At 43.1% G+C, this 975,175-nt stretch overlaps 8 protein-coding genes and 1 long non-coding RNA gene across 22 annotated transcripts; 6 read left to right on the top strand and 3 right to left on the bottom strand.

Moving 5' to 3' along the window:
* Positions 1 to 2,679: 2,679 nt before the first annotated feature.
* Positions 2,680 to 245,234, bottom strand: PKP4 (plakophilin 4). 11 transcript variants are annotated; one of them, XM_075933439.2, is made up of 23 exons: positions 245,066 to 245,234; positions 182,350 to 182,483; positions 150,089 to 150,190; positions 148,990 to 149,102; positions 119,047 to 119,081; positions 103,723 to 103,848; positions 103,428 to 103,648; positions 102,007 to 102,565; positions 95,192 to 95,383; positions 91,710 to 91,930; positions 87,026 to 87,154; positions 68,853 to 69,066; positions 44,418 to 44,601; positions 41,784 to 41,901; positions 41,079 to 41,270; positions 40,710 to 40,883; positions 38,456 to 38,606; positions 30,835 to 31,030; positions 17,527 to 17,611; positions 17,286 to 17,403; positions 13,622 to 13,720; positions 5,091 to 5,164; positions 2,680 to 3,659 (listed from the first exon to the last, which is right to left on the bottom strand). In XM_075933439.2, exons 2-23 carry the CDS (start codon positions 182,476 to 182,478, stop codon positions 3,411 to 3,413), a joined length of 3,681 nt encoding a protein of 1,226 aa, XP_075789554.2. In that variant the 5' UTR covers positions 182,479 to 182,483; positions 245,066 to 245,234; the 3' UTR covers positions 2,680 to 3,410. The 11 variants fall into 11 exon arrangements, with proteins under 11 accessions (XP_075789554.2, XP_075789550.2, XP_075789551.2 ...); XM_075933435.2 differs by having other exon boundaries at positions 13,589 to 13,720; positions 245,066 to 245,233; XM_075933436.2 differs by having other exon boundaries at positions 13,589 to 13,720; positions 103,428 to 103,618; positions 103,717 to 103,848; positions 245,066 to 245,232.
* A 126-nt stretch (positions 245,235 to 245,360) lies between these two features.
* CCDC148 (coiled-coil domain containing 148) lies at positions 245,361 to 384,685 on the top strand. 3 transcript variants are annotated; one of them, XM_025186537.3, is made up of 15 exons: positions 245,361 to 245,410; positions 272,356 to 272,421; positions 274,279 to 274,400; positions 286,827 to 286,930; positions 287,958 to 288,040; positions 288,186 to 288,349; positions 288,710 to 288,805; positions 288,899 to 289,080; positions 318,205 to 318,343; positions 320,927 to 321,133; positions 354,855 to 354,995; positions 363,620 to 363,738; positions 372,397 to 372,514; positions 377,237 to 377,377; positions 379,842 to 384,685. In XM_025186537.3, exons 2-15 carry the CDS (start codon positions 272,367 to 272,369, stop codon positions 379,986 to 379,988), a joined length of 1,818 nt encoding a protein of 605 aa, XP_025042322.3. In that variant the 5' UTR covers positions 245,361 to 245,410; positions 272,356 to 272,366; the 3' UTR covers positions 379,989 to 384,685. The 3 variants fall into 3 exon arrangements, with proteins under 3 accessions (XP_025042322.3, XP_006126902.3, XP_075789548.2); XM_006126840.5 differs by lacking the exon at positions 245,361 to 245,410 and adding an exon at positions 245,421 to 245,676; XM_075933433.2 differs by lacking the exon at positions 245,361 to 245,410 and adding an exon at positions 250,963 to 251,092.
* Positions 384,686 to 391,258: 6,573 nt separating this feature from the next.
* LOC142830295 (uncharacterized) lies at positions 391,259 to 499,105 on the top strand. The gene is made up of 3 exons (XR_012905449.2): positions 391,259 to 391,337; positions 497,977 to 498,087; positions 498,280 to 499,105. It is a non-coding gene; the product is annotated as an uncharacterized LOC142830295 (long non-coding RNA).
* Positions 393,819 to 415,438, bottom strand: UPP2 (uridine phosphorylase 2). Its single transcript, XM_075932905.2, is given in 9 exon segments — positions 393,819 to 394,000; positions 394,700 to 394,838; positions 398,493 to 398,707; positions 400,954 to 401,044; positions 404,041 to 404,135; positions 405,411 to 405,567; positions 411,805 to 411,868; positions 411,870 to 411,920; positions 415,413 to 415,438. Coding segments are annotated over 9 exon segments (1,020 nt in total).
* A 16,564-nt stretch (positions 499,106 to 515,669) lies between the features above and the next one.
* ACVR1 (activin A receptor type 1) lies at positions 515,670 to 629,578 on the top strand. 2 transcript variants are annotated; one of them, XM_075933431.2, is made up of 10 exons: positions 515,670 to 515,981; positions 572,001 to 572,074; positions 579,946 to 580,209; positions 581,011 to 581,228; positions 592,529 to 592,628; positions 599,242 to 599,388; positions 608,667 to 608,942; positions 612,240 to 612,437; positions 627,110 to 627,240; positions 628,349 to 629,578. In XM_075933431.2, the coding sequence occupies exons 1-10, from the start codon at positions 515,974 to 515,976 to the stop codon at positions 628,481 to 628,483; spliced, it is 1,551 nt and encodes a 516-aa protein (XP_075789546.1). In that variant the 5' UTR covers positions 515,670 to 515,973; the 3' UTR covers positions 628,484 to 629,578. The 2 variants fall into 2 exon arrangements, with proteins under 2 accessions (XP_075789546.1, XP_075789547.1); XM_075933432.2 differs by lacking the exon at positions 515,670 to 515,981 and adding an exon at positions 516,138 to 516,319.
* Positions 629,579 to 673,327: 43,749 nt separating this feature from the next.
* ACVR1C (activin A receptor type 1C) lies at positions 673,328 to 731,920 on the top strand. Its single transcript, XM_014574864.4, has 9 exons — positions 673,328 to 673,488; positions 691,766 to 691,996; positions 710,812 to 711,057; positions 714,796 to 715,026; positions 715,973 to 716,140; positions 716,955 to 717,111; positions 718,679 to 718,803; positions 719,875 to 720,005; positions 720,878 to 731,920. Exons 1-9 carry the CDS (start codon positions 673,440 to 673,442, stop codon positions 721,001 to 721,003), a joined length of 1,464 nt encoding a protein of 487 aa, XP_014430350.3. The 5' UTR covers positions 673,328 to 673,439; the 3' UTR covers positions 721,004 to 731,920.
* Positions 731,921 to 748,788: 16,868 nt separating this feature from the next.
* Positions 748,789 to 772,680, top strand: CYTIP (cytohesin 1 interacting protein). Its single transcript, XM_006125667.5, has 8 exons — positions 748,789 to 749,058; positions 753,874 to 753,923; positions 754,343 to 754,397; positions 762,304 to 762,406; positions 762,553 to 762,646; positions 763,560 to 763,629; positions 769,874 to 769,940; positions 770,641 to 772,680. Exons 1-8 carry the CDS (start codon positions 748,888 to 748,890, stop codon positions 771,111 to 771,113), a joined length of 1,083 nt encoding a protein of 360 aa, XP_006125729.1. The 5' UTR covers positions 748,789 to 748,887; the 3' UTR covers positions 771,114 to 772,680.
* A 31,591-nt stretch (positions 772,681 to 804,271) lies between these two features.
* Positions 804,272 to 819,712, top strand: ERMN (ermin). The gene is made up of 3 exons (XM_006125660.5): positions 804,272 to 804,788; positions 805,183 to 805,275; positions 817,107 to 819,712. Exons 1-3 carry the CDS (start codon positions 804,542 to 804,544, stop codon positions 817,592 to 817,594), a joined length of 828 nt encoding a protein of 275 aa, XP_006125722.3. The 5' UTR covers positions 804,272 to 804,541; the 3' UTR covers positions 817,595 to 819,712.
* An 8,872-nt stretch (positions 819,713 to 828,584) lies between these two features.
* On the bottom strand, positions 828,585 to 867,753 carry GALNT5 (polypeptide N-acetylgalactosaminyltransferase 5). The gene is made up of 10 exons (XM_006125659.5): positions 865,807 to 867,753; positions 855,049 to 855,215; positions 849,816 to 849,935; positions 848,084 to 848,219; positions 846,348 to 846,467; positions 844,195 to 844,312; positions 841,918 to 842,241; positions 837,653 to 837,733; positions 836,153 to 836,314; positions 828,585 to 831,952 (listed from the first exon to the last, which is right to left on the bottom strand). Exons 1-10 carry the CDS (start codon positions 867,333 to 867,335, stop codon positions 831,812 to 831,814), a joined length of 2,898 nt encoding a protein of 965 aa, XP_006125721.2. The 5' UTR covers positions 867,336 to 867,753; the 3' UTR covers positions 828,585 to 831,811.
* Between the last annotated feature and the right edge of the window lie 107,422 nt (positions 867,754 to 975,175).

Genomic DNA, 975,175 nt, shown 5'->3' with positions numbered 1-975,175 from the left:
ATTGTTTCCCAGCTTCCTGCTGGCATTTAATTTCCAAATCAGCATCCCTTTCCCAAGGCCATCTGCTCTTTGTTCTAGTTAATTATGCCTTTTCCATTTGTATTGTGTCCTCCATGGAGATGTCAACCCAAATGCACAATTGTGAGCTTGATTCTCGTTAAAGGAATTCACCTTGTAAGTTGCACCTCACATTTTGAAACCAGACCAAAATTCTAATTGGAACATAAAAATCAGTGCGCCAAAAATAAACAATCTTGCCCAATCGTAATTTCTTTTCAACTCTTCAATTCTGAAACAGTGTATGAAAGGAATTAGCCAATAAACTTACTATACAGTTCATTTTAATTGGTATTACACTAAGACATGACAACAATGTATAAAATACAAGAGACCAATAAAAAACAAAAGTAAACTAACATAATATCCGTGTTATGGCACAGAAGAATCAGGACTGGAGAGATTTCTTCAGTCTCTTGCTTCTGAACTCTACTGAACACAATTTCAGCAGAGAAGCAGAGTCACTTCATCACACTACTGCTCAGTACTCAAGTGGATTCCTCCATAGTCTCTCTTGGGCCACCAGCACAACTGGATTCTGAGAAAAGAACACTATGGACTGTAGCCATCTGCAGAGGAAACATCTACTTTCAGGAAGCAAAGTTGTAAACTAAATCATAACTCCTCCCTTTGACAAGCAAATGATGACATCAGAGCTAAAAAAAGACACAGACTGTAGGCTGGTAGATCTTGAAATATCTTGCTAATACTTCCTAATAAAAGTAATTGCCCCCTTTTAAATTCTTTTATTATGCAGCTTTAGGTTCTCAAGATAATATGGCACTGCAAGGTATTATTATTTTACAGGTTGAACCTCTCTAGTCCGGCACCCTCTCTACTCCAGCACCCACTCTAGTCCGGCACATGACTGATGCCAAATCAGAGAATTTGCTGACCCATGGGAGGTCAATATTGTCAAGAACCATTATCAAAACTTCCACTGCTTACTGGGCTCCTAGAAGACATTTAGGGCCTAAACAACAGCACACAACACTGAGCACCAGAACTGGTGGCTATAAACAAACTTTATGGGACTGCAGGAGACCTGGCCACTCCCATGGTAAGTGGACATCTGGCTAACTAAAATCATGCCAGATCATGGACATTACCAGCCAACAGAGTGCCAGACTAGACAAGTTCAATCTGTATTAAGAGTCCATCACCACTTCATTTGGAGTGCATTTACACTACATAATTTGGGGTACATTTAGCACCCTATACTTGAACTAAGATATGCAAGTTTCCCTATGCAAATTGCATATCTTATTTTGAAATTTGGTGTGTCTACACAGCATCACATTTTGAAATAATGCACTATTTCGAGACATCCCTTAACTGGTTACAGGGATGCCGAAATAGTGCGCCCATTATTTCGAAAAATATTCCAAAGTAACAGGCAGATTGTTAAGATGCTGGGTAGCTATTTTGGGATACCTCTGGTATCCTGAAATAGCTGCGCAGTGTAGATGTACCCTTACATGTTTACAGTCAATTTTTAAACAGACAACACATGCAAACATATGAGTAACCCATAGGCTATTCCATTTCTTTTCAAGCAAGTTTAGAAACAATTACTGTTCTTTGGGCTATATTCTCTGCACCCAAGTGCTGTAAATTGCTATGACAACATCAACAGTCTTCTAAATAATCTGTTTAGAGGTGGACTAAAACAGGAATAAATTAAGATATTCTGCATTAATAAGATCTTTTTGGAAATAGAAGGCATGATCTGCATGGGGGTGGGGGGGGAGGGGGCAAATTCTGCCATTGACTATAGCTATGCAACCATACTGTACTGAGTGGGGGGATTGGCTATCAGGGTTTGACCTATATCTTATTAATTTTGTTGGGAATTTTTCATTCACTACCAGAGAGGCAGCTGTGTTCTAGCAAACACAATCAGGAGAAGTGGATTCTATCTGCTCACTTGCTGTGTGACCTTAAGGATTCAGTTCAGCTTACTGTGCTTTAGTTACCCCAGCAATGAAGTGGAGATACCTGTAAAGCACTTTGAGCTCTATAAAGAAAAATGAAACAATGGCAAATAAATATTTTAATAAATGTACATAACAAGGTTAATGGCATCAACCTCATGGGACAAATGCATGATTTATTATTGTGTTTACACAAGAATTGTAAATGGAGCAAGTGGAATATAGACCAGATGGTCAAGTAAAAAACGGGCGTAAATCTATTCCAATGTGGTTTTTTTGGCAGAAACATGATATAACTGTGAAATATCCTGGATTCACTATATTGCATCTGACAAAGTGGGCTCCAGTTCACAAAAGCTTATGCCTAAATAAATGTGTTAGTCTTTGGGTGCCACAGGACTCCTTGTTATTTTGCTGAAACAGACTAACATGGCTAGCCCTCTGAAACTTGTCATACTGAGAAAGTAAAAACACTAAGCTAGAGGAAAAAGCGAGATGGGCAAGTGCATAATTTCATGCTTTGGTATACCAGCTTGACAAATAATAAGTACACGAATTCTAGAAAGCCGGGAAAAGGGCCAAAACGGCAAGAAATATTTAAGCTTCTTATAATATGCAATTAGAATTCACATTTGTTGTACTTGTTTTTGTGTATTACACAGAAAATAAAAAATGAGCAGGGAACAACTTTCCATGGATGAGACTTCCACATTTATTTTTTCTTCCATGTGCATAGAAAATGGCAGTGAAGTATCCTATGAAAGAGGCAGGGAATGAGAAAGATGGAGATATACTTGACTGTACTTTGTGCTTCAAAATTACACCATTCATTTTTTAAACAAAAATGATGTACTGAATTTTTACTTTTATAACAGTTCCTTGTATTTTTTTGTTTAAAGATGTCAGCTTTCCAAATTTGTTTTCAAACGACACACTGCATTACAAATGATGGCACTTTTAAACAATGTGGCATTTCCATATTTACACCAATGAAAGAAATTTACAAGACGTAATAGCATACAATCTTGACATTTAGTAATAGCAATAAAACAAAAAGGGCATCCATTTTATTTTTCTGTACAAACTATCATAAGTCTTTTATTCACATTTTAAAAATCAGCTTCAATTTTATCTGACCTACACTTTTTCCAAATTCATTTTACTCAATTCTCAAACCTTTCATCACATCGCCCACACCTTCACCAGACTATAGGAACTACAAGTAATTAGATCTAAAGTCTAAACAGAGCATAAAAGTTCTGCCTTCCAATTTCTCTCTCACCTTCCTGATAAAAGCTCCTCCTTGTTCCTCCTTTTATTTCACTTTCACATTTCATCATCCAAACAGCAAACAGGCCATTCCATTTCTTCTCAAGCAAGTTTAGAAACTATAGCATTCCTCTGTGTGAATTTCTGATGCTACACCCAAGAATCAGGTGACCCTGGGTATTGTTCTGCTCTGTAAGAGGGTCGTCTAGTGGAATAGAAGTCTACATAATTTGTGGTAGATTTCAGTCCATATTGTGTCATGTAATCTGTAGAGGCTGGAAAGTGAACTCGATCATCAAAATAGGGGTCTTCATAGCTATGTGGGGACTGTAAATATAATCTGTATGCATCATAGTTCTTTCTGTTGGAGTCATCTTGACTGTAGTACAACTGCTGATGCTGTTGATAAAATGGACAAATAAAAATAATTTTTAAAAATTAGATTTTAATGGGAAATATTTAAGAGGTTGTTTTAACCTTTCCGTAAGTTTTCAAAGCCTATGTATATATAGGCTTTAATGCATTGATGTAGCTATATTTTACCCATTCAAACAATGGCATGATGTGGCTGAATCTTTGCATACTGATCTACCAAATATTACTGTTTTTTGAGCCACTATGATTTTTAGGTGCATAATTTTCAGTGGGTGCAGCTCCTCCACCGATTGGGTCAATGTTCAGAGAAGATTTTTTTAAAATTAAACAAGCATGAAATATAAACCAAAGACTAGGGGAAACAGTGGAAGAAATTCTTCATTTCCCCCCATCAATTACTCTACATCCACCATTGGTGCCACTGTACCCACTGGCAATCAGAGGTCAGAGAGAGTGAGGGGGAAGGGAAGTAGACACAGCCATATGTACTATCAAACATCCAGGTAACAAAAGTATCTTTAGACTGCATGGATTATGACTCTTCCTTCAGAAACTACCCCAAAAAAGGCAAGTCTGGAGATAGAGCTCTCGATCAGCCACAACAAGAATAGATAAGTGATTAAAGTTAAGAGGTTAAAAAAGGAAATACAAAGGCAATAAACTGGTAAGTTGTTTCCAGATACAGTAACACTCTCTAAAAAAAACCAAACATTAGAAGTGCTTTTTTTTGAAGCACATTCATAACACGCAACTGTATATTCTCTCTTTAGTTCTATTAAAGCAAACAATATTATCATTATATGTTGAACCTTGCTAATGGTATTCTTTTTAAGTAGGGATGAGGAAACTTTTTTGGGTTAGGGGCCACTGACGCACTGAAAAAAAAATCAGTCAGGGGCCACATACAAGTGAAAAGCAAAGTTAAAAAAAACCAAACATACAAACCTCACTGACCTGGCCCCCAAGTAAGAAGCAGGAGGGCAGGTGTGCCACGCTGTGCTTGCAAACACCTTTCCCTACTGCTCCCAGTGGTCACGATTCCTAGCCAATGGGAGTGATGGGGTGGAGCCTGCAAGTGAGTGCTTCCCTGGGCTGCTGTTCCCCTAGCTGGAGGTAAGGGTTGGGTAGAGGGAGTGGCAATGCGCAGAACCACATCCTCCTTTCTCTAGGCAGAGCTGGCTAGGCTGGGAGGGAGTAGGGGGAAGGCGGGCTTTAGTGCCAGCTCCCATCTGCTTTCCCCTCACATTCTCCAGCCACGTGGGGATGTGCCAAGGCTTGGAAACTTGTCTCAGGGATGAAGCACCAGCACTGGCTTGACCTGCTGCAGAGGGGGTGAGCCCCAAGCCTCATGGGTTAGATCAAGGGAAGCTGGGGTCCAGATCTGGCCCAAGGGCTGTAGGTTCCCCATCTCTGTAGGTTCCCATCCCCGTTTTAGAATGAGATTTCAAAAGTTACCTGTAGCCGTCTATTTTGTTCTCTTGCTGGTGAAGAATAGGAACTGATGTAAATTGGTGAAGCTTTGTTGGACCCTGTAAGAAATTATAGTATTTTATTATTTATATCTGTAAGCCTTTATAGTTTTTACAATACTTACAACAATTTTGTATATTTAGAAACTTTCATGTCCCTTACAGTGTTGAAATTAGTGGACCTGTTTTACAAGGATCTGATGCTCTATTATATCAAGATATTATATCAAGATAGATATCATTACGGTAAAGTAGTAATGAGAGAAGCTAAACCATGTACTTTGCACATTATTGCTATTTAAAAGAGAAAAAAAAACCTATAACCTTTCCTTCTAATTTATTTCTGTGGCATTGGGATTGAAGCTTTCCTTGTGCTGAACATGAAGGCAGAAGCCAGACAACTTTGTAACAGCCAGGAAAATTGTTTGTTTTCTGTGGCTATTTTAGTAGGTTTCCCTCTAAGTCTGGGGTGAAGAGAGATTAGGCACCTGACCACAAATGATTGATTCATTGGTCCAAAGGGAGAAAGTTTACTACTTGAGGTAAAAGACAATCTCCATTAGCTGTCAGCAGCAGGAATACCTTAATCTTCTTTGTAGGGTGTTGCCACAGAAAGGCAAAAATCATGACATAGGGGCTATGTCTAGACTGTCGCTTTTTATCGGAAAAAGTATGCAAATTGCGCTCCACAGTTTGCGCTCTGATAGTTTTGTCCAAAGAGGCTTTTCTGAAATATGGGCCAAATTTCAGAAAAACCTGCTCTTTCAGAAGAGCCCTTCTTCCTCATGGCACAAGGAAAACAGGGCATCTGCTTTTCTGCAAAAAATGTTGTGTTCAAACTCCATAGTCTAGACATAGCATGGGTGAAAATGCAAAAACTATCATCATATAACAGGGTGGGAATTGGCAGTAAAAGGACTCCATTGGCTAAGTACTCTGAGGGCTTGTACTCAGGATTTCTGAACTGTGAGCCTTTATTTCCTGAATTAAGAGGTAAACAGTTACTTACCTTCATAATTGTTATTCTTCGAGATGTGTTGCTCATGTCCATTCCATGTACGTGTGCGTACATTGCGTGCCTGTGTAGCCAAAAGTTTTTCTCTTAGCAGTATCCATTGGACCAGCAGGGGAGCTCCCTGGAGTGGCACCAATATATCAGCTAATATATACCTCTGTTGGCCCTCCCTGACCTCGGTTCCTTCTTACCTGACTACTCCAAAGAAAGGGAGGGAGGTGGGATTTGGAATGGACATAAGCAACACATCTCGAAGAACAACAGTTACAAAGGTAAGTAATCATTTTTCTTCTTTGAGTGATTGCTCATGTCCGTTCCATGAACGGATTCCAAAGCAGAAACCCAAAGAGGCGGGGTCAGAGTTCTTACCTTCAACTGATTGTAGGACAGCCCTCCCCAGGGCTACGTTTTCCCTCACCCTACGGCCCAGTGCATAATGATTGGCAAAGGTGTGAATAGGGACCTGGGCCACAAATGCTGTAGAGGAAGCTTGGGTCCTAGAGGAGTAGGCTGTTAGGAGAGGGGCTAGCAACCCTAGACAGCACACAACACTCCTTGATACAGGACATAATCCATGAAGAGATCCACTGTGCAGAGACCAGATGCCCCTGCAGCCTCTCTGCAATTGCTACAAAGAGCTGTGGAGAGTTACCGAAGTCCAAATAAAAAGCTAAAGCTCTCCTAACATCTAAAGTGTGTAACGCCTGTTCCTCACCCGAACCATGGGATTAGGGGTAAAAAACTGCGAGGAAAATATCTTGGGCCACATGAAATTGAAACATCGCCTTCAGAAGGAAGGCGGGGTGGGGAGAATAATCTGATCTTATCTTTAAAGAAAACTATTCGGGGGGTCTGAGGTGAGGGCTCTCAGTTCAGATGCATGTCTGACTGACATGACAGGCACTAGGAAAGACACTTCCAAGAAAGGTGAAGCAGTAGGCACATCACCAGGGTCTCAAAGGAAAGCCCCATGAGTTTGGACAGGACCAGGTTGAGGTCCCATTGAGGAACAGGCTGACAGACACGTGGATAGAGCGTGTCCAACCCTTTCAGAAACCTGTGTACCATGAGGGTCATGCCCTGGGAGCCCAGGTGTAAAGCAGAGATGGCTGCCAAGTGTACCCTCACTGAGAAGGAGGATAACCCCTGTAGTCTAAGATCCAGGAGATAGTTCAGGATTAGCAGGATCTGGACCTCCATGGGCGATTCCCACTTCTGGGCAGTCCAGATGGAGAAGTGCTTCCACCTGGCCAGGTAAATGGCCCTAGTGGAAGTTTCGTACTCCCAAGTAAGATCTCCTGCATCCGCTCCAAACACTGCAGCTCTGTTGCTGTCAGCCATGGAGCTTCCATGCCATTAGGTGCAGAGATCACAGGTTCGGATGGTGAAATCTGCTGAAGTCCTGTGTGATGAGGTCCAGGTCCAAATGAGAGGGCGACTGGCCTCAAGAAGGATGTGAACCAGTGTTGCCTGGGCCACGCCGGCATGATGAGGATCAGGGAGGCCCTGAATTCCTGAACCCACAAGAGCACCTTGCAGACCAATGGGAAAGGTGGGAATGCATAAAATAGACAGTTGGGCCAAGTGGTAAGGAGCGCATCTCCCAGGGAGCCCCACTTCAGCCCCATTAGGGAGCAGAAGCTCAGGCACTTCCTGTTCCACCTGCTGGCAAACAGGTCCAGAAGGGGAAATCCCCACTTGTGGAAGACTTGGAGGCCTACGTCCCCTCTGAGACCACTCACGACTGGAGAAGAACCTGCTCAGCCAATCCACCAGGATGTTCTGGGACACTGGGAGACAGGAAGCAACTGGGTGAATATCCGCCCCAATGCATAGCTCCCACAGCCAAAGGGCTTCTTGACACAGGGGAGGGGAGTGAGCCCCGCACTGCCTGTTGATACAGGAGACGACCAACGTATTGTCAGAAAGAACAAGGACCGTTTTGCCCCTGAGCCGAAGGAGAAAGGTCACACAGGTGAGACAGACTGCCTGCAGCTCCCTGACATTGATATGCAGGAAGAGGTTGTACCTTTTCCACATATCTTGGGTCTGCATGTCTCTGAGGTGAACCCCCCAACTGGTGTCGGATGCGTCCCTCACTAACCGGCGGGTAGGTAGAGGTTTGGAGAACAGGACCCTGGAATAGACCACCTCCTCCTTGGTCCACCAGTCCAGAGAATGCATGACCTCAGGTGGAACTGCCCCAAGAATGCAGAGCCGTGTTGCAAACCTGCACAAGCCACATCTGTAGTGGATGCATGCAAAGCCTGGCGTGTTGAATGATGTAGGTACATGCGGCCATCAACCCCAGGAGATGCATACAAAACATGGCTGTGGTCACTGGGAACTCCTGCATGCCCTGGATGGCTGTTTTGATTGCCAGGAAGTGAGATCTGGGAAGAGAGGCTGTGCCCAACACTGAATCCAGGTGAGCACCTACAAACTCCATGACTTGGGTGGGAACCAGGGTCGAGCTGGCCATGTTCAAGAGCAGCCCCAGCTTGTAAAAAAGGTCTTGCACTAGAGTGATGTCAGCTAGCATCTGATCCAAAAAAGAGCTTTGGAGGACCCAGTCATCCAGGTAAGGGAACACCTGGTCACCCCGCTTTCTCAGTGTGGCAGCCACAATGGCCATACATTTTGTGAACACTCAAGGGGGCATAGAAAGGCCAAAAGGGAGGGCCGTAAACCAATAGTGGTCCTGGCCTACCATAAAGTGGAAGAACCGCCTGTTGTGCGGTGCAACAGAAATGTGGAAGTAGGTATCTTTAAAAGCGAGGGCAGAGTACCAGTCTCTGAAGTAGGGAAGGAATGATAGACGCCAGAGTAACCATCTTGAATTTGCCTTTGGCAATGAAGACATTGAGTTCCCTGAGGTCTAGGATAGGCTGAAACCCTCCCTTGGCTTTGGGAACCATAAAGTACCAGGAGTAGAAATCCCTGCCCAAGAAACCCTGGGGAACCACTTCAGCCATCCCCAAGGTTAAGAGCTGCTTTACCTCTTCCCGGAGGAGATGCTGTGAGAGGGATCCTTGAAGAGGGATGGGGCAATAGGGTGGGAGAGAGAGGCTGAAAGGAAGGGGATGGCTTACCCCCTTCTACCGTTTCTAGGACCCAATGGTCTCAGATAATGGATTCCCAGGCCTGACAGAAAGGGAATAGGCAGTCCCTGAACAGAAAAGGTGGGGCTGGTAAGCTGTCCAAAGCCCTTGATGAATTGCAGAGTGGAGGGCAGAAAAGATTCCCGCCTGGCTGGTATCTCGGTGTGGACTAAAGGAGTGCCAGTCTGCCCATGATGGTCCGGGTGCTATGCCCGTCAGTGCTACGTGTCCCACTTGAGAGTACACGAAGGGCACATGCCTCGAGGGAGACTTGCCCTTGCTAGGTCTCTTCTTCTGAGGCACTGGGAACTGCAACCAGTGCTGAGGCCTGCATGGCGCTAGGGAGATGCACAAATGGCTGGGTGCCTCCCGCACTGACGCCAGTGCACTCTGGGATGCCAGTGCTAGATTGGACGCTCGTGTCGGTGTAAGGCCGACTCCATCAGGATAATCTTCAAATGATACTCCTTTCCCGCTTGGTACGTGGCTTAAAGGCCTCGAGGATAATACAGGCCTTGAACAAGTGGGCCTCTGCAAGGCACTTAAGACAACCTGCATGAGGGTCCCCGCAGGGCTTCTATCACTTCTTGCAGGGCTTGAAGCTGTGGAGCCCAGGCATGCCCCGCCAGATGCCCTGCCCCTGGGTGCTTAACACTAAATTCAACACTTAATAGCTAATAAAACCATAGATAAGATCAATAAACTGTTAACTACTAAAAAAACAAGAAGAACTGCTATGAGGGTTGCAGAGCAAGAGCAAAGGCACTTTCCAATGACCCTCATGAGGGGTAAGAAGGAACTGAGCTGACCCAATGCGTACTGCTAAGGGAAAAACTTCTGACAATGCGTGCATGCAGCACATGCACCTATATGAAATAGACATGAGCAATCACTCTAAGAAAAACAGGTATCTAAATGCAGAAACAGACTCATTTAACCCTTTATACAGGCAGTCCCCGAGTTACAAACGGGGCCGTCTCCCTGGTCTCCAGCAGACCAGGGAGAGGAAGAAAAGCGGCGGAGCACGCGGACAGCGGACAGCCCAGACGCGTCTGGGCTGCCCGCGTGTTCCGCCGCTTTGCTCCCAGTCCCCCTGGTCTGCAGACCAGGGAGTCGGGGAGCAAAGCAGAGCAAAGCCAAGGAGCCCGAGGGCAGCAGGACAGCCACGGCGCGTCTGGGCTGTCCCGCTGCCCCCGTGCTCCGCGGCTTTGCTCCGGACGCCTGTGGTACAGCAGCTGGGGCGCTGCCGGTTGGTCCCGTAGCGCCACTCTGGGCGCTACGGGACCAATCCGGCAGCACCCCAGCTGCTCTGCCCCAGGCGTCCTGATTCAGCCACTGCTGGTCAGTTTCAGCAGCAGCTGAATCAGGACACCTGGGGCAGAGCAGCTTGGGTGCTGCTGGGTTGGTCCAGTAGCGCCGCCGCTCCTCGGCGCTACTGGACCAATCCAGCAGCACCCAAGCTGCTCTGCCCCAGGCATCCCCAAGTCAGCCGCTGCTGAAACTGACCAGCGCTGACTACAGGAAGCCCCAGCCCCAGGCTTCCTGGAATCAGCCGCTGATCAGTTTCAGCAGCAGCTGACTTGGGGATGCCTGGGGTTCTTAAGTTGAATCTGTATGTAAGTCAGAACTGGCGTCCAGATTCAGCTGCTGTTGAAAATGATCAGTTTCAGCAGCGGCTGAATCTGGACGCCAGTTCCGACTTACATACAGATTCAACTTAAGAACAAACCTACAGTCCCTATCTTGTATGTAACCCGGGGACTGCCTGTATATGTTTTAGCCACTACAGGGAACAAAACCTCTAGGTGTTAGTGTGGGCTACAATAAGTTAAGTAACAGCAGAATATTTTGAGCACAACACAGATGGGAAGCCACGAATTCCTCAGTTCCAATCTTTGCTCTGCCATGAACTTCACCTGTAGTTTGATCAAATTACTTAACAATTAGTTCACACTTTCGATTTCCTATCTGTAAAATGGTGATATGCAACGTATTATCTACCTCACACGAGTGTAATGAGATGAATTAGTTAATGCTTACAAATCAATTTAGAATCTTCCACGTACTATTTAACATTTATGGCTAATGTACATTTATGAACACACACAAAAGAGTACATTTTACCCACATAAAGATACAACTATGGTCATCGCCACCACAGAATGTTATGACATTTCATGCATGAAGTTTAAGAAGCTACTGGGTCTACAAAAACAAGGATGCAAAATAAATAATTTTCAGAAGATTTTTCAATCAGATTCTATACAGAATCAAGGCGCCAAAGAAAAAATTATATGATGTGTCCATTAAAAAAATGTTACTTTACAATAATGCTAGCAGGACAAATAAATCTCACAATATATGTTTTTAACAGGCATTGCCTTAAAAAAGAACATTGTATTTGCCATGTAACATTCCAGATGTTAAACAGCCACAGTAACCATACATCATTAGTAAACAGCAGCGTGAAATCACAGCTTAAAAGAGAACAGCACAAATGAGATGTGTCCCTCAGCAGCAGTTAAATTGCCTCAGGATTTTTTTTTTAATACTCCAGCTTTTTTACACAAGGAATTTGTGATTTTCCTTGCTTAGTCTGGGGTTCAAAATTATGTGTAAGATAGTTGAGATGAGGGAAAAGAAAAAGTCTTGGCATATTTCCCCCTAATATTTATCAATAAAGCCATAACATAAAAAAATAATATTCGACAACAGTATTTGGTAATAAAAATTCAGTTTGATATACATCAAAGATCACTTTTTCAAATGGGAGCCACCATGTTTTATTATGCACTGAAACACAGCCTTCCCATATTTTAAAAGACAAACATGCAAGCTTGATATCTTCTTTCTTGGGTAAACTGTGCATTTTAAGAGAAACAGGAAAAAAACCCACCCAAAACTAACAAAGAAACAAAACAAAAACAAGCAGCAGTAGTAACAAAAACCTCAAAAAACCCCATTTCTGACCCACATAGTAAAGTTACTAAATAAAAATGAACACAAACCCAACGTAATATGTGCAGAACTTTATGTAAATGAAGCTTGGGACAGCTAAATGAGGTGTTAAGAACACACCAATTTTTACTTATACAAATTCCTTTGCAGCACAATACTTAAATTGACCTTAAGTTTTATTCCATAGTTACATTATTTTTAAACAACAAATGCAAAACCAAACAGTATAAAATGGTCATATCTGGGAGGATATGATTTCCTCAAGAAATCAATGGTGAACAACAAACATAGCATTTATTCTTCAAGACAATTTAGTTGCTGCTGAACAATACAACAAAAATAGTCCCATCATTAGTTTTTAACTGCATACACCTCATTCTCCCATGCAGAATGTGAACTACGCAAAATAATATTTTAGAACCTTGTTTCTTAAACTGTGTTCCGCGAAACACCATCACAGGTGTGCCGTGGCCATTTAAGAAAAAAATGGCCACGAGAACTGCTGAGACGCGGGTGGTGCAAAGAGTTCAGCGAGTGATGGCGCGGCTGGAAATGAGGCGGGGCTACCTACAGTCCTCCTCCTATGCTTCCGTGCGAAGAGTGGAAGAAGTGAGCAAGAGATGACACAGCAGGAAATGAGGCGGGGCTACCCATGTTCCTCATATGCTTCTGCGCCTGGCTTGCAACCGCCTGGGAAAGCTCCGCACCTCGGTTGTGCCCCTTACCAGAGGGGAGGAGTGTTGCAGGGCCAGCAGCAGGGCCGGCTCTGACTGGCTGTCTCCGCTGCTGGTCTGGGGATCCTTCCTTCCAGGGGAGAGAACTGCCCTAAAGCTGCCACCCCGACCGGGTCTTTGCACCGCTGTCTTTAGCCCTCATTTGTTACCCAGGACAGCTGAGGGGGCTAGCACCTTCTACCCTCTTGCACAGACAAGGCCCTTCCCTTCAGTATTCTGTGTCAAAAATAACAGAGCCAGGGGCTAGAACTATTGAAGGAAAAAACATTAAGCAGTAAGGGACCCACTGTGAATTGGGGGTCAGGGTAAGGCCCTCAGTGCTCCTAATGCTGGCGTGGCTGCTATCAGTCAGCTGCTTGACATTAACATGTGCTTGATAAGGTATTGAATTTATAATTTCCACCAATATGAGTAAACAGAGTAAATTATATTTCCCTATCAAAAAGGCAGAAGTTTAGAAGGCTTCATAGGGCAGTGAGTGAATATTGTTGTTGACAGAAAAACTGTAGTCTCGTGTTCAAGGGGCAAGCTTCTCTCTCCCCTCCCCCCAACAAAAAAATCCTTGGTGTTCCTCATTAAAAAAAAAAATAGTGTGTGGTGTTCCTCGGTCTTCAAAAGTTTAAGAAACACTGTTTTAGAAGCATTTTGTTTACAGTAAATCTAACTGGTCTCTTACCAGGATATATATCTTTATGCGTAATGACATCACCTTGGCTATTGTAATACTGCATAGAAGGTTGTGTCCTATTGTATTCAGAACGAGGTTCTCTAATTCCTAGCAGTGCCGGCGATGAAGATGTGCTGCCAACTGATGAAAAGGAGGTAAGAGAAAGAAAGCATCAGTGTCTGATAGCCAATGATGGACCGATTCTCTATGAACTTCTCTAATTCTTTTTTAAAACAAGTTATACTTTCGGCCTCCAATACATCACCTGGCAATGTGTTCCACAGCTTGACTACACTGTATGAAGAAATACTTTTGTTTGTTTGTTTCATTTAAACTTGCTGCCTATGAACATCATTGGGAGCTCTCTGCTTCTTGTATTATGTGAATGGGTAAAAAGAGATTTTCCTATTCACTTTTTCCACGACATTCAGGATTTGGAAGACATCTATCATATGGCCCCTTAGTTGTCTCTTTTCCAAGCTGAAATGACCATCTTTTTAATCTCTTTCATGTGGAAGCTGTTCTATACCATGAATCGTTTTTGTGATCCTTTGTACCTTTTCTAATTCTAATATAGCCTTTTTTGAGACAGGGCAACCAGAACTGCAGGCGGTATTCAAGGTGTGGATATACCACATATTTATATATTGGGATTATATTTTCTGTTTTATCATCAATCACTTGCCTAATGGTTCCTAACATTTTTAGCTTTTTTGATTGCTGCTTCACGTCGAGCAAATTTTTCAGAAGAATATCCACGACTCCAAAATCTCGAGTAGTAACAGCTAATTTAGACCCCATTATTTTTTCCCACAGCTGCTTTCTTTGCTTAAGAACCTTTGGTGAGGGACCTTGTCAAAAGCTTTCTGAAAGTCAAATTACATTATATCTACTGGAATCCCCCATGTACATGTTGAATGATCCTTTCAAAAAATTCTAACTGATTCATGAAGCTTGATTTCCCTTTACAAAAGCTGTGTGGAGTCTTGTCACCAAATTCATGTATGGTCATTTATGTGTTTGCTAATTTGTTCTTTATTGTAGTTTCAACCAATTTGCTTAGTACTGAAATTAGGCTGTAATTATTAGGATTGCCTTTGGAATCTTTTAAAAAAATTGGCATCACATTAATTATCCTCCAGTCATTTGGTACAGAAGCTGATTTAAGTAATAGGTTAGTAGTTCAGCAACTTTATATCTGAGTTCTTTCAGAACTCTCGGGTGAATAGCAACTGATATTGGTTACTTATTACTGTTAATCAACTTGGTCAAAACCCTCCTCTAATAACTGCTCTATCTGGGACAGTTATATAGATTTGTTACCTCCCCCCCAAAAAACAAACCAAACCATAAACAAAACAAAACAAAACCAAGAAAAACAAATCAAAACAATCTCCGCCCCCCCCCCAAATAGATCAGATGCAGGAATCTCCCTCAAATCCTTTGCAGTGGGGACCAATGCAAAGAAGCTATTAAATGTTTCTGCCAATGGCCTACTCAAGAGTGCTGCTTTAGCATCTCAACTGACAACTGGCCCCAGTGACCATTGAGTAGGCTTCCTGCTTCTGATGTATTTAAAAACCTATTTTGTTGTTAGTTTTTGTGTCTTTTGTTTGTTGCTCTTCAAATTCATTTTTGACATATTTAATTATACTTTTATGATTGGATTACCAGATTTCTGCTCCTTTCTATTTTCCTCAGTAGGATTTAACTTCAAATTTGTTAAGGATCCCTGTTTGCCATTAACAACTTCTTTTATTGGGTTAGTTAGCTATAGTGGCACATTTTGGGTCCCCTTACTAGTTTTTTGTTTTACTTGGAGTATGCATTTAATTTGGGTCTCTATTATGTTGTTTTAAAAAAGTTTCCATGCACATTGCAGGCATTTTACTCTTGTGACTGTACCTTTAAATTTCCATTTAACTAGCTTCCTCATTTTTGTAGTTTCCCTTTCTAAAGTTAAATGCTTTGGGATATTTCCTCCCACAAAGATATCAAATTTAATTACATTATAATTGCCATTAGTAAATGGTTCAGCTATATTCATCTCTTGGACCACATCTTGTACTCCACTCAGAACTAAATCAAAGATTGCCTTTCCCTTTGCAGATTCTAAGATTAATGACTACTTCTTAGGGCACCTAATGCTGTCTTGAAACTTTATCTCAGCATGTTATCCTGAAGTAACATGTACCTTGCCAATATATGAATAGCTGAAATCTCTCTTTATAATTGAGTATTCTAGTTTTGCAGCCTCTCTGATCTCCTGGAGGATTCACAATCTTCACCAAAATCCTGGTCAGAACTGTATTTTATAGACTCATAAAACACTAGAACTGAAAGGACCTCGAGAGGTCATCGAGTCCAGTCCCCTGCCCTCAGGGCAGGACCAAATACGGTCTAGACCATCCCTGATAGACATTTATCTAACCTACTCTTAAATATCTCCAGAGATGGGGATTCCACAACTACCCTAGGCAATTTATTCTAGTGTTTGACCACCCTGACAGTTAGGAACTTTTTCCTAATGTCCAACCTAAACTTCCCTTGCTGCAGTTTAAGCCCATTGCTTCTTGTCCTGCCCTCAGATGCTAAGGAGAACCCTTTTTCTCACTCTTCCTTGTGACACCCTTTTAGATACCTGAGAACGGCTATCATGTCCCCTTTCAGTCTGTTCCTTTCCAAACTAAACAAGACCAATTCTTTCAGTCTTCCTTCATAGGTCATGTTCTCTAGACCTTTAATCATTCTTGCTGCTCTTCTCTGGACCTTCTCCAATTTCTCCACATCTTTCTTAACTGAACTGGACACAATATTCCAGTCGAGGCCTAATCAGCGCAGAGCAAAGCGGAAGAATGACTTTTCGTGTCTTGCTCACAACACTCTTGTTACTGCATCCCAGAATCATGTTTGCTCTTTTTTGTAACAGCGTCACACTGTAGACTCATATTAGGCTTGTGGTCCGCTATTACCCCTAGATCCCTTTCTGCAGTACTCCGCATTTGTCCTTATTAAGCTTCATCCTATTTACCTCAGAGCATTTCTCCAATTTGTCCAGATCATTTTGAATTATGACCCTGTCCTCCAAAGCAGTTGCAACCCCTCCCAGCTTGGTATCATCTGCAAACTTAATAAGCGTATTCTCTATGTCAATATCTAAATCGTTGATGAAGATATTGAACAGAACCGGTCCCAAAACACACCCCTGTAGAACTCCACTTTTTATGCCCTTCCAGCAGGATTGTGAACCCTTAACTATTCTCTGAGAACGGTTATTCAGCAGTTATGCACCCACCTTATAGTAGCCCCATCTAAGTTGTATTTGCCTAGTTTATTGATAAGACAGTCAAATGCCTTACTGAAGTCTAGGTATACCATTTCTACCACATTTCCCTTATCTACAAGACTTGTTATCCTGTCAAAGAAAGCTATCAGGTTGGTTTGACATGATTTATTCTTTACATATCCATGCTAGCTGTTAGCTATCATCTTATTATCTTCCAGATGTTTGCAGATTAATTCCTTAATTATTTGCTCCACATTACTACTGCACAGAAGAAGAACTCACAGGATAAAACTGTAATATCACTGAAATAAGTAATATCACATTCAAGAGTACACTGAAGTTCCAGAAGGGACATACCAGATCTCCCTGAAAAACCTTCAGCTAATTTGTTCACAAAGAGGAAAAGGTTTATTAACTAACCTGACTGAATGATAGGTGACATTTGCTGATTTGTTGTAGACAAAGAGGGATGTGATTTGAATCGGTCTCGTTCTAATGTTGATACTGGTGTAATAAAATGATTCTGATTCCATCCATCCTGTGGTGTGGGCAAGAGCGTAAAAATGAATTACATTTCATTAAAATAAATAAATAAAATAAATACTTGTAAAGTTTCTTCCAGAAGAATGCTAATTTTGTCAGCACCGTACTTATAATATACCTTTTTATAAATGCTACGGAGGTCTCGGTATTGCCATAATGTATTCAATACCTGGGCTGCTGCCTTGACCACTTTCAATGATGATCTAAAATAAAGAATATTATTATCATTATATAGGATTGACACTTGTGAAGGAAGTGCATGTATGCACAGCTTGAAATACTATTTTAAATGAGCTAGGTAATCAGCAAAGGGGCTGATACTGGACTGTAATATCACAGCTTTAAACTAGGAGTGATCCCTTCAGGTCCTCCCTGGAACACACGAGAAGGCAATATAGGTAGTCTACACCACAAAGGAAAAACAGTGGGGGCTTTGGCAGCAGGGCTGTTTCATTGCTTTGTACATTTCTGGCCTTCCCCAAGAGCTAGACTTTCAGGTACCAGCACTCAGAAGTCTACACAGCAATGAAACAGCCCCACAGCTCAAGCCCAAGACAGCTGGCATGGGCCAGCCATGGGTTTTTCTTTGCTGTGTAGGCATTCCCTGTGAGGTATTCAGGATGGTTAGTATCTGTCTGAATAAACAACTTCTCTTTTCAGGGCTGTCAATCTAGCACACTTCATGAACGCATGTTACATAAAATATATATCATAATAAATCATTTACACTCCTACCTTTAAAGCAATCATCCAACACAAATATAATGGTTAAGGCTGGCAGCTAGTAATAACATTGCCTTTCTCTTCCCGTAATAAGATTCTGTTTTCAGTTTCTTGTAACTTTTCCACACTTTACTATTTGGGCTGAAATGTTCTGTGTCAGGTTTCTGCCTCAGGATATTTATTTATAAACCTAAATACTTTCCAGGATCAAGGGAAGAAAAAAAATACTTATTTTCCAACATTTAAAAATCCTGGAGTTTTTTCTTTGACAAGTACTGGTGCCCCAATGCACTGGAGCAGGGATTTGAAAAATGACAGAGTAGCCTTTATACCGGATAGAAGCAAGTATTGGTTACATTCCATGAGACAATGATTACATAAAAAAAATGGCTTCCATTTAGCTGGATTTCTATTGTTGAGTAGGGTCTGTTAAACGGCAATCAAATATCACTGTTCCTCATTTATCAAGGAAGCAACTACCCTGTGAGATGTAAGAAACTGAATGCAATGTCTGACTATGATTCTTTGTGAGCAAGTTAGGATGGACATGGAAGGCTGAACTGACAATCTGGGAAAGTCAGAGAACCAGCACTGGCTTGGTCAGGCCGGGGCAAAGAGAATGAGCTTGACCTGATCTGCTTTCAGCTTGGGATGATTGGTATTGTGGGAGAAGCATACAAGCAAGCTGACTGCCAACTGAGATGTAAAGCATTGGTCTGGGAGCTCAGACTGAGGATCCTCGAGAGAAGAACAGACATTGTTTCCTGCTGTCTCTTGTAGCAAATGGATCGATCATCAGAATGCCTCAAACTGTGAAGATGACCCAGAAGACACTTGAATTCAAAGACCATTAGTGACTCAGGGAAAAATTCCTTCTGAGATAATCTATGATATGATTCAGGACTCTGGGCTGGTCCGCTATTGCTCTCCTTGGTGCAGAAGTGCCACAACCTGACTGCGTCTTGGGACAGAATCAGTTGAGAAAGGTGAATCAATCTCTGTAGAGGGTTAAGAACTGGATGGTAAACCATCCTGAACCACATTTGGAGGGAGATGAAGGTACTATTTTGAAAACTGGACCACTTGTGTGCAAGTAGGCCTGTGGCCCAGAAGCTTTAAGCACATCCAAAGTGTTGAGAAAGTCTGAGACTGCAGACTGACACAAAGGTGGCAAATTGCTTGAAAACAGTCAGTTAGCAGAAACCCTGTTGAACTTGCAGAATCTATTAGGGCCCCAATTAACTCAATTTTCAGAGTTGGAACTAAAATTGACTTCCTGTTGTTTAGGATGAGATCCAGACAGTCAACTAATTACAGTGTAATGTCTGTGTGAACAAGAATTTCCTCTCTGGACCTGCACCCCAGTTGTCTGGATAGAGATTTCTTTCTTCCTGAGATACAACGTCATGATGACTATGAATTTGGTAAAACCCAAGGTGTAGAACAGAGATTAACTAGAAGCACTGTGTACTGAAAATGATGTTCTGCCATGACAAATTGAAGGAATTTTCTTTAGCATTGCCAAATTCACAGGATATGAGGTGTCCTGAAGGTCCAGAGTAGCAAACCATTCACGTCAGATTGTCAGAAAATAGGGAAAACTCACCAAAACTGGTGGCAGATTCTATAACTAGATTTATCCAAACCAGCAACAAATGTGTGCTCCTAGTCAGTATACCAGCTTACAATGGAGCCACAGCCAGTACTCCAAGATACTCCAGTCTACATAGCCACCCAGACCAACTGGACTTAAAGATGAAAAGTTATTAAAACTAAAGATGTTAAGAAGTGGGTAATTGGCGAATTGTGTAGTTGTGTAGCAGGTCCTGGACTGCTGTGTCTCTGCTGGGTGTCTCTTACAACATTTAAAATATAGAGGCACAGTGGTCTGGGACCTGGCGCAAGTCTCCTCTGCCCCACAGAGATGGTGCTGGAGGAAACTGGCTTTTAAGCCAGATGCTAGTAGTCGAGTACTTGACTAGTTGCTTAACATCCCTAAATAAAACCAAAATCATCATTACACTTTTGGTTATTCCCAGCCCCAAAGGGCCAGTCACTTGCCTCAGGGCAAGATATACATCATGCTTGAGGTTTTAACCTGAGCTAGCTAGCGGTCAGCACCACAAGAAGTTACTCACCTTGCACAGTAACGATAGTTCTTTGAGATGTGTCCCTCTATGGGCCCTCTTCTGTTGGTGTGTCTGTGTCATTGTGCCGCTGATTGGAAAACTTCGGTAGCAGTGTCTGTTTTGCCCCCTCTAGTGCTGCCACTCCTCATGCTGCAGCACAAGGCTAGTCAGAACACGCAGGCTAACCACCCTTAGTTTATTTTCTACTGTAATCATTGACAAGAACTGCAAAATAGAGGAAAGGAGGGTGGGTTGAGGAGTGCCTATAGGGACAAATAGCTCAAAGGACCATCATTGCCACACAAGGTAACAAACTCCTTCTTTGAGTAGGGTCCCTATAGGTGCTCCGCTGTTGGTGACTTCCAAGCAGTACCTGTATGGAAGGCTAGGACTTTGAAGTTGGGTTGGTTCCAGATGACAGTACTATGGAGCTGAAGATTGCATTGCAGGTAGAGTCCCCAGTGATCACATAATGTTCTGAAAAGATGTGAACCAACAATTGTGTTGCCGCTCTTCAGATTTCTGAGGCAGGGATAGTGAGAAGGCAACAGATGAGACTGACCTTGTGGAGTGTGTATGACAAGAACAGGCGTGGGCATTAATTTTTGATGGGGGGGCCACTCCAAGAATTTGTAAGGTGGTCAAGGGCCGCACACTTCCATGATATTAATAGAGAAGATGCAGGGTTTGTGATGGAGGTTGCGTGCAGAAGGGAGCTTGGAATAAGGGAGGGAGTTTGGGTGAAGGAAGCAGTTGTGACCTGGGGCACTGGACTAGGGTACAGGGGTTTGAACTGTGGCTTAGGGCAGGGAATTGGGGTACAGGAGGGAGTGCAGGGGATTGGATTGTGCATTAGGGCAGGAGGAGACTGTGATCTGGGGCAGGGTTAGGTTGCCAGATCTAGGAGGGGATATCAGTGCTGGAGGAGGGCAGAGGATTTGGGTATGTGGAGTAGGGGGGACAGGAGTGTGGGGGGAGGGTTGGGGTGCCAGAGGCAGCCTCTGGCCAGGGGACTTACCAGCCAGCAGCCTGTTCCTGAATCAGCCTCCCTGCCTGGCCCACCCCAGCACAGGCTACAGTCATGTGATCTGTGAATAACTAGGTGCCCCTTATGCTTCGTGGCTGCCTTTTATTGAAACACGCAGCTCCCATTGGCCAGATTCTGACCAGAAGGCGGCTAATGGGATTGTGCTGGAAGTGGGAGCAGCTCCTAAAGCTTCCCCCCTCAGGGCTCAGTTTTTAAAGTGAAACCTCCCCACAGCTGTGCTTCTGAGCAGTTTGCAAGTGGGGGGAGGCAAGCGAGACCCTGACTGAGGCTTCCCGCAATGTCCGCAGGCTGGATCCGTCCTGCGGGCCATGTTTTGCCTGGGCCTGGACTGGCATCTGGATGGAGCCAAGCACTAAGATTGCGAATAGCCAGCTTTGGATATAGAGTATGTCCTTTGTTCTGCAAGAGGAGATGCAGAGCAAGCTGGAGAGAGAGATCAGTAGGTGCGTCATGAGCTGTGTCAGGTAAGGATACCAGGTTAGTCTCATCCATGTAGGAATGATCAGAATGACACATGCACAGTCTCTTCTTATTTTCAGCAGGACCTTTGATAGCTGGGAAAATGGAAAGAAGGGAAGGCATCACCAAGTGAGTGTTGTCCTATCCCTGCTTTGGAACAGCAGTGAGGACATTTCTTGTTCAGATAAACGGCAAACAAATCTAGTTGGCATCCAAGCACTGCTTGGGTCTAGTTCCACTTATAGTCACGTGACAATCTGGTACTGAGAGCGTCCGCCATTGAGTTCTATGTATCCGAGATGGAGGCTGCCAACACTGTGATGTCATGAGAGATACATTATTTTCATAGTCCAATTGCTTCTGTGCAGAAGGAAGGAGACCAGACTCCCCTTTATCAATTCACATAGATTAGGGGTCCTATAAAGGTAGCCTTTTAGTCAGGCAGTGGCATAGATAGCTGCAGCGGCACAGGAGCCAGCAAACAGAGCTGTAAACAGGGGAGTTTGAGTGGGAGTTCTGTTGGAGGAGAAGTTTGTATTTGGTTTTGTATTTGTATTGTTTGTATGTGTAGAGGCTTGTAGGGGTAGTGTGCTGGGAGAGAAGCTGAGCCCTGATTAGGGGTCCTATAAAGGTAGCCTTCTAGTCAGGCAACGGCATAGATAGCTGCAGCGGCACAGGAGCCAGCAAACAAGAGCTGTAAACAGCGGAGTTTGAGTGGGAGGAGTTTGTAAAGGGCGTTTGGATATTGGGACTTGTTTGGGGTTTGTTTTTTCTGTGGAGGGGGTGTTTTGGTCTGTTTTTGTGTTTACCGGACTAATAGGATTTTGGTGAGAAACTAGATAAAACACAGAGGCAGTAGTGGCCATGGCCCAAGTAGTAGAGAACACAAGGAGGATGATTGGATGTAGTAGCTGCGGTATGTACATGATTCTGGAGGGGGTACCTGAAAGGAGTTTTGTTTGCATGAAGTGCCGCCTGATAGAGCTGATGGAAAAAAAGATCCGAGGACTGGAGATGCAGGTGGAAACTCTGGTCGAGTTTAGAAGGGGGTTTGAGCAGATGATGGAGCAAAGGCATGACGTGGCTGAAGGCGAAAGCATAGACATGCAGATGGAAGCAGGATCAAGGGCCTCAGAGGAGGGACTGCTAGGCGAAGAAAATGGACAGTGAAAGCATGTGACTCAGAGAACCAGGCAGAGGAAAAGATGGGTCAGTGAAGGAAAAATAGAGCTCAAGAACAGGTATGTGGAGCTGGAGAATGAAGAAGGGGTACAGCAGGTAGATAATGAAGACTGAAGGGTAAGGAAGAAGAGAAGAGTGGCTAGTCCCACAGATAAAGGGGAAGACTTAATGGAGACAACACCAAAAATGAGCATTAGGAGGATACAGGATGGGTTAAAGAGGATACAAGGGAAAATAGGAATGGCAAGGACTTGCAGCCAGAGGAAGCTAGAGATAGACCAGAGAATCGCACTGTCACTAGGAAAAGGCAGGTCTATGTGATTGGGGACTCCTTATTGAGAAGAATAGATAGGCCTGTAACCAGAGCTGATCCAGAGAATAGAAGGGTGTGCTATCTGCCAGGTGCTAAGATACGAGATGTGGAACTGAGGTTGAAGAGGATTATTAAGGGAGCAGGAAGGAATCCATTGATCATCCTTCATTAGGAACAAATGATACGGCTAGATTCTCACTGGAACAAATTAAGGGAGACTATGCTAGGCTGGGGAGGACGCTCAAGGAAATTGAGGCTCAGGTGATCTTTAGTGGGATTCTGCTGTTCCTAGAGAAGGACAACTAAGACGTGACAGGATTATGATGATCAATAGATGGCTTAGGCAGTGGTGCTATAAGGAGGGCTTTGAGATGTATGGTCACTGGGAGGCATTTATGGACAGAGGACTGTTCTCTAAGGATGGACTTCACCTAAATAGGGAGGGAAATAGACTTCTAGGATGGAGGCTGGCTCAACTGATTAAGAGAGCTTTAAACTAGGAATCTGGGGGGAGACGGTTGGGAGATGTCCAGGTAATCTCTACGCCGGATTTTAACACTGAGAGGGAGGAAAGCGAAGAAAGAAAGGAAATAGCTGGGGGTAGGAGAATGAACATGAGGAAGAGTAGGGTGGATATTAGTCTAATAGGTCATATTGGAGGTACAATGTCCGTGCCAAATTGGGTAAAGAATGTGAATGAAGCCAAACAGCAAAAATTAAAATGTCTGTACACCAATTCGAGGAGCCTAGGTAACAAAAAGGAGGAACTAGAGTTATTGGTCCAGGAAGTGAAACCAGATATTATAGGAATAACAGAAACATGGTGGAATACTAGGCATGACTGGAGTACAGGTATTGAAGAGTATGTGCTGTTTAGGAAAGACAGAAATAAGGGTAAAGGTGGTAGAGTCGCATTGTATATCAAAGATGAGGTAGATCGTAAAGAAATAAAAAGTGATGGAATGGAGAAGACAGAGTCTGTTTGGGCAAAAATCACATCGGGAAAGAAAACTATCAGATCCTCCCCTGGGATAGTGCTTGGGGTGTGTTATAGACCACCAGGATCCAATTTGGATATGGATAGAGACCTCGTTAATGTTTTTAAAGAAGTAAATACTCATGGAAACTGCGTACTCATGGGAGATTTCAACTTTCCAGATATAGACTGGAGAACAAGTGCTAGTAATAATAATAGGGCTCAGATTTTCCTAGATGTGATAGCTGATGAATTCCTTCATCAAGTAGTTGCTGAACCAACAAGGGGGGAATGCTATTTTAGATTTGGTTTTGGTGAGTAGCGAGGACCTCATAGATGAAATGGTTGTAGGGGACAACCTTGGCTCAAGTGATCATGAGCTAATTCAGTTCAAATTAAATGGAAGGATAAACAAAAATAAATCTGAGACTAGGGTTTTTTATTTCAAAAGGGCTAACTTTAATAAATTAAGGAAATTAGTTAGGGAAGTTGATTGGACTAAAGAAATTGTGGATCTTGAGGTGGAGGAGGACTGGAATTATTTTAAGTTAAAGTTGCAGAACCTATCAGAAACCTGTATCCCAAGAAAAGGGAAAAAAATGTATAGGCAGGTGTGTTAGACCAAGCTGGATGAGCAAGCATCTCAGAGAGGTGATTAAGAAAAAGCAGAAAGCATATAAGGAGTGGAAAATGGGAGGGATAAGTAAAGAAAGCTACCTTATTGAGATTAGAGCATGTAGGGACAAAGTGAGAAAGGCTAAAAGTCAGGTAGAGGTGGACCTTGCAAAGGGAATTAAAACCAATAGTAAAAGGTTTTATAGCCATATAAATAGGAAAAAAACAAAAAAAGAAGAAGTAGGACCGCTAATTATTAAGGATGGAGTGGAGGTTAAGGATAATCTAGGAATGGCCCAATATCTAAACAAATACTTTGCTTCAGTCTTTAATGAGACTAATGAAGAGCTTAGGGATAATGGTAACATAACAAATGGGACTAAGGATATGGAGGTAGATATTATCATATCCAAGGTAAAAGCCAAACTTGAACAGCTTAATGGGAGTAAATCGGGGGGCCCAGATAATCTTCATCCAAGAATAGTAAAGGAACTGGCACATGAAGTTGCAAGTCCATTAGCAAATTTTTTTAATAAATCTCTAAACTAAGGGGTTGTACCATTTGACTGGAGAATTGCTAATATAGTTCCTATTTTTAAGAAAGGGAAAAAAAGCGACCCGGGTAACAATAAGCCTGTTAGTTAGACATCTGTAGTATGTAAGATCTTGGAAAAATTTTTGAAGGAGAAAGTAGTTAGAGACAGTGAGGCTAATGGCAATTGGGACAAATTACAACATGGTTTTACAAAAGGTAGATCGTGCCAAACCAACCTGATCTCCTTTTTTGAGAAAGTAACAGATTTTTTAGATAAAGGAAAAGCAGTGGATCTAATCTACCTCGACTTTAGTAAGGCATTTGATACAGTACCACATGGGGAATTATTGATTAAATTGGAAAAGATAGGGATTAATATGAAAGTTGAGAGGTGGATAAGCAACTGGTTAAAGGGGAGACTACAGCGGGTCATATTGAAAGGTGAACTGTCAGGTTGGAGGAAGATTACTAGCGGAGTTCCTCGGGGATCAGTTTTGGGGCCAATTTTATTTAATCTTTTTATCTCTGACCTTGGCACCAAAAGTGGAAGTGTCCTGATAAAATTTGCGGATGACACAAAGTTGGGAGCTATTGCCAATTCAGAAAAGGATCAGGATATCATACAGGAAGATCTGGATGATCTTGTAAATTGGAGTGATAGCAATAAGATGTAATTTAATAGTGAGAAGTGTAAGGTTATGCATTTAGGGATTAATAACAAGAATTTTAGTTATAAGCTGGGGACACATCAGTTGGAAGTAATGGAGGAGGAGAAGGACCTCGGAGTCCTGGTTGATTATAGGATGACTATGAGCCGCCATTGTGACATGGCTGTGAAAAAGGCTAATATGGTCTTGGGATGTATTAGGCATTGGTGAGACCCCATTTGGAATACTGTGTGCCGTTCTCGTCTCCCATGCTTAAGAAGGATGAATTCAAACTGGAACAGGTACAAAGAAGGGCCACTAGGATGATCCGAGGAATGGAAAACCTGTCTTATGAAAGGAGACTCAAGGAGCTTGGCTTGTTTACCTTAACCAAAAGAAGGCTGAGGGGGGACATGATTGCACTCTTTAAATATATTAGAGGGATAAATACCAGGGAGAGAGAGGAATTATTTAAGCTTAATACCAATGTGGACACAAGAAAAAATGGATATAAGCTGGCTAGCAGGAAGTTTAGACTTGAGATTAGATGAAGGTTTCTAACCATTAGAGGAGTGAGGTTCTGGAACGGCCTTCCAAGGGAAGTAGTGGGGGCAAAAGATCTATCTGGTGTCAAGATTAAACTAGATTGGTTTATGAAGGGGATGGTTTGATGAGATAACATGATCTTGGTAACTAATTGACCATTCATTATCAGGGGGAAATAGGTCAATGGAGGGATGATAGGAGTCACTATAGAGAACTTTCTCGGTGTCTGGCTGATGAGTCTTGCCCACATGCTCAGGGTTTAGCTGATCGCCATATTTGGGGCCGGGAAGGAATTTTCCTCCAGGGTAGAATGGCAGAGGCCCTGGCGGCTTTTCGCCTTCCTCTGTAGCATGGGGTACAGATTACAGCTGGAGGATTCTCTGTATCTTGGGGTCTTCAAAGTATTTGAAGGCTTCAAAATCTGAGATATAGGTGAGAGGATTATTCTAGGAGGGGTGGGTGAGATTCTGTGGCCTGCACTGTGCAAGGGGTCAGACTAGATGATCATAATGGTCCCATCTGACCTTAAAGTCTATGCGTCTATGAGTACGTACAGGCTACACTGTCTGTTAGGTCTTTTGAGTGTGATCAGAGGGAGGAAGCGAGTGCAAGCATTCCTGACTGCCCTGAGCTTGAGAAGATTGATGCTGAAGGACATCTCCACAGGTGACCATTTTCCTTCATCATAAAGTTTATATGCACCTCATCCTATGAGCAATATATTGGGGGTGAGAAACAACATATCTGAAGGCACTATATGTGAGGAATTACCACTTTGCTACTGTCGTATGCTTTACGAGTTGCAAGCAGAGTCCAGCTGATATTTGTGGGCTATTCTGAATGGTCTCAGAGTGTAATCAAAGAGAAATATGTGTTGAGATAGAAGGGTTTGGATCTGGGGCAGGGTTAGGGATAGAGAGTCAAGGTCAGGTTCTATAAACCTGAGGGTTGATTTCTGAGGTCTAATCTGTCTCCAACTCCCCTTTCTCTTGACTATTAGGAAATATAAAGAATCCTTTGCCTTGTCAATTTTGAGTTACTAGTTTTATGGCCTCTAACTGGAGGATATGGTTTACCTCTTGTTGTAGTGAACTCTTGCGAGAAAGGAGATAGGGAAGGGTATTGGGGCGGATTGGAGCAGGGATAAAATGAACCGAGTATTCATGGTGAATCATTTCCAGGACCCTCTGTTTGATGTTATGTCCTCCTTTGTGCTGTGGAACCATGCCAGATGATGAGCAAACGGAGGGATAGCAATGACTGGCAGTAGCAGTTTCAGGGAGTAGTCTGCTGGCACTTTGACCAACACGTCAAAATTGATGCTAAGATGTGGGTGGCTGGGATGAGAAAGATTGCTGGCTAGTTGGTTTGCAGCTTGAGAACTTTGTTTTGTTCTTTTGTGGCACATAGTATTGTTAAGCTGGGTATTGGGAGGTGCAGCAGGGAAATTCTAAATCTAATTAACACGCTTCTAAGAGTATTAATTAACTATATACAACTGAAAAAGTCACTAAAAATAGAGATTATGAAGTAAACATCACACAGCACTCTGACTCTAGCAGGGCAGAAGTAGTAAGAGAGGGAAGTCAGAGAGGCTTTGCCTCATGTAGCCAAAGGAGGTGCTAGAGTACAAGGCCCAAGTGCCTCCCCACTGCAGATACCACTAGGCATAATTCTCCAGCTCCGTTGTTAACATTCCTAAGTACAGAGGGGGGCAAAATGTGGCCCATAGGCTAGATCAGGCCTTCCATAATTCTCCTGGACTCTAAAGTTCTGCAGCCCAGCAGGGTGCTCAGGCAGGCGGTCCTTGGGGGAGAGGTGGGCAGTGCATGGAGACTTGCTGACTCCAACCCCTTAAGGGGAACACTTGCTCCAGCAGCCAGCTGGCAGCTTGCCTGAAGGTCCAATGGTATGCTAGTCAGGAGTTGCCTGGGCAGAGCATGCACCCAGGCTTGCCAACTGCTTGGGGGCAGGGGTAAGCAAAGGGGCCCAGGGCTCCAGCTGATGCTATTGCAGAAGAATCAGTCCTGGGCCCTTTAAATTGCTGTAAGAGTGCCACATGCTCCAGGCACTGCTAAGGACTGGGGAGGGGCATGCTGTTTTCCAGGCAGCGAGCACTGAGGGCCAGCTGTACTCTGCCTTGTGCCTTCTGCCCTTGGCCCCACCCATTTACCTTGCCCAGGGGCTCGTGGAGGCTGTTGGCTCCACTGCCTGCACTTGGCACCCCCTTCCATAGCCAACAAATGTACCTCAGGTCAGAACCCCTTTCTGCACCCAACGTCCCTCCCAGACTCTCTCCTATACCCAAACTCAGTTCCAGGCCCCACACTCCCTCCATTAATATAGTAGAAAAGTGTGGCCCATGATCTTGGACTGGTCCCCTGCAAAATCGATTGCCCATTCCTGCCTAAGTGGAATACACAGCTGCACTTATTTGAAGGTGGAGGAGCTTGGGTTTAGGCATGGGATAGAGGGAACTGTGACTGAATGGTCAAAGAGACTGGGATAAGGAGCCCTGGGAAGAGACTGAGATTGGATGAGAAACCTGGGAAGATAGCCTGGGACTGGGTGTCAGCAGGGAGGCGAGGAGATGTGAGCTGTAGATTTGACAAGCCAGAGTAGGGAACATGGACTGACTGGTCAAAGAGACTGGAATGTGGATAAGAAGCCATGCAAAGGAGAAGGAAAGGAGACAAGGAACCAGTAGTGAGGTAGAAACAAGACTGGGACAGACTGGAGAGGATGGGGCAAAAGGGGAAAAGCTTGGAGGAAATGATAGTGTCTATGCCTACCAGATCACTGTCTCCTCCATAGCCTGGAATGGACTTACCCATTCCTATTTTCAGCAAATACATATGTGAAATCCACAGGAAAAATGTCCCATTCCTCCCCCTTCCCCCTCTGCCCAGCACTGGTCATTCTGCCCATTTTGTGTCCATCAGAGCCCAGCTCCACTCCACTGTGGCAGCTGGTTGTTGCCTCCTGACTCAGGGTAGCACCACCAGCCAGGGATACCGTGGCTGTGGCCCCAATCACTCTGGGCTGTGTCGGCCACACTCTGAATCAAGGACTCCTCCCCTTCCTGTAGCTGAGCCACGGGCCACAGGGGAATAGCCAGTGTGGCTCCCAGCCTGCCTGCGCCAGCCTCTGGTGCTAGAACAGCAGGATGGAGGAGTGAGTCTGGGGGACTTCAATGGAGCACGAGTGGAGCCATGTGAGGCAGTTTGGGAAGGCATCGGCTTCCACGGCCTATAATACACATCCCATGTGCACCACACGTTTTCTAGCTGCCCAATTTGATACCCTTAGGAGTCTGATTTACAAAGGTACTGGGTATTCACAACTGCAAATGAAGGTAATAGGAGTTGGGCTTTGAGCATATAAAGTGCTATGTAACGGTAAGTACCCCAAATCATTAGGTTCTAAGCATTTCATATTAGGCACCCAAAAAAATCAATGGATACTGTTGGCCTTCATCTTTCCTTGCCTTAGTTCCTCAGCTGTAAAAATGTGGATAACAGCCCCTTACTTCACAGGGCTACTAAAAAAATGATTAGGAAGAACTCAGATACTACTGTGATGAGCACCATAGAAAAGTCAATGAAGAAATTAAGAATTCTATGTTCAGAGAAGGATTTGGGTATTATGCAGCAAGACCCAGCAACAAACAATGAACAATGAGAAGAAAACAAAATATCAAAGATTTGCTCATTAAGTGAGCAACTTCCATGCTGTGCATGGATTGAGGCAGGGATATGGTGGAAAAAATAACATGTGATCATATACAATTAAAGACTTTATCATAATGATACGCACAAGGGGGTCAGATTAGTGTTCCACAATCATAAATCTGGTATTTCCTAACTTCTGCCTGACTTTCAATCTTACTACTGTTCTATTAACCTTTTTGTGAATGTTTAATATATACATGACAGCATTTTCAGGTATTTTTATCTTCTACATGCAGTATATTATTGTACAGCACATAGACCTTTTAGAGAATACTGTACAATGTTAATGATTGGTTGGTATTGTTTGGAAATAATACAAAATGGAGTAGATGCAAAACAGGGCCTCTTTCTTTCCTAACAGTTTACAGCTGTGAGAGACTGTTCATCTTATCAGCAAACTTTGACTAAAAGAAAAAAAAAAAACTTTTTCTGCAGGAAATTCACTTTATAAGTTTGTTTTCTTGTTTTTATCTGAAACGGATTAAAGTAACATTTTACTTGCAAATCTAGCTGTCCACTTGCCTGTCACCCCTTCCTTTTGTTATGTTCACCAGTTTTTCTATTCCTCCGGTGTCAGCCAGAGCTTTGGCATTTTCCATGTTTTTACTGGTGACCTCATGCAAAGCACAGCAGATTGCTGCTACAGTGTCATCAGACAATATACTTGGGCCACTGCCTCCTGGAAGGCGATTCACCAGATCTCGCATTGCGTATTTACCTACAAAAATCCATAAATCAAGTTAGGAAATGTACTTTGCAACTTATATTTGAAATATAAGGATTCTGAAAGAATTATGTAAGTTAAAAAGCAACAATGAGGAAAGTTGAATAAAAAAAATCAATACTAAGTGGAAAACAAAAATAATTCAGGTCGCACACAGAGACATGAAACACCGTAAAGTAACTGACTAAATAAATACATAGCATTTTTCTTCTGGATTAGGAAAAGACTGATTAAAAAATATGGCTGTGTGTCAATGTACACAGACATATACTGATCTGTTACCTTATTGACTGTAGTTAAGGATATTTAGTAGAGCAGTTTTATAGCAAGAGAGAAGCAATGTTACAATAAGGTTACTAAGTATCTTACAAACAACTAAAATTGTATAGAAATGTGTAAGTTTTATATTCCAGTCTTCTTTAGGTAGGACTTGAATTGATAGTTTGCTATTGCATGATCATATTTCATTACTTCTGGTTCTGATATGTTAAAAAAATTGAATTAAGGAACAAAAAGTTGAGAAAATGTTGGAATTTACTATCACTTACCTTTTCCCCTAATGCAAGTTGTGCTTTAGTTGACATAATATTACCATCATTTGAAATTCTTTATGCCTTTAGGGAGACACAAACTACTTTGCCAGAAAATAGCAGAATAAAACTGTTTAGCTATGTTTGTAGTCACTGTAGGTTAGTTGCTGTCTCATTCAAGTAGAAGAAGATGCAATAATGAATTTGGTTAAATAAAGTGGGATACAAGACAATTTAACATTAATACTAAAAATAGGAATTTTTGATGGGAAGTAAAACTGCTACAGGAAAAGAAGAAGCTACTCACCCTGTGCAGTAACGATAGTTCTTCGAGATGTGTGTCCCTGAGGGTGTTCCACTCAGGTCTTGGTACATGCCTGCGCCAGGGATCGGAGATTTTTGCAAGCAGTGCCCCTCGCACCACACCTGCGCACTCAGCGGCCCACTTCCCCCTAAGCTTGTGGAATGTGTGCGTGGTGCGAGTCCCATCTGTTCCTTGTCTACCTGAAGTCCCTTTAGACTTTAAGCAGAAGGGAAGATGGTAAGGTAGTGGAGCACCCGCAGGGACACACATCTCAAAGAACTATCGTTACTGAACAGGGTGAGTAATTTCTTCTTCAATTGTGTGGTTTTCCTGTGGGTGCTCCACTCAGGTGATTCCATAGTAGTACCCGCCCAATGGAGGTGGGCATTGGAGTCTCTCTAAATGGAATGAGGAAGGACTGCATCTGCTAGAGATGTGTTGGGTATAGTGCTGTGCGAAAGTATAGTGTGAGGACCACGTGGCTGCTCTACAAATATCTGCCAACGGTACATTGTTCAGGAAGGCCATTGTAGTGACTATTGCACATGTGGAATGAGCCCTAATGGGCTGCGGTGGCTGTCTGCCCGCAAGGTCATAAATGGTACGTATGCACCCTGCAATCCACTTGGATAGGCGCTGTGCTGAAACTGCTATTCCTGTGCATGGTCCTGACCATGCAACAAAGAGCCTGTCTGATTTCTCTAGTTCTATCAAGGTAGAACACAATTGCCCTCCTTGCATCCAGCGTATGTAATATAGCCTCCTTGGGGGAAGCATGAGGTTTAGGGAAATAGGCAGGTAAGTAAACGGGTTCATTTACATGGAAGTTGGATATAACCTCTGGGTGAGGTCTGAGTAGACTTTATCCCTGGTAAATATAGTAAAAGGAGAGTGCCATGAGGGCTGTGATTTCTCCTAACCTTCTTGCTGATGTTATTGTCACTATGAATGACACCTTCATAGACAGGTATTCTGGTGACATAGTGGCTAATGGCTCAAAGGGTGGCCTGGTGAGAGTGTCAAGGACCAAATTCAAGTTCCACGGTGGCACCCGGGGGTGGAGGTTTGGATGCATTTTCTGTAAACCTGTGAGAAAACGCTTCACCATGTGATGTGTGAAGAGAGAGAAGCCGTCTACCGGATCATGGAAGGCCGTGATCGCTGCCTGGTGGACCTGGACGGAGCTGATGGACAGGCATGTGTCGCTAAGGTCCATGAGGTAGTTGAGTAAGGTAGGTATGGGGACTGTGGTGGGATGCAAATTGCACATCGTGCACCATTGTTGAAAATGTGTCCACTTGTTTTCATAGATGCTTCTCGTGGAGGGATGCTGACTGTTTATAAGAACTTGTTTAACCCTGTCTGAATAGGTGAGTTCTTCATTCTGGACCCATGGATAAACCATTCCGTGTGTTTCATGGTTTTGATACTGAGGTGACATATACTGCCGTAGTGCTGTGTGAGAAGATTCGGCACCACTGGGACAGGGATCGGTCGATCTATCGACAAGTAGTGTAGGTAAGGGAACCAGGGTTGTCTCGGCCAGGCTGGGGCTATTAACATTACTGTGGCCCGATCAAATTGGATCTTGTTGATCACTCTGGCGATAAGTGGGATTGTTGGAAAGGCATAGAGTAGGGGAGCTGTCCAGTGGATGGTGAAGGTGTCCCCTTCTGACCTCTTGCGTAGTCCTGCCTGAGTCCTTGCCTAGTCCTGCTTGTTAGAGGTGGACTGATTCGTGGAGGACTGGTTTTGCTGATTCCTCCTCCTATTAGGGCATTGCTTGGGCCTCTGCTGCTGCCTATAATAGTTGTAATTATAATCCCTCAGCTTTTGGTAAAAAGTGTATTTACGCTTCTTATTAGGAGTGTACATGCCCAAGGTGCATAGTGACATATGAGAGTCCTTCATAGAGCATAGGATCTCATCTGTATTTTTAGCAAACAATTGTTTCAAGTCAAAGGGGAGATCCTCCACCCTTGCTTGTAATTCCTTTGGGAGCCCTGATGACTGCAGTCACGAGGCCCTGCGCATTACTATGGCTTTGGCTCTAGCTGCAGTGTCTGCGACATCCATAGTGGCCTGAAGAGCTGTTTTAGCTATTGACAAACCCTCTTTACTGATGGATTGGAGATGAGGTCACTTGTTTTCAGGGAGGTCCTGTAGCAAGTCTTGTAACTTGGCATAATCGTAATTAGTCAACAGTGCTGTATAATTAGATATACAGCACTGAAGTGGCTGAAGAGTATACTTTGCAGCCTGAGGTGTCTAGCTGTTTGTGTTCTTTGTCATGGGGTGTTGATTCAACCTGTGTTTCGCAGAGTCCACCACCAGCGAATTTGGCTGTGAATGGGTAAATAGAAAGTCCATGGCCATCGCAGGGACAAAATATTTTCTGTCCTCTCTGTGGTTTGTGGGAGGAACAGAGGCTGGATTTTGCCACAACGCATCCGAAGGTTCAAGGATAGCTTTGTTAATGGGTAAAGTTGTCTTTGAGGAAGCTGAGGGTTGTAATATGGTGAGTAATTTGTATTGTTTGTCTTGCACCTCTTGTAATGTAATGTCTTGTGATTGTGCTACCCGTTTGAAAAATTCCTGAAAATGTCTGCCGGAGGAGGTGGTGAGATCTGGAATACTGCTTCCTCCTGCCTGGACCTGGGTTCATGTGAAGAACTCTCTGAATCTGACTCAGGTAAATTGTCATGCTCACTGAAACCCGCTTAAAAATTACTGAGGGCGGGTGAGCAGGTGAGGAGCATGCAAAGATTGTGGGTGAGCGCCTAGAGGTGCAGTGTTGCTGGGATGTAGAGGCTGTGTGCCTTGAATGGTAGGTATGGGAGGACCTCTGTCGGTACCCTTACCATGTATCCTAGTGGCTCCACTGAGGTGGGAGCAACATCCACAGTTGGCTGGGTCAAATGGGATGTTGTTGAAGGGAGCAGTCCCTGTATGAATGCCAGGAAGATAGTGATGAAGAAGGAGAGGAGTGGCCTGATGAGAGCCTGCTTCTATGCCCGCTACCATAGTCAGATCTTGGGGATAGCAGTGTAGGCAAGTGGGGGCCACTCTGAAGTGTTAGGGTGCCCCTGCTCCATGGAGCGTGGTGAGCCAGTTACTCCGCTTAAATCAGACTGAGGAGATTTTGTAGGTGCCACATTTTGTGAGGGAAAGCTCACCAGAACTGATGGAGGAGGCATATGTGGCTTACCTGAAGCTGCTGCCTCAGTGGCACTAATTGATGTAGCGGTCTTAATTGTGCCTCAGCTCTCCTGGCTGGGACTGACTTGCATTTCTCCATGGTACCTGAGACTGATGACACTGGGGAACGAGAGGCTCTAGGCAGCTTGGACAGGGAGCGTGCCAGGGAATCACTTGCAGCTTGAGAGCCTTTGCGGAGTGATGAAGCTGCCCTACCCAAGGGCTTTTGCTGTGCCCACACCTCCTCTGATTTGTCCCTTGGTGATTGAAGAGACTTTTTCCAGTGAACAGTCTTGAGCTGCATTTCAGTGTCTTTTCTGGCCCTTGCCATCATATTCAGGCAATGAGGGCACTTCTGTGCCACATGAGACTCCCCCAGGCATTTGACACAAGGCATGGCCATCTGAGGTAGGCACTGAGTCTCTGCATGCATCACATTTTTGAAGCTGGAGGAATCCGGCATTATTGTGGAGAAGAAAAGCTGCAACGGCTGCCACCCCCCTTCCCCTTTTAAGCGAAGTAAACGTTAAAAAAGGTCAACTCAGTAAAAGTATGAGTAAAAACCTGAAACTAATAGAGGATTTCTGTTTTTCCTGTTAGGAAGAAGAGCGCTGCTCTGAACTCTGTCTTCAGCCAGGGACGGTTGAAAAGGAACTGACGGGACTCACGCCACGCACACATTCCGCAGGCTCGGGGGGGGGGGGAGGGCGGGGCGGGGGCTGCTGAGTGCGCAGGTGCGGCACGAGGGGCACTGCTCGCGAAAAACTCTGATCCCCGGTGCAGGTATGCACCGAGGCTTGAGTGGAGCACCCACAGGGACACCACTTGATAAAGAAATGGTATTTGGGATGGGGCAGTGGTCCTCATAGCGAGGCTATGTTTCAGAGAGATTTGCAACAGCCTTTCAGCTGTTTTGAAGGTTTTACCAGACATTCTGTTAAACTCATTCATCACCCATAAAAGATTAGATCTAAGCTCTTTCAGATTTCAATTACCAACTGACAAACAGAAATAATCACTTTGCAAACAAAAGGAAATTAACTAAAGCTAAAGTAATTTTTTTTGTTTAGCTTGCTTTGATTACTGAATGGCTATTAATGTATTTTTATTGAAGACATATATTTATATATAATAGTGAATAATGGATAATGGGATAAATTTTACATAAAGATATTAACTTTGTATTTGCATAAGTCTTGGGAGAAATTCTGATCTTTAACCACAAAAGATATGCTGTTTTTAAAAAAATAGACAACCTAAGATATATTGATACTGTGACTTCACCTGCCTTTGACGGAGCGTAGCAGAAGGTGAAGTGGTTGAACTTTTGGGCATGTCTACACTAGAAAATTATTTTGAAATAACTTATTTCAAAATAATAACTCACAAAACAACAACTTTGACATAGTGTTTCCACACTACAGGGAAACCTCAAAATTAGTCTGAGGCAGGCTCCCTTAATGTGGATGCACTACCTCGACTTGGAGCCCCAGGAAGCACTGGGGAGTAATTACTTTGAGTTACTCTGGGGAGCAGTTATTTTGAAATAGCAACAGTGGAGCATCCACATTAGTGCTATTTTGAAAAAGGCATTATTCCTCATGGAAAGCAGGAGTTACTATTTTGAAATAATTAGCCCCTTATTTTGAAATAATAGTTTTGGTAGCATGGATGCTCCATTTGTTATTTCAAAATAAGGTGTAGACCAGGGCTTGGTGTAATATTTGCTAGGGCATGGAATTCAATCTACCTTGATATTTGCTAGAGTCTTTATATCCCCACATTTAAAAACAAACAAGGTTTTTTCTGAAGTTTTTTTGTTTTTAAAAAAAATCTATATATAACCTGATTACCACCAGATACTTCCCTTTCTGTGCTTGGATCTTTCATCTGTTTATCTTGTCTATCTACTTTTTGGAAGCTTTTCATTATTATATTGTTTGTACATATGTGCAAAACATTAGGTACACACACGTACCAAGTATAACAAGCATATTTTAAAGTGAAACTTGATTAATTTTTACAAATATGGTTTTCAGAGCAAAAACAAACCTAACTTCATTTTTTAAAATAGATATTTCTTCACAGAAAAATTAAGGAAATACAAAGTAAAACAAGGTGGCAAAAGTATTATTCCAAAATTCCAAGAAACAAAAATTTGTAATCCTTTCATTACTTCTAATTGCTATTTTGATTTTGTTTGTTTGGATTGGGAAAAAAATGAATCCATTTTAATTGGGCTTTGTCTACTTTGCAAAAAAAGACCCATGGTAGGAAGTTTCAGAGTCCATGGCAACTGATTTGAGCTTGTGCCATGGGGCCAAAAAAAGGAGAGTAGATATTCAGGCTCAAACCTGAATTCTGAGACCTAGCAAGAAGGGTGGGTCTCAAGAGCACCAGCTCCAGTCCAACCTTGTGCATCTATACTGCTGTTTTTAGCCTCATGTGGTAAGCCTCACAAGCCTCAGTCAGTTAGCCTGAGCTCTAAGACTTGAGGACACAGGTCTTTTTGTGAAGCATAGATGTACCTTCCATTGCTGCCGCCCCATATCACAATCAAACACTCACAAAACAATTAACCCATACCAATCAGTAATTCCATCCCCTTCCCAAAATTCTGTAGAAAACTAGATCAGTTTTGCAGCATGTTTGGAGGCTTAACAAGTCTAGGCTCTGGTAGACAGAGGAGGGGGGGCACATTCCAGAGTTGAGCAGCCCCAGGGAAAAATAGTATGCCTCTCCTACACTTAGAGAACTCCAGCTGGGCATCATCTGGATGTTTCAGACAAACACATCTTACATAGCTTATAATCACCTGCTGCATGTTCCAATGTGGAGAGTAGTGAAAACACTTAAAAAGGCTCCAAACTTAAGAGCCTGTTAATGTCTTGTGACCAGGTTTATAATATGATCAACTGTATTTGATTAAAGACTGTGCATAGGTCTAATAAAACGAACACAAACTCTATTTGTTCACCAGGCGGGGCCTCCTCAGCCAGGTGAGCCAGGAAAACCCCTTCAGGCCCAAAGCAAGCCAGGTGTGACACCTCCTCACACCTGGACACGCATAGTCTCCCAGACTGATCAGGGATCTATGAATCTGAAGGCTTAATACTGCCAAAGCTGCTTCACTAACATCTCTCTCAATAATCTTTACCTCAACTTGGGTCTGTGAACAGGTAACTGGTTAACCAGTAAACATCACCCTGAACTAAACACAAACAGATAAGACAACCAAAAAGCTATATCTGCCAAGAAAATTAAAATGTGTATCACTCTAATGATGTGATATCAAATAGAATTCACACTAGCTCAAACGGTGAATCTTCCTCTTGGAATTGCTTTGTGCTGATATCTGTGCATACTTAAGTATAGTTAAACACTTACCAATAAGCTCCTTATTGCGAACATCTAAAGCCATATTCCTTAAGGCAGTGGCCACAGAAGAAACAACTCTATCATTATCCATTCTTAGAAGTTCCACAAGGATTGGAAGCCCTTTTTCTTTTCTGACAGCTGCTCGAATATATGCTGCAAACTAGAACACAAAACTCAATTACTATTACTCATCTACCATATTAAAACAGTTTCAATATTATCTTTTACTATACTACAATTCAGATATGTTTTAGTTGGAATGTGCCAAAGGCAGACACAGGAAGTAGGTGCCTAGGTTCCCATTACTTGACATTGAGAGTTAGGTCTGCCCTCTGTGCCACTGAAAATGTTCTTATAGAACAATGTTTAAAAATATGGATTGACAGAACAATTGTGCTGACAAAGTAGATTAAATCTATTAGGGTGCATATACACAGCAGTGCTTAACTTGAAATAAGCTATTCAAATTGAGCTACATCAATTGTGTAGCTTATTTCAAAATAGCTTACTGATGAAAGCTAATCAACACAACACTTACTGGGAGTTGGAAGCATCAACTCCCAGTGTTGTGTTACTGGGAGCATCAACACAACACTTATTTCGAAATAGAGCACTCTTCCTCCGACTTCCCTTATTCCTTGTACAATGAGAGTTACAGGAGTCAGAGTAAGAAGTCCATCAGCTTGACAGTATTTCAACATTATTTCAAATAACTGCATGCTGTGTAAATGTGGACTAATTTATTTTGAACTAATACTAGTTATTTCGACATAATGTTGCCATGTAGATGTGCCCTCAGAGAGAGAATAATTTTTCAGAAAAAAGACTGATTAAAAAAGTAAGTTGTAAAAAGCCTGAACATCCCAGATGACATCTGGTCAGCTGTTTTTGTATAGTAAAGAAAGCAATTAATATTTTTATCTCTATGACAAAAACATAAAAGTAATTTTTAGGTATCAACTACCATCATGTAATGTAATACCCATGCCTCTGACACTTGGGAACTAGTGATATTTGCACCTATCATTTTGTACATTTTTAATTGGCTTAGGTCTTCACATTTTTGGCAGTAATTTCCATGACAATTCAGTATTCAATTTTTTTTTGGCACATGTATTCAATGGGAAAAAATACAAGTTTTCATTTTTTCTAAATAGTGATAATTAATTTTAATTTCACCTGAATACGCCACCCATTTTCTGCTGCTAGTTCTTCATTGCCTCTCACTGTGAAAGTGAATAGGAGTAGAATGGAGAAGACTGTAAGGCTACGTCTACACTGCAACACTATTTCAAGATACCAGAGTATCCTGAAATAACTATCCTGCATCTTCACAGCAAACACGTTATTTCGAAATGTAACGGGCTTCCTATTCTGACATCCCAATTAACCTCATTCCATGAGGAGTAAGGGATGTTTCGAAATAGCGGGTTATTTCGAAATTTGGTGCTGTGTAGACTTTACGTGTAGCTCAAATTGCGTAATTTATTTTGAGCTATGGTGCAGGGTAGATGCACCCTAAGAGAGTTGAAACCAAGAGAAGGGTATACAATTTTCTCTCTCTCATCAGTATTTAATATTTACCAATGTTTTCCCATCACCTCTTTTACTGGTAAATTTATTTTTCCCTTAAAGCCAAAAGAACTTTATATTGTGACATGTTGTATGACAACTACTGATACTCTTAATGAAATAATGGATATAGTACAGTTGGAGATGTAAGCCAATGCTCAGCAGTTTTGAGCTCCTGAATGCCATTCTCAGATCTGACACTAACACCATAAGTGATTTTTGACAAATTGTTTCACCTCTCTTCCTCAGATTATACTTTTGTAAAATGAGAATAGTATTTGCTTTTCCATTTCATAAAACAATTGTGATTATTAGATAATTTTTTAACATGTTTAACAAAGATGACTACAAAAATGCAGATATTGAACTGTATTTTGTTGTTTCTCTAGATCAGAGAATACCAAGGACAACTAGGATATGAAAATAATTAGATTAAATAAACTGGACAAAAGCAATCTTTCTAAATTAATCTTAATTCCAAGGAATGTGTGTCCACATCACAAAGACATTGTTAAATTTGGAAAGTTTGACTCTCAGTTCAGACTGGCCTGGCAGAAGAATTACAGAACCGCCACTTTAGAAAATGGCATATTTTACCCTGTTTAAGTGTCATGATGCTATTAAAAGAGAAGAATTAGTTAGAGGTGGAATTCATTTGACACAGGATTATGGGATGGGTTTAATATGATACCTTCCAGTTCCCTGCAGAAAGATTCTGGAGAGATCCTGCAGAGCCCTCTAAAGTAGCTGGGTTGGAGCTTTCTGCTAGAAGTGTTAGATATGGTTTTACTACCGAAGGGTGCCACAGCATTTCCACACCTTTAGGAGACTTTGAAAATCCTGGTATAGGTCCAACTCCATCCCACTGAGAAATAAATACACATTAGTTGTAACTAATATTGACTTAAGCAAAATTCAAATCAAAATATTTATATCATAATTTAAAATATTGGTTACAGTCACCATATTATTGGTTATTGTCAGTTTTCTCCCAGACAGAGTATTTTTTACTATTGGGAAAACAATACTTAACATCTTATAATAGAAGAAAAATGCAAACCTGATCCTCTTGTGAAGTCCGTTTTTTCTTCTTTTTTTTTTTCCCCCAGCAGCTTGGCTCTGAATCTTTGCTGGGTGATTCTTTCCCTAACAAGTCATCCAATTCATTTATACCTAGCAGCCGTGCCTGAGGTACCTCCAGTTCTAGGCGATAGGACAAGTTTCTCAGTGTGCACACACAGTTCTCCACTGTCTGGAACCCAAAGTATGGAGATATCTTTTAATTAATTCTTTCACAAGGTGAAAATACTTTTGGAGCACAGGGCTGAGGAACAAGAACTCCCAAATACTAATAATCAATCTCTCAAGGGCACACTCTGTGGCCTTGACTAAATTAGAATTGTTTTCTTATTTCCCCAACTATAAACTGTGGACAATAGGGGCCTCTTGCACAGGGATTATATGAGGATTAATTAAGCATTTATTAAAAAGGAATTTTGAAGATGAAAAGCATGATAAGTGCTAATTATTATCCCTTTCCCAAAGAGCAGGTGCTTCATCAATGTCAGAATTAAAAACACATAATATATTTGTGTTCCTCGGCAGAATTTGATTTTGATCCTAAATAAATAGCGTGGGGAAAAGGTTTGTAAAAATAAGTAGAGCTCAGAAGTTTTGTAGCTAACTTTCACGATACAAAACAAAATTACCACATCAGACAAGCAGTCTGATACTTAGAAATTGCTTAGTTAACGTAAGTACACACCTTGCTGTCATAATCTGATGTGTTCACACATGTGTGGATCACATATAGCAAAGAATCGACCAGTCCTTCACAAGACCTCATCTGCTTCCTTGCCTCTTCTCCCGCGGAGCTTAAATTCCTAAAATATTAATATGCAATAAGAATGTCAATCAATATACTGTACATTTATGTATGGCTTTTAACCATACATACCTACAATAATGTTCTAATGAAAACAATTGCAGAAGAAAAGTCTTTTTTTATAGAACTGGTTGATCATCTACCATGGGAAATTACAAGCTTACGTGCCATTTGGCTCAATCTAATGTGTTTCAAAACACACACAAGAAATTGTTCTTTAGAAAGTCTCTTTATGAGTCAAGAATTAAGTAGTAATTGGCAAGAATAGTTTAGCAATATTCCAAAGTGTGAAAAGGACGTCACCAAATGAATGCTAAAGGAGGCAATTTCCCAGGGGCCTGGATATTCAAAGGGACGAGGAACTCCTGGCTATTGTTGCTGGTAGTGCAGCAGCTGGACTCCTGGTCTCCTTTGAATTGCTGCTGTGCGGTTATGAGGGCTGAGGAAGGGAGTGTCATGCAGAGTGCCAGAGTGCCATGCTGTGTGGTTCTGAGAGCTGGGGGAGCATGCACCATGGTCTGGGCAGCGCTAAGGCTAAGCCTTCGGCCCCACCCAGAGGGTATGTCTAGACTACATGCCTCTGTCGCCAGAGGCATGTAGATTAGGCTACCAGACATAGTAAAATGAAGCGGCGATTTAAATAATCGCCGCTTCATTTAAATTTACATAGCTGCCGCGCTGAGCCGACAAACAGCTGATCAGCTGTTTGTCGGCTCAGCGTGATAGTCTGGACGCGCGGGTGTCAACATCAAAGGTATTTGTCGACCACCCAGGTAAACCTCATCCCAGGAGGCTTACCTGGGTGGTCGACAAATACCTTTGATGTCGACACCCGCGCGTCCAGACTATCGCGCTGAGCCGACAAACAGCTGATCAGCTGTTTGTCGGTTCAGCGTGGCAGCCATGTAAATTTAAATGCTTCATTTTACTATGTCTGGTAGCCTAATCTACATGCCTCTGGCGACAGAGGCATGTAGTCTAGACGTACCCAGAGTGTCCCCACCAACTGCCCCAGGGTCAGTGGAGACTGTTGGCCCCGCTAATTGAAATCCTCCTTCTATCTGAGCACTGAATACCAAATATGTAGGATGAAGAAACAGTTAATTTGGAACCTAACCAGTTAAAATATGTTTAGAAAAGATCAAAGTAGTCTTGGGTATTATACATGGACCCTGAATTCTCTGTCATTTTTGATGAATTTAGGGTTTCCTATTTTTAAAAATGTCCTTTCTTAAGCCTTTTTGTTGCTGTTTGAAACACCCACAATCTTTAAACAAGAAACAGTGAAACTAACTAGACGTAAAGTGTTGTAAAATGCTACAAGTAAATAGATAAAAAAATTGAAAAAACATATTTGTCTTTAATTGCTTTCATTGATAGGGATCTCAGATATTTGTAACAGCAGGTAAAAAAGTTAATTCAATAGAACAATCTTTAACTTGCTAGCATCCATTTAATGTTTGCACATTGAGTACTGTATTTAAACATTACTGACAGCAAACAATCTAACTAAGCACTAATAATTTTCCTGCTTACTTTTTTAATTAAAAATAAATGCTTCTAAGAAGCTGCATTTGCTTTCAGAATTCAAATTATTTTTCATCTTTCATAACTCCTTTTAGATTTGATAAAACCTTATTACAGGTTGCACCTTTATAAAGCGGAATTCTCTGGTCTGATTTCTGGACTCTTTGGTCCGTTCCAGGATCAAAGAATCCCACGGTGCTGCAGGGGGAAGGGGTGGGAGAGGAGCCCAGCACTATATGGGGGGAGAGAGGGAGGACACAGCTAAGTTGGGCTGCAGGGGGTGGGGGTGTCCAGGAGCTAGTGTGTGCCTCAGCCTGGCTTCAGGGGGAGCCAGGAAGCCTGCGTGGGGGGAGGGGGAGGGCAGAAGGGGAGCTAGCAGTAGGAGGGCAAGAAATGACCACCCCGGTCCAGAAAAATTCCTCATCTGGGACCAGTAAGGCCCCGAGGGTGCTGAACCGGGGAGGTCCAACCTGTACTAATATTCAGGGCTCAACAAATATACTTATCTACTTGCCTATGGCGAGTAGATTTCAGCCAGTCACCCCATTCACTGGCGGTGCAGGGCTGGTGAGTGGCTTTCACCACGATCGTCGAGCCCTGCTAATATGAATAGTATCACATGATTTTTGTGGTGATAGCTTTATTCAAGTTAATTCATGGTTTGAATGAATAAGTTTAATTGATAGTACCTTCAGAATCAAGACAGTGGTGGCTAATTCATATGGAGAAGATTACTTATGAGCACAAAAACAGTAGAAGGTTATCCCTTAACAAGTAGCGGCAGTAACAGAAAAGAGACATTCATAAAACTGTACCTCTGAGCTCCTTTTTTGTATGTATGATCTTTTGTAATAATTGGCATGGGGGGAAGAACTAAACAATGAAAAAGGATATAGCAACTATTTTGTTTAATAAATTTCAATTTAAAAATAATTTGAATACCTTGTTGTATAACTATGTTAAGAGATCTTGAACATACTGATTTACCTCAGGCATCCTGTAGTATTGCGCAGAACTTGGGAAGCCTGGAATTTAATTTTATGATCATCATCAAAGGAAGAATTATTCCATCCAGAATGTGGAACTATCACAGTGTTAGTTAGTGTTGATAGAGCATCTCGAATGATTGTCATCTTTACTGCATCACATGAGGACAAGTTCCAGAGAACTCCTTAAAAAAAAAAAAAAAAGAATTCCATTATATGATTTAATGTCAGAAGACAATTGGTAACTTTGATTACACTTGATATCTGTCTTCTAATAACATTAGGGGATTTAATTTACTAATATATAGCCAAAAGAACTATAGTGGATTAATTCTGCAATGCAACCTTTATACTCGACACGTGACAAACAGGCTGCCTGCAAAGTTACCCTAAAAGATTTATTTACAAGCTGGGGAGACAAAGTGGTTCCCAAACTGTGGGATCTATTTCCTTCAACATTCCTCAGTCTGGCTATTCCATAATTTCAGAGTCGGCAGTGTTCCAATTAAAGTCCCTGATGGAATAGACCGAACATGAGATAATTATCACAATGGGCTTTACACATTGGGTAAACTGGTGAATCCCTGATGTGGGTGTGAGGGATGAGTGTGGGAGAGCCCGTGCACAAGGGAATGCAATATACTTCTCACATCAAGGAATAAGAGAATCTTAAGGACTCTCCCTCTATTGATTTAATGGGGTACAAAAGATTAATTGAGAGGGATAGAGCCCTGTTTCTGACAGGAGAGGGACAAGTCCCCATCACATTTTCGAAGCCAGGAAGAAGATCCTCCAGTGCTTCCCTAGTAACAGTACAGGGATACCCAGGGTGCATCTACACAATGGCTTTATTTTGGAATAACGGACATTATTCCAAAATAACAATGCGAGCGTCTACACAGCAATTCTGTTATTTTGAAATAATTTCAAAGGCTTATTCCGACTTCTATAAACCTTATTCTATAAGGAATAACGCTTATTCCAAAATAGCTATTTCGGAATAACAGTAGTGTGGACACTCTACTGTTGCTATTTTGAAATAGTTCCTCCACAGGGCCATTCAAACTAATTACTCCCCAGTGCCTCCTGGGTCTCTAAATTGAGGTAGCACATCCACATAAGGGGAGACTACCTCAGACTAAATTTGAGGCTCCCCTGTAGTGTAGATGTGCTACTTCGAAATAAGCTATTTTGGAGTACTTCTTCCGGAATAGCTTATTTTGAATTAAGGGTATGTCTACACTACAGCATTATTTCGAAATATCTTATTTTGAAAGTTATTTCAAAATAGCTTATTTCAGAATAACGTGTCTACACACAAAATGCATTTCGAAAAAGCGTTTTTCTATTTCGAAATAGCGCATCCACATAGAGAGGACTCTGAATCGCATTTAAGGCTAGCCGAAACCAGTTCCAGCAGGGCATCAGGTCAGGAGTTAGCCTCAGGCAGTAGCCACACAAGGTATCTGAGACCTGTACTTAAAGGGACCTCTCCGGATAGCCGGTTCTAAGGTTTCCCTGCTTGCTTGCCTATCTCACTGAGGGACACCAAAGCATTTTTTTCTCTGCGTGCTCTGGCTGCCCTCACCACAGCACTCTGCAGCATGGAGACGGAGCTGCCCCTAGGCACTCTGGTGTTTCTCCTGGACTTGTTGCTGCGAGCCTGGCAGCACGTTCTACAGGCAGTAACAGTCTCCCTGGCGTGCCCCACTGGGGGCTTATGCCTCATTCCTCCCTCACGTCCTTCCACTTACCCCTCCCTAACCCCCTTTCCCGCTGTACACTAAAAGACACATGTGTTCATTACAACAAAGCCTCTTTATTGAACAAAACTGGGTGGGGGGAGGGAGAATGAAACTGAGGTGAGATTGGGAAAAGAAGGTGGGAGAGGGGAGGAGGAAGGGTGGGAGAGAGGAGTGGGAAACCTGGGAGGAGGGAGCTGGCAGGGGGAGGCAAGGGGAGGAGAAGCTCTGGGTTGGGGGTCTCACTGGCCCAACTGTCTCCCAGCACCATGAGTGCAGGGGCCTCGGTGTCCCTGGGGGTGTGGGGAGGGTGGGGAGGAAGAAGTGGGATGGGGAGGAGTGGGAGGAGGAGCGGTAGCTGGGGAGGCAGCAGAGGCTGGAGCAGCAGGAGGCAGCAAGCTCTGCCCCAGGGTCGATGACCACCTGGGGAGCACAGACCGTCCTGACTCCCCAGGATGCGGTCCATGGCATCAAAATAGGGGCAGAGATCTGGATTTGCCCCCTGGTTGGGAGCTGCCCCCTGTGGTCCTGGCATATGCTTGCCGCAGCTCCTTTATTTTCATGCGAAACTGCTCCTGGGTTCACATGTGGCCTTTGGTGGCCAGGCTGACAGCCAGCTGCCTGTAGATGGTTGCGTTCCTCTGTTTAGTGCAGAGATCATGGACATTGGAGGCATCCCCCCAAACCTGAACTGTCCCTGATCTCTGCACTGGACCAGGAAGGCGCCCGCATTTTCCGGCCCCTGGCAGGCTCCTGGGAGCTGGTAGACTGCTCCTGGGGAGTGGTGGAGGGCTGGCACTGGCTGCCTGGATCATGCTGGGGCCACTGGGTCAGACACAACAACTACTGGCTCTGGGCTGGCAGGCGTGGAGCTGGCACAGGCACTGTGGCCAGAGTCTACTCCTTTAAGGGCTCTGGGGGGGGGGGGGGGGAGGGAGAGGAGAGGCGTTTTCTTGGTTGTGCCCAGAATGCCCACCAGGGCACCCTGGGAAGGGCTAGAGGCTCCCTATTTCGAAATAAGGGTCTACACAGTGCTTATTTTGAAATAGAAATTTTGAAATTGGTGCTATTCCTCGTGGAATGAGGTTTACCAATTTTGAAATAAGCCCTCCGCTATTTCGATTTAATTTCGAAACAGTGGTTTGGCTGTGTAGACACTAGTAAAGTTATTTTGAAATAACTTTGCTGTGTAGACATACCCTAGGTGTGCAGTGAAGATGTATCCCCAGAGTCTCAACTTAGTTGCGAAATACTCATACATTCTCCCCAGAGATATATAGCACAATCCTGACACTTGTGCCACCAACACATCTCAACAACCAAACAACTCCTCACAGACAAAATGCTATACAATTGGCAGAGGATGAGAAAGAACAGTGGTGGCCAACTGTTTGGAAAATTAACTTAGCACTAAGGTTTTAAGTAATGTGGCCTGCTGCTATATTCACCATCCTTGAAATTCCATCTTCTATGCAGAATCTAAGCTTTCCATTTTCAAAAAGTGAACCTGAGAAGTAAACTGATCTCAGCTCACCTTAGGATGTTAACTCTGAAACTCAGTGAATATTGCTTAGAAGAATAATGCCACTTCTTTTTTGTTACAGTCATGACACAATTAACCCTAGAGACCAGGAATATTCAAGACTTTATATGAACACAACAGGGAAGAAGCCAAGCTCTTGGAATACAGCAGAACATATATAATGATATTTTGATCATGTCCACAATACACTGAGTGGTGTCTAATTTTGTGTCTCAAGTTTGTGGACCTTTGAAGAACACCACTTAGCCACCTGCTCTCATATCCCGTAGTTGATTCCTGCGTAATACCTGCATTTTATATGGTAGGCATATATGTATGCAAGTTAGGTGCTCCATTGCTTTTAACAACAGGCCAAATCAACCTTTCCTATTACAAAAAGTGACCTTCACTACTCAAGGTGAAATCCTAAATATGAGCGTAAATCCACTTATTTCTGTTCATAAAGATAAATACTTGGGGTATGGCTACACTGTTTTTTTTTCTTTGAAGAAGGTATGCAAATTGCACTTGCATTTGCATATCTTCTTCCGATTCTTTTTCTGGAAGAGGATTTTCTGATATTTGGCCTGTCTACACAGGGTCAAATGTCAGAACCCCCTCCTCTTTAGGAAGCCCCCTGTACACCTCGTTTTACGAGGAATAAGGGGGCTTCCAAAAGAGGTTTTTCCCCCGACATTTGGCCCTGTGTACATGGGCCAAATATCAGAAAATTCTCTTCTGGAAAAAGAAATGGAAGATATGCAAATATGAACATAATTTGCATACAAAAAAAAACCACCCACAGTGTAGCCGTACCCTCGGAATCAGATTTGCCAAATTCCACTACATTTACTGTGGCAAGTGTTAAAGTTGTATTTAAGCTTAGGTCATGTGTATTTGTTTTAGACTATAATTTATACTCAACATTATTTAAAATGCAATGTTTTGGTCAACTCCGTTTAATCTGAGATGACTTACTGATCAAAACAGATGTCTTGTGTTGCTTTCATTTCTGCAACTTCAACAGAAATATTCAGGCTGTATTTAAATATATGAAAAACTTGTTCTTTTGTTAGACTACACACAAAAACTATGCAGATAACAACTTTATCATCAGAAAGAGCTCCAAAATTTGCACATCTAGTACCCACACTTCACCATAGAAAACAAAGAATCAAGCATAATAGATACAATTTAACAATTTCTTGGGATCAAAGAGAATTTGAGAGAAAACAGTGATTTATTCTTTCACCATTTAGCATGGGCAGAGTAGCTGAAATAATATTCTGCTGTACTAAGTACTTTGTTGGTCCTGCTTTAGTGTTTACCAGAATTCTATGAATAATAATAATAATAATCAGGGCTTGAAAAATAATGTAATCTACTCGCCTGTGGCGAGTAGATTACAACCCGGAAGAGCCAGCACAGAGCGATCTGCGCATGTGCAGAGCGCAGAACGCAGAACCGCGCGAATCCGCACGGCTGGCGAGTGGAGCTCACTGCCGCTTGGCGAGCCCTGATAATAATAATAATTAATAATTATAATAAAAGCATTAGGAAGAGGCTGGCCAATTCTACTTATCCCTTTGTAAAAAATTCTGGAACCAGATAATGAAATTAATAATATCTGCACACTCACTACCTCATTTAAAAAGTAATAAACCACATCCCCTCCATCTTCATTAAAGGAGGGACACTCGATGGGTCGTGAAAAATGCCATTAAGAACGAAGAAACAAAAATGACATTTACTCTAAGGGATAATAAGACAAATGAGAATGCAGAGAATACAAGTTATATTCTTTCATAATAGCAATACAACAAACAAGATGAAGTAAATGCTGTTAGAAGGTATGTCTACACAGCAAAGTTATTTCGAAATAACAGCCTTTATTTTGAAATAACTTTACTAGCGTCTACACAGCCAAACCGCTATTTCGAAATAAATTCAAAATAGCGGAGCACTTATTTCGAATTTGGTAAACCTCATTCTATGAGGAATAATGCCAAATTCAAAATGCTATTTCGAAATAAGTGCTGTGTAGACACTTATTTCGAAATAGGGGGCCTCCAGCCTTCCCAGGGTGCGCTGGTGGCCACTCCAGCCTCAACCAAGAACACTTCTCTCCCTTCTCCCCTCCCTGAAGCCCTTAAAGGGGTAGAGTCTGGTCACAGTTCCTGTGCCAGGTCCAAGCCTGCCAGCCCAGAGCCAGCAGCCACTGCCCTGACCCAGTGGCCCCAAAACATGAGCCAGCAAGCCACTGGCAGCCAGCCCTCCATTGTTCCCTAGGAGCAGTCTGCCAGCTCCCAGGAGCCTGCCAGGGCCCCGAGAAGGCAGGCGCCTTCCTGATCCAGGGTGGAGATCATGGACCTTATTCAGGTTTGGGGGGGAATGCCCCCAACATCCATGATCTCCGCACTAGATGGAGGAATTCGGCCGTCTATGGCAAGATAGGTGCCAGCCTGGCCACCAAAGGCCACATGCGAACTCAGGAGCAGGTCTGCATGAAAATCAAGTTGGTCCAGCGAGAGCCCCAACCCTGAGCTTCCCCCTTCCAGTTCCCTCCTCCCAGGTTTCCCCCTCCCCATTCCCACCCTCTTTTCTCCTCTCTCCAGCCTCCTTTCCCCATTCTCACGAGAGTTTCATACCCTCCCCCCCAGTTTTGTTAAATAAAGAGTTTGTGTTCATGAAAATATGTGTATATTATTTTACATTAGGAAGGGGAGTTAGGGAGGGGTAAGCGGAAGGGTGTTAGGAGGAATGAGGCACAAGCCCTCAGTGGCAGACCAGGGAGGCTCTTAGTGCTTCTCAGGTTGAAGCTCTCCTGCCGGGCCTCCTGGATACTGACAGCCCCCCGATGGACCTCCCGGATGGCAGCCTGCAGAAAGTGCAGCCAGGCTCGCACCAATGCGTGCAAGAGAAGCACCAGAGTGTCATGGGGCAGCTCTGGCTCTATGTTGCAGAGTGCTGTGGTGTCCCGAGTGAGGGCAACCAGAGCACGCAGAGACAAAATGCTTTGCTGTTCCTCATTGAGGTAGACAAGCAAGCAGGGAAACCTGAAAACTGACTATCCGGGGCGCGGGGGGGGGGGGGGTGGGAGGAGTCCCTTTAAGCACAGAACTCAGATAGCCTCAGGCAGCAGCCCCACACAGTAAGTCCTGACCTGGTGCCTTGCTGGAACTGGTTCCGTCCAGCCTTAAATGAGATTCAGAGTCCCCTCAATGTGGACACACTATTTCGAAATAGCAAAATGCTATTTTGAAATGCGTTTTGTATGTAGATGTGTTATTTCGAAATAAGCTATTCTGAAATAACTATTTTGAAATAAGATATTTCGAAATAACACTGTAGTATAGACATACCCAGAGTCTAGTATGGCACAGACCCTTTTAATAGCTACAGCAATTACTGTCAGTGTTTTCAAGAAAGAAAGCAGAAAAAAAATTGTTCTTGTTACCAATACTGTTTTGCGTTATTCTAATTCCTTCCAGTATCAAAGTTCTACAGTTATTGTAATCTGTAGAGTACCCTCTTGAAATAGGCAAGAATTACCAACCCATTTTCAAGGAGTTAAATTGGTGAGGAACTGATACAGGACAAAACTTAAACAAATAGTCTAGCAGCATCTTAAAGACTAACACAACATGTAGATGGTTCTCATGAGCTTTTGTGGGCATAACCCACTTCTTCAATTGAGTTATTAAAGGTCCAGTTCCAAAATAAATAGGGAATGTGGAGGGAGGGGGGAAAGTCAATTAGAGTGTTGATACTGCAAGAAGCTGATAGCAAAGGTGCAAATTGTTCTTAAATACCCATTGTTTGGTTTTTTAAGTCATGAGTATGTGAAAGGTAGTGTTCTAGCCAGATATGCATTTGAGGTTAAAATTTTCAGAAGGGCTTTTGGATTGAGGGTGATCAATTTGAGAAGCCATGCACCTGATTTTGAGGAATGTTGAGATCTGTAACAGCTGAATGCTGTAGACCACCCAAAAACAAAGAAATTTTGAAGCTTTTAAATTAAGCATCTTTCCTAAGACCGCAGAGCAATTGGTGCAACAGGAGCAGAGAATAGAAATAAATTAATAGCCATATTCACACCATTAGATTATATTCCTCCTCTTCATGACTACAGTAAATTAGGGTGACAGACAAGCTACAATATAGAACAAACAGGCAAAACCCAAAGAACTTTGGCACAAATGTTCTCTTCAAACCTGACAGTTTCCAGGGTTTCTGTAACAAGATCCACCTATGATGTGTGTCAACAGAAATTATTTTTAGAGTTTTTATCTCTGTTCATGGCCCAATAGCTTGCCAATCTGCGATAGACACACGGTTTATAAAAAACCCCTAAACCTAATCTGAAACGGAATCCAAGGAAAGAAATGTATGCAGACATATTTGAGCTAAGATGGACTGATATAGTTAGTAGATAATTTAAGCAGTATCAAATCCATTGCATTTCTATCATCATTCTCCTCCCCCCCCCCCACCAGGTAACAGCTTGAAAATTCATTTAACTTCTCAATATTCATCCTTCACTGGATGCATCTGTAATTTATTCTTCATGAATTGTACTTCACTACTTATACTGCAGAACAGGAATGTAAAAAATATCCAGCAAAAATTATTAAACAGCATTTCCTCTATAGATCATTACAACCACTATTATAAATGACATAATTAACTTTTCAGTTTGACCATACCTTTAAACATGGATAATTCTCCTTTAATTATACAAACATTTCTGTCCACAGAGAAATGAGACAGAGCAAAGCCTTTCTGGCATGCAGCAAAGCCCACCTTTTTCTATCTTTATTAAGCCTTTGAGTAGGGGTGGGTGAAGGTAGAGTCTTCTGTCTTATGTAGTGATTTGTATGTATTTAATACACAGTTTGAACACTGGATGCATGCCTACATTGGCTGCCCATTGATCTGAGATTCTTCAAAAGGATCTAATTCAGTAACTTTGAGTCAATTTTCACAGGAATGGCAAAAAGCAGATCCTTGACATAAAGGTCCTCTGCCAAATTTCAGGTTCCTGCTCTAAAACATGGTAATGTTTGTTTTTAACATGGAAAAAACAACTTATGTTTCTCTACTCTTGTTCTTGGAAATAGCTGAACAGATTTGGCTGAAATTAAGCCTGAGGCAGGCTCCCCATAATGGGAAATTTCAGCCCAAATAGCTACAGTTTGACTAAGTTATAAGCAATTGAAAATACAGTCTTATAATTAAAAGTATTAAATAACCTCACTAATAGACATTTCTACCAGTTTCAGCTATGCTGGTCACATGAAGTGAGCCTGCAGAGTAAGGCAACAAGTTGCACTTACGTACCTTGGACTGCCTTATGTGAACACTGCACCAAACCCTCTCCATCAGTCTTCATCTTAAGTTACATCTACATATAGGTTGGCATGTAGAGTGCAGATACTGCATAGGTACAAATACCATGTCAATGGTGAGACATATCTTAGGTGAGTGGAGTATCCTATACGCCTGAATCCCAAAGTATGTACTTTACACAGATCTCTACAGAGCAGTTGTCATACTTTGCACATCTACGCTGCTAATTTTTAACAGTGCAGAATCCTACTGTCTCATGACTGTGGGATCCCTTCTTTGCCTTTCTTCAATGCTCGGATGGGGGCAGGCAGCAGGAAAATAGCTCTAGAGTGGGGAGTTACTGGGACCTTTTCCTGCTGCCTGCCCCAACTAAAGCCTTTCATTGAAGCATGTAGCTTCTTGTGTAATGCCTGCACTCTACATAGAAACATAGAGTCATAGAATACTAGAACTGGAAGGGCCCTCGAAAGATAATCAAGTCCAGTCCCGTGTCCTCATATCAGGACAACAGTCTACATCATCCCGGACAGATGTCTGTCTAACCTGCTCTTAAATATCTCTTAATGATGGAGATTCCACAACCTCCCTAAGCAATTTATTCTAGTGTTTTAATCACCCCGACAATGAGGAAGTTTTTTTCCAATGTCCAACCTAAACTTCCCTTGCTGCAGTTTATAGTGAAGTAAATAGCTTGTTACATTTTCAGTTATTTCCACAGCTCGTAAGTTTTTCAAAATGATGATGTTCTCTAGTGTGATTCCTTTATGTCTACTCCAATTAGATGCTGATCCTAGTTGGAGTGTCTGCACACTATTGCATTAAAAATAGGAAACATTTTTGAAGTTCTGCAATACAGCAATAGAGAGTAATTTTGAGTGGTTGACAGTCTGTTGAATCCTAGCTGTTCAATCCAGTTGGAAACTATCAACTTTTCTGTATCGTAAGTAATTTTCCATTTACTTCAAGAACAGGTTTGACTTGATTTGGGCAGGCATGGTTGCTGTCATGGGAGAAATTCTGCTTCTAGAGGGAACAAGTTAAAGACATTCTTCTATTTGGGATTCAGCCAGTTTTGCTCACTGTTATTCTGAAAGTACTTCGGGAGCTTTAATCTATAAACTGAAAGTTGGACTCATTTTCCTCATTGCTCATAAAAAGCAAGTGGGGACGTATCAGGTTTTTTTTGACAGTCAAGGTTAATACCTCCCTGTAGAAGATGGGGTGCCAACTTTTCTCAAAAAAGAGAATGCTAGTCCTGTATTCCAGAAGTCATTTCTTGATACTGGAAATTCTCTCCAACACTGATTTGTCTTTGGAGACAAAAGTATTGAGAAGGTTATGAAAAGGGCAACTCATCTAGAATCCTTAGATTTTCATTCATGCAATTCATTGTTGTTTAAGACCTGCACCAATATTGTTAGGTGACAAACTTCTGGCAATGGTCCTGACTTCATGAGGAAATTACAGAGCATCAATGATTTCAATAAAAATGACATCCTGGCCACACCAATTGCTCTCAACACCAATTTTCCACACAAGGATGGACTACAAGATGTCAGGAACAGTATCCCTGATGATACCATGGCATACCTTGTGTCTGAGCTTTGTGACTTTATCCTTAACCACAAGCATTTCAGATTTGGGGACAATTTATACCAGAGCTATTCAACTTTGGAAGTGCCGGAGGGCCACAGTGATACTCACGGCATATGCCGAGGGCTAAAACTTAAGTGTGGTTCCATACACATGCACAGATCTATGCAAATAGCTTCTTTCACACGGATGGGCATGAATACAAAGATTAAGGCAAGACTACACAACACGCAGGCCACATTTAAGTCAGTTCTGTTGATATTAATAAAATGCAATATTTACCCGATTTCCACTCACATGACAGCACTTTTAATGAGCAATGACAGTCCAGGAATTTAACTACTAAAACGCATATCAACAGAAGACCATTATATTAACTACTTTTTTGTTTTGATGCCCACCCACAGGCCACGTATTGAGCTCCACATAAATCCAAAGTGCATCGCGGGCTGCAAACAAACAGGACACCTGTTGAGTAGCCCTGATTTATACCTTTAAGTCAGTGGCATTACTAGGAGAACCCCATTGCCCCACAATATGTCAATATTCTTTATTACGGACTTAGAATGCTTCCTCAGCTCTCATCCCCTAGCGTCTCTGTACCTCTTATACTACACTGATGACATCTTCATCATATGGACCCATGGGAAGGAGGCCCTTGAACAATTTCCACCTCACTATCATCCTCAGCCTGGACCAGTACACACGAGATCCACTTCCTGGATGCTACAATACAATTAAATGATGGTCACAAACACTACCCTTTATCAGAAACCTACTGACCGCTGTTCTTACCTAGTTTCCATCCAGGACACACCACATGATCTATTGTCTACAGTCAAATCCTAAGATACATACATCCCTCAGACAAACACCTATAAGATCTCTATCAAGCATTCTTAAAACTAAAATGCCCACTTGGAAAAGTGAAGAAATAGACTGACAGAGCCAGATGAGTACTCAGAAGTCACCTTCTACAGGAGAGGCCCAAAAAGGAAAACAACAGAACGCTGCTGGCTAGCACCTACCGTCTCCAACTAAAACTCTTCCAGCACATCACTGACAACCTATTCTGGAAAATGATCCCTCACTCTCACAAACTTTGGGAGGCAAGTCAGATCTCACCTACAGACAGCTCCTCAACTCGAAGCAAATATTCACCATCAGCCACACACCACAGGAATACTAACCCAGGAACCTATCCCGGAAACAAACCCCATTACCAACTTTGCCCACATATCTATACAAGCGACATCGTCATAAGACCTAGCCATATCAGTTACACCATCAGGGGCTCATCCACCTACACATCTACTAATGTGATATATGCAGTCATGTGCCAGCAATACCCCTCTGCCGTGAATATTGGCGAAACTGGACAGTCTACACCAGTGGTCACCAACTGGTAGATCAGAATCTATCAGTAGATCTTGGAGCCTTTGACAGGTGATCCTGACTGGTTTGGCCAGGAAGCTGTCCGCTGGCACTTCATTTGCCTCTCCACCAACTGTCTGCCGCTCCTACCCTCTGCCTTGGAGCTGCCCCCCTGCTTACTATGCAGGGCATGGGAGGGAGAAGAAGAGGGCGCTGATGTCAGGCTGTTCTCCCCCCCACCACACTCCTGTACTCTATCTCCACAGAGAGAGAAGGGGATGGAGGGAGCTTGGCAATGCAATCTCTGTCACTCTCATACGCTGTGTGTGTGTCTGTCATTCTCACAAACACACTGTCCTTCACTCTCATCCCCTGACCCAACACATGTGGGTTGCTGTTAGTTCTTTTACTGCTTGCAAAGTGGGTTATTTTTAGTTTTTGACTGGTCTGTGCATTTCATAATTTTCATTTCTCTCTCATGCTTAAATTTAAGTCTCTGAATAGTGAGTTCTAAAATGCCTAACCTGTTGTGGCTGGAGTCATTATCCCTATGGTAATTGCTGCTCCTGCAAGTGGCTGGCATGTCTCTGTAGCCTCTGAGAAAGGCAGAGCAGGGGGTCTCCACATGCTGTCCTTGCCTGCAGACACCACTCCCACAGCTCCCATTGATCAGTAATGGGGAACCGTGGTCAGTAAAAGCTGTGGGGTCTAGGGATGTTAAATTGAGTTTAATCAACTAATTGACTAGTTGATGGAATTTCCATCTACTAGCCCATTAGTCGATAAGCAGGGGGAGCTTCAAGCCTGGGAGCTAACCCCACTGTGGCTCTGCCTTTTAAATGTATTAAGTGCTGTCAGGCTCTTATACAAATTCCCTAATACTACTCCCTAAATTGGTCACAATCCAAACCCCTACACTCCCATCCCAGGTCACCACACCCTTTCAGACCCTGTATCCCAGTCCGCTGCCCCATCAAAATAATTGCCCACCCCTTCCTTATCTTCTTGCATAGTACAGTGGGGGAGAACTGGCCCAGGGTAACATAGGTGGGAAAGCCAGGAATAGAGCCTGAACTCTTTTTCACATTCTCCTGCAGGCCATCCCAATGCTACAATATGAAGCGTTTGTATCCTTGTATACCCCACTGAGCAATGACACATTCTGAATTTGAGAGAATGAGCCTCCAAAATGGAGGTATTAATGTAGAACGAGACATCAGATCATTAAGAAAACTTGTGTTCTTACTAAAGTTTATCAGTGAAGTTTATCTTGAAACACCTCAAGTTAATCAAAAATTCCTTTCAAATGAATAAAGCCACAGAATTCCACATCTGTACTGTCAGCCTAATTACCAAGCCTTGTCCTCATGACATTAACCCAGATCATCTACATCCTCTGTCCCCTGCCCTCACGCTGACCACCTTTATTGTCCCTTCAGCGGGCCATCTGTTTTAACCCTCATCCTCCCCTTTCTTTTTTCTTCTCTCCTATTTAATTCCTAGTCACACTAGCAGAACTGGAGTCTGCTGAGCACAGGTCCTGCCCCAGGACACTCAGCCCTAGTAGCCTACACACCATTGGTTCCATCATTATGCACTGTATTACTGAGTAATTCACCACTGACACTTGTTCCTTGTGACGGTTGGTTCCCCAGTCCCCAGATCCCTTGTACTCAGAGCAATCTCCTTTCCATTTGTGCAACGGGCTGAGAGAAGGGAACAGGTCATCAATTAACAGCAGAGTCCAAGGAACTGGACTCCGTCTCCCAAGGTCACCAGGTACCAGGATATGCTTACAACTCCCTGCATATTCCTCCAACTAAACTCCTAATGATTTTGACTAGCAGTAAATAATGAGACTGCAGGAAGATAAAGTTGAGACCGAAGAATCTTACTGGACAGCCATGTTCCTTCCACCTAGCCCTGTGAAACACCATTATTAGTAAATACTAACCCTTTTTAGTCCTTTTTTCCTTTTTGCATATTAAATTCATTCACATAAAATCTTAATGGAATTAGCAAAGAGCATGTCTGCATCATAAGGCCAAAGTGTTGGTTTATAACAGGGGTGGGCAAAGGGGCCTCAGTGGGCCAGATTTGGCGTATGGACACTCTGCTACTCTCCCGTCCCTAGGCCAATCAAGTCCTGGGGGCGGGAGAAGTGTGCAAAGTCACCTCCTGCCCTGCAAGGGGGGGGTACGGCACATAAAATGAAAGCGCCGTGTGCTCTTTGCAGGGAGGGGGCAGGAAGTGCGTGAGGTCTCCTCCTGCCTTGCAAGAGGCGCACAGTACTTTCACTCTAAGTGCCGCGTGCCCGTTGTAGGGCAGGGGCAAAGCGGGAGGAGACTTTATGCGCTCCTCTCACCCTCCCAAGCCTTGACTGGCCTAGGGCTGGGGGAGCTTTCAAAGTCTCCTCCTGCCCTGCAAGGGGGAAAGTGCCTAGAGAGAACTGCATGCTGTTCAGGGGGTTGATTTGGACTTGGCCTTGCTTAGGATGATGCCCAGTCTGAGAAAAGTCTCAGTGACAAGAGATATGTGCTCCAAAACCTGGGAAGGGGAGAAACACTTTATGAGCCAGTCTAAGTAGGGGTAGACCTGAACACTCCTTTTTTCTCAGAAACACGCCTTTTGTGAACACCCAGGGAGCCGTAGAGAAGCCAAAGGGGAGGGCTGTAAACTGATAATCAGGGCTCGACAAATCGCTGAATCTACTCGCCCGTGGCGAGTAGATTTCAGCCGGTCGTGCTGCGAGCCCCATTCACTGGTGCTTTGCACATGCGCAGTTCCGGTCTTGTGCATGCGCAGTACGGGGCTGACGAATAGCTCTCGCCAGGATTTGTCTAGTCCTGCTGATAATGATTGTGGCCCACCATGAACTGAAGGAAGTACCTATGAAGAAGTGCAATTGAAGTGTGAAAATAGGCATCTTTGAGATCAAGGGCAGCGTACCAGTCTCCTGTGGTCAGGGATGGAATGATCGAGGCCAACATTACCATCTTGAATTTTGACTTCACTATAGTGAAGTCAAACCAAGGATGGGGCGGAAACTGCCCTTGGCCTTTGGAACCAGGAAACAACAGGAGTAGAACCCTCTACCCTTGAGGTCACAGAATCACAGAATACTAGGACTGGATGGGACCTCGAAAGGTCATTGAGTCCAGTCCCCTGCCTCCATGGCAGGACCAAATATGGTCTAGACCATCCCTGATAGACATTTATCTAAATACCTACTCTTAAATATCTCCAGAGATGGGGATTTCACAACCTCCCTGGGCAATTTATTCCAGTGTTTAACTACCCTTACAGTTAGGAACTTTTTCCTAATGTCCAGAGCTCGCTGAACTGCGGCAAGCCCCGCTCGCCAGCTGAGTAGATTGCATTATTTGTCGAGCCCTGCTAATGTCCAACCTAAACCTCCCTTGCTGCAGTTTAAGCCCATTGCTTCTTGTTCTATCCTCAGAGGCCAAGTTTTCTCCCTCCTCCTTATGACACCCTTTTAGACACCTGAAAACAGCTATCACATCCCCCCACAGTCTTCTCTTTTCTAAACTAAACAAACCCAATTCTTTCAGCCTTCCTTCATAGGTCATGTTCTCTAGACCTTTAATCATTCTTGTTGCTCTTCTCTGGACCCTCTCCAATTTCTCCACATCCTTCTTGAAATGCGGTGCCGAGAACTGGACACAATACTCCAAGTGAGGCCTAACCAGCGCAGAGTAGAATGGAAGAATGACTTCTCGTGTCTTGCTCACAACACACCTATTAATGCATCCCAGAATCATGTTTGCTTTTTTTGCAACAGCATCATACTGAAGACTCATTCAGCTAGTGGTCCACTATAACCCCATGATCCCTTTCTGCCGTACTCCTTCTGTAGGTCCTTTGCAACCTCTTCGCAGTCCCCAGATCAAGGAGCTGTTGCACCTCCAACCTTAGGAGATGCTCTAGAAAGGGGTCCCTGAAGAGGGACAGGGAAGGGAGTAGAACTGGATGAAGTATCCGCTTCACACTATGCCTAGGACCCAGAGGTCCATTGTGATATGTGACCAGGCACAGTGGAAAGGGGATAAACAGTTGGTAAATGTCCACTGACCTGAGGTTGGTGCACTGTCCCTGCTCGAACCTTCAAAAGTTCTGCCTGGGATCTTGAGGCTTGTTTGAGGGACTTGTCCCCCGGTTGGATGAAAAGCAGGACTGCTGCCTGCAATTGCTGTTATTGTTTTGGGCCTTGTGCCTAGAGAAGTCTGGCCTGTTTCCCTGCTGGAATGGGCAAGAGGGGACCCTGGAAAGAGAGCATCTCTATGGAGCAGGGATGTGGATGCCAATGGACTTGAAGGTTGACCTAGAATCCTTCAACCCATAGAGGCTGGCATAAGTGTGCTCTGAAAATAGGCCTGCCCCCATCGAATGGCAGGTCCTGAATGGCATTCTGGACTTCTGGTGGGATGCCAGACACTTGGAGCCATGCACACCTCTGCAAGACCAGGCCTGTTGCCATGGTACAGGCTGCTGCATCCGCAGAGCCCAAGGCTGCCTGGAATGCTACATGGAATTCAAAGTTGTCCTCTTCCGACAGGGCCTTCTATTCCTGCCTGGTGTCCGAGGGTAGCGACTTCCTAAACTTATCCATCGTTGCCCAAGAGTTGACAGCATACTTCCTCAGGAGCACCAGCTTGTTGACGATCCTGAGCAGGAAGTGCATGGAAGCTTAGACCTTGTGGCTCAAGAGGTCCGACTGCTTGGCCTCCCTATTCTGGAGGGTGGGAGTGAGTTGGCCCTGACACTCATGATGGTTAGCGGCCTACACCATGATCGAGCCTGGTTGCGGGTGTGAAAACAGATGCTTATGCTCTGCCTGCAAGACAAAGTACTGCTGCTCTGCCCTCTTATCCGTTGGTGCAATAAAAGTGGGCATCTGCCAAAGGGCCTTAGTAATCCTACCTATTGTTTTGTTCAAGGGCAGGGTTACTTGAGACAGGGCCTCTGAGTCAAAAATGTCCGTCAGGATGGAGTCTTCAGATGCCCACTTGAGCTGAACCACCAGGTTCTGTGCCATCCTCTTGAGAAGGTCCTGATGGGTCCAGGTACCCATGGATGGCATTGATGGGGAGGCCAGTCTCGAGGCCTCATCTGGGGAGGACGACGAGTACTTGCATACCATTGAGTCCTCATGATCCTGAGGTCGCTCCGAGGTCTGAGATGGAGCTCCTTGGCTCGGAGGGCACTGGTCCCTTCCAATGAGGGACTAGGGGATTCCCCCTAGGTTGATGTAGGTGAATTAGGCAGTGGCATGGTACAGGGTGGCACCCGGGGTCCTGTGCACAGGGAGCCCACAATGGAGGAGGCACTCCCCTGGGCCTGATGGTATACACATGGGATCCAGAAAGGCCACTTATCTTGGTGTTGCCACTGTAGCGAGGGGAGGTCTGCTGGGGCGACTGGCCAGAGGAGCTGTGATACTGCGAGTGGTGCCAAGAGCAGAACGGAGCCAGGATCTGGAGCAACGCTGGGACCGGGAACATGAGACCATGGCCCAGGCCGCACCAACTCCACTTTGGAGTCCGAGGGCTAGTCAGATTCCGACCAAGATGGAGCCGAAGATAGGCCTGGTGAGCAGTGGCATGAGGAGCGTATGACCATCACCGCCAGCTTGCCCCCACTGCCAGATAAGCAACAAACGCTCAGGTGCTGTAGACTGTGCCAGGACAGGAGTGAGCGCTCCCTCAACTCCTGGGAGAGCATCACCACCAGAATTGTGGGCACCACTGGTGCCAGTTCTGGAGTCGATATGTGAACTAGCAAGTGCGACACTTCAAATGCTGCCGGGCCCGAGGCTCTTGAAAGGGCCAGAACCGGTACCATTCTCGACTATCACCTGCCAGGGTCCAGTACCAACATCTCAGTGTGGACTTGGGACTGGTCATGGTGCACTGAGGGTGGCAAAAGCAGGATTGCAATCAATTCAATCAGCTCCTGCACCACCTCAAATGTGTTCGGTGTGGAGGGCCAATCAACAAGCACAGGCTCCTCCTCTGAATTGAGCTCCCTGGCGCTCAAATGGCCACACACACCCAGGAGTAGTAGACCTTGAGGCGCATCAGGGTGCCTGGACTGAAGGCACACTGCAGAGTGATCTGCCCCTCTCCACTCTCTTCTTTTTACATAGCACCAGGCGCCTCCCACACCAACGGTAGTGCATCCGTGGCCAGTGCTGGGGGGGGGGGGGGGGGGGAGAGTGTATTTTCAAACATTAGTCTCTCTCGCACTGAGTCCGGGGCTTAAAACGGTGACGGAACTTGCAGTTGGCTGGGACATGGGCCTCACCCAGACACTTTAAGCACAAATTTTGAGGGTCTACACAGGGCATAGGCTTAGCTCAATCTGCATAGAGCTTAAAGCCATAAGACTCTGGCATGCCCTGGGGATGGAAAGGGAGGGGGATACAACAGGCAAACCCGGACCCAATGTGAACACTAACTATAACTATGAACAAACGACTTAAACAGGGAAAGCAACTTGGAGAACACTGGGGCTTAACTAGGTGCTAATTAAATGTTAAGTGTGAATACCACTGGGATCATGCTTGTGAGCAAGTGAGAAAAGAGCTCCAACAACTTGTCATGGGCAGTAAGAAGGAACTGAGAGAGTGGAGCCAGCAGGGGTATGTATGTGCTGCTATGGTGTTGCCACTCCAGGGGGCTCCCCTGCTGGCCCAACAGGAACCGCTAATGGAAATCTGTCTGACAATCTGTGCACACAGAATGGCACACCTAAGTGGAACGGACATGAAGAATCTATATTCAGGAATTGTAAATGACTGATTGTTGAGTTATACTTAATTATTCTCAGAATTGTGAGGGGTGGGAATTCAGAAAAAAAGACACCCTCAAATGATTAAAAATGCCTACTCAGTCAGGTAAACTGATCACTATAAAAACTCCATCAGTAATGTCAAAACAAAGAACACATAGTGAAATTAATTATGGGAAACAATTTTCCTCACAAACAGAAGTTTCTCAAATCTCACACCTTATAAAGGATCTGAAAACGAGGTTGGGGAGTGAAGGCAATTTCACTAGGACTGTGGTGAAGCATTGGAATGGGTTATTTAGGGAGGTAGTGAAATCACAGACTACTAGAACTGGGAGGGACTTTGAGAGATCATCAAGTCCAGTCCCCTGCTGTCATGGCAGGACCAAGCACCATCTAGCTCAGGGGTGAGCAAAGGGCACTCTGCAGGCCTAATCCAGCCTCCCAAGCCAGTGGATCCAGCCGGTGGCTGCCCTGCCATTCCCCCAACCCCAAGCCAATCAGGGCCTTAGGGAAGGGAGCTGGAGAGACACGCCAGCTGTTTTAAAACCCTGATAAGCTTGGGGGCAGAGGGAGCACGCTAGGTGTCCTCCCGCTAGGCACCTAGGGGGAACCGCCAGCTGTTTAAAACAGCTGGCTTTTCATTCTACGGGGCAGGCGGAGGAGGAATTGGGAGGACTTCTCCAGTTTTTGATCCCCAGGCCAATCACGGTGGGGTGGGGTGGGGGGGGGGGGGGTGGGGAGACACAAAAAGTTTCCTGGCTCTGCCTCTTCTGCCCAAGACCCTGCCTCTTCCGGTATGGCCTGGGGCCACTTAGAAAATTAAAAATTTAAAAAATTATTGCCCACTCTGGTCTAGATCATACCTGATCTATCCAACCTGCTCTTAAATATCTCCAGTGATGGAGATTCCACAACCTCCCTAGGTAACTTGTTTCAGTGTTTAACCACCCTGACAGTTAGGAAGTTTTTCCTAATGTCCAACCTAAACCTTCTTTGCTGCAATTTAAGCCCATCGATTCTTGTCCTATCATCAGAGACCAAGGAGAACCATTTTTCTCCCTGCTCATTTTAACACTCTTTTAGATATCTGAAAACAGCTAACACGTCCCCTCTCAGTCTTCTCTTTTCTAAACTAAACAAGCCCAATTCTTCCAGTCTTTCCTCATAGGTCATATTCCCTAGACTGTTAATCACTCTTGTTGCTTTTCACTGGACCTTCCTCAGTTTTTCCACATCTTTCTGAAACATGGTGCCCAGAACTAGACACAATACTCCAACTGAGGCCTAATCAGCACAGAACAGAATGGAAGAATGACTTCTCCTGCCTTGCTCATCTCGCTCCTGTTAATACACCCCAGAATCATGGGTTTTTTTGTTTTGTTTTTTTTGCAACAGTGTCACACTGTTGACTCATATTTAGCTTGTGATCCACTATGACCCCTAGATCCCTTTCTGTAGTACTCCATCCTGGACAGTTGCTTCCCATTCTGCATGTGTGAAACTGATTGCGTGAATCTCCATCACTAGAGATATTTAAGTATTTAACTGATTGTGTGAATCTCCATTCCCAGATGTTTTTAAGTCCCATCATGTTTTTAAGCCCTGGCTGGGACGATTTAGTTGGGATTGGTCCTTAGGATGTTAAAATGGGATTATCTTGCTAATCATATAGTTGATACAATTTGGATCAACTATTCGATTAGTTGATAAGTGCTGCTTTCAGAACCACAGAGAAGGTAGCTCCAGGAGCCGACTCCAGCTGGGAATGAGTAGCCCTGGCTCATGTCGGCTCTGGAGCCACCTGCACTGCAGCTCTGTATTTTAAATATAGCCACAATCAGCGCTAGCTAGGACTACTCAGTCCCGGCTCATGCTAAGTCCAGCAGCCCCTGGTGGACAACCTTGTTCATGACGGCAAGGGCTGGTCACCATGATCAGCGACTATTCCAGCACCAGCCCATTCACGGCACCCAGGGTTGGTCATGGACAGGGGCTGCTGCCTGATCAGCTCTTGCCCCCGCTCCTAGCCCTGGCCACTGCGAAAAAGGGCTGCTTTGCCGAAGCTTCCCTGTATTCCCCACCCCGCACTGCCTCTGATAGCAAGAGTGGGGGAGGAGCTAGAGAGAGCACAGGGCAAGGGGGGACTGCTTGAGTCCCCATGCACTCTGTGATCCCTGTGGCACTTCTGCTTTTGAAATGTACAAGAGCCCCAAAGGGTTCTTGTACATTTCAAAAGCAGAAGTGCCTTCAGTGGTAGAGGTGCAAGTGGGAACTGAAGCAGTCCCCACTCGCACCGTTACCCCTTCTGTGCCTCTGACTTCCCTACCCCTGTGGAGACAGTGCTGGGGGAAACTGGCTTAAAGTTGGTTCCCCCCAGCACCATCTCCCCTCCCCTTGCTGCCTCTCTCTGATAGAGACAGCAAGGGAGGGGGTAAGTGACTAGTTGAGTGGCTACCAGACTATCTGATAAGCATTTGCTTATCGGATAATCAACCAGTCGCTAACATCCCTAATTGGTTCTACTTTTAGCAGGGGATTTGACTGATGACCTCTTGACATTTCTTCCAACCCCATGATTCACTTTCACTGCTCCTTTCCTGAAGCAGAGTATGGTAGGACTAAGGCAGTCTCCAGCAAGTGGCCATTATGGGCTTGTACACCCTATCACAGATATGTATCAACAGAGCACGCAGTATGTATGCTTATTCTTATGTTTTTACTGTTTTTCCATATGCCTATGATTCCTACCAATCAGGTGAACTTAGATGGACAAAACAGTTAAGCTTATCCTGATACAGCAAAATTCTAGACTTCGAATGAAAACCTTTAAAAAGGCTGAGTAAAACAAAAACTTAACAATGCTATCAAAAATCTGAATATGCTAACACAGTGAAATTCCTTTGTATGAACATGCAATTCCTTTGTATGAACAAGATTCTATACCAGGAAGGTGCCAAACCTTCTATAAGGTTACCTTGTTTAACAAAAAAAAGGAGACAAATTAATTTTGAAAGAATGTTTGCATCTTAGAGAACTGATGATAATGATAATGTCTGTAAGATCACAATGTTTAAATGCTGTCTTGCAATGTCCCTCAATTTTAAGCATTCTGCAGAAAATGTCACCTCAAATATGTTTTAGTAAAACAATAGTTTTCCTTAATTGATATATTTATCAACATTGCTACTATTATTTTAGGAATATTACCATGCAATGCATGTTTTAAACTAACTCAGACAATTTTCATAAACAACTCTTAGCACTAATATAATACTTAATGTAGTATAATAGACTACTTTGGATCTCATAGGGTCCTTACATATCAACAAAAATGTAGTCTATATTTTGTTCTAGATATGGTTCTGTCTCCATGTTTTTCTGCCTTTTCAATAATCTTTTCAATCATAAGCCGATACCTCCTAGTTAAGGAAAAGAATTCCAAAGATAAACATTCATTCTACATAATTCTTAGTTTATTTGGAATAATAAGAAAGGTCACACCCATCCCACAGCATAAGAAATCACATTGGAAGGTGGAATTTCATTAACCATGATGCTAAACATATCTGCTGCAGTTGAAGACAGTAAGTAAACCATTGGCGACAAGAATACTTTTTAAAAAAGGGAACTAACATAATTAGTGCTCAGACATTACTAATGAGATAGACAGAATTTATTTGATGGAAAAAAACTCTGAAAACTCTTAATCATATGATAAAATGCTAACTAGTCCTTCATTACAGAATGAAGGTAAGTGTTATACTGAGAGGCACTGTGTAATAAGAAATATGATGAATACTTTGAAGCACTAATTAACAATGCTGAGATTTATTTGAAATTTAAGAGAAATCCCATTTAGTGTTACCCAGTGACATAAATCCGTACTATAGATACTCTTTGATATATAGATGAGGATGTGATTTGCCATCTGTAGCTCTGTATTTCCATATTTTGTAATTGTTAACCAAATAATTGAAATTATTGTATATTTTACCTTGAACGCTTTACTTTTTTTAATATATTGATACTTAAAATGTCTTTAAAAAAATCTCTGACCTTCAACAGTCTACATGGTGGGTTTTTCAAAAGTGCTTGGCATTGATATAACTCTGCTCTACCTGAAGTCAATGCCATCAACTTCCAAAAGGGCAGAAATAATCCATCGTTCAGCAATTTTGAAGACCCTACCTATAGTTTTTAATAAGAGCTGGAAGAATCTAAGAGATACAAAGCCACCTTTCTTAAAGCATCTACTTGAAATTATTTAAAATAGAAATGCATTAATATATTTGAAAATTCTATTTTTACTCACAGCTTACATACTGTAATTTTGTAAAAGATTATAGCATATTCTTCATACAAAATGAAAAGATTGAATTCCTTCTGTTACTTTAATCTGAACCCAGTTTTAGCTTTGCAATTTAGATGCATCTAGCACATATCTGGTATAACATGATGCACCAACTAGACACATTTTAGTATAAGAACCATTAAATAACCTGTCTCCTCTTTCTAAGGAAATAATTGTATCCCTTAAAATGTTAAGCAAAAGAGCTGTCAAATAGCTGAAACAAATAGTTAAAGGCTTTGGCTTTTCTATTATCTTATAACATCTTCAACTCCTTAACATCAGTATGTAACTTATCTTTAGATTACCTAATAAATCATGTCAATTGATGTATATTGAGTAACTTTTGTTGGTAAAAATGGAACTCCTTTGCATGCAATGGTTTATTAAACAACCAGGTGCACTTACTTTTCATTTAGTGCATGTAATGAAATGGATATTTGTAGGAACCTGCCATTTTTAGAATCACTTCACTAGACTGCATGTGGAACATTTTGTAACATATCACACAATTTCCCAGAACATCTTTTGACACTACATTATGTTACACAAGAGATATTCAGTACAAAATTTAACTTCACATTGTAATTTGAACAATTGTATGGTTATGCAGGAGGCCAGTTACCCTCAGATGCACTCTGGACATCTGATTGTTTAAACAGAGTAATAGAAATACACATGTAAGCAACTAGATTTAGGGCAATTAAATACCTCTATATTTATGAATAGCGTGATGATTTAGACAAATGTGTTCTATATTAGATAACTGAATTTGTTTTTAAACTAGATGCAAGAGTTTAAATTTTCATTGTTTAATTGATCCAAAATAACCGATGCTTATTATTTCTCATGATATATTTAGAAGTGCATTGGCAGATACATGACCAGAATATATTTCCAAATGGAGTTTGAAAAAGTTGGAACATCTGTAGCTGACCTTGGAGCTACAGTACATGTATCATAGTCAAAAGAATTAAATAATTTACCTTAGCTATTGCTAAGATAACATTAAAAAAAACCTTTTGGCATAATTTTGCTGACTGTTTTATATTTGCTAATGTTGTGTCATATGTGTTGAATACATTTTTAACACAACCGTTTAGTGTATTTCAAATTGCTTTTAATCGCAGAAAATATGTCTATAATATTTCTATAAGATTACCTTTAAGTATAAAATATAAATTACTGTGATATTGACTACAATAAACATCAGCAAGGAAATGCTCTACAACTAAAAAAAACCCTAAGCAATTCAAAATATCTAAGTACTACATCAAACAACGAACCACAATACATGCTTACTTCTGGGTCCTTTTTTGGAATTCTACAAGATTAAGTTTAAAATAGTTGTCAGTATAATCCTAAACATGTAACAAGGTCAGTGCAGTGCTTAATACAACAACATTCACATAGGACTCGAGGACGGCATGTGTGGACCAAATTTATTTCTAAATTGGACATTTAGTTATTCTACATTTTTCACCAGGTATCTCTGAGTGTAAACAACTCAGATTTAAGTGACAATTATCACAATCAAGTCATCTAGATTCATAGATTGACAAAATTAGTAATGCACAAATAACATTCTAATGGATATCCTGCAATGTTAGCATGCATTTTCTAGCCAAAGAGCTTAGTTTCACTGCCACAGATAAATTTACTTCATCAGATACTATTTCCTTTCCCAATACATACCTGTTACAAGCTCTCTTATTTCTGCATCAATAGATTTTCTTAACAATCTCAAAAGGGCAGGTATCCCACCAACATTCTTCATTGCTATTTTATTTTCATCAGTTGACTTTCCATAAACTAAGTTTCTCAGTGCACCACAAGCGTTCTTCTGAACTTCAAGGACTCTGTGATCCAAAAGGTCAACCAGATGTTTGATTCCTCCTAACCTACATACCTAGAAAATAATACTTAATATTAGTTGAAATTAATGGTTAAATTTAAGTTTCATTCTGTACATAAAAATAAAACTACAAGGCTCATCATTAACCATGTACACAGTTACACTTTCACATCCCTTCTGCTTACTGAGCTGTTAGAAGACATTCAGGGGTGCCTTAGAACTAAATAACACCACAGAATACTGAGAGTCAGGACTAGCTGTAAACAAACTTTATGGGACTGTGGAAAACTTGTCCACACTCCTGATAAATAGACATCTCGCTAACTAAAAAAATGCCAGATCACAGATGTTGGTGGACCAGAGAATGCAGATTAGAGAGGTTCAACCTGTGCATGGCAAATGAAAACAATAAGGGTATATCTACACTAGCCCCCTAGTTCAAACTAGGGAGGCTAATGTAGGCATTCGAACTTGCAAATAAAGCCTGGGATTTAAATATCCCGGGCTTTATTTGCATGTTCCCGTCCTGTCGCCCTTTTTAAATCCCACTAGTCGGAACTAACTGCCCGCGGCTACATGCGGCAGTCAAACGTTAATTCGAACTAAGGACTAGCCTATATTCTCTGCTCAAGCTTCCCCTCATCAATGAGAGCCAGTTATAGATGATGAAGTTGTACTTGACCATCAGTGCCTGGAAGATAAAAATCCAGAACCAAAGGGAGGGCGGTGACCTTTCTTTCCTCCCAAAGGCTGTGTCCAGACTCAGGGGTTTTTTCGGGAAAAGTAGCCTTTTTCCGAAAAAACTTCCCCTGCGTCCAGACACAAGCCGCGTTCTTTCGAAATTAAATCGAAAGAACGCGGCTTTTCTTTCGATGGCGGTAAACCTCATTTCACGAGGAAGAACGCCTTCTTTCGAAAGTTCCTCTTTCGAAAGAAGGCGTTCTTCAATGTAAATAGGGCTTCTTCAAAAGAGAGCATCCAGACTCACTGGATGCTTTCTTTCAAAAAAGCAAGCCGCTTTTTCGAAAGTTCAACGTGCAGTCTAGACGCTCTCTTTCGAAAGAGCTTCTTTCGAAAGTATCTTTCGAAAGAGCCTCTTTCGAAAGAGGCTTGCAGTCTAGACATAGCCAAAGAGATTTCTATCTATATTATTTAAAGAAGTGTTTCCTGCAGGATGACAGAATGATATCACTCTGCATCCCACAGCCCCTCTCGCCTCAGCTGCCCCACCTCCTCCCTTCCTTCCTGTTGCTAACCCAACAGTAATTTACAACCCATGGCTCCAGAGCAGCAGCAGCACTGAAAGTAATCTGCTGCTACTGGTGGTGGGCTTCTGGTGGTGAAAGGGAAAGGAAAATTGCAGAGGGGAGGGGGGAAGGGGAAGAGGGAGCAGAGGGAGGCCCGTTTTGGGTGTGTGTGTCAGAATGGGGACACTGCAGCCCCTGAACTGGGCTAGGAGGCACCCCAGCACTAAAGTGATGCCATAAGGCACCCCCATCCCTGGGCAAGGGCTGGATGTCCCTCTGGCAGCTGCCGGAGGGACATCCAACCCAGACTTAGGGGCTGGAGTGCCTCCCCATGGGGTGACCCCTGGGCCAGAGTGCCTCCCATGGGGTGACTGCCAGTCCTGACTGCCCCCCAAATTGGGTCTCTGCAGTGCAGCCCCTTGCCCACAGTCCTTGCCACTGCCCCGTCCTCCCACACTGCTAGGCCCACATGAAACCTGTTAAAGTAGACCTCCCTCAACTACCTAGTCCTCTGCAGAAATAACTTACAAATATTGAACCTAGAGGAAATACGGGCTTCTCCCAGGTGGTACAAACAGGGTTGTGACCATCATTTACTGTGAAGGACTTCTGGCAGTCTACACAGCTCTTAAAGCTGGTGTGGATGTGTTTTGCATGTTGTTTTTGCTGCCAGAGAGCTACCCAAAGGGGTGCCTCAATGAGAGCATAACACTAAAAAATAAATGAATATAAAGTAACTAAACTATAAGCTAACTATTCCTAACTATTTACAAGGAAAAGGCCAAAGAGTACCAGTGAGCACGGAGGTTCCATCCCAGACCACATGTTAAGAAGGAACTGAAATAATGGCAGTGAAGCCCCTTTTATGCCCTCAGTGCTTGGCAGAAGGAGAGCAGGGGCACATGTGTGGACCAAAACATATTGCTAGGAAAAATTCTTGGAACGCATGAGTTATGTAAAATGCACTACAAACATAGGGACAGATATTCAAAGAAGACTGAAAATTTAATAAAAAGTTTAGTGTTTCTATTTATTCCAAGGGAATAACATGATTCTGAACAAAACACACTATTAGGGCTTAGCCAAAACTATCAAATGGAAATTTTAAAGATGAAACCTTTTATATCAAGTTATCGAAGAGTTGTGCCTAGATCTTAAGATGATAGATATATATAAATATATTATATTTTTATTGATATATGCACACAACCCCCCCCCCCCCCAAATAAGCAGAAAAATTGTAGAAGGAATATTGAAATGCAAAATCAGTAATATATTTCAAATTTTGTAACTCATCAGATCAACTCTTCTTAAGTAGAAAAAGGAAAGAAATGAATATCTTGTGAATTTGGACCTTTTTTTAGTCATGTGTTTAACAAAAAAGTCTGGTTTTTAGAAATAAAAGCCCTGTAGTCAATAAAATGTTACTGTAATCTAGTTTACTATGGTTGGCGTTACAGTGCAATGGACAGTCTAGCGCACTTGTATTTCCATAATATTGTTACATTGCAAATTGGCCCTATGTGTATGAATCACACGCAGACTGATAGTATTATGCAATTACTATGTCAGCAATCTCTAATTCTGTATCTAGAGTACGCATGAGAGTGTATAAATGTCTATAATTATTTATATTATAAGATTCCTGTTGCTGGGACACTGGTTCTTCTAAAATTCTATTCTACACCAAGCACAACCCAAATTAACTATATTGTGGGATATCCATTATAAGTCTAATTTTTGCACCTTTTGATGGAAGGAGCAATGTTACCAAACATTATAACTTTAGTTGCACCCAAGTAAGGCAAAAATATGCAGAGCAGATTATCTGTTTTCCATTTTTAAATCCCTCTATTGTGCAACAAACAAGACAGGTCATATAGTAGCAAAAATATCATTAACATATGAAACCTCAATGACATCTAGAAACATCAAAGTGAGTCAAGTAAAGAATGAGTGTTTTACATTCTTTTCCATGCCTTAGTCATAACTTGATTGAATGCTGTTTTTGATGTGTAATATAAAATGAAATTTGATTCAGAAATCCATTCACAAGGCCTTTTCACTGAATGACCATTCAGCTATTCAATTAACTGAATTAAACACATCTTATAATTATCAGGGTTGTCTTCAAGTCGTCATTGTCAAGTCCAAGTTGAGTCTCAAGTCACTACAGTTCAAGTCTTAAGTCGAGTCTCGCGTCCCTAAAGTCACTTTCAAGTCAAGTCCCAAGTCAAGTCTTAAGTCTTAATTTAAAAAAATATCAAGTCACTTTTGTACAAGCCATCCATATTGGCATTTTTGGACAATTTTTTCACCAAGTCGATTTAACAAAATTAGCAACTCTCAAGTCAAGTCTCAAGTCACAAACAATGAACCCGAGGCGAGTCTCAAGTCGAGTCAACTAGGCAACTTACGTTGCACTCGAGTTCAAATCATGGGACTCGAGTCAACAACACTGATAATTATGGTCATTAATAATATCAAAGGACACTTCTTTTTGTAAATAAAAAAAAAATCAAAAGAACTGTCATAAAAGACAGTTCATGAAATGATGCACCAGTAACTTAAGTATTCAAGAAAAAAAATGCAAGTTGTTGATGTTCTTTAAATATGTTCACTGCTTATTCATTCTGTTTAGTTTCATAGGTAATTTGAATAGTAAAGACTGGATCATTGTAGATAAGCAATTTGCATACCTCCACATTTTTCAGAAATACAAGCATTTTAGTTTATTTTGCAAGGCTTTTAATACACTTGATACTCTAGTAAATTAATCTGACCCATATAATACTGATGAAATAATGAACGTAAATAATGAAAAATTCAAGTTAAGGCTGCTCTAGATAAGGCTTTACTGATCTGGGTGATAAACAAATTATGAGCCCTCTAATCCAAAATAGCCTCTTGGCTCCTTATCTTTGATTTGACAGAGGCATTTTCCTTGTTCATCGCTCCTTCCAAGGAGTGTCAGACTCCTTCAAGCCTCCTCAAGTTGAGTAAATCTCCATCCAGAATCCTAATTTAAGGGAGAATTCCTCCTTAACTGATGTAATGTAAGCCTGTCAGGGAGGAACTGATAAAAACCTAATTGAAGCAGTCTCTTTTGCAAGACTGAAAATAGTCTTCTTCCCTACTGGAGACCTGCACAAGCAAGTTCATTCAGATCTAGTGTTACAGAACTTCCTATGGGTTGCTTATCCCAATGCACACAGAATGGAATGATTTTTCCTTTCTCAGAGTAGTTCTAGATACCCACAGCATGGAGCTGAAAGGACTGGGGTATTTTTGCTTTTTTATGAAAGTGACAAAAACTTGTCTCTTTCTTGTCCAGGCTGAACTAACAAATTCAGTCTCTTGGGCCAAATAGGGTTGCCAGGTGTCCGGTTTTGAACTGAACAGTCCAGTGTTTGAGCTTTCTATCCGGGAAACAAAGTGAGAAAATAACGGACATATAAATGTCCGGTATTTTCTAATTAAGTACGTTTTACTATTATCATATTATGATGTGACTCGTGAGTGAGTATTTTCGATTACTCTCTAGGCCTGCACTATGCGCTACTATGCTGATTTTTCAGTTGGATATGAGTATCAGTATGTAGTTGCGTACTGCCTGGCTGGTAGACATGCTCACGCCGTATGAGAGCGTCTACCAGCCAGGCAGTATGCAACTACGCAGTAGTGCTGAATATTTTCTTTTTATAAACATATGATTCAAGAAAGTGTTGTCCTTTGTCTAGCTTTCATCTTTCTCATATCTCACAGCGCTCTTTTAAGGTAAGGACTATTTTTTCAGCAAAGAACCTGCTGCTCCAGATTTATTTAAACTGGTTCAATATTCTGTTTCAATTCCTGTGTCAAATGCTGGTGCAGAAAGAATTTTTAGTGTCATGGGTAAGCTATGGAGCGATGAACACAACAGATTGAGTGCTGAGTCAGTAAGAGGTCAACTTTGCGGTTTTTTAAATATACCTTTCACTTGTTTGGAAACAAAAGATGAGTTTTTTAAAAATAAAAAAAAATGATAAAAGCCACACAATCTAAAGTAAGATATAAGATTTAATGTAGATTGTTGTCAATAAACTTCCCATATTATGTACATATTTTTTTGGTCGACAAATTTTTATTAAGTGTGTCCGGTATGTTTGTTGAAATGATCTGGCAACTCTAAGGCCAAAACCTCATGAATAATTTCTATGTATCAGTCCCTGTGTGTATGAAGTGTGGCCTTAATACATATATAATACTACTGATTTGGTTAGAGTATAATATTAAAAATAAATGCACCAAGTATTCATTACTAATTCAAATTAAACAAACAAGCAAGAACTAAGCTTACTATATGTGAATTTATAAGAACAGTGCATCCAAGAGCCATAAGCCAAAATATAGAATTAAACTACAAACTACACTACTGAAACATATTAAGGAAAGCATTACCTTCACCTACGAGGTAAGATCAACATTGTTACTATTACTAGTGTAACAGGATTGCTCAGGGAAGTAAGGTACGCCATATTTGTCTGTCATGACCAATTGCATTGTTGTTTACATCACAGAACTGGAAAACAACCTTTCTGGGCTTCCTAGTGACCCTCAGGTGGTTGAGACTAAGGATGTGAAATTAAATTAATCAACTAATTGAATACTCGATGTAATTTGCATTGATTATTCAATTACTTGATAAGGGCGCCTCCGCCTTTGAAATGCTGCAAGAGCCTTGCTGGCTCTTGTTACATTTCAGAGGCGGAAGAACTGTGGGGAACACTGCCAGTGGGGGACTCAAGCAGTCCCCTGCAGGTCCTGAGCTCCCTGCTTTTGAAGTGGACGAGAGTTCCAGAACGGCTCTTATACATTTCAAAAGCAAAGCGCTGCCATGAGCACGGGATTAGCAGGGGACTCAAACAGCATTTGCTTATCGGATAGTTGACTAGTCGCTTACATCCCTAGTCGAGACCTTAATTCTACCCTCCCATAGATGCACCATCCAGTGTGACTGAGCCAGTATTATCTGTGACAGACAAAAAGTTGCTGCAGATTATTTTACCTTGACCTCTATAGCAGGGGTCAACAAGTTTTTCACAGAAAAATCAGTTGGGGACCACACAAGTAAGAACAACAACAACAACAACAACCCCCCCCCCCCCGCAAACCACCAGCCCTCACTGATGTGGCCCCCAACTGAAACACCGTGCACCGTGGTGTTCCAGTCCCATAGTGGGGGAGGGGAGGTGCAAGGAGGAAGGGAGGACTGAGATTCAAGAGGTCAGATTACCTGTTCTCGGATTCCAGGGTTAATTGATGTTGTGGGCCCCTTAGGGGTGGGGACAAAATGAGGCTTATGAGGGACTTGCTGAGTGGGATAGGGGTGCAGGATTTGGGTGGTAGGTGGGGTGCAGGAGCGGTGAGGTTGCAATGTGTGGGTGGGAGGTAGGGTGCAGGAACAAGCTGGGAGTAGGGTGTCTGGCCAGGGGGAGGAGGTAGAAGCAAGAGAAAGTACAGAGTCTATCCAGAAGGGAGGGAGAGCAAGAGCAAGGGATGGTGCAGGAGACGCTGGGGGTAAGGTATTTGGCCAGGAGGAAGGTGCAGGAGCAAGGGAGAGTGGAGGAGAAGGTTGGTGGTAGGTTGTGTGGTCAAGGGGGAGGATGCAAGAGCAGACTGGGAGTAGGACCTTGGGCCAAGGGGGAGGCTGCAGGAGCAGGCTGGGGTTAGGGTGTCTGGCCCAGGAGGGAGGGTATAGGAGCGGGCTGGGGGTAGTCTATCTGGCTGGGGGAAGGTAGGTATCTGGTTGGGGGGGAGGGAGCAAAATAGGCTGGGGATGTAGGATCTCGGCTTCGGGGTATAAGTGAGCAGGCTGGGAGTGGGGGGGGGGGTCTTAACAGGGCGGTGAGTGAAGGGGCTGGGTGTGTGGGGTCTTAGTAGGGTGATGCCCAGGGGGGCACTTACTGGCTTTCGTGCTGCTGGCAGCACTGAGTCTCAGGCTCAGTCTCTTGCTGCTCCCATTGGCTGAATTCTGGCCAATGGGAGCAGCAGGGAAAGCCTCTAGGATGCGCATCCCTGCACTGCTGTTTCCCCAGCTGAGGGAGGGAGAATAGAAGCAGCAGTGCACAGAGACACTTCCGGCTCTGCTTCTTTCCCACAAGCTGGATCTGGCGGGGATGCTCAGCTTCTGTCCCTCCTTCCCCCCACTGCAGGAAGCTTGTGCTGGTGCTCCAACCTTTGGTAGGGGAGTCATGAGACTGGAGCTCCAGCGTGGGCTCCCTGCTTCAGGGGAAGTAAGAAGGGGGTTGAACTTGAGATGCAAAAGTGACATATTTGGCTCCCTACTGAGCCATATTTAGCTCAGGAGCTACAGGTTGCTGACCGCTGCTCTAGAGCAAGGTGTATGAAATTAAGGACTGATTTGCAACTAGGTCACAATTTAGTTCCTGGTCAGCTCCTAGGGCAGGGCATCTATGCACTCTCACTTCCTTGAAGGTAGTGGCAAATCCACAATCCGAGCCTGTATAGTTATAAATCTAGACAAAGAATATTATTGCCAGTCAGTAGAGATAAAGATCCAACAAAATATCTGGTGGCCTGACATGGGTTAACTCTGGTAAACCATATCTGGCCCAGCCAATCCTGAGTTAAGACTGTGAGCATGCAGACAAAACCCACCAGCCACACACGTGGGAAAGAATTCTCTGCAGTAACTCAGAGTAAAGCATGACATTCCCTCCATAAACATACCAAGTTCAGTCTTGAAGTCTAATTTCAAGCCTAAAATTATTGATAAACAGTTTATATCCATATACTCTTGTGTCAAAATTAGCACTTAACTTAAATAACTCTGCCCTCCCCTTCTTATGTATTTGTACAAAGCAATCCTAACTTTGCATGGCTTCCCTTGGCTGGAAATGGTGAACCAGAGCCAATGGGAACCATGAAACTCCGTGACTGTGGAGCCATTAGATAAACCAGAGCGGCCCCTTAGCAGCTTTCTCCAAGTGGGTCCGTGACCAACTTTGAGAAACGTTGCCCTATTGCCTTCTTTTAGCTAGGCTAAACAAACCAAGCATCTCCTTCCATAATTGTAAGTTTTTCATTCCTATTTGATCATCCTTTTAGCTATTTTCAGCACCGGAAGAGCTGAGAACCCACCTGTTCCAATTTAATTCATCTATCATAAACATGGGAGACAAGAACTGCACACATTATCCCAGAGGAAGTCTCACCAGTGCCTTTTATAATGATATTAACACTTTTCTGTCCATGCTGGAAATATTCACCTGATGCATCCTTGGACTACATTAGTGTTTTTCATAGCTGCATCACACTGATGGCTCAGAACCATCCTCTGATCAACAACTACACCTAAGTCCCTGCTCCTTCCAACTGATACGACCCCAACTTCTAGCAAAATTCTTGTTAGTCCCAAGTGCATGAACTTTTCACTATTAAATTTCATCCGTTTTCAAGGTCATACAAATCTTCTGGAATGATATTCCGGTCCTCCTCCATACTGGCAGCACCACCCAACTTTGTGCCACTCATGTTTTGTCAAGACTCTCCCGTTTTTTGTACCAATGCTGTTAATTAAATCCACTATATATTTGAGTTTGTCTGTCCATCCAAGGATTGCCCGTCCCTAGCTTCCCATCTCACAGGCACCCATTAGGCCAGAGCCTTCCCTCCCACCCCGTTTCATATAGGAACATTATTGGCTGTTCCCCTTCATCAGGGAGTGAGGAGAAAGTACAGAGTTTGTTGCATTCCTCACTCTGGCTTGTGACCAAAGGAGGCAGATGAAGCTGGAAATGCCCCAGCTGGGAAACATGCACCCCTCCCCCAGCTGTGCCTGCAGAAGTTGCGGTGTCCATGGAGAGGCACTTCTCACTTGGCTCCAAGCTGCTACGGTCAGAGAAAGCGGTTGGGGTAGTCCTCTCTCCCTAGGGCAGCCTGAATACTGAACCCTTCATCCTCAGCCCACCACAGAGCAATGATTTAAACGAAGCACGTACATTTTCATTTTGTTTTTCAAAAAACAAAAAAATTGAGTCAATGACCTGAGCAATGCTGGGTAAATCTTATAGTATGAAATAAACTAGGCCCCAAGACCAACCCTGAGGATCTCCGTAGTAATCTTCCTCCAGCCTGATGGTTCACCTGTCACAGATGCATTTTAGTCTCCCCTTTAACTAGTCACTTTTCAATTCTCATTAATCTCCTTTTTCTCCAATTTAATTAAATTTCCCAGGTATAGTGTATCAAAAAATGTGTTAAATTCCTTACTGAAAGCCATGAGATCAGCTCTCCTATATTTCCTTTGTCAATTCTCCAGTCATATGATATGATTCCGGATTTTACAGATTTATGAATATCCTTGCTATTGGGCTTGCAATTTCATTGGCCAATTCCTTTCATAGTTTTGGATGGAGATTACCTGGGACCCCCGATTTAGTCCCATTAACATGTTTGTGTTTGACTTCTATCTCAGATGTGCTAATTTTTACTGCCATATCCTCATTTCCATTAGTCACTCTGCCACTATTCTTATACTTATTGCCCTTATTAGAAACTGAGGCAAAATATTTGTTTAAGTGTTTCGCCACTCCATCATTACCTTTAACGTCCACCTCATCTCCAGAGTTTGGTAGACCCAGTTCTTCTGTCCTTGTTCTCTTTTTATGTATATAACTATAAAACCTTTTACTATTGGTTTTAATTACCTTTGCAAGGTACAACTCTGCTTGCCTTTTGGCAGGTTTTTTTTTCTATATTTTCTGAACTCCTAAAGGATCTTTGCTGATCCCTCCCATCTTCCATTCCTTGTAGGATTTCTGCTCTCTCTTAATAATCTGTTTGACATGCTTTCTCGTCCAGCTTGGTCTGCAAACCTTCCCTGATATTCCCTACCCCCGCCCCCTACACACACACTTTGTTTGGGATGCAGGCTTCAGACAGCTTTTACAAATTTGATTTCAAGTATTTCCACACCTACTCCACATTCAGATCCTTGAATTCTACTATTAATAGTAGCACTTCCCTTCCAATCTATGTCTGTGTTGTCAAAGTCTCTCATAACCACACAATTCCTAGTAGTATTTATTTATTTATCCATACCCAAATCAAATCCTTAGATATCTGCAGCATACCTCAAGTCCTATTCTAGGGGAACATCTAGTAGTTCCTTAAGTGATTTTGACCCCAAAAGACTCTATCTATCCCCTCACTTCTACCTTCTTTACAGTCTATATCATTGATAGACAATGCTTCTCTATCACCTTTAACCTTATTTTCAGCTATCATAAATAGCACACACTCTCACTCTCCTTTCAATACCTGTACTCTAGTCATGACTAGCCCACCATGTTTTATTATCATGGGTTTCACTTCCTGCACTAGTTTTAGTTCCTGCACTTTGTTACCCAGGTTGTTTGCATTGGTGTACAATCAGTTATTTCTGCTTAGCTACACCCAGGTTTCAACACATCATTTCACTGCCAGTATCACCTACCTGACTGCTAGCTTAATTGGTATTGTCACTATCTTTCCTCTTGATGTCCATTCTCCTACGCATTGCTGTTCCTTTCTCCATTGCTGTATTCTCTCTTTCTTGATTTTCTCCCTGGCCAAATTAGGTAGGTTTGGGCTCAAATTTTAAATATATAGACTAAATGAAGAAAGGTGTGAACAACACCTAATAATGTCAAGCATTTAATAAACAAGCACTTAAAATTAGTTTTCTAAATCCAGATGAGATATAGACAAATAGCAAGGAAATCCCAGTTTTGCTCCCATAATTTGTTGGTTCCTTTATTAGCTTCATCTCCGTTTTTTCACCTAAATATTTTTTAAATAAATAACTGCTTAAGGGAGATAGTGAATAAGATGTGCATGTAAAAGGTGTAGGACATAGCAAATTCCTTCTACAACTGCTGTTTTATTGCTGCTGTATAAAAGGAATAAAATGATGGCCAGGAACATCTTTATGTACAAAATTTACATAGATTCCAGACATTAACTATGTTCTTCCATGTACCTTTATCTTCCCTCCACATCATGCTAGGTAAACACTGCCCATAGTTCCATATATATTCAAGTTTGTTTTGCTTTGATTAATGCTTTACTGTACACAAAATGGTTTCTTACCTCGTTACTGTTGTTCTTTGAGATGTGTTGCTCATGTCCATTCCAATTAGGCGTGTGTGCGCCGTGTGCATACATTTCAGAGCTTTTTCCCTTAGCAGTACCTGTTGGGCCATCCAGGGAGCCCCCTTGAGTAGTGCCAGCATATCGGTGCATATATACCCCTGCTCACCCCTCACCCTTCAGTTGCTTCTTGCTGGAGTCCTCCAACAAAGGGGAGGTGGGTGGGATTTGGAATGGACATGAGTAATACATCTCAAAGAAAAACAGTTACAAGATAAGTAACCATTTTTTCTTCGAGTGCTTGCTCATGTCCATTCCAATTAGGTGACTCTAGCAGTGTCCTAGGAAGTGGGGTCGGAGACCAACACTATCTACATGTAAACAGTCTGCAGCACAGCCCTGCCAATGGTCGTCTGTGTCCTGGCCTGCTGAGTAATGACATAGTGCTCTGAGAAAGTATGCACAGAGGGCCACATGGCTGCCCTACATATGTCAAGGATAGGTACTTGCACTAGGAACACCAAGGACATCAGCTGCCCCCCTGTAGAGTGTGCTGTCAGTGGAGGTGCTGGTCTACTCGCGCTGTCATAGCATTTCTTACTGCAGGAAGTAATCTAGGTGGATAGGCATTGGGCCGAAATCGGTGAGCACTTCACCCTCTCAGCTACTGAAATAAAAAGTTGTGGAGATCTACAAAACTTTTGTCCTTTCTACATAGAATGCTAGGGCCCTTCTAACATCCAAGCAATGTAGGGCCTGTTCCCTAGTCAGGGCATGAGGTTTTGGGAAGAACACCAGTAAAGTAAATGTCTTGTGACATATGAAATTGAGAGACCACCTTCGGGAGGAAGGCTGGATGGGGATGCATTCTAATCTTTAACTTAAAAAAAAAAATCATATAAGGGAGCTCCAAAATGAGGGCCCTCAGTTCCGAGATCCTCCTGGCTGAGGTGATTGTGATCAAGAATGCCACCTTTCACAACAAGTGTTTCAGAGAGCAGGCTCAAAGGGATCCCTCGTAAGACCCCTCAGGACCAGATAGAGATCCCAGGATGGCACCAGAGGGTGCGTGTAGGGAAACAACCTGTCTACCCCTTCCATGAACCTCTTTACCAATGTACTAGCGAACACGGATCTATGACCCATCCCAGGGTGAAAGGCCACAATCGCTGCTAAATGCACCTTCAGGGAAGATGTAGCAAGGCCTTGATGACTAACCTGTAATAAATAATCTAAGATTAGAGGGATTGTATCACACATTGAGCGTACAGTGCTCTGGTAGAAGGTTTTCTAATCTCTAGCAACTGCTCCTGTGAGCAAAATTGTTCTAGCCCTGTCAACCCATGTGGTGGAGGGTCACTAGATTCAGGTGGCATCCCTCTTCCCAAATCTTGGGTGATCAGTTTTGGACTAGCAGCAGCCTCATCATGTCCTCCGCCGCTAACTCAAACAGGGTGATGAACCAGTGTTGCTAAGGCCACATCGGCGCCACCATGACGACCTCTGCCCCGAATTGCCTGACCTTGATGAGGGTCTCGTGAATTAGCAGGAAAGGGGAAGGCATACAGCAGCCCCCGGGACCACTGGATATGCAGTGCATCCCCCTGAGACCCGAGACCATGGCCCACGAACAAGCAGTAGCTCTGACATTGGGCATTGTTCCATGAGGCAAACAGATCCAGATGGGGTTAACTCCACCTCTGGAAGACTCTCTCTATAATATCTTTTCTGATGGTCCACTCGTGGGCCTGAAAGGACTGACTGAGGTTGTCTGCCAGAACATTGTTGAACACTAGAAGATAGGACACCTCCAGACAGATGTTCTGGGAAATGCATTACTCCCACAGTTCTAGGGTCTTTGCAAAGGGGAAAGGAATGAGCTCCACCCTGTTTGTTGGTACAATACATGGTAGTCGTGTTTTCTGTCAGCCCCACGACCACTCTGTTCTCCAGGTTCTCCACTCTGTTCTCTAGCCTGACCGTCCTGAGCTCTTTGACATTTATGTATAGGGAACTCTCCCCTGCGGACCACGTACCTTGAGTCCTGAGGGTTCCCATGTGGGCTCCCCAGGCCGCATCCAATGAGTCCATATACAGCTGCACTGATGGGATCTACTTGACAAACGGGACCCCCGGACATACCGTCTCCTCCTGTTTCCACCAGTCCAGTGAGCAGAACACCGACTCTGGCAAGGTGACCACTGCATCCAGAGATGACTGTGTTGGGTTGTGGATGCTACTTAACCACCTCTGTAAGGATCAGAGCCTTAGCCTGGCGTGGCTCACCACATAGGTGCAAGCTGCCATATGGCCCAGTAGTCTCACACATGTCCTCGCTGTGGTTAGGGGACCTCTGGAGGTCTGCGATCATTGAGCTTAGTCAGGACCCTGTCGCTGGGCAGGGACGCCCTTTTGATGGTGGAGTCCATGTGGGCCCCCACAAACTATTATCTGAGTGGAGTCTAGAGTGGATGTCTCCTCATTTATAAAGGAGGCCTAGCTCAGAAGACAGCCTCTGGGTCACCTCAATATGTCTTATCACTTGCTCTCAGCATGGCTCTCTTATCAATCAAATCGTCCAGGTAGGGAAAAACCTGGATCCTGAGGTGCCTCATAAAAGCCGCTATTGTGGCCATACATTTGGAAAACACTCTCTGCACTGCGGAGAGGCCGACAGGCAGGACCGCAAACTGAAAATGATCCCAGTCTACTGTGAATCTGAGGAAACTCCTGTGAGCAGGGATCACTGTAATATGAAAATATGCGCCCTTTAGGTCAAGGGCAGTATACTAGTCTCCTTTCCGTAGGGAAGGGATAATGGAGGGTGACCATCCTGAAGTTCGTTTTCTTTATGAATGAGTTCAAGTTTCTCAGGTCTAAGACAGGGTGTAGACCCCTTTTGCCTTGGGAATAAGGGAATAGTGGGAGTAGAAACCTCTTCCCCTGAATTCTTCTGGAACAGGCTTGACTGCTCCGAGCTGAAGAAGAGTAGACACTTCCTGTCTTAGCAGACTGTTGTGAGAGGGGTCCCTGAAGAGGGACGGGGAGGGAGAATGGGAAGAGAGGATGGAAAGGAAGGGGCAACATAACCCTTTGCTACTAGGTCTAAAACCCATCGGTTGGATGTTATCTGGGACCAAGCCCGGTAGAAAAGGAACAAGCGGCAACCAAAAGGGGATGATAGAGGTGTGACTGTTACGCTGTCCTTGAGTGTACCTTCAAAATGAGGATTTGGGTTGTTGGCTCATAGGGGGGGCAGATACTCTATTCAAGTCCGATCTCGAGCCCCTGCGCCTTCTCCTAGGCAGGTCGTTCTGGCCATTATTATGGCCCCTCCTCCTGCCCTGGTCAGAGCCGAAACCACGTTGGAAAGTTCTCATGACTGGCCTCGGGGTGAGGGACCTTCTCTGAGGGGTTAGAGTGTGGATCCCGAGGGACTTCAGAGTTGCCCTGGAGTCCTTAAGGCTGTGCAGGTTTGAATCGGTCTGGTCTGAGAACAGGCCCGCCCCTTCAACAGGGAGGTCCTGTAGCATATTCTGCACCTCAGGAGGGATGCCCTAGACTTGGAGCCATGCGTTTCTCCTCATCACTATAGTAGTGGCCATCGTACAGGCCGCTGAATCAGCAGCGCCCAGGGCTGCCTGTAATGCTGTTCGCATGACTGTTCTGCCTTCCTCTGTTAGAGCCCCAAATTCTTGGCATGACTCTTGTGGGAGACGGTCTTTGAATCTGTCCATGGCCACCCATGTATTGTAGGCATATCCACCCAGCACCGCCTGCTGGTTGGCGCCGCAGAGCTGAAGGCCCCCCATGGCATAGGTCTTCCATCCCAGGAAGTCAAGTTTCTTGGGCTCCTTAGATTTAGGAATATTTCCTGGGGGGCGCTGGCGCTCTTTCTGCCCCGAGGCCTGAACAACTAGCGAGCTGGACGTGTGAGTGTACGAAGGTGTTCATGACCCGTCTGGGGGACAAAACAGTGCCTTTCCACCCCCTTTTTGTGGAAGCCAGAGTTTACCATAGTGTTTTGGACAACTTGTCCAGTTTCATTGAGTCGTAACAAAAAGATGTCAGCCATGGGGTCAGAGTCTTTCTGGATCTCCTCTGCTTGGACACCCAGATTAGCTGCTAATCTCCTCAGCAGATCGTGGTGATCCCTTGCATCTATTGATAGAAGTGGTGGGGCTGGATCCCCTAAGGCCTTGTCTGACGAGGAGGATGATGACTCTCTTGCGCCTGGTTGTTCCTACATAAGAATATAAGAACGGCCGTACTGGGTCAGACCAAAGGTCCATCTAGCCCAGTAGCCTGTCCGCCGACAGTGGCCAGCACCAGGTGCCCCAGAGAGGGTGGACCGAAGACAATGATCAAGCGATGTGTCTCCTGCCATCCTTCTCCAGCCTCTGAAAATAGAGGCCAGGGACACCATTTCTATCCCCTGGCTAATAGCCTTTTATGGACCTCACCACCATTAAATTATCTAGCTTCTCTTTAAATTCCTCCATCAATTCTGCAGCCTGTGATGGTGTTGTCATTGTAGGTGCCATCTTAGCCTAACTCTGACTGGGGTGTCGTGGCTCCCGTGCCTTCCCTATAACGGGGTCGGGGGGGGGGGAAAGGTCCCTGACCCCCAGGTAGCTCACCTCTGACTGAGGAAAGGGGGTCGTTGAGGGGATGCTCCCCTGACACAAGGATCCTGACACCATCCCTGGGGGAGGTGGGCCTTGGGCTTAATGGTATGTCCTTGGAGTCCAGAATGGCCACTGATGAGGTTGCCATTGGGGTGTTTGGACCAGGAGCAGTGGCAGAACTTCGATCTGTAAGAGGACCTCACCGAGCCTACAGATTCGGCCTCCGACTCTGTTGAATTATCAGAGGCTGACCATGGGAGGGGAGGAGGGGCTATTGTCGCCTGCTCCCATTGGTTTTGGGTCATGGCCATCAGCTTCCCTCTGTGCACTGGGTCTGTTGCTGGAGGACACATCTTTTGCACTGGAGCCGTGTAAACCAGTGTCAAGTGTGGCAGCTGGGAGGACTTGTACACCGGCAGCACTGGAGCAGTCTGCAGAGTAGAGCCTCCCAATGCAGTGTACAGTACTGTGGGTGTTGGCCGCACTACAATTGCCAGTGCCAATGCTGGTGTCGGTGGTGGTGTCCGTGTTAGGACTGCTACCGATGTTGGCATCGGGGCCGGTGCTCGTGTCAACACTAGTGCTGGTACTGGTGACAATGTCAAAATTGGTGCCGGCACTGGTGCCACCCAATGGCTCGGTGCCTGCATCAGTGCTGGGTCGGGCAAGTCCGGAGTTGCTCATCGTACCGGAGATGGTGGCCTTGGTATCTATGGTGCCGAGGCCCCTGCCCCCGGGGAGGTCAATTCAATAAGCTCCCGTGCCACGGTGAAGCTCTCCAGCGTTGATGGCTGGCAGAGTCCTTCAAAAGTCCCTTCCTGTACTGGACTTTCTCTCTGTGTGGAAGTATATCTTCATCTGTGCCATATGGGGACATCCCAGAGTGCCTTTGAGGCCAAGTGCCCCTCCTTTGGGCACATCTCGTGGCCGTGCTTTTCCGGGGATCTCCCCCGGTGTCCTTGGTTCTCCTCAGTGCCGGGGATTGTGTCGGTGCTTAGGGGGCTTCGAAGAGGTGGTGTGGTACCTGGACGGCACCACAGAAGCCTCCCGCAGTGAGGATGGTGTGCTGCATACCGACCAGCCCCACTTTGGAGCCGGTGGCTGTAGAGCAGATTCCATGAGGATCAACTTGAGACTCAAGATCCTCTCTCTCTTAGTCCTAAATTTAAAACTCTTGCAGATGTTGCAGCTTTCTGAACGATGGGCCTCCCCGAGACACTTCAAACAAGAGTTGTGAGGATCTCTGCAAGGCATAGGCTTCAAACACAATGCACACGGCTTCAATCCCTGCGGCCCAGGCATCCCCTCCCTAGCTGGAGAGAGGCCGGGGGAGAAGCCCTTCTTATCTAAAATATTTACAGAAACTAATGAGGTATTAACTAACTGAGAAACATAATACTTAAAGATCTAAAGAACTATATACAGGCTAAGGGTAAAGACTATCAGTCTTTGTGGATGTTCCACTAAAGAACTGAGGGGATGAGGGGCCAACAGGTCCATGCACGGATATGCCGGCGCCACTCCAGGGGGCTCCCTGGCTGGCCCAATAGGTACTGCTAAGGAAAAAAGCTCCGGAATCCATGCACGTGGCATACATGCACCTAACTGGAATGGACATGAGCAAGCACTCGAAGAAGAACATAAATTTACTTAAAATGTTAGCATCAAAAAGAGTGGAAAGCCTATGTAGGTTTTTTTTTAACCCCTAATTATCAGTAGTAGTTCTTTAACTACTGATTTCATTAAATCTACATTTAAGAAATAATATAAGCTTTGACATAAAATTAAATACTAGTAATACAATTTTCTATGATTTTCACTTGCTATTACAAGAGAAGTGTTAATATATCTAGAATTCTGAGAATTATCATGCGTCTAATAAAAACACATATTTAAAAGCCTCTAGACCCCAGTGTTACAATATTATCTCAAAATAAAAGGGAAAAGTGTAGTTACTTTCTGTTTACAGTTCTTCATGAAACAGGAAAAAACTCAATACTGTACCTCAGTTTTTACTTTATTATCTCCAAAACACAGGTGCTGAAGGTAGGCTGCTGCATTTGCTTGAACTGATGGGAACTGGTGCTGAAGCATATGAATGACTTCAGGCAATTCTGGATCCCGCCATGCAAACTCCCTTCATTAGATAAATTCAAGGGAAGGTATTAGTTTATACATATGTTTTAACTCTCTATTGTTACTTGACACTCCTAGCAGTTTTCTAAAGTATTTCCTGCCTTAATCTATCTTAAGTAAAAGAGGAAACGAAATGTTGCAAGGTAGTTCATTATTCCATTCTGCCTTTTAGTTTTCCCACTGGTACAGAAAACTTTATATTTAATCATCACAGCAAAAACCTTATCCATGTTAATATCACCTTCTTCAGTTAGATTGCTAATGCTAGTTATGTATTTAACTCTATTGTAACTCTTCTTACTGAACCATATACCTAGTTCTTATACATTTGATTTAGTGGAGGACAGGAGTAACTCACATGTAACACATTCTTACTGTTTTAGTCAATTATATTTGGACAAAAAGAGGACTGATATGAATGGCATTGTCAGCCACATCAAAATAAAGTACCAGGAGGTTTTCCCAGCTTGAATTGTTCAGGGATTGTTGATTTATAACCAGTTTTATTGCAATTGTTTCACCGAGGTCTGTTTTGATAATAAAAGGCTTTACTATTAGCAATGGCATTGAATGGTGTGTGTGTGTGTGTGTGTGTGTGTGTATGTAGAATCTACACACACACACACACACACACACACACACAAACATACACACACACACAAATAGTGTACTCCTCCTATTGGCTCAACAGTACTTAGCAAACATCATCTTGCTTGCTGATGTCATCTAGACAAGAGTGCAAGTAAGCCTATTAAATTAAAGGAACTATCTCCATTAGAAACACACAAATTATGTGTGTTTTCCACCAAATGGAAAAAAAGACATTTAATTTTAAAGATCAAGGGATGTGATTGGGTACACTGAACCAACAAGGGATAATGAGCTACAGTGGGTCCACTCAGTCCTGCTACACTACACCTGCACGTATTGCCAGATAATGACAGGCCAATTAAAGAGGAAAGGGGACATCTCATTGGGTGCAATGACCAGAGAGAACAGACTTGCCTTGTATTCCTTGAAGAAAGGACTAGCCAAGACACTCTGCAGTAACTGCTGGCTGCCAAAGCCCTCTGGAAGAAGATAGAGACTGGCACAGTACTATTGAGTTTACTTTGGGGACTATTTGTTGTCCTTACTACAAAAAAGGTGACGGGGCTGTCGATGCAGCCTCAGACAGGCATGAGGGGTGTAATGAGACCCCATTTGGGGTGTCAGGTACTGCCTTGATAAACTGTGGGACTTTTGCATCATACTTCTGTCTGCCCAGCAGCTTGTCTTGGACCCTGTAAAACTGGTGGTCACATGTGAGTATTTCAAACAGTGGAGTTTACAATGAACCATGTTTGATAATCTCTTTAAAATAGGGGTGTCTTTAAAACTTAACCTAACCACTGTAGTCTGACTATACCAAAAAGTAATAAGTGTAACAGAACAAATTTTTTGGCTGTTCTCATTTTTTAAATCAAGTTAAAGGCTCATGGATTATACGGGCTCCAATTTAAGAGGCTTCATTTTAAATGCATTTTAGAGAAAAAACAAAGTTATGTAAGGTGTTTTAAAGACAGACAGAAAGTCTGTTATCTGCCAAAATTACCTCACAATCCAAGGTCCTAACTGTAGTTTCCAGAGGTCACTCCACTGGATTAAATAAAACACAGAAATCAACTCTGTTGTAAAGATCTCTGGGCTTTAACTAGCTACATTTTTTATACCCCTCGTTAAAGGATAACATTTTAAACTAAACAAGGAGCTATCTGATGATAAAGATGTCATTCCAAGCTGCTGCAGCAACATATATATGCTGATCATGTCTAAGATATCTCAAAGTAAGTTAGTGAATATTAGAAAAAATTAAAAAATAGAACTCAGACATCAGTGATAATATACAAATTAGGTGTCTTTCTTGTTTCAGTGACGAACAATAATGATGGAATTGACTACACTCAATACAGCTTTGTCTGTAGCTGTACAAAGTAGAACAAGCTTCAACAATGTCAGATATTGGTCATATCAAAATAAATTTCCTTCAGTCCAAAGTCATAGCATGCAACTATTCTGAAAAGTTAAGCATAATTGTTAATGGTTCTCTTTTATATGGTTCTGAAACTAAGTCTGGGGATACAGTTTCAACGAGAGTAGTTGCTTAAACAATTTATATATAAATTCTTATAAACTGTTTTATAGGGAACATTTCAGATAAACTAGTCATAATAGTTTAAAAACCAAACTACACAATTATCATACTATAAATAATATTCTAAAATAGGGATGTTACACTATTATTCACTTAATATCTAACTGCATCAAAAACATAGCAATTACATGCTTATTTGATAGTGACTGGGGAACAGGAAGGCAGACAGTGCGCTCCCAGCCCCACTCCTGGGGAGCCCTCTGCTATCCTGTGCTGCTGCCTCTCATACAAAGGCAGCAGCATGGGGTGGCAGCAGTCCCTGTGCACAGGGGGCTTGAGCACCTCATGGACAAAGGCTGCACTGGCATCCCGCAGAGCATCCTCTGTCCACGGGAATCCTGAGCTCCCAGCGGACAAAGGCTGAGCCAGCATTCCATAGCATCCTCCCCTGAAAGTTCCCCCTGACTGCATGGGCAGGGGGAGACAGTAAGCATGGAGAGCTGTCTTAAAAGCTTACTTCCCACGTGTATCAGCTCCCGCAACACCCTGTCCACTGCTCTGCTGCCTCTGATAGAGAGGCAGCAGCATGGGGTGTGGGAGGAGGAGCATCCCTGGAGTAAATATGCGCAAGCAGCTGGCTTGAAAGCTGGCTGACCGCATGTACTGGCTCCCTCCTGCCCGTCGCCCTCTGTGCTGCTGCCTGTCTATCAGAGGCAACATCGTAGGGGCCGGGGGGTGAGGCAGTTCTACAGGATCTGATGTGAGTGGGGAGCCTACTTAAAAGCTGGATCCCCACAGGCACCGGCTTCCATCTCCCCTGTGCCTTGCTGCCTCTGATACAGAGGCAGTGGGGGACTGGGTGGGGGGGATTTGTGTAGTTGACAGGATTAATGGATAAGGAAAGACTAAGATCTGGATAATGATAAAGAGATAGGATAAGAATTCTTATATTTCCCAAAACTTTTATTGCTCCATGTACCATAGCTCGACTCTCTTTTATATTTTGAATAATACAGTATTACAAGGCCATGGAGAAAGATGGTAATTAGCATCTTATGAATACTGTACCTCCAATTTGTACAACAAATATAAGAAAGAAAAAGATTTCTCAGTTTGTTCTGAAAGATTTCTCTCTCTTCTAATATACAGATTACAGAATAATGTACACCTCTTTTTTATTTTCACCAAAATAGCCCATGGACTTGTTTACACTTTGAAATTTATCAGTATAATTGTTTTGGAATAGCTATTTCAGTAAAGTTTCAAGTGTAGCCAAGCCCTTTGACCTTCTGATACTTTTAAGGGCCTGTTTCAGTTACCTTTACACAGGCCAAACAGTATCTTAGTCTTCAAATAAATCGTTTAAATCAATAATAATCAGACCTCAGTGGTTCAGAAGCCAAACTAGCAATTGCCATTACCCAAAAGACAATGTCATTTCATTGCTTCATTTTCTATTTCAGATTAATCTCTTTCTACAGGTTGGTATTAGTCTCACAGCAAAATGTCTGACCAAGTATTCTACAATTGGTTACTAATATATAGATATAGCATCCTGATGGGTTAATAATTAAATCATACAGCATTTTAATATCATGTACTGCAAAGAGACGCAGCAAACATATTAAAGAACCACTTGCAACTCATGAGCTGCAGTCTGAGTACCACTGTGGAACAAGATAACGGGCAACATGTTAAAAATGCACCTATGGCCAAATACCACACACAGAGCTTGTTAAAGGTTGCATTACTATTAAGTTGAACCAAGATGTGGTTTAAAAGTTCAAGAATAGGGGCCATATCCTGTTTGTTCTATTATGCAAGTAGGCCCATTGCTGTCTCCAGGACTACTTGAATAATTAACAAAAGAACACCGGCATTTTACATTCATTTATTCTTTGTAAATATCAGCAACAGTTTTCTACTTTTGCAAAATGGTACGCTAATTATTCTGAAGCTTTCCAAGCAACTTCCCTTACAATGAAAACATTAACAGAATGATCTTGTATATTTAGATATGTGCTGACTCATTTTCAAAACCTGCTAGACAAACATTTGACAATTTAATAAAAATACTAAATAAAACCAAATGAAACCTTCCAAGTTCAAAAATGTTCATCAAAGTATATGAAATTTCCTTTTAGATATCCTAAAATAAAGTTGGAAGATAATTTCAATAATAATTAACACAAATGTATGCAATGGTCAACTGCTATAGCAAAGTAAAAGCAATGCACTTAGTGGTTTAGATTCTGAATAATTTTATAAATTGTTACTCATTAAACCTAAATTAATCACAATAATCTGTGTAATACAGAATGGAAAATGTACTAGTAAGTTTTTCTATTTAATCAAGGAACACTTTTAGAATAATAGTATTCTTGCAATGGTATATGATTCTTGGAAGCTCAGTTGGACTTGCCTAGGATCTTTCTGTATGCTGTCTATAGATGGAGATCTGGTTGTACCATCATCTGCTGGCGTTGTATGCTGTAGCCTGTTATAACTGGACTCTGACAGTCGGTACTGCATTGACCTGTAGGGTTCCGCATAGGCAGCCGTTGTGTTCAGGGCATAATTATTTCTTTGGTATGCAAGTGTGCTACGCTGACTGGATGACCTTTGTAGATTTCCAACACCTAGTGTAAAATCAGTATTAAAATATTTTATTTTAGTACCTTTTATTGACATTTGTTCTGAAATAGTTCTTGGCTTAAAATAAAATGCAAGAAAAAGATGAAGTGAGGCTAAAATACCCAGAGGTCTGAAAAGATATAATTGATTAGAGCCCCAGCATCTCTCATATGAGAAGCAATTACAGTACAAGTTCCAATGACTATAATGGGGCTTATTACAAAGTAAAGTTTTGGAGGGATCAGGCCGAAGTTATTTCTAAATAAGAGTAAATGATTCAGTGTTTTAATGTAATGGGCATTATATTTCATTTTATATCAAATACACTTCTAATAAACCAGGAACTAACGAGGGACCTAGTTACAAATAGAACAATTTCAGAGGTGTTTAATAAAACGCAATTGTATGCATCTAAAATTCTGAAGAAAGAAAAATGGGGAATAAAACAAGAAGCTATCCTGATAGTAATACCTCTTCCTTCCATAAATTGGATGCAAGTTTAAAGATTCTTTCAAGGCATTAATCTCAGATGATTCAGAAAAACAACACTTGTGTGTGAAATGAGGTATGAATATGAACATTCATGATTAGAGTGTTTTTGTGTGGTATTTTCTGCTCTTCTAAAATACATTAAAAGAACGGGAACCTTATTTTGCAGTTTCTCAACTGAGATAAAAATTTGACAAACATGCAGTTTAGTTTACATGAGTTTAGTTAAGGTAATAAGGAAACTGCAAAACTTGTGCCTTGTTCACTCAGTGTCTCAGCTGATACAAACTTAGCAGCAAGCAACTTAAAATGTTTAAAAACATTGTAATAGATATTGTGACTTAATTCACTCTAATGATTGGGAGACCTATTGCAACTACTTAATTTTGCAAAAACCAGACTGCTGCATCACAAAACATACTACAGCTTTTCCTTTCATGTGAGAATTTCAATTTAGCTGCAATTATTTATAATACTAATTCACAACATGCCATTGCATAGTCTGTCATATATCACAACAGTAATTAGGTTTTAATATTGGATTTTACAATCTTGCATTCCAGTATTAAATCTTTGAGAAGTTGGCTGATACCATATGTTTTATTGCGTAAAGTGTATGTGAATTAGCATAGTGCAAATTAGCAGGGTTCTGTAACATTAATAAAACAGGAAAAAAATAAGAGAAATTACATGATAAATAAGAGTCGGTGTAACACCATTGCAAAAAAAGCAAACATCATTTTGGGATATAGTAGCAGGAGTGTTGTAAGCCAAGACATGAGATATAATTCTTCCACTCTACTCCATGTTGGTAAGGCCTCAGCAGGAGTAATCCTGGGCACCACATATCAGGGCAGATGTGGACAAATTAGAGAAAGTCAAAGGAGAACAACAAAAATGATCTAGAAAACATAACCTAGGAGGAAAGATTGAAAAAAAATCAGGCTTGTATAATCTGGAGAAGAGAAGAGTAAGTCGGGATATGATGGCAGTTTTCAAGGACATATAATACCTCCACAAGGAGGTATGTTAAAATATTAACATTAACTTCTGAGTTTAGAACAAGAAGCAATGGGCTTAAACTGGAGCAAAAAGAGGTTTAGATTGGACATTAGGAAAAATTTCCAGTCAGGATAGTGAAGCACTGGAGAAAATTTCCTAGAAACCTAGGGAGAGTATCATTGTAAACTTTAACAGGTCAGACAGACTCCTATCAGGAATGGTTTAATTATTAAGTAGTGCTGCCTCTCAGTGCAGGGAACTGGATTACATGACCTAATGAGGTCCCTTCCAGATCTACAATATGTCTTCAAGGAACTACAAAGCCCACTCATGGAGGAAAAATGCAGAAAAATGTAACGGCTTCAGTATGTTATAGCATATAAATCGGAGATTAAAAAAAGACAAGGATCTTCCACACACTAGAAACAAACAAAACATACAATGCACTATCACATGGCATATTCCTACCAGAACACCACTCAGTGCTTACTTATTAAATAAAGAACTCATCTAAGTTCTCTCCCAATATGTCCAGGAGAAAATCCACCCTAAATTTAGCATTTGGTTTAACCCTGTGAACGTATACAAGAGTGCTACTGTCTCGGGAGGTGTCACTAGTCTTGAGAGAAAAAAAAGTGAAGTAAATCTTATAAAATAACTTCACTAATGAGCCTTGTAACTATGACATTTATTTAATTAGAACAAATATTTCTAACAACTTGTTTTCAAAAATATGGCAGGGAGATATAAACAGTAGTTTTAGTCTATAATATTTGAAAAACAAAAAGTTTTTGCATAGGTTCCAGGGAAAAAAAGAGAAATCAATATGCATGTGCAAGGTCAGGCACGAGTATATACTACTGCTACTACATTAATACTACTGCTAATGTTTGCCATCACAAACTAGTTTTATTATTCAGGGTCTCTCTACACTGCAGAGGTTTTTTTTTTTTTTTTCATAAAAATGGCTGGTTTTCTGAAAAAAATTTCACTTATGTCCACACTGCAATTGCATTCTTTCGGGGAAAAAAATCAAAACAGAGTGTTTTTTTTTTCTGACAGTGGTAAACCTCTTTCTACGAGGAAGAAGCCTTTTTCTGAAAGAGCTCTTTCGGAAAAAGACGTGTGGATGGGGAAAAGGGAGTTTTCGAAAGAAGAGGAAAAAGCACAGGTGCCCTGGTGGCCACTCCATCCATAGTAATCACAGCTTAAATGCGAGATAGCATCCATTCAGTGTGGACTCTATCTTTCGAAAAAGCAGATCGCTTTTTTGATGCATTTTGGCAGTGTAGACACTCTTTCGGAAGCAGTTTTTTGGAAGATCTCTTCTAGAAAAGCTTCTTCCAAAAGAAGCCTGCAGTCTAGATATAACCTTAGCGGGGAAGATCCGTATTAAGTCTCGTTTCTTTTTGAGATCAGCAGCTACATTACACTGAAAAGATTTTGAGTTAAGATGAAAACTGATTTATCAGCATATAGACTTGTGTACTTGCTATTGGCATCACAAAGAATAAAGAACATTTAAACTAATCTATTACTTATTCATATCTCTGACATTATTGTACAAATCTTTCAGATTTAGGCCTTTTTCCTCCTCTTCACTGATTTATGGCTTCTATTATTTTAAATTAGCACCATATATTTATTACGTATACTGACAATGTCATAACAATTTATATTCTCTCAAGTAGAAAATGAATATTTAAATCAAGAAAGATTTTTGCAGAAATCATCTAAATTTGGCAAACTATGAAAAACCTCAATTTTATACCTACCTGACCCAGTTCGATATAGTGCTGTCTGAGATCCTTGGTGAAGCTCAACTGCTCCATGATTTGGACTGCGGTACACTGGACTGTAATAGGTTCGTCCTTCATATATTGGGGTGATCTGTAGGTCAGGAGATATAGCTGAACGACATTCTTGCCCAAGTTGACTGTGCTGACTAGCATACGAACTCCTCAAGCCTAGAAGAAAGGAAAGGGTAAGTGGCATGCAATTTGTGGCAATTTAAAAAACACACAAAAATGCTGCTCTGAAAAAATTATGCTATACTCTGCCCTTTGAGCTTTTAATCTAGTGAAAAGTAAATTGCATTCAAAAGTATCATTTAAATTAAATATGGATAAAATGTTTTTCAAAGCAGGGCCACTATGATCTAAAAGGGGACACTACACCTTTTCCATTTTTATTAACATTACTGATTCCATTGGCTGAACAGAATTTCTTTGGTCACAAATTGTGTCAACTTAGAAGCTGCAGTAACTATTTTGCATGAATGTTGTTCACGGTTGTCATATTTGAGACATTTAAATATACCACTATTTCAACACTCTCTTCCCCCCCAGAGGCAGTGTGATTCAGAGGACTGAACACAAGACTGTCCTACTAGAAGTCTCATGATAAGTTTTCCTGGTGACTTTACTGACTTATTCAAGGGCAACATTAACAGACAAATCTTGAGAAATGGACTCAAGTTCTAATTGCACAACTTCAGACTTATAGGGCCTTATTTTCAAAAGTGATGAGTTCCTGCAGTTCCTATTTAAATCAAGAAATATAAGCCTTTGCCTCTTTCTCTGTTTGTTTTGTCGTCTGACCAAAAATACTTATCTACCTCACTGATGTGCTTACAGCTGTCAATTAGCTTATGGAGCCAAGCTTGCAAACCGTTTGTGTGGGGAATTTCTGAAGTCAATGGGAATTCAGAGGGTTTGTATGAGTTCTGCTTAAACTTTATAGAGTTGTGGAAGTAAAGCACTGCAGGGAAACCAGTATGAACTACTTTTAATAAGCACCAGCTTAGTATCCCCAAACATAATGAAAACATTTCTGCTCCACCTTTATCAGAGCATCACTCCCATTATGCAAGTGATTGTGATAGTTCCTTGTGATTAGATATGTTTCTCTGTAAAAAGGAAGTAACAGGGAAAAATAATTACATATTTAAGTCTTATTAAACTATGCTGAAAATTTTTAAAGTAAGGAAATATGAAGTACTCATATTATGTACACTAATTTTCAATACAGGCAGTCCCTGGGTTACGTACAAGATAGGGACTGTACGTTTGTTCTTAAGTTGAATTTGTATGCAAGTCAGAACTGGTGCATATTGTAGGGGAAACTCTAGCCAAACATTTTTCCAGAGCTCAGTTTTATTCTCCCACACCTCACTTCCCTCAGTCCTTTATTCTCAAGCTGAGGTGTCTGCTGAGAAAAGCTGCTCTGCGTCTCCCTGGTCTGCTGGGGGGGCGCTAGCTTCGCATCTTCCTGGTCTGCTGGGGGGAGCAGCTAGTGTGGAGTTGCCTCACTCCATTTGTAAGTAGGGATCCGATGTAAGTCGGATCCATGTAACCCGGGGACTGCCTGTATACACATGAGCAGGGATCGCTGAGCGGCGGCGAGCCCTGAGCGCCAGCTGCGCGGTTCTATGCTCTGCACATGTGCAGATCATTCTACGCATGCACAGATCGCTCCGCGCTGGCTCTTCTAGAGTGTAATCTACTTGCCACAGGAGAGTATATTACACTATTTGTCGAGCCCTGCACATGAGTACAAATTTGTGGTATTAACACCCATTTTACTAGTAGCTTCTATTTTTAACATTTTTTTAAACCTGGATTTTGGAGACTTTTGGCAAGTAGATAAATGAAAGTGTTCCTAAAACTTTAATGATTCTTCCGAAAGTTTCACGTTATTTGTAACTGCCTATTCAGATCTTGCAAACATTTCAAAAGAAGAAAGAACAGAAATTTGTTTCATACTCCTATTTGATTTTCACTTGTTATAAACAAAGGTTTTAGTTGTAGTTCTTAAATGCTCTGTATATAAAAAAACCTTCAAACAGTTCAAGATAATTATTTCTGAATTTGATGACTGCTTAGCACATACAAACAGATTGTTAAACATGATTACACAGCATTTCTCTCTGATGACAAGTGTAGCATTTCCATTTCAAGATATCCCCCAAACCATAGGCTTTCCCAAAATAATTCCAAGAGCATATCTTTTAATTGCTTCCCAGGATAGAATCCCCCAAATCCCAAACATCCCGTGAATATGACCTATCTTCTTTGTAACAAAATGTATATGTTCACATTTAGATATATTAAAAATGCATATTGATTGCTTATCGTGGTGTATTGAAATATGTATTGTAAGGAACGATTAGTGTTAATAAAACCAATGGTAGTGACACATTAATAGTCTGGTACTGTACCTGCAGGCACTTAGAAGTTGAGCATGAAGGCAAAGAAGACAAGGGCATTTTCAAATGAAAGTATTTTTTCACAACAGAAACATGTTCTAATGTCCATAGCTATAAAATTCCAAATGATTGCACCACAAATAAAAGGGAATTAAATAAAATAGGAGAGCCATCTAGCTAATTAATGATCAGTTATTTGAGACAATGATTAATCCCATGGCAGCTCATATTGCCATAACTGTAAATATGCTTTCTGACAGATTTGTTCAACCCTTCAGTTAACTAGTAAAGTTCAGTTAATAAGGATGCGCTTAAAGTCCACTGTAATTTATTGGGAAATTATTTATTTATTTTTTGTTTTTAACCACAAGGCATTTGGTAGCATGACTGGCGGATAAGATATATATGGCCAGATCTGTACATTTTCTAAAAACAAGATTTTACCCTGGTGCAACTATGCAGGGTTCCCCATCACTCCACGTATATCCTGTGTGATTCCTGTCCTACAAGCCAGAAGTTCTGTTAAAGGTAAGCACTTCTGTGCCTCAAATTCAACCTAATCTAATACTTAACCACTCTCTGACTTGTAGGCCCTTATTTTCTCTCTCAACTTCCAACATTCCTTCCTTTCCCCCTCATAACATTGTACTCAAAATATAGCCTGGTATCTCTAGCTTGTAAATATACAAATCCTAACCTTGACTGTGCTTGTCCTTCCAACAACTATCCTGTCTTCCCTTATTTTTTTTTCTCTCTCTCTCTCTCTCTCTCTCTCTCTCCACACACACACACACACACACACACACACACACACACACACACACACACACACACACACACACACACACACACACACACACACACACACACACACACACACACAAAATGTCCTGCAGGATGACAGAGTGGCATCATCACATCACTCTGCATTTCACTAGCCTCCTCCCTCTACCTTTTTTCCCCAGTGCTCAGGGGAGAAGAGGGGAGGGGAGGGGAGGGGAGGGGGGAGCTGGGCTGCTGCACCACATCCCACACTCGGAAGAAGAGAGCCAGGGCAGGCCCTCCTCCCCCTGGCAGCTGGCGGGGGGGGGGGGGGAGAGAAGCACAGGGCCCGGTATGACCTCAGCCTGACCCCCCCCCCCCAACGCTCTCCCTGGAGAGCCAGGGCTGGCGAGACCTCAGCCCAACCCTCTCCTGGTAACCAGGGAAAGAGCCGGGGCTGCCTACCCACAGAGGAAGGGGGTGGCAAGCGTAGCGAGCAGGCCTAGTTCCCCTTTAACTTCAAACTCACTGAGTAGACTATTTACAATGCATGTATTACCTCACGCATCTCAGACTTAGTACTTTACTCACTCCAGTTTGGATTCTGTCCCAAATCTAATCTCTTGAAAGCACTCTCGAAATGGTCTCTTCATGGGCTCAAACTTCCTGGTGCTTTCATACTAGACACACCCTTTTCCTTTAGCTTCTGTGATTTGCTCTCCCCTGCTTTGGTTCTCCTCCTTTCACTCTGGCCACTCTTTTAGCATTACCTTGTTTTTTCGCCTCTTTCTCTCTTTCTCTCCTCTCTCTCAGAGCTTTCTGAAATTTCTTTCCATTCTTGGTGCTCTCCTCTTCTCTGTTTGTCCCCAGTTTTTGGGTGACTTCATTAGTTTTATGAGATTATATTTTAAAATGGGGATGGGAACCGATGGCATGCCTTAATCTAGGTACTTTTTTTTTTTGGCTTCTCAGTAGTATGAGGTCCCGGATTGATTTTTCTGTGGATCAATGGTCCCTAACTCAAAAAAGGTTCCTCACTCCTGCTTTAAGAAGATAACCCTCTCAAGTACGTACACTTTTTTCTTTGCATGCTTATCTCCTGTAGTTCAATTACATGCATCTTACAGTTTCTCAGACTAGATTTGCACTCTTAACTCTTCTTTCCCTGATTTGTTTAATTTGACTGTCAATTTAGAGTTGCACTAATGTTAAATTCGCCCCTAGATTATAAACAATTGAGCCAAAGTCCTTCCATAAATACAATTACATAAACATGACCTACAGAATTAATCAAAAGAATCATACAATAATATTTAGTAAATAAGAAAGTGACAGTATGATCAGATCTGTTCACAAAATCAAGTGGGGTTCTGGAGGAACAGTCAAAGGTTCCAGTCCACAGAAAGTTCATAATCCAGAAAAAGCAGTATTTTATACACAATTCAAAGAAAATATTTTTTTCAAATCTATTTTATAAAATTCACATCAAATTGCAATCACGACTTCTGTGCATAGGTCATTTAGGTACTATGTTTTATTAACTACTAATTATAACACAAAATGTTAATATTTGGACTCAGATGAACAGATAAAATGAGGGACACTATTACATCATTCCAAATAAGGATTCTTAAATAAAGAAGTTATATTATACCCTCAAAATTTGGAATTTAATACCTTTTACAAAAAAAATCTCAAACTTGCCCTGCTATGATGTCTGAGAGGAAACTCTTTGGACAGCATCATGGCTTCTAGGGACAGAAAAAAAATTCTAGATACTGGGGACAGAAAGCTTAAGTGACTCATCCCAAGTAAACCAACAATCTAGTCTCAGGATTAGAATTAAAACTCAGATCTTTCAAACTTCTAAGGCTACAAATTAGGTCACCACTAGATCACTATGACACCTCTCAAGCACGTCATTTAACCATTCTACATTTCATTTTCTTCAAGACAACTGCATGTACCATGCTGATCCTCTTTTGAGACCACAAACCCTGAGGAAAGAGACGAGCTGATCAGCCACTCTAATACCCTCTCCCTCAGCTTTTACAGAAATATGGATTTATAAAAATAGTGCTACAGGCTGTCACAATACTAATCTTTTTCTCCTCTGTCCCAATTTCCTCCCCTAAAGTACATCTTAGTAGGTACTCTTACACACATGGTGTCAGTGGTCAGAACATTAATCACATATAAATTTGTACCTAAAGTTTCAGGCATTTTAAATTATTCCTCCTGAACAAATGAGAGAACTAATTTATATTGGGAAAAATTTACCTGTCTTTTCATAACTGCTGAAGGGAGTTTATTCAAACTTAAATATAACTTAACTGTAGAGAAAGCATAGAATATTTGAGTATCAAATACAAATGCTTTGGAAAACTTTTAGTGGAGATTATAAGAAACTATTCTGCAACCTAGACTACTGCTGTTGCTACTTGCTGCTCTCAGATTAAACAAAAATATTAAAGATTTGTTGAATCTGTTTATATCAATTACTCAAATAAGTCCCTTTTTCCTAAAGGCTGTGCATGCTCATAGATTGATGTGTTTCAGGTGGTAAAACTGCTCACAGTGTAAAACTAAAACATTCATATTTGTAAATCACTTAGAGAAAAAGTAAAGTACAAGATAACTGCCAAGTATTAGTAGTCTCTTACAGTAATATCACACTATAGGTTATGCAGCTACTACATTTTATTCATTTTCTCTGAAAAATCTTCCAGGTCTACATGTCAGATACTGATTTTTGCCTTATCAGTTGGCAGGTTATTATTACTCAGATGAAAAGGAAGGAGAGGGAGATGGGAGCAGGCAGCTAATTCATGTGGTGGAGTGAGGACCAGATTGGGGAGTGCCGGGACTTTAGCAGTGGAAAAGAAAAATTAAACAAGCACTTTCATCTGCATTCACAATTAAATAGCATGTTTTTCCTGCATTATCACATTGACATATGGCTCAATGAAAATTAAGAGACAAGAAAGGGCAACACATACACACAATTTTAAGTCTAAGGGTACATCTACACTAGCCTCCCTAGATCGATCTAGGGAGCTAGTGTAGACATACCCTAAGTAAAATTAATCTAGCAAGCATTTACCTTCTAAAAACAAACAGGTTCTATATCTAAACATATAATAGCTGCCCCATTTGCTGTTGTCATAATGTTAATACTTAAATTTGTTGCAAAGTATTTGAGATTCCTGAGCTAGTGTATGAAAAGTACCACATAAAATCAAACAACATTAAGGACTTATTTAAAACAGTTAGATTTAATGCAAATTTACCCACACCATTTGTAACTTTGTATGTAACCTTTGCATGTAAGTGTGTAGATACAACTTGGCTTCTAATAAAGTCCAAAAAGCACACTATGTTGTACATGGCTCTTGTAATTTGTTAATTGAGGGAAATTAGAGCATTTACTATAAACTTACATAGTTGCAAATATGAATGCAATAAATCATTTAATACATCAATTATAACTAGTTTGAAGAACCTAGAATAATTTCTCTTACACTATAGTGTTTAATTTGTATTTTTATAATTGCACTACTGGTTTTCTACATATGACAGTGTGCATCAAGTTTTAAGCAGTGTTTTTACCTTTTTACTAACCTGTAAGGCTATCTGGACGTGGCGGTACCATTCTCTCGTAGATATCATATTGCTGTCCATACTGGTCAATGTCATGAATTGTTCTTTGTAATGTTGTTCCCAAATGCTGTGGAACTGCAGTCATGCCTGAGCGTTTTGGGGAAGATGATCCCATCTGCGCTTGAGATGGAGAAGCTACTCTTGTCTGTGTATCAGTTAGAGCAAGTGGTGAGCCCACTCTGACAGATGCTTGGTATTGAGAAGTTCCTCCACTGGGATTAGCTGACTGCCTAGATGTGACTGAACTGATCCGCCGTACAGCTGCTGGTGAAGCAGGTCTTTGTGTGGTATAAGGAGAAGTTGCTCGCTGTACAGGTAATGTAGTGGATGAATATGCATTAGAAGTAAGGGGTCGTGATTCAGTAACTGAGGGTGAACCATAACCACTTCCTAAAGAAGTTCTCAGTGACCCCCTTGAAGGAGAAACACCTGTGCTGATAACATAAGAAGGAGACTGTGCTCTGGATGGAACTGAACTAACACGCCTCATCGCTCGGTTTGCAGCAATATTTACGGAAGGCTATTTAAATAGAAAAACAAAACAAGTTTTATTCATTTCAAACATTTTGGTCCTGGATTTTAATTTTTATTCAAACATAAAAGCCATCAGAAAAAACCCACATCATTCAACACAGTATAAAATTGACCACACAGTAAAAATTAATTTTATAGTAAATTTTCAGTCTCTCTACTTCCTACATTTCCATTATATTATGTTTTTCTCCCTGTGAAAACACATTAGTTGAATTCTTCACTTATTTTTCACCTCTTCTCAATCTAAAATTCTCCATACTGCATTTCTGAGTTGTACTCTGCTTCCTTTTTTGTTAACATACTAACACTTTTCCACCCCACAGTTCTAATAAATAACTAGATAGTGTTGACTTCTCTCTCTTATAACAGACCAATGTATATAACAACAAGATAAAACTGAAAGAAAGAAGGAGTGGTATCAGTGTCTGATTCAAGAAATAGCTGGGGGGGAAAAAGGGGCAGCAGACAAACATTGCTTGTCTTTAACACAGGCATAAATCTGATTATGATTTCTGTCTTCTATAAAGTTAAATTGCTTCAACTGTGATTCTGTCCAGATAGGATACAAATAACATACTCTTTTACCTGTTGTACTTAAGAGTTCATTGGGTTACAGTTACAACTAATTGCCAACACAGGATGCATAATACTTTTAGTAAATAAATGCTTTTCGGGTTGCCTACACTATTTGCCTAGTAAAATGTTACTATTTTATTAAACTGAAATTTTTTCAAAGGAACATCATTTATTCAAAGCTGATAAAAAAGCTAGAATTAGCCACATATTTGTGTTCAAAATGCATTACAGAGCAACAACTAAGCTGAAAAAAAAATTGCTATGTTGCGTACCTGAACTAAAGTTTGTCCTTCAGCCCGTGAGTTTTTCACCAAATGATTACTAGTGGTTCCAGTAAGTGAATGCTGCTGTCTATTTTCTGACTTGCTCAAGTTCTGGCTGTTATGGAAATTGCTTACTTCCTGGTAACCACTGTCAGAATAAGAATTCATTTGTGTTGAACTTCTTGAGTTACCTACTGACCCTGCAGATATGAAACCAGTATGAGAACAAGCTATTACACAGTTTTGGCACAATCAATAAAGAAATAAAATTCCAGTATTTAAAATGAATACAACAGACCCTCACTTTCATGGAGAGATGTCTGTTCTGGTGAGTAGAGGTTCCCTTGTTCTGGCTCTGCTTTAATTTGATATGTATTGATATGGACACTGTCGGACACTCTGGGTTTGCTTACATCTGTAGTTGGCACATCTGAAAACAAAAAGTCAATTAGTTGATGTTACATATAAAACTACCAGTAAATTTTCTAGTATTGTTATTGTCTTATAAACCACCTGTTACAAAGAACTTAAATGGAATATAAGGAAATATACAGTTTCCCTGGTATATGAGAAGATCTTCAAGCTATAGATTGGATCTCCTTGGTCTGGCAGTCCCGGATGAGGGATTTTGCCAGACCAGGGGAAGTCGTTTCTGGTCCCCCCTCGCTAATCCCACTGGCCTGGCTGCTGGCCTCCCAGATGGCTCCCCACCTCCTATTGGCCCTGCTAGGCAGCCATACCTGCTGTGGCTCTGGGACCCACCGGGGAGCACTGTGCTGGGGCTCTGGGACCCATTGGGCAGCCACGTGCTGCAACTGCCTGCCCCACTGAGCTACCATGGCTCCCAACCTCACTGGGCAACCTTGCTGCCACACACTGAGCAGCACCCCATCAGCTCGCTGCAGGCAGCCAACTGCCCTGCTGGCTCCACAAGGATCCTTGCTGTTGGCCTTCCATCGGGACTCTCTGCAATATCTTTTCAGGCTATAGATATTGCTGGACCAGAGAATACTGCTGAAGAGAGTTTCAATCTGTATTTTCTTGTATTTCTGAGGGTGACAAATGTTTGCATTTTTTTCTACTTCCCCTTTGATGCAAAATGCAGATTCATATCTAATAAATATACAGTGTATTTTTTAATATGTGTTTCTACTCTGAAGAGACTGCAAAACTGGAACATTCTAACTTAATGGACATCTACACTAGCACTTTTGTTGGTAAAACTTTTGTACATTGGGGTGTGAAGAAAAATACATTGCCCTGACCAGCATAAGTTTCACTGCAGCGTAGACAGCCCTATGTCACCAGGAGACACTCTCCCGCCAACATAATTACTGCCGCATATGGGTGTGGTTAGTTATGTTTACAAGAGAAAGCTGCAGCTATAAGGTTTCTAGAGTAGACATGGCCTTAATTCTCTATACGTTTTAATCTATAGTCTAGTATAAAAAGACAGTTACTTGTTCCGTAGCTGGTGTTCTTCGAGATGTGTTGCTCATGTCCATTTAACATAGGTGCACGTGACTGCCACATGCAACATCCTTGGAAGTTTGTTTCTCCTAAGCATTAGCCTTGGAGTGCATACATACTGCACTATATTAGATGTCCCCTGACCTCTCCCTCCTTATTTCCTTCTTGCTGGAACTCTGACAGAGGGAAGGAGAATGGGAGGCTGAATGAACATGAGCAACATCTCACAGAACATCAGTTACTGAACAGGTAACTCTTTTCTTCTCCAAGTGCTGGCTCTTGTCCATTCAACATAGGTGACTGGAAGTAGTGTCTGTGGAGGTGGGTGGAGTCATCAGAATGCAGACTACAATACAGCCCTGCCAAATGCAGCATCCTCCCTGGCCTGCTGTGCAATGACATTATGAGACATGAATATATGTACTGATGATCATGTCGCCGCTCAACAAATGTCCTGGATCAGCACATGTGCAAGGAAACCATGTGAGGAAGCCTGAGCCCTGATGGAGTGGGCCCTAATCAACTCTGGTGACTGGGCCCTTGCCAACTCAGAGCACAGGGGAAGCACAAAGTGATCCATTTGGACAATCGCTGGGAGGAAATTGGGGAACCGCTCCCACACTCTGCATAGGCCATGTGGAGCTGCGAAAGGTACGTGTCCTCTCCAGGTAAAAAGCCAGCTCCTGGCGCACATTCAGATGTGGAGATGCCTTTCCTCATTTTTCGCATGAGGCTTGGGATAGAAGACTAACAGAAAAATGTCCTGGTCCACGTGGAAGGTAGAGACCACTTTGGGGAGAAAGGCCTCATAAGGCCACACGTATGCGCAAGCAGCCAGATTGTGTGCATCTGCAGACACACTCGTGCCTGAGTCATGGGGGTGTCTTCGAGTTGCCAAATGTGGGCTAACAGGGCCTTGAATCTCTTTTGAGGGAGCGATGCTCTGGCCGTAGTCGAGTCCAGAACTGATCCTATGAACTCTATCTTTTGAGGTGGTACTCAGAAGGACTTTTTCAGGAAGAGATGCACATTGTGCCAGACCCTCCATCTCAACGGGCTCTTGACGAGCCAGTCATCCACATAAGGGCACACTTGTATACCCTGACACCGCAGGTATGCTGCAACCATCAACGTGTGCTAGGTAAAACCCTTGGGGGCGCAGATAGGCCAAAGGACAGGACAACAAATTGGTGGTGGTTCTTTCCCTCTACAAATCTCAGGAAGTGCTTGTGACCCTCAAAGATGGAGATATAGAAATATGCATCCTCAAGGTTGAGGGCGGCATATCAGTCCCTGGGATATAGGTTGGGAATGATAGTGGCCAGGGAGACCACACAGAACTTGAGGTGGACCAAATATTTGTTGAACTTGGCAGCACCCACTCCACTGCTCCCACATGGAGCAACTGGGACAGCTCCTACTGGAGAAGATGCTTGTGAAAAGGGTCCCTAAAGGAGGACGGGGGAAGAGAGTGGGAGAGCAGTGTGGAGGAGAGCTGGAGGATGTAGCTATGCTAGACAGTGGCTTGGACCGTGGTCCAAAGTAATGTTCCTCTATGCCAGGAGGAAGGGACAGAACCTGAAGGAGAACAGGTGGGCAAGATCTTAGGAGTCCAGTATGTTGATCTTGAATGCCTACGGTGTTCGAGATTGTTCGGGAGTCCTTTAGCCCATGCAACTTAGTGTCCATCTATTCAGTGAATAGGACCTCCATGTCAAAAGGGAGGTCCTGAATGGAGTTCTGGACCGCTAAAGAAAGGCGTGAAAGAAGCAGCCAGGCTGCCTGCCTCATGGAGATGGTGGAAGCCATAGAGCAGTGGTTCCCAAACTTTTTGGCATCACGCCCCCTTTTTGATTTTTGAGAAACCCGCACACCTCCCCCCGATAGCAGCAAAACTTGTTGAGCTCCCACATGGAGCAACTGGGAACTGACTGGGGCCAAAAAAAAAGGAACTGACCGGGGCCAAAAAAACAAAAATAGCAGCAAAACTTAGGGGGGGAGGATTGACCGGGGGATGGCGGGGCTGGGTCGCCTCACGTCCCCCCTGGAATTTCTTCACATGCCCCCCACTATGGGAACCCATGCCGTAGAGTAAGCGGCCGAGTCTGCAGCATCAGACACCACTTGCAAGGCTGCCAGCATCATGGAGGCCTCCTCCTCGATCAGGGCCTTGTACTACTTGCAGGAGGCTTTGGGCAAGGTGGTCTCATCTAGTCAGCACCTGCTAAGTGAACAAGGCCTGGTGTTTCCCCACCTTTAACTGAAAGTTCCCCCCCTCCCCCAAAAATAAATAAATAAATAAATAAAATCTTTCTACTAAACAAGTCCAAGCGTTTGGAGTATTTATTCTTGGGGGTGGGGAATGTCTGGCCCTGGCACTCTCTGTGGTTCACTGATTCCATCACACGGGAGTTGGTGAGTGTAGAGATAGTCGTGGTCCCCCGCTGGGACAAAGTACTTCTGTTCATCCCTCTTAGCTACAGGTGGGATGTAGGAAGGGGTCTGTCAGAGGGTCTTGGCAATTTTGGCAACTGCCTAGTACACGGCAAGGGTACCCAGCTAAGTCCTGCTTGTCCCAGGACCCCAAACAATGAGTCTGATATCTCTTCCACCTCCTTGGCCTGGAGGCACAAGCCATTGGCCACCCTCCTCAGGAAATCCTGGTGGGATCTCCAGTTCTCCTGGGGTACTGCTGGAGGAAATCAGCTTGTCTGGTGAAGAAGAGGAGGTGGCTTGGGCCACTTGGCCTTCCTCACAGGGTGACCTTGATGTCTGTTGGGGGTGGGAGGAGGAGAGACTGGTGTCCCTGCATCCTCTTGAGGCCTATGAGACTGACAGCACCGAGGGGGCCTGGGACAGTCCAGCAACTGAGTGGGTAAGCTGGGGCTATATCAGGAAACCCATGGAGTTCAAAGGCACTATTGCGCCTACCACTGAAATGGTGCCTATGGTGTACCCTGGGATGGCACCGGCAGTTCTCACGTTGACAGCACTGAGGGTTGAGCTGACTGCTGTGCCAGAGGGATGATTGCTGCCTCTAAAGCCACACTGCAAGAGTGGATGCTCCTTCCATTAACAGGACTCCCCTACTGACAGAAACCGGGAACATCTGGAGAGTCTGTGGGAGCTACAACACCCAGAAAAGCCACTCCTTGAGTCTCGAGAATGGTGCTGAAGAGAAAATCCACAGCACTGGTACAAGGACTGGGAGAAGCAAGATGTGCCTCTGCAGCCGGGAAGACTTAATGCCGGTGAGTATCTACTGTGTGGTGAATAGTGCCGGTGCCATGGAGAGGAGTCCCCATGTCAGCGCGGTGAGTAAGGTGACTCGCTATCCCTTTGAGACCTCTGCTGCTGGGGTGTGCATCCTGCACAGGTATGTGCACTAATGCGGAAGTTTTCGCATCATGCCCCGGTCTCTCATGTTTAGACCTATGGGCACTCTGTGGCACTCTCCTCTTGGACACCGGAGGAGAGTGTGATCAGACTGTGCCAGGAGATCGGAGACCAAACGGCAGTTTACTCCTGTGCCGGGGCCCCCCTGGCATGAGGGGCGGTATTGGCATGGCACTAATGTCCTGCACAGCCACGAATGACTCCAGTGTGCAGGGCAGACAAACCTCTAGCACCAATGAAGGTGACCAAGACGTTGGGCTCAGTGCCTCGTCAGGCTTTTCCAGACGGTCCGCTGGTTGGTCACTGTTCTTCTCCTTTGCCTTATGAGGGGCCATGTTTCTTTCCAACTTCCTAGCAGCTCTTGTCAGGGCCATGGGCAACACCAAGCCATTGATTCCGGTGGTGCACTGCTCACCGAGGCCCCAATACCTGGGTGCTGTCTCCAACTGTTGATCCTGTGGGGCAAGTGTTGACTCCACTAAGAACGCTCTAAAATGAATGCTTAGCTCTAATAGTTTTGAGACGGAGGAACCTGTAAATGGGACACTTACCCAAGATCTGTCCTTCCCCTAGGCAACAGAAGGCAGTCAGCATGCAGATTGCTGACTGACATGGGACTGCCCTATGCTCTGTCCCCTAGGCAGAGTCTCTTCAAAAGAGACTACTAGACTGACTTCTGTTTTTTTAATTTTTTTCCTGTTACAGACTTCCTCGGCTATCCCTCTGAAGCTCATCTACTCACTGTCTTTTTTCCTTCTCTCCCTCCTTTCCTTATTTACTCTTGGATCTGGACTTCCAACACTTAGGCCATCTGAAGAAGCGGGTTGTGCTCAGGAAAGCTCATGATACCTTCTACATGTTTTGTTAGTCTTTAAAGTGCTAGTAGACTATTCGTTGTTTTTTAAGTTTTTCCTGTTACAGAATAACTCCCTACCCCTCTGAAGCTTTCAAAAAAATTTACAGGTACTTAGCTGTTCGTTTAGAACTACCAACAATGCAAAGGGAGTGCTTGCTACAGCAAAGGCTTGAACATGCTGTTCCAAGCACCTTCACTAGCAACAAGAAGAAACTGAGGGAGGGAGGGGTTGGAGGTGCCCTATATAATATGGTGTGCTTGCACCACTCCAGGCAACACTGAGGAACCCGGCTCCTACTGGCACTGCTTAAGGAAAGACTTCTGGCACTGGTGCATGTGGCAGGCACATACAACTGTGATGAATGGACATGAGCAAGCACTCAAAAGAAGAATAAGTTTTTATTGATTAAGTCTTTTATCACTACAGAGCTAGCACAATTAAAAGGCTGGATAAATTCTATTCTTTTGTACTACCAACATAATGTTTACAAAGTCATTTACGCACATAAAAATCAGTAGTACAATGAGCCTACACGAGAATCTCTACAAACTTAATCAGAACCTTTATTAATATGAATGACAGATGTTTAAAGGAAAGAATCCAGCTTTACTTTCAGATCCCAAATTGAGATCATAGAAGAAAGCTCAAAAAATATATTTACATGTAAACTTTCACATTTGGTAAAAATCACAGAGACAGCAAACATGGAAACCACGACTATGGTTTTAGTCACATTTCAGATAAGAACCACAATGCATATTATAAATAAATAAGTAAATCTGAAATGATCCTTTAACAACTTTCCTTATTGTGTCCATTTTTCTCTGAGAGCACACACTATTTTGTCATTGAATGGTACTTCACAAGAGATCTTACTAGTGTTATTTTCAGTATTTTAAGAAGATAATGGAGCAGTAAAACTTTCAGTTTGAGAATTCAATCTTGTGTAAAGAATTTAATTGACTTTAATACATAAAAAGTGTGTAATTTCATCCTTAAACTAGCCCTTAAAATAAATTTCTTCATTGGATTATCTTTAAAAAAAAGAATTTGTAACGCCACACTTATACTTCTAATTATGAACAGTGAATCCCTTTTGTTGTGGAAATCTCTCATTTTTCTACTCGTGATCAGTTATTATGACAATATTCTCTCCTACCAAAAAAGTGTAGAATGAAGTCTCCTTTAAGCTTGCATTAATATAGCTCCATTAAGTGCAAGATAAAGTGGAGACGCAGCTCATATTTATAAAAGGTATCCATTCTGATATAAGTAAATGTCTATACTTATTCCTAAATTCAAATTTATTCTGTTTTGTAGTGCAGCTATTAGATGCTGAGATGATCACTAGTTCCTCTTCTAGGATCAGTTTTATTTTTTTTGTATTTAAGAGCAAATAATATCTCCAGATAGATTTTGAACAACAAGCACCCCTACCCCAGCTTGGTGAAAGTCAATGAGATTTGGGGGGGGGGGGGGGGGTGGAGTGAGCAGGTCCAGGCCTCAGAGAGGGGGGGAGGGGGGAAAGAAAGCCGGGCAAGGGTATTAGGGTTTGAGGTAGATCTTCTATTGCATTTAAATTGAAAAAGTGATCTTGTGGTTAAAAAGCACTATATTTAATGAAAAGTGCTTCTCAGGCCAGAGGACGAATCCATTGCTATATGCAAGATGATTGGGCAGAAGAATGGGAAAGCAGGTGGGAGGAACTATGCCTAGCCAGTAGTGTAAACAAGAAGACTCAAAGGTGATCAGTCTTAGGAGTCTAGCCAGGTGGGATGGGAGAGAGCTTTAGACTTGTATTGTTTTGCAAAGATCTGTAATTGTCAAGTACTCAAGAGTAAAGTCACTGTAAATAAGAAATTCTTCTGCTAAGCTGGGGTTCCTGGTGCTCATGTCCCATTGTTCCCAGAGAAAGTAGAAGCCAGAGTACTCACAGCTAGAGAAAACCTTAAGGGAGTGTGTGTAAGCAACTGGAGGGTTTTGGGTAGGGGGTGTTTAAGGTACTGCTTATAGGGGCTATAGCAGTTGGACCACAATGTCCCACATTTGAAGGGCTTGCATAAGAAACCTGGGCCTGGGAGTGTGGCTTAGAGAAATATGGAACTACAAATAGTGACTAAACTTCACCCAGATCCTGCTAGCTTAGAAGCACAAGAGACCCAATATGTGTGTTCACTTACCACATACTGGTGAATGACCAGTGAGGGGAGGGGGGTATAGGGACTGGGGCAAAAGGAAGCTTCTCTGCGTGTTCATATTTATGGGATCTGAGCCCCAGTTCCCACTGAACTTCAGGAATCCTTAAGGCAGCAACATGAACTCAGTACTGTAGATTCAAATTTCTGGAGCTAAGGTTCTTTTATTCCATACAGTGTAATTTAAGCATGTGTGTAATCACCATATGCTCAAATGTTTTGCTAGACTGTGGTCAGAGTGTTCAGCAACTTTCAGTATCAAGCCACAAAAGAGGATGTAGGAAGTCAAGGAAATAATCAGCATGGTTAAAATGCATGGTTCAAGAAATTATTTGAGCCAAATTGCCATCCTTGAATGGTTACTTATCTTTGTAACTGTTGTTTGAGATGTGTTGCTCATGTCCATTCCAATGTGTCTCTTGTCCCGAATGCCAACTACACAGCCCTCATTCCCAGCTAAGAGCCCCTCTGGTACACCTGTCAACTATCGAGGTCCCTTTTGAGTAGACTGCCACGGACCCAGTGGAACCATTGAAGAAAATGGCCTGTGGCCACCAATTTATATTTGTTATTTTAGACTACACTGCCAGATATTCAGAAGCTATCCCCTTACATAACACAGCATCTAAGACTATAGCTAAAGAGTTAGTAGCCAACTTCACCCGAGTAGGGCTGCCCAAGGAGATTCTCACCGTCTAGGGAACCCCATTTATGTCTAAGGCAGTGGTGTGCTACCTTTTTTGATCTGCAACCCTCGGGCTGCGAGGGCTGCCAACTGCCGGGCCCAGCACCTGGCCAGCCGAATCTAAGTGCTGTGCCGTGCTGAACCCAGCCCCCGGCAGTCCAGATCTAAGTGCCACAATGCCCCCAGGAAGACATCCGCAACTCCCTTAGGGGTCGCAACCTACAGGTGTGCACCACTGCTCTAGGATAATGAAGGATCTGTGTACTCTTTTCCATGTACAGACTTTGCGGACCTCCACCTACCACCCGCAGACCGATGGCCTGGCTGAACCCTCAAGGCGATGATTAGAAAGGTGGTGAGCAAGGATGGGAAGGACTTGAACATGTTATTTGCCCTATTTTATGTTTGTTATTCACGAGGTACCTTAGGCACCCACTGGATTTTCCTCCTTTGAGCTCTTGGATGGACACCATCCCCAAGAAATCCAAGGAAATTTGGGAAGAGCAGCCAGCTGAGGGGAGGAATATAGTAGAGCATGTTTTGCAAATGAGGAACCGAATAGCATAGTATGGAAACACATGGAGGAGGCCCAAGAAGCTCACAGAGCATACTACAACTGACAGGCCAATATCCAGTGATTCTGGAGATCGAGTAACAGGTACTATTGCCCACAACTGAAAGTTAGCTGTTGGCCCAGTGGCAGGGTCCCTATTAAATAACTGAACCTGTGGGAGAAGTGAATTAAAAGGTGTGATAACCAGGACGTTGAAAGCCAGAACAAATATACCACATCAACTTTTTGAAACCCTGGCAAGAAAGGAAGGCTTGTACAGCTGTCCAAGGGCACTCCAACCCAACGAATGAACCCCTGGTACAAGTGCAGTTATCTTCCGATTTAAACTGGGCAGCACTGTGCAGTTCTGCAATGACTTTTGTCGGCTGAATGAAATATCCCAGTTCGATGCATACCCGATTCCCTGAATACATCAATTGGTGGACCGTTAGTGCAATGCCCAATATTTAATAACCCTACATCTAACAAAAGGTGTCTGATCGCCCTAGCTAAAGATGCCTAAACTGTGTGCGCCTAAAGTTTGTGCCTAAACTTTAACAAGCAAAAAAGAAAAGCACTGAGTTTTACTGGCATGCAGATCTAAACAAAATATCAAATACCTCATACTTGTGCAAGCAACCATCAGAGAACAATCCATTTTAAAACTGTACTCCTTAATTTGCCTCTATGAGTCGTGGGTGTTAAATATCTTTCAAATCATAGATGGAAATCAATTAGCATTTCCCACTAACCACTGACAAATACATGGGATAGGTGAGTCAATCGACATAATTACTTGATGGAAGTACATTTTTAGGTCAAAAACAGCTGGGTTATTATGACATTGCAATCAATCCACTATAGCAACTATTATGACCATGAACTGACATGAAGTGCTATTACATCTAATAATTTCAACATGAATGTTGCACAGAAGATAATATATGGATGTTGAAAAGTCTTCCTCCTACAGCTTTTTAAACATTGTCTGTATAACTGATTATGATAGATCAATATTTTTAAGAGTCTTGAGTAATAAGTTTGCAGATAGAACACTTCCTTTAATTTATTGTACATTTATCTCTAATGTAACCATTTTAATCTTTGATTTCACTTTTTTTTGTCTCAGAACAATACAAGGGGAACCATCTATATTATAACATCAATTGCACTAAATCAATTTCAATTGACAACAATAACTTCCCTATTTGAAAAGGCACAGAAGAAAAATGAAGAGGGAATCAAAATGGCTTTGTTCCATACACAGGCAGAATCAGTCTCACTTTCCCTACCTAGAAAACACTGATAGTTGTGATAAAAACAGAAAGATCCCTAAGGTTTCAAAAGGACTATTGGGTGTTGGTAGGAATGCACAATAAAATTGTTTTCCCCCTCTCTAGCTTTTTGTGCAACCATAAATCAGGAAAACCAAAGCCCTCAATAGCTTTTCATACAGGATTGCTGATCGAATATTATATTTATGAACATCTTCAAAACATACTTCATGTTATATCTTGGTTATAAATTCTATAGAGTTGTACTGGTGCATAAAGAGCTTTCATTTAAGTTCATGTCTTATGTACTGATGTCTTTCTCAGCTGTAAATTACTAACTGCAGAGGAAAAGAAAAATGATTTAAGGTGGTGCCCTCATTTATCTTTAACTTCAGTATTTTTTTTTTTCAAGTCTCAGTTTTCAAAGTATCTTGTGCTGACAAGTCTTCAAAACAAAGCTTAATGGTAAAAATATAGTAAACAAAACCATAGTGATATCATTGCTTCAATTTAAAGGTAAATGATGTTAAGATTTTTACATCAATTTACATTATAAGTAAATGATATAATTTGCTGTAAGTCATATTTTTTCATTATTACACAGGCTCAGAAATCATTCTAGATCAGTGATTAAGAAACTTTGTCAGTCATCTGTCCCTAAGCAACCAGGAACTGGGGCTATGGATATATTGCTTTGGTAAGTGCAAGCTTCACTAAAAGGGACTCAGAGGGGGAGAGTAAGTTGGAAAGATGGAGAGAAATGGTTTTGGAACTGAAACAGCCTTAGTCGCCCTGGTAGAAGATTTATACCGGGAGATAGACAAGGGGAGTGCATCCCTGTTGATTCTCCTAGACCTCTCAGCGGCTTTTGATACCATTGACCAGGATATCCTTCTGGGACGCCTGCTGGAGTTGGGTACTGGAGGCACTGTTTTGCAATGGTTCCAGTCCTACCTGTCAGGACGCTTTCAGAAAGTGGAGCTAGGGGTCTGCTATTCGACCCCGTGGCGATTGTGCTATGGGGTCCCGCAAGGTTCCATCTTGTCCCCTATGCTGTTTAATATCTACACGAAGCCGCTGGGAGAGGTCATAAGGAGTTTTAGAGGACAGTGCCATCAATATGCAGATGACACCCAACTCTATTTCCCTGTGACATTAGAACCAGGTGTGGCAGTGACTGATCTAAATCAGTGTCTGGAGGCAGTGATGGTTTGGATGAAGTCAAATAAGCTGAAGTTGAACCCAGATAAGACTGAGATCCTGTGGATCAGGAGGCCATCTGTTCATGAATGTGTCATGGCATGTGTTCTAGACAGGGTTACTCTCCCCCTGAAAGAACAGGTACGCAGCTTGGGAGTCCTCCCGGACCCTTTTTTAACATTTGAAAATCAGATTTCTTCGGTGGCCAGGAGTGCCTCTGGGCAACTTCATTTGATCTGCCAGCTGCGACCCTTACTGAACAAACATGACTTGGCCACAGTGATTCATGCTCTTGTTACATCCCGACTGGATTACTGTAATGCACTTTATGTAGGGCTGCCTCTTAAGAGCCTTCAGAAACTTCAGCTGGTCCAGAATGCAGCTGCTCGAGTTTTAACTAACACTAGTTATACGGAGCACATTATGCCAGTACTTAGGCAGCTGCACTGGCATCCGGTACGTTTCCGGGCACAGTTTAAGGCTTTAGTTATGACCGATAAAGCCTTAAATGAGTTGAGTCCAGGGTATCTGAAGGACCGTCTTCTCCCATATGAACCTACCCAGGGATTGAGGTCAGCTGGAGACACTTTGCTTCGTGTAGAGATAAGATTAACATCTACATGGAACAGGGAATTCTCAGCTTTTGCTCCCAGGCTGTGGAATTCTCTTCCTCGGGATATTCGCATGGCGCCAACTCTAGCGTTGTTTCGGCGTCAGGCTAAAGCCACTCTTTTTACTCGTGCTTTTATTAATGCTTGAGTCTGTATATGTGTGTTCCTCTTCCCTATGGCTACGTCTACATTGGCATCCCTTTCCGGAAAAGGGATGCTAATGTGAGGAGTCGGAATTGCAAATCCGCGGGGGATTTAAATATCCCCCGTGGCATTTGCATTTACATGGCTGCCGCTTTTTTCCGGCTTGGGGATAAGCCGGAGAAAAGCGCCAGTCTAGACGCGATTCTCCGGAAAATAAGCCCTTTTCCGGAGGATTTTTTATTCCTACTTGAAAGTAGAAATCCTCCGGAAAAGGGCTTATTTTCTGGAGAATCGCGTCTAGACTGGCGCTTTTCTCCGGCTTATCCCCAAGCCGGAAAAAAGCGGCAGCCATGTAAATGCAAATGCCGCGGGGGATATTTAAATCCCCCGCGGATTTGCAATTCCGTCTCCTCACATTAGCATCCCTTTTCCGGAAAGGGATGCCAATGTAGACACAGCCCATATGTTTTTAGCTGGTTATGTCCCTCTGAGGTCTCATATTTAAAATTTTTATATATATTTGTATTTTTTTTTTGTTTGTTCTTGTAAGCCACCTTGATTATTTTAAATAGAAAGGCAGGGTAAACATATTTAAATAAATAAAATACACAAATGGAAGATGAGGGATGAGAGAAATACACAAATGGAAGGAGATGAGGGATGAGAAAAACATTAAAAGACAAAAGAAACAGCAGGGCACAATTGTGTAAGGGGAAATCATTGAGACAAACCATGACCAAGAAGAAATATGATACGTAAGAAAATTAAGGAGGAAAAGAGACAACAAAGATGTGCAGGTTTCTGTTCGTGTGGAACATTGAGGGGAAGATGGAGAGAGGAAAAGGAATAATGAAACTTATCAAGTGATAACTCCTTTTTCAGCCATGAACAAGATGCTGGAACATTAGATAGCAAAATGGGATAAAAAATAATAGAAAATAAAGGGATTAAAAAAGGAAAAGTTCAATTTCTGATTACTTTAAAATGCTTTCAGACATTCCAGAGGACAAAACTTTCCTCCAATCAAAACTTTTGGTATATTCAGCTTTTCACTTATGCCATCTGCCTCATCCTCACTTTAAATTAGGGGAGCGCTGTAGGAATGTTCATATAAACCCATATACAAATTCTTGCCAGTCACAGAAGTCACTAAAAGTTTGATTCTGATGTACTTACTGAGTGTAGTTAGAAACTTATTTGCTATCCCTTAGAAAGTGCTCTAAGAATGCCTTAGCACTTCAATGTTCCATAAAAGTAGTTGGAAAAAAACCAAAAATGTAGGCTATTGCAAGTATCAGTTTTGTTTTGGGGTTTGTTTGTTTTTAATACAATATACCTTCCAGAAATCATCTAGGCAGGCAAACTAATTACCAGGACTACAGTTTAAACTAATTGTAGTGGTGAAAATACTAAAATCTTAAATCTAATCTATAAAAGAAAAAAAGAGGGAAAAAACTACAATATTGATTCAGAATTGAGAGGTATGCATATTGTGAGAAGCACTGTGAGAAAAAGTCAAGTCCATTTTCATCATCTTCTGTCTTATTATTAACCAACCTAAGAAAAGGAAAAAAAGAAAACCCAGGGAAGACCTCAGGCCTTATAATTAAGTATAAGCCAAAACAGGGGGAAAGGTCAGTTTGTTGACTTTGTAAGAAATTAAATTCTGTGATGTATCAATTCCTTATGCATATCAACCCCCTGCCCTCCATAACTGAGAAACCAGCATACTGTATGTTATTTAGGTATATACTCTTAAATGATTTTATGATAGGAAACTGGTTTTTTTAAATAATTTAAAATACATTTTCTAGCTTTGGTAAATTGCTTTCAAAAAAATCTATCACAGTTAGGAAAAATAAACCAAAGTCAATTTTCCTTTAAATTATGCAATAAAATCTTGATTCCACACTACTGTCATTACAACCATCACCATGGTGATTTTTATGTGTGTCACAAATTTATTGCAAGAAAGATTACAAAAACATGGAAGCTTATTCAATAATTACTATTTATATATACAAAAATCAGGCATGTTTAATCAAAGTCTAGGCTCTTTTATTATAAATATGATGGAATAATTTTATGTTCAAGATGGGCACTGTAAGCCACTTTTAGTCAAATGAATTACTCTCTCATCAGATGTTAAATACAACCACAGCACATTGCAATATGTTGGGAGCAAAGGGAAGCTGAGTCCAAAGGATCTACACTGGCCATAATTCCAAATTAACATGTGGAGAATGAGAAAGTTACATGCACTATTTTTATATAAATATCATATGACCCTCAAATTACCTGTATGATATTAAGCTGCCTGAATGCAGTACAGGCAGTCCCCGGGTTACGTACAAGATAGGGACTGTAGGTTTGTTCTTAAGTTGAATTTGTATGTAAGTCGGAACTGGTACAGATTGTAGGGGAAACTCTAGCCAAACATTTCTCCAGAGCTCAGTTTTAGTCTCCCACACCTCACTTCCCTCAGTCCTTTATTCTCAAGATGAGGTGTCTGCTGAGAAAAGCCACTCTGCGTCTCCCTGGTCTGCTGGGGAGGGGCGCTAGCTTTGCATCTCCTTGGTCTGCTGGGGGGAAGCAGCTAGTGCGGGGTTGCCTCACCCCGTTTGTAAGTAGGGATCTGATGTAAGTCGGATCCATGTAACCCGGGGACTGCCTGTATTACAATGAAGGAGGCAGTAAGGGGGAAATGACACAATAGCAAAGATAAGTGGCTATGATAAAGTATACTAAGAGTCCTTTGGGAAGCAATGAGGAAATCTTTAATTGGGGGAATACCCTGTGCCTGGCTCCAACTTGTCTGGTGTGTTGTATTTTTCCATATAAAAACCCCAAGATCAAAGGCTATGCCACCGTATGTTAGTAAGAGCTGACAGACAAGAAGGAGAAACAGAGAGAGAACATCCTGCAAACAGGGCAAACTGTTTATCCCAGAGACCATAGAACCATGGAAGATGATGGAGACGGATGTAACTGCACTACATGGAACATCAAAGCTTATAAGGAAAGCTTAAAGGTTAGAGGAGGGGAATGTGTGTACAGATCACTTACTGATTTTATCTCTTTGCATGCTATGTATCTTTGGGTATAAAGGAATAAATAATGGCCTGTTTTGAAGGGCTATTTGTGTCATCATTATACTTTTATACTGTCCCAGGTGACAGAGGAAACTAAATAGCTTTTTTTTTTTTTAAAGTGAGACAAAGTTTACATAGAAAATTATTGTACCTGCTGATCTCCAAGGAAACGACTTCTCAGTAGAGCTACAAAAAAAGGAAACAAAAAGTTGTATTTATTTCCTTGATCGCAAAAGTTTTTTAGGAAGTGCCATTTTAGACTTACAAACTAAACACTTTTCTTAATATGAAAATACCCTCAAACCAGAAAAGAATAAAGAAAACCCTCAGATATTTCTCAATTAAATGTTACTAATTTAGTGTTTTCTAGTCTGCACCATTTAACCTTCAGAATCGTTGTGAGTTATTAATACAATAGAGTATCACGGGAAATGCTTATAGACAGGGCTTGACAAGCGGCGGCGAGCCCTGCTCGCCAGCCGCGCGGTTTGGCACGCTGCAAATGCACAGACCGTGCTGCGCATGTGCTGACCGGGCTCTGCGGCCGCACCGGGCTAAAATCTACTCGCCATGGGTGAGTAGACTACCCTAATTGTCGAGCCCTGCTTATAGATATTTCATAACACAAAACTGCATTAAACGTACCTGTAACAAGATTGAAAAATGCATGACCTGTGACATACACTGCATACCTGAGATGTAACATGAATAAAATGCTTCTGAACATTTTGCAAGATTCTGTATGAAGGACACTATATTGAAATTAGAACAAAGGCTGACAAAAATGTAGTGCACGTATTTTCCAAAGCAGCTACTAGGACATTATGGCTACATCTACACTACAATGCTATTTCAGGATACTGGAGCCCATTATTTCAGGCCCACTATTCCAACATCTCTGTAAACCTCATGCCACGAGGAGTAAGGGACGTTTTGGAATACTGGATTATTTAGAAATTTGGTGCCAAATTACAAAGTAAGCTATTTCAAAATAACATCTCAAGCTATGGTTCAGTGCAGACACACCCTATGACTGATAAGTAAAACACTAGTTATATAACTAAATATGCCTATTTTGAAGGTTGAGACAAAAAAAATTAGATGCTCAAGGATCTACACGACTTGGGCAATAAGTCTCTCTAGATCAATATATTATCAGAAGGACTCGCCTATGGCGAGTAGATTACAACCCGGAAGAGCCAGCGCAGAACCATGCGAAACCGTGCAGCTGGCGAGTGGGGCTTGCGCCGCTTGGTGAGCCCTGATTATCAGTATAATCCCACAACTGAACATTCCTTCACATTATGAATTTATTTATGACCATCTAAACTCTTTCCCTTGCCACATTAACATTTTCAGATTTAATACATATTGAAATACTACTGCATTTGCAAATTGGTGAGCAATTCAAATGGGTATTTCTATGTATTTCACTGGAAGAATTTATGCAAAATCAAGACATTTTCATGCACTAGGAACAAATGACAATCCTATAAAATACATTCAGTCAATGCAAATGATAGATTTAGTAGAGTATTGCAAAACATTCCAAAATACCATTATGCTGGTGATAAAAAGGGCTCTCCTTAACGTCAGTTTTCTATAATATTCTAGGGTACGTCTACACATTTTTTGAGGAGTAATGTTAGTTTGAACCGAGGAGTAATGTTAGTTCGAACCAAGGGGTTTGGTTCGAACTAACACATCCTGACATTCACTTTCACCTTTGAAACAGCTGTTGATCGGAGTAACGCGCTGTTCGAACTAGGGTGCAAGTGTAGACATACCCTTAGAAAAACAGGAAAATGCAAAGCTGATAAGAATATTTCCATTATTTTTTCCTTTTAACATCAATAGGGATGTTAAAAATCATGTATTTGTGTAAATTAAAATGTTCAGTGGTTACACATTTACACACAGGGAGGCAGGCAGGAGCCAGTGCTTATAGGGAGCCAGCTTAGCTGACTCCCTGTGAGCACTGGCTCCCACCTTCTGCCCTTCCTCCCTTCTCCCCCAGCTGCCTACAATAGAAAGGCAGCAGCCTTGAGTACAGGCATCTCCATGGTATCCAGTATTCTCAGGGAGCCATTAGGACTAACTGATAAGACCTGGCTTATCTTTTAATCATGTAAATGAGTACAAAAGCTCATGATACCATCCACATGTTTTGTTAGTCTTTAAAGTGCTACCAGACTATTTGTTGGTTTTTTTAAGTTTATCCCTATTTATGACCTTTCCAACATTTCACAACAAAAATCTCATCAACTCAGTTTGAACTGAGAAAGCTAGCTGGTTATCATATTTCAAAGTAAGTATGTATACTAGGGCTTCTGCATTTGAAATGTACAAGACCCCCACGGAAGTGCCCTTAACCACTAATCAAATAGTCTATGGAAAGCCCATCGACTATTCGATTAATTAACTAATCTAAATTTAACATTCCTAATGTACAGAGGACCTTTCTTGGGCCTCTTGCCATTCATGCTCAGTTATGGCATTTTGGGCTCTGAGACACAATATTAAAACCAAATTTAACCAAAGCAAGACCAGTTGCACTGCTAACATTACTGATTAATCGTGTAGTCGACAAATTTTTTGTCGACTATATGATTAACAAGTTACATGCTTAACATCCCTAGTTAAAATGTTTATCAAGCTGTTCACTTGCCTTCTGTCTTTATTTATACTTGTCAGTCCCCGTAATACACGAGGTTCGAAGGGATGCCGGAAAGGATGAGACCACAACTGGGGGTTTCAAAAAGCACAAACTGATTTTATTTTGATGGCGCCAGACAATCATCAGAACAAAAATTAAACAGATTGCCAGACAACACAAAACAATTCCCTGAGGCTTTTCTAAATCACAATAATTCCCAATAACTGCCCAGGGGTTAGGAACAGTTGAATTAACACTGGTATTGTCCATAGGGCTGATTATTTACACAACTTTATACAAGGAAACAGTAAAAAACCTAAACCACAACTATTTATAAACTAACAGTAACTTTTTAGCCACTGTCACTTGGCAAGCAATAAGGACAACTAAAAAATCAATTAGGATAGGGATGATGGTGGGCGCGGGGGAGGGGGGTGTTATACCAGTTCTGGAGACAGCAGGAACACAAGTACCGGTCACACGCTCATAAACTGTCTCCACTCGGTCGACCAACTCGGAGTACGCTCAGTAAGACTCAAGAGCGGGGGGTGCAAGGCGACTGGGTGATCAGGCCAGGCGTTCACTCAATGCGAATCCCCAGTGAGAGAGGGGCTGCCTGCCTGTTTTATTGCCTGTGAACTTATCACCCCATAGGTTGGTTTTTGCTGCAGTGGGTGGAGTAGCAGGCCTGAGCACCAGTCAGCCCACTGGCTGATCTGTTACTGCAATGGGTGGAGCGAGCAGGGGAAGATTATTAATTTACATGCCCTTATATGGAAAACACTCCACCTCACAGACAGAGCCCCCTATACCAGCCTCAGAGGTATTACAGGCTATGGCTCCCTGCGACGGGCAGCCATTTCTGATGTTCTGTCTCGGACAATACTATATCATATTTTCTACAATGGCTGTGAAAAAACAAGTGTTCCAACATATCCTGCTGCAAAACTGGATACCTGAGCTCTTTCAGATATTTCAGGTTGCCTGAAAGGCAGCATTATGCTAGCATTAAATTGGGATCGAATGATTGAGTATTCCTGAATTTAGACATGACAGTCAGTAACGTTACACCACCACTACTACATGATCTTAACTGTCAGAAAGAGTGAATGTATTGCTGTTTTCACAAACACTCCTCCCCTTGCTTAGAACTCACATCTCTTTCCAATTCCAACTCTTTGTGTAAAACTCCCTTACTCTAAAAACATGAAAATTACACTGCTATCTCACTTCAAAAGTAACTACCCTGAATAGTGTTTCTACAGCCAGTGTGGATTCCACAATAAGGCAAATAGTATCCCCCAGATGGTGGGAGTAAAACATCTCCTCTGCATCCATCAGAGACTCAAGCCCTGCTCTTCAATATTTGGCATCTACTCTGGTAGCCATGTCAAGGGAATAGTCAGGAGGTTGTGCCTCACACTTGTCTCACAGATCACAAAGTATGGCATATAGCTGAAACAGGTTTAAGATGTCACCTATGTCTTAGTCAGGTGAGCCTTGTTGTTCGAGGGAAAGACTGATGGCAAAAGGAAATATCACATGATCCACTTAAAGAGTCTTTAGGACAAGATAGCTTAACTTTTCCATGAGGCAGATACAGCTACAAAAATGTGGGGGGTGTGTCTGAAAGTTTAGATCTTGTTGAGATCATGGAGCAGGACCCTGAAAACATCCAGGGTGCGAAGCTTCTTTTCTCCTGATAAAGAATGCAGCTTTGGTAAGAATACTTGTGAGATGGAATTTTGAGAGGCATAAAGAGATGAACCCATGGTGCAGTTTCCTCACACTGGGTTCCTATGGAGGAACACATATGATGGATTAGTCATCAGGATCTCAAGCTTACTGACTCTCCATACTGACATGATGACCATAAGAAAGACAATCTTGATGGTGAGGTAGTACAAGTACTCTCATACTGACTGAAAGGAGGCATCATAAGCTGTAGAAGGTCAGCTGTTAGATCTAATGTGGAATTTGGAGACATGACTGGAAGTGTCAGGAGCTGTGATGGAGATAGTCATGTCTAGTAGTCAGAGCCATAGCCGTCAGTATAAAGGCTAGAGCAGGACTAGGAGCAGGACTGGAGAAAGAGTAAGACTAGAGCAGGCTACAACTGGGGAGGGGAACCTAAGGCTTGCCTGGATCTGGCTCCTGAGGCTCAGAGCTCCCTCTCAGCACTGGGGAGCCCCCGCTGTTTCCCTCATGGGGCTGGAGCACGCTAAATCTACTAACATGGGTGTGACTGATTTTTCTGCAGGTCAGTGGCCCCTGACCCAAAAAAGATTCCCCACCCCTGGGCGAAGGCTTGGAGCATCTGTTGTAACTGTCAGGCAGGAGTAAGTTTCAAGTCCTGGACGGGAATTGAGCAGATTGGGCTACCGTTCCTCCTATGGAGGCTCTATGTACCTGGTTTGGGAATTACAAGACTAGCTTCTGGTTTGTACATTGGCTAGAGCCTCACACAGGAGTGACTTACCACCTTACAGATAGGCAGGGATGGAAAAGGCTCTTGGTGCACTTTGCAAAGAAAGGGTATGAGACTTATTCCTTGGTTAGGCTTTTATCATTGGGACATGTCTATGCTAAGTCACAACACTCACATGGACTTGGGTTTGATGCTTATGCAGGGTTACTGTCAGAATGTGGTGTGTGCCTGTTAAGAATGAATATCACTTCATCTTTCCTTTAATTTTCAGGTTAAACAAAAATGCATTTTCAATACTATAGTACTTTCTATGCTTTCAAATTCTTGATCTACAGCATCTCCCAATGGAAGGGCATACATTCAGTACTGGATACCTATAATATACATAAACACACACCAATGAAAACAAGGAAAGTCCAATATAATGGAGTCTTACATTGTATATAATGTTGGGCTCTATTAAAATTGGTTACCCATGTTTTTTACTTCAATAATTTTCAAGTGAATGTCAATGTCTTTTTATTCTTTATGTCTTTTTTTCAAACAATAAACTGCAATGTAGGAAATGTTTTAATGGTTATGGTGGCAGTAGAGTGCTTAGTATGATGGGACTCAGAACTGACCAAGATCTCTAGGTGCTACTGCAGGATAAATGTTAAATAAACAAGCAAACAACTTTTTCATAAATCATAATTTAAATATTTCCAAAGATGAGTTAAGAGTCTTTAAGTGGCACGTCAGTAAAATCTTATGTCACTAAAATTATGATGAAAAAACTTACCCAACAAATAGACTAGTAGCACCTTAAAGACTAACAAAACATGTAAAGGTATCATGAGCTTTCATGGGCGCAACCCATTTATTCAGATGACAGGATTATTTTAAGTCCAGATCCAAGAACAAATAAGGAAAGGGGGGAAAGGGAAGAGAGGGAGAGGAAAAAAGAGGGGGAAAGGAGAAAAAAATAAAAAGAGAGACAATGAGTAGATGGTTCGAATAGTTACAACAGGCTGATGAGTACAATTATTATGGAATGCATTGTCTTTTTTACAGGGGAATATATTACATATGTATGTCTGAAGCAGATAAAGAAAAAAAACAGAGTTCTACAACATACTCTTGATCTGTTTGCTGTGGGGATTGAATCTAGGATCTCAGGATCTGAATTATATTGGGCATTTATTGATGGAGCCAAAGGACCAGATGTACTGAACTTGGATGTAATAGTTTTACCTGTGATTTTACATTTTCAATTAGCCTAAATTTGAAGAAAAAAAAAGCCATAGGGAGAATTGTGACAATTAAACATACATTAAAAGCATGCTTACAGAGACATAAAATGTAATATGAGAAATCCATTTACATTCTGAAATTCTTTCTGAAGGCTTAATAAATAAAAAGCAAACTATTCCAGTAGCGTTTTTCGTAAGTGCCTTAATTTAGAAAACAGAAATTCACAGTTTTTTCTATCAGTTTTGGAATTAACATATTTAGTGCTTATAAACTTGCTTGTCTCTATTTAGTTTTGTTTATTTTCTTAGTGCCTCCATTTGACTCCCTTCCAGTCTGTTATCCTCACTTTTTGTAACTTAGGATTTAAGGCATTGTGACACAGAAATTTTATATTGCCATTTGTTTCTCTAAAGTCTTAGTCTCCTTTTGGGTACTATAAAAATACAGGTTGGACCTCCCTTGTCTAGCATCCTCAGGACCTAACTGGCCCCAGATGAGGGAATTTGCTGGACAATGGGAGGTCCCTTGACACTAACCCCTCAGCCCATTGCCCCTCCCTTGGCCTGGCTGCTGACCTGGCAGCACACTGCCTAACTGGCCTGCAGCAGCCAGGTCCCACAGCTGGGTGGCAAAAGGCTCTAGTCACACTGATTCACACCCTGGTTGGCTTTCCCTCCAAAGCATGCTGCTGCTGCCACGCAGACTGCCTTGCCACCACTGCCCAGGATACTGTAGCCCCACCACCTCCCAGGCTGATGCAGTCCTGGCCACGCTTCCCCTCCGGAGGTACGTTTAAATTACATCCCTCTTTTAACAGAGGGATGCAAATTAGGCACTTCAAAATTGCAAATGAAGCCGGGATTTGAATTTCCCATGCTCCATTTGCATAATCACATTATGGAGCTCTTTCAAAAATGTGCTATTTTGAAAGTAAAACCATCTAGACGTGATTCTTTCAAAAAGCGAAGACTAGACCGTGGTATTACTTTTGAAATAGCGCGCTTTCAAAAGAGCAACAGTATATAATTATGCAAATGAAGTTCAAATCTGGCTTCGTTTGCAATTTTGAAGTGCCTAATTTACATCCCTCTGTCGAAAAAGGGATGTAATCTAGACACAGCCCTGGGCTAATGTGGTCCCAACTGCAGGCATCTGGGCTTCCTCAGCACTGTTGCTGCCCAGGCTGCTGAGGTCTTGCTGCTACCAGAGTCATGGGACTGCATCAGGCTCTCAGTTTCAAATATATTTCAAAACATATTTAAAGACATTTTTACGCTGTAAACTGAGCTAATATACAGGTTTGGAAACTACCACAAACTATGTAACCATATCCCTTAACATGGAGCGCCTGACTCAAAATTTGCAGCCTACATATTAACATTGCCAGAGATTAGAAAATATAGGCCTGGTTCTCATCTGCAGTAAAGCCCTGTTTACAGATATTTTCAGGTCCTTCTACATTGCTCGAGCTATGTAAATGTAAAATAAACCCAACTAGTTTGTTTTATATACAAAAAATTGGTGAAGAACTACATTATATTATGTAATAATACTGATTACCCAGTATTTTGTAAATGCAGATCTATCATATATATTTTAATATGTTTGTATTTTTATTTTAGTTTTTCATGTAAATCCTGTAATTTGTAACGTATTCCATAAGTATATAATATTAGTGAAAGTTAGGTCTATTTATAACTGCAGTGGTCAGAACTCATCTTTTGAATGTTGCATTAAAAAAAAAATCTATGTAGAATAAATAGGGGTTTAAAAAAAAACCCCAAAACCAATGTGTCAAGTGTAAGCAGGGCAAGAATATGCAGGGTTTAGCTGCAAGAATAAAATATCGTAAGAAAAATTGTTTATTGAGGGAAAATTATGTGGATGAAGATGTGGTATGTCTGTAGAACAATGTGGATAAACATTGCAATCCACCATTCTTCGAGACTCTCTCTCTCTATGCCTTTTAATATAAGTATGATTTAACAAGTAAATTCTATAGTTATTTACTATGTTGGCTGTTGCTAGTAAAAAAAGTTTAGATTAGCTAATCCTTACAATTTATTTAATTAGTTAACTAAGTTTAGAGTCTATCACCCAAGTATACAGTACAGAAAACTGCAGTAAGAGAAATCTAGAGTTGCCACAGAGTGTCATTTTCTTATTTTATATTACATAATACTTGCCTCTTATTTTGGAACATCATCATGGTCACAGACTACAATGGTGATGCTTTAAGACTATTCCCTATTTTACTTCAGCATAACTCAGCTTTGCTAAACAAACAAACCCCATCCTATATTTGTTTTCAATGGGGCTTACGCCCTAATTAAATGCATTCTAGGCACAGTCTTAGCTTTTTTGGTAACTTGGAACCTACACAGAAATCAAAATGACAGTGGGAGTAGGGAAGATGAGAGCTAGTTGTAGAAGTTTTAAGGACATCATACATTTAAGGTAAGTCTAGACAGAGATGGTATTTCGGGATACTCCCAGTATCCTTAAATAGCTATTCCATGTCTTTTAAGCAAGCCCGTTTTTTCAAAATATAATGAGCTTGCTATTCCAACGTCCTTGTAAACCTCATTCCACAAGAATTAAGGGATGTTTCAGAATAGCACTCTATTTCTAAATGTGGCACTGTGTAGACCATGCCAAATTTCAAAATAAGCTATTTTGAAATTAACTTGAAATAAGTTACACAATTTGTACTGCATTTGCATGTAGAGGTCAGGCAGTTCCCTGTGTGTACCAACTCCCTTGGCGCCCCTCCCCCGCACTGATTCAAGAGCAGCAGACAGCAGTGCACCAGGAGGAAGGAGCCGGTGCTCACGGGTAGCCAGCTTCTAAGACAAAACTCCAGTTTAAAAAGCTGGCTCCCATGAATAGCAGCTCCTACCTTCCCCCATATCAGAGGCAGCAGAACTAAGGGTGCAGGGTAGACGCACCCTTAGTGTGCCGAGGTCTTGTCAGTTAATAAAATCTGGAAATTTAAATAAAAAGAGTTAAGGATAGCCATCAGCAGGCAACTCTGGAGACTGCTGCAACTGCAAATGTGAAACATGTAACATTTAAGATTTAGTTTAATAAAATATAAAGGTTACTCTGTGTGTGTGATTTAGTTCTTACAATTCCTAATGTACTGCTGCTGCATCTGCAGTTTGACATGGTCAATGAGCATTGTGTACTGTTTCCTAAATTAATAAAAATGAAGTTATCAACAAATTTTCTTCATATCAATAGGTTAAACAGTGAGGTGCTTGCAGAATCTGCATTATGACCAGTTTTTAAGAGTATTTTTATTATTTATTTTTATACTCTGAAAAACGGGGGAAGCGTGGGGTGACAAAAATCTGTCAATGAGATTTTTTAGATTAAGAACTTCAAAGGGATCTAAGAAAGCTAGATGAGTGGGAAGCATAATAGAGGTGAAATAGAATGGTTACTTACCTCGTAACTGTTGTTCTTCGAGATGTGTTGCTCATGTCCATTCCACGTAGGTGTGTGCGTGCATGCGTCGTTGGAAATTTTCCCCTTAGCAGTACCTGTTGGGCCAGCAGGGAGCCCACTGGAGTGACACCACTATTCCAGTCAATATATACCCCAGCTTGCCCTCCACCCCCTCGGTTCCTTCTTACCGGACTACTCTGAAGAAGGGGAGTCGGGCAGGATTTGGAATGGACATGAGCAACACATCTCAAAAGACAACAGTTACAAAGGTAAGTAACAGTTGTTTCTTCTTTGAGTGAATGCTCATGCCCATTTCATGTAAGTGACTCCAAAGCAGAAACCCCAGAAGGCAGGGTTGGAGTTCTACCCTTCCACTGAATGGAGGACAGCTCTACCCAGGGTAGCATCCTCCTTTGTCTGATATGGCAACACATAAAGATTAGCAAAGGTGTGGACAGAGGATCAGGTGGTAGCCCTGCATATGTCCACGATCAGGCCACAAAAGCTGCAGAGGAAGCCTGAGCTCTAGTAGAGTGGGCCATGAGGGGAGGAGCTAGAACCCCAGCCAGCCGTAGCATTCCCTAATACAGGCTGTTATCCAGGAGGAGATCCTTTGCGCAGAGACTGGCTGGACTTTCAGCTGCTCTGCAATGGCAACAAAGAGCTGACGTGACCTACGGGAGGACTTTTTTCTCTCAAGGAAAGGCATATCCCTCCTAACATCCAAAGTGTGCAGGGCCTGTTCCTTACCCGATGATTGCGGCTTAAGGTAAAAGACTGGCAGGAAAATGCCTTGTGACATGGAAGTTAGACGCCACCTTTGGCAGGAATGCAGGGTGGGGACGCAATCTGACTTTATCCTTAAAGAAAACTGCATATGGGCTGAAGTAAGAGCCCTTAGCTTGGACACATGCCTGGCCGACGTGATAGCCACTAGCAGAGATACCTTGTAGGACAGGTGTAGCAACGAACATGTCACCGGGGGTTCAAATGGAGGTCCCATAAGCTTAGATAGGACCAGGTTGAGGTCCCACTGGGAAATGGGCTGCCGAATGTGTGGGTAAAGCCTGTCCAGGCCCTTCAAAAACCTGTTCACCATTGGGTCCGCAAAGAGGGTCTTACCCACGACACCCGGGTGGAAAGCGGCAATAGCCTCTAGGTGAACCTTAATTGAGGAGGATAACCCCTGTAGCCTAAGGTCCAGAAGGTAGTCAAAGACCAGGGGGACTGGGACTTCCATAGGAGACACCCCCCTCTAGGTGATCCATATATAGAATCATTTCCACTTGGCCAGATATGTAGCCCTAGTGCAAGGTTTACTACTCCCCAGTAGTATCTCCTGCACGTGAGACAACACTGAAGCTCCGCCGCTGTCAGCCACAGAGCTTCCACGCCATGAGGTGCAGGGACCGCAGGTCCGGGTGGCGAATCCTGTCACAATCCTGTGTGATCAGGTTGGGGACCAGCAGGAGTGCGATTGGCCTCTCACATGACAGGTTCAGGAGGGTCAAGAACCAGTGCTGCCTGGGCCATGCAGGATCAATGAGAATCACAGACGCCCTGAGTTCCCGCACCCGCAGGAGCACTTGGTGGACCAGCAGGTTTGGTGAGAACGTGTAAAGTAGACCCCTGGGCCAGGGAATGAGTAACGCATCTCCAGAGAGCCCCTTCCCAGCCCCATGAGAGAACAGAACCTCGAGCACTTCCTGTTCTGGCAAGTGGCGAACAGGTCCAGACGGGGAAACCCCCACCTGCGGAAGATGCAAAGGGCCACATCCCCTCTGAGGGCCCACTCGTGGCCAGAGAAGGACCTGCTCAGTTGGTCCACCAGGGTGTTCTTGGAACCTGGAAGATAGGAGGCAATCAGGTGAATATCCATCCCGATGCAGAGATCCCACAGATGAAGGACCTCCCGACACAAATGAGGAGAGTGGGCCCTGCCCTGCCTGTTGATGTATGAGACTGCCGACGTGTTGTCGGACAGGATGAGGACCGACTTACCCAAGACATGGGAAGAAGGCCACACAGGCAAGGCGGACTGCTCGCAGCTCCCTGACGTTTATGTGCAGGGAGAGTTTGTCTCTCGATCACATACCTTGCGTCCGCATGTCTCCAAGGTGGGCCCCCCAACCGGAGTCCAACACATCCGTCATGAGCCGGAGTGTTGGTAGAGGCCTGGAGAATGGGACTCCGGCACAGACCTCCTCCGCTCAGGTCCACCAGTTCAGGGAGCGAAGGACATCAGAGGGGACGGTCACCACTCTGTCCCACGTGTGAAAAGATAGGTTGTGAGTCCACACCAGCCTCATCTGCAGTGGGTGCATGCGGAACCTGGTGTGCTGGATGACAATGCTGCACATGGCCATTAGACCCAGAAGGCGCACATAGGCCCTGGCCATGGTTATCGGCAAAGCCTGTATGTCCCGGACAGCTGACCTGATTACCAGGAAGCAGGATCTGGGGAGGGAGACCTTGGCCATTGTCAAGTCCAGGTTGGCGCCCACAAACTCTATCGCTGGGGAAGGCACCAAGGTCGATTTGGACACATTTAGAAGCATGAGTTCTTGAACCAAAGTGATGTATACCCACACTTGGTTGGCAAAGCGCCCTCATAAAAGCCAGTCATCCAGATATGGGAACACCTGGATGCCTCATTTTCTCAGAGCAACGGCGACAATGGCCATGCACTTCACGAAGACCTGGAGGCCATAGAAAGCCCTAAGGGCCATAAACAGATAGTGGTCCCTGCCCACCGTAATGTGGAGGAACCAACTCAGGTGGTAGGGCACAATGGAAACATGAAAGTAGACATCTTTTAGATTGAGGGCAGCGTACCAGTATCTGGGGAGGGAATGATGAATGCCAGAGTCACTATCTTGAATTTGGTCTTGACGATGAAGGCATTGAAATCCTTGAGGTCCAGGATGGGACAAAACCCACTCTTGGCTTTGGAGACCAGGAAATACTGGGAATAAAAGCACCTGCCCAACACCCCAGGGGGAACTGCCTCTGCGGCCCCCAGGGTAAGGAGCTGAAGCACATCCTCCTGAAGGAGAAGCCCATCCGAGGGGTCCCTGAAGAGGGACAGGGAAGGGGGATGGAAGAGAATGACATATCCTCTTCCTACCATTTCTAGGACCCAATGGTCCAAGGTAATGAACTCCAAGGCCTGGTAGAAAGGGAACAGGCAGTCCCGGAAAGGAGGGGGAGGGGACGAGAATGGTAGGCTATCCTTGGGTGTACCCTCAAAACCTTTGACAGGAGCCGCAGGACTTACTTGGCAGGCCTTGACTGATCCTGGGCTGGCCGGGGCCGGCGTCTGCCACAGGGTCCTCGGTCTCTGAAGGCAGTGGGGAGATTTGGCCTGGCAGAAGTGATTGCCCTGATGTAGGCGACTGAGTCAGTGGGATTGCTGAAGGAGGTGCCCTAGACCCAGAGAAGACCAACTCCCATCTAGAGGGGCCTGCATCATGTCTCTGGTGGTAGGCCCATGGGGTCAAAATGACCTGGTGCCTGTAGGGGCCAGGACTGCTGTATTACTGGTACTGGGATTGGCTGCACTCATTGATGCTGTTGCTGATGAGCGGATGTACTCCTGTGCCGTGATCAATGGTGGGAGTAGGACCAGTGCCGGGACCAGGACCGGGACCTTGATCCCCTGGATGAGGATGTGGACTCCGCCTCTGAGTTGGTTGAATACGCGAAGGCCAACCATGGTGGGGTGGAGGTTGACGCAGCCGGTGATCTCACTGGCGATGTGTGCAGAGCCATCGACTACATCTTGCCCTGGGTGCTGACAGGGAGGAAGAGGCAAGCCCAAGCCCAAGCCCAGACCCAGACCCAGACCTGGTAAGCCCTGAGCGGGGCCCAGCGATTGTGGCAACCAGGGCCACACTTGGTGCCAGTTAAGGCCTTTGCCCCGGTGCTGAGTCTGGTGCCAAGGCATATGCCAGGGTCAAGGTTGCTGCCGGTGCCAGCCCTGTAGGCAGTGCTGTACTTAGAGCCAGAGTGGCGTTGGGTGTCCTAGCCTCCAATCAATGCTGACCAAAGTCCAGATCCTTGCCTGAGGCCAGTGCCATGGTAGGAGAGGGGGACAGTTCAATCAGATCCCTGGCCACCTTGAAAGCCACCCAGGTCGAGGGCTCTGGAAGTCCCCCATTGGGCTGGCATCCCAGTGCAGACTTAGTCACTTGCCAGACTGAGATGGTCTGGGCTCGATGCCCGATGGTGCTGTGCGCCCCACTTGAGGGCACACAAAGGGCATGCGCTGTGGGGATGACTTTCCACTGCTAGACCTCCTCTACTTCTGAGGCACCAGGGACTGGGAATGGTGCCATGGTCTGTGTGGTACCGTGGAGGCATGCGAATGGCCTGACATCTCCTGCACTGACGCTGGTGTGCTCTGAGTCGCCGGTGCTGGGTCAGATGCTGATGCCGGTCGTAAAGCCACCTCCATTAGAATGATTTTCAGGCACGACTCTCTCTCCCTCTTTGTGCGTGGCTCGAACACCTTGCAATTTTTACGGGCCTTAGAAAAATGGGCCTCGCCCAGGCACTTAAGGCAGACAGAATATGTGTCACCACAGGGCATAGGCCTCTGGCACTTCTCATGGGATTTGAAGCGCGCGGAGCAAGAACTGCGGTTGGTCCTTAGCACAAGAAACGCCACTCAACAACTACTTAAAGAACTGTAACTGTTGAAACTAGAACAAAGAACTTGAACACTGAGTAACTGCTAAAGGACCCTTGCTAGGCAAGAGCAAGAGAAGGTTCCAACGACTGTCATGGGCGGTAAAAAGGGACTGGGGGGGGTGGAGGGCCACCAGGGGTATATATTGGCCAGTATAATGGCACCAGTCAAGGGGGCTCCCCTTCTGGCCCAACAGGTACTGCCAAGGGAAAAATTTCCGACAGACGCATGCACAGTGCATGCACATACCTATATGGAATGGACATGAGCAACCACTCGAAGAAGAATCAACAGTTACAGAGTAATGCACCAGGGTAATGTATGTAGTCTCATACAATAGATTACATTCTAAATTGACAGTAATCATTCAGAAAAGATATATGAGCATCATTCTGTAGTGGTTAATTATAATTCACTATTTGTATTCCCAACAGTGTTTGAAGACCTCAACCAAAATCCAGATTCTACTGGCATTACATAAATCAATGGTACACACTAGGGATGTTAAAATGCATTTATTTGGAAAATTTTAGCAGTTACATATTTACATGTAGAGGTGAGATAGCTCCCTGTGCGTACTAACTCCCTTGGAACCTTCCCTGGTCCCCCACTGCTGCCCTTGTATCAGAGGCAGCAGGGCAGGGGGAGGCAGAAGCCAATGCTTGTGGGTAGCCAGCTTTTAAGATGGAGCTCCATCTTAAAAACTGGCTCCCCATGAGTACCAGCTCCCACCTCTCCCCCACCCCATATTAGCGGTAGCAGAGTAGGGGGCTACCCACAAGCACCAGTTCCTGCCTCTCCACCTCAATATAGAAGCAGCATTGTGTGGGTGGGGGGGGAGGAGAGGGACGGAGGTTCTTGCATCTAACCATTTCACATCCCCAGTACACAATCTCCCATAAAATATGGTTCCAATATTGTTCATCCTATAATTAAAAATGCATTTGAAATAAAAGGGTCCAGGAGAGACTAAAACGTGAGAAAGATTGGCACATAAAAATACACTGAAAGAATAAGAACTGTTTGTCTTAATGACGCAATATAGAGAAGTGACAAAGGAGCACAAAGAAATCAATGGTATAGGGAAAGATAAATTGGATGCTATTTGTTCTTAATTCAAGAAGAGGATATTCAATGGAACTGAAATTCAAAAGAAACTTTACACGAAACATAGCTAATTTGTGGAATTCAATGTCATAAGATATTACTGAATCCTACAGCTTAGTAGGATTTCAATATTTATTTGAATAATTGGAATATTCAGTTATATCAGCTACAGTAACAAGTTTAAATAAGGTATTATAAATAAAAATAAAATAAAATAAAATAATTCAGACAAGTCATTCCATAATTGCCCACTATAGGTTTTCTGGCATGTTCCTCTGAAACACCTTATTCTGCTAAATGTGAGAGAATACTGAAGTAGATGACCATTTTTTGGAATGAATACGCAAAGTTCTGTATTGCTATTGACTTCTAATAATCTGAACAAATCTGCTTCCTCCTAAGCTTTTTGGATAATTGGAATCTTATTGTAGATCAGCGTGGCCAACCTTACTAGCCCTGTAAGCCACATCTACCAATCTTTAGAAGTTTGAGAGTTGGGAGTTACGCCCCCTTCCTCGTGAAGTCCCGTGCCCTGGCAGAAGCACCATGCAGGGCTTAAGCACTGAGACTCTTCTCCTTGCTAGACAGAAGTCCTTACTGCACCAATCCACTACAAGACAGAGGTCCCAAATCCCCCCTTCCCCCAGTTTGGTATATGGAGAATTGGGTCAGGGAGAGATACATGTGGGTGCTCCACAAGCTGAACTACTTGTCTTTTTTCATTGTATCCCTCTGTTATATAATGGTTATGCCAATTCGCTTTCAGAATATGATCTGAAGAAATGGGTCAGCCCCACAAAAGCTCATCACCTAATAAACTATTTTGTTAGTCTTTAAAGTGCTACGTGACTGCTTTTTTTTTTTTTGTTTTAACAAGATCAGGCTAACATGGCTACCTCTCTGTGATTATTGCTAAAAGAGTGGCATGTGGCCCTGCTATATATGCTTTACAGGCAATCCCCAATTTATGACTGCCCGTATTTACAACCATTTTTTTATGCGAGATAGCTGCTGAACTCTCCCCCCACCAATTTACTTCTTCAGTTCGCATTTACAATGGAGTACAACACAGACTCCATGTGTCATCCCAAAACAGGAAATGCACAAGGTCAGTCAGACTCGCCAGTCTGCAGCTGCTGCTTGAACTGTGCACGTCTCTGCCACATCAGTTATTTTTCTGTATTATTTGAACTATTTAGTTTAGTTTTCCTCCATTTCCACAGTCAATTTTGGTATTTTTAGTATGAAATGGGTTTACAGGAACAGAACCGCCATTTATAGAACATTGTGCCTATGGGAAATAAGGGTTTGCCTTATGACGGCTTGACTTACAACAGTTCTCCAGGAACCAATTAGGTCATAAGTGCGGGGGTCACCTGTAATAGAATTCTTCCATCATGTACAAAAATGTCAACTACGTCCGAAGTTAAAATGGGTAATTTTTTAGTTCCATATGGACTAAAGTTTACTGTGTACTCAGTTCTCCAATGATGTAAATTGTTAAATCTAGCTCTTTTATTTACACATTCTGTGCTGTAACCCGTTATTTAGTGCTAAGTTTTAATATTAATATCAGGATAAATAATTTCAATAATTGTGATTCATCTTTTTTTTTTCTTTGCAAAAAAGCTTATCATAAAATCAACGTACATGGTTTATATTTAGTGTGGTGGTATGACATAATACATTGAAAATACATATAAGCCATATCAAATAAGACTTTTCCTAAGTCTGAATTATTAAATACCATGCTATTTATATTATTGTTCTGCGTGTACTTCAGTAGGGAACTTTATCCTGAATTAATACAGAAATTAAATAATAATTTAGACAGCTAGAAATATTGAGGAAATCAGAGCAACTGATATGCACAAACACTGTTTTCAGGCAGACACCTTACTGCATGCGCTGGAATGTCCTGTATCAGCTAGGATGGCACAACAAGGTGAATTCAGAAATGCTTTGCATGCAACTGCTTCTCAGATGGAACAAGATTCCCTTGACTTTGCCTTTCAGTCTGTTTGCTCTCACCTATATTGCTCATCACATTGACACATTTTAGAGGTATGATGCCATTTATACACACAAAGCTATTTTATATATGAAGATTAGCTCATGTTTCTTTTAAAGAAATTAACGTTTAATGTTCAATTGATAGCCTATAATATCTCATTGAATTCATCTTGAAAGTTGTTTTTTGTTTTGTTTTTTACAATAAACATGCACATTATATTGTGGAAAAGGAAATTATCTGTTACACAGAGCAGAGCAAACAAACCATTGTAGTAGTTATGAAAACCATTCAGTTTATCATCAAAAGTCTTCATATAGCCATCATATTAGATTGTTAGAGTTAGTGTGAATGCTTTGGTTTAATAGGAACACTGGTGAATTTCCATAAGCATAGATGCCCTACAGGACTTTTAGATACACATTTTTAATTCCAGCTGGTGGGGATCATTGCCATTTGGATTTTATATCCCAGAGGAAATTGGCTTGTGGCAGAAATTGTTTGCAATCAGAATGTCTGTGCAAAGTAATTAAAAATGGTTGCTTGAAGAGCTGTGCTTCAGTAAATTGCTCCAAATAAAATTGTATTTCTAGGTCTCTCTCCCCACCATTCAATATCTGCAAAGTTGATTTGTTCACCACTTTCTGTAGTGTCACAGTGTAGCCAAAGTTTTGGTTTTCTTTTTGTTGAAAGGTTAAATGACACCTTAAGTTGTTATGGTTAACAAAATTTGCATTCAGTACTCACTGCACCATTAAAAAAAGAAAATATTTAATTAGTGTAATAAATTTAAGACTTCATGTTCTGACAGAACTCAATTTTCATTAGTTACATGGAGACAGTAACTAGCAAGGGGAAGATGATGTGCCAGCTACAGGACGCAACAGGTTAATGCAACGAGCCTTCCTCCAGAATAGGCAGCTTGTTTATCTCTTCCTAGTATGCACAGACTTCTCTCCGCATCACAGAATTATCACACAAAGCTGATAGACTTCCCAGGAAAATCCCCGGGCTTTGCAGTAGTAATGCAGGTGAGGAGTGAGGTGCATAGAAAGATGTGTGATTATGAAAAGTTGAACATTTGATCGGCTGCTGCACTGACAGTCTTTAAAGAACAAACAGGTACACAGAAAAGCTTTCTTCCCAATTTACCATTTACACCATGGGTTCCCGAAGTGGGGGACGCAAGGCGACCCAGCCCACCTCTCTCCCCCAAGAAAGAGTCCGGTCTGTCCGTCGGAACACGCTCAACTCAGGCTGGCTGGGGCAGACTTGTAAATGGCCGTTCTGGGTTTTTTGGTTGTTTTTTTTTTTTTTTTTGCGCTCAGCAAGTTGTGCTGCTGTGTGTGTGTGTGTGTGTGTGTGTGTGTGTGTGTGTGTGTAAGTGTCTCAAAAATCAAAAAGGAGTGTGATGCCAAAAAGTTTGGCAACCACTGGTTTACAATATATTTCGATATTTTATATTACTGATTTACACCACCAAAATAGATCTGAGGCACAACCTCGTACAGACGGTGTGTAAGCTGACAGGAATTCTTCTGTCAGCATAGTAATGCCTCTTCTCCAACTGATGTTAATAAAGCAGACAAAAGCACACTTCTATTTGCAAGATGCATTTGTACTGGGGGGGGAGAAGTTTAGGGAGTGAGATGGGGCATGGAACATATGATTTTCTCCCACATTCCTAGCCAACACAGATATGGTAACTTCATAGTGTGGGCAAAGAATAAATGTTCTCATTTCTGAGGGTGTCAATGAAAACTGAAGACATTAAGGGCTGGCGTACACTAATGCCACGTCTACATTGCCCCGTCTTGCGCAAGAACATATGCAAATGAGGCATGCCGATGAATATTGCCATGCCTCATTTGCATACTTAAGGAGCCGCCATTTTGTGCTAGGGGCTTTTGTGCAAGAAGGAGCAGTATAGACTGCTCCTTCTTGCGCAAAAAAAACCCCTCTTGCACAAGAGCAGTTCTGCTGATTATTTTTAGACAGAAAGGCTATTGCGCAAAAGCCCCTTTTGCAAAAATGTCAGCTCAAAGTATGCAAATGAGGTGTGGCAATATTCATTGCTGCACCTCATTTGCATATGTTCTTGCACAAGACTGGGCAATGTAGAAGTAGCCTAGGAGTTTAGGTCAAACTTAGTTGCATTAGGTCGAATTTCTAAAGAGTGAGTACACATTGTCAAGGCCGTCCTATCTTCTTAAAGGGCCAATAAAGTTGAATTAGGTACTCCTGTTTTTCCACAAGTAATACTAAAGTTAACCTTGCACGGTTGACTTTGTGGTAGTGCAGATGCAGTGCTGTGAAAGTTGAAGTTCTTGGCCTCCAGTAGATGTCCCACAATGCCCCAAAGTGACTGCTTTGGCCGGGACTTTCAACTCTACTGCTCTCCAGGTGAACAAGCAAGCCCTGGAAAAAACTGAATTTCATTTCCTGTCTGGCCAGCATAGTGAGCAAACTTCAGAGCAGGAAACACTCCTGAGCAGCACACTTGGCCCAGGGTTGCAGATGAGCACCAGCACGGAGTGTGCAAAGATATTTGTTCCTGCAGAACTATGGACAAGTAAATGGAATGCAGATATTTATGACAAGATCAGAAAAGTCATGGAAGAGAAAGGATACGCCAGGGATACATGGCAGTTTCACATGAAAATAAAGGAGCTGAGGTAGTTGTATCCAAAAACACAGGAGGAAAATGAATGGTCTGGATCATCATCACAAAAACACCATTTCTACGAGCAGCTACATGCGATCGGGGGTGGGGGGGGGGGAGCCTAACCAGTTTCCTTGCTCAGTCCATGGATTCCTCCCAAAACCCCCTTCTGGCAACCTCAGGCAGCAGCTTGGAGCACAACATGGCGGAGGAAGTGGAAGAGGAGGAGGAGGAGAGTGGTCAGCAGGTGAGCAGGAAAACATCACGGACAACCAACTTTGGAGACAATCCGCTCCTCCCAGGATGTCTCAAAGCCAGGCACTAACCCCAGGGAGGGCACTTCATAACATTTGTTATGCTACAAGTAGGATAAAGCAATTGGATGTTCTGTAGATGCCATGTGCATACACAGTGGGGAGTCCCCAGAATAGCTTCTTAACTTGTATGGAGACAGAGTGGGAATCCTCCCTCCACATCTCCACAGAGCTCTCAGAGGAACTACTTAATCCTTCTCACAAGGTTTCTAGGGAGGCCTGCCTTATTCCATCCACCATGGTAGGACACTTTTTCATGCCAAACAAGCAGTAAGTGGTCTGGCATCACTGCAGCACTGAGGTCCATGTTTCTGGCCACCATCATTCAGCACGTGCTCCCTATCACTATGTGATTCAGAGAAAACTGGGACCTCACATGGCAACCCGGATGAAATGGGGGAAGCTATTAGCTGTTGCTTCTGCAGTAAATCTCTGTTTGTTAAACCACAGTGAAACATGACTTTGGCCCTTACCCTATCCTGCTGCCATACCTAGATCCCCTGTCTGCATGTTTCTGTGGGATGGAAAAGTTGCACTCTCCTGGCAAACGGGGAATGCTGAACACGTGGACACCACACTTTATCACCACACCCGGACCCTGTCCTGTCCCTTACCATGCCTGTCACCAAACCAAGTCAATCAGCTCCCTTAACTCTGTGGTGTATCTGTTGCATAGTGGCCGCTTCGAAGCATAACTGTGCCCTGTACATAACATATCCCTATAGTCTCCAGATAGGCTGTCTTTTTATGCTAACAGGTTAGATTTAATGCACAACAATGCATCTCCTGTGAAAACTGCCCTTCACTTTTTGTTTTAGTGGGAACAGCAGTGAGCATGCTGCAGACTCTTCAGCTCTCCAGCAGGCACAAATGGATGAGGGATGACACCGAATCATAGAATACTAGAACTGAAAGGGACCTCGAGAGGTCATTGAGTCCAATCCTCATTCTTACGGCAAGACCAAGCACTGTCACTCTAGATCATCCCTGATAAATGTGTAACAACCTGCTCTTTAATATTTCCAGTGATGGAGATTCCACAACCTCCCTAGGCAATTTAATTCAGTGTTTAACCACCCTGATAGTTAGGAAGTATCTCATAATGTCCAACCTAAACCTCCCGTGTGTCAACTCACAGGGGCATGGCCAAACAGGATTACAGCTATGCTTCACAATAGAGTTGATTAGAGATAGTTGCTTTTATTAATCTTACTATGTCACTACTATTACAGAGTTAATACTGCAAAATGGTTACACAGCTATTGCAAAGTGACATATCAATAAGCACAGGCAGAGCAATACATAAGAGAGTAACAGGGACTTAGCAATGCTTATGCCCTTCAGTCTGCAGGGAGTCCCGTTCCTGTCACCTCACACCAGGCCGCAGTGGACGTGGCTCCAGCTGGGGGAATCCAGAGGACCCTCCGAGGTCTAGGTCCCTGGTGAGATTCACCAGGAATGGGACTTCCTACACTAGTTATACTACAGTAGTTTACTGGGTGTGAGCGCACTGGCTCAATGCCACCCTTAACATTCTCATGAGCTGAGCTTGAGGTCAAATTTGCTTACTGCTTAGTAGTTTCCCAGCTCAGGGCATGGATTAAAGCTGATAAAGCCCAGCTGATGTTTACATTTGCAGGGTACAAGGTTACCAGATTGTACAGTTAGGATGGAAACTTCCATTCCGGGGCCCGCTAAGCTGTAGGAGCCACATATGACTTTTTATATGACACCTTGCTGCAGTTTAAGCCCATTTCTTCCTGTCATATCATCAGAGACCAAGGAGAACAATTTTTCTCCCTCCTCATGACACCCTTTTAGATACCCGAAAACCACTATCATGTCCGTTCTCAGTCTTCTCCTTTCTAAACTAAACAAGCCCAATTCTTTCAGTCTTCCTTCATAGCTCATGTTTTCGAAACCTTTAATCATTCTTGTTCCTCTTCCCTGGGCCTTCTCCAATTTCTCCACATCTTTCTTGAAATGTGGTTCCCAAAACTAGACAATACTCTAACTGAGGCCTATTCAGCGCGGAGTAGAGTGGAAGAATGACCTCTCGTGTCTTGCTCACAACAATCCTGTTAATGTAGTCTAGAATCATATTTGCTCTTTTTGCAACAGTGTCATACTGTTGACTCATATGTAGCTTATGGTTCACTATGACCACTAGATCCCTTTCTGCAGTACTCCTTCGTAGATATTTGATTCTCATTCTCTAGGCGTGAAACGGATTGTTCCTTCCTAAGTGGAGTACTTTGCATTTGTCCTCATTAAACTTAATCCTATTTACTTCAGATCGTTTCTCTAGTTTGTCCAGATCATTTTGGATTATGACAGGTTCAAAGAGCAAATGCAATACAACCACTAGGACAGGGAATGCTTTAATGAATAGAGGAATATGCTGCTCCTGGAAATGCAGGATGGAGGAAAACATGCAGTGAACTGGAAGTGAAGAACCAGGAGAGAGCCTTGAGAGAAGAACAGCCTTTTTGCTTCGGGATGTACCATGGCAAATGTGATGAATCACATGGTAGCCTTCCAGGACTACTACATGCAGAATCACCCCCTCCAGCTGTTGCAGAACCACATTACCTCTTCATCAAGTTCCATAGCTTCCTCTCCCAGGAGCCCTAGAACGCAGGACTGGAGGGAGCCACGGGCAACCTCACATTAAATCTTCAGGAATACATCCCAAAGCAAAACGGCTGTTCTCACAATTGTGACCTGCCCCCGCAAACTTCCATTAACTACTTTTCTGTCCCTGTTTTGTTCCCTAAACAAAAACACATGACTTGTCTCTTTACTGCTTGTGGTAACTGTGGGGGCCAGGGCGGGAATTGATTATTGAATGTAGGGGCACTTTGTTAAGAGCAAATCTGGCCATTTATTTATTGCTCTGGTGTCCAGCTGCTCATAATTATTGGCTAGGCATTGTGCTTCAACCCTTCTACCTTGCTATATAACTTTCCTCTTTACTTTCACAAATATTATGGAGCATACAGCAGCCTGTCACCATAATAGCAATGTTGCATTCACTGAGCTCTAACCTAATCAGAAGACTATGTAACCTTCCCTTTAAATTCCCAAATGCACATTTGACCACTATTCTGCACTTGCTCACCCTGTAGTTGAACGACTCCTTACTGTGCCCTAGGCTGGCTGGGTTGCTATGGATCACTATTAGCATTTCAAAACCTCCAACTGTAATTTTCCCATCTGGGAAGAAAGTTCCAGCTTGTCGCTTTCTTAAGAGGCAGGAATTCCTAAAGATGCATGCATCATGCACCTTTCCCAACCATCCCATGTTGATGATGTTAGTGAAATGGCCCTTGTGATTCACCAAAGCCTGCAGCACCATCGAGAAGTATTCCTTGTGGGTTAGGTGCTCTTTGGCAAGGTTGTTGAGAGCCAAGACAGGGACGTGCCTTCCATCTATTGCCCCACTGTGAGGAGCCCCATCGTTTCAAAGCAATCCACTATATCCTCCACATTTCCCAGAGTCACTACACTCCATAGCAAAAGGGTAATGATTGCCTTGGCTACCTGATTCACAATAGCTCCCATTGTAAGTTTCCCCACTCTGTATCGATTCCCAACAGATTGGTAAGCTGCCTGGCGTTATGAGCTTCCACAAAGCAAATGCCACTTGCTTGTCACCAGGCACCATTGTACTAGGCAGGCTAGCAGTATACGGGCCGTAACAGCTTTAGGTGGCCAGAAGCACCTGTGCACTCGGCATCTTTGTTACCCTCAGAAGTGAGTTATCAGCTAAATTCATCACCATCTGAAAAATGGTGCTTGTATTCAGTACCATTACCCTATACTCAGAGGTGTAGGGAAAGGGGAGTGTGAGTGTGTGTGTGCGTGGAGGGGGGGGGGGGACACCGAGTGGTGCGCATGCTGCTCTTTCAAGCTGCTGACTAAATGCTATTCTGGCTGCCGGCACTGGCTCTCTGCAAAATGAAAGCCAAAGCAGCCAGCTGGGTGGGAGGAGCAGTGCTCTGAAGAGTAAGACTGGGTAAGTTCTTCGTGCCTGGCTGGGAGGGGAGATGGATTTGATTGGGGGAGTACTTCCCTCCCCCCACCGGGGGGGTGTCGGGGTGGGACTAACCGAGCCACTCTGAGTCTGATCTTCTTGCAAGCTGCCAGCTAAGGGCGACTGTGGGCACTGGCTCTTTCCAAAGTGCAAGCCAAAGCAGTCAGCTGATGAGTGGGAGGAGCAGTGCTCTGAAGAAGGGTACGTTCCTCCGTGACTGGCTGGGGGGGCATGGATTTGGGGGAGTGCTCCCCCCTGCACTGGGGGTGCCTTGCTCTGGGTGGAAAAGGGAGGAGTGCATGGGGGGGCTGGTTTTGGGGCAGGGGTGAGGCGAGTATTGGAATGGGGAACACTGTGGGGGGGTCTGGCTCAGAGGAAGGGGGTGAGTGCCTTTGGGATGGGAGGCATTGGGGGGCTGTCTCTGGGGAAGGGATGGTTGTGTTGTACTTAAAAGTACCGCACAGGATCTTTTTTGGGGAAAAGGCAAAATGACACATTTACTGGTAATACACATAGCAGTCAATAGTTATATGCATATAGTACAAAACACACACACACACACACACACACACACACACACACACACGTCTTGTTTTTACCAATAGCTGTTCCATGTAACTGCTGGCCAGATTAGTTAGGTGCGGGAGGATTAGAGCCAGATCAATGCTCCCATGTTTTGACTGCAAGATGCCTAGTGTCTTCCCTCTCATTGCAGAATCATCATATGCATATTCAGTTATTCATCTATGGCACCTTCTTCTGGGTGTTTTTTTTCCTAATGCGCCCCCATTCACCTTCAAAGAGGTACCTTCCAAAAGCAGGCACTTGCTGCTTACTCCCAGGGCATCCATAGGTCCAGCCTTCTTTCAATGAGCCCACTTCACTCAGAGGTCCCATTGTTCTTGAATCTGGCTTCCACCTATCTCCAACCATTCCAAGTGCCCAGAGTTCCTTTTCTTTCATGCCTTATCCATTCACACCTCATTCACTCAACAAGATAATCAGTTTAGTAAAGGGGGGAAGAGAGCTAAAAAGTCTACAAGATACAAGGTTTCTATGTAAAAAGGCTTACTACAAAGTTTCTATGTTCTGAAAAGTTTCTATAAAAGGACAAACTAAAGACTTATTACAAAACTAAAAGGACTTGATACAAAGTTAAACAAAATTAATGAGAAAATGATTAATACAGAGATTGAGATTTACCTATAGTTGCATTGGTATGGAGGGGGCTGAAGTGCCTGTTCTGGGGAAGGGATGTTGTATTGGGATGGGGGTGCCTGGTTCTGGGGTTTGGATGAGTGTATTGGGGCTACTTATTTTTTTAAAATAAAAGATACTTTATAACAAAAGGAAAAAAACTTAAACAATAATCTGGTAGCACTTTAAAGCCGAATCTACATATTTGTTAGTCATGTCAAACTTGAAGCCCTCTGAGGGCCACACAAATGAAAACTGATAGCTTTCAGGGACACCAAAGAGCATGTACTTCTATAGGGCAGTTGCAATTATTAGTATAGATTATGTTTTATAATATTTTTCAGGTCTTGTTTTAATATAATACAATAATTTGTGTAAAATTATTTGCTCATATAAAATTATTTTTAATTTAAATATAAATTTACGGTACTTTAAAATTTTGTATATGATACATAACTTGTTTTATTGAAATGAAAACAGGTATAGACCATGGTCAATCAAATAGAACAGGTTTTTGTGAAAATTTCAGATACTTTGTAAATCTGAAATTTTGCATAAACATAATTTTGTGCAATTTGAAAAAAATTCACATTTATTGATATCAAATTAATATACATTTTGTGATTTTATTTGGTGTGACGGGTACTAAGGGTGTGACCATTCCCTCCCGCCCGGAGGGGGATTCAGCAGACCCACTGCCTATCTTGAGTCCGGATTTTGGGTCTCTGCCCCTTGGGGCAGATCCCGTGGGTGCGATCTCCCTCCCCCGGGTCGGGAGGAGGGGTTCAGCAAACCCGTGAGTTCCCCTGGGGAAGGGGTTGAGTAGGGTCCCCAGCACTGAAGTCTAGCCCATTTCCGGGTGGGGTTCTGAACACGAATATGGAGTCTGGGTCAGGGTTCTGGCTTACGGGTGGGCCGTGAACCCTAGGGATAGGAGTAGATGGGGGGAAAGGGGACCCGGGCCCGCCCTCTCCTCCGGGTCCCAGCCCAGGGCCCTAAGTGCAGGGTGCGGCACTCCCTTTGCACAGCGGATGGGGGTTATTCCTGAAACCCATCTGCCCACGGGCACCAGAGGCACACCACCCTGGGCTGCTTCTTTCCCCTTCTCCCAGGTACTCGGTCCCGTGGAACCGTCGCAAGGCCTCACTCCCACTTGCTCCGGCTCTGGTCCTCCTGGGCAATCCGGTGGCCCGCGGGTCTCACACTGTTTCCTCCAGCGCAGGGGCAGGTCCCCCCTCTCTTCCCCAGGATGGGGCCGCCGCCTCTGACTATGCCCCCTTCGCCTCTGGCCCTGCCGCTTTTCAAGCGGCCCGGGGGCGGACACTGCGTGACGGGGTCCCGCCCCCTTGGCGTGGTCCCATGTCAGGGCATCGGGCGGCACGATGGAGGCCCCGCCCCCTGTGTCTCCCGGTGCCTGCTGGCTTGTATGTGTCCCCCTGGCCTCCTGCTGGGGACTGCCAGCGTGGCTTGGCCCGGTCTCCCGGGTGACGGGGCCGCGCCGCTTCCCCACTTGTCTCCGGCTCTGCCGAGGCGGAAGCTGGGGTTGTTCCGGCTGGCCACGGCGCCGGCTTGCCTTTCCCGCCACGTTGGGGGGGGGGGGGGGGGGGGGAGTCTCCCTCCCGGCAGTGCGGTCCCGCGCGGGTCCGTCACATTTGGGAATAAATAAAAACCAAAACATTAACAAAATATTCCCCTCCTTTCCCCCAGAGCCAGGCACCCCCATACCAATCCAATCCCCCTCAAGATAGTGCTACTGTGATCTACTAACTGATCTACTAATTGATCCAAGGATCTGTGGCTTAGTAGCGTTTGTGATTTTTTTTCCTCGTGTTCTTATTTTTTTGCTGACTTAGAAATAATAACAGATCCACAGTAACAAATGCCTGGGGGGGGGGGGGGGGGGGCACGCAAATTTGAGCTTTGCCCCCGGGCACAAAACATCCTCACTACGCCTTTGCCTATACTCAGTTTCATGCAACTGAGCAATACTTCCTTATTTCCATTATCCCAGATGGGCCATACTTACTCAGGCTGGTGCAAAAGTGGTGCCATGCACATGCACATCAAAGCAGATGCATTAATAAGCATGTCTCATTTAAAATTTTAAGGGAGTAAAGGAAGTGAGTACTGAATTTCAATCCACCAAAAGTACATTCAAATGCTATTCTGCTAAGTAGCTGAATTTCTTTTTGTTGTGAGAAACTCACACCCAAATGCACATCTTGCTCAGCTGCCCCTCCAACAGTAACCCTGGAGAAGGGTGGAGAGGATTTGCTCTTCCTCCACAATCAGGTGCATGTCTCCTTCCTCCAGGTCTTGCGAAGACGCCTTAGTAAGGAAGGTAATTTGGCATGGATCGCATGGGTGCTAGGAATGTTAAAGTTGAGTAACTTCATGAATTCTTATTGATTAGTCGAATTATTCTATAGTCACCAAGGGTGGGGCCAGCAGCCATTGTATCAGAGGCAGTAGCACAGGGTTCCAGGCAGGAGCTGGTCTACTGCAGCGCAGGATAGCAGCAGCCCCTGTCTGCGGGGGCGTCTGAGCTCCTGGTTCCAGCACGAGCTGTAACTGAGCTGGCCTAATACACTTTAAATGCAGAGCCGCAGCAAGGGTAGGTCCTGGACTTGGTGCGAGCTTGGATTGAGCTCTTGCCCAAATATTTCTCCACAGCCTCTTAGGGCAAGAGCAAATGGGACAAATGCTCAGTTATTTGAAAAAAAAGTTGTGATGCCAAGTTTAAAGTGGGACTGTCCCAAACCAAATTGGAGATATGATAACACTAGCATTTCTACACATTAAATATGCTATTACACCAAATTATAACTCAAGTCACTGTTTGAAGAGTACAGAAACACAAAGATGAATTCAACACGAAACATTAATACTTGTTAACAAGATTCTCTGTAGGTGAGTGTTAATTATTAGGTTCATTGTAGCCCAGAAGCCCAGATATAGTCACTTACTGAGAGAGCATGTTAAGAGCCTTAATAATGATTGCTGAATGTAACAGGCTTCAATTTCAAGGGTTCCGAATCACCTAATCTTCAGAAGGATGTGTAATTACCCACACTATCTATAATCAAAAAATTTCTAATTACACAAAAAGTGTACTGAAATTACTACAAGTCTTCTATGCACAGAGTGAATTTTTTTTTACAATGAATGACAATTATTGACACATTGTGCCAAATATACAGAAATATATTTTACAATAACAATATACAATGAATTTTCAGAAACAAAATGCAAAGACACTTTTTAAAAAAGGATTAATTAAACTAGATGACCTTATTCATAAAAAAATATATTGCAACACAACTACTGTACTGTATGTGAATGTGCTATCTAGATTTGTGTTGAAATAGTTTCCTAAATTGGTTGCAAATATTTACAAATAAAAGTATTCCCTGCTGGACAATTCCTGAGACTTATTTGAAAACAGACATTCAGTACAGGTTGAATCTCCGTGATCTGGGAGTCTCTGGTCCAGCACAGAGGCTGCTGGTAACTGGGAGCAGAGCTGAGCTATGGAGCCCACGGAGCACCAGAGCCCACAGCTGGCCAGGCTGGGAACGTCCAGCCAATTTTGGGGGGGAGGGGAGGGGGTGGAGGGAGCAGAGCTCACAGTGGGCTGGGAAGCTTGTGTGGCTGCCAAAGTCCACAAGGGGAAGAGAGGGAGACTATACAGCCCACAGCTGGTGGGACTTCAAGTGCCGGCAGGGGAGGTACGGCCATGAGCATCCGTAAGGCTGCCACAACCTGTGGGGCTGCAGAGCCCATAAGGCTGCTCCAGCCAGGGGACTGAGGACAATGGTGCCCTGTAGAAAGGCTGCCCCCACCCTGACTTCCAGAACTTCCCTGGTCCAGAAAACTCCCTTGTCTGGGATCAGTCAGATCCTGAGGGAGCTGGACCAGGGAAGTCTAACCTGTAAAGATATTATGCCCTTATCAATTATACCAATAGTTATTAGAACCATTAGCTGACTGATTTGATGCAAATAAATAAGTTAAAATTACTTTTTCAAGTACATAAAATCAAAGTGATAATTTGTCCCCTCTACTGTGTTATGACTTAGGAAAACCCACCCAAGCAAAATTAAAGTTTTACATAAACTGATGTGAAAGATAATCAATGAATCAAGAGTCCTTTTTAATGCCAGCTCTAGTGAGATAGCATTTTTGACTGTTGAATACAGCAAAGGAAGCTAAACAACTTTTATGGAAAAATATTATCCATAGTACCAAACTCAACTGAATAAATCATTTTAATTGTTGTGTGTGGAAAATAAAGCCATGAAGGCCTGTACCTTGTGCTGGCAATACTTGGTGATTCTGCGCCAAGCCTACATCTTTCTAGCTGACTGGCAACGATTTGCCTTTCCACCTCCAGTTCTCTGGTGAGTCTTTGAAACTGGAGTTCCTGTGAGTCCACAATAAAAAAATAAGACATTCTAGAATTAAAAGTACTTGATATGCATACATATTGGAACATTAATAATTATACATAAGATTTTGCCTTGATGTGACTCTTAAATTAGCTGAAATAATCTATAATCACAGAAATATACATAGTGTGATTTTGTAGCTCTTTAATATTTGCAGTATCTTTTGATTTAATCTCTTCTATTAAAAAGAGAAAAAGAAAAGACTCTGCTATCTAACCTGTCATTTCAACTCTTTCAATAACTTCACCTACTGCAGAATTTTAAAAATTCCTGCTCGAAACACACCTTCCTCAGTCAAGTCTGTCACTGAGGCATATTGTACAATACTACAACTTATTCTCAACTGTAGAGCTTTAAAACCTCAACTGCAGTACATTAGTTATTGTATAGTTTCCAAGCTGACAGAAATATGGTGCAGAGACGATCTTTCATCTTTGAATGCTATAAAAATCCTAATTCCAGACAGCCTTGTTATAGTTCTCTACCATATAATCAGCGCCCCTCCCTCACTGTCAAAAATCCAGTCATGTGTAATGTAGTGCTAGCAAGAGATAGTGGAAAGTGTGGAAGGTTAAACTAAGAATTTTAGATTGTTATTAAAAGCTAAAGATATTTTTGTTATGGAAATGATACTCTGCAATCTGTACTATATCAAGGGAAACACCTTATTATAGGAGACGACATTCTACTTGTATTTAGACAGCTTTGTAACAAAGCAAACAAAGGGGCATTATCTGAGCAATTGTACAATGCTTGTTATTCAAATTTCATGTCCATTGCGCATTCTTTAAATACTGAAACACTGTTTTAGAAAAAGGGGTTTTAAAAGGTAATTTATCAAATAAATCTAGCTCTTTGAATGCATTTAACAGCACCAGATTACTGATAATAGCACCAAATAACAGCACCTTGCCGTGCGACCACAAAACGGTTTAAATAGTTTAAGTTAGAGGATGCCTACCATTATATCCAGTTCCATACAGAATGGATATAAATATTCTGCACCACTAACAGTCAAAAAGTTCCTCTCTACTATTTGATGGTCATATCCAGTTGGACTCTTCTGCAGAAGGAGGAGAGAAGATAAATTTGGTTCTGTGGAAATAATATTTCAAAACAAGCATTATTGCTGGGGAAAACAAAACAAAAAAAGGACACAAAACCAGCTACTCACCTACTTGTAACTGTTGTTCTTCAAGATGTGCTACATATGTCCATTACAATGCAGGTGTGTCCGCATCTTGTGCCCCAGGGGCTTGAAAGTTTTTCCTAGCAGTACACACAGGGAAGGCCCCACTCACAACTCAGCAACTTGCACTGAGTGGGGGATACAAAAAGAAGAAACACTTTCTTGTCATGCTGGAAAGCCAATGGTAGCCTCCATTGCATTGGGAATGGAAGTTGGTTTGTGTAAGGGACATATGCAACACCTCGAAGAAAAACAGTTACAAGAAAGTAAACAGCAATTTTGATTCTTTGAGTGCTTGCATACGTCCACCAGACAGTATGAGATTCCCAAGCAATTATTGTATATTGGGGCTCATAGTGTCATCAAAAGAGGGACTATGAGGCCACTCTTCCTACATTTGTGTCTTCCCTGAATGCAGCAAATAATACATTTTAGTGAACTTAGTATAGAAGATGATGTCACTGCCCTACAGATGTTCGCAGTAGGGACATGTGTCACAGATGCTACTGAGGCTGAATGTGTCACTGATAAGGGTGCGGTCATCTTCTCAGCAGATGCTACACCTCTGGCAGTATAACACAGAGTTGCAGTTGGTGATCCATTTTGAGAGTTGCTATATTGTAAATGGTTGACATACATTCTGCATATGAAACAACCAGCTTGGAAGAAACCCCACAGAACTTTGTCCTATCCAAGAAAACAGCTAAAGTTTAACATGCATCCAGTCTTCATTCATCCTTATAAACAAAAGCAGCTCTGAAAAGAAAACTAGTGAGTATACAGATTGATTCAGTCGCTTTTGCGCAAAAACTTGCCAGCTGTCTACACTGGCCACTTGAATTTGCACAAGAGCACTGACTTTGTAATGTACAAAATCAGTGCTTCTTCCGCAAATACTTTCACGCTCCAGCTCGGGGAAAAGCCCTCTTGCGCAAGAATACTTGTGCAAGAGGGCCAGTGTAGACAGGGAAGGACTGTTTTGTGCAAAAAAGCCCCGATGGCGAAAATGGCCACCGGAGCTTTCTTGCACAAAATCGCGTCTAGACTGGCCACGGATGCTTTTGCGCAAAAGCACTTTTTGCGCAAAAGCATCCATGCCAATCTAGACGCGCTTTTGCAGAAATACTTTTAACAGAAAAACTTTTCTGTTAAAAGTATTTCTGCAAAATCATGCCATTCTAGACACAGCCTAGAACTGGAAGGGACCTAGTGAGATCATCGAGTCCAGTCCCCTGCCTTCATGGCAGGACCCAGTACCATCTAGACCATCCCTGATAGATATCTATCCAACTTGCTCTTAAATATCTCCAGAGATAGAGATTCCACAATCTCCTTAGGCAACTTATTTCAGTGTTTAGGAAAAATTTCCTGTCAGGATGGTTAATGTCCAACCTACACCCCGCTTGCTGCAGTTTTAGCCCGCTGCTTCTTGTCCTATCCTCAGAGGCCAGGGACAACAGTTTTTCTCCCTTCTCCTTGTGATGCCCTTTAAGATACCTGAAAACCGCTATCATGTTCCCTCTGTCTTCTTTCCAAACTAAACAAGCCCAGTTCTTTCAGTGTTCCTTCATAGGTCATGTTTTCTAGACCTTTAATCATTCTTGTTGCTCTTCTCTGGATCTTCTCCAGTTTCTCCACATCTTTCTTGAAATGTGGTGCCCAGAACTGGACACAATACTCCAATTGAGGCCTAATCAGCACAGAGCAGAGTGGAAGAATGACTTATTTTGTCTTGCTCACTGAGCTCCTATTCATGCATCCTAGAATCATATTTGCTTTTTTTGCAACACCACCACACTGTTGACTCATGTTTAACTTGTTGTCCACTATGACCCCTAGATACCTTTCTGCAGTATTCCTTCCTAGACAGTTGTTTCCCATTTTGTATGTGTGAAACTGTTTGTTCCTTCTTAAGTGGAGTACTTTGCATTTGTCTTTATTAAACTTCATCCTATTTATCTCAGACTGTTTCTCCAGTTTGTTCAGATCATTTTGAATTATGACCCTATCCTCCAAAGCACGTGGAACCCCTCCCAGCTTTGTATCATCTGCAAACTTAATAAGCGTGCTCTCTATGCCTGTGTTCTGGGAACAGAACTGGTCCCAAAAACCGATACTGAAAGCCCATGCCTGACTAAAGTGTTTGAATAAGGATCACATAAGAAACAGATATTCCATTCACTGTGTTTTCAAGACCAAGGTAAACAAAGTGAGGGTGTGTCTAGACTACAGGGGGTCCCGTCCCCCCCGAAAAAAGTGGCCTTTTTTCCAAATAACTTCCCCTGCATCTAGACTGCTGCTGCGTTCTTTTGAAAGTAAATCAAAAGAACTCGGCAGTCTTTTTTTACCACGGAAAATCTAGTTTTACAAGGAATAATGCCTTTTTTCGAAAGTGCTCTTTCAAAAAAAAGGTGCTGTGTAATGCAAACTGTTCTTTTTCCAAAGAGAGCATCCAGACTGCCTGGGTGCTCTCTTTCGAAAAAGCAGCTTGCTTTTTCCAAAGTACTGGTTGTAGTCTAGATACTCTTTTTCAAAAAAGGCTTTTTCGAAAGTATCTTTCGAAAGAGGCTTGCAGTCTAGACATAGCCTAGACTGCAAGCCTCTTTATTATTTGAAAGCTTCATTATTTATTTATGGAAGCACCTGCAGGCTGGTATCTGAATCCCTTCGGTCACTCAAAGGAAGCGCAGCTGGATAGCTCCATCATGGAAATGGTCTTCTTCATGGCTGAAGACATTGGAGCAGTCCCATTCTCAGAAACGTAAGAAGTTAATGAGCTCCTTGAGGTGCAAAATACAGGGTTCCTGAACGCTGTTCTAGTATTGACAGTAAAATGCACATGTGAACTTGTTGGTGCTAGTTCATACTAACACATCTGGGCAACTGATCCAAGGACCTTGCAAGGGCCATGTAAACTATTTCTTCAACTGAGATGGATCAGATTTCTGTGATTATGGTCGGGCAAGCATGCATATCAATATCACCAATGCCAGATGACTATGTGGGTTAGGGATGAAAAAATGTGTTTAAAAATGTAATTGCATAACTACTAAAAATCATAGTGGTTACAGAATTACACATGCTGCAGACTCTACAGAGGACTGGAGGCCCAAGTGTAGAGGACTGGAGGCCCAAGTGTCGACCCTACGCTCGATCAGAGAGGATGAAGACTTCCTCGATAGAAGGCAGCATTTAATCCTTCAAGCACGGAAGGCAGAGGAACCAGAGAGGGCAGTACGTGACCAAGAAGAGAACTGGCAGAATGTAACTTCTAGATGGGGAAAAAGGCCAGCATGGGAATCCCCCGATGCTATAGAGGTAAGTAATCGCTTTCAAGCTCTCTCCACAGGCTCTGCAGAGGTGAATTCTTTGGAAAGGACCTCACAAGGAAGAAACCAGAAGCGAACACCATCTACTGGAAGGCATGGGATGCGTAGTCCTAGGGATGGAGGTTCCACAACCACCACCACCAAAAGAAGACTGAGCCATCCATCTGCTGTCCGGACCTGGAATCTTGAAAGGTGTGCTGCATACCAGGAGCTTGAATTCAGGATGTGACTGAGAGGCTTACAAAATTGATCAAACTTTCGGATCGCTACTCTTTCCTGCTTCTCCACGTGGAAACTAATGATATGGCCAAGAATGACCTTGAGCGAGTTACGTAGATTATGCAGATTATGTAGCACTGGGAAGGATCAAAGAATTCGGAGTGCAAGTGGTGCTCTTGTCCATCTTCCCTGTTGAAGGGAAAGGACTGGGCAGGGATCGTCGAATTGAGGACGTAAATGCGTGGTTGAGCAGGTGATGTCGCAGAGGGGGCTTTGGTTTCCTCAACCAGGGGACTCTGTTCCGGGCACAAGGATTGTTAGGAAGAAATGGAATCCACCTAATCAAGAGAGGAAGGAACATCTTCACGGGCAGGCTTGCAAACCTAGTGAGGAGGGCTTTAAACTAGGTTCGTTGGGGGAAGGTGACCAAAACCCTGAGGGGAGTGGGAAAGTTGGATACCGGGAAAAAATGCAAAGAGAAACGAGCAAGAAAGGAGGACCCCTGATTTAAATGAAGAAGATAGGGTGATCAACTGGTTATCTGAGATGTTTTTACACTAATGTGAGAAGCCTGGGCAACAAAGAGCGAGAACTGGAGACCCTGGCCCAGTCCAAGAAATATGATTTAATTGGGATAACAGAGACTTGGTGGGATGACTCGCATGACTGGAGCACTGGCATGGAAGGGTATAAACTGTTCAGGAAGAACAGGCAGGGGAGAAAAGGAGGAGGAGTTGCACTATATGTAAGAGCACTATGACTGCTCAGAACTCCAGTATAGAGAGGGGGAGAAACCTGTTGAGAGTCTATGGGTTAAGTTTAGAGGTGCAAACAACAGCAGTGATGTTGTGGTTGGTGTCTACTACAGGCCACTGAATCAGATGGACGAGGTAGATGAGGCTTTCTTCGGACAACTGAGAGAAACTTCCTGCAGACCCTGGTTCTCGTGGGGGACTTCAATCATCCTGACATCTGTTGGGCGACCAATACGGCAGTACACAGGCAATCCAGAAAGTTTTTGGAGAATGTTGGGGATAACTTCTTGGTACAAGTGCTGAGGGATCCGACCAGGGGCCATGCGGAGCTTGACCTTCTGCTCACAAACAGGGAAAAACTAAGAGGGGAAGTAGAGGTGGGTGACAACCTGGGAAGCAGTGATCATGAGATAGTAGACTTCAGGATCCTGACCAAAGGAAGAAAAGAGAGTAGTAAAATACACACTTTGGACTTCAGAAAAGCAGATTTTGACTCCTTCAGACACCTGATGGGCAGAATCCCCTGGGACTTTAACATGAAGGGGAAAGTAGTCCAGGACAGCTGGCAGTATTTTAAAGAAGCCTTATTGAAGGCACAGAAAGAAACCATCCCAATGCATAGCAAAAGAGGCAAACATGGTAGGAGACCGGATTGGCTTACAGGGGAAATCCTTGGTGAACATAAGCACAAAAAGGAAGCTTACAAAAAGTGGAAACTTGGACAAATGACCAGGGTGGGGTATAAGTGTATAGCTCAAGAATGCCGGGGGGTTATCAGGAAGGCGAAAGCGCAATTGGAATTGCGACTGGCAAAGGATGTGAAGGATAACAAGAGAGGTCTCTACAGGCATGCTAACAAGAAGGTGATCAGAAGGGTGTAGGGCCCCTACTTGATGAAGGAAGTAACCCAATGACAGATGATGTGGGAAAAGCTGAAGTACTCAATGCTTTCTTTGCCTCTGTATTCACGGACATGGTCAGCTCCCAGACTAATGCGCTAAGTGACTCAAGATGAGATGAAGATGGACAGCCCTTGGTGGGTAAAGAACAGTTTAGGAACTATTTAGAAAATCTGAATGTACATAAATCCATGGGTCCGGACTTTATGCATCCGATGTTATTGAGAGAGTTAGCAAATGTCATTGAGGAGCCTTTGGCCATTATCTTTGAAAAGTCATGGAGATCGGGAGAGATCCCAGATGATTGGGAAAAGGCAAATGTAGTGCCCATCTTCCATAAAGGGAAGAAGGATGATCCAGGGAACTATAGGCCGGTCTGTCTTCCCTCGATTCCTGGAAAAATCATGGAAGGGATTGTTAAGGAATCCATTTTTAGGCACATGGAAGAGAGGAAAGTGATTAGGAATAGTCAGCATGGATTCACAAAGGGAAAGTCGTGCCTGACCAATCTGATTAGCTTCTATGATGAGGTAACTGGCTCTGTGGACATCGGAAAGTCAGTGGATGTGATATACCTTGACTTTAGCAAGGCTTTTGATACGGTCTCCCAATATTCTTGCCAGCAAGTTAAGGGAATGTGGATTGGATAAATGGACGGTAAGATGGATAGAAAGATGGCTAGAAGACTGGGCCCAGCGGGTAGTGATCAACGGCTCGATGTCAGGATGGTGTTTGGTTTCTAGCGGAGTGCCCCAAAGTTCAGTTCTAGGACTGGTTTTGTTCAGTATCTTTATTAATGACTTGGATGAGGGAATGGATTGCACCCTCAGCAAGTTTGCAGATGACACTAAGTTAGGGGGAGAGGTAGATACGCTGGAGGGTAGGGATAGGGTCCAGAGCAACTTAGACAAATTGGAGGATTGGGCCACAAGACATCTGATGAGGTTCAACAAGAACAAGTGTAGAGTCCTGCACTGGGGACGGAAGAATCCCAAGCATTGTTACAGGTTGGGGACCAACCAGTTAAGTAGTAGTTTTGCAGAAAAGGACCTAGGGGTTACAGTGGATGAGAAGCTGGATATAGAGTCAACAGTGTGCCCTTGTAGCCAAGAAGAGGCTACAAGAGAAGCATTGCCAGCAGATCCAGAGATGTCATTATTCTCCTTTATTCAGATCTGGTGAGGCCACATCTGGAGTATTGTGCCCAGTTCTGGGCCCCCCACTACAAAAAGGATGTGGACGCATTGGAGAGGGTCCAGCGGAGAGTAACCAAAATGATTAGGGGGCTGGAGCATATGACTTATGAGGAGTCTGCAGAAGCAAAGAGTGAGGGGGAATTTGATAGCAGCCTTCAACTTCCTGAAGGGAGGTTCCAAAGAGGATGGAGAGAGGCTGTTCTCAGTAGTGACAGATAGCAGAACAAGGAGCAATGGTCTCAGGTTGTGGTGGGAGAGGTCCAGGATGGAGATTAGAAAAAACTATTTCACTAGGAGAGTGGTGAAGCTGGAATGGGTTACCTAGGGAAGTAGTGGAGTCTCCATTCCTAGAGGTGTTTAAGTCTCGGCTTGACAAAGCCCTGGCTGGGTTGATTTTGTTGGGATTGGTCCTGCCTAGAGCAGGGGGCTGGACTTGATGACCTTCTGAGGTCTCTTCCAGCTCTATGATTCTAGACATCAGGATATGTGTCAGAATTCTGCAATCACAAGACCATCCTCATGGTCATGGCTGATGCCATAATTCTGGACAAGCACTCAAAGCCACCAGAAGGCCTTCTAGAAACACACAGCTCAGAACCCTCTCTAGAAACATCTGGTAACTTATCTGAGAATTTAGACATAGCATCCCAATTAATGCCTTATTTGGATTTGCAAAGAGCATCCACAGTCAAGTCCTATACATTCCCCCCCCCCATCAAGTCCAGTCCCTTGCAGTTTTGTTTGTGGGGGTAGAGCAATGTTTCCCTGGCTGTGCCAGTTATGTATTGCTCTTAGCAGATGTAGGAGCTAGATGGCAGTAAACATACTCAAAGCCTTGCATGTGGACGTAACACTATTTTTCAGAATGTTTGGATGTATGGGGTTATGGAGCTGCAATATTCCATGGGGGTTTGGGGTTCCAAGGAACTCCATTTACTGGGAAAGACATTCTACCTGGAGTGGAGGCCTGGAGGATATTCAGCAACTTCTGCATATTCTCCTGCACAAATGTAGCCTGAATTCCCACGGTGGAAATCATATGCCTGAGAAGACCCTGGTGTGACTTAAAATCATTGAGCACTGGTGAGGAAGAGACCTGTACTGCACATTCATTCAGAATCAAGACTAAGAGTTTGGAACAAACGGGGGCTGCTGTGGGGGAAGAGGAGGTCATTCTGGACCAGCTGAGGAATACAACTTCAGAATATACTTGAAATAGAGGCAGAGGAAGAGAAACTGCACCTGTAATCAATGGGTTCTGCTTAAAAGGAACCAGATCTTGAGCTTGAAAGTTGTCCACTGGGAGCAGAGGAATCACTTCCGAGGGAGCAAATCATCAGCCTCAATCACAACACAATATGGAGAAACCAGCAGGGCTGAGGATGAATGACTCATTGATAAATTTAAGAACCAGAATAGGCATTGCACTTCTAATTGGTACTGGAGCAAATGTCTGAGAGAGGACAGCTCCAAATCTGGTGATGATATCTGTTGTCTGTGACTTTGCAGTCTGAGCTCCTGATGGTGCAAAAATTCAATGCTGATGAGGGAGACAATTATGTGACCGGATCAGATGGAACCAGCCTACAACTGAAAATGCTGATTAAGAAGCTGTGCCCTGAATTATAGGATAATCAGGTACAGAAAGGCAAAGCAGAAATAATGCAGCTCAGGATACCAGTGGAATGGACATGGGCTCAGCTGAGGAAACTCAACTAATGGATGATCCATGGCTAGAACCATAATAGAGTGTAAGACTATGGCTACACTACAAGCTTTTTCCAGAAGAGGAAATGCAAATGGAGCGTTCGTTTGCATATGTCACTCATTTGCATTTTCTCTTCCGATCCTTTTTGCGGAAGAGGTTTTTGCACAAAAAGAGCACTGTGTAGATGGCACCTTTTTGTGCAAAACCCCAATTTTGGGAAGAGCTCTTCTTACTCATGGTGGCAGTCAACATTCCTCTTAGATGAAGAGGCCTCTGGAATAGTTCTCATTCATCTTGTGAGAATCTTCTTTGTAGAACCCTTTTCTTTGGAGCAACTTTTGTATGGGCTCTGAAGGAGCACATAAGGCTAGAGAATTTGAATAAGTCCCTGTGGCCAGACAGACTAACCCCATATCATCCATCTTATTTGCCTCTCTGAAGCACAGGGCAGAGAAGGAGCAATAATATCAGCATAGTCTATGCTGGCTCATCTGATCCTGAGAAGCTGAAACACAGATATGTGGATAGAGAGCAGCTAAGTCAATAAGCTGGCCTCGAGGCTGCGGCTGGCACCTATGTTGATTCGAACACACACAGTCCCAGGAAGAGGAATTTCCCACTGAGAAAACAATGTCCAGTACTTCAAAATTTAATCATCTCAATTCTCTCTTACAAGTGTAAATTAAGTTCACAACTTCCTTGTAAGAACTGGTCTCACAGCAGACAGACCAGCATCAATTGGCATTACAGATAAGAAAGAGAAATACGTGACCCCATGATTATAAAAGATGGGCCCAGCACACACTCACTTTGAGTGTCATTCTACCCTCTACCTGCTGGTCGGGTTAGGTGTTTGACCTCCCGAGGTTCTATGGGGACGCCCACCTCGTATTTTCGTCTTTCCTAGGAATTGAGGGACTGGCCCTGGCCTGACATGCTGGAGTCGAGAGGCACAGAAGGGAGTAAAAATGGTACCTGGATGTGGTCCTCTGTCTTAAGTGTACACATAGAAAGAGTAAGCTGTTACTTGGTACCATTATTTCTATTTTTCTATCTTTATCTTCTTTGTAACCATTTTTTAAGACCTATTTCTTAACTATTAGCAAAATATAGAACAATAGCCATTGCAACCATATGATTTATAAGCTTCCTCAATAAACCAGTAACTGTTTAAGCTTTAACCTGACTCCTTCAGTTGCTGTAACAGACCCAAGCACAATTTAAAAGAACTTCAGCCGGTCTAAAGGGACAGTTATAGGAAGAGCTTGGGTGTTTGGATCTGTGTCACTCCCAGGTGACAGGATCCACTGGGGCATCTTTCAGTCTTTCCCCAAGGCTGCCCGCTGCGAAGGAATTATGAAATTCTAGCAGCTGAAATCTAAGATGTAATAAGCTCTTCCTATATAACGGGGCATCTGTTGGCCTGCTGGCCACCCTCTGCGATGGGACCCCGGTCCTAGCAGTAAAGGCACGGACGTTAAACCTTTTCTCGGAAACATACACACACACACTGCCCTGACCGTCGGCTGACAGTCCCACCAATGGCATCTCTCTTTAATGTGCTCTTCTCCCAGGTACAACACCATGTATAGAAGTCACTATAATTCATATGGTGGATATCACCCAAGGCAACTATTTATTCATGTTAACTACTATAACTAAACCTTATTGTTTAGTTATAGTAAAATACATTAACAAGGAACAGTTTTAAAAAATACATTAACAATGAACAGTATATAATAACGATTACAAAAAACACAGATATAAATAGTGTGATGTAAATCACCACACAAAATGCTCTGACTCCTACCACTGACAGCTAAAAAGAACTGGGTGAAGGGGGTTGAGGTGGAGCTGCCTTTAAATAGCAACGGGGAGGGGCTACTGCCCTGGGGTGCAAGTACTGCCCCATCAAGTACTGATAAGCAACCATCTCTGAGTTTGGTGTGCTGGGTACACGCATAGCTGAGTAGATACAAGTCTGCAGCACATCAAAGAAGAGAATTTCCTTTGTAACTGGCAGTCTTTGAGATGTGTTTCTTACATCCATTCCACGATAAGTGCATGTGTGGTTGCCACATGCACCGGTGCTGGAAGTTTTTCCTTCAGTGGTATTCATAGGGGACCGGTTCTGGTGACTCTTCAGGTGACACCTGTCTGGTAGAGTATAAGAGGCAAAATAGCTCCCACCACTCTCAGTTTCTTCTTCTGACAGTGAGGACTGAGGGAGGGTCATGGAATGGATGTGAACAAAACATCTCAAAGAACACCAGTTAGAGAAACCCTAAGCAACACATCTGAAAGACCAGTTACAAAAAGGTAGGTAACCATTTTTTCTTCAGCTGCTTGCTCTTGTTTATTCCATCTTTGGTGATTCCCAAGCAGTATCACAGGCGGTGGGTTGGAATTCGTTTGTGGTCACTAAGCTTGAGGTACCACTCTGCCAAACTCAGCATTCTCTTTGGTCGGCTGAATGATGGTATAATGTGTTGTATATTTTCAGCCTAGGCTTATTGGGTAGTTGAGTTGACTACTCACAACCCATCTCTCTTCACCCCCCCACCCCCCGCTTCTATATCAGAGGCAGCAAGGGGGGAAGGGGAAGCAGGAGATGATGCTGGGTGGGGGGAAATGGCATCTCCGTGGTGGAGGAGGAGTCGGGGGGGGGGGGGACTGAGGCTCTGCCTTTTAAATGTAGTAAAAAATGCAGCAGGGGTTACAGCTCTGCAGTTTAAATGGAGTAGGAGCCACAGTGGGCGTAGCAAGCACCCCCTCTCCCCATCCACTAATTTGAGTAGATGATAGAAATTCTATCCAGTACTCAATTAGCTGATTATCCACAATTTACCATCCCTAATTCTTATACTGGCTCTTTGTTGACTACTTGTTCTGAATTTTGATGTAGTTTAGCTCTTTGGTTTGAAAAGGCTGCCACTGGCTGAACTAAGAAGGAAAAAGGAGAAACTAACAACTAAGTACAGTAAAGCTTATATGAACAGACAACATTTTGCAAAAGAAAGAAGCATTCTGTATACTGTCACTGACGGTAAAAAGTGGTAAAAAGAAACTCAGTGGGGGGAAATCTGCATAATCTCTTATACAGTGAAACATACAGATGCCAGCCAGGGGTGCCAGAGCCAGTCCCATACTGATACCATTGACAGAAAAACATCCTGCACTGCCGCATGTGATACATGTACACACACACCCCTAACAGAGTGCACATGCGCAAGCACTCAAAGAAGAAACAGTTGTTTGGGCTGCATTTTCCCCACTCTGATTCCAAAGACAATCAATCATTTTCTTTAGTCTTTTGTGAAGGCACACCTGGAGGAAAAGCAATTTAAGATTTATTTCTTTACTGAAGATTTTTGTACATGTAGACACACATACAAAAGGAAAGACAGGATAATCCATTATAATCACTGTTACAGGAAAACGATTTCTTATGAACATTATTCAAAAGAGTGAATACTTTAATGAAAATTTTATTACCCTAGACATTTATGAATAAGTTTGTCCATATAGAGACATAGCTAGTATTTCTAGGTCTCTCACAGCACTTACTATACAAACAATGGTGGAAAAATGTTTGTCCGTCTGTACAGAGAAGCAATTATAACTGAAGGCAACAGCAAACACTACTTGCTTTTCATCTAGAGTCAATTGTGCTTGTATTTGTTTTCTGTATCATTAAAAAATCTGAGGCTACTGCCAGGGGAAAACGTTTTCCTGCAAAATTTTCCTTTCCAAAAAACAATCACAGAAAAGGCAAACTAACATGTGAAGCAAGAAATTCAGTGCTGAGTGATCCAGTCAACCATTTAATCTTGCTGAGTCAGCAACATTTCATTTTAAACCCTACAGCATAACATTTGCATGATCAAAGAAAATGCGGTTCCACAGATTTCTACTTTCATTCTGAGCAGCAATTGGCAACTACTGCCTTTCAATTTCAAAAGAAATTAAAATTTTGAAAGGCATCATCATAGCAGTGAATTTAAGCAATAAGTTCATATTGACAATAAAGAGAGAAATGTAACATCTTCAAATGTGAATGAAAGGAAGAGTTAACACGGAACCACAATTGAAAAACCTCTACCCAAACCTCTTCCAATTATATCACAGAGGGAGAAAGAATAAGCCAAAAAACATTTCAGTGCATAGTTTTAGTATTTTCCTGATAGTAACCCTTTATATCAAAGTATGTAAACTTTAAAATCTTTTTAAACCATGTGTGTGGGTTGTTTTTTTTTAATATTTCCAACAAGAAGATTTACCCATTATTGCCGGGAAGAAACACAAGGAGGAATGAGTAACAAAGGAGGACCCCTGATTCAAATGGAGAAGGTAGGGCAATCAATTGGTTATGTAACATGTTTGTACACGAATGCAAGAAGCCTGGGAAACAAACAGGAAGAATTAGAAGCCCTGGCCCAGTCAAAGAACTATGATTTGATTGGAATAACAGAGACTTGGTGGGATGACTCACATGACAGAAGCATCTTCATTGAAGGGTATAAAATGCTCAGGAAGAACAGGGGGGAAGAAAAGGAGGAGGAGTTGCACTATATGTAAGAGAGCAGTATCATAAATCATAGAATACTAGGACTGGAAGGAACCTCAAAATGTCATTGAGTCCAGTCCCCTGCCCTCAGGGCAGGACCAATTACTGTCTAGACCATCCCTGATAGACATGTATCTAACCTACTCTTAAATATCTCCACAAATGGAGATTCCACAACCTCCCTGGGCAATTTATTCCAGAGTTTGACCACCCTGACAGTTAGGAACTTTTTCGTAATGTCCAACCTAAACCTCCCTTGCTGCTGTTTAATCCCATTGCTTCTTGTGCTATCCTCAGAAGCCAAGATGAACAAATTTTCTCCCTCCTACTCATGACATCCTTTTAGATACTGAAAACTGCTATCATGTACCCCCTCAATCTTCTCTTTTCTAAACTAAACAAACCAAAACCAATTCTTTCAGCCTTCCTTCATAGGTCATGTTCTCTAGACCTTGTTCCTCTTCTCTGGACCTTCTCCAATTTCTCCACATCTTTCTTGAAATGCGGTGCCCAGAACTGGACACAATACTCCAATTCAGGCCTAACTGGCGCAGAGTAGAGTGGAAGAATGACTTCTCGAGTCTTGCTCACAACACACCTGTTAATGCATCCCAGAATCATGTTTGCTTTTTTTGCAACAGCATCATACTGCTGACTCATTGAGCTTGTGGTCCACTATAACCCCTAGATACTTTTCTGCCATACTCCTTCCTAAACAGTCGCTTCCCATTCTGTATGTGTGAAACTTTGCATTTGTCTTTATTAAATTTCATCCTGTTTACCTCAGATCATTTCTCCAACTTGTCCAGATCATTTTGAATTATGACCCTATCCTCCAGAGCAGTCGCAACCCCTCCCAGCTTGGTATCATCTGCAAACTTAATACGCGTACTTTCTATGCCAATATCTAAATCGTTGATGAAGATATTGAACAGAACCAGTCACAAAACAGACCCCTGCGGAACCCTACTTGTTATACCTTTCTAACAGGATTGTGAACTATTAATAACTACTCTCTGAGTACAGTTATCCAGCCAGTTGCGCCCCCACCTTAAAGTAGTCCCATCTAAGTTGTATTTGCCTAGTTTATTGATAAGAATATCATGCGAGACTGTATCCAACGCTGTACTAAAGTCTAGATATACCACATCCACAAGACTTGTTATCCTATCAAAGAAAGCTTTCAGATTGGTTTGACATGATTTTTTTTTTTTTTTAAACAAATCCATGCTGGCTGTTCCCTATCACCTTGCCACCTTCCAAGTGTTTACAGATGATTTCCTTAATTTATTGCTCCATTATCTTTCCTGGCACAGAAGTTAAACTAACTGCTATGTACTTTCCTGGGTTGTTCTTATTTCCCTTTCTATAAATGGACACTATATTTGCCCTTATCCAGTCTTCTGGAATCTCTCCTGTCTTCCATGGTTTTCCAAAGATGATTGCTAGAGACTCAGATACCTCCTCTATCAGCTCCTTGAGTATTCTAGTATGCATTTCCTCAGGCCCTTGTGACTTGTAGACATCTAACTTTTCTAGATGATTTTTAACTTGTTCTTTTTAAATTTTATCTTCTAAACCTCTCCCCATCCCACTACCATTCACTATGTTAAGCATTCCTTCAGATTTCTCAGTGAAGACCGAAACAAAGAAGTCATTAAGCATCCCTGGCATTTCCAAGTTTCCTGTTACTGTTTCTCCGTCCTCACTGACTAGTGGGCCTACCTTGTCCTTGGTTTTCCTCTTGCTTCTAATGTATTTATAAAAAGTCTTCTCATTTCCCTTTATTCCTGCACTTATAGAGGGAGAAAAGCCTGTTGAGAGTCTGGGTTAAGATTAGTCTCGGAAGCAACAGGGGTGATATTGTGCTTGATGTCTGCTATAGACCATCAGATCCGGTGGATGAGGTAGACGAGGCTTTCTTCAGACAACTAAGAGAAGCCTCCAGATCACAGGCCATGGTTCTCATGAGAGACTTTAATCACCTTGGGTATGTCTACACTACCCTCCTAGTTCGAACTAGGAGGGTAATGTATGCATACCGCACTTGCTAATGAAGCCCGGGATTTGAATTTCCCGGGCTTCATTAGCATAAGCGGGGAGCCGCCATTTTTAAATCCCCGCTGCTTCGAACCCCGTGTAGCGCGGCTACACGGGGCTCGAACTAGGTAGTTCGGACTAGGGTGCCTATTCCGAACTACCGGTACTCCTCGTTTCACGAGGAGTAACGGTAGTTCGGAATAGGACCCTAGTCCGAACTACCTGGTTCGAGCCCCGTGTAGCCGCGCTACACGGGGTTCGAAGCAGCGGGGATTTAAAAATGGCGGCTCCCCGCTTATGCTAATGAAGCCCGGGAAATTCAAATCCCGGGCTTCATTAGCAAGTGCGGTATGCATACATTACCCCGCTAGTTCGAACTAGCGGGGTAGTGTAGACATACCCCTTGACATCTGTTGGGAGACCAATACAGCAATACACTGACAATCCAGGTAGTCTTTGGAGAATGTTGGGGATAACTTCCTGGTACAAGTGCTGAAGGAACTGACATGGGGCCATGCAGCTTTCCCTGCTGCTCGCAAACAGGGAGGAACTACAGGCAGTCCCCGAGTTACGCGGATCCGACTTAAGTCGGATCCGCAGTTACAAACGGGGTTCCTTTCCCTGGTCTCCAGCAGACCAGGGAGAGGAAGCAAAGCGGCGGAACACGTGGGCAGCGGACAGGGCTGTCTGCTGCCCACGCGCTCCGAGGCTTGGCTCTGCTTTGCGCCCCCCCTCCCCCCCGGTCCCCCTGGTCTGCAGACCAGGGGGGGGGGGGGGAGCAAAGCAGAGCAAAGCCGCGGAGCACGTGGGCAGCGGACAGCCACGGCGTGTCTGGGCTGTCCCGCTGCCCCCGTGCTCCGTGGCTTTGCTCCAGACACCTGTGGTACAGCAGCTGGGGCGCTGCCAGTTGGTCCCGTAGCGCCGCTCTGGGCGCTACTGGACCAACCGGGCAGCACCCCAGCTGTTCTGCCCCAGGCTCCTGATTCAGCCACGGCTGGTCAGATTCAGCAGCGGCTGAATCAGGACGCCTGGGGCAGAGCAGCTTGGGTGCTGCTGGGTTGGTCCAATAGCGCCGAGGAGCGGCGGCGCTATTGGACCAACCCAGCAGCACCCCAGCTGCTCTGCCCCAGGCATCCCCAAGTCAGCCGCTGCTGAAACTGACCAGTGGCTGACTACAGGAAGCCTCTGCCCCGGGCTTCCTGGAATCAGGCGCTGATCAGTTTCAGCAGCAGCTGACTTGGGGATGCCTGGGGTTCTTAAGTTGAATCTGTATGTAAGTCAGAACTGGCTCCAGATTCAGCCGCTGTTGAAACTGATCAGTTTCAGCAGCGGCTGAATCTGGACGCCAGTTCCGACTTACATACAGATTCAACTTAAGAACAAACCTACAGTCCCTATCTTGTACGTAACCCGGGGACTGCCTGTAGTAGGGGAAGTAGATGTGGGTGATGCAATCTGGGAAGCAGTGATCATGTGATGCTAGAGTTCAGGATCCTGACAAAAGGAAGGAAGGAAGGAACGAAGGAAAGTGGCAAAATACACACCCTGGACTTCAGAAAAGCAGACATTGACTCCCTCAGAGAACTGAAGGCAAGTTTCCCTGGGATGCTAACATGAAGGGGAAAAGGAGTCCAGGAGAGCTGACAGTATTTTAAAGAAGGCTTATTAAAGGCACAGGAAGAAACCAAGATGAACACATGACTAGAAGTAAAAGGTGGTGTGTGACCCCCTCTAGGAACTTATCCCACCATCCTTCTACCAACAGGGTTGAGTTCGGCCCTCACCGGACCCCCCCTCATGCAACCATCCTGCATTGACCCAATTTGTAGTACATTAACTGAATAGAGGGGAGGACAGGGGAGGGGAGAGAGGCTTGAAGAAGTGTTCTCTCCTAAGATTTTCCTCCTATGACCGGAATTAATTTTGTGTTGTGCACCAGAACTGAGTTCATGTGGCTTATTTGGATGTGCCACTGTGGCACTCAAGTTATTAATAAATATTTTATAAACCTCTACCTTTTCCCTCTTCTGCCATGTCTCCTCCCTTTATTCCATCAGCTCCCCTGGTGCCTGCTGCCCCCCAAACCCTCACCCTCCTCTGCTGTCCTGACTCCTCCCTTCTCACTGCCCTAGTCCTTCCTGGGACCCCCCCCCCCCCGCACCAGCCCTTCTCTCCCTCCTGTGCCCACTCCTCCAGTACCCTACTCTGATCATGTGAACTATGCCTCCTCATCCCCTCTCCTAACTTCTCCCTCTACCCACCTGCTCTGTCTCTTTCCTCTGGTGCTGGTCCCTCCCCTGCAAGCATCTGCCCTTCTGCTTCACCCCCAGAATCCCCTGGAACCTGTACCTTCCCTTACCACTGCACCTTCCTGATGTCTCCTCCTTCCCTCACTGCCCCTGTCCCCCTTGCCCTCTTTCTCTCTGATGCCCACCCCCTCACCACCATCTGCCCCAGTTTCCCTAATGCCCCTCTATGCCCTCACATGACTTGCTCCAACCCTGACTTTATGCCCACTCCTCCTTTCAACCCTTCTCCCAGCACCTCCCCCTCCTCCCTTTTGCTCACAATGCTCCTCCCCTCTCCTCACATCATCCTCCAACCCCCATTGACATCTCCCCTCCCTCCTCCTGTCCTTTTCCTCATTGTTTCCACTTGGCCCCCTGCCATTTGTCTCTCCTCCACCCTGTCCCTGGCCTTTGTGCCTTCCCCTTTCTTGTCCTGCCCTGCCCCCCTCCCCTCAGCACAAGGCCTTTCCTCTCCCACCCACCTTTCCCCTAGTTCTCCCCCTGCCCCTCCCTCACCTTCTGCCTTCCAGTTTGCCTGATCCTTGGGGCACTCCGCTTGAAACCAACTGCCAACTTAACATCAAGGTGTCGATCGCTACCCGTTGGGCCCAACAATCTAGCCAGCTTTGTATTCATTTTACCATCCGTTTGCAAGGCTGGAGTCTGTGGTTGGTCCCCAGAAGTCCCCACCTACCGAGCTGCTTCCGGGGCAGGACCGCTCGCTGGGCCTGGAGCTGGGCTGCCAGCGGTGCTAATATTAGCGCGTTCCAGTCCCTGCATCAGCTTTGGCTCCCATTAGGTGGACCGGGGATGAAGACGGGAGGGGGGAGAACAGGAGAAACCTCCCACCCCGCCAGACCTGGCTTGCAGAACGCAGCTGTGTGAGCAAGTTCGTGCACTGCCCCTCTCCCAGTGGGGGAGAAAGGGTGGGGGGAGAAAGGGCTGTGCAGAGAGCACACTGGCAAAGCCCGAACATGCCCCATGCTGTGCAGCACTCTAGCCAGGCTCTCCGCGGTCTCCGCCTGGACTCCGGCGGCAGCTACAAGGAGCTGCTAGCCGGGTTTATCCCTCAGCCAGTGCCTCTCCCCCTCCAGCAGCGGTGGTGGATGCCTGTGGATGGAGGAGGTGGCCTGGGCTGGTGGCCGCACACAGGGGAGGGAAGTGCCACACAGTGGAGGAGGGCTTGCTGGATGGTGGTGCATGCTACACTGGAGCTTGGCACTCTAGAAACTGTGTGCCACTGGCAGGAGCCCTAGCTGCCCATGCAAAGCACCAAAGGAGCTGCTTACATGCTCGGTGGAGCCGCTTATGTGCTGCTGCGCCCCGCTAGTGCTGAGTGTATGGGAATGTGTCCTAGCAAGGTAGGGAAATGGCGGTGCTGGTTGTAGTTGAAGCTGAATGCATTTTCCGGGACATTTGCCTCCTTTATTGGGACACCGGGACAGAATCTTTAAATCCAGGAGTGTCCCGGAAAGAGAGACGTATGGTCACCATACTTATAGGGCTAACCTGCTCACAAGCCTATATATAAATGTATTCTTTCCTTATGGTTTTGATTATACTTTTTATTATAAGAAGTTACAGTAGGTTCATACTGGCAGTTCGGCTGGGACACAAAAAGCACAGTTAGTATTATTGTCTGGGGCCTTTTACCCAGATAGCACAGTTAGCTCATATACGTTTAGGATCTTTCACCTAGATAAATGGAGTAATATTGATGGGCTTTCCATAGTACAGGCACTTCCAAAAATACCCTCAAACTTAACAGACTATTACAAAAGGCCCATGGCAGCAGTCCCCAATGCGGTGCCTGCGGGCGCCATGGCGCCTACCAGGCCATTTATGTGCGCTCACCAAACAATCTAGGCCGGCCCCGCCCCTGGGCGCGTGGCACATGCGCAGTGCCGGCCTTGGGCGTGTGGGGCATAGGCGGCCCCTGCCCAGGGGTCACGGCAAATACCGGTGCCAGCACCAGGCGCCTGGGCAGCCCCAAAAGGTTGGGGACCACTGGCCCATGGTAACAAATTGATGTATATAAGTTGGTCAGTATATCATTGATCCCGATTGGAGAAAGACTCTTCACTATTAGTAAAGTGAGGAAATACAAATAAGGAGAAAAGGAAACATCCCTTACTGAACATTCATCAAACATAACTATGTCAGCGTAACATATGATAAAAATGGCATCCCAGCCTTGGGGTGGAGGGAGAAGGAGAGGTAATCCTTGACAGGTAACAGAATGATTGCCACTAGTGATGATGGGGAAGGCGAAGGTGACACTGTCACCCTAACTACATCAACCAAAGCACTATGTCTCTTGTTATAATAATTCCATTTACCAAACTGTGTTAAGTGGGGATGCAACTTTGAATATAGACAAGGCTTAGGTCTCTGGCGCTTAAGAAAAGCTATGACATTGCTTTAAATATTTTTTTTTAAAGTTACATATTTAAGTACTTTTCTCAAGTTATCCTTCATTTTGCACCTCAATTATTTTAATCATATTGGAAATGTACTTGAATTATGTTAAACCTATTAAATGTTTCAATATTTTTCCTCTTCGATGGTTAAACAAATAGTCAATATGTGGCAGCTATTTTAAAGACAGAAGCCCATTGTAAGTAAGAGTGATTAGTGAGTAAAAGGAAGTTAAGCAGTAGCAAACAGTGTAGCAGTCTCGGCTTGAGTGGAATAAAGTTAATAATTGCACGGGAAAATGTTCAATTCTGGGCTTCCAGCCATATAGGAAGGGTGTTTAATTACTGACACTGGCATATCCATATCAACAAAAAACTGAATACCAAAAAGTTACATTTAGATTTAAGATCCTTACTTTTATAAGTTCTAAGAAAGGGGTAAGACCTCTTCTGTTTCTTCATCACTTTGGTGTTCTCAACACTGCAGTGTATTCAAGAAAGCTGTCTGTTACACTTAAGATTGCATGCTTTAATAAGTACATAAACTATAAGATAGTAGATTTCTTGCTTTGATCAGAAGACTGTTATTCAAGTAGTTAATACATTTAACAAGCTTTCCTTATATGAAAATAGGAGAAAGGATTTAGCCTCTTTTAAACAAATATAGAAATATATAATTTTAATTTGCTCCCTACTAAAACCAATAATAGTATAGAGATTATAAAAATGCATTTTACATAAGCATATGGTATCCTATCCACTATAGACAAAAACATAGTCAAACTCAATATAGATAATCAAGCATTATTGCTGTAAAAAATATGAAAATGTTTTCATAATTGGATTTGGAAGGTTTCAAATGCAGACTTCCTCAAGGCGCACAAATCAACATTACAACTACTGAAGCGTAATTAAGACTTTATTAATAGTGAGATTTAAATTCCTTTATTAGGCATGACTACAAATATTCAAAATTACCCAACTTTATTCAAAGAGATTTAATTTTCTGAAAGTGACAAGAACATTTATTCAAGGCTTAGGATTCCAAAACTTGTAAAAATTACTTTGAGAAGTTGTTGGAACTTGTATGTAAATGCTTCTCTGGAAACTCACCGCCTGTCTATCTTACAAATGACTTTGCTTCACCTTCCAAAAATGTAGCTACATGTAGACTGTTGCAGGGTGGTAGCTTTGCCATAGTTAATGTAGTGTAAGAGATTAATTTCTCCTATGCTAATCTCCAGCCAATCCACAAGCCAGGAACCAGTCCTGTGACTTCCAAATCAGATACATAAGCCCACAGGGAGAAGAGCAGCTCAGTCTGCTCAACATCACTCAAGGGCTTGGAACTCTCTCTACTGTGGTAACAGACTTCTCAGGTCTTAGAGCAAGGCTGGACTAGGCTTTCTCCTGCTCCAGCCTGCTCTGCTGCTGCTCTGTTCCTAGTCATGCTCCATCCTCACTTCAACCCCACCCGGGATGTCCGATTCCAGGTCTGACCACTAGGCATGACAGCGCCAACAACAAAGCTTAACCAGCCATCTCCATTCCCAATTTGAGAAGCTGGACATTTCTCAGTTAAGGGAGGGCTATTTTAAGTGCTCTAAAATTCACATCCTACTCAGTTTGACTCAAAGTTTGCAGTGCTTTGCAGGGGCTCAGGATAGGGTTACTGTTCCAAATGGAGTGAGTCTTAAGGGGTTCCTGAGATAAAAATCAATCTGCTGTGGTGAATGAACTTGACTAACAGCCATGTACTTTGCATTTGAGCGCGACAGCTTTCACAGAATCTGTGCTGTGCATTAGTTGTTTTTACACATACATTCTGAAAGGGCTCCTTTTGAAGTGTTAAAAGGTACTCATCTCCACAATAAAACCTTAATGGCCCTTTTGGAGCAATGCCTCCATATGCCAACAACACACATAACAGCACTCTAGCCTAACTAAGGTTGTAGGAGAGTTTGGGAACAGAGCACATAAGTACTGTAGGAAAAAAATAAAATCAAACATCTTCTCTTTGTTAAGGCAACACTGATTCAGGTCAGGTGTCGCAAAAAGAAGATACCTACACCTGGCCTAAACAAACACTGAGCCTGCACAGCATAACATTTACCAAGTCTGGGTTGATTATCACCTCTTCGCTCCTCCCCAGAGGATTATTTATGACACCCCCTATTAAGTCCTGGAAGCCACAGTCAAGTATGCCAAAAGACTGCTGGCAATCACTATGACAACCAGATTCCTGTGCACAGCAGCAAACACAATCTATAGAACTCCTACTGAAACAAGGCCTACTTTATTCCCTCAAAGTACACATGCACCTCTTCTGCTATCACAATGAAAACTAAATTCCTCCCCTCTCAACAAAGCTACATCTAACAGTGAACGAGGCTGCAGTGTTTGCAGATAAGTTATGAACTTCAAATCTGGTCTCAGACGCACTTTTTCAGCATCCGTCTTTTCTGCTCATTATGACACCACCCTTGTAGCTATTACACACGCAAAGAGTGAAGCTAAGATTGCATTGTGAGTTTGATGTGCACCTTCACTCATGTCAAAGGTTTTTAGAGGGCTGAGTGTGGATGGATTCAAAATTCTGGAGAGGCATGAGACACTCCTGGGCAATCATAATTGCTTCAATGAAATTTTTTCAAGTTAATGTAAACATGCAAATTTAGGAAAAAAAGTCATTTCAATTTAAAATTGTCAACTCAGAATGAACCTAAAAGGGTGTCTGTCACAGGGAAAAGGGGGGGAGAGGGGTTGTTCTCCTTGGCCTCTGAGGATAGACCAAGAAGCAATGCGCTTAAACTGTAGCAAGGGAGGTTTAGGTCAGACATTGTGAAAAACTTCTGTCAGGGTGGTTAGACACTGGAATAAATTGCCTAGGGAGGCTGTGGAATCTCCATCGCTGGAGATAATTAAGAGCAGGTCTGAGACATTTATGAGGGATGATCTAGACTAGTCATGTCAAACATGCGGTCCGTGACTACATTTTTATAAAGGATCTAAGTGCAGCCCGCCGTCCACTCTGTGCACAGCATCCCAGTGCCTGCTCATAGCCGGCCGCTCTGCGTCCCAGTGTCTGGAGGGAGACGCGCATGGCGGTGGCTGTGGTGGCAGGGGTTCCTGGACCCACCCATTAGATTAGAGCGGGAGGGGGGTGGAGGGGGCTTGGAGTGCCTGGCTCTGAGGGGGAGTGAGGCATTATATTGGAGGGGGGAGGGGGAGAGTGCCTGGCTCTGAGGGACGGGGGAGGCATTAGGTTTATTCTTCTTAGTTCAACGTGCATTTAGCTATCCTTATTTCATTTTTCCTTCTATAGACTTAACTTGGATTGAGTTTCCATTTTTCTGAAGGATACCCATTTGGCTCAAACAACATCTGTTTTAAAGAAAAAAGGAATAGGAAATTATCCAATTTTATATCTAAGTACCACCAGCCAGTCAAGGGTAACCGGGGCACATCAATATTGCTAATAAATATGCACTTGTACATCAGTCAGCCAAAGGGCAAGGAAATGAAGAATTAGTCTTATTTGCTAGTAGTTGCTCTGCTACTGATAGCCACTCACTGAGGAAAAAAAAATAGGTCAACTCTGGTGGACCTTATTGTTATTGAATGTGTCATATTTGCAGTCTGTGACATACCTGAATTTTTAGAACTATAAAAGAGCCATAATCTTCATAAGTAAAACAACAAGGAAACCATATCAGAGATCAACAAGCTGGAGTGAAACATGCACTTCAAATTGTGCTAATTTACTTCTCAGTTCAGTTCAGTTTTAAAAAACTCACAAGACATAATAGGGCAGTAGTGTTATTTGATTAACCACTGTCTATACTTGTTTTTATTTCAACAGAACAAGTTATGTATCAAAAATAATTTAAAAGTACCTTACATTTATATTTAAATAAAAAAATTAAATATGAGCAAATAAATTTACACACCAAATTATTGCATTATAGTCAAACAAGACCTGAAAAAATATTATAAAATATAATCTATAATAATTACAACTTTCTGATAGAAGTACATTTTCTTTGGTGGCCTTGAAAGCTATCAGTTTTCATTTGTGCAGGCCTCAGTAGGCTTCGACTTTGACATGCCTGAATAGACTGTGCTTGGTCTGCCATGAGAGCAAGGGACTGGACTTGATGATCTCTTGAGGTTCCCTTCCAGTTCTAGTATTCTATTATTCTAATCAAGGCTGGGACTAGGACTTGCTACATGGATCAGCGCTCAGTCTATTATACAAGCTGACAAGATACAATTTTTCATTAAGTCTTCTATGTGTCACAGAAGCCAATGGATTGGAAAATATTCTATAAATGCCATGTCAAAACTCTCATTGACAATTTCAGATGTCAGTTCTTTGAGAAATAACTACGTTGGCTGGGCAGGCAGGGTCACTGCTTCTGTGAAACTCAGGAACACTGCTGGGTAAGCACTCTTTTTAGCTTAAAACATCTAGAAGTAAAGCTCTATCCTGCAAAGCATTTATACTCCACAAGAGTAGGGTTCCCATCATGTACAATCCCTAAAGTGCAGGACAGAAATCTTTCCATCATGCACCCACTAAAGCCTACAGAACCAATGAACTCTACTATTAGACACCAAATCAGGTGCACAGTGTGGGTGCGTCTACACAGCATCCTAAATTCGAAATAGTTTATTTCAAAATTTGGCAAGTCCCCACAGTGCCAAATTTCAAAATAACACTATTTGAAGACATCCCTTAACTGTTGTGGAAAGAGGGTTACAGGAATGCCGGAATAGTGCGCCCGTTATTTAGAAAAATATTTTGAAACAACAGGAGTGTTTCAGAGATGCAGGCTAGCTATTTCAGGATACCTCTGGTATCCTAAAATAGCCCTGCTGTCTCGATGTACCCTAAGAAAGCTCCTGTCCTTGCAGACGTTTTTGTAGTCCTTGACATCTTCAGGGGCTCTTGCACGCTTTTTGCCATCTGCACAAAGAAGTTAAGAGGACGACAAATCTTGGCACTTCTAAACATTTAAAAGAAAAGAAATCATTCTGCTAGTTCCTAAATTCCATGGGATTAAGGATACACAATGGTCTAAACAGGAACAAAGCTTGCAGAATCTCTTAAATTTCACAAAACAGCTGGGATGATGGGAGGCTTTTGCTTTCAAAGAATTTTACACTTCTTTTCTCTAGTACTCAGTAAGAGCTCTTACTTAAATCCCCTTTGTAATCCAGTGGAGCTGCTTTGTAGTATCATGTCTTTAAGCTATCAAAATGAAGGGATAATAGCCTTAGTTCAAGCCCCGTGATTGGGCTATTATGATTTTTTCTCTTAAAAATTAAGTTTTTGTACAAAACATCTGAACTGTTTTGGCTGCTAAAAATTAACCCTTAAAAAAAAGAAGTGGGAGCAAAAGAGAGACCAAAGACATGATCTCAGAATGTTCCTCACTTTCAGAAAGCTGCTGCTTAATGCTCTTTATGAAGGGAACAGAGGATCTTAATACATAAGGCTGCCTAGAAAGGAGTATTAAATTATGAGTATGAGTCAGTACTGCAGTAGGAAGAAACCAGAAAGCTTTACAGGAATCCCCTGGGTCAGACATATGCATAATAATTCACTAAGGAGTGGCATGTGTGGTCTCTACTGAGAGCCAGTGATCACAGTCACTGTGAAATATATGTATGGATACTATCAAGGGGTATGTCTACACTACCAAGTTAATTCGAACTAACAGACGTTAGTTCGAATTAATTTTGATAGGCGCTTCACTAGCAAACCGCTAGTTCAAACTTAATTCGAACTAGCGGAGCGCTTAATTCGAACTAGGTAAACCTCATTCCACGAGGACTAACGCCTAGTTCGAATTAACTAGTTCGAATTAAGGGCTGTGTAGCCACTTAATTCGAACTAGTGGGAGGCTAGCCCTCCCCAGCTTGCCCTGGTGGCCACTCAGGGCACCATCAGAGAAACTCTTCTGCCCCCCTCCTGGCCCCGGACCCCTTAAAGGGGCAGTCTGACTACGGTGCCCATGCCAGGTGCAAGCCTGACAGCACCCAGCCTGCAGGCCCTGCACCTGGCATGACACGAGCCAGCCACCCGCTGCCACCCAGCCCTCCGCCTCTTCCCGGCTGGCGGCTCCCGGGAGCCTGCCCGGGTCTGCCAGAGGCGGGCGCCCGCCTGGTCTAGTGCGGATATCGTGGACCTCATCCACGACCTCCGCACTAGGCACAGGAAAGTGGCCGTCTAGGGCAGGATAGCTGCCAGCCTGGCCACCCAGGAGCAGGTTTGCATGAAAATCAAGGTGGTCCAGTGAGACCCCCGACCCTGAGCCCTGAGCTTAGAATGGCCGTACTGGGTCAGACCAAAGGTCCATCTAGCCCAGTAGCCTGTCTGCCGACAGCGGCCCACACTAGGTACCCTGGAGGGGATGGACCGAAGACAATGACCAAGCCATTTGTCTCGTGCCATCCATCTCCAGCCTTCCACAAACCTTGGGCAGGGACACCACTCCTACCCCCTGGCTAATGGCACTCCATGGACCCAACCTCCATGACTTTATCCAACATCTCTTTAAACTCTGTTCTAGTTCTAGCCTTCACAGCCTCCTGCAGCAAGGAGTTCCACAGGTTGACTCTTTGCTTTGTGAAGAAGAACTTTCTGTTATTAATTTGAAGCCTGCTACCCATTCATTTCATTTGGTGTCCTCTAGTCCTTCGATTATGGGAACTAATGAAGAACTTTTCTGTATGCACCCTCTCCACACCACTCATGCCTTTATAGACCTCTATCATATCCCCCCCTCAGTCTCCTCTTTTCTAAGCTGAGAAGTCCCAGTCTCTTTAGCCTCTCCATGTGGGACCTGTTCCAAACCCCTGATCATTTTAATTGCCCTCCCCTCTCCCACCCTCTCTCTTCCCCTCTCACACCTCCTTTTCCCAGTCTCTCCTAATGAAGTAGCTAACTACCCGATAAGCTAAAGCTTACTGGGTAGTTGACTCACTACTTGACCAGTTGGTGGCAGTTTTGTCTCCCCCTTCCCCGTCTCATTTTCAGCAGGGAGGGACGGACCCCGCTATGGTTCTGCTTTTTAAATGTAGTAAAAGCTGGGTGGCTATTACAGTACTACATTTAAAAGGCAGAGGTGCAGCAGTTCGGGTCCTGCTCAATCCTGTGGCTTGGCGGGCCTGCTCACGTGTGCAGTTAAATGTATTAGGAGCCAGGCTGCCTGTGTGCCCAGCTCCTACTACAGTGGGGGTCACTTCTGGACCTCTTCGCCCCTTATTGACTAATCATGCAGTCAATACAAATTGTATCGACTGCATGATGATCAGTCAGTTACCTACTTCTTAGCATCCTTAAGCAGTAGCGCTCTCCTGCTCACCTCAGAAGTATGTGGGTGGTGAGCATATTTGTGGATCTTAGCAAGTTCACAGAAACTAGGTAAAGAGCCTAGCAAGGAGCTTTTGGTGCAGAATTGACAGGGATTTGTGTATCTGTGATATACAATTTTCTATAGAAGACACTGTCAATCCAGAAGACTGATGAGGTGAATGACTAGCTAAATGGAGCTTCAAAACTGCACAAGCTCTTTAGGATCTCTGCAAAGCAAACACTTACAAACTACTTTTTACTGGCACTAACTTCCTAACTGTTCATCTCAATGTTCCTCCCCCCCCGCACGATATTGTTAATACAGCCGGTCCCTGAGTAACGACCACCTCCACTTACGACCATCCACACGTATCACCAAAGTGGTCGTAAATGCAGATCTGAGTTACAAACAGCGATCCGCACTTAAGAATAGCACGGTCGCCATGTAACTCTATGGGAACCCGAAGTTACGAACACTTCGTGTTACGGACCAAGTGCTGGTCCGTAACTTGGGGAGTGGCTGTATACTAAATGTAACAATGTTAAGTTAATTAACTAGTCACTCCTGTTTTTTTAAATTTTCATGTTGCATGCCATTTTCATAAGGGTGTATTAATTACTTCAAACTTTAGTTTTACATCAATGAAGTTTGAGAGTAAAGTACACAGAGCCACCCTGTCCACAGGATGGTTCAGAGCGGCCACCCCATACCCCTATGTTGGCTATCCCAACCATCCAATGGACAAGGCAGCCTGGGAGGGAGGGGGGCAGGGGCTAGCAGCAGGGATAAGCTCCCCTGCATTCACTGCAGTGATGGGAACTGTGGGAAATGGAGTGATGCAGCAGTCTGCTCCACTCTGCCATCATCCCCCAGCCTGTGGTTCTCTACTTCACCATGGTGGCAGGAAGTAGAGTGACCTGGCCCCAGCCTACTGCACTCCCCAAGTGACATGGGCTTCCTGCTGTTGTGGTGAAATGGAGCAGCCTGGCTGGAGATGGTAGCTGACTGGAACAGGCTGCTGCATTGCTTTGGCTCCCGCTGTTCCAGTTCATTGAGGGGGGAGCCTTGTGCCAGGTCCCCCGGTAATCTCCTATCCCTCAGGGGAGGAGGCTTCGGGGAAGGAATGCAATGGGGGGTGCAGTGGGGATAGGGCCAAGAATGGACATGGAGCGGAGGTTGATCCAGACTCCTGACTCCACACTACCCTAGGAACAAGACCTGGCAGAATGGCTCCATTTCTATTCCCAGTTAAAAAGGAACAATTTTCCTGTACCAACAAGAGAAATTAGCTGTAGGTGCTCTGCTAATTAGCTGGGTAGCATCTGAATCTCTCCTGAGTGGTTGCACAAGTGTACAGCTTACAGAGAACACTGGTCACAGGAATAAATTTCTTTCCTCCCCCTTCACATACAAAATGCCTTCACCAAGTTAGTGATGTGAGGCCCTGAATGGTAATACTGAGTCCTCTAATAGTGACAGTTCACCATCCAATACCTTGGGACACAAGATGTTGGCAACATGAGGCTTACAAAAAACAAAAACAAAACAAAAACAAACACACACACAACCACAACAATTCATACAAAAGTATTTTTTGAGAAATAATACAATTTAATTTAGTCTAAATGCATTTGGTAATTTAGCATGCCAAAACCACAGTTTCCCAGAGCGAAGGGCACATGAGGCTGTTTTTTGATTATGGCACATCAATTTCATAGCCAACAGTATACAAGAGAGCAATGTGGCCAGCATCAGATCGAATTGTCTTTGACTGCCCTAATCCAATTGATAGGATGCCTCTTTACAGTGGGGTGAACTGGTGGTGGCATTTTGGCATAAGAGCAAGTGAGATTTGAACCCACAAGTTGTAGCAATATAACCTACATCTTTAACAGCTCAGAGGCCTCATCTCCAAATAAACTATTTTCATTCATTGATCTCCAGCTTTAAGTCATCTGTCTTCCTCCTAGTTTACAATTTGTAAAGTAGGTCTGAGTGACTTCGCAGGATTTATACTTGTCTGTACCAGTATCCAAGTATAATTAATGGGCAATGCTGTAGCTGCCTCATATAATTTCCCCTGCTTTAATGTTTTAGTGCATTAAGTCCTTCCGAAAGATACAGGTCTGACAGTTCTAAAAACTAGTCAATTTATTTACAGAGCAGGCTCAGACAAAGTTCTCTGCAGGGCTCTGCCAATGGGCATCAAATATGACTCAGGCAGCAATTCTCAAACTGTAGCTTGGGACCCCAAAGTATGTCACAACCCATTTGAATTGGGTAACCATGGCTGGTATTAGACGCAACTGAGACCCACAATCCAAGGTGGAAGTCCAAGCCCCACAGTCCAGAACTGAATTCAAAGCCAAAAGGTTTCAGGCCTGTGTGATGGGACCCAGGTTTCTCCCCCATGCAGGACATTAGCCCTGAGGCTCTGGCTTCAACCCACATGGGTGACAGAGCTCAGGCTTTGGTCCCCTTTCTTAGAGTTGTTTAGTAATTTTACTATCAGAAGGGGGTTTGAGGACCACTGGACTAGAATTACCTCTAAGGCTGAAAATGTACAGGCAGGCCCTGGGTTACGTCAGTCCGACTTACGTCAGACCCCTAGTTACGAACCGGGGGGGCCCCCGCCAGTGCAGGGTGCCTCCCCCACTGTCGCCGACTCCGGCGGCATGGGGGGCACTTCCCCCCAGCAGACCAGGGAGACGCGGAGTGGCTTTTCTCGACGCGGAGGACACGGACAGCAGGACCGCCGAGACGCGCCACGGTCCCGCCGCCCGCGTCCTCCGCGGTGAGAAAAGCCGCTCCGTGACTCCCTGGTCTGCTGGGGGGGGGGGGGGACAGCTAGTGCGCCCCCCCCCCCCCCCAGCAGACCAGGCTTTTCTCGCCGATGCCTGGGGTAGAGCAGCTGGGGGGCTGCCGGGTTGGTCCCACAGTGCCGCTTATCGGCGCTACTGGACCAACCCGGCAGCACCCCAGCTGCTCTGCCCCAGGCGTCCCCAAGTCAGCTGCTGCTGAAACCGATCAGCGGCTGACTACAGGAAGCCCGAGGCAGAGCTGCTCTGCCCCTGGCTTCCTGGAAACAGCCGCTGATCAGTTTCAGCAGCGGCTGACTTGGGGACACCTGGTAGAGCAGCTGGGGTGCTGCCGGGTTGGTTCCCACAGTGCCGACGTGCGGCGCTGCAGGGACCAACCTGGCAGCGCCCCCGCTGCTCTGCCCCAGCCGTGTCTGATTCAGCCGCTGCTGGTCAGTTTCAACAGCGGCTGAATCTGGACGCCAGTTCCGACTTACATACAAATTCAACTTAAGAACAAACCTACAGTTCCTATCTTGTACTTAACCCGGGGACTGCCTGTATATATATATATATATATATGTAAAAACAAAAACAAAGAAATTCAGTTGTTTAAAACTGTTACAGCACTGTAGTCTTGTTTACATAGGTATCACAATTTGCAACACATGGATTACTGGAACAATGAGTGATCTTCTTGATTTTATATTTTATCCTTATCACTCTGAAAATCAAAGGATTAATATTAAAAATGGGACAAACTATGATATCTGTTATGATAGTTATTTGGATTCCAAGTTCTTAATTTGAATTTCATACTGATTTTTAATATTAATAAAGCTATCAGAAATATACTTTTGGAAAAGAGTAATTTCTAAGTTGTGTATTGCATGTAGAAATCCAGGACCGAGGGCTGTCTGCCTTCCAAGTATTAGTTCTTGTACCCAATTACTGTTTCTCTTAATGTTAGTATTGTTTCAATTCTATATTTCAGTTACAAAGTTTTCTTTAAAAAAAATCCTTGTTTTCTTCAAAATGAAATGAAGTTGAGCATAAGTTTGAATTGTCAAGCAAGCAAAATATTACTTTCTGGAAACTTTTCGAACAGAAGACTAAACTGTAAGAACAACGCACAATGATAATTATGGTATGTTTAAAGTAGAATTGGTGATTCTGCACACAGTACTGTATTTTAAAATTCTGCATTTTTTGGTCAAAATACTCATGCCAGTTTCAATTATTTTGGTAGTTTATTTCAAGAAGCCTGTATGGCTGCAACAATACAGAAAAAAATGAAAAAGATTCAGAAAATGTTTTACTGATAGATTCCTTATTAGTCATAATGATACAGAATTGTGAATAATAATTCATTTAAACTACATTACAGAAATGTATTTCCCATACTCTACAGAAGCATTGCTAAGGCTTGGGGAATTCTGGAGTAACACAAGAGCTGAGAAAGAGGAAAGTAATTTCTGGGAAGGAGACTGGGAGTGAACTTGGAAGGTTTTAGGGGCCAGGGAGGAGAAATGGGTAGTGGGAGCAGGGGGGGCATTACTAGTGATTTGGAGAGACTTCCCCATGCAGAGCCTGGCTAACCGTTCCCCTATTCTTTCTGGGGTAAGGCAGATGTGCCTGTCTTTCTCTGAACTCCTCCTCTAAATGTCTCTGCATCCCAATACCATTGAGCCCCTGGCTCAATGCTACTATGTCCTTGCCAAGTCTGTATTAGGGATATAGAAGCATAACTGTGCTAACACATCACCCCAGGCTCATTGGTTAATGTTCATGGTTACACAGGCTCCTGGTACACGTGGGGAGCTACGTTAAAAGCCAACTGACACAGAGGCAGCAGCATGGGGCGGCAAGCAAAAGCCAGTATGTACGGGGTTCCAGCTTAAAAACTGGCTCTCGTGTGCACCGGCTACGGGGGAGCCAACTGCTACCCTGCATGTAGCCACTGAAATTTTCTTACTAATTACATGCATTTTAACATCCCTAGTCTATACCTCCCATTAACCCTTTTGATCCCCAGTCTATGTGATGCCCCCCAGCAACCCATGTACCCCTTACTCAGCCCTGTAGGCATGTCACTGAGAAAAGCTGCCTGTGCGCTCTCCCTCTCTATACCTGGATGCTGTGGCTCAGGAACCAGCTACCTTTTCTTCTGGCACCACAGGAACCCGTAGAAGGCAAATGGGGTAACTGCAGTGCCTCTCCAGCAGAATATACTTTTCTCAGGGTGGGGGCGGGGGATAGAAGGAGACTTCGGGGAACATGAATTGTGTGCGTGCAGTGGAGCAGAATTTCCCCTGGAGTAAGTTCAGAAAAGGAAAAACCTTTTAGAAATTCCTGAGTTGGAATAGGAAAGGAACAAAAACAAAGAGTAGAACACACTTAATTCTGAAAACCATACTATACTTCTGAACTGATACAGAAGAAAATAAAAATACCTGCTCTTTTACAGATGCTAGAATGGTAGTGGCAGTGGTCTCTGGCTCTATGCCCGGTCCTGTGGAGGTTTCCTGGGTGGTCTGCTGCAGCCCCTCCTCCCCCAAAGGGGTTTGGTCAGGAGCCGGCATATTGCCTAAAACCAAACAACATTTAACAAGTTAATATTTTCAGCTGGTGATATTTAAACAAATGCAAGTATTCTGGCATAGACTTTACTTCTGTAGGCTTTCAGACTTTTGGCAAAAAAAAAGTATTGTTATCATGACTGCACTTCTCTACTAAATTTCAGACTGGAATTATGTAATATCACAAAGAAAACATTTCAAAGAGCTTTAAAAAGTGTGTTAAAATGCTTAGAAAATACTGCTTGATGGTACCAAGTAGAGAAAGCCAATACAAGCAATTTTGTTTATTAGCAAATAAATGCTGAACAGCTGAAGTCAACATAAAACAGTAGAGGAGCATTAGAAATTTAGTCACACTTGCACTTTCCAATGCTGAATAATAAAAAGTAGCATGTACCAACAGTATTTTATAACCCCCAAAGGACTACACAAAGAACTCAATTATTAATGATTAATGAACATTTTGCATTAATCCCCATTTTGTAGAAAGGGAAACAGACAGATTAAGTGAATTGCCCAAAGCCTGTACACAGTAAGGCAGAGCATGACATACCTGAGATTAGAAATTAAACATTCTAAGCTTCGGGATCCATGAAACAGTGTGATCTAACGCACAGGTTCCCAAACTGGGGGGCACGTGGCGACCCAGTGCTTCCCCCTCCCGCCCTCAAGAAAGAGCCCGATCCATCCGGTAAAAAAAAATTCAGAAAATACCACATGGATTGTGCAATGAAGAACAACAGTTAATCCAAGGGAAGGGGTTTCTTTCGGAATACCGCGTCTACACGTGGCAAGTTAATTTGGACTAGTGGATTTTTAAAATGGCGATGGGACGTGAACATGCTAATCAAGCGCGGGATATTTAAATCCCGCACTTTATTAGCAACTTCGGTATGCTACCTTTGTATCCCTAGTTCGGACTAGGGAGCAAGTGTACACACACCCTGGTAGACTAAACCAACTGGACAAGTCTGGTTACAGGAAAGCACGTATATCCCAAAACGTAACTGATTTCTGCAGATTGCTATCTCGGACAAGATGCAAGGGTTAGAATAATTTTGTGCTAGTTAGCATTTTATCTCGATCTTTCCAAAAAAGTTAAAAATCTTAGGAGGCAATTCTTTCTGATGGAGATACTAACCCTTTCTGACACCAAAAAATGAGTACCCTGGACTTCCTTGAATTTCTCTTCCAGTACACACATTTTCTGAAAGATACTCTGATTTACTCCATGAACATTAAATTCCCTAATGAAGAATCCTTTTACTCTATTTACACAACAATAACTTTCATGCCTCAATGGCCTTTATAAGAAGTATTTTGTTTGTTTGTTTTTGCTTACTAACGAGCGATTTGGGTTACATCTATACATCTTGCAGATTGTAACACTGTTTCAGAAAACAGGTAATTCTACAGTTCCCATGCACTTAGTATATTCAGTATTCACTCAGACAGTGACTGAAGCAGATCTCTATCAAACTCCTTATCTCAGTTCCAACTGCCTGTCAAGTGTATCTCAGCAAGCCCCCGAACGTTATGGTCCCCCAGATCTTCCATTCCCAGCCCAACTTATTAACACTCAATCAATCTTTACATAAAACTTTAAAGAGAATTACAGGCAGTCCCCGGGTTACGTACAAGATAGGGACTGTAGGTTTGTTCTTAAGTTGAATTTGTATGTAAGTCGGAACTGGTACATATTGTAGGGGAAACTCTAGCCAAACATTTTTTTTAGTTTTGGATAGCATAGGGAAAGGTTAACTCCCCTCTAATGTTTGTTTTGCTGTCTGTTCCCCTGTTCAGAAGATTTCACATCTATTTCTGTCCCTGTGACAAACTCAGGACTAAAGGAGTAACTCATCAAATACCAAACAGCTCTGCACCATGCTTTGAGCTAATAGCTTTATTTCCACACACCACCCAGGGTTCTAGGAGGAGGGTCCTTTTTTTGCTAACACAATGAGGCCAGCACTTTGTTTGTTTTGGTGGAGTCTTTGTTTGCCCAGGGAGCCCAGCATGTATAGGGGGAGGAGGAGCGGAGAGGCTGCTTTTGTCTGCTGTTCAGCAGCCTGTTGCTCAGGGGAGGGGGCAGCCTGTTGCTGGCAGGGGGGGAGAGGGGAGGCGTGCAGGATGCGAGGCCGCGGGGGGGGGGGGCAGCGGGCGTGGGGAGGCACTTTTCCTCTGCCCGGCAGCTCTGCGGGATCCCTGTCCCTGTGGCCAGCTGCTGCAGGCAGAGGCCAGTTGGAGCCTGCAGGCCGGAGGAGCCGGCCGAAGAGGAGGAGAAGGTGGATTCTAGGACCCAGGTGAGCGAGCCCCGGGGACGCTGCTGCGCTCCGGGAGACCGGCATGTATAGAGGGGAGGAGGGGCGGAGAGGCTGCTTTTGTCTGTTCGGCAGCCTGTTGCTCAGGGGAGGGGGCAGCCTGTTGCTGGCAGGGGGTGGGGGGAACAGCGGGCGTGGGGAGGTACTTTTCCTCTGCCCGGCAGCTCTGCGGGACCCCAGTCGGAGCCGGCCCGAGGAGGAGGAGGAGGATCCTAGGACCCAGGTGAGCGAGCCCCGGGAATGCTGCTGCGCATGTGCGGGAGTTGCCTCACCCCGTTCGTATCTAGGGATCCGACGTAAGTCGGATCCACGTAAGTCGGGGACTGCCTGTACATCTAGGACTGAGAGTTCACCCCTGAGTGGGTATATGGGGCTGGTAACCTGCTGATTGATTAATCTAATTAAGGCTGAGTCTCGTCTTGAGCCATACCTTGTCAACCACTATCCACATTTCATCTAAAATGAGACAGATTATTTTATTGTAAACTGTATGTTGTTGTTGTTTTTATGTTAACTACATGCACAAGACAGACATAAAACAAATATGCTGTAAATTGGCAGGGGAGGGAAAACCCTGAACCTGTGGAGGTCATCAATTATTGAAGTGACTACATAGATAAATGAAATGGGAATATAACCTATAAGTATTAGGAATAACAGTTTAGTTTTAAATCAAATTATAGAATTTTAGCTCTGAAGTTTAATCCAATGCATTTTTCTCAAATGCTCTACAGCAGGGGATGGGAACCTCAGGCCCACTGCTTTAATTTCATATCACCCGTGACCAGGTATGCAAGCACTTTCCCCTTGCTCCCTCAGCATTCAGGGAACAGGATCAAAAGCAAGCTGGGACCCGGCACACATGGCTGCTGTCTCCCACCAGCCCCCTGCAGTCTGCATGTCCCCGAGCCCACGCTGAAGCTGACATGCTATGGCTATACTCTGGATTCAGCTTATAAATGGGTCAGTCACTTTTTACCATTTTTTTCCTCCTTTTTGAATACTTCACCCTGCTCTAACTATTCAAAAGTTATTAAAGTGGTGGGAAGGGTTTAGTTGGGCTGGCAAAAATTGATCGTTTGGAGAGTCCATGAAATTTTACTAGATTGAAAAGGGGTCCATGTGCTCGGAAAGGTTGGGAACCACTGCTCTAGCAGCTGGTGCTTATGCTCCTAGGCATAAAAGTGACCTAAAAAATTTCCAGTGAATGCAAGCCATCATCAATTTGACATCTGGAAAGGTCACAGCCCTCAAAGTGAAGATCTTCCATTATTCTCTTCGCCTCCCATGGATACCTCAATCATGACTGTAACCAGGACATTCCTCTAATGGCAACTTAAGTTGCCATTGAACTTGTCAGCATGTCTGATGAGGTTAGTGCAACCTGAAAAGATGCTCTGGTTATCAGTTGTTCCTCAGAGCTTAGCTACCTGAGCTTCTCTCTGCTGCCCTGCTTGAGCTGACATAAGGTATTACACTGCAGACAAGAATTTATAGACACTGGTAGAAATTCTTAACTGCAGGCCAGCCAATGAGTCATTTTTTCTCCTAAATAAATAGAGATACATAGACTTCCTATCTTTGGGTGTTATTTTCAACTGTGGCTCTGTTTATCTTGTGGGCCACCATAATCACTAACAAACCAGGTACAGGATGAGTTTTTAGGTAATTGAAGTTGGGATCCAAAGAAGGAATTGATATAACAACCTTCAGCCTTGCCCGGATCAGAGGGAGGCCACACAAAGGGGTCTAAATGAAAGTTTTGAGGCAAGCCTCCTTAGCTTTCTGAGACTTTTCTGAAAAGGCCAGCAGGTGGACCATGTACACAGTAAAACTCCAATAGTCCGGCATCCAATTGTACGGCACTCCTGATAGTCCGGCATCAAAATGGCAAGAGCCTAGTGAATGAGCTTTGGCAAAAAACGAGTCACAAGGCAACAGTGGCAGCAGTTGAACTGAGCGAAAAGGGTAAAAAAGGGTTAAAAAACTAAAACATCACAGTATACTGTATACAGTATGTACAATAAAAAGAGTTAGGAACACTTTATATACAGTATATAATGTATACAGTGTGTGTATATATATACACACACACACACACACACACACACACACACACACACACACACACCATTTTATAGTACTTCCTGATAGTCCAGCATATCCGATAATCTGGCACCACCTAGGTCCCAAAGTTTCCGGATTATCGGAAGTCTACTGGCATCAGAAATATGCCATGTGTAACCACTGAGAGGAAGACACAAGTTTTATAGTTGGGAGATTTAGGCTCAAGTCATAAGGAAAAAAGCATTTATATAAGGATATGAAAGATAGTCATGATATGGATGCTTCTAGAATTCCAGCTTACATGAAAGAGCTGAGGGATAATTACACCTGCCCTAGCTTTTATTCCCTCAGCATGAGGCACAGGGATACTTAAGGGTATACATACAGTCCTCAAGAACCGTGCCAAACAGAAGATTGCAATCTTGAGCACATGGGACACATATCCATCAGAACTGGAATACATAGAAACAATTACTCAAAGAACAACTATTACTTCTATATCTAGTGTATACATAAGCTTTTGTGCATTCCTGCCTCTATCATTTCACAGGTTCTAGAAGAGTAGTTAGGTTTTTTTTGTACTTTTGATGAACAAGTAAAATAACCCTAAAATGTTCTATTATAATTGTTGTAAAGGGAGGGCTCAGTATTTGTTTTGCGTAGGTTAATAATTTCATAGAATCTTAAAGTCCTTTCCTGTTCTAGTGTTCTGAGAGGTCATGAGTCCAATCCCCTGCCCTCACGGCAGGACCCAGTACCGTCTAGACCAGTGTTTCCCAATTGGTGCTCTGCGGAACCCTGGGGTTCCGCGGAGCACAACAAGGGGTTCCGTGAGGAGCCGGCGCTCCCCCGCCTCCTCTGAAAAGAGAGAGAGAGAGAGAGAGAGAGAGAGAGAGCCAGCTAGCCAGCAGAGGCGTGGGCGGCGAGTTGTGTGGCTGTGACGGGCCGAGAGCAGCCCGCACTGAGGAGCCCGAAGGGGGACAGGGAGAGGCAGGGTCCTCCGCCGCAGCGCCCGGCTGGGGGGAGCCAGCGCGCAGCAGACGCTGGCTGCGGAGACTCCCTCCGCGGCTGCAAAGCCAAGCCACGGCCAGCCCGTCAGGGGCGCATGTCACCCGGTGGAGAGGGTGGGCCCGGATCCCCCTCCTCCCTCCCTGCCATCGTCAGGGGTGAAAGTTGCTCCAACGCCGGCGAGGGGAAACCTCCAACGGAGACCGTGGGGAGAAGCCCCACAGAAGCGGACAGGTGACCCCTGGGTTCGCAGATCCTCCGGACTCGGCCGAGCGGGGTGATCGCACCCAAAGACGCCAATATAGACTGAACTCCGGGACCAACAGACCGAGGGCCGTCGACAGGGTTCGCTGAACCCCCTCCCGGGTGGGAGGGGGTGAGCACACCCCCGAGGCTGTCAGTGGGCTTGTGGTGCCTATGCTCCTGCAATATTTGGAGCTGGAGATGGTCCCGACCCCCTCCCCACGCACGCACGTCCTCCCAGCCTGGCCCCAGAGCGTCTCTCACCCGTCCCCGGACCCGTCCCTGCCATGCGCAACCTTTCCTGAGCTCCCCCTCGCTGGCTGCTGCTGCCCTGCGCCGCAGGCTCAAACCAGTGGATGGAGAGACACCCGGACGTGACAGAATGTCATGGCCCGGGATTTTAAACTTGCTGGGGGCTGTGTTGCACCGCATGGCTGAGCTGCGGGTTCAGAGTCCAGGGACAGAGCACAGACTCCGGCCCGCAAAGTGGAAGGCAGAAGGTACGGGAGAGGGAGGGAGAGGGGGAAGGGAAGGGACTTGTGCAGACGGAAAGGGGAAGGGCTGGGAGAGGAAGGTGCTTATGCGGAGGCGGAGGGGAAGGCACCAAAGGGACAGGGGTGGAGGAGAGACAAATGGCAGGGGGCCAAGCGCAGACAATGAGGAAAAGGGCAGGAGGAGAGGTGTCAGTGGGAGGGGGACAGGATGATGCTGGGAGGGGAGAAGGTAAGGGCATTGGGGGCTAGAGGGGTGAGGGGAGGTGCTGGGAGAAGGCTTGAAAGAAGGGGTGGAGGTATGAGGAAGGCTGGGATGGAGCAAGTCATGTGAGGGCACAGGGGCATGAGGGGAATGGGAGCAGAGGGTGGTGAGGGGTGGGCATCAGGGAAAAATGGAGCAAAGGGGTCAGGGGAAGTGAGGGAAGGGGGAGGCACCAGGAGGGTGCAGGGGTAAGAGAAAGTGCAGGTGCCAGGGGATTCTGGGCAGATACCTGCCCAGTGGAGGGACCACCATCAGAGGAGAGATGCAGAGCAGGTTTGTAGAGGGAGATGTTAGAAGAGGGGATTAGGAGGGGTAGCTCACATGATCAGAGTGGGGCTACTGGAGAAGTGGGCGCAGGGAGGAGAGAAGGGCTGGTGGAGGGGGGCAGGTTGCAGGAGGGCTGAGGACAGTGAGAAGAGCAGGAGTCAGGACAGCAGAGGAGGGTGAGGAGTCAGGGAGCAGCAGAGGGAAAAGGTAGAGGTTTAAAAATATTTATTAATAACTTGGGTGGCACATCAAAACAATCCACATGAACTCAATACTGCTGCACAACACAATTCATTTTGCTCATGTGAGGAAACTCTTAGGCTATGTCTACATTGGTTGGTTCTTGTGCAAGAACATCTTGCGCAAGTGTTCTTGTGCAAGAACACATCCACTCTTCCATGTGTGAGCTGTGCTTTTGCACAAGAGCATCTATGGCAGTGTGGACACTCTCTTGCCCAAGAAAGTGCCGATGGCCATTTTAGCCATAGGGCTTTCTTGCTCAAGAAATTCATGTTGCCTATCTACACTGGCCTCTTGCACAAGCATAGTTGCTCAAAAAGGGCTTATTCCTGAGTGGGAGCATCGTAGTTCTTGCGGAAGAAGCCCTGATTTCATACATGAGAACGTTAGTGTACTTGTGCAAGAACACACGGCCAGTGTAGACAGGCAGCAAATTTTTGTGCAAGAGCGCGCGCTTTGGTGCAAGATTGTGCCAGTGTAGACACAGCCAAGGGGAGGGAAGAAAGCAGGGGCAGGGAATCAGCACTGGCTCAGCATGTCTACATGGTTTGGGGAAGATGCAGAGAAATTGAGCTCAGCTGGGTTGCAGAGTGGGGAGGTCTGGGGAGCTGGGTTGGGCGGTGGGCTGTGTGTGTGTGCGTGCGTGCGCGTGGAGCTCAGAGCTCGGTTTGACTGCAGGCGGAGGGAGGTGCCGGGAACCGGTGCTAGACTCAAGGGGAGGGAGGGACAGGGAATTAGCTCTTGGCTCAGCAGTTTTGTGGGGCTTGGAGGAGGTGCAGGGAAACGGGGATCAGCTGTGCTGTGGGGGAGGCATGCAGGGAACCAGTGGAGGGCTCAGCTGGGTTGAGGTGGATGGGGGAGGGCATACATAACAGACGGGCAGCTCAGCTGGGCTGTGAGGGGCTGCATGGAACTGGTGCTGCACTCCCTTGGATTGTGAGGGATGGTTTTGGGGGAAGTGCAGGGAACTTAGTTCGGTTGCAGAGGATAAAGGTGCAAAGAAGCCTAGTGGGGAAGGGGGGGACGGGACCAGGAGCCCTGAAATGACCTCCCCTGGTCCAAAAATTCCTCATCTGGGACCAGTCAGGTCTAGAGGGTGCCAGATCAGAGAGGTCCAACTCCTACCCAAGTCCCCTCCTCGCACCCTCCCTCGTAGCCAGACACCCTACATCCAGCCTGCTTCTGCACCCTACCTATCTGGTCTGCACCTTACCCAGACCTTGTCCCCTTCCGCCCCCCAGCTCCCTCCCAGATCCTGCACCCCATCGCTATCTCGCTCCTTTGCAGCCCTGCCATCCACCCTAGCACTGCCCTTGCCCCAGCAACTTGCCTCACACCCCAGGACTCAGCAACATCCTGGCCCTGGCCCCAGCACTCTGCTATCCACGCTAGCATCCAGCAGCGCCCTGTTCCTTGTCCCAGCACCCTGCCAGTCACCCTAGTGCCCAGCAGGACCATATCCCTGACCCCAGCACCCTGCCACCTGCCTGTCCCAGCACCTTGCCCCAGCACCCTGCCACCTGAGCCAGCATTCTTCCACCCAGCAGCACCCTCTCCCCAGCCCCAGCCCCCACTAGCACTCTGTCCCCTACCCCCACCAGCACATTTGGGACCACATTAGTGAGGCTTGGGGGTTTTTGGAGGAGCTTTTTTTTGCTTTATTTTTTTCCATCTCACTTGTGTGGCCCCAACTGACTTTTCTGTGGGTCAGTGACCTTTGACTCAAAACAGTTTCCTCACCCCTGTCATATATAAAGACAATGCTAAAACCTTTTGAGTTTGACATAATATTTTATTTAAAAATGAAGCCAGGCCAACAAGCCCCCAATTGGAACCAAACCCCCATTTCACTGCAGCATCATAACACTCCTACACCACCTGACCCCAAATCTGAGCCTATCCTACACTGGAACCCCCTGTCCTGAGCCTCTTACATCCCCACACTCCTACATCCCCACATCCTCAGTCTTCTGCCACAACATTCCTCCACCATCCACACATCACAAAGCCTAGAGCCCCCTCCCTAAGTCAACAGCCCCTTCTCCTGCATCCAAATTCCCTCCTAGAGCTTGTACTTCTCACCCCTTCCCCACACTCAAATCCCTCATTCCCACCCCACACCTCACTCTCACTAGGTTGAGACAGGTATAAGGGCTGGGTATAGCAAGTGATGGAGAGGAGGGGAACAGAGCGGATGAGGCCTCACAGAAGGGAGATATGGGGGGGGGGGGTCTTGGGGAAGGAATGTGAATTTCATGAATTGGTGGGTCCCTTTCTCCTCCCCCGCCCTCCCTTTTTTTGCTTGACAAACCTGGGGGTTCCTTGAAATTTTGAAAAGCTGAAAAGGGTTCCTCAGCCAAATAAAATTGGGAAACACTGGTCTAGACCATCCCGGATAGATGTCTAACTTGGCTAACAGAGAGGTTGAGGGGGGGGAATGTAGACATGTCAGGGATCCGCAGGCATATCTGGGGTCAGAGCAGGGCTGGGTGACACTCCTGCCTCACCCCCATGGTGGCTGGCCCAGCCCCACAACACTCCTAAAAAGTTCCTCCACACCCTTCCCAAGGCGGGGAGGGCACCTCACAGTATGGGGACCTCTTGAATAGTCTACTCTAGAACAAAAACCTTCTTTGATTTTTCCATAAAAGTGCTTACAGTGACAATCAACCTTAATTTGAATATTTTCTAACTTTTTAGTTCTCAACTTTGCAACTTCAATGTTACTTTTAAATATAGTGTTTGTATATATGAGTGTGTGTTATAAACAGCGCTGATCGTGCCATTTATAGTTAAAAAGTCTGCCCAGGACTTCCTGTTACAATACACTGTTTTCAGTTGCTACACTACCTGTTCTGGCTGAAATTTTCAATACTTGACATCTTTAAGATATATTTTAGAACCTCAAAATTCAATAAGAATTTAAACTACACTTACACCAGTTCAAATAATGCATATAATACATTGGATTCCAGGGAAACTGCCCAGACAATCTTTAAGAATGATTGGCATAAAATGTTTCAAGAGAAACGTTCTTATAGTGGTTATGTTTTGGAACTTGTCCTGTGGATACAATCCCATTTGGAATCAAGTATTACTTTCCTGATGGCTTCTTTTGATTATATTATATGGGTCCAAAAGTTTAATTTGATGGAAGTTATCACAAATAAGGAGAAAATAGATTGCTCTAGCAATACTGTGTGAAAAGGTTAATACGTAAATGGTGCAATTGAAATCTACCATTAAGGGGCTGGTTTCAGTGTATGAGAAAGATAGCTTCCTCTGTGTTGTTGATACACTGATTGAATACTGAACTGGAAAAGTTCACTGAGATATAGGAAGAAGAGCAAAGTACTCAAAAGTCACCTTACAACAAACTAGTATGCATTAGCAAAGAGATTTTCTGAAGAAACAAATACAGTAAAACTCCAGTTGTTTGGCATCCAGTGGTTAGGCACTCCCGATAGTCCGGCACCAACTGGAACCCAGAAGTGCTCTGGCCAGCTGGACAATTGGAGCTGCTCGGCCCCCGGTTTCCCCAAGTCCGATGCTGGTCCGTTTCAGTAGCGGTGGACTTCGGGAAGCCTGGGGCAGAGCATCTGGGGTGCTGCCAGGTTGGTCCCGCAGCGTTGCCCCTCACCCAATTAGCGCTGCGGGACCAACCGGGCAGCATCCCAGTTGCTCTGCCCCCGGCTTCCCCAAGTCCACCACTGCTGAAACTGACCAGCGGCAGACTTGGGGAAGCCAGGGGCAGAGACCCTTCATTAGCCTCCCTTCCGGTACTCCGGCATATCCAATAATCCGGCACCCCGAGTCCCAAGGGTGCTGGATTATCAGAAGTTTACTGTACTAGTTTTACGACTTTGAAATCCTGCTATACACTCAGAAAAACACATTATTCTAAAGAAATACCATAGCAAATTCCTTTCTGTAGTTCACATAAAACTTCAAGCCACAGACTAATGTTTTTATATCTGCTATTTATTTCTTATAATTATAAGCCTTCAGTTTGATGGAGGTCCACTATCAATTTGAGCTTTATGAATGGGGCAGAATCTTAGAATCAGTTTATCACCACAATATATTTATTCTGCTGCTTCAGTTTTTAAGTCAACTGTAGCAACATTCTTTCACCATACGCTTGCAAGTGTGTAGTGTGAGTGCCAGATAAGATCAAGGATATAGACAGTCCACTGGCTTTTAGAAATGCCTACTTGAAAGGTCTACTCTTCTACACCAATACATATATTTAGGATGAGGATATAAATACTCCAAGACAGACAGGAATGAGAAGAATTTTTTCAATTTCTGCCCATTATTTACTCTGTCCTTTTAATTTTTAATATAATATACATTAGGGATATTATATCTCGTGTAATTGAATAGTTATGTAACAACATCAAGACAAGACCAGTAGCCAGTGTACTCCTGGCCCCACTGCGAAGGAGCTCCCTCACAGCCTATGCCAATGTTTCCCAATTTTATTTAGCCATGGAACACTTTTAAACTTGAAAGAATTTTGCAGAACCCCTAATAACAGTCTTATATATGGAGCTGAACAATTTTTAAATAAAAGAAGTCACAAGACTATACTGAAGTATTCGCGAGAGCACTGCCTGCTCACTCCCATACAAGCAACTGGTTTGACAGCTGAAGCTTTGACTTTGTCCGATGCCGCGCTAGTATATTTGTATTCAGTCACCCACGTGAGCCATGCTCCCCAAGGGTGAGTACGGGGACTTACAAACCACCGTAACAGGCGATCGCACCATTGACTGACTGCACGTGCTGCGTTCAGTAGTGCCATCATCATCCCCACTCTGACTAAGCTGGCATTATACAGGGACACTTATTGTGGCAAACACAAGTGAAAATTGTTTTCAATAAAATTCATAAATTCTTAAATATTAATTATTTTTTAAAAACCATAAAATGTTATTGTAATGGAATTTTCTCATGGAACCCCGGGGTTCCGTGGAACACAACGTGGGAAACACTGCCCTACGCTGTTGCCTTATCTTAAGCTGGCTCTTGTCTGTTCTCCACCCCTCTCCCCTCCCCCACCTCTGTAAGAGGCTGTGGGAGGGAGGGGCAGGTGGGTCCACAGAACTGGCACACATGAAGAGCTGGCTTGAAAGCTGGCTCCTCACAGGAATTCCCCCTCTCCTTCCCCCCCCCCCCACACTCCCTGCTGCTTTCTCTATCAGAGGCAGCAACACAGAGCAGGGGGAGGGGGAGCAGATAGATTGGGTGCTTGTGGGGAGCTTGCTTAAAAGAGGAAGCAGTGGGGTGGGAAGAGAGTGCATGTACTCAACGTGATTAGCTGACTAACCTAAGCTGGCTCTCAGTATTTGTACTGCAGAGCCACAGCAGGGGTTGGTGCTGGCACCCAGCACTAAGAGGCAGCGTGTGGGTAGGCTGTCTCAGTTCTAGCTCGTGCCGGGACCTGGTAACTGTGGCTCTGGCTCTGTACTACAAGCACTAGAGCCAGCGCATGGGTAGGCTGGCTCACGCCAGCAACTGGCAACTACCCCTGCTATGGCTCTGCATTACAAGCACTAAGAGCCAGCGTGGGACTGATGATGGGTCCTGGTGTGAGCCAGGACTGAGCCAGCTAGCTCACTAAAAATTTATTTGGGGTGAGGGGGTGTTGCTTGTAGTTGATAGCATTAACCGATGAGCACCCAATTATCTGTTAATCATTTAGTTGAATACACTATTACATCCCTAGTAAATATATAGAGAATAATGAAAGGCATAGTGAAGGCAGATGAGACATACTATTCTCAAAATAAAAGATTAAAACTGTCTTTCAAAGAATCAGATTGCCTGTACTATGTTGGCAGTATCTCATAAGCATTTTATCCTTACTGTGAAGTCTGTGATGATTCCACATTCTTTTGCTCTTCGCAAAGCCAATTCTTACTTACTTTCCAAAAATTTCTTCTGTAATGTTTTGATATTGAACAAGAATATTGAAAGCTACAGAAGACCATGGAATACTTTCCATTTTAAAAAATTAATATCAATTTGTTTCTTATAAAAGTTATACAAATCCTCATTTTCTAGTGCATGCAAAGCAGAGATGGGCAACAAGTGGCCTGGGGTCAGATGCAATTCACCAGGGTATGCCTATAGTTGGCCGCTGGCACTGTATTTACCTGAGTGCCTGCAGGTATGGCTGCTTGCTCCTGATGCCATGGGGGGGGGGGGGGGGGGGGGGAAGGAGAGAGAGAGAGAGAGAGAGAGAGAGAGCACGCACGCGCGCAATTGCTGCTACTACTGCACTAGCCCCATGATCCTCCAAGCATTTTCCTTGGTGATGGGGTGCCATGAGCAGAAAGGGCAGGGTGATAACAGAAAGGGGTGGTGCGTAGGAGGTTGGTAATGAACAGCCCATTCCCCCTGGGAGTCCTGTGACAGGTTGTGCAATTGCTATGGCCGGTGTGACCTGCAGACTGGAAGTTTTAAGACCCTGCTTAATACAAGTTGAAAAAAGAACCTTGTGTATTTAATTTGTTTCCATGATATATAGGTCATCTTATCCAAGAATGACTTCACCAGAATTTGGGTGAGAGCCTAAGAGACTATCTGGAGAATGAAACCTATTTGCTTCATGCAGTATTCTTTTATATAGTGAGCCTTGTCCAGCTGGTAGCAAAATATAATTCCTATTTTTTTTCCCAGTTCAGTTTTAAGGCTGGGACCCTCAGGACCTGCACTGTCCTGGACCAGTGAGTTTGCTGGACCAGAGGAGATCAATGCTCTCCTGTGGCTGCCCAAGGCTGGGGCTAAGTCTGCTGCTTGCTCCACTAATGCTGGGCCAGATGGGGCTCTCCACCCTGCTGCCTGCCCAAGGCCATCAGGGTTCCCAAGGTACCTGGTCAGGTTCTCCTGGCCACTTCTGGCCCCACTAAACTGCTGCCAGCCCTGCTACTGCCAGGGGTTCCCCAGAGTTCCCAGGCCTTAGCCGCCCAACCACCACGGTCATACTGCAACTGGGGGTTCTCCAGCCAGGGCCACCTGCAGCCCTGCTGACATAGGGGGTTCCTGGGAGAGGGGGAGGGCTCCCAAGCTGCCTCATGACTCCACTGATGCTAGGGATTCCCAGCCCCTGCCTGCCCTGCTGACCTTGGGGTTCCCCAGCCCAGTCATTGCTTGTCCAGTCAGGACTCCCCAGCCTCCATATTCTCCCAAGCTGGCTCTCACTCTAGCCTCCAAGGTTCTTTGGTCCAGCAACATCCATAGCTCTGCCAGACTACAGATATTGCTGGACCAGAGCGTTCCAGATTTGGGAAGTTCACCCTGTACAGAGACAGATAGGGAACAACCTAGTAGCAAAAAACAGTAATGTACTCAATTTGTCCTTAAAGATCTAAACAATTATTTTCCTCATAAAAGTTGGTTATACTATTTTTGCATAGCTCCAATTTTGTTACACACATATATTTAAGATATTTATTTTTTATAAAAAAGTTAAGGGCAAAGTTAAAGCCATTTCTCTAATCTTTCTGGGGACCAACAACATCAGTCATAGTCTACCAAACCACACCAAAAGGTTAAGATTTCAATCGGCATTTAGTTTACCCTGCATTTTGACAAAGATTTTCACAACTAAAATGAGTTTTAAAACAATGTTCATTAATCAAAATTAGCTAAATCCTTTCAAAATATTAAGGCTTACAAGCCTGCTCTGGCTTTATTATAGAAGTCCAAAAACACATATGTAATTACACAGGAAATACAGTCATACATGACAAATGTAGAAAAGCATGCACTTTCTAGCACTCTCTTGAATTATAACTCAGCATGTTCATCAAATAAATGATGCAAGACTTCAATTGTTTTATAGAATGAAACAATTCATAATTACTGAGATCTGACTGAATGTTAGCGTACAGTAAAAATTAAGCAATAGGAAACAGGATAAGCACTACAATAATAAATCTTACATCCCTTTCAGCAGGAAACAGGTTTCAGTGTTCCTAAAGTCCACCGAGACAGAAGACAAGAGTAAAAACTTGTGCAAAAGCAACACTAGTTATTGTGTCACATATCAAAAAACATTACACAGTAACAAACTGCCATTTATAGCTTCAGCTACTACATTTAGCCTTGGTTTATAGATTTCATGTTTGTACTAAAGTATTCTGTTACTATGAATACAACAAAACTATTTACTACAGAAAAATATCTGCTGGTAAAAATATTCATCAGCGAAAGATTTTAAAAATTAGTTCACTGGAGTTAATTCATTATACGAAAAGAAATTAAACATTATGGTTACTTACTACAGTAGTAATATATTTCAGCATTTACTCCCCTACAGTGTTAATTAAGTTCATTAGTACAGCCTGTATTCCTAAACAGCCCTAGAAATTGAACAATTACTAGGCTATTTTTGCTCAGTTTTCTACCACTGAAGAAAGTGAAACTGCATTTAATTTTAGAGCAGTTTAAACTATAGGAGTTTGAAATTCACTGTTTTGAATTTTTAATTTAACAGTAATTATCAATAATGTTTAGAAAACAAAGACTATTCTCCTTGTATTTAACTTACAATGGCAAAAAATAAGTTTTGATGAGACTCCCTGGGCCTCCTTTTCCTATTTTATCTTAATATTTCTGCTTGTTTGCTGCTTTTATATTCATATTCTCTTGATATTTTGTTTTTTCTTAAAAATACTTTGCTTATTTCAGTAAATCTTTGGTTCAGTTAACTCCTCTTTTACAAGAATGCCCTGAGTAACTGTGGCATTTATATCTGCAATTTTGATGTTATCTACCAGTTATCACACAATTACTACAGAACAATTAAAACAGGTGGTTTGTTTCAACTTGACAAAACAAGAAGTCACCCATTAGGAACCAGACTCAAGAGTTTTCTGAAAACTTGGACAGCTTCTATAAGTAGATCGTTCCACAGGATTGTTTCTAGTAATGTTTCTACTACTTCAGTTTTAGCTATTTTTACAATTCCATTCCATTACTATTTCCCCTTCCCACTTCAAAATAAAAAATAAAAATGGCCAATTGGGAAGGATTATAATTCTCAATGTGCTCATTTCCTGGAAGTATTCTCATTGCAGGAGGTATAAGGGATCTGTCAAAAAAGGCTTTCTTTCTCGACAGATCCCTCTCTAGACTGCCACTTTTTGCGGACAAAGTGTTGAGTCAGCAAAATGTGGCAGCCATTTTTATGCAAATTAGGCATGGGATATTTAGATCCCTGCTTCATTTGCAATGTCTACTTGCCTAATCTGCATCCCTCTGCCAACAGAGGGATGCAGTCTAGATATACCCCAAGAGAGGAGAAACTGCTTTTGTAGTTGTGAAAGGCTAGCCATTTACAAAAGCAGTTTCTCCTCTCTTGGGCTACGTCTAGACTGCAAGCCTCTTTCGAAAGAGGCTTTTTCGAAAGAAACTTTCGAAAAAGCCTCTTTCGAAAAAGAGCATCTAGACTGCAAGCAGTACTTTCGAAAAAGCAAGCCGCTTTTTCGAAAGAAAGCACCCAGGCAGTCTGGTTGCTCTCTTTTGAAAAAGCCCTGTTTGCATTCAAGAACGCCTTTTTTCAAAAGAGCACTTTCGATAAAAGGAGTTTTTCCTCGTGAAATGAGGTTTTCCGCCGTCGAAAGAAAAGCCACGTTCTTTCGATTTAATTTCGAAAGAACGCAGCTGTAGTCTAGATGCAGGTGAAGTTTTTTCGAAAAAAGGCTACTTTTTTCGAAAAAACACTTGAGTCTGGACACAGCCTTGGTGTTCATACCTCCACATCAGCTGCTAGAATTGGGCTTCATCCTCCCTGACTGAATTGACCTCGTTCTCTCTAGCCTTACTCTTGATTAGTACTCTTTTCTTATGGCTGTATATTTATACCTGCGTCTGGAATTTCCACTACATGCATCTGACGAAGTGGGTCTTTGCCCATGAAAGCTTGTGTTCCAATAAATCTGTTAGTCTATAAGGTGCCACAGGACTCCTCATCGCTTTTGCAGATGCAGACTAACATGCCTACCCCTCTGATAACTTAATAAAATATAAGTTATTTAAAATACAATTTTACAAGATTTCAAATAATAAAGGAAGCAAATTATGGAAATAATAGTGTAAACCCATTTATGCAAGGCTTGCCATATTATATTTTCAGTTCACCATTGAAGAGGTAGCTGAGGATTGATTATAAACACAAGGTTTCTCAGTAACGTATTATAAACAAAGTCTCACAATATTTTTGCCATTTCCATAAAAGCCATGACTGGGACATTTTATCACTGACTTGAAACAGATGCACCTTTTGTTGACATAAATGGATGTATATACTGCTGCTTACATAGTTATAGTTGCATAAGAAATGTAAATATCAAGCACACAAAAGAAATTACAACAATGCGGCTTTCAGGTAAAAGCATAGAACAAGGAATATGGCTGAGAATGTAATGTGATTATACCCAATTAATTAATTCTCTGCCAGTTCAGTTCTTGTACAACCAGTCAGGTAAGAATACAAATGACAAAGCAAATATTGTTTCAACATGCCTACTATGGGCAGGGTGAACAAGAAGCTGTGTCTCAAAGGCCTGCCCCAAACATACCTTGCTCAGAATGTAACGTGACTCCACCTTAGCTTTTCTGTGAAAAATACAGTGGAATACTAGTAAATATATAGCCTCTGTGTAGATACAGTCTCTCTAATTACTTGTTTATTTAACTCTCTTGTTAAAATGCAACCGACAAAGGAAAAAAAAAAAAAACCTTGGTTTCCTCTATTTCTTTATGGCTACACTTCCAATGGGTTTGTTTTTGCTGTTTTTTTATATAAAAATGACACTATCAACTCAATTTGAGAATAAGTAAAAACATTCTGATATAGAGCATTTCAAATATTTTTAAAATGATTTAAAAATAATTTTGATCTCTACCTAGATAGAAGGCTGAATCTAACCAAGTAAACTCAGGTACCCTATCTCCTCTACTTGCACGAACCTTCATGCACCTTCGTAAACCCACCAGTTTACAGTTTTCACCCTCTCTTATCTACAAGATCAGGATACAGGAGAAGATATTTAATTAGTGGAAGCACACTACATGGCTCTACTAAAGAGGTATGGATCTTAACTGCTTCCTGCTTGGCAAAGCAGCCGCACACTTTACAAGGAACTATGGACGCAAGTAACTGTCTACACAGGCCCTGCGTTGCCCTAAGGACACCAACGTAAGTCCTGTACCTCTCGTGGAGGTGGAGTAACGTCAGTGTAGTAGGCAGTTACATCAACAGGAGCAATGCTCCCATAAATTGGCATACATTACACTAATTCTGTAGTGAGTACCAAGCCTCAGAAACTGGGGATCCTGGTCACACACTATCAAAGAGAGAATACTAAAGGAAAAAAAGACTTTGGCAATATAGTATGCTGGAACTCAAAAAGGTAATGTTTAAAGACAGCATTGATAGATTCAGAGTCCATGCTGACACACAAAAAATATAAATGCAGAGTTTCAAAAAATATTTCTCCTCCCCTTTCTAGTACTTATTTAATAAACATTAAGTTGTGTCAAATCTTTCAAGTCAGACTTTCATGAACAATTATTTCCAGACTTTCCTCCCACCGGTCTCAAAATGGGAATGGCTGTACACTAAGCTTAGGAGGTAAGGCAATCAGAGCTACAGAAATGATGCTGAAGTGAAACAGGGGATGCTGAAGTGAAACAGGGAATAGACTTATGCTATCACCATTATGGTATCACCATCTGTGGCCCTGATGTTCCAAAACAAGAAACATGTATTATATAATAAAAAAGAAGAAAAATGACAGTGGGAACGGGCAACTCAAGATTTATCTGACTGCAGCTTTCAGTATTATATATGCAAGTGTAGATTCTAAACCTAATTAACTAAACCACAAGGATTGGCTAAGCCACAGTTTTTTTCCCCCAGCAACATCCAACACAGCAAACAGCTTGGAAATGTACTTGTCACATCACACTAAAAGGAACAGAGTGTTGAAGAATGATGCACTGCAAAGTGAGTAAGTCACTAACCAGCTGATCTACTCAGCCACATCCACATCTTCATCCAAATAAGCAGTTTTCCTTATGAGGTTTCATTCTTGCAACTAGGCCCTGCATCTTCTTGCACTGCTTACACAGGACACATTTTCCTTTTTACCCAGAAAATTATTCTTCAAAGTATTCCCAGAAGTCTCTCTTACGCTCAGAAGTCATGACAACTTTCTGTGGCAAAAGCATGGGACAATATAGAAAGCTGTGTGTACACTTAATAATGTCTTCCCTTTTTCTTTCCAGTCTACTTGACTGTTCCTTTCTATGCTGCCTCTGCCCTTTTGTATTTCTGTCTTCAACTCCTTTAAAGTACTTGGCCAAGGTCCACCATCAAAGGCACAGGACAAAAAACCATCCTATCCAGCTTGTGTATTTCTTTGCAAACATTACTTTTGAGTCTGCTGAGAAACAGAAATTGAAAGCCCAGAACTTTCAAGAAGCAGGAATAGGTAGTTATGCTGGACAGACTAGAGCCATTAATTTATTTTTTATGAGCCTGAATTGTAACAGTTATTTTAAGTGAAAAAAGTATGTTATTGATTATTTTAAAAAAATTAAAAATAGGATTTCTTTAAATTTAAACCTGAATTTTTTATTTTTATCCACCCCACTTTTGATCAAGGAAGATGATTAGAAGATGCTTATGCAATCTCCTTGCCTGATTCAAATACTGAATGAGAGGAAAATCAAGTATGAGAGAATACAGCAGTGGAAAAAGTCAAAACAGAGGGTAAGAGACTAGAAATCAAGAGGAAAGGTAGTGCCAATCTCACTAACACGACTATCAGACGGATGATACTAGTAGTACAATGACTATAGCTAACGGGGCAAGAAATCTCAGCAAAGCCTAGCAGACAACTAAGGTATTGTCTATGCACCTGTGCAAGAAACCTGGGTAACAAAATGGCGTAACTGGAACTAATGGTGCAGGGAGTGAAACCAGATATTATAGGAGTAACAAAATATATTGGAATAGTAGTCATGACTGGAATACAAATATAGATATTGAATGGTGGATACAAAGTTAGGAGGTATTGCCAATGCAGAGGAGTACTGGAGTATCATACAAGAAGATCTGGATGATCTTAAAATCTGGAATAATAGAAATATTATGAAATGTAATAGGGCAAAGTCCTGTACTTGGGGATTAGCAACAAGAATTTTTACTATAGGATGGGGATGTATCAGTTTGAAGAGACAGAGGAGAAAGACCTGGATGTACTGGTTCATCACAGGATGACTATGGGTCATCAATGTGATATGGCAGAGCAACATGATAATACAATCCTAAAATGCACCTATAAAAGCATGGCACTCCCAGAAGAGCTAGGGAAGGCACTCCTCCAGGATACTATGTGGAATTCTGGTCTCACATGTTTAACAAAGATCAATTCAAACTGAAAGAGATGTAGAGAACGACTACAAGGATGGATCACAGGAATGGAGAACCTACCTTTTTTTAGATCTTGACTTTTTTTAGCCAAACCAAATCAAGCCTCAATGAGCTATATCTTTAGAGAGCAAACATATCAAAGGAAGCAAGAGGGAAGAGGAAGGGCCAATGTCAGCACAAGAACAAATTAGAATGAACTGACCGTCAACCAGGGATATGAAAGGTTAACCAGTTAACCTCACCCTTCACGGGAGAGGCTTACTGGTTCCAATTAACCATTAGGAGCTGAAGAAGCTCCCCATCCACTCTAGGGAGGGGGCTGTCCCAGCCCCACAGGGCATACAGAAGGCAGGGACTGCTCTGACCGGCTGGCTAGAGCAGCCCCTGTCAGTGGAAGGACCAGTCCAACCCAGTGCCACCTCTCCCTCACCCCACCTTGGCTCCCTGGGAGTGGGGCTTGCAGCAGCTGCTGGCCCCATTCCCAGGGAGCTGGCTGCATAGCCTGCAATGAAGCCTCCACAGAAGCAGGGCTGGCAGCTCTCGCCAACCCCACTCACTAGGAGGGACACAGTCTCCTTCCTCGGGGTAGGTCTGGCAGGGTCTAGCAACTTCGCTCCCAGGGAGGCTTAAAGAAGCTTCATACTGCAGAGCTCACAGTATGTGTAACTGCTAAGAATTTCAGCAGTTACAGAATTACCTTTTTAAATGACTTTTCACATTGCTACTGTCAACAAGTTCAGGCTTGAACTTAGATTAAGGTTTCTAATAGTCACAGGAGTGCAGTGCTGAAACAGCCTGCCAAGAAGGGCAGTGGGACAAAAAACACAACTTCATTCAAGACTGAGCTTGATAAATTTATGAAGGGGATTATACGATAAGATTGCTTAGAATGGAATATGGACCATACACAAATATCTCCAACGGATACAGACAGTAATTTGAAGCCCCACCCCTCTAATCCTATGAAGAATTCTTTCCCAGAAGTTTGGCTCTTGTCCACAACCTCAGAAATCATTATTATTGGGGTAAGGAAGAAATTTTCTTTCAGGTTAGATTAGCAAAAACCCAGAGTTATTTTTGCCATCATCTGCAGCATAGGGCATGGGTCTCTTGCTGATCTGAACTCCAGAAAGTGGTTTCTCTGTACCTGAAGTCTATAAATCAAGAGTGGATGACTTCAGTGACTCAACCTAGATTATGGGCCTATTCTAAGAGTGGATGGTTAAGAGTCTATGGCCTAGGATGTGTAGGTGGTTGGACTGGATGATCATGATGGGTCCTTTCTGGCCTGAGAGTCTATGTGGGAGAGAACTGGGGGTCATTGTTCAATGAAATTTGCAGCCTATACTAAATGAGTCTTTATTTGGTCACCAGGCTTTCATGAGCCTGTACCTGTATGTGTAGCATAGGTTGCCCAAGAATGCTGAACAATGCTAATGTATGCTGGGAATATAGTAACTCAGGACAGACAGCAACAGACAGGTCTTTGGCACCCTCATTTCCTGTGCTAGTGGTTAAGGGAAGGAAGAACAAGAAGAAAATATCATTCATTTATTGAGGCATAAGTATAATCAAGCCCAAGTTACCCAAATTCAATTCCTCTGCGGTTTTTCCACTAATAGTTTTCAGGAACACAGGATGTTGATAAACAGGATCCAGCTCTTTCCTTTAATGAAGGATAAAGTCTCACACATTGCATAGAGAGACCTGGTAGGACCGTTGTTGGCACAACTATCTCTAGTAAGACAGTTTTGCACAAACCAAATGAAGACTAGGAGTGCTGCTGTTTTTTTATCTGACCTCAAATGCTTCTTACCCCAATGCTTGGTACAATTTAACAAGTCTATCCAATGCGACACAGTTGAAGGATTAGGGATGTCAACATGTAGATGACTACATGATTAACAGATAAGCCTGGACTTACTGGTTAATGCTGTTGACTACAAGCAACAGATGTGCCTTCTCCTCCTCCCCTCCCCTACACCTCCGCTCTGCTGTCTGATGGAGAGGCAGTTGTACAGAGGGCGAGGGGAGCAGGCAGGAGCTGATACACAGAGAGAGACGACTTTTAAACCAGCTTTCGACATGTGCCAGCTCTGCAGACCCGCCTGCCCCTCCCCCCCCCCGCCTCATACAGAGGCAGCAGGGGGGCCAGTCTGCCTCTGATAAAGGACGGGAGAGCACAGGCAGGGGAAGCTGTTCCAGCAGCTCACACTGGACAAGAGCTGCTGCCATCCCACAACAAAATCTATCCTGATTCTTTTACATCAGGCATGTCAAACTGGCATTTGGCAGGCCACATGTGGCCCGATTGAAATTTTTTGTGGCCTGCCACTAAATTTTTATAAAGGAATAAAGTGCGACCAGCTGGGCCACTCTGCACACAGTGCGCAGCATGTGCTCACAGCCAGCCACTGCGCTCACTCCGCCTCAACGTGCCTAAAGAAGAAATGTGTGGCGGTAACAACGGCAACTCCAGGACCCAGGTAATAGGTATGGGGAGGCTGGGAGTGCCTGGTGTGGGAGAAGGCGGGGGAGGCATTAGGTTGGGGGGAAGGGGGGGCTGACTGAGGGAGAGAAGGGGGTTATTTTGTTAATATTTTGTTTTTTATTTATTTGTTCCCAAATAAAATCACAAAATGTATATTAATTTTATATCAATAAATGTCAATTTCCTTGCAACTGCATGAATAATTATATGTTTATGCCAAATCTCAAACTTACAAAATATCTGAAATTTTCACAGACGCGTGTTCTGTTACATTAACTACGGTCTATAGTTATTTTTATTTCAACAAAACAAGTTCTGTATTATAAAAAATTAAGAAGTATCTTAGAATTTTTAATTAAAAATTCTTGTATTAGCAAATAATTTTACAACAAATTATTATAGTAAAACAAGACCTGAAAAAATATTATAAAATATACTTAAAACATTATCTAATAATAATAAATAATTATGACTTTCTGATAAAGTAAATTTTTTTGGTCGCTCTGAAAGCTCTCAGTTTTCATTTTTGCGGCCCTCAGTAGGCTTCAAGTTTGACATGCCGGTTTTGCATCCACCATTACACCTTTTGATATGGTAGACCATGGATTTTTTTTTTTGCTTCCTCCTACAGACAGCTACTGAGGTTGAGTGGAGGTGCTTGAATTTTCCTGAGAAAATCCAATAGGCAGTTGTGCTCAATTGTTCCTCTGTCATGAGTTTCCTTTCTTAAAGGATGGGCATAGAAGATTATATTGCCATCTCATCTTACGTTCAAAGTAAATGACAGCTACTTAGTAGACAGGTTAACAAGGAGACAAGGATTGTGAAGTATATATCATCATGCCAGAGACACAGAACAAAATCCCATTTATAAACATTTGAGATTGGACAAATATTTGGAGTAAGACACAGCCAGCTAACAAGACAGCTATAACATTGCTGAGATTAAGAAAGCAGACAGAAATTATATATCGCCACTCTTCCCGGAGCGAGACCACCAACTGTACAAAACAAGAGCACAACCTGAAGGTACTAGAGACCAGGCTAGGAATCTAGGGCTACGTCTATACTGCAGGCTTCTTGTGCAAGAGCGTGTCTACACTGCCACATGCTTTTATACAAGAGATGTGCTTTTGCTCAAGAGAGCATCCAGACTGCCATGGACGCTCTTGTGCAAGAAAGCACAGAATGGCCCTCAGAGCACCTGTGCTTTTTTGTGCAAGAAGCCCCTCTTGTCTGTCCACACATGTCTTTTTGCCCTAGAGCTCTTGCGCAAAAAGGCTTGTTTCTTGTAGAAAAAGGAATAACTCTTGCGCAAAAAGCCCGTCTTCTAATGATCTACTGTACTTTTTCTTGTGCAGAAACACGCTTGTAGTGTGGATACTCCCAAGTTTTTGCACAAAAATGGCTGTAGCCTAAGTGGTGATGATTGCCAAGAGCATTTGTTTTCACTGGTACTTGATGAGAAGAATGGCCACCTAGTCTCTCTGTCCTGGCCTACAGTAGAGCAGAAGGATGGTTTTCGATACACAGCTCCAGTTACATTAATTACGCAGTTGGGAGTTGATGCATCTTAAATTGCTGTCCACAGAATGGGAGGTCGTTAAGAGTAAATACTCCCATTGGCTTTCCTTACTCCATGTGAGGAACAGGAACACTGGCCCCTCAAGATTGCCCTCTGAGTTCAATTTTTAGCGAGTCTTCACTAGACCTGCTAAAGTGAACCCTGGAAGATAACTGTGGTAGCATTGATCTTTCATGTAGTGTAGACATGGCCTCTCATATGAACCTTGTGATAATTATCAGTGCTACTATAACATCAAGATTAGACTGCTTCAATGAACATGAGGCTTCACATTCAAACCAAAAGTTGAACCTAGTACAGGATGCTGCAGCCTGCTCATTAAAGTGGAGCTGCATATTGGCAGCATATTAAATGTGCTCTTGATGTAATAGCTCCCTAGACACTTCTGGATGGATCTAAAGTTTTGACTTTAGTCTATCAAGCCTTAAGTGGCTGGGACAGAACTACTCAATTGTGTTTCCCCTTATGACATATTTTCAGAATTAAAATATGCAGAGGCACACAAGGTGGAACCCCCTTAATGTAGAGGAGAGGAAACTGATGCCAGGTATTATATGAAGAGTCCTTAATTATGGAATTTATTTCCATCTGCTACCACAGCTTAGATTTGTTCTTCAGTCAGGCACGTGGCTAACTCTTGTTTTTATTGAAGAACTGAAGAAGGATGAGAGAGAATACATTTATAAAAGTCTTCTTGTATTTTGAGAGTTTAATTGCTGAGACCTTATGCCATGAAATAGGATGAATATATATACATTTTATTTATACATTCCAATAGCAAATAAGTTAGATAATTTGTTCTTGCCTGAATTTTTGGGAGTGTGCCTTTTAATTCATTTTAAACCTTGAGAAACTTCTGTTCCATTATGGAAACCTAATGGAGGTCGGAGGACCAGGAGAGAACAAAAGAATCTGCTCTTCTAATTTTTTCCCTCCCTCCCAACAAATACAGTGGCAACCAGATTTGAATCTGCACTATGGAGAAGATCAAGGTCAAAGAGGAGTCTTTAGAAATGACAAAAACGTTACATTTTCCTTCTTCGTCCCAGCAAGAGACCTTTTTGCATCATGACACTTTAAAAATATTACTAGTGCAGTAGAAAGGTTAAAAAAAGATCTATAGTCACTATTCAAGTCACTCTGGATACAACAGAAATAAAAACAAATGACAGTTCTATTAGACATTTAAGATAAGTCTTTGTGTAATGCTCACATAGCTTTTAATGGATACGTTTTTTAACTCAGAGGTATATGCATTTCATAAAATGTCAGACAGGATCACTTAGTTGGACCTTCTGTATAACACGGACCATGGGACTTCAGTGAAATCGTTCCTGGTTGAATTAAAGCACATCTAAAGTGTTCATTTTCTATTTACAACCAGTGGCAGAGAACACACTACACATTTTGGAAAGTTATTCCAATGATTAATTTCCCTCTTGGTTAAAAATGTGCACTTTATTTCTAATCTTAATTTATCTAGCTTCAACTTCTGACCATTGGATTTTATTATAACTTTTGTCTGATAAATTAATAAGCCCTCTGTTATCAAATTTCTTTGCCTCGTGTAGGTACTTAAAATGTAATCAACACAGTTCTTTTTGTTAAACTAAGCAGATTAAGTTTATAAATCATGTTTTTAATCCTTTAAATCATTCACATAACTCTCTTTTCTGAACTCTCTCCAGTTTATTAACATCCTTCTTAAACGGAGGACATCAAAACTGGACACAGTATTCCAGCAGTAGGCACAACAATGCCAAATACAGAGAATATTAATCTCAGTTTAAATATCCAAAGGCTGCTTTAGCCTTTTTGACCCCAGTGCTACAGTGGAAGCAATTATGCCCATATTCCCCAAGTGTCAAACTTGTATAACAAAAAATTGTTATACAAAGTTTGGGAGTTTAAATTCATTATTCTTCTATATGCTAAAGCCATGGACTGAACAGACACAGGATTATGATTTATTACAATCTGTAACTCACTAAACCCCTTTTTTTGGTCCTATAACCATAGAGATGTTAACAAACCACTCTAATTTGAATAGCCTCTTAGAATATGTAATAATTATTTATGCTAAACAATCTGTTCCATCTTGCATTTAGCTATGATGCTCTGAGTAGCTTTCCCACACCAGAAGAGGTCTGTGTAGCTTGAGAGCTTGTCTCTCTCACCAACAGATGATCCAATAAAAATTTTTTTACCTCACTCGCCTTTGTCTCTCAATTTTGCCACTTACCCTCAGCTAGGTATGGGGTCGCTCACATATTGATCTAGTCAACATCTAGCCACTTTCTCTTTAAAACATGAATAGATATGGCAAGACAAAAATCAAGTCAGCAAAGCAACAACTAAAGGTCTCTTTAGTTACAGTAACAGAAACAAAGTAGGGACTGTAAATTTAATTAAAATTGGGATACTCTTTCATAGTCATAGTGTATCTATGGAAGAGGCTGGGTATTGCAGAAAAGAACGGTTACTTACCTGTAACTGTTGTTCTTCGAGATATGTTACTCATGTCCATTCGAATTAGGTGTGCGCACCACGTGCACCATGTCTTCCGGAGCGTTTCCCCTAGTGGTGCCCATAGCGCCGGCAGGGCGCCCTCTGGAGTGGCGCCGCCATGGCGGGGTATAAGTACCCCTGCCGGCGCTCCCCCACCTCAGTTCCTTCTTGCCAGACGCTTTGACGAAGGGGAGGTATGGGAAGAATCGAATGGACATGAGCAACACATCTCGAAGAACAACAGTTACAGGTAAGTAACCGTTCCTTTCTTCTTCGAGTGGTTGCTCATGTCCATTCGAATTTGGTGACTTCCAAGCCAACCCCACTTCAAGGAGGAGGGGTCGGAACACTCAAAGAGAAGTCCACGAAAGTTGAACAATCCAAACAAATTTATTCAACTAAGCCAACACAGAAAACTGTAGAAAGTGCAATGTGACACAGATAAAACAAACATATTTACAATACTGAGCTGAGGACCGCAGAGGCCAACCCTGCATCCTCCCTGGCCTGCTGTGCCAGTGCGTAGTGCGCCATAAAGGTATGGAGCGATGACCACGTGGCCGCCCTGCAGATTTCAGTGATTGGAATCTGCACCCCAAAAGCTACAGAGGACGCCTGCGCCCTGGTGGAATGTGCTGTAACCCGGGGCGGGACCTTCCCGGCCAAGGCATAACACTCCCTTATACACCCTGCGACCCAATTGGACAACCTCTGGGTCAATATGGGGAGCCCTTTCATTCTGATGCTGGGAGGGAGTCAAGAATGACTTCCTTGTTTAGCATGAGCCCTAGCCTTTCGAAGAGGGCCCTTGTGAGGGAAACACGGGCCTCCACTTGTTCGTAGGAACGACCATGAATCAGCCAATCGTCTAGGTACGGAAAGACGTGTACCCATTTTTTGTGGAGAAATGCCACTACAACTGCCATACATTATGTAAAGACCCTGGGTTCTGTTGAAAGGCCAAATGGGAGCACTGTAACTTGGAAGTGGCATCGGGAAACAATAAAATGGAGAAGCCTCCTGTGGCTGGATCTTATTGCCACATGGAAGTAAGCATCCTTGAGATTGAGAGTTGCGTACCAGTCTCCTAACTGTAAAACCGGGATGACAGAAGCCAGGGTTACCATTCTGAACTTGGATTTCACGACCGCCTTGCTGAGGTCCCTGAGATCTAAGATGGGACGAACCCCACCCTTGGATTTTGGGACAATGAAATACCAGGATTAAAACCCCTTTCCCTCCAGATGTGAAGGGACCCTCTCCACAGCTCCCTGTTCGAGGCGCGCCAGCATCTTCTGGCGAAGGGTGCCTTCGCGAGAGGTGTCCCTGAAAAGGTACGGGGCGGGTGGGTTGGAAAGGGGAGAGCCCAGGAAGGGAATTGTATAGTCACTTCTGACTATATTGAGAACCCATGGACGCTTACTTCCATGTGGACAGAGGAAGGCACAGGCCCCTGCCACTGGTGGTAAGCCCACGGTGTCCAGAAAGGCCATTGCAGTTGAGGCGGACAAGTCTGCTGCACCCACGAATGATCACACCAGTGCCAGGAACGGGATCTATGAGTCGAGGAAGCTCCCGAGGACTCTGACCTGAACGATGCCGCATCGGAAAATGATGAGTAGTCAGACTCAGGCCAGGGAGGCGCAGATGACGAATGTCCTGCCACCGGGGGGGGGAGGGGAGGGCAAACCTGGCCATAGACTTGAGTTTGCCCACGTGCACGCAATGAGGGCGTGCCGGCACTGGGAAAACTGGTCCTGGTGCCTGGAGTGGAGCTGGGTGCAGCACCGGGAAAACAGGTCCCGGTGCTGGGAGTGGAGTCGGTGCCGGGAGAACAGATCCCGGTGCCCAGAATGGAGCCAGTTGCGGCACTGGGAGGACAGGTCCCAGTGCCAGTTGTGGTGCCGACATGGAGCATGGCTGCGGTGCCGAAGTCGGAATTGGTTGCGAGACGAACCCTGAAGAGGCCGACGTCACCGGCGATGGCGGCACCGGCATGGCCCACAGGGTCGATGCCGGTGTCTGTAACGGTGCCGAAACTTGCATTGGTGCTGAAGAGACTGATGCTGAAGGGCCCAGTGCCGACGACTGGAATGGCACCCTGGGAAAGCTGCTCAGCGCTGGTACCGATGATGGTGCCGTAGATGGTGCCGCAAGGCCTGGGTGATACGGTAGTGAGGCTAATAAGATCATGCGCCGCTTCAAAAGTGTCCGGAGTGGAGGGGAGGTGCGAGGGTTGTTGCCTTCGACTGGATAGACGTCCCGCTTGCTTACGCCGCACCGAGGTGGATGAGGACGTGCGCACTGGGGATTTGGCACTGGGGTGTAGGCCTGCCTTGGGCTTCCGGCTAGGAGACCTACTATGGGACGTTCTTGACCTCTTCAGTGCCGGGGAGTGAGACTGGTGCCAAGCCCTCGACACCAAGGCCCAGTCTCGAGATGGGGCATCGCGCATGGACGCCAGTGCACTGCGCACCACAGAGCGTCCAGCTGGTGCCGGCTGTAAAGCTGTCTCCATAAGGAGAAGTTTTAGACGAGAGTCTCTCTCCCTCTTAGTGCTCGGCTTAAACGACTTGCAGATCTTACAGGCGTCTGTAAGATGGCCCTCACCCAGACACTTCAGACAACTGTTGTGAGGGTCTCCTTTGGGCATAAACTTTGCGCAGACAGCACACTCCTTAAAGCCTTGCGGCCCTGGCATTCCTCACCCCCGAAGGGGGAGAAGACAAACAGAGACACTAACTGAACTATTTAGAACTATCTACAATGCTAAGAGAAATGGGAACCATTAACTTAACAGAGAGACATGCTCCAATGACCGTCACGGGCGGTAAGAAGGAACTGAGGTGGGGGAGCACCGGTAGGGGTACTTATGCCCCGCCATGGCGGCGCCACTCCAGAGGGCACCCTGCCAGCACTACGGGTTCCGCTAGGGAAAACGCTCCAGAAGACGCGGTGCGCACACCTAATTCGAATGGACATGAGCAACCACTCGAAGAAGAAGATATCTGCTACATTTCTAGCATTAAAGTGAAAGCTTTACAACACCATAGTGCAGAAACAGACAATTAAAACAGAAGTTAACCAAGTGATCTGTGTGTCCAATCTCCCTTTAATGAAGCGGTGGGGAACCTTTTTTGGATCGGGGACCACTGATCCACAGGAAAAACAAACAAACAAACAAATCGTGGGTCACACACAACTGAGAAGCAAAACAAAAAAACCCACCCCACAGACGTGCCCCCTGACTAAGAAGGAGAAAGACACTAGCCACATTCCCTTCACACACCAGAATCTAGGAGGCCCTGCCTAGTAGATTTTGTGTGCTCTAGCCCTGTAGTGGGGCAGTGGGGGCGAGGGCTGGAGTGCCGGCACGGGCTCCCCCATGCTGGGAGGAGGCCTGAGCCTTCGGGGCCAGATCTAGGGAGGGCCTTAGGTTTCTCACCCCTGATTTAGTGTTTCTTTTATTTCTTAATCTCCCCTCTGAGGCATCTACAAGGTTAAGGACACACAGATAATAATCCCAACCTTTTTTCAACCAAGTCTAACTAAAATGTCTTTGTATCAGGATGGGATCTTTACTAATATCTCAAAGAGCATAAAGTAGTAAGTAGAACAAAATATTATTTTGAAGTAATTTTTCTTCTGTTTACTCAGAACATTTTTATCTACATTAGAATATGTTGTCAACACTTTATTTAAATTAATTGTGCAGGAAACGAGGTAGAATGTATACTTTTGCAACTGCTATCACTTAGGCCTGCTTAGAAATATTTTTCTAACAATTTAGCTACTTGGGTTAGGGATGTGATTTTTTACCAACATAGTTAAATTGGCATAAGCTCTAATGCACAGGCAGTCCTGGAAGGCCACCAAAGATGCCTGAGCTAATTAAGTGGGCTCTGACTTGAGGTTTCCTCCAATTGTCTTATGTGCACTGAGGCACGTGTGGATGTGCATTACCAATAGAAACACATGCTGCTGGCTACTGCCACCTGTGGGTGCTCCACTAATCAACTGAGCAGCATATGAATCCTGGGTGGCTGCCCAAGAGCTTATAGGGAACACTGGTTTTGACTATTGGCAGTGGCAGGAAACCAGCCAGTTAATAACATGTCTTTATATGAGAGGTGTTCCAGTTTTGAAGTTATCTGCAAGGAAACCTGAAGACCCTTCATCGTATATGCTGCAGCAAGGAAAAGCTGAATAAATTTATGGACGGGCTTGGCACATTCTAGGTAAAAAGCTAAGGCCCTTCAGATATCCAGCCTCTGAAGATGTCTCTCTTCACTGTTTATGTGTGGTTTGGGACACACCACTGGGAGTAAGATGTCCTGGCTCATAATAGAAGGTAGGCATCACCTTTGCAAGAGACCGATCTCACCTATGCCACTGCCACCAGGAAAGTAACCTTCCATGACACATGGGAAAGGGAGTAGGAACCCAGTGGCTGTAAAGGTGGGCCTGTGAGCCTGGAGTGAACTAAGTTAAGATCTGACTGTGGGACAAGGGGCCATATCAGTGGAAATACTCTATCAAGGCCTCTCAAGAATCCAACCGTCATGTTGAGAAAACACCATCTCACTCTAAATCAGTGGGTGAATAGTTGTGAGATGCACTCTAATGGAACAGAATGTTTCAGGTACTGGATCCTTAGATGCAGAAAGTAGTCCAAGATACACTGCAGAGAAAGAGGTACGGGAGAGATGACATGCTTTGACCGTCAGTGGGGAAAACTTCAATCAGACTGACTTATCTTGGCTTAAAAGCCATTCTCCCAGCACCATCTCTGTGGTGCAGGGGCACAGAATTGCGCTGTCCCTGGGTCAGTGGGAGCCAGGACTGTTCAGTCCCAGCTCACACCGACCCTGGGAGCTAACCCTGTTGTGGCTCAGCATTTTAAGTGTAGTAAGAACCTGAAACCTCAGACCTTGGCTGTGGAGTGCACCTCAGAGGTTTCCGGACTAGAGATGTTAAATTGTGGTTCATCAGCTAATTGATTAGTTGAAATTTCAACATCAACTACTTGATTAGTCAGTGGTGAGGGGGTGCTTGCAGCCCCTGCTGTGGCTCTGCATTTTAAATGCAGTAGGAGCTGGGCGTGCCAGAGAAAATTTCATCAACTACTCGATTAGCTGATTAACTGCAATTTAACATCCTTAGTTCAGAAACCTGAGGTGCGCACCACAGCCAAGGTCTGAGGCACCCAATACCAGCTCAGTAGAGTAATGAACTTTTTCTAGGGCCTTCTCCTAATCAGTCCACCACTGCAGCAAGTCAAGTGTCATTCAGGAAGGGAGAACATGGTGAGTCTTTTCCAGGTGATTCTTGGACTGGGAATAAATGGACATCAGCCACTGCTGTGGGGGCTTCATCCACAGTCTGGAATGGCAAACAACGTAGGTGCACAATGCCATGTGGCCAGCAGATGCAGGAGAAACTCTGGACGCCATTAGGGGAATTGCTGATACATCTACATTGATGCCTGTCAAAGCCTGAAACCTGTCTAGTAGCACAAATGTTCTTGTGCAGGTGGAGTCAAACACCACTCTGAAGAATTCTACCCTTTGTTCTGGAAGAAATGTGGATTTTTTGTTGTCACCAGTAGTCCCAGGGAGTAGCATGTGGATTGTAGTACAATGATGTCTCTTTGGATCCAAGACATGGAGCTGCCTTTGACCAACCATTTGTCAGGGTACGGGGGTATATCTGGATACCCTGGCACATGAGGAAAGCCACCATACATTCAGTAAACGCCTTTGGTGCTGTAACCAGGCCAAGTGGGAGAACAGCAAATTGGTAGTGAGAAGAACCCACAATAAACTGAAGGAAGCATCTGTGTCCTGGGAAGATTGCTATGTCCAGGACACATCCCCTCATGTCAAGAGTGCCATAACAGTTTCCCAGATCTAGGGAAAGAATAATGAAAACAAGGGAGACCATGTGGAACTTTATCTTCTTTAAGTGCCTTTTGAGTTCTTGCAAGTCCAAAATGGGATGTAGACTGCCCTGGGCCTTTGGGATTGAAAAGGTATCAGGAATAAACCTCCCTTTTTTCTTTGTACTTAAGAGGAACATCCTGTCATGGAGATTCCTCATGCTTTATGAAAATGGACTTATGAATATGACTAAGCATAACTCCAAGATTGTTATACACGTGACATTTTTAAAGTTACAATCTGCTGAACGTGTACATTCTACTACTGCGCATGCATCGTTCTTGTATATGAAGTGTGAATGTTTATAATTCTATATGTGCTAATGAGGGCTGTTAGTGAAACTCTGGAAACATGATGGCTCGGTACTCAAACCAATTATTTGTGAATGGCTTGGTTTTCCCACTAAAGTCCAAACTGTGGTTGATCCTGCCAGCACATGTGGCCAAGCCACCTGATGTTGGAACCCATTTTGAGTCTTGTCCTTTTCCACTCAAGGTAAGAACACTTGAACACAAAGAATATCTGCCTTGGGCAAAGGGGATATAAATATGGAAAGCCAAACAATAGGGACAGCGCCCAGATACCAGGAGACCCCACCACTTGCCTAGCAAGATGCGTGCTAGAAACATCTAAGACTGAAAAGAAGGGAAGGATCAGGCCCAAAGTAACAGTCTGGCTAGCTTGTGAAAGAGATTATTAGAACTACCCTTAGGGTAAGAATTTATATGTAGCAAGTTTCTTAGTGTATCAGGCTTAGTTGTCATGTTTTGTTTATTTTGGCTCAGGAACTCAATTTGACCTGTTTTCATTTGCAATCACTTTTTTATAATCACTTAAATCCTACTTTTTATACTTAAAAAAACCCTTCTATTTATTAATCAAACCCAGTGTAAATAATTGTTACCTTGGGGGGAGTCACAGCTGTGCAAGTCTCTTTCATTAATAAGGAGAACAACTGTGTTCTGAGATGCTATTGAGACCCTATAGCTGGAGCTGGTTCCGCATCTGTGTTGCTCTTCTGAGGGACTGTTACCCAACTCTGTGCCTTGGCTATGGGAGACCAGAGCTTCCGGCCCAGCAGGATAGGGTGGCAGAGAGCCCCAGAAGGCAGACAGGCAGGCTTCATGGCATGATCAGCACACTAGGTGACAGCCCCAGAGGGACCTCTGTGGTCAAACCCATCAGCCATAGAACTGGAAGAGACCTCAGAAGGTCATCAAGTCCAGCCCCCTGCTCTAGGCAGGACCAACCCTCTTCCCCTGCACCCAGCTGCAGTAACCTTTGAACCTCCTGCGTAACAAGACTCGTGAGAAGCATTCCTGAAGAGGGATGAGAAAGGAAGAGGGGTGTTCAAGAAAAAAAACCTGGAAGGTATAGCCCTGGAACGCTATGTCCAGGACACTACGGCATGAGGTAATAGTGGTCCATGAAAGGATGGGGAGGGAAGCACTTGGGGAAAAAACAAGGAAAGTGTAATCTGGGGAAACAGTTTGGAACCAGGTAGAAGTACTAGTTGGGCTAAAGTTTTTGTGCTCTGCTCTTTTGGAGATGGACTGCAAAAAGGAGGGAGTCTGCCACAGGGTGGTGGTGATCTTTGATACTCTCTCATTAAGGGGTAATGTTATCCTGGCAGGGGCTACAGAAGAAAAGACATCAAGGAGGCCAAGGGCTCCTCCAATAATCAGGAGATTAAGACCTAGAATAGAAGACTCTGTAAACAGGGCAGCCCTTTATGTGTGGGGAGGAAGGTGACACACTGAGATAGGGTGCCCCTGGGGAAGGAACACAGCATTAACCCCACAAAGAGGGAAATTGTTTCACTGCAATGTGTCTATATGAAGAAACTAACCCCAGGAAGGCTACTCACTCTTTGCTATAGTACTGAAGCCTTTCCCCACCTGACACTGGGTAATTCATCGCCAAGTATAACAGTTTAATTTATTTAACACCAGCTTTGCATGTGAAGAGACACCATGATACCTGTTCATTTGCAGCGAAGGTCAAACATATATTATACACAAACTTGTCACTTCTATTGCATGTTGGCTGGTAGTTTAAGAGTATTGCCAGCAGAATGAAATACAGAAAGCCTCCTCCCTTCATCCCCACTAGGCTTGCTTAGAGACAAGTTAGAGAAAGGTAGGTATCTCTATTGTTAATGAGCTGGCAAGATCCCAGGAGCTGGCTATGAGGAATGAGGCACCCAAGATTAGGTTGCATGAAATAAAAGCTTTGTCGTGTTCAATTTTATACCCAAGATATTGCCCTTGAGAAGCGTGTTTACACTTGGTAGTGGTCTCCCACCTCAGTCTTGGCCAGACCCAACTTGCTGATGGAAAATTAAGAGATGGAGATTTTATTGAGAGCTGGACAATGCCTTAGTGCAGGGGTCTCCAAACTTTTCAGCCCGAGGGCCGCATTAACTATCAAACAGCAGTTCGGGGGCCGACTACACACTTGAGGTCCAAATAAAAAACAATCAAAACATGGATGTTGTTTTTAATTATTTATTTAATATTATTTTATTCAGTTATTATTTAATAACACATTCATACACTACACATGAACACCTGTATTAGTGTGAATGGTGAAATTGTTTCCTGGATGCCAAAATAGCAGACATTTCTGGCTTTAGATTTGTTGTCCCTAACATCAACAGTGACCTGAGATTATCATCGGACAAGTTTGTTCTCAAATTGTTCTTCACGTATTTCATTCTTGAAAATGTTTGTTCACACAGGTATGTTGTTCCAAAGATTGAAAGGTACCTTGATGCAAAAGTTTTGACATTAGGAAAGTCTTCCTTGGGCAAAAACTGGTAAAAACCCACCAGTCCTATTTTGAACTTGTCCCTAAGGAGGTCATTTGCTTGCAACTCAATGACTTCCAGCTGCAGTTCATCTGGGCAACTGGCCACATCTGCTTCAAATGGGTTTTGAAACAATCTCACTTCTTCTGCCTTTGAATCCAAAAAGGTCTCCACGGGCCGGATGAGAGGGCCTCGCGGGCCGCATCCGGCCCCCGGGCCGTAGTTTGGAGACCCCTGCCTTAGTGGAACACAATTTCCTTCAAGAGAGGAGGAGTCACCAGAGTCAGACCTTAAACTTGAGTGGTAGCTTACTGACTCTGGAAAGGAATAGTAGCATGACCTTAGAGCAGGGGTGTTCAAACTTTTTTCAAAGAGGGCCAGATTTGATGAAGTGAACATGCGTGAGGGCCGACCATTTTGCCTGACATTCTTTGAACCATTAAAATTAAATGCAAATTAACTATTTTATGCAAAGTTTATTGCAAACGGCATACTTTTCATTTCGTTACATGGATGACAAATCTAAACAGGTGTTAAATCACTCTGCCTTTCATATCTGAAGGCCAGATGAAAAAAAAATCCAGGACGCTGAAATATATGTCAGGAACATTGTAAAGTACATTACATATTATTGGTAATAAAGGTTGTCTGTCAACTTTTAAGTTCAAAAAATATGAACAGGAACATAACACCAAGTATACATGTTGTGTCCAAATATATTTATAACTGATTTAGACCAACTGACATTAACTGAGATTTTACAATGTATTCATCTCAATACATATGGATTCGTTGGGGGCCATAAAAGATAGATATTGCCAAATTACCTGTGGGGCCGTATTAAACCGGAACATGGGCCGCAATTGGCCCGCGGGCCGGACTTTGGACATGCCTGCCTTAGAGGAATGCCTTAATGCCAAGCTAAGCACTTCAAGCAAAAAAGTAATAAAAACATTCTTCACAGTTCTGCAACTGCTCTAGAGTAACACTAATATCATTCAAAGTAAGTGTCTCTAGCAGCGCAAGAGAAACAATGTAGATTTTGAAATTTCAAACATGAGAACTTACATTACTAAAATATACAAGACAAGCTCAAATGCCATATAACAATATGATTCTTAAATATAACTCAGGTATTATTGCAAACTGACAAAAAACCCAAAACAAACACTACACCACAACATAAAATGGCATCTATATTTTCTGCTTCAGTGAACAGCAAATGCTGTATTTTTTTTCCTTCCATAATTATGTTTAATTTACTGTACAATACAAATGGCAGGAAGGAAAAGCAACACTTACCAAGTAACATTTTTATTCACCTTGCAAACAACAAAAAGGAAATTCAGAGTAACTCAAACATACAAAAACATTTAATGTAGATGGATATTTGATTGTTTTGGCTAAAAGAAATTATATTTTGCTATAATTTTTAAAAAGGCATTCTAAAGTAAAAGCAGAAATGTCAAGTATTTCTCCCTTTACTCATGACTTTTTGAAAAAGGATGTATGAGTTTGTCTACTGCAAATTCATTTTTTAAATTGTAATGGTAGAAAAAGAAGCTTTTTAAAATGCAAGTATTAATGTACTGAAGGAATGACACTAGTAAGTCCTACTGCATTTCACTATAATCAATCAGTCAATACATAGTCAACCTAATATTTGCAACTGGCTCTAGAAGCAGCTTCCAAAAGATAAATTTTTCTCGATGCTGAAGACAGCATCATTACTAACCAACAAAAAAAATATTATATTTCTATTGGTATGTCAGTAAATGTTCGTTTTACTGTAGATACAAAAAACGATGAAAAGTACTTTGATCAATAATCAAATATTAGACATACAAAGTTAGAAAAATGCTGCTTGAGCATTTATTTAAAGCTATTTACTTCATGTATTTTGAAGCATAAGGTTGATTATTTGTATTTTAATGGTTGCACAATTTTACCTTTTAAAATGTCCCAGTCCAGGGATATGATAGTGTAAACAATGAACTGATGAGCCTGTTATCAGAGGCAGCAATGCAGGGGGCGGGGGAGATGGAGCAGGGCATCCAAAGAGAAAGGAGCCTGTATGCATGGGGAGATGTCTTTTAAGCTTGCTTCTGCAAAGCCGTCTGCCCCCCTGCTTTGCTGCTTCTGATAGAAGCAGCAGTGCGGGGGAGAGGAAAGGAAGAGCAGCAGCTCCAGTGAAGCTGCCTGCTCCTCACATGTAACTGCTGAAACTTTCAGTTGTTATACATTTACCAAAATAATCACATTTTAACATCCCAAGTCTACTTCACTTATAGTAATCTGACCCCCAAAATGTCCCCAATTGAAAAAAAACGCCAAAAAGTTAATAAACTTAAGTTGAAATTATAAAAAACTGAATTTTGTGACGCCTACGCATGTACCAGCATCCATATTGCAACACTTAAGAAAGCTTCCATTAGGATTACATTTCAACAGGATAGGTTGTTTAACCGACATTCAAAAAGGCATTGGTAAAGTTAACAGTTTAAAAGTTACTTTATTTTAATGGATCATCAATTAATTATACAAATCAGGAAAAAGTTTGCCGTTGCAAATAGTATTTGCAACAACTAAGCAGTTCCTGGAATTCAAAAATGTATTTGCAAATTCTCTGCTTAGATGCTTTTATGAGGAAGGTAGGGGGGAGAAGGGGACAGAAAAGCCCAAGAAACTGGAAATGCTCTCTTACCCACTACATATTTTAAGTTTGTAGAACAGACAACATAGGCAAAAAAAAAAAAAAAAAAAAAAAAAAAAACCACTCATCCCAATTTAACATCCCTATTACAGATGTTGCAATTTAAAAAAGTGAAAACAAGTTAGCTGATTAATCTAAGTCTAATTGAATAGTCAATAAGGGCGCCTCCACTTTTGAAGTTCTCCACTGTCCCCTGTACTCTGCAGCGTTTCAAAGCAGCAATGCCACAAGTAGCCCAGGAATCTTCAGCAGGGGAATCCTCAGCTGGCCCCAGGCCGTACACTGCATTTCAAAGTGGAAGAACCCAGGCTGCATGTGGCGTTTCCCAGTGGCACTGCTACGTGGAGCCCCAGGTCTGGCCTTGGGCTCCACGCAGCACTGCCACTTTGAAGCTCCCCTTGTCTTCCCCTCCCTCCCTCTCCTTGCTGCCTCTTTCTGATAGAGGCAGCAAGGCTGGCAAGGTAAACGACTAATCTAGTGCATCAACTATCCAAAAAGCATTTGCTTATGGATAGTCAATTAGTTGGTCACATCCCTAATCTGTAATTATAAGTTTCAAAGCAACATTTAAAAAAAAAAAAAAAAAAAAAGTTTTCCTAATACGTGAGTTTTTACCTATTAGGGGTGGCCAATCAATGGCTCGTGAGACACATGTGGCTCTCCACCTCCACTTCTCCCCCACACAACCCCCAAGATGAACGCCGCGCTGATGCTACCTCCAGGGACAACAGAGGTAGCGCAGGCTTCCTGCACAGGGTGGGGAGGAGTTCTGCAGCTGCACGCCAGGTCCCGCAAGTATATGGGCTGCTCTCCCCTAAAATGCAGTACCTAAAATGCTGGTCCATTGCGTGCTGTGGACTTTGTTCCTCTGCTGCCTTCCTGCATACAGAGGAGGGGGGTAAGGGTCCGGGACAGTGCCGGCTCCGGCTGCTCCAGTGGCGAGCACTGCCATGGGAAGTGGAGGAGCAAGGCGCACGCTGCCCAAGTGTTGGGCACTGGAGCGGTCCAGGACTCTCCCTACCCCTGTGCAGGAAGGCAGCAGGGGAATGAAGTCCCCAGAGTGCCGGCTCCAGCTGCTCCGGTGGTGCGTGCTGCCGTGGGGAGTGGAGGAGCAAGGCACGTGCTGCCCCAGCAGCTGGAGCCAGCGCACTGGGAACTTCATTCTCCCCTGGTGCTTTCCCGCATGGGGAGGGGACGGGGGAAGGGAGTCCTGGATTGCACCAGCTCCAACCGCTCGGGCGGCATGCGCCTTGCTACTCCACTCCTCACGGCAGTGTACGCTGCCCAAGCAGTTGGAGCTGGTGTGATCCAGGATTCCCACACCCTCCTGTGCAGGAAGGAAGCAGGGGAGAATGAAGTCCCCAGCACACCAGCTCCAGCTGCTCAGTCAGCTTGTTGACCAGCGTTTCAGGTACCGCGCCGCTGTTTCGGGGATGGGCGAGCAACCTGTGCATTTCCTGGGCCTTGGTGCGCAGCTGCAGGATCCCCAGGTATTGGACCCTGTCCCCTCCCCCCAACAAGTACCCTGCCCTGGCACTCATTGGCGCCCTGTCCTGGCACCCAGGCTCCTGCCCCAGCACCCACAAGCACCCTGTCCCCTGCCCCAGCACCCTGTCCCATGCCCCCATCAGCACAGTTGGGGCCACATTACTGAGGCTTACGGGGTTTTAGAGGGGTTGTGTTTTTGAATCTTACTTGTGTGGCCCCGACTGACTTTTCTGTGGATCAGTGACACCAGACTCAAAACTGGTTCCCTGTCCCTCTCATAAATAAAAAAGACAACACTGAAGCATTTTGTGTTTGACATATTTTACTTAAAAATGAAGCCTGGTCAATTGGGGCCACACCCCCATCTGGCCACGGCATCTAACACTCCTGCATGCCCCCAAACTCCAAACCTGAGCCTATCATACACTAGAACCCCCAGTCCTGAGACACTGACATCCCCAAACTCCTGCATCCCAACATCCCTAGTCTTCTGCCACAACACTCCTGCACCATCCACACACTGCCAATCTGTGTCCTGAGCCCCTCATGCACCCCAGCCCAAACTCCTGCACCCTCACAGCCACAAGCCTGCGGCTTGCTCAGCACCCCAACTCTCCACCTGACCCCAATACTCTCCAGCCTGGAGCCCCCTCTGTGAGCCAGCATCCTCTTCTCTACTTCCTCCTGCACCCAAATTCCCTCCCAGAGCTTGCACCTGTCACCCCTTCCCAGTGTTTTTTTTGGTGGTGGTATGCTCCGGAATGGTGTACCGGCACCTATTTTCCCCTCGGTGCGGCTCCCCCCCACCCCCCGAACAACTCCTCCCCCTCCCTGTACGTGGCTCTTTGCACTCTATCCACCTCTATTTTGGCTCTTTGTCTCTAATGTATTGGCCACCCTGGCCTAAATAAAGTTTGCCAGGTCACATAAGCTGCATACAGTGTGACTTCGTCAGCAGGACATACAAGGAAGAATTATGTAAGTAGGCTTCGGTATTCTGTGCACCTTCAGGGAAAGAGGAACCCAGGCCTCAAACCTTTGTGTGGGAGATATACAGTGACATTGGCTGCAAACTATTCCTGTGGGCTGTTATCTGCAAGGGGGGCAATGCAAGCCCAAACAGCTGAAGGATAAAGTTCATCCACCATCCCAACTACACTTAGAGCCCCATATGAAGAACAAGTAATCAGAATTTGTTCAGCAGGAGTGAATTTCACCAATAATACTTATTAAATTAAGCATAGATTATTTTTGTCAGCATGCAGTGCTCCTGTAGGCAACTTTTAGCTTGCACAATTTCATAGATTTAGTGATTTTTTTTCCTGAAGTCACAAGGGAAAAAAGTGCTTTCTATATATTTTGTAACAAAGTTATGAACAATTTTTGATTTATAGAAGAGTTAAATTTCAGGTGACAAAATAAAATCAGTATTTTTTCCCCTCAAACGTTTGGAACTATAAAAAAAGCCCCCTTTTAAAAAAAACAGATGATGAAATCAAGGACTCAAAAAAGTTAGGAAATGCCAGAATTAAGGTTGACTTTTAGTAATATGGCTCCACTGTTCTGGATTGAATAGGACATCAGCATTTTTAGACTATCCAGCAAAATGAAGGCAGACTGAAAACTAGGATTTTTACTTTATTTAAAAACAAAACAAAAAACCTTTCATTTTCTGAACCCCCAAACCTTTCCAATACAAGTATCTCCAGAACCAAGTAAAGACAAAAAACTACCTACAAGTTGAACTGGAAATAATAGATTGTTGTGTTGACATCATTATTATATTTTAGCTTCATTAACTATTCCTCTTGTTCTGACATTAAGACAAAACAAAATTCTTTGCTACCCAATCTACCAAGGCTACCAGTAGCAGTGGATCTGGGACAGTGGTTCTTAAGATGCATGTTCTGTGGCTTGAGCTCAGCCTACCCCGCCCACATACATACATGCAGCGGGGAGCCCACACAGCAGTGAGGCTTGGAGCACCAGCTCTGGCTGGGAGCGTGCATGTGGGGGAAAAGGGGGTGAGGAAATCCCGACCTTCTTCACTAGATCCGGCTTCCCACTCAAGCCTGCCCCCTCACCATCCTCGGTGCCTCTGACAGCCGCCCTGGCTCCCTGCCTACTGCCACAGGGATTCCATGCAGAACCGGGATGTACCCCTCCATGTGTTACTGCCGCTCCAGCTACCCCAGCCCCACCAGCATACAGCAAGGACTGCAACCCTGAGTAGCTGTCACTGCGTGAGATGGGGGAGGAGAGAATCTGGGGTGCCAGGGGCTGATGAGGGTGCCAGATCTGAGGAAACAACAGGGCAGGGGAGACAATGGTGGAGCCATGTTGGGGGGCAATGAGGCTGTGCGGGATTTGAGGAGGCAATGGAGTGAGGGCCAGGGTGAGGAGACAATGGGGAAATTAGGGACTGGGACGTGATGGGGTGAGGCTCAGAGCTGGGGGCACATGGTAAAGTAAGACCCCTCCCCAACAGGCAAGGCTGTACAAGGAATAGACTCTGGGGACTGCCCACAGCTTGACCCATGCTAGGGAATGTCTACACTACAAAAAGTTAATTTGAACTAACAGCCGCTAGTTCGAATTAACTTTTAATAGGCGCTACACATACAAACCGCTAGTTCGAACTTAATTCGAACTAGCGGAGCACTTAATTCGAACTAGGTAAACCTCATTCTACAAGGACTAACGCCTAGTTCGAATTAAGTAGCTCGAATTAAGGGGTATGTAGCCACTTAATTCGAACTAGTGGGAGGCTAGCCCTTCCCAACTTGCTCTAGTGGCCACTCTGGGCACCACCAGAGAAACTTGTCTGCCCCCCTCCGGGCCCCGGAGTCCTTAAAGGGGCACGGTCTGGCTACGGTGCCCATGCCAGCACCCAGCCAGCAGACCCTGCACCTGGCACGGCACAAGCCAGCCACCCACTGCCACCCAGCCCTCCGCCTCTTCCCGGAACCAGGCTGGCGGCTCCCAAGAGCCTGCCCAGGGCTGCAAGAGGCGGGCGCCCGCCTGATCTAGTGCGGACATCGTGTACCTCATCTACGACCTCCGCACTAGGCACAGGAAAGTGGCCATCTAGGGCAGGATAGCTGCCACCTTGTCCACCCAGGAGCAGGTTTGCATGAAAATCAAGGTGGTCCAGTGAGACCCCCGACCCTGAGCCCTGAGCTTAGAACATAAAAACATAAGAACGGCCGTACTAGGTCAGACCACAGGTCCATCTAGCCCAGTAGCCTGTCTGCCGACAGCGGCCCACACTAGGTACCCTGGAGGGGATGGACCGAAGACAATGACCAAGCCATTTGTCTCGTGCCATCCATCTCCAGCCTTCCACAAACCTTGGGCAGGGACACCATTTCTACCCCCTGGCTAATAGCACTCCATGTACCCAACCTCCATGACTTTATCTAACTTCTCTTTAAACTCTGTTCTAGTTCTAGCCTTCACAGCCTCCTGCGGCAAGGAGTTCCACAGGTTGACTCTTTGCTTTGTGAAGAAGAACTTTCTGTTATTAGTTTGAAGCCTACTACCCATTCATTTCATTTGGTGTCCTCTAGTCCTTCTATTATGGGAACTAATGAAGAACTTTTCTGTATGCATCCTCTCCACAGCACTCATGATTTTATAGACCTCTATCATATCACCCCTCAGTCTCGTCTTTTCTAAGCTGAAAAGTCCCAGTCTCTTTAGGCTGTCTTCAGATGGGACCTGTTCCAAACCCCTGATCATTTCAGTTGCCCTTCTCTGAACCTTTTCCAAGGCCAAAACATCTTTTCTGGGGTAAGGAGACCACATCTGTACACAGTACTGAAGATATGGTGTACCATAGTTTGATATTTCCCCTCCTCCTTCTTCCCCTGGCTTCCCCCTTCCAGTTCCCTCCTCCCAGGTTTCCCCTTCCCCTCTCCCACCCTCTCTCTTCCCCTCTCCCACCTCCTTTTCCCAGTCTCCCCAGAGGTTAATCCTCGCCTTCCCCCCCACGTTTTGTTAAATAAAGAGAGTTTCTATTTTAGAACACACGTGTCCTTTATTTTTTACATCAGGAAGGCGGGCTAGGGAGGGGTAAGCAGAAGGAGGTGAGGGAGGAATGGGGTACGAGCCCCCGATGGGGAGGACCTGGGTGGCTGTGCAAGCTCCTTGGGGTGGAAGCTGTCCTGGAGCCCCCCGATTGACCCTCCCCCCCCCCCGGATGGCAGCCTGCGGCAAGTGCAGCCGGGCTGATGGCCGAGTGCTGTGATGTGCCGAGTGTGGGCATTCAGCGCACTCCAAGCCAGGACTGCTTTGCTGTCCCTCATCGAGTTAGACAAGCGAGTGGGGAACCCCTGAGAACTGTCTGTCCAGGGTGGGGGTCGGGTCCCTGTAAGCACAGCCCTCGGCTAGCCTAAGACAGCAGCTCCATGCTCAAAGTCCTAATCTGATGCCCTGCCGGCACTGCTTCTGGCCATCCTTAACCTCGGTTCAGGGTCCACTCAATGTGGACATGCTAGTTCGAATTAGCAAAATGCTAATTCGAACTAGTTTTTAGGTCTAGATGCACTAGTTTGAATTAGCTTAGTTCCAATGAACTAATTCGAATTAAGTTAGTTCGAATTAGTGCTGTAGTGTAGACATACCCCAAGGGAGCAAGTCACAGATCGACGGACAGAGCGCAAGCCCTGGACCCTTGAAGCAGGAGGAGCCTGGCCTGCTCTCAGGGAGGACAAGGATGCTCAGATCAGTCCGTTGCTCTGAAATTACCTCCTGCTCTAACAAACTAGACTCTTTCCTCTCCCTGCCCCTGCCCTCCCCCCAGCTGGGGACACAACATTTACCCCGTTAGCATCACATCAGGGAACTGAAGTCAGCATGAACCAACAGTTCCTCCTGAAACCCACTGAATGACTGCACAGTGCTGCTTTTACACAGCTCCACCCCAGAGGTAGCTGCAGCTCAGGAATGAGCAGGGAATCCCTGCCTAATCAACTTCTCTACCTCACCCCTGCTTCTCTGCACCAGATGAGAGATCCCTGTATAACTAACTCTGGTGTCAATGCTGCACAGTCCCTGACTATCTCAACCTGAGAAGCATCCCTGGGAATCCTGCCTGGGGGGGATGCTGGGAGCCAACATCTCTGGCAAGGTAAATGAACTGGACAATCCTGGGAGTGGGGAGCCCAAGAGCTACTGACTGGCCAGGAGGGAGCTCAGCTCCCTCTCCACCCCACTGGGGGATAAACAGTGCAGTGATGTGCAGTCTGGAGGCTTTCCCTGCTGCAACAGTGCATGAAGCCCAGTAAGCTTTCCCCCATATACCCAGACCCCCGCACGTCAATCCCCTCTCCCTGCCGTGACCCTGCACCCTCCCTCCTGGCCACACACTCTAGACCCTCCCTTACTCTTGCTCCCCTCTTCCCAGCCGAACACCCTACTCCCAGCCTGCTTCTGCACCCTACCTCCCACCCAGACCTCGTGCCCTTACCCCCTGCTGCACCCTACCTCCCACCCAGATCCAGCACTGCCATCCCATCTTCTGGCAGCTCTGTCCTGTATACTGAACCCCTCATTTTTAACCCACCCCAGAACCTAAGGGGGTCCACAAAATCCGCCAATGCCAGAATCCTAGGAAACTAAATCTGGGCTATGGGAAGCCCTGAACCTCAGTCCTCTCCATTCCTTCCCTTACCCCATGTGGCTGGGGCACCAGAGGAGTGAGGTGTCTCAGTTGGGGCCACATCAATGATAGCTGGGGAGCTTTGGAGGAGTTTTTTTAACTTCTTACTTGTGTGGTCCCCAACTGATTTCTCTTTGGCCCCCAATCCAAAAAAGGTTCCCCACCCCTGCCATAAATAAAGAAAACATTGAAGCCTTTTGTGTTTCAAAATGAAGTTTGAAAACTAACATGAGAAAGTTAAAACTCTTAATCTGTTTAATAGCTTAAATTAAACCCTTCTTCTTAGCTGCAGCTCTAGCAAAATGACTTGGGTGTAATTATGTAATCAACACTGAGTTTCCAATAGCAACTCATGGTCCACGGCAAAGTTTGCATTGAGCAAGGTGGTCCACAGACCAAAAAGTTTGAGAACCACTGATCTAAGAGAAAAAGCAAAAACACGTAACTTGAGGGCAGGTCTATACTTGAAATGCGTCAGCAAATTGTGGCATGCAGTTGTGCTGGTGTAGCATTTTAATTAAGATGCTCCATATCAACAGAAGAAACCTATCCCTTTGGTGTAGTTAATCCTCCTACCTGAGAGGTGGTAGCTATGTCCATGGGAGAAGCTCTCTCAATGTCAGAGCTCATGAGAGAAAAGAGAGATGAAGGATCAACTGCAGACTACTTTTTCTGTGGTGTTGGAATATGTGACACTGAAATTAAGTCAAAATAATAATCTAGAGTCCAAAACAGCATGGCACTGCAATTTTTTTAAGTAACTTTGAGGGCTTTTGTACTCCATTAGAACATCCTCAGCGACTAATCGATTACCAGATAAGCAAAAGCTTATTTGATAGTCAATACAGTAATTGACTAGTTGCCCCTCCCTTGCTGCCACTATCACAAAGACAGTAAGGAGGGGAGGTATGAGAAGGGAGTACTGGAGGGAGCTGGCTTAAAAGCCGGTTCCCCCCAGCTCCAGCTCCGTGGGAGGAGGAGACTCCGTGTACAAGAAGTCCCCACTTGCCCCGGGCTCCACTCAGTGTGGCAGCTTTGACATTACAGATGTCCCCAGCGTGGGCTCTTGTGTATTTCAAAGCTGAAGCGCCTGCATGGAGCCCACGGTCAACGGGACTCCCCCACTGGGCCTGGGCTCCACGCCACACTCCAACTTTGAAATGCACAGGAGCCCCTGTTGGGGCTCTTGTACATTTCAAAGGAGGAATGAGGAAGTTCTTATCGACTAATCGAATAGCTGATGGAAATCGAAATTAATTCATCGAAATTTAACATCCCTAATCCTTGGTCCCCAAGTTGCCCCATTGAAAAGCAATCAGATAACTAAGTGAGAAATAATTAAGTTCCCTTCCAGAAGCTGTAGTGAAAGAAATTCGAAGCCGGGTTTCACTAGGGAGGGGAGAGGAGGAGAAGTGGGAAGAAATCACTACAGGTTGAACCTCTGTAGTCCAGCGCTCTCTGGTCCCGCAACTTCCATGGTCCGGCATGATTTTAGTTAGTTGATTGTCCGCATATCTTGGGGGTGGCCAAGTTTCCCATGGTCCCATAAATTTTGTTTAGAGCTACCAGTACTGGCTCAGTGTTCTGTGCTGCTATTTAGGTTCACTATGTTTTGAAGGTTCTGTTTGATTTTGAACACCCACATTCAATTAACTGCATAAGGCAGTTGTGATTTGCAAAGATTGACCATCTTCCTAGCCACTTTTTCTATCAGTAGGGGGCAGGGAGGAATGGAAGGGAACACCACTTAAAACGGACCCCAGTTACTTACAAAGACACCCTTGGTCAAGCTTCTGGACATTTATGCTCTAAACAGAATTTGTGAATTTTCCAAGACAGTGATGAGCTAATCTCCTTGAAGAAAGAAGTAATTTTGTTGTATGTTAGAGGCTCTTCAGGTTATATCCCCACTTGTCTGTTATAAAGTGCCCTTACTGAGGTTAGGAAAGGAGAAAACAACTTCATTTTGTTGAATTATGAACAAGCGGGCCTCCTGCAAAGGGACCTGCTGTAAGATTTTTTAGTCCCCCCCCCCATTCAACATACCCTGAAGGTTTCTGTCATCTCTCTAAAATACACTATGTAAATATTCCTAACTAGTTATTGTGCACCTTTTCCCTGAACGAAGTGCAAGCTCTAATATTAGGGTGACCAGATGCAGCGTTCCCTGTAAGCTGAGCACTTGGGCCGTCATCCATGAGAGATTCACGTGCTGCCCAGCTGATTGGCAGAGTGCCCACAACCAGCAGCATGTGTTTCTATTGACGCTCCACATCCACATCCACCTCAGTGCACATAAAGTATTTTGCACATGGACGGAAAAAAAGTTAGAGGTAACATTGACCAGATGGCCTGATTTTATAATAATTCTGATATTTGGAGGCTTTGTAGGTGCCTATTACAATCCATACCCCTGTCCCAATTGTTCACACTTGCTAACTGGTCACCCTATTTCCATCTCAAGACCTTTTCTATGCTACAAGAGAAACCATTACCAATAATCAGAGGGGTAGCCGTGTTAGTCTGGATCTGCAAAAACAACAAGGGAGTCCACAGGACTCCTCATTACCAACAATGAATATCTACTGTAAGAGCCGTAGAATTAGTACGAACTATGGTTTACCTACAAGCATAGCCAACCACTATTTGTTCATTTTAAAAATAACAGTAAAAACCTATTGTCTCTGAAATGATGCTAAACATTGTTTATAGTTGAGAGGCATGGCATGATTACATTTTCCTTAACTCTGTATGTATGTGTGTATATTATATACACACACACACACACACACACACACACACACACACACACACACAGGCAGTCCCCAACTTACGCCCCGGAGCTCACGGGCGGCGGGTCGCCACCCATGTCCTCCGGGGTGAGAAAAGCTTCTCCCGGATGCCTCGGGTAGAGCAGCTGGGGTGCTGCCGGGTTGGTCCTGTGGGAACCTACCGGGCAGCGCCCCAGCTGTTCTGTCCCAGGCTCCAGATTCAGCAGCTGTTGAAATTGATCAGGCTGATTCCAGGAAGCTGAGGGCAGAGCAACTCTGCCTCCGGCTTCCTGTAGTCAGCCCCTGGTCAGTTTCAGTGGCAGCAGCTGAATCTGGAGCCAGTTCCGACTTACATACAGGCAGTCCCCAGGTTACGTACAAGATAGGGACTATAGGTTTGTTCTTAAGTTGAATTTGTATGTATGTATGTACACATACACACAGTAATATAACTATCTGACCCACCATTTCCTGTAACTGTGAAAATTTAAATAGAAATAAAAGAGCTAAAATGTATACATGATCTGTCAAATATGTGTGTGTAAGCGTGCATATATATATATGCGCGCACGCATACACACACATTTGACAGATCATGTATACATTTTAGCTCTTTTATTTCTATTTAAATTTTCAGTTACAGGAAATAATTGGTGGGTCAGATAGTAATTCTGTTAGGACAGTAGCCATTGAGGTTCAAAATGTTAAATATACTCACCATTAAAATAAATTCAAAATGTCAAAATTAGAGCTGTAGACTAATCACATTGTAAAACAATTGAACATGCCCTCCACTGGGAACATGCTCCACAATGGCAAGGTGTCTCCCAGAGGTGAGCACTGAAAGTTGCAAGCGGACAGGCTGGTTGGAAAAAGACGGGTACAGGGTGTCTGTGTTTTTAGCCTCAAGGGAGGAGGTGCTGGGAACACCAGAGCATTGTGGTAAGTGCTTTGTATTCATGCAGGTCAATGTGAAAGAAGCTATTTGCATGTATATGCAACCATACTTAAGTTGCGGCACTTGGTATGTGCTGTGAGTATCACTGGCCTTTGAGGCTTCAAAAGTTGAGTAGCCCTGCTTTAGAGCCATTCAGTAAACTCAGCCCTATTGATTGTTCAACCAAATCACTAAGGCAAGCAACTTTGTTTGTATTTACTAGGAATAATGCTGCCTGCTTATTTTACAATGTCACCTGAAAATGTAAACTGGTGTTCACATGGCACTTCTGTAGCTGGCATTGCAAGACATTTACTGCTACATACACTAAACATTCATATGCCCCTTCATGCTTCAACCACCATTCTAGTGGGCATGCTTCTATGCTGATGACTTTTTTTTTTTTAATGAAAGTGTGTTAATTAAATTTGAGACTGAACTACTTGGGAAAGAACTGTATGTCCCCTGATCAGTTTTACCCATATTATACTATATATTTCATGTTATACCAGTCTTGAATGATAACCCAGTACATACTCATTTTAAGAAACACTTTCATTACAGATTTGACAAAGTGCAAAGATGGTACCAATGTGAGATTTCTAAAGATAGCTACAGCACTGACTCAAGGTTTAGGAATCTGAAGTGCCTTCCAAAAACTTGCAAGGGATCATGCAGGGAACATGCTTTCAGAAATTTTTTAAAGCAACACTGATGCAGAAACTACAGAACCTGAAGCACCAAAACAGGGGGCAGGGAAATGAACCTTCTGCTGGTGGCATCTGACTCAGACATGAAAATGAATATGCATCAGTCAGCACTGTTTTAGATTGTTGAGCAGAACTGGTCATCAGCATGGAGGCATGGGCTCCAGAATGGTGGTTGAAGTATGAAGGGACATATGAATCTTTAGCACATTTGGCATTTAAGTATCTTGCAACACCAGCTACAACAATAGCACGAGAGTTCCTGTTTTCATTTTCAGATTGCATTGTAAATAAGCAGGCACCATTATCTCCTGTGAAGCATAACCAAACTTGTTTGTTTCAGCAACTGACTAAACAAGAAGTAGGATTGAGAGGTCTTGAAGACTCTAAAATGTTATATTGTTTTATTTTTGAATGTAGATTTGTATGCACAATTCTACATTTGTAAAGTCAACTTCCATTATAAAAAGACTATGCTAAAGTAATTGCACTAGTTGAACTGAAAAAATACACTATTTCTTTTGTTTTAGTACAAATATTTGAAATATAAAATAGAGTATTCTGTGTTGAAATCAATATATTTGTAAATATAGAAAACATCAAAAATATTTAAATAAACGGTATTGTTTAACAGTGCAATTAACCACAATTTAACTTTAATCATTTGATTAGGGCTATCAAGCTATTAAAAACAGTCAAAATAGACAAAGTAAATATCCTTATACCAAATATTCAAGTTTTCAAACAGCGTTTTTCTTATTTTGTTCATTTGTAAATTTCAATTATTTATGGAATCTTGTTTCAGCAGTTTCTCTGTGTATAATGAAATGGACATTTACACTTACTTATAAAAACAATGTTTTCAAGTCTGACAGTGGCTAAGCTGGTTAGCACCAGTTTTGCTACATCAACTGCCAGCATTAAGTTTCTGCTGCAGTATAAAGAAAGCTCAAGAATTTTGGTGGGCAACCTGCAGTTCCTGAGCCACATGGGGGGGACCACTGGAGTTCTGTGTGGGGCCTGTGAGACATTTTGTTTACCATCACCCATGCACAAGGCTACCAGATTCTACTGGTTTTCATCCTCATCGTTTTTTTCCTACTGGCATTACTAAAGTAACACACATATAAAGCAAGGGCATGTGAAGCGAGATGCATGCTGACTGCATTCAATATTGACTGTAAGAGATGTACATCTCCTCTGAACCAGAGTAGCACTTCAGTTGGATGCAATCAGCACATCCTGCAGAGTTAGTAAAACTATCCTCTCTCAGGAGTCCATGCTCATTGGTTACGACAATCTTGAGGCCCACTGAGATGAAGGCAGGCCATTCATACAGCCTACTCACTAGCCAAGACTGTCCATTGCTACTCATGGACATTGTCCTGCATTTTGCTTCATTGCTACTCAAGACACTAACTTCTCTAAAAGTCACACTAGGAGGGTGTCTATTGGAAGTTTGCCACAGAACAGGTCACCTATAAGATATTAAGATAGAAAACTGTTAAGTTTTGCCTAATGTGGTGCTATGATGGATACTCTTTAAACTTTGAATTTAAGTTTAGCTGGGACAGGTGATAGATAGGCAAGGAAGGAAAATACTGCATAAATCTTCTCCCACCCATAACAAGGAAATGTAGAAGTTACATGTAGAAAGTGGAAACTTTTTCTGTCATACACATTAAATTAATAAATTTGCCTTGTGAATTCTAGACACGGACGGCAAATATAATCATGTATATATTTTGTTAGAGTAAAACCTTTGTTCCATGTGGTAGAATGTTGGTCCTTGAAGACACCTGACAATACAGGAAGTTGGAAAAGGGAATAGGAATAGACTTCTGTAAATACTGTACAAGTTTTTGTCCCAGAAAGTAGTGTGGACAAGTCAGATGTAAAGCTTGAAGCCCTTCTTCAAAGAGACAACCTTCAAATAGCTTAACCCCACTCAAAAAAAGAGTGGGGATCTAAAGCCAAAAACACCTAGATATGTCTGATGTACTGAAGTATTACAGACCAAAATTTAAAAAAAACAGAAATCCTTGCACCTTGGATTATAATTTGCATCTTTAAAGACTCAGGAAGTCCCAACACTTGCACTTTTGTAAGAAGAAAGTAAAAGCAAAAAGATTTTAAAAACTATTTCTATACCACTTTGCTAGTGGACCTCATTCACCAAGGATTCTCCTAAAGGCTGAACTTGGTTTTAATCTTGTAATGCTGCTGGCTGCATAGAAGATCTCAGATTACACTTGGGAGAAAGGAATTTGGTCCTGTTCAGAGTGGAAAAAAAAGTAAATGAAAACAGTCCTCAACATACTTCTATGGGGATATACTGATAAACCACTCTGTTTCATAGCTCACTGTATGTCTACACTACAGAGGAAGATTGAAGCTGCTGCTGTTGATCTTCCAGCATTCGAATTAGCGGTCTAGGTAAGACAGCTAATTGAAAGTGAGAAGGGCACTCCAGTTGTTGTGAACTCTTGTGCTTTTATTGTAACATTTCTCCAGATCCAAGAGTCAGGGGATTAAGTGAGAATGTTAATTTTCCCCCCACTCCACCCTAGCTGGAATTGTAGCCTATTAGGGAATACTCTATTCAGAAATTAAAGCACATAGAATGAGTATGTGAGAATGCATGCAAGGAGGAACGTGGTTGTTTACAGACAGAAGTTTGACTAAAACATGAATAGCTCATCAATGGAAAAAATATATAAAAACCCAACATAAATGTTTTCAAATTTCATTTTTAAGCCAGTCACCATTTTTTGAGGCCTTGACTCATGAGTAAATGGTAATACTGAGCATAATCAGATATTGGAAAGGGAAAGAATAAACTAATCCATACTAGGAGTCTTAGAAATATTTTTCCGTTGTAAGTCATGCCAATTTCAGCACTGAACTGGTAGGATTTGCTAGTTTCAGTCTCACCTAATTTTCCGTTTTTAGCAGGAGAACTAAGCAAGGGGGGAAATGTTCACTGCTCAAATACTCTAAAATTTCTGTCCTGAAATCATCGCTCCTAAGAATACTGAGATTGGTTAGACATGACTATAATTGCAGCAAAGGGTTAAAGAGAATTTGCTAAGTAGTACTGCCTTCTTTAAACTTGCTTCAGGCTTAAGGACATGTAATGAGAGGGACTTGAAGCTTAAAGAAGAGAATCTTGGCCCCTGCACAAGCTCATTAAACAGGAAGTTCCTCCCCCGCTCCACCCTGCCTGGGATGGTAGCCAGTTAGGGAGTACTCTCTTCAGAAACGAAAGCATATGGAATGAGTGTGAGAGTGTGCATGCAGGGAGGAACCCAGTTGTCCATACAGAGCCTAGAGAAACAACTAAACATTCCTTATGTAAGGGGATTGTTAGCCCTAAAACTCTGTGGGAGTTTTTGGTTGGCCAGCTCCCAGTACCAAAAGGGGAAGGGTCCATGAGAAATCAGGGTCCTGAGTCTGACAGACCCCAGGGACAATGGAAAGAAACCGACACTCCAGGTCAGCCTGATTGACAGGTTGGACAGGCCAATGGGGGAATTAGGAGGCCAGGTCCCGTCCTCCATGTGTGCTGGGATTTTCTGGGTCTGAGTCAAAGGGGGAAGAGAGATACGAAGAGTAGCAAGGGGTCCAGGCTGTACTGAGGAGCAGACCTGCAGTGACAGAGCCAGACACATACAGCCCAAGGAATGCAAGCTGCGCTGAGGCAGACTTACAGTGACCAGAGCCAAAGGGGTCAGAGGAGCAAGGCTAGGAGCTGGAGGCTGGCAAAACAACATAGTCTGTAGCTGGATATGGTGAGAAGCTGGGACCAGCAAAGGGGGGAAAAGAGGCTCTGGGCAGGGAGACACCACAAGCCAACAGGTCCGGCAGGCCAGACTTGGAAAGGGATTGTATCTCCAACTAGGAGTGGGGTCCTGCCACCTAGAGCCTGAAGTCATGTGATCACTGCCAGAGCAAGTGTGTCCAACCTGTTGTTGAGGTCCTCAATTATTGATAAAATGCTTGTCATCTACTGCTAATTTAGGTGAGTCCTCAATTATTCACAAAAAGGTATCTGTAAAGATTTCCTCTCTCTTCTTCCAGGGAAAAAGAAAACTACTAAAAAATAATAATAATAATAATAATTTTTCAGATGCAAGCCTTTTGCAAAGGATTATTTCATCATACACACACACACACACACACACACACACACACACAGAAACCTTTGCTTGCACAGTGCAGAATAGACACTGAAGAGGGCTACCAGAGTCACATTTCATCTGTTCTGATCCTCCCTCCCCACATGAGGTAGAGAACAGTCTCCTTCCCATTTGACTAGATCAAAATACCCATAAGCAGGGCTTAACAAACTAAGGCGAAATCTACTCGCCAACCTCAGACTGCACATGTGCCAGACCCGCTGTGACGGACCCGGCGGGGTCCGCACTAGAGGAGGGAGCGGGACTCCCCCTCCCTCGGGAGAAACCGCGCGCCGCAAGCGGCGCGCCGACCGGCATCGCAACCCCGGAGTTGGGGCAGCGGCAAGCCCAACCCGGGGCACCCCGCCGGGAGCGGGGGAGGGCGCGGACCGCGCGGAAGCAGCCAGCCCGCCCGCCCCGGCTTGCGGCTCTGAACGGGGCATGGGCCCACGCTGGGGCAAGGGCGGGGGCGGCGGCAGCGCACGGGCGTGGCGGAACGCCCAGACGTCACTCCCCAGCACCCATAAAGGTGGCGACCGGGCAGACGGAAGGGGGGGCAGGAGCGAGGAGGTGGCGACCCTGGCTTCCAGGGGCACCAAGGGCTCGGCCCCCGGGGCGACCAGGAAGGATGGAGTCAGCAGCTGGCGGTTCGCACTGGGACGCACCCGGAGACTTCGACGTGGTGAGTGCACCCCGATCAGCCCCACCACCGGGGCGGACAAGCAGGGAGTGGAAGGAGCCCGAGGCAGGGCCCTTTTGGCGCCCGTGGGCGGAGGAGTTGAGGGCTGCCGCCCCATCCGCCGTGGAGGGTGACGTTTAGACGCCAACTCCACTTAGGGCCTCGGGCTGGGACCCGGTGGTGAGGGAGGGCCCGGGTCCCCCACTCCCCCACCCTCCCTGCAACCCTCAAGAACTGGAAGCTGGGTGAACGACACCAGCCGCAGGACCTTCTAAGGGCCAGGACCCCAACCCCTTTTTCCCCGGACACGCCACGACCAAACCCCCCCCCTCCGGCCGGAGGAGGGGGCCTGAACTCGGGGTTCGCCGAGCCCTCCCGGCCACCTCTGGTCGGGAGGTGATCGCACCCCCCCCCACAATAGACCCTGCCAACAAACCCTGGGGTTAGGGACAAGGAGAGTAACGAAGGCGGTGGGTCCGCGGAGCCCCGCCCCTGGCTCTGTTCGAAGCCAAGAAGAGGGGGCGCGACACCCGCATTGCACATGCGCGAGACGCCAGTGACCAGGGCGACCTGCTGAAATCTACTCACCACGGGCGAGTAGATACACTGATTTCTCAAGCCCTGCCCATAGGGTTATGTTTTCTGTCCAGAGCATCACAAGAAACATGACTAATCCAGATAAAATGGCAATTATCTAATCCCCGTAATGTGCACAACTTGGGTTTTAAACATGAGCACAAATACTCCACTTTAAGCATTTTTATATTATACTTCTAAAATTGAAAGATGAGTTTAAAGGATTTCATAGAATCTATATTATGCCTATGTAGTAATTAACATACCTAAAAAATATACTGTAATATCAGTTTGACACTCTAATCTTCCTCTCCGCCCCCCCCCCCCCTCCCAGGAGTGCCTTTTAGAACAGAAAAACCACCAAAGTGTTTTGATTCAGGTTTTACATGACTTGTAAACAAAATAATTGCAAGTTAGAGAGTTCCTTTTTAAAATACAGGCTGCCCTCACTGTAAGTCCAAGATATGTTCCAAAAAATTTGGACTTACAGTGAAACAACTTAAAGGGGAAAAAAGTTTTCCCCGGCAGCTGAACTTCCATCTGTGCAAATTATTTGGGGTTTTTTTTGTGTGCAACTTAAGTGCAGGGAATGGGAGGACTTATAATGCATCAGTTCCTACAAGCGTCAACAACTTTAATGTGGAATGGATGTATGCTGGGGCAACTTATAGCAGGGATGCTCTGTAAATATTTTGAGCTAACTTCATTTGGTGATGTGTAAATGATCAACTTGTTTATATTTGAACATGCCACTGCTATCTTTTAAGTTTAAAATCTTATACAAGGATAAATCTAAAGATGGTAGAGCACAAAAACTCGTTGGTAAAAAAGCAATTTGGTGTAGTACTCTCTAGCACAGAGTTGGATCCAGCCTCCGAGACTTGGGGTTCACCCCCAGCATTGGGGGGAGCCTGCCATGGTGCTCTAACCCTCTCCCCCATGGGGCTGGAGCACACAAAATCTACTAGCTTGGGCCCCAGTAGCTCTCGTGTGTGAGGGGAATGTGGGGAGTGTCTTTCCTTCTCCATCAGGCACCATGACACTGAGGGTTTGGGTTTGTTTTTTGTTTAAACACTTCTTGCATGTGGCCCCCAACTGATTTTTCTGTGGGTTAGCAGCCCTGGATTAAAAAAAAAAAAAAAAAAAAAAAAAAGTTCCCCAGACCTGCTCTAACAATTTGGAATTTCAAGGGTGAAGGACTTTCTTCAAATATTCAAAATCTGCAATACAGACTTCTACTTTCAGAAATCTCAAGTAGGAAAGCATGTCAAAATGTACTAAATGACTCCATCTATCACAAGCATTGAAAAAAGATTGGAAGCAGAATTGAAATACATTGCCAAGAAATTATTATTTAAAGTGGCATTGAAGCAGTTAAAATTTCCTACTAGACATTTATCCTGTTAGTGTTGGCAGCCTGCTGAACACATTTTAACAAGCTTGTTATGTGAAGTCCCATTAATACAGTTGGGATACAAGTTTACTTAAAAATGCAAAGCATTCCTTTAAAGTAATCAATTTACTCCATCTCTGGTTCTCCATGTTTAAATGTTTAATCATCACATACGTTTCCTGTGTGCCCTTACTACCTGAATTTAGACTATTAGTCATTACAGGCCACACACAAAATAAAAATAAATAAATAAATAAATAAATAAATAAATAAAGAGAATGAGCTGTAGCACGCACTGAACATAATAGGCTGGCTCCAGAGATCTTGCAGTCTAAGGCTATGTCTTTACATACAATTGCACTGACTTACCTAGATGATGTTAAAATTGATGAAGTTAAACAACTGCAGACCCTCTATTAGGTGCACTTTGAGTGGGTTTGAACTGGTTTACCTTCAGTCAATAAATAATTAAAATAAGAAACAATCTGCAAAATCTGAGGAGTATGAGCCATGAGAGTACAGGTAATTTAGGAAGAAACAAACAAACAAACAAAAAAACAGCAAAAAACAGACTCTGAACCTGAACATAAACGAAGATAAACAAAGGTTAAACCAGTTCATTTGTACCTAATAGAGCGGTTTGCACTATTTTTACTAGGTTTAAAATCTATGTAGTTAAGGAAGTCCAACTTTTTGGTAAGACTGAAGTTAAATACAGCAGAAATATAAACTAAAATTGGAAGGAGCAGGGGAAGAAGAATGAGAGAGCTGATTGGACAACACAAAAATACTGAGTAGTAAGTAACTTAAACACGAAACCCTTTTCCAACAAAAATCTCAGACCCTCTTACTACTCCAGTCAATTGTTGGTTGTTTCATTCACTCAGCACATTTAACAAGCATATCCTGGCAACCAAGTTAGGGATCGCTGACGTGTTTATTCTACCTACAACAATAAATTCTACCATAATCACTAGTCTCCTTGGACTTATCTGTGTTCCTTCTTGTAGCTACAGACTATCAGAGACATGCCTCAGAAATTGATTCTTCTGTATTTAGTAATATAACAGATTTATTTTATTGAGATGCTATTAGAAAAAGTCCTATATTCTGTGATCTCTTAATAACTGGTGAAGTATTAATGTGTTTAAATAATCCACATGAAAGTCACAAACACATTGTGTCACAATTTACTGTACTATGTGCTGCATAACACCTAATCACAGAACAGGTGAAACATTTGATTTTATTTGACTAAAAAGAAACAAAAGAGCATTTACATATGAATCTAGTTCTGAATATATACATTATTATTTCTTCCAAAAGATAACAGAATGCATGTAGTTCTTTTTAATGCCTATTACTTGATATGCCACACATTAAACATAGAACCCAGCTGTTTTACAAGTTATGTAAAGATGGTTATGCTCAAAATTGTTATAACTGTCTAATGTAGCAATGTAAAAACAGAAAACTGCTTGTTACATTAAATCCCATTTAAAAAAAAATTAACTTCCATAAAAAAAAAATCAGTATTTTGCCAACACATGAAGCTGCTACATAAAATACTAAATACTGTATCTTATTACTTTTTGTTACCTTTTAAATACATAAGCAAAGCAGTAAGTGAAAATGCTATGCTTTAAAAAGAGTCACACAAGATATGTAACATTTCCAATGTGTAATTAGAAAACTTTAATGAATTCTCTCCCTGTATATGATGTCTTCTCGAAAACAAAATTAAAGTGTCCTTAAAAAAGTGATAGAAATGTAGCCGTGTTAGTCTAGGGTAGCTGAAGCAAAATGCAGGACAATGTAGCACTTTAAAGACTAAGAAGATGGTTTATTAAATGATGAGCTTTTGTGGGCCAGACCCACTTCCTCAGATCAAATAGTGGAAGAAAATAGTCACAACCATATATACCAAAGGATACAATTAAAAAAACGAACACATATGAAAAAGTGTACCAGTTTGATTTAAGTATGAAACTCCTACTGTAAGGACGAATAAAACCAAAAACCCTCTCATCCTATCATTTTCTGTTAAAAGTTTGACTTGTTTAGATCAGAGGACATGCTCTTCCCCCACCTCAATCTTTGATTGGAAGATGCACAGCATATTGGTCATGCTATCTACGTGTACACAAAAATAGTTTCAGTAGCACATTCCAAGGGTCAGGCAACACGTACAATTTTAACCTAACTAAATCAGTATTAATTCAACTTTTAAAGTTGGATATTTTAGTTTCCTTTTTTCCTAATTTTAAAATAGTTAAAATTAAACATTATGTTCCAATCTTTTAATTTTCAGAGGTATCAGACATTCAGCAAATTTAAATGTTTTCTAAGACCAAAAAAAAAAAAAAAAAAAAAAAAAAAAAAAGTACAGTCTACCCATTTCATTAGTCAAGAAAGCTTCATTCTCCCCGCCCTTCCCAAATCTTGCCCAATGATTGATAAAATGACTGACAGCCATGAGCAGAATCAAAAGCTAGCTACAAAATATTACTACTTTGAAGCCACCTTTTAAACAAGGGGTGGGGAACCTTTTTTGGGTTGGGGGTCACTGACCCACCAAAAAAAAAAAAAAAAAAAAAAAAAAAAAAAAAAAAAAATCAGTCAGGGAGGGGGATGCACACAAGTGAGAAGTGAGGGGGGACCTTTACTGTAGCCCCCAACTGAGGAGAAACACACACCTCACATTCCCCTCTCACACCAGAGCCTAGGGGTGCCCAGACTAGTAGATTGTGCGCTACAGACCCTGGGGCACAGCAGGAGGGCTGGAGCACCAGTGCGGGTTCCCCAATGCTGGGGGGCGGGACCCTGAGCCTCGGGGGCTGGATCCAGACAAGCCGAGGGCTGCATCTTGTCCCCAGGGCCTGAGGTTCCCCACCCCTGCTTTAAACAGATAATTTTATATTCACGTGTGCATTTGGGCTATTATGTAAAATTGATATGTAGAAAATACTATACAAGGATTAATCTATCCTAAGCTACATACTTATCTGTTTCAACTAAAGATATTGTACAAATCTGCATATCAAACCAGAGTTGGCTTCTTAAAAATCAGTGTTCTACGAGAATATATTCAATGTTCCTGTGCACAATTTAGGATTTCCAACTTAAACATTCATCTACTTTGACCTCCTGTATATCACAAGCCTTCAAATTTCACTAGTTACCTCTGTATTGACCCAATAACTTGTGTTTATCTGAAGTGTATCTTCCCAAAAGGCATCCAATCTTGATTTTGCAAAAACACCCCAGAGTCCAAGCATTTTAAAATCCATGTCACTCTTCCAATTCTGTACCTCCCAGCATCCCCAGACTGAATGGACATATCAGCTACTAAATCATGTCTCCCAATTTCCTTGTTTTTTGTAAAAGCGACAAGGAGCCCTGTGGCACCTCAAAGACTAACGGATTAAGCTTTCGTGGGCAAAGACCCACTTCATCTAATACTTATTTTTTGTGTGATAGTAGCAAAATGTTCATGCACTGACAAGTTAGTAAACTCAATCCATCTTCTATGAAACAGCTGCATTACTGTCACTCAGCAACCCTTATTTTAAATATATTTGTCACTTATCTTCTATTTCTGTTGCTTATTGATCAAGCAAAGAGGCTGCCTAGTTAACAGCTTTCCTGTAGCTGTGCTTGCTATCAAGGGCAGTAGAGGATTTCAGGGCTTAGATAGCTTTCTTCAAGATTTGGGTACTGGTGTGCAATCTGAAATTTAGTTATGTCAAAAACATACCTAATTTTTAAATTGTATTCAGCATATATCATCAGTGACTGCACATCACCTAGCAGCGTGTGGACACAAGGCAGTTCAATATAATAGTCCCAAAGAGGAATATGTACAATGCTTTTTTCTTAGCTTAAAAATACTGACAAACAGATAACAGTACCGCTTGATAGCCTGATCATATGGCCCTATTAACAAACCTGTCCCAAACAATGTTTGTCAAGGCAGTAGTTTGCATGATAGTGCTTGGACTTGCTTAGTGGCTACTACAGTTTCTTTAGCTAAACACTGCCTAATTATTTTCTTCAGCCTGACAGAGAAAGCAAAAGTTAGACAGGAAACAACCACCACTAAACTGTGCTCAGAGAAACACTACTAGTGTTCTATTATTTTATCTACAACTGGACAACTGTTTTCTAAATCCCTTTTTTCTCTCTCAAATCACTTCTCACAAATATCAACTTAAATGGCTATGACAGTTTGAACAGCTCAATGAAAATTGCCCTGGTGCTAACAATGTAAATCTGGGGAAAGACGTGGTGGCGACTGCTGCCTCCTGCTGCGTTTCTGTGTTGTTTCAGATGGTAATTGACACGCCCTGTAATTTAACAGTACCAGACAGTTCCTATCTGTCCCATCTCTGGCAAAACACTGCCTCTCTGTTCCTTTTCATTACGCATTATGAGGGTATAAATGCAGCTCAGTAAGATAACAAGCTGTAGTTCATGTTAAAGAAGAAGGATCCATGCACAGAAACATTTTGCAGATTAGATCGTCGTTCACAAGTATTAACAAAAACATATAGCAAAACGTGTTGCGGCATCACCACACACGACGAACATTTTTCCTCTCCTCCTACCCGCCCGCCCCCACTGCTATCACCATCAAGCTTCTGCAGCTCGGCTTAAGGACATAAACCAAACAATAACACTAATTGCACAAATGTTTCTGCAAAATTTGGCACAGAAATCAAAGGCCCGTGGTAGCTGGGAGGAAATGAATATCCAGCCTTCCTGAACTCGGGTGCGGTGAGGAACAAGCAACCTTCGAACTGATCTCATCGCGGAGAAATGCAGCGAGAATCTAACCTGAACCTGTGCAATGCCATGCCGAAGGCAAGCAGAGACCGCTCCTGCCCCCTCTGCAGCATGGAGACACAGAGAGGTTCGCTAGCTCCGGGTAGATTGCTCTGGTGACCTTTGGCTATTGGAGGAGAGCCGGGCAAGGAGCGATCTGTTGCAGCGGGTTGTGTGCGCGCTTCCCCTGGCGCATTCCTAACATTCCAGCACAATCTAAAGCCCCAGGAACAAACAGCGTGTGTCCCCCCTCGCTTCCCTCCCCCGCCCCACACACTGTAAAAGCCTCACACCTGCCTCTCTGCGCTCCCCGCCGCAAGCGCCGCACTCCTCGAACATGCAGGCTCGGTGACCGCAGAGGGGCAGTTCCGGGGCCTAACACCTGGAAGCCCAGCCCAGGGAAGGGGCTACAGGAAACTGACTGCGTACATTCAGCCTAAGGCCGAGCAAAACCAGTTTTTACAGGGAAACGGAAAGCTGAAGGGAAACACGAGCTTGGGCGGCGCGGGGAAAAGGGGTCTGGGCGGCAGAGGTTAGAACCCAGAGGACGTTAGGGGAGCGTTTTGGGAGAGGAGTCAGGCCAAAGGCGGGAAGGGGAATCAGACCGGGGGTGGGAGGCAATGAGAAAGGCTTGGGAGGGAGGCGAGACTAGTGCGGCGGGAGATAGGGGGCTGGGGGAGGGCATAGGGCACAGACGGGCCAAGGGAAGAGAGGCTAGAGATGGCCAAGGGGGGGGGGGGCGGCTAAACAGATGTTGGGGCGAAAAGCCAAGGGAAAAAGGTCTGGGGGCGAAGGGACAGACAGGGAACCACAACCCTCTCTGGGAGACTCAACCACTTTCCTCGCCTCCCTACAGCTGGAGTATGCGCCTCCTGGCACGGCGCCCCTCTGATCCGGAGCCGGGTCCCCGCCACAGGGTACCCCCACCCTCCAGAGCGCCCCCCAGACCTCCCATGCCCCCGGAGCCTCACTCACCGCACAGCTGACGCCGCTGGTAGGGGCTCTAGGCGCGGAGAAGCCTCAGCTGCAGCCTCCCCGCCGGGCCGGGCCCTACCCCGGGGTCTCCATGCTGTTGCCGCTGCTGAGTCCAGACCCCCTTCACCCTAGTCTCCCTAGTCCCGCCCTCCACCACGGACGTCAGCACAGCGGCCTGCCTTGTGCCACCATGCTATTGGAAGAGCCCTGCTCAGGGCCGCATCTTATTGGTCGCTGCCGCATATTAAACCAACCAATGAGAGACCTACTTGAGGTTGTTATGGTTACCGATGCTGTGATGGGGCTGAGTGGAAGGACTCGGAGCTGCAGTTCCTTGAGGCGCGGGTGTGTGCGGCGGGAGCCGAGAGGGAATCATTATAGGTCACTAGGGGAAGAGGGAAAGCCCTGGGCGCAGAGAGGTCACTGGGCGGGAGAGGGGAAGGGAGTGGAGCTGCTGGGAGGACGGTAACTGGCTGGAGTAAAATCGTTTTCCATGCCCTGGGGCCTAGTAAGCAGAAGTACCTGCAGTGGTGAGGATTTACACGGGAGTCAGCAGGCTGCAGCCCTGCCCAAGGCTGGTGACTGTCAGGCTCGCCTGCCTCGCTGGAGAGGTGAGGCGAGAGGACGGGAAATGCATTGATAACGTGCAAATTCCAAAAAGTTCCTACTGTAGTGGTGAAGTTTGCCCCAGACCACTTCTACTAGTCGCTCAGGGTGGGTGAGGGGACTAATAAAATACCATCTGAGAGTCCATCATGCTTCTTTGGGTAAGTGTGAATCCCAGCCTTTTTCTGGCTCTGCCTCCTCTTCCCCCATCAGACTGTAGGTGAGATGCTGTTCATAGTAACTGACGGTTGTCACTATATGCTATATAAGTAGGTCTGGCGAAATAATTGCAGTCTATAGATCTATTGGAAGGGGAATTTACTTAGCCATGACAAAATCCAATATAATAGTTAAGCATACTTCTTGCCTGGAAGACTAGGAGCTGCAGCAACAAGTTACAAAATGGCTACTTTAGAAGGACAGCTGCTTTGACTCTTAAAAATTTAAAGGGGCAACCTGAGAAAGGTATGCTGTGCAAAATGTTCCTATTAGAGAGTAACCCTTTAGTAGAAAAGGCCGATACCTTAGTTACTAAGGAAATAGCACCTGCTAAAGAAATAATATCTGTAGTGTGTATCACTGCAGTATTATAGGTCCTAAACAAAATACAATACAGACAATTGACTACTAAATTAGTTCAACATATGTGAAGTAAATTGAAGGATTGTTATGTGAGTGCAGCTTATGTGATGAGTTGTTGCTGGTCTACAAAATAAACTAGACTTCAGTTTCAGAGTTACTTATGGTATATATGTAAATTATGCTGTGCTCTATGGTAATTTTAATCTTGATCTATCTATTATGGTGCTGGTAACATGGAAAAAAAAGTATGTGATAAGGATGGTGCCTGCTCACAGCCTTCTAATCTTACATTTAATACGTGACTTAAAAAAATAATGGCAGTGAATGTAGCCATCTTGGGTCTAGCAACAAGATAGCATTGTAGACTGAAGTTCTGTCTTACTACAGATTAGTTACAGAAAGGGAAATGACAAAACAGGCTTCCCTACAACTTTGATCTGAGGGAATCGCCTTTAGGTGTCCCATTCTACTTAGTCTTTGACCACTTTGCGTACACTGTTGATAAGGTTTTCAGCTGTGCTTTTGTTGGATACTTTGCAATGACTGATTGTGAAATTAAACCACCAACTCATTTCACATTTAAGAAGGTTCTGAAGAAGTGGGTTGTGCCCACAAAAGCGCATGATACCATCTACATTTTTTGTTAATCTTTAAAGTGCTACCAGACTATTTGTTGTTGGTTTTTTTAAGTTTATCCTGTGTAGCCTAACTCAGCTATCCTCTGAAGCTTTTCATTTCACATTAATTACTAATCACTGAAGGACATGGGTTTTATACTGATATAACTTAATTTGGAACCCATTTGCTGGTCACCTAAATCAGCAAGTGCTCTGAATAGGTGGCTTCTCAATATTTATTTTAAAAATCCTTCCCATGACTAACAGTAAATGGGGTCTATGTACAAGTTCAGGTATATAATGTTTAATGTAATTGAGAATTACTAATATTCTCTATATGCAATGAGTTCACAACAGTGACTGGGGTTTTGGAAAAAAGCTCTTATGCCATATTGCCCTGAGTTATCTTTGCTTCCTTTTGATTGTGGGTGGCTCCAAGGACAGCTGCAAGGTAATCTACTATAGTAGTCCGTTGTGCTGACTGTGGGGCAGCTGCCCACTATATTCTTGTGCTGTGACCTGCTAGGGGTAAGCATGGTATTGCTTATAGTGTTGAACACTGTAGAAGTGGGCTGTATGCACAAAAGCTCAGGATACCTTCTACATGTTTTGTTAGTCTATAAAGTGCTACCAGACCATTTGTTGGTTTAAATTTATACTGTTCCAGTAGTGAGCCTACTTTGACAGAGTCAATACACTGTTTTTAAAGCTTGTATTGGCAGTAATGAGAAAATAGAGCAAGGCAGATAATTTGGTGAGGTCCTGTCCCATTTGAAAGCATGTGGAAGGTCATTTTCTTTATCAATGAACCATAATAATTTCAAATCTGTTCTCAGCCACAGATTCATGCAATTTAACTACAGAAGGGGCAATTGGATAATCTACTTTGACCTCCTGTATATCACAAGCCATTAATTTCATTTGTTACCTTTCTATTGACCCCAATAACATGTTTAGTTAGAGTTTATCTTTCCAAAAGCCATCCAGTCTTGATTTAAAACTAAGAAGAAAAGCATCTAAATTTCACTTGCCAGTCTGTTCAGTGATTATGCACACATTTGACCACTAAAGTGATTAATCTGAATTTGTCTGGCTTCAGCTTCCATTAGTTTTATGTCTTTCTCAAAACTTGGGCACAAAAACATATACATAATCTCAGTGTCACTAGAAGAGGACTCTGCGTTCATTAGTAAATCCTATAAGAATTTGATGTCATTTGTTCCTTCTGAAACATCTGGGATTCCTATTACTCTTAAATCTGGTTTCTTGAAAGTATTCTCTGGCTCTTTCACTCTTGAATGAGCAGGTTAGTAGATTAGTATCTGCTGACTGTTTTATTGGTACTGCTGTTATCCTCCCTTTTTGAGCTCTTAATGAGTTTCTGCTTAATCTAACCTGTCCTACGATTAGTCCAAATAGAAGTCTTTCAAAGGGGTTCTCAATATTTTCAAAACTCTATCATGCCAGCCTTAATTTGAGCTAAGACTCTTATATTTGGGATCCTGTTACTTGGATGAGAGCAGAGAAACACCTTTGGCTACAGGTAGAATAGTGGGAACTGCAGAAGCAGAGGGCCTGATCTGTGAAAGGTAGTAGTATGAAGATAAATATCAGTTGAGCCTTCAAAACAGTACTTTACTTTTCTGGATTTGTTTAGCATTACCTATCTCATTCAGATTCTGAGGCTATAGGAGTTTGATATTCTGTTATTAGTTAGAGGGTGCGTGAACCTCATGGAAAGAAAGGTGAGCAAATGAACATCTGCACGAGAACATTTTGATGTATGTGTTTAAATAGAACACTTGTTTTCAAAATAGTTATGCTAAATCTATTAGTTAACATTTGGGATTTTGACATCAAGCAGATCTAATGATGTAATGAACTTCAATGGGACTTGTAGAAAACAAGTTAACTGATTAAAATATAGTAAATATTTCTTATATTTCTCACTTTAATAAGCATTTTTCTTAGCTCTTAGAGCAGTGAGGTGGCATTTTGTTGCTTGTCAGTCAGATTTATTTTATTATAAAGAACACAGCTTTAATTAAAAGATGTGGCATCCCTCAATAATACACTTTTATTCTAGATATAAATTTGAGACCTTACTCTTCATCTGGTAGTTTGAGGAATGGGAGGCAATAGTGTGGATACAAATTAATAATTATAAAAGGTGATCATACCTATGTTTTTCTTCCCCATTGCCTTATTAAAGTATCAAGCTTGAGCATTTGGTTCTTGATCCTACAAGGTGCTAAGCATAGTCATGCAACACCAAATAAGGCTTGCAGCTCATAACTTCAGCCAACTAAGCAGAGTTGCTCAGTACCTCATGTGTAAGAAGATCTGAGGCAGAATTTAGAATCAAGTATGATGCTAATAGAGGAAAGAGGGTAATTAACAGCCATCTTAGCCTAAAGTTATTCTCAGTACCAACTTTAACATAGCTCTTTAGGAAAAAATATTCATCAGCAGGATGTAATAATTTTTGAGTACCAAGCACCCTTCATAGACAAAGTTATAGTAGGGTCTGTTGCACCCTCTACAATCTAGAAAGACTTCCAATGTGTTCATAAAGGTACCCATCTGCCTGTTGTGCTCCAGTTTTATATTATGAACTATAAATTTAAGTTTAGTGAGGAATTTATGAAGTGTCAAATTCATTCTATCAGGCCAGGGATACAGAAGTCCACACTGAGTCTTAACATGGAAACTGCAACAAAAATGGATTCTAACTATAAGATTTCTTATTTACAACTGCTGGAAACCTAGTCTCAGCCACAGAATTCATGTAACAAAGTGTGGTAGCAGAGACAGCTGTACATTCATTGTTTGGTGTTCCATTTTGTTGTCCACAAATGTTGCTCTGCACACAACACAACAAAAATGGGTTTATAAAACAAAAATTTTTAATACAAAACACAACACTCCTGGACTAGAAGGGACCTCAAAAGGTCTTCTAGTTCTGTCCCTTGCACTTAAGGCAAGACTAGGTACTAGACAAATGCCTGTGTTGTCTAACCTGCTCTTGTCCTAAACTCAAAGTTGAGAATTTTTCTCCCTCTTCCTTGCAACAACCATTATTAAGTACATACAATATTATGTCCCCTTTCAGTCTTTCAGACTGAAAAAAATTGGGTTTTTAGGTCTTGCCTCAGAATCATTTTTGTTGCTCTTCTCTGGATTTTGTCCAGTTTCTCCACATCTTCCCTGAAATATGGTGCCCAGAACTGGAAGCAATACTCCGCACTGATTAGGCTTCAACTGGAGTAGAATGAAAGTTACTTCTCATGTCTGTCTTACAACATTCTTGCTAATTCATCTCAGAATGATGTTTGTTTTTGCAGCAATTTTGCATTGACTGATATTTAGGTTATGAGCCACTATAACTGCCAGGTCTTTCTTCTGTACTCATTCCTAGGCAGGCATTTAACATTTTGTATGTGTGCAACTGATTGCTCCCTTTGAAGTGGAGTATTATGAAATTCAGTAAGGCTTGTGGATTTCAGACCATTTCTTTAGTATGACCATATTATGTAGCATTTTAATTCTATCCTCCAACGGGTTTTCAACCAGTCCCAGCTTGGTACTGTATTGTCAGCAGACTGTGTACTCTCGCTCTCTGCCATTATGTAAATCATTGATGAAGGTAGTGAATAGCACCAGACCTAGAATTGATCATTGCATGATCCCATTGGTTATGCCTTTCCAGCCTGTGTACCAGTGATAACTACTCCCTAAGAATGATCTTACAACCAGTTATGCACCCATCTTATAGTAGCTCTATCTAGGTTATATTTCCCTAGGTTGTTAATTTAAAAAAAAAAACAAGACAGCATCAAAAGCCTTAAGTCAAGATATACCACATCTAGTGCTTCCCCCTAACCACAAAGAAAGCTGGTAAATTGTTTTTTGACAACTTGTTCTTACAAATCCATGCTGACTGTTATCACCTTATCTTCTAGGTGTTTGTCAATGGATTGCTCCATTGCCTTTCCTAATACTGAAGTTAAGATGACAGGTCTGTAGTTCCTAAGGTTGCCCTTATTCCCTCCTTTATGGATTGGTGCTATATTTGTCATTTTCAGTCCTTTGGAATCTCTTCCATGTTCTGTGACTCTTTAGAAGATAATCACTAATGGCTCAGATATCTCCTCAGTCAGCTTCTTGAGTATCCTACAAGGTATTTCATCAGACCCTGCAGACTTCAAGACAGCTAACCTGTGTAAGTAATTTTAACTTGTTCTTTCTCTGTTTTTTGCCTCTCAGCCTACCTTATTTTCATTCTCATTCATTGAGAGATGTCCAATTGCTACTAAACTTTTTGGTGAAAACGGAAAGTCGTTTTCCATATCTTCTGTATATTTTTTCTCTCCCCATTGAATAATGGGTCTATCCAGTTCTTGGTCCTCCCCTTGCTTAAAATGTATTGTTTTCCTGTTATCCATTCTTTCTAGCTAGTTTAATGCTAGCCCTGACAAATATCCTGCAATGACTGCCATAACATGTACATCACCCTTGAGAAAGATACAATGAATTCCTTCAAAACCATGGGCGTAGTTTGGGGAAGGTGTGGTAAGCCCCCCTGCCTCAAGCTGCAAGCCTCAATCGTGTATTGACTGTTTTGACTAAAGTCAAACTATGCTTTATGTTCAAAACCACCACCATGTAGCCTCTAAACAATTTTCTCACCTCTTAAACACCATAAGACAAAAATGAAGATATTTCACAAAAGGTTATTTCTGAATCACATTGCATTCTACAAAATACAGAACAGTAATTCACATGTTCCCTATGTTAAAATATTAATCATAGCTCTGAAAAGACACTGTGATAACAGTATGATCAACTACACTGAGAACTAAAGCACATCCATATAATTTAGGTAGGACCCAAATAAGCTTTTCTTTACAACAGTGATAGAACTAACTTGCACAAAAATGGCAATTTGCAGATAGAGCTGCTGAATAGTACACATTCTGAGCTACTTTAATTGTTGTATATCAAAGTGTAGTATTGAATGCTATGTGTCTTAGTCTTCACTGGCCTTACAGCTGAGGAACTGATGCACCTATTTCAGATGTTTTATCAGCATTGCATAGACTGTCAAGTATTATGTTGTGGCAAATGGCTTTAATTAAAACAAAAAAAGCCATAAGACGTTAGGATGGTTGTGAGGCTTCTTAATGGCAATGTTAACATGGTCTTCCCTCAAAGTTTTATGAAAATGTCTTATTAAAATTGTTTGAGCTTTTGTCAAATGCACATCATTATGTAAATGAAAGAATGGTTAGATCGCAATTATAAAAATATTGGCATTACATTACTGCAGGTTAACTGCTTTATCATAAATCAATTGCTTCATGCAGGTAAAATATTAACAATGCTTATACTGTACTAATCTTTGTGCAGTCTTCTAGGTTTTTAATATTGAAAACCAATTTTGATGGAAAACTGTTGATCCAAAGTCCTTTGAAGTTAATAGTTTTCCATTCTGACCCTTTTTGATCAGGTTTCGTTGCTGTGGTGGTAAAAAAAACCTGAGTTCTGTCCTCACTAATATTTCTACTACAGGCTGAACCTCTCTAGTCAGGCAACATCCATGGTCAAACATGATTTTCAGTTAAATGAACATCCAGCTATCAGTGTGACCAAGTTTCCTGCAATCCCCTTATCATGGCTGTTCCCCACTCTGGCACTCTTGAGTGCAGAAGAGAGGGGCCCCACAAGAGCTCAAAAGGAGGGGGAAAAAACCCCTTTGCCTCTACAGGCACTGGTTACCAAAACTTCCCAGAGTCAGGCTCTGAGGAATAAACAAGTTGCCACCATCGAGTGACTTTCTTTAATCCCTAAAACCATGGGTGAACACTTGAACACACCCCCAGTGGTACCCCAAGCTTTCTTGTCCTAAAAGAGCTTGAAAAAAAGAGGGGAAAAAAGCTGCAGTCTCTGGTAGCTGACCCCTCAGAGGCATGCAGATACACACAGACCTTCTAGGACACAAGAATCAAATCCTCACCTAAAGTGATTTGTATTACAAAAGAAACTTGATAAATCATATGTTACAGAGATGTCTGTGGGCACAATGTGAGGTAACAAATTGGGGGGGGGGGAGGCATAGATTTCACACAGCAGTTCAAATCAAACCACAAAATAGAGAAGTTACCCTGAAAAATTACCTATTCACTTTTTCCTTTGAATTTTCTTTGTTCAGTCCACTCATGCTCTAAATTCCTTGGAGACCTAGTAGTCCTGCCTGAGTTTAAATCATTGTGTCAACTTCTGGTTTCTCTCTCCCACACAAAGAAAGCAGGCAAGCAGTATGTATCCAATTCAAATTTCAACGTAGTCTCGATTGGCTCTACTGGCCTCCTGGCCAACACCTTTGTTAGCGACTTAGTCACTAGGTGCTGGTCAGTACTCTTCCTGTCCATTACACGCATAAAGGTTGTTTAGAGCTACCAGTCCTGGTTCTGTGCTGTTTAGCTGTAATTTACCCCTAAATGTCTTATAAGAGCCCAGTATGCAGTGGTAGTGTTCATAATGCTGCTGGACAGTATTGACCTCCTGGGGATTAGCAAACGCTGTCAATGCTGGACTAGAGAGATTCAACCTGTATTACTATTGTTACTGGTAAATTACTGGACCATTTTGTCTGCAACGGACAATAAAGTTCTGCAAAGCTGCTGAGCAAGGTGAATTAACTAAATCCTAAATCTAAGTGCTATGTGCACAATACTCCCCTTCTTGATAAGAACCAGGTATTTAAACACCTCTCCAATCTGTTACTTCTACACGCCTTTCCTTCTTACTATAGAGGAAGCTGATGTTGAGGAGACTTGAACTTCTCATTCTCTTCTTGATGCTTTCGCCATGCTGCATTTACACTTAGAACTCTCTCCTTCTCATCGTGTGCCAAGCAGTCATCATGTCTTGCAAATCTTTACTGAAAGCCCACTTCTGTAAAACTAATGCTCATGCATAATATTTTTTTAATAATAGCACTATTACCATAGAAATCCACTTCCTGGTAGCCTTTCATTATGTCTCTCTATGGGTATGTCTACACTAGCCACCCTAGTTCGAACTAAGGTGGCTAATGTAGACATTCGAACTTGCAAATGAAGCCCAGAGTAAAATATCCCGGGCTTTATTTGCATGTTCCTGGGTGCCGCCATTTTTAAATGCCCGGTAGTTCAAACCCCCTGCCCGTGGTTACACACGGCATGGGCTAGGTAGTTCGAATTAAAGTTCCTGTTTCGGCTCCAGACATCTGTCAGCCGACGGTCAGGGCAGTGTGTGTGTGTATGTTTCCGAGAAAAGGTTTAACGTCCGTGCCTTTACTGCTAGGACCGGGGTCCCATCGCAGAGGGTGGCCAGCAGGCCAACAGACGCCCCGTTATATAGGAAGAGCTTATTACACCTTAGATTTTAGCTGCTAGAACACAGGGGGTTCCTTCGCAGAGGGCAGCCTAGGAAAGGCTGAAAAGGTGCCCCAACAGATCTTGTCACCTGGGAGTGACACAAATCCAAACGCCCAAGCTCTCCCTATGTCTGTCCCTTTATGACCGGCTGAAGTTCTTTTAAATTGTGCTTGGTTCTGTTACAGCAACTGAAGGAGGCAGGTTAAAGCTTAAACAGTTACAGGTTTATTGAGGAAGCTTATAAATCATATGGTTGCAATGGCTATTGTTCTATTTCTTAACTATTAGCAAAATATAGATCTTAAAAATGGTTACAAAGAAGATACAGATAGAAAAATAGAAATAATGGTACCAAGTAACAGCTTACTCTTTCTATGTGTACACTTAAGACAGAGGACCACATCCAGGTACCATTTTTACCCCCATCTGTGCCTCTCGACTCCAGCATGTCAGGCCAGGGCCGGTCCCTCAATTCCTAGGAAAGACGAAAATACGAGGTGGGCGTCCCCATAGAACCTCGGGAGGTCAAACACCTAACCCGACCAGCAGGTAGAGGGTAGAATGACACTCAAAGTGAGTGTGTGCTGGGCCCATCTTTTATAATCATGGGGTCACGTATTTCTCTTTCTTATCTGTAATGCCAATTGATGCTGGTCTGTCTGCTGTGAGACCAGTTCTTACAAGGAAGTTGTGAACTTAATTTACACTTGTAAGAGAGAATTGAGGTGATTAAATTTTGAAGTACTGGACATTGTTTTCTCAGTGGGAAATTCCTCTTCCTGGGACTGTGTGTGTTCGAATCAACATAGGTGCCAGCCGCAGCCTCGAGGCCAGCTTATTGACTTAGCTGCTCTCTATCCACATATCTGTGTTTCAGCTTCTCAGGATCAGATGAGCCAGCATAGACTATGTTGATATTATTGCTCCTTCTCTGTCCTGTATGCTTCAGAGAGGCAAATAAGATGGATGATATGGGGTTAGTCTGTCTGGCCACAACATCCTGACCTTTTTTAGCAAAACTGAGCATTTTGTCCCATGTGCTCTTGCCTACTGGATCAAATGCCCAGCTCTGCTAAGGAGGAGTTTGTGGGAAGGAGGGAGCAGTGGAGTTTGAGCCAGCCCTGCACAGAGAGGAAGGGGGCTTTGGCAAGTGGCTAAGACTAGCCCCATGTAAGTGGGGAGAAGAGCTCTGAAGTCTCTCCTGAGGAGGAAAGGAAGAAAGGGCTCAGAGCAGCTCCATGCTGCAGGGAGAAGGGGCTTGGGGTGAGATCCATGCTGTGGGCAAGGGTTAGAAAGGATCTCACGCCAATCTTCCAGGGGAACAGGTGCCTCCCTGGAAGCCAAGTGCCATACTGGACAGGAGAGGCCCTTGTTTTAGTACTAAGGGGGAGAAGGGATGCTTAGGCCAGTTCATCGTGGAACTTGGGTGAGTAGTAAGGATGTTAAATATTGAATAGTCCATTAGCCAATAGGGTGACTCTGCCTTTGAAGTGTTCCCACTTCAAAGGCAAAAGCACTGAATGGAACCCAGAATCAGCTGGGGACTCCCACACAGTGCTGCTGCTCTGAAATGCTGCAAGGAGCCTGACACTGGGCTCCTTGTGGTGTTTCAGTATCAGCACCACATGGAGCATGGGGTCAGCAGGGGAGTTCCCAGCTGAACCCAGGCTCCACAGAGCACTGGGCATTGCCACTTTGAAACACCACGTGCAGCCTGGCGACACCCCACTCGCCCCAGGCTGCATGCAGCTTTTCAAAGCAGAAGAGCTGCATTGAGCCCGGGGTTTAGCCCCAGGCTTCAAGTGGCACTGCTGCTTTGAAGTACCCACTCCTTGCTGCCTCAGAGAGGCAGCAAGTGGGGGAGGGGAAGCAACTAGTTGACTAGCCTATAAGCATTTGCTTAGTTGACTAGTCCTTCACATCCCTAGTGACCAGCACTTGGCCTGATGACTGGGGTTGGGAAATTGTTCTCCACCCTTCCAGTGACTGCTGGCTGGGCTGGCAATGGGGTTCAGGAGGAAGATGAGAAGATGTGGCTAGAGTTCCAGCTGCTCCTGCAGGGCCCCTGGACACAGGCCCTATTGGCTTCTGTAAACTGTCAGTGAATGGCCAAATGCAAGATGGGGAATTCACTGATTAAGCAGTAGTTCTACTGAAAAAGACCTCAAGGTTATATTTATGTGATCCTCTGAGCCAGCAATGTGATGCTGTGAAGGAGAAGATTGTCATTCTGTGCTGTATTAACAGAGGGGCCATGTAACACATGGGAGGTAAATACAGGTTGGATCTCCCTGGTCTGGCACACTGGAGACGTGAGCTATCCTGAACAGGGTGTTTGCCAGGCCACCTGCTACTGGCTGCCTGCTCCTGGGCTCCTCTTCCTGAGGCTCACTGCCCTGGCCCCTCTAATGCTGGCCCGGCAGGGGCTTCTGACACTGCTGCCTGCAGGCTGCTTCAGCATCCCCCAGGGCTTCCAGCTGGGACTGCCTGGCCACCACGGCACGGTGTTTCCCAGGTTCCTCCGAAGGGGCCACTCAGCTACCCAACCCCTCTGCTAAGGTCAGCCCCCTGCAGCCGGTGATTCCCTGGAGTATACCCACAGGGATGCCTGTCGCCACCAGCCCCGCTTCAGCCAGTGCATTCTCTGTTGGCACTGCCCAGTCATCCTGGCCACTCTGCCACCAGGGGTTTCCTCAGGTTCTGTCAGGGGCCAACCTTGCTGTTGCCAGAGGTTTCCTGGCCAGGCCTCCCACTACCAGCAGCCCCTCTGCTGCCAGGGGTTCCTTGGCTGGGGCCAGGTCTCTCCAGCCATCTGGCCATGTTGACATCAGGGGTTCCCATATCAAGTCAGGGGCTCCCCAGATGTTTGGTGTAGCTGCTGCTGGTCCAGCCTGAACTCCCCCGTGATCTCCCACTTCTGCCTCTGGTGCTCTTTTGTTAAACAACCTTAGGGAGGAGGGATAGCTCAGTGGCTTGAGCATTGGCCTGCTAAACCCAGGGTTGTGAGTTCAATCCTTGTGGAGGCTATTTAGGGAGCTGGGGCAAGAATTTGTCAGGAATGGTAGTTGGTACTTCTGTGAAGGCAGGGGTCTGGATTCAATGACCTTTCAAGGTCCCTTCCAGTTCTAGGAGATAAGCACTCTGCATTAACTAACATCTATGGCCCAACAGTCACAGATTTGGGGGGTTTAACCTGTATTTTGCTCTACCTGATACTGGTGCAGCCTTAGCTGGATTATTTTGTTTCATACTATGTGCCATACTTGAGGAAATATGTGGATAATTGGAGAAAGACCAAAGAAGAGCATTAAGAATGATTTTTTTATATATATATATATATATATATATATATAAATATATATATATATATATATATATATATAAATAAAATACATAGAAAATGTTGTCTGATGGACGACTTTGAGCATGTTTGATATTTCTTAACCAGGGGACTGAATAGCATTCAAATGTTTTTAAAAACTGCTTGTGGCCTGGTGTTCCTTACAGCAGGGTGGCCTAGTGTTTAGGTCCCAGAACTAGCCATTAGAAAAGGGGTGCAGAATAGATATGTAAGCAACTAGTCTACCCAGTAAGCAAATGTTGATCAGATAGTAGAGTAGGAACTCAGTCTCTTCCCCCCACTCTTTGCTGCTTTTATCAGAGAGGCAGCAAGGGGGAGCAGGAGCTGGCTTAAACGCAAGTTCCCCCCAGCACCCATCTCCACAGGAGGCAGAGAACATCAGGGAAACAACATAAGCGGGGATTGAAACAGTCCCACTCACACCAATCCCAATTATTGCACACCTCTCTCTTCAAAATGTACAAGAGCCAGAGGCAGCTCTAGTACATTTCAAAAAGAGAGGCACAGTGGGGAATCCATGTCAGCAGGGACTGCTTCAGTCCCTGCTGGCACAGGTTTCCAATGTCTTTCTCCCTTTGACATGTACAAGAGCCACCCAAGGGTCTTGTACATTTAAAAGGGAGAGATGCGGCAGTTCCCTGTACATATGTCCCACAGGAGTTCCTGTACATTTCAAAGGGAGAAGAGGCAGCAGGATAGCAAGCATCTCCCTGATCAACTAATCAAGTAGTCAATGGAAATTCCATCAGCTACTCAGTTAGCTGATGAATCAAAATTTAACAACTCTAGTGCAGAACCCTGCCACTGGTACTCTGCCTGCTATGAGTATAACCCTTGAGTTTGGGGCATAGTCCCAGGAGTCTAGATTTTCCTCTTAGAGTTCTTGCAGGTTTTCCCCTTTTTGTCCCGGGGGGGGTGGGGGGGGGGAATTGGAGGCTTACTTGCTTCTGTGGATGGGTTTTGGTTCCTGTCCCTGCAGGCAGCAGAAACACACTCCTGTCTCCTTACTGATCAGCAGCCAACTAAGCTAGGAGGCTCCTTCCTTTTATCCTTCCTCCAGGCCTGGCATTGGCTTCAGGTAAAGTGGGGCAGGGCTAGCTGGGCCAAAAGGCTTTGTTTAACCCCTATAATGCCAGGCCCTCCTCTCTTCACCCCCTCACACTATGAAGAGGGGTGTCAGCAATTGTTCTCCATATACACGGAAGATAGGATGAATAGTCATCTTAATATTCAGCCAGGGAGAGATTTAGATTAGTTGTTAGAAGCCTCATCAGTGGGTGGCTTTAAGAACCAGTAAGACAAAATCATTGTAATAGGATACAAGTGATGGAGAATCAATCAAGCTAAGTCTACACTGCGGTAGTTTTTTTTAGGAAGAGGAAATGCAAATTGACCACTCATTTGCAAATCTATGCACTCATTGGCATATTCCCTTCTCATCCTTTTTGCAGAAGTTTTTGTGATTAAAAATCCCTGTGTAGATGAAGCTATTTGTTGGAAACTCCATTTTGCGCAAGATAACTTTTTTGAGGAATAAGTTAACATCTAAGGATTCATCTACACTGCACTAAAAAAAAACAACCCATGGCACTCAGTCTCTGTCTGGGGCAATTGACTAAGGATCGTGGCTAAAATGGCTGTGTAGATGTTCAGGCTTCGGCTGGAGCCCTGGCTCTGAAAACCTGTGGTTGAGGCAGGGCAGCTCCAGAGCCTTAGCTCTAGCCTAAGCCTAAAAGTCTATACTACAGGTTTTTAGTCCGGTCACCCTAAGCCTCATGATTCCAAGTCATCTGACCTTAACTGCAGCAGCCATGCCTAAAGTATTTTATTGCACTGTAGATGCACCTTGAAGGACCAGTGTTTCACCCAAGACTTGTATGAGGAATATGCAGGAAATGTTTGCGTTGAAACCAACATCTTTTGTTAGAGCAGTACTTTCTCTCCTCTGACCCTTTGAGACTGACAGGCATACTGTCTATTGCTAGTTAACTTCTAAATGGATGCATTTGGTCAGCAGAAATTGGCTGTGTAGGGGGTTTGTTTTTTTAGAAAAACAAAGCACCAGCTGAATCGTATGATTCAAAATAGTTTGGCAGACATGGGTGGCTTCAGTTCCTGCTTTTTCATGTCTCCTTTCAGCACTTCTATTAAACCAATAGTCTTGTTTGGTTTTTGCCTTCTTTGTTAATTCAGTGTGTGGTGTTGACTTTAGAATCATTTATTTCAGAAGTGATAATTCTTTTAGTATATTTGAAATAAAAGGAACCATAATGACATCACAACATGCTGATGGGGGGGGGGGAGGGGGAAGGAGATGAGCTAATTTTTGTTTGTACTGTGGACACAGTATCCCATAAATCCAACCAGCTTTCTATTTTAAATGTTGTTTTTCTTGATATTTCCATTTAGGTTAAATTTAATTTTTAAAGGAAGTATTGTGGTGATGAGAGACGGACAGCTTCTGTTTTGGGAGATGTGATTTCTGATATCTGCCTTTCTACAAATCTCACTTTTTTTGTTTATAGACTGTACATTTGTATGATATTGAAAAACATTTGTGGAAAATTTAATAGTTTTATAATGCATTCCCCTCTGAGGAGGGTGTATGTCTGAGACTGTTGGTACACTTGTGAAGAAAAATACTATGAATGGATGTTCTCAGGTATCTAGTTGAATTGACAGAAAGGAAAGATTGATTAAGGAGAATGTGTATTTCATTCTTTTTATGCCCAACTGTACAACTAGAAGTGGCTCTTCCACATTTTTCCTTATTTATTCTGATTTCCTGTCTTAATCCATCATTTGTTTTATCAGGATAATGATCAGAAGTACCACAATTACACATTTACAGCTTAATCCTTGAAATCACAATATGCAATGGTAAAGCAATTAACTGTTCAGGTTTATCAGACCAAAGGTTCAGTAACATATTCGAGCATATTAACATATTCAAAGCCTGTGGAAGAAATTGCACTGGAGACAGAAGGCTTTCTTAGCATAGCGAAGAAACTTTTAAAAAGCAGCACATACTTATGGGTTGTGCTTACATATCTGAGTTCCCAGTGAAGCACTAGTGAGAACCTTAGGAACAGAAAAACCTGTAGTGGCTTCCGGTATTCTTAATACTGTAGGCTTAACTATTTGCAAACATGGTAGTAGTGATGGAGAGAAGACAGGCCTAATATTCTGTTAGGGCTACATGCATGTGAATTACACAATCTTGAACACTAAGTGCAGATACAAAATACACGAAGTAAATTTATAATAAAAATTAATAGCATATCAAGCAGTAGCACTGTAGTGTATATCAACACTTTCAATATTGCCATAAAACCTGATATCATTGGCTTTGTATTTAAAAGGGAACTATCACTTGACATTTAGTTGGTTTCTAAGATCACCATTTTGAACAGTATGTCTTGAACTATTTATTTCTTTTCTTGGAAAAAGGAATTTTTGGTTCCCCCGATGGACATTTGAACCAAGACAGAAACTGACCAACTGAAAAGGAATGATTGTTCAGATTTGTTCCATTGAATTCAGTGTGTGAAATACTGGTCACATTAAAGTCAGTTGGCAAAACTCTCAAACATTCGTAGTCTAGACTACAGGGTCTTTTGGAAAAAAGTGGCCTTTATTCGAAAAAACTTCACTTGCGTCTAGACTGCTGTGTTCTTTCAAAATTAAATCTAAAGAATGCGGCAGCTTTTTTCGACCGTGGAAAACCTCATTGTACAAGGAATAATGCCTTTTTTTCGAAAGTGCTCTTTTGGAAAAAAGGCATTATTGAATGCAAACAGTGCTTTTTTTTTTTTTTTTTTTTAAGGGAGCATTCAGACTGCCTGGGCACTCTTTTTTCGAAAAAGCGGCTTTTTTGAAAATACTGGTTGCTGTCTAGATGCCCTCTTTGAAAAGAGGCTTGTAGTCTAGATATACCCTCAATGACCAATGGATTATGTAGCCTTCAGCCACCCAAAAAGTGCTTACTAACAATTTACCCCAATTAAGGGCTTGATTTTGTTCCTATCAAAGTCATTTGTAAAACTTCCATTGATCTCAACTGGAATAGGATGGGTCCTTTATTTTATTTTATTTTTATTTATTTTTAACTGAGATGTATATGTCCTTTTTAGATGTGCTTAAGTCCCAATAACTTCAGTGGGATCTATACATGTGCTTTAATTTATTGAACAGGGGATGTAATCCTGCACTTTTTTTCAATCAGGTCACTTTTAGTCATTGGGAATTTGTCTAAGACATTTGGGATCAGACCTTGAACATTTTATACAATGAAATCTCTATCACATGAATGCTCAGAATAGTATACTGACTAAACAAATACCTTTAATACTTAATCTGAAAGAAGTAATACATGAAGGAATAGTAGTAAAAATTACAACTGAACAGGAATTCATGAGTAGTAAATACTGTCACTAAAAATTTTAGTTATGGTTGACTGTAGATGTGGCTGAATTGGCAATACAGGCAGTCCCCAGGTTACGTACAAGATAGGGACTATAGGTTTGTTCTTAAGTTGAATTTGTATGTAAGTCTGAACTGGCTCCAGATTCAGCTGCTGCCACTGAAACTGACCAGGGGCTGACTACAGGAAACCGGAAGCAGAGTTGCTCTGCCCCCAGCTTCCTGGAATCAGCCTGATCAGTTTCAACAGCTGCTGAATCTGGAGCCTGGGACAGAACAGCTGGGGCGCTGCCCGGTAGGTTCCCACAGGACCAACCCGGCAGCACCCCAGCTGCTCTACCCGAGGTGTTCTGCAACAAAAGCCTGGTCTGCTGGGGGGGTCGCACTAGCTGCGCCCTCCCCCTCCCCCCAGCAGACCAGGGAGACCCGAGCAAAGCCGCCCAGGCAGCGGGACCCCCGCCGCCTGGGCGGCTTTGCTCCTGTCTCCCTGGTCTGCTGGGGGGGTCCAGCAAAGCCACTGGACCCCCCCAGCAGACCAGGGACACCCGAGCAAAGCTGCCCAGGCGGCGGGGGTCCTGCTGCCTGGGCGGCTTTGCTCCCGGGCAAACGAGCAAAGCCGCCCAGGCGGCGGCTTTGCTCAGGTGTCCCTGGTCTGCTGGGGGGGTCCAGTGGCTTTGCTGGACCCCCCCAGCAGACCAGGGGGACCGGGAGAAGCTTTTCTCGCCCCGGAGGACACGGGTGGCAACCCGCCGCCCGTGAGCTCCGGGGCGAGAAAAGCCCCGTTCATAAGTGCGGATCTGACATAAGTCGGGGACTGCCTGTACTTAAGAGCACACAATTTTCTGTGTATTAAACATAAGTCTTTAATAATCTATTTCATTTATTCAGTCTTTTGTAATTTTGTTTCTAAGATGCATCAAGGCTTCCAGCTTTGAGGCTATATTGAAGTTTCAACACGTTTTTGAAGCCGAGGCTACATCTAGAGGTTTTTCCTGGAAGAGATCGTCTGAAAACGTCCACACTGCCAAAGCGCATCAAAAAAGCCATCTGCTTTTTTGAAAGATAGCATCCACACTGATTGGATGCAATCTTGCATTTGGGTTGTGAATTTTCCTCATTGTATTTTCCTCCTTGACAAATTAGTGAAGTAATGTTGAATAGTAATATTAGAATTTCCATTGAAAGAGATTGACGTAAAACAGAAACTTATAATATCATTGCAGGGTAGAGGAACAGCTCGGCTGGGGGAATAAGCTGTTACCTAATCATATCTGGAACAATAGAAACAAAGAATCAAGTAAACTACATTTATATATTCTTCTTCAAGTTTGCTCTGATCATTCCTTTGAAAAAGGGACTAAGGTTAAAACACTGATACAGTGTAACAGGAAGAATGAACATTGGCTATGAGATAGTGGCATTAAAAAAAAAAAGAGGATGTTGATTACATGAAGAGTTTTAGTGTTGTCAGTAGGTTTTCCAAAAACAAACATGGTCCTGTCATTAGAAATGTGCAGTGTAAAGTAGGACAAACAGGCAGAGGTGTAGTAGGAAGTGTGTATGCGTGCAGCCTGGTTTGGCCGTAAGTGGGCAAATAAGGTTTAGGATTGCCAGGAGTCCAGTATTTTCACCTCCTGACTGGTAAAAATCAGAAAATACTGGACACCTAAAATGTCCAGTTCTTTCTGAATTTCCCCCCCCCCCCGGCCAAGACACAAAAATCCTGGGTGCTTACCTTTTCTGCAGGGGAGCAGTCCGGCCCAGAGCAGGGAGACAAGATGGTGGACAGCTGCTGGCGGCCTCAAAAAAAGCCTCGAAAACATTTCTTAAAGGGACCATGCTGGTTTTAACTTTTTTTTTTTTTCTTGCTTTACTCTCGGGAGGTGTGTGTGTGATTTTTTGTAATAAAACAATTATTCCTCAAACTTTTCCTTCATCAGCTAGTTTCCTGTAGTGTGAATATGGAGAGTAGGCTTGCAGACGAGCTTAGGCAGACTATACCTGAATCACAATCCACTCATATCATTCAGTGCTTATTTCCAAAACCCAATAGTGACAGTCCACCAGGTGCAGCTTTTCTATGAATGCCAACATCAATCTTGAATTGTTTCTTTCCATGCCACACAGCAGGGCAGAGACTGTGGATTCCTGTTCAGTTTCACTTCTCATGAAATACTGAAGGGTCAGCTATGGTGTGTGCATAATACTCATCACAAGACTTGAGAGCTATGTACAGTCAGTGCTTTCAGCCAGTGATGGCAAGTGTAGAGGCGCTGTTGGGGGAAAAACAGAACAAAATATAGTCTGAAGCCCATGGACTGGTGAACCCATCTTCACAATGCACTACAATCCATATACTCACACCATCTCTTCCAGAACAATCTGTCTTCATCATCTGCATCAGTGGTCATCAGTATGCTGTCAGTGGAGCCCCAGCTCTGCTGGCCACTCCCTTGGTGGTATAGCTGCCCTCAGTGGACACTCTGCAGGATGGCTTTCGTCCCCTGCAGGCTTGCTGCTCCCTGTGGTCACCTTACAAACAGCAGCCCCTTCTTTCGCATGTTATGGAAAACCACCCTCTACCTGGGCTTCTGGTTGTCTTGGGACAACCAAACCCTGACCTTGCTTTCAGTTTGAGAGGAAGAAGCTGCATACCAAATGTAGTGGCCCTCGCTCTTACTATTTAAGAGGAGTTCTTGAACAAATGGACTTGCAGGCAGACATACAGATTGGGGGTGTAAAATCCTGGTTAATCAATTAACTGGTTAAACCTTGGATTTTCCTAGACTTTTTTTAACCAGTTAATTGACTAAAAGCGGGATCCCTGACTGGGAACCACTTCAGCCTGACTGGAGCAGCCCCCAGCCCACTGGGCTCCTAGCTCCCAACCCCAGTGCTGGGGATGGGTCTGGCTCTGCTGGCTCCCAGCATCCACCAGAGCAGCCCCTGTTTGCGGCGGGCTCAGGTTCCTGTGCACAGATGCTGCTTGGATGCTGGAGCAGCCCCTGTCTGCAGCAGGCCCCCTGAGGAGCTGGAGCAACCCTTGCCTGTAGCAGGTGGGGAGCTCCCCCATCCCAGTTACTGGTTAATTGGAACTGGTAAGCATTATCCATTTAGGGTGATATTTATTGATTAACCTTTTACATCCCTAGCATGGACAGACACATTCTAAAACATAGATAAAACCGATTAGTGTTTGTGATGAAAGTAAGCAATATTTCTAACACTTATAATTGCCTTATGTTTGTCAGAATGGAAATGAAAGTGCAAATAGATGTTATGTTCTCTGAAATTGCTGAATCACTGTTCCTCCACTGACTCAACTCTGCATGCTGATCCCGCACAGTGGGGAATTTCCTTAATACTATGAGTCAAAACCCCTTTGCTATCAAGCACACCTGCCACAGTTGCAATCAACAGACTGGAGTTCCCTCACTAGACAAAATAGAACCGCTGATCTAGCATTCTCAGTTTTCCCTTTTGTTTGTTTTTCTCTTGGTCTTTTAGAACCTACATTTGCTGTGCTTTCAAGCAAAATTCAGAGCTCTTCTTTCTGCTAGTCTTTTGTGGGGGAAGTGGACTCTTGGTTCGAGTATGAGAGTTTATTTTATATTTATCTATTAATGTGGGATGAGTATTTTTGTTTAAGTTCTTCTTTGCCCAGCTAACATAGTGTATTGCTAGTATTCCTTCTGGAACAGGCATGTGATGAAAGCCCATACAGGCTTTTAGAAATGTAAGTTATGGCTGTCAATCTTTTTTATCTTAATTTATGCAATTAAAATATTAACCATGATTAATCCCACAACTAATTGTACCATTTAAATAATAACAGAACAACATTTAAATATTTTGGATGTTTTTGACATTTTCAAGTATATTGATATCAGTTGAAACACAGAAAACCAAACTGTAAAGTGCTCCATTTATTTTATTTTTTCAGTTTACACTACAGTATCTGAATTAGATAAACACTTTATCATGAAAGTTGAACTTACAAATGTGGAACTACATATAAAAATAATTGTTAGATTTTTTTTATATGTAATGTAAAACTTTAGAGCCTGCAAATGCACTCAGTCCTACTTTTTGCTCAGCCAATCTCAAACAAGTTGTTTACAGTTGTGAGCGAGAGAGCTGCCTGCTTCTTATTTTACAATGTCATCTGCATTCACATAGGTACTTCTGTAAATGGTGTTAGAAAGTATTTACTGCCAAATATGAAAACATTCATGTGTCTCTTGTGTTTTCATCACCATCATGGAGTGGGTTACCCGAATACCTCAGAGAAATTGCTTCAAGACCGAAATAAAACTCACTCTGACTAGTGCTCCCTCTATGCCAGTGGTCGCCAACCTTTTTAACAAAAAGATCACTTTTTCAATTTAGGTGCAATGTAAGATCTACCTCAAACCCAAATACCCTTGCCCCACTTCCTTCCCTCCCCTTCTTTGAGGCCCTTCCCCTGCTTCCTCCCACCTGCTCCGCAGCCACACCCTGCTCACTCCATCCCCCCTCCTTCCCCATCCTCACTACCTTTCACCAGGCTCAGGTAGAGGGCTAGGGTGCAGGCTCTGGTCATGGGCCAAGGAGTTTGGAGTGAAGGAGTGGTTCTGGGCTCAGTCCGAGGCACAGGTCTGGGATTGCGGGGGAGGGTTTCACGGTGCAAGCTCTGGGAAGGAGTTTGGGTGCAGGGGGACTTACAGCTGGGGCAGAAGATTGGGTGCTGAAGGGGGTTCACAAGTGAAACGGGGGTTTAGGATGCAGGCTCTGGCTGAGCACCATTTAACTGAGACTGCTTCCTTGTGGTGGAGCAGTGGGGTTAAGGCAGACTTACTCCTACAGTGGTCCTGCACCGCTCCTGAAAGCAATTGGCATGTACAGCAATGGCTCCATGGCACCATGTACTGCCCCTCATCAACAGGCACTGAGCCCACAGCTTCTGCTGGCCACGGTTCCCCATTGCTGACCAATGGGAGCTGTAGGAATGGTGTCTGCAGGCAAGGACAGCATGTGGATATCCCTTGATCTGCCTTTCTCAGGGGCTGCTACCCACTTCCAGGAGCAACATTTACCATAGGGATAATTACTCCTGCCGTGACAGGTTAGATATTTGAGAATTCACTACTCAAAGAATTAAATTTAAGTGTAAGAGAAATAAAAATTATGAAATGCACAGATGGGTCAAAAACCAAAAATAACCCACTTTGCAAGCAGTAAAAGTAGTAACAATAGTCCCCCACATGTGTATTGGGGAAGGAGATGAAAGGGAAGGACAATGTGTGTGAGAATGACACAGTATGTGAAAGTCACAGATTTGCATTGCCAAACTCCCTCCTTTCCCCTCTCTCTGTGTGGATAGAGGGTACACACATGGTGGGGGGGGGGGGGGGACACACCCTTCTTCTGTCTCCCACAAACTACACAGCAATCAGAAGGTTCCGAACTTCAAGGCAAAGGGCAGGTGCAGTATTACAGTGGGTGGAGGGGCAACTGAAGTGCCAACACTTGAAAGCTTTCTGGCCAAACTAGTCAGGATCACCTGTCAGAGGTGCCAAGATCTACTGCTAGATCCTGATCTACTGACTGGTGACAGCTGCTCTATGCTGTAAGGCCTCACAGGAAATGAGTCATGCCCAGTCAGTCAGCTCCCTGCAAAGACCTCTGACTGGGCAGGGCTGATTAATCACCTGTGAAACTGTGCTGCCTCCCCGTTTAGAGGGAACACTGCCTCTGACCACGCATCCCTAGTTGTCATGTATCGCGCTGCACTGGAACCCTGTACTACAGGGGTGGGGAATTTTTATTTTTGGGGGGGAAGGGGGTCGGGTTATTGACCCACAGAAAAGTCAGTTGGGGGAGGCCATACTCAACTTGATAAGCAGAAAAAAAGACACCCCCTTTACTCATGCAATTCAGAAGGCTAGGATTCCCCTCCCATTGCCCAGGGTGGGGCACCATGGCTCAGGGCTTCCCCATGGGGTCAGATTAACTCTTCTGGGGGTCTGGGGCTAGTAATTTGTTGGAACCCCTTAGGCTCTGGAGGTGGGTCAACAATGAGGGGTTCCATGTGAGGGGGCTGTAGGTTCCCTGTTCTTGCCAAATGAGGTATTATTAAACAGCTACAATCCATAGTCTAGTGAGGGGCAACCTAAGCTAGTGAGTGGGTTGCAAGATTGTTATAACTCAGACTGTCTCCTGGGATAGGGTAGTTTTGCTAAATGCAGTTGTGTACATAGAATGTGTGGGTTGTACCAATTGAACTGTAGCAGCACTATGGATGCAGAGGGAGTGCACATCTCTCACAAGGTTGTGTACAGTCAGCATGCACCTCACGTCACATGCCCTAAAAACCTATGTGGATGAAAACCAGCAGAATCTGGCAACCCTGTGCACGGGCAATAGTAAACATAACGGCTATGTCTACACTGGCATGATTGTCCGAAAATGCTTTTAACGGAAAAGTTTTCTGTTAAAAGCATTTTCGGAAAAGCACGTCTAGATTGGCAGGATGCTTTTCCGCAAAAGCACTTTTTGTAGAAAAGCATCTGTGCCAATCTAGACACGGTTTTCCACAAAAAAGCCCCAATTGCCATTTTCGCGATCGGGGCTTTTTTGCGGAAAACAGTACTGTGCTGTTTACACTGGCCCTCTTGCGCAAATGATTTGCACAAGAGGGCTTTTGCCTGAATGGGAGCAGCACTGTATTTCCGCAAGAACACTGATGATCTTACATGAGATCGTCAGTGTTCTTGTGGAAATTCAAACGGCCAGTGTAGACAGCTGGCAAGTTTTTCTGCAAAATCAAATGATTTTGCGGAAAAACTTGCCAGTCTAGACGCAGCCCCTGTCTCTTGGGGTACTCTTAGAACCCCACTGGGTAAAAGAAAAAAACACTATATCACTTATTACGGGTGATCACTTTTCATAAAACAATCACTCTATCTGACCTCTCAGTCCTCATCCTTTATGGAAACTTGCACAACATTTCAAAAGATGAGCCTGGGAGGTGAAATTCATGGCTTTGCTAGATACTCAAACTTATGGGCTGAATAGAGACACTGGGGCTCCATTGCAGGCTTCTTGCGCAAGAACGGCCATTTTTGCACAAGAACTTGCAGAGCATCTACACTGCATGCATGTTCTTGTGCAAGTAAATTTACAGTAAAACATCAGAACAGAGGGCTTCTTGTGCAAGAGTTATTCCTCTCCCCATGAGGAATAGACCCTCTTGTGCAAGAAGGCAGTGTGGACGGGCAACAAGGGTTTCTTGCGCAAGAAACCCGTATAGCTAATATGGCCATCAGAGCTTTCTTGCGCAAAGGAGCATCCACACTGTCATGGGTGCTCTTGGTCAAAAGCATGTCTTGCGCAAAACCACATGACCGTGTGGACACGCTCTTGCGCAAAACAGTTCTTGCGCAAGAAGCCTGCTGTGTAGACGTAGCCTTCATCTTGTAATCCACTAACAGCCACCTCTCCTCAGCTGCTTTCCTCACTCCCTCCTGCCCCCTTTACCTCCTCCTTATCACTGGATGGGTGTTCAAGTGTGTCTTCACCTAGAATGTTCTCTTGAAACGTGTACTTGTATTTAGTATGGACACTTTGTTAGCTTCCTAGACCTGAGGAAGAGCTCTGTATAAATTTGAAAGCATGTCTCTCTAACAGAATTTGGTTCAATAAAAGATATTACCTCTCCCCCTTGTCTCCTTAATATCCTTGCACCAGTACAGCTACAGTAACACTGCATATGTTTCCCATAAAGCTGCCTGCTTCTGCTGTATTCCTGAGATGATTTTAATAATGAATACATAATAACTGATAATTCTGGACTCTTATCTGTGTGACACTCTGAAGCCTACAATGTCTGCCGGTCAAAGCAATTCAAACAGCTACAAGTATGAGCTTTTTTTAGGTCCGAATATCTGCAAACTCAATCATCACTAGAATTCACAGTCCATTAATGTCAAGTTCTTAATTTACCAGCCATTTTCATTTTATAAAATATATCCAAACAATAGCAAAGCATGTATCTATGCCATGATTGGTTGAGTTATCTCTGACCTATGATGGGTTTTTTTCTTTACTGCTGACTTGCTTGCAACAGTTTCTTTGATTATATGAGAGAGGCAGGACAGATTATAGATTACATTGCCCAAATGCTGCACCCAAGTAAGAGCACTGGCTTTCATCTTAGAACAGGGCTTGGTAATCTTTCCAAAGTGGTTTGCCAAGACTTAACCCTCCTGCCCTGGGCTGTGCCGTTCTCTCAGGAGGGAGGGAGAGGTCTCTCCACCGTGCACCACATGGACCACCTGGCTCTCAGTGCAAACCTTTTGTGGACTACCAGTTGCTAATGGAAACTCACTGTTAAATTACATAATTACGCCCAAGCCATATTGGGAGTGTGGCAGCTAGGGAGAATGGTTTAATTTAAATTGTTAAACAGACTAAGTGTTTTAACTTTTTCATGTTAGCTTATAAAACTTAATTTTAAATAAAGTAAAATATTAATTTATGTCCACTATAAAAGGTTTAAATGTTTTCTTTATTGATGGCAGGGGTGGGGAACCTTTTTTGGGTTGGGGGGTCACTGGCCCATCGAAAAATCAGTTGGCTACACAAGTGAGAGGCAAAAAAAACTCCTCCAGAAACCCCCAGCCCTCACTGAAGTGGTTCCCAACTGAGACTCCTCACTCGTCTGGCACTCCAGCCCCATGAGGTAAGGGGAAGGAACAGGAAGGACTGAGATTCAGAACTTCCCATAAGCAAGATTTACGGGGTCCCAGGGTTAGTGGATTTGGAGACCCCCATAGGCTTTGGGGTGGGGACAAAAATGAGGGGTTCAGTGTGTGGGACAGAGCTGCCAGCGAGTGGGATAGTGATGGAGGTACAGGATGTGGGCGGGAGGTGGGGTGAACAAGGGGATGAGGAGAGCAGGGTCTGGAAGGGAGTTTGGCAGCAGGAGAGGGTTGGGGTAGGGGTACAAAAGGGAGTTTGGGGGCCAGAGGAGGTTGGGGGAGTTACGCAGAAGAGGTGAGAGAGTGAGAATGAAGCCAAAAAGCTGCACATCAAAACCCTTGTTGCTGGTTGATTATTGTGCAAATGGGCTGAAATTCTCATTCACATAGAATGATAAGATGCAAAGAGAATGGGGGGGGGGGGGGAGGCAAAAAAGGGGAAAGTAAAGACAAGTGCAGCTTTTGCAAAGGAAACTTTTGTATCCCACCCCCACATCTTCCCTCTGTTCCAGCCTTGCTGCCCTCAGCTCCATGATTCTCCATCCCCACATCCTGCTCCCCCTCGGATCGCCCCATACTCCACAATGCAGCCCCTGCCCCATCCCATCCTCCCCTCCACCTCCTACCCCCACATCCCTGTTCCCCTCAGTGTACTCATCAGCAAGGCAGCAGCTCTGGGACTAGCAGCTTCCAAGAGCAGCGCTGGGGTGAGGAGGAGCGTGGGGGTGTGTGTGTGTGTGTGCAGAGTCACTTCCCTGCCCAGCTGAGCTATTTGTCCAGGGCTTGCCCCTCGCCTGCAGGCTGTGGCTGTAGGCACAGCAGGACACTGGGGAAGAGGCGCCTTCTCTCCTCCTCCTCCTCTTCCCCCCCCCCCCCCCCCCATGGTGAGCAGCATGGCACAGACCAGCCCTGGTGCCCTACATGTGACTGGCCGCCCAGCCCTGATCTGTGAAACAGGCCCAGCTCCTGCCCCCTCCCAAAGCAGGAGGAAGAGCCTGTATCATATGTGGGGGGGGGGGGGGGAGGGATCTCCTTAGCTCCCAGGAGCTACATACCCAGCCCGGGCAGGGGCAGTCCCAAGGACATGTGTGCACACCTCTCCCACCCCACCCCCCAGCAGGAAGCTGGAGCTTAGCTCCAGCCCTGCATGCCACAGAAAATCGGCTGGCATGCCACTTACGGTGAGTGTGCCGCAGGTTGCCAGCCCCTGTCTTAGAACGTGTATAAGGAGTTGAAGACCTCATTTTTGACTGCATTTTTCTGAGTAACATGGACTACCACAAAGTGGCTACTTTTTCCATTTCTTCTAATGTCATCAATATAATATAAAGGGGGGTTTGCTAATGTTTCACAAAGTCATACATGAAGTCTGTGTCTGTCCTAAAACAAAAGATGAATCCTTAGAATTTGTGTCTGGTTAGAAGGTAGCTTCAACAATATGATCATAGCTTTCCTGACCCATTGTGCAAACAAAATAAGCTCATTACAATTTATTAGCTGAACTGGCTTTTAGAATATCAAAACTTTTATTTCTCAACAGATGTAAGAAACATGAGTGCAAGAGACCTTCGACAGTTCGTTACAACTCACAACGCTAGTGAAATAGGTATATTATAGTTGCATTTTTACTCCAATTTAACTTTTCTGTCATATTCTATAATATAACAGTATTTATAAGCTACTGTCTGCCATTAAGTACCTAGGAATGTCACTACAACATTTTGATCTTTTGTATTTAAAAAACCTTCATGATAGAAGTTATGAGCTGGGGTCGTTTTGGAAGCAAAACACTTTTTTTCTTTCATATTTTATTTATTGTGCTCCTTTCCCAGCTGTAATATGTAAATGTTGTAACATCTGGATTGTTTCTAGGAAAGTGTGTGTGGGGGTGGTTCACAACAGTATTTATATTTTTTTAGCACCTAGAAGCCCCATTCTGTTAGATTAAAGGTGGGAGATATTAAGCAGCCTGCAGGCCAGATGTGGTCCACCAGCGTTAGCCTTGGTGGACCATCAGATGCTTTATTTATCTGTGCATTTGCAGGTGTGGCTCCTTGCACCTCTTGTTGGCTGTGATTCATTGTTCCCGACTAATGGGAGCTACCGGAAACATTGGCATGGCCCGTGCCTTGGCTGGGATTTTCAAAGGAGCCTAAGGAAGCTGGCTGCTTAATTGCCTTAAGCTTCCAACTCCCATAAGCCCCTTTGAAAATCCCAGTCTTTTAAAGAGTGACAGTAGGAATTAAAAAATCAGATGGTATAACCTGTGTTGCATGTAATAGGAGCAAATTATGTTGTCCTTGCAGTCTGATGACTTCCCAGATATTCAAGAAAATAAGTTTATTTCCCCATGTCCTGAGCCACCATACTTCAGAATGATAAATTAAATATAGCTGGAAATGCTTTCTGTTCTTATGTTGTAAAATTAGTGTCATATATAGCTGAAATAACTGGGTTTCTATGATTCATTCAATTCATATGCAAATAGTAACTATTCACCTGACATCCTAGCAGTGATGGTGTTTTCTTTAATTCATAGTTCATGATAAATATGTCTGTGTAACTATGAATCAGGAATAACTACAAGTACATTGTAGCCTATGTTTTCCTATTACTGTATTAGAATTTACTAAATCTCCTACCAAACACAGTTTAAATTGAATGTTCTTGTTGTCTCTGAATTCCTGGATAGCTTAGGAACTGCAATCATAAAACAGGACGCCTTTGTGATCCTTATCTTAATTTTTGATGTTGATTGTCAATATTCTTGATTGACCAAGCTTGTTGTAAAATAGACATATTGTGAAAGTTTTAACCATTTACTTCAATACTTAATTAAAATAGAATGAAAAATAGATCCACTCAACATATAGACTACGTCTAGACTGGCAAGATTTAGCAAAAATACTCTAAACGCAAGAGTTTTTGTGTTAGAGTATTTGAGTAAGAGAGTGTCTATACTGGCATGTGCCTTTGCACAAAAGATTTGCTTTTGCGCAAAAGCATCCGTGCCAGTGTAGACGCTCTCTTGCGCAAGAAAGCTCCGATGGCCATTTTAGCCGTCGGGCTTTCTTGCGCAAGAAATTGATGTTACCTGTCTACACTGGCCTCTTGCACAAGAACACTTGCGCAAGAGGACTTATCCCTGAGCGGGAGCGTCAGAGTATTTGCGCAAGAAGCCCTGATTTCATACAGTAGAATATCAGTGTTCTTGCTCAAATACTCATGGCCAGTGTAGACAGGCGGCAAGATTTTGCACAAAAGCAGCTGCTTTTGCGCTAAATCTTGCCAATGTAGACACAGCCATATTGTTTAGTTATTTTCCTAACATTTTCATGGAAAAAATCATATGATTTTTAAGTACAATACTTACCCTATGAAATTGAGCTTTAATTTTGTGTCCAGCATTTTTAAAAAAATGTTTTTGCACTGTTCTGAAATGACTTTTTTGTGTTAAAAATAGATAAACTGGTAGTTCGTATGAAAAATGGTCTTTTCAGCCAGAAGTATAAACCTGTTGACTATAAACAACTATATTCACTTACTGAAGAAAAGAAAAAAACCTCTGTTAATATACAATTAAAGGTAAGCTGTTCTTTATTTCTACTGGTTGAACCTCTCAAGTCCAGTATCTTCCACAATCGACTTGTGCCAAACCAGACAGTATGCTGACCCATGGGACGTCAGTAGTGTCTAGCAGCATTACTAACACCTCCACTGCTTACTGGGCTCTTAAAAGACATTTAGGAGTAAATTAGAGCAAAATAAGGGCACAGAACACTGAGAGTGTGTACTGACAGCTGTAAAGAAACTTTATAAGACTGTGTGAGACTTGGCCACACCCAGGAGAAGTGAGCATCTGACTAACTCAGATCATGCTGCACCATGGATGTTACCAGACCATGGATGTTGCCAGATCATAGAGTGTCGGAAAAGAGAGCTTCAACCTGTAATAGAATTCATTTTTTTATATATAACTAGGACAGGGGTGGCCAACCTGTGGCTCGCGAGCCGCATACGGCTTTTCACCCCTGAAAGTGTGGCTCATGAAGCCTCCCCTGTGGCTCGCAAAGCTGCCCCATGTGCCCCTTCAATTGGCCCCCAGATCTCTGTGCTCACCAGATGCAGGGGAGCCATCTGGTGAGGCAAAATGGCGCCGGCAAGATGGCAGCAGCCAAACGGGAGCCTGATGTGGCCAAAAAGCCTGCTCATAGTTTTTAAAGGGACAGCATTTATTTTATTTTTTTCCTCAACAGCTATGGCTGATGGAAAGCCTTTTTTTTTTTTTTTTTTTTTTTTCTCCTCGACAACTCTGGCTGGTGCGGAGCTCTCCCATTTATTTTTTCAACAATTTTGGTGCGACTCTGCATTTTTTCTGTCGCTGTTTTGGCTCTCATTGTTTAATGGGTTGGCCACCCCTGAACTAGGGGGTGGTGCCCTTTGCTCACTACGCTCACCAATCCCGGCTGCTGGGGAGAGGGATGGGCCATGCCAGCCCCAACCTCTCAGCCCCCACTCTGCCACTGGGGAAGGGAAAGCTTCTTGCCCCCTCCCCACTGCCGTTTGCGCACTTCCCCAAAAGCTGAATCGGGCACAAAGCCTCCAGGTTTCCTTCTCTTTCCCACTTCCGTGCAGGAAGCCGGCACTGGTGCTACAATCTTGCAGGGGGGAAGATTTCGAGGCTGGAGCGCCAGGGAGGCTGCAGCCTGAGTGCAAGCCAGGTGGGGGCAACAGTTCCTCACTGGGTCCTGGAGCATTGGAGCCCTAGAGCACAGCAAGAAGCCACTGCCACAACCCCGTGACCTTCCTGCAGGCTAGCTGGGGACCAGCGAGGAGTCCAGGGCACCTTCTGAAGAGGGGCTGGGGGGGGTACCCTGAACCATGGTTGTCATATCCCCTTCTTGGGACACTGCTAAGATTGAGGGGCAGGTTGACGCAAAGTGACGTCATGACATCATTCTGTCGTCCCACAGTAAAAGGGTTTATATATAGAGAGAGGGAGAGGGAGAGAGAGAATATTCTCTTAGCTGCTTCAGTTTGTTATTTATATTGTAGTATACTTAGAAGCCTGTATCTGGGGCTGGGCCCATTGTTAATCACCAGGGCTGGTGAAAGACTTTGCTGGACCCTAAGCAGTATGTATTTGTTGGGTGGGGGGAGGGTAGATTTGGCTCTGGGATCCCCAGAAGGAGCTGTGCTTTGGACAGAAGGGGGAAGGATAGGTGCTAGTCTACCCCAGTCAGCCCTCAGCACCGCCCAGTCTGCCACGTGGGGTTCCAGCAGTGATTGAAAGGGCTCAGGTATTGGCAGTAGCAGTCAAGAGCAACTCCTCCTTGGTCTCTTCCCCGCTCCCACTCCCTCTGTTGGTGGCCCTGTTAAGCACCATATATATGTATAATCAAAAGAAGGTGCCTGGCTCAACAAGCTTAGAGTCTGAGAATATGACAAGGGACGACAACTGCATGGAACATCAGACTATAAGAACAGCCATACTGGGTCAGATCAAAGGTCCACCTAGCCCAGTGTCCTGTCTTTCAACAGTGGCAAATTCCAGATGCCCCAGAGGGAATGAACAGAACAGGTAATCATCAAGTAATCCCTCTCCTGTCACCCATTCCCAGCCCCTGACAGAAGCTAAGGATACCATTCCTGTCCTTTCTGTCTAATAGCACTGCTCTACAGCCAAAATGCTTCTGAAATAAATGTAGTCAAACGTTACTAATTCTGGGTCACTGAGAACGAAAATGATGCTTAAAATTGTTGATTGGCTCTAGTTTTCAAGATATGCTATTGGGTCAGTATATACAACCCTTGACTTGTGAATGGCGGAGGATAAGTGAGTTATAAAGGGAAGTGTGACGGGGCTAACCTGCCCCGCACTGAGCAGGAGGAAGGGGAGCCCATTTATTGGGCAGAACACGCCCCTCCCCCACAGCCCTACTGGGCATGCTCGAAGTGCAGCCTCGCTATAAAAGACTGCTGGGCTGCTCAGTTGAGGCAGACCGCTGGGGAGGCAGGAGCTCCAGCCCAAGCTGCAGGCCCGCCGCCGGACCTGCCGCCAGATCCAGAGCCGGAGGAGGCGCTGCTGCTTCTACCACCACCCCCGGGGCGGGCCCGCCCTCAACACCGACGCCCGTTGGCCACCCGCCCCGCTGCAGAACGCCTGGCGCCGCCGCCCCAGGGACAAGCCCGTCGCACGAAGACGCTGCCGGCAACCCAGCATCGCCAGGTGGGACCTCCGTCGGCTAACAGGTTGGGGGTAGGAAGCAACCCAGGGCAAGGGGTCGGGAAACCCCCCCCCCAGTGGGCTTAGCATGTTTTGGGGGAGGACCCCCTGCTGAGCCAGTGGTGGGAACCACCCACCACTATCAGGGCCCTGGGTTGGGGTCCGGTGGAGAGGGAGGGCCCGGACCCCCCTACCCCACCCTGCAGTGCTGGACTAGGCCGCTGGGCCTGCCGCGAGTGCTGGACTAGGCCGCTGGGCCTGCCGCGAGTGCTGGACTAGGCCGCTGGGCCTGCCGCGAGTGCTGGACTAGGCCGCTGGGCCTGCCGCGAGTGCTGGACTAGGCCGCTGGGCCTGCCGCGAGTGCTGGACTAGGCCGCTGGGCCTGCTGCGAGTGCTGGACTAGGCCGCTGGGCCTGCTGCGAGTACTGGACTAGGCCCCCGGGCAGGGGGTTAACGCTTTGTTACCCAGGGGAAAGGGAGCGGAGGCGGGTGGTACCCCGCCACAGGAAGGGATCTCAATTTAAACCAGAAATGACTAAAATACATCTTTGACTGGATCTATGAATAAATCTATGACTGGGTTTGGACAGTACTTGCTTTTTAGGCAAAACAATGAATGATGCAATCTGAAACTGGTATTGCGTCATACATGATATGAATTGCATCATGTTATTCCTAGAAGTCATGGATGTTTTGCTGCATAATGGCAATGTTTTGCCATCAATTCCAGTTGGTCATGCAGTCCATATGAAGGAAACCTATGACAACATGAAACAACTTTTGAGGTGCATAAACTATGACCAACATCAGTGGCAGCTCTGTGGTGATTTGAAGGTTGTTGCTCTCTTGCTTGGTCTGCAGACTGGATACACAAAGTACTGCTGTTTTCTCTGCGAATGGGATAGTCGTGCAAGAGATTCCCACTACATCAAGATAGATTGGCCACGCCAACAGTCAATGGAGCCTGGGAGGAAAAGTGTTCAGCATCCACCCTTATTGAATCAAGGAAGATTTTGTTACCCTTACACATCAAGCTGGGTCTGATGAAGAACTTTGTCAAGGCCGTGGACAAAACACAAGCAGCTTTCGAGTACGTCCGTGGAAAATTTCCAAGATTAAGTGAAGCTAAGATAAAGGAAGGTGTCTTTGTTGGTCCTCAGATTCGTGAACTTCTTCGAGATGATGCATTTGACCATGTACTCCGTGGCAAGGAAAAGATGGCATGGAAAGCCTTCCAGTTAGTGGCAATACATTTTCTCGGAAACAAGAAGGCAGACAACTACAGGTTGTTGGTGGAAAACCTCCTCAAGGCATACAAAAGCCTTGGTTGCAACATGTCACTAAAGATACATTTTTTGCACTCTCATCTAGATTTTTTTCCACCGAACTGCGGAGCAGTGAGTGACGAGCACGGCGAGTGATTTCACCAGGACATTGCAACAATGGAGAAACGCTATCAGGGCAAATGGAGCCCATCAATGCTTGCAGACTGTTGCTGGACAGAGATGCTCCATTTAATGAATACAAGAAACAAACCAAGAAGCGCCGAGTAGACACTGAATAGGACTAAACTATGTACATATTAGTTTTTTGCCTTTTCTTTCATAATAAATGTTATGTATATAACCCTTTTACTGATTTTTAAAGAGTTACATAAACAGGACAGGTGAAATATTATCATGTAAAGCAACCATAAACACATGAAATGACCTAGGTTTACAATTTATGATTAAAACTCTAATATCTACACACTATATATAGATAGAAAATGTAAAAACTTAAATATCTTGGAAACAGTAGCTAATCAGTTGTTTTAATTGTCATATTTGAATTCAGCACATCAAAATACATAATAAATAGCACATTTTATCTCTGAAGCAGACGACTTCTAAAAAATTGTAAACCAGTGTAGTCATTGATGGTCCTAACCTCTATGAATTTATCTAGATCTTTCTTGAATCCTGTTAAGTGTTTGCCTTCACAACCTCTTTTGACAAGGAATTCCTCCGGCTGACCATGCTCTATGTGAAGAAAAACACCCTTTTGTTTGTTTTAAACTCACTACCTATTAACTTCATTTGGCGAGACTCCTAGTTGTTGTGTTATGGGAACAAGTACATAACTTTTCCTTATTCACTTTTTCCACACCAGTCATGGTGTTATGGACCTCTCTCATACCTCCCTTAGTGTCCTCTTTTCTAAAATGAAAAGTCCCAGTCTTTTTTTATCTCTCTTCATATGGGACCTGTTCCAAACCCAAATGTGGGAAGAGGAGAAAGGTAAGTGTGTTATTATGATCAGTGCAATAAGCAGCCTCTGTCTGCAGTGTTTGTGATGGAAAAGGAGGTGCTCATGATGGGATGCAAAAAGAAGGAGGCAGATAAATGTGATGAACCAGGTAGTTGAGCATTGCAGCAATGTTTCAAATGGTTTTAAGAGCCAGGTGGCATTTGTTAAGAACAAAAAAGGCAATAACCTCAACTCTACTGCAGTGAGGATCTTGTTCTAGCTTTGCTCTAGCTTTTTGGGTGGAGAGTAAATATGATAGATGCCATTGTGTAGGAAGAAGTGGAAAGACTTAGACATGATCTTAATGTGTCTAATTCCAGAGTAGGCTCTCAGATGATTTGGTCATGAGGGATATATAATATGTAGGAGGGAGCAGAGACTTAGTGAAACATTTTAAGGACCACGTGGAGAGAAATATTTTAAACTGGGTATCCACTATATATTTATATGCTCTACTTAGTAAGAAAGTGGTTTTTAACCATCTGAAAACAGCATCAGCTGCAGTTAAACAAGGTTAATGTATAAATAAACAGCAATATCTTGCTTTTAGACACCTTTAGACAGACAGGAAATGCTGGCTAGTATGAAAACACTTAAAAAGAGAAAGAAAATTAAACAAAAAAATTCTAGACATCAGTATTGCATCAGGTTTCCCCCCCCCCCCCAAACCTAAAGATCTGTAGGTTTCATGCATTTTTATGTATTTCTTTCTTTTTTTCTTTTTTTTCCTCCTCCCCCTAGCTCCCCGGGAAGTTTTTCTCATCTCTACCTTAATGTAGTACTAAAATCAATAATTTAATGTACAGCTGTACTCTGAAGAATGTCTTTGTAAAAATGGTACTTTATACTGCCAAAGCTATATTATAGTGGAAATGTACATTTCATGTACATTTCACAAAAATAAGGTATTACTCTGAATACAGGAAGATGTCAATTTTTTCAGTCAATTTTCAGAGTAAAACTATACTTTAAGTCCTGCACTATCAACTTCTAAATTTATCCCATTTTGGAGGTGCATATGTGGTGGGTTGTCTCACAGAGATCCCTTTGAGACTGTCACCCAAATATGCTGATCATAACACTGAGCCCATCTATCTGCCCTCTGGAATGCCTAACTACTTTGTTCTGCTGAGGCACGTGCAAAGGCACAAAGTTGTGGTAATATTTTTTGAGGAGTAACATTAGTTTGAACCAAGGGGTTTGGTTCGAACTAATGTATCCCAGTGTGCACTTCCTGGTTTGAATCAGCTGTTGAGCAGAGTAACACGCTGGTGAGATCATGCTAATGAAGTGCGGGATATTTAAATCCCCGCTTCATTAGCAATTTTGATCGCCTAGCTCGAACTAGGGAACAAGTGTAAACGTACCTTCAGAAAGTTGTACACATCAAGAGCTCATAAATGTAATCTCTTTATCAATGAAAGAGAGATGCACAGCTGTGGCTCTCCCCCTCCCACATAACAATTTACACAGGGTTTAATAATAAACAAGTGTTTATTAAATATAAAAAGTGGGGTTTAAGTGATTGCAAGTGAAAACAGGCAGATCCTACTAAGTTACTAAGCTAAGCTAAATATACTAAGTTATTATAAATCCTATTTCTTACTTTAGTTCTTATTTCATGTGCAGTACTTCACAAGCCAGAGATGATCTTTTTCTCTGACCTTTTTGAATGTCTTTTTTGTACTCAAGCAATTTAAAGAGATTCTTGGCTTAATAAGATATACTCGGTTTGATTTTTTTTTCCAAAGAACTTTGCATAAAAGGAAAAATTGTGCTTTCTCCAAGGAAAAGAAAATATACCAGGTTCCATAATGTTTTTAAAAACCACCTTTTAAGAAAATGATTTTTAATCTTAGAGAGAGATTATGGGTGCTGTGAAGGATATCTGCCTGCTGTTCAAGAGAATGTGCTGCTAGTACTGTTTGTGTTTCCCTTCTTTCCTTTGCAGTTGCTAATAGAGTCTTCATCATATATATAGTAGCCCAATGTCTGAAACTCTGTAACGCTGTAGCATTATGTGTTGCCTCTGGGGGGGCGCTGTTGCATCCCACCATGGCGCTCAGCTGACTTCTGCACCACTCAGCCGGGCCGCCACAGGGGAGCCCAAATGGCCGCTTGCGCCACTTGCTCCCTGTGGCAGCCTGGCTGAGCGGCGCAGAAGTCAGTCGAGTGCCACGGCAGAGGCAAAGGGGGACGGGGCAGTGATGTGCAGTGTGACAGCGGCTCCAGGCCCCCCTGGCTGTGAACAGACCCTGGCCAGAGGGAGGGCGGGGGAACGAGAGGGAGGGGGAAGAGGAGGACAACTGGGAGGCTGCAGGATCAGTGCTGGGGTGAAGGGAAATAGTGCAGGGGGGCAGATGGAGCTCATAGGCAGCCGCTCAGCTGGGCTGCTGCACGGGAGCAAGTGGTGCAAACAGCCACTTGGGCTCTGTACTCCCCATGCAGGAGGAGGAGGAGAGAAAGGGAGAGTGAGAGGCAGGAGGAAGAGGAGAAGAGAAAGAGAGTGAGAGGCAGGAGGGGGGGAGAAGAGAAAGAGAGACAAAGAGAGAGGCAGGAGATGGAGGAGAGCTGAGAGAGAGAGGGGGAGGCAGTAGGAGGAGGGGAGAGAGAGAGACAGAGACGGAGTGAGAGACCGGAGGCTCAGGAGAGAAGACCGAGATAGAAAGGGACTAGGACATGGAGGAAAATCCTGTTTTATGATGGGCTAATTGGCTAGTTATTAATTAAAGATCAGTGTAAGGGTCTTTGTCCTCTGTGCAAATTCCCCCTCATGCACGGACACTCTCCTTATAGTCCAAATTCAATTTGCCTTTGTCCCTCGTGGCTTCCAAGCCCAAAGTCTCCTTATGTGGGTAGCATGCCTCCAGCGTCTCTAGTGTCTGACCATCCCCTTCAGAATGTCTGTTTCACCCCAGCTCAGCAATCCTGCCGGTGGTGTTTCCCACCTGCACCTGACTCTCTACTCGGAATCAGAATTCAACGTTAGCCCCAGGAGAGTTCTTAGCGTCCCCTTCTCTGACAGGGAGAGCCCAGTCCTTGGTTCCCCAGGAAAACTGCTCTGGCTGCTGCTCTGTGGCGTTACCACCAATCCTAGGCTCAGTGCGAGGTCTGCGTTCGGCGTCCCTCTCAGAATCTCCGGCCTGGGGTGGGTCTGTGGGAGAGACAGGAGGAAGCCCGGTTCTCTTCTCGGGGTTTCTTTCCTCGCCCCCCTGCCTTGCCTCCCATACCTCCCAACTTTATATGCCAGGGCCATTCATTCCTGGTATGTCCAGCGTCATTACGCCCACCCGGCCCTTCCCCCGGGTCCTAGCAGCTGCCCAGTTTGGCTCTGCTGCAAGGGATCATGAACGGCAAAGGTGCCATGGTGGCAGAGTCTCTCTCCAGAGAACCGTGCCTATGTGCTCGCCAATGCAGGGCGGTGACACCGCATCATAGTCAGCTACAGAAAAACACAGAAATAATAATTCCTTGTAAAAGTAAGGCTGTTCCTGGTTTATGGTAGTTTTTACTGATTACTGGTGGTGTGAAAATATCAAGGTAATAAAAGTAACACATTTCAAAAGAAACTGACATCAGTTATTCATTGTAATAGTTTTTCTGGTTATGACTATTGTTACACAGAGCACAAAAGAAAACTAAATCACAGAAAACTAAATCCCTTCCAACAGTAATGTCCAATGTGATTATATTGTTCTTTTTTTTCTAAGGACAGTGTCTCCCCTGATTTCATTCATCCTAACATGGCCTGCTTTTCATCTGTCCAGACCTCGCCTCCTACTTTGCATAAATCTTAGCCTTTTTTGAGGATCTTCCATAGAATTCTTAGGAAGGGCTGGGAAGAAGCCATGGGAGGGATGGGCTCATGTGGAAATATCTTGCCTGGCCATGCCTTTTTATGTTTGGCAAACTCAAGGCCTGATTCTTAGTCCTTATTTGGGTAAAATTCTGAAAAGTCAATGGGAAACTTTTTCTAATGATTGCAGGATCAGATCCAAAGTTCTGTTTAGAAGATTCAGGAGTTCTTATAGATTGCAAATCAGAATTTCAGTGAAGAGCCTTTAATGCAGTGATCACCAGCCAGTAGATCGGGATCTACTAGTAGATCTTGGAGCCTTTTACAAGTGATCCTGACTAGTTTGGCCAGGAGGCTATCAAGTGCTGGCACTTCAGATGCCCCTCCCCTCACTGCTACTCATCTCCTGCCCTTTGACTTGGAGCTGCCCCACCCTCTGGGGAACCTCCTACTTTCTGTGCAAGGCAGGGGAGGGAGAGGAAGGGTGCTGATGTCCAGGTGCCCCTCTCCCACTCTGTATCCTTTCTTCACAGAGCAGGGAGGGGGCACAACAGGACATGGGATGGAGTTTGCTGGCTGCTTTAGGGAGTAGGCCAGGGTAGGGGTGAGCCTGCCTTTAGCCCCACTGCACCAGCAACCAGGAACCACCAGCAGTGTACAGCTGGAGCCCACATCTCAAACTCCTACCCCTGTCATGAACCCCCTCCTGCATCCCAAATCCTTGTCTTAGCCCTGAGCACCCCTGCATCCAAATGCCACACCAGAGCTTATCCCTAGAACCTCACCCTACATACTAACTGCCTGCCCCAGGCTCAGCTCAGAGCTCCTTTCACACTCCAGATCCCTTAATCCAAGACCAGAGTCTTCACCTCAACCTTCTGCCCCAGCCTGTTGAAAGTGAGTGAGGATGGGCAAAAGAGGGAGGATGGAGTAAACAGGGGTGGGGCGTTGGAGAAGGGGTGGGAAGGAGGTGGGGCAAAGGTATTTGTATTTCAGGTAGCTCTTGGATTGCACTTAAATTCAAAAAAGCAATCTTGTGCTCAAAAAGGTTGGAGACCACTGCTTTAACGTATTACATTTATTACTTAGCTGCTGGACAAGAGAGCTCTAGATTATGGAGGTCCGACCTGTAATAAGTGTGACGCTGTTGCAAAAAAAGCAAACATGATTCTGGGATGCATTAACAGGAGTGTTCTGAACAAGACATGAGAAATCATTCTTCCGCTCTACTCTGCTGTAATTAGACTTCGATTGGAGTATTGTGTCCTGTTCTGGGCACCAAATTTCAAGAAAGATGTGGAAAAATTGGAGAAGGTCCTGAGAAGAGCAACAAGAATGATTACACAGAATATGACCTATGAAGGAAGACTGAAAGAATTGGGCTGGTTTAGTTTGGAAAGGAGAAGTTTGAGAGGGGACATAACAGTGGTTTTCGGGTATCTAAAAGCGTGTCACAAAGAGGAGGAAGAAAAATTGTTCTCTTTGGCCTCTGAGGATAGGACAAGAAGCAATGGGCTTAAACTGCAGCAAGGTACGCTTAGGTTGGACATTAGGAAAAACTTCCTAACTATCCGGGTGGTTAAACACTAGAATAAGTTGCCTAGGGAGGTTGTGGAATCTTCATCTCTGGAGATATTTAACAGCAGTTTAGATAGACCTCTATCCGGGATAGTCTAGACGGTACTGGGTCCTGCCGTGAGGTTAGAGGACTGGACTCGACCTCTCGAGGTCCCTTCCAGTTCTAGTGTTCTATGACTCTATAAATCTTCTTTTGGGCCAGATTGTGAATCTCTTATTCATAGTAAAGACAATTCACAGGTAGCCCCATTTACTTCAATAAGATTACTTGGGGAAGTGCTCGCACATGTAAGCTTGAGCTCAGCAATCTGGCATTATAGGTTTTGTTCACCTCCTACAGAAAACTAAAAGTGACTCTATGCTCAAAAGTGGTGTTAAAGTGAAAATATTTAGTTTTAAAATGGGTTTTTATTTTTGTTCCTTGATGGATAAAAATGTATGCTAGTTAAAAGAGCAAAATGATCACTTTGTCTGGCACAAGCAGTTATAAATTGCCTTCTTCTTCCCTCATATAGACTACTTATATAATTGGTCCAGTGTGCCCTGGGGAAGAGGGACTTTTAGAACTTTTATTTCTCCCACTAATCCCAGTGGCTTCTAAGTGGGTGTAATGGGTAGAGTTCCACCTACTTCATTCTTAACAGCCAGCATTGCTGAACTAAAACCCTTGATAGTAGCAGATAAAGCCCATCTAGATCAAGGGAGGGAACTGTGACACCAGAAGTGGTATTTCCTTCCATGGACTGTTCCTGGCACAGTTATTGTTAGTCTCTTAGGGTATGTCTAGACTTTATCCCTCTGTCAGCAGAGGGATGCAGATTAGGCAGGTTGACATTGCAAATGAGGCAGGAATTTAAATATCCCATGCCTAATTTGCATAAAAATGGCCACCGTGTATTGCCAACTCAGCACTTTGTCGGCAAAAAGCGGCAGTCTAGAGGAGGATCTGTCGAGAAAGAAAGTCTTTTTCAACAGATCCCTTATGCCTCCTGGAAGGAGGTTTACAGGATCTGTCGAAAAAGGCTTTCTTTCTTGACAGATCCCCCGCTAGACTGCTGCTTTTTGCTGACAAAGTGCTGAGTTGGCAATACACGGTGGCCATTTTTATGCAAATTAGACATGGGATATTTAAATCCCTGCCTCATTTGCAATGTCGACCTGCCTAATTTGCATCCCTCTGCCACAGAGGGATGCAATCTAGACATACCCTTAGGGTACAACTAGACTATCATTTTTTGTAGGAACATTTTGTGTACTTTTTTTTCAATTCTTTTGTTGGAAGAGGCTTTTCTGATATTTGGCCCGTCTAGACTGAGCCAAATGTCAGAAGAAAGCCCCTATTTCCGTAGCCCCCTTCTTCCTCTTAGAATGAGGAATACAAGGGCTTCCGGAAGAGAGTGTTTGCTCTTCTGCCAAAAAAAGCGGAAGAGCAAACGCATTCCCTGGATGAGGCGGAGGTTTTTCGGGATACCAGAGATATCCTCTGGTATCCCGAAAAACCCACGCAGTCTAGCCGTACCCTTTCTAGGAAGTAGGAGCAATTTCTAAATTTAGATCAAAATGTTGTTTCTCACTTGAGTTGATTGAAGAGTGGAATTTTTTTATGAAAAATTTGAAATATTTCACTTTTTTCTATATATTTCACATAGACATTTTTTCATTCATCAAAATTCTTTGAATATTTTCAGCTTTAAAAATATATATTTACATTGGCTGGGAGTATGTGTTAACTTCCCGTTTTCCTCTTTATTGCTTTCTTTATTTCTCCCCGTTACCTACCTTTTTTTTCATTTTGCCACTGAATAAAAGAAGTGGGAGCAGAAAGGTTGAAAGTTTGGGAGGGGCAATAATTTTTGAAAGGATTGTTTTTGGGGTTTTTTTCTTTTCCTTTGTTTAATTTTCAGCCCAAAAAAGGGAAAACTAAAGAAAAGCCCTTTATTAAAATTTTCAAAGCTATTATTATAAGAAAAATGTGTTTGAAATTTTCAGTCAGCTCTGTTCCTGACAAAGATGTGCTCTCAGAGGCATACAGGTTCATAAAGGTTTGGGAATGCCATTTTGTAAATATATAAAACTAAGTTCAATATTAGAAAAAAAATTTCCTTTTTGCTTTTTCACATAGGTTAAAAAAGTAGAGCAAGCCTCAAAAACTAATAAAGAACAAATGCTACTGAAACAGCATCACCAGATATGGTGGCAAGAACATAAACAACTGAGTGAGAACAGGTAAGTGAGAACAGGTAAGAACTGCTGATTCTTACAGATTATAAAAGAAATAAATGAGTAGTAAAAATTTTGTTATGCACTGCTTGACTGAAAGGAAAAGATAAAGTAATCAAATTGCAGTAGAGTATTTTAAGAGTGGGAGATCGTAACTACTCACATCTAATCTGAGGCTTTGTCTACACTTGCAGTTGACTGACAAAACTTTTGTCATTCATGGGTGATTCTCCCCCCACCCTGAACAAAAAAAGTTTGTCTTTGGCAAGTGCAAGTGTAAGAATATTTTCAGTTTTTGGCTAGCAAGGTTGCTAGAACTTTCACTGAATGATGAATGGGCCTTATTGTGGTCTCTAGGAAATCAGTGGAAGATGCCATGCCATCTGCATGGAGACATGCCTCCTCGCCAGTTCTGTGTTCTCAGGGCTTGCTCCCATCACTCACTAACAGCACAGCCCCAGCAAGTTGCTGTATTAAAGATCCTTCTTGATGGGGCTGTGTCCAGGGATTGTCACCACAGAGGAGAATCCAAAAAGAAGGTGGTCTTTTCTTTGGAATATGTATGGTGCTAAAGGACATGATATATATCTTGTGTTCTGCTGACTTGTCTAGTCTCCGCATCAATCCACCTAGGGTATGTCTACACTTCATGGCTATTTCGGGATACCACCTGTTTCGGGAGCCACCTGTTATTTTGAAGCATTTTTTGAAATAATGGGCGTGCTATTTCAGCATCCCTGCAACCCTTGTTCCATGAGGGTTAAGTGATTTTCTCAAAATAGGTCGTTATTTCAAAATTTGGTGCTATATATACTTGCCAGATTTCCAAGTAAGCTATTTTGAAATAGAATCAAAATAAGATACACAACATTTTGACTTTAGGGTGCTCTGCAGATGCACCCTTAGTGTCCTTCTATTCAGAGTCTTCCCCCATTTCAGTTATAATATTAATTTATTGTGGTGGTGGTTTTTTCCATTTTTATTTACATAAGTAAGACATTGAAGTTTTTGCATAAGTTCAAATACATTTCAGGCATAAAGTGGAAGCAGAAATACAAACTTTCCTTGATGAAGTTAGCCTGGAAAGGGAATTTCTTCTGGATATGTGGGACTTGGGTAAGAATTTTTATGTGATTCCTTGATTAATTGAAGTGTGGATTTTGAAATCAAATATGTGCATCATTTTAGATAAAAATAAATTACTGAATAATGTAGTAATACTTGTCTTTTTTGAGAAACCTTTCTGTTTAATTGACTATAGCATATAAATTATCAAAGGAACGGGACACATATCAAACAAATACTGTAGAACCCATCTGGCAACTGAGGGAAGATTTGAAATATAGGCTGTCTGAAATGCAGTATTACCATTCACCAAATTCTTGCATGGAATCTAAGTTCACTCCAGTCAAGGTGTTACAGCAGGTTAGTAAATTCACTTTTGTAGTTTACTGTTGTTTCAAATTTTAGAATTTCTTTTTGGGGGAGAGAGGAACAAAAGTTTCAAAGAGTTTTAAAAGATGTGTGAAATGTAACCTTGATGCATATTATTTTGTCAGAAAATGTTGCATTATTTTGTCAGAAAATGTTATTCATTTTTAAGGCTATAATCAATCTCAATACACTTGGTAACCCCCATACTTACACTATCTTAAATCTGGATTAATGAAATGTTACATCCGTGTAAAATTGGTATATGGTAGAAAAAAAATCAGGCTTTTTTTCTACATAAGAGTTTTGATATGAAGACTATCAATCTTAACTGTTAATATTTCATAAAACCAGGTAAACTTTGTGAAGGAACAACAGAAAACAAATTTAGAATTGCTTAACCAAGAAAAATTGGCTTTGGAACAAGAGCTTGAAGATTGTAAGGCTAAAGTAAGTGAGTGGTCACATTTCCAAATTAATTACATTTTTTAATTTTGTGGAATAATTTATTAGACCACTGATGACTGATTTTTTTCTTTACAGCTGCTAACATACTCTTTTGAAGAGAAAACTGGACTTTTTCATGAAGTTCCTACACAGTTACTGGCCTTGGAATGCCCGTACCCCGATTTGAAGTCTTCAGTCCTTAGCGAATTCCATAAATTTGCAGATGAGTATTGGACTAAACTTCAAGAGATTGATCATCAGTTAAAAATAATAACCAGGTAACTGATTCATTTTTGAGGGCAGGATAATAAACTGTGATTTGTTTCATCATCTCCAGAGACAGGTTGCTTTTAGCAGGAGAATTATTTCTTTTGTTGAATACAATACAGAGCTGAGTCACTACTCGGTTCTATGGGATTAAATAGTCAATAACTGTTTGCACAGTTGAGAGACTTGCAATTTTTTTCAAAAGAACTTGCCTGCAATAATAAGCAAAATTCTTTATGAATTAATGAACCAATAGCATGACGTATAGCAAATGTCATCTTCAGAGGTTTTGTCCTTATATGGATAGCAATTCATTTGTATATTCTATTTTGTATGATAATTACTTCACCTTAGGGAAAAAATTACACTTCTATCCTAAGGGAAATCTAAAATATAAACTCAAGCATACATCAGAGTCCTAATCTTTTCATGCAGATCATTGCAGCAACAAATTCCCATGAACACATATTATACAATCTATTTATAGGTCTAGTTAAGAACATAAAAATAGCCATACTGGATCAGACCAAAGTTCAGTCTAGCCCAGTATCCTGTCTTCCCACAGTAGCCAATGCCAGATGCCCCAGAGGGAGTGAACAGAAACAGGTAACCATCAAGTGATCCTTCTCCTGTCATCCATTTCCAGCTCCTGACAAACATAGGCTAGAGACACCATTCCTACCCATTCTGGCTATTAAGTATTGATGGACCTAACCTCAATGAATTTATCTAGTTCTTTTTTGAACCCTCTTAAAGTCCTGGTCTTTACAATATCCTCTGACAAGGAGTTCCACAGGTTGACTGTGTGCTTTATGAAGACAAACTTTTCTTTTGTTTGTTTTAAACTGCTATCTATTAATTTAATTTGGTGACCCCTAGTTCTTATCTTAAGGGATCAAGTAAATAAATTTTCCTTTTTCACTTTCTCCATACCAGTTATGATTTTAAAGCCCTCTATCATATCCCTCCCCTTAGACTTTTCATCTTAGAAAAGAGGAGTCTAAGTCTTTTTAATTTTCTGAACCTTTTCCAGTGCCAATATATCTTTTTTGAAATGAGGTGACCTCATCTGTACACAGAATTGAAGATGTGGGCATACCATGGATGTATATAGCAGCAATGAGATATTCTCTGTCTTATTCTGTATTTCCCCCCCCCCCTTTTTTAAATTTGGAATTATTTTACAGAGATCATTAAAAATGAGAGATTGGAGAATCAGCTGCCCCCAAAAGGCAGGCTTTTTAAGACCATCTTTTGGGGGGTTTTGTATTGTTACAGCACCTAGTCCAGTGGAGTCCTGGTCCATGGCTAAAGCCTGTATAAGCTGCAGTAATCAACAAAATGGCAAGAATTGGCAATATTGGTATTGTAAAACTTCTATTAGAAATATTTTATTTTAGGGATCATAAGGAAAAACTGTTAAATTACAAGGCCATAATTTTGTTTCAAAATTGTTATAACTATAAAGTACTTTATAAAGGGTTTGTCTGCATGCAGAATTAGACTACAGAAAGCTGGTGCTACAATCTACCTTTTACTAGCAAGCCATGCTCTAACACTGTTCATGTACACCCAGCTGATGTGCATTATAGTCTTGTTTCAGAAGGGTGCACACGTGTACAGTTAGAGCATTGCAGGCTAGTTCAGGGTAGATTCATACCCCAGCTTGCCATGGACTGACTGTTGGTATGGAGAAGCCCTAAATTTACTCTCATCTGACTTTGAGAATCCTGAAATAAACTTACAAAGTCTTAACAGGAAAAACTTAAAAACCAACAAATAGTCAAGTAGCACCTTAGAGACTAAAAAAACATGTACAGTAAACTTCTGATAATCTGGCACCTTTAGGACCCAAGGGGTGCCGGATTATCAGATATGCCGAAGTACTGGAAGGGGGGTTATGAGAGGTCGGGGGTGGGGGTGGAGGTTGGCGGTGAATTGCGCAGCGTGGGAGAGGGCAGCGCTGCGGGACCCACCTGGCAGCACCCCAGCTGCTCTGCTCCCAGATTCCCCAAGTCAGCCGCTGGTCAGTTTCAGCAGCGGCGGACTTGGGGAAGCTGGGGGCAGAGCAGCTGGGGTGCTGCTGGGTTGGTCCTGCAAGGCCATTCAGGCGAAGGGCAGTGCTGCGGGACCCACCCGGCTGCATCCCAGGTTCTCTGGCCCCGGCTTCTCCAAGTCAGCCACTGCTGACCGGTAGTGGACTTGGTGAAGCCGGGGGCAGAGCAGCTGGGGTGCTGCCAGGTTGGTCCCGTAGCGCTGTCCCTCACCTGAGCGACGCTGCAGGACCAACCCGGCAGGACTCCAGCTGCTCTGCCCCTGGCTTCCCCAAGTCCACTACCGGTCAGCAGCGGCTGACTTGAGGAAGCTGGGGTGCTACCGGGTTGGTCCTGCAGCGCCGCCCCTCACCTGAGTGGCGCTGAGGAACCAACCCTGCAGCACTCCCGCTGCTCTGCCCTTGGCTTCCCCAAGTCAGCCACTGGTCAGTTTCAGCAGCAGCGGACTTGGGGAAGCCGGGGGCAGAGCATCTCCAATTGTCCGGCTGGCCGGAGCACTTCCAGGTTCCAGTTGGTACAGGACTATCAGGAGGTGCCGGACCACTGGATGCCGGACAATTGGAGTTTTACTGTAGATGGTATCATGAGCTTTCATGGGCAAAACCCACTTCTTCAGATGACTAGAGTATAATCCGGTTTATACTCCGGTCATCTGAAGAAGTGGGTTTGAAAGCTGATGCTACCATCTACATGTTTTGTTAGTCTTGAAGGTGCTACTAGACCAGTGGTCCCCAACCTTTTGGGACTGCTGGGGCATGGGAGCGGGGCCGCTCAGATGCCAGGCACCCAGGGGTGGGGCCACACATGCGCCCGGGGAAGGAGCTGCGCACGCGCCTGGAGGCAGGGCTACCCATACGCTGCATGCCCGGAGCTGGCGCCACCCATGCACCGAACTCCTGGGGCTGGCACCACAACTGTGCTGCACGCCCAGGGGTGGGGCCGCCCATACGCCGCACGCCTGGGGCCGGAACAGCCCATGTCCCGTGCTCCCGGGGGCGGGGGCGCCACTGTCCATGCACTGCGTGCCCAGAGCTGGCGCCTGTGCCATGCACCCAGGAGCCGGCAGCGCCTATGCTCCACGCGCCCAGTGGTGGGGCTGCCCATATGCTGCAAGCCCAGGGCCGGCACAGCCGTCGCACCGCTTACCCGGGGGCGGGGCCACCCAAGTGCTGCGCGCCCGGGGCCGGCGCCGCTCATGTGCCCAGGGGCCGGTACTGCCCATGCGCCGCGTGCCCGGCTGCGGGGCCGGCCCCGATCACTTGGTGGGTGCACAGAAATGTCCTGGTGGGCGCCATGGCGTCCACGGGCACTGCGTTGGAGATCACTGTACTAGACTGTTTGCTGTTTTTTAAGTTTTTCCTGTTACAGACTAACTCAGCTACCCTTCTGAAAGTCTTAACTTTTAGTTAATTGTTCCAAACATAAGTCAGAACTACGTGTTTCCCCCCTTTTTTATATAATATAGTATGTGGGTGCATGCGTCTTTTATTTAGTTGTTTGCTACCTCCAAAGAAAGGGTATAATCTCCCTGTCAATGGTTGGATGAAACATCTATTAAGAGGTAAATTGTGGGTCAGATGGTGAAGTGGCTGTTGTTTCTTTATATTGGTAGAGCTAGATTAATAAGTGTTTGTGGCTTTGTTTCTTAAGAAATGAAAAAATAAATATTACAGACAATGGAAATCACCAAACAGCATAGTTGTGAAAACACCAAATTATGAAATTGAGGCTACTGTTAGTTGGTAGCATTTTTTGCTTGTGATGCAGGATTATGTAGTTTTGTCAAATTAAATCCCCCTTTTTATGGCTGCTGGGACATATATTCTGTTGTAGAAAATCCTGAAATATGCCACAATTGGACTGCTGAGTCTGTAAATACCATTTTTACCTCAACTTCTAAGGATACAGATAAATGTTTAAATTATCAAACTAACTGAAAGATGAATTGAGCATTAAACTACTATATATGTATATTAAAAATGTGTGTCCCATACAGTGTTCTTACTCTGATATTTTAACTCAGTTGAATGTGAAGTCAATCTAGACCCTCTGTATAAGCACATTAAATGGATGTTTCCGGCACAACAATCAGAAATCATATGGTTGACATGCTGAGCAAGTTGACAGCTCATTCAATGGTATTATTGTAGTCTGTCTAGCTGCAGATTCAGCAGTACATCCAGTTTACAATACTCAGGACAATGTAAAGGATATCTGGGGATTAGGAGTTGAAGAGGGCAACTTCCCTTATGAGTTGTTTATATTCTTTAGAGGATATAAAGCTAAGGATTAACTTTTGGTAAATCTGCTTCAGAGGAAGCAGCTGCCTGAGAGGAGGAATTATGTATAGGAAAATTGCAGTGTTTTCAGTTCTGAAACCAAATAATGATTATAGACATTATAATGATTATAGACACTTGTAATGGAAGAATTATGTATATGAACCAAGTGCTACTCTTAAAATTTTGGCCAGGTTTTCATCATGGTGAATGTCTGACTAATCTTGACATAGAGAGAGGTATGGTATCTGTTCAAATATTATCCGTAAGGTACTCAAACTCTCACATAATTTAGGTAATTAACTTCCATAAATATCGAAGAAAACTAAAACTATATGTTCCAGGATATCTTACCTGACTATGCACAACACTCCTAGTGTATATGAAGGGAAAAGTATGAATCCCCAGGAGGCTGAATCATACTTTCTCTTACTATTTGTTTTTATATGAGATTCTGATGAATTTTAGTGTTGAGCTGAGGCATTGATTGTTGAAAGTCATAAATGGATCAGGATACACCACAAACATCTTCCCAAAGATCCTCCAGATCCCTTTTTTGAAGACCTAAAGAACTTCTCCACCTCCCTCATCATAAAAATTAAGATCTATCAGTGAGAATAACTATTCGTTGGAACGAAAAATACAGGACTATGTAGCACTTTAAAGACTAACAAGATGGTTTATTAGATGATGAGCTTTCGTGGGCCAGACCCACTTCCTCAGATCAAATAGTGGAAGAAAATAGTCACAACCATATATACTAAAGGATACAATTTTTAAAAATGAACACATATGAAAAGGACAAATCAAATTTCAGAACAGAAGGGGGATGGGCGGGGAGGTGAATGTCTGTGGGCTAATGATATTAGAGGTGATAATTAGGGAAGCTATCTTTGTAATGGGTAAGATAACTAGATCCTTTGTTTAGACTCAGATGTAAAGTGTCGAACTTTAGCATGAATGACAGTTCAGAGGATTCCCTTTCAAGTGCACATTTAAAAGGTCTTTGTAGCAGGATGCAGGTAGTTAAGTCGTTGAGACAGTGTCCTTTCTGGTTGAAATGACAAGAAACTGTTTTTTCTTTGTGATCCTGTCTGATATCTGTATATATGCTGGCTCCTGCTGGGTAAATTTCTGAGAGAAGCCGCTCACTGTCTCTTTAACACAGGAAAAACTGTCCTGCTCCGTTGTCTCCCTCCTCCCCAACTCTGCAAAGATGGAGTATGGGAGGAAGAATGGGAGGGAGGAGAGAGAGAAAGGAGGAGAGATGAGCATGAGCTCTGAAATCTTGGAAACAGAGCACTGCCTCTTAAGACAGGCACTCCTCTGAGTCACTGTCTCCATCCATGCTACAGATTGGAGCAGCTCCACTGTGTCTCACTCAGTCTGACCCCTGCTTTACAGAGATGGGGTACAAGGGCAGGAGAACACCCTAACTTCAGCATTCCCCTCTTCTCTCTCCCCTGCACAGCTAGCAAGAGAATCTGGGAGTGGCTTGAATGCAGGACAGAGCAAGGTGGGGAGAGAGTCAGCTGTGGGCTGGAAGTATGCACGCTCTGCTAATCAGCTGGGCGAGACAGAAAGAAATGCTTGGTGGGCCAGATCTGGCCCAGAGACCTGATTTTTGCCTGTCCCCAATGTAGATTGTCAGTCTAGATCAGGTTGTGAAATAATTTTGGAAGGGAGCTACCTCACAAATTTTGGAAGTGGCCGCAGGCTGACCCAGAGGAGCAAGGCCTTGGGGAGAAGGGGCAGGGTTGAGAACTACCCTGCTGGTTATGGTGACCTTATTTTCTGAATGAGCTGCAGCTAGTAGGAACAAGTTAATTTAAATTATGAAACAGATTAAGCGTTTTAACTGCTTTACGTTAGTTTATCAAACTTCATTTTAAATAAAGTAAAATAGTATGTCCAACACAAAAGGTTTCAATGTTTCCTTTATTTATGCGAGGAGTGGGGAACCCTTTTTGGGTCTGGGGTCACTGACCCACAAAAATCCGTTGGGGATCACACAAGTGAGAAGCAAAAAAACTCTTCTAAAACCCCCCAATGCTCACTGATATGGCCCAAACTGAGACACCCCACTTCTCTGGTGCTCCAACCTCACAGTGTGAGGGGAAGGGAAGGGGGAAACTGAGGTCCAGGGCTTCCCATAGATCAGATTTACTTTTCTGGGGTTCTGGAGTTAGTGGATTTTATGTACCTCTTTAGGGACAAAAATGAGGGATACAGTGCACGAGACAGGGGTGCTAGCAAGTAGGATAGGGATGGGGTGCAGGATCTGGGAGGGTGCTAGGGAGCAGAAGCAGGCTGGGAGTAGGGTGTCTGGCCAGGTGGAGGGAGCAGGAACAAGGGAAGGTGCAGTGTGTGGCCAGGAGAGAGGGTGCAGGAACAAGGGAGGGTGTCAGAGCAACCTGGGGGTGCTGAGTCTTAGGGGGGAGGGAAGTGACGGGTTTGGAGTGGGGGTGGGAGGTCTGGGCATGAGAGGGAACCTTACCTGACTTTGTGCTCTCTTGCAGCAACAGCTGCAGGCACACTGTCCCGGCAGCCCCAGAGGGAGGTCCCGCTGCCATGGCCACGTGATCCCAGAGGCTGGAGACACCGCTGCTGCAGCCACGTAGCCAGCCCCGAGGCACCCTGGCCACAGGCTGCCCTGGATACACCCCTCCCTCAGCCACATGGCTGGCCTCAAGGCACCGCGGCCACAGGCTGCCCTGGAAGCCAGAGGTGCTGCTTTCGTGGTGCCACAGCCTGGAGCCAGCAGTCACAGGCTTCCCCAGAGGTGCTGTGGCCCAGGGCCAGCCCCAGAGGTGCCACTGCTGCAGCTACACAGCTTGGGGCAGGCCCCAGTGGCACCGTGGCCACAGGCCACCCAGGAGACACTGCAGCCACGTGGCCCCAGGCCGCTCTGGAGGCCGGAAGTGCCACAGCCCAAGGCCAGTCCTGGAAGCACTGCTACCACGGCCACACGGCCTGGGGCCAGCACCAGAGATGCCATTACTGCGACCTGGGGCCAGCCCAGGAGGCACTGCTACCGTGGTCTGGGGCTGGTGTCGGAGGCACCACTACCGCAGCCACGGACTGGCCACAGAGGCACCGGTACCAGCCTCTGGTGCCAGCCCCAGACCACATGCTCCTGGAAGCATCACCTCCGGGGCCGGACCTGTTGAGGAGCCTCAGCCCCAGTGCTGCCTCCTCTTCAGAGGCAGTGCCAGGGATGGAGGAGCAGAGCTGAGCTCCTTTCCTCCTCATGGGGCCTGTGATTGGGGGCGGGGTCTGCAATTGCCTCGTGGGCCGGATCAAAGCCCAAGGCAGGCTGGATCCAGCCCACCTAGAGGTTTTTGCCTACTCCGGTCTAGGTGATCACAATGTTCCATTCAGACTATAGAATCTGGGAATTATTTTATTTAAAATAAACAAAATTGGCAGCTTTTAAAATCTTTATTTACCAAGAAGGGAGATGAATCTGGTTTTTTTTATCCTCTTACATTCCATGTAAAGATTTTCAGCTTGAGCACTATAAACAGTCAATTTAATCAATTTAAAGTAACCTACAAATGCAGGAAAATGTGAACAAGTACCTCTGGGAAAGTATGAAAAGCTTCCTTTATCTCCATTATATGACAACTTTTACTAGGATTCAAATTGTTACCAAACATGATTATCAGCTATCATGATGGGAACACTTTGAGTCCATTTTAAAGCTTCTACAAGTAGTTTGCCCAAATAATTTTCTCATTAATTTGCCCTTTCTACTCTTTGAATAATTACAAATGCATTTATAGAATTGCAGATAATTTGCAAAGAATATAGTAGAAATGCTTATAACCTATAACATAAGAACGGCCGTACTGAGTCAGACCAAAAGTCCACATAGCCCAGTATCCTGTCTGCTGACAGTGGCCAATGACAGGTGCCCCAGATGGAGGGAACACAACAGGTAATCCTCATGTGCTCCCTCCCCTGTCACCAACCTCTAGAGAAACAGAGGCTAGGGATACCATTCCTATCCATCCTGTCTAAAGCCATTGATGGATCTAACCTCCATGAATCTAGCTCTCTTTTTTAATCCTGTTAAAGTTCTAGCCTTCACTGCATCTTCTGGTGAGGAGTTCCACAGGTTGACTATGTGCTGAGTGAAGAAAAAACTTCCTTTTGTTTATTTTAAATCTGCTGCCTATTAATTTCATTTGGTGACCTCTAGTTCTTATATTGTGGAAATAAGTAAATAACTTTTCCTTATCCACTTTTTCCATACCAGTCATTATTTTATATACCTCTATCATATCCCCCCTTAGTCTCCTCTTTTCTAAGCTGAAAAGTCCAAGTAGTTTTAATTTCTCTTCATATGGGACCCGTTCCAAACTCCTAATAATTTTTGTTGCCCTTTTCTGAACCTTTTCCAATGCCAATATATCTATTTTGAGATGAGGCGACCCACATCTGTACACAGAATTCAAGATGTGGGTGCACTGTGGTTTTATATAGAGGCAATTAGATATTTTCTGTCTTATTCGCTATCTCTTTTTTTAATGACTCCTAACATTCTATTTGCTTTTTTCACTGCCACTGCACACTTCGTGGATGTTTTCAGAGAACTATCCACGATGACTCCAAGATCTCTCTCTTGAGTAGCTATAGCCAAATTAGTCCCCATCGAGAACCTACTGCAGAAGGTTATACAAAGGAAAGTACAGCTATTCGGGAATATCTGCACAATGAATGACAAGCGAAATGTTAAAACCCTGGTATTCGGCATAATGGATGGTCCTAATAGGAGAGGCAGACCCCACAGAGAATGGGTAGATGATATAGTAGATTGGTGCAGAGCTAGTCCGCAGAAACTAAGCCACTCCGCACTGGACAGGGAAAGATGGAAGGAAATAGTGAGAGAGGCACTGGACACCAACAGGCGTTGAGCCCATGGTTGTTGATGATGATGATATTGTGTATATATAGTTGGGATATACATTCACACACTGTCCTGCCAATGCTGTTGTATTTATCAATTTGTGCCTTGGACGAATCTAATGGTCAGTTAGATTGAGCCCAAGTAGGGGGAGGCAAGTAATGCCAGTCGCGACTCTCATACTCTGTGCCTGTTGCTTGGCAGGACAAACCCAAAAATACCATGCAAAACACCCCATCTTTTATAGAAATCCTGTTTCTTGCAAATTTATGAAATTTGATGCATCATGGTAAAATCAGTCACATTGCAACATATGTTTATCTGGAGATTGTTTTCATTGTTGTTTAAAATCAGTGTCCTGATGACTTTTGTGGGTGTTTTCACCCTAATTTAGATGAGATTTGTTATCGTCACATGTTGAAAGTGCTTGCTTCAAACATCAGGGTTGTCCATTTACCCCTGACCAAATGCATTGATATGGAGGAGTCTGCATGGCCTTCTCTGGCTTGATATGAGTTCGGCTAAGAAGCAAGGCCCTGTTAAGTCTGATGCTAGCAAGCATGCAGATGGGCCTCAGGCTAAAGCAGGTGTATGGAAATGTAACCTTTTGCCCTTGGTCATTGGTCAGGGCCTGCTTATATGTAGTTTAAACTGCTGAAATCGTACCATTAAAAACAAGCATGATCAAAATTTCCAGAATTATTATGGTGTAGCTTATAGAAATAGGGGGTGACACAACAGGCACACCCTGTATTTTATGGAAGTGCTAACCACAAAAGGAATAAACAATTTGGGATAATGGTATAAATTAAAGATTATACAAATAATGTTAAGTAAAGTGAATAGCATATCTAAGGGTGTTGGAATAAAGAAGTGCGTATGGCTGGAACACCACTTGGCAAAAAGGTGTGGAGCAACCAAGTCTTGGCCTTGTATAAAGTATGCTTCTGCAAGCATGAGCTTTGGAAGGGAGGAACAGAGTGGACCCGCAAACTCTGTTCACTTAATTAGAAGTTTGGGGCCCATTCATCTACATCACACAGCCTAGGATGTCTCAGTGAATGGGAATGAATAAGACCACGACCTCCTGACTGGGGATTGTTGGGGATCAAGGGTGAACTGTAAGTGCATTACGATTAAGTATTGTAGTTTAGCTAGTTTGCATTAACCACTTTGCATTATTTATATATTAAGTTTCTTCAAAATTTATAGTGAATAAAATTTATATTGCATAGTAATAAGTTAGCCTATAATGAATCATGGCTGAGGCTTGTGTTATTACCTGTGCGATGTTTATCTGTCTTACACTGCTTATGGGAATTGTATTGACCCTTTTATTTGCAAAGTTCTTTGGTTATTGTAATTGCTTGAACTTTCAATATAACAGGTAGTGGTTAAGTTTAAATCTCTCTCATTGGTTTGTTCTGTGTCCCTGAATCTAAAATATACTGAAAGAACAATCACGTAACAATTGGGCACATTTGATAGTTCCTTAGTGCCCTCAAGTCTCCATCTACAGCTTTGACCAGCTGGATGTTGTGCTGGCCTTCAGGCTAATCTCTTTCCAAACACTTATATTTTTCACTCACACAAACAAAAATTACATAGTTGCTCTTGTAAAAACAGATCTAGTACGAAATACTCTAAGGCTACGTCTACACTGTAAGGTTTTTGCACCAAAACTTGTGGAGCATCCACACCTTTAATGTGCTTTTGCGCAAGTAAATCAGCAGTAAAAGGGCTTTTGCCAGTGTAGGTCAACCTCCTTCTACGAGGCATAACTCCCTTTTGCGCTACAACTATTGCGCAAAAAGGCAACTGTGCATGCTCCAGAAGGGTTTCTTGCGCAAGAAACCCCTATGGGAAAAAGCACAGGTGTTCTGATGGCCATTCTGTGAATGGCCATCAGCGCTTTTTTGTGCAATGCACTTTGAGGTGTGGATGTGTTTTTGCACAAGAAGTTTTTGCTCAAGAACTCTTCCGCAAAAGACGTCTTGCACAAAAACCTTGCAGTGTAGACTTAGCCTAAGATTAAAGTATCTACTGCAATTATAAATCTTCCATAATATAAAAAACATTCTTACACTCTTTAATTTAAGAGCAATCCTAAGGGTGACTATGGTGAGTCATAAAGGCCCTTCTGGTCTGTTCCTTCCTTGACGTCAATAACAGACACAGTATGCTTGATGCATCTTCCTGCTAGTGAAAAAGGGTAACTTGAAGGGTACACTGAGACACATGACATTGCATAAGGCTTTTTATTATGTTCATATACAAATACTAGAATACTACATTTTAGCTACATCAATTCCTTCTCAACCATCTCTGCTACTGAGACAGAGCGTATTGCAGTGTCGCCTTCTAGCTAGATTCCCCTTTAAGGATAGCTTTAGTATTCATTTGTTTTTAGGTCTTGATATCTTTAATTTTCAGTAGCTTTTAGTTTGAAGGGATTTCTTTGTCATATCTCTCCCTCCTCCCATCAGGGAGTTCTTCCCCCTTGGGAGTTTTTATCCTCTGGGTATTCCTATGCCTAAATGCATTAGATTTAAACATTGTCTCATTTCCTGGGATTCTGTTCCAGTTAGTGACTATCACTCTATCGACTGCTTCCTGGTACACGCATATCCCATGTGCATAAAATGTATGAGGTTTAAGACTTGGTCTAGAAAAAAATAGGTAAATTAAGATTGGGCTGCTTGCGATGTAGCTCTCCCTTCATCCTGTCTTAGGCTACGTCTATACTGCAGGCTTCTTGTGCAAGAAGTTTTTTGTGGAAGAGATCTTCTGCAACAACGTATTGCGCAAGAGCTTGTCCTCACTGCAAAAACGCATCAGAAAAGCGATGCGCTTTTGTGCAAGAGAACATCCAGAATGCATGGATGCTCTCTCGCAAGAAAGCTCTGATTGGCGTTAACAGAATGGCCACCAGGGCACCTGTGCTTCTTTAGATAGGCTGTTTTTGTGCAAAAAAACCCGTTTCCCATCCCCACACATCTTTTTGCGCAAGAGTTCTTGTACAAAAAGGAGTTATTCCTCATAGAAAGAGGAATACCTATCCCATACAACCCCCTCTGTTCTGTTGATTCACTGTAAATTTTCTTGCACAAAAACGTGCTTGAGGTGTGGACGCTCCACAATTTTTTGCGCAAAAACTCTGCAATGTAGACATAGCCTTAGATATAGGCCTAGATATCCCACAATCATTCTGTAAAGCAGTCCTCCAGTGAGCACAGTGTGTGGTTGACCTTCTCAGTCTGTTCACCTGCTATATTTTTTCAGGGCATCACCAAGATTTTGGGGGGGGGGAGGGAGAGAAAGAGTTCTAGTTCTCCTCAGAGAAAAATCAATGTCAGTGTTTTTTCTCCTCAGTGAAAAATCAGAGAAAAAACCCTCTGTCACCTAAAAAGACCTAATATTTTGGAGACCTCACATCCCACCAGGCTCTCTTGGATTCTTCAGCTAAGGCCAGAATATTCTGAGCCATAGGGCACCCAATATTTCTTCAATACCTCCTTGATGTATCAAGGTGTTAGTGATCTGAGGAACTCTTCTTCTAAGTAGTTGACACTGACTTTGAGTTTTCTTTCCATGTTACCTCAGGTATTCAGTCTCCATTACAAAGTGATAAATCTATATCATAGAAACAAAGGTCATCCTCTGTGCCATTCTCTGCCATCACAGAGCCTTGCTAGATTTCAGCTCAGATTCACCCAGCACCACAGGAGTTTAGATCCTCCAGACTTGTTTGTCTCAGATGAACCTTCAACTAGTGGGCACTGAAAGACTGTACAAAATCCTTGTATATCACCAATGCAATGCTACATCTAGTTTTCTGGTTCTCATGAAAAGAGACAGGCAACTTCCTTCATCACAACCCCTATGTGCTCTATGTTTAGACCATGAAGAAGGCACAAGCCTCTGACTGCTAGATACTGGGATGAAATAATTGCTCTGTTTGTATTCATTATCTCTGGGTATGTTTATACAGCAGCATTATTTCAGAATAACTGACATTATTTCAAAATAACATAATGTGCGTCTACACAGCTAGCCTTTATTTCAAAATAATGTTGAGCTGGAGGACTTCTTACTCTGAATTCTATAACCCTCATTTCAGAAGGAGAAGGGAAGTTGAAGGAAAAGTGTTCTTCCTTCAACTTCCTGCTGTGTAGACACGCCAAAAGTTGAATTAAGCTATTTCGACTTAAGCTATGCAATTGATGCTAAAGTTGCATAGCTTATTCCAATTTTAGCCATGTTGTATAGACGTACCCTCTGAAATATCTGGCATGGGCCACTGTTGGAAGACAAGATTCTGAGCTAGATGGACCATTGATGTGACCCAGTATGGCCATTCTTATGTTATTTCTACTGTTCAGGGAAAATGTACATATATATATATTTTACTCTCCTGTGATCCAGAAAAGGCACCGACTTTTAGGCTTCGAACTATTAGGTCTCTTGAGCAGAGGTCTGTGTTGCTTACCTTTCTGACATGGGATTTTTCAGGCTGCTTTATTCCCTGCCTATACTGTCTTTTCCAGCAAGCCAGACCAGGGGTTCTGGAACAATTTGTATAGTGTGGAGTGCTAAGAGTCATTGAACCAAACTATAAACTCTCTATATAACAGAAACCACTTCAAGCCGGGGGTGATGCACTAAAACTCCTTGTTCCAGGATAATTTTATTAGGAACCAAATGTAATACGGATTGCATTTGAGCATCTTGGGTCATCGAAGCCCATTTGTCTATTTTGCCTGATCTACCCTTACATTCCTGACTGGCTAAAAACTACTTAATTTTCAGGTGGGTATGTCTTGATCACATAACCATCTCTGTCTTGCAGAGTAGTTGAGTTACTGCTTTTCAGGATTTCTTTCAGAAAACACTGGTGTAATCGAATCAATGGTTTTCAGTGCAGTAGAATTTCTGGTGGTTGTTTTAGGTCCTTGCATAGCATTAAATATAATATTAATCATCCTCATCAAATATGCTTAGTCTACTGAGGACTATTGCAATAGTCCATCTGGTCACGGTTGAGAGCATCATACTAATATTATATATATATATTTATATATGATTAGTAGTAAACATACTGTTTAGTTTTTAGTTTTATCTTCCGAGTACTAGTGGGGAGGGAGTAATCTTCATAATCATAGGTTGTTTGAAAGATATATTGAAATATAAAACCATTAAAGTCAATGAGGGGGCAAAAATGGACTTGAGGTCAGTGATATCTGTTCATGGCACACTTGTTTTGAAGTGCACATTTGTACATTATACTATAATTTCATGTGTGTCTGAATTACTTTTTAATGTACACAATAAATCTGCAGCTAACTAATACTGTCACAAAAACAATATATAAGTGGTGTTAGAATTTTATGACATTTAAATGCACTTTATGTTAAGTAAGAAGTATTCTTTCTAGTATTTTGTGTCAAAACCCCCTTAACTCTTGTGACTTCCTCTGTTAGGGAAGCATTAGTCTTAACTTAATGGGGGTGATCTTTAAATGCAAATATATCGAAGTTGTCATAACAGAGTATTTTTTCCTTTCTTCTGCTAGGAAAATGTTTTAAATCTTTAATGGAGTGTAAGAAAACTAAACAGCCATCTGTCACATTGCATGCTATATTTTAATTCTATTTGGAATATTATCTTTATTCTTAGTAATGCATTTCCCTGTCACATTTAAGGAATATGTAGCAATACATGCAAAATATTTTGCTCCTAATTCTCTGTTGTCATGCACCTTATGTAGTCCATTATATCTTCAAAAAGTGGCAAAAACCTCTCTCATCCTAAAGCTGGTGTTTTTACACCAGTTTTGCAGTCACTTGTCAGAATTGTTATTGCTAAGCAAAGTGCAAGAGAAAAAAGAACCAGCCGTTCCATATGTATTTCTTAACGGATGCTCCATCCTGACTTCAGGGGTCACTTAAGAGCTCTGATAAACAGGGGACAACAAATCTGCATATATGTGGTCTTTTCATCATTCCAAAGAATTGCAGGTTAAGCTTCCCTTATTAAAGCAAGAGTGCTTATTCTCTTAAATTCCAGACTGATGTAAAATGGTTTTAGTGTAAATAAAAATCAAAGCAAAAATCAATTGGGTTGCTTTTTTCCCTTTAAGCTGACAATTTTAACTTAGTGGGGTTTTGTTAGTTTTTAACCCCCATAATCACAAATGCATATTGCTCCAGATATCTTTGGGGAATGCAGTAAGGTTGCTTTTAACAGTACAGAACACTGCAATTTTGAGAGAGGAACTGAAAAATGTTTCCCTGTTAAATATGTTATGATCACTTTTAAAATATGCATATATTTAAAATATAATTTTGACAATGGCCAAGATGGACAACCTAATACAGATGAATAAGACTAACATTTTATCTCTTAAGCTGCGATGCTCTACTATTTTAATTTTCCAATGTCCATGCATGCTGGTCACTAGACTGGGTCTCAGGCTAAATTCATGGAGAACTTGTGATGATCTCACAAAGAGAAATGTAAAAATAACTATAAATGAATAGATTCTTGCTCCCTGCCATAGGAGAAAGGCTGGGTGCAAGGAAAAAAGGAAAATATAAGATACATGAAAGACCTAAACCCACAGGCACCAGAAATATCTTTCAAGTTCCATACCATTGATTCAGCAAGGAGTGATAGGTCAAAGGTCCGTGTTCTGAGAGCTCATCAGAGACCCAATAGTGTAAGACTGATGCATAAATTGATATGGGTAGAGCAAGACTGGATAATCCAATGGTCCCCAACGCGGTGCCCGCGGGCACCATGGAGCCCGCCGGGCCATTTCTGTGTGCCCACTTAGTGATCAGGTCTGGCCCCGCCCCTGGGCGCAAGGCGCATGGGCGGTGCTGGCCTTTGGGCACACGGTATATGGGTAGCATCGGCCTCGGGCGTGCAGCATTTGGGTGGCCCTGCCCCAGGGTGCACCGTGTAAGGCCTGTGCCGGCCCCGGGCAAATGGCATATGGGCGGTGCCAACCCCGGGCACAGAAACGGTACCGGACCCAGACGTACAGCACATGGGCAGTGCCAGCCCCGGGCGCGCAGCGTTTGGGTGGCCCCGCTCCCGGGTGCACAGCGCAAGGGCTGTTGTGACACCGGCCTCGGGCATGCAGCACTGGAGCGGCACTGGCCCCAGGCATGCAGCACATGGGTGGTAGTGGCCCCGCCCCCGGACATGCGGTGCATGGGCTGTTTTGGTGCACGGCATATGGGCAGCTCCACCCCATGGCATGTGGCACAGGAGCGACGCCGGCCCCAGGAGTGTGGTGCATGGGTGGCACCAGCACCGGGCGCGTGGCATATGGGTGGCCCCTCCCCCGGCACGTTCACGGCCCCGCCCCCGGGCACCCGGCAGCCCTAAAAGGTTGGGGACCACTGGGATAATCCATTTGGCCATTGCCTATTGAGGAGTTACTGTCCAATAATAGCAACAAGAATGATGCAAACCAGAAAGCATGTACCAAAAGTGGCAAAGCAACCCAGGCGCTAGCAACGAATGCTTGTCAAAAATCTACTTATCACAGCAGTGTAGTCTGATTTTTAATTCAAAGCAATTTAAATAACTGATTTTTATTATTTAAATTAGTAGACATGATACCTTGATTTAAATAATCGAGTTTAGTCTTGTTTTTCATTTGTACATCAGTTATTTGCCTAAAGAGAGGTTATTTCTCATTCAGTGACAATCATTAGTGCTTTGAATGAAAGAACAAAAATAGCATAGTAACATAATTGTAATGTAAGAGACTGTGAGATTCTCCTTTAAATGCTCCATTCTGTCTGCTGGCATTGAGCTTCCTAGGAAAGGAGTAAGTCTGTTCTACTGCCCAAGTGAGGCAAGTTACTCATTTATCATGCCCAGAAATGAGGAGAGTGGGATAAACTCTCTCAAGAGAGTTGATCCAGGGAGTAGCGGCGTAATTTTGATTGAGGAGCCCTATGGAAAGGTGTGTGGTAACTTTGGTTACATTACTGCTTCCTTTATTATTAAAACCAAATTGCTTGAAAAAGTTATTTTTGACTTCACATATTATATGGAATATAATTGTAAAGGCAAAAGGGAAGAGACAGCTTCTACGGGCCCTTGGGCAAGGTGTGAGAGAGCCCCAGTTCCATGCCTCCTGGTAGGGATGGGCCCTTAGGCCAAGGGTCAGGGCTGGAGACAGCCAGCCCTCAGCGCTGCCCAGCCAGCGCTGCCAGACTTCCCCACAGTCTTCAGAGTGATGCAGAGTATGTGGTGATTTAAAGGGCCTGGGTCTCCGGCCACTGCCACAGTAGCAGTAGCAGCATCCAGGAGCCTCTTTGAATCACTGGGCCCCAGGGCTACTGCTCTGTGACTGTGCATCTGGGGTGGACATGATGTCTGGGTCCCCAGCCCCTCACAGTTACAGGCGTCTCACCCTCTGGTGCCCAGCCGACCAGCTCTTCGGCGGCTGGTCGCATCAATAATCTTTGACTGTTGTCTCACTGAGTGTCTCCTCCACATGAGACAGAGGAGAGAGGAGGTTCTGGGCCCGCCCTCACTCGCGGTCCCCAGCCCAGGGCCCTAAGGTCTTAGACCACGCTGCGGTCCAACTCCGGCTGATGGGGCCGCTTGCCTAAACGCATCAGCCCATGGGTTAAGTTCACCACCCTGCCCTGGGCTACTTCCTCTCTCCTCCTCCTCTGGTGCAGCTCATCCCCCTGCCAAGGTGAGCCCTTCCAGCTCCCCCATTGCTCCCTGCGGAGCTTCACCTGGCGCCCCCCACCCTCGCCTGGATCGGCGTCTGTTGCCGCCCCTGTCTGCCTAGGCGCCCCTTGCCGTCCTCTCCTCTCTCTGCCCGGGCGGCTTTTAAATCTCCCGCTGCCCAGGACGTCAGACCGGATGTCATCCTGACATCACCGGCATAGCCCTGACCCCACACCGACGTGACGCAGGGTCAACTCCTCCCCCTCTCTGCCATTGGGCCTGCACTCCTCAGCCATGCCGTGGCACCAGTGCATCCGGCGCACAGCTGGTAAGGACTCCCTGGCAGTGCCAATAAGGTGTTTGCCCCCTGGGGTCCAGTGTGGGATCTCGGGGCCCCATCACATGCTCCCTTTGCTCTCTCCTTTCAGTGGGTCTTTGTGAAGGAGGCTAGGAAATATGTCTTTGTAACCCGGTGGTGAATATATGCTATGAGTTCCCTCTGTGCTAATCCACAGAGGATAGGAGTTGTTACAACCCCCTGCTACAGAGCCTTGGCTCTTTAACTCAGGCTGTAGTAGGTCATATTTTAGCTCTGGAGATCCTTGGTTCAGTTCCCAGTGTGCTGGCCAGGAGGATCAGTCACACCTTCTCACAACTATGTATCCAAAAGTGACAAAGAATAATCAATAACACAACTTTGGGTGAGCATATATCAGGGTGGACAAAAGGGCCTCTGTGGGCTGGATCTGGGCCACCAAGTGGGTTGATCCGTCTTATGGAGGTCCTGCCACGCCCCAACCCCAGGCCAATCTGGGGCTTAGGCACAGGGGAGCACATGGCACTTAGAGTTAACCAGTGTTCCCTCTAAGCTGCATGCCTGGGTAGCCATGCACTACAAATTTTAGGTCTGCCCACGTCATTTTAAAAGCCATGCAGCAGCACTCACTGCTCACCTTCCTGCTGGAACGGAAGGTGAGTGGTAGTGGAGGTTGGTGGCTTGGTGGGTTCCTGGTGGCGTGCGGCTACATTTTTGCTCCGCCTGAAGCTAGGGCGCACAAGGTGAGGCTCTTCTGGTGAGGCTGCTCCAGCTGGAATGTGCCTCATGCGGGCGTGCAGCTGGAGGTGGGGGCCACCTCTGGGGACTAGGACCGTGATGCTAAAAATAGCACCACAGGTGGCCTTGCTCCAGTCCCAGAGGGTGGTCCCACCCTGGGAGCAGCTGGGGCTGGGACTGTGGTACTAAACATAGCACCACAGCCACAGCTCCAGCCCCTACAAAACTGCTTTCCACGTGAAAGGCAAAAGGTGAGGGAAGGAGCTGGGGGAGAACTAAGTGGAAGGTGAGTGAGGAGAGGAAGGGGCTTATGCTGAGGGGAAGTGGGACAGGGCAGGAGAAAAAAGGGGAAGGCACCAAGGAGCAGGGTGGAGGAGAGACAAATGCCAGGGTGCCAAGAGGAGACAATGAGAAAAATGGCATGGGGAGGGGGAGGGAAGGGAAGGTGTCAGTGGGGGTGCAAGAAGGGAGGGAACAGGGTGATGTTGGGAGAGGAAAGGGGAGGGACAGTGGGGGCAAGAAGGAGGAAGAGGAGAGAGGAGGAGTGGGTGCCCAGAGAAGAGACATTGAAAGGAGGGGTGGGCATGAGGAAGGCAGGGGATGGAGTCATGTTTGAGGGCACAGCGGAGTGTGAGTAGAACTGGGGCAAAGGGTGCTGAGGGGATGGGCACCAGGGAGAAAGAGGGCAAGGAGGATGGGGCAGTCAGAGTAGGAGGAGGCACCAGGAAGGAGCAAAGGTAAGGGAAGGTGCAGGTGCCTGAGGTATTGTGGGGGTGACGCAGAAGGGCAGACCTGTGGGCTACAGCTACATTGTGCATTTTTGTGCAAGAAGATATGGAAATGAGGTGCGGCAATGAATATCGCTGTGCCTCACTTTCATACCTAATGAGCCACCATTTTGTGCAAGGGGCTTTTGTGCAAGAAGAAGCAGTCTACACTTCTCCTTCCAGTCTACGCCGCTTATTTTCAGGCAGAACAGCTCTTGTGCAAGAGGGGATTTTGCGCAAGAAGAAGCAGTATAGACTGCTTCTCGCGCAAAAGCCCCTAGTGCAAAGTGGTGGCTTATTAGGTATACAAATGAGTCACAGAGGTATTCATCACCACGCCTCATTTGAATATCTTCTTGCGCAAGAATGTGAAATGTAGACATAGCCATAGAGGGGAGGGACGGGCACCAGAGGACAGAGGCAGGCCAGGTGGTTAGAGGAAAGTGTTAGGAGAGGGGATGGGGAGAAGCTACAGATGATCAGAGTGGGGCTAGAGGAAGAATGGGCAAGAGAAGGGAGGGTGCAGGAGTCAAGGGGGAGGGAGGAAAGTCCCCAAAGGGTTGAGGGGAGTGAGAAGGGCAGGAGCCAGGACAGCAGAATATGGTGAGGGGTGGGGGACAGCAGCAAACAGTAGGGGAGCAGATGGGATGAGGAGGGGGTGGGAGATATGGCAGCAGAGAGAAAGGGGAGAGATTTATAAGATATTTATTAATAACTTGGGTGCCACAGTGGCACACATCTGAACAAGCGCACAGGAACTCAATACTGGTGCACCAGATAAAACTCACTTTTCTCATAGATGGAAAATTTTAGAGGGAATACTGGAGTCAACCCTGGTGGTTGACTCTTAAGTGCCACATGCTGGAGGGCAGGGAGCAAAAGACTTCGCACTCCTCCCACCTCCAGGCCAATGGGAACCTGGGGGCAGAGGGAAGCACACAAAATCTCCTCCCACCCTTCAAGGGGTTTGGAACTTAGAGTCAATCGTCAGCTGCTGCTTAGCTGGCAGGTGACTAAGCGCAGCACTCCCTTGCAGGGCGACAGCAGACTTCACGTGCACCACCCATCCACAGGCCCTGATTGACCTGGGGATGGGAGGGGAGCACATAAAGTCTCCTCCCACTGCCAAAGGTGTGGGCACCTAGAGGGAAATGTCAGATTTTCAGAACAGCTGGCCGTTCTCTCTGGGAGCGGGGCAAAGACTTCATATGCTCCTCCCCCCACAGACCGACCAATCAGGGTCTGTGGGTGGGGAAGTATTGAAGTGATCTGGCCCTGCCCCTTCTGCCTGAGGCCCCACCTCTTCCGTGGTGGCCTAGGACAACTTCAAACATTTCTGAAGTGGTTCCCAATCAAAGATTATTGCCCATCCCTTGCCCATTATTGCCTACACATAGTCAGTCAGTGAGGCTATGTCTAGACTGGTATGATTTTCCGCAAATGCTTTTAACGGAAAAGTTTTTCTGTTAAAAGCATTTGCGGAAAAGAGCGTCTAGATTGGCACAGATGCTTTTGCACAAAATCACTTTTTGCGGAAAAGCGTCTGTGCCAATCTAGACACGGTTTTGCACAAGAAAGCCCCGATCGCCATTTTCGTCATCGGGGCTTTTTTGTGCAAAACAGTTTTTAGCTGTCTACACTGGCCCTCTTGCGCAAATACATTTGCACAAGAGGGCTTTTTCCCGAACGGGAGCAGCATAGTATTTGCGGAAGAACACTGACAATCTTACATTAGATCGTCAGTGTTCTTGCGGAAATTCAAGCGTCCAGTGTAGACAGCTGGCAAGTTTTTCCACAAAAGCATACGCATACGCGTATGCTTTTGTGGAAAAACTTGCCAGTCTAGATGCAGCCTGAATGTAATAAAATCAAGATACAATAGATTAGTGCTTCTCAAACGTTTTAAAGTTGCACATCACTTAGTAAGAGAAAATAATCTCAGACTACCACTATCTTCCAGGCTCATCATTCCCACTTCTTGGGTCTCACAATATTTCATTTTACAGATAACAAGGTCCCTGCCCTACTCCCTACCCATGGGTGGTTCATTAACCTTACAGTAAGAGAGAGAGAATGTTAAAGCATAACAATTGATCCATTGCACATAATGGACTATGTGTAAGGCACATAATGGACCATAAATAGTGACTTGTCTGCGTTGCCCATCAATGCCAAACATAACTGGCAACTGTGCAGACAACAGCAATCAATGGCTGTGTCTAGACTACATGCCTCTGTCGTCAGAGGCATGTAGATTAGACACATAGGCAAAGGCAAATGAAGCCGCGATTTAAATGATCGCGGCTTCATTTACATTTACATGGCTGCCGCGCTGAGCCGACAAACAGCTAATCAGCTGTTTGTCCGCTCAGCACGCTAGTCTGGATGCTCCCCTGCCGACATCAAAGTCCTTTGTCGGCAGCCCTGTTATTCCTCGTGGGATGAGGTTTACCGGGGCTGCCGACAAAGGGCTTTGATGTCGGCAGGGGAGCGTCCAGACTAGCGCACTGAGCCGACAAACAGCTGATCACTGTTTGTCAGCTCAGTGCGGCAGCCGTGTAAATGTAAATGAAGCCGCGATTATTTAAATCGCGGCTTCATTTGCCTTTGCCAAACAAACAAATCTACATGGCTCCATCGACGGAGCCATGTAGTTTAGACGTACCCAATGTGTGACAGCAGTAGATTGCTAACTAGCAAATGCTGCCTATTCACTAAGAATACATTTATTTAGTTATTCTGAAATAACGTAGTGCGTTATAACTATAAGCATGTATTTAGAAATAATGTCGAGCTGGAGGACTTCTTACTCCGACTCCTGTAACCCTCGTTTCAGAAGGAGTGAGGGAAGTCAAAGGAGGAGTGATCTTCCTTCAACTTCCTGCTGTTTAGACATCTCCAAAAGCTGAATTAAGGTATTTCGACTTAAGATACAGAATTGACATAGCTGAAGTTGCATAGCTTAATTCAACTTTAGCCCTGCAGAGTAGATGTACCCTAAGGGTTAACTGTGCAGGCTAAGAATGAGGCAGTTGGTCATGGCTTCATTAGTCAGGAAGTGTACTCTTGGGCTGTGTCTAGACTGCATCCCTTTTCCATAAAAGGGATGCAAATTAGACACATCGCAATTGCAAATGAAGCGGGGATTGCATAAACACGGCTTCCGCTTTTTTCCAGCTTGGAGCTTTGTTGGAAAAAAGCACCAGTCTAGACGCGGATCTTTCAGAAAATAAAGCCTTTTCCGAAAGATTCCTTATCCCTTATTTTAAGAGGAATTAAGCGTTGTGGAAGTAATTGCACAGAGTAAGAATAACCTCATAGAGGGTAAATTTTGCATACAGTAAATTGGGTTTGCTTCTGGTGGTTAAGCACTGGAATAAATTGCCTAGGGGGTTCTGGAATCTCCATTGTTGGAGATTAGACCATTTTGTAGATAATACTTGTCTTGCCATGAGAGCAGAGGCGTGGATTCAATAACCTCCTCAGGACCCTTCCAGTACTATGATTCTATGAAATTAGTACCAGACCCATGTTAAACTAACTTTTTAAAGTCATTTTTAGGTTTCTCATCACTATAATATTTGATTACCTCATAGTATTAAAAATGTTGCATAATCCTGAGAAAACCAGGTTGCCCATCGGTCTCCTTTAATCCATTGTCTTATAGCAGTATGGCTGGTTAATAATTCCTTCTGCAATGAATGGTGTTACAGTTTGGCCTATAATTATATAGGTGAGTCTTGCAGAATATGCTGAAAAAGAGATCAGTGCTCATTCAGCCTAATGTCTTGCACCAGCTTGTTCTGTACTTTTGGGCGTCTCACTGCACGCACTTCCTCTGCCATTCACATTCTACTTTTTATTCTCAGATGAAAACTGGGCTGAAATATTTTTGATGAGCATAGCAATTATGCTAAGGAGCAGAAGAGATGATTTGTATGGTAAATGGTCCCCCTGCACTGATGGCATGTCATAGTTCTTTGTGTTAGAGTGACAGCAAATATACACTATCTTTTTAAAAAAACACATATGTACGCCTAAATCATTCAGTACAATAGTGTATAGTCACTGTTAGCATGGAAGACAACTGTTCTTGCCATGTGATCTGCAAAACTTCCATAAATAATAACCAATCATCCCTATAAGTCTAATTTCTGAGAAACTGAGTAGTGGGAGTCAAATTTCTCAGCATCTTGCAAGATCAAGGCCTCTTCAGGTGCCTGGGTTCAGCTGTATCAGTGCTGAAATAATTTTTAAAAAATGCCAGGATGTTCAGAAACTTCATTCTGGCTCCCAAAGAAAGTGTTCAAAATTGTGTTCCATCACGACTCAAGCCCTGTCTGCAATGTCCTTAGTATTTTGTAGGTGCCACAAATTGCATACAGGCTTGATGAGACTAACGGTGATTAAGCCATTTGGTGTGCTGAGACTGTTAACAATACACATTTGTTTTTATTGTTTGTATTACTGTAGTGCCCTAGTCATGGATCAGAACCCCTTTGTGCAGGGCACCGTATAAGCACAGAACAAAAACACAGTACTTACAAAGCATCAGTGTTCCACGTGTTTTTCTATTTATTTACATTAGTGCTTTGCAATTCTCTCTGTACTGGGCATTACTCAACAAAAGGGTGAATATATGAGGAATGATGAGCGTGTAAGGAGTCATAATAGGTTTATGTTGCGTTTGCACATAATAATGAGTTTGGATAAACCACACATCTTTTTGGCAATTCACACCTTTGTGTCTGCATAATTGCTTTTCATGTATCACCTCTGTTCTTTCCCCCTCTCCTGTTTTTTTTTTTTAATTTCAATTATAATCTATCTGCTAGTTTCACCCCATATGTTCATTTCATACTCAGTTAAATTTTGTCTACTGGGGCTAGTTATGAACACAGGCATTCTTAACTGTCTCAGAAATCAAGCAATAAGCATGTATAGCCTTTTAAAATCATATTTTCTTCATCAGTGGAAACTTCCTGAGCCATCTCAACTAAGTAGATGGAAATAAATTATTGCTACAGCACTCCTTGTAGAGGAAACAGCCAGCAGTGGCATTTCTGAACCAATTATATTTCACTTGAGATCTCTTACACCATGCTACTTCTTGAGTTTTCACATGCTTTACAATTGTATCTTGTCTCTGTCATATTTTCTTTCTCTTTGCAATAGCCTTTTAGGATTTGAAAGGACTTCTTTGGGTCAGCACTACCCTACTTCAGGAACAATACCCATGGAACAGAAAAATTTCCTCACTGAGAAACAGGCTTAAGAAAGCAGTTTAGGGTTTGGGGAAAGAATAGGCCTATCACTGTCTGAAGGACTGAGAGGCAGGAGTTCTAGGAACAAGGTAGATAAAGTTTTTCCGTATTGGCCCTTTTCTGAGAGATCTCTCTGGGAAATCTGTAAGGGTTCTCAGTACACACTGCTAGCTGTCCAGATTTATGGGCTCAGATTCATCCTAGAGGTCTTGGGTTTTTTGCACCTCATGCTACCTCTAGACTGCAGGCTTCTTTCGGAAGAAGCTTTTCTGGAAGAGATCTTCCAAAAAAACTTCTTCTGAAAGAGCATCCACACTGCCAAAGCGCATCAAAAAAGCAATCTGCTTTTTCGAAAGATAGCGTACACACTGAATGGACGCTATCTCGTATTTAAGCTGTGATTACTATAGACGGAGTAGCCAGTAGGGCACCTGTACTTTTTACTCTTTCCTTTTCTTTCGAAAGAATTCCCTCTTCCCCGTCCAAAGAGCTCTTTCAAAAAAAGGCTTCTTCCTTGTAGAAAGAGGTTTACCAATATCGGAAAAATCCCTTTGTTCTTCCAATTATTTTTCGAAAGAACATAATTGCATTGTGAACATAAGTGAAGCTTTTTTTGGAAAAACAGTTGTTTTTCAAAAAAAAACCCTCTGTAGTGTAGACATAGCCTCTGATGTGGCAACCCTAAAGCAAGGAAGGCTGGAACAACCTTCTCTGTAGTGGTATGCTGGTCCTTTATGATTTCAGCCAGCATCTTGCTCTTTCATGGGGTCAAAGGAACATAGCAGGCTGGAAATTGTGGTCTCCAGGGCAGCCAGAAGTGTAGTTCAAGGTTCTGGTGAAGCCTCTTAAAAATGGCTCCAGATACAAAGGAACCATCTTCCAGCAGAGAGGGAGAGATGTGGAAAAAAATTTTGTATCCTCTGCACACCTGTACAGGAACTGAGCATAATCTGACGTTAAGTGCAGAATTTCATCACTATGTCATCCTCTTTTAAAAGGTTGTAAATGTCTATGTCTCACTGAGTCTTTGTAGCTTGGTCACGAAAGTTTATAAAATCAAATTTAAGTATGGCCTTAAGCCATACTCAGATACTATGTGCATCAATGAACTGATTTTAGATACAATGTTAATAAATGCCATCAAAGAACCTAGATAGATATGAGCTTTATTCCTTTTTTATCTCATATTTTCCATCTATTGCAAAATATTATATTATTGTAATTACTTCAAGAAAAGCAATATATTTCTATACTCTTTTACTATAAATCCAAGTTAGGAAAAAAAAGAGTTCACTTTTATAAAGACATGATAAGCAGCCATGGTTCGAAATGCCATTTACTGTAACTAAAGACAATTTATGGATTTGTTTCCTGACCTTGTAATGAATTCCCTAAAGGAAGGAGGATCTGAGTATTAATGCAGTACTCATTTGATGTTAACAGGACTCCATGTGGGGGCAGAGGTATGCTTACTTAGAGCCCACTGCAAGGTCAAGCCTTGCAGTATTCACAAACACATCAATTATGAGAGTATAGGAGGGCAGACTGATAGCAGTCTCAGCAGTGTTATTGAGCATGCTCAGTACAAGCCAAGCAGCAAATCAAGAGCAACAGGCGGGGGGACGGAGGGGGAGAGGATAGGTAATCAACCCCATCTGCATTCTCCTCACCCTAAAACATATTACCTCTTTCCAATAGCTAGTAAGGCAGATAACTTTGCAATTAGCTGACAGGAGCATTGTATCTAATTCCTATATTAAAGAAAGAAAATTAAATATTAGATCCGCTCAGCTCCAGTACTAACATATTCTCACATCTTGTGGCAACTCACTTAAGGGACACTGGTTAGCCTTAAAAGTTTAATATAAAGTCTTACTTTGTTACTAACTGCGGAGAAAGAGACAATGTCAAGACTCCTGGGCTCTATCTCAATTCTGAAAGGGAGTGGAGTCTAGTGGGAAAGCACTGTTTTATGTTCACACTGTGCTCCTTCTGATGGGAGAGCATGTCCATGTTAGCAGCTCTTACAGTGCCTCAGAGAGCAGTGCACTGTGCAACTGGCTACAGGATACTATGGCCAGGGTTTGCAATGCCGCATCGTGGGGCAATCAGCATCACATGACCAGGTTTCTCACTCCCATTGCTCCATGATCATCCTGCTACATTGACAGCTGCTTTTCAACAGAAGTCTGGAAATTAAGGTGTGTGTGTGATAGGGAATGTGTGTGGATGCGTGTGTCTATATGTGGGGCAAAGGGTAGACAGTGTTTTGGGCGATGTCAGCATGCTGTCTTGTAAGTTCAGTCAGCTGCAGGAAACAACCCCTCCTGAGGTAGGGAGAGGGGTAAACCCTGACATCTCAGCCTCCCTCCCCCACCTCTCTCTCTGGCTCTTTGCATGGAATCTCTCTCACACACACATGCACAGTCAGGTCTACCTCTATGTTCAACAGAAGGAGAATGCCACCTGAATGGTTTGTTCTGTGTCCCAGGGTAAATCAGCACAGTATGCAGCCTGTCTGAAATGAAGGTCTGAAAGGCGATATGTGCATGCCCATAGGACATATGGTTGATTTCAAAACAGAGCAGAGGGGAGTTGAGGTATTATGGGCCATTTCCAGAGGACAGTCAGAATGCAGCAAACAATTCAAGTGTCCACACTGGCATCTCAGTGCTGTATTCAGAGTGCAGTACTCTCTTCGCTTCTCATTGAGGTTTTTTACCTAGAGTACAACTGCAGAGTTAGTGCACACTAAGTGCCTTGCCCATGTGGACACCTCAGGAGTTACAGTGCTGGGAGCTATTATGAGTAATTTTGTATCATCTGCAAATTTTGCCACCTCACAAATTTTGCCACCCTTTTCAAGATCATTTATGAAGAAGTTGAACAGCAGTGGTCCAAATGCAGACCACTGGAGCATATCACTTTTACACATATTCTTATTTTTCCAATTTTTAAGTGGAATACCTGACAAGGTTTTGATGATCATCTAATGATCCTTCAACTACTTGAATTACAAGCTTTTTGCTATTTTAATCTCCCTGCCTCCCTCTGCTTATAAATAAACTCCCTGCTCCAAAGCAGGGAGCAGCACAAACTCTGTTGCTGGTAAAGAGCTGTCTCTGGAGTTAGGGCACATGCTTTAAGCAGATCTCAATTATGAAATCAGGGCGTTAACTCCATCCCACCCCCGCCCCCTATGGCACCTTTGAGTGTGCCTCAAGTCGATTGGGAACCAGTCATAGGGAACCAGCCAATGGGGGCAACACTTGCTAGCCTTAGGCAGCAGTGCAGCACCCAGAGACCTACTCCCACCCTTGGGGGGCCAGGTACAGAGGGTGTTGATCTCAGCCAGCTAGCATTTCCAGGAGGAGGATGGGGCCAGGAAGAGGCAGTTTGCCTGAAGCCTGCTATACTGCTGATTGGGAGCAGTCTGTGGTAAGTGCCTCCCAGCTGAAGCCTGCACCCCAGCTCTCTGTGCCACCCCTGAGCCTGCACCCAAACTCCCCTCCCAGAGTTCACAGTCCTCACTCCCTCCTGCACCCAACAATATGCCCCAGCCTGGAGCCCCTTCCTGCATACAGAGTTTTGAGGTGCAGGAGGGAGTTAGGGTTGCAAGTTCTGGGAGCAAATTTGGTTGCAAATGGGGGCTCCAGGATTGAGCAATCTCCTTCACAGAGCTTACGCTCCTCAATTCTTCTCCAAAACTCTGCCCCAGCCTGGAGCCCCTTCCTGCACCCAAACCCCCTCTCAGAGCCTGTGCCACTCACTCACTTCTATACTCCAACACTCTGCCTCAGCTTTCTGTCCCCTTTTGTACCCAAACTCCCACCCAGAGCCTGCACCCTTCATTCCCCAGCATCCCAACCTCTTGCCCCAGCCAGATGGAAGTGAGTGAGGAAGAGGGAAAGTGGGCGAGGGAGTAGGTGGGGCTTTGTGGAGAGAGAGGATCTCGGGAAAGGGGCAGGGGTAGATCCTGGATTGCCCTTAAATTTAAAAAGTCATATTTGGCATACTTTGAGACAGAAATCAAGTGCAAATTGTATTATTGTCTTATCTAATACATTTTTAATTTAAAATTTATGCAGCATTTGATTGCTTATAGGAACTTTGGCTGGAGTGAAGAAGATCAGTGGGTTTATCAGACTGTTGTAAATCAGTATCCAAGTGATCTTCAGAGCAGAAGAGCTCTGTATTTGGATATGCTACAGAGACATCTGCCTCACAAATCTAGGCATGAACTGGTCAGTGCTACTTCATATGTTAGAAAGTTTTCTTTAAAAAAAAAAAGATTAAAAAGAGTACTAAACTAATACACTTTTATTACCAAAACTTAGGAGAAAAAATTCTTACATTTTGAAATTAATTCAGTTTATGCCAGTTAAGAGGAAGGTTTTGTATTTATGAATATGGTTAAGATTAAGTATCCCAGTTAATGCTTAATTTGCTCAGTTACCTGTAAAAGAATTTTGAAAATATATCACCTCTACAAAACATGAGCTGTGGCACTTTTCTAATTTTATCTACTTTTCTGGACAATCCAACAACAACAAATCCATCTTACTAGGATTGTGTTTATAGGTGTCTTACTATGCTGGCACTCTGCCTCCCTGTTCTCTATGGGTGTGTCTAAACTACATGCCTCCGTCGACGGAGGCATGTAGATTAGCCAGATTGGCAGAGGGAAATGAAGCCGTGATTAAAATAATCGCGGCTTCATTTAAATTTAAATGGCTGCCCTGCTCTGCCGATCAGCTGTTTGTCGGCAGATCGGGGCAGTCTGGACGCGACGCGCCGACAAAGAAGCCTTTCTTGATCGGCACAGGTATGCCTCATGAAACCAGGTTTACCTGTGCTGATCAAGAAAGGCTTCTTTGTCGGCGCGTCGCATCCAGACTGCCCCGATCTGCCGACAAACAGCTGATCGGCAGAGCGGGGCAGCCATTTACATTTAAATGAAGCCGCGATTATTTTAATCGCGGCTTCATTTCCCTCTGCCGATCTGGCTAATCTGCATGCCTCCGTCGACGGAGGCATGTAGTTTAGACGTACCCTATGAGTAGACATAGCAAGTACTGTTACAAATGTCTGAGACCAATCAGTCTAACTATTCCAACGTATGCTGTTGAGAGATGCTATTGAAAGTGCATTCAATAAGCATAATGCCTTATAAGCAGCTTGCAAGGAAGTTTTGCACTTTATAGTAGTTCATGGAATCCTTTAAGTCTTTTCAGGGAAGGATGGGAAAAACTGTAAACAGTGAGCAACGTTTTTTCTTTGGATGTTCATTGCAGCCAAAAGGGAGGATGATCAGTCCATCTATGAATTTCTTGTGAATTTCAGTCCTCCTTCTGCTCCTAGGAACAGGAATTTGTGTCACATATCAAAATAAAATGTGTAGGTCTCCCATCCTTTTAAAAAAATCTAAAACTATTGGATTATATTCCAGCTTTATCCATTATTTTCTTAAGAAACTATATTTCATGATTCTATATATAGAAATGCTACAACAGTATAAAACTAATTCTTAAAATAGTTACATAATATTAGCATAACTAAACTGGGTTTGTTTAATTCCTGCATTAGTGATTGGCAGCATATTTTAAAAGGTTGTATATTTGTTTACTTTTTGAATGGTTCACAGGTGTGAAATTAGCATAAATTAAGCTTTATGGCTCACAAGTAAAATGTTAACAGTTGGATATTAGTATTTTAAAAATTAAAGAGCTTCATATTGGGAAGTCTGAATAATGAACTAAAATCTGATTGGCTTCTTTCTCCTCCAAGTTGGTGCCTGTTTTGATACTTTGCATTTACTTTAAGAAGAGAATGCGTGTCAAATATCATGTCATTTTGTGACTTAGGCTACGGCTACACTGTAGCCTTCTTCCGGAAAAGCTTATGCAAATGAAGTGTGGTATGGAATATTGCCATGCTTCATTTGCATAATTAATTAGCAGCCATTTTTGCGCAAGAGGCTTTTGTGCAACAAGGAGGTGTGTAGACAGCTCCTTTTTGCGCAAAACCCCCTCTTGCGCAAATGCCGTTCTTCCTCATTTTTTCATTTCATTGCTCAGGTCCTTAACTCATATATCGGCATTCCGCCAGGTTCATCTTCCCTCTGTGCTCCCTAACAATAGTGAGGAATGCAGCAAACTGTGCACTTTCCCTTGCTCCCAGCCAGCAATGTCCCCATATGAACCTGTGACGGAGCTTTAGTCTCCCCAGTCCCCGACCTCCCTAAAAGGAACCTGAGGAGTGGTGGAGGCTCAGGGCATGAGCAGTCCTGGAAGTGGGAGGGTGCTCCTCCTGCTAGCCCCTTTCACACCCCTGGTGATTCTATCACCTTCTGTATGGTTTTATACAAAGCAGTCCCATTCCAGGCACATGCCATTTTCTTGACACAGCCAAACCCTTACATTATTTTAAGTTATGATAAGAGGAAACTGTATTCTGGATTTGGTGGTCCTAGCTCTTACCATTTAAGAGGAGTTCAAGAACATACAGAGAAACAGACAGACAAACTCTCTCAAATATATAATATTTATTATTGCAACTCTATTGATTTCAGTGGAGCCATTGTACCATAAAGAAGAACAGAAATTTGTTACTTGCAAACTGTTGAGTCCCTTCTGTGTTAGGAATAGCAAGGGTGCTGAGCACCTCACAGAAGAACCTCAGCAACTTCCAAAATCAAAACTTAAATGTTCAGTTCCATGGGAATATCATTAGTTTACTTCAGACCTCACAAATCCTTAAAATTAATGTCCAGTACTATTTATTCTTTTATGTATGGTTTTAAATCTTTTTGAAATGTTACTCTTTAGGTTGCTCATGAAAAGGCTTGGGATCAGTATCATTTTGCTAGGAGTCAACGTAGAGCTTTGATTTTAAACTGGGCTCAGGCAAGAAAAGCCTTTTTATTGAAAGCAGTAATGACTATTGCTGAAGCTTGTGCTGTTCATGAGACAGAAGTGATGTTGGCTAATAACAGAAAAAAGCAACAGGACATCTGTGCTGATTTGAAAGGAAAGGTACGTTCATTTACTAGACCACACATAAATATGTCAGTAATTGTATCCTGTTGGGTTCAAAATTAACTCAAGCAACTATCTTGAATAAGTTATAGTATCAGAAGAAACAATCCTAAATGAAGACTGGCTGTCACGTTCTTGTTGTTACTCGTCTGTTTTAATCCTACTGGGCAACCCTTTATTACAAGAAAATATATACCTGTATGTGAGTGAAGAAGAATGTGATCTTTTGGCAGAGTTCTTTATCCCTCTATTCTCTTGTGCACCTTGAACTGTAAATTACTTTAAGGTTACTCTGTTTTATACCAGAGCTCCTGTTTGACTTCTTTGGAGCTTGAACAGCTTTACAGAGATACTTTGTTGTGCTAAAGGTTATTTAAAAATACATTTGAGCACCTTAGCTAGTGTAAATTAGCGCCGTTCATTGTACTCAGTGGTGCTATGCCAACTTATACTAGCTATGGATCTGACCTATCAAGAATAGGCATTTATGAATAATAACTTTAACATGAGTAAGGTTAAAATTTTCATGCCAGAATTTCACCTGCCTTTGCTAAGTGTCCTTTTTCCACTAGGGGTGGACTTCACTATTATAACTCTAAAACTGTATCTACATTATAAATTTGAGTTATTTCATAAGATTGAGAGGTTAGATAACATCATTTAACATAACAAGTGGCTAAAAGTGGGAATAGTTGGGGATAATTCTACTTTCTTCCATTATTTATTATTCACAGTAGATAGAAAAGAAAAAGCGTGGAGTTGAAATTTTGTTTTTTTCTGCCCCTTTATCTTCCTCTTTTGTTTTTCCTTTTTCCATTTTGCCACTGATGTCTGATGGTGGGGAAACTTGGAAATTTCTCAAAAAGAAAAATTCCAATTTTGAAAAAAGCTAAGGAAAATTGCCATTTTTGCACCAAAAAACCTTCAACTACCTCTAGGAAAAAGCAAGGCAAAAAGGCCAAGTAAAGGAGTGATTAATATGAACAGATAGAGAAAGAAAAGTAACAAACATGAAAATGAGATTTGTGCCTTAACTTCCATTTAAATCAATAAGAGTTAAGAGCCTAAATAACTTTTGATCTAAGCTAAAAGGTTGGGTGAAAAAATTAGTAAATTGGTGATTTGTTAAGCATTCTGCTAAATTGTGAGTAGGAACTTAAACTTTATCTGTTTCCTTCTTCTTTTGATTGAGCTGAACCATCTCTGATGGTTCAAAAAACTTGAGTAAAAGGAAAATAGGCAATATTACAGAGCCAGTCACATAATTTCATCATACTATTTGCCAAGCTTATAGATGCTAAAGTGCTATTTTATTCTGAAATGGTCCACATTTTGATGGAGATTTGTGACAGCTTTCAATATTTTTTCCTCTTAAAAATGTAGGCATGGTGTATCAAAATACTTATGCAGACAGAAAGTGTGGCAAGAAGAGAAAGGAGTTTTTACATTGGAAGTATTTTCCCAAATAAAACATATTTACCTAGAGCAGAACAGGGGAGGGAATGCATTTTGCAAAAGTAATAAAGCAGGGATAAGAAACCTGAGGGCTGGGACTTGGATGCGGCCCCCATCTTACCTAGCTCTTGCCCCCACTGTGGGGTAAAGCACATACATTCTACTGAGCTGGGCCCCTAAGCTGGTGTGCAGGGGGAATATGGGAAGTATCTCTTCTCAGTCAGGGGCCACATCAGTGAGGGTGGGATGATTTTTTTTTTTTTTTTTTGCTTTTCACTTGTGTGCGTCTGACTAATTTTTCTATATGTCAGTGGTCCCTTACCCCAAAAAAATTCTCCATCCCTGTAATAAAGGATCAAAAGGACTGTTCATACAGTTACACAAGGACATATACAAGATTTTACTGTTTCAGGCAGTAGCAAACATTCAACCATGTGATACACACAGATGTAGTTTATGCGTTATGTAGTTAAGTCATGTAGTTTGTGTATGCGAGTGCATATGTGCAAATAATTCAGACAACCTACATAATGGCTACGTCTACACTACAAGTTTTCTCGGCAAAAAATATGCAAATAAGGGACTCATTTGCATAAGTCACGATCTCATTTGCATATTTTTGGCCAAGAAAACTCGTAGTGTAGACATACCCAATGGTAAGCATGTCTCTACAAACTTTGATATTCCTTGTGTCGGAAAAATGCTCTTCCTTATAGAAACAGAACATTGACTGAAAAGGGAGGATGTACAAGGACAGGCCATGAAAGCTGACATATATTGGTACATTGTCTTAAACTAAGATGCTATGACATGATTTCAGCTCCAAGAAATTGAAACTGGTCCATATTCGGTTGTGTTTTATAGCTACCCATCTATGATTAGTTTCCTAAAAGAGTGTAATTATTCCCATGCTGACCCTTCACAGTGTGGTTGTAGACAAGATTCAGTCTTTTTTTTTAAAGATAAAATTCTCCTCTATATTTGTTTAAATGCAACTATAATTTGTATGTAGCCTGAAATTAAAGGACAGCTCATTCAAAACTGATATAAGGAAATATTTTTTATACAACGCGTGATTAATCAGTGGAACTCCTGACCACCAAATATCATAACCAACGGTGTATCAGAATTCTGGCAAGGATAATGAAAACACCAGTTATATTAATAGAATAAAAGTACAAATGTTGTAAACTTTCATGCTTAAGTTAACTGCCTGAAAACTGTTATGACTGAGAATGAAGTTTCCTATATGAACAGATTATTCCGTAATTGTCTGTTTCCAAAGATTATAATGTCTTTTATGTTTCCAGTACTGATCACAGTCAGAAACAGGATACTGGACTAACTGGACCATTTGTCTGATTTGTTATGGCAACTTTTAGTCAAACTGGATTTGACTGCAGGTGCTATCTGTAAGTTCAACAGAATGAAATAATCACTACCCTGCAGCGGGCACAGTGACTTGCCCAAGGTCACACATGAAATCAGGGTATTGAATCTGTGTCTCCTAAGTTACTACTCTAACAATGGAACGATTTTGTCCCAATACCTCCCATTGTCTGTAAAGTGAGGTGGGCAATCATTTTTTATTGGAGGCCACTTCAGAAAGGGGCAGGGCCTTGGGTGGAAGGACACTTGCATGCTTCCCCACCCACGGACCCTGATTGGTCTGTGGGTGGGGGAGTGTGCAAAATCTTTGCCTTCCCTCCTCCCCCCATGAGAACCGCCAGCTGTTCTGAGCAGCTGGTGGTTCCCTCTATGTACTCGTGCCCCTGGTGGTTGGAGGAGACTTCACGATCTCCCCCCCACTATCCCTAGGTCAATCAATGCCTGGGGTGGGGGAGCAAGTGAAGTCTCTCGCTCCCTGCCCCCATCCTGCAAGGGTGCACTGCGCTTAGAGTCAACCACCAGCTGTGCAGCAGCTGGCGGTTGAATTTTAAGTGCTGAGCTCCTTGTAGGGCAGGAGAAGACTTCATGCACTGCCTACGCTCCCAAGCCCTGACTGGCCTGAGGGTGAGGGGAGAATGCAGTCTCCTCCCACCCTGCCCTGTCCCTGCAAAGAGTGCATGTTGCTTAGAAACAGTGCACTCCTGGCAGGGTGGGAGGAGACTTTGCGCGTTTCTCCCCTCCGCCATCCCCAGTCCAATCAGGGCTGCCAGGAGCGTGTGGTGCTTCTAAGCTCTGCGTAGTCCTTGCAGGGCGGGGTCAGGGCAGGAGAAGATTTCACATGCTTCCCCCACCCCAAAGTCCTCATTGGCCTGGCGGGGGGAGCGACAGGGCTTCCGTACATTGGATCAACTCACTTGGCGGGCCAGATCTGGCTCATGGAGGCCCTTTTGTCCACCCCTGCTATAAAGGATGTTTGTACAGATTACAGTAAGGATAGAGTTTGGACCTGAAACCAAACTTCAATTAACCATTCTATTAATGATGCATGAGCTAGAATAGAATGAATTTGGATCTTTAGGTATATTTACTCTGCAGTGCTAAGACTTAAAAAAAAATGCCTTAAATTGTCACTAAGGTAAACAGATATTAAGTTGAATAGCAGCCAGGTCTTTGAAGTAAAAAGGTGCGACTATCACGTAGCTCCTATTCTGAACATAACCACACTTTAGGCTCTGACTATTTTAACATATAAATTGAAGTGTGTATCAGTTAAAAAAAGAATAAGCAGATCCCAGATCGTTATGTTATAGACACAAAATATATAAGTATGCTATTGACTAATACAGATTGCTGTGTAGAAAACTGAATAAGATATTATGCTGTTTCTGAAAACATATTGAATAAAACCCCCACCCATCTTTGTTAAATTTGGTTCAACTCCTCTCAGTTATAGCAATGTTAAGAGGCCTAGGCTACGTCTAGACTGGCATGATTTTCCAGAAATGCTTTTAACGGAAAAGTTTTCTGTTAAAAGCATTTTCGGAAAAGCGCGTCTAGATTGGCAGGATACTTTTCCACAATCCATTTTCGCGATTGGGGCTTTTTTGCGGAAAATAAATCTCTGCTGTCTACACTGACCCTTTTGCGCAAAAGTTTTTCGGAAAAAGACTTTTGCCCGAACGGGAGCAGCATAGTATTTCCACAAAAGCAGTGACAATCTTACATGAGATCGTCAGTGCTTTTGTGGAAATTGAAGCGGTCAGTGTAGGGCAAGTTTTTCCGCAAAAGCAGATGATTTTGCGGAAAAACTTGCCAGGTCTAGACACAGCCCTACTGTAAATGTAGCTTTCCAACTCGTATGGTTTTTATCATAATTCTTCAAATATTGGTAGTTTGCATTTCTTATGATTACCCAATTTCTGGCATCAAATTTGTGAAACTTTGCCCTTCTTCAAGATGGGCACAATTTCTCTACAGCTTTTGTGTAGCAAAATGGTCACCTCTAGTAAAAATGGCTACTGAACCCAACTGTTTTCAATGAGACTGTAGCCAGGCTACACTTAGGAATGATGAGCGGGTATAGGAAGAAAACTACCTGTATAAAAGAATGTCGACTGAGTCATGAGAAAACTGACAAGAACTGGGGAAGCAGAAGGAAGACATGAAAGATGCTAGGCCCAACTAGTGGATTGCAGAGGAAGAGAGGAGATGGGGAAGGAGACCGAGGAGGAAAAGGAGGGAAAACATAGGGGCAGGTGAATGTGGGGAACAGGAAGTCATGTGTAAAAAATGCAAAAAATTGAGCAGGGTAGGAAATAACCCAAAATGGAAAGAATCAATAGGCACTTTCCCACGTTAGTAGTTAAGAGACAAAAACGAGTTTTTTTCTAACAGCATCTGCTAATTGTTAGGGAATTTCCTTCTGGCTGCTCTGGGAATTAGCTCCATCCACACCTTACACCCCCTTCTGCCACTCGTTCACATGCCCTGCCATTTTTCTTTCTCTTTCTGCAACTCAGGTTTCTCTTTCTTCATAGGTTGGTCCTCCATTCAGGTCAGCATAGTACTTACTTTCCAGCATGTCAAAGGACTATAAGGAAACTGCCCCATGCAGTCTTCATCTCCACTGCCTGACCTGCACCACTTATCCCAAGTGGCTGGTAAGGGAACCTGGGCCTGCCCTCCATTCTGGGTTCCTGTCTAGAGACCCTGTTTCAAGTAACTGTGTTCTGATTTCTCCCAAATATTGCTCTTTCCCTGGGCTCCATACTAGAGCACTTCTTTTGGCACCTCTTACACTGGGGTAACCAGCCCAAAATCCTTCCTCTCAGTCAACTCCATAACCCTGGAACACAGACACACACATTCATACACATGTACACACACATGTTCACATATGTACACACATACACACACACACACACACACGTACACATCCCTTTTCTCAAAGTGTTACTTCAGACTATTTTCCCTGTAGCTCCTTTCTGTTGCCAACTTCCTGGATTTATACCAACCCCACCAACTCCTCATCTGAGCTCCATCTGTCAGTCTTTTAACACCAGGTGCTTTCCCAGGTATATTTTATCAGCTTAATCAACCTAATTTAAACTATCCTATCTTGTCTGGGGGTCAACATCACATCACACCACACCACTTCTGAACAATTAATATGGAGGCTCACATGTGTCTGTTTAAAATTGAATTTTGAACCTGAAATGAACATAAGTTGGGGACAAGTTGGCCTCATGAGTTTTGGGAACTGAATTCAAATATTCCCTACAGAAAACCAGACTTTAAAAAGGGACTCCTTAGTATCACCATGATAAGTAACAGACGTATTCAAGCATTACTGCTACTGTATAAGGAGAGGCTATAGATACAAACAGGAAAGGCAAAATAACATTGTTTGCAGACAAACTGAAATTAATCAAACTGATTGATCATTTTAAAAATTCATCCTCAATTAACATTTGAAATCTAAGGGGATGTTATTCATTTTAAGCAGATCCCTATTGTAACCTCTAGGATCTCATACCTAAGGTCCTACCAAATTCAAGGTTCATTCTGGTCAATTTCATGGCCAAAGCATTTTAAAATAAGTCACTTTCACAATTTCAGATGTTAACAACACTGTGAACATTAAGATGTAACCATGATGGCCCCAACCCAAAATGGGTTGGCGGGGGGTTGCAAAGTTGTGTGTGAGTGGTGGGGGGGGTTCCCAAAATTAGTGTCCTGCAGTTACAGGATGTTTCCAGAGGTAGAAATGGGTAGGATCTCCACCACATTGCTGGGAGAACCGCAGCTGGGGGCTCTTAGCTGCTAGTTTATGCCAGGGACAGATTAAAGTCAGAGCTTCTGTCTGATTTAGGGCCCCCCAGGAAAAATGGGTGCCCCAGCCCTGGAAGAAGTACCAGGGCAGAAGTCTCTCCTGGGTCACCCCAACTGTGGCAGGATCCACAGGGGAAGAAACCCTGAGCATGGTGTCAGCCGATGGTCAGGGCAGTGCATGGTGTGTGTGTGTGTGTTATACACCCAAGTCTTCAACCGCTAGGACTGCAAGGTTCCTTCGCAGTGGGCAGACTAGGGAAGGCCGACGGGCGCCCCAAAGTTTGCAGGGAGAGCTTTTACATCCGTGTCTTTAGCTGCTAGGACCGGGGTCCCTTCGCAGTGGGCGGCCTAGAGAAGGCCGATGGATGCCCCAAAGGATCTGTCCCGTGGAGGCGACACGATCCAAACGCCCAGCTCCTACTGCGTCTGCCCCTATGACCGGGTGGAGTTCTTTTAATTGTGTTTGGCTCTGTTACAGCAACAGAAGGAGTCAGGTTAAAGCTTAAATAGTTACAGGTTTATTAAAGAGGTTTCTAAAGCATATGGTTACAGTGGCTATTGCTCTATTTCTTAACTGCTAGCAAATTCAGATTTTAAAATGGCTACAGAGGGAAAAGGAGATAGAAAATAATGGTACCAAGTGACAGCTTAATCTTTAAAGAGCTCTATTCAATGCATGCACTAAAACTAAAGGACACATACGGGTACAATTTTTATCCCCTTCTGCGTCACTCGATTCCAGCGTGTCAGGCCAGGATCAGTCTCTCAATTCCTCGGAAAGACGAATACGAGGTGGGCATCCCCATGGAACCTCCGGAGGCAATTACCTAACCGGACCAGCAGGCAGATGATAGATTGACACTCAAAGTGAGTGTGCTGCTGGACCCATCTTTATACCCGTGGAGTCACATATTCTCTTCCTTATCTATGGCGCCAAATGGTGCTGGTTCGTCTTTGTAATGCCAGCTCTTACAAGGGCATTGTGAACTTAATTTACACTTGTAAGAGAGAGAACTAAATTAGGAGTACTGGGCATTCTTTGCTCAGTGGGCGATTTCCCCTTCCCCCCCCCTCCCGCCCCCGAGGACGGCTGTGTGTTCGTATCAATATAGGTGCCAGCCAAGGCAGTTCTCGCAGCCTCAAGGTCAGCAATTGGCGTACCTCTGTTTACAGCCATCTAGGGTCACAGCAGCCAGCATATCTGGGCCTTCTGTCAAGGCTTCAAAGACTATGCTGATTTTATTGCTTTCTATGCTCTGTATGCTCCAGACACCTCAGAGGGGCAAGCAAGATGGATGTTGCGAGGAGGGGTTCCTGTCTGGCTACACATGGGTATCCTGGGGCTGAATCCCTGATTCTGAACTACCCTGTGCCCCAGTTTGAGTGGCAGGGGAGTGGTAGTCTCAAACCCAGGGTGCCTTTGCTAGAGTAGCCAAGCCTATCTGGAGCAGCATGGGAGTGACTGGGGGCGAAAGCCATGAGTCTGGGATACTCTACCTGTAGCTGGCAGAAAAACAAGCCCACAGCCCTGGGAGAAGCTCCTGGGGGAGGAAGGCCCCAGCTCAGCACTCTAGGGTGGAGAGCAGGAGCCTAATCTGCCCGGGCTGGAACAGCAGAGGAAGCCCATAACTTGGGCTTTTTCAAGTCCTGGGTGCAGCTACCAAGTGGAAGCTCTCAGGTACCCAGAGCCATGTCAGGAACTGTTCAGAAGAGGAGGCAGAGCCCAGCACCCAGGCTGCCCCAGCCTGGCAAGGGCTACTGCAGGAGGAATCCTGAACTCGGTACCTGGTTCTGTGGCAGGAACTGCAGGAATGTGAGGAAGGGAAGGAAGCCTAGAGCCCACTCCTGGGCTGCTGCAGTACAGAAGTGAGGATGTACCACCCCCATTTCTGCACTGCCGATGTCTCATTCCCCACCAAGAGGGCTGATGCAGGTGAAGAACAACTTCTGTTCTTCCCCAGTGCTGCAAGAACAGCCGCTAATAGCTGTCAACTCTCAACAGCAGGGGAGATCAGATTTCATGGGGGAGGACTGATTTCATGGTCCATGACATGTATTTCATAGCCATGGAATTGGTCAGGCCCTACTCTTACCCAAAGACAGTTAACTGAATACCTTTCAAACAGTAGATGCATGTATATTGTAGTTCCTTGTTTTCTTTCCAAGAATAACAATGTTTAATTTTAGATTTTAATGCACAGTGATTAGGCTAGCAAAATTATAATCTAGCTTTTGGAAACAGAACTACTATTTTTGGCACTTTGAGACCTTTTAATAACATGCATCTATTTCATTCTTTTTTTTTATCACAAATAGTCTTCAGTTAAAATCTTTTAGCTTTTCTTCAAATTAGCACATAGAGAGTTAGAAGAGAAAAAATGTTATGAAGAGAGAGGGATGTGCAAGAGAAAATACATGTATTTGCAAATCCTTATTTTTAAAAAGAAATGAAAAATACCTGATTGTGAAGGGGTGCCTCTGTCACAACCTCCGGTCCCCCTTCTCCTCCCCTGCTCCCACCATCCCTCGACCTGTCCCTCCAGATTGGGAGGGGGCTTACTAATAGTGCTGTCCCAGTGATTACCTCTAGTGGGCTGTGAGGGGGGCCCGAGCCCACCCTCTCTCCAGGCCCCAGTATGGGGCCCTAAGGTGGGGGAAGATATCTGTTCTCCCCTCACCTGGCTGATGGGGCTACGTGCCACAACTCATCAGCCCACAGGTGTTCCTACTTGCGCCCGCTCTGGGCTGCTTCCTCACCCCCGCCCACCCGAGTGTCCCACTCAACTCTTCCCTGAGGCCCAGAGACCCTTCATCGACTCCTCCAGCTGGCCTCCCCTTTTCAGGTTCCCCCTCCACCTTTATGCTGCCGAGGGTGCCGCCCCTTCCCCCACGGGGCTCGGCTGCACCCTCCCCTTACATGCCTGCGCCGGCGTCCTCTAAGCCTGCTCCTCCCCCGCCCCTGTGGGCCCCACCCCTGCCGTCTTCCCCGGCGCCAGTGCCCGCGCTCACCGGGACCTCCCCTGGCGCATCAGCTGGAGTGCCGGCCAAGCTGCCGGCCGTGCGGCGCACTCCAGCTGCCGCCGCTGTCTCCCCTGAGGCGGGGGAAGCCAGTTCGCCTCTCCCTGCTCCCCGGGGGGTGGGCAATGGTAGTGCGGGCTTGCGTCACCCTGTCACATTGATCCCTAAAATAATTTCTATACTATATATTATTTTTAAAGTTAATCTGCTTGCAACCAGTTTTGCAAAACTTTGCTTTGCAAAGTACTTTTATCCTATTCTGCTTATGAAATGAGACTAAGAGATTTATTCTCCCATTAATACAGTAGCAATTTATGTGCATAACTTCCATTAGCCTTAATAGAAATTATCTATGTAAATCCCTGCATGTTGATAAGACACTAGATCTTTAATTTGGTATGTTCCTCTCCATTTCCTTCCTCTTTCTCTTACAAATTTGTCTTTTTCCGCTTTTTGGATTGAAGGGAGGCATTGAAGCAAGAGACACAGATCAGCACATATTATTTCTGTTTGAAATATGTATTACAGCGTTGTATTGCAAGGGAAGAGGCTGCACTGCTGGTAATGAAAATCACCCTTTTATGAGTTTTCCATGTTAATCTTATAGGATCTCAGTTTGACTTCACTCTGGCCTATAGTATTGTAGATAAGACGTAATGACCTTCTCTATAAAGAGATTAAAACTTCTGCCAAATTCAGTAAATCAGCTGTGTTATGTGCTGTGTCTGGTTGGAACTGAGTTGAGAAGAATAATCTCACTGAAGACTTCACTTTGGAATCTTATAATTGCTTAGTTCATACATTTTAATACCTTTTTATCACCTTTTACATATATTTTGCTTAATTCTCATCTTAAGAAATCCCCAGAGTTTGGTGGCTTCAAAATGGCCTTCTCCCTAAATAAAATTCCTGTGATCCTGAGGCTGAATTCCTCATCTTAATAACATGAAGAGAAAACTTTTTGACTGGTGTGAGAGGATGAATCTCAGAAGTCCACTTAGGGTTCTGGTGTGCTGATCATGCATTGATGCTGTCTTCCTACTCCGTGGGGCTCCCCACACCTCTGTCCTGCTGGGCCAAATCCTCTGATCTTAGCCATACCACATAGTGGAGGTCACTACCCCCATGCAGAGTAACATAGATGCTGAACCACTTCAGCTCCAGGAGGGCTGTTGTAAGTGTTTGGCACCCAGGAAATGAAGCCCAAAAGGAACCAAAACCCCAAATAAATCCATCTTACTATGTTTAAAAGTTTTACATAGAGAAAACTCAAAAGATGTCCACCCACCAGACAGCCTATCTGCTCACTCAGGGCTATTAGATTTTGTGGGTGGAGCTAAGATGAGGGATTCACAGTATGGAAGGTGGCTATGGGTTCAGTTAGGGGGCTAGGTGTGGGAGGAGTTTGGGGCTCCAACTGGGGATGCGGAGTCAAGGGTGGGATAGGAGATGAGGTATTTGGGATACAAGAGGGGCATCAGGCTGGGGTGAAGGGATATGGAGTGAGGGGGTGGGATCAGGAGGTTGGGATGTGGGGTCAGAGAGGAGGTTATGGTGCAGGAGGAGGCTTAGGGCATGAGTTTGTGATGGAGATGTGGGGTCTGAGTGCGATGCTGTGGCAGGGGGCTTAGGGCAGGAAGTGGGGGTGTGAGATCTGTGTGGAAGTTAGGGTTCAGGGAATGAGGTGGGGTGCAGGGTCTGGAAGGGAGTTAGAATATGGGAGAGGACTTGGGGCAAGAGCCTGGGTTGTGGGGCACTTGCCTGGGATACCTTGCAGAGTGGAAGGAGACTTCACACACTCTTTTTGCCCCCACATCAGCAGCTGGCAGTTAACTCTAAGCACTACATGCCCTTACAGGGTGGGAAGAGACTTTGTGCACTTCCCAGTCCCCAGGTCAATTATGGTCTGGGGCGAGGGAAACATGGGAAGTCTCTCACTCCCTGCCTTCGTCCTGCAAAGGGGCACAACACGTAGAGTCAACCACCAGCTGAACATCCACTGGCAGTTGACTAAGCACCGCATGCCCCTTGCAGGACGGGGGCAAGGTAGGAGGATACTTCATGTGCTTCTCCCTACCCTCAGACCCTGATTGGCCGGAGAGCAGGGAGAACATGCAAAGTCTCTCGCTCTCTGACCCCGCCCTACAAGGGGCACGTGGCACTTAGAGTCAACCCTGGTGATTGACTCAGTCTAAGTATTGCATGCCGCTGGTGGAGGAGTAGACTTCACATGCTCTCCCATTCCCAGGCCCTGATTGGCCTGTGGGCGGGGGAGCAAAAGGGCACCTGCAGGCCAGATAAACCCACTTGGTGGGCCAAATCTGGCCCATGGAGGCCCTTTTTCCCTACCCCTGGTTTAAATCATGCTGAGGCATACTTTGCGTGTGGTTTGAGGAGCTGCATTCACTGCTCAAGCCACAGGCTGCATTGACAATAGGATACTCTGAATTGCCTTCCCGAAACTCTATATGAGGCATTAGAGTGTAGCACTTCAGAGTCATCATAGCCTGTGACTTGGACAATTAATCCAGAGCCTCTGGTCCCATTCAAAATCCTCATGCTCATATCAGGCCTTGATCAGGGTAGTTTGTGCATGTGCTTTAGGGGCAATGAAGAACATTCTGAGTCTGCCACTAACTATGAATCATGAACAAAGCAGATTTGCTGCATTCACGCTTCATATTTAGACTCAGACTCACACATACTGTGTGCCCTTTTTGCATACTACCAGGTGGATGGAGGGGATTCTACCCCAACACTCTCCATACACAAGATGCCACCGGCAAGATCACTGTATTTTTCCAATGTTCTGTTGTCCAAGATGAGCCTCCTTAATGATTCAGGATAGTTGTTCGGAACTTTTCCCATCAGATCACCACAAGTTATTTCAGGAGAAAAATGGAAATTGAAAACAAAGGCACCATATTAAATCAACAGATAATTCAAATGTATAAAAATGTGTACCTGGAGGTCCCCGAATAGACTTTGCACCATCTCATTGCCTGAGTGCTTTCTTTTTTTTTTTTTTTTTTTTATTCTGGCAATGCCCACAGACTCCAAAATAAAATTGGTGCCCTCCTGTGCTAGGTATTGTACCAACATTCAGTAAAACGCAGTTTGCAATGTAAACATAGATGCAGTGGATTTCAGTAAGATAGCAACGTACTACAGGTTGTACCTCTCTGATGCGGCACCTTCAGGACCTGACCAGTCCTGAACAAGGGAATCTTCTAGAGCAGGGAATGTCAATGTAATGTTGGTCCCTCTGCTGCCTCCAACTGCCGGGCTACAGTTTGGCAGCAGCAGAGGGGCTGGAATTGACTGTGCGGGGTCTGAGGAAAGGCTACCAGGGTAAGACACAGGGTGGCTGCAATGGGACCAGCGTTGCATTGACCTTCCCAGCTCCAGAAGATTCCCTTGTTCAGGACTGACCCAGAGCACCTATTAGTGGTGCTCTGGAAATACAATTTCCACAAAATTGAAATCTTCTCCAGGAAAATTTTGATGTTGCCATAAAAATTCAATTTCCAATGAACTCACCTGAGGCCTGCTGCCCCAGATGTGTGGCCAAAGCCCAAGCCCCACCACCCCTAGTGGATAGGATTGCCAACTCTCCAGGATTGGAGTCTCTAGAAATTAAAGATTATATTTTAATTAATGATAGAAATGTAGCCGTGTTAGTCTGGTGTAGCTGAAACAAAATACAGGACTATGTAGCACTTTAAAGACTAACAAGATGGTTTATTAGATGATGTAATCTAATAAACCATCTTGTTAGTCTTTAAAGTGCTACATAGTCCTGTATTTTGTTTCATTTTAAGTAATGATTGTGTCATGTGATGAAATCTCTAGGAATATGTCCAACCAAAAACTGGCCACCCTACTGGTAAGGGTGGAGAGGCAAAGCTGACACCCAAGAGCTTAAGCTCCAGGCAGGGGGCCTCTACTTGAGCCCTACCACCCATGGCTGAAGTCCAAGGACTTCATCTTTGGCCCTATGGCAGGGTGCCTGCCCTGCACTGGCCCTTTAAGACCAGGACTCGGGCCCTGAGCCTGGGCTAGAAACAAAGAGGCCAGCTGAAGCTCTTTGGGCTAGGGAGAGCCCAGCTGGCAACTATCTAGGGCAGCACAATTGGCTTGTAGAAGCCAGCTGAAACCATTAGGGCGAGTGTGAGCCCAGCTGGCAGGTGTATATCGAGAAGCACAGTTTGCTTAGAGAGGGAAGCCAGTGGAGGGCTGACTGCTGAGGAAGCAGGAGCTCCTTGGAGGGAGACAAGCTGGGGCTAGCTAGTAAAGGCTGGAAGCGGGCCAGCCAAGACTCCTCTTGGCTAGGGGCTGGAGACAAAGCCTCTGGTTTGTGGGCCTATCATGAGGCCGACTAGGTAAGCAGAGCCATTGCGACAAGTGCCAATGATGAGCAACCCATACAGACTGCAACTTGCCCTGAGAGGGGCTATCTGAGGACAGTCAGGGGGCACTGAGGCACAGTGGGGGGCTTGCACCCCTGACAAGCCCCAAGCAATGGGACTCAGGCTTTGGCTTCAATCCTGCCCCAGCAAGTCTGACAGCCTTGATGACCCCCTTAAAACTAGATTATGACCAATGTTCCCTCTAATTTTTTCCACCCCTGAACAGAATAAATTTTATGTGCATCAGAGCCGAGGTGATGTGTGACATGGAGGTGATGAGTGAAACATCAGCTTCATATTGGCGCATATAACAAAATGAATGTCGCAGAAGTAGGGCCAACGGGTTCTGAGTGGGGGAGGGGTCTCAGGGCTGGGTCAGAGGGTAGGGATGCTGGAGTATGAGGGCTCTGGCTGGGGATGCAGGCTCTGGGGTGGGGCTAGAGGTGAGGGGTTTGAGTGCAGGAGAGGGCCTTTAGGTTTGGGAGGGACTCAATGCTGGGGGTGGGGGTATAGGAGGGGATACAGGTTCTGGATTGGGGTTCAGGAGAGGGTACAGGCACTGGGTTGGGGGCATGGGCTCTGCGGTGGAACTGGGAATGAGGGCTTTGGGGTGCAGGAGGGGGCTCAGGACTGGGTTGGGGCTCAAGGTGTAACAGGGTATTGGAGCTTGGTTTCACCTGGGCAGCTTCCTGCTGGAGATGGAGAGGAGGGTACTGGTGCCAGCAGGTGGGGCACCCGCTGCCTTCCCTGGTAGCACCATGCTATGGCTGGTAGAGAGGAGTTTTCGTCTGCCAGCTGCGGCAGTTCCATACTGGGGTCAGCGGGGACGAACTCCTCTCTTCTGGCCATGGCAGCCTCCAGGTTTAGGGAGAAATCTCTCCCTGTTGCAGCCCTCAGCCCCTGTGCAAGACTTAATGAGAAGCTGTGTGGCTACACAGCTTAGGGTGAACTTAGGTCGTGGCCCTTTTTGGGGTCCTGATCCACAGTTTGAGAATCCCTGAGGCATAATGCAATATATTTATCATAGTGCATTTTCTCTATGTAATGCATCATGAATGTCTCATGACTCAACTTTATGCAAAATGTCGTCTGGTCAGGGAGCCAGGCCCAAAAAAGGGAGTAAAGGCAGAAACTATAATTCCCTTATAGCAATAGTACTGGAGTTTAATGTTGTAACATTGTTCAACAAACCAAAATATTTGTTTTGAGAATGTTGAACTGTTTTGATGAAACATTTTGATATTTTCAATATGCATTCTGTAAATATTGACATTTAAACATTTTTATCTTGTTTTGGAATAAAAAACAAATTCTGAAATTGTCTCCCAAAGGATAGAAATTCCAAAACTTGCTTTCCTGCATTAAGAACATAAGATTTAGATGTTAGACCATCATGTCTCATGATCATACATGGATACAGTAAATACTCGCTTAACACGTGTCCACTTAACACGTTTTCATGATAGCACGATTTTTTGGGGGGGACGTTTTTTGAACAACATGACCGTCCCAGAAATAACACGGTTTCCCCAGCTGGTCGGTCACTGGCGGCTGCACGGGGCTTTCCCCGCTTCCTGCAAAGTGGCAGAAGGTTCGCTGCTCGCTGCGCTGTTCCCCGGTAACTCCCTTTTGCCAGACACCTTGCTCCCTCTCCTCCGACCGATCTTGCAGGCCGGTGGCTGAGTTTCCCCATTCCCCACCGCTTGAAATGCAACCCCCACCTTTTCCATTATTTTCAATGGGAAAATTGACCCCGCATAACACATTTTCACTTAACGTGATCATTTTCTGAAATGTATCTACTGTATTAAATGAGGAATTACTGTACTGCCATCTTACTGAAACCAAACTTCATCTGTGTTCTTTGCAAACTGTGTCTTGCGGTATATTTGTTTTTCTACCTTTGAATATGGTTTTTTTTTTTTTTTTCAAACTGAAGTAGTGAAACTTTTCAATTTTAAGCTACTATTCTCCTGTTTGTGGGGAGAGGAAGAAAGATTAATATGGTTGCTCATTTCTTGAGAACTCCTTCTCACTTTGGGAAGTGCTTAAACAAAATATCCAGACTTTCATTTTCTAGGCCATGTCTACACTATGAACTATTTTGAATTTACGAAGTTCGACTTCTGGGCACCCAGTTTTACAAATTTGAAGTTCCATGTCCTCGCTACGGGGAAGAATCAAATGTAGTCCGAGGCAGACTCCATTAATGTGGACGCACTACCTCAGACTCAGAGCCCTATGAAGCACTTTGGGGAGCTGAGGGAGGCCTCCTGGAGGCCAATTAGTTCAAATTAGCAGCACCAGAGCATTTACACTAATGTTATTTTGGACTTACAAGTTCGGGAATAGCATGACTCCTCATGAAAAGCAGGACTACAGAGTTTGAATTCTGTGGCCCCTTATTCCAGAATAATGGGCTTGGTATTGTAGCTGCATCACTTACAATTCGATGTTTGGGGGGCTAATTTCAGACTAAGGTCCTAGTGTATACCAGGCCCTGGAAAATCTTTAACTTTTATTTTATACCATTCTAGAAAACTACCTGCTTTCCTTCTTTCAAATGACATGACTGCACTTTACCATAGCTTTCTTATCTCATTAGCTCCCTATTGCGCAGAAAAAATAAGTCCATATTTTAAATTGTGCATATTTAGACTGAAGCACAAAACAATAAGACTTTCAAATATAAGCTACATTTTCTTTATCATCAGCGCCAGTTGTTCTGATTACATTCAGTTTCCATAGAGCTCTGAATCTGTAACCTTAACTAGCTCTGGACAGTAGAAAAATCATTATATTTCTTTTAATAAAGAAAAACGTTTAAAAAGAGTGTGCGCGCAGAGGAAGGAAATTGTATTTATTCTCAAGATAGGTACTCGGCAGTCATCTTGATTTTTGTCATGAAGTGGAGAAAGAAAATGTAATGCCTTTATGAGTCATACAATTTAAAGACGGGGAAAGATATACTATGTCATCTAGTCCATTTATTTCCAGTTCATTTGTTCATTACCATCTATTTATTGTTTTCTTTCTAATTAGAAATAAAATATGCAAATAAATGTTTCAAAGAGTCTATCCTTTTTCATAAATTCTGAGCCAGTCAGAATTTTGTTTCTCAGGGGTCTGATTTTTTTTAAACTGTATCTGTAATCAGGCCACTTAATACAGGAAAGGCTTTCAGAAAACTGTTTATTATAATGACCTCACATGCTAATTTATGATCCTTTTGTTGGCGGTAGGGTTGCCAGCTTTCTGACTGAACAAACTGAACACCCTTGCCTGAGCCCTATACTGAGGTTCCACCCTACTCATTCCATCCCCCTCCCTCTCACCACCATCACTTGCTGTCCCCTATGCTCACTCGCTCATTTTTACTGAGCTGAGGAAGGGTCTGAGGAGGTCTCTTTTTGACTGGATGGTCAATGGAAAACTGGACGTCTTGTTGGCAGTCTCAGCAGCAAGACTAGAGGTTAGACGTTGGATGGGCACAGAGAGTGAGCTAATGTCTTACCACTAGAGATGCCCTCTCCAGATCAGGCCTAAGACATAGATGGTAGAACAACATAATGAAGCTTTTCCTGCTGTGGCCTATATTGTTGATAAAGACAATATACAGCACTATCAAATTATTACCTTTTAATGAGCATTAAATTAATGTGCTCATATACCATGATGAAGTTTGTCATATAGTAGGGTGATTAAAAAATGAAAAGAGATTAGATAAAAATGTAAAATAATAAAATTCTCAGCACCAAGTAACCCAATAAGTTTGTTAAATCAGAATTTAGAGTACTGTGTATAGCTTGATGGTATCACTTCTATTTGGGTGATAGGTGTCAAGCAAGCAAATATGTTAATTATTTGGTGCTCATTTACTCATACAAAAGCAATCTGGTGTTTAAGCTGTGACCAAATATTGAAATTTCTGCTTTTGACCTAAAGGTCTGAAGATAGGAATGGATGTAAATAAAAGCAAGTAGCTAGAATGTATAATGAACATACGAAACCAGGGGGAAATGGTCCCTACAGTCAGAGATGTAGCTAGTAGTTTGAAATTCCCAGGGTATGAGTTTCCAAAGGTAGATCTGCCAATCAACAAAATAACTGGAATTCTCTCTTACATACACATTGAATAAACAGAGATTGTGTAATATAAAATTGTTAGTGATTCCTACATGTATGTATGTTTGAGGATTTTTTTAATTGTTTTGTTCTGTGATTTTGAACTCAAAGATTAACCCTCTCCCTCTAGTTCTGTTCACAGAATACTACCACTGGAAGGGACCTTGAGAGGTCATCAGGTCCAGTCCCTTGCCCTCATGGCAGGACCAAGCATCATCTAGATCAGGGCTACTCAACACATGGCCTATGGGCCGTATGCAGCCCATTGCCTGTTTGTTTGCAGCCCACGGGTGGGAGTCAAAACAAAAATTAGTCAGTAGAATGGTCTTCTGTTGATATGCATTTTAGTAGTTAAATTCCTGGACTATCATTTTCCATTAAAAGTGCTGTCATATGGGTGGAAACCGGGTAAATATTGCATTTTATTAATATCAGCAGAACTGACATAAATGGCGCCTGCCATTGTTGTGCAGTCTTGCCTTAATCTTTGTATTCATGCCCATCAGCTTTTCACACTATTTGCATATATTTGCATATATGTGCAACCACACTTAAATTGCAGCCCTCGACATGTACTGTGAGTATCACTATTTCCCTCCTCCCCGAGCTTCCAAAGTTGAGTAGCCTTGATCTAGATGATCCCTGATAGATGTCTGTCTAACCTGCTCTTAAATTGTTCTCCCTTTTCAATGCTCATTACCTACTCCCATGTAGCAAAATCACTGCTGGCTTTGTTGAATTTGAGGCCTACTGTAGCCTTTGCTTTCAATTCATCCAGTGTGATCACTATTCCAATTGACAGATGAAATTAGATACTTATAGAAGTCTAATAGCGTGTTAATAAAGATCCAATGAAGTATGATACCTCTGAAGAAATACTGTATTTAGGAAAATGAAAATCACATACATCTTTGTACAAGTCAAAAATTCATTATTGAAGGATATTTTTCTAATATAGGAATCAATATGATAAAATTTAATGAAATGAGACATAGCAAAACATTTGCTTAAAAAGGAATTGTTCTGTATTTTTCAGTATTAGCCTCAATTAAATTACATGTTTGAATCTTGCAGATCTAAACTTGAACTTTTTCATTCCAGTTCAACAAATTTCAGTCCTACTATTTTTCTAAGAATTTAGATTCACTTAGATTGCTTCAGTACTTTATATTAACTCTAATATCAAAAGTAATATTGTTGCATCAATAATAGCAGCATTAACAGGTTTCATTCATTCACCCGTCTATTGTTGGGAGGTTTTAAGGTCTCTTTATACTTCTTTGTTTCCTTCTGTCTTCTCAGAATAAGACACTGTCTCATTTGAAAAACAATCGTGTTTCAGCTTATTAAAAGAGCATACAAAATAACTGAAACTACGAAATCTTTTTAATTTATTGTCCTATTCTGCTGTGATGAATTGGAAGGGTAATACCCTTTTCTGGACAGCCCCGGCATTCAGTTAACTAATTTGCTTATATGGGTTAAACCCACAGACAGTGGGCACTTGAGAGTATCCAGAAATGCTAGGGAAGCAGGAAGTGTTGATAGGAAGCCAGGACAGTGAATGAAAACAATGTGTGGGTTTTTGAATTGGAAGCACAATCTTTCTGCTGGAGTCTTCATGTGACCAGAGCAGAGCTGGACAAACATGAGTTAAGCCAGGGAAGTAGGCATGGAATATTCAGCAATATCCATGTCTAGGAAAGGACTAAATCTTGAAACAACGGATATGTAAGTAGAACAGGGGATATTTAGTCAGATGTGATCAGGTTATTTTCTTTATCTTTGAGTTTGTTGGACTTCTGCTGTGCTGAGCCTATGTATTGCCCCTACCCCATATACTGTAACTTTTAAACTGAATCCCACGTTTTTTCGCTATCCCTTTTATCCCAGCAGTTCTCTGTGCCTTTAATCTTAATTTTTCCAGTTGCACTGTGACATCTAGTAACCAAGCAATGTTTTACCAAGCATATTTTCTTTCTTTTGTTAATAAAAAATAACCTTTTTAAGACCATGTGTAGACAGCGCCAAATTTTGAAATAGACTATCTTGAAATAAGCTACACAATTTGTGTAGCTCAAATTGCATAACTTATTTCAAGCTAGCACTGCAATGAAGACACACCCTTAGAGGGAATATCTATCAAGATATTCTATTTAATTAAGCTCCATAAAAGAAGGTCTTAGAATGGAAATTCTGACAGCTTAACTATAAGGTTCTACCAAGTGTCACTATAATGATTTTACTTATTTTGTTTTCCTTCATTATTAACATTTCAAACATCAATTCAGATACATTGGTTTAAAACTGTATTTAGCTGTTTTTCACTAAGAGTAATATAAAATTCTTCTAGGCCATTCTTTCTTCTGCTGACATTTTACTTGGAAGTCTATCTGCTGTAGTGTATTGCTCTGTTATTGATTTCTTTGCCCACCTACTGATTATCCTATTCTTGTACAGCTCAAAAATACTGTAATCGGATTCTCATTCTGTCTGCATGAGACATGCCCAAACCCCTTGGCTTCCGTGGTGGGATCTATCTTATAAACATCTGTTAATAGCATTTTCTGCTCAAGTCTTCAGATGTTAAGTTCTTTTCAAGCTGAGCAGGCTCTTGTTGCATCCCATTACTTAGACTCCCTCTAGTGTGAGATTTACTAGCAGAATGTCATAATGAAGGTGAGCTATGAAATAAATGTGTTTTGATTAAACATAGGTCTTTTAGCTTTTGACATTTTGAATATCTCTATTTTTTTTATTAGTGAATTTGTTGTTGAATGTTGCTTCCCTTCCATGGCCCTCTCCACACTAAGACAATAGTCACTTTTGCCTATCTCCATAGTCAATCTTACTTTGATTATCTTGCTTTGGCAATGTCCCTGTGTGTGGAACAGCCTTCCTGGGCTGATTCACAAAGTCACTGCCATTTATAGCCCACCTGAAGATGGACTTCTGAGATGCCAACAAGAAAATTAGCTGACTAAGGGCCTGCTTCTTCTGCCAGTGGAAGCAATGGGAATTTTGCCATTAACTTCATTAGGAGCAAGAGCAGGTCATAAGTCACTTGCTTCACATAAACCAGTTTATAAACAAGACGACAAATGTTGGGAGGAAGAGCACAGGGATATTGGAACGCAAGCTGGGAATTGGTGTGGGAGAAAGATTGCACTGGTAATTCGCTTGCCTATTATGAAAATTGGTGTGACTACATCTATTACATATTTTTAGAGATTTCGCATTGTACCAAAGATGAGGATAAATCAGGGGTGGGGAACTTAAGACCCAGGGGTTGGATGCAGCCCCTGGCTTGCCTGGATCTTGCTCCTGAGGTTTAGGGCTCCCTGCCAGCATTGAGTAGCCCGTGCTGGCACTGCAGTCTCCTTACTGCCTCCCTGTGGGACTGGAGCACACAAAATCTACTAGGCTGGGCCCCACTAGGCTTTGGGGTGCAAGGGGAATATGGGCAGTGTCTTTCTCCTTCTCAGTCAGGGGCCACATCAGAGAGGCGTTGTTTGGGGGTTTTTTTGCTTCACTTGTGTGCGGCCCATGGCTGATTTTTCTGTTGTGTCAGCAGACTCCAATCCCAAAAAGGTTCCCTACCCCTGGTAAATCCTTGATCATTCAACACCAATTTCACAGCTACTCTCTGTCATACATATTGTCCCCTCAGGGACAACATATGATATCAAGGCAGGGGAGAGGAGAAATTAACCCTATCAATGCAATGTTGTACTACAGTGTTAAACAGTTCTGTTCTACTTCTTGGTTCAGATTGTTAGGAAGAATGATGTAAGTTACTCGTATAACCTTTACTTGGTGAATGATTTATATGCAATATATAGTCTAATGGAATAAAACATTTTTAATTCTCCTTTTTAAAAAAATGAAATGATTCATTGCTGATGCTTACAGTTTTTTAATAGTACAGTACTTATATATAAGATTTATTTATGTTAATGTATCACTTCTCATTAACAGTAAATCACAAAATCAGGTGTCTAATGAGTTGCATAAATACTAAGACTGGCCCCCTGATACTGTAGGTGCTTAGCACGCCTACAGATCAGATAGTTTAAGGGTTTGCTTTGGCTTTTTGTTTGTTTGGAGAATGAGTCTATTTAGTTTACTTTTTTCAGTTGAGGTTACTTCTTGAATTATGTAGCCATGAAACAGATGGTGTGGTAATTGACAGTCTGTTAAGAGAACATTCTCTAAGTTTTGGGAAGACTATGAAAAGTAACAAGTGTACTCTGAGAATTTTGCAGTGATATGTTCCTTTTCAAGTTAACAGTTGTGAATTTCAGGCTAATGTCTCATTGAGAGTAATTTCAAAGAAAATAGCTTCTTACAACCTGCTGCTGCAGTACAGGCATTCTCTCATCCACTGTATGCTACCTGCATGTCTGCTTACACACACACTCACTCTCTCTCTCTCTCTCTCTCTCTCTCTCTCTCTCACAACAACCCACTTTCCACACCACACTTATTATACTCAGTGGCAGAAATATGCACTTTCTTTGCTCTCACCCTGCTTCCTGGTAAAACAACTGCTATGTCTGGCCCACCAAAGAAGAGCTAACTGTTTCACAGGATGGGAACGGGAGAAAGTAGAACCCCAGCTCCTCAACAGTTCCTTGAACCTACCTTCTTCATTGCTACCCACTTCCGTCTTCCTCCCCATAAAATGAACTAGTAGCTCAAGCTTCCCTAGTTCCCCTTCCCTTTCAGCATATAAATGACAAAATTTGATAGTCCCATTCCCCTCAGATTATTTTCTCCACTCCTCTCATCTCAACTCTCTTCTCCTTAGTCACAGAAGTGGTTTTTTTTAATCTGCTCTCCTGTTATTCTCCACTTGCCTCAGTGACCCCCAACTCATCCCATCTCCTGAACTTTTCCTCACACCTACCCTCATCACCTGCCTTACTCTTTCCTGTAACCTCTCAGTCTTTTCTAGTTTTCCCTTCACAATAAAAACTTGCTGTAATTTCCCATTTTAAAAATACCCACCCTTGACCTCAGTTGCCTCTGCCTGTTTCTCCAAACTTTGCCAAATCTCCTTTCTTATCGCTACACTCATTGAACACACTGCATACAATTGTCTGTAGTTCATCTCTACCTATTCCATACTAGACCTTCTTCAGTCTGGCTTACATCCCTTGCTTGCAACGGAAACTGTTCTACCTAAAGTCTCTAATGACCTCTTAGTCAAATCTCATAACTAATTCTCCATCCTCATCCACCACAATCTCTGACACAATCAACCATGATTCTCTTTTTGAAATCTTGTCCTCTCTTGGCTTCCATGATTCTGTCCTCTTTTGGTTTCCTCCTGCTTCTCTAATTGCTCTGAGCTTAGTCTCTTTCTCTTCTCTCTCCCCACATTTTATCTCTGGGTAATATCCACAGCAAACACAAATTGAACTACTATCTTTATGTGCATATTATTCACAAGGCTAGGTCTGGAGTACAGAAATATCTTCTGTCCAAACTAAAACTTCAGTCTGTCTCTTTGATATCTCCTCATGGCTGTCAGTTTAAGTGCAACATGCTTAAAAAAAGAGCTCTTTATCTCTGATCTCCAGGCCTTCTTGCTATCTTGTTTTTTGATCATCGTGGATAAAACTACCATCCTGCCTTTCACACAGGCCTCTATTATCTTTGAATTTGACCTCTCCCTAGGTCCTCATATATATTCACAGGTTCCAAGGCTAGAGGGAACCACTGTGACTATATGGTATATCATAGGCCATAGAACTTCCCACCAAAATAATATCTAGAGAATGTTTTTTAGAAAGATCCAATTTTGATTTAAAAATCATCAGTGATGAAGAATCCATCATGACCCTTGGTAAATTGTTCCAGTTGTTAATTACTCTCATCATCCCAAAAGTACACTTTATTTTCAGTCTGAATTTGAATAGTTACAGCTTCCAGCCTTGGATTGTGTTACACCTTTCACTTTGCTAGACCGAAGACCTCATTATCAAATATTTGTTCCCTATGTAGGTACTTATAGATGGTAATCAAATCAAATTTAATTTTCTCTTTGTTAAGCTGCTCCATAGGTTGAGCTCCTGGAGTCTGTCACTAATAAGTCATTGTCATGATCATGAGGGTTAGCCAGCAGCCTGGGGACTAAAGGGTTAACTATACCTATCCCAGGTAGAGTTGGCCAATAGGAATGTGGGTAGGAATTTCAAACTAGGACAAAGGAATTTTGGGGTTTCCCTTTTTTGTCTCTGAGGGAGACCCCTGCCCTCACATCAGGACCAAGTATCATCTTATAAGTATGGGAAATAAGCAGGAAAAACTTGAAGTACTAATAAATAAACACAACTGTGACATCATTGGTATCACAGAGACTTGGCTGGATAATACACACGATTGGAATATTGGTATAAAAGGGTACAGTTTACTCAGGAAGGGTAGGTGGGGGAAAAAGGAAGGAGATGTTGCTTTATATATTAAAAATGTATATACTTGGACTGAGAGGGAGATGTGTTGAGAGTCTCTGGGTTAGGTTAAAAGGGGTAAAAAAACAAGGGAGATGTCATGTTAGGGGTCTACTACAGACTGCCTACCCAGGTAGAATTGGTGGGAGAGGCTTTTTTTAAACAACTAACAAAATCATCCAAAGCGCAGGATGTGGTGGTGATGGGGAACTTCAACTATCCAGACATATGTTGGGAAACTAACACAGCGGGCACAGACGATCCCATAAGTTCTTGGACTGCATTGAAGACAACTTTTTATTTCAGAAGGTTGAAAAAGCTACTGGGGGGGGGAGGGGAAGCTGTTCCAGATTTGATTTTTAACAAATAGGGAGGAACTGGTTGAGAATTTGAAAGTGGAAAGCAGCTTGGGTATAATTGATCATGAAATCATAGAGTTCCTGATTCTAAGGAATGGTAGAAGGGAGAACAACAAAATAGAGACAATGGATTTCAGGAAGGCAGATTTTGGTAAGCTCAGAAAGCTGGTAGGTAAGGTCCCAGGGGAAGCAGGACTAAAAGGAAAACAACTGAAGAGAGATGGCAGTTTTTCAAAGGGACATTATTAAGGGCCCCAAAACAAGCTATTCCACTGTGTAGGAAAGATAGAAAGTATGGCAAAAGACTGCCTTGGCTTAACCTGGAGATCTTGTATGATCTAAAAGTCAAAAAGGAGTCATATAAAAAGTGGAAACTATGACAAATTACAAAGGATGAATATAAGCAAACAATACAGCTATGCAGGGGCAAGATTAGAAAGGCAAAGGCACAAAATGATCTCAAACTAGCTACAGACATAAAGGGAAACAAGAAGACTTTCTATAAATATTAGCAAGAAGACTGTCGCGAGAATCACAGGTCCGATGATAAATACCCAAGGGGGGAAGGACAGAACCAGGTGGACAGTTTTATCAAATAAAAAAATATTTATTTATGACAATGGTGAATTTATAGTATTTATTCTAAGATTTTTAATAGACCGTGTTAATAATGGATTTACAGTATTTATTATATTTATTCTATGGCTTCTAGTAAAACGTGTCAGATATAAGGATGGGAATGGCAAGGGGAATAGTCTCTAATCTTAAAATATCCAGCTACAGTAATTAAATAACAGTGATAACTACAAACTCTTATGTACTACCCAAAAACAACTACAACACTAAGCTTATACAACAAGAAAAAAAATCAAATCATACATACCAACTTACACAGCACATGGAACATTTCACAGATATCGGTTCGGTTGCGAAGGCCTTGGTTACGCCCGAGAGTCGGGGGAGGTGGCTGGTCGGTTGATCAGGCCGCCAGCGCTTTGAAGTATACGAGAAGGCACACGCACGGTGGTACATGTGTTGCGAAGACCTCCTAGAGCAAACTGTGCGATGTGTATTTATCCCCAAATCTGCACATTGCTTTCCTGCGCTTGAATATTACCGTATTACCAAGTGGGGGGTCTGTGTCCCAGGGGTTGGGCCGAAACTGTGCAGGTTTTATGCGACCAGGTAAGCCCCGCAGTTCTCACGCCAAGGTGATGGGTGGGAGAGTCTGAGGCTATTTTCCCCTTTTCACACCTTTCCTTTTTTTAAAGGCAATGGTATGCAGGAAGCGTGCGGCCAGTTTCTCTCAAGGAGTACTGTAGAACTAGAGCGGCCTGGCCAAATTTCTTTACTGGGGGGTGGGGCAATTTCTTTTCTCTAACAAAGACGACCAAGGACAGAGAAGGGCCATTGCTCAGTGGGGAGGGAGAAACAGTAATAGGAAACTTGGAAATGGCAGATGTGTCTGTCACTCAAATTGAACATTTGGAGCCATGTGCCTGGACATTAACAGCCACTCTGTGCACGTACCCCAGCACCTAGAGGGAAAAGCATGTGGCTGTGGTGGCGGCAGCTCCGGTGAGACACAGGGCAGGTCCAATGGGGGTGGGGGTTGCTCCTCCCACAGAATCATTGTGTTACCCTCTGTCCTGCTAGGTTATGTCCCCGACTTTGCAGGAGGGCAAGGGCATTGTCTTACAGCAGAAGGGATGGGGGTGCCTGGCTCTGGGGGAGGCAGGGGCACTGGCTTAGAACAGGGAACTGGGCATTAGAGCTTCTGGGTTCTTTCCTTTCCTGTAGGTGGTCAGTGGGTCTTTTGGTTAGATTTGGGGGTTCCCGTCTCAGCTCTGTGAGGACTATGGGAGCTGGTGCTTGGTGGGGCAGGCAGGGGAAAGGAAGGAATTCTGGAAAGTAGGATTCCTGGGTTCATTTTCTAGCCATGCCACTTTTCACCTTGGTGCCTTTAACTTCATGCCCCAGGATGGGCCCCAGCCAGCAGCCTCCCTGGCCCCACAACCGCCCGGGCTGGTTGGCAGCACCTCTGGAGCCTGCCCTGCCGTACATCTCGGGACATTGTGGTCAGGGACGTCCTTAGGATTTATGGTTCCCTACGTGGGATTATTAAACTGGTGCCCCTATGCCTAGGTTTGTCAAGCAAAGGGGAAAAAAAGGAACCCACCAATACATTAAAATCACATTCCTTCCCCAAGACCTCACGCATGACTTGCTCCATCCCCACCTTTCTCATGCCCACCCCTTCTTTCAAGCCTTCTCCCAGCACCTCCCCGTCCAGCCCCCAATGCCCTTACCCTCTCCTCTCCCAGCATCACCCTGTCCCCCTCCCACTGACACCTCCCCTCCTGCCCTTTACCTCATTGTCTCCACTTGCCCCCCCCCCCGCATTTGTGTTTTTCCTCCACCCTGTCCCTTGGTGCCTGCCCCTTTCTTCTCCTGACCTTCCCCCCTCCTATCAGCACAAGCCCCTTCCTCTCCCACCCCTTTCCCCTATTTTTCCCCGCACCCCTTCGTTCTGCCTTCCAAGTTTGCAGGGCTGGAGTCTGTAGCAATCCAGCCCCGGAAATCCCTGCACTTCTGGCTAGACAAGGGTGGGCACCTACAGAGCAGGGTGCAGAGACCTCCCCCATCCCCAACAAGAGGGCGCAGGTGAGCAAAGTTCCCTCCACGTGCTCGGGGGGGCGCGGCCCCTGCATTGCCAGCAGGGCTCCTGTTTGCAGGCAGTCTGGCCTGCGGGGAGCCCTCCCGCCCCCACACGCTTGGGGGGGCAGCGCTGTGTGCTTCCTGCGCTTGGGGTGGGTGCAGAGACTCGCAGTAGAGCAGCGCAGGAGCATGATCCTGCTTAGCTAGAAGGTGCCCGGGCAGGAGGTGCCTGCTCCCCCTCCACGTGGCAGGGCGCTTGCGGGAGCTTGGAGGCTCCCTTCACCCCCCTTCTCTTCCTCAGCGTCTCCCCCAGCGCAGCCATGGCTGGAGCATGCACCAGCCGTCGTCTGGGTCTGCCTCCTCGGTCTGCGCAATGGGAGCCGCACCTGGGGCCCCATATCTGGCCAGAGCGCACGGGGCATTCCGCCCCGCTGCTCGGAGCATGATGCTGGGGGGGGGGCACCAGGGGGTTGCACCCCAGGCAGAGGCGGGACAGGTCTCAGGACGGTGGAGAGGCCCAGCTGCTCACTGTGCTCGGCAGCGTTCGCAGCACCGGCCCGGCCACCATCCCGCCTCTAGCCAGGCTCTGCTACCCCACGTCCTGCTCGGCGCATCTCCTTCCTCCTCCTTTCCAGATCCGCAGCTGGACGTTTTTAGAAATGGCACCGCAACATGATGCCAATGTGGTACCGCCCCCTCTGGCATGCAATGCGTGACCCCGCCCCCAGCGCAGCCCCTGCTCCACCAGTCCTGCAGCCCCGGCTCCAGTGCAGAGCGCATGCCTATGCTTCCCATCTGTCCTGGCTCAGTGGTGCCCCACAACGTTTGGTGCCCTACGCAACTGCATACTCTGTGTATGTCTAAGGACGGCCCTGAATATGGTAGAGAAGCAGGAGCCTGGTATGCGGCATTCTCTCGCACCATGAGAGCCAGCTGGAGTAGCGGCAGCCCTGGCAGCATCAAGGCGGTGGCCAGAGACCTGAGGATGGCATGTGCAGGGACAAGTTTGCCAGCTCCCAAGCCCAGCTTCCTGTGCTAGTGGAACAGCCGCCGCCACAGCAGCACTGGTGGGCACCAAGTGTCCTCTTTTTTGAAAGTTCAAATATGGTAACCCTATCAAAGGCAAACACACTTGAAGGATCACAAGGGCTAATAAGCTAGAATGGGCTACATAAGTCTCTAGTGTGGGCAGTATAGTAGTAATCTTTAACTCCAGCAAGTCAGCAAACACTTGCACAAAGGACACAACAAAAAAACTGTTAAACCTGCTTGGAACTTTTAGGGAGAACCACAGATTGCAGCAGGGAAGAATTTGGAGGAGTCATTAGAAAAATCAGACGTTGTACACATGGCTAGAATGCCATGGCTAGCTGCAATTTCAGCATCTCTAAATAGCTCTTTTTACTATAAATCTTGGACTCCTTTCACGTTATTACTAAGCACACAGTACATGAAACAAATACACAGGCTGTACTTCTGCAGCAAGATAAATCTCTATCTACCAACATGATTTTCACTATTACATTTCATAATGATCCCATATTGTGGCTTTTTATGTTCTGTGTTGTTATACCTGGTATAATTTCTCTGGAGTCATTTAACACTTAATCTTACTTTCTGAGAGATGGAGAAAATAGGAGTGGTTTAAGCATTTACAAAACCTCATTGGTTTGGTTTTTGTCGTACAAACTGAAAACTGGGGTATTATGGATCCCTTGCTTTAATGGAGAGGCGGTTTTGGATAAATGGTTTCAATTATAACTTGTATGTACTTTTGGGTATTATTATTGTATAACTAGGGTTGCCAGATGGTTTAACCAAAACTACTGAGCACCCCCCCTCCCCCAAAGCAAACCACAGGGAAAAAAAGGGGGAGACCAAAATTGCTGGGCAAAAACAAAAAATAAAACCAGCGTGGCCCCTTTAAGAAATGCTTTTGAGACTTTTTGGTGCTAACAGGCGGCTGGCAGCCGCCCACCATCTTGTCTTCCTGCTCCAGGCCAGACAGCTCCCCTGCAAAACCAGGTAAGCACCCGGTATTTTCTCCTTCTGGCCGGGACAAAATCAGAAAATATTGGACATTTTAGGTGAAGTGAAAATAATTGTCTGGGTCAATACAGGACACCTGGCAACCCTACGTATAACTGTTATTCAGGGGAGTTGATGGCTGGGCCCCTGGTCTGGCTCCATTCTCCTGAAATGGGTGGGGGCAGAGCAGCCAGCCCTCAGTGCTGCCTGGAGCATGTTGCACCAGCCTCTACTTGAGGCTCCGAGTGGTACCACAGTAGCAGTGGCACTAGCCAGGAGCCCTGGGCCCTTTAGACTCACCAGGCCCTGGGGCAGTTGGTCGCTTTCTCCTGTCCCCCTCCCCTGGTCAGAGGGCCTGCTGTTATTTTGTTGCTTCTGTAAGCTGAGTTGCACAAACAATGAGAGAGCAGCATACGAAGCTGCTGTTTGTGATATGCACAGGAAGCAGCATGAGGCACCTGAGAGATTCCGCTGCCTGAAGCAATGTGGTGGGAGAAGGAAATGGGAGAAGTAACAGGGACCATGAAGGGGGGAGAACAAAGAATGAGTTTATGAGCGCTCAGAATGCTTTATCCTTTAATTCCTAGTTTATTTGCAAAAACAATGAGGAGTCCTGTGGCACCTTAGCATAACCCCACCCTTAACAGATTTATTATGGCATAAGCCTTTGTGGATAAAACCCCCAATATCAGATAAAAGTAGGTTATTTATTAATCTCTTCCACCAATCCCTTCCACCTAACCCCAACACATCCTTTCTCCACCAAAACGTTTCAGTATTCCAGTCCCAAGCTTTGGCTGGGAAATGCACAACATTCACCCTTGTGTGCTCCTTTTCCTTCCAGAGTCAATATTTGCAGGGGCTAGTACCCCCTCCGTGTTTCCCCGCCACCTTGGATCAAGCTTTGGGGAGGCCTCCTTCACTTTTCTTGTCCTCTGGCTTCTCCTGATGCTCTCACTGATAGCCATTCAGTGTGTCAGCATTGAAAACTATTAATAGAGATATGGGCAGAACTGAGATTGCCTTCATGGATAGGTTCTTTGATCTATAGATAATTACAGAGCTGGTTAAACCTGCTAAGCAAAAGTGAGGGCTCTGTGTGTTATCCCACATTTCCCCTTCCAGGTTTCTGACTGTTTCCCCCAAAATTAATAGGATACCATTGATGCCTAGAAACATTCCCTGAAAATTTAGAATTGATTAAATGTACAGTTTCAGTGTTATAATACAGACATACAGAAATGCCATCAAATTAAATGTAGTGCCTCACTTTGCTTGGCCAATAGTTACGGTGACCATAAATGGGGACACGTGATATAAGGGCCCTACCATCAATCAAACACTAGTCACACCTCCTGAATCGTTTTCCACCCCAGGGAGTAGTAATTCTGGGGTCAAGATGGACACATGGCCCTCCAACCATCCTATAGCAATAGGGATGGGTTTGGGCCCCATAGGACTGCCTCAAGAGCAGATTTGACCAATCAGAGGGAGCACTGGGGAAAGGTGATTGGTCCAGAAGTGGGTCATGTGAACCCTCTAAGAACTCCTCCCACCACTCTCTACCAATCGGGATGGGTTTGGGACCTATAGGAGGTGCTGATGTGCTGTGTGAAGGTGATGTGTTGTGCGTCTAGGGGCAGGTATGTATGACAGTGCTGTGCCTGTGGACAGTGTTTTAAATTAAAATTGTATTGTTTCGTATACATTTTGGCTGTGACTTCAAATTGGCTCAATTTACAAGATTGAAAAAGGTTTTTCTTAACTACCAGTGCTGCACTACCAGTGCTGCACATTTCAGATCAGAATGAGTTATCAAGACAGATGTATTATTCTCCAAATGCAGGAATGTTTATGTAGCAGACTGATTGGATAACAGTAGTTGTTGAAAAAGCATGTGGTGGTGAAAAAATTCACTTTTTAATCTTCTGGTTTCTCTGGTTATGTGCTAGAATCAGTAAAATTAAAAAAACATTCAAGATCCATTTACCTAAGGCTCAGTGAACTCTGAAGTTAATGAAAATGGATGGCACATTGCATGGTCTTTACAGGTTGTAAGGGAAGACTAGCAAAAGCTTTTTGAAATTATTATGCTTCATCAATCCAAATGGATAGATAGTTACTTAAGTTTAGTGTTCATCAAAAAATGTACAAATTTAAACTAAATTAATTGTAAACCATACTGTTTTAGGTTTAGCCTCTCTGAGATTTGTTTTATGTAAGTTGCTCATGTTTAAAACCTCATAAAAGGACTGTGAATAAAACTGGTGATTTTTGCTTGGCATCTGTAATGAGCAAGTTTTTCCTTGGCCTTGCACAAATGCAACTTTTTACATAATTTAGTTTTACCTCAAGTGCTTATGTATGTATTCTAAGCTACCTTTAAAATGAGTAGATTTCAGTATAGGAAATTATGCAGCCTTTTTCTCCATTATAAAGAAACATTGCTGTGATAATTGAGAAAGGAATGTAAGGCTTCATTTGTTTGAAGACAAAATAGCTTTAAACTGTTTTTGTTCCTAGATCTGCAGCAGTGTTTCTCAAATCTCTGCCTTCTTCCAAGGCAGGCACTGGTCACTAGTACAGACCAGTGCGATCCTCTGGGTGGCTTTGCTGAGCCCCTCGGCTGATAGCTCTGGGCGCTGTGGTTCTAGTAGGGGGCTGGGAGATCATGGGGGCTCCACACTCAGGACATTTCAAGTGGCTGTGAGGGTCTTTGCCACCTGCCCCAGCCAGGGCCGGGACCCCCTGCCGGGCAGAACAAGGCTTTGGAAGGCAGAAGAGGGAATTTCCAGGGTCCTCTCCCCACAAACCTCCTCTGCAACACCACTTTCTAGCCTTGCTCCCCAGCTGGCCCCTGGCCTGGAGACCCCCAGACTCAAAGCGAACTAGCATTGCACCCGGTCTGTCCTGCACAGACATGTCCCAGTCCCTGCCTTTGCTGCAAGGCTTTGCTCCTGGTTCCACTGTGGATGGGCCCTGGTTGCCTGAGGACTGTCCTGGGTGTGGGTCTCTGCCACTCCCTGAGGCAGGTTTCACACGCAGCTGAGTTCTGGGAATGCAGCAAAGGTTCCTGTACCTTTGCTGTGGGAAAATGCCTCTTCCCCCTTCAGTGCTTCTGGGCCATTCACACTTAGCCTCCTCAGGAGCACAGGTCCCAGGACCTTGGGGGTCAGATGGCACCAGGCCTCTGAGCAGTGTGGCCCCTGCATTTGCATCTTTCAGGAAGGGAGGGGAGGAATTGGCAGAGGATGCTTCTATTGGCCAGATTCCATGCACTGCCCTTTCTCTTCTGCCCCCCACAGGCACTTTCTCGAGGCTTTCCCCTTTGTTACCATTGGCCAGATTCTGACCAATGGGAGCAAAGGGGAAAGTCTCCAGGAAGTGCTGCGAGGCTGTTCCCCCAGTTGGGGGAAGGGAAATGGAAGTGCATTTTGTCCTCGCAAGCCGCATCCAGCAGGGAGTCTTGGGGTTTTCACCCCCACCTTCCGATTTCCAGGACATTTCACTCCTTTATGGAGACACCAGGACAGGAGATTTAAAATCGGGACTGTCTCGGAAAATCCGGGACATATGGTCAGTGTACCAGTAGTAGTAGTAGAAGTAGCCGCTGTAATATAATTATTTAAAATAATGTGTGGTAAATAGTAAAATTAAAAGGTGAATATACCGTGTAAGAGAAGGAGTAATATTTTTAAAGCACCTATATGACACAAGATTCTCAAGCACATTTTCAAAAGTGACTGAGGCATTTAGGAGGTCAAGTCTCATTTAGTCTCTAACTTTTCATGGTGGATTTTTTTCTTAAATAGTACACCAATGAATGGAGAAGGACTGACTTTTTAGTAAGTGGAAGTAATGTTTTTTAAATAACAGTACATTGTTGTTTGAATCAGAAAACCTGATAAACAGATTATTCATGTTTCTTCACTATATTCAGTTTTCATGGCCACAATGTTACACTTACTGTGTTATGGGAATCTCACTTCAGGTTCTACAGTGGAGAGCACACCAGCAGGAGACAGCCAGATTGGAAGCTGCAATAGCTGCCAGAAGAAAAGAAAAAGAAGATGAAAAAGAAAAGATACAGAAAGAAAAGGAAATGATTCAGAGAGCAGAGGATAAAGAAAAAGTATGGGAAATGTGGTATTTGAATGATTTACTATCTAATGGTTTTTAAAAGCTTTAAGTAATCTCTATCCATTATATTATTGTAAATAGTCTTTTTGGTATTAGTACAGAGATTAGTAAGTGGTTGGTGGAATTTTGCCAAAACCTGTTTTAGTTTTAAAGCTGTATGTACTTGAATGGTAATTGTGCTACTTTATTATTTTTCTAAACTAATATAGGAATATATTTTGTGGCTTCCACACAGTTATAAGGAAAATCTGTGCAGAGAAACTACTGCATTTCTGTCTTACAGATTTATGCTGTTGAATAATATGCCAAAGACTTCTTAAGTGAGCAAAACTGCAGCAAGATATGCTGCATTGCAGCAAATGAGCCTCACAATATATTGGCTACAGTGTAGCACATTGCACTTAGAACTGCACAGGGAACTTACAAATAGGCTTCCAAGAACAGGTGCACATAATAGTACCTCTTTCATGGCAACAGACATCTATATATCCACCTTTCAAAGCAGTCATTTGACTGACTGGGATGTACATGCAATGTAGTAGCCTTATTGATCCTGGGATGTTAGACAAGATGGTGAGGTACTATATTTTATTGGACTACTGTTAGTGACAGAGAGTAGCTTTTGAGTTTATACAGAGCTCTTCTTCACATCTGCAAAATGTATTCAGAGTGTCACAGCTAAGTAAAGGTGCAACAGATTTTTTTAGCATAAGTTGTTAATACATATTTCAAGGTGAAGTAGCCAATTAACACCTCTCGGTCAAGGTTTCCTCAAAGGAAACGTGCACAGCACTTTCAAGAGATGAGCCTGGGAGCTTTAATTCATAACTTCTCTAGACACTAACAATCATGGACTGTGTAGAAGCATGGAATGAAGGTTTATTACAACAAACTGTAATCCAGTTAACCACCTCTCACCTCTCCCCAGCTTTCGCCCCTCCCCTTCACTTGGAGAGGTGTTAACAGGCCACTTTATTTTTCATGGTCCCTTGAAATATGTGTAAATTACTGATGCTGAATAATCTGTTCCACCTTGTATCCTTCTGTGACAATCTTAAGTATCAGGTATCAGAGGGGTAGCCGTGTTAGTCTGAATCTGCAAAAGCGACGAGGAGTCCTGTGGCACCTTATAGACTAACTGAAGTGTAGGAGCATAAGCTTTCGTGGGCAAAGCTTGCATCTGACGAAGTGGGTCTTTGCCCACGAAAGCTTATGCTCCTACACTTCAGTTAGTCTATAAGGTGCCACAGGACTCCTCGTCAATCTTAAGTATGTTTACACTGCGTTTAGCCACTGAGTGCCTGGGTCTTGCCAACTGACTCAAGCTCCCAAAGCTCTGGCTAAGGCTGTTTCATTACATTCTAGATGTCCTTGCAGCCCAAACCCTGGGACCCTCCTACCTCACAGGCTCCTAGAGCCTGGGCTGCAGCCCTTGCCTCAGTGTCTACACTGCAGTGAAACAGCCTCTAAGTCTTAGTTTACAATGACAATTGAACGACAAAGCTTTTGCCATTCACAAGTGCTTAAATCTTCCTCCCTCCCTCCCACTATGACAAAAGCTTTGCCTCAGCAAGTACTAGCTCTCCTGCTGAGAAACCAAACACTGCTAATAGGGGGTGGAAGTTTTTTGTAGGCAAAAGTGCCAACAAATAAGTGTTTGTACTGCCTGACTTTTTTAGCCACACGGCTTGCTTGATACAGCCATGTTGCTAAAAGCTGTGTAGTGTAGAGTCTGTAAACATACATACCCTAAATTAGTCTGAGTTCCTGGAGTCCAAGTCAGCTGGCAGAGGCCAGCCACCAATTTCTAACTGCAGGGTAAACATATCTTCTGAGTACATTTCCCAGATCTGAAGCAGAGCTTTGTGTAACTTGGAAAGTTTTTCTCTCTCCAACAGAAACTGGTCCAATAAAATATATTACCTCACCTACCTTGTCTCTGTTGGCAAATAACATTGTTCTAACTAAAGTCCAAACTGTACTTTGTGGGGAAACTTTGCAGAATAAGTTTTTTTACTACTTATAGAAACTTCTGCTTATATGTCACATATTAGCTGTACTTCTGTATACTAGCTTTTATTATTAATGTAATTTATACAAAAAATAGGAAGCTTTTGGTTTTGAAAATTTACCTTTTTTTACATTTCTTATTTTGAAATCTTAAACTCAAGAGACTAACACCACATCTGGTTTCTGTGGAATTTATATTAAAGATACATAATTATTATTTCAAATCAGGAATAAACAGAAGGAACAAATTAATATTTATGGATTGATGCTGCAAACACTTCAGCACATGAATAACTTTACTCATGTAAGTTGTTCTATTAATTTCTAAGATATGATACTGTTGCTGCTGATGTGCTTGTAGGATTGACCACTGAAGTGTAGGTTTTTATTATACATTTATTGAGAGCAATGATTTAATGTATGAGGAGGAAATCAGACAGGCAGAATTGTTTCAAAACAGAATATTTCCATGTTGCATATTTGCACAGTTTAGTGTAGTCCATGTACCCTAGTCCACAAGGAGGATTTGTGTTTACAGTTGATCAGCTTGTGGAGAAGGCTGAAAAATGAAAAAATAGTTTTTTTTCTTGGTCCTTAGAGTTCTCTCCTGTATTTACCTTTCGGAACTCTTTGTAACATAATTTAATGGGAATGACCATAAATTCTGGTAATTCCCATTCTGACTAAGAACATGAATGGGGGAGTTAAGCTCCTGTAACCAAATGCCTTTTTCTTCTCTACCTCTATGTTTGAAAACTTCACAGGGGTAGCGGAGTTAGTCTGTACAGGACAAACTTAAAAAACAACAAATAGTATGGTAGCACTAACAAAACATGCAGATGGTATCACGAACTTTCATGGGCACACTTTGTGAAGAAGTGGGTTGTGCCACTAAAGCTCATGATACCATCTATTTGTTTTACCATCTTAGGGTGAGGGATTTATGAAATTGAGTGAAGTAGGAATCCTTTAGTTTATCTAAGAGAAAAGGAAAGCTAATTCTAGGTCTTTAGAAAGTCATCTTATCAACACCTCTTTAGCCCTAACATAGCCTTTCTCTATTGTGTCCAAAGATGTTTCCCCATCTCTTATCTACAGTTCATTATCATGTCTGTGTGGCTATAGCAACAATTCCACACAGGAGTATTTGAATAAGAGTACCACTTATAGGAAAGTGCCAGTCTTTGTGTCCCATATGGACTCTACTCCTGGAAGATTTTTACACTTTCAGATCTCCAGGTGCACCTTAGGTCTCCCCTTTCTTTTAGACTGGGCCTCATCTGTTGAGGTGGTGATGGACTTGATTTGCATGAAAACGAGTAATCCTTTTGTGCTCACATACAACATGTATCTAGTTTCCTTCATAGCTGGTTACAGAGGTAGTATGGATTTGTCTCTTCAATTCCCTCATCAATTTTCCATTGCTATTAAATATAAATTATTCCCAGACCCTGTTCTTTCTGTCACACTACCTGTAAAAATTGATTGAATGTAATGACTAAAGAGACTGGAATGTAGTTAGTGTAACAAGGGGACGAAAGCACCTGAAAAAATATTTTCTCTCTCATCTCATATCCTTGCAAACTTTTTCTTTTATTTTGGGAACTTATCATTTTCAGCTGTGGTTATGAGGTCATATTTAAAAGTATTTAAAATATACACTTTGAGCCAAATCCTGGTCCTGTTGAAATCCATATAAGTTTTGCCTTTGACTTCAATGAGACAGGATTATGTATACACTATGTAGGCATGTTCTAGTCATTATTATTTTAAGCATATATCAAAAATGTACAAGTGGAATTTTTTCAAGATTCCTTAGACTGTGAGGTTCCTGCTTTCTTTCATATTGGATCTGGCAGATGTTTTCTGATATTTGTTCCCAGAGGCTAGGTTATTATTGTTTCTAGGTATTGGTTTAGTCTTTTTAAATTACAGACTTCTGCCAGCATAATTGTTGGTTACAGCGATTAAAAGCCATGATCCCTGACTGACATCAGAAGAAGCTCCTAGTATAGATGCAAAGCTGTATTTATACCAATTTTTCCACTTATGAGGAATGGTTTTTACTATACCAGTACAAAGTACAGTAAAACTCCTGATGGTCCGGTACTCCTGATGGTCCGGCATCATCAGGAACCCGGAAGTGCTCCAGGCAGCTGGACCATTGGAGCTACTCTGCCCCCAGGTTCCCCGATTCAGCCGCTGCTAAAACTGACCAGCGGCTGAAACAGGGACGCCTAGGGCAGAGCAGCTGGGGCGCTGCCGGGTTGGTCCCATAACGCTGCCCCTCGGGGCTGCAGAACCCAACCCGGCAGCGCCCCAGCTGTCCCCGATTCAGCCGCTGCTGAAACTGACTAGCGGCTGACTCCAGGAAGCCTGAGGCAGAGCTGCTCTGCCCCGGGCTTCCTGGAGTCAGTCCCTGATCAAGTCAGCTGCTGCTGAAACTGGGGACACTTGGGGCAGAGCAGCTGGGGTGCTGCTGGGTTGGTCTCGCAGCGCTAAGGGTTGGCGCTACCAGACCAACCCGGCAGCGCCCCAGCTGCTCTGCCCCAGGCATCTGGATTCAGCCGCTGTTGAAACTGACCAGCTGCTGCCTCCAGGAAGCCCGGGGCAGAGCAGCTCTGCCTCGGGCTTCTTGGAGTCAGCTGCTGATCAGTATCAGCAGCAGCTGACTTGGGATACCTGGGGCAGAGCAGCTGGGGTGCTGCCAGGTTGGTCCAGTAGCTTTGAGGAGCGGCGCTGCGGGACCAACCCGGCAGCAGTCCAGCTGCTCTGCCCCAGGCGTCCCCAAGAGCAGCTGGGGTGCTGCCAGGTTGGTCTCGCTGCAACAAGGGTCGGCGCTACTGGACCAACCCGGCAGCATGCCGGCTGCTCTGCTGCAGGCGTCCTCGATTCAGTCGCTGCTGAAACTGACCAGCAGCGGCTGAATCAGGGACCCCTGGAGCAGGGCCGGACTATCGGAAGGGGGGGCTATGAGGGGTCTGGGGTGGCATCTCCCCCACCCCACCCCAGACCCCTCATAGCCCCCCTTCTGATAGTCCGGCAAATCTGATAATCTGCCACCCCCTGGGTCCTAAAGGTGCCGGATTATCGGAAGTTTACTGTACAGCTTTGCTGGTACAGTTGTGTTCACACTAGGAGCACTTTGCCAGTAAAAATGGCCTGTGTGGGGGTAAATGAGTATACTATATGCAGCCATTATAAAAATTGTATTTGCTTTCTGATTCCCTGCCAGCAGAATGCCTCTTTAGTATTCGTAGTTTACCACTAGTTTAGGATGCAATGTGAAGAAATTTCAATTGACATTTCAGGGTGATCTGACTACTCTCTGGTGCCCTTGGCCATCTTGTTTTTATTTTCTCCGATATCACACAAGAAGTGGTTGAATTATTGGGTAGGTTGCATCACATTTTTAGTTACAGTCTAGTTTTGCTTTGGTTTTATTTGAAATTTTTCAACTGTTGATTAATATGTTTTAGTTTGTTTTTCCTATCAGTTTTTACTTAGGTGGTGTTGCACAGTGGCAGGTGGGCATAAAACCACAGTGTAACAGGAAAAGAAGTGGGGGAGGGAAGAAAGGATTCAATTGTAATTCATTGGTAATGTCACTTCTATATAGCTACCTGGATCATGGAGCAATCTTCACTCCTCCTATGAACCAAGTACATACAGCTAAACAAAACTGTTCAGCATTTATACAAGTTGGACCTCCCTGGTCCAACACTCTTGGGACCTGACCAGTTCCAGATGAGGGATTTTGCCAGATCAGGGGAGGTCATATCTGGTTCCCTTGCTACCAGCCCCCCAACCCTGGACCAGCTGCTGGCCTCGCTGCTCTGTCTGTCCCTCTTTCCTTCCCTGCTGTGCCAGGCAGCCCAGCTGCAACCCAGCTCCTGGTCCCTCCGCACAGCATAGCTGAGATGCACTGACTCCTGGTTCTGCCGGGCAGCCCCTTTGCAGCATGCAGGGCAGCCCAGCTGTGGAGAGCCCAGCTGCTAGCCCTCCTTTGGGACTCTTATGGTCCTTTATGGATGTTCCAGAACCAGAATGTTGCCAAACCAGGGAGTCCTGGTTTAGAGGTTCAATGTGTACTGAAATAGAGCACATCCACTATCTGATGGTATTGATATCCTATGTTGCAGATGTCTTTCAATGCTGGATCCTGAAGGGAGGCTCCCTTCATTGTTGACGGCGTGTTTTTGTTGGTAAACATGCCACATGGTAGCAAAACTGTCCGTGATCCACAAGGTTATAAAATATGTCTGCTTACTACACCGATTGTACTTCCGTTGATACGTTGAATGTTCCCACACCGTGAAGAACTGGTAAAATGATATTAAATCCATGTATTCTTACTTGACACACTCAATACAGTGTATATTGCACAGTGTAGTCATATATATTACAATGAACTAGTCCCAGATTTTTTTCATGTTCAAATATTATATTTTCAAAAATATACCATTGACCCTAATTACATTTCATGAGGATTTTTTTTTCCTTAGGCAGGTCTGTGGAATTCAAGGACATTAATGAAATAAGGAGAGATTTTATTTAATAATAATTATAAGTATGTCAAGTAATTAATACAAATACTATAATAACCAGAGTTGTATAGTTGTCCTTGGTTTTGTATTGTGCATATAAAATGCCCTAAATAAAGTTATGGTTTGTTGTTTAAATTGTAACCCTTTTGTGTGGGAAACTGGGATTAGCGAAATATCAACATTTTCTGGAAATCACTTTTTCTGAACCACAGCCTCTAAACTAAAGGATTGCTTATTGAGATGTAATAGCTCATTTTGAAGGGAATGATGTTGTGACTGTCATTGCAAACTGGAGTCTCCTACAAAAGCCTGAAACTAGTATGTTTCCGTAACAGGTAATTTATTACCTTTATTGCCATTTCATAGAGGTTCTGTTGCAAGGAATGGTCACCTAAACACTTTCCTTTTTTAAGTAAGTGCTCTCCTCACTAGGGATTGGGCATGGGAAGTGGTGAATTTTGAGATTTATTCCTTTTTTATTTGGGGACTGGATATAGTTCTAAATGAATAAAATTAATTTCAAATGTTTTAGTTATAAGGGCTTTAAAAATTCTATAGTAACTAAAAGTTTGTGAACCAAGTTTTAGGGAAATTCTGTGGAGCTCCTAAGATCCATGACTGGAGTTATTTCGTGTATTTCTTTTATGGAGTTCTTTAAAAACACAGAACTTAGCTCTTTCTTGCACTGAAGTCCATAGCAAAACTCCCTTTTGCTGATGAATCTCATGAAGTCTCAGAATATAAGATTAAATAGATATACAGATATATATAAATTTTACATGGAGAGTTCTCACAGTGAAGTGGATGAGAGGACAAAGCTAAAGTTATTTTGGATTCCTTAACTCTGTATTTTCATACTTTTATTATGTTTTAAATGCACTCTTTATTTTGATTATCCTTTTGTTTTATAAAGATGTTACGAGTTAAAGTTTTCCTTCATTAAATTGTTGATTCATATTTACAATTTTAATTTCAGCATATGTCAAAGGCATACGCAGAAGGTAGTTGTTGCTATTGAACAGTGGTTTTCAAGATTATTGTTACCATAGAACGGTGGTTTCAGGGGTCTACATACTATGTCTAAGATTTGAAAATTGTAGGGATTTGCAAATGAAAAATATACTGATTTTTCAAACCACTGGTCTCAAGTGTTAATGCAACAACAGACTATGGTCTACTAACACCTCTGTGGATCAGACATTATTATCCTGTTAGCCTTTGACTAGGACAAAATAATATATCCAGAATTACTAAATGCTGTTCAAAGAGACATGGGGGAGGGGAGTAAAGTAATATCTTTTATTGGACCAACTTCTCTTGGTAAAAGAGGCAAGCTTTTAAGCTTATACGGAACTTGTCTTCATTCAGTAAAAAGCATGCTAATTTTCAGCACCATTGAAATTCCAGTTCTGTACCTAAATTTGCAAATGTATCTGTTCCAAAGCAGTGTCAATGAGGACATGTCTGACACTCCAAGCAGCTGAAGAAAGCCCATCTAACTTCTCTGATTGTTTCATGGGATGTCTGCTTTCTGTAATTGCTATTGCTGGGTAGATCGGATGAAAAGGGCTATAGTAATTTTTAAAAATTACACACTGCTAATTCTATTTGTGATAGCTCTCATCTGATATTCCTTGCTTCTCCCATGGATGACTGCAACTTAGAGTTACTTCTGATAGCAATCAGAGCACCCCATTCCCAGGTTGTGAGTACTTTGTTTCCTTGCCCACTGGTAGGAGAGCAATAATGCTGCCTGGAATTGCTGTTTAGGATGGAAGAAGAAAGGACTGCAGGAAACACACCAGTTAATTTTTCTGTTTATAAATAGGGGTTCCACAAAGCTCACTTTTGCACCTACTAAATCTTAAAAGAAATTTCTGCAGCTTCATGTTTTGAGAGTAGCTTGTGAATGTTTCCTGTCAACATAGGCAAATATGCTATTCTAAAACTTACATATTATTATAAAACTCAAGATGTCAGGCTTTCCCTGTCATGATCCTTGCCTTGCTGGCCTGTTTCTTTGTTTTGTAAGTGTTTTGTTCATTCATGCAAATTGCAGGTGAGAAAATACTGGGCTGAAAAACAACGCAAGTGGCAAGATATGGAAGAGAAAGATCTACAGCGTCTAGCAGAACTAAAGAAATTAATGATTGAACAAGCAACAAAAGATAAAGAAAGGTATTAAACAATTCCCCTCCCTCCAAAAAGTGAATAGATGATCAACAAGCAGGAATGAGTAACTCTCCTGATCTGATTTGTTTAATTGCCCCCAACTTAGCATACATTGTTGTTGTTTAATTTCCCATTATGCAGTGATTCCCAGTCTATAATCCAGTTTTAACTGTATGGTAGAACCCAATACTAACACAGTTCTCTGGACCAATTTGTTTATACGTACAAACAAAACCATATTAAAAAGGCTTTATACTAGTGTGAACTGCAAAATGTTGCAGCTAGAACAGGATTCCATAATTTATAACTGAGTCCTTTGGCTCCATTGTACTTTAGTGTAGGCAACAACTTTCATTCCTTCATCTCATAGAACTGTTTCCAATCTATCTGATAGACAGGTAATGGGAGACATTTACATATAATTGATTTCCAGTCTTGAAGATACATTATTTATTATATACACATTTGTGGCTTATATTTTCAAAAGTGACTAGTAACTTCGATTTTTTTTTTAGGGTGGTCAACTTTAGGCACTCACAAAGCAGGAAGTGTCAGATTTTCAGAGACTGTTTCAGTACCAATATGCTGAAAGCCAGGGTGACATCCTTTTTAGGAGTTCCAAGTTGGATGCCCAAGAATTATGACACCCAAAATGACTAGTTACTGTTGAAAATTTAGTCTTTGTCTTTATATACACAGCATTGTATTTACAATATGAATCTTGATATTCATCTATGATACTATGCCTTGTCAAAGAAAGGTTTTTGGGAGATCTCGGTAGATTCCCCTATCCAAGAAGATTATTTTAGAATTTTCAACATAGAGAAAAAAGAGCATCTTGGTTATAGTTACTCCACAATTTGGAATCAGTGTAGTTCAAAATGAGAAAAGAAAATATGTCTGACATGTATTGCAATTTATTAGTTTGATATTGACAACACTGCTTTTAATGGCCTCTGTTGATGAGGGGTCCTGTCCATTTTCTGGAATGGGAAGAAAGCAAGGGGCCAGTTTAAAACCAGGCTATTTATCCAAATACCCTTTTTTTGTCTGTTGGTGACTAAGGAATTCAATTTGAATTAGTGTATACTCACCTTTCCAGGGGTCTTGCTTCCCTGGAGATGCTAAAATCTGAGTGAATTTGTCCAATTATGTCCTTGTCCTCTCCCCGCATTCTCCTGTTTATCCTTCCTATGAAAATTAAAACAATTTCACAGTAAGATGCAATTGCATTTTCAATACAATGAACTCTAAATGTGTTAAGTTAAACTTTATTGAATTAGTTTTATTTCAATAAATTTCATTCCAGATATTGTCAAGCTGTCACAGTATGAACACTCTTCTGTTCTCTGTTCCACATCCTCAGTGGTCTTTACTTATGCATATTTATTTGCCACCTCTTTAACACACCAGCAATGGCCTTTCATTTAACTCACTTCACTGAAGCCATTAATCTTGTACTTTACCTAAGGCCATGAATGTTTGAGATTGAGATCCAGTTGAAATTACTGCCTGAGGCTATTTAAGGGTCAAGGGCAGAGACTGTATTCTGTTTTCTAGTTAAAAAAAACCACACAGAAAAACAAGGTGAATGTGTAAAAATGTGTGAACTTCAGGCCTGCTGCCAGGGAGAGAGCAGGAAAAGAGGGTAAATGCCCATGTCCAGTGATTCCAAAAGACCTGGGCTTCCCAGCTGTCACTGTCACAGTAGTGACAGCAGCAGTGACCGGAGCCCCAGGCACTTTAAATCACTGCCAGTATGCTGCACTGTATGCTTGGGGCGGCTCTAAGGGTTGGGAAGGGGTGCAGTCTGGGTGGCACTGACAGCTGGCTGCTCTCAGCTCCAGCCTTTCCGCCTGAGGCTCTGCCCCTTCCAGAAGCATGGAGCTGGCTCTCTCCACTTTCCAAGGGGCCTGACATGGCTGTTGGCCCCCCTGGTTAACTCTGTGCCAAAAGAATCCTTGTACAATGGGGTGATCCTCGCAAAGGCAGTGGTGTCAGCGATACAACCTGATTTCAGTGATAGGACAGTATGAAACAGCCACAGTAACACACTAGAATCTAGTATGTACGAGCAATTTACTACCCATTACAAAAGATAGATATGCAGTGCATGAGTTATTTGCTAATGTGTTTTTAAAAGCTATAGATATTTGGTTGTACATCATCATACAGTAGGAGAGGATTATGCTAATAACTTATATAAAATAAACAAATGTCACAATTCGGTAAAGAAATAATAGCGGTGAGATTATGAATCAAAAGTAAGTAAATCTTTACATTTGCTAGACTTGTCATACTATACAAAATAAAACAGCGTAAGGAAAGGAAAAGCTACTGACTGTTTGCTGAGAATACTCATTCTTTAGAGTTGCATATTGCTTTTCATCTTCAGACTTCTTCACAAACGTTAATGAAAGAGAAAAAGAGAGGTGTTACTGTTGTTAGGTACTGTAGGACTTCATGTGCTATAGTATGTCAAGCTAAAATGAAATCCATGCCCCAGTGATATAGTCAAAGGTCAAGAAGGCTATGTCTAGGAACATGTCCGCTTTTTCGAAAAAAATGTCAGAAAAGTGGATGTGTTTTTTCGGCATCCCTGTAAACCTTGTTTTATGAGGTAGAAGGGATATTCCAGAAGAGGGTTTTTTTCTGAAATTTGGCCTCTTTCAGAAGTAAATTGGAAGATGATGCGCAATTTGCGTACTTCAAAATGTATTTCTTTTTCTGATTTATCTTTGTAGTGTAGACATAGCCTATGTTGTGAAGACATAGGTATGTGCTTAATTAAAGGCAGCAGTAATTCTAGAGTCTTTGTAGAACTGGGCTTTAAAAAACTAAGAATAGAGGCAATAAAGCAATACAGTACTAGACAGACACAACATAGCAAATGGTCGTTACATGTATCATGTTTTCCTGATCTAATATATTTGTATTAGATTTTTAAGGAGGAAAAGAAAGGTGTTTGGATTATTTGATTTGTTGATAAAAAAAAGGCACTAAAACAGGAATAGGCAAATGGGTTGGGAACAGGTAGGTAGCCTTACATTTTTTAACAAAAGTTACCTGAATTAAGGATAAAACTGAGCTATTGGGCCTACCAAATTATCATTGAGAAGAAGGGCTAGATAGGTCTTTTTCATTTCAAACACGGACCATCCTGCCAATATGTTAAAACTGTTCCAGAGGATTACTTGTGTGCTGTAACTGTTTGTGTTGCAAAGCAGGAATAAACCAAATGTGCAGCTTCTTTGTGTTACGAGAGTGTGCCAGTGAATCTGACCATAAATAAGGTTTTTTTTTTTCCTCCTAATAACTAAGTACCTTTGGAACTTATTGAAGTTATAAGTTCTGACTTTATGAAGAAATGTAAAATTATTGCTACACTATTTAAAACTTAAAGTCCCTGTTGTGGAACAGTGACAGTTATTCCTACTTCATGTGATAATTTTGTATTTTGATAGAAAATCAAAGTGTAATTCACTGCAGCAGACTGCTGAATCATTGTTCGAAGCTCTACATTTTTGATGATTGTTCTGCACAAGTGCTCTAAAAAGACCGGAAAGTAAAGGAATGTAAAAGAGACTATAGAACAATAGTGCACAGCTATTGATATCTAAGCTTTAATAGTCTTTCATTTTTAAGGAGGACTGTAATGTAGCTTTTTTTTTTATTTTTTTTATATAAGTACAGGCAGTCTCCGGGTTACATGGATCCGACTTCAATCGGATCCCTACTTACAAACGGGGTGAGGCAACCCCGCACTAGCTGCTTCCCCCCAGCAGACCAGGGAGACGCGAAGCTAGCGTTCCTCCCCCCCCCCCCAGCAGACCAGGGAGACGCGGAGCAGCTTTTCTCAGCAGACACCTCAGCTTGAGAATAAAGGACTGAGGGAAGTGAGGTGTGGGAGAATAAAACTGATCTCTGGAGAAATGTTTGGCTAGAGCTTCCCCTACAATTTGTACCAGTTCCGACTTACATACAAATTCAACTTAAGAACAAACCTACAGTCCCTATCTTGTACGTAACCCGGGGACTGCCTGTAATAGAGTCTGTTGCATGGTACAATGAGAAACCATAAATACAGGAACCTAATAAGAAAAATGTTGAAAGTATAGGCTGAGTTGCATACATATGTGTGCCTACATTTGGACAGAAAAAATCTGTGTTTGTCTATACATCTGAGTTAAATGTGCATGTGAGCGGGGTGGGGGGGGGGGGGGGTGGGAGGGGACAGGTTATACTTACAGACACTGAATGGTATTGTTCTCAATAGGTAGTTCTATTGAAACCAATAGGAACCACTTGTGATATAATGAGTTATTCAATATCAACAAGGGTATTGCCATTTGGCCTTTTGAACGTGCAAATGGGTACTGGTATGTGCAAATACTGTATCAATTTCCCTGTGTGCACACAGGGCCGTATCCTCAGCTCATGAAAATTGTCATAATGCTTTCTTCTTGCTTCAGTTGACAGTTTACACCAGTTAAGTATTTGGCCCAACCATTTTGTAGATGCCAGCAAGAGGCTTCTTCTGGAAAACTTCGCCTAACACGTAACATCTTTTAGGCCCCAGGCATCCAGTGACTTGGCAAGGTCATCAGTGTCATATATGGAACCATTTTCTGGGCTTCTGTCCTTTTGTCTAACAACCATATAAACATTACATGTTCCCATAGCACAAACAACCTATTTATTCTAATCACAGTAACAAACAATAACTGATTATAGTCTGTGGAAAAAAACTTGAAATACGAACATTTTAAGAGTTCTGTTAAAACTTTTATAATAAGCATGTTAGTATTTTTCTCTTGAATAATTTTGAGACAGTGTTTGAAAGCAGAATTTTAATGAAATTATGCTTACCAGAAATTGCATAAGTATATACCCACAATACTTCAAAAGGTAGCTCTGCTGAAACTAATTAGCTACATTAATTTGTCACCTTGTTGCTTATTAAAATTGTTATTTACTGGGATATTTAAAGTCAAAATTCAGTATTAAAATATTATAATTAAAATGTTTTCCTGTAAAATTAAAGTTTACTTTGAAATAACAGTAGTTAGTGTTACTAAATATAATATAGTAAGTAAATCAGAATTATCACAGAAGATACTGTGGATACGGTGAAGTTATAGCAGAAGTGAAACATTTAAAATATAAACTATTAGCAGATGTGCCCAGCATTGCTCAGGTCTTTAACTGAAGTAATTTTTTTTTGTTTTTTGGAAAATAAATGAAAAATGTACATGCTTTATTTCAGTGATTGGGTGGCTTAGGGCAGAGGGTTGGGCGGTATGGGGCGGCTCGAGAGAGGGGACAGTGGCCTCAGGGAAGGGCAAAGGAGGTAGAGGGAGCCTGGGGAAGGAAGGGGGGGGTGCAGAAATCAAGGCAGGTGGGAGGTGAAGGATTCAGGGCAGGAGGTAGGAAGGTGAGGAGCGGGCTTACCGGGGCCATACATGGTGGCAAGAATGATGCTTCTCTGGCAGCAGCTGCTCCCAAGAAACCATAGAAGTGCTCCCTGGCCAGCCGCTCCTTCCAAGGGTCTGGGACTGCACTCATCTGAGGGTGGCTTCTTCCAGGAGGAGAGGGAGGATCCAGGTCTGCACGCTTGTTGGGAGGGGCTTGGGGCTCTTCAGGCTGGCCCCAGCCTGCAGCTGCTCCCCCCCAACCTGTAGCCTGTTGAGGGGGCAGCCCCAGGCCTGCTTCTGGCCCCCGGCCTGCAGCTGCTCCAAAGGGGGCCTTGATTAGGACAACTGCGTCCCCCGCCCTGCAGCTGGTCTAGCGAGGAACGGTGCTTTGGAGGCTACTCCAGGCTTTCTGTGGCCCCCTTCATTCTGCAGCCCTGTTTGGGGGAGTGATCTGGAGAGCTGGTCAACATCCATGGGCTGCCCCCAGTTTTCAGGGGCTCCTCCCTGCAGCTTGCAGACTGCCTGGCGGGGGCCTATGTTCTGGGGTCTGACTCTGGCCTCCAGTGGCCCCCATGAGGCTTGCAGTCTGTGTGGGGGCAGGTTCTGGGGGCTGCTCCCCAGATTCCAGCAGCCCCTCCCTCATGGCCTGCAGTCTGTCTGGGGGAGGGGCCAGGCTATGTGGGCTGCCCCCTTCCAGCTGCACTCCCTGCAGGCTCTCTAAGGGTACCACGCTCTGTGGGATGTCTCCCCCTCCAGCAGCCCCCTCCAACCTGATCTAGTGGCTACTATCAGTATCACATCCCTCCTCTCTGCCCCTCCCTTTCCATGCTATCGAAAACACCCTTTCCATGCTATCGAAAACAGTCTAATTCCTGGCACTTCCCATTTTCCAGGCAGAACCAAACACTGATCTTTGTTTAAATTAGGGTAAGAGGAAGCTGCATTCCAAATTTGGTTGTCCAAACTACAGTCATCTGAAGAAGTGGGCTCTGCCCACGAAAGCTCATAATACCATCTACATGTTTTGTTAATCAATAAAGTGCTACCAGACCATTTCTTGTTTTTTAAGTTTATCCTGTACAGACGAACTCGGCTACTCCCTGAAGCAAGCTCTTATGGTTTAGGAGGAGTTCTTGAACAAATAGACTAACAGATGGACTCTCAGACAGACACTCTAAAATAGATAGATAAAATATTTATTAAGCTTTTTTAAACTTGAGATACTGTTTGCAACTGAGAATATATTTACAAATTATTAACTCTTCCCTTTTGTGTATGTAGTTTTCATATCTCCACTCTTATCCTCTGACCAAGGAACTAAAGAAGGGTATTTGTGAATGCAACTCCTGACAGGATGCCATGAATAACATGATGATCTTCTTTCCTCTCTCTTCTCATGAGCTAAAAGTGCCACTTCCTCAACACTTTCAGCACTTGCTTGGTCAGAAACCTTGGGCTCGATTCTCTACTGCTTTATACATTACACCAGGCATGTCCAAAGTCCGGCCCGCGGGCCAATTGCGGCCCGTGTTCCAGTTTAATATGGCCCCACAGGTAATTTGGCAATATCTATCTTTTATGGCCCCCAACGAATCCATATGTATTGAGATGAATACATGGTAAAATCTCAGTTAATGTCAGTTGGTCTAAATCAGTTATAAATATATTTGGACACAACATGTATACTTGGTGTTATGTTCCTGTTCATATTTTTTGAACTTAAAAGTTGACAGACAACCTTTATTACCAATAATATGTAATGTATTTTACAATGTTCCTGACATATATTTCAGCTTCCTGGATTTTTTTTTTCATCTGGCCTTCAGATATGAAAGGCAGAGTGATTTAACACCTGTTTAGATTTGTCATCCATGTGACGAAATGAAAAGTATGCCGTTTGCAATAAACTTTGCATAAAATAGTTAATTTGCATTTAATTTTAATGGTTCAAAGAATGTCAGGCAAAATGGTCGGCCCTCACGCATGTTCACTTCATCAAATCTGGCCCTCTTTGAAAAAAGTTTGGACACCCCTGCATTACACAGTAATTTACACCTGGGGAAAGTGAATGCAAAATTCATGTAAGAATCTACCATTCTGATGTGATAGTGTTTCACATTATTTTTATACATATGTAAATGACTGCAGTAAGGGCAAGTCACTTAAAAAGCAGGTCTTGATACATGTCAAGTTTTTGGGTTTTTAGGACATAGTAACTTCCAGTTAATTTTTAATTGCACTGGACTATTTTAAGAACAATTTAGTAATGTGAAGAGTTAAAGCAGCATATATTAGTAAAATACTCATTTTATTATTTGCCATTTTTAATAAAAAACTAAATTTCTTAATTTTTAATAAGAAATTTTCTTGTCATCTCACTTCATGCAAGAAGCAGATTAGGCTTTCACCCTGACACACAAATGTTGCCAAAACCTGTGAGTTTAAACCTATTTAAAATACAGGAATAAGAACAAATATAGAGGGTATCTTGTGCATCGTTGAGTAATATTGTACCGTTTTCTTGAACCGTTTGTAACTGCCTAGTTAACTGGCTGCGTGTTCACAATCCTTTCAAGTTACACTACAAGTTATGCTCTCCTCTGAGTTTGATAAAGTTTTTCTTTTCTAAGAATAGTAGCATAATCTTTGAATCATTAGCTTTTTGAACATTTGCTTTCATACAAATCTTCCCCCAATTTTTTTTCACTTCAAGCAGTGCTTCCTTCTGCATATCCTATCTGTTTGTCCCATGAATGTAGGGGAGGGTAGAGGCTACCTTATGCAGAAAGAAAAAGTGGGTTTCTGCTGTTTTAATGCAATACAATGTAGTAGTTTTGTTTACTTCTGTAAGTAGCAAATTAGAGGACATAATGGATGTTTATTGATTGGAAGGATAGGGAGAGTCCTGTTTTGCTGGCATCTATGGATGTCAAAGCTTATTTCTTTTAAGGCTATCGGTGAAGAAAATGGAAGAAAAATAATAATAAATATTAGAAAATATTGGAGAAAAATTGGGCTCCATAAATGTGTTCCAATAATTAGTTAACTTGTGAGAATATTCATGGATAATTATGATTTTTTTCAAACTCTGAATAAAACAGGTAAATAAGTTAGCATAAGAGTTTCAGGTGAGGAAACTTATGCTATTATTGAGACAGATATAAAGAATTTCGCTCTGGTTTTCAAACAGAAACATTGAAACTACAGTTTGATACAATGTTTTATCATTGATATATGCTCTATTGTACAGGGTTAAGTTTAGACAAGAACTGTTGGAAAAACGCCTGATGGAGAGAAAAGAACTGGCCCTTCAAGAAGCCCATGAGGAAGAAGAAAGAGAGAGACGTCTTGAAGCCCTCAGACAACAGGTGATTTTGTTTCCAGTACATAATATTTTCATATACAATTAAGCTACATACATATGCTATACTAAAATTAAATGAATGTAATATATTACAAAAACAGTCAGTCAGCAATGCAGGAATGAAAAGGTTGAGGTTTTCACAGTAACATTACTTCTGCCACATAATAATACCCTTTGGCTATGTCTAGACTACATCCCTCTTTTGAAAGAGGGATGTAAATTAAACATATCAACATTGCAAATGAAGCCGGGATTTGAATTTCCCATGCTTCATTTGCATAATCACGTCACAACTTTTTTTGAGAAATGCTATTTTGAAAGTGAAACCACAGTCTAGACATGGTCCTTTGTAAAAGAAAAGCCTTTTTCGAAAGATCTGTAAACCTCATTTTCTGAGGGGTACAGGATTTTTCGAAAAAGATTATTCTTTTTGAAAGAACCACATCTAGACTGTGGTTTCACTTTTGAAATAGCATTTTTCAAAAAAAGCCGTGACATTATTATGCAAATGAAGCACAGAAAATTCAAATCCTGGCTTCATTTGTTTTTTCGATATGTCTAATTTACATCCCTCTTTCGAAAGTGGGATGTCCTCTAGACATAGCCTTTGTGTTTTATTCTTTAGGCAACATGAGAATTAACATACGAAATGACACAATGGAATCTGTTGACATTTGGAAGTAAATATTCATTAATTTCTCTGAAATTGGGATCCTTTTCTCTCTTTTTTTTCTGTTGCTGTTCCTTTTAATTTCAATCCAGTGTAGGGGACTAACACAAGGCTTATAATGAACCACTGAATCCCTGAAAGTGAGAGAAAGTGGTTCATAGGCCCTGGGTTGGCTCACCTCACAGGGCTGAATTTAACTCTATGAAATTTGTGCACTTCATGAAAACACTGTATTCCAGACAACACTTATGCAAAGTTGCCAGGTTAAATTTACTATGACTAGGGTTGCCAGGTGTCCGGTATTGAACCGGACAGTGCGGTATTTTTGCTTCCTGCCTGGGGAAAAAAATTCAGAAAATACCGGACACCTGAAATGTCCGGTATTTTCAGATTTTTTTTTTTTCCCAGACAGCAGGCGAAAATCCTGGGTGCTTACCAGGTTCCGCAGGGGAGCTGTTCGGCCCGGCCCAGGGATGCAAGATGCAAGCCTGTTAGGGCCAAAAAGTCTCAAATGCATTTCTTAAAGGGTCCACGCTGTTTTTGTTTGTTTGTTTGTTTGTTTGCTTAACAACTCTCGGGGTCCTTTTTTTGTTTTTGTTTTTGCTCAACAACTTTGGTCTGCCCCTTTTTTTCTTAACAGAATTTATTCCCCAATGTTTTTTTGGGGGGGGTGTGGGGCGGAGGGTGTTCAGTATTTTTGATTAAACCATCTGGCAACCCTAACTGTGATATTTTTTTATTTTTATTTTCCTAACCTTTGAACATACATCTTTGAAAAATTTATGTTATACTCAATTGTTTTAAATTAATTTACCTGAGTTGTTTTTTATTGTGAAGCAATAAAAGGGAAATCCAGTATTTGAGATTCTCCTGAAGGTGCAGCACAAAATGTGCAACCAGACTGTGGGTGGGGAACACAGAAAAGGTTATTTAAACCACACCTTGTTTCTTTCCAATTGTGAACTTCTTTCCAAAATAGTGCCCAGTGTAACTTAGCCTTAGTGTTACAGCAGCTTCCCCAACGTAGTCTATGGTTTGTAATGCAAGCCAGAATGACCATAGCGGAATTCCCTATAAATATAAACCCAAACCTAGTGCATGCTCTGCACTGAGAGACAGGGAGCCTACGGCAGTGCCCGAGCCAAAACCTAAACATTAAAATGTGTCTGTAAGGTCAAAGATAGCCAATGAAAATTCTGAAGCACAGATGTCATGTGCTATCTATGTGATAGCCTGCTTACCAACTATGACTATGCTGAGGAAAAATGAATTGAGGGGACCTCACAACCAACAACAGTCCTGACAGCTGAATGCTTTGAAAATTCTGTTGGTTCCAAAGAAACCTTGATGACCTATGACCTCCTTGCTGGAAGAAGGCCCCCAAGTCTCCAGTGATGTGGAGGGCATTATCATCAATAGAAACCTGAAACAGATGAAATTCCTGGAGCTTACAAAGACTTAGCAGTGACCAGGCATCTTCTGGAAATCAAGCCATAATTAATAGACCCTGAAACAACGGGAGGTTACCTTTGAGCTTACAGACAACTTTTAAGGTTTAGGTTTTAAAATGCCCTAAATGGTCTAGGACATGCTTACTTGGGAGACTCTCACTTTCCTGGTTTGATACTCTCCCACAGTTGTCATCAGCAGGCTGATGCTAGGTCTCCCCCAATAGACTTGTCAGGACCTCCTCCATATGGGCAGGGCCAGCTCTAGGTTTTTTGCTGCCCCAAGCAAAACATTTTTGTCCTGGCTGCCCCCCACCCCCCCAAAAAAAACCCACCAGGAAAAAATTCTGTTGAAGGGGAAAAAAAAGGGGAGGGGAGAGAACAAAGTTGTTGAGTGGGGAAAAAAAAGGCTCCAAGACTTAAGCCAAAAAAAAATTAAAATAAAACATCATATCCCCTTTAAGAGTGAGTGCAGGGATAGGAAAAGGGGAGAAGTTGAGCACTAAGACCCAGGGGAAGCATTGCTTCCCCTGAGTCTTCTGGCCAGCAGCCATTTTGTGTCAGGAGCCTTGCGAAACCAGGTAAGCATGGGGGCTGGGGTTAGGGGACTGGGGGTGTTGGGGGGTGGGGAGGCATTTGGGGGTGGGGGGAGGCCGGGTGCTGAGTGTTTGTAGGGTTGTCAGGTGCCCGGCATTTTCGCCTCCTGGCCGGGGAAAAAATCAGAAAATACCAGACATCTCAGGTGTCCAGTATTCTCTGAATTTTTTTCCAGACAGGAGGTGAAAATACTGGACTGTCTGGGTGAATACTGGACACCTGGCAACCCTAAATACTGGACACCTGGCAACCCTAGGCGGGAAGGGGGCGTCCTACCTGGGATTTCCAAATGATGTAGGCGGAGGGGTGACTGATGGCTGGGTCCAGGCTGCGGGTCTGGCAGAGCGGAGCCTCCACTTGGAGTGGAGAGGCTCTTGGAAGAAGTGGCGGTTGCCGGGAAGGAGCAGGACTCAGGAGACAGGGCCAGCCAGCAGGCTCCGGAGCCAGGTGCACATGGTGCCAGGGCCAACCAGCAGTCTCTGGGTGTGCATTGGTGCCAGCTAGCTGCGCAGCCTCAGTGTTTCCCGGGCCACGGCCCTTTAAAATTGGTGGGGCGGGGCGAGGCGTTGCTGGGGGCAGAGCCAGCTGCTTACCTGAAATGCTGCCCCTGGCAAAGTGCCACCCCAAGCGCCTGCCTGACTTGTGGTACCTAGAGCCGGCCCTGCGAACAGGCCTTAGAGCTCTACTATGCTCTTTCATCCCTTATTTGAAACAGCATAGATTTGCTGATTTTCCGGGCATGCTGCATGGTCCATTTGTTTTCCCTACCATTTGACTCTATGATGTTAGGTGACTGAGGTATGGATGCATGTGCATGTTTGTGCTGCTATTTATTTTTTGTCATTTTAAACAATTGGTAGAACATGCATATTTTGTGAATGGGCACTTTTTAATTTTACTTGTATTTTATTTAGAATAAATATTAAAGTATTATTGGGATGCCAGCTCTTCTCTTGACTGCCCTCAATGAGTCTTCACAACACCATATGGTGGCACTGTCTTCCACATGCCTGAAGAACTATCATGGGTCCAAAGAGAGGTCTCTATGGAGAAGCAGTTTTGATCTGAGGAGACTGTCCTAAAAACAAGATTGATTTGTTGCCCAGATCTTTAGTTACATCACATAGTGGCCTGGATTGTGTTACATTGCTGAGAACAGATGTTCAGTGCTATAAAGAAGTGCAGAAAAACTACTTCAATGTGAGAAGGAATCTATGGGAGATGGCTGTTCGTTGAAGTGGATAATGATCTCTGCATAAGCTATAGTCAATAGGTTATTTCTTTTGTGAGTGCCTGTGTTGACATTTAGAACTAGTCAATTCATTTCAGAAAAGTCAGGGGATCTATATGCCATTATCCCTTAGCAGCTATTTTTGCTCAACAAGATTCTTCTGTTGTGTTCTGCCTGAAGTCATTTTATGATGGTTCTTGAAGGGATATTCCTTGTATATTTCTGTCAGTCTAAAAAGCTGTTCCATCTTTTGACTTGAACTTAATACTTACAAGACTGATCGCACCATATTCAGGACTCGTGGCAGACGGCTGTCTGACTTATATATCTCATTTGAATTTCTGTGGTGTTTCAATGAATCATCTTAATCATTACCCAAAGCTTCAGCCAGTACTGTTCCCACTGAGGATGTAAAGCAAAGCTACTGTTTCTGAATATCTACACATATCTTTCTGCAGGATTGCTCTTTTGATTTGAAATATTACCTGTTGCCTGTTCTGAGAGTAGGAATGTAAAATCCTGATTAATCAGTTAACCAGGTAAACTGGTTTTCAGTGGAAGGTGCTGATAACAGATGACATCACACATCATTTTTATAGCCTAGAGGCCAGTCATTTAGGGCCACAAAGGTTACTTTCCTTTTCAGAGTAGTTCACAAAAAATATAAAGATGATAATTATTATAAGGCACATTTCTCAACTCCAGTCCACTTCACTCCAACTTCATTCCAGTCAATATCAACTGTTTCACTAATTAATATTTTCATGTAATGTTATTTAGGTTGCTATTGTTGCAGAAATTGATCCAGCTAGAATGATGGCTGATACAGTGGCATCTAAAGCTAAAGTAGGCATTGGAAGTGAAGAAGAATTTGTTCTTCATAGACCACTGTTTACATTGAATACATACAGTGAACAACAGGTAATTGCCTATCTTGTATAGTTTGTGTGCAAATGAATTCCATTCACAGAAGAGTAATAATAGAAAGTTATTGTCATGTGTGAAACCAAAAACACTATAGAGAAATGTATTTGAGATAGCTAGTCAATATTTTTAAAATTAAAAGTACACCCTTTATCATGTATCATGCATTTCTCTAAAGTCTAAGGGGTTGCTGTTCTGCTTAGCCTTGCTATGAATGTTATTTTGTTAAATGCTTAAAAAGTACACCCTTTGTCATGTATCATGCATTTCTCTAAAGTCTAAGGGGTTGCTGTTCTGCTTAGCCTTGCTCTGAATATTATTCTGTTAAATGCTTAAGGCAAACTTCTGCCCTTATTGAAAATTACACCAAGAGAGAGTCAGTGTTTAGTTGGTAGATATAAAATTTTATGTAGTAGATGTTTTTCAATGAAATGGCAAATTAATTAATTGTCTGGGATGGGTCCTCTACCATACAAACTCTTCATAAGCTAAAAATCATTATCTGGCTTGCTGTGAAGTACAGGCAGTCCCCAGGTTACATGGATCCGACTTACATCGGATCCCTACTTACAAACGGGGTGAGGCAACCCCGCACTAGTTGCTTCCCCCAGTAGACCAGGGAGACGCGGAGCGGCTTGTCTCAGCAGACACCACAGCTTGAGAATAAAGGACTGAGGGAAGTGAGGTGTGGGAGAATAAAACTGAGCTCTGGAGAAATATTTGGCTAGAGTTTCCCCTACAATATGTACCAGTTCCGACTTACATACAAATTCAACTTAAGAACAAACCTACAGTCCCTATCTTGTACGTAACCCGGGGACTGCCTGTAATAGTAAATGAAGAATCAGTTGCCATAGGATGTATAGAAGAGGAATACAGGTGTCCAGTGTAAAGGGAAAATATTAAAGTGAAATAATGATACTCTTTCTCTCAGTTTGTACCAGATTGCTGAGGACATTCTGGCTATGTCTAGACTGTAGAGGTTTTTTTTTGGAAAAACGACTGTTTTTCCGAAAAACTTGACTTACATCCACACTGCAATTGTGTTCTTTAGAAAAAAAATCTAAAGAACAGAGGGGTTTTTCTAACATTGGTAAATCTCTTTCTACAAGGAAGAAGCCTTTTTCCGAAAGAACTCTTTTGGAAAAAAGCATGTGTGGACAGGGAAGAGAGAGTTCTTTCAAAAGAAGAGGAAAGAGGAAAAAGCACAGGTGCCCTGGTGGCCACTTTGTCCATAGTAAACACATCTTAAATATGAGATAGTGTCCACACTAAATGGATGCTATCTTTCGAAAAAGTAGATCACTTTTTCGATATGCTTTGGCAGTGTGGACGCTCTTTTTTGGAAGAAGTGTTTTCGGAATATCTCTTCTGGGATATGAAGAAATATGGGAGGGTTGCAAGAGCCAGGGGATACGAATGCATAAGGAGCAGGGAGGGAGTAGAAGCTGGTGGGTATGGATTGGCACCTGGAATTTAGCCCAGGTGCCCTTCATATCCACATTCCTTTGCTGTCAACAAAAAGCTTTGAAACCCACTATCTAATTGAGTATCTCTTCCTTCCCTCAAGACCTGTCTCCATAGGTGAACAGGCTCCTACTGCTACCTTCTACCGCATTAGTTCAAGAGGATGTCTGTCCTCTGGATTTTATTATCTCATCTGAATCCTGCTAATGGCCCAAGCTGGGAGTTAAATGATTCCATGTGATAGAATCTCTGTTTTGTTTTTTAATTAAGCAGTTATAGTAAAATATTTTGAAATAAGTTTTGGTTACAAAGTCAAACACTGACAAATTACGAAATGCCAGAACTGAGGGTTTCCTTTTGCGTATGCATTATGATACAGTTTTTAATTACATGATCACTCAAAGTTTCCATAGGATCCTGGCCTCATTCAGGGCTCACAATCTGTGGTGCACAGAGAATAAATCAGGGTTGTGAAGTGAAGGAGGCTATTGTCTATAGAACTCTTGCCTCATTTGTTGTAGAATTTGGGGATAATACTACTACCTGTTCTCACAAAGGAGTTGTGAAGGTTAATTAATATTTGTGAAACACTTATAACTAAGATGAGAACACCATAGAAATGCCCAGAAAGAAATTAGTATATCTGTCTGCAGTGCAGGGTTCATATGATGTGCATTAAATAAATCCTGCTGTCACACTTCAAATGTAGAGAATAAAAACCAATATTGAGTAACTCATGAAGCAGGGGTCCTATGGAAAAATGTATCCTCATGAAGTTAAAGATTGTTCATACAAATGGAATGAAATAAGATTGAATGATAAAATAGTTTTGTCATTTCCTAACTTTTGAGTCCTTGATTTTCCACTGTGATGTTCTTTTAACATAGGTTTTTATGTAATATACAGACACACCAAATATATACTATATTTTTGAGAAAATATTACTACTGATATTTTGGTTGTGTTCACCATTATGATATTTTATTTTTAACAGATCATTTCTGATCCTAGAGTTCGTGTTGAGCTAGCTCTTCGAGAAGTTGGACTTCATAAAACCCTTTATGCTAGAGAGATTTTACCAAAAATTCCTCCACTTAAACTTCCAAGAAGGGACATGGAATCTACAATCTTTAAAATGTAGAATCTAGCATGGATTTCAGATCTTTCACTATTGTTTGGACTATAATATGAAATTATTTAATAAACATATTTATATTTAGATAACTTCATGAATTTAGGATACTTCATAGAACTATTTAGTTCTTAATGCAGTCATTCAAAAAGAAATTTGTTTCCTATGCTGTGTGCTGTAGACCACTTAATATTCCCCTGACAATCTTGAATAGAGTTTTGTAATGTAATGTTCTTTAAGAACAGTTTACTGAGATTATAATCTAATTATTTGGAGCCAAATAATTCCCCTATATAAAAGCTTTAGGAGGAGTCTGTGCATGGAACCCTCTGGTAAGATTTCCACACAGCATCATGGGATGGGGTTTTCCACATGATAAACACTGTGGGGCTCAACCACAAGCCTGGTAGATATCTGTGGATCAGAAGGGGGCATGGGCTATCAGCGTGTCTCGGCACTATTTCCAATCCTTGGAAACCTCCTCCTCATTTCCTGGCAGCATGGTTCCTTTGCAGCTACATGTGTAAGTACTCTTCCCTTTTCCCATAGTAGCACATGAGGATTCCCCAGGAAATGCTCTGAGAGAGATTTTATAATCTGGGATCATGCCCTCAGATTTATCCTTTTTTTACTTTCCCCAGAGAAGGCCCTGGATGGAGTGTCACTAGGTGTGAGGTAGTATTGATCGGGTTGCCAGGTGTTCGGTTTTGAACTGGACAATCTGGTATTTGAGCTTTCTGTCCCGGAAACAAATTGAGAAAATACCGGACATATAAATGTCTGGTATTTTCTAATTAAGTTTTATTATTATCGTGAGTATCAGTATATAGTTGCGTACTGCCTGGCTGGTAGACATGCTCACACAGTGTGAGCGTGTCTACTAGCCAGGCAATATGCAACTATACAGTAGAGAGGAGGGAGGCGGGGCCAGGCCAGGATGGAATCCCCGGGGCCGGACTCGCCTGTGCACCCCTCCGGGACTGTGTGTGGGATGGGCAATGCCCTGGGATCTGCATGCACCCGGGCCAGCCCCACTCCCTGCTGGCCAGTTCCCCCCCTCCCACCACTCCCCTCCGACCTCCTCCTGGCCAGCCCCACTATCCCCAACCCCATACCGGCCAGCCCTGCTTCCCGCCAGCCCCCCCCCCCAGTCTTCCCCAGCCTTCCCCGATCGCCCTGACCCCTCCCAGCCAGCCACACTCCTGACCAGCCCCGCTCCCTGCCAGCTGGTTCCCCCCTACCCAGCCCTGCTCCCCCTGACCCTCTTGTAGCCAGCCCCGCTCCCCTCCCGGCCGGTCCCGTCTCTCCCCACCCCCATCCCGATCTGAGATCAAGTGTGTCCGGTATTTTTTTGAAATCATTTGGTAACCCTAAGTACTGAGTCTCTTCTCTAGAGAATATGGGAGAGCTGCATGTGGAGGGTTCTCTTACACAGAAACAATCTGGCACTTGGTAAACCACATTTTAAAGAAATATTTTTCTGTTAATCAGCAGCACAAATCTAAACTAACTTCACAAAATAGTCATTTTAGATAGTAGTATAGTACATAGATGCATCCTATATAACTTTCATTTCAGGTTATCTTATCTGAAAATTTGATTTATTTAATTATAAAAACCTCATTATCATAAATGTTTCTATTATTCCTTCATTATAATAAGAGGAAACTTAACTCTTCTCTAAAATTAGAGACCAGTTTGGTGCATCACGTTTACTGCAAATTAATCATCCAGACAATTTCATTTTGAAATGTAGTCCTTAAGAATATATTAGAAAGTTAGAAATAGCATTCTTTGTCTAAAATCTGTATTTTGTATTAAAAAATCTGAATACATTTCACTTATATGGAATGGAAATTGAAAAGTAATTTTTATAACTTCACTTTTTCTAACCTTATGAAATATATGTAACATGTATGAAAACAAGAAATATCAAATATGCAATTAACCTAACCACCATTCAAGAAACTGTTTGCATATGACTGAGAATATGGTCTCTTTATTTACTTTTACATTGCTTGTTAAATGTCTTGTTCAGCCTTACATAAAATACATGCAATGTACAGATTATGCTATATTCAGAGACAATAAATAGAATAAAATTAGGATTATGCAATTCCCTATTGATCTGGTTACGTATGTTCCTAATCACCATAGTCTTTAAATGCTTCAGTCATACATGAATTGTATATTAACAATGTCCCAGTGAGTAGGAAGTACTTCCCTATTTCACAGGTACTAAGGCACAGTGCAGAATAAATGACTTGCACAGGTTCATACTGAAAGTCTGCGGCTGAGCCAGGAGCTGAATCAGGGTCCTTTAGGATCAAGTCCAATGCCTTAGTCATTTCTTTATATTCCCAGGGTATGTCTTTGAAATAACTGTGTCTACACAGCAGGCAGTTATTTCAAAATAATGTTGAAATACTGACAAGCTGGAGGACTTCTTACTCCAACTCCTATAACCCTTATTGTACAAGGAGTAAGGAAAGTCAGAGGAAGAGAAAGGTAGGAACGAAAGTGACCTTGCTAGGTCATCTAGTCCAATATCCTGCACTCAGGCAGGACTAAGTAATATTTAGACCAATGTTTCTCATCCTAGAAGTTGGGAACAAGTTTGAGGGTGTAGAGTGGTTCATAAGTGAAGGTAAGCAAAAATATTTGTGTGCAAGATCAAACTTTATTTTTACATAGAAACAAATGAAGAGGGTTAGGGTTAGAGATATAATACTTCAGCTGAGGTCTTATCAGTGCTGAGTACTGTGACATAATTACTTCTTGACACAGCCTATGTTTTTAGTAAGAAATGTCTCTGCTAACAAAAAATATAGGAACTGAAATTACCCAATATGTTTACATAGGTTTGAAATATTAGTTTATTAATGCTGGTGGACCAGTAGTCATAATTTACTTAAGGATATTTTAAATAGTGTGTTTCAAAGTACTTAAATCTTAGGAAAGGGGGCTCTCCTTATTTTTAAGTCCACAAAAAAGTTGAGAAGAGGTTGATCTGGACAAGTTTTTGTTTAACTTGTTCTTAAATACCCCAGTGATGGTGATTCCACAACCTCCTATGTAACTTTTTCCAGAATTTAGCTATCCTTACAGTAAGGCAATTGTTTCTAATGTGTAACCTACATCTTTCTTTCTGAAATAAAACTCTTTACTTTGTGTCCTGTCCTTAGTGAATAAGGAGGACCCTCCTCTGTATAGTAATCTTTTATAGTAGTTGAAAATGGTTATCATGTTCTTGTTTAGTCTTCTTTTCTCCATACTAAACAAAATCCAATTTTTTTTCAATCTTTTCTTCAAAGCCATGTTTTTTAGACTTTTAATTATTTTTGTGGTTTTCCTCTGGGCTTTTTCTAATTTTTCCGTATCTATCTTGAAGCATGGTGCCCAGAACTGGATATAATACTTCAGTTGAGGTCTTATCCGTGCCAAGTACTGTGACAGAATTACTTCTTATTTTGCTTATAGCAAGCAATAATACACCCCAGAATAATGTTTGTGTTTTTTAATTGCAGTTTTACATTCTCACATTTAGTTGGTGATTCACAGATCGTTTTCTACAGTACTCCTTTCTAAGCAATCATTTCCCATTTTGGTTTTGCGCAATTGATTAGTCCTTCCTAGGTGTACAGGTTGTACCTCTCTAAACTGGGACTCTGATCCAGCAACATGCCTGGTCCAGTAGGACCATAGATGTACCTGGACCAGAGAGGCCCAGGGCAGGGAGGCCAGTGGTGGGCAGAGGACTCAGGCAACTCTGGGAGTACAGCGCCAGAGGGCTCAGGCGGCCCGGGGAATCCCATGATGTGTCTGGGAGCCTTGCAGCAGGGGGCTCTGAAGGCATAAGTAGCCCCACAGCAAGGGGTCCACCAGTGGTGCAGCTAGGAGTCCCATGGGAGGGGCTCAGGAGCTCAGCTACTTAGGGGGAACTTAGGGTTCTAATGGTATAATATTACTGCTGGGTGGGTTCTTGAGTGGTCTAGGGGCTAGGGCATTGGTGTGGGGACCCCAGGGTTGTGGGTTTGAGCCCCGCCCACCTGGGGAGCATAACTGTTACCACGGCCAGCACTAGGTGCCCCATTAGAAAGGGTAAATAAGGGACACCCTGAAGGGTGGTGGAGGTGGGGTAGATTCTTTGTATGAACCACTGGCAGTACAGCCAGGAGTGTGGCAGGCACTCAGGGAGCATCATAGCTGGGAGTCCCAGCAATGAGAGGTCTAGTCAGGGCCAGCAGCACAGCTGGCTGAGGGCAATGGAGGCTGGCTGGGTCTAGAAACAGAGCCTGCAGTTGTCTTGGAGGCGGATGACAGAGAACCTTCCCTGGTTGAGAAAATTCCCTTGTTCAGAACCAGTCAGGTCCCAAGGATGCCAGACCATGGAGGTTCAACCTGTAGTACTTTGCATTTTCCTCATTGAATTTCATCCCATCTACATCAGATCATTTCTCAAGTTTGTCAAGATCACTTTGCATTCCCATGCCATCCTCCAAAGCACTTGTATGCCTCCTACCCTGGCATCATCTGCAAACCTTCAAAGTATACTCTTTATGTCATCCTAATAATTTGTGACATTATTGAGTGGAAGTGGACCTGTAACAGATACCTGTGGGGCCCCATAAGACATGCCTTTCCAGCTTGATTGTGAGCCGTTGATAACTACTCCTGAGTATGCTTTTCCAGTCGTCTAGACTTGCTTTCACTTTCAAAAGAAGATATGCAAATTTGGTGGTAATTTGCATATCTTGTTCTGATCACTTTTTCAAAAGAGTTTTTTTCGAAAAAGCAAGCAGTTTAGATGCTGTTCTTTCAAAAAAAACACACCCTTTTTTCAAAAGAACCTGTAAACCTCAATTTTTGAGGAAGAAGGTTCTTTGGAAAAAAGTTTTTTTTTTTTTTAAAGAATCGCGTCTAAATTGCTTGCTTTTTTGAAAAAAACTCTTTCAAAAAAGTGATCGGAAGAAGATATGCAAATTACCGTTGAATTTGCATATCTTCTTTTGAAAGTGAAAGCAAGTCTAGACGTACCCTTACATTATATTAGGTTATATTAAGTTCATGTATCACGCCCCCTTTTTTATTTTTGAGAAATCCTCATGCCCTCCCCATACCGAAAAACAAAAATAGCATCAAAACTTAGGGAGGGAGATTGACAGGCGGGGGTGTGGGGGAATGGGTCACCTTACGCCCGCCCCCCTGGAATTTCTTCATGCCCCCCCAGTTTAGGAACCCATGATCCCATATTTTTCTAATTTGTTTGAGACAGTCATGTGAAAGAGTAACAAAAATAGTGTCAATTAATTGCATTTAACACCTGCAATTAACTGAAAACAAAATTAACACATTAGTCACGTACCTCTGAGTGGGGAGGGAGGCAGCTGCACCTCTGGAGTTCTGCGGGAGGAAACGGGCCTGAAGCCCCACTACAGAGCTGTGAGGGCAGCAACAGCAGCAAGGAGCCTGAAACCCTAACCTGGAGATCCATGGACAGTGATGACCTGGGGAGCCCTAAGGAAGGCTGAAGCCCAGAGTCCCAAGCAGAGCTGAAGCCTGGAGTCTTATGTCCCAGGCCTCCCACTCTGAGTGGGGCTGAAGCCATGAACCAATGAGTGCTGAAGGTAGGGGGGATCCCAATATTTTTTTGAAGTCTAAATGAGTTGTCAGCACAAAAAAATTGAGAAACACTGTTGTAGAGAATAGGGGCCCCGGCCCTCCAACAGAGGGACAACTGCCCTGGGGCCCAGTGATTTAAAGGGGCTGGGGCTCTGGCTGCCGCTGTGGCAGCAGCAGCACGTGGAGCCTTCAAATTTCCACTGGATCGCTGCACTCCAGGTGGCTCTTAGGGCTGCCTGGAGTGCAGAGTATTCCAGCAGCACTGGGTGGAGAGTACTGTGGTTCAGGCAGCACCAAGGGCCTACAAATTCTACCTGAGGCCCCAACCCTTTTGGGAGCATAGAGATGGCCCCTTCCAACCTTGTCCAGAGGCCTAGTGTATCTGTCAGCTCCCCTGCCTGGCGAGCTCCGCCTCTATGCACCAGCCATGCATACATGCCAAGTCCCTGAGGTAAAAATCCACCTACCCTAGCAAACAAGGCTCCCTCAGCTGAAGGAAGTTATGTAACAATACTCATAATATTTCTACATTTGTAAGTTCAACTTTCATGATAAAGAGATTGCATTGCAATACTTGTATAAGGTGGACTGAAATACTAGTTCTTTGTAAGGTTGCCAGATGGTTTCACAAAAAATACCCCCCTCCCTACCCCAACCCCCAAAAAGATCTCCGGGAAAAAATTATGTGGAGCAAAAAAAAAAAAAAATGCAGTCGCAGCACCTTTAATTCCTGAGCCGCTCCCCCCGCACCAGCCAGCGTGAGCTGCGCCGCATGTCCCAAGCGGCCTTCCATCGGGTGCTTGAGTCAGGCCTCGGGAAAAACAGAAAATAGCAGACATTTTAAATGTCTGGTATTTTTTTAATTTTTTTACTGGACGGAAGGTGCAAGTACTGGGCTGTCCTGAAAACTTAGTTCTTTGTTTCTTTTTTACAGTGCAAATATGTGTAATAAAGATAACAGGACTGTGCCCTCTTCTCACTGTGCTCGCCTACCCCCTGTCTGACTGCTTTTGCTTTACTAAGAGAGCCTGTTGATGTTGATGATGTCATTCTGTTGCCTGGCAGGAATATTTTGTCATCCATAAGGCAAAAAGTTTTTTATATAGAGAGATCATATAAAATGAGCACAGTACAGTTTGTATTCTGTGTGTAACTGAAATACATATATTTGAAATTATAGAAGACATCCAAAATATTTAAATAAATGGTATTCTATTATTGTTTAACAGTGCAATTAAACAGATTTATTGTGATTATTTTTTAATCTCTTGACAGCCCTAATCAAAAGCTTTACTAAAGTTCTGATATATCATATCTACTGCTTCCTCCCTATCCACAAGATACATTACCCTGTCAAACAAGAAAACTGGGTTGATTTGACATGATTTGTTCATGACAAGTCCATGTTGACTGTTAATTTATCACCTTATTTTCTTCTATATGCTTACAAATTGATTGCTTTCTTGTTTTCTCCATTATCTGTGTGGGTGCCAGTGTTAAGTTGACTAATCCCATAAGGCCTGTCTACTTTTTATAGATCAGTACTATATTTGCCCATTATTGTTGGGGTTTTTTGTTTGTTTTGTTTACATGGTAGAGGACCAACTATCACACTTTGTTGGGTCCTGAAACTCCTCGGGGAGGAATCCGGCCTTGCTTCTCAGCTATTGTAGTCCCAGAGAGATTTGGTTGGCATGGCAATGCCAAGTCCATGAGGGGTGCCAAAAAACACAGGGCCTCAAGCAGTCATTTATTTCCTTTGTGATTAAGAGTAGGCCCAGAAGGTAACTGCAGTAAAGTAAAATATTGTCAAAGCATTACCACCTTTTACTTCTGCATAAATGCTGGGGAAAATAAATGTTAACATGAAGCAGAGATTGTCTTCTGAGGCACAGGAGATTGAGCCTATACTAACAGTCTTATTGTTTTTGTTTCTGTTCTACCACAAAGAATTCATTTTTTTCTGCCACTCCCTTGAAATCAACTTCAACTGCTGAACCTTGTGCCATTGTGCAAATTGCTCATCCCCCAACACTGCCTGTGTGGAAGGGAGCAGGACAGTATCACCTCAGTCAGCAGAGCTCCCAGGACATATTAACTAGAGTTGATTGAATTGTTTTTGATTAAATGGAAATTTTCTCACAAATTTAATCATTTTAAAATAAATTGTAGGAAAAAAACCATTGCCACGAAAGAATTTCCAGTTTTCAGGGGGGGTTGACATTTTTAAATTAACCCTCAAAAATTCTGTGAATTTTTATGAAGGAAAATGTCTTCCATGTGCAAAAATTTTCACGGGAAATAAAATATTTCCCAACCAGCTCTAGCACTAAAGTTCTCACCAACAGTGCTTATTTTCTCTCCTCTTGCACTTGGGTAGAACAAGGCATGGAATTCTAGCTGGCCCTTTTGCATGAGCATAAGATATATGAGATATACATTAAATACTGCTCAGATTGTCCCTCAGTTTGGTGTTGGTAGCTTTAAGTTTGTGATAGTTTGTTGTAGCATTATTGACTTCCTGCACTTTGGCTAACCCTGAGATCAACTTATTTGTAATAGTGAAGTCTTGTAATATACTTTATTTCTATGAATAAAAATAATTCCCTAGTCAATAAATAACTTAAATGTTAATCAGTGATGAAAGGTCAAGTATCCAACTGGCACCAAATTTGTTTGACCATATTCTACATATGCCAAGGTACACTTTCTCAGTCTCTTACCATTTTCAGGCAAAAAGGAAAGCAGAAAGGCCTTTACATTGAAATTTTGAAAATCAGCTTCCCAAGGTCAGACTTTTCTGAACTCTGTAAACTGTTAACTGAAAGCCTTATAGAACATCAAACTTCACATCATTAAGCAGAGGGCAAAATAGAAAAATGAATGTTCTTGCTTACCACAAAGCATTCTGGGAAAATGAAGAGTTCACTATAATTGTTTAATTTAATAATTAAGAATATGGTTCTCTAAGCTATAATATACTCCCTTTAATGTTTTTGAGGATAAATAAATTATTGCATGCAGTGTGGTAGTGACGTTTTAGATGACTACAAGAAGGAAATTGGAGTTAGTGGGATTTGAGGAGCCATAGAATTTAAAAGTCCTCAAGTCCAGCCTCCTCTTAAAATAAGGAATAAGGGGCCTTTCAGAAAAGGTTTTATTTTCCGAAAGATCTGCGTCTAGACCGGCGCTTTTTTCCGGCAAAGCTCCGAGCCGGAAAAAAGCGGCAGCCATTTTTATGCAAATGAAGCGGGGGGGATTTAAATCCCCGCTTCGTTTTGCAATTGCGATGTGTCTAATTTGCATCCCTTTTACGGAAAAGGGATGCAGTCTAGACACAGCCTCTATGTCTCTTTTCTGACAGAAGGATCAAGCCAAAAGGTATCATCGATCAAAAAGTTAATTGGGAGTGTGATGTAGGAAGTCTTAAGAGCACTGATCCACACTAAACCTCGCTCTAGCAAGTGCTATTAATCTCACTTTCTTTAACAGCAAATTTAAACACATTTTTAAAAACATTATAAAAAAGACCTTAAACATTGTTCACTAAATGCTCTGATGGTACCATACAGTTACCTTAATTGTGTGGAAACTGATGGATTTTTAAGGGATTGGTATTGGAATATGAAACCACTTAGCCCTAAATACCCAGGTTTGATTTCAGTCTATTGCTAATATTTGAAGTCAACTAATGTGGTGGTGTTGTTGCTTATGTAGAATCAGTTGGTACTCTCTACACAATGCCTGCTGGATAGGTTTCAGTATCAGAGAAATATTCCTGCAATTGACATTATTTTTAATTAAAACAGTTTTGAATTAAGACATTCAGATTTGCAGTACAGCATATAAAATACGCAGAAATTAGATATGTACAATTACATTATACAATCTGTTAAGTACAATGTTGTCTATAGGATCCTTACTTACAATCCCAGCAGAGAACATAAGAGCAGCCATACTGGATCAGACCCATGGTCCAGCCCACCCAGTATCCTGTCTTCCAACAGTGGCCATTGCAAGATGTGTCAGATAGAATGATTAGAATAGAATGATGTGACAACCCCAGCTTCAGTCATTCACTGCCAGCTTCTGGCAGTTGGAGGCTTGGGACATCCAGAGCTAGGGGTTGCATCTCTGACCATCATGACTAATAGCCATTGATAGACCTTATATACATGAACTTTAAACCCACTTATAATATTGACCTTCATAACATCCCCTGGCAAGTAGTTCCACATGTTGACTATGTGTGGTATGAAGTATTAGTACTTCCTCGTGTTTGTACTGCTGCCTAATAATTTAATAGGTTGATCCAAGGTTCTTGCATTATGTGAAGGGGTAAATAACACTTTCTTCTTCGTTTTCTTCACACCATTCATGATTTTATAAACTTCCATCATATGCCCTGTTAGTCATCTATTTTGCAAGCAGTCTCAGTCTTTTTAATATCTATTCATGTCAAAGTTGTTCCATATCCCTAATCACTTTTATTGCCTTTCGCTATATCTTTTTTGAATTCCAATATATCTTTTCTGAGATGGGGTGACTAGAGTTGCATAGAATATTCAAGATGTGGGCGTACCATGGATTAATGTAGTGGCTTTGTAATTTCTGTCTTATTATCTATCTCTTTCCTAATGGTTCCTGACATTAGCTTTTTTTTTTTTTTTTTAATGCTGCTGCACATTGAGCAGATGTTTTCAGAAAATTGTCACCAGTGATTCCAAGCTCACTTTTGTGAGTGGTAACAGCTAATTTAGACCCCATCATTTTGTCTGAATAGTTGGGATTATATTTTTCCAGTGTGTATTGCTTTGATTTTATCAACAATGAATTCCATCAGTTATATTCTTGCTCAACATTGTGAGATCCTCTTGTAGTTCTTTGCAGCCTGCTTTGGACTTAACTATTTTGAGTAATTTTGTATCATCTGCAAATGTTGCCATCCTACTGTTTATCCTGTGGCAGCCCGAGAGCCGGGAGCTACAAAAGCCTGGAGGAAGGCAGATACATGAGGGCTGCATCTAGACTGGCATGATTTTGCAGAAATACTTTTAATGGAAAAGTTTTTCTGTTAAAAGTATTTCCACAAAAGAGCATCTAGATTGGCACGGATGCTTTTGCGCAAAAAATGCTTTTGCGCAAAATCATCCGTGCCCAGTATAGATGCGCTTTTGCACAAGAAAGCTCCGATGGCCATTTTAGCCATCGGGCTTTCATGCGCAAAAAATTAAGGTGCCTGTCTACACTGGCCCACTCGCACAAGTATTCTTGCTCAAGAAGGCTTATCCCTGAGCAGGAGCATGAAAGTATTTGCACAAGAAGCACTGAATTCTTACATTAGAATATCAGTTCTCTTGCACAAATTCAAGCGGCCAGTATAGACAGCTGGCAAGTTTTTGTGCAAAAGCAGTCGCTTCTGCGCAAAATCTTGCCAGTCTCGACGCACCTGAGGAGTTGGGTATGTGGGTTTATGTTCCCTGAGTTGGCTTTCAGCGACTGCAGCCCAGCCATTAGGACACCTGAAGCCCATCTGGAGTCAGCCTGGGGGGAAGGCTGATTACAACACCTGCCACCAGTTAAGGCTTCTGGGCACACCATAAAAACCTTCCCTCAGGCAAGACAGGGGGAAAGAGAAAAGGGATGGACCAAAGGAGAGGCGAGGCGAGGCGAGGCAGAAGACAAACCCAGAAGGCTACATGCCAACAGGGCCTGTTCCAAGACACCAGGGACGAGGTACCCAAAGAGTGGTTGGGGAAGTGGCCCAGGGAGGGGCTTCTCCTCAGTAGTGCAAGGGTCAAGCCTTAGGGCTCTGGACCGGAATCTGGAGCAAGTGAGTGGGTGAAGGTTTCCCCCCAGCTCTCTTCCTAGCTGGTGGGCTGCCAATAAGGAAAGGGGTACCCTCGGAGTATTGAAGGGACTGACTTCTAAAACCATGGCCTGGCCAATGATGAAGAGGGCTCTTGGAGCGGGATACCCTTGCCTTCTCGGCAGTGGTAGGGACGCTGCAAGCCTCTGAGGCACATGCAAAGACCCTGCCAGGAAGAGCAGAACCCAGGGAGCTTAGCCCAGTCTTGCCATGACCCCTTTTTCCAGATCATGAAGATCCCAGGACCCAGTACAGATCCCTCGAGTACATTGCTTTTTAGGGGTTTAGAGGTATCGGTTTGACATGAAACTTGAACTGCCCATTACTCTTACAGGTGAGACCTCCAGCTCAGGCTGAGGCATACTAGTAATGAGGTTATGTGGGGGTGGAGAGCCTGTGCAATACCTGTTCTATAATTAAATGGAAGACTTCAATTCAAATTGTACCTGAGGCCTGATTCCTTTCACATGCCAGTGAAAAACAGAAATAATTACAGTGAACCCAGTGTAAAATAGCATAGGTGACAGGAGTATCAGAGCTTAAATGCATTAAACAGATTTTTAAAGGTATTATTTTCTGGACTTACTGTGGGTTGTTTTGGGTTTTTTGTTTTGTTTTTTACTTCAACAGCTGTATGATCTTAGTGTTATGAACATCAATCTTAAGAACGCTTTTATTGATGGAACAGGGGAAATTCACATAACTAAAGTGATGTCCGTGAAGAACAGGTTGACCTAGTTTCACATTCTGGTATCTTCAGTGTATCGGCAATTGGTTTGCAGTGGTTTGACGGACCAGGGGAAAGCAGTGCAGTGCACCAAGCTGTAATGAATGCACCATACTGGCTGTATTTTAAGGATGTTCATTGTGGTGAATTTTTTGATTCCATGAAGTCTTTAATCTCCAATTAGCTCATAAAATTGGGATTCTCCTGTATTTAATGAATGTTGGCCATACATATTGTGGGTGTAAGCCAGCCCATGAAAAAGATTTTTGTAACAGTTTCTTCTGATTTAGTTTTATATTTAAATGCTAAAAAAGTGGTCATTTTGCAGACGTGTTCTCTACTTAATGTGATATATTAAGTTTATAAATATTTAAAATAACATTACAATTATAAATTATTACAAGATTGTAAGATTTTCAAAATTCATCGCAAACAAGACTTAAAATGGATCATAAAAACAGGGCCTGAGTCAAAGTCCACTGAAGTCATGCGAAAGTCAAGTCAGTGGCCTCTGGATTAGACCATAAGTTAAATAAAATATCCAAACCACAAAGAACCTTTTAGCCATTTACACACCTGAGATGATGATTTGTATTTCTAGGTGCTGATTAGCAAATACATATGGAGAGATAGTACTTTTAGTAATTTACACTTAAATTCAATTTGGATCACTAATATGTATTCTCTCTTTATAAGCTGCCTCTGACCTGTATTTCCTGAAACTCAATGAAGAACAATAATGCCACAAATGCTGATTTACTTTGGTTTGAGTTTACCTTGTTTTGGTTTTAAGCCAAGCTCAAAACAGGTGTCTTTCTAGGTAATCACTCCACCATTAGAAACATGTCATTTTTGCGATAAGAAGTATTTTTGTGGCTTACACTTTTGTATTCTAGTAATACTTACATGGTTTCCATGTTACACCCTTCCTCAGATGTATAAATATGTAAAATTTAAACAAAACCAGTCCTAGGTAGGATTGGATTCTGGAACACTACTGGGCAGATGTTCAGAGGTACTGAACACCCATAGAAGCTGCTGAAAGAGTATATGGGTCAACACCGTATAGATCAGGTACAGTGAGTCCCACCTGACTACTTGTGATTCCATTCAGGGCTGGCCTTACCAGGTGAATTGAGCTGGCTGCCTCCGGTGCTATACTGTATGTGTGTGTGGAGAGGGGGGCACTAGGACCCAGAGAATTGAGACTTTTCAAAGTTTTGGCCCAAGCGAGGAGGTATGGGGGCATCATTTGAGCTCTCCAGGTCAGGTGCCAAAATGTTGTGGGCCAGCCCTGATTACATTCCTCTGTTTTTATATCTGTAGAGGGATCTGATGTGGACAGTGTATCTTTTATAGATAAACATAAATTTTATAAGAATGTGTATGCTGTAAAATACCCTTATAGGACAAAATGACTATACTTGTAACTGGCTTCAGAATTTTCACTAATTATGGATTGAAACAATTTGGAATTTCCATTCTGCATCATTATAAACAGTTTCATTTATATATGAATTCATCATACAGCAACTCTATTTATGTCTTCCTATATGTATCAATATACAGAGATAAATACAGAAGGCATTCATTTTGTATACTGGCAGGGTATAATTTTTCCTTAGTGATTCAGGAAAATGGCATTATCCAGTAATTCCATTAGGTTATATAACCCAAGACGCTTCTTGATAAAAATTGAGATCCACTGCTGAGGCCATCGCTGATATTCTACTAGAACTTCATGGGATGCCTTGATCTGGTCACCTTAAAGTCAGTTAAGGAGTGCCCCCCCCACAACAGCAGCTACAAGAAAAACAAAACCACTCTTCTAATTAACTCACAATATACCAAATATGCATGGTATTTGCTATAGTGAAGCATTATGTTCCTAGGCCTACGCAGGTAATTCAGGGTTATTGGGAGACTTAAATTAAATGAAGGGCTCAATATATCTCTCTGGAAAAGTGTATGTTGCACTTCCTAGAATTGAGGAGCCGCTGTTCTGGAGAAACAGAGGCTATCGCATCACAATGGGCCTCCCTTTGTAGTGCTTCAACTGAAATCATTAAGCTTTATTCTGAGCTCCTTCGAAGCTCAGTTGGCCGAGGTTGCCTGGCAAATTCATTCATCACACTGCACTGAAAAAATGGACCACAATATGTTAGGATAAGATGAGAGATCTTGGAATCCAGTAAAAGAAAACCAGAGACAGAGGCATTGCCAGGAAACTTTTCAGAGCTGGACTGAGTAAAACTTGGATTTTGCCAAGACAGTTGTTTTTAATATGCCTTGGACATCAAAACAAGCAGTTTCAGGTAAGCATTTTTGAAGTCACTGGATAAAAAGTGTTTCTATACTTTATAGTGAAAGAAGTTTGGAATGCATTTTCAGTTTTCACATTGTATAAATCCTCAAGCTGACGATATTCATATAACTTTAGGAAGTGCAAAAGTGTGTGAGAACAAATATGAAAAGGAAATGGCCTGTGACAAGAACCCTTACCTTTAAGACCACAAAGTCCACATATAGCAGCAAATACTGTTGATTCCATTTCAATATTTCTAACACCACCATCATAAGCTCTTTTCAAGTACTCCAACTTTTTTCTTTGGAAAAAACATAATGCTCCATCTAATTGTCCCTGGAAGGAAAGAAAAACCTGAGTGCTCATCCATTTTCTAAAATATGGTTTTACAGTCAGAGGTAAAAGTAAGGCAGTGAACCGCAATGGGTTGCTCTGGTAAGAGCTTTCTGGGGCACTCTCCGGCAGGAGGAGGCTATGTGCTCCCAGCCAAGCTCCTGAGGCTCTCCTGCAGGCTGTGGTAGTAAGCAGCAGGCAGGTCAAAAGGGCTGGCTTGGGGCACCTTTTAGGGAGGGCAAGGGACTAAGGGAGGTTGCCCGCCCCATTCCTACTGGTGTTTCTTGTTGCTTGCTGTTCCCCTTCATCGCTGTTGGGGAGCGAGAGAAAAGCACCTAGCATCCCTGAATTCCTCTCCTTCCTGGCTAGTGTGAGGAAGAGAGCAAGCAGAGAAATGTGTGATCTACACTGAGTTTTCTCCTCACTCCCGTACAGTGATGGAATGGGGAAGAGCAAGTAACATCAGTAGGAATGAGGTGGGGTCTTGAGCCCTTCTTCCTCCCAAAAGGGTTTCCTTGCCCTTCTACACTCCCCTCATACACCTTAAATTGCTGCCCAGAGATGTGCTCCAGGACACTTAAATTTCTTATAGGTACTGTCATACTGCATACCCCCAAACCTTGTGCCCTGAGCCCCAATATGGGGCAATACAACGGTACCAGTAAAAAATGTAAGCTACTTTCACTCTTTCTTACAGTCCTAGAAAAACTGACTGGCATCTCAGACAATTTCCTTCAAAGTTCAAATTTTGTCTAAATTTCACTTAAAACTGCATCAAATAATTTAATTGGCACTATTAAAATAATTTATTTCTTATTGCATTTGTCATGTATTGTTAAAGATAATCTAGTATAACAAAATACAACTGAGTTCGCTATAGAAGTTTTAACAAAAGCAAGACCAAAAAACCACACGTGCATACAGATGTGGTGGCAGATTGTCAGCATGTAAATTGGCATAATTCTGTGAGTCTCTTGCAGATGAAATCCACAAAATACCAGGTTTCTTTAGAAAAGGATTAAGAAATTTAGGTACACATGCCCCTAAATTTGTAGAGACAAGGGAGATGGAAAAGACCTTTTAATCTAAAGTTGAACTCGTTTTATAAAAGGCAGATGGGTAATTATAGGAAAATCAAAGTAGTTTAAGACACTCCATCTATCAGTCTATCAGGGTATGTCTACACTACCCCTCTAGTTCGAACTAGCGGGGTAATGTAGGCATACTGCACTTGCAAATGAAGCCCGGGATTTGAATTTCCCGGGCTTCATTTGCATAAGCTGGCCGGCGCCATTTTTAAATGCCGGCTTGTTCGAACCCTGTGCCGCGCGGCTACATGTGGCACGGGCTAGATAGTGTGGAATGGCTTGCTAGTTCGAACTATCTAGCCCGTGCTGCGTGTAGCCGCGCCGCCCGGGGTTCGAACAAGCCGGCATTTAAAACTGGTGCCGGCCGGCTTATGCAAATGAAGGCCGGGAAATTCAAATCCCGGGCTTCATTTGCAAGTGCGGTATGCCTACATTACCACCCTAGTTCGAACTAGGGTGGTAGTGTAGACGTACCCTCACTGTTGGTCCCTAATCTCCCTAGTTTAGAAGGGGAGACTAGATATTTATGTTCAAAATGCTTTTAGTTATTGTTATCCCATAGGTTATTTGCAGCAGATGGTGACCAGTCCAGAGGACTGATAAATTTTGCTTAGAAAATAAGTAAATCATTCATTGCGTTCAAGTTGCTGTGACTTTATGTATGGTTTTTAACTGAAGGTCTTAAGTTTGGCTATACTTAAAACTGTATAGCAGCACTGCTTCAACTGTAGCACTTCAGTGTAGACAGCACCTGCACCAATGAGATGGATTCACCCATCTATGTCAGTATCCACCTCCCCAAGAGGCAGTAGCCAGGTCAACAGAATTCTTCCACTGACCCTGCGCTTTCTACTAGGCACTTAGGTTGGCCTAACTCCATCATTTAGGGTTGGCCTAACTCCATCATTTAGGATAATAGATTTTTCACACCTCTGAGCAACATAGTTATGCTGACTTTTCTACTGCTGACCAGGTCCCAGAACACTTTCTAGTAGACCTTAAACAGCCTCTACACAGTTGCTTGGAAAAGTCTGTAACAGAGATGAGTAAGACTCAAACCTGGAGCTCAATTAACATACCTTTGTGGTACCATTCTCTTGAATTTGCCTGTAGGTCTGATATCTAATGAAAGAGAGTAGTTCTTGCAGTCATTATCTCAGTTAAAATTCCTTTAGAAGGGTTTCTTATTAACTAATCTCTGAGTGGGGTAATTATCAAAGGACCAAAAAAAGCTGCTTACTAGTTATTGAATCCATATTGCCCAGTCACCTCTCCCACTTTTGAGACTTTGGATGTTTGTTGAATAAGCAGGAAAAGGAAGTGATTTGAGGTAGAAAGTATTGAAGCTCTTTATAGGTCTTTGGTTCTGGAAGTCTGGATCTGTGCTTCTGAAAGTCTGGATCTGTGCAGGAGCATGTGTATAACAACGGTGGACACAATTCGTTTAGTGAGTTCTGGTTGTATACAAGAGACACGTGCATATCTCTACAAGTGTGGCTTTACCGAGGCAATTGACTCAGAACTACAGCTCCTGGTGAGTGACCTATCTTGCTAACTTCACTGATTGTTTTTACTAGTATTTTCTAATTGGATTTTGATCTTCAAAGAATGAATCCTTTATTTGTGCTGGTATTTCTCACTTGGGTGTTATGTCCTCAGCTAAGGCAAATGTACACCTATTGCTTTACTAACTTGCACAGACCTTTTAATTTTATTGTTGTTCCTACTGTTAATCCTCTTACATGGCTTTTTATTTAAGTGAAACATGGCTTTTAGCCACATACAAATGGCTGCATTTGCAAGCAGAGACAAAGGTTTATAAATAGTCATCCAATTATTAATTGTCCATTTATTCTGTTTCATCCACTATGCAATCAACATTTAATTTTGTAAAGGAAACGGTTCCAGGATATTGCTAGGGAACTAAGGTTTATTTACACAAATGCCACACACTTACTGATATTTTTCTTCTGTTTGGTAAGTATGAAGCTATAATCCTGTTATAGGAAGTAACTTAGTATAACCCATCTGTTAAAATTATGTTAAGATTATAGACAAGGGGCCATTTACTGTAACTGCTTAATGTTATGTGCCTGTTGCTTTCAGAGATTCCCTGAATATATTCTAGTTTCTCTGACTTGGTATGGCTAAGGGACAGCAGGAAGTGCCATCCAGGGAATCCTATAATTTCCTAAGGGAATCAGTGCTATCCAGAATGAATTGTAAGGTTGATTCACTGCCATGGTTATAATAATAGTGTCTTTGCCGATGTGTTTTATTACAAAATTTGACTAAGTGGCAGATACAATATAGGCCAATTACACAATGGTTAATGGTTCTGTTATTGATATGACATATTATGAAAGTAGTTTCATTTCTGACCTGTAAGCAAGTCTCAAATATATGTTATCTTAATCAAATCCTGAAGTCCTTCTGTATTTTTTACTCAGTACATACAAAGGCAACTCTCCTACTGATTGCACTGGTCATTTTGCCTGAGCAAGGGTTTCAGGATCTAGTTTTATGGTGGTTTTTTTCCCTCCCCCCAAGAATAGAAAATTAGTGATACTCCTCACCTTCAAAAGTCATAGGTACCCATAGTATGCCCATTAAGAGCTGGGAATTTCTGAATCTCATGGTTGCAGTTCAGTAGCTCCTCAGCAAGGTCCTTATCCAGTTCTGTGCTTCGTACAACTACATTATCCAGTATCACCTGTTCAAAGCGAGCCTTAAAAAATGAATCCACTGCAGTGTGTGTTGTTACAATAGTTCCAGGTTCAATGACTACAGAAGTGAGGAATGGAGATAAATTAAATTATAATCTATAAATATCATATGGCACTAACCAAAGAAGAAAAGAGTTACTTGGTGTTGCTCATGTCCTTAATTTGAATTTTTTCTTCTTTTTAAATCATTGATCTGGGGTGGGGCTGGAGGTGAGGGGTTCAGTATGCAGGATTCCCTGAGGAGAGGACTACCTAGCCCTCTCTCGCCACAAACTTGGGGCCAGGTGAGAAGTGCCTGTCCATTGCCACTGCAGCTCCATCAGGCACAGCTGGGGGAGGAATACATGAACACGCAGACAGACACACAAACAGACTAGCTCTCTCATATAATAGATAGCTGTCCTTCTCCACCGCTGCCCTCTGCTGCCCCAATGAGGTTATATTTGTCCTAAGTCCTGGTCCCCATCTCTAGCTCTTGTTACCCCCCTGTGGTCATTATACAATATAAGTGTCCCTGCTAGCAGATACCTCCCTTTCCATTTTATAAGAGATCACATTTGAGGCACATCCCATTGTCCTGGCACAAACCCTGGCCTTGCTTTGTGTTCTAAGAGGAAGCTGCATTCTGAATTTGGTGATCTTCGCTCTTACCATAGGAGGACTGCTTAGACAGACAGACAAATTCAAATATATAGTAGATTTATTACAGTAAAATCTTAATAAATATGAATGTTTATTGGCAAAATATGAGAGGACCATTCAAATATATACAAAGTAAAACTCCGTAAATGCATATGAAGGGTTACAAAGTGGGTATGTGGGCCATAGGCTATTTATTTGTTACTTTGAACCCAGATAGGGGAAGGAAAGTTTATGTATAACTATTGGTTTCTATATATGATTTGTCTATGTTTAATGTACATTTGCTCAGGGTGAAAAGATTGGCATATACTTAAATTGATTTCTAACTCTCCCCACCCTTCCCCCCAAAAAACTGTATCTTAGGCCTTGTACTGCTAAAAGCTAAAGGAGATTCTTGTTTATCTGATTTCTCATGGGCTTTGGGCATTTTGAGCAGAATATCAGCATTTTGTCCCACTTCTGCCATGATATTCCAAATGACCTTAGATTAGTTAAAGTACTTTACAGTGCTCCTCAATTTGGATTTAATCCTCAAGGGTTTATACAGTCAGGGTGTGTCTAAACTACATGGCTCCATCGATGGAACCATGTAGATTAGGCTGATCGGCAAAGGGAAATGAAGCCGCGATTTAAATAATCACGGCTTCATTTAAATTTAAATGGCTGCCGGTCTGAGCCAACAAACAGCTGACCTGAAAGCCCTTTATTGACCTCCCCGTTATGCCTCGTAGGATGAGGTTTACCAGGGAGGTCGATAAAGGGCTTTCATGTTGGCAGGGGAGCGTCCAGACTAGCGCGCTGACTAGCGCGCTTATCAGCTGTTTGTCGGCTCAGTGCGGCAGCCATTTAAATTTAAATGAAGCCGCGATTATTTAAATCGCGGCTTAATTTCCCTTTGCCGAACAAACAAATCTACATGGCTCCGTCGATGGAGCCATGTAGTTTAGACATACCCTCAGTGTTCTCATTGGAGGAAATGGAAGTTTTGTCTGCATCCAGACTTGAATGATCAGGACTGCCTTATTTCCATTATATGGTTATTCTCATTCCTTTCAGAAAGTTGGTTTGAATTCCTAGTTTCTGAACTTCAAGTTAATGGAATAATTATTATTGACTGAACACTTCCATTATAAGAGAGATTTCTTAGTCCCCATTCCTTGCCTGTCTTTCCATTCATCCTTAGACTGTAAGTTCTCTCACACAGGAACTGTCTCTCCATTCATGGTTGTATAGCACACTGCACAATAGAGCCCCAATCTTGATCAGAACCTTAGGGCTTGATTTACCAAAAAAACTGATTATATTTTATTACTATTAAGTGGGTGAAAATTATTCTACTGCGGCTGAAATTGTTCATGCATGGTATCCACTTATGGGTGAGTAGTTTGCCAGATAAGAATACATTTCTCTCAGATATTTGGATCTGAAAACAGTATTCTTTAGTTGTATTAGATTTCAAGATATCATGAATTATGAACATGTAAACCTGCTAAGCCAGCCATTAGAAGTTTGATATTCATTGACCTGACATAAAATCTCTTGTTGTTTGATGTTTGAAGACCTGAAAAAAAAAGTGTAAAGCTCCTAATAATTAGCTCTATTGCTTAGCTGTGTTTTATTAAACATCCTTTCCACCTGGCAGTAGCAAAGCTGGTCGCTCACCTAAGCCCCCAGAAGTACCGATGCGTATAATAGTAACATCACAGCATTTTGCATTGTATAATAATTTGATTAGTTCATGAAACTTCCATTTCTATTATGCAATACCCATCCCTTGCTGTTGAGAGGACAGAAAATGAAGACAATCATTAATTATCATTTTTGTTTAAGCTGATACATACTTTAAAAATTACTTCAGAATATTACTAGATAGCCAAAGGTATCCTGTTCCCATTGATGTCAACAGGATATTTCTGTGGCCAAAACAAACTCTAAATCATGCCTACATAGACTGGGGTATCCATGTGTGGCATCAGCTCCTCTGAACTACTCTCTCTGATCTCACTCGGCAAGGTTATCCTGCTGATGGTTCTCTGTATCTACTGTGCTCTCAATCCACATACCTCTTACTGGACAGCATATAAATGGAGCTCACAAGAATGGTGTCAGGCTAAGCAATAGTTCCCATGGGCGTTTTTCTCCAAGTGTATGATGCCATGTAGAAAGCTCTTTGGTCTCAGTCTTGTTTTGCCATGCTTGGGAGCAGCTCCCTGAAAACTTCTACAAAGCTACCTCTTTATCCACTTTCAAATTCCTCCTCAAAACTCTCCTACAAAATGGCTACTGCCTAGCATGGTGACCAACACTTTTTCTTTATTTCATCTTATTTTGAGATTGTAGGCCAATTGGGGCAGGGACTGTCTTGCTGGTCTGTGGTTATATTGAGCACAATAGGGTCTGTTCCCTGACTAGGGCTCATAGGTGCAATAGTAATATCAAAGAAATGTAAATATCAGAAAAACCCCTCTGTTCTTTTAACTTTATTTCGAAAACACGATTGCAGTGTGGACATAAGTGAAGTATTTTTCAGAAAAATGGCTGTTTTTCCAAAAAAAAAAACAACAACCCTGCAGTGTAGACATGCCCTCAATGTCTACATAGGTCTATTTTTAGCCTTGTAGAGAAGCCCAAGTCAGTTGACCTCATGCTGAGGGTGTGTCTACACAGCAAAATTATTTCAGAATAATGGCTGTCATTCCGAAATAGCTATGTGAATGTCTACACAGCAATTCCATTATTTTGAAATAACTTCAAAATAACAGATGGCTTATTCTGACTTCTGTAAACCTCATTCTACAAAGAATAACACCTATTTCAAAACAGATATTTTGAAATAGCCCCTTACCAGGACCATTCTAAGTTATTCCTCCTGGGACTCTAAATTGAGGTAACACGTCTACATTAGGGAAGTCTGCCTCGGACTAATTTTGAGGCTTCCCTGCAGTGTAGACGTGCTATTTCAAAATAAGCTATTTCAGAACAGCTTATTTTGAAATAGCCTGAGACTTGCTGCCTTGGGTCTTCCTTTGCAGTTTCCTACTACAGTAAAATTCCGATAATCTGGCACCGTTAGGACCCAGGGGGTGCCGGATTATCAGATATGCCAGACTATCGGAAGGGGGGAATATGAGCGGTCTGGCCCCAGACCCCTCATAGCCCCCCCCCTTCCGATAGTCCAGCTCTGCCCCAGGCATCCCTGATTCAGCCGCTGCTGGTCAGTTTCAGCAGCGGCTGAATCGGGGACACCTGCAGCAGAGCAGCTGGAGTGCTGCCAGGTTGGTCCGGTAGCGTCCACCCTTGGCGCTGCGAGACCAACCCAGCAGCACCCCAGCTGCTCTTGGGGATGCCTGGAGCAGAGCAGCTGGGGTGCTGCTGGGTTGGTCCAGCAGCGCCGCTCCTAGGTGATACTGGACCAACCCGGCAGCACCCCAGCTGCTCTGCCCCAGGTATCCCCAAGTCAGCCACTGCTGAAACTGACCAGCGGCTGATTCCAGGAAGCCCGAGGTAGAACAGCTCTGCCTCAGGCTTCCTGAAGTCAGCTGCTGATCAGTTTCAGCAGCGGCTGAATCGGGGACAGCTGGGCTGCTGCCGGGTTGGTCCCGCAGCCCCGAGGGACAGCGCTACGGGACCTACCCGGCAGCACTCCAGCTGCTCTGCCCCCAGTTTCCCCGATTCAGCCGCTGGTCAGTTTTAGCAGCGGCTGAATTGAGGAAGCTGGGGGCAGAGCAGCTCCAATGGTCCGGCTGCCCGGAGCACTTCCGGGTTCCCGATGGTGCCGGACCATCGGAGTTTTACTGTACTTTCATCTCCTGTGCCTACAGTCAGTCCAGGGAGGATGCCTTTTCCCTAAATTTGTCTTGTCAGCAAATTAATTTTTCTTTCAAAAACCCAGAGGCATGAGTTTCTAGAGAGGTAGGATCTATTTTGGTGCAATGGCAACATCACTGTGCAGTGTGTCCCCATCTCTCTCTCTTTCTTTGTTATAGGAAGATGATTTTATTAATTTTATTGCATTTTGTGTTATCATACTTTTATATTCTTATTATTCATGCACCACTGCCTAAGTTCCTTGTTAGTGCTGTGAAAAAAATATTCTTATGAAAAATAGCCAAGGCAGAAATCTCACAAATACACCTAGTGTTTGAGCCTGTTTGCATCTTGCTAAAATATGACATAGTATCCTGATAATGTCACAATTTTCACTGAATTTATAGACTGAGCAGTAATAAAAATATCATTATTTCCTCTTTTGTTTTTCCCAGTGCCGTCTGTGTTCTAGGCTCAGTGATCTCCTTAACTTCTCATGTGGGTAAAGTTAGGATTACTTAGATGAGTAAAGTGCATGTGATTGCAGGATTAAGATTTTATGTGTTGCCAAACATATTGTAGACATAAACAATAATAGCAAAATAAGATTGCCATCAGGCTTTTAGTAGTTGATTGTAATATTTTCAGCTAAACTTCATAGTTTGTGCATGATGTGAATCTATTTGATCTCTTGAACTTTAAGGTTGGTGAGCTCAGCAAAATGAGCCCTCTTTCTGTTGTAACACAGGAACCTGCAAACTGAATAGACAGGATGCCAAGAAATATTGCAGAGTGACTGAAATGTAAGAATATTTTTTTAATATAAATCATCATTCTTGGTTCTGATCCAACTACTATTGAAGTCCTTGACAAAACTCCCACTGGCAACTCTGGGAGCAGGAGCAGGCTCCATGCCTATTAATCTTTTGTTTACATGTGTACTAGAAGTGTGGAAAAGTAAAAGGAAAATTCATGTGCAAACGTGAGGATGTGCGCTAGTCCATGTATTGAAAGTAAGGGAACATGTTCATAGAAACCTAAAGAAATCAAGCAACAGTAGATTTTCACAAGGCTTATTAAAGTTTAAAATGTAGCTTTTTAGCATGACTAAAAGCTTTTATTAGTGTTAATAGCTGTAATTTTTTTGAGGGTAAGAGGAAAAATTTGCCACTGGATTAGTCCATTATGAAATAAAAGCACAGAGCATCTCTAGGGAGCTGGTAAGGTACTTAACCTCTATGCCTTGGTCTCACTGTAAAAGGAGGATAATTATACTTTACTACCTCAGAATATTGAGACGTTTTAATCAGTTAGCACCTTTTGGATCCTCTGATGGTGGACACAAGAGAAATGCAAAGAGACTAGGAGTAGTTTTGTTGATGTTTCCAGCTTGTGACAAACTGACAATAAGGCCATGTCTATATGCACTACAGTGGCACAGCTATAGTGCCATAGCTGTGCCAATAGTACCCCATAGCTAAACAAACTACTATGACAGAAGGGGTTTTACAGTTGCTGTAGGAACTCCATCTCCCCAGGCACAGCCAACTTAGTTAACACAAGCTAGGTCTACACCAGGTCTCGGGGTGTGAATTTTTCACACTTCTGATCACCATAGCTCTGTCGATCTAAGTTGTAAGCATAGACCAAGTCTAAGAGATGTGATGGAAGAAAACTGCCCTGTGGTAATCACTGTGTTTAAACCATCTGGCAAGTTGCTGGCTTGTTGACCTATACTGTTGTTTCTAAATGCACTACCTCTAGGAAATAGCAAATAGAGAATAATGTAACAGTGTTAGCTGTTAGCCCTTTTGAAGAACCCAAAACTTTCCTATGAGTTGAAAGCCGGGTCTTTATGGCTTGGGAGATAGGAACCTTTTAGCTCTAGGACACAGATTTGAATCTAGCTCAGGTCAGTGATTCATAGAATTTATTACAACCTCATGGCTTTTTGACAGCCAACATGAAATTAACTTGATAGGTTATTCAGTTATCAGTGCATAAAATTACCACCATAACTGACACCATTGTTGGCAGTTTCAACAATGAGGCCTTGAAATGAAGGATATAAATACTCAATTAGCTTCTCACTTCAACAGGCAATTCCGCTAGGTCAGCGTACTATGGATGTTGCTGCAATGCAGTTCCCCATATTGTACCTATTCAGTGTCCTGGGCTCTCAGTCCAGCAGCTTTCAGAAGCTCTAACTTCACATGAAACATTTAAAAAAGAAATACACGCAGAGTGCTAAATTCTTCAGCTATTGCTGGACTGAAAATGGAAATGTTTTGTGTACACTGGAAAATACTTACACTGACAGAGCACTGGACCATCCTTGTACATAGAGTACCGATCTGTCCCAGCACAAATATCTTTCAAGTCTTTCCCATCTCCTTCAAGTCCAAGTTCATTGTGCATGAGCTGAGCAAAAGCTTTCATTCTATAAGGGCTGTCACCAACACAGACAAACTAGTAGAAATAAAATATAAGATTCTGTATCATTCTAGCTAAAGCAGGGATTAAGACTCAGTCTGCACTTCTAATGTTATACTCAGTTGCTCTAGTCCTGTGGAATCATATATCCAAAAGGAACAAATGTGAAAGTAAAGCAACTACAAGATTCAATTATCTACTCTTGTAATTTTTATAAGGAGATTCTTTTTAGAAACATTCAGTGTTTTATAATTCCAGCCCCATCACAAATGCTTCTTTTTAAAAATATGCCAACACAGTGTTTTAGAAGGATTAACAGTTTATAAGACCCATATCCTAGCTAGATAACCACTGCTCATATTGTAAACTTGTTAGGGGACCTGGATTTCTACTGATACTATCAAGTGTTTATTTGGTGGGCTTTATGGTTAGAGGATGAAACTCAGATTCTATTCCTATTTGTTAGGCTCTTCTAAGATATATTGATCAAATGTCCTGCTGTTGCCACAGGCTTCTTTCCAGACTTACTAGACAAATTACTTAATCTCTTTGGGTATGTCTACACTTGCTCCCTAGTTTGACGTAGGGATGCAAATGTAGCTGACCGAAATTGCTAATGAAGCAGAGATTTAAATATCCTGTGCTTCATTAATGTTGTTCTGCTCTCCAGCTGACTTGAACCAGGAAGTGCACTCCAGGACATGTTAGTTCAAATCAAACCTCCTCAAAAAATGAGGAGAAATGTTAGTTCGAACCGAGGGGCTTGATTCGAACTAACGTGTCCTGGAGTGCACTTCCTGGTTCAAATCAGCTGGCGAGCAGAATAATGCATGGTAGAGATTATGCTAATGAAGCGTGGGATATTTAAATCCCCACTTCATAAGCAATTTTGGTCGGCTACATTTGCATCCCTAGCTCAAACTAGGGAGCAAGTGTAGACGTACCCTTTGTGCTTCAGTTTATCCCTCTAAAATGGAAATAAGAGCTCTTACTTTACCTCACAGAACTATTGCGGAACTTATGTTTGTAAAGTGCATCAAAATCCTCTGAAGGTGCTGTGAGTACGTAAATGCATTTATTAGGGTTTCTAACCATTGTTCATGGGAATAACAAAACAGGTTATCGCTGTTAGTATTGACTGAAGAGGATCATATTATTTCATGGTTCTAAAAAAACAGGAAATAACTTCAAAAATTACATATGGTGTTATTGTAGGATTTCACTACAGTACAGCTGCAAATACTTTGATATCAATTTCTGGCCAAGTAAATGTAAAATAACTTGTGTGTAATATATGCACTGAATGTAAGTTGTTACTATTACTACATAAAGCAAAGCAGAAACAGATGTTAGAGTATTAATATTCTAATTTATTCTACCAACAGTGTCAACAAGAATTATTGAGCTTTGCTGGAGAAATAGACAATGGAGAGGAGGGACAATATTTCACAAATGACCATATTTTGAAAAATCTAACTCTAAATTTAAAATGTGACTAATTGTTCCCCTCTGACCATCTGATTTCAGATCTGGCTGCAGAGGTCAGACATAACATGAAATTTCAGACTACCAACACAGTTTCTAGTGGATACTTGTTTACATTATAAAACTCCTGCACAATTTTCCATATAGTACTCGAGGGGGGAAAAAAGAGAGGACTAGAATAGTTGCAGGCCAAAATTAGGTCTATTTGGCAGACCTGTGGGGACAGCTTGATTGCCAGTGTTACTGCTAGGGCCTCGTTTCAGGTGTACATTTGTCCCCCAAAAGTGTGTCTTAGGAAGTTTTAGGGCTTGTCTACATGGGAAATTTAATCCATCTTTTGAAGTTAATCCACTCTGAAATTGCTTGTGTACGCATGCTATGCACCGCTGTAGTACACTGATTCTCTATTGTGAACTCTGCAATCTTTTTTTCAAAATGAACTTTTCTGTGAAGCAAGTTAGTCCAGCCTATCGTTTGTGTGTAAGCAATGATACTGCAAATTATTTTGGCAGCCCTTCAACAGCTGTCTTACTCAGCTTTGTAGGTGACCATTACTGACTTTTTTGTTTACCTGTGTGACCTCCCCAGCTCTCGGGCAAGCTGACCAGGTGTCCAGTCCACCATTTATATGCTGGCACAGCTCCAGATTGTTTGTTCACTCCTAGGTTCCAGTTTATCATAATACTGTACCTGTGATAATACTCCAGAAAAGGCCTCAAGCAGCCACATGGCTTCAGCGAGACCCTGAATCTAACAACCACCTGCAAACATCAATGCAGGAAACTCTTGTGGCCAGCCACCAGAATAAACATGGACATTGCTCGGCAGATGTCTGTGAGGGGTCATGACCAGAATATTGAGCAGTGCTGGATTAAGTGCAAACAGCTCATGAGCACTTATTACCCTGAGGGACATCTGGAAAAATCCTTCAGGGGACACGTAACCTGATAATTTTTTTGAGGAATTGGACAGGATTGTGCAGAGGTGCCTGACCACTCAGCCCAGGCAGCTGGTGGAGCCTGCTGGCTCCCTTCTTTCTCTTTCTCCCTCCTGCCCCCGCCGGATAACATGCAATGTTCATTGAGGTATCAATATCTCCCCATACAGCCAGGATTGGTTCAGGACTCTGATGTTGTCTAGGCAGAAGAGGAGCCCAATTCCTGCACTGTAGCAATCCACTTCAGTCCTCAGGCAGCCACTTGGACCAGGACTGAGTCTGGTTCTATGGAGAGAATCTCAGCATAAAAGGGTTTTTTAATTATTTTTAATAATTGATGCTATACAGCCATGCTGGCTTCTGTCTGGGCACCCCATGCCCGTGACTGTTGATAACCCCACAGTCCCTGCCTGCCTGCTTTCCTAGACCAACATTGTCCATTACCCTTCCCCGCCCTGAAACCTTTCAAAATGATGCCTGCCCTGGCCAGGCCTCTGTCTCATCTAAAGCTCCAGTGACTGGCCAATTTCAGGCCTAAGCTATAGAAGAAACATGCCCATGCTGTGATCTTCATTTCCTCTTCCCTCAGCTGGTAACAGTGAAGGCTTCAGGCAGTCATTGCAGTACTTTGTCTGTTTTTCTTTCACTTCCAACATGCCTGAAGGGGAGATGTCTGAGCAATGGCTCAGTGTTTGTTCTGAGTTTGAGGAAGAGCAAAGGTTGCCAGTACTTCAGTATTGGCCTGGAGTCTCCCAGAATCAGCATCAATCTCCCGGTGACTATTAAAAGCCATCCTGGAGGTTTTAATAGAATATTTTAAGAAAATGACATAACATCCTGTTAGGGGAAAAATCACCCAGAATAGCCCCAGTAACAGTTGGCAACTCGAGGAAAAGTTGTACAACCATCCTCACTGGTATAGCTAGTGGCTCCCTTCCATTCCTGTAGGTCTAGAGGGACCATTTTGGTGAATAACTTCATAGAGTATCTCACTTGTCTGCCTTTTTGAATAAAGGTATTCTCTATCTCCTGGTCACCCACCTCAGCATAACCTCATCCAGAGTAAGGACAATCTAAAAGAGTGTATTAGTATATTATTATATAGCTCACCCCAGTTTCACCCAGCTAACCTTCTGACACCACATAATCTCTTCAAAAGGCACAGCAAAATTAGACAGGGAAATTAATTCCCAAGCCTGTCCCCATCCAGCACCACCCTCCAAGAAACAATGGGAAAGCCACACAAATATACCGCACAGAGAAAAATTCCAACCGAAACACCACTCCAAGGTTCCCCCAAAGCTGGAAAGAATCCCAGAGAGGTAAAAAGACAAGTGTTTAAAAAAAGTAGCTACCAAAGCCTTCCTTGAAGGTGAACAATAACTGCTTTGGGTTTTTTTTTTTTTTTTAATGCTGCGAACTGCAATGTACTCACACTGGTCAAGCCCTCACACAAATCTGAGAGGGAGAAAAGGGAAAATTCCCGTGTAAATGTTTATGGATAGTAATACAGAATCCCCCAACACCTTGAAAAATGCTTAACAAGAAGGCAGGAGCTGAGAGTGAAACTGACGACGAGCTTTCTGTGAGATGGTTGCAATAGTAAAGGACATCAGCCAACTGCCAAAGAAAACAGTGCATTAGTCAAAGACAGTATGAAAGAGACAGATGTAGATGCAACTCCTGGTGGCAATATAAAGCCAAAAGGCCTTTTTACAGCATATAGCATACAGCATAGTTACTCTTCGGGCAGCAGGCAATGTTTTCTTTCTGCTGCTTCCAACCTAGTCTGCAAACAGCACCATAGGCCTTTCATACAACCAAAGACACATTCTGCTGCTGCTAAGGTGGTGAGTAAACAGTTCCTTCCTTTCTTATGTCCGAGTGGCCTGGGAATGATTTCATTAACCAGGGCAGCAAAAGGTAAGAAAGGAGCAATGTCCATATCATTCATGTCTGTTGTGTTCCCAGGGGCAAAGGATCTTAGAACTGTGGACCCTTCTAAATCACACTGCATTTATGTCTGTAACCCTGCCACATGGTTGTCAAGCCTTTAGAAGTACTATGGAAAAATATCCTTGAGTCCCAATATGGGGCAAAGAAGAGGCTCATGAATCCCATCAGTTGCCCAATTCTGTACAGTTAAAGAATGCCATGCATGTGAAACCACCAATAACCTCCTGAGCAACACCTCTTCCCTGGCATCACACACAATTGTACACAATGCTGAATAGATTCAACAGACTAGTAGCATTCACTGGTGGCCAGCTTCCAGATGGCAATGGCGACCCTCAGTCTTCCTCTCCACTCGTATGGGACACTGCCTGTTGGCACGCTACCACTGTAGAGCCAGAATTTGTTCTGCATGTATCTCACAAAAGATTGCCTTTCCCATCTTGAAATTCTCTCATCACTGGTGGTGGTTGCAAGTCTGCAGAACAAGCTGTTCCCACCAATATATTGATTTCCTGAGCCCAAAACCCACATTGCATGCTGCGTAGCTGCTCAAAGAACAGGTCCTCCACTGATAGTTGGTTAGTGTCTTTCTCTTCATAGTCATCTGCATCACAGTTACACCCTCACTGAGGTCACTCCTGTTGCTGGAGGAGCTGCTCTTGCTGCCACATCACGTGCTCAGTGGTGTGGTAGACACAGTCCCAAGCTGAACTGATCCAGCTTTGAATGGTGAAATGCTACCCGCATAGCAGTATGGGGCATTGTTGGCTCCATGCTGGCTGGCAGCAGTTCAAAAGTGGCAGAAGCCTGCCCATAAAGGAAGTAAAGGCAAAGACAGATGAATCATGAGAGTTTTTTTTTTTTTTAATGTTTGCTTGGTTTCTGCAAGGCAACAAGAAAAGTCCCAGATTACACAGCATGCACATGCCCCAGCATCAGTGGATTCTCTGCTGATGCATATCAATGCATACAGATGGCAACAGTTTGCTGTAAACCAAGGGTTGGCATTTCCATGCTTAGCTGCTGAGCAGTGTGCAATCTGATGCTCAGCACAAAGCCACACATTAACCCTCTTGATTCCCTCCATGTAGACAAGCCCTTGGTCAATAAACAGAAAAAAAAATATTTGCATGATGAGATGTATTTTGACCTCCGATCTCTATCAGAAACATGAAGTCTTATGCCATTTGTCTCAAATAGATGAGGTCCGGATACTCCAGGCCAAATATTCCTCCTCTGTGTAACTCCACTGATGCCATGGCAGATTGGAAACTAGGTTTTACTAAACTGAGGTGGGTTTTATTAAAAAAAAACTTTCTGTTTGGGTTTCTGACCATATGATGAACTTCAGAACATCTTAGATTTGGGGCAGGAAGAATCTTTGCCTGACTACTTCTCTGTGTAACATCTTATCTTTGGGTTGTTGGGGTGAGTAGAAATTCCTTAAGAAATTGAGGCCTAAGCCATTCTCTGAAGTAATTTGGAATCCGTGCTGCTGATGCAGCAATGGAGCTCATCCTTCTTCCCTCAGTTATAAAATACATAGAATTGGAATGACTGCTATCATAGACACCATGAGCCAAATTCATCCTTTGAAGTCAGAGTACTCGTTCAGTTCTGAAGTCAGTGGAACTCTGCCAGGGAGGATTTTTCCTCATTATATCTGTGATCAGTTTAGTTTTTGATTCTGCATATTTTATTTTAAAAAAGAAGGGTACTCTCTACTATCTGCAGCTCAGTTTAAGTAAGTTGCTTCACAGAATGGCATTGGCTTCTGGGAAGTTTAACTTATCTTCGTAGTAGGGCTAAGAAGATACTAGATAAAGGTAATAGTAAGAAATGTTTGAAGAAAGGTGAGTATGAAGAAAATGAGAAGTTGTAACTTTTTTGTTTACCTTCACATCACGAAACATCACTGGTAGGTTGTGTGTTTTAGTTCCTAAATTTAAGTGATAGAGTATCTTCATCCATTGAATCCAAATGAGGCTTTTTAACACAAATAAGCCCATTTCTGCAAAAAAGTTTTGAGAGGTTTTATGGACAACTCAGATCAAACTGAGAAGGGAATTCATGACACGAGACATTATCAGAGTGTTCTCTTGGAAACTTAGCTTCTTTGTTAGAATGTTATGCTTGTGCCATCAGGGCTATGTGTCAAAGGCCCAAGCACTGGGGAGGGTAACAGCTTGTCCTCTTCCCATTCAGTTTTTGAATCCTTGCTGCAGCACTAGAGCACCTTCACACTCCTTTCCTCAACATTTTTAATGTAATTTTGCCTCTGCTATTGGTCATGTGACTGAAATGGGCTGTTACAGGTATCAGACATGGAGAGTGGGGTCTGGTACCACCACCTGTGAAGTGTAGAGTGGGGTGACTGCAAAGCAGCTCACCGAAGAGATTATTTCTCATGAGCAAACCACTACGCTGGTAGGAATGGAGAGGGCTGCTTAGGCTCCTTCCCAGAATAATGCAAAGCCAGAACGGAAAGAAGAGGATAGAATTCCCCCAAAAAGGGACAGATGAGGCACAAGGAGAGAGTATAGGGAGGTTTTGTAGGGGTTGGAGTGAAGAGGTAAATAAGGAAAGAGGGTAATAGGATATCACTGGTGGTGGAATTAAAGGACAAGGGGACAGGTCATACAGTGGATGGAGAGGTGTAAGTGTAGGGACAGACAGACTACAGAGGAGGAAGAGAGAGAAAACTTGTGAGAGCATAAAAGAAGTAGGGAGACAGAGAAACAAGAGGAGAGGCAGCGTTAGAAGATCTTAAAAATCTCATTGTCAGAACTGAGAGAAGCTTCTCAGGAAGAAGCAGTGCAAACATCAGGCAATACAGGAGCAACAAAGAAAGAACCAACAGTTTTATATAGGTAGGAAAACAAAGGGAGTATGGGAGGCAAGGCTTTAAAGTGCTTGCATTCTGCATTGGTGCCAAATAAATTGTTTCCTGGGTTTGTCTTTCCAAACACCCATCTGGATTTGGAATTTATATCCAACTTCTTCTCCACTAATTCCACTTGCCCTTTTATTTAATTCTGAATTAGCTGCAGTGCCAGCATCTGCCTATCGTTTGCTGCCAATGCTATGTTGCTGGGTCCCTTCTTGGGTTCTAAGCATCTGGCTATCCCAGGCTCCTGTTAGAAACTTAGTAAAGAGAGCCAGCATTTCCACATTCCAGCATTACCACCAGAGTCTCTGGCTGTGATTTTTAAGGAAAATCTTACCGTTCTAGGTCTCACAAAAGTCATGTCTCTTGAAATGTTTAATGTAATGTTAACCATTTTTGCAGCTCACTAGAAACCTTAAATACTTGGTAACTGCTATCACCACAAAGTTCAGCAAAAACTCAATATTCTTCACTAACCTTAGCAATGTGAAGAACAGTAATACTTTCTTAATACTATTCTCCCAGAATGAATGGATTATCCTACATACAGGAATTTGCTGAAATCTTACAACATATTCATATTGGTTTTTTTCATATTGTCCAAACATCTTGATAAATGACTGTGAAATAAACTGCATTTAAATTAAAGTGAGATCATAAGACAATGATAGAATCATAGAATACTAGGACTGGAAGGGACCTCGAGAAGTCATCAAGTCCAGTCCCCTGCCCTCATGGCAGGACTCATTACTGTCTAGACCATCCCTGATAGACATTTATCTAACCTACTCTTAAATATCTCCACAGATGGAGATTCCACAACCTCCCTGGGCAATTTATTACAGTGTTTGACTACCCTGACAGTTAGGAACTTTTTCCTAATGTCCAACCTAAACCTCCCTTGCTGAAGTTTAAGCCCATTGCTGCTTGTTCTATCCTCAGAGGCCAAGATGAACAAGTTTTCTCCCTCCTCCTTATGACACCCTTTTAGATACCTGAAAACTGCTATCGTGTCTCTCCCCCTCCCCCCCATCTTCTCTTTTCTAAACTAAACAAACCCAATTCTTTCAAAAGCGGCGAGGAATCCTGTGGCACCTTATAGACTAACTGAAGTGTTGGAGCATAAGCTTTCGTGGGCAAAGAACCACTTCATCATATGCATGTAGTGGAAATTTCCAGAGGCAGGTATAAATATGCAGGCCAGAATCAGGCTGGAGATGATGAGGTGGATCTAATCAGGGAGGATGAGGCCCACTTCTAGCAGCTGATCTGGAGGGTCCCTCATCCTTCCTGATTGGATCCACCTCGTCATCTCCAGCCTGATTCTGGCCTGCATATTTATACCTGCCTCTGGAAATTTCCACTACATGCATCTGACTAAGTGGGTCTTTGCCCATGAAAGCTTATGCTCCTACACTTCAGTTAGTCTGTAAGGTGCCACAGGACTCCTCGCCGCTTTTGCAGATTCAGACTAACACGGCTACCCCTCTGATACTTGACACCAGATCATTTTGAATTATGACTCTATCCTCCAGAGCAGTTGCAACCCCTCCCAGCTTGGTATCATCTGCAAACTTAATAAGCATACTTTCTATGCCAATATCTAAATCGTTGATGAAGATACTGAAGAGAGCCGGTCCCAAAACAGACTCCTGCGGAACCCTTCTTGTTATACCTTTCCTTCAGGATTGTGAACCATTAATAACTACTCTCTGAGAACGGTTATCCAGCCGGTTATGCACCCACCTTATAGTAGCCCCATCTAAGTTGTATTTGCCTCGTTTATTGATAAGAATATCATGAGAGACTGTATCAAATGCCTTACTAAAGTCTAGATATACCACATCCTCCGCTTCTCCCTTATCTACAAGACTCGTTATCCTATCAAAGAAAGCTGTCAGATTGGTTTGACATGATTTGTTTTTTACAAATCCATGCTGGCTGTTCCCTACCATCTTGCCACCTTCCAAGTGTTTACAGATGATTTTCTTAATTACTTGCTCCATTATCTTCCCTGACACAGAAATTAAACTAACTGCTCTGTAGTTTCCTGGGTTGTTCTTATTTCCCTTTTTATAAATGGGCACTAAATTTGCCCTTATCCAGTCTTCTGGAATCTCTCCTGTCTCCCATGATTTTCCAAAGATGATAGCTAGAGGCTCAGCTACCTCCTCTATCAGCTCCTTGAGTATTCTAGGATGCATTTCATCAGGCCCTGGTGACTTGCAGGCATCTAACTTTTTTCTAGGTAATTTTTAACTTTGTTCTTTTTTTATTTTATCTTCTAAACCTACCCCCTTCTCACTAGCATTCACTATGTTAGGCATTCCTTCAGACTGCTTGGTGAAGACCAAAACAAAGAAGTCATTAAGCATCTCTGCCATTTCCAAGTTTCCTGTTACTGTATCTCCCTCCTCACTGACCAGTGGGCCTAACCTGTCCTTGGTCTTCCTCTTGCTTCTAATGTATTTATAAAAAGTCTTCTTGTTTGCATTCCTTTACCAATCGTATAATAGATGCAAGAGGATTAAACAGCAGTGTAGTTCAGTGTTTAAAATAAAAACTGTTTTTTAGGCTTTATTTTAGTTATCTTATCAAAACAAATTCAGAACTCACCCAGCATAACCTTTCCTCTCAGTCATAATGGGTTTACTGGAGTCAGCTAAAAAGGATGTTACAACTTCCCCTGCTTCAGAAAAACACTCCTTGGTTTACACAAGTACAGTGCACTTCTGTTGCTTCAGCTGCTAATTTATGGTATCTAATATGAATATTTGAAGAAGCTTGGCAGGTCAGCTTGGCAGGTCCTTGGCAGCTTGGCAGGTCCAGTGTTATTTCCAAGAACAACAATATAACTTTCTCTTCTATTTTCTATTCAACCAATCAAATGCAAAATATTCCTCTTTCTGTAGATGAACTGCTATTTGTTTCAGTAAATTATCATCAGGTCAGTATTACAGGATTGTTTACTTCTGAGGGAGTGTCATTTCTCCCCTTAACTCACCTTCTTTTATTATGGTAAGGCCTTAGATTGACTATTTTTGAAGGAGTGTCATTTCTAACTTTAACTTACCACCCATCATTATGCTGAGGTAACAGAAGGGCAAGGCCTAGCTAACCTCCTGCTGTTGATGTACTTATTCTTTGATCAGGGTCCCTGGTTCTGACACTACATATTGCCTATTTTCATAACTCCAGAGGTTTCTGTTGAAAATGCTTATAAGGTACATTTGACAGTCAGATCCAGGAGAACCTTGATGGTTTTGGATCACAAGGATTTATGCAAACTAGAATTCTGTCAGACATGTTTGGATAGCAAAACATTTATCAGAAATGCTTTTATTTGAAGAAAGTTTGTTTGGAAAGAACCAAAATTCTGTTTCAAGTTTAAGTTGAAAAGAAACATTTCAACTATTTGCTAATGGAGGTCAGTTGCTTGGGACACAAATGTAAATAGAAGTCTGGTATGAAATTGGCATTTCTGGGGCAATGGGAACAAGAATTTCCTCTTATTAGATTCTCTGGCTGTGGAACTAGCCAGATTCAACTGGTTGAATTTTGTGACTAGAAAACATCTTTATTTGGGTTGTGCTAGCACCTAATGGCTCTACTCATGGGCAACATCCCCACTGTGCTAGGGACTGTACTAACACAACAAAAAGACAGTCCTTGCTTCAAAGTCTAGGGAATGATTCGGTCACCCATAGTTAATTGTCATTCCTTCATGGAGATCTCTCACAAGAGTGAATGTTACAAGACTGAGACCAGGAGTGGCTCGAGGAGAGCTGCTGGCAACTGGTGCCCTAGGTGGAATGTGTGATTGGTGCCCCCTCCTCCATAGCCCTCAATGGCATGACGTCATCATTGGGCACCGTGTTAAACGCAGCGCCCTAGGCAACTGCCGAGGTTGCCTACATCCACGGGCTGCCCCTGACTGAGACCCTAGAGCAGTTTGAGGCTTGGCTCCAATAACTGCCTAAAATTGCAGCTCCTGACTTCATCCATATTAGAGTCACCTGAGTAAGTCTCCCAAAACTAAGTTCTGTTATAAAATGTTTACTTCAGCCTGCTTCCATAATCTAATTCTCCCAGGAGAGAGGAAGTGAAATGAACATCTCAAATCATTCAGAAAGGTGTAAAGGGAGAAATTATTCCCAAATTAGCACGAGCAAACCTATGCTGGTTTAGGAGAAATTAATCTATTGGTGCATTGAGATTAACACAAGAAACATTCTGTACCAATCTGCAGCTGATTTTGGCTATTTATGTTTTAAAAGATTTTCTGACAAACTTTTAAAAAACACTATAATTGATGGGAGTAGCTGGCTTGCTATCTATTAAGAAATTGCTTGTAATGAGTTACATTGCAAAATACCATGACGCTTCTATTGGACATTTATTAGAGGAACAACTCTCAAAGAAAGAAATATTGACAGCACTTGGATCTATTTGAGATGTTGGTGCACTGACTTTTCCAACAGATGAACTCTCTTTTAGGAACATGGAAAAAAAGAAACTAAAGGTGAGGAGAATGATGGTGGCGACGGTGTTGCTGCTGCCTAGAACCAATCCCTCACAGTCTGTTACATGCAATCATTTTTAAATATGTATTGATTGGATGGACCCAGAGCTCCCATTTGGCATTTACTTTCATCTGCCATAGCCAGAGGTATTGGCTAATTAGATAAGTGTTAAGTAATTAATTACTCCTGTGAATTAAACTGGAGTAATTAATTAACATGTCTGATTGCAGTGCCGATTTTGTTAGCCAACACTTTTGATCTGCAGCAGTCACAGAAAACTCAGTGTGAGATTTATGTGTCATATGTAAGAGCTCTGCTGGTTGTTCTAGCTAGTGCTCATTATCTGATTGAAAGATCCCCAAAAGGCTGGGTAGGAAATCTGAGCAGAGCACTATACCCTCCAGAGACTGATCATAGCTGTTGGTCAGAGATGACTGGTAAAGCAGTGGGTGTTACCAGGGCTGCTTTTTAACTACTATAAGAATATGTGCCAGCTGAAGCCATGTCCCTTACAGGCAGATCTGGCAATCATGGTGATTCCTCCGTTCTGAGGCAAGACCAACAGCAGGATAGTCTGGTGGATCATCAAAACACAGATCCATCTCTAGCAGCTCTTCCACCAAACTGTTGCTGTATTGCTGTTGCAGGCAGTAATGATTTTGCCTTCCTGGCACTGGGTTTACTTCTGTGCTTTGACTGTGTGGCCACAACTTCAGTATTAGTTGAATAGTTGGCCTAACTATGAAGGTGATGAGTTAGCTGGGCCGGGTTCCATGGTTCTTTTGGATCTTCTACTTCCTTCTCTGGCTCTGGCCCCTGGGATTGGTACAGCCAAGAGGGCTACCCCTCTCTTCTCACCATGCTGTGAAATGCCCCTTTCTTTTGATCTATAATTAACCAAGATATTGGTCTTGCTTAAAATGAGTTTAAAGGCATTTTCATGTGAAATAGCTTTAGAATTTTGTACATGGTGGTTTTATTCTTGTACAAGAGTCAGTTAACTGTCACTATAAAAAAAAATCAAAGCATTACGTAAGAATCTAGCAATTCAGATGAACCATCATCTCCTGCTAAAAACACATTTTGGGTGGTATGACTTTTGTAAGTAATAAAATCTAAGCCACAGTCTAATGTACCACTCAGTCATTCATCCCGGGCTAGTTCTCAGACACAGCTCAGAAATTTTATTCTCCTGCCTTATAAGAAGTAAAAAAACACTAAATAGCTGAAGTCATTATGGAACAATGTGTATGGGAAGAGAAGTAACCTAATAACATTAACCTTGTAGACTGAGTTCAGATAATCTATTAACAGTCCCATGGAAGCTTAAGAATATTGAGTTCTAGCGTACATAAGTCATATCAAAGTCTTGCCTTGGAGTGGAGAACATCTGCTACTGAGGCTGTTCTAGCCTGAGATACACTTCCAGGTTGGCGAGACAAGGCACGGTTTGGACTGAGCTCGGCTGTAAGAAAGAAGATTGGAGGGACAAGTGGGAAAAAGTCTTAGAGCAGAATTCTGCTCCTGGATGTGAGTTTGGTGACCTTTGACTTGCCTGTCCCTTTTTCAGATAAGCAAAGCACAGCTGAAGCCTGGCACATCTGAACACAGAGTCTGTGTTATGAGCTTTGTTTTTTAAATACGGGACAAAGTCGGGATGCTGGGAGGAGATCTTAAATAAGGGACTGTCCTGGTAAAAATGGGATGGATGGTCACCCTCTTTTAAAATCATATTGAAATAAAAAGCTTGGCAATTCCTCCGTCAGGGGTGGGGGAATCTGACCATTCCACTTAACTATAGTGCATGGCCACAATGCACATCCCATTTCCTTACTGTTTGCAGAGGGGTTCTGCCCTTTGTGTCTCTCCTTACATCTCTGTGCCTGGAAGAGCAAAATGAAAATCAGAAACACCCATATATTCAGGGATACTCCCACTCTGCAGTCGCAGAAAAGGGTGGTGGGGGTGAATTTGTAGTGCTGCCAACAATCCAGCCCCAGCTCAATGGGTTTGGGAAAACCACTCTGGCTGGATCTGTGAGGCTGGCTCAGCCTGTTTGTCTCACTGTAGAAGACCACTGTACCCTTCTCAGGGTCAGATGGAACTTTCCTGACCAGGAGTTCCCTGTACAGCTTCAGGATAGCTCCTGAAGTCTGCTCTTTTGGGCAATCCCAATCCTGATCCTTTCCCCCACTAACCATTGTTTTCTCACTTCTACATACCTCCTGTTGATCATGCATGATTGACAGGGCAGGAGGCATTGGAGTAGCCCTGCTGCCAGGCCTATCTGGCACCTTCCTTGTCCATGTAAGGCCTATCCATCCCATTATACATGGAATCTTGTTTCAGTCCTTTACTGGAAATGCGCTAGGGGACAGAATAGCTTGGAGTGTGAGTAATCGGACATAGTTTTGTTCCTCAATGCAAGTGTGAAGCTGGAATATGCACTGTTTTAACCCCCCACAATCTTGGATACATTTTAATGAGAAATGCATTGGCTTTATATTATAAAGCTACCTGTCTTTTCAGCACTTTTCATCCAATGATCTCAAAGCATTTTACATAGGTGAGTAAGTATTATGAGCCAATATAACAGAAATACAACGGTTACATGACTTACCCTCGGAAGGCTCGTGAAGAGTACAATTTCTGCCTTTGGAATGCAACAGTTTTCACTCTTAGGTATTAAAAAAACATTCCCTGAGGTGTCTATGTGCGTCTCTTCCCCCTCTCCCCATCTTAAATTGCAGAAGTCAATCAACACTATCAATCGGTATACTTCTCAGAACAAAGCTGTGCATGTTTCAGCCACTTTCCACTTAATACAGTGATTGCCATTAAAATCTTTACAGTTTTGCCTAATTAACATTACTTGATAAAGGGAATTCAATTGCAATGTTACTTGCAAATAGAAGTTGTAAAGATTTCAATGGAGATGAGATCACAGTATAAGCTTGCCAAATGGGGTTGTCTCTTCCTTTGGAATGTTTTTGTTTGTTAAACTGAAATGGGGTCCATCTTACGCAACAGACCTGTTCCTGGTGTCTTATTCAGAGTCTTCCATTCAGTGACTCAAATATTTTTTCTGCTCTTTAGCTGTGGGGGAATGAGCTGGATTCTAAGCCTTCTTGTGTGTCAGACAGAATTGTTTACTGTGTTCCAAGTGGTCACATGTGTGCAAATGCACAGAAATCAGTGGGGCTACACAGCTATTGCTAGGGAAACAATTTGGTCTGCAGAAGCCTTATTACCAGTGATGACTTGGGTGTCAGAGCCCAGGTGCATTAGCAGGACTAGTAGGTAGAAAAAGCAATCTCTGCTTGCAAATGTAACACATCTGATATAGAAATCATTGAGAGACAGCAGAGAGGAAAGCCCACCATCACATTTTCTTGCCTTTTCAAACTAGCACTACCACTTCAAAAAATTGCGGCCTGGTACTAGGGAACAGGTTTGCAGTCGTCGCTTGTGGGGTCCAGTAGTTTAAAAAAGATTTCTCTCTTACCTGAAGATAGGGTGGTTTCTGGGAGATGTCCTTTCTTGCTGCTTTGTGCACCTTTTCTCCTTCCCCATCACTGAAGTCCCTTTCATGTGGCACTAGGTTGCCAAGTTGCAAAGTAAGCCAACAAATAGGTACTGAAACTAGGCTATCTATAAATGAACACTGTATGTCTACACTTGCATCCTATTTTGGAATAGGGCTGCAAATGTAGGCATTTGGAATTGCAAATCAAGCCTGGGATTTAAATATACCGCACTTGATTTGCATCTTCCCGGCCAGGCACCATTTTTGAAATTTGAAATTAAACCTCATTGCAGGAGGAATAACAGGTAGTTCGAAATAGGGCTTTATTTCAAATGCCTGTTTCACTGCCGTGTGTAGATGTAGGCAGTTATTCCGGGCTTGTAAATTTCAAAAAATGGCACCCGTCTGGGAAGATGCAAATCAAGTACGGGATATTTAAATCCCAGACTTGATTTGCAATTCCAAATGCCTACAATTGCAGCCCTATTTCGAAACAGGCTGCAAGTGTAGACATACCCTAAGGCTATGTCTACATTTGCATCCCTCTCTCGAAAGAGGGTGCAAGTGAAGACATTCGAAACTGAAAATTAAGCCGGGATTTAAATATCCCATGCTTCATTTGCATATTCGTGTTATGGCGCTATTTAAAAGCATTATGTGTTATATGTCTGAGCTAGGAAAATATCCCTCTTTATAACAGGCTTTAATTGATTTCCGTTATTGGTACAGAGCTAGGAACAGAACATAGATTCCTGATCCCAGTTTGGAGTATTAAACCATTCTTATCCTGCTAAAGCAAATGTGTCTTGTTGCAGAATCATCACTGCCTACCCCAACCACAGAGCTACTAGGCATTGTAAGAGCTGCTGCGGCTGGGCCAGTCTTTTTGGTAGCCCCCATAGAGGAAGTAGCAGTTAGCCTTAACTCTGCATAATAAAAGACTGGTCAACCGAAAGCTTCAATACTTGCAGGTGGGCTTAAAACAAACAAATAGGAATGTAAGAGACTGTAATCATTGCAGCTGCTTACTGAGGAATATTGATGTAGCATCAGCAAAAACAACATTTACTATGAAGCAGGAAAGTGTCATTTTAACAGCCTGAGGCCCATGAAGCACACACAGCTCATCAGCATACAAACCATGAGGCAAGCAACACTGAAATTGTCCAATAAACCATGTTTTATAGCAATGCAGCCGTGTTTCCATTTTTATATATGGTAACAGTGGTTTGCAGCAAAGAGCTGCGCTCCCAATTTCCACACTTCCTTTCCCAAGAGGTGCTATAATGCAGAGACTGTCAGGCTTGCTGGTGGGCAGGAATGGGGCAGGGAAGGAGGTGGAAGAGGGCAGCTGACCCCAGTGCTCAGAGATTCTAATGGGCTGGGGCTCCCGGCTGACGCTACTGCTACAGTTGCAGAAGTAGCAGATGGAGCTCTGGGCTCTTTAAATTGCCACCAGAACCCCGCTCTGGGGAGGAGAGCATGGCACAGCTCGGTTCAAGCAGCGCTGAGGGCTGGCTGCCCTAAGCCTCATCCCTTCCATCTAAGGCCCTGCCCCTTCCAGGAGCACAGAGCTGGCCTCTCCCACCTTGCCCTGGGACCCAGCAAGTCTGACGGCCCCCTGGTGACTGTTAACCTTTCCAGATTACTGTGCCCTTTCAGGAGTCTGATTTGTTTTATGTACCCTCAAGTTTCACCTCACTTCAAAACTACTTGCTTACAAAATCAGGCATAAAAATACCAAAGTGTCACAGCACGCTGCCACTGAAAAATTGCTCTCTCTCTCTCATTTTTACCATACAGATATAAATCAATTGTAATATAAATATTGTACTTAGATTTCAGTGTACAGTTTATACAGCAGCATAATAAATAAGCCATTCTCTATATGAAATGTTACTTTGTACCGACTTCACTAGTGTTTTTTATGTAGACTGTTGTAAAACTAGACAAAGCTCTAGATGCGCTGATGTATCCCCTGGACGCTCTGTGTACCCTCAGAGGTGTGCACCCCTTTGGTTTAGGACAACTATTGTAGTGCCTGTAGCTGAACAGCCCTTAGACAGGGTTTGCTGTTGGAAACAGTAAAACGACCGTGTTCATTAGCAGCCACAAGAAGTTCATGCTAAGTACTGTTGTGAAAATGGATATGCAGTGCCCATAGGTGCAGGAACTAGAGGTTCTAGGGTGCTGCAGCACCCCTGGCTTGAAGGGGTTTCCACTGTATACAGGATTTACAGTTTGGTTCAGTGGCTCCAGGCTCCCCCATGTTGTTCCAGCACCCCTGCCAATGCCTCCCTCAAAGGGTGCGTCTATGCAGCAGGGCTTAACTCGGAATAAGCTACGCAAATTGAGCAACGTCAGTTGTGTAGCTGATTTCACAATAGCTTATTTTGAAACTGGGAGCATCTACACAGCACTTATTTTGAAATAGAACACTCTTCCTCCAACTTCCCTTACTCCTCAGACTATGAAGGTTACAGGAGTCGGAATAAGAAGTCCTCCAGTTTGACAGTATTTTGACATTATGTCAAAATAACTGCCTGCTGTGTAGACGCAGACTGTTATTTCAAAATAATGTTGTTGTGTAGACATCATGTATCCATAGAGACGCCATCTATTTGCTTTTGGCACCAGGGAACCCTCTTCAGGACTGTAGTCCCCAGAGTTTAAGCAGAGCAATGGAGCCATCTGGGAGCTTTCCCAGAGGATAGATCTGGTACCAGGTTCAAGAACACACAGTGCTTTCCTCTGGGAAATAGTGAGTACAGGCCACTGTCCTCTCAGAAGCTATACAGAGAAAGCCAGAGTAACTCACTCAAATTAATGGGGGCTGTTTGCACAGTGGGAAGCCAACAAAAGACGACAACCACCATACAAAGCTGTTATACAGACGGCATTTTTCATCCCTGTGTCCCAAAATGCTTCACAGAGGAGACTACTATCATTATCCTACTTTCACAGATGGGGAAACCAAGATTCAGGGAGGGAAAGTGACCAGTGGCAGAGCTGGGAATTGAACCTCAATCTCCTGCATTTCAATTGGAACTGGGGATCTATTTTTCTTAGTCTCTTAGGAAAATCCCAGCATAAAACCACAGGAAGCAAATGACCCATCCCACTAGTTTTATAGCTAACTTTTAAAACAACAACACTGGTCAGCAGAATCATATAAAAACCCCATTCATATCCCACCTCTTCCTTCCAAATCCCCATGGAATGGCTTACCCTGATATGAAGGCAAACTCTCAACACATTGGCTACGTCTACACTGGCCCCTTTTCCGGAAGGGGCATGTAAATTTCACGAGTCGTCGTAGGGAAATCCGCGGGGGATTTAAATATCCCCCGCGGCATTTAAATAAAAATGTCCGCCGCTTTTTTCCGGCTTTTAAAAAAGCCGGAAAAGAGCGTCTAGACTGGCCCCGATCCTCCGGAAAAAGTGCCCTTTTCCGGAGGCTCTTATTCCTACTTCAAAGTACTTGAAGTAGGAATAAGAGCCTCCGGAAAAGGGCACTTTTTCCGGAGGATCGGGGCCAGTCTAGACGCTCTTTTCCGGCTTTTTTAAAAGCCGGAAAAAAGCGGCGGACATTTTTATTTAAATGCCGCGGGGGATATTTAAATCCCCCGCGGATTTCCCTACGACGACTCGTGAAATTTACATGCCCCTTCCGGAAAAGGGGCCAGTGTAGACGTAGCCATTGTCTTCACTAGGGTACAGCTAGACTGTGGGGGGGTTTTGAGATACTGGAGGTATCCCAAAACAACTCCACTGCATCCAGGGAATGCGTTTGCTTTTCTGTTTTTTGGAGGGGAAGAGCAAGCATGCTCTTTCGGAAGCCCCTGTATTCCTCATTCCATGAGGAAGAAGGGGGCTTTCAAAAGAGGGGTTTTTTTTCCAACATATGGCCCAGTCTAGATGGGCCAAATTTTGGAAAAGCCTCTTCCGACAAAAGTATTGGAAAAAGATACGCAAACTACGGAGTGCATTTTGCATATCTTTTTCCGATAGACCCTCGCAGTCTAGATGTACCCTTACGAAATAACTGGTAAACCTCATTGTATGAGGAATAAGGGTTATTTCAAGAGAAGGGGTTTTCTCTCGAAACAACCGCATCTTAACAGCGTCTGTTATTTCAAAATAGCCTGAGCGAGAACTAACTCTGGAAAACAAGAGGGTTTTTTTTGGACTAATGGCAAATACAGTGGATGGGGCACTGATGGATTGGAGCTGGGCTACTCATGGAGGGATTCTTTCTAAAATATAGAAGGTTCTGCTCTAAAGAAATTTCTCGCACAATATTTTGAAATTCTTCAAATTTTATTTGACATAACTTTACTTCATGCCAATTGTAATTATTTTGGTAATTTATTACCAAATACCTATCAGCAAGTAGGTGTGTAACAATACAGGCCCACACTAAATTCCCCTAGGAGTAGAAAGTTAAAGAAACCCCTATGACAACCCAGTTTCTGTTTCTTTGCCCTCCTCTTCCTTCCAAAACCCAGCTATGGCCCCCTAGCCAATGCACACAAACCACCTCTCACCCTCCCCAGAATCCAGCTGCAGGGCTCCCCTCCAGAGCCCAGATGCGGTCCTCTCCAGCCTAGATACCCACCTGCCTACCCCTCAGAGCCAGGGATCCAGAGGGAGAAACGAGCTTGTGCTGGCTTTCAACTGCCAGTAACCTTCTGCTCCCTCTTCCTGCCACAGCAGTGTCTTCTATGTGCGAGCTGTGCTCTGTTGGGGCCAATGTCCCTTACTGGCAGCCAGTAGCACTGCAGCCCATTTCTGTGGGGGAAAGGAAGTTCTACATGAACAATGATAATTTCTGCGAATTTCTGTACAGTGCAGTGGTGAGGATTCCCACAGGAGTGCTATGTGTGTCTGATACTACAGTAGTGAGTGCATTATAGGAACCTGTATAGAATATAATAGACCAGATTAGTGGTTCTCAAATGTCATTGCACCATGACCACTTATCACAACAAAAATTATTACATGACCCCCAGGAAGGGGGAATGAAGCCTAAGCCTGCCCAAGCCCCAAGTGCTTCAACCTCAGGCAGTGGGCCTATATCTTGAGCCACCATCTAGGGTGGAAATGCTCAGGCTTCAGCTTCACTCCCTGAGGCTGTATCTACACTGCTGTTGATTTTTTGGAAAAAGATATGCAATTTGAATACCTTTTTCCAATACCTTTTTCGGAAGAAGCTCTTCTAACATTTGGCCCATCTACTCGGGGCCAAACGTAGGAAAACCCTCCTCTTTCAGAATTCCTTTGTACAGGGCTCCTAAAAGCACATCTGCACTTAAAAAAAAAAACCCCTCAGAAAAGCAGACACATATCCAGGTTGTGGCAGTTTTTCTGGGGTACCTCCTGTATCCCGGAAAAACTCCATAGTGTTGACATAGCCAGAGGGTCAGGCTTGGGTTTTGGCCATGAACACCAGATCTAAACACTAGCATTGGTGACTTCACTGATGTGGGGTTGTGAGACCCACTTTGGGGTCCCAACTCCCAGTTTGAGAACCCCTGGAACAGATTAAGCAGAAAGCCAGAGGAGCAGTGGTGAGTGTGGCTTTTTGTTTCTATTGGATTCAGGAAAACAGAACCTTGAGTATTCTTGGTAAATAAGCAGGATTGCGCTAAAAAAAACCCGACTCATCAATTTATCTTTCTAACTTAAACAGGCCATCACGGCCTTAAGTACTCGCCAGGTGTTCAAGCCAAGGAGCAACAATATGCACAGAATCACACAGTATTTTTAGCATCTAGCTGGAAAATAATGGAATCTGCTTTTACTATCTGGACCTGACTCTGAGCTGTGATAAGGCTCTTCATGTCTGTTCTTTTCCAGAAACAGACAAATCATGATTCTTTTTGTCAGGACCATTCTTCTTTAGAGTGGCTTTAAGTGCAGCCTCAAGTGAAACCTGGTCACTGTTTTCTTAACTAACTTATTGTACAGCTGTCCAAAACAGTTATAGATAGACCTTGTTGTGTTGCTCTGTAGACTCTAAGAAGACAGTATTTTATCCTTGTTTTACACATAGGGAGAGGAGGAGGGAGTAGAAAAAGAGGCACAGAGAGCCCTTGCTGAAACATGAGGCTTGTAGTACAGCCAGGAATAAATCTAAGATCTGCTGCATTCCAGTCAGTAGAGTTTCAACCATCTATGTTGAAAGATGAAATAAAACAAGATGAACTATAGAGCAGAAATGCATATGTAATTGTATTTCTAGTATAGGTGTAACAGAAAAATATAGCAATGTAGGGCTCTGGAGTGCTAGTGTCCTTAGGTCCACCCAACACCTTCATTCCAATTAAATGCCACTTTAAAATACAGTTAGCTGCACCTCAACCTTTGTACAGAAGAGATTCTACCTACTGTAGTCCAATCAGCAGTGCTCTGTTTTGGACACATCTGAACTGCAGATCATTAGGGTACATCTACACAGTAGTGCATACCTAAAAATAAGCTATGCCATTTGAGCTACGTAAATTGTGTCGCTTATTTTGAAATTTGGTGCTGTCTACACAGCACTGATTTCGAAATAAATTGCTATTCTGGTGTCTTCCTTAATCTTCATGTAACGAGGTTTACAGGAAGCCAGAATAAGAAGCCTGTTATTTCAAATGTATTTTGAAATAATGGGCGTGCTGTTAAGATGTGAAGGACAGATGTTATCCCGAAATAGCGCTGCTGTGCAGATGTACCCTTACTGATTTTTATCTTGTTATACTTCTGCTGCAATATTATGTAACTTCTGCACTGTTTGAAACTGCTAAGTGAGCTATTACATTTGCAGAATAGGTCCTGGTACAGTGAATGAGGACAGGCAGCCTACTGTGAATCCTTTGAGGCTGAAGGCCCCTATTGCTGTGAAGGAACAGAGTGCCTGTATTCGTAGGAGGAGCACACTGTTTCATTGTATTTACAATGGCATATGCAAGCCCATGCTCATGAGTGAGTTATTGTCAGATTTTAAATGCACAGTTGTGCTTCATTAGCACAAGACTGATGTTAATACACCTTGCAGGCAATACTTGCTACATTCTTCTAGTAATGATTTCTGATATTAGTCACAAACAGAGCCAAAGCACTCAGGATACATTTAACATAGAGGAATGGTCAGCTGCTTTTTTTTTAAATCTATGTTTAAAATATAGATGGAGTAGCACACAGGATAGGCAGAATGTATATTTTTATAAACTGTTTCATTTGTGGTTTTGTATTGCCTTGTTTTATTATTTGCATAAATTTGATCCAGGCGGTATGAGAAGGAAGTAAAATGCTGTAGGGAGGAATAAAATGCACTAATCCTTAGAGACATGCAAAGAATTAGGAGCTTGTCAGGACATATCTTTCCCTGAGATGAAACTGTCACTAAACCTACTCAGTAATGTTACAAATCTTAGAATCAGCTCCCTCATCCTCTACCCCTTTAACCATTTGTATTGTTAAAGGCCTATGGACATCTCTCAACCATGTATTCACAACTTGTACTGTAAAGGACTAACCCTCCTCCACATCCCACTATGTATTGTTTAAGCGTTTCTCATATCCCTCCTCCCACAATCCTGCGTCCCCACTCTGTACACTCTGTATTGTTAAAGGCCTACACATCATGATTGCTGCATTTTCTGCACCCCTCAGCTAGTCCTTGGTGCTTCCTCTTTTAGACCGCAAACTTTTGGGAAACGTTAAGGGGGAGATCTTCGTAATATACTTCTCCTTTCATTTACGCTCTAAAATATGTTACATGTCAACATGGTGAACTATCATTGATGGCATTTAGATGGGCGGACTCGAGTAGGGCTCTTCACCAAGTCACACTCACTTCATATTTGGAAAATATTCTTCCCAAACTTAGAGCTAGAATCTTTTTTGTTCTGAAAGCTGAGACTCAAGAGAAGAATGTAAAGGCCTGTCTGCCCTCCTCTAGCCATTCCTTCATGCCCTCTATATCTTCAGTTCACTCTCACTATCACTCCCAGGGTACCCCTTGTAGTCTGGGAAACTCTGTTCTAGTATGACCTTGTAATCTCTAATTTGTGGCAGCAGTGAGCATACATGGAAAAACACCAAACTTGAAATGAAACCACCAGCTGCAGTGGGTTCAGGATCGTCACTAACTACTTATCACTACATAACAGGAAAAGTTGCTGTGGTTTAGTTCATGTCTGGCACACATGGGCATAGCTCCATTGAAATGAATGAGATGTACCTGCTCACACCAGGGCAGTTGTCTCCATGTATGTGTCTATTCAGCAAACAGCAGGTTTAATTGCAGCACACACAGACATGTCCCAGCTAACTTTGATCAAGCCAGCCAGGTGCCAAACTGGCCCCGAGACCAAGTGAGAATGGACAACAGCAGGACCAGTCCCAAAAGGATACTTCTGCTGGCTGGGAATCAGTAGAGCACATTGCACTGTAGCTCTACACCCGCCAGCCCCTGTCAACATGCCTGCGTCAAGGAGTGGCTGGCTGAGAGCTAGGGGAATCTTTAGTGTCCCCCTTTAAAGTAGCTTTTAGGCTTGCTCTGTCAGTGCAAAGTGACCTTACCAGATCAACCATTGAGGATATAGTCCTGCTGGGGGCAGGGACTTTTATTCTGTTTATATGTCCGCACAATACCTAGCACAATGAGGCCTGAGGATGCTATAAGAATACAAATAAAGTAAGATGGGTTAGCAAGACTGTTTGCAAGTGTCAGCCTTAAGCAGGGTTTACTGGGAAAGTGCTCCATCACCTCTGGCTAACGTCGTCTGGGAAATGCCAAAATGCAACCATGTAATGCTGCCTAGAACCCTATATCAAACAGGCAATAGCATCTACCCTCCTGTGTGGTCAGTTCCCACTATTGAATATTGATAACAATTTTGTATGGGACGCTACATATAGAGAATGTAAACTTTAAAGTAAGGCTAGGCTATATCAACCAAATGCAGAAGAGGCGATTGGATAAGAAAAATTAAAAAGCAGAAACAGAGTGAAGAATGAGAGAGGCCAGGATGAGACTTAAGAAAAAATGTGAGTCATGTATTGAGTTCATCTATATGCTGACCTTTTGAAATGATAGCCATGTATGGAAAGAGAGGAGGAGTCAGCACAGAAGTGGTTATCTGCAGTGACAAGCAATGCTGTAGAACTCTGTTTTGAGGCAGGATTTATAAGATGGAAAGACTCTTGGCCCACTGGAAGAGTGAAATTAGGGGAAAGTCTCCAATGGGACTTTGATAGAAATTAGACCAGACCCTCAGAGGACACAGAAGAGATTGTAAGAAAGAGATTGAAGGAACAAGGGGTACGTCTACACAGCAGGGCAAAAGTCGAAGTAAGCTACGAAACTTCAGCTACATCAATTGCGTAGCTGAAGTCGAAATAGCTTACTTCAGCTTTTGGCACTGTCTACACAGCAGGAAGTCAAAGGAAAAACACTCTTCCTTTGACTTTCCTTATTCCTCATGAAATGAGGGTTATCGTGAGTTGGAGTAAGAAGTCCTAAACATTATTTCAAAATAAAGGCTTGTAGTGTAGAAGTGTATTATTATTCTGAAATAATGTTGCTGTGTAGACATATCCAAGGTAAAGAGAATGAGAAAAGCACTGGGTGTGAGGTCGAGAGTGACAGAAGAGGAAAGAAGTCATAGGCAAGGCAGAATGATACAGAGCCTTAAATGAGGACAATTTGACTCTTCTATAGAAAGAGGTGGAGTGGAGAGGGAGAGAGAAGGAAAGATGTAGTGGTCATAAGTGGGACAGAATGGTTGCTTTTGCAGCTGAATATTGGGAAGGAACAAGAAAAGGATACATTAGTCTAGAAGGAATGCTCCCTGGCCTGAGCCAGGTTTTTGCTGTAGAGATGGGGAGGAAAGTGTGGATTTTAGATGTTTTATAGAAGCAGTAATAAATGCACCAAGAGCCTGGAGACGAGGAGAGAACATAAGAACGGCCGTACTGGGTCAGACCAAAGGTCCATCTAGTCCAGTAGCCTGTCTGCTGACAGTGGCCAGCACCAAGTGCCCCAGAGAGGGTGGACCGAAGACCATGATCTAGCAATTTGTCTCCTGCCATCCTTCTCTCGCCTCTGACAAACAGAGGCCAGGAACACCATTTCTATCCCCTGGCTAATAGCCTTTTATGGGCCTAACCTCCAGGAAATTATCTAGCTTCTCTTTAAACTCTGTTATAGTCCTAGCCTTCACAGCCTCCTCTGGCAAGGAGTTCCACAGGTTGACTACATGCTGTGTGAAGAAGAACTTTCTTTTATTAATTTTAAACCTGCTACCCATTAACTTCATTTGGTGTCCTCTAGTTCTTCTATTATGGGAACTAATAAATAACTTTTCTTTATTCGCCCTCTCCACACCACTCATGATTTTATATACCTCTATCATATCCCCCCTCAGTCTCCTCTTTTCTAAACTGAAAATTCCCAGTTGTTTTAACCTCTCTTCATATGGGACCCATTCCAAACCCCTAATCATTTTAGTTGCCCTTTTCTGAACCCTTTCCAAGGCCAAAATATCTTTTTTGAGGTGAGGAGACCACATCTGTACACGGTATTCAAGCTGTGGGTGTACCATAGTTTTATACAGGGGAAGTAAGATATTCTGTGTCTTATTTTCTATCCCTTTCTTGATAATTCCTAGCATCCTATTTGCCTTTTTGACCGTCGCTGCACACTGTGTGGAAGTTTTCAGAGAACTATCCACTATAACTCCAAGATCTCTTTCCTGATTTGTCGTAGCCAAATTAGCCCCCATCATACTGTACGTATAGTTGGGGTTATTTTTCCCGATGTGCATTACTTTGTACTTATCCACATTAAATTTCATTTGCCATTTTGTTGCCCAATCACTCAGTTTGGTGAGATCTTTTTGGAGTCCCTCACAGTCTGCTTTTGTCTTGACTATCCTAAACAGTTTGGCATCATCCGCAAACTTTACCACCTTACTGCTTACCCCTTTCTCCAGATCATTTATGAGTAAGTTGAACAGGACTGGCCCAAGGACTGACTCTTGGGGGACACCACTAGTTACCCTTCTCCATTCTGAAAATTTACCATTTATTCCTACCCTTTGTTTCCTGTCTTTTAACCAGTTCTCTGTCCATGAAAGGACCTTCCCTCTTATCCCATGGCCATGTAATTTACATAAGAGCCTTTGGTGAGGGACCTTGTCAAAGGCTTTCTGAAAATCTAAGTATATTATATCTACTGGATCCCCCTTGTCTGCATGTTTGTTAACCCCTTCAAAGAACTCTAATAGATTAGTAAGACAGGATTTTCCTTGACAGAAACCATGTTGACTTTTGTCCAACAAAATATGTTCTTCTACATTCCTCACAATTTTATTCTTTACTATTGTTTTGACTAATTTGCCCGGTACTGAAGTTAGAAAGAAAGTGAGTTGCCCAGAATAATCTAACTTGTGAGATTGTGTGACAGGGAGGGATATGATAAATGATAAAATGTTTATGAAGCCAGTGAGGAAAAGTTTTTAAAAAAACAGCAGGTTTAGTTTTGAAAAAAGGAGACAGAGAATAAACCTTCAATATGTTAAGAAATGTTATAATGAGGATAGTGGTCTATTGTTCTCCATGATCACTAAAGGGAGGACAAGAAGTAATGAGCGGGAGCAAGAGAGATGTAGGTTAGCTATTAGGAATACCTTTCTACCTAAAATGAAAGGTAAGTACAGGAATAGTATTCTGAAGGAATTTGTGGAGTCCCCATCATTGGAGGTTTTAAGAACAGGTTGGACAAACTCCTGCCAGGGATGGTCTAGGTTTACTTGGTCCTGTATCAGCCCAGGGAATGGACTAAATGACCTAGGTCCCATTCAGCCCTATGTTTCTGTGAAGCCGCACAGGGAAAGATTGAAAGTTCCATTTTGCCATGCTTAGTTCAAGGAAAGAGCAGGACATTCTTGAGGACATTCTGGTTGGTCAGAAAGATTATGTGCTAAGAGAAGGAGGGAGCAAGGGAGGGCAGGCAATGAATAAGATGAGGTAAAGTTGTCAAAGCAAAGGGTTTGAAGCAGGCAAAAGGATAGTGATCTCAGTGGTGGATATATGAGTAAAGGACAAATCAAGGAGCAGGGTGAAGGAATGAAGAATTGGGCGGAGATCTTCTGCTGACCTCTGACAATCTTTACTTGAAAGAAGTTAGCAATATATGGAGCAGAAAAGAGAGAAGGGGCAAGAGTTGAAGGGAAATGCATTTTGAGTAGGCATTAAAAATCTGCTATGGATTAGTCGCGAGTAGCTAAAGCTGCGGTGGCCAACCCATGGCTTGCAAGCTGTATGTGGCTCTTTGATGAAAAAATTGTGGCTCATGATTACATTTTTTTTTATTAAAAAATTATCGTCAGGCTGGCCACTCTGCACAAGGTTGCTCACGGCTGGGCCACTCTGAGCTGCATTGCAGTGCGTGCTTGCAGCTGCTGCTCTGCTCATGCTCACGCTCCCGTCTCCCTTTCCCCTGCCCCTCACGCTCAGTGTTCCATCCAGCATGTGCTAAAGGCCACTCAGCACACGTGCCCCGTGTCTGCAGGGAGAGGTTAGTGGTGGTAGTGACAGCGGTGGCTCCAGCTCCAGGATCTGGGCATTAGATTGGGGGAAGAGTGGGCTTGGGTTAGAGTGTGGGGGGATGGCTCTGGGGAAGAGGATGGGGATTGGGTTGTGGGGGGAGAGTAGGAATCCTGGTACTGCATACCAGCTCCAACTTCTCAGGAAGCATGCAGCTGTTGTGGGGAGCAGAGAAAGAGCATGTGCTTCCTTAGAAGTTGGAGCTGGCATGCAGTCCCGGGACTCCTACACACACACCCTGTACAGGCAGGCAGCAGGGGGGAGGAAGTCCCCAGCCCAGTGACAGACCCGGTGTTTCAGGAAGTGTGCTAGCTGTTCATGGGAGGGGAAGGGAAGAGAGGGGAGGGGAAGAGCAACCAGTGCACTTCCTTAGACCTGGGATCCCCAGGCACCGGCCGAGCTGTCCCCGTCCCCTCCCCCTGGCCAACCTCCCCCCCACCAGCACCCTGTCCCCTGCCACCTGCCCCAGCACCCACCAGCACCTTGCCCCAGCACCCACCAGCACCTTGCCCCAGCACTCTATCCTCTGCCCCCACCAGCATAGTTGGGGCCACATTAGTGAGGCTTGGGATGTTTTTTGCATCTTGCTTGTGTGGCCCCAACTGACTTTTCGGTGGGTCAGTGACCCCTGACTCAAAACAGATTCCCTGCCCCTCTCATAAATAAAGACAATGCTGAAACATGCTGTGTTTGACATAATACTTTATTTAAAAACGAAGCCTGGCCAACAAGCCCCCAATTGGGGCCAAGTCTCCATATGGCTGCAGCATCATAATACTTCTGCACCCTCCCCAGACCCCAAACCTGAGACTGTCATACACTGGAACCCCCTGTCCTGAGCCTCTCACATGCCCAAACTCCTGCACCCCCACATCCCCAGTCTTCTGCCACAATACTCCTGCACCATCCATACACTGCAAATCTGTGTCCTGAGCCCATCATACTCCCAGCCTCCCTGCCCTGAGCCCTTCATGCACCCCAGCCCAAACTCCTGCACCCTCAAAGCCACAAGCCTCCGGCTTGCTCAGCACCCCCAATCCTCCCCCTGATCCCAACCCTCTCCAGCATGGAGCCCCCTCTCTGAACCAGTATTCTCTTCTCTACTTCCTCCTGCACCCAAATTCCCTCCCAGAGCTTGCCCCTCTCACCCCTTCCCTTTTTTGTGACGGTATGTTCCCCGGTGAGGGAATTTTTTTTTTTTTTTTTTGCTCAACAACTCCCTGCCCCCTCTCCCCAGTATGTGGCTCTTCAGACGCTGTCCACTGCTATTTTGGCTCTTCATCTCCAATGGGTTGGCCACCCCGAGCTAAAGGCTTGGCTTTACCATTGCACTTGGCTGATTCATAAGTGAGCCATCCTTATTCCTGCTTAGCATTACTTGGGATGGAGTCTTTCCTTCTCGTTAATCCTGTGTCAGACAGCTGTGCTTTCACCATGCCTCTGAGCAGAATTGTACAACCCACAGCCTGGTGCTCTGCATTACCATGTTTAAAGCAAGTCAGCATCCTCATGGAGACCCTTCAATGTGGGTCAGTGGTGCAGATGTTATTCTCCCCTCCACCTGCCCCACAATCTCCTTTGAGAATTCTTTTTTCATTTCAGTTTATTACCATCTTTGCAGCTGTTTCTCTGGAAAGTACAGCATCCTGTCCACACATTGTTCCACTCCTGTGTCTGCCTTGCAGATTCCAGGCAATGACATTTGAAAGCCAATTTTATCTTCTTTGCCAATCTGGATTTCCACTTTCACAGGTGGTGCCATTTTTTTATGTGGCTTCTTAGATCCTTTATCATCAAGGAATTCTCACAGGCCTGGAAACTAATCTGCTACAGAGCTCTTGATTGAGAGCTGTCTATTCATCTTATTTAGTTGAACTTGCCTTGCATATAGCTTCCCTCTTAATCCAATCTGGCTGAAGTTCTCTGCAGATTCTTTCTGAAGAAGAGCTAAGTTGTTCAGCTACTTGATAGTATTTTAGTTCATGTCTGATGTTTATACACAAGTGCGAGAAAATGATCCATATACTCCTCAAATTCTTTGAATGAAGCCATGATAATTTTATGTCAATCAATACTTGCTAACTGTAGGATCCTTCTCGCTGCTTGGACTCCTAAACATAGCTAACAAAACAAGTAGATGGGATCATGTCAGCCGACGGTCAGGGCTGTGTGTGTGTGTGTGTGTGTGTGTGTGTGTGTGTGTGTGTGTGTGTTTCTGAGAAAAGGTTTAACGTCCGTGTCTTTACTGCTAGGACCGGGGTCCTGTCGCAGAGGGTGGTCAGCAGGCCAACAGATGCCCCTTTATATAGGAAGAGCTTATTACACCTTAGATTTTAGCTGCTAGAACACAGGGTTCCTTCGCAGCGGGCAGCCTGGGAAAGGCTGAAAGGTGCCCCAACGGATCTGTCACCTGGGAGTGACACAGATCCAAACGCCCAAGCTCTTCCTATGCCTGTCCCTTTATGACCGGCTGAAGTTCTTTTAAATTGTGCTTGGTTCTATTACAGCAACTGAAGGAGTCAGGTTAAAAACTTAAACAGTTACAGGTTTATTAAAAAGACTTATAAAAGCATATGGTTACAATGGCTATTGCTCTCTTTCTTAACTGTTAGAAAATACAGATTTTAAAAAATAGTTACAAAGAAAATAAAGATAGAAAATTGAAATAATGGTACCAAGTGACAGCTTAATCTTTAAAGAGCTCTACGTCTATGTGTACACTTAAGACAAAGGACCACATCCAGGTACAATTTTTACCCCTTTCTGTGCCTCTCGACTCCAGCGTGTCAGGCCAGGGCCGGTCTCTCAATTCCTAGGAAAGACGAATACGAGGTGGGCGTCCCTTTGGAACCTCGTGAGATCAAACACCTAACCCGACCAGCAGATAGATGGTAGATTGACACTCAGAGTAAATATGCTGCTGGACCCATCTTTATACCCCTGGGGGCCTGTATCCTCTTTCTTATCTAAGATGCCGAATTGTACTGGTCTGTTCTGTGGTGCCAGTTCTTACAAGCAAGTTTCAAGTTAATTTACACTTGCAAGAGAGAGAACTAAATTGTGCGTACTAGACTTTTTTTACTGCGCGAGAGATTCCTCCCCCCGCGGACGGCTGTGTATTCGTATCAATATGGGTTAAGTCAAGGGCACTCCTTGGCAGCCTCTTGGTTAGCAATTGGCATATCTCTGTTTACAGCCATTCACGGTCACACAGCCTGGGCTTTCTGTTCTGTGTGCCCTGCATGCTCCAGGCAAGCAAAAATGGATGTTACAAGGGGAGGTTCCTGTCTGGCTACAGATCATGAGCTCATAATACCATCTACACGTTTTGTTAGTCTTTAAGGTGCTTTTTAAGTTCATTGTTTTTTAAGTTTTTCCAGTTACAGACTAAGGCTGTGTCCAGACTCAGGGGTTTTTTCGAAAAAAGTAGCCTTTTTTCAAAAAAACCTCACCTGCATCTAGACTGCAGCCGCGTTCTTTCGAAATTAAATCGAAAGAACGCGGCTTTTCTTTCAATGGCGGTAAACCTCAATTTACGAGGAAGAACGCCTTCTTTCGAAAGTTCTTCTTTCGAAAGAAGGCGTTCTTGAATGTAAATAGGGCTTCTTCGAAAGAGAGCATCCAGACTCACTGGATGCTTTCTTTCGAAAAAGCAAGCCGCTTTTTCGAAAGCTCAACGTGCAGTCTAGACGCTCTCTTTCGAAAGAGGCTCTTTCGAAAGAGGCTTGCAGTCTAGACATAGCCTAACTCGGCTGCCCCTCTGAAGCTTTTACACATAGCTAAGATTTCCTACTTAAAATATTTAAAATAAAAACAAAATACTGCACCTTCACTCCTTTCGGTGCTCTGTTTCTTTAATAATTATTGCATGCCCTATCACTTCGTAATTGTAAAATAGTTCATATAAGATTAGCTAGAAAGAGGGAACAGCAATCCTGTACTTACAGCATAGTTGTATTTTAATAGTGAGATCAGGCTCTTGGAAGAATATTCTTTATTAACATTGGAAGACTGTCACTAGACATCACTTAGAAATCCTTTTTATAAAAGCAAAGATTTTATGGATCCAGGGAAGTAAACACTCCTACTTCCAAAGGGAAAAATCTATAGCATGAGGATCTGCTAATGGAAAATCCTTTAGTATTCTTAAGGTTTAATCACATCCCAGTCACTGCTTATTCACTCACTCAACCAATCACAACACAGTGTTACAGAGAAAATGTTGATTACATTGCAGCACCATTCTAGTTATCACCTTGAATCAGTGTCTGAGATTAACTCTAATTAACTTTTAATGCTCTGATGTTGCCCACCACACCAAATAGAAGCTTTTGATCTTTGCCTCTTATTGAATACAAAAGGGATTTAGAATAAAAGACTGCATGAGACTCATGCGATAAGTTCACTTGTCTTTGCTTCTAATAGATTAACTGCCATCATCAGAAAATCAGACATGAATTTTAAAAAAGCCTTCTGTTAAACACTTGTTTGAAATTGGGAAGTGCCCAGTTAGGCAAAACATATAAAACCATATCGATTTCTCACAAATAGTAGCAGCAAGAGAAAAGACACCAGGATTATTGGCCTAAAGTATGATTATGGTTATACATTTCCGTATTTGAAAACAGAGTTCAAAGGGCCAGATTTTAAAGGTATTGAAAGACCATGGTTCTATTCAGTGCTGAAGCTGAGTCAAGAGTCTGAGACACAAGGAAGGTGAGATAATATCTTTTATTGAACCAGCTTCATTTGTCTCACCCACCTTGCATCAGGCTATGTCTAGGTGCTGCTAGACTATTTATTGTTTTTTAAGTTTTTTTTTCACTGAGAAGAGTTGGTGGCAAAAGTGCTGTTGACATGCAAAAGTGAAAACCGGTCAGACTAGTTTTTCTGCCTCCCATTGTTGACATTTTATGGCCACGTTGTTGCTAGCTCTCCTGTGGACAGATAGAGCAAAGCAATGTGGGTAAGCATCCCACAGTGCAGTATTGTGGGAAGGCAGAGCAGATCCCTGTGCTTCTTGGGATTCTCTCAGAGTTTTGGGAGCAGCATCCTGAGTAACTCTGTGAGTTCTCTGTGCTGAGGCATGTCAAAGCAGCACAGCAGTCTCTCCAGCCCTCCCCCGGCAGCAGCAGTCTGTCTGTTACTGTGTTTCTAGTGGAGCAGAACAAGTGCATTCCAGTAATTTGCTCTTTTTGTTTGCTCACCAAAGGGAGCAGCTCACTCAGCTGTCAGTTGCTTCCCGGAACTTTGAAGATGAGGGGTGCGTGCCTGCAAGGCAGCAGAGATCACAAAACAATGGCGCACACCCATCAAGGTAGGCATTGTGGGATACTGGTGGAAGCTAGTTCTCTCGACAAAACAAACAGGGTCCTCACTAGGGTTGTTAAATTGGGGTTAATTGACTAGTCGAGTAGTGGATGGAATTTCCATCGACTACTCAACTAGTCAATACGCACTTCCGCATTCCTTCTTTGAAATGTACAAGAGTCCCCACTGACCCCGGGCTCCATGCTGCGCTGCCAATTTGAAATGCCACACGGAGCCAGGGTCAGCTGGAGACTCCCCAGCTAATCCTGGGCTCCACATGGCATTTCAGCGGAACCCAGGATCAGCTGGGGACTCTGCGTTTCAAAGCGACAATACCACACAGCTGATCCAGGGCTCCGTTTCCTCCCCAAACTTTGCTGCCTTTATCTGATAGAGGCAGCAAGGGGGGGAATGGACTAGTTGACTGACTATCTGATAAGCATTTGCTTATTGAATAGTTGACTAGTCCTTAACATCCCTAGTCCACACTAGGTCTTTATTGACAATAAAGGGAGGGGAAAAGACAAAAGTTTTTGTCGCCAAAATTAGGTGTTTCTCCTGACAAAAGTTGCATTGTAATGTATACACTCTCGCTATTTTGTCAACAAAAGGCAGTTTTTGGCAACAAAACATGATAATGTAGATAAGGCCTAATATCCTGGGACCAACATGGCTACAATTGCACTGTGTACAACATCAGGAATCTAAGCATCATTTTCAATAGTGACTTTGAATGAGACTTATGTGCCTAAGCCACTTTTGGGAATGAACTTTGGACTCTTTAAGTCAGATGCAATGTTGAATGGAACTATGCCTCAATACATTTGGAAATGTGGACCTACCTTCACAGGTGTTTGTGTAGTCCTACCAGTTTTGTAAACATCCACTATAGTGAGACAAAAGATTGTGCTACCTTTTGCATTTGTACAACACCTAAGTTTGTGAATACCAGAAATCAACCAGCCTGAAGAAGGAACACTTATTATGTTAACTGTGTCAAGCGGATGGTCCTATGAGCAGTCCTGTGAACTGCTAAACCTTCAGCCCGTCCTCCTTTTCATTCCACAGTTTCCAAAGTCAAGGGAAACAGCAACAAGGGAATGAACCAGGTCAACCTTTTAATTACCACTAAAGCCAAAAGAGGAAACTGTGAGTCCGTGAATGTCCACACTGTGCTAAAGGACATGCAGCATAGCTATGGCTAATCAGAATCAGCTGATTCAGGCTTCAGGGCAAGAACATGCAATATAGACATTAAGGCTATGTCCACACTGCAAGGTTTTTGTGCTGAACCTGCTGTTTTTGCTCAAAAACCTGCGGAGCATCCACACCTCAAATGCGCTATTTTGCAAGTAAATTGGCAGTAAATCAGCAGAATAGAGGGCTTTCTTCAGTGTAGGCAAACCTCCTTTTATGAGGCATAACTCCTTTTCATGCTACAGCTGTTGTGCAAAAAGGCATGTGTGGACGCTCTGCAAGAGTTTTTGCATAAATATAGCCTATCCAAAAAAGGACAGATACTCTGATGGCCATTCTGTGAATGGTCATCAGAGCTTTCTTGAGCAAGAGCGTCCATGCAGTGTGGACATGCTTTTGCACTCTTCCACAAAACACTTCTTGCGCAAAAACCTTGCAGTGTAGACGTAGCCCAAGGCTTTGGCTGGAGGCCAGGCTCTGGGACCCTCTCCTCTCACAATGTTATAGCCCTCAGCCTGCGTCAGCTGACCCAGACCAGCCACAGGTCTTATTGTAGCATAGACATATCTTCCATGTCTCCTTGCTGCGCTGTTGGAGGGTTGGACATACCTGAGTACCTAGATGGTTACCCATGTGACAGATATGGTAATTTCTTGCAGTACGTTTGAGAGATCTGACTGTATTAAGTCTATATATATTGTGAGTCAAGAGCTATATGTAATTCCATGCACTTGGTAGCCACATAGATTTGCACTGCAGATTTCCACTTCTCAAACTGTTTTGACAAGTTCTTGATCTCATGCACAGAATTAGATAAGATGTATTGTCATTGTTCCTGTCACCTTCCTTTTGCCAGGCAACACTCTCTGGCTGCATCGACACAGCAGGCCTTAACTCAAAATAAACTACGCAAATTGAACTACATCAGTTGCGTATCTTATTTCGAAATAGGGAGCATCTACACAGCACTTATTTCAAAATAGAACACTCTTCCTCTGACTACCCTTATTCTGGGACCCTGAGCTCCATGCGGCGCTGCCACTTTGAAGTTTTCCCCTCTTATCACCCAATGCTGATAGAGGCAGCAAGAAGGGAAGCAGCCGGGGGGGGAGGGGGGGAGAGCTATCCTGTCAACTATCCGATAAGCATTTGCTTATCGGCTAGTCGACTAGTCCTTAACATCCCTAATAGGGACGTGCTGCCAGCAGTAGTATAAAGCTCATAGCAGGAAGCTGCTGTTACTTCAGCCTTGTTACCGGTGGTGGCACTGGGGACCCTGGGTGGGGGATTAAATAACCTGGGGGCAGCAGGCAGGGCTAGGGATGTAAGCACACATACAGACTCCCCACTCCTACCCCACCCTCCTGAGCCCTGCCAGAAAGGGGTGCCCACTGGCCCACTAGGAGAATTTGAGGACTGGCTCTGGTGATAAGGGAAATTGAGTTTGAGACCCCTGTTCTAATACTATAATAGTAGCCTCTAGAACCAATGTCACATGACAGAAATATCAACCTTTGTAATCCTGACCCATGTTGTATGACTGAATTATAGTAAAGCTTACATGCTTTATTAATAAAAAGAGTAGAATTTGGAATGAAAGTGTTTAACTGTATAAGACTGAACTTTATTCAATCAAAATAAAACTAATTGTGAAGCCATTTGTATTACATGGGCTATCAATTAACACATGTTAACACCTGTGATTGATGCAGGGCAGAATTAATGCGTTAATTTTTTAATGCACATTAATTGCAGGTGTTTCCACAGAGCTGCCCCTGTGAATGCTGGTATTTCAAATGGGCAGCGCTATGGGAGCCCAGGATCAGCTGGAGCCTCGGGTCCTGAGCCTGGGGTCAGCTGGGGACTCCAGCTGATCCTGGGCTCCCACAGTGCTGCCCCTCTGAAATGCTGCGGTGGTGTTTCAAAGGGGCAGTGTAACGCAGAGGCAAGGGTCACCTGGAGTCTTATTATTGTTTTAACACCGCGATTAATCATGGTTACTTTTTTAATCGCTTGATAGCCCTATCGATCGATCGCTTTTCATCACAGGAAATCAGAAATTATTTTGATTTTTTTTTTTTTAGGATCTACTGTATGGTGTATTCAACTCTCCAAAAATTCAGCAGATTCCAAACACTTTAGATTGCACTGGAGAGAGTGAGGAATAGGGGAATATTAAAAAAACAAACAAACAAACAAACAAAAACACACACACACACACACCCTGGGTAGCTACTATAACTGGGCTTTTGATTTCTCCACCTCCACACAGTCACATGGGAATGCATCAAACATTACCATAGATGGAAACTACATAAGCCCAAGAAATTAGAGAAAAATCTGCAGGGAAGAGGCCCAAGGTCTCATTAACAGATGCTCTGTCCTCCTAGGTATTACTGCAGCCCAGAAATTGGAATGAAAACAAAATAGGTTCTTGCAGGCTGTCTGACCTTACTGCTGAGTGTGTCAGTAACCCATGGAAAAGACTTGCACAGCCTTGATCAAACAAAAGCGCCTGCTTCAAATTGCATTTTAAACAAACAGAGATCTAATTGAGTCACTTCATTTCCTGCTGTACATATTGTGCATACTCTAAAAAACTGAGAATACAAGAAAGTGACCTTGGATCCAATGCATTACTACTGGAAATTACAAATTGGTTTGATGATGTTTTAAAAGAGATAGAGGGAGAAAACAGTAAAAGACATAACTGATTCTTTTATACAGTAGAAAAACATGCCCAGAATCTGTCTTCCTTAATCCTCAGAAGCAGAGAGTTCACTGTGGAGGTCAGGCATATGATTTTCTTTCTTTACAGAAGCATACGCATTTGTAGACGATAAAAGACAGGGAGAAATGAATGAAAACAGTAGGGAGAAATGGTATCAGAGAATGTCCATAAGTATCTTGTAGTGAAGTAAGCTCCAGACGGCTTTTTGTTTCCTGTCTAAAAAGTCTTTGCACAAATGTCCTCCAGAAATTGTAGTTATGCTGAAGGAAGGGTGGAGCCTTGTTAAAGATTGTAACAGTCCCTCATTCAGGATAAATATAAGGAGCAGTTAAACTCTTTTTAGAGTAAATTAGCTGAAACAATTGGAGTAACCATCGAAAACACAGGCCATAAAGCTGTCAGGAGCTGAGCTATGTCATAGCCTTTTGGGAAGAAGCGGTTCACAGAGGGTTGACTGCAAATCCAGGGAGCTGAGTATTTTTTTTTGGTGGAGCTCTGGATTTGTGTCAGAGCTACCAAGGAGCAGACAGGGAAGGTAGCCTGAGAAACACTTGTAGAGAGAGTGCGCACACGTTCTCTTTTCCTTGAATTCTGCGTAGGCTTAGAATTTTGAGCAAGGAAACTGTTCTGCTGCTTGAATTCTCCTGTGGTTAGGGAAACTGGATTTTGTACATTCTTTCTTTATAAATAACAAAGGATTGCATCAAAGATACATGGCTCCATCTTCAATTTTTCTCCTAACAGAAACAACCATCAAAATCCTGAATGCTGGCTAACCACTTGTATCAAAAGGGGAAATATATTTAGGATACATCTATTCTGCACGCTTATTTCGAAATAAGCTATTCCAGAATAGTTATTCTGAAGCAACTTATTTCGAAATAGCACGTCTACACTGCAGGGGAGCCTCAAAATTAGTCTGAGGCAGGCTTCCCTAATGTAGACGTGCTATCTCAATTTAGAGCCCCAGGAGGTACTGGGGAGGAATAACTTAGAATGGCCCTGCTAAGAGCTATTTTGAAACAGCAGCAGTGGAGCGTCTCCACACGCCTTATTTCGAAATTTCTATTTCGGAATAGGCATTATTCCTTGTAGAATGAGGTTTACAGATTTAGAAATTATTTCAAAATAATGGACTGGCTGTGTAGATGCTCGCATTCTGATTTTGAAATAACACTAGTTATCTCGAAATAACAGTGCAGTGTAGACGTGCCCTTAGTCTGATCCCAAATGGAAGAGGATTTCTGTGGTGGTCTTAAGCATTATTTGTTAAGATCTTCATATTCTTTGTGATTAATTCTGCTCAGTACAGAAAACTGTATGTTCCCTACTGAGAGGGCATGTTTTCTTGGGTTTGGGATATTGATGCATAATTTAATTCAAGAAGAAATCTAGCAATAGGGAATGAGACTGAGGCTGGTGGGACCGGGGATATGTTCGGTAAGGGTATGTCTACACTACCCCGCTAGTTCGAACTAGCGGGGTAATGTAGGCATACCGCACTTGCAAATGAAGCCCGGGATTTGAATTTCCCGGGCTTCATTTGCATAAGCGGGGAGCCACCATTTTTAAAACCCCGCTGGTTCGAACCCCGTGCAACGCGGCTACACAGGGCTCGAACTAGGTAGTTCGGACTAGGATTCCTATTCCGAACTACCGGTACACCTCGTGGAACTTCATTTGCAAGTGCGGTATGCAAGTTCGAACTAGGAGGGTAGTGTAGACATACCCTAACAGATGGAGAATTGGTTGGAAGCAACTGGTGATGGAATCAAGTCTTACAATGCGCCAGGCCAGGTTTGAGATAACCAGAGGTCTGAGTGCCAGAGGCTGCCTTATCCTTTTTGGTTGTACTCAAGCTGAAGAGAAACATAGCTAGGGTTATTTTGCTTCCTTTTCAGACAGCCCATCTACCAGTGTTCTCCTTTGGCGAGGGCTCCTGTACAAAAGGTGAAGCTAGTTATCATCTTTAGCTGAAGATTTCTAGGGTTATGATATTTTTCCATTATGTTCCTTTAGACCAGTGATGGGCAATTAAGACTTGTGAGTGGGCTGCATGAGTGGCTGTCCTTTTTCTCCATGAGCTTCATGATCAATGGTGGGCACCCTGCAGCCCACAGCCCGTACGGGGAAGAGGAGGCCAACAGGATGTGTGTGGGCTGCAATGGCCCACAGATTGTCCACCTCTGCTTTAGACCCTCTCAATCTGCTAAGTATCACTGTGCTTTTCTACCCAGTCCATGATGCACTTACAACAGACACAGCTGGGGAGTTTCCACAGAGCAGTATTCCCCCATGCACCGCAGTTCCACTGTGTATCTGCTGTGTCTGTACATCCACACTTCCCATGCTGTCTAGCCCTATTTGGATGAGTGCTTTCTAGGAAAATCCAGACAGCCATCCCATAACATGTCAGCAGGGGAAGAGAGCAGGCATATAACATCCAAGAGTGCTTGGGGCAGTGTGGAGGGGCGACTGTGTCATGATGTACTGACAAATGCTGTTAAAGAGTGTAGTACAGTCAGGACCTTAGTCTTAGTTCCACCCGTTTGAATTTCAACAGGGACTTTGCCTTTATGTGTCACAACTTAATGTGTATCTTCCAACTTGGAAGTAACTTTGTGAGCTTTCCAGTGAAATGCTGGCCTTGCTGAAGTTGGTAACAAAATTCTCATTGACTCCAACGGGGCCAGGATTTCACTGTTCATCTTTACATCAGTGTCATGCATATGGCATCAACTATGGTGTCAAAAACAGATGTTTTTGTGTTGCTAGCAACATGTTTGTGTGTGTCCTTCTATATGATCTTTCTCCTAGGCACTAAATCTCCCTTTGTCTATGAAACAAGAAACTATGCTATAATTCATTATTAAACTCATTTCCCCCCTTATCCAGCACTGATTTGCTTTAGTCTTTTATGAAACACAGTGGCAAACATCATTGCCACCAGACTGTTGGCTTGCAGTGGTAGGCCTTGTAACAGGCATGAGCCTTTTTCCAGTGGTCATATGGCCTCCCTTTGAAAACTGCTTACTTTCTGTGTGTCTAAATCCTTAGACCAATGGAAGTCTCTCCCCACTCCACTCCTAATGAATTCCCGCTCAAATAAGTCGCTAGAGCAGACATACAAACTGGACATGCTTAAAATGAAAACAACAAATCCTAAAATCCTGCATGCTTTGCTTTATAGTGAATGGATTTGAGAACTTGGTATAAACTGGTTTTACAATTCAGCAATGTAATCAGTGACGTAGCTATCCATTTTCAAAGGGGTGCTCAGCCTATTTTTTTCACTTTAAATATCACTGATCTATAGATCACCCTATAGAAATGATGAGCATTTTTTCCAGCACTTCTGTCTTTGTTATAGTACAATTTCATACCAATATGCTTTACAGTCTGTTCAATGAGTCCTACAGTCAGGTCATCCAACCCTGATTCAGCTCCTTTGGAAAAGTGTTCAGGAGTGATTTCCAAATTTCATAAAAAATCAGCAATTCATCTCCTTCCAAAGCTGCATGTTTATCCCTGTTTAGATCTCCACAAAGTTATTAGTGTGGGTGGATGTCTCCAAAGTCCAACATGGGATTATACATTTCCAGGCAGCAACAAGCTACATGATGATTCTATTACCCTGATGAAAGAGTGTAAACAGAAGGAAGGTATGTTAATTTCAAAGCAATCAAAGCCCAGTCCTGCAGCCTTTACTGGGTAGCTCCGGAACAACTTTCCATTGGATTACAACTGAGGGACATACAATTGATGGGCATGCTGCCCAGCATGGGATCAGCAGGCTCTCTTTTTGCATTTCAATTAACCTGGGTGTGAATTTGGAACACATATGCTAGGCACAGCTGGAATAGTAAGTAACACATGGTAGGTGTGATGCAAAAGATCAACTGGGGGTTTTACATTTTGAATGCATCAGAAATGATTTTACGTCTAAACATTTCCTGATACATTATTCATGAATACTATTGTCTAGGCTCCTAGGCTTTCTTTGCTTCTTCCCGTCAACTGAAACAAACTTACTGAATTTTTTCATCTTCTAAAAATCATTTTCCTTTTCAAGACATTTCTTCTCTGTCCTTCTTTTTACTGTCCTAATTTTGCCTCCCTCTCTTCTCTAATCTTTCTCTGCCACCACCCTCCCTTTCTTTCACCCAGTTATCCTCTCTGATCCACTTTCCCTTTCCCATAGGTCTCCTCTCTGCTCCTTTCCTCTCTCCTTATCCCTTAAGCCTCTTTAAATAGAGTCAAAGGATTAGTCTTTTCACCTCACACTCACGGCTGTGTTAAATGATTTTGCCAAAACTGCAGCTGTTGGTTGCTGGTTATGTAGACCCATCAGCACTAGTGTGATGTTTGCTATTGGTGGTCCTAAGCTATGCCACATGGTATGGAAGGAAGTAGCTTTATGCAGCTAGAACCCCATGTTGATGGTAACTTGAGCTATCTAGGGAATTAGAGTGTATATTGCAGGATCATTCCTTGTGTTTAACAGGAAATCTCTGTTCACTATTCTCCTTTGCCTTTCAGAAACACTCAACACATCACTGTTCTACAGTTTAGGATGCATTAATTATCTCATCCCCTACCCCTTACATGGCATAGGAGAAGCACTGCCAGCTCCGAGCATTCAAAAATCAAGAGTCCAGCCCAAAAGAACCATGAGACTAGTTTAACAGTCAAGGGATTACAAAAAAAATCATTATATTCTTTTTCTTTTATCTTTCATTTTTAAGCCTTCAGGGCACACTTGAATCATATTCTCTGACTTTTCTCAGCATCTATGGGAATGAGACAAAAGCTGGGATTCTCCCAGAGGATGGTTCCAGGAACCAGGGCATTAAGAGAAACAGCAAATATTGCAAGCCTCTTGATAAAATCTCAGGAGTTGTCAACACTCTGAGTTTAGAGGGGGATGGGCTGGAAAGCTATACACATACTCTTGCGCATTGAGTCCGTTGGAGGTCATCACATGACTTTTCAACCCCATCCCCTTCCAATCCGTTTGATCTGACGCTGCACAAAATACGGATAAAAAGTGTACTTTGGAGGGAACCAAAACAAACCCACCAAACCTAACAGTGAGAATTTAGATCACCTGACCTATTTGCTTTCATGCTTCACTTGTTTTGTGTTCATGCTGCTACGATTTCATTTGATTTTTTCTGTCTTATGGCGCATTGGAGTCAGCAGGAGCCTTTTGATTGAGTTCAATGGACTTTGGATAAAATGCTAGGTGGGGAGATGTGTGATGTTAGTTCTACTTTAAAAGGAAATGTTAATAATTAAGACCAGCTGTGTCCCTGATTTCATGGATGACTGACATGAAGGTGGATATTTTTTGATAAGGACAACATGACAAATCATGTGTATGCAACTTTCCTGTATATATTATTACTGAAAATCACAAGTTGTCAGTGACCAGGGATGTTCTTTCTTGCCTTGTTTACAAGATTATTGAGCAATGTGGGGAAACTGAATATCTGAGTGGGACACTTTAGTACAGAGCCAAACTATTTACACATGGAGGGCTAGATGACACACAGGGGTCTTCCAAGTCCAATTCTAATGCCTCTGACTACTGTAGCTTTGAAGCACAGGGACACACTGTTCATGCCTCATTTAAGTGTTAAGACAAGACAGTAAAAACACATTTTACAAACAGCAGAGAATGTGATCTTATCTCCACTGAAATCACCCTCTCATCTATCTGCCTGGTATCCCTGAATGGGTCAAATATAGGTGTTAGATTAGAATGAACTGCGAGTGTAATGAAAATAAAACCATTTTTAAGACCAGGGTTGCATAGATAATTTGCTGTCAGCTGTGATGACTTTTTAGAACACTGGTCACCATTAACACTCCTGGGAATGGGGCACTGCAATAGCAGAAACACTAAACTAGTTAAAACCAAAATGGCATTCTCATGCAATTGACTTCCAGCGGGAATAAGACCACACTTTCGTGGCCTCGTTTGCATATAGGTAAATAAGTGGCAGAGGGGTTTTATTTTTTAATACCCAAAGGTACCAGGTTAGCATCTGTTCAGATTCCATCATCTTGTTAATTTTAATGGTATTTGCATCGGCATATAAAACAGAAATATGTAACCCGTGACTCCCAAGCTACATGCAGCTCTTGCAGTGTGTCTGGCTCAGTGGAATGTTGGCAAATGGTTGAAACATTGTGTTTGTAGCATCTGCTGGCATCTTCGCTATGTGCAACCAGCTGCTGAGATATAAGTCTTCATACAGCAAAACAAACAAAACTTCAGCCCAAAAGAACTTTATTCTATATTTTAAATCATTGTACTGATTTGTTTAGCCTTTCAATTAATTCATAGAAGCCCTTTAAATCTCTACTTGAAATCAGATTCTATTTACATTTTTTAAAAGTGATCATGCAATTCTACTAGCACTAATGGTCTGTTCCATGGACAGGTGTAAGACAGATGGAGGAAATAAGTGGCAGCTTGCCAAAAAAAGAGATGTATCAGATCCCTGATGGAATCAGAGCTCGGGTGGGAATGTACTGGTTTGACTCCAGCTTTTGATTCTAGGCACAATGAATGTGATCTTAACCCAGCACCTAGTTTACCATATTTACATCACAATGCATCATTTGTTATCATGGGGGTAGTTGCCAATCTCAGTTTAGAAGACACCCAGGAGAAGTTAAGTATGGAAACTAAATTGCTGTTTATCTGTTTCTCAAGTCTTAGCTATGGGTGTTTTGCAGTTACTGTGCTGCAGCTGACAACACAGCCATCTGGACTTTTGTTAATGATAAAAGTAGGACTGTCATAACAGTCCTCTCGATCCTCTTTTAGCTTAAAAAATACAGCCACGGCTACCTGTGTCTAAGAATAGGCAAGATCGTGCTTTTTTTGTTGAATCAGTGGAAAATGTCAAGATGATAAAACAAAAACCAAAGAGCAAAGCAGTTTTATTCAGTATGGTTTTGGTTACAGGTTGTACCTCCCTTAACTGGGACTCCCTGGTCCAGCAACATCTGTGGTCTGACACACATGGACCATGGATGTTCCTGGACCACAGAGCCCAGGAAGATGGAGCTCTGGCGGCGGGGCAGGAACGCCATAAGGGGCACCGACTACTCAGCCAGGAGCCCAGAGTGTGGGAAGGTGGGGGAGGGGGAAGACAGACATCATGGCAGGGAGTTCTGGCCCCAGAGGAGCTCCCTGGCCCAGCCATGGCTGTGGACCTCTGACCCCAGTGAGGGAGCTCTGGCCCCATCCCCAGCTGCGGAGCTCCAGCCACATTCTGGCTCCAGTGGCCAGGGAACTCCAGCCCCAACCCCAGTAGCAGCCAGGAAACTCCAGCCCAGGCTATGGAGCTCCAGCCCCAGCCACAGAGCCAGGTGGCTGTGGAGCTCTGGCCGTGGCACTCTTGTCCCGGCAGAAGTTGGGGGGTGGGGGGGCAGGCTGGAGCCTTAGCCTGGTGGCAGCATGGCCACGAAGAGGGACCTGTCCTGGTCCAGCAAATCCCCTGGTTTGGGACCAGTCAGATCCCAAGGATGCTGGACCAGCGAGGTCCAACCTGACTCTAGCAGTGTCTGAAAGCAACTCACTAAAGATAATTACATGTATAAGTGGACAAAAGGGGTTTATGCAGTGGAGCTGCTGCTTTTGGACAATGAAGTTCCCAGCAGGAATGTCAGCTGTGATCATATATAAGATACAAATGGACTGGGGAATGGAGGAAAAGATGCAGTGGAAGACGACCACACTTCAGTGATCAGGATACTTCACCAAAATGGGTCTGCTGCTTGGATCATTAGCTTCTCTGGTTTGGGGCTGGGTACAGATTGGGAGTGCAATGCGAACTCTGATCCATGCCCCCCCATAAGTAGCTACATGATGATATTTCTGAGGGTACGTTAATATAGTAGGCAAATGCAATAACAAGACTCAATGGCTTGGAGTTAAAGCTAAATAAGTTCAGACTGGAAATAAGATACAAATAAAGATAATTAACTATTGGAACAAATTACCAAGGGATTGGATGGATTTTTCATCACTTGAGATCTTTAAGTCAAATTGAATATCTTACAAATAGAATACTGTAGTTCAACCAGACATTACTGGGCCTGATACAGGAGTTACTAGGTGAAATTCTGTGGCCTGCGCCATGAAGCACATCAGTTTGGGTGGGTTCTCAAAATTCATGGCACGGTGACCCCACTCCTTTACTGGCCCAAAAGCGCTGCCTCTTCCCACCATTGACCCACTCTCACTGGGACGTGGCTTTGGGGACCATCAGGGTGCCTGGCGCAGTGCAGTGGCGGCAGTCATGCGCCCCACCCCCCCGTGCTTCCTGTGATGACAGGAGCTGTGGGGAAGCAGAGTGAGTGCACCCACTCAGTGAGCTCCACTTCCCCCGCAGGAGTCTAGGGGTGTGACCACTGCCACCATGATGCACCAGGCCTCCCCTGGTGATCCCCAAAGCCATGTCCTTGGGGACAGACACTGGGGGTGGGGTGGGGGGGGAGGCCGGGGCCATGGTGGGAAGAGTCGGCACTAGGGGGCTGGAAATGGACACCTCCCACCCCAGCCCAGTTGCAGTCCTGGGCTAGATTGTACAATCACTCCAGCTGGGACAGACCCTGGGGATTCAGCCTCAGGCAATGGGGCTCAGACTTTGACTTTGGCTCTGGGCCCCAACATCTCTTAGCCAGCTCTGGCAACCCCATTAAAATGAAGTTGTGACTCACTCTGTGGTCCTTACCCACAGTTTGAGAGCCACTGGTTTAGATAATCTCAATGCCCTTTGGAATCTTAAAAATCAGTGTTTTCAGACATGCCAAGTACCTGTAACTCCATTGACTTCTCAGTAGTTTTCTCTGTTAAGTTCTTCAAGTGGTTAGGCCCAAAGGGTCTCACGCCAGGCATTCAAAATCAGTGGCCATTAGAAAACAGTAACATTGGCCTAAAAGCTCTTTAGGCTCTATAGTGGTGAACACAGACTGAAAATATATTGATGTTCTGGTTCCTGCACTATCACTCTCACTCCAAACAGATGTCCATATATTAAGGAAGTGGTGTATGAGACAGGCAGCTGGATTATGCTGAGCACTAGCTGTCTCCTGGCCCTGAGAGGCCCACTGGCCATGAGATTAGGTCAGAGCAGCTCTAGGCTGAGAATTGTTAGAAAAAAAACTGCCCCCCTCGCCCCCGTAAAAAGTTTGGCCAGGCCTCTCTTGCTATAGTGGGCTGCAGCACACTCCTCCGGAGAAATCGGCCACACCCTTCCTGCATACCATTGCCTTTAGAAAAAGGGAAGATGTGAAAAGGCGAAAATAGCCTCAGACTCTCTCACTCGTCACCTTGGCGTGAGAACTGCGGGGCTTACCTGGTCGCATGAAACCTGCTCAGTTTCAGCCCAACCCCTGGGACACAGACCCCCCCCCCACTTGGTGACCATTGGGCCATATATGGTAATATGCAAGCACGGGAAAGCGATGTGCAGATTTGGGGATAAATACCCATCACACAGTTCGCTCTAGGAGGTCTTCGCAACACATGTACCACCGTGCGTGTGCCTTCTTGTATACTTCAAAGTGCTGCCGGCCTGATCAACCGACCAGCCACCTCCCCCGACACTCGGGCGTAACCAAGGCCTTCGTAACCGAACCGATATCCTTGAAATGTTCCGTGTGCTGTGTAAGTTGGTATGTATGATTTGATTTTTTTTCTTGTTGTATAAGCTTAGTGTTGTAGTTGTTTTGGGTAGTACATAAAGTTTGTAGTTATCACTGTTATTTAATTAGTGTAGCTGGATATTTTTAGAATAGAGACTTATATCTCTGACACGTTTAACTAGAAATCATAGAATAAATATAATAAATACTGTAAATTCATTATTAACACGGTCTATTCAAAATCTCAGAATAAATACTATAAATTCATCACTGTTATAAATAAATATTTTTTATTTGATAAAACGGTCCACCTGGTTCTGTCTTTCCCCCCTTGGGTATGCATCATCGGACCTGTGATTCTCGCGACAAGAATCAGGGAGCCATAACCAGACTCCTGATGTTTTCATTTCTCCCTCTTCCTTCTCTCCATGTTAAAGGTAAACTCTTCAAGGCCAAGAATCAAGGCCACAGATTTTATTCAGGCACTAAGTGAAGAAGATGGATCTAGCAAAAGAGGTCCATTTTTTCTCCACTCACAATATTTCCCAGAACACTGTTTCACAAATCAGTAGCATTTTAACCCCATTTCTTTTGCTGTTATCTGTCCTTAGAAGATGAACACAGTGAATGTGTCTCTCAATGTCTGGCTCTACAAATATGATGGCTAATTGCTCTTCTTTGGGGATGTGATTTTGTTCCTTTTTTAATGTTTTCGGGAGCAGTAAAAGAAAAGGTGTGTATCTTGATTATAATAGTTCTAATAAATATGCAACTTTGGATATAATACGTCAATCCTGCAGGGCAGATAGCAGGGGTGTCCTTCACAATCAGCTATCAGAGTGCCAAATACTATGCTCTGTTAAATGGGTGAGTAATCAGACTAAGTTCACTGACTTCCAGAGATTCCCTCCTATCTAACAATAAGCAGAATTTGGCTCTGTATCATCATCTGGTGAACATAAAGGGTAAACTATCACTTAACATTCTCAGATAAACTAAAACATTAATGTACATTTAAATATTCAAATACTTTGGCAAATCAATTTAAGCAATCAATGCCATCACTTTAACATGCATATTTTACAAAAGTGTTTGATAAATATGCATGCACAATTTTGGAAACTCATTACATTTGCAGGTTGCAGTGGGCTAGAAAGTAGATAGAGTTCATCTGATCCATGCAAAACATAGTGACTCTTTTGTCGTTCTGTTCCAGATTATTAGCAATCCAGAAATGTAGTTTTCCATGAAATCTCAAAGAACTGGTCATTCGTACACTGAAAGGATGCAAAATATTAAACTTAACAAAGAATACAGCAAAATGTATTAAGTGTTTGAACAGGATCAACCGAAGGTATTTTCCTGTCCAGAATGAAAAACATTTTTGGTGACTCTCGCTGCCCTCTCCCAAAGCAACTGAGCCAAGACAAACAAACAAACAAAGAGCTGAGCTGTGCAACAGTTCTACACTCCTGTAAGTTGGTACCCTGCTTACCTGCCTCTAAAACTATCCCTGAATTTACAAAACGAACAATCAATGATTGCTTCATCTGATGTGGTGGAAGTCTGTTCAATTTATTACTTAGAGCTAGAAACAGATCTCACTTTAAACCAGTTTAACTATAGAATCAGAGTACCACGGTTAGAAGGGACTGCAAGCGTCAAACAGTCTAACCCCCTGCCAGGATGTAGGATTTGTTGTGTCTAAACCATCCAAGCCAGATAGCTATCCTGCCTTCTTTGGTAAACCTCCAATGAAGCTTTCACTACTTCCCATGGAAGTCTGTTCTAGAGTCCTGCTGTTCTTAAACACGTTTTCAAGCACGTTTTCCTTGAGATTTAATCTAAATATGCTGTGCTGTAGTTTGAACCCAATGCCTCTTGTCCTGCCCTCTGTGGCAAGAGAAAACAACTTTTCTCCATCTTTTTATGGCAGCTTTTCAAATATTTGAAGAATGCTATAATCCCTCCTCCCCCCATCTCCTTATTTCCAAACTAAACATACCCAGCTTCTTTAACCTTTGGTTCATTGGCTTGAATTCCGGCTCTTTGATCATCTTTGTTGCTTGCCTCTGGATCTTTTCCAGTTTCCCTATATCTTATCTATACATTGGTGACCTTTTCCAGTTTCCCTATATCTTATCTATACATTGGTGACCTTTTCCAGTTTCCCTATATCTTATCTATACATTGGTGACCAGCTGAGGCCTAACCAAGTAGAATAGTAGTATCATTTCTCATGACTTACATGAGACACCTCTGTAAATGCCACCTACAATAGCATTTTTGGGGGGTCCAACAGTATCACATTGCTGACTCATATTAAGGATGTGCTCCATCTCATCTCCCAAATCCTTCTCCTACCAAGCCAGGTACCTTTTATTCTGTATTTGTGAATTTGTTTTTTCTTTCCAAAGTGAAATCTTTGTTGATTTTTTTTTTTTTTTTGTCTATAGCCCAGTTCTCCAGTTTATCAAAATCCTTCTGAGTTTTGTCTGTCCTGCAAAGTGTTATCAATTCTTCTTCTTAGCTTGGCATCATCTACAAATTTGATGATTATGCTCTCTATACCTATGTACCAGGGTGTACCAAGCCCACACTGGGGCTGCCTAGATTAAGCCTGACTACCTGGCTAAGAAGGCCCTGACCCCAGAGCCCTGCTAGGCATGCTCCAGCCGGAGGCCAGCTAAAAAAGCCTGTGGAGCAGCTCAGTCTGGGCTGATGGCTGATGAGGAAAGAGGTTCTGCAGGAGCAGAAAGTCAGGTACACTCAGAAACTGTTAAGGGTTAAGCTCCAAGTGAGAGGCCTCAGAGACCTGACACCTCCTCCTGAAGGGAACAGGTGGGTTCACCCTGTGACAACCTACAATCAGGCCATTTATATAGAAGGGCTCAACTTCTTAAGTGACATCATGCCTTTAATAGGTACTTTTTGTTTGCATTTTAAAATGGTACTTAATGGTAGTTCCAGTGAGCCTGCATTTCTGCAATATACTTATCACAGTGTCATGTGGGACTGTCAAAAGCCTTGCTGAAGTCCAGGTATAAATTATGTCCATCATATTGTTCTATCCACCCAACCAGTTACCATATTAAAAAAGGAAATCAAGCTTGTTCGGCATGATTTGTTATTAAATCCATGGTGTCTGCTAGTGTTTACTTCTACATCTTCCAGGTATTTGCAAATTGAATGTTTTATAACTAGCTCTAGTAGCTTTCCAATGTGCAAAGTCATGCACATCAGTCTAGTTCCATAAACCATTCTTTTCCCCCTTTATAAGGTGGGCACTACATAGCCCTTCTCCTGGGGCCTCGCCTATCATCTATGAGTTTGCAAATATTCTTATCAGTGGCTCTGGATTTCTTCAGCTAATTCCTTAGTACCATGGGGTGAACAGCATCGGACCCCTCTGACTTGAGTTAATTCAGATTGGTCAGAAGATCTCTGACTTGTTCATTACTTATCCTAATCTGCAGCTCTTCACTTTTATTGTCTATAGTAACTTTGTTAGTCACCTGGTTCCATGTGGTATGTGTGTGTGTTTTGTGAGGAGACTGAAGCAAAGTAGGCATTGAGCAGTTCTGCCTTCATATCCTCCCTCATTACAAGTTCACATTCTCCATTAATCATAATCCATGCCCCTACAACCCATGATCTTTCTTTTCTCTCCTGGGACTAGGTCTACACTACACCTTTCTTTCAGAAAAAGGACTTTTTTCAGAAGAGGGTTTTTTTCCCGCCCCCGAAGAGGCTCCCCTCTTTTGGAAGATCCCTTCTTCCTCATAGAACAAGGAAGACGGGGCTTGTTTGCTCTTCTGCAAAAAAAAGTGGAGAAGTTTTTCCGGGATACCGGAAAAGGAGGTATCCCGGAAAAACCTCGCAGTTTACACATACTCTGATATAGTTGAAGAACCTCTTATTGTTGTCGCTAACATTCTTTGCCATCCGTAACTTACTCTTTGCCTTGGCTTTCCTGATTTGGCCCAACATGTTCATGTGAGTCCCATGTACCCTTCTTTGGTGACATGCCCTTTTTTCCATTCCTTTTTGGGTTTTACTCAGCTATAAACCATTTGGTGCAGCCACATTAGTCTCCTGTGGCTTTTCTTATCTTTCCTCTGCATTGGAAAACCTTGATGGTGAGACTCTAGTATTACATCTCTTAGGGTATGTCTACACTACAAAGTTAATTCGAACTAACGGATGTTAGTTCGAATTAACTTTGATAGGTGCTACACTAGCGCTCCGCTAGTTCGACCTTAATTCGAACTAGCGGAGCGCTTAGTTCGAACTAGGTAAACCTCATTCCACGAGGACTAAGCCTAGTTCAAACTTACTAGTTCGAATTAAGGGCTGTGTAGCCCCTTAAATCGAACTAGTGGGACGCTAGCCCTCCCCAGCTTTCCCTGGTGGCCACTCTGGGCACCACCAGGGAAACTCTATTGCCCCCCTCCCGGCCCCGGACCCCTTAAAGGGGCACGGGCTGGCTACGATGCCCGTGCCAGGTGCAAGCCTGCCAGCACCCAGCCAGCAGACCCTGCACCTGGCACGGCTCGAGCCAGCCACCCGATGCCCCCCAGCCCTCCCCCTCTTCCTGGGACCAGGCTGGTGGCTCCCGGGAGCTTGCCCAGGACCGCAAGAGGCGGGCACCCGCCTGAGCTAGTGCGGACATCGTGGACCTCGTCCACGACCTCCGCACAAGGCACAGGAAAGTGGCCGTCTAGGGCAGGAGAGCTGCCAGCCTGGCCACCCAGGAGCAGGTGTGCATGAAAATCAAGGTGGTCCACTGAGACCCCCGACCCTGAGCCCTGAGCTTACAATGGCCATACTGGGTCAGACCAAAGGTCCATCTAGCCCAGTAGCCTGTCTGCCGACAGCGGCCAACCCTAGGGACCCTGGAGGGGATGGACCGAAGACAGTGACCAAGCCATTTGTCTCGTGCCATCCCTCTCCAGCCTTCCACAAACTTTGGGCAGGGACACCACTCCTACCCCCTGGCTAATACCACTCCATGGACCCAAACTTCATCACTTTATCTCACTTCTCTTTAAACTCTGTTCTAGTTCTAACCTTCACAGCCTCCTGCAGCAAGGAGTTCCACAGGTTGACTCTTTGCTTTGTCAAGAACAACTTTCTGCTACTAGTTTGAAGCCTGCTACCCATTCCTTTCCTTTGGTGTCCTCTAGTACTTCTATTATGGGAACTAATGAAGAACTTTTCTTGATGCACCCTCTCCACCCCACTCATGCTTTTATAGACCTCTATCCTATCCCCCCTGAGTCTCCTCTTTTCTAAACTGAAAAGTCCCAGTCTCTTTAGCCTCTCTTCATATGGGACCTGTTCCAAACCTCTGATCATTGTAGTTGCCCTCCCCTCTCCCACCCTCTCTCTTCCCCTCTCCCACCTCCTTTTCCTAGTCTCCCCGAGTTTTGTTCAATAAAGAGAGATTCTATTTTTGACCACACGTTTTCTTTATTTTGTACATCAGGAAGGGGGGCTAGGGAAGGGTAAGTGGAAGGAGGTGAGGGAGGAATGGGGTACGAGCCCCCAATGGGGAGGACTGGGGTGGCTCTGAGGGCTTCTGGGGTGGAAGCTCTCCTGCAGCCCCCCAATTGCCCCCTCTCTCCAAATGGCAGCCTGCGGCAAGTGCAGCCGGTCTGATGGCCGAGTGCTGTGATGTGCCCAGTGTGGGCACTCAGGGCACTCCAAGACAGGACTGCTTTGCAAGCGGGGAACCCTGAGAACTGTCTGTCCGGGGTGGGGGTCAGGTCCCTTTAAGCACAGCCCTCGGCTAGCCTGAGGCAGCAGCTCCACGCTCTAAGTCCTCATCTGATGCCCTGCCAGCACTGCTTCCGACCATCCTTAACCCCGGTTCAGGGTCCACTTAATGTGGACATGCTAGTTCGAATTAGCAAAACGCTAATTCGAACTAGTTTTTTAGTCTGGATCCGTTAGTTCGAATTAGCTTAGTTCAAATTAACTAATTAACTAAGTTAGTTCGAATTAGCGCTGTAGTATAGACATACCCTCAGAAACTGCCAGTACCTTTCAACTCTTTCTCCTTAAGGGCATGTCTACACTAGGAAATTATTTTGAAATAACTAAATTTGAAATAATTCCAGAAATAACTATTTTGAAATAAGTTTATTTCCTGAGGAAAGCAGGAGCACAGATTTTGCAATAATGGGCTGGTTATTTCAAAATAACTGGCTTGGTACTGTGGACGCTCCCCTTATTATTTCAAAATAAGGGGGGGAGGAATCGAAATAACTCCTTAGTATAGACCAAGGCTCATTGGTCTTTCCATGGGACCTTGCCCACTATTTCTCTGAGTGGTTTAAAATCCGACTTTCAGAAGTCCAGTGTCCTTGTGGTGTTGCTGTTCTCATGTTCTGCTTTCCATAGAAACTTGAAATCTGTCATTTCAAGATCACTTCCTCCAAAGTTCCTGAGCATCTTCACGTTCTCAACTAATCCATTCCATTCTCTATATACTATGACTTCCAATTCCTCTTGCTTGTTCCCCATACTCCTGGGATTTGTATACAAAGATATTTGTATTGAAGATGTTTTGCAGACAGCCCTGTTACTTTTCTTGTCTTTTTAATGCAGTTGCGGTTTCTAGTATGTTCTCTAGAAAATAACCCTTCCCCTTGTTTTCATTACTTGAATCTCAAGGCTCATTGGCTGGATTTTTGTCATCCCCCCATAAGATCTAATTTAAAGCTCTTATCAGCTTAGCCAGCCAAGGGCCAAAGATATTCTTCTCAATATTTGTAGATGGAACCCATCTCAGCACAGTAATTCTCTTTGCTGGAACATCAGCTCATTATCAAAGAAGCCCAAGTCTTCTCACAGACACCACCTGCATAGCCATTAATTTATTTCCATGATGTGATGACTCCTTCCTGGGGCTTTTCCATCAACAGGGAGGATGGACAAGAACACCACTTGCATCCCAAACTCTCTTTTCCTTCTTGCCAAAGGTATGTAGTGTGCAATGATTTGCTCAAGATTATTCTTGGCAATATCTTTGGTGCCCATATGGATAAGTAGGAAGGGGTAGCAGTCTGAGGGCTTGAGTGGTCTTGGCAGACTCAGGGTACATCTACACTGCAATGCTATTTCAAAATAACAAGTGTTATTTCAAAATAACTTAGTCCGCATCTACACAGCAGGAAGTTATTTTGAAATAGTGTCAAAATACTGTCAAGCTGGAGGACTTCTTACTCCAACTTCTGTAACCCTCATTGTATGAGGAATAAGGGAAATTGGAGGAAAAGTGCTCTATTTCGAAATAAGTGATTTGTAAACGCTCCCTATTTCAAAATAAAATACACAACTGATTTAGTTCAATTTGTGTTCTTTATTTCGAGTTAAGCCTGCAGTGTAGACTCACCCTTAGTTGCATCCTGAATTCTAGAGCCAGGCAAACAGTACAGATCTCACGATTCCTGATGTGGATGGCAGATGTATGACTGTCATCCTTAGGAAGGAGTTCCCAATCATCACTGCCCTGCTCCTTCTCTTGGGAGTGGTAGTTACGGAAACCCCATTCCTAGGACAATGTATCTGGTTGATGGGGGTGGGAGGGTGTCTCTTTCTGATCCCTTACCTCAGAGGACTCATCCAAGGCAGTCTCAGCAGTAGTACCTCTGCAGAGAGCCTGACATTATTTGCTTAATTCTAGCTCTATTTGGGGTCTATTGGTTCTCCTCCTTTAGATACTGCCAGCTTTCCTCCCTATTCTTTTGTCCTCCCTTCACCCCTGCTGGCACTACCTTCTCTCATTCTTCTGAATGCTGTGCCCACAGTACCAAATCCTGACTTCTATCCGGGAAGCTTTCATTTTCTCTGATGCAATGTAGGTTTAATACTTGGATCTCTAATCCTTTTACCTTTTCTTCCAGTATGGAGACTAGTTTGCACTTAGGGTGTGTCTAGACTACCTAGTTTTGTCGACAAAAGTGGACTTTTGTCGACAAAACAATACCAGCGTCTACACTACCGCGGAGTTCTGTCGACATAACGTCGACAGAACTCCGCGGTTTTGTCGACGCTGGTATACCTCATTTTACGAGGCAAAACACCTTCTGTCGACAGAGTTCTGTCGACAAAAGGTGTTATTGCCTGTAACGTTGCGTCCAGACTACGGAGTTCTGTCGACAAAGTGGCTTGCTTTGTCGACAGAACTCCATGTGTCTGGACGCAAATTGTCGACGGAAGTTTTGTCGACAGTATCTGTCGACAAAACTTCCGTCGACAAAACGCGGTAGTCTAGACGTACCCTTAGTGGAGACAAAGTCACCTCTATCCTCTGGGGAGAGAGATAAACATGACACATCCTGCATAGGTCACAGCCACTATACATATTTTCTTGCATTATAATGTATCCCAAGTCTTTCCGGAGGATGTATTTACTGCTTGCAGAAGCCTGAAATGCAAAAACTCAGAGGGTTCTGTAAAGTAACTCAGCTTAAATCAGCATAACTACCAGATTTACACCAGCATGTCTGAGATAAGAAACTGGACTTTAACCTTTAGATGCTAGAATGATGTATCAAAGCAGTACCATTTGTGAAACTTTTCGGACTCGAGAGAGATCTTGGAGTCATTGTGGGAAGTTCTCTGAAAACATCCACTCAGTGTGCAGCGGCAGTGAAACAAGCAATTAGAATGTTAGGAGTCATTAAAAAGGGATAGAGAGTAAGACAGAAAATCTCTTATTGCCTCTATATAAAACCATGGTGCGCCCACATATTGAATACTGCGTACAAATGTGGTTGCCTCATCTCAAAAAAGATATACTAGCATTGTAAAAGGTTCAGAAAAGGGCAGCAAAAATTATTAGGGGTTTGGAACGGGTCCCATATGAAGAGAAATTAAAAATACTTTGACTTTTCAGCTTAGAAAAGAGGAGACCAAGAGGAGATATGATAGAGGTCTATAAAATCATGACTGCTGTGGAAAAAGTGAATAAGGAAAAGTTATTTACTTATTCCCACAGTAGAAGAACTAGGGGTCACCAAATGAAATTAATAGGCATCAGATTAAAAAAAAACAAAAGAAGTTTTTCTTCACTCAGCGCACAGTTAACCTGTGGAACGCCTTGCCAGAGGATGTGGTGAGGGCTAGAACTTTAACAGGGTTCAAAAAAGAGCTAGATAGAGTCATGGAGGTTAGGTCCATCAATGGCCATTAGCCAAGATGGGTAGGAATGGTGTCCCTAGTCTCTGTTTCTCTGGAAGTGGGAGTCAGAGGAGGGATCACATGATTGGTCACTGTCAGCAGACTGGATACTGGGCTAGATGGACCCTTGGTCTGACCCAGTATGGCCATTATTATAGCTTAATACCTTTGCCTCCTACCATGAATTTTGCGAAGGCTGAGCTCAGTGCAGTTCAGGATTGAGTCCAGGTGTCTAAAAGTCAACTAGATTGACCTTTAGGGTCATAGATCCTCTTTGAAACAAAGTCAATCTCCACTAGAACAAAACCTATTAAATCATACGAAACCAAACTGCATATTTTTGCATTAGCAGTAAATAGGTCAATGTAACAGTTTAACAGGCTGCACTATTGACTAATATTAATGGTTAACTACTCAAACATTCAGCAAAAAAGTTTTAAAAAACAAAGTAGGTTCTGACAGCACACATTAGGGGGTTAATTTACTGAAGTCACTGAAATCACATGATCAGAATGATTTAAGTGAGCAAAGAGTGATGCCTTTTGTATTGTTTTGGTGTAAAGGATACGAGACAATGATGAATTGGTAGAACTGCTTGGGATTTTTCCATTGGAAAATGCCAGTTTATCATAAGTAAAATGTCTTGTGGAAGCGGGACAAATTTCCAGTTAGAAAAAATGACAAGAAGCATTTCAGTAATGTTGTGGTGGTTTAACATTTTTTGAATGTAATGATTAGATTTTTGTTTCGAAAAATTTTAAAACTGGACATTAAATGTCCGTAATGGAACATAACCTTTGGATTTTGTGGAAATTAAACACATTTAAATTGTCTTGACACAAAAATAGGTTTGAGCTTCATTTTGCAGAAACTTTGAAAATTCTGTTTTATCTCATTTCAGAACAGGAAAAAAAAATCAAAACTGAATTCCCCACAAAAAAGTGCAATGCCATGCAGTACTAGTGATGTTATCACGTAGTACCTTGTAACAAGGCCTGTTTGACCTAAACTCCTGCCCCAGGTCTGAGCTGCCTCATACCTATGCTTTGTCTGAGCAGACAATACTAATTGTATCAAAATAAAGAAGCACCCTGTAGTTCCAACCCTACTCTAATAAGTTCTGTGAAAAATATGTCTTGTGAGGTATTTAAAAATTAATAACACATGATCATCCATATGCTTGTGTAATTTATGTACAAAAAGCATAGTAAGAGGTATGGCCATAAGCTGAAATTATGAATACAGTGTTTTTACCAGACGAGTCTAGGGAGGGGACAAACTGATTTCTTAAAGACAAAGGACACACTGACCCCTCTAGGTAGGTATTATCAAAGCTGATTAGCAATCATCCATCAAGAAGTAATTCTTTGGCAACAAGGGTAGCAGGAGCAGACTGATCTGCGTTTTAGCAAATAACAGCATAGAAGATCTTTCACCACGAGACTCCATATCTCTACCCTTACAGCTGGAAGGAACTTTATCAAGAGGTAACCCTCAGGAAAATGCATTTCATAGGGTGACTGGACCATAACAGGGAGGTGCAAAAACACGCCAAGTGAGCGCTCTCTCTTATATAAGAAGACAAAGGAACCAGCCCTTTGACTTTGGAAAGAGATCCTAACCTGAGAATTTGATTAATAGTTTTACTGGGAACCTATGATAAGGATGCTACCTTGAACCAAGTCTAGCTTGTTAAGTTTTTAACTACTAGGAACCATTTTATCTTTATTTTTCTTGCAACCATTTCTGACTTTAAAACCATATTTGCACTCATTAAAATCTCTTTGTAGTTAAATAAACCTGTTTTCATTTTTAATCTAAACTGATCCAGTGTCATGTTTAAACTAAACTGTTTGGTAATTTCAGTTAAAATAGCAAACTGTTGAATAATGACCATTTACAAGGGCAGGAGACTTTTAATGCTTGAACTGGTCTGGAGAGGGCTAGACAGTGCAGAATACACATTTTGTTTGGGAGTGTTCTGGATTCACCATGCAAATGGTACCTCAACTAGTGGAAGCTGGAGTGTGACTGGGTGTTGCTGACAGGTGGCTGAGGTCAGAATTGCTGGACCAGGGCTATAGCTATAGACACTCAGGATGGAATCTGCATGTTAGGCTGTTTGTGAGCAGCAGTGGTTGGGAATTACAGCAGCAAAGTATTATGAGGCACCCAAGGTTGTGATGATCCAGTCCCTCATTGGTCTGAATTGCACCCCGGAATGGGACAGATATGGACAAATGCCCAGTGATCTTAGCCAAGGCTTTTCCCTCCCCAAAGTCTTATGTGGGAGAGATGGGCACATCCCAGCCCCGTACAATTCCTCACCACAGGCAGATGGGATGAGAAGTTGCCCAGGGATTAGAGGGAAGGGCTTCCCATCCTAGATGGTTGGTGTGGGGAAACTAGCTTGCTGATCTTTCCCTAAACAGTCAATGAACATTCTTCCCAAGAAAACTACGGCTGTGTCTAGACTGGCCACTTGCCAGCTGTCTACACTGGCCGCTTGAAATTCCACAAAAGCACCGACGATCTCATGTAAGATTGTCAGTGCTTTTCCGGAAATACTATGCTGCTCCTGTTCGGGCAAAAGTTTTTTTCTGAAAACATTTTGCGCAAAAGGGCCAGTGTAGACAGCAGAGATTTGTTTTCCGCAAAAAAGCCCCGATCACGAAAATGGCGATCAGGGCTTTTTTGCGGAAAAGCATCCTGCCAATCTAGACGCGCTTTTCCGAAAATGCTTTTAACGGAAAACTTTTCCGTTAAAAGCATTTCCGGAAAATCATGCCAGTGTAGACGTAGCCTACAGGTATAGCAAATCTGTTTGGGAGTAGCTTCAGGGTATTTTTTTGGGGGGGCGGGGGAGGTAGGACAAATTGTCAGGGATTTCATAGGGGGTGTAAAGTTTGTCACCCAATGTTTTTATTTATCTGTCTTAACTATCACCCGTTTTGCAAGTCCCAAAGTTTGACCCGCGCAGTGCCTGTCCCGCACTAGCCCTTCTCAGTTGTGGTTTGGGCTAGTTCACATCAGGATGTAACGTAGTATAGTTGGGCAGCAGGGTGAGGGGGCCTGGGCCCGCCCTCACTCATGGATCCCAGCCCAGGGCCCTAAGGACTCAGACCTAAGGTGGTCCAGTCCGGCTGGTGGAGCTTCCCGCCGAAACATGCCAGCCTGCAGGCAATATGCAAATGCCTTGCCCTGGGCTGCTTCCTCTCCCCTTACCTGCCTCTCTCATTGCTCTTTCTCACTCTGTCTTCTCCCACCTCCCTTTTAAATCACCTATGTTCCGGCTTGACGTCCTCAATCCCTAGCAGGTACCGCCCTCTTCTCTCCTCCCTCAGATCCCACCCCCTTGTCCACATCACTGTCCTGCTGCACCCTTCTGCCATTTTCCCAGGTGCCACCCCGGACAGCTGTTGGCAGCGCGCGGGCACGCTGCACATGCGTCAATCCCAACTCGCCGTTCGCCGGGCATGGCAGCGCTGGGATTTTTAAAGTGCAGGGCGATAGCGTCCAAGCACACCCAGCTCACCGGGCCCCGTACATAGCCAACAAGGGTGGCAGGGCCAACTTATCCATTAGGCACAGTAGACACAGTGCCTAGGGCCCAAGATACTTTTAGGGGCCCACGAAACTGTTTTAATTTCTTTTAAAATCAGAAGGAAAAAAATGAACTTTTAGGGTCGAAGAAAATGTTTTAATTTTTTTCTCACATCAGAAAAAAATGAAACTTTTAGGGCCCACGAAAATCTATTAAATTTTTCCTAAAACAGAAAAAAAAAATTTTTTTTGAAGTATTTAAAGTTATATCAAAAATAATTTTTAATACTGATATTTCAGGGCTCGCTGAACTGCGGCGAGCTCTGCTCGCCAGCTGCGCTGTCCGGTGATCTGCGCATGCGCAGATCACCTGAACCCGGCTCTTGCGGGTTGCAATCTACTCGCCACGGGCAAGTAGATTGCATTATTTGTTGAGCCCTGGATATTATTATGGTGGGAGGGGCCCACAAAGGCAAAAGTGCCTAGGGCTCACGAAGTCATAATGCGGCCCTGATGGGGGGTTTTGGAGTGCGGGCCTTAGCATCCTGTCACAGGGAGAATCTCCATAGATGTGAGTTAATATTCATTTCCCACCTACATAACAAATTTCAACTGTAACATTACTGGGTAAGGGACAGTATAACTATCTTGTAGCTGGGTCCCAATCATCAGCTGTAACTATAAAAGCCCTAAAATGTCCTCTTTTACTGCCAAGGATATTTAGTTTCACAAGTGGATGATCACGTAATGAGAAGTGGATTGGTTGCTCTATTACATGCTACTAGTGTACCTGGGAAAGTGCTCTATTTTTATATAGAAGTTCTGGAACTTTCCAGAGTGTTTTCAATATTTTTCTCACTAGAATTATAATACATAATCAAATTTAAGAATTTTTGTATTGTTCCTGGAGGGATCAGATTCCCTGAATATAGAAGACTAATATAAATGGTTTCCTAGTATTCCTGAATTCAGGTATTATCTTAAATCCCATTGGAATTTACATTTTAGAAACAAGCCTCATGCCAACGACTGGAATGGATCACATTAAATTCTGATTTCTTTCCAATATCCCACCATCAAGGTTCCCCCTAAGCTGTGTGGTTGCACAGCCCTGCAGCTACTTAATGAGCCCTGCCCAGCCAGGGGCTCAGGGCTCAGCACACTGAACCCGCTGGGAGAGACTTGCTGCCCTATCCTCAGCAGGGAGCTGATGCTGTAGCTGAGACATAAGTGCTCCTCCCCCAGCCGGGCAGCTCCGTATGCAGAGCCCTGAACCCCTGCCGGGGCAGGGCTGATTAAGCAGCTGCAGGGCCATGCTATTACGCAGCTTAGAGGGAACCTTGCCCACCATCTGGGTCATCCACAAACCCACTACTAATGCAGCCTTAGATACAACACTTGATTGAAGTTGTGAGATTTAATATACATAGTTAAAACTAGCTGATGCCTGTTGGCTGTCTGATTGTCCTGGAAGAGACAGAAGTTTCTGAGCTCTCTGATCAAAGAAACCATTTTCTGATGGCAGCACACGCTGTGTTCCTGACACATGCTGGCATCAGGAGATGCTGAATGCTGTCTCGGGTACAATAGAAGTTTCAGTATTCCTCTGAGCTACAGCACTCTGATCTCTGCCTTTCTCAAAAGTACCAAGCAAGTGGCTATCCAAACATGAGAAGCCTGGATATTCAGCCGCCAAAGAGGAGCTACAAAGGTGGCTTTGCACTCGCATCATTCTGGGCTGGCCGTGTGCATTCAGTTACACTGGCTGCCAGCGATGCCAAGGAAGAGAAATGGTGCAATTGAGAAATCACTGGAGCAAAGGCACATCCCTGTCTTTGGCTGTGCGTGCTGGCTATCTGCCATGGGAGAAGCTTCCTGTGATGGGTATATCCTCCTGGGGTTGGCTTTTTAGTTCCACTTTGTAGTACTGTAGAAGATGAAGGTTGGAAAAACCTCAGGAAGTCATCTCATCCAACACCCTGCTCAAAGCAGGACTAACCCCAGCTAAATCAAAAGCATGGAAGTAGAATTAATAGAGGAGGAGCCTGGGCCAGAGCTTAGCTCAGATAAGATTAGACATGCTGGGAAGCCTATGCCAGTCCTAGCACTGAGTGGATTTCTAGCAATGGGAAGCATTTCTCTCTATACATAGATCCTTTATATTAAAACCACATAATCCAAGATCCCTAATTTCATACAGGATACCAGAACTATGTGTATTATATCTTCTAAAGAACCAAAACAACAGTTAGAGCAGTGACTTAAGTTTTTTGTCCCAGACTGAAACAGAATGAAGGGAGCAAAGGATGTTGAGCTAGATTCAAAGGTTGCGTGCATGGTAGTATAAGTTATACATCACTAAATTAATGTATAAATTGCATGCCAAAGGGGTGGAGGGTGGGAATTGTAGCAGGACAAACAATGACAGGAAAGTATATGATAAAATAGTAGAAACTTGCTTTAGTTTATTTCACTTTACAGTTGTCTATTAATTGCTTTTCGTACTACAGTATTGACAAGCCACCTTCTTAGCATCAGGTTTCATCCCCTAACCAACCACTGGATTTGAGCCTATATGTAAGGAATAGGATCCAGTAGGCAAGAACTTGGCTCAGGGATCCAGGTGACTGATACTTCCACACTGCCACCTTGCAGCCACAGAAGAGCCATGATCAAGGCACTATAAATCCTGGGAGACAAAGCACCACAGGCAACATATGCTATGTCCCCTGATTGGTCCAGATGCCCTATTTAAGCATGGACGGAGTTTCAGGAAGGTTAGATTAGATGGATCCTGCCTTGGCCAATTCTATGAAAAAGTTCAGGTAGGGGCTCCACAGGGCCCTGTTTGGGAGGCGGGGCTATCATTTGTACCTGGAATGCAGTGTTTGTCTCTTGCGAGTGAGTCACTTGTGCACGAAGGAATTGGTTTCCTGCCCAGAAACTCCAACTAGGCTCTGGGCCCCTGTCACCATGCACTTCATTGTAGAACTCTCTGAATCCAATGGTTACGTACCAGCATTGATGATCTGGTTCAAGATGACAAAGAATATGACTCCAAATAAAATGGGGCAGTCTGTGGTACTTCCTAGACTGGGAAAGCTATTGCCCCAAGAGTGGTTTTGAGAACTAGCTGGTAATTTTCACGCCCCTAAACTGCTAGATAATTTTCATGGGAACCATTCAAACAAACCTGGTCCAGTGACACCCCAAGGACACCCCTGAAGAGGTAGGAAGATAAAAGGCCCTGGGGGGCTAACAGCCAGGTTAAGACTGGGGGAGACCAATGCTTTCACCAGATTGCCATTTGGCAGCCATGGCAGAGCTATGATGAATGCACTGTAAACCCTGGGGCTATGTCTACACTGCAGGCTTCTTGAGCAAGAACTGTTTTGCACAAGAGTTCTTGTGCAAAAAGTCTTCCACAAGAGTGCATCCACACTGCCATGCGCTTTTGTGCCAGCGATGTACTTTTGCACAAGAGCATCCATGGCAGCAGCGGCAGATATAGGGTAGGGCGAGCAGGGCAGCTGCCCCGGGCCCCGCGCTCAGGGGCGGACTGACTCACGGGATACCGCACTTTAAATTTCCTACACACTGCACGGTGGAGGAGTGCGTGCACGGCGTGCTGAAACGCTGTGCAACACAGGTGAGAGAGGAGATGCCTGGTTGAGAGGTGAGAGGGGCCCCGCAAAATTGTGCTGCCCTGGGCCCCGCAAAACTCTCATCCACCCCTGCATGGCAATGTGGACACTCTCTTGGGCAAGAAAGCTCTGATGACCATTTTAGCCATAGGGGTTTCTTGCGTAAGAAATTCATGTAGCCTGTCTACATTGCCTTCTTATAGAAGAGGTCTTGTGCAAGAGGGCTTATTCCTTGCGGGGAGAGGAATAACTCTTCTGGAAGAAGCCCTGTTTTCTGATGCTGTACTGTAAATTTACTTGTGCAAAAATGCACGTGCACTGTAGACGCTCTGCAAGTTTTTGCACAAGAACAGCCGTTCTTGAGCAAGAAGCCTGCAGTGTAGACGTAGCCTGGGAGACAAGGTACTATTATTCTAGGAGGGGTGGGTGAGATTCTGTGGCCTGCATTGTGCAGGGGGTCAGACTAGATGATCACAACGGTCCCTTCTGACCTTAAAGTCTATGAGTCTACTGCAGGAAGTGGAAGATCCAGTTGGCAGCGCCCCACTGACTTCTGGTTAATCCAGCTGCATAATTTAAGGCTGGAGGGAGTTTCAGGAAGCTGTCTGTGAGACAAGGCACTGTGATCTACTGTGGAGACAGCCCCTGCTTGAGGTCCTGGATCCTTGCTTGGTTCCAGCCTTGTTGCAGCCTCACTCCTGCCCCAGAGCCAGCACGTCTCCTGTCTTCCCTGACTCCAGGTACCCCAGTTCTTTCTGGCTTAGATTTCTACCTCTGACTCTTATTTGACCCATGGCCCAGGCATTCTGCTTCTGCCTCAGATTCCTACTCTCAGCTCCATGCCCACTGCTGGATTTCTAACCAGTAGGCATGACTGCGCAAGCTCTGATTCTTGACACTGTGAGCCTAATTGTTTGCTATCTGGCATAAATCACTATCCCCTGTGGAAAGAGAATGCAAAACATAACCATTCTGATCTGGAAACATTTAACATCTGCTTTGCACAAAAGCAAATACCACATCTAGAGCCAAGACACCACAAAATCAGAGACTTTTGTTTGCATACATAACCCTCTGGTCACAGGGCGTACGTCTACGCAGCAACATTATTTCAAAATAACGAAGTGAGCATCTACACAGCAAGCCCATTTTTTCAAAATCTGTACCCTCATTTCACAAGGAATAACACCTATTTCAAAATAGTTATTTCAAAATAGGGCATGTGTAGACAGCACCATTGTGGTGATTTCAAAATAAGGGGCCTCTGGGGCTTCCCACAGGGGCCCTGCTGGCCACTCTGTCCACACTCATCAGTTCCTCTTCCCCGTAGGTTTTAAAGGTGCAGAAGCAGGGAAAACAGTGTGCAGTGCACAGCAGGCCCTCCTCGCACCGTGCCATGCAGCAGCCATTCCTGTCTTCCTTGGTGCTATGGCAGACCAAAGCACTGCACCTGAGCCCCCCAAGGCTGCCAACACAGCTGCAGGCAGGTCTCAAGTCCCTGACTCCGGGCAGAAGAGGCAGGAGCCTTCCTGGTCTGGTGCGGAGATCCTGGATCTCATTGAGACCTAGAGAGAGGAGGCGAACCTCCAGGATCTCTGCACAGATGTAGGAATGTGGACATTTATGGCTGGATGGCCGATAGTCTGGGACAGAGGGGACACATCCACATCCAGGAGTAAGCATGGATGAAAGTGAAGGAGCTGAGGCAGGCCTATACCAAGGCTAGGGCGCATAGGTCTTGCTAAAGGGCAGCATTCCTGAGCTGCCAATATTATGACCAGCTCCACCATACCCTGGGTGGAGAGTCAGTCCCTCCCCTCCAGGTGTGGTCTCTGGCTGGAAGACGCCCATTGTTACCCTCCCGGAGGGCAGGTCTGCAGCCGAGAAGGAGGAGGAGGAGCAGGCCTTGGGATCCATGATGCTGGCCGGCCGGGATCTCACCCCATCCTTGGAGCTGTTACCACCCTCCCAGTATGTTGCCCAGGGATCAGCCAATGCAGCAGATGGCCCATCAGATGAGCAACATCTGTCCCTAGACACTCGGGGGGAAGCGGCAGGCAGTAAGGTGTTGCACACTCCTCGCTTCACATTCTCGGCCCGGGCATGGCGCAGCAGCCTGTGTATGTGGGTGCACATGGATCACCGGTCCTGAGCACTCCGCCCCAGGAGGATGCCATAGAGGACCCTTGTGCTCCTGCTCACAGGGTGCCTGCACAGGCCTGCCTTAGTCCCAAAGCCATGGTGGGACACCCTCCCACCGCAAGCCACCACTAAGAAGGGCGGGGTCCTGGACACACACACCGAGCAGTGCCGCAAACGGCACATAGTCAGAACCTCACTCTCAGGGCAGCATCCACTCCCAGACAAGTGTGGTGAGGTGGAGGACAATGAGCTTCTGCTAGGGGAGCCTTCTGGGTGGGGAAGGAAGTGGAAGGGAACCCAGTAGCACCCTCCCAAGCAGGAGGCGTCTGCCACTGACACACCTCCCCCAACACCCTCCTAACCCCACCTCCAGCAGGTAGGGATACAATTCTTCTCCCTGCGGGACGCCACCACTGCCAGTCCTGGCATGTGCATGGTACAGAGGGAAGCCGAGTTGTCCCATTGCCCCCCTCCTGCCCGCAGGCTCCCGGCCTGTCTGGCACCTTCCCATGCCTGCTTGTCCCCAGGACATGGGGGAAGTGAGGTTCCCACTGGGGACATCTGTGCCCCTGCAGGAAAGGGCCTGCTCTGTAGGCCACAGATGGCCTTGTTCCAAGCACATCGCCTTCGTCTGACCCAAGGCTTTTCGATGTAAGCTCAGAGATGAGGGCTGGCTCCAGGCACCCTGTCTCCTGGGATGACTGCCCTTCACTTTGTTCTTCACAGCTGGACCAGCTGTGAGTGAGGTGCCCAGGACACCTCCCGTGCCAGCCTCCAAACCCTGTGGGAGCTGCCACCACAGATGAGCCCACAAGAAGCTGGAGTGGGAGCACATCGCTGCCCTGCGTGGCCTCCAGAGGTCTCTTGACATGGACGTGGAGCTGTGCTGCATTATCTGCTGGGAGCTTTTGCAGCTTACACCACTGCTGTCGACCACCTGCTGGTCACTCCTGCCCCTCACCCTAGCACCCTCCCAGGCTGCTGAGGGCCCAACACACATGGTGGTGGGACCACCTTAGCCCAATCCCTGAGCTTCTCCTCCCCCCTTCTTTCCCCATCCTAGGTTCTTTCCCCAGGTACATTTACCCCAATTTTTTTTAAAAAGTCTGCTTTATTGTATCAACTGTGGGAGGGGGAGAGAGGGAAGAGAGGCACCCTGGGGCAATGCACAGGCCTCTTGTGGGGAAGCCTGGGGAGAGTCTCACTGGGGTCGTTGTGTGAAACTCTCCCTCAGGGTTTCTCGGATGCACACAGCCCCCTGATGGGCCTGCCAGATGGCAGCCATGTGTGGCTGCTCAAAGGCCTTTCTGTGCTACTTGGCCTCTGCCCCCACCCTTGCAGGAATGTCTCCCCCTTTTTCTCACAAATATTGTGCAGGACACAACAAGCCGCCACCACTTGGGGGACATTCTGCACATCGAGGTCAAAACAGGTGAGAAGGCAGCAGAATCTCCCTTTCAGGTGCCTAAGGATGCCCTCCACCACAATGTGGGCCCTGCTAAGCCTGACATTGAAACGTTCTTTGCTTTGGTCCAGGTGTCCCATGTAGGGATTCATCAGCCAGGAGAGCAGAGGGTAGGCTGCGTCCTCCCCATGCACACTGGCATGTCAATGTCTCCAAACCTGATGATGTGGTCGGGAAAAAAAGTGACAATGTGCATCTTCTCATAGAGGCTGGAGCTGCGGAAGACTTGGGCGTCATGCACCTTCCCTGACCACTCGATGTTGATGTTTGTGAGCCAGCCTTGGTGGTCCATGGGGGCCTGCAGGGCCATAGAAAAGTACTCCTTGTGGCTGATATAGTTGGGTGCCTGGGAGTCAGGAGCCTGGATGGGAATGTGGGTGCTGCCAATGCCCCCCCCTGCAGTTGGGGAAGCCCATGGCAGCAAATCTGGTGATATGGGGATCCATGTTGCCCAGGTGGATGATCCTGCAGAGCAGGATGGTGTTGATGGCCTCACCACCTGTAGAAAGAGACAAACAGAGACTCACAGGGTTGCCAGGGCCATCAAGGGGGTCCCTGAGCCCAACCCGCCCTCCCCCATCCCTCAGATACCATTCTACCACTCCCTCCCACTTCCCTAGGGAATCCCATTCCAGCAGTTCACCACCCTCCTGGGACACTAGCATAAGAGCTCCATACTTGCATGACCACTACCCTACTGGTTGATCTCCCCATGCCAAACTGGTTCCCGACAGAGCAGTAGTTGTCCGGCATGGTGCCTTTCCCCAGAGCTATGGGGACCCACTTTTGGGTAGGGAGGGGTCTCATGTGGGTGTCCCATTGTGCAAGGGCAGGAGTGAGCCATTCACACAGTTCCAAGGAGGTGTCCTTCTGCATGCTGAAATTCTGGAGCCATTGCTGGTCATCCCACCGTTCCATGACGATCTGGTCCCACCAGTCGGAACTGGTATTCGGTTGCCAGAAAAGGTGATTCATGGTGTGCAGAGAAAGGTGGGAGGAGTCGTGCTGCATGAGCAGCATGTGGAGAGAGGAGTGGAGGTACCCCTCAATGAGCTGGGGGTTCTGTTCCTGCAGGGCCACGAGGGCAGCCTTCAGTAACTGCAGCAGGAGGTGTGGCATAGGGCAGGAGTGCTGTTGTGTCTGCACGGGCAACCCAAGCAGGCAGTGGAATGGGTTTCCTGTCCCTCAAGGAGGTAGGCAAAGGAGAGGAGCCTGAGACACGGCTGTACAAGCGGGTCCCTTTAAGCTCAAGCCTCAAGAAGCAGTTCAAGAAGTGAGTGCTGTCCTGATGCCCTGTCTGAAGTGCTTCTGGGTGGCCTTAAATGCAATTCAGTGTCCAATGAGTGTGGACACTCTATTTCAAACTAGCTCAGTGCTATTTCAATGGGCATTTGCAGTGTAGATAGCTTATTTTGAAATAGTACATTTCAGAGTTTCTATTCTGAAATAACCCTGCAGTGTAGACGTACGCTAAGGGCTACATGTTCCCCCTTGATCCACTATCATGTACACTCTTACTCTAGTCAGTAGCCAGCCCAGGGCCTGTTTCTAACTCTACTGTGTATTTCTGAAATACAAGAATGTGAACAATACTTGGTAACTTTTCAGAATAGGAATGATGAAAGGTAAAGATCAAAGGAGAGAGCCATCAGATAGCTGTAATGAGCACTGTGGAAACCAAATTATTAAATGTTTTGCATTTGAATTAAAACCACATAATCTTGTCACCTGAATGCTAATTGCAATGCCATGTATATGAAAATATATTTTTTAAAAAGTCTTAATTATGTTTATAAAACTGATAAATTATGTTCCATCAAATAAAGCACAGGACGAAGCCTTTGGGAGTAAATCAACCTCTTTGCTAATCTGTAGCACTATAGGAGGCTAAAAGCAATGTCTTTTTATAAGCTGTTGCCCAATAAGTCATAAGGTTTTAGAGCCATAGGCCTTGAACCAAGTCCTTTGCACTGCTTCAGCAGTGCAAAGCACGTCTAAAACCTTTAAGATTTTAAGCCTCTGAGTCCATGGTGAATCAGCTGTAGTTGCCTCTATACTGACCTCAGCAGGCCCACCTACTTGTAGTGAGGTGATGAAGAAGAAAGGGCAGTATAGCTGGCATCCTTACACTCTGCAGATCCCCCAACTGCATGACTACTACTCAGGAACAAAGGACAATAATCTTGGAACTCTGGGATAGTGCAGACCAGACCACTGTCCTGGGGCCATAAAGGTTGCGTCAAAGTACCAGCAACAGGGGAGTGGCAGTTGGCTGAGGGAGGGCCTGCAACCGTGGGGCCTGGTTTTGTTCCTTTATCCATTCACACATCCAGGCGGAGTTCCTCTGGGCAGCGTCTGCCGGCTTCCTCAATACTTCCAAGGAGCACTGGGCACTCTTCAGGGCTCTACTTGGTGTCCCCTTCTAGTGCCCTTCTTTTGACCATCACATCTTCCCCAGTGTCACCGAGTGTTCCCAAGTCTCGGGCGGCCACCCCAAGTTCGGGTGTACACCCTAAGTCTCGTGCTCGACCGCCCGCTCGCGGTCCCAACCGTATGTGTTGTCGGCCCACGCTCCGACAGGCCTGAAGGGGGAGGCCGGGAAGGGGGCTCGGGCCCTCCCACACTCCGAGCCCCGACCCAGGGCCCTAAGACAGGGACGGTAGTCCCTGGATAGTGGAGGGGGACGAGTTTCCCCCAAACCCTCCACTTGCGGGGACCACGGCCCCGCCCTGGGTCTCTTCTTCCCGGCTCAGCCCCGGGAGTTTCCCCAGCTCGGGAATAAGCTTACCCCCGGTCTCTGCCTCCTTCGCGGGTTCGCGCCTCGAGGTCCCCTGGAGTCCTCCTGTTCCGGTGCAGGGTTGTCCGTCGTCTCGTTCCCCCCTTGCTGGCTGGAGATTCTGTTCTTTTGAATCCCCCGCTGGGGCCGTAAGGGGGCCCCGCCCCTGACGTCCACGGTTGCGTCCTTTAGCCCCGCCTTCCCGGCGCGCCCAGTGACGTCATCCGGTTGCGCCGGAGCGTCCTGGTGCCCGCCGGTCTTTGGCTCTTCGGCTCGGCCTCCCAGGCCTCGCTCAGCTGGATCTCCCCCGATACCCTGCTCTCCCGGCGGGTCGAGCCCTGTCCCGGGCCCCGGCCCCGTGTACGGCGCCGTGAGGATGGCCCCTGCTTCGCTCCCCCCGGTTCCGGGCTCCGTGCGGGGAAGCGCAGAAGCGGCGCCTGCCCCGTCACACCCAGTTTTCTTTTTATTTGTCCCCAGTACTCATTTGGTTTCCTGGGCTCAGTGGATCCTCCCCATATGCTGGGGACAGGTCCTTTAGCTGTGGGCAGGCTTATCAATACCCACTTCCCAGAATCCAATAGGGCTTATTCCCTCTTAGACATGGAGTTAAGTGCCCATTAGGGCACCTGTGACTGTCTCCTGGCCAGAGGAGAGGGAGCTAGGTCAAGATAATTAGGCACCTGGGCCTTATAAGGAACTAATGGGAGCTCAGCAGGGAAAGTCTGCAAAGAAAACAGCATTTTGTTGTAAAAAGAACACTCCTCCTCCTCCTCCGGCACCCCTGGGAGTTGATCAGTGGAGAGCTCTGAGATGTGGCCTAAGCAGACAAGAAACTATCTAAGTGCAGGGTAGGCCCATGATATAGGATTAGTAAAACAAGAGCATGAGAGGGGAGAAGACTTATGAATTCAGCAGAGAAGAGAGAAGCTAGAGGACTCAGAGCCAACGTGAGGCTGTGTAAATCACAAGCTATGGGAAGCAACACAAGACGACTTGGAGATAGGAAGCAGCCCATGGAAACAGCAGCATGTGTGGAGAAGCAGAGCTTGTTTCTTGTTAAAGGCTCTCTGGGCTGAAACCTTGGGTTCCTCTACCAGCTCCAAAGAAGGGGCAATCAAGCCCAACGTACTCAATATTGGGTCCAGAGTGGCTGAAGATTGACCCCTAACAGATGGGCTGAGGAATAACTCAAGGGAAGGGGCCGAAGGCTCTTTCATGTTGAAACCATTTTGTGGACTTTTAGTTGAACTTTTTTGTTACCTTGGAAGGAGACTAGACATACCCTGGCTGGAGGACAGAGGCAGGGAAGATCCAATGAGAGGCAGATGGCCTTCAAGAGTTGCTGAAGATGAGGTCCTCTTACTGATGTCAGGGTGCAATGGATGGTGAGTATCCTGTATTAAAGAATCTTTGCCACCTCTCCTAACCCTTAGCTGTGCTAAGCACAGTGCAGCTGGACCAGAGGATCTGTCCCACAACCTTATGCTATATAAGCTTTCTGTCCTAGACTTTAGAACTCTACTCCTCTGTTTTCTTGGAAAGGTTTATGGTGAAATCCTGGTTCTGTAGTGAGTGGAGACAGGATTTCACCCCATTGTTCATCTGAAGTAGATTCAGCACTGGGGCCTATTACAATCTATGCAGGGTTCCTCTCAAATGTAAATATTTAATTCTTCTGTTCAGTAGCTCTGTGAGCTATGAGTGAGTTGTGCAAGTAGTGATGGCTGTGTTGTGAATTAATGAAGACTATTAGGGTATGTCTACACTACCCCGCTAGTTCGAACTCATGGAATGAGGAGTAACGGTAGTTCGAACTAGGAAGCCTAGTTCGAACTACCTAGTTCGTGCCCCGTGTAGCTGCGCTGCACGGGGTTCGAACGAGCGGGGTTTTAAAAATGGCGGCTCCCCGCTTATGCAAATGAAGCCCGGGAAATTCAAATCCCGGGCTTCATTTGCAAGTGCGGTATGCCTACATTACCCTCCTAGTTTGAACTAGGAGGGTAGTGTAGACATACCCTTACTTCCTGGCTTTTCTGCTTTTGAAAGTTCAGTTTTGGAGAATACTTTCTGGCTTCTTTACAGTAGGGGACTATAAGGAAGCAGAAAGAACTGAATTCCTGCTTTCAAGGAAAGAAAACTATTACATCAATCAATAACTCTTTCAAATCTTTTCTTCACACTATAAGTGAAAACAGATCAAATGTCTTTTAAAAAATACAGTAGAACCTCAGAAGTAACAACACCAGAGCTATAACTTGACCAGTCATCCACACATCTCATTTGGACCCTGAAGTACATAATCAGGCAGCAGCAAAGACCAAAAGAAGGATAGTTCTGTGTTATACTACACTAAAAAGTAAGTGTGTGTGTGTGTGATGAAGGGGAAGCAGCATTCTCCTTTTGCATATAAACTTCAAAGTTGTAGTAAGTCTAAGTTAAGTTGTAAAGTTCTGGAAGCAAACTCAAACATCCTGTTCAGAGTTACAAGTAACTCCATTCCCAAAACGTTCACAAATAGAAGCTCTACAGTAGAACCTCAAACTTTATCAAATGTTTGACCCCGTCACTGAAATGCAGTCTGCTCTGGATTGGAATGTGTCAGCTGTGTAACAGTGTACAGCAACACAAAATGACTTTGAGAGGCAGTGATTAATAATACCAGTGGAAACCTAATGGCAGTTTAAGCAGATAGAACTTAATTGTAATTTGCCTTATGCAAGAGAGGATATGGAACTCTTCTCTATTATGTTATGAAGTTGATTTTTTATTGAGGCCACTGGAAACAGGCACAAATATGTAGCTGTCTCTGACTCCAGACTATTTGAACGCAGCTTGTGCTACCGAAGGTCACTAGACTGAATCTCCTTAAGTCATCCCCTGGACTCAGAAGTTATGGAAAGGCATGATGATTGCAGTATCATAACGACACATTCTGTGATTTCACCAAGACGTCTGGATTACATCCCCTAATCTTAGGGGAAACTAACCTAAAGCATGCTGGTTCTAGCATTGCCCAGACAAACAAGAGCTACATTCACCTCTGGCTACGTCTACACTGGCAGCTTCTTGTGCAAGAACTCTTTTGTGGAAGAGTTCTTGTGCAAAAACTCTTCCAGAAGAGAGTGTCTACACTGGCATGTGCTTTTGCGCAAGAGCATCCATGCCAGTGTAGATGCTCTCTTGTGCAAGAAAGCTCTGATGGCCATTTTAACCATAGGGCTTTCTTGCGCAAGAAATTCATGCTGCCTGTCTATACTGGCCTCTTCTGGAAGAGCTCTTGTGTAAGAGGGCTTCTTCCTGAGCGGGAGCATCATAGTTCTTGCGCAAGAAGCCCTGATTTCATTCATTAGAATGTCAGTTTACTTGCGCAAGAACACGCAGCCAGTGTAGACAGACAGCAAGTTTTTGCTCAAGAGCGGCCGCTTTGGCGCAAGTTCGCGCCAGTGTAGACACAGCCACTCAGAAGAAGAGGAAAGCTCTGAAGATGGTACAAGACAGTAGTGGAAAAATTTCACTTAACCCCAGTGTCACTGCTGAACTGTCTGTCTTGAAAAATGTGAGCACATTTAATGACCACAAGTACTCAGGGCTGTAGTTTCAGAGCTTACCCAAAACTAAACAATTCCAATTATGGATGCACAGCCCAAGGGAACTTCCCCACCTGCTTACATATGCCCATCACTGGTAATCCCAACCAGCCACTAACTGTAGCCACACCTCTTTCCAAGAGCAGCAAGCCTTGAGGTGCCTGGAGGTTTGTCTATGTGGTTGGGTGAGGGGCTAAAAGGGTGTGTTTTCTAACACACACCAATCACTGTGCATTAAATGGTTTGTTGAGACTCACCGAGCTCACTTTTAAGGGGTTCTGTTTCAAACAGCACTATTGCCAATGTGTGTGCTAGGGAACATTCAATGTGCACCCAAGGTCCACGCAGACCAATTAACCCTTGGCCCATTATAGTGCTTTAGAAATCACACTCCAAAGAGTGCATTTCCCCCACGTGTAGATAAGCCTGGAGCCTCAAGTCTTAGCTCTGAAAAGTACAGTAGGATCAGAGGTTCATTTTCTCACTGGGGTCTTTAAAAGGCAATCTGGTGCCTCTCCCCAAATGCTTTGAGAAAATTGATTTAGGAATAGCAGATCACTCCCTCTCTACATCTTGCCTAATTATCTAAATTAAAGTGATATTAAAATCTCCCAGTACTGCACTACTCTGTGGAGAATCAGGCACCTCTGAAAAATACTCAGTTAACATATTTGATTCCAGAGCAATCTAAATATTGCACAGATTAATCCTTTTCAAGAGAAATCCATCTGAAATAAACTACTTGCTCTTCATGTTAGCTGGGGCTTTATCAACTGTTTTGGCAAGAGAGCTACATACAAGTGCATGCACACTGGAATGTCTGAGAGGAAAATGAGTGAGAGAAACTTAGCCTCTTCAGTTCCATTATTATACCTATTTACATGCTGAACTCTGTCAGGCTGCTTAGCCCTGTATGGATCTGAAGTGGGAAGTAATCTTAAATATTCAGTGTTACAAAGGAGTGTCTTTTGAAAGTGCAACTTCCAGCTGGGTTTTGTTCAAGACCCACCCTTTTAATGTTTTGGAGTGTAGTGTAATCCTTGGACCTTCTATCTATAAATATTTACAGCCTCCTTAATCTTCATTGCTGGATTTTTTTAAAAAAGCCCTCAACAATTCCTCTCCTTCTCCTTAGTGCCCCAGCAATGATTGCCTAGGTGGTTTTGCAACTGTACTGGAAGTCCAAAGAGATGTACTGTCAAAGGATACTCTGAAGACACACTAGTCCTTACACAAACTCATCCATAATCAAACAGCACAAGGAAAGAAAAATACAACACACACAACTGCAACATGCATATGCCTGGTCTCTTCCACACTCTGTTACTGTACTTGAGACAAAGCACCCTGTATTGTAGCCATGTTATTACCAGTCAGGGGCTTGAATATGACAGGATGGGTGTTCACAGTATAAAACCTTAGAATAAAGAAGAAAAAATGTACCTATGCTTGTCAGTCTTGCTATCACTCATTTATGTCCCTCTTTGCACCACTTTCCTGATGTGAGTGTGGGTGCCGGCATTAGGTTGGATTTGTGTTCATATCCAACTGATTGCAAAATCCAATTTGAATTACTATCAAATTATTAAAATGGCTGTCCCATTCATGTTTAGGAACCATGTCAACACTCTCCCCATTCCCTCATGCCCTGTTAGCTGGATGCAGACTAGAATTTGCTGAAAACTTTGAAAGTGAAGAAGTTGTGGTAGAAGGGGGGAAACCACAAAAATGTTAAGGAAGAATGTTCCTGTTCCTTCACCAGTCTTTCCTGACTGTGCCCTTCCAGTGCCAAGCTACTTCTTCCCTAATTACTATGAAAGGGAAGAGGAGGAGACACTTTTCCTTCATCCTTTACCTTAATGCCCTGAGCATCTTTACCATCTTTTCATTCAGCTTTCTCCCATGGCCATAGCAGTGCTCAGTATCTGGGTTGGTACACTGGTCTCTGTCAAGCAGATGGTTGGCAGTGGCACCCAACAATTCTTGTCACTTTCTTTTGTATGTTTGTCATTAGTTCCCAGGGATAGTTGTATATTTCAACCAGTTTTTCACACTCGTGGTTCATCTCCTTGGAGGGTCAAAGCAGACAATGAAATCTTAAGGGAGAGTTGATCTGTGTGTGAAAGGGGAGTGATTTCCGGCCAGGTCTCTTTTGCAAAAAAAAAAAAAAAAAAAAAAACACAGAACCTGATGTTGTCCTAACCCTTTTTATAGCTATGTATTGCCAAAAGATGATGGACCTTAATCGGGGACTCTAGATCCACCCTTAAGGCATAATCCTGCACCACTGGAGGCAATGGGAGTTTTCTCATGAATGTGACTTAGAGACCAATCAAGCTTTTTCTTAGGATGTGCACTGTGTGCTGGTGAATAGCACTGGATAAGAGAAAAACTTGCCATTGGCTGTGGAGGTTGCAGCACAATACAGAGATGTTGTGGATGGATCTTGTAGTAGCAGATCCACTGGGCTCACCCAGCTTTATCCCCATTCCTGTGACACACAGCGAGGGTACTCAAATAAAGCTTCACCACACAGACCATGAATGTCTGCTGTGAGTGTATGCTTCCCAAAATCCTAGCTTTGCCTCTGTGTCATAGAATCTACATTGGTGCAGGTGCCCTTGTGCTGCGGAAGGAACTGAAAGAACTAAAAATATATTGCCCACTGTCTTATTTTATTTTGCCAGTTTGGTGCCAGTACATGAATTCTGCCTTACAGCCAACGATCAAACAACATTAACTAAGCAATAAACCTCTGAGCATCAGAACATATCTAGCTTTTCAGATTAAGGAATTACCCTCTACCACACACACCCTCTACTTTCTAATCAGTCTGCATCTTGATAAACTCTACCATTCCTGGTGTGTTGGAAGACTGCCCTGCCCCAAATTAGAGATGGATCAAATGAGACATGAATCCAAACTCATTCATGCAGTGATAGGGGCTGAATGTTCAGATTTGATTCTCTTGTTGTTTTAGCTCTGGGTCAAATCCCAGATGGGGGAGCCCTCACTTCTGACCCAAGTTTTTTGTGTGGATACAGTCTAGAAGGATCAACTTGTAAGAAAAACTTTAAAAACCCCCCAATGAATAGTCTAGTAGCACCTTAAATAATAACAGAACATGTATATGGTATCATGAGTTTTCCTGGGCACAATCCACTTCTTCAGAAGAGTTCACTATCATGAGATCCATACTGGATTCAATTTCGGGTAGCACCAAACCTCCCCAGACCACCGCTATATGAGACATGAGTTTCTGTTTTGGATGACTACTTTAGAAATCTAGGCGTCTCTCTTCCATAAAGGAACAATACCTGTTAAATATTTTTCCTTGGTCCTGTAGTTCCTTCCTTCATCACATTTCATTTCACCTTTATTTGCCGAAGTAGTTGGGCTGGGTGCCTGAATACTAAGTGGAGCTTATGCTAATATTGTGGGTGATGGATTTCTTCTTTCTTTTCATCTTGGATTCCTACTCATGAACTGGTGTGTTAGAAATGCTTTCTGATTTGCCAATGGACACATTTCCTTTAGAAACAGAATCTAACTACAGTTACATTAATGAAAAGCTCAACACGGGGTGGTGTATACAACACACGGATGAAGCAGCCACATCCACACATGTCAAGTGCTCTTTCAAAGTGGAGCATGGGGTTTTAGCCACATGAGTACCCATTAAAGTTAATAGGAACTGCACAGAAATCCCTGCCTGCTGCTTTGATAATATAGAGGCACATGTTTAAGATGTGCAGATTGAGTTGACATGGACTCTTATCTCTTCAGTGTTTCTACTGACTTCTTCACTGGTGTCTTTACTGAAACACCCTGTACTTATCCCTTTCATTTTTGTTCAAAGCACATGGTGATGTATAATCAGTTGAAGCAATCTGAAAATCAAATGACTAGAGATACATGACCTGGGGCATCTCCGGGTTTCCTACAGGCACCATGCCATTTTTCAGGAGGGATTTCTGCACTGAGTAAATAAATCATCTCCATAAGCAAAATACCCTTCTGGGCTATTCACTATCATTCTCTTTGCCAGGAGCTGTTAACATATGATGAAAACTGTTCTGAAATCCCTTTCACAGAGAGCCAGATTCTGCCACCCATACTTACATTAAATAATCTCTTGCTTTAGTTCCATTGACATCAATGAGATTGCTGTCAGAGTAATATATCCCCCCAAATTTGAACAGGGAGCCATATACTAGTGCAGAGATATTACTGTAATTTTAGTAACACCCCTTTCAAGTCAGCCCCCCAATAATATTAATAATGGCTATTAGCTCTTTGGATACAGAATTCTGTCACTCAGCTTTTGCTTTTTTGATTATTTTGCCTCAGGTGTTACTGTAAAACCTATTGTTTTTATAAGTTAAATAATTTAATGTAATTAGATTGTAAGGGAACTTTTACTATTCCTTAATTTGATAAGGGCAGCAATATTACTTCTGTATGACAAGCCCAGCTCCACTCTCATCCTTAACATTTCATTCATGCCTTGCTTTCTTCTTTTTAAGACCTAAAGCATTTTAAAAAGTGAGATACGGTCATTTAATGTTCTATTCTATGCAGGGTGGGTGTTTGCAATGTAGCCTCCTTTAAACAGATGCTAAAGCTCGCCATCTTGTGGTCTATATGACAACTATTGCTTTCAGGTTTTGTGTGTGTTTGAATATGTACATTTTTACTCACTAATGTAAAGAACCAATACTAGTGTCTTCAATCAGGACCAGCAGGAACATACTGTGCAAGTTTTCTTCACCCACCTATGCCAGTCCCTCTGACACCAGGGGACTAGATACAGTCTTGGGCCTACCTTACCATAAACTAAATTTGTGCAGCAGTAGTTGATAGCGACCTCCTCTTCTGTACGCTTTTTCTTGTAACCTGGAATAAGGATTGGACACCAGGTATCTTGTTCTGCACTGCTGTATCCTTGTGCAGTTATATATACGCAAACTAAAGAAATTGCTACCAGATCCAGAACGCTGAATTTTAAATAGAATCTGCAACAGATGCAGATGGCTACGCAACGTGTAAAGCAGTGGAGAAGTAGATCCCACCTCTCCATAAGGTTGAAGCAAGTATGGCAACATATTGCACTGGATGCTACCCTAGGGGATCAGAGCTAAGCAAATTCTCACTGCTTATCAAAAACCTATTTCTCTAATTTTCTGGAGCAAGAGAAACATGCATTGTTTTTTAAAAATGTAGGTTGAATCTTAAATACATCTGTCACATTTTTGGCTTGAAATTCCATATACCTCCTCCCTGAATAAGTCAGTGATATTTTTTTCTATGCATTCTTTTTACAATAAGGATGGTGTTCACTGAAACTGAAGATGTAACATTAGGGTTGGATTTGGTTTGGAGATTTTTTGGAAGGGAATCCCAAAGTTGGAAACACTTTTTGAAAGTTAGGAAATTAATTAACTACATTACAATATGTATTGAAGGCCTTCAATGGGCACAACATTACAATACAAATAAGGAAATCAGGCCATTGATTTTTTTTTTAACTTGGGTCAAAGACAAGAATTTAGGCATGCAGGTCACCTGCCCTGTAATCATGGGATTATTAGTTAGGCAGACTGGAAAACATGAGGTGAGTCCAATGGATCAACAAGTCAAGATAGGTCTTTGTGCACACAATAGAACCATGGGCTGCATGTGGCACAATGCAGCCTATAAGACCTTGACAAATCAGTCTGGCACTTGGGAAAATGACCCTGCTTCCTTCTGCAGCTCTTGTAGGCTACATCTAGACTGCGGTGCTGTTTTGGGATGCTGGAATAACAGACGGGTTATTCTGGTGTCCCTGTAACTCTCGTTCCATGTGAATTAAGGGACGTTTTGGAACAGTGCTTTATTTCAAAATTACCTTGAAATAAGCTACCCTTTTAAGCCCGCTCTCTCCAGCACTGGCTTCTGCCTGTCCCTCTCCCCTTTCCTCCCCCCTGGCTGCCTCAGGAGGCGAGGAAGGGGGAGAGAGAAATGTGTGTAGTCAAGATTAACTGATAAGCCTAGGCTTATGGGTTAATCATATAGTTGACTACCCGTAGACATCCCTAATACAGAGTGCCATGGATTGTGTAAATGACCCAGCTTTCTGAAGCTACTTACTGTAGTGTGGAACTTCTGCCAAGAGATCAGATCTTATTCCACACTTATTCCACACTGGCTGATGGGAGATAAGAGATTTTACTGGGGGTAGGGACAGTGCATGAAGCCTCTTCCTCCCGCCCTCCCTTGCCCTGCTGGCAGTGCAGAGAGCCACATGCACTGCCAGCCAGCTGTCTGGGACTGGGATGGGGGAGCCTGCCTGAGAGTGCTGCTTGCCAGGTAGTGCTTAGGTAAGTGCCTTCCAGACAAAGCCTGCCTCTCCCTCCCCACAACTCCCTTGCCAACCTTGTACCCCTCCTAAACCCTCTCCCAGGCCAGATTGTTCTCCTGAACCCATATGCCCCTCCTGGACCCTGCACTCCAATCTCCTGCCCCAGATCACAGCCCCTCCTTTAAGCAGACCCCCTCTCAGACCCCATGCCTTCTCCTGCACCCCAGTCCCCTACCCCTAGCACCCTTCTGTACCCAGCCTCCATCCCAGACCCCACAGTCACTCCATAAAGAAGCCCGGCCCTTGACCACTTACCAAAATCTTGATGTGGCCACCCCATCAAAAAATGATTGTCCATCCCAGCTCTAGACTGAAAAGACGAAGTGAAATAGGAACACGGGCAAAATAAAAATGGAGAGCCTAGGACACAGGAATGGTGACAATCCCAGTATAATCTCTGGTTCCTCTTTTTCCTGCCCTCTCTATGTTCAGTTTGTCTGAGTAAGGCTTATTACTTCTTATTTTCCCCCTGAACATCAACAAATATGCCCCTTTCTGGCCACTCCTACTGTTAAGTCCCTTGTCCTTGCTTTGCTTAGCATAAGTTTTTTTCCAGCTCCTCCTCCTCATTCCACTCTAATCAAAACACAGCTGCTAAAGACATCTTTCTCTCCTGCCACTCAGTCCACATCCCCAGCTGCCTCAAATCCCTTCCTGTCTCATATTACATCAAATCTGAGGTCCTTGTCATCACCTTTAAGCTTCACTCCCCCCATACTTCCCTCCCGGATTTCATTTCCTTCTGCTTTCTTGCTTACTACTTACACTCCTCCCACACACGTCACCACCTCTCCATTCTTTTTCTTGCACTTTTGCTCTTTCCTCACAAGTCATTTCTTTCTCTTTCCTTAGATACTGAGTTCTGTTCCTGGCTCTGCTCAGTGACCTTGCACAACCCATTTCCCCTCTTGTAAAAACCAGGGATAATGATACAGGGCCACCTCTGCAAAATGCTTTGAGAACTACCTATGAAAAATCTCAGAGTAGCCATGTTCAGCTGTAACTTTAAAAACACGTAGTCCCGTGGCACCTAGAGACTAACAAAAATATGTATAGTATCATGAGTGTTCGTGGGTAAAATCCACTTCATCAGGTGAGCTAGAAAAGTTCCCTATAAGAGCTAGGTGATGGCATTTATATATAAATAAATTAAAATCCACCTTTGCCAAGAATCTTTTTTTCTCCTTACTTGAAAGCTCTCCTTACTTGGGCTGTTCTCCCAGATCTAGTCTTGTACTTGTATTTATCTTTGTTTGTAAAATTCCTTTGGACAGGAGATGTGCCAGGCACCTTGCACACTTTCTGTGATACATAAATAAATTTCAATAATATATTAGTGAGACTGACCAGAAATTCCCTCAGCTGTGGGGGAGAGAGAAATCATCGAGGCTGGTACTCCCTGAAACAGCAAGCAAGTTGAGATCTAAACAAATGGTTACTAGTAACAAAATCCAGGATTTCTGCCTCTCTCTCTTTCTGTGTTTGATGCACTCACCAGCATGATATCTGAATGCAGCTATCCATCTATACCTGAAATATGACTCTCCTACCCTGTGCTTGCTCCTTCAGAGCATGCTGCCTCCCACAATGGTGGTTATGTCTCATCTGAAATTCCAATCAGCACACACAGTTTACAATTCTTGAAGTAAGCTCTTGGGTTTCTGATCACGTGACCAAAAAAGAATTTGGTGGGGAGAAAGTGCTTCATTAGCTTGTTTGGATCACATAAATGAATTATTTTTTTAAATTATTTAATTACACTTAATACGACCAATTCATCTAAACTTTTACTATAGTATTGCTTAATGTAAAAAAAGCAGCAAAGAAAAATACAGACAATCCAATAGATCTCATGGGAAGGGGTGCCATTTCGGATTTTGATGATGTGGGTGAAGCAACCTGTGAATGCCATGATAGCAGGGGAGAAGAGAGTGAGAGCATGGAGGGGCAGACTGAGAGCAGAGGCTTCAGCAGTGTTACTGAGCATGTTCAGTACAAGCCAAGCACCAAATTTGGGAGGAGGGGGAGAGAAACCAGGCCTATCCACCCTATTCTCCCTCCCCCGCCACACACACACACACACACACACGCATCACATTTCTCCAGGGGCTAACAAGGCAATGGAAAACTCTACTTTTTTGGCAGACAACTTAGCAGTTAGCTGACAGGAGCACTGTATCTAATTCCTATATAAAAGAAAGAAAATTACATTAATATTAGACTCACTCAGCTCTAACATTAACCTAGTCTGACATCTTGTGGCAAGTCAATTAAGGAACACTGGTTAGCCTTAACATTTTAAAGTATATTCCTGTTTTGTTACTAAATGTGGAGAGAGACAGACTCTGTCAGGACTCCTGGACTCACTCTCAGTTCTGGAAGGGATTAGGGTTTGGTGGGTATAACAAGGGGGCAGATACATTTCAGATATGTATAACAACATCATAATAGCCATACTGGGTTAGACCAATAGTCCTTCTAGTCCTGTATCCTGTCTTCCAACAGTGGCCAATACCAGGTGCTTCAGAGGGGAATAAACAGAAAATATCATTATCATGATATATCCTCTGTTGCCTATTCCTAGCTTCTGGCAAACAAGCTATGTGTCTACATTGTGCTCTCTTGTGCAAGAACATATGCAAATGAGGCATGGCGATATTCATAGCTGTGCCTCATTTGCATATGTTCTTGCACAAGAGAGTGCAATGTAGATATAGCCACAGAATTTAGGGACACCATCCCTATCCATTCTGGTTAATAGCCATTCATGGACCTATCCTCGTTGAACTTATTTTGTTCTTATTAGGACCATATTATGGTTTGGCCTTTCCACCATCTCCTGGAAAAGAGTTCCACAAGTTAACTGTAAAAAAATTATTTTGTTTTGTTTTAAATCTGCTGCCTATACATTTAATTGTCAGAATCTTATGTTATGAATAATATTTCCTTATTCTATTTTCCCACATAATTCATGATTTTTCTATACCTTTGACATATCACCCTAACCTTTAATCATTTATTTTCTAAACTGAGAAGTCCCAGTCTTGTTAATCTCTCCTAATATGGAAGCTGTTCCTTATCCTTTATCATTTCTGTTGCTCCTACTGTACCTTGTCCAAATACAATGTATCTTTTTAAGATGGAGTGACCAGATCTACGCACAGTATTCAAGATATGAGCATACTATAACTTTATGTAGAGGCAATATGATATTTTCTCTTATATACTCCTTTCCTAATGATTCCCAATATTCTGTTAGCTTCTTAGTTTTTAGACTGCCACTGCACATGGAACAGATGTTTTCAGGGAACTATCCACAATGATTCCAAGATCTTTCTTGAGTGGTGTGAGGGGGCGAGGCAGCCCTGCACTGAGCCTGCAGGGCCCAGCCAGGGTTACCTGGCTGCAGAGGCCTCGCCCAGCAGCCCTACCGAGCATGCCCGGGCTGCAGCTCAAACATAAAAGCCTGGGGAAGAAGTCAATCTGATGGGATAGCTGGAGGAGAAGGACTGGTGAAGGGAGCGCCTGCACAGCTGTCACTGGAGACTCCAGGAGAGGCTGGGAGGGGACATGGAGGTGAGCTGGTGCAACCCAAGGATGGCCCGCCGGGGAGATGCTGGCCTGGAGGCTGCAGCCAACTGGGCGAGTACATGGGAAGGAACCCCTGGGAACCAGCTAAGAAGTGGCCCAAGGCAGGAGCAGGAACCGCCCCTCCTGCCCTGAGAACGTTGGTACGTTTCGGCTGAATTGCCCCGCCGAGGGACTGACCCTCTACTCAGTTGCTCACAGGGCCCTGGGCCGGGATGTGGTGTAGGGTGGGCCTGCGTCCCCCTACCTAAGGGTGCGTCCCCACTACAGACTTAAACCGTGTTGTGGACTCAGGTTAGAAGGCTGTGGCCTTGCCTTAAAGGGCCAGACTTAAATTGTGTTGTGGACTCAGGCCGGAGGGCCTTGGATCTAAGAGGGCAGGCAGGAGGGGCCCACCACATGTGGTAACAGCTATTTTAAACACCTCAATATTTGTATGTATAGTTGGAATTATATTTTTCCATGTGCATTACTTTGCACTTATTAACACTGAATGCCATATGTCCTTGTGTTCCCCAATCACTCCGTTTTGTGAGATCCCTTTGTAACTCTTTGGAGTTATCTTTGGATTAGTGTCACTGTTCATCACATTTTCAAGAATATTTGTAAGTTTAACAGTAGTGATTCAAATGCAAATCCCAGCAGTACAACACTCGTTCCTACTCTCCTATCTTTTAAGTGGCATATCCAGCAATGTTTTCATGATGATCTAATCATCCTTTAATTACTTGAATGCCCAACCTTTTGTTATTCTTAATCACCCTGCCTCCCTCTTTTTATAACAAATTCCCTGCACCAAAGGCAAAACTGTAAGCAGCTCAAACTCTGTTGCAGTTAAGACCTGTGTCTGGAGTCAGGGCATGCAGTTTTAGCCAGACCTCAAGTATGAAATCCAGGGATTCCAACTTCAGGAGGGGAGCTACTGCCCTCCTAGTCCCCATAAATGGTGCCCTTGCTCCATGAGCAATCTTTGGGCAATACAGAATGAAATATGGACTGCTACATCAAATTGAAGGAATACGATCAAGTTTTCAGACCTGCCTAGTTTAGAATAAAGGTTGTCATGTGGTTAGCGTGGTGCTCCAGAAAACTGCAGTCTCCTTTTCTCCAGCATAGCTTTGACACTAGCAGATTTGCTCTTGAATTCTGAGCTCTTGGTGTTTATACTCATTGTTTGTAGTACAGTGGAGCCTAGAGGCCCAACTGAAATCAGAGCCTCTTTGTTAAATGTTTACATACAGTAAGAGACAATCTTGGCACTGAAGAATTACTGTAGGCTGTCTTTCAAAACAAGAGTGTGGCTTTTTTATTAAACTACACCACTGCCCTCCCACGTAATTCTTTATAAATAAAAATACATAGATCTGGCAAACAAAGTGTGAATATTAATCAGACTTTGATCTATACCAAACTTGGGAGGTATTTTTTTTTAAATCTACAAACAGGTTAATTGATACTTACCTTCACTCCACATCTCTAACAGTTACTATTTGTTTCTTTGCCTTTTCATGTATACTTCTTATACCAAAAATCACATTCTGAGTCAATCCCCCAATTTCTAAACTCCACTTCTAAGACAACCATTTGTCTGCTCTACTCCACTCTATAAGTGAGACTCCACATTTTCCCTAGTAAACTGGATTTAAATCCTGCAGCATACGTAACCTCCACTTGGAGTTTGCCAGCTCCTGGAACTCTGAACTGAGGCCCTATGGCAGTGATACCCAAACTTTTCAGGGTCATGTCCCTCCAGCCAGAGCTGGGCCAGAAGCAGGGCCACAACTCAGGGGCTACATCTACACTGGCATGATTTTCCGGAAATGCTTTTAACGGAAAAGTTTTCCATTAAAAGCATTTTCGGAAAAGCGCGTCTAGATTGGCAGGATGCTTTTCCGCAAAAGCACTTTTTGTGGAAAAGTGTCTGTGGCCAATCTAGAGGCGGAAAAGAAATCTCTGCTGTCTACACTGGCCCTTTTGCGTAAAAGTTTTTCGGAAAAAGACTTTTGCCTGAACGGGAGCAGCATAGTATTTCCGCAAAAGCACTGACAATCTTACAGGAGATCGTCAGTGCTTTTGCGGAAATTCAAGAGGCCAGTGTAGACAGATGGCAAGTTTTTCCGCAAAAGCAGATGATTTTGCGGAAAAACTTGCCAGTCTAGACACAGCCAGGAGGTGGGTGGTGAGTGAGACATGGACATGGGTAAGGTAATCCAGGTTAGGGCTGCAGATATGGGAACAGAAAACCATGTTCAGGCCAGAGCAGAGCTGGGTGGTGCTCTATCTCTACCTCCCATGGGGGCTGGCCATAGGATTGGAGTAGGGATGCTAGATATTGGGTAATTGAATAGTCTAGTAACTACATAAATTCTTATTGGTTACTTGACTATTGTATAGTCTGTGGGGCTGAGGCCAGCAGCCAGTGTGCTCAGCCCCCACCCCCAGGGAGTCCCCATTCCCAGGGAGGCCCCTGCCTCCTTGAGCTGCTGCCTCTGAATCAGAAGCAGCAGTGTGGGGTGCCAGGCAGGAGCCAATCCATGAGGGGAGCCAGTTTAAAAAACAGCTCCCCGTGCAGACTGCCTGCCACCCCATACTGCTGCCTCTGGTACAGGGGAAGCAGCGTGGGGTGGCAGAAGCCCCTGTCTGTGGGGGGTCTGAGCTGCCCACAGACAGAGGTTGCTCCAACTCCCTCCCACAGAGCAGCTTCTGTCCACAGTGAGCCTGGGCCCACTATGGACAAAGGCTGGTCCCCAGCAAACCTCCTTCCTTTCCCTCCCACAAACAGAGGCTGCTGCTGAGGACCAGTCTCTATCCACAGCAGGCCCGGGCTCGCCACGGAGCAGCCTCTGTCTGTGAGGAGCTTGGGCCCACCACAGACAGAGGCTGCTTCACAGCAGCTTCTTCTGCCCCCAGCCCCTCTCCATGCTGCAGCCTCAGAAGCACTTGGGAATTTCTTCCTGTGGGGTCCCCCAAGCTCTTCAACCCTCTCAGGAAAGAGCTTAAAACAAATTCATAATTGCTGACCTTTCAGTTTTAGGCATGTGCACACACAACCTCCTGCCTTCTAGGACAGAGGAATCAGATCATAGTCTTAAAAAGGTTGTTTTATTAACAAAACAAAGAAGACATACAGTAGTTGGTAAAGCACACTTGGTTACTAGGTATTACAGAGCAACGGGGAAAAAACCAGAGAATTAGCACAGAGAATTGCTTCCCTGGGACTCAGTTTAAAATTTACATTGTATGGAGGGGGGGTGGAGCAGCATATGTGGGCTCAGCACAGAGGAATTCACAAACCAAAAAAACAAAAAAACAAAACCCACCCCAAAACCAACTGATTGTTTAACTAAACATTTCTTGTTTACTTACATATCTGCTGTTCCAAGATTTAGTCCTTCTCTAGTCATGGATATCACTGGAAATTCCATGTCTTGTTCCTGGCTTAACTCCTCTCTCCTTTGCGGGGAGGGAAGACATGTACTTCAATCTGTCTCCCTGCAGCAGACAATTCCTGCTTTTTCAGAAATGCTCACTCTTTTCATTGCCTCTCCTGGTTCCCTGCCAAAACCTCCTGGAGATTCCCTGTCTTTGGATTTAACCCTTATAGGCAATTTAGTTAACTGAATGGCTGGGATTTCCAGAAAAGGGTAATACCCCTCCCATTCATCAAAGCTGTTCTTTATCATCTAGATTATAATTTGCCCCTCTCAAATAGTAGTCTTTTGTCTAGTCAAAGCATAGGCTACAACCATCACAAGCATCCGGAGAAGGCTGTATCTCAATTCAGTGGTGCAAAAGTCACCTTTCCATTAATTATGTGAAACCTGTCAGGCTGGTCCTAGGAGGGAATTGCCTCACTGTAATAGCTTTAATTCAGCATAGGGGTCTGTATAATTGTTGGAAGGCAGCTGTGAGGATGAGGTCCAGGTTGGTGAGAAGGAGAATAATTTGCTCATATTTAAATCAATTGGAGGAGGATGGGCACAGACTAACCAGGAATCTGAGATGCTGCTTGCAGCCTGGGGTCTGTGAAGATGGAGTGAAGTTTCCCAAGGATACCCAGGTGATGGGTTCCAACAAGGAAAAACTGGTGTGTGCTGAGCATCCATTGACAGTCTCCCATCAGCTCCCTCAAGTGCTGCCCTCCTGCTGGTTGACCCTGTGGATCAGTGCCTCTCCCTCCCTTTGCGCACCTCCCACCTGCTGCTATCAGCTGACTGGTAGCATTTGGGGATGGGGAGGAAGTGAGGTTGCAGAATGCTTGGGGGAGGGAACACAAATGGGCAGGAAGAAATGGGTCAGGAAGGGGCAGGATGGGGCTTTGGTGGAAGAAGTGGAGTGGGGGCGAGGCTAGGGCAGAGGTAGCCTACCACTTTGAAAAGTCAGAACCTGTGACTCAAGTAGCAGGAGTTTAAGGGTGAAGGCTCCCAGTATTCTCACCAACTTTGAAACCCTTATCCTAGGAAGGGATTGTCTGTTGCACAGGGAAACTTGCAGTCCCTCTGTCCCTTCTCATCTATTTTTCTGGGGGAGGGCAGGGTGCAGTCATTGGATATTGTGGTCCTGGGAAAAGGAACATTTCAAGACATTTGGATTCCCCTATAAAGCTAGTGTTGGATTCAGACCTCCAGCTTCAAGGGTTATGATCTAGACCAGGCCCAGCTGAATTCCATGTGAGCTGACTGCAGGGGGGGGAGATGACTGGGGCTGGTCAGAGAGGATAGATAATATGCTCAAAATGGTGTGTGTGTGGATCAAGGAAATGAGGGCTAGCTTCATTTTCCTAGTTAAACAGAAGAAAGTAACCACCACAGATGTGTCCCACGCAGGTCTGGGAAAGAGTTAGACATGCTGATTCCTAAGGGAGTCCACACCGCATTAAACAAACGCATGTTCCGCATCATGCAGCACCTGTTAAAGTAGGCATAGTGAAGAGCCCAGCAACTTAGGTGGACTCTGTGATCTGAGAGTCTGAAGCATCCTTATCTGGAAAACTAGCTTAGTAGCCCTACTGAAACTAAAACCCAAAAGCTGTTGAGGGAGAAGGACATAGTATAACTGAAATAAGAAAGAAGGGATTTTCCTAATTTGAATGCAGTAACATTGGTTTATTAACTCATTTCACAACACAATAGATTCTCTATTTTGATAGCAAAGAAAAAGAACAAGAGTGGCTCAAGGCAGGGTTTGCAGATGAGGCTTACAAAGCCATTTGTGAAACTGGGAGCAAAGTTCATGTTTGTTCACCTGTCAAGTGTATATCAAATCTGTATCTTGGCTATTGTAAAATAATGATATTTCACTTCAGTTTCAATACATAAATCACAGCACAGCAAAGGTGTCTAGCAAATGTCTAATTTAAATATTTGTAATTATTAATTTAGAGGAAACTTTTATTTTTCTACTTTTTATTGTAAGAAAATTAGGGAAATCAAATATGAATCCCCTTTCTTGTTTGTGGTATTGAAATGAGCCTACACAAGCTTTTTGATGGACTGGAAATGTTGAATTTCTAACAAAGACATCTCTTCTCCCAAATGTTTCCCAGACATGTGAGTTAAATGTTAACAAAACTAAAGAAAAAACATGAGTTTTATAACGTCTGAATGAAAGTTGCTTTCCTGGAGGTTTCATTTTTTCCTGGAGGTTTCATTTTTAATGATTTAATAATATTGCTAGTTCTCTCCCTGCAGAAAAATTGTGCAAAACAAGACATCTATTTAAAAAAAAATATGCAAAACCTTGCCTCTCCCTTCCCTCTGGCTCTCAACATCTTTAAACAAATCTGTCAGGTCTTTATCCAGAATAAAGTGGGGGAAATAGCATAAACCTCTTCCCTTCCACAGATCTCGTTTTGAGCCAATAAAAAGTCAAAGCAACAAGCTGAAGAACTGAAAAGCTGTATCTATCCCCAACTGTTTGGATTTTTTTCAGATAAAAATGGCAGTGGATTAAAAGCCTGTTCTTGCATTCTAGAGCTTTACAATTAGCAAATCTCTGCCTCTCCTTCACATATAATATGTTAGTGGCAGAGGAAAAGTATGCCCTGTTATTACATGCTATTATTACTGATGACCTGAACTGTGGACTCCAATTACTGAACTCTTGCATCAAATTGAAACACAAAAACTGTGTTGCAGCTGTATTAGAATTCTAATTAAATGGTCCAAAATTACAAAAAAAGAAAAGCTTCATCCTGGAAAGCTCTTGGCTTTTATTCACACCCCTTCCCCCATTTTAATGTATATTAATCAGTGACATCTAACCTTCTCCAGCTACAATCAGTTGTTTACCTGTCAGCCCTAAGCAAATGTTGTTGCCACTGGCTACCATAGCAACATTAGCTTAGATTTTATTTCTGCTGTCCTTGTTCAATATTTCTTTGTAATAACTAAATTCAGAACTACTAGCACCTAAATGGCAGGGTTCATGACTAACGGGTTTTAAATATTGATCCATTCAAAAATATGAAAAATTATCTTCAGAAAATTATTTGCTGACAGAGACTTGACCAGCCTGACATAGTGTGATGGAATTTAGATGCGAATTCCTTAAATAGAAAAGAGGGTTATTCATCCTTGTAGGTAGGACCTCCCCAGTAAGGCCAGCTCAGGAGGGAGATGAGAGAATTCTTCCAAGTATGTCCAACTAGCCTACTGCTATATTTTTGTCAAATACCAAAAGCTAAGCAGAGTTTTGCCTGGGGTTGAAGGACTCCAAGGAAAATGTAGGGGCTAGATGAAGTGTAGTGGCTGTCAATAAATGACACTCCTCTCTGAGTCAGCACTGGCCAGGAGTTGCATCGGTGTTGACATGTTTTAGACCTAGGTATGGGAAGTAAGAGTGCAGCGGTGCTGCAGCACCCCCAGGTTTTACAACTGGCCTCCCCACACCTTAAAGTTGGTCCCACCGTCAACTCCTCCTGTTCAGACCTCCAGCTGGTCCCTGCAGGATCCTGCTGGCCCACGTGCTTTGCTGGCCCCCTGGGGTTGTGCTGCTGTGGGCTTTGCCAACCCCTTGGGGTTTTGCTGGCTCTGTGGACTCCACCAGCCCTTGGGATCCTGCCACTCGCTGGTCCCATGGGCTCCACTGGCCCTTGGGGTCCAAGTACCCATTGGCCCTGCCACAGAGCTTGCCAATCCCACTAGCCCTGGGATCCTGCCACTGGCCCAGGGCTCTGCAGCTGCTCCAAGCTTCAGCAGTAGCCTGGGGTGGTGAAGGTTGCCAAATCTCCTTGACTCGATGGAGTGGGTGCAGTTTATAGCAGTGGAGTCTGGTCTATCTGGCCCTGGAGAGTTGGCCATCCGATCTCAACAGATCTAAAGAGGAGGTGGGGCGCAGTTCAGCAACCCCACCAAGATAGTTCTGCTGGGTTCAGGAAAGTCTCACGTTGAAAGGTGTGCAGTGGGAGTGTATGCAGGGCCTCTTGGGCTATGTCTAGACTGCAAGCCTCTTTCAAAAGAGGCTCTTTCGAAAGATACTTTCGAAAAAGCCTCTTTCGAAAGAGAGCGTCTAGACTGCACATTGAACTTTCGAAAAAGCGGCTTGCTTTTTCGAAAGAAAGCATCCAGTGAGTCTGGATGCTCTCTTTCGAAGAAGCCCTATTTACATTCAAGAACGCCTTCTTTCGAAAGAGGAACTTTCGAAAGAAGGCGTTCTTCCTCGTAAATTGAGGTTTACCGCCATCGAAAGAAAAGCCGCGTTCTTTCGATTTAATTTCGAAAGAACACGGCTTGAGTCTGGACGCAGGTGAAGTTTTTTCAAAAAAAGGCTACTTTTTTCGAAAAAACCCCTGAGTCTGGACACAGCCCTAGTGTGTGCTTTTCCACCTCTTGGCCAGTGGCCAGACAGGAGATGGGATTCAGATTGGTTCCTTACTCCCCACTATCATTAATTTAAACCTTTGCCTGTATTCTTCTGAGTGCTTTTGCTTCATTTTAACTGATTGGGTAAATGTTTAATTAATCAAGGTGGCTTGTACAATCTATTCATTATTTATTCAGCTGATGTCCCCAGCACTGCACTTCTGATTAAAAGGTCTGTTGTTGAGAATTCCTTTTGCCATCCTAACTTGAGTGGGCTTTAACATTCCCCCCCCCCCCCCTTTTTTTTCTTGAATTTGAAGGAATCCTGCAGACAGTAAAATGAGATGGAATTAGACAAGCATCTTTCTTCATGTCCAAATGTACATTTGGGATTTCAGGGGGCAGGTGAATGCTCCATTTCAGCTCCAGGCTACACCTAGGGAAGTGATCAAACCGCCATTTCTTCTTAAAGGTTTTCCTGCATAAACAGTCTAGTCAAACTGAATCTTCCTGTTAATCTGGAAGACTAAATGAATCCTGTCAGTGTGTGCATTGGAGAGAGGGGTTAAGGCTAAACCCAGTGTAAGAACTCAGATTAACTCTTCAGTGTAGATTTACTCCAGACTTTGGCAAGGGATGTGATCTCTCCTGTCATCTATGGGGAAGAAATACATCACAATGCAAAATATGTAAGGAAAGGGTAGGAAGAAACTCCTTTTGCATATCCATTCATCACCATTGAGAAAGATTCATGCTGAGTTGGCCCTCTGAACTCTGTGAGTGGACAGAATTATCGGTCTGTTATCCTGATTTTACTCTAGTACAACTCCATTGGCTCCAATCTCTGAGGATCCAGATCTTATTTCATGTAATGAATCCGAGGTAATTACATTATGTGTGTCAGCACCAACATTGATATCCTACACATTAATCCACAGTGGCATTTTAGGCACATGGATCTCAACACTTGCAATATAACATAACTCATGTTAGACAGAATATTTGGGCAACTTCTATATGAGCTGTTAACTCCTCTGATTCCCAAATATTCAACTGCTTAGAGTTGCAATGTGGTAATAGTGTAATATATTTTTTCAACATCTCTTCTCATATACCTTTTGGATCATTAAAGTTGGAAGTGGCTTCTCCTTTAATACTGTGGTTTTGATATCGAGATGCGTCCTGTGTTAAGCCAAAATGCACAAGGTTTTTGATTACTTTATAAGAAAACGCTTGAGACAAATCTCTGCAAAACTAGTGGAGGATAACATCCCCTTTGACAAGGATGATCTGGATCCATTTCTTCTTTCATGCTGACACACGGGTCTGCTTCAAACAGCTGCCCTGCAGAGGAGCTGCTAAATGGCTGTTTATAACCACTCCTACCCTCCACCCCCGTTAATCTCCCCCAAATACCATTCACAGCTGAGTTGTTGCAGTGATAGTTTGGTATAGACTGAAGTATATTTAAATCTCTCACTCTTCCAGGCATTGCAACAATTACATCACCAAAAAAGGGTTCTATTGGAGTCTATAAAGATAGCTGCCTGCTAGATCATTTTGGACTACTCAGACTGATTTACTCAAGGCTATAACCAGGTATGTGCCAGTCACAGGAGATTTACAGGAATCTTGGACCTTCCCTATCGCTTTAAATAAAGTATAATGGTATCTCACAGCAGGCTTTACCATTAGCTGGTTTACTCTGTCTGCCTTCTGATATACTGCTGAGTTATTTTTGTCACGTCCAATATTAAATTAGTAACAGAGATTTTCTCTTTTCTTTTCCAGCTGTTCAGAAACATCACAGCAAGCAGATTTCAGTTCCTTGTCCCTAGTCAGATGATAAATTACACTTCTTCCTTTTGCCAGCTCCTTAATCAGCTACAGGAGAGAAGAAAATAAAAATGGCGTCTGGGGGATCTGATTTTATAATTACTCTCTTCTCAGTGGAGTTCATTTTCTTTTTTTAACCTTTGCCTCAGCCAGAGGTGGGGAGTTTTACTCTACTTGCCTGAACCCAAGCCCTGCATTTTGGAGGTATTTGAACTTGAATCCAAACTTGACAGATGGGTTCTGTCATTATAATGGGATGACCAAATCCCTGTATCTGATTTCCTTCCCCCCACTCTCCCAACTCCTATGTCCAAACCTAACAGCTTTGGTTCACATCCCTTTTTAATGTCTCCTTTTTCAAAATGAAGAGATGATATAATGAACTGTTTCTGAGCATGCAGCAATTGCTTTCAGAACACACACACAGAAGGGCTGCGCTCATCTTGTGCGTGGAAGAATAAGGTCAGTGCCTTATACCAAAAGGAATCATGAGCTAGCTGAAGGACTTGGGTGTTCCTCTGTGAAGATCTGTCCCTGTAACAATGAGACAGTAGGCCATTAATGATTCTTTATTTACCTCCCTCCTTCCCCCCCCCCACCCCCCGGCCAAGAAACTCTATGGCTTTGTCTACACTGGCAAGTTTTGTTGAGGAAAAGTGCCTTTATTCAACAAAACCGTGAGTTTTTATACTGCAATGTGACTTCTGTCAGGAAATATGGCCATTTTTGTCACCAAAAAAATTCCAGCTTCATGAGGGACTCTTTTCTTTTTCCCTCTGAGTACAGCGAGACGGGGGGGGGGGGGTGTTTGGGATACCAGAGGTATCCCAAAAAAACCTCCGCTGCGTCCATAGAATGCGTTTGCTCTTTCACTTTTTTGGCAAAAAAGCAAACACGCTCCTTCAGAAGCTCCTGTATTCCTCATTCCACAAGGAAGAAGGGGGCTTTCGAAAGAGGGTTTTTTCCTAAATTTGGCCCAGTCTAGGTAGACCAAATTTCGGAAAAGCCTCTTCCAAAAAAAGTATTGGAAAAAGATATGCAAAATGCACTCTGCATCTTTTTCCGATAGAGCCTCACAGTCTAGATGTACCCTCCCTGTGGTGTTGGCAAACATGTAGCTTAGATACCTTGAGGTGTTTTATCACTATGGCCTCCAGGAAATAGCTCACAACTCCCAATCAGCTTCTCTGTTGAGTCCCAGCTGAGAGTGACCCACAGGATCTGGGACATATATGGGAACATTTCTTGAGCTTTGTGTGAAAAGGTATATGAGCAGGACATGGTGCAGTGCAGATCAAAGATTAAAGAACTTGGACAAGTCTGTCATAAGGCCTGTAAAGCAAACTGACACGCTGATGCTTCACCAAAGACCTGCCATTTCTGTAAGGAGCTGGATGCTGTCCTGGGTGACCCCTCCCCCCACTTCCACCAAAAGCTCTGAGGTTACTTCGGAAAGCACTGAGATAGTATACAGAGGACCTAACCTGGAGGCTGAAATAGTAGATGAAGAAGATGAGGTAGAGAGTTCTCCATTGGTTGCTGGGTGTGTCTGGCAGACAAGAACTGTTCTCCACTGCTGAGGGACATATCCAGTCTGAATAGCTGCTTTCTGAGGACCAGGGAGTAGGGGATGAGATGCAGGGTAAGTGGCTGTGGCTTATGGAGTGCAGGTATTTCCCCCCCCCCCCCCAAAGATTCAAAACTCTGTGTCCAGAATCCCCTGCCTACACACACATTCCTTTTTATTCCTCTGAGATGCCTCCTTTTCCTGTGCACTTCCCCCCCCCCCCCCCCCCCCGCTTTTTGCCAGTACCTTCCTTAGTAGCTATTGGAGATATTTGATTGCACTTCAGTGCCCTGTTTTCTGATGAATAAAGACACACTTAGAATAGTTCTACACTTTTATTTACTGTTCAACAATCTTGCAGACTAGTCACTGAAATCCCAGGTTCAGGCTTTCAAGGCATGTTCCTGACTATATGTTGCATTGGAAGGGGGTGGGAGGTGGTGGTATGTGCAGCCTGTAAGCAAATGTAACAGAGGTTTATTTCGGTGTCTTTCATTTTAAGAAGTCTCCATCAAAGCCTCGCTGAGGTTGACAGCAGTCCAATGAGCTCCTCTGACAGCTCTAGTGTCTGACTTATCAAATTCTGCAACCAAGTGCTGTGCTTCAGTGCTCTACTCTTGAGCAAACAATTTCCCCTTAGACTTACACAAATTGTGCAGAATGTAACATGCTGTGATAACCATGGGAATATCATCCTCAGAGGGGTCTAGCTTGCCATAGACAGGGCTCGACAATCTATGTAATCTACTCGCCTGCGGCTGTGGAGAGTAGATTACAACCTGGAATAGCCGGGTTTGGGCTATCTCGCATGCGCAGATCGCTGGACAGCACGGCTGGCGAGCGGGACTCTCCATGGCTCGGCAAGCCCTGGCCATAGAGACACTTCTATCTTGCCTTCAATCTCCCCAAGGCACATTTAACCACCACGAGGCACCCGCTCAACTGGTTAAAATGCTACTTAGTGCTGTCCAGGTGCTCTGTGTATGGTTTCACAAACCAGGGCTGCAAGGGGTAAGCTGGGTCTCCCATGTTCATAATGGGTTTTTCCATATCCCCTACTATAATCTTGTGGTCTGGAAAGAATGTCCCCCACCTGCAGTTTTTTGTTCCGGAAAGTGTTTCCGAAGGAGCATGTATCTTTGTAGACCATCCCTCACTAATGTCTGTGAAATGCCGCTGGTGATCCACATGTGCCATCAGGAAGTATCCCATCCTGTTAATATACTTGTTGGCAAGGTGGGCTGGTGCTAAAATCGGAATGGGTGCCCCTCTCCCCCCAATTTGGGAATCCTGTGTCTACAAAGCTAGTCACTATGTCATGCACATTTCCCAGAATCATGGTCCTCAGTAGCAGAATGCCCTGGATGCTTGCAGCAACCAGCTCCAATGGTAAACTAACCAGCAAACTGATTTGCAACTGACCAATAGCAATTGCGAGTGCCCAGCTTCCAGACAGCAATTGCCACACTTTTCTCAACCCAGAGGGCAACTCTCATTCAAGTGTCCTTTGTTGCGCAGTTTGGGGGGCATTTCAGCACACCGTTCCAGGAAGGTTATTGTACACATCCTAAAGTTCTGCAGCCACTGCTTTTCATCCCATACCGGCATGACGAGGTCCTCCACCAATCAGTGCTGGTTTTCTTAGCCCAAAAGCACTGCTCCATGACTGCCAAATGCAGTGAGTGATTGCCACCAGATCCAATGACTGGGAAAACTCTGCCCCCACAGCACACGGGCTGTGTCTAGACTGGCAAGTTTGCTTTTGCGGAAAAACTTGCCAGCTGTCTACACTGACCACTTGAATTTCTGCAAGAACACTGACGATCTCATGTAAGAAATCAGTGCTTCTTACGGAAATACTATGCTGCTCCCATTCGGGCAAAAGTCCTTTTGCACTAAAGGGCCAGTGTAGACAGCTCAGATTTGTTTTGTGCAAAAAAGCCCCGATCGCGAAAATGGCAATCGGGGCTTTTTTTGCACAAAAGCGCATCTAGATTGGCACGGACGCTTTTCCACAAAAAGTGATTTGGTGGAAAAGCGTCCGTGCCAATCTAGATGCTCTTTTCTGCAAATGCTTTTAACGGAAAACTTTTCCGTTAAAAGCATTTGCAGAAAATTATGCCAGTCTAGACGTAGTCAGGGAGTCTGAAAATCCCCACGCTCCCCAAACATACACAGAGCTGCAGCTGGAGCATACTAAGCTACTTGTGCCTGCACAAGCTTTTTCAAATTCTGCAATAACGACTATGGGCATGATTCCGCTTCCTCAGAAGTCAGTGGAAAACTTTCCATTGAATCTAATAGTTGGGGACTTTGCAGTGTAACAATGAGGTACATCTTTAACTGGAAATAATAACAGAAATAATAAAACAAAGCAGTTCTCGTGCAATGTTTTTGTAATCTTGACTTCACTGTGTCACTGCTGTATAAACACAGGTTGGTTTTTCTGCATTTAATTTCCTTGCTTGTTGTTTGTTTTACTTTACTTTAAAAAATAATTGTAGTGCTATGTGACTAGGGGAGCTCTCATATTCTCCTGGTTTTATTAAGAGCCTGTCAGTGCTATCCACCAGAATAGAGCTGCAGACTTACAGTGTATATGTGCTCTTTTGGCAGCACCATTGGAACCAGTAAGTTCTGTGAACCGATCTTTGTATGCTTAACTTGTGTAAACTTGCATAGTGCTCATGATTTCTAAAGAGAACTGTGCAACTGGACTTTGGAATTATCATAGATATCTTTGTACCAGACACCGGAAGGTGTGTAAGCTTAGTTTGGAGAATTTACAAGCTCCAGTGGTGAAGCCAAAAGATATCTGTGCAGGGCTGCAGCTGTGCATCGGATCAAAGCAATTACTGCTCTCTATGGTTGATGGTCAGCTAAAATGTTTTAAAAGGTACTTAGCTTTGTTTAACAATGTCTATTAGTGAGTTGGTAAATATGACCTGCTTTTCTAGTCTAGACATAGTTTGTGTAGATGTGTGTGTACACATGTGCTGGCAGGAAAACCGATATACACACCCTGGTGACTAACATGGAATAATTTAGATTCAATACCTCTCTCTCTTTTTTAACAAGTCCCTTATCTGTTTCTTACTAATTGTGAAGTTTTTTTTTATCTCTTTTCCCCACCCCCTACACCCTCACTATATTTTGCCAATACCCCTGCATAGATGAGATGACTTTAAATTTTTGAACTCTAGTTCTTTGGCTGTGATCTTGTCTTACCTAAGGTTGCCTTGTCTCTCCTAAAGGAAGCCATTTGACAACTTTGATCTAACTTTTCATCTATTCAGTGCTTCCCTGCTGTGTCATGATTAGAATCAGACTGTGCTACAACAAGGAAGCCTGGTCCCTACTTTCATGGCATTTATGAAGGTGCAGAAAGCAGCATCTCCTTATTCACTGTTGATTATCTTAATTGCTTTTTTAAGTGAACTGTCCTCTCCTTCACTATGGATTGTCCTTTAAGATTTTAACTCTTTGTTGGGTGATTGCTTTCTACTCTATTTCAAATGGACAAGTTCTATTTCTTCCATAGTGCTGAGTCTATCTCCACTTTTAAGAAATAAACTCTATATATTTTGTGCTCTTGACGGAAGAAGGAATGGAGGATCAGATCCCAGATTATGAATCACATGGAGTAAGGTTTTGTTTATGCTACAGCAGCACAGCTATGGCACAGCAGTTGTTCCACTGTAGCGACATAGTGCAGAACAGTGATAGGCAACCTGTGGCCCATCAGAATTCTGTGTGTGGCCCACAAGACATTTTGTTTACTAGTGCCCTGTGCTGGGTTGCCAGATTCTGCTGATTGCCAGCTGTGTAGGGTTTTTTCCTACCAGTGTTTCTAAAGTGATACACACGTACTGGCTGTCCTGAGGGAGGTACGGCGACTGGGGCAACCCTTTCAGGCACAGGGCCCACAGGAATGGCAATATACAAAAACCTGTAGGAGGACACTTCAGTCTCCCTGGACTCACAGTAGCAGATTTAAAGATAGCCATCCTGCAGCAAAAAAACTTCAAGACCAGACTTGAAAAAGAAACTGCTGAGCTACAGTTCATCTGCAAATTTGACACCATCAGTTTAGGATTAAACAAAGACTGTGAATGGCTGGCCAAGTACAAAAGCAGTTTCTCCTCTGTTGGTGTTCACGCCTCCACATCATCTGCTAGAAGTGGGCCTCACCCTCCCTGACTGAATTAACCTCGTTATCTCTAGCCTGCGTATTTATACCTGCCTCTGGAAATTTCCACTACATGCATCTGATGAAGTGGGTCTTTGCCCACGAAAGCTTATGCTCCAATACATCTGTTAGTCTACAAAGTGCCACAGGACTCCTTGTTGCTTTTGCAGATCCAGACTAACACGGCTACCCGTTTGGTACTGGTGAATGACACTTTTCAGGGGTAACCACTTCTGTTAACTCTAACTTATTATGATGTATTTCTGTTTGATAGCAAGGATAACAAGTGAATAGAGATCCATTTGTGAATATAGAGATCAGCTGTGCTTGGTAATGGGAAACTAATAATGTGTTTAAAAGCCTTGGAACCTAAATATTATGCTGCTGTAAATATTACCAATGAGAGATCTAGTTCATGTTTAAATGCCAAATACTAGAAGCAGGAGCCAAAGAAAGTACCTTCTTTAGCCAAGTTGGAATGGGAATGGGCATGATTAAGCCAAAAGGATCAGAGGCAAACAAACAATTCATGCTGAGTTGGAATTGGGAAGTGCACAGAATATACACCTTCAGGAACAAACAAGATGAGCCAGACCACATCCCTAGGTGCCACAGCACCTCATAAAGCAATGGGTTTAGTTCTGCTCTTCAAAACCATTTTGTTGATGGGGGATGTCCTCTGAAAACTCCATGTGAAGACAAACAGTGTGCTGTCAGTTTTACACTGCAAGCTGTTGATGGAGCAGAAGTTTGTAAGTGCAGAATTTCACTGCCTGGTGAGTCTTGCCTTATTTCTTTTAGCAGATATTTAACTTAGTTCTAGAGATCAGATCCCTAGATTATAGACTTGTTTTCAATATTTGTTAGTTTTTTCATTATATTCCCATATTTTCAGTAGCATATATTGTGACTCAAGTGTATGAAGTCTCGTACCTAGAAGGGGAGCAATTTTAATAAGTTATTTTTTACATAATTTCAATAAATTCCATTTTGCTATTCCCAAATAATACCAAAAGCACAAAAAAGAGAGGTTGTATTGTTTAGTAGAGCAAATTTTTGCAGTTACAAAACTTGAATGCATTTTGGTGGGTGTTTTGGTAAAAATAAAACATTGCCTGTCATGAGTCTGTTTAAAAAAAGCAAGTGTTATTTTAAAAAAATGGAATGATAATGACAGTTATTCTGCTAATGCTATGCAAAAGTGGTTTTGCTTAATCTAATAATACAGTGCAATTATTGCAAAGCTGAATTAAGAACAATTACAAATTATTCTTTATTATTTGGAATCTGATTCAGATTGAATTGTATCTTACATTGCAAGCAGTAAATCAGCGGGACTACTCACACATGTAAAGCTACTCAGATGGTGGATGAGCGCTTGTGGTATCAGAGTCTAAAATACTCTTCAATATGAGCAAAGGTGGGAAAATCAGGCCCTCTATGTTTATATTACCATTGTACATTGGGACCCATTATGTTTCATAAATATTGTATGAAGACAATGGCCCAGATCCTCAGTTATTCATGTGAGTCAGGTATCTTTTGAGCATCTGGGCCTGCCCTAAAAGTTCCCCAGTGCTTTTGGGGCTTGACCAATGTTATAAAATTTTAAATGTGAAATAATATTGAAGAAACATTGGGAACTGTTGGAACACAAACCCCTCATCTGATTTAATACAGTTTGTAATTTTTGAAAGTCCTGATTCTGCATCTGTTAATATCAATGGAATTTTTGTCATTTACTTTAGAGGGAGCAGGGCGGGGCCCATATACTAACGATTAAGGATCATACACTTTAGAAATGGGTGTAACAGTGGGAAAATTTGGAAACCTTTCTTCCCCACTATTGTAACTCCACTAGTTCTTGTGTGTGCAAAAATTCAACTAATTTCAGTGAGGATTATTAATCTGCAAGACTGGGATCTAGCAAATACTTTGGTATATCTGTAGCTGTCAGTAAGGCTTTGTGCGTGAAAAGACAGCAAGATTGTACCCATGACTCCATAGCAAAATGTAAGGAATGATACCCTGTTTGTAGTTGTTTTCTGGGGGTTATATATGACAGCAGTACTAAAATTAACAGGGCTGTTTGAACTCATTGAATGGGAATTTTAGTACCCTTTCACATCAATGTGTCATTATTAAAACCCTTTGGAATGGGATCTCAGAATTCTTTGACAAAAGTGGGTATTATCTTTATCCCCATTTTATTAGTATGAAAAATGGGGCAGGGAGAGATTGTGAGTTTACTCAGGATCACAAAACAATAAGTGGCAGACTGTGGAACCCGTCTCCTGACCCCTAGCAATTTCTATAACCACTGAGCCCAGGGTGATTTATGCTTTTTTTTAAACACAGGGTTCAAGGCTGTTTTTCCCCTAAAGAAAGAAAAACAATATTAATAAAATAAACTTCTGTAGTAACAAACAAGCACTTTTGATCAATCCTATGTAATAAATCACATTAATAGGGAAAAACTATCAGGAGTCCAATTTTAGTTTCCAATTTCTAGGACTCTTTAGACAATGATGTGTTGAGTGTTATATTCAAAGGAATGATAAATACACATTAATGTATATTGGCCTATGCTGAGACTCATTCGCCTACATATTTTTTTCTTTCTATTATTCACTACAAAATCAGCTATATGTAAATTATGTGTGACCTAGTTACACTGGATAGCTAGCAAGAAACTGGTGAGTTCTGATTCTAGCACCAATTCCTTCCTTGGCTTTGAACAAGTCACTTAACCTCAGTTTTCCCTTGCAATGGTGTAATTTTGAAAACAGATGTGGGTAAACTGACTAAAACTCCATATTCCCCGAGAGAGAAATAGGTGTATTGTTTACTCTTAACTACATGACTGTTCCCCTCCCAGTTATGCTATGCGGATTAGTTGATTATTCAATGTTTGTGAACCTCTCAGCAATCTATAAAAGCCAAAAGTACATGGAAACTCCATCCATCATACAAGATTTGTCTTATTTTTCCCATTTTCCATAGGAATCTCTTTAAAACTGTCATTCATATAAAAAAGTTTTTACTGCAGGAAGACAGTGTGATGTAATCATGTCACTCTGGCTATGTCTACACTACAGAGTTTTCTTCAGAAAAACAGCCATTTTTCTGAAAAAAACCCCAAAAACCCTTCACTTATATCCACACTGCAATCACGTTCTTTCGACAAAAAATCAAAAGAACAAAGAGGTTTTTCCAACATTAGTAAACCTTTTTCTATGAGGAAAAAGCCTTTTTCTGAAAGAGCGCTTTCGGAAAAAGGAGTGTGTGGATGGGGAATAGGGGGGTTCTTTTGAAAAAAGAGGAAAAAGCACAGGTGCCCTGGTGGCCACTCCATCCATAGTAATCACAGCTTAAATGAGAGATAGCGTCCACACTGAATGGACGCTATCTTTTGAAAAAGCAGATTGCTTTTTCGATGCACTTTTTGCTGTGTGGGCACTCTTTTTCAGAAGAAGCTTTTTGGAATATCTCTTCCGGAAAAGCTTCTTCCGAAAGAAGCCTGCAGTCTAGACGTAGCCTTTGTATCCCGCAGGCTCCACCCTCTCACAGCCTCCCTGCCCCAGACGCTATTCTGGCAGCTCGTCCTAGGTAGATTATGCTTCCTGAAGGGCTGAGACCAGAGCTAAGCAGGACCCTTCGGAGGCAGAATGTGCCTAGGCCAGACTGCCAAGCATCTTTGCCCATCCCCAGACAGTGTCTGGGGCAGGAAGCGATTCCATCCAGGGCCTGGGTGCCGCTCCGGATCAGTCTGCTGCTTGGAATGGGACTGCGGCAGCACTGCTGCTTTTACTTGGAGGAGAAACCCCAGGTAGAGGCTCTGAGGCATCTGGACCTGGGGATGTTGGAGGCTTTCTCGGAAGCCAGAGGGCCTGAGGCATCTGTGGGAGCAGTCCTCCAGGGGAAGTGGCGTGGGAGTGGTGGGTAAGAGGAGGTGCTGGGTGCATGCTGGGCCAGCCCTGTTGGCCCCCTGCAACCACTGTGCCATGTGGCTTGTGGTGGCTGGCTGTGGTGCATGACCATGTGCATGGGGTGGGCTGAGCTTTGGCTCGCTGACCAGAGAGAGGGGCCACAAGGCTGTGTTCCTTCCAAGTGGGGGCTTTCAGCCCCCAATGCAGGGGCTTGCGTCAGTTGGTGCAGGGCCCAGGGTGCGGCTCATTCATACTGGGAATGGATGCAGGCTCCATGCCCCAGCCGCCCATTGCCCCATCCTCTGCTGCACCCCGACTGGCTGCATCAGCACCAAGCCACCCCTGCGGAAACTGCTACTGTTGTCCGGCAATCCCTGAGGCTTCACAGAGAGAAGGCCCAGCAGCATCTGGAGAGGCTGCCAACACAGCCACGTGGGGGGTGGGCTATCTGGGGGGGAGGGAGCACCTGCCTTTGCATGGTGGAGACCCCCTTGTATTGCCAAGAGGCCATGGTTCTTCCCTTAAAGGATTTGGAGGCAATAAGCACACAAATTGGGTGAAGGTTTAAAGATTTTACTAAGCAAATCTCAAAATAAAGTACAGTACTTATTAAGCAAATCACAAAATAAAATACAATACCTATTAAGCAAATACAAGGCTTACTAAGAAAGTACAATGCTTATTAAGCCTAAGCAAACCTCAGAATAAAATGCAACACCTACGTCCCTTCTGCGGCCGGGAACCCCCTGATGAAGGACAGGGGATGGCCACCAGTGGCCAGTACATAGCACCTTCCGCAGCTTCGGTCTACGCCGAGGTTCCAATGTTAGGAAGATCCCCGGCACCTATATATTATGGGATCTACATTACTCACACCGATTGTTTTGAGAACCTGGCAAAATTACTAATACATCGACTATTTTCCCAAGCGAAATAATTAGCTTTAGCAGGTGGTAAACATTCAACATAGATAGCTATTTGATCTTCCCAGACACTCCCTCCCTCCTGGACCAGGTAGATAGCTTTGAAATGGGTCTCAGAGCCTGTTAAAAGTAAACAGTGCATTCCTAAGCTGTACCATCCTAAGCAAGCAGTTAACTCCTTGGCTACGTCTAGACTGGCATGATTTTCCGCAAATGCTTTTAACGGAAAAGTTTTTCCGTTAAAAGCATTTGCAGAAAAGAGTATCTAGATTGGCACGGACGTTTTTCTGCAAAAGCACTTTTTGCAGAAAAGCGTCCGTGCCAATCTAAACGCGGTTTTGCACAAGAAAGCCCCGATTGCCATTTTCGCGATCGGGGCTTTTTTGCACAAAACAATACCGCATTGTCTACACTGGCCCTGTTGAGCAAAAGCATTTGCGCAAGAGGGCTTTTCCCTGAATGGGAGCAGCATAGCATTTCCGCAAGAACACTGACAATCTTACAAGTCCCACTCTCTGACAAGGATGTGAAGGACTAGTCGACTAGTTGCTGGTCTATGCTCAGTTTTTACACTTATCAGGCTCAAATTCCACCAATATAAATACCTTATATAGATACTACAGGAATATGCTCCCTGCTCACTCCCCTCAGGGGAGAGGTTAGAGAAGATGGGTAGATGTAGGAATGGAGTTGGGAGTTGGATGGAAGGAGGGGAATGGGGAGGAGGGGTTAGGGAGGATGATGAGTAGGAATGGAGGCAGGCAGATGTGGGTGTAAGAACGGAGGACAGAGGTAGGGCTAGGGATGGAAGGAGGGGGGTGGGCTGTGAGCCATGGACTATTGGCAGGTGGGGCAGGAGCAGGAAGGATGTGGGAGGGGAGACTGAAGGGCACAAGCAGGTGGTATAGGCTAAGAGCGTTCAGATAGAGGGGCTCATCCAGGGGTGTGATGGGCGGTAGTGGAGAAGGGTGCAAGTGACTTGGGGCCATGGAGAGTGCAGCTGGGTTTGGTGCAAGATTAACAGGCTCTCTGGCTGTGAAAGCGGCCAGCGAGAGGGAGGGTTGGCGAGCGTAGTGAGCAGGGGGTGCATCTCCCTAGTATCTATATTAAGGTATTTATATTAGTGGAGTTTGAGCCTGATAAGTGTAAAAACTGAGCATAGACCAGGCATAGGAACAAGTAATCCTTGTTGTAATTACATGTTTTCCTCCTCCTTGGATTAACACTTTTACTTTAAGTGTTCTCAGAGGTTTATGAACAGGGCTCAACAATCTATGTAATCTACTTGCCCATAGCGAGTAGCTTACATCCCGGAAGAGCCGGGTTCGGGCGATCTGTGCAGGTGCAGAACGCTGGACAGTGCAGCTGGCGAGCAGGGGTCGCCGTGGCTTGGTGAGCCCTGTTTATGAATAATAAAAACCAGGGGCGAAAGCAAAAGCAGGGACTTACTGATGGGCCATGCACTGAGCCTGCTGTGCTTGGTGGTGGTGGTGGGGCAGCTCTGGACCCCTGGAGCAAGTGAAGCTTGGGGCAGAAGGAGCAGGGCTGGGGACAGAACCCCCTTCAGCCAGTCTTTCATGGCCAGCAGCCAAGAACCCAAGGGATGCACCCATGAAAGCTGGGAGCCAGAGGGCTCTAGCGGTGATTTGAGGGACCCAGGGCTCTCTGCTGCTGCCACAATGGGTCAGAGCCCTGAGTCCTTTTAGATTGTGGGGCTTGTCATGAGAATCACAGGTCCGATGATGCATACCCAAGGGAGGAAGGATAGAACCAGGTGGACAGTTTTATCAAATAAAAAATATTTATTTATAACAGTGATGAATTTATAGTATTTATTCTGAGATTTTTAATAGACCGTGTTAATAATGAATTTACAGTATTTATTATATTCTATGATTTCTAGCTAAACATATCAGAGATATAAGGATCCTTTTCAACTTATTCATAAATGATCTGGAGAAAGGGGTAAGCAGTGAGGTAGTAAAGTTTGCAGATGATACCAAACTGTTTAGGATAGTCAGGACAGAAGCAGACTGTGAGGGACTCCAAAAAGATCTCACCAAACTCAGTGATTGGGCAGCAAAATGGCAAATGAATTTAATGTGGATAAGTGTAAAGTAATGCACATTGGGAAAAATAACCCCAACTATACGTACAGTATGATGGGGGCTAATTTGGCTACGACAAATCAGGAAAGGGATCTTGGAGTTATCGTGGACAGTTCTCTGAAAACTTCCATGCAGTGTGCAGCGGCGGTCAAAAAGGCAAATAGGATGCTAGGAATTATTAGGAAAGGGATAGAAAATAAGACACAGAATATCTTACTGCCCCTGTATAAAACTATGGTACGCCCACATCTAGAATACTGTGTACAGATATGGTCTCCTCACCTCAAAAAAGATATTTTGGCCTTGGAAAGGGTTCAGAAAAGGGCAACTAAAATGATAAGGGGTTTGGAACGGGTCCCATATGAGGAGAGGTTAAAGCAACTGGGACTTTTCAGTTTATAAAAGAGACTGAGGGGGGATTTGATAGAGGTCTATAAAATCATGAGTGGTGTGGAGAGGGCCGATAAAGAAAAGTTATTTATTAGTTCCCTAAATAGAAGAACTAGGGGACACCAAATGATATTAATGGGTAGCAGGTTTAAAACGAATAAAAGAAAGTTCTTCTTCACACAGCGTGTAGTCAACCTGTGGAATTTCTTGCCAGAGGAGGCTGTGCAGGCTAGGACTATAATAGAGTTTAAAGAGAAGCTAGATAATTTCATGAAGGTTAGGTCCATAATAGGCTATTAGCCAGGGGATAAAATGGTGTCCGTGGCCTCTGTTTGTCAGAGGCTGGAGAGAGATGGCAGGAGACAAATCGCTTGATCATTGTCTTTGGTCCACCCTCTCTGGGGCACCTGGTGCTGGCCACTGTCGGTAGACAGGATACTGGGCTAGAAAGACCCTTGGTCTGACCTAGTACGGCCGTTCTTATGTTCTTATGATGGGAATGGCAAGGGGAATAGTCTCTATTCTAAAAATATCCAGCTACACTAATTAAATAACAGTGATAACTACAAACTTTATGTACTACCCAAAACAACTACAACACCAAGCTTATAGAACAAGAAAAATCAAATCATACATACCAACTTACACAGCACACGGAACATTTCAAAGATATTGGTTCGGTTGCGAAGATCTTGGTTACGCCCGAGTGTCGGGGGAGGTGGCTGGTCGGTTGATCAGATCGGCAGCGCTTTGAAGTATACGAGCAGGCACATGCACGGTGGTACGTGTGTTGCGAAGACCCCCTCGCGTGAACTGTGCGATGGGTATTTATCCCCAAATCTGCACATCGCTTTCCCGCGCTTGCATATTACCATATATGGCCCAATGGTCACCAAGTTGGGGGTCTGTGTCCCAGGGGTTGGGCCGAAGCTGAGCAGGTTTCATGCGACCAGGTAAGTTCTCATGCCAAGGTGACGGGTGGGAGAGTTTGAAGCTATTTTCCCCTTTTCACACCTTCCCTTTTTCTAAAGGCAATGGTATGCAGGAAGGGTGCGGCCGGTTTCTCCCAAGGAGTACTGCAGCCCACTATAGCAAGAGCGGCCTGGCCAAACTTTTTACCGGGGGAGGGGCAGTTTTTTTCTAATAGGGCTGTAGGGCAACTGCCCTGTTTGCTCTCCTGTGTCAGCAGCTCTGCCAGTAGAGTCCAGCCATGCTGCCACAGCAGTGTTTTAATGTCACTGCCTCTTTTGCCATTCCACTCTTCCAGATAATTCAAAGTCTAGAAAAATGTATGGAGGATAGGGCCATGGGGCGGGATGATGTCCCTAGCTTCTATTTGTCAGGGCTGGGACTGTGTGACAGGAGAGGGATCACTTGATGATTACCTGTTCTGTTCATTCCCTCCAGGGCACCAGGCATTGGTCACTGCTGGAGGACAGGCTATCGGGTTAGATGGACCTTTGGTCTGATCCTGTATGGCTGTTCTTAGGTTCAGGTCTCTTGAAGCTCACAAATTAGCATAGTAACATCTCTCTCCAGAACCTGCTGCATTTTAAAGTGAATTAAAATGAGTCCTTTAACCTTCAGGATTCATGTGATTATTCAGTGATTGTAAGTATATGCAGAAATTATATAAACTCAGAAAATATCCATAAATCAATTTATTTTCCTATTCAGTCCCTTCAGTTCATTACCTTAATGCAGACCAATGGATCAATTGTTCAGAAGAATTAAACTAGGGTCCTCTATGATCTTCCTAAAGAACAACATATCTGACAGAATCTCAAGCATAACTGTTCATAGAATATTTTGTTCTTGTAAATACATTTAATTCTGCAGTGAAGTTTTATTTTACTTATTTTATTAATATTTGTTACTTTATTTTTCATGTGTACAGACACAAGATGTAGGAAACTAAAAAATAAGTTGCCAGCAGTAGTTGACAGTCAAAAGATGAATCCAACTTTTTGCATATTTCATTATTTGGTACAGAATTATGAAAACGGAGAACAAATTCACAGAGCAGCTCATTTTTTTCCTTATGTGTCTACTTACTAATCAGAAACATTCTACTATGTATTTTATAATGGTATTTTTTAAAGTTGATTGTTGACTGTTAAAGCAATTACTAGTGAGACTCCAGAGAGAGTCCAGATGAACAATTTTTTTCATTAGCACCAAAACCTCTCCCCTGTCCTGAGTTTGTAAACTGCCTCTTGTGATGAGCCCCAGATGTTGGATTTTCCTACTTTGCAAACTGTCTCCTGAACCACAGCCAGTGTTTCCCTTTAGCTCTGGAGATTCCATCTTTATTTGATTACTCTCCCGTATTTCAGATCTAAGTTTAATAAATAAAATTTATATTGAGGAAAGACCACTATACTAGAAGGGGTTTGCTGGTATAGCAATATATAGAACTATGTTGGTAAAACTCTCTAGAGTGGATGCAGTTTTTATTGGCCTAAAAGTTTTTGTGATGATATATCTTATGCTATTCTGCAAACAAAATTAAAGTATTCCAGCAAAAGTACCTTCTTACCAGCAGAACCGTACTTGTGCTAGAATAGCTATGTTAGTTAGGGATGTGTTGTTTTTGCACTCCTGACATACCTAAGCCAGCAAAATTTTAAGTGAATGGGCCTGAATAACAATACAAGGAGCCAGATTCTGCTTTTAATGTATGTGGTTGTATCTTTAAATGGCCTCAGTTAAAGGACCAAAACTGTCCAAATGTTCCTATGTTAATTCACAGAAACACGGATGAATGCTGAATTTGTACACTCACCTTTCCTCTCCATCCACTGCCTCCCATGTTTGTCAATAAATGCAGATCTGAATGCACAACTGCAATGCCTCCTGTGATTCAGGATAGTTGCACATAATAGGTATTTATTCCATTCAATTTGTAGTATATTTTGCAGGAGCCAGAGAGAAGGCTGGGGGGGAGGAGGGGGAAGGAAGGAAGGAAGAGGAGAGGAGCAGAAAGCAAGGAATTCAAAGCTGAAGGAGTAGAGGGAAACTCAAGATCATCTCATCTGAAGAAGTGGGTTTTGCCCAGAAAGCTCATGGCACACACTGTCTTCTCTCTCTGTTAATCTCTCAGGTGCCACAGGACTAGTCATTGGTTTTTAAGATCTGTGAGTGACACTGTTTCGGTAAGTGGCTCTCTGTCTGACATGAGTATGGATATTGCTGGGGCTCATTGCCTCAAAAGTTTTCTACCTATTCCTCTGGCATAATAGCCCATCTCTCACAGCTCCCTGGTGCAAGTGTGCCTGTGCCCTGCTCGCTAGTGAAGGAGCAGTTCTATAGCTGCATTCTCTGGGTCCTTGTCAGCTGCCAAAGTTGCATCCCTGTAAGGTTAAATCAGTTTTTAAGAGATGTGGTTAAACTGCAGCAAGTCACAGCGCAGCTCTTGGCATTTCAGCCTGACTGGTGTCCTGGCAATACACCTCGGCTACGTCTAGACTGGCATGATTTTCCGCAAATGCTTTTAACGGAAAAGTTTTCCGTTAAAAGCATTTGCAGAAAAGAGCGTCTAGATTGGCATGGACGCTTTTCTGCAAAAGCACTTTTTGCGGAAAAGCATCCGTGCCAATCTAGACGTAGTTTTGCGCAAAAAAGCCCTGAGCGCCATTTTCATGATAAGGGCTTTTTTTGAACAAATCTGAGCTGTCTACACTGGCCCTTTCGCGCAAAAGGACTTTTGCCCGAACAGGAGCAGCATAATATTTCCGCAAGAAGCACTGATTTCTTACATGAGATTGTCAGTGTTCTTGCGGAAATTCAAGCGGCCAGTGTAGACAGCTGGCAAGTTTTTCTGGAAAAGCAGCTGCTTTTGCGGAAAAACTTGCCAGTCTAGACACAGCCTTCCAGTTTTAAAAAGCCCAGTGTCCCGCTTGCAGAGAAAGGCTGGAGAGCGTGACCAAAGTCCATCCTAAAATGGCTCAGAAATGGAAGGCGGCTGAAGAGAACAGCCCCACCCCCCCTATTGCTTTGAAGTCAGTCTCGCTCGGTGCCTGGCCCAACCCGCCCGGCTGCTCGGGCCCGCCAGGGGCACTCTATGCCAGACGGCAGCGCCACCGGCTGCGGCGGCCTGAGTGAAACGCAATCCACATCCGCCTGGCGTGTCTGCCCTGCGGCTGGCGGCTCCCTCACGCGGGGCCCGGGGGCCGCGAACGTGGCCTGCAGGGGGCGCGGCGGGGCGGCGCGCTGGGCCGGTGCCGGGAGGAAATGATGCTCCTGGTGCCTGGTTATTAATTACAGCGCCGGGCGCCCATTGGCAGAGCGCGGCGCAGCCACTTCCTCCTGCCGCATCCCGGCCCCTCCTGCCGCCGCCGGAAAATTTGGCTCCGGCGTCTCGTTCCCTGCCAGCTCCCGCCCCTTGTCCGCCGCCGCGCCGGGCTGGGGGGATGCGGCTGGGCTGAGCCGAGGGGAAGCGCCGTGATTAGAGCGCAGCGACGTGCAGCCGCCGCCGCCACCCCATGGGGAGGGCAGCCCGCCTCTAGCGCCCGGCGCCGCCGCCGCCTCCCGCTGCGCTGCTATGAGACGGTGAGTGGCCTTGCCGGCCCGGCTGTGGCGGGCGGCCCGGGCCGGGGGGACGCGCTGCCGGCAGTGGGGCCCGAGCCGCTTGGGAAGGGCCGGGTCCGGGCGGGCGGCTCGCTGCCTCCCTCGGGCTGGGGGCGCCTTCAGGGGCGCGGGCAGCCAAACCCCGGCGCCTGCCCGCAGCGGCCAACCGGCCTCCCCCGGGTGTCTCCCTCCGCCGGGGGCCTTGGGCCCCCAGTGCACGAGAGGCGGTGACCTCCCCTGCGCGCCCTGCCTCGCTAGCTGCCGTGTGGCCAGCTTCGAAGGCAGGAATGCGGCGGGAGTCGTCTTCTGGTTCCCCCAAGGTAAATGTGGTTTCAGATGTTGCGCGTCACTTTGCCAAGTTTAAACCCTTCCCTCCACGCTGTAACCACAATGGTTGGACACGCGAAAATGGGGGAAGGAAGAGGGCGGTGGGCTGGCTGGGTGGATGAATGCTGCTTTTAAATGGACGACTTGCTATTTTCGGTTCGCCTCTTGGTTCTTCTGTCACTGCTTTCAGCACAAAAACATTTTGTAGACAGGCTAGAGTTCTCACTAGTTCCAAGTTCCTTTTGTAATGTAGAAAGGATTGGTGAACAAGGCTGACACTTTCCTGTTGTTTCAGTCGCCTCATGCTGATTGATAAACATGACAATGAGTAACACACACAAAACGTTGGTAATTTAGTCCTTTGAAGAATGCAGCTATTTAGTGGGGTCTGGTTTCCCATTAAGTCTCTTTCCTGTAAGCAATATTAAAAGTCTGTAAGCAGAGTTTTAATACATCACCTGAGCCCAAAATAGAACTTGTTGCTTTTCTATAAGCTTTGTAAATATTTATAAAGTATTTATCAAACATGCCTTAAACTATCTCTCCAAAACATAGTCCACGTGATACGAAGTTGTCCTTGTCACTTGCTCATTGAGTAATCAAGGATCCCTTTCCTAATGCATTGAAGTCATATAGGACAACTTGAAAATGGTTGACCTATGTGATTTCATGGTGGGGGAAAAAAACCCTCTGACATAAATAGATATTACCAGGACTCCTGTATTGTGTGTTGATAACTGCAAATATCACAGTTCAGAAATGTAGAACGTGGCCTTCTAAGCATTCCATGCAGGCTGTAGGAAATGGTTACTAGTTTGAAAGAGACCAGGAAGCAAGCGCTTTTGTGTTACTCTGGTCAGCTCTGTGAGACAAGGCTGACTGCTGTTCCTCAACAGCAATCCCATTAGCCTGATGAAGAATGGTATTAACACAGTCTGTGGATTCTTGTCTGGTCTAGAACTCAGCCTTGAGAAAATAATCTTCCATTTATCTTTTTCCTTCTCCCCCAAGACCTCAATTAAGAAAGTTGTGAAGAAATGGGTATTGAGGAAGGAAAATGTCTCAGTTGTTGAGAATGTGAACAATTCTCTTACTCAGGGGAAAGAAAACCTTAAAAGGAAAAATTAAACTACATTTTTGAGTATTAATTTTAAGGATAACTTCTCTAGCCTTATCCTATGGATAGGTATAATATCAAACAGCCTTTTATTTTGCTAATTGGCTCGATTTAGAGTTTCCAGATTGGGGGGGGGGGGGAGAAGAGGGAAAGCTCTTGCTAATAACTCAGTCTCAATGACTGCTTTCTGAAGAGAATAATACTAGATACCAAATTCCACTCTATTCATCTGTTACGGTGCTTGTTAGTGTTTATATACAAACAACCATGTGCCTGAGTCATTGACTGTAGAACAAATGTTCTGGACTATATACAATGCAATCTTCCTGGGTGATGTTTAAAATGGTTACATTTCCTATTTCTTGATATGAGAGAGAAGACACACTGGCTTCCAGTGTGGCAGATGCCATTGAAAATAACAAGCCAAAAATAATGTGTGCATTTGAATCTCTTAAGTCCATTTTATTCATTAATGATTTGATGGTGCAATGCATTTATGGATGATTAAATCAAACAACTGTTTATGTAGGTGAGAATGGGCTCATCTATACATCAACCTAAAGATTTTAACGACACTTTGTAAACATTGGGGCATAAGCATGTTGTTAGCCTTTCCAGTAATGTAATTTATAGCAATGCCTTGTTGAGGTAAAAAATTAGTGGCCCCCACTGTTAACCATTCACATCCCTATTTTATAGTAAACTGGAAGAATGACTCACTTTCCTTTGACTTCATACCCTGCTTACACCTATTGAAGATTGTGGGCATGTACAGCTATCACCTGAGGGCATAATTTGTCTTAAAGGACCTTTTGTTATTGGTGGTGATATAGGAGAGAGCCTGGAATCTGAATGTCTAAGTTTGAAGGGTTGTTAGCTGTAAGTGAATTTTTCCATCAAGTGAACATTCTCAAAATGGAGTAACTGAGATTTCCAGGTAGAACCATGTTTTTGAATCTACAGACATTATCTGTTTTTGTATGACAAGCACTGAGACACTTCTGTGGTCCCCAATCTTCTACTTAGGAAAAAATCCTGTTAATGAAAAGGATGAAGCAAATGAAATAATTTGTTTATGGTCAATGATGTATTTAGATGTCTCTTCAGTTTTCCTTTCTGTGTCCTATAGCCTTGAATTATCCCCTATGCTGCTTACCCATGGCAACCATAGTGACCACATCAAGTATTTTATAAATGCCCTCCAAGATCTATCTGTAAAGGTGTAATGTTTGAGAATAATGTTCTTCCAAAGAAGAGTATGAATTTGAAGGTAGGAGGAAAGGTAAGCACTCAAAAGAAGCAGCTGGCAAATGCATTGCTGCTTCCTTTGATGGGTCTACTTATTTTGGACATTGTGTGTGTGTGTGTGTGTGTGTGTGTGTGTGTGTGTGTGTGTGTGTGTGTGTGTGTGTGTGTGTGTGTGTGTGTGTGTGTGTGTGTGTGTGTGTGTGTGTGTGTGTGTGTGTGTGTGTGTGTGTGTGTGTGTGTGTGTGTGTGTGTGTGTGTGTGTGTGTGTGTGTGTGTGTGTGTGTGGTTTTTCCAATACAAAAGTATTCTTTAAAAACAAAAACAAACTCACTACAGATTAACTGTGGTGTGTTCCATACTGTAAGTAACTTGCTCATCCCCCTGAATGTACAGTTAGTATGAAAATTTTTTTGTCTGTATTATAAGTAACATTGTGAAGGGCCCTTGGCATGCCATATATTTTGGGACTTGTCTGTTGACCCAGATGGCCCAAGATTTATTCATAGTTCTTGCTTCTAGTCCTTCCCAGCTATTCATACACCTTTTTTGCAACCTAAGGACAGTGATCATTTCTCCTCTGTCTCCATTTTAGGATACACTTCCAAGATATACTGTACATACTGCAGTGACTAAGATCATTTCTACAACCATTTCACTTTATACATCATCCGCCTTTGTGATGAATTGTAGTCTGTCCAAAAATATAGAAGGTGGGGCTATGGTGTGGTGTTTTGTTTTGTTTTTCTTAAACCCTGCAGGAAGGGCACCATTTCTCTGTTAATTATAATTCATGTAAATATAACACATTTCAAATTTGGAAGCAGAGAAATAGAAATCCTGTTTGGATATTATTGATAGTAGCAGTACCAGTCGCTGTCAGTTGTATCAGCTGCTCTACTTTACAGACAGCTCTATTGGCAGACTCTTTCTATTTTCATCCAGTGCTTTTATAAGTAGGTCTGACAGAAATTGGGTTTTTATTTTTTATTATTATTTTGATGGCTAATGTTGTTTAAGTGTCCTTATAGCTTTTATCAGTTTAAATCTTCAGTTACCCTAATTTTGGTTCTTTGGCTTAAGTTTTTATTGAGTTGACTTCCCACAATTTCCAAAATTTATGAAGGGGAATGGTGGTCAGACAACTATTTAATGGTGCTAGACACTACACTACAGCTACACTAGAGGGTTTTGCTGGCAGAGAGTATGCTAATGAAGTGCTTGTTAGCATTTGTCATGCTGTCATTAACTTATTCTCTGTCTGAGGCATTTTGTGCAAGAGGTTTTTGCGCAAAACCAAGCCATGTAGACGGATCCGTTTTGAGCAAAACGGATCAGTCTGTGCTGCTTGTTTTTGCACGAAAACCTCTTGTGCCAAAAGCCTCAGGCAGAGAATACACTAATGACAGTGACAAATGCTAATGAGTGCTTCATTAGCATGCTATCTACTAGCAAAACCCTGTAGTGTATATGTAGCCCGAGACTCTAAGCTTATAATGGTTAAAACAGGTTGTCAACATCATATGCCAAACTACATGAAATAAATAGCCTAAAATCACATGTTCTTGAGCACCCTCCCCCCCTCCCCGTTTTGTCTGTCTAAACTTCAATTGTAATTGTGGGAATACTTTTTCATTGTGTGTGCTGAAATAGAGACATACTGACATTGATAAGTTTGATTCTACAGGTTGTACCTCCCTAGACCGGGACTTCTAATCTGGCAACATCTGCGGTCCTGTTCCTAGACATATTTACATGAATTATAATTAACAGAGAAATGGTGCCCTTCCTGCATAAGGAGCCCCACAGCAGTGGATTTGGCCAGTACGGGGAGCTCAGGTGGCACAGCCAGGAGCGTGGTCAGGGCTTAGGCAGCACTGGATGTTCTATTGGTATGGCTAGGAGCACTGTGGCAGGGGTTCAGGTGGGTACAGCTGGGAGTCCCAGAGTTGAGGGGTCCAGCCAGGGCTGGCAGCACAGCTGGCTGAAGGTAGTGGGGGCCAGCTGGGGCCAGAAGCAGAGTTGGTGGGTGTCCAGGAGGCTGGTGACCAGGGACCTCCCTTGGTCTGGTAAATGTCCTTGTTTGGGACTGGCCAGGTCCCAAGGGCTCTGGACCACAGTGGTCAAGCCTGTAAAAAGCCTATTTATTAGCTACATTAATCTTCCTAACTTTACTTGCATGAGGGGAATGAATGTAACCATGCTATTCCCTTCATTTATTGTAAGGAATATGGAAGCATATGGGTTGCTTTATCTTTGCAAGTCAATCATGTTAGCTTGTGTTTACTTGGTATATAGAATGTTGTAGTCACACTCATTACTTAAAAAGGGTTTTGTAACTGTTCAAATGATGCCCACAGAATTTCAGTCTGTGTCCCTGCAGACCTTCTTGGGAGCTTTTTTTCAGCTATATTTCCTGAATCTCGTTACTTAAACTTCCATGTTCACAAACTGGAAGAATGTGGGGTGGGGTTTTTTTGTATTCTCAACTATAACTTTTGATGACTGTTTATACTTATGTCCAGCCTGACATGTCAAGCTGGTTGAGATCTATTTTTTTTCCCATGTTGTTGATGCATCCAAGTAAGGTACCCAGGAAACTGAGGAAGTAGAGATTTGCTCATTCTTAGCAGTTGAGAAGCTCTTGGGGAGAAGTGATAGAAAACCCTCTTCTCCCCTACAGCAGGGAAAGTGGCACAGTAGAGTGGAACTTACATTTTATGTGGAGTTGATGTAGGGGGAAATTCCTTAGATTTGTTCCCTTTTCTAACAACTTAACCTTACAAGTGGGGTTCCTGTAACCTGTGTTTGTACATCTACATCTGTCTAAAAAGTAAGTGGGTGTGTTGTGGAGTGCAGCTCTTTCAAGAGCTAGCTGAGTTGTGGCAAAAGCCAGGTGAGAGCCAGATTGCAATAGGGTAGAACCTGTAAATTTTTAAGGTACTTTCACCAGTGGGTAAAAACATAGTTTATTTCTATCTGTGTAGCAAGAAAGAGCTGTGTCTTTACTCAACTTTAGGGGGTGGGTGGGAGTGGATCCTTAGACCATGCTTAATCTGGGATCCGTCCTGCTAGCCCTTAGGTATAATGATCATTAGTGGGATTCTACAAGGCTCTTTGTATTACAAGTCCTTAGTGCTGTGGTCACCAACAGGTCAATCGCGATCTACTGGTCGATCGCGAGGCCTCGACCAGTCGCTCGCGAGGCGTCCTGTCTGCCCCACCCCCATTTCCCTCCCACCCCCGAGAAGCCCCACTACTTACCTCAAGTGAAAATGGAGGTAGTGTCAGCTTCCTGGGGATGGACAGCAGTCCCGCAGCTTAGTGCCACTTCTGGCGGTTCGGGAAGTGTGCTAGCTGCTTTGCCCGGCGTACTGCGGGAGGGAGCATTGGCTCCCTGCAGTGCACGGGAGGGGTGAGTCAGCCCTGCGGGAGGCGCGCAGAGGGGGGGTTGGCCCCCTGGGCAGGCGCACGTGCATGGGGTGTTCTGGGGTGGGGGGGGAGAATCCTGGGAGGAGGGAGATGCAGGGGACTCTCTGCCTCCACTGGCACCCCATTCCCCAACCCCCACTCCCCAGCCACAGAACGTTGTCCCCACTCTCCTGTCCCCAGCTACTGAACGCTGTCCCTATTCCCGTCCCCACTCTCCGAACTCTGTCCCTACTGGCACCCTGTCCCCAGCTGCAGAAACCTGTCCCTACTGGCACTCTGTCCCCTGCTGCACAACCCTGTCCTCTCCCCTGCCCCCAGCCTCATTATAATGTATAATTAAATGCTTCATTTTAGATTTAAATAGCATGAATAAAAAACAGACCATTTATTTCATAACTATAAACACGTGATTTTAATTTTATGTATTGCATAATTTAAAAATAAACTGTTTATCAGCGTGTATAAGTAAGGGCTTGGGGATAGCAAGTGATGGACAGGAGGAGAATAGAGAGGGCGGGGCTTCAAGGAAGGGGCGGGGTGGTAGATGGTCACCTGTTCTGAGATTTAAAAAGTGATCTTGGGTGTAAAAAGGTTGGAGACCACTGCCTTAGTGTGTAGCAAGGATTTTAATCTATGCTTCAGTCTTTTACATCTGTAAAATAGTGGTGATACTTCCCAGGCAAGTTGGAAGGTTTAATTTCCAAACACTTGTAAAGTGTTTTGGGATTCACAGATGGAAGGAGTTATGTAAGTGCAAAGTTTTGTTAAAGGATAATCAACTGAATATTGCATTCTAAGTACGATATTGCCCTGCAGTAGTTGCAACCTTTACATAATAACACTGAAAACAATATTTTCAAACACACACTGTGACTTAAGGAGGCCAAGTCCCACTTTCAGAAGTGACTAAATGTGTGTCTACACAATGGAGAGAGGAATTGTCACCAATTCTCAGATTAATTGACTTCGGTTTATGGAGTTCAGGGGGCAGGCCTAAAAATAGCATTGTCAGCTCTGGACACCTGGCAAGGGGAAATGATCTTGGAGCCTGGGTTTCAATCGGAACATCTATGGTGCTATTTTGATCCTGCAGCGTGCGCCCAAGTCAGTTGAGTCTGGCTCTGAGACTCAGTGCTCTGGGCTTTTCTTAGGACCCTAAAAGTATCTGTCTGCTGCATTGACTTTTAATGGGTGCTTTTGAAAGTGCTATCCTATCCTAGAACTGGTAGGGACCTTGAAAGGTCATTGAGTCCAGTCCCCTGCCTTCACAGCAGGACTAAGTACCACCCCTGACAAATTTTGCCCCAAATCCCTAAATGGCCTCCACAAGGATTGAGCTCACAACCCTGGGTTTACCAGGCCAATGCTCAAACCACTGAGCTATCCCTCCCCCCTAAAAGTAACCTACAGGTTCCTGGAGAAGGTGGGTATCAATCCCACTACCTCTCACATGCTAAGCAAGCCCTCTACCAGTTGACCTAATTCCCCTACACTTTTACTCCTCACTTCATTGGCTCCAAAAAAGATTCCCCATCCCTCCCTTAAATAAAGAAAACATTATTTAAAATGAAGTTTGATAAACAAACAGATTAAACATTTTAACTCATGTTAAATTTAAATTAAACCATACTCCCCAGCTGCAGCATTAGCAAAATGGCTCGAGTGTAATTAATGGTCCATTTCCATTAGCAACTGGTGATCCACAGAAAGAAGGTTTGCGTTAACTAAGATGATCCATAGGGGTGTATGGTGGAGAGAGCCCCCTCTTCCATGTCTCCCCTTTCCCCCCTCCCCTCCCCTCCAGTGCCCCTCAGGAGAGGGGCACAGCCCAGGGCAGGAGGGTTAAACCTTCGCATGCCACTTGGAAAAGGTTGTTGACCACTGATCTATGCTGTGGCACTACAATGGCATAGTTGCACTAGCTCCTATAATGTAGTCTGCCCCTGGGATTTATCTAGACTGGTGGTTCTCAGCCTGTGGCCCACATGACATACTCAGGGCCAGAGAGGTGGTACTGGATGCGTCCCTCATAAATATTGGATGCCACAACACGTTGTAGATCACACCTGCAGCCCACAGAGATAAATATCTTAAGAACCACGGGTCTAGATAGAAGGTAAACTAGGTACCACAGTGTCAACCACAACTTTATCTTGTACTTCTGCTTGGGATGACTGCAAATAGCTCAGCAGAATTTGCCTTGTCTATGCTAGCACAAAGTGATAGGTGACATTTTCTTATTTTCCCTGTCTAGGTAAACTAGTAATCAAATCCTGTGGTACACTGGGCACTACATTGCTATCATTCCTGTCCTGGCATATACAAGAGGATTTGAGACTAAGAGGGCAAGTCTCAGGCCAGGTCTGCACAGAAATTAGTCAGGGGACTGAAAAATCTACACTCTGGAGGAGACAGTTAAATTGATCTAATACCTGGTGTCAGCTAGGAATGTTAAAATTAATCAACTATTGAACAGTCAATGGAATTTCCATCAACTACTTAATTACTTGATAAGGGCGCTTTTGCTTTGAAATGTACCGAGAATCCACCTGTTGTTGCTACATTTCAAAGGCAGAAATGCCCCAGGGAATTCTGCCTTGAAATGTACAAGAGCCCCAGTAGCTCCCAGGAGTCCTCCACTGGCCCTGGGCTTCATTCAGCATTTCAGTCTTTGAAATGCACAAAAGCCCCAGCAGGGAGTCTTGTACATTTCAATGGTGGAACACTGGCACTGTGCCCTCCCACACCAACACCCCCTTATCACACTGCCCCTCCCACGGAACTGGAGCAGTTGCCGGCTCCACCAGCACCCCCTGCCCTCTTGCTCTCCCCTTGCTTCCTCTTTCTAGTAGAGGCAGCAAGGAGGGGAGCAACTAGTTGAATAGTGTTGACTATCTGATAAACTTTTGCTTATTGGATAGTTGATTAGTTACTTACATCCCAGGTGTCAACAATGCTAAGTCAGTGGGAGGAAGTATCCTGTCAAAATAGCTACTGCCTGTTGGGGAGGTGTGGTTCTCTATCAATGGGAGAAAGTTGGGGTAGGTACCATCTTCAGTAGAGCAACTTCAGTGGCAATTGGAGCCAGCTGCCATGCCTGTCTGGAGTCAGGCACTTCTTGCTTTTGGCTGTGAACCGTTGCAGCTTGTCAAAAGGCAAACTGCAGAGAAGGTTCCAGGAGACAGGCAGATCAGGCACCTGTTTTAATTTGAACTCTAGTCTGTCTGGCAAGTATCCTGCAGCAAGTGAAGCAGGTGGGCAGCTGCTGCTGGCTGTACTAATGATCAGGTGACTCCTGATGGTTCTCTTTGAAGTCATGCAAGCTGCCAGTCCCCTGTTCCAGTAGGGGGAGGAGATTTCATTTATTTTAGCAGACCCTCAGTTTCACACTAAATATTGTCTGAACACTTGCTTAAGACAGACATATTGTTAACTGACAGAGGATGCTTGGGTGTACTGATCTTCTAAGCCACTTCTCACTAGGGAAGCACCTAAAAATTGTCTCTGGCTTCCTTACTATTGTTCTTCATTCTCATGGAACAGGTCCTGAAGCTATATATGAGTTCCTTGTTGGTGTTTCCAGTTGCTCTGTCTGTGTTGCAGTGGGATCCTCTCTGCCATGTTGTGTAAGCTTGAATATAAAACATTCCAGTATTTGAAGTTCCACAAACCATAGCTTTGACCATTATTTTAAAGTCTTTGTTTTTAGTCTCAGGAATGGCTGATATATCTACCAGTCCATTCCTTGATATCAGTTACAGTAAATTTGGCAACATGTTACCTATCTCTACAATTTCAAATAGAAATAGAAATGGAAGGCAGAAGAGAGGAAAAGGTCCAAAATTGTATTGTTTTTGTGTGGGTGGGCTGAAACTACTGTATTTTTAGACTTATTTAAAAAGGTATGTAAACTAGTAGCTTAAAATATTGGTTGTTGATAGAATTTTCACTTATTGATAATTTTAACTGGCAGGTAAGACCAAGGTAACCAGCTAATGGCAATATTAGTTGGTAAATAAAATTTGCAAATGGAAAATGGGAGTAGATCAGGTACTTCCTGAAATGGTAGATTTTTAGTAGAATAAATTCTCCTCCTTACCCCACAACTGGTAGATTATATCATGTGTTAAGCTTTTGGGAAGGATTGATGAACAGCAGATACTCTCTGTATATTACTTAACTGTGTTGCGTTTTGAGAAGCTTCAGGTCTAACTGAACCCTCTCCTGTGTTTAAAACCTATCCAGTCTCTGGACTGTGCCTACGTAAATAAATGAAGTAAGAAGAAGCTTACAAAAGGATGTTCTAAGTAATAGAATAGGTGGTGGCTTGCTGGATGTATGTAGCATGTGATATCTTGGCCCCTTTGAATGGCAAATCTGCAATGACTTGAGTAAGATGAGAATTTTACCATATGGAATTTGCTTTAAAAAAAAAATTACTAGGGAATGGTGCCCCCTGCTTGCTACACTTAGCAATCCCCCTTTCTTGGGAGCCAGGCAGCTTCGGCTCTTTCCCGGCCACCCCGGGAAGGCCTGTCTGAGGTGTGGCAGCTCTGGCCTACCCCCTTCTCTCCCTCCCCCCGGCTGTTAGGCTGGGTTAGCTCCAGCTCTTCTCCGCCCCCCCCCCCCCCCATGGCCATTGTCAGGCAGGGGTCTCCCTCTCCCTGCAACCTGTACGTCAATGTGATCCCTCTGCCTCCCTTTCCTACACTCACCATCCTCCCTAACCTGCCCCTCCCTACATTCCTACCTTTCCTTCATTCCTACACCCCATCCTTCCCCTATCCCCCCTGTACCCCCACACTACCCATCCTCCTCACCCCCACTAACCCCCCCTTACTGCACTACCCATCCGCACATATATCCTATTCCCTTTGCTCCCTCCCTAGGCACACCCTGCCCCTACCATAAATTTATTGAGGTACATGCTCCACTCTCTCCCCTCCCCTCCCCTCCCCCCAGAAGCACCACCGGCATGGCGGCAGGCTGGGGGTGGAGCCCAGATGGAGCAGACACTGGGCCAGGAGCTCTCCCCTTTTACCCGGTAGAGCAACGGGGAACCGTGCAGCTTTTGGCCCCTTTCCCCCAGCAACAGGGAGGTGGAAGGATGAAAACTTCCTGTGGGATGCAGAGAGACACAGGGTGTCACTTCTGTGGTCCCCAGGAAAAATTTTCTTCAAAATTACGTAGTGTGTGTGTGTGTGTGGTTTTTGTTTATATGAAAAAGCAAAGGACTGCTGGTACTAGGGTTGTGTTTTTTCTTTTCTTTTAAATACCAACAAAAATTTGTTGCTGGGCGGGGGGGGGGGAGAAGGGGAGGGATTTGGGAGGTTGGGACCAAAATGCAGTCGTGACCCCTTTAATTGCTGCGTGTCCCAAGCAGGCTTCTTTTGGGTGCCGAGCCGGGCATGAGAAAAGCAGAAAAACTTCCTTAATTAGAAAATGCCAGCACGGCACAAGTTCCCGCAGGGCCAACTGGGGCCTGTGCCAGGGTAAAGTGGTGCATTGCAAGTGCTTCCCAAAAAAGGTCCCAGTACACTGTACCGGTACGTACCGTCACACAAATCATTTGTTTTTCTCTTTACGTGAGCATTAATCTATGTTCTTCACTACAAAAACTGCTGTGGATGGCTTGATTACATTGGGGTAGGGCCCCCCACATCACTAAACAAGTTTGGATTGTGTGGGGAAGGGACAGCTCTCAGAATGTAGCTTATCAATAGGCCTTGTCTCCACTGAGAAAAGGTGTAATTTATTTAAGTTTTTTGTTTTAAAGCACCTGACTTTGTGAAGTCAAACATGCATGTCGAACTGTGTGCAAGAGTTCAATGCAGTGCATCCCCAGCAGGGTGGATACTGTCAACTTCAGCAGTTCACTGTAGGTAGTTATCCCACAGTTCCTGTGGCCTCTTTGCATTCTGGGTTATGCTCTTAATGGGACCAAACTGGGCGGCGGGTGGTTCTGGGTTCATGTTGTCAGTGTCCCATAATGCACTCATCTCTTTCCCCATTGCTTGAAATCAATGGCCAATGATCTTCTTGCACCATTTCCCGCCCCTCCCCCCGGGTATCCATGCAGCAGCCATAACAGCATAAGCATGCAACTCCACATGGAACCTGTTCAGCAGTGAAGTTCTGTGGCAGTCATAGTAAACATCTTGGGCCTTATGCTGCAGTATGTCTAGAGCCTATCCTGTCTACTGGAATGAGGAAGAATCTCAAGAGTCAGTTCATGGGCCCCATCGGTGAAGCACTTGAGATAAGCAACTGGCGGATGCTGGTGGCAGTTGATCCTCTTGACACAGAGGAATGCCAGTTCTGGTGGTGAGAGACAAGCACAGGCTGGTGGAATCACATGGTTATACAGCTATGGGACTATCGGCAGCGACTGCAATACTTTTGCATGTGTAAGGCCGCTTTCTTGGAAGTTTGTGAATTGCTTTCCCCCATCCTGAAGCGCCAAAATGAGACTTGTTCTGACAGCAGAGAAATGAGTTACAGTAGTCTTTTAAAAGCTTGCAACACCAGATAGCTACTGATCAGTTTGGAGTGGGTAAATCTACTGTGGGGGCTGCTGTGCCCTAAGAAGTCAAGGCAATCAATACCTTCTACAACATGGGAAGGTCAGGAAGGTGCATGCTGCATGCATCTTTAGGAACTCCGGTTTCTTCAGAAAGCTGCGAAGTGGAACGTTTCTTCTCAGACCAGAAAATTAACATCCGAGGCATTGAAAATGTCAGTAGTGATCCTTGGAGATCTACTCTGCCCCTTGTTCCTATGGCTCATGAAGCTGTACACAGGAAGCCTGGACTGCAGTAAGGAGTAGTTCAGCTATAGGCTGAGCAAGTGCAGAATAGTAGTTGAATGAGCTTTTGGATGTTAAAGGGAAGGTTTCAGTCTGATTAGATTAGACCTTGGAAAAAGAAACACTTCCATTGTTGTGGCAGCCTGCAGTATGCTTCAATAATATGTGACAAGAAGAGAGGAAAATTTTATGCCAGGATGGTGGCCAAGGCAGAGCGCTTAGCCACTAATTATGATCAGCCATACATCAAGCCAGTAAGGAGAGAACACCAAGAGGCATTACAAATGAGAGAGACTTTGCTGTTGGGCCATTCACAAAACTTTTTCAGTGTGACAGTCCTGCATGTGCCTCTTAATGAGGTGCCCCCTGCATTAAGTGTTCTTGCCTGCAACACAAGCAATCAAGAGACTGTTGCTGAGAAGTCATACATTTTTATTTAGAGAACACAAAGAAGCAGGGACAGAAAAGGAGTTTGGAGGTAGAAGAGAAGGAAAGCAGCATTGTATAATCCTCCTGCTGAGCACTCTCAAGTGTGAGAACAGCCCTTTGTTCCATGACACCTCCCTGAGGGTTCAATGTAAGGCTGCCCTTGATTCTTCTCTTCCCTATCCCCTACACATTATGGAACCCATGGGAGAGGAGGCTATGGAACTTGGTGAGGAGGGAATGTGGATTAGAATGGGCTACAGGGGGTACCTGTGCGTCTGGTTGTCCTGTGAGTCTGCCATGTGCATCATTGGAGCTGCCATAGCCATCGAGACTTTTTGCTGTATCTTCACTTTGAGTTGCCTGCTCACTTTTCTGTTGTCCTGCTCCTCTTGTGTTCCTCTAAGCACAAAATCACTCCCTGTCCCAGTGGGCTGATTGCGTTTGCTCATTGAACATGTCATCCTTACTACATTTTCACCTTTGGATCTATGCTAAATGAACAGCTGGAGGAGCTAGTTTTGGGGAGTGTGCAGCAGGCTTGTACTCTGTAATGAAAAGTGAAGGGCAGACTTTACAGAAGATGTGCAGCTTTCTATTGCTGGAGCATATAATACTCATGGGAAAATTCTGCACCAAAAATTAAACACTCTGAATATATTGGTTCTCCAACACAATATAATTACATCAGTTTCAACGATTTTGATGACTTATTTCCAGATGTCTGTATTGTTAGACATTTGTTGACAGGTAACAAATATTCAGGAAACGTTTTTGACAAATAGATTCCTTACTAAGCTTATTAATATAGAACACTGAATAATGCATTTAAACTACCATGGAGGTGTATGTCTTGGACTCATCAGAAACAGTGCAAATTATTGGGGGAGTTGGAGGTTATGGAGGAGCTGAGAGAAGGAAGTAGTTGATGGGAAGGAGCCTTGGAGCAGACCTGAAAGATGTTGGATATGGTGGGAGAAAATATAGCACTATTATTTTGGGAGAGGAGGGAGCAGAGACTAAGGAGCTGGGGAGCTTTCACCTATGCAGACCACAGGTGACCCCAACATATCCCATTCAGTCAGCCTTTGCACTGTCTTAATCTCAGTGTTGTTACCTCCTTCTCTGACACCCTCTCCCCAGCAATGCCATGTACCCCAACCCTCCCATATCCTCTGCCTCCTCACTTGGCCCCTTGGGCAGGATGCTGCAAGGAAGGAAGACCAGAGCAGCCAGCCATGGTGTCACATCTGCCCTTGGTGGGCAAAAGTTGTACTTGCAGTTTCTCTTCCTCTCGCCCTCAGAATTAAATTCAAGTCTGTGCGGGATATTAATTCTGCACTTCCGTAGGATAGAGATGTAAAATCCTGTTTGTTTAACCAGTTAAACATTAAGTTTAACAAGTTAACTGTTTAAGTGGCAGTGGGAGGCTCCAGCCCAGTAGGGCTGGAGCCAGACTCCCCAGCCAGCCAACCTACCACAACTGGGCTGGACCCCCACCCACCCACTGCAGGCCCGAAGCTAGCTTCCACCAATTAACCGTAACTGGTAAATCATTAATATCTCTAGTGCAGGCCCAACGAATGCTAAAATCTGAGGCCACTCAGTGTGCACTCATTTTACCTCTCTTTTTTTTTTTCCCTTTCACATACATATTGTGTGTCCAAAATGACCTTTTGGAGAATTTTTTTCATCAATCTAACCAGTTCAAAAGAATGAAATAAAATATCTTTTTGACAGCAGTATGGTATTTCTGTGCTCTAAGCATAAATGGTAATATGTAGGGGGAAAGTGTTTCTGACTTATCTCTTTCTCTAAACCCATGATCACCAACCTGTCGATCAGCGGGGTTTGACCAGTCGACTGCAAACCCCCATAGCTCCCTGCCTTTGCTGATATTGTGTTTGACATAATATTTTATTTAAAAATGAAGCCTAGCCGACAAGCTCCCAATTGGGGAGAAAGGGAACAGAAGGCAGAGCCTCAAAGGAAGGGGGTGGTGGGCTAGATCTTGGCTTGTCTGACATTTAGAAAGTGATCTTGGGAGTAAAAAGGTTGGAGGCCACTGCCCTATATAAAAAAATGAATTGGAAAGGTTCAGAAAAACAACAGATGATTAGGGATATGGAGCAGCTTCTATATGAGGAGAGGTTAAGATGATTGGGACTTTTCAGTTTGCCCATTACTCATATCTGAGGTCTATAAAATCATGAGTGGTGTGGAGAAAGTATATAAGGCAGTGCTGTTTACTCATAACACAAGATCTAGGGGTTACCAATCGAAATTAAGAGGCAGCAGGCTTAAAACAAAAGAAAGTGTTTCCTCACACAGTGCAGTCACCCAAGGTTGACAATTTTTAGGGGGTTCAAGGATCAGGAAAAGGCTTTACAAGGGGTGCTTGAGGAGCTCACCATCCACAGTATGGCTTCAGGCTAACTACCTTCTGTATTGTATTTGAAATTGAAAGCTTTTTGTTTCATGCTGAATCTCTTCCCAGCTGCTTGTTGAAAAGTATTGACTAGAAAAGAGTAAAAACTGGGTAGGGGAGAGGGTGAAACATAGAAAGGAAGAAGCTATAGGAAAATGAGCGTGATAGATAATTTGTGTTTTTTTTTTTTTTTTTTTTTTAAATGTTCAGAACTTGGAAGAAATTCTGTTTTTGGAGGCTTATGGTCCATGATACTAGACTCACTTTAAATGCATTTAATTTCTAGTGGTATAGTATTGGTTAAAATCAGTTAAATTTCACCAGTGTAACAAGTGCTCAGTTCATGCAGTAGCTTTGACTAGTCTAGGTTCTTACATCCATGCTCTATTGAATTTAATCATGTTGGTCTCCTGCAGAAGCTTATGCTTACTGGGTAATCATGTGGAGTACTTGACTACTCACCCCCACTCACTGGGAGGTGGTGGGGGGGGGGGGAAGGGAGCCACGAGCTGGTGCTGGGAAGAGCTGGATTAAGTCAGTTCCTCCCCAGCACTGTGTCCATGGTGCAGCCCTCCATTCCACCTCCAGAGATAATGAGGGCTAGGGGAGGCTGCCCTGGCCATCGCAGATAGGGGCTGCTGGACCAGGTGTGAGCTGGGACCAAGCAGTCTCAGCTCAAAAGGTCTGGGACTGCTGCACCTCTGCAATTTAAATGTAGTAAGAGTCACTGGGTTCTTAGTTAATTTTAAGAGGCAGAGGCGCAGTGGTCCCAGAGCGAGCCTCTCCTTATTGACTAATTGTTTTAGTTGATGCAAATTGTATCTACTACATGATTATCCAAATACCCATCCCTTAAAATCCTTACTGTAGACGTTGTGATTTTTTTTCCCTTCCTCCTCCATCTCCAGAAATCAATATTAAATCAAAAAGGGCTGGCTCATCACTTTCCTTGTTCGTTTTGAGTTCATGTGACTTCTTGAAATCCTAAAAGTGCATTTCAGTACTAAACAAATGTCTACAAAAATTCTTCCAAGTTTGGGCTCTGGACTGACCATTCTTGGGATATTGCAGTTGCAAAGGCTAATGTGACATGGCACATTTAAATGGTAGGTTCTAATGAATGTCCTGACAGCTTGATCTAACTATAACTGTATAAGCTCTTTGTGTGTGTGTGTGTGTGTGTGTGTGAGAGAGACAGCACATTGAAGGCAAATACTGTGTATATTTCTCTTAATTTTTATAATATTTGCTTTTAGAATAATCCTATTGGCAGCAATATTTGCTTCATTGGAATAAGTTTACAAATGAAGAGCCACTTGGTTCTCTTCATTTGTATATTTGGGTTTAATTGTCCTTTGCAGCACCATATGAATTCTGTGTTCTAGTGACACTGGAGCTGGTTTGTTTCTGTTTGCTGTTGACATTCTGAAAAGGTGGAGAGAGTCCTAATAGGATTAACAGTGTTGTGTTGTGTTAGATTATTTTTCAAAAAGATTGTTTAAAGCTAATACTGTCCTATTAAAATACATTATTATCATTAATATTAAAGTGTTGCTCACAAGTTGGTACAGTTTTATAAACTTTCTGTGAAATGTCTCTAAGGTTTGTCTGCACAACTGCTCAAGTTGAAGCAACTTTTGTTGTTTAGTGGGGGTGGTGACTTTCACACCCCTGGGTGACGTAAGTTATATTGATTTTAAAATGGTGTGGACGTTGCTTTGTTGGTGGACAGGGCTGGCCTTACCATGAGGTGAACTGAGGCAGCTGCCTCAGGTGCCAGACTGGGGGTGTGAGGAGAGCCATTAGGACCCAGAGTGTAGAATATTGTCTGCTGCTGATGCATATGTATTCTCTCTGCTCTAGATGCACAGATATGGTGGAGTGCCATGAGAGGAGTAGAACAGGAAGAAGGCAGAATTGAGACTTTTCAGAGTTTTGGCCCAAGCGAGGGGGAATGGGGACGTCATTTGAGCTCCCTGGCTCAGGTGCCAAAATGTTGTGGGCTGGCCCTGTTGGTTGAAGACTCTATCCTGCTAGCATTATTTCACCTCAGTGAGAGGAGGAAGAACTTATGCCAGTGGGAGTGCTCTTCTGTTGGCATGATTGCATCTTTACCGGATTTGCAATAGTGGCACAGCTGCGTTGGTGGAAGCTCTGTCCATGTCGAGCAATGGTGTAGAATTCAGTAGGATATTTTTTCACTTTTTGTATTCTTCGTTTCATGTTATTACTTAAACGTACAGTCCTTTGTTGTATAGGAGAGCAGTGATCAAATAAACTACTTGTATCTCCTGTAGCAGTAGGCAAATGAACACTAAAAGAAAGCCAGGGAACTTTGTTCATTAACAAGGAATTGTGGGTTACTTTGCTATCGATATTAAAGTAAAAATAGATGTTCTTGTGCTGTGTTTTTGAAATATTTCTTCACACAATTTAAGTACATAATGTGACAAACCTTGTGTCAGACTACTGGTTCTTGAATAATCCTCTTAAAAATTTAGTCTCCCATATTTGGAGTTAAGCATAAACAATAGAATAAATGTTTGCTGTGTAAACATTCTCTGTATAAATCTTGGAAAATCAGTGTTAAACATTAAAAAGTTGGGTTTTTTAAAAGCTTTAAATGTAATTGCTTTGATAGATGTGATGTTGAATTTAATCCTTAATTCATCCCACAGGGTTCTAAGGAAACATGATTGTTCTGATAGTTTTGAGATCTAGAATTTTAACCCCTTGACTGTCTGACCTAAACTGGCAAGCAGGGTGTTACTTTTAAAAAGAATCTTTTTCTTGGTGTTTCTTCACCATTAAAATTATTCAAAATTTAAAGATTAAAGTATGAAGCTTATGTTCTTGTCTTGCTATGTATGCTGTTAACGTTCTGGTTTTCACTTAGTGCTGCACTGGTTTGATTGCTATTAGCAGGGGAACCAGTTAATAATTTCCCCATATTTCCTGCCATGCTATTCATCAGGTATAAAATGTGAAACCTATTTGAAAAACTTTATTTGAAGGAGGCCAGGTAGAGTTTAGAATAGCTTTTGCTAGAAATTTTGATCTTTCTCTGAACGAGCTTAATATTGACATTAACAAGAAATGTTCTCTAAGTTAGTTGCCTACTCCAGGTTCATTTTGTCTTGTGCAGCACCCTCAGGACTTAACTGGTCCTGAATGAGAATTTGCTGGATCAGGGAAGGTTGTCTGCCACCGGCGCTCAGATCCTTAGCACTGCTGGCTCGCTACTGCCCCATCCAGTCCCCTGCCTTCCGTCTCCCCCGCTCTACCCCCCACCACTGCCAGCCCTCTGCTGCTGGTCTCCCAGCTGTGCTACCACAGGCTTTGGCCTCCGCCCCATGTTGCAGTGAGCCCTGGCTCTGGCCCCCTGCTGCGCTGCCAGTGTTGCTGCAATTTGGTTCTTGGGTTCTCTGGTCCAGCAGCATCTGTGGGTCCTGCCAGACCAGAAGGTTCCAGTTTTTTGGAGGTGCAGCTTGTACTTTAACTGAGGTCTACTCTGTAGCTTCTTTGCCTAGTTTACTTCAGCTGTACTACAGAACAGAGGTTTTCAGCTTTTCCAGATGACACTATCCCTTTGGGCATCTGATTTGTCTTGTGTACCCTGGGTATTACTTAACTGAAAAATTAATTGCTTACAAAATCAGACATAATACAAGTCAAAACGCATTATTATTGACAAATTCCTTACTACTTTCTCATCTTTGCCATCTAATACAATAAATCAATTGGAATAGAAATATTTCAGTGTATAGTGTATATAGAGCAGTATAAACAAGTATGACATTTTTGTACTGACTTTGCTGGTGCTTTTTATGTAGCTGCTTGTAAAACTGTATCACGACAAGTTGATGTAGCCCTGGAAGATTACTTAGTAACCATTCCCCTGATTGAGAACTGCAGCTATAAAGAAATGGCCGTTCAGTGCTCCACTGTTTGACCAATACGTGGCTCTATAGCTTATTCAAGTGAAGTAGCTACAGCAGAGGAAGTCAAAAAAATTGTTGCTCCTTCCATGGCAAACTGATGTAGCATTAATTTATACAGTGTCCCCCAGTGGTAACAGATGTATTAGGAATGTGTGCAGTGGGATACATTGTATTTGAGAGACACACTGCTGTTTGTTTTTTGATCACTCCTGCATCGACCTGACCAGAATACTCATTCTTCAGATTGCAGATGTTAGAGAGTAATTAATAAGCTGATGCTTATCAGTTCATGGTGTCCATCACACTCAGGTTTGTGAGGAGGCATCTTTGCTGCAGCATTGAAGACTTCTCCCTGGGAGCTAGGTGGGCAAGGGCTACTCACTCTGCTCCTGGAGAGGAGGAATCTTCTCCTCCCCCCCCACTCCTGCAGGGAAGCTGCCTCCCTGGGAGTGGAGTCAGAAGAGGCTGGCAGCCCTACTCCCTGAGAGGCTTTGCTGTGGGCTCTGCAGTATAAAGCTTATTAAAGGCGGGGGGAGGGGGGGAGGGCGCGCAGGATCCAGTGCTAGGGGGAGCCACCTTAAAAGCGGGTCCTCCCCCCAGCACCCCATGGGAAGAAGGGGTAGGGGTGCAGCAGGGAACTGGCGGCTTCTGCCTTTGAAATATAGCAAGAACTGGCAGGGTTCTTGCTACATTTTGAAGGTATAGGCGTCCTTATTGAGGAATGAATAGTTAATCTAAATTTAACATCCGTAGTCCACATACACTGAAATGCAGGCATTGAAGGAGTATTTTCTCTTGGTGTTCATGTCTGAATTTTATACATGCCACTCTTGAAAATGATCAGGTGCATGAAATTCTGAGAGATGATTGGGTCAAAATGCAACGTAAGGTTCAGTCTTTGCCCTACAGACCCCTGGATGCTGCTGTAGTGACAAGAAGGGACTGTAAAAGCCCGGAACCCTCTGGTGGAACTTTCTCCCAAGTATAGTAAGGTAGTCTTCAGTTGCTCTACAAAGCTTTCCTTCTCCTACCCTGGTATAAGGGGACTGACTGAGACTGTGATGTGTAGAATGATGAGGATTCTGGGCAGTGTTGCTGACCACAGGTAGCTTAGGTTGAATTTCTGTAACTTTTGAGCAGGAGTCATTTTAGCTCCTGGAATAGATCAGAATGGGGAGAGCACAGAGGTGGCATGAGGGTACAAAAGTGGCATAAAGCCGTGTCATATTCTCAACTTCCTCTAGGCTGTATGGTAGGGATGTTAAATATCGGTTAATTGAATAGTCGATTAACCTAATGAATGATCAGTTACTGGACTATTCTATAGTCCCTGGTGGTGGGACTTGCAGTTGGTGCACTCTGGCACCACTGCCGAGGAGCCTCCTGCCACTCCACATTGTTGCATCTGACACAGAGAAAGCAGTGCTGGATTCCAGGTGGGAGCTGGTCTGCAAGGGGAGCAGCAGTTTGGGGTGGCAGCAGCTCCTGTTTAGGGAGCAAGTGGAGGGGCTGAGCTCCCAGAGCTGATGTGAGCCAGAACTGAACTGGGCTACCTGTCCACCTGGCTTGTAATACACCTTGAATTGCAGAGTCGCAGAAGGGGGTAGGTCCTGGATCCGGTGTCAGCCAGGATTGAGCTGGGCTGCTAGCCAGCCAGCTAAAAAAATTTACTGGTGGGGTGGGGGAAATGCATGTAGTCTATAGCATTAACCTGTAAGCTTTTGCTTATCAATTAATTGGTTAACTGACTGCACTCTTAGAGTGGTTGATAGTCTGCCTCTGAGAGGAGCTATTATAGTTTCTGCAGCACAATAGCTGAATCTGTGGCAGCACAAGCTAGCCACTTGAGTACATATCCAGGAGTCCTGGGAGTACAGTTCTGCTACTGCTACCCAGGCTGCAGTCAACTTCTGATTGCAGTGTATACATAACCTGTGAGGCTTGTCTCAGAGTCTCCCCGGAGCTTGTTAACTCCTTTGTAGTTCCTCTGGCAGGAATGTAAATGCAGACAAAGCTGCTGGCATTTAAGCAAATACAGTCTAGACTTGCTCTGAGAGAGCTTGCACAATGAGGTTAAAATGTTGGAGATCAGCCTGAATGAGCACTCCCATTAATGTGGGTGCACTGTGGTAAGGGCATAGGAAATCTTAGGAAGGAATAGAGCACAACAAGCTACTTTACACACCACTCTTTCTTTTGTAGCTGGGATGGGTGTAGGCTTTGTGACGCCAGGTGCAAATTAAAAAATCAGACAGCAATATGAGAAGCGAGAGGGTAAGGCAGCTGGTTGGTTGGACTAATGCCCCTTGCAAGCAGATTTGGAAGGAAGCTGATAGTTCCAACCCCAGAAGTATGGGACCCTGTCCAGCAACATGCTTCACACCAACCTATGGCCTGCTCTGCTAATATTTTTATTATTTAGAGCCATACCAAGCCCCTGAAATAGTAGGCATTGGAAGTTAACACTAAAATAAACTTTTCCCTAAAAAATGCAGGTGCTGTGTTTAAATATCTATTTACCATAGATATTGGGATGCTACTTGCAGGACACAGCCAGGCTGTCCTCTGTTATGCTGGGCACATGCATCTACATCAGAAAAGACAGTTCCTGCTCTGATGAGCTTACCTTTGCGTATCCTTAAACTGGTTGGCGAGTAGCCTGAGTCTGACACTGGGGGAATGAGAATTATAAATAAATGAGGTCTGACTTGAGCTTCTTCAGGCCTGACCTTGTTCCTATTGGGGCTGATGGGGATTTTTGTCCTAACTCCCATCCCACTTCCACAGGACACTTTAACTGGAATCCAGTTCTTAACAATAGGATGCTTTTGCCTTTTCAAATTTTTGGGGGCATACTCAGACCACCTGATGACCTTTCCTGCACCATTTCTTTAAACTGTGGTAAAAATCAAGCAATGGTACCCTTTTATTTCTCTTTTGGGTGGGGCGGTGTGAGTGGGAAACAGGTGCACGAGAGGTACATGCAAAATTTTACTATATAATTTAGAAATGCATGTCCTGTCTCTGCCTGCCTGCCTCTGTTATTCAAAAAAACCCTAGCTCTTACCTTTTAGGAAGCCCATCAAATTTGGTATGCAGTTTCCTATTGCCATAACTTAAAGCAGGTAAGGGTTTGGTTGTGCCAGGACAATGGGATATGCCTGGAATTTAAAATGGAAAGGGAGGGGTCTGGCATGAGGGATGCTAATACTCTAGAATGACCAAAGGAAGGCACCAGAGATTGGGACTGGGGCAGAGTTGGAGAAAGGGACAGCTCTCTTTTATGTATTTCAGAGAGTTTCTGTGTGTCTGTCCCCCAGCTGAGGGAGCTGCAGTGGCCACAGACTAGTGCTTTTTCACCTGACCTCAACTTGCTTGAGAAGGGGCTGGGATAATCCTCTCTCCCTGAGGCAGCCTGCATACTGAACCCATCATCCTCAGCCCCACACCAGAGCATAGATTTAAACGAAGGAAAAACAAAAACTAAGGACCTGAGCATTGCTGGTTAAATCTTCTAGTACAGGCAGTCCCCGGGTTACGTACAAGATAGGGACTGTAGGCTTGTTCTTAAGTTGAATCTGTATGTAAGTCGGAACTGGCGTCCAGATTCAGCCGCTGCTGAAACTGATCAGTTTCAACAGCGGCTGAATCTGGACGCCAGTTCTGACTTACATACAGATTCAACTTAAGAACCCCAGGCATCCCCAAGTCAGCTGCTGCTGAAACTGATCAGCGGCTGATTCCAGGAAGCCCGGGGCAGGGGCTTCCTGTAGTCAGCCACTGGTCAGTTTCAGCAGCGGCTGACTTGGGGATGCCTGGGGCAGAGCAGCTGGGGTGCTGCTGGGTTGGTCCAGTAGCGCCGCCGCTCCTCGGCGCTACTGGACCAACCCAGCAGCACCCAAGCTGCTCTGCCCCAGGCGTCCTGATTCAGCCGCTGCTGAATCTGACCAGCAGTGGCTGAATCAGGAGCCTGGGGCAGAACAGCTGGGGTGCTGCCCGGTTGGTCCAGTAGCGCCCAGAGCGGCGCTACGGGACCAACTGGCAGCACCCCAGCTGCTGTACCACAGGTGTCTGGAGCAAAGCCACGGAGCACGGGGGCAGCGGGACAGCCCAGATGCGCAGTGGCTGTCCGTTGCCCGCGTACTCCGCGGCTTTGCTCTGCTTTGCTCCCCCCCCCCTCCTCCTGGTCTGCAGACCAGGGGGATGGGGGGGGGGGGGGCAAAGCAGAGCCAAGCCGCGGAGCGCGTGGGCAGCGGACAGCCCTGTCCGCTGCCCACGTGTTCCGCCGCTTTGCTTCCTCTCCCTGGTCTGCTGGAGACCAGGGAGAGGAACCCCGTTCGTAACTGTGGATCCGACATAAGTCGGATCCGCGTAACTCGGGGACTGCCTGTACAACATATAGCAGTCCTTCCTTTAGTGTCAAACAGAACAACTAGGCATTACAGTATCCAATATCAAATGACCTTTTGGGTAGGGATATGTTAAACTTCAGTTAATTGAGTAGTCTAATAGTCCCTGTGGGCGGAGCTGGTAGCCAGTGCGTTCCAGTCCCGCTCTCAAGGAGCCCACTGCCACTCTGTGCTGCTGATATAGAGGCAGAGTCATAGGGTGGCAGCAGCCCCTGTCCAGGAGGGGGTATGTGTCTGAGCTCCTGGACTTGGCGTGAGCCAAGGGGAGAAATGCGTGTAGGCTGTTGAGTTAACTGATAAGCTTTTGTTTATCGGTTAATTGACTATACTATTCTATCCATAATTTTGGGTGTGTGCAGTTGTTCGTTCCCAGACTGAAGCTGGCACAAGAATCTCTTCACAGCTCAGTCACTGCGGAGAGGCTTTGGTAAGATAGTTGTGCTATGTAATGGTTGGCATCCAGGCTTTCCATTGGATTGTGCTTAATGGGAGCTCCTTTAACTGGCTTCCACTGTTGTTCATTCTTGTTGAAACTCAACTGTTAGAGAAGTTCTTGCCATATGTCTTTGTTGGTCATTAGATTAATTATGTACAGGCAGTCCCCGGGTTACATGGATCCTACTTACATCGGATCCCTACTTACAAACGGGGTGAGGCAACGCTGCACTAGCTGCTTCCCCCCAGCAGACCAGGGAGACACGAAACTAGCGCCCCTCCCCCACCCCAGCAGACCAGGGAGACGCGGAGCGGCTTTTCTCAGCAGACACCTCAGCTTGAGAATAAAGGACTGAGGGAAGTGAGGTGTGGGAGAAAAAAACTGAGCTCTGGAGAAATGTTTGGCTAGAGTTTCCCCTACAATTTGTACCAGTTCCGACTTACATACAAATTCAACTTAAGAACAAACCTACAGTCCCTATCTTGTACGTAACCCGGAGATTGACTGTATTTGTCATCTTAAACCCACCTCACCCCCAAACAACAAGCCCTGCATTGGTAGCCTTTCAGCAACAAAGCAGCTTCATACAGCCTAGGACTATAAACTGTATAACTTGTCCATGGAAGCCTGTGCATTACAGAAATGAAAATTTTCTCTCTCAGCATTCATTGCTTAGTACACAGTAATTTGGCTGTCAGAAACAGCTGGCCCAGTAGGATGGGACAATAGGAAAGGAAGCCCTTACTCAGAGCACCAATTGAGAAGATCAGGTTACAGAGTCTGTCACTAACAGACCTTGCTCTAAGATACAGCTTCCTGTCTGAGCTGTAGTCTATGGCTCAGACAATGTGTCTTACTAAACAATTGAAGAAGAATCTTTACTCTGAGGTGATCACCCGATACTGGCTTTCTTGAGTGTTTAAGTTGTGCTAAATGTTTCGTCTTAAAGCAATTTTTTTTCTCTCCTCTAGGTTAGGTACAGTCTTGGCTGTCTGTTTTCTCTACACCCCCATTTCCCTTATGTGGTGGGGAATGGGTGAAACAGTTGTGGAAGTATTGCTTGTTAGAGGGCTTGTCTTCCTGCTCACAGTTCTCTGCAGTCTGGTTGCTGGTTAAGAAATGTACAGTGATCATGACTATCCACTAAATAAATACTGAGTTAAACAAGTGTTTGTGGCATACCTCTTTTCAGGATGCCTTTCTCCCCAAAATAGCAGTGTGCTGTTTGGTACATGCTTGATTTGTTTCTTCAGTGTGGCTTTGTTTTCTCTGTATTGATTTTCATGATTGAACATGAGCTAAGCAAAAAGCATACTTAAATGATGCTGGAGACAGCTGTCTGTTCAACCAGGAGATGTACACATGGCGTAATGGCGCCAGATTTTTCTTCCATTACTTTCTTCTGTAAGGTACTCAGTAGTTATACTTTACTAAATGCTTTTTCATTTCCCCTGAAGTCTTTAGTGTCTTACATTAAAATTCATAATGTTTTAAAACTCACGTGTACTACAAACTTATGTATGATGCCTGTTCCTGAAGGCCTAACAACTGTATTTCTGTTATCTATTTCTTATTTAAGTTGGAAAGAGTTTGTGTTTTTAATGGGCTTGAATCCTTACCCCAAATGTAGAGAGGAAAGAAGGAAAAGATCTGTATTTTTTAAAAGCTGATTGGCTTGCTAGCAAAAATGTTGAAAATATACTTATGGAGAATTGTAGATAAAAGCAGAAATGTATGCTGTGGAAGCTATGTGGCTCTTTTATCCCCCAGTTGTAATCTGTTCCCCTTTTATATAACAGAAGCTGAAGTTCCAGATGTTATTTTGGATTAAAGATAATGAATAGGGAAAAAAAATAGCTTTCCTAATGATAATAACAGAGTCAGACTGTCTGATTCTGTAATGACAGAAAAATGGAGAGAGAAAACTATTAATGGTGTAGGCACTGCCTGAGAAGCCAATACAACAAAGCAGTCTTCACTGGATGAAAAGTCCTATTTTGGTAATGGTCCGTACCAACTGCAAGCGGAAGCAGTTGCAGACTAACAAGTATTGCCAAAAAAAAGCTGTTAATGATTTGGGTGGGACTGATTTTTTTTTTTTTCTTGAGGGTTTTTTTTTCTCTTGCAGTTTAAGATTAATCTTCAATGATCAATACTGCATGGAAAGAACAGGATCTTAAAATGCTTTAGTCATGGATAGAGAGTTGTGGGAGGATGGAGAGAAGTCAATATAGGTTGAACCTCTCTAGTCTGGCACCCTTGGGACCCGACCAGTGCCAGACCAGAGAATTTGCCAGACCATGGGAGGTCAGTATTGTCTAGCAGCATCACCAACATTTTCCACTGCTCACTTGGCCCTTAAAGGACATGTAGAGTTAAATTAGAGCTAAACAGTACAGAACACTTAGAAACCAGTCCTGACGTTCAAACTTTATGGGACTGCAGAAAACTTGGCCACGCCCATGATAAATGGACATCCAGCTAACTAAAATCATGCTGGATTAAAGAGGTTCAACCTGTAAATCAGTATCTTGTATTCTCAAGGGTCAGATGGCATCTTGGTGGCTTACCACTCTGAATAAAATAACTTCTGTTGTTTTTGTTTTTTTAGTGTCTTAAAAAAAATTAAGTGTTTCATGCAATCCAGGAGGAAGGTTTGTTTTTAAAGTACTGAGTTATGCTTATTTCTTTCCCTTGATCTCAATTTCATCCTTCTGAGTCCTGGCAAATCTACAAACAGTGAATGCAGGCTTTTTGTTCAGTAGCATGCCCTCATCTAGTCTCTAACTGAGTGGGCTATTTAGCTGCTTTAGGCCTCTGGTAAAACCCTCTTTTGGCAGCTTCTCTGACCTTGGGGTACGTCTGCACAAGCTACCTGTTATTTTGAAATACTTTGCATGAGTGTTAAGAGATGGCTCGAAATAACTTATTTTGAAATTTGGCGCATCTACACAGCACCAGATTTTAAAATAACGTGCTATTTCGAAATAGAGTTGAAATAAGATACACAATTTGTGTAGCATAAATTGTGTCTTATTTCAAGTTTAGGGTGCTGTGTAGATGCACTCTTGGAGAGCAGGTGATTCATGGCATAGTACTTATAGGTATGGGGGGGGGCAGTATCAGCCACCCTCATGTAATGTTGAGCTAAGCCATTGCTGATCACTAGGAATCCTGATTTTTTTTTTCCCCCCATAACACCCCCTCCCCCCCCAAGTTCCCCAATTTTAAAAAAAAATTGATTAAAAAAAAAATTGATTCAAATAAAATGCTGAACTTTAGTTTCTATAGCCATTATATATATATGGGTGGCAGCTGATCAATGCTTTGATATACAATAGGTAGTCCTGTCGCACCTTATACTAACAAAATATATATACACACACTATCTCTCATCTGAGGCAATGGGTTTTTGTTCATAAAAGCTCATAATCCTAATGTACTATATATATTGTTGGTCTCTAAGGTGCTACAGTACTACTTGTTTTTAAAGTTACAGACTAACAGGTACCCCCTGATACTTTTAAACATGCAAAATATTAACATACAGTAGAATCTCATTATTTGGCTCTCAGTATGTACTAAACTACTAGTTGGAGCTAACTTCCCTTCCACTTGCAAGGGCCCCCCCACCCCCATCTTAAAACAAAGGGAGAGCTTTTTGTGAAGTCTCTTGACTATCTGAACACTTTTTGTTCCCTATCTAGTTGTGGTCCCAATTAGATAGATAAATGGGGTTAAGATATTAAGCACTTTCAAAAAGCAAAAACGTGAGGGGGAGGTTGCATGCATTTAGTAAGTTACACCTGGTACTTTGAATAACAGTTTATTTACTTCACAAAATGTGAAAAATCTTCTTTGTAAAACATTCTGCGGTTTTTTTTTAAGCAAATGACTTCTAAGATTCCTGTTCATCACTTTAGATCTTAATTATGCATGGGCAAAATATAGCCTGCAGGCTGAATCCAAACCTGTCAAACAGTTGGATCTGGCCCAGTAGGACCCTTGGCAAGCTCCCGGCTGCCATAGCTTCACACACTGCTCAAAGTGCCTATATGTTTTTTTCTGAAGCTTGTGTCCCGTAGGCAGGAGGTTATCTCGCTGCGTCTTGGCCTGGCCCCAAGCACCATCCTCTCAGCTTCCCGTTGGCCAGAAACGGACAAATGGAAGCTGTAAGAGCAGAGCTTGTAGGTGCATACAGTATGCGGTAGGTATGTAAGTGACTAGTCAACAAGCATATGCTTATCGGGTAGTCGAGTACTGACTTGACTAGCTGGTATCCCTCCCCCCTTGATTCTTCTATGAAGAGAGGCTGAAAGGGGGGGGAGCAAGAGCTGGTGGTGGTGGTGGTGATGGGGAGCCAGCTTAAAAGCCAGTCTCTCCCTCTCCCTCCCCCCCCGGTCCCCATTTTGAGGCAGTGGGGGACCAGGCATGAGATGGGAATCACCTGTCCCAGCTTGCACTTGGTCCCCCTCTCCCTCCGTGCTACGCCTAGAGGCTCTTAATACATTTAAAAGGCAGAGTTGCGGTGATGTTAGCTCCCAGACCGGGAGATTAACCCTGCTATGGCTCTGCAGTTTTCCCCCTTATTGACTAATTGAGTAGTTGATGGAAATTCCATCAACAATTCGATTAGTTGATTTATCTGCAATTTAACATCCCTTATACATGGAGACCCACCACCCTTTTTCTTGCCCCCAAAAGGTGTGCTGCTCCAATACTTGCTGACCCCAGCAGCTAGTCACTTTGAGTGGCATATGGGGATATGGCAGGCAGGGAGGGTGCCTGCCTGAGCGGCCTGCTGGACCACTGGGCTGGAGCCATCTATGGTAAGTGCCTCTCAGCCAGAGCCTGCACCTGGCACCCCACACCTCTGCCCCAGGTCACAACCTTCTCTTGCACCCAAATCTCTGCATCCTTGCCCCAGGTCACAACCCCCTCCTTCAGCCAAACTCCCTCTCAGACTCTGCACCACTTCCATTAACATCGTAGGAAAGTTCTCCTGATCATTTACAAAATTCTAGGAGTAGTACCCCATGGAAAATTATTGCCCATTCCCCGGCAAAAAGCCTTGTCTGTATGCCTGACTGAAATGGAGGTCAGCTTCCTTAGGGCAAGTAAGTTTTCTCTGTCTGTGCTAATAGCTTTCACTGGTTTAGCTATACTTGCAGGCTAGTTTCCTTTGCATACCAACCTTTATTCCCTGTCTACTTGAGGGAATTTTTAGTGTCCTTCCTCCCCAAAGGGACTTATCAAGGCGTTTGCCATTTATTTCTAGACCATGCTTCTGCTTCTGGTCTGAATCACACACTCAATTTCTTGCTCCATTTAAGTTGAGTTTTGGTTTGTCACCAAACCCCTTCTAGAATGGGCTTTGTTAAGCTTGAGTCTCCGCACTTTTGAGCTATGGAGTCAAAGTGGAAACTGTTAATGATCCGCTTTCGCTTCCCCAATGGGATACAGCAGTGGTAGGCAACCAGTGGCCCATTGGGGTTCTGTGTGTGGGGCCTACGAGACATTTTGTTTACTATTGCCCACACACAGAGTTGCCAGATTCTCTTGGTTTCTGTCTGTGTAGATTTTTTTTTTTCTTCCCTTCTGGCATTACTAAAGTGACGTGCATGTAAAGCAGGACCATGTGAAGTAGGGTATATGCTGACTGCATACCCCACGTGGTGAGAGCTGTGCACTCTCTGCATCGAATCAAAGCTCTACTAAGTTTGTCAGCACACCCTGCAAAGTCTAGGTATGCAAGCAAAGTTAGCAAAACTACCCTATCCCAGGAGTCCCTCTTGGTTATGACAATCTTGTGGCCCCTGAGTTGGAGGAACACTTCTGAGGCCCATTCACTAGCCTAGGTTGCCTATCTTTGCACACTGGTTTTCGGAGGTTGAGACCCAGTGATCTTTAAATTCCTCTCTAATCTCCAGTCTTGCACATGCTGGTCTAGCCCCATTTTGGGGCAGTAGGGTACTTTTTTTGGGGGGGAGGGGGGGTTGACTAAGGAGACTGATAGAGCTTGGAGCAAAGTGGAGAATGCAGGAGGAGGAGCTGGGCTAAAAGTATTTCCTCTCCCCACCCCTCTTATTGTTACCTGTTTATCATGTGGCCTGCTTTACATTCTTTCCCTCTGTTGCCTAGGTGTATGTATGGGGGCAGGGCAGTGATGTAAGGCTCCCTTGGTCTGTCCTGCTCAGACTCCTGCACCTCCCCCCAACATCTACAAGGCCCCTCCCCTGAGGGACCCAAGCACCACCACTTAAATCTTCTTGTAATCTACAACTTTGTTTTATATGTATTATTTGTTAGTACCTTTTTTATAATGGCATTCAGTATAATACATTGGGGGAAAGTATGCTCGCCTGTCAGCTTTTTCTCCCTGTGTTTCTTTAACTTCCACAGTCTGTCTTGTTCTGTCTTTTTGCTTTTCCACATTCCATAATTCATCCATTAAAATGATCTGCATAGAGATGCTGCTGAAAGGATAACCAGGCTTTAGTTACCTTTCCGAGGAGTTTGATAAAAGGGAGGTGACTTCAGACCCTTCTCCCCCACTATTTTTTTTTGTCTGCAGACTGAGAAAGTTAGCCTTACCAGAATACAGTACAAGCTTTCACTTGAAAAACCAATGCAACACTTAAGTGGGTCACATAAAGAATGTTTCTTAATGTCTGTGTAGAATTTGCTGTTGGTCATCTCCCTTTCCAAGTGCTAACTGATGATTCTTATCAGCCTCTTGTAACTGTTTAGTGTGCTACTAGTTTCTTAAACTTTTTAAGACCAAGGAACACCTAACAATATTTTTATGGGGAATGCCAAGCATTTTTTTGTTAAGCAAAAAAAAAAAGGGGGGGGGTGTTTGTGGAGGGGGAAAGTTATTCAGGAGAGGGGGTGGGGGGCAGTTGAGCCAAAAAAGTTGCATGCCCCTTTAAGGGTGGCCATTTTGAATTCTGTTCTCTGCGTCAGAGAAGTGTGCCTCGAACACAGTTTAAGAAACACTGTACTAGACTACTTGTTTTTTAGTCTTTCCTGTTAAAGACTAACTTGGCTACCCCTCTGAAGCTTATAAATACTTGCGCTTAGCAGAAAAGAGAAACAGGTGAGGGAGGATATAGTCTCCTGTTTTGGAAGCATCTTCCTCGTCTCTTGTAAATTATGATGGTTTTCCATCTTTTCACCCACTTCTGTAACTTCCTTTAGAATTTTAAGGTTTTCAATTAGCTTAATAAGGGCAATTGGGAACAAACTGCAGGATTTTAAGAAGATTGCTGACAAGTTCAAAAATTATTCCTTAGCTCAGTGTTTCTCAACCATTGGTATGTGTACCCTTAGTGGTACTCAAGAGAAATTGGGGGGAGAGGGAAGAAGTACTTCAACACAACTGAAATTTGGAGAAAACTGACTTACGTTTTTTACAGCGCTTTATTATTTTTGTACTTTTCATACCCAAAAATGTAATCGTAGCTGTGCAGGAGATTAAGTTGTTTAAACAAATGTGTTGCAATGGTAGAAAACAATTGTGTCTCTCTCTCAACTGTAGGTACTAGGGGTACTTCTAATTTTTTTTAAAAGGGGTACTTTATAAAAAAAAAGGTTGAGAAACAGCATCTTAGCTTACTGTGAAGATGAACAGCTAAATTACTACTTCAGAAAGATCATTATCGCAATCAATTAACTAGTTGTTCTTTTTAAAAAGTTACCTTAAATATTCTAGAAATAGGTAGTCTTAGTTTCTAAACATAGATGTAGATAAGATTAAGCTGGATGTGGGGTTTTTCTTTTGCTGTGTAGCTGCATTCAGGTCCAAGCGAACTTGCAAAATCTCATTGTGGGAAGGAAGTGTGGGATATAGCAAGGTAGAGGGACAAGTTCTCTAATCTTGGGTATGCTGTAGGTCAGCAAATCTACAGAGATGTTTGTTATAAGATAGTGGTTTCTGATCCTATGTGATTTGGCCTTGTCCATGCTTGAAATCCTGTAAGTTTTGGTAACATGATTTGGTCCTGTCCAAACAAAGGTTCTGTCTGAGATGGTGTAAGTCTTTTGAGAACTAAACTTGCTTATGTAGTTGACTCCTTTGTCTGGATGACTTACTGTGTTGAGCTATTGGCCTTTTCAAGAGGGTAGTTAAGAAAAGGAATTTAGGGAAAACACTCCATGATGCAAACATTAGGATGTATGTGCAGACAAACGTGAGAACTTTTTAATCCGTTTTTAAACAATTTTTAACACCCAATAAACTTTTCACTTGCTGTCCCTTGGGGGGAAGAGGGGAGAGTTAACCTGTTGCCTACCTCCGAGCAAACCCATAAGATCTTTTCAGCCATGACCTTCCTAAAGAAGCTCAAAAAGGTCGATCAGCCCAATTTTAAAACTCCTTCAAGTTGGTGGTTTGTGTGTGTGTGTGTGTGGTTTTTTTAACACCCAGATACTTGGCTTGTTCCCTCACACTTGTAGCGGGCCAGCTGTCCAGGGACATTGTTGATTATTTTAAGCCGTGATCTGTCTTTTCTGCTTTTGTACAAACTTGTGTGGTGTGCCTCTCGGACATTTTACTTTTCTGCCCTGCACATATTTGTTTGGTGAATATATTTGAATGAACAGCTGTGCATTTGTTGAGTCACACAGCAATTATCTGATTCTGCCATAGCAGTGAGATGGGCAAAAACATGTTTCAAGCTGAGTTGCTGGAAAATTCCATTAATTGCATTCTAGTTAGGAGGCTTGAGATGAGGGGAACAAAGCTAAGTATTTTTATATATTAAGGATTTATTATAGTCCCCCTCTCCATTTAGTGGGTAATGTGATTTACTGTTAACATTATAGACCCTGGGAAAACAATTACAGAGGTTCAGCTTTACCCTGGCAGGCAAAATCCTGCTGGGATTATTGATGTGCAAATGAAGTTAGTTACTTGTAGTAGAGCATTTAAATAGATAAGGGGTCATTGGAAAAAGTTCTGACTGTAATGACAGTGCTTGCAATAGCATTCCATGAGTTCATTTACTAAGTATTCAGTTTGAAATGTTTCAAACTGATAATATCACAGGCTGAAAATAGAGACATTTGCACCTTCTAAGTTCCATTCATGTGTGAAAATACAGAACTAACCACTAGTGAGACTTTAAATAATTGGTACGCTTACCAATCTGCAGAATCTAGGCTAGCTTGCTTTTCTTTACTAAACTCCTGGGGGGGGGGGGGATGCATATGAGGAGGTTCATTTTGAATTATGGATCTCAAATAGTATTTATTACTAGTCAGATCTTGGGGGCATTAGGTTAGATTAATGGATTATAAGAAATGTGTGTTTCTAAAGTCATCTTGTGTAAGTATGCTCTGCTGTAGGAAAGGATGTTAAACACACATTTAATAGATGAGCAACTCCCCCCCCCCTTCTGCCCCCCCCTTGTGTTTAGAATAGGATAAAAATACATTTTCAAAATGTGTTAGTTTAAAAATGCTATGGCTAACACATTTCCAGAGGTGATTCTGTGATTGTGAATCAGTATTAAATCTCCATGTCAAGGTTTTTTTCATTGTTTTAGTTAAAATGTTGAAATAATATGTGCCCTACAGTCCTCCTATGTTGTCATTGGTCCTCTGTCTACATTAACTTTTCATGGTATCCTGATCGCAGTAGACTATAATGTGTTCCCTGAGAGGGTTAAAAAATGAAGATCCATCTTGCAGCAGAGGTGGGGATATAGTCTGCTGTTACTGTGTACGAAAATATTCATGCAATCTGTGACTTTTGTAGGGATGAAAGCACAATACCAGTACCCTTTTAAAAGATCGGCTGGTATTGTGCTGTATCATACATGTTTTCCTCTCTCCCCCGCCCAATATGGTGAAATGACATTGCAGAGATATGACCTTTGTCAGACTTGCTTGTAACTATTCTTCTAAACAGTCTCTAAAATTGGCCCAAAACTCTTGATGGTATGTTTTGATTTGCAAGAACAAAATACTGTTTGCCCTTAAATGGGGTTTTGTAAAGTTGCAAGAACTAGTTTGTCTGGAAAATTCCTGCAATGTCTTTTTTCTGAAGCAAATCAGTTTCAGGGAAGGCAACTAACAATTTCTTGGAGAGGGGAATGTAGAAGTACCTCATCAGCTACAAATATTCCTACTTCTGTCTCTTTAATCTATGGCTGCTAAGTATAAACAGTGCTTACTTTTAAAGCATTTTAGTAGTTTGGTTATCAGAATATCAATATCTGCATATTCATCCTTAATGCTACTTACCATTAGTAAGCTTAATTTAAAAAGAATTCTACAAACTAAAGAATGTTGAGGCTGTTACCAAAACAGATTTTCATGTAAAGCTAACAAATAATCCTTTTGATAATCTGACAAGCCGTGTGTGGGTTTTTCTGGTAGGGAAGCAAGTTAAAGTTAGGGTTTCTTTGCCCTCTTCATCTGGCAGTTTTAAAATCACATTAGTATGGTTTTTGCAAACAACTTTTATAACAGGCTTCCCAAAATTATCAGAGGGGTGTGTTTATCCCTGAATCTGGTTGAGTAACTTCTATAGGTGAGCAATGGGAAACCAAGACTAGTGATTGGACCACCTGACTGGCCCTCCATCTCAGCTGCATAATTGCCTGTGTTGAGCGTGCGCCACTAGCGTTCTGCCTCTCACCCCCTCTCTGCACTGTTCTCCTATGTCTCTTGCATGCTAGGAAGCTGGAAAACCCACACTTCCTACTCTTTCCCCCTACCTCCCTCCCAACCCTACAGCATGGGATCCAGAGATTACACTAAGATTAATGCATGAAGACACTTGCAACCAATTTGTAGAATGTAAACACATCCTTACCGCTTTTATGGTATCTCAAACAATATCAGCATACAGGTGAGTTGATCTTGTTTTCAGCTATGAATTTCAGTTCTCAACTGATACCACCACCTTGTCAACCCAAAACTTTCTGAACGCTATGAAGCCATTGATTTGTGCTATGTCCCTGCTCCTTTCCCTCCCTCCCAGAGCTTGGAGACAATGTGCAAATCAGCAGATTCACGGTGTTCCGAATTTCCTGGAAGAGGGGGGAGTAGGAGGTCTAGGGCCCCAGTGCGCGAGATGCATGTGGGTGGAGAGCAGACAGGGTGTGCATGAGCCAGAAGGTTACCCACCACTGCTGTTGGTATTTAGTGCTAATATTACACCAGTAAGACGCTTAAGAGTATTTGCTAGAGATACAGGTTGTTTCCCAAACATGAAATCTGTGTATATCCCTTTAAAATAATGTTTGTGCTTTTGACAGTTTTTTTTTTTAAATGTATGGATATTTTTTTACAGTTTCTTGCCCATCATACCAGTCTAACTTGTGATTATCATTTGTTTAGTTGCACAACTGGCTTTGGCCAAGTTGTGTTTTCAGAGAGGGCTTATTTTAAGAGAAGCTTTATGTTGATCTTAGGCAGCGTGGTCAGGTTTCTGCATACGCTTATGATTGGATGAGAAATGTCCTAGTAGGTGAGCTGTCAGGGTTTGCAGGACTGGGTCCTACTTTTTTCTGTCCCGGTCACAGAACCTTCATTTAAAACTGTGCTGTGGGTTTTTTTAAGTACAAAAATGCCTTGGATTATGCAAGTGAACTACTACGTGCAGTAGTTTGGAGTGGATGCAGCAGAGTTTGGGTAATCCTAAACAGTTAAAAATATACTGTTGACCTTTTTTAAAAAAGGGAAAAGTATTCAAGAAGTAACTCTGTCTTGCGCAATATGTCTCTCAGATGTGAGTAGCTTCAGCAAGCAGGCTGCAGTGCTGCCCTTCCGTAGAAGCCCTGTCCGACCATCACATGAACATAATTTTTGAATATTAAATAAGGATATTTACATGCTGCTGAAATGTGAGAAGCAGCCGTAAGTACTGTTAAATATCTTGCTTAGTCTTTTTGCCTGGGGTTAACTGCACAAAGCCAGTGCATACTCAAGTTGCTGAGTCAAAATATGATTACTTGTGAATATGTCAGTTAGTACAAATTGTAGTTCAATATCTACTTAGCTATTTGCATACATGGAGTTGTGCATAGTTCTTAAATATTCAGAAGTGATGTCGCCAGTGAACCTGAGCCACTGTTATTGAATAAGCATTTTTAAGAGATTGTGTGAACAGAAAGCTCTACAACAGGGGTGGGCAGTAATTTTTGCAAGGGGGGGGTACTTAATGAATTTTATTATATGGTCATGGGGTGGCTCAACCCTGGAAGGGGTGAGGTCTGGGCCCAAAGGGGGGGGGGGGGGATTAGTGGCTAGCTAGCCTCTCTCCAGAGTTGTCGGAGGCCTGAGGCTTAGATTTTAAAAACACAAAGGGTTCGCAGCTCCTAGCCCCACCACTACCAAGTTGCCTGGCAGCCACCCAGGGTTGCTGCAGCAATTTAAAGGACTTACGGCTGCAGTGCCTGCTGGGGTAGTCATGAGCCATTTAAATAGGATCCTGCTGCCTGAGCCACCGCCGGAAAATTCGGTGGTACAGGCAGCAGGATATAAAATAGACAGCAGCCTGCTGCTGTCAGCAGCCCGAATCAAAGTGGTAGGTGGGCCAGATCTGGCCCCTGGCCTGCATTTTGCCCAGCCCTGCTCTACAACCTCTTAATCTTTCATCATAGTGCAGTATTAGGCTGTAACAAGTCAGTAAAAATACTCTTTAGGTGGAGAAGCTTTGGCTACTGAAAAGCAGAAATCCATATACTCAAAGGCACAAGTATGGTGTAATGTGTGTCTCTGAACTTCTGAAAGTGCTTGAAAATTCTTTGACAGTTCCTCGCTTTGTCTTGGGTGAAAAATATCTGCACTACCATCCCCCAACTCGATTTTTCCACCAGCTGTACCTATTTCACTTAAATGGCCATGCTAACATGAAACCCAGTAGTCTCCAACCTTTTTAAGCACAAGATCGCTTTTTGAATTTAAGTGGAATCCAAGATCTACCTCCACTATAAATACCCTTGCCCCTCCCCTTCTCTGAGGCGCTGCCTCTGCTCACTCAGTCCTCCCTCTCTTGCCCATCCTCACTCACTTTCATCAGGCTGGGGCAGAGAGTTGGGTGCAGACTCTAGTCTTGGATTAAGCAATCTGGAACGTGAGAGGGACTCTTAGCTACTCTTCGGGTAGGCAGTTGGGATGTAGGAGGGGGTTCTAGTTGCAGACTCTGGGACTGCATTTGGATGCAGGTGGTTTGGGGCAGAAGCTTGGGGTGCAGAGGGAGTTCATGACTGGGGTAGGAGTACAGGATGTGGGCTTCAGCTGTGTACAGCTTCCCTCAGGTGGCTCCTGGGTGGTGGTACAGTGGGGCTAAGGTAGGCTCATTCCAGTCCTGGCCCACTCCTTAAAGTAGCCAGCAAACTCCATCTAAAGTCCTGTTGAGCCCCCACTCTGCTTTATGGTGAAAGGATACAGAAAGGGAGGGGGCACCTTGACATCAGCGCCTTTCCCTCCTCTGCCCTGCCCAGAAAGCAGGAGGCGTCCCGGGGGAGAGGCAGCTCCAAACGAAAGGGCAGGAGATGAACAGTAGGGGAAGGTGCAGCTGAAATGCTGTTGCATGATATTCTTATTGATAAAGTAGGCAAATATAACTTAGATAGGGCCACGATAAGGTGGGTGCATAATTGGCTGGATAACCGTAGTCAGAGAGTTGTTTTTAACGGTTCTAAATCCTGCTGGAAAGGGATAACAAGTGGAGTTCCGCAAGGGTCTGTTTTGGGACCCGTACTGTTCAATATCTTCATCAATGACTTAGATATTGGGATAGAGAGTACGCTTATTAAGTTTGCAGATGACACCAAACTGGGTGGGGTTGCAACTTCTTTGGAGGATAGGGACATAATTCAAAATGACCTTAGCAAGTTAGAGAAATGGTCAGAGGTAAACAGGATGAGGTTTAATAAAGAGAAATGCAAAGTGCTCCACTTAGGAAGGAACAATCAGTTCCATACATACAAGATGGGAAGCGACTGTCTAGGAAGGAGCATGGCGGAAAGGGATCTAGGGGTCATAGTGGACCACAAGTTGAATAGGAGTCAACAGTGTGATGCTGTTGCAAAAAAAGCAAATATGATTCTAGGTTGTATCAACAGGTGTGTTGTAAGCAAAACTCGTGAAGTCATTCTGCCGCTCTACTCTGCACTAGTTAGGCCTCAGCTGGAGTACTGTGTCCAGTTCTGGGCGCCACATTTCAAGAAAGATGTGGAGAAATTGGAAAGGGTACAGAGAAGAGCGACAAGAATGATTAAAGGTCTAGAGAACATGACCTATGAAGCCAGGCTTCATGAACTGGGCTTGTTTAGTTTGGAAAAAAGAAGATTAAGGGGGGACATGATAGCGGTTTTCAAATATCTAAGATGGTGTCACAAGGAGGAAGGAGAAAATTTGTTCCTCTTGGTTTCTGAGGACAGGACAAGGAGTAATGGGCTTAAAGTGCAGCAGGGAAGGTTTAGATTGGACATTAGGAAAAAATTCCTAACTGTCAGGGTGGTCAAATATTGGAATAAATTGCCAAGGAAGGTGGTGGAATCTCCCTCTCTGGAGATATTTAAGAACAGGTTAGATAGACATCTGTCAGGGATGGTGTAGACGGAGCTTGGTCCTGCCTTGAGGGTGGGGGGCTGGACTCTATGACCTCTTGAGGTCCTTTCCAGTCCTATGATTCTATGACATGATAGGCTCTTGGCCAAACCAGTCAGGATCACCTGTCAGAGGCTCCAAGATCTACCAGTAGATTGAGATCTACTGGTTGATGACCACTGATGTAACCCATCACACCCAATATAAAATCCTGAAACTGCACACACCAGTTAATGAATGGCTGGAGTTTTGCCCTTTAGGGTGTGGGGGGAAGGGATTTGGCCCTCTTCTCCTAGACACACTTGAGACTCTTCTTAAAGGAGCTGTACTAGCTAAGGATGTTAGACTAGTCGACTACTATCTGATAAGGAAATGCTTATCAGATAATGTCAACTAGTCTATGCCCCCCCCCCCCCCGCCTCTATTAAATAGAGGCAGCAAAGGTGGGGGGGAGGGGTACTTCGAAGTGGTAGTGCTGCTTTGAAACCCTAAGGCAGCAGCTGCACAGCTGATCTTGGGATCAGCTGTGTTGTGGGCTGCCCCTTTAAAACACCATCTCTTCAGGGATTTAAAGGGGCAGCCCTGAAGCCTGGGATCAGTTGGGTATTCCCAGCTGATCCCGAGTTCTGGGAAAATGCCGTGGGGAGCCTTGGTTCAGCTGCGAGTCCACAGCTGAGCCCGGGCTCCCTTCCTGCCCTTTTGAATCAGCTGTGCAGCCACTGTCCCTTTGAAACTGTCACCGCTGCGTGATTTAAAGGAGCGAGTCCAGCGGAACCCAGGCTCACCGTGGCATTTCCCCAGGCCCTGGGATCAACTGGGGAGTCCCTAGCTGACCCTAGGCTCCGCTCTCCTCCCCTCCCCTGTGAATCACAAGGAGGCGGCAGTTTCAAAGGAACTGGGGAGCCCATAGCGTAGGTACTAGGGTCAGCAGGGGACTGAGACCCCCACTGACCCAATCCTCCATGGCTTTGAAATGCACAAGTGCCCCCTCTGGAGACTCTTGCGCATTTCAAAGTGGGCACCCTTGTGCAGCCCAGAGTCGGCGGGGCTTCCCGCTGGCTGCAGGCTGTACACGGAGTTCTGCATTCCTCCTTTGAAATGTAGGAGGAATGCAGAAGTGTCCATCGACTAGTCGATGGAAGTTCCATCAACTAGTCAATTAACCACATTTTAACATCCTTAGTACTAACATGATCCCTTCGCACCTGTCCCCTCTCCATACGGAAAGCATTTTGTGCAGCTTTTTTCCTTTAGAACCTCCCCGCCCCCCTTCAAAGGAGTGGGGGAGAGGAGAATGAAGCGAGAGGTTCTCTGTATCCTTTCAGTCCACTTGCCCAGGCAGAATTTCTCATGGGTGAGTAGGTTGTTCAAAGTCCTGAATAAGACTCTTATTCAGACAGCATGGGCAATAAACGTATGCTAGTTTGATGCCAACAGGGAGACCAAATGAGATCTCTATTCCTGAAATTGACTACTCCACTCTGTGCGTGTGTGAGCTTTTTGTTTTTCTTTTCTTTGTTTTCCCCCTAGAACAGCTATGAAAATTTTATATAAAGGAAACTTTCATGACACTTGTTGGATTTCTTTAGGGAATAACACCTTATTCCTGGAGTGTTAGCACTCTTATCTATGATCTCTTTACTAGTAATCAGTGTTACCTCTAAGATTTTTTTTCCCAACCACCAGTGGAGTGAGTTTTGGCTTGTGCCCCAATATTTAGGTTATGTGCGCTAGTTTGGATGTGCGCCACTCTGGCACCCAGTTTATTAATGCGCATATGTTCTTGGCCACCAGAGCAGATCCCTCCCCCAGCTTCTCAGTCCCCCCTCTCCCCTCAAGGCCATGCAGCAGGTGCCATTCCTGGCCCCAGCCAATAGAATAAACTCTGTTCCCTGCCATGGGCTGCTCCAGCTGCAGGAGTAGGCCTCTCCCCTCCCCTCCCCCGTGGCTGTGGCAGGTCCCAGCCCCCCACCCCAGTGGCTCTCTCCATGCTATTTCAGTTGGCACTGCCCACCAGAACAGCTGCATGAGTGCTGCTGTGTGGCTTTTCGAGAGGAGGTGAGCAGGAGAAAAATTTTTGTGGCCATGTGCACATGCACCTTAGCAGGAACTATGCTAGTGATAGGCTGGGTGGGAGCCCAAGACATCAAAACTTTGCAGAGCCTACATTCTTGGTGCATCTCGGCCTGAGGCTTCTTGTTGTACAGAAGTTGGTTTCTGCTGGGCTGGGCTGGGCTGAGCTGTTGATACTGCATTTGACATCTGCACGTGTATAATGTACCGTATTTTCCGGCGTATAGGGCGACTGGGTGTATAAGACGACCCCCTATCTTTTTAATTAAAAGATAGGGTTTCATCTTATACCCCAGCGCCCTTCCGCCTCCTTTGCTCCCGGTGTCCCTGGTCTGCTGGAGATGGTCCCCAGCAGACCAGAGGCACCGGGAGCAAAGCCGCCAGGAGCGCCTGGGCTGCCCCCCCGCCGGCTTCCCCCGAGGCTTTCAAAGCCGCGGAGGGGCTCCGGCGGGGGGGCAGCCCATGCGCGCCCGGGATGCCCCGCCGCCGGCTTCCCCCGAGGCTTTCAAAGCCGCGGAGGGGCTCCGGCGGGGGGGCAGCCCATGCGCGCCTGGGATGCCCCCCCGCCGGCTTCCCCCGAGGCTTTCAAAGCCGCGGAGGGGCTCCGGCGGGGGCGCAGCCCAGGCGCGCCTGGGATGCCCCGCCGCCGGCTTCCCCCGAGGCTTTCAAAGCCGCGGAGGGGCTCCGGCGGGGGGGCAGCCCATGCGCGCCTGGGATGCCCCCCCCGCCGGCTTCCCCCGAGGCTTTCAAAGCCGCGGAGGGGCTCCGGCAGGGGGGCAGCCCATGCGCGCCTGGGATGCCCCGCCGCCGGCTTCCCCCGAGGCTTTCAAAGCCGTGGAGGGGCTCCGGCGGCGGGGCATCCGGTGTACAAGACGACCCCCGATTTTTGGGGGATGTTTTTTAACATCAGAGGTCGTCTTGTACGCCGGAATATACGGTATGAGTGACTGACTTTTGTGTCATATATTAGTGATAAAGGAAAGGGCCTGAGTATATCCCACAGGTCAGATCCCATATGTGCAATTCTTCTGATTCCAGCCTAACCTGTATATACCAAAAAAAAAAAAAGAGGTTGAGCAAGCCATGTTGCTCAGGGGCATGAAAAATCCACACCCTTGACCAGTGTTCCCTCTGAAGCTGAGCCACCAAGCAGCTTACAGGTGATCAAATAGCCTTGCCCTGTCAGAGGCTCAGGACTCCGTGCATAGAGTTGACTGACTGGGCAGGGCTGGTTGATCACCTGTGAAGCTGTGGTGACCCCGTAGCTTAGTGTGAACACTGCCTCTGACTGCTGACCTGACTGCAGAGTAGACCGGGATTGCCTGCACTGACAGGAATGTAGGTGGTGACTGTACTGAGGCAGTACTGCAGCTTGGCTGGACCCTTTCAAGAGTAGATTAGGGATGTGAAGGTTTAACCGGTTAACCAGTAAGCCTAACACTTAAACTTGCTAGTTAAGATTAACCAGTGGATCTGGAGTAACTGCCCACCTGCTGTAGGGCTGCTCCAGCCCTGGTAGACACCCACAGTGGACTGGGGCTGCTCTGGCCAGGACACTGGTGCAGCCTCTGCCTGTGGTGGGGATGGGGGAGGTGTTCCAGTTCAGTGCGGGGGGGGGGGGGGGGGGAGGGGGAAGAAGGGGAAGCTCTTGCCCACCTTTTAATCAGTTAAATAATGTTTAACTGATTAAGCCAATTAACCAGGGTTTAACATACCTAACGTACGCCAGACAAGCCCTTTCAAGGCCTAGTTGTGCGTTGTTGGGGAGGGGATGTGTGTGCAAGTCACATGATCTTGTAAACACATCTGTAACTATTCCCTGTAACTGCAGGGTTAGGACAAAGCTTAGTACATGTAGGTTTTAATTGCTGCTGAGCTCAGCTGATGTGCAGTTATCATGAAAGGTGGAAGTACAAGTCCATAGTCTGCTTTTTTAAAATTAAATCTGAGGTACATGCAAAATATGTGCAGCCCATGGGGTCTTTGTCAGCTGCCACCAACGCTGACAGTACTACAGAGTTTAGATGATTCTGATGGTTTAGAATGCTTATAACTTGTAATGTTGTCTGGGCCGTATTAACATGAAGCATGGCTTCTAATTTCTTCATTAGTTAGACTTGCCTTGCTTTCATTTACACCATTCCATGAGGGTTGGGTGGTTGTGACCTTCATAGCTCTGCACATAAACAGCACTTCCAGCAAGTTGTGTTGCTGTCAATCCCATGTTAGGTTTTTAAGAATACCTACCTCTCTTTAGCGCTTTCTGATGTAATCTCCAGTTGAATTGCAGCATGGATGAATTTGGACTCCAGTTTTTGCCTGTGCAGTCAGGCCATAAAATGATGTAAAGTAAACTTCCGATAATCCGGCACCTTTAGGACCCAGGGGATGCCGCATATCAAATATGATGGACTATCGGAAGGGGGGGGCTATGAGGGGTCTTGGGTGGAGTGGGGAGGATGCGCTCCTTGGTGCTGCATGACCAACCCGGCAGCACCCCAGCTGCTATGCCCCAGACTTCCCCAAGTCAGCCGCTGATGAAACTGACCAGTGGCTGACTCGGGGCAGAGCAGCTCGAATTGTCCAGCTGCCCAGAACACTTCCAGTTCCAGATGGTGCTGGACCATTGGAGATAGAATAGGGTACATACTCTCTCTCTCTCTCTCTCTCAAAATATGAGAACCCTAAACTCTGTTTGCTGAATCTGTATCCAGGTATTTAGAGCATTTGGAATGCTCCCCCTTTTTACAGTGCTTTATGAACAACAGTTTTAAGTTTTTGTTATGGAGAGAGAACTTGCTGTACACTTGCTCTTCTTGAATCTGTTCTCCAATTTTGAACTGAAAGTTTACTTTTTTATTAAGCCACTGCCTTGGCAAAAAGGAACCCAATTTCAAACTGTAACACTTGAATACTGTCTTGGGAGCGGTGTTCTCTTAACTTTGTCCATGTGTGGAATGAATTTTATATGCCCCAACATGGAGGTGATGTGCACCTAAAAATGTATTTTGCACATGGATGATCTGTGGCAGTGGAGTGTGTGTGTGGGGAGGAGGGGATGAGGGCTTTGGCTGGGGTTGCAGGCTCTGGGGTGGGGCTGGGGAGGAGGCATAAGAGGTTCCAGAGGAAACTCCAGGATAAGGCCAAGGGGTTTGGAGCATGGGAAGACGTTAAGGTGCTCCGACTGTGTGTGTGTGGGGGGGGGGGGGGGGCGGGGGCAGTGCTGCCCTGCACTCCCCCATAACCACCAGTTGCTGTCACTGCCAGGGGAGAGGCACACTCCTGGCTGCAGCAGGGAGCTGCCATGGCAGCCCCTCACCTGTGTGAGGCTTATTTGCAGCTGCATGGCTATGCAGCTTAGAGGGAGCCCTGTTTGGGATCTCGCTTTGCTCTTTTTAATATGCATGAGGTTTGCAGTTCTAATATCTGAAGTTGTAAGTTTGACCTTTTTAAAAAAATACTGTTTTGTACTTGACTTCCAGTGACCTGGAGAAGCTATAAACTTAGTTTGCTTCATGAATAATCTGCTTCTCTGTATTTGACTTGGATGTGTATTTCCAGAAGTAATACTGTAACCTAACCCATGATGTAGTTTTTACTACCCTCTAGTGGTGGTAGTACCTGTAGTAGTTAAGTGCCTGTTCAGTAGTAGCACTCAGGCTCATTAATAGAAAGTTGGAGAGAGAATGTGTCTGGGAATGGGAATAAAGCTTGGTGCCTAATTTGATAGAATTTAGTATACTGCTAATAAATGTGGAGCCCCAGCAAACACAAGGGTACAGTATACCACATGTACCAGTTTTGTGTTCCAGTACTACTATATCTTTATTTTTAATAATCTAATGCATCTTTCACAGACTTTTTTTTTTCCTTGGCAAAGACAGACGTTGCTAGTTGGGTTTTCTTTAGTTTCAGTGTCTCATATAGACCCTGCACTGCCCTACCTGCTTATTATGCAATGCTTTCTTTCTGAATTGTAAGCCTTCAGGATGTGAAGTAGGGATGTTAAATATCAGTTAATTGAATAGTCAATTAACCTCATGAATTCTTATTGGTTACTCGACTATTCTATCCCCAAGGGTGGGGCCAGCAGCTAGTGCAATCTGGCCCTGCTCTAGAAGAGCCCCATGCCACTCTGTGTGTAGTCTATAGCAGTGTTTCTCAACAAGTGGTTCAAGTACCCTTAGGGGTACTCGAGAGAAGTCTGGGGGATAATCAACACAACTGAAATCTGGGGAAAACTGAATTTTTATTAAGTTTTACAGCGTTTTATTATTTTTTTTGTACTTTTTACACTCATTTCATCGCCCGTCTGGCTATGATTAAGTTATTCAAAGAAATGTGTTGCAATGCTAGAAGAAAATTTTGTCTGAAAACTGTAGGTACTGGGGGTACTTATAATTTTTTTTAAAAAGGGATACTTTATTAAAAAAAAAAAAAGACACACACTGGTCTATAGCATTAACCTATATGTTTTTGCTTATCAATTAATCGACTACACCAGTGGTCTCCAACCTTTCTAAGCATAAGAGCACTTTTTGAATGTAAGTGCAATCCAGGATCTACCTTAAACGCAAACACCCTGGTCCCGCCTCATTCATGCCCCTTCTCTGAGGCCCTACCCACTCCATCTTCCCTCCCCCATCCTCACTCACTTATCAGGCTGGGGGAAAGGTTTTGGGGGTTCAGGGCTGGGGTTTGGAATGCGGGCTCCAGTGGGGCACTGCTTACCATAGATGGCTTCTGGGTGGTGGTGCAGGGGGCTAAGGCAGGCTCACCCCTTCATTTGCCTTGCACCACTCCCAAAAGCTGCCAGCAAACGCTCTCTCCATCCCTGCCCCCCCTCTATGTGGAGATGGGAGTACAGGGTGCAGGGAGGAGCACCCTGATGTCAGCACCCCGTTCCTCCTCTTCTCATGCCCTGTACAGCAAGCAGGAGGCTCCCAGGGGTGAGGGGCACCTCAAGGCAGTGTACGGCAGTGCTGAGAGGGGCAGATGAAATGCAAGCACTTTACAGCCTCCTGGCCAGACCTCTCAGGATCACCTGTCAAAGGTTCCAGGATCTACCAATAGATCCCAACTACTAGTTGGTGACCATTGGACTATACTGTTACATCCCTAATATGAAGTAATACTTCTAAAAAACTTTGTATTTTAAAAAAGGAAACCTTTATCTTGAAACTTGTAACAATTGGAATGTAACCCTCAGTTCAATTTCAGAGGGGTAGCTGTGTTAATTCACTAAGTGATTAATTAAGATAATGAACTAATTAAATGATCAAGTTTCACATGAGCATCTCCAAATTTAGATTTGACATTCATTTGGCTTCATAAAAACCTGATATTAATAGAATTTGTTTGAGTCCCCCCTCCCCCCAATATTAGTGCTGTGTTTGCAACTTAAACTTTGAACTATTGTTTAATGAACAGTCTGAAAGTGAAATTGACTAAAAATTTGTCTGCCAAGCCTCTCCATTGTCCTTGTCCTTCTAAAACACACTTCATCGTGAGGCTTAGAAATTAGGGATGTCAAATCCAATTTAACATATTATTTAATTGGGTAACCAATTTAACATATTAACTGTTTAACCAATTTGAAGAGGGTGCAGCTGGGCCTGCTGTGGTTAGGGACTGCTCTGGCCAGGCTGGAGCATTCCCTGTTCACGGTGGGCCCTGAAGGGTTGGAGTAGTCTCCTGCCCATAGGGAGATGCTCCAGCCCCCACTGGTGAACCAAACTAACCAGTTAACCATTCACATCCCTGTTAGAAACTTAGACACCCTTTCAAACAAATACAAACCCACTGTTCCACACAAATGTTTAAACCAAATTTGCGAACTAACGGGATGTAACAAAATCGTACACATCTTATTTCCTGTTTAGGTCCTAGTCCTGCAAATGGACCTATGATTGTGGGTTCTTGCATCTTTGTCAGCGTTCTATTAACTTCAGTATGGCTCAGCCCAACTACGTCTATACTGTGGTGGTATTTTGGGATACTGGAGTATCCTGAAATACCTATCCTGCATCTTAACAGTGTGCCCATTATTTTGAAATATAATGGGCTCACTATTCCAATGTCCCTGTAAACCTTATTCCATAAGGCTTAAGGGACGTTTCGGAATAGCAAGTTATTTACACAGCACCAAATTACAAAATAAGCTATTTTCAAATTGACTCGAAATGAGCTACGCAATTTGTATAGCTCAAACTGTGTAGATTATGTTGAACTATGGGTGCAGTGTAGATGCACCCTCCATGGATAGATTGGTTCAGATTTGGGGCTTGGAGAGTAACCTTTTACAGATGGATATTATCCTTCTATTCAGTTTCTAAAGCATCTAGCACACTTCTGGCACTGTGTAAAATAAGTGTCTTCATTGCCTGAGCTGAGAGAAGGAAAAAATCCCAAACAAGCAGCATTAAATAGTGAAAATAGTATCTGTTTTTAAAAATGTGAAGTTTTAATCATCTTGGATGTTTATGTAGTCAAGAACATTCCCCTTTGACCTTCTCACAGCATGACTTTAGGAATGTGCCCAATGTTTATATAGCACTTTGAAGTTATTATAAAGAACCATGTAAGTCTTAATTATCATCGGCTTCTCAAAGATTTTATTGTACTACTGCAATCTTCTGTGACTTTTATCTGAGTATTGTAGTCGTTCTTTCAGAATTAGTCTTGCAAACTTTTGAAACTTTTACTATGACATATGTTCAAAATGTTCTAGTTGTGTGGCTTGAAAAACAAACAAACAAACCATAAGCATGGCCATACTACATCTCACCACTAGTCCATTCATCTTTGTACCCTGCCTGATAGCTGAGATGGCTAGACTGAATGAATAGAACAATGCAATTATGGGTGATCTATTCCCTATCATCTAGGCCTAAAGTGTGGCAGTCAGAGGCTGACACCCCCCAGGAATATGCGGTTGTTTCACAACATGTTGGCTGATAGCCATTGATGGACCCAACCTCCATGAACTTATGTACAGGCAGTCCCCGTACAGGCAGTCCCCGGGTTACGTACAAGATAGGGACTGTAGGTTTGTTCTTCAGTTGAATCTGTATGTAAGTCGGAACTGGTACATATTGTAGGGGAAACTCTAGCCAAACATTTCTCCAGAGCTCAGTTTTATTCTCCCACACCTCACTTCCCTCAGTCCTTTATTCTCAAGCTGAGGAGTCTGCTGAGAAAAGCCGCTCCGCGTCTCCCTGGTCTGCTGGGGGGGGGGGGGGGGGAGGGAAGGAGAAGGCACTAGCTTCCCGTCTCCCTGGTCTGCTGCGGGGAAGCAGCTAGTGCGGGGTTGCCTCACCCCGTTTGTAAGTAGGGATCCGATGTAAGTCGGATCCATGTAACCCGGGGACTGCCTGTAATTCTTTGTGACCTTCACAGTGTGCTCTGGCAGTGAGTTCCACAGATTGACTATGGGTTTTGTGAAGTACTTCATTATGTTGATTTCTTTGGGTAATCCTCTAGTACTTGTGTTATGTGAAGGAGTAAATAACACTTCCTTATTCACTTTCTTGATACCATTGATGATTTTATAGACGTCTGTCATATCTCCTTTTAGCTAATAGAACAGTCTCTTCTAAACTGTTGTGTTAGCCATAGCCTTTGTAATCTCTGCTCAGATGGGAGCAGTTCCATACCCTTTCTTTTGTTGACCTTTTCTGTTCTCTTCCAATACTAATTATATCTGAGATACATGCAGTATTCAAGGGGTAGGCATCTCATGCATTGATATTGACTGTCTTATGCAGGGGTGGCCAGCCCGTGGCTTTTTGCTCCAAGAAATGTGGCTCTTGCTAGTTCTGAGACACACGCCTGGACTGCTCACCGACAGCTGCTCTGCGCACGCGCCCTAACGCCTGGAGGGAGAAGCGCATGGCAGCAGTGGTGGCTCCGGTGAGATCCAGGCATTGGGTTAGAGTGGGAGGGGGTGGGGGGAGCTGGGAGTGCCTGGCTCTGGGGGTGGGGGAGGGCTTTGGGTTAGAGCACTGACTAGAGACTTTTTAAATTGTTTTTTGTCCAAAATGTCCAGTAATGTTGGTTTTGTTACTACATTGTGTACTATAGATATATAAAAATAAATATATAATACATGGCTCTTTGCACACTATCCACAGCTATTTTGGCTCTTCATCTCTAACTGGTTGGCCACCCCTGGTCTTATGCATCTCTTTGTTAATTGTTCCTAAGTGTCACCGCACCTTGAACAGATGGTTTTCAGAGAACTACCCATAATGACTCCAAGATCTTTGAGTGCTAATAGATAATTTCTACTCCATCATTTTGCATGTACCTTTTGCATTAGGTTTTCCAGTGTGCTTTACTTCTCATTGATCAGTATTCAGTTTTCATCTATATTTTCATCTATTTTCCAGGAACCCAGGGTATGTCTAAACTACATGGCTCCGTCAATGGAGCCATGTAGACTTGTTTGTTCGGCAAAGGGAAATGAAGCCGCAATTTAAATAATCGCGGCTTCATTTACATTTAAATGGCTGCCGTGCTGAGCCGTAGTCTGGACGCTCCCACGCCGACACGAAAGCCCTTTATCGACCTCCCCGGTAAACCTCATCCTACGAGGCATAACTGGGAGGTGGATAAAGGGCTTTCAGGTTGGTGCGGGAGCGTCCAGACTAGTGCGCTGAGCGGATAAACAGCGGATCAGCTCTTTGTCGGCTCAGCACGGCAGCCATTTAAATGTAAATGAAGCCGCGATTATTTAAATCGCGGCTTCATTTCCCTTTGCCGATCAGCCTAATCTACATGGCTCCATCGATGGAACCATGTAGTTTAGACAAACCCCCAGTGTCCTGATTTATAGAGTTACAACCTGTACTTAATGCATTGTCGCCCTTTTCAGCAAAAAAGAGCATGTATTAGGTAGACTATGGTAAGCATTTTCAGGGACCATAAGTCAGACACCTTGGAATTTGTTTGTCTGCTTTGGGTTTGTGGTATTTAGATAATCTACAAATACCAAGACAATAGAGCACTGGTTTACATGTAATCCTGTTTGGTCATGAGAGTCAGCTTTGGATAGTAACTGCTTTTTTTTTTTTTTTTTTTTTTTTTTTTTTTTAAACCGAACCACAAATATGTCTGATTACTGCAGGTAAGCCTTCAGTTCTCTGCTCTTTCAGACTCAGGAATGCAGTGTCTTGGTCAGGTTTATCTCTGCAGCAGGAAATGTTTAAATTAAAACTTGAGTGGCAAGGATGTCAGTAGAAAATCAGAGCTGGTTGGAGATGGAATTGTGTGGCTGAGGTCTTATCAGTGTTTGTCTCAGTGACAGATTGTTTGAACCGAAAACAGTACTGAGTTGCTCTGAGACTATGCATTTTGGACTGCTGCCGCTTCTTTCCCTCTCTGCTTTACTCCCCTCTTTTCCAGTCAACACATCAGAAGACTACTCAGCCACAGACACCAAAGCACAGAGGGTTGCCTTTTTTATAAATATTTATATCTTAATTGCTGTGAACTATCTATTGATGGATACATTTTTGAGGTGAGGGATGATCTGTGGGAGAACCCCCTCTTTGTTTTGGTGGTGTCTGACTGTGGAGTTTAATTTTAGCTAGCTGAATTAACAGGCTAACAGCAAATTCTGCATTCTTTGAGAGAAATGGCAACCAGTGAGGGATCTTGACATCTCTTCCAAAGTTTTTGGCAGGCTTTCAGCTATATAAACACAGTATGTTGACTGGAGCTGGATAACCACATAGTGAGAGAACACATCTCTGGTTCTCCTGCTTACTGAAGTTGAATTTTATTTGGAATTTGTGGGGTTTTGTTCTTATTGGAACAGCGACAAATCTTTATGGAGAATATCTCAAATGCCTTGGCAAAGAAGTTATATATGGCAGCAGTTTTTGCTGGGTTGCTTCTCAAAGCTACCCTCCTTCCCCCTGCCCCTCTTACTCTACATCTTCCAAAGGAAAATCAGGATTTCATTAAGGTCTGAGGCTCACACTAGCTATCTGCCCAGCTTACATAGCAGGGAATCAAGTTGTATTGAATTAACTCAGTTGTGAAGCACTGAGGGTCACAGTGCAATGCACAAATGCAGCATAGGATGTAAAAGTGCACTATACATACACAACACTTCACAGGGCATATATCAGAGGGGTAGCCGTGTTAGTCTGAATCTGCAAAAGCGGCGAGGAGTCCTGTGGCACCTTATAGACTAACTGAAGTGTAGGAGCATAAGCTTTCGTGGGCAAAGACCCACTTCGTCAGATGCATGTAGTGGAAATTTCCAGAGGCAGGTATAAATATGCAGGCCAGGATCAGGCTGGAGATGACGAGGTGGATCCAATCAAGGAGGATGAGGCCCACTTCTAGCAGCTGATCTGGAGGTATGAATTCCAAGAGAGCAAAAGCTACTTTTGGAGTTAGCAAGCCATTCACAGTCTTTGTTTAATCCAGAGTTGATTGCGTCAAACTTGAAGATGAACTGCAGCTCAGCAGTTTCTCTTTGAAGTCTGGTCCTGAAGTTTTTTTGCTGCAGGATGGCTACCTTTAGATCTGCAATTGTGTGTCCAGGAAGATTGAAGTGTTCCTCTACAGGTTTTTGTATGTTGCCATTCCTAATATCCGATTTGTGTCCATTGATTCTTTTACGTAGGGACTGTCCAGTTTGGCCGATGTATATAGCAGTGGGGCATTGTTGGCACATGATGGCATATATTACGTTGGTAGATGTGCAGGAGAACGTACCAGTGACAGTATGGCTGATCTGGTTAGGTCCTGTGATGGTGTTGCTGGTGTATATATGTGGGCAGAGTTGTCAATGGACACAAATCTGATATTAGGAATGGCAACATACAAAAACCTGTAGAGGAACACTTCAATCTTCCTGGACACACAATTGCAGATCTAAAGGTAGCCATCCTGCAGCAAAAAAACTTCAGGACCAGACTTCAAAGAGAAACTGCTGAGCTGCAGTTCATCTTCAAGTTTGACGCAATCAACTTTGGATTAAACAAAGACTGTGAATAGCTTGCTAACTACAAAAGCAGATTCTGCTCTCTTGGAATTCACACCTCCAGATCAGCTGCTAGAAGTGGGCCTCATCCTCCTTGATTGGATCCACCTCGTCATCTCCAGCCTGATTCTGGCCTGCATATTTATACCTGCCTCTGGAAATTTCCACTACATGCATCTGACGAAGTGGGTCTTTGCCCATGAAAGCTTATGCTCCTACACTTCAGTTAGGACTCCTCGCCGCTTTCACAGGGCATATATGTCAAAAATGGGTTGAGGCTTTTAGGAGAGAGAATGCCATGAAGAATTGCAAAGGAACAGAACCTAAGGGTTTTGGTATCTGCTTTTTCCTTAGATATGGCCACATTATCTCATGCACATTGGAATGCTTTGTGATCTTTGAGTTGAGAATTATAATGGAAACGGCTTGTTTTTAAATAAGCACTTCCAAAGAGGTTTTTATAAATAGGTGCCTTCCTGGAATTCTGTGAATGTTGTTTAGTTAGGCATTTTTATAGAAAGTTAACGTGCATCTATAATACAGTAATTCCTCATTTGACACGTGCCTGCTTAACATGTTTTTGCGATAGCATGATTTTTTTTTTTTAAGGGAAATGTTTTTGAATTACATGACTGTCCCCAAAATAACACTATTTCCCCAGCCGGCCTGTTGCTGGTGGCTGCGCAGGGCTTCCCCTGCCTTCCGGCAAAGTGGCGGAGGGTTTGCCGCTCGCCGTGCTGTTCCCCGGCGACGGGCCCCTTCTCCCCCCCCCCTCCCCCCCCCGGCTGAACGCAGTGCGGGTCCTGGCAGACCTGTCACATGGGCATACTCCCAACCCAATCCCCCTCCCCTTCCCTTTCCTTCCCCAGAGCCAAACACCTCCCCTCCCTGCTGTAACCCAGTCCCCTTTCTCCCCCAACCTTATGTTCAGGTCCCAACAGATACCACTGCTTGAAACACAACCCCCACCTTTTCCATTATTTTCAATGGGAAAATTGACCCCACATAACACATTTTCACTTAACACAATCATTTTCTGAAACACATCTATAGTGTTAAATGAGGAATTACTGTACTTTAATCTGAGTTTCATTGGAAAGCAGCAAGACATGGCTCTGATACTAGCCTAACTGGAAGAACTTGGGCAAATCACTTCTTTTCAATGTTTGTGTCTCTGTAAAATGGGGAGATGGATACTTGCCTCGTTTTTTAAAATGCTTTGTGAGATCTTGTGGGAAGTTGTTATATTACTTTTTTAAAGATCTTTCTTCTGGCCTTTTTTCATCTGAAAATTACTCTTAAACAGATGGTCTGGGGATGAACAATAATAATTGGATCAAGTTCTCCCTCTCTCCCCCCAAGTTGGTCCATTCACCATTAGGAAAGTAACTGTAAGTCCTATTACCTGAACAATAATTTTTTTTGTCCCTCTCTTGTTTGCAGTCAACACTTTGTTTTAAGGTATAAACCATGAATGTGGATCACATTAGGATATTACTAAGTGATTTTTTTAAAATCCTCTAGACCAGCTCTTACCAAAGAAAAAACAAAAACTAGAAAGTTCTGTCTCTTTTCTATTTTTCAAGAAACTGCCAAACTATTAAGTCATAAGTGGATGTTTCTCAAGGGGAGTGTCTGTGTGTATAAAGGAACTTGCTGTCTCCCAGTTGCCCCCACTTTTTTCTTTTTATATCTTAATGTTTCTTCAGTGTCCTTGGGTCTGCAAAATGCCTTTCGTATTCTTGTGTTTAAAGTCTCAGCCCACTCTTTCTTCAATGTTCCTTTCTCATTTTGATCATCATCAAACATTTAATTTTCTTTAGTGTTTTTTTCACTTTATTCTCTTCCTTTGTTCCCATAACTGACAGCCTTTTGGGATGCGTGTCCTACTAAGTTTCTCCACAAGGCTGTGTGGGTTTGAGAGTTCATGGTTTTCAGATGTACAGGGTTGGGAGTTACCAGCTAATAGTTGCCTCCAAGGTTGCTGGCTTAACTAACTCCATGTAGTTGAGCAGCATCACTTAAAGCAATTTTTTGGTCTGCATTTAAACTTTTGCTCTTCTGAAAGAGGCATGTGTACTGTACCATTTTCGTCCAGGCATGCAGAAATGTATCTGGGTGTGGTCATCAAGAGAAGACTTGCTTAAGATGTCAGTTCCGATGAGACCTAGTGATGGGCTGGCGGGAGAAGAGTGTTGTAGTCCTCTCCCATCAGTCTGCACAAATGCTTTAATGTTAAAAATCCCTTCTGGCTATTTCAGAATATTGAAATTTTAAGATAGGTTGGCTCTCTTCTGAGTCAGCTTTCTGCCAGCTAAAGCTTCCCTATATTATATCCTGTCTGCATCAAGTCACTAGTAGCCTGCCTTGAAGAAAAAATAAGCTTTTCCTGGCGCTGGGGGGGAGATACAGAATCTTGCAAATTTGATCCACTTCTAAGAAACAAAGGACTTTAACACTCCTTCCATTAAGGTAGTCCTAATCATTCTTTCCCTTGAAGAGAATAACTTGTCTTAAAATAGCTATTGCATCCATTTTTATGAGCTTTATTTTGAAATTTGTTAATGCCAGAAATTTAGCATTGAAGGAAGAAAAGAGACCATTTTGATGTGAAAACATAAGTAAATGTTCTTGAGTAAGTGGTTTTCTCAGAAACCTGCTAATGTATTTCCTTTGCAGTATCAGTTGGATCTTGCTTTCTTGTGTGAGGAGGAAAATCCAGCAATTTGTATGAAAAACTAACGAATAGAAACTGGGAACAAGCTGGAAATATCCCTGAGTTCTCTAAACTAGGGTCATGTTTTTGCTACTAGTGCTCCACACTGCTGCAACTGATGCAGTGAATGTCAACTTAGTGGGTCTTCTTTGGACCCACTAAATCAATGGCAGAATGCTCTCTAGTCTGGAACTCCAGCTCCCTTACTTTATTCTAAATTAATGGGACAGAGTCTCCCATTGACATCACACAGTGATATGTTGACTCCTGTTAAGCTCCTCCAGCTACCTGAAAAATATAACCTAGGTCTCCTTACCCTGGTACTAAAGATAAACCCTATATGCAATTGTTTTAAAATCTAGTAGCCTGGGAATAATGCTGAGGTCACTGGAATAAAACCCCTTTACAAATGGAGAATGCAACTGGAATTGGTTTACTAAGATGACTTGCTCAACTATGGATTGCCCCCTTCCTTTCTAGCAACTTTCTCTGCTGTTTTAAAGAAAATCTAATAAATAGTGGGACTTAGCCACAGAAACTCTAGTGGACGTCTGTGTTAGCCCTTTTCTGACACCTCTCTCGCTTAGCTTAAAATGTTACAGTAACTTTTTTTACTTCTAAATCTTATTGGTTTGAAAGCCCAGAAATTCAAGTTTGTGCCAGACAAGATTTGCTCTGAGTTTGAATCTTTTTAGCTAAACAATTATCAGAAGAGGCTTTATGCCTAGTAGCCTGTTCCTTGAGTTATTGTGTACCTACAACAAAACACTAACTGCTATTTCTGTGAATCTCCTCCTTCCTCCCCATGTAAAAATTGTTGAGGGATCAGGAGGCAAGTGTGATTAGAAGGTTGTCAGTTGTCTTCTCTTCCCCACCACCTCCTCTACCCTCCCCCTCCCCAAAACAAAAACAAAACCCAGACTTGCTGGCTGAGTTGTGTTCATTAACTCAATTTTATGAGTTTACCAACTGGACTATTGTTAATTCAAGTTGCTCATGGGAGAGAGGGAAAGCATACTAGGAAAAGCACAACTGCTTAACCATTAAATTCTTTTTTTTCCCTTTTGCTTTTTCTGTAGATCTACAATGATAGAGGGAGTTATGATCCTTCCTGTGCTGCTTCTGCTGGCTTTTCCTTCATCCAGTCTGGAAGGTAAGCAATGTACTGTGAATTAAATGGGTTAATGCAGGAATTGTTAACTTCTGAAGAACCAGGCTCAAATCCAGATGTAACTATGAAATCTGGCCCTAGTATACTCTAGTGTAATGGTCTGACCTTTATACATGGTCAGTTACAGATTCTTAGGAATGGTGTTTGCTTAATGTTTCAGTTGGGCATTCATAGATAAGATGTGTGAGGGCTTCTCTGCTGGAAGTACAAAGAGAATAACAGTTGCTCATAGGGATGTTAGCTATCGGGTAATTGAATAGTCGACTAACTGCATGAATTCTTAGTGGTAAATTGATTATTCTGTAGTCCCTGGGGTGGGGCTAGCAGCCAGTGTAATCTGGCCCCGTTCCCAGGGAGCCCCTTGTCACCCGACACTGCTGCTTTACTATCAGAGGCAGTGTGGGGTACCAGGCAGGAGTCAGTTTAAAAATCAGCTCCCCTCATGGACTGGCTGCCTTTAGCCCTGTGCTGCTGCCTCTCATACAGAGGCAGCAGCATGAAGTGGCAGCAGTCCCTGTCTGCAGGGGGTCTGAGCTCCCCACGGACAATGGCTGCTGGGAGGGAGGGGGTAGGAAAGCCCTGATAGAGGCAGCAGTGTGGAGCTGGTGCTGGGAGGGAACAAGCGTTTAAGCTGGCTACCCCAGCACTGGCTCCTGCTCCCCCTCCACCTGCTGTCTCTGATACAGAGGCAGCAGGGGAGGAGGAATGTGAGTAGTTGACTAGAGTAACTGATAAGCCTAGGTTTATTGACTAGTCGACTACTTGTTCACATCCCTAGTTGCTCCTTCCAATAAGGATGGGAAGGATCTCCTTTTTTTTCCCCCCCTGTTCGGCATCTTTCTTCTCCCACCACTCTTTTTTTTGTTTTTGTTTTTCTGTGTATTGATTTATTTTCCTGACTTAAGCGTGGTCCTGCTTTTTTCTTACTACTAATTTAAGTTCAGGTGTAAACAAATATGGAAGGATGTTTAGTGGAATCCATGATGCATGTTGGTTTGTATCTGTTTTGCTCATGTAAATATCTGCTTTTGCAGAGGCCAGGCATTTAATGAGCACCTAAAAACTGTCATTACTTTTTCTGAACACTTCTATACCATCACTTTGCTTTCCATGTTAGTAACAAAGTAGAGTCTAGATAGTGAGTCAAAGGTACACAAGCATGTCCCATGAGCCCTGCTTGCCAGCTGTGCTGTCTGGCGATCTGCGCATGCGCAGATCGCCCGAACCCGGCTCCTCCGGGTTACAGTCTACTCGCTACGGGTGAGTAGACTGAATTATTTGTCGAGCTCTGGTCATGACCATCTGTGGATTATTACGCTTGCAGTGGCAATACCCTTGGTCATAACTCAATTGTAACTATAGCCTGATCCTTTACTGCCATTAAGTCCTATTACCAAATAGCAGAGTAGGATCATGAGCATGCTTAGGGTGACCATATTTTCCAAAGCTGAATATGGGACACTTGGTAAAGTTATGCATATGAAAGTGAGTTCAAGAGCAACCAATCAGAACTCTTCAGTACAAAAGTTAAAACTAGCATAAACTAGCATATTTGTCTTACCCCCTATAAAGAAATACTGCATAGTTGGATTCTTTTATTTACCACCTTTAAGACTTTTAAAAGGGTAGGGTGACAAACACTCCCATACATATTTCACATGGAGGGTGACTGATAGGAATGTTAAATTGTGTTTAACTAGTAGATTGAATTTCCATTGACTAGTGGATAAGGGGGAAAACTGCAGAGCTGCAGCAGAGTTAGCGCCTGGCCCCAGGAGCTAATCCTACTGTGGCTCTGTCTTTTAAATGTATTAAGAGCTGCCAGGCTCTTCATACATTTAAAAGGCTGAAGCGCAGCTCGGGGGCGGAGTGGGGGGAGAAAGGGGGAGCAGCCCGGGTGCAAGCCTTTTTTCTCCACTACACCTCTTCCTCTCCTGCCTCCTGCTGAGACCGTGCTGGGGGGAACTGGCTTTTAAGCAGACTACCCCCTCCAGCACTGGCTCCTTCTCCTCCCATGCTGCCTCTGATAGTGGCAGCAAGGGTGGTGGGAGTAACTAGTCGAGTCACTACTCGACTATCCAATAAGCTTATGCTTATCGGATAGTTGATTAGTCACTTGCATCCCTAGTGACTGACCAGCCATCCTGACCCTTTCTGTTTGGGCCCTCTTCTGATATCCGGCACTCCATGTTCCTGAAGCCACACATGAGTGGGCACACAAGGTCACCCCCTCTCTACCCCTGATTTAACACTAGAATGTGGCCAGCAGCAGCCTCTTGGCACTGTGTAAGGAAGGAACGGATGGGGAGCTGCTTCCAGTAGCAGTGGAGGAGAAGTGATTTACCTGGCTTATATCTTTGCAGAGCTTATCTATTCTCCTCTGGCGAGGGGAGTGCACATCAGGGCTTGGGGTTGGGGAGTAAGTACATGAAGTCTTCTGCCACCTTGCCCCTGTCCTGCAAGGAGTGTGCTCCCGAAGCTCTGATTGGCCTGGGGTGGGAGGAGTGCATGAAGTCTCTCACTTCCTGCCCTCAGTTGCGTGAGTTGACTCTAAGTGCTGCATGCTCCCTGGTCCCTAGGCTCTGATTGGCCTGGGGGCAGGGGAGTGGCAGGGCCTCTGCAGACTGAATCAACCCTCTTGATGAGCCGGATCTGGTCCACAGAGACCCTTTTTCCCACCCATGGTATACATACATCTTATGACTATCATGACTGGTATGAGACAATTGTTCTGTAAAGACCTTTTGTGACTCTTTCTTTGGTTAAGTAAAATGGCCCAGACACATTACAGGGTTCTCTGTAATCATGTACGCTTGGGACCTTTTGGAGCCAGCTGGCAGAGGGCACAGGATGACAACTATCGCTAGTTTGACCAGGCCAAATGGAAAGGTTTTTGTAAACTTTTGAAATTATAGTAATTACTCTGAGAGAAATTTACCCAGGGTGTCTCTCTTTCTGGATACAGAAGTGAATCCAGCATTTCTATAGAGGAAAAAGAGAGGTTTCTGGTTATGAAATCTTTTTCATGTCAATAATGAGGTATGTTCATATTAAATGCTTTTAATAAATACAAAATAAACACAAAATAAGGCAGGTGAAAAGCACTATGAGAGAGCTCGGTGGTATTTTATTTCCTCATAGGAATAAGATTAGGCCTGAAGAGATGGGAGTTGCAATTTTTTGGTAAATTGATAACTCCTGCACAAAGTAAACATATGCATGATCATGATCCTTTTACTGTGGTGGGACTTGTGTTACTACACGTGCTTAGACAGAGGGAACTAATAGGGTTACATAATAGGGTAACTAGCTCTCAGACCTTTCAATCTCAAAGATAGAAATTGGGCGCAACCTACAAAGTAAAGTAATCAGTTTAGTAATAGCTCAACTGAAATAATGTGCTAACATAATGACTTCTGGGGTGGCTGTCTTTACAGCTAGATTGATTGATTAATTTAGGATACACTAATGTGCCATCTTGTATCCTGTAAACATCTCCATACAATAGGTTTCTTTGGGATGAATTTGAATTCAGCTGACCAAAAGTGTTCCATGAAAATAATGCATCATTCACCTTAACTATTCTTTCAAATAGTTTAGAAAGATATATTCCTATTTCTTTTATGGATATGAAAAACTTGTATATGCTAATTCTTGTTTCATTTGAATAGGTTCTTAATTCACACTAAAAACAGGATATCCCTTGTGAATCATCACTTGCATGCTAAACTTGTAAAATTCAATGAAACTAAAATAAATTGGTTTAGTTTGGCAATTGTATTCTAGCTCTCTAATTTTTAATACTGTACAATGAAATAATATACTGTATATATTAGGGATGTTAAAATGCATGTAGTTAAGTAACCATGTAACCACTGAAACTTCCAGTGGTTACATGGTTAAATGTGGGATGGCAGCCAGCTCCCACCTGCAAAGTTGTGAAGAATATGTATTGGGTTATGACAACCACCTGCAGCCCCACGCTGTAACAGAGGCAGCAGTGAGGGGCCTTAGCTAGCTCCCCCCACATACTTGGGAGCCTGTGTGTAACAGTGAACATGAACTGATGAGCCCGGACTCGTTGGTTAGCTGTTTACATGGTTGCACGTTCACATCCTTAGTGTGTATAAAATTATAATTTGTATACAGTCTGAACTTACTGTGAGTCTTTGCTAGAACATCTTTAAATGTGACAAGTCGGAAGTTTTGGGGTATGTTATAAGTGCACGGACTGTAAGTGTTGCATGTCTTACCTAATGCAGTATGAGAGTGTATTGGAATAAAGATGGCTGGGTGATGGAAATTATTTTAAATTTGGCTTTTTGCCTCATATTTTAAGTGCTGCAAGTACTTAGTTCTTACTATGTTCCACACCTCAAATTGTTTCTGGCTGGGTTCAGGTGCTGTTATTTTTTTGTCAAGGTGGATTTGATTCAAATGAAATTGTTTTAAATAACTATTTAGGAAGACTCAGTTTAATCATGGCTTTCCACATTCTTGTTGGTTGTCTTCACAACTCAGAAGTAGGTTTCATTTCAGAAGGTATAGACTATACGTTTTTAAACAGTGATTTATTTTTAAAACTTTTCAGGTGAGTTTTACATCTATAAGAAAAAAATGAATGATTATTTCATTTACCAAAGTAATTGAAGCAGACATTTACGAAGTCATAGGGAGGTAAACTATCTCCAGTTAAAGTTAATCATTAATATTTGAAGGATTTTCTTGCCATATAGTGTTGGGGGGAGGTGGGTAATATCACCAGACAGATATTTACACTGTTTTATTTAACTAAAATAACTGCATTATGAATTCTGGTTTAGGATTTCGGTTGAAGGAAAAAAATCTAAACAAAACAAGCATATGATTTTTTTGAGTTAAACATTCAAGTTTATTAAAATCAAGTTTGTTTTTGTTAAATATTTTTTTTTAATGAAAATTAAATTGACTGTCAGCCAGGTCATCATGAGAAACTTAAAACATTGGTTTCTATTGAAACTGTGCACTTTTAGGAGAAGCAAGGGATTGACTCTGCCTATATAAATTTGCAAAGGGACAATAGGGCTGAGCTCTGTTAATTCTCACTTCTATATCTCACAATTTTTTTCCCTGTGGGGGTGACAGTGTCCCCAGAAGAGGAAGAGGCAGCCATGGCTTAGGAATCTCCTCCCCCCCCCCCCCACGGGAGGGGCACCTTGGGCTCCCTTCTGGCTCCTGGCTTCCCTACAGGAGGGGAAGGGGTGGTAGAAGTGGTTTCTCCCTGTGCTGGGGACCCCGGCGATCTGGGACCCAGTGCGGAACCATTGCCTACAGCTGCTCAGGTCATGGCCTGCCTGGAACTCCAGCCTGGAACCCTCCTCTCGCCCCCACCCACGCAAGATTAGAGCGTCAGTGCCAGCTTCCTGCGTGAGAGGGGGAGGAGAGAACCCCAAAGTTACATTCCAGATGCAGCTCATCAGTAAACCGTGTACTCTGCTTGACATTCACATCCCCACTGTGAATAAAATTAAGTGTGAGGCTGCAGAAACTGTGGTAGGGGTACAGTGACACTTCACTGTAGTCACCAGGTATGTCTCATTAGCAGGGCTCGACAAATAATACAATCTACTCGCCACGGGCGAGTAGATTGTAACCCGGAAGAGCCGGGTTTGGGCGATCTCACATGCGCAGATCACCGGACAGCGCGGCTGGCGAGCGGGGCTCACCGCGGATCGGCGAGCCCTGCTCATTAGCCCACAAGCCAACTGGGGGACCTACAAGGTAAGCAACAGCGAGACCTGCCTACAAGGCAATTTAGCCACATAACTTTCATTTCCTTTAGGCTCAAGCATGCTCTAGCTTTCCCATGAGACAAAGTGGCTGTCATGAATTTTTTCAGCTATAAAAGTCTACAAAAAAATCAGACTACTCTGGTCTTGATGCAAATCACATATATTGTGCCATGACACCAACATGTCAGCACTGAATAACTCAAGATATCAAGATCTGACTCCCATGAATGTGACCAAACAGTATTATAAAGTATATAGAGGGAGTTCCCTAAGTCTGTGGAGAAGTCTTCTTTGCTCATTAATTGAAATAGCTGTTAACACAACCTTTGGACTTCCTACTTAGCTTTGTCCTGGCAGACCACTGTAAAACAGTGACATCAGAAGGCTGGTGTTTCATGTGCCTGTTGTAGGCCAAAGGAGACTACAATTCAAGAGTTGCTCCTGAGGACTGAATCACTGCTGATATGGGGCTTAAAGTGCCTCCTGGTGTTGGGCATTCTTCCCAGGAGAGCAGGTGTACAATTTCTACTCTTAGTAGTTAGGTAGATCATAACTAAGAAAACAGCAAGTATGACGTAATTGTTTGGTTCTGGCTTAGTAGAATCATCACCAGACACATAAAGACAAGTAGGTGGATGAGGTTCAAATAGAGCTTTACCATACCTATGAGTTTTTATTTCCTATGATACTGACTCCAGGAATCTGCTTAACATTTTCTCTTTAACAAAGTATCACACATAATTAGTGTAGTTTGTCAGGGCCAGGCTGCTGGGTTGTTTTTATTTATTTATTTATTTATTTAAAAGAAAGGCCTGTCTATGTTTGTACTTATCAGGGATTTGAAGGTTCTAAATGTGGAGTAGCTATGGCTTTTTCATTTGTGGTACAAAATTTGCTTTTACTGCCCCTCCCCCTTCCAAAAAAAGGGTTTCTTATGTTTTCAGTTGGTAGTCCATAGTGATAGGCGGAACAGTCACATGTTGACAATGGATATTTTAAGAGCACTACCATGCTTCTGCTTAGAAATTTCTCTAGTGTGTTTAGAAGTGGCAAAAAGAATGTAAATATTAGATGGATAAACATAAATGAATGTGCATGGATATGTTAAAATATGTATGTATATAATGGAGGACTGTAAAATTATATACTCCTTCACCAGCTCTCCAAAACTGTTTCCCTGTTTGTTCTTGCTCCTTTGATGTATGTTTATGTAATATGCTGAAACATCCCAGCACTACCATCATTGCTTGATCACAAATAGGCTTGATGGGACTTTCACAAGGAGAGCTAGTTAAGAACTTATTTTTTCTAAATGTTGCTGTGATACTGTTGGAGTATACTGGAAGAAATTCTTTACTACGGCTTCTCTTTCCCAGTGACTTCCTGTATATGTATGTATTTTTGGATAACTACCTAGACTTAATTGTCTTTCCTTAGATGGCCAATAACTACAGTGAACAGGAGCAGCATTCCTGCACTGCTGAATTTTGAAGGGCAATTCTAGAAAGTAATTCTCTGTAAGCACGAGATCATGGGCCTCCATGTTTACACAGTAACTCTTAACAGAGACTCTTGAACATATAAGGATTTTTCTCTCTCATTTTAAATATGTGAAGGGCAAGATGTTACTAAACAATGTAAGAAGGAAAGTGGAATGAGGAGGCATGGTTCAATCTGCTTCTAATGCTCCCATCTTTGCTACCTCCCTCACTTTTTTTTCCTCTTTGTACACTGATCATTCAAGGTCCAAATCTAAAAGCTGATTTGTAACTTTAAATGATGTGTCCCTTGCAAGCTGTGCAAAACGTGCATTTGAGCATTGAAAAGGGTATCTGTATGCATAAAAGGGGTGTTGTGAAATGCAAATGCCCATTTATCAATGGGCTAATTTCTATTTGCATTTTTAATTTGGCTGTTAACTTCTTCAGATCCTACTTAGTGTCTTGCACTGATTTCTATTCAAATGATTTTCTCCTCAAACAGTCAGTGAATTAGTGTCTCTTAAATTGAACAGTAGTTATTTTTTGCATGTATCTAAATAAGTGCATATGATGATGTCCTTACAATTCTCCCCTTCTGCAGATGATGAGCTGAAGCTAAATGTGGTCCACTACGAATGTGTGTGTGAAGGAATGTCCTGTGGGAATGGAGATCGCTGCCAGGGCCAGCAATGCTTTGCCTCCCTGAGCATAAATGATGGCACTAAAGTTTACCAGAAAGGCTGCTTTCAAGTCTACGAACAGGGGAAACTGACATGCAAAACACCTCCATCTCCTGACCAAGCTGTTGAGTGCTGTCAGGGATATTTGTGTAACATGAATATCTCAGCACAGTTGCCTATTAAAGGTGAATGGTTACTTTTAAGAGTTGTATTTATACAAATAAAATGGCTTCATTTCTGGTTGGGGGTTTACTTGCTAATATTATGCTTGCATAATGAGAAACTAAAGTTTGGGCTTGATAAGAATTTTGCAGCTTGAATCAGAGGACTGAGAATGGGTGTGTTTAGGGTTTGCAAGGTGTAATAGAATTGGGGATGTGAAAGCATAACTGTAAATGGTTAACTAACGAGCCTGGATTCATTGATTAACTTTTACCATTAAACACAGGCTTCTGGTATGCATGGGGAGCTGGCTTAAAAGCTGCCTGCTGCCCCCCAGCTGCTGCCTCTGATACAAGCTGCCTCTGAATCAAGCCAGCTCCCTGCATGCACTGGCTCCCTGGTAGCTGACTGCCACATCAGCTGTAACTACTGAAATGTTCAGTAGTTAAATGGTTACTTAATTACACGCATTTAACATGTTTAGCCAGAGTATTTCTGATTTTGCTGTTGAATATTGGGAACCAATGTATACAAAACAGTAGGTTAAAAGTCTTGGTTACTGACTTCAGTAAATCTTTCTGAAGCAAGTTTTGATTCTGAATGTCAAGAACTTGAACAGATTTTACCAGAGATGGGATTGACATAAGTTTTGTGGTGGTACTGATAATGGACTGTGAATGTAAACCTGTATGAAGTAGCTGTGACTGTTCTGTGACTGATACTGCAGTTTACTTAACTACAAATAAAAACATCAACATAATTTTTTGCCTTCCCACTATCTGTGGGAGTTCTTAACCTCCTTTCTTTCCTGTTTTCTTACCAAGGGCAAACACTCCAGGGAGAAGCTGTGGGTTACAGCATGGAAATGCTAGTCATTGTTATACTGGCTCCAGTGATAGTGCTGATAATATTTTCAGCATTAGCTGTGCTGATTATCCGAAAAATACAGCAAAACCACATGGAAAGGCTCAATGCTAGGGATGCAGAGTACGGCACTATTGAGGGACTCATTGCATCAAACGTTGGAGACAGCACACTGGCAGTAAGTAATCGCTTGTAAATTATAGGAATTGCTTAATCTGTCTCAACTGCTCTTTCTGTAATCAGGACTACAGTAGAAAATTGTGCTGGCATAATAATGTCAAGGAGGCTTATTTTTGGGAAGGGGGAATAGATGGGGGGCACGATTTCTATACCAGCAAAAGTCCTTGTATAAATACTTATACTGGGATAAAAACTTTGGCTGGTATAATGTATTTTGCACAGTGAACTGGAACAAGCATTTTCTTTTTTACTGGTGTAATCTGAATATATGCCAAGAGGGTTCGCTGGTGTACCAATACCTATAAACTTTTCTAATGTAGATGTGGTTGACGGTAGGGTAGCTCATTGCCTTACAGGTAGGGTTGCCAGATAGTTTCAACAGAAATACCAGACACACTTGATATTACATCACAATCTACATTACATATTATTTAAAAATACCGGACATTTATATTTTCTCAATTTGTATCCCAAACAGAGAGCTCAAATACTGGACTGTCAAAACCAGACACCTGGCAACGCTACTTACAGGGATGCGATACCTTTTAAGCTTCACATAGAAAGAGCAAATATGCTTTTATATCGATGATGTATAATGGTCTTGTAAGGTAGTTGGGTGGGATGTTTTTATGGCTCCACAATCAGGTTTAAGAATTTCACATCTTGGTCTATCCTGTATTTGCTGAAAACTTTTGGATGACTGTAGAACGAGTGAGGCTTTCTAATTGAGCAGAGGCAGACCCCTAAGTGAATGGGAAAGGGGTATTTATTTTGTAAGCAGGCTATTTGTAATTCTACTTTTTTGTATTTTTTTTGTCAACATTTACTCAGTCTCTTCTTAAGCAAAAAAAACACTTCACTTGGAGAGTTTTGTTTTTAAAACCACCAACCAAACACCAACAACAACTTGAAGCTTGAGAGAGAGTAGATGAATTGTTGAAACTGAACATCTAATAAATACAAAGAAGAAAAATGTTCACTCATTGCATATTTCCTTAAAGAAAAAAAATTACAAAGGCTATGTAACACAAGGAAGCAAGCAAAAAATGACTTTTACGCAGTCTTACCATTGCAGCCTAAATGTTAAGTACAAATAGAAAGGCTTAAAGCGGAGGTGGGGAACCCATAGCCTTCCTTGATGTTAGGGTTGCCGGATGGTTTAACCAAAAATACCTAACTACCCTGGTCTCTCCCCCCCCCCCCCCCCCACACACACACACAACCACCAGGGGAAAAAATTCTGTGGGGAAGGGGGAAGACCAAAGCTGTTGAGCACAAAAAAAAAGAGAAGTCCATTAAGCCTCCCCCCCCCCCCCCAACACACACACACACACACACACACACACACACACCCACCCACACACCCAGCATGGCTCCTTTAAGAAATGCCTCTGAGGCTTTTTGCTGGCAGCCATCTTGTTTTTCTGCTCCAAACCAGAAGACTGCTCCCCTGTGGAACCAGGTAAGTGGAGAGGGGCCCAGTGTCTGTCTAGTATTTTCTGAAAATTTTTTTTAACCGGACAGGAGGCAAAAATACCCGACTGTCCGGGTCAGTACCGGACACCTGGCAACTCCATGTGGCTTGTGAGGCTGGGGCTTGGTCTGCACCTGCAGCAGCACAAGTTAGCGCTGTAGCCACACAAGGTGTGTTATGGTTAGGAGAAGCAACGCTGGCTGCCTGCTGTGGAGAGGGGAAATCGAGCCTCATGGACCCAATCAAAGCAAGCCATAGGCTGAATACGGTCCACAGGCGCTGCATGGCATGGCGGAGGAAGTGGCTTCTGCATGCTTCATGGAAGTGCTTCATGCAGGCACCAACCCCTGCTGCTCTCTTGGCTGGGAGTTGACAAAAAGGGAGGGGCAGGGCGAAGTGCCTGTACTGAGTGCTTTCTTTGCAGTGCACAGGAACTGTGTGAAGTCAACAGTTTCGCACCCCCCTCCCCCCAAGATGTGTGAAGTAGGTACCCCCACTCCCAGGCTCTCCCTTGCTCCTGTCCCGCTCTTGCACACTACCTCCTGACCAGACTCTTCCCAATTGCTCCTGCACACTGAACCCCTTGTCTTTGGGTTCTAGCCCAGAGGGTCCCCAAAGGGGTCTCTACAAAATGTACTATCTCCGTCCCCAGGAGAGTTAATTTTGTCCCAGGGGTAAGCCCTGAGCCTAAGTGCTTCCTTTCTTCTCCCCTCTTCTCTTGGGGGGCTGGAGCTTGAGGATTGTAGTCTCCTTCTCTGCTTTTCAATTGGGAGGCCACATCAGGGAGGGTGTTTTTGGGGGGGAGGATTTGGTTTGTGTGTGTGTCGTGCCGTGTCCTTGATGGATTTTCCCCTCCCCCTTGGGGGTCAGTGGCCTCCACTCAAAGGTTCCTCACCCTGGTTTAAAAAGTCTCTTAAGAGAGAAAACAAGGACTCACCAAGGTATTAAGATTAATATGTACTTTGACCTGTTATTTCCCTTCCGTGTTTTGAGAGACATACTCTGGCTTTTCTCCCTGGGAATAACAGAAGATGAGCACTTGACTTTTGCAGGTTTTACCCAAAAGTTGGTGGATGCCATGCAAGCCTACTTGTGAGGGCTTATTAAAGCAAAGCTGCTTGGCAACAGTCAGGTGTGCAAATCCCTACTTGGCACCTGCATTTAAACAATTTGAGACCTAAAGGGAGATGCTTCTAAAATTATTTTTGTGGAGTAGTGTTGTCTAGATGGACTAAGAAACCTGACCCTCGGGGAAAAATGTTTTACCATAAAATGTTACACTTGGTTAAACATTTTTCATAGGTTTGAGGTGACCACCAAGTAGCACCATAGGGAGGAGGAGCAGATTAAAACTTTCAAGAGCTGAATCTACCTTTTTAAAATATTGCCAGGCATGCCCTTTGGCAGTGAAACCCAGTTAGCAAAAATCAGGAGGGCATCCTAGTGCAGGAGACAATCTGGTCTATATTTTAGAATGGTTCAGTATTGAGCTAGTCTGGTGGGAGATGGGAGACTTCCAGCTCAGGGAGAGGGGAGCAGCTCATCTAGAGCTTGTTGGGAGAAGCTAAACTTGCCTTCTGTCCTACAGCTTGAAATCCTCAGGGCAAACTTAAACTTCTACACCTGGCTCTAGAACAGGTGTGGCACAAACAGAGGCTGTGTCAGCTTGTCCACAGTGCTTACTTCAGCTCTGCTCTGTAAGAACCATATTCAATGGCCATTTTCTGTACTTGTTTTCTTCTCTCTGGGTGGCCAGTGCTGATTAGTCTTCTGATATGGATATGCATTTGCTAGGAATTAAGCAACAGTCACAAATGCAGAGCATAAGCCACTTGACTGCCCAGGTCAGTAAAGCAGGACCCAGGAGTTGTAAGTTACCACATTTGACTTCTAGTTCACCCTGACATCAGAGTCATTTAGTGCCCCTTTGAATTATTCAAGATAGGGCAGTCAAATCAGCCAGCAAACAAGAATACATTAAAGCTTCCTTTTAAAAAGAAAGGAGGTGAAGTTACTAACTTTAAAAGCTAATTCGAATCTAAATATTACATGGTGATGAATGTCCTGAGAATGAAACTTTGTTTGTGTGCATCTATTGTGATAGCTGAGTTTTGATATGTGAAATTGGTATTTTCATGTCAACTTATGAGTAGTCATCTCGACTGTAATGCTTACATTTTTCATGTTCTAAGTTTAAGCACACAACGGAGAAAAATCTTTGGCTTTAATGTCAGATTTGTTTATATTTAGGATAAGTTCCCACAGCACAACATACTTACTGCACTAAGCTTCCTGAGTGGGGGGGAGGAGGGGAAGGGAAGCGGTGGCTTCTTGAAATCTTGTTTTTTACAGTCATTACTGCAGATAGCACCTCATTTCAGAATGAGCCAAGATATCAGGGGAAAAGTTAGTTCACATGTTGGGTAAAGGTTCCTAATAGTTTTATAGACATTCAAATTATCTTGCTTCTGAGAATAATTCTTAAAATCTTGTTGGGCAAAATGGGGCTTCAGAGTTTTCTGGTTGAAAGCTGAAAGAACAATTAGTTTTTTTTTATTTTTTTTAAATAGAACAAGGATTATAAATCTTCATCCTACGCTGTTGCGTTGAAAGAAAAATACAAGTTCAGTAGTGTCAGCCTTTCCACTTCATAATGGTTTTGAACTGGATTTAGAATATACAAAAAGAGCTGGTGGAAGTTTTAACAGGATTTTAACAATGCATTGGAATCTTCCTTAGTCATTGTTTTTTGAGTTGACAGTTTATCTTTAGTAAGGAGAAGTTTAACACTAAGATGGGCAGAGGGTGTTTGTAGGGGGAGGGGATAAAGGCCTGAAAGCTCTAGAAACACTATAGAACTCTCCCTGACATAACCTGGTATTAAATCTGTTATTCCTGAGTCTCCATAGTCATTTCTCACAAATGGCTGTGAATAACACCCACTGCCCAAGTGTTGCCATCTCCATCTAATGGCACAAGGACACATAGAAGCTAATAGTCTCCTACTGCAACCAGTTATCAATTAGGTCAACTGGAGGAACTGTGGATCAACTGGAGCTACCTGTGTGCTCAACCCATATAGGGACCAATATGGTTCCACTTGATCAAAGTAATTGTTTTACTAAGATTTTTTTAATGTAATTTCCTGTTTTAAAATTATGTCAAGGTTGACATGAGGAAATGTCAGAGTGAAGGTTGAGGAAATGCCAGAGTGAAGGCTGCCCGTTGCAACCTTTATCCAGCCCCTTTATGTGTATGTGTGAAGTCTGGTGCAACTCAGTTTTTAATAATTTACACTGGTGCTCATTTTAAGCATTTTTAGATCTGTATAGATTTTAAATTGTCATAGTTGTAGGAAGTTATCGGGGGGGGGGGGGGAAGAGAGCAGGGGGACAGCCCGTAGGTGTTGAGATTCAAAAACTTAAAGCAGTAGAAAGTGCTGAAGCACAAATTGTCAATCTCACATGTCAAAATATATAAAATAAGTCCTAAATCAACACATCATCCATACCTTCACTATTCACTTGCTAGTCAATTTATAATGAGCCTCAATCAAAAGTGTAAATCTCTGGCTTTTATTCACATTCTCAAGCAACCTTTTTCTTTGCCTGTTTGTAAACTTCTACTGTTGATGAATTTTGTGTGTGTTAGTCAACATTTACTGACACGATTAACCTAATCTAGGAGTTCTCAAACTTCATTGCAGAGCAGCCTCCTTCTGACGACAAAAATTACGACACAACCCCGTGTGGGAGAACCAAAGCTTGAGCTTGCCCTAGACAGGAGGGAGTTAGTGGGGAGCATGCAAAGCTGAAGCCCAAGGGGTACAACCTTAGGTGGGGGACCTAAAACCTAAGCCATATAGCTCAGCACTGAAGCTGTCAAGCTTTAGCCTCTGGAAGGCTTATGCTACCCCTTAGACAACTTTGAGATCCTGTCCCTCAACTAATTCTGATTTTTCCAACCCTAATTGTCTTTAATGACCTGATCACATGCTGTTTTCCACAAGACTTACTCAGTCCATTATGTGTTTACATAAATAAATAGTGGCATGGCAGACAGGCTAGTAATGTGTTTTGAGCACATAGGTTTGTTATGTTGATAACCAAAAGAGCAGCCTCTTACAACGCACCCCTGTTTTTAAAGCATAGTTTACTCTGAAAACTGACATTCAAAAAAGTCCCATTTTGGAATAGTCAACTGCTGCCACCCTGTGGCAACTCCTAGCTTTTCAATAATGGACTGATCTTGCATTTCAAAATTCAAAAACAGCGTTAATGCTTTTTTTGGCACCTGTGGAGTAAAGTAGTTAAGAGCAGGCTTAAATTCCATTAAAATCAAAAGGCCTTCAACATGTTTTTAAGTACTACTTTGTCTAGGGATGGTTTTGTTGAACTGGTGCCTTTGTTCTAGCGCTTGACTAGAAAGCTAGCCCATATCTACTCACAGGTTGTTTAGTTCTAACAATACCTTACAGTTAAAGTGGTACAGGCCCCCCTTGTGTGGACTCAGTTATACTAACTACAGATTGAACCTCTCTGGTCTGGCACCCCTTGGAACTTGACTGATCTCAGACCAAGGAAGGTCAATGCACTTGGGGACTCCACTTTTCCTCCTAGCCTCCTCGCTGCCACCTGAGGCTCTGCCCTCCTCAGAGGGTGGAACTCTGCTGTAATCCAAGGCTCCACTTTTGCCCTATGTCTTTGCTGCCACCTGGGAGGAGGGACTCCATGCTCAGCCTGGCAGTTTTGCTGCCACCAGGGGCTCTCTGCAGCAGCCCCACTGAAGCCTGGGATTCCTGTGCTCCGCCTGCCCTAGTCTGGCAATGTTCTTGGGCCCCATGGAGTCAACTTGACAATGTAGGACAAGGGATGTTACTTGATTAGGGCAATTTGGATAATGGAGTGTCAACCTGTAGTAGAAAGGAGTTTATACGGAATAGCTTATTCCTACACAGGAAAAGTTAAACTGATACAGCTGTATCCACACTAAAAGGGGTTGTGCCGGTGTATAAGTATTTAAACAAAAAGCATTCCTGAAATGAAAGCTTTAAACCAGTCTAAAAATCTGAATCTGGACCAGGTCTTGGAAGGGTGGGGAAAGACCCTTCTACAGTAGAAATATATTTTCTTCTTTCAAGTTAACTGCTGTTGAAATTTAATCTCTTATTCTGAAGCCAGTCAAAATGAAAGCTATTTAACGTGAGCTTAAAAGTTCTAAAGATCTTTTAAAATGTAAGATTTCCTCTAGGGATTCTTAGAGCAAACTTTGATTTTTATGGTGAGATATCAGCTATTAGTTATGGGCATGGCTTGACAAATAATACAATCTACTCACCCGTGGCAAGTAGATTGCAACCCAGAAGAGCTGGATTCGGGCAATCTGCGCATGTGCAGAACGATCTGTGTATGTGCCGCTCGCCGGACAGCACAGCTGGCGAGCGGGGCTCGCCATGGTTCGGCAAGCCCTGGTTATGGGTGATCCCCCTGTCTGTGTGATTAGCATGGCCACAGTTACAAAAGGGTGCATTTCTAATAACCTTTTATGAAAAGAATATGCTAGTATTGCAATTGAAAAAGCAAAAGCTTATGTGGATCTTAAAAGGTTAATGCTATATTTTTACTTTTCCTTAATTGTATTGGGAGTTGAAGGGACTTAAATTCGGAAAGGTCAGAGAAAGGAAGTTCCTATCCTTTGGAAGGAAATTCTCTTGTGAGGAATGGAAGGCTCCAACAGGGAGTGAAGCGGATATAAGGTCATGTGAGACAGTGACAAATATAGGATTGAGGGGGCACAAGCTAAGCAAAGGAAGAGCAGAGTGTTTAAATTTCATTCCAGAATAGAGCAAACAAACTCCTAAGGGCAGTAGTAGAAGCAGTAAACGTCAATCATACTGTTTTATTGCATAAAATAAAAATTGGAGGAAAATGGTGATGTGGCAGGTACAGTTGCTAACTAAAAAGTAGGAGCAGACTTGAGAGGCTATTTTTCTCTATCTAGGTATTGTCTGGAAGAAAACTTCTGATAGCTGGTTGCAATAGAAAATAATTCTATCTAAAACTTGTATCTCTCTTCCCCCACCCTTTGTAGCTTGTGGTTTAAGACCGAAATCTCCTCTGGGCAGGGTGTCTGTCTACACCAGGGCTACTGAACTTTGGAAGCCCGGGGGACCACAATGATACTCACACCACATTCGGAGGGCTGCAACTTAAGTGTGGTTGCATATATATGCAAATAGCTTCTTTCACACTGATGGGCATGATTACGAAGATTAAGGCAAGCATACATAACACGCAGGCCCCATTTAAGTTAGTTTTGCTGATATTAATAACATTTAATATATACAGTAAAACTCCGGTGGTCCGGCATCCGGTGGTCCGGTACGCCTGATGGTCCGGCACCAACTGCAACCCGGAAGTGCTCCGACAGCTGCTTCAAGTTGTTAGAGTAATTGATTAACTGCGGCTGGATCCACAGCTGACACGCAGTTAATGTAACTTTCCTCTACTGCCGGGAGGGGGGGCAGGGGAAGGTAGGGGTCGGTGGGAGAGGGGGAGGGGGACCAGGAGGGGGCGAGGATGTGCCAAAGCAGCCACATTCAGGATGTTCTGGTCAGTTACGGTCATTCCTGCTGGATCCACAGCCGACACGCAGTTAATGTAATTTTCCTCTCTACTGCCGGGGGGGGGGGGCAGGGGAAGGTAGGGGTCGGTGGGAGACCCCTTTCCCTCTCCCTCCCCCTCTCCCACCGACCCCTACCTTCCTCTGCCCCTCTCCCCCCCGGCAGTAGAGAGGAAAATTACATTAACTGAGTGTCGGCTGTGGATCCAGCGGGAGTGACCGTAACTGACCAGAACGTCCTGAATGCGGCTGCCTGCCTGTCACCGCCTCTCCTCTTCTGCTCGCAGGCTCTGCCTCCCTGCAGCAGGAGGGAGGGTTTGGCACACCCCCACCCCCTCCTCCGCTTCTCCCCTGCCAGAGTACCTCCTGATAGTCCGGCATTTCTGATAATCCGGCACCACCTGGGTCCCAAGGGTGCCGGATTATCAGAAGTCTACTGTACCTTATTTCCACCCATATGACAGCACTTTTGAATTCCTGGACTATCATGGCTCATTAATAACTAAAACACATATCAACAGAAGACCATTATATTGACTACTCTTTTTTATTTTGGCTTCAGAATTTTAACAAATCAAACTGCCGATACAGTACTGGAATTTACTGGAGTATAAGTACAATCAATGTGAAAATTGTGTCTGCAAACTTTTCACCAGCTGTTTCACATCAGGCTTGTATTCCATTGTAGCAGCACGGAGACAGTCAGTCAGATGTCTGTCAATAAGAGAGGTGCGCAGTTTTGGCTGGTTGATTCCCATGGAGGGGAATGAACTTTCACAGATATATGTAGACCCAAAGCAAATTAGCACTTTTTTGGCACATTTCAGTAATGCAGGGTACATGTGTTCCTGTACATAGGTCATCCAAAATGTTTGTGTCCTTTTCCTTATGCCTAGCTTTTAAAATACTGTTGTTTTGCAGTTATATCATCACTTCTCCAAATGTAACCCTTGGGACTTGACATCTAGAAAACGAGAAGAAAATTTGGTTTTCAGCTCTGAGATGTACTCCATTAAAAAAACATCTTTTTTTGCCTGATTTATGTTCACTCAGCTGTGTCACTTGCGAGTTGAGAATGAGAAAGTGAGTTAAGTCTTTCTCACGAAGTTGATCTGCAAAAAGGGCCACTTTCGTGTTTCAAATGCAGAAACATTGCACGTCAGAGAAGGCAGCTCTTTTTTTTTTTTTTTTTCTTTCTTCCTTGAAGCTTAAGATTAAGTGGCATGTCATATACAGGAGAAGCCACATTTAGCAGGAATGTCTCTTCATCTAAACACAAGAGTAAATCCTGGTGATCCTTTGCCTCCAAAAACACTTATACAGCAGGCTGTAGATCTATAAACTGATCGAACACTTTGCCTCGACACGGCCATCTAACTTCTGCAAGCTTTTCCAAGTCACCATACTGTTTCATATTCCTCAACTAAAGCCTGAAATTGTCTGTTTCAAGGCATTTTCAACAATGAAGTTGATGATTTTTGTGACGTTATCCGTTGTGCTCTCTTCAGTTTGCTGCATAACTGTTCTTAATGCAGAATGCAATGGTATGAAAAGAAATTTGGAAACTGGGTTTTTCTTCAGCATAGAAATTATCCCCTTCTGTTTTCTGACCATGGAGGGAGCACTATCAGTTGTTATTGAAGTAAGCGTCTTTAAATCAGTGCATTTTCCTGGTCCTTTAAAAATGCCATCAGTGCAAATTAAATGTCCTCTTCCATAGTTTGACCCATCATAGGTAGCAGAGTAAGCCTTTCTTTGACATATTTTTTGCAATTGAAAAAACACACCCAGATTATGAGCAGATATGTCTGAATGATCAGTAGATTCGTCCATTGCCAGACTGAAATACTCAGTGCTTTCAGTGTCTTTTAGCAATTTAGAAAACAGATCGCCTGAAATGCTTTCAATTCATCTTCCTACAATTGAATCAGACACTTGCAGTTTGATATTTAACTATATCTTCTTTGTTTTTAAATTCTGCAAAAAGTGATAAGCTGTAGTTACATTGTTTCATCAATTCACCTTTGGTAAAAGGGTTTTTTTTTTAGATTTTTTGCTATGTGCCAAGCCATTTTGAAGGAGGCTTCTGTAACAGCATCGCTGTCTCTAACTTGCCAACAGAACATATCTTGGTTTGAGTATGGAAACCTTCCAGTAAGAAACTTCTCTTAAGTCTTAAACTGCTGTCAGGTGGATAAAAGTCTTTGAACTCAGTGACACAAGATTCATGGTGCTGTTGCAGGTTTGTTTTCTTTAATGCAGTGATAGTCTTTTGAGAGAGACGCAGCATTCGTTTTCCATTTATCTCTGCAAAAGTGAATTCCGTCTCCCAACCAGGGCTGAAAACCCTGTGTTCATCAAACAAGTGTCTTTGTTGCATTTTAATCTTTCTTACTAATAAGAATTTTGTATACCTGTGTTTTGGGTGTTTAGCTTGAAGCTTCAGGTTGTGTTTCTTATGGTGATTTTACATGCGAGTCAGGCTGGACATGAGGCAAAAAAGGGCAGGTGCCTGGGAGCCCCGTCCTGGATCCCCAGCAGGACTGACATCTCCATGTGGGAGTCCATAGCTCCATGCAGAACAGAGGCAGGGCTGCCCGGGAACAGGACCCAAACATGGCCCATGTAAGCCAGTCAGCACCTTCTAGGCTCTATCCACAAGGCTAAGCAGTTAGCATTTCCCATAATGCCCCAGCACTCCGGCACCACCTCCCTAGGGGCTAGAAACACCGACACCTCATATTTGTTTGTTCCAGCCAGCTCATCCATTTGCATCTTTCAATAATGCTCACCCCACCTGGGAGATGCCTTTCTGTTTTTGGAGAGTGTTCCCAGTAGAAGAGGCCATGTTCAGAGGATCCTACTCACAGGGCCACATGTTGAGTAGCCCTGGTCTACACCATGATTAGCACAATGTGGGCCTGATGCTAACATAGCTTCAGGCTTTGTTTCCACTACACAGCATTAGGGACAAGGCTGTGTCCTCGGAGTCACCAAAAGTCAAGCTGTGTAAATACTACTTGTTGGTACTTGGTTGGTTTTGTTGCTCAATTGCCAGTGTAGACACAGCCTTAGGGTGCTACCCTAATAATCCTGAAGCTGATGAACATTGTGTGAATGAGTGGGAACATGTGTATTGGATAGAAAGTCCACATACTTGGCATTTATTAAATGTTTTCTCTTCTATTCTCCCTTTCCAATAGGACTTATTGGACCATTCCTGCACATCTGGAAGTGGCTCTGGTCTTCCTTTCCTGGTACAAAGAACAGTGGCTCGTCAGATTACGCTCTTGGAATGCGTAGGTTAGTAAAGCTCTTGTTGGTATATCCAGTTCTGGTACCAGGTGCTCTACTTAAGGTTGAGCTTCAACTTCTTCCATTTGAACAGCTTATTTTTCTTCTCAGTACTCAAAGTATTTTCAGATATTTCTCAAGTGGAATTTTCCATGCTTCTGCCTGTGGGTGAAGTGTTTGGGGGACTGTTTGATGAAAAATCCTTTCACCTTTTGCATTGCGTGCTCGTTCTGTGGTCAAACATCTATTAGCTGAAATTGCGCAGGAGAGAAGTCAAACTTGGCTTTCAAAATGATCAGCAAAATAAACCAAATAAGCTAGATTTGAAGACAGTAATTTTCAAATCCATTTTAAATGGATGTACGATGTAACTCTGGGGCTATTGAATTTTATAGTTTTACAGTTACCTGAATTAGAGACATAAACTTAAACAGCAAACGTTCGCAATGTTAAGCAAAGTATTTCAATAGGCTTTTTTAAATTTTTTTAAATCTATATATTCTGTGGAATAAGGGTTGAGAAGTCAATGTTCAAATTAAAAAATGCAGGATTATATTTAGGGATGTGATCGTGTAAACAGTTAACCTTCACGTTACATACAGCCTCCCCATATGCTGCTGCCTTTGTATCAGAGGCAGCAGCATGGGACTGAGTTGGGAGTTGGTGCTTTTAAGATTGTTCTCTGTGAGCACAGAGGTGGCAGAATGTGTGTGGGGCGGGGGCCAGGCAGGAGCTTACAAGCATGCTCCTCATGCATACTGGTTCTTGGGGAAACCACCCCCCTCTATCCCATGCGTAAACATGTAACTGTTAAAAATTTCAGCAGTTAAACACTTTCCTGAACACACGCATTTTAACCTACCTAGTTAAATTTAGGACTGTAAAAGTTAATTTCCATATTATGCAGTGTCTTTACATATAGTTGCTTTATTTTCTTTTTATCTTTGTCAAATATATAATTGAAATTTCTTATGCAACCTTATGTCCAGTGTTACTATATGCATAGCAAAATTTTACTATGCTTCCCTAAAAGTTTTGAATTTGCATATTAATATAGCGAAGAAAGTCAAATCTAAAGACTGTGGCCTGAGTTGCAACTTACTGTCTAATCAAGAGGCCATCGCACTAGTGTAACAAACTGGAAACTCGGATACATCTATATTAAAGGAATATTTCTCAAGTAGAGTAGATGGCATATTTGAAGGCATTTGGAGACAGGAACAGACTTAAGGTTAAATGTTGCTGATTCCTGAGTGATTGCTTTACCTTGGTACTATATTAGTGCTAGGTTTCAGTTCTCCTAGAATTAATGTTTGGATTGTTTAAGTATTTGTCACTTGCCTTGACACACAATCATAATATCTGTTGGCTCAAAAGAGTCTTGAGTCTTGTCTTCCCTTAGGAAATAAGAATATAAATCACCCTGTTTAACATTACGCTTGTCTAAAAGTCAGAAATTTCAAACTTGGACCTGAGAAGCTAGAGTCTTTTCCCATTGCTGCTTGCCACTGAAATGGTGCAGGCTAGAGCCTACTGACATGAGCAGACTAAACTTACTAGCCTAGTTTACTAGCATTGGAGTCGTAACTGTGTAGGATATTAGAGGCAAGATGGGTGAGAATTTCTGTTGCTGGTCCAATTTCTTTTGTGGAGACATAAGCTTTCAAGCTGCACAGACACTTTGAAAGGTAGCTGGAAAGCTTGTCTCCACAACGGAAGTTGGTCCAATAAAAATATTACCTCACCCACGTTGTCTGTCTAGCCCAGTGCAAAACATACATAGCACCCTTTCATTCACCATTATCACAGGGATGTTTTATCTCCTAAAACACTAGTATTGCAATAGCCTTTTTGAGACTTACACACTACCTATTGATCCTTTGTGACTGAACTCAAGGCATTAACTCTGAATGCCTGTGAGGAAGTAGACATGTAAACTCCCCCACTCAAGCAATCTGTTCAATTCTGTCCTTGCCCGTAGGGAGTGTTTTGGAATGGAGTATGTGGCTCTTTGAAATAGTTCCTGATGCTTATAAATTTCACCCTGCTGGCATGCCCCACTCTTGAGGCAGTCACCTGTGTGGGATTCTTTCATAAACTTTGGATTTCTTGTACACAAGTAATTATGATTCGTGGGTATGAACAGCGGACCTAGGATGAGTCTGTGCTACACTTCTAAAAGGTGCAACACATCTCGTAACCAAGGGTGGGACTAAGATAGCTTCAAACCTCCATTGTACATTACTGATCCTGAACTGCTGTAGCAGCTGAAAAGATTTCCTAGTGTAATCTAGGCCCCCAGGTTTGTCAGTCTGTGAAATCATGGCAGTCATTCCTGGCTGCCATGTGGGCTGTAGTGCTCGCTGGAGTCTTTGCAGTGGTCCTAGGACAGGGTTTGTGGAGAAGGTTCTTGGATGTCACCCTCAAAGTGGTCTTCAGTTCCAGTGCTTCAAGAGGGGTAGTGGTGCTGGTTGATGCCCCAGTAGTTGGGTAAAGATCATTTAGAGCTGGTCTAGGCAGTTCAGGCCTCTCTTGTTGATACAGTACAGCTAGAGTGAAGGTGTGGATAACATCCCTAGTCAGCTGTGGGACTGTATTCCTAGTTTTGACACACACCTGTATGAATCACCTAACATCTTCATCCCTCAGTTTCCCTAGCAGTAAAATTAGGATAATGCATGCTTATCCCAGAGAAGTTGATGCTTAATTGTGGTGGTGTTGGTTGGAAAGTACTATTGGAATCTCAAACCAGTATTATCCGGAAGTGCAGCCAGTAGGTTGCATGGTTTGGCTTATCCCCAATAGCAACTTGTTTTAGTTTAATTTTCTCATCTTTAATTTTGTGTGCCACCTTAAAGGCATACTGGCACAGCCCTTACATTAAAACAGTGGCAGGATTTCTGAAACACTACAACACAGGTTATAGGAAGTCCAGCTTGGCTCGTAGCTTCTCTATGTACTTCGAGCAGGAACCCATGTGTCTACTACCTGGGAGGATGTATGCTGCCAGGAATCCCTCCCCGGCCAGTCAGCAGAGCCTTCTGCCCCTCCTTTTTTCAAATGTTCCTTGTCTATATCCTGCTGCATTGGCTCTATGCTTCCTTCCCTCATAAGAATCTGAGACCTGGCTATTGCTGCTCCTTCTGTCGCTGGCTGATTTGTGATGTGGCTCTTTGCCATCATCCCAGTTTTAAGTTTCTTTCAGGACTAGGGAGAGGTTATAAAAGAATCTTAAAAAATAAATCTTAATAGTGGGAGTTAATGAAATGCTCTTGTAGCTATTTGTAGTGGATTCTTCACTGTATTGCACTGTCTGCCTCAAATGCAAATTTGCATCTGAAATATCTAGCTCTGCTTTTGTCATACGGTGTTAACACGTCTGTAGCTGAATTTGTAGCTAATGTTCCATGGCAAGGGAGACTGAGAATTTGTTGGGAAAATATGGTTTTAAGGTAACGTTGGCTATAGTTTTAAGATGTTAAAACACATTGCATAAGAATGTAGCTAGTTATAGTTGTACTCAAGTGCACTATTAGGACATGTCTACACTACACAGGTTTTTGTGCAAAAATCCTGGAGTGTCCGTACCTCAAGTCCGTTTTTGCGCAAGAAAATGTACAGTGAATCAGTAGAACAGAGGAGTTTTTGCAGTATAGGTATACCTTTTTCTGTGAGGAATAACTCCTTTTTGCACAAGAGATGTGTGGATGGAAAACTGTTTTTCCTCAAAAAAGAAGCAGACGTGCCCTCGTGTCCATTCTGTTAATGGCAATCAGAGCTTTCTTCTGAGAGCATCCAAGCAATCTGGATGCTGTCTTGTACAAAAGCACATGGCTTTTCTGATGCGCTTTTGCAGTGTGGACGCGCTCTTGCGCAAGAAGTTTTTCAGAAGATCTCTTCCGCAAAAAGCTTCTTATGCAAGAAGCCTGCCGTCTAGATGTAGCCTTACAGGTATTGTGTAGTTTTTCCTTAGACTTGTAGACTGAATCTAAAGCCAGAAAGGACCATTATGCTCATCTGGTCTGACCACCTGCGCTTTGTGGGCTACAAGACCTCACCTGCTCACCAGTAACTAGCCAGATGTTGCAGGTCTGTTACAGAAGTCCTTAAATCATATTTTCAAGACTGTTACAGAAACTCCACCATTTACACTAGTTTATACCTGCAAGGGACACAAGCTTCATGAAGCAGAGGAAGATGGAAGGGCATGCAGTTCCCTGTGCCTCTAGCGCATTGCCAGAGACACGCTATCCTTTTCTGCTGTTTCTATTTAAAGGAATTGCACTTTCCCCGCGGCTGCTAGACAAGGCGCAGGGAAAATGCAAGCCCTTTAAATAGAAGCAGTTAGAAGGGCTTGCGCCCCTCTTTTGCTCTGAGGCAACGTAGTAGGGAGGCAGGGCCTAGAGCTGCCTCGCGGACTGGATCAAAGCCCTAGGCAGGCCAGATCTGGCCCACTCAGAGACTTTTGCCCACCCCTGCTATAAGGAATCACTCACAGTAGTAGTTGTATTATTTTTTTCCCTTTTTTCAAGGAAAAGATCATACCCTAGTCAAAACAGTTAAATTGAGTCTGAGTGTATATTGACTAGCCTTAATGGTAGTGCTGCTGTTTGTTCTTACAAGATGAATTAAGTAGTGAAACCATTTGTACTTAGGTCAGAACCATATGTGGAATTTTCTTAAAAATTTGTATTAACCAGGAGTGTTAGGATGCACATTATAATCTTACATGATATTAGGTCTGTAGATATAGTCCTTTCCTGTGTGTACGTTAGGAACTGAACTTGCTTTCAAATTTAGCTCAATTTGGCAGCATCTGATAGGAAACATATGTGCTGCCAGTGAAAGTTCTGGGGCAGGAAATCCCTTCTGTGTCACATCACTGCCACATCAGTGTCTCCTATCTCTTTACACTTGATTATGCCTGTTCTTGAGTCATATGTGCAAAAAGCCCACAAACCACCCTTGAATGATGGCATCTATAAATATCAAAGACTACAGGTTGTATTGCAGTGAAATTGAGTCTAAATTATTTAGATCCTTAGTCATTACATAGGTAGTGAACTGCGTGTTCTCTGCTGTTTGGCGCTTTGCTGCTAATGCATTTTCCTGAGCAGACAATGTTGGCAAATCTCTACACTCCACACCAGAGTGGGGTAGTAACTGGGGAGTAGGGAACCTGAGGAGCTGAGTGGTTGGACATGGAAACAGGACATAGACTTGGGGGAATGGAGATTTGGTGGGGTTTGGTTACAGTGGTGGAAATGGGGATGGGAGGGCTAAGGACCCTAGGGGAGGGATTGGGGGAGGAATGTGGGGGGGGGGGGGGGAGACAGACAGACCCTGTCACATCGGGGCGGGGGGCAGAATGGGACAGGTGGGATGGGGCATACAGAGCCTGTGGCATGAGAGAATAAGTGGAGGGAGTTGCAGGGAGTCCCAATGGAAGGGTGGCCTATGGAATATGTGGGGGTGAGAAGGAATGGCAAAAGACTAGGAGCACCTGGTGCATGCACAAAGCTCTTGGTGTCCAGAAGGCAGTGTATGCGACTATCTAGCATTTACTGCACACTCAAATTCTAAAATGGCATAGGCTGTTTTTGAAGTTCTGCTTTGTCCACTCAATGGCCTGTTGAAGATTTGTAATTAGCTTTGTATTTATAGCCTTGGCTATATCATATGTTTGTTGTTTGCAGGGCTATGGCTGTAAGCAAAATCAAATCTAAAGAATACAGCCTCCCCAGCATGTGTGCACTCCATGCTCTATTTTCAGAGTTTGCAGATTGTCTGGATTGTGTACCCTGCTGACCTCAAGATCTAGTCATAATTTTGCTGTAATGTAGCCAACATTCTAGCTTGGACTGTAATGCCACTCTTATTACCAGCACTTATTATAATGGTTCCTGCTGGCACCCACAATAACTTAACGAGCTGTAAGGACACATGGTCCTCATCCCCAAGAGCTTACAATCTAAAGACCAGTCTGATAAGAATATGGGGAGGAGTGTACATGCAAGTTAAGTAATCAAGGTGATATTGGCTACATTTTGACAATAAAATGTGTGACTCGGGTGTGTGTTGTGCATCATATTAGCTGTATGCTTGCTCCGTTTACTGCTCAACCCACCCTACCAGCAAGTTTTTTGCAGCTTCCATGGTAGAAGTGGGCCCAGCCCTCACAGGGATTTATGTATTCTATTGCCATAGGAATTCAAGTTATGGATGGGACCCCATTAAGTAGACAGAACTGAATGTGAACTCAGGCCTTAAGGGATCAGCTTAGAAAGGGTGTTTCATGCAAAGAGAACAGTGTGGGAAAGTCTTTTAAGAGACAGTGGTGGGGGAAATAGGGGAGTGTCATGTTTATCTCTCAAATATATGCCATGTATAGAGTTGGTGCAGAAGACACATTGACCTATGCAGTCTTTTGTGTTAATGTAGACTTGTTCATTTAATTTTAAAGAAGCATTTCAGAGAGGGCAAGGAGCTGCAGGCAGGGCACTTGTCATCTTTCAAAATGGTTTTATTGAGACTGGATTGACTTGAGGTCAGTTTATTCTAACATTGACACTCAAGAAGAATTTTGATCAAAATCACATTTATGCTTCCCCCCTCCCCCCAGGAAAAGGCCGATATGGAGAAGTCTGGAGGGGCCAGTGGCAAGGAGAAAATGTTGCAGTGAAGATCTTTTCTTCACGAGATGAAAAATCCTGGTTTAGGGAAACTGAACTATACAACACTGTGTTGCTGCGGCATGAAAATATTTTAGGTAAGTAGAACAATTGTGCTCATTCTACCAATAGTAATAGAGATGTAGCCATGTTAGTCTGATCTTGCTGAAACAAAAGAAAGGACCGTGCAGCACTCTAAAGACTTTAAAGTGCATAAACCATCTTGTTAGTCTTTAAAGTGCTGCATGGTCCTTTTTGTTTCATTCTACCAAAGCAGGGACAGTAAGAACTGAGTGAACTATGAACAAAAATGTTGAATGCTCTTCAATTTTCGGAGTGTTCTTGGTATCCAGGCTTTGGTTCGTGTTTTTGGGAAAATGGATAGGAAGCGCACTTACAGGAATAAAGGAGAGATTTATAGGCTGATCTTTGGATTCAGAGGCTTGTGATCAGAGAGGTGCTCAAAGCTGGAGTCCTTTCCTTAATGCAAAAACAAGCTAGTGAGAAGCCCACAATGCGGCATGTGTGCAGCCTGGGCCTGTAGTATTCCCTTAGCCTTTCAGGTCACACTGCAGTGTAACAAAAGACAATTTTGAGTTGTAATAACTAGGTGCCCAGGTGCGGGGTAATAGCCTGGATCCAATACAGCTCTAGTAGGCTTCTTAGATTTGAGTATTAGGCTTCCTTTTGACTTTATGGACGACACCCAGTGAGTTTTCTGTGCGGGGGGGATGTTCTTATGAAGGTGTAGAACCAAATGTTAGGAAATATTTTCTGTCAGGGTAAAGTATGTCTTTCTGTAGGGATGAGGTAATTGGGGTTTACTGATTCTTTTTAAATACCTTTTAAAATTTTAAATACCTTTTAAATTTCAAATGTATTTACACCGAGTAAACATTTTCTAAATCTGCAGCAACACAACTTCACTGCAATACACTGTGCCACAACACAACTTCACTGGTTTTAGGATTGCAGATGCAAAAAAGGCTACTTGCCAATGAAAGTCACTTTCATTTCCTTGTAGCTTTTTCTGCTGTTGCTGTTATCTTCCCTTCTCATGTTTGTTTGAGGAGCTCCTGTCATTTTGGCTCTATCTTTGACACATGATCTGATGTTCCCTAATTTTATGTCATTGCTGTGAAACAGAGCTTCTGATCTCTGGGTGGTTAATTTTCTTCCTCAAGCTTTCTGGTTTTTGTAGAAGTCTTGTGTTTTAAAGGAGATTTAAGTTGATACAAAGTCAGGCTTCAGCGTTGTGCTTTATGAAGTAGCCCATTTTTTTCCTGTAAATATTTCTACCCATTCTTTCCTAATATTGAATATGAGTCCCTGTATCATTTTTCCTCTGTCAACTGTAACCTGTTGCAGCATTTTGTTGTGAGTTAAAAGCCTAAAAAAATGCTTTTTCTTTAATTTTGTCTAACTTGCATGTATTGAACCACAGTTTGTATGTTTGGGTACCACTCTTCTTTCTCTGTCTTGGTCCTTTCACTGTGATATCATTCTGAAAAATGAAAAACAGCAGTCTGTTTTACTGCTTAGTGACTTTACTTTCCCATAACTTGTTTCACTTCAAGTTGTTTTATGAAGCTTTCTTGTTTCTTTCCTGTTAGAGAATACCCCTCTGGCTCTATGGATTAGCTTCCAAGATGTTTGTCAAATGAAGCAGTTTCCTCTGCAGTTACAAAAATAATATTGTGGCCTTCAAAAACGTGAATTCTTAAACTTCTCTCTTCCTGAGAGAACTATGTTGGCTGAAATATTACCCTTCTCCCACTGTTCCTCTGTTTGACTTGGTAAAATGTAAAATTTGCTGGTTTATTTTTTTGTGCTTAAAAAAAAAAAAAAACCCCTTGTCAATAATGCACACTTAAGTCTGATTTCTTGTAAAGGGAGAAATGGTGCATGTTTGTGTTGGAGATGGGAAAGTGTCTGTTTGGGTGTGCTCTGTGACTTATCCCTATGGGCTTTCATTTAAAAGAAACCACTTATTTCTATTCGCATGGAAATAAATTTGTATTGCTTCTCAACTAAATCTATATAGGTTGCTAGTACGTAGACTGTAAATACAAGAGCAGCTCCCTCAAGTGAAAGAATCTTGGATTTAATTTTGATCTGAGACACGGCTCTGGGGGTGGAGAGGGCCTTGGTTCTCCGTTTACAAAATAAATTGTTCTCAATTGACCTTTTGGAAAGAATCAAGAAATCCAGCCATTGTTATTAGCTGTCTTTTCACCTTGTCCATCCTCAGGGCTATTTCGCATGATAGCCAAGCTGTCCAGTGTTTTTTGGATGATGTGAAAGGGAGGGAGTGATCATCTGAGTAAAGATGCTGGTCTAGATAAATTCTGGTCTAGCTACATTCCACTTGGCAATTGGCCAGTTTCTTTTGTCCACCAATCCCATGGATTTAGTTCAGAGTTTGGTTTTGGTGCCTAGAAAAGTTTGAAGCAGCCCCAGGATGCATCTTCTGATTTGATTTGCTTCAGCAATTTCTGAATAGCCTTTTCAGCAACTGGAGGGCAAGTTGTTTGTTGCTCAGCCCAGAAGAGACCAAAACCAAGGTGGTGATGGGAGCTTGCAGGAAATACCCAGAAGAGATTTTGGCTCCCTTTAATTGAGGATGTATATATTTCCTGAGTACTATATGCTTATCTGAGAATCTGCTTAGATCAGCAATAGCTCAGAGATTTATAAAGTGACAGTTGTTAAATTGTGCTTTTCCAGCCAAGGTAGATGGGGGGGGGGGAGGGCGGGGGAGGAGGGGAGAGGAGGCATGGCCTTTTTTGGGGGATATAGACTTAACTCCTGTCAATGCCTTATGTGACATCAGTTTAGGCTGTTTCAGCATTCTATAGGAAACTACACTAAGGGTGGACAAGACAGCCTCTGTAGACTGGATCGGGCCCACCGAGCACACCGATCCAGCCTGTGACCTGGGGATGGCGAAGTGCATGAAGCCCCCGCCCGCCTGCCCCCGCCCCCGAGCATGCGGTACCACAGGGAACCTCCAGCTGTTCAGAATGGCAGAAGTGGCTCCAGGCTGCCCTGGAAGGAGCGGGACCTCAGGAGGAAGGGGCGCAGCCAAGAGACTTCCTGTGCTCCTTAGCCCACAGACCCTGATTGGCATAGGGATGGTGAGAGTGAGCAAAGTCTTCTCCTGCCACCTGGGGTGTATGGTGCCTAGAGTTTTGAACAGCTGGCGGCTTCCTTGGTGCTGCTGCACCCCTTGAAGGGGAGGTGTGTGCAGAGACTTCACGCACTCCCTCACCCCAAGCCAATCAGGGTCTATGGGCGGGGGAGCTTGGCAAGTCTCCTAGCCCTGCCCCTTCTAGGCCAACCCAGGGCTACTTCAGAAATTTCCCAAGTGGCCCCCCTTCAAAAAATTATTGCCCACCCCAGGACTACACCTTTAATTTGACAATTAAACTAGTGCAACATATGGCTGCTTGCTAACTGAGCCCAGTAGCTCACCTGGAAAACCCGTTTTCTATGATCTGCTCTAGCTGCTTGTTTGGCCACAAGTAGAGTTTGTTTTTGACCAATAAAGATTTAGATGGTCAGGGGTCTGTTTCTCGCCTAGTGTCACACTGGTAGAGCTTTGCTAAGCAGATAGGGAGTTCCAGTTTGAGCCTTGATTTAAATGGAGGAAGGTTTAATTCCTCACTCTGACCACAAATAGCAAATCTCATGAGTTGTTCTCGTGGGCAGTTGGGGAAGGTTTAGAGCAGAGGTGAGCAAAAATTTTTGATGGATGGAGTGCACTCCAAGAATTAGGAAAGTAGTCGAGGGCCGCACACTTCCATGATATTAATTGAGAGCTCTGGGATGGAGGTTGGGTGCAGATGGGAGCTTGAGGTAAGGAAGAGGGAGTTTGGGTGAAGGAGGCATTTGTGACCTGGGGCACTGGACTAGGGTGCAGTGGTTTGATTGTGACCTAGGGCAGGAAATTGGGGTACAGGGATTTGGGTTGTGAGCTAGGGCTGGAGGGGACTGATCTGGGGCAGGAGATTGGGGTGCCAGATCTCAGCAGAGATATGGGTACAGAAGGAGGGCAGAGGATTTGGGTATGTAGAGTGGAGGGCAGAGGATTGGAGCAGGAAGGGACTGGGGTGCCAGAGAAGTCTCCTGGCCAGAGCCTGACTTAGCCAGCAGCTGCTCCTGAATCAGCCTCCCTGTCTACCAGTTTCCCCTCTAAGCTGTGCAACAGCACAGCTTCATGGGTGATTAATCAGTCCCACCCCGTCAACTCTGCACATGGAGACTGCAGCCATGTGCTCTGGAGCCTCTTCTTTCAATAACAGGCAGCCACAAAGCACAAGCAGCTCCCATTGGCTGATTTCTGGCCAGAAATCAGCCAATGGGATTGTGTTGAGGATGGGAGCAGCTCATAAAGCTTTCCCTCCATACTTTCCATACTCAGTTTTTAAAGAAAAACTGCCCCGCAGCCGCATTTCTGAGTGGTGTGTGGGTGGGGCAGGGCAAGTGGGAAGCTTGCCTGAGGCTCCCAGCAGTGTTGGCAGGCCAGATGTGGCCAGTGGTCCATATTTTGCCCGGGCCTGGTTTAGGGTATAGAGGAAATGGTGGATCTTTGAAGGAGACTGAACTGTCAGTTGGTTTGATTGTGGCTTCGTTCATTGGCGACTGTTTAATGGAAGCTAGGGGAGGCCAAGGCTCTGTCTGCACTACCACTGTTGTTGGGAGTCGGAGGGGGAGAACCAAAGTGGATAGATTGAAATCATCATGAGAATCATTGATTTTTTTTCCCACTGATACTACTTCACATAAGAACGGCCGTACTGGGTCAGACCAAAGGTCCATCTAGCTCAGTATCCTGTCTGAAGACAGTGGCCAGCGCCAGGTGTCCCAGAGAGGGTGGACCGAAGACAATGATCAAACGATTTGTCTCCTGCCATCCCTCTCCAGCCTCTGACAAACAGAGGCCAAGGACACCATTTTATCCCCTGGCTAATAGCCTTTTACCTCCATGAAATTATCTAGCTTCTCTTTAAACTCTATTATAGTCCTAGCCATCACAGCCGCCTCCTGGCAAGGAGTTCCACAGGTTGACTACACGCTGTGTGAAGAAGAACTTTCTTTTATTAGTTTTAAACCTGCTCCCCATTAATTTCATTTGGTGTCCTCTCGTTCTTCTGTTTAGGGAACTAATAAATAACTTTTCTTTTCGGCCCTCTCCACACCACTCATGATTTTATAGACCTCTATCCTATCCCCCCTCAGTCTCCTCTTTTCTAAACTGAAAAGTCCCAGTCGCTTTAACTTCTCCTCATATGGGACCCGTTCCAAACCCCTAATTATTTTAGTTGCCCTTTTCTGAACTCTTTCCAAGACCAAAATATCTTTTTTGAGGTGAGGAGACCACATCTGTACACAGTATTCAAGATGTGGGCGTACCATAGTTTTATACTGGGGCAGTAAGATATTCCTTGTCTTATTTTCTATCCCTTTCCCAATAATTCCTAGCATCCTATTTGCCTTTTTGACCGCCGCTTCACACTGTGTGGAAGTTCTCAGAACTGTCCACGATAACTCCAAATCTCTTTCCTGATTTGTCGTAGCCAAATTAGCCCCCATCATTGTACGTATAGTTGGGGTTATTTTTCCCGTTGTGTATTACTTTATACTAATCCACATTAAATTTCATTTGCCATTTTGTTGCCTAATCACTCAGTTTGGTGAGATCTTCTTGGAGTCCCTCACAGTCTGCTTCTGTCTTGACTATCCTAAACAGTTTTGTATCATCTGCAAACTTTACTACCTTACTGCTTACCCCTTTCTCCAGATCATTTATGAATAATAAGTTGAAAAGGATTGGTTCCAGGACTGACCCTTGGAGTACACCACTAGTTACCTCTCTCCAATCTGAAAATTTACCATTTATTCCTACCCTTTGTTTCCTGTCTTTTAACCAGTTCTCAATCCAAGAAAGGACCTTCCCTCTTATCCCATGGCCATGTAATTTACACAAGAGCCTTTGGTGAGGGACCGTGTCAAAGGCTTTCTGAAAATCCAAATATACTATATCTACTGGATCCCCCTTGTCCGCATGTTTGTTAACCCCTTCAAAGAACTCTAATAGATTAGTAAGACAGGATTTCCCTTTACAGAAACCATGTTGACTTTTGTCCAACAAATTATGTTCTTCTACATGCTTCACAATTTTATTCTTTACTATTGTTTCGACTAATTTACCCGGTACTGAAGTTAGACTTACCGGTCTGTAATTGCCAGGATCGCCTCTAGAGCCCTTTTTAAATATTGGTGTCACGTTGGCTACCTTCCAGTCATTAGGTACGGAAGCAGATTTATAGGATAGGTTACAAACCTCAGATAATAGCTCAGCAATTTCCCATTTTAGTTTTTAGAACCCTTGGATGAATGCCATCCGGTCCCGGAGATTTGTTAACATTAAGTTTTTCTATTTGTTCCAAAACCTCCTCTAATGACACTTGAATCCGGTACAGTTCCTTAGATTCATCACCCACAAAGGACGGTGCAGATTCAGGAATCTCCCCAACGTCCTCAGCCGTGCAGACTGAAGCAAAGAAATCATTTCGTTTCTCCGCAATGGCTTTATCGTCCTTGATTGCTCCTTTTATAGCTTGATCATCTAGGGGACCCACAGGTTTTTTAGCAGGCTTCCTGCTTCTAATGTACTTAAAAAACATTTTATTTCTTTTTGAGTTTTTGGCTAGCTGTTCCTCAAAATCTTTTTTTGCTTTTCTTATTACATTTTTTACATATTTCCTAAACAATGGTGCAAATCTGACAACTAAAACATGTTAACTTACAACTCAGTACAGCATTTTCCATCATCTAGGAGGGTATACTCTGTTTTTTAGATACCTCGATTTTTATTAATTTAGGAAGTAGTACGTAATGCTCATTACCTGTGTCGCTGCTGCATCTGCAGCTTATGTTAGGATTAGTAAGTACTAAATCACACACACAAACACAGTAGCACTTACATCTTATTACAATGAATCCTAAATGTTTCATATTTGCAATTGTGGCAATCTCCTGAGTTGCTGACTGACAGCTGTCATTACACTTTAATTTCACATTTTATTAACTCTAACCGAGAAATCGTCACAACACTACATGTACAGCATCCTTAAAATTTCTACAACTGTAATCTTCCCCATTCTCTGTCATTTTGGTTCATAAACTGAAACCGAAGTAAAAATGTTTCTGCTTTTCCAGCACCCATTCGCTTTCTTAGCTTTGTGTGAATAATACCAAATGATGAAACTATTCTATGGCTGCAGAGCAAGCCACTGCTGTGAAGTTGGCTTAGCAACTGAAGGAACTCTGTTTCAGAGTGCCTGGCTAATGATTCCCCCCGATTCAGGGGAGTGACTTTCATCACCAGTAAATGTGTACTGATTTGATGATTTTGCTCCAGTCCTGAAATTTGACCAGCATAACTCAGAAGTGATTTTGAGATGCCCATGCCATGTCAGCAGCAGCACCCTCAGAAGTTAGGCATCTACCCTTTAGATCTGGGGTTGAGAATGTTTGCAAAAAAATGAGTTAATGCTTTGTCTGTTTGCTTCTTTCTTGTCTACAGTTCAACTTTCTGCTGAGGTATTTCTTTCATCCATGTCTCTGGAAGTGCCTTCCAAATTTTGACAGCATGACCAATGCAGCAGCAATTTTTTTGAATTTTGCAACAATGGATATTGGCTTTGGTATACTGAACACTTCAGCTATATTTCTCTTTAATACATTATTAAATACTTTGAAAGTGAAACATCCTTCTATTTTATCACATTATTGTTGACAAAGTTTTCTGATAATAGGCTAATTCTTGATAAATTCAACCACAAAATTCCATTGAATGTTTCGAGGGAGAATTAGTTTGGATCTTCCTTCTCTCTTCAGTGAAGCTGAAGCAAAATGGCTGTTATGGAAGTATTTGACCTCAACATCATTTCCTTTTATTCCCAGAGAAGATGTACTTAGGTCTTCAGCTAAAAGATGCATTACATGGGCACTTCAAGTTATTAAGGAGCATTCTTCAGTTTCTTCTTCTGTGTTCTCATTTCTGCCATGTTGTCAGAGACAGAACTGTGCATGTGACAATTGAATTTTTGTTATTAATTTGTTACAGCTTTCACTGCCACTTGTTTTTAAATATTCTGTTTGGGCATTTTCTGATGTATCTATTGTTTCTGAAAGAGATGCAAACTCCTCTTCCGTTGACTCATGGGCACATTTTTTGATCATTGTGTACATTGTTCCACCCAATCAAGGCTTAAAACTGGCAAATTTCCCCTCAGTATTTCTTGCACGCTGTTCTAATCCCGTCTCATATGCTGCATCTAGCAAGCTTCCACCGATGTCTGCTCTACCAGGGGGATGAGTGTAGCTTGGTAGTAAGGACTTTGTGGCATCAATGAACCAAGCAATCTTTTCATCTGTGGCGTCTTGTTGGTATTTGCTGGTCCTTATGACACAGCCATGTTTTTGCTTAAAAGAGATCCTGAAACCAAATTTGTAAATGATTTTGAATAGTTCTCACTCTGTTATTCAGTTAATCATTTTAATTTATTTTCAGCAAGCATGAAGCTCTGATTCTAAATTGCCAAAAAAACCTAAGACTGACTACACTTAGAGTGCACTTAATTTTGGGTAAGCCCCACTGAACCTGTGCATAGGGTGGGAGTTCCCTTGGGAAAGCTGAGCTATACTGAAGAAAAAAAGGCAATAGACTTATGGCATCACCATTATGGTCTGTGACCCTGATGGTCCAAAATAAGGAGAATGTATTATGTAATATAAAGTAAGAAAATAACACCCAGTCGCAACTGGCAACTCTAGATATCTCTTAATTGCAGCTTTCAGTACTATATACCTGGGTGATAAGATTCTAAATCTAGTTAACTAATTAAACAAACTGTAAGGATTAGCTAAACTTTTTTTCCTAGCAGCATTCAACATAGCAAATGATTATAGTAGAAGGCAAATTCTGAGTTACATTCAGAATCAAAGCTTGAAAACACTTATTTTAATTCCTTTTAAAACTGATTAATTTGCTAACGAATTCAAATAAATGAAATAGTTTTAAAATTTTAAACTGTGTGGGTATTAGTTGTCAAAACCAAATACGCTTTTAACGTGTAACTTTATCTTGTCATTCAAATGAACTTGATGCATTTTTGTGAATAAATTTGAACTGCCATTTTATAAATGTATTTTAACTGTTCCTCCTTAATATTATCTCCATAGTGGCCTTTCACAAGTAGGTTAATTCCATCTCCATTGTAAATTGCGAGAGAGTTTTTGGTGATATTGTACCTCTTGATGTAGACTTGTGATCTCTAACTTTGTTGTTTGCTTTTTCTCTTCTTAGGTTTTATTGCATCAGATATGACCTCTAGAAACTCCAGCACCCAGTTGTGGTTAATTACACACTATCATGAAATGGGATCGCTGTATGACTATCTACAGCTTACTACGCTGGACACTGTCAGCTGCCTACGAATAGTCCTGTCCATAGCCAGCGGCCTTGCGCACTTGCACATAGAGATATTTGGGACCCAGGGGAAGCCTGCCATTTCCCACCGAGACTTGAAGAGCAAAAATATCCTTGTTAAGAAAAATGGGCAGTGCTGCATAGCAGATTTAGGTGAGTTTCAGTTGATGAATAAAACAAACTGAATGTTCTGGAAGTAACTGAATATGGTAAATAAATCACAGTGCTCTTGAGTTATTTTCAACTTCCTTAGAAGTTGACAGCCACTAGAGGGCATATAAAGCATGCTATCTTGTTCCAGCTGAATAAAACCTATCACCACTTCAGGTTTCTGAGGCCACATCTACACTTGTGGGAAGATCAATGCTGCAATGGTTGATCTTCTGATGTTCCATTTAGTGGGGTTTGCTACTAAAGACCAGCTAAATCAAATGCTGAGAGTGTCCCATTGACCATTGTTGATAGGAATTAAAAGAAGTCAACAAGAGCATTTCTCCCGTGAACCTCCCGCAGTGGGAACAGTGCCTAAGTTCAGTTTCAGTTGCACCAACTCCAGCTACATTGTTTACGTACCTGGAATAGTATACCTTAAGCCGACCTTCTCCTGTCGTATAGACCTGGTCTGAGATATTTGAATTGAGGTTTTTACCTTTTTGGCTGATGCTCAATAAATAACACTTCAGTTTCATTAATGTCTAATTACAGCATTTTAGATGCTTTATGGATGGCATTTAGGATCCAAATAACTTTTTAAACTTAAATTAATACATTTTTCTCATTCCTCAATTTCAAAAGGGGAGGAAGGCAATTTAGAGCTTGAGCTGACTGATTGGCATCAGTAGGGTAGGGGTTGAACTGGGCTCATGTTAAAATTTATGTATCAAATGTACTTTTGCCATTGACTGCAGTAAATACCAAACCAAGCTTTTATTGAGTTTCTTGTATTCATTTAAATTAAAATAGCAATTTCTATGCCAGCAGGATGCAGAGGGATGATTAAAGAATCATGCCTGGTTTATGTGCGAGGCATTATGGCTGGATCCTTCTGTTGTCTGTGCCAAGGGAAATAAAAAGGCACAGTAGTAATCTTAACATGGCATGTTGAGCATAAGGGAAGAATTGACTGGCTTAAAAACTAACTTCACTGGATCCTAAAATTGGGAGACACTGAGATCCAACTTCATCACACACAATAGTGTCCAACATAAATGCATGTGCTTCCATAGTAAGTAACAATCTAGTTGGATTCTGCATCTCAGAATCCACAGAGGGAATTTCAGATAGGAAATCAATATTCAGTAAGTGAAAAGGAATTACATTTTTTTAAAATTCTGGTTCATTTTTAAGTTAGTGTAATTATCACCAGAGGGGGGCAGCATTTATTTCTCTATTGAGCCAGCACCACAGAAGTTAAACCTTTTTGCAGTCATATCTGTAGAGTTCAATACTGTAGTGGAGGGGTATATATAAGATAGGAGCAGAAATATCTGCTGCTGTTCGGACTGACAGTGGTGAAAGTAAATGGTAGGTTTTTTGTATATGAGAATCGTGGCCACCGATTTATAGAGGATTCTTTTTCCTTCATTATCCCTAATATGGATGAAGAAAAGCAGATATTCCTTTTTCAGGATGTATTGAATCCTTCTGTTTATGGCTGATTTGTCTTCATTCTCTTCTGATCTAGCTTTTAATCTGCCTTCTAATTTGTCCCCATTCCAACACTGATAGCTTTCTGTGCCTACATTTTTAGCAACTGTGTGTGCAGGTAAAATGTCTAGAAATGCAGTTAAAAGCCATGTGGCTATGTATTGCAATCAGGTGTGAAAGTAACTTAAATTTTCTATAGATATTGTAGTATTGCAACCCTAGTGGGGGAGGAGCTCAGAACATGGGGTTGGTGGGTTGCAATACAACAGTACCTGTTGGGCTGTGTATTGCTCTCTCCTGGTTGAGTGTTAGACTGGCTATCCAGAAGCCATTAATGATCCAAACAGTGATTATAAAATAGGACTTCTTTTGTTGTCCAAAACCAAGCCAGCTCCATAGGTTCCAACTCATCCCGTCTCTTCCTTAAATGTTTCCTGTAAGAATCTGTAGTCTTTACTGATGTGTTCAAAGTCTGCCAGGAAAATTGCAATGTAAAATTTACATTTCCTATCTGAAAGGTGTAATGTATATTTAGGGACTGGATGTGTCTTTAGCAGCCGACCAGACTTTTTTTTAAGCATGTTATCTTTAGCAATGAAGGGGTTAGCAGATTGCACGTTAAGTTTCTGTGCAAGTTCTTTTAGCAACTCCAAATGTATTTGAAGTGAACTTTAAACTTCAGAAAAATGTTTTTCCAAAACCTTGATACTGAGGAAAGGAAACCGTATTTTTGAAGACTGGTTTGGGAATGTAGTAATTCTGTGGCCTAATACTAACTGCAGACCCATAGAAGATTATCAAGTTGCCGTTAAGCTTGTATTTCAATTTTAGCATTAGATGTTGCTCTTATAGAATTTGATAGGGGAGTCAGGAATAGGGTTGCCAGATGTCCGGTTTTGAACCACACAGTCCAGTATTTGAGCTTTCTATTCAGGAAACAAACTGAGAAAATGTAAATGTCCGGTATTTTCTAAATAAGATGTAATGTCAAGTGTGTCCGGTATTTTTGTTGAAACCATCTGGCAACCCTAATCAGGAAGAGTCTTCCTGGTGTTTTGCTTAGCAGTGTCCTGCACCTGTCACTGTTTACTTTGGAGTGACTGCCTGTTTACTGTGGTAAACTGGGTCCTCTGTGTGTTTCCAAATTTGCTTTAATTTAATCTTTCACATAATGTTCTTTACTTAAATGTTTGGATATCAGGATAAATCAGGTTGAGTGGTTTTGATTGACTTGTTGGAGGCCCCTTTGATGAGGTTTACTTTGTGACCTACGTCTGTCTTGATGTTTTTAGCTTTATTTTTTTATTCCAGTTTACATATTGTCCATGCAGTATTTTTCTGGTCTCTGAAGAAAGCACTTCCTCACGCACTTTGGATATATATTCACTTACCCCAAAAATTCCAAGAATACATTTGAGTTCACAGTAAAATTTGTTTTCTTTTTAAATAAGCTTCCTGAATTTTTGATTATACATGAAGTGACAGTGACATCCAGTGGCTGCCAAACAATCCCTGGAATGATAACATTTTATAAAAGTGCAATGCATATGTTTTATAGTAATCTTGTAAGAGATAATTGGTCTCAGTCTATGGACACATTGACTGTTTTTTATATTTGGCAGGCAGTTTGGAGTTGACACAGTTGTTCTTTGGACAGTTGAACCCTGTCTATTGCTTGTTTTCAAGCAACCCCCGTGGTCCTTGGAATGTGTACCAACTTGTGTATACAGCTCACGCCTCAAACTGCATGTGCTACGATAGCGTTAAAAATGATTTCATGGCAACTCTGCTTTTTTGTTACAGGTCTTGCAGTTATGCATTCCCAAAGCACTAATCAGTTGGATGTGGGGAACAACCCACGTGTGGGTACCAAGCGCTATATGGCGCCAGAAGTCTTAGATGAAACCATCCAAGTGGACTGCTTTGACTCTTATAAAAGAGTTGACATCTGGGCTTTTGGACTAGTTCTCTGGGAAGTAGCTAGACGCATGGTTAGCAATGGTGAGTTATTTGAGGATTTCTTTTAGGACTCATGTCTCTGCTCCCCCCCCCCCCCCCCAAGAGGGTTAAGGAAGCTGCAATTCAATGGAAAAACATCTGCCGCTTTAGTACACGCCTTGTTGAGCTAAGTAGGCAACACGAAAATACTGTACCTCAGAAGTATTTGTATTTCAGATGCTTAGGCTGAACTCTCACCCACTTTGAAGGACTTGTGGTATCGGCCGTGCCAAGTGTTTTTGCCAACTTTGAATGGAATAAGGTGAAAGGAGACCCTTGTTGAATTCCAGTTGAAAATTGGTTTGATTTTAACCATTATACTCTACCGTTCATGCTGAGAGGTGGTTCTGATGCCCCTTAGGGGATGATCCTAATACTGAAATCTGTTCAAACATGTTTAAAGTGAGAACTTTTAAGGAATCCAAGGAAAACATAAGGGAGAAGGGAAGAGATAAGAGTTTCAGGCTATGCTTCAGGATAAAAATAGCGGAAACATTATGAAGTTTCTTAGCTGTGATATGTTCAACTCTGCTAAAAGCCTCCAATCTGTGTACATATTTTAATTTACGTATATATTTGTATTGTGTTAAATTTTTGTAAGCCGCCTCAAATATTTGAAATAGAGACAGGGCAAAAATATTTTAAATACATAAATATTGATTTGCTTTGGACCTGATCCATTTTCTAGTGAAGTTAGTTGGAATTCTGTTGATCTCGGAGACCTTACCCTCACTAGAAGAAAAAAAGTGTTTAGCTTACAATAGTAACAGAGTAACGTGAAGTAAAATCCCAGTGAAGAGGAGACTGTGTGATTTCCCCCCCCCCCCCCCCTCATATCTTTAGGCAGGCCAAGATAAACCCTGAACTCCTCCACAATGTTTCAACCTGTTATAACATGTATGAAAACTTCAAATTACCTTGTCTCTACTAGGAATGTGAAACTGCAAACCTCATCAGTTAAGGCTGTCTGTAACTGTGAAGATTGACAGTTATATGCAGCGGTGACAGGGGGAGCTCCCTATAAAGTTGCCTTCCCTCCCGCCCCCCTGCTGCTGATTCTGTATCGGGGCAGCAGCATGGGGGTGTGAGGAGATGAGTACCGGCTCCCAGGGAACTGCCTGCTGCCTCTGATATAGAGGCAGCAGTGCAGCTGAGGGGGGCAGGCTGGAGCCTATATTACCAGAGCTCCCAGCCTCCCCCCGCCTCTGTATCCACAGAGCTTCGCCTCCCCTGGTGTGTAAACATGACCCATGTAACCTTATGTTTACCTAAACCATATTTTAACATCCCTAGTCTCTATTTGGATTTTACCATGTTAGTTAACTCAAAGTAAGAGCAAACCTTTCGTCCTAGTGAAAACTTGCCCAGGGGAGTAGGATTGGATGCTGGGGATGTGGTCAGCAGGTGTAGTAGTGTTTAAAGCAGTAAAGCTGGTCATGTATTATTTTTCAAAGCATCTCCTTCCTACCAGTGGCTGTCCTAACTGTAGAGTAAGCAATGATTCTTTCCCAAAACATTGTTCCCTAGTCCAAACTGAGACTCAGCTCAATCTGCAGGTAGGCAAGAATCTTGAAAAGATCTGCATTTTGGAACTTAAGCAGTTCAATTGAAGAGTTCTAAAATGGATACTACTTAGAGGTCAAAAAAAGAATGAGCTTAGTCAGTGGGTCTGTGGATAACAATTTTGTATAACATCTAGGAGCCAAATATAAACAGATCCTTCTCCCACTGAAGTTAGCATGAATCTTGTGATCAGCTCTAGTGGGAGTAGCACTGTCTGAATATGGGCCATGTTTTCATTGAGGCTCTGGACCTCAATTACAAACACCCGGAATTGCGAACTCACTAGTCAATCACACACCCCATTTGGAACCAGAAAAACACAATCAGGTAGCAGCAGTGGGGAGAAAAGAGCACATATACAGGACAATACCGTATTAAACATAAACTACTTTTAAAAAGGGAAAGCAGAATTTTTCTTCTGCACAGTGAAGTTTTAAAGTTGTATTCAGTCAGTGTTCAGTAGTAAACTTTTTTAAAGAACTATAATGTTTTTAAATATTAAAGTAATTTCAGAATTACGAACACCCTCCATTCCTGAGATGTTAGAAACTCAGAGCTCAACTGTATAAAGTAGGATTTTCTTTGGTGTTTTAACAGCTGGCTTTTGAACCATGAGCTGATATGTTTGTAGCCCTAGAGGAGTGTTTCTCAAAGTGCCCCCCCATAGACTGATGTGGCTGAATTAGCCACAGCTGTGTGTGTGTGTGTGTGTGAAGTGCAGCCCACATAACATAGCTGCATATGTGGCCCATAGTGGTGGTTGAGAACTGTCTTAAAAGTAAGATGTGTGTCGTCTTAGGCAAAATGAATCGAGGAGGCTAAAAGGCATAGTTAAATAGAGATGTAGAAAAAGTGTTACTAAAGAAATTGTTGTGAACAAATCCTCTGTGTGGATATAAAATTAGCATCAGTGGTGGTGTTTTTAAAAAGAGAGTCCAAGAGATTCTGGGATTATTTCTCAATACTTGGATACCATAGAGTAGCAATTTGTCACTTGAGTTCCTTGAGACTTGATCTGTAACAATGAGCTTGTTGTGAGATTTAGATTCTGAACTTCATCTGAAACTGCATATTGTTTCATAAATGCTGAGCAATGTGGAATGGAAACCTAATTACCAATTGTCCTATTAAGAGTTGACCTAAGCCATTGAGTTTGGCTCAGCACTGGTCTAGCCCGTATTGGGACTCGAGCCTGGTGGAGGACCTCCTGGATCCCTTGATGCTTGACACCTTTGAGGCTGCAAGGGACCTTGATCTAGCTGACCCTCATTCCCAACCCCTCCATAGGGCCCGCCTAAGTGTCATGGGGCTGTATCCCTGGTACCTCTGGCACCAGACACGAGGGCCCACCACTGCACCATCTCGGGGCCATCTTCACTAACACTGGCCCCCAAACAGTCTCCAATGCCAGCACCAGCTGCAGCAGTACCATGGGCACAGCCCGGCACCAAGCCAGGACACCTGTGTGTTACCAGTCCCTGCACTGGGTTCATCTACATGCCATCGATGCCACCACCTCTCCCTCAGCGCTGAGGAAAGCTGGAGTGTATAGACCGGCACCCGCTGGGCACAGGTAGCTGGCTGCAACAGCTATGGCACTGCGCTGGCCCACTTCTGAATACTCCTCTGACTCTGAGGCAGTCAGCCATGTCGTCATGAGGCTTCAGACCGAGGCTGAGGCACAGGTCCTGCTCTCAGCACCAAAGCACGTCAGTGAAGTCTAGACACCAACAACAGTCCTGGGCCGCACAACTGATTCTGGCAGGCTCCCACACAATGGCCCTTTTGGACCTCTTTGGACCCCTTTTGGACCCCTTCTGCAACACGACAGAACAGGAAGTGCCCCAGGTTCTCTTCCCTTATGGGGGTGGGTTGTGGGTCCCTATGAGACACCCTGCTCACCCCCTGGCTGGAGAGCCTGCTTTACACGTTTCCTCCATTTCCACAGGTGCACAAGGTGCTTTTGAAACTGAGGATATGTCTACACTACAGCATTACTTCAGAATAGCTTATTTTGAAATCACTCGTCTAGACACGCATGCATTTCGAAATAGTGTTTTGCTATTTCGAAATGGCGGGTACACACTGATTTGCATTTGAGGCCGGCCGGAACCGGTTTTGGAAGGGCATCAGGTCAGGAGTTACTTTGTGTGGCTGCTGCCTGAGGCTGAGACCTGTGTTTAAAGGGACACTCCCCCTCCCCCAACAGCTGGTTCTTAAGTTTCCCTTCTTGCTTGTCTACCTCGCTGATGGACAGCAAAGCATTTTTTTTTCTCTGAGTGCTCTAGTTGCCCTCACTCGGTACACCACAGCACTCTGCAGCATGGAGCTGGAGCTGCTCCTGGGCGCTCTGGTGCTTCTCCTGGACGTGTTGCTACGAGTCTGGAAGCATGTTCTGCAGACAATAACCATCTCCCTGGTGTGCCCCACTGGGGGCTTGTGCTTCATTCCTCCCTCATGTCCTTCCACTTACCCCTCCCTAACCCCCTTTCCCGCTGTACAATAAAAGACACATGCGTTCATTACAACAAAGCCTCTTTATTGAACAAAACTGGGGCGGGGGGGGGGGGGATACACTGAGGTGAGACTGGGGAAAGAAAGTGGGAGAGGGGAAGGGGAAACCTGGGAGGATGGAGCTGGAAGGGGGAGGAAAGGGGGAGGAGAAGCTCATGGCTCAGGGTTGGGGGTCTCACCAGCCCAACTATCTCCCAGCACCGTGAGTGCGGGGACCTCAGTGTCCCTGGAGATGTGGGGACGAAGAAGCAAGAGGGGGAGGAGGAAGAAGTAGCTGGGGAGGCAGCAGGAGGCAGCAAGCTCTGCCCCAGGGTCGATGACCACCTGGGGGGCACAGACCATCCTGCCCCCCCAGGATGTGTTCCACAGCATCAAAATAGGGACGGGTCTCGGTCTGCCCCTGGTTGGGAGCTGCCCCCTGTGGCCCTGGCATACATCTGCTGCAGCTCCTTGATTTTCATGCTCCTGGGTTCACATGTGGCTTTTAGTGGCCAGGCTGGAAGCCATCTGCTTGTAGACGGTTGCGTTCCTCCGTTTAGTGCAGAGATCATTGACATTGGAGGCATCCCCCCCAAATCTGAATTAGGTCCCTGATCTCCACAGTGGACCAGGCAGGCACCTGCCTTTTCTGGCCCCTAGCTGGCTCCTGGGATCTGGCAGACTGGTCCTGGGGAGCGGTGGAGAGCTGGCACTGGCTTCCTTGCTCATGCTGGGGCCACTGGGTCAGGTGCAGTGACTGCTGGCTCTGGGCTAGCAGGCTTGGAGCTGGCACAGGCACTGTGGCCAGAGTCTACCCTTTTAAGGGCTCTGTGGAGAGGGGTAGGAGAGGAGTTTTCTTGGTTGTTCCCAGAGTGGCCACCAGGGCACTCTGGGAAGGGCTGGAGGCCCCCTATTTCGAAATAAACGTCTACACAATGCTTATTTCGAAATAGCAATTTTGAAATTGGTAAACCTCATTCCACAAGAAATAGCACCAATTTCAAAACAAGCCCTCCACTGTTTCGATTTAATTTCGAAATAGTGGTTTGGCTATGGAGACGCTGGTAAAGTTATTTTGAAGTAACTTTGCTGTGTAGATGTACCCTGAGGGAATTCAGGGCCTCCCTCATTCTCAGTGCCAGCTTGGCCCAGACAGCACTCACTGGTTCATGTCTCTGCTAAACAGGTCATGCAAGAAACTGATCTCTCTTCCCCTGTATCCAGACATCATAACTCAGGACTTTGGCAGGCTTTGCCACCAGAAAAGGGGGGGGGGGAGGGATAGCTCGTTTTGAGCATTGGCATGCTAAACCCACAGTTGAGAGTTCAGTCCTTGAGGGGGACCATTTAGTGATCTGGGGCAAATCTGTCAGGGATGGTACTTGATCCTGCCATGAGGGTCTGGGGCTGGACTTGATGACCTCTCAAGGTCCCTTCCAGTTCTATGAGATGGGTATATCTCCATAAACAAACAACAAAAATTAACCTACAGTCCCTCCACCTAGTGGCCTTGGAAGCTTCATGGCTGACAGCACCAGAGCTCCAGTGCTTGGAGTGGGTGCAGTAAGTCCTGCTGGGAAGTAGGAATCCTTCCAATAGGGCTACCTATCTGGCTAAATGGAAACGTTTCTCCATTTTGACTGCTCAGAAGAGTATCTCCCCAATGGACACCCAGGTCCTACTGGTTCTGGACTATCTCCTCAACCTTGGGGTCCTGTTGTGGTTGTCCTCATCGATCAGGACCTGATGGCTATTTCCGCCTTTCACCCAGTCTCTAGGGACACATCGTTCTTCATGCATCCCATGGTCCACAGATTCTTAAGGGGTTTGGACAGATTTTACCCGCATACCCAGTAGGACCTAAATGTAGTTCTGTCCAAGCTCATGGAGCCTCCTTTCAAGTCCCTAGTGACTTGCTTGCTAATTCACCTCTCCTGGAAGGCATCCTTCCTTGTGACCATCATGTCGGCCAGGCGCATGTCCGAACTCAGAGCTCTGACCTCCGACCTGCTTCTCCCCCCCCCCCCCCCGCCCCTCTTCACGTTTTCTTCAAGGACAAGGTCTGGTTGCACCCCCACCCTGCTTTCCTTCCAAAGATGGTGTCTGTTTCATGTGTGTCAGGATATTTTTCTCCAAGCTTTTTACCCCAAACCCCGTGCACTGGGTAAGGAAAAGGCATTATACACACTAGATATTAGGAGAGCTTTAGCCTTTTATTTGGGAAGAACAAAGCCCTTCCGAAGGTCTCCATAGCTCTTTGTAGCAACTGCAGAATGGCTGAAGGGGCAGCCAGTCTCTGTGCAGAGGATCTTGTGGATTTTATCCTGTATCAAGGAGTGCTATGGGCTGGCCGGGATGCCAGTTCCTCCCCTCACAGCCCACTCCACTAGGGCCCAGGCTGCTGCCACAGGGTCTTCGGTCCACACTTATGCCAATTATTATGTGCTGGCCCACCAGGCTAGGGAGGATGCAGCCCAGGGTAGGGCTGTCCTCCGCTTGTTTGAAGGTTAGAGCTCCAACCTTGCCTCCTACGGCTTCTGCTTTGGAGTCACCTACATGAAATGGACACGAGAAATCACTTGAAGAAAAAAGTTACTTACATCTTGAAGAAAAACAGTTACAGAGATATTGCTCATGTCCATTTCAAATCCCACCCACCTGCCTCTGGAGTAGTCCAATAAGAAGGAACTGAGGGGGTGGAGGGCCAGCTGGCGTATATATTAGCCAATATAGCAGTGCCACCTTCTCTGCTGGCTCAACAGGTGCTGCTAAGGGAAAAAAACTTCCGAAGACATGTGCATGCACTGTGTGCATACCTACATGGAATGGACATGAGTAACACATCTTGAACAGCCGTTCTAGAGGTAAGTAACCATTTTTTTTTTTTAAGACCAAAGACACTCTCCATGGATTCCCATAAAAGCAAGAGACGTTCTTGGGCACAAGTACAAGTTCCTGCTGAGGACACTTTACCTGATCCAGTCAAGGTTGAGCGAATTCTTATACACAGACCATGAGTAACTACTTTTGAAAAGCAAGCGTCAGGCCAGGGTGCAGAGTCAGGTGCATAGAGGAAAGGATCTTCCTGTTGGTGATTCCCATTCTGAAGCACAAGGGCCTTTGTCCTCCAGTCCCTTTCACAAGTGCAGCTTCGGTCTCTCCAATGGTAATACATCCGTCCAAAGAACACACCATGACCAGGGATGTACTGGTTCCATGGGTGTCAATTATCAGCATTCCCTGCTCAAGGATGCACAGAGAACTGTACAGCACCCTCAGAATGCTCTCTTGTGTGGTCCAGTCCTTCAGGAACATTACTGTAGCGGAAGAGATTATTGCTTTGGTGTCCCAGGAGTTGTCTGTCTTACAACCATCAGGCAGAGTTCCCTCAGCAATGATAGTTCTGCCATTACAGCAGAGGAATGTCTAGATTTGGACGAATGTGATGAGCTGGTCTGGCCTTTATCCTCACAAAGAACTACAGGTAATCCAGGTGACAGTAGATCCAAGATTATGAATTCTGCCTCCCTAGGGACCAGTGTTCTCTGTGCCATGGGGTTCCCTTCAAACAGTTGAATCCTCTTTTTGGGGAATGGTGGAATCCCTATACCAGATATTCAGTACTCACCTAGGAGTCTGCTCCCTCCTCCCCTCCCCCCACTCTTGCCCCTTGCTGTAACAACCAGTTCTGCCAAGAGTATTAGACAGTATACCCACCAGTATTTACGGTTCCAGTGGGACCTCTTTTCTGGGTAATATGGTCATCTTCCTCTTCCACATCCCCTCCCCCTCCTCCAGACAACCCTAATCAGTACCCAGACTTACTACAAAGTGTGGCTAGTGGTCTCCATATATCTTCTGGAGGAAGTCTAAGACTCTCACCATTGCCTGTTGGATGGCTCCAGTAAGATGGCTCAGAGTTAACAAGGCAATCTTGAAACCAGTGAAACTGTTCTGGCACATCCAGGCATCCTGTGGGGCCTCTCCTACACATGTGGAAGGACTGAGAAGTGCTATTTCACTTTGGTGAAGGGAGCTCAATTGCTGTTGTCTCATTCTGTTCCCAACTCCCTAGTGACAAAGGCTGCCATGAAACATTTGTCTCATTACCATCCCCATTGGGTAACACCTTCAAGAGACTGACCACTGTGGCGGGAGAGATCTCTGCAGGATTGCATCTCCAGTTACCAGGCCCTGCTACTCAAGTATGACCTGACTTTAGTCTAGGCTGACAGGCTTTCAGGATAATATTTTCTGGGAGGATATAGCCCAGGTCTTTGCCCTTTTAGAGGAGGGCAATCTGGTGGTGAAAACAGCTGTTCAGGCTGCAATTGATGTGTCAGACACAGCATCCAGAAACTTGTTAGCCAATATTGTTATGAGAGGGGGTTTGTGGTTGCCCAAGAGTTTTCTTCCTTTTTGAATCCCACCTCTTCAACAAGAAGTCTCCTTTTCTCATTAAAGGACTCAGCATTTCTCAGTTCAAGGCCAGAATTCTAAATTAAGACCGCCGCCATCTCCTCTTTGTGCATTCTGCCATCAGCATCTTTCAGGGCCTTCCTGTTATAGATGACTAACACCCTCTTTTCATTCCCCTTTACTGTTGCAACCTGTTCTGTGGCTAGGAGCTGCTTTTGATCATGAGGTGGGTCTTGACTAACATTTCTAATGCCACCTACCCCTTCTGTCACCTTTTTTGGAGGCTGTCTCACTGTTGCCTACAACTGGGAGCTAGTCGTGATGGTTAATCTCCAAGACCCAGTTGTCTATCAGGGTTATTCTGTAGAATTCATCTTTCCCTACTTCCAAACTTGCTTCCTGGTCCTCCTTTAGAGACCATTCTCACAAGGCTATTCAACAGGAGGCAGAGTCCCTGTTGTAATAGTGTGTCCAGTCTCCGCCTCAAGGTAGAGGCTCCTCTGTTCACGGTCAGACAGGGGCTGCTCTGAACATCACTTGCCCAGAACCAGGTCCTTCAAACCACCCTCCAAAGCTTTGACTCATATTTTTATACAAAGGTGTGTTGTATAGACTTTCGTACATGTAGAATGATTGTATGACAAGGTGACACTGAAGAAATGAGTGAAAAACACTGTCTTGGATGCAACGCTATTATCGATTAATTTATTAAAAAGCTGGTTTCTATATAAAACACTATTTTCTGAATTATGAAAGGGATCTTTAAACTGTTTGGTAATTGGCATGGGCACTGGGTTCTTGATGACTAAAGAGGCTCGTTTTGGGGCTTCATAGGTCATAGTGACAGCTTTGTTTTGATAATGCAGACTAGAGGTTATGGTTGCTTGACATAGATCAGCTGTTGTGGTTGTAGAGCCAACAGTGATCCCAGAGGATCCATGAAGTTTGGCATGGTTGTTCACAATATTTTTGACTTAACTGTTTGGAATAAAGGCCAGACCGGTTCCTTTTAGATTTAAACATCATAGCTGACTCTTAAAATTAATTATGCTTTTTATACATGCAACATATATCCAACCAAATAAATAGTAACTTAAAATAAATCCATGTTGTGTGGTAGCAAAGGAAGAAAGTTTCTGTTAACATCTTAATGAGGTATGGACATGTGGCTGAAATTTAAAATGAAACTTCAAAAATATATTAATAGCCACCCCCACCTCCCTCTCCAAAGCTACACTCTAGTGTGTACCTAATGTTCTCATCAGGAGTTATTAAACAGCGGATATCAGGGTTGCAGTCACGTTGCCTTATTCATGTTGCAAGGCATGTGGAATGTCCTGGCTAAATCCTTGCTCTGTGGGAGCGAGTCCCTAAGATGAGCGGAGGAAAAAGCTGAGAATAATAGTCTGTCATTTCTGATTGGGGGGTGGGTGGGAATCTTGATATTTTACTAGCATGTCAAAGATAAGTTAATTGCAGTGATAGAGTGGGAGAGTAGAAAGTTGCAGGGTTTTCTATATCAAAGCCTATTGAACTTTCTTGTTTGCCATACTTTTTCATACAAAAGACCTTGAGGGTATGTGCTTCCTGCTTTGGCTCCTCAGCTGTTCCTTAGTCTGACTTTTTAAAGCGAGCTGTTTTTATCAGTCTTCTGTCAACAGGTGTTAAGTCTGTTTTTGCAGCCCAAGACATGGAAATGTAGATGAGTTTTATTGTTTTGGTGTTGTAGCCATGTTGGTCCCAGTATATGAGACTGAGCGAGTGAAAGAATAAATTTTATTGGACCCACTTCTGTTGATGGCAGGCACAAACTTGTGCATCAGTGGTGTTCTTTGGGTACTAGAAAGATACTCACAAGGTTATATCTTTGTTAGAGAACCCAGGCATAGGGTGACCATGTTTCCCTATGCTGAAATGAGACACCTGGTAAAACTGCTTTTATTCAAGTGAGTTTGATGTCAGTCCGTTAGAATGCCTGCAGTATAAGTGTTCAAATTAACCTCAAGTTGACTGAGCCCATGTTAAGGAAATACTGAATAGTTGGATTCTTTTTATTATCTTTAAGACCTGAGGGTTCACACAGGGAGGGCTGGTGCACACACCTCCTCCAGTACATCTCGCCTTCCCTGCCGAGCGAATATCACTCTCCTTGCTTGGCAGGGCTCCTGGGACAGACTTGCTTCTCCTTGTAGCTGGGCCGTGTCATCTTGAGGCAACATGTGGGTGTGTGTTTGCAGGGTCATATAGCCTCCCTCCCCAGATCTATGCCACGTTTCACACCAGAATGTGGCCAGCGGTAGCCATTCAGTTTTGGATGGGAGCTGTTCCTAGCCACGGGGGGGACTGAAGTGGGGAAGGAGTGACCTGATCTGTATCTTTGCAGAGCTCATCTCTTGCCTCCCTTGCCAGCCCCACAGGTGGCTAGAAGCATCTCCCTCCCTTTCCTGCCCACACAGTGTTGAAAGGCAGCAAACCCATCCAGTTTGCTGTTGGCCACTGACATAACTTACAGCATTTATAACCATGAAAAACATACGTGTGTGTGTGTGAGTTGAGGTAACTAGTGTGAGTTGCAGAAGGGTTGCAAAGTAACTTTGAGGGAAGGCGATCACAGCACCCTTCTGTGCTGCCTTCAGAGCTGGTTGGCTAAAGAGTGGTGGCTGCTGACCAAGGTCCCAGCTCTGATGGCAGCAGCGCAGAAGTTAGTGGTAATACCATACCAAGCCATCCTTACTTCTGCAATGCTGCTAGTGGTGCTTCGATCTTCAGAGCTGGGCTCCCAGCCAGCAGCTGCCACTCCCTGGCTACCCTGCTCCAAGGGCAGCATTGCCATCTACGGAAATATTTAAGAACAGGTTAGATAGACATCTGTCAGGGATGGTGTAGACGGAGTTTGGTCCTGCCTTCAGGGCGGGGGGCTGGACTTGATGACCTCTTGAGGTCCCTTTCAGTCCTATGATTCTATGATTCTATGAAATAAGGCCAACTTATTCTATGCAATAAGTATTGCAACCCCCACTATGATAACCTCGCAGCCTCCTCCCCAAACTGCTGTGCTGGACAGGACTCCTACAATTTTAACACCATAAAGATTTAAATAGCTGAAATCGTGACACATGACACATTTAAATTCCTATGAATATGAAATTGACCAAAATAGGTGGTAAAGTTGGTAGGGCCCTTGATATAACCCATCTGCTTCCTTCCCTCTTTTTTCCCCCCCCCAACTCTACAGTTCAGGCAGGAAGGGGCTGAGCCCTAAGAATGCATTGTGTGCACCAGGGCCTGGGAAACCTGAGTAGAGGGGCATTGGCAAGCCCTGCTGGAGAAGTGGCTCAGCAGGGGAGGATACTTAGGGGACAGCAGCAAGGGGATGGGTGAAGAAGGTGCTGTGGAGCCTGGAAGTTGGGGTTAGGGGGTGCAAACAGGCTAGAAATCCTTTCCCCTCCTCCATGCCAAAGCTTAATATGTGATATTTATTGGTAATACATATAGCAATCAACACTATCATATACGTGATATATTACTTACACACACAAGCACGCTAAGTCTTGTTGTTGTTACTAAAAGTTGCTTCCACCTAACTGCAACTGGGTGAGACCCATTGCTGACCTAAATCCCTGATACTTTGGAAGCCTGGACAGGTGAGAAGCACCCAGGGCCACTGGTTGTGGGGCAGTCTAGGTCTCCATGTCTGTCAGGGAGCTCAGAGTGGTTTGCCTCGTCAGGGAGCTCAGAGTGGTTTGCCTGGCCTTCCAGGCTTTCTTCCACACTTGAAGCTCAAGGTGATACAGATCTTGAAGGACACTATTGCAGCAATGTCATACATCAACAGGCAGGGCAGAGCCAGGTCTCTGGCCCTTTAAGGGGCTCTCCGCCTTTGGGATTTTTGCATGTGGCATGTCATTTATCCGATAGCCATACACTCGCACAGAACTAGGAACATTTTAGCAAATCAGCTCAGCAGGACTCTTTCGTCTCCCCATGAGTGGTCGTTCCACCTGGAGGCAGTCAGAATAATCTTCTGGAGGTAAGAGACTCTTCTTTTGGAACAGAAAATACTATGTGTTCTGCCTTCCCATCAGTGTCGGTGATTCACAGGGTCCTTTGAATGTCAAGCAATTCAGGGAAAGATTTATCCTGTTAGCCTCTGCATGGCCTCACCAGACTGGTTCAGCAGGAACTCTATGGTCTCCTGCAAAAATATGGTCCAGTTGTGATCACGATCAGTGTCTCTGCTAGTGGTAGTTTTTCCAGTTTCATACTGGCTAGGACATATACTTGCTCCTCTACTTTCCATAGTCTCATATCAGATAAGTGCAGGCTACATACCCTGGATATCAGGCAGGTACTGGCAGTCTACATAGAATAAAGCCATCTGTAAATCAATGCCGCTGTTCATTTCCATGGCAGTCAGAATGAAAAGTTGCCCTCTGTCTGCTTAGACGATTTTGTCCTGGATCATGGCTTGCACACACCACTGCTGCTATGGGCTGGTGAAGGTGCCTTTGCCAGCAATCGTGATGAGACACAAGTATAGTCAGCAGCCTTCCTGGCTCAGGTAACAATCCAAGAGATCTGTAGGATTGCTACCTGGTCATCTGCCTACACATTCACATCTCACGATGTGCTTGCTTGGCAAGCTTGAGACACTGGCTTTGAAGCCGTGCTGCAAGACTGAACTCTGAGCCCACTTCCATGGACACTGCTTCTGTGCATGTAGAAAGGAATCGACACGAGCAAGTAGTCAGAAGGGAAAAAAGGTGTTCTTAGAGATGTGGTGTTCATGTACATTCCATCACTGGAGTTTTTGGCAAGAAGGAAGCAAGAGGACGTAGGGCTGGCACAGCACCTTATATACAACAGTCAAAGGGGCACCACAGTCAGCCCCGTTACCACTAAGGCAAAAATCTTTCTCATGCCAAGAATGAACATAGAGTGGAATGGTGAAAAGTATGTGACCGTTTTTCTGAAGAACAGCTGTGTCAAGCTCTGAATCTTTGAGTATGTACACACTGCAATTAAGTCCTGTGCTAGTTGACTTGTGCCTGAGCCCTGTGAGCCTGAGTTGGTTAGTAGGGACCAACTGTAAGTTGCTCTGTAGATGCACCCTTTGTGTCAAACAGAATGCAGTCCAATAAAAGATGTTACCTCTCCTACTTTTTTTCATGGATTTTGGTGTTTTTAGAACAAGTGATTCTCCTTTGACAGTCCCTATGTGGATTCTACAAATGGGTACATATGCACAGCATATGCCTGAGTAGTTTAGTCTTGGTGCTCTTCACTTGCTTAACCTTATGGAGTATCCTATCAGAACTACTTTACAATATGTCCTTGAGAGACTTTTTTTATTTTTGAGGCAGCAGCGTGAGGGCATATAGACTTAAGAATTTCTCCTCTTCATCATGAGTCATAAAAACCAGTTTTATTTGTCAAACAATCAAAGCCTGAATACTAGATCTGAAGTTTTCTGTAAGTATTTTGCTAACAAAAATCCCATTTCTCCTTGCAGTCAGTGAATTCGTGTCAAGGAGTAATGAATTCCCATGGCTATCAGAGGCATTAAAAGCCTTTTTGATAACTTATACTTTATACTTAACAGTTGGAAAATCTGAGATAAATGTCATAAGAGGAAATGCATAGACAAAAATAGTCCCCTTCATTAGCAGTATAGTTTATCACTGAATTTACCATTTTGGCTTGTCTAGTATAAATTACTGCTTTTTTTTTTTTCTTTTTTGCTTGACATAACCTTTAAAACGTCAGATATAAGTTTTCTCTGTTGACGCTAATGTGTTACACCTGCCAGTTGCCTGCCCCAAATTTGTGAGTCTTTGTGAGTCTTTATGGATTCTCTGCACCTTCATTAACTTGGGAAGCAGCATGGGTTTAGCCAACTAAATGTGACCTTTTTGACAAGCATCTTTTTTGAGTTTGAGTTCCAATCATAGCTCTGCCATTTATTCACTGTATGGTGTTGGGAAAATTCTCTGTGCCCAATTTCTTCACTTGTAGGCAAGGATTAGCCCATTTTACCTCAAATTGCATACATACTGATTAACATTGAAAATGTGTAATTGTGTGTTACTTCTTTTTATGGACCTTGCATGTGGTTAAATCAGATAACTAGGGCCTCGGTGCAGAAATGTCTTATTGATGAAACCCCTGTAACACAGCAATGTAATCTTTGTCTGTTCTAGGTATTGTAGAAGATTATAAACCTCCATTCTACGATGTGGTTCCAAATGATCCTAGTTTTGAAGATATGAGAAAAGTGGTCTGTGTGGATCAGCAAAGGCCAAACATTCCCAACAGATGGTTCTCAGACCCAGTAAGTGTGAAAACCAGAGCTCATGTTCTGAAATGTTAGCTCATAGCTTCTGCCTGAATACTCTTTTGGTGTAAACAGTTTTCAGCTATAAATATCATGTTTTAATTGAAATGCTCTGTGGGCTGCTTTTTTGACCAGATCTTTGCTTGCAAAGATAAATGGTCAAATGTGTGCTGATACCTGACTAAATGTTAAGGGAAAATCAGAGTGAACAAGTTTTCTCCTGGTAAATGCAAACTGTTTTCTGATATAAATTCAGACTGCATTTTAAATGGCCACAACCACTGTGGTGAACCTTGTCATTCAGTGAAAAATCATGTTGGTATTGAGGTAACTAGTATGAGGATACATGGGTCCCAAATATATAGATTTGTCAACTTTGATTTTTCTCTTCACCATAATAACGAGCTATATAAACAAATATTTTAAAAGGTCAGACTAAACTACTACTAGTAAAAAAAGTAAAAAAAAAAAAAATCTATTGTGCCCTCAAATGTCCTGTCTGCACTTCAGAAATGGACAGCCAACCAGTTTCTCAAGATGTGGTATTATGGTTTTATATTTGCAGTGTATATATACACTGCATGTTGTTGGCCTTGGACAAATGAAATAAACTTCAGCTATATATTACCTGAGTTGTGCTGCCGCATTAGCCAACTTGTTTCCCAAATATACAGAGCTGCCCTAGGTATTTTAAAATTAGATGGAAAGTGTACATCTTTCAGTGCTTTCCGTGTTGATTGTATAGAAAACTTATTTTTGCAGCACTTTTTACAGATTGTTTTTAAAAAAACACACTTTTTAAACATTCAAGTATAATTTAATCTGACTTTACATTTTAAAATTGCACTGGTTAGATCATCTTCTTAACACCCCCCCTCCTCTTGTGTTTCCATTTATTCAACAAACCAAACACAAAATCCTGCAAAAACATGAAGGGATTAAATCATTTTAGGTATCGCTGAGCCAAGTTGTAGGTTGATTGATTGATTGATTTTGTGTAAATATTTAAGTATTAGGGCATAAGGTCAGTGAAACTTTTGTCAACTCGTGTGTATGCTTATAGACATCTTTTTTATTTTTATTTTTTTTTTTTTTGTCTTCCCAGACACTAACCTCTCTTGCCAAGCTGATGAAAGAATGCTGGTATCACAATCCATCTGCAAGACTAACAGCTCTGCGTATCAAAAAGACTTTGACCAAAATTGATAATTCCTTAGATAAACTGAAAGCTGACTGTTGATGTTCTTGTGGTGCTGACAAGATGGAAGGTTTTTGTTCGGTTCAGAAATATTCTGGCCTGACAAGTTCTAGAACTGGTCCCAGATGGCTTCTTAGAGGCAGACATTCTTATCTCACCATCTGTTTGGGAAACAATGGAATCGTATGAATCCTGCTCATTGACTGTCATGGGCATTTCACAAAGGGTCAAACTATAAAGACGTATGCTGGATGTACTGTTGCAAAGATAGTGGCCTGAAGGAAGACACAGAAATCCTAAGACAAGATCAGGGCATTAAACAGTGGCTTTGAATAGCTTTTTAAAAAAGTTTCCTAGTCACTCCCAGGACAAACACATGGAAGTGGTAAATTTTAATCAGCAATATTGCCTGTGCTTCTCCTCTTTATTGCACTAGGAATTCTTTGCATTCCTTACTTGCACTGTTACTGTTAATTTTAAAGACATGACTTGCCAAAAATTATTGGCTATGTACCCCCATTGATCTGTGTCTGAACAATAGGAAATTAATTTGATAAATTTAAAATGTAACTGTCTGATTTTAGCTACATTTTACATGTGTACTGATGTTTACAATAATGCTGAACATTAGGAATTTCTCATTTATACAAAACTTGCAAATTATTTATTACTAGTACACTTGCCAGTTTAAAAAACTGATTAAGTGCATAAAGTTGAAGCTTATTTTTATGTGGCCTCTTTCATTATTTCTTACACAGATGTTTTTGTAACACAATATAACCTGAAATGGAAATTGCTTTCTGTATTATCATATTACAACTTGTTAGTCACATTTTAAATGCTTCACTTTTGTAGGTGTGGTCTGTAACATAATTTCAGTTCAAATGCGAAATGTGTATTTAGCCACTACCCCACACAGCACTGCATCTAGTATCTTATCTGATCTAGAACATGAAAGCAATGGAGGACTTCAGTAGAATTTTAAGTCATGAATGCTGTGAGAAAATGCATTTTTTCTTCTAAGCTCTACATGATGTGCATTTAAACTCTGCCAGAAAAATAACTATTTTGTTTTTAATCTACTTTTTCTATTTAGTAGTTATTTGTATAAATTAAATAGAATGTTTTCAAGTCAAACGAGTGGTTTTTAGTTAATGCCTATTAGTAAATAATTTCCAATTTCTGATATCTATCTTTAAGTGGTCTTGAAAGCTTAATAGAGCAGGTTCATGTCAATACTTGGCTGGGACATGTAGCTGCTGAGGCATATGCTACGGAACCCATACTGTTTATTATATGGTCACAACATTTCACCCCACATAGATGGCTGAATTTTAGTGCCGAGTAAAGGGATTGCTATGTATTGTCTGCATAGAACTACTGGCTCAAATTGTGGAAGCCCTGATTTATAGCTGTTACTCCAAATAGATAACCATGTAAATGGTAACTGTTGACTGTTGCACGTCATTCAGACTGAAGAGTTATGGATGCCTAGTGCACAGTCACTTCATGTTGCCCAAATGAAACGTGTCAGCATGCGTTTATTGAAGAGCGACACCTTGGAAGGTAAGGTGCCAGATGACCAGAGGCTCCTCGAGAGCTGCTTGGAGGAGCTGCTGTGCTTGGAATGCCCCTAGAAACTGCACTCCATGGTGCAGAGATGCTGTTGATTCCCAATATGGATTGCTAGGAACCTGTGCAAAGTCCACTCTAGCCTTACTCTGTGGTTCTCCTATGTACAGGCCCCTCCACATCTTCAGAGCTGTATGACTTTGTGCCTTATGGCCCAGATGTTTGAGCATTAATATAGCAAAATAGGAAAATGGATGCCTCTGAATATCATGATGCTTTCTCCTTGATCCTTAGAACAAATGTTTGTGCAATGAAGTACTGAATATTAACTCTAAGGTAATTAAATAGTTAACTGTTCTACTCTGTTGTGAGAGCAGAGAGGTTCACTCTGCAGAGGGTTTATTCACTTGCAGTGAACCCCAGACATACCAGGAGCAACCAAAGTTTAAGGCTTGGGCAGTGGACCATATTTTCATGTGAGCATTCGTCACCTAGCACTGTGGAACCCAGATCCTTGTGGAGATATGAGAGAGAGAAGGTAATATGAACTAATAATTCTCTTGCGGCTGCATGTGGTTGTGGTGCTGATGCTGTGCTGCAGAATGAGTGGTACACTGTATTTTAGTGAAGATTCTTTCAAGGGGTATGTCTACACTACCCTCCTAGTTTGAACTAGGAGGGTAATGTAGGCATACCGCACTTGCAAATGAAGCCCGGGATTTGAATTTCCCGGGCTTCATTTGCATAAGCAGGGAGCCGCCATTTTTAAAACCGCGCTGGTTCGAACCCCGTGCAGCGCGGCTACACGGGGCACGAACTAGGTAGTTCGAACTAGGAAGCCTAGTTTGAACTACCTAGTTCGTGCCCCGTGTAGCCGCGCTGCACGGGGTTCGAACCAGCGCGGTTTTAAAAATGGTGGCTCCCCGCTTATGCAAATGAAGCCCGGGAAATTCAAATCCCGGGCTTCATTTGCAATTGCGGTATGCCTACATTACCCCGCTAGTTACAACTAGCGGGGTAGTGTAGACATACCCAAGAGGACTAACTGGTTTCCTGATATTTGCTGCTGTTCAATTTTCCCCCTGCATCTCCTCCCTGCTGATGTAATCTCAAAAGATAAATGTCATGTTAGAACTGAAGGAAACTAGTTATATTTCTGTGTTTTCCTTGCTGCCATGTGGTCAGCAAATTAAGTAGCAGTGGGTTGTAGGTGTCTGTTTTACTTGTTTCCCTGTCAGTAGAAAAACTAGTTATGGTTTCCGGGGCCCATTTACTGAAACAGTTGGTATGGCTATATCTTGATTTCCAAGCATGTCTACTGTCTGGCTATGTCCACGTATGTAAGGCAGTGCTGGGCAAAATGCAGCCCAGGGACTGGATCTGGCCTGCCTAATACTTTGATCCAGCCTCTGGGCTGCATCCGGCCACTTTATATCCTGGAAAATTCATGCCATCAAATTTCCAGGCAGTGGCTCAGGCAGCAGGATCCTATTTAAATGGCTCCTTGTCCCAGTGCTATCTCAGCAGAGGATGCACTTGCGAGCCTTTGAAATAGCCACAGCAACCCCAGACAGCTAGCAGGCTCCACAGTAGTGGCAGGGCTAGGAGCCGCAAGCCCTTCACATTACTGCTATTTAAAGGGCTCTCAGCTACCGGCCCCATCGCTACCACGTTGCCTAGCAGCTGCACAGGGTTGCTGTGGCTCTTTAACAGGCTTGTGACTCCGGCCCCTGTGTGGGGTAGCACTGCAACCAGGAGCCATTTAAATAGCTGCACCAACACCAGGCAGCTGCCAGGCAACACAGTAGTGATAAAGCTGGAAGCTGCAAGCCCTTTGCTGTGTTTTTACTCCAAAGCCTCCGGCCTAAGACAATTCTTGGGGGTGGAAGGGGAGGCTAGTCCCCAGGCCTCACCCCCTTCTGGGAGGAAGGGATATAACTATCCCATGGCCACATACCAAAATTCATTCAGTAGCCTCCCTGTGAAAATTATTGTCCAACACTTATCTGCCTAGCCCTGGAGTTATGTTCCCATGAAAAAGGAATATCTCAGGAAAAAACAAAATAGGTGTTTGTGAATCAAAATCCTTGTTACGTTCTTACCCCCCACACACTCCCCACGCCCTCATGAAGACAAGCCATCGCTGCTTAGAGCATCATGGTCTTGCCAGCTGGAAGGCAGGCACTTCCAGACTTGGTAAATGTAGAAGCACTTTCCCACTTACTTGGTTCTATCTCCTGACCCTGGAGCAGAAGTGCTTTCACTGCAGTCTCTCCCTTTTCCACCCAAGGGATTCAGCTACTAAACAGCCAAACCCAGAGCCCTTCCTTGGGTCTTGACTTGGTTTTAAGTGGATTTTGTCACAGCTCTCCCAGCACCCCTGTAACTTCTCCAACATCCAGTCGCTTTGCATCAACTCAGCTAAGGGCTGGTCAGTTCCTTTCCGGACTCTCACTCTGTTGTTGCATGGAGCTGACTGACCACAGTTGATCAGAGGGAACACTGTGCAACACCCTCCAGGTCACATGGCAGGCCTTGTCCCTGTTTCCCCAGCTGGGCCTTTGCTGTTAAGGCTCAGCTTTTGTTGCCCATTGATAGCAGATACCCTGCTCCAATGGACAGTAGTAATCTACTGACTGATTCACTTCCAATTCCCAGTTAGCAAATAGTCTCAAACAGGTTCGGCTAGATCTGCTGCTGAGACTTCCCATCATGTTGAACTGGTTGGAAAAATTTCCATACTACTGCCTGTAGTTGATTGATGCCTGAGCTTCCCAGGTTGACATGAGTTTCTGATACTGAGGGAAGGCAGTGATTTCATCCCCCATCCTTTCTACTTTCCCCTATTTCCATACCCTGTGAGGGCCCTCAACTCACTGAAGATAATCTAGAAACAATTCCACCTGCTTCCTGGTGACCCTTGCTGGACTTCATGATTCCAACAACAGGAGAACCCTGGGTGCATTCATTCTATTGGACTGTTTATGGGGTCTATCACATTCATTCGTTCCTAAATAACTGCATCCAGGAACCACAGCAGATAAGAAACCTACCTAAGCCTCTGCTCCCAATTTCAACCAGGTATTCTAGTCAAAAACTGGACACCTGGCAAACCTCCTGGCAAGAACTTCAGTAGTAAAGGCATCTCAAATATGCCAGGCTCCATGCTGCGGAGACTTTTTTCAGTGGGCAAGGTAGTCTCAAGGAATGAGTTCCTACTCTATTAAGCACTGAATGGGTTACATACTCCCTATTGTTCTAAACAGTGAAAGGATGATGTTCTATGGCCTTAGAATTTTGCATTGACATCTTGATTATGAAAGTGTGCAGATTTTCACTGAGTATTTATGCAATTTTCACAAATGCATCAGTTTTGTAGATGCTGTAAACTCAAATCAAGAGAACTGTACTGGAAAAATATTCAACATTAATTGGTCAAGCTCATGCCTGTCTGCATGATTATGGAGGGTGGCACACTTAAATCTATAACTATTTTCCCCAAGATGTGAAGGTTTTCTTGACTATAGATGTGTATTTAATATTTAAGTACACCCCCATATTTTTATGGAAATACATTAATATGAATGTGCATAACTTGAATATGCTTATACAAAATGTCAAGTAACTTACCATTCAAGAGCCTGTGATCCCATGAATGAGTGTTCTATTGTGCAAGTATCCTCCTTCTATGTATAGTTAGAAATACGAAGGCATAAACCTGATTACAGTAAACTTCCAATAATCCGGCACCTTTAGGACCCAGAGGGTGCCGGATTATCAGATATGCCGGACTATTGTAAGGGGGGCTATGAGGGGTCTGGGGTGGGATGGGGGGGATGCCATCCCAGACCCCTCATAGCCCCCCCTTCTGATAGTCCAGTTCTGCCCCAGGCGTCCCCAATTCAGTCGCTGCTGGCCAGTTTCAGCAGGAGCTGAATCGGGACACCTGCGGCAGAGCACCTGGGGTGCTGCTGGGTTGGTCCTGTAGTGCTGCCCCTTGGCGCTGTGAGATCAACCCGGCAGCACCCCAGCTACTCTTGGGGATGTCTGGGGCAGAGCAGCTGGGGTGCTGCCAGGGTGGTCCCGCAGTGCCAAGGGGCGGCGCTACCGGACCAACCCCGCAGCACCCCAGCTGCTCTGCCCTAGGCGTCCCCGAGTCAGCTGCTGCTGAAACTGACCAGCGGCTGACTCCGGGAAGCCCGGGGCAGAGACGCTCTGCCTCGGGCTTCCCGGAGTCAGCCGCTGGTCAGTTTCAGTGGCGGCTGAATCGGGGACAGCTGGGGTGCTGCGGGGTTGGTCCCGCAGCACCGAGGGGCAGCGCTATGGGACCTACCAGCAGCACTCCAGCTGCTCTGCCCCCAGCTTCCCCGATTCAGCCGCTGGTCAGTTACAGCAGCGGCTGACTCGGGGACACCGGGGGCAGAGCAGCTGGGGCGCTGCCGGATTTGTCCGGTAGCATTGCTCCTCGGCGCTACTGACCAACCCGGCAGCACCCCAGCTGCTCTGCCTCAGGCATCCCCAAGGCAGCTGCTGCTGAAACTGACCAGCGGCTGACTCCAGAAAGCCCGGGGCAGAGAAGCTCTGCCTCGGGCTTCCTGGAGTAAGCCGCTGGTCAGTTTCAATGGCGGCTGAATCGGGGACAGCTGGGGTGCTGCTGGGTTGGTCCTACAGCACCGAGGGGCAGCGCTATGGGACCTACAGGCAGCACTCCAGCTGCTGTGCCCCCAGCTTTCCCGATTCAGCTGCTGGTCAGCTTCAGCAGCGGCTGAATCGGGGAAGCCGGGGGCAGAGCAGCGCCAATGGTCTGGCTGCCTGGAGCACTTCCTGGTTCCTGATGGTGCCGGACCATCAGGAGTGCCAGACCAATGGAGTTTTACTGTATAAATCTAGAATTTCTGGTGGGAGCCATTAGTAGTGCTTAATAGACAGTGCTTAAGGCAACAATTGGTAAGTGCTTTTGTTTCTCCTGTCAGCTCAAACTGTGGTTGGTCCTACAAAGACATGACCATTCCACCTGGTGCTGGAATCCATTGGGATGGGGAGAGTTAAAGAATGGATTTTCACCCTCAGGAAATCCCATTTAAGGAATGGAAAGTAGTCAATGATGGTCTTCAGCTGGCTTATGAAACCGCCATCCCCCAACCTAAGAGAGGACACATGAAGAAACCCGAAAACAAAGCACTCAGAAGACACAAGAAGCTGTTTGACCCAGGCTGAAGAAAGAGCTCAGCTCTGACTTGAAGGACTTTGTCTGAAATTAGGAGTAGGGTGATTAGACTGTTAGATTTAGCTGATGTGTTTTGGTTTAGCTTAGTAACTTTGATCTGTTTTCACTTGCAATCACTTACTACTTAATAAAAACGTTTTTAGTATTTATCAAGCCTTGTGTAAATACTGTTAGGCACAGCTATCTCCTTCCTTGATAGAGAACAAACTGAGTTTTCTCTCTGTAAAATTTTTAGACAGTGTAATAAGACAAGAGTCTGCGGGCACCACTATTTCAGTGTAACACCTTCCATAATCATGCAAACATGCACCAGTAAGCATGGCTAAAAGACTTAAAAAATAGTCAAATCAGGGTGAATCACTTGGAAACAGGGCTACTTACATCCCAAGACAGGGAGCGGTCCTATAAGGCACCAAATCAGTGACAAAGAGCATTTTAGCTGCCACTCTGGCCGGCAAGGAGTCTCACAAGCAATCCCCTTAGACACACCAGCTTTACTTGTGCCACAACCAGCACTGTTCCTTACACAGATGAGAGATTATGAAAACTGATCTCACCAATCCTAAAGGCCCAGCCACATTCCCAGGTCAATGTATACCTTGGATTTTACTCAAAAGATCATGCTGTGCCAATCCTTTAGAATCTATAAGATTTATTGAGAGTAAAAATTGAGTAGAAATTTTTAAAGAAATCACATTACATACATCAGTCACCAGTTCTTGATACAGACTCTTAGTAGATGTAATAAACTGTTATCTTAAAAATCTCTGGATTACATTCTGTTAGGATGGGTCAACAAATCCTCCGAACCCTTTATCCATAGCAAAGATGCTTCTGAAGTGAGAACAGGATAGAAAACAAAAATGGAGGAACCCTGAGGATCCTTTTATACAGTTGTCCATGTGGAAGGAATTCCATTTTTCTCCTATGTGATACCTGCCAACATGGAGTATGTTACATGAGCAAGTAACTTGCTCATGTCCTTTTTAGGAACCTGCTAGTTTGCAGCAGAATTCCTCAGGTGTTTATTGACAACACTTAAGGGCCAATTGTCCACGAAGCACAGCTATTCACTGAGTCCCCATCCCTCACAATAAGTGGCCGATGCCTGCTGCTGTCCCCCAGACACAAACATTTAAAATACAAGTACAGAGCCAACACTTGTAACTTCACATACAAAAATCATACATACAGGTGAACAATATGAACATAATCAGCAAAGCATACGCTTTCAATAAACACCTCACTAAGCCCACTTGGCACAGAATTTGGGGGCAAACACAACAGTAGGTGCAATAATCTGCGTGGTCATATTGAAATCCGGTAATGTCAGTGAAATATGGATTTACTTGGGGTTTTGGTCCCTTTGGAGGGGCGTGCTGGATTCCGTCAAGTCTGTAGCTGAGCCCTCCCTGAGCTGTTATCAGCATGTGTTAATCTGCTGGGGGGATAGTTGCCCCAACTCTGTACCTTAGCTTGGGGAGACCACAGCTTCTGGCTCAACAGGGTGGTGAGGCACTCCAGAGGACAGACAGGTTGGCTCAGTAGTACGATCAGCACGCTGGGTAGTAGCCTTAAGGGGACATCTGTGATCAGGGCCGGCCCACAACATTTTGGCACCTGAGCCAGGGAGCTCAAATGACGCCCCCATGCCCCCTCGCTTGGGCCAAAACTTTGAAAGATCTCAATTCTGCCTTCTTCCTGTTCTTCTACTCACCATGGCACTCAACTATCTCTCTGCATCTAGAATAGAGAGAATACATATGCATCAGCAGACACAATTTTCTACACTCTGGGTCCTAGTGGCGCACCCCTCTCTTCTTTTCCCCCCCCCCCCCCGCCCCCGACAGTGTGGCACCTGAGGCAGCCGCCTCAGTTTACCTCATGGTAAAGCCAGCCCTGTCTGTGATCAAACCTGGCACAGTGGTAACAAGACATCCAATTCCAAACAAATGCAGATTATGTTTACTGAATCTGTGTTCTTTAACTTCGTCATTGTAAAGAATTGGCAGTATTATATTTTTACTACTATGGAGATGGCATTAGCCGCTCCTAGGTGAAGTGGCATTATTTTTGTCCCAAATGTGTGTTCTGTGTGGGATTTTCTTTCAAATAGAAACAGGACACGATACCAAATTTCAATAAGAGAATGCAATTTGTGTTTGAATAAAAAAGAACCAAGTAAACATGAAGAGTACTGTAGATATTCAATTAACTTATCAATGGAAACAAATTTGTATTTGTTCCATCTTCCCTTTTAAGTTAATAGCATAAAGATTAAGAAAGATAAGCTTTGAGAATAACAGGACTGAGAAGGTATTACTGTTGAAATCCATTTTTTTTATAACTTTCTTCATTGTCCATTTGGGTTGAAACTTCCTATGCTTAGTGTCCACTTAACTGAATTGATGTGGGAAGACTGAAGAACATGAAAAGAGCCATTTGAGATACATATAAGAATTAAGATTTCAACACCAGATTTTTTTCTCAAAATATGAAATAACATGAAATTCAAACTTAGCCTGCTTATAGTCCTCTACTGAAGGGGGGGGGGAGGGAAGAGAGGGGACAATGTGGTCCGATGTTTATGCATCCATGCACAGACTAATTTACCCCTAGCATTTTGGTTTGGGTTAAAGTGCAATTACAAAGTATAAAATGTAAGGTACATGCATGGTGTCCGCTCTTGTTTTGGAATATTGTCTGTCTTACCCACAGCTAAAAAAACCTTTCAAAAATCAACCAAAAACAAACTGTAAAGAGACCAGAGAAATACTAGGAAAAACCAAGTTGTCTTAGTAGAAAGAACAGTATATTGTGATGAAATCTGCTTTGTGTGATATAAACAGTTGGGGAGCAATTCAGGATATGTGAGCCAAAGTGGAGCCTGAGAAATGCAAGGCTAGAAACTCTTATCCCTCTTGCAGAGCTGCAAAATCCACCCATGTAATTATGGAATTTTATTTCTTTAGTTCTTGGACTGTTGGCTCTAGGAGCTTGATAAATCTCTCAACTTTGCGCAACCAAAGTGTTGCACTTCTGACCTTCATATAAGCAAATTTCAAGAGGTTTTTTTTTAGGCTTTTTGAGGGAAGCAGAGGAGAGGTTTGTTACCCTCCTGGTCAATTCCCAGGTGGATTAATTAATTTTTTTTTGTAGCATCCTAACTCCCTAATGGTTTTAAGCACTGATGTGTTGTTGCGCCAATACATAATTGCATTGCAACACTAAGTCCATTCAATGATGAAATGCCTGTTTGGTTCATTCTTACTGTGGGCTGGCATACGGGAGATGAAGAGAGGTGGACTCTCCTTTCCCTTGCCTCATGGCTCTGGAGGAGGATATTCTAATTCCTCTACTTTCTTGAAGATGCAGCTTCTCTCACTCCATGCATCCTACCCAACCCCTTCCTGGTTGCTGTTGTTGGGAAGCAAGGGTGAGATTCTCATAGGCTGAGGCTTGATCCAAAGTCCACTGACGACCGTGGGAAGCAGAGGCATACTAAGCTTTATTGGAGCCCTGAACAAACAGAACATTTGGGCTGCCCACTCCTGGGGCACCCAAATTGATCGGGCACCTGGCATGGCTCCTATGAGCCAATGATTTAATACATCACTGATGGGAAACTTAGCATGGACTTGAGTGTGTTCAGGATCAACTCTTAATTCTTTGTCTTGCCCCATCTCACATGTGGGGAGAAAAAAATAGCGCTCAGACCTGCACTGAGTTTGTTCAGTGCTTCCTGCACATTGAGATTACCAAACGGGAACTGGTGTAATGTGTCCAAGTCTCTCCCCTCTTCCCCCCAATCTGAGTGAACAGGGGCATTTATTATCTTCAGTATAAATGTATATCAAGAATCTCCTAAAAGCGGGAACTGAAGAACAGCAGGCTTTAGACTGATGTAAAAGCATTTTCATGTTAGACAAATGGAACTTCATTAGTGGCAATTGGATAATAACGCAAGACACAGTTTATAGAAGATGATACAGAACAAGGAATGGACTGGGACACCTGGAGTCCTCCTCTGGCTAAAGACCTCACTAAGCGCTGCTTGATTTGCCTACATTAGGTCATTTTTTTTTTTAATATTGGAAAATGTCAGACAAGAAGAAAGTGAAAGCTGTAAGAGGCAGCCTCTCTGAACTGGAGAGGTTAAAAGCCAAGAGCCCTGCCATGGTACAATGTTCAAAGTTGCAAAATGAGGGGGAGGGGAAAATAATTGCTTTTTGACAGAATGCTTGGTTTTTCTTGTACTATTTGCTCTGCATGGATCTTGCAATCTTTAATATTGCAAAACAGATTGTTAAATGGTTTAATATTTATCCTCTTGCTAGGCCTTGTTTATCCTTCAAATAGGAAGGCAGGGGGCACAACACTAAATACTTCTTGCCAACTGCTGTAGCCACCAAAGATAAGTTTTAAACAACATATTCCCCAATGTAGTAATTCACTACTGCTTTGGCTAAAGAGCAGATGTTCATATTGCAAATAAGGATTCTGATGTTGAAATTATGATGAAGCTTGGGTTCACGTTTAGTAATTACTAATTTTAAATTGGTACAATCTAAAACTAATAGAATGGTAACTTTAAAACCAGGTCAAAGGTATGTAGTCTTCAATTTATTTGAATAAATTCCATTTTCTTATGGAGAACTGTTTAAAGAACCTTTCAGAGGCGTTAGTATTTAAAGGGTTTTCTGCTATTCTGCTGTGTTTTAGAAGGCTGTTGGATTAAAATCGAAACTACTTGGGCCCTCCCCTTCACTATCTATTTAGTATCTTTGTATACTTCTGGCTGTTACTTTTTCAATGGCAGTTTTGCTGGTAAATGCCATCTTTTTCCAGAAAGCTATTTTAATTTTTGAGAGCACCCTATCAGGAGCTCCCCAAATAAATACACTGATAAACGTCTCATAGCAAGAACAATAAATATAATACTGTCTTCTGTGCATTCATTATACTTTTTGGAACTAGTTTATCATAATATATTCCAACATTCAAGGTAATTCCCATAAACCAAACTGAGATGCAGATCACAGCATATCTTTACATGCTTCCCTGTTTGTACGTAGCTGATTAGGAGTCAGCATTTCAAAAACACCTCCCTGAACAGCTAGGGTACATCTACACAGCAGCATTATTTCAGAATACATTCGAAATAATGGGCTTCTTACTCCAACTTCTATAAACCTCATTGTACAAGGTTTAGCTCTGGTGTGGAGACGTACCTCTATGCTGCAGCAGTCTTGGTTCAATATTCTTTGTCTGGTGGTCAATACTAGCTGGTTCAGGAAACATTGCAGTGGAACATTATGGGAAAACTATTAGGGGAAACTTTTATACTTAATCCGATCACTTAATATGCTAAGTGCTTTATGTTCAAAATGTGAGCTTATCACTTCATTTTAAAAGTTGTCTAATGGATAGCTAATCCTGTATGAACTTCCGTCTTCTATCAGTTTTAAACTTTGTGGCTTTTCTATTTCATTGAATGTTCCCTTCTTGAATTAGGAGTTCAGTCAGGCATACTCATATGCCAGCTGCTGTTTTATTCTCCTCTGTCCCCTTTTATCAGTCCCTATCTTTACAATCTCTTCCGTTGGATTTTGCCCTTTTTCTGATATTAATTGCCCTTCTTGGACACCTCTGTCTCAAATAACGTTTAAATCTTTCTATACAATTCCTATTGTTAGAGGAGATTTCAACTTAGTTCAGCACACATTTAAAGTGGATTCATGCAATGGATATAGAGATGCTAAAAGCATCGTTTTCTGATGGAGCTGGATGGGAGAATCTAAATGGCTCTGTCAAAAATTAGTAGCCCTGAATAGTGGTTTTACTATCGGGTGTCTGCTGTAAGTTTCTTCCCACCCCCTCACAGCTGTTTTACTCTATTTCTGTTCTTTTTCTCATGACGTTCTCCCTGAGCGCCTTCCAGTAGCGCTTTAAGTGACACGATTAGATCTTCTGTGTGGTTTGTTCATTCATTTACCCGCCTGCGCCATAGGGGCTGGGTATTAGGCATTCAGTGTAATGTATTGGGTTTTGACAGGGTTAATATATGCATGCTTCTATGGGTTTAGGCTGGAAAAGGGAAGATCAAAAAAGATCTCACATGGAGTGGAAGGTGGTGAGTTTGACTGTCCTCAGCTTCCTTTGAGTTCATTTGGGATTGGTTGCTGAGTGAGCTGACTTACACAGAGGAGCTTTTAGCCTTGCAGTAGTCATTGCAATTGTGCCTCAGGAGTGTAGTCCTTCCAGTAAAGGCACTTGAGAGCCTTTCACTCTATTCCTGCTACCCCAACAGGATCCAATGTTGCAGAGATCTCCAGGAGGCTGAAAATGAGGCTTTCGTCCTTCACCCATTCAAATAACTCAGTGCAATTAAAGTTGTTTGTCCCCAGACTTGGTCTGGTCCTAGATTGTGCTAGGATAAGAATATTTGATTCAGTAGAGTATGTAATTGGCCTTTTGCTGGCTGCTTAGTTTGTTGGGGCACAGATTTTTTAATAGTTTTTCCTATTTTGGTTTTATTCACTCATTTTTATTTGCTGAGTTTAATGAAAAACTTTTAAAACTGAAGGTTGGCAAATGATTTTTCCATCATTGTTCCTGTTTCCATAATCTTTTAGATCCCCAGGACTCACTGTTTTTAGGCTTAATATGTAGCGCGCTCTGCAGTATCCACCTGGCTCAAGTCATCATCTGATCTGTGATCCAGATGCAGAGTTGCATCCTTTCCCTACCATCAGTGCAAGAGCCTGGCCTAATGCTGCTCCCCTCCCCCACCCCCACACACCTGGCAGCTGGGCAGGATGGAGGAGGCCACGAGCCCTGTGCAGGTGTCTGCTCTAATATCTGCAGATATTCAGAGCTCTACTAATATGACTCAGGTCATGCATATTTCTAGCTTGGGAACGAATTTGTTTTAATGGCCTCCAAGTGACAAGAAATCTGGCAATTGGCATGCCCAAGGCCTGCTGAAATTAGGAGAAGCAAGATTAAGGATCATTCAGAACCTAATACTACAAGGGGCTGATAATGGGATTTGAGGATGTGGCAAAGTTCTGGCTGCACTCCATGGGTCCTGTGCTGCTTAGGCAGTTGTTCTATGCCTCAGAGGTTCACTGTGGCCTGCCATGCTGCCTCTTACATTTTTCTAGAGGCCATGGTTACAGCTTATTGAGCCATTTTCATCATTGGCAAAGTCAATAACTGGGGAGGGGAAGATCCCTCTGTAATCCTGGACCTCCTTTTCCCAGCATCTGGTCTTTTTGTGGTGCAGGGAAGTTTGGGGGCAACCCAGGCCCACCCATTACTCCGGGTTCTGGCCCAGGGACCCTAGGCAGCAGCAACTGGGTTCTTTTCCCCCTAGCCCCAACTCAGCAGCATTTTCTCTAGGGCACTTCCCCCCAAACACTCCCCTAGTACCTTCTCTTTGGTACCTGAATTAATTTTTTCCTTTCTCAGCTCTCTGCAACACACTTCCACCTCTGTCTGTCCCTCCTTTCCCATTCCTTACCTGGGGGAAGCCTTTTAAAGCAGTGCTACAGGCTTTAATTGGCTGTAGTTGTCTGATTAGTTGGCTCCTTCAGGCCAGCTATTAACTAGCCTCAGGTGTATGCCTGCCTTAAGTATGTGGCAGCAGACTCTGGGAGTTTGAGGGAATAGAAAACTATTTATCCAGCACCTAGTATACCTGCCCTCCATTAGAGTGCAGCAACCAGCTGGTCTGGGCCTGTTACAGAGGGGTACTCATTACTCAATGGGATCATGTGCCAGAGTGCTTCCGGGTGATGTAGTCTGGTGTTCTTAATTTTGTACCTTTTTCTTCCCCTGTTGAGTGACACATGGCCTGGATCCTGCAGTAGTGTCAGTTAAGGTGAACCTCCGCTCCCATCTAGAATCCCCTTGACTTCAGTAGAACTGTGTGTGGCCACTAGCGTCCATTGTAATGGATCCTGATGCAGGATTTGGGGCAAGTGGGGTAAGAGAATGGGTCTATAATGGTTAATTCTGCTTTTAATAAAAACATTTAGAAAACTACCCTGCTGTTTCCAGACTGACAGCAGTGTAATCCAGTGTTTCTCAACCTTTTTTTTAATATAGTACCACTTTAAAAAAAAAAAAAAAAAAAAAAAGAACCCCCACCACCTACGGTTTTCAGACACAACATTTTTTTTCTACCATTGCAACACATTTGTTTGAACAATTTATTCATAGCAGGGCGGGCGATGAAATTTTGGGATGTAAAAAGTACAAAAATAATAAAGCACTGTAAAACTTAAAACAAATTGTTTTCTCCAAATTTCAGTTGTTGATATATCCCCCAGACTTCTCTCAAGTACCCCTTAGGTTACTCATACCACTGGTTGAGAAACCCTGGTGTAATCCGATCCTCTCAACTCAGTATAGTTTTTACTTTAGTTAGAGCTCACAAGCTCAAAACAGCCCAAGTTTAAAATGCAATTTGGCAAGCAATGATGTTCTAATCTCTTCTTTGAAAACAAAAAAAGGACAATGTCCATGAGGTGAACTTTGTAAAGACACTTGTAACTGCTTTGGGAAGGGACTCAACTACATAACCTAACAAACCTATATCTCATTCTAAAGAGTTACTTAGGTTAGACTGAAAGCAGACCAGTAATTAAAGAGACACAAAAGGATAAGTGTGAGGATGCAGAAGAGCTTTGTGGTTTACTCAAATTTTATACCGTGTATGAGCTGTCTGTAGGTGAGCTTCAGATCATGTCTTTATTGGTCAGGGATATTGTTGATGCCTAAATCCTGTTTGCCCTATTGATATGAAATCACTTGAAAGGGGGAGGGGACCCTGGCTAAGCAATTTCTTCTTAATTTAGAAGGTCAGTTCCAAAGATGTTAAAAATCATATTAAAATAGACTACAAATGGAGTAACCTAATTTGGAAAGCAGCACTTTGAAGACCAGTGATTGCTACCATCTATGTTAAATCATTCAATGGGAGCCTTATTAAAAATATAACACTTTACAGTATGTGCTGTGGTAAGTTAAAAGCAGATGAGAACCTCTTTCCTGTTAGGTATGATTAACAAACAACTTGCTGACATGACACTTTCATTTACCATAACAGTATGATGTTAAAGTCTAGCCTACAGGCAGGATATGTCCAAATATTCAGAAAAGCTTGTCAGGTAGTTAAATATGCTACTCAACCATATGTTTTAAGTGGTGAGGATTGCTCAGTGTTAACATTGTTTCATATTGCTGCTTTTTTATCTTCAGTTCTTAGATAAAATAGTCTGTGTTTGGGATCTAAATAAACAGTGCTCATTATAAGCAAGCTAATAATACTTTGGGTTTTTTAATTCTTAACCACTCTTAATGAGGTTCTGTAAAGATTCAAAATTTTTTGAATGTTTACTTTTGTAAACCATATGCTAAGGAAGTGTGTTCTCCCTCCCCCCCCCCCCATCTATACACTTGGATCTTATCTGAAAATATAGTTGTTGAAGCAAAGGTAGTATATCTTACTAGTGAATATTTATTTTAAAATGTTACTGAAAAATTCTTTGTCCAAATGAACAGGATAGGATTAAAATATACCAGTGTTTCCCAATTGGTGCTCCACGGAACCCTGGAAGCATAGGGGTTCCGCGAGGAGCCAGCACTGCCCTGGGCGAGTGTGTGTGGGGGGGGGTGGCTGGCCGGCATGGGCAGCGAGTTGTATGGGCTCATGGTGCCCATGCTTCACCAATATTTGGAGCTGGAGTGGGCCCCGGCGCATCCTCCCACCCCGGCCCCAGAGCATCTCTCCCCTGGCCCATCCCTGCCATGCGCAACCTTCACTGAGCTTCTCCTTGCTGGCTGCCCTGCGCACCGTGCTCAAACCAGTGGGCGGGGAGATGCCTGGGCGTGACGTAACGTCATGGCCTGGGATTTTAAAACTGCTGGGCACTGTGTTTCACTGCACAGCTGAGTTGCAGGTTTGGAGTCTGGGGACAGAGTGCAGACTCCAGCCCTCGAAAATTGGAAGGAAGAAGGGCTGGGAGAGGAAGGGGCTTGTGCGGAAGGGAGAAGGGAAGGCACCAAAGAGACAGGGTAGAGGAGAGACAAATGTCAGGGGGCCAAATGCAGACAATGAGGAAAAAGGCAGGAGGAGAGGTGTCAGTGGGAGGGGGACAGGGTGATGCTGGGAGGGGAGAGGGTAAGGGCATTGGAGGCTAGAAGGGGGAGTGGGAGGTGCTGGGAGAAGGCTTGAAAGAAGGGGTGGGTATGAAGAAAGCTGGAATGGAGCAAGTCATGTGAGAGGGCACAGGGGCATGAGGGGAATGGGGGCAGAGGGTGGTGAGGGGTTGGGCATCAGAGAAAAAGAGGGCAAAGGGGGTAGGGGCAGTGAGGGAAGGGGGAGGCAACAGGAGGGTACAGAATTAAGAGAAGGTGCAAGTGCCAGGGGATTCTGGGGGTGAAGCAGAAGGGCAGACACCTGCAGGGGAGGGACCAGCACCAGAGGAGAGACGCACGGCAGGTTTGTAGAGGGAGGTGTTAGAAGAGGGAATGAGAAGGGGTAGCTCACATGATCAGAGTGGGGCTACTGGAGGAGTGGGCTCAGGGAGGAGAGAAGGACTGGTGGAGGGAGGCAGGTTGCAGGAGAGCTGAGGGCAGTGAGAAGGGTAGGAGTCAGAACAGCAGAGGAGGGTGAGGAGTAGGGAGGCAGCAGGCACCAGGGGAGCTTATGGAACAAGGGAAGGGGACGTGGCAGCAGAGAGAAAAAGTAGAGGTTTAAAAATATTTATTAACTTGGGTGCCACAGTGGCACATCCAAACAATCCACATGAACTCAGTACTGGTGCACAACACAATTCATTTTGCTCATGTGAGGAAACTCTTAGGCTATGTCTACACTGGCAGTTTCTTGCTCAAGAACATCTTGTGCAAGAGTTCTTGTGCAAGACCACGTCCACACTGCCATGTGTGAGCTGGGCTTTTGCACAAGAGCATCTATGGCAGTGTGGATGCTCTTTGCCCAAGAAAGTGCTGGTGGCCATTTTAGCCATCGGGCTTTCCTGCACAAGAAATTCATGTTGCCTGTCCACACTGGCCTCTTGCGCAAGAACAGTTGTGCAAAAGGGCTTATTCCTGAGCGGGCACATCATAGTTCTTGCGCAAGAAGCCCTGATTTCATACATGAGAATGTCAGTGTTCTTGCGTAAGAACACAAGGCCAGTGTAGACAGGCATCAGGTTTTTGCGCAAGAGCGGCTGCTTTGGCACAAGATCGTGCCAGTATAGACACAGCCAAGGGGAGGGAGGAAGGCAGGAGCAGGGAATCAGCGCTGGCTCAGCATATCTGCATGGTTTGGGGGAAGTTGCAGGGAAATTGAGCTCAGCTGGGTTGCAGAGTGGGGAGGTCTGGGGAGCTGAGCTGGGTTGGGCTGCAGGATGGGGGTATGTGTGTGGAGCTCAAAGCTCAGTTTGGCTGCAGGAGGAGGAAGGTGCTGGGATCCGGGGCTAGACTCAAGAGAAGGGAAGGGCAGGAAATCGGTGCTTGGCTCAGCAGTTTTGTGGGGCTTGGAGGAGGTGCAGGGAAACGGGGCTCAGCTGTGCTGTGGAGGAGGCATGCAGGGAATCAGTGCAGGGCTCAGCTGGGCTGAGGTGAATGGGGGAGGGCATACATAACAGACAAGCAGCTGAGCTGGGCTGTGAGGGGCTGCAGAGAACTGGTGCTGCACTCCCTTGGATTGTGGGGATGATTTTCGGGGAGGTGCAGGGAACCAGCAGGGGTGGACATCTCAGTTGGACTGCAGGGGATAGAGGGACAGAGAAGCCTAGCGGGAAGAGAGGGCAACCAGGAGCCCTGAAATGATCTCCCTTGGCCCAAAAATCCCTCATCTGGGACCAGTCAGGTCCAGAGGGTGCCAGATCAGGGAAGTCCAACTCCTACCCAAGTCCCCTCCTTGCACCCTCCCTTGTAGCCAGACACCCTACCCACAATCTGCTCCTGCTCCCTCCCCCTGCCCAGACACCCTACATCCAACCTGCTTCTGCAGCCTACCTACCACCCAGACCTTGTCCCCTCTTCCCCCCACCTCCCTCCCAGATCTTGCACCCCATCCCTATCCTGCTCCTTGATAGCCCTGCCATCCACCCTAGCACCACCCTGTCTCTGGCCCCAGCACCCTGCCTCACACCCCAACATTCAGCACCGCCCTGGCCCCAGCGCCCTGCCATCTACGCTAGCACCCAGCAGAACCCTGTTCCTTGTCCCAGCACCCTGCCAGTCACCCTACTGCCCAGCAGGACCATGTCCCTGACCCCGGCACCCTGCTACCTGCCTGCCACAGCACCCTGCCACCTGAGCCAGCATCCTTCCACCCAGCAGCACCCTCTCCCCAGCCCCCACTTTCACTCTGTCCCCTGCCCCCACCAGCACATTTGGGACCATGTTAGTGAGGCTTGGGGGGTTTTGAAGGGTGGTGGTGGTTTTTTTGCATCTCACTTGTGTGGCCTCAACTGACTTTTCTGTGGGTCAGTGACAATGCTAAAGACAATGCTAAAAACTTTTGGCTGTGTCTAGACTGCATCCCTTTTCCGTAAAAGGGATGCAAATTAGACACAGTGCAATTGCAAATGAAGCGGGGATTTAAATCCCTCCCGATTCATTTGCATAAACATGGCTGCCGCTTTTTCCAGCTCGGAGCTTTGCCGGAAAGAAGTGCCAGTCTAGACACGGATCTTTCGGAAAATAAAGCCTTTTCCGAAAGATCCCTTATTCCTCTAGACTGGCGCTTTTTTCCAGCAAAGCTCCGAGCCAGAAAAAAGCAGCAGCCATGTTTATGCAAATGAATTGGGGGGTATTTAAATCCCCGCTTTATTTGCAATTGCGCTGTGTCTAATTTACATCCCTTTTACGGAAAAGGGATGCAGTCTAGACACAGCCTTTGAGTTTGACATAATATTTTATTTAAAAGTGAAGCCTGGCCAACAAGCCCCCAATTGAGGCCAAACCCTCATCTCACTGCAGCATCATAACATTCCTGCACCACCTGACCCCAAATCTGAGCCTATCATACACTGGAACCCCCTTCCTGAGCCTCTTACATCCCCAAACTCCTGCATCTCCACATCCTCTGTCTTCTGCCACAACACTCCTGCACCATCCACACATGACAAATCTGTGTCCTTAGCCCATCATACTCACAACCTCCTTGCCCTGAGTCCCTCATGTTTCCAGCCCAAGCTCTTGCACCCTCACATCCACAAGCCCCTGGCTTGCTCAGCACCCCAACCTTCCACCTGAGCCCAACACTCCCGAGCCTAGAGCCCCCTCCCGGAGCCAACATCCCCTTCTGCATCCAAATTCCTTCCCAGAGCTTGTACTTCTCACCCCTTCCCACACCCAAATCCCTCATTCCCACCCCACCCCACTTCTCTCAACCTAGTGAGAGTGTATAAGGGCTGGGGATAACAAGTGATGGAGAGGAGGGGAACAGAGCGGATGAGGCCTCCAGGAAGGGGGGTGGAGATCTTGGGGAAGGAATGTGACTTTCGTGCATTGGTGGGTATTTTTATGAATTGGTGGGTCCCTCTCTCCACTCCCCCCCCCCCCCCCTTGAAATTCTGGAAAGAGTTCCTCGGCCAAATAAAATTGGGAAACACTGAAATAGACTATGGAACTACAGTACTGTCTAGGCTGCAGCATGTTATGAGCTTCTCCCACATTCTAGTCTTTAATGCCACTTCTACAATGAGGCTAACATTTCAGAAGGGTCTGTGGATTGATGCAAAAGTGGATTTTCAGAATAATTAGTTATTGATTTAATGTTTTGATCAAGGTCTCTTGAAAAGAAGGCCATTTCTAGTTTGAGGGGTTTCAGTGTTTGTAACTGAAAAATAATAAAACAACAAATAGTCCTGCTGCACCTTAAAGACTAACAAAAATGTAGATGGTATCATGAGCTTTTGTGGCTACAACCCACTTTTTCAGATGAATGGAGTAAGGGGTACAGAGCACAAATAAATAACAGAAAAAGAGAGGGGATGTGAAGGGTGAGAAGAAAGTACCCAGTGCTCAGCTTTTTATGTCATTAGGGTGTAGAATGTATGTATCCACGTTGGAGATAAACTTGTGATGAATTGAATCCTATAAATGTAGTATGCTATCATTAATGCTGAGTGGGGGGGGGGAATAGAAACCTGTTTGCATTCTGTTACTCCAAATATACATTGGACTGGGGAGTGGAAGAGTGCAGGCAGGTTCCTGTTGTTTTAAGTATTATAGAGATGTTTGGGGGGGTTTATGTTGCACAATTCATGGTGTGTCTCAAAGTACTCTACAAACTATTACTCACAGATTGCAGGGTGCATGTCCTCAGGATATAAAGAAATCAATCTTGTCACAATTTTCTCTTCTTGTAGTATACATATGCAAACAGAATCCCAACAATGCCTTATGGTTTTACATACTGTAATCTATACTACATTTTATTGCATAATATACATTCTATGTTCAAGTAATGTTACAACTGAAAAAAATTCAGTAGCCATTCAGACCTAATTTAAAATAGAAAAGAGGTGAAATCCTGGCCCCAGTAAAGTCAATAGGAATTTTGTTCTTGATTGTCATGGGTCAGTATTACACCTGGTGCGTTAACTAAATCTTCCTTGCAATCAGTTCGCTAAACTGAACTCCACTCAAAAGAAACAGTCTACGGTTGCTTAGCACAATCAGAAAATGTGATATTAACAGTATTTTTCATGTAACTTTTCTTCTCGTAACATAAAGTGTAACCTTTTGGAACAGCGGGACTACCTAAGTGGATTCCAAGATTCCCATCTAATTAAAGGCTTTTATTTATATCAGGTTCTCCAACACTTTAATTTCAGTTCTTGAACATGGTGAGATGCGATTTTCATTCTCGAGATTTCTCAGCACTCTGTGGAATGAAATGTGTGGCTTTCATTTAACTCTTAGAATGCAGGCCTTTTCAAAGCACACAGACAAATGAATGCTTAGGGCAGGGGTTCTCAAACTTTGATGCCGTGACACCCCCCCCCCCCCATTAAGTTGCTTGCGAACCCCTGGGAGGGTCGGGACCCACAGTTCGAGAAACACGGGCTTAGGTGGAAGACAGAGGTAGGAGTGTAAAAGGGATTATTTCTTCGGTATATCCTCTTTTTGTAAGGCACTTTATTGATGTGTGGTATTAATACCTAAAAAATTACTAAATATCTATGTCCACAGGATCTAGTGGGATAAATTTGTTATCCTTTTTTTTTAAGTGATTCATAGCAGTTGTCTTAATTCCCTTTTAGTGTTCTGCATTATCACTTGACTGGGCTGTAGGTTGGCTTTCTTCAACTAGAGATTCCTTTTCAAACAATTTTACCATTCAGTTGTTCATTTGGTCCTGATGCTGAATACTCCTGACACTAACCTGTCCACTCAATTGTAGCTCAAAACATAAAGATAAAATCCTTGTGAAAGGTACTACCTTCAGGTGAGAAGGAATATTTGGACCATCTGTTCCCAACCACCGCTATACTGAATTCACGATACAAAACTACTTGAAATAGCTACCATTAAAATTATCTTGGAACAGGAAGCACAGTTCCCATTTAGCATCTCAAAGTTCAATGTTAATTTTCACAGCTCAGTTGTGTGGATAAATGTTTTCCTGTGGTAAATGATGTTTTAGATGGAGAGTTTGCACTTAAAAGCAATGTACTTATACATACATTTTACCTTAATCTATTTGCAGCTTATCACCTTCCAGCAGACTTTTCCCGTAAGCCACATTATGACAGAAAATCAAGAAAGACAGGCCATTTGATTCCAATTATTGCCCACTTGTCTCTCCTCTAGTGAAAAATCACATATTGGTAGGCTCTTGATAAAACAAAACCTTTTGCTGAGCACTGCAAAGTAGACAAGAACAGTAACCAGGTGTACAACATGTAGCACAAGAATGGAGAAAGGGGAAAAATAGGTTAAAGATCCTCTACATGTCATGTGCATGGGATTCTTAATGGTTATCTGAAAGTAGTAGAAACAGGTTTACAAGTCCTTGCTATGCAAATATCAGAAAGAAAACAACCAAAACCCTGAGCTTTTTGTTTACAAACATTCTAAAGGAATTCTAGTAACCCAATCTCTCTATTTTTAGCAGGGTGTTACCATAGGATGCACATAGTTACACCACCCAATGTGGTTTCATTTAATTAAGTGAAATCTCTGACACATTCAATGGACCAGGCATGTCTATAAAACGCCAGCAAAAAAAACCCAACAAAAAACCCACAGAGGCTGAGAAGCTACCTGCAGATGAGAGAGAGATTAATTTCCACTAGGAAGCCCCTAGACTAGGGGCATTATGAATGGATTGTCTGGTAATACATATCCAACAACTTGGTACATTTGGCTATGGATTGCATCCCGATACACTCTGACAGCACATACTCACCATATATCCTAAAATCTCCTCTTCCACCACCATTTTTCCAGAATTCACCCTTATTCAATTGATAGTTTTGTTTTTTTTAAATTTGATTGGTGTGAGGTCTCTGAAACAGCATCTTAAGGACATTTTCTTTTATTGTACTATAGAATGAGGTTCCTGGTTCTCTCCACTCCCTCTCCCCCAATCAAACCCTATTCCTCTTCATTAACTTCCTTATCCAGGTCATTTTTCCAGTGTGTCATATAGGGACATATTTTTGTTAGGAATATTATTTGCTGAGAGATATTATTTATATTTTTTCCTAATTGATCAGATGCCATCTCTTCTATTGAAGTTCACCTTCTGTATAAAACAGTTTTTCTAGAAAAAGTTGACAGACATAATACCTAACTTGGAAGGATTGGTGCCATGAGAGAGTGGACTAATTAGGCAGTTTTGATATCCAACTAAGCTAGACAAATTTCTCTACTGAATAGCAGGCCAACCATCTGTATTTCATGGCTCTCCTAATCTTTAAATCTCTGTGGTTCATGATTTAGGTTAATATCTGAAGGCACATCTACACAGCAGGGCAAAAGTTGAATTAAACTATACAACTTGACCTATGTCAACTGCGCAGGTTACGTTGAATTAGCTTAGTTCAGCTTTTGGTGCTGTCTACACAGCAGGAAGTCAAAGGAAGAGCATTCTTCCTTCAACTTCCCTTACTCCTCATAAAATGAGGGTTACAAGAGTTGGAGTAAGAAATCCTCTAACTTGACATTATTTCAAAATAATGGCTTGCAGTGTAGACATTCTTTATTGCGGAATAACACCAGTTAGTCTGAAATAACGCTGCGGTGTAGACATAGCTTTAATTATTTGCAACAGGTGTCCCTGGTGGAGGAAAATAACTTGCCTTTAGTTATATCCCAACTCCTCTAGAGTAGCCTTTACTAAAGGATGTGCATAAATTTCTGGAGAGCATGATTTTTTTTAATTATTTAATGGTGGCCTCCTAATATTCATTAGTACAATTTTCTTGTTAATTGAAGACAGAGTTGTTGGTTGGATTAGAGCTGCCCGGCTTTCAATTGGTTGGCTTGATAGTACCATAAAATGTTTGGCATAGTTAGCCCATCCTGATCAATGGGTCCATACAAGTATCTACACTTAATTTTGGGTGGAGGTGATAATATCATTAGAAATTATATGGAATAATCTGTATTGTTATTAGTTTTATCTTGGATTATCACAAAAGTGTGTGTGCGTGCGTGCGTGCGCCCTCTCCCATAGCCACAGCTCTCATTTGGCCAGGAACAAGGGCAGGGCAGGGTAATAAACTGTGACCAAGATGAACCAGCCCCAAGCCTCCCACCATATGCCCCTCAATATACTTTCCCACTACACACACCCAACACTCTGCCCTGACTATGGAACCCCTGGCCTGAGCCCCACAATGAGATACACCAGTACCTGTAAGAAATTAGTTATTTTCATCTCTCTCTCTCTCTCTCTCTCTCTCTGCCTTCCATGTTCTCTCACTCCTCTCCATTCCCCTTCATTTAAATCCAAAATGAAAATACCTAACGTGGCACGTAAATCAGTCCCAAAATAACTACTGAACCCTAATTCTCTGCTCCTTCTATTAATACTTGGATGATTTCTCTTGCACTCACAGGGATTCATTCTCTGTCTGTCAAGACTTCTACAGGAGCTTAGCTTTAGTTATGACCTCTGGAATATCCACTTGTATGGCTGAGGTTTTGGTTTCTATCCCAATCCACTGGTGTGTACGTTTTCCATGTTTATCATTGCATGGGATGATACTGATTTTTTTAAAACAAAAGGCGAGTTTGAATGAGGTGCTCCATCTATAGCTGATATTTGCTCTCCTGAGTGCTGCCCATAATCTTCTTCTTGTGCTCTTAAAAAAAAAAAAAATTAGGGCAAAGCACAGTACAATTTCTACAGTACAATAAAATTGCAGCTTGCAGCCTTTTACTATGAACATTGAATGTTCTCCAGCTTTCACGTAACTAACATTTTCTACTGATAATCATGAAATGTCACAGTTTGGTCTCTGGGTCTATTGGTAGGCTTTGGTAGAAGGAGCAGCATTCGATGCTTTCTATCAATTTTTACCACTTCCATACAATTCAGCAGTAACAACTGCAAATGCCAGACTGAGTTTGCTCCTTCAGCGTTTTCAGACAGCCCTTTAATTCTGATATTGGGGAACTAATAAAATAATATGGCCGTCTAAAGCCTAAGCTCTGATGTGATAGGAAAGTCACATAGCCTTTCCATGTGATAGGACAGCCAGCATTGAATCTCTTTCCATTTCTGAAATTCCTCCCTCTCCCACCCCAATCATAGCAGAGTTGTACAGGATGAATTTGTTTTAAAAATCTGAAATGTAAAGAGATACCAAGAAGAGTATTTTCTGCTCCCAGCACAGAGAGTCTTCTCAGATGCCAAGTGAACATGTGGCAGGCAAATCAGGCAGAAAAGTCAGGCCTGAAGAAAATCAAATGGCTACCAAAGTAGACGTTTTGGTGCTGATCACTGAATTGAAGGTCATGAGAGATCTGAAAACCAAGCTTCTACAACTAAAGGACATTACTGACTTGGAAGAATGAGCCATGGTTCTAGAAACTGGCCTACGAGAATAAAGTGACAAAGTGAGAGAGCACTACAGAGCCATCTGCCGGGGGGAGGCAGAGGGGAAAATGAAGCTTGAGTTGGTTTATATAGAAAACTGAAGAGGACTATCAGAATTAAGGGACTGCATTTCTGAGATTTCGAATGTCCATTTAGAACAGATGAAACTTTGAATAAGGTTTCAGCCAAAAATTTAAAAAAAAAACCACTTTACATAATTTCTATGAGAAACACCAGCAGCACCAAATTGTCCCACCTCAGTGTATTGAAGCCCTCTTTGAAACTATCTGGGTTTATTTTATATACTCTACTGGGTGGTAGATCAGAAATCTATGGCAGAATAAATACTGTTGGAAATCAGCATAATATTGAATTGAACTGAGAGTGTGTCACCTGACAATAGTAAAAAAATCATGGAAAGTCTTTCCTCCAACCTTGAAAAAGAGACCTTATTAGAATAAGGAAAACCGTATTGTTAACTAAATGGCTGTAAAACGTTTGCCTAGAATGTTTCTCAGATGGCTTGGAAGTCAGTGAATATGATCCATAGTCTGTGCTACCTAGTTTTAAAGAGTTTTCAGTGACTACAGGCAGTCCCCGGGTTACGTACAAGATAGGGACTGTAGGTTTGTTCTTAAGTTGAATTTGTATGTAAGTCAGAACTGGTACATATTGTAGGGGAAACTCTAGCCAAACATTTCTCCAGAGCTCAGTTTTATTCTCCCACACCTCACTTCCCTCAGTCCTTTATTCTCAAGATGAGGTGTCTGCTGAGAAAAGCCTCTCTGCGTCTCCCTGGTCTGCTGGGGGGAGGAGGGGCGCTAGCTTTGCGTCTCCTTGGTCTGCTGGGGGGAAGCAGCTAGTGCGGGGTTGCCTCACCCCGTTTGTAAGTAGGGATCTGATGTAAGTCGGATCCATGTAACCCGGGGACTGCCTGTATCAAACTATTTTATTCTGTGAATTTTCAGATTTATGATTGGACAGTGGAATGTGACTAATCTAATAGAAAAGCAAAGACATGCCAGGTAAATGATGCTGTTTTATTTTCCACAGTAATTAAGCAATATAGTATTAACTTACCAATGTTATTTAGGGCTCAGTTTTGGAATCCTTGCACACACAAAACAAGTTGCAGTTAGCTTTGTTGCACACACATACATTTGGGGACACCAGGTTACCATCAATAATTAATAGGACAAGTTATATTGTACAATGCAGCTAATAAGCAAGTTGAATCTCTAATCTTTATCCATTGAACCACAATGGTACATACACCCAGGGGAAAAGCTAATGAATTTGACATATTTGTTGACCAAATTGGATTAAAAATGTCACTCAATATATATTATATAATAATATATAATAGAATTTATTTATCTGGTTGTCATTGCAGTATTTGAATACATACTTAATTTTTTAAAATTAGTTGAGTAATATATTAGTAAATTGAAAAGGCTGGATTTATGCATCTCATAAAAAGAGCTTTTGAAGGTACTCAATTTCATCAAATGTAGCTTTATGCAATCTTCTCTTCAGCTACGTCTAGACTATAGGCTTCTTTCGGAAGAAGCTTTTTTTCGAAGAGATCTTCTGAAAAAACTTCCAAAAGAGAGCGTCCACACACACAAGCACATTGAAAAAGCGATGCACATTTTCAAAAGAGAATGCCCAGACTGGTTGGATGCTTTCTCACATAAAAGGCCACCCAGAACCAGTTCAGGCAGGGCTTTAGGTACCTAGTTGCTTCTGAGTGCAGGTGCCGGAGACTTGCAGAGACACACGCTTAAAGGGATCCCACAGACAGCCATTTCTCTGCTTCTACTGAATGCTTGCTACCTCTTCGAGGGACAGCAAAGCTCTCGCAGTACCTGCTGTGGTTGCCCTTGGGTTTTTGAATGCCTTGGATTTTTCCTTTGAGCCATGGAGCTAGAGCTGCCTCTGGGCATGCGATGGCACCACATGGCCATGCTGCAGGTTTTGCAGCACTTTGTTCCAGCTGCCTTCCTGGTTCTCTACAAGCTGGACCCCAAAATTCTTCTGGGGACCCTCTCTGTGGGTGTGGCTGCTACACTCTGGCAACTGTACCCCACTGTGGAGGGGCATTTCTGGAGGCTCAACGCAAGTTCCAACTGGTGGCACCAGCTGATCATGGAGCGGTGGGATGACCAGCAGTGGCTCCAAAACTTCTCCATGAGGAAGGCCACCTTTTTGGAGCTATATACCTGGCTCACCCCTGCCCTCTGGAGATACAACACTGCAGCCCACCATCCCCGTGGAGAAGCAGGTCGCAATAGTCTTCTGGAAGCTTGCCACCCCTGACAGCTACCAGTTGGTGGGCAGCCAGTTCGGTGGGGAACTTGGCTGCCAGGGCTCTCCTCATGGAGGTAAGACACTCTGGGGCTGCAGTCCCTGCGGGGAGATAGGGGGATGAGTGTAGGATAAGGGGGACCCTCAGGAAAGGGGGGTCGGGGGCTGTGGGAGTCGGGGGGGGAGGCCCAGTCCTGGGGGGTTGTGCTGTCCTGCCCTCACACAGTCCTGCTTCTGGGGAGGAGCCGCCTCATAGGAGGTGTCTCCTGGGATGTTTGGGGGGATAGGGGAGCAGGGTGGGCACCTCCCAAGGGCTCAGGCACTCCCTCTCTCATTCTATGTTTTGTGTTTTTCTTTGTGTCCCTCTGCAGGTGGTGAGAGCCATCAACTTGATCCTGCTGCAGAGGGTCGTCCGTCTGGGAGACTTGGACTTGACTGTGGCCAGATTTGCTGCCCTGGGGTCCTGAACTGTGGCAGAACCATTGATGAGATCCATAACTCAACCTGTGCACCAGACCATCAAGCAGTCCATTACATAAATCTAAAGGGCTACTTTTTGATGGTGCTGCAGGCCCTGGTTGACTCCTGAGGACACTTTACAGACATTTTTGTTGGTTGCTTGAGTGTTCGGAAACCGTAGCCTGTATTGCAAGCTAGAGGCGGGCTCTTTCTTCTCCTGCCGGGACTTTTCCATTGCGGATGTGCAGATGCCACTGTGCATCGTGGGGGATAGGGCCTACCCCCTCATGCTGTGGCTGGTGAAGCCATACACCAGCCACCTGGATCCCAGCAGGGACCAATTTAATGCCCACCTGAACTGGACCTGAATCCAAGTGGAGTGCGCCTTTGGCAGTTTCAAGGCATGTTTCCAATGCCTGCTGACCTGCCTCAATGTGGGGGAGCACAACATCCCTGAGGTAGTTGCGGCATGTTGTGTCCTCCACAACATTGTGGAGAGGAAGGGGAGAGGCCTTCCTCCTGGAGTGTGGGGCAGACACCAGCAACAAGCAGCTGAGGACAGTTGCCATCCACCAGGGAGCAAGGTCAGGGCTGACATCACCTGGTGAAAGGGGGGCAGGAGAGTGGAAGCCAGGAGCAGCAGCATTAGGCGGCTGTACCATCATGCGCAACATGATGGCACATGTTGTCAAACCGCTGCATCAACTGGTCCCTTGAGCAGTTCCACCACTCCAAGTCCTTGCGGACCTTGTGCACCGGGTCTGGTGGATATTGTGTAGGACACTGATGTGCTGGCACATGAGGTCGTCGTGGACCCTGGTGCGCCTTTGGGTCCCCCAGGCTCTGGAAGGTGGCTGTGGTGGTTTGCCTTGGCCCTCAGTCCCGGCTGTGGAGAACACACAGAGGGAGAGGTGGTCAGTCATCTCTGCAGACGCTGTCCCTGAGGCCGTGCCCTCCTCTGAGCAGCGACCAAGAGTCCGTGGCCCAGAGGACAGGGATGTCCTGGGAGCTAGGCCACGTGTGGCTTTCACAGCAGGGCCCCACCTCACAGGGCCCCCGACATGCCCAGGGTACCATGCTGCCCTCTTCTGACCCCCACCCCTCCGGCCCACAGACAAGCAGGCAAGGGAAGTGTCCAGCCACAGTGGGATTCCCCTCATGGGTGGCAAAGGAGCCGGGAGCAGCCTGGGCCTCCCTGGGGTCCGCGCACATAGGTGCGGCTCTCAGCGCTGTCTACGGGACCGGCTGCTGCCTCGCATGTGTGCGGCACTCCTCGGTCTGTGTGGGGTCATGCCTGTGCCCTTGTGGCTAGCCTGCTTTGACCTGGGCCGCCGCCCTCCCACCCATGGCAGGACGTTTGTGGCCTCCCCTGAGCCTGGTAGCAGGATCCCACGCATACTCAGGGGCTGCCTGCTGCATCCACATGCTGCACACTGACGTGGCACATGGTTGCACATTCATGGACCACAGCACGATGTCCAGCCCGAGTGACACTGCCCCCCCACCCTGTTTGTGTGATAGTTAAACCTCTCACCTGAAGACCCCCCCCCCCCCCAAAGGCGTCTGAGGAGGCCTGGGAGACGTCCTGGGTCACCGGCACCACTTCAAGGGATAGGGTGATGGTGCCTGTCTTCTCCTCCTCCTCCTCCGTCTGGCCATTCTGCTGCTTCTCCATTAAGACCTCCGGCTGGGTGATAATGGGGGTCTCCAGGTCAGTCCACCAGGATCCGGTGAAGCTCCTTGTACTAGGGACAGGTGTGGGGTCCTGCCCCTGAGCATGAGCTGCGCTCTGCGGCCCAAACATATCTCTGGCGGAGCTCCTTGACTTTATTCTGGACCTGTTCCAAGATCTGGGCTGGGTGTTTGCACTCTGCCAGGGAGTTGGCCATCTAGCCATAAACATCCATCTTTCTGTGCTTGGACCAGAGATCCTGCAAGGTGGTCTCCTCGCCCCACAGTTCAAGGAGGGTCAGGATCACTGGCCCGGACCAGGATGGTGTGCTCCTCTTGCTCCCCCTGGGTTGGTCCTGGGACCCCTAGGGCTGCTCCCTGCGAGGGCCGGGAGGGTCATGGGGGGGGTTTGGGGCTCAGCCATGCCTGGCAATACCTGTGGCAGGGAGCGCTGCATGGTGAGGTGCTGCTCTGAAGCCAGCTTCCTGCCACAAGGCTTATCCAAGGGTGCCTGCAGAGTTAAGAGGGACCAGGAGACAGGAACTATGGAGTTGTGTTTACTTTGTATGGAGTGACCACCAGGGCACCTGTGCTATTTCCTGGAAGTAGCCTCTTTTGGAAAAAAAAAACCCTCACCTCCGTCCCCACACGCCTTTTTCTGAAAGAGTTCTTTCAGAAAAAGGCTGCTGCTTTGTAGAATGAGCATTACCAACCTCAGAAAAACCCCTCTGTTCTTTCAATTTAGTTTCAAAAGAATGCGATTGCAATAGGGCCATTCCTCAAGTTTTGTCAGAAAAACGGCCATTTTTCCGACAAAACTCTGTAGTGTAGACATACCCTTCTTGACTACAAATTGTTACTGATACAGTGGAAACTCAGAATTATGAATACTAGAGGTTGACAAATTGACCAGAAGTTGACAAACTGAATACTAGAGGTTGACAAATTGACCAGTCAAACATATACTTCATTTGGAACAGGAAGTATGCAATTAGGCAGCAGAAGAGACAAGAAAAAATAAAATACAGTGTAGTGCTGTATTACACATTAAACTACTAAAAAGGGTAAGTTTAAAAAACATTTGTTAAGGTAAGGAAACTGTTTCTGTGCTTGTTTCATTTAAACTAAGACGTTTTAAAAAGCAGGAATTTTCTTCTTCATAGTTAGGGCCCTAACAAATTCACGGCCATGAGAAATGTGGCATGGACAATGAAACCTTGTCTCCCCCTGTGAAATCTGGTCTGTGTTCTTTTACCATATACTCTACAGATTTCACAGGGGGAGACCAGCATGGCTCAAATTGAGGTTCCTGAACCAAAAGGGAGTTGCAAGGAAGGGGTCACGAGGTTGTTTGGGGTGTGTTGTGGCATTGCCACTTTTACATCTAAGCAGTTTACAGAGATTTGGGTGGCTGTAGACTGGTGGCTGTTAGCTGGGCATCCAGCTCTGAATGCAGTGCCTTACCAGTAGCAGTGCAGAAATAAGGGTGTAAATACCATACCATGTCACCTTTACTTCCATGCTGCTGCTTTCAGAGCTGGGTGGTTGGAGAGTGGCAGCTTGTGACTGTGGGCCTAGTTCTGAAGATGTTGGTAACTCTGGCTTCAACTGTATTGCAGTTAGAGGAAACCAAATTAAAGTTTATATGTGAATAAGTGATAGAATGTTGGGGAGGGGGGGAAAGATCGATATCCCAATGTCTAATTATGATGGAAGACTTATTTTGGGAGACAGATATTTCAGTCAGCTTAGGTGTTTATATAGATTTGAGGAGAAATACAATGGTTGGACAGAGGAGTGTGAACTGGGGAGAGTAGTGGTATTAAGTTAAAAGATTTTCCAAAGCAAGACATGAAAGAAAGTAATGCTACAATTATAATTCAATAACTTGATCACAACTACCTTAAAGGGAATATGGATGTATAAAAATTGACTGAAAATTTCATTGTTCTAGACTTGACACTCTATGTGAATGTTTGTCATTAAAATTACAGCGTTAGGACAATTTCCTAAACTATGGAGTTGCATTTAGCAGCAATTTCATACCTTACCCAAGGAAAATTCAACTGTTCAACAATAACATTATGCCTATGATCTGTGTCATTCCATTGTGTAACTGCTTTGAGTATCTATAATGTAATTTATACAAGAAAATCCTTTCAGCTCGCTCCCTCCCTCAGAGTCCAGTTGGAATCTTGGTGCTCCTACCTATCGATTAGGAGTGAGATTAATGTGGTGCCATGCCCTGCTGAAGCTAGTTCATAGCTTCACAGCTTTGTGCCTTTCAATGGCAGCGAGATGATGATGATGCAGTGAATTATGTTTATAGGGCTAAATTATGCCTGCTTCAGTGGGGATGTGCTAGAGGAGGGGAGAAGGTGAAGACAGCAGAGCTCTTCTTGCTGTACCCTCTGTCTGGTTAGCACTGTCATTGAGCCATGTTGGAAAAACATTTGTGAACATCTCAGGACAGGAACTTTGTCTCTTATCCATGTTTTACACATGTTTGGGAGCTATTACACTAAAAACAATGGACAACAAATATGTATGTCGAAGTCAGGATCTTTGTGGTGCTTCCTATAACTTTTTAGACTTATTTTTGTGTATGTGCATGTATTGTAAACTTATCTTGGGTGAGTTACTTTTGAGAACCAAGTAATACTAGTTTTTTATTCTTGTCCACTCTTTACAAGAATGTTTTGTGGCTGGGCTGATGAATTTTCAAGAAAGTTCTGCTGGGCTAATGTACTTTAGACACAAATGTCCTTGCATCTTATCCATAATGTTGATTATCTACATCTGATGTTTATACAGGCAGTCCCCGGGTTACATGGTTCCGACTTACATCAGATCCCTACTTACAAACAGGGTGAGGCAACCCCGCACTAGCTGCTTCCCCCCAGCAGACCAGGGAGATGTGAAGCTAGCGCCCCTCCTCCCCCCAGCAGACCAGGGAGACGCGGAGCGGCTTTTCTCAGCAGACACCTCAGCTTGAGAATAAAGGACTGACGGAAGTGAGGTGTGGAAGAATAAAACTGAGCTCTGGAGAAATGTTTGGCTAGAGTTTCCCCTACAATATGTACCAGTTCCGACTTACATACAAATTCAACTTAAGAACAAACCTACAGTCCCTATCTTGTACGTAACCCGGGGACTGCCTGTATTTGTAAAATTAGATGTGTTGGGTATCTTGAAGTTTTGACCACTTATTGGTACACTTGAGATTGACACTTTCTATTTGAATATTTAATGGATCGCTTATTTACGTTGTTACCAGCTCTCATGAACCAGATGAGAGAATATAGAAAATTGTGCAATGATTCCTGCTTATCCAGTTTAAAAGGAACAGTGAAGAAGGCTATTCAGAGGTAACACCGTCTCCTGATGCCTAAATAAAAACAATGTCAGTGAGTCACTAAGGAAAATAGGAAAAACTATCACATTATTTTGTTTCAGGTTCTGATTTAGCTAGGCAGGGGAACAGCAGATAATTCTAAACAATTAACAATTAGAGCTGTTTTTTTCTTTTTTAAATGGACCAGTTTTTCACCAAATGTAATATTATTAAAATTGAAAAGTTTAATGGGAATATATGGATTTTGATATTTGTATTATTTACTATAATATTTTGTATTTATCAAAACAATGTTTTACTTTTATTCAAATGGAAGAATTTAATGGTCCCAAATCAGTTGTTCAGAATGTTCATTTGTAGTGAGTTATGAGAATTTGGCTTTTAGTTCTAGGAAAATAAACTTCTACATTTTGGAATTTACTATGGAACAGGAATTCTGTTTTTTTTTGACCAGTTCTACTAACTATCATAGATGCATTAAATGTCTACATAGATGTTTTACTAGGAAGACCAATTCATGGTTCTCTCTCTGAGATCAAAAGAATATAAGATAATTTACTTGTAAGCATTCAATACTGTCTAAAAATCAGACTGAGTATACATGAGTGTGTCATTCCACTGTATAACTGTATTATCCTGCTGCTATCAGAGATTGTGGAATGCTAAGAATACAATAAGCAAGAAGTGCTTTGCTGGCAGGAACCAATACAATCTGGTATTGCCTATTGTAGTTTTTTAAAAACAAGTACACAGTGTAGCTTCTAAAAATCTTATAAAAAAAGTGTAGTTTATAAAAAAACATGGTATGTTTATAGAGGCATGTTCTATAAATTGTTTCTGATAATTGGTTCTATCCTGCCTGCAGTTCTTGATAGCCCTGCTCTCTAATCTGAATCTTCTGTGATGCATCACATTTTCCTTATTTGGGAAGTGTTGATCTTCTTGGTCTTGGTGCATCATAGGAAGATGTAGTACAGCCAGAGACCACAGCCCATTGAGGAGGATGGGAATATAAGGCATCATCATGCTATTTTAAATTAAAGTATTTTAGCTTTGGGTTTTGGCCAGTTGCTCCCTCCATATGCAGGCGTATCATGTCAATATTTGCCACCGTGTGCATGTCAAGATTTTTATTGTTTGAAATTGTTAGTTACAGGGTAATAACAGAACAGTATCACTGCATCTCATCACAATTCTCAGGATGACACGACCAATCCCAAAAAATAAGTGGAACAGTTTAGGAATGGATATCATGATTGATTGAAAAACACTCCTGGAAGAAGATCTCATTAAGCTTTCCAGTTTGGCAGTCAAAGTATGAAAGATCTGGGCTAGTTCCGTGCTTTATGCATTAGAATATTTGCAGACCAGTTCTTCAAGGATTGAAGGAAAAACTTGTAACTCTTATTCCATGTATAAAAAGAATAGAAGGCAGCTATGAATAAGAAGAAATTAATGAGGGAAGCATTTTCCCATTGTGCCCCTGAGATGAAAGCGAGGTGAAAGTAAGCAAGTGCGATCCGATGCACTGCTCTGGCAAGACCTGGCTGAGCTGCAGCAGAAGCCAGCAAAGAACTATTTAAAGAGCTGGCAGGGACATGGGTTGCAATAGGACAGTACCTGTAAGAAATTTAAATTCCTTTCATCCCTGGATTAAAGTTAACAGCAGCTTGTGTGGACTGATTAGAGGTTCTTTTGTTTCAGAAACTCTAGCAATCAAGTGGAATTGTCCAGCTGACTAGCACTCAGCCTGCACTATTGTAGATACACATCCACAGACAAAAGACTTTGACAGTACAATAGTTCATGTGCAACTAAGCCTTTGTAATAGGTTCCTTAGGCTAGAGTCATTGTACGCGGAGGGCAGAGGCAAAGCTGAACACTGACCCAATTTTTATTTTGCTGTCCTTTCAGTCTTAGCTTCTCAACATAAATAAAGCAAACCTTAAAATTTCCTATAAAGTACTGGAAAAAGGCAAAACTGACCCCCACAAAAAGAAATGAAATTATAGGTTAAGCCTAACCCTTTGTTCTGCTTTTGGCAACATAATGTGTGCAAAATGACCCACTGCCCTCAGAACCCGATTAAGGACCATCTGACTAGTAATTCTAGGGCACACCAAAGTTAATTAAGAATGGCATGGCAGTCTTGTCCTCAAGAATTAATTGCTTTTGTTTCCTTTGTGTCTAGATTTGTAAATTGGTTTTAATTTTGTTTTTAATTAGCTTTTGACATACATTTCCTTGATTGGGGGAAGATTTGACCTGTTTAAAAATACAAAAACAACCCCTGCCCCCAAATTCTCATCCCTACATAACTGCAAAACAACATTATACTAAACCAAATATATAAGATGCAGTATATTGTGTGAGGAAAAAGTATAAGATGGCTTGCATGATACTTTGAGTACACGCAGGCCTTTCTATCAAACAGTGAACACACTTTCAAGTGTGTACTCCTTAATCATTTTCTAATTTATGCAGGGGCTGACATGGAAGCTGTCTTGCTACTTTACATATCTTATTTCACGTTAATCAACTGTACAATGGCAGTTGGGGCATCTATCTTGTATTTAAACTTAAATGTTAAATTGAAGTACTTTTGGGTTATGTTTATATTTTAGTTCTCTTCTGCTATAGTATTAACCAAGTTTCTAGCTTTCTAATTTGTCTAACTTTTAACATTTGCTTGTGTAAAAAATAATCACATGCAAGAATTAAACCAGCATGGTTCAAATTAATGTATGTTAGTTAAAGAATATAGATTTCTTCATGGTAGTACTATCCTATATCAGCCTGAAAAAGGGAATATTTTACTTCATAGTTACCACTTATCAGAATCAAAAACTCAATAAGGATCTGTTTAACCTAACATTCTTTAATTATTTCAAACAACAATGATGATCAAACAAACAAGTCCACTGACCTTACAGTAATGGTCTAGGAATGACTCTTTCATTATACTTGTTTACTTCTTCATGTCTACTGAAATTTCTTTTTCTGAAGATTCAATGAAAACATTTTATTACTTTCACCATCTAAAATGCTATGCTTTCAATTAAAATATTTAGATGTTTATTTAAAGAAGCAAAAAATATCATAAATTACACATGAAAGTTTGTGCATTTAAGACCTTAACCTGTAAAATGCAGCATGTTTTCAAGTCCTTTTGCTAATAAAAATACTATGTATAACTCATAACAAAATGGCTGAAAGCCAATGCCGTACTATGGGTTTGTTGACAGAAACCATCAGCTCCCATTAGGGTGCTTTGATTCTTAGTACTGTGTGACCTTTAAATTACATACTCAATAACTCTCTCCAGATAGTGGACTTTGATCAAGACTACTTAATGAGGATCAGCATAGTCAAAACAGTGAATTTTCTAGCTTAATTTATTTATAATGAATGTATTATATACTGATATACGCAAACAACTAATAGGAAAAGGCATAAGAAAAACAGATAGATACACACACTGAAGTGGTCTTATATTTAGCCTCCATTCATCATATTATAGGTTGAGACACATTTTCTCCTCCTACCCCCACGCCATGTTAATTAAAATAATCTGTGGTTCTCTGGCTGACCAAGAGGGTGAGTTGACCTTGTTGGTTCATAACTACATTATCACCTTTTATCTTGCTTCATAGTTATGAGAGTAGAGCCAGATCTGCAAAATTCATGTCTAAATTTAGGGGAAATTTTAGCTTAAGAATTTTGTTGCAGGCCCATCTTTAATTTTCATTCATAAGTAATCAATTGATCAGTGGGAAGATCAGTTTTTCAATTGATATGCACATAATTCATTATTTGAAATGTATTATGTTCCAATTACAGGCAGTCCCCGGGTTACGTACAAGATAGGGACTGTAGGTTTGTTCTTAAGTTGAATTTGTATGTAAGTCGGAACTGGTACATATTGTAGGGGAAACTCTAGCCAAACATTTCTCCAGAGCTCAGTTTTATTCTCCCACACCTCACTTCCCTCAGTCCTTTATTCTCAAGCTGAGGTGTCTTCTGAGAAAAGCCGCTCCGCGTCTCCCTGGTCTGCTGGGTGGGGAAGGGGGGAAGGGGCGCTAGCTTCACGTCTCCATTGTCTGCTGGGGGGAAGCAGCTAGTGCGGGGTTGCCTCACCCCGTTTGTAAGTAGGGATCCAATGTAAGTCGGATCCATGTAACCCGGGGACTGCCTGTACTTGTGTTGTGCATTGTTTGGTTTCATTCCCAGGTCCTTGAGAATAGGTAAGGAATGTCTGGGCTGATCCAAAATAGGGCTGTTGATAAGTATGAATGCCTAAGTGACCTAGTTTACCAGCACAAAGTAGGCAATTGAAACAGACCAATAACTCAGAAGTACAGCTAGTGTTGAATATTTATATTTTTTTACAAAAGGGGAAGGCAGGTTCATTTAAATTGAAATGTTTCTTTGTAACCTATTATTTATGGGAAAATGAAATGTTTAGTTTCAGCAGTGTTATTTGGATTATTATTATTTTTTTACTTCACATAGCAAAATTTTTATTGTAATATTTGTATTGTAATGAAATATTTTTCTGGAATTTCATATCGTGAGAAGATTTGAAATTTTTTCTTTGACATGAAATGGATTATGTTCTGAAATGTCAGAATTTTCTACAGAATGGAAATTCCATGCTGATCAGCTCTACTTATAAACTTGTGCAGATGCACATATACTCATGTTAGTATGAAAGAACATTACCATTCCTTTTACAAGGTATATCTGAGATGTCAAGAGATATGGGATGATGACAAGGAGATTTGACGGGGGTAGAATTGTATGTGCACTGAAATTTCCATTTTGCAGAGAATCTGTTTGTATTCTGAATAAAAATTAAATGTTAAATTTCTCACAAAATGAAAATTTTCAATATTTTTTGGCATTGACCTCCACTGGTCCAGCACATTCCCTAGTTCAGGACTAAGTCAGGTCCCAAGGGTGCAGGACAAGGGAGTTTCAACCTGTATTGATTTAAGAAGGGATGTACAGTGAAGTGCTACAGGCACTGGTGTAAGGCCTGGTTTAATTAGGCACTTCTATTAATGATCTGAAAGATGTTAGTTGTAGATAACACTTTAGGGATGCTAAATTGCATAAGACACTGTGATTAAATGGAGGGTATGAAAAATATTAATATATAGCTGAAAGATGTAAACCAAAATATTATTTTAAAACAAAAGAGGAAATGTTTAATTTAAAAAACTCTGAATCAAAAAATTTTACTTCCTTTTTTTTTTAAATCTCTCCTTTTTTCAGTCAAAGATCTTCACTATTCTTTGTCCAGTGCTGCATGAAATAAGATACAATTACATCTTGGTAGGATGTGGTGAAATTAGAAATTTTGGATTTGGGTCTGAACAATCTCAGATTTCAGCAATACCAAGAGCCTGAAATGAAAATAGCATGGAAATAATATTCATACTTTAAGACTGTCCTTCCAACATTTGGAGTTATCAGATGCCACAACCTCACTTTTGCATTTCAGTTGGCCAAAGTTTGAACCCAAAAGCCATTTTATTATTTTGTTACTCTGTTATGAGATTTTTGTTTAAATACTAGACTCAGTCATGCTCTTTTCAGTCTAAATTGTCTTCTGTACTTTGACCCTCTGCTTTCAGTAAAGCAGCTAACTCTTTTTTCAAACATTTTTTGTCTGAACAGGACTACATGTGTGTAGCTCACATGCCTACTAGCATTTATTGTTCTGAAGTTATACTGTCATTCCACTGCTACCACCCTTCTTTTTTCTGAGGAGATTTAGCTGAAGCTAATGTATAATACCAGTTACACAAAGGAATCGATTTAAAGTTATATTTTATGGAAATTCCTGTTTTATAATACGCCTACTCTTCTGAACATGAGGTTCAGAGTGGATGACTAGCTTAATCTGGGTTGTGCTCCATGCATATGGACCCAATAAAGCTAACCAAGACAAGGAACAACATGCACCACTATGACACTGGCAGATCTGAAAGCCATGTTATGCCTTTCTGTAAATCAGATTGAATCTGCACCACCATGTGCTGAGTAGGCAGCAAGGAGACTTTTTTTTCATGCTGTTTAGTTGCTGGATCCAAGGAACTCACATGTGACAGTGGCCAGAGGAAGGGTGTCAGTAGCAGCACCACCCAAGGGACTCAACCAATGTGCCCTCTAATCTTTTTGATCCATATGTGGACTTTTCACATCCACATGCAGAATACATTTTATGTGCACTGAGGCATTTGCAAAGGTGCACCACCAATAGAAACACAAAGCCTAGCTGTGGGTGCTCTGCATATCAGCTAAGCAGCTGCACAAGTGCCTAGCTTACAGGGAACATTGGACTCAGCGCTGGTATCAGGTTTCCTCACCTCTCCTGCATCACGGTTTACCAAGCTGTCCCTAAGCAAACACATCAAAAGACACTGGCTGCATCCCCAGCATCCAGCCAACTCTTGATAGTGGCACCCGGTGACCTACTCGGTAACCCAGAATATCTTATTTGCAGTAGCCCCAGCAGTTTACCACCATCATTCTCCAGCAGACCCACCCAAAACCTCTGAATCCCACTCACTAGCTAGGAAACCATCTGAAGCAATCCAGTAGCTACAAGCATTCAACAGACATCCAGCCCTACAGCTCAAGGAACTCCTCCACTGCCAGCTTACACTATCACTGTCACAAAGTGTCCCCCATCTATCCTGCTATTGCCTTCCTACATCAGCTACACGTTTCCTTTGAGTTACTCCAGTCATAGCTTATACAGCTTCATGGCATATCCCTTGAAGCAATGTGTGCTGGCTATAAATGGAAGTTTTTGTGCAAATGTATACAAATTAACTCTAAATTTGCTTAAAGCAACAGATGGAGCTGCACAAAACTTGGTGGCTAAGCATATTTCAGAACACTACACCAGTTGCAACAGATTATGTAGCATGTAAGATATGTCACCTTGGCCTAGGATCTTTGTTAGTTAAGTTTGATAAGCTGGGCTGGGTTCCTCCTATGTGATCCTCCTAAATCACAGTGTTGTAGGATAGTGATAGAAATGTAGCCGTGTTAGTCTGGGGTAGTTGAAGCAAAATGCAGGACAATGTAGCACTTTAAAGACTAACAAGATGGTTTATTAGATGATGAGCTTTCGTGGGCCAGACCCACTTCCTCAGATCAAATAGTGGAAGAAAGTAGTCACAACCATATATACCAAAGGATACAATTAAAAAAATGAACAAATATGAAAAGGACAAATCACATTGCAGAACAGAAGGGGGGCGAGGGGGAGGAGGGAAGGTAAGTGTCTGTGAATTGATGATATTAAAGGTAGGGAGAGTGGGATGTTGTAGCTGCTGGTGATTCAGTAGGTAGGTAGTCCTTTTTCCAGTTGAGCTAATACTGTATAGTGTTAAGGGTACTGTGATGCCAGAAGCAAAGTCTTATTAAAGAGACACAAAACAAAGGTTCCTTACAATTATGTCCACTAACTAACCTAAGATCCTTTTCTCCAGTAATCTGTACAAATTCAAATGTTTTTTTTTAAAAAAAACTATTCAGTTTTCATAGCTTCCTCTTTGCTATTTCTTTCCAGTATTGTGTACACTTCTGGAAACTTGTGGGGCTCGTCTACACTGGCCCCTTTTCCGGAAGGGGCATGTTAATTTCACCTATCGTAGTAGGGAAATCCGCGGGGGATTTAAATAAAAATGTCCGCCGCTTTTTTCCGGCTTTTAAAAAAGCCGGAAAAGAGCGTCTACACTGGCCCCGATCCTCCGGAAAAAGCGCCCTTTTCCGGAGGCTCTTATTCCTACTTCAAAGTGGCCAGTGCTAGGTGCCTCCAGAGGGAATGAACAGAACAGGTAATCATCAAGTGATCCCACCCCTATTACCCATTCCCAGCTCCTGGCAAACAGTGGCTAAGGAAACCATTCCTACCCATCCTGGCTAATAGCCATTGATGGCTCTATCCTCCATGAATTTATCTAGCTCTTTATTGAACTCAGTTAAGATCCTGGCCTTCACAACATCCTCTGGCAAGGAGTTCCACAGGTTGACTGTGTGTTGTGTGAAGTAGTACTTTATTTTGTTTGTTCTGAACCTGCTACCTATTGCTTTAGCCTGTGTTAGAAATGTTATGCATAATGTGCATATATTTTATTTATATGATGTTTTGGGGATCCTGTGTTATGAAAGGGAATATTTAAGCCTAAAATACAGTATTACTCGGTCAAGCTTTGCTTTAAAATGTGTTTTTCCCCTTCTTTTCTTGTCTTTGTAGCTTACATCTTGCTGGCTGTTTTACTAGAGGAGGTCCCACTGGTGAGTGTAACTTCCTACTGATCACTCTAATGTAGATATCTTATGCCAGTGTTTGGCTTCTTAATAGTTGCTGTGGCAATGATTATGATGACCTAAAAATATGATTACAAGTCAATGCAATATGACTGGGAGATAAGTATCTGCACAAAATTAAACATCATAGGCCTACATTGTCGCCTTGTGATCCATGCATGGAGGAGCTAACTGTTCAGACTCCCCAGTAAGGTAGAGGTGATTCATGTCAGTGCTAAGTGTGTGTCTTCACTGTGCAGCAGGTGTGCTGCTGCTAGAAGGTCCATGCTGTAGGACAGAGTGAGAGGAGTAGGTGGCCTAAGGCAAAGATTGCATATAGATTCATTGAGTTCAAGGCTAGAAGGCATCAACAGATCTAGTCTGACCCCCTGTCCGCACTAAGTCCAACAACCAAATTTAGAACGAAATATTACAACCCACAGGAGACTAAGCTGCTGTTTGCAATAGCAAGATGCAGCTTGACTTTTAGCAATTCTGACTTTATTCTTACATGTTCTGACCTACTCCAGATAGCTTCCTTTGCTGATCACTGCCTTTTCCCATTCCCTATAGCAAACCTTTCTATGCCCCAAATCACTTTCTGAATATGAGCAACCCAAAATCTACCATGCCCCTTTCTGAGCCCTGCCCCTTCCCCACTAACTTCATCCACTCTCCCTTCCTCACTTTCATTAGGTTGGGGTATGGGACAGGATTCAGGACTGGCAGGAAGCTTGGGGATACAGAAGGGGGGTATGAGGTGCTTGCTCTAGGAGTGAGGTCGGGCTGGGACAGGGAGCTCAGGATCCAGGAGGAGGTATGGAGTGTGGCTATAGGAGGGGGCATGCTGTTTCCTGCCAGGCATCACTTACTACAGTTTGCAGTGCAGAAAGGCTGAGGCAGGTTCCCTGCCTGCCCTGGGTTGGTGTTGCTTCCAGAAGGGGCCAATGTGCTCCAGTGGTCCCAGAGGTGAAGGGGGCTTATGGCTTTGCACCCCTTTCTACTGGCACCACGCTTTCAGTTCCCATTGGTCACAATTCCATTACTGGCCAATGACAGATGTGGGGTGGATTTGTTTGAGCCCCAAGACTCATTCTTTCACTCCACACCCACCCATGGAGGGCCATGCTGGCCACTTCCAGGAGTGGGCCAGCGGCATGGGGCTGTAGCAGGCTGGGAGTTAGACTTAGCAGCAGCCTGGGGTTAGTGGGTATCTCAGGTAGGGGAAGGTATTGCCTTCCCAAACGGCCAGCCTGCTCCCAGCCAGTCTACCTCCAGAACACCCATTGTAGGGATACTTGCAGTGGAGACTTATAGACCCCTAGTACCCTCCTTTACTGTGCTCTGGGGCTGGGAGGCTTGAGCCACATCCCAAGAGGTAGGAAAGGGGAGGTTGGCTCTCCCAGCTCTACCTACACCTCCTGCCCAGGCAGCAACTCTGCTCCACGACTGGAGATCACAAATGCCAGAGGAAACTTACCAGGATGGACCAGTCAATCACAATCTGTAAGCACTGGCCTACAGGAGGCTTTATTCCTAATAATCTTTTTGGGATGGTTATTTACCCAAATGGGGCTGAAGCCTTTCCATACATGATTTTTCTTCTTGCTTGGAATGCAAATTGTGGATACATTTTGTACAACTCGTTGAAGGAAATTCCAACTCCTCCCTCTCCCTCCACAATTAAGTCTTTAAGTTCCTCAGTCTGTTGACTTAACTAATTCCTTACATTTCCCTGAGTCTCAAGCCATAGCTGATGACCTGGTTTTGATTATCTTTCCATTTAATTTTAACCTACTCACCTGCTGTGGATGAGACACTGACAGCAAAGCAGTGGCTGTCTTTCCCATGGAATTACTTCCAGCCCTTGCTGCTTACAAGGAAGAGTCCTTGATAAGGCAGGTACAAGGGTGCTATGCTGCCAGAGAGGCGGATGGGTGGGTTAGATTAGGAGCTGGTACTTAGACTCTGACATGTTTTTGTGCATGCCAAGGATGGTCCTGGCCTTCCACGGATTAAGAACCCATCACATTTGGAATGGCTATTAATTCACAGGAGAAGCAAGTACAGCCTAGGCCGCCTGACTGCTGCCCCCCAGCAAAATTAGGCCGGAGTCCTATACACACTAAAACTAACGTGATTGTCAAAGCGCGGTTAAATAACAACCGGGCCTTTGTGGGTAGAGGACTTTAGGGGGAAGGGGGTGGGGAAGTGTCTCTTTGCCACTCGCGGGAGCCAGCAATGGCAGGTTCAGTGGCTAAGGGCTCGACCTAGGGGGTGCTACGAGCACAGCGGACAAGCGTCCAGTGCTGCGGCTGCTCTAACACCTGCCCCGCAGCCGCGCTGAATCAACTACCGCTGCGCCTGGTCGCAGACACCGCATGCAGGGGCAGGGCCGCTCTCTGGTTTCCCCACCGGTCCCTGGGGAGCGGGCGCCCAGCTTGAGTTGAGGAGCCAGCAGCAGGGGGCCCAGCGCCGGGCGCGGGAGAAGTTGGCTGCTGCGGTAGGAAAGGGGCTGCCCGATCTCTAGCGCTACTTGTTTTGAAGCCAAGTCCCCAGATTCTTACGCGGGAGGGGGTGTCACTCTGCAAAGCCTAGAACCGTGTTTTACAGCCAGGGAGAGGGGCGCCCCGAGCACCGCGCGCTAGCGCCGGGGAGCCGCCTACCAGCAGCCGCACGGAGCGTGCAGAGCGACACGGCTCTGGAGGGCAGCGAGCTTCCCCCCTCCACCCCCCGGCCCGGACAATTCCCCGTCCCCCGCCCCTGCGCATGGCAGGCGGTGACACAGATGCTCTGTGCTGGCAGCGGGCAGGGCGGGAAGGTGTGCCGGGGCGGGGAGGAGCTGGCGGGGAAGCCCTCCCCCGGCTCGGGATGTTGCGACCAGTGGAGACCGCGGAGCGCTAGGCGCACAGCTGGCAGCAGGGGCGGGGGGCAGCCACCGCCGGGAGCCCCGCTGCACCTGGCCGCTGCGCGCCCTCAGCCCCGCATCGCGGCCATGAGGCGGGCGCTGCTGCTCCTGTCCGCCGCCGCCTTGCTCTGCTCAGGTACGTGGGGGCGAGCCCGGGCGCTGCTGCACCTGCCCGGCGGGCTGGGTGCGCGCAGAGCTCGCGGGCGCTGCCCGGGTCTGCTGCAGGCTCAGCCCGGGCCTCGCGCGCCCCCGGGGCAGGGCTCGCCTCGCGCTGCTGGTTCCGCTGTCTGTGCAAAGCCTCGCGCCGACAGCCCCTGTGTGGCGGGCGTGTAAGGAGCATTTCGTTATCAGCTTGCGTGCAGCAGAGATAGGGCCGTTCGGATGTATACGGAATAGCCAGCCCAGAGCGATTAGCCTGCCGTGTTGGGCCCACAACTGGGATAGTACCAGGGAAGTTTGTGCCCTTAAGAACAATTGCCTGCTGCATGCAGCAAGGGTTTGCACATGCCAGCCCGCCTGGTTTGCAAAAGGTGGTTTGAAGCGAAGTGTGCGCGTGTGTGTGTTTGGCTGGCTGCCTGCCGCAAAATTTCAGACTTACACAGAAAAATGTGGACATCACAGGCTTGTGATCCATGGGTGTGTGCCAAGTTGGGATACTTTAGAGCTGAAGTTGCAGGCTGGCTTAGGTGTGAATGTATGTATATTGCACTGCACCATGTTTCCAAAGCAACTTGGGAATTTGGGGTGACTAGAAGTGAATATCATGTATTTATTAAAAAATGATCCCTCCCCTAGATATTTTCTTGCTTTTAAGAGAGTGAGGGTATGTGTCTCATGAGCAACATTAATTGGGGTTTTTTAATCAAGTTTTTGTCTTTATGGGAATTAATTATAAAAAGTGAAAACTACAAGATCACTCCTGCTGCTATTATGAAAGGCATGGGTGTTTTTGTGGATGCTGTTCTCTGTGAGTATATATGAGAAAATGTGTGTAAAATAAACATACAGGAGCAGATAGATCTTCAGTTGGTGGAGTGGAGTCACCTGAGTTTACGCAGTTGGGAAAAGGTGCACAATAATTGTCCAAAATAGCTTTTTCTTCAGAATAGGTATTTATTAGCTTTCTGTGTGAGAGGCAAGACAAGCCACTCTTGAGAGAGAGTGAAATAAGAGCTCTTGAGAATAGTCAAATAAGATACACGTATCAAAATACCTAAAGAAAAAATCTGTTTATTATGAAAGAGTGCTTCAACATAGCTAATCACATGACAATCTTTCTGTGCCACAGGACTGCAGTCAGAGGGCATATCTACACAGCAGTGTTATATTGGAATAACTAACATTATCCAAAATAACATAGTGTGCATCTACACTACAAGCTGTTATTTCAAAATAATGTCGAGTTGGAGGACTTCTTACTCCAACTCATTGTAACCCTCATTTCACGTAAGGAAAGTTGAAGGAAGAGTCTTCTCCCTTTGACTTCCTGCTGTGTAAACAGCGCCAAAAGCCGAATTAAGCTATTCGACTTCAGCTGCGCAGTTGATGTAGCTGAAGTTTCGTTGCTTAATTCAACATTAGCCTTGCTGTGTAGATGTGCCTATAGGGAGCCACAAACATAATGAATCTTGAGGTTGAATTTTCTCACTCTTTTTCTGTACTGCAGAGTGTTATCAATAAGCTGAATGATAATAATTTTAAAATACCGAACAAGGAGAAAATATGTAGTTTGAACTAGGGATGTTAAAATGCAAGTAATTGTGTAACTAATCGCTGAAAAGAATTGAGCCTGTATGGAAACAGAAATGAGCCATAGCACTGTGGGCACCTTTGTATACATATATCTGCATTCATGCTAGAGGTTGTACTGTTACAACTACATTGAATTAAAAAAAATTACAGCCGTGACTGAAATAATTATACGTGCACTAAGACTTAGGTGGCAGTTGGCTCCCTGGGAGCCGGTGTATGTGTGAAGCCAGCTTTTAAGCCAGCTCTCCACGCATAACCGGGAGCCTGCATGTAACCGGAAGTTACACTACCACATATATTTATGCATAATACAAGTTAGAAATTACTAACTGTGCAAGGTAATTAACAATAAGAATGAAAGTGTTTTTCATACATTGTACATACATATACTGATCTGTTCAAACTAGGGATGTGAAAGTGGGTGTGTAGGTGTGTGTATAATGTGTATGTCTTTCGGGGTCTACGTCTACACTGGCATGATTTTCCGGAAATGCTTTTAACAGAATGCAAAAAAGTGTCCGTGGCCAATCTAGACGCGCTTTTTCGCAAAAAAGCCGCGATCGCCATTTTCGCGATAGGGGCTTTTTTGCGGAAAAGAAATCTCTGCTGTCTACACTGGCCCTTTTGCGCAAAAGTCTTTCGGAAAAAGACTTTTGCCCGAACGGGAGCAGCATAGTATTTCCACAAAAGCACTGACAATCTTACATGAGATCGTCAGTGCTTTTGCGGAAATTCAAGCGGCCAGTGTAGACAGCTGGCAAGTTTTTCCGCAAAAGCAAATGATTTTGCGGAAAAACTTGCCAGTCCAGACACAGCCTGGGTGTATATAGATATAGATAGTATATGCACAAATATAGTTTATACAGGTTGAACCTATTTAATTTGGCACACTCTGGTCCAGCAAAATCCATGGTCCGGCATAATTTTAGTTAGCTAGATGTCTGCTTATCATGGATGTGTTTACAGCCACCAGACCTGGCGGGCTCCCAATGTTCTGTGCTGTTATTTAGCTCTAATTTTCCTCAAATGTTTAAGAACCCAGTAAGCAGTGGAAGTGTTAGTAATGCTGATAGGCAATATTGGTTCAAGAAATTTTCTGCTTTGGCACTAGTCAGGTCCCAAGAGTGCCTGGCTAGAAAGGTTTACCTTACATATTCTTGTTTAATATTTTTTCCTGTCCTCTTCTTTATGTATTTAAAGAAAGGGAAAGAAACCAAAGAACTAAGTACTGAGCTATTCACACAAAGCAATGTACTATTAAAATGAATTACTACCTTGAGAGCCTTAAAAGTGGTTAGTATGGAGACAATCTTAATAATCGTAGCTATGCTAAGTCTGGGACTATAAAGAGTTGAGTTTGTATGGAAAGAGAAATAAGAGATAGCACTGTGGGTTGTACTGTTACAACTACATAGCTTTTAAAAAAATCACAGCCCTGACTGAAATAATTATACAAGTGCAAAAACTCTGTGCGCTAAGACTTAGGCTATGTCTGCACTAGCACTTTTTGAGTAAAACTTTTGTCAGTCGGGACATGAAACCCTCCTCACCCCAAGTGACCTAAGCTTTGCTGACAGAAGTGTCGGCATGGACAGCACTGAGTTGTTGAGAGAGAGTCTTCCGATGACAGCTATTGCTGCTTATTGGGGATGATTTTCTTTTGCTGATGGGTGAGGTCTCTAGAGCAGCTACCAGAGATCTTACAATGTTGCAGTGGTACAGCTGTGCCACGACAGGGTTTGTAGTACAGAAGTAGCCTTAATACTACAGAGTAAGACGTAGATCTGCCATGGAATAAAAAGCTGTTTTAAATGGTCGGATAAAGGATGTTCGGTTTTGTGTGATTTTTGTGCAAAAGTTGGCAACACTGTGTAATACCCTGAGGACCAATTTAGAACTAGTTAGGGCAGCTCTAGACCTTCTTTAACAAGACACTTCAACACTTGAGTTTGCCAGAAGGAACGACACCATCTACCCAAGCAACTACTGGGAAAAGTACAGGAATAAATTCTCATAGCCGTATCCCTAGAGCCTAGACCCAGGGATATTCTATCTGCTACCCAAAATCTGTAATTCTGGGAATCAGGATGACCCATCATCTCAGGCAGTGGCTCTCCTACAGCAATACTGCTGGCTATATTGACTCCCTCCTCTGGCCTTATGTTACTAATGCTCCCAGCTATCTTCAAAACACCACAGACTTCCTGAAAAAACTACAATCCATTGGTAATCATCCTGAAAAAAATTCCTAGTCACTATGGATGTAGAAGCTCTCTACACCAGTGGTTCCCAGCCTGTGGTCTATGAGAGCACTGCAGGAGGTCTGCATAAAGTTTTAGAAAGGGTTCTCCCCATCCCTCCCAGAGCACATGGTAGGAGGCGGGGCAGCAGCCATGTGTGCCAGGTTGCGGCTTGCTTTTTATCCCATTCTCCAGATGTTAATGGGGCGATGGGAAAGTGCTTGCATGCTGTGCATGCCTCTCATGCCTGGCTGGTGTGTAAGAGGCGTACACAGGATGCAAGCACTTTCCCCTTGCTCCCTTAGAATCCAGGGAACGGGATCAAAGCAAGCCATGACTCAGTGCGCACGGCTGCTTCCTCTCCACTCCTCTCATGCTCCCAAAGTTCTATTCTTGCCCCCAACCCTCCTGATGTTCCACCTTTGAGGAGCTAGCAGATCCAGAGCTCCCTTTGGCCACAAGAGCCACCTCACTTTGTGGATGGGCAGAGGACTGAGGGGACAGGAGCTGAGGAAGCAGTGCAGGTGAACAGCAGCCAATAGGAGCTGAGAAGCTCTCTGCCATGCAGTCTGCACGTCCCTCAGCCCACGTTGAAGCTGACAAATGGCGACTGTAATTTGGTGTCGGCTTGTAAACAGGTCAGTCACTTTTTACCATTTTTTTCTCTCTTTTGAATATGTCACCCTGCTCTAACCATTCAAAAGCTTAGAATGGTGGTGGGAGGGGTTTAGTTGGGCCACTAGCAAATATGGATCGGTGGAGCCAATAAAAATATATGTCACCTCAAAGTTATTACATTTCAATGTGGACATGCTGTATTATCTCTCAATACTACTATATTTGTTTAGATAACATTAACTTTTATACATTTCAAATGATTATCAAGTAATGGAATGTTTGAAAACAGCTATATTGTTTGGGGGTTCTTAAAACTTTAATAGATTGAAAAGGGGTCTGTACATTTGAAAAGTCAAGCCCTAAGATACCCAAACCCTCAACACAGAGACAAATACCTACAGGATCTCTATTAAGCATTCTTAAAACTACAATACTCACCTGGAGAAGTGGGAAAAAATAGATTGATAAAACCAGGCGGATACCTAGAAGTCAAGTATTACAGGACAGACCTAACAAAGAAAGTAACAGAATGCCTCTAGCCATCACTTACAGGCTGAAACGAAAACCTCTCCTGCACATCCTCAAGGATCTACAACCTATCATAGATGATGATCCCTTGCTCTCAGGGTACGTCTAGACTACATGGCTCCGTCGACAAAGCCATGTAGATGAGGCAGGACGACAAAGGAAAATGAAGCGGTGATATAAATAATAGCCGTTTCATGTAAACCAAAACAGCCGCCGCGCTGTGCCTTTCAGCTGTTTGTCGGCACAGCGCGGCAGTCTAGACGGGGATCTACCGACCCCAGAACGCTTTGTTGGCAGATCATAGAATCATAGAACTGGAAGAGACCTCAGAAGGTCATCAAGTCCAGCCCCCTGCTCTAAGCAGGACCAATTCCAACTAAATCAACCCGGCCAGGGCTTTCTCAAGCCGAGACTTAAACACCTCTAGGGATGGAGACTCCACTACTTCCCTAGGTAACCCATTCCAGTGCTTCACCACCCCCCTAGTGAAATAATTTTTCCTAATATCCAACCTGGACCTCTCCCACCACAACTTGAGACCATTGCTCCTTGTTCTTCCGTCTGTCACTACTGAGAACAGCCTCTCTTCATCCTCTTTGGAACCTCCCTTCAGGAAGTTGAAGGCTGCTATCAAATCCCCCCTCACTCTTTGCTTCTGCAGACTAAACAGACCGAAGTCCCTCAGCCTCTCTTCATAAGTCATATCTAGATCTCCATCTAGAGTGCCATGCTGTGCCGACAAATAGCTGATCAGCACGGCGCGGCGACCATTTTGGTTTAAATGAAACGGCTATTATTTAAATCGCTGCTTCATTTCCCTTTGTCATCCTGCTTCATCTACATGGCTCTGCTGACGGAGCCATGTAGTCTAGACACTTGACAGACTGTGGGAGTCAAGCCATTCCTTGCTTACAGACAGCCCCCAACCAGAGGCTCACTACCAACTTCACACTTTGCAACAAAAACAATAATCTGGGAACCCATCCCTGCAACAAACCTTGTTACCAACTCTCTCCACACATCTACTCTAGTGACACCATCGTGAGACCTAACCATATCAGCTATACCAATCAAAGGTTCATTCACGTGCACATCTACTTATGTGAGATATACCATCATGTGCCAACAATGCCTCTCTGCTGAATACATCAGACTATGGTTATGCAAAAGAATAAATGGACACAAATCAGACATTAAGAATGGCAACATCCAAAAGCCAGTGGGGAGCACTTTAACCTCCCCGGGCACGTAGTTTTGGACTTGCAAGTTGCCATAAGGTGATAGGGAACAGCCAGCATGGATTTGTAAAGAACAAATCCTGTCAAACCAATCTGACAGCTTTCTTTGATAGGATAACAAGTCTTGTGGATAAGGGAGAAGCGGTGGACGTGGTATATGTAGACTTTAGTAAGGCATTTGATACGGTCTCGCATGATATTCTTATCAATAAACTAGGCAAATACAACATAGATGGGGCTACTATAAGGTGGGTGCATAACTGGCTGGATAACCGTTCTCAGAGAGTAGTTATTAATGGTTCACAATCTTGCTGGAAAGGTATAACAAGTGGGGTTCCACCGGGGTCTGTTTTGGGACTGGTTCTGTTCAATATCTTCATCAACTATTTAGATATCGGCATAGAGAGTATACTTATTAAGTTTGCAGATGATACGAAGCTGGGAGGGGTTGCAATTGCATTGGAGGATCAGGTCATAATTCAAAATGATCTGGACAAATTGGAGAAAATGGTCTGAGGTAAACAGGATGAAGTTTAATAAGGACAAATGCAAAGTGCTCCACTTAGGAAGAAACAATCAGTTTCACACATACAGAATGGGAAGCGACTGTCTAGGAAGGAGTACCACAGAAAGGGATCTAGGAGTTATAGTGGACCACAAGCTAAATATGAGTCAACAGTGTGATGCTGTTGCAAGAAAAGCAAACATGATTCTGGGATGCATTAACAGGTGTGTTGTGAGCAACACATGAGAAGTCATTCTTCCGCTCTATTCTGTGCTGATTAGGCCTCAGTTGGAGTATTGTATCCAGTTCTGGGTATCACATTTCAAGAAAGATGTGGAGAAATTGGAGAAGGTCCAGAGAAGAGCAACAAGAATGATTAAAAGTCTAGAGAACATGACCTATGAAGGAAGACTGAAATAATTGGGCTTGTTTAGTTTGGAAAAGAGAAGATTGAGAGGGGACATGATAGCGGTTTTCAGGTATCGAAAAGGGTGTCACAAGGAGGAGGGAGAAAACTTGTTCTTCCTGGCCTCTGAGGATAGAACAAGAATCAATGGGCTTAAACTGCAGCAAGGGAGGTGTAGGTTGGACATTAGGAAAAATTTCCTAACTGTCAGGGTGGTTAAACACTGGAATAAATTGCCCAGGAAGGTTGTGGAATCTCCATCTGTGGAGATATTTAAGAGTAGGTATTTAGATAAATGTCTATCATGGATGGTCTGGACAGTACTGGGTCCTGCCATGAGGGCAGGGGACTGGACTTGATGACCTATCGAGGTCCCTTCCAGTCCCAGTATTCTATGATTCTCAAACAGAAAAACTTTAAAAGCAGACTGTACAGAGAAACTGCTGAGATGGAATTCATGTGCAGATCTGACACTGTGAATCAAGGTCTAGGGTGGGGAATCTTTTTTGAGTCAGGCATTTGCTGACCTACAGAAAAATCAGTTGAGGGCTGCACACAAGTGAGAAGCCCCTGACTGAGAAGGAAAAAGACACTCCCCACATTGCACACCAGAGCAAGATTTTGTGTGCAGGTGTGTGGTGGGGAGCTGGAGCATCAGCATGTGCTTCCCAATGCTGAGCCTCGGTGGCTTGAGGTTTCCCACCCCTGGTCTAAATAAACACAAGGGCTGTGTCTACACTGCACCCCTTTTCCAGAAAAGGGATGCAGATTAGACCAGTCGGAATTGCAAATCCGTGGGGGATTTAAATATCCCCCGCGGCATTTGCATTTACATCGCTGCCGCTTTTTTCCGGCTTGGGGATAAGCCGGAGAAAAGCGCCAGTCTAGACGTGATTCTCTGGAAAATAAGCCCTTTTCCGGAGGATCTCTTATTCCTACTTTCAAGTGCTTATTTTCTGGAGAATCACGTCTAGACTGGCGCTTTTCTCCGGCTTATCCCCAAGCTGGAAAAAAGTGGCAGCCATGTAAATGCAAATGCCGCGGGGGATATTTAAATCCCCCGCGGATTTGCAATTGCGATGTATCTCATTAGCATCCCTTTTGCGGAAGGGATGCCAATGTAGACATAGCCAAGGGGTATGTCTAGACTACACGCCTCTGCTGACAGAGGCATGTAAACTAGGCTACCCGACATAGTCAAAGAAGCCAGGATTTAAATATCCCCGGCTTCATAAAAAAAAACCATGGCCGCCACGCTGTGCTGGCTCAGCTGATCGTCGGCACAGCGAGCGAGTCAAGAGGTGGATCAGTTGACAGAGGAAGCCTTTGTCGACTGCTCCCTTATGCCTCATGAAACGAGGTTTACAAGAGCGGTTGACAAAGGCTTCCCCTGTCGACGGATCTGTGTCTTGACTTGATTGCTGTGCTGACAATCAGCTGAGCCAGCACAGTGTGGCAGCCATGTTTATTTTAATGAAGCCGGGGATATTTAAATCCTGGCTTCTTTGACTATGTCGGGTAGCCTAGTTTACATGCCTCTATCGGCAGAGGCATGTAGTCTGACATACCCAAGGAGTGGTTTCCCATTAAAATAGGCAATTTCCCATTCAGCTACTCACTTTCTTGCTACTGTTGGAGAGGAGCCACACCCATTCTGATTTAATTAGCACAGATGTCATAATCCTGTATCTGTCTTTTTCTTTGTTGTTTTCTCTGCAGCAAAGGAATTGAGTTGTAGCTCATGAAAGTTTATGATTTAATACCCTAATACATTTGTTAGTCTTTAAAGTGACACTGGACTACTTGTTTTTTTAATGACTTTACTCATGCTTGCTGTTGGCCAATCAGGGGGTAAGCTGCTACTATTGCCAGCTAATAAAAATTCTTCCTTAGTTTAAAGGTAACTTGTATGGGGAAGGGAAAAGTATCATTTCTTTGTTTTTTCATTGTGTAGTTAAAAAAAAGACCTGAAATGTATGTGTTAAGATTTTGTTTTCAGCTTGTTTTGTACATTAGAAATTAGATCCTATCTAGTCTGTAAGACTGATAATTAGAGAGCTATTGAAATGATGACAAGAAAGCAATGAGAATGAGAGCTGAGCAACTGAAAAGGGAAGAGGTTCATAGGCACAGGCCCTGATTTTTAAAAGTGTGCTTTTACATTGCTGTGCCCAGCGTTTGCAACTCCTGCCTGATTTAGGAACCTATCTTTCATTTTTAATTTAGGCATTTATTGACTGTCAATAGATTTTTTTTTTTGCTAATGAGACTTTGGTTCCTAAACCACTTAGCTGCTAGAGTGCTCAGCCCAGCAATGCCTAAATACCTTTAAAAATCCGAGCCACATTTATTGAGATTTCTTTGCTTTTGTTTAGCACCAGTTTAAAAGAACAAAAACTTTAAGGATCCTTCCCTCTTTGAACTGAGCTGTGAGAATTAATATACATCCACTGTGATCTCCCAACAAATCTGTCCTCAGAGCCAAGGAAGCCCAAAAAATTGGTATCTTGCATGCTTTTAAAGAAGCATAAAAAGGCACTAGTCCACTATTTTAAAAACTCTTGCAGATATCTGCTTGCATGTACTTTGGTTCAGTTGTTGTTTACTTTTGCTTCTGGGGACAAGTATTTCTTTGATTTAAAAAAAAATCTTTTCCATATACACCTCTAGGCTGACTTTTTTCTTGACTATTTCTGTCTTTGATGTAAACTACTGCCAGAGGTCTTAACCTTAATGAAAATAATACCCATTTATACTTCTGTCTAGGATGAGCTATATTTTTTATGCTTGTACTGCTCTCCATCCAGAGTTAGCTGCATTTCAGTCATGGATGTAGCTTGTAAAACACGTCAGGATTCTGCAGGATAAAAATAAATGTAAATACTGTTTTTTATGTGTAAACAATAAACATTGGCTTTACAGAAATTCATTTTCAGTTCAATTTTCTGATGTGTATAGTTGAGACTTTTATTATAATCACCAATATTTCTTGTCTATTTTCTATGAGAGAGCTGATTTTTCTAAGGAAGTGCTTGCAAGAATTCGTGTCCTGGTCAATTCCTTTGTGTGTTCATTTTTGGGATGTACAACTAGGGGTGCACTATTGGTAATTTTTCCAAAATGATTTCTGCTGCTTCATTTTAGATTATCTTGGAGCCTTCATATTTTTTTTATGCAAAATTTGGCAAACCAGAGAACAATTTTTCTTAGAAAACAGCAATTTTGGAAGGGAAAAAAGCCCATTTGCCATTAAAATGCATTGAATTATGGCACAGGTGTTTTTTAACTTTCAGTTTTTCAAGTTAATACAAAAACTCAAATAGGCACAATGAATGATGAATACGCTATATTACACATCTTTTTATATAAGCCATTTTAAATTTTATTGGCTCAATAAAAAATTAGCTGCTTACCTGGCAGCATCTTGTTTTAATCCTCCATTTCTAAAGTGTCTTCTCTTCTTCGTTCAGTAGGTCTCTTTTCATGGATATATAGGGACTTTAAGCTCGTCTAGTTTAACTGGATCTAGTCATATGCTGTTACATTTCACATGGTTGTCCCTCTTCTAGGAAGGCATCCAGTCTTAATATGAAGATATCAAGAGATTAAGAATCCACTTCTTTTGCTAGTTTGGTTAATCACCCTCACTGTCAACATGTGTGTCACAAAATGACAGTGAACAGGAAATCCAGGCAGTTGTGCTAAATGAGACCAGAGTGTCCTTAATTTTGGGGGTAAAATACATTGTTTTTTTTTATTTTAAATAGCTATGAGCAAATGTGATAGCCAAAGTTTTAGTTCACAGTGCATTAAGTTATTACAAATAGAAACATTTTATCAGGATTTATCTTTCCCTCTCACTGGGATTGAGGACAGAGATTATGATTACAGTAATAAGAATTAAGTATTTATTTTATAACCTAATTTCAGTTTTATTGTGATGCAGTCTGTTGCCCTACAGCCACAATAAGAAGCTACTGGGTATTATAGATAGCACTGGGATTATGATTTATAGGATGGTTAATACCTTGGTAATCTGTATCTTTGTAGTGAAAATGGCTCAGAAGAGAAGTGCATAATCTTCTATGGTTCATAAACTGTAAACAGTTTTATTCCCTCAGTTTTAAATTTATTTCCAGTTTTTGCTAGACTCTTAGTTAGCATATGCAGAATATACTCTTGCTTTTATTGTTCTTTTCTTTCTAGAGTTGTCCTATATACTTGTAGCAATTAAATACTTTAAAATATATTTTTAAACCTACCCCAGTCCCAAATAATTAAATCTTCCATGTGTTGGCCTTTATTACTCCTGAGGAAATTTTGTGCCATTGCAGTGCAGCAGAAAAATGCCCCTCCTCCACAGATTATCTTTGCTTCCTTGCGGAAAATGGTTTTTGCGAGGAAGTAAAGAGAAGATGCACAGTATTCGCTCACCACATCTTGGCAGCCTAGATGTGCAAATCACTAAGTCTAAATTCAAATTAAGATAAGTTGAAGTATCTTAAATCGAATTCTGGTGACATCCACACAGCAGGAGGGCGACAGGAGCACACTCTCCTTTCGACTTCCCTTTCTTTTCGTAGAAGCAGGACCATCAGCGTCGATGGAATGCTCTCTCAGTTCAAATTAGCATATCTTCACTAGACCCACCAGTTCAAACCCTGGAAGATTGACTGCGGCAGCTTTAATCTTTTCAGTAGTGTAGACATGGCCTGAGAGGGGATCTGAGGATACCCTGGCTGGTAGTGGTGGGGGAGAGGAGGATGATAGAGATGGAGTTGCTCTCCCCCTTTTCTACCCAGAGTAGTCAGGACTGGGGGCAGATCAAGCCCCAGAAACTCCCTCTGACTTCAGGAAGCTCTGCACTGTAGAGGGTGGCTGATGGAAGTGGTGTTTGGGTGCAGGGAGTGGGGGGCAGTCATGGTGGGGATTTCAGGTACAGGGAGTTGGAGCTCAGTGGCGGGGGATTCATTCAGGAGAGGTCTGGATACATGAAGCTTGGAGGAGAAAGGAAGCAGCTCTCTGTACAGTGACACCCTACCTCCACCTGCACCCCCAAAACTCTCCCACTAAGTCTCACCCTGCATCTTTAACCCCCCCACACACACCAACCTACTGAGTCCCAACCACCTGCACCTTGATCCCATCCCAGCAAGCCCCACACTCCTTTGCTAAAACATTAGAGTGAGCACTGGTGTGGAGGGGAAGGCTGTAGTTCCCTGGTCCCAGTTGTCCATGCACCTGTGTGTGTGTTCATTTCACTAGGCTATGTTGCATGCTACTCCCAGCATTGCCATTAGTCGCACTGAAGGTTTTATTTGTGTGTGTAAGCTGAGAAGATGACTTGCTATTCTGAAAGGGAAATCATCCTTGTGTTTAGCCACAACACTGCCTTGCCTACAAATAACTGTGTGTCCTCAACTCTCATTAAAATTAAAGGGACACAATGGCCTTAAAGATTATACTTCTATCTGAAAATATTCCCTGCTGTTGTTAAAAGTAGGGATGTTAAAATGCAGGTAACTGGCTAATTGTAACCGCTGAAAAAATGTTCAATGGTTACATGCACCCACAGTGTGGGAGGAAGCTGGCTCCCAGCACATTTTGGCAGCTGCCCCACACTGCTGCTGCTGATACAGAGCCATCAGCTGGCTCCCCAGCTCCTGACCAGTGCCAAACCAGAGAATTTGCCGACCCACAGGAGGTCAGTATTTTCTAGCAGCATTTCCAACGCTTCCACTGCTTATTAGATTCTTAGAAGATATTTAGGGGTAAATTAGAACTAAATAAGAGCACAGTACACTGAGAGCCAGAACTAGTGGCTCTAAACAAACTTTATGGGACTATGGGAAACTTGGCCACATGCGTAATAAGTGGACAGCTAGCTAACTAAAATCTTGCCAGACCAGAGAGTGCCGGATTAGAGAGGTTCAACCTGTACTTATTTTTTCTGAATTAGCAAGAGTTCAAGTTGATGGTGGTTCTTTTAATCTCCATGAACTAGAAGCATAAAATCAGTAACTCTGTGCTGCAAAACAAATATATAATGACTGAAAACTAACTTCTTTGTGGTTTTGTAGAGAGTAATTATTAATTTAATGCTTCTCTGGCCTGTCCCCCATTGTGGCCTTGTCCGCCAGACTATGCAGGACTATAGTACCAATCTGCATGTGGTGTGTATGGAGATGCCCAGGCACTTTAGATGACATTTGCACTTCCTTATTTGCATAGAGATTTTGGACTTGGTAGATAAGAGCTGCTAGAGAATTGCATCCTTAAAGAATTGGGCAGTCAGGTTTGGATGCCAAACACAGCTGCTTGAGGTCAGGAAATATTTCAGTCTTTTTGCTTTTCTCCTGATTTCCCAAGAACAAGAGAATGTAAAGTTTTAAAGACGTATTGTTTTGCTTTCTTTCTCACTTTAATCAAACATTAATGGGAAAGGAATTTTTACTATTTCATAATATTTTCTATCAAAGCTTAAATATATCATTTTCTCTCTTTGGATTATTTTATGGTTTTCGAATTCACAAATATCTTATTTTGCTCTATTGGCTCTAATTCTGTGAAAGTTCCTTTTCTGACATCTCCATCAGTGCCCCATCATCATCAATATGCATGTCAGTAGCTATGAGAAAACAGCTGTGTTATGGGGAATGTTATGCCTTCATGTGGGTGCTTGGGATGATTGTGCAAAGTTTGCTAAATATAGCTGATGCTAGCAGTGAGGAAATAGGCAAGATGTATTTCATAGAATCATAGAATGCTAGAACTGGAAGGGACCTCGCAAGATGATCAAGTCCAGTCCCCTCTCCTCATGGCAGGCACAAGCACTGTGTAGATCATCCCTGATTGGTATCTATCTAACCTGTTCTTAAATATCTCCAGTGATGGAGATTCCGAACCTGCCTAGGTAAATAATTTCAGTGTTTAATCACCCTGACAATTAGGAAGTTTTTCCTAATGTCCAACCTAAACCTCCCTTGCTGCAATTTAAGATCATGGTCTTGTCCTATCAGCAGAGGTTAAGAAGAATAATTTGACTCCCTTCTTCTTTAACTTTTTAGGTACTTGAAAGTTGCTATCATGTTCCCTCTGTCTTCTCTCCCAAATTAAATAAACCCATTTCTTTCAGTCTCCCTTCATAGCTCATGTTTTCTAAACCTTTAATTATTTTTGTTGCTCATCTCTGGACCTTCTCCAATTTTGCCACATCTTTCCTGAAATGTAGTGCCCAGAACTGGACACAATACTCCCAGCCAGGCTCCTAGAACTTGTAAGGTGTTGTGTTAAACAGCAGGCTGGTGAAAGGGCTGGCTGGGGGTGCGCCCCACACTCTTCTAGGACTGACTGAGCTGTGCCCCACACATCTGTATTTAGGATAGGCAGAAGGGGCTGATGCCTTCCTCCGATTCCTACCAATGCAGCCTGTTGCTGTTCCCCTTCCATCACTGTCAGGGAACAAGAGGGAGCTCTTTCTAAGCCACAGGGGGCTGCTTTGTCTTGTATTTCTTGCTGGAAGGAGTGTTCAGACTCCAGCAGAGCTATGTGAGCAAGCTCACTCCTTCTCCCTCAATCGTCCCTGCCTCTTACCTGAGCAGGAGGGCCTCAACAATGGGAAGGTCTAAGGCTATAGCCTTACTAGCCTAATGGTTAATCTGGCCCTGGTTGGCAAAGATATTGGAATTGTATCCTGGTGCAGAGATTAAGACAAGAGCTAGTGAGGGAAACAAATCGGGGAGGATGGCTTGGGATCCTTTTGGCTGGGGTGAGATTGTTGTGATTCAATGGAAGAAGTAGAAGGAAAGAGGCTGGGACTAGGAACCAGTGTGTGGGGGGGAAATGGAGGTGGGGCAAATCAGAAGACAGATAGCTGCCTGTTTCAGAACAGGTTATTAACTTACATCTCCCACATCGTAATGTGAGTGTCTAACCACCAGGCTATTGACTATTTTGGGGCGAGTATTGACTATTTTTTTTTTTGCAAGACATTTGGGAAGTCTCTGGTTCATGTCTGTGTAGAATGGAAAAATATTTGGAATCTTGGAAATGTATGCAGAATGGGAAAACTGTTTATGTCATCTGGAACAGTGCCTGAAGGACAGCAGTAGAAAATGCCACTTTGCAAGTGGAAGCTAGAACAGTCGGTGATGCAAGATCATTAACTGCATGATTTCTAACCAGCCACATTTGGAGTCAAACCCTGACTGGTGCCAGGTCTTTGGTCAAAATGAGGACACTGGAAAGGGAAAGGGAGCTATGCAAGAATGACAGAAACAGCTTTGTCCCATTCCCAGTATGAAGATCTTGCCCAGCCCTGCACAAGGTGATACAGCATAACCTTGAAATTTCATTCTACTCCTTAGAGCACTACCCAGATTGCACCACTGCAGGAGGTGTCAGACATCCTCTTCATTGAAGTAAACCTCCTGCTAGCTACCATCTCCAGTCAGGCAAGTTTCTCAGATGAGAGCTAGCATTGAGCTTGGTATTCAGAGAATTAGTCCTCACAGCTATCATAACATGCATCCCTCAAAATAAATTCAAAAATATTCTTCCTTCGCTTAGACATGTCAAACTCAAATTGTTCAGAGCACTGATAATCTCAGGGCAGAGTAGTTGTATCTCTTGTGCTAAGATCTGGTAAGTGGCCACATGGCTACTAATGCATACATTCATCAGTTCTGCATATTGGTCATCCAGTCTTCACTCAATGTCATTTTTGGCACAATTCTTCTTAATGTCTCTGTGCCCAGAGAAAGATGGAGGGCATGTCATATATCTCATTTTTAAACATTTGTATTTAAAGGATAATCTTGCTGCCCACCCTCAAGATACTCTTCCATGGAAATTCCACTGTAATGATCCATAAATCTTAGCACAGTGAAGAATAGGGAAATGTATGTGCTTGCCTTAAATTTGTTTTCAAGTAGTAAGTTCCACAGATCTGGCTCTCCCAGAAGACAAATGGATCATACAGAGTAGAGAAGGAAATTGACATCCAAAGATTTGCGATTGTTTGTTAGGGTTAATTTCCTATGCTATGCAGAAGGAGAAAGTATTGTTTTTGTGTATTAAACAGAATCCATAATTAAAGAAAATAAAAATGAATTATACTGGCTGTAGAAATTCTCAGTGGGAGGGAACTTCAGGGTGCGAGCTACTCCTCTTCAGACAGTGACTGCCAGGCTTGCTTCTGTCCACCAGCTGCAGGCAAGCTGAAGAACTCATTGTAATGGACCTGTGGACCATATTTAAAGGAAATTTTAATAGAAACATTAATACACTTTCCTGTCCCTCTCACTTGCCCATTATGCAGTGCAGTAATTTCCCCCCTTTTCTGCTGGTCTATTGATCAGACTCCAGTATAAAGCATAAATAGCAGAGCTGAGTGAATCATATTACAGTCTTTTTCTTTTTTTTTTTTGCAAATATTTTTTCAAATTAAAAAAATTCTGTTTAATTCATGATTGTCACATTTATCTGTCACAGACATGAGCTGCAGAGCATCATTAGACAGAATACAAGAGAAAAGGCATATGGTATTGTTTCAATTTCTTAATTAGACATAATTAACTGACTCAGTAGGTAAAACTTCACTAATTTCAAATGTCAGTATGTAGAAGAAAGCAAACTTCAAATTGTACATTTTTGCTTAGTGAAATGTTACCTATTGAGTCAGTTAATTATGTCAAATTAGGAAATTGAAACTATACTATATTACTTTGTAAACTAACGCACATGTGACTGCTTGATTTTTGGGGTAGAATTATTTCTGAAATGCCCAGGCCTGAGGTAAAAGGCAGCAAATGCACCTATTTCAAAAGTATCCCTGACTTGTATTTGGTCTACAGGGATGAATGCACATTATTATAATTAGGTTGTAGTTTAGAAATATTTTCCTTTGAAGCCATGTGTTCTTACGAAACTTCCATTCACAGTATCCATGTTTTTAACAGAAATTAATTTAAGCCTTACAACCTCCCAGCAATGTAGGTTTTTGTCATAACCATTCTGTAGATGGAATGTAACCAATGCCTGCTTGGTATGCTGTTCGGCCTCCCCTTAATGGGATCTAGACCACGTGACGATTGAACCTGCTACAACCTTGAGATGGGTCTTTTAGCTCATGCAGCAGAAGCGCATGTCTTAAGCTCCAGGGGTCCCAGGTTTGATCTTGGCTCACGATGACTGGGGTCTATTGGCATCATAGATGCACTATTGTACATACATGCTGCGTTCAAGAAATCACTGTTGCATGTCAGTGGGATCATTCACATGCTTAAAATTCAGCACGGGCTCAGAAGCAACGTGTCAGGGGGGGTCATGCAGGGTCAAGTGCCTCCTGCAGCAAATGGCCTGGATGAGAAGTGGAAGGAGCAGGGCTGAGCCAGAGCCTCTTTGGCTGTAGGGATGCTGCTTGGTGCAGCACACCAGCTGCCTGGGAGAATGCTGGCCGAGGTGGGCTACCTTCCACCCAACCTCTGCTTCTCGGGACAGTGGCTGAGCAAATAAGCTCCCTGTTCCTTCTCGCATACTCAGCCCCTGTCCCCAGAAACCGATCCCTGGCAGGGAGTGAGAAGCCACTGCTGCCCCTCCCCAGCTAGGTTCTCTCCTAGGCAGTTGGTTGTGCTGCACACAGCAGTGATTGGGAGCAGTTCCATCCCGTGCTCCAGCAGCCAGGGAGAGTAGTCAAATATGCTGGGGCAATAGGACAGAGCCTCCCCAGCATGGAATGTGATGCAGAGAGGTGTCAGAGAAAGTGCAGGGGACTCGGGCTGGGGACGGGGTAAAGATGAGGGGTGGTCATGTGCCCCCCTTTAGCTTGTACCCCCAACCCCAGTATGAAGCGGCACAGTCATTTATACACATTCCCTTGCTGAATGTGGCTGTACTTTACACATGTGCTTAAGTGGTCTGCTCAGTAATGACTTAGAAGACTTGGCAGAGATATTGCAATGAATCCATGGCACAACTGAGACTAGATTTTAGGAGTCATGAGTCCCAGTCTCCTTATCTAAACAAAAAGCAATCTTCCTTGCTCTGAATTACTAAATATGTGTACATTGTATGTGATGAAGCTCTGCTGTTTGTGGTGAAAAATAATACTTTAAAATATTTTTCAGGTCTAAAGTGTGTGTGTCAGTTGTGTGAGCATACGAATTTCACCTGCCAAACTGAAGGAGCATGCTGGGCTTCTGTCATGCTAACTAATGGCAAAGAAGAAGTGATAAAGTCATGTGTATCCATTCCAGAGCTGAATGCACAGGTCTTCTGCCATAGCTCTAAAAACATCACAAAAACAGAATGCTGCTACACAGACTTCTGCAACAATATAACACTCCGTCTGCCTGTAGGTAAGCAGTATTTCAGAATTAGGCTATGCTTGGATTATTGTGACAGGAGCAAAGATATAATGAAGTTTTAAATAAGTACACAGTCTTCCCTTGGACATTCATGTAGCTCTCACTTTAGTCAGTGGGAGTTGTGTGCACTGCTGACACTGGAATGTTGGTGAAGAAAGTAAAAGAAATTTGCTTAAATCTTTCTATGATGGAGTATCTTAGGCTATGTCTACACAGCCGCGATGTGATAATTCGCGTGTCTACACAGCAATTCAGTTATTTCAAAATAAATTTGAAATAATGGACAACTTATTCCAGCTTCCATAAACCTCATTCCATGAAGCATAATGCCTATTCCGAAATAGCTATTTTGAAATAGCTGTAGTGTGGACACTTCACTTCTGCTATTTCGAAATAGCTCCTCCCCAGGGCCATTCAAACTAATTACTCTCCAGTGCCTCCTGGGGCTCTAAATTGAGGTAGCAGGTGCAGAATAGGGAAGCCTAATTTTGAGGCTTCACTGTACTGTCGATGTGCTATTTTGAAAGAAGCTATTTCAGAGTATTTCTTCCAGAATATCTTATTTTGAAATAAGCATCTAGGGTAGACGTACCCCTCCACGGCAAGCCATTATTTTGAAATAATGTCGAGCTGGAGGACTACTTACTCTGACTCCTGTAACCATTATTTCACAAGGAGTAAGGGAAGTGGTGTTCTTCTGACTTCCTGCTGTGTAGACAACACCAAAAGCCCAATTAAGCTATTTCAATTTCAGCTATGCAATTGACATAGCTGAAGTTGCTTAGCTTAGTTCGACTTTCGCCCTGCTGTGTAGACGTGCCCTTAGTTTATAATTCAAACTGATTTATTGGTGTCTTATATACACCTTTCATATAATTGTAGCCAGTATAATGGAGACATTATACTGTGTAGCTGCAGAGAAATATAAATTTTGTCTCTGAATTAAAGATTGGTTACAGAGAGGTAGGGGTGTGTGTGTGTGTGTTACCAAGGGAATGAGCCATGCAGAAATTTCATTTGATACTGTCACATGTGACGATGCTTAATAAATACATAAATGGTAAGACATGATTCCTGTCCCAAGGATTTTGCAGTCTAAACTAGGCTATTTCAAATATTTAAAACTTGAGGTTTGGAATTAAATGTCCTGGATATGCAAACAGTTTGCAAATGTGTGTACACTTCCAATTAGGGGGATAACTAAATACACATTTTTATCTTGCTAGTTGTTAATTCTGTGAGTGAAACTCTCCTCCCACCTGTGGACAGGAGGATAGCTGCATTTGGTTTTTTATTCTGACAATTGATGCAGACAGCTGTCATGACTTGTACCATTTTTAGACATTTTGACTAATTACTCCCAGAGTCTTGCAGTTTTAAGTGAAATGTCATTTTTGAGATATGTGGTTGCAAAATATAAATATTTACTATTTTCTCAAAGCCTGTTAATATAAAGATCAGAAGCAAAGCAGGAGAAAGAAAGTACAGCTTTCCGTATAGTTCAGGGCCAGTCTTGAATATCATGTTTATTTGGGACAATGGGATCATATTATATTTTAAAATCTCATGGTTAAGTGCATACTATAGCATTCTAGAGTGGCATAATTTCTTTCTATAGCATTTGCAAATGTATATGTCTTGAGCTTTCAAATTCTGCAACAGGGTTGTAGCATTTGACTGAACAATTTTTAGTCAGTGTTAAATTGGTGTCTTGGAACTTTTCCCAGTAAATATGGACTCCAGGTTCCAATCAGAGGCCAGTGTGAGATAGGAGTTTGCTCTTCTAGGAACTCTATGCCATAAAATTGGTGCTGTATTTTGACTCTGAGCTAGTATGAAGGAAATAAGCCAGGTGGGATGGTATGAGGCTTGGTAAATGAGAAATGGGAGTTCCACGTATGGGGGTCAGCATAATAACAAGACAAATATGAAAGTGTGTGACAAAGAAGGGAGTTGTAAGGAGAGCAGAATAGGAGGAATGTAGGGAGCAAGTGGAACACTTCTAAGCAAGGCCTTTTTCTAAATGAGGATAAAGAGCTTGAATTTGTTTCAGTAAAATGAGGCTAACGCAGAATCCAAAGGGGAGGGTGTGATAACTTGAGTATTTTGGACAGGTTTGAGGTGAGGGTGAATATTTCATGGTTTTCTTGCCCAAAAATCTGTGAGGAGATAATCAGCATATCTCACCTCTTACCATGCCAACATCTACCCCACTGTTCTTTCAACTATTGCCATGTTTCTGTCTCACAGCTGTAGTCTCTATGCTTGGGGGATATCTCCTATAAAATATTTCACCCATTTTGTGTGGGCCAGTGGGTCATCTTTTGACAGGGACTGTCAAACAATGAAAGTAGATGCTGTGGCTGAAGTTTGCACTCCGCGTGAAAGAAAGATGGAGTAGGATTCTGCAGAAAATTCAGGAGAGAAGCAGAAGGCTTGCAAGAGGAGATGCTGCCTTACCTAATAGTTTAGGGGGCGATGTCTCACTTGGAGCTGATGGAAGTACAAAAGGCTTGGGACTCTGGGGCTACATCTATGCTATTTTAGGATACCGGAGGTATCCTAAAATAGCTATTCTGCGTGTTTTGAGCACGCCTGTTATTTCGAAATATAATGGTTCACTATACTGATGTCCCTGTAAACCTCATTCCATGAGAAATAAGGGGTGTTTCCGAATGGCGATTTATTTCGAAATAAGTGCTGTGTAGACAGCGCCAAATTTTGAAATAAGCTATTTTGAAATTTACTTGAAATAAGCTACACAATTTGCGTAGCTCTAATTGCATAGCTCATTTTGCATTCTGGGTGCAGTGTAGACATACCCTGGGAGAGGGAGGTGAGACTGGCTGGTGCCTGAGGGGAAGCAATAGGTGGGTACAGAGTTTTCTCAGCTCACAGCCAATCACTCAAATTAGAGCCTCAAGGAAGAGTATATTCTTGGGAGTCTAAGATAAATCTACTTAAATTTACATAAACGTTTGCAGTCTTTAAATACCAGCATGTTGCAGAAATGATCATTTTTCCATTGATGCTTGCAGATAGATAGTAGTAGTAATTACGTTCTTATCAGCAACTTTACTACATACATATGATACGCAGCACAGAAAATCAAAATGTTCCTGATGTAATAAAATATGTAGCTATTGCAAAAACAGAACAAATTTAACAATATATTGATAGATGTGCCTTTTGTAGTCTGTTTTTCTAACATTTGAATGGGTAGTTGCAAAACATTTTGTTTCTTATTACTGTTAGCTGTGAGGGTAACCTACTTGGGCTAAAAACTAAGCCCTTTGCCCTACACATTTGGGAGAGTTCATGCTAGATGCAATGGAATAAATGCCAAGGTTACTTGATTGCTAATCTTTTCTGTCAGCCCTTTTGCATATTATTCATATTACAGGACAGACATCGTCTAGGTCCAAGTGAAAGCAGGTTTCTTGGAAATGACTCGATTTGTGGGCCCCAGACCCTGAATCCCTTATGGCTGCCTTGCCTCATATTTCTGGTGCAAAGTGTCCCCAAAGCTGGTATGTCTGACCCTGGGAATATTAGGGAAACAAGGTGGGTGAGGTAATATCTCTTATTGGACTGATTTTTGTTGGTGATAGACAAGCATTTGAGCTACAGCCTTTTTTCCCTCAGGTCTGGGAAATGTCCTTAGAATGTCACAGCTAAATATGAGATGGAGCAGATAGTTTGACATAATTAGTTAGCATGTGTTCTAAAGTTGTGTCTATACAACAAAGCTTAAATCCACACCCAGCCTGTGTCAGTTGACTTGTGCTTGCAGGGCTAAACTGTGGAGCTTTTCATTGCTGTGTAGGCTTCTGAGCTCAGGACAGTGCTACAGTCCAAGTACTGTGAGCATTGATCTACTGGCTCAGGCAGGCCACAGGTTTTTCTTTGTTGTGTAGACATATCTGGAGGGACCTTTTAAGATGAAGTGGCCTGTTGATACCTTTGTAGCAATCATAGGATGAAAAAGAGGATTAGGGGTTTACAGATTGTTATATAAGCAATAAAACCAGTGTTTTTATTAAGACCATAATTTTTAGTGTCTAGCAGAGTTATGCTGCCAGTCTTGCCTAAAAGCCAGGATAATGGCTTCTGTGCTAACCATATCCCTGCAGTTGGCATAAGAAGTGTATCCAGGGAAAGGATGTTGCTGCAGGTTCCCTGAATCCTGGCTATTTCCAACTGCTATAATGGCATAATGAGAACACTGGAAGCTATTGACTGCGTCTAGACTGGCAAGTTTTTCCGCAAAAGCAGCTGCTTTTGCGGAAAAACTTGCCAGCTGTCTACACTAGCCACTTGAATTTGCGCAAAAGCACTGACGTTCTACTGTCCGAAATCAGTGCTTCTTGTGCAAATGCTTTGATGTTCCCGTTCGGGAAGAAGCCCTTTTCTGGAAATGTTTTTGCGCAAAAGAGCCAGTGTAGACAGCTCAGGACTGTTTTGCGCAAAAAAGCCTTGATCGCGAAAATGGCTATTGGGGCTTTCTTACACAAAACCACGTCTAGATTAGCACGGACGCTTTTCCGTAAAAAGTGCTTTTGCGCAAAAGCGTCCGTGCCAATTTAGATGCTCTTTTCCGCAAATGCTTTTAATGGAAAAACTTTTCCGTTAAAAGCATTTACGGAAAATCATGCCAGTCTAGACGTAGCCTAAAGGTATGTCCACACAGCAAAGTTATTTCGAAATAACAGCCATTATTTCAAAATAAGTTTACTGGCGTTTACACAGCCAAACCGCTATTTCGAAATACATTCAAAATAGTGGAGCACTTATTTTGAATTTGGTAAACCTCATTCCATGAGGAATAACGTCAAATTCGAAATAGCTGTTTCAAAATAAGTGCTGTGTAGACACTTATTTTGAAATAGGGAGCCTCCAGCCTTCCCCCTTACCCAGAGCCCTTAAAGGGGTTGACTCTGGCCACAGTGCCTGTGCCAACTCCAAGCCTGCCAGCCCAGAGCCAGCAGTCACTGCCCCTGACCCAGTGGCCTCAAAACATGAGCCAGCAAGCCACGGGCAGCCAGCCCTCCACCGCTCCCCAGGAGCAGTCTGCCAGCTCCCAGGAGCTTGCCAGGGCCCGGAGAAGGTGGGCGCCTTCCTGGTCCTGGGTGGAGATCAGGGACCTTACTCAGGTTTGGGGGGGATGCCCCCAACGTCCATGATCTCTGTACTAGATGGAGGAACACAGCTGTCTATGGCAGGATAGCTTCCAGCGTGGCCACCAAAGGCCACATGCGAGCCCAGGAGCAGGTCTGCATGAAAATCAAGTTGATCTGGTGAGACTCCCACCTCTGAGCCCTGAGCTTCCCCTCCCCCTTCTTCCCCTTGCTTCCCCCTTCCAGCTCCCTTCTCCCAGGTTTCCCCCTCCCCTCTCCCACCCTCTCTTCTTCCCTCTTCCGCCTCCTTTTCCCAGTCTTACCAGAGTTTCATTCCCCCCCCCCCCAGTTTTGTTAAATAAAGAGAGTTTGTGTTCATGAAAATAGGTGTATTTTATGTGACATCAGGAAGTGAGGTTAGGGAGGGGTAAGTGGAAGGATATGAGGGAGGAATGAGGCACAAGCCCCCAGTGGGGCAGACCAGGGAGGCTCTTAGTGCTCCTCAGGTTGGAAGCTCTCCCTCAGGGCCTTCTGGATACTGACAGCCCCCCGATGGACCTCACGGATGGCAGCCTGCAGAAAGTGCAGCCAGGCTCGCAACAACACATCCAAGAGAAGCACCAGAGTGCCCTGGGGCAGTTCTGGCTCCATGCTGTAGAGTGTTGAGATGTCCCAAGTGAAGGCAACCAGAAAAAGCAGAGACAAGCAAGCAGGGGAACCTGAGAACCGGCTGTCTGGAGAGAGGGCTCCCTTTAAGCACAGGCCTCAGATACTTTGTGTGGCTGCTGCCTGAGGCTAACTCCTGACCTCTGCCCTGCTGGACCTGGTTCCGGCTGGCCTTAAATGCGATTCAGCGTCCACTCAGTGTGGACACGCTATTTTGAAATGCATTTTGTGTGTAGACACATTATTTCAAAATAACTTATTTTGAATTAATGATTTTGAAATAAGGTGTTTTGAAATAACGCTGAAGTGTAGACATACCCTATGATGCCAAAGGACTACCGATGTTTTAAAAGTTCTTTTTACAGATTAATGGTTTGCCATCTGATTTAGTGCCCAACTTAGTATCCACAAGACCTTTCCGTTGACATTTTGCATTTACTGCATGCAAATATTTGTTTGCACAATTTTATGCCTAATTATACTTCATTGAAAATTTAAAATGTATTCTTTGAAATTATAGCCCTTTTTGTAACCATGCAATGTCACAAACCCATAGATGAGTGTGCGTTCAGATTGAAGTGGATGTAGAGATCAACTTCTCATCATGCAAAAGTTTTAAAGGTAGAGCACAAGAAATGCCTAAACGTTCCCACACATGAAAACCTAGTTCAGGAGGCAGGACAAATTTTGATTGAAATTTGTTGCTCTAGGGTCCAGTGATTCAAAAGCACCTAGGGGTCCAAGTCGCAGCCTCCACTACTACTTTAGGAATGGTAGTAGCCAGAGACTGAGGCCCCTTAAATCACCACTGGAGTGCCATGCGGTGCGCTTTGGGAAACTCTCAGTGCTGGTTTGGAAGTGGGGTCGGGAATGGCATGCTCTGGGTGGCACTGAGGACTGGCTGCCCAGTGCTGCCACTTCCGCTTGAGGCCCCTTCTCTTTCCGGGAATGCAGAGTCCACCCTTCCCCAGGGGCCTGGCAAGTCTTTTTGCCCCCTTGCTACTGTGTCAGGAGAGATTCTTACTGCAAGATTCTTACTGCAGAATACTGCAAAACATTTTGTGTCTGTGCAATTAGCCTGTTCATGAAGTAAAGGCATAGATGACAGCATGTACTGTTCAACAACACTTTCTTACAATTATTTCATTGCTTTTCCTTCTCACTGAGACAACTTGATTTTCTTGTGTGAGTCAAAACTAATCATTTTTATTTTGCATATGAGACGGTGGAGAGGTGTGACAATAAAATATGCAAGCAATAACAGTTTGGATAGCTATATTTTGACAGGATAACACTTCCTGTCAGTGACTTGATTTATATCTATTTATAAAGTTTACTCTAGGTTAATATTAATACAGTGAAAAATTAATTTGCATTGATCAGTACCATCCAGCTTTTCATGTTTGGAGTTTTTTTTACTTCCGCTTAATATTTCTAATTAAAGTGTATCCTGCATAAATCTGTGACTTGAGTTGACTTTTTTATGCCAATAGGTAGAGTTCAAACAAATCTTGCTAGGATGAATGGTACACTGCTTTCTGATGAGTCTAAATTGCTTCTATATCTTGTTGCACTTCCTCAGACCTGCTGAGGAACAAACCTGGACAAAGGGTGGGCTGCAGCAGTATTGCTTTTGGGGTTGTTTATTGGCGCAGATTCTTAAGCGTGAGGACACACACACACCCTCACTCACTCATGCTGGCAGTTTGGAGGCAGGTTGCAAGTGCGGTGTAGATTACTTTTGATTTCGCTGATGGCTGGAGTGCTGGTCAGGAGTCAGATTGCTGGAGACTCGCCCATGATGTTCCTTGGGAGATCCCTTCGGATCTGCAGGAGGCTTTACTTCCTCTGGGCTGGTCCCAGGTTTCTGCTCTGATGTTACATCTTGTCCAAGAGAGAGATTTTCTGGCCGATTCCCAGTTAATTTATCTGCTTGCAGGGTCTTTGTCTGCCTTACAAGGTCATGGATCCTAAACTGCCTTTTTGGTTGGGTATTTCTCATTCATACCTCACACATATTCCACAGATTACATACATATTCATAAGCAATATGATTTCTAAACAAAGTGGGGTCTCATGGCCTTGAGTACAAGAAATCACATTGTACTACAGATAACATACCAAAGTCATGATAAAAAGCTTAAAAAATTATAACTAAGTAAACCAAAGTCAGGGAAGAAGGGAAAAGCAGAGGAGTATGTCCAGTTAGCTAGACTCCAGTGGAGAGGAGGAAGGGGGTAGTGTCTGACTAGTTACATATCTAACAGAGAAAATAACTTTATGCTCTTCCAGAGTGTAACTGGTTATTTTGTAGAGTTGCTAATAAGATCTGTGAGGGTTTTTTTCAGGTTGCAAACTCAAACTAGGAACGTCAGTCACCTATTAATTATCCGTTTGTATTCCAACTTTGAAATAGCTGATGTGCAGCTACCAGGCTACTGTATAATTTGGAGAGACTGTTGGCCAGATTGATATAATATTGAGGAGGAAAAAAATCTGTGACATAGGAGGAAGGAAAGAGAAACCACATAGGCTACGTCTACACTGGCCCCTTTTCCGGAAGGGGCATGTAAATTTCACCAGTCGTCGTAGGGAAATCCGCGGGGGATTTAAATATCCCCCGCGGCATTTAAATAAAAATGTCCGCCGCTTTTTTCCGGCTTTTAAAAAAGCCGGAAAAGAGCGTCTACACTGGCCCCGATCCTCCGGAAAAAGTGCCCTTTTCCGGAGGGTCTTATTCCTACTTCCCCCCTCGCCGCGTTATCCAGTGGTCACTGATTCCAAGTAACAAGTTTCTACCTGCTCTCTTCCCAGAGTGGAGTTCCATGGTTCACCCCACTTTAGACTAGCTCACCTGGCTGCAGCAGCTGCTGCTCCCTTGTCCTGTCATGCAAGTAGTGCTTTGTACCCCTTTCCATCTTTTATGAGAGCGTCCCTCCTGTGACAGGTTTCTCTATCTTCACTTCTTTCCAAATGAAATCCCTTAGTTCCAGCATTCTGAGCCTGCATCTTGGGATGGCAACTCCTCCGCCTTTCTAACTGTGTTAACATGAATAACATGTTAACATGGTAGGTCAACTGCAGTTGGTACCTGAACAACACTTCTCTGAGTGCTTGTAACCAGCACCTGGCTAAAGCTACTCCAAACAGCTCCTTCCACACAGACGAATCAGCTATTCACCTAGGGTATGTCTACACTACAAAGTTAGTTCGAACTAACGGACGTAGTTCGAACTAACTTTCCTAGGCGCTACACTAGCGCTCCGTTAGTTCGAACTTAATTCGAACTAACGGAGCGCTTAGTTCGAACTAGGTAAACCTCATTTTACGAGGATTAAGCCTAGTTCGAACTAGCTAGTTCGAATTAAGGGCTGTGTAGACCCTTAATTCGAACTAGTGGGAGGCTAAGGCTTCCCAGGTTTCCCTGGTGGCCACTCTGGCCAACACCAGGGAAACTCTATTGCCCCCCTCCCGGCCCCGGAGCCCTTAAAGGGCCACGGGCTGGCTACACAGTTTGTGCCAGTTGCAAGGCTGCAAGCACCCGTGCCAGCAGACCCTGCACCTGCCACACAATGAGCCAGCCACCCGAGGACTCCCAGCCCTCCATTGCTCCCCAGGACCAGCCTGGCGGCTCCCAGGAGCCTGCCCGGGGGCACAAAAGGCGGGCGCCCGCTTGGTCAAGTGCGGAGATCGTGGACCTCATCGAGGTTTGGGGGGAAGCCTCCAATGTCCACGATCTCCGCACTAGCCACAGGAACGCGGCCGTCTACGGCCGCATGGCTGCCAGCCTGGCCGCCAGGGGCCACCAGCGCAGCCGGGAGCAGGTCCGCTGCAAGGTCAAAGACCTGCGGCAGTCCTACTCCCGGGCCTGCCAGCCAGGGGCCGACCCGGAGGCCTGCCCCCACTTCCATGCCCTGGACCGCCTCCTGGGGGCTTATGCTGTCCCTGCCCCCCGGGACGTGATTGACCCCGGGGCAGAGGGCCCGCTCCTGGAGACGGAGGAGGAGGAGGAGGAGGGCTCTGAGAGCCAGGAGCCTGCCGGCAGCCTGCCCAGGACCCAGGACCCCCGAGGCACCCCACAGAGCCGCTCGCCTGTGTCGTCTGAGGCCGGGGAGGCGTCCACCTGTGAGTTCCATCGTGTTCCCCTTATGTGTACGGGGGGCTGGGGCGAGAGGGAGCCCCGGGACCGTGCGCCTGGGCCTTGCCCACCAAGGAGCAGCAGCTGGGGATCCTGCAGGGGCCCTGGCCTTGCAGAGGGGAGCTGGGTTTCACACACCTGAGCCCCTGGGGTAATTGACCGCTGGTCTTGTTGCACCACAGCTGCAGCACCTGGGCCTGCAGGGCGCACCACACCGCCTGCAGCAGCTGCCCATGCCCGGGCAAACAGGAGAGCCAGGAACGAGGAGGAGTACCAAAGGCGGCACCTCCGGTTCATGGACCACTAGCTCCGCACCCAGGACCACTGGGTCCAGGAGGACCTGAGGCTGCACCGGAGGAGTCTGGAGGCCCTGGAGGAGCAGGGCCGTGCCCTGTGAGGCCACCTCCAGAGCCTGCTTGACCGCTTCCCATTTCCTCCTCCCCCTGCTCTCCCTCCTGCTCCTGCTTCCTCCACACCCCCTGTCCCTCCTGCCCCCCCCCCACAACCATTTCCCACCGACGCCCCCGGACCCGCAGTGTGGCGAGACGGGAGAGGCAGCTGGACTCCCACCCCTGAGCTTTCCTTTCCCTTCCTCCCTTCCCTCCCCTTCCAGCTCTCTCGTCCCAGGTTTCCCCCTCCCCTCTCCCACCCTCATTCCTCCCTTCCACCACCCAGTTATGTGAAATAAACAGACATTTTGGTTTCAAAAACAGGTGTCTTTATTTGACAGTAGGTAGGGAGGGGAAAGGGGAAGGAGGGTAGGGTGGAAGAAGGCCCCAGTGGGGCATGCAGGGAGAGGTCAGTCCTCCTCCTCCACCAGGAAGCTCTCCCGCAGGGCTTCCCGGATCCGGACAGCCCCCCGCTGGGCTTCCCGGATGGCGGCGGTGCGGGGCTGACCGTAGTGTCCAGCCATGCGGTCAGCCTCAGCCATCCAGGCTGGCAGGAAAGCCTCCCCCTTCCGCTCACACAAATTGTGGAGCACACAACATGCTGCCACCACGGGAGGGATGTTGTGCTCGGCCAGGTCCAGACGGGTGAGGAGGCATCGAAAGCGGGCTTTCAGTCGCCCGAAGGCCCCCTCCACCACGATGCGGGCCCTGGTCAGACTGGCATTGAAGGCCTGGCGGGAGGGATTGAGGTGCCCCGTGTAGGGCTTCATGAGCCAGGGCTGCAGTGGGTAGGCGGCATCCCCCACCAGGCACACGGGCATGTCCACGTCCCCGACCCTGATGTGGCGGTCGGGGAAGAAGGTCCCGGCCTGCAGCCGCTGGCACACGGAGGAGTTGCGGTACACCCGAGCGTCGTGTGCTTTGCCGGACCAGCCCACATTAATGTCCGTGAACTGTCCCCGGTGGTCACACACGGCCTGCAGGATCACGGAGAAGTACCCCTTGCGGTGCACGTAACAGGACGCCTGGTGTTCTGGGGCACGGATGGGGATGTGCGTCCCGTCGATGGCCCCACCGCAGTTGGGGAAGCCGAGGGCGCCGAAGCCCCGGATGACAGCGTCCGGGTCGGCGAGGCGGACCACCCTGCAGAGTAGCACCCGGTTGATGGCCTTGACCACCTGCGGAGAGAGACACAGCAAAGCGCCAATCAGTGGGGCGCCCGGGTGGCTGGGAGCGTTCGTGCCCTGGCAGTGCCCCGCGCCCCACTCCCGGAAGCAACCCCCCTGGTGGCGTGTAGTACGGCCGGGACAGCCTGACCCCTCCGGTGCGGGGCGCTTTCGCCTCCTCCCGCCCCCCCCTTTGTCCCTGGGGCGGCCCATCCCCTCCTCGCAGCCCTCCTCCCCCCGGCTCGGTGGCCGACGAGTGCCGTACCTGCATGAGCACTGCTCCAACGGTGGATCTCCCCACACCGAACTGGTTCCCGACGGATCGGTAGCTGTCCGGCGTGGAGAGCTTCCAGAGGGCGATGGCCACCCGCTTCTGGAGGGGGATGGCGGACCTCATGCGAGTGTCCCTTCTGCGCAGGGCAGGGGCGAGCCACTCGCAGAGCTCCAGGAAGGTGTCCCTCCTCATCCTGAAGTTCTGGGTCCACTGTTGGTCCTCCCAGCGCTCCAGGATGATGCGGTCCCACCAGTCGGTGCTGGTGTCCAGACGCGGCGGGGCACGCCGGTGCCGGGGCGCTGCCGCGGCTCCTCCACGGCCCCCAGGGCGGCCAGGCGGAGAGGCAGGGGGCTGACGTTCACCAGGTGGTGCCAGGCAGCCTCGAGCCATTGCTGGCAGGCTTGCAGCAGCAAGTCCAGAAAGTGCACCAGAAGGTGCAGGGCGAGCTGTGGCTCCATGTTGCCACCTGCGGCGGTCCCCCCGAAGGGAAGCACCGACACAGACGGGCACAGAGACCAACGCTTTGCTGTCCCTCGGCGAGGTTGGCAAGCAAGCAGGAAAAGCTGAGAACTGGCTGTCCAGGGGGGTCCCTTTAAGCTCGAGCCTCAGATAGCCTCAGACAGCAGCCACACAAAGCAACTACTGACCTGATGCCCTGCCAGAACCGGTTTCAGCTGCCCTTAAATGCCCCCCTGCGTCCAATCAGTGTGGACGCGCTAGTTCGAATTAGCAAAACGCTAATTCGAACTAGTTTTTAGTTCTAGATGCGTTAGTTCAAATTAGCTTAGTTCGAATTAACTAATTCGAACTAAGTTAGTTCGAATTAGCGCTGTAGTGTAGACATACCCCTACAGAGGAATGAGTAAAACCCACAAAAGCTCTGCACATCTAGGTGGTACCTACAGCTCCTTACCTCTCTCAAAGCTTTAGTGAACCCAGCTGTCTCAGAGGTATATCTTGATATTTTTCTCTGTCACTGGGGCTTTTTTAATATTCCATACAGTGTGACAGAATATTATCAGACAGATAAACTGAAGTACCTATAATAAGGGAGATCTCTCACAAAAACTTTGCTGGAATAGGCAGAGAATGAAATTGAATTGCTCAGCTGATTTTGCTAGGGTTTTTCCATACCCTACAGTAACAGGGAAACTGCCCAGTTCAAGAAGGATTGAAACTGTTGAGGCAAAACCTGCCACTGTGGAATTAATTCTTAATACTTTAATATTGCTTTAACCTGCAGATTTCAAAGGACTAAACAAAGGTGGATAAATATCATTATCCCAAGTTTACAGGTGGATAAACTCATGCAGAGAAGGTTGTGTACAGGCTTGCAAAATTGTAATGAAACTTTATCTGCCCAGGTGCAAAATCTACTCACTTTCCCTGTTCCATGACGATTAAAGAAAAATTCAGTAACTTTATTGACAGGGTAATCTAAAAGGTTTCCTAAATTAATGTGCATATGTTCATAGTAAAAGGGTAGATAGGTCTTATGCAATACATGCAGTTTGTAATGCTGTCTATTTATGATTTGGTGACAGACTCATACATGACGTATGCTATTCTACAGACTCTTTTACTGTTAGAAATTGATTAGTTCTTTCTCAGTTGTGTTCCTGGGATTCCATCTTCAAAAAGCGGGTGGAAGAAGAGCTTGAAGGAAGTGTGCATAAAGAATTGACAACTTCTTCGTGCATTTTATTGCTTGATGTAAGAATGGCCATACTGGGTCATACCAAAGGTCCATCTAGTCCAGTATTCTTTCTTCTGATGGTGGACAGTGCCAAGTGCCCCAAAGGGAATGAACAGAACCTGTAATCATCAAGGTAATCTCTATCACCCAGTCCCAGTTTCTGGCAAACAAAGGCTAGGGACGCCATCCCTGCCCATCTTGGCTAATATCCATTAATGGACACATCTTCCATGAATTTATCTAGTTCTTTTTTTAACCCAATGATAGTCTTGGCCTTCACAACATCCTCTGGCAAAGAGTTCCACAGGTTGACTCTGCATTGTGTGAAGAAATACTTCCTTTTATTTTTTTTAAACCTGCTGCCTATTAATTTAATTTGGAGACCTGTAGTTATTGTGTAAATGGCACTTCCTTATTTATGTTCTCCACACCAGTCATGATTTTGTAGACCATGATCATATCACCCCATAGTCACCACTTTTCCAAGCTTAAAAGTCTCAGTTTTACTAATCTCTCCTCATATGGAAGCCCTAATAATATCCCCTAATAATTTCTGATGCCTTTTTCTGCACCTTTTCCAATTCCAACATTTTTTTTGAGATAGGGCAACCACATCTGCACACAGTATTCAAGATGGATTTGCATAGAAGCAATAAGATATTTTCTGTCTTATCTATAATTTTCTTAATGATTTCAGATAGTCTGTCTGCTTTTTGACTGCTGCTGCAAGTTAAGGAAATGTTTTCAGAGAACTAACCACAATGAGTCTCAGATTGCTTTCTTGAATGATAAGTTTATTTAGATACCATCATTTTATATGTATAGCTGTGATTGTTTCCTAATGTGCATTACTTCTCATTTATCAACATTAAATTTGATCTGTTGCTCAGTCACCCAGTTTTGAGAGATCCTTTTGTAGCTCTTCCTAATCTGTCTGTGACCTTAACTATCTTGAGTGGTTTTGTATCATCTGACATTAGAGTATGGAAAGGAAACAACATATCTTTCTAGACTTTGTGCTTGGGCTAGACTTTTTGGAGAAATTACATTTCTCCCTTGTGTCTCTGGTATTACAATCCAGAAATGGAATAAGGATTTATTGAATAAAATTAAAGTAACCATAGTGTCTCAGTTTCAGGGTAACGGTGCCTGTATTTACCTTCTTGTTGGTCCATTCCATCAGCACCCAGATAGATCTCAGCATTCCGGCCATCACCTGGCTCTGGGTAGGAACCCTTGTTCCACTACTTTCTCACCAGAGGTTTTATCCCTAGCAAACTAGTCTGAGCTGGAGCCCATGTGCAGTTTCTATCCATGGTCTGTGAGCAATGTCTTACCAGCAGTTACACGTTACCACATAGCTCTTGGTAAGCAAGCACACTTATTCTTAAAGTAAAATTATTTCAGAGCATACACAATAAAATAATAAACAGTTTTAAACACATACACACACGAAACATACCCAGAGTTACCCATCAGTCTTATGAGGCCCTACTACGTCAAAATGTTTCCAACCTTTTGGCAAAGAGTAGGAACCCCCTTTTGACCAGAATTAAAAGGGAGGCCTTGTTTTAGTTTTAACACAGCTTTTCTATAGCAAAATCCCTTTCTTTGTCCTTGGGTTTCTGGAAAATCAAAAAAATATATGGAATTCTTAGACCCATAGCTCAAATCTTGTGATCCTGACCCAGCTGACAGTGGCCTGCCATGCTGCTGGTGTTTTATTGCAGGGTAGATGTGCCATTAGTTTAATTTTCTAATAGTCTGTCCTTAATGGAATACCGTAGAGAATTCTATGCTGATGTATGGATGATCCCAATGAAGTATGAAATTCCAGCAATGTGAACCTGTATTTACTGCATTTTCAATGAATGTTCACTTAAAGGCTTTAAACGGTTAAGAAAATTATTTTCTTATGTTCTTGTAGAAATGAGCAATAAACAACTGCCATGTTTATTTTGTCTACCTATGTTAGAATTGCAGATTGTATCTTTTTTTCACGTATTGAGTATTTTTATAATTTTTTTGGTCCTATTTGTGGTAGTTCATATTCGGTACGGACTTTGTCTTAGGGACTTGTCTAATAGACTCCTTGTGAGTTGGGCTTACATTGGTTAAAATAATTAACCAGCCATGAAGTTAATAGCAGACAGAATGTTGTACTTCCCATCTTCTGTTTCTTGATTGGAGGCAGAGACTAAATTTGGCTTCTTTCCGATGCAACAGCCAGAAGAGAATAAGGGTTTGTCCTCATTAGAAAATGTCATCACTTTAACTATTCTAGTAAGCTTCCCTTTCCCTACCAGTGTAGATGCAATTATGTGGCATTGGCAAACTTCAGCATTTTTTAATAATTTTGACTGATAAAACAGATATCTATTAATCATTTACAATATCTCTTTAAATTTTCAGTCCTGTAAAATTATGGGTTTAAAATATGTTTTCTATTTTTCAGTTTTCACAGTTGTGGGAATATGGGTGGTCAGAGAATTATTTAATGACAGATGTTAAGATTCAAAAAGTTAAAACTTCAAACTTATCTTTGTCTCTCTCATAGTTATATACAATATAGAGATTATATATTTTTCAGAGTGGTCCAGTTGACTTCTCATTCTGTTGTCTTCTCTTCCCCCATTACCCCAAGATTTTGGATTTACTGTACCCTAAAGTCCTGAAGTATAATTTGGCCTGTACTGAATGCATACCTTAACATTTTCATAATCAGAGATCAAGACTTTTGTCTTTACATTTATGTCAGTATAACCTTAAATGGTGTTCATTCATTAACTTGGTAAGGCCTTAAGATTCCTATTCATTCAGTGTCATATTCCACTTGGTCAATGCTTTGGTTCTGCATTTAGGCTTAGCTTGCTTAGATTAGTTTATCTGTGATGACATTGTTTACAGAAGCTAAGCTCTTGACAAAACTCTACTACAAGTAATATGCTAGAGTTAGGGTACTGGGTGTTACTGTTGCAATGTATTTTCGAGACTTGTTATAGTTTGAAAAGTAAGTTGACCTATACCACTTTGATCTCTCAATATTTGTGTTGCAGCCATGAAAACATGCATTTTATAAGTTTAGCTGTATTCTAATCATTATTAAGGTGATATATGCACTACAGTGACATGTATAACATTTTTTCCATGTGAGCACATACTTTGTGTTTGCAGCTTCTCATGATAGGACTGCTTTTTCTCTCATGTACAAAATTATGTGCAAGTCTAAAAGATTTCATAGATGCAATATCTGGAAATTTCATATTGGTGAGTTTTTTTTTCTATGACTATTGTAAGGAATTTATAAAGGTGCAAGTTAAGTATAAAAAAAGCATCATGCATACCAATCTTAGAAGTTATAAGAACTGCCTAATTAGCTAGAGTACATAACAGCAGCCTGTAAATTGCATCTTTCATTGAGTTCAGTTCACCCAAGTGCAGAATTGCTTTAGGCACTACTTAAGACCAATATTAAAGGCTTACATAATGCATAGGCTCTTGGTGCAGTCTTTTCTCTGAGAAATTTCACAGTGTCTGAATACTTAGGGTATGTCTACACTGCAAATAGACCCCTGCAACTGAACCATGCCAGCTAACTAGGGCTTGGGCTAAGGAGCTATTTAATTGCAGTGTAGATATTCTGACTCTGGAGGGAGCCTAGCCTCCAGAATCCTGCAAGGTATTTACAGCGTAGACATACTCTGTGTGACACATTCTACTTCTTGGTCCATCTCTCACTGATTTGGAAGGCAATAAATACATCTCGGGGCAGAATTAGCCACTGCATTAAAGGGTTCTGGGGTGATCAGTGAGAATTTTGCTATACAGCTGGTTTGCACCCACATATACTCTAATGATTTTTCAGTGTCTGGTTACCAGAGTTTATATAATTCAAGAGTTACAGCTACAATTTATGAAGGTGTGCTATTGTGACATTTACCTTATATTTGAAGCTGGATTAAAAACCAGACTAGTGTTTGCACTGATTCTGAGTAAGTTAGAGAATGGATGCATATTTTTCAGGAGTGAAAATAATTAATACACTCATCCGAACAGGAGATGGCAAAACAGATTAACTTTTACTGTATTTTTATCTAGTGGGTGATGGTAATATAATCTAAACATTTCTGCAACTTTACCTGTGCATGTATGTTAACCTGTGACAATGTAATTACAGGATATAGGTCTACACTGCAATATAAATCCCAGGTTAGTAGAATTCAAGTTAGTATACCCTAGGTTTGTTAAGATAGGTCTTGAATATTTATACTCATTTGTAATCCCATATTAGGAATTGTTGAACCTGAGTCCCAAACTAGGGCTACAACATTTATGCTGCATTATGCAGGCCTTGAGACAAGCCACTCATATCCAAGCCTTTTAATGCCCTCAAAATATGACTGCTTTAGCCCTTTTTTGGTGATACAGTGTAGGAGAACGTGATTGTCCACTAAACTTGAGTGTCCACAGGACCAAGAAAGTCAGCCAGTGATTCTGGGATACTTTTTGTAGACTCTCAGAATATGTCTACACTTGCCCCCTATTCGAACTAGGGAGGCAAATGAAGCATACTGAAAGTGCTAATGAAGCACGGGATTTACACTCATCCAAACTCATCCAAATATCCCGCACTTGATTAGCATATTTGTGGCCGGTCGCTGTTTTAAAATGCCGGTAGATCAAATTAACTTGCTGCATGTAGACGCGGCAGTCCGATCCAAAACCATCCAAAACCATTCCCTCGAATTAACTGTTATTCCTCATTGCACGAGGAGTAACAGTTAATTCAAGGGAAGGGTTTTGGATCAGACTGCTACATCTACATGCGGCAAGTTAATTCGGGCTACCCGCATTTTAAAATGGCGACTGGCCGGGAATATGCTAATCAAGCGCGGGATATTTAAATCGCGTGCTTCATTAGCAACTTCGGTATGCTTCATTTGCTTCACTCGTTCAAACTAGGGGACAAATGTAGTCATACCCCCAGAGTCCTGTGGGTCTGCATCTACACTATAAAGCAATAGAACTTGAACCCTGAGGCCCAGCTTGACTCAGGCTCAGACTCTCTACCCTCATGGGTCTCAAGAGCCTGGGTCTGAGCACGGAATTAGCATGATTTCTGTGTAGACAGAAGAAGGGTTAGTCTGAATCTGAGTTTGTACCCTGGGTTTCCATTGCAGTATACATATACGATACCCATAGAAAGTAAGGGCTTCTACTCCATTGAATGCAGTGAAAAGACACTCCTATTGACTTCAGTGTATTTTGGATCATGCTTTAGGAGTCAAATTGTGATAATGAAAATGTTAAAGCATTTACAATACATTATCTGTTGATTCATTGTAATGTAATTTTTTAAGCTTCAGCATCTTCAAGCAGACCAAACCTTGGGCCTGTGGCATTGACAGTGATAGTTACCGTGCCAGTATGCATCTTGTCTTTATCTGTAATGCTGATTGTATATACATGTCAAGGCCGTCACTGTACATTCAGAAAGAAGAAGCGACAAAATATTGAAGAACCTCTATCTGAGTGCAACCTAGTAAACTCTGGGAAAACTCTTAAAGATCTTATTTATGATATGACAACATCTGGGTCTGGATCAGGTATGTATGTACTAATAAGCACATTAAAACTTCTGTCTTTATTAATAAATAGCCAGGAGAACAGAATCACAATATTAAGTGTTTTTTAGTTCCTTTTTTAGTTATTTAGTTCAATAGACAAAGAGAAGGCAGTTAAAGTTTCTACTGTCATGTTACAGTACTTTTGGTGTGTATTTGTTAGTCTATTCCTGACACTTTAAATGGGAAGTACTACTAGAATCTATATTGTCTTTATGACAGCGGTTAAAAATTTTGCCCGCTGCATGAAGTGTGTTGCCTTATAGAAAGAAATAGGTGTCATAGCCTTAAGAATTTGTCACGATAAAGTATTACCTATAGAGATTTTAATATTCATGAGTAATTGCATGGTATGAGGAGTCAACTAATATGGAGGAGTCTTGGCAATTAAAGTGATATGAAAAGATGCTACCATATTGGGCTGTTGTCTTTATGGGCCAGATTTCTGTAACTAGAATTGTTTATTTAGAAAACCAGAAAACATATTTTAGACTGCTCTTTTAGTGCAGTTCATAGACTTAAGGCCTTGTCTACATTGGGGATTTGTCACAGTTAGAGCCATTTTTGCTAGCCAGTGTAACTGTATTATTGCAAACCCCTAACATAGAGAAATCCACAAAATACACTGGTGCAGCTTACCATAGTTTCAAACAATAGTGGCTTTACTTATCCACATGATAGGATTTTCTCCATTTGCTGCCCAATCATGGCTGTAACGGGGGCAATTCTTGAGTGTAGGTGAGGCCATAGCAATTACAGCATGAAAGTGGGATGCTGGGGTAACCAGGAAGAGCTGGAATAAAGAGAATCTCAATCAAGCTAAAAATTACAGCTGTTTAAACCTAAACGTCACTGATTCTGTTTCTGAAAACAAGCCTTTGATAATGTTGCTATTGAAAGATTTAGAATATTTGGTAAAAAATGTATTAACACATTAGAAGCATTATCACGTGTACCCCTACGAAAATACAGTCCTTCATTAAAGTTAGCTGTATTAATGCTAACAGAAGAGAGTGGATTTTTGATTATCCACGATAAATCTGATAATAAACCAAATGAAGCAGGAGTTACTGTTAGAAGAGCCAAACAAAAATAGTATTTAAAGTTACTTTGTAAGCTGATTCTTTTTTGTATGCATGCTTATGATTATGAAGGATAAATGTCTTAAATTCAAAGCTTCAGGGGATAGCCGAGTTAGTCTGTTACAGAAAAACAACAACAGATGATCTGGTAGCACTTTATAGACTAACAAAACATGTATCATGAGCTTTCGTGGGCACACGAAAGCTCATGATACCATCTACATGTTTTGTTAGTCTATAAAGTGCTACCAGACCATTTGTTGTTTAAATTCAAAGGTCAGTCTCAAGATGGTGATTTTGGGGCTTTTAGATTACTATAAATGTTTAATTCTAGCTCCAAAATAAGACCAGTTTGTTGTTCTTTTTATCATAGGCACATAGCACTCCTGTTGTTAAGGAAGCCTAATTGTTCCTTTTTATGAACCAGATTTTGGTTGCTTTTGTAGCTTTTGCTCAATTTTAATCGTTTTAGACTGAAATTTTCCATGCTGGGTATCTGCATCAGGCCATTTTTTTTTTAATTGTAGCTAAAATAGTTCAGCCATCTCCAAGAAGGCAGTTGGGGAAAAAACATTGTTATGCCCATATTTTTCTTTTTTTTAAAAAATCACTTTTAAAAAAAAAAGCTCTACCCCTTCCCTTCTTCCCAATCCACAGTTTGGAGGGGACTTAAAATGTGGCAGGGACATGGTCTTTCTGTGTGGGACATGTCGTTTGCCATCCCCCTTTAAAAACCATCATTTAGTTAAGTTAAAATTGCAATTTGCACATACTCAGTAGAGAGACTTCTTAGGTTTTAGCTACTACATTTCCAAAAGATTTTGTCTCACTGAGTATGCTAGCCTCTGTGATCAAGCAGGACTTTCCCTGCAGTTGGAGTTGTGGAATATGTTGCAGGCCATACTGGATTTGGATACCTATATTGAAAGCAGGCAGACTCTCTCTCTTTTTTTTGTTTTGTTTTGTTCTCAAGGGCTTCCCTAAGTAACCCAGGCTGCCTGACTTCAATACAGAGGGGGGAGGCAAGCTAGGCATGAGAGAGTGATGGGGAGAAAGATTGGGACATGAAGTCTTGTAGGGGAGACTGACACTGAAGGCTGGTGGAGAGAGAAAATGTTTCCTTTTCTACACCTGGACACAATTAAAAATCTTTTTGAAGATTTTTGTGAAAAATGAGACAGGCAGGCAGACAAATCCCATCTCCAGAATAGTCAACAGGTTGGTGGTTAGAGCACCCACTGGGCGTGTTGAAAAAGCAGAATCAGGTTCCCACTGTAAATGCAGCTGGTATGACCTTTGAAAGCTATCATTAAATCAGTGTTTTCTGCTGCAAAGCCTTTTGATTGAAATATTACTGACCAACTTTATTTATTTTTGAGCCAAATGATTTATTGCACTGCTGCTTCTGCATGTGAACGTCTGGATTTAGTAACATCTCTAGAATAGTTTGGAGCAAGAAGTCATGTTTATCCCTATGTGGAAGGTTGTCCACATTTTTATACTAAAGATTCAACTGAAAAATCATAAACACAAAAATCATGACAGTTTACGTACAGTTCAAGGAATGTTTCAGAGAGAGACATGGGGCTTGTCTATCTTTCTGTTTTACTGTACTGTAACTTTCTCTGTCATGGAAGGGAAAAAACACCCCACCCCCTAAATGCAGCAAGTTTCAGCCCTTTAAAGTGCCAGTGTAAACAGGCTCCCAGCACACTTAGCTACTCCCTTTGTGAAGATGGTTTACCTACAAAATTGGTCATAGCTGTCCTGTCCATACAGTGATTCAGAGCAGCCACCCCAGGCCCTGTGCTTTGGGAGCCCCATGGCGACCACTTCAGCCATCCTATCTACGGGACCCTCAAGGCCCAGGATGGCCTGTGGGTTTATCTGGGGAGGGGGTGGGGTAAGGAGGAGGCCTACACAGGATGGCAGCAGGAGTTACCCCCAATGCACACTTCCTGCGGTGACGGGAGCTAAAGCAATGCGGCAGCCTGCTCCACTCCACCACCCATCTCCCAGCCCACTTCACTCCTTTTCTGCGTTGGCAGGAAACGAAGTGCAGCGACTAGGGAATGGGCCGCAGGATTGAGCAGTGCTTGTTGCCAGGTCGCTCCGGCTCCTGTCGCCATGGTGAGTGCTGGGGTGGGGGGAAATTGGAAGACAACCAAGGTTCACGCCCTGCTCCAGGCCCCCTGTGATCCCTGGCTCACCTCACTCAGGGAGGGAGCTTTGTACATGGGGTGCAATGGTGGGGCAGTGTGGAGCAGAGCCGGGGCTTCGTGGAAGGGGTAGAGTGGGGGTGAGACCGGCCAAGGCCTGCAGCAGGGGTTGTTGCCTCGGGCCACATGTTCCCTTGGGGATAGCATTGGCATTGCTGGTGCTGTAACCACACTGTTGCGGCAGTACTTTATACTCATCTATGTAGACAAAGCCTTACACTCCCTTACTCTGATAAGGATGGTACATAATTCATGCTTTATATGTTTATCCATTTATATTAGTCAGAACTGGGGGGTGAGGAGGAAAGTGTGTGTGTGTGTGTGTGGTAATTTCAACATATATTCTAATATGTTTTTAATTTGAATTTAATAATAATTGCTAATGCACTCTTTTGTAAGTATCCTCATTCTATCTTTAGGTTTACCTCTATTGGTCCAAAGAACAATTGCAAGAACTATTGTTCTTCAGGAAATAGTAGGAAAAGGCCGCTTTGGTGAAGTCTGGCGTGGAAAATGGTGTGGAGAAGATGTAGCTGTGAAAATTTTCTCCTCAAGGGATGAAAGGTCTTGGTTTCGTGAGGCAGAAATCTATCAGACAATTATGCTGAGACATGAAAACATCCTGGGGTTTATTGCTGCTGATAACAAGGGTATATAGTATTTCCAAACATAATTTCACAATGTTTGTTCTGTGCACCATGGCAGCTCCAATGAAACTGATTTTTCCACAACCCTTGCTCTGCTTTGCTAAAACATGGGGCCGTGTGTTTAATGATTTGAGGAGTTGATTAGGAAAATTAATTTTACAATTTTTAGGCTTCAGTCCTATGTTAAGCAGATGTCTGTGTCAGTATGGAGCCATGAGGCCCTGCACAAATGCAGGGGTCTGCTTGAGTGGAGTTCATTGTGGAATAAGGGCCTCGCTGACTTAAGTGAAAGTTTAAATGAGTCTTATTTATATCAGCTAGTTGATTAATTAGAATAATATTGAAAACATTACTGAAAGATTGATTATGAATTTATGCTATCAATTTAATCAAGCTGCATGAATGCTTTATACCCTCTACTTTAAGCCATGCATGTACAGCCAATGCTATAAAAATAGATTACTTTATATAGATAACAATCCAGCAGGAAAATAATTAATTGTAGAAATAGATCTTGAAATTCAGGATTGCTGTACCAAAACCTTTAAAGATTAACTAATATTTCTTACATTTTGAGAGCTACAAGAGTTAATGGAGACTTTGCTATTGCTGCAAAACAATGAACTGAATTATGTCACCAGCTCTTATGAGAGTAAACGGAGAACCCCTCATTTTTGATTGCCATATGTGCAAAAGTGCTCAACTTCCAGAAGCTCCCATTGTTCTCAGTGGGAAGACTAGTGCTAAGCACATCTGAACGCTGGCCATTAATCCGTTGGGCTCTCTGCACTGTGTAACATACTAGATGCACAGTGTAGCATGTAGCCACTCCTGTGGCAGAGGCCCTTTAAAAAAAAACCTTGAAAATTTGGTTCCTTTGTGTGTGTATGTATAAAATATATTTGGCCAGTTCTTTACAATGTTAAATAAGATTGATTTCTCTTGATAGATAATGGAACTTGGACTCAACTGTGGCTTGTATCTGAATACCACGAGCAAGGCTCCTTATTTGATTATTTAAACAGAAATGCTGTGACCATTGCTAGTCTGATTAAGCTGGCACTTTCAATAGCCAGTGGCCTTGCACACCTTCATATGGAGATAGTTGGTACACAAGGTATTTGTATTTCTCTTTTTTGGAACTATGAATGGAAACTTTGGCATTTACAAAAATGTGTTAGTTTATTAGTTTGTTAGTTTATTAGACACAAGGAATGATAAAGACTTCTTTTACAAACAGCGTCTTAGCTGGGTTTTTTTTTTAAATAGTAAAAAAAAGTAAATGGAATCCTATATGTACAGACTGCTTTATAAATAGAGAGTACATAAGAACGGCAGTACTGGGTCAGACCAAAGGTCTATCTAGCCCAGTATCCTGTCTGCCGACAGTGGTCAGCACCAGGTTCCCCAGAGAGGGTGGACCGAAGACAGTGATCAAGCGATTCGTCTCCTGCCATCCCTCTCCAGCCTCTGACAAACAGAGGCCAAGGACAAGAGTGAGATGCATTATGTTTTTAGAAGTGCTTACAGTCTACATAGCTGCCACAACATCTAGCAATACTAATTCCATAGCATACAGAAAATAGAAAATTTTGGAGTAGCATAAAAATTTAAAATAATGCAAGATATATCATGCTGTTTGTATTCATTATAATTTTAATTAAATTATACAGTGGAGGCTTTTATTTATCTAAAATCGCCACAAGTTCTCTAGTCTGCTCCACTAGAATGCTGTAGAATCCAAGAGATTTTGCTGTAGAAGTCAGCTATTTGAGGTTTTTTGAATATTGTTAGAGAAGCCCATCTGCCTTCAGTGTTGAATAGTTCTATTACAGCTCTAATTTTTCTATATTGAGATGGGAGAGGTCAATAAACAAACTGTATTGTAATTATCCACAATAGTGCTTCTAATTGCTTTTTTGTCTTCACAGGCAAACCAGCTATTGCACATAGGGACCTAAAATCTAAGAATATCTTAGTAAAAAGAAATGAAACCTGTGCCATTGCAGATTTAGGACTTGCTGTGAGACATGATGCTGTATTGAACACAATTGACATACCTCAGAATCCTAGAGTGGGAACCAAGAGGTAAGACCTTTTAAATAGACAAGATAAGTATTTTTCCTTAAATATTAGGGAAGATCCGTTCAGCTTGATTTCCATTTCTGTGCAATTTCTGAGCACTGCAAGAAGCAGGTCTGCTCCTTCTTTTCCAAATTCCTCCTCCTGTCTTTTTTGAACTGTGCTTGCAACATTTTGTCAATTGGGGCAGGTATTAACCCTTTATCTATGATATCCATGTTTTGGGATAGAGAACACAATGGCTACGTCTACACTGGCCCCTTCTCCGGAAGAGGCATGCTAATTTCTAACTTTGGAATAGGGAAATCCGCAGGGGATTTAAATATCCCCAGCGGGATTTAAATAAACATGGCCGCCGCTTTTTTTCCGGCTTGGGGAAAAGCCGGAAAAGAGCGTCCAGACTGGCGCGATCCTCCGGAATAAAGCCCTTTTCCAGAGGATCTCTTATTCCTTATGGCAGCTGGTCCTAGAGCAAGGAGAAAAGAGATCCCAGAGTGACACTGGCACTTTATCAACACACTGCAATTTGGTCACTTACCAGGGCAAAGATGGCAGCTGGGCCTAGAGCAAGGAGAAAAGAGACCTGGCGAATCAGAGCTGCTAAGTGGGAATCAGGTATAAAGGAGAGCTGTTAGGGGATCATGGAAGGTCTGGGAAGGAAGTGCCTTCCTAACTGGAGTAGTTTGCATTTGTCCTTACTGAATTTCATTCTATTTACTTCAGATGATATATCTAGTTTGTCCAGATCATTTTGAATTTTAATCCTCTACTCCAGTGCACTTGCAATTCCTCCCAGCTTAGTATTTACAGACTTTATAATCATACTCTTTATGCCATTATCATTGCATACTCTTTATGCAAACTACTCCAGTTAGGAATGCTTTAGCGTAATATTGGTATGGTTTGTAACTATCTTTTTTAGATAGCCCTGTATTAATCCCTTGATGACCCTTTTAGCAGAGAGAAAATTCACACAATTTCAGAAGATTAATAGAAAGCTTTAAATATATATTGCTGTCTTGACCTGCTAACATTCGCGTTGGTATCTTCCAGTGCATTTAGTGCCTTATTTCCCTTTAAAGGGGGGCCGTAATGTACCATGGCTGTTATACAGAGCTAAGTTTACTGTTAACACTAAACTGATAATGGTCACATGGAACATCTAGCGTTTAGAAAAAATATTTTAAAGAATACATTTTTGTGTATTTTTGTTTTTTAATAAAAATATGTTCAAGACAGCCATGACAAGTATTCTTTCTGAGGTTGGGTCAGAGAGTATAGTCCATCTAGGATGGGATTCTTGTATTTTGGGGAGGGAGAAACCCTGGTGCGATTGGTACAATAGACCTCTGGAACAGTCAAAATTATGCTTCTGTCATTTTTTTATGAGTGCGGGAAAAATAATTTATCTACATTCATTTACATTATCAGCAATGTGGCTGAACCGAAGTTCAGAAAAACTGATGGTAATTGAGGATGGCTTTCCAACATATTGTTCCTAACCCTCTCCATGTGAAATATTAGAATCTTTGTTAGAACTTTTATAAAGTGTGTGTGACCTTTTTTTTAAAAGGTACATGGCTCCTGAAATACTTGATGATGTAATGAACATAAGCATCTTTGAGTCCTTCAAACGTGCAGACATATACTCTCTTGGCTTGGTGTACTGGGAGATATCACGAAGATGCTCAATTGGAGGTAAAATTTCTGACTGTTTTATGTTGCATTTCAGAATTGATAGCAATAATGTGAATTTAAAAGAAATACATTAATATGATGTATGTATTGTTTTAACTGAGTTTTCCAGATAGTGTGTGGATGGAGAAAGAATTACCAGACTTTCATATTAATAATGGCTCAACAGTAAATTTGAAAGAGTTAACAAGTAAACAAATAGCAGCTAATGCCTGTCTGATTTAAGTATTCTGAAATATCAAAAGCAACAGAACAGATATGTAAATTATTTTTCACTTTCCCTTGTCAAATAAACTAATTTATATTGCAGAATTCATAAGAAAATCAGTTCTTCCCACGTAGCTTCCCTCCTGATTGGTTTCTAATCTGCAGGAAGTTAATATTTCAAAATTTTGGTCAGAAAAAAATCCATAAAACTAATCTCAGATGATGGTGTGCTGGTGTAACTCACACACCTTCTATGTGGTGCACTGTCCCACCTACTGGAACTGAAATCACTTTCAGAGAGAATAATGAGTCTGCTCCACAGCCTTAGTTGAGAGCCAGCTGGCTTTTAGCTCATGTGGTAGAGGCTCATGTTCTAAGTTCCAGAGATCCTCGGTTTGATTCTGTTTGTTGGTGTTACACTGGCAGTATGAAAATAAGGGGTCCATATTGTCAGGAAATGCAGTAAACCTGCTCACGAGCTGGAGAGTTTGGGTCGCAACAGTTGGCAACAAAGACTCTGCTGGTTTGGATTTTACATTGGTCAGAACCAGCAAGATTGAACTCTACAGTCTCCCCACTTCAGCAAGATACTTTTTACTTCTAACCCTCTTCTCAAAAAACAAACAAAACAAAACAAAACCAGTATCACTCACCTTATCTTTGTTACAGTTAGTGAGGTTCTTCCCAGAGCGCTCTCTACCCAGGTCTTGTAGCCTTATCCACTGCTGCAATTCAAAGGGTTTTCTCATGAAGGAGGGGTAAGGACCTTCCATCCCAGGACTCAACAGGAGTATCTAAATGAGTAAGCACAAAGATCGCAATGTTTATATGGAATCTCGTTAGGGATTTTTTTTCTTCTTCTTTTAGGACTCATTGAGGAGTACCAGTTGCCTTATTATGATGTTGTGCCTTCAGATCCCTCAATAGAAGATATGAGAAGGGTAGTTTGTGAACAGAAACTTAGACCAAATATCCCAAACCAGTGGCAAAGTTGTGAGGTGAGTTTTTTCTCCCATTTTTAGAAATATATATTTTGTAAATTTATATATAAATGTATATATTTATACATTTAAATCTTTAAGACTGGGATTTTCAAAGGAGCCCAAGGGAGTTAGGTGCCAGACTTCTATTATATTTCAGTAGGATTTGGATGTCTAGCTTTTTAGCTGGCAGAAGCAAGGAGCTTTTAAAAAGCTTGGAAGAGCTTAAATATATAGGTTGGATCATGCGGAAGCCAGTCGTTAACCTGAGTCCATCTTTCAAGTATGGGGGAAGGCAGCAGTCTTAGGGAGATATGGATTCTTTCAGGGCCAGCCCACGACATTTTGGCACCTGGGGCAGGGAGCTCAAATGATGCTCCCATGCCACCTTTTCTCCTGCCTGCCTATTATATGTCTTGTTCCCTCCTTCCTCCAGCACAGCACTCCACCATGTCTGTGCATCTAGAGCAGAGAAAATACATATGCACCAGCAGCAGACACAATTTTCTACACTCTGGGTCTTAGATGCCTCATTTTGCCTCGTAATAAGGCCAGCCCTGGATTCTTTTACCCCTTCTCCCATTCCCCACACAAACATCCCTTGCTTGGCACTATGTTGCATCCCCTGGACCTCATACAAAACCTCTCTCCTGCTAAGTTCAAGAAAAGAGCATTTTAAGGTAAATATGTTGAAAAGAGCCTGACAGCACTGAATAGCAAAGTATTCTTTCTCTTTGACTAAACCAAAACAAAACAAAGTTTCTGTCATTTTTGCTGAAATAGTATTTCAGAGTATTCTTTTGTACCTTGCATTGGGGTATTTTTAACTTATTGCACTAAAGCAGTGGATTTTTGTAATCCAAAACCTCTTTTTGTTTGTTTGTTTTAAGGCACTCCGAATCATGGGTAGAATAATGCGCGAGTGCTGGTATGCTAATGGCGCAGCTCGACTGACTGCGCTCCGCATTAAGAAGACCATTTCACAACTCTGTGTACATGAAGATTCCAAAGCCTAAATGGGTCATTTAGGGGAAGGAGGAAGAAATCATTCTCCATCTCTTTACATGTGATTTGTTTTCTGTCTACCTCACATATATACAGTACAGTATTTAAGTGCCCAAACCACAGCACTGAAAAATAATTTCATAGTTGGCTACAACCAGCTGCAGCTTTTGGTTGGTGTTGCTGTCTTTATAAAGCAAATCACCAACTCATGCTATTTTTTTTTTTAATGAAAGTCGATATTAGGAAAACAGCAGTACTGAGTTACAAAACATTATTCCTTTAGACTATTTTATTATTTGTAAGTTTTTTATTCTAGTTAAAACCAAAATACGTTGTTGAAGGGATGTATTTGTGTAAAACAGGTATGCAAAAGAAACCACACACATTTTATCTTCAAACTAAAATCAGACCAAATTCATCAAGCTTCTTGGGTGTTTTCCCATAGAATCCTGTAGAATATATTACAGTAAAGTGCATTTATATGTTTTTATATTCTATATATAAATTAGCAGCCAAACAAATAAGAAGATTATACCCCTCAATATGTATACTGTGAAGCTAAAGTAAACACGTGAGTGTTTCTCTCTCTCTTTTTTTAATGTTACTACAGCTCTATCCAAAGTTAAGGTTTGGCAGTATTTTTGTTAAGTATCCCTATTTCAGGGATCAGACAGTCATAAACACCAACTCTGAGCTAACTGTTCCAAAGTCTCAATCAAGGACCAATTTTTTTAAAATCAAATTGTGAAAAAATTATGAGAATTGTACAGTGTAATCCAAAAATAATGTATTTTAACTAAATTTTCTATAGACCAATACCCAAAGTTTTAGTGTCTTTTGGTATTTGGGGGAGTGAGAAGGTCTAATACAGTTGTTTGCTGCAAAATACAATGTACGTGTGAAATTGCTTCAGATGCAGAAACTCATTCACGCTAACCTGTACCCTGAATACAATAGCACAGATAGTTGTGTTTGAGAGGAGCAGGGCAACATCCACAAGATATATATGTAATTGTGCAGAACCAGCACCTCCCACACTGAGTGAGTGGTATAGAAAGGCCTCAGAGAGGTGGTGCTAGGTCATTGGTGCCCTAAACAGGAATATCTTGGCCCTCCTGCACATAACAAATAATAAGAAGTGAAGAGGGGACTCTTTGATCTGCTCAGGGCCCTAAGCAATTGTTTTCTCTGCTTATGCCTAGTCCAGCTCTGAGTGCTCAGGATTGGAGCAGTAGTACTCGTGAATGGCTGTACTGCAGTCCTTGTGTTCTGACCTGGCTTTGGGAGATGTATTTCCTTCCATCAACCATTTTCTTCCATGCTTTAATTATTTTTAAAAAATTCCAATCTACTCTGTAGACACAAGAACTTAGTGCTCCTAGCACAGGAAAGCAATACACATGTTCACCAGTGTAAGAACACCTGCACATTTAAAGGGCTAAAGGCAGGGTGCCAGAACCTTTGAGGATTTAGGATTGGGGGTGAGGAGGACTGGCACAGTAACTAGAAGGGTCAGTGGACCATGCCCCTGGACTCCGAACCTGAATATTTCCCCCTCCCAAACTGCAAGCCTGTGGAAAGTGTAGAGAAGTGCTGGCAGGGGGCTGTGCTTTACGGTGACATTGCCCCTCCTAACTGCAAGCCTTGGCAGGTGTGGAATGGTACCAGTAGGGGTTCACAGCAGGGTTGTTGATCATTCCCCTGCCATGAAGTGCAGCTTCTCCCAGCTTCTCAATGCATGTCCAAGGCTTGCAGGTGGGGAGGGGCCAACACCACCTCTGCTTTCCAAATTATGCCCATATAAAAAAGTGAGGATTATAGGTTCTCCCTCCTCAATTATAGTAATTGGGCAAAGTCATTGACATGAGGCCATATTGGTTTCTTCAGAGCGATCAAATATGCATCTCATGAATAACTCCAAGGAGGTATCAGATAAATAACAGGACATCAAAACAATCTCTAAATAGATGTATTTCACAATAATGTTAGCTTACAAAAGAGTAGTATCAGTAGGCATTTTCAAAAGTTCCTAAATATTCTAGTATTTCATGATTTCTTGTAATGGATCAAAAGACATGTGGATAAGTAACTCTCAGACACTTCGGGGGAAGATTCTGTTCATACGTCTTTGATTTTGTTTTATTTAAAAAATGATTTCTTATATCCACTATAACCACAGTTTAAAAATATATTTTAAATCCTCAAAATCCAGGAAATACAAAATTAGATCTACAAATCTCCCTTCAACATCACTGATTTGGAGGCAATTCTTTATTATGGGTGTAGAGAGAGGAGGAAAACTTTACGAGAGTGGGAAATGTTGCATGCTATATATACTTGATAGTTTTTGTGAGTGTGGCTAATCCCTATCATTAGGTCTTTTGCCTTTTGTTTAGATGGAAAATCAGGAATTTAGCCTTCAGTTTAGGAGTGTCAGCGATACTTGTTTTATCCTAACATGTTGGACTTCTAGTGCGGAGCTGTTGTTTGTTCTTTAAATTGATACTAGTGAACTATAGCATACATATTTATAGAATTTATAGTCATTTTACACTGGCTAAGTTGAGCTGAAGACTTAGTTATTTATGCTCCTGTAATTAGACTGTAGGATAAAGTCTAGATATGTAAAAATATTTCAGTATTGCTTTACTCAGCATAGCAATGCCTTATCTTAGGCAAAGGTACTTAAGAGTTTTAAAATAAGAATTTTTAGCATGAGGTAGCAGTATCATGGTGAGAGAGTTCATGCCAAGCCAGACCATTGTAGATTTAAACCTAGGTTTGCTGCGCATTAACTGGCCATGCAGATAAGCCATATATCTCATTTTAATAACTGACTTAGTCCTAAATCAGTTAGGTATTGTGGTGCTCAGGAGAAAAGTGTCTAAATAACTGTAAATATCTAAACCTGTATTTAATGAATAGCTAGTAAATTTTATTTCCATATATTTTTATAAGTTCCATGTGTGTAAATTATACCAGGCTGTTTTGTCACATGCACACTTTCTAATCTACCATATTTATTTGAAAATTAAATGAAAAGGAGCTAACCACTACAACAGACATTTTTTAGGCTCATGTTTTTTCTGTTTATAAATTAAAGATGAATGGGATCTTGAGTTGCTTCAAAACCAGCTCGTATTTAAAAACAAACAAAAAAAAATTATCTGTGAAAGGGCCTGATCCATCTCCCACTAAAGTCAACGGAAAGGCTCCCATTGACTTCTGTGGAGCTAGATCAAGCTTACAGTACTTCAATTACTTTTCTGATCTGTTTTTTTTTAATATAAAGAACAACAAAAATTATTAAAGATCTAAAAAACATGACCTGTGAAGATAAAATTGGATTTGTTTAGTTTAGAAAGTGAAGTCTGAGGTAGGAATAAGTCGAAGTAGGAATAAGATCCTCCGGAAAAGGGCGCTTTTTCCGGAGGATCGGGGCCAGTGTAGACGCTCTTTTCCGGCTTTTCTAAAAGCCGGAAAAAAGCGGCGGACATTTTTATTTAAATGCCGCGGGGGATATTTAAATCCCCCGCGGATTTCCCTATTACGATCTCTGAAATTAACATGCCCCTTCCGGAAAAGGGGCCAGTGTAGACATAGCCTAAGATTACAGATGGAGCCAGGCACTTGCAGGATTCTGTGGTATCCTAGGGAAAATAGCCACAATCAATTCATCAAGACACAGTAAAATAAAGGAAACAAAGATTGTGTGAATTTGATAGGAAAATTTCTTACTACAAAGGAAAACAAATAATTATATAATCCAGCATTTCCCACATTAGCTTTCATCTTTCAATGTGCAGAATTAATTGTTCTGCCACTTACCATCTCATTTTATTCAAAATTGTTTTTCCAAGTCATGTCACCATTTTTTTTGCGCTCTCTCACTCTGTGTAAAATTATATGTTTATCTCTTTTCTTAAGGCCTTTTTAATGTTTCTCTATTTGTTCCCATACAATTTTCTCCTATCAGTTTGTCATTTTTCCTCTTTTTATATTATTTTTCTCTCTTTTTTTTATTGGAGTTTCCATTACTCTTTAAGGAAAATTCTATAGAATTTAATGGAGCATTTAAAACTTTACTATAACATTATTGGGCCATCCTGGAATTTGAATTTTATATTTTTCATATTGAATTTTATGTGTTGCTTCAAATGGATGATATTTTCAATGAAATCCATTCCTATTTAAATGTAACTTTAATCAATTCCCCTGTTGATTTCACCCCTGGTATATTCTTATAGGCATTTCCTGTGAAGATTCCACTGCTGGTGAGGTCATGGCTTTCATCCCTTGGGCTCAAACACTTTATTGTTTTCTGCATCACATTTATTTTGATTGTATATTCTGGGTAAACTGTGCTTGAGCCAACCATCGTAATTATTGTTATGCTGCTAGCTTTAGTATTGTTGTTAAAACATTTCCATTAAAGCGCATAAAGCAGACAACTTTCCTAAATTTCCAGATCAAGAGGAGACCTTCTTTTTTTTTATCTCTGCCCCAAAATCTTCACAGATTGTGTATTGAACCAGCGGGGAAAACTCTACTCACTTGTGAGAAATGATTGATTCTCCTGGTATTGCTCATTTCTGGCACAGCAACTATCTGAAACTAGTGGAATATTTCACAACTGATTTGTTTTTTAAGTGTAGCCACTTTAAAGAAGCACAATTTACTAATTGATGCTGCCTGTATGTGGACTCAGGAACTATTTTTCCTTTGGATAAAACCCAGAAAGTGAAATGTAAAACATACATTAATGCAACATAAAAGTTTCATGGTTTAAATCTTAACTTTGGTTAAGCATCTGACTTAAAAAAAAATGTTTCCACAGTGAATATTAACTCTGCCCCAAACTAACATCCTGACATTGTTTTAATGTAGGTCTTTTTTTTCTCTTTGGTATGTTTGGTATGTTTTTTTCTCTTTGGTATGTCTAAACCAAATTTTTCTGAATTAATCTTCTGTTGAACCTATATTTAGTCCTTATTTAATGCTAGCCTTCCCATTGTTACTTCACTATTCTCTGCTATGAGTCTTTATTATCTCACATCTGTACTTATAAATAACCTAGTAATATGGACTACAGAAATAGTATCAAAACAGGTTTTACAATAGTAGCGTGGAAGTCTTCTCTACAGTGTGCATGCATAGTAAAGGTCTGCATCACTCCACAGGTGAAAAATGTAGCATATACAATAGATCTTCAAATTGCAGATTGGACAAAATCTGGCCCCATTGTCATCAGCGTTTGAAACAAAGTCTCAGACTTGCCTTAAAACTTGTGCCATTTAACTTTATAGATGTTTACAACTTTTCAAATACAAGGTTTACTCCTACCCACTTGGGGCCAGATCCCAGTTCTATTGAATTTTTTAAGGATATGTCTACACAGCAGCATTATTACATTATTCTGAAATAACATAGTGCGCAGCTACACTACAAACCCTTATTTCAAAATAATGGCGAGCTGAAGGACTTCTTACTCTGACTCCTGTAACCCTCATTTCACGAGGAGTAAAGGAGGCTGAAGGAAGTTCTTCCTTTGACTTCTTGCTGTGTGACAGCATCAAAAGCCAAATTAAGGTATTTTGACTTCAGCTACACAATTGATGTAGCTGAAGTTGCATAGCTTATTTCGAGTTTTGTCCTGCTGTGTAGACATACCCAGAGGTGGCCCGTGAGTATAGGCCGACTCGGCTGTCCCCTAGGGTGCTGCTGTGAATGGGGCGACCGGGGCACCCCATGATGATGTCACATCATTGATGGCCATGCAGGCGGGGACGCCGATCGCGCGTTCCGCCTGGGGTGCCAGCTGCCGCAGCCAGCCTCAAGCAGCCCCTGGACATACCCTAAGAGTTTTGTCATTGATTTCAGCAAGGCAGGGATCATTTGGGTAACTGAGCAGGGAGCAAGGTTTGTCCCAAAGACCTGAGTTCTCTTCAGGCAAATCTTTCACTGTGGTTAGTAGGACTGATCATTTAGCTCAATAACACCAGCATACATCAGGAGCAATTCCTCAGCAGTGAAAGTGTCATATGGGATGAGAGTCAGAACTTTTTGAGTAGAAAGTTCAGGAATACAATGTACATAAAATAGAAGTTACTGTGAGAATGATGCTGGCAGAATGTTCCTCTCTCTATGTATGTGAAGATTGTGGCTCAAAAATTGTTCGGGTACTAGTTATATAAAGATATTTTTCTGGTTTCTGAAGCACCATGCCACCTATGGTATGTTCCATATAAGAAATAGAACTAATTATTAGTTGCCTTGCAGAAAATAAAAAAACAAACAAACTTAACTGCACATTGTAAGCTATGTATTTCTGATTTGAAATACCGTGGTAAGGATAATCTGTTGGGACACATTTGTTTTCATGAAATGTTTAGGAAGGAATGCAAATGTTCCTTTTATTAGACTGCACAAGTTATGAATGTACCAAAAAATAAGCATTAAAAAGTACAGAATATTTTTACAGTATAATACATGTGCAATAAATTGTATCCAAAGGCTCTGAATGTATTTTGTGGATAAATAGACTGAATGTGTTTTAAACATAATTCTTGAGTTTTAGTGACACAGTCCCCAAAGACAAATGTCCAGTATTTGTCAATGTACAAATATTTGTATAAGCTGTGCATTTTATTGACATATTAACATTTTATCTAGGAGAAACAGAATATTTTAGAATTTAGCATAGTAGTTAGAGATTAAATCATTCATGCTGTAAAATATTTAACCTAGCATATACTGTGTCAAGTAAAAATATTTATTTTTTAAAAAAATAGTTAATGTTATTGCTTAATATTGCAGCTGTCTATGGATGTAAATAATTTGTTTAAATGTTGTATTTTATATGCATAATTTGCATAATAGAAGTGGCAATTGTAATAAATTAAATACTCTTTGCTATTGTTTGTGAAGCATAACATTCTATTTTAAATTGATTTTAAAATGAGTTGTATTGTCTATAGCTTGGATAATGCTTTCTGCATTGTTGTACTCTGTTTCTAAAATAGGTCCTGGAAGCAGGGCCACATTATGACTTTTGTGGGTCCTAGGCACTTTTGCCTTCGTGGGCCCCTCCCATCATAATAATATCAATATTAAAAATTATTTTTAATATAACTTTAAATACTTCAACATTTTTTTCCCTGTTTTAAGCAAAATTTAATAGATTTTCATGGGCCCTAAAATTTTTTTTTCCTGATGTGAGAAAAAAATTAAAACATTTTCTTGGACCCTAAAAGTTCATTTTTTTCTTCTGATTTTAAAAGATATTAAAACATTTTCGTGGGCCCCTAAAAGTATCGTGGGTCCTAGGCACTGTGCCTACTGGATAAGTCGGCCTTGCCTGGAAGCCTTCTTTTACTCAGCAGATAAAGGTCTTAGGAGTGTGAGCATACTGGGTCACATCTTCCCTGGCATAGAAAACTTAAAATGTTTGCATAAGACACAATGCCACTTGTCTTTCTTCCACAACTTCCTCTCTAATAGGAGATACTGTGTAGCAGGCTCTGCTACACATCTCACTCTGGTGTTTCTTAAAGCTGATGCTGTGTGTACACCCATAGATTTTAGGCTATAAATAGGGACACATGGCTTTTTTGCAGGCTTTGGTGGCAGAATGACTAAAAAGGCTGCCAAGTTGCCACTCTTTCTGCCCCCATATACTTTGTGGTCTTTGAAAGCTTGGTCAGGGTTGTGAGGGTTGCTGATGCTCAGAGCATAAGTAACTTATTTTGATTCCTCAGTTCCTGAGACCTGGGGAAAGAGGAAGGGAAGACGGAATGGATGTTCCTGGATTCTGTCACTCCTTTCCCACTCTGCTCTCATCAGGAAACTTGCATATGGGCCACCAAGAGGACAGGCAACTCCACATTTGAGAGAACAAAGCATGTATTTGCTTCTTTTCCAATGCAGCATCTGCCTCTCGGATATTTTTTGTGATTAGGGCTCTTTGTTCCTTTCTGTATGTTTTACGTAGAGGGGAAAATATGGCTTGCATTAGGTATGTCTTGTTTTAGCCAACATGATCTACTTTCCAAAGCATCATCCATGAGTTCTGCACTCTGACTTGTTGGGGCTTCAGTATGAAGTTGATAAGCCAAATTCTCTTTTCAGTTGTAGCAGTGTAAGTCTGCAGTACTCAGTTGATTTCACTGGTGTTGGTCTGGCCTGAGTCTGTTTAGTGGAAATTAGCCTGAACTTAGTGGCATTTTTTAATGTTTATGCATATGAGTTGCTTTTAGACTCTGTCACTATTGTCTCTGGATATAATTAGCACATTTAAATATGTATAGAAATTTATATTATCAGCATAAGGGACTGACAAAACAGTTTGGACTATGAAGGAACATGGAAGAGGGCCATGGTTGGGAAAGACGAGGACCAGCAGTAGAAAAGATTAAAGAAGGGAACTGTTGTCCTGCAGGTAATGGCTGTGCTTATGGGTGTGTGACACTGATGGAGCATGAAATCACCCAAAACAAAAGACTGAATGTGTAGCATGACATTCGGTGAAATCATCATCCTTCCTTTCATTCTTCTGAAACTAGGCACAATACTCTCAGTTCCCAAGGGACAACTTCATATGATAGAACTTAGTATTGCTTACAAACATGAACTAAGCTACATTAGAGGAAACTGGTGTCAGAACATTTAAGGCAAAGATTTTCAGAAATAGCCATGGGATTTAGGAGCACAAGTCTAATTGACTTTCAATAGGAGTTGTGCTCCTCCACCCCTTCGATACTTTTGAAGATTTTACCCTAAATAACTGTTGTGCAATTATCCATTATTTTGAAAAGCCTTCATTCAAATTTGTAGAGCTTGTAAAATATATCTATATATTAAAAAATAACTAGCTCTATGAATTTGAATGAGGGCTTTTTAATGTATGTAGCTGTACATACATCAAAACTAAAAGACAGGACACACTCTGCACACATTCCACAATCATCATGATAATTACCGTACATATTTGAGGGAGCTCTTTGCTTGCCACACATGCCTCTGTTTTAAAAACAGTCTTTTAAGTTCTTAAATTAAACTAGAAGTTCTGAACAGCCTTTAACCTGCCTATAGTTGCTTTGGTAGCAAGACACTGTACGTGGCTTGTTAGAGCAGTCTGCCATCTGCTGGAGTATATAAGATATGTCATCCCATCTGTTTTCAGACTGCTTTGGGGTTAGTGATGGATGAAAAAAATCGTGTGTGTAGAGGAAATCAAGTTTTGCCCTTTAGCAGTGTGTGTAAATTCTTTTTCTTTTAGATTTTTTTTTTACCATGACGAAAAAATAGCAGCTTTGTTAGTTGGTTAAACAATCCCCAATGTTGTTGTAGTGTATGTATGGACAGAATGTTTTTGATGAGTATTGCTCTTCAAACAAAATTTATACTGGAGGAAAAACCTTTTTTGGTGGGATAGTTGAATCTACAATGAGGGCTTTTGCCCATATAAAAATATCATAAACATCATATACCTATAGACATTACTATACCAGCAAAAGTTTGAAGTATATAGTCTGGCCTTAATGGTTCTGCAAATAATGTGTGAAATGCTGGTGATGAAAGATGTTAGAGAAATTAGGACATTGAAGAGAGGTTTTTTAAGAGGCCAAGGGGCTGTGTACAATTATGTGCCCTAAATATTGTATGCAGTTCTTATGTTTTCAACCACAAATCTGGAATGTATATGTCAGTGACTCAGTTTTTAAACTTGACTCTTGTTAATGCCATTTTTGTGTTTGTGTTATGTTTTATTTATCTGGATTTTTCAAGGGCTGATGGATAGTGGATTTAAGGAAGTGTGTGAGCTTAACAATCCCAGTGAAAGAAAGAAGTAAAAGCCTCCAAAGAAAATAAAAAGGAACAAAAGAGCAAAATAAAAACAAGGTTTATCCAGAATCAATGAGCCTATACAATATTTTTATCATGCTCTGGATATAGAGTCAATTTCTTCCATCAACATTTATTTCACCTGCTTTCGAATTAACTGTAGCATTTCACTATGGTCTCTCTAAATACCTCTGTAACCTTTGCTGAATTTAACGTATCCCAATAGTGTAAATCACGAGAGCAGCTCATGAATTTGTCTCTTAGCCTATACACTCTCCCATGCATTTGGATGCTAGAAGTGGATGACTACATTTTAAAATTCTGTCACTAACAGAGTTCAAGGCCGGGGACCCGATCCTGTGCTCACTTACATCAGTATAAATAAGAGCAGGATTTGACCCATAGTGTCCAGAAGAAATAAAAACTAGCCTAAAGCAGGGCTACTCAACATGTGGGAATGGGTCAGTATTTGAAGTTGGATTTTGTTCAAGTCAGTCTGAAAAACTGAGGGATGATCTAATGAAAACTGCACTCATGGCTCAGGTATGCTACAGGACTGACAATGTTAAATTTCCTGGTTAGAAATTTATTTGTAGAGACATAAGGATTAAAAATTGGTTAGATGCAGGCTCTTGGGTGGATTGACCAAGCCATTGCAGCAGTTCTTGTATGCAAGGAAGTGAGAAGAGTTAGCTCAATTTCACGTCAACAGGGAAAGTTGTGAGATGAAATAGGCAAGGCTAGTGCAAAGTCATACTCATAGATTTTGTAATGGTATTAACACTTTTTTAGAGTGCCCATGTAACGGGGCCAGCACTCACCTCACAGGAGCACCCCCAGGTTCTTGCACTCTGTCTTAAAAGTTGAGTCACATTCCTTGTACAATCACAAAACCCCAGGGTATGACTCTAGGGCAGTGGTCTCCAACCTTTTTACACCCAAGATCACTTTTTAAATCTCAGAACAGGTGACCATCTACCACCCCGCCCCTTCCTTGAAGCCCTGCCCTCTCTATTCTCCTCCTGTCCATCACTTGCTATCCCCAGCCCTTACTTACACACTCTGATAAACAGTTTATTTTTAAATTATGCGATACATACAATTTAAATCACGTGTTTATAGTTATGAAATAAATGGTCTGTTTTTTATTCATGCTATTTAAATCTAAAATGAAGCATTTATAATTATACATTTTGTGGGGACAGAGTACTGCGCCTGAGGGCAGGGGAGAGGGAACAGGGTGCTGGGAGGGCAGAGGACAGGGCTCTGCAGCAGGAGACAGGATGCCAGTGGGGACAGAGTTCGGGGAGTGGGGACAGAAATAGGGACCGAGTTCTGTAGCTGGGGACAGGAGAGTGGGGACAGAGTTTGGGGAGAGGGGACAGGAATGGGGACCGAGTTCTGTAGCTGGGGACAGGGGAGTGGGGACAGTGTTCTGTGACTCGGGAGTGGGGGCTAGGGAGTGGGGTGCCAGTGGATGCAGAGAGTCCCCTGCATCTCCCTCCTCCCAGCATTCTCCCCCCTAGGGAAACCAGTGCACGCCTGCCCCGGGGCCAACTCCCCCCCCTGCAGGGAAGCCCCATGCGTGCCTGCCCAGGGGCAGCCCCCCCTCCCCTGAAGGGAAGCCCCGCACGCGCGCCTGCCCAGGGAGCCGACCCTCCCACCCGCGCAGGGAAGCCGCGCGCGCCTGCCCTGGGGCCAGCACCCCCCCCATGCAGAGAAGCCCCGCATGCGCGCCTGCCCCGGACCCAACTCCTCCGCCGCCCCCGTGCAGGAAAGCCCCACGCGCGAGCACCAGCCCATTGGGCTGACATCCACCCCGTGCAGGGAAGCCCCGCACGAACACCTGCCCCGGGGCCAACCCCCCCGCGCGTGCTGGAAACCCCCTGCGCACCTCCCGCGGGGCTGACTCACCCCTCCTGTGCGATGCAGGGGGCTGGCAGAGCAGAAGTGGCGCTAAGCTGCAGGACTTCTGAAGCCAATACTACCTCTTGAGGTAAGTAGTGGGGCTTCTGGGGGGTGGGAGGAAAATGGGGGCGGGGCGGACAGGACACCTCGCGAGCTACTGGTCGAGGCCTCAAGATCGACCAGTAGCTCGCGATCGACCTGTTGGTGACCACGGCTCTAGGGGTATGTCTAGACTACATGGCTCCGTCGACGGAGCCATGTAGATGAGTTTACTAGACATAGGAAAATAAAGGGGCAATTTAAATAATTGCTGCTTCATTTACATCAAAATGGCCACCGCGCTGGGCCGATCAGCAGTTTGGCGGCACAGTGGAGCAGTCTGGACGCGCCGCAGTCGACAAGGGAAGCCTTTGTCGACTGCTCCGGTAAACCTCATTTTACGAGGCATACCGGAGCAGTCGACAAAGGCTTCCCTTGTCAACCATAACATGTCCAGACTGCCCTGTTGTGCCGCCAAACAGCTGATCGGCACAGCGCGGTGGCCATTTTGATGTAAATGAAGCAGCGGTTATTTAAATCGACACTGCATTTTCCTATGTCTAGTAAACTCATCTACGTGGCTCCGTTGTTGGAGCCATGTAGTCTAGACATACCCCCAGTGTCCTCGGTAGAGTGTGTCTCAGTTCGATGCTGTTCTCTGTTGTCTAACTGTACACTTTTCCTCTTGGAGACAACTCCTTTGCCCTTAGCTCAGGGTTTCACCTTCAAGTCCATCAGTCTCTCAACAGAGCTCCCTTGGAGCTGTCCTTGGTTCTGCCAGCAAGCCACCCCAGATCTTTTCTCTTCTAGGTATGAGCTGTAACTGAGATGCCTCTAGTTCTGCTGCAGCTCCTTTTGTAGTCCCTCCTGGCTTTTGTTTGGCTGGTTCCTCCACAGCCACTCTAGCCTGAGGGGAGGATTTCTCTATGGTCTTTCTCTGGTCTCAGGGCTTAGTTCGCCCCATTGTAACCCACAATAACATCATCAGGCTGAACTGTAATGCAGTCTTTCATTTCAGCCCAAAAGGGAAAGAATAGACGTAATGCTTGAATAAGTCAATGTCCATTGTGTATAAAAGGACAAACACCTTTTGGTCCTACGTCAGAATTGCTGAGTCTGATTCATTAACAGTAGTAGTAGAAGAAAAACGCTTAATGGGTATACTACAGCAAGGAAGGAAATACTAAACACAATCTGAAAAACATTTTGAAGGCAATTTCCTATGAACACAAAGCTATTTTCTCCTTTAGCTGACTCTAGACAATGTAATGAAATCTTCAATTTGCAGATGCTGTTTTATATACTAAATCCCTTCTTGAATATCTGGTAGGTATTTGCTAAGAGACAAATATGAACATTTCTTGCTGTGGAAGTGAAACTTCAAATGACTAGGAGACAAAATGCATGTAACTTTTTGAAAAGTGCTTCACTAAGTAAGAAATGAGTATCTGCGTATTTTTATGCTTAATACTGTGTTATGAAACCGGTGCTAGTGCATACAATTACAGGAGATGAAACTAGCTACAAAAGTTATATGGGAAGTAAAATATAGGGTATAGAAAAGTTACAAGAGAAATTACTGAGGTTGGTATGAAATTCAAGTTCAGATGGATTCTCGTAGGGAAAAAATCAAATATATTGAGTTAAATATGTATCTGTTGATCTTTCAGAAGTTTCATGATTTTTTTCGGCCATAAGTTTCATGACCCACATCTTACTGTATTTCCACCTCATCACTCAGTTCTCCTGCTTTGCCTTCAGTCGCAATGCTGCGTCACTAGATTATATTCTTACATAAAAATGAATATGGGATGTGACAACGCCACACGAACAAATAGAAGAAGATTGACAATAGAGGAAAATATTTCTATTGAAAGATTAATATGTTGATATAAGACAACAATACTGAAACTGAATCATGACATCAGTCTTATGTAAACATTGAAATGAACTGATTGTGGGGGGGATGTACATGTGCACACACAATCTCGCTTGCTCTTGGATGGAATCAGAATAGATAAACCATGTGTCATGAAATCTATACTGCCAATAGCTAACACAGAGGGTGAGAGTCTGTGTTTTTAGACCAGGATCTAAGTTCTTTCCCTGCTGTTAACAAGTAGCTATAAGATTGTTCTTTATGTTGAAATTCCATATAACCATGGCATGCAGCACAGTGACAACAATTATGAAGTCCCTATGTATCTGTAGATTTGTTACAGTGTTAGTTTGCTTCACTTTGGAAGCCTTTCTTTAGCCTTATACATATTTTGCTTGGCAATTTCAATGGGATTTAATTTATGAATTGTGAAATCATGGTACATTGATCGAGCTTTCATTCTTCAGAATTAATCCAGAGAGAAACATTGGGCTAGATTCTCAATTTGGGATAAATCCATTGACTTAAATGGTGTGACACAAATTTATACCAGCAGAGAATTTGGCTGATTGATTTTTGATGCAGCTTTTGCCTGTAAAAGATTTACACTCACAAGTTTAATTATGTTCCCAAGTCATACACTTGAATTGGTTTGTATTGGTTTACAACTGCATTATTTACAACTGTATTACATGAGTTATGTGAATTGTTGCTGAAGCCTTCAATAAAAATCCTGACTATTAAGTTTGTTTTGAAATGACGTGGTTATTTCCTTTTAAATGTAAAGCTCTGTTTAAAATTCACTTACCGTAAAAGATCTAACAAAAACATCATCCTGTACTTTTGTGGGGTTTTACAAATTGGAGATGTAAACATAAATGGGAATTATGTAGAGATTATTGACCTGATTTTCAGAGCACTTGCACTTCTCATTTAAGCTAATAAGATTGAGGGCGTTTTGTGCCTCTTGAAAATCTGGCCATTTGTCTCAATAAAATATGCTGTATAAAAGTTCTAAACTTGATTGGGAAAGTAGATACAACTGCATATGTTACATTTGAGTGGTAGAATTAGTTGCCATGCTAGGAAGTGTACTGAATGCCATGTATCTTACTCATTTAGGTACTCAAACCGTTATTCTGAGTCATTGCCTGGCTCATGTTACTTATCAGATGGAAAATGTTGTGGTCCAAGAGACGAGACACCACTTTCTGTAAAGTGTGTTTCTGAAGCTGAAATGTGACTGACTTTAGATTTTATGCATAGACACTACGTTATAAGACAATTCTGTGGGTTTTTTTTCTAGATTTAGAACACAGTACCTGGAGGGTAGATAACTGCTGTGTGACATCAATAAGATATCAGCATATATCCACCGAAGCAAAACTAAACTGTTTCACAATATATGGAATTTTTCAGAGTAAACCCACTAATTGGGACATTTTTATTTTACCTTTCCAATAAGATACTTTAGGGGCTGAACTCTTCTCTCAGTTATAAGGTCCAGCTAATACTGAAGTCAATGGGAGTTGCATCCAAGAAGTTTATTGCAGAATCTGGCTTCTAATGTCCCAATATTTCTCAGTTTTGTTGTGGAACAACTAGAAATAGGGTTCAGTAAATAAGATCAAGGACACTAAAGTGCAGCAGGGGAGGTTTAGATTGGACATTAGGAAAAAATTCCTAACTGTCAGGGTGGTCAAATATTGGAATAAATTGCCAAGGGAGGTGGTGGAATCTCCCTCTCTGGAGATATTTAAGAACAGGTTAGATAGACATCTGTCAGAGATGGTGTAGACGGAGCTTGGTCCTGCCTTGAGGGTGGGGGGCTAGACTCGATGACCTCTCGAGGTCCCTTCCAGTCCTATGATTCTATGATTCTATGACACGTGAGAAAGTGAAGTATTTCACCAGTGAGAACAGGATGACAAAAAATTGAACATGGATGAGATAATACAGGCAGTTGATATAGAAATAATGATACTGAGAGAGAAAATAATAGTTCTTTTGTGAGACATACTTGAGATAGGGCAGCAGCTGGTTGCAGTTGGTTAATGATCAGTATCAGATTATTTCAAAGTTTCCACAGATTCCATAGTTTACCAGGATTATATTTGGCTCCCAACCCTCCCAAAATAGGGCTGGCTACAGAAATCAGAGCTGGACTCAGCACTAACTGGACTTTCTGACCTCTGGCCCTGCAGAGGCTGTAGGGTTTAAAGCTACAAAGTGGAGGGCCCAGGAAATGTCAGAAGCCGGAAATGATTTAAAAGTAAATTTAAGGGGCCCTGAGGGAGCTAGCAGCCCTTGTAGATGGCTGTAGAAATTGGAAAGGCCATAAGCAGGACTTGATGGAACAGCAGATAACAGAAGCCACAAGTAGTTTTTTAAATAAAGAGGGAAGACTCAGATGATAAAGAAGATCACTGTGCGTCAGAGATTGTTATGAAGAAGCAGGGTGGTGCAGAAACAGTGTGCAACAGCCAGAACTGTGGAGAGAAGAGATAAGTTGGAAGAAGAGGAAAGCACATACAAGCTTAGTGCACCCAGGCAAGCGTAGGTGGAGAATCAGATTCCTGTGAAAGAGAGAAGTGGTGGGTGAGGCTTGGAAAAAATACTGAAACAAACATGCTTGTGACTGGCTTGATTTTTTTTTTCACCTGGAAACTGCCACACAAACTCATTTTGGAGCTAGTCCAGGGCTGAAATGTCAAATTCGTGTGTGTGTGTGTACACACACGTACATGGGCGGTGGGTGAATGTCTAGCTGGGGATGGCAAGTCCCAGCCCTGTCCCTTCCTGCTTGAGGCCTGCCCCTGGAGCCAAGTCCCGCCTACCTCACCCCTATCCTTCCTGGCCACCTGGAGGGCCAAGGCTGCCGTGCTGTAGCCACAGCTCTAGCACCAACTCTCCCCGGTGACCAGGGAACAGGGCTTCCATGCCACGGCCCCAACCCTGCTTGGTGGCTGGGGAAGTAAGGCTGCCATGTCACGGCCCCAGCATTCCAGCAGCCTGGGTGTGTAGGCAATTTTGGGAAAGCTGTGCCTTCCCTTGCCTACGTTATTGATCACCCATGTGTGTATATATGTTTTTCTCTCTCTGGTCCTAGACTTAGACACTGAGCAAAAGGTAACACATACAAGTCTCAGTTTCCACACTGCTTAATTATTACATGCTCACAGAAGGGGATTAAAGGGATACACATACAATGTAATTTTTCAGTATCTACTATTGACTCACTAGCCACATGCTTTGCATAATGACAGCAGCAGCATGTATATGGTGCTTTATATTCTCAAAGTGCTGACCGGGCATTACCTAACAATACTTGGCACTTCTACATGACTTCACACACTCATTTTATAGTCTATTCCTCACATCAGCCCTGTGAGGAGGGGAAGGGTGCAGTTGGATCCTGAATGCGCACACAGCCATTTGCGCCTGAGCCAGAGGTGGGATATGTGGAAGGAATTCTACAGGAGAGGGCAGCTCTAAAGAGCAGACAAAGAGCAGAGGTTGTGCAGGAGACACTGCTAGGAGATGTACAGATTCAGTGTCCTGGTCCAGCCCCTCTCAGGCAGACTCCCGCCCTAGTGCAGCATGGTGGTTGCTACTGCAACTCCATTACTTTAAAGAATAGGGCCTAGAACCAGGGCCATTCCTAGGGGCATGCAGAGCCCAGGGCAAGTCACCTGCAGGAGACTCTTCCTTAACATTTTTATACAGGTGAAATCTAGTTACAGTGAACTTCAAAGGCAGCAGTTTGCTGCTGGTTAAATAGACTTTCCTCACAGGAACCCCCCTGTTTTCTCCCCTCCCCCACCACCTGTCCCCACTTCTCTTTCCCATCCCACCCCACCCAACTCTCCCTCTAATATGTCCATGCCTATGACTCCTAATAGTGGTCTCTGCCCAGGAAGCAGTCACACATCTAATGCACATCCTCCCCCTCACCTCCCCAGGACTGATTACATTCTCGTCAAAATCCAATTGCCAACCATGACTCACAAATTGTAGCCTCCTCCAGCATGCATCTATTCCAAAACTCATTTTGTCTAATGGGGTTCTGATTGACTTATCCTTAGTCATCTTAACTGACCTTGGGGTGAGTTCACAGCCATCATCTCATGAAGTCTTGCTGCGATTCACCCAGACATATGTGTATCACTCTCTGTGTAACAGAACAGAAGGAAACAGGTGTGGGGAGCAGCCTGTAACTCGGGGTCCCTTGGTCAAATGACCCCAAACTTGGATCACTAGTGTTGCTTTGCCTTCCCCAGAAGCAAGTTTCTAAGTTAGCAGAGTAACTATTCAGACTTTAGAGCACTTACTTTTAAAGCTCATAAAATGGTGGGAGTCCATGGAAACCCTCTGCTGTTAATTTGCCAGCCCTGGTGGGGGTGATGAAGTTGTGGGTCCCTAGAACGTGGTACTGCAGAGGAGGGAAACCCAATGCTGGAGCCTGCTGCTGAAGAGCTGAAAAAAGCAAGGAGGAGCCTGAGGCTGGGGGATAAGGGTTGGCCACCCCCCAGCCGGGAGCCTGGTGGCAAGGAACCCCCACATAGTGATGGGAGAGGAGAGAAAGGGCAATGGAAGGGGGAGATGCAGGGCACAGGAGGACACAAGTTTGTGGTGAGAGGCAAGGGACCTGATGGCTACTGGCACTCACCTGTGCTAGGAAAGATTCCCCTGTGCTGGTGAAGGGTCCTCGTGCTGGGAAAGGGAAAGGCAGAGCCAGGGTCTGACTGCCCTGCACAGGCTGCTGGAGTGGCCCTAGTGGAGTGGAGCGCTATGACTCTGGCAGCCAGCAGGCAACTTCACCATCTGGAAGAGCAGAAGTTCCGATGAGCAGTCAGAGCCCACGGTGTTGTAGGAAAAAAAAAAAGCTGGGGAGAAGGGGTGCCCTGCTGCTGGCACCCGCTGTGCCACTAGCTCCTGAGACCTCCCTGTGCTCCTCCTCCACATGTTCTTGAAGCACAGGGCCCTGGACTGTTTTCCCAGTCTGTCCTATGTGCGGGGCAGCTGTGCCTAGCACTTGTGTTCAACTGGCAGAATCTAGAGAGAGACTGGAGCCCAAGAGCTTCATTTTACTGATGGGGAGCTGAGGTGGGAAGTTTGAAGTGACTTTCCAAGGTCATAGGGTAAAAGGATGATGGAGCAAGTATTAGCACTGTGGCAGTTCCTGACTCCAGCTGACTGAAACTTGGGATTTCAGTTTGAGAGAAATTTAGGCATTTCGGTTTTATTCCAGTTTAGAACAAAAAACTACTCTTTTCAAAATGTCTTCCAAACCCAAAATCCTCTAATTTTTGTTCTGGAAACACTGACAAATGGTCTTCCTGAAATGAAATATGCTCCTGGGATTGGCTGCTGCTGACCAAAATTGACAGTTGAGTGCAGTGGTGAAAATGACAGTCAGTTTCACTCAGCAGCTTCCAGAGACCCCAGGACTTCCAGACTCAAGCCTCGTCTTAGGGCAAGGCGGTTGCCCTGAGCCCTGTGCCTCCAGGGCCCCACATTGCCTGGTGCCTGCCTGCACCCCAACATGATGCTTTGGGCCCTGCAAACTCTTTGGCTGTGCCTGTCCAGACTCCTGGGCTAGCTGGGTATTTGGGCTGTTTGACTCTTGAGCACAGCTGGCCTGGACATCCTAGAGTCCCTAGATTTGGGGCGGTTCCATATTGTGGAACTGCCTTGGAGCCATAGCCATTGGAAATCCTGGGTTTCTGGCTCCAGTGCAGTCCACATGGCAGAGCTCCTCAGGAAAGCTGGCAAGGAACCCAAATCTGCCTGTGGTTTCTTGAACTTGAAGTGAATTTTGGGTTGAGCTAGTTGGCAGGACACTTGTTGGGTCTGACTGGTTCTGTTCCTGACTACTCGCCTTCTGCTGTTTCCCTTGTCATGCTGTTCCCTAAAGTAACCATGGTTCTAGGGCATGCAGGCAGTGTAGAAATGAGAGCTCATAGATAAAGATCATGAGTGACAGCATGGTGTGCCTGTTAATGTGACGTACTGTTTAGCAAGGACTCAGGTTTGTGAGCAGAGCAGGAACAGCATATTTTTTAAGTGCACAAATATTCAGCTAAATCAATCTGCTCATGCTTCTGGAGTCATCTAGTCTAGTGCACATTGAACTGACTCCAATGTATTAGCATAGCCATGCCCACGCTAGTTACGTCATCTTATGCCCAGTTTGGTACATCATCCATCCCGACCTACATCAGTGGCAGCGATGAAACGAAATGAATCTGAAAATCTTAATGCCTATATGTTTATGTTGCTTAGTTACTGGGCACTTTGTTGTCTCCTGTTAATACTCAGTTGCCTGAGTTGCAAGTTGACCTAATTTATGCATTTATTTTTTAGTGGGATAACTTAATCTTTTTCTCCGGTGTGTCAGGAGATGAGTTGCTTTATTTTGAAAAGGTAAAATATTACAAAATCACTTAAGGAACTGAAACACACAGTTTGTTTGCAGAGATAATCAGCAAAATAAGGCAAATAGGAAAAATATGAGAGTTTGAGTAACTATGTTTACTCATCTTGCATTAGCAAGTAGGGAGATGTCATTGCCAAGATAACTATGTAGTTTGTATTAGGAGAAACAGGCTTTTTCTGGTCTATCGTAATTTGTTTCCTTTTAGTCTAACTGCATTCATCTAATTATGTGGTGTGGAGGAGGAAGACAGGAAGAGGTGGCTGATTCAACTCTATTTAAATGTGGAAGGAAACAGCAATGGTCCTGAATGGAATAATTGTAGCCTGATTTTCCTCTGGTTTGTAAAAGCTGTTGTGTATTGAGGTAAAACCGGGAAAATGGCATTTACTCATTTCTCATTTGGTGGATGGGGTATTTAGGTTCCATTAGTTTACTTCACTACTGAGCACTGGTATAATGGTAGAGGCTGGCAGGTGTAATCAAAATTAGGGTACCATTGTTCATGGACCTGGATTTGTTTTGCCACAACAGTCAGAGGGTTTACACTACAGTGTGATTTTTGTCAGGACAAACACTCAGTTTTGGAGAAAAAAAAGTCTACCCTCTGAGAAACTTTTGTCTTTTCTCCTCCCTTTATTGTCAACAAAGAGCCAGTGTCAACTCTGCTGGTTGTTTTGTCAAGAGAGCTGGCTTCTGCAAGTATCCCACCATGCTTGCCCTGGTGGCTATGCTCAGTGTTTTGTGATTTCTGCTATTCGGCAGGCATGCACCCCTCCTCTTTCCAACTTCCGGGAAGTATCTGACAGATGAATAAGTGGCTCCATTTGGGGAACAAAGAACAAATAATTGAAATGCCTCTGTTCTGCCCTGCAATAGAAATGTAACGGCAGATAGACTGCTGCTGCAGGGGAAGGGCTGGAGGAACTGCTGTGCTGCTTTGACATTCCTCAGCGGAGAGAGCTCACAGAGCTATCAGGGAATCCCAAAAAGCACAGGGATCAGCTCTGCCTTCCCACAGCACTGCATTGTGAGATGCTTACCCACGTTGCTTTGCTCTCATGTGTCGACATGGTGCTAGCAATGTGGCCATGAAACGTTGACAATGGGAGGCAGGAAAAATTGGTTTGACCAGTTTTCACTTTTGGCAACTTTTGCATATTGACAGCACTTTAGTCTCCAAACCTTTCCAGTGTAGATATAACCACTGTGCAAATAAGAAGCAGTCCAGCTTCCATGAACTGTCAATATAAATATACAAGCCAGACAATGGATACGAGAATAGCATAGTTATTATTGTTGTCTGCTTCTTTTAGAGCCAGGAGCTCAGTACAGCTCATTAGGGTTAACTGCAAGACTCAGTCCAATTTGGATACAAACATCTTGTAACCCCATCCAAGTCCTGTATTCTGCTTTGGGCTGTGATTTGGGGCCCAAAATTCTATCCACATTATACATGAAGGGAAAAGACTCCCTCTGTGTCAATTACAATAAAGTGACAGCATCATTGCCAATGTTAGAACATTGTGAAGAAACTAATCTGCAGGCAGGATGTTGGTGAACATGGTCACTTTTTGTTAATGCTGAGAGAGCAGGATCTTGTACAGGAGAGGAAATACGTAGTGGCTAGGACAGATGAGTTGTATTGTGCACCTGAGGATTAGATTATTTGCTTCACACATTTTTTTCTGAATTAAAACTACAGCCCTGGGCAACATTTTGTAGAACTGGTTACAAATCAAAACCAAACCTCACTACAAATTGGTGAGATTTCACTATTGCGCAGAATCGGCATCTGACCTTGTGCAGGATCCCATGTCAGCAAAAGTTTGTGGAAAGAGTCACAGTGACTTCAAAAGACGTTGGATTGGGATGATGGAGTTCAAACTCTCAATGTATGGGCAGATCATGATACTGCAGTACAGATATTCCATAGTCACTATTTTCACCTAGTAGTTGGAACAGCAAAACCTATGTGGAGAATTTGGACCAAGATCAAATTCATTATCATTACTTCTATCTTTCTTTTGGCAGTGCTAGGCACCAACCAAGAACTAGACCCTATTGTACTAGCCCCAAATAACCACAGAATAGCAGACAGACACAGACCAAGGGAAGGAGTATAGAGCGAACAATGTGATGGCAGCAAAGGTCAAGATAATGCCACCATTTAAAAACTAATTTGAGGTAGTGTTTGGAACCAGCATAAGACCTCTTCCGGGCGATGTAGTCATCTCCTTTGCATCATTCCAACTGCTTTGAAAACTCTGCATGGGACTTCAAATGGTGCAGTCTTATGTAGACATTAGTGCTTGGGAACTGCCACTCTTTTAGAAAATGGACATTGGTTAAATTAACAAGGCTTCTCCATCTTCCTGTGAAGCATCGGGTACTGGCCACCTATACCCCACAGACCTGATCTAGTCTGAGAATTTTTATGAACTTTCAATCTGCTTTCACATTTTTGTGACTTTGTTTTGTTTTGGTGATTTGACCTTTCAAAATGTGCATGCTACTGAAACTTGCCTTCACTGGTGTTTGTCTCAAACAGCACCAGTATACAAGCAGCACAGAAAAGATTTGTGAATGTGAAGGGCTTTAGCATAACATCCGGGAAGTGACTGGCAGAAGCCTCATATCTCTAGCATGTAAAATGAATGTTCCATAGTTCAGGTCATACTTCAAGTCATTTGAGGTTTCCTTCCTAGCACAAAAGATTATGTGCTCTACATTGTTGCAAACTTTTAAAACTATAGAGTGATTGTCCAAAAGCATCTAATAACATACCTATGTAACCCTTCTGCCGGGTAGGCCTGGCAGCAACCAGGGCCGGGTTCAATATCTAGGGGTCCATCTCACACAGAACCAGCTCGAGCACCCACCCAATAACCTAGAAAATTCACACACCTCTGGGTGCCTCTGAGAGGCAATGCTTCCCCACTCGCAAGCACAGAGTCTGAGTGTAGGAAAGAAACATTTAATGAAACTGAGAGAGAAGTCATATGGCATTATCTTGGGAAAATACCACAGAGTTTATAGCCCAGACATGAGCTGAGCCCCCGCCCCTCCCAGCCAAGAATCACCTGAAGTCCCAAAGTCTGACACCCCAAAAGTCTCTGTCCCTGGTCAGTGCCACCCAGAGTCCAAAAGTTCACCCGCAGGGTTTCACCTCCCAACCTGGGTAGAAATGGAGGTGGGAGGATAGATGGGGGAACCTTATGAGCTACTCCGCCATGCTCCACCAACCGTTTCATTCCACGCCACAGGACACTCCGCTGGTCGCCTGCCGCCGCTCCCACCAGCCGCGCTGCGCCGCTGGTCACCACTCCACGCTGCTGGTCGCCGTTCCTCACCTGCTGCTGCTCCTACCAGCTGCACCATGCCGCTGGTCACCACTCCTCGCCTGCCACCGTTCCTCGCCTGCTGCCGCTCCACACCGCCTGCCACCACTCCTACCAGCTGCACCATGCTGCTGGTCGCCGCTCCTCACCTGCCGCCACTCCTACCGGCCACGCCACACCACGGGTCAGTGATTCCCACCAGCCACTCTGGTGGCCGTCGCTGCTTCACTAGCTGTAATGGGTCTCACTCCCAGCCAAACCAGTGATTTCAACTCTTTAGCCACCATCTGGACTAGCAAAGGATTCCAGCTTCCACTGGACCAGCAAAAAGACTCCTCATAGAGTCTGCTTTAGCTCTGTCCTTAAAACAAAGGGGGAAAGGGGCAGATTGGGCCAGTCTTACACTCACACCTGACGCAGGCTGACTCAAGCCCTTTAACCCTTCCCCCCAGCTCAGGCCTCTCAACTCTGGAAGGGGGGAGACTTGTTCCTCGGAGACCTCTTTCAATGATGGTGGTGTCTCTGCTGCAAGCACTGATGGCATGTTTTACAGTTCCCACATTTAGGGTAGCATGATTTGTGACCCCACAACAGCCCCAAATTATTTACAATATAACACATTCCATTCCAACACTGATCCTCCATCAGCCCTGGCTAAATGGGATTTACATAGCCACACCTCGTAGTCCCTCCCTATCCTGGCATGAGCTGTATTTACATATCAACAGTTAACAGTTAATTGTAGTGGGCACACCTACCCCAGGGCAGCTCCCTCCTTTTAGCTGGCTGATAGCAAGCAGCAGTTCAGTGCCTGCTTACATCTATAACCCACCGTGTTCTGCACTACTATTGCAGAGCACTGTGGGCTTGTCCTAAAGTCATAGGACATCAAGCCCCGTATTATTTTTAAAAAATTAGACTAAGGATATTCCCTAGCAACCCTAATTGTGACTCTGTGAAATAGATGTTTCTTTCCATGACTAGCTGTTAGAGCAGGGCCTCTCAACTTTCTTCCATTTGTGGACCCTCTTTCACTGACTCCTTAGATCAGGAGAAGGGAACATAAGGCCCAAGGGCCAGATGCAGTCCCCAGTTTGTCTGGTTCCAGCCCCCAGGGTTCTGGGCTCCTCTCCCCATCCCCCAACATTGGGGGGTGCTCACTGGCACTCCAGCCCCCACTGGCTCCCGCTCGACTAATTTTTCTGTGGGTCAACAGCTCTCAACCCAAAAAGGTTCCTCATCCCACCTTAGATAAAGTTCATGGATGTCTGTGGGGTCTGCAGACCACAGGTTGTGAGAACCACTGTGTTCGAGTAGCTTGAAGAACTCACATACATGCTGCCGTGCAAAGATGTGATGACGCTCTTATTACTCTTCACACTTTGGTGTTTGTGGCCAGTTGTCTGTTGATTCACAGTTGTACAGGAAACCAGAGCTAAGGCACATGAAGCTTTTTCCCCATGCCCCTTTAACTAGACACTTGAAACGGCTGAGTTCAGTAACTCAGGGAAAATGGACTTAGTACAGCTAAAAAGAGATTAATGGCAGCTAAGAAAGAAAAATGAATTGTGCTAGGAATTGCATTGTACTTGCTTTATATTTTAGAAAGGAGGGCCCCGTTCACCACTTCCTGAATGCATTGTTACTGACTTTGAACTTTTGTTTTCTCTTTCTAGTTTTTGGGATGATAAAGGGAGCAGTATCGGCTTACAAATGACTACATGGCTGCTGTGATCTCCACCATGCACCCTTTAGAGTCAGTGATCTTTTTTGAGAGATTGTGCTCTCACTCTACTTCCTCAGAGCATTTTACTAAAACTGGACAAGTAAAAGGGAAGTACAAAACACATGTAAATCAAAACACTGTATCATATCCCCCCAGCATAATACAGACACTAACCAGGGCACTGAAAATACATGTAGCTAGCAGAAGATAAGAGGAATTAGCATCTGTAACTTTTTCCTCAGCTTAAAGTTTTGGCAGCGTTCTCTAAACTTTTTTGCACTAAACTCACCACTACGCATTTTCTATGTGGCCCATGATTCCTGTCATTTTATGTGCTGGATTTTCCTTTTGGGAGTTAAAAAAAACCACCTTAAAAACCTTTTGGTGGTCAGTGATTTCAAAGTGCATATAGCTTTTTAAAGACAAATAGGTAGGACATGTTGAGGAAAAAATAATGTAACTTCTGAGATTCTGACACAGAGTGAATCATAGAATCCTAGAGCTGGAAGAGACCTCAGGAGGTTATTGAATGCAGCCCCCAGCCCAAAGCAGGAGTGAAGCCCTGAATCTTCTGTTGAAGATCTCAAGAACATGCTAGTATTAACCACTATACAGGCCAAATCCTGATGACTTTAATGCTTGTTTGACATTTGTCGATTAGTCAAATATTCATCTTCATACACTGATCAAAAATGAAGTGTATTTCAGATCAGATCTTCCATCAGATCATCTAGGCTCCCCCAGAGACAGGTTTTGGACATCAGAAAATGGCATTCTTGGCAGAGCAGCAATTCTGGGCTGGCAGGCTAGATAGGATTTCCTGCGATAATCATCTTCTGAAGTCTGGTGAAGCATGGATAATTCCTTGTTCTCTCTCACACACATTTTCAGTGTTGAGGGTCAAAGGAGGTGAGGCTGGTGGACCTGGCATGCATCTCAGGACAAAGTGCTTTACTTGTATTTTCATTTTCACACTCCATCTTTCTGTTTTACTGAAGTCTGAAAGAGGTAATGTTAACTTCTAGACAGGAACTGTAAGAAACACAAAGAGCTGATTTTGTGTGTGTGTGTGTTGGTTTCTATGTTGTTTGGAAAGTTTCTGTATTCTATTCCCTTTTTCCCCTTGAACTAACTGTAGACCAGTGAAATCTTCCCTATCTCAAATTTGGGTTTATGAAATGTTATTGCTTGTCCCTGGCCTATTTGTGTCATCCTTCTGAGACATTGTGGGCTATTGGATTATCCATAGAATAGAGAATCAAACAGAAAAGATGCCCTGGGAAGTTTAAAAAAACCCCAAGAGAACAAAAATCAAAACAGAAAACCCCAATCTACTTTGACCTATTCAAATGTTTCCACTTGCTGCTAGAACAATAACAAGGAAAACTGTGCAAGGAAAAGGATCCAGTTATAAAATTACCTCTTCAAGCTATGGATATTTACAAAAACCAGCCCCCTGTGTGGCGGCCTATGTAAAAGTGGATGGTGTTCCCAGGTCTGCTCTGAATTCCCATTATCTGGGAGGTCCTCTTTAACAGGAGAATTCTCGTCTGTCCACAAATAACTACTGTCATGCCCTTGTACCTCACGAGAGAGGCACAAGGGAGTCAGATGAGGGGAGAGAGTTTGGTCCGTTGTTTGCAACATGGTGTTTGAAATTTTGTGACACTGCCGTGTATGTAGTGACAGATGTGTGGATGTTGTAAGTGATGAAGCCTTCTGAGAGGTGCTGGAATTAGAGGTATTGAGGGTGCTGCTACACTCCCTGGCTTTTAGTGGTTTCCATCCTATGAAGGGTTTAAAGAATGGTTCAGTGGCTCTCAGCACCCCACTATATAAATTGTTCCAACACCCCTGCCTTTGGTAGCTCCGTACTTCCTTTATCAGCTATGGTCCATTTGAGCCCACATGCTGGAGGACCAATTGGCACAGTTGGCTTAAAAGACAAATGACAAGTCTGGTGTTGTCATTTTTCTGAGGCCCCACTGACCAGCAGCTGTGAAATACCTAACTGTCCTCCAGCCATGGCCCTGGTCTGACTGTGAACTGTCTGGGATCCTCTGCCTTCCCTCATGGCTGACTATGAGCTGCCTGGTATCACCTTCCTGCTTCTCTGGAATTAGGTTGATTTTTCTTCTCAGAACAGAATTTGCTGATAATTAATGGATTAACAGCAAAATGCATTTAGTCTTTTAAGAGCAGCCCCAAGCAGTATTACCTGCAAGCTCCCTTGCAGGTAATACTTTCCATTTGGTCCCTCTAATTCCTGCCGACATCCCTAACCCTCCAGTGAAGTCATTATTAGGCAAAAAACATTTTTTCTATGTCAGCGATAATTTAAAGGATATGAAGGGAGACAGAGCAAATGTAAGAATTAATATATCAAAATTAGGGATGTTTTTAAAGCAAGATGATCTTTTAAATACAAGCCATCTTAGAACATAAAAGCTGCATGATGTGGGTTCTGCTTGTATCCAGGAGTGGGAAAACAAGCAGCTTTCTTTAATTGCAAAACACACCTCCTAACTCTCCCATGAGCTAAAAAAAATTGAGTAACGTTGGTGATCTGCAAGAGATTTATGTAACATGCACCTAAACCACAAGTCACATGGGCTCCCTTTCTGTTTGTTACTTTTGATTGCTTGGAGAGGAGGTTATAGTTTTAGTTTCCTCAGCCAAGCAATGTTAGTTAGAAATGCTAGTCTCTGTGCCCTTCATCTGACATGTCTTTAAAAAAGCTCATTCAGCAAAATTGCAATGCCAATTTTGTGGGCTACAGTGTCAGTCCAAGTTACACACCTCACTTGGAACCAATGTGCAGTCCCCAAATGGATAATAGAAGAGTTCAGATTCTGGCGAACACAGTGGGGACGTTACCTAGAGGACGTAAACAGGTATGTTTTCAGCTTTTAATATTGGGGGAAGACTAATTTTTCACAGAACAGATAATTATTTTTCTGTGTTTTTTATTGTTTTCAAGTGAAAGCTACAAGGTTATCAACATGTGATTTGTACAGGTTTATTGTAGAATATAGCAGGCCACGTTCAACCTTGGTTTAACTTTAATACATTCAATGGAATTATGCTAGGGGGAATATGATCCAGCATCTTTCCTTGAGTTGTGATTAAAACCTTTAAAGCAAAATACTAATATGGCAAGTTTCCTACCCTGAATTTATGCACAGGATGAATTAAAAATCTAGGGCAACTTAAAACTAGGGTGACCAGACAGCATGTTTAAAAAAACAGGACAGGGAATAATAAGGTGCCTGTATAAGACAAATCCCCGAATAACAGAACTGTCCCTTTAAAATCAGGACATCTGGCCACACTAATCAGAACATAAAGTGAGCTGCATTAGGCATTGTTCTCAGTTTACAATTGTATTGAGAAGACTTGATTTCTGGATGTTTCAAATAGTTTACTTTATCTTACTTTGGTATAATAGAATGCTTGGGCTTTTTGGTTCCCTCGTGAACTGCCTCCTACATCTCTGATTGAAAGCACTTCTCGTTAGTTGTGCGTTCATCTGGGTTGAAGAATTTTGCTCAGAGTGATTTTAATTTGACTTTTCTCAATACAATATTCTTTGTTTTTTCTTTTCTTTCTTCAGAACTTGACAGATTTCTGTTGTTTGCAATTGGTTTTTAACAAAGACCTATTTCTAGTCTCGCTATTGTTGTGAACTGGCAAATAAGCACTTACAGGTGATAGCTAGCAATCTAAATTGAAAGTACATAAGACGCATTAACACAAAATTATTCTCAAAGAATTTGTACATAGTGATTGTGTACTTAAGCATTCACTTAATCCTTCTCTTTGCACAATCCTGGAGAAGATAAAGCAGAACTAGACAGATTAATGTATTTCTGTGAAATATTGTTGATTCTTCAGTTACAACTGCATAGTTTCCTCTGGTTTTCAATGGCAATTGTGTGTGATTTAGAGATAATATTTACAAGAATGGCTGAGAAGCGATTTAACAAATGATTGTTAAAAATAAATTGTAACACATGTATCTTAGGAGAACCGCCCTATGCAAAGAATTACATATCTGATGGATACGTTAGAGAAGTAGATGAGTTTAGAGTTATGTGCATATTTAACTCTTACAAACAACCTACAGTTTAAGTATCTCTAACATTCTTTCCCCAAAACAAATACATGTTTCTGAAATAAGATTTGTATGGAGATGGTTGTTTTATGATGGGACACAGTTTTATCCCACTGAAGTCTGTGTGGTAGGTTTTATTACATTAACATGCAATCCACAGACATTTTAGTGATACAGGTCAGTAGTTCCTCATTTGTAATCTACATACTGGCAAGAATTTTTGCTTAAAATTAATGTTAGCCCTTTTCAGAATCCTTCCTGATTTCTTAAATACTTTTTACCTGTCTGGAATATCAAGGTATGGTTTTCTGGCATTGTGAATGCATGTACACTATTGTAATCCACCGTTCATGAAGATTATTCATGTTATTTCAAAATAACAAGGCAAGTGTCCACACTACCAAATCTCTTATTTCAAAATAATAACTCCTGCTAGCGAAGAAGAATAAGCTTATTTCAAAATAGTTATTTCGGGAGTTATTTTGAAATAACCTGGTAGTATAGATGTAGCCTTTGAGTCCTACTACTGATTCAGCTGGTTCTTGTGTGAACCTGGTCAATTAATCATCACTGCCTCAGTTTCCCCATTTGTAAAACAAGGATTGTTCAACTAGTGTTTCTCTCTGGGTGAGTTAACACCCCCTTTTAGCGGACCAACTTATGTCGGTGAGAAAAACATCCAAGTTCACACAGAGCTCTTCTTTTCACAGGGTGTTAAGTGTTAATGTTTGTAAAAACTGTCATGTCCTCAGATGGAAGAAGCCACTGAGGTGTAAAGTATTAGTGCTATTAAAATAGACTTTTGACACTATATAAATAATAATTATAATATTAACTCTGATTATAACAACCTATGCCCAGGAGCAGCCCTACCCATTTTGCTGGACAGGATGGAAAATATTTTCAGCACCAGCCTTCTCTCCCTTCCCCCACAGGAAAAAGAGAATAAGAACTGAGTGACACAGCAGTTCAGCATGCCTTGGCAGTTGCTCTCCCAACCCTGGAACCAGCCCTGCTGGTAGCCTTTTCTGCCCTTGGAATGCCTCCTAATTCAGACCGAAGGGTTCCCAAGTGTTCTGAAAAACATGCTGAGTGATTCATGAGCATTATATGCCTTCCAACACTGCCCCAAATAATGCATTGATGCATACCTTGAGCCTCTTAGGGGTAAGACAGCATGTCCGGGGCCTGTGGATTTTGGGTCACACGTAGATTTAGATTGTGCCTGACTGTAGAGCGTGGGTGTTCAAACCTGCATATCTCAGACATCGATCAACTTGTACATTTTCCATAGTACACAGCAGGACAGTTTCAACAATATCAGTGAACAGTGAGAGTCATTCCTCCCACCTGAAAGTGCCACAACATACACATTCTTATATTAACAAAAGATGCTATAGAATCATAGGACACACTTCAGCTACCTGACCAGAGCAGGGTTTTCCTTACTACATTTTCCAGTTTAAAGCCCTGTGGTGGAATGGTGAGGGCAATGTGGGATCCATAGTCAAACCGGTCTCTCTCTCAAAATGACATTAAGCTTCAATTTTCACACTTCATAGACTCACCCCGTTACTTTCAATTACAACTGCTTTCATTCCCCTAAACAATGCCTTCCACTGTGTTTATAGCCTTCAAACTCTTTGCCAGGTATCATAGTCATCGCTTAACCAAGTTACACTATGGTCTTAGGTGCCCTTCCATAGTACAAAAGTATGCTGTGAGTTACCTCATTCTTTTGCTGGCAATTGGTAACAATTTATTAATGGGGTTCATCTTTATCCTATTAGCAGCAGGATCGTGCCTGACATTTGGCTATACAGATACTGGAAAGTGTTTGTTGTTGTTGTTTTTAATATTGCTCGATTCATTGCAATTTTCCAGTGTAGGACTATTGAATATTTTACAATGTCATCAAATTGGAGTCACATAATGGTATATCTGGTCCCAAATGTCCCCAGTGTTTTCCCATGGTAGTCTCAGAAACTATGTAGTATTTCCACTTTGTATCAAACAGTCTGAAGAGATCATACTAAGTGACAACCACACCAGGATTCTCTGAAAGGTGTGCACTTATGCATCCACTCAGGAAAGATAAAAATGCTGCCCAGCTGATTAGCAGAGCACCCTCTCTAGGTTTTTTATTTCTACTAGTGGTGCACATAAAAAAAATTATTCTGCACATAGATGGAAAAGATTAGAGGGAACATTGATCCTCTCCCACTTGGAAATATTGCTCCGTACCAATGACTTTCTCTGACAAATCAATATTAAAACAATGTATGATGAATGACATGTAAAACTACTGAATGTTGCACGTGAAATGGAAAATCAGTCCTAGAAAGCAGACGGGTTTATATACTGATGGATATTGATTAGACATAGCCAGCTGGCATTGAAAAGATGGATTTGAAGAGGAATGGGAATTGGTTTACAATCTTATATTTACCTTCTAAAACTGATGTTCTGTAGTTGTCTTTTTTATCAGATGGACCACATATACTGTTTTAATTAAAACTTTTATTTCAAATTAAATCCAGTTTGTTTATAGTTTACCTTTCTGTCATCTAGTTCCATTGCTATGGACCTGGAGACTTAACAAAATGAAATCTCCTATCTAATTTGCTCCCACTTGCCTCTGTGTGTTTATTAGTGAGGAGATGTAGTGTCAAAAGTGTCTTTGCTATTGACTGGTACAGCACTATGCAATCTACCGAATTTCTCTGAGACTCGTTTCTTCTCTCATCATTTCATTTGGAAATGGCACAGAGACTGGGAATGGTGTGGAAGATCAGAGAGATTTATGTTTTTAACAGATCTATGGAGAATGCTGAACATTGCTGCTGAATTCATACACGAAGAGCAGACTGCCCAAGTGCCAACTGACGGATGGTGGTACAAAAGGCCTTGACTGGGAAATCTAGATCTTACCCCTTTTTTGTCTCCTCTTACCCAATATAGTTTTAGGACTAAACTAATGTGAGGCTTATACTGACTTTTTAAGGCATCAACTAAAATACAGCACCCATACAATGAGGACTGCCTGGGAAAGGTGGCAGGGGTGCAACGTGCTTGCAAACTCTCTCCTTTAATAAGGGACCTACATGCAGCCAATGCTGTCCCCAAATTGGTCAGGAATGGCTGGAGTGAGTGAATGTGAAATGAGTTGACTCACCACATCCCTTAAGCTCTTTGCACCTGCTTCTATACCAGAGGGAACACCAAGGATGGTCAGGCAGCAGTAACATCTTCTGTCCTCCTATAGTGCTCAGGGTGCCAAGCTGGTGTAAGTGGAGGTATAATTTGCCCCTTGCTGAGACATCAAGAGAACACCTTTAGCAGATATATGCACTTGAAAAGTCATGCAAACACTTCACTTTCTTCTGTTCCTGTTTTTACCCACCCCACACCTGTTTTTTTTCACACAATGCTCATGTGACAGCAACATTGCCAAAATAATTCTCTTGGGAACAGAAATTCACTAAGACATAAAGATTCAAGGAATTGTCTCTCTGATGTTGTTTTCTATTAACGTGTTGATGTTGTTCACTGTATAGATCTATTGACAATGGCAATCTTTAATTTCTGTTTCCAGCTTGCTTTAACCAGATCAAGTTCCTTCGGTGACTCTTCTGGAGCACAAAGGTAAAGAGATTTGGGCTTTACTGTAATAATTGCTCTGATTTATATTGTGTTTTAGATGTATAAATAGTAAAAATACAAAACACAAAATGACTTCATGAAGAGCTTCATCTTAACAGCAAGAGTAGGTACAAAGCAGATGCCAGGCAGAGAATGGTGAGTCATTCATACATAGTAGCTAGCGAGCAGTGTAAAGCAGGTGTGTTTAAGAAGTAATTTGAATTCTGAGAAGAAAGGCTCCTGAGATTTATGACTCTCTGTAAATATACATGCTATGAATCGAGACTGTTGGTAGGGCTGGTATGTCACAGTTGGATAAATAACAGCATTTTGCATTTCTGAGTAATAAATAACCACCCGCCCCACACAAATGTGGTGCTGTGTTCTTTATATGCAGATTTATGTTTTTGTTTTTTTTACAGACGGCTTCTTGCTATTGTCAAAGAAGATAATGAAACATTTGGATTTGAAATTGAGGTGAGAGTTCAGTACTGTGAATACAGATAATCTAATCCGCTGACTATGATAGCTCTGTGTTTGTGATGAGTTGAAGTGATGGGCCCAGAATGTAATGGATTTTAAAGGGTTTACAAATGGAAAACACCGACCAAAACCTCTGATCTTCTAAACTTCAGAGAGATTTAAATCTGAATCCAGATCCAAAATTTGCAGGCACCTTGTTGGCAAAAAGGAGTGGGTATTGTCAACTGATTAGAACACAGGGCTAGAAAGCAAGTAGGTTCCTGATATCAATTCCCATCATTAAATTCTCAAGTAACTTTGGGCAAATCATATAACTTATATTGTCCTAAAGCTTATCCATCTGAAAAATGGGTAAATTTGACACTTACCTGACTCGCAGTGATATTATGAGAATTAATGGTTTGAAAGTACTTTAGGTTAATGCTGCTAACTAGATACTCATGTTACCCAATTCAGGGATCACTTCTCTATAGTCTTGATATGTGTATCTAACTTGTTTGGGATGTTTTCATGCAAATTGAGGAGAAACAGCAAAAAGTTCTTTATACAGAGCTCAGTGCAAACTTGGAAGAATTAAAGAACAAGTATAGAACATAAATGTTTGAGTGCATTATTAGAAGATAACACACACATACTCTTCACTGTACTATCTTTAAAAATATTTTTTCAGACTTTAAGTACATTTATTATTGGAAGTAAATGTACAGAGGAAATATGACATTTAAAAATAAGAATCATAATTGAATTTAAGCTTATGATTTTATTTTTAAGTAAATTGCATTAAAAGGTAACTCTGTGTATATAGATATTTGTAATGTGTGCATGTGCATATCTTTCTCTCTGTTTATATGTATAGAGAGGGCGAGACATACATATGGGAGTCAATATAGAAACATCAAATAATAAAAAAATAAAATAAAATGACTTATGACTCATAAGTCAAGAGCTTGATCCTGCCACCTTTAGTCACAGAGGATATGTCTACACTACAAAGTTAATTCTAACTAACAGCCGTTAGTTCGAATTAACTTTAATAGGCGCTACACATACAAATCGCTAGTTCGAACTTAATTTGAACTAGGTAAACCTCATTCTATGAGGACTAATGCCGAGTTCGAATTAAGTAGTTCAAATTAAGGGCTGTGTAGCCACTTAGTTCGAACTAGTGAGAAGCTAGCCCTTCCCAGCTTGCCCTGGTGGCCTCTCTGGACCAAACCAGGGAAACTCTTCTGCCCTGCTCCCGGCCCCGGAGCACTTAAAGGGGCACGGTCTGGCTACGGTGCTTGTGCCAGGTGCAAGCCTGCCAGCACCTAGCCAGCAGACCCTGCACCTGGCACGGCACGAGCCAGCCACCCGCTGCCACCCAGCCCTCTGCCTCTTCCAGGGACCAGGCTGGCGGCTCCCAGGAATCTGCCCGGGGCCACAAGAGGCGGGTGCGGAGTTCGTGGACCTCATCCAGGTTTGGGGGGAGGCCTCCAACGTCCACGACCTCCGCACTAGGCATAGGAAAGTGGCCATCTAGGGCGGGATAGCTGCCAGCCTGGCCACCAAAGGCCACATACGAACCCAGGAGCAGGCTTGCATAAAAATCAAGGTGGTCCAGTGAGACCCCCGACCCTGAGTCCTGAGCTTAGAACATAAGAACATAAGAATGGCCGTACTGGGTCAGACCAAAGGCCCATCTAACCCAGTAGCCTGTCTGCCGACTAATTTGAATAGTTTTTAGGTCTAGATGCACTAGTTTGAATTAGCTTAGTTCCAATTAACTAATTTGAATTAAGTTAGTTCGAATTAGTGCTGTAGTGTAGACATACCCAGAGGTAATCCTTACATGATTAGTCCCACTTAAACCTAGGATTCCAGAAGCAGACCTTTGCAGTTTTCTTTTATGTATTTTGGGAGTTATACATCTTTTCTATTTCTTTTTCAGCTGACTAATGCTTAGACCCAGATCACTAGAATAAAAAACTGATGCAAACTGATTGCTCAAATAATATAGAATACTTCCTCATACTACATTTCCATTCTAAACACGCACATATTTATACTCTATTTGTTTATATACTAGTAGCCTTTATCTGTGCCCATTTATCATTTTGCATAATTACTATGTGTGGCATGGTTATAACTTTAAAATATATCATTGATGCTAATGATGTGAGATAAGAGAGAGATGTTTTTAGCAGAGTATATAAATAATACATTTAGGAATATTCTTAAAGAAGCATAAGACATTTAAGCTTATTTTAGGAAATAAAGAGTTGGTTTCCCTCTTGCAATACATGGAAATGGAACCACCAACAGTGCTGCTGTTGTGCATCTTTGAAGCATTTCCCATATTTCCAGACACACAGATAAAATAATATTTTCAGCCAAATTAGTTTATTAGGAGAAGCATCATGATGTAGTTCTGTGACTAATAAGTATTGAAGGCAGGAGTAGCAGATAGCCTTTAGAAGTGAAGATAATTGTCAGTTACTGTTCTTTTCTATGAACCAATGGGAGCTTTTTGTTATTTGTGGCATTCAGATTAAAAATAATTATTCTTGGCATAGCTTCTTCCTGATCTACATTGTGTGTGAGTATCTCACTTGAAAGGTTGGCCTATGAAAAGCTAGTTTCTGTATCTGTTGGGTATGGAAATAGGTTGGCTTAGCACCAGATTTTCATTTCAGTGGTATTTAGCTGTTACTCCACTTGCCATTGCACCACTCAACTCCCATTTTAAGAATTGATTTGGGCTCTTAGGAAGTCTAAATCCTATTGACATTCAATAGGATGCAGGCTCCTAAAAGACTAAATTACTTCTACACGTGAGACTTAGGAGCTTAAGCAAAGATGGTGGGGGAGTTCATGGCAACTGAATCGTGGCCATCCCCTATGCTGTCTCTTTTCCCTGAGGTTCTGCCCCTGCAACACCCTTACCACAGACCCCGCCCCCCCCCCCCACTTGCTCCTCTCCTGTGGGGCTGATAGCTTCCCCAGCCCTCAGGGCAAGGTGTGGAGGAGCCGTCCTCTGCATCCCTGGAATGGGCAGAGATTTCAGTGCAAGGGGCAGGGCTGGGGCTAGGCAGCCCTCAGTGCTGCCCAGAGCGCACTGTGCAGAGCTCTGGCAGCGATTTAAAAGGTCCAGGGATCCAGCTGCCCTTGCTGCTGCAGTAGTGGCGGTCAGGAGCTCCAGGCCCCATTGTATTGCCAGGCCCCAGGGAAGTTGCCCCCTTTGCCATCCCTTGTCAGTGGGCCTGCTCCTTTCTGCCTCTTCCCCCTGGTTGCTCACCTTTAAAAGTCCTGCCACTTTTTACTGGCTGGAAAAGTGATGGGACCTTTTGCCCCTCAGCCCCCGTCCCAGCACCCCTGTTCCTGTGTTAGTTAGGGAATGTCTGAACTGGAACTGAAGATGTAAGGAGCTCCAGTGCAGGTGGCTACAGCCAAGCTTGCCCTAGTTCTGATTCAACTAGCACGCTAAAAAGAGAAGTGTAGCTATGGTGGCACGAGTGGCAGGATAGATTAACTCCGCCCTCCCCGAGTATGTACCCCAGGTTTCAGATCTATGGTACTCAGCATGGCTGGTCTGTCCTACCACAGCAGCTATGTTTCTATTTTTAGCGCAATCGCTTGATTAGAGCTATCATGGGTATTTCTGCCCGACATGGAAATGACATCTCCAGCTACAGTGTAGACCTACTCGTAGGCTTTGCAATGCTGCCTGGAGCAACTCCTAAGCAACTTAAACAAAAATCTGGCCTGAAGGCTTTACATTGATTCAATGTAATTATTTCATTATTACAGTATGAGTTGAGGCACCTCTGAATAAGACTCTGCGAATCTCTCTGCTGCCATTTGCAGGGGACTCAGGGGAATAAGTGGGTGCACTAAGTTTCTGACCAGAAAGATTTTACTGGTTCTACCAGTACTTCTCATTTATGGCCTCAGTCTGTTGTAATTGGTTACAACAACGAATACTGCTATCATGGATCTATGCACATGCCTAACAAGTTACTAGTGTGTATACAGGTGTGCAAGATTGAGGCCTAAATATCTAGATAATATTACTCAGGCTGGTATAAACTTTCAGTCTGGTAGGGAAGTGTGAATTAGCATCTGTTGGTGTGATTCTGAAATCCCTGAGTTTCATTTCACATATTGGGTTTAGCTGAAAGCATTAAGTTGTACCTAGCATTGAAATCAGCAAGTTGCATGATTTCCTTAAATCAGCCTGTTTGCTAGAAACTCATGCCAGGTTTGCTTAAGAAATCCATGTTATTAGAAATTGGGAATCTTCTAAGAATTTTAAGGTTGTAATGAAAGTAAGAACTGAGTGGGTTTTGGATGTTTTCATTTCACTATTAGAGAGACAAAGCAGGGGAGATAATATCTTTTATTGGACCAACTTTGGTGTTGGGGGTTGCCAGGACTGAGGGTTGTTTTGCATAAGAGGTTGACCCATATTGTAAGGGACCATTCAAGACAGTAGCCTATTAATGCTTCTGCAGTCATAATACAGACAGAAGGTGGCTTAGTAGGTTACATGTTGTAATAAACCATAAATCTAGTATGTCTCTTCAGTCAATTTCTAGTGTCTAGAGGGGTCATGAAAGTAAGGTCCCAGACTCATCCTTTGAAAGTGTTGTGCAGGTTTCCTTTGAAATTGAGGACGGATAGGTAAAAAATGGCGATTGTTTTGTGAAAAGTGCTCACCCACAGCTGATAGGGTATTTTGTCATTTTTCTGGACGAGTTCATTTGCGAGAGTATTGATTGTCTGGCATCATCCATATTGTTATTGAGGAATTTAGTGCACTGGGTGAAACAAACTATGTGTTGTCATAAGTATGTGTAGGGCCCATGAATCTTGAAATGTGTCTTATGGGGGCTGTTGATCATCACAACAGTGGAGATATGTTTGCAGGTTTTGTATCTGTTGTTCTAACAGGGTCTGGTGCTGCTCTGCGTTAGCGTATCCTGGTCTGTGAGGAAATTGTTCCTGATGGTGAACTTGGAAAGGTTGGGGGTTGTTTGAAGGACTGAAGTGGATGTTCAGGAAACATTTCTTTCAGGATAGGGTCCTCATGGTGTATGGGTACTAATTGCTTGATGATTGGGTTCCAGCACAGGCTAGCAGGTGACAGCTAGAGCTATTTGGTCAGAGGGGTTTTTATTTCTGTATAGAAGCAAGTTCTCTGGGGTATTTGGGTGGTGTGTTCCATGATATGATCTATTTCCCTGGTGGAGTGTCCTTGTTTGGTAAAGACAATTTTAAGAGTGCTTAAGAGTATCCTGGGCTTTCTCCCCAAAGCCTACTTTGCTGTATCTGAGTACCTGGCTGTTGATAAGATTTCTTGATGTGTTTGAGGTGGAAAGGTAACTGTGAGAGTAGAGGTGGTGATTCTTGGGTTTCTTGTCTATGGTTGTCTATGGGAGTCCATGGTTGAAGAAGATTGTGGTCCAGAAAGTTGATGTTAGTGTGGGAGTGTTTCAGAGAGATGGCAGTGGATGGGTGGTGGTAGTTGAATTTGTGCTGGAAATCTATAAGAGAGTTTAAACAGTCAGTCCAAAAGATGAAAATATCCGCTACGTATTTCAGGTATATCACTGGTTTTGTGGTTCATTTGTCCAAAAATTCTTCTTCAAGGTGGCCCATTAAGAGGTTGGCATATTGGGGAGCTATCCTAATTACCATGGTTGGGACAAAATGTTTGTTGTTGAATGTAAAATTGTTACGGGTGAGGATAAAATTGATGAATTTGGTGATATCCTTGAGGTGGATATCTGAGGGTAGTCCATTGTCTTGTAAATATTTTTGAAGTAGGCAATGATGACAAAATGGAGGGATGTTGCTGTATGGGGGAGTGGCATCCGTGGTGGCAGGACATTGCTCTGACGGTATTAATGTTGCATAGTTTGTGAAGGAAGTCAGTTGCGCTCTTCATGTGGTGAGTTGTTTTGAAGATAGTTTTTTGAGTCCTGATATTCCTTCAGTAAGAGTGCTATGGCCAGGTAAGACAGCTCTGCCTATTCTCCCTTGCTTGTATATCTTGGGAAGCATGTGGGAGGTCTTTGGGATAAGATTTTGGAGAATGAGTTTTTAGAGTTACTGGTGGAGTTGTTTGGGGTAGGATTTGATGATATCCTTAAGTTCATGGGTAAATTGTGGTGGGTGGTCATCTCTGAGTTCTTTATAGTAGATAATGCCAGAGAGTTGTCAACTGATCTCATTTATGTTGTCATCATGGTTGAGGATTACGTCGGTGCCCCCTTTGTCTGCTGCTTTGATCAACCTCTGGTGGTTAAGACTTCGGGGAGTGTATGGTTGTCCTCTCAGCAGTGAAGAGATTATGGTGGATGTGATGTTTAAAGATTTCAAAGTCAATAGTTTTCCTTACACGGATGTGGTAACTGTGAGTGGTAGTATCATTGTTTCACTATTAATGTTTTGCACAGTCCTAGTCCTGAATTGCGGTAGGAAGGTATTGTTAAATGTTGAGATTAACTGGCAACCAACAGGATTGGTTATTTCTTATGTCTTTGGAAGATGATATATTTTGATTGCTTTTTTCTTAGAAGTAATAAATATTCACTTCAAAGCAAAAAATAGAGGCAGCTATTTTTTTCTTGAGCGGGTGTGGACACAACATTGTGCCTTGGGACTCAAAGGTTTTACATCATAAAAATGACTTAGTACTAGAGTAAGTTCAATTTTCTTTGCTTCTCAGTCATCGCGGATATAGCCTCTTGTCCCTTTACCTGATGGTTAAAATGACATTTCAAATATGGTAGCATAGATGGGTCCAAACTTTTAAAATCCATATTCCCAGGCGGTGTCTGACTCTACCATGTTATAACTGGATCCTGCAAGATGGTAGCTTGTTGTATGAACAAGAGAATAATCTATGTCCACATTGTCTAAAATCAGAAAGTTACTCTTGTCAACGTATAAATAGGCTCATAATCTTTTAACTGTTTAATAGCTATCTTGGTTTAGGGCTATGTGGCATAGGAATAGTACCTATCATATATATAGTAGCCCAATGTCTGTGAGTCTGTAATGCTTAAATTCTGGCTGTTCCCCCTGGGTGGCGCTGTTGCTGAAATGCTGGATGTTCCCTCTAGGTATCCTGTGCTGCATGGGGAGTGCGGGGCCCAAACGGCCACTTGCTCTGCTTGCTCCCCCTGCTCCCCTATGGCGGCCTGGCTGAGCGGTGCAGAAGTCAGCTGAGCACCATGGCAGGAGGAGGGGGGGGGGCAGTGATGTAAAGCCTGACAGCCGCTCCAGACCCCGCCCCCTGGCCATGAATGTCATCTCCCCGCCCCCCTTCGCCTCCCGCTGTGGCACTTGGCTGGCTTCTGTGCCACTCAGCCAGGCCGCTGCGTAGGAGTAAGTGGCGCAAGTGACCGTTTGGGCTCCGTGGTCCCCCAAGTGAGAGGCAGGAGGGGGAGGAGAAGAGAAAGAGAGTGGCAGAAGGTTGAGGAGAGCTCAGAGAGAGAGAGGGAGAGGCGGTAGGAGGAGGAGAGAGAGAGAGACGGAGTGAGAGACCGGAGGCTCAACAGAGAAGACCGACGTGAAGGAGAGACCTGAAAATTCCATCTTATAACGGGCTAATTTGTTAGTTGTAAATAAAATGGACAACAATAATTCATTAATCCTTTTTTTTTTGTTTCCACACATTTTTGTTCTAAGGACAATATATTCTATTCCTAAAGTTACAGGCTTCCTTACTTCTAATTCATGATAATAGCAAAAACAATAAAATATTATGGAATATGTAATACAAAAATAAGAAAACACTGAACATAAGATGAACATTTATAGGGAACTGACAAGGCTGCAAGGCAGTGTTTAACTTTTTAAAATTGATTTTGAAGTTTTTATATTAGTAACACTGTCAATTTGATATTTATAGACACGTAAATTACAACCCCAAAATGCTTGCTCCTTGGAAGTATGCACTTTTGTCTGCAAAATACAAGAAAAAAGTCCTGCCCACCTTTCAGGCCTTCAAACAGGTAACTCTTCATGTTTTCATAAGATTTGTAGTTCTGTTTGTTTATTTTCCCATTTATTTGTGTCTCATTTAGTTTTTGTTTTAGAGATGGTGCAAAGAATAGTGTGTATCTGAGATGTTCATTTTACTTGTATTTAAATTTACCAGGTGATATCCTAGCCAATATCAATGGAGTGAGCACTGAAGGTTTCAGTCACAAGCAAATGGTGGATTTAATAAAATCTTCAGGGAATTATTTAAGGTAACTAAAAGTGTTCCCCCTCAAACATTTTAATTTAATCCTTTATCACACTATGAGCAAAAGAAGAAATGTTTACTTGTTTTCCAATGTGCAGTTTGCTGTTTCTGATGTTAAGGCAAAAAGATTAAATCGAATTCTGCTAATGAAATAAGATTCACTGCTGTTCTGCCTCCAGGCAGGAACACAATAGCAACTTCAACAGTTTAGGATAAAAAGTGCAGAGTTACCATCTCCCATCAAATATGCAGAATGCAATTGCCTGAATTAGAATTGAACTCTGCTCCTGCAAACACTATTGAGATAGGCAGGTTCTTGCAGTAGATCAGCACAAAGCTGTTTGTCAAATACATTTATAGAATGATGATACACTGGAAGAATTCTCAGGCTATTACAAGACCTCCCTCAATCTCTCTATATTCCACACACTTTGATCTTTGCAGTAAGTAGTGTTAGTTCTCTTGCTTGTTGTTGATATAAAGCATATAGGAGCACCAGCTGGTCAAGACTGTTACACCTACTTCCATGGACTAGTTGGGCCTATGGTCCACCATTTTATATTTACTATTCTTTGGGTGTTGGTCAAGTACTGTCTCTTCATCCTCTCCTGCTTCTCCACACTCCTGTATTTGGAAATTTCCACAGTGGTTCAACTCCTCTGTAACACAGGAAACACATCACTCTTTAAGATAGCCAATTCAACAGAGCTAATATATCGTAACTTGCATTTCCCTTGCCCATCCTCTATATTTCACTTACTTTTTAGGTTTTAAAGCCCTTTAGGGCTCCTAATATACCTACTGCTCCTCTGCATGTTACTGCAGTACAAACATTAACTACTAGTAATAATGTAACACTCATACATGCTTAAATGGTCTTCTTACATTTCAGTCATGAAAACATTTGCTCTTTACAGATTAGAGACTGTGAATGGAGCCAGTATAGTCAGGAGAATGGAACTTGAAACCAAGCTGCAGTTACTGAAGGTAATTGAGTAGGTGATTATTAAGTGCAGTATGTGTCATGTAAATATGTTGTATGTAAAGGGTGCCAGATTGAACTGAAGTAACATATTTACCTCCAGACAATGTGGCTACATCTAGACTGGCATGATTTTTCAGAAATGCTTTTAACGGAAAAGTTTTCCATTAAAAGCATTTTCGAAAAAGCACATCTAGATTGGCAGGATGCTTTTCTGCAAAAGCACGTTTTGCGGAAAAGCGTCCGTGGCCAATCTAGACGCGCTTTTCCGCAAAAAAGCCCCGTTCGCCATTTTCGCGATCGGGGCTTTTTTTCGGAAAACAGTACTGTGCTGTCTACACTAGCCCTTTTGCGCAAAAGTCTTTTGGAAAAATACTTTTGCCCGAACGGGAGCAGCATGGTATTTCCGGAAAAGCACTGATGATCTTACATGAGATCGTCAGTGCTTTTCCTGAAATTCAAGCGGCCAATGTAGACAGCTGGCAAGTTTTTCTGCAAAAGCAGATGATTTTGCGGAAAAACTTGCCAGTCTAGACACAGCCTGTATGTCATATATTTACCTGCAGAAAGGGCAATGTAAATGCAATCTCTCGCATTGCCCTGCCAAAATGCATCCAACCTTTCTGCCTCCAGTGCTGAGAGCCTAGTTCATTTCCTGCGTCTTTGACCTTGTTAGTTCTACTGCCAGCAATGGTACCAGGAGTGCTGTCAGAGAACCTCTTTGAGAAGAAAGTGTTTCTTCACAAGGGGAACCCCAAAGTACCCAGGGTCTCATCCCATCATCTGCCAACAGGTTATCCAGCTCAGGATTTTGCTCAATATGTGCAAGGAGTAGAATTGAGGAACTTTTGCTGACTCAAGATAGCCCAACGCTGTCAAATGATGATTTCAAGACTTATAGATAAGAAGGATTGACTGTGGTTTGGGCATAATGCTGCCACTTGGGGAACTGGGGTTCAATGCAGTGCTTTGCCACAGACATGTGTGTATCTTAGGCAAGTCACTTAGTCACTCTTACAGGTGCCTAACTGAAAAATGCAGCTAATAGCACTTCCCTACCTCACAGGGCTTTTGTAAAGGCACTCAAATACGAGGGTGATTAGGGCCATATAAGCCCCTAGAATATCTTGAAGAGAGAATTATGTCTATTTCTGCAAACCTATAATAATCTCTGCTGTGTCAGTAATGGGCAAGTGCTAGATATTATGACACAATCTATAATCACCTATGAGAAATGGTCTTGATTAAGTTTTTGAAACCAACTGGTAGGTGTAGGATCCTTTAATCACCACAGTACCCTTTGCTGCTCCAGCATCAACCATGTGGCAATGCTGTCATTTCATAGCTAAAGGCCTCAGGGCCCTTTACAACCGTGACTCTGTTTAGATGAAACCTATTGCCAAACCCTCCATCACAAGAATGTGGTGCTATAAAAGTGAGTTAGAATTAATCCAACATGAGTACATCTGACTCCAGCTGAGTGAGCTGTGGCAGGGTTGAGCATTGGCCTGTGCCAGTTGATTTGGAGTTGTGGCTCTTGGGTGATGCGGCTCTTTACCTGCAGTATAGACGTTTCAGTTCAGGCTGAAGCTTGGGCTCTAGGGCCCTGTGATATGGGAGAGTCAGAGCTCAGGCTGCAATTTGAGTCAGAACATCTCACACCACAGTTAAACAGACCTGCAGCCCAAGCCTGGAAAGTCAGTTGACATGGGCCAGCGGCAGGTTTTTAACAGCAATGTAGCTATACCCTATGCATCAAGTTAAGTCATCAAGTGGATCCAATTAAGACACCTATGTGGTGTAGCCAAACAATTCACTCGTGTCAGCATATCTGAAGTTGAGATTGGTGTAGTTGAGAGCAGAATCTGACCCATTCTCTTTACTATTTTTCTTTTCTTTTCAATAATGCTGGACCTGATTCACCTCTCACTTACATCTGTGAAACTAATGACTTCAGTGGGACCCTCCCACTGTAGTGTAACTGAGACCGGATGGTGCCCACTTACTCTAGCCAATGAAAGTACTTAGCCTTTAAAGTGTTTGTAATTTAAACTGGTTAGTTTTAGTAAAGTTTTTAAAGTATCCCAGAAGTGGGTTGTAGAAAATGTCTGTATAAAACTACTAAAATACATCTAACCTCCCAATGAATTACAGCAAGTTGGGTTTGCTTTGGGTTTCTCAGAGCATGATAGTCTAGTGAACAAGATATTAGACTGGAAGTTTCCTGCTCTGCAACAGGTTTGCCTTGTGTTCTTGCGCAAGTCTCTGCACCTCCATTTCTCCTTTCTCATTATTAGACTATAAAGGCTGAGACTGTGCCTCACTCTCCTTTGGCTCCTCAGGATGCTACTATAATTCAGTGACTCTAATAATAATAATAATATTTATCTGGTGCTTTTTTGAAATGTTGTCTAGGAGACTAAGTTCCTTTCTGTATTGTGGTGCTTTTATGCAAGATTCCATGTTTTGCCCCATCCATCAGTGTTAGGAAATTTAGGCAAGTAGAGGAGATGGGGGAACTACACATGCCCAGCCATGCTGCTAACATCACATGAAGCTACCACCTGAGTTAGATCTCAGAATGGCAGCACCAACTGTGATTAAATTAGCTAAGTATGCAAGTAGCCACTGCCATATAGTCCAGAAATAAGCCAGACATTTAATTGCTGTGATTAAATGAGACTGCAGTCTTTGGTTATTATATTGACAGTCACTAGTACCACTACAGATTTCATTGCTTTTAGTTGTACAGATTGGGATAAACTGTCTGATGATTGCACGCGCTTACTCACTCTCTCTTTTAATAGCTTTGAAAAGCATCTGAGCCTAAGGAAAACATAATAAAGTTAATGTGCTTTGCAATATACCTGTGTACATTTTGATTCAACAAATAGCAGGTGGAACAGAGCTACTTCACCATGAGGGATTTAAAACATCTCCAACTTGTTTCTGAGCAGCCAAACTTAAGTGGATTTGTTAAATATAAAATTCTTATCTCTTCTTTCCTCCCCCAGATTCAGAAACTAATCACATCCCCCTCTTTCTGCCCCTGTCCTCAATTCAATTAAAGTGGTCCTCTCTTTCCAAAATGGCTGATTCTCTTGCTGCAGTGCAGACCATATTGAAGTGCTTTATTATGGTACTAGTGGTTCTGGTCATTTTGAATATCCCATAAGCCCCCCAGCACAAAACTCAGGATCTCTAAGCTAAGTCACAGGTAGAGCAAGATTGGTGCATCTCTAACTGTATGCCCTCTTTTGAAGAAGGGAGTTAATTGTACCAACTCTAGTTTCCCAGAAGTACAAAACCGCTAGCTCACAAAATAGTTGTCATAGATCAAAGTATTGTGAGAACGTGGGCCTGGCCCACTCTTTTCATATCTGTGTGGTTATAATGGTAAGATCACTCTCCAAAGCGTAATTACAAACAGAATTAGAGAGAACAAGTGGGTGAGGTAAAATGATTTATCAGCTCACCCATCTTTTCTTTCTAATATCTTGGGACCAACACAACTACAGTAAAACCTGTGTTATTTTGCACGCGTGGAGATTAGGGTGTTCCGGTTATCTAAAAATTCCAGTTATCTGAAGGTCCCATCAACCTAGGGAAAAACAATGGACAATAATAGTAAAAACCAAGTTTTTAATATTGGTAGTTTTGTAGTGTGAGGCAGTTGGTCTCACATTTCTATTTTAGTACTTCTTAAATAAAAAACTGTTAAGCCAATCTTGGTAAATCGAGCCAGGCCTGTGCGCTTGAAGACGTGACAGTATTGTGGCTGGAGAAAATGCTGGTTAACAAAGTTTTCTTGTTAACAGAGTGCCGGATAACAAAGGTTTCACTGTACATTGCAAACAGAAGCAGCACATTTACAGCTTAAGAATTGTTTTAGTTTTTGACATAAACTGCCACATTTGTAAAAAAGTTATTTGTTCAGTACTAGGGACCAAACATGTAAATACATTGTCATCCAGATGTGTCTAACTCTATGGGCCAACAAACTGAAGAGAAGTCTAGCTAGCATCTTGGCAACAACTGATGGATGCACATCTTTTATACCAAACAAGTGCTTTCACATTTCAAGAAGGTGCCAGAAGCTGTAATTAGAGGGTGTCTGGTGTGCTGATGGTGATGATTAGAATAAGGAAAATCTTAGGTCATCTGAGATAACTATCAAAAGGTGTCTTTTGCTGCTCTTATGAGAATTCTCCCAAATTTGACCAAATTATTGGCCTCTGAAAACCACCATTTGCAAAAGCTCAGTAGTGCTTGTTAGAAGCTGCTAACATTTCCAAATACTTTTTTCTCACAGTTTCTTTTACTGCAGCAAGAAAATCTTACAATTTTCTGCTTCATAGGTACCTGAAACTCATTTTATTTTGTTTCGTTTTTTTGATCAAGCCATGAAATCAAAAAAATGAGTTAACCACTCAGCTCTAGTAATTAACAAGGGAAGAGGTCATCTAATGTGACTGCTCTTGAAACAAGTTGCAGAGGCAACAATCCACACAAATGCCTGCACACACATAGTGTTGGCAAAAGTTTGCATTTGTATTCAATATCAAGCTTCTGCAAATCAGGAAATGGTGTATCTAGCTACCTGTTTTTAGGTGCACTAAAAATTCATTTATATCATTGCAGCTAGCCCTGTGCATCCACCTGATAGGAAAATGTTACAGGTTTTACTGCTTTAATTAAAACATGTATCTGCATTTGAGCTGTGTCTAGATAAACATGCATCAGGGAGGAAGAGAAATGTTGAGTAACATCAGGGTGTAATGCCATTATAGGCATCAAAATGGTCAGGTTGTGCTGTTGAGATCCATACCATTGGTCATTGCAAAACAAGCCAAAGAAATATGTGAGCCTTGTTTTCAAGAGGTCAGCATGCACAACTGGGGACAGATTTCTAGACAAGATCGGCTCCTACTCGGTCTCTTAACAAGACAAGATTTTTAAATGTGTTAGGCTTCTGATGTACTGGGGGGGGGGGGGGCATTTTTCAATATTCAGACAACAATGCCCAAAAGCTTGTGATGTGGCATGACTGGTGATTTTAATACAACAATCAGTTCTGGAAATTCTGCAAATCATCTTACCCCAAATAACAAGCTACTTTATCTCCCAGCCTCTCTTTTGGCAAATAAGTTTAACTTGATATTACTCTTGCCAGTGATTATTACATAGTTATTGCAATACAGTTATGGCTTTTGTCAAAGATGCTATTTGCTTCTACTAAGGGATGTGCAGATAGTATTCAAATATTGGTGCAGTACTCATAATTATAGTATCACCAGAAGATTTACCTAGCTTTGCTCGAGTCTTTAACTCAAATACATTTTGTTTTTCTTCATTTGAATAATTGTTCTGGGATGGGGTTGGGGACGAGGTGTTAAATATGAAGGCTGCCATGCAGAAAGAGGACAGTCCCAGCCCTCTCTCAGCCCAGTCTTTTGGGGCCAGGAGAAAAGCACCTCTCCATGGCCAATGCAGCTCCAGTGGACACAGCTAGGAGAGGAGTGCATGTCACCCAGCTGGGGGACAGACAAACAAACAGACAAACTCTCTGAAATATATAGTAGATAGTTGTCCCTTTCTCCACCCCTCTCCACTGCAGTGCCCATCTCTGGACCCTTGATGCCTCCCTCTATTGTCATTCTAGAGTGTAACCGTCCCTCCTTCCAGATTTCTCCCTTTCCGTTTTATGAAATACATTTGAATTCCAGGCACATCCCATTGTCCTGGCACAACCAAACCCTTTCCTTGCTTTAAGTTAGGGTAAGAGGAAGCTGTATACCAAATTTGGAGGTCCTAGCTCTTACCATTTAGAAGGAATTCTTGAACAAATGAACTCTGTCAGATAGATGGATGGATACAGACAGACAAGCAGACACACCAACTCTCTAAAAAAATATAGTAGATGCCTCTGAACTTTTTCATTCTCTTCTTGATAGAGGTGAACCTGGCTTCCAATAACTAGTTGTGTTCTGTCTACATTACAGAACCAGCTGGCACTCCATAATAGCATGTGTTAGGTGCATCAGCAAAAGTCAAATAAAAATTAACAGAATAATTTGTTTCTGGGAGAAACTTACTAATTTTCAAGCAGGCTCTGTTAATACTACTGGTAAGAGAACATACCTGCTTCCTAGAACTAAGCTGCAGTTTTTCTGAATATACTATTTCTCTAAACACGGTTTACATTGTGCAAGTTAGTGCTAATCATCATTCACAATTTACCCTTCACAGCAAACTTTGCAGGAAAAATGGGTGGAGTTCCGATCTCTGCAATTACAGGAACAACGCTTGCTGCATGGTAAGTTTTGATTTCCTGTTAGAAAACCGCACTACGTTTCATGACTGTCACAGCTTCTTCTGCAGAAATGCTATGTGCTCAGTTGAAAGCAGCTGTTTGCTTGAGTCTGATTTTGTTTGGCTTCTTTTTCTGTATTAATGAAGGTACTGGGTGGCAACTGGGAAAACAGTTTGAAGGACTAATGAATGGGGATGCCTGTCTCCTTGGCTGGCCCAGAACAAAAGGTCATTTGTATGAATTCTAGAAAACAGAAGTAGGCATTGGTTATATCCTTTTCTCCTCTCTTCCTCACTGGCTGACCCAAGGATCAACTTTTTTCTGTTTATTGAGTGGGAAGTTACACAGCTAATACACCTTATTGGCCGCTGGTTAAGGCAGGATATTGGACCTGATAGATCAGTATTGTAAGCTGACATTATAAATTTATGGGGCTCTTTCCCATCAACCTGGCTGGGAAAAAGGCTTCCATGCCAGCAAGAAAGAATAGAGAAGGGCTGGGAAATCTAGAAGAGACAAAATAAAATGGATGATGTGCTCTCTTCAATAAGTGTGAATTACCAGTAATGTATCTCTCCAATGATATTTCAGGATGTTCAGATTACAAAATTGTAGATTATCTTTGAAACACACACTTCCCATATTCTAGTATTTATGTGATTTGCATTGGTTAATGCTACTTTCTTTTATATCTCTTTTCCAGGGGAGGTGAATGACAATTCTCTTGTTGACGCCCTGGAATCAGAAGAGTCCAATTTATTTGGTAGCTGTGCTTCACCAAAGCCTGCCTTCCCATTTAAACCCCGGTTCTCCAGCGAAAGCAGCTGTAGAAGCCAGCTGAGCTCAATGACAGTGGACAGTGAGGATAGCTTCTACCAGACCTGCGTATTTGAGGATTCTCCTCACGAGTGTCTGAGCCGGCAGTCGAGCACAGATGATGATTGTTTCTTTCCGAGGGACAATGACACTGCCATACGGAAATCGTCACTGAGAAGGAACAGAAGCATCAGTGTAGCCAGCAATGGATCCATGTCGCCCTTGTGGGAAGGAGGCAGTTTCTCAAATATTTTTGGGACACTCCCAAGGAAAAATAGGAGAGGAAGTGTCCGCAAGCAGCTTTTGAAATTTATTCCAGGTCTTCACCGAGCGGTGGAAGAGGAAGAAAGTCGGGTTTGACATCTTAAGTATCTTCTTCAGTTGCAAGGGCTGTGTTCATACCCAGAGGGAAACGAAAGCAGTAATACTACGTGGTGCCTGGGATTTGGACTGACTCACCCAGCCCCAGGTTTTTCCCTGACATACCCCTACGACAGGACTGACATTATTTAAAATGCTGGGTGCTGACATTGTTCTTGACTGCAGATAGCTTACAGTGGACCCAGCTTTGTTAGGTAGGATACATTTTCAGGGACTAATTTTCATATCTGAAAAAGCTTTGCAGCATCTTCTCGTGAACCCTTGCATTGTCAAAACTGCCATCTCTGTATGGGAGTTACAGCTATTTATTTCCTGTGTTAGCCAGTCAATTAATATATACTTCGAAGAATTGTATTTAAGGGCCTGCTGCTGTTGAAATCATTGGCAAAAGTCCCTTGTGAGGCGGATCAGACCCCACATGTACAAATGTGCACATCACAGAAGAACAAAACTGAAAAGAAGTGCAGTAGACAGACGTCTGAAGGATATGTGCCTGTGCTCTGGTTCAGACTAAGGTATCTGTAGCAGAAACTAGGGACTTTTATGTAAAAGCAATTCTCTTTCTAGTCTCAGAGGGGTAGCTATGTCGGTAAACTAGAGATCATGTTTCTCCAGTCAGTCACACTCAGAGAACAATATGCAAACACTTCAGGGGCAGTAGCAGTAACTCACAGGGTATTGTTGGGGCTACGTCTACACGGGCAGCTTCTTGCACAAGAACTCTTTTGCGGAAGAGTTCTTGCTCAAAAAGTCTTCCACGAGTGTGTCTACACTTGCATGTGCTTTTGCGCAAGAGATGTGCTTTTGTGCAAGAGCATGCATGGCAGTGCAGACGCTCTCTTGTGCAAGAAAGTTCTGATGGCCATTGTAACCATAGGGGCTTCTTGCGCAAGAAATTAATGTTGCCTGTCTACGCTGGCCTCTTCTGAAAAAGCTCTTGCGCAAGAGGGCTTCTTCCTGAGCTTCTTCCTGAGGTAGCATCAGAGTGCTCGTGCAAGAAGCCCTAATTTTCTACAGTAGAAAGTCAGGTTACTTGCGCAAGAATGCATGGCCAGTGTAGATAGACAGCATGTTTTTGTGCAAGAACAGCCGTTTTTGCACAAGAACGCGCCAGTGTAGACACAGACTTTTCATCTCTTCATACTAATGTTTTAACATACATACCTTTGGGCCACACGTTCTCAGACCTGTCTGATTCTCATGGCTGAAATCACTGATATGTCATGTTCAAATCTTTATCATCAGAGGGAATTTGAAATCTAGGGGCCACTTACAAATGTGCATGATTTCTCAGTTAAAAACCCAAAGCTTTTCTACTATGCCAGCTCACTTAGTAATGTTGTCTGTTATTTTTACACTAGACTGGCAACAAAAGCTGACCTACTGAGCTTTTAAAACATGGGCCGAGGGGATAAACTAGGGCCACTGAACATAAATGAACTTGGGAGTCAAAATACTTCAGTTTTATAAAGCAAAAATAAAACAAAACAAAAACCCTGGTGGAGAAGAGTATAAACTGCTGTTGGCTTAGAAAAAGGGAGAGAGTGTATAAACTAAGAATGGGAGAGCTACACATTATGATTAGATGGGGGAAGTATTCATTTGAGGTATGTTATTTAGTTGATCTGCAGGTGCATGCTAGCTCAGAAGGCGAGAGGAAGTGGCTTTCTGGTGCTGCGTGTATCAGACTGACATTAGCTTTGGTAGAAGGCCTGCCAACAGCAATTCCAAGCTCCAGGGCAGAACACGCATGCACAAACTGAATCTGCATGGACACGGTTCACCTGACATTTGGGTGGTGCTGGGCCTGCTCTGGCTGGTGCCCGGCAAGCTGCTGGCTGTGCTACTGGGCGTGCTCCTCCAGCACAGCCCAGGCTTCCACATGCCTGCCCAACTGCCTTCGCTGCCACTGGTACCACCCTGCATGCACCTAGAACTCTGGTCTCCTGGACAATTTGAAAGGGCCCGTAGCTCCTGGCCACCATTGCTGCTACCATTGTAGTGGTGGCTGGGTACTCCCAGGCTTTCTTAAATTGCCCGAGCTCCTAGGCAATTGCTCCCTTCACCCCACCTCCATCTGGTAGCATGAGTTGGTCTTCAACTTAGCAGTGTTGATGACAACGATAATTGAAACAATGAGCCTCAAATAAATACTCGACAGGTGTATAGAGGGAGAAGTAACATCCATTGCAATGATTTGGTAACTGAAGGTTTGGAACAAATAGCAGAGGTTAGGAATGAGAAGCCAGTCTTTCAGGAATATGTGATGGGAAAAGAAAATCAAACGCACAAGGTCCTGGAAAACTACTGATATAGTCTGACTGTTGGGATATCTTGCAGTTTCCAATAGGATTTGTTTTGTTTTTGTAGAGAATACAAGGTTTCAGTCTCATCGTCAAAAACTCCTTACAAGTCAGTGTCAGGGAATCATGCCTATTTGGGATTCAAACCAATGAACAAGCTTGGTGTCTTAGGGTACGTCTAAACTACATGGCTCCATCGACGGAGCCATGTAGATTTGTTTGTTCAGCAAAGGGAAATGAAGCCACGATTTAAATAATCTCGGCTTCATTTAAATTTAAATGGCTGCCCCACTCTGCCGATCACCTGTTTGTCGGCAGATCGGGGCAGTCTGGATGCTCCCCTGCCGACATGAAAGCCCTTTATCAACCTCCCCGGTAAATCTCATCCTACGAGGCATAATGGGGAGGTCAATAAAGGGCTTTCAGGTTGGCACGGGAGCGTCCAGATTAGCGAGCTGAGCCGACAAACAGCTGATCAGCTGTTTGTCAGCTCAGCGCAGCAGCCATTTAAATTTAAATGAAGCCGCGATTATTTAAATCGCGGCTTCATTTCCCTTTGCCGATCAGCCTAATCTATATGGCTCCATTGATGGAGACATGTAGTTTAGACACACCCTCAGAGTACGTCTACACAGCAGCGTTATTTTGGAATAACTCACATTATTCCGAAATAACATAGTGCGCGTCTACACTACAAGCTTTTATTTTGAAATAATGTTGAGCTGGAGGACTTCTTACTTTGACTCATAGTAACCCTCATTTCACATGGAGTAAAGGAAGCTGAAGGAAGAGTGTTCTTTCTTTGACTTTAGATGTGCCAAAAGCTGAATTGAGCTATTTCAACTTAAACTACACAACCGATGTAGCTGAAGTTGCGTTGCTTAATTCAACTTTAGTCCTGCTGTGTAGACGTACTCTTAAGGACTTCATAGAACCCTATATACAAATCCATAAGTATACTTATCATACTCTATAAGTATTTTGATGTACTGCTGCTGAAACAAGAGTCAGCAACAGTTTGCTGTTGTTTTTTAAAGTATTAAAGATTTCTATAGCATATGGAGTGAAGATGGAAGGGATAGTTTACGCAAGATTGATTATAGGAAATGACTTAATAAATATGGATATCGAACAGGAAGGAACTTTGTGTTTCTCAGGCATTATATGTGCAAAACACTTATTTTAGATCAAGCACAAATTAAGTTCTCTAAACGGTAACAAACCTTTTCAAATATAGCATACCTGGAAGAAGAACTATTTATTCTTTAGTTGATAAATTTGTTTCAATGGCACATCTTCCAAGATGATTAGCAATCTAACTCTTATAAGGCCAACAAGAGCTGTGAATCAATATTTCAAATAATGTTTATATTTTTTCTAAAAGGATTTAAAAGATTGTAATAGCAATTCCTCATGTGAATTTGAGGGAAGGGACATATTACATGAACATGGGAGAAGGTTTATTGATATGTTTATTATGGGAAGCACATTACATATTTTATTTAATCTAACATATATGTTTGTTGTTATGCTAAAAATTGAACCCTGCTTTAACGCCCTAAATTCAATCCTTTCCCCAGTTGTGTGTCTCTGGTTCAGGGTCCAACCCTTTATCCAGTTCTGAATTTGCTGGATAGCCTTTATCTTGAGCACAACCAAAACTCTTGATTGAAATAACCCCCTACCTGGATCCAATCTAACTTTTGCATCTGGAGTCCATTTCTGAGTGAAATTTTTTGCCTGTGATTTAGTGTGTTAAGACACATAGCATGTATTTTCTTAAGTTGCTTTCTTGTTTTTGTGTATATTTTCACTCATACTAATTTGTAGATGCAATATCACTAGGTTGTCTTGTGGGCAAAATTAGAGGCTTAGCTATCCAAATGAAAGTGTCTGTGGGCACAGTGATGCTCTCATGAAGGCTGGTTTGAAAATCACGGCTGTAATGCTATTCTGAGAACACATAGGGCCTGATGCTACAATTTTGTTCCCAAATTTTCAGGTTCAATTTTGCCAATGCAAATAATTGGACATGCAAAAAATTGAAGTTGCACTTGGTAACACCTAGACTTATAACAATCCCGCATATAGGTGCAGATAGTCAAGCAGAGTTATTTGTACATGCAAAATTGCACCTGCCAAATTAGAAGCCATCCTTGAAAACCAGCGCTTTAAAATATAGTAAGTTCCTAAGTGAAATCCTGCACTTAAGTAAATATTTTCTTTCCTAGTATGTCTACTGTATTGTAGAGTAGGATCCTGGCCTTGTTGAAGTATGTTGATTTCAACAGGGCCAAGATTTCACCCTATTTAGGAACAGAAATTCATAGCTATGCTAAATTTTACTCACAAGTATAAAATATTTTATATTAAAACCATAGAATATTGTTTCAGGAAGGGCCTGTGATTTGTGTTGAACTACACACATGTTGGGAGGTAATAAATATGACTGACACGTGAAAAGGTAGGTGTTTCATATGATAATTTGCACATATGACCCTTTTCTCCCAGTGGATCACTGAATGCTTGAAGAGACTTACCTGCATTCAGTCCATGGCTGGAGTCAAAGTCTTTTAATTTGGGCTTGATCAGTTTAACAGAACATAATGGATCTGAATTCTGTGCTGCACTTTAACAACAATAAGGAATTGGAGATAGGCCAGAACAACAAATATCAGATCCAAATGTGGAGTTCAAGTCTTTCACAGTTTGAGGTTGTTCTATTTAGAATAATCCAGCCTTCATCAGGCCTCCAAGGTTTGGGAGTGTTTGGATCTAGGGTTTTAGTTTGAGACCATTTCCATAGCAACAGATATTCTCACACTTTCCTGTTGGACCTGAAGATGAAAGTTTGTACCTTTGCACTGTAAATAGTTTGAGTGGCTTAAGGCTGATTGTGTGCACTTGGGAAGCACCCCCTTGTAACGCAAAGTGACGAGCTACTGATTAAGCATCAAGTTCTTGGTCAGATGAGAATGATTAAAAGAGAGATAGGAGGGAGAGCAGAAGGCAAGAGCAAAGGAGCCCCTTATCTGAGAGGTGAGATCTTTCTTCCTTCTGTGCTTCGTCTTCTGTTAGGTAAAAACTTGGGGAAAAGTCTTATGCTGCAGGGAACAAACCTTTATATAGCACTTGGTGTTAAACTTGCTACTGGTGTGCATGAGGGCTGTTGGCAATAAGGATTCAAAATAAGGGAACTCCACCTGTGACAATAAACAGACATTTTATTTGTGTGGAGTATATTAAATGCAATCTCTATGTCTAAACTGTAACTCTTTGTATTGAAAGAACACAGACTATGCAATAAGCCCACGGAAATTGTTTAAAATATATTTTTGTTTCTCTTCTTCCAGAATTCTTTTATAAATAAAGTTTTAAGTGAAAATATCATTCTGACTGTATTTACAAATTCCAGAAAGTTTGGAGTGGGTGGGGAGGGAGGAATGGGCTTGGTGTTTTGTTTGGGTTCCTAGAGTATGATGATAGTTTTTAATAAAAGTCTATTTAAAATGTTCTATCCATACAAACATTTAAGTCCAGATCCTCAGCTGGTGTAAACTGGCACAGTTCTATGGCCCACAGTGTTTATGTGCATTTGAATGTGATCTAAGCAAGGTTAATTGTGTATGTCTTTTAGATGCCACAAAAGTCCACCTCGTCATCTCCAGCCTGATTCTGGCCTGCTTATTTATACCTGCCTCTGGATATTTCCACTACATGCATCTGACGAAGTGGGTCTTTGCCCACGAAAGCTTATGCTCCTACACTTCAGTTAGTCTATAAGGTGCCACAGGACTCCTCGCCGCTTTTGCAGATTCAGACTAACATGGCTACCCCTCAGATACTTGACACAAAGGAGATGTTATTGTTCAGGCCTAACTATTCTCTACCTTTTATGTAGTCAAACCAAACCTTATGTAGTTAATCCAGAATGCTGAAGAAAGAGAAAATTCTGTAACAGGCATATAGTGAACAAACTTTGGTTGTTACTCACACCGCAATCTTACACTTATATCAAGCTCCTCGGGGCCACAAGATGTGCAGCTGATCAAAACAGGATGTGGGTGATAGCGGTTCATGTGAGGCTGCCTACGTGCATTTGCTGAAGATCAAAAATGGGTTGACAATTATAGGGAAAAAAGAGACTCGGTAATCTAAATGCAATATAAAAAAACCATAAGGATGTTTTCGAGACTATATTTCTCCATGCAGAATGCGTTTTAGACCCTATCTTACACATGCACACAGATTATGACAGGCTAATAAAACAAAAATGGCTCTTTGCACTGACTAGCAGAGGATAGAGGCATGAAGAAGATAACTTTGCCGGACCATGGGTGGTCAATATTGTCTAGCAGCACTAGCAAAATCTCCACTGCTTACTGGGCTCTTAGAAGACATTTAGGGATAGATTAGATCTAAATAACAGCACAGAACACTGAGAGCCAGGACGGGTTGCTGTAAACAAACTTTGTGGGATCGCAGGAACTTGGCTACATCCCCGATATGTGGACATCTAGCTAACTAAAATCATACTGGACCACGGATATTGCCGGACCAGAGAGTGCCAGATTAGAGAGGTTCAACTGTACTGCCCTTGTACTTGCCACACAGCAGATGCATACTGGCAGCTGTGCAGGATTCAGTCTAGTGTTGCCAACCTTCTGGGACTGGCTTGGAGTCTCCCAAAATCAGCATCGATATCCCAGTGACTGTAGAAAGCAATCCTGGAGATTTTAATGGGATATTTAAAGAATATGACATTACATCATGTTGGGGGCAACCCAAATTCTCCCGCATACACATATAATTGCAACAACTCTAGGTGGGCTTTGAGCTCTTTATGAGGCTGTCCCCATTCATGGACAACTCTGTATTGCTGTTCATTATTCCCACAGAAACATAAATGTGCTTGGCATTTGTAGCCAAAGTTAGGTAAGGGCCGTGCCAGCAGAATACATTACTGAAATTATTATTTGAACCATGACTCACTGCTGTCATGGACTATTCCTCCAGGGCACAAGGAGAGACAACTACTGTACTTCCTATTCAGCCACTTGAGATACCCCAGCATTGAGTTAGACTTCGTGTTCTGTGGTGCGTGGGTACAGTGTACTCTCCTCTCTCCTGCATAGGGCAGGGCACAGTGCCAGTCCTTGCACTTCAGGTTTGCACCTCCAGTAGCACCAGTTTCCCCGCAGGGGACAGGACAGGGCAGAGCTATGGCTTGCTCCCTTTTGCAGCAGCTAGCAGAGTTGTCCTTGTGTAGTCTTCCCTGCCTCCCCGAAACTCTCAGTGCCCCATACCATCCCCACATCTCATGTTAAAATTGCTCTTTTACCTCACTAACATGGCCACATCACCCTACATCTTGAATCTCAACCTGGGATCCCCTTTAGGGTTGCCAGTCCCCCAGGATTGTCCTTGAGTTTTCCAGGAATTACAGATGAATCTTTAAAGATGGCTATGTGATGAAACCTCCAGGAATATGTCCAGTCAAACCTGGCAGTTCTAACCCTCACCCCTCTTAATCTTCCACTTCAGGGCCTTGCACAGTTCTTTCTCCCCATCTCTCTGTTCTTCTCTCTTTGACTCCCCCACTCCTTTTGCTCCACTAGTGATGCTACCCAAATTGTCTGTTCCTCCTAGAAGCCTCCCCTTGCTAACTCCCTATGAATGGAATTCACTTCCTGGTGTAGTCTGCAATGGTGCCACCCTTTCCTCACTGTTCGAAAGAAACCAATTTTTTTAAATCTATAACCTGAGCACGTTTTATAAGGAGCCATTCAGAGACAATAAGCATGGATCCCCTCAATGAGATCACTTTTTAGAGTGCAGCCATACTTTCAGCTGTGGTCACTCCCAAGATAGAATTTTTAGGACCTTTGGCATTTGTGTTAAGAGTGGGGGCCAACACACATACATTTGCCAACATTCCTCTTCTTTCTACTTAGTCTGACTAATCTGCACATAAATGATTGCTGAGCAAATAATGGCTGCTTTGCTGATCTACAAGGGAACTGTACTGTATCGATGAGTTTAAGTGATCTGGCATATCTTGACTTTGAAAGACTGAAGTGCAAGCACCTCAAGGTGGTTCACAGGTATTATCGAGAGTGCCTAGCAACAATGGATATCAAGAGCAACCCACTTGATTTATTCTATTTAAACCGAGGAAAAAAGGTAGAAAGTGTAATAATCACCCAAATTGGCATTAGTTTGGGCACTAGAGCTAACTGAGATCATTTAGGACAACAAATGGTTTTGTCTGACATCCCACCCCCAGAAAAAGCCTCCAGTAGCACCATTCCTCGTAGCCCTATTTATAGGGACTCAGAAAACAGGATGTCACTTTACCCTTATTACCCACAACATGTTGAATGTTCCTCAGAAATCTCCTGCTCAAACCTACGCAAGCATAACTGTCCATAGTTGTATGAGGTCTGGCATAATCACTGTGTAAGGCTGTATGGCCATACATGCACGTGGTGTACAGTAGCATTCCGCACTAACTTTAGTTAAGGAAGCTGTAATTTGGATAACTTTGTTTATTTGTAACTTATTTTAGACAATTCCTGTTTAGTGTTTCAGCGTCATTTGTCCCAGTGTTTGAAAGGAGCATCTTATTAGAAAACACAGAGAAGAAATAAGTTTCAATTTGCCAGTACACAAAACAACAAAGGTTATTTATCTGTTCAAAACCAGCTTTCACCTATATCTGTAGTTAGCACAAACTAGCTTTGTAGATACCATGTAAGAATTAGAGTATATGAAAGACAAAATGCCATAGAGCATAACTTAAAATAGTGTTGGCTATTTCAAAGTACTGTAGAGAGCTAGGTAGAAATTCAGCAATCAGCATTAGACTGTGATTTATAAAAATTTATTCTGAAATTCTCAAAAACAGCTTGTAATAACGACAACATCTTAAAAGCAGTCCCTCAGTTGAGAGAAACAAAGCAATATGGGCATCAAACAAAAGCACACTTGCCCATTGTTTCCTCTCATCAAGACTTTCTTACCATGGATTCTACATTTGGTCCCAGCACTGTCATTAAGTACTCCATAGCAAGTGGAAAAAAGGGGTATGCATGCCAGTGTGACAGGGACAGCAATCCCCAGCTGAAGCCGTCAGTGTGTGTAAGAAGGGGATGTTCATCCAGCAAATGAACCCCTACTGGGAAACTTCATCCACGTTAAGCACTAAAGGGTAGAGTGAAGGTTTTGACTTCTTGAATCACAGAGAAAACCAGTGACTGTGCCAGGGAAACAGCTTGTCTGAAGAGTACACATACTTCACTGCCAGAAGTTTAAGCTGGCCAGTTCATGTTTTGTGGCACAGGGATTGTCTGTAGAAGACGTAGCCCTGAGTGAGTTTTTACTGACTTTTGGGGTGAGAATTAGGACCGTGTGGTTTAGAGGGTCAGCAGGAGGCTGTAATTTGTATGAAAGGCACACTGTGTGTCTGCAGAAAAAGAGACGCTTTCACTGATTATAGGTTTTAATGGCTTGCTTGATTTCCTAAGAGTTAAGGGATTACTTTATACCCTGCTTATCCTCTGTGGATAAAAAGGGCAACTTGAGTTTATTAAAGAAGGAAATAAGAGAAGCTGTTCTGAGAGAATGAAATTCCCTATAAAATAGAAAACTTGTTTAATTAATTTGCTCGTTGCTACTATGCCTGACCCTATAAGAGTTCTGATCTGCTTAACTGCTATTGCCTGCTGGCCCTGCTAAGCTGTCTTTTACTTTACTTTGTAAACCCTGCATAAAACAGAGGGAGACAGAATCATAGGATAAGGCATTTCAATTACTTGATGGCAAGTAGGCTGAAGAAGGTGGCAGGAATAAACTGTTCTTAAAGCTTTGGAGCTTGAGTGTAGAACTAAACATCAGGTTTTTTGTGTTTTTCTCAGCATAGAATAGGATCATCATCTGCATTTAAAGGACTGAGAATTTTTTTAAAGGAACAGCCCCTTGCAACCTTTCCTCTTGGTACAAAATCAAACATTTATTATGGTGTCACAGAAGGGAAGGCCTTTGCTGAAGTAGTGCATTCTGTAGTGGTAAGAGAGTCAGGCCATTAGCTCCTGATAACACCCAAAACCCATTGAAGTCAATGGGATTCTTTACATTTTGCATAATGGGCATCCCTTGATTCTCTGGACAAAGCCTATACTCATCAACTCCACTTGATCTATTAAAAGACTGGTCCCTCTGTAACAGCTTCGTGCTCTCTAGCTAGTCTGGCTATTCCTCATGATCCTCATCCTGTTGGGCTCTTTCAATCTACTGTCCCCATGACTGGAGTTGTCCAAAGCTCTCTAAATGGACTCAGGCTTCTGCTATGGACATTTGAGGATGCAAACAGAAAAATAAGTTAGCTCCATGTTCATGTTATTCTAAAAACATGTTTCTCTTCCCACAATTAAGATCCAATCTTATGAGGTGCTGAAGGACTTTCACATACTTCTTTCTAGATTTCTTGTTGTCACGCTATTTCAGTTTTCCACTGACTGTGCTGCTGCCATTGTACAGTGAACATTTACATGCACACCTCTCATGGACGGTTTTCACTTCTGTTTTTTTATTTTTTGCTTCAACACTAGATGCTTCCTTCCTTGTACTGTTGGTTTAAAAGTACCTCACACAGTCATCTGCCATTTGGCATTTGGCTGTATTCAGATGATGGTATCGATATAAAAAAAAAAAAACCACAAGCATTAGCTATGGTAACGGTCCCTTAGAGATTATTTTGGAATTCACCATAATCACTTCTCACTAATAAGTGGATTCCCGTGCTTCCATATGCCTGCAATACTTGCCCTAATTCTGTAGTTTCTAAGAATAAAACAATTTTTCGGGAGCACAAAATGTTGCAGTCAGACCAGCAAGCCAACAGTTTGAATTGTATCTTCAAAGCAAGTCATAAGAGAGATTATTTCCAGTGCAGTTGTGTGATGAATCATTCACACAAAATGTTCCTCCACCCTCAAGGAGAGTGCAGAAAGCTTTCTGATGGGCACTATGGAAAGAATGTGGGGTTAAGTATAACTTGAAATGGCCCAAGAAACCACTCAAAAATGACACCATAACGAATCACATGAAGCAGTGACCCTTCTGACATGCCCATATCCTTTCACTTCACTCAGGGGCATTAGTCTGTCTTCAGTGACAGTGCGAACATAGCAGGCAGCGGCCAACATGATCCACCTAAGCCCACAAAATGGAGCTGAAGACATCCCAAGGTGCAAGTGGCGCATTAGCAAAATTCAGATCTGTAGTTCACGATCACTATCGATCAAGTGGCAGTGATGAAATACCAATGTAAAATGGGCTCATACACGTTTACCATCATATCTTCTAGCCTTGAGCAAAATGACCAGAACCACAAAGATAATCAGCAGGTCTTTTGACAAAGAGCAGCAGGAGACCCCGGCTAAGGAAGAGACTATACCGATCTAGTAAGTAATTATTAGTATTCTAGATTTTTAGATTTTCTACCACCAGATATCGCACTAGCCCCACAAGTTAACAAGTGATAGCAGAATTAAGGACATCCTTTCCCATTTTGGCATCCCAGAAGAAATAGTCACGGAGGATGGGTCACTAATTTGCCAGCTCTGAATTCCAAGCCTTTGGGAGATACTAAAATTTCATGTTATTACTTTCAGCCACATGGATTGCTAAACACTGTCAGTAACAGAACACTCCCATTCTAGTTCTGCTTGCTAGAAGGTACCCTCCACATCTGTCACCACAGCATGCACACTTCTGCTGACTGCTTGTTGCAAGATCAGAACAACACTGCCAGCCTTACCATAAATCTTTGTCCTAACCCTGCTTAGAGGAGATTGATATAGGAAGTCTCAGGTGTCCTCCTTTAATCAGCAGGCTGCAGCATTCTGGGGCTTACTCTAAGTGAAAGAAGGTGACCCAGTCCTGTAAATGTATTGGGCCAGACTTAGAAAGGTGTGTAGGTGTTCCACTGACTTTCAATAGGTGTTAAGTGCCTTGCCTGTTGAGGTGCTTTTGTGAATCCCACAAGGTGCCTAAGTGCCTCTTTGAACACCTACCCTCCCATATAATTCTGGCTCCTAAATTACTTGCAATGCTATAAAAGTCTCAGAGGGGTAGCTGTGTTAGTCTGCAACTTAAAACACTGAGTGGTGCTGTAGCACCTTGAAAACTAACAAATATATATATCGTATCTGTATAGTGTATAGGCCTTTTGCTCCACTCATCTGAAGAAGTGGGTTGTGTCCATGAAGGCTCGTGATACTACCTATATTTTGGTCAGGCTCTAAGGTGCTACAGGATCACTTGTTTTTTAAGTTTTTGTAATGCTACACTATTCATATTTCTGATATAGAGACTTTAACCTTATAAAAGTAATAATTTTTGGGAAAGACCTAAAGTCTATTTCTCCATATGAGTATAATAATGCTGTGAATATTTAAGTGCTAACATAACTTCCCCCATCGCTTGTCACCATGACAACTAAAGCCAGCCGATGGACAGTTAATCAGTTCCTCTGCAAAGTTACTTTGAAGGGCTGAAGAGTATAAATTGCAAGGACAAACATCTCTAAACAAACAACTACTGTATTTTTTATATTAGCAACCACATGGAAACCTACAGGACTGATTTTCCAGGAGGAATGTTGTGTTGCTTTGTTTCCATTACTATGAAAGCTTTAGCTACCTGATGTAACACAATCAGATTGTGTGTGTTGAGAACATAAGAACGGCCATGTCATGATTATGAGGGTTAGCCAGCAGCCTGGAGATTAAGGAGTTAACTACACCTACCCAGATGGAGGGACCAGTAGGAATGTAGGTGGGACTTTCAAACTGGGACAAAGGAATTTGGGTTTTTTCCTTTCTCCTTTTTATCTCTGGCTATGTCTAGACTGCAAGCCTCTTTCGAAAGAAGCTCTTTCGAAAGATACTTTCGAAAGAGCCTCTTTCGAAAGAGAGCGTCTAGACTGCACACGGAACTTTCGAAAGAGCAAGCCGCTTTTTCGAAAGAAAGCACCCAGTGAGTCTGGATGCTCTCTTTCGGAGAAGCCCAATTTACATTCAAGAACGCCTTCTTTTGAAAGAAGCACTTTCGAAAGAAGGCGTTCTTCCTCGTGAAATGAGGTTTACCACCGTCGAAAGAAAAGCCGCATTCTTTCGATTTAATTTTGAAAGAACACGGCTGCAGTCTAGACGCAGGTGAAGTTTTTTCGGAAAAAGGCTACTTTTCCCGAAAAAACCCCTGAGTCTGGACACAGCCTCTCTGGGTGAGTCCTCTGCAGCTACAGGGAGGGACAAGCATCTCTCTCTCTCTCCAAGAAACAATTCTTCACTTTCTGTAAGTAGGGTAAAGTTTAGGTAGTTTTGTTAGGCTTTATTGTTTTAAGGGTTGGGTATGGGATCTGATATCTGGCACTGCTTAAAAGATGGTTGGCTTTTCTCTTTAACTAAGTTCTATCCCATGGTGTAATTCCTTTATGAGTATATTTTGTTACTTTTCCATCTGATCCTTATGCTTGCCAGAGGCAAAAATCCTGGGCTGTCCAGCTCAATATGGAGGCAGCCTGGCAACCCTAGTGCTTACCGGGGAGCTGTCCGGCCCGGCGCAGGGAGGCAAGAAGGCGGATGGCCTCTGGCAGCCTGTTATGGCCAAAAAGCCTCACCACATGGATTTTAAAGGGGCCACGGTGGTTTAGTTTGGTTTGGTTTTTTTTCTCAACAAACTTTTTCCTGTTTATTTTTTTTTTTTTTGGTTCGGTATTTTTTCTGAAACCATCTGGCCACACTACTTAAGCCTGCTCCCTACTGCTGGGTCCCAGACACGTCATTCCACTTCCTGCCACTGGTGAGTGTGGGGAAGTTCCACTACTTCCCCCAAGTGCCCTTCCCTGAGCAACGTGGCTGGGAGCCAGGGGAACAGAGCAGGCTGGGTCTGGTTTGCTCTGCTTCCTGCTGCCACCTGTGTGTGAGGGTGGGGATGGGCCTGACCCAAGCTGCCTTCCTCCCTGCCCTGCTCCTGTCCCTCCACACCAGCTCTGGGCCTGCTCCTACAGCCCTTTAGTGTTGCCGCTCCCCACCAGATACTTAGGCTACATAAGGCACCAGAACTGCTACAGCCCTGATTACAATGGAAACTGCTTTCATAACAGTGAGGACTGATATACAGACTATCTGCCTTATGGAATTAGAGCTGGGAGGAGATTTTATTCAGGGAGAGAGAAGAAGTGCTAAGCACAGGAGTGCACGGTCAAGAAGTAGTTGTTGTTGGTGGTAGCAGCAGCAGCAAGATAGAATACTTTAGAATTAGGCCCATTTTTATGAGCAGGGTTCATTTTAGACATTCTCTGGATAGGTTATAGAATTAAGGATGTTAGTCTGCTTCAGCAGAAACAACAAGGAGTCTGGTGGCAATTTAAAGACTAACAATTTTATTCTGGCATAAACTTCCGTGAGCTGCAGCTCACTTCCTCAGATGCATTGAGGAAGTGAGCTGCAGCTCACGGAAGCTTATGCCAGAATAAAATTGTTAGTTTTTAAGGTGCCACCAGACTCCTTGTTGTTTATATTCTGGACAGGTAGCAGCAGAGCCGAGCAAAATTCAGAATTTCCAACATCCATATTCAGCCCAAAATAGGACAAAACGTTTAAAATTTCTAATGTTTCATGGAATGAAAATTCCGAGAAATTACAGTTAAAATTTCAAAATGAAATGATTCAGCTTTCCAGAAATTGAAATATTTCATTTCAGTTTGTTGAAATGACCTAAAATACATTGTTTCTGACATTAAATGGCATTGCCCTATGGGAGCTGTAGTCTGGTGCTGTGATACCTCCATTCGCCCATACGGAGTATACTCCCTGGCTGGACTACAGTCCCATAAAGCACCCAGAATCATCTACTGCCAGTGAAGAACAGTACAATTTAATTGTCCACAGGTGCAAATGGGGGCTACAATGACAATGCCCATGAGACTTATGTGTGATGATAGAAACAATTTGTTCAGTGTTTTATTGAACTAATTTTAAGTAGGACAGAACAGTCTCAACAAGTTTGGGGAAAATGCAGAGCACAGAGGTACAATCCCCTCTTTATGTGAGTGCAGGCTCCTCTGTATGCACTCAGGGGCAGTGAGTGTGTATTACCTCCATTAAGCAAAGTGCAGCAGTTCAGGTGTGGGGAGGGAGTTTGGTCCAGTCTGCTGTAGCAGCAAGATATTTATAGCTGGTATGGTGTGCCAGAAAGACTGGCATGGCTGTCAATCCCCCCGGCCCTTCCACACAGGGTCTCTTCTGTACGGCAACTCTTCTGTAGGGTCTCTTCTGTACGGCAACTCAACTGGAGGACAGAGCTGGAGAGGGCAGGGTGGGGAGAGGGGGGTGGCAATACAGCTGTGCTGGAGGAACTGCCAGCATGGGGCTGTCCGGTGGTCCCATATTCTGCTTCTTTTCCCACTGTGGTTCCCAGGAAAACCCTGCTGTTCAGGGCTCTGCATGGAGCTGCAGCAGGGAAAAGAGTAGAATACCAGCAGCTCCTGTGGCTTGGCTGTGCTGCTTCCAACCTTCCTCCAGAGGCAGCTGCATAGCAGGGCAGGGGTGGTAGAGCAATTCTGGTGGAGCTGGGAGCAGGGAAGAGTTAAGTGGAGAGTCACCTACAGAGGTCATTTGCCCTCCATGAGGTGCTGCCCCCTTTACCAGTAAGAAATGGATTCTACTTGCACAACTGGTAAAGCACCATGCACATTTATGGCACTAAATATGTCTAATTGATTCAGGCATGAAAGTAACTTAAAATTTCTTACAGGTACAGTCTTGTTGAAACCCGGGTACCTGCCAGCTCTTTAAATAGCTCCCTGCTGGCTTTTGCTGGAGCTGCGCACCAACGCGTACCTACTTACTTCCACCTCTGCATTGATTGCTAGTAATACATAATTATGTTTCAGCACCACAAAAGGAGGATTATGAAGCCTTTTTTAGTGGGCCCGAGGAACAGCTAAACACTCTGCTCCTAAGTCACTCTGTGCCATTATAGTGGTGGCAAGTCAGCTTAACCAGCATCCTAAAGATTACACCCATGTGAAGGATTCCCTGGGTGACAAGGGGCTGAGGCAGTGACATTGTTAGTGCCACCCCTTCTGTTGGAAGTGTGGTGAACAAGCAGCCTTGGAAAAAAGAAGCTTTAAAATCTAAAACAAAGAAAGAAGGGAAAGGAATAGCCAACATGGAGAAAACAGAGTAAGGAGAATGTGGCAGCTTTTCCAAGATGATGGGGGATGGAAAGGGCATTAAACACAGGCCAGATATCCCCTGAATGGCCGAGGCCTCCTGCAGAAATTGAAAGGGACAATGGAATTTCGAGCATTCTAAAGAAAGCAACTTAAGGTAAGGGAAAGTCTGGGCCTACCATGAGCCAGTGGAGAGATTTAGCCAAGTCCTCATCTGTGCATAAAGGGAGTGGACTGGGTACATTCTCTCTGCCCTGCTGAGGCCAGATCTGGGACATGCTACCTGATATCAGTGAAACTGCTTTGAGGTTCTGGGTTCACCAAAACTGAAACTCAAAGTAAAAGTTCATGGGTGCATACCAGTGTGAATCCAAAATCACCCTTACTTTTTGCTATAGATGTCTGCTGTAGAAACACACTGATATTTCATTTCAAATGACTATTGTATATCTGTAGGAATTGTAAAAAAAGTTAGTACGTGGAGTCTGGGATGACTTATTAATCATTTTAAGAAATTGAGTTGCAGGAAATTTTTCCATTTTAGAGGAAACAATCAGCTTTTCACAGCTGAATTTATCAACCACTCAGTGCCACAGTGACAGCACATTATTGACACAGATGAGATGTCCCCCTTAGAGGAGTTGCAATGAAATATTGATTCTCTTCTTCTTTTATTATTGTGATGCTCTCCAGAACACATGGTTTGGAATGATTAAATAAAGCAGCTGAATCCATAGAACTCTAAGGCTATCTGTGATTTCATATAGAGACAGGCTGGATGAAGGTGAATGTGAACCAGCAATTTAAATGTAATCTTTTCTTCTCTAATATGGTTGGAGATTTATTTTGACCATTGAGTTTGAGTGAATCTTCCTTCCTTACACTTTGCGGCTTAGTTAAATTATTAAAGATAAGCTAAAAGAAGCTACATCTCTTTCCCCACCATGCAACACCCAGGGGGTCACCCATTGAAATCAATAGGACCTTGGTTTAATATAAATAAGAGAAAAAATCTTTTCACATAACACAGTAAGTAACCTATGGAACCCATTGTTGTGATGGATTAAAGTATAATTACATTAAAAAGTAATTTTGATAAGTTCATGAAGGATGGGTCTATCAATGGCTAACTCCATATTTGGGAGACCCTATATCTGACTGCCAGAAGCTTGGATTGGAAGACTGGTGGATCACTTCTAGTGCCCTATTTTGTTCACTCAAAGCTGTGAAGTCCTGTAACTAGCCATTGTTGGGAGACAGACTACTGGGCTAGATGGACCATTGGTCTAACTCAGCCCGGCAGTTCTTATATTATTACATCAACATCACAGTCTCTTTGGGAAGACTCCAAGCACAGGTGTCAGAGGGGTAGCTGTGTTAGTATGAATCTGAATAAACAATGAAAAGTCCTGTGGCACCTTATAGACTAACAGATTTATTGGCACATAAGCTTTTGTGGGCAAAGACCCACTTCATCACATGCATCTGACGAAGTGGGTCTTTGCCCATGAAAGCTAATGCTCCAATAAATCAGTTAGTCTATAAGGTGCCACAGGACTTCTCGTTGTTTATCTAAGCACAGGGTTTTCTTAGACAAATGTCTTCACACTTGGAAAACTGAATAGTTTGCAAGAAAGTGATACGAGGAAATACGCTGTTTTCTCAATGCATGGCCTTATCCAGCCCCCATTAAAATTATCAGGAAATTTTCCAGTGACATCTATGAATTGGGTCAACAGGAGGCTAGTCTTGATCCTGGGGTGCATGCATGATGAGTTCTAACAACTGAGAGATAGGGTGTTCTAGCTTGGTGTTACAGCAGCCTCTCTGCTGCAAGAAACTTTCCCAATCCCCTGACCATTCACGCCAGCTGCCAGCCATGCCACCAGCTTGTGACCAGAACTTGTGGACCAGTGTCATGGTGGGAAGTGGCAGAAAGAAGGTCAGGGTTGGAGCTGGGAGGTCATTGGATTAGGCACTTCTGACTGGGAGGGGCAGATGCAAGTGATGTGTGTTAGAGAAGAACCAGGCGATTTAGGAGTTGATGGGGTAAACAACTACTTTATTGCTGATAATGTTTATTTTGGATCTTTAATATAATGTTTTGAGTGGCAATGATTTGTTACCAGTTATATTTTTTATTTATTTAAGTATATTAATTTATATGTTTATTATGGTTAAAATTGTATTTAGTAATAATAATTTTTATATAATGAATATTAATAAGCAGCCAATTAATACAATTATATTTGCTTTTGTTTGTTATTTATTGATTTAGTTGAATTAGTATTACATATTGTTTTAGTTAGCAGCTTATAGGGAGGGGGAAAGAGCTTTGATTTTGAAAGTATTTTTCTAGAGCAAGTGAGAAGTCAAAACAAGAAGATACTGTTTAGTGTAACTATATTTTAGGCTGCAAGGATAAAGGGGAAAAACATGCTTAAAGAGTAACTCCTGCTGTGGCTGAACCCCTTACTAATAATGTATAGCTAGTTTAGACCTTTATTAATTTTTTTACATATTTTAATGTTTTTGTTTTAAAGAAAGGCCTAGGTGCTCCCCCCCCCACCTTTTTTTGTATGTAGGTTGGTGGCGTATTTGGGATAGAGGCTCTGGTTTTAATTGTTGGGTATTTTGTTTTATTGGTTATGCTATGGGGAGGTAGGAAAGGCTGGTTACACCTGGGATCAGTTATTGGCTTATAACTATGTTTTTTGCGGAGTGTTTAGGGCAGTGAATAGCTTTAAACTTGCTATTGGTAAAATTAATTATACAATTAGTAGGAGCAAAATTTTAATAGAATAGATAACTTGACTGAGTGAATGAGTGTTTGTTAGGTTTGTTGGAAGAGCACAGGCTATATTTGTTTAAGCATAATTTGCAGGTAGTTTTGTTGCTAACTGGAATGCATTACTGTAGTTTTTAGGATTTACACTGGCCTGGAGCTGCTTTAATAGGCATGTTAAACTATTTTAATATATGGAGGTAGGCTTAGCTATTGTTTTTATTGAATTAGTTGGAATTATTAGGTGTTTGGTTAGGTTAAGCTGTTATATGCCTAATAAGTGGAGGGAGAAATTTTTTAAATTAAATTATATATTTGTTAACATTTTTAATTTTTATAGTTTGATTATTAAGTTTTGCTTTTTTATTTTTTTTTTAAATTTAGTGCTTAGGGGAGATTGGCTTTGAGCATTGTAGGATGGTGTTTTTTGTGGCTTTTTTGTGTATTTTAAGGTTTTGTTTATATTTTGTATGGATAGTATACTTTTGATTTTATTAAAATTGAGTGTTGTTTTTTTAATTTGGGGTTTCTGAGGTTATTTTTATTTGTTTTTAAATTTAGATTGTAGGAGGGTGGTTGAGGTTTAATTTTTTAGTGGTGGTTTTGATGGTGCGGATATATCGGGCTCGTGTATTTTTTTTTTTTTTTTTTAGGCTTGAGTGTATATTTTTTAGGGCTTTAAAGGCTTATTATTTTTTTAATTGCTTGGTTATAGGCTTTTTTTTTTTTTTTTTTTTTTTTTTTTTTTGCTGGAAGGGGCTAGTGCAGGCTGGAAGGAGCATGCACAGAGCTTTGCCCGGTTATTGGGAAGCTTGTAAAGAACTAATTAGAGTGCAGCTTGCTGGGGCAGTTTTGCATATAAGAAGCATCCCAATAAAGAGAGACAGTTAGGCATTGATAAGGGAAGGTGCAGGACCTAGTCTTTGTTAAAGCACTTTTGTGAAATCAGTGCTGGGCAGGCCTCGGGGGGGGGCTGATACCTGCTAGGCTGCTTGATTTGCCAGTAGGGTACAAACGGTTATAGGGGCAGTGGCCCAGGGAATTAGAGGCAGTAAAAGGGAGCAAAGGAGAGCAGGACAAGGCTGCCACCAGAGGGTTCCTTGGTTGGGACCCAGAGTAGTGAGCAGGCCTGGGTTCTCCTTCCTCCTTGCATTAGACTTTGCCACCAAGGTTTATACAGATTGTGGCCTGTGCCTGAGATGAAGGGGTGGGTTTAGAGGCTACAGCTGGCCACAGTATCAGGTGAATCATAGGACTGCTGATATACCCCCACAAGGGGGACCAGAGACAACTGTAGCGAGCACTGCTAGAGAGTAGTGTCCTGAAGAGGACACTGCAGTTTAGGAGCAATGCAGGTCCAGAGTTTGACTGTGGATAAAGAGGACTAATAGGGATGACACTAGGGGGGCGATCTGCTGACAAAAGCTGATTTTTAGTGCTACTGGTAGGAGACGTATGACAGTAAATTATAGTTTGTGACATTTTCAAATAATGGTTTTTATATTCATTGTTAGGTTAGTTATGAGGGATTTGGTGTTTTTTTAAGAGTTAAAATGATATTTTTACATAAATAATTAGTGGAGCTAAGGGCTGATTTTTGCATTAGTTTTTTTATTTAATAATTTTAGAGCATGTTTTAGGCATTTGATTTAAGTAGAGGAATTAGCTTTTTGTAGGGAGTTTAATTTTTTTATACATAGTTGGTAAGATTTTGTTGTTTTGGGGTATTTTTGTTAATTGAATTTTTAATTGTTTATAGAAGTATTTTTATTTTGACAAATTGGAAATAATTAGTAAATGTGTTATTAAGATATTAAATAGTGAGTAATAGGGTGATAAATCATTTACAAACTTGATGCATTAAGAAATGTAGACTTTTCTGGGTGTGGGTAGATTATTATGGAACTACATGTGTAACTAATAATTTGGTTTGAAGTGGAGGAGTAGGAAGAGGAAGAGGTTGAATTAGAGTTAATTTTTTTATTTTAAAAGGGAGTGGCATGATATGTTTAATAAAAAGGGTGTATTATATTTGTAGGCTGTCTAGACTGGCAAGTTTTTCCACAAAATCATCTACTTTTGCAGAAAAGCTTGCCAGCTGTCTACACTGGCCGCTTGAATTTCCAGAAAAGCACTGACGATCTCATGTAAGATCGTCAGTGCTTTTCCGGAAATACTATGCTGCTCCCATTTGGGCAAAAGTCTTTTTCTGAAAGACTTTTGCGCAAAAGGGCCAGAGTAGACAGCACAGTACTGATTTCCGCAAAAAAGCCCCGATCACGAAAATGGCGATTGGGGCTTTTTTGTGGAAAACCGCGTCTAGATTGGCCACGGACGCTTTTTTGCAAAAAATGCTTTTGCGGAAAAGCTTCCTGCCAATCTAGACGTGCTTTTCCGAAAATGCTTTTAACAGAAAAGTTTTCCGTTAAAAGCATTTTCAGAAAATCATGCCAGTGTAGACGTAGCCGTAGAGTTTAGGAGAATTTAGAGGGTGGGTGAAATTTGTATTTGATGCTTTTTATAATGGTTTTTGTAAATATAATTAAAATGGTTATAATTTTTTTAATGTAGTATTTTTTAAAATATAATGTACAATAATATTAGCAATGAAATACTATAAGATAAATATAAATGTTTTGTTGTGATAATTGATTTATGTTATTTTCTAGTTGCTTTTATTTGGTCTTAGCTTTTTTTATGTTTTGAAAAATAAAAAGATATTTTTGGGGTGGCATATTATATTTTAACATTTTAATTTTTTTGTTTATAATTATTTTAATATTTATTTGTATTTTTGTTTTATAAGCAGGTTAGGTTTTAATGGTCTTTTTAAGGGTTTAGAGTGAATTGTTTTATTGTTTAATTATTAAATTAACGAGGTGATGCATTTTGTTTTATATTGTAGATAAGTTGTGTTTATAATTATTATTTTAGTATATTTAAAGGGTTTTCTTTAAAAGAAAATTATATGTATTATATATTGTTAGGGTTATTAATTTTGTTTCAAGGTTAAATAGGAATATAATTTTTTTAGAAGTGGATGTTTATAATGTTTTTATTAGATAATTTATGTTTTAGATTAGTGTGTTTTATTTTTTTACATTTTTGAATAGTTTTTTATTTATTTTGGGTTTTGGGTGACTTAAAAGGTAGGGGTATTATGCATATAAGCAGATTATGTTATATTTGTATTTAGATTTGAGTACTGTGTGTGTGCATTTATTTAGGGTTATTTTTTTTATTTTTAGATTTGAATTTTTTTGTTAATTTGTGACAGTTATAATACGTGCTAGGTATATTAATTATTTATATTTTTTAATATTACTATTTATGGGCAGTTAATTTTTAAATACTGTAGTTAGGCAGTTTGTATTTATATAGATAGTTTTCGGTTTGTTTTGAGATTTAAAGTTATTAGTAAGTTAGAGATTTTGTTGTAGAAGGGGATATAATTAACTGCTAGAGGTTTGATTTCTTTTTATTTTTAAGTGCTCGGCAGGCACAGGGGTGCTAAAGAGGGAAACTTTTTCCTGATACCTGCTAGGCTGTGCCAGTCCAGTGCCATGGATGTGGCGTAGTTTTTCTGGGATACTTCCCGGAAAAACCCCGTAATGTAGACATAGCCTGGGTGGAATTTCTCTTTTCATTGGATCAACCAAGGAACAAAAGTTTGATGCTGAATAGATTTGTGTGGTTCTGCAATAAATGTTAGCTGGGAAGGCTGAGATATGATCATGTCACTGCTGTGCCTGGGAGGACAGAAATGAGGAATCAGAAGAATTTGTTCTTTGAAGGAAAACACTGTCTCCCTGACACAAATCCAGGGCATCAGTGTGTGATGGGGTACTTTTCTGCTAGTCAGACTTGTGACAAGTAGCAATGGGTGAACTTTCAAATGATTTTGGAAATGTAGCTAGACAACCTCCAGTCTCCCACTAACTTTCAGGTGCTTTTATTATATATATATACACACACACACACACACACACACACACACACACACACACACACACACACTTGTTTTACAAATAAGGAAATGCATATGGATTGTGGATAGCAAACACTTTGAGTGAGTAGATAGCATGGATGCAGTTAATCTGAGTCTGCAGTGGTGTAGTACTACGTGATGTGGAGTCTAACAGAGTTCTGGGCCAAAGACAGAATTGGTAATTTCTGATAGATTTTGTATGGCATTTATCACTGTTGTATGTGAGTGCTTCACAAACATGAAAGCATTTATCTTCAGCACAAGTCTGTGCAGTACAACGATATTACTGTCTGCATTTTAGAGATAAGGAACAAAGAGATTAAGGAGAAAATTGCCAAAAGTAATCCATAATCTCGGGTGCCCAACTGGAGGTACCCAGGGCTTAATTTCTCAAAGTACCTTGCTTTTGTATAAGCACGTTTGTCTTCAACGCACACTTGTTTGACTTCCTTTGCAGTAGAGGTCATTCCCCAGCACAGGCCCCAGGTGTCTCAAATTGTGCAGTGATTTCTTTCCTCTTTGCGGCATTAAGAGTATGAGGACACTAAAGCTGTGTTCCAAATAACTGTGTTTACTAACTCTAGCCAACATTCAAGGTCTAGCTAAGGTTGCAGTATCCTCTGTTAGGATGGGATGGCTTCGGCAGTGAAAGCCAGGGAAGCCCACTAGAGGGCTCCCAAACTATTTGTAGGGATATTATCCAATTCCCATATTATAGGCACCCAGAGAATGAGGGACATAGTTGTTGTTGGCCTTCTGTAAACATTTTGGTGTAAGGCAATTTCCAAGCATCTCATAGGAACACTGGTTCTCCAGAGTGGCATTCAAATATCTGAAGCACAAGATCATCCTTTCTCCATCTCATTACCTGCATGCTCTCCAATTTCTGCAACAAATGAGGCAGGGGTCCTATAACACCACCCTCTTTCGTTGCACAATCCTGAGTCATTTCTTGAGCTCCACCCTACAGCAGCCTGCACTCATTGATGTGATCATGTAATTAATGAGTGTATGCATATGTACAAAGAGGCCAAAGTAAGGTTACATGTGTGACCTTAATTCTTGCATTTCCTAAGTTCTTGAGCTTACAACTTACCTTTTTTAACATACTGGTAAAATACAATGCCCTACTTTAAAAAAAAAAAAAAAAGCTGACTGGAAAAAAAATGAAGGAGAAGAAACACACGTGTTTCCAGCGAGTTTCATGTCTATTTTCTGACAGCAGAATAATGGTGATAATCAGGACTCCTGGGTTCAATTCCAAATTATGTAGAGAAGTGTGTGCAGGTTGTCATAGCCTTTCCTGTTCTTATTTCCCCTCTTGCCTGTCTCCTGTCCTTGTTCTGTCATTGGCTCCTAGTCCCCCTTCACAGCTCCATTCCTGTTTCCTTGTGCCTCTGCCATCTCCTGCCTCTCCTTGTCTTTATTTCTCCCAACCGTTCTGCAGTCAAGTCAGGCTGCCAGGGTACCCATACTCAATGCTCCAGAGTGAAGATTTTCATGCTCTCAGTTCTGATGTTCAGTGCCTCAGACACTGGAAGAAGTAATTGCAGGGGAGGTCTTGTGTGGCCCTGAAAGGACTTAAGCGGTGCATGCTCATTCGCTCTGTGGGGATGGTGTGTATACATATGGCTTGCCCATAGGAGGTATGTAATTGTAACTGTTCTGCAATCGGGGCCGGGTTCAATATCTAGGGGTCCATCTCACGCTGAATTGGCTTGAGCTCCCACCCAGTAGCCTGGGAAATTCACACACCCCGGGCACATCTGAGAGGCAATGCTTCCCCACTTGCAAACACAGAGTCTGAGTATAGAAAAGAAACTTTTAATGAAAGAGAGAGAGAAGTCACATGGCATTATCTTGGGAAAATGCCACAAACAGATGTTTACCAGCAAAGGTGCACTAGTAAATGAAATTTAATGGGGCCTGCTCTGATTAGATGTTAAAATGCCTTTATCCCCAAAAGGAGGTCTGGCCTGGAAACCACCGTATCTGTCACTGGTGGATTTACCCCCAGTCCTGCTGAATAAACACGGACATGTATCAGATTTAAATTAAAAAAGGTATATTGAAATACAACAGGCAAATAATAACAACACAACACTGAACTGATAACTCAGCCCCTCACTCTCTGAAATAAAAGAATATAGGAGAGATGACTGAAAGCAGAATGATATACTTAGTCCGTCAGAGGCAGCTTTGATGGTCAGGACCTTCTACCCTTTAGCTTAAGGCAGTTGACAAGGGAGGAACACTGAGGCATCCTTGAGGGTGCGGAGAGATGCTTGGTTAGATGTTATCACTGCTGGTACCATGGACAGATGCACAGTTTGTGGGTGATGTCACAGTGGTTCTAGGCGCCGTGAGGGTCTTCACCACAGCAGGTGCTGAATGATGTTGATGTTCTGTGAGTCCTGATGATGTAGGGAGCAATCAGGTAGCCAAGGCTCATTATTACTGGGCTATCGCCACAGTGTGGGCCGAAGCACCCTGAGGGTGGCAGGAATCAAATGGGTAGATCTGTCAGCTCGACTGGGCCTTCATCACAGTCTTCTGACTATAGGTCTCCTTCTTCCGTGATGGTGTAGTGAAACTGCCAACCTGATCTCCTCAAGATTCTAGGTTTTATAAAGTTTGAGATGGGAAAACTCTAAGCGTCTCTAGTGCAAAGCAGGGTGTAGTGCTAGGTGCAAAACTAGAGTCAGGTGCAAACATTTGTACTGTGTGCAGCACCGTGGTGCAGTGTGCAAAGCCATGTGCAGTGTGCAGATGGTAATTTTGGCAGCAAAAGCTTTTCAGGTTCCCATCTTGAATTGTCCCTCAGTCCACAAACTCCATTTTGAATCTGTTATCTATAGATGTTATATTGTCAGGGTTAACAAAGAGTTCGTAGCCTTCTCCCCCACGAGTAACTGTCCCAGCTCAAAAGGATTGAGCAATGCCTTTTGCCTCTCAGGCTCATCAGTCCAACAAGGTAAGGGTTCTGTTCACTTACCCAAACTTTCTCCGTACCCGTCAAATGCCCCACTTACAGCTCTGTCCAGTCAGTGCAGACCCTGACACATCATCCTGATGACTCTACTCCTTGAGCCTAGGCTATGCCACCTTTGTGCTGCTCCTACTGGCCGCCCGCCGGTTGTTTCCACCAGCTGCTCTGCTGGCCACCTGCCACTGCTCCTACCGGCTGCCTGCCGGTCATTCCTGCCAGCTGCTCCACTGGCTACAATAAGTCTGGCTCTTGGCCAAACCAATGATTTCAGCTCTTAGGCTATGTTTACACTCACGGCTTCTAGCGCAAGTATAGCCGTTCTTGTGCAAGAATCCGCAGAGCATCCACAGAGCACACTGCCCGCCTGCTCTTGCTCAAGGAAATTTACAGTACAGCGTGGTAAGAGGGCTTCTTGCACAAGAGCTATGCTCTTTTTTAACAGGTGTAAGCCCTCTTGCACAGGAGCTCTTGCCAAGAGAGCAGTGTGGAGGTTTGGCATGGATTTCTTGCACAAGAAAGCCCTATGGCTAAAATGGCCATCAGAGTTTTCTTGCGCAAGAGAGGGTCCACACTGCCATGGATGCTCTTGTGCAAAAGCATAGCTCGCACATGGCAGTGTGGACATTTTCTTGCACAAGACTTCTTGCACAAGAACCCTTGCGCAAGATGTTCTTGTGCAAGAAGCCACCAGTATAGACATAGCCTTTGTGATTTCAACTCTTTAGCTACCACCTAGGCTGGCCAAAGATTCCAGCTTCCCCTGGACTAGCAAAAAGACTCTGCTTTAGGTCTGTCCTTAAAACCAGGGGGAAAGGGGCAGGTTGAGCCAGTCTTACAGATCATACCCGGCAGACATGAAGGCCCCCCTCCCCCAAACTCAGTTCATGCAACTCTGGAAGGGGGAGGCTTGTTCCTCTGAGACCTCTTACAATGATGGTGTCTCTTCTGCGAGCATTGGTGTCATATTTTACAGTTCCCACATTTAGGAGTAGCATGATTTGTGACCCCCACAAGAGCCCCAAATTAGTTACGATACACCACATTCTATTCCAACACTGATCCTCCATCAGCCCTGGCTGAATTGGATTTACATAGCCACACCTCCGATTCCTTTCCCCTCTGGCATGAGCTCTATTTACATATCAACAGTTAACAGTTAATTATCTTCCAAAGCTAAACAATTGGGCTATGTCTACACTGGCGCGGTCTTGCGCCAGAGCTATGCAAATGAGGCTAAGCATAAAATATCGCCGAGCCTCATTTGCATATCTAATGAGCCGCCATTTTTGTGGAAGAGGCTCTTCCGCAAGAAGGAGCTGTCTACACCGTCCCTTCTTGCGCAAGAAAAACCCGTCTACACCGTCCCTTCTTGTGCAAGAAAAACCCTCTTGCGCAATGCCGTTATGCCTGAAAATAATCAGCATAACAGCGTAGCCTTGGAGTGATCACAACCACCCCCAGGGCAGCTCTCTCCTTTTAGGTGGCTGATAGGATGCAGTAATTCAGCCCCGGCTTACATCATGATTGGGTATATTTAATGCAGGTAGAATTTTTGGAGAATCTAACTGCCAGCTTCTAATAAACATTTTTAGAGATTGGGCAAACTGATTTTTAAGAGGCTTATAAATGTGGTTACATTTGGCACAGAAAAAGATAAATTCCAGGCTCCCTGATGATTCCCATGACAAATTTCACATTCCTCTTCCAAATCATGAAATGGCTATAAGCTTTTTTTTTTTTTTTTTTTTTTTTTAAATCATCAGCAAAACAATATGCTTGCCCCTAAACTCATTCTTGGAAAAGGCTGACCTTTTTTTGCTGAAACTTTTTTTTTTTTTAAATCAGCCTGGGGCAGTCAGACTGCATGAGAAAATGTCAGTCCAAACAGTTAGTTTGGCAAAGATCTGAGCAAGTGAAAATATGGTTGCATAATGTGGGCTGTTAGGCAGCCTTAACTACAGATGTCATTAGCAGTGCTGCTAAATAATTATTAATAATAAAAGTGCACAGGAAATTCAAAGTCATGATGCTGCATTTCAGTAACGATTGGAGTTTTGCTGCTAATTAGAGGAATAAAAGGTCTTCCTAGAACTTTTATGGATCTAAAAACAGCTTTTGTTTTTGGTTAAAAACTGGGACAAAAGATTGAATTAATTCTTGTTCAATCAGAGCTGGGTGCTTCATTCCTAATAGCAAGCTTGTCACTCTAACAAAAAATATAGGATACCTCAGAGATGCCAGTTGCATTTTTAATGAAATGACAGTGTCCTGCTGGATGGGCAATTATTTTTATCACACACAAAACTGAAATCCTTTGACCAGTTGGCATATTATAGCTATAGCTGCATATTATACCTGACCTGGATGGTCTGCTACGTTCCACAACCTAATGACATACTTACAGCTCACTCTATTAGCCTCATTTAGCACAGACACTCCAATTGACCATTTCCCCTTATTTTTTCCTTCTTTCCCCCTCCCCATTCCCTCTCTTTCTTTGCTATTTATTTGTATCCTGGATTCCTTAACTCTAGTCATCTGAAGAAGTGGGTTGTGCCCACGAAAGCTCATGATACCATACACATTTTTTGTTAGTCTCTAAGATGCTGCAGAACTATTTGTTGTTTAAATTTTTTCAGTTACAAACTAACATGGCTACCCCTCTGAGACTTCTGTATTTTATAGATACCCTTGCATATTATACCATAGTGACTGGCATTCTATAAATAGTTAGATTAGATCAGTTTAACCTTTTTCATACCAGCATCTCCAATGGCCCCCTGACTCCCTTCCATTACAATATGGAAAATGTGGTTGTAAACTACTGACTCCTTAGGGTAAAAATCCATGTCCTAATTCAGTTCTGGTTAGAAGCATTTGGAGAAAACTGCTACTGGATGGACAAACATTCTTTGGGAGCCAAAGTGAGCCAGGAAAAGTCTTCTCTGAGCTCAAGTATATGACTCAACCTTTTGCCACGAGGAAGCTGCCAAACTTTGGTGTGGCAAAGGGGATAAGGAGATGATGATACTATTTCTTCAAATAAAACAGGGAAGAGGTTATGCACTGAACTTCCCTTTTATAAGTTTTTGACTTTTACAACTCATTCAAATACTTTTCTCCATTCTCAAACTCAATAACTAGAGGGTCACCAAATGAAATTGATAGGCAGCAGGTTTAAAACAAAAGGAAGTATGCAACACACAGTCAACCTGTGAAACTCCTTGCCAGAGGACGCTGTGAAGACTGGAATCACTATTCAAAAAAGAACTAGATAAATTCATGGCTATTAGCCAGGATGGGTTGGAATGGTGTCCCTAGCCACTGTTTGTCAGAAGCTGGAAATGGGTGACAGCCTGGAGAGGGATCCCTTGATGATCACCTGTTCTGTTTATTCCCTTTGAGGCATTGGTATTGGCCCCTGTAGGACCTTTGGTCTGATCCAGTATGGCTGTTCTTATGTTCCACCAGCATTCTCTGTGCTACACACTATTCCCAGCAAATTAAACAAGGCATCCAGCTGGCTTGAGGTGCAAAAAGCTGGATGCAAGTGACAATGCCACTGTGTTTCCTGTCATAGATCAGGCAGCATCCATGCCAATACAGCTGCAAGAAATGACGGCTGTAGAGCTTTGAAGATCTATTTCTTGTCTTGTGGCATGTCCTGTAAAAGAACAGAGAAAGGGGCTACTCGTGTGTAGTTCCTTTCCACTCATAGTGGACAAATGTTAAAAGGCAAACAGAAGACATTTCTGTAACTCTGTCCTTTAGTAATCTTCAAATGGGTCAGCGTTTTCCCAAGCCTGTTGACAAAAGGGGCAACCAGCTCGAGGCTTGGTGATTGAAAAGTGTCCGTGGCTCCTGGAGACTGCCACAGCTACTGGTGCAGCAGCAGTGCCCGGAGCTCTGGGCCCTTTAAATCACCACTGGAGCTCCATGCTCCAGGCAGCCCTCAGGGCTGGGAGGGACATACCACAGTCCAAGCAGCGCTGAGAGCTGGCTGCCCCTGGGCCCACGCTTTCTGCCTGAGGCCTGTCCCTTGTTGTGCAGAGCTGCCCCCACTCCGACCCTTGCAGAGGTGCCTGGCAAGGCTGTTGGCTCCCCTGTGCATACCCACAGGTAATTGTGGTAGTTGATACATAATTGTGTGTGTTGGCTTGATTCCAGGAGAGAGGCGGCTATACAGCAGCTTCATAGCACAAAGAAAGGTGGTGAATTGGGAGAGTCATCAGGATCGCCTTTCTGCCTAACTGTATGGAACAGTGCAGGGAGCATACACTGTAATTATATTAACTTCCCTTTGAAGCAAACCTGGAGGGCAAATGGCAACTACAAAAGAACACTGGTTGCCTGGATTCAGGCATATGATGAATTCCAAACTGCTGTTTTGTGCCATCACATTTCATGGCCACAGAATGACAGAGTCCAGAGGATCTTGACCAAAATGAAGGGGGTAGTTCATACTTCTTGGGTCCATTGATTCAAGTCTGTAGATCCAGGCAGGTATCATTACACTAATACAGGTTCAGTTCACATTTTTACATTTGTCTCTGCAACCAGAATGATTAAAGACACTTTTTAAAAGTGAAAAGATTAAGAGGAGGAGAAGTTGGAAGGATGAGTGTGATCTTCTGATACTTGTTTGCCTCTATTTCCTATGGAGACTCACTGGTTGAATTCTGGCATCAGTTAAGCGAGTTTGGCCACTGATGTGATCTGGAATGCTCTAACCCTGTAATCTGCTGGATAAAGCCATAAAGGGTTGGCCCACCAGCTCAGGATTACCAGAGTGCTACAGCTGTTAAGTACTCCCCAAGATCACCACTGACACTGGAGGCTTGTGGCCTGCGGAAGGGAGTCTATGGCAGCTCTGTGCCAGCCAGGGAGTCTGTTAGGACATCTGCCACCTTTCTCATCTCTTTATATCATAAGATCAGTGACGCTTGGCTGGAACACCAAGCATTTGATTTTTCTTTAATTAGTTACATTGGCCTTTAACATATAGCGGGGAGATCATTTTTGTCTTTCAAGTCATTCTGTGGTGATGAGTGCATGCAATAAGTATCATGGGGTCAAAGCAGCACACTGCACAAGACTACTTCTCCAACATAAACCCATACGTAGTCTATACCAAACCATTGATACGTACATAGTGCTAAGTGTGCTTCCCAGGTGTCACTGACAGCATACTCTGAAAACCAAGACAATGGAGATGCTCAGGTAAGGTCCATTTCTTCCTCTAATACAGTGTTGATTCCCCACTGAAGGAAACATTTGGTAACAAGACACGTGGTCAAATACAAAACTGTCATATTTCACAGCCATATATTAGAACTGTTTTAAGTAGACCATCTGAGCAAACATGAATGGTCTTTTAATTCAGGGTGGGGCAGCAGCAGCAGAGTATGATTTAAAAATTACCTATTGCATTCTCAAAACATTTCCTAAGAATCCAGTTTCTTTCTTTGGGGCTATCTGTGCCCACATCTCTTCCATCCATGTTCAAAATTTTATGCTGAACCCATCTTGCATGAACAGTTAAAACAATTACCAGTCATTGACACCAAACTCATTTTAATGACAAGGATGCAAATATTGATTTAAATGTGTGAACTCACTGCTTCTCAGAAGCCATTCGCTTTGGGTCCATTTCCAATCACCAGATCCCAGCAGAATTATTTCAAATGCTGAAAGCCCAAAGGTATCAAAACTTTGTTCAGCACTAATACGAAAAGACATCTAAAGCAGAAGAATTACATTCTCATGTAAACTTGGCTTCAGATGCTTGGTTGAGGAAGGGACTGTGAGGACAAGTTCAGCAATGGGCGGAAAATGCCTCTGACACTCAGGTCCAGCCAATTGCTTACCAGTGAACTATAGCAATGAGTTCATTCATTCTTTGTGAGTACTGTACCTTCCCAAAAGTTTCTCAAACTCAATTAGCTTGTAGGTCAGGTTGATAATCAGTGATGTACATATTAGTCTCACACTACTGCCCCTTTTATGTTCCTTTAACATAAGGAATATTATTGTTGCAGGGACTAAAATGTGCTTGGTAAAATGGGGAAATACTGTTATGTTATACTATGAACCTCACCATTCACTGAGACTTTATCTTCATTCTGTAGGAAATAATTCCACTGTACACAGTAAGTAGTAGAAATAGCCTGTCATCCAGAGCTCTCCACCTCATCAACTCACCTTCTCAATCCAAATCTCATCTCAGAATGTTTCTTTCCCTCGTGCCTGTCCTGCTGCAAACTTTTCATTTTCATTCTCTGGTCTTATTCTTGAAAGATGCTGAGTTTTTGCAGCATTTGCTGAAATAAGTACTCTTGCAATAAGATGTCTTCAACATCTCTCATGGTTTAGCCCTATCTCTGTAAAGCATTGCTAAACAGTTGGCCTGAATGATGCTGTGCTACAGAAAGTGGCATTATTCTGTATTGTATGCAAAAATATGTGTGCTTTTTAAACAAGCAAGTTTATTCCTTACCAAATATAAAATGAAGCCATTGTTTGATTAACAGCATTTCAAGGTTTATCAGAACATAAACCTGGTTGGGAATGTTAAGCTGGTTACACATAACTAATGTGACTAAAGGTGGTCACTCACTATGGCTTAAAGATTTAGAAGAATTGCTGCTCCTGTTACAAGGCAAATATACAAAGACCCATTGTGACAAGAGTACAAAATCTCTGTTTATTACCATGGGGCTGACATGCTGAAAGACCCGCTCTGCATGCCAGCACAAAAGCTTTGTTGCTTCAGATTGTTTGTTTATGTAAATTTTAAAAATGGTGCATTTAATTATGCAACTGGAAGACTCTCTAAGCAACAAGCAAAGTCCTGATTGGGTATTTGTGTAGAAAGGGACTGCTGGCAAATCCTAGACAAATCCTAACATTATTACTCCGTTCTGTTCTTGGTTTGCTACAACGCCTTCAGAAGAAGAGAAGCTTATTGAGTATTCGAGGAGGGAGGGAGAACAGTGAGAAAGATAATAGGTGTATAGGTTATTTTTTTCTGCAGTGGTAGAATCCTGAGACTTCAGTGGAAGTGAAAAACCCAAAGGAATTAATCGGAGGCTACTGTAATCATGACAGAAGACTTCCCAATTACATCCAGCATACCTGAGTACAATGGGACTGTGCCACCTGAAAAAGCTCAGCTGCAGCTCATTGATATTATTGATGAAATAGCAAAATCTGCTGTGACAGTTCTATGTGAAAATTCAGAAACCAGTCCTGAAGCTTCACTTAAAAAGGAAAATCAAGAGGCTAACAAGCATTCAGAGGAGGACAACACAATATGTGGTGCTCTCGATGGGGAGAAGCGATGCAAAGGTAAAGTACAATGTTGCCTCTTTTCAATTCATTTGGGGAAAAAACCCAATCCTTTATTTTTTGTATAGCATAGTGAAAAATAGAATGTAATTTACATGTTATCAGAAACACTACACACACAAATAGACATAAACCATGATAAAAGGTGATTCACAATCAGATATAAATTTGAGCTAACAAGGAATGGAAACAATAAGACAGCTAAAGACAGCTAATAATTTCTCTACAGTATTGCTACAAGCATGGCAGGAAGAAGTAAAGAGTTCAAGAGATCAGCAGTTTTTAGTTCCCACGTATCATCTACAGGTGACAGTATGTAACTATGAAAACTAGTTGTCATCATTATTAACCATCATCATTTGTCACTTTCTCACTATCTTGTTATCTTTTAAAGAAAAACAAGCGGAACACAATGCAACTCTAGAGGAGGGATCAGCTGACATCCCTTCCGAGAACACAAGAACTGATGAAGAGAAATCAGGAGAAGGTAATGAGAAATGCTGTGTAATGTACGGTATTTTGCTGACCATATGAACATAGGAATGGCTTTTGAAGAGAACAATTTTCCACAGGTATTTATTTTTCCAAATAACAAAATAGGAAACACACTTGAATCCTAATTTTGCAGTGAGCTATAAGGCACTCATGATTTATAGCACTGCTTAGAAAAGATCACTGGTACTGAAAGGTACAATGTGCCTGGATTAGTGTATCTGATTATTAGTGTTTAGAGAAGGGATTGCTATAGTTACCTTTCTTTTTCATTTTTAAGACCATCTAATGGTAATTCATTCATTAAGTATCTCCAGCTCTAATCATGCCAGTTTGCAGATAAACAGTAACCACCCCCCTGCATGCATTACAGATCTATTTAGAAAAATACAGAAAAAATAACCCTGAAATATTTTTTCATAATTTAGTTATATGAACACAGATAATTATAATATGGAACTTTCAGGGATAGGTGCAGACAAGCTGTATAAAAACTACCAAATATGGAATCCTCAGATTCTGAGGATAATGACACTTGATTTGATTAAAAAAAGGCAAAATACATAACCATTTAACAGTGGCTATATTATATTTCATAGACACTACATACGTTTTGAGAAAGTAAACCGTGACAGAGGCATTTCCTCCTTAAGGTGACATCTATATTCCAACTGTGTTGCCTTACAAGTGTACAATAAAACCTAAGTAGTAATCTTTCACAGACTTTCTCCTCCCCAGAACCTATCTATAAGCACTTTATCTCCAAATTGCAGGCAGCTTTTTAGTACCTAACCAATTTAGCCTAATTAATATTTAGGACCCCAGGGGCACAATGCCGAATAGATCATTTATTGCAACATTAAATCATCATTTGAAATAGGGATGTGCCAAACAGGACAACTCGGAGATAACCATCTAAATGTAGCCTGCCACCTTTGAATGGGAGAAGCAAGTATAGACTATGTCTTGAGGGAATATACAAACTACCTGTGATCAATCCAGCTAGTGACTGGATGTCACTGTTGTGCTGTAACAGTATAGGGAAAGGAAAGGTGAGATAGTTGGAAAAGTGGGCATGGGTCTGTTCTGCCTCCCTTATTGTATATTTAATTCCAAGCCTTACTAATATCCTGGTTCCTACAAGGACCTGATTCTCCTCTCATTGAAATCAATTGCAAAAAGCCAATAGCATTCAGGAGGAATAGGACTGGGCCTTAAATGAGCCATCTGTAGAACATCTACCCCAGGTGCACTGGATCTTCTAATAGCTCTTTCTTAAAGCAAAGACACTTTCAGCAAGCTGTTAAATTCCTCCTCTTCCCCCATCCACCCTTCCTCTTTCCTCATTTGTTTCCAAGTTCCTTAGTTATTTTCATTGCAGCCATAGAGACCTCCTTTAGGTCTGTCTTCATTCTTCTGGCATATTGGTATTTTCTATTTCCATGGTTGCTGCACGTCTGGGTTTTTTTTAATAATGGAAAGATTATTTTTCTGTTTGGTTTAATGCCCACAGCAGATCTGGACTTCCTTTTTTTTGTGGGAGGGACATTTCTGAGTAAGATATCTGGAGGACCTAACCGGTGGTATTATTGGTGATATTATTTATATTGAAGTAATACCTGAAAGTTCCAGCTGCAGCAAGAGTCCCAGTAAGCTAGATACTATATAAATGCCTGGTGAGGGACAGCCTGCCCTCAAGATCCTCCATCTAAGAAGAAGTGGAAAGAGAAAAAGAGGTACAGAAATGGGAAGTGATTTGCACAAATTCACACATAAGGTCAGCAGTGGAACTGGAAATTGAAAGTGGATCTCCTGACTTCCAGTCAATGCCTCCAATGAGGGCTACCCCCCAGGACGCTGAAATTGAGTTGCAGATCTCTCATTTCAATTGAGAGGCTGGGGATTTTGAGAGGGAAAGGAACATATTAGCTTCAACATCCCATTCCTAATTTGCTGAGCTTTCAGTTTCCTGTGACATCACCAGTACAGATCCTCCACAAATCTTGCCAAAGTCTCTGGAGAAACAAGACAACTGGGAGAGAAGTGGCATTAATAATCATAGAATCATAGTGCACTATAACTGGAAGGGACCTTGAGAGGTCATCAAGTCCAGTCCCCTGCCCTCATGGCAGGACTGAGTACTGTCTAGATCATCCTTGATAGATGTTTTTTTAACCCGCTCTTAAATATTTCCAGAGATGGAGATTCCACAACCTCTCTCAGCAACTTATTCCAGTGTTAACCACCCTGACAGTTAGGAAGTTTTTCCTAATGTCCAACCTAAACCTCCCTTCCTGCAGTTTAAGCCAATTGCTTCTTGTCCTATCCTCAGAAGCTAAGGAGAACAATTTTTCTCCCTCTTCCTTGTGATCTGCTTTTAGATACCTGAAAACTGCTATCATGTCCCCTCTTAGTCTTCTGCTTTCCAAACTAAAAAAAGCCAAATTCTTTCAGTCTTCCTTCATAGGTCACCTTCTCTAGACCTTTAATCATTCTTGTTGCACTTCTCTGGACCTTCTCCAACTTCTCCATATCTTTCTTGAAATGTGGTGCCCAGAGCTGGACACAATACTCCAACTGAGGCCTAACCAGTGCAAAGTAAAGCGGAAGAATGACTTCTCGTGTCTTGCTCACAACACACCTGTTAATGCATCCCAGAATCATGTTTGCTTTTTTAGCAACAGCATCACACTGTTGATTAATGTTTAATTTATGGTCCACTATGACCCCTAGGTCCCTTTCTGTAGTACTACTTCCTAAACAGTCGCTTCCCATTCTGTATGTGTGAGAATGATTGTTCCTTCTTAAGTGGAGTATTTGGCGTTTGTCCTTATTAAACTTTATCCTGTTTACCTCAGACCATGTCTCCAGTTTGTCCAGATGATTTTGAATTTTGATCCTATCCTCCAAAGCAGTTGCAACCCCTCCCAGCTTCGTATCATCTGCAAACTTAATACGCATATTCTCTATGCCAATATCTAAATCGTTGATGAAGATATTGAACAGATCCTATCCCAAAACAGACCCCTGTGAAACCCCACTTGTTATGCCTTTTCAGCAGGATTGTGAACCATTAATAACTACTCTCTGAGGATGGTTATCCAGCCAGTTATGCACCCACCTTATAGTAGCCCCATTCAAGTTGTATTTGCCTAGTTTATTGATAAGAATATCATGCAAGACCATATTAAATGCCTTACTAAAGTCTAGGTATACCATGTCCACCGCTTCTCCCTTATCTACAAGACTCGTTATCCTATCAAAGAAAGCTATCAGATTGGTTTGACATGATTTGTTTTTTACAAATCCATGCTGGCTGTTATCTATCACCTTATTATCTTTCAGGTGTTTGCAGATGAATTCCTTAATTACTTGCTCCATTATCTTTCCTGGCACAGAAATTAAACTGACTGGTCTGTAGTTTCCTGGGTTGTTCTTATTTCCCTTTTTATAGATGGGCACTATATTTGCCCTTTTCCAGTCTTCTGGAATCTCTCCCATCTTCCATGATTTTTCAAAGATGATAGCTAACGGCTCAGATACCTCCTCTATCAGCTCCTTGAGTATTCTAGGTGCATTTCATCAGGCCCTGGTGACTTGCAGACATCTAACTTTTCTAAGTAATTTTTATCTTGTTCTTTTTTTATTTTATCTTCTAAACCTACCCCCTTTCCACTAGCATTCACTATGTTAGGCATTCCTTCGTCATCGGACTTCTTGGAAGTCATTAAGCACCTCTGCCATTTCCAAGTTTCCTTTTACTGTTTCTCCCTCCTCACTGAGCAGTGGGCCTACCCTGTCCTTGATTTTCCTCTTGCTTCTAATATATTTATAGAATATCTTCTTGTTTCCCTTTGTATCTGTAGCTAGTTTGAGCTTGTTTTGTGCCTTTGCCTTTCTAATCTTGCCCCTGCATTCCTGTATTGTTTGCTTATTCTCATCCTTTGTAATTTGTCCTAGTTTCCACTTTTTATATGACTCCTTTTTTTACTTTTAGATCATGCGAGATCTCCTGGTTAAGTGAAGGCAGTCTTTTGCCATACTTTCTATCTTTCCTACGCAGCGGAATAGCTTGCTTTTGGGTCCTTAATAATGTCTCTTTGAAAAACTGCCAACTCTCTTCAGTTGTTTTTCCCCTTAGTCTTGCTTCCCATGAGACCTTACCTACCAGCTCTCTAAGCTTACCAAAATCTGCCTTCCTGAGATTATGAGATCACGGGGTGAGGCCATCTTTCAACACTGAATGGCATAAACACAATGATGGTATTCACTGTACAGTTCCGCTTTATTTCAGTTTCAAACCCACTAGGCTCATCTACTAGTGTCCCACTCAAAGACAGCCTAGCAAAGGCAATTCAGAAATGATATATTTTCCAGTACTCCCAACATTTAAAGGGCAATGACAGTGGGGAAATCATCAGTCCCCATAGATCCTTTCTGTGAAAATTATTCCCCTTCACTAGACTGTGAGGGCATTCAATAGAAAAATAACTCAGACTAACCTCTTCTTTATTTTACCTTCCCTGTCTCTGAAATTCTTTCAGAGATTCCTGGTTCACTGATAATACCTCAGAATTTAACAGTCTGGAACCTCGTAATACTATGACTTGCACACCTTTTAATGAGATTCCTGGTATTTGTGATGCCAGATATTGTTACATCTTCTTTGAACCATAAAGAGGAAAAACAGTGGGTAGCATGAAAATATCAACATTTAGTAATAGATTGATACAATTACCACATAATTTCCTATTCTAATTATAGAGGGAAAATGTGATACTGTACCTCAGATACCACCATGTGGTAATTGTTAGCAATTGTTGCTCACTTTTTAATTGTGGCCACTGGAGCAAAAAGATTTCACAGAAGGGGAAAAAAGGTAATGTTAATTAAACCCTATTTCTTTACTGAATGCTTTTCAAAACCGGTTTATTGGAAGCATTCAGCACACAGAAACCAATGCTTTACTTGAGGCTTAATTTTAGTTTTGTCTCACATTTAATGAATGAATGAAAGATAGTCTGAATCTTAAGTGAACAGCTCACTACAACTTGGGATTCTTTTTCCTTTCTCTTTTGAAATCTCTTATTTCCCTCTTATGGGTGTAAGTATCACAGATTTTAGTAATATCTGTTTTGCATGGAAAACCTCCCCTCCAAATTTAAAAATACAGGCAGTCCCTGGGTTACGTACAAGATAGGGACTGTAGGTTTGTTCTTAAGTTGAATCTGTATGTAAGTCGGAACTGGCGTCCAGATTCAGCCGCTGCTGAAACTGATCAGTTTCAACAGCGGCTGAATCTGGAGGCCAGTTCTGACTTACATACAGATTCAACTTAAGAACCCCAGGCATCCCCAAGTCAGCTGCTGCTGAAACTGCTTAGCAGCTGATTCCAGGAAGTCCTGGGGCAGAGCAGCTGGGGTGCTGCTGGGTTGGTCCAGTGGCGCCCTGAGCGGCGCTATGGGACCAACCGGCAGCGCCCCAGCTGCTGTACCACAGGCGTCCGGAGCAAAGCCGCGGAGCACGGGGGCAGCGGGACAGCCCAGACGCGCCCTGGCTATCCTGCTGCCCTCGGGCTCCGTGGCTTTGCTCTGCTTTGCTCCCCGTCCCCCTGGTCTGTAGACCAGGGGGACGGGGAGCAAAGCGGCGGAACATGCGGGCAGCGGACAGCCCAGCTGCGTCTGGGCTGTCAGCTGGCCGCGTGCTCCGTGGCTTTGCTCTGCTTTGCTCCCCATCCCCCTGGTCTCCAGCAGACCAGGGGGAGGAAGCAAAGCGGCAGAACACGCGGGCAGTGGACAGCCCAGATGCGTCTGGGCTGTCAGCTGGCCACGTGCTCCGCGGCTTTGCTCTGCTCTGCTCCCCGTCCCCCTGGTCTGCAGACCAGGGGGACGGGGAGCAGAGCAGAGCAGAGCAAAGCGACGGAACACGCGGCCAGCTGACAGCCCAGACTGCAGACCAGGGGGACGGGGAGCAGAGCAGAGCAAAGCCGCGGAGCACGCGGCCAGCTGACAGCCCAGACGCGTCTGGGCTGTCCGCTGCCCGCGTGTTCCGCTGCTTTGCTTCCTCTCCCTGGTCTGCTGGAGATCAGGGAGAGGGAGGGCCCCGTTTGTAACTGCGGATCCGACATAAGTCGGATCCGCGTAACTCGGGGACTGCCTGTACCACACATATGGGGCTATTTTGTGTCTTTTGAGCACACCCGTTATTTCTAAATATAATGGACTATTCCGACATCCCTGTAAACCTCATTCCACAAGGAGTAAGGGATGTTTTGGAATAGCAATTTCTTTCAAAGTAAGTGCTGTGTAGACAGCGCCAAATTTCAAAATAAGTTATTTCAAAATTACATCAAAATAAGATAAACAAATTGTGTATCTTATTTTGACTTATAGTGCAGTGTAGATGCACCCTTAAACTGCAGATTATTGTCCCACAGAAAGCTCCATTATCTTAGCTCTAGGTCAGGGGCTGGCAAGATATGGCCAATAGGCCAAATCTGGTTTGCTAAGCTTTTGAATCTAGCTTGTGGCCTGCTTCACTGGGAACTTCATGTACAGAGCAGCTCCATGCCACTTAAAATGACTGGCTGCTCCATGTGGCTCTCTGTGCTGGACGGGGGGAGGCTTCATGTTCTACCCCACCCCCAGCACAATCTCTCAGTTCCTATTGACTGGAAGCTGAGAAATTGTGCTGGGGGCAACATATGAAGCCTCCCGCCCTCCATGGTGCAGAGAGCCATGTGAAACAGCCAGTTGCTCTGAGCCTGGGGTTTCTGGAAGGTAGGAGGCCTGCCTGAAGGTCCTGCTGGACAGGAGCCACCTAGGTAAGCACCTCCCGGCCAGAGCCTCTAATGCACCCCAACTCACTGCCTGAGGTCACCACCTCCTCCTGCCCCAGGTCACAACTCCCTCCCAGGCCCTGCATCCCTTTTACAGCCTTCTCTCAGGCCAGAATCCTCTCATGAACCCATACACGATCTCAGACCCGCACCCCAATCCCCTGCCCCAGGTCACAACCCTTTTTTTCACCCAAACTCCCTCTCAGACCCACCCCAGTGCCCTACCTTGAGCTCCCTTCTGCACCCAACCTTCATCCCAGATCCCGGACCCCTCCTAAGAAAAGTGACCATTTACCTAAATCTTTGAGTAGCCTCCCTGTCAAAAATTATTGCCCACCCCTGTTCTAGGGACTAATCCTTCTCTGGAAAATTTGTATGTTTAGCTCGGCGTTTCTCATTTTTTTTTTATAAAGTACCCGTTTAAAAAAATTATTTAAACAACTTAATTGTAGCCGGGCAGGCGATGAAATTATTGGATGTAAAAAGTACAAAAATAATAAAGCGCTGTAAAACTTAAAAACAAAAATTCAGTTTTCTCCAAATTTCAGTTGTGTTGACGTACCTCCCAGACTTCTCTCGAGTACCCCCCGAGGGTCCTCATACCACTGGTTGAGAAACACTGGTCTTAATGACCTAATGTGTCTCCATTTTCTGAATTCTGCTGATTCTCATTTCCTAAAGAAATATCAGCAAATTATATAATCACTTTAAAATCCAGTTAATTTAAAACTCATTTTAATTCCAAAACCTCAGACAGCAAACTGTTCCCAGAACTCCCACTTTTCATGTCTTTTGTTTTTTAAACTTCTTTTTTAAAGCAAATTACTTTTGGAAAAATGCATGTCACTGATATCGTGATGAAAAAATTCTCTACAATGTTGCAATTTTGTTGAAAAGTTTTTAGCTAGATCTCATTATCATGGAGGGGTCTTGCTCTTATGAATGGATGAAGGCTACTGGGCTGATAACCAGGAGTAGAGCATTAGTTAATGGGGCCCAAAGCTACCAACATTTCAGCTCCGCTAGTAGAACCCTAGGATGGAGTCTTGCTAGATTCCATACCTCTGGGGCCTCTGTGCTTTCCTACAGCCTCTCACAGGGCAGGAGATGCATAATGCTGCTAAGTGTCTGTGCGGAGCATGGTGACTGGTATGAAGCTTACTGTGTTTGCCTTTAGATGAGGGAATGAAATAAACCCCAGGGATCTGCAATGGATAGATGTAGAATGCTGTCTTCCATTAGCAAAGGCTCCTTTCAAACTGGGATCCCACATCCATCCTTAAACCACCACAGCTGGCCACAAAGGAAACAGTGTTCACTCTTTTTGAGATGCATTGTCTGACAGATTCAAGAATTAGAATGCCATGCTGGCTGGTCTGTCAGTGACATATCCATAACTGAAGAAAGAAAGTATCCTGGATGTTCTGAACAATGAGCTACTATAACTCATGGCATAAAATCTGGGTGGTGCCTCTTTGAGTATGGAGAGAATGATTAAGAACATAGTTTTCTGATTCTCTTTTGGCTTACGGTCCTGTACCAAAGATATAAATGATATAAATCCTGAGATGATTCTAACTCATGACTATGTCACTATAGACCAACTCACAGGATTAGGGAGCCATAACTCTTTCCCTGAAACTTTCTTCTCTTTAATTTAGGGTTGCCAACTTTCGAATCGTAAAAACCAGATGCCCTAGCCCTGTCTCTTCTCTGAGGCCCCGCACCTGCTCCCTATATTCCTCCTCTTTGGACAGCTGGAGGGCCTCGCACCCTCATTCACTTTCACTTGGCTGGGGCAGGGCGATGAGGTGTGGAAAGAAGTGAAGGCTCTAACAGGAGGTTCAGGCTCTGGGGTGGGGCTAGAAATGAGGGGTTCAGAGTGCAGAAGAGGCTCTGGGCTGGAAAAGGGAGTTGAGTTGTGGGAGGGGGTGAGAACTGGGGATGAGATATTTGGGGGTGGGGGTGGGGCCAAGGGATTTGGAGTGTGGGATGGGGTTGCACATTGAGGAATGGGATTGGAATACAGGGAGGTACGAGGGCTCTGGGATTGGACTGAGGTGAGGGGTTCAGAGTGTGGGAGGGGGCTCCAGGTTTAGGGAGGTTGGGGCAGAGAGTTGGCGTGTGGGCTAACCTCTGGAGGCTTTCAGTCAGCAGTGCAGAAAGGCTAAGGCAGGCTTCCTTCCTGCCCTGGCACTACGCTGCACCCTGGAAGCAGCTAACCGGTCTAGTACCTGGAGGGGGCATGGTGGCTCTGTACACAGTTCTCATCACACAGGCACTGCCCCCAGCTTCCATTGGACAGGATGGGGGCAGGGTTCTCAGGGTGGGGGCAGTGTACTACCGTGAGCTGCACCTGCTGGCACCTTCTGGGGTGCAGCATGATGCCAAAACAGCTAAGGATTATCTTGCCTTAGCCCTGCAACACCACCAAATGGATTTTTAATGGCCTGGATGGCATCACCAGGGTTCCTTTTCTATCAGGTGTTCTGGTGGAAAACCTGACAACCTGGTCACCTTTCTTTCACTTTCCTAAACTGAGAAGAACAGGAATGCAGAAGAGAATCTAGCCCTTAAATCCAGATTGTTCGCTTTCTCACATTGCAACATCTTTCTCTTCTGTAAGTGTCATTGGGGATACTTGCCAGTGAACACTCAGCCTGAGTAAGAATATCACAGTCTGGCCTGTAATGAGTGGGAAATGATTTTAAAACAAAATCTTAAAGGTTTGAATATACAGGAGTCAGCATATGCAGCAGAAAATTCCAGGCTGGGGGTGGGGCCAAGGGATTTGGAAAATGTGGCCAGGACTATTAGCTATTCACTTATAAAAATATTGTGATTTAAAAAAAAACAGTCACAGAAAAGTTGTTTGGTTACAGGAATTTACAAGCACATTTGCAGAAGCAGGAAGAGATTGCAAACTCAATAGGCTTAATAGTGTTTGAGCAAGATGTGGTTGAGCTTGTAAGTAGAACTAGCCCCTTTGTTGTAGGTGAGGGAATTTATAGTGCATTGTAACTCTTGATCGAGGAATGGAGTGACATGCTTTACAGGGGAAGCTGGTAAAAAATGGAGGCAAACAATTGTGCAAGGAAGCAATATTACACTGGTTCCATGTTCAGCTATCTTGGAAACCCTGTCTGGTTTGCTGAATATAATCTCCAGTGGAAGAGACTCCGGGGGGGTTTGTTGAAAGATGGGAACATAGCAAGCAGGGACTAGCCATATAGTGAAGCTATTTCTCTCTGGCTAAATTATTTGGAGTGAGGGGACCGGACACCAGGACTCTCATCTGCTAGCTGAATGCCCGATGCACCCCATGCAGGTGCACAGCCATCATTTGACCCTAAGATTGTGACTGTGTTGGCACTGAGAGAGGAACCATGGTTCATGACTCCCTTTTCAATGTCATGCCTTTTGAGAGCTTGATTTCAGAAACCTTTCCATTGTATTAAGACTGATTATTTACATTTGTCATAACAAACCTTGGCAAATCCCATCATGTCACAAGCCATCACTTTCCAGCATCATGAAGACATGCACATTTATTTATCACATCTCCAGTGCTATAGATGTGCCTGGCTCTCTGCAAAACAAGTAAGGTTGTGATCTGTGCCCTAAAGAATTTACAACTGAAGGACCTGATTCTGACTGTAGACTGAGACTAGGAGGAGACAATATGACAGGGAAGGGCTGGAGTGAGAAGGGGTGAGACAATACCAACAAAAGGTTACTTGGGAGAGCACTGCATGCAGTTGAGGGGTTGACACAGGTGGTTTATTTCTTTTAACAAAATAATAATATGCAGGTTTGTACACACAAACACAACTCCTTGAAATAGGAAGTTATGATTTGCATTACAGTCCTGATGCCCCAAATATTATCAGATCCCTATGGTACTAGCGGTTGTTATCTCTTATTCATGTTGCAATACATTTTCCTTCAGTGAGTTTCTTGGGGATACTGGCCATGTGGTATATTCAGTACAAATAAGAATATCATAGTCTAGCCTGCAATGAGTAGGGAATAGTTTTAAAACAAAATCTAGCACACTAGACCCTGGTCTATTCTCCCTTTATTTCAAGATAACAAGTGGAACATCCACACCACCAAGCCTGTTATTTCAAAATAAGGGGCTGGTTATCTTGAAATAATAACTCCTGCTTTCCACGAGGAATAACACTAATTTTGAAATAGTTATTTTTAAATAGCACTAATGTGGATGCTCTGGTCCATTATTTCAAAATAACTACTCCTCAGAGTCATTCAGACTAATTACTCCCCAGTGCTTCCTGGAGCTCTAAGTCGATGTAGCGCATCCACATTAATGCAGCCTGCCTCAGACTAATTTCAAGGCTTCCCTGTAGTGTGGACACACTATTTTGAAATTATTATTTCGACAGCTATTATTTCAAAATAATTTCCTAATGTAGACATGCCCTTGGATATAAACACATGATGAAAGACAGACCTGATGAGAGACAGTTCCTGCCCTAAAAAGTTTCCAGGATAAACAGATACAGGATAGGAGGGAAGCAGTGGCACAGCCAGTCACTAACATGAAAAAGTGGGTCCAGGAATATATCATAGGTTTGACTGACTCCCAAGGCCCACGTGGTATCACACTACATATCCTTATCAAGGACAGATGAATGTGTGATAGATGGTACAGAGGATGTTATTGGTAAAAACCATACATTAGTACAAATAGTTATTCTAGATACAAAAAATACCAACAAGCACCTTGGTGTAAACAAAGTTGTGGCAGTAAATTTAAGTGTTCATAAGGATAGAAAATGCAGCCGCAAGCTCCTGACCCATAGTTCTGTTCCAGAAAATGGTTGTTCAGTTTATTCTGCACATTGTGATCTACATATGTGAGCCATGGAAACCCAGGCTAAAATTCAAATGCAATTTCAACACATTGCAGCGTAAGAAATCACCCATCCCATACTTTATCCAAAACTAATTGGTTTTTGCTACAGGGCCCTGTGAGGAGATTATTCCCGTAAACACCACAGAATGTGAAATAACAAGACATGAAGAAAGGAACACAGAACAACCTCAGGAAGAAATAGCTACTCTTGCTAATGAGGCTGCGGAGTTCCAAACGGCAGGAGCCCAAGAAGAAGTGCTGCTGCTTGAACCCAAGGAACCAATTAAATCTGATACACAATTAGAAGAAAGAGAGAATGTGGAAGAAGAGAAGGATGTGCAGTTGAGAGAAAGCAAGAAAGAAAATTGTGGGGAGTTTCCTTTAAAGAAGCAAGATAATGACAGGGCAGAATGCCCTTCTACCAGCCCCATTTTTAACCTCCAGGCTGAGAAACCCGAGGAGCAGCCAGGCTCAGGGAAAAAAAATGATATCTCCAGACACAGTTATTCTAGATACAATACAATCTCCTATCGCAAGATCAGAAAAGGAAACACTAAACAAAGAATTGATGAATTTGAGTCCATGATGCATCTATAAACTGAGGTGGGGAATTTGCCTAATAAGCTGAGAGTCCATTTTGCTTTTCCAAGATGAAACGCTTCATGTCATATCAAGTCATCGTTATATCCTTTTGTATGTAATTTTATAACGCACTGTGAAAATTTAACCTCTGTATTTCATTTTGAAATCACACAGAAGGATCCACAGGAGAAAAATAAAATCAACAGTTGGAAAAATATAGTAAAACCTGATTTAAAATTTATCCTTGCTCATCTCCCCCCATTCTTTTTTGGTAACAAGGTTCAGGCACTAGAAATTTTTGACTAATTGGAAATTCTGTAACTGCATGCAGAAAATGATCCATGCCATTTGCTATTCTGGTAATTAGTTGGCAGCAGAACAGTTCCAGTAAAACTAGAGAGTACACTAAATAAGAGACAACTGTTTGCAACAGCAGTGCTTTGTTTTGAAATCTGTTTATACCGGTGTCTTACAGTGCACTGAAGCCGGCATGTGCTATCACCAGTCTGTTTCCACTTTGTGCTGATTTGATAGAGGGCTAATTGCATAAACATGTAAATATAGATTAACAGAAAATAAGCACATAATGTTTCATTTGACAAAGCAATAAATCCACAAAGATTCTCCCTTCCTCTCTTACCTTTGTAGTGCCCCTTAACATATATCTTTAATCTGATATGCACTGGTGTCATTATAAACAGTTGCATTCATTATCTAATACCATTTGTATTATCTGATGGTACCTATTAATTTTTGGATCTGAATGGCTGGCACCATATATAATTCATTGTGTAAATGTTGGCATTTGCTGTTAAAATGTTCATGTTTCAATTAAGCTCATTCTTGGGTTGATATATTCTGAATCTTTAGGAAATCAAGAATAATCTATTCCTTCAGATCTGTGCTACGTGGCTTCATTACAGTAATAGATATTTTTATTTCATTCCATATATTTTAGCTAACATGCTTAAGTTAAATGTTAAATGATTGCAAAAAAGTTAATATAACTTTTAAATTATATGAGAACTAAAAAGCAGCCCTCTTGTGATAAGTATCCTTTCTCCTTTTCCAAAACATTAATTTGCAATAATAATCTCTACTAGCCTGTGTCAGCTATAGCCACAGTGTCATCAGCTACTGTGGAAATAGATGTAATTGTTTTTAATTCAGAGCTTATGTAAAAAGAGAGAGAGAGAGAGAGAAAAGAAACCATGATGGTTAAAAATGATGTGAATGGTTAATTTATCCATTAGGAGCTGTGACAACTAATATCCTTATTACTCACATGTAATTTTTGTGTATCTTCCATCAGTTACTGGTAAATTAAATAGTTGCATAGATACTGTACCATACAAATTGAAAGTCATCATTTTATACACATATGTATATATGATACATATCATGTGTTTGTGTCTGTCGACCTGAACAAAATCCACACAGTGAAAATCAGTACTCTTCATTTGGGATCCAAGTTTTTCTCTAAACTTTTCTTGTTGATTTTAAAAATAATCAATATTCTTTAAACTCATCTTAAAAACTTACATCTTAATGAGATTTTTTTCGGAACCAGGCACATTTGAAGCAACAGCTGTTTTAATTTGCTTGAGTACATTTCACTATAATTGTAAGATCTAGATTTTAGATCTAGAATTCGAGAGTCTAGAATAACTACAATATGCATGAAATGACTAACTTTAACTCTTGGCCTGAGACAAGCTTGGAAAATTTAACCCCCGAGGAATATATTTGGGAAAGCGGTTAGCAAAAGAACAGGAATGAGAGAGGTTAGAAAAGAAGTCAGAACTCAAATGTTAGACAGGGGAAACTACCGCACCTTCTAAAATAATTACTTTTAAAATAATTAGTTTTACATTTCCAGCATCACCAAATATTGTTTGAATTTTGTTGTCCTATATAAAAGGCAATTATATATTGGCTATATACAAAAAAACAAAAATAAACAAACAAAAAACCCCCAAAAACCCAACCCCACAAAAACAATTCTTCATTGTATAAACAAAACACAGTCCTCATTGTATTATTCAGACTTGTTTATTTGCTCTTTGGATTGTGAAAACCCAGTGGTTAGCTCTTATGAAGTTGTATGGCTGTTTTATTAAAAAAAATAAAATAAACCAGACTCCATTCCTGGACATTCAAGTGAGAATCACTTATTTTCTTTAAAAAGTACTTCATTGCTGCTTGACTTTCAGCGGTACTGAGCAATGTCCATTGGCTTCTACTGAAGTGGTTGAAAAGTGATTTTTGAAAAATCATACCCCATCAAGTTCACTATTTGAGAGTTAATTAATTGGCTCATGCAAGATGCTAGATAAAAAGCCCTGGAGAATGAAGCTGATTATCCACCAAACAGGTTCAGCATGGGCATAAGCAATGCAAATTTCCCCACAGTGCCTGACCCAAGGATCTCAATTCTGTCCTGGTGGGACTGTTTCCACTGCTGGGAAGATAATTTTATCTTCATGACTGATAAAACTTGAAATGGCTACTGAAACAATTATAAAGGTGACAATTAGAGGCAATTATGTTGGTGGTTTTTATGACATAGGTACCTCTTGAGCAAAGGCTGGAGAAAGATCACCAATTATTTCATGTGGTCACTAATCATTCAAAATAGTCATGAATTTCAATGATTGCCATTTTGGGTCTGCATTAGAATGAATAGCCTAAAAGTGAAAGGTGGGATCTTCTTCAGATGAGGCTGGGTGTGGAGGGTGGGAAACTCTGGCTGTCATGTGATTTTGATAATCAGTACTCTAATTACTGGAGATTTGACTAAAACCAGCCAGTTAAGGGCAAGATTTTCAAAGATATCTAGTAGGCTAATGATGCAGCTAGGCACATAGTAGGATTTTTCAAAAACACCTGATGATGCTAGGTAAGTGGGTCCCACTGAAGTCAATGGGGTCAATAATTTTCCTGGTGAGATGCTTTTGAAAATCAAGGCAATGACCTACAATTTTAGAAGCCTAAATGCTTTTGAAATCTGGCCTCTAGAACTTAAGAGTTCCCTACCATGCCATTGAATTTTCTTGACACTTGTCTTAGAATGAATAAAAGGTATGACATTTAATTCACTTTCTGTCAAAGGCCAATATGGCCAAAATATTTTGTACAGCAAAAACTGTAGAGATGCTAAGAAAAAAAAATGCTTAAAGAAGTAGGCAGTTCTTTGCAAGTGTGTGTGTGTGTTTGTACGTGAGTGCATGCGTGTATACACACATGTTTCTGGGGGTAAGTCTACAAAGCAAAGTTATTTAGAAATAACAGGCGTTATTTCAAAATAACTTTCCTATCATCTACACAAGCCAACCGCTATTTCAGAGGGCTTATTTCAAAATTGGTAAACCCCAAACTACGAGGAATAGCGCTTATTTCAAAATAACTATTTTGAAATAGGCTCTGCGTACACAGGAAATAGGGGCTATTTTGAAATAGGGGGCCTCCAGCCCTTCCCAGGGTGCCTTAGGGGCCACTCTGGGCACAAACAGGAAAACTCCTCTCTTCTCTCCCTCTCCCGGAGCCCTTAAAGGGGTAGAGTCTGGCCACAGTCTTTTGTGGCTAGCGCCAGGCTTGCCAGCCCAGAGCCACTCTGCTACCGCCCCTGAGCCAGGCTGCAGCTGAGCCAGCAAGCCAAGGGCAGCCAGCCCTCCACCGCTCCCCAGGACCTGTCTGCCAGCTCCCAGGAGCCTGCCAGGGGCCGGAGAAGGAGGACGCCTTCCTGGTCCAGTGCAGAGATCATGGACCTGATTGAGGGTTGGGGGGATGCCGTCAACATACATGATCTCCGCACTAGATGGAGGAATGCAGTTGTTTACATCCAGATGGCTGCCAGCCTGGCCACCAAAGGCCACATCCAAACCCAGGAGCAGGTTCGGATGAAAATGAAGGAGCTGTGACAGGTCTATGCCAGGGCCACACGGGGCAGCTCCCAACCAGGAGCAGACCTAGAGAGCTGCCCCTATTTGGACACCCTGGACCGCATCCTGGGGGGCGGGATGGTCCGTGTCCCCCAGGTGGTCATCGACCCTGGGGCAGAGGGCCCTGACCAAGGCATGGAGGAGGAGGAGGAGGAGGAGGATCAGGAACCTCAGGAGCCCTGATGGAGCGTGCCGTGCAGCCAGTACCCCCGAGCCGTCCCAGTGGACCTGTTGCTGGTGTCAACCAAGGCTGATGAGGCAACAACATGTGAGACCCCTTATGCGGGGGCGGGAGGGGAGGGAGAACAGGGACTGCGCGCATGGACCTTGCTGACCACGGATCATGCAGCAACCTGTGCACATGCGAGCATGTGCCATGTCACCCCTGGGCACGTGGCCCCAGCTGGCTGCCACACAGTGGCCATGGCCTGTTAGCCACATGCGTGTGAAGAGACATGACATGCTCCTGAACCCAGAATGGGACACAGCAGGATGCCATCCTTTCACAAGCCCCCTCTACACAGAGGCAGGGGACATCTCCCCACCCCTCAAACCCACACTGATGCAGCACAGGGGCATGGGTGCAGTCTCAGGGCAACTCCCACTCCCGGGGTAGCAGGACATCCCGAACATGGCCTGTGTGCAAGCACATCAGCTTTGATGGTGAGGAGAACTGTCGTTCTGGCTTGTAGAGGCAGGCTGGGATTCACCCACTGTGTCCCCATGGATAACTGACCACTTCGCTTGTTTCTCCACAGCTGCACCAGCTGCGAGTGCAGGGCCCACCACACTACCCAGGACATCCTCCTACACCCGAGCATTCTGCAGGCTGACCTGTGCACAAGAGGACTATCAGCGGCAGCACATGGGGGCACTGCAAGTCTTTCACTGCACCTTGGAGCACTGGGTGCAAGAAGACCTGCAGCTCCGGTGAGAGAGCTGGTAGGAGCTGCTTGCCCAGGGCCGTGCCATCTGTGAGACCCTGGTGTAGAGATTGCTGCCTCCTGCCGCTCCTACCCCTGCTGTCTCCCCAGCTACCGTTCCTCCTCTCACTCCTTCTCCACTTCCCACTACTGCCTCCACACCCTCCAACCCTCCCGGAGATGCCGAGGCACCCCACCCGTGATGCTGGGAGATAGTTGGGCTGGCGAGATCCCCAACCCTGAGCCCTGAGCTTCTCCTCCCCCTTCCTCCGCATGCCTCCCCCTTCCAGCTCCCTCCTCCCAGGTTTCCACCTCCCACTCTCACCCTCTTTCCTTCCCTCTCCCGCCTTCTTTCCCTAGTCTCACCTGAGTTTCATTCCCCCCCATTTTGTTCAATAAAGAGACTTTGTTTTTATAAACACATGTCTTTTATTTTACATCAGGAAGGGGGGTTAGGGAGAGGTAAGTGGAAGGACGTGAGGGAGGAATGAGGCAAAAGCACCCAGTGGGGCACACCAGGGAGACTGTTACTGCTACTCCGGATGGGAGCTCTCCCACAGGGCCTCCCGGATATGGACAGCCATGCGGGGCTGCGTGTACAGGCCGTCCAAGTGGTTGGCCTCTGCCATCCAGCCTGTCAGAAAAGCCTTCCCCTTCCGTTCACAGAAATTGTGCAGAACACAGCACGCTGCCACCACATGCGGAATATTCTGTTTTGAGAGGTCCAGGCGGGTGAGGAGGCATCTAAAACGGGCCTTCAGCCGGCTGAAGGCACCCTCCACTATGATGCAGGCCCTGCTAGGCCTGGCATTAAATGCCTGTTGGGAAGGGTTGAGGTGTCCTGTGTAGGGCTTCATGAGATAAGGTTGTAGGGGATAGGCCGCATCCCCCACCAGGCACACAGGCATGTCCACATCCCCGACCCTGTTGTGGTGGTCGGGGTAGAAGGTCCTGGTGTGAAGCCTCTGGCACACGGAGGAGTTGCAGTAGACCTGCACGTCGTGTGCTCTGTCGGACCAGCCCACATTGATGTCCACAAAGTGGCCCCGGTGGTCAGACTGGGGATTGGGTTGCTGTAGATCCTGTGAGGCAGCCTGAAGAAAGTGCTGCCAGGCTCGCAGCAACAAGTCCAAGAGAAGCACCAGAGTGCCCAGGAGTGGCTCCAGATCCATGCTGCATAGTGCTGTGGTGTCCTGAGTGAGGGTAACCAGAGCGCACAGAGGAAAAAATGCTTTGCTGTCCATCAGCGAGGTAGGCAAGCAAGCAGGGAAACCTGAGAAGCTGTCCGGGGAGGGAGGAAGGGCCCCTTTAAGCACAGGCCTTAGATAGCCTCAGGCAGCAGCCACAGAAAGTAACTCCTGACCTAATGCCCTGCCAGAACTGGTTCCGGCAGGCCTTAAATGTGATTCAGCATCCAATCAGTGAGGACGCGCCATTTCAAAATGCATTTTGTGTCTAGACGCGTTATTTCGATATAACATATTTTGAAATAACTATTTCGAAATTAGATATTTCAAATAACGCTGTAGTGTAGACATACCCAGAGTGGAGTGGGGCAGAATGGGATGGAGTTAACCTATTTGACATACTAGTAATAAAAGCTAAGTCTTGAGAGAAACAAGCCTAGCTAGATGCAGTCTTCAGCAAATGATCATATGTCAGCAAGTCACCAGGTCCTGATGAAATGCATCCCAGGATACTCAAGGAGCTGATAGAGGAGGTATCTGAGCCTTTAGCTATGATCTTTGAAAAATCATGGAAGACAGGGGAGATACCAGAAGACTGGAAAAGGGCAAATATTGTGCCTATCTATAAAAAGGGGAATAAGAACAGCCCGGGAAACTAAAGACCGGTCAGTTTAACGTTTGTCCCAGGGAAGATAATGGAGCAGGTAATTAAGGAAATCATATGCAAACACTTGGAAGGTAATAAAGTGATAGGGAATAGCCAGCATGGGTTTGTGAAGAACAAGTCATGCCAAACTAATTTGATAGCTTTCTTTGATAGGATAATGAGCCTTGTGGATAAGGGAGAAGCGGTGGATGTCATATACCTAGACTTTAGTAAGGCATTTGATACGGTCTCGCATGATATTCTTATTGATAAACTAGGCAAATATAACTTAGGGCCACGATAAGGTGAGTGCATAATTGGCTGGATAACCGTAGTCAGAGAGTTGTTGTTAACGGTTCTAAATCCTGCTGGAAAGGGATAACAAGTGGAGTTCCTCAAGGGTCTGTTTTGGGACCCGTACTGTTCAATATCTTCATCAATGATGTAGATATTGGGATAGAGAGTATGCTTATTAAGTTTGCAGATGATACCAAACTGGGTGGGGTTGCAACTTCTTTGGAGGATAGGGACATAATTCAAAATGACCTTACCAAGTTAGAGAAATGGTCAGAGGTAAACAGGATGAAGTTTAATAAAGAGAAATGCAAAGTACTCCACTTAGGAAGGAACAATCAGTTCCATACATACAAGATGGGAAGCGACTGTCTAGGAAGGAGCATGGCGGAAAGGGATCTAGGGGTCATAGTGGACCACAAGTTGAATATGAGTCAACAGCGTGATGTTGTTGTTGCAAAAAAAGCAAATATGATTCTCGGTTGTATCAACAGGTATGTTGTAAGCAAAACTCGTGAAGTCATTCTGCCGCTCTACTCTGCACTAGTTAGGCCTCAGCTGGAGTACTGTGTCCAGTTCTGGGCGCCACATTTCAAGAAAGATGTGGAGAAATTGGAAAGGGTACAGAGAAGAGCGACAAGAATGATTAAAGGTCTAGAGAACATGACCTATGAAGCCAGGTGTCATGAACTGGGCTTGTTTAGTTTGGAAAAAAGAAGATTAAGGGGGGACATGATAGTGGTTTTCAAATATCTAAAAGGGTGTCACACGGAGGAAGGAGAAAATTTGTTCCTCTTGGTTTCTGAGGACAGGACAAGGAGTAATGGGCTTAAAGTGCAGCAAGGGAGGTTTAGATTGGACATTAGGAAAAAATTCCTAACTGTCAGGGTGGTCAAATATTGGAATAAATTGCTAAGGGAGGTGGTGGAATCTCCCTCTCGGGAGATATTTAAGAACAGGTTAGATAGACATCTGTCAGGGATGGTGTAGACGGAGCTTGGTCCTGCCTTGAGGGCGGGGGACTGGACTCGATGACCTCTCGAGGTCCCTTCCAGTCCTATGATTCTATGTGAAATCCCCCATCTCAGGAATAGAACAAAGGGATGAAAATTCTTTTTAGGGTGAAAGGGTCTATGGACTTGATTCTATTTCCATTGAGGTCAATGACAAAACTCCCATTCAGTTAAATGGTTCTGGATCAGACCTCATGATAGATGACTAACTGGCACATGTCACACACATTTCAAGGATTTGGCTGCTTTCCACATTGGATAATATGATCTGTCATGTGATGTTGGTACACACCTGAGGAGTCCTGAGTGTTTTAGAAAAGCTGATGTTGATGGATATTTCTTTTTTAACTATTTCAATTACAAATTTTTAATTTGGATTTCAGCATCCTCCCACAGTGTCTGCTACAACCAATATGAACAACAACCAGATTCAGTAGAGGAAGGTCTATTTTCATTAGCTAAGATAAGTGAAATGCAATATGTAAATAAGCAGCATAATTGGAACAAAGTGAACTGGTGATTTTAAAGTTCTTTACATTTTAATAATCTAGAGTGTTACTCAACAATAACCCAGGAAAAGAAACATTCCATGGTATTCAGGAAAGCTAGTGACCAGGAACCATAGAGACATTCCAGGCAGAATATTAATGTAGTCTTTTATTTCCATATTTTCTAACTCCTTTTTTTTTTTTGTACAATTCAAACAAGGTTTTCAGCTTCAGCCTTTTGGATCCTGACCACTTGGATAAATTGACATGGTGAAGGCCTGTTTCCTTGCAGCATATATGGACTTTTAAAATCCACTATAAATCACATTTTATAAAGACCTTTGTTCACATTTTAAAAACATGTACACCTTTCTCATCAACATAGAAATGAATGAAGCTAGCACTCTTACAATTTTTTACATTTGAGATATTTACATTGCATAGTGTCATTGTGTACAAAGAATGCTTTTAGTCAGAAATAGTCTCATAATGTTTTGAATTGGTACAAACTGAAACCAAAATAAAAGGGTACAGTTCAGGAAGTTCTGTTATATGTGGAATGATACCTACATCGACAATTCATCACCTAAAAAATAAACAGTACCCAGCACCATTTGTAATACAAATTGAACAGTTGAGTTGCATGTGGACAATGAACAAGAGTCAGATTCTGGCCGGTGGTGGATGGCTGATTTGTACAGCTCACATGCCCAAAGCAGTCCTAAAATTGATTTAAGGGTATCACTGCACTGCGATTGGGAAATGCAATTGCAGCACATACAGGCACCCCCCCCCCCCAAACCAGCTTTGCTCAAACAACCTTGTTAAAAATAGTACTGTCAACATGGTGTCACTACAGCCTACCAGCTCAAGTCCAGTCCTGCATGGATCCCTCTTCCGTGCCATTGCCACTTGTGTTGCCACGGCTTCAGTTCCATATTTAGTGAATTGGCACGATTAAAGCCAGTTTGGGTATGCCTAAATGTGCTGCAATCATATCTCAGATTGCAGTGTAGACATACCTTAAGTGAGGATCCACGTTTCCTATAAGCTGAGCGCTTGTGGGGCAGCTGAGGAGTGATTCAGATGCTGCCCAGCTGATTAGCAAAGTGCCAAACAGCTAAGTATTTTGTTTCTAGTGATGGTTCACATACCATTGTACACATAAAACCATTTATTCTGCACATGGACGGAAAAAAATTTGCACGTGTGGAAAAGATTAAAGGGAACATTGCTGGGGGTTCCTGTCTAGGACTCTTGGTGGGGTGGGGGGGTGGGGGTAAAGGAGGCATGATGAGCAGTAATGTGATCTGGGGTTCCCTGACTACTGGAGTGGCCCGTTGCTGAAGTAAGTTGCCCCTGCTTTCTGGACTAACAACCACAGGATAAAGGATTCTCCAAGTTTGCCAACAACCAACACCTACCCTCCCGAGGGCCCAATTCTTGGTCCCCAAAGCTCTGTTCCCAGGTTCCAAGTGTAGCATCTTTAATGATTCTTTAGAAAAGTTAGGTGATATCTTTAGAGGTAAATATTGCTGTTATATTAGAATTATTCTATTTTTTGCTATCTTTGGCCAAAAAATCTCTGGAAAAGATTGCTATGCATTTCACTGTTATACCTTTTAAAATCATTCTCATAGGAATGGAGAGATGCTATTTTGTACCCTTAATTGCACAAGCCTTTCCGACTATAGAATGGAACAGAATATGTGTGCTCGCATGTGTGCTCTCTCATATAATATACTATAACAGATGATAATCCCACATTGGCATGGGGGATGGTATGTGAGTTAAGAAGTCCTATGCATTTCTCACTTCTATGATTCAAAGACACCATTTATGAGAGGGCAGTGTTTGGAACATAGGCTGTAAATGACATCCCTGCAAAGTGTTAAAATTGTTCTTTGTTTTTGAAAAGCTGACCATGATCATCATCTTTCTGTATCCTAGCCAAGCAAGTCAAAGCCACTCAAGGCTACAGAAGAGCTGGTAACATATGCACAGTTGTAGAAGAATTGCTGAAGGGAGTAAGGCCCATTCTAGTAAATGACCTCTCATTTTTCTAATTTGAAGTGATTTTCATTTACATATGTGAAATAAGGATCCTGGATTTGGTAATAGTAATCTGGTTTCTTGCATGGGTATGTCAATGGGTGAGCAGGTATTCTTCACTGGACTCTAGGAGGTCCTCTTGGACAAATGCAACTGTGAGTTGTTCCCTGAAACCTAGAAAAACATATGCAGGCTTCCTCTTTGAATATTTACTGTGTATGCCAGAAAAATGCTCTCAGACAAGGCTGATTGGTATAATCTGAGTGGTTTTTTTTATGTTGTGTAACAGCAACAGTATTATTACCAGTAATCCCTAGGGACATGCTAGAGATGTTGAATAAGAGATACCAACACTGAAGTGAACATTTACACAAATCAGAAATAACAGCACAAATGACAAGACTAGAAATGTGATGTGACCATGACACATGCCCATTTGGTGCCTGTTAAATGACAAATGATTGAATGTCAGCAAGCAAGATTTAATGAAATTCATGCTCCTGATAAAACATGACTGCCCAAACAACATCTGTGTAATTGTTCTGATAGCGACTGCAGGCTAGTCATATTACGATAGAGGAGAAAAATCAGGAAGACAGTTAGGATACAAGCCAACTGTGCAAGTCTGTTAAGCAAATCAATATTTTGGCAGGATCAGTCTGTCAAATACTTGATGTGAAAGGTAAAATTATACAGAGATCTTTTTGAAAATGTAAAGAGCAAAGATCAGTTATTTTGTAACCGTCTGTAAATGTTAGAAATGGCGAAAGTTTGGCTGTCATGAACAACAACAACAATATACAAACTGAGTTGAAAGTCCAGTCCTATGTATGTAGAGAAATAAGTCAACATGCTCATATTTGACTAAGCCAATTTTTTGATGTACAAGGCAATGGCCAAGGAACATAAGAACTACATTTCTTTTATGGACCATTCACACTTATGAGTCTCCAGTTTACTATAACAAAAACATGAAAAGGTATAATAAAAAGGTCAAAGAAAGTCTCATGTGCAAAAGATTATGATACCTTGGATGCAGATATCGTGTCACAGCTGAATTTGACCCTATCAATTGTAACTAAATGTTGTTTCACTAACTGATGACAGTTGTTTCAGTATAATTTCTCCCTTCACATACTATGGACATAAAAGATCTTTTTTAAAGTTTCACAGTATGAAAAATGTGCATGAGGATTAATTCATAGGGACATTCAGTTGTTAAGTTTTGTCAATTGAGAGTATAGCTGTAAGAATAAAGGTGAGTTCTCATTTTCCCTGCACTCCAAAATCTTATCTTCTTTGTAAGGTACATGAATAAGCTTTTTATCAAGAACAGGGAGCACTAAATTCTGCAGTCTTTTTTTCAAGCATGATGCTTTTTTACTTTAGTGGGCTTTTTAATGGTATGGACTAGATTCTGGCTGCAAACACTCAGGAAAGAATTCCCCTGGTGGAAGGAACTCTGTTGCAATAAAGCTAGCAGAACTGGCTCCTGCATTACCCTCCTACCCAGGGCATAAGAGGAGTACTGGGGCTATCACTGCTACTAGTATTAGCGAGGTATCTGCTCAAGACCCTGTCATTCCTACTGAACTGGTCAGCATAGCCAGTGGTTATCTGAAGAAGGCAATGAGTCATCACTACAAGGTAAGAGGGGAGTTGAAGGACTCTGGGTAGGATAGCATAGGCCAGGCAGATAGGTCCAGTAGGGAGGCGTTGGATGGGATGGGAGTGCTATGAGAGGGGCTCCAGAGCCTTGCTCAGGGTGCTTTTTTAGCACACCAATCCTGCAATATCTAAAGGTTTGTGCGTGGTTTAGCCAATTCTTAATACAACTTCTTTGTCCATCAATGTGCCATTAATCCATACAGTGCCAAGACTAGCTCCTGCCCACCACTGTATGACTGCGCTAGGGCACAAGCAGATGTAGGGAGCCACTTCCATCCCTTCTCCCTACTAGCAGCAAGGTAGGAACTAGTTAGTACTTAGGGGATCAGAAGGAGATAGCACCAGCTATTATGCCATCTGCAATGCTGGACCTTCAAATGGGCAAAGTCATTTAGGAGACATTACACCTCTGTAGTCATCTAGTGCACATGCTGCATTCTACCCACCCTGAAACATCCTCTTCCTGGACTTTTACCTGGCACAGAGCTGTCACCGACAATGCACAGCTCCTTCAGCAAAGCACGGGACTTGCCCTGTCCATGTGTCTGCATCACAGGCTGGCTACAGCTCAGTCAATTAAATGGATTTTAAAAATATGGATGTTTGCACTCAACAGACAGGAATATTCATCAAAGCCTAATCTGCTATTACATCCTTTTAACAACTGTCTACATTCTCATTCATCTGGGAGAACAGAATGAGATAATTTGGTACAAATACATTGATGGCTTTTATTACAGAGCATTTTCTATTCTATGAAAAATGAAGACTCCATTTCCTCTCCCCTCCCCCCCCCCCATAGTGGTACGAGAAAGGAACTGACAATTAATGTAGACTTTCAGCTTTTATCCCCCTTTTTCAAAGTTTAACATAATTTAAGTTTTTCTTGTTTGCTTTGCATTGAATGCATGTACAGTACTATTACATAAAAGGTGGTCTACCCAGGAACCTGTAAGGTGGGAGCCATGAATTCATGGCCAGCAGTATGTGGCTGTCATCTTGCATTCACTCATAGTGAGAAGCAAGTCCCTGCATGCCAGTTTTTTTTCAGGTAAAACAGGCCCCTTCTGAGGATCTTCATCCCATCACTTCATTGTTTCCACATCCTTTGGTTTATTTTCTCTTTTTATGGCTCTATGCTGGGCTGAGGCACTTCTTTCTGGCTGAAAAGAACTGAATGGAGAATCTCTTTTGAGTCTACTGCATTCATCCTGTTCTTGGGTTGGCCCAGAGGGTTAGCTATAGAGCTAGATGAGGCTCATCCCACTTACCCACTGAACATTCCTTTGCAGCCTAATCACTCCTGGCCCATTCAGAAACCAGGAGATCAAACCAAGGTAGCAAATTCAAGGTCCCTGTGTGCAAATATACCATTTACAGGGCCTTGCCTGTTGCCACTTGACAAGTTCCTAAAGATTTATTTGTTGTGATTAAAGACGGGCTTTTGTCATGGGAAATGAAGCATCAAATGTGGCTCCAGGCACATACCTGTCAGAATCCGTATATCCAATTTGGTGGGAGCAAGTTCCTATGATACTGGAAGGAGTTTTAGGTACCAGATCTGGGATAGTCTCATTTTCTTGGCTTATGGAGGAATAAATGACCAAATGTGAATCTTCCAAACAGCAGCACAAGATGCTACATGTACTCATAGGGTGTAACCCTGGAATTATTTCTGGTAGCATGCATTAATTTGCCTGAAGCCTGTTAGTAAAGGTCTTCTTAAGGTGGGACTAAGAAACTTTAGAAAGTATTTCCATGTACTGAAAAAACTTTCATTCAACCTTCCCTAAGTGCTCCACAGTGATTGGAAAACATATCTGAGAGTTTTACACTTTATCAAACAGATGTGCTGTTGTTTGATATTTTGATCTCTCAATATGGTAATTTAAAATGATGGATTTCAATTACCATTAGAAAATGAACCTCCAATTTTGTAATTGCTGTCACAAGTCTCACAGATGTCATTCTTGAATTCACAAGATTAGAATTATCTGTTTCTGTTTTGATCATGTTCTCTTCAGTCAGCATAATAATTTCCAAACTGCCATTTCTGATAAGGATTTGAGGCATCACAGGCATTAACCCTCAGGGTTTTGTGAGACTGATCCACTTCCAGACATGTTGGCGGCTGAAGGTGTTCTAAAACCAAGTGATCCATCTAAAGAGAAACAGCACATGACAATAGGTTACAGGACACATACAACAATTGTTATCACTTGTAACTGGAAAATAAAGCTTCAAAATTATTCTCAGTTTTCCCTCGTGGAGATTTTTTATTCCTTTGCACTTCTTCATTATGGAATGATTCATTCCTAGGCTTAAAGGCAATTTGGGTGGCATCCAAAGTTTACACCTGTTGTTGCACTAGAACTATATTTTACCTTCTGTGTTTTGTTGGATTTTAATTCTTTGGAAATTAATGGATTAGTTCGCTTGCTGTCTGAATGGTAATTAGCATGCAAAGGAAATGACTCCAGATGGCATTTGCAATGTAGGATAATGTATGGCAGGAGACATTGGTTTTCATACTGTAGTATTTCTCAACTAGTGAAGTAAAAGCATACTTACCACAATGAAAAGTGCATTAGTTAATTTGTTAATTAAGTCCAAGGGATGCAATATGGCATTTGAATGATTAGGGATCTTATTCTGATCCTTTTGCACTTATCTGTGCATTTTTTAAACCTGCTCATACAGACTTCCAGTATGGCAATACTACAAGTGTCCTCAGTGATATATTATTGCTTTGCTCTGTGTAACGTTTGATAGCATAATTTGAATCATGTATCTTGGTGAAATATTAGTGAAACTGCCAATAGACCATTTTATTTGAACAAGTAAGGGGGCTTTGTATGTAAATGACAAATTCACTGAGCGAGTTGACAAAAATTATGACACTAGATGAGGGGTAAAGACTTCACTATTCCTGTGTGACCAGCATTAACCCATTTCCCTCCTCTCCCTTGTTTTCTGGTTTGCAATATTCAGTTGTTGGAATGACTAATTTGTAACCCTTGTTATGTAATAATTCAAACCAGTCTGTAATCAACTTTCAAATGATCTTTCAAAAAAACAGCATCTAGTTCTAGTACTATATAGAAAGCCAGTGAATGTGATCCTAACTGGATTATAATGCACTGTATTCAATTAGTCCAAGGGTAGGGAATAACATGGTGATGGTTCCCCAGGGTTAGCCCCTGTATTTACCTGCACAGCCCTCACAGTGCCTGTTGGCTGCAGATCATCATTCCCAGCCAATGGGAGTGGTGGGAAGCGGCAAGAACTGGGATACTGCAGCCAACAGGACATGTGATTGCTGGTATCTGTGGCCGTGCAGGTCAAGATAGTGGCTAAACTTGCAGACTGGATCCCACCTGTTGTAGACAGCATGGTGACAAGCACATTAGAAAGTCAGGTATTAGATTCTGTTAGGTATCCTCTCCAAATTGTGTCCTTTTTTAGAATGATTTTTTTTTCAGAGACAGCGTTTTCCAGAACCCCACAAAATTCTTCCATTCTATCAGGCTCCAAATGTAATCACCTGTAGGATGGTCCACACTTTTGGAGCATGTCACCCTTGACCCTATATCTCTTAATTCTGACATTGCACTCTATCATCCCTAAACAATTCAAAATGAAATGAACAATAGCCATTGCCTTTGTAGGAGTTGGACTAGAGTGATGTGTGTTCTGCTGGCTAACTCAGTGGTAAGAGATAAGTAGCCCTTGTGATAGGATGTCTACCTCACTCAAGACTGAAAGGGATTAAAATGGCCAGGCCAGTGAATTAACTCTACAGGCTGCACCTGGAGTGGAAGCCAGAGTGCAGTGAATTTATTGAAAGTAGACTCAGTTGGTCAGGAACAGATAGGGCCTATAGACCCAGGAAGCTGACAATGACAAGGGCTGCTGGGAAAAGCTGCAGCTACTTCCTGAGAAGATGGAGGAAGATTTGGAACTCCTACTAGGAGGAGTAGGAAGTAGGCACAAGGGTTGCAGGATATCAGGTTGTAGTTGCAGTTACAGTGACTTTGGACTGGAACCTGGAGTAGTATGTAGGCCTGTTTTTTTCCTACCACTCATTGGGGATATGGCACAGACCAAGCAGAGGGCAGCAACTATGTGAGAGTCCTGGAAAGATCTGGTTACATGTACCCTGAAAAGAGACCCATGGAGTGAGATGGTTGGAGAGGTAAGTCACAAAGAGGGAGTTGTGATTTCTAGAATGAGAGGGGAGCTGCAAAATGAGAGAGACCCTTTCAGAAGAGTGCCTAATGCCTAGCGGGAACTAATCCCCAGGGTAGCCTGGAGGAGATGCCACCAACGTGAGTCAAGCCCATGACATCCCTCGATCCCCAGAGCAGTGCTAACACAACTGTGTGCACCCCATGTTTATTTTTAGCTAGAGATAGACCCTAATTCTAGCCCCTACGCTGAACACTGGGCCCAAGAGAAGATTGTTCCTTATGAGCTTCTACAGACTTGCATGAGGGGAGAGCTCAGGGTGCTCAATGTTTCCAGGTAGAAGCTTTTTGATGGAAGATGTTTTCTCTCCATTACCCGATATTCCCAGTGAGAAATTTACACTCTGAGTTCTGTTTCCATAATGTGCTAGTGAGTTATTTTTTAATTTAAATATCTCTAAAGTCCTTTCACTTGCTGTATTATGCTCAGTAAGGCAGAAGGTCCCCAGTGATGTTCCTGATTTAAAAAGTGATCCCTTCTGAAATTGCATTTTAATTGAAATTAGTTTTGGTGTCATAAAATAAGCTTTATTTCTCTCCATCTTTCTGGGTTTTTTGAGTATGTTTTGTATTGCGCATTTGCTGTAACGTGGTAGAAGAATTAGATATTTTCAACTGAGACAGCAGCTCAATTAACTTCAATTTTTGTGGAAAAATTTTACCTTGGCTCAGAACTAACTTATCAATTCTGAGACTGACTTTTTATAGAGTTTAGCTAGTGGCCAAATTTAGATTGAAATGAAAACTCCACTACAACCTTAACAATAAAGCACATACCATAATCCACAAAATAAGACTCACACAGCTTGTCTCACTCAAATTGAGGGGGAAAAAGGCATTCAAATCTTTTTGGCTTGTGAGTTTTTGTGGCTGTTTTCAAAGGAGAGGGACTGATTTATTAGTTTTGACTGTCTTTCTCTGCACAGTGCAGGTACTTTCTTCTTTCACTGTCTAGGGCTTTGCTTTCTTAAAAAACTAATCCATCCTACTTTGGTAAACATTAGTTCAGTCCCTTGCAGGTACTTTATCCAATCAATGCTTATTTAGGTATTGTGGCTTTGTAAAATGAAACATGACTTTCTGTATCCTAGCAGGAACCATCAAATGTATCTAGCGTATAGCCTGAAGTTCAGCCTGGAACTGTTTCAGACCATCAAAAATGGTCACTATACCTACTGTGCAATCTGGTCTCTTAAACGGCTGACAATTTTCTTTTATGTTTCCAAAACATCCTGGCTTTTGTAAGAAGTGATTTTTGTTTTGTTTTGTTTTGTTTTGTTTGAGGAGGGTTTTTTGTTATTGCTTTAGGTTGTCCAAAAAGGGGGGGGGGGGGGAGAAGGAGGAGAATCAATAATGAAATGTCTTATTGTGTATTGATCTGGTAAAACAATAGCTACATTTTTGTTTCCTAAATTGAAGGCTCCTCTAAAAGCACATCATTTCAGAGGGGGGAAATCATTTCTAATTATTCCTGGAACTCTGAAATGCTTAGAGTTATCTATATATCCAAATCTTTGATTGTGTTGGGTGCTGGGGGGGGGGGGGGGGAGAGAATAAAATGTCATTTGATTGATTTGGTGGTGGTGGTGTGTGTGTGCCAGGATAGTTACATTATATTACATTTTGTGTGATGCACTGGTAAGGTAGCACACTAATACACACCACCCTGAAATGTAAATGGAGCCATGGGAGAGAAACCACGCTGGAAGATGGTAAGCTTTCAATGTAACTTGTAAATGGAACCATGGGAGAGAAACCACACTGGAAGACGGTAAGCTTTCAATGTAACTTGTAGGAAAATAATCTTGATGGTTATTAAGACTGTGTTAAAGTAATAATCAGAGTGCCTGAAATAATTACAAAGAAGGCAATTTTTGTCAATCTTTTTTCCCACTCATAGCTATTCAGAAATTCACAAAGACAAAAACTACATGTGTGTGTTTGTTTCTCTCTCTCTCTCTTTCCTTTATGAATTTGCTATAGTCTCTTTCACCGCCAAACACATGTAAATCATACAATAATGGCAATAAGAATTGGTTTTCTTTTGTTTAGTTTTATTTCAGGTGTAACTATGGTGGGGGTAGAGGGGAAATGATTACAAATGCTCTACTTACAAGTTCTGGTTGAAAGGCCACCAGTGATTTATGCAACCATTTCAGGCTATTGTTTCTGTTATCGCAAGGGTACAGGCCCAGTGTTCCCTTTGCATCGACAGGCGCTACGCAGAAGTCCCCATGCTTTATTAGTCTCAGCCAAGTGTAGTTGAACTTCTGGTTCTGTGGAGAAGAAACAGTAGCAGACTAATTTCAGTTTGGACTTTATGAGCTATTTCCCTTTATTTCTCAGTCTTATGCGTCTAAAAAAATCCAGCCACATAACTCTAGGCTTCGTATAATTGTTTCAGATATGTCAGTTTCAGTTCTGTTAGTGTGGAGCAAATCCACAGAAAAAGTTCAGGGTTAAGGCCTGACCGTGCTCTCAGTGACCTCTGTGACCAGACTCCTTCTGACTTTGATTAGAACACAATCTCACTCTCTAACGACTGTAGCAGAGATGGGAATGTAGCTTAGGAACTCAGATTTCTAATGTCTGTATTATCAGTGTACTAGGACAGAGATTCTTAAACTGTTCTTGATGAAGCCTTTCCTGGTGGCCCACCGCCAGGAGAACTCAGCGAAGGGGAGCTGTGAGGGTGAGAGAAGTGAAGATTTCTTTCTTATAAATTGAGATGTAAAAATGAAGAGTTGGAGACAGCATCAGATCAAATTTGGAAAAGGAAATTTGTCTACTTCAGCTGGCACCAGATTGCAATGATGGGGCTTCAAGACTGGCCTCCCCCGAAGGGCATAACAGTGCCCCGTGACAAAAGCCAACCCTCCTCCATTAGGACTGTTGCTGATCGGGCCTAGCAGGTAGCCTAATGGTCTCTATTGGTTAGTAATTAGAGGGGTACTGCCCATCAGAAATAGCCCCATTCCTGCACCAGCGTCCATGCCCTCCAACCCCCTCCCCCACTCCCAGTGCTGGCTTTGTTATTGTGGTAGTGTTCACTCGAGCTTACTGCATTTAAAGTTTTGTCTCCACTATGGGCATGTATGGAATTTTGCATTTCAGTCAATTGCAGATTTCTGTGGGGGTTTTTTTTTTTTTAGGTGAATGTGTGAGGCGTCTCATTGCTTTCATGAAATGTTGCAGGCTCTGCTGCTGAGCTATGATTGCTACAAACACAGCCAAATTATTTTTTGATTTACAGGATGGCATCTTTTGGCAGTGTTTCCCAGCAGAAAGGATCACGTCAGTCTCTATGCGGAGCTCATCTAGACTATGCTAAAGTGTTGAAAGAGGATATGCAAATTCCACAGGAAAGCAGAGCTTTCGAAAGTGAAAATTGTCTGGACGCGGGTTTTTTCCGGCAACCCCCCCTCCCTTTTTCGAAAAGCTACGTAAACCTCACTTTTTGAGGAAAAGCGTATCCTCTTTTGACACTTTAGCATTGTCTAGATGAGTCCCAAGATAGTCTGAGTCAATGAGGTAGAGGTTAGGGAAATTCTTTAGCATAAGTAAGAAAACTGACATTATTTGACATCCATTGTGCAAACCCAAATACATCTCACCGTGTTGCTCATGTTACATGTCTCAAAGGCCAGAGTGGAGTTTTCCACAGTAATGCATCTCGCCATGGCTATGTTAACGATCTGGGAACAAAATTAAAAATGGAAAAATCAGAAATGAGAATAACAACAAAGTGAAATCCAAAACCACAAGAGACAGAATGCCACAAACAGAACAATAATAATATCTATACCTCGTATAGTGCATCTCATTATCAGATCTCAAAGTGCTTTACAAAAGAGATCAGTATTATTCTTTCCATTTTACAGTTGGGAAAATTGAGGTAAAACAGGAAATTGAATTTTCCAAGTTTACCCAATATAGTAATATTTAAGAATATTACATTCTCATTAGCATAATAGTTCGTCTTTACATGAAAGTTAATCTGGAATCAGATAGGGTGGGAATTTAAAGCAAATAAATTATTCCTGATTAACTCCACATGTGGATAAGAACATAAGAGAATAAGAGCACCCAATGTCCACATATTCCTGAATAGCTATTCCTGGTTAAATTTATAACTCCACTACAAGCACTACAAAATTCCTGAGTTAATTGCTTAACATTATTTCTTTTACCACTCTCTACAAGACAAAAATAGTGTGAACTGGGCATATTAAAGAAAATGGACTATATCTCTGCTTATGTCAGCAGTGCCCTTAATATCTGTTTTAACTGTTTCGTCTGCAGAGAGAAGCTTTACATTAGCCTTTTTCCTGGAACATAGGAGGCAAGGAGTAAGGTTTTATTTTTTTTGGCATAGCTAATTTTCCAATTGCTGCATCATATTATGTAAACTGTTATTGAAAAGTGATTTATAAATGCCACCATATTCCTGCAGCACAGTCTAGCCAACCCAAAGAGAAATAGATTAGGAGTTTACAAGTTCAGCACTATCAACTGTTTGTGGATTTTTATATGTTTCATTGTATTATATATAATGTGTTCTGTGTGCCATGTTGCTAAGGTAACCCTTCACAGATAGGGTTGGCTACCCTTGATCCAGTGAAAGGAGGCCCCCAACTTGCGACATGATTAGTTCCGGTGGAAGCGTTGCAAGTTGGGGGTGTCATAACTTGAACCCGCATTTACGGTAGGTGCCGTGCGCTGTCATAAATGTGGGCCAAGGACCTAAGTTGGGGGTTTCCGGCCCCTTCTGCACTTACAAAAATGGTTGTAATTTGGGGGGAGGGGTCAGAACTCAGGTGGTCACATCTTGGGGGCCTCCTGTACTTAGGGTAATACAGGATTTAGCAGCGGTTGTGTACATACAGACACTATGGCAAGTCTGAAGAAGTGGTTTGTGCCCACAAAAGCTCATGATACCATCTACATGTTTTGTTAATCTGTAAGGAGCTGCTAGACGATTGTTTTTAATGTTTTTCCAATTACAGACTAACTTGGCTACTGCTCTGAAACTATGGAAAGAAGGAATTTCAGTTGTAACTTAGCCAGAAGGTTTGTGGAGATCTTTTTAAACTTTTGCATCATTTTAGTGAAAAGAGAAAAGAAAAAAAATGTGTGTGACAGAACATTCCCAGTTAGGAAATAGCAAGTTAGAAAGTGCAGGTGCAAAGGATTTTTTTTTTTTAAAGTGTCAAAATATTTTCTCATTCCAGATGTTCCTTTGCTGTTGTTGCTGTGCAGGTCTCTCAGCTGTCTTGTATCTCTTCTGCTTTTCTTTTGCTCTGTTTTACCTACAACTGTTGTTAATTCAGGGAGTCATCATCATGGCACCTTGTTAGCATGACCGTCTGGAGAAGTCATGGCTTGCACTAAGCTTTCACTTACTGCCATTTGACTGACCAGAAAATGCATTTTAAGGGAATTTATGAAAAAAGCAGTTTATATCTGAACTCTGCTTACCCTGGGCTGAATGCTACCAGCTACCAAATGCTCTCAGATCACACAGATGGAAGTCAGTGAAACAATATTGACTTATAACAGATGAGGATTTGGCCTAACTGAGGTATATTCACTGTATTTTACAATAATTGTGGCAATATTTGAGAATTATGGCCGAACTATTCTTAAAAAGAAATTTCCTCCCTTTTTTAGATTACTGAACTTTTGATGAAACAATTCTGATTTCTGTGTGTAAAATGTGCTGTCAAAATATTTCCCAAGCAGCTTTGAAAATTATTTATCCTACAGGTAGCTTTTGAATGGTTATTTCAGTAATGAGTGATTGTTTGTGTTGTGCAGCTGGTCAGTCACTGGGCAGAATGCTTAGATGGATGTTTTTAAACAAGAGAATAACAAATAGCCAACTTTTGTGACTTTTTTTTCAGATGAATAGTTAGTTGTCTTAAAACACATGAGACTTTTGGGACTTATGAACACAGTGGCCAAGGATCATTCATTAATCACGGCAATACGAATGTGGTCCCTTTTATTCACAAAATTATTCCCAAATATCTTTACTGTTGCATCAGCTATACTGCAAAGTAATGGTCCAAATCACAGCTAAAATAAAGCAACCTTAACCCGGCTTCACTGACTCTCTGGGAATTCCTTCTGGAGTAGAAAAATATCCCTAAGTTTAGAGCCAGCAGAACAGCTCTTTACCACCCCTGACACTGCTGTTAGCCAAGGAGGCATATCTGAGGTATGGCACAGTATGGCCATAGGCTATTCCAGCAGCAAGGTACAGAGCATGAGGTAAATCTAAGATGTATTGGAGGGCTGGACTGACCCACAGCCAGTCTCAATGCAAGCTATTTATGTTCCTGTCCTTGGCAAGCAAAACGCAAGCACAATCAAGGATCTGACCAATAACTCTGAAGAGTGCTACTCTTGCTGTTAAAACCAGAAGGACTCTCAGAAGCTGATGGAACTACATCTGATAACAAAGTGCCTTTCTTTTGTGACCTGGAATCATTGTCCTTTGTTCTTAACATTCAGATGTTTTGGGTTAAATTTATGCTATAATTATAAATGAAGTAGCATGTCCATGATGCCTCAGAAGGGACTATTTTCTGCTCTGGTATTTTTAGAAATGTTTCCAATAGCCCTGAATTGTGGTGAAGTCCAAATATGGACTAAGATCAGAATCTTCAGAATCACTTCTCTCAAAAACTTTCCGTTAAAAGCATTTGCGGAAAATCATGCCAGTCTAGACGTAGCCATGCTGAATACGTGAATAATTAGTACACTGTGAATATGAGACTCATCTGACATCAAGATCACAGAATGGTCTGACTATAACATCAGTGGAAATTAAAAAGAAGTAAATTAGAGACTACATATAACCTGATCTTGCTATATTCCTTACATAATCAACACTTCTACTAAAATCAATTGGAATTTGAGGTAGATATGGAAAGCAGGATTGAACCCAAAATATCTCTGAAAAAAATATTTTGTCCACTATATCTTTGTTGCCTGGAGACCGAGTTTTAAGCTATTTATTTGAAAATAGAAATGAGGCTGTTTTTATTGTGGAAGAGAAAAATAGATTTCTAGTGCCCTCTAGTGGTGTTATGCTCTTAGTACAAAACTATAATTATTGTTCATGTACTATATCTATCTATTCCATGCATAAATTATCACTGAAGAGACTTATTAATGTAAAATTTTCTCTTTGGGGGGAAAAAAAGAGGGAAGTGCAAAAATATTTTTTGGGGGGAGGTAGGAAGTGCAAAAATATGGAATCTGGGGAAGCACAGGATTACCAATCAAAGGGCCATATCTTCAGATTTGTCACCTGTCACAGAGCAAAGAGAACCACTATAACATAATTAAACCATTGTATCCTAAACAATAGTATGCAGTAAGGTGAAATTCACCCATGGTTGAGGGAGACAGTGATCTGGAGCAGTGTTTCTCAACCACTGGTATGAGTACCCTCAGGGGTGCTTGAGAGAAGTCCGGGGGGGGGGGGGAGGGTACGTCAACACGACTGAAATTTGGAGAAAACTGAATTTTTGTTTTAAGTTTTACAGCGCTTTATTTTTTGTACTTTTTACACCCAAAAATTTAATTGCCCACCCGGCTACGATTAAGTTGTTTAAACAAATGTGTTGCAATGATAGAAACAAATTTGTGTCTGAAAACCATATGTACTTGGGGTGCTTATAATTTTTTTAAAAGGGATACTTCATAAAAAAAGGTTGAGAAACACTTGTGTGGAGGGTCTCATACTAGGAGTTATTGAGCTTGTGTGTCACAGCCCAACCATAGGAAGTAAGTTTAAATAAAGTGTCTAGTTAACAAAGAAATGCAAACATGAATTTGTAGTGTATTTGCCCTTATAAAGTTCACATACCAGCCCACCAGCCTTAACAAGAGGAGCTTCCAGGTCGGGGTAGATGTTCTCCAGATACCACTTAAAGTTTTTGCACTTAAGCTTCTTCCGCAGTTCTATTTGTTGAGTCAAGTCTCCAACATCCAGATTTTTCTGGATTAAATGGTAACCATGTCCATAGAACAATTCTTTGTATTCATCTAACCAGACTTCTGCAACACGTGCCAAATTCCTCTCCACTGTTTTTATCCGGTCTTTAGGGAAGGAGTATGGGTTGTCATTCCTGAAAATATGTCCAACTCTGGAGCATGGGATGATCTCAATTTCTCCTCCACACATCCAGACCTGGTAAACAGAGTTTGGTTTGATATAAATATTGATACATAGAAACTTCGAATATACCATAGATCTGATTTTGAAAATTTTTGTAGGCACAATTTTGTGGTTATAACTTTGTAGTTGATATTTATAAGTACAAATGAAGAGAGACAAGTGGGAAATCGTCTATGTAGGGTAACCTGTGGAGAAGACAGTATTGCCCTAGAGAAATCTTCTTACTCAGGCATAATCCATTCGGAGCTCGCCAAGATACAGGAAGGCCACACCACTCCACCATCCATTAGGGAGTAGAAGCATAGGCCAATCTCACTAACTTCTAGGCTGTTAGAAGTGGAGGAGGCACCAAGTAAGGTCCTGCCTCTTTCTGCCTCACTTAGGGTATGTCTACACTACAGCACTAATTTGAACTAAGCTAATTCGAATTAGTGTATCTAGACCTAAAAACTAGTTTGAATTAGCATTTTGCTAATTCGTACTAGCATGTCTACATTGAGTGGACCCTGAACCGAGGTTAAGGTTGGCCGGAAGCAGTGCCGGCAGGGCATCAGATTAGGACTTTGAGCGTGGAGCTGCTGCCTCAGGCTAGCCGAGGGCTGTGATTAAAGGGACCTAACCCCCACCCCGGACAGACAGTTCTCAGGGTTCCCTGCGTGCAAAGCAGTCCTGTCTTGGAGTGCCCTGAGTGCCCACACTTGGCACATCACAGCACTCGGCTATCAGACCGGCTGCACTTGCCACAGACTGCCATCGGGGGGGGGGGTCAATCGGGGGGCTGCAGGAGAGTTTCCATCCCGAGGCGCTCGCAGAGCCACCTCAGTCCTCCTCACCGGGGGCTCGTACCCCATTCCTCCCTCACCTCCTTCCACTTACCCGTCCCTAGCCCCCCTTCCTGATGTACAAAATAAAGGACATGTGTGGTCAAAAATAGAAACACTCTTTATTTAACAAAACTCGGGAAGACTGGGAAAAGGAGGTGGGAGAGGGGAAGAGAGAGGCTGGGAGAGGGGAGGGCAACTAAAATGAAGTTTGAATTAGCGCTGTAGTGTAGACATACCCCAAGAGAGGATCTGATTCAACAAAGCACTGAAGAATATGAATTTGGGGCCTTAATGAGATTCGGAGTGTGACGGGGCGAACCTGCCCCGCACTGAGCAGGAGGAAGGGGAGCCCATTTATTGGGCAGAACACGCCCCTCCTCCACAGCCCTACTGGGCATGCTCGAAGTGCAGCCTCGCTATAAAAGACTGCTGGGCTGCTCAGTTGAGGGAGACCGCTGGGGAGGCAGGAGCTCCAGCCCAAGCTGCAGGCCCGCCGCCGGACCTGCCGCCAGATCCAGAGCCGGAGGAGGCGCCGCTGCTGCGACCACCAGCCCCGGGGCGAGCACGCCCCCAACACCGACGCCCAGTGGCCGCCCGCCCCGCTGCAGAAGACGCCCCTGTGCAGCTGCCCCAGGGACAAGACCGTCGGACGAGGCCGCTGCCGGCAACCCAGCATCACCAGGTGGGACCTCCGTCGGCCGCCAGATTGGGGGTAGGAAGCAACCCAGCGCAAGGGGCTGGGAAATCCCCCCCCCCCAGTGGGCTTAGCATGTTTTGGGGAAGGACCCCCAGCTGAGCCGGTGGTGGGAACCACCCACCACCATTAGGGCCCTGGGTTGGGGTCCGGTGGAGAGGGCGGGCCCGGACCCCCCTACCCCACCCCGCAGTGCTGGACTAGGCCGCTGGGCCTGCTGCGAGTGCTGGACTAGGCCGCTGGGCCTGCTGAGAGTGTTGGACTAGGCCGCTGGGCCTGCTGTGAGTGCGGACTAGGCCCCCAGGCTGGGGGTTAACGCTTTGTTCCCCAGAGGAAAGGGGACAGAGGCGGGTGGTACCCCGCCACACGGAGATAATAGCATTTAAAGGCTTTAAGTATTCAAACCATCAGAAAAACACATTCAGTATCATTATTCCTGCAACATACCTTAAACGAAATCTCCATATTTTCACCTCCCCAAACATCCAAGCCAGGATCATATGTTCCAAGTTCAAAAAAATACTTCTTATCAATTGAAAATAATCCACCTGCCATTACAGGACACCTAGGAATGAACCACAGACCTTACTTTTGGGACAATTAAAAATGCACTTACCACAATACGCCGACATAGGAATAGCCAGGAAATCATGGAATCAAGCAGTCCTGCAACAGGCTCTAAGTGCAACACTATGTTAATTTGCACTTTCAAAAATGGAAACTAAACAGACCTGAGAGAGTTACTAGACAGAGCAAACAGATAAGTTTGAAAAAACAGAGAGACCCATTGGCAATGAAATTAAGCAAAACCAGGCTATTTAAAATCTGAAGGTAACTACGTGGCAGTGAGAGTAATGTGTGTGTTTTACTTTACCGCAGACAAGCAAGCACACTATCAAAATGGATACTAATCTTTACAAAGCATGCGATGGAAGGGTAAACATGAGTCAAAGACTGGTTCAAAGACAGCACCGTATGCCTGGTCAAAGTGGCTGAACAGAAGCTGAAAATTAGTGAAGCTGAGCCTCTAAGGTCTTTTTCTGATCTCTGGTTTATCTGTCTACCCAGACTTTCCTGTTGGTGCTGGAGGAACAGAAACATTATCTTGGGCTCACAGTTTAGGTTAAAGTTCTACAGAAAAGAACTTTTTCTGTTGGCACCTAGAGGCCAAATACTTTAATCAGTGGTACAAAGTGGAATAATGAGATAGATATCAAAGTAATACAAAAAGAACTGAGCTAACCATGAAAGGCCACCATACAGACGATTCTTATCTTGCTCAAACAACATTGGGTAGGAGATCCAGTCACGAGCCAGAGAGAAGGAATCAAAGGTACCTCCAAAAACAGCCTGGGCTGGATTCTCCACATCACCCAAGCTAGTTTTGAACACAGTGAAGGGGAGGGGGCAAGGGAGGTGAGTTGTAGGAACCAGTTCTGGACCCCTGATCCTGCACTGTTCAGCCCTGGTACAAGTTAGAGCTGCTGGGAACTGATCAAATCTATTTGCTGGTTGAGTTCCCTCAGGCTACATCTACACAGCACAGTTATTTTGAAATAAATGACATTATTTCGAAATAACAATGCGAGTGTCTACACAGCATCTACATAGCAACAAATTCAGAATAATGGGCAACTTATTCCATCTTCTGTAAACCTCATTACTTGAAGAATAACACCTATTCTGAAACAGCTATTTCAGAATAGCGGTAGTGTGGACACTCCACTGCTGCTATTTCAAAATAGCTCTTCCCCAGGGCCATTCAAACTAATTACTCACCAGTGCCTCCTGGGACTCTAAATCTAGCTAGCATGCCCACATTAGGGGAGCCTGCCTCGGACTAATTTTGAGGCTTCCCTGTAGTGTAGACCTGCTATTTTGAAATGAGCTATTTCAAAGTATTTCTTCCAAACAAGCTTATTTCGAAATAAGTGCACAGTGTAGATGTACCCTCAGCGTCCTTACACTAGTGGGAGATTGAGGAGAGTGAAAGTCCAATCTACCATGCCCCTTGTCACCTCTTAATCTACTCTGCTGTAACCGTGATTCATTACCTCCCTCTTCTCATACCAATGGGAAAAGATGGGGGACACAATGTGGACTTTGCAGGATGAGGAATCCAACCCCCTAACTTCAAGTGCTTGTGACAAAACCAACAAAATGTATGGCTGATGAGATCAAAAGAACTGGGCTGACTTTGTACCTAAGTGCATCTAATTGCAAAAGCTTGTGTGGCTTACGACATAAAAGGGCCCATTTGCTGCTGCTGTGTGATTGTTCTAGTACGAGACCTTTATCTCTGGCTATGCCAGTGCTGGAATCCCTCCACTTGTATGCTAGAGCCCCTGAGGCTATGCATGATCCAACAGAATATTGCAGCTCATGAGCAGTTGAGCAATGCTTGCTGTGCTCTCTGTGACTTTGGCAGCACACATCAGATGGCACAACTTCCTACACAACTGAACTGCACAGATTTTCTGGATGTTGGCCCTTCTGTGCCCATTTATGTAAAAGGGACATTTTTGGCCTAGCAGAGAGTAGTTGTTGAAGCTCTGATGGGGTATTTCTACTAAAAAAAATGCTTAATTTTAAACTCTTACCTTATTATATCTGTTTCCTTGATTTTATTTTTCTCAATGACCTCTGGAGGAATCTGTCTCCATCCAAAATTCATTGGCCAGGTAAAAATCCCACGTTGAAAGTTATCCACCGTCATGTAACTACACATGGAAAAAAGAAAACTATAATATCGAATTTTGAAGCAGACTCATAATCAAAAGGAATAAGTGAAAATGAATGTGTCTGCATAATTAAAGCCAAATCTTAAAGATTTATTCATGTATCTTCTTTGAGTAGCTCAGCATTCATGACATACCACAAATTTCATTTGCTGTTTGGCATTTGGGATAACTGAGATAGCTGTGTATACAGCCGTTCCCCGAGTTACGACCACCTCCACTTACGACCATCCGCACTTACAACCAAAGAGGTCGTAAATTCGGATCCAAGTTACGAACGGCGATCTGTGCTTAAGAACAGCGCGGTTGCCATGTAACTCTATGTAATCAGAGTTACAAACACTTCGAGTTACAGACCAAGTGTTGGTCCGTAACTTGTTTGTAACTCGGGGAGCGGCTGTATTTAAATATTAGTTCATTAAATTTTTTCTTTATTCCTTGAGTGAAATAATTTGTGAATGGGGTGGCCCTAGACTAGCTGCCAGCAACTGGTGCCCTAGGAAAACCATGCAATCAGTACCCCCCCCCCCCCCTCCAACCCCAAGGGCAGATATATGCTGAAGTTTTTGGTAAACTAGGAAACATTTTGCCCCTATTTTCCATTTAATGTTTTTAAGCATATTTATTTAAACAGGCATAATTATTCGGGTTGTTCATCCAACCAACATTTCTGAGATCAGATTAAAATAGAGACACGACATTTTCAGAATAACTTTGTACACGATAGACGATATTTCAGCACGATTTCCACTAAAAATGCATTACAAATGTTAATTATAATTTTTATTATTACAAATCCAAACTAGTCCATTACGCTATCCTGCTTTAACTGCCATTACCATCACATCGCTGGGGAGAGGGGGGCTGGGGATGGAGTTCTGTGGCTGGGGACAGGGAACAGGGTACCAGTCAGGGGAGAGAGTCCCCTGCACCCACCCCCTCCCAGGATTCCCCCCACCCGAGGGAAGCCGGCACGTGCCTCTCCCGTGGCCAAACCCCCCCCCCCCCCCCGCGGCACGGGGAAACCCCCGCACGCCGCCTCTCCCGGGACTGACCCTCCCCCTCCCGTGGCTCAGGGGAAGCCAGCGAGTGCCTCCCCTGGGGCCGACACCCCCCTTCCTGCGGCACAGCGGAAGCCGCTGAGTGCCTCCCCCGGGGCCAACTCCCTACGCTCCTCCTCTGGGGCTGACATCCCTCCTGTGGTGCAGGGAAGCCTTCCTCTGGGGCCGACGCCATGAAGGGGAAGTGGCAGGGAATTTGGCGCCCCATTTAACGTGGCGCCGTTGGTGGCTGCCGAGTTTACCTATAGGCACAGACCGTCCCTGATCTTCTTTGAGTAACTCAGCATTCATGACATACCACAAATTTCATTTGCTGTTTGGTACTTGGGATAACTGAGGTAGCTGTGTATATTTAAATATTTGTTCATTTAATTTTTTCTTTATTCCTTGAGTGAAATAATTTGTGAATAATAATTAGCAAGTTAAGTAACTTGTCTTCCCAGAATTAATATTTTTGATACTTTTAATTTGTAAGGTTTTTTTTGTGAAAGTTGCTTGTATTTCCTAGAAGTACAATATGCCATTGAATGAAATTACCTCATGTCCTTGTCACTGACTACTTCAATAACTGGGCATGCTACTTTCTTTCTGTTTAAACGGACTCTTTCCAGAAGTGGTTCCAACCATCCTACATTACATTCCACATGGGAATCTAAGAACGTCAGTACATCACCTAGAAAGGAGAACTAAGGTGAGGTTATTTAATTTTTGAGACTGAAATGTATTCAGTAAAGTCCAAGTCAAGCAATTCCTGCCCCTAACAATAATACACTGATTCTATAAACCCACATAGGAAGAGGCTAAGTGTGTGTCTCATTCTGAACACATTTTGACTTCAACTATGATTTACCAGCAACTTTTTTGTAAAGAGTGTTTGCCTGCTCTCAAAATGCCATGTTATAGCGAGCTCTAGAGGACGTGCATACATGGGAGAGAAAGGTGGAAGATACTCTACTCCAGTCACCCACGTGTGCCTTGTGGGGGTGTAAGCCAGAAGCCCAGCAAAGAATGTGGTCCATACTCCTACCTAAAACCCCTGTAGATGCTAATCATCTGAGATAAGCAGAAAGGGACAAAGAGGTGGTACATTCTCCAACTGGCAGGCAAGAGCTTGGCAGGTCCAGAATATGGACCACACTTCCCCCTGATGCTTTGAGTGCTTCCCAGTAGCTACTAGGAGGAATTCTTGCTAAGTGAGGTATAATGTCCCCTGTAAGTTCCAACTGCAACATGTTCCATCCACGCTTCCTGCAGACTGGATGTGGGCACTGGGACAGAATTTTGGACTCAAAAGTGCTGTCCTAGTGCACAATGTAAAACTAGAATATAAGTCTGGAAAGGGGCAATCTTCCCTAACTCAATGCATTAAATAAGTGGAGAATTGCTTCCTGGGCAAAGAAGAAGAAAATATAGGATCCATGAACCCAAATACAGTTTCCCTTTAAATGACTACATAAAAAGATATCCCTTTATCTGCTTACCACCCAAACAAGTTTCCAACAAACAAAACAATCTTAAGACACATGCTAGCCATCACCAAGCTGGTGGCTGTCCCCAGAGGGGGGTGGGGTAGGGCTTGAATCCCTCCACCTCTGGTTACCTTACCCTCTGTGCCACTGGAGGAGCCCCCAAACTCCCTACATTCTGCATCCTCCCTCCCAAGGGTGTCAGGGTTGGCTGTCCTCCAAGGGTGGGTTGGGGTCTCACACCCTCAACCTGTGTTTCTAGCAGAAGGTACCTTAGCCACTGCTCCATGGTAGCTGTTAGTAGAAAGCTGCTAACTGGCTGTTAGGAGGGAATCCAACACATTGTATCATTGGCATAAAACAATACAGACATTTTAATGACCAAATGCTATGGGTTTGTGAGTGTCAAGAAGTGAAGCAAGGAAAGAGAGCTAGAAATTCTAACATCCTTCTTTCAGAACTGAAATACAGTGCCTCACTGTACCTCCCTCAAAGTAGCCAGCTTCTCAGCTGCTCAGTAAAATTGTTGTATTTTAAATCATCTACCTAATGTCAAATCAGTCAGTTTTGCCTCACTTTTCCAAATATATGATGGGCCGAGTAGTATTGAACAACATAGTGAGTTTGTCAGATGCATGCAAAATTCTTTGCCAAGCAATGACAAAACTTGTCAAACAATATTCAGCTATCTCTATATTGGTTTAAGATGCTATGATATACAGCACAGTAAAAGGTAAGATTTTGGTAGTATAACTCCCCTATTCATACAAACCCAAAATGGCACATAAGAACTTTCCTCTTACCTTTAGCAATCTCGGCCCCTGCCAATCTAGCTCGTATTAAGCCATGTCTTTCTTTGAGGTGAAGGATATGTACTTTTGGAAACCTTGACATATATCTGTCCAAGTTATCCTTGAGGTATTCTAAACAGGAGAGAAAGTAGCAAATTCTTACAAATGACTGGGTTGTCTTTTTCAAGCCATAACACAGCAGTGAAAAAAGTTTTATCTCATTAATTTTTAAATCATCTATGAAACACACTTTTTCCACCTGGAGATAGTCTCTTTTGCTAAGTCTATACTACATAGTTTTTGTGGAAAAAGTCTGCTTTTGCACAAAAACTCACAGAGCGTCCACACCTCAAGCGTGTTTTTGTGCAAGTAAAATGAAAGAACAGAGGAGTTTTTCCGGTGTCGATATTCCTCCTCCTATGAAGAAAAGCTCCTTTTTGTGCCAGAGTTCTTGTGGAAAAAGGTATGTGTGGATGGGGAGCAGGGGGTTTTTGTGCAAAAAGAGCCAATAGAAAAAGCAATCGGAAAAAATACGGGTGACCTGGTGGCCATTCTGTAAATAGCAATCAGAGTTTCCTTTTGAGAGAGCATCCAGGCAATCTGTATGCTCTCTGTGCAAAAGCGCATCGCTTTTTTGATGTGCTTTTGAAATGTGGACACACTCTTGTGCAAGAAGTTTTTGCAGAAGATCTCTTCCGCAAAAAGCTTCTTGCACAAGAAGCCTGAGGTGTAGACATAGACTTTGACATCGGAGAGCATTAGATTAGGCACTTCAGCAGCACTATTTCCTTCCTCCCCAAACTATTTGGAAGCCTCTTTGTATGAATCATGCGTTTGAGCTCTATGGAGGTTTGAAAAACAGGAAATTGAAAGGGATAAGGCAAAAATATGTATGCTATTTGTAGGCATGATTTTCAAAAGCACCCAGCAATATCCAAACTCTGCTCCCATGCAGTAAATGGTAAAATTCTCATTAATTTTAATAAGAAAACTTCAGAAACAACTTATAGTCCTGTAGCACCTTAGGGTATGTCTACACTAGCCCCCTAGTTCAAACTATGGGGCTTGATTAGTTTAGAAAAGAGAAGACTGAGAGGGGACATGATAGCGATTTTCAAGTACCTACATGGGTGTTAAAAGGAGGAGGGAGAAAAATTGATCTCCTTGCCTTTGATGATAGGACAAGAAGCAATGGGCTTAAATTGCGGCAAGGGTGGTTTAGGTTGGAGATTAGGAGAAATTTTCTGTCAGAGTGGTTAAACACTGGAATAAATTGACTAGGGTGGTTGTGGAATCTCCATCACTGGAGATATTTAAGAGCAGGTTAGACAGACACCTATCAGGGATGATCTACACAGTGGTTGGTCCTGCCATGAGGGTAGAGGACTGGACTCAATGACCTCTCCAGATCCCTTCCAGTTCTATGAGTCTGATTCTATCACTGCTCAGTTTGAAAATTCCAGTCTATGTGACACTGGTCCTATATCAATCTATAGCATTTCCCACTGAGGCTTATACTTAACATTTCTTTTATAATTTTTAAAATCAGAATTTTTGCCTTTAGACCACCATAAATCCCATTAAAAACTTGTTCTCAACTTGGTTTCCATAGAGTGAGTGCCTTTTTTTCTGTGCTCTGCAAATTTTCTATTGAATTCCAACAGCTAATATTAATGGCTACATTTAAATCCATCTGTTCTTAAACTGAGTGAAGAATGCAGACTTGCAAGCAATTATTTCTCACATGGCACTTAGATTTGTTTGACTTTTTTATGGGAGTGGGTTTTATCGTACAAAATTCTCAGACAGAATAAAATGTGAGAAATGAAGCTGTATGGCTTAGTAGCAACCCTAAGCATGTGAGGGTTCAATATATTGGGCCAGATTCTTGCCTGAGTAAAGACAGAATGAAATGTGAGAGAAGGCCTCAGTGAGCATTTCTACAGTGGAGTTTTTGACACCTTCTTCTGAAGCATCTAGAGCTGACCTCTGTCAGAAACCAGGTATTGCAGTAGATTGACTATTCAACTAACTGACTGTAACAATTCCTATTTATATAAGTTTGTCTGAGAAAAAACCTTAGGGTTTGTCTCCTGAATTTTATATGTCCTTTTTTGCTTTCTAAAGGAAAGAAATGTTTGCATTTCAAAATCCAACTCAAAATCTTGGATTGACTTTTTTAAACTTTGGACACACTAGAAGTTCTGCCTTTTTTACCACTACTAGAAATATAGAACCACATAAAACTCAGTTCTCTCGTGACTTTTTCACCACCCATAACATTTATATTGGAAGAGGCCCAATACTTTTATTATGCCATGGGCTGGTTAGACCATACAAAAGAAAGTGAAAAAGTTAAGGAAAGTTTGCTAAAAAACTATGTGAAAATCTATTTATTTACCTAAAAATGCAAATCTCTGTAACATTTAGATACTGAATTAAGTCATTTTCCTCTCATCTTTCTTATGCCACTTCTCTTTTTAGGTCAGGGGTCCTGTCTGTGTTTGTACAACAATTAGAACAATTGCTTTTGATTTTGATTTGGCCCAGGGCTTGCCAGGAGGATGTATCAATCTAAAAATTCTCCCTTTTTTTAATTATTCAAGAGCATTGTTGTAGAGCATTGAGAACCAAAGTATTAAAAAGCAGAGACTCAGTGGCATAGGCAGTTACTATGACTGTGCATGTAAAGTAACTGTATATAAGTGACCATCTTAGATGCTTTCACGCTACCCAATAGCTTAAGAGATGAACAAGACTGGGTTTAGTTGAGATTTCAAGGCCACTGCAGTAGGCCAAATGCAATTGAATTTGGCCAGGATTCTGTGATTATAATTTTAACTGTCAAGAGTATGGACACCACAGTACAAATCAACAATGGAAAATTAGACACTACTCTCTACAGAAAACCCACCGACTCATACAGTTACCTACATGCTTCCAGCTCCCATCCAGAACACACCACACGATCCATCGTCTATAGCCAAGCCCTTCGATACAACCGCATATGCTCTAATCCCACTGACAGAAACCAGAAGCTTCAGGATCTCTACCAAGAATTTATAAACCTCAACTACCCACCCAGAGAAATAAAAAAGCAAATTGAAAGAGCCAGACGAATACCTAGAAACCATCTACTTCAAGACAGACCCAAGAAAACCAACAATAGAACACCACTTGTCATCACCTACAAGCCCCAACTTAAACCTGTCCAACACATTATCAATAAACTACAGCCTATACTGGAACAGGATACCATACTCAAAGAGGCTCTGGGAGACAGACCCATAGTCTCCTATAGACAACCACCTAACCTCAAAATGATTCTTACCAACCACCACAGGACATACCACACTAATACCAACCCTGGTACCTTCCCTTGCAACAAACCCCGTTGCCAGCTTTGTCCACATATTCATTCTGCTGATATCATTATTGGACCTAACCAAGTGAGTTATAAGATCAAGAACACATATTCCTGCGCATCCAGAAATATAATCTATGCTATCATGTGCCGAAAGTGTCCGTCTGCTATGTACATTGGACAAACATCTCAGACACTTCGCCAAAGGATTAATGCCCACAAAACAGATATCAGACAAGATCACAAAGAAAAAACAGTTTCCTGCCATTTTAACCAGAAAGGACACTCTCTCAATGACTTAACCACCTGCATTCTGCTACAAAGACCTTTTACATCTGCACTTGAAAGGGAATCCTCTGAACTGTCATTCATGTTAAAATTCGACACTTTCCAAAAAGGACTCAACAAACACTTGAACTATCTCACCCATTACCAAGATAGTTTCCCCAATTATCACCTCTAATACCATTAACTCACAAACATCCCACTCTCCCTACCTCTAATATCATCAATTCACAGACACTTACCTTCCTTCCTCCCCCCCCCCCCCCCGCATCTCCCTCCTGTTCTGCAATGTGATTTGTCCTTTTCATATTTGTTCATTTTTAATTGTATCCTTTGGTATATATGGTTGTGACTACTTTCTTCCACTATTTGATCTGAGGAAGTGGGTCTGGCCCACGAAAGCTCATCATCTAATAAACCATCTTGTTAATCTTTAAAGTGCTACATTGTCCTGCATTTTGCTTCAGCTACCCCAGACTAACACGGCTACATTTCTATCACTATTCGAGTATGTTCTAGTTATCTTGGGTCAGAGCCACCTATTTTAAATCTCATGTGAAAAGCGGAGCTTCACGCAACATAGTACAGTAATTCCTCATTTAACACATGCCCGCTTAACATGTTTTTGCAATAGCACGATTTTTTTTTAGGGAACGTTTTTTGAATTACACGACCGTTCCCAGAATAGCACTATTTCCCCAGCTGGCCCGTTGCCGGCGGCTGCGCGGGGCTTCCCCCACCTCCCTGCAAAGCGGCAGAGGATTTGCTGCTCACTATTCCATTCCCCGCTGACTTCCTCTTGCCAGATGCCTTGCCCCCTCTCCTCCGCCTCCGCCTGCAGGCTGGCGGCTGGGTTTCCCCAGTCAGCCCATCGTCAGTGGCTGCGTGGGGCTTCCCCCGCCTCCCTGGAAAACTGGTGGAGGGTTTGCCGCTCACTGTGCCGTTCCCCAGCAATCCCCCCTCGCCGAACGCAGTGCGGGTCCCAGCAGACCCGTCACAGGGGCATACTCCCAACCCAATCTCCCTCCCCTCTCCTCCCCTTCCCTTCCTTTCCCTTCCCCAGAGCCAAACACCTCCCCTCCATGCTGTAACACAGTCCTCTTTCTCCCCCAACCTTATGTCAACAGACACTATTGCTTGAAACGCAACCCCCACCTCTTCCATTATTTTCAATGGGAAAATTGACCCCGCATAACACGTTTCCACTAACACAATCATTTTCTGAAACATATCTATAGTGTTAAATGAGGAATTACTGTACCCACAACACTATAAGGGGCAATGGTTTTGTATTGATTCGGAAGGAAGGAGTCTATCTTCACTCTACTACTTATGCAAGTGTTCTTGGAAATCTCCTACCCAAGCATTACATTGGCCTCATCTTGGCTGGCTTGAGAGAGCTGGTGGGGAAATCAATTCAGGCTGTGATCACAGCACAAGGTTGCATAGCTTTGTGATTAAAACATGGAATCAATTGAAATTAATGAAGAAAATTATATTTCTTTTCTTATACAGAATTTAAGTAAGGAGAGGCAAATTGCTTTTTAGCCCCAGGGCATATTCCTTTCCTGAATTTGAAAGAAAGCTTTCACTTACCTTTTGTGCTGAAATCATCCACCAGAATAATCTCTTTAATCAGGTGAAGAGGAGATCGATTGAGAACACTGTGAACGGAGCGTAGGAGAGTGGACCACACTTCATCCACAAAACACATGATGATCGTGGTAGTTGGAAGGTCATTGTGAACCAGTTGTTCTGAACATCTGAAAGGTCAACAATACAAATACGTAGCATCCAGCAGATAATGATTTTAATATATGTGTAGCCAGATGATTTAAACCTCTGTAAGTTTCAGTAAAACTTTAAAAGGCTGATAGTTTGTGCTTAGCTTGGACATTTATAAGGTGTTGGCAGGGAAGGAATAGAAGTATTCAGAATAATAAAGATAAAATGTCAATAAGGAAGTTCCAGTGCTACGAAGATGAGTGTTCAGGTGCATTAGATGTTTATTATAACACATACTATTTGTAGTGTGAGCAGTCTCAGCAGAGGCCAAGAATATCCTCTCTCTCTCATATGCATGCACACGCACTCATACGCACAACCCTACTTCTTATCCACTCACTGAGTGACATACCTATAGTAACACCCAGGCCTACTGACGGGGGATAGCAAAAAGGGCAACTGCCCTAGACCTTGGCAATTCAAAAGGGCCTCACACCCTTTAAATTGCCACCAGAATCCCTGGGCTGGCTGGCTGTGGGGGAGAGGTGGTGTGGTCCAGGTGCTGCTGAGGGCTTGCTTCCCTCGTCCTGCCCCTTCACAGAGCCAGCCCTCCCACACTTTGCCTATGGGCCCAGCAATTCTGTTGGCTCCCATGGTAACATCTCACAGCGGCTGCAGCTACTACAAAGTAGTCAGTGCTAAATTATCTCATTTTCATTAAGCAAACATCTTCTAAGACTCTGATCCTCCAATAATCAGATATGTATTTTTGTTCATGGAAGTGTTCTTGTTGATTGCAATGTACCTTCTCATGTGAGCAAAGTTTCATATGTACTTATAGTTTTTAAAGGATCCAGGCTTAAGAAGAAGAAGAATGTACCCACTATTACAGGGGTGCTGGAATAACTTTTATAGTACAGGCACTGACAGCCATTGAATCAACAAGAAACCCTGTATATAACAGAAGCCATTTCAAGCCAGAGCATGCTGCATCACCCCTTGTTCCAGCACCTCTGCATTATTACAGTATTCGTTCCTAATAGGGTTGCCAGGTGTCTGGTTTTGAACCAGACAGTCCGGTATTTGAGCTTTCTGTCCGGGAAACAAATTGAGAAAATACCGGACATATAAATGTTGGGTATTTTCTAATTAAGTAAGCTGTATTCATATCATGAGTATCAGTATGTAGTTGCGTGAGTGTGTCTGCCAGCCAGGCAGTACTCAGCTACACAATAGAGAGGACGGGTGTGGGGCGGGGCAGGATGGACTCCTTGGGGACGGACTTGCCTGTGCACCCTGCCGGGACTGTGCACGGGACGGGCAGCACCCCGGGATCTGTGTGTGCTCAGGTCATCCCTGCTCCCTGCTGGCCAGCCCTGCTCCCCCTGGCCACCTCCCGGCCAGGTCTGCTTCCTGCCGGCTGGTTCCTCCCTCCCCGATCTCCACAGGCCAGCCTCACTCCTCCCAACCTCCTCCCAGCCAGACCCGCTCCCCTCCTGGCCGGTCCCCCACACCATCTGAGATCAAGTGTGTCTAGTATTTTTTTGAAACCATCTGGTAGCCGTAGTTCCTAATGTTTCTGCTGTTGCTGATGGTATTGTATAGCTAATGCTGTCCTGTTTCTGGCGTGCCTTCATCCTATAGCTCCACTGCCTTATTACCAACATGCCTTCATTTATCTCTTGCTGTGTCTCTCCCCAGAACACAGTCCTCAGTTGCTCAAAGAAATGCAATCTACAGCCTGAACAGGTATCACCACTTTTCTGTTTAAGAAAGTGCTGCTTTGGCAAAACAAGCACAGTAACCTCGCTGTTTCTTCAGAGCATCAGTTTCTTGGCACTTGCACAATGCTGTACTTAACTGAAAGCAGAGAAAGACTGTGAAAGATGCTGAGGATTCACAGAGCATCTGAATTCCCTGACATTCTAAAGTGCATATAAATCAGATGTATGGGGGGGGGGGGACCCTGATACATGTAATGAACCAGGGAAATCATCACTTCCAAAAAGGACTGTTCATAGTAACAATGCACAAAATGTGCAGAGACAGAAGAAATCTTACCCAGTCTAACTGTTTTGAGTGGACCAAAACTGATTAATCTTGAGAGCACAACATGGTGGAATGACATTACAACATACACATTTATACACATGTTATGCTGACATGAGGTATATGCATAACACACATAACTATCTTTGAGGTTCCATTTCTCAAACAATGCCAGAATCTAAAAGCATCAAACATTTGCTGTCCTGGGTCAAGATCTTTTTCATATGAAATACCTTCTTCCCCACCATCGCAGCCTGTGAATGCTGAATGCGCATCAAGAATCTGCCATCCAGAGGGTTTGAATGTAGCCTACTAGCCTAGCAAACAGGGAAAGATGAAAATCAGCAGATTTGAGGGAGTGATAAAATTTTTCCGATTTCTATGAATTTGTCATTTTATTCCATGGCAGTCAAAATGTGATGGGTCAAGTCCGGGTCTTCAGTGCTTGAACAAAAGGTCGATGAGCAGCTTTTCTCATCGTCTATTTGCAATTCAACTACTGTTTTGATATGGGCCTTAAGGGGACATTCACTCCCTAAGCTTTGGTATCATCAAGTGGATCTTGAGGAATACAGAGCATTTTACTGACAAACTCTTCTTCTCTGAATTATATTATTTTTCTTCTAGAATACCTTAGAATTATTGGGGCCTGCTTGCTCTCTATTATTGATAAAGTGGAGTCTAACAAAGGTTCAATCTGTTTCCTCCCTGGGTATGCCTCTTTTTCAGGAATAGCAATCAACTCATCTACTAATTGAGAGTATTACAGGAATAATGATGTTCTTAGTGAGAATAAAACATAAAGCACCATTTGCTTTTATACTTTCCCTTTAAAAACAAGCAGGCACCAGAGCACTACATGCCAGAACAATTTAAAAAAATCATATTTTCTTATCTTTGAAAATATAAATAATCAAATTATAGTTTTATTGGCACAGAGTGTGTCTATACTTCAGAGCTTAACTCGAAATAAGCTACGCAAATTGAGCTACGTCAATTGCATATCTTATTTCGACCTAGCTTATTGAGTTTTGGTGCTGTCTACACAGCACTAATTTCTAATAGAGCACTCTTCCTCTGACTTCCCTTATTCCTTGTACAATGAGGGTTATAGGAGTAGGAGTAAGAAGCCCTGCAGCTTGATAGTATTTTGACACTATTATAAAATAACTGCCTGCTGTGTAGATGCATATTAAGTTATTTTGGAATAGTGCTGGTTATTTTCAAATAGTGTTACAGTGTAGACGTACCCTCAGATACAGCCATATACCTGCATATCCCAGAAAGAATGTGACACACATATCATAATAAAGAAGTGCTCTCAGAGCCTATCAGCATCTCCCTCATTGCAAATGCAAACTGTTTTCTTTTCCTTTCTAGCACTGGCTATAAAAAAAATCCATAATCAGCCTTTATAGTATTCCTTTTAGTGTATCTTTCCTCCCCCTTTTATAGCATGAAAATGATTTGATAATCGGCTTACTGTGGGTTCATCTTAGGACACTGGATCAGCTAGAAGGAAATGTTGATATTTGATATATTTTAGTTGGAAACCATCAACACATTAGCTCATGGCAATGACACAGCTTGTTGCAGTGCAGGAGATTTTGGATTGGGAAGTGAGTTCAGGACTCTCAAAGTCACTGGAAAACACACACTAAATGTACTACTGGAGAAGCGTTCATCACTGGGGGGAGAGAGAATTTGCAATCCTTCCCTGCTCTTAAAAAACATTTTGATGTGGATGACTTTGTCGGTGGCCTCAGCAGAGGCAGAAGGCAGATGCTGAGAGTGATGGTTTTCACTATATAAAGACTGGAACTTTGGGGGTGCAAAAGTAGCACGACCATAAAGACACAAGCAAGACTCAATGGACTAAGGGTGGTGGTAACAGGAGATTACCATATCAAAACAAATTTTAACTACTTAATTTTATTATCACTAGTCCAGATCCTAGGGATTCTTCTAGCTGCTTAGGAAACAAGCCACTGTGGTCTAGGAGAATTGCATCACACCTCTGAAGATGCCATCGTTTGCTTTAGAAATCCCCCACTGCTTTCTAGATGTTGTGCTTCCTATTTATTTATTTAGCATGTGCATAGTCGTCTAGCCAAAGATGAATCTCAGGCTGATGCAGCAGCCCCAAGAACAAAAAAGCCTCATTGACGTGGCCCCCAACTGAGAAGGAGAAAGTCACTCCCCATTTTCCCCTCACACACCGGAGCCGGGGGGGGGGAGGGGCTAGGCCAGTAGATTTTTGTGGGCCCTTCTAGGCTCTGGAGTGGGGCCAAAAATAAGGGGTTCAGTGTGTGGGTGGGAGTGCAGGAGCAGGCTGTGGGGATAGGAGGGCTGGGTGGGAAATAGGGTGCAGGAGCAAGCTACGGGTGCAGCAGTGGGATGGGGATGGTGAGACCGCAAAGCTGGACCACCAGCGCTGGCTTGCTGATGTTGGGGGGAGTCCTGAGCCTCAGGGGCTGGATCCAGGCAAGCCAGGGGTCAGATTTGGCACCCGGGCCAGAGGTTCCCCACTCATGACTTAAAGCTACCCTTAGGTAAATGGTTAAATTAAGGAATAACACCAGTTATCTTTTCTTACTCCAGGAAAAAGAATATGTTCCCTGTGCAGGGATCAGAGAGTCCATTCTCCTTCTATTGACACACCGTTAAAGAAGCTTAATTTCAAAATTCCCCTCAGCAGTGTATGTTTACCTGGAGACTAAATTAAAGGAGCCAAACAATGTTGCTTAAATGTGGGACTTTCAAAAATGCTCAGTGTTGGCCTGACTCTGCTTTCCTTGAAGTCAGCTCACCCTTGAATTAGATAGTAAGAGAGAAAAGCCAACAGTGAACACTTTTGAACAATTCACCTTAAATGCCATTTTTAATCAAGATGCCCCCAAGATTTGAACATCCTGGGGATAAGTCTCTGCATTTCTCTAAGAGTGACGTGCCTCTGCTTCCAAGCTCAGGGTAACATTTTCTAATGTGTCTAAGTGAGTTAAAGTCTAAGACATATTGAAAGTCAATAAGAACATAAGAATGGCCGTACTGGGTCAGACCAAAGGTCCATCTAGCCCAGTAGCCTGTCTGCTGACAGTGGCCAGCACCAGGTGCTCCAGAGGGGGTGGACCAATGACAATGATCAAGCAATTTTTCTCCTGCCATCCTTCTCCAGTCTCTGACAAACAGAGGCCAAGGACACCATTTTTATCCCCTGGCTAATAGCCTTTTATGGACCTCACCTCCATGAAATTATCTAGCTTCTCTTTAAACCTCTAGTTCGAACTATAAAGCCCGGGATATTTAAATCCCAGGCTTCATTTGCAACTTTGAATGCCTACATTAGCCTCCCTAATTCGAACTAGGGGGCTAGTGTAGACATACCCTTATACTCCTAGCCTTCACAGCCTCCTTTGGCAAGGAGTTCCACAGGTTGACTACGCTCTGTGTGAAGAAGAACTTTCTTTTATTAGTTTTAAACCTGCTACCCATTAACTTCATTTGATGTCCTCTAGTTCTTCTATTATGGGAACTAATAAATAACTTTTCTTTATTCACCCTCTCCACATCACTCATGATTTTATAGCCCTCCATCATATCCCCCCTTAGTCTCCTCTTTTCTAAACTGAAAAGTCCTAGTCGCTTTAACCTCTCTTCATATAGGCTCTAACAGCCTAAGTTTGGGCACCTATGAAAATGTTACCCCTGTTCTCTTGATTCGTGAGCATGTGTATGATGGAGTCAGAGCACACAGCACAGTCTAGGATGGCCTCCAGATGATTAAGGACTGCTGGTTCCCTAAAATGTCTCTCTTGCTGCAAAAAGGTGTCTGCAATGCATGACTTTGCTAGCATGTGTACCTGGTTGTCAAGATGCAAAGTGGTATATAGGAAATGATGCTCTGCACTGGTTAGAAAGTCCTAGGCAACATCTACACTGCAGGAATTTGTCAGCAGAAGCAATACAAATTAAGTGCTCATTAGCATTTCTCACTCTCTCATTTGCATAGTCTCTGCCAATCTGTTTTGCGGAAGAGGTTTTTGCTCAAAAAACCACAGTGTATATGGGGCCATTTTGCACAAGAACCCTTATTCCTCAAACAAGCAGGTATACAGGATCTTGGGTAAAAGGGGTTATTGCCTCAACAACACTGCATTTTTTTGTGGAAAGACCTCTTCTGCAAAATGGATCAGAAGAGTCTATGCAAATGAGAGTGCGAGAAATGCTAATGAGTGCTTCATTTGCATTGCCTCTGCCGACAAATTCCTGAAGCGTAGATGTAGCTCTAGAGTACAGGGTCTGTTGATGAGAAATTTTAACTTGGAAACTGCATACTCCATTAGTTAAACAAAGAAGAAATTGTTGCCCTGTAGAAATGCAAAAAACTACCAGCACAATGAAAATATTCCAGCCAACTTTCCATGTTGCTAAGTACGGGGTTTTTATCTTTTCAGATACTATACTAAGCTGTAATATCAGATGGGCAGTTTGCCTAGGTGCTATGTTGCCTATAGCACTCCCATGTTTGGCTATGGCGTTTCTGTGTTAACAAGGTAGATGTTCAGTTTCTATCCTTCCCAGGACTATGACTCATCACCTTAATATCTTACAGTTCTATAATATACCTATAACATTCATGGTGAATATCCTGATTACATTAGCTGATAATACTGGTGAATATGCTGATTTTGATCGCTCTGGTTCTTTTGTTTCCTTCAGGTGACACTTTAAAAGTATTTCAAGACAAAACTTTGTTCTATGAAACACGAGATGCCTCTTTGCTCTTTATATAGTTTCTCTGCCTTGCTTCAAAGGATACACAGTGCGAAACAATGTGTCCTTGCTTCAATGGTACACTAAACATTGTAGCAGTTCCTAGCCCGCAATTGGTTGGGGCGGGGGGGACAAAAAGGGCAATTGCCCTTGGACCCAGCCATTCATTGTCCAGAGCCCTGAGCCCTTTTAATCACTGCTGGAGCGCTCTGGCGGTACTCCGGGCAGCTCTTAGGGATGCCTAATGAGGTGGGGATACTGTGCAGTGTGCTCCAGGCAGAGCTGGGAGGGCAGTGCAATCCAGCTAATGCTGAGGTCTGGCTGCCCTTGGCCCCACCCCTCCTGCCTGAGACCTTGCCCTTTCCAGGAGCTTGAAGCCAGTTCCCCTCCCCCCCCCCCCCCCCGCATTTTGCTCAGAACCCCAGTGCAGCTCCCTTGAGCAATTCACCTTAGGTCGGGGTGGGCAATAAGTTTTGATGGGGGGGGGCACTTCAAGGATTTGGTAGATGGTCAAGGGTAATATCACTATTCCATGATATTAATGGTGTGGGGCTGGAGGTTGGATGCAGAAAGGAACTTGGGGTAAGGGACTGGTTTGCAGGAGGAAGTGTGGGATCTGGGAGAGCATTTGGGTGAAGGAGGGGCTTGTAATCTGGGGCCGGGGACCTGGGTACAGTAGGGGGAGGGGGTGCTGGAGGAAGGGGTGCAGATGGAGTGCAGGGTCTGAGAGGGGGTTGTGAGCTGGTGCAGGAGTTCAGGAGGAAGTGCTGGGATTTCAGTTGTGACCGGAGAAGAGGACCTGAGATAGGGTATTAGAGGGGGACAGAAGAGGGAGGAGCTCGAGAGCAGAGGCAGACTCTGGCCAGGAGGCACTTACCTGTGTGGCTCTCAGCCAGCAACCCAGCAGGTTTCGTAGCCATAGCCCTGCACATGCTCAGAGCAATTGCAGGGGCCATGTGTGCTACTCTGAACTTAACGCTGCAACCTTGGGGGAGGGGTACTTTATAGGGCACCTCTCTTGCAAACAGGTGGCTTCTATTGGCCAGAAACCAGGCAATGGGAGCTGTAAAACTGTAAGATTTTGCTGGGAGTGGGGACAGTGTGAGAAGTCTCTCCCCCTCTGCTTAGGCTCACAGTGTTCACAGAAACATATGGCCCCACAGCCAACTTTTCTGAGCACTGAACAAGAATGAGGCAGGCAGGGAGCTTGATGGAGGCTCCCATGGGCTGGTCTCAGTCTGTAGGCCATATTTTGCCTAGCCCTGCCTTAGATCATGAAGTAAACTTCAGAACGGATGTGTAAAATGAGAGGAATTGTGGTGAATCCTGGTATAAAGACATGCAGCTGTCATTGAAATCAGTGAGCACATGAAGATGCAGCAGGCTAGATAGAGCTCAGGGAGTCTAAATGTACTCCTGAGGGTATTCTGTGCCCAAAATGCTGCACCAAAAAGTTAATTCCTTTGTGTATATATTTTTAAATTATGCATATTTTATTTGTCAAAATAATAAAGCATGATCATGCCAGTTCAAATTATGTTGGTAATTTATTCCAAAACACCTGATAGCAAGTAAGTCTATAACAATGCAGATAACAAAAAAGATTCAGGAAATGTTTTTTGCCTAAAATATTCCTTATTACGCATATTACTATGAGACTTTGAGTAATAATTCATTTTGGCTATGTGTAGACTGCAGCGCTTTTCCGGGATACCAGCTGTATCCCAGAAAAGCAATGCTGTGTCCAAGGAATGCCTCCACTTTAAAAAAAAAAAAATCAAAAAAGCAGACGTGCTCTTTCACCATCCCTATAAACCTTGTTCTACGAGGCATAAGGGATGTGTAGAAAGAGCAGGTTTTGCCAAAATCTGGCGCCCAATTTTGGAAAAGCCTCTTTCAAAAGAACATCGGAAAAAGATACGCAATTTGCACACTGTAAATTGTGTATCTTTTTCCAATTTAACGCTGCAGTCTAGACATAGCCATAGACTACAATACGGAAACGTATTTCCTGCACCCCTTAGAAGCAGTGCAAAGGCTGGGAGAGTCAGGGGTAATGGAGGATCTGAGGGAAAGAGAAATAATTGTTGGGAAGGACCCTGGGAGTAAACCTGGAGGGTTGTTGGGTATGGGGCAGAGAAGCATAAAATAGGTTTCTTTGGGATGGGGGGAATTGTTACAGAGTGGAGAGCCTCCCTATATAGAGCCTGTCTGACCCGGCCTAGACTGGCCCGTTTAGTCAGGCATATCTGCCCCATCCTTGTGTGTCCCTGCACTCTTACTCAGTCAAACATAGCTACCCTGTCCCCATGTGGCTCTGTATCCCCACACCCATTCATCCCCAGATTCAATGTTGTCATCCCACTTGTTGGTATGACCCCCTCCAGTACTCGTGTACACAGCAGCCCTCTCTTCTGGTGCCACATCAGCCCCTCGTGGGCACAAACTGTAACTGCAGATTCCCTTTGGCTGTCAGAATCTATTTTGTAAGGGGGAAAAATCTGCAAAGGATATTAATTCAGTGCTTGTACTGTGGCACAGACTTGCCCCAGGAGTATGAAATGTAACATACCCATAACCAAGAGCCTCGGAGAGAAGATTGCAGTGAGAAAAGCAACTAATAGACAGATGTAAGAAAGTGTACAGCATATTAAATTAGGTCCCCAACTTCAACTTGCACCTTTGTCCAGGTCCTTTCTATATGTACGTTACAATTCTTTAACTCAGTCTCCATCACACCTTCTGACAAGCAAAGTAACTTACAGCACCTTACATGTCACCTCTGTATTTGGACCACAGATTTTTGCACCAGGAGCATCTGCAGACCTCAAGGAAATGTTCTATTTCATCACAAATAATTCTACAAACAAAATTACACACTTGTATACTGTGATGGCATATAAACCTGAAATGCACAAACTTCTATCATTCAGAACTGTCCTGGACTATAACAAAGAAAGTGAACTCCAAGAAGTTCTTCACTTCACTAGACCACGAGTGATTGGTTAGATTAATCCTAGGTAAAGGCACATTACCTAGTGAATATTCCAAACAATATGTCAAGTACAGTATACACAATGCTATTTAACAATCCTACTAGTTAGCGCATACATGGTAGTTTTCAGCTTCTAAGCATGGTAGAAACATCAGCTAACTAATCCTTAAAAGGTGCTTCTGATAGCTGAGTATACATTCTTACCTCCATTGTAAATGTTGGGAAACTGAGGAAAAGGAAAAGATCAGATACGGAGGCAATATCAGAGCAAGGGTGAGACCTCATGAGCTATCAGTTACCAGCCTTGTGCTTAGAACAAGTATGTGACAGAATTCACAACCAAATATTCATATGCCAATATTCTTGATTTTGCTTATGGTGCATTTAAATGCTGGATATTACACTAAACTGTATAAAATTTTCAAATATGCTCAAGTGATTTAGGAGCCTAAATCCTATTTTTAAAAGGACTTAGGCATACTGAAAGTCAATAGGACTTATGTTTCTATGTTCCTACGCCTCTTGTAAAATAGGATAGAGGCTTCTAAGCCCCTTAGGAGCTTCTGAAAATTTTAACTACTGTGTGATTAGCCCATTAGCTCAAAATATAGAGATATTTCCTTGACACTTATCATAAGGCTAATAACAGTGCACTGCAGTTTTGAAAGAGCACGACTATTTGATATTATTAGACTGTTTCTATACATGTTAAAAGCCCCAGAAAATGAAAGCATTTCATAATGAAATCCTTGTACTCAATACATAATTCAACCTTCTCTGAGATCATTTACGCAGGGGGAAACAAATCTTACCCAGCAGGCCTTGTGTCATCAATGGCTCGGTCTACAGGAATCAAATCACTCAGATAGACATTGAAGTTTCCTTCCTTCCATCTGCTTTTTGCCTCTTCTTGCTTATCATCAGGGACTGCAGCTGGGTGGCCAAACTGACCGGGAGCTTTGGGATCTCTTGGGGAAAGTGTTGCATCAAGTGTTAAGACTTTATGCATTCCAGTGTTCCTTGTAAAATGGACTGTATAGGTGCTTTGATTTATTTTCCTTAATTGCTCCTTAGCAGCTAACCTGACACTGTGAACTTTTGTTAGCTCTGGACCTTCAGTCAAAAGTACTTTCTTAGTTAAACCATTAAGACTGGCAGTCTTGGTTACAGAGTTCACCTTAAGGGCATCCTCACTTTTGTTGCTAATGAATTGCTGTTCTTTGCTCCTTTCCAATCTCATTGTAAAATTTCCTTTGGAATCAGCTACAAGATTTTGGGTTGCTGGGATGTTGATTTTTATCCCCTTTTTACTAATAATGACAAACTGATTTTCAGGGAAAATTAATTTCTTTTCATGAGCAGCTTTTGTTTCACCTTCCTTTGGCAGCTTTCCCAGTCCTGTTGTATTTGTAGGCAATCCTGTTTTCTCCACTCTGGTCACAGCAGCCAGCTTGCTGCCAGGTATGTCCAAACTCTTGCTTGCTTTGTGTTCAATGCCATCTATTGCTTTCCCCACAGTACTTTTTTGCTTTACAGGGTTGATTTGCCCAGGAATTGGCAAATCTGGTACTGGGGGGTTCTTCTGAGGTTCTTTGGGGTTTCCCTTTGTTTGCAATTTCTGTTTTAATCCAGCCAAGGGGATTTTATCTGTAATCCCAATTTTTAAATTGCCCTCAATTCCCTTTGATGCTTTAGTCACAGGGTTGCTCCCTTTCTGTGCAACTTTGTTTTGTATAGTAGCTGTGCTGTGTGTTAATTTGACAACTGATCTCCCTGGTGCTGCAACTAATGGGGTCTGCTGAAGCCCCTTGGGAACAGTTTGCTTTGTTCTCAGCAGGTCTGTTGAGTTTACAGTCTTTACATTCTTTTTTCTCTCTTTCTTTTCCATGGGAACAGAGGGCTGGTGGCTCAGCAGTTTCACTGAAAATGTCCCAAGTGGCACAATCATTTTCTTATAGGCTGTTTTGGAGGCTGTGCTTTTCTTTTCTGTTGGTTTTAGTGTTATCTTTTCATTCTGTTGTTTGTCTATTTCATTTTCAACCTCTACCACTTTCTCTTCTATATTTTTATATTTCTTATTTCCAAATCTCCCCTTTTCAAAGCCTCTTAGGGGAAGTTTTGGTTCCCTTCTAGAGCTTTCAGGGCTCTTCTCTAGGTTTTGCCAAACTTTGAACCTTTCCCGTTCCCTCCTGATCATCTCATCTTTCAAAACCTTGGTGTTGATCTCGCTGAATGAAAGCTTGAGAGCTGCCATGTCAAAGATCAACCAAATGACAGAGGCAACAAATATAAACGCGAGAGCTCTTCCACTACCTCGGAAAAGCTTCCGGATCTTGTTCATCTTTAAAAGTTTGTTTGTCTTCTTTATTGTGCTTGCCCCCGGCCCTCTTACCTTAGTGAGAGCCGGCAGTGTGTACAGTCCCTTCTCCCTGGAACACGTCTGACTAGTGATCCAGGGGAAACCTCAGATCCTGCTGCCTGTCAGTCTTTGCCTGCGTGGCATTTTACAGCAGGGCATCTGCGTTTCCTCAGCTTTTCATGATTAATCCAGCAGCGTTTCATTTCATCTACAGTAAACACAGACGCTAGGTCACTGAAGAAACAATAAGTACAAGTTCCACGTTATATTCCCATTGCTTTTCTTGTTTAACTGTTATACATGTTGTCCTAAGAGAAGGGAAAGGTTGCAGATCAGACGTTTTTTCTCTCCACCCAGCTCTCATTCCTCCTGCTGTAACTCAACACCTCCTCACACATAAGGAAACTACTTCAGTCCATTACCCAGAAAACTTTTTCTGCAGCTCTTGCCTTCCAAGTTCTTCTGTTTATTAACCATTTAAATAGAAACCTATTCAGAGGCAAAGCCTTAGTTTCTGTTTCGTAACAATTTCTTTTATTGAGAGTTAACCCTTCATTAACTCTTCTTCTCTAAGATACTTTTAATATGGCACTGGGTCACCTTAAATAATAAATAAAAAGGGCGAATTTTATCTCAAGTGTAACTCTATATCAGTGGATAAACTCGGTCTTTGATTTAGATAATGTAGCAAAAATTTAGCATCTGGCACAGTCTATCTTAATTAGGAATAGATTAAAAAACAGATAATAATTAGAAGTATAATTGCAGTGTTTTAGTAAGTATTTGTATTTCTCCTGGTACACAGCAGATGGCAGATCTACTTGAAGTTGATTAGCTTAAAACTTGGAAACTTATTTGAGTTGTGTGGGGGTGTTGCAAGCTTCAGGGTGAAAAGAGCATCTTTATATAAGATCCAAATAAGTGAAGGGCAAAAATAATGGAAATGCACTTTAAGTAGAATTAGCCAATTTTCTCCTGTCCCTGCATAAAAATGCAGACAGGGGAAACAAAGACAAAAGCGCTACAACTTTCATATCTCTGAAAACTCATCACATTCTTCTCTTGGGAGTCAGTGTATGTGTGTGGGAAGCTAGTGATCACTTGCAGTAACTGGGCATGGGGTCCCACTAACTTCAGACTTGTCAATGATCCATAGGTTTCAGGACATATATGCATTGTGCCTTCTTTTCCATGCCCTGTCCAATGCCATCACTGTACAGCAGCATAGCTCAAACCAAAGCCGGGCTCCCACTAGTTTCCACCCTAGGACTGTTCTATTTCAGGCCCAGTAGCCACAGCAGGCGTGAGGGGAAGTCAGAGGTGTAGTGCTGTGGTTTACACCAGCGTTAACTTCCCATTGTGACTTGCATAAATGTTAGTGAATTCAGTGCCAGGTTCCCAAAGAAGCTGCTGGGTACATCAGCTCACCTTGCAGACTTTCCCATAGTATTCCAGGAACCCTCCACCTCACAGCATTGATCATTAATGCCTGTATAGCACCAAAGATGTACATTGCACTTTACAGTGTAAAAGATGGATTCACTGCCCCAAAGAGCCTAGGATCAAAGACTTGGTTCAGGACAGCATCCCTGTAGGGGTATGTCTACACAGAAAAGTTATTTCGAAATAACAGACATTATTTCGAAATAACTTTACCAGCATCTACAAAGCCAAACCGCTATTTCGAAATTAATTCAAAATAGCAGAGTTCTTATTTCGAATTTGGTAAACCTCATTCCAGAAGGAATAATGCCAAATTTGAAATAGCTAACATAATTTATAACCCGCGGGTTATATTCGTTTTTACAAACCCCGCAGCCCCCCGCAAGGTATACTCGGGTGCAGGGTATACAGAATTTTTTTTACTCACCAGGTGGTGAGCTCTCTGTTGCCTCTTCCTGTGGCTGCACAGCCGCCAGCCTCCAGCCTCCGGGTGGGGGAGTGCCCATCCCCCTGCCCCTTCCTGCAGCTGCTCAGAAACCGGGTGGTGAGCGTTCCCCTTCCTGGAGGCTGGTGGTTCCTGCTCCCCTGCCCCTTCCTGCGGCTGCGGAGGAACCTGTGGGATGAGTGCTCCCCCCGCCTGGAGGCTGGAGGCTGGCGGCTGCACTGGAACCTGGGGCAGTGAGTGGCTAATCCCTCCCCCCCGCACCATAAATATACCCCCAGCAAATATACCCCCGGCACAGAAAAGTCTTGTATACCCTGCAGGTTATATTTGTGCGCAGGGTATACAAGATTTTTTTTACTCAAATAGAAAAAACTGTGGGTTATATTCGAGTGCAGGGTATATTTGCTAAATTACGGTAAATGGAAATAAGCGCTGTGTAGATGCTTATTTCGAAATAGGGGGCCTCCAGCCCTTTCCAGGGTGCCCTGGTGGCCACTCTGAGCACAACCAAGAAAACCCCTCTCCCTTCCCCTCCTCCCCAGAATCCTTAAAGGGGTAGACTCTGGCCACAGTGGCTGTGCCAGCTCCAAGCCTGCCAGCCCAGAGCCACCAGTCACTGCACCTGACCCAGTGGCCCCAGGATGAGCCAGACAGACAGTGCCAGCCAGCCTTCCATGGCTCCCCAGGACCAGCCTCCCAGCTCCCAGGAGCCTGCCAGAAGCCGGAAAAGGCGGGCGCCTGCCTGGTGCAGTGCAGAGATCAGGGACCTAATTCAGGTTTGTGGGGATGCCTCCAATGTCCATGATCTCCACACTAAACAGAGGAACACAACCGTCTACAGGCAGATGGCTGCCAGCCTGGCCACCAAAGGCCACATGTGAACTCAGGAGCAGGTTCGCATGAAAATCAAGGAGCTGCGGCATGCGTATGCCAGGGCCACAGGGGGCAGCTCCCAACCAGGGGCAGACCCAGACCCCTGCCACTATTTTGATGCCATGGACTGCATGCTGGGGAGCAGGACGGTTTGTGCCCCCAGGTGGTCACTGCCTCCCCAGCTACCTCTCCTCCTCCTACTCCTTCGCCCCATCCTGCTTCTTCCTCCCCACCCTCCCCACCCCCTCACTGATGCTGAAGTCCCTGCACCTGCAGTGCAGGGAGACAGTTGTGCTGGCGAGACCCCTAACCCTGAGCTTCTCCTCCCCCTTCCTCCCCTTGCCTTTCCCTGCCAGCTCCCTCCTCTTAGGTTTCCCCCGTCCCTTCTCCCACCCTCTCTCCTTCCCTCTCCCACCTTCTTTCACCAGTCTCACCTCAGTTTCATTCCCCCTCCCACCCCAGTTTTTTTCAATAAAGAGGCTTTGTTGTAATGAACACGTGTCTTTTATTGTACAGCAGGAAGGGGGGTTAGGGATGGGTAAGTGGAAGGACATGAGCCATAATCCCCCAGTGGGGCACACCAAGAAGACTGTTACTGCCTGCAGAACATACTGCCAGGCTCACAACAACACATCCAGGAGAATACCAGAGTGCCCAGGGGTGGCTCCAGCTCCGGCTCTATGCTGCAGAGTCCTGCGGTATCCTGAGTGAGGGCAACCAGAGAACGCAGAGAAAAAAATGCTTTGGTGTCACTCAGCGAGGTAGGCAAGCAAGCAGGGAAACCTTAGAACCGAGTGTACGGGGGGTGGGAGAGTCCCTTGTGTATCTCAGATACCTTGTGTGGCCGCTGCCTGAGGCTAACTCCTGAACTGATGCCCTGCCAGAACTGGCCATAAATGTGATTCAGTGTCCTATCAGTGTGGACATGCTATTTTTAAATAGCAAAACGCTATTTTGAAATGCATTTCTTGTCTAGACGCATTATTTCCAAATAAGCTATTTCAAAATAACTATTTTGAAATAAGATATTTTGAAATAACGCTGTAGTGTAGATATATCCTAGGTGAGGAAGAACATTGTTGCACATGCTGAATCAGGACCTAAATTAAAAAGAGAATAAAGGAACAAATGACAACACAGAGGGGGCAACAGTTCATTGTTGCTATATTTGGCCAAGTTTCACATATTTAGCATGCAGATGCTCCTCTTTGTAGCATATAATAGAGGAGAGCATTTGGCTATTTGTTCCCATTTTACAATTTCAACATCAGTTACAGGCAGGCAGCCGCACTGAAACCAATGGGACTTAATAAAGTGGACTGAGAGCAGAATTTGTCCTTTGCAGTTCTGTGCCATGACAGTATAGATAGGGGGCTGTGATCTGGTATGTTATATTTCTGTGAGGAAAAGCCAAAGGAAGTAGAGGAGCATTTAATTTCTCTAACTGTGGACATGGGAACACATGGTTTAAAAATGGGTTTTATTTATTTTTGCATAAACAAGGAACCCTAAATAATGCAAAATACATTGTCCATTTGTTTCTCTAGATATTGTAAGTAGCTGTTGTGGGAGGATTGCAGAATTGCCTTGGGGTTAATGGCAGGTTTGCTTTGGGGGGAATGCTATATATATTTATTGTATTTCAATCATGGTAACCCTACTAATGACTCTAATCAATCAAGCTTAATTACAGGAGGCCTGACTCCCAGAAAACTCTGCAAACTGACTTTTGCCAAGTGTAAGCAAGAGTGTCCCAAGGCCGGCTGCAGCAGCTGGAGCCCTAGGTGGAAGGTGCGATCGGCGCCCCTGCCTGCACGGCCATCAATGGCCGTGACGTAATCATTGGGCACCCGGGCTGGTAGCGCCCTAAGCAACTGCCTAGGTTCACGGGCCGCCCCTGAGTGCAAGCACATGTACCAACAATCTGATAGAAGGGAGAGGGCAATCCTGTAATTATGGTGTTACTGTGTGATAATCATGTACCACTGTATTCCCTGCACTTGTTTCTATTTTCAGATTGTTATTAGTTCTGTAAGGGTACATCTGCACTGCAACACTATTTCAAAATAACTAGCGCTATTTCGAAATAACTTAGTCTGTGTCTATACAGCAGGCAGTTATTTCAAAATAGTGTCAAAATACTGTCAAGCTGGAGGACTTCTTACTCCGACTCCTGTTACCCTCCTTGTATGAGGAATAAGGGAAGTCAGAGGAAGAGTGCTCTATTTTGAAATAAGTGCTGTGTAGATGCTCCTTATTTCGAAATAATCTATTTCAAAATAATATCCGCAATTGACGTAGCTCAATTTACATAGCTTTTTTTGAGTTAAGCCATTCAGTGTAGACACACCCATTTGTTTTTTATACATTGCAGGGTTTTTGCACAAGAAGCTTTTTGTGGAAGAGTTCTTGCACAAAAGCACTTCCACACCTAGAAAGCGCATCACAAAAGCAATGTGCTTTTGTGCAAGAGAGCGTCCACACTCCATGGACACTCTTGAGCAAGAAAGTTCTGATTGCCATTCATAGAATGGCCATCAGAGCACCTGTGCTTTTTCCGATAGGCTCTTTTTGCGCAAGAAACCCCTGTTGGGCATCCACACACAACTTTTTGCACAAGAACTCTCGTGCAAAAATGAGTTATTCCTCGTAGAAGGAGCTATACCTACACCACAAAAAGCCCTCTGTTCTGTCATTTTACTGTAAATTTTCTTATGCAAAAACGCACTTGAGGTGTGGACGCTCCAGGGGTTTTTAAACACTGTAGTGTAGACATAGCCTTAGTGACAATCTGGAAATCTCCTTAACCCAACCACTGATTGTAGGAATAACTCAGATTTCTTTTTTGGTAATATTCTGTTATCCACCCATAGAAAATAAATGATACTATTTTTACATTAATTAATATGCAGAAATGAAATGCAAGGAAAGGTTTACCAGGAATTAGTAGAAAAAGAGACCCACTATTTTCTTTTCCTCATTTGCATTCAGGTGCAAATGAATGTTGCAATAAATTAAATCATTAATATTTGCTCCTAGCATTTTTATGTAATAGTTGCTATAGACCATCATTTGTTAAAAGGTGGTAGGAGACCCACCATAATGTATTGAATTTTTTAAAAAAGGAGAAAAAACAGTGAGTCTATTTCACTGCTACTTGGTTGTCCAGACTCAACCATATGCTCCCAATAAAGACATACAGGGGGCTCAGCTGCTACCTACTACAGTACATTTGTTATACTGGTGGCAGCAGAGCAGTAGTGTAGCTTCTAGATTTGAAGTGGTATAATCCTTGTGGCCATGTCCACACTACAGATAAGATCAAAGCAGCCACAGTCAATCTTCTTGGGTGTGATTTAGCGGGTCTAGTAAAGGCATGCTATTTTGAACTGAGAGGGCACTTCCGTTGGCACTGGTAGCCCCAAAGGTATAGCGAGGGTGTTATGCACCCAGGGCGAAGGCAAAATTGGTACCCCCTCCTGCCAAATGGTGGGGTCCCAAACCTGGCGCATAGCTGAGCTCGACCCTGGGAGGAGTGCGGGGAGCTTGTACCGAGTTTTACCCTACCCCCTCCAGTTTTGCACTAATCCTTTGGCAGAGGTGGAGGGAGTAGGACTGGGGGCAGAAAGTCAGGGAGGAGGTAGCTCTGTAAATAATCCACCTCTTAGGATATTTGTGGTTTAATGAATTACTTATTTTACTAACTACAGACATATAAATTATATAGTTTTGTGGTTTACATTCTGTTTCATTTTTTTCTCTTTAATTTGTTCATATCCCGTTCTCATCAGGTTCATGTCTTTTACATAAAAAATGTCAAATTCTTAAATATGTAAGTTTTATAAAACATGAGACGTTAATGTTATACAACCTAAATATGAATTTCATCACTATATTTCATTCAAGCATTTAAAACCACTGTTATAGCAAATGAGTAACACATCGCTTTAATGAATAAAAGTAACAAAGATTTTGAGCATATCAAATGTATTGTAATAGAGAGGTAGCCGTGTTAGTCGAATCTTGGTAAAATAAAAATAAAAAAAGTTATGTAGCACTTTAAAGACTAACAAGATACCTACTAAATTTATTATAAGCAATCTGTAATGTTTCCTAACTGCCCATTTACTTATCTAGTTAATCTAATTGTTTTTCAATGTAAGAGATTAATTTACCTGTTAAAATAACACTCTGAAAAACTTTTAAATAAAACTAACACACAACACACATCCTCGCTTTCTTGAAGGCACTTGAAGCAATAAGTAGCCTAAGGCTGAGGATACCCTGAAAGCGTGGCTTTCTGACTGCCATGAGGACTTTTTTCTTCAGGCTGCCATGAGAGTCTATCCTTAAGTAAAGGAGAAAGGTCTCTCTAAGCCGCTCTTCCAAATTTCACACAAGCCATTCAACTGAAGCCATAGATATCAAGATTCAAGGCCAACTTTGCCTTGAGCAGACTGCCTCTCCAGGTGTTCACAATCACAACATCCAAACATGTATAAGACTTTTAGTTGAGAAAGCCACATTAATCCCAAGTCTCTGCTATGACTGGGAGATGGAAAATCGGCAACAAAACGTGGGATGATCTATCACTTCAGTAATGCCAACTCCTTTAGAATTGCGGCTCTGATTATCCAGCTCCAGCTGAGGTAGAGCGGGCACTGTGTGCCTGTCTGATACATTTTTACCAAAACTCCTGCCTGCCCAACTACCAAAGGAGAAAGGAAACAGGGAGGCAAAAAGGAATGGAATAGTACAGAACCATTTTTATAAGCTGCAGAGGGGTAGCTGAGTTAGTCTGTAACAGGAAAAACTTAAAAAACAACAAAACAGTCTAGTAGTACTTTAAAGACTAACAAAACATGTAGATCAGAGGTAGGCAAAAGGGCCTCCATGGGTCAGATCTGGTCTGTGAAGGCCCTGTTGCTCCCCCGCCCTCAGGCAAATTAGGGCTTGGGATGGGAGAGCATGTGAAGCTTTCTCTGCTCTGCCCCCACACAGCGAACAGCACACGGCACTTCCAAGCACCACGTACTCCTCGTAAGGCAGGAGGAGGCTTCCCACGCTCCCCCGCCCTCAAGCCTTAATTGGCCTGGGGGCAGGGGAGCGCACGAAGCCTCCTCCTGCCCTACCAGAGACATGGGTGCCCCAGTGGGAAGGAGGAGGTAAAGGGGCTCCATGGTCTGGGTAGCCCCACCCCTTCCTGTTTAGTCCCCACCCCTTACGTGGTGACCCAGGTTTACTTCAAAATTTTTTGAAGTGGCCTCCAGGCAAAAATTATTGCCCACCCTTTATGTAGATGGTATCATGAGCTTTTGTGAGTGGAAGTGGGTTGTGCCCACAAAAGCTCATGATGCCATCTACATCAGGCATGTCAAACAGGCTTCTGGCGGGCTGCATGTGGCCCAATCGAAATGTGTCGTCGCCTGCCACAACATTTTATAAAAGAATGAAGTGTGGCCCACTGGCCACTCGGAGCACATTGCCTAGTGCAGATCGCAGCTGGCTGGGCTGCTCTGCATAAGCATCAAGTGCCTGCTCACAGCTGGCTGCTGTGCTCACACCTCCCCAGCACCTGAGGAAGAAATGTGTGGCGACAGTGACACTGGCTCTGGGACCCAGGCATTAGGTATGGGGGGGAGGGGCTGGGAGTGCCTGAGTCTGGGGGAGGGAGGAGGCATTGGGTTAGAGGGAGGTTCTCTGGGGGAGCAGAGGGGAATTGGGTTAGAACGGGGATATGGGAGTGCCTGGCTCTGGGGCAGTGGAGAGGGATATTTTGTTAATGTTTTGGTTTTTATTTATTTATTTCCAAATAAAATCACAAAATGTATATACATTTTATATTAAATATATGTTAACTTTTTGCAATTGCATGAATAATTATATGTTTATGCAAAATCTCAAACTTACAAAGTATCTGAAATTTTTACAGAAGCCTGTTCTATTTGATTGACCATGGTCTATACTTGTTTTTATTTCAACAAAACAAGTTATGTATCCTATACAAAATTTAAAAGTACCTTAAATTTATATTTAAATTAAAAATTATTTTATGAGTAAATAACAATTTTACACATCAAATTATTGTACTATATTAAAACAAGACCTGAAAAATATTATAAAATATACCTAATACATAATCTATAATATTAGATTATAAAATATATTAATTATATTATAATTATAAAAATATTATAAAATATACCTAAAACATAATCTATAATAATAAATAATTACAACTTTCCAATGGAAGTACATTTTCTTTGGTGTCTCTGCAAGCTATCAGTTTTCATTTGTGGCCCTCAGTGGGCTTCAAGTTTGACATGCCTGATCTATATGTTTGTTAGTCTTTAAAATGTAACCAGATTATTATTTTTTTAAGTTTTTCCTTTTGGTATAAAGTATCTTTTATTTTAAAAAATTATAAGTAACCTAATGCACCCACCTCTCCCTCCAGAGCAAGCCCCTCACCAGCATCCCCCCATCCCAATGCACTCACACAGAGCCAGCCCCCCCAGTGCCTCGGCCCAAAGCACTTACCCCTCCCCCTGAGCCAGACCCCCCAGAACCTCCAGCCAAATGAACGAGCCTCTGCCCCTGAATGAGTCCCCCTCTCCCTCCGAGCACCAGGAGCGCCCCCCCATCAACCCGGAGCCAGGCACGGGAGAAACGGAACAGCTGGTGTAGACTAGAGGTGTGTGCAATCTTCATTAGACATTCTAAATAAAGCTTGTTTACTCAGGCTTTTGCTGGGATATGTAGAATGTGGCCTGTTGGCAACAAGCAATGGAGTAACTGAATGACTATCTAGTCCCCTCTAAATTTCCTCTGCAGAAAGCTAGTCATACAGCCTTGCAATATTGTCATGAAAGTTTACCAGCCAACATTAAAAAGCTACTCGTAATTCAGGAAAATCAGATTACAATCATCAAAGTGAAAACCTTGCATTGGCCAATATGTGTAGATCCCTCAAATACAGATATTAACAAATAATTTAAAGTAATATATTTCTGGAAACCACACAAGATGGAGTAGCAACAGAGATAGAAATGAAAAAGAAACACCTCAAAAAAAATGGAGGGCAAGAGGAGGCCCAGCCAAACAGTAAAAATTCATGTGGGAAGTAACAGAAACCAGAAAAACAAAGATGGAATTAAATCAATCTGTTTTTCAGGCTTAATAATCCCAAATGTCTGTGTTTACTTCTTGAAGACTAGAATGAGTTTTCAAGATGCTGCAGTTCTGAGATTTTTTTTTCCAACCCTTTTTTTTTTTAAGGGAAGACTTCTCAGATCTTCTTGGCCTGTCTTGATTTCAATAGGAATGACCTCATGTGAGCAAAGCTAAGCAGATGCTTAAATGTTTTCCAGGTCTGGACTCTTTAATTAAAATAGAAGCAAAGCTAAGAGTAATTAAAAGATGGTTAAAAAAATGAAAGATCCTTGTAGTTCGCAAACCCCTTTCACTACCTCTGGAAACAGAGGAAGTAATATACAATTATTTTCCACGTGGAATGCACAGTTAAGATCAATCAAATAGCCTTAATTCAGTCCTTAGTGTAGCACTAGTTCTCATCTGCCATTTTTTGTTTCTTTCGCACCCACTTTGTATTATTTTGGAACAGGCCTACAAGAGCTTTCAGAAGTGCATAGATTATGGCTGTGCACATCTTACATATGGAATATCCACTGCTCTCTTTGAGTGATTACATTGCCACTTCTATTTTTCTTTCCTCCACATTTCTTTTCATAATAATGTTTTTAGAAATCCATAGTGCAATTTGGAGAAGTCGTTATACTTGTACAGCTCTCAGCTGGAATATAAAAATGTGTATCACAGACACAGATGAACAAATAGGTTTTTCACACATGGATAAACTTCCATATCCCACTCTTCCCACATGTGCACACATGCAAATTTGATTTCACTCCAAACCTGTTTTTCCCCTCTTTTCCCCTCCCCAAAAAAACCCGCTCAATCAAATTTGCGAAAATTCATGATTTTGCCATTTCCACTAAGCTGTCTTCCTACTTATAGAAGTTGGCCAATGCTGGGGAGCGGGGAGGCAGATATTGCAAAAACCTGGGGATAAATTCTATTTACAGAGTCACGTTTTTGTGCCATATCCATGTGATCAGCAGCACTAGAACTCACAAAGGGTAAAATTTGGAGAGGGAAAAGGCTCACACGAGCATGTTATTCCTTGGAAGTGAATCAGAGAGCAAATACTGGCAAGAAAAATCACATTTAAGCAGTGAAACTGGCATGAACAGCTACAGTGCTGTACAATGCTGTTTATTTCCCTTCTCTCAGGAACTTGGAAATAAAAACAAAAAGGACTCCCTCCTCCCCGCTCACAGTGTGGTTTTATTAATGGAAAAATCCAGCAAGTGAAGAGAGGGCCATTGGAATGTGAGGAACACTGATGGGAAAATGTGATTTTGGCCTATTTGAATCTTGTTTGTGGATAAATAATATAGATGATTTTATTTTTTAGGACTGTCCATCTTTTTGAAACTTATTTTGCGACATGCTAAATGATCCCACGCAAATTAATGTGAGTTGCAGGTGGGCAGTGCCTTACTGAATCAGACAATGCATGAACTCTGAAAATGATACACACCACCGACTATTGATTTGAGTTTGAGCATCCGTCTGCGTGTCTGTTCATCTGCCAGTGAGTCTGTTTGTTTAAGAACTCCTCCTAAATGGTAAGAGCTAGGACCACCAAATTTGGTACTCAGCTTCCCCATACAACTTGAAGCAAGGTCAGGGTTTGGTTCTGCCAGAACAATGGGATGTGCATGGAATATGATTGCTTCTCATCAAATGAAAAGGGAAAGCTGTGATAGCAGGGACAGTTACACATTCCAGAATGATCACAGGAGGCAGGCAGCGAGCAAATGTGCCCGACAGCCCCAGCCTTCCTGAGGGGTAGCCACTTGGCAGGCAGCATACCCCCCACTACTCTGGCTGGGCCAGGGAAGAGGTCCCAGCTGCCCTGACAGCCCTGGAGAGTAGTGAAGCAGCTGATGGCCAGGCAGTCCAGCCTCCACTGCCATGGGTTGGCCCCAGGGAGAAACTGGCAGCCAGGCCACATGGTCCCTTTTGCTCCAGACTGGCTCTGGAGAGCAGCCCCCCACCCTCTGCCCAGAGTCCCTCCTCACCTCACAGACCTGACTGCTCTGCTCCCCCACACCACCAGCCTCCTACCCAGAGTCCTTTGTCACTCCCAACCCCAACTCCTCCACACACACCCCCACACTCCCAGCCCCCCTGCCCTGAAAACCTAAGCAACACTGGGTAAATCTTCTAGTAAAGATATAAAAAACATATTATTTCTGAGAATTCCAATGCATACTGCACATCTAGGCCCTGATTCTGCCATAGGCTCCACTTCAGCAGACCCAAGACAAGTCCACTATAACTGGAGGAGTTCATGCTTGTGGATCTGATTGCCCAGTTGGCGCCTATGAGTGTAGTTATTATTTTGTTACTATTTTGGCACAGAAATGTCTAAAGTACTAGAGACCTTCAGCTCCCAGAATCACTCTTAGAGGTGCTCAGGATCTCACAAGATTAGGCTCCTTAATTACCTGTATTTCAAGAGAAAATGCTTACCATTGCAAGTTAGGACAGTAAATGTGTTTTTTCTATAATCAGGCATTTCACCTGCATATTCCAGTTGGGCAATGAATGAATGTGAATGGTTGGGATACCCACTGCATTTTTTAAAATTTTGCCTTCATATTATGTGTCATGACAAACGCATTGCTGGTGTTGGCTTAATCAAACATTCCCCATTGTGAACTGTATCCTTTGGTTTTCCTGCTAAGTAATATAAATGTCCCAAGTATCTGAACCGCATTCCTTGACACCAGGTGGATGCCATTGTACAGACAAATTAATTAAATCAGCTCATTCACACATTAAAATAATGTTAAGGATCAGATTTAAACTCATGCAGGCAAGGAAATATGGAATGAAGGACACAGTGATTTCTCAGTTAGGAGAGGAGGTGACCTTACAGTAATTTCCATGGTCTTGAAGATATTGCATTTCAGTAATGTAAGGCAAAATCATGTCTCATGATTCAGAGTAAGGGAAGTGATTGCTTGCATAGGTCAGGAGGAAATTTTCCTAACATAAAACAACTGCTTGATGAATTATATTTTCCTCTGAAGCCCCAGTTCTCAACCACTGCTGGAGGTCACATCCTGGCCCACAGAAATGACTGACATACACTGGCTAATCCCATTATTCCCCAGGGTAAACAAGATCATCTGTTGGTTTGAATTCTCTCTCACAGAGGATTACAATATTCCGTAGTACAACGACATGAGCCAAGGAATTGATGTTGACATTCACCAACGTGTTTAATCAATTTATGCTGAAAAGGCAAATGTGTTTAAGGAAAGTGGCCTCATCTACAGAAGGAAATAAGAATATATTTGAAAGGTAACACTGTACTTGATGGTGTTATTAAAGCAAACGTTATACATATATGTATGATTTAAAACTATTGACATAACAAAGGTGATAATGAAATGAAGCTAATGTTTCAGTTCGGTTCTAATGTGACAAAGGACAAGAATGGGCCAGCTACTGCATCACATCCTGTCCAGCCTTCTATCCAAGTGTTGGCTTTACTTGGAAACCAGATGGTGTTGTTTTCTTACATGTGGGCTGGTTGTTGAGGGCATTCTCTTCTGCATACAAGGCCAAGAGCAGACTGAGTGCCTCCAGCTCAGTATGAGTTTTGGGTGGACATCTGGTCACCTGGTTGAAGAGCAACTCTGAGTTTCACCTTTAACTCACAGGCTGTGTCTAGACTGCATCCATTTTTCGGAAAAGGGATGCAGATGAGACAAGTCGGAATTGCAAATGAAGCGGGGGATTTAAATATCCCCCGCTTCATTTGTATAAACATGGCTGCCGCTTTTTTCCAGCTCGGAGCTTTGCCAGAGAAAAGCGCCAGTCTAGACGGGGATCTTTCGGAAAATAAAGCTTTATTTTCTGAAAGATCCTGTAGACACAGCCCCACAGTATAGAAATGAGGAAATAATCAGAGTTAATAATAACATGCCCTCATTGTTTGTAGCTGAGATAACACACAGGGGACAAACTGGAACTGGCATTGTGTGCTTGAGAAAGGGTCTGAGTACAACTACCAAAGGCTAAAAAGTAGGGACATAGCTATGTCTTTGCCCTCTTTGTTCAAAGTGCACAGGAATTTTCTATCAACAGAGTAGAAGGAAAATCCTGCCTTTCTGTTGTCACTAATTCTCCTCTCAGCAATGGCTCTGGCTATTCTAGGAATCCCAAATTCTATGGACTGCTCTAGAGTTGGAGTACTATTATACCCTGTATTTTTCTCAAGTCGCTTGCAATACCAAAACTATTTTAAATGTATGTCTCAGTAACTTAAATCTCAGTTTTAATTCTCACTGACTTTATTATGTTTTCATTAGGAGCACAGAAGACCCAAGCTTTCTGCAGCTGTTGTGCTATTCAGAAAAATCTGGTAACTTGTCCCTCATGAGCTATTGAAAACAACAGATTTTAAAACTGGGAAGTCTTGAGGGAAAGGCAAGTGAGAAAGAGAAGAGAGAACACAAATGGAGAGAAAAGATTGATTTTTTAAAGTAGCATGGCTATAAAAAACTGTATGAAGAGTAATTTGTAATAGATTCAAACATTCCAGTTGTTTCTGCAGGTACCCTGGCTTACCTGAGCAGCTGGCGAAGTGTCTGAGATGTTTGTCCAATCCAACAACCACAGGACATACCACACTAATACCAACCCTGGTACCTTCCCTTGCAACAAACCCCGTTGCCAGCTTTGTCCACATATTCATTCTGCTGATACCATTATTGGACCTAACCAAGTGAGTTATAAGATCAAGAACACATATTCCTGCGCATCCAGAAATATAATTTATGCTATCATGTGCCGAAAGTGTCCGTCTGCTATGTACATTGGACAAACATCTCAGACACTTCGCCAAAGGATTAATGCCCACAAAACAGATATCAGACAAGATCACAAAGAAAAAACAGTTTCTTGCCATTTTAACCAGAAAGGACACTCTCTCAATGACTTAACCACCTGCATTCTGCTACAAAGACCTTTTACATCTGCACTTGAAAGGGAATCCTCTGAACTGTCATTCATGTTAAAATTCGACACTCTCCAAGAAGGAATGAACAAACACTCAAACTATCTTACCCATTACCAAGATAGCTTCCCCAATTATCATCTCTAATACCATTAGCTCACAAACATCCCACTCTCCCCACCTCTAATATCATCAATTCACAGACACTTACCTTCCTTCCTTCCCCCCCCCCTGCATCCCCCTCCTGTTCTGAAATGTGATTTGTCCTTTTCATATGTGTTCATTTTTTTTAATTGTATCCTTTGGTATATATGGTTGTGTCTATTTTCTTCCACTATTTGATCTGAGGAAGTGGGTCTGGCCCACGAAAACTCATCATCTAATAAACCATCTTGTTAGTCTTTAAAGTGCTACATTGTTCTGCATTTTGCTTCAGCTACCCCAGACTAACACGGCTACATTTCTATCACTATATTAGCTGGAGTGTGTCAGGATCAGTTAAGTTGCAGAGGATCTTTCCTTTACTCGCCCATCGAAATACTGAATTCCAACTGCCAGAATAATTATATATATTATAATTCTATATATCTCTAGGGCTTTTTGCCAGATGCTGAGCTGATTTTGGCAGGAGACCTGCATAAGGTTCCAAAGAGTAACTAATAGAATGAAAATTCCTATCATGTGCCTTTGTAATCAGGCATGTTCACTAGAAGGATCGAAGTACTGGTATCGTTTATTCTTCATTAAAATCAGTGTACTGTAAATGGGAGACAATGGCTCTGAAGAGTGGAAAGAATCTTGGCTGTAAATATAAGAAGAAGGCAGGGCTAGTGACTGGGAGATGGGTCAATACAGGGCCAATTCAGGCAAATGTGGGGCCCTTTGGAAAACTGGTCTATCTGGGCTCCTGGGAGAGAGGCTCAAAATGAAGTGTACTACTCTCTCATGCTGCCACCAAACTGCTCTGTCATATCTGCTGCCAGGAGATGTGGGGGGAGGGGGGCCTAAAGGTGGCAGAGTCCATGCCATGGGTGGAGGTGATAACAGGAAATGTGTCCATACTTATGCATTTGGTAGCACCGTCTGAACTCAGCACTCACCCACTAGGTTATAAATCATTCATCTCTGCCATTCACTTCCCCCAACCATCATGGTTTAGGCATATAAAGCTATGTCTACCCTAGAGACTTTCCAGCAGCACAATGTGCCTTTGTAAGAGCTTTCGTCTAGCCACTCTATGCCAAAAGGAGCAAGCGCTCCTGTCAACATAATTAAATCACCTCCAATGAGTGACAGCAGGTCTAGCAAAGGGACAAGTTTTTCCACCAACATAGCACAGAGCACACAACCACTATGCTGGTGAAACTTATGTTATTCGGGGGTGTTTTTTCACATCCCCGGGCAACATAAATTTTGTTGATATAAGTAGTTGTGTAGACATAACCTTACTGAGAGCACTTGCACAGCTCCTTGGGGTGGGGACAGTCGGTTCTGCTGTGTCATTGACTACTCTGTGCTCATTACGACCAGTTGCCTGATTTTTCTGAATAGCACAAGATGCTGCAGAAAGTCAGTGAGAATTAAAACAGAGATTTAAGTTTCTGAGACATACATTAAAAGTAGTTTTGATATTGCAGGCAACCTGAAAAAAATACAGAGTACAATAGTACCCCAGCTCCAGAGCAGTCCACAGAATGTGGGATTCCTAGAATAGCTAGTCCTGGTGAGGGAAGAATTAGTGACACAGAAAGGCAAGATTTTCCTTCTACTCCGTTGATAAAAAAAAAATCCTTTTCACTTTGACCAGGTGAAGAGGGCAAAGACACAGCTATGTCCCAAATGATTCTGTCAACAGCTGGACTTGATATGGGGTGCATAGCTTTTATCTTCAGTGGCCAATACAGGAGACAAAATAGTTTCACATGAAAAATGAGGTCTGGTATGATGAGGATATTTCTCCTGAAGAGTCAAAACAATTCAGGGTCCATCTGGAATGTCTCTTGGTAGAAGTAGGGGGAGAAAGCATGATAAAAGGGGAAGTCTCTGTCAATTCATTACAACAACTTGGGTCAAAACCCTGATCTTCACATTCCATGCATTTGTACTCTCTGAAGGTTGGCCACTCCTAAGGGAAGGTCTCTATGGAGAAACTAGTTCTCAGGGAAGCCAGTAGGTCATTGTGGGGCCAGGAAAAAAACAAGCTAGACAAGAGGATGGCCTGTAAAAAATACAGGAGAAAATGTGTCCTAAACTCCTAGCCTAAAATGGTAATTAACAGTGTTCTTTCTAGGGCTTTTTGCTGTTTGCAAATTGATGGTCAAATGTGGCCAATAGTCCATTGTTGTGTGACCTAGATATTGTGGTTGGACACCCAGAATCAGTGGACACTTGGAAGGTTAAGCCTTAATTTTTCCAAGTTTCCTCCCAGCTCTGCCACTGATGTGCTAACAGTGACCTTGTTCAGTTCATTTAGCCACTCTGCTCCTCAGCTTTTCATTCAGTAATTAGGATGTCTATCCACCTGTGTAAAGTGTTTGGCGATGTATGGGTGAAAGGCATTGTGAAAAGATAGTATGAATTATTATTTACTAAGGTGAAATGTTGAATTGGGCAACTTAGCTTAGATGTCAAAATTTCCAGATGGGCCTTGGTAGTCAATTCTTAGGTCAACGCTGTAAGAAGAGAAACAGAAAATAGCCATAGCATTCAGCCAGTTGGACTTTTTACATACACATTCCAGGAATACATTCTAAACGTTTGAACTGTATCACTGTGTGAGTTTGCATGGATATTGATAAACTGAAAAGAGACTTTAGTACATTTTCTTCAGTTCCTGGCTTCTAGATGCAATGAGAACACCAAGATCCAAACTATTTCCTTTTAAATAAAACCTTATTTCAACATACCAAAATACTTATTTTTAATGAAATGAAATAGTTTTGCCATTTAATATTAAATTAAGGTTTTATTTAAACACAGAATTGGATAAATGTTTACTTCAGTGGCTCAGCCTTCACAGTCTTTATCAGGAACAAACTAATTTTAAGCATGGCAGAAAACTGTAATGTGCATTTTCTATGGAAAGCAGAATCCATATATTGTTCCAGAAACTTGAACCTCTGTACTTCTCAGTGGCAAAGATTGCTAAATGTTAGGCATGAAGTCAGGAGCAAAACTGATAATTTAATTCTTTCACAAAGGCTTAGGTATTGGAGATTTTTGTTACAGGAATAAACATCTGGCTGCTACTTAACTGTGAAAATATATCAGAATTGTCTTCCAAAATAAAAATTTACAGATTTGTATTAAATAATTGTTTTTATAATACAGATTGTTTACACAATTAAAGAACAGACACAGATCAATATATAAACAAGATAAATCATAAAGCAGATTTATCAATAATCAGATAGAACTCAAGACTTGTCATAAATATATCAAATTTGTATACATGTAATATGCCTACTAGAAAGAAGTGCTTTATTTACATTGAGGGATCTAGCTAAACCTTGTGTATCCAAGTATCAACTAGTTTATGGGAAGAGTTAGTTGAATGGGCATTTCTAATTTTGCTAACATGAAAGTTTCAAAGTCAAACTTTCAAATGTTAGGAAATGCCAGAATCAAGATTTTATCTTGAGTCACAAAATATTTGGTGGCTTAGATAAGGTCCTAGCTCCCCATACCATGTGATTAGATGAGAACATCATCTTTCATTTAAAAAAATAGCCTTCATGCTTGTGGAGAAAAGCTTGAAAATGTGGCCTAGATTGTATCCTAAAGGCTCAGAAAAGAGGCAAAGAAACAGAATATAAAATTATTTTCCCCAAACTCCATAATTTTAAAGCTGATCTCATGATTATTTGGGGCCTGGCTCATGATTTTTAAATCCTTAGGGTAGGCAATACTTCAGTTGTAGGTAGCTGGCATAAGACTGAAAATATCCTTGCCCAAAATGGAAATGATTATATAATAAAGGATTAAGATAACCACCTATGCTTTTTAGGATAAATAATTGCCTAACTCTGACGTGGTGTTTTAAAGCACAAGCCAATATTATGTAATGCTAGTGTCTTCCTGTCAGCAGCAGAAATAATTTAGGGATACCAAAGATTAAATGTGACTAACTCGTGTGTTTGCCAGTGCATGTGCATGTGAAAGCGAGAGAGAGAGAGAAAGGGAGAGAAAGGGAGAGAGAGAGAGAGAGCAGTTTGGAATGTGTTCATGAGGATTCAGAATGAAAATAACAGCAGGTCTCTTTAATTTGCATAGAGGTCATGTTTTGCTAATATATATCTTGTAGAAGCAGACAGCATGTAAAAGAGGATGGTAAAACCTGACCCAGCAATGTTCTTAAATTTCAAATTATGCATAAAGTGTGCATTAAATTAATTAGGGAATTCATTAAGAAGAAGAGAGTAAAGAAACTAGTTAGCAGTATGCAACATTTAGTGATGTAAGCCGTTTTCTGTAATTGTTAAATATAATTTGTCTCGAAACATTATCCTTTGATAAATTATTGCAGCATAATATGATATATGTAGCTTATTAACAGTTTCATTAATTACTGTTAGAGCAAAGGCGCTCTGAAATCTGGTACACATAAGAGCAAATGTTGAAGCAGATGGTTGAAATTAGCAAAACGTAATCGGTTGCTGAACCCGTTTACCTAATTAGATTATTACATCAAAATAGTTAAACTAAATTTGTCAAGTTGTCGGTGAGGAGCTGGAGATTTTTGGATGCATCATTACAATGTGACAACTCAAAGGAGTGGGCAAGCAGCAAACTGTCATAGGCTCCAAACTACAAGTGACTTGTTCGTTCTGGCACATTTATTGCAACAACTCAAAAAACTATAAGCTTGGCTGAAATATTCATATTTCCTTCCTGAGTTTCAAACCTTCTTTCCTCCAAAACTAGAGAAAAAGATTGATGACTAATAGGGAAAATGGAACTTAAAGCCCTTAGGATGGATAGTTTAGAAATAGCTTGCATAACTAAGGCTGGTCATTTTCCTGAGCTGTATGAGTGCTTGCATATTTGCTATGCTAGGAGAGGAGGGAAAATTTGAGGAGGGTCCAAGTTAGGATGCTTGAAAAGAAAAAAGTCCTGCCCCATTTCACCCTTTAGTTACCTTTTCCTTCTACCTGGCCTGCTCTTGCTCTCTGGTCTGCTTCCCAGTGCTGTAAAATCCAGCCAGGTTCTAGGCTATAAATGAATCACAGCAGTGGCTGTGATCAGAATGTGGGGGCTTCCTGAGGTGGATATTAGACCAGGAAGATAACGTGGGTTTTCCATATGCCTGGTAGGGAGGGAGAGGCACAGAGAAAAACCAGAGTGAGGCAGGGGATAAAGGAAAAAAAGAGAGGAGAAAAATTAACTGATCCTGATGTTAGAATCTTTCACGATAGAATCCTGAGGATGACTATGTGTCTCTCTTCTCCCGCATATTTACTGTGCTTAGCACCTTCAGGTACAGTCCACAGTGTTCTGAGCTTAATACAAATCATGATAATGGTTTTACAAGGTGGCACAGTTATAAATCTGGGTGAAGCTCAGTCTGACAACTTCCTGCCAGTGTTAATGCTTTGTTTTCAGGTAAAATCATTTTATCACAGCAAACTGGAAAAGTGAATGTCGCCTCATCCTTTGTTCTGCTTCCCTCGGGCTTTGCCAATCACATACATGCAGCGGCATGCAATATACTGTGCTACACTGGGGGTTGCACGTGCTTTCCCAAGATTTAATTTGGTTAAGAAAAAGAGGTCTCCTGACTGGCAACCATCTTGAACTAATCAAGTTTATTGCTTGCAAGCTACTTCTCTCCCTACCATTTTTCCTACATTACCTGCCAGAAGTTTGTGAGATCACAGGGCTGGAAGGTAATGTGAGCTGTGCACTACGCATCTCAGGGCTATATTGTAGTTTAACTGATTTTTGTTTACACATCCTTTCACACACATTATCTATGTTGTGGCCATTTGGTACTGTCATGGGAAAGTGACTTGCATATGATTCACATGCTAAAAAGGTGTGAGCAGCAGAGCGCTAGGTGTTGTTAATAAAAAAGTTAGCTATACTACATGATACCCATTGCAAACTTCAGTCCAGAGAGATAGTGATAACATGCAAATAAAGGCTGCTCATAGCATACACTAACTTGTCATATTTCTCTGCACCAGTGTGAAATGCCAACATTCACTTGTCACTGCTTTGATGGTACAATGTTTCCACCTAAAATCCGGCACAACAAAGTACTTTAGGGGGTATTGTGCGTAGGGGGTATTGTGTGCAGAAGCAAATCGACCAAACTATCTTGTGTACTTTGATTTTAAGACATGCTACCAACATGAGGTCTGAAAAGTCTATAATATAACTGATATACATTCACACTGGAGATTATGAACATCGGACAATCTTACCTGTCGCAAGCATGCACCTGACCGATATAAATTGTATTAACCATATCTGAGATGGCATTGCCATGGATATATGTTTACATAATATTTGAGACACCTCTGTGACATCTGCAATTAATATTATTCGCTTCAACGTAAAATATGTAGTGGAGACAGATGTGAGAATTGACAGTGTTTCATATGTTCTAATAGAGGTTCTTTCCATATAGGAGTCAAAACATAATGCAGTATTGCCGTGTTTCTTGGACAGCTGTGCATGGCAGGAGTTGGAAATGGCTAATTTTTGTGAGAAGGAGCAGAATGCATTCGCCAAAATCCTGTGTGTTTTGCAGCTGAGTATCTGAGCTACATTTTGCGTTGATGTAAATACATTTTTTCACTTATGAAGCCACAGCCACATAGAGAGCCACACGTACATTTTTATATATTTGAAAAGGCATTGATTAAGTTACACTTTATCATTTTGGCTCAAAATTATAATTCCGTTTTTTCTGCAGGGGCTGGGGCAGAGGCTTGGGCAGGGGCAGGGGCAGGGGCAGGGGCAGGGGCAGGGGCAGGGGCAGGATATAAATATATAATGTCCTCTTTCAGTGGCTCGTTTAAGAGACTATACTGTCCTATTATATTGATATTGATACTGTGCTACTATTCTAGGGATGGAGGCTCAGAACAATGGCTGTGGCCATTAACATTAACCAGATTCTTTTTGTCCATATGTGATCCCTGCTCCAAAGTTTGGTGGTTCAGATAAAAAGGAACCTGGACATTCCCACATCTTTTAATTTTGCAAAACAAAAATGGAAACAGATTCTTTGGCCAAAATCTAACAGTTTTAACATCTTTATTCTTCTGCTTTACCTGGCTAACCTGAACTATTTGTTATACCTTAAACTGAGCGTTCTTTAAAGAAGGTTCAGAAAACGAGTAGAATCAAGTGATACACACGTTGCAGAGACAGACAGTGAGAGTAAGAATAACGTTAGAGGAGCATTGGAAACCACTGCAGCAGAATGTGAGATATTGTATGAACTATAATGAATGTACTGTGATCTGAGAGGAGCCAGATAGTGGGAGGGGGGCAGTCAGCAACGGGGGAGAGGGGGTTGATACCTGGGCAGAAGGGGTGGAGCCAAGGGCAGAATCCCTTAGTGCCGCTTACATTGTGGTATACCTCCCAAAACCCTCACAGCAACAAGAACCAGAGCTCTGTTGGCAATTCAAAAGAGCTGGGGCTCTGGCCACCACCATTGCAGAAGCAGCAGTGGTGGCAGTTGGAAGCTCTGGGCCTTGGGAGAATTTATCCTCTTTGGCCCCCCTTTCAGCACGTCTGGTGCTAGACCCTGACTAGTATTACAAAACACATTTCCAGAGGAAACAAATGCACTTAAAAGTAATGTTTTATTTTGCACTTCCTCCCCTACAAAATGTTCCCCCCTTATCAACCAGACAACATGTATATATTAAATAGCAATTCGTTAAACTCTTTCTGCCCTCATTCCACTTCCCCTTCTCCATTCTTTGCCTGTGATACTAATGTCTTCAATCAGCCACTAAAAAAGGATTAGAAATCAGATAATTTAAAAATAATCTGCAGAGTTTGTTGAATTTGGCACTGTAAATACATTATGGCTACGTCTAGACTGGCATGATTTTCCGGAAATGCTTTTAACGGAAAAGTTTTCCCTTAAAAGAATTTTCGGAGCAGAGTGTCTAGATTGGCATGGACGCTTTTCCACAAAAGCACTTTTTGCAGAAAAGCGTCCGTGCCAATCTAGACGCGGTTTTCTGCAAAAAAGCCCTGATCGTCATTTTCGCGATTGGGGCTTTTTTACGGAAAACAAATCTGAGCTGTCTATACTGGCCCTTTTGTGCAAAAGTTTTGCACAAAAGGACTTTTGCCTGAACGGGAGCAGCATAGTATTTCTGCAAGAAGCACTGACAATCTTACATGAGATCGTCAGTGCTTTTGCGGAAATTCAAGTGGCCAGTGTAGGCAGCTGGCAAGATTTTCCGGAAAAGCGGCTGATTTTCCAGAAAAACTGGCCAGTCTAGACACAGCCTATTAGATTGACTCTTTTTTTCTGTTTAAGACTAATACACAAACTGATTTAGATCTATGTGAAAGTCTTCATTATTCAAACAATAATTTGGGGTGTGTGATTGGTTACCTAATTTACATGGTGTTTTCTGCCTCCTGATTAGGGTTGCCAGATGGTTTAAACAAAAATACCGGACACACTTGACATTACATCACAATCTACGTTACATCTTATTTAGAAAATACCGGACATTTATATTTTCTCATTTATATTTTCTTAATTTGTTTCCCAAACAGAAAGCTCAAATACTGGACTGTCCGGTTCAAAACTGGATACCTGGCAACCCTACTCCTGATCAGATGACTAAAATATTTTTAAGGTATAACAAATAGCTTATAGCAAATATTGTTCTAAGTGCTAGTGAATTGCTCACTTAAAAAGTCTATTAAAAACATGTTCTTAGAGTATTTGATGCCTCAAGAATGACTGGATTCTGGATCCTATTTGGTCCAAGATAGGAGAGTTTTCATCTATGAGTTGCCCTGAGCACCCTGTGAGGTTTTTTGTAACAGATTTTTTGTATAGTTTGTTCTTTTGTTACAGTTTAATGCAGAATTTATCAATATTTTGTATTGAAAGTAGAGCAGAGTGAATAAATCTGACAAAATAATTTTATTTGATTAATTTAAGCTTTTTCTGTTGACTAATTTTTGTGAATTAATTTTTGTGAATGGAACAGTATTCCCCGTAAGCTATAAACTTGCGTGGCTGCTCAAGAGAGATCCAAAGGCTGCCCAGCTGATTCGCAGAGTGCCCACAGGCTGTGCTTTGTTTCCACTGGTGGTGCACACTCACACATACCTCAGTGCACATAAAAATTGTTCTGCACGTAGATGGAAAAGATTAGAAGGAACATTGCTCAGGAATTTTCTGATTTTTCTTGTTATTTGAAATCATTTGCCAGGTAATTTGTGTGCATAATTCTTAGTATGTAGCGAGTTCATGACTAACCCCTGGGAGTCTTTGATATGTGAAATTTGAGCCAGTTCAGTTAGACATGTTAATCTCATGAAAAAAAATCTGCTTTCTGATTGGATAAGCATAACCCTATCGGGTACTGGGTGCAAATTCAGTAATTATGAATTTTTATTTTTGTTATAAATATTATAGAATGTTTGCTTACAACTTGGTGTTTGAGCTAACATTCTTGTTAGTAAACCTATTTTGCTAGAATGCTAGTGGAAATTTAGTATAAAGAAATACAAACAAAGCTAGAGTGAATTAAATAAAAACTCAAATATTCATGGAAATATTTTCAGAAATATCGGTGTCACTCTAGATGCAAGCAATTGGCTGTAAACTGTAATTCACTGCACGTATCTGTGTCCTATTGCATATCACAATCATTTGAAGTTATTAATTCAATGTAGACCTTTCAGGATTGTTAACCTGGATCTTTGGAACCTGGGTTTATGGACTCAGACCTTCTAAGCCCATGCCTGAGTCATTACAGTGCATTACAAAGCTAGATCCGGCTCTCTCAAAATATGTCTACACAGCAAATGATCCTGAACCCTTCATAGAAGCAAGTTTCAGAATCTGGGTCATATAATCATTCAGGCCTGGGTAGGAACTTATTCTCTTAAGTCTGAAGAGGAGGGTGGATTTCACAGCCTGAGCTCCAGCCCAAGCCTGAATGTCTACACAGATATATTTAGTGCTGTAGCGAGAGCCTCATATCTCATAGACCCAAGAACTGGGAGTCTCTGTTATGTGTGTGTATGTGTGTGAGCCATGTTTGCTATGACCTGAGTCAAATTGATTTGTATGTGGATGGAAGCAGAGTGGGAGTTGGTCAAAAACTTGATTGCCTTTCCCCCTTTTGGAGCAAGGGGGAAAATGTAATGAGAAAATCTCACTCCAATAGTGCAGCTGTGGAGCCAGATTCTTATCTCATTTATACTAGTACTGCTGTGGAGTCATGACTTTGACTTCATTTGAGTAACTCTTGATTTCCATCTCTGTTTGGTGGTGAACAATCTGGTCCTGGTTTACAGGAGCGTACTGGCAATCAAAATAGACCCGGGAAATGGGTTGAGAATGGCCCTCCCTATGACATCACACCTTTGTGCCCCTCAAGCCCCGCCCCCTGCATCATGTCCGGCTCGTGGCGCAGGCAGCGGGTCAGGCACTGCGTGCTGCATATAGCGCAGACGTGGAGCCGCTCAGAGTGAGGGGCAATGGCGTGCAGACACGACGGCCCACCGGATGACGGCCCACCAGGAAATTGCCGGTACCCGCCGGGCCACTCTGCACCTGCTGGGTTAGTGGCTCACATACCTCATGCTTGTTAATGTGACAGTAACAATTAGAGACCTGTAAATTCAATCTCTTTAACATGAATGATTACATACATTTTTTAACATTGATTCATTTAAGCTTGAAGAATAACCTGGTAGTTACTCAATTTTACTCATTCTGAGGGCAGTATTGTTAAGATATTTTGATAGTTTTGATAACCATGAAACAATACATCATGGTATGGCAGTCAGCATGACAGCCATAGGATTGTATGTTACAGCCTTGTTGTGAAACATATGAAAGTAAAAACAATCTTTAATCTATTACAATCAGGAGAAAGTACTCAGCAATATGAATCCAACTGGCATGTCCAAAAGCAATCAGAACATTTTTCAAAGTAACTGAAATAACAGTTCATAGTATCTATATAAAAAACCCCAAACCTACCACACCATGTATAGGTGTCAATAGAAAGCAGACATCACATTCAAGACTTAGATTTATGATCCTGTTTCTTGGGAATGAAGAAATAAATATCTACATTCCATTTACTTTATGAATTTGTATTATAACAGCTATAATAACTTGAGAAAAAAATATCAACAATAAATAAATGAGCTGATTCTTCCTATTAGAAGCGATCCGATACAGATCTGGTAATTGAAACTATGGCTAATGGGCATATCTTCCAGAAATGTGTGTGTATTTTCTGCTTTAAAACTTGCCTTGTTTGCTATGAAAACATCTAATGTAAATTTACAGGCTTATGTGTATTTGGAAATTGGAGAGGATAGGTCGGTTTTCTCTCTTACGTTTGCTGGGGTAAATCAGGAGTAATTCGAGAGCCATCTGTGTACTTATAGTAGTGTACAGCTAATTATACGTGAGAAGAGAACCAGGCCCCATCTTATTAATCTGAGGAGGTGAGACCAATGATATTTCCCTCATAAAAATGTAAGTGCAGTTATGGGATGCTGAAACAAGGCTCCATGAAGAATTTATTTTAGTGATAGGCGTGCAATAATCCACAGGGATTTCCCTCCCACCTCTTTTACAAATTATTGGCAGAACCCTGAGACCTTGAATCTGCTAAGACTTACACACCTGCTTAACTTGGAGTGCAATTAAATCAATGGAACTACAGTGAGTAAAGTCACTTATGTAGGCAAGTATGTGTGTCATTACAGGATCAAGGCTTTTATCATTGGAAATTATCCATAAAGATGATTTTGTTAATGTCACAAATCAGTGTTGCAGAATCACAATCTAAGCTTGAAATTCAAACAGCATTTTGTTTTATGGTAAGATTATGAAATTTCTCTTTCACATAGTTTGGGGTCTGATTTAATAGGAAACAAATTATATCTGGAATTTGGCTGTATTGATTTAAATTTGCAATTGAATTATGTTAATTTACTGTAGCTGTCAATTCTTTTGGGGAAAAAAGCCACAATGTGCTTTCTGAAAAGAAGAATGAAAAATATTTCAGAAAAGAGTTGCATACTATAATGCTAAATTTCTTATCTAGAAATGTATTTGTGCTATAGCCACAAGGTGGTGCTTTTGCCCTCTTTATCTTTTGGCATAACTGCAAAAATAGCTCAGAAATGGTTGACGAAAGTCTTTAATTTTAGAAGAATCATTAGGGTTCAAAGCGCTTGTTACATACTATTTCCAAAAACACTCCCTACTACACCCTGCGGTAACCAATGTTAATATGGAGGTGAAAGTGAAATGCTTCTTTTTATCCACGGGGACTCTTCATGTTATTCTCCTCCCTCTCTGGACGGCAGCTATCAGAGTACATTAATTCTGGCCAGTACAGCAGCCGGTAACTCTCTGTGACTATCACCTGGATGCAGCTATATGGTTCTCCCAACATGGCAGAGGATCTTGTATCACAGGTCTCTACCTAAGGCATCTGAAATGCTGGTCACGCTCCTGGCATCAAGCTTCTCTTGGGTGGGTAGCTTGGGAAGGGCGACATGGCAGCATTCTCTCCCATACATCTCTGTGAAAACTAGACTTAAACAATGAATGCTTTGTTGCTTTACAATTAAGGCAGCTTATTTTCTTTTTCCTTCTTAAAAAGTGTATTCACGAATATGCAAGCAATGCAGTATACTCATTCATAGATATGGGATACATCATTATATGCATGCATTAATTTATCTTTAAAAATGAATTTCACATCTTGATCCTTTTGAGAAAGTCCTATAAAATGTTATGGTGATATAACTAAACAGAGTTCTGAGAGATTACTCTAAACCCCATACAATATGAAAATGTTGCCATATGCTTTTGAACCGTCTCAAATAATTCTATAGAAGGGATATAATCTTCTTTTCATTTTCTATAGCATGTTTTAAAAAAATCTATAGAAATGTTGTTATTTCCTAGTCAGTTCTGTTGAACTCACTCAGGAGGGGTGTAGGGGCTACATTGTATTAGTTTCCAACCATAAACAAAACAATTCTGTTTTGCTCTTTTGCAGAAACTTTTACTGTGAGGTAATGGAGCAAAACTGGTTCTTATCCTTTTTGGATTTGGCTGGCTTAGGACCATAAGGTCAGCATTTCAAAAGCCAATCTTGCCATATAAATCTTCTTCCCTTTGGAGCTGAGTTGCATTAACAAAAGACATGGCTTCCTCATGAAGTCACAGGTGAGCCTGGTTTGCTTACTCACCCTTTAGTGTTGAACAGGGAACTGAGCTTTGTTTTCATAGGGCCTGAGCCTTTTGACCCTAATTGACTTCAATAGGAATTTTGTCAAGATTGAAGAGGACTGGGATTGTAAGTGGTTGTGTCCAGTCCCTCTCCGAAGTCCAGCGAGGCACAGGCCAGCCCCAACATTTGAGATCCTAGCCATAATAAATTAAAAAATGATGATACATGAAAACAAAATGCTTTTCTAGCCTTTTTCAGAGCTCTTATTTACTTAAATTTCACATCTCTGAGCTGAGAAAGTGTGTCAAATTATAGGTCCAATAAGGAAGGACATAAAAACAAGTTGCATAACTTATCATATGCCAAAAAATTAACAAGTGTCTAAATTTGAGGCTCCTTTTGAGCTTGATCCCCAGGCCAAATGGACCTCCTGCCCCCCCTTGCTTCTGATTGGCCCTGGATGTGTCACCATTTTAACTGCCTCAACTGCATTGCTTTTATTTTTAGTTTTTGTAAGATTGTTCTTGGTAATGAAGCTACATTGGTGGAAAACATACATTGCATACTAGTCTGCTTTGCCAGAATCTGTGAATCAGTACAATGAAAATTATATTAATGCTTTTTTAATAAGCCCATATTGACCACCTTAAAGTATGCCCAAGGTTTCTAGTATGGTATGGTTTGATTTTACAGAAAACCTAACTTTACCAGGAAAGTTGTCACTAGTGGCAAGTTTAATTTTATTATAAATTGGAACCGGATCAAACCAATTTAGTGAAAGTTGCCTATTGCTCTAAGCAAAGAGGCATTTAGGATCCAAAGATAGGTATAGCATTTCATGTTCAGTGTGTCAAAATCTATCATCTGTTTAATGGATGCTACCAAGCTAAATATTCTCATTCAGCACAATCTTGAGCATCCCTTCTCCACCAAATGCTACTTCCTGGGAGGACATTATACTGAATTCATGTAGAATTGTTGTCATGGATGGAAGTATCAATCTGTAGAAATGGTGCTTTTTAAAGTGTTAAAACATCTTCCCTGGGTGAACTGGATGAGACAGGGGATTGGTAGTGACCTAAAATAATTCACACTTTCATCACTCATTCAAATCTTTCTGAGACTCATGGTGAAAAAAATAATTACTTTCTTACAAATGATTGGTGATCTTTGGTATAAAAGAAGTTAATAGCCTCAAGGGGAGATGTTCAAAAATGTCTAATGGATTTAGAAGAATAAATCCTTTTGAAACTCAATGAGACTTGTGCTCCTAAGTCATTAAGGTGCTTTTGAAAATCCCTGTCCAAGTCCTGTGGCAGTTAACGACAGATCACCCACACTATTGATGTCCAGGAGAGACTATGGGTGCACCAAATGACTTATATGTTCAAATTCTATGGAAAGTCAATGGGATAAGTGCCACTAAATCACTTAGACATTTCTCAAAATCTCATCATATATTGGCAGATAGTGGAAGATTTTTTCAAGGGCGCAGATGGTGTTTAGGTGTCTGACTGCCATTTGGGCCTTAGAAAATCTACCCATAGACTTTATTTCTATCTCACACCTCTGTAGCAGGACTGAAGTACATTGGCAGAGTAAAGTAAGGAAGTCTGTACTGCTGCTGAACAACTATTCAATGAGAAACTGACAAATTCACAATGACGGTAAATCACAATGACTCATCTGATCAGCTTTATATACAACTCTAAACCCAGACATTGACAGTCAAAAAAATCCTTTCCAAATTCACTGTAGAATGTATACCCTGTGGAAATAAGGGGTATATGTATTTGTGTAATGGAAGGAGTTGCAGCTTTATTAGCCATTGCAGGAGAATCATCTTTTGGTGGGCAAAAGATGACTGTAAACAATTCCAAAACAATCTCCAATTGTATTACAGTTACATGGGAGAAGAAACTGGTTAAGATGATACTTTAAACTTATTTTTCTCTGTAGTTGAACAGCAATTTGTGTAATGTAATAACAAGTCGCAAAAAGTGCTACCACTTACAGTCTTATTGGCTGCTACCAATACTTTATATTGGCAGATGCTTGTCAGAGTAGTTTCTGCTATTCCCATGCTAGAAGTGCTATACATGGAGTTGAAAGCTTGTAACGCATTTTGGAATGAAGGGTCCTTTATAACTGTAAGTTATCATTTAATTTTTAGTTGCCCCACTCATGACTACAGGTGAATGAGCCCATTAAAGAAGACAGTTTTTCTGCTGTTCACCAAATAGGCTTAAACTTCAGCAGGAGACCCAAATGCACCTCTAGGCTCGCCTAACTAGAAAAGATAAAAGCCACTGATTTGCTGTCTGTAATTTCAATTTTTTGATACTTCAAGAGCCAAAGAAGCCATGCTCTTCTCTATTTCTGATCTTGTCTGGATCTGGCCCGCGAGGCAAAGGGCTCTCCCCCAGCACTGGGGACACTGCACTGGTGCTCCAGCCCCCCACCCTCACAGACTAGAGCACACAAAAGGTGCTAGCTGATTTCCCCCCACCCCCAGGCCCTGATGTGTGAGAGGAACATTGGAAGTGTCTTTCTCATCAGTCAGGGGCTATGTCAGTGAAGGATTGTTCTTATTGTTTTTGTTTTTTTTCTCTCACCTGTGTGCAGCCCTGGACTGATTTTTCTGTGGGTCAGTGGCCCCTGACCCAGTCTTTGTGGAATAGGTCCTGCTCCTGCAAAGCCTTTATGCACACATGTAACTTTAAGCATGGTGTAACCCTTCCGCCGGGTAGGTCCGGCAGCAACCAGGGCCGGGTTCAATATCTAGGGGTCCATCTCACACGGAACTGGCTCCAGCCCCTACCCAGTAGCCTGGGAAATTCACACACTCCTGGGCACCTCTGAGAGGCAATGCTTCCCCACTTACAAGTACAGAGACTGAGTGTCATTAAAAGTTTATTTTCTAAAGAGAGAGAGAAGTCACATGGCATTATCTTGGGCAAATACCACAAACAGAGTTCGTTGCCCTCTCCCCCACGAGTAACTGTCCCAGCTCAAAAGGACTGAGCAATGTCTTTTGCCTCTCAGGCTCACCAATCCAACAAGGTAAGGATTCCGTTCACTTACCCAAACTTCCTCCATACCCCACTTACAGCTCTGTCCAGTCAGTGCAGACCCTGACACATCATCTTGATGACTCTACTCCTTGACCCTGAGGCTATACCACCTTTGTGCTGCTCCTACCGGCTGCCTGCAGGTCATACCCGCCAGCCACTCCACTGGCTGCAATGGGTCTGGCTCCCAGCCAAACCAGTGATTTCAGCTCTTAGTGATTTTAACTCTTTAACCACCGCCTAGGCTGGCCAAAGATTCCAGCTTCCACTGGACTAGCAAAAAGACTCCTCGTGAAGTCTACTTTAGGTTTGTTCTTAAAACCAGGGGGAAAAGGGCAGGTTGAGCCAGTCTCACAGCTTATACCTGACAGGCATGAAGCAGGTTGCCTCAAGTCCTGTCGTCCCCCCCGCAACTCAGTCCGCTCAACTCTGGCAGGGGGGAGGCTTGTTCCTCTGAGACCTCTTACAATGATGCTGTCTCTCCTGCAAGCACTGGTGTCATATTTTGCAGTTCCCACATTTAGGGGTAGCATGATTTGTGACCTGCACATCAGCCCCAAATTAGTTACAATACACCACATTCCATTCCAACACTGATCCTCCATCAGCCCTTGCTGAATTGGATTTATATAGTCACACCTCGGATTCCTTCCCCCTTCTGGCATATCAACAGTTAACAGTTAATTATCTTTCAAAGCTAAACAATTGGGCTATGTCTACACTAGCGGCTTCTTGCGCAAGTATGGCCATTCTTGTGCAAGAATCTGCAGAGCATCCACACTGCCCACCGCTCTTGCACAAGGAAATTTACAGTACAGCGTGGTAAGAGAGGGCTTCTTGTGCAAGAGCTACGCTCTTTTTTTTAACAGGTGTAAGCCCTCTTGTGCAGGAGCTCTTGCACAAGAGGGCAGTGTGGATGCTAGGCAGGGATTTCTTGCACAAGAAAGCCCTATGGCTAAAATGGCCATCAGAGCTTTCTTGCGCAAGAGAGTGTCCATACTGCCAAGGGTGCTCTTGCACAAAAGCACAGCTCGCACATGGCAGTGTGGATGTTTTCTTATGCAAGACTGCTTGCACAAGAACCCTTGCACACAATATTCTTGTGCAAGATATTCTTGCACAGGAAGCCACCAGTGTAGACATAGCCTTGGAGTGTGCACATCCATCCCCAGGGCAGCTCTCTCCTTTTTGCTTTCTGATAGCAAGCAGTAAGTCAGGCCTGGCTTACATCAGAAATGCTCCTACTGACTGCAGTGGAAGTATTGTATGCTTAAAGTTGTGCACATGTATAAGTGTTTTGCTGGATCAGAGATTTCAACTCTGTGCTTCAGTTTCCTCAGCTATAAAAGTGATATTTACTTTTTTTTTTTTTTTACAAAATATCATGAGGTTTCATCAATTAATATTTGCAAAATCTGCTGTCTTTTACTGCTTTTCTGTAACCTTGTCATTTGACCTCCAGCCTTGGAGTAACTTTCCTATCAGTTTGTTGATAGTGCAGTTGACCACTATTTCCAAATGATTTCAGAGGGCAGGGCATGTGATTAGAGCAATGACAAAAGACAGACTGTAGTAGGGTGGAGCGGCTCCCCACTGACACGGAGGAGGAGGAACCCCTCCGGCCACCATGTTGGGCTGAGGCTGACCCCGCCAGCCACCTAACCGGAAGCCAGGATGCGGGGCCAGAGCTATAAAAGCCTAGCCACCAGCTTAAATCAGGGCTGAGCCTGCAGACGGGACAGAGGCTTGCTCAGAGCTCCTGGTCTGGGAGGCTGGGACTGAGGCCTGACCCAATCCTCCAACCTTCTTGGAGCCAGAGGCTGACGATCTGCTCCCTGCCTGGGAGGCCGAAGCCTGTCTCGGCCCACCTACCCTAGCAAACCCTGCAGAGGACCCAGAGCCCTGATTCTGTGCCCCAGCCCCTGCCCAGGAACCGGGAGAAACTGCTGCAGCTGCCAAGGCCAGAGGCTTGGCCCGAGACCCTGACAGAGCCTGACTGCGCAGACTGGCCCAGATGTCTGACCCTGCCTGCACCAGGAGACCGGCTGAACCCCACAGACCTGAAAGCAGAAGAGGACTGGACCGCACCACTGGGACCCCAGTGCGACGAACCTACCCTAGACTTTCTGACCGCACAGCCAGAATCCCAGGTACCGGCTGAGGGGGAGAAGGGAAGTGGCGGGGTTAGTTAAAGGCTCCAATACCAGCAAGTTTTGGGTTGGAGCCTCCGCTAAGCCCATAGCAGCCTGCACTGCTGCTCCTATGGCCTTGGGCTGGGGTGCAGTGGAGTGGGTGGGCCTGCGCCCTCCTGGCACCCACCTACCGGGTGACGGTCTCCCCCTCCTTGCCACCATCACAGGCAATTGGCCTGCACCCCTCCTGAACAGGGAGCTCCCAAAGTTGCTGTGATTTGTTTGCTGCCATGCCCTGAACCAGGGCCTGGCCCGGCCCATCTATAAACTGTTTGGTTGCTACCACGCCCTGAACTAAGGGCCTGGCTACTCCCTATAAACTGAATCTGGGTGGAACGAGGTGTACAGATAGTTCGGAATGGCTTGCTAGTCCGAACTATCTAGCCCGTGCCGCATGTAGCCGCGCGGCACGGGGTTCGAACAAGCCGGCATTTAAAAATGGCGCCGGCCGGCTTATGCAAATAAAGCCCGGGAAATTCAAATCCCGGGCTTCATTTGCACGTTCGGTATGCATACACTACCCCGCTAGTTCGCACTAGCGGGGTAGTGTAGACATACCCTGAGAGTGGCCAAGTTACCTCCATTGTCTACAGAGTCAGGATGTGATTAGGTAATTTCTGAATTTCTTCTTTCCCATCACACAGTGCATCAATATATCACCCTCCCTCTCTTTTCTCAACTTCCTTTTTTCACAGCTTCTTTTCAGTTTGCTTGCCACTCTCACATCCTTCCTCCCCTTCTTTGTTTCCTCTGATTTCCCTCCCTTCTCACCTTCATGTTCTATATTTTCAACTCTACTCTGTCTTCTACTCTCAACTCAGTTAGCCCACTCTAGTGCTGCTCCAGCCACCCCATTTGACCCTAGTCTTGCTTCTGACTTCATTACCTTTGATCTTGAAACCATACTTTTGGAGAAAATCTTTATGCAGTATTGAATTCCTCCAATTTAAGTTTATTCATTCTGGCTTTTTAGACCATTTTATTTCTCCTCCCTGAATAGCTCTTGTTCACCCAATTCTGCTTTGAGTATGTCCTATACATCTGTAGCCTAGACTCTCCAATTCAGGGGATTTGAAAAAAGAGAGTGTCTCCATCATTTTGGTTCTGAATTGGATCCAAAAGCGTAATTTCCCATATTCTGGCGATGACCAGCAAAGTTGCATAAAAATAGTTTGAGAGATTGTAGCACAACAGAATATAAACTTGAACATTAGCCCTGATTTTGACCAAAGAACCACACACTGAAATGTGTCCTACATATAATCTAGATCTAAATCTAAACACAGATTTTCTGAATCTTTAATTATAATTGTAACTGTATTTAATAATGAGTGCTTTGAGATCTAACTGTGAAAAGTGTTATAGAAGTTCAACATGGCAATTACAAAAGGAGAGGTCATTCTCAGAAATGTACAACTGAAATCCACCATGATTTTCTTTTGAAAATGTTTTGGGTGATTGGGAATGGAGATTTTTTTTGGTGGATTTACAAACCTAAAACCATATTGGCGATGGTCTCATAGAGATGAAGATGAACAGAAGGAGGGAGAAAAATGAGAATAAGTGAGCACAAAACATTAAAAAAATATTTAAAAGCTTAATTTCTCTTAAAGCATCAGAAGGAATGTGGGAGGAGGAGAGTGGGAGCGTGTGGATTGAATCACTGAACAGAACTTTGTGTTTGGATTTTTTTTTAATTATCTAAGGTTTGCCTCTACTCCGACAATTTTCAGGAAATTTTCCACCGTTGTGCTATTGCTGGTGTAGCTCCATAGGTACTATCAATACTGCAAGCCCCAGCTTGGCATGGCTCAAGTATTTTTACATGGAGAATTCTGACTTGAATCAAGAACCCTCAAGTTTGAATGTTTCTGTTCACTGCATTTGTTGGAGTATGATCTGAGGGAAGAGGCAGCCTCTTTGGTTCCCAGAATCTTACTAACTATCAGGCAAATGACAGCACACACATACAATGCATTAATCAAGAAACACCTTTTGTCAAGAGGCTGGTTGCATTTAGCACTAGTGTTAGTTTGAAGATGGTTACAATCTGAAACTATATAAGTGCACTGAAGAAATTGATACTCAATGTGAAAAAACATGGCTGAAAGTATCAAAGTCTGCCTCTGGAAGAAATGGTTGCAGATGTCTTGCAATAAACAAATGGAATATAACACTTTTGGCTACACCTGCTACCAAGTATCCAGCTGCAGGCAGGACCTACTAAAACCCTTTCATTGCAAACCTGAGTGACAAATGACAGATCCATTCCTTCAGTCAGAGTGGTGCAGGAGGGCCGACAGAATTGCCGGGCCCCTGGGCAATGTTTTTGGCAGGTCTGCTTCACATTTACAGAAGGGGCAGGGCCTCAGGTGGAAGGGGCAGGACAGCACTGCCCAGAGCATGCGGCACTTCCTCCTGGCTCTCAGAGCTGGCTGGAGTACATGGCATGGAGCTCTGGAGTGCAACACATGGCAGTCCAGCAGCAATTTTAAAGGGCCCGCAGCTCTGGCCAGTGTAAGTGGCCAGGGGTCCCAGGTCTTTTTAAAATCACCAGGCCTCGAGACAATTGCCCCTAATGCCTCCCCACCCTGGTAGGCCTGAAGTGGTGACATTTTCTTTACTGCAGCCCATGCACCAATTTAGCCTCCTTCTTGGCAAAGTCAAGCATTCAAAAGTTGGGAAATGTCAGAATTCAGGTTGCATAGGCAACCTTAGGGTGCCCTTTCTGTACATACTTTATGATACAATCTTTATTACATGAACATATTCAATTTTTTTCCCCACAAAACGCTTCCCACCTTCCTTAGGCAGAGAGACCCACTCTCTTACCCCCATCGCTAGCTTCAGGCTCCCCATCTGAGTCCCACTTTTCTCCTGGTTTCTTGTCCCAGGCAGTTTCAGTTTCTCCCATGACTCCTCATCTGAACTCGGTCTTCCTGCCCTGCCTCTTTAGTGCCCAATCCAGCCCTTTTGCAATTCTGTCCTTGCTGTTAATCCCAGTCTTCTTGCCCAACCACTCTGTCTCCACCACATGCTCCTTGTCCCAACCCATATGTGTCTTATCCCCTCTGCATTTGACCTGTGCCACCCTGCCTGGGCTCTAGCTGGGAGCACTGAGAATGGAGGAGAGCATGCCTGGCTTGCGTTCAGTTCTGTGCCAACAACTTCAGCAATTTACCACCATATTGGCCACAGCTGGGGCCACTCACCAAGATGTCAGATGCTGCCACCCTTTTACAGTCTTTAGCCCTGCCTGGGTGCCAGGATGCGGGCAAAAAGAGCCAGTGAACACTCTTCCTCTCCCCGGGGGCCAGAAGGACTTCCTAGGTAGGGGACACAGAGTGGGTGGCATCAACCGTACAGGAGGCAATGTAGGAGAAAGAGCTCAGAAACCCCATCCTCCCCTCTGTAAAGCATAATAGGACTAAAACCCACACTGGCAGAGACGCCATCCAGCAGCAGCTGTAAACAGCTTGTGCACCACCTCCCACCACCTGCTGTGGATACAGATCAGTGAAGTCCCATTTTACAGACAGTAGCCTCCTGGCTCTTGATTGGCCCCCTGCCCTATATAAAACCAAGGGGTAGAGCAGGAAGTGTACAGGCATAGTGCAGATCTCCTGTAAGTGCTACGACCATTCCTGCTCCTGACTCCTGGGTTTGACCTTGGCTTCATTTGAACTTTGCCCCATAAACTGGACCTTGAGGGTACATCTAGACTACAGGCTTTTGTCGACAGATACTGTTGACAAAGCTTCTGTTGACAAAGAGTGTCTAGACTACATCCAGTTCTGTCAACAAAGCAAGCCGCTTTGTCGACATGACAGTGTAGACGCAAAGGACAGTTCAGATGCAATAATGCCTTCTGTTGACAGAACTCTGTCGACAAAAGCCATTACAGTATTCCTCGTAGAATGAGGTTTACAGCCATCGACAAAACTGCTGAGTTGTGTCGACATTATGTCGACAGAACTCAGTGGCAGTGTAGATGCAGGTATAGTTTTGTCAACAAAAGTCCACTTCTGTTGACAAAACCCTGTAGTCTAGACACACCCTGAAAGTTTACTTATCTTTGACCCTTAGTATTGATCCTGGCCTGGAACCTGACTCTGACCTCCTCCACTGCTTCCAGACTCATGTGACACTGCTCTGGCTAAGATTTTGGCATCCTTTTCTTATAAATAATGTCTTGGTCTGTTCCTTGCTCCTCCTTTCCCATCGCCATTCTTATAACAACTGTCCAGTGCACTGAAAAAGAAAGCTGAAGCTGTAGAAATGAAGCTGGAATGGGTGGGTGGAGCCAGGATAAGTGCTGGATTGGGGTATGGGTGGAGGTGGAGGGGGGAAAGGATACAGTACTAATTGACTAGAATCTTGCAGCATGAGGGAAAGCTGAAAGCTCAGCATTATCCTGAGGTGTTAGCCAGAGTCTCTGCACTCAGTACATACTGAGACAGTCGATAACACTGTCACACCCACTCCTGAATTTGAACTCACCCACCCAAAGGCAATACCCATGTCAGACATTCAGTTCCTTACTACAGTTCCAACTTATCCTTCTCGTCCTGGTGTTCATTCTTAAATTGAAATATGCCTGATTCCTTATGGCTATCTGCATTAGACATAGTTCCATGCAGCAAATCATGGTAATAACAGACTAGTTTGTTGATTTGCTTCTAGCCCTTAATTGATTCCAGGCAGAAGCAATGCAGAATATCAGTCTCTGTGTGCACATGCACGTGTGTGCGCATGTGGGTGGGCATATGCACATGTGTGTATCCCACTCCATTCGGTGTATTCTTTGTGTGTTACTGCTTCACTTTGTTGATATTTGCTTACATTTTTCTTAGCTGGTCCTCCGGATCTGGACTTTCTACAGAGAGACTATGGTCTCCATGTGATACAATACTTTACGCCCACAAATAGCCTTACTAGATTTCCCATATAACCAGTCTGTCTTTGGAAGGTTTTTCTATAGCTCCCATCACTGTAGTATTTCAATACAGGCAAACTAGATCTGTATGTGCTGTCCCTGACCTTATATTTAGCAATATCACACATGTGTCCTATCCAACTGAATGTGTTGTGTCATGCTTATCAGGATGGTATCTGAACCAATGCTGCTAAGTCCTATATCCCTTTCTCTCCATTGCTCAGGAACTTGTTTCTGGAACATGGGCCTATAATGGGCAAAGGGGCGTGTGACTCCTGTGTGGTATTGCTGCCAGAATGAAGGGCACAGGACAAGTATGCGATCCCTTGGCCCTAGTGGAACTACACACTGAGTGGAGAGAAGGTATGATGCTATTCAAATAAGCACAGTGGATAGCAAAAAGGGAGCATGTGTGAACATCACGTGTTTGCTGAGGGAAGGATTCCAGGCCAGGAATATCAAAATAACTGACTGTCCTGAACTTCTACGCATATGGTTAAGGAAATATGCCATGATGAGTCACATTAGCAATGCAATAAAAATAGCTTCTGCCACCATGTAAAGAAAATAACAGGTACTAATTAATTAGTTCCCCCCCCCCCCCAAAGAAGAGCTATGGGAAAAAAGGTGAGACAATGGACTGCTTTTCAGCACTCTCCACAGAGGCAAAATTGAGTAAAACAAGGTCCCCCCCAAGAACCACATTTCTCCTGAATTGAGTGAAAGGTTGAAGAATACTGTTTGATTTTTGCTAAGAAGAGCTTTTATATAATTTCTAATACTATTTGCAATAGAGTAGGCACACTTTTTATATCTGTTCCAAAGGAATTAAATTAATTTTAGAAATGGTATTATAACTATTTTCCTGCCCGAGGGACCATTTGTTTTAAAATCATTAAAGATTTTTATATGATACTGCACTGACATTTTGTGTGAATAAATTAGGGGAATTAGTACAGAACTGCTTTCTTTCTTCAGTTTTCCCAGTGTCTACAGCATATTTGTGTGCACGTATATCTTGCACATACTGTGAAAATTTGAAGATATACAGTATATATTTTGACCATGTTGTGTACGGATAAAGTAAGTATGGTGTTAGAGGAGCTCAGTATTACAAACAAAGATGCAGGAATTTATCTGATTAGCTATTCTCAGTGTCTCTTTGCACATCCTGACAGGCTACAGAACCAGTTGGGTTCACTTACACACATAATGTAGCAAAATGCATAAACATTAGAAGGACTAAAACTTGCATGGGCTACCTTTATTCTGGCATTTTCTAATTTCTAAGTGCTTGATTTTTGCAGCCTTAATCATGTTCTTGACACACACAAATATGTCAAAATTTTTCTCAGCTTTTGAAACAGCAAACTGAAAAATGGAGAGTTCCATCACATAGCATTATATTAACACCCACATCAGTCATCACGTGGGTTGGAAACTTTTGTTGCATCACATGGACGTGTGCCAAGTAAGCTAACAAAGCAATTGATAACAGCAGTAGGTTGTCATCTCTATATGGAGCAGAACTAAAGGGGGATGGAACATTTTATCACAGATACTTGATGACAACAGAGGAATTGAGACACCCAGGAATCTCAGGCTCCATTACAGGCTCTAGAGGGAAATATGTCTAGTGGGCACAGACACTTTTATCCCAATCTGGACCCAGTCCATTCTTCTTACCGAGCTGGTCCCGGATTCTACTCCTAATCTCAGGCTCCTTGCTCAACAAGTTCTAGTCCAACCCCTCAAGGCTACTGATGTGCCACACACACCAGTTTCAGTCCCCTTGTGCAGCCTATCCCAGTGCTCCTTCACCCTAGCCTCCAGTTTTAGGGGGGGAGTTAAACACTTGCTGGCTAATGCATGTACCCTTTGAGAGAGGGAAGGTTGAGGGCTGGAACTAGCATCCGTTGCTGCTAATAGTAAGAGCACTAGTGGCACCAGGAAGCCAGGCCCTCTGCTAAAGAGTGGGTTGGATTATACCTTTGATTTGCTTCTTAAATCAGCATTAGGGAGAAGTGTGCTCCTTTCTTCCCCTTTTGGTGCTGAGCTGCATATGAGAATGAGGGGAAGATGGGAGAGATCTGGGAGCAGGTCAAAGACTTAACCCAACTCCACTGTGTAGCAGAAGCCTGGGATTTCTGTATATACTGTCCATGTGGTTAGTACCAGATGCTATCTTTTCTAACCCCGCTTAAAATGAGAGGGGGAAAAAAAGCTAAAGTTGTTCCAATAGTACAAAAGGGTAAATAGGCTGACCCAGGTAATTATAGGCCTGTCAATCTGATATCAGTCCTTACCAAGAAAAAGGAGGAGTTGATATGAGACTTGATTAATCAAAAATTAAACAAGGATAATATAATTAATGACAGTCAATATGGATTTATGGAAAATAGATTCTGTCAAATTAGCTCTTTTTTTAAGGGGCTAGAAGTTTGCTTGATTAAGGTAATAGTGTTGATGTGATATACTTAGCCTTCTTTAAGGCACTTGACTTGATACTGCACAACATTTTGTGCAAAAACAATATAAAAATCAACCTGGCATAGATTAAATGGATTAAAAGCTGGCTAACTGACAGATCTCAGCATGTAATTGTCAACAGGGAATCATGGAGTCGGCCTGTTTCTTGTGGAGTCCTGCAGGTGCTGGTTCTTGCCCTATGCTATTTAACATTTTTAGCAGTGAGCCTAAAGAAAACTCCATCCATGATGATTTCAGATTTGCAGATGACACACATGTTGGGAGAATGGTGAAAAAATAAAAGAGGAGAGGTGACTGACAGAGAGATCTGGATGCTTGGTAAGTTAGGCACAAGCAAACCATATATGTTTTAATTCAGTTACATAGATTCATGTAGGAACAAAGAATGTAGGTCATTCATACAGGATGGGGACTTTATCCTGTGGACACAAGCAGCACATAATGGAGGGTGTTCTGCTGGCTGGGCCTTGGGCAGGCATCTTGTCTGGATGTTGCAGCTTGGGGGGGGCAGGGCTCCAGTGGCTCAGGCGTGCAGACTCGGGATCCTTCAATCATGGTGTGTGGCTTGGGCTCCTCAGGCCCCTGCATGTGGGAGAATGGAGTGGGGGTGGGGCCTCTGGTTGAAGGTGTGGGGCAGGGAGCTATCTCCCCAAATGAGGGGTTCACATGCTGCCTGTGCCTGGGGAGCATTGACTCTGAAAGATTTTTTGGGGGGAGGGGGCAAGATGGATAATCACACTTGGAGCTCATGTTGAAATGACGCTGTGTCCAAAAGGGTTAATGTGACCCTTGGATGGACAAATAGGTAAAACTCAAGTAGAAGAAGGGCTATTATTTTACCTTTGTTTTGGGTGTGATCATTGCTGGAATGCTGTGCCTGGTTCTGGTATCTACAGTTCAAGGAGGATCTTGATAAATTAAAGAGAGTTCAGAGAAGAGCCACTAGAAAATTAGAAAACATGATTTGTAGCAGGGTTGGGAAAAATACAGCCAAGCCACGGGCTCCAGCCCCTGGCCTACCTGCTCTGTCCCCGTGCAGCGCTCAGAGCAGCTACCTGAAGGGGCCATGTGTGTTTCTGAAGACTAATCCCACAGTGGGGAGGAAGGGGGAAGAGGAGTAGCGCATTGCCTCTGCCCCCAGCACATCTTTCAGCTACCATTGGCCAATTTTCAGCCAATGGGAGCTGCCTGTTTGCAGAACAAGCATTGTGTGAAGTACCTTCTCCCCCTCTCCTCAGGCTGGCAGCTTTCAGAGCAGCAGATGGCCCCTGCAGCCAGTCACTCTGAGCAACATGTGGGGGCATGGAAGGCAGCGAGGCTGGCTGAGGTAACTGCTAGGCTGCTGGCCAGGAACCACCCAGGTAAGCACCTCCTGGCCAGAGCCTGCTTCTGGCACTCTAAGGGTGTGTCTACACTGCACACTTAGCTCAAAATAAGCTACAACGATCACATAATTTCAGAATAGCTTATTTCATAGTTTATGCCAAATTTCTAAATAAACTGCTATTCTGAAACATCCTTTGAGCCTCATGGAACGAGGTTTACAGGGAATAGCGAGGGTTTACATTGGAACAGTGCGCCTGTTATATTTCAAAATAATGGGCTTGTTTCAAAGATGCAGAATAGCTATTTTGGGATATCAGAAGTATCCCGAAATAACACTGCAGTGTAGATGTACCTTAACCCCTTCCTCTTCCCAACTCTTTGCCCTCACTCTTGCACCCTTCCTCCAGGTCACAACCCCCTAGCAGACCTTGCACCCCAATCCCCTGTGCTTGGTCACAACCCAGATCCCTGCATCTCCTCCTGAACTCTAGCCCTAGGGTCACAATTTCTTTCCAATTTTCTGTACCCTCTCCTATATTCCTGCCCCAGGTCACAACCCCCTCCCAGATTCTGCATCTCCTCCTACACTCCTCCGCCAGGTCAGAATCCTTTCCTGCACCCAAATTCCATACCCTCTCCTGCACTCCAATCCCAACCTCCATCCCAAACCACACACCTCCTCTATGGATATCATGGAAAAATTCGGCTCTGGACCACTTACCAAATTCTTAGTGGGCCCCCCCTGTAAAAAATTATTTCCTACCCCAGTTCATAGTGATAGACTCCAGGAGCTGAATTTATTTAGCTTAACAAAGAGGAAGTTAAGGGGTAATCTACATGGGGAACAAATATTTAATAATTGACTCTTTAATCTAGCAGAGAAAGATATAGCACAATCCAATGGCTGATAATGATGCTGACAAATTAAGATTGGAAATAAGGCATAGGTTTAACAGTGAGTGTAATTAACCATTGGAACAATTTACCAAAGGTCACAGTGGATTCTTCATCACTGGCAATTTTTAAATGAAGATTGGATGTTTTTCTAATAGACATTGTCTGAGAATTATTTTGTGGAACTTATCTTGTGTGTTACAAAGGAGATCAGACGAGATGATCAAAGGTTATTTTTGGCCTTGGAATCTGTGGGGGAAAAACAGCCTGACTTCTCTAACATAGGGTATGTCTAGACTGCATCCCTCTCTCAGCGGAGGGATGCAGATTAGGCAGGTCGACATTGCAAATGAGGCAGGGATTTAAATATCCTGTGCCTATTTTGCATAAATATGGCTGCCATGTTTTGCCAACTCAACAGTTTGTCGGCAAACAGCGGCAGTCTAGAGTGGGATCTGCAAGGAGGTTTACAGGATCTGTCGAAAAAGGCTTTCTTTCTCGACAGATCCCTCTCTAGACTGCCGCTTATTGCAGACAAAGTGCTGGGTCGGCAAATGTGGCGACCATTTTAATGCAAATTAGGCACAGGATATTTAAATCTCTGCCTCATTTGCAATGTCGACCTGCCTAATCTACATCCCTCTGCCAACAGAGGGATGCAGTTTAGACATAATTACCAACATTTAAAAAAAAACCACACATTTCCTAGAACACTTCTGAAAAAGGAGTTATTCTGGAGAAATAACTAATTTTAATAATATGTTGAGTTCTCCAATAGTTGAGGGGCTCATTTTAGCACCCATGTTTCCCTCCTTTCTTTACAGGTCTCCCACACTACCCGCTGTGTTCTTAGAGGACACCCGGTAGCCTATAGCTTCCTACCCCAAAAATGTCTTCAGGCAAGAGCCGCAGATCTGTCCCTCACTCTGACATCTTCAGGGATAGGTCCCACACTTTCTTTATTCAGTTTCTATTTTCTGCTATACTGGGAGCTGAGGAAGTTTCCATAGTACTGCCAACAATAAAGTGTTAGTCAATCATGAATCAGCCTTAGGTCCCAGGCCAACAAATCATGAGACTGGTTTAAAAAAATAAGAAAAATAATGTATGTTCAGATCTTTTTATCTGCCTTCTGATTTCTTTGCACCTTTAGTGTATGCTTAGGTTATGTTTTCAAGTTTTTCTGTGTAACTATAAAGCTAGAAACTTACTTTAGAAAATGAAGGCAAAGATACTCTGATAATTAGTTGATTTCATGAGCTGGAGCTTTTAGGGAAACACCAAATATTGTGAGACTTGTCAACACTGTATGCCCCAGCAGGTCCTTTTGTCCACCAGGCCCAATTCTCAGTGTAAGACCTGGAGTTAGATAATCTAAAGCCATGGAATTCTCTACTATTTCCAAATGGAAGGAAGCTAGTCCTATCAGGCTTAATTTCCATAATCATACTTTCACCTCAGTGATGTTCTATACAGCATTTTATGTTGTCTTATTTGGACTTGATAATCTGCTTTTGGAAATGGTATTACGTTGTGCATGTAGCTGTAACTCAAGAAAGGAGGGAGAATGGAAAGATTTTGTGAGCCCAGGGGCTTGGTTTATGTGTGTTATGACTGGGGATCTTCTCTGAGTAGACTCAGCAGGGCCAGACGAGCCATGCCAGTGTAGATTCTAAAATGAGGTGAGCATCGACTTCAGTGTACTGTAGCATCGTTTTGACTCTGAGGGACTATATTTCTGGCAGTGTAACGGAATCTAGTGCTGCTGGCTTCACTGGACTGAAGTAGACAAGCCAGGAGAGCTGTTTAGAAGAACTCATTTGACCAGAATTGAATCCAAGCTTAGTGCATAAGAACATAAGAACGGCCGTACTGGGTCAGACCAAAGGTCCATCTAGCCCAGTATCCTGTCTGCCGACAGTGGCCAGCACCAGGTGCCCCAGAGAGGATGGACCGAAGACAATGATCAAGCGATTTGTCTCCTGCCATCCCTCTCCAGCCTCTGACAAACAGAGGCCAAGGACACCATTTTATCCCCTGGCTAATAGCCTTTTATGGACCTAACCTCCATGAATTTATCCAGCTTCTCTTTAAACTCTATTATATTCCTAGCCTTCACAGCCTCCTCTAGCAAGGAGTTCCACAGGTTGACAACACGCTGTGTGAAGAAGAACTTTCTTTTATTAGTTTTAAACCTGCTACCCATTAGTTTCATTTGGTGTCCTCTAGTTCTTCTATTATGGGAACTAATAAATAACTTTTCTTTATCAGCCGTCTCCACACCATTCATGATTTTATAGACCTCTATCATATGCCCCCCCCCAGTCTCCTCTTTTCTAAACTGAAAAGTCCCAGTCGCTTTAACCTCTCCTCATATGGGACCCGTTCCAAACCCCTAATCATTTTAGTTGCCCTTTTCTGAACCCTTTCCAAGGCCAAAATATCTTTTTTGAGGTGAGGAGACCACATCTGTACACAGTATTCAAGATGTGGGCGTACCATAGTTTTATACAGGGGCAGTAAGATATTCTGGGTCTTATTTTCTATCCCTTTCCTAATAATTCCTAGCATCCTATTTGCCTTTTTGACCGCCGCTGCACTCTGTGTGGAAGTTTTCAGAGAACTGTCCACGATAACTCCAAGATCTCTTTCCTGATTTGTCGTAGCCAAATTAGCCCCCATCATACTGTACGTATAGTTGGGGTTATTTTTCCCAATGTACTGCCAACATATGGGACCCATTCCAAACCCCTAATCATGCATGAAGTTTAAGTGAGTAGGGATTGGGTTCTTCACCCTGCACTAGTTGGGTAAATTATCTAAGACCGTGGAGTTGTCTCTAATCCTTATACACTGGATTTTGCTAATTTTGTTTTCCCAAACACTGTCGGGTTTGTTTGTTTGTTTGTTTTGCTTTGTAATTCCATATTGCAGAGGACTTCCATGTACTTATGGGTAGGATAAGTATACCTGGAAAAATGATTAGGAAGCTTTCAATTCAGTTTCCTGACTCAGTAATGGGAATGTAGCTCTGGGGTAGGGGCTTGAGCCAAACATTTATTTAAGAAAGGGTCCCTTAATCTTATTGATTTCAGCCCTTGTTGCTGCTATCAACACTTAACAGAACGATACACTAACATCCATCCTTGTTATTGTATCCTAACTGTACCAAGGTCTGTATCTGGAAGGAAAAGGTGTCTCACTCCTCTTGCCAAGCACAGATGGGGAAAAAAACACTCTTGGCTACCATTGCTAATTGAGCATTTACATGAATAGGACTCCAGCCTGGGAAGTAGATGCAATCTCCCTGTTCAAGGATCCAGTACTTTTCCAGCTGCTTCACTCTTGGGGTAAAGCCTCAGCAAGCTAGTCCTTATCTAAGTCTGTGTCATTTAGACACTGAGTCATTCTTGTCTATGCCACAGCTGGCTCAGGCAAAGTGGAACTCTAAAGAAGGGTATAGTCAGCCCATGTTCTCCTTATTAACCCCCATAGGAACTTTGGATGTACAACAAACAGGAAACAAGATAATAGACCATTGCAGGATCCTATATGAGAGAGCTCTGGGGTCAGATGAGAAATTGCCCCAAAACTATTGTCTAGGAGCTCTCAAGGGAAAGATTGGAGCTACTCAAATGGAATTCAATACAGGCATTGTAGGAGCTGTAGATATCTGAACAATATCTCCTGATGAGCTGTGTTAAAGGCAGATGACATCTAAGGGAATCAGCACCAACTCTTTATCCTCTTTCATCAGTAATAGGAGATAAAATTAAAGTTGCTCAGGTTTTTGTCTTACACACAGTCCTACAACTCAGTCAAGGCACACAGTGCTACAACACGATCAACCGAATAAAGAGAGACTGAGTGAAGTTAATAATTAGCAAGACTGTCAACATCAAGCCAAGGTTTCTTGAACTTGGAGTTTTCTGGGACTTTTGTTGGCTTCCTTATGAACAGCCAACAGAAACAAACTAGTTCCCACCTTCTTAGAAGCATGAGAGTCCAGCTTATATTCCAAAGTCCAGAGTGCAAAACCCAACTGAAGCATTGACAGACCCCTAGACCAGGGCCCCTTAAAACACAAGTGTCCCCTGGGACGCAGTCCACTGTCTCTGGGAGGCAGATTGATTTGATGATTTTTATGTGCAAAAGCATATGAAAATTCCAGTTATTTAAACTCAGTTTTATCACAGAATGGAATGGAATGCCTAGAGAGGTTGTGGAATCTTCACCACTGGAGATATTTAAGAGCAGGTTAGATAGACATCTATCAGGGGTGATCTAGATAGTTCATGGTCCTGCTGTGAGGGCAGGGCACATAACTTGGTGACCTCTCGAGGTCCCTTCCAGTTCTAGTATTCTATGATTCTATGAAGCAGTCCAAATTAGCAAGGTTATCCATCACCCAAACCAAAATTCTCTGAACTTCTTGGATTTGTGTATGATTGTATTTCTTCCTCTGCTGGAGGAAATTATTCGTGCTGGAAACTTAAGAAGTGAAGGGACAAAGATGGGAATGAAAATAAAATAACCCATGAACAAACTTCTGAGCCATGGATGTTTGCTGACAGGATTGAGTTTGATTTTCTTATTTCCTTATTCATTATCCACAGTAAACACTGCCTTCATTTTTAAGGCCATTATTTTGTCATTTACAGGGACTCTTGAGTAATTTGATATCTGAAAGTCCAGTTTTCTGATGCTAAAATTGAAATTAGGACTTTGTAGTGATTTACAAAATTCAATTTGAAGATTATAATCTTGACACTAATACAGATTGAAAAAGTTTTACCTGTGACAAATAGTATGGCAAACTATTCAAAGGCAGTGTGCGTCAGTGACCTACATGTCAGAGAGCTGGTTTCTTTCACTGAAATTGCAGACTGCAACTCCCTGCCTGGATTTTTTGCTATGTGGTGGTTCTGGACTGGGCTTATACTTTGTGGCTGCATCTAGACTGGCAAGTTTTTCCACAACAGCGACCGCTTTTGCGCAAAATCTTGCCAGCTGTCTACACCGGCCGCTTGATTTTGTGCAGAAGCACTGACGTTCTACTGTCTGAAATCAGTGCTTCTTGCACAAATGCTTTGATGTTCCCATTCGGGCAAAAGCCCTTTTCCAGAAATGTTTTTGTGCAAGAGGGCTAGTATAGACAGCTAAAAACTGTTTTGCGCAAAAAAGCCCTTATGGCAAAAATGGCGATTGGGGCTTTCTCGCGCAAAACCGCATCTAGATTGTCACGGACGCTTTTCCGCAAAAAGTGCTTTTGTGGAAAAGCATCCATGCCAATCTAGACGCTCTTTTCTGCAAATGCTTTTAACAGAAAACTTTTCCATTAAAAACATTTGTGGAAAATCATGCCAGTCTAGACGTAGCCTGTGGGTATGATCATCTGTTAGAGGAGTTACCCATAGGGAACAGTCCTAGATTGAGCTTCTGTATTTGTGTATATCTGTTCTTCCATGTCCAACATCTGAAATATTGTTTTTTCTATCAGGAAAGGATACAATTATCACTTTTACCATTGAATAGTAGTGTAAATGCAGCCCTTACTTCTGGGGCATTGTAAAGGCAGGCTGCTACATACAGGTGGATCACACAGGGAACAGACACTATCTGGCCTGAAGAAGTAGTCTGAGAAGGAACTGATTAAAACACACACTCACACACAAATAAAGGACTCTAGCTACCAACAAAGCTTCTAAAAGTAGATCTTGACTAAACCTAAAAACAACTTTATCCTCTGTGCAGATTGTCCTCATTTGCAGGGCATAGCATAGATCTATGATGAGTTACTTTTTTCCTTCTGATGCAGGTGGGTGGGGAATGGGCTGGTAAGCATGTGGCTGGGTGGAGCCTTGGTTTTAACCACCACCCTTTTCCTATGAGTTGGCCCACATATTTTAGCACAGAAGGTAGAATCTACTACTGATAAAGACCAGTACTACATTATATAGAGAGAATCAGAGAAGTAACTCTGAAGTTACAGTTCCTTCCAGGTTAGCTCTTGTACTGTCTCTTACCTGAGACAGACTATGAACTGCTAGTCTTGTCTTTTGTTTGGTATTGAGAATCATATGGTTAGAGCCATGTCCTGCCTAGATTAAATGAGCTTCTGCTTCAATCCTTGAAATGTGTATAAGGGAGATTTTGAACATATTTGTGTTAGCACAGAAAAGAACAAAAATCATTTACTTTCCCTGCTGACACTGAGGCTACGTCTACACTAGCACCCTTTTCCGGAAATGCTTAAAATGGAACAGTTTTCTGTTATAAGTATTTCCAGAAAAAGCGCATCTACATTGGCAGGATGCTTTTCCAGAAAAGCACTTTTTCCGGAAAAGCCTCGGTGGCCAATGTAGATGCACTTTTCCGGAAAAAAGCCCCGATCGTCATTTTCGCGATCGGGGCTTTTTTGCGGAAAAGACTACTGTGCTGTCTACACTGGCCCGTTTCTGGAACAGTTTTTCTGGAAAAGGACTTTTGTCGGAACAGGAGCAGCATAGTTTTTCCAGAAAAACACTGACAATTTTACAGTAGATCGTCATTGCTTTTCCGGAAAAGCAAGCGGCCAGTGTAGACAGCTCGCAGCTTATTCCGGAAAAGCAGCTGCTTTTCTGGAATAAGTGGCCCAGTGTAGACACAGCCTGATTGTTTTGTTTCAATTTCTTAAGCTTTCACAGTTAAAGTTACATTTTTTCAGACTTTCAGTTGCTGGTGATGAGAGAGCAAACTGGCAGCATTAATCACTGGCTGCTAATTACAAAACTACACAGTACTTCTTAGAAACTCACTTAAAATTGACAATTTTCAAGTGGAGCAGTGGAAAAAGAAAGCTAAATTAGAGAGAATCATTTGGGTAACTTGCTTACTGTTTCTCTGCTTATAAACAGATGCTGAACCGTCTTACTTAGAAAATGATAAAAGTGAAGGATATAAACCTGTTCCCTCAAGAGGGAAGAAGAAAAGGCAAACATTTTAGAAATCCAGGACAAAAATGCTGAAAGGGACAACCCACTTTTCCATACAGAAGGCAAACAGAATAATAGTGATAAAGAGGATAATATTGCCATGATTGTCAAACAAGATCTAGTGAGAAGACCTTGTTTGATAAGAGGAATTTTGTACCCAATTTACAGAGAGGTCCACTCTATAGTCAGAATTGCAATGGCAAATTTGTAGTTTCTGAGTGAGATTCAAACAGAATATCTCATTCTTCTTTTAGAATTATCTATCAAGTGGAAAATGTTATTAGAGGCATTAGATGATGTATTCTATGTCCACAAGGGTAGCATCATAATGCTAGTGCTTTCTCAATAGCAGAGGAATTTTGTGCCGAATTTATCTCCTAACAATCTTAGTACCTACATTGCCTCAGATTTTTCAACTGAAAAAACAAAAAAACAACAAAAACCTACAGAACAGAGGAGAAGACTTATTCTCATGAAACCAGTATGGGACATAATTTTGTCAATGTTGAAAAGCTAACATATTCTCAGGGAAAGCATTTAATTTACGGAAGATGGTACCACTGTTTCTAATGCAAACTGCTTACTGAAAGAACATTTCAAGGCATATTGTGATAGTTAATTTCATCTCTTTCTCTAAATGGTTACACCATGTACCATGTACAGCAAGAAACTTATCCATTCTCTCTACTCTCCATAGAATGGAAATTATCTAGATATTCTTGAAGCTATCACTGAATTAGACCTGTTTCTAAATGAGCATATTAAATACTATGGAAGCAAAGGGAAAGGTCATCCATCCTACTTGTCAAAAACAATCTGTGAAGAGTTCATTCAGCTAACGGCCTAATATTTTGGAATTCTTTGCAACTGAAATTGAACAGGAGAAACATGACTTTGTTGATAGTAGATTCAACTCTTTATGTAGCTCATGTTGATCATTCATCTGTCACTTTACTGTACTGCTTACATGGTGCTGTCTGAGTGATTCATTGGCATTATATATATTGAAAGCCACATGGGCAAGTTGCTCTTCCAGCTGCCAAAGTCTTTTAGACACATTGCTATTCAAAACTGCAGAGATTAGAATAATGCAAGGAATGTGGCTGACAAGTATGAAGGTCTTCAAGCTCTGATCCAAAGACCAAACCCACTTGCTGGGCATGTGCAGGGCACAGCTTATACCTTGAATTTAACTGGCACTTGCAGGATTGATTCGTGCATAGACTCTATATGCTTTTTTCAGGTTTGTTCAGAAGTATATATTTCTGAAAGCTGTATGGCAGACAATGTCCGCTTCTGTGCAACAACCTTACCAAGAGTGAACAAGGAACTCTCCATGCCTTAAAATCCACATCCAATATGAGATGGTCCGGTCATGCTGAATCTTTTAAAATGATTGTAGTGAACTATGAGGGCATTCAACATTGTTTGAAAGAAACAATGGATGATGCCAATGAAAAAAGGTGAAACTCAAAGGGAAGCATGATTGTTGTACAAGAAAATGTGCCAAATGGAAACTGAGAGCATCTTATAGAATATGATACTGGAAAGGTGTGACAAAATCAGTGTCAAGCTTCAAAAGCAAGGACTGAATCTTGTTGCCATTAATTTGCAGACCCCCTTGTAGGAGTCTATCACAAGCTTATAATCTCAGTAGGACAACATCGAGGAGCTAGCAAAAAAATAAAAAATAAAAAAAAAATTGGAAGGTGATGTTGATAAGTCTCACCGTGAAGCATTCAGGCATATTGTGAAGCAAAAATTTCCATATGGCAAAGTGGTATTGTACTTGAATGAAGAAGGAAACACATGATGCAGTGATTTTATGTTCTCCTCAACAAACTACTCCTGGAACTAAAAAACAATTAATGTTATGTTGAATTATCCACAAGGTTTGATTTCTTTAGATCTCTTGATCACATATGAAGTGAAGGCAAGATAAGAACATGCACTGAGAAAGTGCTGGATGCTCACCTAACTGATCTAGAGACCAAGCTTTTCACCAAAATGTGTCAATTTTCAACATTGTGATTTTGCAGCAAAGAGCACTACTGGAGTCGTCAATTTTTTTTCATGACAAAGATCTGAGTAATGTCTTAATGTAAGGGAAATATTTGAGACTATATTTGATTGTACCCATTGCCAGTTGTGAAGCACTAGCTTTCTCCCAGGCTTCTATTTATGATGCAACGTGATCATTGTTTGGGCTTGTCTTAATGAAAAATTGTCTTCATTTAACTACAGCATATCAACTGACTAGGGGTTACCTCAACACTGGGATACAACAACAGAGTCTGCAGCACTTAAACATAAGACACTAGTTGAAATGCAGCATTTCATTTTATTCTTAATTTTTTATATTTATCCCAACAATATATAACCTGTTTGTTGTATTCAGGTTTCTTTCCCTGTTTATTCAAGAACATAGGTGAGTTGCTTGTCATAAGCTGGTTAATTTTTTTCATTAATACCCTGGTCATGAAAAAGGGGCCTCCTAAAAACATAAGCGCTGGTCATTCTGTCTTATTAATCTGGCCCTGGTCTTGCCCCAGATAAGAGCAGGGAAAAGCTATCCATTGAAATTAAGAGGCTACAAGAGTATAATCCTAAACTCCTATTTTCAGGTGGCTATAACTTTCTCTTAATATTATTTTTGGAGCTGAAATTCCTGAGACTTGCCACACAAACATTTTTTTTTACTGATCTGAAAGCCACTTGGGTAATATGATTGGCTGAATATGTGCAATATCTAATGAGGCCAAAAGTTGTTTCTGTAGCATCAGACAGACACTTGAGAAGTACAATTTATAATGGAAGAGTTGTTTTGTGTCCCTGGAACATTTTAGAACCTTGCATGTTTCCATTTGTTTTAAGAGTTAACTTGTGACTAAATCACAGTATTAAAATATTCCCTTTTATATTTTGGGTGCAGTCAATACACCCCTTCACAACCAAAGTGCTAGTTGTAAACACAAAGAACACCAAATTGTGGAATTTAATCCATGAAGAGTGTTCTGTTAGGATATTTATTTCTGAGTGGGGAGAAGAGGTCTTTCTCAGTTGTTGCAGACACTAGTGAGTTATTCAACCTCTCCTCACAACTGACAGTAAATGTCATAAGAGATCAGCCAGCATGTATCATATTTATACAGGATATATTTTGTTTTCTTCCATTGTTCTGCAGCACTGAAGCTGCTTCTTAATGACATATCTGAATCTCAGAGCAGAGGACTGGAAGGCAGGATATCAGGGTTTTATTTCCAGCCCTGGTACTGATTCACTGTTTGACATTTAGAAAGTCACTTAACCTCTCTACACATGGGTGAATTTATGCACAGTGAACCCAGTTCTCATTTACACCAATGCCTCTTTACATTGCTCTAGCAGTGTAAAGTGATCTTAATGTGGGTTGAAATGGGCCACTCTACAGTGCCAGAGTGATGTAAAAGGACTTTGGCAGATGTGAGAATTGAGCACAATGAGTATAACAATAATTGCTTAATACACATTTTAAGGCATACTGGGATGTTCAAATGAAGGATTCTGTATAGGTAATTTCAAATTGAAAAGGTGGTAAAATTTTAACAATCTGTTCATTGTCTCATCAATTATTATACAACAGCTGAGATCTATTAAGTTGCAAAGAAAAAGTAGAAATATAAACCTAGTGTAACGTCCTACATAAGTTATTTAAACAAATGGGTTAAAGTAGGAATAAATCCATTTTTAAAAATAACAGAAAGAAACTTTCTTATACTTATTACTCATAAGTGATTAAGCTGCTTAGTTTTTTAACATATGAGACATTATGGCTTGATTATGTGGTAGAGAACTTTGTATCTTCAGGTTGCAGGGTCCAATCTGGCCAGATGGCTAGTCAAGGTAACTGAACAATATGGACTGATAGCTGTTCAGTATGGGTATGTCTATACAGCCAAGTTATTTTGAAATAACTTTACCAGCATCTACACAGCCAAACCTCTATTTTGAAATTAAATCAAAATAGCGGAGGGCTTATTTCGAAATTGGTAAACCTCATTCCACGAGGAAAGGCGCCAATTTCAAAATGGCTATTTCTAAATAAGTGCTATGTAGATGCTTATTTCAAAATAGGGGGCCACCAGCCCTTCCCAGGGTGCCCTGGTGGCCACTCTGGGCACAATCAAGAAAACTCCTTTTCCTCCCCACCCCCCCAACCCTTAAAGGGGTAGACTCTGCCCACAGTGCCTGTGCCAGCTCCAAGCCTGCCAGCCCAGAGTCAGCAGTTGCTGCACCTGACCCATTGGCCCCAGCATGAGCCAGGCAGCCTGTGCCAGCCCTCCACCACTCCCCAGGACCAGCCTGCCAGCTCCCAGGAGCCTGCCAGGGGCCGGAAAAGGTGGGAGCCTGCCTGGTCCAGTGCGGAGATCAGGGACCTAATTCAGGTTTGGGGGATGCCTCCAATGTCCATGATCTCTACACTAAACAGAGGAACACAACCGTCTACAGGAAGATGGCTGCCAGCCTGGCCACCAAAGGCCACATGCAAATCCAGGAGCAGGTTCTCATGAAAATCAAGGAGCTGTGGCATGTGTATGCCAGGGCCACAGGGGGCAGCTCCCAACCAGGGGCAGACCCAGACCCCTGCCACTATTTTGATGCCATGGACTGCATCATGGGGCAGAGCTTGCTGCCTCCTGCTCTTCCAGCCCCTGCTGCCCCCCCAAGCTACCTCTCCTCTTTCCACTCCTTCACTCCCTTCCACTTCTTCCTCCCCACTCTCCCCACACCCCCAGGAATGCTGAGGCCCGCACACCCACAATGCTGGGAGACAGTTGGGCCAGCGAGACCCCCAACGCTGAGCCCTGAGCTTCTCCTCTCCCTTCCTCCCCTTGCCTTCCCCTGCCAGCTCCCTTTTCCCAGGTTTCCCCCTCCCCTCTCCCACCCTCTATCCTCCTCTCTCGCACCTTCTTTCCCCAGTCTCACCTCAGTTTCATTCCCCCTCCCACCCCAGTTTTGTTCAATAAAGAGGCTTTGTTGTAATGAACACGTGTGTCTTTTATTGTACAGCAGGAAGGAGGGTTCGGGAGGGGTAAGTGGAAGGATGTGAGGGAGGAATGAGGCACAAGTCCCCATTGTGGTTCAGTGGGGCACACCAGAGAGACTGTTACTGACTGCAGAACGTGCTGCCAGGCTCGCAGCATCAGGTCCAGGAGAAGAACCAGAGTGCCTAGGGGCGGCTCTGGCTCCATGTTGCAGAGTGTGTGGTGTCCTGAGTGAGGGCAACCAGAGCACACAGAGAAAAAAATGCTTTGGTGTCCCTCAGCGAGGTAGGCAAGCAAGCAGGGAAACCTTAGAACCAGCTGTCCGGGGGGGAGGGGTCCCTTTAAGCACAGGTCTCGGATAACCCCAGGCAGCAGCCACACAAAGTAACTCCTGACCTGATGCCCTGCCAGAACCGATTCCGGCTGGCCTTAAATGTGATTCAGCGTCCTATCAGTGTGGACATGCTATTTTGAAATCGCAAAATGCTAGACACATTATTTCGAAGTATCTTATTTCGAAATAAGATGAAAATCTTATTTCGAAATAAGATATTTCGAAATAATGCTGTAGTCTAAATATATCCTATGTGTTTTAGCTATATATTTCCTAGTTAGCAAGGTAAAGCTAGTATAGCTGGAAAGCTTGCTAAGAGTCTAGAAGACAATGGTTGAATTGCCAGAGAGAGTGAATTACTTTCTCAACTTTAGACAGAACATCCTTTTCAAGATAAGACTGGGACCTATTGATAGGGTTACTGTGGGAGCTTGCACTACGTGCACTACTGCTGCACTATTGTTGCCCCTTTTTGACTTGTGCTGTTAGTCAAAGTTTGGGATGCATGGGGTGATCCCATTGGAAGCAGAAATTAGTGATAGTCAAGTTTTTCTTTAATGCAGTGCTGCTTTCTTATTTACAAGGAATCGTAGGAGAGGACATTTCCTTTCCTGTGGGTGCTTGATTTCTGCTCCATGCCAGGCCCTGCTTCCACTCCACCCATTCCCCCAAATCTCTGCCCCTCCACTTTTTTCCCACCCCCCCTTTCCCAAGCATATCCGGCTCTTGCTCCTCCCACTGTCTCCCAGAGCCTCCTTCATGCTGCCAAATAGTTGAGCAGGAAGTGCTTGGAGGGAGGGGTTTATTGGAAGGCTGCTGGTGGGTCCTGAAGCACCCATGGTGTCAGTACCTATGCAAGAAATATACAAACTCCTGTGTCTCTGAACACAGAAGGAACCAAAAGCAAAAGGAGCTGATTTTTAGCTTACAGCAGCACACCCCTATCTAGCATAGTAGACCCAAATGGCTCTCTCTAGCTCTTTCTGGTGTCACACTTTGCTTACAGAGTTGGACTTAGTTTTTCTTCTTTTCTTCTTCTGCCTCTCCCTCTTTCTTGTCTGTGACCTCTGTCAGTCTCCTTTACATGCCTACCCAAAATAATACTCCACCCCAAAACAATTTTGCTGATTAACACATCCCTTTCCTTTTACATGGGGCTTTTCTTTACAATTAAATTGAAGGGTGACTTCACACTTATCAACTTCAATATGATTTTCACACAACCCATAACAAGGTTTCACCTAGCTTATAACAATATCCAGTGGATAAAAAGCTTGCAAGGCAGTCAATCCAGCATGCTCACTGTCACAGCTATTACAGTCATGTACAAACATTTGAAAGGAGGGAGAAGAGAAGAAAATGTTCTGGCGTTCTATTTTTTAAACTTGTTTTGAAGTTTTCAATAGACACAGGAGTAGAAGGACTGGGAAACTCTTCTAAAGTAGTGTTACGCATTAGCAGAATACTGTAGTTATTTATTAGAGCCTGGCATATGATCTTTGTAGATGTTTAAAACCAGATAAGAAAAGAACAAGAGGAGCTTGTCAGCTTTTCTTCTGTCATCTAATACTTGCATAGCAAAGTGCTGTTAATAATAATTTAAAAGCTTTGGTTGTCAGTCACTGCTCTTTCTTTGTAAATGTTACTCATTTCATAAATAAATCAAAACCTGCAGACCCTAGGTTTTCAGAAACTTGAATGCTTTTGTTAAAATTGTATGAAGCAAATTCACAAACACATGATTTATATTATCTCAGCGCAGCACAGGAGATGATAGAATATACTATTTAAATTAACTTCTCTCCCAACAAATGAAATCAATTCTGTTCTTGGGTTACTTTTCATCTGCCTTTTGTCTTGTTGCTGAATCTTTTCTATTTCTCTCACTCATTCATCTATTGTGCCCTTTCCTTGATCTGATAGCATTAAACATATAATTAAGTCATAAAGGAGGGAACTGATGAGTATAGCAGATGGTAATTGCTTCCTACATTTGAATGAAATGATATGCATTGCTACAATTTACAGCTCTCGCCTCATATTTTATTCAGGAACCTTTTATCTCTTTTCCTGCAGAATTATTCTGCAATAAATTTAGACATCTTATCAATAGCATGTGTGATAGTAGTAGAAAAAGAGAAAAACTGAACTTTGTGCATCTTAATGTTTAAAATAATTTTCTACAATAATTGCATTATCTACCAGTGAATATCATATAGAGAACCTGGCTGCCTTTCTTTCTTGTTCTTTATAAAAGCTAATGCTGATTACAAAGGAAAAAATTGACTTCTGTAATTATAAATTGTTGGCCTGAAAGATTCTGAGTACCAAACAGCTTTTTTTGTCTTTTGGTTTTGTTTTATTTTTCAATATACAGACTTTTACTGGGCCTGATATGTGGGGCTCAGACTGAGAGGAAAAAGGGGTGGTGAGAACATGAAGAAACTTTTCTCTTGCTCGGACACTGGCAGATTTACACTCTGGATTATGTTAATGGCAACATTTTAGAAGTTCAAGATGTATTTCCTGTTTCTCAAATCTGCAGAATTTATAGAATATTTCAACATGAATTCTTTAAAACCTTAGTCCTGATGCCTATATAATTGCCTCAACGACTCTTCTGTAATTTGCCACGATAGTGTCAGTGCCAACAACAAAAAACCTTATATATTTGTTTTAAATTATCCACTATTATTCTAGACTGTAAAAGGAGGTAAAATTTAAGAACCAGACTGTACTAAGATCTAACTCTTCAAACAGTGTAAATAATATACTAGGTTGCCAGGAAATCAAACATAAAATGAAAATGATAATAGAAAAAAGATTATTCTAGCCTTACTGGAATTATGGGTTCTAACTTCTGGAATACTCTGTAGTCACTTAAAAATTGAATGCATAGAGGTTAGAAAAATGAAAATAAGGATGAAAACTATCTTTATTGTAAAGCATAGCTTTTCTGCATTTTTCAAAAATGTTTTGCACAAATGTTATTTTAGTGCATTACCACTTGAAAAATCAAATGGGTAAAGTAAGAAAAGGTTGCAGAAGATTATGAGCAAATTACTTATGCTCCCTATTAATTTTTTTCCTGGTAGAATAACCAGCAGGAAAAATTGTGACATCAAAGAAGTTAGCTATCTCTTAAAATTATTAACTATTACAAACTGCTCTAGAACAAATTTTACTTTGTATGGCTATTACTTTGGTGATTTAAAAAATAAATCCAAATATTTACATTGTTTTTTGCCACAAAAGTTGGGTTTGTTTTAACTTGGCTGGAAGGTGACATAACATGCGGGGTTGCACAGGGATCAGTTTTGGGACCAGATCTATTCAATATCTTCATCAATTATTTAGATTATGACATAGAGAGTACGCTTATAAAGTTTGCAGATGATACCAAGATGGGAGGGATTACAAGTGCTTTGGAGGATATAGTCATAATAAAAAATATTCTGGAGAAATGGTCTGAAAAATAGGATGAAGTTTAATAAGGACAAATGCAAAGTACTCCACTTAGGAAGGAATAATCAGTTTTACACATACAAAATTGGAAGTGATCGTCTTGGAAGGAGTACTGCAGAAAGGGGTCATAGTGGGCCACAAGCTAAATAGGAATCAATAGTGTGACTGTTGCAAAAAAAGCAAATATCATTCTGGAATGCATTAACAGGAGTGTTGTGAGCAAGACACAAGAGGTAGTTCTTCTGCTCTACTCTGCACTGATTAGGCCTCAACTGGAGTATTGTGTCCAGTTCTGGGCACCACATTTCAAGAAAGATATGGAGAAACTGGAAAAGGTCCAGAGAAGAGCAACAAAAATGATTAAAGGTCTAGAAAACATGACCTGTGAGGAAAGACTGAAATAATTGGCTTTGTTTAGATAGGAAAAGAGAAGACTGAGTGGGGACAGATTAGCAGCTTTCAAGTACCTAAAAAAGTAGAGGAGGGAGAAAAAATTATTCTCCGTAACCTCTGATGATAGGACAAGAAGCAATGGGCTTAAAATGTAACAGTCACATGTTAGGAATGATCTAGATGGTGGCTGGTCCTGCAGTGAGGGCAGGGGACTGGATTTGACGGCCCCTTGAGGTGCCTTCCAGTTCTAGTATTTTAGGGTTCCATGATAATTTCTTCTTGATCCAATTGTCATATGGTTAGATATCATCATGTAGTCTCAAAAAATCTGAAGCCTCTCAGGGTATATCTACACTACCACCCTAGTTCGAACTAGGGTGGTAATGTAGGCAACCGGAGTTGCAAATGAAGCCTGGGATTTGAATTTCCCGGGCTTCATTTGCATAAAGCCGGGCGCCGCCATTTTTAAATGTCCGCTAGTGCGGACTCCGTGCCGCGCGGTTACATGCGGCACGGACTAGGTAGTTCGGACTAGGCTTCCTAGTCCGAACTACCGTTACTCCTCGTGAAGCCTAGTCTGAACTACCTAGTCCGTGCCGCGTGTAGCCGCGCGGCACGGAGTCCGCACTAGCGGACATTTAAAAATGGCAGCGCCCGGCTTTATGCAAATGAAGCCCGGGAAATTCAAATCCCGAACTAGGGTGGTAGTGTAGACATACCCTCATACTTTCTATTTTCTGAAACTTATCTGACAGCTAAGATTTTTAAACATTTAATGTGAACATGTAGGGCGGATTCACCTTCCAAAGTGGTGAAACTTTGCTGGTTTCAGGTGAGTAACTTTGTTAGAATGAGAAGAATTAGGTCTTTGGAGCAATACTTGACTCTTTACAAGAATTTAAAACTTTTTTTGCTGAGATCAAGGTGGGTTGTAGAACCAAAGGTAAAATATAAGCTGAGATCTCACTTTCAGGTAACTGCTTAAATGGTATTTTTTTCTAGTCACAAAAGTCAGTGTGCTTAGATGATAAAATAAATATTTATTCTTGTGTTAGTGTGAAGGAAGAGCTAGTTGCAAATTTCACTTTCCTATCATAATTATGAATGTCAACTCAGGGGGCCATGGCCAAACAGGATTATGGATTCACTTCACAATAGAGTCGATTAGGGGTAGTTACTTTTATTAATCTCACTTCATCACTACTATTACAGATGTATATACTGCCAGATGGTTACACAGCTACTGCAAGGTGACACATCAATAAGCATAGGCAAAGCAATGCATAAGAGAGTAACAGGCACTTAGAAATGCTTATACCCTTTCAGACTCTAGAAAGTCCTGTTCCTGTCACCTCGCACCAGGCTGCAGTGGACATGACTCCAGCTAGGGGAATCCAAGGCACCCTCTGAGGCCTAGGTCCCTGGTGAGACTCACTGGGCACGGGACTCCCTACACTAATTATACTACAGTTGTTTACTGGGTGTGCACTACTGGCTCAATGCCATTTTCAACATTGTCATGAGCTGAGACCTAGGTCAAACTTGTTTACTGTTTTGTAGTTTCCCAGCTCAAGGCATGGGTTAAAGCTGATAAAGCCCAGCTGCTATTTGTGTTTGCAGGTTACAAGGTTACCAGGCTGTGTACAGCTAGGATGGAAACGTCCATCCTAGCCTACTGAGTTACAAGCCCCACATATGACTTTTTATGTGACAATGAATAGTTTCATTAAAAGAGGAATTATCATTCCTTTCAGAAAGATAGAACCCAAACCAATGTATGTGTTACCATTGAGGGTATAATTACTGCTATAATTTTATAATTGAGGTTTTCCAGCATTGATATTTCCAGCCTATCCAAGTACTAGCAAAATATTCCTGAATAAATGGATCACTTGAAATAGCTGACTCTGTAGGTTTTTGTTTCAAGTAACATTTTTTATAATATCCATATTCATTTGCCTTTCATTGAGTTTAATGTTGCTCCAGTCCATATGACAAGAGGCAAAGTTTGAAGTAAAATCAGTGAGTTTTGATCCACTATTCTTTACCAGAGTGTTTAGCTAGATTTGATGTATTTTTTAACAACTAAGATAATTTTTTGGACCCAGAACACCTAGGCTGTGTCTACACTGGGCCACTTATTCCGGAAAATCAGCCGCTTTTCCGGAATAAGCTGCGAGCTGTCTACACTGGCACTTGAATTTCCGGAAGAGCAATGATGTTCTACTGTACAAAATCAGCCGCTATTCCGGAAAAACTATTCTGCTCCTGCTCGGGCATAAGTCCTTATTCCGGAACACTGTTCTGGAAAAGGGCCAGTGTAGACAGCCCAGCAGTCTTTTCCAGAAAAAAGCCCCGATCGCGAAAATGGCGATTGGGGCTCTTTTCTGGAAAAGCGCGTCTACATTGGCCACAGACACTTTTCCGGAAAAAGGGCTTTTCCGGAAAATCAGCCTGCCAATGTAGATGCTCCTTTTCCAGAAAAACTGAAAACAGAATAGTATTCCGTTTTAAGCATTTCTGGAAATTCATGCCAGTGTAGACACAGCCCTAGGGTATGTCTACACAGTAAAATTATTTTGAAATAATAGCATTTATTTTGAAATAACTTTCCTAGCATCTACACAGCCAAACCACTATTTCAAATTTAAATCGAAATAGCGGAGGGCTTATTTTGAAATTGGTAAACCTCATTCCATGAGGAATAGTGCCAATTTTGAAATTGCTATTTCGAAATAAGCGTGCCTCCCAGGTGGTCATCAACCCTGAGGCAGAGGCCCCTGACCAGGGCATCAAGGAGGAGGAGGAGAGCCAGGAGCCAGAGGAGGTCATCATCACCCAGATGAGCCAGGACCCTCGAGCTGCCACAGCGGACCTAACGCCGGTGTCATCTCAGGCCAGAGAGGCAACAACATGTGAGTGCCATCACAGTCCCCTTAAGCGGGAGGGAGAGGAGAAAGGAGGGGGGCAGAAACCAGGGACTGCATGTGTGGGCCTTGCTATCCATGGATCACACAGCAACCTTTGCATGTGCGAGCATGTGCCATGCCACCCTTGGGCATGTGACCCCAGGTGGCTGCCACACAGGGGCCTTACCCTGTTACCACACACGTGTGTGAGGAGGCATGACATTCTCCTGACTCCAGGGTGGGGACACAGCAGGATGCCCTCCTCCCACAAGATCTCTCTACACAGAAGCAGGGGACATCCCCTCTCCCCCACACACACACTATATTCACCACAGAGGAATGGGTGTGGTCTCAAGGCAGCTCCCACTCCCGGAGATAGCAGGACATTCTGAACATGGCTTGTGTGCAAGCACATAGGCTCTGATGGTGCATGGAATGGTCATCCTCACCTTGCAGAGTGGGGCTGGACTTCACCCACTGTGTCCCCAGGGATAACTGACCACTTCTCTTATTTCTCCACAGCCGCGCCAGCTGCTTGTGCAGGGAGCACCACCCCTCCTGGGACATGCTCCCACCCACGAGGGCTCCTCAGGCCTGCCTGTGCAGTGGAGGGGTACCAATAGCAGCACCAGGGGGCACTGCAAGCCCTGCACCGCAGCCTCCAGAACTGGGTGAAGGAAGACCTGCAGCTCCAGTGGGAGCAGCTTGCCTAGGGCCGTGACATTTGCCAGTACCTGCAGACCCTGGTGCAGAGCATGCTGCCTTCTGCCGCTCTAGCGCCTGCTGCATCCCCAGCTACTGCTCCTCCTCCCACTCTTTCTCCCCATCCCGCTTCTCCCTCCACCTCCTCCACCCCCACCCCACCTTCCATCCTCTCTCAATCCCCCCTGGAGACACCGAAGCCCCCGCACCTGCGGTGCAGGGAGACAGTTGTCCCGGCGAGATCCCCAACTGTAACCCCTGAGCTTCCCCTCCCCCTTCTTTCCCTTGCTTCCCCCTTCCAGCTGCCTTCTCCCAGTTCCCCCTCGCCTGTCCCACCCTCTCTCTCCCTTCTCCCTCCTCCTTTCCCCAGTCTCACCAGAGTTTCATTCTCCTCCCCTCCCCATTTTGTTAAGTAAAGAGTTTGTATTTATGAAAATATGTGTATTTTATTTTACACCAGGAAGGGGGTTAGGGAGGGGTAAGTGGAAGGACGTGAGGGCGGAATGAGGCACAAGCCCCCAGTGGGGCAGAGCACGGAGGCTCTTAGTGCTCCTCAGGGTGGAAGCTCTCCGCAGGATCTCCTGAATACTGACAGCTCCCCGATGGACCTCCCAGATGGCAGCCTACAGAAAGTGCAGCCAGACTTGCAGCAATGCATCCAAGAGAAGCACCAGAGTGCCCAGAGGCAGTGCTGTGATGTCCCAAGTGAGGGCAACCAGAGCACGCAGAGACAAAAATGCTTTGTTGTCCCTCGTTGAGGTAGACAAGCAAGCAGGAAACCTGAGAACAGGCTGTCCGGGGGGGGGGGGGGGATTCCTTTAAGCACAGACCTCAGTTAGCCTCAGGCAGCAGCCCTATATAGTAAGTCCTGACCTGGTTCCCTTCTGGAACTGGTTCTGGCCAGCCTTAAATGCGATTCAGAGTCCACTCGGTGTGGATGCGCTATTTTGAAATAGCATAATGCTATTTCAAAATGCATTTTGTGTGTATATGTGTTATTTTGAAATATCTTATTTTGAATTAACTATTTCGAAATTAGATATTTCAAAATAATGCTGCAGTGTAGACATACCCCTACCTTGTGACCAGCTGTCATGTAATGTTTATGAAACCAAAACAAAGCCTAGGATTCAGTCCCATATATTCATGGATGTTCAGTGATCTCAGAATGATTCATCTTAAGGTCTGAATAAAGCTTCTGTTGGTCTATAGGAAATTGACATAAAATTACCTATGATTGTTATAATTTTGGGCTTAGAACATTCATTGAGCTTTCTTTTGAGACTCAAAGTGCAGGGTAAGGTTTAAGTTTGGTTTCTAAAGAAATTTACTTAAGAATGATTGATTGGCTGCAGGTTTTCTGACTGACTGTCAGGACGTCTACTATCGTGTGAAGAAATAAACTGTTAAAAAGAAAACCCTTAAGTTTATCTAGACCCAGATTGTTACCTTCAACATTACTCACATTTGCTAGCACTTTTCTCTAGAACAATCCCACTTATTTTAAAGAGACTTCACAAAGAGAAAGATGCTAAGCAGGCATATCATAGTTTGTCTCTGAGGGTAAGTCTACACAGCAAAGTTAGTTCGAAATAACAGCCCTTATTTCAAAATAACTTTCCTAGTGTCTACACAGCCTAACCTCTATTTCGAAATAAATTCAAAATAGCGGAGTGCTTATTTCGAATTTGGTAAACCTCATTCTATGAGGAATAATGCCAAATTTGAAATGGCTATTTCAAAATAAGTGCTGCATAGACCCTTATTTCAAAATAAGGGGCCTTCAGCCTTCTCAGGGAGCCTTGGTGGCCACTCCAGCCACAACCAAGAACACTCCACTCCCTCCCCCACTCCCTGGAGCCCTTAAAGGGGTTGACTCTGGCCACAGTGCCTGTGCCAGCTCCAAGCCTGCCAGCCCAGAGCCAGCAGTCACTGCACCTGACCCACTGGCCCCAAAACATGAGCCAGCAAGCCTCTGGCAGCCAGCCCTCCACCGCTCCCCAGGAGCAGTCTGCCAGCTCCCAGGAACCTGCCAGGTCCTGGAGAAGGCAGGTGCCCTACTGGTCCAGGGTAGAGATAATGGTCCTTATTCAGGTTTGGGGAGGATGCCCCCAACGTCCATGATCTCCTCACTAGACAGAGGAACACGTCCATCTATGGAAGGATAGCTGCAAGCCAGGCCACCAAAGGCCACATGTGAATCCAGAAGCAGGTTTACACAACAATCAAGTTGGTCCGGCGAGACCCCCAACCCTGAGCTTCCTCTCTCCCTTCTTCCCCTTGCTTACCCCTTCCAGCTCCCTCCTTCCCCTTACCCTCTCCCACCCTCTCTTCTCCCCTCTCCTGCCTCCTTGCCCCACTCTCACCCCTCACTCATTCCCTTCCCCCCCAGTTTTGTGAAATAAAGAGAGTTTGTGTTCATGAAAATACATGTATTTTATTTGACATCAGGAAGGGGGGTTAAGGAAGGGTAACTGGAAGGATGTGAGGGAGGAATGAAGCACAAGCCCCCAGTGGGGAAGACCAGGGAGGCTCTTAGTGCTCCTCAGGGTGGAAGCTCTTCAGCAGGGCCTCCTGGATACTGACAGCCCCCCCCCCCCCCGTTGGACCTTCCGAATGGCAGCCTGCAGAAAGTGCAGCCAGGCTTAAAGCAATCAGAGAGAAGCACCAGAGTGCCCAGAGGCAGCTCTGGCTCCATGTTGCAAAGTGCTGTGGTGTCCTGAGTGAGGGCAACCAGAGCATGCAGAGACAAAATGCTTTGCTGTCCCTCATCGAAGTAGACAAGCAAGCACGGAAACCTGAGAACTGGCTGTCCGGGGTGGAGGGGGATCCCTTTAAGCACAGACTTCAGATAGCCTCAGGCAGCAGCCCCCCACAGTAAATCCTGACCTAGTGCCCTCCCGGAACTGGTTCCAGCCAGCCTTAAATGCGATTCAGAGTCCACTCAGTATGGACGTGCTATTTTGCTATTTTGAGTAGCATTTTGCTATTTTGAAATGCATTTTGTGTGTAGATGCGTTATTTCTAAATAATCTATTCTGAAATAACTGTTTTGAAATAAGATATTTCGAAATAACACTGTAGTGTAGACATACCCATAGGGCATATCTACGCTACAAGATAAGGTAGAATCTACTATGGTTGATTTATGGGCACACAATTTTGAGAAGTCGGAGTCCTTCATCCTCACTACAGGAAAGAATTGAATGTTGTCTGAAACAGTGTGTCTCCATTAAGGAGTCTACTCTTGACTTGGAGAGTGAGGCACCATGGATAGCTTTGTAATCTGGTGATACATCTACACAAGCTGCCCAGTATTTTGAAATATTTTTCGAAAGAACGGGTGCTGTATTTCGCCATTCCAGTAAACCTCATTGCATGTTGGATAAGGGATGGCCCAAAATAGTGTGCTATTTTGAAATTTGGCACCATGTGGCACATGTGCTAGTCAATCCTATAGGCATAGTGCAATGCTGGTTCTGGTGCTATGAGATGCACTCAAACTGGTGGGACTGTGTTGTGATACAGAGATGGGATGATCAGCAGTGGCTACAGAACTTCCACAAGCAAAAGGCCATGTTCTTGGAACTGTGGGAATGACTTTCCCCTGCCCTGAGATGCCAGGAGATCTGCATGGGACCTTCTCTGACTGTGGAGAAGTGCGTGGCAATTGCCCTATGAAAGCTTGCCATGCCAGACAGCTCCTGCGTAGTTGTGAATCAGTTTGGGGTGGAGAAATCTACAGTGGCCGGGGGGGGAGGGGGCTGTTCTTATACAAGTAGTAAAGGCCATCAATAACATCCTGCTACGGAGGGTTGTGACTCTGGGAAACATGGACAACACAGTGGAGGGCTCTGCCACCATGGGCTACACTAACTGCTGTGGTGTCATAGATGGCACACATATCCTCATCTTGGCCTCCGAACACCATGCCTTGGAGAGTATATCAACCAGAGAGGTACTTCTCCATAGTGATACAGGCACTGGTGGATCTCGAGGGCTGCTTCACTGACGTCAGCATGGAATTGCCAGGAAAGGTCCATTACACCTGCATCTTTCAAAACTCCTGCCTTTTCCAATAGATGCATGCTGGAACTTTTTTCCACAGCCAGAACATCAGAGTTGGAGAGGTGGACATAGACTTTGTGATCCTGGGCAACCCAGCCTATCCACAGCTCATGAAGCCCTCCACAGGCAGCCTGGACCCCAGCAAGGAGGAATTCAATAAGAGGCTAAGTAGGTGCAGAAAGATGGTGGAATGTGCATTTGGATGTTAAGAGGGGAGGTTGAGGAGTCTCCTGACCTGCTTTGACCTCAGCAAATACAACATTCTCTTTGTGGCATCAGCCTGTTGCATGCTTCATAACCTGTGTAAGAACAAGGGGGAGACTCTTCTGGCAGAGTGGAGGGCTGAGGCAGAGAGCCTATCCAGAGAGTTGGAACAGCTGGACGCCAGCACCATTTGTCCCTGAACATCTCCCTCATGCGTTTGCACCCATGGATCAGAGCCAGGTGGGCAGATGTAGTAATAGGTGGAGGATGCAGCAAGGTGGCTGCTGTCCCAGCTGCAAAGAAAAGTTACAAGGGGAGAATGACACAAAGTGAGAAATTACAAAGGGAGAAGCTGCACCAGAGTGTCCGCTCTCCTCCTTTGCCTTATGATATGACTGGCATGGCTCCTTGGTTTTTACCCTGCACTACTGGGCATCCCTGGAATAACCTTTAGCCATCAGACAGCTTGCGATCTTGCTGTCAATCTCGGCATTCTGCTTGCTGGTTCTGACCTTATGTGGGATGACTTTATCTCCCCACACCTCATTGAGGTCCAGGATTCCCTGGACACTCTGAGATGGTGCTCTTCTGCATACGTGGGAACTGGAGCCTGTAGGAGCAGAAGTATTCATAGTCGCCACCGTGTTCAACGGAAATTTGGAGAAACTCATTTTCACGTATGCTGCAGTGTGCTGCTCACTTGCAGTGCTGGCCACATGGGACAGGCCATTCAATTGTTCCCAGAGCTTTCTGCGGTCACTGGGAGAGCAGTTAGAGGCAGGTGTTCTGGCCAGAGTGGACAGCTGTGGGAGGCCTCCCAGAGGTCAACAGCATCAACTTTCCAGCCAGAACATCAGGTTGGAGAGGTGGACATAGACTACACTAGTGTAGCTTCAACCATGCAAGGTCAGGAATAGCGTTACTCTTGGTGTAAAGCAGGAGCACAGAAATCAACTTCAACATTCCCTAAGGGCAACACAACAGGCTTGGTAGTGTGGATGCATCACTTAGAAAATTGACCATAAGTAGACAACATAAAGTCCTACTGCAGACCAGGCCTTAAAGAATAAGAAACAGTGTGAATGAAGCCCACTGGTATTCCTGCTGTAAAGTCCTTCAGACTTGTACTACACTCTGCTTCTAAAAGTGTCTTTTTGAAAGATTGCCCATTGTTGCTTGGCAGAGGACTGTCAGCTACAAGTGAAAGGGTGCCATTTTTCTCAAATGGAGGGCTGCTTTTCAGGTAAGAGCAGAGGCTGCAAGAGGTCTGTAAGAAAAGCTGTTGCTAAATAGTCCACTGGTTTTTTTTCCTTTCTAGTTGTGCTTTCTTCTTTGTGACGTGTGTGTGTGTAATATTTATTAAAGCGTAATGAACTATGAAATGGCCTCACAATAAGGAGCACAATTATACAACAAAGGAGACAATGGAAAAAAGTGAAATAACAACCTAAAGTTATATTAGGGTTTTGTGGATGAGATGATACATTTTATGAAGGAGCCACCACTTCATCTTGCATAATAATGAAACCATAACTATTGTAGAACACAGCATTAGTTTTGTAGGGCACATCATGGACCTCTTATGTATATTTCTAGTTTGTCTTATTGATATTGTCAGAGTTAAATTTTAATATGTCTTATGATAACATAGTACAGTATACTGAAAATAAAATCTGTGGCCAGCTTACAGCACAGGTAGTGCAAGTTTGTACTGTTCTAAACTAGACTACTCATGAAAAGCCAGCACATTCACCCAGCATCAAATAAAAACTTCCCAAACAGAAAAATATTTCCTGTGTTCATTTGACAAATGAGAGCTTTGCCTACTAAGGTCTCATTGGGTGCATCTACACTGCACTCGTAGCTTGAAATAAGCTATGCAATTTGAGCTGCGCAAAAAAATGCATAGTTTATTTCAAGTCAATTTTGAAATAGCTTATTTCAAAAATTGGCATTGTCTACGCAGCACTTATTTCAAAATAAATCACTATTCCGAAACATCCCTTACTCCTCGTGGATGAGGTTTGCAGGGATGTCAGAATAGTGAGCCCATTAAATTTTGAGATAACAGGCACATTCAAAAGATGCAGAATAGCTATTTGTGGATAATGGAAGTATCTCAAAATAGTGCTATAGTGTAGATGTAGCCATTAATAGCCAAGAAAGAACTTCAGAAGGTGTCTAAGTTTAGGATATAGTATGTGGACAAGGTCCTCAGCTAGTATAAATCAGTCACTGCTATTGACTTCAGTGGAGCTACCCTGATGTATACCAACTGTGGGTCTGGGTCTGAGTTTTTGAGCAGTAGTTATTCCCCATAAATTATTATTTTTAATAAATCCAATTTTAAAACTGTATCTGGTCTCTCACTTGAACCATTTTATATCAGTGCAACTGCATTGACATCAGTGGAATTGCTCCTGATTTATCCCAGTGTCAGTTATACTTGAGCCCTAAATCTGTAAAAATGTGCAGAGATAATTTGTCAAAGGAAGTGTATCTTTTGCTGCCATATGACCGTGATGTATTTCTGTCTAATTTAAGTGATCAGACCCTCCCAAGCAAATAAACTGAAATATCAAACTATGTCATGGCTCATTTTGTAAATAACATTATCTGCACGTATTTAGTGAGGAAAAGTGTTGTTTTTTATAGTGTAGTAGCAGTTTCATGATCTATCCCTTAATATAACAAAAAAGAAATAATAGAGCTAAACAAATCAATGAATGAGTTTGACAGTTGCTACCATTATACATTTTGCATTATTGCTATTTTAGAGAACATTTAATAGTTTCTGACAAATAAGATTGCTAAAAAAAAGTACAAAAAACCCACAGCATGTCTGGAGTTAATGTATTTTTCCACAGTCAGAGTGTGGGAGGCCCTCTGTTTACGTAATTACAGCTTTAAAAAAAAAAAAAAAAAAAAAAAAAAAAAAAAGCTCAAATAGATGGGGAGCAGTGAAATGAAATTATATGTGGAATATTCAGACGATACCATATCTGCTAGTGAGATTAGAGTTTCTTAAAAAAATGGAAATTCATTGCTTGAACTTTGATAGAAATAAACTTTTTAGGTAGTTAAACTGTTTGCTGTGGCTACTGTTGTCACTCCTGGTGAATTCGCCAAATAAAAAACGTCCATCGGTCTGAATAGGTCACAAATAAGTGTCTGCATTTTTCAGCTTTTCACCATGAATAATATCAAGTGATTTGGTCACTGGTACAGTTTGCAGACCTGTTGAAAACAGTATGCTGTTCTTCTTAAAACTTATTTAGCCTCACTAGCACAGATCAGCTCCCATAATTAGTTTGAGCGGACTGCAGTTCAGTGGTGGATGAATGATTTTTTATAAATAGCTTCCAGTGAAAATTTTAGTTAAGGCTAAGGTCCAATTTCCTCTTCAAACTTTCTCAAATCAATTCCCTTTTGAAACCATTTGAAAATGTCCACCTTAAAATATTAATTTAATCCCAAAGGTGATTTATTTGGAAGAATATCTAGAAAATTTTGTTTTTGCAAGTGACAAAATAAACACATCTATCTTCATGACACTGACATCGTAAAATATTATATGCTCAATCCTGCTTCCATTCTGTACGTGGAGGTCCAACACGAGCTAACGGAAGTTCTGAATAGAAACTAATGGCAAGATTTTGCAGTTTTATAAAGAGTATTTTGTTTTTTGCAGTTTTTTTGTTGTTTATTATGGACCAAATCTAGGGAAATTATGATGCAGTAATGCTTAGCTGCACTCATCTTCCACATGGAGATGGATGCTGCTGTATGTTGTAACAAAAATGGATGTCTCTTAAAGTATTATAATAAAGGGGTGGCCTTTATTTCCTGTCCCTAATAACTTTTTTATATATATATTATTTTTGAGGTGTTATAGTTTGGTGGAGGAAGGCAACTGTTGATACAATAGTCTTAGACTTAGTGTCATAAAAGCAGTTGTAAATAGGGAATCCTGACATTATGGGACACATCTAGAACCACATCAAGTTCATGCATCTCCAAAGAAAGAATATGGGTCACACTTACAAGCTAGGAAACAGTGTCCTGTATTACAGAAGCACTAAAAGTCCTAAGGTTAATGGTAGAAAACATGAACATGAGCTTCTAGTGCAATTCTGTAACTCAGAGAATGAAAATGATTTTAGGATGCATAAGGAAGGGAATATCAAGTAGAAGCAGAGGACTGGTATTACCTCTGTATACATTAGTAACACCATTACTTGGACACTGGAACTGGATACAGTTTTCAAACTGTAAAAATGATGTTGAAAAATTGGACACTTTTCAGACAAGAGCTACAAGAATGTTTAGAGATTTGAAAACTTAATCTCTCAGTATAAAGTACAATCTAGTATGTCCAGGAGAAGATTAATAGATGATTTGTTCATCATGTTCAAGGGCTTGTCTAAACTACAGAGAAGATCAAAGCTGCCACAGTCAATTTAGTGGGTCTAGTGAAGACATGTTTATTTGAACTGAGAGGGTGCTCCCATCAGTGCCGGTAGCCCTGCTCCTACCAGGAGTAAGGGAAGTCGAAGGGAGAATGTGCTCCGTCGACCTCTCACTGTGTGGGTGGTGCCAAAATGCAATTCAAGATACATCTCCAGCTACATAATTAACATAGCTGGAGTTGTGTATCTGAGGGTGTGTCTAGACTACCTAGTTTTGTCGACAAAAGTGGACTTTTGTCGACAAAACAATACCAGCGTCTACACTACCGCGGAGTTCTGTCGACATAACGTCGACAGAACTCCGCGGTTTTGTCGACGCTGGTATACCTCATTTTACGAGGCATAACACTTTCTGTCGACAGAATTCTGTCGACAGAAGGTGTTATTGCCTGTAACACTGCGTCCAGACTACGGAGTTCTGTTGACAAAGTGGCTTGCTTTGTCGACATAACTCCATGTGTCTGGACGCAAATTGTCGACGGAAGTTTTGTATCTGACAAAACGGACAAAACTTCCATCGACAAAACGTGGTAGTCTAGACGTATCCTTAATGTGAACTTATCACTAGTGTAGATCTAGCCTAAATACTTACAGGGGAAAGAGATTTCTGATACTGATATATGGAAATAAAGGTACAATGAGATTCCCACAGCTAGAAGCTGAAACTAGAGAAAGTCAGTCTAGACATAAGCTCAGTGTTTTAACAGTGATGTTGACTAACCATCATAACCAGGGCAGGGACATGGTGAATTCTCCATCACTTGAAGACTTAAAAGCTAGATATCTTCCTAAAAGATATGGGCTTGATGCAGAATTACTGGATGTGGTTCTCTGGCCTGTGTTGCAGGAGGTCAGCATAAAAGCATGGTGTCCAACCAGTTATGAAGTTATAGTTGCTATTGCTATAGCTAACTAGTCACATTCAGCTGGCCAAATAGCCACATTGTTCAAGCCAAGAACAGGTCAAATTGCCACATGTGGCTAGTGCCACACGGACATAAAAGATCATAAATGGTTCCTTCTGGCTATAAAACCTATTAAACTTTTCATTAGTCTCAGTTATGAAAGGCAAATAAACTGTTGCTTGACAGTGTTCATTATTAACTGACCCTAGTGGATACTGGAACATACTCGTACATTTTTTTTAAGGCAAATATAACCATTCTGCCAGTTGTCAATAGCAAGGCTAGGTTAAATGTGAAGGGAGTCATAACATATCAACAGAAAATGACCACCATGCACTAATAAAACAAATTAAAAAATGCTCCAATGGCATTCATACAACTTAAATTCCCTGAGAGCCTTATAAAGACAGAATAATCTTCTCTATCTATCAGTAACTATTATCCCTGAATGTTGCTAGTTATCTGATCAGCCAGCCTCTTCTTGGTCTTAGAACTATTCTTTCTATAAAGATTTGATTGGCCTTTCTGGATCTGACACCTGAAGCTTGTGTCTGCTATTCTTCCTGTTCATCATTGTTAGTGACTGTGACTCTCACATTATATGAACTCCACATCCCCAAGCGGCCCTAGCTGTGGATTGTTCACATACATGAGGGCCATAGCTATGTTGATCTATGTTTGAAGTCTTAGGGGACTAATTGTTTTAGCAGGAGTACCACAAGCCTCCTTAGACCAGTAGGGTTTTATTGTGATCTCCTGGACAACATGGAAAGACGGTTAGGTTTAAGTATTCAGACAGTGGGTGCATTTAAGTTTATTCTGTTTTTAGAGATGTTACTGGTTCAGTTTAGGTACAGGAATGAACTTAGTATGTGTTCTTACTCTAGGAAGTAAACTCATATTTTTCCCGTCTCTCCAGTATTTTTACAATAGGTATTTATCACTGTTTTCACTTATTCACTTGAGGTATCCGGGTGGGTAAGAGAGTTCATCACACAAAAACACATGGATATGTGTAAATCCTGGGTAACCTTTGGCCTGGTCCAAACCAAATCCAAGTTTTGAATCAGGCCATTGGAGCATAAAGAGGACTAGCCCTTTGTGGCAGCACTCCATCGTTAGAAATGCCACCCGTGGTTTATTTGTAGTATTGCTTTCAAGTTCTGGGATTGGGCATAATTGGGAAATACACTGCTCCTATAATGGAATAGCAGTGGCAGGACGTGGCTCTGTGGAACCACTCTCTGGTATAAGGCCTTGGAAATGTTAGGATTTGATCGCTGAAAAATGTGGAGGCTTTAACAACTTGGGCTTAAAGCCTTCCCACAACTCCAGGACAAGTTGTATATTGGTGATATCTTAAGGTTCAGTAAAGTTGCAGAGACTTGGCAGGTAAAAAAGAGCTAATTCTGAGTGTCCTCAGTAGTTCCTACTGTTCATGCTACATTCCGCCCCCACCCCCACCACACACACATCTTTTCCTGTTGCTTAGTCCCTTTCTCCTCAATGACAATACAAAAATTACAGAGATGGTCACTGTGTCACTGCTGTTACCTCTTGAAATCTCAGAAGCACAATATTGTAAGTTAAAAGGTTTTTTTCTTGGGGTTCTCATCCATTTTGAAAGGAAAAATAACTACTGCCCAAAATACTTACAAAAAGTGTAATTTCCCAGAGTACACTAGGAAAAAATCAGTGAATTTTTGAACATGTATTTTGCATTATTTCAGGCGAAGTTTTAAGATTGCATTTGTACTGTAAAGTACCATTTGTTATAAAATTTCATTAAATAATTTTAAAGTCCTGAATGTACACTGCAGCCAAATCATCCATTTCCTTTCAGATAAGGCATTTTAACTTCTTACTGCTTTCCTTCTACTTAGTGATTCAAGAGAGTTGTCAGTAATAATTTCCTGAGTGATTTTTAAAAACCTGTGACTCCCTCTCTTATTAGTTTTAATAAAGAGTCACAGGTCCCTAAGCTTGCTTGGAAAATTATTACCTATCAGCAAGACAGAAGACAAACTTATGAGCTATTGACAGCAGCAGAGTCAGTCCCTCATGATAGCTATTAAGAGACAAGAGTTACTTTTTCTTCACTAGAGCCTACCTTAAATTAAGCTCTTTTTGAAGATCTGAAAGCTATTGAGCAGTTGGAAGTTTACCTCACACAAGCACAAAATGGCTGTAAAGCGAATTGATTTAAAGAAAATCTGATGAAACTGCAAACATAGGCAAGTAGTTTCAGCTGTTGATTGGTACATGAAATAAAAACAGATTGGGGAAAACCACATGTGTACAAACAAGGTAAAATTGAGTTACTTATAGCATTTATGTAAGTGGTACAGGTGAAATATATTCATCATCTACTAAATGTAACAAATGATTACTGATAGCACTGTGTGAGATGTAGACTTTCTGTGTGGATAATAAAGATTTCCCCATGAAAAATATTGCTAGAGGGTAGAATTGCAATCTATTGATGTTTCAAATAAACCAGATTCATGAGACAACATATTTCCATATTTGTATTTAAAAAAAGACTATTCATAGGAACAAGGTATTTAAACTTTCATCTCCAAGTCCCCTTCTCTTGCTAGTTTGTGCAAAGAAAAACATAGGACTGGTAACATATGACCATTTTTAATTCTACATACATTCAGTACAGATTTATACACATTTTACAGTTAGACATTTTGAATTATCCTTTGATACCTTTATCTTTTGAATAACATCTCTGACCTACTGGGTAAGCCCTTGTGTTGCCATTAAGAGGCTGATTCAAAACAGGATTTGTGATTACTGCTCCATGGGATTACAGAGAAGGCAGTGTTATGGTGTAATATGCCCAGCTTCTGGAAGTAGGGTGCAGTGGTAACTCCAATTTTCTATATCCTCCACTGTAATACCACTGTAATATATGTAGAAAGCTGAAAACAGCTTGGTTTATGGTACCTAATGGCTACTGCTGAGGGAGCTCTGTCTTTGTTCATCTGATACTGGTGCTACCTAGGAACTGAAATGTCTCCAGTTTGAGCTTTCATTCCAGTAACACACATGATTTGTACACAGTAACTCCAGCCACCAGTGAAGGAAATTATACAACTTTAGTGTGTCTGCTTTTTAGACTGTGTGCAATGTAGCTATACTGTTTGGAAGAAACCATTATAATTTCATCAGAGTCTGTTGACCCATTTAGCCTTAAAGTCCTCATCTCACAAGGCATGTAAGCATGACTAGGCCTGTTCACATGTTTAGAATTTTGTCTACCAATACAGAACTAGGGATAAATGGAATTAAGTAACTCAGAATTCATGGAATCTCCAAAAGCACACTTTCTTCAAGCACAAGGCTACAGTAAGATGTGAACTACTCTGATATTTTATACACCCTTGATAAGGACATTGGGTAATATCTTGCTCACATGATATGAGCATAGTGATTTTTGCTCTATAAGTTATTCTCCATTAACAAACTAATGAATGAAATCAGCCACTATTACACATTGGTTAAAAGGAACTGAATGGATGCAAAGTCTGAAGCCTTGCCCTATGTCAAACGTAGATAACAGCTTATTTGAAGTAACAGAAGACACACATCAGTGTGCAAGCACATCATTGGAAAACATTTGACACTAACGCTTATGTTGTACATCAGTGATTCCTTTCTTACTGGTCTAACAAACATTCCCATGCTGCTTGAGTTTTATATGACACAAACAATTTTCAACTTTTTATTAAATTTATTTTTTCCTAACCTTCAGTTCAGGGGGAAAATAGTCATCATGCAGAGGCTGAGCTATTTGCAGCGGTGGGGGAGAAGCAGAATAATTCAGATTTTGGAAGCATATAGGCTAAATTTACAATCATATGTGGTCAAGCTGCTATTGATGCTTGAGTTTCCAATTGCTGGTAATAGACTGGGGAAAAAAAGATAATGTCTTTGATCGATCAGCATGGACAAATTTCATTTAGGGGATCAATAACAGTTTATATTTGACAGAGCTGAGGGACCACATTTATTTTCCCGCTTTGATTCAATAAATGTTTTCAATGGGACTGCAAATGTAAAGTAATCCTAACCATTTCTTAACTGGAGGCACAGCTCCTGCTACACTGTTATTGCAAGCAATGTGTATTTAAAACTAATATGCAGTACAATGGATAGCCAGAGGCTGGAGCTACTGAATGAAACTAATGTACGGTTTATTAAAACAGAACACATGGAAAGTGTATGGTTCTGTTTTCTTGGTTCCCAGCAATGTGAAACACAGAAGAGAGCCATCACTTTGCTGTGTTTGTTACCCCCTCCTTTTCATTACGAATAAATCATTCAAACCTTCAAAAAATGAAAAAAGCATGAAGGCAAGAAAGAAATGAGATGTGTGTGACAAACCACAGCAGGCATGATTCTATCAAGGGCTATGTCTCACTATGCAATGATTCCCCTGCTCATGTACATGTACTACCTCTCATCAAGATAGCATGAGTACAAATGGTAGTGTAGCATGATAGCATGAGTAACAGCAGCCTAGGCATGGTGGGGTATATACCCATCAGTTTCAGGCAGGTTTGTACTCATCACAGCTAAGCCATGACCCTTTTGTCATTAGACCTGCTAGTGTGCAACTCTGGTATTCATTCTCACACCGGCTTGAGGAAAGTTAGACTGCGTATTTGTGGGTGAGTAGTGGAAGTATATTCATAGTCCATAGAGTAGACATACTCATAATGAAACAGACTCGTTTTCTAAATATCTGTAACCAATAGGCTTGCTCATTAAATGTTAAGGCTCTAGGTCTCAGTTCAGCAAAGCACTTATGGTCACACTTACCTTCAAGCTTCAATGAGACTTAGGCATATGTCTTAGGGGGCTGCAGAATTAAATTTGTAATCCGCCTGAAGAACTTTCATGGCCTGTGCCTGCAAGCCTTCAGCGTCTGTCCTTGATATCTCAGCGGAAAGTCTGTTCTATTCATGACAACTTCAATGTATGTGTATTACTGACCAGTAAGGAGAGGTCCATATATAGACTTTCTAATGTAACTAGGTGGATGTCCATTGATTTCAAGACAGTTTGTGATGAGTCATCCTTGAGCCTGTTGAGTCATCCTTTTACTGAGTGTGCTAAGCCTGATGAGTAGTTACCTGCAAGACCTAAAAGTCAAGCCAAAGTGCAAGCCAGAGTCTAACCAGGTGACCCAAGGTAGGTATATAGGCTCCTAATGAAAGTCGCCTTTCGATTTGGCCCACCATAATCACCTTATTAGGAATACTCGCATCTGCTTGGTAGTTCTGACCAACCACTTCTGCTCAGTGTGCTCCTGCTCCAACCATGCCCAATCACCTTGCTGTCCTGATACATTTGCACTTACTCATGTTTTCATCAGGTTTCAATTTGGCCCATGGTCTTAGAATGTCAAGGATTTATCATTTATTTTGTCTGATGAATCTATCATAATAGTAAGGCAGGTAAAAGTGCAGCAACTTCCCTCTTCACTTTGAAGACCCATCTATCTCTTGCCGAAGATTGCCAAGACTTTTCAGAATGGGCACTCTACATGGGGAGAGGGGCGAGGAGGGAGGGGAGGGTGGCAGAACTTCTAACTAATTCCCTGAAACCAGACCTCCACTAACAGTCATAGGGTTATTTCCAAATAACTAGGGTTATTTCAAAATAACTTAGTCCATGTCTACACAGCAGGCAGTAATTTTGAAATAATGTCAAAATACTGTCAAGCTGGAGGATTTCTTCCTCCAACTCCTGTAACCTTCTTTGTACAAGGAATAAGGGATGTCAGAGGAAGAGTGCTCCATTTAGAAATAAGTGCTGTGTAGATGCTCCCAATTTTGAAATAAACTATTTTAAAAAAAGCTACGCAATTGACATAGCTCAATTTGCATAACTTATTTCAAGTTAGTCCCTGCTGTGTAGATGCACCCATACTGACTGTATGAGGAATAGAAACAATCCCATGTGACCTACAGTATGTATCAATTTAAATAAAACAACTGCTTGTAATAATCTACAGATCAAAATTACTGGCCAAGAGCATTCAGCAAATCTACTTCTATTTATTCACTAGTCAAAAAATCATAAATTGATCATTAAACATTCAAAAACAAAGGAGACTAAACTTACCAAATTTCTCAGATTAATTGCTGGGATCTAGGAAATAACAAATAATCCAACAGTACAGGAAACATACCATTCAATCTTTTCTATTGTGAACTCACATTTCACATAATGAATTCTAAAAATTCAACCCATATATTGCAATCTTTTGCAGTAAGAGTTGCAGAACTTTTGTGGTATGTCACAGAGAAGAAAAAAGGCAGATCACAATTGTGACATACCTATTCCATGTGGCAGGCTATAATAATTAAAAAAACAGTGTTATATGCTTGTCACTGTGCTAAGAGACATGCCACACAGCTCAAGACTTTCTCACATTTTATACGAGCCATTCATCTGTGTTTGTCAGTCATACTGTTAAAGAAAGTGAAGAATATTTCTACCTTAAGCTTACCTCAAGGTCATAAACTTACATCATGATTTTTTTACCATCAGTGATCTCTTCATCATGCTCACCACCACGAATGGCTTATCATCCCTTGCAGTGTTTTTATATGAACACTAGATTGTAAACTGCAGTCTTTTTAACTTGTTTGCTAAAATGCCATCCTTCCCAACTATGCTATGCAATAAAACTTGTGCAAGAATTGTTTTTGATTAATGCTTGGATTATGTAGGTATGAGATAGAGACATTACTCAGGCATTAGCTGTGCTGAATACATTACTCAGAGCTCTGAACACAGGTTGGCGTATAGTGATGCTGTCTGTCTCAGGAGGGGGCTTTGAGAAGGAACTGCGACCCTTGTACAGCCCATTAACCAGCATGACATGCCTTTCCTACCAGTTGCAGTAACCAGCACCTGGGATACATCAGCACCCCTGCCTACCTCCTTCCCACTTCCCTCTCCCCACCATCTGAAGAATGAAGTACAAGTGCACAGCCCCTACTTTTCTCCTCATACTTATCCCCATCATTGTCACATGGTGGGGGGTGGGTTTGGAAAATTCATTCTCTTGCATAGCCACATTGGGGCCAGACATAACTGGGTCCTAAACAAAGTGTAGTTTCTTAAAATAAAAATACTACAAATATGTATCTGGAGTAATGTCAGCTATTCATTGACTCATAGATACAAAATTGCCAAGAGACTGTCACCAAGCTGTATGATGTTCCTAAGGGTTTGATTTTTGGCATGTTTTTTCTCTGAACTAACTGGAAGAGATGTGGGAGGAAGAAAACAAACAAGTGGCTAGACATTTCTCTCTGCACATTCGAGAAGGCTCATGATTACACCTATGCGGTACAGAAAAGAGCTGGAATAAACTACATTCAAGAAACGTGTCCCTTCCAGACCCCATAATGGCTTGTCTTTTGTAACATACGGAAGTCTTTTGAAAAAAATATTCCTAAATTACTAAATATTCCACTTCATTTTCATGATAGACTTGGCTTCATAGCCAGTCATCCAGACACATGGACAATATTAAGTGTGGTTTGCTTTTGCCATATGATGTTCAGTCCCCATGTAACATATGGCATGATTTTGAATAAGTAGTTCTAGTCTGGTTCATTTCTAATGGTGGATCAATGCAAATGCTTCTCAGGAAGAGTAAGTTGGCATAATAGTTATGCTGTGTTAAGCATAAGCTTTCAGATAAGATTTCTTTTTCCGAGAAAGGTGTTGCTGGGTTTTTTTGTTTGTTTTTACAACAAAGTCTGACTAACAGGGGCTCCAAAATAGGTTGGTATTATATATCAACTAAGTGACTGATGACAATATGGAACAGAGGCAAATGCTAAGTGCAGCTAGTTTCTAGCTCCAGATGCATCACGTTGTTTTGATAGCTGTCTTGTTCAGCACAGTGAGAGAGCTGAAATAGTGAGAAGTCTGTTACAAAAAGGGATCTCTGGTCCAATGACTATTTCAGACACTCAGTTCTGAATTGTTTAAAATGCATATTGTCTGTGTACATTTCAATAAGGAAAATGCCAACTCTGAATGCCTTAGGGCTGCTTGTGTGTCAACTGAGTAAGTCTGCAAGACTCTCAGTCATAGGGTCATTATCAAAGGGTCATTATCACAATAAAGTTTGAGGCAATAGTTGACCTTTTGACAGCACTGCAGGGTAACTTAGCTTCATAGGGCATAAATAATCATTTTTAATTTTTGTGTGTGAGGGATATTTATTTAAAATGCAAATATATTACAACTTATGTGACTTGAGGATATTCATTTGGGAAAGCAAAACAGTTTCCCTAGCATTCTTCTCCCCCAGTGACTTTCAAAGCAAAATATTCAATGGGAGACCAGGGGAGAGGCAGAAAAAAGAACGGAATAAATAATAATAATACAGAACTCCTAAATTCTCTTCTCTGGAATGAAACATTGTATGTATATTTTTGTCAATTACATGCTATACCTGAATGACTCTTCTCACACCTCAAATGAGTCTGTGATACTGACAAAAAGACCTTGAAAATAATTTGGATGTTGGCTCTTATTTTCACACAATGTACATTATTGTACTTGAAATCAGTGAGTTTTCAAGAATCTTCTTTCATTTGTCTTTACCAAAACTTTAAAAAAATTGTCTGTTGCATTTTGTAATGTCTTGCTTTGCTTAAATCCAGAGCTGTTGTCTGACTCTGTAGTTTTATCCTTGCAGAAGGATCAGAGCTCAGGATAAATACACATACAATATAATTCAAGATATAAATAGCATCTGAAAAGATTTCATGGTTACCGACATTCAACTGCTAATCCTAGAAGGCCATATTCCAAAACTTCTAGTCCTTATTTATCAGGCATTTTTGATTGAGTAAAGACTGAGTTAGAGGTTCAGGATTTAACCAATTTGAGCATTTCAGTGACTTTATGGTCCTGAAGATACCATTCAAGCATTGAAGAAAACTATTGGGACTTGGTTCATTAAACAAAAAGGTAACACATAGGGGTGTGTGTTCAAAGCTATTTTAGTTCAATTTCTTGCATGTGCGGTGATGTGATTTTTTAAAACTGAGTGGGCTATCAAACCCTGTATCCCATTAAACTAGCTGAGCTATAAAATTGTATCATGTATGTGGAAGTTAATGTATACTTAAGGTTCATCTTGCAAGAAGTAAAAGTATGTGCAAACATCGGGCTGAATTTCTGTCCCTCAATCAACAGGAGTTTTGCCATTTACTTCAACATCCTGTATATTTTGCAATGTGTTACCTAATAGCATAGGTACTTAGGTTTCCCAAAGACAGGAAGATCACACAGTCACCAGAACTGTGGCACTGGCACCTTTTTAGTAATTGCGGAGCACTGAGAAGAGGGAAGTAAAAAAGCACTTATAGCAGGAACCTTGTGCTGGGTCTCTTGCTCTAGCAGGACAAGTGTCTTCCCTCTGACTTCTAATGAATAGAAAGTCTACAAGATTTTGGGGAGGGAAGATCTCCCTCAATCCAACATGTGCCACTGGGGTTGTCTGCTTTGCGTAAGTTTATTTTCTACAGCAGATGGTGAGCTATTTCAAAACACGTACGCTTATTTCTCGTCCATTTTCCTATGTGACTGAGATATTTTTATCATTCATCAGAGCATTCCATGCCAGCTGTTTTTGACACATCTTAATTGTGGGTGTGTACCACTGTTGTATTGCATTCCATACATGATGATGATGAGCATGTTAGCATAGAGAGGTGTTCGCTATTCAATCTTACAAGGTCATTTCTAAGAATGCGGGTTCCCTAATGTATAGTCTAGATCAGAGGTGGGCAATAAGCAGCACACGGGCTGCATGCGGTTCACCAGATGAGATGAGCTAGAGCTAGGAGAAATGAATGAGAGAATGAAAGCATGATGTGCCAAAGAGCCTACTGCACAGCCTTGTTTGTCTCTCAGCTGCTGGCCTCCCCCAGGGAACAATGGCTGTTCAGTATGGGGCCTGCAAGAGGAGCAAGCATGACAAAGGATGCATGTGGCTTCTCAGCTATGCTGATCTCACAGATGAGAGATCCTGCTGAAGATCAGTGATTTGCTTTGGGTAGGGGGGCTGACAATCACCACATGTAAGAAGGACTTGTAGCAACAGAGGGCAGGAGGGACTCCACTCACTCTGAAATACTGGCAAACCTTGCATTCACAGAATGGCTATGAGCATGATGAGAGGATGATGCAACTCAGAACTCTTGTTATTTTCAAAGATCTCTAATTCTTAAGGTGTTTAAGAGTAAAATGTCCTTGGCTAAGTCCATGTTCCTTACTCATCCTCCTTACTAACTTCCAGAATGCTACAGCTAGAAGCCCAGAGCACACGTAAGTGGAGTTCTGGGGGAGTGAATGAAAGTGGCTGAAGGTATTTGGGAGGCGTCAGACACTGGTTTGGGGTTTAGGGCAGCTGGGGAATGGTACCCCCTGGATCAAGAAAGGGAATCAGACAGAAAGTCTGAGCCCAGGCATGTCCCAGAGTTAGAGAGAGTGACTAAATTCTATCTATATGCAGTTGATTTAGAAACACGAGGGAGCCAGTGATTCAGTCTATTTGTATGTAACAGATGATTGTACAGAGTCATACTTGGCCTGGTGGTAACTGTCAGGGATTGTCTCTTTTCTGTATTTGTGATGCTCAAGCACAATGGGATCCCAAACCCAAATGGGATCCTTGGGAAGAACCAAGTTCTAAATATGTATATCAATAATATACCACTTTTCCCTCTCTTACAAACCAATTGCTCAGTTTTTGCCATATGAATGCCATACAATTCCTGTAACCAACCATGTCTTAAAGCCAAAGCTTTGTTCCTCTGGACAGCATAGGGAACATTCATGGTACAAACTAAACCTTCTTTCTCCTCCTCCAATTAAGCCTAAAATTGTCACTCCTGGCACATGTCTAACCCCAGCATCCTGAGTGAAAAGTATTCTACATAACACCACAGTCTGGCTCTGCCATGTGGTAACATGTAGCAAAACTGACCAATAATTATCAGAAGTCTGTTGGGGGTGGTTGCTCTTTTTTTCAACCTCTCATCTTTATTTTGCTGCATACTAGCCTGATATCTTCCATGAGCTATGATTAAGGATTAATCACTTGTTTTCCTGTGCAAGAAAAATCCCTGCCTTTTAGTTAATGTTATGAATTAGTAGGAAAAACTCAGAAATAGAGTTGCCTACACATTGTTTGAAAATTGTTTACAGCAAATAATGAACAAAGCAAATCAGATTGCCAACGGCTTAGCTGTTGAGATAGTGTATCGCATTATTAATTAAAATACAAGTCAGCTTTTTCCAGCACTTGTAGCCTGTGGGTATCCAATGTACTCCACTTGATTGAATCAGGTAGTGGCAGCACAGGCATTTTTTATTTTGTGCTTGGAGGGATAACAAAAAATGTAAAGCTGTTTTCTGCTACTTCATTTGAAAAAATATTATTTTGGAATGAAAGCATAGCAGCTGCAGCAGTCAGGCAGAAATAATATAAGATGTACCTTTGCACTGTGATTTAAAAAAGGGGTCTACATCCACAGAAACTCTTATGGCACTGTATTCTAGGCAGACCTTTGTCTATGGCCAAGGCAACTGTTTCCATGGAGATGCAAGGCATTTGACAGTGGTCACTGTTTTGGTGAAGTAAATTAATCCAAGCAGGAGATCACTTGATAGTTATAAGGGTTTTTTCCTGAGGGGGAGGGGAAAGGGACTGGTGAGTTGCAAGAAATAGAAACTCTTCTGTCTTTTGGTTATTCAGGAGAACGTGTGGCAGTTATTGATATTTAAAGAAACCTTAAAATATGTCATGAATTTTATTTGTACTATTTTGATTGGAAGCTTTCAAATGTACAGTGAATGTAATTAAATAGAATAAGCTTGAAAATCTCACCAACCTTTAGCTAAATTCATATTAAAAACAAAGCAATTAGGTTTATTTTCTGGTGAAAGAGTCTGTGCTAATCTCTTTTTGGCTAACCCTTTCAATGTGGTATTAACCTTTATCTAGCAGAGTGATAAAGCCAAAGAAGGGTACCATTGGAATTTGATTGTGAAAGAACCCTGGAAAACATTATTCAAGACAAATGCAAGATTGCAAATATAGACATATTTCAAATGATATAGTTAGCCATCATCCTTAACTTTTGCTAGTATTTATATTATATCAAAATGAGAATTAAATAATTTGCAGTATCTGAAACAATATTACTACTTTTTCTTTTTACTCAAGTGGGTAGCCAAAATTTGGGATCTAGTGGATTGTTTCAGTTAGCAGAAATTGGTGATAGTTAGGTATTTCTGTGATGCAGTTTTGTTTATTTACAAAGAATGTACAAAATCCTGTGTGTCTCGGTACAGAAGAAATCAAATAACAGAAGCCAATTTGTTTTGTTCACAGCTCGATAATCGTTGATTTCCAAATTAAGCAACAAAAAGTGTGGTTGTCTATATGCTTGGCATCTGAGACATTATTTTTTTGTACACGAAGGCCAACATTTTCAGATCTGTGAGCTTTAATTTAAGCTTAGATGGGTAACATTTTTTTGTTGCCAGAGTATGGGCTTAGGAACCTATTTATAGGAAACATTGACTTTTGGGGATGAAATTTTGTATGGATGGTATCTGCCCAAAGGTAATTCTCCCACCCAAATTTAATGTAAAATCTCTTCAGATATTTTTGAGATTAGGAAAGGAAGGAAATAAAACATCTTTTCCATTAAAAAAAACCTCAACAACAACATAGCCAGACTTTAAAATAGAAATGTAGCACACATGTGTGAAGTTTGAATCTTGGCGTAATCCTTATTGAGAACCAATGCTTTCCTGAGTTTGAAACAGATTTGATTTAAGAAATAAATGAGCACTGGCATGTATAGTAGGCAATTTCTTTATTTCTACATATACAATTTCAATCGAGGCGTGGACTTAAGGCCATAAGGGGCCACTAGATCATGTACTCTGATGTATGACACTGGCCACAAACATGACCTGGCACCCTCACACTAAATACAACCAAGATAAGGGCCACATGTTATAACCCACGGGAGAGTAAACGGACCACAGGCAGAGAACATGAGTACATCAGTGCTCAAGGCTGGTCCAGTGGCAGGGAAATAAGAAACACCCAGGTCATCCTAGCAAATGCTCCCTCCATCCCATAGACATGCTGTAAAAGAAAGTGAAAATCTTTGCCTGCCAATCTGACCTGGGAAAAAATTCCTCTCCAAGACCATGTGTGCCTAATTAGTTAATAGGATTGGTCAGAAATTTTCAACATTTTAGATAAAAATAAGTACTGAAACCCAAAAAATTTGACATGGAAATGCCATCACAATGCCTTGCACCCCCATTTCCTTTTTAATCATGGCTTCCTGCCTTAATTAATCTCCCATAATGCACCATGGCACCCATCTCTTGCTGCACCACAGTGCATCTTAGGAGTTCTTGGGCCCTGTGTATCATGGGAAACGGAGTATGTCTGGGAAACTCAATAGAGACACGAGGCACTCAAACCACAATTCCCCTGCAATACCACAGAAGCATTTCCAAACTGAAATTTTTGTGTTTTCAGGCTAATTTTTTTTTAAATTTTAGGTGTATTGTTTTTTACCGGAAAATCAAAATTTTCCATAGGAAGCAAACACATTGTTTAACTGAAAACCTAATATGCCATAAAAATACCATGTGAAACCCTTTTAAAATCAGTTCTTTAGGTAAGCAAATACTTGTTTTGAAGAACTTAAAAGTTCGTCTGGCATGTAAGTAGTGTTCTCTATTACACTTTCCTTTCTTTAGCATATTTAGGCTTGACAGTTTGTTATTTTGATAAATAATCTGGATTTTTAATGCATATTTTCAATTTTTATTGATTTACATTTTCTCAGTTGTGCAGAATTATGGATTTACACAGTTTTTTAAATTTGATCTCTTTGAATTTCCATAGTTTCAGGAAACTGAGAGAGGTGGGCCAGATAACTATTTAGTGACATCACTCACTGTGGGCACTAGGAAAGGCTGTGGTAGAGCAAAGAACCCCAGCCAGGGGTGCAAGGATGATAATGAGTCCCAGCCAGTGGCCACCCTGCTGCTGAACAACTCCTGTCCTGGAATGGTCTTGGCACTGCCAGCTGGTGAGTGAGAAGAGCCATCACAGCGGAGCTGCAGGACACTCCTTCTGTGACTCTGTGCCCAGTGACACCTGATTCTTGCAAAGGTAAAGTAAGGTGCAGTCAGGCTGAAGTCCTGGCAGGTCAGAGGAGAGATCCCCATCTGGAGGGAAGTCACCTCACTGTTACTGACCCTGGGGCATCAGCTCACTGGTCCTGCTCACTAATAAAGTCAGTGGCTAAGAATGTGGGGGCCATCCCTGATTGGAGCTGTTAACAGCAGAGTGGCCTCCCTCCAGGTGAGGGCTCTCCCTTCTCAGAACACTGGCCAGAGGTCCCTGGTCTGCCCTGCCAGGATCACAACCTTCCTTGTGCCATTGGTGATCCTGAACCCTGAAGTGCTAGCTTGCTTAGTGCTATCAAAGGGTCATTTCAGTTGAGTTCTTTGTGCCAGGTAAAACCCATATTTACTCATGTGTAATGATTTACATAAAATCCTACCAGGCCTAGTCATAATACTCTTTGTTATTAAACTATATTGGAACATACAGGATGAACACTGTATCAACGTAACATTGCTGGAGCAAACTTAACTTCTGGAATTTCCTGATTTTTAAATGCTTGATCTTGCAACACTAACATAGCATTAACACTAGGTTTTTTGCATTTACTTTTATAAAGGCCAGGGGGAAAATAAGCTATTTCCTTGCTGCCGGTATTTGAAATCCATGCTCAAGTGCACACTGGGTCAAACCATCACCAGATGTAGGTACACAGCCATGTTATTGGATTTCCTGATGATGAATAGAGATCAGAAAATGCACCTGTCTGGCTGCAGAGATTTACATAAAAATGAAGACTGTGTACACTTGCATATGTAAAATATTGATGAACAGACTTTACTGTATATATGTAGAAAGACTGGTTTTCAAATAATATCATTCATAATGTTTAGTGAGAGAACCGTGCCCATATACAGTTTTATATATATATAAAAATATTCATAACCAATATACATAGGTGTTTTCTCTCTCTCTCTCTTTCTCTCTCTCTCCCTACTGCTTCTTTCTCAAAACACTATATATTAATTCTCTAATATATACTGACAGTTAAGTAACAGGCTTATAGCCATGTATGTATTAGGCTGATATTTTTATTTATTTTCCTGGCATATTAATTAGCTGAAAGCTCTAATACATCAGTCAGTTAGAGATCAGGTTAATAAATGCTCTAATTAATGTGTATCTTTTGCTCCATATCCTTTACAAATGAGACTGTGAAAGTGCCATGTTGTATTCAAAAGGCACACACAACAAATTTTAGAAGATTTGGAACTACAAGTTGGTCTACAAGGAGCAGGTAAGGCATTCCAACAGACTGTTATTTCTAAATTCACTAACTTGTTGCATATGTAGACCTTGCTGTTGTTCTTTAACATACTGGTGTTTGAAACAGCACAACCTTAAAGCATACTAGGGAACCTTTAGTGTAGGGCTGGGGAACCTCAGGGCCAGAGGCCACATGCAGCCCCTGGATTGACTGAGGCTGGCCCCCCGGCTTAGTGTCCCCCCAGAATTGTGGAGCTGATGCTGGTGCTCTAGCCCCCACCCCCTGCTGTCCCACTGCAGGGTTGGAGCACACAACAGCTCCTGATGGATTTTTCTGTGGGTCAGTGGCCCCCAACCCAAAAAAGGTTCCCCACCCCTGTTTTAGTGTGTCCAACAGAATCTAAATGGACCAATTAATGTGCAACTCATCTATGAGCATTAGAAATTACACCCACATACACTGCATTACCCCTCCACATAGACAAGTCACAAATTATTCCTAAACTTAACCACATGCTCATCTGTAAAGAGTGGAGCAGAAAATAAAGTGTCAGAATAAGAAGGGTGAAGGTTCACTCCAAGACTTTGGCCTATTCAAGTTCTTCTCCTTACCATGAAAATATTTAAAAAACAACAAATAGTCCTGCAGCACCTTGGAGACTAACAACAAATGTAGATAGTATCATGATCTTTCGTGGGCCCAAACACTTCATCTGAAGAAGTGGGTTGTGCGCACAAAAGCTCAGATACCATTTTTGCTAGTCTAGAACTGTATTTTTTTAAAAAAACAGTGAATAGTCCTGCAACACCTCAGAGACTAACACAGATACCCCTCTGAAATGTCTCCATATCATGTCACTTATGCAGAAATGTTATGTTTCCTCATCTGGAAAATAAAGCTAATGCCTATCTGCTTCACAGCTGTTGTGACACATGATTCATTAATGCTTACACAGTACATAATCCAACACAAAAAGTGCCAAAATGTGCATAAATCCCCCTACCCTTTGTAACCCTCACCTTGAAATCTTAGGCTTATCTGGAAAAATGATGCCTCTGAATTCTGATGCCATGTAAGTTCTGGTTGGCTCAGCAGAGCAAACTAGTGCACCCCACAAGCTGCTCAATATTGTGTCAGCTGTCCTAAGCCCCAAAAGGCTTTATTTCCAGCTAAAAATCACACAGGCATGTGGATGATCAGGCCATGCTGTTTGCTTCTAAGCAAATTCCTTTGTCGTCTACCACTCTCCCATAAAATCACCTGTCTGATAGCACAGAATTTATAATTGGAATGGACCATTATGATCATGTAGACTGACCTCTGCATAACACCGGGCAGTGAAAGTCTCTCCGTAATTTCTGGAGCAAGCCCATAACTTCTGAGACAGCTATATCTTATCTTGTAGAAAAATATCCAATCCTAATTTAAAGATTTATTCTGATGGAAATATCATCAAAGCCTTAGTAAATTGTTTTAGTGGTGAATTATCATCACAGTTTTAAAATGTGCACACTATTTCTAGCCTAAATTTGTTGATCTTCATCTGTTGGATCTTGTTAAGCCTTTGGCTGTAGATTAATGAGCCCCCTGCTATCAAAAATCTTCTCCTTATGGAGGTTCTTATACTGTGCTTTTAGTCCTTTATGAAATCAAGTCAATAGACAGGTCTTCTCAATTTAAGGCAGGTTCTCCAGACCTTGAATCATTCTTGTAGCTTTTTTCTGATCCCTCCTAATTTTTAACATCCTTTTTTTGAAATGTGGACACCAAACTTGGGCACAATATTTAGTAATGGTCACAGTAATACAATGTACTGAGGCACGCTCAGGCTCTATTCTGTATTTCCCAGAGTATACAGTTAAAGGTTGTTCTCCCTCAGCCACAGTATCACTGAGGCTACATCTACACTGCAAACTTCTTTCAGAAGAAGCTTTTCAGGAACAGATCTTCTGGAAAAGCTTATTTCAAAAGAGAGCATCACACGGCAAAAGTGCAACGAAAAAGTGATGTGCTTTTTCATAAGATAGTGCCCACTATCTCGCATTTAAGTTGTGATTAGTCTGGACAGAGTGGCCACCAGGGCACCTGTGTTATTTCCTGGAGGCCTCTTCTTTCAAAAGAACCCCTTCTTCTGCGTCTACAGATTTCGGAAAAAGACTTCTTCCTCTTTGAATGAGGTTTACCACCATCGGAAAAAACCCTCCATTCTTTTGACTTTCTGTCAAAAGAACTCAATGGCAGGGTGGATGCAGGTATTGTTTTTCCAGAATAATGCTGCAATGTAGATACCCTCTGAGAGAGCTTGTGTTTAGATGGAAAATTCATAGAATCATAGAATCATAGAATAATAGGACTGGAAAGGACCTCGAGAGGTCATCGAGTCCAGCCCCCCGCCCTCAAGGCAGGACCAAGCTCCGTCTACACCATCCCTGACAGATGTCTATCTAACCTGTTCTTAAATATCTCCAGAGAGGGAGATTCCACCACCTCCCTTGGCAATTTATTCCAATATTTGACCACCCTGACAGTTAGGAATTTTTTCCTAATGTCCAATCTAAACCTCCCCTGCTGCACTTTAAGCCCATTACTCCTTGTCCTGTCCTCAGAAACCAAGAGGAACAAATTTTCTTCTTCCTCCTTGTGACACCCTTTTAGATATTTGAAAACCGCTATCATGTCCCCCCTTAATCTTCTTTTTTCCAAACTAAACAAGCCCAGTTCATGAAGCCTGGCTTCATAGGTCATGTTCTCTAAACCTTTAATCATTCTTGTCACTCTTCTCTGTACCCTTTCCAATTTCTCCACATCTTTCTTGAAATGTGGCGCCCAGAACTGGACACAGTACTCCAGCTGAGGCCTAACTAGTGCAGAGTAGAGCGGCAGAATGACTTCACGAGTTTTGCTTACAACACACCTGTTGATACAACCTAGAATCATATTTGCTTTTTTTGCAACAGCATCACACTGTTGACTCATATTCAACTTGTGGTCCACTATCACCCCTAGATCCCTTTCCGCCATGCTCCTTCCTAGACAGTCGCTTTCCTTCTTGTATGTATGGAACTGATTGTTCCTTCCTAAGTGGAGCACTTTGCATTTCTCTTTATTAAACCTTATCCTGTTTACCTCTGACCATTTCTCTAACTTGCTAAGGTCATTTTGAATTATGTCCCTATCCTCCAAAGACGTTGCAACCCCACCCAGTTTGGTATCATCTGCAAACTTAATAAGCGTACTCTCTATCCCAATATCTACATCATTGATGAAGATATTGAACAGTACGGGTCCCAAAACAGACCCTTGCGGAACTCCACTTGTTATCCCTTTCCAGCAGGATTTAGCACCGTTAACAACAACTCTCTGACTACGGTTATCCAGCCAATTATACACCCACCTTATCGTGGTCCTTTCTAAGTTATATTTGCCTAGTTTATCAAGAAGAATATCATGCGAGACCGTATCAAATGCCTTACTAAAGTCTAGGTATATGACATCCACCGCTTCTCCCTTATCCACAAGGCTCATTATCCTATCAAAGAAAGCTATCAGATTAGTTTGGCATAACTTGTTCTTCACAAACCCATGCTGGCTCTTCCCTATCACTTTATTACCTTCCAAGTGTTTGCATAAGATTTCCTTAATTACCTGCTCCATTATCTTTCCCGGGACAGACGTTAAACTGACCGGTCTGTAGTTTCCTGGGTTGTTCTTATTCCTCTTTTTATAGGTGGGCACAATATTTGCTCTTTTCCGGTCTTCTGGAATCTCCCCTGTCTGCCATGATTTTTCAAAAATCATAGCTAAAGGCTCAGATACCTCCTCTATCAGCTCCTTGAGTATCCTGGGATGCATTTCATCAGGACCTGGTGACTTGCTGACATCTAACTTTCCTAAGTGATTTTTAACTTGTTCTTTGTGTATCCTATCTTCTAAACTTACCCTCTCTCTGCTTGCATTCACTACGTTAGGCACACCTCCAGACTTCTCGGTGAAGACCGAAACAAAGAAGTCATTGAGCATCTCCGCCATTTCCAAGTTTCCTGTTACTGCTTCTCCCTCCTCACTAAGCAGTGGGCCTACCCTGTCCTTGGTCTTCCTCTTGCTTTTAATGTATTTATAAAAGGTCTTCTTGTTTCCCTTTATGCCTGTAGCTAGTTTGATCTCATTTTGTGCCTTTGCCTTTCTAATCTTGCCCCTGCATTCCCATGTTGCTTGCCTATATTCATCCTTTGTTATTTGTCCTAGTTTCCATTTTTTCTATGACTCCTTTTTTATTTTGAGATCATGCAAGATCTCCTTGTTAAGCCAAGCTGGTCTTTTGCCATATTTTCTATCTTTTCTGAACTGCTCTATTAGAAAGCAATGGGTAGTTCAGTTAATCTAGTATTTGTGGGAATGCTGGTAAAGCAAACAAAGGAACAGACATTCTATGATGGCACCAGAATTTGACCCCAGCACTGCTGGCAGAAATAATGGAAAAATAAGGAAAAATTACTGTTATTTTGGTTCCTGTGCTCTAATTTCTGGTTTAAAATTTTGGTGTGAGAGACAAGAAGAGCCCTGCAAATCTTAAGCTATTTTCTTTATATCCATGGGTATCTGCATCTGCAGATTTGGAGGTGAATATCCTCAATTCATTTTTGTGGATACAGATACAAATGCAGATACAGATTTTGTATCCGTGTAGGGCTCTAAAGACAAGATTTCAGGCTTACATAGGATCTCTTCTTCAGGATCTCTTTGTAGCTCAAAAGCTTGACTCTCTCACCAACATAAATTGATCTAATGAAAGATATCACCTCAGCTATCTTGTCTTTTTCTAATATCCTGGGATTAATATGGCTACAACATCACCATAAATGGCTAAATAGCAATTAAGTATAAATATCAAGTATCAATATGTATTCTATAGTCTAGGGCTGATCCTCAGTTGGTGTAAATCAGTGTAGCTTCATTAACTTTATTGGAATAATACAATTTTTATACCTGCTGAGAATCTAGTCTTCAAACTGATATTTATAGAGAGGAAAGTGGCTCATTTAGAACTAGATTTTGCTCAGTCATTCCATGGGTGCACAGAGAGATAAAGCATGAAGAATCATAGGGTTGGAAGAGACCTCAGGAGGTCATTGTGTCCAACCACCTGCTAAAACCAGGACCTGTTCCAACTAAATCATACAAGCTGGGGCTTTGTCAAGCAGGGACTAAAACCCTCTAGGGATGGAGATTCCAGCCCCCCCCCCTTGGTAACCCATTCCAGTACTTCACCCCTCTCCTAGTGAAATAATTTTTCTATATATCCAACCTAGACTTCCCCCACTGCAACTTGAGACCATTGCTCCTCATTCTGTCATCTGTCACCACTGAGAACAGCCTCTCTCCATCATCTTTGGAATCTCCCTTCCTTACACTCTTGTACCACAACTGGGTTTCTGTGCTATGTGAGTGCAGGGACTACTCTCTCTGTGTCACACTTCAGCAAAAAACAGCACAAAATGGTCAGAGATTGGGCAAAAGGCAGGGCTGCTCCCTGACCTACATATCAAGGAACTGTATCTCTGAGGCAAAGTAGTAGTGAGACATTGCTCCAAAGGGCTTTGATTTGTTGTGTCTTAAAGATATGATTAACCCATAATAACAGACTGAACGAGTTACAGTTCATTAACCGTATTTTTAATAAAGAAATCTCTCACGTCAAGACACTTTTATTCCATGGCAACCAAGTTTTTTTTATTATATGCTAAATTCCAAAGTATTGCTGCCAATAAATGGGTATAACAATATTGGGAGCATTAATCTCTATATGACACAATAGTATGAGCCGCAAGTCATGTTGGTCTCAGTTTCACATAAGCTACAGCACACTAACGTTATCGGCCCTGACCTCTTCTGGGTGCTTGATGGGCTGTCGAGGGCTGTAATGATCTGGCCAAATTCCAATTCTATTTATATTCTCCCTGTATAAAATTCTCCGGTAGTTTCCTAAAACACTATTCCAAAATGTCACTGACTCACATAGCTACTGCAGTGGGCTAAATCTGAGGAGTTGTTAATATGATCCCCATCTCTCCCCAAAAAGGGGATACCTCTTCTCCCATCACTGATTGCCTGTGAATGGCAATCCACAGCCAATGGGAGCAGCAGGCACCCATATGTGTGGAGGCACAGGTAAACACAGCAGTGGCAGCCTGCCAGAGGCTAACCCAGGTGAACTGCATCCGGCCAGCAGGTTGGTTATTGCCCACCACTGATTTAGTTAATGGTGTAGGGAATATGCTTATGAAATCTACAGATGATGCCAAACTGGGAGGGGTTTCAAGTGCTTTGGAGGATAGAGTCATAATTCATAATAATCTGGACAAAGTGGAGACATAGTATGAAGTAAATAGGATGAACTTCAACAAGGACCAATTCAAAGTACTTCAAAGTACAATCAGTTGCACATGTACAAAATAGAAAATGACTGCCAAGGAAGGAATACTTCAGAAAAGGATCTAGGGATCAGAGTGGACCACAAGCTAAATATGAGTCAACACTATTGCAAAAACAGCTAACATCATTATGTGGTGTATTAGTAGGAGTATTAGTAGGAATGTTGTCAGCAGATCACCAGAAGTAATTCTTCACTCTACTCTTTGCTGATTAGGCCTCAACTGGAGTACTGTATCTAGTTCTGGGAGCCACATTTCAAGAAGAAAGCGGACAAATTGGAGAAGGTCCAGAGAAGAGCAACAAAATTGATCAAAGGTTAGAAACCTGATCAATGAGGCAAAATTGAAGAAAAAAACCCATATGTTTGTTTAGTTTGGAAAAGAAAAGACTTGAGAGGCAACATGATGACTATTTTCAAGGACCTAAAAGGTTGTTACAAGGAGGAGGGTGAAAAATTGTTCTTAACCTCTGAGGATAGCACAAGAAGTAATGGGATTAAATGGAAGCAAGGGAGGTTTAGATTGGACACTAGGAAAAACTTCCTAACTGGCAGGGTAGGTAAGCATTGAAATAAAACACCTAAAGAGGCTGTGGAATCTCCATTTTTAAGAGCAGGTTAGACAAAACTTGTCAGGAATGGGGGATAGAACTAAATGATTTCTTAAAGTCCTTCCCAGTCCTATGCTTCTATACCGTGTATCCAAAAGAGGCATTGACAATTTAAAAAGTTATACATGTTGGACCTCCCTGGTCTGGCACGCTCAGGACCTGACTGGTCCTGGATGAGGGATGTTTCCAGACCAAGGGAGATCATTTCAAACCCTCTTCTGCTGGCACCCCATGACCCTCTCCTGGGCTTCCTGGTTCCCTATGCAGTCTAGCTGAGTCATGCGCCAGCCCCTGGCCCCTCCCCAGCCCAGCAGACCCATGCACCAGCTTCTGCAGCCCAGCTGAGCAACGTACTGGCTCCCTGCCTCTCCCTCGCAGCCCAAATGAGTCTCATGCTGGCTCCTGTCCCCTTCCCCTGCAGCCCAGCTGAGCCATGCACCAACTCCTGGGCCCCCATCCTTCTGCAGCATACCAGGACACTCTGATCCTGGAACATCCGTGGTCATGCCGGACCACGGATGTTACTGGACCAGAGAATCCTGGATTTTAGAGGTGCAACCTGTATATGACTCATATGTATAATTTTTCAATCTGGGCCTAAACTTCTTGACAGCATCATTCACGAGAGTCCTTTTCCAAGCAACTCTTGCTTATTCTGTAAGACCATAGGATGGCTCAGAGGCCCAGATTCATATCCATATTGTGCTTCTTGGCACTGGTCTCCTAGCACCAACCTTGTTGGTCTGAGAAATGGAGGATTCCTATCACACAGAGAAATCCTCTGGCATCATAGTGCTGCTGCAGCATCTTACACTCTCTCCGCTCTGCCCTGAAACAAAGCCATGAGGCTGCTGGCTCTTCTATTCTGCTGGAACAATGCTTTGGTCTGAGGGCAAACTTATTACCAGCCAGCAGTCCTGGGATCAGGAGAGCACAAAGGAGCCTGAAAGTCACCTTTGCTCCCTCTCTCAGGCCCTGTGCTGAGCACATCTTGGCATGGCCAGAGAAGCTGAGCGAGAATGTTCAGTTTATTTTTTTTTAAACTGTATTGCTTCTTGGATTTAGTAACAAAAAACAGTGCCATCTTACTTGGTGCTGAACTGTTAATGTAACACTTCATTCTTTGTCAGGAGGATACAAAAACAACAACAATAACAAAACATTGAAGTCTGAATCTTTGGCTTCGAATGATTAACTCACTGTGGAGTCAGCTATCTCAGAACAAAGAAGGGTGATTTTATTCTTCAGTTGTAGTGATTTTTAATGTTATAATCCTTGCTCACGTGCTAAAATAAGATTTCACTTACATTCTCCCGAGGCAACTCAAATCAAACATAAAATAACGACTAAGGTGTAGGAGGGGGACAACACATTTCTATTAATTTTATAAAGAAACTGAGAGCTAAATAAGTCCTGATCAGTGCGTAACTAGCACTGCTGCAATCCCATCTGTTGTACATTGAATCCTGTGCATTGGCCAGACACAGGAATAAGGTCTAAGTCTCTAAAACCATTTTTAGCTTCCCTCCTTCTTGCGCCCCCCTAAACCACCTACATTTTGGCCCTAAGGAATTCAAGAAGAATCTAACAGCTGTTCTGTATTTATATGCAAATGAACAAAGCTGTGCCAGTTGACACCATCTCAGGCCCAGTCTGATTTGGCCCAACCAGCATATCTAAATAAGTTCCAGTCTTCCCCAGCAAACGTTATGTGAGATAATACAATGAAAGAAAAAGGCATGGAGATGTTATGGCTAATAGGAAAGCCAGAGCAATATCTGGGTATCGCTGCTTGTAAGTCTGTATAATTGTAGGTCTGTATAATTGCTGTATGGAATGTTGATGAGAGTAGTCTCCTCTTTCCATTAGCTCTTTCACAACCTGTCTGTATTAGCTCCAGCCTGAAACAGTGTCAGGACCTGAAATGGGGCCAGATCCCTTGCTTTTTAAACAGGAGCTAATCATCTGTTCCCATGGCACCTGGTCTGAGTGTATCATCACAAGGCAAAGACTAAGTATCTCTCTATCTCTTGCATTATGGGAGGGGGTCAACACTGTCATTCAGAACCAAGCATTTTAATTGCCATAAGGAGAATGATGGAAATGGGGAACTACGATGCTGTAGTTTAGTATAAGAAGGATGGTGAGAGAAGAATGTGGTATAGGAGAGAGCCTTATAAAAAATAGGTTGGAAAGTACCAGTAATAACTATTTTAATTCATCTCCTGTGACATGAATAGGAACTTTCTGTTACAACTGAATATAAATAGAAGTTGGACATAACATTACTATATGAATAAATGAATTAGTCAATCAATCAATGACAAAAATATACTATGTAATCAAAAGATTTTTCATGTTAAGATTAATTTAGTGTAATACAAGCTTAAATATTACATAAGCCCCTTTGACATTGAATTATACTGCTGGAAGATGGGAATAGAATATTGTGCAAGCCATTGAAAGGCAGGACAGAAAACACAATCAAGCATATTATCAGCTTCTTCCATTCTTTGTGTGGCAGCTGATAATATGGGAGATGGAGGTGAGGAGAGAGGTAAGTTGAACAGTTGAAAGCCTTCTGATTTCAAAGCCATAGTCTTACCAAGAGAACTATAGGAGCAACTCCACTAGACCCAACTACTCAAAGGCCATGTCTATACTACAAATAAGAATAAAGCAGCCACAGTCGATCTTCTGGGGTTTGAATTAGCTGGGTTAATGACAGCACACTAATTCAAACTGAGAGGGGCACTCCTGTCGATGCCAGTAGCCCTGCTTCTGCTAGGAGTAAGGGAAGTTGAAGGCAGAACGTTCTCCCTTTGACTTCCAGCAATTAACGTAACTGAAGTTGTGTATCTTAATTCGAACTTATGCTCTAATGTAGACCTGGGGAAACTGTCAGCATTTTATGAAGGAGTAACAAATGTAGAGTGACTGAAATACTGTCATGCTTGTTAATGGCCATTCTTAGACAAACATTCTGCTTAGCTTTGTAATGGATGGGAAATGATTTCCTGGTTAAGGCCCCCTTTTTTAAGTATGCGTGTTAAAGTAATGTTTCCTATGGCTGTTTCTGTCTGTGGTATTGCTAAGCACAAAAGGAAATTAGCATGTTTGTGTATATTAGAAGTAAGGGCTACATCTTTAGGAGATCAGGCTTGATATAGTCCGCAAGAAGACAATGGGAGCTGAGAATGTTTGGCCCTAAATCTCTAGATACAAAATATAATTAATTCAATAAGCAACTCTTCTTGATGCATTATTTTATACATCCCTTTTCCTTACAAATGATCACAAATCCTTATACCCTCATGCTAGTAATAAAATCCTTAGTCTTAATTTAAAACTAATATATCTATTAGAATGCATGACACTATATCTGAATTTTAACATATTTGTATCATGTTAGTGCCTAAGAGCCCCATTTTGTTAGGTGCTGTACAAACATAGCACCTCGATGTCCCTTCCCCAAAGAACTTGCTAAGATGTAACTAAAACATTCCTCTGTGCATCAACAGTATTATATAAGTAATAATGATAAAAAGATAGCAAGTGCACTATGCAGTATTGAATGAAGTTAAACATAAAAGAATTGTCATTAAAGCACAAAGGGTATTTGCATCAGCACACTAGAATCAATATTAGATGGGCTAATTTGAAGATTCTGTAAGTAATATAAAATTATAATAAAGTCTTTGAAACGATTCTTCTGCTGACTCTGGGTAGATTGTCTCCTTAGTTGTCATAAAGGTTCTTAAGCATTTGTATGATATTTAGGTACATTGGATTCCCTCTGGCATTTTGCTTTGATGCTTGACCATAACAAAAGTCCAGTGACATCGGTAGCACCAATGTTTCTTGCTAATGATAAAGATTGGAAGAAAGGTCTTTCTTCTTGCATGTGGCCTTACATTATGTCCTCTGCAGCCAAAGAATATTCTAGTAATTTGTATGGAGTTAATTGTTTCAGCCTCAGAAGCATAAAATGATGAGTTATTGACAAAATTTGAGCTTCTAGTTACATAAATTAGTGTTTCTCAGGTCAGGCTTCAATCCCTACATCATAACCCTCCCCACCCCAACACACACATATATTGGCCACACTCTCCATACCAAATAGAATAAATATTCCTGCTAATTTCTTGCTACATCTTGTCATGCCCATGCAACCAAAATGAGACTAAAGGGGATACAAAACATAGTTCCAGGCTCTTGTGGCTTTTATGAGTTCAGCACAAGTTAGATGGTACTGTCCAGAGAAGAATCTTTTGATTTTACATTTATGTTGTGTATTGATTTCCTTTAAAAGAGTTGACAAGGGCTATTACTAGTACCTGTCTAGTTAATAGTTAATGGCAGCTATGCTCTTATGTCAAATGGGAACAATTTTACAATGCATATAGCTGAATGTGTTTCTGTACACACACCACTTGTGTTTTCTCTTAATCTATATTTTTAATCCCATTTTGCATAGATGTCCTTAGAGACAAAATGGGATGATAAAGCTGAAATTTCCCACCACAAGGATTCCTGCGGGCTTGCTTTAAATTGGACTTCATTATTTATTTAAAATTTGTTTAGCTTTCATAGGCCCAGGAGATATCCATCTCACACTTCAAGGATCTTAGAGGGACACACAGTTATGACAGTCTTTTTCCAATATATTTCTGGGACACACACACAATATAATGCTAGATGCTTCATTTACAATGCAAGACCCTTATAATTTCAGCTCATTTTAGAATAATAAGGCTTATTAAAATAAGATTGAAGATGTGCTTTAAAACCAAATCACACATTGCCAATGATTCTCAAAAATATGGAACATCCTGGTTAGAAAAATATATGCAAGGGATTGACAAATCTAGAATCCATGTCACTACTTTCCCTGTTCATACCCTGTATCTTAGAATAATACAAGTAAAAGTAACCCCCAAATCTTTTCCATTTCTACCTTCAGTCTGTCTAATAATCTTTCATTGTAACTGGAACTGTTTGTCACCTATTCTTGTCTCATAAGAACTCAATGGTCAGACATAAAGTGACGATGGAAATGCTGTAACTACTTTGATGCCCAATTATATTTATGTATATCTCTGTATGTTTTTAAGCAATTAACTTTCTGAGCTGTTGTTCTATAGCCGTGTGGAAAATTTAGAGAGAAGCTATTCATCTCTGCTCCTGCCCATTTAATCCTACTCTGTGGGAACAGAGAAGGGCCTAAAAGCCCCACATCTAATGGGAAAAAACAACCACTTGCTTGTGCGAGAGGGTTTATAAACTCCACAGGGGCAGAGAAGGAGCTGGGGAGGCTCCTTTCCTGAGTGCTGAGAAGCCTTGCCCTACCAGCCTAACCAATGATACATAGTAGGAAGGAGGGCTTTAAAAGTAAGAAACTGCAGTCCACAAAGGGGAAACTCTGAGAGGAAATGGGGAGCAGCTCCTGGAATATTATGATGAACTGTTATGTCCTAAAACCCCAGCTCCAGTAAAGGAGCCCAGAGGAAAGCCTAAGAGGGAGAGAGTGACTTGGCTACCCAGTTGTAAGGACACCAGTAAAGCTGCTATCCAGGCACCCCAGGGTGCCACTGACCTTTGTGCTTTTGGTTGGCCCCAGGAAAGTCTTATTTTGTCTTGAGCCTGTATTAGGCCAACCTTGAGGTGGCTACTGAGCATGGCAAGAGGCCTCAACCCTGCCAGGGATGTGCCCCAGAGAGACTCAGCTTGTCTTCCTGGTCATTACCTGTTTGATCCACTCCCTCTGGGACACCTGGCATTGGCCACTGTTGGCAGACAGGCTACTGGGCTGGATGGACCTTTGGTCTGACCCAGTACGGCTGTTCTTATGTTCTTATGTTCCATGCATCCACAAAGGGAGGCTGCTGTAACTTTGATCCCTGACTCATTCTGATTCTGTCAGAACCCACAAATCCCATGTGGCACAATGGAGGCTCAGCAAAGAGGCAAGGTCACAATACATCGTAGTAGATAGAGTCTGGCCAGGAAACTGGGTCACCAGGCAGCATGGGGGCAGATGTGACACAGAACTAAAACTTCCCCGAAGCACCCCAGTGGCTCAGGCAATGTGAGAGATTCTGAAATACGTTTTGCTGTTGGTCAGGTCAACAGTTTCAATAAAAATGAAACGTATCAATTTCCAAAGAAAAATTCTACCAATACCAGTCTTTTCCTGTGGAAAATTTTGATTTACAGTGATTTTTCTGGTGGTAAAAAGGTTCATTTTTCAACCAGCTGTAGTGTAAAATGAGGCCTTACCTTTTTCTGGATGAACTGTGCTGTAATTATTTTTCTGATTCTCCTCAAAATGTAACCAATTTCCCTGACAATGATAATTGGCTTAAGTTGTGATCTATTTGAAAGAATTGTCATGCTAAGCCTTCCCTCAGTCCTTAGCCCAGTGCTATGGCCAATTCTTCTTGCTGTATGTTGTATGCTCCAATTGTGTGCTGTTGATGTGACACTGATAGCTGTTTGCACCCATATTAGGATGTCTAGGGATGTATTAATGACACATCAAATAGTTTTTGCCACACCTCCAACCCCAACCCTGCCAGCTCTTCCAGCAGCATACAAACAATTAGAAAGAAAAGAGGGCTATGCTACTGCTGCCCTGTGTGAGAAACTCATTGACACTACAGCCTTGGAGTCAAGAGCAGGCATTAGGAAGGCAGATGGTGCATTGTTTCCCAACCTGTAGGGAAATTCACTCAGACCCAACCTCTACATTTCAGCAGCCCAAGATCCACTCTCCCACACCTCAAATGAGCTGGGAGAAACCACCAACAGTCAAAGGAGAATGGAGATCTGTCCCTCAACTGACTGCCCCTACCATTACTGCAGGTGACCCAATGTCTACTTTACCAGCTACCCCACTACCAGAAACTTCAGACTGAGGTGCCTATAACACTGCTGTTGCTGTGAGGAACATCTGCCAGAGAGAAAGACTGGTGGTCTGAGAGCGGAAGAGTATGAAATCAATAGGTTTTTTTATGGGAGGAGAAAGATATGTAACTGATGGCATTAGTGGGGGAAGACATAGGAGATTGTGGAAATCGTGGCTATCTAGAGTCGGGAAGGAAGAGTGTTTTTTCCGGAGAATGTCATATGTCTGAATGACTGAAGGATACATTTTTGACAGAGCCCTCTGTTAACATTTGGCAGCACATCTCTGAGGGATGAGTCAGGCAATAGGGGAGGAAGGGTCAGCCTGAGAAGGACAATAGCCATAGTGATGGCCCTGTGGGGCCCTATGGAGTACCCAGATGGCCTGAGGCATACTGGGCCCCTTGTTTGTTCCATAGCACCAGACAAACATATAGTTCTTCCCAAATCTACACTTTTGAGGTAAGTCCCCCTCTTCCAGGCCCTTTCATGTGCCAAAGGGAAGAGATGGGCTTTTCTGTAAGAGCTGTAGAATGAATAAACAGGAATGAGTGAGATGGGATTCAGTGAAAATCAGAGACTACCTTCTTGTTTCAGTGAATCTGGATGAGTATTTTTGCACCCTCTTTGATATCTGCATAAGAGCAAAAACAGTCACAAAGTATGCATTGGACCATTTGAACCAAGGAAGAGAAGAGCTGTTGACTCTGTCCCTGTGTCTCTCCTCATGATCAGAGTTTGGTGAAGAAGACAGCTCTATGATGCCAGTTCCACTGGCCTGCCACTACATTTCTCATTTTTCTCTTTTGAGAAAACTTTGTCTTAACCTCTGCTGTTATCTCTCATGGGTCTGTTTCACTGGTTCTGTTTTAGTTACCATTTATACCAGAGGTGGGCAAAAATTGATGATGGGGGGGGTCCTCGCCATGATTTTGGAAAGAGGTCAAGGGCCATGCTTTTCTATGGAGAGGGTGCTCAGGCTGGAATGGAGGTTGAGTGCAGAAGGGAGATCGGGATGGGGGACTGTGATGCAGAAGAGAGTGTGAGGTCTGAGAGGGAGTTTAGGTGAAGGAGGGGTTATAAGCTACAATAAGGGATTGGGGTGCAGAAGAGGAGTCTGGCTGGGGGAGGGATGTAGGAAAGGGTATAGGGTCTGGGAGGAAGTAATGACCTGGGGTGTGGGGAGGTGGGTGCAGAGGGTTTGGGTGGTGACCTAGGGTAGGGGATTGGTGTGCGCAGTTCGGGAGGGGGTATGGGTGCAGGAGAGGATTCTGGTCTGGGGGAAGGGTCTGTGAGGGAATTGGGGAGTGGAAGAGGGTGGGCAGGTCTTGGCCAGTAGCCCAGCGGGACCCTCAGGCAGGCTTCCTTGCCTGCCAGCAGCCCAGACCAGTCAAAGCTGCTGGCTGTTCCATGTGGCTTTCTGCACTGTGGGGGAGAAGGGGAGCGGGAAGGGGAAGGAAGGAAAGACTTTGCACACTGCTCCTGGCCCCAGCACAATCTCTCAGCTCCCATTGGCTGGTTTCTGGACAATAGAAGCTGAGAGATTATGCTAGGGTGGGACAGTATGCGAAGCCTCCCTCCCTGTATGTAGCACAGAGAGTCACAGGGAGCTGCCAGACAGTTGGAGTAGTGTGGAGTTGCTCAATGCTGCAGGGGTGGGCTGCGGGCCAAATTAAAAGGGTTGGCAGGCCAGGTCCAACCTGTGGGCTGAATTTTTCTCACTCCTGGTTGATACTCTTAAATTCTGAATGAACAAAAGCCTGTCAGTTCTTGACTTATTTTTCCAAGGATGTGGCACGTGAAGATTGGGTCATTTTTATCGTTTTTATATTACAAGTATAACATTGTCGTTATTTTGTTATATAATATTGGTACTACGGTAGTGCTTAGAGGCCCTCATCATTCTAAAAAAGGAAATAAACACACAGTAAAAGATGGGGGCCTTCACTTCAAGTGTCTAATTTAGACAAAGTTCAACAAATGAATGTAATAAAATTTCAGAAGAATAGGAATGGGAACATATGTCAATTGTAAGTTTATTGGGGGCAGCGATTGTTCATTATCTGTTTGTACAGTGCCTACTGCATTGGGTCATTGGATACAACCAAATACAAATAATAAATAATACTTCTATCAAAGGGAACAGTAATGAAAAGTGGCATTGACATGCAGTGGACATGTGCACAGCTAGATGTCTCTGATTTAGTGGCTTAAAAACAGTTATAAGTTATATGTAATCACATTAGATAAACAGCAAAAATACCCACTGGCCACCTCCTTAGGAGTTATCCTTCGACAGTTTTCCATAGGGATCATGGAATAAATGGATCCTGAGGAGGGATATGAAAAAGAACATGGTAATAACTGTATGGACTGTGGGGGGAGGATGTTCCATATATAATGGCCAACATGAAAGAAAGCATGAGGGGAGATGCTGACAAACTGGTCAGCAGTCACTGGTGGAGCAGAAGAGGTAGAGGCAATGTGTTAACATACAGGAGCAAATACACTGTGAGGGACTAAGTTGTGAAGGGCTTTAAAGTGGTTAACTTTGTGTTTGATGTGGTAGAGAAGGGTGAGAAACTAGAAACATAGAGAAAGAGACAATGTCAGCCATGATTCCAATCTAAATAGCCAAGACATACAATAGGTAAGAGGAAGGAAACATTATTATTCCCATTTTACAAATGAGAAACTGAGATGCATAGCAATTAAACACCTTTCCTGAGGTCACATAGGAACTCTGTGGTTGAATCAGGAAATAATGCACAAATTCCAAGAGTCCAGTACTTTAATTACAGGAGAAATCTTCCTTAAACTCCAGCATTGGACTAAGCTATTAGTAAAGAATGCTCGTGGCCCATATTCTGCCATATTTAAACCTCTCCAGAAGTCACATCGGTTGTAAATCTGGGCAAAATCTGTGATCCCATTTATTTTTTTCAGGAATAAGATGTAAACATTTCCAATGAAATACACTTAACATCAGTATCTTGCAACATGATACTGCTGCCTCCTCTTCCCGTGTTTATAGTTAAAAGAAAATGGCTTTGTTAAGTGGGAAAACAGTAAAATAAATTCCCCAATCCCTCTTATCTCCTCCTTGTGGCATTATCATAGCCTTTTCCTGCCAGGTGCTAAATTACTACAGGGAAGTATGGAGGCTTCTTAGCTCTCAATGACCCCAATGCTTTTCATTATATTATAGCTATACCATACAGCTTTTGTCACCAAGAAATTGCAATGTTGTTTTATTCCAGATACATTTCTGTAAGGTGAGTAACATAAAGAAGAAATGTGCTTATTAGGACAAAATATTACAAAGATGCAATTTGTAACTGCAAAATTTGCTCCTGTAGAAGTGGTCATTGCATATCTAAATGACTGACTGGAGGTAAAAATCAAGTACAATAGAACTTCAGAGTTAGAAACACCAAAGTTACAAATTGGCCAGTCAACCACACACCTCATTTGAAACTTGAATCACACAATCAGTTGGCAGCAGAGACCACAACAAAAACCAAACACCCTCCAAATCAAAACAAAAACAAATACGGTACAAAACTATGTTAAATATGAGATAATGATAAAATAGAAGGAAAGTTTTAAAAAATACACATAAAGAAAGACACATTCCTTGACAATGTAAAGAAACCATTTCTGTGCTTGTTTAATTTAAATTAAGATGGTTAAAAGCAGAATTTTTCTTCTTCATAGACAAGTTTCAAAGCTGTTAAATATATATTCATTAAACTATTGAAAGAACAACCTTAATGTTTTGTTCAGAGTTATGAACAACTTCCACTCCCAAGATGTTTGTAACTCTGTGATGGTGAAGATTAATGGATTAAGAATGAGCCTTTCTCTTTTGAAAATTTACTCCATAGTGAGAGGCACAGGTTATAGAACCTGTCTTTTTAAAACCCAGACATTTCCTGTATGGTTTATGGTTAAGTTTGAACTTTTCCAGAACTGTCATAGGGCTTCCATGATTTTCATAATTAAAAAAAAAATCCAGATCCTGACATTTTTGGGTTGGTGCCTGCAAATGTATGGTGGGTAGATACACCAGAAAATAACTAAACCAACGCCAGCAAGAGCTGTGAAGTAAAAGATGGATTTCTGCAACACTTTAAAAGAAGAATGAAGACCTGGAGCACAGCAACAACCCTGAAGCATACACTCCCCCACTCCCTGGATTTAAAAAAAAAAATGGAAAGCTGGAATAGTTTTTCAAAGGTGGACTGCATTCTGACAATTCCTGTATTCAAAATGCTGCACTGGTAACACACACAGCACATGTTCGCTTCTTGTCACATGGACTAAAATGTGGGAGGAGGACATATGAAGGGCACATTTTTAAAAAATCTAAAATCAGCACAAAAATCCCATACTTACATCTACAAAGTGAGTCAATGTACAATTAAGTGTCCGTGTGTATGAATGCGTGATTTGTTTATTCAGTTTTAGTAGAGAGCATAAAGAATTTGTCCTTGTATATTTGTAATTTTAGAAACTATGTATAAGTATGTCTGAACCTGCCTAGGTGTTTTCCCCTAGTTCACTAATTTTTGCTTTTTCTCTTATGCAAATAACTTGATAAAATTCTTTAAAAAAATGTAGCTTTACTTATGTATGAGACACTGAACCATTTGCGTAAGAATCCTTTCTTCTTCTTTCCTTATGTGCATGTAAGTGCTGTGTGCTCTGTCTGTGAGTGTGTGTGTTTAAATGTCTGTGCTTGGCACAAAGGTTGCTAACAAATGCCTCTGTTCTCAACTGGCACTCAACAAGTCAAAAAATCAAAGTGTTATTTCTACATTAGAAAATATTTTCCATTGACATTAACACAGTCAAGTTAAACAGCGATTAACAAGAACTGGTATTTTATTAAATGTTTACTTATTACATTTGAAAACTGAAAATTAAATTTGAATATAAATATGGGTAACAGATAATACAAAGCCAGGATGACAAAATAAATTGTATTTTTACATTTCAGTGAAACTGAATTTCAATTAACAAAACTCAAAATACATCAGGCTCGAAGAAAGTATATTGGGTTAACAGAAGCAAACACTGATTTGTGGAAGTCAGGCAAAGCAGTCAAGACCTCCAGAGGGTGCTATTGTATTTATACTGAAATACCGTAAAATATGTGCTCTGAAAAACAAAATAGGATTTAGCAATGTATTTAATTCCAGCACATAGTAAGCTAGAAAGTCTCACGGGTGTGGACAAACATTTTAAATCAAACATGTTCCTCTCCCATAATTATTTTACAAACATATTCTTCTTGGTATTACTGACAATGGTAGATGTGAAACAAAGTAACATTGATCGAAGGATTTCTTTAAAAAAAAAAACAAAAAAACTATTGACTAAATTAACTTGACAGACTGGTTTTATTTTTTCCCTGCAAGTATATTTTGGGTTAACACTGGACATAGATTATGTGTGTATTGACTTTGCTCAGAGCTCTGCAGGCAGCTAAGAGCAGTTTCAGGAACAGTGCCAGTCATAGAGCTGTTCTTTCATGCAAAATAAAATAATCTACCAGTGAAAACAACCACAACTCACCTCCAACCCACAATATAATAATTCACCCATGAGCAAACAATTATCCCAGCACAAATGTGACAAGGTTTGACCATATCTTCCGTGAAGCCATCAGCAAAACTCTCATTTACTGTAGAGTTGCAGGATCAAGTCCATAGTCAGG

This window comes from Pelodiscus sinensis, chromosome 7, assembly GCF_052426305.1.
Source record: "Pelodiscus sinensis isolate ZL-2025 chromosome 7, ASM5242630v1, whole genome shotgun sequence".
Classification (NCBI taxonomy): Eukaryota; Metazoa; Chordata; order Testudines; family Trionychidae; genus Pelodiscus; species Pelodiscus sinensis.
This window is presented reverse-complemented; position numbering and strand designations above follow the sequence as displayed.

Excerpts from the sequence above, each read along its gene's own strand:
- PKP4 (XM_075933435.2), bottom strand. The coding sequence starts at position 182,478 with ATGCCGGCTCCTGACCAAACCCCTTTGGGGGAGGAGGGGCTGCAGCAG. Across the intron at positions 103,649-103,722 it reads ACAGACATCTCTCCATGAAA|CTTGTTCTCATACTGGTTTC; the intron begins GTGAGGGTCTGT and ends ACTGTGTAATAG. Across the intron at positions 69,067-87,025 it reads ATAATAAAGTAAAAACTGAG|GTATGTAGGTTAGGAGGAAT; the intron begins GTACAGTATTGA and ends ATTATTTTCTAG.
- CCDC148 (XM_006126840.5), top strand. The coding sequence starts at position 245,559 with ATGCCCTGGGGCCTAGTAAGCAGAAGTACCTGCAGTGGTGAGGATTTA. Across the intron at positions 274,401-286,826 it reads CTGTTAATATACAATTAAAG|GTTAAAAAAGTAGAGCAAGC; the intron begins GTAAGCTGTTCT and ends TTTTTCACATAG. Across the intron at positions 288,350-288,709 it reads CAGTCAAGGTGTTACAGCAG|GTAAACTTTGTGAAGGAACA; the intron begins GTTAGTAAATTC and ends TCATAAAACCAG.
- ACVR1 (XM_075933431.2), top strand. Across the intron at positions 608,943-612,239 it reads GTGCTGCATAGCAGATTTAG|GTCTTGCAGTTATGCATTCC; the intron begins GTGAGTTTCAGT and ends TTTTTGTTACAG. Across the intron at positions 627,241-628,348 it reads ACAGATGGTTCTCAGACCCA|ACACTAACCTCTCTTGCCAA; the intron begins GTAAGTGTGAAA and ends TTGTCTTCCCAG.
- ACVR1C (XM_014574864.4), top strand. The coding sequence starts at position 673,440 with ATGAGGCGGGCGCTGCTGCTCCTGTCCGCCGCCGCCTTGCTCTGCTCA. Across the intron at positions 715,027-715,972 it reads TATTGCTGCTGATAACAAGG|ATAATGGAACTTGGACTCAA; the intron begins GTATATAGTATT and ends TTCTCTTGATAG. Across the intron at positions 716,141-716,954 it reads GGAGATAGTTGGTACACAAG|GCAAACCAGCTATTGCACAT; the intron begins GTATTTGTATTT and ends TTGTCTTCACAG.
- CYTIP (XM_006125667.5), top strand. The coding sequence starts at position 748,888 with ATGTCTTTAAAAAAGCTCATTCAGCAAAATTGCAATGCCAATTTTGTG. Across the intron at positions 749,059-753,873 it reads TACCTAGAGGACGTAAACAG|CTTGCTTTAACCAGATCAAG; the intron begins GTATGTTTTCAG and ends TTCTGTTTCCAG. Across the intron at positions 769,941-770,640 it reads GGAACAACGCTTGCTGCATG|GGGAGGTGAATGACAATTCT; the intron begins GTAAGTTTTGAT and ends TCTCTTTTCCAG.
- ERMN (XM_006125660.5), top strand. The coding sequence starts at position 804,542 with ATGACAGAAGACTTCCCAATTACATCCAGCATACCTGAGTACAATGGG. Across the intron at positions 804,789-805,182 it reads TGGGGAGAAGCGATGCAAAG|AAAAACAAGCGGAACACAAT; the intron begins GTAAAGTACAAT and ends TATCTTTTAAAG. Across the intron at positions 805,276-817,106 it reads TGAAGAGAAATCAGGAGAAG|GGCCCTGTGAGGAGATTATT; the intron begins GTAATGAGAAAT and ends TTTTTGCTACAG.
- GALNT5 (XM_006125659.5), bottom strand. The coding sequence starts at position 867,335 with ATGAACAAGATCCGGAAGCTTTTCCGAGGTAGTGGAAGAGCTCTCGCG. Across the intron at positions 855,216-865,806 it reads GATGACACAAGGCCTGCTGG|ATGTTCAGAACAACTGGTTC; the intron begins GTAAGATTTGTT and ends TTGACCTTTCAG. Across the intron at positions 844,313-846,347 it reads AAGGAAACAGATATAATAAG|GTGTCCTGTAATGGCAGGTG; the intron begins GTAAGAGTTTAA and ends GTTCATTCCTAG.